Source organism: Heterodontus francisci, chromosome 2 (genome assembly GCF_036365525.1).
Source record: "Heterodontus francisci isolate sHetFra1 chromosome 2, sHetFra1.hap1, whole genome shotgun sequence".
Lineage (NCBI taxonomy): Eukaryota > Metazoa > Chordata > Chondrichthyes > Heterodontiformes > Heterodontidae > Heterodontus > Heterodontus francisci.
Window position 1 is genome coordinate 189,826,654 of NC_090372.1, and position 1,139,608 is coordinate 190,966,261.

Below are 1,139,608 nucleotides of genomic sequence, written 5' to 3' on the forward strand. Positions count from 1 at the left end.
GGGTCCCAAATTACTAGTGCCTGGCGGCGTGTCTTCCTGTTGCCACCAACAATCACCAGGGCAAAGGGAGAGCAGGACAGGAATTCTGCTTTCATTCCATTTGAGGCCAATTAAAGATGTTTAAAAAGCTCATTAGGAGCTTGTCAAGGGTTTATGTTTAAATTATCAAAGGGGCAAACAGGTTACCCTCGCCTTCAGAAACTGAACTGCTGAAGGTAGGTGGGTAAAGAGTGGGAGCCAATCATGGCTGCCACTTAGGCATCACCCTGGCACCATGAGGGCTATCGGGGAAAATGGGACTAGGCACTTGGTAACGAGGTACCCTTGGCACTGTGCAGGTGGCAGAGAGAATGGGAACTCAGTGCCTGGGGTCAGCATCCCCGCACCCCCCACCCCCCAGTACCACAGGAGCAGAAGAGCAGGGGGAAAAGCTGTCAAGGACAACTGGGCAGCCAACTGCCCAGAAGGAAAGCTCCAGCTGGAAATGGGGATACAGCTGTCAGATTTTGGGCCCAGTGACAATGAGGGCCACACCCCTCTGCAGGAAGGGAAGAACCCTGGGAATCAGGAGGGCATGGGAGAGGAATGAGGGGTCGGCAGATAACAAAAGTAAAATCCTCAATGCAAGATCTTCCGCCAAAGATGGAGCTATCTGGAGATGACAAGCACCAGTGCTGTGGGAGGCTGCGATTCTCCAGGCAGATGGCCAGAGGCATCTGCGCCCTTTTTGTTGAGGACCTCACACCTCGCAGCACTGGTCACTATGCCCTGTCAATGACTGTCAAAATCACTGTGGCCTTGAACTTCTTCACTTCTGGCTCCTTCCAAGGATAAGCTGCAACCTTAATTGTGTCACGCACACCAAGAAATGCACTGATACAACAATTGTGAACAAAATCGGAAGCATTATAAAAGCTGACTTTGTCTTTTAAGAATGGACCTTTCTTTTCAAAAAGTGAACAATACTCCAAAGTGACCACCGAAGGAAAAGGCTTAACCATTGTGTATTCAAACTGTCTGACAGGGGCTGTTATGCAGGGCCCCACCCACCAAGAATGAGGCACATTAATTTCACCCCATGAACATTGAATTTTTAAACTGTTACTGAGTAAAGAAAGAACTTGCTTTTTAAAAGAAAGCAACACCAGACCCTTGACTGGAAAGACATTTGCATAATTAAATATGGTGCTGAAAAGGGACAAAAGACCATTCCCTGATACATTCAATGCACAATGGACTTTTGATCACCAGACATTGAAGATGGGGGTGCTAGCAGTCCAGTGGTAATTTCCTGACACCAGATGTTAGACTGACTGGTCTATAACTCCCTGGTTCCCATTTCTCACCTTTTTTAAATAGCAGAGTGATGTGCAATTTTCCAACAGTTCCTGAATCAAGGGAACTTTGGAAGGTTATCGTTCGAGCATATGCCATTCTCTCACCTACTTCCTTTTGTTTTGCAATGAGAATGATATTGTGCAGAACATTTTTCAGACCTCAGTGATCTAAAACTAAGAGTTAATTTTGCCACCCTTCCCTGAATCTTCAAATTCCTCCCACACACTCTGTTACATTTGTGTTGTTGGAGCTGCACCCATCCAGGCAAGTGGAGCGTATTCCATCACACTCCTGACTTGTGCCTTGTAGATGGTGGACACGTTTTGAGGAGTCAGGAGGTGAGTTACTCACCGCATGATTCCTAGCCTCTCACCTGCTCTTGTAGCTATGGTATTTATATGGCTACTCCAGTTCAGTTTCTGGTCAATGGTAGCCCCTAGGATGTTGATAGTGGGGGATTCAGCGATGGTAATGTCAAGTGGAGATGGCTAGATTCTCTCTTGTTGGAGATGGTCATTGCCTGGCACTTGTGTGGCGTGAATGTTACTTGCCACTTATCAGCCCAAGCCTAGATATTGTCCAAGTCTTGCTGCATTTCTACACGGACTGCTTCTGTATCTGAGGAGTCACGAATGGTGCTGAACATTGTGCAATCATCAGCGAACATTCCCACTTCTGACCTTATGATTGAAGGAAGGTCATTGAGGAAGCAGCTGAAGATGGTTGGGCCTAGGACACTACCCTGAGGAACTCCTGCAGTGATGTCCTGGAGCTCAGATGATTGACCTCCAACAACCACAACCATCTTCCTTTGGGCTAGGTATGACTCCAGCTAGTGGAGGGTTTTCTCCCTGATTCCCATTGACCTTAGTTTTGCTAGGGCTCCTTGATGCCATACGTGGTCAAATGCTGCCTTGATGTTCTGGACTCTAATCCAACCCAAACTATTCCTCATCACTCTGTGATCTATTAGTGTGTGTGTGATTCTCCTGTGTGTGTGAGTGAAAATGTAGCATAGTTTCGTATTTTATTTAGATTGGGTTTTTGGTTAAGTACGATAAACTCACCTCTTTCTTGTTTAAACTCAAGAAAGCCTGTCCGATTGGGTCTTTTATGATCACAACAAAGATAACAGGTTAAATACTCACTGAAGTGGTAAGCACATCTACTGTTTATAAAGGAATAAACCCTGTTGTGGTCAAACAAGGAGAAAGTCAAGCGGGGAGCCTTGCGACTCCTCCTCACCTGATCGTAACAATATTTTATGGAGTATTGATAACAATTCCTCAACCAATCATTTTTTCTGTCCTCCCAACTGCTGTTTAATAGAAAGAAGAAAGAACTTGGATATATACAGCACCTTTCATGACCTTAGGACGTCCCAAAGTGCTTTGCAACCAATGAAGCACTTTTGAAATGTACACAACTATTATACTTGGATCTTTTACTTGATTTACCTTATTTAATAACATAGTCTTCAATTTTTACCACATTTTCTTCTTTTCATAGCAATCTGGCGACACAGCTATTTCAGTTTGCTGGTCTATCGAGTTCACTGATAAAGCTTCTTGTTTGGTCTGCTGCAGCACTGCTCCCTAGCTGAGCTATAGATGATTTATTCCATGACGACCACACAGCCTGCTGCCTGACCTTTGCCTAGACTACTCTATGGCTAGGTTATAGTTCCAATAAACAATGTCTTAACTGTGTCGTCAATGTGTTCTAGGTAGCTACATTGCCCCTTGGATCAATTGTAGCTGTATGCCAGCAAACCAACCGATCACATAACTGAAAAACTACACTGCTAAATGTCATTACTGTCTAACAGAGGGGACAAAATGAATTGAGAATGTAATACCTTATTAGAATTGTCTTTTATCAACTAATATCTCAGAGTGTAATCTTGTCTGGAGGCCATTTCTTTTTCTCATGCAAAGAATGGAGTGTGGAATGTAGCAGATGTATTTTACATTCTGATCGTCAAACTACTGTGGCATTAGTCGTGCTAAGTTTGAATACAGGTGCTATTCACGTACATAGCTTTACCACAGAAGCTTACAGCACAAAAGGAGACCATTTGGTCCTCATGCTGGCTTTTTGCTGGAGCAATCCAAAACAATTCCCATTGCTCTGCTCTCTCCTCACAGCTCTATCTCTTTTCTGCTTCAAACATTTTATCCAATTTTTGCTTAAAAGATTTAATAGCCTCTGCCTCAACCATTCTGTGTAAAAGCATTCTTTTCTTGCTCAACACACTATATGAAGAAATTTGCCCTAACCTTTCTTAGTGGCAATTTTAAATTGATGATCCCCTTGTCACTAGCTTTTTCAACAGAGGAAACAGTCATTCCCTATTCACTAGATGAAAGCCTTTCGTAATTTTAAGCATCTCTATTAAATTTACTCTTTGGCTGCTCTGCTCCAATGGAAATAGTCCTCGTATCTAAGTCTTTCATCATTGCTATAGTTTACCATCCCTGGCTTAATTCTGATGAATCTATGCTGCATGATCTCCATAGCTTGAATGCATGTTATATAACAGGGCAGTACTCTTATCTGAAGCTAACCAATGTTGTAAGAAACGGTAATATTATTTTAATCGAAATTTGTGGTTGAGATTTGCGAGGCTATCGATAGTTAAAATGAAATACACGAAGCTATTCTGTATACAGGTGTACAGAAAAATTAGCAAATCTGACCATTGCAAAGGCCAAAAGGGCTGTTCAAGCTAAAATAACCTGTTAATAGCTGCAAGCTGTTTTCATTAAAGGTAAACAGTCACTGATGAAAAAACACTTTAAGGCTACGGAATGTTTAGCAAAAAGCAGAAAAGTCATAAAAATCGAGTTGAAACCAACAAAAAGACATACTTCAAAGCTATGTTTTGCTTTGATGCCAAGTTGGAGCTTTGGAGAAGCTTCACATATTCACATACACAAAAGCATGGAGTCATGGCTCTGAATTTTACTAGCCCTCCAGCATCAGGGATCATAGCTGGGAGCCTGGGGGGGCCTGGAATATTCTTCCGGGAGAGGCCCGCCATGACCCTCAATGCTGAGAAGGCCCTGTCGCATTTTATCGGCAGCAGAGAGTCCTCAGTGCGGCCGGGGCCTTCATTTTAATATAAAATTAATTTTAAAACATGCAAATAAACAGACCATCCCACGACGATATTCCGGCCGCTGGCTGGAACTCCTGCACCTTCGGATGTCCGCATCAACATCTGAGGCGTGATACTGGTGGGGAGGGGGGAGCAGTGAAATTCTCAGGGTGTGGGGGGGAGCGGTGAAAACTGATACAATTGGCTGAGGGGATGGTGGAAAGGGGTTGAAGGGCAAAGAGTGCAAAGTTTGGGGTTGATAGGTCGGGACCGGCAAAAATGGTTTTCTGGGGGTGAGAGGGAAATAAATATTTTGTTTCATTATTGCACAGATGGAAGAGGGGCTTTGATGTGTAATGTACTGTTTTTATTCAAATAAAAGATGATGGTGGCTTTAAAAATACAAATAATCTGTCAGCGCTTGAAACCCTTTAAAAATGGTGCCAGCTCCTGCGCGGTGGTGCTGGACACCATTGCCCTACGTCAGCTGCTTCGCCCCCTCCCCCCCTCCATTTAAATGAAATATCGCAGGGGTTCAGCGACAGCCACTCCCATGTGGGCAGGCTGCCGAGATCAGAACGCTCCACCGCAATTTGCGGCGTGCCAGTAAAATTCAGGCCATGGTGTCTAAAAACATGAAGATAAGAGACTGACATGTTTTAAAAATATTAATTTAGCTGGCCTAAGTGGTGCAAAGTGTTTTGAAAAGCTGCGAGAGAGTGACACAAACTTATGTTGATTGATAGCTGAGTTTACCTTCTTTTGAAATGCAGAGAAGCTAACTCTACAATAAGCTACGATTTTTATATGCTTGATCAGATAAACTCCGTCTTTAATTCTCCAAGCAACAGTTTGTAAGAAGTCAGTAATTTAAGGGACTTGGATTGTTTAATTGCCCTGTGGTTTTGAAATGTGTGTGTGTGTGACCAGGAAAAGAAGCTGTTATTGTGTTTACTGATAAAGATCTTGAAGGCATCTGTAACATCCACCAGGGGTGATGAAATTACTGAAGGAAATGTAAACATATACTCACCGCCAAGGCAGTTTCCAATATCGTAGTTTGAACAAAGAATTAGATGCCTCATTGGACAATTGGAGCTTAAGGTGGATTTTGATAGGACAGTATAAAGATGTCAATGAAACATCCTGCCCACCTTGGAAAGAAAGATAAAAAAATCATTGCTAATAGTGATTTGGTGCTTAAGCTAAGCAACTTGGTCAGTTGCTGAAGAGTACAATCAACGGGAAGTGACTGCTCGCTGGGTGGTCATATGTATAACTCCTTGTATTGTATTTGTGACTAACAGGTGTATTGTACTACTAACATGTATTCCTACCAATCCTAATAAAGACATCAGTGTTTAGTTTGGCCTTTGAGTGTTGTCTCATTATTTGTCATAATTCTTGTATCCAAACAGTAGAGAAACCTGTTATGTGGTCGAAAGTTACATCTTGCAATGTTTTGTATCAACTCATCGTTATTTCTTTACTCTTTCACCTTATGTCTATATTTCTGAAAACTAAAATGCACTTGACCATTTTCATGGCTTTATCTGCCTACACATGCACATTCAGAGCAGTACATAATCGCTGTTCACCCAAGTCCTCCCACATCTTTCCACTTCTACTGCATCACCGCTTCTTCTGGCCCTCCAGTGTCTCTGTATTGTTTGTCTGACATTAAGTCCTGGATGAGCCAAATGTTTCTCTAAAAAACACTGGGAAAATTGAAGCCATTGTCATCAGTCCTCACCACAAGCTCCGTTCCTTAGCCAGCAATTCCATTCCCCACTCTGGCCGCTGTCTCAGACTGAACCAGACTGCTTGCAACCTCTGTGTTCTATTCGACACTGAGTTGAGCTTCCCATCCCATACCCTCTCCATCACAAAGACTACTTACTTCTACCTCCTAATATCACCCATCTAAAACCAGTCCATCTGCTGCTGATACCCTCATCCAAGAATTTAATACTTCCAGACCCCATTGTTCCAATGCTGGCATCCCATCGTTCACCTTCCATAAACTTGAGCTTATCCAAAGCTCTTCTGTCAGTATTATAACTCACACTAAGTCCCATTCTTCTATCACACTGTGCTTCCTATCCTACATTGGCTCCCGGTCCAGCAACACATTGATTTAAAATTTTCATCTCCATGTTCAAATCTCTTTATAACCTTTGTAATCCCCTCTAACCTTACAATTCTCCGAGAACTCTGTGTTCCTCCAACTTTGGGCTCTTCCTTCAGCCTACCATTGGCATCTATGCCTTCAGCCATCTGGGCCCTTGAGGAATTCCCTCCTTAAACCCCTCCGCCTCTCCACTTCTCTTTCCTCCTTTAAGACATTCCTTTCAACCTATCTCCTTGATCAAACATTTGGTCACCTCTCCTAATGTCTCCTTCTTTGGCTTGATGGTAATTTTGTCTGATGATGGCTGTTGTGAAATACCTTGGGACCTTTTACTACCTTAACGGTACTATAGAAATGCAAGTTATTGTTTTTGTATACTCCCATTCCTTGTTTTCCTTCCCAAGATGTTCTACTTCAACCTTACACACATTGAAATTTATCTCCTACCTTTCTGCCCATTCTGCTAACACGGCCTCCATTCTCAATGCCCTCTGCCCTTGGTCCTCCAGCTGATGTGGAGCTCTGTAAAGGAAGAGTGAAAGGTTACAATGATGCAACATTACCTTTCCTGGGATTACAGTCAGTTTTACATTCAATAAACAACATGGAAGAAGGCAATTCGACTCAGTGTTCATCTTCAATGGACGACCATCCTCCCACTCTAATTTCCTCTTCCTGCCCTCACCTACAGATGGAAACAGATTTTTCACTTTCAGTCTAATGAACCCATGCATAATTTTAAAAGTCTGTATTGATCCCCCACCTCTTAGTCTCATCTCTGTGTGGTGCACTGGCCAGCAGGCTGTGAAACACAGCCTGGCGCATAGGTCCAGTATCAGGGTGTCGCTGCAGGACATTGACCTCATGATAAGTGAGCTCTCCTGAGAACTTAGCTCTACGGGGAGAAAACAGAGAGAAAGTAAGGTGGATCGCTGTGCATGAGGTACAGGAATCAAACTGGCAGAGCTTTTTTTCAGGTACTGGAATATTTTCTTCAGCAGAGACATATGAAGCTGCCCACTCAGAAGAGTTGTTTTCCGTGACTTCCTTACCTTTGTGCTCTGCCTTGAGCAAACAACAGAACTCATCCTGAAATGACCGAAGCTTCCCCCATTCTGCAAACACTGAATTAGAAGGACAACTCCTTTCTAGCCCAAGGTTTTCTTTAAAAGAAATCTGTTACAGAGGCAGACAACTTATTGACTATTATCTACTTCTTTTCATAAAATTCTGAGTTCTGGATTAAAGCCCAGAAAATGCTCACCTTGCCTGCCCTGGTCAGGTTCACGTATTTTTTTCTACATTGATCACCAGGCCACAGGACAACCAATGTGGTACTCAGTGCTCAGTCACCTCCCTCCATACCACATGGCTTACCTTGTGGGGAGCCCTTGCCATTGGAGTGGGCAGCAGCCAGTCTTGCTAATGCTCCACCTCCTCCAAGAGGGCACACATGGTTCTTGACTTCAAAGGTCAGAAATCTTTCCCTAAGCTTTTCCTGCAAAGGGGTAAATTTCTCACACAAAGAATAGTGGGTATCTGGAATGAGCTGCTTGAGGAGGTGGTGGAGGCAGGAACAGTAGCAACATTTAAGAGGCATCTGGACAGGTACTTGAATGAGCAAGGCATAGAGGGATATGGAATTAATGCAGGCAGGTGGGATTAGTATAGATAGGCATTATGGTCGGCATGGACATGGTGGGCCGAAGGGCCTGTTTCTATGCTGTATGACTCTATGACTCTATGACATTGCAGCTCACTAAGCCACCAGTGCCAAACCAAAATCTGATTTATGGCATCTGTTCTCAGCCATTTATAATGCCACATGGTTGGTCTGTGGGGTAAGTCACTGGTTACACCATTTACAAGGTCCCTGATTGCTCATTGACATTGCTACAATGTGGATGTATCAATTTTCCAGCCAGTTATGGCGTATGTACAGTGTGAGACAAACAGAAAGTGCAAATGTCCAATTAATAGCCACCAAGTAGCAAGTATCGATCCAGGTCAGCCAGTTGGCTGTTATATGTGAACTGCTCTTTCTTTCTTCTTTCTCTTTTCTTCTTGGTGCCTCACGTCTTTATGACTTCTCAAACAATCCAAGAGTGTTTGCATGGGTCTACCCTTAGGTGTTTCTCTCCACCGCCTACTGCACTGAGGTCTCCCAAAGTCTCTTACTTTATGTCCTTTTTCAGGGGTGGCCCTGGGTGGATTATTGACAAGGCCTTTTCACCCTATAAGGATTTACTTTATTATGAAATAGCCTATCAAACATCAAGCTCTTTTTCTAAACCTAGGGTTGAAAATCCCTCCTTTAATGTCATTCACCTGCCATTAACTTCTTGAACCTTCGCACGCACCTTCGGTCTTTGATCAATTAGGCCTTACATCATCCTTTCCTTATCTCATCTCAAGCTGCTCTCCCTGATCACTTGCATCCTCCCCAGAAACATTCCATCTCCGGCCTTCAAAGTTAACTTGCAGAAGTTTCATTACTTGTATCTGTTCCACCATCAGTTATTTATGCCTAAGGCTGTTTGTAAGGCTTGTTGACAAGCTGTTGATAACGGTCATTCAGCTCAGCTGTTTTTTTCTTTTTATCAGACTATTGAGCCATAGTGTTGTTCACTAAAGTAACTTCTAATCTGCTTCCATAGGCATGAAGAGCCTAACACAGCTTCGTAGTATGGTTGTTTGTTTTATGTATCTGTCCAGTTGCTCTTCCACTGGGCGTCCCCTGAACATGGCCCCTTTCCAGGCTAGGTATAGCTTCTTCTTCTTCTTTGGCCTCCTTGTCTCGGGAGACAATAGGTAAGCACCTGGAGGTGGTCAGTGGTTGTGGAGCAGCGCCTGAAGTGGCTATAAAGGCCAATACTAGAGTGACAGACTCTTCCACAGGTGCTGCAGATAAAATTGGTTGTCAGGGCTGTTTCACAGTTGGCTCTCCCCTTGCGCTTCTGTCTTTTTTCCTGCCAACTGCTAAGTCTCTTCGACTTGCCTTGACTATCATCACCTAAGAATAATCATTCCACTATCTTTATTTCTAGGGAAATAAAACCTTAAGCAGTTTCCAGGAAAACAAAAATTACAGCACTAACCTATTCTTCTACCTATTTCAGGCTATTCTAATCCTATTTTTAAATTATTATTTTTTTTTTAATTCATGGGATATGGGTGTCACTGGCAAGGCCAGCATTTATTGCCCATCCCTAATTGCCCTTCAGAAGGTGGTGGTGAGCTGCCTTCTTGAACTGCTGGAGACTGTCTGGTGCGGATAGACCCACAGTGCTCTTAGGGAGGGAATTCCAGGATTTTGACCAGCAACGGTAAAGGAACGACACGGCCAATCTACTACACGGCCAATCTTTGTGTCGTCTGCAAACTTCTTGATCATGCCCCCTACATTTACGTCCAAATCATTATTGTACACCATAAAAAGCAGGGGACCCAGTACTGAGTCCTGCAGAACACCACTGAAACAGCCCTCCAGTCGCTAAAACAGCCGTCAACAATTACCCTTTGTTTCCTGCCACTGAGCCAATTTTGTATCCACCTTGCTGCATTTCCATAGATCCCATGGGATTTTATTTTTTTAACCAGTCTGCCATGTGGGGCCTTGTCAAAAGCCATGCAAAAATCCATGTAGACCACATCAACTGCACTACCCTCATCTAACGTCCTTGTTACTTCTTCAAAAAATTTGATCAAGTTGGTCAAACAAGATCTTCCCTTAACAAATCCAAATCTTCTCTTAACAAATCCTTATCTTTCCTTATCATTGAGATGTTTCTAACCTCTGCTTAACAATGGATACTGCCATTGGAGATTCCAGCCATCATTATGAATCTGACCTCCAGGGAGTACATGGCAACATGATAAGAACTATTATCCCCAAGATAATACTTTTTATTATAATGTGTTTAATATCCTCTGGGGCTGCTATGAAAAGGCTGTGTTGAAGTATTCATTTCCTGAAATCACTTTGATTTACTAAAGTATGTCTACTTATATTGCACTTTGCAGAAATACAGTAGTAAAACATGGATTTCTTTTACTCTGTTCATGTAGAATAGGTTTTCCCATTCCATACCAAGAAAAGTCTCTGGTCACCATTGATACAAAACTGAAGCTCCTGTCACCTTACCTATCTCTGCACTGGAAACGTACGGTAGCAGTGAAATGACAATCTGGAGTTGTCTTTCAATTTCTCATAATAAAAGCAGAAGCAGATGCAATTAATATTTCGAATCCCATTTTAATTCGTATCAAACCAAACCCAGCCTTGAAGAGGCAAAGCTTTACCTCTCTAGAGAACATGGCTGAAAATCTGATGTCAAGTCACTCTCCAGTTAGTTCACTTCTGTCCTTTTTGTTGTTGCTGAAATGAAAGATGACACTGCCCTCCTCTTGAAGCTTATAAGCTGCCGCTCAGTGCTGAATAGAAACAAGATTATCCTTTAGGCAACTTGAAATGTGTTACAAATCTCTAAAGTCATTACTGAGCTACTTAATTTTTCTCATTTGGTTTAGGCAAGACAGCTGGTTGAACAAGTAGGCAAGGCCACCATCATGGTCCCACTTTTATTTCTGGGAGTTGAGGCAGGGGGAGTTGGCCAGTACGGGGTGTTTGTGTGAATAGCTGGTGAGATGAGCTGTAAACTCACTCACTGCTGTAAAATTCAGGTCTGGATGATTTTAACTCGAAGGCCTCATTAACATACTGCCAGTCCACTTCTGGCTTGTTCTGGGTGGGAACTGGTGGATATTTGCTTACAGTAGGTGGAGAGAAGGTTAATAAAATCATAGTCAGCAGCTCCAGTAAGTATGTTAATTGTGTGGCCAGGGGCATGGATTCCTAGGCCAGGCATTTCCAAGTCCACGGCGTGGTGTATCATTGCTGGATGGTGTGTGAGCGCGGGTGTACCTGCCCATTCAAAAGCATAAGCGGGGATCACTAGATCCTGCCCTGGATACCCAAAGATTGATAACATATACTGGGGACATTATGGCCTTCTTGAATATTGTTATGGGAGTTTTTTACAGCCATCTAAACAGGCTTATCTTTACAAATGAAAGATGATACCTTTGGCCTTCAGTACTTCACTGTCATATCAGCCTAGACTACATGCTCAGGTATTGCATTGTAATGGAGTTGAACTAGCAACAAAAAATACAATTATTAATCAAAGATATTGAGCCATTCCCAAAATACCAACAAACACATTAACACCTTCAAGATCCTGTGAAGGTGGCATCAGTGGTCACCCTTTGACCAAACTATTCAAACAATGTAAAGTAAATAAATAAATAACTTAATTATTGTTGTTTGGAATTTTTAGTTTCTAAAGTATAGGTGCTGTTAAGATTCATCCTTTAGGCCATGACTGACTCGCTACAACAGAGATGTCCAAAATCAAACTAGTGGGCCATACCCAACCCATGAGTACTGCTAATGTATCCCAGACAGCCCAGGCGAATCAGGTCTATTTGCACTTATAGTTCTTACTTGCTATTTCAATTTTGTTGGCCTGCAGAGAAATCATTAACCTGATTATTTCACTGATGTGTACATCTATATGGCGGCACACCAAGGTCTTTATCAGCAAGTTGAGATGCATGCAAGTTATTGTAAGCATGGGTTTTAACTTTATGGCTGCATATAGTAACACCACAAGTCCCACCAAGAATGAAAGTGATTGGATAATTCCATCATCAATTACAGCTGGAGACTGCACTGTTGTAAGTGACAGGGATTACACATGTAATTCATATTATGTAACTACCCTGTACCCAGCACATTTTTCTGGAGAAGTAATCCTGCTTTTATCAGAGGCCTGGCTATAGTTTTGGTTATGTGTTCTGTCTGCTGCAGTACATAATGACTCTGTTTAAATAGAATCTGTTTGTTTTTTTTTCTGAGTAAGTACTGTTTGCTGTAAAACTGGCTCAACGTGCTGTAAATCCTGCCATAATTCAGCCCATTGGCTGGCACAGTAGCATTAATGCATGTTCTGTAACGTTATAACTGGCTCGAGGCTCCAAGGTATGCATTCAACAGGCCATTGAAAACAAAATGTTTTGACTTTTCAAAACTGGAGTACGGTCATCAACCTGAAATGTTAATATTGTTTTTCTGTCCACAGATACTTCCTGACCTGCTGATTATTTCCAGCATTTTCTGTTTTTATCCTACATTACAGCACTGACTACACTTAAATAAAAGTACTTCATTGGCCTTAAGGCACTTTGGGAGGTCCTGAGGACAAAAAAGGTGCCATATAAACGCAAATCCTTCTTTCTTTCTATCTCCTGCCCATTATACGTGTCTGTACCCCATTAAAAGGACTGGAAGTGAAAATCGGGCACTGTCTATAACGGGCACCCCATCCGCAAAATGAAAGAAGAACTTTCATTTATATAGCGTATTTCATGATCTCAGGACATCCCAAAGGGCTATATAGCTAATGAAATACTTTTGAAGTGGAGTCACTATTGTAAAGTAGGCAATGCAACATGCCAATTTGCACATAGCAAATTCCCATGAAGAGCAAAGAGAGAATGATCAGATAATCTTTTTAATTAAGTTGCTTGAAGGATAAATATTGGCCATGGCAACAGGGTGAACTCCCTGCTCTTGTGTTACAGGACCTTTCATGACCTGATCTGAGGCGGCAGATGGGGCGACAGTTTAACGCCCCAGCTGAACAACGACAGATGTTATTTCTTTAGATCTGTCAGTGGTGGTAGAGTCTCAACATGCTCTCACAACCCTCAATAGGAGGCGCTACTGCTATGGCTAGCAAAAGTGGGAGTCTGGCAGATCCACATTGTGGATCAGTGCTATACGTACTCACAGAGTCTCAAAAAAATGGTCATTCTTGTGTATAAAGTATAGTGGGTGAATATTTACAGCAAAATTTGGGATATGAGTGTCTAAGTTTTATATCCTCCAGCTCTGTGGATGTGACTTGAAAGGTCTTCACTAAAATTGCAACAATGTAATAAAGGGAGCAATGTACACACCAAACTTTACAGTACATACTGAAATTTATTCATTGCTTCTGCAAGGGGAAAATCGATGACACGAGCACAAGTTGCTTTTTCCATTGCTGGCCACTGAGGAGAAAATCGCTCCAATAACTTTTAAAGTCCTGGAGAACTGAGGTTTACCTTTTCCTTATTTTCTGTTAGCAATAGTTATATCGATGAAAGTCTTTTCCCAAAATAGAAAGAGAAGATGCTGGAAATACTCAGCAGATCAGGCAGCATCCATAGAGAGAGAAACAAAGTTAACGTTTCAGGTTTTTGACCTTTCATCAGAACTGGGAAAAGTTAGAAATATAATAGATTTTGAGAAAGTGAAAGGAGGGAGGGTAGGAAGGTCCGTGATAAGGTAGAGTGCAGGAGAGATTAAATAACAAAAGGTTTGCATGTTGCAAGGTCAAAGGGAGTGGTAATGGGACAAGTAAGGAAGCAAAAGATAGATCTAGACAAGATGTGAGTCACAGGATCCTGAATGGCTGCTGTCTGAAAGCAAAGGAAAGGAAATAAGAGAAAAAAAAGCAAAGAAACACAAAACAAAGTGGGAGAAAATTTTACAAGCTAAAATTGTTGAACTCAATGTTAAGTCCAAAAGGCTGTAATGTGCCCAGTCGAAAGATGAGGTGCTGCTCCTCAAACTTGTGTTGAGCTTCATTGGAACACAGCAGGAGGCCAAGTTCAGAAAAGTCAGCATGGGGACAAGGTGGAGAATTAAAATAACAGGTGACTGGGAGCCCAGGGTCACGCTTGCAGACTAAATGGTGGGGTTCCGCAAAGCAGTCACCTAACCCTGGTTTGAGAGATCTAAAATGATCTTTACTTCAATTGAACAAGCCTATTTTTATCTGCTTCGCTCCTTCCTGTTTTATATTGCGCCTTTCTCTTGATTCTTGTGGGTAGACGTTTCTGCATTCTACACAACGATTATTTTACCTGTGTCCATTCATGAAACAGCAGCTTATTCCATCATCAGGCTTTCCATGTAGATAAATGATAGAATGATGCCAGGGCTTACAGGGTTAAATTATGAGGACAGATTATGTAAACTTGGTTTGTATTCCCTTGACTATAGGAGATTGAGGGGTAATCTGATTGAGGTGTTTAAAATAAGAGAACCATGGAGAAGGAAATAGGGTGAATTTGAGTTAAATTATTGACAGAAAGAGAAATAAAGGGCTGGATTTTGTGTTGGAAGTGGGGCTTCCGGCGCCGGTCTGAAAAAGTAGGGGGAGCCCCGCTCGGCCTTTTCGCGCAACCCCACCTCCACCGCCACCCTCCCCAGGCCTGGAACAATCCTCTGGTCTTTTAACTTCCAAGTTCTGTGCGCCAGGATCCCTACCCCTTTAAAGATGGGGAACCCACTTCCAGGAGCTTCCAGCCAATCAGAGGGATGGCAGCTCAGCAGTATTGGCAGTGCTACTGGGAGCGGTGGCCACAACTGGTACTACAGAGGCCTTGGACCCAGGCCTAGCATTGGAACCCCAGGCCAGAGGTAGGTGAGGCGGGGTCGCCGGGCCCTGTCCGGAAGGTCCTGGTGAGGTGGGTGGGAGAGGGGTGTGGTCGCGTAGTCCACGGGGAGGAATGTCCTGGAGGTAAAGTGGTTCCCAGTGGGATCCTCCGTGGGCCACAAATTGTACATGAAGGAGGATCCCCACCCCAAACCCGCACAGTAGAGGCACCCTCCACTGCTAGTAAGATCCCAGCGGTGGTGGTAAGCGGTCCTTAATCGTCCGTTCATAGACCACTTACAGTCCTCAATTGGCCTCTGGGCGGGAAGGCCATCGTCAGCCTATCCCACCCCCGGGAAGATCGGTTGGTGACGGGGAGGCTCCACATCAGCTCGTCCACCCCCTGTCGCAATACTTCATGCCCCCGCCCGCCTCCAATCCCGCCTCAGGGGGCCACATAAAATCCCGGCCAAAGAGAGGGAAAGAAAGATTTTACGAGTGAATGGAAGGGTAAATGTTCGAAATGTACCAATATTCTTGAGCCATGAAGTATTGAACCAACATGATCATCATAAAATGGAATTACTGGGTGAAAAAAGACCAACATCCATCTAGTTCGCCTTCTACCATCCAGGTAGTTGTACGATATGACTAATATGGGTGTGGATGGCAAGACTGGTTCAAAATAGTGCCAAGACAGATTAAAAAGGTTTCAAAAAAATCTCTAGGAAAAATTTCCAACCTGCAGAAGGGAGATTCTGCAGTTATATTGTTCCCTTTCTGGACCTCCATAGAATCATAGAAAGTTTAAAGCACAGAAAGAGGCCACTTGGCCCATCATGTCTGTGCCAGCCGAAAAACAATCCACCTATTCTAATCCTACCTTCCAGCATTTGGTCCATAGCCCTGTAGATTATGGCACTTGAGGTGCATATCCAGACTCCTTTTGAATGAGTTGAGGGTTTCTGCCTCAACTACCTTTCAGTCAGTGTGTTCCAGACCCCCAACACCCTATGATTGAAAAAGTTTTTCCTCATGTCCCCTCTAATTTTCCTACCAATCACTTCAAATCTATACCCCCTCATCATGGACCTCTCTGCTAAAGTCAATAGATGCTTCATCTCCATTCTATCCAGGCGCCTCAAAATTTTGTACATTTCAATCAGATCTCCCCTTAGCCTTCTCTGTTCCAAGGAGAACAATCCCAGCCTATCCAATATTTCCTCATAGCTGCATTTTTCCATTCCTGGCAACATCCTCGTAAATCTCCTCTGTACCCTCTCTAGTGCAATTACATCCTTTCTGTAATGAGGTGAAGACAGATGCAAAGTATTCATTAAGAACCATACTAACATCTTACGCCCCTACACATAGGTTACCTTTTTGGTCTTTTATGGGACCTACCCTCTCCTTAGTTGTCCTCTTACTCTTCCTGTATTGATAAAACATCCTTGGGTTCAGCTTGATTTTGCTTGCCAATATGCTTTCATGTATCCCTGTAGACTGCATCAACTGCACTACCCTCATCTATCTTCCTTGTTACTTCTTCAAAAAATTCATTCAAGTTGGTCAAACAAGATCTTCCCTTAATAAATCCATGCTGACTATCCTTAATTAACCTGTGCCCTTCTAAGTGACAGCTTATCCTGTCTCTCAGAATAGATTCCAATAATTTGCCCTCTACTGAGGTTAGACTGCCTGGCCTGTAATTATTCGGTCTATCCCTCACTCCCTTTTCCAACAGAGGTACAATGTTAGCAGTTCTCCAATCCTCCGGCATCACACCTGTATCCAGTGAGGACTGGAAGATGATGGTCAGACCCTCTGCTATTTCCTCTCCTGCTTCTTTTAACAGCCTAGGGTACATTTCAACTGGCCTTGGTGATTTATCAACTTTCAAGGAAGCGAATCCCATTAATACTGCCTCTCTCCCTATGTTTATCACATTCAATACTTCACACTCCTCCACTTTAACTAAAATATCTGCATCGTCCCCCTCTTTTGTGAAGACAGACGCAAAGTATTCATTAAGAACCATACCAACATCTTCCGCCCCTACACATAGGTTACCTTTTGGTCTTTTATGGGACCGACCCTCTCCTTAGTTGTCCTCTTACTCTTCATGTATTGATAAAACATCCTTGGGTTCACCTTGATTTTGCTTGCCAATATTCTTTCATGTCCTCTCTTTACTTTCCTAATTACCTTTTTGATTTCACCCCTCCACTTTTTATGCTCCTCTTGGCTTTCTGTAGTATTGAGTTCTCGGTGTCAGACATAAGCTTTCCTTTCCTGCCTTATCTTACCTTGTAAGCTCCTTAACATCCACGGGCTCTAGATTTGGCTGCCTCACCTTTTTCTTTGTGGGAACATGTTTACTCTGAACCCCTTGACTCTCCCCTTTGAATGCCTCCCACTGTTCTGACACTGATTTACCTTGCAGTCCACTTTCGCTAAAACGCTCCTCAGTTTAGTAAAATTGGCCTTGCCCCAATTGAAAACTCTAACTCTTGTTCTATCTCTGTCCTTTTCCATAATTATGTTAAAACTGACTGAATTATGATCACCACCACCAAAATGCTCTCCCACTGCCACTCCTTCCACCTGCCCATTTTCATTTCCTAAAACTAAGTCTAAAACTGCACCCTCTCTTGTTGGACTTGCTTCATATTGGGCAAAAAAGTTCTCCTGAATGCACCTCAAGAATTCTGCTCCCCCAATTCCTTTTGCACTAAAACTATCCCAGTTTATATTGGGGTAGTTAAAATCCCTGACTATTACTGCCCTATTGTTCTTGCACTTCTCAGAGATTTGCCTACATATCTGCTCTTCCATCTCCCTCTGACGGTTTGGAGGTCTATAGTACACTCCCAGCAGTGTGATTGCTCCTTTTTTGTTCCTTAGTTCAATCCATATGGCTTCATTTGATGAACCTTCCAACATATCATCCCTCCTCATCGCTGTAATAGTTTCCTTGACCAAAATTGCCTCTCCCCCTACTTTCTTATCCCCCTCCCTATCGGTCTGAAAGCCCTGTCACCAGGAACGTTGAGCTGCCATTCCTGTCCCTCCTTAAGCCATGTTTCTATAATAGCAATGATATCGTACTGCCACGTGTCTATCTGTGCCCTCAGCTCATCTGCTTTATTTGCTATACTCTTTGCATTGAAATAGATACCCTTGAGCATTGGCAAACTCTTTTTTTTATTTTCTAACCTTTGTTTCCTCTGTTTTCCAGACCCATCCATTAATTTTCTGCCTTCTATTTTCATTTCTAATTTTGTCCCAACTGAGTCTACCCTCAGGTCCCCATCCCCCTTCCAAACTAGTTTAAACATTCCCCAACAGCACTAGGAAAACGTCCCGTAAGGAACTCAGTTCCGGCTCTGCTCAGGTGCACCCCGTCCGGCCTGTACAGGTCCCATCTTCCCCAGAGCTGGTCCCAATGTCCCAGGAATCTAAAGCCCTGCCTCCTGCACCATCTTTCCAGCCACACATTCATCTGTCTTACCCTTGTATTTCTATACTCACTTGCGCGAGGCACTGGGAGTAAGCCGGCGATTACTACTTTTGAGGTCCTGCTTGCTAATTTCTTGCCTAATTTCATCCCTAAATTCTAAGGACCACATCCCTCTTTCTACCTATGTCGTTGGTTCTGACATGGACCACAACTGCTGGCTGTTCAGCGTCCCCCTTCAGGATGCTCTACAGCCGCTCAGTGACATTCTTGGCCCTGGCACCAGACAGGCAACATACCATCCTGGATTCACATCTGCGGCCACAGAAACGCCTGTCTGTTCCACTGACTATTGAATCACCTGTCACTATGGCTCTTCCAGTCTTCCCTGTATCCCCCTGTGCAGCTGAGCCATCCGTGGTGCCATGGACTTGGTTCAGGCTGCACTCCCCAGGTGTAGCATCACTGTCCTCAGTATTCGGAACTGAATACCTGTTGGAGAGCGAGATGCACTCAGGGGTCTCCTGCACTACTTGCCTGATTCCTTTTTGACTGTCTGGTGGTCACCCATTCCCTCTCTCCCTGCATACTTTTAAGCTGTGGGGTGACCATATCTATAAACGTGCTATCCACGTAGCTTGCATCCTCACAAATGGCATTATTGCCAGCTGCCGCTCAAGTTCCAAAATCCAAAGCTCGAGCTGCCATAATTGATAACACTTCCTGCACAAATGGTTTTCCAGGATACAGGGAAGCATCCTGGAGCTCCTACATAGCAGAGGAGGTGTACTCTTGAGGTTGAAGCACCCTGCCATTCCTTTATTTATTAGTTGGCCCTTTGCTACTGCTAAATAAAAACCTTACCAATACTACAACACCTTAGAATTATTAATAAAACCTTACTAGTACTGATAAGTTCTACTAAAAATCAATACAGTTCACTAGTTAAAATAAACCTTACTCAAAAAGAAATAAAAGTACTCACCAGCTACTCACTTGTTCCTTATTATTAATACTTTATTTATATGCTTTTTTAGTCTGCCAGCTGTTGAGATGCTATAACCCAACTATTTACACACCCATCCTGACAGTAGTGTACTAACCCAGCGATTTACTGATTCTCCCTAACAGCAGTTACTCACCAACCAATCACCTCACAGCTTTCCTGTGATGTCACTGTTCACTGTTTTTTCAAACTCTGGCATGCCTGGACTCCACTCCGCTCCACTCTCGCTGTTTCCTGTTCTCCGAGTGAACTCTCGGTCTTTCTCTCACTCTCCCGGTCTCTTTATGCTCCGCTTTGCCTTCGCTGTTTCCCACTCCCTTTACAAAGGGATATAGATAGGTTAAGTGAGTGGGCAAAGACCTGGAAAATGAAGTATAATGTGGGAAAGTGTGAAATCGTCCACTTCGGCAGGAAGAATAAAAAAGAAGCATATTATCTAAATGGTGAGAGATTGCAGAACTCTGAGATGCAGAGGGATCTGGGTGTCCTAGTGCATGAAATGCAAAAGGTTAGAATGCAGGTACAGCACGTAATTAGGAAAGCTAATAGAATGTTATTATCACAAGAGGAATTGAATACAAAAGTAGGGAGGTTATGCTTCAACCATACAAGGCATTGGTGAGACCTCATCTGGAGAACTGTGTACACTACTGGTCTCCTTATTTAAGGAAGGATATAAATGCATTGGAGGCAGTACAGAGAAGGTGTGGGCTGTCTTAAGAGGAAAGATTGGACAGGCTAGGCTTGTATCCGCTGGAATTTAGAAGAGTAAGAGGCGACTTGATTGAAACATATAAGATCCTGAGGGGTCTTGACAGGGTGGATGTGGAAAGGATGTTTCCCCTTGTGGGAGAATCTAGAACTAGGGATCACTGTTTAAAAATAAGGGGTCGCCCATTTAAAACAAAGATGAGGAGAAATCTTTTCTGTCAGAGGGTCGTGAATCTTTGGAATTCTCTTCCTCAAAAGGCGGTGGAAGCAGAATCTTTGACTATTTTAAGGCAGAGGTAAGATATATTCATGATAAGCAAGGTGGAGGAAGGTTATTGGGGGTAGGTGGAAATGTGGAGTAATCAGATCAGCCATGAACTTATTGAATGGCGGAGCAGGCTTGAAGGTCTGAGTGGCCTACTCCTGCTCCAAATTCATATGTTCGTATGGTCGTATGCTCTTCAAGTGAACTCTCGCTCTCTCTCTCTCTTCCGGTCTCTTTATGCTCCGCTCCACTCTCGCTGTTTCCTGCTCTCCATGTTTGGAGTGGCATATCAGGGCTATAAATCATGTCAATATCATGGACCTTGTGACGTGAATTACCAGCTCGAAATGGCCATAGTGAAATTAATTCACATTAATTGCGTAAATCCAGCTCTTTCAGGACACACAATGAATTTCAACTGGGAAGCTTCTGGCAAGGTTGCAGTTCGTTTGGTTTTGTTGAGACTAATACTGGAGGGTCTCAAATCCTCCAGCAATTGGTGTGGAATCAGAACTCATGGCATATCCCTCCTTCCTTCCATAAATTGCTGGATTTTTCCAGTGATTTCTGCACCAGTAAAACTACTGAAAGCTTGAATGTAATAATCTTTTTTTTGCAATTCTTCTATCTTTTTACTTGCCCGACTTTCTTCGCTCTAGCTATACTACCAGCCCTGATTCCTAACCAAGTCTCAATTGTGTTGCTCCAAGTTTTATTGATCACCTGAAGATAGACACTTTGAAACTCAGAATTACACAACACATGAACAATCCTGTTTCTGCTGCATTATCTGTTGCGCATGTGCCTAAATCTATACTCCGGGCTTCAATGCAAATTGTAGCATGCAATCTGTGAAGACACGTATTATACCAGCACATCATTCTGTCAGCCCAAGGGATTATACTCATGCAGGCAGGTAAATAAGAATGATGGCATCAATGTCTCACTCCAGCATGCCACCTGTGACTCAATTACAGTTATTGACTTATGAGGCATTGTGTCATTACCTCCACTTTAGGTAATTCTCAGTTAAAGCACACAGTCAGGAATGGAGAGAACAAAAAAAAACAAAGGGAGACCCAAAACAGAGTCCTGTGCAACATCACACGTCATTGCCCCCCACCAGGTTAGTGTTTTGCCCTCCTTCCCCAAAGGCAGTTACTCATGGTGGTGTCCAGTTTACAGCCACCAGCAATATAACCCACGTGGTCATTTTTTATGCTTGAGACTAAAAAATAAGTGTTGATAGTTGTAGGGTTTATGACAGTGATCCTTAAGCCTGTCCTCACTGAAGTCCACATGCACATGTGCCTTCAAGCTGTGGTCACAATCAGAAGAGTGTTACGACCACATGAGGAAGGGGTCTAGAGCTCCCCTCTCAGCCTTTTCCTGGTTTGGCCATAACAGGGTTTAACTTTTAAAGCACAGTGTTTTTAGCTTCCCCTCAGTGAGTCCTTGCTCACTGCTCTCTAATTGTAATTGCAAAGAAATCAACCAGACAGGTTTTCTCAGATTTAAACAAGAAAGGTGTAAGTTTATTAACCTTAAAACTCTAATTCAATTAAAACTACCAAAAAATACGTGACATGACCACGCTAGCATGCATACGCAATAAACACACAGACAAATAGAGAAAGAGGAGAAGAAAGAATTAAAGGGGAAAGATTTGAAGTAATAGATGGAGTTCAGTTACTGGTTTTGGGTTGGATGTAAAGTCTTTGATTGAAGTTAAGTCTAGCAGTTCTCGTTGGGGCCCAGTGCACACTTTCAAACTTGTTTCGCTGGTATTCTGCCTTGACGCTTAAGTTACTTCCGTGGTACCCTGGAACTTTGCGTGAGACAGACAGAGAGAGGGAGTGCTCTTTTCTTGAAGTTCTCTTCCAAAAACTGTTCTGTGAGCACAATTCAATTAACTACAGTTTGGCTAGCAGTTTAGTCATGTGACTAGCACCTTGTTTAAAACAGTCTCACCTGCGAGGTTTGTGGATTCCTCAGAGCTTGCCAGACACTCTCAGTGGGTGGGGTGGTGGTGGAGGAAGGGGGTGGAATACTGGCTCTTACACATTCAATGACTCTCAATGTCTCTTGATCATCACAATGGACAAAACCCACCTGGCTAATTGAATCAGTGATTACTCCCATTGTCTCTCCATGCAACTGTCTTTTAGAATGCAAATGTGCAGCTATGTTTTCAGCCATGTTCTGTGGTCTTTTTAAAACAAGTTATGTTCAATGTCCAGTAACAATTCAAAAATAATGTTCCATATGACAAAATTAATATATTTCCATCTGGCAGGTGTGGCTTCTGTCACAAGCGGGACCGCCGACAGATTTTTTTTTGGACTGGGAACATTGAGGCCCATTATAATCCCTGTTATCTTAGTACAGATATGAAGTCAAATTTGGCACTTTCCCAGTCTCTGTGGTTCAGTTCCACAAAATATATCCACCGACTCATCAGGAGACCTTGACTGCAGTGAGATTGTTATACAACAAGTCATTTGTGCTTGTATAAATGCAGTGTGGAAAACCAAGTATATCAAGGCCATAAACTTTTCCACCTCTTTGTTTCTCTGCTTTTCGTTAAACTTGTATCTCACTAAGTTCTCTCACTTCCCTGCCTGTCTGGATTCGTGAGCAATTGCCTCAGTTTTAGTGAGGTCATGCTGGTTGATGCATTGTGCTTCCTGCATGCTCCAAAAAGGATGTGCTCCAGGGAACATGCTCTCAGCATGATGCTAGAATTATTTCCATTCACAATCTTAGTACATTAGGAGGACATGCTGCCATGAAATAGCATGAAATAGAATTCAACCTTTCTATTCTCATAAAGCAAGGGAATCAGCATACTGATGACAGCATTGGAAACTTAACTTCAACAATTGCAAGTTTCTGTTCTGTAGCTGGGTGAAGAAACACTAATTAGCACGTTACTTGTTCTCGGAATCATACAGCACATAAAGAGGCCATTCAGCCTATTGTGCTTGTGCCAAGTTCCAGTTAATCCCACTCCCCTTCCATCTTCGCCATAGTCCTGTAATTTTTTCTTTTTCAAGTGTATATCCAATTCCCTTTCCGAAGAAGGGTCACTGACCCGAAACGTTAACTCTGCTTCTCTTTCCACAGATGCTGCCAGACCTGCTGAGTGAATCCGGCATTTCTTGTTTTTGTTTCCAATTCCCTTTCGATAGTTATTACTAAATCTGCTTCCATCACCCTTTCAGGCAGTGCTTTCCTGATTGTAACAATGAACTGAGTAATAAGAAGCTGCTTCCCTCACTCCTCCAGTTAATAGGATGTCCATTCATGACACCTCGGTTGATTTTTGTCCTTGCCACCTCAGTGGTGATATGGTGGAGCAGATCACCTGCCCATTATAGAACCTGCCCGATTTTCATTCCATTGATTTCAATTAAACAAAAATCAGGCAGTTTCTACAAGAAGGGGATAGTCCCTTCCATCAGATTACTGCTCAAGGAGCGAAGGCAAATATCCACCTCACTCAGCTTGTTTTCAGTATCAGAAAAGCTACAGCCAAGAAGCATGTTCTTACATTTCTACTTTACAAATGAATGGAACACCTGAACCGAGTCATAAGTATCACGGCACTAAAATGACACTAATGGAACAATGGTTATTTATAGAGTCATAGAGCTATACAGCACAGAAACAGGCCCTTCAGCCCATCGTGTCTGTGCTGGCCATCAAGCACCTAACTATTCTAATCCCATTTTCCAGCACTTGGCTCGTAGCCTTGTATGCTATGGCGTTTCAAGTGCTCATCTAAATACTTCTTAAATGTTGTGGGGGTTCCTGCCTCTACCACCTCTTCAGGCAGTGCGTTCCAGATTCCAACCACCCTTTTTCCTCAAATCCTCTCTAAACCTCCTGCCCCTTACCTTAAATCTATGCCCCCTGCTTATTGACCCCTCCGCTAAGGGAAAAAGTTTCTTCCTATCTCACCTATCAATGCCCCTCATAATTTTGCATACCTCAATCATGTCCCCCCTCAGCCTTCTCTGCTCGAAGGAAATAGCAGGCGAATGATGCAAATGATGCAAGGCTAGAATTTGCTTCTTGTTTTACTAACAGTTGCATTGGTGTGACGTTCGCTGTCAGCTGTTTTACTGGCTGTGTGAGCCCAGACCCAACAGTAATTTCTAGTCTACGGTATTTGGATGATAAAAAAATGAAATTGTTGGAACTCATAACTTCGACAGAGGCTTAAAATATGCAGTAATGAATCGGTTGGAAGTTATAGACCCAGGCCAATTTTCCCACAGAGTATATAGCAGGCCAATTATATAACAAGATGATTTCCTATGACCCATTCTGTACCCCAAACCAATGGATCTTTACAATTAGAGCCGAGAAATTACTGCTGGTGATATTAGGGATGAATGTTTAATGTGTTATGACAAGCTTCTGTCCATTATATTAATGGAAGCTTTGATGCAATAAATTTAAACTGTTAAACACCTCTGTTTAAACAATGCACAAAGGAAAAGCATGCAGACACCTTAAGAATTTATATAATGTCACTTCTGAGCTCAATTTGCTACTTAATGCCCAGCAAAGTCACAATGCACATCAAAGTCCAAATATTATAGATGGGATTGCAATTCTGGGGTTGGGACACTGATGTTGCATTCATTTCCGTGTCCCACTGCTGCATCACGTTGGCAACACGCACGTGTTGCTATTTTAATTGCAAATCAATTTAATTGGGCCAGAGTTGTGTTCGCTGTCCAATTAGTGGTGGTGGGTGTGGGAAGGAGGTGGGACACAGAAAGGAGCAGGCCTGATTTAAAGGGCCAGCGGCAGCCATTGCTGTGGTTGCCATTTCTCTCAATGATAGGAGGAGAAGCTGAGTAGGGGACAATGCACAGGGAGGGTCCCCATGCCAGGCTAGCACTACAGCCACCCACCCCCAACACCCTCCCCCGATTTTTCTGACACCTCACTTGAACTACTACTGGAGGTGGTGACAATACAGAGAAGCATCTTGTTCCCTTCCAGCAGAACGAGAAAGACTGCAATGGCTGGAGGTGGCTCATGAGGTCAGCAGCAGAGAAGTCTTCTTCTTCTTCTTTGGCCTCCTTGTCTCGGGAGACAATGGGTAAGCGCCTGGAGGTGGTCAGTGGTTTGTGGAGTAGCGCTTGGAGTGGCTATAAAGGCCAATACTAGAGTGACAGACTCTTCCACAGGTGCTGCAGATAAAATTGGTTGTCAGGGCTGTTTCGCAGTTGGCTCTCCCCTTGCACTTATGTCTTTTTTCCTGCCAACTGCTAAGTCTCTTCGACTCGCCACACTTTAGCTCCGCCTTTATGGCTGCCCGCCAGCTCTGGCAATCGCTGGCAACTGACTTCCACGACTTGTGATCAATGTCACAGGACATCATGTCGTGTTTGCAGACGTCTTTAAAGCGGAGACATGGACGGCCAGTGGGTCTGATACCAGTGGCAAGCTCGCTGTACAATGTGTCTTTGGGGATCCTGCCATCTTCCATGCGGCTCACATGGCCAAGCCATCTCAAGCGCCGCTGGCTCAGTAGGGTGTATAAGCTGGGGATGTTGGCCACCTCGAGGACTTCTGTGTTGGAGATACGGTCCTGCCACCTGATGCCAAGGATTCGCCGGAGGCAGCGAAGATGGAATGAATTGAGACGTTGCTCTTGGCTGACATACGTTGTCCAGGCCTCGCTGTCGTAGAACAAGGTACTGAGGACACAGGCTTGATACACGCGGACCTTTGTGTTCCATGTCAGTGCGCCATTTTCCCACACTCTCTTGGCCAGTCTGGACATAGCAGTGGAAGCCTTTCCCATGCGCTTGTTGATTTCTGCATCGAGAGACAGGTTACTGGTGATAGTTGAGCCTAGGTAGGTGAACTCTTGAACCACTTCCAGATCGTGGTCGCCGATATTGATGCATTTCTGATGTACTGTCCCATGATGTTCGTTTTCTTGAGGCTGATGGTTAGGCCAAATTCGTTGCAGGCAGCCGCAAACCTGTCGATGAGATTCTGCAGACACTCTTCAGTGTGAGATGTTAATGCAGCATCGTCAGCAAAGAGGAGTTCCCTGATGTGGACTTTCCGTACTTTGGTCTTCACTCTTAGACGGGCAAGGTTGAACAACCTGCCACCTGATCTTGCGTGGAGGAAGTGGAGTGTGGCTTTCGAGCAGAGATCGACCATTGACATGCTGTTCTCCCTTCATCAGCTACAGGAGAAATGCCGCGAACAACAGATGCCCCTCTACGTTGCTTTCATTGATCTCACCAAAGCCTTTGACCTCGTCAGCAGACGTGGTCTCTTCAGACTACTAGAAAAGATCGGATGTCCACCAAAGCTACTCAGTATCATCACCTCATTCCATGACAATATGAAAGGCACAATACAGCATAGCAGCGCCTCATCAGACCCCTTTCCTATCCTGAGTGGCGTGAAACAGGGCTGTGTTCTCGCACCTACACTGTTTGGGATTTTCTTCTCCCTGCTGCTCTCACATGCGTTCAAGTTTTCAGAAGAAGGAATTTTCCTCCACGCAGGGAAGTAGTGAGGAGGAAATGTGTCCAGTGCAGGAAACAATGCAATGAACTGCTTCAGTCTGGCAAGGTGAGTCCAAAGATAGGCACAGATTGCATCCCTCCTGGTCAGCAGTCACCAGAATGTAAAAGTGAGGGGCACCCTGAGGGCGCATAGAGATCTCCTGACCATAGGAGAAACGTGTGCATAGCAGCATGAAGATCCATAGGATCCATAGGTTGGGTATTCTAAAGGGCATTAAGGTGGACAAGTCCCCAGGTCCGGATGAGATCTATCCCAGGTTACTGAGGGAAGCGAGAGAGGAAATAGCTGGGGCCTTAACAGATATCTTTGCAGCATCCTTAAACACGGGTGAGGTCCCGGAGGACTGGAGAATTGCTAATGTTGTCCCCTTGTTTAAGAAGGGTAGCAGGGATAATCCAGGTAATTCTAGACCGGTGAGCCTGACGTCAGTGGTAGGGAAGCTGCTGGAGAAGATACTGAGGGATAGGATCTATTCCCATTTGGAAGAAAATGGGCTTATCAGTGATAGGCAACATGGTTTTGTGCAGGGAAGGTCATGTCTTACCAACTTAATAGAATTCTTTGAGGAAGTGACAAAGTTGATTGATGAGGGAAGGGCTGTCGATGTCATATACATGGACTTCAGTAAGGCGTTTGATAAGGTTCCCCATGGCAGACTGATGGAGAAAGTGAAGGTGCATGGGGTCCAAGGTGTACTAGCTAGATGGATAAAGAACTGGCTGGGCAACAGGAGACAGAGAGTAGCAGTGGAAGGGAGTTTCTCAAAATGGAGACGTGTGACCAGTGGTGTTCCACAGGGATCCATGCTGGGACCACTGTTGTTTGTGATATACATTAATGATTTGGAGGAAAGTATAGGTGGACTGATTAGCAAGTTTGCAGACGACACTAAGATTGGTGGAGTAGCAGATAGTGAAGGGGACTGTCAGAGAATACAGCAGAATATAGATAGATTGGAGAGTTGGGCAGAGAAATGGCAGATGGAGTTCAATCAGGGCAAATGCGAGGTGATGCATTTTGGAAGATCCAATTCAAGAGTGAACTATACAGTAAATGGAAAAGTCCTGGGGAAAATTGATGTCCAGAGAGATTTGGGTGTTCAGGTCCACTGTTCCCTGAAGGTGGCAGCGCAGGTAAATAGAGTGGTCAAGAAGGCATACGGCATGCTTTCCTTCATCAGACAGGGTATTGAATACAAGAGTTGGCAGGTCATGTGACAGTTGCATAGGACTTTGGTTCGGCCACATTTGGAATACTGCGTGCAGTTCTGGTCGCCACATTACCAAAAGGATGTGGATGCTTTGGAGAGGGTGCAGAGGAGGTTCACCAGGATGTTGCCTGGTATGGAGGGCGCTAGCTATGAAGAGAGGTTGAGTAGATTAGGATTATTTTCATTAGAAAGACAGAGGTTGAGGGGGGACCTGATTGAGGTGTACAAAATCATGAGAGGTATAGACAGGGTGGATAGCAAGAGGCTTTTTCCCAGAGTGGGGGATTCAATTACTAGAGGACACGAGTTCAAAGTGAAAGGGGAAAAGTTTAGGGGTGATATGCGTGGAAAGTTCTTTACGCAGAGGGTGGTGGGTGCCTGGAACGCGTTGCCAGCGGAGGTGGTAGATGCGGGCACGATAGCGTCTTTTAAGATGTATCTAGACAGGTACATGAATGGGCAGGAAGAACAGAGATGCAGAACCTTAGAAAATAGGCGACATGTTTAGATAGAGGATCTGGATCGGCGCAGGCTTGGAGGGCCGAAGGGCCTGTTCCTGTGCTGTAATTATCTTTGTTCTTTGTTTTTTTTTGTAACCAGAAGCTGAGCGCTGTTAGACAGTAAAGACTACTACATCTTATGCAAATGAAGAGCTGCAAGTGGTGAGGTAGAGAGGCACTGCCCTCACGGCAGTTTTCTTCACCTTTCAGGCCAAACGGGAGAACAATGCCAGGGAGAGCGAGAGGGCACCTTTGGACAATGGAGTTTCCCAGCTCGCGTCACTAACACATTTTGAGGAGCTGGCTCTTGATCTAGCCAGAGTGGCAAGTCACTGGGACACTGGAGATGGAGAAATGGGAGTCCATCATAGGTAGGGTAAAATGATGTCAACATCCCAGGTTCAGGTGATGCATGGCAGGTGTCAATGGATAAGCTGCCATTTCATTATTTTAAGCAGGAGAAGCATCTGTTGATTTTGCTGATTTCTCATAATCACCTTTTCTTATGTCTCACACAAGGCCAGATGCAGAGGGGGAGAAGTTTACACACTGCCAACCAATACTGGAGGAGCCAGAGGAGGGAGAAATATCGAGCCTGCACCGTCACATCCTTCTTGCACAACCTCCACCAGTGCAGACACTTGCACTCCTTGCATGGTATTAGAAATGATAAGAAACTTCAGAATACTCCACCAGCCTCTGTATTCAATAGATCATCCTCTACCATTTCTGCCACCTCCAGCATGATGCCACCACGAAACATATCTTTCACTCCCCTCCCCTTTCAGCATTCCGAAGAGACCATTCCCTTTACAATACCCTGATTAAATCCTCAGTCATCTCCAACACCTCCCCCCTTTCCAATGGCACCTTTCCATGCAAGCGCAGCAGATGCAACAACTACCCTTTAACTCCTCCCTTCCCACTGTCCAGGACCCCAAACACTCCTTCCAAGTGAAACAGAGATTTACTTGTACTTCTTTCAACTTAGTATACTGTATTCCCTGTTCGCAATGTGGGTCTCCTCTACAATGCAGTCTGGATGACCACAAGCGTGACCCTGAGCTTCCACCTTGCTCCCATTCTGACTTTTCTGTCCTTGGCCTGCTACGGTGTTCCAATGAAGCTCAATGCAAGCTCAAGGCACAGCACCACATATTTCTACTGGGCATTTACAGCTTTCTGGACTCAATATATAGTTCAATAATTTTAGCTTATAACCGCTGCCCCGTTTTTTCTTATTTCATTTTTTTTGTTGCTGATTCACTCTCCCCAACCCCCAGCCTTGGTTCTTTGTATTTGGACGACTCAACCAGACACAACTTGTGTTTCTTCATTTGGCTTTGTACCATGAAACCTTTTGTTCTTTAAATTCTCCTATAACAGACCGTCCCTTTTGTTTTCTTCCCCCTCCCCCTTTCACTTGCTTAAAATCTATTATATTTCTAACTTTTGCCATGAAACATTAAATCTCTCTCTCTCTCCACAGATGCTGTTAGATGTGCTGAGTATTTCCAGCACTTTCTGTTTTTATTTCACATTTCCAGCATCCGCAGTATTTTGCTTTGATTATCCACAGTATTTTGCATTTTTGTTGAGGAATCTCCCTGCTGGTCAGTGGTGCCTTGATGGCCACATGGGTGAAATTGATGATCCCCTGCACCTGAAGGAGGCAAATCCCACTGCTCTTTGATCTTAAGTCCTGCTATCAACCTTGTATTCAATGCAATCCTCTGTCCTCTCGATCAGAGCATCCATCACCTCCGTGATGCAATAATATGCTGCTGCCTGCGAGATGCTACCAATGTCTGCTGCCACTCCTTGGAAGGCCACTGTGACTTTAACAGCCATGGGATGCCATGGCGATCATTCCTGCAAACCCTCGGATGACCCTCAATGATGGCACACAGGTCACCAACTACCTGTCTGGACCAGCGCAGCCTTCTGCAGCACTGACACTCTAACATGCCCAGGTAACTTTCCCTTTGGTGGTAGACCCGCTGCTGAGGGTATCATCTTCATTGCCTTCCTGCCCCTCGTTCTTGATCCCTGCATCATTGTTGCCCAGGGATCTGCCTCTGTTCCTGCAGTTGCTTCTCCTCATCGCGAGTCAATCCAATCTCAGAGTAGCTTAATCGCCCATTCTGCCCATTTCTTCTTTTCAATTGGAATGTGGAGTCTTCCTGAACCCACCCCCCACCCCCACCTCATGAACCCGTGAAGCCTGCCTGCAGAAGGATGCATTCACCACCCTAAGCTGCCCCTCCCCCACAAAATGCCCTTGTCAAGAGTGAAGAGAGTTTACACAGAATTCTTCTTTTGCAATTCAACTGGTTCCCTGTGAATGAGGGCTTTCTATGAGCCTTCCCTCTTCAATCATGCCTCTAGCTGCTGACCCACCATTCTGACTCGCTCCCTGCTGTCTAAGTGCCTCCTCCTCCTCCCTGTCACGGTGGAGACCCTGCATGGATCCCATAGCTTACAAAGAAAATTCTAAACTGGGCCTTAACGACCCGACAACAAGCTCATTCAGAGCTTTAACTGGCCATTTATCCATTTTGGGCGGGTTGCCTCGTCCCACTCCCTTTGGAGCCGTTTAAGCTTTGAGCATGTCGGTTTTGGAAACCATCACGGCGACCCGAGGGGCGAGTTTAAGCGACTGCCTGCCTGCATCCCTGCCCTAGCATACCCCCACAATATGTAACTGCAAAAATAGTTAGCTTGCCCTCTGTTTTCTTATTCATTTACAAAAAATGTTGCCTTATTCTGTAAAGATTGCATTCAATTGACACCATACTTGAAAATATCCATGCTTCGATGTTCTCTGGTTCCCTGATTATACTGCATGTTCTTTTCTTAATGTTAGCCTTCTCATCTATTCAGAGCAACAGAAAATAGCACAGGTATACAGTTAATACAAATATAATTCATATTCTACTGTATTTAATTAAGTCTTGCATATTTTATGCTAAAATTAACATTTTAAAAATTAAATGCAAGAATTAAGATGTGAAAAGACTGTTTTAAATGATAAAAGGTTTTTTGTACCAGTGTGACATATGTGTGCCCTAGGTACAGCTTTACTCGCCTGACATAGGAGAACTCTAGACAGATAATTCTGCAGAGTGTCCATCGCTCAAAATGATATGATATTGTGACTAACTATAATCTGTTTCCACTGTGCTAATTTTGCTCCACAACAGTATGTTAAGTCTCATTGGATAAGTCTGAGGCAAATAAATCACCATGATAAGACGCACTGTTTCATGTGTCTGCATGGCTGTTGTTCTTCTCTTGAATCAACATGCATCATTTGTCAAAAGGATGAGGGAACATCTTCCATTTCCAGCATGATAATCTCCATCCCTTCACAGACACTCTACTGAAAAAGACTGAGTGTGTTTGCGAGACATTTGTTTCATTCCATTCCCGTCTACAAAAAAAAACAAATTAACCTGCTCTTCTCAGGTCTCGCCAGCCTGCACCTTAGCTCTACTAAAAGTGAAAAATAAAACCTGACTGTGAATTGCTAAAATGCTGCCCCTCCCCAAAACGCATGCTTAATGAGGAAATAAAAACAAGAAATGCTGGAACCACTCAGCAGGTCTGGCAGCATCTGTGGAAAGAGAAGCAGAGTTAACGTTTCGGGTCAGTGACCCTTCTTCGGAACTGACAAATATTAGAAAAGTCACAGGTTATAAGCAAGTGAGGTGGGGGTGGGGAGAAGGTGCAGATTGGACAAGACCACATAGCTGACCAAAAGGTCATGGAGCAAAGGCAAGCAATATGTTAATGGTGTGTTGAAAGACAAAGCATTAGTACAGAAAAGGAGTTAACGGGCTGAATATTGAACAGCAGCAAGTGCAAACATGAAAAAAAAACAGTGGGTAAGCAAACTGGACAAACTAAGATGAAATGAAACAAATGCAAAAAAAAGGTTGTAAAAAATGTAAAAAAGAAAAAAAGAAAAAAGAAAAAACAACTAAAAATGAAAGTAAAATGGGGGGCTGTAATGCTCTGAAAGTATTGAACTCAATGTTCAGTCTGGCAGGCTGTAGTGTGCCTAATCGGTAGATGAGATGCTGTTCCTCGAGCTTGCGTTGATGTTCACTGGAACACTGCAGCAATCCCAGGACAGAGATGTGAGCATGAGAGCAGGGGGGAGTGTTGAAATGGCAAGCAACCGGAAGCTCAGGGTCATGCTTGCGGACTGAGCGGAGATGTTCCGCAAAGTGGTCACCCAGTCTGCGCTTGGTCTCCCCAATGTAGAGGAGACCACATTGTGAGCAGCGAATACAGTATACTACATTGAAAGAAGTACAAGTAAGTCGCTGCTTCACCTGAAAGGAGTGTTTGGGGCCTGGGATAGTGAGGAGAGAGGAGGTAAATGGGCAGGTATTACACCTCCTGTGATTGCAGGGGAAGGTGCCATGGGACGGGGACGAGGTGGTGGAGGTAATGGAGGAGTGGACCAGGGTGTCGCAGAGGGAACGATCCCTTCGGAATGCCGACAGGGGAAGGGAGGGGAAGATGCGTTTGGTAGTGGCATCACGCTGGAGGTGGCGGATATGGCGGAGGATGATCCTTTGGATATGGAGGCTGATGGGGTGGAACGTGAGGACAGGGAACCCTGTCACGGTTCTGGGATGGAGGGGAAGGGTTGAGGGCAGAGGTACGGGAAATGGGCTGGACACGGTTGAGGGCCCTGTCAACAACAGTGGGGGGGAATCCTCGGTTGAGGAAAAAGGAGGTCATACCAGAAGCACCGTCATGGAAGGTAGCATCATCAGAGCAGATGCGTCGAAGACGGAGAAACTGGGAGAATGGAATGGAGTCCTTACAGGAGTTAGGGTGTGAAGAAGTGTAGTCCAGGTAGCTGTGGGAGTCGGTGGGCTTATAATGGATATTAGTAGAAAACCTATCCCCAGAGATGGAGACAGAGAAGTCGAGGAAGGGAAGGGAAGTGTCAGAGATGGACCATGTAAAGATGAGAGAAGGGTGGAAATTGGAAGCAAAGTTGATAAAGTTTTCTAGTTCGGGGTGGGAGCAGGAAATGGCACCGATACAGTCATCAATGTACCGGAAAAAGAGTTGGGGGAGGGGGCCTGAGTAGGACTGGAACAAAGAATGCTCGACATATCCCACAAAAAGACAGGCATAACTAGGACCCATGCGGGTACCCATAGCGACACCTTTTACTTGAAGGAAGTGCGAGGAGTTGAAGGAGAAGTTGTTAATGAGGATAACGTTTTTAAAAATATATACTTTTGTGTGTTATAATCTGTTTTCACAGAGCAGTCAGTTCTTCACAAGTCAACACTAAATAATGAACTATTCTATTAAGTAAAAGTAATCTGGCTTCTTTAAATAACTATGCCCATTGTTTACATTGTATATTTTAGTTTAGAGATACAGCACTGAAACAGGCCCTTCGGCCCATTGAGTCTGTGCCGACCATCAACCATCCATTTATTCTAATCCTACACTAATTCCATATTCCTACCACATCCCCACCTGTCCCTAATATTCCCCTACCACCTACCCATACTAGGGGCAATTTATAATGGCCAATTAACCTATCAACCTGCAAGTCTTTGGCAAGTGGGAGGAAACCGGAGCACCCGGAGAAAACCCACGCAGACACAGGGAGAACTTATAAACTCCACACAGGCAGTACCCAGAATTGAACCCAGGTCGCTGGAGCTGTGAGGCTGCGGTGCTAACCACTGCGCCACTGTGCCGCCATAATTCCTGTTGGATTAAACACCTTTTGTTTTGCCCTGGTTTCACTCCTTAAGCATTTTGTGTCGATCATTTTAGCCAAAATTATCTGTCATGCAGTGTCTTACATGGTCTCTGTTATACCTATAAAAATCCAGCAGCTTAAAAATAATAGTAATAGGAAGCTGCTTACTTTCTTGATAAAGCATTAGAATTTAAAACAATGCAATGAAATGTACATTAGTATTACAGAAAAAAGAGACATGTTGTTGAAGCTTTTTGTCGTGCACTCATCAGGACAGATGCAAGAATGCCAAATTTCAAAGGGAGCAACAATTTATACCTCCTGAGAAAAGAGTGCCAATTGGTGGAGGTGTTGTCATGGAGAATGCACCAGGGAACTATTGTCCCCCACACTTTTGTTTAATTCAAAAAAGGCACAACGCCTGGACATGTTCCTTTTGCCTGCAAAGGACTGGTCGCTGTGTGAATATATGTAGCTTCTAGCAAGAATAAATGAGCCGCATTGCGAGCCAGCCTGATAATCTTTAATTGGTTGTTAGTGTAATTCTTAGCACACTCGGGATTGTTCAGTGAGTGCTGTTCAATCACGGAATCACTACTAACATTGGGCATTGTGCTCTGAGTTTTGCATGTACCGACATGTACAAATGCACATTCTAAATCAGTAATGGCTGGCAGTTAATTCTGTTAAATCGATTGCTGATGTGTAAATAAATATAGGGGTGAACTGTATAAGGAGGCTTTAGCAAGAGGTGAGGAATAAGGGGTCTTGAGACTTGCAATAAAATATTTGGAACCCTTTATTGAATGAACTGAGAGCCCATGCCTTATTGTCAAAGATGCAAATACCTATATTACAACAATCTCTGTTTCATTGTGAGATTAAAGTAAAAGCCTTGAGTGCATGAAGTCAGATATAAAAAGAAAAAAATGCTAGGAATGTGCAGCAAGTTGGGAAAAAAAATTAAAGTTTTGGGTGTGGCCCTTGGCAGGTCCATCAAGAGATGATGCCCTTTTAAAGAACGCTTTCCTAGTATGTCACCAACCTGGTGCAGGTATTTACATTCAGCTATCTCAATGGCCATTCATTCTTGGTCACGACAGAAAGCTAGCTGCTTACACTCCCACATATAGCACAGGATTTTTATTTAACTGCGAGGCTGGGAACAGGGACAGCTGGTTGCTTAAATCTGCCCCTCAGGTCAGCGTGCTAGTTTCCCAACATGAAACTGACCCACTCAAAGTTTAAAAGTCTCTGCCATGAGCTGACACAGCCAACCTACCTGAGATCGCTAAATGGCCAGTTAAATCATTGAACTAGCTTGTTGTCAGCTTATTAAGGGCCAATTTTGAATTTTCTTTCTAAGTCATGGAATCCACTCAGGGTCCAAACCACAACAGGGAAGAGGAGGTGGCAAAGAAAATGGGAAGTCAGTCAGAATAGCGGGACATCAGCAAGAGGCTCCATTAAAGAGGGAGGGCTCAAGAAGGGCCCTCATACACAGGCAATCAGCTGTACAGAGTCAGGAGATTTATCTGTGATATCTCCTCACAGTTGACAAGGGCATTTTAGGGTGTTGGGTGGCTTTGGGATTGTGGTGGAGGGGAGGAAGGGTCTCTCTGCTTAGGGGCCTCACCAGCTCATGAGAGGAGGGTTTGGGAAGGCTGCAAATTCCAATAGAAAGCAAAGAAAGACATAACAGGAAATGGGATTAAGCTACTCCGAGATAGAGCAGACTAGCGTTGAGGAGCAGTACCTGCAGGAGCAGAAGAAGTTCCCTGGGTAACAGGGGTGCAGGGGTCAGGAACGAGGGGCAGGAAGGCAACGAAGACAATACCCTCAGCATAGGGTCTACTGCGAAAGGGGAAGCTAGCTGGACATGTTGGAGCGCCAGTGCTGCAGAAGGCTGCGTCAGTCCAGGCAGATGGTTGCTCACCTGTGTGTCCTTGTTAAGGGTCATCCATGGGTTCACAGCAATGATCGCCATGGCCTTCCCATGGCTGTTAAAGTCACAGTGCCCTTGCACCTTTTTTGCAACTGGGTCCTTCCAAGCAGCGGCAGGCATTGGTGGCATCACGCAGGCAGCAGCACATCATTGCATCATGGAGTTAACGATTGCTCCGTTCGAGAGGGTTACATTGAATACAAGGTGGATAGCAGCACTCAAGCTCAAAGGCATTTACCTCACGCTATCCTGGAAGCTGCCATGACACCTTCATCCTTCGGCAATCACAGGTGCCACAGCTCTTCATGGACCCATCAGAAAACCATGAATGGCTGTTGGTGGATAAGGCTTATTCTGTGAGGAGATGGCTGATGACTCCAGTGCGTAGCTCCGCCAAGAAGGCTGAGACTCAACAAGCGATGCCACCTGAGCGCGTGTTATTACTGAGCAGGTCACCAGCCTCATGAAGATGAAGTTCAGATGCCTTGACCAGACAGGTGGCACCCTCCAGTACATTCCCTCAAGGGTCTCATGCATTGTGGTGGTCTGTTGGGCACTTCATAACATGGCCCTCCAGAGAGGTGTGGGCCTTGAAGAGGGAGAAGCACTGGAACAGTACATCTCTTCCTCAGACTAAGAAGAGGGGAAGAGGATGACGGAAACAAGGAGGAGGAGGCTGGAGGCAAACTGGAGAATGGTCCCCATGCTTTGCAGGGATGATGCCGTGGTAGGTTCAGGAGACAGAGCACTTATCACGATGGCAGCAATGCCACTCTGATCCAGAGACATTTCACCTGAATGAGGCTCAGTCTGCATGACATTTAGAGAAAAGATTCTGCTTCAGCTGAGTGAGAGCAAGCATCCATTAGGAACAAAAGTCAGCAACCTTCCAATGGCAGAAAAACTGTAAGTCTCCGGATTCTCACCAAACACACTCTTCCCCAACACACTCCTTTGCCCTGCTCACCCTTATTTCCCCTTCCCCTGCCTTTCACCATGATCATTTTTTTTGAATTTGTTCATGGGATGTGGGCATCGCTGACTAGGCCTGCAACTGTTGCCCATCCCTAATTGCTCTTGAGAAAGTGATGGTGAGCTACCTTCTTGAACTGCTGCAGTCCTTGCAGTGTAGGTACACCTACAGTGATGTTAGGAAGGGAGTTCCAGGATTTTGACCCAATGACAGTGAAGATATGGTGGTATAGTTCCAAGTCAGGATGTGTGTGTCTTGGAGGGGAACTTGCAGGTGGTGGTGTTCCCATGCATCTGCTGCCCTTGTCCTTCTAGGTGGTAGAGGTCGTGGGTTTGGAAAGTGCTGTCGAAGGAGGCTTGGTGAGTTGCTGCAGAGCATCTTGTAGATGGTACACACTGCTGCCACTGTGCATCAGTGGTGGAGCAAGTGAATGTTGAAGGTGGTAAATGGGGTGCCAATCAAGCGAGCTGCTTTGAACTGGATGGTGTCAACTTCCTGAGTGTTGTTGGAGCTGCACCCATTCCAGCAAGTGGAGAGTATTCCATCACACTCCTGACTTGTGCCTTGTAGATGGTGGACAGGCTTTGGGGAGACAGGAAGTCAGTTACTCATCGCAGAATTCCCAGCCTCTGACCTTCTCTTGTAGCCACAGTATTTAGTGGCTGGTCCAGTTATTTTCTGGTCAATAGTGACCCCCAGGATGTTGATAGTGGGTTGATAGTTGATAGTGATGGTAATGCCTTTGAACGTCAAGGGGAGATGGTTTGATTCTCACTTGTGTGAGATGGCCATTGACTGGCACTTGCGTGGCGCGAATGTTCCTTTCCACTTATCAGCACAGCCCAGGATGTTGTCCAGGTCTTGCTGCATATGGACATGGGCTACTTCAGTATCTGAGGAGTCACGTATGGTGCTGAACATTGTGCAATCATCAGCGAACATCCCCACTTCTGACCTTGATGGAGGGAAGGTCATTGAAGAAGCAGCTGAAGATGGTTCAGCCTTGGACACTATGCTGAGAAACTCCTGCAGTGATCTCCTGAGACTGAGATGATTGACCTTCAACAACTATTACCATCTTCCTTTGTGCTACGTATGACACCAACCTGCAGAGAGTTTTCCACTGATTCCCATTTTGCTGGGACTCCTTGATGCCATACTTGGTCAAATGCTGCTTTGATGTCAAGGGCAGTCACTCTCACCTCACCTCTGGAGTTCAGCTCATTTGTCCATGTTTGGACAGAGGCTGTAATGGGGTCAGGAGCTGAGTGGCTCTGGCACAACCCAAACTGGGCATTGGTGAGCAGGTTATTGCTGAGCAAGAGCCACTTGATAGCACTGTCAATGACCCCTTCCATCACATTCCTGATCGTTGAGAGTAGATTCCTCTCTTCTCTTTGGCCTCCTTGTCTCAAGAGACAATGGGTAAGCGCCTGGAGTTGGTCAGTGGTTTGTGAAGCAGCACCTGGAGTGACTATGAAGACCAATTCTAGAGTGACAGACTCTTTCACAGGCGCTACAGATAAAATTGGTTGTCAGGGCTGTTAGACAGTTGGCTCTCTCCTTGCGCTTCTGTCTTTTTCTGTTGTTCCAGCTTGCAAAACGAAGGGCTGGTACCTTCTTTCCTTTTTTTTGTCATGCTGTTTGGTGCGATGTTACAGTCCACTTGTCGGGCAGTGACCCTGAGCTCCAAGCACCCATTGAAGCAGGTGGACTGTGGCGGGACAGAACCTTACTGACCGGGGGCTGCCCGGTTTGAGGTGGGCGGTAGCTTTCCAGTGAGATGCAATGACCTCTCCCACCGACAAAGGCAACCCGTGGCGCCCAATCTCTACGCCAATTGAGCTGGACTTATAACCCATAACTGCTGCCTTCCATGTTGATTTGGTCGCTGTGAGGTGACTATGGAGTGACCTCTCCATGGCGCATGCCTTGGCGGATGTATGGAGGTTGTGCGTTGCCCAAGCACCAAAACCCCTCTCTCGGCCTTCCTAGTGGTGTCCAAAGGAGTGCAGAGCACAATGTTTGGCACCAGTATGGCTGCGGGAACTGCCTGCGGGGTTGTGCTCCAGATTTTCTGTTAGGGTTTACTCCCTTAGCCTTGGTCCCTCCCAAGACGCCCACAAGGCAGTGGGGTTGTTAGCTCCCATCCCTGAGCAGGGGCCCTAACAAGTAAGCTGTGTGATTTCATGGAGGGAGAGGGAAGGAGGGACGGGGTGTGGGGGGAAGAGGGTGCGGGGGATGCCAGCGGAGGGGGTGGGGGGAAGGGGGTGCGAGGGGGGAGGGGCTGGAGGGAAGTGGGTGCGGGGTTGCGAGGGGCTGTTGAGAAGGGAGTGCAGGAGGAGGGAAGCGGCTGCAGGGGAAGGGGGTGCTGGGAAGGCGGTGTGGGGGGGGTGGGGGGAAGGGGTGCAGGGGAGGGGTTGGGGGGAATGGTGTGCGGGGAGGAGGGGGTGGGGGAAAGGGGGAAAGGGGAAGGGGGTAGGGGGCGCGGGGGGGTGAGGTGGGAACGGGATGCGAGGGGGGAGGGGGTGGGGGAAGGGGGAAGGCGGTGAGCTGGGAAAGGGGTGCGAGAGGGGAAGGGGGTGCGAGGGGGGGAAGGGGGTGCGACGGCGGAAGGGGGTGCTGGGGAGGAGGTGGTGCAGAGGGGGAAGGGGGGAGGCGTCCGGCGGGGGTCACGACCGTGGCGAGCATGCCAGCCCACAGCCTGCACGGCCTCCTTGAAGTCGGCGTCCTCCAGGCTGACGCTACGCTTGTGGTCGCCATCCAGCTCACGGTGGAACTTCTTTCCCGGCTTCCAGAAGTGACGACGAAGGGTGGCCGAGGCCGGATTGAGGCCCTGAGCCTTGACAACCGCCTCATGGGCACTCGGGCCACCTTTCACGTCCCTGGCCAGCGCCTTCCAGGTGGGCACATAGCTTCCACAGTGGCCGTACCAGGACCATTTCTATCCATTCAGTCTAAAATCATGGATTAAACTTGGGCTAACTATTGTTGTAAACCTACTAGCATTGCTTACTGTGTTTATCAATATGATACAATAAGCTAATGAAGATTGCAAAAACACCATCAACCCTGCCATTGTATTGAAGGCATGCTCAGCTCCTCCATGCTGTTTCCTTCCCTCTAGAATAGAGTAGACTGATGAGGCGCTAATTGGCCGGGTAGGATTTGTCCTGCTTTTTGTGTACAAGACATAGTGGGCAATTTTTCACATTGCCAGGTAGATGCCAGTGTTGTAGCTGTACTGGAACAGCTTGGCTAGGTGCGCAGCAAGTTCTGGAGCCCAGGTCTTCGGTACTATTGCTGGAATGTTGTCAGGGCCCATAGCCTTTGCAGTTTCCAGCGCCTTCAGCCATTTCTTGATATCACGTGGAGTGAATCGGATTGGCTGACAACTGGCATCTGTGATGTTGAGGACCTCAGGAGGCGGTTAAGATGGATCATGCACACGACACTTCTGGCTGAAGATTGATGCAAATGTTTCAGCTTTTTCTTTTGCACTGATGTGCTTGGCTCCCTCATCATTGAGGATGGGGATATTTGTGGAGCCACCTCCTCATGTTAGTTGTTTAATTGTCCACCACCATTCACGACTGGATGTGGCAGGACTGCAGAGCTTAGATCTGATCTGTTGGTTGTGGGATTTCTTAGCCCTCTCTATCACCTGCTACTTCTGCTGTTTGGCAAGCAAGCGGTCTTGTGTTGTAGCTTGGCCAGTCTGACACCTCATTTTGAGGTATGCCTGGTACTGCTCTTGGCATGCCCTCCTACACTCTTTGTTAAACCAGGGTTGGTCCCCCAGCTTGATCTTAATGGTAGAATGGGGGATATGCCGAGCCATGAAGTGGTTGAATACAATTCTGCTGCTGCTGATGGCCAACAGCACCTCATGGATGCCCAGTTTTGCATTGCTAGATCTGTTTGAAAGCTATCCCATTTAGCTCAGTGGTAATACTACACAACGTGATGGTGGGTATTCTCAATGTGAAAATGGGACTTTGTCTCCCCAAGGACTGTGCGGTGGTCACTCCTACCAATACTGTCATGGGCACATGCATCTGCGACAGGTAGGTTAGTGAGGATCAGATCAAGTAGGTTTTTCCCTCTTGTTGGTTACCTTACCACCTGCCGCAGACCCTGTCCAGCAGCTATGTCCTTTAGGACTTGGCCAGCATGGACAGTAGTGATGCTACCGAGCAACAGGACATTGAAGTCCCCCACCCAGAGTATATTTTGTGCCCTTGCTTACCCTCAGTGCTTCTTCCAGTTGATGTTCAACATGGAGAAGCAGTGATACATCAACCCGGGCAGGCGGTAGGTGTAACCAACAGGAGGTTTTCTTGCCCATATTTGATCTGATACCATGAGACTTCATGGGGTCCGAAGTCAATCCCACTCGACTGTATACTACTGTGCCGCCACCTCTTGTGGGTCTTTCCTGCCGGTGAGACAAGACATACCCAGGGATGTTGATGGTGGTGTCTGGGATATTGTCTGTAAGTTATGATTCCGTGATGATATCTATGTCAGGTTGCTGCTTGACTAGTTTGTGAGACAACTCTCACCATTTTGGCACAAGCTCCCCGATGTTAAGGAGAACTTTGCAGGGTCGACTGGGCTGAGTTTGCCGTTGTCAGTGCCTAGGATGATGCCAGGTGGTCTGTCCAGTTTCATTCCTTTTCTTAAACTTTGTAGTGGTTTGATACTAAGCAGCATGATAGGCCATTTCAGAGTCAACCATATTGCTGTGGGTCTAGAGTCAACTGTAGACCAGATAAGGATGGCAGATTTCCTTCCCTAATCGGAATTAGTGAACCAGATGGGTTTTTACAACAATCGCCAACGGTTTCATGGTCGCCACTAGACTAGCTTTTAATCCCAGATTTATTAATTGAATTCAAATTTCACCATCTTCCGTGGTGGGATTTAAATCTGTACTCCCAGAGTGTTGGCCTGGGGCTCTGGGGTACAAGTCGAGCGACATTACCACAATGCCACTGCCCTCCCCCCCCTGAAGACATATAAGTCTGCCATAGTGCAGCAGCATGCCCAGTGCTTTATCAAATTACAGTTTAATATTATTTACAACAGAAACACTCAAATAACCCACAAAGGGACATTACCGACATGGTGGCCTGCGCTCCTAGCCATTTCTATGAGTTGCTCTTCCTGTGGCTGAGGATGAGGGGAGGCTGACTACAGCTAGTACCTGTCTGTGAGAGGGATGCCATGACAGTCGGCCTTGACATGTCAGGGGTATGGGGGCACCTCCAAACGCTGCTGCATTGACAGCAATGTAGAACCAGCGTCTGTCACAGGGCATAACTCCACAAATACTTCACACTTTGGAGGGGCCATGGAGGCGAATGATGATGATGATGAGCACTGGGCAGGGTGGCCCCCTCATTCTGTCACCACCTCAGCCCTCTCATGGCGTCCTTGATCACTGAAGGGAAACACCAGCTATGGCGCAGCTGGCATCCATTCCATACTTCTTTGTGCTATTTGTGCCACTGACCAGTCAATACAGCATGCATTCTCTGCATGTCAGTGTACTGTCCCTTCATCCACTCTGAGTGATGCCACATATGAGTCTCCATGAGGTTGGCCATTCTCTCAATAGAGAAATTCATGTGCTCAAAGTACTGAAACATTGTGAGGTAGATGAGATGAATGGACTCCTCCATTCTTATCCCACGACTCTGCAGTGCCTCAGGTAACTCCGACATGTGGGCACACATCTTACACTAGTTCTCCAGCTGGAGCCACCTGTTTCGTTACTCCCCAGACTCTGCATCTCTCCCCTGCTGTGCAGGGCTGCACCCGTCCCCCATCCTCCGAGGGGGACTGGCCACAGCTGACTCTGCATCCCCCGTATCCTCCTGCTATAATGTGATGCGCTGTGCCACTCTCTGTAATAACCTGTGAGGACCCAGCGAGGTACGAGTATCTGCACTGGTGGAGGGTGCACAGGAAGAATGTGACAGTGCAGGCTCCGAGGTGTCTTCCTCCTCTCACTCCTCCAGAACAGGTTGGCGGGGTAGTGACTCCTCCTGCTCTACAGCTGGCCCTGTGGGACACATAACAGATGGTGGTTATGAGGAATCGCCACAGTCAACAGATGCTTCAGCTGCATGAAATAATCAGATGACAGCTTATGCATTGAAAGCTCATTGCGTGGGGAGGATTCCGTGCAACCCCTGAACCTGGTGTCGCTGAACTCTGTTCACTCTGTCCATGATGGACTCCCTTTTGTCCGTCTCCAATGTTGCGATGGCTTCCAACTCTGGCCAGATCAAGGGCCAACTCCACAAAATGCATCAGGGATGTGAGCTGGGGGACTCCACCATCCAAACATGCCTACTCGCTCTCCCTGGTGTTGTTCTCCCAATGGCCTGCGAGGTGAAAAGAAAAGATGCCATTAGGGCAATACCTCTCTCCCTCACCACTTGCAGCTTTTCAAACACATAGGATGTTGCAGACTTCCCTGTAGCCCAGTGTCCGATAGCGCTCATATAATGAACTTTACTTATGGGTCATCAATGCTGCTGTACGCACTTCTCTCCTATGGTCAGGAGATCTCTATGCACCCTCAGGATGCCCCTCACCTTTACATTCTGGTGACTACTGAACAGGAGAGATGCCATCTGGGTCTATCTTTGGACTCACCTTGCCAGACTAAAGCAGGTCATTGAAACGTTTCCTGCACTGGACCCATTACCTCCTCACCACTCCTCTGCTGCTGACCTCATGAGCCACCTCCAGCCATGCCGTCCTGGTCTGCCTTGCAGGCTTCCTACTGGTGCTTGCAGGTGACAGGATGCTTCTCTGTATTGTCACTGCCTCCAGTAGCCCCTCAAGTGAGGCATCAGAAAATCGGGGGGGGGCTACCCTGGCACAGGGGCCCTCCCTACCCACTGGCCTCTGCTCAACTTCAGCCTCCATTCTTGGGACTAATGGCAACCACAGCATTGGCTGCCGCTCCCTCTTTAAATCAGGCCTGCTTCTCCCCGTGTCCCACCTCCGTCCCACATCCGCCGCTGATAATTGGGCAGCAAATGCAACTCTCGGACAATTAACTGCTGTGCCAATTAAAATTGCAATGTGTGAGTGTTGCTGATGCGGTGCGGTGTCAGCACCCGGAAGTGAACGTGATAACGGGGTGCTGACCCCGGAATGGAAAACCCACCCACAAGCACTCAAAGTCTGCAGTGCTCCACATCCCTGACACTCACTTGACTATTTTGCCCACATTAATTATCACTATTATCCTTGTATGAATCATAAATTTCACCTGAGAAGCAGCCCTTTGAAGGATTGGATTCCTAGTGTTAAGAGCCTTTTATGGGGCCTGCACCATGTCAAAACTCGGTACAGCAATTAAATGATGTAACAGTCAGTGAACCAAAGCAAGGAATTTATAGGGCTGATAAGGACAAGTCAGCACATGCCCAAGGAAACATATGGGGAAAGGGAAAACAGATTTCCTTTGTTTCGTATCTATTTCAAATTTAAAATCAGTGCACTTGTCTTTAAATCCTTCCACCCTATCTCTATATTCTACAGTCTTCTCCTCTGACTCTGGCCTTTTATGCATCGCGATTGGTGTAGAGCCTTCTGCGGCCTCAACCTTAATCTCTGAAATTTTCTCCTTAATTATCCATACCTTTCTACCTCCACCCCCTCCTCTCAAAATCTAATTCTTCAGTCAAGCCTTCAGTCACCCACTCCTAAACACCCCCTTCCTGATCAGTGTCTCATTTCCGTACACTTATCTGTAAAATGGCTTGGGGTGTTCCTTACATTTGAAATACAATATAAATATTTAGTAAAGAAAGAGTATGGAAAAAATTAATAGGACTAAAACCGGACAAATCCCTTGGATCTGATGGTCTACATCCTAGCGTCCTAAAAGAAATGGCTGCAGGGATAGTGGATGCATTGGTTGTGATCTTCTAAAATTCCCTAGATTATGGAATGATCCCAGAGGATTGGAAAGTAGTAAATGTAACACCTCTAGTCAAGAAAGGAGGGAGAGAGAAAACACAGAACAACAGACCAGTTAGCCTGATATCAGTCGTCAGGAAAATGCTAGAATCCATTATTGAGGAAGTAGTAACAAGATGCTTAGAACATCAAAATATGATTAGGCAGAGTCAACGCGGTTTTCATGTTTGACAAATCTGCTAGAGATTTGTGAGAATGTAACTAGCAGGTGGATAAAGGAGAACCAGCGTATGTGGTATATTTGGATTTTCAAAAGACATTCAATAAGTTGTCAAACAAAAGGTTGTTGTACGAGCTAAAGGCTCATGGGGATGGGGGTAATATACTTGCATGGATAAAGGATTGTGTCAGGACAGAAAACAGAGTGTTGGAATAAACAGGTAATTTTCAGCTTGGCAGTCTATTACTAGTGGAGTGCTGCAAGGATCGGTGCTGGTGTCTCAGCTATTTATAATCTAGATTAATGGTTTAGATGAAGGGATCAAGTGTAACGTATCCAAGTTTGCTGATGATACAAAGCTAGGTGGGGAGGTAAGTTCTGAGGAAGACACAATGAGAATGCCAAGGGATATAGATTGGTTAAGTGAGTGGACAGGAAATGGCAGATGGAGTATAATGTGGGGAAATGGGAGGTTAGTCACTTTGCCAGGAAGAATAGAAAAAAAAGATTAAATAGAAAAATAGAAAATAGGAGCAGGTGTAGGCCATTCGGCCCTTCGAGCCTGCACCGCCATTCAATACGATCATGGCTGATAATCCAAACTCAGTACCCTGTTCCCGCTTTCTCCCCATATCCCTTGATTCCTTTAGCTCTAAGAACTATATCTAACTCTTTCTTGAATATATTTAGTGATTTGGCCTCAGCTGTTTTGGTAGAGAATTCCACAGGTTCACTACTCTCTGGATGAAGAAATAGTGAGAAACTATTAAATTTTGGGCACAGTTGAGACAACGCCTGGGGTACTGTGTACATTTTTGGTGTCTATACCTAAAGAAAGGCATAATTGCTTTAGAGGGCATGATTTGAAAGTTCACTAGTCTGATTCCTGGGATGAAAAGGCTGTCCCATGATGAGACATGGAGTAGAATGAACCTAAAATCTCTGGAGTTCAGAAGAATGAGAGGTGACCTCATTGAAACATATAAGATTCACAGAGGCCTTTATAGAGTAGATGCTGAGAAGCTGTTTCACTTGGCTGGAGAGTTTAGAACTAGAAATCACTGTCTCAGGATAAAGGGTCGACCACTTAGGACTGACATGAGGAGAAATCTTTTCACTCTGGAGGTTATAAATCTTTGGAATTCTTTACCCCCAGAGGGCTATAGATGCTCCATCATGGAGTATATTTAAGTCTGAGATCGATAGATTTTTGGACTGTTAGGGAATCGAGGGATATGGCAATAGGGTGGAAAAGTGGACTTGAGGACGAAAATCTGCCATGATCTTATTGAATTGTCAAGTAGGCTCGAGGGGCCATATGGCCGACTTCTGCTCCTGTTTCTTAAAATCTTATGTTCTTAAATGCAAGTTGTAGTTGCTTTTGCAGAGCAGCAAAACGCATTACGTGATTGTTACTTCCACCAAGTCCCATTCGCTCGTGACCCCTGTGCTCAACCATGGGCTCCCAGTTAACCAATGCCTCGATTTTTAAAATTCTCATTCTGTTTTCAAATCCCTCCATAGCCTCCCCTCCTCCAACGGAGGAGGTGACCTGATGGCAATGTCACTGGGCTAATAATCCAGACTAATGTTCTGGGGGCATGGGCTCAAATTCTGGACCCTTGGGCATCTCCACTTGTAATCGCTCCACCATTGGTACCCGTGCCTTCAGTTGCTAAGGCCCTAAGTGCTGCAATACCCTCCCTACTGCTCCCACCTCTCTACCTCGCTTTCCTCCTTTGAGACACTCCTTAAAACCAACATGGGACTTGAGTAAGGTTTAGCTGAGTTTAGTATAAGGTGTGAGGCAGAGACAGAGAGACAAAGGCTGCAGCAGCTGAACATAAAGTCTTCTCCATTTATTCTGCCTTAGTTTCACTTTCACTTTGCCAGCATGTGTGTTCTACAGCATCCTCTAGAGTACATAATGCACAATGCAATTACAATTTCAAAACCCAACAACACTACATCCCTCCCCTTCTTAGTAAATGAGAGACACAACACGTTTCAATGGTTTGTCTCCAAAAATGTAACGAGTTGGGGCCCAGTGATCTTCTTAAACCTTGTTTGCTGTAGGAGTCTTTTCTCTCTTTTAAACATAAATAGCTCACTTCGTAACATAGTCACTTAAGTATGGTGGGTGTTTTCACTCATGAGTAGGATATTGTCTGGCATCAGATGTAGTCTCATTTGACCCATGTTCATCATCTGAAATGTCAGCGTTGGATTCGGATTCAATGCTTGCAAGTGGTGTTTTCAGTGCTTTGAAGAATGATGTGTTTCTCGTGATGATTTGTATACTGTGCTTAACTGATCAAAGATCATTTTGTGTTGGTCACAACAAATAGTTGGATATCATAAGGGGTTGTTTGCTTTCCAATATGACCATCACGTTTCACCAGAACTTTATCGCCCGGCTTAAGCAGTGTAGCTCTAAATTTCATGCTTTGCTCTGCATTTACCTTCATTCGATTCTTCTGTTCTCGATTGCGTTCGCGTACATATTGATCATTAGCTCCACAGTGTGGCTCAGGATGATGTGTCCACATATGATCTGCAAAGATGGGTGTAGCTGGAGGTTTCCCAGTAGTTGAGTGAGGAGTCGCTCTGTAATTACAAAAAAATATATATAGCTCTTGTTTCCATGACTTGTTCTCAGCTGTAGCTGTATCACTTTTTTCAAGATTCACATAAATCTCTCGACTTCACCATTAGCTTTTGGCCAATGGGGTGTGATTTTCATGTGAGTGACGCCGAGGTAGTTCACAAATTTACTGAACTCATTGCTGTTGAATTGGGGTTGGCGTGCTAGGTCTCCACCTGCCAAGAATGAGGCACCTTAATTTTGTCATGAACATTGATTTTAAACTGTTACTGGAGTGAAGAAAGAACTTGTTAAACAGGTCAGCTGTGGCTGGAAAATACATATGCATGTTAACAGACAGTGATTGGAAGGACAAAGGACCATTCCCTGACACATTCAACCCACAATGGACCTTGATCACCAGGTTTTGTGTGTAAGAGGAGCAGTCCAGAGACTGCTGTAATCCAAGACGTGGTCAGACCAGTTAGTCACATGACTAACCTGCAAGGCAACCTGGGTTTTTCTGAATTGTACAAACAGTTTGAACTCAGAAACTCTGTTTGCCCCTGCACTGAGATCTCTCTCCTGTCTGCTCCCATCTCTTTCTCACAAGCCTCTGAATCCACTGAAGACACATGAACCCCAAGAGAGAAAAGACTCCTACAGCAAACAAGGTTTAAGAAGAATATTGGGCCCCAATGAAAAGCAAAATCTACCTACAATCAAGGACTCTACAGTGAGCTCGAAGAACTGTAACAAAAACTCTTCAGATATTGCCTCAAATTTTCCCACTTTATTTTTCCTCTGCTTTTTTCTGTCTCTATTTGCATGTGTGCATCGTATGTACATGCCAGCGTGGGTGCGTCATGTACCCGTAGGCGTCAACCGAATTAGAGTTTACGTTTAATAAATTTCAACTTTTCTTCTTTAAACCCAAGAAAGCCAGTTTTTGCTGGTTTCTTTGCCTTATAATTGGAAAGCATGAACAAGGACTCATCAAGGGGGAGCTAAAAACACGCTGCGTTTAAAATTAAACCCTGTTACAGTAAGACCAGGTGAAGGCTGAAAGGGACCCCTAGACCTCTTTTTCACCTGGTCGTTACACAGTCCATTGTCACTTCTTACCGTTTGAGGGATTCCAAACAAGGCAAAGATCTGGTCAAGCTTTAGGATGACTGCTTTAGTTGAAATTGACATAACTAATTCCACGCTTGGGAATCTGCTGTAGTTGTCAATGATAACAAGCAAGTATTCACCTGTGGGCAAATCTGTGAAATCAACACTAACTTCAATCCATGGTCTTGGAAGTTGTTCGGACAGCTTGAGAGGATCAGGAAGATTTGACGTTGTGGTTGCTTGACATGGCAAACCCTGATTGTGCTCTGCCATGTGGTCAATTTCTGAGAAATATACCTTTTCCCTGAGGAGTTGTTTGGTCTTGACTATTCCCTGGTGCCCTTCATTTGCTATATCGACAATACATTCCCTCAAAGAGTGTGGAATTACAACACAGTTGCTGCATAATATGAGATCACATGTGGTTGTAATGGTGTGCTCATTTCAAACATTGTGAACGCCTTATAGTGTGTGAACGATTTCTCTTGTAGATGCTTTCTCAATCACGTCTTTCCAGTTTCGTGATTCCATAGCTTCCATACATAGTTGCAAAGCCTCAACTTGTTTTGTTCCTGCTTTGATGTCGGCTAGTTTTAGCGACTTTGGCACCACATTTATGCTTATGTAGTTAAGATGTTGTTCAGCAACACTTTCTTCATGACTAGTAGGACTGACTGTCGGGTGGATTTCACAAATGATAATCTGGTGGGTTGAGCTTGCCTGGCTGCTACTCAGCCTGGAACTCGTACTCTTTGTAGTTTGAGTATTCAATGTTCTATTCAAGTGGGTAGTTTGCCATGTGGATTGTTGAACAAGTTCACTAGTGGCCTATGGTCGGTTATTACTTCAAACTCGCTTCCATGCAAGTAGAGATGAAAGTGTATGATACCCCGAGTGATTGGGAGCGTTTCTCTCTCTGTTTGCGAATAACTTGGCTCTACAGGCGTTAACGGTCTGCTTGCCTTCGCAACGATTGTTGGGTTACCTGTCCTGTCTTTCTGTATGAGAACTGCACCTAAGCCAACCAGGTTTGCGTCTACGACTAGCTGGGTGGTTTTCTGAGGGTCGTAGTAGGCATTTGTACAACTTGCTGACAAATGTTGTTTCATCTGATGTACCTCCTGTTCATGAGATTTAGTCCACTCCCAAATGGTGATTTCACAGAATCACAGAATAATACAGTGCAGAAGAGGCCCTTCGGCCTATCGAGTATGCATTAAAACACCTGACCTGTCTACCTAATCCCATTTGCCAGCACTTGGCCCATAGCCTTGAATGTTATGACGTGCCAAGTGTTCATCCAGGTACTTTTTAAAGGATGTGAGGCAACCTACATCTACCACCCACCCAGGCAGGGCATTTCTTTTGTCAGATCGCTTAGGGAGGCAGATACAGTAGCGAGGTCAGGAATGAAGCGACTGCAGTGCGTGATGAGTCATAGCAGACTCCGGATTTCCTGCCATTTGTAGGATCTGCAGCATTTGCAATGGATTCAACTTTCCATGGATCAAGTGATATACCTTCACCAGTGAACACATGACCAAAGAATTCAATTCTTCTTTCATTAAACAAGCACTTGTCTTTGTTCAAGGTGAGGTTACATACTCTGTGATGTTGTAGGCATGCATGTAGGTGAGTCTCGAGTTCCTTTTCGGTGTGGGCATAGACGAGAATGTCAGCACTGATGTTCAGCGTGCCTTCATGTCCTTGAAGTGCAGATTGAATCAAGTGCTTAAAAATCTCAGCTGCTGAGTTGACTCCAAAGTTGAGCCTCTTGTATTTGAAAAGTCCAAGGTGTGTGGAGAATACAGTAAAATATCTCGATTCTCCTGCAAGCTCGATTTGATGGTAGGCTGTGTTGAGGTCAAGTTTAGCATTCATTTTCTCGATGATATTATCAGTGTCAAGTGTCTTTCTCATTGTATGGATTGGTTTGGTGATCATATATCAACCCAGATTCCAATTTGGTTCTCGCTCTTGGGTTTCTGGATGACTTGTTTGGGAGAGACTCAAGGGGTAGGCTCATCCCCAACTTTCTAAATAATGTCAAGTTCAAGTAGGTACTGAAGTTCCTTCTCTGTCTGTTTTGTGACATGAATTGGTATTCGTCACCATTGATGCGTGACTGGGGGCACATTAGGGTCGACATGTAGCTTGCATGTTACACCATTCAGTTTGCTGATACCAGTGAAGCGATCATAATGCAGTTCGAGAATGTGTTTGTTATGCAAAGGAATCATGTATGTGACTGTAATCATGTGCAGATCTGTTGCTGTCTGGAAACTGATAAACGTGTCACATTCTCCCGATATGATGCAGAATAGAGCATTTGTTCTAGTGTCTTTGAATGAGACTGGCATTTCAAAAGTTCCAAGAACTTTCGGCAGTTTGTCACTGTTGTAAGGGAAAATTTTCACATTCCCTGGTTTGCAGAGAATGGGGCAATCCTGAAGTTTGTTGAATGTTTTGTCTCCCATGACATTGACAGATGCTCCTGTGTCTCTGAGAGCATCTACATCTGAGCAGCCAATAATCACTGTCACACATGAATGGTTGCTGTGTCTGAGAGAGAGCTCAAAAGTATGTTCAGGGTCATTCACCTCTATGTTAGCTACATTCTCTCGCCCTTTTGCTGTGGTACGCATGCGTGGGGCCCTTCTGTTGGTATTGGTCGTAGTTGTTGATTTTGTTGATGAGCGACAAACACAAGCAAAGTGGTTGGGTTTTACATAGGCTTTACACTGTTTACCAGTAACAGGACCCTCTGTCTGGTGTGGGTAAACACCGCCACATTGGAAACATTCTTTGGACAAGTCGCAACTCTGTTTGTGAGACTGTTGTTGTTGCTTTGAAGGTGGTTTCCTGGCACATGAGTGATGAATAGTGTTCACAGGAGTTGAACTTGGAGTGTGTTAGTTACTGTTAGCCTCAACTTCAGTAGCTGTGGACTCTGAAAGTGATAGTGATCTTGTTAACTCCAATAAAGCTGACAGCTTTCTGTCATTCTCGAGTGCTTCTCAGTGTAGTTGACTGGAGAGACAGCCTTCGATTATTTGTGTTTTGATTACCCGTTTGACATGTTCAGTATCATCGAAGTCACATTTGGTCGCTTGTTGCCTCAATCAGGTACAATATTTAGTGCATTGGAAGACAACGGTTTCGTATACAATGTTTTTCTTGGATGCAAAGTAGGTCATCAGTGCATTTTTTTGCTGAGTTGTAGTCATTTTGCTCAGGCCTAAGTGTCTCAAAACTATCTCCTAATTCTTCTCCATAGTGCAGAAGCAAGACCTTTTTCCCTCTGTTGTCTGCGATTGCGAAACCTGCCATTGTACCTTCAAAATGTCGTAGCCACTTTTGCCAACATGATGATACAGATGATGGCTCTTAATACATGTCAAAAGGTGGTAGATTGGACATAGACAACGTCATATTGATCAGTAATACAGTGATAGAAGAACTGGGATCGCATTCCCTTTCAGAGGAAACCTCTCTGCAGTGATTCAAGATTAGATACTTTTTTTTTGATTGGATGGTTATTTTGGAGAGATCGTTGTGTGAGTATACACTGTACAAGCATCCTTTTTCTTTTTACAGGTCACCATTATGATGTCCTTGGGACTTGAGTGAGGTTTAGGCGAGTTTAGTATAAGGTATCAGGCAAAGACAGAGAGACAAAGACTGCAACAGCTGAACATAAAGGCTTCTCCTTTTATTCTGTCACTCTAGAATTGGCCTTTATAGCCACTCCAGGCGCTGCTTCACAAACCACTGACCACCTCCAGGCGCTTACCCATTGTCTCCCGAGACAAGGAGGCCAAAGAAGAAGAAGAAGAATTTCACTTTCTATTTGTGAGCATATGTATATAGAGTATACAATGTACAATACAATTGCAATTTCAAAACACTACAACACTGCACCAACCTCTTTGACTAAGCTTTTGGCCATCTGACCCAATATCTCCTTATGTGGCTTGGTATCATATTTTGTTTTATAATGCTCCTATGAAGTGCCGTGGGATGTTTAATTATGTTAAGGGCACTATACAGTTGTAAGTTAAAAGCAAAATACTGTGGATGCTGGAAATCTGAAATAAAAACAAGAAATTTTATTTATTTTTTTATTATTTTCGAGATACAGCACTGAAACAGGCCCTTCGGCCCACCGAGTCTGTGCCGACCATCAACCCACCCATTTATACTAATCCTACATTAATCCCCACCTTCCCCTACCTATACTCGGGGCAATTTATAATGGCCAATTTACCTTTCAACCTGCACGTCTTTGGCTGTGGGAGGAAACCGGAGCACCCGGCGAAAACCCACGCGGTCACAGGGAGAACTTGCAAACTCCGCACAGGCAGTACCCAGAATCGAACCCGGGTCGCTGGAGCTGTGAGGCTGCGGTGCTAACCACTGCGCCACTGTGCCGCCCTGTGCTGGAAACACTCAGCAGGTCTGGCAGCATCTGTGGAGAGAGAAGCAGAGTTAACGTTTCAGGTCAGTGACCCTTCTTCAGAACCAGCATTTCTTGTTTTTATTTTATATTATATACAATTATAAGTTGTTGTTTTAGGTCGATGATCTTTCATCGGCTTGAAACATTAACTCTGTTTCTTTCTCCACAGATGCTGCCAGACCTGCTGAGTATTTCCAGCATTTTCTGTTTTTATTTCAGATTTCCAACATCTACACTATTTTACTTTTATGTAAGTTGTTGTTGTTGTTGGAGGACATTTATAGCTATCAGAGAGAACAGTGTTTCAATCTGGGCTGGATCTCAGAGGATTCAACCCACTAACTTTTCATCACAAAAACTGCATTGTATTGAAACAAACATCAATTATCATTTCCTCAATGACGCAGTTGCACTACATAGTATGATACTAAACTACAAATCTTTCAAATTCAGTCCCTGGATTCAAATGTCTGCCAAACACAGGAAAGGTGGCAATGGCTTATGCAGGCACTCCAACTGTCTGCGTCATCCCATTCCTAGGGAGCGGAAAAATGGCCTCTAATTTTGCTATCTAGTGACCCGCCTACTGGAAGGCAAGGAACTAAGGCTGTTGGCCTCCGCAAATATGACACTGCAATATGACTCACACCTTCAGGGAAAGGTAGGGAAGATAATTGGTTTTAAAATAAGTGAGTAGTGGCTGCCTGTTCTGCATTTCCTCCTACTAAAGTGTGCCACTCTGCTGGGATTTCTCCATATTCAATCATAAATAGCTATGAGGGAACAGATAAAAGAAAAATGTGACACTTGCATTCCCTCACTGTATAGACAAGTGTCAACTTATTAACAACAAGGTTATGGTCTTGATCCTGCAGTCAATCACAAGAAATTGGTCTTCGAACCTTAGATATTACTGTATGCAGCACAGGAATAGGAACTGCATTCTCTTCTCTGTGCACTTGTTCCGAGTTATCTGTGAAGCCAGGTTTGTGTGTTTTCCAATCAAATAGAAAAGAGCCATAGCCTGACAGAAGGAAATGTAATACAGTCACTGATGTGTTGTGTCCATTCGTGGGACAATGCCTTGGTGGCCATTGAAAATTCAAGATAACACATCAACACAATGTACCAGAATCTAATAGAAAAGAACAGACCAGAATGTCATAGAGCACACGAAAACAAATGAAGCCGGGGGCAAATAAAAAGCTGTGTTCACACTCTGGATGTGAATAATATAGCAATGGTGAAGAGTAGCTGTTGTTGCAATGTTACTGCTGAGCCCTGTTGCTGTTCTATTCCGCTGTTGTATAAGTCAGTGAAGTTTTCATTGAAACATCTTGGCACAGACAACTTGCCTGAAGGTGCGATCGCTGGTTCATGCAATAAAAAGGACTCTCATGTTTTACAGTGTTATAAAAGGAAGAAACCAAGAGAAAAAAAAACTAATTTTAGGTCTTTGACTCCACAACACAAACTTTACTTTCTCAATTAAAACAACAAAAGTTTTAGCAAAGTTCAACCTTGAAGAAATTACCTTCCTTATGTCTTTATTTTCTTTGCACATTCTCAGGTTAGTTGCAGTCAGGCTCATTGACTGACATGATTTGCAGCTAATTAAACCAATCATATCCCAAGGGTCAAGATCAGGCAAAAGGAGGACTTGCTGTTATGTGTCAGAACACAAATATATTTTTCCTCCAATGCCGATAACAAAGCAAATATTTCTGTAATTTCCAGACTGCCTCATAAAAAATAAATGCACTTTTTAAATTATTGGAGATTCATAAATATGTTTTTATTAAATAAAATAGCTTTTAGATTCAATGATTCTATATGAGCAAAAATTAGAAGCTGCTATTTTTTACAGGTTCCTTTATGAGAAATCATAAAGCAACTGGCATAATTAAATATGTTAAAATGGGCCCTGAGTATTGCAGCAGGGCTCAGAAAAGGTGATATTGCTTTAAAATTAATTCTAATTAGGCCAAGCAAATGTACACTGCGCAGCTGCTTTAATGGCCAGGGGTGGTGAATCAGGGGACCAGGAAATAATTTCCTTCCCTATCTTGCCTGTTCACCTCTGAGGTTGCAAGCCTGTTTATCTACTGTTGGAAAGGCAGTCTGGGCAATGCATAAGCAATCTCTCGCAAAATCAGTTAGTTGAAATCTCAGCTTCATTCAGAAGCCATAGGTTGCCTCATCACAGAATCCAGATGGACCTCATGTGGCTCTGGCATTGCCCACCCACTCAGAATCCTTCGGGTTGGGAGGCAAAAGGTGAATGTTTTTGTTGGAAAGGATAAGCCTGACAAGCAGGAGCCTCTGACAGAAGCCCATCATCCTTATCAGTGGGTTGTTGAGTGCCTCGTATAACTAGCCAGTAAAAAATGGCCATTTGAACTGCTGGCTTCTACACACAAGCACACTTACACTAACTAAATAAGATACTTAGCATCAGAAAAAAAAAAACAGAAAAATTATTATTCTCTTCCAAAAATATAAAAGTAAAGGTTTAAAAATAATGTTGCTGACTAAATGGCAATATGTTCCTCTTTTGTCAAAAGCACAGTATGTTTTTCCATTTTAATATACGATGAGTAGTTTTGACTTTGAATGCTATGAATTATAATAAAATTTGGATGAAATAGGAATACTTCGTTAGAATCAGTGTCAAGCAGCTTCTGGTTATGGTGAAATAGAAAACAATGAATCATAACTTTGCTTCATAGCTTAGAGGAATATCAAGATGTTGCCCTGGATTGCTGAGGGTTTGTTTGTTCTCACACACAATATTAATCAAGCATAACTAACTAAGGAAGGCACTGCCAATGTACTCTTAGTGTCACTGCAAAATGAGCGATGGTGCTAGCAGCTCTCAAACCCACCTCTCCCCACTTAAAGCTGGCTGTATAACATGTTGCTGAGCCATCTATTTACCTAATCCCCTCAGGCTAGTTTAACTGGTAGAAAGTTCCCAGGGGAGGCAGGTTTGCTCTGGTTCTTTACAGAGATCAGAGAGAAGAAGAAAAATTGGAGTTCCTTCCCATGTTATTCTTGTCCTGTGTGGAGAGGATTTGTACAAGTGAGTCCCCAGTGTAAACAACACTGACAAATTGTTCCAAGGATTAAAGTCTGTCTAATGACCTGAGCCCAGGCACATTGTCCCTCAGCAGTCTTCGCACAGCTACATGATTGCAGTGAAGGTATTAGAGTTTGCAGTAGCAACATTTCGGAATCAAAACAAAGATCTGGAAAATACTTTTACTCTCCCCCTGTTAAAAATGATACAGGGCTGGATTTTAAGAGCCTGCCATCGATCCCGGTGGCGAGCTCAAAAAATGGCTGGGGTGGCCCGCCCTCTTCCCACCCCCCCCCCCCCAATCACATAGAGGGGGCGGGCTGTCCGTCAATCCGTGGCAATGGCATCAGCTGCCTGTGCGCAGGTACTGGCACCATTTTTAAAGGGCAGCCCACCCTGCTGGCAAATTTGAATTTTTAAAGTGAACCCCCCCCCCCACCCCACAAAATCTACAAAATAAAATTGCAACATCCCTTTCCAACCCCCCAATAAAAATTATAGTAAGTATTTGCCTTCCTCTCCCTCCAAAAACACTTACCTTTGAAATCTGACCATCCCCTCCAGACCGCACAAAGTTGAAAGTTCACCCCTTCCCGTCATCCCCGACACTGATGATGCTTGTTTGACCCCAAGGCCCAACCCCCTGCACTGAAAATCTTAACTCCCCCCCCCCAACCCCTCCCCACCAGTGTCACGCCTGTTTTCCCTAGGTGGGAAGTTGAACGCACGGGAGTGCCGGCTGCCGCACTGAGGATCACGATGAGACCAGAAGATTCTTGGTGAGCATTCTTAAATGAATCAGTTCTAATGATTTAAATATGGGAAATGAGCTCCCATCGCCCAGCAGCAATTATGGGGGGGGTTGTTTGGGGTGGGGGGTGCAACCACGGAGCCTTGCTGCCGCCAAGTTGAAGGGTAAATTGGGCCCCAACGAATTGCAAGACTTACCGTCAACCAAAGACTCGACATTGAACTTAAAGGACTGTAACTACTAGATATTACCTCAAACTATTCACCTTTATTCCTTCTACCTTTTCTGTCTCTATCTGCATGTGTGGTTTATTACATATGCATGCCAGCGTGGTCGCGTCGCATATCCAGAGTCATTAACCGGATTAGAGTTTAAGATGAATAAACTTCCACCTTTCTTGTTCAAATCTGAGGAAACCTGTTTTATTTCTTTGCCTGACAATTGGAGCAGTGAACAAGGATTCACTAAGGGGTAGCTAAAAACACAGTGTTTTCAAACTAAACCCTGTTATGGTTAAACCAGGCAAAGGCTGAGTGGGAACCCCTAGACCCCTTCCCACCTAGTCAAAACACCTGTGACAGGGAAATGTTGCAGTAAATGAGATTCCCCTGTAACACTGGATGGGGAGGGTCTACTCAAATATCAAACTGATATCCTGGAATTTTTATTTGACGGCTTTTCTCAGTTAGAGATAAAATTCACCAATGTTCTTAATCTGGAAGTTGTACGCATGTTCCTCTGGAGATTATGTAAATTAGAGAAAATTTCGTGAGAAGAAAATGACATATGATTCACTATGAAGTGACTTAAATCAGGAAAAGGTCATTCACTCTGTCTTTACTTCCTTTATAGAATGATGCAGCTCAGAAGGAGACCATTCAGCCCTTCATGCCTGTGCTGAAAGACCTTGCATCTATTTGGGCACCTTTCACATCCTCAGGATATTTCAAAGCACTTCACAACCAAGCAATTACTTTTGAAGTTTAGTCACTGTTGTTACGTTGGGTCATTGTATTAGACCACCCCTCAGCCTCTCCTCTCTAGAGAAAACAGCCCCAGCCTGTTCAGTCTTAATTAGAGAACACAGTTTAAAGTTAAGGCTGTCAAAACAAAACAGGAAATTTAGGCAGCATGTTTTTGATAAGAAGATGCTAGAATTGTGGAACAGATTACCAGCTGGGATGTTGAAACAGAATATAATGGCAAGCTTTCAAAGAAGCTGGATGGATTCTTAATAGAGGAGGGAATGTGGGTCTATGTGTTCCAAGACTATGGTTAGGAAACACAACAAGATTCCATGAACAGCAAAGAAATAAGTAATCATTTGATCTGGTTTGGTGGTATTGGTTGAGGATAAATGCTGGCTATATATTGAAAAAAAAATGTGTACTCTTCTATGAATTGTACCTTGGGATTTTTTCTAACTATCTAAGCAGCCGGACAGAACCTTGGTTTAACACCTCATCTGGGAGTCAACACCTCCAACAGTGCCATGCTCCAATAGTATAACACTGAAATGTCAGCCCAGATATGTAGGCAAGCCCTGTACTGGACCTCACCCTTCTGAGTCAGAGGCAGGAGAGCTACCACTGAGCCAGGCTGGTACTTTGTGTGTTCATCCTTCGTAGTTAAAGATGACCATGACATCAAATAGAACTCATTGAGATAAATTTCAGGTGCAATGTGTTCAAAGATGACTAATCAGTCCAATTTGAGCTTGATAAGAGCTGTTCCATGTTGGACATGTGTGTATCGTTGGTGTGGAATTAGTGTTTGCGGCTCTGGATTTGCAAAGCTCATGTTTCCTGTTGGCCAGCCCAACTCGGTTCTGTTCATAGGAGGTGGTGGATTTGCTGATGAGACCTTGCCATATAGAGAAATCCTGTGCGAGGTTCTCCTGTGTTTCGGGGCAATGTTGAAACTCTTCAGTGAGACCTTTAGGGTGTCCTTCAAACATTTTTCTGGCCTCCAAGTGAACATTTCCCTTCAATTTGCTCACTGTAGAAGAGATCTTTTGTCAAGTGTTCATCAGGCATCCTGGCAGCATGTCCTGCCCGTCTTATCTCAGCTCTCTTCAGCAGAGTGTGGATGCTGGACATGTCAGTCAGGAAGAGAATCTCAATATTAGGAACCTTGGCTTGCCATCTGATCTTGAGTCATGTCCGCAAGCAGGTCATGTAAAAGTGGTGTAGCTTGTTTGCATACCTAAACTGTCCACGTCTCCCACGCATACAAGAGAGTGGGAAGGATAACCACTCTGTATACCTTCACTTTTATTGAGAGACTAATTCCTCTTCACTCCCAGACAGTTTTTTGTAGCTTGCCAAAGGCAACGCTAGCCTTAGCTATTCAGGCATTGACTTTGTCGTCAATGTGAACTGCTTTGGAGAGAGTGCTGCCGAGGTAGATAAATCCGTTGACTGTTTCAAGCCTTTGACCATTGAATGTAATAGTTGGCTTCACATACTGCCTTTGCGGGGCAGGTTGGTACATGACTTCAGTCTTTTTGGTGCAGATGGTGAGGTTGAATTTATCACATGCAGATGAGAAGCGGGCCATGCAATGTTGCGTTTCTTATTCTGAATAGTGTTACGACTGAGGTGGGAGGAGTGCACTGTCTTTCTCTAGTTTCACTTCTGCACAGATCACAACATATATTTAAATGTTTACCCAGTTACCGATACGGCCAATTATATATTCTATTTTTATTTCAGAATAAAATCCACCAACCAGGTTTCTTTAATAAACAACAAAATTATCAATTTATTATAAAGCAAGACATATTCAGTAAAGTTGCCAAGTATTAACACACAGATTGAAATATGAAAGTTCCCTTTTAATTTAGCCCAACACACACACACACACACACACACAGACACACGGGTTAAAGAAAAAATAAAGAAATTTTCTCTGCAGAGATCACTTTGCAAAAAAAGTAAAAAAAAGCATTGGCCAAATACTTGTTAATTCTTGAAGGAAAACGATAAGAAATGGAATGCTATCAGTTGTCCATTTACTGGCATCCCAAATATGCATATACCACTGTCATTATTTCATCACACCAGTCCTAGTGCTAACAGGTGGTGTGTCCCAGATATTCTAAGGCAGTAGAGTGCACCAGATCTCTGAAGGCTATCCTTGTGAGAGATAAATTTAAGACGATCAAGCTGGCCAGAGAGACAGACAGCCCCGGTCAGGAGAGAACTTGCCAGGTCTGTCTGCTCTGGCATAGTCCATAAGCGTTCACACATTCCACGTGCCGATGGTAAGCAGTGTTACCTTTGTCTTCTTTGCACTTGTTGTTCAACCACTGTAATGGGATCCCCATCAGTCAGGGTAAACTGGTCAGGGTCAGTGAAGCAGACAATATTTAGGGCACCTTTTCTAGCCCCTTCCTATGCCATGGAGGTGTGCAATGCAATCCTGAAGAGGGCTGTTAAATCACTCAGGCTGCTGGCAACATCCACCACCACTTCAATCTATTAACTGATGACTCTATGGCCTGAGCCGCCTGTGTGCAAGCTTGCGGCTATAGCTTCCAGTGTATCCTCACTTGCTGCTTCATTGCTCCCCCAATGCCACAGGACGTGAAGGCTATATGATGAATGAATTGGTGGGTGATGTCATGACATGTGCATGAAATAGATTATAGAGAGGGACAGTTGTGCAGCATTAGCCTCACTCTGTCATCCAGTCAGATCTGAATCCAGTGGCAAGACAAAGTCAAGAAGGCTGGAGATGATTCTGGATGCAGTGGATGACCTTGGTACCTTGAGTGCCTGACCATGCTCATAGCGCCTACAACGTTTTGCTTAGTCGCCCTTATGGCCATTGAATTCATATTGAACTCTTCCACCTACACCGCCGAGTAAGACTTCGCATGCAAGGATAGGCAAATCCTAATTCGCTGATGGGGAGAGACACATCAGCTACCCTCACCTTGGTATTACCCACCCGTCGAGACAGTTTGCCGGGGTATGACCACTGTTGCATGCAGACAACTACTTGGAGCCATAGCTGAGAGCTGGCTGCCGATGAGGACCAACGAAAGGTGAATCACTCCAAAAGAATGCAATGTCCCCTTCCCGGACGCACCCCATAAAAGAACCAGTGCATACAAACTAAAGTCCAATATCATTATAGTTATTTTCAGTGATGCTGGCATAGTTCTATTTATGTTTTGATGAGTTATTGGCCTTTGGATTGTATCAATGTGCTAAAATTAATAATATTGTTGGACCCACCCAAGACCTATTATTCAACCATGTGCAATATGTAACAACACGCCATGACAGTGAAGAAAGAAAAGGATAATAAAAAGAAATGTAATAAATGTGAAGCTGATGTTAATTAAATTGGTGAAGAAAAACAAAACTGAAATCTTCTGTAAGCATTTCAGCCCAGTACATTCAAAAGCATCAATTACTATAAGAAAGAAAAAGTACACAAAATAACCCCATCTCTTCTCCCAAGAAGCTTAGGCTGGAATAATGTGAAATAAACGGCCAATGAAAGAATATAAAATAGCAACTGCCAGTAGAAATGACCCTGCACGATATAAGACCAGTACCTGAATTTGGTTTAGTACAAAGGCACCACATTCAAGACAAGACACAGCAGAGAAGAGACCGACTTGGCAATATGTGGTCAGATTGGGTCAGTGATAGCACTCCTGCCCGAGTCAGAAAGTCCTAGATTCAAGGTCCACTGCAGGACTTGAGTACATAATCTAGGCTAACACTTGAGTGTAGCGCTGAGGGATGGCTGCATTGGTGGAAGTGCAATCATTTTACATGAGTTGGTAAACTGAAGCGCAGCCTAACTGTTCAGGTTGATGTGAAAGATTTCATGGCACTATTCAGAAAAGAGCAGGGAGTTCCCGTGGTATCCTTGCCAACATTTGTTCCTCAGGTAGCACCACCTAGACAGATTACCTGGTAACATATCCTATTTGCTGATTGTAGAACCTTGCTGTTTACAAGTTGGCTGCCATGTCTGCCTGCATAACAACTTCAAAAGTAGCTCATTTACTACAAAGTACTTTGGGATGTCCTAAGGACATGAAAACCGCAATGCAAGCTCTTTGGAAAACGCCACTACGTAAAAAAAATTTTTGTTGAAAGAGAAAACTAGAAAAACAAAGCCCAAAAACAGGTGAATCGATCAGTGCAGTCACCCCACAGAAAAGCAACATCCCATGTGCTACAAGGATGCCTGCTTCAGTAATTAATATCAGCGTAGTTACATCTGAGGAGAGAAAGTGTCTTTTTTTCTCTTAGTTCTGTAAGTGGATTCAACATTATTTGCCTATCATATTGATCTTAAGCAGGAGTTATCATGAAGGTAATTACAGATGAGGGAGAACAATCAGCCCATCTAGCGTATCCTTTCATACAAACATATGAACACTTCATCACAGCATCTAACTACCTCTGAAATGAAATCGTTAAGTAAATATTGTCTACGTTTCTTTCTAACTCATTTGCTGGTTTATCAGACTCTAATACTTAGTATTGGGTAGAATTTCAAGGCAGTTTTCCCAAACTTCCACTGTAACTCTAGTGGAAGATTGAGCTGAATGGGTGCTTACACTGTTTCTCCAGCATTTTTGTCAATAGTCCACTGAAATCACTGTGGAAATTCCAGGTAATTATCTGCAAATTCAGTCAACACACATTGTGGGCTGGATTTTGTGCTGGAGGCCGGGCTTCCAGCAGTATCAGCAGCACCACTGGGAGCAGTGGCCACTGCCGGTACTACAGAGGTCTTCAACCCAGGCCTACACTTGAACCCGGAACAGAGGTAGGTGAGGCGGGATCGCCAGGGCCAATCCGGAAGGCCCCTGCTGGAAGGGCATGGGGGGGGGGGGGGTGGGTGGTGGTGGTCGTGCAGTCCAGGGAGTTCCAGTGGGGATCCTCCGTGGGCCACAAATTGCAGCCCTCCCAAGACCACAGCAAAGGCACCTTGTTTTACAAGGCGTCGTCCCCGTGCTGCAGAGGTTGCCCCCCCCCCCCCCCCCACCACCCCGCTGCTTGTAAGATCCCAGCGACGGAGGGAAGAGGCCCTTAATTGGCCAATAATAGGCTATTTAAGGTCCCCAATTGGCCTCTAGGTGGGAAGGCCATCGTTGACCTATCCCACCCCCAGGAAGATTGCTGGGAGGCGACGGGGCCTCCGTGTTCCTTGCAAAACTCAAAACACTGTGTCCAACATTAGATGTGATTCTGTGATTGGACAACATTTGCTAAATAATCCTCAGTGTGCTAGGAATTACACTGACAACCAATTTAAGATTGTCAGTTGGGCTCACAGTGTGGCACATTTGTGTGTACTGGAAGCTACATATATTCGTACACAAGGCGCCTCTTCTTTGCAGACAGAAAGAACATGTACAAACATTGCACCTGTTTCAGCTAAACAAAATAAGTGACTGCCATTCGCTTGTTCATTCCTCAGGGCAATACCTTGACCAATCAGAGCCGAGCTGCTTGGTTTACATTTCAAACAAAGCTTGGTAGTTAACTGTCAGTCACCATAAACTGGTGCATTTTCCATGGCAATGCCTCGACCAGTCAGAGTCCACTTGCCAACCAATCAGTACTCTCTTCTCATACAGTACAAATTTGTTGTTTCCCTTACATTGGTATTCTCACGAATGTCCCGATTAGTGCAAGCCGAAAAGCTTCGAAAAATTTCTCTATTTTCAGCAATACTGAAATTTCAGTAGTTATATTGCACAATTACAGTTCCCAAGGCAAAGCAGTCAATGCTAAAAAGACTGTTTACTTTGAACACAATTTTTTCCATTTGCTGGTTTATAAATCTTATATTGGCATACTCAAGTCATACATTTAACTCTACTCACCTGGTAGAAACCACGCAAACGGGATTTTAAAATTGTTCAGTGACCTATCTGCTAATGTCCTGTATCAATACTGTCTTCTTCTATACCAGCTCTACTGAGCAGATGACAAGGACACCCTACTGAAATTGGTGGGGTCCTCTTTAAATATGGAGATTGAGGTTCATGATATAATTGTGTCCCCCACTGCAAATTTTTCAGTGACCTGAGTGGGGAAACTGTTGTGGCTTTTACACCTGTGAAGACAGCAGGAAGAGGACATAGGACAAGAGGCTCAAACAGATCTTTTAAAAAAAAAAATACTTTCTTTTAGCCCAAGAGAAGCAGGAGCAGTCCTCCAAACCCAACACAAAATGTTTAGGCCTATCCTGTCCCAGTCTCAACACCCTCACAATCCCCTTCTCTCATGCGAGACCCTCCTGAAACAACCTCCCTGAACTTACTTCATTCCCAGCAGGAATAGGCCATTTGGCCCCTCGAGCCTGTTCCACCATTCAACTAGATCATGGCTGATCTTCTACCTCAACGCCATTTTCCCGCACTATCTCCATATCCCTTGATGCCTTTAATATCTAGAAATCTATCAATCTCTGTCTTGAACATACTCAATGACTGAGTCTCCACCGTCCTCTGGGTAGAGAATTCCAAAAATTCACCACCCTCTGTTACGAGAGTGTTTAGTTTAGTTTAGAGATACAGCACTGAAACAGGCCCTTCGGCCCACCGAGTCTGTGCCAACCATCAACCACCCATTTATACTAATCCTACATTCCTACCACATCCCCACCTGTCCCTATATTTCCCTACCACCTACCTATACCAGGGGCAATTTATAATGGCCAATTTACCTACCAACCTGCAAGTCTTTTGGCTTGTGGGAGGAAACCGGAGCACCCGGAGAATAACCCACACAGACACAGGGAGAACTTGCAAACTCCACACAGGCAGTACCCAGAATTGAACCCGGGTCGCTGGAGCTGTGAGGCTGTGGTGCTAACCACTGCGCCACTGTGCCGCCACTGTGCTTCTATTTTTTGTAAAATTTGTTTTAAGGGCTTATAATTGAATTATGAACTTTGATTCATTTGGAAGCTTGAAGAGATGTTGAACTTTGTGGGGTTTTTTAAAAGAAGTCACCAGAAGGCTTCCTGGTCTAGGCCTGTAAACAAGCCCTTACTGGAAGGCACATGTTTTCAGATAAAATACTAGGAAGGAGCTTGTTGTTTTGACTTGGGGAGATATTTAACTAAGAAGTCACACATCAAGATTTATAGAGGTCAGGAGGCTTGACTTCTGGAACATTTTTGGTTTCACTTTGAATTGTTACAAAAGACAGTTGGTTTCTCCCTGCCAAGAAAAACCCAGCTCATCCCTCTCTCTCGGAAAGAAATCCTGCATATCCAGTGTGTCAGTCTCATCTTTCCTCTTGTATTTGAAGAAACCCCGCTTATTGGATGTGTGGGAACTGAAACCCTTGTTGCCATGTTTCTGCTGTAAGGCCTATCTGAAACCTCGGTTGCTGTATTTCTGGGAAAACCTACCCAAACTGATCTTCAACATCACCTGGAAAGGACTGTTCTAGGAAGATCCCAGTGACAGCCGTCGAAACACATTTGGGACGCCAAACTAAAACAAAGGACATCTTTCCATATATTCTCTTTCTTCTTCAAGAATTAGCAAGTATTTAACCCATGTTTTTTGTCTTTTCTTTTGTAACAGAGCTCTAAAACCAAAATCCCTTTGATTTTTCTGGTTAACCGATGTATGTCTGTGCGTATGTGTGTGAGTGTGAGGGGACTTTAATATTTCAATCTGTGCGTTTATTTTTATTTCATTGCTGGTTAAGACTTGTTCTGTAATAAACTGATAGTTTTGTTGTTTATTAGAGAAACCTGGTTGGTGTGTTTCATTCTGGGATAAAAATAGAGTCTATGCTTGATCATATCGCTAAGTGGGAAAAAAATTAGATATATGTTGTGACCTGTGGAGAAGTGGGACTAGAATAAACATTGCACTCCTCCCACCTTGGTCATTACACCGGAGTGAAAAAATTCCTCCTCCTCTATGTTGATGCCAGCCAGCAGTCTCCTGCTGCCGTGGTTTGTGTGGGTTTGGCATTAGCGTCAACTCTGACCTGCCTGATTTCCGCTCCTAGTTGAAATTGGGCTTCAATTTAATGCCACAATAATACGAAATGACCTACATCGAATTATTGAGAGGGTGAACGCCTTGCTGTTGATAATTTTAGTGAATAAAACCAACGTAATTTTTTTGCTAAAATTATCAGCCGGAGGAACTTCATCCTCTTAAGTATGTAAAAAGACTACAATGATAAATGGGAATAAGGAAGGCTAGTTGACCTATCTATCCATATTGTCCCATCACTGTGTCTTACTGCTTCTTGCCTTCACTACCTACCCAAAAGACCATTGCAAGTATTAATTACTCTTTGTGTGAAGGCTGAAGAGTCTGAGTTTTTCTAACTTTTTCACATAACAGTTCACTAACGCCAGAGGTGTGTGAGTGAATCCTTTATGAGTTGTGTAATTTCTTTGAACAATTTGTCAATGTTAGAAACATCTAATTCGTATGCACTTTCACAACATGGACAGAATTAAAATCCCTTTCATGCTTACAGGAATCTGTTCTTGATTAGATTCAACTCTGATTGGATAAACCCATTATTTTTCCCTCTATGTGTCATTTTATATAAGTGCCAAAGAAATCCCATGAGATTATCGAGCAATTCAGTCCAATGTGCAGCGCATAGCCAATGTGATCTACTCTTAATAAACAAAAGGTGATGGCATGCAAGTGCATTGCAGACAGGCCTTGCAGCCTCAGTTATTAGTTGTGTAGCAACAGAGTCTACCTCCTGCTCCTTTGCTTCATCACCGTCGACTGGACATCTTCTATTCCACTCCAGGAGATCGACAGCAATCTCATATAGTGGGCTGAATTTTATTTAGGTGCCGGGCTCATTTAAATAGAGGGGGCGGAGCGGCCACTCCGATGACGTAAGAGTACGGCCTCCGCGTCCCCAGCAACGGCGCCATTTTTAAAGGCCTTCAAGCCCTTCAGTAACATTTTAAAATTTAAAGGTCCCAATCTCCAGGAAATGAAAATAAATTTAAATTTCGACTCTAAATCCCATCTCCCAACCTCCAATGGGTCATTTATATATTAATTGCCCTCTCCCCTCATAATAAACTTTTATTAGTATCCAGAACTTTCCCGCCCGAAATTAGTTCCCTTTGACCCTGAAACCCTTCCCACCATCCCCACATCCAATTAAAATTGATTTCCCCGCTTTTCCATCCCTCCCGACCTAAAAATTTTATTGCTCCCACCACCACCCCCCACCCCCCCTGCAGGCGCATGGAGCACGAACGGCAGTCATAATATCGAAGTAGGACGGCCGCCACTTGCAGGTTGATTAATTTGCATTCCATTAGGCCTCATTTTAATATGGAGATGAAGGGCCCGCCGCCTGGCAGCGGGGGGCCGCACCGAGGTCCCACCGCCGCCAGTAATATGTCGGGGGTTGAGGCGGTCCTCTCCCCGCAGCATTTTACCAGCCCCTGAGCCAGGGCCCGCAGCGTCGAGGGGCCGGTAAAATTCAGCCCAGTGTTTCTATGGTTGTATAGAGGACAATAGATTAGAAAGAAGTGATAGACTTGCCTTCGCAATGTTGAATGGTCCCCTATGAAATATGATAGACAATGAACTTGCATTTTTTAATACGCCAAACATGCATTGAGCTGCTATTGTGTACTTCATTATATCATTGTTGTGCTTGAGATTGGGGATTTGCCCACATTAGGCATGAGTCAATGCTTTAGATTAGAGACTGTTTTGTCTGTCAAGAGCAAAATATTAATAAAAGACAAGACTAGATCAAATGAATGAAAAGCAAATAGGTTCTCTTTGCCAATCAGCCAGCCAGTAAGGAAATCCATCTAGTTAAACATCCTGGCTAGTTTGCCCTGTGCTGATAGTTGCAACCAAGTTGGCACATCCGAGACGATATTAGAGGAATAATGATTTGACTCTGAGCCTGAATTTCTGATACGTGTATCCAATGGGTGAGGCTACAAGCCAGGAGCAGAATGTTGGAAAATCAGCTTGTGTACAACATGCATTGGCTGAACATTTCCTGAGTGAAGCCTTTTACTATTTCTAAAAATAACTACCCATTTCTGTGATTAGCAAGCAAATGTTTGTATAAGATTCATTTATATAACATTCCTCTCTCCATTATTTTAACTAAAGCACTCACCTGTTTAAAATATGCATGTGGATTAAGTGCCCATCTGCCAATATCATAAACAGTTATTTCCAGGCACTATTGTAATTACTTAAGTATTGTTTCATTCAATTACATAATGAATACGTTTTGACAAAGAATGTTTTTGATTTATTGATCAAGTATTACTATATTGGAGTTTCCTAGTGTGACGCAGTACAGCTTGCGTTTGCGTTTTTGAGACGGTCCTTGATTTAAGGCTGGAGCTTTCCAGATTCTGGGAGTCAAAGCCAGGTTAGACAACCAAACAGTCCTGTGACTGAGGAAAAAACAAACAATTTTTTTTAACCAAGGCCATTTGACTGGGAGGTTAAGTTTCAGTTTCAGCTAAAGGCTGTTTCGTTGAAAGAAGACTTTTGGGGAGTTGTGAAGCACTCTGCAGGGGATGGAAAATCAACCAGATTGTTTTAAAGAGACAATCTGAGGATTGACCATTGGTGATTGACTTACAGCAGTTGTCTTCGATGACTGAAAAGTTATCAGCGGAGCCACGCCATCAGGACGGTAGTGGGCAAGGAGGAGATTGTTCAAGAGGCAACAAAACAAAATTGTTAAAGGGAAGATTGCATTGCTCACTATCGAGGGGACCTCATTACTTCCATATTTGCATCCTGGAGGACAGAACTTGAAAAACCACCTCAGGAAGATCCTGGTTTTCTTGTACTGTGAGATTGTACAATGCCATACTGCTGATTAACCTGTTCAGAGGACTAGTAAGGACTACCTTTGTTGCATCTGATTGTTAATGTGTAAGCTTTAAGTTATACATACATTGACCTTGAGTTAACTTTGTAATTTATGTTGGTTTTGGTTTGAGACTTAAAGTAAAAGTCATAAAAGTACAATCCTGTCCATTTGGTTTTTGGTTTCCTAAATTGGGGTCAGTCACTGGATTCAACAATTTTCTGATTTGTTGGTGGTCTCAAAGGGTATTATAACAGTCGCAAGAATACCATTACCCTGTTATGATAATGGCATCAGGAGCTTGTGCATAATATCTGGTGCTCCAAATGAAGACTGAATTTGAAAACAGAATCATAGAAACATAAGCCGGAACATCACCAGGCCACTTAAAATGAGTTTGGAGGCAGGAGGGGCCATAAAATGGGAGTGGAAAGCGTTTGGCCTGAAGTCTGACCTCTTTATGTAGCTTCTGGATTTTACCAAAGGCGGCAACCATGGAAGGCGGACTTCGCATAACGATGTGGCAGGACAGAAATTAAGATATTTAAAAGACCAATTAACTGAAATTTTGCACTGCATTTTGGATATTAATGGTGGCTCATGGAGACCACGGGCATCAGTGCCTCACCTGGTTAAAGGAGGTGGCAAGGAAGCAGGAGGTCAGTGCTGACACTCACAGCCAGCCATTGAGAGAGCCAGCAAGTGGTGGCAGGGAGGGTGATACACTGAGAACATTGGCAGATGATGGCAAAATGGGGAAAAGATGCCAGCACTGAGGGGACATGATGCCAGGGTCACATGGGGCAGTGGCATTTGCTCGAAAGAAACGACTCAGGGAAAGGTTTGTTGGGGGTGGGGGAGGGTGGGATAGTGGTGCCATCTGGATAGCAAGCCTAGAACTAGTTTAGAGATCACATGCAATGGGCCTCATCCACCCAGGCTTTGAGGCCCCAATTGAGGAGGAGGGGCAGCTCAGAGGGAGGGAGGTCCAGGCACCAGCAGGGGCACATCAGAACCCTCAGCACCATCGATGGGCCAGCTGGACATACAAACATACTAATTAGGAGCAGCAGTAGACCACTCAACCCCTTGAGCCTGCTCTGCTGTTCAACAAGATAATGGCTGATCTGATTGTAACCGCAACTCCACATTCCCGCCTACCCCTAATAATCTTCCACCCCTTGGTTATCAAGAATCTATCTACCTCTGCCTTAAAAATATTCAATCACTCTGCTTCCACTGCCTTTTGAGGACTAGAGCTCCAAAGACTCACAACCCTCTGAGAGAAAAATTTCTCCTCATCTCTGTCTTAAATGGGAGCCCCCTTATTTTTAAACAGTGACCCCTAGTTCTAGATTCTCCCACAAGAGGAAACAGCCTTTCCACTTCCACCCTGTCAAAACCCCTCAGAATCTTATATATTTCAATCAAGTCACCTCTTACTCTTCTAAACTCCAGCAGATACAAGCTTAGCCTGTCCAACCTTTCCTCTTAAGACAACCCATCTATTCCAGGCCATAATTTGTCAGTCTTCCTTAGACTCGGGAGTGTGCCAGAGGACTGGAGAATTGCAAATGTTACAGCCTTGTTCAAAAAAGTGTATAAAGATAAGCCCAGCAACTACAGGCCAGTCAGTTTAGCGTTGGTGGTGGGGAAACTTCTAGAAAGAATAATTTGGGACAAAATTAATAGTCACATGGACAAATGCGGGTTAATTAAAGAAAGCCAGCATAGATTTCTTAAGGGAAAATCATGTTTAATTAACTTGCTGGAGTTTTTTGAGGGAGTAGCAAAGAGGGTTAATGAGGGCAATGCAGTTGATGTGATGTACATGGACTTTCAAAAGGCATTTGATATAGTGCCACACAACAGACATGTGAGCAAAGTTATAGCGCATGGAATAAAAGGAACAGTAGCAACATGGATACAGAATTGGCTGAGTGAGAGGAAACAAAGAATAGTAGTTAATGGATATTTTTCAGACTGGAGGAAGGTTTGTAGACTGGAAAAATCATGTAGACAAAATAATCAGTTGGGCAAAAGTAGCCTAGATGAGGAGTTCATAGAATGTTTTCGGAATAGTTTCTTCGAACAGCACATTCTGGAGTGAACCAGAGAGCAGGCTATACTAGACCTGATATTGTGCAATGAGACAGGATTAATTAATGACCTCATAGTGAAGGTGCCCATAGGCAGCAGTGATCATAATATGAATGAATTTTACATTCAGTTTGAGGGATACAATAGTGGGTCTAAGACTCATTTTTTAAATTATTTAAGAGAAATTTGAGGGCATCAAAGCAGAGCTAGCTAAAGTGAACTGGCAAATAAGGTTAAGGGATAGGTCAATAGAAATGCACTGACAGACATTTAAGGGGATATTTCAGAATACAAGAAGAAAGAAAAATTTCAAGGGGAGAATCCACCATCCGTGGTTAAGTAAAAAAGTCAAAGATAGTATCAAACTTAAAGAAAAAGCATATAATTGCAAAAAGATGGGTGGCAAGACAGAAGATTGGACAGAATATATAAAAAAGCAAAGAATGACTAAAAGATTAATAAGGAGGGGGAAATTAGAGTAGGAGAGAAAGCTAGCTAGAAATATAAAAACAGATAGTAAAAGTTTCTATAGATATTTAAAAAAGAAGAGTTAAGAAAGTGAGTGTTGGTCCTATAGAAAGTGAGTCTGGTGAATTAATAATGGGAAATAAGGAGATAGCAGATGAATTGAACAGGTATTTTGCATGGGTCTTCACTATAGAGGATACAAGTAACATCCCAGAAATAACTGTAAATCAGGAAATGCAAGAGAGGGAGGAACTCAAGAAAATTACAATCAATAGGGAAGTCGTGCTGAACAAATTGTTAGAACTGCAGGCTGACAAGTCCCCGGGTCCTGATGGACTTCATCCTAGGGACGTAAAAGAAGTGGCTAGTGAGATAGTTGACAGGCTGGTTTTAATTTTCCAAAATTCCCTAGATTCGGGGATGGTTGGAAATTTGCCAATGTAACTCCTTTATTCAAAAAGGGAGGGAGACAGAAAGCAGGAAACTACAGGTCAGTGCCTCGCGATTTCCACCCTCACTTCCCTCAGTGTCCTGGGATGAATCTCATCTGGTACTGGAGCTTTATCCACTTTAAGTACAGACGGCCTATCTAATACGTCCTCCTTATCAATTTTAAACCCTCCTTATGTCTGATTCACCATTGCCTGGGTTGCATCTTCTTCCTTGGTAAAGACCAATGCAAAGTATTCTTTTAATACATCAGCTATGCCCTCTGCCTCTATGTGTAAATCCCCTTTATGGTCCCTAATTGGCCCCACTCCTCCTTTTACCACCCTTTCACTATTTTTATGCCTATAGAAAACTTCAGGATTCCCTTTAATGTTAGCTGCTAGTCTCTTTTCATGCTCTCTCTTTGCTTCTCTTATTTGCTTTTTCACTTCTCCTCTGGACCTTCTATATTCCGCCTGGTTTTCAATCGTATTTTCTATTTGTCATCTGTCATAAGCACACTTTTTCTTCTTTATCTTAATCTCCATCTCTTTTGTCATCCAGGGATCTCTGGATTTGTTTACTTTTCCTTTCCCCTTCGAGGGAACATACCTTGACTGTGCCCAAACTATCTCTTCTTTGAAGCTAACCCATTGTACGTCTACCATTTTTCCTGCCAACCTTTGACTTTGTCTTTTTCCATAGTCAGCCTAAACCTTATGATACAGTGATCACTGTCCCCTAAATGATCTCCTACTGATACTTGATCCATTCATCCCACCTCATTCTCAAGAACCAAGTCTAGCAGTGCCTCCTTTCTCATTGGACTAGTAACATACTGTTGTAGAAAATTTTCCTGAACACACTATAGGAATTCTTGCCCCTCACTGGCCTTTACGCTACTACTATCCCACTCTATATTTGGATAATTCAAGTCCCCCATTATAACTACCCTATAATTTTTGCACCTCTCTGTAATTCCCTTGCAATTTTGTTCCTCCATGTCCTTCCCACTAGCTGGTGGCCAATAGACAACACTGAGCAATGTAACTGCACCTTTTTTGTTCCTCAGCTCTAACCAAATTGATTCTGTCCTCGATACCACTGGAACATCCTTTTTCCCCAGCACTGCAGTGCTCTCCTTAATCAATACCGCCACCCTTCCCCCTTTTTTCCCTTTCCTCCCTTTCCTATCTTTCCTGAGCACCTTGTATCCAGGAATATTCAATACCCAGTCTTGCCCTTCTTTGAGCCAGCATCACTTTCCACATGTCAATCTGTACCTGCAACTCATCAATCTTATTAACAACACTCCGTGCATTCACATACATGCACATTAACCCTGATTTAGACTTTATCACTTTCTCCCTTACTCTCACCCCAACTAATAACTATTCCCTACTCTATGATATCTATCACTCCCAGTATTCTATGCACCTTGTATTCCTCTCTGATCTTTCCTCCTGGTTCCCACACTCCTGCCAAGTTAGTTTAAACCCTCCCCAATTGCACTAGCAAAGGAAATGTGTCCCGTCCGGCCTGTACAGGTCCCACCTTCTCCAGAACTGGTCCCAGTGTCCCAGGAATTTAAAGCCCTCCCTCCTGAACCACCTTTCCAGCCATGCATTCATCTGCACTATCCTCCTATTTCTACACTCACTTGCACATGATACTGGAAGTAATCTAGAGGTTACTACTTTTGAGGTAAAAACAAGAAATGCTGGAAATACTCAGCAGGTCTGGCAGCATCTGTGGACAGAGAAGCAGAGTTAACGTTTCAGGTCAGTGACCCTTCATCAGAACTACCTTTTGAGGTCCTGCTTGCTAATTTCTTACCTAGCGCACTAAACTCTTTTTACAGGACCGCATCCCTCTTCATACCTATGTCATTGGTACCAATGTGGACCATGACTGCTGGCTGTTTATCCTCACCCCTCAGATTGCTCTGCAGCCGTTCAGTGACATCCTTGACCCTAGCACCAGGGAGGCAACATACCATCCTGGATTCACGTCTGTGACCACAGAAACACCTGTCTGTTCCACTGACTATCAAATCTCCTATCTCTATCGCTCTTCCAGCCTTCCTTGTGCCCCCCTGTGCAACTAAGCCATCTGTGGTGCCAGGCCTTGGATCTGGCTGCACTCCCCAGATGAACGATCACTTTCCTCAGTATTCAGAACTGAATACCTGTTTGAGAATGAGATGCACTCAGGGGTCTCCTTCACTAACTGCCTGTTTCTTCTTGACTGGCTGGTGGTCACCCATTCCCTCTCTGCCTGCATACTCTTAAGCTGGGGGGTGACCACATCTATAAACGTGCTATCCATGAAGCTGTCATCCCCACAGATGCGCCTCAGTGACGTCAGCTGCTGCTGCTCAAGTTCGAAAACCCGGCGCTCAAGCTGCTGCAACTGATGACACGCCCTACATATATTGGTTATCCAGGACCCGAGAAGTATCCTGGAGTTCCCACATTGCACTTGGTGAGAGGTGCCCCTCTGTCATTGCTGACCCTCACAAGGTCCCTCGCGAGTGACCATATGCAGGAGGCATTCATGTGCCCCCATCATGGCCTGCTGGGCTGCCAGAAGCATAGGTATTGGGTTTGTCTGCCTGGGAAACAGGGATGTGAACTCCTGAGATTGGAGCAGCCCTGCCATTCCTCTATCTATTAGATAATAAACCTTGCTACCACAAATAAACCCTGCTACTACTAATACTAATCACCCTACTAATAATAATTAACCTTACCAATAGTAGTAATAATATTACTACTGGTAATACTAAACTTTACCAATACTAATCTGCCTTAGCAGTACTAATATACCCTACCAATACTACAATGATAACGACAGTCGTAATAACCTCACCAATAGTAATAAACATTATATAAAAATAAAACATAAGACTCACCAGTTACCCAGTTGCTATACTTAATATTTTCAACATTTTTAAACATCCAGTTGTTCAGACTGAGTTCCTAAGCCGCAAATCCTCACAAGCCAATCAACTCACCGCTTTCCTGTGTTATCACGGTTTTTTTTTGTGTGTGATCTCCCAGTCTGCCACCCATCGGTACATCAAGGCAGTGGCCAATGCGATGTTCAAGAGGGCTGGCGACTACATGCACTACCATACCAATCCGTAAAGTCAGATGGGGATTTCCATTGGGTTCGGGGCCATTGTTGAATTCCCCCAAGTGTAGCTGTCATTGACTGCACGCATGTGACCATCATGGCACCCAAGGTCCAGCTAATGGCCTTCATCAACATGAAGAGCTTTCACTCACTCAATGTCCAACTGGTCTATGATCACCGAAAACGGATCCTTTAGGTTTGTGCACGTTTCCAAAGAAGCAGTCACGATGCATGCATATTTCAGCAGTGCCAGATGCCACAGCTTTTGAGGACCCCCGTGCACCTTCATGGATGGATACTGAGAGAAAAGGGCTACCTACTGAGGACATAGCTGCTCACACCTGTGCAACTGACAACTCCAGATGCACTTCATCAGATCGGGGCTGAGCATCGGCCTGGCCTCCCACAGTCCTCCGACTGTCACTGGCCTCAGTTGTCACAACCTCTGACAGCTGCTTGGACGCATTTGTGATGTGCTCACAAGGTTCTGAACCTGAATCTAATCACGCACTCCATACCCACCGACGCAAGAGTATCTGCGCTGGTGGAGGGTGCGGGGGACTGATTGGATGCTGCACCCTCTGAGGATCCCTTTTCTTCCTCAGAGGCGGTCGGCTGGTCCCTGGTCTCTCAAGCACTGTGCGCTTTGGCATGACTCCGACCTGCATGAGAGAACAAATATGTTATGGTTAATTGACAACAAATGGTTAATTACTTCCCATTTCCTCATCCCAACTATGCCTGATGTGGAGCTCCATGTGTTCAGTGGTGGACACATGAGAACTATACTTTGTGTATATCAGATGCACCTTTGTGCTCATGTACTCATTCACTTATCCTCTTGGGTGGCACTCTTATCTCACCATTTCCAAGGTCTCCTCCTCCATGGGGTACAGGATGTGCAGGTAAGGCACCTCTCCAGCAGTTTTGACCCTCCCTTTGCAGTTTTGTGCCGTCTTCTCCTGCAAGCACAAGAAGGAAGACTGTTAGTTTCCCAGGGAGGCAAGCACAATATCTATGCTGCTGGAAGCCCAGCAGGCCATGATAGGGGCATACGAATGCCTCCTGCATGTGATTACTCTCGAGGGACCTTGTGGGGGTCAGCAATGACAGAGGGGTGCCTCTCACCAAAATGCAGACATGCCTCTGACTGGATATGCTGTTGCCTGACCCCCTTGCCATCAACTGGGTGGTCACTCCCTCTCCACTAAATGCACCCTCTTGCCTTGTCACATACAAGCCCCAATGGGAATAAAGATATGGAGTACTCACCTTGGTCAACCAAAGGAGGTCACTGATGTGCTTGAGGCACTGGTTCCAGGTTCTCTGGGTGACCCTACTGCTGCTGACCTCCTCTGCAATCTCTGTCCAGGCTTGCTTGATCACACCACTCCTCACATCGCTGGGAAAGAGAACTTCCCACCTTCCCCTTGCAGCCTGGATAAGAACCTGCAGAGAGGCATTACTGAACCATGGTGCCACTCAGGGACTTCCTTCTGTGATTCTTGCTGAAGACTTCAAGTCAGTTCATTGGTTGGAGGCAACAGTCAAACAGAACACTCTAATTTGGAGGCAGCCATCAATGCATGACTGGTAGCCCTTTCATAAGATCATAAGAAATAGGAGCAAGAGTAGTCCATTCAGCCCCTCGATCTTGCACCACCATTTAATAAGATCGTGGCTGATCTGACTGTGGCCTTAACTCCACTTTGCTGCTGCCCACCACTCCTTCCCCCCATAACCATTGACTCCCTTGTAGATCAAAAATCTGTCTAACTCAGCCTTGAATGTATTCAATGACCCAGCCTCCACTGCTCTCTGGGGTAGCAGATTCCAAAGACTAACAACCCTCATCTCTGCCTTAAATGGGAGACCCCTTATTTTTAAACAGCACCCCCTTGTCCTAGATTCCCCCATGAGGGGAAACATTCTCCAGCATCTACCCTGTCAAGCCCCCTCAGAATCTTATATATTTCAATAAGATCACCGATAATTCTTCTAAACTCCAGTGAGTATAGGCCCAACCTGCTCAACCTTTCCTCATAAAACAACCCCTTCATCCCAGGATAATAAAAGCAAAATACTGCAGATGCTGGAAATCTGAAATAAAAACAAGAAATGCTGGAAATACTCAACAGATCTGGCAGAATCTGTGGAGAGAGAAGCAGAGTTAACATTTCAGGTCAGTGACTCTTGGAGTTTTTGAGGATGTTACGAACAGAATTGATAAAGGGGACGTGGTATGCTTGGATTTTCAGAAGGCTTTTGATAAAGTCCCCCACAGGAGATTGGTTCGCAAAATTAAAGCATATAGGATAGGAGGTAATATACTGGAATGGATTATGGATTGGTTAACTGGCAGAAAGCAGAGAGAAGCAATAAACGAGTCATTCTCGCGTTGGCAGAATGGGTACCGCAGGGATCAGTGCTTGGGCCGCAGCTGTTCACAATGTATATCAATGATTTGGATGAGGGGACCAAATGCAATATTTCCAAGTTCACTGATGACACAAAACTAGGTGAGAATGTGAGGAAGATGCAAAATGGCCTCAAGGGGATTTGGACAGACTTAGTGAGTGGGCAAGAACGTGGCAGATGGAATATAGTGAGGAAAAATGTGAGGTTATCCACTTTGGTAAGGGGAATAGATGTGCAGAGTATTTCTTAAATGTTAAGCGATTAGAAAGTGTAGATGTACAAAGGGACCTGGTGTCCTCATCAATAAGTCACCGAAAGCTAACATGCAGGTGCAGCAAGCAATTAAGAAGGCTAATGGTATGTAGCCTTTATCACAAGAGGATTTGAGTACAGGAGTGGTGAAGTCTTGCTTCAAGTGTATAGAACCTTTGTTAGACCACACCTGGAGTACTGTGTGCAGTTTTGGTCCCCTTGCCAGAGGAAGGATATTATTGCCATAGAGGGAGTGCAACGAAGGTTCACCAAACATATTCCCGGGATGACGGGACTATCCTACGAAGAGAGATTGGGGAAACTGGGCCTGTATTCTCTAGAGTTTCGAAGAATGAGAGGTGATCTCATTAAAACCTACAAAATACTTAAAGGGATAGGCAGGGTAGATGCAGCTAAGATGTTTCCCCTAGTTGGGGAGTGTAGAACCAGGGGCCACAATTGCAAAATAAGGGGGAAGCCACTTAGGACTGAGATGAGTAGAAATTTCTTTACTCAGATGGTTGTGAATCTTTGGAATTCTCTACCCCAGAGGGCTGTGGAAGCTCAGTCATTGAGTATGTTCAAAGCAGAAATCTGAGGATAGAATCACAGAATCATTACAGTGCAGAAGGAGGCCATTCGGCCCATCGTGTCCACACTAGCTCTCTGAAAGAGCAATTCCCTCAGCTCCCTTCCCTGCCTTCTCCCGATAACCCTGCACAATGGGCCGAATGGCCTACTCCACTTCACTTGGATGGCCCCGCACCTCCCGTGAGTTAATTGATTGGCCGCCCTGTGATCACATGCGGCCGGCCACTGAATGCCCAAGCAGAAGCAGCACCCACATTTGGTGCTGCCACCAGAACTTGTGGCCTTGCCATAAAATCTAGCCCATAGAATGGTTACAACACCGAAGGAGGCCATTCAGCCCGTCAAGTCCACACCAACTCCCTGCAAGAGCAGTTCAGTTATGCCAAACCCCCGTCCTTTCCCTGTAACCCTGCAAATTTTTCATCTTCAGGTGTTTACCCAATTCCCTTTTGAAAGCCACGATTTAATCTGTCTCTGCCACTCTCTTTGATAGCACATTCCAGACCCTAACCACTCACTATGTAAAAAAAATGATTTTTCATGTCGCCTTCCGTTCTTTTGCCAATCATCTTAAGTCGGTGTCCGCTGGTCCTTGACCCCTCCGCCAAAGGGGAAAGTTTCTCTCTAAGTATTCCTTCTAAACCTCTCATGATTTTGAACACCTCTATCAAATCGCCTCTCAACCTTCTCTTGCCTAAACAAAGCAGACCCAGCTTCTCCAAGCTATCCACATAATTGAAGTCCCTCATTCCTCGATCTTTTCTGTACCTTCTCTAAAGCCTTCACATCCTTCCTAAATTGCGGTTCCCAGAACTGGACACAGTACTCCAGTTGATGCCAAACTAGTGTTTTATATGGATTTATCATAACTTCTTTGCTTTTGTACTCTATGCTTCAATTTATAAAGCCCTATCCCGTATGCTACTTCAACCACTTTCTCAATCTACCCTGCCACCTCCAATGATTTGTGTACATATAACCCCACGTCTCTTTTCCTGCACCCTCTTTAGAAATGTACCCTTTGCGTTATATTGTCTTGCTCTTCCTACCAAAATGTATCAAAATATTGACTGCATGTTTTGTTTCTTTTAGTACATCTGCAACCACAGTGATGCAGTTTGATAAAGCTATCAAAGCAGTAATTCATCTTTTTGAATGATGACTTTTTAGTGTGGTTCTGGTGCATTTTTTCATGTCAGAGCATTGTGCTGGGAATGGCTTCATGAAATAAAACATATTGATAAAAACATGAAACACGAGCTCATTTCCAGTTTGGGATTTCAGAGGGGTTTTTTTAGATATAAAAAGAAAATCACTAACCATATTTTGAATATCTGACCAATCTGAAATCTATAAATGATTAATAACCTTGTGCCTGTGTGAATGTATGCTTATGCAATGTTGCCATATCCAGAACCATGTAACTAGACATGAATCTGCCCTTTGAACCACCATTGTGTTACTTCTATTCAGTTATGACCAACTATATTTCAGCGAAAATACTTTTAATGACCGACAGCTGCCTCGACAGTTTTTTTTTATCCATTGTATTAAATCGCCCTGAAAAGTAAAAGTTATAACATAATAAAGTCAAAAAAAGACATTTCAGGAAAAAAAATTTAAAAAGCTACATAAGATTTACAATCCAGAAACAGGCTCTTTGTCCCAACTGGTCTGATATTTAACCAAATATCATAACCATCCCATTTCCAATTGTGCCAGCAATTTCAGATACCCAGCCCAAGGCACCACAAAGGGCTTCAGGAACATCAACACAGCCTTCCCTGCTACTCCAGGAACTATGATAAGAGCAAGACACTCACAAAAGTATGCCTATACAGTCTCCAATATTCAGCCTTTTTAAGTTCCCCATAGATAAAAAACATGCTTTGAGGCCTTCCCCGAGTGCCTCCCTGAGCAGGATTTCTGGCCCATCCCTGTGCTCTGAAATCTCAAGCCTTCCTGGGCTCTTTCCGCCCCAAACACCCATGAAAAATAGATTGGCATTTATATGATGTTTGATCACATCTCTTATAAAGGCTTTATAACATTTCAAGTACAATTAGTTACTTTGAAGTTCAGTGACATGCAGGTAACCACAGCATCCATTTTGCACACCATATTGCCCGATAGAGACCAATGAGATGAATGTCCAATTAATCTTATTTTAATTGTACTACAAAAGCAAAATACTGGGGATGCTGGAAATCTGAAATAAAAACACAAAATGCTGGAAATACTCAGCATGCCTGGCAGCATCTGTGGAGAGAGAAAGACAGAGTCGTTCTGTTGAAAGAACATCAACCTGGAATGTTAACTCTGCAGCTCTCTCCAAAGATGTTGCCAGACCTGCTGAGTATTTCCACCAAAACCAATGAGTGCAGCTTGCAAATAGAGTGCAGATTGTAAGCAGAGTGTGCAGATATGAGTTTGGTGAGTGGGGATTTTTAAGTGTCAAGATCTTTATAAAAATCTGGTCTGGTCTGCTGTTGGCATTGAACTGGTAAAGGAAAGTAAGTTTCTTCCAGCCTCAGGCAGGGATAAACAAGCTCTAATGGAGAGCAGCCAAGTAGTTAATTAGCGAACCAATCCAATCTGGTTGCTGCAGTTTCAGCTTCAGATAGAGTATAAATACAGATGTCTGGGTGAAGCTTGTAAACAGAGTGTATAGATACAAGAGTGGGGAGTTCGGTGAAGGTGGGGGAAGGGATGGGTGAGGAGGAGGTGCACCTTGTTTTTACTTTTTTCACCCTCCAGTATTTAGTTCTTACTTCAGTGCAGCAGAAGGAAATGGTTGGTGAGTAACTGGTAAGTTATTCTACTTATAATAAATAGTCTGCAAAGTTAAAGTATGGCAAGGCAGTTCGGCTGAATGGAATGTACAACTTGTGGCATGTGGGAAGTCCATGTGTCCTAGACAGACACATCTGTAGGAAGTGTCACCGGCTGCGCAAGCTTGAGGTCTGGGTTTTGGAACTTGAGCAGCAGATGGAGTCACTGTGGTGCATCCATGAGGCAGAGAACTACGTGGATAGCATGTTTAGCGAGGTGGTCACACTATAGGTTAGGAGCATGCAGGCAGAGAGGGAATGGGTGACCACCGGGCAGTCTAAGAGAACCAGACAGGTAATGTAAGAGGCCCCTGGGATGATCTTGCTCGTAATCATTTTTCTGATTTGGATACTGGTGAGGGTGACGGTTTCTCAGAGGAGTGCAGCAAGAGCCAAGATTGTAGCACCCTAGGTAGCTCAGCTACACAGGAGGGGAGGAAGAAGAGTGGAAGAGTAGAAGTGTTAGGGGATTTGTTAGTTAGGAGAGCAGATAGGCATTTCTGTGGCTGTAGACATGACTCCAAGATGGTGTTTTGCCTCCCTGGTGCCAGAGTCAAGGATGTCATGGAGCAGCAACAGGACATTCTTCTAGGAGAGGGTGAACAGCCAGAGGTCGTGGTCCACATTGGTACTCACAACATGGGTAGGAAGAGGGATGAGGTCCTGAAAGCATATTTTAGGGAGCTAGGAAGGAGATTAAAAAGCAGGACCTCAACAACAGGATTACACTCAGTCCCACATGCAAGTGAACATGGGAATAGGAGGATAAATCGATTGAACATGTGGATGGAGAACTGGTGTAGGAGGGAGGGCATCCAATTTCTGAGGCTTTGTGACTGGTTCTGGGGCAGGTGGGACCTGTACAAGATGGACAGGTTGCTTCTTAGCAAGACCAGACTAATATCCTTGCAAGGAGATTTGCCAGTGCTGTTGGGGAGGGTTTTAACTAGATTGACAGGGGGATGGGAACCTGTGAAGGAGCTCGGATTGAAGGGAAGCAAAACTGGTAACTGGAAGTGGAAAAGTAGTAAGTGAAATAGGAAGACAGACAAAGTAAAGGCAAGCATCAAACAGGATCAGAATGCAGTGTAATGTTAAAAAGGCAGAATTAAAGGCACTCTATCATGCAGCATTCACAACAAGGTGATGATTTGAAGCCACAAATGGATATGATTTAATTGCCATTAGAGATGTGGCTACAGGGTGACCAAGTTTGAGAAATGAATATCCAAGGATATTAATCATTTAAGAAGGATAGTCAAAAAGGAAATGGAGGTGAGGAAACGCTCTTAATAAGGGACGCGATCAGTACTTTAGTGAGATAGGATCTTAGATCAAAGGATTAAAATGTGGAATCAGTTTGGGTGGAGCTAAGAAACAGCAAGGGGCAGCAAACATTGGTGAGAGTTGCTTATAGGCCACCAAACAGTAATAGTAATGTTGGGCATGGAATAAATCAGGAAATTAGAGATGCATGTAACGTGGGTAATACAGTAATAATGGGTGACTTCAACTTATCTGTAGACTGGGTAAACCTAATCAGCACTAATGGTGTGGAGGATGAATTCCTGGAATGTGTATGAGATGGGTTTCTGGAGCAGTATGTTGAAGAACCAACTAGGATTGGGCTATTTTTAGATTTCATATTATGTAATGAGAAAGAGTTAATTAAGAACATACGAACATACGAATTAGGAGCAGGAGGAGGCCACTCAGCCCCGCGAGCCTGCTCTGCCATTCACAAGATCATGGTTGCTCTGATTGTAACTTCAACTCCACATTCCTGCCTACCCCCGATAACCTTCCACCCCTTTGCTTATCAAGAATCTATCTACCTCTGCCTTAAAAATATGCAAAGACTCTGCTTCCACTGCCTTTTGAGGAAGAGAGTTCCAAAGACTCACAATTCTCTGAGAAAAAAAATTCTCCTCATTTCCTCATAAGTCGGCGACCCCTTATTTTTAAACAATGACCCCTAGTTCTAGATTCTCCCACAAGAGGAAACATCCTTTCCACATCCACCCTCAGGATTTTCTTTGTTTCAATCAAGTCACCTCTTATTCTTCTAAATTTGAGTGGATACAAGCCTAGTCTGTCCAACTTTTCCTCATAAGACAACCCACCCATTCCAGCTATTAGTCTAGTATACTTTCTCTCAACTGCTTCTAACGCATTTACATCCTTCCTTAAATAAGGAGGCCAATACTGTATACAGTACTCCAGATGTGGTCTCACCAATACCCTAAACAACTGTAGCATAACCTCCCTACTTTTGTATTCAATTCCCCTTGCAATACACGATAACATTCTATTAGCTTTCCTAATTACTTTCTGTACCTGCATACTAACATTTGGCGATTCATGCACTAGGACACCCAGATCCCTCTGCATCTCAGAGCCCTCACCATTTAGATAATATGTTTCTTTTTTATTCTTCCTGCCAAAAGGGACAATTTCACATTTTCCCACATTTGCCAGATCTTTGCCCACTCACTTAATCTATCTATATCCTTTTGTAGCCTCCTTATGTCCTCTTCATAACTTACTTTCCTACCTATCTTTGTGTCATCAGCAAATTTAGCAACCATACCTTCAGTCCCTTCATACAAGTTATTTATGTAAATTATAAATGTTGTGGCCCCAGCACTGATCCCTGTGGCACACCATTCGTTACATCTTGCCAACCAGAAAATTACACAATGCCTACTCTGTTTTCTGTTAGCTAGCCAATCCATGCCAAAATGTTACCCCCCTACACCATGAGCTTTGATTTTTTGCAATAATCTTTGATGTGGTAAAGTATCAAATGCCTTCTGGAAATCTAGGTACAGTCCATCCATCCACAGCACATGTTACTTCTTCAAAGAACTCCAATAAATTGGTTAAACATGATTTCCCTTTCACAAAGCCATGTTGACTCTGCCCGATTACCTTGAATTTTCTTAAATACCCTGCTATAATGTCTTTAATAAAAGCTGGTAACATTTTCTGTCTGATAGAAGTTAAGCTAACTGACAAGCTAACCTTGCTGTAAGGAGTATTTGGGAATTTGTGACCATAATATGATAGATTTTCACACTAAGTTTGAATGTGATATAGTTCATTCTGAAACTAGTGTCTTAAATCTGAACAAGGGAAACTATGAAGGTATGAGTGGCAAGTTGGCTATGGTGAATTGGGGAACATCCACTAAAAGATTTGACAGTAGACAGATATTCTTGTACTCTTTGGCCTCCTTGTCGCGAGAGACAATGGGTAAGGGCCTGGAGGTGGTCAGTGGTTTGTGAAGCAGCGCCTGGAGTGGCTATACAGGCCATTTCTAGAGTGACAGACTCTTCCACAGGCACTGCAGATAAAGTTGGTTGTCGCGGCTGTTACATAGTTGGCTCTCCCCTTGCGCTTCTGTCTTTTTTCCTGCCAACTGCTAAGTCTCTTCGACTCGCCACACTTTAGCCCCGCCTTTATGGCTGTCCGCCAGCTCTGGTGATCACTGGCAACTGACACCCACGACTTGTGATCAATGTCACAGGACTTCATGTCACGTTTGCAGACGTCTTTAAAGCGGAGACATGGACGGCCGGTGGGTCTGATACCAGTGACGAGCTCACTGTACAATGTGTCCTTGGGGATCCAGCCATCTTCCATGCGGCTCACATGGCCAAGCCATCTCAAGCACCGCTGTCTCAGTAGGGTGTATATGCTGGGGATGTTGGCCGTCTCGAGTACAGTTCTAGGTAGTGCTCAACCCAACGGTCCATTTGCTTATGTTGGTCAGTGATTGTGTCCCCTGATTTAGACTTGAGGGGGGCGATCTTCCTGATGGTTGGCCCAAAAGCTCTCTTAATGCCATCGTACATTCCTCTGATGTTTCCGGTGTCGGAGGCCAGCTAAATATGACTGCATAGGTGTTGCCAGTAGTCATTTGCGCAGTGCCTGGCTGTTCTTTGTACAGCGCTTCTGGCTGCTTAAGTGCTACGGATGTTAACTCGCTGGGGGCTTTCTTGTAGTCCAACAGTGCAATGCGCTTAGCCGCTATGACAGGTTCCAGCTCTTCAAAGTGGGATTGAAACCTGTCTGCATTCTGCTTCACACGTTTGCCATTGGTGGTCATTACTGAGTCATAGATGGCGCCTCTGTTGTAGGCCCACATGGTCTCTGCATCCCCTGTAGGAGTGTTTTGAAGGACTTTTTCAAGTGAATTTAGAAACTTATGTAACAGCTGTGGCTAAGAAATTCTGCCAGTGTTGATGCGCGGGCGGCCCTTCTGCTTGGAGTGATGCAGCTTCTTTGGTTTGAGTCTAACCTTGCTGCACACCAGGGAGTGGTCAGTGTCGCAGTCCGCACTGTGGAAGCTGCATGTGATTTGAACGCTGTTTAAAGAGGCTCGCCTTGTGACGATGAGGTCCAGTTGGTGCCAACGACGTGATCTTGGGTGCCTCCAAGAAACCTGGTGACAGGGTTTAGTATGAAAGAACGAGTTGGTGATGCAGAGGTTGTGATAGGTACACAACTCAAGCAGTCTCTGTCCATTCTCATTCACGCTTCCAATGCCATAGCGCCCAAGGCAGGAGTAGACAGGTAATGGCTAGTATTTGAAGAAGTATTACATAGTCTACAAAAGATATAGATTCCTCTAAGGCACAAACACCCATTGGGAAAGGTGAATCAACCGTGGCTAACAAAAGAAGTTAAAGATTGCATTAGATCAAAGGAAGTGGCTTATAAGGATGCCAGAAAAAGTGGTAAGCCTTAGGATTGGGAGCAATTTAGAACCCAGAAAAGGATGACCAAGAAACTGATAAAGAAAGGGAAAAGAGAATATGAATGCAAGCTAGCGAGAAACATAAAGGCAGACTGTAAAAGCTTCTGTAGGTATGTGAAAAGGAAAAGATTAGCAAACCGACAAACGTCGGCCCGTTACAGGTGGAGACAGGAAAATTTATAGTGGAGAACAGGGAAATGGCAGAGAAACTAAACAATTACTTTGTGTCTGTCTTCACGGAAGAAGATACAGAAAATCTCCCAGAAATACTAGGCAACCTAAGGGACTTGTGAAACTGAGGAACTGTATTAGCCAAGAGGTAGTACTTGAAAAGTTAAGTGGATTGAAGGTTGATAAATCCACTGGACCAAATGAGCTACATTCCAGAGTGTTGAAGGAGGTGGCTATAGAGATAGTGGATGCATTGGTGGTTATCTTTCAAAATTCTGTAGATTCTGGAAAGGTTCCTGCAGACTGGAAAGTAGCAAATGTAACTCCTCTATTTAAGAAAGGAGGGAGAGGGAGAATGGAGAACTACAGACCTGTTAGTTTGACGTCGGTATTGGAGAAAATGTTAGAATCTATTATAAAGGATGTGATAACTGGAGACTTAGAAAATGGTAAAATTGGGCAGAACCAACATGGATTTATGAAAGGGAAATCATGTTTGACAAACCTGTTGGAGTTTTTTGAGGATGTTACTTATAGCATAGATAAAGGAGAACCAGTAGATGTGGTACATTTGGATTTTCAGAAACATTTTGATAAGGTCCCACACAGGAGGGATTGAGTACAGAAGTAAAGATGTCTCGCTTCAATTGCATAGAGCCTGGGTGAGACCGCACCTGGAGAATTGTGTACAGTTTTGGTCTTCTTATCTAAGGAAGGATATACTGGCATAGAGGGAGTGCAACAGAGGTTCACCAGACTAAACCCTGGGATGGCTGGATTGTCTTATGAGGAGAGATTGCAGAAACTGGGCCTATACTCTCTAGAGTTTGGAAGAATGAAAGGTGATTTCATTGAAACTTACAAAATTCTTACAGGGCATGACAGGGTGGATGTGGATGGGATGTTTCCCCTGGCTGGTGAGCCTACAACAAAGGGACATCTTCTCAGACTATGGAGAAGGCCATTTAAGACTGAGATGAGGAGGAATTTCTTCACTCAGAGGGTGGCGAATCTTTGGAATTTTCTACCCCAGAGAGCTGTGGAAGCTCAATCATTGAGCATGTTCAAGACAAATCGATAGATTTCTGGGGACAAATGACATCAAGGGATATGCAATTAGCGCGGGAAAGTGGCGTTGAGGTAAATGATCAGCCATGATCTAATTGAATGGTGGAGCAGGCTCGATGGGCTGAATGGTGTTCCCATGACAGGCAGATAGGACTCTAGGTAACATCACATCACATCATCTCCACTTGCTTCATGTTCCCCAACTGAATTGCTTCCATGTATTCGGAGCTCTCCCAGGCCCCATCCCAACATAAATGTCAATCCTAAGAGAAACCTCAGTGTTAAACTGACACTGACTCAAGATGCCAGGATCAGGAATATCAACAGTAATGCAACAGTTTTTGCAATTCACTTTTATCCAAAGTGATATGGAGATCAATAAATGCTCAGCTACTTTCCAGTACAATGTCAGTTATTGAGAGAAATTTAATCACTATAATTCTTCTAGACAGAAAACAAAACTGCTCTTTTTTTATTGCAATAGCACATCAAGATACAGCATAGCTAAAAGTAGATCGTCAAAACTGATCTTAAATCAGTCCTCCTAATAAATATCAGCAAGGCAATCACGTATATTTTGACCCTGAATAAATTCAAGTTTTGAAACCTCATGATGTTTCAGATCACAACTGTCCCAACAGTTCATTTTTTAATCGTGTTATCAATTTATGTAAAGGTAGCTTTTGTATTATTACATGTAATTTTTGATGTTTCCACCAATACAATTAGGTCAAAATATTGCTCAATAATAGTTATTTAAGAATAATTTCCACCAATATTTATTTTAATTTATTTTAATGTTGCAAATACTAATTTGAAAAATATGATTTTTTTAACAGTAAATTGAATAGGCCATCACAAGGGACTGAAGTGAATAGCTATCTAACAGGAAAATTGGGATGGCCACCAATTCAAATTTGGCATTTCACAAACCGTCTCTCAACATTCCAAGCATAAAGCTAGGTGGTATTCGAGGTAGGGTTTGTAGCGGCCACCTGGGATCTAAGTGGTCCCATGGTCTATACTGTCACCGCACTGCACCTATTAAAAGGTCTGAGCCTTGGCTGGCATCATCAGGTCCATTGTTGGGTGAGAGAAAAAAGAAAACACGGTCGGCATACTGAAAGAAAGCAGGAGTGAAGGACACACATATACAGACAGAAAGTAACAGGTTCCCTCCCCCAAACTCTTTTTCTGGTACATTGATGACTGTATTGGTGCTGTTTCCTGCTCCTGCCCCGAACTGGAAAACTTCAATAACTTTGCTTCCAATTTCCACTCTTCTCTTACCTTCGCATGGTCCATTTCCCACACTTCCCTTCCCTTCCCTTCCTTGGCTTCTCTGTCCCCATCTCTGGGGATAGGATGTATAATATTCATTATAAGCCCACTGACTCCCACAACTACCTCGACTACACATGCTCACACCCTGCCTCCTGTAAGGATTTAATTCTATTTCCCAGTTTCTCCATCTCTGATGCATCTGTTCTGATGATGCAACCTTCCACAACAGCGCTTCTGGTATGTGTTCCTTTTTCCTCAACCAAGGATTCCTCCACATTGTGGTTGACAGGGCCCACAACCATGTCTGACTGATTTCCTGCGCTTCTTCCCTCACTCCTTCCCTTCCCTCCCAGAACCATGACAGGGTTCCCTTTGTCCAGTTTCCACAACCAAATGATTATCCTTCACCATTTGCACCGCCTCCAGCATGATGAACCACCAAACATATCTTCCCTTCCCCTCCCCTGTCAGCATTCCGAAAGGCCCGTTCCCTCCGTGCCGCCCTGGTCCACTCCTACATCACCCATGACATCTCATCATCTTCCCATAACACCTTCCCATGCAATTGCAGGAAGTGTAACACCTGCCGTTTTACCTTCTCTCTCCTCACCATCCAAGGCCCCAAGCACTTCTTCCAGGTGAAGCAGCGACTTACTTGTACCTCTTTCAACTTAATAAACTGTATTCGCTGCTCACAATGTGGTCTTCTTTAAATTGGGGAGATCAAACGCAGGTTGGGTGACCGCTTTGCGGAACACCTCTGCTCCATCCGAAAACATGACCATGAGCTTCCAGTTGCCTGTCATTTTAATTCATCACCCTGCTCTCATGCCCACATTTGTGTACTTGGCCAGCTACTGATATAGAGTCATAGAGTTGTACAGCATAGAAACAGGCCCTTTGGCCCACCGCGTCCATGCCGACCATAATGCCTATCTATACTAATCCCACCTGCCTGCATTAATTCCATATCCCTCTATGCCTTGCTTATTCAAGTATCTGTCCAGATGCCTCTTAAATGTTCCTGCCTCCACCACCTCCTCTGGCAGCTCATTCCAAATACCCACTATTCTCTGTGTGAAAATGTTACCCCTTTGATCCCCTTTAAACCTCCTCCCTCTCACCTTAAATCTATGCCCTCTAGTTTTAGTCACCCCTACCATGGGAAACAGACTCTGGCTACCTACCCTATCTATGCCTCTCATAATTTTATACACCTCTAACATGTCCCCTCTCAGCCTCCTTCGCTCTAGGGAAAACAGACCTAGCCTATCCAATCTCTCTTTATAACTCAAGCCCTCCAAACCAGGCAACATCCTTGTGAATCTTTTCTGCATCCTCTCTAGCTTAATCACATCTTTCCTGTAGTGCGGCGACCAGAACTGCACACAGTACTCCAAAAACGGCCTAACCAATGTTATGTACAACTGTAACATGACGTCCCAACTCTTGTACTCAATGCTTCGGCCGATGAAGGCAAGCATGTCATATACCTTCTTCACCACCCTGTCTACCTGTGTTGCCACTTTCAGGGAACTATGTACTTGCACCCCAAGGTCTCTCTGCTCAACAACACTCCCCAGGGCCCTGTCATTCACTGCCCTGGTTTAACTTCCCAAAATGCATCACTTCACACTTGTCTGTGTTAAATTCCATTTGCCACTCCCTTACCCACTTTCCCAGTTGATCTATATCCTGTTGTAACCTTAGACAACCTTCTTCACTGTCCACTATACCACCAATTTTGGTGTCATCTGCAAACTTACTTATCATGCCTCTTACATTCACATCCAAGTCATAATATTTATGACAAACAACAGAGGGCCCAGCACCAATCCCTGTGGCACACCACTGGTCACCAGCCTCCAACCTGAAAAACAACCCTCCACTACCACCCTCTGCCTCCTGTCACCAAGCCAATTTGCTAGCTCACCCTGGATCTCATGTGTTCGAACCTTCTGGACCAGCCTACCATGCGGGACCTTGTCAAAGGCCTTGCTAAAGTCCATGTAGACAACGTCCATCGCCCTGCCCTCGTCAATCCTCTTGGTCACCTCCTCGAAAAACTCAATCAAATTCGTGAGACATGATTTCCCACGCACAAAGCCATGCTAACTATCCCTAATCAGACCATGCCTTTCCAAATGCATATAAATCCTGTCTCTCAGAATCCCTTCCAATAACTTTCCCACCACTGATGTAAGGCTCACCGGCCTTTAGTTCCCTGGCTTATCCCTGCTGCCCTTCTTAAATAAAGGCACAACATTAGCTCTCCTCCAGTCTTCCGGTACCTCACCCGTAGCTAACGATGATACAAAAATCTCTGCCAGGGCCCCAGCAATCTCCTCCCTTGCTTCCCATAGCATCCTAGGATACACCTGGTCAGGCCCTGGGGATTTATTCACCTTAACACGCTTCAAAACCTCCAACACCTCCTCTTTTGTAATGTTGATATGCTCCAGGATATCGGTGTTCCCTCCCTTGAACTCATTAGCTTCCATGACCTTCTCCACGGTAAATATGGACGAGAAATATTCATTTAAGACCTAGCCCATTTCCCGTGGCTCCACACATTGATTGCCACACTGATCCTTAAGGGGACCTACTCTCTCCCTAGCTACCCTTTTACTCTTAATATACTTATAGAATCTTTTAGGATTCTCCTTTATCTTATCTGCCAGGGAAATCTCATGGCCCCTTTTTGCCCTCGTAATTTCCTTCTTAAGTGCAGTCCTGCATCCCCTATACTCTTCGAGGGACTCACTCGATCCCAGCTGCCTATACCTGACATATGCCTCCTTCTTTGTCCTGACCAGACCCTCAATATCCCTCGTCAACCAAGGTTCCCTAAACTTGTCAGCCTTGCCCTTCCATCTAACAGGAACATGCCGGCCGTGAACTCTTCCTATCTCACTTTTAAAAGCTTCCCACTTGCCAGAAGTCCCTTCACCTGTAAACAGCCTCTCCCATTCAACTTTTGAGAGTTCCTGTCTGATGCCATCGAAATTAGCCTTCCCCCAATTTAGGACTTCAACCTGAGGACCAGTCCTATCCTTTTCCATAACTATCTTGAAGTGTTCCAATGAAGCTCAACGTAAGCTTGAGGAACAGCACCTCATCTTCTGATTGGGCACTCTACAGCCTTCTGGACTCAACATTGAGTTCAACAATTTCAGAGCGTGACTGCCATTTTAATTTTTTAACTTTAATTTATTCATTTACTTTAATTTTATTTTATTTTTTAACCAAGTGCCTGCCTTAAACCTGTTTTTCATGTTTTTGCTTTTGGACGGAGCTGTTAATTTTTCTGTTATTAACACTCTCTCTGGACTAATGCTTTGTCTTTTACTACAACTATTAACGCTCCCTTTGCCTTTTGTTCTGTGGCATCTCTGTTGTTAGTCTCTCCTGCCCTTGCCCTCACACACTTTCCTTTTTGTTCTTCTTGCCCCCTCCCCACTTCCACTTGTTCAAAGCCCATTACATTTCTAACTTTTGCCAGACCTGAAACATTAACCCTGCTTCTTGCTCCACAGATGCTGCCTGACCTGCTGTGTATTTCCAGCACTTCCTGTGTTTTATATTACAAAGGCACAGGAAATGTGCGAGAGGAATGCAGACGCTTTTGGCATACAGAAGAGAGAGAAGACAGAGGAAAGGAGAGATACACAGAAGCAGAAAGAGTAGGAGAACCAGATGGAGTCAAAGAGAGGGCATTGAGAGAAAGTGTGTGCGAATCATGCAGAAAGAAAGAGGTAGATCGGAATCAATGGAAGGTATACAGGAAGACAGAAGGTGAGATATTGCTTTGCATAGCGGCACTTGTAGCGGTGCCTTGCGCCCCTCTACCTTCATCCCTTTTGCCACCAGATGCTTCCTGTGTGGCTCATGGGTCATTCTGCAAGGATAAGGGGGAAAACAGGTACGTTCCTATGTGTGTTGGAAGGCTTTGATTCGGCACTATCCTGACAACACAAAGCCCAACTGGCTCATGTGACGCCAGGATCCCAAATTTGGGCAACAAATGTCGGGGGAGTGTCTATGTTGTTCACTCAGAAAAAACAAGCATGAAGCTGCAAGATAGGCCCTTCAATGATGTTATTTAAAGGACCAGCCACTCTGCTTACAGGTAACTTTTTCTCTTGCAAAGGATCTGGAAGTAACTGGAGTGTTTTTGGAGGTTGGTGAGTTTCTGGATTTGCCAGAAAATATTGCTGCATCCTCACGGGGGGAGCCAGAGGAGTCGGTGACCTGCCCACCTAAAGGCTGCAATTGGTATATGGCCAGCATTGGCAGTGTCTCTGGGTCTGCAGCAAGGATGAAGGAGCAGACGCTGTGGAGAGGGAAAACTCTGTGCAACTCCTCTGCCAACTTGGAGCCGGACTCCTCCATGCTCCTTGGCAGCGATAGGAGGCTGTCTGATAGGCAAGCCAATGTAACCAGCATATTCACAGATCCCTTAAGATGGTCAAGAAGGTTTATGGGATACTTGCCTTTATTAGCTGAGGCATAGAAAATTAGATCAGGGTGGTTAGACTGAAATTGTATAAAACACTAGTTAAGCCATAATAAAAGCAAGCAATGCTGGAAATACTCAGCAGGTCTGGCAGCATCTGTGCAGAGAGAAGCAGAGTTAACGTTTCAGGTCAGACACTCTTCTTCAGAACTGACAAAGAACTGACTAGTTAAGCCATAACTGGAGTACTGCGTGCAGTTCTGATCACCGTGTTATAGTAAAGACGTGATGGCTCTAGAGAAGCTGCAGAGGAGATTTATGAAGATTTTACCTGGACTGGAGAATTTTAGTTATGAGGAAAGATTGGATTGGCGAGGGTTATTTTCTTTGGAACAGGCTTTCTTTGGAACCTAATTGAAGTATATAAAATTAGGAGGGGGTCTAGATAGAGTGGATAGGAAGGCTCCATTCCCCTTGGTTGAGAGGTCCATAACCAGAGGGCATACATTTAGAGTAAGAGGTAGGAGGATTAGAGGGGAAAAAATCTTTCACCCAGAGGGTGGTTTGGGATCAGGAAATTTCTGCCTGCAAGGGTGGTGGAATAGAAACTCTTGTAACATTTAAAAAATTCTTGGATATGCACTTGAAGCACCATAACCTACAAGGCTACGGACCAAGAGCTGGAAAGTGGGATGAGGCTGGATGGCTACTTGTCGTTTGACATGGATATGATGGACAAATGGCCTCCTTCCTTGCTGTAAGTTTCTGATTTTTATTTCTATTCATCTGTAACCTCACCTTCCCAATAGATGGCAAACCAGCTATCCTTTCCCCCTGGCCTGGTTGCAAGCCACTCTGGATGAATCACCGCGTGCTGATCCCTACTCTATACTAGCCTTCAAGGTATGTGCAGTACCAATATTGGAACTGATAGCTGCAAGTGTCAGATCAAGTGACCAGGCCTCTTCATTAGTGCTATGTTGTTACTATCTTTCCTCCTCCTGGGGCTCCTGTGGTGAGGCAGGAGGCAGTTCTGGAGTGTCTGAAAGCAGGAACTCAGAAGGGGAAGGTTGTTGTGAGGTAGAGGGATGGGGTGGGAAGCAAAAGATTCATGGCCACACCATCAACAGCTTGCTCATCATGCCAGATAACAAGATGAGGGTGTGTTGGGAGTTGAAAAGGGACATAAGGCAGGAAGATGCCTTTATCCTCAATGTTCTCAGTGATGTTGGATGCCACAGGCCCAGTCACAGCTGGCACCATGATGCAAGAACCATCTCCTCCATTGGTCTCAGGAGGTGCAGGTGTCCTTGTCCCTTGCCAGTTCAGCTCTGCTACCTTCTACTGTCTGCCACCTTGTCTTGCAAGAGAGAGAGGGCAGAATGTTTGAAGGTTTGTCGCACTGTGTTTGACTGATGTTCCTGCTATAGCTGAATAGCTGGAGGTATATGGAGGCAATGAGGGGTGGGTGTGGGTCTGTGTCTGTAGGCATTGGTAGGTGTGTGAGAATGAGGTGGAGTATTTGTATGTTAGATGTGAATCCTGAGTGCCAGGGAGCACTGCTGGGTGAGCGATGGGGGTCTGGTGCATTGAGCTGTGTGACAGATTGGTGGAGCAGCGGATAGAAGACATTAAACCTCTTATGACACTGCTGCCCAGGCCCTCAGGACCAGACTTCTTGCAATAACCTTCCTGGCCACCTGCTCCCTTCAGAGGGTGGTCCTTAAGGGCCTCCTGACCCTCTGCAGAATCATAGCATCTCTCCTCCCATCCACCTTCCCCACTAAGGCCTCCAGCACCACATTTGTGAATCTGGTAGCCCTGTTTATACCCTGGTTTCATTTTCCTTGTTTAGAATTGCAGCAACAGCATTCAGCAGTAGCCTCCTATGATTTAGTGCAGCTTCCCTTTAAGAGGGACAGAATGTCTTTAAGAGGAGCAGAAAGACTGCACCATGTGCTCCCTCTGAATGCCGTTCTACCCATTGCTGAGTGTTCAGGCAGCCAGCAGCTTGGCCCCACTTAGACCAACGCTACAATCAGGTAAATGAGGAGGCTGCAACAAATTTGCATGCTGCCTTCCTCCACAGCAATGGTCATAAGCTGATCGCAAATTGCAACCCCTTTGCCCAAAACCGAGTTCAGACCAATTTCTAGCCTGATTTTTATGGCTAAGGAGATAACATCTGGATAGTCAATGGGTAAGCACATTATATTGTAACAGTTCCACCATTATATTTATTTAACTACTGCATTGATAGAATAATTAAGTAAAAATATGTATTAAAATCTAAATATATATTGATATACACAATCACGGAAGGTGACTATTTGGCCTTTCACATCTCTCACTACTGTAGGAGAGGTTACTGATTCCTCACAAATCACCATTAATGAACAGCACTCGCAATCCAGATCTGGCTATTTCAGATTTATGTGTCTAATTACCAATCTTGTTCAGGGGCGTGCCTCTTCACTGAAAACGCTAACATTTTCTTCCCTGTTCTGCTACTACTTCTCCAGTCAGCATGCTGGATGGCAGGGAAGTGGCTGTTGTCTGGACTGGAAACATGACAACAAAGCTAATTCTTTAAAGGAAAATAAATGCATGTTTATATTTTCAATTACCTACTGATTTTAGTTTCTAATTGTCTCGCATGGACGGAACTTGCAAATTCAAGAGGGGCGTAAAACTGACGGTGTCAGGTAAGCCATCTGTTGCATACACTGCCCCATCTTTCTTTCCATTGGCTTCATAGACTCCAATCAAAATTAATTTAAGTATCCCATAAAATATTGAAGATGTTCCAAACAACACCTACATGCACTAATTCCACGACACATTGCAAAATATTTACACAGGACTGAAGTATTCCCGATGGAAGCAGGACAGTGAAAATGAATGGGATCACCAAGGTTTGAAAAAAGATGATCCTAATTAATTAACCTTGCTTCTTATAAATGGGGTTTGCATTGTACGTTTCTGTATGCGGCTTGTGATTGAATTGCATAACATCATTGACTATTGCACCCCTGCCATTCTAGAAACAAGATTTCATGTTTAATTAAGTACTTTGTAAAAGGCCTCCACTACCACTGAGAAGCAAACAATTGGCTGAGAATATAAAATTTACTTAGTGCATCATTAAACATTTTAAATGTAAAGTGACAGCAATGTCTCCCTGGAGAATGTAATTTAATGTGATGTCCTGTTAGCATGCAGCAGAAGGCTTAAACAAATTATCTGGAGCCATTTGAACAGTAAAATGAACTAAACAGTAAAGAAAATGCTACTGTGCTGTGAAATTAAAAACATTTACTTCAGAATTATCAGAATCAATAATTAAATTTTATTTTTAAAATTCTCAAATAATGCAGCTTGAGACAAGCAATGTTTTAGGATCCATGTTTTTTGGTTGTTTTTACCTACACACTGAAAACTTCAATTCTGAATATTTGTGCCTCCCGAATTCAGGCAATTGAAATACTGATAAAAGTCTGGATTTCTTTTTAACCTTCACTTGGCAAGAACTCACTGTCAGCACCTCACTTAGTCACAATATGCAAGCAAAGTGAACCTCTTTCAATGGCCAAATAATGCATTTCCGCTCCATTGAACCCAAGGGTATTTGCATGAATCCTCCCACTAGTTCCCTACCCGTGAACACAAGACAATTTCCTAACTTAGATCCTCGGGGATTCAGGTAAATCCCCCCATTAACTAAAGGGTAATGCAATCACGGTAGGAATGTAGAGACGTGAACTAAATCAAAACAAACTGTGAGAATGATGCCATTCGTTCCAATGGGTCATGTGATGGTTCTAAAACAGGAACTATACCTATTTCAGACCACTTTTCTTAAGCACAATGGGGTATCCAAGTCCATGTTAATCGAAGCATGACAGCAAAAGAGAAACTACAGCTATATTGTTCATTTAAAGTATCCCATAATCAGCCAAAAGAAGTTGGCTGAGTGAAACACAGAGTGAGCTTTTACTGACAGAAGCTAAGGAAACAAAACTGGCAGACCACAAGTTGGTGACTGGGTTACAAGTGTGTTTCTGTATCTGAGGCTGTGTGAGGATTGTGCTGATTTGGTATTTTTTAAGATAAACATGTTAACTGTAAAGTTATTAAAGTTGTCTGGATGGTGCAGATTGTGCAGTTTAAATTGGGGGAGCTGCTAAGAGAGCTCAGTGAATTCCTGAGTGAGCCATCCAGTTGATTTGTGCAAGTGCATTAGTTTGTGCTATTGAGAAGCTTCTTGAAGGAGTGAGTTCCCCAGGGCTTGATTCTCAGCCCGTTTCTGATCCTTATTTACGTCAATGAGGATCCAACACCTGAAAAAAGAGTGGGAACTTGCTTATAGTTTGTCAATGACATTGCCTTACATGTATTCTACATTAACTCAGAAACTGCAACAGAAAAAAATGCTCCAGAGCAGCTGGATGATCTGGAAGACTGCACGTGCCAATAGCAAATTCCATCCAATCCCAGAAAATCTCAGTGCATTTTCCCAAATAAACAACAGAACACACAAAAAAATACAGCAAATACTGGAAATCTAAAATAAAAACAGCACAAAGTTGAAAACACTCAGCAGGTCAAGCAGCATCTGTGGAAACAAAAAAGCAGTCAACATTTCAAGCTGTTGGGCGTTCTCTAGATTTACAACAATCTCTGCAATCCACTTTTATCCAAGAGCGATACGAAGCACAGAGATCAATAAATTCTCAGCTGCTTTACAATCTTAGTTATGGGAGAGATTATTGTTTATCAAGGCTGTTGAAAGTATGGTTGTAGTAGCAATAAAGTGACAAGGCTTTCACAGGTGTGAACAGGACAATTTGAATCATCACCAATTCTCCCTTTTTCACAAGATGATTGAGTTACTTTCAAAACCCATCAAGACCAGCAAAGATGAAAAATTTTAGGAAGAGTCTTCTCAATGAATATGGCTTGAACCTAGTAACTTGATACCAGTGCTGCCATGACATCTGTCAGGCTAGGGCAGCTGCATATGCTTTATGGAAAGGAGCATAGAATAAGAACAAAGAACAGTACAGCACAGGAACAGGCCATTCAGCTCTCCAGGCCTGCGCCGATCTTGATGCCTGTCTAAACTAAAACCTTCTGCACTTACGGGGACTGTATCCCTCTATTCCCATCCTAATTCATATATTTGTCAAGATGCCTCTTAAACGTCGCTATCGTACCTGCTTCCACCACCTCCCCCGGCAGCAAGTTCCAGGCACTCACCACCCTCTGTGTAAAGAACTTGCCTCGCACATCCCCTCTAAACTTTGCCCTCTCACCTTAAACATATGTCCCCTAGTAACTGACTCTTCCACCCTGGGAAAAAGCTTCTGACTATCCACTCTGTCCATGCCACTCATAACTTTGTAAACCTCTATCATGTCGCCCCTCCACCTCCGTCGTTCCAGTGAAAACAATCCGAGTTTATCCAACCTCTCCTCATAGCTAATGCCCTCCAGACCAGGCAACATCCTGGTAAACCTCTTCTGTACCCTCTCCAAAGCCTCCACATCCTCCTGGTAGTGTGACGACCAGAATTGCATGCAATATTCTAAGTGTGGCCTAACTAAGGTTCTGTACAGCTGCAGCATGACTTGCCAATTTTTATACTCTATGCCCCAACTGATTAAGGCAAGCATGCCATGCCGTATGCCTTCTTGACTACCTTATCCACACTTTCAGTGACCTGTGGACCTGTACACCCAGATCTCTCTGCCTGTCAATACTCCTAAGGGTTCTGCCATTTACTGTATACTTCCCACCTGTATTAGATCTTCCAAAATGCATTACCTCACATTTGTCCGGATTAAACTCCATCTGCCATTTCTCCGTCCAAGTCTCCAACCAATCTATATCCTGCTGTATCCTCTGACAATCCTCATCACTATCCGTAACTCCATCCACCTTTGTGTCATCTGCAAATTTACTAATCAGACCAGCTACATTTTCCTCCAAATCATTTATATATACTACAAACAGCAAAGGTCCCAGCACTGATCCCTGCGGAACACCACTAGTCACAGCCCTCCATTCAGAAAAACACCCTTCCACTGCTACCCGCTGTCTTCTATGACCGAGCCTGTTCTGTATCCATCTTGCTAGCTCACCTCTGAACCTGTATGACTTCACCTTTTGTACCAGTCTGCCATGAGGGACCTTGTCAAAGCCTGAAAGCTTTCACAGTTTATATCTAAGTGCTCTCTGAAGACCCTAGGTGGGGGTGGCCTTCTACTCAGAGTCCTCTTCCTCCTCCTCCCTCTGTGAGCAGATTGTCTTCTCTGCTGCCTCAGTTCCATCTCCCTCTGATGCTGCAACCCAAGGGAAACTGCAACTGTAGCCCCCATGACTGGGAGCAACTATTGTAATCAGACATTTTCAAAAAGCACACAACTCCTTCCAAAGGTCCAACACCACTCCCACCTGACTTACAGAACTTCTGTCAACTCCTGCAACAACACTGTACTTCCACTAACACTGCAGCAAGTAGAAAGTCAAAAGCACCTAAGCTGAAAGATGAATGGTGATGCCTACTGGTGTGGGGGTTGCCCTGATGCAGCTAAGCACAGGTTCAGCTATGTGTGTATAAGGGAGAGCATTAACAGGAGCAGCGAGGTCCAAAATGACAGGTCAGGCACCAAATCAGCACTAGATGCTGACTGATACCAGGAACTGCTCACTCTGCATGTTTCTGGCACATGGACAGGACTGTGGATATCACCCTCCACAGCATAGCGATCAGCCCGGGTTGCACCAGAAGTCATCGGGAGTGGATATCCCCTGCCAGTTATTCCTCTCCCGGCTCCCGTAGAACTGAAACCAGTGGTGCTAAAGAGCCAAATTCCGTGATCAATGACTCTGAAAAAATACCTAGGAAGAATGTTGATTGACTAATAATATTAAAAACCTTTCTTCCTTATCAGAATTTAAGCATGAGCAGACAAATGCAGTATAACATTTAAATTATAGTTTCTGGCATGTATCTGCCCGGTTAAATGACATCTTAGAATGGGGTCTTCCTGATCAAATTGATCATTGTGGCTGGTCAGAAATGATCATGTCCCCTTAAATCATAACTGCTGTCAGATTTGGTGCAGAAGCAGCACTCTCACCTCTGAGTAGAGATATGGGGTCGAACACCATTCTAGAGACTTGAGCACATAATGTATACTGAAACTATATTCAGCACTGGGAGTGCTGCACTTTTGGAGCTGTCAGCTTTCAAATTAAATGTTAAACTAAGGTCCCGTCTAACATTTCACATGGACATAACAAGGAGAATTTTTGCTTTGGCGGAGGGAAATGGAAGTCAGCACTGTTTCCCCATCCCAAACCTGCCCCCGGGGGGAAACAGATTAAGTTCACAATTGTTGTGGGGGCAAACCTATAACTGTATTGGAGTCGGCTGCGGCATCCAATTGGAGGCCGTGGGGGGTAGGAACAGAGGCAGTCGAGATGAAGTGCAGACTCGATTTAAATTCCTCATGGCAGCCACTGCTGTGAGTATTGAGGAAGCAAGTGCAGGATTGCCTTTGAGCCTTTGACTGGACTGCAGTCTCCCAAGATATCACAGGCGAGTCAGAGGCCTGGTACCTGGGGCAGGGCAAAGCCCCTTGACTCTCGGACAACAACCTGGAGGTGATACTTGAGACTGTGAGGAAGAGAAGGGAGGTCCTCTTTCCGGAGGGTGGCAGTAGGGGGCCACCCACCAAGCCTAATCAGGCCTGGATGGAGATAGTAGCCACTGTCAGTGGTAAAAGTATCAAAAGATCCTGGATTCAGTTCCACAAAAGGTTCAATGACCTCATAAGCTCTGGCAAGGTGAGTGCAACCCCTCCATCCTCAGGATAGGCCTCTGGGCTTGCGCCCTCCAGCAGACAGACCACCTGAGGATCCTCAGGGCACATACTGCTCCTGAACGTGGGAAGGGGGTGTGCCCAGAAAACTCAGTCATCTCTCAGAATGGCTCATAGCCATAGTGCTGCTGATGACCTGTCAGCACTAAAACATGCAGCTTCTCATGGATGCAATTGGCCACAGAGGCCAGCAATGCCTTATCTTGCTCTCATTTGTCATTGCAGGAGAAAAGGGTGCAGAATGACCAGGAAAGGGTGCAAACAGGCAGTGGCGTGCCATACTTCCAGATGGCCACACCAATGGAAGACCGAGTGATGGAAATAGCCAGGATTGCGGACAAGGAGATAGTTGCACTGGTAAGAGGAGGGCTGTCAGTGGAGATGGGAATGACAGAGGGCAAAGCGCCCCTTATGGAGGTGCAGTGGATAGCATCCGATGGCATGCCGAGCACTGAGTGGCCTTGGGTAGCCTCATCACTGCAGTACCTTCTGCTCTCCTAGACTAGCTCTCATGATCTCTTCCTGCGTCTCCTGCAGGTACAGGGGTCCACCCAATGACACCATCTCCCTCTCTCTCTGTGGCCCCAGAAACACATCACAAAACCGAATAAGCATCATCACACCTGACAAGCACACCATCCACCAACACAGCTACTCTCACTTCAATGGATCCTGGTGCACATTTAGACAGAGTGGCACTGGGTGAGGAGCATAGCACTAGTGTGCAGGAGGAGGTGTCAGAGGCAAAGTCACTGTAGGCAGTTCCTCTCAGAGGACGAAGGACAGACACAGCTCTGCTCAGCTGGGCACAGGTGCAGGGCCTCAGGAGTTATAAGAAAGAAGGCTCTACCTAGTCTAGCAGTAGGAGATGTGCTCGCACATGTCGGATTTCTCGGAGGCAGTGCTGGGTAATGGACAAAGGATGGAGGAGTCCATCCAGCTCATGTAAGCAACCATGTCTCAGGGCTATGAGCGCATGAGTTCCTCCATCGAGAGAGTGGCCAACCTCATGGAAAGGCATATGTGGCATCACGCTGAGAGGATGCAGGAGCAGTGCACTGACATGAACAAGATGCATGTCATACTGTGTAGCCTGGAGCGGTCAGTGGTCCTGGTCGTGCAGAGATGTTTGATGTGGATGCCAGTTGTGCTCCAGTTGGTGTTCCTCTCCAGCTGATGCTCCCCACCAGTCATCTGGTGCACCTGCCAAGGGCTGAGGATGTCACGGAGTAGGATGAGTGTGCCACCCCTCAGGGGTCGCCCTCATCATGGAAACATAGAAACACAGAAAATAGAGTGGGAGTTGATCATTCAGCCCTTCGGGCCTGCTCCGCCATTCAAAAAAGATCACGGCTGATTGTCTAATTCAGTACCCTGTTCCCGCTTTCTCCCCATATCCCTTGATCCCTTTGGTATTAAGAAATATCTCTATCTCCTTCTTCAATATATTTAATGACTTGGCCTCCACTGCCTTCTGCGGTAGAGAATTCCACAGGTTCACCACCCTCTGAGTGAAGAAATTTCTCCTCATTTCAATCCGAAATGGCATACCCCATATCCTGAAACTGTGACCCCTGGTTCTGAACTCCCAAGCCATTGGGAACATCCTCCCTGCATCCAGCCTGTCAAGTCTTGTTAGAATTTTATAGGTTTCTATGAGATTCCCTCTCATTCTTCTAAACTCTAGTGATTATAGGCCTAGTCAACCCAATCTCTCCTCATACGTCAATCCTGCCATCCAGGAATCAGCCTAGTAAATCTTCTTTGCACTGCCTCCATGGCAAGAACATCCTTTCTCAGATAAGGAGAACAAAACTGCACATAATACTCCAGATGTAGTCTCACCAAGGCCCTGTATAATTGCAGTAAGACATCCTTTGTTCCTGTACTCAAATCCTCTTGCAATGAAGATCAACATACCAATCGCCTTCCTAACTGCTTGTTGCATCTGAATGCTTGCTTTCAGCGACTGGTGTACAAGGACACCCAGAGCTCTTTGTACCTCCCTTTTTCCTAATCTATCACCATTCAGATAATAATCTGCTTTTCTGTTTTTACAACCAAAGTGGATACCTCACATTTATCCATGTTATACTGCATCTGCCATGCATTTGCCCACTCACCCAACTTATCTAAATCACATTGGAGCCTCTTTGCATCCTCCTCACAGCGAACATTCCCCCCCATTTTTGTGTCGTCTGCAAATTTGGAAATGTTGCATTTAGTTCCCTCACCCAACTCATTAATATATATTGTGAATAGCTAGGGCCCAAGCACTGATCCCTGCGGTTCCCCACTAGTCACTACCTGCCACCCGGAAAAAGACCCGTTTCTTCCTACTCTCTGTTTCCTGTCTGTCAACCAATTCTCAATCCATGCCAGTATATTACCCCCAATCCCATGTGCTTTAATTTTGCACACTAACCACATATGTGGGACCTTATCAAAAGCCTTCTGAAAATCCAAATACACCACATCCACTGGTTCTCCCTCATCTATTCTAGTAGTTACATCCTCAAAAAACTCCAGTAGATTTGTTAAGCATGATTTCCCTTTCATAAACCCATGCTGACTTTGTCCAATCCTGTTTATGCTTTCCAGGTGTTCTGCTATCACATCCTTTGGAATAGACTCGAGCATCTTCCCCACTACTGATGTAAGGCTAACTGGTCTGTAATTCCCTGTTTTTTCTCTCACTCCTTTTTTAAATAGTGGGGTTACGTTTGACACCCTCCAATCTGTAGGAATTGCTCCAGAGTCTATAAAATTTTTGAAGATGACCACCAATACATCCACTATTTCCAGGGCCACTTCCTTTAGTACTCTGGGATGTCGATTATCAGGCCCTAGGGATTTGTTAGCCTTTAATCCCATTAATTTCCTTAGCATTTTTTTTTTTTACTAATACTGATTTCTTTCAGTTCCTCCCTCTCATTAGACCTTTGGTCTCCAACATTTCTGGCACATTTAGGCCTCCTTGGCCCCTTTGAATGTGGAAGCCTCTGTGCAGCAGGGCCCAGTGATGAAAGCTGCCCCTGCAATGATGCAGGTGCAGCAGCCTCTGGAAATGCCCCCATGGACACCTTTATTACCATCACATGCATCTCAACCACAGTCAGAGGCAAGTGAGCAGGCTGCCTCCACCACCTCCAAGGCCACAAGGGGAGAACTGCGTAGGAATGGCTGGTGGCTGAGTGTGGAGGCCACCGCAACACGTAGAGTAATGAGTGCGTCACTAGTGTGTCTTCTTACTGTCTCTGTGCACTGTTTCCCTTTCTTGGTCAAAGAGTTACACAGCACAGAACCATTGTATCCATGACGGCCATCAAGCACCTAACTATTCTAATCCCATTTTCCAGCATTGTATGCTATGGCATTTCAAGTGCTCATCTAAATACTTCTTAAATGTTGTGAGGGTTCCTGCCTCAACCACCTCTTCAGGCAGTGTGTTCCAGATTCCAACCACCATCTGGGTAAAAATATTTTTCCTCAAATCTCCTCTAAACCTCCTGCCCCTTCCCTTAAATCTATTCCCCCTGGTTATTGACCCCTCGGCTAAGGGAAAACGTTTCTTCCGATCTAACCTATCAATGCCCCTCATAATTTTCTATACCTTAATCAGGTCCCCCCTCAGTCTTCTCTGTTCTAAGGAAAACAAGCCGAGCCTTTTCAGTCTCTCTTCATTGCTCCCTTTCATTGCAGCAGCTTTTTCAGGAGCAGAGTGCGAGCGAGTGAGCAGCTGGGAAGGTCAGTTTGAAAGTAAACTTAATTTCCTTTTGTTTTCGGCGGAGGCCAGGGGGCTGCTGGGTAAGTAAAACACTATATATTTGGGCGGTTTAAAATAACTTTCCTTTCATTGCAGCAGCTTTTTCGGGAGCAGAGTGCGAGCGAGTAAGCAGCTGGGAAGGTCAGTTTGAAAGTAAACTTAATTTCCTTTTGTTTTCGGCGGAGGCCAGGGGGCTGCTGGGTAAGTAAAACACTATATATTTGGGCGGTTTCTGAACCCGAGACACCACACTTGTAGTGTCTCCCACCCGCCCTCCTCCTCTAACCAAAAAAAAGGACTCGGTGGGGTGTATATAAGGTAAGGCTTTTTCTATTTCTCTGGTTTTATCGTGATTGGTAAAAACTTTTCGTTCCTTTTTCATTTAACTAAGTTAAGCTTAAGATTAAAAATGGCAGGAGATCTCAGACCCGTGTCATGCTCCTCTTGCTCAATGTGGGAGCTCAGGGACATGACTGATGTCCCTGACTCCTTCACGTGCAGGAAGTGTGTCCAACTGCAGCTCTTGTTAGACCGCATGACGGCTCTCGAGCTGCGGATGGACTCACTTTGGAGCATGCGCGATGCTGAGGAGGTCGTGGATAGCACGTTTAGTGAATTGGTCACACCGCAGATTAGGATTGCTGAGGGAGAAAGGGAATGGGTGACCAAAAGGCAGAGAAAGAGCAGGAAGGCAGCGCAGGAGTCCCCTGCGGTCATCTCCTTCCAAAACAAGTAAACCGTTTTGGATACTGTTGAGGGAGATGGCTCACCAGGGGAAGGCAGCAGTAGCCAGGTTCATGGCACCGTGGCTGGCTCTGCTGTTCAGAAGGGCGGGAAAAAGAGTGGAAGGGCTATAGTCGTAGGGGATTCGATTGTAAGGGGAGTAGATAGGCGGTTCTGTGGTCGAAAACAAGGCTCCCGAATGGTATGTTGCCTCCCAGGTGCACGGGTCAGGGATGTCTCAGATCGGCTGCAGAACATTCTAAAGGGGGAGGGTGAACAGCCAGTTGTCGTTGTGCACATAGGCACCAATGATATAGGTAAAAAACGGGATGAGGTCCTACAAGCAGAGTTTAGGGAGTTAGGAGCCAAGTTAAAAAGTAGGACCTCAGAGGTAGTAATCTCAGGATTGCTACCAGTGCCACGTGATAGTCAGAGTAGAAATGAAAGAATAGTCAGGATGAATGCGTGGCTTGAGAGATGGTGCAGGAAGGAGGGGTTCAGATTTTTGGGACATTGGGACCGGTTCTGGGGGAGGTGGGACTATTACAAATTGGACGGTCTACACCTGGGCCGGACTGGAACCAATGTCCTTGGGGGTGCTTTTGCTAACGCTGTTGGGGAGGGTTTAAACTAATGTGGCAGGGGGATGGGAACCAATTGAGGAGGTCAGTGGACAGTAAGGAGGTAGTAACAAAAGCCTGTAAGGAACTAGATAATGAAGTCAGTGTGACTAAGGGGAAGAGCAGGCAGGGAGCAGATGATGAATGTAAAGGGACTGGTGGTCTGAGGTGCATTTGTTTTAATGCAAGAAGTGTAGTAGGTAAGGCAGATGAACTTAGGGCTTGGATTAGTACCTGGGAGTATGATGTTATTGCTATTACTGAGACTTGGTTGAGGGAAGGGCATGATCGGCAACTAAATATCCCAGGATATCGATGCTTCAGGCGGGATAGAGAGGGAGGTAAAAGGGGTGGAGGAGTTGCATTACTGGTCAAAGAGGATATCACAGCTGTGCTGAAGGAGGGCACTATGGAGGACTCGAGCAGTGAGGCAATATGGACAGAACTCAGAAATAGGAAGGGTACGGTAACAATGTTGGGGCTGCACTGCAGGCCTCCCAACAGCGAGCGTGAGATAGAGGTACAAATATGTAAACAGATTATGGAAAGATGTAGGAGCAACAGGGTGGTGGTGATAGGAGATTTTAATTTTCCCAACATTGACTGGGATTCACTTAGTGTTAGAGGTCCAGATGGAGCAGAATTTGTAAGGAGCATCCAGGAGGGTTTTCTAGAGCAGTATGTAAATAGTCCAACTCGGGAAGGGGCCATACTGGACCTGGTGTTGGGGAATGAGCCCGGCCAGGTGTTTGAAGTTTCAGTAGGGGACTACTTTGGGAATAGTGATCACAATTCCGTAAGCTTTAAAATACTCATGGACAAAGACGAGAGTGGTCCTAAAGGAAGAGTGCTAAATTGGGGGAAGGCCAACTATACCAAAATTCGGCAGGAGCTGGGGAATGTAGATTGGGAGCAGCTGTTTGAAGGTAAATCCACATGTGATATGTGGGAGTCTTTTAAAGAGAGGTTGATTAGCGTGCAGGAGAGACATGTTCCTGTGAAAATGAGGGATAGAAATGGCAAGATTAGGGAACCATGGATGACAGGTGAAATTGTGAGACTAGCTAAGAGGAAAAAGGAAGCATACATAAGGTCTAGGCGGCTGATGAAAGACGAAGCTTTGAAAGAATATCGGGAATGTAGGACCAATCTGAAACGAGGAATTAAGAGGGCTAAAAGGGGTCATGAAATATCTTTAGCAAACAGGGTTAAAGAAAATCCCAAAGCCTTTTATTCATATATAAGGAGAAAGAGGGTAACTAGAGAAAGGATTGGCCCACTCAAGGACAAAGGAGGAAAGTTATGCTTGGACTCAGAGAAAATGGGTGAGATTCTAAACGAGTACTTTGCATCGGTATTCACCGAGGAGAGGGACATGACGGATGTTGAGGTTAGGAACAGATGTTTGATTACTCTAGGTCAAGTCGGCATAAGGAGGGAGGAAGTGTTGGGTATTCTAAAGGGCATTAAGGTGGACAAGTCCCCAGGTCCGGATGGGATCTATCCCAGGTTACTGAGGGAAGCGAGAGAGGAAATTGCTGGGGCCTTAACAGATATCTTTGCAGCATCCTTAAACACGGGTGAGGTCCCGGAGGACTGGAGAATTGCTAATGTTGTCCCCTTGTTTAAGAAGGGTAGCAGGGATAATCCAGGTAATTATAGACCGGTGAGCCTGACGTCAGTGGTAGGGAAGCTGCTGGAGAAGATACTGAGGGATAGGATCTATTCCCATTTGGAAGAAAATGGGCTTATCAGTGATAGGCAACATGGTTTTGTGCAGGGAAGGTCATGTCTTACCAACTTAATAGAATTCTTTGAGGAAGTGACAAAGTTGATTGATGAGGGAAGGGCTGTCGATGTCATATACATGGACTTCAGTAAGGCGTTTGATAAGGTTCCCCATGGCAGGCTGATGGAGAAAGTGAAGGCGCATGGGGTCCAAGGTGTACTAGCTAGATGGATAAAGAACTGGCTGGGCAACAGGAGACAGAGAGTAGCAGTAGAGGGGAGTTTCTCAAAATGGAGACGGGTGACCAGTGGTGTTCCACAGGGATCCGTGCTGGGACCACTGTTGTTTGTGATATATATTAATGATTTGGAGGAAAGTATAGGTGGACTGATTAGCAAGTTTGCAGACGACACTAAGATTGGTGGAGTAGCAGATAGTGAAGGGGACTGTCAGAGAATACAGCAGAATATAGATAGATTGGAGAGTTGGGCAGAGAAATGGCAGATGGAGTTCAATCAGGGCAAATGCGAGGTGATGCATTTTGGAAGATCCAATTCAAGAGTGAACTATACAGTAAATGGAAAAGTCCTGGGGAAAATTGATGTCCAGAGAGATTTGGGTGTTCAGGTCCACTGTTCCCTGAAGGTGGCAACGCAGGTAAATAGAGTGGTCAAGAAGGCATACGGCATGCTTTCCTTCATCGGACGGGGTATTGAGTACAAGAGTTGGCAGGTCATGTTACAGTTGTATAGGACTTTGGTTCGGCCACATTTGGAATACTGCGTGCAGTTCTGGTCGCCACATTACCAAAAGGATGTGGATGCTTTGGAGAGGGTGCAGAGGAGGTTCACCAGGATGTTGCCTGGTATGGAGGGCGCTAGCTATGAAGAGAGGTTGAGTAGATTAGGATTATTTTCATTAGAAAGACGGAGGTTGAGGGGGAACCTGATTGAGGTGTACAAAATCATGAGAGGTATAGACAGGGTGGATAGCAAGAGGCTTTTTCCCAGAGTGGGGGATTCAATTACTAGAGGACACGAGTTCAAAGTGAAAGGGGAAAAGTTTAGGGGGGATATGCGTGGAAAGTTCTTTACGCAGAGGGTGGTGGGTGCCTGGAACGCGTTGCCAGCGGAGGTGGTAGATGCGGGCACGATGGCGTCTTTTCAGATGTATCTAGACAGATACATGAATGGGCAGGAAGAAAAGAGATACAGACCCTTAGAAAATAGGCGACATGTTTAGATAGAGGATCTGGATCGGCGCAGGCTTGGAGGGCCGAAGGGCCTGTTCCTGTGCTGTAATTTTCTTTGTTCTTTTCTTTGTTCTATAGCTGCAATGCTCCAGTCCAGGCAACATCCTGGTAAAGCTCCTGTGCACCCTCTCCAATGCAATCACGTCCTTCCTATAGATTGGTGCCCAGAACTGTACACAGTACTCCAGCTGTGGCCTAACTAGCATTTTATACAGCTCCATCATAACCTCCCTGCTTTTATATTCTATGCCTCGGCTAAGAGAGGCAAGTATCCCATATGCCTTCCTAACCACCTTAGCTACCTGTGCTGCTACCTTCAGTAATCTGTGGACAAATACACCAAGGTCCCTCTGATCCTCTGTACTTCCTAGGATCCTACCAACCATTGTATATTCCCTTAGAGTCATAGAGAGATACAGCACTGAAACAGGCCCTTCAGCCCACTGAGTCTGTGCCAACCATCAACCACTCATTTATACTAATCCTACATTAATCCCATATTCCCTACCACATCCCCACCTTCCCTCAATTCTCCTACCATCTACCTACACTCGGGGAAATTTACAATGGCGAATTTACCAATCAACCTGCAAGTCATTGGCTGTGGGAGGGAACCGGAGCACCCTACGGAAACCCACGCGGTCACAGGGAAAACTTGCAAACTCTGCACAGGCAGTACCCAGAACTGAACCCGGGTCGCTGGAGCTGTGTAACCACTGCACCACTGTGCCGCCCCAAAATGCATCACCTCACACTTCTCTGGATTAAATACCATTTGCCATTGCTCCCCCCCATCTTACCAGCTCATCTAAATCATCCAGTAATCTGAGACTTACCTCCACACTATTTACAACATCACCAATTTTCATGTCATGTACAAACTTATTGATCGTACCTCCTATATTCATATCTAACTCATTAACGTACACTACAAACAGCAAGGGTCCCAGCACCAATCCCTGTCGTACACTACTGGTACACTACAGGCTTCCAATCGCAAAAACAACCCTTGACCATCACACTCTGCCTCCTGCCACGAAGTCAATTTTGGATCCAATTTGCCAAATTGCCCTGGAACCCATGGGCTTTTTCCTTCTTAACCAATCTCCCATGTGGGACCTTATCAAAAGCCTTACTGAAGTCCATGTAGACTACATCAATTGCTTTACCCTCATCTACACATCTAGTCACCACCTCGAAAAATTCAATCAAGTTTGCTAGACACGATCTCTCCCTGACAAAGCCATGCTGACTATTCCTGATTAATCCCTGCTTCTCCAAGTATAGGTTCATCCTGTCACTCAGAATTTTTTCCAATAGTTTCCCTACCACGGATGTTAGACTCACCGGCCTGTAATTACCTGGTTTATCCCTGCTATCCTTCATGAATAAAGGTACCACATTCGCCGTCCTCCAATCCTCTGGTACCTCTCCTGTGGCCAGAGAGGATTTGAAAATTTGCGTCAGAGCCCCTGCTCTGTCCTCCCTTGCTTCACATAACAGCCTGTGATACATCTCATCTGGGCCTGGGGATTTATCCACTTTTAAGCCCGCTAAAACAGCTAATACTTCCTCCCTTTCAATGCTAATATGTTCAAGTATATCACAATCCCCCTCCCTGATCTCTGCACCTACATCGTCCTTCTCCCCAGTGAACACAGATGAAAAGTAATCATTTAAAACCTCACCTATGTCCTCCAGCTCCACATACAGATTGCCATTTAGGTCCCTAATGGGCCCTACTCTTTCCCTTGTTATCCTCTTGCCCTTAATATACTTATAAAACACCTTGGGATTTTCCTTTATCTTGCCCACCCGTGTTTTTTCATGTCCCCTCTTCGCTCTCCTAATTACTTTTTTTAAGTTCTCCCCCTACACTTTCTCTCGTGCCTCTGCTGTTTTCAGCTCTCTGAATCTGCCATAAACCTCCTTTTTTCTCTTTATCCAATCCTCTATATCCCTTGACATCCTGCTTCCTTCATTGGCGGTAAGAGTTTAGATGTTCCAAGCTGCATCATCAATGGATGCGTTAGCACAGGAACCCGCCATGTCCTTCATCCTAGGACAAAGGAACTCAGTTGAAACATTCCTGAATCAAATGATTGTTGATGTTTATGGCATCCTGATCAAACCATCGCACCCCGCGCTAGACCTGGCCACCTCCTTGTCTAGCTGGGGCACCTCATTGATCAGCAACCTCTCCTCTGCCTCCAATTCCTCCCCCTCTCCCAGTTCCTGCTCCTCCTCTTCCTCCGATGAGCCATCTAATTCCTGGATCTCACTGTCTTCAATGTCCCACCACTCTGGAGGACCATGTATGGAGAACACAGCAGGCCACCACAATGAGTGAGAGCCTTGCAGGAGTGTATTGGAGAGTGCCACCTGACCGGTCCAGGCACCGGAATTGCATCATGAGAAGCCCGATGGCCTGCTCATTGTTCTCCTTGTGAGCAAATGGTTTCGGTGAGCTTCCTGATCTCCACATTTTTCTTCTGGTTAGACCTCCTAAAGAAAGATGCCCCATGCCTGTGGACTGAACAACACACTCAGGCCATTCTGGAACTGAAACAAGCCCTAGCCAAGGCTCCGGCCTTATAGGTGTCAGACCCAGCACTCCCCTTCAGTTATATCGCCTCTGTGCCTCTATCTCAGGCTTTCGTAAAAGGCTGAGTAGCCATCTCTTCAAGGGATTTCCCTTGTCCCCTAGGATCCATCCACGGACTTTGAGATTTGGAGTGAAGATCTGAGGCAGCCTGGACTGCCAGAACATGAAGGAATCATGGCAGTTGCCAGGAAAGCAAGTGCACACATGGAGGAAGCTTCTGTTGTGGTTGCAGGGCTACAGGGATTGAGTGGGGAGGTGGGACTGACTGGATTGCTGTGCACGAGCTGGCATGGACTTGATGGGCTGAATGGCCTCCTTCTGTGTCGTAAATGACTATTTGACTTTATGACTCCTCTACCCTCTTTGTGGGTTATTAATCATTCTATGTCACTTCCTTATCTCAGTCAACTGTATCATACTGAGTTAACCAATGTCAGATGTTGAACATGTTGGCATTAATTCTCACTCTCTGTAGCAGCACTTTTCTTACTTTTGGCTTCTATGGAGATAAAAAGAATGAAAAATGTAATGGGCTGGATTTTAAGAGCCTGCCACTGATCTCGACGGAGAGCTTAAAAAAAGGCGGCCCACCCATGCGGGCCGCACGCCAATGAGTTACCGCGATCTCCCGCGCAGCAGCTCATTTAAACAGCCGGGACAGCCTGCCCCCTGTCCACCCCCTCCCCCAATCACATGGACGGGACGAGTTGTCCATCCCTGGGAATGGCATCAGGGCAGCGAGCCCTGCTGGTCAATTTGAATTTTTAAAGCAGTATCCCCACCAAAATCTATGAAATAAATTTCTAATGCCTCTTACCCACCTCCCAATGACAATTACATTAACTATTTTCCCTGCCACGCCCCCCCACCCCCCACAAAAACACTTACCTTTTAATTCTGACCTTCCCCCCACCCCCGAGACTGCACAAGGTTTAAAGTTCACCCCTTCCCACCATCCCCTACACCCATTACGTTTATTTGACCCCCACCCCGCGCTGAAAATATTAACTCCTCCCCCCTCCCCACCGGTGTGGCGCTTCGCTTCCCCAGATGGGAAATTGAAGGCGCAGGAGTGCCGGCCACCTCGCCGAAGATTGCAGCTGGCTGGCCCGCAAAATTTCAGGTAAGTTTATTTAAATTTATTCATGTCATTCATTTCCATATTGAAATGCTGTTCCCGTCGACCAGCGGCGAGTGAGCCACTACAGAGCCACGCCGCCACCAGGAGGATCGGGCCAGGCCCTCCCGGTGTCAGCCTCCATGACGGACCGCTGCCAGAACCATTTTCTGGCCTCCCCCGCCACAGAGCCAGACATCGTGGGCTTGGTAAAATCCAGCCCAGTGAGCTTCCTGATCTCCACATTTTTCTTCTGGTTAGACCTCCTAAAGAAAGATGCCCCATGCCTGTGGACTGAACAACACACTCAAGCCATTCTGGAACTGAAACAAGCCCTAGCCAAGGCTCCGGCCTTACAGGTGTCAGACCCAGCACTCCCCTTTGCTCTGGAGGTTGCTGCAATGGACTCTACCATCTCGGTGGTCCTCTTGCAGGAGTGCCATGGGATTTTTGGACCAGTTGCATATGCATCCTGACTTCTAACCCCTGTAGAGCAAGGGTTTTCTGCCTGCGAGCGACACTGGCGGTTTTCTGGGCAATACAGCATTTCACAAACATAATAGGCCTGAACCCCTTAACGGTCCTCACGGAGCATACACATATCCAGATGTTGCTGGATGGACGGATCAAGGACGGTACCGTTAGCCAAAATCGTATAGCCTGATGGACACAGATGTTGCAGGGTCGGGATATTGCAGTCAAGTGGATCAAAGCACCCACTTTTCTCACTGACAATCTCAGTTAGAGCAGTGAGCTGCATGAATGTCAGGTATTGACAGCGCATGATTCCAAGGGACTATTGTGCCAAAACAAAACGTGCGGGGGAACCTGGCAATCAGACCCTAAAAATTTTTGTTGATGGATCCTCCATAGTGGAGGACGGAATTAGGAAAACAGGATGTGGCATCTATGCAGAAGACTACCAAGGTACACCGCTAGCAGAGATAGCTTTAAAACTGCCAGTTAAAATGAGCGCTCAGACTGCCGAGTTAGCAGCGGTAGCATATGTGATCCGCCACCCCGACAAATTTCCCCCACCATTAGATCTATATTCGGACAGCATGTATGTATGCAGCAGTTTAACTGATTTCCTGCCCTTGTGCAAAGCTTTGTACGAGCGGACGGCAAATCTTTACCGTCTGCGCCCCTCTTAAAACACATTATCCAGACAGCCCAACCCAAGGACAAGAATATGGTATCATCAAAGTGAAAGCGCACCATAAATCTTCCCCAGCTGGGAGCATACGAGCAGACAAATTGGCAAAGCAAGGCGCCCAGGATGGAGAGCCATGGCAACTCCCAATAGGTGAGCGGGTAAACGCAATCACTGTCAATCAGACTAAAGCTGAGGACCTTATATAGGCCCAAGGTATGGATAATGGCTTAAAACAAATCTGAGATGGAGCATGCCCTGCATCATATAACAAATGGAGAGCTAAGATACACATTAAGGATGGACTCGTAAGGGCGGTAAGTGGTACCAACCCAAAACCGCAATCAGGTAATATACCAATGCCATGATATCCAGGGGCACCAAGGAATAGAAACAACCACCTAGCGAATTAAAAGCTTGTGTTGGTGGCCTAACGTTGAAAGGGACGTAAAGCACTGTGTGGACAATTGTTTGGTGTGTGCCCAAAATAATCCTGATTATTATGCCAGCAAGGGAGAACTTAGACCCACTAGGCCAGTAAATGGACCCTGGACAAACTGACAAATAGATTATATAAGCCCTCTGCCACCATGTAAGGGGAGATATAAGTACATCCTGGAAATCATCAACACTTTCAGCAAGTGGGTCGAAGCCTTCCCCACTAGAACTAATACGGCTAAAATAACGGCCGACATATTGGTCCAGCAAGTATTTACTAGATGAGGACTCCCGCGCAGTATTGAGTCTGACCAGGGTACCCATTTTACCACCCAGGTCATGCAAAATATAATGGCCTTATTGGGAATAAATCAGAAATTCCACATAGCGTACCATCCGCAATCTAGTGGTACAATAGAAAGGCATGATCCGGAAGACCGTCCAACAGAACAATTCTACACAGAATGTGGTCCTACCCTTTGTCCTAATGCTGGTACGTAACATGATATCAAGCTTACCCCTCATATCCTGATGACAGGACGTCCCATGAGAGGAACTGAAGCCCTCCTGGGACTCGACCTCTCTGAGCCTGACCTAATGGCTCTCAGTCATGAGAAAGCCGTGCAACAGTTATTGGACAATGTCCAGGCTGCACAAACAGCCGCCGCGGTCAAAATGGAACAGAAGAAGATATGTAGTAAGGCATAGTTCAAAGGCAAGGTGAAGCCTGTCGAATATGATATAGGATAAAAAGTTATGCTCCAGGTTCACCAGCCAGGCACATTCCTATCCCCTAAGTATTTCGACCCCCACTCCATAGTGGACAAAGCTAGCCCCTCAGTATACAAAGTCCTGCTGGACTCTTGGAAGACCAGATGGTATCATGTAAACCAATTGAAATTGTTCAGCAGAGTAACCACCAGCATCATGCGTTGATAGACGTGTGCGAGGCATCATCTTCGGCCCCTATCCTTTTGCCTTTGCCACAAGTGGGGCCCAACAACAGCAACCACCCCTGAATCAGGGCCAAAGGCGAAGAAGGCCTAGGCAGATACCGATCTCCCCGACCTGGTCTTGCTTACAGGGGAACAGGCATTTAAGTCGCCTGGATGATGATATTGATCTCAGCCAGGTTAATTGGCTATTATAAGAAACTGTAAATAAGAGCAGAAATTACCTTGTGTTTTAGAGATAATAAGTAATTTGAAATGAAACTGTTAATCGTGTTTGTGATGTATGGGCTGCCAAATACCACATCCACCAAATCAAGGTCTGACCCGGCCTACACTTTCAGAGAACATCCATATGGAGAGGTCGTGATATCTGGAGAATACAAAGTGGCTTCAACCCGTGATGCATTGGAAAGTAAGGGTCATCCATATTATGGACCATTCCCGGGGCCACAACTGGACGGCGAGTCACCCGGTCTGGTATTTACCTGGACTTGCAATGGATCAAGAAACAGTTAGCTGAAGCCCACCAGACATTTGTCAAAGTCATTCAGAAAGCCGAGGGAACCGGGCAAAAGACTGAAACAATTAGAGTAACCAACTGGTGGGATGATATTTTGAATTGGGATACCAACATACAGATACATCCATGGATAAGATTGTTTTGCACATTGTGATTATTGGTATGATTGTGATTTTGATGGATTAAATGTATCCTCCGATTATTTTTATTTTATTTAGAGATACAGCACTGAAACAGGCCCTTCGGCCCACCGAGTCTGTGCTGACCATCAACCACCCATTTATACTAATCCTACGTTAATCCCATATTCCTACCCCATCCCCACCTTTCCTCAATTCCCCTACCACCTACCTATACTAGGGGCAATTTATAATGGCCAATTTACCTATCAACCTGCAAGTCTTTGGCTGTGGGAGGAAACCGGAGCACCCGGAGGAAACCCACACGGTCACAGGGAGAACTTGCAAACTCCGTAGAGGCAGTACCCGGAATTGAACTCGGGTCACTGGAGCTGTGAGGCTGCGGTGTTAACCACTACGCCACTCAACCATTGCACCACTGTGCTGCCTAGCCACTGTGCCATGTTGCAAAGTTGAAATGGAAGGGAAGTTGTAAATGGACTGGTATGTGCGAAAACACAAACAAATAATAGACATAACTAAATGTAACACGGCTTGGATTTGAATGTCACGAGGTGGGTATGATCAGGGCTCCTTTATGATCCAATTCACTAATGCTTAATGGATCAAAGTGGGGACTGTAGCCGGATGGCTAACAGCTAAGCATCTGCAGAGCATGAAGGGAAAAATAGCCAGCCTTCCACAAGGACAAGGACTGTGAAACAGCTGAAGTTGCAGTTCAACAAATCCAGCCTTCTGAATAGGCAGTGTGTGATAAGATGTGCTCCGAATGAAACTGTGAGCGGTTGTAAAGGTTGCTAGACAAGGATGGATAAGAAGGACAAGGCCAGCAGATGTAATTTGTTTTGCTTTGCAACGAACACTGACTGCAAATCATGGGTGTATGTGACTAAGAACATTCTCGAGGCCGGTAGCAACTGGATAAAAAGGGAAGGCCAGGAGCCTCCAAAGGAAGAAGACCTGCCGGAACAACCATCGCGGAAGAGCACCCATCGGAGGGAGACTGATCACCTCGCCCCATGAGTCTTGTGAATTATTGTAACAAGTAACAAGTAGTTTAAAAAGTGAAATAACGAGGAGCTTAATTAGTGATTTAAGTATCATTAAAAGTGTTTATATGAAGCATCTTGTGTAGGTGTCTTTTGTCCGTCGTGTCAGTTGACACCCTAGTTTGAGGGTCAATACACCTCTGATCATAAGCCTCAAAAAGGAGAAATTAATTCTGATCTTTGCTCATTAGCACTTATTCAGCACACACGATTTGTGGGTGCAGGCCCTCTCACGTCTCTGGGGGAAGATGAGGAGAATTTTTCTTAAACAGTAAGTTCTTATGATTTAGAAGGCACTGCCTGAAAGGATGATGGGAGCAGATTTAATATAGTAACTTTCAAAAAGGAATTGGATGTATTCTTGAAACGGAAAATATTGCAGGGACACAGAGCAAGAACAGGGGAGTGAGACTAATTGGATAGCTCCTTCAAAGAGCCAGCAAAGGCATGATGAGCTGAATAGCCTCCTTCTGCAATGTATGATTCTATGATTCCACCTCTGATGATGTTAGTTAACTGAGTTTCTAGGATGTAATTACACTAATCTCAGTACTATACTGTGGTCCAGTTGTAATGTATTTAGGCTGAATGACTATCGATATCATTTAGATTGGCACATGGGTGGCTCATAAAGGACCGAATATAAGTATCTTGCTTCCCCTGTACATAATAGATCTCAGTACAATTTTCTGATGTGTATGCATTGGAAAAGTTGAGATGGAGTTTTGTCTGATAATCTTTGACTAATTTAGATTTCCTTTTGCAATTTCCAGTATAATACTTCTTTGATATTGGGCTGGATTTTACCAGCCCCTCGGCGTCGTGGATCGTGGTGGGGAGGACCAAAAAATGCTTGCAGTAACGGCCCATCATGACCCACGATGCCGAGAAGGCCCCGCCGCATATCAGCTGCTGTGGCGAGGCCTTGTTGCAGCCCCCCTATTGTCAAGCAGCGGGGCCTTCATTTCAATATTGAAATTATGTAAAATAAATGCAAATCTCCTTACCAGCTCCCGGCAACTGTCCCATGCCGATTTTACGGCCACCGCCTGCAACTCGCACCACTGGTGGGGAGGTGGGAGGTGTTTAATTTTCAGGTGGGGAGGTGGGGAGTGAGACAAACACTTTTTATTGGCTCTGGGGATGGTGGGAAGGGGTTGAAGGGTAAATGTGGTGAGGTTGGGGAGGGGAAGTTCGTACTGGGACCAAAATACATTTCCATTAGATCGGACAATAAAAACACCATGGTGTGGGTTGGGAAATGGCCCACATCTTTGAATGTTTTATTTTAATGACATGTGTTGTTGCAAATCTTTAAAAATTTATATTAACCTAAAGGGCTTGAAGCTATTTAAAAATAGCGCCTGCGCGGTGGCGGCAGACACCGTTACCGGTGACGCAGCGGCGCGCTGATAAAATTCATCCCATTGTGTGGGACTTAACGTTCATCTGTCCTACAATAGACACCATGGAAATAAGGGAATGGTGGTTTTGGGAGATTCTAAAATTAAAAAAGATAGACAATCTGCTTTGTGTCTATGGCTAGGAGTATTGATTGGTAGATTCCAGTTGGCACCATACACAAGGGTACTCTAGCTGATGACATTGAGCACTTTGAGGCAGGGCGAAGCTGGCACTGTTTTGTACAATGTGATATTCTGCGTAGCATACTTATTTCAAGTAACATTTTAATGTAATTTAACACTGGCTAAAAATCATTTAACGTTTGATAGAATTTTATTTTTAAATTATATACTTTCTTCCTAACAATTGAAACATAACACAGAAAGTTCTGTTTTCTTAGTTGATTTTTTTTTAAATTTGGGTTACAGTATTTCTTTATGGACTATATTATATTTCACCTCCACCTACAAACCGCTATCTATTTCTTAGCAACAAAATTGGATTGCCAATAAATAAATATATTAATATCGAAAAACTCAAGAGACAGAGAATTTCAACAAAGGCACTTACAAATGTTACAACTTTTGTAATAGTGTGATAGTGAATGGGAGATTAAATGAACACTGTACTTTAGAATTAGATTTGGGCACCTGGTTTTTACCAGTCCAAAGACTAATCTTGGCATGCTTTATTCAACAATAATTAGATTCCTTGCCATTTTTATTGCTTTCACAAGAACAAAATGATTTTCTGTAAAACTAGATGTCCGGCTTTCAGGAACAATGTAATCACTGAGATATCACAGCAGTTTCCAAGCGGCTTCATGTGAAAAAAGGCGATTTGTAGAAATATGACAAAATGGCAAGAAATTGAGATTTATTCTATACAAAAGTACAAGAGTGGTTAGAATTAGTAATTTCCTAACCAGATGACTGACATACAATATGGTATGGCTAGACAAGCATATGAGGGAGTAGGGAATAGAGCATTACATTGTTAGATGAGGAAAGAGGGGAGGAGGCTCAAGTGGAGCATAAACGCTGGCATGGTCTGGTTGGGCCGAATAGCCTGTTTCTGTGCTATATATCCTATGTAATCTTAAGTAATCTCTAGGCAACTGTGCATCCTATAATCGTCTTCACCAGATCTGCCAAATGTTCTGTCAGATAAATGGTTGGCCACAATGAAATTGTATTAATTAATTTTCTGGGTATTATAAAGGTCGCAAATGGATCTTGTAGACTGAACAAGAAGGGATGCGCAAGCTAATTAACAAAGCATTCAGTGCTATGGTAATATTGTGCTATGTTTAGTAACAACTAGCAATGGCAATAGAATGTTAGGTACATAAACAGATCTGTGGAGTGTTATGAATGTGCTACCAATTTTTAATATTTTTGAGGACTCATGTTTTAGAATTGTGGAAATGGATTCATATGGAGGACTGAAGTGATTCCATAGACGCTGGACTTTGTGTTTTTTTTTAAGGTTACTGGAAGAACTTTGCAATTGAGCTTTCTGTTTAAAAGCAACCCTTATTGGATGTCACATATCCTAAGCTAAATAAACAACAGGAGCCTTAGTGACTATGGGAAGTTGTTTGCAGAGAAGTGACATGTCAAGATTTATGGTGGTCAAGAGTTGGCTTTGTTTTGGATTGTTTTGAGTCAGTTGGGGGAGTAAGGGGGTCAGCCTGCTAAGAGAGAAGACACCAGTTCATCCTTTCTCCACCTCTCTGAGAAACCCTGAGAATTCAGTGTGATAGCTAAAACCTCTGATGCCATGTTTCTCCTGGAAAGCCTGCCAAACTAATGCTTGATGTCACCTGAAGTGAACTGCTCCAAAAAAGATCCCAGTGATAGCCATCTACTCATATTTGGGATGCCAGAATAAAGGGACAATTGATATCATTCCACATCTTCTCCTTTTCCTTCAGGCATTAGCAAGTATTTGGCCAAAGTAATTTTTTGTCTGCAGAGAAAACTTCTTTTATTTTTTCTTTAACCGATGTGTGTGTGTGTGTGTGTGTGTGTGTGTGTGTTGGGCTCAGTTAAAAGGGAACTTTCATATTTCAATCTGTGTGTTAATGCTTTGCTTCTTTACTGAATACATCTTGTTTTATAATAAATTGATAATTTTGTTGTTTATTAAAGAAACCTGGTTGGTGGATTTTATTCTGAAATAAAAATAGAGTATATAGTTGGTCGTATCGGTAACTGGGGAAACATTTAAATATATGTTGTGACCCATGGAGAAGTGGAACTAGAGAAAGGCAGTGAACTCCTCCAGCCTCGGCCATAACAGGAGTGTGGAGAAGAATTGCCATGTGTTTCTCCAAATCTCTGTGATGGAAATCCTGTTTTCAGACACTTAGGCCATTTCACCAGGGGTCGCGCTAATCTCCTACTGTGGAATGTTGCAGAAATTCCAGTTGAATATGTTTACAAGTGGTCACACAGTGCAGGCAGTGTTGTCCTATAAAGCATCAGTAACTGAGTATTGAGTTTAGTTTTGGTTGCCATAGTTTTTAAGAATAGAGCTGCTGCAATGGGTTCATTCACTGGTAGCACAGATAGCATTCAATCATTATGCATTACGTCTACACCATACCAATGTCAGAAAAGCATTATTAAATGAATTCAGCAGGACACAGGCATGTCAAAATTAACATCTCAGCAATTTAGATATAAATATATATATATGAAGCGTATTCTGTTTTCTCGCACTGATCAGTTTGACATTCCTTTTATAGATATATATATATTTTTATTTTGCTTATTTATTCATTCACGAGATGTGGGTGTTGCTGGCAAAGCCAGCATTTATTGCACATCCCTTATTGCCTTTGAGAAGGTGATGGTGAGCTGTCCTCTTGAACCACTGCAGTCCAGGCATTGGTGATGGAGGGAGTGAGTGTTTAAGGTAGTAGTCGAGGTGCTGATTAAGCAGACTGCTTTGTCCTGGTTGGTGCTGAGCTTCTTGAGTGTTATTGGAGCTGCACTCATCAAGACAAGTGGAGAGTATTCCATCACACTCCTAAATTGTGTTTTGTAGATGGTTTTAGGGTGTCAGGAGATGAGTTACTCATCGCAGAATACCCAGCCTCCGACCTGCTCTTGTAGCCACGGTATTTACATGGCTGGTATATATAAGCTCTGGTCAATGTTAAGGCCCAGGATGTTGATGCTGGGGATTTGACAATTGAAATGCCATTGAATGTTAAGGGGAGGAGGTTAGTTTCTCTCTTGTTGGAGATGGTCATTGCCAGGCACTTGTGTGGCGCAAATGTTTAGATGGTTAGATTCTCAACCATCTCCAACAAGAGAGAATCTAACCATCTCCCCTTGACATTCAATGGCATTACCATCGCTGAATCCCCCACTGTCAACATCCTAGGGGCTACCATTGACCAGAAACTGAATTGGAGTAGCCATATAAATACTGTGGCTACAAGAGCAGGTCAGAGGCTAGTAATCCTGCGGCGAGTAACTCACCTCCTGACTCCCCAAAGCCTGTCCACCATCTACAAGGCACAAGTCAGGAATGTGATGGAATACTCTCCACTTGCCTGGATGGGTGCAGCTCCAACAACATTCAAGAAGCTCGACACCATCCAGAACAAAGCAGCCCGCTTGATTGGCACCCCATCTACAAACATTCACTCCCTCCACCACCGGCGCACAGTGGCAACAGTGTGTACCATCTACAAGATGCACTGCAGCAATGCACGAAGGCTCCTTAGACAGCACCTTCCAAACCTGCGACCTCTACCACCTCGAAGGACAAGAGCAGCAGATGCATGGGAACATCACCACCTGAAAGTTCCCATCCAAGTTGCACACCATCCTGACTTGGAACTATATCGCCGTTCCTTCACTGTCGCTGGGCCAAAATCCTGGAACTCCCTTCCTAACATCACTGTGGGTGTACCTACACCACATTGACTGCAGCGGTTCAAGAAGGCAGCTCACCACCACCTTCTGAAGGGCAATTAGGGATGGGCAATAAATGTTGGCCTGGCCAGTGACGCCCACATCCCATGAATGAATTTTTAAAAAATTGTTACTTGCCACTTATCACCCCAAGCCTGGATGTTGTCCAGGTCTTGCTGCCTGCAGACATGGACTGCTTCAATATCTGAGGAATTGAGAATGGAATTGAACACTGTGCAATCATCAGTGATTATCCCCACTTCTGACCTTATGATGGAGGGAAGGTCATTGATGAAGCAGCTGAAGATGGTTGGGCCTAGGAAATTCCTTGAGGAACTCCTGCAGCAATGTCCTGGGGCTGAGATGATTAACCTCCAATAGCCATAGCTATCTTACTTTGTGCTAGGTATGATTCCAGCCAATGGAGAATTTTCCACTTGATTCCCATTGGCTTCAATTTTACTAGGGTTCCTTGATACCACACTCTGTCAAATGCTATCTTGATATCAAGGGCAATTTCTCTCACCACACCTCTGGAATTCAACTCCTTTGTCAATGTTTGGATTAAGGCCGGAATGAGGTCTGGCGCAGAGCGTTCTGGCAGAACCTGGCAAAATTAAATCACAGTTGGAGAAAACGTCTACACTTACCCTTCATTGTACCTCAGCCCACTAATTGAGGAGAAGCCTTTGCTGCACCAGCATTGCAATTTTCCATTTCCCATATAAGCCACTGTGTAGCCTCTTTGGGCTGGATTTTATCCAGCCAGTAACAGCAGAAGTGGAGGCGTCATTTCCGTCACCTCCAGTGTGATGCCACCACCAAACACATCTTCCCTTCCCCTCCAGCGGAGGATGATCCTTCCATTCCATCAATGTACAACTCGTCTGCGACCGTCAAAAACGTTTCCTGCAGGTGTCCCAGGAAGCAGCCATGGCACCTACATACTTCAACTACATACTTCAACAGTCCCAGGTGCCACAGCTTTTCAAGCCCTCAGGAAGGGTCGTGCGTATTGTGGTTGTTTGCTGTGCTCTGCACAATCTAACACAGCAGAGGGAGGAGGCCTTACAGGAAGCGGACATGATTGATCACCAGTCCTCATCTGATGAGGAGGATGTGGAGGAGTTTACTGAGCAGGCAGTACTGAATCTTGCTTCCCTTGCACCGGAGGCCAGTGCCATTGAGAAACGCTCAATGGAAGCACGACACAATCTAATACCAGCTTCCTGCCACCATGATGGCCTATCATAGTGAACTCAATAAAGATTCACCTCACTGTATGCTACCTGTTGCCTCCTTTCTATCACACTCTGCCGAGCACCCAGCTTCACCCCGTGCTCTGACATATCTGAGACGCTGATCAAATGCGGCTGTGCCTACACTAGCAGCCCATTGAGGGAGCAAGGGTGAAGTTTGCATCTCACAAGTCAGCAATGAAAGTATGATCAATTTACAGCAATGAACCTGACCTCCATTTATTACCACAATGCAAAGACCACAATTAATACACCCGTGAAGCCTCAAGTTTATCTAAGTGATCTTCTTTATATGTTTACGAGAGCCTCTATGCAGTGCAGTCCCTTTGCTGGCAGCTGAGATGGAGGGAGACTGCTGATCATGCTGTCCCATGGCCTGGAATGACTTTGGCAGCCGTCTTCTGGCTGCCTGAGGCCTGGAGGGTCTCAGCTGGCTGAAGGGTTCTGGCACTGGTGCAGCAGCCTCCTCAGTGATCACAGCTACAGGGGGGAGCTGGGCTCACTGGCAGAGGGGCTGAGGAACTGTTGTCCACACTCAGAGCACCCTGAGGGGAGCTATCAGCTGTAGACGTCAGCCTCTCCTCCACCCTTTCAAAGCTCACATGAGCCTTCCTGCTGACCAGAGAAGGACAAAGAGCTGGAGAAGACTCCAGGTGTCTCATTCCCGTCTTGCCTTGCCACTGCTGCATTGAGCTCACGGCCAAGGCGATGATGTGCAGGTCTGCACACATCTGTGGGATCTGGCTCTCCATGAGGGTTGCCAACCTCTCGATGAAGGAAGCCATGTGCTGACATGCCTGAGACATGACTGCACTCATGGCTTTGATGGACTGCACATTGTCTGTGGCAGTTCTGCCAGATGTTGCCTTATCTCTCTCTGCAGCACCAGCATGTTCTGTGCTGCCGACACCAGAGGCTCATCATCAGCCTAGGGCTCAGCATGGGCCTGGTCACCCACAGTCCTCCGACTGTCAGTGGCCTCGGCTGTCACAACCTCCGTCATCTGCTCAGATGCGTGTGTGGTGCTCTCACCAGCTTGTGAACCTGAATCTAAGCCCGTGCACATATCTACCAATGTGAAGGTATCTGCTCTGGTGAAGGTTGCAGGGGAATGATGTGGCCTTGCATCCTCTGACTGTTCCTCCTTCTCCTCAGAGGTTGATGGCAGGCCCCCTGTCCCAGAGGCTGTGCTTGCCTCTGAAGTGCCACAACTTGCATGACAGAACATAAACATTTGTGAGTTAGGTTGTTCAGATCTCCTCAGCCAACCATGCATGATGTGGATCTCCAGAAATGTGGTGGGGGTCACATGAACACAATTTATCCTCACTGTCTGTGGGGACATTCCAGTCTCACAATCCACCATTGCACAGCAGCCGTGGGCCCCTGTTAGCTCCAGAGCCTCCTCCTCCGCCAGTGTCAGAGGACACATATTGGGGATCCCACCGCCAATCCACATTGTCTCCCTGGTGTTATGGGCTCATTTCTGCTGCAAGAGGAAAAAGGGACACAGTTAGACTTTGTACAAGGAACAGAAAGACACCAATGCTATTGGCAGCCCCTGATGGGGTTTCCTAAATGGCTCCTCACCACGTCCGTTCTCAGGGGATGTAATGGGAGTGAGCTGTGAAAGAAGATGGCCTATCGCCAAGATGCATCCATGCATCTGACAGGATGTGGTGATGCCTCACCCCATTGGCAGAGCCTTTGTGGTCACTCCCTCCCCATGTAGTGCTCCCTCCTGTGTAGCCACATGCAAGCCCCAAAGAGGAGATGGATATGGAGGACTCACCTTGGCAGAGCAAAGGTGTCATTGACCCTCTTGTGACACTGGATCCAGTTCTCGGGTGTGGGGGGGGCAGTGGGTCACCTCACTGCTGCTGACCTCCTCTGCGATTCTGCGATCTCCATCTGGGCTTGCTTAGTCAGGCGGAAGGACATTTTCTTGCCATCCCTTGAAGGAGGACTTCCTGCCTTTCCCTTGCAGCCTGGAGGAGAATCTCCACGGAGGTATCTCTGAACCGTGCAGTCTTGGACATGGTCCGAGTTGGCTCCTGGTATATGATCGTGTCAAGAGTGATGTACCTATAAGAACTCAGTATGCTAATGCGCTAAGTACCAGGATGTAGCCATGTGAGTAGAAGCCATACTCATTCTGCTCAACAACACCCTGGACAAAGGTTCTGTATGTAGTTTGCTGTGTATTGTATATACTAGTTTGGCTGTTAATAAACCTTCTACAGATCTTCAAGGAACTGGAATCCATGTACCTCATTGTGTTGCTTAAGATAACACAAAGAAACTCATGACTGACTCTGTCTGGTTGGGCCGCAGCTCTGGTGCAGGGGTGCAGGAGTCTCAGAAGTAGGAGAGGGGGGTCCTGCAGCAGCATCAGCAGCAGAGGGCGATCAGAAATTCTAGCAGCAGTGGTTGAAGGGGGATCCAGGAGTTACAGCAGCAGCAGCAGTTGTGGAGGGGGCTCAGGAATTACAGCAGCAGTGGCAATGGTAGAGGGGGGGATCCAGGAATTACAGCAGCAGTGGCAATGGTAGAGGGGGGGATCCAGGAATTACAGCAACAGCAGCAGCGATAGAAGGGGGATCCAGGAATTACAGCAGCAGCAGTGGCAGAGGGGTGGAGGGTGGTGTCCAGGAGTTACAGCAGCAGCAGTGGTGGAGGGGGACGTCCATGAGTTATAGCAGCAGTAGAGGGGTCCAGCAGCACTCCACTTTCACTGCGTCAGAGAAAGGCAACAGTACAAATAAGGCTGGAAGCACTTTAAAAATAGCACCTGCGTTCTGGTCATCTGACACCGCCATCAACACCTCATAGCCCACCCTGCCCTGCGATAGGATGGGCCCCGTTCCTCAGTTATGTTACTGGGCCAGCCACTGCGTGATTTCAGTCTGCTGGTCACACACGTGACATGTGGCAATGGCACATCCTGCCACCAGGACCTGTGGTGGGCTGACAAAATTCAGTCCTTTATTTTATTCGTTTGAGAGATGTGGGCATCACTGGCTAGGCCAGTATTTATTGCCCATCCCTAATTGCCCTTGAACTGAATGGTTTGCTAGGCCATTTCAGAGGGCATTTAAGAGTCAACCACATTGCTTCGAGTCTGGAGTCACATGTAGGTTCTGTCTGGAAGGATGGCAGATTTTCTTCACTAAAGTACGCTATGGAACCAGATGGGTTTTTACAACAATCGACAATGGTTTCATGGCCACCATTAGACTAGATTTTAATTCCAGATTTATTAACTGAATTCAAATTTCACCATCTGCCAAGGTGGGATTCAAATCCATGTCCCCAGAGCATTAGCCTGGGCTCTGGCTTACTAGTCCAGTGACATGACCACTATGCCACCGCCTCCCCTTCCTTTGAGTGCCAATTAGTCCCAAATGAAGGCAGGTTTTGGGCAGCAGGCCTGTGCCCAGTTTGAACAAGATTGGAGTTATCCAATCCTATTTCACACAGGATCCTTAAAGACAGAGGGCATCCTTCAGCACATCAGTCTAGGGCTGCATTTGATCCCAGATGCCAGGAGAAAGGTCATTATGTAATGCATTGTCATGCAGCACCCCAACAAGCTAATGTTATGACTGGAAGAGTTTCAATGGGCTGTTGAAGAGAATAAGGCAAGAATGATAAAGGTTTTTCATCCCATCCAGCTTGCCCTGTTGTATAGATCCATCTGCAGGACTCAGTAAAGACATTTTACTCTTTACTGCCTGAATATCAAGCTTTTATTAAGAATCTAACCATTTATTTACAAAATATTTCAGCTGAATTTGCATTTGCCATTTTTTAAAAAGGCTTTCAAATGGCACATCATGATGCTGAAACAACCAAAAATGCTGCATTGATAAAAAAAAAGTACTGCAAATATCAGAAATTGCTTTGTTCTTCACTGTTGACTATACCACAAAGTAAATACACAAAATAATTCTAAATTTAAAAAATTAAAACTTCTTCGATTCACCCTCTCACACATTCACCAGGTCACCCACTGTCACACTTACTCTGTCACCGTTCACCCATCATTAAACTTATACTATTGCACGCTCACACTCAGGCCCTCTCCTTTTTTGTATGTCCCAATCAATTATCACGCCAATTACCAAAACATGCAATAAAAAGTTGCTCATAAAATTCTATTGTGATAAGTTTAATCTTTCTGAAATAACGCTGCAGTCCCGAGTTCAGTCATTTCCTTCTCTACAAGTTCTATATCTTTACAATAAATAATAGTGTGCTATTTATGATGCCAAAATACGAGAGGCCAGAAAGGTTGAAAAGCAGCATCTTATCAATTTGAAGCAATATATATCCCATACATATATCCCATATACAACGTTTCTGTTCAAGTGTAAAATACAGACAATCTGATAGGACTGCTTGAATACAACTATAGGAGACTGCAGGAGGTCTTAGGAACATAGGAATATAGGAGCAGGAGTAGGCCTTTCAGCCCATCGAGCCTGCTCCGCCATTCAATATGATCACGGCTGATCACTTCAATGTATTTTTCTCAAACTATCTTCATATTCCCTTATGTCATTTGTATTTAAAAATCAGGCAATCTCTCCTTTGAACATACTCAATGACTGAGCTTCCACAGCCCTCTGGGGTGGAGAATTCCAAAGATTCACAACACTCTGAGTAAAGAAATTTCTAATCATCTCTGTCCTAAGTGGCTTCCCCCTTGTTTTGAAATTGTGTCCCCTGTTTCGAGACTCCAAACCAGGGGAAACATCTTACCTGCATCTACCCTGTCTATCACTTTCAGTATTTTGTAGGTTTCAATGTGATCAGCTCTCATTCTTCGAAACTCTAGAGAATACAGGCCCAGTTTCCCCAATCTCTCTTCATAGGACAGTCCCGCCATCCCGGGAACAAGTCTGGTGAACATTCATTGCACTCCCTCTCTGGCAATAATATCCTTCCTAAGGTAAGAACAAAGAACAGTACAGCACAGGAACAGGCCATTTGGCCCTCCAAGCCTGCACCGATCTTGATGCCTGCCTAAACTAAAACCTTCTGCACTTCCAGGGTCCGTATCCCTCTATTCCCATCCTATTCATGTATTTGTCAAAATGCCTCTTAAACGTTGCTATCGTACCTGCTTCCACCACCTCCCCCGGCAGCAAGTTCCAGGCACTCACCACCCTCTGTGTAAAAAACTTGCCTCGCACATCCCCTCTAAACTTTGCCCCTCTCACCTTAAACCTATGTCCCCTAGTAACTGACACTTCCACCCTGGGAAAAAGCTTCTGACTATCCACTCTGTCCATGCCACTCATAACTTTGTAAACCTCTAGCATGTCGTCCCTCCACCTCCGTCATTCCAGTGAAAATAATCCGAGTTTATCCAACCTCTCCTCATAGTTCATACCCTTCAGACCAGGCAATATCCTGGTAAACCTCTTCTGTACCCTCTCCAAAGCCTCCACGTCCTTCTGGTAGTGTGGCGACTGGAATTGCATGCAATATTCTAAGTGTGGCCTAACTAAGGTTCTGTACAGCTGCAGCATGGCTTGCCAATTTTTATACTCTATGCCCCAATCGATGAAGGCGAGCATGCCGTATGCCTTCTTGACTACCTTATCCACCTGCGTCGCCACTTTCAGTGACCTGTGGACCTGTACGCCCAGATCCCTCTGCCTGTCAATACTCCCAAGGGTTCTGCCATTTACTGTATACTTCCCACCTGCATTAGACCTTCCAAAATGCATTACCTCACATTTGCCCGGATTAAACTCCATCTGCCATTTCTCCGCCCAAGTCTCCAACCAATCTATATCCTGCTGTATCCTCTGACAATCCTCATCACTGTCCGCAACTCCACCAACCTTTGTGTCGTCCGCAAACTTACTAATCAGACCAGCTACATTTTCCTCCAAATCATTTATATATTTATACAAACAGCAAAGGTCCCAGCACTGATCCCTGCGGAACACCACTAGTCACAGCCCTCCATTCAGAAAAGCACCCTTCCACTGCTACCCTCTGTCTTCTATGACCGAGCCAGTTCTGTATCCATCTGGCCAGCTCCCCTCTGATCCCATGTGACTTCACCTTTTGTACCAGTCTGCCATGAGGGACCTTGTCAAAGGCTTTACTGAAGTCCATATAGATAACATCCACTGCCCTTCCTTCATAAATCATCTTCGTCACTTCCTCAAAAAACTCAATCAAATTAGTGAGACACGACCTCCCCTTCACAAAACCATGCTGCCTCTTGCTAATAAGTCCATTTGTTTCCAAATGGGAGTAAATCCTGTCCCGAAGAATCCTCTCCAATAATTTCCCTACCACTGACGTAAGGCTCACCGGCCTATAATTTCCTGGATTATCCTTGCTACCCTTCTTAAACAAAGGAACAACATTGACTATTCTCCAGTCCTCTGGGGCCTCACCTGTAGCCAATGAGAATACAAAGTAAAGGGACCAAAACTGCACACAGTACTCCAGGTGCGGTCTAACTAAGGTTCTATACATTTGAAGCAAGACTTCACTACTCCTGTACTCAAATCCTCTTGCAATAAAGGCTAACATACTATTAGCCTTCTTAATTGCTTGCTGCACCTGCCTGTTAGCTTTCACTGACTTATTGACAAGGACACCCAGGTCCCTTTGTACATCTACACTTTCTAATCTCTTACTATTTAAGAAATACTCTGCACTTCTTGATTGGAATTAATAATTTTGAGAGGCCTGTTCTGCATAGTTACATTTTGAAATCTGAGTACAGTCACAGAATTTTCTTTTCTTGTTAGTCATCTGACTTTACTATCTTGCTGCTGTTTCTCAATATTCACTCACAAGAAGGTAGGACAACCAGTGGTTTGCAGCTAACGTCTCAATCACAAAGCTACTGTTAGTCTGTTATTTTACACTGAAATAACAGAGAAGTGCAGGCCCCAGTCATTCTAAATAGGCCTATTCCAATACAAAACAGACTGAAAACATGGTGTCCACATTAACGCTAAATGGCAGATGCCTCAGACAAGTTATCCTGAAGAGATGAAGTAATGAGGAATAAGTGAAAAGAACTTCTCATGTTGCTATGTGTGGCAATGTCATAAATATGCTATTAAAGCTCTTAGTTAGTATTTCTAGCAAAATATTAAAATACCTTAGCATGTTTATGATATCACAAAGGGGCAGGTTTGTTGGACATAGTAACATTCCCCAAATCTCAAATTCTTCTGTTCTTCCATTAATGTCATTGCTCTTTGGAACTGTTGTCAGATGGCACATTATAGATGTAGGGTTATTATATAAGACCATTAACATTACAGGAAAACAAGCAAGAGCTTGATTGATGCTTTCTGTTAAGATCTCTGGGGTTGGACTTGTTCCGAATGTCCACTGTAACTTTGGCAGTATATCTGTGAACACCTCAAAGAAACAGCGTTATTTATGCCATTTCTTCTCCAAGGTCTCTGTGGACCTCCCGCTGAAGTAACAGGGGATCTTACCGGTGGAAGTTCAAAGCCCTTTAATTTAACATTTCTCTTTTGCAGATCGACGCATAACACTTGTGTGAATAATTAATCGTGAATTGATTGCAACCATAGTGCAGTGGGAATTGAAAATGCTGGATTAAATATTCAGTAGATTTCTATTAACAAAAATAATTTTTTCCTTCTGAACTTGAAGAAACACCCTGGATCACAGGACCATCATCATCCTCATTTAAAAAAAAATTCCTGATGCTGCCTGCTGGCTGCCCAAAATTGAAAAATGATCTCCCTAATAATTGTGGAAATAGTCTACATATTTTCACACTGATGGTGCAGAACACTCCAATGATTATAATGAAATCTGTGCTTGTCATTTGCCTAATGACCAATCACTGACTGTGATTGCCTTTAAGAGTGATATCCCTTTAAGATCTTAGTATGCTTAGTAGGTGGTAGGGAAATATTAGGGACAGGTGAGGATGTGGTAGGAATATGGAATTAGTGTAGGATTAGTATAAATGGGTGGTTGATGGTCGGCACAAACTCGGTGGGCCGAAGGGCCTGTTTCAGTGCTGCATATCTAATCTAATCTAATCTAATCTAATCAGTCAAGTACCAGGATGCAGTCATGTGACTACAAGCCTGAGTTACTCTGCTCCACTAACACCCAGAGCAAGGTTCTGTAAATAGTTAGCTCTGTACTGTATACTAGTTTCACTGTGATAAACCTGTTTTGAGATCTTCAACATAACTAGACTCCACACATCTCATGTATGTTGCACCAAACAACATAAGAGAACTCATTCCACAGTGGCAGCTGTGGTGAGAAGACAAAGACTAAGTTTGAAGACCACAGGTAAAACAGCTTTAAAAACTACCCTTTCTACAGCCACTAGGAAGTTTTTTTTAAAACTCCTCAAACAGTGAAGAAAAAAAGAACTTACCTCAAGCTGTATAAGACAGAATTCAGAACGACAGGCTGCAAGTAAATCAGGTGAGTCACAGTTCCAATGGTCGAGGGATACTGCTTTAAAATAAAGCACTAAAGTGCTTAAAAAAAAGATTTTTCTTCTTTCAATTACCCTATGGGAGATAGAAAGAAGCAAGGAAGATCCAGCTCCTCTCCCAAGTGGATCAAGGTCGGCGCCATTACAGGAAGCATCCGTTAGGAAAAATGTGGGAAGACCTCGATCTCTGCAGAACTTCTTCCACACAGCCAAAGTTTTTTAAAAAACGTCAAACCACTCAAGCATGAATAAGAGTTTCCATTCACAAAACCACACGAAAAAAATCTCAAAACCACTTGAGCGTGAAGAACATAAATAAACTCTAGCAGCTAGTGAAGAGCTGTGTAAACAGACCATCTTAAGTACTGTAAAAACAAATTCTTAAAAAAAGCAATTAAACTGCCAAGAGAACAGCCTTGTAAACAGAACAGGCTTCAGTGCTGGAAGCAAGATAAACAAACAGCACTATCAAACACCCTCTCCTGTCAATCAAAGCAGCGAGTATAAATATCAGAGAGTCTGTTAAAGGGAAAGTAGTGCAGAGTCACAGAACAAGTCTGAAATCAAGTTTTAAAGGAAAAGAACAGCAGAATTTTGGGGCTGGATTTTACAGGTTCCCTGATGTTGGGGGACATGGCAGGGGGGGCCCAGAAAATGGCTCCAGGAAAGGCCCACCATGGGCCTTGCCACCGGGAAGGCCCAGCCCCATATTGCCGGTGGCAGCCCGCCACCACTCAGCCTCGGGATCAACATTTCATTATGTTAATTTATGTAAAGTAACAAATTAAATACTTACCCACTCCCGCCGTCAGTCCTGGTGCAATATTTCTGCTGGCAGCCAGCTCTCCTGCGCCTTCAGATGTCCGTCCGGAGGTCCAATGCAGGACACTGGTGGGGAGGGGGAGCAGATAAGTATTTCAGTGCAGGAGGTGGGGGGAGTGCGGTAAAACTAATGTCATTGGTTCAGGGGATGGTGGGAAGGGATAAAGATTAAAGTGTATGAACTTAGGCAGGGGAAGCTCAGATGGGCAGTGAAAGTGTTGGTGGGGAGAGGAAAAGTCATTAATTGCATGTTTAATGGGGAAGGTGGTGGGAGAGGGCCAAATTAAGTGTTTTCAAAATTTTTCAAACATCTCTCTTTAAAAATTTTAATGAATTGGAAGGCTCGAAGCCCTTTAAAAATGACATCGGCGTCTGCGTAATGGCTCCCTGCGCATCATTGGGAGGGGCAGTCTGCCCCAGCCATTTAAATGAGCCGCTGCATTAAATATTGAGGTGGCTCTGTGGAGTAAAGCCCGCGCATGCGGGCTGCCATTTTTTATGGCTGCTGCTGATTACGGTGGAAGCAACATAAAATTCAGCCCAGGGATACCACATTTCCCAGCATGGCTATCCTATCCAAGTTCTAATTGTTCAAACAAAGAATGCTGTTATTCTTCACAGACCAAATAATTGTAGAAGCAGAAAAACGGGCTGAAAAAATACTCATCGCAGTTGAATGACGGATTGCACAGAATCAACACATTTGGACTATCTGACAAGGACCAGAATGATCCTGCAAAGATATGGAAAGTGCTGAAAGATCAACTCCAATAACAAACAAAGAACAAAGACCAGCACAGCACAGGAACAGGCCATTCGGCCCTCCAAGCCTGTGCCGATCTTGATGCCTGCCGAAACTAAAACCTTCTGCACTTACGGGGTCCGTATCCCTCTATTCCCATCCTATTCATGTATTTGTCAAGATGCCTCTTAAACGTCTCGATGGTACCTGCTTCCACCACCTCCCCGGCAACAAGTTCCAGGCACTCACCACCCTCTGTGTAAAGAAATTGCCTCGCACATCCCCTCTAAACTTTGCCCCTCTCACCTTAAACCTATGTCCCCTAGTAACTGACTCTTCCACCCTGGGAAAAAGCTTCTGACTATCCACTCTGTCCATGCCGCTTATAACTTTGTAAACCTCGATCATGTCGCCCCTCCATCTCCGTCGTTTCAGTGAAAACAATCCGAGTTTATCCAACCTCTCCTCATAGCTAATGCCCTCCAGACCAGGCAACATCCTGGTAAACCTCTTCTGTACCCTCTCCAAAGCCTCCACGTCCTTCTGGTAGTGTGGCGACCAGAATTGCACGCAATATTCTAAGTGTGGCCTAACTAAGGTTCTGTACAGCTGCAGCATGGCTTGCCAATTTTTATACTCTATGCCCCAACCGATGAAGACAAGCATGCCGTATGCCTTCTTGACTACCTTATCCACCTGCGTTGCCACTTTCAGTGACCTGTGGACCTGTACACCCAGATCCCTCTGCCTGTCAATACTCCCAAGGGTTCTGCCATTTACTGTATACTTCCCACCTGCATTATACTTCCAAAATGCATTACCTCACATTTGCCCGGATTAAACTCCATCTGCCATTTCTCCGCCCAAGTCTCCAACCAATCTATATCCTGCTGTATCCTCTGACAATCCTCATCACTGTCCGCAACTCCACCAACCTTTGTGTCGTCCGCAAACTTACTAATCAGACCAGCTACATTTTCCTCCAAATCATTTATATATTTATACAAACAGCAAAGGTCCCAGCACTGATCCCTGCGGAACACCACTAGTCACAGCCCTCCATTCAGAAAAGCACCCTTCCACTGCTACCCTCTGTCTTCTATGACCGAGCCAGTTCTGTATCCATCTGGCCAGCTCCCCTCTGATCCCATGTGACTTCACCTTTTGAACCAGTCTGCCATGAGGGACCTTGTCAAAGGCTTTACTGAAGTCCATATAGATAACATCCACTGCCCTTCCTTCATCAATCATCTTCGTCACTTCCTCAAAAAACTCAATCAAATTAGTGAGACACGACCTCCCCTTCACAAAACCATGCTGCCTCTTGCTAATAAGTCCATTTGTTTCCAAATGGGAGTAAATCCTGTCCCGAAGAATCCTCTCCAATAATTTTCCTACCACTGACGTAAGGCTCACCGGCCTATAATTGCCTGGATTATCCTTGCTACCCTTCTTAAACAAAGGAACAACATTGGCTATTCTCCAGTCCTCTGGGACCTCACCTGTAGCCAATGAGGATGCAAAGATTTCTGTCAAGGCCCCAGTAATTTCTTCCCTTGCCTCCCTCAGTATTCTGGGGTAGATCCCATCAGGCCCTCGGGACTTATCTCCCTTAATGATTTGCAAGACACCCAACACCTCCTCCTTTTTGATAATGAGATGACTGAGACTATCTACACTCCCTTCCCTAGGCTCATCATCCACCAAATCCTTCTCCTTGGTGAATACTGATGCAAAGTACTCATTTAATACCTCGCCCATTTCCTCTGGATTGACCTTGAGTGGGCCAACCCTTTAGCTGGTTACCCTCTTGCTCTTTATATACGTATCAAAAGCCTTGGGATTTTCCTTAATCCTGTTTGCCAATGATTTCTCATAACCCCTTTTAGCCCTCCTGACTCCTTGCTTAAGTTCCTTCCTATTGTCTTTACAGTCCTCAAGGGTTTCATCTGTTCCTAGCCTTCCAGCCCATACAAATGCTTCCTTTTTCTTTTTGACGAGGCTCACAATATCCCGCGTTATCCAAGGTTCCCGAAACTTGCCAAACTTATCCTTCTTCCTCACAGGAACATGCTGGTCCTGGATTCTAATCAGCTGACGTTTGAAAGACTCCCACATGTCAGATGTTGATTTACCCTCAAATAGCCACCCCCAATCTAAATTCTTCAGTTCCTGCCTAATGTTGTTATAATTAGCCTTCCCCCAATTTAGCACCTTCACCTGAGGACTACTCTTATCCTTATCCACAAGTACCTTAAAACTTATGGAATTATGGTCACTGTTCCCGTAATGCTCCCCTACTGAAACTTCGACCTCCTGGCCGGGCTCATTCCCCAATACCAGGGTCCAGTACGGCCCCATCCCTAGTTGGACTATCTACGCATTGTTTCAAGAAGCCCTCTTGGATGCTCCTCACAAATTCTGCCCCATCGAAGCCCCTAGCACTGAGTCCCAGTCAATATAAGGGAAGTTAAAATCACCCACTACTACAACCCTGTTACCTTTACATCTTTCCAAAATCTGTCTACGTATCTGCTCCTCTACCTCCCGCTGGCTGTTGGGAGGCCTGTAGTAAACCCCCAACATCGTGACTGCACCTTTCCTGTTCCTGAGCTCCACCCATATTGCCTCGCTGCATGACCCCTCCGAGGTGTCCTCCCGCAGTACAGCTGTGATATTCTCCTTAACCAGTAATGCAACTCCCCCACCCCTTTTATATCCCCCTCTATCCCGCCTGATGCTTCTAAATCCTGGAACATTTAGCTGCCAATCCTGTCCTTCCCTCAACCAAGTCTCTGTAATAGCAACAACATCATAGTTCCAAGCACTAATCCAAGCTCTAAGTTCATCTGCCTTACCTGTTATACTTCTCGCATTGAAACAAATGCACTTCAGACCACCAGTCCCGCTGTGCTCCGTAACATCTCCCTGCCTGCTCTTCCTCTTAGTCTTACTGGCCTTATTTACTAGTTCCCCCTCATTTATTTCACTTGCTGTCCTACTGCTCTGGTTCCCACCCCCCTGCCACACTAGTTTAAACCCTCCCGAGTGACGCTAGCAAACCTCGCAGCCAGGATATTTGTGCCCCTCCAGTTTAGATGCAACCCGTCCTTCTTGTACAGGTCCCATCTGTCCCTGAAGAGATCCCAATGGTCCAGATATCTGAAACCCTCCCTTCTACACCAGCTGTTCAGCCACCTGTTTAGCTGCACTATCTTCCTATTTCTAGCCTCACTGGCACGTGGCACAGGGAGTAATCCCGAGATTACAACCCTGGAGGTCCTGTCCTTTAACTTTCTACCTAACTCCCTAAACTCCCCCTGCAGGACCTCGTCACTCTTCCTGCCTATGTTGTTGGTACCGATGTGTACCACAACCTCTGGCTGTTCACCCTCCCCCTTCAGAATGCCCCCTGTCCATTCAGAGACATCCTTGACCCTGGCACCAGGGAGGCAACATACTCTCCTGGAGTCTCTTTCACGTCCACAGAAGCGCCTATCTGTGCCCCTGACTATAGAGTCCCCTATAACTATTGCTCTTCTGCGCTTTGTCCTTCCCTGCTGAACAACAGTGCCAGCCGTGGTGCCACTGCTCTGGCTGCTGCTGTTTTCCCCTGATAGGCCATCCCCCCCAACAGTATCCAAAATGGTATCACAAGTGAATTGTAGAATTGATCACCTGGAATTGATGTCCTAAAGGCATCAGCCACAGGAATCAAAAGACCAGTTCATCAGTAGATGGGCAATAGATGAGACTTCTCAGTTTCTGGAGTGTGTTAGGGAGGGTTTTCTCGAGCAGTATGTTGAGGAACCGACTAGAGGACAGGCTATTTTAGATCTAGTATTATGTAATGAGAAAGGGCTAATTAATAATCTTGTTGTAAAAGAACCTGTACGGATGAGTGACCATATGACAGAATTTTACATTATGTTTGAAAGTGAGGTAGTTCAATCTGAAGCCAGGGTGTTAAATTTGAACAAGGGAAATTATGAAGGTATGAGGGGAAAATTGGCTGAGGTGGATTGGGAAAATACATTAAAAGGTATAACAGTGCATAGACAATTGATAGTCTTCAAAGAATTATTACATTGTTTACAGCAACTATACGTTCCTTTAAGGCACAAAAAGCCCAAAAGTAAAGGCAGTCAACCATGGCTAACAAAGGAAGTTAAGAATTGTATAAGACAAAACGAAAAGGCTTATAAAGTTGTGAGGATTGGGAGAGTTTTAGAATACAGCAAAGGAAGACCAAGAAACTGATAAAGGGAGAATAGAATATGAATGTAAACTAGCAAAAAACATAAAAACGGACTGCAAAAGCTTCTATAGGTGTGTAAAAAGGAAACATTTGGCTAAGACAAATGTGGGCCCAATACAGGCAGTCAGGAGAATTTATAATGGGGAATAGAGAAATGGCAGAGAAGCTAAATGATTACTTTGAGTCTGTCTTCACTGAAGAAGATACAAGAAATCTCCCAGAATTAGAGATCCAAGGGACTAGGGAGAATGAGGAATTGAAGGAATTTAGTATTACTAAGACAGTTGTATTGGAGAAATTACTGGGGCTGAAGGTTGATAAGTCCCCAGGACCTGATATTCTACTTCCCAGAATGTTGAAAGATAATGGATGCAATGTTGATCATCTTCCAAAATTCTATAGATTCTGGAATGGTTCCTGCAGATTGGAAGGCAGAAAATGTCACCCCACTATTTAAGAAGAGAGGGAGAGAGAAAACAGGGAACTACAGACCTGTTAGCATTACATCAGTAATAGGGAAAATGCTAGAATCTATTCTAAAGGATATGATAAATGGACACTTGAATAATAATGATCTGATTGGGCATAGTCAACATGGATTTATGAAAGGGAAATCATGTTTGATGAAACTGTTGGAGTTTTTTGAGGATGTGACTAACAGAATTGATAAAGGGGAGTCAGTGGACATAGTATACTTGGATTTTCAGAAGGCTTTTGATAAAAGTCCCCCACAGCAGGTTAGTTAGCAAAATTAAAGCACATAGGACAGGAGGAATATACTGGCATGGATTAAAGATTGGTGTTATGATCCTGCAGGTTTTTTTTCAGGAAGAATGTGGTGTACTTTTAAGGCTGGGAAAAGGAGCTGGACTGCTTTAAGGCAGCAGGCTCCAGAAGCTGAGTCAAAGAATGCATTTTTGTTGCCCTGGGATAAAGCCATTCATAGACTGTGATTCAAAGGGTGCATTCTCGTTGCCTTGGATACAGCCACTCGGACTGCGCATCGAGAGATACATTTGTTACAATTTAATTTTGAACTGGCTTATTGTGCAAACAGCCTGTTCGAACAGAGGACAGACAGACAGCTATGTGTTAGCACCTGAAAGGAATGCTCTCAGGCCATTTAAACTGAAGGAAGAGAATTTAGTCTGTTTATTTATTATTCTCTCTCAAAATCCAAAAAGGTCAAGCCAAAACAGAAATCTCTGATAATTTAAACTGAAGGAAGGGAAGTTAGACTGTGACCATCGTTTATCCCTCAAAAATTCGAAAGCCAAGTTGATTCATTAAAAAGTGTTTGCAAGTTGTTAATTGTAGAAATTCATCGCTAGAGAAGGAAAGCAACAATTTCAACTTCTGTATTAAACTACGGACTGTTCTACTGTTGAAGAACCTTTTCTTCCCCATTGGATGGCTGTGAGGACTTCAAGCAACCTTGGACGGTTTCACATCCGGCAGGAGCGTAAATTTGCAAGGACTCTAATTTTTTCTATTTTTAATGTTGTTTGTATCTTCGTAGTGTTTAAGAATTTAGTTTTTCTAATTAAACAGTTAATTTGTGATTTAAAGACACCTGGTATGGTTAGCCTCATGCGGGGGTTAATAGATGGTACAGTTTGGCTGGGTCTTTCTTTAATTTTGAAAGTTTAAAATGATATGTTAGAATATCTGTGGAGGGACAGGACTGAATTAACAGCGCGTTTCTCCCACCACAATCAGAATTGTATATTTTGATTGGGGTCTTTGACTGGAGCAGTCAGTCATAACATTGGTTAACAGGCAGAAAACAGAGAGTAGGAATAAACGGGTCATTCACGCGTTGGCAGGCTGTGACTAGTAAGGTACTGCAAGAATCAGTACTTAGGCCGCAGCTGTTCACAATATATATGAATGATTTGGATGTGGGGACCAGATGTAATATTTCCAAGTTCACAGATGATCCAACACTAGGTGGGACTGTGTGTTGTGAGGAAGATGCAAAGCAGCTTCATGGGGATTTGGACAGACTTAGTGATTGGACAAGACCTACCCTACTACCGTGGAATCTCCCTGCTCAGCATAGTGGGGAAAGTCTTTGCTCGAGTCGCTTTAAACAGGCTCCAGAAGCTGGCTGAGCGTGTCTACCCTGAGGCACAGTGTGGCTTTTGTGCAGAGAGATCGACCATTGACATGTGTTGTCCCTTCGTCAGATACAGGAGAAATGCCGCGAACAACAGATGCCCCTCTAAGTTGCTTTCATTGATCTCACCAAAGCCTTTGACCTCGTCAGCATTCGTGGTCTCTTCAGACTACTAGAAAAGATTGGATGTCCACCAAAGCTACTAAGTATCATCACCTCATTCCATGACAATATGAAAGGCACAATTCAACATAGCGGCACCTCATCACACCCCTTTCCTATCCTGAGCTTCATGAAACAGGGCTGTGTTCTCGCACCCACACTCTTTGGGATTTTCTTCTCCCTGCTGCTCTTACATGCATTCAAGTCTTTAGAAGAAGGAATTTTCCTCCACACAAGATCAGGGGGCAGGTTGTTCAACCTTGCCCGTCTAAGAGCGAAGAACAAAGTACGGAAAGTCCTCATCAGGGAACTCCTCTTTGCTGATGATGCTGCTTTAACATCTCACACTGAAGAGTGTCTGCAGAGTCTCATCGACAGGTTTGCCGCTGCCTGCAACTAATTTGGCCTAACCATCAGCCTCAAGAAAACGAACATCATGGGACAGGACGTCAGTAATGCTCCATCCATCAATATCGGCGACCACGCTCTGGAAGTGGTTCAAGAGTTCACCGACCGAGGCTCAACTATCACCAGTAACCTGTCTCTCGATGCTCTGGAAGTGGTTCAAGAGTTCACCTACCTCGGCTCAACTATCACCAGTAACCTGTCTCTAGATGCAGAAATCAACAAGCGCATGGGAAAGGCTTCCACTACTATGTCCAGACTGGCCAAGAGAGTGTGGGAAAATGGCGCACTGACACGGAACACAAAAGTCCGAGTGTATCAAGCCTGTGTCCTCGGTACCTTGCTCTATGGCAGCGAGGCCTGGACAACGTATGTCAGCCAAGAGCGACGTCTCAATTCATTCCATCTTCGCTGCCTCCGGAGAATACTTGGCATCAGGTGGCAGGACCGTATCTCCAACACAGAAGTCCTCGAGGCGGCCAACATTCCCAGCTTATACACACTACTGAGTCAGCGGCACTGGAGATTGCTTGGCCATGTGAGCCGCATGGAAGGTGGCAGGATCCCCAAAGACACATTGTACAGCGAGCTCGCCACTGGTATCAGACCCACCGGCCGTCCATGTCTCCGCTTTAAAGACGTCTGCAAACGTGACATGAAATCCTGTGACATTGATCACAAGTCATGGGAGTCAGTTACCAGAGATCGCCAGAGCTGGCGGGCATCCATAAAGGCGGGGCTAAAGTGTGGCGAGTCGAAGAGACTTAGCAGTTGGCAGGAAAAAAGACAGAAGCGCAAGGGAAGAGCCAACTGTGTAATAGCCCCGACAAACAGATTTTTCTGCAGCACCTGTGGAAGAGCCTGTCACTCCAGAATTGGCCTTTATAGCCACTCCAGGCGCTGCTCCACTCACCACTGATCACCTCCAGGCGCTTACCCATTGTCTCTCGAGATAAGGAGGCCAAAGAAGACCCGCTCCCGCCGTCCACTCTGGAGCAATATTGCTGGCGGTGGTCAGCACTCCTACGCCTTTGGATCCTGGGATTCCAGGATGGAGATCCGAGGCGAAACACTGGTTGGTGAGGGGTGGGGGGGTAGGAGCGGCATCAGAGTAATTTCATTGGTCTAGGGTAGGGTAGTAGGGAGGGGTAATGTTTAAAGTTTATGAACTTGGGGGGGAGGGTAAAGGTTGGGAGCACAAGGTAAGTGTTTTGGGCAGGGAGAGGGCAAGTAATGAATTTTATGGTTATTGGGGGAGGGTGGGAGAGGGTCGACATCACTTTATTTAATTTTTTTAAGTCAGTATTTCTTTAAATATTTAAATTGCAATGTAGGGCTCAAAGCCTTTAAAAATGGCATCAGCGCCTGCGCAAAGATAGCTGACGCCATTGCCGGGGATGGATCACCTGCCCTTCCACGTCATTGGGTGGGGGGCAGGGGGGGTGGAGGGTGTTGGGGTGGTCCAACCCAGCCATTTAAATCAGCCGCCACATTTAATATTGTGGCGGTTCCGCGTGCAGGACACCATTGTTTATGTTCACAGAAATGGGCGGCACAGTGGCGCAATGGTTAGCACTGCTGCCTCACAGCTCCAGCGACCCGGGTTCAGTTCTGGGTCCTGCCTGTGCGGAATCACAGAATAATACAGTGCAGAAGAGGCCCTTTGGCCCATCAAGTCTGCACCGATGCATTAAAGACACCTGACCTGTCTACCTAATCCTATTTTGCCAGCACTTGGCCCATAGCCTTGAATGTTATGAAGTGCCAAGTGCTCATCCAGGAGTTTGCAAGTTCTCCCTGTGACTGCGTGGGTTTCTGCTGGGTGCTCCGGTTTCCTTCCACAGCCAAAGACTTGTAGGTTGATAGGTAAATTGGCCATTGTAAATTGCCCCTGGTGTAGGTAGGTGGTAGGGAATATGGGATTAATGTAGGAGGGGATGTGTTAGGGAATATGGGATTAACGTAGGATTAGTATAAATAAATCTCTTGAGTCAAAGAGACTTAGCAGTTGGCAGGAAAAAAGACAGAAGCGCAGGGGGAGAGCCAACTGTCTAACAGCCCCGACAACCAATTTTTTTCTGCAGCACCTGTGGAAGAGTCTCTCACTCTAGTATTGGCCTTTATAGCCACTCCAGACGCTGCTCCACAAACCACTGACCACATCCAGGCGCTTACCCATTGTCTCCCGAGACAAGGAGGCCAAAGAAGAAGAACAGTATAAATAGGTGATTGATGGTCGGCACAGACTTGGTGGGTCGAAGGGCCTCTTTCAGTGCTGTATCTGTAAAAAAAAATTTCAGTCCATTGAATGCTTTATTCAGTCTATTCCTTTCTATTTGAAATCATTTCTGACAATGGGCCACAGTATATAGGCAAACCTTTCAGCGATATGAGCACTAAATGGGACGTAAACCATGTGACGTCCTCACTATGCTGAGCAAATGGTCTATACAGTCAAGGCACTTATCCTAAAGTATAGGACAATGAAACAAGATGTTTGTGTTGCCATGCTCCACCTCAGAGCTACACCTATGGATATGGGCTTATCGTCACTAGCAGAGATGATGTTTGGCAGACAAGTGCAGATTACTCTGCCAAGCCATCATCTATCCAAATTCTCTGAGGTGCAGGAGAGAATGCTCGAAAACAGGGGAAAATGAAGATGGTGCATGAACGACACACAGGGACGGAACTACCTCAGTTGCATGTCGGACAAAAGATCAGAATCATACACCCCTCAGTGAAAACATGGTTGACTGCAGAGGTGTCCGGAGTGTGCGGTGAACCTAGGTCCTACGAGATTACAACATCTAGCGAAGCAGTGTTGAGAAGGAACTGAAGCCAACTGAGAGAGGTGTGCAGTACTCCAATTGCACACGGTGGACTCGAGGGAGCACACTCTGATGGTGGGGGTGTAACAGATCAACAGGATGGCAGCCAGCACATTGACAACATGCCTGCAAATGCAAGACAGCCAAGGATCAAATCCACATCCCCAGAAGGTTATACCATAACAAGATATGGAAGAGTTGCTAAACCACCAAAGTGATGTATGGATTCTTAAGCCTCTACATTTGTAAATTTCACAATATCTATCCATGTGTAAATAATTTTGATGTTATCTAATTGTATGTATTTTACTTTTAGCATATGTGACTTATCTTTAGAAAGAAAGAGGTTGTTGTGTGATTGCCTTCAAGAGCGATGTCCTTTTAAGATCTTAGTATGCTGCTGAGCCAAGTACCAGGATGAAGTCATGTGACTATAAGCCTGAGTCACTCTGCAACTGTAACACCCAGAGTAAGGTTCTGTAAATAGCTCTGTGCTATATAATAGTTTAGCTGTAATAAACCTGTTTTGAGATCTTAGACATAACTGGACTCCACGCATCTCATTTATGTTGCATCAGACAACATAAAAGAACTCATTACAGTGACAATCTTCCTCAGGAGTCAAGATGACATGCCACGTGATTGTAGTTTGGATCTGAATTGACCTCCAGCAACCTTTATTGATGTGGCTTGGCCTTAGTTCTGTGATGACAGGAAACCTGTGATGGACCATTGAAAGTATTATGTTTCATACCTTCTTCCCCTGAAGAATAGTGTAAAGTAGTGGATGGATTCAGAGATTGATGAACAGTCTGACAGGCTACAATGTGAATGTTCCTTCCTTTGTTGTACCCATCTTTTATACCACCCATTGGGTTGATTAGTCCTAGAGGGCAGGAGGGTTATATTGGCTCCCAGATCCCATTCAATGAGGGGCAAGGTTTCATCCACACCCATTGGTCCCTAGAAACATGCTGGGTGTCAACCCAGAATTCAGGGCCAGAGCTTTTGTTTCCACTTGCCATGACTGTCTGGAGATGGATTCGAATCTGAAGTGGAGGTAGTGCCACAATGAGGTGTAAAGACCAGGCGAATCATAGGTTCAATCCACAGTTGATACTACACTTGCTGATCTTTGCTCAGGCAGATTTGTGTTTATCTCTCCAAAGAAAAGAGAAAAGACACCGCGTGGGTTTTCGACGGGTGCTCCGGTTTCCTCCCACAGCCAAAAACTTGAAGGTTGATAGGTAAATTGGCCATTGTAAATTGCCCCTGGTGTAGGTAGGTGGTAGGAAAATGGTGGGGATGTGGTAGGGAATATGGGATTAATGTAGGATTAGTATAACTGGGTGGTTGTTGGTCGGCACAGACTCGGTGGGCCGAAGGGCCTGTTTCAGTGCTGTATTTCTCTATGACTCTATGAAAAGAAAAACCAGCCTGGGATCCTGCTCCTGGTTGATATTGGGTGACCTCTGCTGGATAGTGTAGGAGTGTGATTTTAATCCTACATGCCCATCAGAAACTGGGCAGGTGTCATTTAAAATGCCCTGTGTGACTTATCTGCAGATAAGCAGTCCAAAATCGATTTTTGCTCAGGGTTCTGGTTGGACAGCTAAGCTGTGTGCCCAAACATGGTGGGTCCTTCTTTAAGTATACAGTTCAGGGTCCAATGATGTAATCAGGCCCTAACTATGATTTAACTCAGGTCTGAGTGGTGAAGTCGCCTCGATTTTTCCAACAGGCTGCAGAGAGTCGGCACTTGCTGGGAGGATGAAGAGACCTGAAAGGGAAGCTTTCTACTTTCCTTTGTGGGGACAGGAGGAGCAGGCATGCCAATAGGATGTGTACAATCAGCCTAAGCACTGGGGGAAGAGAAGTGGAGGAAAAAGCAAAATCAGCCAAGGTTGCCACTGTAGATCACCGTCCACTGACTCCTGCTAGAAATTGAACATCTGCTGTGATGCCCTCTGGGATCCTGCTGATACGGGTTTAAACATGTACCTTCTTGCTGGAGGAAGAGTGCAACCCATAGACCTATGCTCCAGCCAGAAAGAGAGAAAAGGAAGAAATATAAGCGGATTATCAGTGTAGAATCTTCCAAATTGCCTGAGGAGTTACATTAGATACCAGAACTGAGGGTTAATGCCTATCAGGAAAGACTGAACAGGCTGGGGCTCTTTTCTCTAGGGAACTGAGGGCTGAGGGGTGACCTGACAGAGGTCTATAAGATTATGAAAGGGTTTGATAGGGCAGTACAAAACGGGGAGACATCAGTATAAGTTAATCACTAATAAATTCAATAGGAATTCAGGAGAAACTTCTTTATTTGGAGCAAGTATAAAAGATATGATAGCAGAACACCTGGAAAGCATAAATGGGATTGGGCAAAGTCAGCATGGGTTTACAAAAGGGAAATCATGCTTAACAAATCTACTGGAGATTTTTGAGGATGTAACTAGTAGAATAGATAAGGGAGAACCAGTGGATGTGGTGTACTTGAGTACAGGAGCAAAGGAGGTCTTACTGCAATTATACAGGGCCTTGGTGAGACCACATCTGGAGTATTGTGTGCAGTTTTGTTCTCCTTATCTGAGAAAGGATGTTCTTACCATGGAGGCAGTGCAAAGAAGATTTACTCAGCTGATTCCTGGGATGGCAGGATTGAAGTATGAGGAGAGATTGAGTCGACTAGGCCTATCTTCATTAGAGTTTAGAAGAATGAGAGGGGATCTCATAGAAACCTATAAAATTCTAACAGGACTTGACAGGCTAAATGCAGGGAGGATGTTCCCAATGGCTGGGGGATACAGAACCAGAGGTCACAGTCTCAGAATACGGGGTATGCCATTTAGAACCGAGATGAGGAGAAATTTCTTCACTCAGAGGGTGGTGAACCTGTGGAATTCTCTACCGCAGAAGGCAGTGGAGGCCAAATCATTAAATATATTCAAGAAGGAGATAGAGATATTTCTTAATGCCAAAGGGATCAAGGGATATTGGGAGAAAGCGGGAACAGGATACTGAATTAGACAATCAGCCATGATTTTTTTGAATGGCGGAGCAGGCCCAAAGGGCTGAATGATCAACTCCCACTCCTATTTTTTATTTATGTTTCTATGTGAAAGCAAACAAGCAAACATACGAATTTAGGAGGCGGAGTAGGCCACTGTGCTCCTCGAGCCTGCTCCTCCATTCAACAAGATCATGGCTGATCTGATTGTAACCTCAACTCCACATTCCCGCCTAACCCCGATAACCTTTCACACCCTTGCTAATCAACAATCTATCCACCTCTGCTTTAAAAATATTCAAAGACTCTGCTTCCACTGCCTTTTGAGGAAGAGAGTTCCAAAGACTCACGAATCCTCTGAGAGAAAATCTTTTTCCTCATCTCTGTCTTAAATGGGCGACCCCTTATTTTTAAATAGTGACCCCTAGTTCTAGATTCGCCCACAAGGGGTAACATCCTTTCCACATCCACCCTGTCAAGAACCCTCAGGATCTTATATGTTTTATCAAGTCGCCTCTTACTCTTCTAAGCTCCAGCGGAAGCAAGCCTAGCCTGCCCAGCCTTTCCTCATAAGACAACCCATTGAGGTATTAGTTGAGTAAACCTTCTCTGAATTGCTTCCAACGCATTTATATCCTTGCTTAAATAAGGAGACCAATACTGTACACAGTACTCCAGATGTGATCTCACGAAGGACTGCAGGTTCAAGAAGTTTCTCAACCACCACCTTCTTAAGGGCAACTCGGAATGGGGAATAAATGCTGGCCTAGCCATCAATGCCCACATCCCATGAATGAATTTAAAAAAACAATGCCCTGTATAATTGTAGCATAACATCCCTACTTTTGTATTTAACCCCCCTCACAATAAACGATAACATTCTATTAGCTTTCCTAATTACTTGCTGTACCTGCATACTAACCTTTTGTGATTCATGCACTAGGACACCCAGATCCCTCTGCATCTCAGAGCTCTGCAATATCTCACCATTTAGATAATATGCTTCTTTTTTATTCTTATTGCCAAAATGAACATTTTCATGTTTTCCGACATTATACGCCATTTGCCAGATCTTTGCCCATTCACTTAACCTATCTATATCCCTTTGTAGCCTCCTTATGTCCTCTTCACAACTTACAAGAACACAAGAACACAGAAGAGCACAAGAAATAGGCGCAAGAGTAGACTATATGGCCCATTGAGTCTGCTCCGCCATTCAAAACGATCATAGATGATCTTAGGATTCAACTTCACTTTCCCACCTGCTCGCCATACCCCTTGATTCCCTGAGAGACCAAAAATCTGTCTATCCCAGCCTTAAATGTATTCAACGATGGAGCATCCACAACCCTCTGGGGTATAGAATTTCAGGATTCACAACCCTCATCTCAGTCCTAAATGATCAGCCCTTTATCCTGAGACTGTGCCCCTGTGCTTCCCTAAATGGAAATATTGTCTCGGTGTCTACCCCATCCAGCCCCTTTAGAATCTTATATGTTTCAATGAGATCACCTCTCATTCTTCTAAACTTCAGAGAATACAGGCCCAATTTACCTAGTCTTTCATCATAGGACAAGTCTCTCATCCCAGGGACCAATCTATTGAACTTTTACTGTACTGCCTCCAATGCAAGTATATCCTTTCTTAAATGTGGAGCCCAAAAGTGCACACAGTATTCCAGATGTGGTCTCACCAAAACCCTGTACAATTGTATCAATACTTCCTTATTCCTGTACTACAATCACCTTACTACAATAAAGGCCACCATGCAATTTGCCTTCCTAATTGCTTGTTGTACCTGTATGTTAACTCTTTCTGTCTTCCTTGTACATCGACACTTACAAGTTGCACACCTTTTAAAAAATATTCTGCTTTTCTAGTCGTATGACCAAGTGCATAACTTCACACTTCCCTACATTATACTCCACCTGCCATCTTGTTGCCCACTCACTTAGCCTGTCTATATCTCTTTATAACCTCTCTCTGTCCTCCCCACAGCTTACCTTTCCACCTACCTTTGTATCATCAGCAAACTTAGATACATTACTCTCTGTCTCTTCATCTAAGTCATTAATATCAATAGTAAATAGCTGACTCCCCAGCACTGACACTTGCGGCACTCCACTAGTCACTGCCTGCCAACTTGAAAATCCCTCGTTTATATCCACTTGTTACTTCTTGTCTGTTAACCAATCATCTATCTATGCTAATATATTACCCCGAACTCCATGAGCCCTTATCTTGCCAAATCACGTCTTGTGTGGCATCTTATTGAATGCCTTTTGGAAATTCAAGTATATGACATCTACTGGTTCCCCTTTATCTATCCGACTAGTTACATCCTCTAAACACTCTAATAAATTTGTCAAACAGGATTTCCCTTTAGAAAAACCATGTTGACTTGTTCTAATTATACTGTGCTTTTCTAAGTGCATTGTTAAGACTTCCTTAATAATAGATTCCAGCATTTTCCCAATGACTGATGTTAGGCTACCTAGCCTGTAGTTCCCTGTTTTCTATCTCCCTCCTTTCCTACCTATCTTTGTGTGATCAGCAAATTTAGCTACCATACCTTCGGTTCCTTCTTCCAAGTCATTTATATAAATTGTAAAAAGTTGAAGGCCCAGCACCATTCCCTGCGGCACACCACTCGTTACATCTTGCCAACCAGAAAATGAAACATTTATGCCGACTTTCTGTTTCTTGTTGGCTAGCCAATCTTCTATCCAAGTTAATATAATCTTCAATCAAAGTTATGTTACCCTCAACACCAGGAGCTTTTATGTCCCGCTATATGATGTGACACCTTATCAAATGCCTTCTGAAAATCTAAGTACAGTACATGCATTGGTTCCCCTTCATCCACAGCACATGTTACTTCTTCAAAGAGTTCCAATAAATTGGTTAAACATGATTTCCCTTTCACAAAAACATGTTGACTCTGCCTGATTACCTTAAATTTTTCTAAGCTTTAACATCTTTAATAATAGCTTCTAACATTTTCCCTATGTCAGATGTTAAGCTAACCGACCTGTCGTTTCCTGCTTTCTGTCTCCCTTCCTTTTTGAATGAAGGAGTTACATTCACTATTTTCCAATTAAATGGAACCTTCCCCGAATCTAGGAAATTTTGGAAAATTAAAACCAATGCATCAATTATCTCAAACAAAAACAAGAAATGCTGGATTCACTCAGCAGGTCTGGCAGCATCTGTGGAAAGAGAAGCAGAGTTAACGTTTCGGGTCAGTGACCCTTCTTCGGTTCCGAAGAAGGGTCACTGACCCGAAACGTTAACTCTGCTTCTCTTCCACAGATGCTGCCAGACCTGCTGAGTGAATCCAGCATTTCTTGTTTTTGTTTCAGATTTCCAGCATCCGCAGTATTTTGCTTTTATATTATTGCATCAATTATCTCACTAGCCACATCTTTTAAGACCCTAGGATGAAGTCCATCAGGATCCAGGGACTTGTCAGCCAGCAGCTCCAACAATTTGCTCAGTACTACTTTTCTGGTGATTGCAATTTTCTTGAGTTCCTCCCTCCCTTCCTTTCATTTCCTGATTTACAGCTATTTCTGGGATGTTACTTGTATACGTTATAGTGAAGATTCATGCAAAATACCTGTTCAATTCATCTACTATCTCCTTATTGTCCATTATTAATTCCCCAGACTCACTTTCTATAGGACCAATGCTCACTTTGTTAATTCTTTTCATTTTTAAAAATCTATAGAAACTCTTGCTAACTGTTCTTATATTTCTAGCTAGCTTTCTCTCACACTCTAATTTTTCCCTCCTTATTAATCTTTTAATAATTTTTTGCTGTTTTTTATATTCTGTCCAATCTTCTGACCTGCCATCCATCTTTGCACAATTATATGCTTTTTCTTTAAGTTTGATACTATCTTTAACTTTTTTAGTTAAAAGTGGGCGGCACAGTGGCGCAGTGGTTAGCACCGCAGCCTCACAGCTCCAGCGACCAGGGTTCAATTCTGGGTACTGTCTGTGTGGAGTTTGCAAGTTCTCCCTGTGTCTGCGTGGGTTTCCTCCGGGTGCTCCGGTTTCCTCCCACATGCCAAAGACTTGGTTGATAGGTTAAGTGGCCATTATAAATTGCCCCTAGTATAGGTAGGTGGTAGGGAAATATAGGGACAGGTGGGGATGTGGTAGGAATATGGAATTAGTGTAGGATTAGTATAAATGGGTGGTTGATGGTCGGCACAGACTCGGTGGGCCAAAGGGCCTGTTTCAGTGCTGTATCTCTGAACTAAACTAAACTAGTTAACCACGGATGGTGGGTCCTCCCTTTGGAATTTTTCTTTCTCATTGAAATGTATCTATTCTGTGTATTCTGAAATATCCACTTAAATGTCTGAAATTGCATCTCTATTGACCTATCCCATAACCTAACTTGTCAGTTCACTTTAGCTAGCTCTGCTTTCAGTTCTTTATTCGTTTGTGGGATATGGGCAACGCTGACAAGGCCAGCATTTATTGACCACCCCTAATTGCCCTTGAGAAGATGGTGGTGAGCTGTAATAGCTATTGGATTGTACTTATTTATTTTTATTTGCGCTATCAGTTCATCTGTTTGTTTTGAATGCTATGTGCATTCAGACACAGAGGCTTTGGTTTTGCCCTTTTTATTATTTTTGTAACCTCTAGCCTTATCTGCTGATTTACTCTTAGATTTGTACTCACTGCTCCTTCCTGTCATATCTGTTTGTCATTTCCCATGTCAATACCTTTCTCTCTTGCCTTGCCTCTACTCTTTGATTTGCCACATCTTCCCAAATTTGATCCCTTGCCCCCACTATTTAGTTTTAAACCCTCTCTACTTCCCTAGTTATGTGGCTTGCTAGAACACTGGTCCCAACGGTACAGCCCCCACTTTCCCCAGTACTGGTGCCAGTGCCTCACAAACCAGAACACACTTCTACCATACCAGTCTTTGAGACACGCATTCATTTAAAATACTGTAGATGCCGGAAATCTGAAATAAAAGATGATGGTTTCTGATGAAAGGTCATCGATCTGAAACATTAATTCTTTTTCTTTCTCCAAAGATGCTGCCTGATCTGCTGAGTATTTCCAGCATTTTCATTTTTTATTTCTTTACCCAGAGTAGTTAGAACGTGGAACTTGCTACTGCAAGGAGTAGTTGAGCCAAATAACATAGATGTATTTAAGGGGAAGCTAGATCAGGAGAAAGGAAAAGAAGTATATGCTGATAGAGTTATGTAAAGAGGGGTGGGAGGAGGCTCATAGGGTGCATAAACACCAGTATAGACCATTTGGGCTGACTGGGCTGTTTCTATGCTGTAGATCCCATAAACACTATTTGCCATATAAGAATGGTAAAATCTAGTGACATAATAGCCCCCACTTGTCAGGAAACACTTTGGCAAGCCAACCAATTATAACAAACCAACCAATTATATGTAGAAATTTCATTGGTAAGTAGGTGTACTTATTGAATTCAGTATTGTAAGTCGATCTAAATTCCTGCTTCTTTTATTACAAGGACTGCCTTTATTCTTGTGCCTCGTTTAGGATGGTGCTGTAGTTCTATTATTTTTGCCACTTATCTTGTACTTGCATTCATGTGTGGTTTGCAAAAGTCATAGACAAGTTCAGAAATAAAGAACTGTTTTGGATTTCCACCAAATTTAATGTGACTGACAGGCCATTGAAGTCTGTTGAACTGTGCAGAAGGTGAGATAAAATAATGCACTGTTGATGCTTTAGCTTGGCACAGTTTGATCCTGTATTATGTTGCAGCTTTAGAAGGTTAGTTATGAAACCCAAAATAAAATATTTTTCATACATTAATCATTCTGTTGGCTTGGGCTGATTTCTGCTCACTAAGGTAACCTTACCTTTTCTAAATGTTGCCAGTTAGAAGAAATGATTTTCCTCAGCTGTATCCCACATGAGGCCTTTATCAGTAACAGACAGTTGATTGAATTAGAGACTGACTTCATTCTGATGATGACATCCAAATCAGCAGCTTGTTGGTGATTTGGGGATTTTCGAATCGCTGCAATAATAATGGGATATGCACAGATGTGTCAGTTGAGCAACAGTAGGGAAAACAGGAAGAAGAGTCATTTTTCATTAGCATAGGGACATAGGAACAGGAGTAGGCCATTCAGGCCCTTGTGTTGCTCTGCAACTGGAGTAGATCATAGCTGATCTGTATCTTAACCCCATTTATCCACCTTTGTTCCATATCCCTTAGTAGCCTTACCTAACAAAAAAAAATCCATCTCAATTTTGACAGTTGCAATTAACCGAGCCTCAACAGGTTTTTGGGGGACAGACTTCCAGCTTTCAACGATGCTTCTTGTGAAGAAGCTTCTTGACATTGCTCCTTAATGGGCTAGCTCTAACTTTAAGTTATGCCCCTTTTGTTCTATATTCCCCCACCAGAGGAAAAGTTTCTCTCTATCTACACTATCAAACACTTTAAACATCTCAATTAGATCAACCCTAATCTTCCATGCTCAAGGAAATACAAGCCTAGACGATGCAATCATTCCTCATTATTTAATCCTTTTAGCCTGGTATCATTCTGGTAAATCTACGGTTTGCACTCTTCCTCTTGCTACATTTTAAGATTAGATCAGCTTTTTTATGCTGCTGTTTTAACTGGAATATGTAGTTCTTGTATAAATTTTTTTTTTTCTTTTTTCTTTTTTTTTGCATTATAACCTTTTGCATTTTAACGTAAGGAGAGAGCTGAGTTCCCTTATTTAATTGTGACTGTCGGTATTTTAAAGAAAGCTTGCACTTGTGTTCCTAGTTCCTAATTTACTTTGTCATATTCATAGTTAAAAGTTTACAAAGAGTGCACAGTTCTTTCCCCCATTCAATCCTTGGTGGATTTGAAGAGTCAGGAAGTGTGGAGTACAGAGTGGTGTGAGCAATGAAAAAGTTTGCTCATTTGTGGAAGAACTTTGTGAAACCATGGCTCGGATGTGTGTATAGCTGACATAATAAATATAACAGAACAATCAGGAGTGGGATACAGCTTTAAACATGCAGTGGGTGAGCCAGTTACCTCACAGTGCATGGTGTGATCAATATTTGTACAAGACTAAACCTTTAAACAGTTTTTATTCTTATCAAGTTGAGTGAGGTTGCAGTTGAGGAATGGAGCACCTATTTTTTCTTCCATTTTTGACACCTACTCTCAACATCAGGAACTCCCAGCTCAGAACTAAGATGAACTGGGCTAACCTGCAATTATACTTGATTTCAATCTCAAATGAAATAAAGAACTTGCACTTAAACAACCCCTTTCATATCCCAGCTGATTAATACTTTATGTAGTGTATTCAATGTTGTAAGGTAAGAAACAATGCAGCCAATTTGCACACAACAAGATCCCAAAAATAGTAATAAGATTATTGCCAGATAATTTGATGTCGTGACATTGGTTGAGGGATAAATATTGGCCAGGACACTTGGGAGAACTCCCCTGCTCTTCTTCAAAATGGTAGCTTGGGGCTCTTTTTATCTATCTGGGAGGGCAGATTAGGCTTCAGTTTAACATCTCATCCCAAAGACAGCCTCTCCGTCAGTGCTCAAGTATCTGGATTAGGCCAGAACCCACAACCTTCTAACTCAAAGGCAAGTATCGACATCTAAGCACCTTTTTTGCACCAGTGAGATCTTTTTCTCCGAGATGAGACATCCCTTCAGTGTCAGTTAGGAGTGCAGGAGTTAGTGTCAGTTTTATAATTATGGATATTTGATGCTATGGTGCTGCAGCAACAAAAGCTTGGTTGAGGCTAGCCTGTAGGGCCAGCAAAGGACAGGAGATTTTTTTTATCATCAGCTTGAGCAGAATTGCAGCCCAGCTCCAACATGTAAAAAGACAATTACCATGAATTTACCTTACATTTTTGACAAGTTTCTGTACCTTGCTGTCCCAGTTAAACAACACCATAATTTTAAAATTCTCATCCTCATTTTCAAATTCCTCCATGACTTCATCCTTCCTATTTCTGTAATTTCCTCCAACCCTACAACCCTCACATCCCTGATACTAATCGCTCCATCATTGGTGGCCGTGCCTTCAGCTGTAAAGGCACAAAGCTCGAGAATTCCCTGCCTAAACCTCTCCATCTCTCCCCCTCTTTCCTCCTTCAAGGCTTCTTAAAACCTACCTCATGTTCCTTAATATTTCCTTATGTGGCTCGATGTCAAATTTTGTTTGATTACACTCCTGTTAAGTGACTTGGGGTACTTTACTGCTGTTATGATCAGGTTGGGGGGGGGGGGGAGGTGGTCAGAGGGCTCCTCCCCTCTTGTCCCTCTCCTTGTTTGACTGCCACAGGGTTTATTTCTTTTTTAAAGCAAATGTGCTTGCCAATTCAGTAAGTGTTTAACTATTTACGTGCTATGATCATAAAAGAACCAAACTGACAAATTTACTTGAGTTTAACAAAGAAAGAGGTTAGCTTTATTGTACTAAAACTGATCTAAGTAAATTAATAAATTACACTCCAACTTTCTCTCTCTCACACACACACACACACACAAATAGTTTTCAGAGTGGGGGGGATAGATTGGTCGGATTAGAGACTGGAGCAATAAAAAGGGGTATACAGCATGTGGAGTTTGGTGACTTGGTTGGCTTCCAGCTCAATTTAGTAGTCCTGAGTCTGCCAGCTTGTAGATGTGGCCAGGAGGTTAAGTGGTCCTCCTGGAAACAGCGATGTGGATGAATTCCTTCACGGGGTCTCTGTCTGCCACAGTGATAGGCTTAGGTGGTTACAGCCAGCAGGTAGGGTTTGAAACTTGCCAGGTGGACTAGGGAAACTTCTAGAAAGAATAATTCAGGACAAAATTAATAGTCACATGGACAAATGTGGGTTAATTAAAGAGAGCCAGCATGGATTTTTTAAGGGAAAATCACGTTTAACTAACTTGCTTGAGTTTTTTGAGGAAATAACAGAGAGGGTTGATGAGGGCAATGCTGTTGCTGTGGTGTAGATGGACTTTCAAAAGGCATTTGATACAGTGCCACACAACAGACTTGTGAGCAAACTTGTAGCTCATGGAATAAAAGGGACAGTAGCAACATGGATACGGAATTGGCTGAATGACAGGAAACAAAGAGCAATGGTTAATGGATGTTTTTCAGGCTGGAGGAAGGTTTAGTGAAATTCCCCAGGGATAAGTGTTGGGACCCTTACTTTTCCTGATATATATTGATGACCTAAACCTTGGTGTATAGGGCACAATTTCAAAGTTTGCAGATGATACGAAACTTGGAAGCATTGTGAACTGTGAGGAGGATAGTGTAGAACTTCAAAAGGATGTAAACAAGTTCTTGGAATAGGCGGATAGGTGGCAGATGAAGTTCAATGCAGAGAAATGTGAAGTGATTCATTTTGGTTGGAAGAACATGGAGAGACAATATAAAATAAAGGGTACAATTCTAAAGGGGGTGCAGGAGCAGAGGGACCTGCGTGTATAAGTGCATAAGTTATTGAAGGTGGCAGGACAAGTTGAGAGAGCAGTTAATAAAGCATACAGTATCCTGTGCTTTATTGAAAGGGGCATAGAGTACAAGAACAAGGAAGTTATGTTGAACTTGTATAAGACACTAGTTTGGCCGCAGCTTGAGTACTGTGTCCAGTTCTGGGTGCCACACTTTAGGAAAGATGTGAGGGCATTGGAGAGAGTACAGAAAAGATTCAAAAGAATGGTTCCAGGGATGAGGAACTTCAGTTATGAAGATAGATTGGAGAAATTAGACATGTTTTCCTTGGAGAAGATAAGGCTGAGAGGTGATTTGATAGAGGTATTCAAAATCATGAGGGGTCTGGGCAGAGTAGACAGAGAGAAACTGTTCCCACTCATGAAAGGATCGAGAATGAGAGAGCACTGATTTAAAGTATTTGATAAGAGAAGCAAAAGTGACATGAGGAAAAACTTTCTCTCGCAGTGAGTGGTTAAGGTCTGGAATGCGCTGCCTGAGAGTGTGGTGGAGGCAGCTTCAATTGAAGCATTCAAAAGGGAATTAGACTGTTTATTGAGAAGGAAGAATGAGAAGGGTTACGGGGAGAAGGCAGGAGAATGGCTCTAAGTGAATTGCTCATTCGGAGAGCTGGTGCAGACATGATGGGCCAAATGGCCTCCTTCTGCACTGTAACAATTCTGTGATTCTGTGATTCTGAGTGATGTAGGGGTGACGTTGAGTAGGCTAGGGCAGAGGAACATGGGGTATGGTCTTGATGATATGTCTTCTGAATGGCATTATCCTCAACATACTCTTCCTCCACATCTTCATAGTCCACAAGGAAGAATTTTCTACTCTTGCTGATCATCATCACAGTTTTCATCTTCTTCAGCATCCTCCACTATTTGATGTTGTGATGGATCTGCAGAAAAGAAGGGTACAAGCTACGAATGAGTAAGCATAACCACTTTTGAGTTAAGGAGACAGGAAGGTATGGTGCCTCCTGGCTGTGTGCTGTTTTACACAGATACCATGGCAACTGTGTAGGCATGCACCCACTTCCCTGCTGCCTGCACTATGCCACCATTCTCACCGCCTCCTATAACTAGAGCTGAGTTTCTATTGGCAACTGGGGGTCAAGTCTCTGATGTCAGTATTGTACAGCTCTGGTAATAAAACTAGCGCAGAAATATGTCTTGTTTAAATTATGCATAATAGATGCATCATTTTCCAGTACTGCTGTGGCAGATTCTTGGTTCTTCCTCCACTATGAGGTTGCACATTTAAAGTCTTTCGTGATACAAATGACTGTGTCCTCTGACGACAATGTGACAACAAACACCACCTTCAGGAAACCTTCATGACGGGCATGAATGGGCAATGGTAAACTTCAAGTTAAAAAAAAGTAACACCATGATACTAAGCTAACAGTTGAGCTGGAGTGGGTTTTGTGGTGTAATAGAATCTCTAGGTACAAATCATTTGAGCTTCAGTCTGTAGCTAACAAGTTGGGTAAATGCTTCACTTTATTTCTAGCCTTATGGCACAGTAAAGCAATTCTGTATATTGTCTTTTTAAGAAATCTAGGTAAAGGACAAAGCCTCATAATGGAGGACATTGCCGAGATCATAGAGAGTAAAATTAATACATTTAAGGAGAAGTTGATAAATACATGAGGGATAAATTAGTAGAAGGTTATACAGATAGGGTTAGATGAAGAGGGGTAGGAGGAGGCTCGTGTCATGCATAAACACCAGCATGGACCAGTTGGGCCGAATGGCCTGTGTCTGTACTGTGCATTTTATGTAATTCTATGTAAAAGAGGGCACAAAGCAAGTCAAGAATTAGGGTTGGGTGATACCAAACTTTAATAGCCTGAGGACTGTGGCAGGAGAGAAAGCCTGAAGGAGGCAAGGAGTTAGAGGATGTGAGCAACTAAAATCAGCTAAAGTTAGTAATTTTGTAACAAATGTTGGTTTTACCACAGTGGATTATGAAAAGACAAGCAAACAGAATGGTGCAGTTTTATTTTAGAAGGAAAAAGGGAGGAAAACTGATAGATGAAGGAAATGATTACTGACCTGCCTTGTATTTTCCAGCCTTTTCTTGTTTTATCCTGATTTCCAATGCTTTTTTTCTTTTCATTTCTGCACATCATATAGTATTACCACAATATTGACTGTTACCACCTTTTTCATCTATCGAATCAACGCTGATATATTTTAATGAACCTGACTGATTTTCTAAAACTTTTTCATTCAAATCTAGTGAACCTTCATTTATAACACAAAGAATATGTTGTATCAAATAATTGTCCCTGGCATTTTGCCACACTTAACCAATTCCATCATCTCATCCACCCTTCCCATGCCACCTCTCCCATGCCATCCCCTCCCTCCCATCAATCCCATCCCATCCCTCATGGAAACAATCTCTCTAGCCAAGGTTTGTTGTTGGGCTCCCCTTACCTTCCACTTTTTTAATTCTCCAGCAAACCTTCCAACCCGCCGTCGCTGCTGCCACCAACCATTAGAAGCCGCACATGCATCATGTGTTCCAGTCCTCCACACGCCCCACAAGCCTCCATGTGGGCCTGGCACCGCCCACCAAATGAACCCACCAACAGACGTGTCCCATAAACTGACCAATCAAAACAGTCCAGACAGACAAAAGCTAAGCATTGTTATTCTAGATGTATCAGAAAAGTTAGTAGTTTTACAGTATTTGCTTTCATATGAACCCAAATTTACTGGGTCCAAACTCAAACCTTGGGTGGGCGAAGGGCAAGAGGGAGAAACGCTCAAATCTAAACCTGTATATAGTAGGACATAGCTTGTACTAGGAACGTGATGGCATTATATAATGAAGCACATACATTGCAGAATTAGATTAGCCCCATGAATATTACAATGATAAGGATCTGGACCTTTTTAATATTGAAAATGGATTGGCTGACTGAAATATCCCAATTCAATACAGGCGATATGAAACTCAAAATTAATAATTTCATCATCCTGGGACCCATGTTCCAAAATTAGAATTAATAATTTCTCTGAGTTGGATCAAATTATAGACAAAACATTTCACATCCAATCGATTCTTAGAAAGCACTTCAGGATCATATTGTTATATTAAAGCTTTCTTTATGGATTACTGTAAATGCAATTAATCTAGAATTGTGTCAGGAATCTTTTATTTTGTTACAGCAATTGGTGGACAAGGGCTGTTAAAGGAAATTCTGATGGAAAAGTTGCACTATTTACACTTTAGAAGCTGAATAAATTGAGGTATTCCTTTTAGATAATCCACTTTCAGTACTATAGTTTCCACCTCCTAACTGATGTAATATTAGAATGGCAAATCTGAGTTCACTATAACAAATATTAATTTTGCTTTAAAAATTCATTCAAAGTAAATCATTATACTTGTCCATAAACCCGGTACTATTACAACATAAAAGTACAATTGCTTTCCATCTATTAGGCACATTATTTGCTTCACATTCATAAGCAAAATGAGCATTCTTTCTCAATGGCAATAGAAAGGAAAGCTGAAAGTAAATTTGTCTTCATTTGATTCCAAGCAATAAGCTGCTGCGCTGTTAGTAATCCACTGCCAGGAATATCAAACAAAAAATATTTATGTAATGAAGTATCAAATAGTAAAAGTACACAGGTATATTGAGCATATTTCAAAAGAATTCCGTTAAACACTCTGGGGGCTAAATTGGATAGCCCCTGAAAACAGGCATGATGCATGTGTCATTAACCTGTGCCTGTTGCTTCCGATGCAGGCAGCATGTCAACTTCATGCTGCTAGCTAATTTGCATGATTGCGGCATGCAGCCAGTATTAAACACACTGCTGAGTGGCTGCACACAGCAGCAGGTTTGTGCAAGGCTAGCACCACTTAAAGCCAGCCTGCACCACTTAAAGCCAGCCTGCACCTCTTAAAGGGGAGATGCATTCTAGCTGGAGCAGGTGCTGGAACTGTTTGTGGAAGAGCGTCTGAGCAGGAAGAAGAGTGAATTATGCCACAACACTAGGAGAGAACATTCTCCAAGGCTCTCTGATACTACACTGGAGGCCTTGATGCAAGAGGAAGAGGGAATGCTCCTATCCAGAGGGAGCCAGGAGGCCCTCCAAACTATGCAAAGGTAGTGGGAGCAGATAACATGCTGTCTGAAGTCAAGTCCTGGGGACATGGATGCAGTGCCACAAGGAGTTCAATGACCTCACACGAATCATCAAAGTGAATGACTGTATCTTCAAATGCCATATCCACCAACTCCACCACTAGCCTCACACACTGCTCAATACATCACACCTCCATCACTCACCTAGCAACCATCTCTATCAATCATGACCCATATCTAACTTTCATAGCTTCACCTCAGCCTAACACACTTGGCACTGCTGCAAACCTCACACCCACATCTCAGAGCTTGTACACACTGCCACCTCTTCATCCATGACAACCAGATCACCTGAACAGATTGCACCAACCTCACTGACTCACTTCCCGCTCTCTTCGAGGATGAGCTGGCACATAAACAGAGGCAGCAGGAACTAAATGGGAGGGACAAGCACAGCTACACATCCTTGCCTTAGTGGAGGAGATGGTGGTCTCCATCATTAGACTGGTTGTCACTGACGCTGTGGCTAAAACTATCAGTATCCTCAAACCTAATCCTCTTTCTCACATCCCACTTACCCCTCCTCCGACAATCTCTTCTGATTTACAAGCTGCAGATGGTGCAAGCATGTACATCTTGCCTCCCTCCCCACCCTCAACATATCCCTACCCTTGTGCCTATAGTGTTTTGAAATTGCAATTGCATTGGGATTTGTGTACACTTGGGGCTGCTGTAGAACACACATGCTAGCAAAGGGAAAGTGAAAGTAAAACAGAATAAAGAAGACTCCATCATGTTCAACAGCCTGCTGCTCTCTTTTCATGTTGTCTCAGTCTAAGCCTCATATCTTATACTAAACTCGGTCAGACCTCACTAAAGTCCATAGAGACATCACAGTGCCTTTCTACTTTCAGATATCCAAGAACTGCAATCTGGCCAGGCAGTGGTGACAGACCAAGAACTGGAAGAGCAGGAAAATAGTGATAAAGAAGAAACACTGTCGCTCACTCTCACACTCGCAGCTACCAGCATAGATATTGACATTGTGTGTACTTTAGAGGATAGCATAGAGATGACATCTGCACGTGGTGAGTCAGCGGGCACAAGTTGCCCGTAGTCATGGCAGGGGACAAGGGGTGCACAGGTGCCAGCTCGCTGGAGGGTGAGGCCGCATACAGCTTCTGCTGCAGAGAACTCAGATGAGCACTTTGATTGTGTAGCCTACATAGGAAGGCTGACGGGTATGCCTAATGAATTGCTTGGTGAAAATCAACAGGCCTGCCAGAAAGCCTGTGTGCAATGGAGGCTTTCAATACGGCAAGGAACATTGGGGAGTCCAGAACCAACCTTACACAGGCTTTTGTGCAGAGCTTGGAGCCCATCCTTTCCAACATGGAAGTGGTGGCCACTTCATTAGCACATTTGTGGGCCCAACCATGATGCACTGTCTGATGGCTGATGTATCAGCTTCCATTGCTGTACAAGCAGATGTCACTCAACATCTGGGTGCTGCATTGGATGCTCAGACATCTATAATGCAAGAGTATCTTGCTGCCATGCAAGCTCAAATTCCTTTCGTGCAAACTCAAACAGATATCTGTGCTCAAAGTGGCTTGCAGGGTCTCACAGCAGTCCAGCAATCTGTCCTCCGACACATTGCTATGATTGCTGAGGTGTTACCCAAGAGGAAGTACAGTGGTTCCACAAAGCAGGAGCCTACTGTCCTCTCTCAGGAGGACAACATTTGTCCTCCCACCCCTGCCATTCCACCACTTCCCTTGCTGTTGCCTGTCTGATGGACTGCTGCCACACATGCCAAGCTGGTGCAGTCAGCCACGGGGCCTTATAGGTCCAGAGCTTCTTGAAGTTATCCTCGAAAGCCATCTGAAGTCTTCCCCACTTAAAATCAACAGCCTTCCACCAGCCATGCTGCAGCCACTGGAGTAGCACTAGGACAGACAAAGGCACCCATAAGACAGGCACTAAGGGAATGTCCAATGGTGATTAGTTGACATTTGTATGTAACATGGGATGCTTTGACTTTTAATTCTGGTTTGGAATGCTTATTTCCTGTTGGCTTTTATTTTTGCATTGTGACCAAACGGATGCTGTGATAGTCGGTGACAGAGGGAAGGTAAATGGAGAAGTGGGGTTGCATTCACTGGTATCACAGTTGGATGAGTTGCTAACAAAGAGCCTGGCCAGAAAGGGGCTGTCTGGGTTGCCTTCTCTTTTTCTATTCCTCTTCCTGCCCACCCCCCACCCCGCACCTTCCCCTGTTTCTTCCCCTGCTCCTCAGCTGCACACCATATATTTAGTGGCAAGACCTGTCCCCTTATGATGGCAAGATTGTGCAGCATGCAGCAGACCACCACGAATCCTGATTCCCAGTCTGCCAAGTACTGCAGGGCTCCTCCAGAGTGGTCCAGGCAGCAGAAATGTGATTTCAGAATGCCAATGGTCTGCTCTGTCACATTTCATGTGGTAGCATGGCTTTCACCGTATACATGCTGCACACTTGTGTATGGGTTGCACACCAGAGTCATGAACCATGTTGTCAGCAGAAAGCCCTTGTCACCCAATAGCCACCATTTGGTTTGCTGTGGCAGCTCAAAGGCACATGGTACAGTGGACTGCCACAGAATGAAGGTATCATGACTACTGCCAGGTTATCAGGTATCTACCAGCATGACTTACTGCAAGTGGTTGCACAACAGTTGGACGTTGAGGGAGTGGAATCCCATTTTGGTTGCGGTACATCTCAAAGTTTACATACGTAAACTTAGCGCATACGTCATTTTGCAGACACAATCATGGGAAGTCTGCAATCCTCGCAAAGCCTCATGCTCACTTTGCCAACTGATATCTGGCAAGAAAGAATGAAATGCGTTCAACTCTGTTGGGGTACAGACCCACAGTGACCCCCCCCCCCCCCCCCTTAGGCAACACAGTGGACAGCAAACTGGGAGATATTGCAAATGTAGCCTGCTCCAGCCTGGAAGGAGCTTGATGCATAAAGGGGCATTGCCATAGTCACCTTCACAGCCACTGACAATGCCATCCTCACCCTGCTCAGAGGTTGCAGTTGTGGCTGCTGCAAATGGCAGATTTCAGTGGGGACATCCTTGGTGAAGGGCAGTTGTCTTACGCATTATTCCTCGCTGACGTTCACGTCAGTGAATTTCTCCCTGAACACCCTAAGCTGATATGGCTTTCTGCTGAAAGCCCTTCTTCCCCCCCAAACCCCCTCCCCCACCCCACCTCCTCTCTCTTCTAGAAGCTCAGTGTCACCTCTGCTCATTCTCCATGTCATGCTGTATTCCAAGGGAAATGGCTACTACTGCATCCATGGCTGGGAGAAACTGGTTTTTGCAGAATCCTTGAAGTCAGGGCTCAATACTTCAGCATGTGTCACACCACTCCCTGTAGACTTTAGTAACGTTAAAGAACTCTGCAAACCCCCAAACTCTTCTACAATCACAGGAACTGCCAGTAGAAATCAATCAGCAATTAAACTGAAATAAGTTAATTATCCCTTTAAATAGCACCAGTTGTTGGGGGTGGGGGTGGGATGCAGTTTCTTACTTGCTGCTGATTGCATGTTCAGCTGTGCATGTTTTAAGAGACAACATTTGCCGCAGCATTGACCTCCAAAATGGCAGCACTGGCATCAAATCAGTGTTACATGCTGATTGACGTCACATTCAGCCTATGCTGCAAATTTTCAGTGGATGCTCCCTGTGCACGTGTTAACCCCCTGGTCAATTTGGCGTCCAACATGATTGCACCAGAAGTATGTGTATGCCACAGATGCCGTTTTGAAGCCAAAACCACACTCGTGGTACCAGAAAAACAGGCGGTAAGGAGTTAAATTTTGAGGCCTGAGTCTCCAGGCCAGTTGGAACCATGAGAAGCAGTCAGGATTGAACATTTATAGCAGGATATTAAATTGTTATTCTTGCAGTTTACTGTCAATTACTTTTAGGAGTTGACAAAAAATTCTTAAGGAGACTCCTTTTATCTGTGCCTATACTTCCTTTCACGACCTTCAATTCGGTCCTTAATGATTAGATTAAATTAGAGATACAGCACTGAAACAGGCCCTTCAGCCCACCGAGTCTGTGCCGACCAGCAACCACCCATTTATACTAATCCTACACTAATCCCACATTCCTACCAAACATCCCCATCTGTCCCTATATTTCCCTACCACCTACCTATACTAGTGACAATTTATAATGGCCAATTTACCTACCAACCTGAAAGTCTTTTGGCTTGTGGGAGGAAACCGGAGCACCCGGAGAAAACCCACGCAGACACAGGGAGAACTTGCAAACTCCACACAGGCAGTGCCCAGAATCGAACCCGGGTCCCTGGAGCTGTGAGGCTGCAGTGCTAACCACTGCGCCACTGTGCCGCCCAGATATTCAGATATTCATTCTGCTCCCTTTCAAAAGCAGTTCATCAGCATATTGTTTGCTGCTCTACATAGCCACATATCTACTGTTCTGAAGGAAGAAAGGAATTCTTCTAATCTCAAGTCCAGTGGCAGGTTTCAATAACTGGGATCCCTGGATAGTAGCGAGCCTTTAATAGGTACACAGGGAATTTGCACTAACATCAGATTTGCTCCGCTTGTTGACATACTAGTATTTTATATCTGTTGCTGATGCTAATTTTAAAACTGAACAATTTCTGCACTGTTTGTCTTGGGTATTGTCTTTTGACCCTGGAGGAATATCAATATTTTGGGGTTTCCCCATCAGAACATTTGAAAACCATTCACCTTAATTAAGGCTAATCATTTTTGCACCACAGTTGCCACCAAGGATATATCATGTCTGATTAGTTGAGTTGAATTCTTTGAGAAGGTCACTAGCATGGTAGGCAGGGAGGTTGGCTGTATGAACTTCCAGAAGTCATTTGATAAGGTCCTATACAAGAGATAATTGGCAAAAATGAGAGCAAATGAAACATATAAGATCCTGAGGGGTCTTGACAGGGTGGATATGAAAAGGATGTTTCCTCTTGTGGGAGAATCTAGAACTAGGGGTCACTGTTTAAAAATAAGGGGTAGCCCATTTAAGACAGAGATAAGGAGATTTTTTTTTCTCTCAGAGGGTTGTGAGTCTTTGGATCTCTCTTCCTCAAAAGGCAGTGGAAGCAGAGTCTTTGAATATTTTTAAGTCATAGGTAGATAGAGTCTTGATAAGCAAGTGGGTAGGCGGAAATGTGGAGTTGAGGTTACAATCAGATCAGCCATGATCTTGTTGAATGGCAGAACCAGCTTGAGATGTGGAGGAACCTACTCCTGCTCCTAATTCATACGTTCGTATGTATGTTCATATGAATTGGACGCAACCTTGAGATATGAGTTGTTAATTGGTTGTGAGGCAGGAGACAGAGAGTAGGGATAAGAGGAACATTCTCAAATTGGCAAGTTGTTTCCCAAGGATTTGCACTGGGGCCTCAGCTTTTCACCCTCTGGATTAATAACTTGGGTGAAGGAATAGAGAGTTGTATATCCAAGTTTGCAGATTATACCAAGTTGGGAGCCATCATAAATTGTGCAGATGGTACAAAAATTTGCAAGGGGACATAGAAAGACTATGTGAGTAGGCAAAACTATGGCAGAAGATTCAGCATGGCGAAGTGTGAGAGAATCTACTTTGGATCTCAAAGACAAATCAGAATTCATAATGTTGAGAGACTAGGAGCTATGGAGGAGCAAAAGGATTTGGGTCTCCATTTACACAAATCACTAAAAGCTAGTGTGTGGGTAGAAAAAGTAATCTAAAAATCTCTTGGAAAGTTGGCCTTTATCTCAAGTGGTTTGGACTCATCAGACTCCACCTGGAGTAGTGTTCAAATTTCAGCACTGAACCTCAAGAAAGATATATTAGCCTTGGAGAGGATACAGTACAGATTCACTAGAATGATAACAGAGCTTAAAAGGTTAAATTGTAAGGGCAGGTTGTGTAAACTTGTTTTGCATTCCCTTCAGATTAGACATTTGAGGAGTGAGCCAATCAAGCTGTTTAAAATGATCAAGGTAGTCGAGAGGGTAGATACAGAGAAAATATTTCCTCCATTGAGGCAACCAAGAACAAGAAGGTATACTATTAAATTTAGAGCCTGGCCATTTTGGGACAGAAAATAAGAATTACTTTTTCATGCAAAGGGTAGTGGACATCTGGAACTCTCTGTCTCTGTCTCTCTCTCTTTCTCAAAAGGCTCTGGATGCATGGTCAATGAAGTTTCCAAGACTGAGATTGATAGATTTTTGTTGGTTAAGGAATATGGTGCAAAGGTGTGTATATGAAGCTGAGATACAGTTCAAGCATATTTGAATGGCAGAACAGGCTTGAGGGGCTAAATGGCTAACTTCTGTTCCAATGTTCCAAATTGTGTTCTTCTAGAGTGCTATCAAGCTCAGCTGCACTGGTCACAATCACATCCTTGGCATCATCAGCAAATGTTAGACAATATGATCCCATGCATCATCTTTCTTTTTATTCTTTATGTATAGCAAAGGAACAAGCATAGATTCAAGGGGAAATCCAAACATTACTACCTCTAGGCAGTAATTACTCATGATAATTTTATTATCCATTATGTTGAGAGAAGTTATAATGTTGCCATGTAGTTAAATAGCAAAATTATTGCTTTAGACGGTGAATTGCGTGCAGTGATTATGATGTAAATAAAAAGGAAATGTCATTATAGTTTTATTCCCTTCTTAATTTTTCTTTCACCTTGTATCACCATTTCACAATACATGAAGTCTGCAGTTAGATCAACTCCATTTAGTTTCAATATGTGGATCTGGTCTGTTAAATAGTGCCATATACCTAATGTATTTTCAAACAAAGTAACATTATCTGCAATCTCTCAGTAATAATAAAGCTTAAAGTATCAGATTACATGGGTTTTAGCATACCATCTATGTTTTAGCGCTTAACTTCTGCTTTTTATTCACTATAATGACAGTCCTCAACCTTTATAAGCACTTTTAGTTGCCTTGCAATTATTTTCTCTCAGAATAACATGTGAGTGTAAGATGGAATTTCCACTGATGTTTCAGTAATTGCACAGGATGGTCTCAAGGCAGCCTTTTCACACAGAAGACAGAGTGTATGTTTACTATATAAATATTCACAGTGCAAGATGATTTGAGCCTTAAGTTTAATAATGTGCAGATAGTTTAAAAACCACATGAAAGCCTGCACTTTAGGTGAAATAGTGAACGATTTGAACAGAGAACTGCATTAAGATTCATTCCTTACTGGCTAAAGATGCCATTTCCATTATACCTTATTGCATACACAAGTATCAAGTGAATGTTATTCTGTGTGATCAATTTACACATGAAACAGTGTGTCAAAACAAAACAACTGTAACCCTCTAGAGAGAGAGAGGGTGAGAGAGATTACAGCAACATCACAGAGAAGACAATCAAGTCAGGGGCCGTGGAAGGGCCCAACCTAAACAGGAAGAAGCCCTGCTGCTAATTCTAAACTTCAACTGGGTGTAGCAGAGAACTGAAAGTGACCGTGGCCTCCAATCTGAAATTGTAACCACCAGAAATCTACAACACCTCAACAAGTTCAAAGCTACAAACACCCAGGCCTGCATCTTTAAAAGAGACTGTCCTATTTAGAAGATTCAACAGGATTACTGTAAACCACGAACAACTACCACACCTTGAACGCTTATCCTATACCTTCTATCTATCTTCTCTTGAGAGTGCATGTGAGAGTGAATGCATGCATGAGTGGTGTTGCGAACATTTCAGGAAATTATTATTGTTCAATAAACAGTTAACCTTCTGTTTTAAACCTACGAGAAAACCTGTCACTGTCTGTTTATTTAGCATGTAAAACACAGGTGCTAACTCATCATTTTAAACAAAACACAATTGCGGTCAGTTGGGAGGTGAACAGTGGGACCACCCACACCACTTACCACCTGTCCATAACAACATGTAATGACACCATAAATACAGTCAGGAATATTTCTTCTCTTAGAGCTACTAGACGCATCTTGTGAAATTATAACTGCAATCAAAATGACTTTCCTATATTTACTGACCAGGATTTTTGCAAATGTTTTTACAGTGTTGTTATTCACACTAATATGAGTATTTGTACCCTGTATTCTCCCTGCAGGTGTTCATATGGGAGAAGATATCTGAAAATCCATTAAGATTGCTCCAATTGATAGGATGAGGGTAATGGAGAACTGCTGATTGAGGGTGCGATGAAGTGGATGCAATGAGTAGAATGGAGAATGCAATCGTCAGTACACAGGTGGAAAGAGAAAGAAAGGAAAAGGATTTAAGCCCGAATAACATTACAACACAACTTGTAGTTATCAAGCACCTCTAACCATCATAAAACCTCCCAAGGTGCTTCACAGGAGCATTATAAAACAAAATATGGCACCAAGCCACATCAGGAGGTCAGCTTGGTCAAAGTGCTAGGAGCATCTTAAAGTAGAAAAGTGAGGCAGAGAGGTGGAAAGGTGTAGGGACAGTATTCCAGAGCTTAGGTCCTAGGCAACTGAAAGCAAAGCCACCAATGGTGGCGAGATTAAAATCGGGCCTGCTCTAAAGGCCAGAATTAGAGGACCCCAGATATCTTCCAGGGTCGTGGGGCTGGAGGAGGTCACAGAAATAGGGAGGGACGAGGCCCTGGAGGGATTTGAAAACAAGGATGAGAATTTTAAAATTTAGACACTGCTTGACCGGGAGCCAATGTAGGTCAGCGAGAACAGGGGTGATAGGAAAATGGGACTTGGTGGGAGTTAGGACATGGACAGCAGAGTTTTGGATGACCTCAAATTTATTGAGGGTAAAATGTGGGAGATCAGCCAGGTGTGTGTTGGAATAGTCAAGTTGAACATAGAAACATAGAAAAATAGGAGCAGAAGTAGGCCATTCGTCCTTTCAAGCCTGCACCGACATTCAATACGATCATAGCTGATCATCCAAACTCAGTACCCTGTTCCCACTTTCCCCTCGTATCCCTTTAGCCCTAAGAACTATATCTAACTCTTTCTTGAATATATTTAATGATTTGGCCTCAACTGCTTTCTGTGGGTCCACAGGTTCACCACTCTCTGAGTGAAGAAATCCCTCCTCATCTCAGACTTACTCCTTATCCTTAGACTGTGACCCCTGGTCCTCGACTCCCCGCCATCGGGAACATCTTTCCTGCATCTAGTCTGTCCAGACCTGTTAGAATTTTGTAGGTTTCTATGAGATCCCCTCTCATTCTTTTAAACTCTAGCAAATACAAGCCTAATCGACCCAATCGCTCTCCATACGTCAGTCATGCCATCCCAGGAATCAGTCTGGTGAACCTTCGCTGCATTCCCTCCATAGGAGAGCATCCTTCCTCAGATAAGGAGACCAAAACTGCACACAATAATTGCAGCAAGACACCCTTGCTCCTGTACTCGAATCCTTTCACTATGAAGGCCAACATAGCATTTGCCTTCTTAACTGCCTGCTGCATCTGCATGCTTACTTTCAGCGACTGGTGCACAAGGACACCTAGGTCTCGCTGCACCTCCCTCTTTCCCAATCTATCGCCATTCAGATAAGAATCTGCCTTTCTGTTTTTGCCACCAAAGTGAATAACCTCACATTTATCCACATTATACTGCATCTGCCATGAATTTGCCCACTCACTCAACCTGTCCCAATTACACTGGAGCTTCTTTGCATCCTCCTCATAGCTCACACTCCCACGCAGCTTTGTGTTGTCTGCAAACTTGGATATATTACATTTAATTCCCTCATCTATATCATTAATATATATTGTGAATAGCTGGGGTCCTAGCACTGATCCCTATGGTACCCCACTAGTCACTGAGGTAACTGAGTTAGAGGTAACAAAGGCATGATTGAGGGTTTCAGCAGCAGATGAGCTGAGACAGGGATGAAGTTGAGTGATGTTATGAAGGTAGAAATAGGCAGTCTTAGTGATGGCGCAAATATGTGGTCAGAAGCTCATCTCGGGGTCAAATATGACACCAAGATTGTGAAGTCTGGTTTAGTTTCAGACAGTTACCAAGGAGAGGGATGAAATCAGTAGCTAGGAAACCGAGCCTTGAGTGGGGACTGAAAAAAATGGCTTCAGACTTCCCAATATTTAACTGAAGGAAATTTCTGCTCATCCAGTACTGGATAATTTACCAACAGTGGAAGAGTCGACAGAGGTAGTGGTAATGTGGAGCTTGGTGTCATCAGCATAGAAGCAAAAACTAACACAGTGCTTTCATATGATGTTGCCAAGGGACAGTATGTAGACAAGAAATAGGAGGGGGCCAAGGATAGCCAGAGGTACCAGTGTGGGAGCCGGAAGAGAAGCCATTGCGAGTGACATTCTGGCTATGATTAGATCAATAAGAATGGAACCAGGTGAGAACAGTCCCACCCAGCTGGACTACAGTGGAGAGGCATTGGAGGAGAATGGTGGTCAACTGTGTCAAAGGCTGCAGACAGGTCAAGAAGGATGAGGAAACATAGTTTACCTTTGTAACCTAGGATGTCTGAAACAAAAACAAAAAATGCTGGAAATACATAGCAGTCAGACAACATCTGTAACCTTTTATCAGAACTAACAAAAGTTAGAAATGTAATAGGTTTTAAGCAAGTGAAAGGGGGAGATGGGGGAAGAAACACAAAAGGGAAGGTCTGTGACAGGGTAGCAGGCAGAAGGTTTCATGGTACAAAGCCAAAGGGAGAGGTAATGGGACAAGTAAAGAAACAAAAGATGTGTCTGAATGTGGTATAAATGGCAGGATAGGAGCCACGCAAACTAAATATAAAAGGATTAAGAAAGAAACAAGGGGTTGGGAGAAAAAAGGCAAACCAGCAAAAAAGGCACAAGAAAAGAAAAAGATAGGAGCAGAGGTTATGATCTAAAATTATTGAACTCAATGTTGAGTCTGGAAGGCTGTAAAATGGCCAGTCGAAGGTTCAATAATTTTAGATCATAACCTCTGCCCCCATTTTTCCTTTTCTCGTTTTTTTTTTGCTGGTTCACCTTGAACCCCACCTTTTGTTTCTTTCTTAATCCCTCGACTTTGTGTTCGGACGGCTGCTATCTGCCAATTACACCTCATCCTGACACATTTTTTTTCTTTACTTGGCTTTGTACCATGACACCTTTTGTCATTTAATCTTTCTTGTCCTCCACCCTATCACAGAACTTTCCTTTTGTTCTTCTTCCACCTCCCCTGCTTCACTTGCTCAAAACCTATCACATTTCTAACTTTGCCAGTTCAGATGAAAGGTCACAGACCTGATACGTTAACTCTGTTTCTCTCTCCACATATGCTGCCTGCTAGGTTTATCTGGCATTTTCTGTTTTTGTTTCCGATTTCCAGCATCTGCAGTATTTTGATTTTGTGTCATATTGGATGTCATTTGTGACTTTGATAAGACCCGTTTCGGTACTATGGCATGGAAACCTGATTGGAGGGATTTAAACATGGAGTTCCAGGAAAGATTGGCACTAATTTGTGAGGCAACAACATGTTCAAGGGATTTGGAGAGAAAAGGGAGGTTGGAGATGAGGTGGTAGTTTGCAACGACGGTGGGGTCAAGGGTTGTTTTTTGAGGAGAAGTGATGATGGCAAATTTAAAAGAGAGCGGGACAACTCAGAGAGAGAACTATTAACAATATCAGTTAACATGGGGACCATGAGGGGATGTTGGATCATCAGCAGTTTAGTGGGAATAGGGTCGAGGGAGCAGGAGGTGGGTCTTTTTGCCAAGATGAGCTTGGAGAGGGCATGAGGGAAGATAGGAGAGAAACTAGAGAAATATGCAGGTTCAGGACTAGGCCAGGGGGAAACCTAAGAGGAAGTTTGGCCCACTGGGCTAGTGGAAGAGCGGGACGTGGCAAAGGCAGCTGATTGGATGTCTCAATCTTAGCAACGAAGAAGTCCATGAGCTTCTCGCACTTATTATTGGAAGTGAGAGTGAAGTGATTAGGGGAGAGGAGTTTGAGAAGACAGTTTGCTGTAAGAGAAAAAAAACAGGAGTTATCTTTACATTCCAGGCTGATCCTGGAATAGTGAGCTGTTTTAGCAGATGACAGCAGGGCCTGATAGTGCTTTATGTGGTACAACCAGATCTGATGGTGGATGGCTAGACCATTTGCCCACCATATCCTTTCAAGTCTGCATCCCTTGGACTTAAGGGAGTGGAGATGAGGACAGTACTATGTGAAATGGCCATGGTGAGAGAGAATAATTGTTTTATTGGAGACTAGAGCATCAAAGGTGGAGCTGAGGGTGCTGTTGAAAAAATTAGTAGCTGCAGAAATGTTGTTGCTGAATAACGTTAATTAAATGGGTAGTGGAATGCAAAAATTGAAATGATTAGTACTTACTGGACACTATTGAGAAGGAATGAAGGAAAACCGCTGACAGTTTATATTTAGATCCAAGCCCATTGTTTGAGTACCTTGATGCAGGTTGCCCACATGGTTCCTATAACTAACTTTTTATTGCAGTGCCCATATTGATAGTTGGCTTAGCTCACATGTGATACAGCTAAAGGCCTGTTACATATGGCAGTTACACCCTCTGTTGTGCTTGAATAAACAGTCAAATTGATGTGATAATAACTAGTTGCTTTTATTTCCAGACTCTGCAGAATATTCCGTCAAAGAATAACAAAGCAAGACAAAGAAGCCGTTGCTACAATGTGCTTACTCTCATCAGGGAGCCATCTAGTGATCATTAAAATATGCAAATACCATACATGTCGTTCCCTAAATATATGGAATCCATGCTGCTTATACTGTGATTCACAACTCCATTAATAGCCGCCAAAGCATTTCTGGGGAGGGCTAAGGTTAGCGATTGGGAAACTGAGACAAAAAAATTGCAGCTGGCATTGCTAACTAGACTGGCAATACCATAAGGTAAGTGAAGTGCCTCCACTGATGTCAAGACCCAACCTTCGTTTTGGTGACTTCTCTGGAGTCAGTGATGCAGGGGCAGAAAGGTAGATGTCTGTCATTGGCTTTGCAGTGTTGTAAGGTGAATGTAAGAAGGAATGAGTTGTCTGCATTCTGCTGACGTTCATTCAGCATGCACAAATCTACCCACTTCATGTCTGATCATACATATAATTGCCAGTGTTAGACTTGTGTGTGACAAATATACCATGCCAAGTACATGGGATTTCAAAGACCATCTGTAAGCAAGACTAAAGCCCATAGGATTAAAAGGACAGCGGTATAATTTCAAAGTTTGCTCATGATATAAAACTTAGAAATGTAGCACAGGAAGATAGTAACAGACTTCAGGAGGACATAGATAGAGTGGTAAAATGGGCATACACATGGCAGATGAAATTTAACACAGAAGTGTGAAGTGCTACTTTTTGGTAGGAAGAAAAGAAATAGAAGCAGGAGTAGGCCATACAGCCCCTCGAGCCTGCTCCACCATTCAATAAGAGCATGGCTCATCTTTGACCTCAACCCTTCCTTTCTTCCTGCTCCCCATATCTCTTGATTCCCCTACAGTCCAAAAATCTATGTATTCCAGCACTGAATATACTCAAGTACTGAACATTCACAACCATCTAAGTGAAGAAATTTCTCCTTATCTCAGTCTTAAATGATCAACCCCTTATTCTGATACTACACCCGCGTGTTCTTGATTCCTTAGCTGGGGGAAACAACCTGTCAGCATTTACCCTGCCAACCTCCTTCAGAAGCTTGTCTATTTCACTGAAATCTCTAATTCTTCTAAACTCTAGAGAGTATAGGCTCATTCTACTCAGGACATTGAAGAGGCATCTGGACAGGTACTTGAATGAGCAAGACATAGAGGGATATGGAATTAATGCAGGCAGGTGGGATTAGTATAGATAGGCATTATGGTCGGCATGGACGGGGTGGGCTGAAGGGCCTGTTTCTATGCTGTACGACTCTATGACTATGACAACCCTCTCATCCCAGCAACCAATCTAGTGAGCCTTCGCTGTACCACCTCCAAGGCAAGTATATGCTTCCTTAGATAAGGAGCCAAAACTGTGCACAACACTCCAGATGTGGTCTCACCAAAACCCTGTAGCAAGAGTTCCTTACTTTTGAACTGCAGTCACCTTGCAATAAAGCCCAACATCTATTTGCTTTCTTAGTTGCTTTCAGTAATTGCATGCTAACTTTTTGTGTTTCTTTTACAAAGATACCCAAGTCTCTGTGAATACCAATATTTAATTGTTTCTTACCATTTAAGAAATATTCTGATCTTCTATTCTTCCTACCAAAGTGAATAACCTCACATTTCCCCATATTATATTCCATCTACCACCTTCTTGCCCACTTACTAAGCTGTCTATAACCCTTTACAGGACCTTTGTGTCCTCCTCACGGCTTAGTGTCCCACCTAGCTTTGTATTGTCAGCAAACTTGGATACACTACTCTCAGAACCTTCATCCAAGTCTTTACTATCGATTATAAATAGCCGAGGCTCCAATACTGATCCTTACGGCACTCCACTAATTACAGCCTGTCAACTTGAAAATGCCCCATTTATCTCTACTCTCTGCTTCCTGTCCATTAACCAATCCTCTATCCATACAAATATATTACCCCCAATTCCATGAGCCCTTATCTCGTGTAACAACCTTTTACATGGCACCCTATCAAATTCTTTTTTGGAAATCCAAATATACTACATCCACTGGTTCCCCTTTATCTACCCTGCTGGTTACATCCTCAAAAAACTCTAATAAATTTGTTGATTTCCCTTCATAAAACCTTTTTGACTCTGCCTGATCATATTATGATTTTCTAAGCACCTTGTTAACACCTCCTTAATAATGGAATCCAGCATTTTCCTGACGACTGATGTCAGGCCAACTGGTCTGTAGTTCCCTGTTTTTCTCTCCCTCCTTACTTGAATAGCAGTGCTATATTTGCTACTTCCCAATCAGCTGGGACCATCCAGAATCAAAGGAATTTTGGAAGATCACAACCAGAACATCCACTATCTCTAGAGGCACCTTTTAGACCCGAGGATATAGGCCATCAGTTCCGGAGTTTTGTCGGCTCTTAATCCAATTAGTTTCTCTAGTACTTTCCCTCTACTGATATTAATTATTTTAAGTTCCTCACTCTCATTAGACCCTCGGCTCTCCACTATTTTTGGTATGCTTTTTGTGTCTTCTACTGTGAAGACAGTACACATGTGTCTGAAGGTGGCAGGAGAAGTTGAGTCGGCTGTTAAAAAAAGCATATGGGGTCCTTGGCCTTATTAATAGAGGCATAGAGTACAAAAACAAGGAAGTTATGTTAAACCTTTTATGAAGCATTGGTTAGGCCTCAGCTGGAGTATTGTGTCAATTCTGAGCACCACACTCAATGACAGATGTCAAGGCCTTAGAGAAGGTGCAGAGAGATGCACTGGAATGGTATTAGGGATGAGGGACTTTTATGCGGAGAGACTGGAGAAGTTGAGGCTGTGTTCTGCAGAGCAGAGAAGGTTAAGAGAGGATTTGATAGAGGTGTTCAAAATCATGAACGGTTTTGATAGAGTAAATAAAGAGAAACTGTTTCTAATGACAGAATTTCAGTAACCAGACGACATAGATTTAAGGTGATTGGCAAAAGAGCCACAGGCAACATGAGGAAACTTTTGTATGCAGTCAGTTATTGTGATCTAGAATGCATAGCCTGAAAGAATGGTGGAAACAGATTCGAAAGTAACTACAAAAAGAAATTGGATAAATACTTGAAGACAAAAAATTTACAGGGCTATGGAGAAAGAGTAGGAGTGTGGGTCTAATCGGATCACTCTTTCAAAGAGTCGGCACAGGTACAATGAGCTGAATGTCCTCTTTCTGTGCTATATCAGTCTATGATTCTATGATTCCTGGCTCCCTGGCATGGGTAGAACCTACACCTTGAGTCTTGTACCAGGTTTACCCATTTAGAAATTCAAATTGTGATTAACCAAGAAAGCTGAGGTTGAAACAGATATTGAGAGTGGGCACCTGCTCTCGGAGAACAGCTTTAAGCATCAATACAATTGGCTAATGTGAATTGGTGATTATCAACAAATTTTACAGGTTGCACCTAACCTGCTTTGTAACTGAAAGTATTAAATATTTTGGCTGCACCAGAGAATCCCATTTGTCAGCTCATTCATTGAATTTTTAAGGGCTACTCTCAAATGTTTACAGTCGAAGTCAGATTTAAATCTGTCCCTGGAAATCCATGTGTCAGATGAAGCTTAAAGAGTATCATGTACAGATGTCTCGAAAACATTTCTAAAGGTTTTTATATATTCAGTTTCTGTGATTTCATTAAGGAAAGATTGTGAATGGCTTCAGATACATCGAACAGATGTTGCGTAAAGTCTCAGCAATGCACTAATCAGCACATTAACATCACTTAATACACAATGATTTGTAATTCTACGATAGTTTTGAAAGCCTTGTCTATCCATTCTCACATCATCTAAAGCTTGAGCTCCTATAAAAATGGAATCATTTAGTTCGAGCTTTGTTATGCTAATATTGTAAATTGCAGTATCTGTTTTTCACTGTTGCAGCATATTTAGATTGCTTGATCATACTTGATTCAGTGCAAGGTGCCAAAAAGACTCAATGTGGGCATGCCACTTAACAGCCCAACCCCCTCCCCCTCCCAGTGATACTGTTTAACCAGATCTCCTTTGGCAACCCTCAATCACCAGTGTGGAAGTATCTGCAAGGCTGGACTGATGAGTAACTCAAAGTACATTTACTACGTGTGTTCTGTGTTATAGGGTACGGTAGTGCAGTGGTTATGGTGCTGGGCTACTAAGCCAAAGAGTTTGAATCAGACCAAGGTTAGTTGTGAAATTGAATTCATAACCATCTGATCTGTTTTGATGAAAGGTCACAGAACTGAAATGTTGGGCTGAATTTTATGAGCCCTCCGGCATCAGGATTCGTGGTGGGGGTGGGGGGGTGCAGGGGGCCTGGAAAATCTTTCCAGGAGAGGACCGCCATGACTCCCGACGCCGAGAAGGTCCCGTCGCATTTTACTGGCGGCGGCAGCTAGGCCTCGGTGCGGCCCCCCGCCACTTGGCAGTGGGGCCTTCAATTCATTATTAAAATTATGTTAAAATCATTCAAATGAACCAGCCTTGTCCCAGCGGCCATCCCACGCCGATATTCCGGCCGCCAGCCGGAACTCCCGTGCTTTCGGAACTCCGTTTGGAGTTCTAAGGCATAACACTGGATGGGAGGGTGGGGAAGGAGTGAAATGTTCAGGTTGGGTGGGGTGTGGCAGAGGGGAAACCACTCCGATTGGTTGTGGGGATGGTGGGAAGGGGTTGAGAGTCAAATGTTCTGAGGTTGGGGTTTACATTTTGGCATTTTCAAAAGTGTATTTTTGGGGGGAAATGCCAATTTATTAAATGAGAGCTCAGTGGGGCGCACGGGGGTAGGGGGGAGTGAGAGAGGGGAATCGAAGATAAATTAAAATTTTCTGTACTTTCTACCAAAACCTTTAAACATGTAAAATGAAAGTGAAGGGCCTGAAGCCCTTTAAAAATAGTGCCGGCGTTGGATGCTGTTGCCTGGGATGGAGTGACTGCTCCCTCTATGTCATCGGGGGCGGCCACTCCGCCCCCTCCATTTAAATGAGCCTGCCCGCAAAATATCGTGGGGGGGCTCAGCGACGGCGGATCCGCCCGAGTGGCACAGCATGCCACCACGATTTGTGACGCGCTTATAAAATTCAGCCCATTAACTCTGTTTTTTTCTCTCCACAGGTGCTGCCAGACCTGCTGAGTATTTCCAGCACTTGCTGTTTTTATTTCAGATTTCCAGCATCTGCAGTATTTTGCTTTTATTATATTGGTAATTTGTAACAGCAGAGAATGAGCACTAAAAGCTGCCAGGTTGTTCTTTCATTCTATCAGCACCTGAAGAGAAAACTGTTGCAGAGCTATGGGAAAGGGTGGGGAAAGTGGGACTAGTTGAGTTGCTCTTGCAGATAGCTGGCACGGACATGATGGGTCGAATTTTTTAAAATTTTTTCACGGGATTTGGGTTTCACTGGCAAGGCCAGCTTTTGTTGCCCATCCCTAATTGCATTGAATGGCTTGTGAGGCCACTTCAGAGAGCAGTTAAGAGTCAACCACATTGCTGTGGGTCTGGAGTCACATGTAGGCCAGAGCAGGTAAGGACAGCAGATTTCCTTCCCTAAAGGATGTTCGTAAACCAGATGGGTTTTTACAACAATCGATGATGGTTTCATGGCACCATTACTGAGACTAGGTTTCAATTCCAGATTTTTATTAATTAATTGAATTCAAATTCCACCAGCTGCTGTGGTGGGAATTGAACTCGTGTCACCAGGGCATTAGCCCGAGCCTCTGGATTATTAGTCTAGTGACATTACCACTGCGCCACTGCCTCCTTCTGTGCTGTAACCATTCTATGATTCTGTGAGCTGCTTGATTGGCATCACACAAAAGAAAAGAACCTGGATTTTCCATGTTTAGGAATCCACTACAGCCATTTTTAGGCTAATGAAATGATTCATTGACACTTGATTTAGTAAGGTGGGTAAACCACCAGAACAGACGTCATTCTTTTATTCTCTTTGGATGTCAAGAGACAAGAGTGTTACTGATTGAACCAAGCAGACAAACACTGGAAATATGCATCTGGTCTTTCAGCATTTCAATGAGAGAAGAAAGGCTCACACTTCAGCGGTGCTCTTTATCTTGGTTCCCCGTTAAAGAAAAAAAATTAGCTTGTACACTGTATATTTTATTCTACTGGCCTGGAATTTCTCGCAAACTTTCGTTTACAGTGCACAAGTCTGAGGAGATCACTTATGCCATAATTTCCTGGGTCTGTTTTGCAGCTCTGCCAAGACACTCACCAAATCAGTGGAAAGTTAATGATCATGGCAGCACCACTCCCTGCATTTTTATTCACAGCATTTTATCCCATCCTTCTCATGTTGTTCCAAAGGCTCTATTGTGTGAAGACCAGTTAATACATTGTTGAAATATATGTATTTGAAAAGCCTGTTCTATATGCCTATGATGGAGAGAGAGATTAAAAAGCAAAAGTTAGAGAATGCTCTTTCACAGAAAACAACCACCGAAAAAAGAAACAATGATCTGAAACGTTAACTCTTGTTTCTCTCATCACAGGTGCTGCCAAGTATTTCCAGCATTTTATGTTTTTACTCTATTACATTACTCAGCAAATTTCCGGATACATTCGTCACTGGGGAATCGAGGCACACATTGTTCTGACTTTTAGCATTCATCACCAATATTAATAGTTGCAGCAAATTCCAATCTGTTATATATCATGTTATGTTGTCTTTCCCTTCCATCCAATTGGATATCACCATTCCATCCAAGATCCACACCTCAGCAAGAGGCCAATGTGATGCCCCAGGCCTCATTCTAAAACCAAAGCTAAATGAGTGTTAATTGAATAGCCACACCCCACAACCCACTCCATGCAATCAACCCCCCTCCCCCACTGCTCCCCCATCCCCTATACCCCTTCTGATGTTCCTTCTCCCTATAAGTTTCCCATGGCAGCACAGCTAAGTTCAGCAGGCTGGTTATTGAGGGGGAATCATAGTTGAGATGCCCACATGCCACCACTGCATGGCACCAGAACTTCACTGCCGCAGCGCCCTGTGCCATTATCAGAGCATAATTACTTCAACATGAATGAAATAAACAAGTAGAAATTAGGGACTGGAAAGAGAAAATATACAGCATGTCCAGACATCTATAAGAGAAAAACTTTATCTCTGGCATTTTCTATATTTCAGTTTTCCAGAAGTTGCAGCTTCTAAACTCCACTTGAAATTGCTTTCATCTATCATTGTACTAATTCCAAAATTAACTTCCCTTTCTTTCTGTGTGTAAGATTTGTGTTTAACCTAGCAACTGTAATGTTGCAACAGTAATGGAATTAATCAGTTCTATCTGCTGCTTTATCAATGTAAAATCTGTTTAAACACCATTAATGAAGCAATGAACATATTTACACTTCATAGATGTTTGCACAGCAGGAGTTAATTTCAAAAAAATGATGAGTGAGCTGAATGGATTTTATATTCCTATATCCACTTAGAGATGATAAAAAAAAATTGTGTTGCAGTTAGCTTCAGGGCTCAAGTCTCAACTGCGTTACATTAATTCTTTACTTTATTACGTATGCCAAAATGTGATGTTTACCTCAGAAATTTATTTCAGAATTTTTAAGATTAAGTTGAGACGTTCAATCTGCCAGTGTTAGGAAGTGTTGATAACTGTCAGAATGGGCCACTGCTTTTCCTTTATTTTGGTATAGTTCTCTAATTCTCCTCAACATTAAATAAAGCCATGTATTGTTACACATAGGCCCTAATGTTAACTCGCTTTGGGATTTGAGAAATGGATAGCAAGGTGAGTTGGAAGCTCACCCACTGCTCCAGAAATCAGGCCCAGGCAATTTTAACTCCTGGAACTCATTTAAATCCCACTCATTCAGTGTGACAAGTCAGCAGGAAGAGACAGAAAATCACACATTCTGGAGGCCACCCGCCAACACAAGGTACATGGCGGGATTGGATTCCCGGGGGTTCTTGCATTTGGGAATGGCAGGAGTAAAAATGGGCCAAATTACTTACCCACCCTTGAGCCGCCAGGAGCCCACTATGCACGGTGTTAACTTGTTTCTTAAGCAGACATTTGCCCAAAGCCTACAAGGGAGACCTAGGTTTTGCCCTGGCCCCTCAATGGAAAGAAAAGCACTAACCTTCTTTGCTCTTTTCTGGGTCTGATCTGCTGCTGTGCCAGATTGGCCTGGTGGGAGAGCCTACAGTGATTTCCCCACCGAGGCCTGAGTTAAAATTGCACTTGGATGCTGATGGCATTATCCTGGAAATACATGTCCCCTTGCCCTGTGGAACTTTTCTTCCCAAACCACTTTGCCTTGCTACCTGTTTCCCAGTTTTCAAAAGCCTGCTATACACCTGTCTCCTTGGCTGTGCCTTTGTGTCTCCCATGCAATTTCTCACTTTCGACTTGCTCCTACCACGTACCTGTATAAATGCAAGGTCTCTTGGTTGCAAGCACCTAATGCTGAATTAATTGTCATGTGCTGCATTGAGAGGCAGCCTCACCTCCACTGTCAGCACAGTTATAATCAAGTGACATCGAGACTCACCTCGAGAACTGATTTCCTGCTGTACAACTGAAGAATAAAATACTAACAGCAAACAAACAGCTTCCACCATTGATGTTATTGATATTAAATAAGTTGATGTGCTTTTCAAAAATGTACATATTTTAAGAACAATGATAGGCATGGTCTATGAATGATTAACAGTTATTTCTTGTTATCCTGCTGCCACAAAATAACAATTTGAATACTACGGATTTATTCCGAACTGTCCTTTATTTTATACATTCTTGGGATGTGGGTGCCACTAGCAAGACCAACATTCATTGCCCATCCCTAGAGCTCCTGATACAGGTTAGTGACTTGCTAAACCACTTCAGACAGAAGTTAAGAGTCAACAGTGTCGCAATAGGCCATACCATTAAGGATGGCAGGTTTCCAGCCATGAGTGGACCAGTTGGGGTTTTACAATAATATGACAGCTTCATGATTTCTTTTACTGGTACCAGTTATTTATTTCCATGTTCTATAAGCACAATTCAAATTTCCAAACACACTCTGTGGGATTTAAACTCACATTCTCTGGATTATTAGTCAGATGTCTGCAGTCCTAATCCGGTAACATAACCATTACACTATCGTTACCCTATTGAAGGAGTTTTATTCCAGATAGTATGATGGAAGAACGAGTGAAATCAGTAAAAAATGTACACATGTAGTGCAAAATAAAAGAGGTTGTTGTGGTGGAAGTTAGGAGCCAGAGCTTAAAGCAGGGAGTCATAGAGCAGATGTTTCCACTTATTGGGAAAACAAACTGGGGCCATAAATATAAGATAGTAGGTAGCAGAATGAGAGTTTATACTTATCAGAAAAGACTGAACAGACTAGGGCCCTTTTCTTTAGAAAAGAGATGGCTGAGAGGTCACCTGCTAGGTCTTTAAGATTCTGAAAGAGTTTGGTAGGATGGACGTAGAGAAAATGTTTGCACTTATGGGCCAGTCCAAAACTAGGAGCCATCCATATGATAGTCACTAACAAATCCAACAAAGAATTCAGGGGAAACTTCTCATCCCAAAAGTGGTTAGAATGTGGAACTTGCTACTACAAAGAGTAGTTGAGGTGAATAGCATGGACGCATAGGCAGTAAACAATCCCATAATCAATGGATCAGATTAAAGCTTTGCAGTCCTGTTACATCCAGTCATGAATGGTGGTGAACAACGAAACCACTAACAAGAGGAGGAGGCTCAATGAACATCCCCATCCTCAATAATGGAGAAGCCCAGCTCCTCACAGCAAAAGACAAAGGTGAAGCTTTCACAACCATTTTCAGCCAGAGGTGCCATGTGGATGATCCATCTCGACCTTCTCCTGAGGTACCCACCACCTCAGATGCCCGTCTTCAGCCAATTTGATTCACTCCATGTGATATCAAGAAAGAGCTGAAGGTACTGGTTACAAAAAAGTCTGTGGGCCCCAACAACATCTTGGCTGTAGTGCTGAAGACTTGTGTTCCAGAACTAGCCTCTAACCAAACTATTCCAGTACACTGCAACACTGGCTTCTAACTGACAAAGTGGAAAATTTCCCAGGTATGCCTTCTCCACATAAAGCAGGACAAACTCATTCCAGCCAATTACCGCCCCAACGGTCTGCTCTTAATCATCAGCAAAGTGATAGAAGGTGTCATTAACAGTGCTATCAAGCAGCACTTGCTCATCAATAACCTGCTTACTCATGCTCTGTTTGGGTTCCACCAGGACTTTACAGCTCCTGACCTCGTTATGTCCTTGGTCCAAACATGCAAAAAAGAGTTGAGTTCAAGAGGTGAGGTGAGAGTGACTGCCCTTGACATCAAGGCAGTATTTGACCAAGTGTGGCATCAAGGAGCCTTCGTAAAATTGAAGTCTATGAGAATCAAGATGAAAACTTTCCACTAGTTGGATTCATATCTCGCACAAAGGAAGATGGTTGTGATTTATGGAGACCAAACATCCCAGCCCAGGACTTTGCTGCAGGACTTCCTCAGTGTAGTGTCCTAGGCCCAAACATCTTCAGCTGCTTCATCAATGACCTTCCCTCCAACATAAGGTCACAAGTAGAAATGTTCATTGATGATTGCATGGTGTTCAGTTCCAATCACAACTCCTCAGACAACAAAGCAGTCTGTGCTCACATGCAGCAAGACATGGACAATATTCAAGCTTGGGCTGATAAGTGGCAAGTATCATTCGCACCAGGCAAGTGCTTGGCAATGACCATCTCCAATCAGAGAGAGTCTATCCTCTTCCTCGTGTCAGTCAATGGCATTACCATCACCAAATCCCCCATCATCAATATCCTGAAGATCACTATTGACTGGAAACTTAACTGGACTAGCCATATAAATACTGTGGCAAAAAAAAACAGATCAGAGGCTAGGAATTCTGCAGCAAGCAACTCACCTTCTGACTCCCACAAATGCTTGTCCACCATCTACAAGGCACAAGTCAGGAGTGTGATGGAATACTCTCCACTTGCCTGGATGGGTGCAGCTCCAACAACACTCAAGAAACTCGACACCATTCAGGACAAAGCAGCCCACTTGACCAGCACCCTATCTACAATCTTAAACAATCACTCCCTCCACCACCACACATGGCTGCATTGTGTGCCACCTACAAGATGCACCCAAATCCATGACCTCTATCACTTAGAAAAACAAGGGCAGCAGATGCATGGGAACATCACCACCTGCAAGTTTCCCTCCAAGCCACACACCATCCTAACTTGGAAATATATCCTCTTCCTTCAATGTTGCTGTGTCAAAATCTTGGAACTCACTTCCTAACAGCACTGTGGGAGTACCTTGACCACACAGCCTGAAGTGGTTTAAAATGGCAACCGTCAACTTTCAAGGGCGATTAGGGATGGGTAATAAACGCTGGCCTTGTCAGTGACACCTACATCCCAGGAGCAAAAAAAAATAATAATAATTAAGAAAGGTTAGTTAAACACATGAAGGAGAAAGGAATAGAAGGTGATGTTGATAGGGTGAGATGAAGTAGGGTGGAAGGATGCTGAGATGGGACATAAACAACAGAATAGGTCAGTTGGGCCTAATGGCCTGTTACTATGCTGTAAATTCCAATGTAATTCTATGGATGAGATTGGTTTCAGTAAAGTGGTCAAGAGGGGGAGAAAGCAAGTAGTTAAAGGAGTGTGGCAATCAGTTGAAGTCTGAAACTGGAACTGGCCAGATGTATGTGAGCTGCTCTTGGTAATTTACAGAGTACAAGTTGTTGTGCGCTCCTAAATTCCTTTTCTCAGTAAACAATGATTGCCTGGGGAAATTCCTCTATTCCTCTGAAAAGCTTTGACCAATGTGAGAAGGAATCAAACAGGAAAGACTGGTGAAGGCTGTTCGTGAAGCTTGGTGGCACTAACTCTGTGGCTAAGCGCATGCAATATTTTCTGTATGAGACCAAAAAAGCTGAGTGGATACATTCTTCATTCCTACTAATGGGATTTTCAAGATGGTTGACGCATTATTGTGGAGAGAGGTGGCAAGGCGGCTCGTTCAATTCTCAAGTTGCAACAGTCCTTGTTGCAGATGCTTAAAAAAAAATTACTTTTACATTAATTATCTCATTAAAAATGATTGTAGGTTTGCAATTTAAACAGAATACTCAATCGGGAGCCATAGAAAACAAAGCAGATTCCACCACTGAGAAAGACCTTGACAATTCACTTGTGACTTTGTCAATTAAGTCAACCTTACCGATGAAATATATTCTGTATTCCACAGGCCCCTTCTGAATATGCTTTGTTTATGTTAACAACTATTATGTTAAAGGGGTAATGGCATGAACCTTTGGGAAATGCCTCCAGTACATCAAACTTGAATTTTCTGGACCCGTATACTTGTTGAAATTGTTTTTCCTTCTACAGTTGGGTTAATAATAGAGTCTTTGTTCCATTCTCTCTTTTCTCTGCCCACTGAGACACGTAATTCTCTGTCGCTGAGTTTTCTTGATAAGCCACTGTGCTGAAGGAAGTACAATGGGACCTTTGTTACAAATTACTGAGCTGATAATGTTATATGACATCAAGGTCAATGGTGTTGTTTGTGAGTGGATAGATTTCTAGTGCAGTAAAGGATCTGTATTAAAAGTGTGAATTTTTGTTCAGTTGCTGTCTGTTCTTCTGCTTGTTTTAATACTGGCACACCTTCATTGAGATGATTCTGTGACCACCGGGTCTTCTTCTGAGTCAAAATCAATTGAAAATTGCAAAACTGAGATGAATAGATTTTTGTTAGGCAAGAATATGACAGATCAAGGCAGTAGATGGAGTTAAGATACAGATCAGCCATGATCTAGTTGAATGGTGGAACAGACTCAAGGGGCTCAATGGCCTACTCCTGTTCCTCTGCTCTTATGTTCACAGACCCTGGCTACAGCTTCCTGCCAGTCATCTTGAATTGCTGTCCTCTGAGGAAGGTGTCAGGGAGGGCAACCTGCTTCATGTAGCAGGTTCATTTGCTCTCGACTCCATTTCCTGCCTTGATATTTGCTTTACATTCCCAGTGTGTTTGTCACCCACTCCTTTCAGAAAAGGTGAAAAATAGACTTTACGGGTGTATCTTTGATTTTAGACGACCACCTGTTAAACAGCTCTCCCAAAATCAATGGGAGCGAAAATTGGGAGGGGTGTTTGAGAGGTCAGCAGATTTTGCACTAAAATCCAAAGCTAAATTAGACCCTTTAACCCTTTGGAAAGGCTGAAAACTGTTTTGGTTCCCACAAGAGACCATGCCGAATTTTTTCATCTGCTTCAGATGCAAGGGTATATCTGCGATCCTATGCTCCCAAGAAGGAGCTGTTCTTGCAGTGAGAGCGGTCAGAGGTCAGGCCGCAGCATTATAGTGCTGTCTTTCTGATCTGTGCTCCCTGTGAGCTTGGTTCACTGCTTTGATCAGAAAGATATCACCCTTCATAAATCAAAACAGTGGACAGGTATCTCCTTTACTGGCATTAGTGTCAATTCAAAGGATAAATTGGACCTTAGTTGAACCTAGTCAAAAAATGGAGCCATTGGCCGGGATTTATCTCTTGGAGGACGGGAGCTGTCCACCGACTGAAAAGTCGGTGACAAACCTGCTTCTACTTGGGGATCTGACCCACATTTTGCGTTTCCCCGGTCTTTAACTGTTCTGAGGCGGGACTTCCACCCGTTTGAGGCAGGCGTCCCGCCTAATGGAGCTGCCGGCCAGTCAGTGTGCCGGCAGCTCATAGTCCCAGCAGAGCCACCGGGAGCAGTGGCCACTGCTGGGACTGCAGCCCAGCTTCAAGAAGAAGATGTCGGGAAGCCCCGGAACCAAGGTAAGTTCTTGTTGCCTCGCCAGCGGTGATCGGTCGGGTCCTGGCAAGGCAAGGGTGGTCAATTGGGGGGATGGGGGGTGCGTGTTGGGTGGTTGGGGCATCGGGGGCGGCCCTCTGTTGGGCACAGGGTGCCCAATCCTGAGGGTCCCCCCCCACCCCCAGGCCATCAGACAGCGCCTGCTTTTGTCAGGTGGCTTTTCTCGGGCCATGGGTAAAATCCCCGGGGAGGGGCCCCCCGAGACCTCCGCTCCATTTTAGGCCCCACCTCCACCCCCCCCCCCCCCCCCACCACCACCTTTTGGTGGGGCGTAAAACTCCAGCCATTGTTCTTGGTCCCTGCTACAAATTCCATTCTCTAGCCACTGACTCGATCCCTCTCCCTGGCGACTCTCTGAGGCTGGGCCAGACCGTTCAAAACCGTGTTGTCATATTTGACCCAACTACATATCTGCATTGTTGTGATCCAGGTGGAGATCAACAAACAAAAAGAGCCAAATTTATCAAACGATACCAAATAGAAAGAACAAATGGACAACATTTCACTTTTATAACTTTTACCTTAACAATCAAACCAAAATCAACATAAATTAAACATGAATTAACAAACAAATCATGGTCAATTATTACAAATTGCACATTAATTATCAGATACAACAAAGATAATTACAGCCACAAATTTCCTCAAAGCTCTGAACTTCCTTGGGTAGATTTCCAGTTTCTTTCTTCAAAGGTGTAGCCACCCATTCTCAACTGATAGCAGATCCCCTTCAATTCAAACTTCTTGGGTACAGTCTTTACCAAAATGGTACACATCTCCAGAACCTCCTCAGCCCTTCTCATGACAGTGAGATAGCGTGGATCCACCAGCATTTTCTTTATCGAAGCCTTTCAGCGACAACTCTATGCATTGTATGACCAGATCTGGTTAATCAGTAAGCTTTAAGTAACAGAAACACTCCAGCTGCCCTTGGATCCAGCCTCTACTTTCTTCAGCGTACCGGCGCTGCACCCTTGAGTGATCTGAGCTTTGATGGCTCTGGGTCCTTCTTATCTGGTTCCAAGCAGGTTTTGTTTCCCCAGAAACCTGAAGTTTTAGTTTCTGTTTTAATTTCTGTTTCAGTTTCTGTTTCAGTTTTAGTTTCCCTTTCAGTTAGGGTCTGCTTCAGGAACAAACAAGCTTTGAAACCAGGATCAGTGCACCTAATAGAACATTCGACAAGTCATCTGTTCAGACAACAGTTCACACACCCTTCCCCGCTGATCCCGCAAACCGAGGACTCCATCACATTTCCCCCCTTGGAAAAAAGAAAACTTTACCGTCGTAAACAGTACAACAGTTCAGAAATTCAGAAGTTCTTAACATCATAAAAGTTTTAACAAATAGCTTACTACCCACTGTACTGGTAACATTTTCATATTCCACAATTATACAAAACACATTTACAAAATCATAAGAGCTTAACCAATAACAAAACCAAGTAAATGTGACAATTAGGATTAGCAGGATTCAACCATCATAAAATTACCATGACTCAGAACCTTCCTTCTCTCTTATACCCCTTCTTTAAACTCAGGACAGAGCCACAGCAATTACATTGTTTTTCCCTGCAACATGCACAATTTTTAGTGTAAATGGCTGTAACATCAAACTCCATCAAAACGGCCTGAGGTTCTTTGTTCTGAACATTTCTAGAAACACAAGTGTGTTGTGGTCTCTGTAAACTAGTTCTTCCCCCACCCTAACTATTGGTTACATATGCCTTAAGCTGTTGAAGAACCTGTACAAGACTTAAAGCCTTTTCTTGATGGTCGAGCCAGTTCTTTGATGCTTATTAAGCATCCTAGAGAAGTAGCTAATGGGCCATTCCATACCAGCATCATCATCTTGGAGCAGCACCACTCCTACCCCTACATCACTGGCATTGGTAGCAACTTTGAATGGCTTACTAAAATCTGGGGCTGCAAGAATGGGCTCCTTTATCAAAATGGCCTTTAACTTCACAAGTGCCATTTGGCATGACTCTAACTATTCAAACTTCACGTTTTTCTTTAGCAAATTTGTCAATGGGGTGTCTACTGTGGCGAAATTAGGGAGAAATTTCCTGTAGAACCCACACATACCCAGAAATTATAATACTTCTTTCTTCATCTTGGAAACTTCTTCTTCTTCTTTGGCCTCCTTGTCTCGGGAGACAATGGGTAAGCGCCTGGAGGTGGTCAGTGGTTTGTGGAGCAGCGCCTGGAGTGGCTATAAAGGCCAATACTAGAGTGACAGACTCTTCCACAGGTGCTGCAGATAAAATTGGTTGTCAGGGCTGTTTCGCAGTTGGCTCTCTCCTTGCGCTCCTGTCTTTTTTCCTGCCAACTGCTAAGTCTCTTCGACTCGCCACACTTTAGCCCCGCCTTTATGGCTGCCCGCCAGCTCTGGCGATCGCTGGCAACTGACTCCCACGACTTGTGATCAATGTCACAGGACTTCATGTCACGTTTGCAGACGTCTTTAAAGCGGAGACATGGACGGCCGGTGGGTCTGATACCAGTGGCGAGCTCGCTGTACAATGTGTCCTTGGGGATCCTGCCATCTTCCATGCGGCTCACCTGGCCAAGCCATCTCAAGCGCCGCCGGCTCAGTAGGGTGTTTTAACTCAGGATGTTGGCCGCCTCGAGAACTTCTGTGTTGGAGATACGGTTCTGCCACCTGATGCCAAGTATTCTCTGGAGGCAGCGAAGATGGAATGAATTGAGACGTCACTCTTGGCTGACATACGTTGTCCAGGCCTCGCTGCCGTAGAGCAAGGTACAGAGGACACAGGCTTGATACACTTGGACTTTTGTGTTCCGTGTCAGTGTGCCATTTTCCCACACTCTCTTGGCCAGTCTGGACATAGCAGTGGAAGCCTTGCCCATGCGCTTGTTGATTTCTGCATCGAGAGACAGGTTACTGGTGATAGTTGAGCCGAGGTAGGTGAACTCTTGAACCACTTCCAGAGCGTGGTCGCCGATATTGATGGATGGAGCATTACTGGCATCCTGTCCCATGATGTTCGTTTTCTTGAGGCTGATGGTTAGGCCAAATTCGTTGCAGGCAGACGCAAACCTGTCGATGAGATTCTGCAGACACTCTTCAGTGTGAGATGTTAAAGCAGCATCATCAGCAAAGAGAAGTTCCCTGATGAGGACTTTCCGTACTTTGGTCTTCGCTCTTAGATGGGCAAGGTTGAACAACCTGCCACCAGATCTTGCGTGGAGGAAAATCCCTTCTTCTGAGGACTTGAACACATGTGAGAGCAGCAGGGAGAAGAAGATCCCAAACAGTGTAGGTGCGAGAACACAGCCCTGTTTCACACCACTCAGGATAGGAAAGGGGTCTGATGATGCGCCGCTATGCTGAATTGTGCCTTTCATATTGTCATGGAATGAGGTGATGATACTTAGTAGCTTTGGTGGACATCCAATCTTTTCTAGTAGTCTGAAGAGACTACATCTGCTGACGAGGTCAAAGGCTTTGGTGAGATCAATGATCGAGATCGAGATCGAGTCGCTTGAGTCGCTTTAAACAGGCTCCAGAAGTTGGCCGAGTGTGTCTACCCTGAGGCACAGTGTGGCTTTTGAGCAGAGAGATCGGCCATTGACATGGTGTTCTCCCTTTGTCAGCTACAGGAGAAATTTTTTTTATTTCCAAAATATACTTTATTCATAAAAATCTGTAAAAATTACATTACCAGATTCATACAGCACCAAGTCAAAAAATACAAACAGTGCAAAGGAGGTCCGTTTGCTTCATTACAATCATGAGTTGCCTCACAACCCTTCCATTTCACATATGTCACGCCAATTACATTTTTACATTTTACAGCAAATGAAAATTTTGCCGATACAGTTCGAGGGGTTTCCCATGGATCCACCCCCTCGGTTCAGCTTGGTGGGGGGACCTTACACTGTGGTCTTTCCCCATTGAGCCTTTGCTGCGGCTGCCCCAAGCTTTAGTGCGTCCCTCAGCACGTAGTCCTGGACCTTGGAATGTGCCAGTCTGCAACATTCAGTCGTGGACAACTCTTTGCGCTGGAAGACCAGCAAGTTTCAGGCAGACCAAAGGGCGTCTTTCACCGAATTCATAGTCCTCCAGCAGCAGTTGATGTTTGTCTCGGTGTGCGTCCCTGGGAACAGCCTGTAGAGCACAGACTCCTGTGTTACAGAGCTGCTTGGGATGAACCTCGACAAAAACCACTGCATCTCTTTCCACACCTGCTTTGCAAAGACACATTCCAGGAGGAGGTGGGCAACCCTCTCTTCCCCACCACAGCCACCGCGGGGGCATTGCACGGAGGAGGCGAGACGTCGGGCGTGCAGGAAGAATCTGACAGGGAGGGCTCTTCTCACCACCATCCAAGCTACATCTTGGTGCTTGTTTGAAAGTTCTGGCGATGAGGCATTCCGCCAAATGACTTTGGCGGTCTGCTCGGGGAACCATCCGACAGGATCCACCGTCTCCTTTTCCTGTAGGGCCTTGAGGACATTCCGTGCAGACCACTGCCTGATGGACTGGTGGTCAAAGGTGTTTTCCCGCAGAAACTGCTCCACGACGGATAGGTGGTACGGCACGGTCCAACTGCATGGAACGTTCCGCGGCAACGTAACCAGGCCCATCCTTGGATCAAACTGCTCTACACAAACATCAGTAGCGCAGTCTCAATCAATGGGTGGGAATCGGAAAGTTTCCCGATCCAATCTGGATTCAGCTTCAGGAGAAATGCCGCGAAAAACAGATGCCCCTCTACGTTGCTTTCATTGATCTTGGAAACTGGATGTCTATTATTGCCTGAACCTTGACCCATTAAACTCAGATCATGTGGGTCATGAACCTATGACCCACTGACTCAGAAACAAGAGTGTGAGAAATTCAACAGCACCATTTTCTACTCAGATCTTGCTGACATTATCAAAGATAGGAAAATGCGGTCCAAGGCATTTTTATCCCAGATGCTGAAAAATCACATTCCAATAAGATGCAGATTATGTCAGCTTGAGACAGGGGAGTCATGCTACTGCCTAAGCCTTTACTTTGGATGTAAGCCCACATGTGCACTCAAACATGAAAGTTTTTTTTGTTTTTGATTTCAAGGTCCCCTTCAAAAACGCAGTACCATTACACGTGGACTATTGTGTGCAGGTCTCAAACCTGATGGATATTTTAAGAGTGGCAGGATGTTCCAAAAGGAATTTTAAAACCATTGGTTCCTTTGCATTTTCCACAGGGCAGGCACTATTACAATTAAAAGTTAGGGGCAGAACTCACAAAGGCACAGCTAACGTGGGTCTGTGTATGAATAACATGAGCCAGTTTGTGATGTCACAACTAAAAGATGTGAGCAAAAAGGCATATTTCATAATTTAAAAAATGGAAATGAAATTTCAAAAGCATTCAAATTGCTTTCACCAAGTGGTTAAAAAAATTGAGCCGATAATATTGGCACAAATGGATATTTTTCAGCTCAGCCTATTATTTGGTTATTGTTAGTTTTCACATGTATGCTGACAACATCCAACTCTACCTCACGATCACCTCTCGCAACTCCTCCACTAAACTATCAGACTGCTTATCCAACATCCAGTACTGGATGAGCAGAAATTTCCTCCAATTAAATATTAGGAAGACTGAAGCCATTGTTTTCCATCCCACTCCAAACTCCATTCCCTAGCTAATAACTCCATGCCTCTCCCTGGCAACAGTTTGTGACTAAACCAGTCTGTTCACAACCTCTGTGTCTAATTTAATCCCGAGACAAGCTTCCGACCACATATTCGTGCCATCATTGAGACCACCTATTTCCACTTCCATAACATCTCTTGACTTCATCCCTGTCTCAGGTAGTCTGCTGCTGAAACCCTCATTCATGCGTTTGTTACCTCTAGCCTTGACTATTCCATTGCACTCCTGGCTGGTCTCCCACATTCGACTCTCCGTAAACTTGAGGTCATCCAAAACTGCTGTTCGTGTCTTAACTTGCACCAAGTCCCATTCATCTATCACCCCTGTGCTCGCTGACCTACATTGGCTCCCGGTCAAGATTTTAAAATTCTCATCCCTGTTTTCAAATCGCTCTGTGGCCTCAGCTTTCCCTATCTCTGTAATCTCCTCCAGCCCCACAACCCTCGAAGATATCAACACACATCTAATTCTGGCCTCGTGAGAATCCCCTGATTTTAATTACTCTATCATTGGTGGCCATGCCTTTAGTTGGTGTGAACCTTATCTGAATAAAAAATCAACTTATACACATCAGTAATGTTCGTGGAATCATGCTCAGTGCAAAATGGTTACCCACTGACAAGAGGGGCGACACTGCAAGAATGTTCAAACAGTTTGGGATGGATTTTGTGGAGGAGGTGGGGTTCCCAGCACTAAGCTGAAACAGCGGGGGGAATCCTGCCTCAGCTTTTTCATGCACAGCCCCACCACCCCCCCACCCCACCCCCCCCCCCAAGGCTCCCCACCACCCCGGTGGAATCTTCTGGTATTTTGAAGGTTAAGTGTCCTGTGCCGTGATCCCCATCCCTTTAAAGATAGAGAGCCCATCTCCAAAATCTGCCAACCAATAACAGGGCTGACAGCTCTGTAGTATTAGCACACCACCAGGAGCGGTGGCCACTGACAATATTGCAGAGGCCTTGGACCCGGACCCAGCACAGGAACCTTGGATCTCAGGTAAGTGAGGTGGGGTCACCGGGGCCAATCTGGAAGGCCCCGGCAAGTGGGTTTGGGGGAATGGTCATAAAGCCCAGGGGAGGGGATCCTGGGAGGTGCATTGATCCCGTCCGGGGGCCTCCAGATCGCCCATGGAGGAAGGAAACCCCCCCATCCAAGCCCGCAGTGAGGGCACCTCATTTTGCAAGGCAGCTCCATGCATCATGGAGGCACACCTGGCCACTGGTTAGATCCCAGCGGTGGCAGGAAAAGGCCCTTAAGTGGCCGTTGATAGGCCTCTGGGCGGGAAGGCTATTGTTGGCCTATCACGCCCCCGACAAGATTGCTTGGTGACAGGCAGTGATGGGCATTCTACCCTCTGCCATCCATCACATTTCTATGGGCCTCCTGCCTCCATACTTGCCTCAGGGAGTGGGGAGGGGGGGTGCTCATAAAATCAAGCCCTTTGAGAGACTAGATAAGGTGTGGTTAATTCCTTTGGGGTGAAACTGATCTTTATCCATGACAAGTAACAAGCAATAGTGAATCAGTAGCGCATTATACACAGTGTCTGATCTTCTCCCAAACAAGATTATAACCAGGAACTCCGTGCTGTATGCACAGAGGTGTGCATATCAATTTGACCATTCTTGGATCTCTACAGCAACCAGAGCGGGCACAGTGCCATGGGATTCTGAGACTTTCTCTTTAATCTGGAATTCTTCCCCAAACCTCTTTGCCTCTCCACCTTTCTCTCCTCCTTCAAGAGGCTGCTTAAAACTTATCACTTTGACGAAAATTTTGGTCACCTGTCTTAATGTTTCCTTCTTCGGCTCAGTGTCAGTTAATAGCTAATTATGCTCCTGTGACACACCTTGGGATGCTTAGCTATGTTAAAGGCACTATAGAAATGCAAGTTGTTGTAGTAGCCCCACACTCTCTGTCTTCTCAGGACCCCCAAGGCTCAAAGTTTTATAATTCTATTGTACCCTAATGTGCAAAACAAAAGAATGCATAAGCCCCTCTCAGGCTTCTGCAAAGCGAGTTTAACTTATCCTGGTCCCTCTGCATCCATTCAACTGCTTCTGTATGTTGCTGCCGCTCCGTTACACAAGTGAATTCACAGTCGGTTTATCAGCAGCACTCTGCTAGATACACAGAGACATATGTGAGAAAGACGATTTAGCGTTACCACCAAGCAAAGCATTTTTTTATGGATTCAGCTACAATTAGTTCAAGCTCATGAACAAGGAATCAATCTTTTTGAGGATGGTTTGATTCCTAGCTGGAGCCCTCGATGTTTGTATTGTTTCCTGAGGGCAATCAGGCAATTCTTTCCATTTATAACACTGTTTGCATCATTTGCATTCATTATACATGCATTTTCAGCTCAATAACATGATGGAGCACCAGTGCCATGTGCACTGACACAAGGCATAAAATAGCAAATATGGAACATAAAACTAAAAGGATACACCATATGTGCTACATTTACATCAATACACAATGAAAAACTAGTGCAGTAAGATGAAGGTTTTAATCTGGGCATGAGCTTATTGCACACAGCTGTCTTGATTCTCTAAGTATATATTAAAAGGGCAACACGCAAAGCATAAGGTTGGCATGTGGCATATTTCACAAAATTGCTTCTGTAACAACAGTTACTTGCATTGCAGAATGCAAGACTGCAATGTCTCTGTAACTCTGGTGAAAGCCAGACTGAATTGTATCGAGATCATTGTCAGTGCCATCGAAGAATTGGGCACTTCCCTCCTGAAGATTCATCATTGCTAGTTCAAACTCCTGGAACCCTTTATCTTACAGCACTGTGGGACTACCTTCACCACATGGACTGCAGCAGTTCAGAAAGACAGCTCACCAACACCTTCTCAGGGCAACTAGGGATGGGCAATAAATGCTGGCCTTGCCAGTGACATCCACATCCCAGGAATGAATAAATATTTTTTTTCAAACAAAATGCATTCAGGAAGTTTCAGGACAGCTGCTATTACCTGTGGGTGATGAATTCCTTCACATTTTGCTAATGGTGAGTATGCCATTTTCATGGATGGGCCTTGGGAAAACTTTACATGTGAAGTGACATTTTTCAGTCAGTTTTCTGCCTGAACTACGGGGTGGCTCTTGGCTAATGATGGAACAGACTGGCCTGTTTCTGTGCTGTGATATTCTGAGACTAAGCTTTCTTCGCACTTGGCATGGAAAACACTAAACCTTTTTAGCATCTGCCATATTCTGCTTTTGTAAACCTTTCAGGGATTGCCTGAGCAAAAATAAATCTCCAGTATGGAGTTGTGATGAATACAGAGCACTCCACAGTATGAAGAAAGGATGCCATGCAATTATATGGACAGAGTACCCATATCCATGCAGGTGCATCTTTACATGAACTAAGGATGTTGTCCTGCATAAATTGCTGCAAGGACAATGGCTTCCAGTGGCTTAAGCCTCATGATCAGTAAGGATGGCAGACAGAAGAGGTGCTCAAATAGAAAAATAAGCTTTTCCTGTAATCACATAAAATCTTCACAGAACTAGGCCATTAGGCTCAACTGCTGTATTCTGGTGTTTATACTCCACACAAGACTCCTCCCACTCAAATTATCTCTTCATTCCTTGCTCCATACACATCTATTTCCTTCTCCCTCATATATGCACAAAGCCACCCGTAAATGTGTCCATGCTATCTGCTTCAACCACTCCCCATGGCACTTTGTTCAACACTCCCACCACTCCCTTTGTAAATAAGTTCTTCCAAAATTCTTTATTTGATCTGTTCATGGCTGTCTTATATTTCAGCCTTCTAGCTCTGGACTTACCCACAAATGGAGACACCTTCTCTGCATCTACCCAGTTGAGCCACTTCATAATCATAGGTTACAATATGAATCATAAGTTTCAATAGGGAACGATTTTCCAATAAAGCAATCATCAAATTTTTCACATTGCTTTTAAATGTGACAAAAATAATTCATAACTTACTGGAAAATCATTCCTTATTGAAGCCTATCATTAACCTTCTGATATCTCTCCTGGGCCACAATTATATTGACAAGTTATCTCCTAGACTACAATGGTTTCACCTTCCTCTCATGAGATTTTCGTATATGTTTTCACAAGTATTATATATAAAAGCCCTGTTACAAGATCTGGCAATGGGGGAGAGGTGTATCTTGAATCTCAGACGTTTTCAATGGAACTGTGGAAATGAACCTTCCTTTTTTCAATAAACCCAATAACTGTGTTCATTGTAGACACAAAAGTACTGGAAAATACACCAAATAAAATGTCTAAAATTAATATTTTCTGAAGGAGGGATATAGTCCACTCACCTAGGAAACATTTTGGACCTTCAACATTTTTATCCCACTTCGAAATTTCATGTACATATGGTTTATTTCCTCAATGCAATGTGAGTGCAGAAAGCTGGAAATGTAGCTTAAATTACATTCTATTTCTCATAACATTTCTAGTCTCATTATTTGTTTTCATATGTCACAGGCTTACCTTCAGGGTCATTTTTGAGTTGCTGGCTGTCTCACATATTGACCAAGATTGCTTAAATATACATGTGGAACCATTGTTATTTCAGACTATGTATTGGTTTTGCATGGTACAAAATACGTTTGTGAATATTTCCCATTGGAGTTATGCATTAACAGTTCAGCCTTATTTACTGTGGTCAGTTTATTTCTCATCCCTATGATGTTTGCTTTACTTAAGTTTAAAGTTTGGTTTGTGACTTCCTCTCTTTTCCTCTCAAATTTAATATCAAATTCAACTATAGTATGGTCACTATTTGCAAGATAGTCCTTTACTGTTAAATTGTTAACTCATTCCAGTTCATTACTCATCTAAGTCTATCAGTTTTAAAGCATGTTGCTCCAGAAACTTGCCCCAAATGCATTATAGAAATTCATTGCCTTCACAATGTGACCTATTCTGCTTCTCCCATTCTAGGTGAAAATGAAAATCTCCCATTATAACCACATTGTTTTTGCAGCATGCAAATCATCATATTTATCTATTCCCCCACTATGTTAGGAGGTCTGGAGGCAACTCCTAACCGAACTATGCATCCTCTGCCATTCCTTAGTTCTATCCATACTATGACCACCGCCCCGATCATCCTTATGGAAATCCCTCTTTTCTCCTGTATTAATTCTTCCTTTGTCAATATTACCACTGTTCCCCTTTTTCAATTTTTCTAACTTTACTAATTATCCTATAGCCTGGAATTTTTATCTCCCAATCATGCTCAGATTGTAGCCAGGTCTCTGTAATGCCTATTACATCACACTTAGTAAGCTGGATTTGTCCTTCTATCTCACTTGTTTTATTTCTCCAGCTAGACAGCACCTTTCATACCCATGACCTCTACCAACTAGAAGGACAAGGGCAGCAAATGCATGGGAACACCACCACCTGCAAGTTCCCCTCCAAGTCACACACCATCCTGACTTGGAACTATATCGCCGTTCCTTCACTGTCGCTTGGTCAAAATCCTGGAACTCCCTTCCTAACAGCACTGTGGGTGTACCTACCCCAAATGGACTGCAGCGGTTCAAGAAGGCAGCTCACCACCACCTTCTCTAGGGCAATTAGGGATGGACAATAAATGCTAGCCTAGCCGGCGACGCCCACATAGAACAAAGAACAAAGATAATTACAGCACAGGAACAGGCCCTTCGGCCCTCCAAGTCTGCGCCGATCCAGATCCTCTCTCTAAACATGTCGCCTATTTTCTAAGGTTCTGTATCTCTTTTCTTCCTGCCCATTCATGTATCTGTCTAGATACATCTTAAAAGACGCCATCGTGCCCGCATCTACCACCTCCGCTGGCAACGCGTTCCAGGCACCCACCACCCTCTGCGTAAAGAACTTTCCACGCATATCCCTCCTAAACTTTTCCCCTTTCACTTTGAACTCGTGTCCTCTAGTAATTGAATCCCCCACTCTGGGAAAAAGCCTCTTGCTATCCACCCTGTCTATACCTCTCATGATTTTGTACACCTCAATCAGGTCCCCCCTCAACCTCCGTCTTTCTAATGAAAATAATCCTAATCTACTCAACCTCTCTTCATAGCTAGCGCCCTCCATACCAGGCAGCATCCTGGTGAACCTCCTCTGCACCCTCTCCACATCCCATGAATGAATAAAAAAAATGTGTATTTGTGTTCAGAACCTTCGTTCAGTAACTGTCCACACCCTGCCCAGAGGTCTTGCTACTCTTTGTTTAATAATGCCTCTGTAAAGTTCCTTGGGATGTTTTATTACGTTAAAGACACTATATAAATAAAGGTTGGTGTTGTTGGCCTTCTCACATTTTATGACTTACAGTGTGGATTCCAACACCCCACCCCCCCTCCCCCCCAATCTCTTTAAATAGTTTATATCTTTCCTCACTGTTCTATTACCACAAAGACACGAGTGCCTCCCTGGCTTAAATGAAGGCCACCTCGCCTGTACAACCATATCCAGCCCCAAAAATGGTCCCACTGTCCGAGAAATCTGAAATGTTTATTTCCACACGAAACTTCCAACCACATGTTAGCAATCCTAATCTTTTGTCTGTTCCAGCACATGGCACTGGGAGCACATCAGAGGTTCGAGTTGGAAATTTCCTGGGCCCTTTGGGGACGGTTTGGAGGCAGGAAGGTTGGGAGGAATGGTGGGCATAGGCGTGGAGTGGGTGCCCGATGTCTTCCTGCTGCCATGCCATTTTGCCCTTGACAGGAAAGTTGGTGGCTCAAAAACCCATTGGGAGGCCAATTGAGACACTTACATGGCAATTAAGGGCCACTTTCCACCTCTGAGGGCATTTTGCCTTCATCAGAAGGGTCTTCCACCATGTGGGGAGACCACCCAATGAAATCTGGCAGCGTCTCAGAGGGGTCCCTCCAATAGGGGCATTCCACAGCAAAGAAAAGGACCCCCGGTGCAATGGCCGCCTCGTAGCAACATCGCCGCCGGTGCTCCATGACCCCAACCCAATCCCAACCCAACTTCCCTGTTTCTGAGGGCGATGGCCATTGAGGTGCCCTCTCCCTGCAGCTGCAGACTCAGGAATGGCCACTGCTAGTGAAGTGATTTATGAGTTTAACCCCTGAAAGAGACTAAACCAAATCAGGCATACATCCCTATGAATCCCTTTTAATTAAGTTCAAACTAGACAAATTCCTATAGACACCTATTTGGGTCCAAAGAATTGAAATAGTTTTCCCTCAAAGAAAGAAAACTAACGGAGAATATTACCATCTTTCAGATAGCTAATTATGGCTAAGTCATAAATATCCCAGGTTTGATAAGGGTCTGGAAAACTCTCTTCAATATGTATCGCTCCACTTAAAGAGACACAGAGAGGGGGTTCTTGTAGTTGTATACAGAATGCTACATGAGACACTTTATTAACTTTTATATATTTATTAAAGATCTTAACATGCAATCCACTTTTAAGTGGATAAGTATATCACAATATCAAATATTACTAAGAGATGAAACACATAATCTTATTTCTAACATAAAATCCAAAAGTTTAACCTTGCTAATGTTACAGCAAATTATCTTAGAATATCCATTAAAATTTAAAGCAAACTTTTACCTTAAATTCCCCAAGTAAATCATGGGGTGAGAAGTATTGTTGAGGAATTCAACACTTCTCATTTTTGCTTCAGAACCTCTCATGTTTATACTGCTTCTAAGGTATCATATGACCTTTTAGCATATAGGTGTTGCCTTTCTGTGTGTGTTTTTCCTGCTTTTAAAATACATATTTGGTAGTATCATTAACTAATATCTCCACTTAATGTTTTGCTGGAATTCCCCTGCTCTTGAAGTTGTGAGCATTTATCTGGTAAAAATGTTTATAATTGTGCTTACTTGACCTCTTGTTCCTGTAAGTACTATTCCGTTTATTGTTTTATTATCTATAATTACCTTTTTTAAGGCACCTTGTAACAACCTTTTGAGTCGACCTGTCTACATCACCAACCAACACTATCAATAAAGTTTATTGCGACCTCCGACTGATGTCACACAGGACATGTCAATGTGTGTTTATCCTCCAAGTCCCTGGCAACAGAGATGCTGAAATGGATTTCCCAACTTAAAACGATTGGCCGAAGGGCCTGTTTCTGTGTTGAATAATTCTATGACTCTATGACTCTAAAAGGTGTTTCTGGTTCACATTTTATTGTAACAAGGACCTTGAAAGATCTTGAAATTTCTAACTGTATATTCTTAAAGGGGAATTTCAGTGAGTCTTGAAAACTGACTATTTATTCAATCTTTAATTCTAAAAGGTATAATATATTAACTATATCTAAATTCTACGTAATTAAGCCTATTATACCTATATTCCTATATACCTATATACCTAAATTCAACATGGTGGCTCCTCATCAGAGCCCTTTCCTATCCTGAGTGGCGTGAAACAGGGCTGTGTTCTCGCACCCACACTTTTTGGGATTTTCTTCTCCCTGCTGCTTTCACATGCGTTCAAGTCCTCTGAAGAAGGAATTTTCCTCCACACAAGATCAGGGGGCAGGTTGTTCAACCTTGCCCGTCTAAGAGCGAAGTCCAAAGTACGGAAAGTCCTCATCAGAGAACTCCTCTTTGCTGACGATGCTGCTTTAACATCTCACACTGAACAGTGCCTGCAGCATCTCTTTGACAGGTTTGCGGCTGCCTGCAATGAATTTGGCCTAACCATCAGCCTCAAGAAAACGAACATCATGGGGCAGGACGTCAGAAATGCTCCATCCATCAATATTGGCGACCATGCTCTGGAAGTGGTTCAAGAGTTCACCTACCTAGGCTCAACTATCACCAGTAACCTGTCTCTAGATGCAGAAATCAACAAGCGCATGGGAAAGGCTTCCACTGCTATGTCCAGACTGGCCAAGAGAGTGTGGGAAAATGGCGCACTGACACGGAACACAAAAGTCCAAGTGTATCAGGCCTGTGTCCTCAGTACCTTGCTCTATGGCAGCGAGGCCTGGACAACGTATGTCAGCCAAGAGCAACGTCTCAATTCATTCCATCTTCGCTGCCTCCGGAGAATACTTGGCATCAGGTGGCAGAACCGTATCTCCAACACAGAAGTCCTCGAGGCGGCCAACATCCCCAGCTTATACACACTACTGAGTTAGCGGCGCTTGAGATGGCTTGGCCATGTGAGCCGCATGGAAGATGGTAGGATCCCCAAAGACACATTGTACAGCGAGCTCGCCACTGGTATCAGACCCATCGGCCGTCCATGTCTCCGCTTTAAAGACGTCTGCAAACGCAACATGAAATCCTGTGACATTGATCACAAGTCGTGGGAGTCAGTTACCAGCGTCCGCCAGAGCTGGCGGGCAGCCATAAAGGCGGGGCTAAAGTTTGGCGAGTGGAAGAGACTTAGTAGTTGGCAGGAAAAAAGACAGAGGCGCAAGGGGAGAGCCAACTGTGTAACAGCCCCAACAAACAAATTTCTCTGCAGCACCTGTGGAAGAGCCTGTCACTCTAGAATTGGCCTTTATAGCCACTCCAGGCGCTGCTTCACAAACCACTGACCACCTCCAGGCGCTTATCCATTCTCTCTCGAGATTAGGAGGCCAAAGAAGACCTATATTCCATCACACTAACAGTGGCGCTGGTGAGGCTGCTGAGCTGCCTGCCCTCTATTTGGACTGTCAGCTCATGGGGGCGGTCTGCCATCCTTAATTGGATGGCAGCACTGGCAGTAGCCTCTAAATTGGCAATATGCTGGCATGGCCAAAGCGAGGTCGCCTCCTGCTTTCGGCCCCAGTGGCGAGACTTCTGCCGTCTCCAGAAAACTCAGCCCTCTGTTTCTTAATTTAGAACTTAGATCCTTGAAGTTCATTTGCAGAATTTCAAACCTATTCCTAGTTATGTCATCAGTTCCCATGTGAACAAAAACCTCTGGTTCCTCGGCCTCCTGTTCCGCACCCTTTTGTATTCTCTCCATGATGTTCTGAACCCTGGCACCTGGGAAGCAATGGGCTTCTGTATCATGCCCGAAAAAGTTACTCCCCTGAGCATAAAATCCCTCACAATCACCACTTCCCTATTCTTTCTACCTGTACTTTTTCCCCATTCGTAACAACTCGTTCCCCAGTGCCTTGTATTGGCTCATAGACAGCCTCCACAGTGTCACATCACCGTTACCTGAATAGCTATGACACAAATCCAGCTAAACAGGAGGTAGAGATCAAGATTCTGAGCTGTTAAAGCAATTTAGTTCATACAAAAATAATCCATTTATGTTAAGCTCCATTTTATATTAAACACAATAGTTGAAGCCAGAAACTAAAAGCCTGCAAATGTAGCTGACAGTGCATCTCTATATAGAGGTCAGAAACAGCCTGCTTTCTTGGTCAAGTTACACATTCTTACATTTAGGTCGAACTTTATCACTGCTTTTGTATGCCTGGAGACTCAATTATCTGTATTATAGCAGTATAGCCGTTTATGCCTTGCAAGCCTCGCTGACCACAAACACCAGTATTTTCAGTCCACATTCAGAATCAGGGAACATGAGATAGAGATAAATATTGAGGTTGTCTGGAACACCTTGACAAGGGGGACTGATGCTGATTGGTACAGTATGTGCATAAGGGTCGTGGATTGTAGAATGTATATGGATTAATGCAGCCAAAAACAGTATAAGCAAGGCAAAATTGTAGCCATAAGTTAGAAGAAGTTGGAAGAAGCAGAAGGAGGAGTAAGAGAGAGAGAGAGAGAAAGGAGGTTAAGCTTAACTTACTGTAACATGTGTTCTTCTGCAGTGAAGCATCTCTTATAATCTCATTGTTGGTTGTGAGTATATGTTCATTTAGCCCTTAATAAATCAGCAAGTGACTCACCATCTCAAACTCATTCTCGGCACATAGACAGAGGTCTACAGCCTTTGTCTATATTGTTACAAAAATCATAATACAAGCATATCTATTATAAAGTGCCTTCAGAAAATCCAGAGATTACATTAACTGGCTTTCCCTCATCTAATAGTAAAGCTATCTCTTCAGTGCACTCCAGCAGATTTTATGGCATGCAATCAGTTCTAAATCTGTGCTGAATCTTGGATGAGCATTGATTGCTTCCTATACAATGATCCTGAGCATTAACCCAGTATTGATATTCAGCATAACTGGTCTATAATTCCAGGTTCAAGCCTCAGCCTATATCAGGATGCCCAATGAGTGTTGTCAGTTTCCTTTTAGTATAAAATTCTTTCACCGAAACATAATGTTCTTAAGATGTGGTTGTATATTTAATTAGTTTTGAGGCTGTTTCACACTATTTACTGCCTCCATACAATACGACAAACACGTTTTCAAAAGTTAAGTTGTTCATTTCCAGATATTAAGAGACTAAATATGCATAATTTCAACTCACATTGAATGGCTTAACTCAACATCAGCAGTGAATGATCAAGAGCTCATGTGGAAAATGATATCTTTCTGGCTCTCTGGTAATTGTATGCAGATTCCACTCATTTACACCAAAAATGTTTTACGACTCACACATCCAAAAAATAGATACCCTGTTTGTTAAAGTCATTTTTCTTCTTCATGTCCAAGTCCTGTGACTGTCATTACCAATGTGTGACATTGCTCATTCATGTTTGACTTCCTCCAATCAGGTTTCCACTCCTGCCATAACACTGAAATGGCTCTACTCTGCAAGTTCCCCTTCAAGTCACATACCATCCTGTCTTGGAACTACATCAACATTCCTTCACTGTCACTGGATCAAAATCCTGGAACTCCCTTCCTAACGGCACTGTGGGAGTACCTACCCCACAAGGTCTGCAGCGGTTCAACAAGGTGGCTCATCACCACCTTCTCAAGGGCAACTAGGGATGGGCAATAAATGCTGGCCTAAGCCATTGACGCCCACATCCCAGGGACGAATAAAAAAAAACTGCCACTTAAGGTCCTCCTCCTGCTGCCGCTGGTATTTTGCAGGCACATGGAGGGCACCCCCACCCCCCCACCCCAAAGCCCCAATGAAATGAAGTCCCCCCACCCTCCCAATCAACGCCCCGCCTTGCCTCGCCGGGGCCTGGCCGATTGTCCCCAGTGAGGCCCCAAAAACTTACCATTCTTCCGTGGCCGGCATCCACAATCCTGCTGTTGGCTGGGTGCAGTCCCAGCAGTGGCCACCACTCTCTGTGGCCCTGCTGGGACTGAGAGCTGCTGGCTCGCTGATTGGCCAGCATCTCTTGGAGGTGGGACTGCCTGCCTCAGACAATTAGAAGTCCCGCCCAAGTCCAATTAAGGTCCTGGGCCATGTAAAATCCCGGTGTGGCTCCTCAGCCCGACGGAGGCGGGCTTGTTCCCGACCTTTTGGCCAGTGGACGAGGCCCTTATCTCTGGTCTCCATCACAAACTTCGTTCCCTTGTCACCGAATCCACCATTCTCCCTGACAACTGTCTGAGGCTGAATCAGACTGTTCGCAACCTTGGTGTTATATTTAACACCGAGATGAGCATCCAACCACACTTTGACAACACAACTAGGACCGCTTATTTCCACTTCCGTAACATCACCTGACTCTCCCCCTGCCTCAGCTCATCTGCTGCTGAAACTCTCATCCATGCTCTTGTTACCTCCAGACTTGGCTATTCCTATGCACTCCTGACCAGCCTTCCTAGTTCTACCCTCCACAAATTTGAGATCATTCAAAACTTTGTTGCCTGTATCCTAATTCATACCAAGTTGCACTCACTCAGCTCCCCTGTGTTAGCTGATCTACGTTGGCCCTCGGTTAAGCAACGCCCGATTTTAAAATTTTTATCCTTGTTTTCAAATCTCTGCATGGGCTCACGCTTCCCTACCTCTGTAATTTTTTCCAGCCCTACAAACACCTCATAGATCTCTGCAGTCCTCCAATTCTGACCTCGTGAGCATTCTCATAGTCATAGGAGCAGGAGTTGGTCATTCAGCCCTCCCAGCTTGCTCCGCCTTTCAATAAGATCAGGGCCGATCTCCACTTTCCTGTCTTTCCCCTGTAACCCTTGACTATCTTGTCTATCAAAAATCTATCAAACGCAGCCTTGAATAAATTCAGTGACCCAGATTCCACTGCTTTCTGGGAAAGAGAATTCCACAAATGACCCTTTGAGAAAAAAAAATTCTCTTCATCTCCATCTGCAAAGAGAGATCAAGCGAAAAGATAAAGATAGCAAAAATGAGAGGAACAAAGGTAATCCAGTGGACTGTGAGAGCTATAGAAAAGAACAAAGAAAATATTCCATAGCATACAAAGGAAGTGATGAGTTGCAAAACGTTACATGAAAAAACTTACAAGGTATATGAAAGCTAACAGCAAAAGTTTTTATAAATATATCAAGAGCCAGAGAGTGGTAAAGAGGAATGTAGGCCTATTAAAGATGAATATAGGTGAGATTATAATGGATAATAAAGACTTGTTGAATCAGTCGTTTGTGGCTGTTTTCACAGTGGAAGATGACAAAATGCCAGTAGTAAATGGGAACCTAAAAATAAGTCAAGGGGAGGAACTTAGTGGAATTAATATAAGTAAAAGAAATGATAATGGAGATAGACAAATCTCCAGGGCCTGATGGGTTCCACTCCAGCAGATTAAAAGAATTGGTGAGGAAATTGCAGATGCATTAGTCATAATTCTCCAAAGCTCTCTGGATTCAACAATTTTGCCTTTGGATTGGAAAATTACAACTATCACCCCATTTTTAAAAATAAAGGAGGGAGAAATCAGGTAACTACAGATCTGCCATTTTAACATCAATTAGTAAGTTACTGGAGTCTTTCAGAAACAGAGTGATTGAGTACTTAAATAAATATCAGTTGATCAAAGAGAATGAGTATGGATTTGTGAAGGATAGATCATGTCTGAATGATCTAGTTGAAATTTTTGAGGAGGTCCCCAGCATGCTGTCATACTTTGGATGAGACATTAAACCAAGGCCCCTTCTTCTTTCTCAGGTGGATCCCATGACACTGTTTTGAAGAAGATCAAGGGTGTTCTCCCTGATGTCCTGGCCAATATTTAACCCTCAACCAACATCACTAAAATCTGAAATGATCCAACCATCATCATATTGCTGTCAGTGGGACCTCGTGAGCAAATTAACCACAGCGTTTCATACATTACAACACTGGCTACACTTCAAAAAGTACTTAATTGATTGTAATGAACTTTGGGACATCCTAAGGTTGTGGAAGGTGCTATATAAATGCAATCTTTTTTTTAACCCAGTCTCTCATCATAACTCAGTCCCTTCTTAACATTAAAATAAAAGCAAAATACTGCGGATGCTGGAAATCTGAAACAAAAACAAGAAATGCTGGAGTCACTCAGCAGGTCTGGCAGCATCTGTGGAAAGAGAAGCAGAGTTAGCGTTTCGGGTCAGTGACCCTTCTTCGGAACTGACAAATATTAGAAAAGTCACAGATTATAAACAAGTGAGGTGGGGGTGGGGCAAGAGATAACAAAGGAGAAGGTGCAGATTGGACCAGGCCACATAGCTGACCAAAAGGTCACGGAGCAAAGGCAAACAATATGTTCAAACACCAGGAGGGAAATAGAAAGCAATGAAGGTGAACAAGGTAAAAGAGACAAACGAAAATCCCTTCGAAGAGAAGAGCAGAACTTCTTCAAGGTAGGCATTCCTGGAAGAGAAGTGGCAGTGAATTAAACACTATCTTAACAGTCATCGTCATTAGTGGACTTTTTCCAAGGCCTGTATATTCTTCCTAAGTTAGGGAGCCCAAAACTGAATTCCAAATTATCAGTGGCCTGTATACTTGCATGTTATTTTAAATTTTGATTTTATATGCTCCTAAAAATGAGAGATGCTTGTACTGGGAAATCGGAAACTTATACCTTATTGGGCCGCCAGCATCAAGCACTCTTAGGTCATATAAGATACAATAAGATGCAGCCCATTGTTCCTTTTTCTTACTGAGTGTGTCTTAATTTCAGACATGCCCAATCCAAGAAATTAGCAAAAGCTGACCAACAGTTTCAAAAATGTGTCCTTGCGGTATCTACTCTATCAAGTCCCCTTAGGATCTTATATGTTTCAATAAGATCACCTCTCATTCTTCTAAACTCCATTGGGTATAGGCCCAACCTGTTCAACCTTTCTTCTTAATATAAGCCCTTCATCCCTGGAATTAGTTGAGTGAACCTTCTCTGAATTGCCTTTAATGCAATTATATCCTTTTTCAAATAAGGAGACCAAACCAGTACACAGTACTCCAGATGTGGTCTCATCAAGGTCCTGTACAGCTGCAGTAATTCTTCCCTACTTTTATACTTGATTCCCCTTGCAATAAAATACAACATTTTTTCTATGGTTCTGTCGGTGCTGGAAGGTGGGACTGGATTGGGCGGCTAGTTTTTTCGGCCGGCAAGGACACGACAGGCTGAATGGCCTCCTTCTGTGCCGTAATTTTTCTATGGTTCTATGGTTCCATTTGCCTTCTTAATCACTTGCTGTGCCTGGATACTAATGCTTTGTAATTCATCTGCCAGGACACCCAGATCCCTCAGTACCACTGAGTTCTGCAATCTCTCTTCATTTAAATAGTATACAGCTTTTCTATTCTTCCTGCCAAAGTGGACTAGTTCACATTTTACCACATTATACTCCACCTGCCAAATTTTTGTCCACTTGCTTAACCTATCTATATCCTTTTGTAGACTCTTTACCTCCTCTTGACAATTTACTTTCTTTCCTCTCTTGCTGTCATCGGCCAATTCAGCTACCGTACATTCGGTCCCTTCATCCAAGTCATTGATTTAAATAGTAGCGATCGTTGTGGCACTCCACTAGTTACAGCTTGACAAACCGTAAAAGACCCATTTGTCCCTACTCTACTCTGTGCTTCCTGTTAGTTAACCAGTCATTTATCCATGCTAATATGTTACCCCCGACACCATGTAATCTGATCTTGTGTAGTAATCTTTGATGTGCACCTTATCAAATGCCTTTTGGAAATCTAAGTACACCACATCTACAGGTTCCCCTTTATCTACCTTGCTTGTTACTTCCTCGAAGAATTCTAATAAATTAGGTAAACAGACTCTGTCTGATCCAATTATAAAATTCTAAGTATCCTGCTATAACTTCATAATGGATTCCAGTAATTTCCCTATGATGGATGTTAGGCTAACTGGCCAATAGTTTCCTGTTTTCTGTCTCCCACTTGATTTCCCAATTTTAATCGCTCCACCATTGATAACTGTACCTTCAGCTGCCTGGGCTATAAGAACAAAGAACAGTACAGCACAGGAACAGGCCATTCGGCCCTCCAAGCCTGCGCCGATCTTGATGCCTGCCGAAACTAACACCTTCTGCACTTCCGGGGCCCATATCCCTCTATTCCCTTCCTATTCATATATTTGTCAAGATGTTTCTTAAACGTCGCTATCGTATCTGCTTCCACCACCTCCCCTGGCAGCAAGTTCCAGGCACTCACCACCCTCTGTGTAAAAAACTTGCCTCGCACATCCCCTCTAAACTTTGCCCCTCGCACCTTAAACCTATGTCCCCTAGTAACTGACTCTTCCACCCTAGGAAAAAGCTTCTGACTATCCATTCTGTCCATGCCGCTCATAACTTTGTAAACCTCTATCATGTCGCCCCTCCACCTCCGTCGTTCCAGTGAAAACAATCCGAGTTTTTCCAACCTCTCCTGATAGCTAATGCCCTCCAGTCCAGGCAACATCCTGGTAAACCTCCTCTGTACCCTCTCCAATGCCTCCACGTCCTTCTGGTAGTGTGGCGACCAGAATTGCACGCAATATTCTAAGTGTGGCCTAACTAAGGTTCTGTACAGCTGCAACATGACTTGCCAATTTTTATACTCTATGCCCCGACCGATGAAGGCAAGCATGCCGTATGCCTTCTTGACTACCTTATCCACCTGCGTTGCCACTTTCAGTGACCTGTGGACCTGTACGCCCAGATCTCTCTGCCTGTCAATACTCCTAAGGGTTCTGCCATTTACTGTATACCTCCCAACTGCATTAGACCTTCCAAAATGCATTACCTCACATTTGTCCAGATTAAACTCCATCTGCCATTTCTCTGCCCAAGTCTCCAACCGATCTATATCCTGCTGTATCCTCTGACAATCCTCATCATTATCCGCAACTCCACCAACCATTGCGTCGTCCACAAACTTACAAATCAGACCAGCTACATTTTCCTCCAAATCATTTATATATTTATACAAACAGCAAAGGTCCCAGCACTGATCCCTGCGGAACACCACGAGACACATCCCTCCATTCAGAAAAATACCCATCCACTGTTACCCTCTGTCTTCTGTGACTGAGCCAGTTCTGTATCCACCTTGCCAGCTCACCTCTGATCCCGTGTGACTTCACCTTTTGCACCAGTCTGACATGCGGGACCTTGTCAAAGGCTTTACTAAAGTCCAGATAGACAACATCCACCGTCCTTCCCTCATCAATCATCTTCGTCACTTCCTCAAAAAACTCAATCAAATTAGTAAAACACGACCTCCCCTTCACAAAACCATGCTGTCTCTCGCTAATAAGTTCGTTTGTTTCCAAATGGGAGTAAATCCTGTCCCGAAGAATCCTCTCTAATAGTTTCCCTACCACTGACGTAAGGCTCACCGGCCTATAATTTCCTGGATTATCCTTACCACCCTTCTTAAACAAAGGAACAACATTGGCTATTCTCCAGTCCTCTGGGACCTCACCTGTAGCCAATGAGGATGCAAAGATTTCTGTCAAGGCCCCAGCAACTTCTTCCCTTGCCTCCCTCAGTATTCTAGGGTAGATCCCATCAGGCCCTGGGGACTTATCTACCTTAATGCTTTGCAAGACACCCAACACCTCCTCCTTTTTGATAATGGGATGACTGAGACTATCTGCACTCCCTTCCCTAGGCTTATCATCCACCAAGTCCTTCTCCTTGGTGAATACTGATGCAAAGTACTCATTTAGCACCTCACCCATTTCCTCTGGCTCCACGCATAGATTCCCATCTCTGTCCTTAAGTGGGCCAACCCTTTCCCTGGTTACCCTCTTGCTCTTTATATACGTATAAAAAGCCTTGGGATTTTCCTTAATCCTGTTTGCCAATGACTTTTCATGACCCCTTTTAGCCCTCCTAACTCCTTGCTTAAGTTCCTTCCTACTGTCTTTATATTCCTCAAGTGCTTCATCTGTTCCTAGCCTTTCAGCCCTTACAAATGCTTCCTTTTTCTTTTTGACTAGGCTCACAATATCCCGTGTTATCCAAGCTTCCCAAAACTTGCCAAACTTGTCTTTCTTCCTCACAGGAACATGCTGGTCCTGGATTCTAATCAGCTGACGTTTGAAAGACTCCCACATGTCAGATGTTGATTTACCCTAAACAGCCGCCCCCAATCTAAATTCTTCAGTTCCTGCCTAATATTGTTATAATTAGCCTTCCCCCAATTTAGCACCTTCACCCGAGGACTACTCTTATCCTTATCCACAAGTACCTTAAAACTTATGGAATTATGGTCACTGCTCCCGAAATGCTCCCCCACTGAAACTTCGACCACCTGGCCGGGCTCATTCCCCAATACCAGGTCCAGAATGGCCCCATCCTAGTTGGACTATCTACATACTGTTTCAAGAAGCCCTCCTGGATGCTCCTCACAAATTCTGCCCCATCCAAGCCCCTAGCACTAAGTGAGTCCCAGTCAATATAGGGGAAGTTAAAATCACCCACCACTACAACCCTGTTACCTTTACATCTTTCCAAAATCTGTCTACATATCTGCTCCTCTACCTCCCGCTGGCTGTTGGGAGGCCTGTAGTAAACCCCCAACATCGTGACTGCACCCTTCCTATTCCTGAGCTCCACCCATAATGCCTCGCTGCATGACCCCTCTGAGGTGTCCTCCCGCAGTACAGCTGTGATATTCTCCTTAACCAATAATGCAACTCCCCCGCCCCTTTTCCATCCCCCTCTATCCCGCCTGAAGCTTCTAAAGCCTGGAACATTTAGCTGCCAATCCTGCCCTCTCAACCAAGTCTCTGTAATAGCAACAACAGGCTCTGGAATTCCCTCCCTAAATCTCTCTGCCTCTCTACCACTCTTTCTTTTTTTAAGATGCTCCTTAAAACCTACTTCTTCAACTGAGTTTCTGGTCATCTGGCCTAATAACTCCTTATGTAGTTCAGTGTCATATTTTGTTCTATACCACTTCTGTAAAGTGCCTTGGGATGCTTTATTACATTAAAGGTGCTATATAAATACAAGGTATTGTTGTCATTGGTCAGACAAACAGAAATGGTATAATAGAGATAGGTCCAGTGATTTAACCACTCCTGAGTTGTTCAGATTATGTGCAAGTTGTTGCTGACAAAAGGATCTCCTCCCAAAGTCATGCTGACCCAGCAAGAGAACCCCAGTGGAAGCTTAGCTCCTGTGGTTGTAAGCATACTGAGGGAATCCAGCACTATTTAATCTGTGGAATATAGTGTGAGTGTTGTAGTATTTTAGTGATATACAGCCTTATCACGTTCCAGAAAATGTAATCCCAGTGGATATAAAATAATAACCATGGATGCTAGATTTTTGAAACAAAGAAGAATAACTTTATGCAGTGCATTTAATGAGCAATTAATGTGAAAAAAATGATGGTGGAGCAGCATAGATCGTCCAGCAACTTCCAGAGATTGGCAACCCACATTGTAGCTTTTAATCCCCTGAACTTCCTGGCCACTTTGTGCATTAATAAAATCGTCCATCATTAACTCGCTGGGAGGTTTCCAGCAAGATCTGCCTCACTACATTCTAGAAATCCACACAAGTGTCTCAACATCTGAATGTACTTCCATTATTTCAATCTCTTTTCATGGAATGTCAATTAGACATTGGAAATTAGGAGAAAATTGCATCCAGATTTTACCCAATCAGAAATAGATTGTAATAAACTATTTATTCCTCTCCCTCAACCTTCTATTTCACCAGCAGTGCCGTTATTAATTCAAACTTTTGTCAGCAGAAGCAGGAGCAGTTAATCACTACATATATCTGTACTGTTTGTACTCTGCTTGTGCTATCAAGAGCACAAGAACACAAGAAATAGGAGCAAGAGTAGACGATATGGCTCATCAAGCCTGCTCCTCCATTCAATATGATCATGGCTGATCTTGGGATTCAACTCCACATTACCGCCCACTCACCATCTCCCATGATTCCTTGAGAGACCAAAAATCTGTCGATCCCAGCCTTACATGTATTCAACGATGGAGCATCCACAACCTCTGGGGGGAAGAATTCCAAAGATTCACAACCGTTTGAGTGAAGTAATTTCTCCTCATCTCAGTCCTAAAAGGTCGGCCCCATCTCCTGAGACTGTGCCCCCGTGTTTTAGATTCCTTGACCAGCAGAAACAATCTCTCAGTGTCTACCCTATCCAACCCTTCAGAATCTTGCATTTTTCAATGGGATAGCCTCTCATTTTTCTAAACTTCAGAGAATATAGGCCTAATTTACTTAGCCTCTCATCGTAGGACAACCGTCTCATCCCAGGGACCAATCTAATGAATCCTCACTGTACCGCCTCCAACGCAAGTATATCCTTCTTTAAGTATGGAGACCAAAACTGCACACAGTGTATTCACTGTGGTCTCACCAAAACCCTGTACAATTGCAGCAAGACTTCTTTATTCCAGAACTCCAATCCTCTTGCAATAAACGCCAACATGTCATTTGCCTTCCTAATTGCTTGCTGTACCTGCCTGCTAACTTTCTGCATCCCTTGTACGAGCACACCCAACTCTCTCTGAACATCAACATTTAAAAGTTTCACACCTTTCCAAAGGTATTCTGATTTTCTATTCTTACTACCAAAATGAATAACTTCACTCTTTCCCACATTATAATTATTCTGCCATCTTATTGCCCACTCACTTAACCTGTCTATATTTCTTTGCACCCTCTCTGTGTCCTCCCCACAACTTACCTTTCCACCTACCTTTGTATCATCAGAAAACCTAGATACATTACTCTCTGTCTCTTCATCTAAGTCCTTAATATAGATTGTAAATAACTGAGGCCCCAGCACTGATCCATGCGGCACGCCACTAGTCACAGCCTGCAAATTGAAAATGCCCCATTTATTCCCATTCTTTGCTTCCTGTCCATTAACCAATCCTCTATCCATGCTAATATATTACCCCCAACTCCATGAGCTTTTGTGTGGCACCTTATCGAGTACCTTTTGGAAATCCAGGTATACGACATCTACTGGTTCCCCGAGTAGTTAAAGTCTCAAAAAACTCTGATAAATTTGTCAAACGGGATTTGTCTTTCGTAAAATAATGTTGACTTTTTCTAATCATGCTAAGCTTTTCTAAGTGCATTGTTAAGATTTCCTTAATAATAGATTCCAGCATTTTCCCAACAGTTGATGTCAGGCTAACTGGCTGTAGTTCCCTGTTTTCTTTCTCCTTCCTTTCTTGAAAAGCAGTGTTACATTTGCCAACTTCCAATCTGATGGGACCATTCCTGAATCTAAGGAATTTTGGAAAATCATAGCTAGTGCATTCACTATTTCTGCAGCTATCTCTTTTAGAACCCTAGGACATAGGCCATCAGGTCCGAGAATTTGTCAAACTTTAGTCCCTTAATTTTCTCCAACACTTTTTCTCTGCTGATATTAATTACCTTAATTTCCTCACTTTTTTATCCCCTAGGTTACTCTTCAATTCTGGTATGCAACCTGTGTCTTCATTTGTTCAATGCCTGTGCCATTTCCTCGTTCCCCATGATAATTTCTCCTGTCTCTGCTTCAAAGGGACCAACGTTTATTTTAGATACTCTCTTCCTTTTTGTATACTTCTAAAAAGCTCTTACAATCTGTTTTTATATTTCTGGTTAGTTTACTCTCATTCTATTTTTCCCTTTTTATCAACTTTTTGATGGCCCTTCTTTTTGGTTGCTAAAACACTCCCAATCCTCAGACTTGCTACTGTCCTTTGCAACATTATAAGTCTCTTCTTTTAATCTAATACTATGCTTAATTTCCTGAGTGAGCCACCGATGGGTCTTTCTTTCTGAGTTTTTGTTTTTCAATGGAATATATTTTTGCTGAACATTTTGAATTGTTTCTTTAAATGTTTCCTGCTGTTTAATTACCACCATACCTTTTAGTCTATTTACCCAATCAACCTTAGCCAGTTCTCCCCTCATACCTATGTAATTGTCTTTAGGTTTAAGATTCTTGTTTATGATTGGAGTATGTCACTTTCAAACTTAACATGGAATTCAATGATATTATGACCACTATTTCCCAGCTGATCGTTTACTATGACATTACTAATTAACCCTGCCTTATTACACAATACTAGAACTAAAATAGCTTTATTCCGAATTGGTTACACAATGTATCGCTCCAGGAAGCTGTCATGAAAGCATTCTACAAACTCATCTTCGAGACCACACTGGCCAATTGATTGTCCCAGTCAATATGAAGATTAAAATCCCCCATAATTATTGCATTGCCTTTGTTACAAGCTCCAATAATTTCTTGTTTAATGCTCTGTCCAACAGTATAACTACTGTTAGGAGGCCTATAAACTACTCCCACCAGCGTTTTCTGACTCTTACTGTTCCTAATTTCCTGATACTGATTCTACTTCATGATCTATTGCATACCCTGGGATATATATTTCCCAACCTTGGTCACCTTGGAACTTTGTCTCTGTCATGGCAATTAAATCTAAACCATTTACTTCTATTTGTGTCACTAGTTCATCTATTTTATTGCAGATACTTTGCGCATTCGGATAAAGAATCTTTAATTTCATTTTTTTACTACTATTCCCTGCATTGACCTTTTTCGCTGATGCATAATTAATGTTAAACTCTCTGTCCCTTCCTGTCCCACTCTGCTTGTCCTTAGCCACTTTGCTACACTGTTCCATTGCCTCAACTTTTCTTTTTGGATTTCTCTCTTTACCGGAACCCCTCACCCTCACCCCTCTGTTAGTTTAAAGCCCTGTCCACAATTGACCTGGACACTGGTACCAGCCTGGTTTAAGTGGAGCCCATCCCTCTTTCATGAGTACTGATGCCAATGCCCATGAATCAAAACCCCTTTTTCCCACACCACTCTTTGAGCCACGTGTTTAATTCTGTAATCTGCTTGACCCTATGCCAATTGGCATGTGGCTCAGGAAACAATCCACAGATGGTTACCTTTGATGTTCTGTATTTTAATTTGGACCCTAACTCCTCAAACTCTCTCAGCAGAACATCACACCTGGCTCTACTTATGTGGTTGATGCCCACGTGGACCATGACAACTGATACCTCCCCTTCCCACTCCAAGTTCAGCACCAGTCATGAGGAGATGTCCTTAATCCTGGCACTGGGCAGGTAAAACAACCTTCAGAGCTCCTGGTCACGGATGCAGAGAACAGTATCTATCACCCTGACTATAATGTCCCCTATCACTACCACATTCCTTTCCACTCCCCCCCACTTGAATGGCATCCTGCACCATGGTGCCATGGTCAGTTCGTTCATTCACCCTGCAGTCCTTCTCATCCGCACAGGTAGCAAGCACCTCATACGTAAATAAAAGCAAAATACTGCAGATGCTGGAAATCTGAAATAAAAACAAGAAATGCTGGAAATACTCAGCAGGTCTGGCAACATCTGTGGAGAGAGAAGCAGAATTAACCTTTCAGGTCAGTGACCCTTCTTCAGAACTGATGAAGGGTCACTGACCTGAAAAGTTAACTCTGCTTCTCTCTCCACAGATGCTGCCAGACCTGCTGAGTATTTCCAGCATTTCTTGTTTTTATTTTATATTATATAAGCACCTCATACTTGTTGGTCAAAGTCAGGGGCTGAGGCTCCTCCATCCCTACATGCTGTTTCCCCAAACTTGCCTGAATTGCAGTCACACCTTCCTGTTCCTGACCATTGACCATCTCTAAAGTTCTGCCTAACCTAAGGGATGTGACTGCCTGCTGGAACAAAACGTCCATGTAAATCTCCCCCTTCCTGATGCCATGCAATGCCTGCAACTCAAGTCTCAAGCCCAGCAACTCTGAACTGAAGTTGTTCAAGCTGCAGACATTTACAGCAGATATGGTTGTCTGGGATTGCAGTCGATTCCATAGATTCCCACATGTTGCATTCACGGCACACCGTCAGCCCTGTCATGCCTGTTGAACCTTATTTATTTAATTAATCAATTAGTCATTAATTTACACAGCTAAAGTAAAAGAAAGTTACTAGCTTGGAGACAAAGGAAGACACAAGATTTTTTTAAATTTGATCAGGGAATGTGGGTGTTGCTGGCTATGCCAGCATTTATTGCCCATCTCTTTTTGCCCTTGAACTGAGTGGCTTGCTAGGACATTTCAGAGGGCATTTAAGAGTCAACCACATTGCTGTGGGTCTGGAGTCACATGTAGGCCAGACCAGGTAAGGATGGCAGATTTCCTTCCCTAAAAGGGCATTCATGAACCAGATGAGCTTTTACAACAATCGACAATGGTTTCATGGTCACCACTAGACTAACTTTTTAATTCCAGATTTTTTATTAATAGAATTCAAATCTCGCCATCTGCATAGTGGGATTTGAATCCCTGTCCCAGAGCATTAGCCTGGGGCTCGGGGTTACTTCTGGAGTCTTAACAAAAAGTAGAAAAAGGAGCGCCTCTTTACCCGTCTGCACCAAATTCCCATGTGTACCAAATTCCCGACTTATCACTTGGTCTATATCTTACTCAGGCATAATCTCCATCCCCTTACACAGAATCATTCCACATTGGAACTACCATTAACAAGACTTAGATACAATAAGATAGAATCACTGTATCATAGAAAGTTTAAGGCACAGAAAGAGGCCACTTGGCCCATCGTGCCTGTGCCGGCTGAAAAGCGATCCATCGATTCTAATCCCACCTTCCAGCATTTGGTCCATAGCCCTACAGATTATGGCACTTGAGGTGCATATCCAGACTCCCTTTGAATGAGTTGAGAGTTTCTGCCTCAACTGCCCTTTCAGGCAGTGAGTTCTAGACCCCTACCATCCTCTGGGTGAAAAAGATTTTCCTCATCACCCCTCTAATTTTTCTACCAATCACTTTAAATTTATGTCCCCTCGTCACTGATCTCTCTGCTAAGGTGAATAGACCCTTCACCTCCACTCTATCCAGGCCCCTCAAAATTTTTTACATTTCAATCAGATTTCCCCTCAGCCTTCTCTGTTCCAAGGAGAACAGCCCCAGCCTACCCAATATATCCTCATAGCTGCATTTTTCCAGTCCTGGCACCATCCTCGTAAATCTCCTCTGTACCCTCTCTAGTGCAATTACATCCTTTCTGTAATGAGGTAACCAGAACTGCACACAGTACTCAGGTTGTGGCCTAACCAATGAGTTATACAGTTCCAGTATAACCTCCCTGCTCGTATATTCTATATCTCGGCTAATAAAGGAAAGGATTCCATACGCTTTCTTAACCACCTTATTGACTGTCCTACTACCTTTAGGGATCTGTGGACATTCACTCCAAGGTCCCTCACTTCCTCTACAGTTCTCAGTATTTTTCCATTAATCGTGTATTCCTTTGCCTTGTTTGACATCCCCAAATGCATTACCTCACGCTTCTCCAAGTTGAATTCCATTTGCCACTTTTCTGCCCATCTGACCAGACCATCAATATCTTCCTGCAACCTACAGCTATCCTCCCAGCTATCTACCACACGGCCAATCTTTATGTCGTCTGCAAACTTCTTAATCATGCCCCCTATATTTGCGTCCAAATCGTTAATATATACACCACAAAAAGCAGGGCATTTGGTACTGAGCCCTGCGGAACACCACTGGAAACAGCCCTCCAGTTGCTAAAACACCCATCAACAATTACCCTTTGTTTCCTGCAACTGAGCCAATTTTGTATCCACCTTGCTGCATTTCCCTGGATCCCATGGTATTTTATTTTTTAATCAGTCTGCCATGTGGGACCTTGTCAAAATCCTTGCTACAATCTATGTGGACCACTGCACTACTCTCATCTATCATCCTTGTTACTTCTTCAAAAAATTCGATCAAGTCGGTCGATCAAGTTGGTCAAACAAGATCTTCCCTTAACAAATCCATGTTGACTATCCTTGATTATCCTTGATCTTGACAAGATGACCTGTAATATATTAAAAATCTTATGACTGCACACACTTCTCGGCACCTTGCATCCTTTTATCATGTTTTTCTCGTACCTTTGTGGCAACTTTTATCATTTCAAATCTCTGTGTATTGATAATGGAGAAGGATCCAAACAAATTTATCATGCTGTAATTATAAGCTTTCACCAATGGTGGTGCTACAGTGCCTCTGTTTTCCATCACCCTTAGTCAGGTACAGTAGAGAAACTAGTTTGCTCCAAGTCTCATTCCCTTCTTTCCAAATTGACCTGTTTTGCTTCATAATATAAATTCAAGTATTATATAAAAATAAGGTTAGAATGTATGATTTTAAAATGAAAACAGAACTATGGGCTGAGTTTTATAAGCCCGCCACCGATTTCGGCCGCAGGCAGAGGATCACAAACCAAAGAGCCACCGCAATTCCAAGTGTGGCAGCTCATTTAAATATTTAAATACCCAGGGCGGGCCGCACCTATCCCCCGCCCCCCCCCCCCCCGATCATGTGGGCTGTCCGTCCCCAGCAATGGCATCAGATGCCTGTGTGCAGGTGCTGATGCCATTTTTAAAGGGCTGTTAGCCCTATCAGCATATTTAAATATTTAATGAAAGATTTAATGCTATTAAATAAATACATCTCTTTTGTCCCTCTCTCACCCCCCCTAATAACAATTAAATTAATTATTTGCCCTTCTTCCCCAAACACTTACCATTACCATCTGACTTTTCCCCAAAAACTGCATAAACTTTAAACTACAAGCCTTCCCACCATCTCCTACACCCATGACGTTACTTAGACCCTGTTCTTCTCCTCCCGCACTGAGAAACTTACCTCCTGCACCGCCCCCCCCACCACCCACCAGTGTTGCGCCTCGTTTCCCCGGATGGGGATCTGAAGGTACAGGAATGTCGGCCACCAGGCCAAAGATCACAGCAGGACATCAGGAGGCGACGTAAGTTCATTTAAATTAACTATTTTAATTTATTTAAATATTCAAATTATGGTCTGGTTGGCCAGCAACGGGGAGGCCACCATGGTGCCTTGCCGCTACCGGGAGGATCGGGCTGGGCCGGGCCTTGCCAGCGTCGAAGTCCATGGCGCGCCTCATCCGGGGCCATCTTCAGGCACCCCTCGCCATGGATCCCGACGCAATGGCTCTTTAAAATCCAGCCCTATGTCTTTATACCCTGGTCCAGTTACCTCATCCCCCGCCTTCTAACCTTGCTTCACCTGAAGATTGCAATTGGTCTTGACTTGCACAAGAGATTTGTTTGTAATGCCACAAGAGAACAACCAATTAGCTAAAAATGGGAGTGCATTTTTTAATGTGTACATGTTGACATTTTTGGTGCAAAAAAGCAGTAGCTACATAAATTACCTAGCCTGTTTAAAAATCCCCTAAACTCTGGAATTCCCTCCCTAAACCACTCCAGCTCTCTACCTCTCTGACCTCCTTTAATGTCCTAATGTCCCCTTAGGTGGCTCGGTGTTGAATTTTGTTTGATAATGCTCCTGTGAAGTGCTTTGGGATGATTAAAATGTTAAAGACACTTTCTAAATGCAAGTTATTGTTGTTGTAAACAGACCTACATATTCAAGAGCCAATAGTACATCCTTTTGCCAATGTACATTACACAGAATGACCTTTTTCTGTGCTGACATTTCTATGATTCAAGAACTGAAAGATTTCATCATCCAAGATGATATTCTGTAGGAAATAAAATCAGGAAATGCTGAAAATGCACCGCAGACCAGTCAGAAGATGTATTCTTTTCCCCTCTCTTTTCTTTTTACAGGCACTGATTGACCAATTGTGTATTTCCAGCAGTTTCTGCTCTTATTTCAGATTTCCAACCTTTGCAGTTTTTTTTAGTTTCTTTTTTTTTGATATTCTGTAGGCATTGCTGAGCTAGATTTCTCATGTGTGGACCAAAATGATGCCTCTTGAATAGACTACAGTACACAAAATTTGTTATGTATATCATGCTCTCCTTAATTAGACATCATCATTCCTTCATGTCTCTAGGTAGCATCTTGATAGGATTTTCCTGTAATAAAGATATGTCATACAGTCCTGCCAGCACCTGCACATTTCTACCACTATATGGAGCTTCATACAGTGTTGCCGATTCCCTACACTTCGACATCGACAATATCACTGAGGGAAATCTCATTTGTCCTAACTTCCCATCGGAAAATGTCCATCCATTATCATGGTTTCATTTCCAGTGGTGAGAATCTCAAGACATAGAGGAGAGAGCATGTGCCAACTTGTCACTGTCAATGGTAAAAGCTACTCTTCAGTCCAATTCACCTGGCTAATAAAGGTTGCCCTTTCTCGGATACGTATCGAAATTCTGTGCCCTTTCTGCTTTCATTTGAGATTTTTTGTAGGCTGTGTTCTATATTGAAGCATTTTGGATTTTTTATTATGATCCAAACAAAAAGTTGACTCTGATGGGGATCAAGTCAGTTTTGATCTTCCAGAATTCCTTAGATTCTAAACAGTCCCCATGGATTGGAAAGTAGCAAAAGTAACCCGCTATTCAAGAAAGAAGGGAACTACAGGCGAGTTAGCCTGACATCAGTTCTGATGAAAGGTCACAGACCTGAAACATTAACTCTGTTTCTCTCTCCACAGATGCTGCAGAGTATATCCAGCACTTTGTTTATTTTAATTTCAGATTTCCAACATCTGCAGTATTTTGCTTTTATTATAGCCTGACATCAGTAGTAGGGAAATGCTAGAATCTATTATTAGGGATGTGGTAACAAGATTTATGAAAGGGAAATCGTGTTTCACAAATCTATAAGAGTTCTTTGAGGATGTAACTAGTAGGGTGGATAAGGGGGAACCAGTGGATGGTGTGTATTTGGATTTTCAAAAAGCATTTGATCAGGTGCCAAATAAGATTACACAAAATTACAGCTCATGGGATTGGGAATTGGTTAATGGACAGAAAACAGACAGTAGGAAAAAATGATCATTTTCAGGTTGGCAGGCTATAACTAGCAGGTACTGCAAGGAACAGTACTTGAGCCTCAGCTATTTAGAATCTATATCAATGACTTAGATGAGGGTAACGTATACAAACTTGCTGACGATACAAAGTTAGGTGACAAAGTAAGTTGTGAGGAGGATGCAAAGAGGCTGCAGACAGAAATAATGGGGGTTTGTAGGAAAGGTACTACAATAATCGTGGGCAATTTTAATCTTCATATAAATTGGACTAATCAAATTGCCAAAGGTAGCCTGGAGGATGAGTTCATAGAGTATATTAAGGACTATTTCTTAGAACAATACATTCTAGAGCCAACCGGCAGCAGGCTATTTTAGACCTGCTAATGTATAATGAGACAGGATTAATTAATGACCTCAGAGTAAAGGACCCTCTAGGTAAGAGTGATCATAACATGTTAGAATTTCACATTCAGTATGAGGGTGAGAAGTTTGGGTCTGAAACTAGTGTCATAAACTTAAATAAAGGTGATTACAGGGTATGAAGACAGAGTTGGTAAAGTGGGCAGGGAAAATAGGTTAAAAGGTAAAACAGTAGAGAAGCAATTGCAGAAATTTAAGGAGATATTTCATAACTCTCAACAAAGATATATTCCATTGAGAAAGAAAGACTCGATGAGAAAGATGCAGCATCCTTGGTTAACTAAGGAAGTTAAAGATGGTATCAAATTCAAAGAAATAGAGTACAATGCTGCAAAGATTAGTAGTTGGCCTGAAGATTGGGAACATTTTAGAAACCAGCAGAGGATGATGAAAAATATAATAAAGAGGGAGAAATTAGAGTATGAGAGTAAACTAGCAAGAAATATAAAAACAGATAGTAAACAGCTTCTACAAATATATAAATAGGAAAAGAGTAACTAAAGTAAGTGCTTGTCCCTTAGAGGGTGAGACTGGGGAATTAATAATGGAAAACAAGGAACTGGCAGAGACTTTGAACAAGTATTGTCTATCCCAAGAATAGCAAAAAATTAAGAGGAAAAAGGAAGGGAGGAACTTAAAACGATCACTATCACTAGAGGAAAAGTATTAGGAAAACTAATGGGACTAAAGGCTGACAAGTTCCCTGGACCTGATGGCTTGCATCCTAGGGTCTTAAAAGAAGTGGCAGCAGAGATGGTGGATGCATTGGTTGTAATCTTCCAAAATTCTGTAGATTCTGGAAAGGTCCCAGTGGATTGGAAAACCACAAATCTAACACCTCTACTCAAGAAAGCAGAGATGTGGAGGGGAGGAGGGGGTGGCTGCAGCAGAAAGCAGGAAACTATAGGACAGTTAGCCCTATATCTGTCATTGGGAAATGCTATAATCCATTATTAAGGAAGTAGTAGCAGGACACTTAAAAAATCATAATGCCATCAGGCAGACTCAAAATGGTTTTATGAAAGGGTAATAGTGTTTAACAAATTTATTAGAGTTCTTTGAGGACAGGACAAGCAGGGTGGATAAAAGGAAACCAGTCGATGTAGTGCATTTGGATTTCCAAACAGCATTTGATAGGGTGCCACATAAAAGGTTACTACACAAGATAAGAGCTCATGGTGTTGGGAGTAATGTATTAGCATGGATAGAGGATTGGCTAACTAACAGGAAACAGACTGTTGGGATAAATGGGCTGTTTTCAGGTTGGCAAACTGTAACCAGTAGAATGCCACAGAGTTCAGGACTGGGGCCTCAACTATTTACAATCTGTATTAATGACTCGGACAAGGGGACTGAGTGTATTGTAGCCAAATTTGTGGATGATACAAAGATAGGTAGGAAAGCAAGTTGTGAAGAGAATAACAGAGTCTACAAAGTGACATAGATAGGTTAAGTGAATGGGAAAAATTTTGGCAGATGGGATATAATGTGGGAAAATGTGAGGTTATCCACTTTGGCAGGAAGCATAGAAAAGCAGAATATTATTTAAATGTTGAGAGACTGCAGAATGTTGAGGTACAGGGGGATCTGGGTGTCCTTGTACATGAATCACAAAAAGTTAGCATGCAGGTACAGCAAGTAATTAGGAAGGCAAATGGAATGTTGGATGGAGTATAAAAGTAGAAAAGTCTTGCAACAGCAGTACAGGGCATTGATGAGACTACATCTAGACTATTGTGTACAGTTTTGGTCTCCTTACTTAAGGAGGGATATACTTGCATTGGAAGCAGTTCAGAACAGGTTTATTATACAGATTTCTGGGATGAAGGGGTTGTCTTATGAGGAAAGGTTGAGCAGGTGGAGCCTATACTCATTAGAGTTTAGAAGAATGAGGGTGATCTTATTGAAACATTTAAGATTCTGAGGGGGCTTGACAGGCTAGATACTGAGAGGACGTTTCCCCTCATGGGAGAATCTAGAACTAGGGGGCACAGTTTCAAAATAAGGGGTCTCCCTTTTAAGAAGGAGATGAAGAGGAATTTCTTCTCTCAGAGGATCATTTTCCTCCCCCAGAGAACAGTGGAGTTTGGGTCATTGAATATATTCAAGGTTGAGTGAGACAGATTTTTGATCGAAAAGGGAGTCAAGAGTTATGTGGGGGGCAGGCAGGAAAGTGGAGTTGAGGCCACAATCAGATGAACCATAATCTTACTGAATGGTGGAACAAGCTCAAGGGGCCGAATGGACTACTCCTGCTCCTATTTCTTATGTTCTTATGTTCAAAGGGATATAGACAGGTTAACTAAGTGGGCTAGAACATGGCAGGTTTTTTTTTACTTATTTGTTCATGGGATGTGAGCATCGCTGACAAGGCCAGCATTTATTGCCCATCCCTAGTTGCCCTTGAGAAGGTGGTGGTGAGCTGCCTTCTTGAACCGCTGCAGTCCTTGGGGTGTAAGTACACCCACAGTGCTGTTAGGAAGGGAGTTCCAGGATTTTGACCCAGTGACAGTAAAGGAATGGCGATATAGTTCCAAGTCAGGATGCTGTGTGGCTTGGAGGGGAACTTGCAGGTGGTGGAGTTCCCATGCATCTGCTGCCATTGTCCTTCTAGGTGGTAGAGATCACGGGTTTGGAAGGTGCTGTCGAGGAGCCTTGGTGAGTTGCTGCAGTGCATCTTGTAGATAGTACACACTGCTGCCATTGTGCATCAGTAGTGAAGGGAATGAATGTTGAATGTGGTGGATAGGGTGCCAGTCAAGCAGGCTACTCAGTCCTGGATGGTGTCGAGCTTCTTGAGTATTGTTGGAGCTGCACTCATCCAGGCAAGTGAAAGTATTCCATCACACTCCTGATTTGTGCCTTGTCGATGGTGGGCAAGCATTGGGGAGTTGGAAGGTGAGTTACTCAATGCAGAATTCCCAGCCTCTGACCTGGTCTTGTAGCCACAGTATTTATGTGGCTACTCCAGTTCAGTTTTTGGTCAATGATAACCCCCAGGATGCTGATCATGGGGGATTCAGTGATGGTAATGCCATTGAACATCAAGGGGAGATAGTTAGATTCTGTTTTGTTTGAGATGGTCATTGCCTGGCACTTGTGTGGCGTGAATGTTACTTGCCACTTATCAGCCCAAGCCTGGATGTTGCCCAGGTCTTGTTGCATCTGGACATGGGCTGCTTCAGTATCTGAGGAATCGTGAATGGTGCTGAACATTGTACAATCATCAGCAAACATCCCACTTCTGACCTTATGTTGGAGGGAAGGTCATTGATGAAGCAGCTGAAGATGGTTGGGCCTCGGACACTACCCTGAGGAACTCCTGCAGTGATGTCCTGAGGCTGAGATGATTGATCTCCAACAACTACAACAACCTTCCTTTGTGCATAAAATGTGGGAAAGCGTGAAGTTGTCCACTTTGGAAGGAAAAATAGAAAAGCAGAATATTTTTTGAATGGTGAGAGTCTGCGAAAGTTCGCAATCAGCGGGACCTAGGTGTCCTTCTAAATGAATCACAAAAAGTTAATATGCAGGTACGGCAAGCTATTCGGAAAGCAAATGGTATGTTACCCTTTATTACAAAGGGATTACAAAGTGCAGCAGTGAAGAAGTCTTACTGCAATCGTATAGGGCCTTGGTGAGACCACTCCTGGCGTACTGCATACAGTTTTGATATCCTTACCTAAGAAAGATATACTTGCCCTGGAGGGAGTACAACAAAAGTTCAGTAGACTGATTCCTGGGATGAAGGAATTGTCCTATGAGGCAAGATTGAGTAGACTAGGCCTATATTCCTTAGAATTTGAAGAATGAGAGGTGACCTCATTGAAACATATAAAATTCTTAAGCACTTTAATAGGCTACATGTTGGGATGATGTTTTCCTGGCTGAGGAGTCTAGAACTAGGCATCATAGTCTCAGAATAAGTGGTCAACCATTTCGGACTGAGATGAGGAGAAATTTCTTTACTGAAAAGGGTGGTGGATCTTGGGAATGCTCTACCCCAGAGAGCTGTGGATTCTCACTCGTTGAATATATTCAAGACAGAGATCAATAGATTTTTGGGTACTAAGAGAATTAAGGGATATGGGGACATTGCAGGAAGATGGAGATGACATAGAAGGTCAGCCATGATTGTATTGAATAGCGGAGCAGGTTCAAAAGGCTGAATGGCCTACTCCTGCTCTATGTCTTACATTCTTAACTTGTCACTTGACATGCAAAAGCTAAAATAAACAGACAAGCTTTGTAGTAAAAAGAACTTTAATAACAGAAGTATGCTTGCTGGAGATGTACTACTGCTTTTAAGTTTGTGGAAAGAGCACTAAGCCACTTGATTTACATGTGATGAAGTCTGCTTACCCACAGTAGTGTTTACTGCCTGTCTGGACAAGGGCAGTAATAGCCAAAGAGCTAACTCTCCTTGTACATATTTCAAGATGGTTAATTTGTCAGTCCATGTTTAACAGTTCAGCACCTCGGTCACAGCACATCTCATTAAGCATACTGTTAATTTATTGATAAACACTTAAACGGCACCAGTTTCTTGATGGTTGATTTGAACTCACTGGCACTAATAGTTTAGACTTGCCAGAATATGCATCAAAATTACATTATTCTGTGGCTTGTAAACCATTTTATTCCCTGTAATGATTAATATTTCAGTCCTTTGATCCGCAGAACATTTCACAGTAGGGGTTCCAATTAAAATGACAGAACAATAGCACATATCTGTCCTGTTAACACATCTGTCTAGAAGGGCATCATTTACAAAGGCACCATTTAATAACATGTTCAAAAAGGACGTGACATACATATATAGGAAAAAAACAAACACAATATTCCGTGGCAATAACATGCAAAAAGGATATTTAACTTCTCTACTACACAGGTGCTGTGTAACACAAGCCTGAAAAGAATTGAAGACAGGATATTCCAGGGCAATGATTGGGAGCTCAGATAAAGGTCAGACTTGGGCACAAGAAGCAGATGTGCCTTGACCCTTACTGACAGCAACAAGAGCAGCCTGGCCCTGAATGAACATGATGAGTAATTGCGCATGAAGTGTCGGGCAGGCACACACACACACACACACACACACACACACACACACACACACACACACACACACACACACACACACACACCTGTAAATAGGACACAACAGCATTAATAGTGTGATGTTAACTATTTCTAGGTTGAAAAGTTCACATTTTAACAGCTGTCATAAACTGTCCTATTACAACGCATAGAAACTGTGTTAAACATTTCTTTGTATCAGCCAGCAAATTAATCCTTACTGTGCCGGTCATCTAATCACATGGCAGGCAAAGGATAGCTGACCATCTATGACTGTCAACTGGTGCATCAGTGAAAGTGGTAAAATGTACAAAGGATAAAGTAAAAGGCTGTTTCATTTCTATACATATATAATATACATATATATATCCATTTTTCTGTCTATATAATTTCTGTCTTTCTAGGTAAGTCACAATAAATAGCAACATACATTCTAGAGTATTTTCCAAGACAATATAATTTCTCAATATTTACCAAACTGCAGTGAAGTATCATAATCCTTGAAAGAATAAGGGGTCTTGAGAGCAGTCAAAGAAAGAGCAGCTTGCTTAAATATTTGACAGCTCGCTAACATCAGTAATTGGTCCCATGGATTGAAAGGAGGCTTGTGTGCCAATATTTAAAAAGTGCATCAAGTCAGAACTGAAAATTTATAGACCCATTATCTTAGCCTCATTTATAGGCTAAAAGGAAAAATTAAGATGTTTCCTATGGCCAGCTGGAGAGAGAAAGGGTTATTGGAGTCTCTGAACATGGCTTCTAGAAAAGAAAGTCATGTCTTACTTTAGCTACTCTCTTCCTTTTTATATGCTTGTAGAAGCTCTTATTTTCTGGGGTTCAGAGTCTTGGCGGCTGTGCAAGGGGGAATCGGGATCTTTGGCATTCTACTAGAGTTTTTGCGTGGGTTAAGGGGGTCTGAAATGGGTTACGAAATTGCGGTGTGATACGTTTTTTCACTCACAGTGACTGACAGACACTCACTGGGCGGCAGGGTGGCGCAGCGGTTAGCACACAGCTGCACAGCTCCAGTGACTGCGGAGTTTGCAAGTTCTCCCTGTGACTGCATGGGTTTCCTCCGGGTGCTCTGGTTTCCTCCCACAAGCCAAAAGACTTGTGGGTTGATAGGTAAATTGGCCATTATAAATTGTCACTAGTATAGGTAGGTGGTAGGGAACTATAGGAACAGTTTGGTAGGAATATGGGATTAGTGTAGGATTAGTATAAATGGGTGGTTGATGTTCGGCACAGACTCGGTGGGCCGAAGGGCCTGTTTCAGTGCTGTATCTCTAATCTAATCTAAATAAAACATACGAACATACGAATTAGGAGCAGGAGTAGGCCACTCGGCCCTTTGAGCCTGCTCCGCCATTCAATAGGTTCATGGCTGAACTGATTACTCCACATTTCCACATACCTCTGATAACCTTCCACCCCCTTGCTTATCAAGAATCTATCTACCTCTGTCTTAAAAATATTCAAAGACTCTGCTTTCATTGCCTTTTAAGGAAGAGAATTCCAAAGACTCACGACCCTCTGAGAGAAAAAATTTCTCCTCATCTCTGTCTTAAATAGGTGACCCCTTATTTTTAAACAGTAACCCCTAGTTCTAGATTCTCCCACAAGGGGAACGATCCTTTCCACATCCACCCTGAAAAGCTCCCTCAGGATCTTATATGTTTCAATCAAGTCGCCTCTTACTCTTCTAAACTCCAGTGAATACAAGCCTAGCCTTTCCTCGTACAGCAGCCTGTCCATTCCAGGTATTAGTCTAGTAAACCTTAAAATTCATAAAATACAAACCTTACAATTCATAAAATTACCTGAGTTTTGAAAGATAAATGATAATACACTCACCAACCAATCACCTACCTTGGAGTCAAAGGAAGAAGACTCACCAGCTGGAGACTAAAAAAGGTAGGAAAAGGAGTCCCTCTTTCCCCCTCTACACTGAATTCCCACATGCACCAATTTTCCAGCTTCACTTTGGCAATGTCTTACTTACGCAAATGTCTCCACTCACTGCGTCCCCTCACTGTATGCAGCTAAGAACTGATCTGCCATATATAGAGATTCTGATGACTCACTAGCTCAGCTTCTGCTGCAATAATCAGCACCTATTGAACCTAACTATTTTCAACTGAGTGACAGTTAACTGTCACTGCTGGCTGCTTCTTGTTTAACAAAGCTATTTATTTAACCAGGAGATTTTAAAGCCTGACTCTTAATCTAAAATTTAAGCTTGACAAAAACTTTCCAGAACTTACCACATGCACCAAATTTCCAACTTCACTCTGGCAATGTCTCACTCAGGCAAATGTCTCTTCTCCCTGCGTCCCCTCAATACAAGTGCTTCTGTGAGGTGTGACCCCTGTGACAGCAGTTGGACTGGAGACAGGCTGCTGATTAGGCTGCCCCATGCCCTGAGATGACTTCAGCAGGCGTCCTCTGGCTGCCTGAGGCCTGGAGGGCCCCAGCTGCCTGAGGGTATCCTGCATTGATGCAGGACTCTCCTCAAACATCGCGGTTGCTAGAGCTGGGCTCACTGGCGGAGGAGCTGAGGAGCTGGTGACCACACTTGAGTTGCCTGAGGGGAGTCCCCACATGTAAAGGGCAGACTCTCCTCCTTCCTTTCAAGGCTTGCTGGAACCTCCCTGCTCATCAGCAAAGGACAAAGAGTTGGAGAAATCTCCAGGCTCCTGTTCCTTCTCTTGCCTTTCCACTTCTGCATTGAGCTCATAGCCAAGGCGATGGTGTGCGGATCTGCACTTATCTGTGGAATCTGGCTCTCCATGAGGGTCGCCAACTTCTCGATGGAGGAAGCAATGTGCTTGCATGCCAGGGACATGGCAGCACTCATGGCCTGGAGGGACTCCTCCATCGTTCGCTCATGGCTGTGCATTGCCTCTGGAATCACTGCCAAATGTTGCCTGACCTCTCTCTGCAACTCCAGCATACCCTGTGCTGTTGACATCAGTGGCTCATCATCCTGGAGCTCAGCATGGGCCTGGCCACCCATAATCCTCTGACTGTCAGAGCTCTCCACTGTCTCAGCCTCAGCCAGCTGCTCAGGCGCGTGAGTGGTGCTTATGACCCTGATTCAACAGCCGAAAAGAAACACAGCGAGTGATAGTATCTGCACTGGTGGAAGGTGCAGGAGAGTCATGGGAAGATGCATCCTCAGAGTTGGAATTTGGTCCTTCTTCCACTGGAATCTCCTGCAGACAGCAACCATATGAGAGAACACAAACATGTGGCTCAGGATGAACAGATCTTGTCATTCCAACCATGTGTCATGTGGGTCTCCATAGTTGAACTGTATGTCAATGGAAGACAATCCTCACTCTCTTGCGCGGAGAATCCAGGCTCACCATCCACTATGGATCGGCCGCTCTGGGTCCCTGCCAGTTTGAGTGCCTCCTCCTCCACCATTGAGACAGGCCTAACGTCAGGGATCCCTCTGCCATCCCGCGATGTCTCCCACGTGTTGTGTGCCCTCCTGGAAAGAGGGAGATATTCATACTTCGCCGAAACAGCAATATGACAGTTCTGCTGGTGGCAGCCCCTCTACCCTTACTGGGCTTTCCCATATAGCTCATGCTCCCATCAGCTCTCAGGGGAGCTAATGGGAGTGAGCTGTGAAAGAGGGTGGCCTGTGGCTGACAGGCAGCTGTGCATCTATCAGGATGACCCCCTTTGCCAGTGCTTTCGTAGTGCCTCCCTCCCCATGTTCTGCTTCCTACTGCGAAGCCTCAAGAAAACTCTCAAAAGGAGAGAGGTATGGAGCACTCACCTTGGTGAAACAAATTAGGTCATTGACTTTTCCTGCACTGGACCCATGTCCAGAGGGGTGACCCCACAGCTGCTGACCTCCACAGTGATCTCCATCCAGACTTCCTTGGTCAGACAGGAGGGCCTCTTCTTGCCATCGCTGGGGAAGAGGACATCCCGCCTTTCCATTGGGGCAATGGGGCCAGCCGGTGTCTTCCTTCTGCCATGGTCGACGCAGGCTCCGTTTCAGTCCAGCGCAGAGGTCCTGAATCACCAAGGGCAGCTGAAAGGATCCTAAGGCACCAGTGGCAGGTGGAGGGGTCTTGAGGCACCAGTGGCAGCTAGAGGGGTCTTGAGGCACCAGTGGCAGGTGGAGGGGTCCTAGGGGAGCAAGCAAACTTTGGAAGTCAGTCATTCTCAAAATGCAGGAGTGAATGCAGGGCTGGCAGGCTTTTAAATATGGCACCAGCACCTGCTTTGGGACAACATGACCGAGGTCTCGCCTCCCACCCCTGCCGTGCGATTGCGGTGGGCCGGCCGTCCATATTGCATTCGGGAACAATGCCCATTTCCAGGTCTGCCGCTGCTCCCGGTGGCAGGGTCACTAAATTCAGCCCAGCAATTTGCACAAACAGCAATTAAAGCGGCATTACGCAGTCCATGCCAATTCCCCAGGGGAACATGGACCATTGGCCACCACCTGCATGGCCTACATGGCATTCTTCATTTGATATTATTGAGGAATGCCACGCGCGCCATGCAGGTAGCAGCCCGAGGCGTTATCTGCCCCTGAGGAATCAATGTAGCGTGCGTGGATCTTTCCCCATTGTATTTGTTAGTGATGTTGGTTGAGGGTTAAATATTAATGAGGTTGCCAGGAGAACTCCCTTGATGAAGTAAAGCTGGATGTTCTTGATATACAGATGGAAGCTGGTGACATCACTACAGTTTATACTGAGAGACCGACCATATCTTTTGGGCCTCCTTATCTCGAGAGACAATGGATACGCGCCTGGAGGTGGTCAGTGGTTTGTGAAGCAGCGCCTGGAGTGGCTATAAAGGCCAATTCTGGAGTGACAGGCTCTTCCACAGGTGCTGCAGAGAAATTTGTTTGTTGGGGCTGTTGCACAGTTGGCTCTCCCCTTGCGCCTCTGTCTTTTTTCCTGCCAACTACTAAGTCTCTTCGACTCGCCACAATTTAGCCCTGTCTTTATGGCTGCCCGCCAGCTCTGGCGAATGCTGGCAACTGACTCCCACGACTTGTGATCAATGTCACACGATTTCATGTCGCGTTTGCAGACGTCTTTATAACGGAGACATGGACGGCCGGTGGGTCTGATACCAGTGGCGAGCTCGCTGTACAATGTGTCTTTGGGGATCCTGCCATCTTCCATGCGGCTCACATGGCCAAGCCATCTCAAGCGCCGCTGACTCAGTAGTGTGTATAAGCTGGGGATGTTGGCCGCTTCAAGGACTTCTGTGTTGGAGATATAGTCCTGCCACCTGATGCCAAGTATTCTCCGAAGGCAGCGAAGATGGAATGAATTGAGACGTCGCTCTTGGCTGGCATACGTTGTCCAGGCCTCGCTGCCGTAGAGCAAGGTACTGAGGACACAGGCCTGATACACTCGGACTTTTGTGTTCCGTGTCAGTGCGCCATTTTCCCACACTCTCTTGGCCAGTCTGAACATAGCAGTGGAAGCCTTACCCATGCGCTTGTTGATTTCTGCATCTAGAGACAGGTTACTGGTGATAGTTGAGCCTAGGTAGGTGAACTCTTGAACCACTTCCAGAGCGTGGTCGCCAATATTGATGGATGGAGCATTTCTGACATCCTGCCCCATGATGTTCGTTTTCTTGAGGCTGATGGTTAGGCCAAATTCATTGCAGGCAGACGCAAACCTGTCGATGAGACTCTGCAGGCATTCTTCAGTGTGAGATGTTAAAGCAGCATCGTCAGCAAAGAGGAGTTCTCTGATGAGGACTTTCCGTACTTTGGACTTCGCTCTTAGACGGGCAAGGTTGAACAACCTGCCCCCTGATCTTGTGTGGAGGAAAATTCCTTCTTCAGAGGATTTGAACGCATGTGAAAGCAGCAGGGAGAAGAAAATCCCAAAAAGTGTGGGTGCGAGAACACAGCCCTGTTTCACACCACTCAGGATAGGAAAGGGCTCTGATGAGGAGCCACCATGTTGAATTGTGCCTTTCATATTGTCATGGAATGAGGTGATGATACTTAGTAGCTTTGGTGGACATCCGATCTTTTCTAGTAGTCTGAAGAGACCACGTCTGCTGACGAGGTCAAAGGCTTTGGTGAGATCAATGAAAGCAATGTAGAGGGGCATCTGTTGTTCACGGCATTTCTCCTGTATCTGACGAAGGGAGAACAGCATGTCAATAGTCGATCTCTCTGCACGAAAGCCACACTGTGCCTCAGGGTAGACGCGCTCGGCCAGCTTCTGGAGCCTGTTCAGAGCGACTCGAGCAACTCGTATGTTGCTAAGTTGTAAATTGGAGATAAAGAATAGGAGAGATTAAAAGATGAAATCGTGAAAGACTCCCAAAGAGATCATAACATTGCAGTGAGAGGAGGTACTGTAAGAGTTGTGTTAGCTGCTTCTGAAAAGAACTTAAACCAGGCAGGAATGGAGCCATGGAGGTGGATCACGAGGAAAGGCAGTGGAAGAAGATGATCAACTGTGTGGAATGTCAGAACGAGTTCATGGAGGACAACAAGGAATAGCCATGGTCATGTTCTTAAAAAATATTCTTTGTGACATTGATGAAAGTGGTCTAGGTACTGTGACCAGGAATAAATCTGGACTGAAGGGATTCAAATAGGCAGTAATGGAGAGGTGAATGTGAAACTGAGTGGCAACCGCACAACGGGAGAAAAAGAGCTTAAAAGGGGTGCAAGTTGCATATGATGAAGGGACCAAGGCTACACTTTTTGAGGTGGGTGATGATGACAGCTCTGAAGGGCGGGGGGACAGTACCTGAGGAAAGAGAGACATTGACAAAGTCCACAAGCAAAGACAGATAGGTGTGGGTTGTAAAGGAGGGTTGAGAGTGCAGGAGCTAGGCCCTATGAAATAAAAGAGCTTGATGAGAGCTGAGCACTGTAAGGTGATGAGCTAAACAATGGGATGATATCTGGGGCAGTGCAGTAGGTCAAGGCTGAGACATCCAAATGGCACCTTCCATTTTCAAGATGAAATATATACAAGAGCTCCTTGCACTTGGCATTGCCTCAGTGGGCAGCATAACACTCCTGTGAAAGCTTCTTGTTTTTATTTTGCTGTTGAGGGAAAGAGTTAATTGCTGAAATTGGGAATTTTACACTTTGGGACTTCATTACATGAGGAACAGTGTTCATTGTTAGAGTTAGAACAGAAAGGATGTGCATTGTTGCTATTTATCATGAAAAAGCCCACTTGAGACATGGAGCTGCCAAATCGTTTTATAGGCACTGACAGCAGAATTAACCTCAGGAGTTAAAGCATCAGTGAATTATTGCACTTCCGAATGCAATTACCCTAGCTTAGTTTTGGCCAGTCAGAAGTAACATTAACAATCAATTCTTTCCTCACATAAAGATTTTAATTATTTAACTCTTGAAATTGCAAAGATTTTACAATACAAAGCACCTAATTTCACACTTATGTGAAAATGTCAATCATTTTAACCCATCAGTACCCCGAGTTTACTGTATACCAAGGTTCCAGGCTGCATGGTCATGCAGCAACCCAAAAGTCCCCGTGCAGACCATGCACAAGTCAGCCCCTTTAAATTACCATGTGTGCGCAGCCGCACAAAACAATTTAAAAGGGCCGTGCATTTAAAGATATGGCTCATGCACTAGAAAGATAAATTACAGGGAATGTTACTGTATACATCAAGCAAAAACAACTTGACCATGTTTCGACACAAACACACACTGGCACAGAAATTAGATCTTGCTCAAATCAGGCAAAATCCCAATGCAGCACACACTGCACGCACCTAAGGAGGACGATGACAGAATAGGAAATTAAGCCTCCAGCCTCATTTGTAGATTATATTATTATTTTATTAGTTATTGTCCTGGGAAGCAGGAAAATTAGATGTCAGCTGAGATGATAAGCAGAATCCAATCTTGGTGAGAAGAAAGTCAGCAAGTAGAAGCTGAACCAATCAATATACAATTCAGGACAGTGCAAAGGGAAGAAGGAAACTGAAGGCTGGGAAGGAGAGCCAGTAAAAAGTAAACAAAAACGACCATGAAAAGTGCAGATTGTTGTAAAAACCCATTTGGTTCACCAGGGAACGGCGCCTGCCTCCAAATCCTCCTCACATAATTAATTCTTAATGCCCTCTGAAGCCATTAACTTTTACCATCATTTTCTCAGGGCAACTAGGGATGATCAATAAATATGATCTTGCCTGTCTTGACCATAATTATAATAAAAGAAAAATACTGCAGATGCTGGAAACCTGAAATAAAAACAGAATGTGTTGGAAATACTCAGCAGGTCAGGCAGCGTCTGTGGAGTGAGAAGCAGAGTTAACATTTCAGGTCTGTGACCTTTCATCAGAACCAATGTTCTGATGAAACATCACAGACCTGAAACGTTAACTCTGCTTCTCTCTCCACAGATGCTGCCTGTCTTGACCATAACCTGACAACAGATTTAAAATGTTATGGACAGTTTTGTTTGTAGAACCACATCCAGACACTGCCCAAACTGATTTTCTCCTCGCAAACCCTACAGTCAGCAGAGAGGCAACTTTCACCACCTCAATCTAGGCTGGTTTCAACCAGATCCAATGCAAAAGGGTAACATGTTAATTTGGTAGTCCCTTGATCTACCACTCTGTACTTCAATATGCGATTACATTAACATGCTTCAATTTCAGCTTCTCATCACTGAAAGATTCAAAACCTACTGAATTAGTTAATAAGAAGACAGTTGACTATGACCACCCACCCTAGTGATGGAGGTGGCTGTGATTGCGATGCCCAGCCCCTCACTTGCATCGACCCAGCGAGCTCTGGGGCACGAAACGGGCATCCCGATGCAGTTCACCAGACTTAGGCTGGCTAGAATCAGGCTGCTCTGCTGCCAACGAGTTAAGTATAGCAGGGGGTGGGCGGGGAAGGTTGCGTGATCTCTGAGGGGAGGCCGTGGCAACAGTGACTTATATTATTTTTCTGGGGCCTGAAGGGGCTAAGATCTATTGCTGATGGAACTGTTCGGAGAGTACACGACACACACTCTGACCGTTCTCTCCTAAAAGTGCAATTGGGGTTCCAGGTACATCATACAGCGACTATTTTCAGATTCAAGGAGGCCTACAATCTGAAACAAGCTAGATCACCTAGAGGTAGACCTATTTCAAAATGGCGGTGGCTGGAACAGGACAATGAGTACGACACCACCATTTTAACTGTATTGATCGCCTCCTGTGCATCAATGGGGGAAAATTAAAATCAGCCCAAGTGGAGCTGAGCAAAGCCATTCATATCACTTTGTTTTCATGCGTACTTTCTTGTGAGTTCTCAGAGAAAAATTACAAAGTTCAGAGAAGGTCAGCAGCCTGTCGAGTTCATCCTTCAGTAGAAACTTATGATCCTTGCATCACAGAATCTATTGCCTATTGAATGGCTCCAGAGATTCTGTCTCTGCACAGAAGACCATTCTACACATTAATCATTCTTTCTGTGAAGAAGTGCTTCCTGACACCAGTCCTGACATTTCCTTTTACAAGTTTGTACTTATGTTTCCTTGGACACAGTTGCGGTTTACCTTGAAATAGTGCTCTGAATTAACTTTCTCTACTTCAGTTAGTTTCAGGTCTCAGTGATGAAGAGATAGTATTCTAATGTACTTTGGTTCCTAGTGCCCTAGTAATGATATACTGAGTATGTAGTGTCTTGGCTATAACAGTGACATTTGGCATCTAAAAATGAGCACGGTAATCAAATGCATAATACTGCAGATACTGAAAATCTGAAACAAAAACAAAAAATGCTAGAAATACGCAGCAGTCATTGAGCACCAGTGCAGGAAACCAGGAAGTAAATGAATCGGGTGCAAATCCTTCTCCGAAACACAACTGAGAATGAAAGCAATGTGTAAGACAGATACTCCTTGTTTTGTCGAAGGAAGGTTTAGAGAAACACAACAGCCTAGTTGCTGCTGTTGGAGATACAGATTTATAAAATATTCCTCTGTCCAGTATTCTAACTGAGCCAATAACCCATTTAGTTTAATATTTTACATTGCAAACAGTAATTACTGTTTCTATTATATGTTTCTTTTCCCCTCCCAAACCCGCGACCTCTACCAACTAGAAGAATAAAAGCAGAAGGCGCAAGGAAACATCACCACCATCCAGTTCCCCATCCTGACTTGGAAATATTGCTGTTCCTTGCCTGTTGCTGGTTCAAAATCCTGGAATTCCATACCTAACAGCAGCATGGGACAATCTACACCACACGGATGGCCGCGTTTCAAGAAGGCGGCTTAACAGCACTTTCTCAAGGGCAATTAGGGTTGGGCAATAAATGCTGGCCTTGCCAATGATGCCCGCATCCCATGAATTAATAAAAAAAGCGATGGACCATAAGACTGGGGAAAGGAGAGTTCAAGGGTTTAAACAAAGTAAAACAAGTAGAAAAATAAAATATGTGCATAAATGACTCAAAACTAGTACACTGGTAAAAAAGATAATCAGAAAGTCTAATGGAATGTAAGTCTTAATCACAAGAGAATTGCAATATAAAATGAGGAGGTGATGTTTCAGTTGTGTAGAATATTGGTCAGACCCCCAGCTGGAGTATAGTGTTCAGCTCTGGGCACCACACCTCAGGAAGTACGAACATACAATTTAGGGGCAGATGTAGGCCATTCGGCCCCTCAAGCCTGCTCTGCCATTCAATAAGATCATAGCTGATCTGATTGTGTCTCGAATTCCACACTCCCGTCTGCCCCCGATAACCTTAGATTCCCTTGCCTAACAAGAATCTATATACCTCTGCCTTAAAAATATTCAATGACCCCGCCTCCATCACTTTCTGAGGCAGAGAGTTCCAAAGTCGCACAACCCTCTGAGAGAAAACATTTCTCCTCATCTCTGTCCTAAAAGGACGAACCCTAATTTTAAAACAGTGCCCCCTAGTTCTGGACTCACCCACAACAGGAAACATCCTTTCCACATCCACCTTGTCAAGACCAGTCAGGATCTTATATACTTCAATCAAAACTCCCCTCACTCTTCTAAACTCCAGTGGAACCAAGCCTAGTCTGTCCAACCTTTCCTCATAAGACCGCTCATACCAGGTATCAATCTAGTAAACCTCCTCAGAACCACCATCCTTCCTTAAATAAGGAGATCAAAACTGCACACAGTATTCGAGATGTGGTCTCAATAATGCCCTGTATAACTGAAGCATAACATCCTTACTTTTATTTTCAGTTCCTCTCATAATAAAGGATAACATTCCAGTAGCCTTCTTTATTACTTGCTGTACCTGCATACTAACTTTTTGTGACTCATGCACTAGAACACCTAGATCCCCCTGCAGCTCAGAATTGTGCAGTCGTTCTCCATTCAAGTAATACTCTGCTTTTTTATTCTTCCTGCCAAAGTGAACATCTTCACATTTTCCCACATTATACTCCATGTGCCAGATTTCTCCCCACTCACTTAAACTATCTATATCAGTCTGCAACCTTTTTATGTCCTCTTCACAACATACTTTCTTGCCTATCTTTGTGTCATCTGAAAATTTAACTACTATGTCAGCGCTCCCCTCACCTAAGTCATTGATATAAATTGTAAAAAGATGAGGCCTCAGCACAGATCCCTACGGGACTCCATTTGTCACATCGTGCCAATCAGAAAAGGACCTATTTATGCATACTCTCTGTCTTCTGCCAGACAGCCTATCTTCTATCCACGCTATAATAAATATTTTCATCTTCATGTTTTTTTCATGTTTGTGCTTTGGGCCAGGGCTGTTCATTTTTCTGTCCATTAACATCCTCTCCGCATTAACGCTTTGTCTTTCAACACACCATTAACATACCGTTTGCCTTTGCTCCATAACCTTCAAGTCAGTTATTTTCTGTGGCCTTGTCCTATCAACAACTTTAATTTTGTTATCTCTTGCCCCACCCCCACTTTATTTGCTTAAAACCTATTACATTTCTAACCTTTGCCAGTTCTGATGAAGGGTCACTGACCTGAAATGTTAACTCTGCTTCTCTCTCCACAGATACTGCTGAGTATTTCCAGCTTTTCTTGTTTTTATTTCAGATTTCCAGCATCTGCAGTTTTTGCTTTTATTCTTCTATCCATGCTAATATGTCACCCCCTACACCATGAGCTTCTACTTTGCACAATAACCTTTTATGTGGCACCTTGCCAAATGCCTTCTGGAAATCCAAGTACAGGCTCCCCTTTATCCATGGTGCATGTTACTCCTTCAATGGACTCCAATAAATTGGTTAAACATGATCTCCCAATCACAAAACCATGCTGATATTCCAGATTACCTTGAGTTTTTCTAAGTGCCCAGCTATAGCCTCCTTAATGATCAATTCTAACACCTTCCCCATGACAGACGTCAAGCTAACTGGCCTATAGTTATCTGCTTTCTGCCTCCCCCCCACCCCCCACCCCCCAACTTCTTGAATAAAGAGGTTACATTTGCTACTTTCCAGTCTGATGGAACCTTTCCAGAATCTAGCGAATTCTGAAAAATTAACACCAACGCATCTACTACCTCATTAGCCACCTCTTTTAAGACCCTAGGGTGAAGCCCATCAGGACCCAGGGACTTATCAGCCCGCAGCTCCGTCAGTTTGTTCAATACCGCTTGCCTGGTGATTGTAATTTCACCAAGTTCCTCTCTTCCTTCCACCTCCTGATTCACAGCTATTACTGGAATGTTTTTTGTATCTGCTATAGTGAAGACAGAAGCAAAATATTTGTGCATTTCATCTGCCATTTCCTTATTATCTACTATTAACTCCCCATTCTCACTCTCTAGAGGACCAACACTCGCTTTACTTACTCTTTTACTTTTTAAATACCTGTAGAAACTCTTGCTCTCCATTTTTACATTTCTAGCTAGCTTCCTCTCATACTCTAATTTCTTTCTCTTGATTAACCCTTTAGTCATTCTCTGCCGTTCTTTACATTCTGACCAATCATCTGATCTGCCACTCATCTTGCACAATTATATATTTTTTCCTTAAGTTTGATGCTTTCCTTAACTTCTTTAGTTAACCACGGATGGTGGGTCCTCCCCTTAGAATTTTTCTTTATGGTAGGAATATACTTATTCTGAGTATTCTGAAATATCCCCTTAAATGTCTGCCACTGCTTCTCCATTGATCTATCTCCTAGCCTAGTAACCCAGTTCACTTCAGCTAGCTCAGCTTTCATACCCACATAGTTGCCCTTATTTAAGTTCAAGTACATATCAGCTTTGAAGGGGGTGCAGTGCAAATTTATAAGAATGCGAAAAGTGTTTAAAAGATTAAATTATGAGGACAACTTGCACAAAATTGGTTTTATTCATTCATGGTATGTGGGCATCATTGGCAAGGCCAGCATTTATTGCCATCCCCAATTGCAAAGAGAGATAAATGGAGATTTTTTATATATATATTCTTTCATGAGGTGCAGATCAGTCAAGATTTAAAACAAAAACAGAAAATGCTGGAAATATTCAGCAGGTCAGGCAGCACATGTGGAGAGAAAAACAGAGTTATCATTGCAGCTGTTTGTGACCTTTCATCAGAACTGGCAAAAGTTAGAAATGTAATAGGTTCTGAGCAAGTGAAAGGGGGAAGAAGAACAAAAAGGAAGGTCTATGATAGGGTGGAGGACAGGAGAGATTAAATGGCAAAAGTGATGGTAATGGGCCAAGTGAAGAAACAAAAGATGTGCTTGAATGAGGTGTAAATGGCAGGGTAGCAGTCATCTGAACACAAAGTAAAGGGATCAAGGAAGAAACAAGAGGTGGGGGAACAAAATGAGCCAGCAAAATAAAACACTAAAAAAGAAAAAAAAATGGGGACAGAGATGATGATCTGAAACAATTGAACTCAATGTTGAGTCCGGAAGACTGTAAAATGCCCAGTCGAAAGATGTGGTGCTGTTCCTCGAGCTTGCATTAAGTTTCACTAGAACACTGTAGCAGGCCAAGGACAGTAAGGTCAGAGTGGGAGCAAGGTGGAGAATTGAAATGACAAGTGATAGGAAGCTCGGGGTCATGCTTGCAGAATGAACAGTGGTGTTCCGCAAAATGGTCACCCAGTCTGCGATAAGTCTCCCCAGTGTAGAAAAGACCATATTGGCTGAAGTGAGTACTGTATACTAAATTGAAAGAAGTACAGGTAAATTGCTGTTTCACTTGGAAGGAGTGTTTGGGGCCCTGGACTTTGAGAAGGGAGAAGGTAAAAGGGCAGGTGTTACATCTTCTGCGTTTGCATGGAAAGGTGCCATTGGAAAGGGAGGAGGTGTTGATGGTGGCTGAGGAGTGGACCAGAGTGTCACGGAGGGAACAGTTACTTCAGAATGTCAAAAGGGGAGGGGAGGTGGCATCACACTGGAGATGGCAGAAAATGATCCATTGAATATGAAGGCTGGTGGAGTGGAAGGTGAAGACAAGGGGGACACTATCATGGTTCTGGGAGGGAGGGGAATGACGAGCATAGAAGTGCGTGAAATAGATTGGATGCGGTCGAGGGCCCTGTCAACCATGGTGGAGGGGAATCCTCAGTTGAGGGAAAAGGAAGACATATTGGAAGTACTGGTATGGAAACAGATGCGATGGAGATGGAGAAACTGGGAGAATGGAATCGAGTCCTTGCAGGAAGTGGGGTGTGAGGAATTGTAGTCCAGGTAGCTGTGGGAGTCCTTGGGCTTATAATGAATATTGGTAGATATCCTATCCCAAGAAATGGAGACAGAGAAGTCAAGGAAGAGAAAGAAAGAGTTGGAGATGGACATGTGAAGGTGAGAGAAGGGTAGAAATTAGAAACAAAATTTTCCAGTTCAGGATGAGAGAAGAAAGCAGCACTGATACAGTAATCACTGTACAGGAAGAAGAGGTGAGGGAGGGGACCTGAGTAGGACTAGAACAAAGAATGCTCCACATATCCCACAAAAGAGCAGACATAGCTAGGACCTCTGGAGGTACCCATAGCAACACCTTTTATTTGGAGGAGGTGTGTTGAGTTGAAGGAGAAGGTGTTCAATGTGAGGACAAGTTCAGCCAAGCGAAGGAGGGTGGTGGTGGTTGAGGACTGGTTGAGTCGCTGTTCAAGGAAGAAGTGGTGAGCTCTCAGACCATCTTGGTGGAGGATGGAGGTGCAGAGGGATTCGACGTCCATAGTGAAGAGGAGGTCGTTAGGGCCAGGAAACTGGAAACCGTTGTCGTGGCTGAGGGCATAGGAAGAATTACGGATGTAGGTGGGAAGAGACTGGAAAAGAGGAGTAAACATAGAGTCCAGATAGAAAGAAATCAGTTTAATGGGGCAGAAACAGGCAGAAATAGTGGGTCAACCAGGGCAGTCTTGTTTGTGGATTTTAGGAAGGAGGTAGAAGTGGGCTGTACAGGGTTGGGAAACTATGAGGTTGGAGGCCGTGGAGGGGAGTTCTCCAGAGGAGATGAGGTCAGTGACAGTGCTGGAGACAATGGCTTGATGTTCGGTAAAGGGAATATGATCTGGGGGAGGTAGGAGGAAGTGTCTGAGAGTTGATGTTCAGCCTCTGCAAGGTAGAGGTCAGTACGCCAGACAACAACAGCACCACCTTCGTCAGCAGATTTGATGAGGATCTTAGGGTTGGGCCTGAGAGAATAGAGTGCAGCAAGTTATAGGTTAGAATGAGTGAGGGGAGTGCAGAAATTGAGACAGCTGATGTCATGCCAGCAATTCTCAATGAGAAGGTCAAGGGAGGGTAAGAGGTCAAAGGGAAGGGTACAGGTAGAGGGAGAATACTGGAGACGAATAAAAGGGTCCACTGAATGGGGGGATGACTCCTGGCCAAAAAAGTGGGTGTGGTGGTGAAGGCGACAGAAGAAGAGCTCACTGTTATGCTGAGCTAGAAATTCATTGAGGTGGGGTAAGGGGATGAAGCTGAGGCCTTTGCTGAGGACAGATCATTCAGAGTCAGAAAAAGAAAGGTCAGGAGGTATCGTGAATATACGGCAAGCAGTGAGATTCGAAGAAGAGATGGGGTTAGAGAGACAGAAGGGCAAGAAGGATCCAGAGGGGTGTTGGTACCCATGACTTGTTGAAGCTTGTGATTCTTCATGCCTGAAAGGAAGATAAAAAGTTTTTGATTAAAGCGTCAGATGAGGCGAAGGATGAAATGAAACTGCAGACCAGGACAGCTTTGAGATAGAGTGAGTCAGAGCTGCTTAAGAGAGGTCGAGAGTGTACATGTGGTGATGCATGGCATTGAGAGTAGATTCTAGGATGCAGTGCAAACAATGATTCAAGGAATGATAAATGTCTGCTGTATAATTGACTTTAAGAGTGATGTCCCTTTAAGATCTTAGTAAGCTAATGGGGTCAAGACTGACACCAGAGCTAATGCAAATATCTTAACAGCATCATTGCTGAGAGAGCTCCGAAAGAAAGATGTACCATTTGTACAGCAGGACGACCATCAGCATATGTTTGAGTCTCTCAAACAAGCATTGTCAGCAGAAACTTGTACTCTGCAGTATTACAACCCAAGGAAGAAGACAATCCTGGAAGTCGACGCCTCACAGAAAGGACTAGGAGCGTGCATCCTACAGGATGGTAAACCAATTGCATTCGGGTCCAAACGTTTATCCTCAGCACAATCCAATTACTCAAACATAGAGCGTGAAACACTTGCTCTGGTGTTGGGGATCACAAGGTCCCACACCTACCTGTTCAGTAAGCAGTTCATGGTGGAATCAATAATGACATTAAAAGGTGAGTGAGGTTGTACGAGGCCTGCCAGAGCCACCAGCCACAACAACTCAAAGAACCTCTACACCCTTACGAGATTCCGTCAGTCCCTTGATCCAAAATCACCACTGACTTGTTTTCCGTTAATGGAGACGACTTTATCTTAGTCATTGATTATTTCTCCAAATTTCCAATTGTCAGACAAGTGAAAAACACTTCAAGCGCAATCGTCGCAGACATATTCAGTGCCATATTCAGTCTATTCGGTGCACCTGAAGAAATCATTTCTGACAATGGGCCATAGTATACAGGCAAACCTTTCAGGGATATGTGCGCCAAATGGGGTGTAAACCATGTGATGTCCTCACCATATTACCCTAGATCTAATGGTCTTGCCGAGCGAATGGTTCACACAGTCAAGTCACTTATCCTGAAGTGTAGGACAATGAAACAATATTTTCGCGTTGCCATGTTACACTTCAGAGCTACACCAATGGATATGGGCTTACCGTCACTAGCAGAGATTATGTTTGACAGACAAGTGCCTCTGCCAAGCCATCATCTGTCCAAATTCTCCGAGATGCAGGAGACACTGCTCAAAAAACAAGGAAGAATGAAGATGGTGCATGACCGACACACAGGGGCGGAACTACCTCCTGAATGTAGAAAAGGTCAGGGTCATGCACCCCACAATGAGAACCTGTAGAAGTATCCAAAATTTGCAGTGAGCCTAAGTCCCACAAGATTACAACATCTAGTGGAGTCGTGTTGAGAAGGAACCGAAGCCAACTAAGAGAAGTGTACAGTACCCCATTTGAGCACAGTGGACTCGAAAGAACGCACTTTGATGGTGATGGTATGATGGAACAGCAGGACAGCAACGAGCACAGTGACAACATGCCTGCAAACCCAAAATAGCCAAGGATGACATCCCCAGAAGGTTATACCATAACCAGATCTGGAAGAGTTGTCAAACCACCGAAACAATATGTGGACTATTAAGCTTCTGCACATGTAAAGTTCATAATCTCTATACCTGTGTAAAGAATTTTGATGTTATCTAATTTTATGTGTTTTTGCTTTTAGCATACGAGACTTATCTTTGGAAAGAAGGGGGATGTTGTGTGATTGCCTTAAAAAGTGATGTCCCTTTAAGATCTTAGTAAGCTAATAAGCCAAGTACTAGGATGCAGTCATGTGACTCAGAGCTAGAGTCACTCTGCAACTGTAACTCCCAGAGTAAATAGTTAGCTCTGTACCTTATATACTTGTTAGCTGTTAATAAACCTGTTAGAAATCTTCAACCAATTGGACTCCATACATCTCATTTATGTTGCATCAGACAACGTCTAGGAAATATCTGTAATCATGGGTGGATTCAAAACATGAAGGGTGGAACTTCACTTGGAATCTGTGTAGAATATGTTGGAGCTGTGAGGAGATGTGGCTGTGAAAGAACTTCCAATATGTCTTCCTTTCTCTTCAACCAAGGATTCCCCCCACCCTGGTAGAGAGGGCCCTCAATCTATTTCATTCACTTCTGCTCTTACCCCTTCCTCCCAGGATGATGATAGGGTTTCCCTTCCACCCCACCAGCCTCCATGTTCAACAGATCACCATCTGCCATTTCTGGCACCTCCAGCGTGATGCCTACTCCAAATACATCTTCCCCTCCCCTTTCAGCATTCCTAAGGGACCATTCCCTCTGCAACACCCTGGTCCACTCCTCAGTCACTCATAATACCTCCCCCCTTTCTAATGGCACTTTTCCATGAAAACGCAGGAGATGCAACACCTGCCCTTTTACCTCCTCCCTCCACAATGTCCAGCGCTCCAAACATCCCTTCCAATCGAAACAGCGATTTACTTGTACTCATAGAGTCATACAGCACTGAAACAGGCCCTTTGGCCCACCAAGTCTGTGCCAACCATCAACCGCCCATTTATACTAATCCTACATTAATCCCACATTCCCACTATTCTCGTGCCTACACTAGGGGCAATTTAGAATGGCCAATTTACCTATAAACCTGCAAGTCTTTGGCTGTGGGAGGAAACCGGAGCACCCGGTAGAAACCCACACAGTCACAGGGAGAACTTGAAAACTCCACACAGGCAGTACCCAGAACCAAACCCGGGTTGCTGGAGCTGTGAGGCTGCGGTGCTAACCACTGCACCACTGTGTCGCCTCCTTTCACTTTAGTATACTGTATTCACTGCTCGCAATGTGGTCTCTTTTACACTGGGGAGACAAAACACAGACTAGGTGACCGCTTTGTGGAACACCTCCATTCAGTCCACAAGCATGACCCCGAGCTTCTTGTTGCTATCAATTCAATTCCCCACCTTGTTCCCAATCTGACCTTTCTATCCTTGGACTGCTACAGCGTTCTACTGAAACTCAATGCAAGCTCAATTAACAGCACCACATTTTCGACTGGGCACTTTTTAACCTTCCAGACTCATTTTAGATCATAACCTCTGCCCCCATTTTGTTCTTTTATTAGTGCTTTTTTTATGGTTCATTTTTTCCCACCGCTTGTTTCTTTCTTAATTCAAACATATGTTTTGTTTCTTCACTTGTCCCATTACTATCTGCTTTGGCTTTGTACCATGAACCCTTTTGTCATTTAATCTCTCCTGCCCTCCACCCCATCACAGACCTTCCCTTTTGTTCTTCTTCCTCCCCTCCCCCCCCCCCCCTTTTTCTTGCTCAGAACCTATTGCATTTCTAACTTTTGCCAGTTCTGATGAAAGGTCACACAGACCTGAAATGTTTACTCGGTTTTTCTCTCCACACATGCTGCCTGACCTGTTGAGTATTTCCAGCATTTTCTGTTCTTCTCTCAGGTTTCCAGCAACCACAGTATTTTGCTTTTCTATCAGCCACAATTTAATTGAATGGCAGAATAAACTTGAGGGGCCAATGGCTTATTTCGGCTCCAATGTTCCTCTAAACTGAAATTTAGGAAGTCGCTATGATTCACTGATGTCTGCTTTGTTCAAGCCCTCTTCCCTCTGGTTGTGGATTCATGTCCACTACAGGATTTGAGCATATTATCTAGGCTGGCACTTCAATGCAGTAGTGAGGAACTGCTGAATTGTCAGAAGTGGCATCTTTCAAATGAGATGTTAACCTGAGGCATTGTCTGTTCCAGTGGATGCAAAGTTGCCCTGGCACTGTTTGAAGGATAGTTCTCCAGGTGTACTGGCCAATAATTCGCCCTCAACTAACACCACACAAAAAAGACAGATTAACTGGCTATTTATCGCATCAGATGTTTATTGGTTGTGGGAGCTTACTGTGTGCAAAAATTGGCTGTTGCGTTTGACTGCATGTCAAAAGTAGTTCATTGGCTGTGAAGTGTTTTCAGACATCCTGACATCAAGCATATTATGAGATGATATATATATATATATATATGTTTCTATAGCAAGTCCTTTCTTTATAACTAAGAATCAAAGAACTAGGAAGATCATTGTCAGTATAGGTTAAATAGAACCTTTCTACCCTTCCCCTCAAGTGTTGTAATTTATAGAATAATCATCATCAACCAAAATGAATGCAGAATCTGTTTCAGAGAGAACCAAATGATTTCCTAAAAATGACAAGAATAGAACTAAGGTATGGGTTTAAACCTAAACACACTACAAAGGTTGTTCTATTCATTGTTTGAAGTCCTGTATTTAACATTCAATTGGATCCTCACGCTCCTGTAACCCAGAAAATGGCAAGATACATTAATTTATACATTTTGACCTATAATCATTTTCCTCCTACAAGAACCAGTGTGAAACTCCTCAAATGACTGCCAAGTATTGATGCAGGAATTAGCATGTCTACTTTTTTTAGTCCTGAGTGATACTTTCTGCATAAATTATCTGAAAACCTGAATTGCCAGTTTCTGAAAGCATTTCCATAGTACAGGCAATAACTTTTATAAGTTGTAGGCCACTTGTAGTGCTGTCAATATATAAGAATTGTATGCAAAATGGTTCTTCTTCAAGGTCAAAAGTCCTAGTCATACAACAGAAATGTTTCCTTCAGCCCCTGTGCAAGATCCAGCAGCATGATGTGAGGTGAAACTTTGACTAAAAGGAGTAGAGAGGTCCTGGCTGAACCATGAACAGAGAACTTGCCAGTGCTCCATGTTGGTAAGCTATGTTGGTTTATCTAATTCAACTCCAGCAGTAGCCACGTGCAATTTTGAGGGTTAGGGCATAGTATCGATGGCAAGCACTTGGCAAGTCATTGGCAGCATGATGCCACAGCAGTTTTTCATGTTCAGGAAATGAGTGTGTGACTAAAAGAATTAAGTTTTTCTTTAATTCATTCATGGGATGTGGGCATTGTTGGCAAGAACAGCACTTATTGACCATCCCTAATTGTCATTGAGAAGGTGGTGAGCCACTTCATGAACCACTGCAGTCCATGTGGTGTAGGTACACCCACAGTGCTGTTAGGGAGTGAGTTCCAGGATTTTGACTCAGCCACAGTGAAGGAGCGATGACATAAGTAGAATGGAAAAAGCAAAGGGTGATGCTCATAAACCCTGCCGTGACACCAAATCTTCAGCATCATCAGCTCTGATTCTGTCTGATGTCTCCTCTCCCATCATGGTGGTCTCTTCCATAGGGATGTATTTCAAGAATTACAAGACCTCCTCGTGTGCGGGTTGCCTCCCACCGGCTATTTGATTCTCCTTCAAGAAGAGCCGACCTGGGTAAATATTTGCCATGAGCAAAGTGTTTCAATCGCTGCTATATATGAGCTAGTTTACCATAGTGCGTATGATAACAAGAAGAAGCAACATGCCCAAAGGAAGATGTAGTTGTGAAAGCAATAACAACTTTTGTGGTTGTGAATAAAAGCAGAAAAAGATTCATTGAAGTGTTCCTTGCTGCTCAGGGGCAATCATGGGAAGGAAAGGAAAGGATGGATTGTTCAGAGGTGAAGCTGGGGGGTCCTGAGGGGTGTTCAAAAAGAATAAGAGATGTGAAAGGCAGTTTAATCTTCGTAGTCTGATGAGATCAATAAATTTCTAGATTGTATTAATGTTTGCACAGGGGTGTGTAAATGTTTGTAGGATCTCTCCCAGGGGAATGTTAATGTTTTAATGGAAAAGATGGGGGCACAATTAATGTTTGCATGGGATCTTTGAGAATATGTTCATGATTGCATAGAATCAGTGGAAGTGTTTTAGTGTTTGTGCATAGTCTCCACGAGTGTGTTAATATTTGCATGGAAACTCCAGGATGTATAACTCTTTGCATGGGGTCTACAGGAGAGTATGAATATTTGCCACACAACAAAATTTGATAACCAGAAATTTGTATAGAATTTTAAATATCTGTTCATTAGCTTTCTTGGCTGAATATTTGGTAAAAATGTAATGAAATTAAAATGTGGAATTAGTATCAGGAAATACATTAAATACATGCTGCCCCTCAATGATATCATTCAGAGACATGACATCAGGTTCTATATGCATGCTGACTTCACCTAGCTCTACCTCACCACTACCTCTCTTGAACCCTCTACTACTTTTGTGTTGTCAGGCTGCTTAGCCGACATCCAGTCCTGGATGAGTCACAATTTCCTCCAATTAATCACTTTGAAAACTGAAGCCGTTGTCTTTGGCTCCCACCTCCAAAAACTATAATTCCCTTGCTACTGAATCCATCCACCTCCCTGGCCATTGTCTCAGGCTGAACAAACTACAACATTGGATTTATTCCTGAGGTGAGAGTCTGACACCATATCCTCTCCATCACAAAGACTGTCCACTTACAACATCATACCAGCACCCATCCGCACCTTTGTCTCAATTTGTCTGCTGGTGAATCCTTCGTCCATCCATTTGCTACCACGAGACACAACTATTTCAATGCTCTCCTGGTCAACCTCCCATCTTTCTTAAACTTGAGATCATCCAAAGCTCTGCTGCCCATATCCTTACTGCACCAATGCCCACTCACCAATCAGCCTTGTGCTCACTTATCTACATTAGCTCGCACTCTACCGATGCTTTGGTTTTAAAATTGTCATCTTTGTGTTTAAATCCCTCCATGGTCTTGTCACTCTCTATCTCTGTAACATTCTCCCAAACCTTTGCATCCCCCCAACTCTGGCCTTTTGTTGATACCTCACTTTCTACACTCCACCATTGGTGGACGTACCTTAAGCTGTCTAGGTCCTAAATCCTGGTATTCCCACCCCTAACCTCTCTGCCAGTCTACCTCTCTCTCCTCCTTTAAGAACCTCCTTAAAACCTAACTCATTAATCAAGATTTTAGTTACATATCTCCCCTTTGCCTTGGTGTCAATTCTAATCTGGTGGAGCTCTTGGGAGTTTTTCAACTTTAAAGGTGCTTTATAAATGCAAGTTATTGTTTTAAATAAGTTACAAGGTAAGTATGAACTTAGGTTTTTCATCTCTAACATATAAAGATGGACCAATTGCTTTATTATTGCATATTGTACATCTTTTGGCGTTAGACACACACAAACAAAGTGGAATCAGTTCTAAGAATAACAAACACTATGGAAATGTAACACTAAACTAAGTGAGCCGGTTGGTGCATCATGTCGCTAAAGAAGGGTCTCATAGCACTTAGAACTTGTAAAATCTGCCATTTTTGTGGGGTTGTGAACAGTCTGTTTGAAGGGGGAAAATAGTTGAATTAGAGAAAATTTCAGGGAAATGTCAGAGAATTATGAGGGAAAATCAGAGGAGTGGGACTAATCGTACTGCTCTTTCAAAGAACCAGCACAATCACAACAGGCCAAATGGCCTCCTTCAATGCCGTAAGATTCTATGTGGTGGTTTCTAGTTTCAGGACCATGGACAGCGACCGGCATGCAGTCCCTTCTGTATCTCCACCTCCTGCAAAAACACTATTTAAATATCAGAGCCCCAGATACAAAATGAAGCCATGTGACTCGCAAATCTGCATTTTAATATGGTAAAATGTGAATGAAAAGGGTCGCTGACACTGAAGAATGGTTATTAACAGCTCCGGCAGCATTGTAATTCAGGGTGTATAAGTGCTGAATACATGCCCTCAACTTATTCAGCAGGGCTTCACTGCCACTTACAATTACAAAGGACAAGAGCGAGAGTCACTTCAACAGCAGAAAGGCATGACCTGCGAGCTGCAGCTCATTTCACATTGCATTTATTCAATACAGCAATGTCCTATAATTTCCCAGAGCATTGTTAGTTGTATTTTTACACAGTCACACCTTCATTATGTTTCCAGATGCTGGCATTGGCAGCTTGTCACATCTATTGATTGCTCTCGAGCTGCAATTTACATGAATTTTCTTTGACTTTCTCCCAGCCTCAATCTACTGATGTCCGTTGGACGAGCCGGCGGTTTTCGAGAGCCATGTACCTCACAGCACGACTGGAAAAATGCAAAGATGTTCAAGCAGCACCACCAGCAGCAAAGGAGAGATGCTGCTGTCAAAACAACAACTCTATGCATAGAGCGATTCCATAATCTTAAATGTCTTGTTTTTCGACTGCTTATGTTAACACTGAGCTGCCCAAGGTTGCTGCAAAGGTCAAGAAAATTCCAGTGCTTTTCCACTTCACGTTTTGCCATGAATAGTGGAATTTAAAATTGATTTTCAAATGGGAGAGTGTGTTTGTCGGGTTTTAGCAGAATGCACTTTCCTCGATTTAAACTGGATCAAACAACCTGATCAATTTTGGTGTGACACTGTAAAAGAGATAGGAAACATATTCAGCCGTCATGTTTGTTCGGTGCAATGCTTTACTGGCCCTGTTAATTCAAGCACATTGTTTAATTAGCACTGATTAGTATATAATTCCAGTGCTGCTACTCTAGAATTGCCAATCAGGTGTTATTTTGAAACTAAGGCCGACCCTGCAATTAGTGATCAACAGTGCAAGACTGGTAAGCAAAACAAGTGGCCCACATAATACATGCAGGGACATAAGAGGGCGGCGCAGTGGTTAGCATCGCAGCCTCACAGCTCCAGGGACCCGGGTTCGATTCCGGGTACTGCCTGTGTGGAGTTTGCAAGTTCTCCCTGTGTCTGCGTGGGTTTTCTCCGGGTGCTCCGGTTTCCTCCCACAAGCCAAAAGACTTGCAGGTTGATAGGTAAATTGGCCATTATAAATTGTCACTAGTATAGGTAGGTGGTAGGGAAATATAGGGACAGGTGGGGATGTTTGGTAGGAATATGGGATTAGTGTAGGATTAGTATAAATGGGTGGTTGATGTTCGGCACAGACTCGGTGGGCCGAAGGGCCTGTTTCAGTGCTGTATCTCTAATCTAATCTAATAACTTCTAGTAGAATGATGCAGTGGTTTTAAGATGGACATATTCTTGTAACTAGTTGCTCTCTTTTTGGCATGGACTCCAGAGGCCGAATGGCCTCTTTCTGTGCCGTTATGACTCTCTAACTCATTAGTCAGTTGTTTGGCTTATAGTTCTCGGACTGCCTAATGGCAGGAAGATGCCTATACAGCAAAGGCTAATATGATAGAACATCTATTAGTGTAGTGATAACAACAAACTGGTGGATGTGATGTTCAGTATGAGCATAGGAATCTCCCCCACCCCCACCACACTTAAACGTAATTCATGTCCTTTCCTACAGCTTATTATTCAAGCAACTACATGGAATCATAGAATCATGGAAAGTTAAGGCACAGAAAGAGGTCACTTGGCCCATCGTGTCTGCACCGGCCACAAAACGATCCACCTATCCTAATCCCACCTTCCAGCATTTGGTCCGTAGCCCTGCAGATTACGGCACTTGAGGTGCATATTCAGACTCCTTTTGAATGAGTTGAAGGTTTCTGCCTCAACTACCCTGTCAGGCAGTGAGTTCCAGACCCCCACCACCCACTGGGTGAAAAATGTTTCCTCACTTTAAATCTATGTCCCCTCATCACTGACCTCTCTGCTAAGGTGAATACGGCCTTCACATCCACTCTATCCAGGCCACACAAGATTTTGTACATTTCAATCAGAACTCCCCTCAGCCTTCTCTGTTCCAAGGAGAACAACCCCAGCCTATCCAATATTTCCTCACAGCTGTATTTTTCCAGTCCTGGCAACATCCTCATAAATCTCCTCTGTACCCTCTCTAGTGCAATTACATCCTTTCTGTAATGAGGTGACCAGAACTGCACACAGTACTCAAGTTGTGGCCTAACCAATGAGTTATACAGTTTCAGTATAACCTCCTTGCTCTTATATTCTATACCTCGGCTAATAAAGGAAAGGATTCCATATGCCTTCTTAACCACCTTATTGACCTGTCCTGCTACCTTCAGGAATCTGTGGACATTCACTCCAAGGTCCCTCACTTCCTCTACACTTTTCGGTATTTTCCCATTGATCATGTATTCCTTTGCCTTGTTTGACCTCCCCAAATGCATTACCTCACACTTCTCCAGGTTGAATTCCATTTGCCACTTTTCTGCCCATCTGACCAGACCATCAATATCTTCCTGCAACCTACAGCTATCCTCCTCGCTATCTACCACACAGCCAATCTTTGTGTCATCTGAAAAATTTTTGATCATGCCCCCATTAACATATATGCCACAAAAAGCCAGGAACCCAGTACTGAGCCCTGCGGAATGCCACTGGGAACAGCTCTCCAGTTGCTAAACCACTGTCAACAATTACCCTTTGGTTCCTGCCACTGAGTCAATTTTGTATCCACTTTGTTGCATTTCCCTGGATCCCATGGGATTTTATTTTTTTAACTAGTCTGCCATGTGGGACCTTATCAAAAGCCTTGCTAAAATCCATGTAGATTGCATCAACTACATTACCCTCATCTATCTTCCTTGTTACTTCTTCAAAAAATCCGATCAAATTGGTCAAACAAGATCTTCCCTTAACAAATCCATGCTGACTATCCTTGATTAACCTGTGCCTTTTTAAGTGACAGTTTATCCAGTCTCTCAGAATAAATTCCAATAATTTGCCCACTACTGAGGTTAGGCTGACTGGCCTGCAATTATTCAGTCTATCCTTCGCTCCCTTTTTAAACAGAGGTACAATGCTTTAAACAGTTCTCCAATTCTCTGGCACCACAGCTGTTTCCAATGAGGACTGGAAAATGATGGTTAGACCTTCTGTTATTTCCTCTCTTGCTTCTTTTAACAGCCTAGGTTACATTTCATCTGGCCCTGGTGATTTATCAACTTTCAAGGATGCTAATCCCATTAATACTTCCTCTCTCCCTATGTTTATCACATTCAATACTTCACACTCCTCCTCATTAACTACAATATCTGCATCGTCCCCCTCTTTTGTGAAGACAGAAGCAAAGTATTCATTAAGAACCATACCAATATCTTCTGCCCCTCCACATAGGTTACCTTTTTGGTCTTTTTATGGGCCCTATTCTCTCCTTAGTTATCCTTTTACTCTTAATGTATTGATAAAATATCTTTGGGTTCACCTTGATTTTGCTTTCCAATATTCTTTCCTGCCCTCTCTTTGCTTTCTTAATTTCCTTTTTGATTTCATCCCTCCACTTTCCATACTCCTCTCTGCTTTCTGTAGTATTGAGTTCTCTGTGTTGGTCATAAGCTTTCCTTTTCTGCCTTATCTTACCCTGTAGGCTCCTTGACATCCATGGGGCTCTAGATTTGGCCGTCTCACCCTTTTTCTTTGTGGGAACATGTTTACTCTGAATCGCTTGAATCTCCGCTTTGAATGCCTCTCACTGCTCTGACACTGATTTACCTTCAAGTAGCTGTTTCCAGTCCACTTTTGCTAAATCACCCCTCAGTTTAGTAAAATTGGCCTTGCCCCAATTGAGAACTCTAACTCCTGTTCTATCTCTGTCCTTTTCCATAATTATGTTAAAACTGACTAAATTAGGATCACTACCACCAAAATGCTCTCCCACTGCCACTCCTTCCACCTACCCATTTTCATTTCCTAAAACTAAGTCTAAAACTGCACCCTCTCTTGTTGGACTTGCCACATACTGGGCAAAAAATGTTCTCCTGAATGTACCTCAAGAATTCTGCTCCCTTAATTCCTTTCACACTAAAACCATCCCAGTTAGTATTGGGCTAGTTAAAATCCCCTACTATTACTGCCCTGTTGGTCTTGCACGTCTCAGAGATTTACCTACAAATCTGCTCTTCTATCTCCCTATGACTGTTTGGGGGTCTATAGTACACAGATGGGAAGTCTGCCTTTTTGATGGTACTACAGGCAAAGAAGGGGAGCATTAAGGAAATTAGTGAGGTGATGGCATTGTCTTGTTACTCACAGGATCTGCCACTGCAGATTATTCTTATCACAATTTTAATTTTAAAAAATCAAAGCACCACTCAGCAAGTAGGGGTTGCTACAACTGGCCTCAGCATCTCTGCCATAGTTCCCTTTCACGTTTGCTATCTAGTCACCTTCCTAGAAAATGTGCACGTGTGAACACAGGACAAGGATAAGATTGGGTTCAGCCTCAGTGATGAAGCCTCCTTGGAGGTGAGTTACTTCCTCATACACTTTTTCATTAGTATTAAGAAGCCAAGGTGAAAGGTCACGGTCCACAGTGCAGGACACAACCAAAGTTGGGAACTTTAGGAGAGAAGATGAGATAAATCAAATATAGTGATCAATCTTGAGTTTTAAAAGCCTGTATATTGTTGAAGTTAGGGAAGAATGAGAGAAGTAAGGAGATCCACAAGTTTGAATTCCTGAGAAAGAATGAGTTAGAATAGGAATTGGTGTGATGGATTTTGATCTCAACAGTGGGAAGGTGCAGAGAGAAGGAAGGATATGTAGGATTGAAGTTTAAGAGGAACAGGAGAGGAAATTCAGAGGGAGAAGAAAAAGTACCTGCATTTTCATTTGGCACTTTTCATGTCCTCAGGAGTTCCTAAAATGCATTTGCCCTGTCCAGGTATGTAAGAGAAATTCTTAGAAATTAATGAAAAATAGGAAACATTATTTAACTTTTGTATAGATTTAGGTAGTGCAGGGATTGTTCTTGAGAGGAAAAGAAGTTTTGGCATGAAGAAATTGAACTCATTTTTTTTTTTTAGATTTTAGAGATACAGCACTGAAACAGGCCCTTCGGCCCACCGAGTCTGTGCCGACCATCAACCACCCATTTATACTAATCCTACACTAATCCCATATTCCTACCAAACATCCCCACCTGTCCCTATATTTCCCTACCACCTACCTATACTAGTGACAATTTATAATGGCCAATTTACCTATCAACCTGCCAGTCTTTTGGCTTGTGGGAGGAAACCGGAGCACCCGGAGAAAACCCACGCAGACACAGGGAGAACTTGCAAACTCCACACAGGCAGTACCCGGAATCGAACCCGGGTCCCTGGAGCTGTGAGGCTGCGGTGCTAACCACTGCGCCACTGTGCCGCCCCATCATGTAGGCAGCGCTCGCAAAATAAATAAAATAAATAAATTCATAGCCATTTGGTTAAACGGAAAGTGCCCTATGGCCTGAAAGAATGATTAGTCACTCACCATATGGTTAAATGGGCAGCACAGTGGCGCACTGGTTAGCACCGCAGCCTCACAGCTCCAGCGACCCGGGTTCAATTCTGGGTACTGCCTGTGTGGAGTTTGCAGTTCTCCCTGTGTCTGCGTGGGTTTTCGCCGGGTGCTCCGGTTTCCTCCCACCACCAAAGACTTGCAGGTTGATAGGTAAATTGGCCATTATAAATTGCCCCTAGTATATGTAGGTGGTAGGGGAATGTAGGGACAAGTGAGGATGTGGTATGGATAATGGATTGGAGGCCCAAAAGAATGGATTAGTGTAGGATTAGTATAAATGGGTGGTTGATGGCCGGCACAGATTCAGTGGGCCGAAGGGCCTGTTCAGTGCTGTATCTCTAAATAAAATAAATAAATAAAAATAAAATGGAGGAACATGAGAGTTCCATTAGCAATCAAAGGAAACAGTGGGATTGAGAATGATGATAAATTAAGAAGAGCGAGGAGTAGAGGTAAAAGATGGGAGCTCCTGACTGAACTTCTGAAAGAGATAAAGGAACTATGTTGAAAGAATTCAAAGAAATAAAATCTTCGTTGCCTTATCAAAGGGCATGGAGGAGATCAAATTTAATGATTCAACTATTGTACCTGTGACAGGAATAAAGGTTGTGAGCACTCGAGGCATATGAACTGAAGGATGTTTTTAAATATAGAATAGATACATCAGAAAAATGTGTGCATGGGGTGGATGACAAGGGAGGAGGTCAAAGATGAAGAATGACCACTTGGGCAAGGTACTGGATGACTACTGGCACTCATAGAAACATACTTTATTTGGAATTACCACTGTCGTCAGGAAACAAGTGAGAGAGACGTTAATATGAGATGAAACCATATTCTAATTGTTGTTGGGAAAAGAAAGATTGCAAGACAGTTCAATAACCCTGGTTCAGCCCAATGCTGGAAGCACCAGAAGGACTTCAGCGGTTGAAGAAGCCAACTCAGCACCACCTTCTCAAGGGCAATTAGGGATGGACAATAAGTGTTGGCCTTGCCAGCAATGCCCACATTCCATGAATGAATAAAAAAAGAATGCTGTTTTTAAAGTTTTTGTCATGGGTGAAATTAGCCCAGTTTTGCACATGATAATCGTGACATATTTTCTCCATATCTATTAATGTTTAAATGTAGAAAATGTACAAAGATACTGTGATGTTCAAAGTTGTTACAAGGCTGGTTAGCAAAATTGAGGCTCATAGGCTCAGTGCCCAATTGGATAAAAAAAGATTGACTTAAGGACAGATTCATGGTAAATGGTTGTTTTTCAGACTGGAGGACGGTAGACAGTGGTGTTCTCCAAGCGTCAGTGCTGAGACCACTGCTTTCTTTGCTATATATAAATGGCTTATATCTTGGAATACAGAGTAGAATTTCAAAATTTGCCGATAATACCAAACTTGGAGGAGTGGCAAACAGTGAGGATGATACAAACTGCCTACAACAAGCCATAGATAGGCTAGCAGGATGAGCAGACAAGTGGCAGATAGAATTTAATACAGACAAGTGTGAATTGATGCACTTTGGCAGAAGGGATAGGGTGAGGCAATATAGATTTAATGGCATAGTTCTAAAGAGTGTGCAAGAACAGAGGGACCTGGGGGTGCATGTGCATCAATCTTTGAAGGTGGCAGGACATGTTGAGAGATTGGTTAGTAAAGCATATGGGATCTTGGGCTTCATAAACAGAGGCATTGAGTACAAAAGCAGGGAAGTTGTGCTGAACCTTTATAAAGCTCTGGTTAGGCCTCAACTAGAGTATTGCATCCAGTTCTGGTCACCACACTTCAGGAAGGATATGAGGGTCCTTGAGAGGATGCAGAGGAGATTTACCAGAATGGATCCTGGGATGCAGGATTTTAGTTACAAGGTTAGATTCAAAAAATCGGGCTTGTTCTCCCTGGAGCAAAGGAGATTGAAGGGAGATTTGATAGAGGTGTACAAGATTCTGACAGGCTTAGATAAGTTATAAAAATAAAAAATGTTCCCATTAACTGATGGCACAAAGACTAGGGGACACAGATTGAAGGTTTCAGGCAAGAGATGCAATGGAAATGTGAGGAAGAAAATTTTTATGCAGCGAGTGGTAATGACCTGGAATACGCTGCCTATGAGGGTGGTGGAAGTGGAGATGATCAGTGATTTCGAAAGGAAATTGGATGAGAACTTGAAGGAAATAGACTCACAAGGCTATGGGGATTGAGCGGGGGAGTAGGACTGACTGGATTGCTCTGTGGAGAGCCGGCATAGACTCGATGGGCCGAACGGCCTCCTTCACAGCCATAAATGACTTTATGACTCTATTACATGTTAGTGATTTATCTTCTATCTATGGATTTCTATAAAGATTGATGATCTCCACACTGAGGGTTCTCCCCTGTTCTGCTTTTAGTGACTCTTCTGTTCTTGTTCCAACAGTGCACTGTGTGAAATGGGCAGCACAGGAAGATTTGGACATGTGAAGGGGGGAACGTGGTGCATGAAGTGAAGGAAGTCCAGGGTAGGCACAGCATGTTGAGAGAGAGCACCTGGAAGGAGAGCAGCATCAGAAGAGAGCAGGTGTGTAGTGGGGGCAGCACGGGGGGAATTTAGTACGTGGAAAGAAGATAGGTCAAGGCCAGTACTACATGTTCAGAGAGACTGGCATGGAAGTGAGTGTCAATGGCATGAGTTCAGGAAGAGAGCAGCAAATGGACTACCCTACCCATTATGGCATTATCTGGACCCATGTGAGAAGAATCTTGACCCAATGATAGGCCTACCCTTCCAGATTCTGGAATTTGCTGTCTGAAACGGTGGTAGAGGCAGAAACCCTCACAACATTTAAAAAGTACTTGGATATGCACCTGAAGTGCCGTAACCTACAAGGCTATGGACCAAGAGCTGGAAAGTAGAATTAGCTTGGAGTGGTACTTGTAGGAGGGGCCAAACATGATGGGCCAAATGGCCACAGTCCATACTGTAAATTTTTATGACTATATCATCATCGCATCTTCGGAATACTGCAAACATGTCTGGCTTAGGTATTGGTATAGCCAATTTGCCACAGAGGTTTGACTTGGTTCCATTGTTTCATCATTAGTTACCAAACAGCAAACATCTTCCCCGCTCTCACACCTATCACCACCCCCACCCCCACACCACCCCCCTCCCCCCACCCCCATCCCCGCCACCACCACCCAACTCGCCTTCAGGGTAATCATTAATTGGTCATCAAACAACCAACAAGAGCAAGATTGTACCCTCATTAGGAAGATAGCAGATACCAGGAACTCTTTCTGAATAACACCACTCACCATACAACAGAACATCGAAAGCATATGGCAGCATAGGGAAAAGATGGTGCATGTGGTGGCAGCAGGGTAGAAAATATGGAGACAGCAATGTATAGTGAGGGTAGAATTTTGACGGAACAGCGGGAGTAGAATCCAAAATCTACAGAAAGCTGTCCGCGGGGACCCTGGCATGTGGAGGGTAGCATCAGCAGAATAAAACAAAACATAAGAATTAATAACCATCTCAAAATTAAAATTATCTAAGTCTCTGACTAGTTTCACCAACAGTGAGAAGATGGGTGCAGAGGGCACATCAAATTTAGGAATTAATATTGTCGTGAGTGTAAGAGTGATTTTCCAATAGAACTCAGACTGATTCCATAATCAGTGGTCCTGGCTGCAGGTCAAAACAATGAAATAATCCACCAATAAATCCAATAAGGAATTCGAGAGAATCGTCTTTACCCAAGAGTAGTTTGACTTTGGACCTTGCTACCACATGGAGTAGTTGAAGTGAATAGTTTCAAAGGGATGCTAGGTGAGTACATGAGGAAGGAAGAAATAGAAGAATATGCTGATAGGATTAGATGAGACTGGGACGAGGCTCATGTGGAGCATAAATCATGGACCAGATGGACCAAGTGGCTGTTTCTGTGCTGTAGATTCTCTAATTCTATATAATAATGATGCATATTATGCATGTATATTATTTATAGCATACTGTATTGATACTGTAATAGCATTATCCCTTTGTTAGTAGGAGGACCATTTCTTTAAAAATTCTTTCATGGGATGCGGACAGCGTTGGCAAGGCCAGTGTTTATTGCCCATCCCTAATTGCACTTGATGATGAGCTGCCTTCTTGAACTGCTGCAATCCGTGTGGTGAAGGTAATGCTACAGTGCTGTTAGGTAGGGAATTCCAGGATTTTGAGCCAACAACAATGAAGGAATGGCGATATATTTCCAAGTCAGGATGTGTGTGACTTGGAGGGGAACTTGGAGGTGATGGCATTCCCATGATTGCCCTTGTTCTTCCAGATGGTAGAGATCATGGGTTTGAAAGGTGTTGTTGAAGAAACCTTGGCAAGTTGCTGCATCGCATCTTGTAGATCGTACACACTTCAACCACAGTGCACAGTGGTGGAGGGAGTGAATGGTTAAGGTGGTGGACGGGGTGCCAATCAAGTGGACTGCTTTGTCCTGGATGGTGTTGAGCTTCTTGAATGTTGTTGGAGCTGCACTCATTCAGGCAAGAATCACAAAATCACAGAATTGTTACAGCGCAGAAGGAGGCCATTCAGCCCATCATGTTCACACCAGCTCTCTGAAAGAGCAACTCCCTCAATTCCATTCCCCTGCCTTCTCCCCATAACCCTGCACATTCTTCCTTTTTGTATAACTTTCTAATTCCCTTTTAAATGCTTCAGTTGAACCTGCCTCAACTACGTTCTTAGGCAGCGCATTCCAGACCTTAACCACTCGCTGCATGAAAATAGAGTGCAGAGTATTACATCACGCTCTTGACTTGTGCCTTGTAGATGGTGGAAAGGCTTTGGGAGGCAGAAGATGAGTCACGGACTGGTCAATGGTGACCCCCGAGATGTTGATGGTAAAGGATTCATAGAAACATAAAAACATAGAAAATAGGAGCAGGAGTAGGCCATTCGGCCCTTTGAACCTGCTACACCATTCATTATGATCATGACTGATCATCCAACTCAGTAGACTGTTTGCCCCATACCCTTTGATCCCTTTAGACCCAAGAGCTATATCTAACTCCTTCTTGAAAACATACAATGTCTTGGCTTCAACTGCTTTCTGTGGTAGCGAATTCAATGATGTTAATGACATTGAATGCCAAGAGTTAGACTCTCTCTTGATCTTCCCATTTGTATAACTGATCTAAATCCTTCTGCCATTCTTTAAGTGCATCTTCAACCTCTACTGCTGCCTTTATTTTAGTGTCATCTACAGATCTGACAAGCTTCCAACAGGTTTTGACATCAAGGTTATTTAAGTCAATTAGAAGCAACAGGAATTCGAAGCAGTGACCTCTGCAGGACTCCATTTACACCATCTCTCTCAGCGACATCCCCTAACTCACACCCAGAGTGAACAATTTCCATGTCAATCACCTAAGCAAGAGTGCCTATTATGAAATACTAACTGGATCTAGCACATGCTGGATCTACCACAAAATATGGACTGGATATACCTAAAACGGAAGCCTAGAAAGGACTGAAGAAACTGTTCATTCAACATGTTCTTGAGCTGACCATTGAGTAATCCTGATGCCTACTGCCCTTGTTATGAGAACTGTTTCCACTGCATGTGACTGCACATGACATTCCACACAAGTGTTACAGGTACAGTCTTCCTATATGTTTTCTAACAGAAACATGAAACTTGCTACTTTCATATTAACTGTGAATTTGCACACTGGCTAACAATTAGACAAAAAGAATTCCATTTCTATACATGAACATACAAAAAATGACAGGTGAAGAGCAAATGGTCCACATTGCCTTCCCTACATTATCATTGTGTAACTTCTGCAAACATCAACCTTATCCATTGTCTTCCCTACCACCACTGCCGACCCCTCTTCACCAATCCCCCATCTACCCACAATCAACCACGCAATCCCCTGGAAGAGACAAAAACAAAATAGAGAAAATCTTTAAACCAATTTAGGATTAAGCTCTGGAAAATTCCTCTCAGACCCCCTCAGAAAAGAAACAAACAAGCTCTGTCAGACCATAGTGACTGGAAGACACATCCCCCAATACCCACCTTCCTTCTACATATAGTTGTGTTGTTCACACTCACGAATTTGTCCAGCTCCCTCTTCAATGTTTGCAGTAACTCTGCACAGGACGGCAGCTTGTTCCAGAGGTTGATGGCTCTCTACAAAAAGAAGTACCTCCATATGTCTAACCATGCTCAATGGTTACCCAAAGACTCTCAATGACTCTTACACTATAAGAACCAGATCTTTCTCTCACTCAGTAGTATTGAGTGTGCAATTCTGCATAGTGTAAAAAGGTACTTGGCATTGGGCCTACCCAAGTGCATAATACTGCACTTATCTGTATTAAAAGACATCTCCCAGATATAGACTCCTTCTCCCATCACACCTACATCTGCCTGCAATCTATTTTTCTCATCTAAGATCCTTACACCCACATGTATCTTTGCACCATCCATAAACTTGAGGTCATTTCCCTCAAATCCTTCAACAAGATCCTTGATAAAGATGGGAAGACCAATGGCCCCAACCTCTGCATAAAAGAGACATTAGGACAAAAGCTTGGTCAAAGAGGTAGGTTTTAAGTAGCAATTTAAAAGAGGAAAGAGAAATAGAAAGGTGGAGATATTTTGGGAGGGAATTCCAGTGCTTTTAGCCTAAGCAGCTGAAGGCATGACCACCAATGATGGAGCGATTAAGATCAGGGATGATCAAAATGCCAGAATTTGAGGAGCACAGAGATCTCAAAGGGCTGTAAGGCTGTAGGAGATTACACAGACAGGGAGGGGTGAGGCCACAGAGGGATTTGAACACAAGGATGAGAATTTTATAATCGAGATGTTGCTGGACTGGGAGCCAACGTAGGTCACCAGGCACAGGGGTAATTGGTAAACAGGATTCAGTGCAAGTTGGAATAAAGCAGCAGAGTTCTGGGTAAATTCAAGTTTCCAGAGTGTGAGAGGTGACCAACACTAAATTTTTTAAATGGCATCAAAAACAAATATTATTTTTAACATTAATATAACATTTTGTGTGAGGGCACTGTAACACCAAAGACACAGTGATATTGGATGGCAGGATGTGAAACCATTGTATATTATATTTATTTTATAGATTAGGGACAGTGGAATTGGAAGCTGCTGCAGGATCTATAACAAGAACAGATGTTGCATGACATTGATGTCAGTGGCTGTTATGAACACAAAAGATCCAGGAAATTCATGCTTCGGTGCAGGGGGCAGCAGAGGCAAGCCCAGAGCCTCTGCATGATCAAAAGAAAAATGTTTCTTTAGTATGTAATCTGCTGCCAAAAAAAACTTTGTCGTGCTTTACTACCAACCAAATGATGCCATATCCACCTGTCTTTCTCGCTCTTACACCTGCACAATGCTGCCTGTGCAATATAGTGTTCCTGCTGCACAGCAGTAAGGAAAAACAACAAAGGAAGGCTGTTTTAGTAAGTGCAAACTATGCACAACTAATGCTAAGAAATAACAAATAGCTGCAGAGACTTTAAGGTTATGATTCAATGTTGGGGCTCTTTTAATATGCATCAAACAACTGAATTCCACTCTCCACTCTTGCATTTAAAACATTAGAACTGGATTGAATTACTAAGTCACTGCCAACCATTTACTAATCTAGATTTAATTCAGCAATATTATGAGTGCTAAGTTTATTGGCTGCCTGATGATGCAATAATGCACTATGCAATCTTTACGTAGTCACAAAATGGGAAGAAAGTCAGGTGAACTAATGTCACAGGACATCAACAACCAACTTCTAATAAATCACAAGCAGAAAGAGGAAAAAGCTGCCAATGAGAAATAAGACTCGAAAAGACTGGAAATTCACAGCATGTTCCTCAGCATGAAATAGGGAAAAAAAGATGGATTAGTGTTTCAGACTGATTTCGTCGGATGCTGACATGCCTTTTCAGCATTCTTTGCTCTTATTAGAAGTATCACATGGATGTTGTAGAATTACGATAGCATTAAAAAAAGTAACCAAGTACCAATAGAATGAGAACTTACGGACCCGGAACATGAACATTCATTTCGACTATTGGTAAGTTTAAAAGTGGAGAAGAGAATTGGAAGAATAGAAAAACAAAATGAAGGAGGAGAGAAATAGGAGATGGAGAATGGGTGAGAAAATAGGGGAAGAAGCAAGAGGAAATTCAGGAAACAGGATTGTCATTATACTGCATCTACTGGTGTGGGACTGGTGGGTGTAGATTGCAATGTACAAAGTACAGTTATACTGAAAGCTATGTGTCATTAAAAGGAAAAAGACTTCGCATTTAATAGTACTTTTGATGACCTCAGAACATCCCAAAACACTTTACAGCCAATGAAATATTTTAAAGTGTTGTCACTGTTGTAATGTAGGGGAAATGGGATCCAATTTGAAAACAAAAACTTCCACCAATAGAAATTAAATAAATGGCCAGATAAATGTTATCCAGGACACTGGGAAAACTCCCCTGATCTTTTTCTTTTTTTCCCTCAGTACTACACAAGCCTTGATTATGTGCTCAAGACTCTGGAGTCAGGCTTAAACCTACAGTCTTCTAACTCAAAAGCAAGAATGCTGTCATTGAGCCAAGGCTAACACTGGCAAGTCTATGATTGAGCCCAGTCAGGACAAGGCTCTGGGTGTGTGCACTTTGAAGCATGGGCAGAACTCTGCTCCCCGAGCTGGTAAAGTTTTAATGTTTTGGCAATATAACAGGCTGGAGTGCCTTCACATTCATAACATCAAAATGAATCTGCTTTAAATTATATGGTTTCAGACTGTTCATAAAAAGAGCTTAGGGTGGAGCTCAAGTTTATACCACACCTGATGTGAAGTCAGAGGCAAATACAATTCTTGAGGCAAAATGTGCTTGCTAGGGAGTCAGATCCTTGATCTGACAACAACAAAATACTCCGGATGCTGGAAATCTGAAATAAAGAACAGAAAATTCTGGAAATACTCAGCAGGTCTGGCAGCATCTGTGGAGGGAGAAACAGCGCTCATGTTTCAGGTTGATGACCGTTCATCAGAACCTTGATCCGACACCTGAATTGATGGTATAACAACAGACTAATTGAAGTTGAGAGCACATTTCAAATGAGCAACTATACATAACATCATGAAATCACAGTGCCATTTCTCAACACCAGATCTCTTTGCTGTATAAACTGCCACACCATGTTTGGCAATGAGGCTTTTTAATTTTGTTTTGATTTACTTCTCTATTTCTTCAACAATATATGAATTTCTTCAAATGTAAGAATGAGCAATGTACATCATCGTACAAAAATCTCAGCAATACACTTTTCATTAAATGTGTTCAGGTTTAATATATTGTACATTTAAATCTAATTGATAAAGTACAACAGCAATAACTGATCTGACAAACAAAAAACAGCTCCTCTTCTGTGGCTAAGTGGTTCTCTCTCAGCCAGGGTATTTAACCAGCACTGGAACCATTTATTGCCTTGGACAGACCTGACAAGTGTAAGTTCTCACTTTGTGTTACTATAAATCATACAAGCCACAATCTTCCTTTATATTATAAATCACAGATAAAAAAAAACAGAACAAATTTGACAATGAGATAATGCAAAAGCAAGTAAAATATGATTCTGATGAAAAAGTAATAGCCATCTATGCTGCAATGCTTTACTAATCAAAAACATGACTATTAATATAAGCACGTGGGTAAAAAGGGAAACTATGAACTCTTCCAGTTGTGAAGAAGGATCTGTTACCTGTATTTTTTTTTCCAATTGCTGATCTACCCGCTGTGTATTTATAACATTTTTTGTCTGTAATACAAGTATTTGCTATTATCTTTCTGTTTTAAGCAGTCCAGAAATGACAGTTGCATATCACTGGATTATGATGAGCAGGGCGGTTGGTTTATGTTGCCTGATTAAGTCAAGCTCCAGTTCTTATTACATGGAATTGTGGGATGACCAACAGCAGTTTGGGGATCAATCCCAACCAGTTAGATCATGGCTGATTTGTATCTTAACCTGATCTACCTTGCTTCCATAAGCCTTAATACCTTTACAAAAGTGAAAATCTGAAACAAAAACAGAAAATGCTGGAAGCACTCAGCAGATCTGGCAGCATCTGCAGAGGGAGAAACAATTAACTTTTCAGGTCCCCGACCTTTCATAAGAACTTAATAAACATGCATAACAAAAATATATCAATCTCAATTTTGACATTTTCAGTTGGCCCCCAGCCTGAACAATTTTTTTTTTATTAGGTTGGGGGGTAGAAGGGAGTGAGTGAGTGTGTTCCAGATTTCCACTACCCTTTGTGTGAAGAAGTGTTTCCTGACATCATCCCTGAATGGCCCAGCTCTAACCTTCACCACACTTTCTAACTCACATACAAGTGTGAAGCAGCATAAAGTAGCAACGTCTAAAATGTTAGGGAACAGAGGGAGGGGAGAAACTATGCGGAAATATGCTGCTCGGTCCAAGTGATCCTTGCAGCCGGAGTTGTGGAGTTAAGAACAGACAATGGGACTTAAAATGAGGAATGGAGTAGAGATTTTAAAAAAGTTTTATTTGAAATTTCAGGAAATGTATCCATTTTGGTACAAAATATTTAGTCACTCTCGGGCATAATTAACTGCTAATTGATTACAAGAAGAATTCCCGCATCTATGTAAAAAAAAAAGTACATTTATGTTTAATGACATCGATACAGTTTAAAGCAACAGCAACAATAAAAAAGCTTCTGAAATCCCCCTCTATGCAGTATTGCTCCTATAAACGGTGCCTCGGGCTTTGCCTAGGATTAGCGTTAGCTGGCAGACTGTTTTCATTCCCCACAGCGCACTTCTCGCCTTCAGGTCCTGGGCATCCATCAGCCTAATGGGACCTGAGTTTGCAACTGACAGGGAGAAGGGAGGTGGGGGGGGGGGGGGGATCTGGGGGGGGGGCGTGGGGGAGGGAGCTGGTCGCTGTTGATGTCACAGCCAAGAGACAGTCATGATTGGATCTAATTATAATTTGCAGCAGCAAATAGACGAGCTTCTCTGCACGATTGGCTTCAAAGTGGATAGTGCCAAGAGAGAGAACCTAATAGAAAGTAGGGTTGTTGCTATCAAAACCCGCCAGAGAAAGCTGGAGGTTGCAGCTTTTAATACAAGGGCCGGCTGACGGCTGGCTTGTAAATCAGTTTTAGTCAGTGTAATCTCACTCTCCCAAGTGTTTAATGAGGAAAGGGCAGCTTCAAAAGCAAAGGTATAGAGAAACAACAGGGAGAAAGCAGAGACGGCTGTAGAGGTTGAAAGTGTAAGAGAGGAGGGGGAAAGTGAGTCACAAATAATCGACAAAAAAGTGGAGTCGAAGAGAGAGAGAGAGGGGGGGAAGGAGAGACACACATATTTAAAGGCACCCTGAAGCATTGTATTCTCCAAACCGCGGCAATGGCATCAGTGCTGGTGAGCAACAGAGCTTCGGGAACTCCGGGCAGCCAGCTTAAATGCAAGTTCAAAAGGAGGAGAAGGAGGAGATCGAAGAGGAAAGGTAAGATACGTTTCCTCATGTTTGAAGAGCGTGTGTCATTTCAGACCTGGGCTCTATGATGCTGGCAGACTGAGTGAGCCCTGTCACCACTCCACCTTTCTATTAGCTGGAGATAACAAGATATATTCCAGGCAGTCGGTAGATAAAAGTGTAATTGATGAATAATTGAAGAGAGCAGTGTTTATCCAGTCACTGATTGTTGGCGCGGTCACTTATGTTTCACGGATCTGGAGGAAGGGAAACCGAGATAAGTGATGGCTTTTGACTGTAGGTATTTTTCCATTCTCCTGACTATAAATGACGGTATATGTTATTGTCTAGTGCCACACGGAACAATCTGGTGGTGTGAGGAGGTATTAAATAAATCATATTTTATACGCCAGGAACAACTATCTCTTGTCTGCGTTCATCCTTCCTCCGCAGTGACAGTTCATGTTTATGTGGCTTGGCTGTACCCTGTCCACTTATAAAACTAAAGTTGACAGGTGCGAATTTCCCCTCTTGGCCGCTGCTCTGAGCTTAAAAGACAGGGATGCCAAACCAGTTTTTAAGGAAAAAAATATTTTTGCAAGTGTTAATGTGGCTGAAGTTGACATTTGAAGTCGAGGCGTCATTTCGGGTCTATGTGTGGAGCTAGTTCCAAGAAAGGATGGGGAACGTTTGCCCTTACCGTCAGTTAAAGGCAAATTCGGACTAAACTGGTAAAGCGTGCTGGGAATTGAGGCGAATTAAGTGGAGAATCGAAGTTAGAAAAAGCGAACCGAAACTGGAAATTGCAAAGAAAACCCTAACTCCAGTTTAGGCGCTCTAACTCATAAACAAATCCGAGCAATGGCCTGATAATAGACAAATTGGTACTGAATCCCAGTTGGTGCTGCCTTCACTACCGATGGTTAGCCACCTCTGGGAGAAGTAAATGCCATTCGAAGCAACTTGTGCATCTATCCCCACCTATTGCTGAGACCTGAAGTTCGCTGCAGTTAGGCTTTTGCTTTTTTTGCCATTTCAAACAAAACAAAATCCCACCGCAAAAATACCGTAGGTTTGACGCCAGCTCCAAGTCGCCATGGAAACACAACATAAACAGAAACTTGTTTGTTCCCTGAAGCTTTTACCTTTTAAGTTCTAGGATTTGTTTTGAAGAATAACCTTCCCAGTACTGAGTTGAAACCTGGGTCTGTATTGAATTTACAAGAAGGTAACACTTCTGCCCACCTCCTCCCCACCCACCCCCCCCCCCCCTCCCCCCGCGTTCCCAACAGCCGTATTGGTCATTAAGTTAATTTTTTAAAACTGTCCTGGTTCTAAAAAAAGAACTAAATAAATCCGCGTCTGAACTGGAGCCAGCAGTTTTAGCCAATATCGTCACAACTGCAAGGAATCTGCGCTGTGCCGGGGTCAAACTGGTCTAGTGTAGACTCACAGTAACTGGAAAAGCCACACTGATGCCACAGATTCTGGACTACATTAGATTTATTTAAGAATACACCTTGATTTGCGCTGAACTGATTCACATTCCCTTACAGCCCCGGCGACAGTCTCACAGTCTCACAAACTTCAGACCGCTGTCCCGTAAGAGCTCACTGCGCATTTTGTGTGGGATGAATTTGGTCCTGACAAATCATATCTTAAGGAGATTTCGCACTTAAACTTTTCTGGTATTTTTAGGGTTTATTCTGCCATTTCTCTGCTACGCTGTAACAGGAATGCATGACCAGAAATTTCTGATGATTTTAAAAATGTATATCTGAAGCTGTATTCTCACAATCCACCCCTCCTGGTTTGTTTTGAAAATGATGTTTGAAATATGTAGAATTGTACCTCTGAAAAATACTGCTCAAGTAGGCTCACAAAGGGCAGAACGCATATAGTCGCAATAATTCATTTTTGGCCCGGTTTCTGGTTGCTTGTTATAATTTTCTTCCAAACTAAATATTTGGGAGGCTTCAGAAAGCTGCAGCGGCATTTACACCTTAACAGGAGGGAAAAACTAAAGTAGAAGAGGGAGGAAAGTGAGAGACAGAGTGCAGCAGACGAAAATAAAACAGGTTACAGTGTAATGGGAAAGGACATCGATAACAGCAGGGCAACTCCGAGCACTGAAAAGATGGCAATAATGATAGACTAATGACGGAGGATAAAGACTGGGTGAAGAGATAGAGAAAATAACGGGAGATGAACAACAAATTGATCAAAAGAGATGGTGTAGGAAGATGAGTCTTGGAGATGACAGCATGTGGGGGTTTTTTTCAAATTATATTCCCATGAAAAAATAATATTGGAAAATCGCACCTAAGAACTGAACTGCAGAGGCTGAAGAAATAAATGAGCATGTTTGTTCTTGTCCGGGATAGACCTCTCTCCAGAGTCAGGCAGGCTCGGCTCTTGCAGATGTGCCCCCGCTTATCGCCGATGTACTCGGCTGACAGCTGAAGAAGGAAAGAGTGGATTTGATGATAAAATTAAATCTTTATTCCCCCTCTAATTCTTCCACGCTTTTACTATCGCCCTTCATTCTCAGTGATCCGTGTAATGACAGTAATTTGAAGATTGCATCAAGGGCATTAGCAAGTGATGGCTGAACTCAAAAAAAAAGTCCAGCAAAAATTGCCCTAGCTCCATGTACCCTAAGTCGGTGTTGCTACAACGGGCTCCCTCCCCACTTGCCTCCTCCACTTTACCCCGGCCTTATTCCTGTCGTTAGTGGGAGATTTCCACCGTGCAGTCCGGGTTTCCACACCAAACAATCCCTTCCCTTCACTCGTGCGGAATAATTCAGGCACCCATGGGTTTTAAATAGCTTGCTGAACGGCGCTTAGCTCCTAGTTTCCTTGATTGATTCCCGGCCGTTGGTTTTACTGCTGTAAAAATACAGCTTTGAATTTTAATTGCTTGCAATAAAAGGACTGGGAGAAGTACTTAACAAAACTCACACTATCTGCGGTGATAGTTTTTATGGATAAAACAATCCCTCACCCTCACACTCCTTCTCACCCTCACACTCCTTCTCACCCTCACTCACTCCTTCTCACCCTCACTCACTCCTTAACTGCCTCGCCAACCTCACCCCTTAGTTCTGACTGAGTCCTTTGTGTTGATTTTCTTTTGACACTGACCCCCTCCGCTGCTTGATATTGTGATCTCTTCACTCAACAAGAAAGGTTCTCGGTCGAAACGCCGTCGATTCTGGGGAAGAATGGTCCGGCGGTCACACGCTGTTGTGACTTGAGACAGAGTTCTCGCATTTCCCAGGAAGTATTTAGTTGAGGGGTCCGACGGCAGGGGTGTGAGCAGTTTGCCTTAGATTCAGCACTGTCTTTATAGAGATGAAGATAGAGCAGAAAAGAGGATGAAAGAAGCGAGTGAACCTAAAAAGGGGAAAGCACCGAAGGAATGAAGTAAGTGCAGGGATGGGCAAGATCACACCACGTATCCCGAGTAAAGTTGGCCAAAAAAAAAAAGGCATGGAGCTATTGAGAACATAAGTTAACATCTGTACAGCCCTCCTGGTGACGAGAGCAGTGTGTCAGCCTAGTTATGCCAGAAGTGGGGAATGAGTAGAAAAGGGAAGCAAAAGCACTAAGATTTTTTTTAGGAAATCAGGTGCAGGCATTTAGGGAGAGGGAGCTCCAGAGAACGGGCTACAGTGGCTGAACGAACGGCAGCTGGTGCGGAGGGAGAAGACAATGGGAACTAATCGGTATTATATGCTCTGAATGACTCCATGCTGTCATCTGTTCCTGCTTCTCAAACAAAAATCCCCATAAAGACGTTAATTCCATCATTACACTTCAAAATGTAATCCAAAATGTTCTTCACTTCTCCCATTTGATAAATACAATTTGATTTTTGCCTTTAAAGATTTGCAGTTGTGCACCTGTAGAAATGGCACAAAAATGTAACTTTACAAAATACAAAGTTACTTTACAAGACAGCAAATCAGCGGAATTTAAAGGTGATTAATCCTGTCGCCATACTCCAGTGGTGGCACATGGCTTAGCAAATTGAGGGTCATGGGTTCACGCTCTAAGCCTGGTTGATGGCTGAACTCTGCTGCTCTCGCTCAGCCTGGCTCTCAGTTGAGCTGATGGCAGTGAAGATTTCCAACTGAGTGAGCAGGAAAGGCTGTGAGGAGCAGCCTAACTCTGCACAAGGACACCTCCCGTCAGACAGAGAAGTTTGAAAGCATCTCCCCTCTACGCTAAAGGGAGAAGCCCCGACAGTGGGTGGCAGCAGAAGGGAAGTAAAGGAGGAAAATCGGATCTGTGGTTCCGCATAGCAGAAAATAAACGTCCATGTTGAGTGTAAAATCGCCTTGTAACAAGAAGCAAACGGGCAGGACTATAACAAGTTGTGTTTTGAGACTGAAGATTATTTACCGAGAAATGTATTTACCGAGAATTACGGGAATGTTATAAAAACAGAAAATGCTGGAAATCCTCAGCAGGTCTGGCTGCATTGAGAGAGAGACAGAGTTCACATTTCAGGTCGATGAAAGATCACAGACCTGGAAGGTTAACTCTGTTTCTCTCGCCACAGATGCTGCCAAACTTGCTGAGTATTTCCAGCATTTTCTCTTTTTAATTCAGAATTCTAGTGTTTCCCTTTTTGTATTACGGGAATGTTAGGAGGAAGCTCTATGATCAGAATTGGTGAGATAATACTTCCGATCCATGTAAAGAAAGAGAATTTCATTTTGAAATCATTCTCTCAGGAGGGAGCTTTGCCTGGGAATTGGGGTGCATGGTCGCCGTGATTTTCCATCCAGTAAAGTAATGGATGGAATTCATTGGGATGAATGTTGTGCTTCCAGTGGGTAAGGCTCTGCGCTGTGTAATTGTGTAATGGTGTTTTTTTAAGAATTAAGCATGTCAAAACAGGTGTCATTTTCAAACACATCTGATTGAATCTCATTCTAAATCATGGGGTTTGATTAATGACCCCTTGCGTATCTCCTACAGCTTTTTTGAAACCTAGCTTCTTGAATGTACAGGCTGTACCGGATACATCTTACTCTGGGTGAACTTGCAATACTGAAGAGATTCACAAAGGAGTATGTGCTGAGTGGAAGTCATTGTGTATCTCCCTGCAGTTTACTACCAGCCAAGGGCGCGATCAAATTCACTCCACTGTCTTCCGCTAAGTGAATGGTGGCTCCCAAATGTCAGTTTAAAAATGAAATGGTGCTGAATTTCACCATTCCACTCTGTCGTGCTTCCCACTGGGGTTCGGTGGTGTTTGCAGAGCAAGTTCGCTCTGGCTAAACGCCCACCATTTGCAGCAGCAGAAGTGCCTGAGCTTGTACTTAACAGCTATGGTTCATGTCTGCGCCAAAAATACTTTTGATTGAAAGGAGCCCGCCGACTCTGGACAAACATAGGAACAAGAGCAGCCCCTCGAGCCTGTTTCGCCATTCACTTAGATCAGGGCTGACTTTGTATCTTAATTTCATCTACCGCCTTGGTTCTGTCATCCTGAATACCCTTACCTAACAAAAATCTATCAATCATCAGTTCTGAAATTTTCAATTGACATGGACTCAAAAGCTTATTGAGTGAGAGAGTTCCAGATTTCCACTACCCTTTGTGTGAAGAAGTGCTTCCTGGCATCATCCCTGAGCGGCTTAGCTCTCATTTTCAGGTTGCGCCCCTTGTTCTGGATTTCCCCACCAGAGGAAATACTTCATCTCTATATACCTTATCAAGTCCTTTCCATTAAACTAAACCTCTTGTGTTTAACTTTATTCTTGACATTTGCAGATTCCAGCAGGGTTTGAATCTGCTAAGTGCCGTCAAAGGCAGCTTTATTACTGGTGTCCACCATTCTGCTGCTTTGTAGTAGACAATGCGACAGGAATGTAGTACCGCAATCACTTGCAGTGTTACTAAACTTCACATTATTGCTTTTAATCCCGCTAAACAGTTGTTCTGTTCCAGTCATGTTACATGAGCTGGGAGGAGAGGGATTTGATGCTATTTTGTTCAGTTGTCTCAGTCAGAAATGAGAGATAGGCGCATGAATAAATTAGAGCTGAACAAAAGTTTCCAAGTATAATTCAATAAGTTTAATCCAATAACAATGTTAAAAGATTTTCATATATATCACTTACTCTATGAAATATTTCCCTCAAAAGATCTGTACAGCTACATGCTATAGCTGTAAGTATTTATCATAAAATCTGGTTTAAGTCCCCTTTCTAGCACTGACATAAAAATTGCCCTCATGTTCAAAAGACTGTCACGGCTGACCCCATAACTCTCGGAGATGACAGTGGGCTCAGCAACTCCAGGCAATCAGCCAGAAATAGGAGAGGGGAAAACAGATAGGCTGCAAAGGTTTGGAACAATCTCAGGGGTCCATTGACTCATATGAACTGTCGTCATGGAGGGAAGCTTTATCAGCACCCCTCATTTGTACTCTTACCGCTCAAGACATGCTCCAGTCTAAGTGGCATTCTGTATCCCAAAACCAATAATGCACTTATTCCTTGAGTGTGCTGGAATACTCCCTAAACGGAGAGAATCTCAATCTAAAAGCGGCACCAGACCAGCGCTCTCTAGAAGGACTGGTCGAACAAGAGAGGGCACATTTGGCTGTAACCACATCAGTTCCGATATTTTGTAAAAGAATTTGTTTAAAGATTTCAACCCATTTTATCTCAGTGATTTGAGCAACACAAATCATGGTTTGAGTTTGATACAAGGTGGATATGTTGGGTAAGGGGAAAGGGCGGCTAGTCTGTTCCGTGATATTGGTTTGATCAACGTCCTTCAGAGTAATACAGCTTAAATGTTAAATCTGTATTATATGATGTGACTGTAACATGCCATTTATCTAAATGCACATTCTGTTATTCAGATACTCTCCACAGCAGCTGGCTATGTGTTAAGATTAAGCAGATATGTTTTGATGGACTAATCTCGAGGAAATGTTGCAGATTAATGTGATGGTTTTGGTCAGCAGCTGTAAGTGCAGATTTCATTTCATTTTTAGATTCATCCATTGTGTGGATGCCTGGTCGTATTTTGGGGTCAGAGTTTCATTTAGTTAAAAAGGAGTTGGTCGAGCCCGACTGTTAAATCCAAGAATTCCTGTTCTTGCTCACTATCTACTAGAAAGTGCGTGTGCATGTTGGATGAGAACTGTGATGCCCCACTTGATCAAATTGCCTGTACATGCTAATATAAAAGCAAAATCTGCAGATGCTGGAAATCTAAGATAAAAACAAAAAGTGCTGGAAATACTCAGCAGGTCTGGCAGCATCTGTGCTGAGAGAAGCAGAGTTAACGTTTTAGGTCTGTGACCTTTCATCAGAACTGGCAAAGGTTAGAAATGTAATAGTTTTGATGTGATGGTACACCAACACAAAACCGTGCCTTCAGATTAGGAGGGCAAAAGTAGGGAGAAAACTGTAACAGAGAAGCTGTACACATGACAATACAACACTATCTGCACAATCCCTGAACATTCTGTGGGAGACGGTGTTTGTACCTCAGAATAGTCCCTCTCAGCAGCAACTAGCCGTATTCTGCCTGGCACAAACTAGGAATATCTTATAAAACACTGCCTGCAGTACCTCTTCATTCTCCCTGTCCTCAAAAGAGTTCAGCTGCTATCAATAAAATGAGGTCTTGATAAGAAAAATTACATAACAACACTAACACAAAAAGTTATTCACTATATAAAGCACTTTGAGATGTTTCAACTTAATGGGCATACTTTGTAAAAGGCAAGCATTCCCTTTTTTATTTCCACAACTGCGTAAGATACAATAGACTTTTGTTGCAGGTTAAAACCATCACAATACATTTTACTACACCCTGTGGAATATTTCCTCTTGTGTATCGGGATGCGTATCATTGTCAAAAAGGTTGTTTCACAGTAACCCTTGTGTGATCTTACCCTCGGCATGGATTAAATTTAAAATGAATAGTTCCACTCGTCAATTTAATTTAAATGACTTTGGTAATGTGCGATGTGAACCATCATCTTGGAACGATGCCATGGAATAATAAGGCGGCAGTTCAACGTGCTGATGTGAAATTTCTTCTTCAGTATTTTTAAGAAACATTATCTCATATATTTAACATCGCCATCAAAACAGCAGAAGAAAGAATTTCACTTTTTAAAGGTGCTAAGCACTCCACGGCATAAGTTCAAGGTCAAATGTGACATGAGAAATCGTGGCATACGGTCCACGTGACTCATTCCCAATAAGTTCACTCATGGGAGATAAATCGTATTGAATACTTCCTGATTATTTCGTTTCTGTATCTCACACCGTGCTCTTAAATCTATGCAGTAAAACTATGTAATGAAAGTGAGTAACGTCAGTACAACGTATAAAACTTGAAGTGACTGCTGGAACCATATACTCTGCTGGGAGTTTGGGGGAATACGGGATCCTGGGGGTCATATCATTGTGTTTAAATAAATGCATTTTGCTTCCATAGTTTCGTTTTTTATTGAACCATTGCTTTGAAAATTGGATTTTAAACTAAGTAGCAGTTATTCCTGCCTAAGTAATTTTTAATAAATAGGATGCAGATTCTATGTATTAAAGGCTCAATTTCGAAAGAAAAAATTCTGATCCTGAGCAAAAAAAAATGTACACCTATTGTGAAAACAGAATGACTAGAATGTTCTGTTTATTTGTATTACAAAACCAACCTGTGCACAATAAACAAAACAGCATTTTTAAAAACATTTAAAATTGGTTAATTTCAGTAAAGCTGATTGCAATATGAAGTTATGAAGCATTCACTGTGGTGTGAGAGTTGGGTCAAGAGTCAAACTGTTCCTACAAACTACAAATCTTTTAATTTTAAGGACTATTGGGTTGCCAGGGCCGTTTGTTGTTCAGTTAACCAGTCTGCATATCATTTATCTAGACGATTCTTTAGTGCGGATGGACTAGAAGTAATTCACGTGAAATGCTACTTCAGAAATACATAAGTTTTGCATAAATAGCGGTTCTATGTAAGGTCAATATTGTTTAAACCGAAAAGTGTATGTAAGTTGTTTACCATCTATTTTAATACACGTCGCCAACCTGAAGCATAATTCATTTCATGTGCCACGCATAGAAGATGTGAATAAATTTCCTTTGCCTTGCGTTTTTTTTGCTTGTACTCAGAAATGCAGAGATTATAGGAAAGAATCTTTGCGTGAAAATAGTAATCATCTTGGAAAAATTGATCTTTAAAAAAAAAATTGGTGCATGTTTCGAAACCGCTTCTCAACAGCATCCAGGATTAACATTGGCTTGCAGTCAGGAGCTGGCGCATCACTTAGTGTTTCTATTATTGTTTACTTACTCCTGGACCTCACCGGACAGGCTTGTAACAGGAAATCAAACCCCCCCTGCTCTGAATAAAAATCTCATCCAGCCTTGTTAACACACAGGGGAAACGACTGCTGTTTGCTGCTAAACACGATCGTTTCCACACATATTTTAACGGCAAACACATTTTTACTCCTAACTTTTCAACAAAATAGGAAGAAAAACATAATGAAGAATCTGATAGGTGCTCCCTGATAACCATCGGCCATCTGTGTCTGGGCTGGCAGAAGCCCATTTATATCAGTGCGCCAGTTTCATTTAATCCCCCCCCACCCCCCGTTTTATATTATAGGTTACTAATGAGGACGCAGTCAATTTAACAAAGATTGTGCGGCACTGTGGGACCTGAGTCGCCTGAAAGAGGAGATAATTCCGTTTATTATCACAAAAAATGCCGCAAACGCTCAGTGGGTCAGGCAGCAGCCGTGGAGGGAACAGACAAGTTGACAGTTCAGTTGTGAATCCTTCATCAGAACTTTATTATTATCCTTGCTGAGAAATCGTACTGAGCAAATTAGCCAGGTCCCAACACTAACCAAAGTGGCGTTTTCTTCTCATGCCTTGACATGTTCAATGTGAGTATTGTTTCCGATCTCATCATCGTACCTCTACCCACCCCCATACAATTTTAGGCAAGTAGCACAAATTTGACAGCAAAGGCTATGTCGTCAGTCGTTGCTTTTAATGATGTACAAAGAAAGGAAATGAGCTTCAAGTTCAAGCACTTTTGTCATATAATTGGCAGAGTTCCACTAGGGGAGCCAAGAGGAAATCATTATTCAAAATGATCAAACTAAGGAAATAATTCCACTCACTGAGGACACACTGCACTTGCTAACTAGACTCAATGGGTAGCCTTCTTGACTGCTATCAGGCTTACCATCATCCTCCTCCAGAGCCTCTCCACTGTGGTCCAGTTGGGTGGGACTGCACTCGCCTGCTTCCATTCTTATCTGTCGACTCGTAGTCAGAGAATCACTGGCAATGGCTTCTCTCCCCATTGTTACCTCTGGTGGCCCCCAAGGATCTATCCTTGGCCCCCTCCCATTTCTCATTTACCTGCTGCCATCATCTCGTCATGTCACCATACCAGTGACATCATCTGGAAACACTGACAGTTTTCACATTTTCGCTGACGGCACCCAGTTTTACCTCACTACCACCTCACTCAACTCCTCCACTGTCTCTAAATTATCAGACTGCTTATCCAACATCCAATACTGGATGAGCAGAGATTTCCTCCAATTAAATATTGGGAAGACTGAAGCCACTGTTCTCGGTCCCCACTACAATCTTCATACTCTTGCTACTGGCTCTATCCCTCTCCCTAGCAACTGTCTGAAGCTGGGCCAGGCTGTTTGCAACCTTGGTGGCACATTTGACCTCGAGATGAGCCTCCAATCTGCACCATTGTTAAGGCCGCCTATTTCCACTTCAGTAACATCGCCCAACTCCGTCCCTGCTTAAACCCTCATCCATGCCTTTGTTACCTCTAGACTTGACTACTTCAATGCATTCCTACCCTCCATAAGCTTGAGGTCTTCCAAAACCCGGTTGCCCATGTTCTTAGTCGCACCAAGTCCTGTTCACCTATCATCCTGTATTTGTTGATTACATTGGCTCCTAGTTAAGCAAACTTCGATTTTAAAATTCTCATCTTTGTTTTCAATACCTCAATGGTTTCACTCCTCCCTATCTCTGTAATCTTCTCCAGCCCCTCAAATCTCCAAGATATCTGCGCTCATCTAATTCTGACCTCGTGGATCCCCAATTTTAATCGCTCCATCATTGGTGGCTGTGCCTTCAGTAGCCTAGAATTTTCTCCCTAATACTTTCAGCCTCTCTACCTTGCTTTCTTCTTTTAAGACACTCCTTGAAACCTACCTGTTTAAACAAGCTTTTGATCATCTGCACTAAATTCCCGTTATGTGGTTTAGTGTCACATTTTGCTATATATCGCTCCTGTGAAGCACCAGGGATGTTTTATTATGTTAAAGGTGTTATATAAATACAAGTTGTTGTTGTTTTGTTCTTTGTGTTTGAGACCCACAACAGAAGTTGGAGCTAATATGCTAGGCTGACATCCCAATGCAGCACATGGAAAGAGGAAGCCATTCAGTCCCAATAATCTGTTCCACCATTCAATTAGATCAAGGCCAACATGCACCTCAACTCCATTTGCTCACCTTAGTTCCATCTGCCTTAACACCTTAACCAACAAAAACCTATCAATCTCAGACTTGAAACCTTCAATTGACCCAGCATCCACAGCCTTTTGGGAGAGCAAGTTCCAGATCTCTATTACCCTTCTCAATCTCAATTTCCCTTCTGAATGGCCGGCTCTAATTTTATTAAGTCCCCTCATTCTGGATTCCCCTGCACCAGATGAAATAGTTTTGTTGCATCTATCCTATAGGAGCTGCTGCATTGTTAGTGGGAGGTGGGGTATAAAGCTGAGGGAAACATTAAATCTGTTCTGGTGATTCAAGGGGATAGTAAGGATCCCATAGCATAATTCAAAGATGACTAGGATCTTCTCCTAGTACACTGAGCAACATTTCTTATCCGAACAACAGCGCTAAAATAAGCCTGATGTAACTGTTTGTGGGAGGTTGCAGAGGCTGAATGTTTGCTACATTTGTCTATTTAGCAAGAGTCATTGCACTTTAAAAGTAAATCATTGTGTGAAAAGCTCCAAGGCACTTTGATGCTTTGGATAAGGTGATATTGAAATGCAAGTGTTATTATTGTAGCTGTGTATCGCACACTAAGAAATTTCATAGCTGAAGGATTAGAATTCTGAAGAAACATCAGTCCACAAACGTTAACCTTTTGAGGGCAACTGACTGCACAATGTAAATTTGCAGTAACAGGGAACTAAATATAGGCCCATTAACACGATGTTCCTAAAGAACACTCTGAGAAGCAGAGATAATTTGAATCTGCACTATTTTTAAACCAGGTATTTTCTGGAGTTGTCAAAGGGATAATTTATTCTGCTTATTCTACATATAAAAATGCATTAATATGCAGCAGTTATATTATGCAAATATAACTGATTTTCTATTAAGTAAATAACCCATTTGCTAAAAACTTGGATAAGTTCACTTATCAGGATTGTGAAGCATCAATATATTGCTTTATGTGGTTTAAAGATAAGAATTTAAATAATTCACTTGCTGAAACTCACGTTTGGAATGAGTTTGAAGATATTGAATTTTTTTTTGAGAGATTGATATCTCACACTTGTGCATGTGTTTGAAAATGGCTGTTACACCAGTCATGTGAAACTAGATCCAGGACCTCTCTGATTGGGAGAAACTAGCAGCAAGAGAATGATGTTACTCTAATCTGTAAGCACGGGCGCATGAGAGACAGTGATGTCCTTGTGAAATGCTCACGAGTATCTCAAAAACCAACTGCCTTCCAATATGATTTCCATTAAGTGAGCTACACAGGGTAATAGATGACTAGCAGTGAGTTACAAGGCAATAATTCAATCTAGCAGTTCCCATGGATGTCATAAACCACAAGATTGAATTACTGCTTCAAACTCACCGCCAGACAGACATTTTGTGCACTTTCTCATCTATAGTTTAATGCTTATTTTAAAATCATGCTCAAGATTTTGTGTTTTCCCACTTTTACCTGGCAGCCTTGCTTCTGAATGCAGCAGCATGACTTATCCGGAAAAGTGATAAAGAAGATAACGTGGTAACAAGTATTTAACCTGATTTTATTTTTCCCCCAGCCAACCAATAGGAGATTCAAATTACACCATAGATAGGACTTAATGCAAGAAACCTGTGTGCAGCAGTAGATCAGTAGATACAGCTTTGGAATGATTTCATGGTGAAATCTATTTGTGCACAAGACATTACTGAGAAATGGTTGATTCTGTATGTACACATCTTCAGCCAACCCCAATTTGTTCCAAATTGATAGTTTGCTTGCACCAAGTTCTTACTCCAACTTTACAGTATAATCCACAGTTGCTGTGTGAGCTGAAAGGCACTCTTTAAATACCTAGCTCCCTGTCGAGCACCTCTGCAAACATATCTTGCTGACTGGTCATTCTGTAATGCTACAGATGTGCATACGTGAGAAATTGTTTATATAAATCAGATATTGCAAACCTGCATTCAGAGCACTATGCGTGTGTGCACCATTAGAGATGTGTATATGTATTCCAATACTTTCTTTGATTAAACAGCTCAAAGATAAAACTCAAAGGTAGGTTTGTACTTGGGTGAACAGGATTCAGCCTTGTTTATATTAACTGTTGAATACAGGAATGAGGCAGATATATGTTCCACTTTAACCTTCATTTGTCATTAGTCAAGTAAGGTCCAAGCCTAATTGCAAAGGAATTTTGCTATTCTGATCTAAACCAGTCATATACAGCAGGATTCCATGGATTTGCATGGCTTGTAATAAATTTTCAGGCAACTTCTAAGGACTATATGCCAGAGCTTTATTATGTATAATTTGATTTCAAATGGGGCACAAATACTTGTCTCCCTAATTACCAAATGCTCTTAGATTGACTCAGTTCTTGGAACCACATGGCTTTAAAAGTTTGCATTTGTATGGATATTTATAGGATAATTTGGCACTGTGACAGGTTTTAGATCACCAACATAAACTGTCAAAGTTGTTGATTTGGGTCAGTTCTCAATAAACCTGTAATATTTTATATCAGCAACATTGAGAGAGTAGTGAATTAAAATACACTTCATTTCATTTCTGGTTCAAAAGCAGTCTGGATTGAAATTCTCCTGCTCAATCCAAACAGCTACAAAGTCCATAGCTAAATAGTGTTTGAAGAGTCTCTAACTAGTTACTAGCTGGGTGAGCCTCTGGCTCTAATTCTTGAAGAAAAGCTACAAGGAAATGGATAACGTCACACTGACACAGATTGCGGGGTGTGATTGTGAGGTTGGTGTTTAAATGTTGTGATGGTGTAAAATTCTACTTTGCTTCTACCCTGACCCAACATTAGATGCAGCCCTGACTTCTCTCATCCTGATAAGTACAAAACAAATTCACTTTAAGGAAGCAAAAAAGAGTTACTGGCTTGCACTGATTACATGAAATGCATTCCTCCACTTCTTAAAGATTCTTGAAGTGTAATATCTCTTTAAAGAGTGATTGAGCAAATGAGCACCCCTTGTCAAAATAAAGAAAAAGAATTAGGATTATTTTTAACATCCTTTTGGTATTCCTTTTTTAAAGTTTTTTTTCTTTAAATAGCGACTGGCAGAAACCTCAGGAGGGATGGGATGGATTATTATGTTCAGTGACATCAAAATCACATTTATCATTGAATTTATAACATCACTACACATGGCCAGTAACCAGGGCAATCTCTGCAGCCACCCCCAGCCTGATCTTCTCCTCCAACATGATCGGGGAGCTGTTGGGGAGGTTAGTGAGCCAAAGCAGATTTAGCATACCAAGTTAAAATGAGATAATTGGCTACAGCACTCCAAGTTAATGGCTACATCTTCACCACTGTTAACTCTATTACAACGTCTGTTTCAGTAACTCCTCCGAACCCGTTTTGCTGTCAAGTGATCATTATTTAGACAATAAAAAAACCCTTCTTCACCAAGAAGACAAGAACAAACAAAGTATACCATAATACGTTTCATAATTTTTTTTGCAAAAGCACTAATGCTGACATTAGATTAAAGGCCTAATATTTAAAGTAATATGTGTTTAGAAATAGTAATTTTTGTCTGCAAATGCAGTAATAACAATTTTGTTGAAATGCATCACAGAATCACTTGGCCCTGCTCGCCCCTCAAACAAAAGCTGGTCAACACTTTTCCCTTAAGATGGTGTCCCTTTAAGATATAACTATCATATTCAGCTGAACAATTGCTTATCTAACTAGAACTGGAAAGGCTTCCTTAACCTGATAAATGTGACAAAGGAGATTATTTTAAAACTTCAGAGGAGTTCAGAGTGAAAGCAATATTGTATCTAAAACTTTGTCATATGAAGCCCTGCATCTCTTGTTAAAGGGCAAAGAGAAACTATTTGGTAAATTATATTTTCTGCATTGAGAAAGAAACTTCAGAAGAACATTTATCATTCATAACCTGTTGAAACAGTGATGTGGTTCAGTGTAATTTTGTCATCCCACTGCGTGTTGGGGAAAAAAGGAGGAAAATAAACTTCATTTCTGAAGAGTTTTCCCCTTTTTATGAGACTTTTCTAGGCTTTCAAAAAGCTTGCTTCCTTTGCTATTGTTTTTGTTCTCACCCATTACTATTAAATGAACAGTTAGTGTTGGAAGCTGATGTTTGTTTAACACACAATCTGTCAAGTTATAGAGCAGTTCCAAGTCTCATTGGCCTTGGAATTACAACGTGGGATGATAGCATGCGAACGCTTAATGCATTCGTCTGAAATTGTCTTTATTCACTATTTTAGTGGAGGCTTTTCCCCATTGCAAGTTAACGCCTCCACCAAAATAAGCAGACAAAGGAATTTCAGATAAACACGTTAAATGTCTATATAATAAAAGCAAAATACTGCAGATGCTGAAAATCTGAAATAAAAACAAGAAATGCTGGAAATTCCCAGCAAGTCTGGCAGCATCTGTGGAGAGAGAAGCAGAGTTAACATTTCAGGTCAGTGACCCTTCATCAGAACGTTAAATGCTTAAGTGTTGTTAATCCACAGCATTCGTCTTCCACTGCAGTGCCAATTGCGAAGTTGACAGATCATCTGATTCTCCCATCTTGTAAAGTCCAGTAAAATGCTTCCAACACTGGCATCATTCAGCCAAGCCCCTGAATAAAAATATTAACTCTTTCCCTCTTCAAGTACTCGGTGCAGACCTGAGAGGACACGCTTTGCATGGCTCAATGGAATTTCAAGTGCAGATCTGGATGGGCCCTGCATCTAAAAATAAACAGGTGCACATCTAAGCGCAGCCATACCTCAGGCCTCTTGATGTAAGGGTTTCCTAACTGCTGATGGAGAGCCACCAACACTGTCTCGCCTCATTGCAATAGCACTGCTGAGACAGGGTTTACAATAGGCACAGGGCCCATTTTCGTCACTAGAGGGGAGCCCCAGGAAATTCTGAACCAGTACATTGGGTGTTGACACCTGATGTGAACAGTTTCTTCCCCTCTATCTTCTCGCCTGTACCTGGGAAACACCAAGGTGCAGGGGTGAGATAAACAATGAAAGTGACTCTCGACTGTCATTAGACTGCCATGTCTCAAAGTGTGTTAAAACTTCTTTGCAACACGCTGTAGCAATGGTACCTATCAGATAAGGATGATGGACTCTGCTGGATCGTGCTCCTCCTATGTGCATATGCAAGTCCATACTAAGGAAGGGAAGATCATCATTAATAAAATCAAAGTGATAACTTTTCTCCACTCATTCACTGTATCAAACATTGCTCTAAATTAAATCAATTGTCACTTGGAAAAATATGGCTTAATCAATGATGGCCAGGAATGATTTGTTAAGGACAAATCATGTTTTACTAATTTGATTGAGTTTTTTGATGAAAGAACAGAGAAGGTTGATGAAGAGAGTGTGGTTGATGTTGTGTACATGGACTTTCAAATGGCGTTTGGTAAAGTGCGACCTAATAGACTAGCTAGCAAAATTGAAGCCCATGGGAGTAAAGAGGCAATTACAACATGGATACAAAGTTTAGCTAACAGACAGAAAGCAGTGAGTAATGGTGAATGGTTGTTTCAGACTGGAGGGAAATTTTCCATGGCGTCTCCCAAGGGTTGGTATTAAGACCACTGTTCTTTTTGATATATATTAATGACCTGGAATTGCATATAAATGGCATAATGTCAAAGCTTGCAGATGACATGAAACTCAGAACTGTCCTTCTGTGTTATAACATTCTATAATTCAATGAAATTGCTCTCCTGCTCCCTGAACCTTAGATTTAAATCCAATCCCTTCTGCTGGGATGAAATTTTTCTCTTATCAGTTGGCTGTAAAGGTCCCATGTGAAAATAAGTTTGGGTTATTTCAATTGTTCCTAGAGGGCCTGGGCTCACAATGACAAAATTGCATTTCAGGCAGTACGAGTTGGCATTAAATTGGCAACCTTACTTATAAGCGGCACAGTGGCGCAGTGGTTAGCACTGCAGCCTCACAGCTCCAGGGACCCGGGTTCGATTCTGGGTACTGCCTGTGTGGAGTTTGCAAGTTCTCCCTGTGTCTGCGTGGGTTTTCTCCGGGTGCTCCAGTTTCCTCCCATAAGCCAAAAGACTTGCAGGTTGATAGGTAAATTGGCCATTATAAATTGTCACTAGTATAGGTAGGTGGTAGGGAAATATAGGGACAGGTGGGGATGTTTGGTAGGAATATGGGATTAGTGTAGGATTAGTATAAATGGGTGGTTGATGGTCGGCACAGACTCGGTGGGCCGAAGGGCCTGTTTCAGTGCTGTATCTCTAATCTAATCTAATCTAAGTGCCACAGGATGGCTGGAGTGATCTTCTGAAACACATTGTTGAAGCAGAGACGAGGGAACGTTACTCTGCATCTAACCTGGCATGGGATTGCTTGATGTCGACACTTGCTTGATGAGGTAACAGAGACGGTTGATAAGGGTTACAGGTTTGATGTGGTGTATATGGATTTCCAAAAGGCATTTGATAAAGTGCCACATAATAGGTTTAAAAGGTACCTGGACCTGCAGCTGAAGTGCTGTAACCTGCAAAGCTACAGACCAGGTGCTGTCAGGTGGGAATTAGATTGGGCGGCCAGTTGTTTCAGCTAGCGCAGACATGATGGGCTGAGTGGCCTCTTTCTGTGCCGAAACCTTTCTATGGTTCTATGGTTTGCCAGCAATGTTGAAGCCCATGGAATATGCAGGAATGGAGATATGTGTATATTGAGGTATATGTGTACAAATCATTGAAGGTGACAGGGCAGGTTGAGAATGTGGGTTTTACAAAAGTAAGGAAATTATGTTGGACCTTTTATAAAACACTGGCTTGGCCTCAACTGGAGTATTGTACTGAATTCTGGGAACCATACTTTAGGAAAGAAGTGAAGGCATTAGAGAGGGCGCAGAAAAGATTTACACAAATGGATGAGGGAATTCAGTTGTGTGGATAGATTGAGAAGCTATGGTTGTTCTCCTTGGAGAAGAGAAGGTTAAAAGGAGATTTGATAAAGGTGTTCAAAACGATTTCTGGTCTTAACAGAGTACATGGAGAGAAACTGTTCCCAATAGCAGAAGGGATGAGAACCAGAGAACGCCGATTTAAGGTGATAGGCCAAAAGAACCAAAAGTGACATCAGGAAGTATTGTTTTGGGCAGTGAGTGGTTAAGATCTGGAATGCACTGTCTGAAAGTGTGGTGGAGGCAGATTCAATTGTGGCTCTCAAAAGGGAAGTGGATAAGAATGTGAAGGAAAAGAAATGACAGAGCTATAGGGATAGGGCGGGGGAGTGGATAAATTGCTCTTGCAGAGAACTGGAACAGGCTTGATGGGCCGAATGGTTCCAGCACAGAAGGCAGCCATGCTATTATTCTATGATGCTCAAAATGGAAAAATGTCCAGTACTAACAGCCTTACCATAACGTTTACCAAAATAAAGTGCTTTTACAGTCTCATTCTCTGTGGATACAAGTGCTCACACTGGAACTAAAACATTGAAGAGAAGCATTTACATTCAACTGAATTATTCTTGTATTTATTTATTTTATTTATTTATTTTTATTTAGAGATACAGCACTGAAACAGGCCCTTCGGCCCACCGAGTCTGTGCCGACCAACCATCACCCATTTATACTAACCCGACAGTAATCCCATATTCCCTATCACTTCCCTACACTAGGGGCAATTTACAACGGCCAATTTACCTATCACCTGCAAGTCTTTGGATGTGGGAGGAAACCGGAGCACCCGGTGAAAACCCACGCAGACACAGGGAGAACTTGCAAACTCCGCACAGGCAGTACCCAGAATCGAACCCGGGTCCCTGGAGCTGTGAGGCTGCGGTGCTAACCACTGCGCCGCCCTATTTAATTATATAAGGTGCATACTCCACGAGCACTGATCTGATATATGTGTAGCCATTATACTCTATGAATCACAGGTGAATAATGCTGTCACTGCAGAGTGGGAGCAGGCAGAACTTGGCACTTACACACATTAGCAAGGAGTCCTGCATTTTGGCTTCTGACTCCACTCTGGTGCTTCCAATAGGAACAGACAACTTTTATAAATGGATAATTGGAACATGCTTCGTGTGACTAGACCTTAGCAAAAAAAGAAAGGCTTTTTAAAAGAGTAAGTTCTTTTTTAAAAAGGCTTTCCACTGGAAACCAGAATGCTACAATTTAACTTTTTGCTTATGGCATTTGTGTTTAAATCACTTCACAACAATTTTGTACTGTTCCAAAGTCCTTCAGCATGTCACCTCACAAATCCATGCCTATCTTTCTCGCAATTCCATGTTTGAATATCTCCAATCCGGTTTCCACCACTGCCACAGTACTGAAACAGCCCTAATCAGAGTCACAAATAACATTCTATGTAAGGTGACTGTGATAAACTGTCCCTCCTCATCCTTCTCAACCTGTCTGTAGCCTTCAACACGGTTGACCACACCATCTGCCTCAAATCCCCGTCCTCTAACATTCATCTAGGTGGGACTGCTCTTGCCTAGCTCCATTCTTATCGATCCAGTTGTAGCAAGAGAATTAGCTGCAATGGCTTCTCTTCCCACACCTGCACAGCTACATCTGGAGTCTACTATAGACCTATCCTTGCTTCCCTTCTATTTCTCATCTTCATGCTGTTCCTCGATCATTATTCGAAAATGCCATGTCAGGTTCCACATGTACACTGACAATATCCAGCTCTACCTCACCACCATCTTTCTTGACCCCTCCACTACCTCTGATTTGTTGTGCTACTTGTCTGACATCTTGACCAGAAATTCTCTCAATACTGAGAAAACCAAAGCCTTTGACCTTTTGCGGTTGTAATGATGACAAAACTGTCAGCGTTGGCAGACATTACAACTGTGAAACTGACAGTGACTTCTGGCATCCGCACAGGCACTGCCAAAAAGTCTTGTCTTGTTAATGAGGTGTAACTAGGTTTTAACAGCACACTAAGTCACAACTACTACTGAACAACCTCTCTGGCTCTGGAAAATACATTTTATATTTGTGTAATGTTAATTGTTTTCCATTATGATAATTCCATAGATTTTTAAACTTTTTTTTCTGACAGTTAGTTTGATATTTCAGCTTCTAATGTGTTTGTCCCAATCTTTATTTTGTTCTCAGTAAAATGATTAAAAATTAAAGGATAATCAGTGCATTGTACTTACTGGTTCACAGAATCACAGAATTGTTACCGTGTAGAAGGAGGCCATTCGGCCCATCATATCTGCACCGGCTCACTGAAAGAGCAACTCCCTCAATTCCATTCCCTTGCCTTCTCCCCATAACCCTGCACATTCTTCCTTTTCATATAATTGTTTAATTCCTTTTTGAATGCTTCAATTAAACCTGCCTCCACCATGTTCTCAGGCAGCATATTCAAGACCTTAACCACTCGCTCCATGAAAAAGTTTTTCCTCATATCACTTTTGCTTCTCTTACCAAATACTTTAAATCTGTGCCCTCTCATTCTCGATCCTTTCACGAGTGGCAACAGTGTCTCTTTATCTACTCTGTCCAGACCCCTCATGATTTTGAATACCTCTATCAAATCACCTCTCAGCCTTGTCTTCTCCAAAGAAAACAGTCCTAACTTCTCCAATCTATCTTCATAACTGAAATTCCTCATCCCTGGAACCATTCTTGTTAATCTCTTCTGTACTCTCTCCAATGCCCTCACATCTTTTCCCAAGTGCGGCGGCCAGAATTGGATGCAATACTCCAGCTGAGGACGATCTAGTGTCTTATACAAGTTCAACATAACTTCCTTGCCCTTGTACTCTATGCCCTTATAAATAAAGCCTAGGATACTGTATGCTTTATTAACTGCTCTCTCAACCTGTCCTGCCACCGTCTGTGACCTATGCACATATACACCTAGGTCCCTCTGCTTTTGCACCCCCTTTAGAATTGTTCCCTTTATTTTATATTGTCTCTCCATGTTCTTCCTACCAAAATGAATCACCTCACATTTCTCTGCATTGAACTTTATCTGCCGCCTGTCTGCCCATTCCACCAATCTGTCTATGTCCTTTTGAAGTTCTACACTATCCTCCTCACAGTCCACAATGCTTCCAAGTTTCGAATGGCCTCCTTCTACACGGTAACAAATTTGCAAACTTTGAAAATGTGTCATGTACACCACGGTCTATATCATTAATATATATCAGGAAAAGCGAGGTCCCAACACTGATCCCTGAGGAACTCCACTACAAACTTTTCTCTAGTCTGGAAAACATCCATTAACCACTACTCTTTGTTTCCTGTCACTCAGCCAATTTCGTGTCTATGTTGCTACCGTCCCTTTTATTCCATGAGCTACAAGTTTGCACACAAGTCTGTTGTGTGGCACTGTATCAAATGCCTATTGAAAGTCCATGTACACCACATCAACAGCATTGCCCTCATCAACCCTCTGTTACCTCCTCAAAAAACTCCAACAAGTTAGTTACACATGATTTTCCCTTAAGAAATCCATTCTGGCTTTCCTTAATTAACTCACATTTGTCCATGTGACTATTGATTTTGTCCTGAATTACCTTTTCTAGAAGTTTTCCCACCACCGAAGTTAAACTGACTGGCCTGTAGTTGCCGGGCTTATCTTTACACTTTTTTTGAACAAGGATGTAACGTTTGCAATTCTCCAGTCCTCTGGTACCAGCCTGGTGTCTAAGGAAGGCTGAAAAATTATGGCCAGGCCTCTATGATTTCCACCCTCACTTACCTCAGTTTATTTGGATGCATCTTATCCGGCCCTGGTGCCTTATCCATTTTAAGTTCAGACAGCCTATCTAATACTTCCTCTTTATCAATTTTAAACCCCTCTCATGTCAAACTTGCCTCCTCTTTCAACATTACCTGGGTTGCATCTTCTTCCTTGGTAAAGACAGATGCAAAGTATTCATTTAATACCTCAGCTATGGCCTCTGCCTCCATGTGTAAATCCCCTTTCTGGTCTCTAATCGGCCCCACTCCTTTTACCACCCTTTTACTACTTATATGCCTAGAGAAAACTTTGGGATTTCCTTTAATGTCAGCTGCCAGTCTCTTTTCATACGCTCACTTTGCTTCTCTTATTTGCTTTTTCACTTCCCCTCTGGACCTTCTATATTCTGTCTGGTTCTCAATAGTATTTTCTACCTGGCATCTATCATAAGCACACTTTTTCTTCTTTATCTTAATCTCTACTTCTTTTGTCATCCAGGGAGCTCTGGATTTGTTTGCTCTACATTTCCCCTTCGAGGGAACATACCATGACTGTGCCCAAACTATCTCTTTTTTGAAGATAGCCCATTGATCATCTACTGGTTTTCCTGCCAGCTTTTGACTTCAATTTATTCACCCCAGCTCCATTCTTACCCCATTAAAGTTGGCCTTCCCCCAGTTAATTATTCTTACCCTGGATTGCTCTTTGTCCTTTTCCATAGTCCGCCTAAACCTTATGATTCAATGATTACTATCCCCTAAATGCTCTCCTACTGATACTTAATCCACTTGGCCCACCTCATTCCCAAGAACCAGGTCTAGCAGTGCCTCCTTTCTTGTTGGACTAGCAACATACTGTTGTAGAAAATTTTCCTGAGCATACTCTCGGAACTCTTACCCTTCACTGCCCTTTACGCTACTATTATCCAGTCTATATTTGGATAATTAAAGTCCCCCATTAAAACTACCCTATAATTTTTGTATGTCTCTGTAATTTCCCTGCAAATTTGTTCCTCCATGTCCTTCCCACCAGCTGGTGGCCTATAGACAACACCAAACAATGTAACTGCACCTTTTTTATTCCTTAGCTCGAGTCAAATAGATTCTTTCCTCAACCCCTCTGGGACATCCTTTTTCTCCAGCACTGTAATGCTCTCAATCAATACTTTTTCCTCCTTTTTTCCCTTTCCTATCTTTCCTGAACACCTTGTATCCAGGAACATTTAACACCCAGTCCTGCCCTTCTTTGAACCAGTTCTCTGTTATCGCCACAACATCATATTTCCACATGGCAATCTGCGCCTGTATCTCACCAGTCTTATTAACCACATTCCATGCATTCACATACATGCACGTTAACCCTGATTCAGACTTTATACTTTCTCCCTTACTCTGACCCCACCTAATAACATACTATTCCCTACTCTCGTGCAATCTATTTCCCCCAGTATTCTGTGCTGCTTGGTATTCCTCTCTAATACTTGCTCCTGGTTCCCACACCTCTGGCTAGTTACCAGTTTTGCTTCTCTCCAATCTGAGCTCAGTCTTGGGTTCCCATTCCCCTGACAATTTAGTTTAAACCCTCCCCAACAGTTCACTGTCTGAGAGAATTCTTTGATGTGATTGGCTGCTTACCCTGCTTGATGACATCACAGTTGCTGGATGCCTGGGGATCCCTTGACTTGGTAGTAGATTCAAATTACCATCAGGAAAGGTGAAATCCTCACCACAGAGATCTCTAGATTAAGCCTCAGCTTATCTGTGCTGAAAAACTCATCCATACCTTTGTTACCTCTAGACTTGAATATTCCAGTGCTTTCCTGGATGGTCTCCTATTTATGACTCTCTACTTGAACTCATCCAAAACTCTGCTACCCACTGTAGTCCCATTCACCCATCACCCCTATGCCGATTGACCTACATTAGGTTCCAGTCCAGCAACACCTGAATTTTAAAATTCCCATCCTTGTTTGCTAATGCCTCCATGGGCTCAGCCCTTCCTATCTCTGTAATCTCCTCCAGCCATGCAACCCTCCGAGATCGCTGTGCTCCAATTCTGGCCTCTTGCGCATCACTGATTTTAATCTTTCCAACATTGGCAGTCATGCCTTCAGTGGCCTCGGCCCTAAGCTATAGAATTCGCTCCCTAAACTTCTCCATCTTTATATATCTCTCTCCCCCTTTAAAAAGTTGCTTCTTAAAACCTATCACTTTGACTAAACCTGTCCTAATATCTCCTTATGTGACTCCGTGTCAACTTTTGTTTGATAACAGTTCCTGTGAACTGTCTTGGGATGTTTTACAACAGTAAAGGCAATATATAAATGCAAGTTGTTGGTGCTCAATGGGCATCACTGTGCCAAAATAATGTTAACACAGCACTAGTGTCAATGGTACAGTAAAATGACAGTATTTTATGTTTCAGAAGCTGATTGGACCATAATGCACTCCGCTTTTAGTAACATTCGAGTTATGCGGTCAGGACTTTGAGTTGTATAAATACCATACTATGCAAATATCCATAAGCTGTGCTCCATGTAAAAGGTCTTTCATCTTTACTCCTTGCATTGATGAACAAATATAATTTCACTGATAAATGATGTGGATGAAGATTGTGATAAAGTGTGCCTTTGAAAGGTAATTTGCTCGTGCTACGTCACTCTATTAATCAAGATCAAACACTCCTGATATTTGGAAGGTTATTGAAGGCCATGCATATCTGCTTTGCTGTGTTCTTGTAGAAATCCAGTTTCTAATTCACAGTCACAACCAGATTAGCAGTAAAATATTCCCTGGTTTAGGACTCTCCGTCCTCTACATAATGTTTAGCATAAAAGGTTATTACTGGTGAATGGTGACTGTATTCTCTGGAGAGCTGGAGATAAAATGACCAAGGAAGAAATAGCACAACTTCACAAATTAGCATAATTAGTAATTATCTCCTAATAGCCCCTCTTGGATTTAGAGACTTGGCACTTGAATTTCTGTTTAAAGTTCAGTGAAGAAAAACAAATTTCACGCTGAAATGTCTCAATAACACAGCTGAGCTACTGGGGGTAATCATCTGTTTTAGGTTTTAAAAAAAGCTGCACGTATGACAAAAAGTATGTTTGTCTGTGTGTGTGTGTATGTGCAAGTGTCTCTCTTTGTGTCTGTCTGTGTGAGAAAAAGCATGAATACTGTTAGAAAAAAAACTGAAAAAAGATAGATACACGGCAAAACAGAAAAAAAGAGAAAACATTGACAGTAAGATAGAGGGAGGCAGAGATACGGTCAAATACCAGGAAAGCAAGGCAGAAAGATAAAAGTAATGGATATAGAAAGAGACAAATGTGTAACAATTGTCAGAGTGTGGAGGAAGAGCACCATAGAACAAAGAAACCATTGGAAAAATATAATGGCTGTCGATTTTACAGTCAGTGGTGAAGGAACGGTGCTCACCATTCAAGATGCTTACATCTACGATAGAGACTTTGTGGGCTTTTGCGTGCAATTTATGGTAATTAGAGATCCTTTCCAGTGCAGTGCCCTCTACAGGGGAACCATAGCTTGTGTGAGCAGGGCAAGGAGCAGCATGACTCTCCAGCCATTCAAATTGAAGAAGCTTCACTGAGACATGTAGAGTCTAAACCAGGAAGTATAAATTAGAATATTTAATTAATGTGCAGAAAGAAAAATAAAAAAGGGAAAGAGAGATGAGATTAAGAGAGGGAGATAAGATACAGAAAGAAAACTTAATTTTTCATTTTTTAAAATCTCCAACAATTAAAATCTGAAGGAATGAGACTCCACACTGTAAAAGTAAATTTGCAGTGCCAGAGATGTTGTTTGGCAGTAGTTAATATATATTATACTGTTAAAAATTTGCTTACACCTGAATGCACAACCCTAACTTTTTCTGGCATGTTGAATGGGTATCTAGTGGATACATACCTCAATTTCATGTGCTTCTTGTATTTTAATGTTGAGTCTCTTGGAAAGATGCCAGTGTAGCAAAGCCTGTGTGGAGCAGGGAAAACTGGACAGCAACTTCTATGTTTAACTGTGCATGTGCAGACACTGGAAGGTGCTGTCTTATTTACACCATGGGCTGAGTTTTACACCCCCCCACACAAAAGAGTGGGATGGTGGTGGAGGCAGGGGGGCATAAAATGGAGTGGGAGGCTCAGGGGGCCCTTCCTGACCTACTCCCGCCTCCACTATATGTAGGGCGGCGGCGGCGAAAAACGGCCCACCCACCCCAGGCCAATCAAGGCCCTTAAGTGGCCAGTTAAGGCCACTTAAGGGCCTCTGCCTGCTGTCACGGGGATTTAACCCGTGGACGGTCAAGTGACCCAGGTCCAAGAGAAGCCACCTGGCAAAAACAGGCATTTTTGATGGCCTGGGGGGTGGGGTGAGGGTCCGCATGACCAGGCACCCTGTGCCTGACAGAGTGCCGCCCCCGCTGGCCCAACCACCTCCAATATGCCCCCCCGTCACCGTCCCGCCAATCGACCATGCTTGCCTCGCCAGGGCCCAACCAATCACCCTCAGCGAGGCCCCAAAAACTTATCTTTGTTCTGGGGCTCCCGACATCTTCCTTCCAATGGCTGCACTGCAGTTCCAGCAGCGGCCACTACTCCCGATTGGCCGGCAGCTCCATTAGGCGGGACTTTTTTTTATTCATTCATGGGATGTGGGCGTCGCTGGCTAGGCCAGCGTTTATTGCCCATCACTAATTGCCCTTGAAAAGGTGGTGGTGAGCTGCCTCAATGAGGTGGAAGTCCTGCCTCAGACCGAATAAAGGCCTGGGGACCGTAAAATGTGGTCTGGATCCTCAGGCCAGTTGGAGGCGGGTTTGTCACCGACCTTTCAATTGGTGAACAGCTCCCATCCGCCAAGGGTAAAATTTAGCCCCATAAGTATGGTGAGCGCAGATAGCCTCACTGTTCTTAATGCAGGATCCGGGCCAATGTTATTGTCATACCTGGCTTGCCAAAAATAAGAACTCAATTATTCTCATTTTATTTTTTAAATGTATGATAGTCCTAATGTCACAACACCCTGCTACAAAACATTTATACAGGAGCCTGAAGCATTAGTTGCTTAGAAACTCTAGATTTGTTAAAAATAAACTAGAATATTTATTAGAATATAACTTAAAACATTGAATTGCAGATATGTTTCACTCTGGTTTACCTTGAGTAAATCAGGGCAGCTGAACTACTTCATTTAAGAAGTGTTTTTTTATTCTTTGCTTGCAAAAGTCAGCACAGTGGTTTGTTATTCTTATAAGAATAATTCCTCCCAAACTGTTAAAAAATTAATAATTCAGTTGAAATAAAAATTAAAAGCGAGAAAACTGAACAGGTCCAGGTACATGTTTCAGAAGTCAAGTAGATGTCTCTGTTTAAAATTGGAACTCCACACGTTATCAAACATTTATGTGACTGAGACAGACTGAAGGGATCTCTCAGGCACCACTTTGTCACTCAAATGCATTCCATGTCAGTCCAAGTGTTCTATTTACATAATTAGAGTTGCCATGAAAATTACACAGTTCATCATTTTCTCATGGAACATTCATAAAGGATGTTACCAAAAGAAATAACATTGGAATAGAAGGGAAATGGAGAGAGAATAATGCCTTTTCAGCTTTCATTGTTCCATTTTTACATCTGTGGAAGCAACATTTGAAATTCCTATTAATAAAATAAAACATAGACTCACAGGCCAATTCACCTCACAAAGCATACAGTACACCACAGTATTATGGCATAATTATTACAGCACTGAAGTTATATAGCCTCTTGCTTTAGAGACTACTAGTGAGCACTTTGCCATCTTGGATTTATACAGTATAGCTTAAGGGAGTCTTCTGCATAATTCACATCACATTAATCATTTCACTATGCGTCTAAATCATCAAGCTATTCCACCAAATAGTCTCAGGAGCTCCACATTTCTGTAGTTTTTCTTTTAATGTAATCTTTCCCTTCAAATTGTTCAGTTGAATGCCTTGTCAGAGTAAACATGAAACAAAGGGGTATTCGGCCACAGATAATCCCTTACCAGGGTTGTAGGATCCCTACTTGTCAACGTGCTTTTATTTCTTTCTGGATGCTGATATTTCTGCTGTGGATTTCTTATCATTTTCTAATTTTCTTTCAAACCTTCAGCATTTTTTGTTTGTGTTTTCATATTTATTTCTATTATATTGAGCTACAGGTTCCTAGTTGAGAAATGCAATAACATTTTGAAGCATGCTATTTCTCTGCCTGGCTTAGGCTCACTGCTTAATTGTATGCTGGCTAGACTTGAAATCTTCAGCTAAAAATGGAATTTTAAGCTGTAGAAGTACATAGAATGACAAAGAATGTACAGCACAGAAATAGGCCATTCAGCCCAACTGATCCATGCCAGTGTTTATGCTCCACTTGAGCCATCTCCCACCGTTCTTCATCTTACCCTGTCAGAAAATCTTCTATTCTTTTCTCCCTTGTTTGTTTATTTAGATTCCTGGTACATGCATTTATGCTATTCACCTCAGCCACTCTGCTGCCTGTGTTCGAGCTCGCACAAAGTCTTGTTCACCCATCCCCAACTGGGTTTGCTGACCCACATTGGGAACCAGTTAAGGATTGTCTTGATTTTAAAATTCACATCCTTATTATCAAATCATTCCATGGCCTCACTCTTCCCTAATCTCCTCCAGCCCCACAACCACCAAGACACCTGTGCTCCTCCAATACTGGCCTCTTGTGCATCTCCTATTTTATTTGCTCCACCATTGGTGGCCATGCCTTCAGTTGCCAAGACGCTAAGCCCTGGAATTCCTTTCCTAAATCTTTGTGCCTCTCTACCACTTACCTTCTTTAAGATATTCCTTAAAACTGACCTCTTTGGTCAAGCTTTTGTATAGGAGAAATTAATGGGGCTGAAGGTTGCTAAGTACCCAGGACCTGATGTTCTACATCCCAGAGTGTTGAAAGAGGTAGCTATGAAGATAATGGTGAAGATAATATAAAGCTATGAAGATTGGTGATCATCTTCCAAAATTCTATAGATTCTGGAGCAGTTCCTGCAAATTGCAAGGTAGCAAATGTCACCCCACTATTTAAGAAGAGAGGGAGAGCGTAAACAGGAACTACAGACCTGTTAGCCTTATATCAGTAGTAGGGAAAACATTACAATCTATTTTAAAGGATGTGATAAATGGATACTTGGATAATAATAATCTGATTGGCCATAGTCAACATGGATTTATGAATGGGAAATCATGTTTGACAAACCTGTTGGAGATTTTTGAGGATATTACCAACAGAATAGATAAAGGGGAGTCGGTGGACGAAGTATACTTGGATTTTCAGAAGGCTTTTGATAAAGTCCCCCACAGGAGGTTGGTTAGCAAAATTAAAGCACATGGGATAGGAGATAATATACTGGCATTGATCAAGGATTGATTAACAGGCAGAAAACAGAGAGTATGAATAAACGAGTCATTCTCACGTTGGCAGGTTCTGATTAGTTGGGTACTGCAAGGATCAGTACTTGGGCCCCAGCTGTTCACAATATATCTCAATGATTTGGATGTGGGGACTAAATGGAATATTTCCAAGTTCGCAGATGACACAAAACTAGATAGGAATTTGTGTTGTGAGGAAGATATAAAGCTTCAAGGGGATTTGGACAGACTTAGTGAGTGGGCAAGAACATGGCAGATGGAAAATAATGAGGAAAAATGTGAGGTTATCCATTTTGGTAGGAGGAATAGATGTGCAGAGTATTTCTTAAATGGTCATAGAGTCATAGAGTTACACAGCACAGAAACAGGCCCTTCGGTCCATCGTGTCTGTGCTGGCCATCAAGCACCTATCTATTCTAATCCCATTTTCCAGCACTTGGCTCATAGCCTTGAATGCTATGGCATTTCAAGTGCTCATCTAAATACTTCTTAAATATTGTGAGGGTTCCTGCCTCTACCACCCCTTCAGGTAGTGTGTTCCAGATTCCAACCACCCTCTGGGTGAAAATATTTTTCCTCAAATCCCCTCTAAACCTCCTGTCCCTTCCCTTAAATCTATGCCCCCTGGTTATTGACTCCATTCACTGCATAAAAAAGTAAAGAACAGCTTTTCCTTCTCTAACCTATCTAAACCTGTCATAATCCTGTACACTCTATCAGATATCCCCTCAAAATCCTTCACTCCAGTGAGAACAACCCCAGCTTCTCCAACCTAACCTAAATTCCTTCAGTTTTCTGATCCCTGGAACCCTTCTGGTAAATCCCCTCTGTACCCTCCCAAAGACTCACACATCCTTCCTAAAGTGTGTTGACCAGAACTGGATGCAATCCTCTAGTTATAGTCGAACCAGAGCTTTATAAAGATTCAGCATACCTTCCCTACTTTTGTACTCTATGCCTCTATTTATGAAGCCCAAGATCACATATGCTTTTGTAAACCGTGGCACGGAGTCAACTCCCCTTTGGCCCCTTTATTCCCTTCGCCCACTTGATCCAGGCCATCACGAGGGAATAAGTCCTCTTAATTCAGGCTCAGGTTGGGTGTTTGGGATATTGGGGTTACAGGAGAGCCACCCTCCACCTAATCCACCGGCTACGGTTAATGGTTTAGTACAAAGAGGAGGAAACTCAGTCCTTTCTTTAACTATCAATTTACTTTATTCACGTTGTTGTACAATGTAAGAATAAGGCTTATACACTTGGTTAGACAAAAGCATGCAACTCAAACTGGGTTATACAGTTAATAACAAAGCTAGCTAGAATCGATAAGCACACCCACTAGGTTCCTCTGACCTTTCCCTGACCTAGTCACAGAAAACAAAGGATAATACCCAAAAAAGGGGAGAGCTGACCATGGCCAGGCGTTCCGTTCTCTCTCTCTTTTATGTCATCGCCGCGTTGCTCACGCAGGGTCTTCCACTTCCGCAATGGTTGGTCTCCGGAGTTTCTCGCTGGCTCTATGCCCGAGATTCTCCATACTTATTCTCTTTCTTATTTCTTCAAAACTGTGCTGTTTCTTTCCGGTTGGTTTAGGCTTGCTCACCTCGTTCGTATCTTCTCCTTATTGGCCCAGGCCCAAAGACCCCAGTATCACACCGTGTCCAAATAAGGCTTTATTCCTGTGATCTCTCTCCTTGTCTTGTCACATAAATTAATTAGTTCAAACTGGTTTTTACCAGCACAGGCCAGTGTCTGAGCTCTGGTTACTATAGTTCATGAACTATCCAGCAGTTTGTAACAGACTCTATACTTCTTGCAGCCCCTGGCCAACACTTTGCTAACTACTCTCTTAATATGTTGCCACCTTCAAAGATAAATGCACATCCACCCCAAGGCCCCTCTGTCCCTGCACACTTTTTAGACCTGTGCAATTAAATATATATTGCCTCTCCCTATCCCTTCTGCAAAAATGCATCACTGCAAACTTTAAAACAACCATTTACCATGACTCTGTTTTCTGTCCTTAAGCCATTTTTTAAAAATCTAAGCTGACACTGACCCTCCTGTTCCATGAGCCTCAATTTTGTTAACCAGCCTTTTATGTGGTAATATGTCAAATGCTCTCAAAATCCATATAGACAACATCCACTGCTTTCCCTTCATCAACCTTCTCTGTTATTTCATCAAAAATTTCAATTAGCTTAGTCAAACATGATCTGCCTTTTACAAATCCGTGCTGGCTCTGTCTAATTAACTCAAACCTCCAAGTGCCTGTTAATTTTTTTCCCTGATTATTGTTTCTGAAACCTTACCCACCATTGATGTACTGTAGTACTTGAAGGGTTAATTCTTCAAAGACGTTCCTGATAGCAGTTCTGCGTCTAACTCAAAATACCAGAACCATTTTCTTTTTAAGTTTATTCCAGGAACACTCAATCAGAAAATCTATTGAACGATGAAGAAAACATGGAATCCTTGTCCAAAATGCTATATGGAAAATATTGTTGTTTGAAATTATGAAAGTTTCCGATTCTCCAAATATGTTGGGTTAAGGCAAAGAAAGCATCCATTCCGTGTGCACAGGCCATGAAACGGGTTGACGCTTTTGGACTTTAGGTTTAAATCCACACTGGAAGGATAAGAAGGAACCTTTCTCTCACTAATAGAACAGTTGAAAATGAAATGAGTCTTGGCCATCATATCCCAGGTCCTAATGGTTACACTACCACTGCACAACACTGCCCATAATTTGACACCAATTAGTAATATGATTCAGAGTTGTGATAAGGATGACAGGTCTGAGAAATAGAAATACTACATTTGAGCATTGGAATATTTATGTGACTGAGGTTTGAGTTTGAGGCACATTATTCAGTTCACTCCCCAACATTGATTTCCAATTCTTAAAGCTTTGATTTAAAATGTCCTATCCTCACTGACAAATCCATACATAACCGATCCCGACTTTATCTCTGCAACTTCCAGCAAACCAGCATCACAGTTCATACCCTTTGCTTTAAGAGGACTGGTCTAATGTGTCTTTCTCATCCTTCTTTGCACCACCATTTTGGTGATGTAGCCTTCAGTCGCCACGGTCCTGCTTTCTGAAATTATTTTTCCACATCCCTGTCACTCCCTCAGCTTTAGAAAATCGACCTTCTCTTCCTCGCCTTTTGTTTGCTTTCCCCAACGCGCCACCCAATTCAACTCAAATGATGTCATAGTAGAGCAGTGAAAGCTTTTGCTTTGCACTATTTTGTGCAGGATATCTGACCTGGAAGCACACAATGGGTCACAACAGTTGAAGATCTTCAGCATTGATATTCCTCACATCAAGAACAAAAAATAAATAAAGTTAAAGAAAGATCAGTATTTTTTTTTAACTCGATCAAGAATTAGTAAAATTCAGTAAACCTTCAGGTATACCTTAATTAAAAGGATTACATGTTTGGCACACTATGGGCTGGATTTTAAGAGCCCACCGCTCTAATCTCGACAGCAAGCTCAAAAATGGTGGCCCACCTGCCAAAGAGCAAAAGCGCGGCAGCTCATTTAAATAGCCGGGGCCCGCCTTCTCCCCCCCCCCCCCCAATCGCGTGGAGGGGGCAGGCTGTCCATCATTGGCAATGGCATCAGCTGCACATGTGCAGGCGCTGGCACCATTTTTAAAGGGCAGCCAGCCCTGCTGGCATATTTAAATTTTTAAAAGATCCCCCAAAACTAAATAAACTAATTTCTTATGCCCCTTTTCCACCCCCCCCAATAACAATTACAATAACTATTTTCCCTTCCCCCACCCCAAAAACACAACTTTTACATCTGACCTTCCCTCCCCTCCCCCAGCAAACTGCAAAGTTTAAGGTTCAACGCTTCCCACTATCCCCTACACCCATTACTTGTATTTGACTATGTCCACCTCACCCGCCCCCCCCACCACAGCACTGATAAACGTGCCTCCTCCCCCCTCCCCACCAGTGTGGTGTCTTGTTTCCCTGGATGAGAATCTGAAGGCACGTGAGTGCTGGCTGCCACGCTGAAGATCACGGCAGGGCCTCAGGATCTCCGGTAAGTATATTTCAATTTATTAATTTTATTGATTTACATATTTAAATTGTGGTCCTGCCGCACAGTGGCTGGGGTGGGTGGGGGGGGGGGGGCCGCTACGGAGCCTTTTCGCCACCAGGTGGATCAGGCCAGGCCCTTCCGGCGTCAAGATTGGCAGCGGGTTCTTAACATCCAGCACTCTGTTTACAACCACACCATGTGATAAGATAAATTGTCAAAACTCATTCCTGCCTCACTTGTGAGTGATGTTCCCATCATAAAAATGAGTGGTGAGTTCCTTGGCCTTTTCTCCACTCCAACATGATACAGCTTTGCTAAACATATTTCTGCCTATGAACGGGATCCTTTTAAGGTTAAGAATTAGCCTTCCAGGGTGTGTTTTCCCTCCTATGGTGGGAAACAGGTTGGGACTGTTTCTGGGTGCCAAACTCACCCCTAGAGAGAAAGAGTCACTCATTGTGATTTTCACGGGAGCAGTCCCTGAACTGGCCTCGAGACAGGCTCGCTGTCTAATCACCGGCAGGTAGGCTCTCGAAGCTGGAGGGCCAATCGGAGGCCTTTCAGCTTGAAAGGAACAGCAGGCTGCAATAGAAGGTAAGTAAGGGAGAGGGCACTTCAAGATGGAAGCACCCTCTCCAACTTTTTTAAATCTTAAATTAAAGAATGGATCTTGCAGCCGTGCCGCCACTGTGGGGTGTGGGTGGGGGGGAGCCCCTCTACAGGGCAGCCTGTGGCTGCTCCTGCGCCCAGACAGGCAGGGAGGGCCTCTTGACCTACCTGGAGCATTGGTCCTCCAGCCTGCCACCAGGAGGCCGCCTCCAGGCACTTAAACTGGCCAACTGGAAAATCCCAATCGGCCTCCTTTAATTGGCCTCGATAGGCTCTTTATGGATGCAATGGCTACCTGCTGCTTTTGGGAGGGTAGCCCTACCGCCCCCTCATCCTGCCCCTGTAAAAATGGCTCGGAGGTGGGATGGAACCGGGGAACCAGCACGCCAGCTGGCGGGGCTATTCTTAGCTCCCACCCACCTCCATTCCTGGCCCACTCAGGGGCTCAAAGCTCTGCCCTAAGTATCTGTATCTTGGAGTCCAGTAGAGAGCAGATTTCTGTTAACATGCAGTGTTCGTCTGGTTCTTAAATCTTGCCTCTTCAAAGCATGAATTGAGATTAAAGAAAAAAATTAACGAATGGCACCACAATGTGTGGAGTAAAGTCCAAATTCTGCAACAGGAAACCTGTGCAGAAAGCAGCTTCTAACACTATTAACAGGCACCAGATAATGTTTGCCTCCTGAACTTTAAAGGTAATAGAGCAATGAAGGCAAGACGAAGTGATATAAAAATAATCTGGCAAATTGCAGGCTCCAAAGATGTTGAACTGCTGGACAAAGCATTCTCTCTTGAATTTTCTTCTTTAAATCAAATGCTGATTCCCGGAAAGAAACAAAGCTTCTAATCTCTTCACAAGAGTATTTGCTCCGAAGTGTAATAGAGAAGGCAGGTGATGGTTGACCCTGTGCCGTACTTGGATTCTGTGAGCGACATTGATAAGAACTTGTAAATTCATTGCTTTTCCACTATGAAGTAACATGGATGGCAGATTGATTTTTTTTCTGCAGGACTTTGCTCTTAAATCTGACGAGAGAGTGTGCAGGTCTGAGAGGGTGTTGAAAAAGAGAAGAGTTAACAAAGAAAGAGTTTTACATTCAAGTAACCTGATTGTTTGCAAATTGGCTTTAGTATCAGCTGTGGCTAGTGAGTAGCACTCTTGCCTCCGAATCAGAAGATTGTGGGTTCAAATCCCACTTCTAGACAGTTAAGCATAAAATCTAGGTTGGTACTCCACTGCAACACTCAGGGAATGGGGTGCTGTCTCTCAGATGAGATGTTAAACTGAGACCCCATCTAGGAACAGGAGTAGGTCATTTAGCCCCTTCTGCCTGCCATTCAATAAAATCATGGCTGATCTGTGAACTAACTTCATATACCTGCTTTTGCCCCATCTCCTCTAATACTTTTGGCTAACAAAAATGTCTCAGTCTTGTTTTAAAATTAACAATTGATCTAGTATCAATTGTCATTTGCAGAAGAGAGTTCCAAACTTCTACCACTCTTTGCATGCAGAAGTGTTTCCTAATTTCACTCCTAGAAGGTGTGGCTCTAAATTTTTAGAATATGGCCCCTGGTCCTGGACTCCCCAACTAGTGGAAATAATTTCTCTCTATCTATCCTATATGTTCTCCTTAATATCTTGAAAACTTCAATGAAATCACCCCTTAACCTACTAAATTCCAGAGAATACAACCCAAGTTTGTTTAATTTCTCCTCGTAGCTTAACCTTTGGTGTCCAGGTATTATTCTAGCAAATCTATGCTACACTCCCTCCAAGGCCAATATATCCTTCCTAAAGTGTGGTGCCCAGAACTGCTCATAGTACTCCAGGTGTGGCCTAATCAGGGCATGTCATAACTGAATCATGATTTATACCCACTTGTACTCTATTCCTCTCGATATAAAGATCAGCATTCCATTAGCCTTTTTGATTATTTTCTGCACCTATTCATGTTATTTTAATGGTCTGTATATCTGGATCCCCCAGTCTCTTTGGACCTCCACAGTTTCTACCTTTTCACCATTTGCTGTCTTGGGCAGATGTGAAAGCTCCAGTGGCACTATTCAAAGAAGAGCAGGGGATTTCTCCCCAGTCTCCTGGTCAACATTTATCCTTCAACCAGCACCTAAAGCAGATAGCCTGGACATTCATTTCGTTTCTCCTTATGGGAGCTTGCTTTCTGCAAATCCTACAGTACAACAGTAAGTACGCTTCTAACTTGGTTGTAAAGCACTTTTTAGGACATCCAGAGGCTGTGAAAGACACCGTGGGCTGGATTTTACCAGCCCTTTGGAGATGGGCTGGGAGGCGGGAGGGCTGGTAAAATGGCAGTGGAAGCTGGTGGAAGGGGAGCCAGATGCCATCCCACCGCTACAGGATATTACCAATGGCAGGAGCCTCAGCGGTGCATCCACCCACTGCGTGGCCACTTATACCAATTAAGTGTCCAATTAAGGGCCATCTCCCACCCCTGGGGGCATTTTACTGACGTTGGGAGGCACTGCCGCCACGTGGAAAGACCATCAAGTGGACCCTGCCAGCCTCCGAGCGGGCTACCGAGGACGGTGGTGTTGGGGGCCTCCTTTATGACCACACTATCGCCCTTGGAGGGGCCACCCCTGCAGCAACAGTGCTGAGGCTCATCGGAGCGCCCCACCCACCTCCAACCTGATCGCCAGGGCTTGCCTGACTGGCCCTGGCAAGTTAAGAAAAAAAAATTTACCTCGTCTTCGGCAGCACCTCAGCATCCTTCCTGCAGCCTCAGCAATGGCCACCTCTAACGGTGGCGCTGCTGAGGCTGCAATGCTGCCAGCCCTCTGATTGGGTCAGCAGTTCTGGGAGGCGGGCTGCCATCCTCAATTGAATGGCGGTCCCGGCGGAGGCCTCTTAATTGGCAGCTGCCGGTAAAATGCCGTTCAGGTCCTGCCGCCCACCGTTGTGGAGTGAGGTCCCTCTCTTGGCAGGTCTTCGTACCTGTTAGTAAAATTTAGCCCTATATAAATGCAAGTCTTTAAATTCTTTCAACTTGGGCTGCAATTTATTATGAAAAGAATGACTGAAGGTTTGGGAGCCCTCATTTCTCTGAGCATTATGCTTCTACTCCTAATGCAAGTAAGATGAAGATTCCTGCCAGCAGAGTGCTCTAATGCAGCTAATCTCTAAGTGCCTGTTGTTTAAGTCTCTTGAAGAACCGTTGAATAGCTTAAAATATATGGCTGGTTTAAATTAGAACATTGAGCCACTTAATTATAGAAAACGAAAGGATGTTATTGCCTAGCAGAGGTATTGAATTTACAGTCGAGCACCTCTGTCGTTTAAAGACTCAGTTGTCAGGCGATGCAGGCTGCATCTCTCAATTACTCAACATAAAATCTGCACAACCTTCCTTATCAATGTTCGCCAGCTTTTGCAAACATTTCAGTTTATTTTTTTTCAAATAGCATTTTCATTACTTGCTGTCAACTTCTTCAGGAATATTAATAATAATGGGATGGAATTTTATTTTGTCAAGCCGGGTAAGAATGCCAAAAGGGACGTTGTCATGTATGTCATGTCTGATTAGTCATTTTTGTAAAGTCTGCAAATGCAAAAGCGAATTGGGCTCCACCCCCATTATGCTGATGGGGTAGATCAGAGGTTTGTTGATTCATGAATTACAAACTTACTATGCGAATTTGATATTGATCAGTAGTTAATTTCATGCAGATTGAGCTTTATATTTAAATAGTTCTGTAATAAAGGAGATAATATTAATTAAAGTTTGTTACAAGTGGCACAATTTATTTCAAGCAATGATATGGCTACTGGCAGATGCAGTGTATGTAAAACTTGCACAGATTGTGTGAGCCTTTCATTAAGGAGCAAGAAATGTTGAAATAAAAAGGGTAAATTGTAAAAAAAAAAGAATGATTGCAAATGCTGGAAATCTGAGTTAGAAACACAATAGTTCTGGAAATCTACAACAGGTCAGTCAGCATCTGACTAAAAGGGAAGACAGGCCAACGCCCTGAGCAGAGACCGATCATCCAGGCTGGAAAGAAATGTTGGGAGATTCCAGCCATGATTTTCCCACCTGCTCACTCACCAGTTTATGTCATTTTCCTCCCCATTTATTTTAGGGACAGGAATACAGCAGGCTTGGCTTCCCTCTATAGCAGGGATGTCTAATCTGCAAACTTGGATCACATGCGACCACCCACCCCTCACTATCCAAAGTCCTTGCAATCCAGCCCTTGAAGCCCAGGTGATGTAATCCTATTTTCACTTATGTTACTTATTCATTGGCTTACACTGTTTAAACTGGATAGATTTTTTTCAGTAACTACAATTTTTGCATCCAGAAGATGAGTAACTTGAGACATGACAGGCTGAATATTCCCAGTCTCCATAGGGCTGGGAGAAAATTTGGAAAACAGCATGTCAGGTAGCCAACCTGATGTGTTCTATCCTCCGAGAAAACTTGCCAGAAGCGGGGTGCGCTTGAGAAAAGTTACCTGCCTGGTAGTGGTGGGGAGACAATTAAGCCCATTACTGATGAGGCTGCCAGCCAGATATCGCTATGGGCACTCCCTTTGGGATTCCAACTTTCCTTGTTTGCCCACCAACCTTGTATTGGACGGGGTTCCCAGAGGCGGATTGTCAATTGCCTACCTCCGGAAAGATCATGAGCAGCATTCTGCCACAGCCACCTCTGCGTTCCTGACCCAGAATTGAGCCCAACATTGGGATTGAGACCCAACCATGAGAGTATAGTATGCTTGGGACAAAGAGGTGACTTTGGACCTAAGGGCTCAAAGCTCTCCAGCACTGGGGTTTGCTCACCTCAGGCGGAATCCTCCTGGTCCCGCCAAGGTGGGCTTGAAGGAAAGTTTGCGTCAGCAGGCCAATGGGCTCCAGCCTCTGGCCAATCTTGCTGGCAATGACCACCAACCCGGCAGTGGGGGGTAGTCAACTTGAACAATTAAGTACCCATTTGTGGGAAGATTGGGGATGTCACTGGGCCCTTCTGGCCAGGGGCCCAGCGAGGCCTCTTTCAGCTCCCGCTACTCCCCGCCCCCACCAGAGCTGCTTGGATCAGTGGGCCATAGCTGCAGCCGCAGGCTATCCTGTGGCGGGGTTTCCCCTTCAGAGGGGTGGGCTGGCAGCTGTGGGCCCTGTTTGTTTTATAAAAATTCAAACCTCTTCAGAAAGTGCCTCAAGATGGAAGACACCCTCGCGGTGCCCCTCCTACAACAGCAGTACCCATCTCAGAAACGTATCCACTATCCTTAATTGGACAGCAGACACAGGCCAATTAGGGGGGCACTTCCCATAAGATCGCACCAGTGGGCGTGCTGCTAGGTAGTATGGCGTTGGAACCTGGAAATGGTTCGGACCTGAGATAATTTTTTTAAAGGGGACAAGGCCCCGCCCCTCATGTCTGGGTCTGTCTTAGGCCAATTGACAAGAGACTAATTGCTGTGATTAGTCAACGACTGTTATTGCTGCATTATGCAATGGATGATCGAAGGCAAACTAAGTGAACATGGTTCTTTTCACTTCTAGCAATTTTTATCATGCTAACATGATGGATTTTGTCAGGGCCCTTCCCAGCACTGTTACTTCATGAACCCTAAATCAATCAATATCAACTAAAAATTAAACGTGAAATTAAACGCCCCATTCTGCACATTACGCAGCCCACAATGACAAACTGTGGACCCTCCTGCTCTACGGACCTGCCCAAAGAAGGGAAGGAAGGATAGATAAGTCACCAGTCACTTTGCTAAATACTGGTACAAAGAGAAGCTGCTAATGGATACAAGAGCCTCTGAACAGTTTTTATATTACATGCATGAAAGAGGTGAAAGCTGCTGGATAATGTACAAACCGGCATCTCAGTCAATGGCTGTCACAAGCCATTAGAAAGATAAAAGGTGAATAAAACAGCTCCAGAATGGAAGACACTAGCAGGAAAATGGAGACGACTGCAAAGGTTTGAAGCTGCTGTTGTTAATGTTCAGCCAAATATCCTTTATATAGCCAGTTCTGGCCAGTTTAAACAACTTGCTGGAACCTGTTTACACAGGTTTCTTTGGCTTTATTTCCCCAAAATCCTTTCAGATTCCCCAAATGCATAAAATATGGTTTTCTAACAAAATGCTACATAATTCATTTAATTCACAAATAACAAAAGACATTTCCTTTTCAACAGTTATGTTAAATGAGTAGTCAGAATTATCATAATACTAGGACAGGTCACAATTTGATAGGAAAATACATTCTTTTATCAGTAAGATTTTTTTTTGTTTTGCAGGAAAAGGCAATTACAGTTCCGTTTTCAAATGGCTGTCATTGCCATTCATTTGTATATTTGATTTTCAGTGGTAAAAGGCACTGGAAGCAACACAAGGGAATGGGATCAGCTACACAAGAAACTGTTCCATGAAGTACCAAAGGAAAAATAAATTATAGCACAGAAAGCTACAAGATCTGATCAAGGTGTTTAAACACTCCTTCCAAGTCAAACAGCAGTTTACTTGTACTTCTTTCAATTTAGTATACGGTATTTACTGCTCCCACGGTGGCCTCCTCTACATTGGGAAGACCGAACGCAGACTGAGTCATAGAGTTATACAGCACAGAGACAGGCCCTTCGGCCCATCATGTCCATGCTGGCCATCAAGCACCTATCTATTCTGATCCCATTTTCCAGCACTTGGCCTGTAGCCTGGTATGCTATGGCGTTACAAGTGCTTATCTAAATACTTCTTAAATGTTGTGGGGGGTAGTCAATTTGAACAATTAAGTGTCCATTTGTGGGAAGATTGGGGATGTCTGGGTGACCGCTTTGCGGAACACCTTCTTTCAGTCCCCAAGCATGATCCCGAGCTTCCTGTTGCTTGTCATTTTATTTCTCCACCTTGCTCCCACTGTGAACTTTCTGCCCTTGCCTGCTATGGTGTTCCAATGAAGCACAACACAAGCTCGAGGAACAGCACCGCATCTTTCAACTGGGAACTTTACAGCCTTCCAAACTCAATGTGGAGTTCAATAATTTTAGATCATGACCACTGCCCCCCTTTTTTTAGTGCTTTTTTAATGCTGGTTCGTTTTTTATCTCCTCACCCCTTGTTTCTTAATCCCTTTACTTTGTATTCGGATAGCTGCAATCCTGCCACTTGCACCTCAGCCAGACACACCTTTTGTTTAAAAGCAAAATGCTGCAGATGCTGGAAATCTGCAATAAAAAAAAGTGCTGGACATACTCAGCAGGTCAGGCAGCAGGTGTGGAGAGAGAAGCAGAGTTAACGTTTCAGGCCTGTGACCTGTTCTGATGAAAGGTCACAGACCTGAAACGTTAAGTCTGCTTCACTCTCCACAGATGCTGCCTGACCTGCTGAGTATCTCCAGCACTTTGTTTTTAATTCACATCTTTTGTGTTTTTAATTCACATCTTTTGTTTCTTCACTTGTCCCATTACCACCTGCTTTGGCTTTGTGTCATGAAACTTTTTGTCATTTAATCTCTCCTGCCCTCCACCCTACCACAGACCTTCCCTTTTGTTCTTCTTTCCCGACTTCCCGCTTTCACTTGCTCAAAACCTATTACATTTCTAACTTTTGCCAGTTCCGATGGAAGACCTGAAATATTCGCTGGAATTTTACACCCACACCCACACCCACCCTCACCTCACCCCCCCAACTCCCGGGAGTAGGCAGGGGGTGTGAAATTGAATGGGAAGCAGGGGATGCCATTCCCATTGCCTAGCTGCCCCCGCTGTTATTTTACCAGTGGCAGGGGAAGTGGCAAATGGCCTGCCCACTCTAAGTCAATTGAGGTGCTTAATTGGCCAATTATTTACCACTTAAGGCCTCCTCCCACTGCCACTGGTATCTTACCAGCAGCAGATGGGCACTTCAGCAACCGATTGTCCCTGGCAAGGCCCGAGCCCCACTTGCCTTCCTGAAGGGCGATGTCCATCATCCTTTTCTTGCTGGGTGCAGTCCCAGTAGTGGCCACCACTCCTGGTGGCACTGCTGGGACTGAAGAGCTGCCAGCCCTCTGATTGGTTGGCTGCTCTTGGAGGCAGGACCTCTTGCCTCAGAAATACCAACCGAGTCCAATTAAGGGTCTGGGCCACACAAAATTGCAGCGTGGCTTCCAGGCACGGCGGAGGCGGGTTCTCCCCCAACTTTTTAGCCAGTGGGCAGGGCCACTGCCACAACATCAAAATTCCAGCCGTTAACTCTGTTTTCCTCTCCACAGATGCTGCCTGCCTTGCTGTATATTTCCAGCATTTTCAGTTTGTTTCAGATTCCTAGCATCCCAGCATTTTGCTTTTGTTTAAAATCATGAAGGGTTTAGAGAGGAATAAAGAAAGGAAAAGGGTTTCCAATGGCGGAAGGGTCGATAACCAGACGGCACAGATTTGAGGTGATTGGCAAAAGAACTGGAAGCAACATGAGGAAAAAGACCTTTTTATACAATGAGTGATTAGGATTTGGAATACGCTGCCTAAGAGTGACTATTAAATCTGTTTCCACCACTCTATTAAAAAGGGAATTGGATAAATACTTGAAGGAGAAAATGTTGCAGGGATATGGGGAAAGAGTGGGTGAATGTCACTAACTGGATTGCTCTTCGAAAGAGTCAGTGCAGATTCAATGGACTGAATGGCCTCCTTCTGTGCTGTACTATTCTATGATTCTATGTTAATATAGTGGACTCTCTGGTTAACTATGGCAACATTCATGCTGATCTTTTTCTTTGATTTGGGGAAATAAAATGTTCATGTATGGCAGTTGGGTGAGTTTGGTTCAGTTTGTCTACAACACTCCTATTTAGTCTGATAACCTGTTGGCACGTGCTGTACAGACAATGGGTGCTTGAGACATGTACTGAGAGGCTGCTGGTACCTGCACAACTGCACCCTTGCATGAGTCACCACCTGCAGAAGAAGAGGCACGAAAAGGGGATCCAAGTAGGACTATAAGCTGTTAGAATTTCCACTTTGGGCACAATTGGTGATTCTGCTGCAACTTGCACCCAAAACCATGACTGTTTTGAAGTGTTTTCTCCCCAATCCCCCACCCATGCCCCTCTTCCCCACCCACCGAGCTCATTTTCATGTTGCTGAACCAGTACAACCAGGCAGTGTTTTAAAATGTAATTTAAAAAAAAATGTTGCTTTAAAAAAAAAATTCCTTGATAAATTTAAGAGTGGTAACTTGGTAAAGTCTGATTAATACAGAAAAAAATTAGTTTATCACAGTGTCAAGCCACCACCCTGTGAATAACCAGATTTTAAATGACTGAAAATGACTTCTAAAAAAATACACAGAACTATTTTCTAGTAGATTGTGGTACAGTAGTCAGTTCCTTAGAAAATTGAAAAAAATTACTTTTCGAATGTACTTATCAGCGTCCTTGTGCCAAAAAGTTCCAGCTTAATTTTTGGAGCCTCCTCAAAGGCCTGCAAACTGTAATGAGTTCCTTATGTTGTCTGATGCAACATAAATGAGGTGTGTGGAGTCCAGTTTGCTGAAGATCTCAAACAGGTTTATGAACAGCTAAACTACTGTATCCAGTACAGAGCAAACTATTTACACAACCTTCATCTGAGTGTTACAGTTGCAGAGTGCCCCTGACTTTGAGTCACATGACTACACCCTGGTACTTAGCTCATTAGCATACTGAGATCTTAAAGAGACATCACTCAATGCAATCATACAACACAAATGAGCATAATTCGTGGAGACTGCCAATGGTGATTAATTCACCCTGGGGATGTGGCCAGTTTGTGGGCATGGCCTGCTTCTAGCATGACTTTTTAAAAACTAGCACAAAAAAATTGCATAAACTCGAGTTGCACGGAATGCAATTTGCACTTAAAATACTGCCATCTTTTTCACAGTTTACGCCAATATCAGGACTTGCCCTGGAAAAACCAATGCAATGCCGTGGAAATTCCAGGCTTGTATATTTCATAGTCCATAACATCCAAGTAGTAATGACATCACCACAAGTGTGGGATGGGTTAACATTGATGTGTAAAGCACCCTGTTGCTGAGATCAGTGCTGCTTTGTGCAAGGACATTTGACTTGTTTAGGTTGGGGTTGTAAAGGGTTACTCTGGTACATCTCTTAACCAAATCCAAAGAATTGACTGGGGCATTGCAGAATGTACAACAATGTGAAATAGTAGATAATCGCCAGAAAACAGACTTGGTTGTCAAACTGACAGAGTGAAGGAACTTTTTATCAGGAGAAAGAGTTCAAACATATGATAATTTTCTCGCTGAGCAGGAGACAGAAAGTGTTGCTTACAAGACATGGGAAAAGCTTACAAGTGGAGACTCTCCTGAGGATAAAGGAAGTCTTGGCACACTGACTGCACTTCTGATGCTCTGTAATAGTTCTCATGAATTCTGCATCTGCAATCAGTTTAAGCAAGTGAAGTTGGCAGTCGCAATGCGCTGAATTGTCAGAAGAAAAATACGCGATTATCAACACAGCTGAAATGCAGTTAGCAATAGTTTTTTCTTTGCCGGTTGGTTAATTGTTAATTTGATGCATGTGATCTTCTGACGGGAGATTCCTTTCTTTAAAAAAAACAAATGCTTTGGAATTACATTACTTGTATACTGGTGTGCAAATGCTTAACAGCACAAAGACTCTGTAAAATTTCAAATAAATATGTTAAGTATTCATACACTAATAGTTAAAGATACTAATTTCAAGGCAAAAGAATCCTCTTCAGTTATACATTTTGTGCATTAAAAACTCTAGAAGACAGACATCAGCCATTTGTCAGATCTAAAGAAAAATAAAACCCGTTGTTTATTATGGAGCCACAAATTATAATCATTTGTAGTATACATATCAGTGTTAAAAGTATCTAGCTTATTAAAGGTCCGTCATCATCATTTGTCTTGAGATGTCGAAGAAGACAGCTTGAATATCATCTCATTTCTTTTGCAGTGAGTTCCTTGGTGACTAACGAGACCCATTTTTGCTCGGAATGAGTATTTGCAGATTGAGCAGTGGATCCTGAATACACCAGCTTGGGAATCTTGATTTTTCAAGCGAGACCTCCTCAGCTGGCATTTCCATTCAGCATCAGCAATGCGACAGGCCTCACATAAAAGCCTGCTCGTGTCTGCAAAAAAAAAACCCGACCCGAGCCCAACAGAACCACATCTGACCCGCCCGAGTCCTTCCATTTTTTTCCCGCACCCGACCCGACCATTGGTTAACTTGCCTTCCGTTTTTTCACTTTGTTGCTGATCTGCACAAGCTTAAAATAACTGTCCAAAAATTAAATCAACAGTGGAGCCACTTACCTGTGATAGAGCGTGTCTGACCCGAGCCCAAATGCCGGACCTGGAAGCGCAACCCGACCCGAACCAGACATGTGTTGGCGGGTCCCGTTGAGTTCAGGTCAGGTAGCCAGTCTTGAGCCTCACAATAAGAGGTGCCTTCACGGATGGTTTTTCGCCAGGTTTCTGTTTTCATTTATGGACGTCTATTTTGCACTGTTTCAGAGTTGCTGCCCACCACAAAATCCCCTCCCAGTTGTCAATACGCCATAACAGATCGTATTCAAGATTCGTTCATCAGACATTTGCACCACATGACCTGACTATTGTAAATGAATGTTCATGATCAGAGCATCTCTGCTTTGGCATAACAGGGATCTTGTCTTGATACCAGGCCTTCATTCGTCGTCTCAGACAATTTAGGTGAAAGTGATTCAATTTCTTAATTGGCATGAATCATGGTGATCTTATTCACTAGAAAGTGGGCAGGAATATGTGCCTATAGTCCAACAACAAACTGCATTACTGCCTGTTTACTAATGATCATAATTAACATGACACATCTTGTTCTGTACCGGAGAGAGGATCTTGAGAACAGCTGCAGAGTTCTTTTCCACTTTCTCCAGGTTTTCCTGTTTTCTCTCTTACTTGTACTGGTTGCCCTCCAGTGCCTCAAGCAAATGACCATTCTGGATGGTAATCTTCGCAAGTAAATTAATATCCAAACCCATCTGATCCTTTTCCAACATCCATACTCACATGGGCCCCAACATTTCTGGAGATTTGGGGAGGGATCAGGGGCAGGAGATTGGAAGTCCTGCAGATATTAACTGCAGCACAGCTTTTAAACTTTTTATGTTGGCTTGCTGCCTGACAGCCATCTTGAATGGCGGGCAGCCTGTCGAATGGGAAAGCCTGTGGCACAAGGGCACAGCTGATTGAGGAGCAGAGTGCAGGGAGGGAGAGAGAGATCGCAGTCAGGGTAGGGGTGGGGCAGTTTGTGGTTAGCAGGAGAGATCGTAGGGAGGAGGGAAATTGAGGGAGATGGGATTGGCTAATCACAGGAAGAGAAGCAGGTAAGCATTTTGGGCATTGAGCAAACTGCTCCTCCTGGCCCAAAGGCAGTGCGAGAAATGTTTTTACCTCATGGATCCAGCCCTTCTTGCCTCTTTATACCTTCTGGGTTTTCTGAGGTCTAGGAAGCTTGGCCAAAATGGGTTTAAAAATAAAGCTTGTAAAATTGGAAACACACAGACTCCTGAAAATACTTTACCAACCAATCTACTCACTTCCTGAGAGTGGTTTGGTTTCCTGCTAACACCAAACTGCCACCGTTAAAACCAGATTTAGACAAGTTGGAGTCAGGTTGGAAATTTTTGAAATTTAACTTCTCACCCAATCCAAACCCATCTGTTCTTGGGGATGTAAATTGCCCTAGCACATAACTCAGCCAGTACCATGCTAATGATCTGGATCAGCTCTCAATCCAGTTCAAATTCACAGCCTGTTTCTTTACTTGTATCCGGTGCGGAAACCCTGGTCTAGTATTGCTCCTCCTCCAATTTGGCAAGGCCAATTTTAGTGAGTCAGCTCTCCGTTCCTGCTGGGCTGTGCAAGTGATCATTCCCATACACCATAAGTGGAGATGAAAGGGATGGCAGTAAACAGGAAATTAGAGATGCATGAATAAGGGTACAGCTGTAATCATGGGTGAATTTAATCTACATATAGATTGGTCAAACCAAATTAGCAATAATAATGTGGAGGAGGATTTCCTGGAGTGTGTACGTGATGGTTTTTTGGACCAATACATTGCAGAACCAACTAGAGAACAGGCTATCCTAGACTGGGTATTGTGCAATGAGAAAGGAATAATTAACAATTTTGTTGTGCAGGGTCCCTTGGGGAGGAGCAACCACCATAACATGATAGAAGAATAAGGTGGAGAGTAAAGTAGTTGAATCCAAAACTAGGGTCCTGAGTCTGAATAAAGGAAACTACGAAGGTATGAGGCGCGTGTTGGCATTGGTAGATTGGGGAACTTTACGAAAAGGGTTGATGGTGGATAGGCAATGGATAATATTTAAAGAACATGTGCATGAATTACAACAATTATTCATTACTGTCTGGCGCAAAAATAAAACCGGAAAAGTGACTTAACCGTGGCGTACAAAAGAAATTAGGGATAGTATTAGATCCAAAGAGGAGGCATATAAAATTGTCAGAAAAAGCAGCAAGACTGAGGATTAGGAGCAGTTTAGAATTCAACAAAGGAGGACAAAGAGGTTGATTAAGCAGGGGATAATAGAGTATGAGAGTAAAGTTGCGGGGAACATAAAACCGGATTGTAAAAGCTTCTATAAATATGTGAAGAGAAAAAGATTAGTGAAGACAAATGTAGGTCACTTACAGTCAGAAACAGAGGAATTTATAATTGGGAACAAAGAAATGGCAGAACAATTAAACACATACTTTGGTTCTGTCTTCACAAAGGAGGACACAAATAACCTCCCTGAAATGTTGGGGAACTAAGGGTCTAATGAGGGAGGAACTGAAGGAAATCAGTATTAGTAATAAAAAAAAAGTGCTAGGGAAATTAATGGGGTTAAAGGCTGACAAATCCCCAGAGCCTGATAATCTACATCCCAGAGTACGAAAGGAAGTGGCCCTGGAAATAGTGGATGCATTGGTGGTCATCTTCAAAAATTCTATAGACTCTGGAGCAGTTCCTACAGATTGGAGGGTGGCAAATGTAACCCCACTATTTAAAAAAAGGAGGGAGAGAAAACACAGTGAATTACAGACCAGTTAGCCTTACATCAGTAGTGGGGAAAATGCTAGTCTATTATAAAGGATGTGATAGCAGAACACCTGGAAAGCATAAATGGGATTGGATAAAGTCAGTATGGGTTTACGAAAGAGAAATCATGCTTAAATCTACTGGAGTTTTTTTGAGGATGTAAATAGTAGAATAGATAAGGAAGAACCAGTGGATGTGGTGCATTTGGATTTTCAGAAGGCTTTTGATAAGGTCCCACATAAGAGGTTAGTGTGCAAAATTAAAGCACATGGGTTTGGGGGTAATGTACTGGCATGGATTGAGAAATGGTTGATAGACAGGAAACAGAGAGTAGGAAGAAACAGGTCTTTTTCCTGGTGGCAGACAGCGACTAGTAGGGTACCGCAGGGATCAGTGATTGAACCCCAGCTATTCACAATATATATTAATGACTTAGGTGAGGGAACTAAATGTAACAGTTCCAAGTTTGCAGATGACACAAAGCTGGGGGGGAATGTGAGCTGTGAGGAGGATGCAAAGAGGCTCCAATGTGATTTGGACAAGTTGGGTGAGTGGACAAATGCATGGCAGATGCAGTATAACATGGATAAATGTGAGGTTACCCACTTTGGTTGTAAAAACAGAATGGCAGATTATCTGAATGGTGATAAATTGGGAAAGGGGGAGGTGCAACGAGACCTGGGTGTCCATGTCCACCACTCACTGAAATCAAGCATTCAGGTGCAGCAAGCAGTTAGGAAGGCAAATGGTATGTTGGCCTTCATTGCAAGAGGATTTGAGTACAGGAGCAAGGAGATCTTACTGCAGTTATACAGGGCCTTGCTGAGACTATATCTGGAGTATTGTGTGCAGTTTTGGTCTCCTTATCTGAGGAAGCATGTTCTTGCCATGCAGGGAGTGCAAAGAAGATTTACTAGGCTGATTCCTGGGATGGCAGCATTGACGTATGAGGAGAGATTGGGTCGACTAGGCCTATAATCACTAGAGTTTAGAAGAATGAGAGTGGATCTCATAGAAACCTATAAAATTCTAACAGGACTATACAGGCTAAATGCAGGGAGGATGTTCCCGATGGTTGGAAAGTCCAGAACCAGGGGTCACAGACTCCGGATATAGGGTATGCCATTTAGAACTGAGATGAGGAGAAATTTCTTCACTCAGAGGGTGGTGATGCTGTGGAATTCTCTACTGCAGAAGGCAGTGGAGGCCAAGTCATTAAATATATTCAAGAAGGAGATAGATATATTTCTTAATGCCAAAGGGATCCAGGTATACAGGGAGAAAGTGGGAATAGGGTACTGAATTAGACGATCAGACATGATCTTTTTGGAATAGCGGAGCAGGCCCGAAGGGCCAAATGGCATACTCCTGCTCCTATTTTCTATGTTTCGATGTTTCGTTATGACACAATGAGGGCTGCAACCTGGACTTAGAGTCTACCCAACCTGTAGTTTTGGAATCCGAGTAAACAACACTATTCTCCAGTAGTGTGGGTTTTACTGGTATTGCAGCTGTAGTTTGGTTCTTAGGCTGGTTGAAAGCCATGGGCCTTATTGTTTGCGGTGGAACCACACCTGGGCAATGCCCCATAAATTGCATCTTCGAAATGGTCTAACAAGGTGGGAGATCCAGCTTGTGGGCATCTACGCGGGTAACATCTGATTCTTGGGTCTTCATGCAAGAAAGTGTTTTTTTATATGAAAGCAGCAATCAAAATTATCATGCTTATTATTTTGTTGTATAAAATAGCGCATTTTTGAATAACAGCCTTCTCTTTCATTTTAAGCGAGTAGTCCAAAAAATATTAACAAAATTCCAAACTAACTTGCTGTTCTCAATAGTCCTGAAAAAACGTTCGGTGTTTATTTGATCTAGATTTAGTCCACCTAATTATTTTGCATTGCATTATTAAATATTATCCTAACATCCATACTTTACAATTTATTCTACTAATTGAGAGTTGCTAAGCTAGGTAGGCAGTGTGGTAAAGGGACCTAGGTCTGCATTACATTGTTACTATTGTGAGGTTAGGACTCTGTATTATCTTTGTGTTACTAACACAAGATGAAACCTTGATATCACAATGATAGTTTTCCGATTTTGGCACTAATACACAAAGGGAGCAATGTTACGCTGGCACATAACTAATGGAGTCTGAGATGTACTTTGAAAGAACTCATTGACTGGGCTGTGATAAATTACTTTTCAAAGCAAGAGATAAATAAAGTTTACCAATCCAGATAGCAGCACCCTTTGATCTACTCGCTCTCAAAACAAGCAGAAATAGGCCAATCAACAAACTCTCTTAACAATTCATGTTCTCTCGAAGAAAACATGCTTACTCATACGTATACCAAATTTTATACAATTAGAATATTGGCACTGCATTCATCCTAGTTGTATGATTATTATCGCTATGACACTTTTAGCTTTTGTAACTTTTGTCAGAAAGATCTATAATATTACTGACTATACTGGAATTTTTAGATTATTAAGCTGTCAGCCCAGATTTCATGAATCACATTGTAAAAATGTGTTCTTATAATCAATTAATGGTTAACCATTAATTGTCAATATTATCAGAGTAATACCAGTGGGAGAAGGAATAATGCCCTGTTAGTTCTTCATTTATTAAATAGTACCTCTTTGGAAAGGGAGGGATGAAGTAACAATACGCTTCATACTTGGGTGCAGGAATGACAATTTTGAACCGTTCCTGTCACCAATGCCTTTATGAATTTATGCCTAGCTGTGATAATTGTAGTTAAGTACAGGTCTTGGTTTTTAGCATCAGGAACCATGTAGTTTGTAAATAGAGGCCATTAGTCTGGAGTGATGAATAGCCCAGAGTTTCAGCAAGCCACTGAAAAGTGCAAACAGACTGCTGAGAGGGAGCTTTTGTAAAATCCTGGCACACTAAAATAGGGAGCATGCTGCCCAAAGTATATTTTCTCTGACTAAACAAAAAGTGGGATATTGATTCCAATATGGCTATGATAAGGAGCAACTCATTCAAAATTGATTTTAAAATGTCACGATAAGGAATACCTCATGGGACATCAGTTTTAAGATATCACAATGAGGAGCACCTCATCGGGTATCGATATTCAATCTTTCTGGATTGTCAGGCCACATTTAATTTCTTTAGTTTAGTTTCTTTCCTCTGGCAGAAACCAGCAGTGGGGGGCAGCTAAGATGAATTATGGGACTTACCCCAATCTGAGTTTGATTACTCGAGGTCAAGTCGGCATAAGGAGGGAGGAAGTGTTGGGTATTCTAAAAGGCATTAAGGTGGACAAGTCCCCAGGTCCGGATGGGATCTATCCCAGGTTACTGAGGGAAACAAGAGAGGAAATAGCTGGGGCCTTAACAGATATCTTTGCAGCATCCTTAAACACGGGTGAGGTCCCGGAGGACTGGAGAATTGCTAATGTTGTCCCCTTGTTTAAGAAGGGTAGCAGGGAAAATCCAGGTAATTATAGACCGGTGAGCCTGACGTCAGTGGTAGGGAAGCTGCTGGAGAAGATACTGAGGGATAGGATCTATTCCCATTTGGAAGAAAATGGGATTATCAGTGATAGGCAACATGGTTTTGTGCAAGGAAGGTCATGTCTTACCAACTTAATAGAATTCTTTGAGGAAGTGACAAAGTTGATTGATGAGGGAAGGGCTGTAGATGTCATATACATGGACTTCAGTAAGGCATTTGATAAGGTTCCCCATGGTAGGTTGATGGAGAAAGTGAAGTCGCATGGGGTCCAGGGTGTACTAGCTAGATGGATAAAGAACTGGCTGGGCAACAGGAGACAGAGAGTAGCAGTGGAAGGGAGTTTCTCAAAATGGAGACGTGTGACCAGTGGTGTTCCACAGGGATCCGTGCTGGGACCACTGTTGTTTGTGATATACATAAATGATTTGGAGGAAAGTATAGGTGGTCTGATTAGCAAGTTTGCAGACGACACTAAGATTGGTGGAGTAGCAGATAGTGAAGGGGACTGTCAGAGAATACAGCAGAATATAGATAGATTGGAGAGTTGGGCAGAGAAATGGCAGATGGAGTTCAATCAGGGCAAATGCGAGGTGATGCATTTTGGAAGATCCAATTCAAGAGTGAACTATACAGTAAATGGAAAAGTCCTGGGGAAAATTGATGCACAGAGAGATTTGGGTGTTCAGGTCCATTGTTCCCTGAAGGTGGCAACGCAGGTCAATAGAGTGGTCAAGAAGGCATACGGCATGCTTTCCTTCATCGGACGGGGTAATGAGTACAAGGGTTGGCAGGTCATGTTACAGTTGTATAAGACTTTGGTTTGGCCACATTTGGAATACTGCGTGCAGTTCTGGTCGCCACATTACCAAAAGGATGTAGATGCTTTGGAGAGGGTGCAGAGGAGGTTCACCAGGATGTTGCCTGGTATGGAGGGCGCTAGCTATGAAGAGAGGTTGAGTAGATTAGGATTATTTTCATTAGAAAGACGGAGGTTGAGGGGGGACCTGATTGAGATGTACAAAATCATGAGAGGTATAGACAGGGTGGATAGCAAGAAGCTTTTTCCCAGAGTAGGGGATTCAATTACTAGGGGTCACGAGTTCAAAGTGAGAGGGGAAAAGTTTAGGGGGGATATGCGTGGAAAGTTCTTTACGCAGAGGGTGGTGGGTGCCTGGAACGCGTTGCCAGCGGAGGTGGTAGACGCGGGCACGATAGCGTCTTTTAAGATGTATCTGGACAGATACATGAATGGGCAGGAAGCAAAGAGATACAGACCCTTAGAAAATAGGCGACATGTTTAGATGGAGGATCTGGATCGGCGCAGGCTTGGAGGGCCGAAGGGCCTGTTCCTGTGCTGTAATTTTCCTTGTTCTTTGATCTGGCTGGTCGCCGGAGCAGTCCCCTTTAAATATGCAGATTGGGCTCCGATGATGTAATTGGGACCCAGTCTGCTATTTTAACCTGAGGACTGAGTTGGGGAGTAGTGGTGACTTATCCACCAGGCAATAACAGTTGCCAAGGGCAAAAGGCACCCAGAGAGATGAGTTTATTTTTTAAACACAGGTTTTCATGTGGGCCAGTCAGAGCAGGAGTTCTTCTCTACCCTCACAATACCTCAAGCCTCCCCTGCCTTGAGCTACCCTCCATCTCCCTACCACTTCCCTATCCAATCGGGAGCAATGTAATCTTGCCCCTTGGATCCTGGGCAAAGGCCTCTTCCTGCCTGATTTTAATGGCCAGGCAGCCACTTCCCACTGATATCACGGCCATTTTGGTCAGGCTCAGCAAGAAACAAGTTAAAATGAAGCCCAGCTTTTAATATTGGCTGAACCTCTCTTGTGCCACTCACTTTGCTGCGTTCCTGCATGGGAATTAAAATTGAGCCCAGTGAGGCAGTGAGACAGAGGAAAGCAATGAGGCAGTAAGAGAAAAGGGAACCATGACACAGAAAGGTAATGACTGCTAAGGCTCAAAGCAGTATTTGGTAATGTGACAGTGTGAGATCAAGGGAGACAATGAAGATGATGGTTTGGACTCCATACACATTCAGCTTACAGCACATGAAAGGAGTGAAAATATAAAATACAAAGAGGTGGCAGAAATTATTCCATTGTTCCCACTTTATAAACACCAGAACTAATCTTTGACAAAGGGAATAAAAACCCAGAACATACCTTGTTCATGGAATATCCCAAGTTCAGGTTTTGAACTGGAAAAATTAAATTCTGAACTTAAAAAATAAATTTAAAAAACCAATTGAGCACACCTCCACCAATAAATTTAGTCAAGAGGAAAAATGAAGACTATTAATTTGTTTGATTGCTCAATCTGCGTGATCAGTCTTCAAAACATCTGAAAAAAATACCTGTAAAGCACATTGTGCACCTAGCCATAACCAAAAACAGTCTTTGCTCACGTCCCTATTCTGGAGTGTGGTGGATTCCTTACTTTAGATATAACAGTCTGACTGATAATTAATGAGTAGGAGTGAAATAGGAATTTCACAGAGAATTCTCCTGGTCTCCTAGCCAAAATTTCTCCCTCAGCTAACACCAACAGAAACAAACTATCTGGTTTTCCATTCACTAATTTTGGGACTTTGTTGTGTACAAATTAGCTGCAATGTTTTCCTATTTCAGAATGCAATCCATTGCTTTGGGCCTTCCTGAAGACAGGATGGGCCTTCATATAACAGCAAATTCTTTCTTTCTTTCACACCTGTATCACCACTTCCACACAAATATTTTAATTCACTCTAATAGGTGAAATTTGTCCTGTGTAAATGTGGTTCTAACTCTGTTTCTTATGCAGCATAACATGCACATTAATTCTAACAATGGTAAGATTCTAGTTTCTTTAGTTAAAGAGCTGAAAGAGTTAAACCCTTGAACAGTGGGCTGGAGACAGGAATTGAAAGAGAATCATTGCAATTGTATATATTGTTACAGGCAGAAAGCCTGGCGAGAAGCATTTTAACCTGAATGTGCAAATGGAATTCCTGCCACAAAGTGGCTTATGGGGCTAAGAAATATGCATACAACTTTGCGTGGACTGAAGTGTGACTTGACTTGTTGGAAGAGCGTATGGACTCAGTGCGTCTGTAAGGTCAGAGGTTTCTGGTTTGTGAAGAAAAGCGTTTGAAGCAAATCTTTTTGATGAGATAATGAAAAGATTGAGGCCGCAAAATTGGGGTCCATTGCACCACATATGTCAGCACCATGGAAGCCCAAGACGGCAAAAAATGTTGGGCCAGATGCTTCTGGCCACTTGGGGGCGGCCTGCGCAGCCCGCCCTGAATAACTGATAGCATGGGTGTGCCGTCTACACACTAGAAGCATGCAGAATGGGCAGATCGTAACATCAAATAGCCTTGAACACTGATTTTATTGGCTCACGATCTACCATTTTAGACTTCACAGGTCCAATCAAGGCCCTCTCTTAATCAGCACCCTCCTCCACCCCGACTAGCGCTAAGCAAAAGTGACATGAGGAAAAACATCTTTGCGCAGTGAGTGGTTAGGATCTGGAATGCAGTGCCTGAGACAGTGTTGGAGGTGGGTTCAATCGAGGCATTCAAGAGGAAATTAGACTGTTATCTGAAAAGCAAGAATGTGCAAGGTTATGGGGAGAAGGCAGGGGAGTGACATGAGGTGAATTGCTCATTCGGAGAGCCGGTGCAGACACGATGGACAGAATGGCCTCCTTCTGCACTGTAACAATTCTGTGATTTAAAAGGTAAACCATCCAACATCCAGGTGAGGTTTTGACTTTCTGTTGTGGTGAAGAGTTAGTGGAAGTTCTGTGTTATTGGAATAGTTTTAAGTTTTTGGATTTACAAGGGAGTGGTGCTGGATCCTGACAGTGAAGTCAGGAGAATTGTTTGGCCAATCAGGAAGAAGTCTGCTTCAGTAACTGGGGCAATAGTTGTAGTTCCTCTTGGGCTGCAGCATGACTTGGAAGGAAGCACAACAGAGAGGGGAAGCAATGTTCAAAGGGAGGAGGAGGGTACTCAATAAAAGGCTCTATCCACTAATGGCCTTCAGGGAGCTCTTACCTACCCTACATGGATGCAGTGGTTCAAGAAGGCAGCTCACCACCACCTTCTCAAGGGCAATTAGGGATGGGCAATAAATGCTGGCCTAGCCAGCAACGCCCATATCCCATGAACGAATAAAAAAGCACCTCAGCCAGGAGCAGAGTGTGACGTGCCTGCATTTCATCAAGGAGGTGGTGACTGAACTGTGCCACCTCCTACAACCCAACCTGCAGCTGTGCAGCAGGGCAAGAACACCGATGCCAGCAGTTGTCAAGGTCCCTGGCGCCCTCAATTTCTACCACCAGTGAATCCTTCATGACAGGAGCAGACGACATCAGCATCGTCTCAGTTTGCTGGCCATTGCTGCATCAGGGAGGTGAGTGAGACCCTATATAGAAGGACAGGAGTCTTGACCAGAGAGAAGCAGGAGGAGAGGGTGTGTGGCTTTGCCAGGCTGGTGGGATTTCCCAATGGTGCAGGGTGCAATTTATTTTATTTATTTAGAGACATAGCACTGAAACAGGTTCTTCGGCCCACCGAGTCTGTGCCGACCAACAACACTACAGTAATCCCATATTCCCTATCATCTACCTACACTAGGGGCAATTTACAATGGCCAATTTACCTGTCAACCTGCAAGTCTTTGGCTGTGGGAGGAAACCGGAGCACCCGGCAGAAAACCCACGCGGTCACAGGGAGAACTTGCAAACTCTGCACAGGCAGTACTCAGAATCGAACCTGGGTCCCTGGAGCTGTGCGGCTGCGGTGCTAACCACTGCGCCACTGTGCCGCCCAACAGACATTGAAGGTGAGGCAGCTCACATGCCAGGATGACTGCTAAAATGGCAGAATGCACAAACAGAAGTGGTCAAACCAGCTAGTCACAAGCCATTGGACCCACAGAAGACACGTAAACCTCAAGAGAGAAAAGAATTGAAAAAATAAAATTGACTGCACATGTTAGCAGGGAGATGTGCAGTAACTGCAAGGGCTATCACTATCAATGTGACTATGCCCAGAAACTACATGCTTCCACCCACAACCATACCCGCCAACTTTGGGCCAGCACAAAGAACCCCAGAGGCTGATGCCTGCCATACACCAGACTAATGACTCCCCTCCACCATCCGACCACATGAGGACAGTGCACCTATAATGAGAGCCATGCAGCAACCAGGAACTTCATGGAGCAAACCATCGGCGTCCTAAAACAACAGTTCAGTTGCCTAGATCACTCAGGACCTGCCCTCCAGTACTCACCAGAGTGTGTCTCAAAATCCTGGCAATCGCAGGAGGTGCAATACCTGACTGTTAACTCCTCCCTCCTCACTATTCGGTTAGCACCGCAGCCTCACAGCTCCAGCGACCAGGGTTCAATTCTGGGTACTGCCTGTGTGGAGTTTGCAAGTTCTCCCTGTGTCTGTGTGGGTTTCCTCCGGGTGCTCCGGTTTCCTCCCACATGCCAAAAGACTTGCAGGTTGATAGGTAAATTGGCCATTATAAATTGCCCCTAGTATAGGTAGGTGGTAGGGAAATATAGGGACAGGTGGGGATGTGATAGGAATGTGGAATTAGTGTAGGATTAGTATAAATGGGTGGTTGATGGTCGGCACAGACTCGGTGGGCCGAAGGGCCTGTTTCAGTGCTGTATCTTGAACTAACTATCTATCCAAGGCCCCCAAACACTCCATTCAGGTGAAGCAGTGATTTGCTTGTACTTCTTTCAATTTAGTATACTGTATTTGTTGCTCACAATGTGGTCTCCTCTACATTGGGGACACCAAACGCAGATTGCGTAACCGCTTTGCAGAACATCTCCGCTCAGTCCAAAAACATGACCCCGAGCTTCCTGTCGCTTGCCATTTCAACGCACCCCACTGCTCTCATGCCCACATATCTATCCTGGGATTGCTGCAGTGTTCCAGTGAACATCAATGCAAGCTCGAGGAACAGCACCTCATTTACCAATTAGGCACGCTACAGCCTATCGGACTGAACATTGAGTTCAATAATTTCAGAGTGCGACTGGGCACCCCCCCACCCCCCCCTTTTTTTAAGTTTTACTTAGCATTTTTTTATTTGTATTTCATTTTATTTTATTTCGTTTCATTATTACATTTTTTTTTACCATGTGCCTGCCCACTGTTTTTTTTTCTTTTTTTTCATGTTTTTGCTTGTGTCTAGGACTTTCATTATTCTGTCATTTAACACCTTCTCTGCACTAACGCTTTGTATTTCACCACACCATTAACACACTATCTTTGGCTTTGCCCCATGACCTCCTTGTCAGTTATTGTTTGTGACCCTTTGTCCTATCAACACCTTCCCATTTGTTCTCTTTTGCCCCACCTCCACTTTATTTGCTTAAAATCTGTTACATTTCTGGCCTTTGCCAGTTCTGATGAAAGTTCACTAACCTGAAACGTTAACTTTGCTTCTCTCTCTGCACATGCTGCCAGATCTGCTGAGTATTTCCAGCACTTTTTGGTTTTATTTCAGATTTCCAGCACCTGCAGTATTTTGCTTTTATCAAAATTCATGGTGGTCTGCTCCATCCTACACTACCTTGCTACCATGAAGGCACAGCCCTGGTCATCAGGCCTTTGAAGGTCATCTCGGGAGATGGAGGAGGAAGAGGAGAAGAAAAGGACCCCTTCACTCTGAATGGGCTGTCTGTGACCTATACTCTGACTCCAGCTCTCTTAGCTCCCTAGCTTTCAATCCATCTGCTACATACTATCACCGTGTCCTGGAATCAGAGAATAGTTGCAGCACAGAAGGCGGCCATTTGGACCATCAAATCTGTGCTAGCTCCCTGCAAGAGTAATTCACCCAGTTCCACTCGCCCACCTTTTCCCCATAGCCTTGCAAACTTTTTCTTTTCAGATAATTACCCAATCTTCTTTTGAAGGCCCTGATTGAATCTGCCTCCATCACACTCTCAGGCAGTGCAGTCCAGATCCTAACCACTCACTGTGTAAAAAGCTTTTCCTCATGTCGCCGTTGCTTCATTTGCCGATCACCTTAAATTGGCGTCCTCTGGTTCTGGATCTTTCCGCCATTAGGAACAGTTTCTCCCTACCTAATCTGTCCAGACTCCATGATTTTGTAAACCTCTATCAAATCTCCTTTTAATCGTCTCTTCTGCCAAGAAAACAGAACTAGCTTCTCCAACCTATCCACGTAACTGAAACTCCTCATCTATGGAACCATTCGTGTGAATCTTTTCTGCACCTTCTGCAATGCCTTCACATCCTTCCTAAAGTGTGGTGCCCAGAACTGGACACAATACTCCAGCTGAGGCCAAGCCAGTATTTTATGCAGGTTTATCGTAACATCCTGTTTTTTGTACTTTATGCCCCTATTTATAAGGCCCAGGATCCGATATGCTTTATTAACCACTTTCTCAAACTACCCTGCAACCTTCAATTATTTATGCACATATACCCCCAGGTCCCTCTGCTCCTGCACCCCCTTGAGAATTGAACCCTTTAATTTATATTACCTCTCCTTGTCCTTACTACCAAGTTGAATCACTTCACACTTTTCTGCATTAAATTTCATCTGCTACTTGTCCACCCATTCCACCAGCCTGACTATGTCCTCTTGAAGTTTATCATTATCCTCCTCACAGTTCATAATACTTCCAAGTTTTGAAATTGTGCCCTGTACACCCATGTCGAGGTCATTAATATAGATCAAGAAAAGCAGGGATCCTAACATGGATCCCTGGGAACCCCACTATATACCTTTCTCCAGTCTGAAAAACAACCGTTCGCAACTATTCTCTGTTTCCTGTCACTCAGCCAATTTCGTATTTCATGCCTCTAACTTTGTGAGCAAGCCTGTTACGTGGCACTTTATCAAATACCTTTTGGTCAAAATCCTGAAATAAAAGCCACCGCCACCGCCACTATTTATATAGAACCTTTAATGAAATAAAATGGCCCAAGATACTTCACAGGAGGGTGAAAAGCAAAATTTGACACTGAGCCACATAAGGTGATATTAGGGCAGATGGCCAAAAGCTTGGTCAATGAGGTAGTTTTTAAGGAGTGTCTTAAAAGGAGGAGAGAGAGGCGTACAGAAGCAGAGAAGTGTAGGGAGGTTAGCACTGAGGCAGCTAAAGGCACGTCCACCACCAGCGGTGGAGCAATTAAGATTGGGGATGCTCAAGGGATCTGAATTAGATGAGCACAGTGGGGCTGTAGGAGGTTACAGAGATAGGGAGGGGTGACGCCATGAAGGGATTTGAGAACAAGGACAAAAAATTTTAAATTGAGGTGTTGCCAGACCAGTGTCAGTTAGCAAACAGAGAGGTGATGGGTGAACAGGACTTGGTGCGAGTTAAGAGTACAGGCAGCAGAGTTATAGGTAAGCTTAAGTTTATGTAGGATGGAAGATGGGAGGCTAGCCAGGAGTGTGTTGGAATAGTAAAGTCAAGAGGAAATAATGGAGCCCACCCTGTGATCTGTCTGAACACCCTCCCACCTCCACCCTCTCCTCCCACCTCCACTCTGTCAGCTTCCCCATTTCCTCCACAATCTCTACAACCTCCCCCTCTTTTTTATTCTTTCATGGTATGTGGACGTCACTGGCAAGGCCAGCATTTATTGCCCTTGTAAGGACAGCGATGAGCTGCCTTCCTAATAACTGAATGGCTTGCTCGGCCATTTCAGAGAACAGTTAAGAGTCAACTACATTGCTGTGGGTCTGGAGTCACATAAAGACCAGACCAGGTAATGATGGCAAGTTTCATTCCCCAAGGGACATTAGTGAACCACATGGGTTTTTACAACAATCTGACAGTATCATGATTACTATTACTAGTTCTTATTCCAGATTTATTTAATTAACTGAATTTAAGTTCCTCAGCTACTGTAGTGGGATTTGAACTCATCTCTGGATTATTAGTCCAGGCCTCTTGATTATTAGTCCAGTAACACATCCAGTGTGCTACCATACCTGTATAGCTCAGCTTCCCTTACCTTCCACGATCTCTTCCTCATCTACCCGCCTGCCCCTCACCATCATCTCTAAAGGTGACAGCCTTTCCCAAATGGCAGACAACCATCCGGTCAATCAGGCTGACTGTCGGGTGGGAAACCGGGGGGAAAAATTAAAACACGCACTGAAATGATCAGAGCAACTCGTACTTCCGAGCTTCCATCCATAATTCCTCCCCCTCCCTCTGAATGTTCATCCCTATAAATATAGGGGCCTTAGTCTTGTTGGGCTATAGCTCCACAGGTGCTGGGCATCCTGTGGTAATTCACCCTCAGTGACCTGTTCTGCATTTGTAAGGTTAGACACTGAATGTTGGTCGTTATTCATTCATGGGGGAATCACAGCTAAACACAAGGCTCTTCATCGTCAGACACGCTCACACATTTTCCAGCAGTTATCAAAAGCAGAAAACTAGGCCAATTTTGTTTGGCCCCTACTTGGCCCAGGGGTAATGAGGCCAATTTTAACTCTTACAGTCATCCAGACTGACATCGTCTAATGCCTCATCAATGCATTCTTAAAGGCTCATATTTTGTTTTAGGAATATGTGGGTCACAAGGCAGATATCGCTGTGCACAGAACAGTGGGCATTTGACATTTGCGTAGCTGTTTTGGAATTTCTGGCATGCAAGCTGGAAATGGCTGTGTAGAAAATCACAGACTGTGGCCGGGCGTGCAAGTCTGCTGCAATTTCTTCGAATATTGCTTATTTAAAACGGACTACTTTTAATTTTTAAGTACGGAACCTGGAAAGAAATAACAGGTTACTCGATGGATTATGGTGTCGGCCGAGGTAATTGCAGAGAAATGATCCTTTTGTTACGTGAAACATTAAACAGCCCACGCACCTGCACAATTCAACAGTTGAATGGTGCATGAATAACTGAATAATTGTCTGCATCCCATGGATTCGACAAAGGAAAAGACTCTGTATCTTTCCACCACATAACTCTTTTTGTTTCCTGAAAATGTGTGACCCGTTTTCTGTTTGCTATCTTTAGACCCATCAGTTCTACCCCTGCTGATTTTTGTAATCTTAAAAAAAAATTCTCTGTTTTATATGGTCTTAAACCAAAAACAATCTCCCAGTCTCCTACTGGTTCAGCAGAAGCGAGTCTGATTGGCATGAGATACCCTGCAGCTAGCCACTCAAGATGCACATTATCATTTATTAAGCAGGTGTTAAATTTTATTGCTCTGTTATCATGATGCAGGCGGCACAGTGGCGCAGTGGTTAGCACAGCAGCCTCACAGCTCCAGCGACCAGGGTTCAATTCCGGGTACTGCCTGTGTGGAGTTTGCAAGTTCTCCCTGCGTCTGCGTGGGTTTCCTCCGGGTGCTCCAGTTTCCTCCCACAAGCCAGAGATTTGCAGGTTGATAGGTAAATTGGCCATTAGCAATTCCCCCTAGTATAGGTAGGTGGTAGGGAAATATAGGGACAGGTGGGGATATGTGGTAGGAATATGGAATTAGTGTGGGATTAATATAGATGGGTGGTTGATGGTCGGCACAGACTCGGTGGGCCGAAGGGCCTGTTTCAGTGCTGTATCTCTAAAACTAAAACTTCTAGTACATTAAAGCGATGCGCTTTTAATTTATTATACAGCTCTGGCTAAATTAACAGCTGCACATTGATTTTTCTTTTGCACCCCTCCCCCCACCCCTTACCCCTCCATATCATGTGCTTCGCCTGCACCTGACAGCAAAATTTTATAGCTGAGCTATTATTTGAGGTTACAAACAGTATAATTAGTAATTCTTTAATTAGACTGACAATTAACAGGAGATTTACAGAACTGCTAATTTGACATGTCTCCGTGGTGTTTTGTTAACTACTACTTAAGTGATTTTTCTTCTTGGTGCCTTTATGTTATTGACAGTCATGGAGCAAACCCATACTTGTTTGGACGATGGTCGGGGAGGAGTAGGTAGAGGTGGCAGGGTTGCACAGTCAGTTCATTTGTAACACAAGTTGCCAAAAATCTGAGGTGGTGACTTGTCTTGCCTGATGGTGAAAGGCCTCTCCTAGTTAATCAAAACCCAATATTCTCCTTGACCTCCAGCGAGCCATCCCAAACAGGTTTTGTCTCAACCTGGGATACGTATTCTGCACACTGCAGCTTGCAGATCGGATTGAAAGGGCATAGAACATAGAACAGTACAGCACAGTACAGGCCATTCGGCCCACGATGTTGTGCCGACCCTTTAACCTACTCTAAGATCAAACTACCTACATACCCTTCATTGTACTATCATCCATGTACCTATCCAAGAGTCGCTTAAATGTCCCTAATGTATCTACTTCTACTACCACCGCTGGCAGCGCATTCCACGCACCCACCACTCTCTGTGTAAAGAACTTACCTCTGACATCTCCCCTAAACCTTCCTCCAATCACCTTAAAATTATGCCCCCTGGTGATAGCCCTTTGCGCCCTGGGAAAAAGTCTCTGGCTATCCACTCTATCTATGCCTCTCATCAGGCATTGACCTGAAATGTCAGCTGATTCTCTTTCTCGCTCCACAGATGCTTCCCGAGCTACTGAGTGTTTTCCAGCATTTCCTGTTTTTTTAATTTCATTTTTCCACCATTTTTTCTTTGGTCTGATACATATATTTCCAGTGATTTACATTTCTAAAAGTCAAACATCTGTTCTTAGATATTTTGCAAGCTGACTGAGGCACAGGTCAGTGCTTCAGTTCAATCGAGAGCTGATGATGTCAGGAACATTTTCTAGACAGAAAGAAACAATAACATAGGCACATTTCATACCTCTGAAAGCACATGACACATATTCAATCCATTTCCAGGCCACAATACTAACGGACCTCAATCCACAGGGATTTACTATTTTCAGATTTTCTGCTTTCTCCAAAGTATTTAGGTCAGATCTGAATATTTAGTTATTTGATTCCATTTTGTTTGGGGGGTGTGGTGCATTACATAGAATTACATAAAACGTACAGCACAGGAACAGGCTATTCAACCCAGTGTTTCATACAAGCCTCATCCCATCCGTCTTCATCTAACCTTTCTACATAACCGTCCATTTCTTTCTCTCATGTGTTTATCTAGCTTTCCCTTTAATGCATCAATGCTATTTGCATCAACTATTCCTTGTGGTAGTGAGTTCTACATTCTAACCACTCTCTGGGCAAAGAAGATTCTCCTGAATCCCCAAATGGATTTATTAGTGTTTATCTTAAAATTTATGGCCCCAAGTTCTGGCCTTCCCCACAAGTGGCAGCATCTTTAAATCTATACGGACATAATTTTGTTGATGGCATGTTTACTTAAGAGATTGTTACTTACAGACCACTGGAATATGATCACAATACAGGAGGGGTGGATCCAAATGCTGCTCCTGCTTCTCCCACTCTGTCCAAATGGGCTGCAACTGTAAAAGCTGTTTCTGGCCCATTACAGCATGTTAGCCACTGCTGTTACACATCACAGGGTGAATTTTAACCCTGAAAATGGGTGGGGTGGATCAGGTGAGATGTAAACTTGGTTTTAAGAATCTGAAATCCGACCCTAGTTTGCCTCCGATGCATCATCTTCTGGATTTAGCAGAGTCGGGATTGTGTTGCGGGCAGGGGGCAACCAACCTGTTCCCAGGAGGCAGGTTGGCCATTTAAGTATTATAATCAGGCTGGAAGCTTCACATTTAAATTCCCTTACAGCTTTAACCCCAACCTGCTGGGTTTCCCTGGACTTGGGAAATCCAGCAGGTGAAGGGAGGCCAGAGCGGTTACAGGAAGGTAAATGGCCTACAACATGGCTTGTAGCCCAGAAAGAGCAAGAATGCTTCACCCGAAGTTTACCTGATTCCCTGGGATTAGAACCCCCCCCCCCCCCCCCCCCCCGCCATGGTCAGGAATTGGGCCCCATTCCTAACCTGGGATTGGGGAACGGACCCCCTCACCACCACTCCCCCCACTATGCCATCCCACACTCCCAGTCACCGCTTCAGGCTCCCTACCTGCAGCCTGCTTCAGATTACTCCCTGCCTGACCAGAGGCTGACTTCTAGGTGGGCATCCTTTTAAAAGAAAATACACATGCCACGGAATTAAAGCTCCACAGCATGCAGGGAAACCTGGTCTTGCAGATTCCCAACCAAAATTGCATACCCCTTACTCGCAACACCCATCACTGTTGATATCGGGGCCATAATGTCTACGTTATGATGGATGTGGAGGCAGACAATATAATGAATCTCTGATATATTTAATGAATATGATTGTAAGTAGGGACGGCATTAATCCCGAGACCTCATGCAGGCCTTGGCTTTGTTTAAAGGTTGGTGCATCCTTCACACTTGCCATGAACAACAATAATGTGCATTTATTCATAGATTCATAGAGTTATACAGGACAGAAACAGGCCCTTCGGCCCATCATGTCTGTGACGGCCATCAAGCACCTATCTATTCTAATCCCATTTTCCAGCACTTGGCCCGTAGCCTTGTATGCTACGGCATTTCAAGTGCACATCTAAATATTTCTTAAATGTTGTGAGGGTTCCTGCCTCTACCACCCCTTCGGGTAGAGTGTTCCAGATTCCAATCACCCTCTGGGTGAAAACATTTTTCCTCAAATCCCCTTTAAACCTCCTGCCCCTTACCTTAAATCTATGCCCCCTGGTTACTGATCCCTTCGCTAAGGGAAAAAGTTTCTTCCCATCGATCCCATCAATGCCCCTCATAATTTTGTATACCTCAATCAGGTCCCCTCTCAGCCTTCTCTGCTCTAAGTAAAACAACCCTAGCCTATCCAGTCTCTCCTCATAGCTGAAATGCTTCAGCCCAGGCAACATCCTGGTGAATCTCCTCTGCACCCTCTCCAGTGCAATCACATCCTTCCTATAGTGTGGCGACCAGAACTGTACACAGTACTCCAGCTGTGGCCTAATTAGCGTTTTATACAGTTCCATTATAACCTCCCTGGTCTTATATTCTATGCCTGGGCTAATAAAGGCAAGTATCCCATATGCCTTCCTAACCACCTTATCTACCTGTGCTGCTGCCTTCAGTGATCTATAGACAAGTACACCAAGGTCCCTCTGACCCTCTGTACTTCCTAGGGTCCTACCACCCATTATATATTCCCTGGCCTTGTTAGTCCTCCCAAAATGCATCACTTCCCATTTCTGAGGATTAAATTCCATTTACCACTGCTCTGCCCATCTTACCAGCCCATCTATATCGGCCTGTAATCTAAGGCTTTCCTCCTCACTATTTACGACATCACCAATTTTCGTGTCATCTGTGGACTTACTGATTATACCTCCTATATTGACATCTAAATCATTAATGTACACTACAAACAGCAAAGGTCCCAGCATCAATCCCTGCAGCACACCACTGGTCACAGGCTTCCAATCTCAAAAACAACCCTCAACCATCACCCTCTGCCTCTTGCCACTAAGCCAATTTTGGATCCAATTTGCCAAATTGCCCTGGATCCCATGGGCTCTTCTCTTCTTAACTAATCTCCCAATTATAGACCGGTTAGCTTAACCTCTGTAGTGGGGAAGATGCTAGAGTCTATTATCAAGGAAGAAATAGCAGGGCATCTCGATAGAAATTGTCCCGTTGGGCAGATGCAGCATGGGTTCATGAAGGGCAGGTCATGCTTGACAAATCTTTTGGAATTCTATGATGACATTACGAGCAAGGTGGACAATGGGGACCCAGTGGATGTGGTGTACCTAGATTTCCAAAAGGCCTTCGACAAGGTGCCACACAAGTGGCTGCTGCATAAGATAAGGATGCATGGTGTTAGGGGTAAAGTATTAGCATGGATAGAGGATTGGTTGACTAACAGGAAGCAGAGAGTGGGGATAAATGAGTGCTATTCTGGTTGGCAATCAGTCACTAGTGGTGTGCCTCAGGGATCGGTGTTGGGACCGCAATTATTTACAATTTATAGAGATGATTTGGAGTTGGGGACCACGTGTAGGGTGTCAAAGTTTGCAGATGACACTAAGATGAGTGGCAGAGCAAAGTGTGCAGATGACTGTGAAACTTTGCAGAGGAACATAGATACATTGAGTGAGTGGGCAAAGGTCTGGCAGATGGAATACAATGTTAATAAATGTGAAGTCATTCATTTCGGTAGGAGTAACAGTAAAAAGGATTATTACTTGAATGGTAAAAAGTTGTAGCATGCTGCTATGCAGAGCGACCTGGGTGTCCTTGTGCATGAATCGCAGAAGGTTGGTCTGCAGGTACAGCAAGTAATTAGGAAGGCAAATGGAATTTTGTCCTTCATTGCTAAAGGGATTGAGTTTAAAAGCAGAGAGGTTATGTTGCAGCTGTATAAGGTACTGGTGAGGCCGCACCTGGAGCACTGTGTGCAGTTTTGGTCTCCTTACTTGAGAAAGGATGTACTGGCACTGGAGAGGGTGCAGAGGATGTTCACTAGGTTGATTCCGGAGTTGAGGGGGTTGGCTTATGAGGAGAGACTGAGTAGATTGGGATTATATTCATTGGAATTCAGAAGAATGAGGGGGGAACTTATAGAAACATATAAAATTATGAAGGGAATAGATAAGATACAAGTAGAGAGGATGTTTCCACTGACAGGTGAAGCTAGGACAAGAGGGCATAGCCTCAAGATTAGAGGGAGCAGATTTAGGACTGAATTAAGAAGGAACTTCTTCACCCAGAGGGTTGTTAATCTATGAAATTCCTTGCCCAGTGAAGTAGTTGACGCTTCTTCAGTAAACATTTTTAAAGCTAAGGTAGATATCTTTTTGAACAATAAAGGAATTAAGGGATTCGGTGAGAGCGCGGGTAAGTGGATCTGAGTCCACGAAAAGATCAGCCATGATCTTATTGAATGGCGGAGCAGGCCCGAGGGGCCGGACGGCCTACTCCTGCTCCTAGTTCTTATGATCTTATGTGGGACCTTATCAAAAGCATTACAGAAATCCATGTAGACTACATCAACTGCCTTACCCTCATCTACACATCTAGTCACCTCCTCAAATATTCAATCAAATTTGTTAGACACGATCTCCCCCTGACAAAGCCATGCTGACTATCCCTGATTAATCCCTGCCTCTCAGAATTTTTTCCAATAGTTTCCCTACCACTGATGTTAGAATCACTGGCCTGTAATTACCTGGTTTATCCCTGCTACCCTTCTTGAATAATTGTACCACATTCGCTGTCCTCCAATCCTCTGGTACCTCTCCTGTGGCCAGAGAGGATTGGAAAATTTGTGTCAGAGCCCCTGCTATCTCCTCCCTTGCCTCACTTATCAGCCTGGGATACATCTCATCTGGGCCTGGGGATTTATCCACTTTTAAGCCTGCTAAAGCAGCTAATACCTCCTCCCTTTCAATGCTAATTTGTTCAAGTATATCACAAACCCTTCCCTGATCTCTACACCTACATCGTCCTTCTCCATAGTGAACACAGATGAAAAGCAATCATTTAAAACCTCAACTGTGTCCTCCGGCTCCACACACAGACTGCCACTCTGGTCCCTAATGGGCCCTACTCTTTCCCTGGTTATCCTTTTGCCCTTAATATACTTGTAAAACGCCTTGGGATTTCCTTTATCTTGCACACCACTGTTCTTTCATGTCCCCTCTTCGCTCTCCGAATTACTTTTTGAAGTACCTCCTTACACTTTCTATACTCCTCTCGGGCCTCTGCTGTTTTCAGCACTCAATCTGCCATAAGCCTCCTGTATTTTTCCTTATCCAATCCTCTACAAACCCTTGACATCCAGGGTTCCCTGGACTTGTTGGTCCTACCCTTCACCTTAACAGGAACATGTTGGCCCTGAACCCTCACTATTTCCTTTTTGAATGACTCTCACTAGTCTGATGTAGACTTTCCTACAAGTAGCTGCTCCCACTCCACTTTGGCCAGATCCTGTTTTATCATATTGAAATTGGCCTTCCCCCAATTCAGTACTTTTATTTCCGATCCCTCTTTGTCCTTTTCCATCACTACCTTAAATCTTAAAGTTATGGTCACTATCTCTGAAATACTCCCCCACTGACACTTCTACCACTTGTCCGGCTTTATTCCCCAGGATTAGGTCCAGTACCACCCCTTCTCTTGTAGGACTTTCTACGTGCTGGCTCAAAAAGCTCTCCTGTATACATTTTAAGAATTCCACCCCCTTTAAGCTTTTTGCACTAAGACTATCCCAGTTGATATTGGGGAAGTTGAAATCCCCTACTATTATTACCCTATTATTGTTACACCTCTGAGATTTGCCTACATATCTGCTCCTCTATCTCTCTGACTGTTTGGAGGCCTGTAGTACACTCCCAACCAAGTGATTGCCCCCTTTTTGTTTTTAAGTTCTACCCATATGGCCTCATGTGAGGAACCTTCTAAGATATCATCCCTCCTTACTGCAGTAATTGACTCCTTGATCAACAGTGCAATGCCTCCTCCTCTTTTACCCCCTCCCCTGTCATGCCTGAAGATTCTATACACTGGAATATTGAGCTGCCAGTCCTGCCCTTCCCTCAACCAGGTCTCTGTGACAGCAAAAATATCATATTCCCATGTGTTAGTCAATGCCTTCAATTCATCTGCCTTACTAGTAAGACTCCTTGCGTTAAAATAGATGCAATCCAGCCTTGCATTATTCACTTGTGCCTTAACAGGTCTATATTTGCTCTGCCTTCCAGACTGACTTAGTTTCCCTTCTATATTTGGCTGTGCATCACTCCCTACTGTACCTCCACTCTGTATCCCATCCCCCTACCAAATTAGTTTAAACCCTCCCAACAGCACTAGCAAACCTCCCAGCAAGGACGTTGGTCCCATTCCGGGTCAGGTGCAACCCGTCCAACTTGTACAGGTCCCACCTTTGCCAGAAACAGACACAGTGATCCAGGAAACTAAAGCACTCCCTCCTGCACCATCCCTTCAGCCATGCATTCATCTGCTCTATCTTTCTATTCGTATACTCACTAGCATGTGGCACCGGGAGTAATCCAGAGATTACAACCTTTGAGGTCCTGCTTTTTAATCTGCTACCTAGCTCCCTAAATTCTTGTTGCAGGACCTCATCCTTCTTTCTACCCATGGTGTTGGTACCAATGTGAACCACGACTTCTGACTGTTTACCCTCCCCCTTCAGAATGTCCTGCTGCCACTCCGTGACATCCATGACCTTAGCACCAGGGAGGCAACATACCATCCTGGACTCATGTTTGTGGTCACAGAAATGCCTGTCTGTTCCCCTTACGATTGCATCCCCCATCACTATAGCCCTGCCACACTTCTTCCATCCTTCCTGTGCAGCAGAGCCACCCATGGTGTTATGAACTTGGCTCTTGCTGCTTTCCCGAGCCATCTCCCCCAACAATATCCAAAGTGGTATATCTGTTCGAGAGGGGGATGGCCACAGGGGACTCCTGCACTACCTGCCTTCCTGTACTCTGCCTGGTGGTCACCCATTCCCTTCCTGCCTTTGCAGTATTTGCCTGCAGTGTGACCACCTCACTAAACAAGCTCTCCACGATGATCTCAATATCGCGAATGCTCCACAGTGAATCCACCCGCAGCTCCAGCTCCGTAATGCGGGTAGTAGTAGCTGCAGATGGATACACTTCCTGCACACATGCACACTGGAAGCGTCCCCGATTTCCCATATAGTGCAGGAGGAGCAAATCACAAGTGTAAGCTCTCCTGCCTTTAGATTACTTATTTACTCCCTTTAATTGAAAAATACTAATTACCCTAGGGGCCTTGTTCTACTCCAAACACTACCCACTACAATCTAAAGTCCTTAATAAATTATACTAATTGTGTAACTAGTGTCTAGGTCATGATCCTTGGGCTTTATTTATCCGCTCCTCTCTCGGTGTTCTCCCCTGAGCTCCGCTCCCGGAAGGTAAGTCTACCTTTAAAAGATAGACAAACATGCTAAGGTGCTTCACCAAGGCTTCAGGAAAACTGATACTAAGCCAAAGGAAGAGAGATCAGTAGAGTTAACCAAAATCGTGGTCAAAGATGAGGTTTAAGAAGAGATAGAGAGGGTTAGAGAAACAACTTTGGAGAGTGAGACCTCGACAGCTGAAGGGGAGGAGGGGGGTAATGCAAATAGGCCAGGGGTGGAGTCAGAGAGTACAGTGGAGTCTATGCTGCTGGAAGAGGTTACAGGTAGGAAGGGGCTAGGCTATGGAGGAATTTAAATACAGCTATGAGAGTTTAAAGTTTGAAGCATTGTTGGAACCAGAAGCCTGTTTAGGTCTTGGGGCAGCATTCGATGTTGCATTGGATATGGCAGCACAGTTTTGATAAGTTGAAGTTTAGAAGGGTGGCAGATGGGGCGGGGGTGCTGCTAGGAAATGAAGCAATTGAGTCTAGAAGTAACTAAAGTATGAATGAATGTTTCAGCAGCAGATGGGTTGAGGTAAGGAGGAGGCAAGTGATAGTGAATTGGAAACAGGCCGTCTTTGTCTAGGGGAGGATATGATGTTGGAAGCTCAGCTTAGCATCAAACAGGATACTGAGTTTGATTCAGCCTGAGGCAGTGTTCATGGAGATGGGCCATGGAGAATGAAGTCAGTGGCCAGGGTACGGAGTTTGTGCTAGGAACAAAAGATGATGGACCCATAACAATAGTCACTGCATTTTAGTATATGTCCAGAATATAAGCTGTAATCCCAAATAAGTCTTCACTGCCAACTCAAGTGCAAAATTCACTCAAGATTCAAACCCAGTTCTAATTGTGCTCAGAATACCATAACTCCACTACAGTTGCAAAAGGAATTGCAGAAAGAGTTGTCAGCATTGGACAAGGGCTCAATGAGAGATTTTCAATCACAAGCCAAATAGCTGAGCTTTACACTCAGGCCAGAAGCAAACACCAACATGGTGCCACTGTCACATAGCCGGCATGTCATGCAGTTGCGTCTTTAATTATTTCCTCTTTTTTTTCTTCTTTTTGCCTTTCCTTTCTGTACTTCTCTTCATTTGGTCCCTTGCTGTGCAATTTGCTTTTTTTTAAAAATTTTATCTCAACAGAGACAAAAACAAGAGACATCTGTGGAGGTAGGGCTATCCCAGCATTCACAGCAATAGCGAAAGCCTTCTGTCAGCAGTCCAGCCAATATGTCGACATACAGGATCTTTATGGTAATTTGTTGTAATTCTTTAAAACTTACCTTTTTGACCAAGTTTTTGGTCATCTGTCCTAATCGGTCTCTCCTTTCGTACTTGGTGGCAACTTCTGTATGATAAAGTCCTTGGGACGATTCAATGCATTTTACTGCTACCAACTCCATTCCTCTCCCTGGCAACTGTCTGAGATTAAACCAGTCTGTTTGCAACCTTAGTGTCACATTTGACCCAGAGATGAGCTTCCGACCTCATTCATGCCATCAAGACCACCAATTTCCACTTCCGTTACATTGCCTGACTTGACTATTTGCTGTTGAAACCCTCATTCATGCCTTTGTTACCTCTAGACTTGATGCACTCCTGGCTGGTCTCCCACATTTTACTCTCTATAAACTTGAGGTCATCTGAGCTCTGTTGCTCGTGTCTTAACTTGCACCAAGTCCCATTCCCCTTTCACCCCTGTGCTCACTGACCTACATTGGCTCCCGTTCAAGTAACTTCCTGATTTGAAAATTCTGGTACTGGTTTTCAAATCCCTCCATGGCCTCGTCCTCCCCTATCTCTGTAATCTCCTCCAGCCCCACAACCCTCTGAAATATCGGCATTCATCTAATTCTGGCCTCTTGTGCATCCCTGATTTTAATTGCTCCACCATTGGTGGCTGTGCCTTCAATTGCCTAGGCCCCAAGCTCTGGAATACCCTCCCTACACCTTATTTTCCTCCTTTAAGACACTCCTTAAAACCTACCTCTTTGACCAAGCTTTTGGTCATCTGACCTAATATCTCCTTTTGTAGCTCTGTGTTAAAGGTACTATATAAATATGTTGTTGCATTCGAGGTGCTATATACATGCAAGTTGTTGTTTGTTATATTGTCTTTGCACCAAGCCCACTTGTGGACAAATGTGAGGAGAGCAATGGTTACGTACAAGGTCATGTCACCGGAGGTGTAAGGGAAAGCAAGAGTCCACCGTGTAGTTAGATATCTCTATAAAGCTGTGGATACTGGCTTCTGAACATGGTCGTTATTTATCAGTTGAGGAGAGATGAGGTATGACAGTTAACTCTTCAGGTACTAGAAGTTGAGAGGCAGCCTTCTGTACCATTAAATTAAAAATATATAGTGGTGGTTATGGTGCCTCATGAAAAAGTTTGAGACTCTCCCACCTGAGCCAGTCCTATACAGACACTGGCTATGCAGTGGGTGCATGGAGTCAGTGGTGAGGGTCCCTGGCACAAACTCAGTACTGTAGTATACTGTGCGCTTACCACTGGCATCATTGATGCATATTTAGGATATGTTACAACAGTAAATTTGCACTCAACACCTAACCACCAGCAAGTTTGCAGGGCAAGATTAAAGTATGTACTTGAATTACAGGATCATTTCAAATAAGTTTTTGACTCAGTAAATAATCCCAAAAGTAACTAGTTAGGAGAATATTCAACACAAGACTTCACCAGCTTCTTTGTATTTCCTGTTAATCCATTTAACTGACCAGCTACTTCACCCAAGTATCATCACTTTACAAAGTATATTGCATGGGCACCTGTGGTATTTTAGGTTAATCTTATACTGACAGTAAAGGAAGAGCATTGTCTATTTTGAAGGCGAGTCCAGTGTTAAAATGTGTCACAGATGGCATCAAACATACACAAATCTCACCAATAAACATACCAGACTACCTCAACTCCTCTGCAATTAAACTAGCTTGGCTCGTGTAGATGAGAGGCTGCTTCTATTCTGCTCAGCACTCGGGAAGTTCATTTGTGAGGGGTGGCGTGTGAACATTTTTTACTTAAAGTAGCCTCCCTCTGTTCATGGATCATCACCTTTAACAGCTGTTTACTATCACCTGCCAATAAGACTAAACCTTCCCAGTTTGTGAAGGCCCTAAACTACTGAAGGCATAATCTTTCCTTGCCTGACTAGAATGTTTGAGCCACTGCTGGGCAGTATGCATGCTTTAATACTATTAGGCAAATGACTGTTTTGCAGTTTATTTAAGTGCTGAGTGATTCCTAATGGAGCCATCAGACCTTACTCATTGGCTAATAGTTTAATTAGGCACATCTGGTAGAGGATAAGGAAAAGCCTTCCCTGTTCTGATACTGGGGAGACTGTAATTTGTCATCCTGCAGCCTGACGACTGGCAAGTGAGTGACTCCAAGCCCAGGAAGAGTAACAGCAATCTGTCTTGAAACATCATGGCCATACGCCATGGAAGTATAACAGTGCTTCAGCACAGCATATCAAGTAGAAAATTGCCTCAGCCTGTCGTATTCTTCAACCAACTTCACTGGGAAATGTGTCAATCACTCCTATTAATCTAGATTCAAAAATGTCTCAGATTTGCAGGAATTTTTTGTTTTGAAGGACATTTATTTGCACTGTGCAATCCGTTTTAAGTTCTGATAGCCAGAGTTTCACATATCTCACCTCAAAATATCAAGTTCTTTTTTATTACAGAAAGGAAAAGGAAAATATCAGGCTTTTAGTCTTTCTTTACTGGTGTTAAACTATTCCAGTCCCATGGAGGTATAACAGTGCCTCACGAAGCTATGAAGTGGATGTATTCGGCAGTCTATAAAGGAGCTTCCACTTACAGCTGTAAGCAGACCACTTTCTCAATTACAGGAGTAACTGAGTAAAGGATCTGTATTTATTTTAAGTTGAGTTCAGCTAGAAATATTTGTGGAGCCACTATTGTCAGTATTGAAACATATTGGCAGCTGGTTTAGCAAAAATAAAACCATCCATGCTGGACAAATATATGGCAAAGAAAGAATCATTCGACAGAGGGAGGCTTTTCAGCTCACTGTACCTGTGCTCTCGGAAAGAACCATGTACTTAGACCTGTTTTCAAGCCATTTCCCTGTATCCTATTAAATTTTACTTTTTCAATTATTTATCTGCTTCTGTTTTAAAAGCTATTATGGATTTGGCTTCCAATAATGTTTTAGTAGCACATTTTCATGCCCCAACAACCATCTGCACAAAGCAAATTTTCTATCTTCTCCCTTAATTGATGATCTTTAAAGATGAACCCTCTAATTATTGACTTGCCAACCAGTGGAAACTTTTTTTTTTCACTTTATTCTTCATATATATATTTTCCAACAATGATTAAACCTGTTGAAGTGTAAAAGTGACTGTAAAACCTTATACTCAGCTCTTTGGAAACATTTCTGTATCAAAATGGATAGGTTATTCAAACAATATTGTCAGTTTGGACTTATTGGATGTGGCGCAGTGGTTAGCACTGCAGCCTCACAGCTCCAAGGACCCAGGTTCGATTCTGGGCACTGCCTGTGCGGAGTTTGCAAGTTCTCCCTGTCACTGTGTGGGTTTTCGCCAGGTGTTCGGTTTCCTCCCACTGCCAAAGACTTGCAGGTGATAGGTAAATTGGCTGTTGTAGATTGCCCCTAGTGTAGGTAGGTGGTAGGGAATATGGGATTACTGTAGGGTTAATACAAATGGGTGGTTGTTTGTGGTTGGCACAGACTTGGTGGACTGAAGGGCCTGTTTCAGTGCTGTATCTCTAAATAAAATAAAATTGTACAGGATTGCATTGCAAAGGATGCATTTTGCCATATGTGTGGATAAGCCTATGTTTTTATTTGATTCCGTTCTAATCATCCTTATGACTGAGGATACCCTGGTGAAGCACAGGGCTCGATTTTCCTTCTGGGGTCAGGAACCAGACGTCAGGAGGACTTCCAGATCCCAAACCCCGCGGCACGTCGGAAGTAGACCCTCGACACGATTTTTCAGTTCCAGCCAATTAATGGCCAGAGGGCACACTTGCCATCCAATTAAGGATGGCAGGCAGGCTGCCGAGCCTGGAAGGTCAATTGGAGGCCCTCCAGCAATGATGCATCAGCAGCTCTATTGTTAAAGGTGGGAGCAGTCGGTATATGTAGGAGGGAGAGGGCGCCTTCATCTCTGAACACGTCTTAAAGTATAAAAATAGAAAAACGCCACAGCTGCCAGGCCATCCTTGTGAAAGGGAAACCTGTGGCTGCAGCTGTGACCATTGCGGAATGATGGCGGAGGGGGCGGGGGAGGGTGGTGCATGGAGCACTGGCTTCCGCCAGTTGGCCACTTTGTCTCACTGGCCGTGGTTTGGCCACCGCAGGGAGCCTGTCTGCCGACTGGAAAATTCCAGTCAGCGTGGGAAAGGGGCCTTAATAGACCCCGTAATTACTTTTATTGGCCGCTTGTGGGTGAGTAGCTGTTCCGCCCTCCACCAGGCCTTTTCAAATATGGCTCGGGGGCGGAACTGTGCTGGCAAACTGGCACACTGGGCAGCTGCAAGAAATTATGGGCCCACCCGCATCCAGTCCCACCCCAATCAGGCTTCAAAAATCCAGCCCAAAGAGATAGTTTAATTGTGGAGGTTGGTCTTCCTGAGGCATGAAATACTTCCATTGCCAAACAGCCCCGGAATACACCAGTGTTGCAAACACTGCACAGTCATAGCAATCTTTGGTTTTCTCCCTTAAGAAATTATGCTTATTCCACCAGGGCCACTCAGCTCCAGGCTCTATTATAGCCTTGGTCCAAACATAGACAAAAGAGCTGAATTCAGAGGTGAGGTGATGACTGCCTTTGACATTAAGGCAGGATTTGACCAAGTGTGGCATCAAGGAGCCCAAGCATAATTGAAGTCAATGAGAATCAGAGGGAAAACTCTCAGTTGGTTGGAGTCATACCTAGCACAAAGGAAGATGGTTGTGGTTGTTAGAGGCCAATCACCTCAGCCCGAGGACATCGCTACAGGAGTTCCTCAAGGTAGTGTTCTAGGTCTAACCATCTACAGCTGCTTCATCAGTGACCTTCCTTCCATCATATGGTCAGAAGTGGGAATGTTCACTGATGTTTGCACAGTGTTCAGTACCACTCACAACTCCTCAGATTCTGAAACTGTCCATGCCCAAATGCAGCAAGACCCGGACAAAATTCAGGTTTGGGCTGATAAGTGGCAAGTAACAGTCGCATCACACAAGTGCCAGACAATAACCATCTTCAACAAGAGAGAATCTAACCATTTCCTCTTGGCATTCAATGGCATTATTATCGCTGAATCCCCCACCATCAACATCCTGGAGGTTACCATTGACCAAAAACTTAACTGAACCAACCATATAAATACTGTGGCTACAAGAGCAGACCAGAGGCTGGCAATTCTGTGGCGAGTAACACACCTGACTCCCCAGAGCCTTTCCAACACTACAAGGCACAAATCAGGAGTGAAAACATAGAAACATAGAAAAAATAGGAGTGGGAGTAGGCCATTCGGCCCTTCGAGCCTGCACCACCATTCAATACGATCATGGCTGAATATCCAAACTCAGTACCCTGTTCCCGCTTTCTCCCCGTATCCCTTGATCCCTTTAGCCCTAAGAACTATATCTAACTCTTTCCTGAATATATTTAATGATTTGGCCTGAACTGCTTTCTGTGGTAGAGAATTCTACAGGTTCACCACTCTCTGGGTTAAGAAATCCCTCCTCATCTCAGTCCTAAATGGCTTACCCCTTATTCTTAGACTGAGACCCCTGGTCCTGGACTCCCCCGCCATCGGCAACATTCTTCCTGCATCTAGTCTGTCCAATCCTGTTAGAATTTTGTAGGTTTCTATGAAATCCCCTCTCATTCTTCTAAACTCTAGCGAATACAAGCCTAATCGACCCAATCTCTCTTCATACGTCAGTCCTGCCATTCCAGGAATCAGTCTGGTGAAACTTCGCTGCACTCCCTCTATAGCAAGAACATCCTTCCTCAGATAAGGAGACCAAAACTGCACACAATATTCCAGATGTGGTCTCACCAAGGCCTTGTATAATTGCAGCAAGGCATCCTCGCTTCTGTACTCATATCCTCTCGCTATGAAGGCCAACATACCATTTGCCTTCTTAACTGCCTGCTGCCCCTGCGTGCTTACTTTCAGCGACTGGTGCACAAGGACACCCAGGTCTCACTGCACCTCCCCCTTTCCCAATCTATCACCGTTCAGATAATAATCTGCCTTTCTGTTTTTGCCACCAAAGTGGATAACTTCACATTTATCCACATTATACTACATCTGCCATGTATTTGCCCACTCACTCAACCTGTCCAAATCACACTGGAGCTTCTCTGCATCCTCCTCACGGCTCACACTCCCACCCAGCTTTGTGTCATCTGCAAACTTGGATATATTAAATTTAATTCCATCATCTATAGCATTCATATATATTGTGAATAGCTGGGGTCCTAGCACTGATCCCTGTGGTACCCCACTAGTCACTACCTGCCACTCGGAAAAAGACTCATTTATTCCTACTCTTTGTCTCCTGTCTGCCAACCAGTTCTCTATCCATGTCAGTACCTTACGTCCAATCCCATGTGCTTTAATTTTGCACACTAATCTCTTATGTGGGTCTCTTATGCATTATGTGAGTGTGATGGAATATTCTTCACTTGCCTGGGTGAGTGCAGGTTCAACAGCACTCAAGAAGCTCAACAACATCCAGGACAAAGAAATCGCTTAATCGGCACCCCAAGTACCACCTTAAACATTCATTCCCTCTACCACTGGTGCACAGTGGCAGCAGTGTGTACCATCTACAAGATGCACTGCAGCAATTAGCCAAGGTTCCTTCGACAGCACCTTTCAAACCCGTGACCTCTTCCACCTAGAAGGACAAGGGTAGCAGACACATGTGAACACCATCACTTGCAAGTTCTCCTCTAAGCCACGCACTATCCTGACTTGGAACTATATCGCCGTTCCTTCAATGTCGTTGGATCAAAATACTGGAACTCCCTTCCTAACAGTGCTGTGGTGTACCTATACCATATGGACAGCAGCTATTCAAGAAGGCAGTTCACCACCACTTTCTCAAGGGCAATTCGGGATGGGCAATAAATGCTGCCTTGCCAGCGATACCTATATCCAAAGAACAAATAAAAAATCTACCTCCAGAAAGATCAATCGACAGTCACCTTCAAAACCAAGACTTTCTCCAACGAAATGGCCTTACACTTTGTGAAAGAAGCTACATCTTGCATTACACTTGTACTAGTTTATTCCTCAAAGGGCTGGCTTTAATATATATTGTGAAAATGGGATTAGATCACAGTGATGTGGTCTGTAGTTTGGAATTAGGGCATTTCAGTCCATTGAATGGCTCACTTTGGTCTTCCACTTGTCAGTCTATTCTCAATTCCTCATTGTAGTATTCATGGTTACACTTGAGTATTTAAGTAGAAATTTGCAGAGAATACTAACCGTTCCACTATAAATCGGAAAGCAATTTGTCGCGACAAGTGATTTGTTATCGCTGAGATCGGCTAAGAAGCCAACATTTTTATTGCCTCTGAGAATTTTTAATGCAGCATCTCTGACTTGGACAGCAAATCATACTACACGTGGTTAGCAGGCATTTATGGGATATTGGGCAGCATCAAATGAACTGCCTTAGCTACATCAGATAAAATGTGCATGCATTTTGGTCCAGAATTCTGATGTTTAGTCGAGATGTAATTTTATTTGAACTATATTGTTTTCACACTTTAATGTCAGAAATCTTCCTTAGTGCTTCACTAGGGTTTTATTAACACATTCACCTTATTTTGAAGCAAATCTTTGGCTGTCCCATCTCTTTCCAATACCTAGAGCAGGAGTGGTTGGAATCGAAACAACAGAGCTGCTTCTTCACATAATCTCTCTCTCACATACATCGAATAAGATTGTCTTGCTCAGGAAAATTAAATCCTTTCTGTTGAAAAAAAAGTTCCCTGCAGTAGTTAAATTGTCAAATTATTCATTAATGTTACTGAGGAAAAGGAATGTCAGAGTATGAAAGGAATGCTGACTGAACCCCAATTGCAAAAATTGGCTGACACCAAAGTTAACAATTTTTAATATATACCATGTCCAGAGATTGTGTTGAATGACCTTTAGGGAAGGTTTTGCAGGTAAATATTCAGCAAGGCCATAAATCAGTCTCTTTTACACCTGTCAAACTCCGACATCAAACAGGAGCCTGCCACATGCAAGTGGCCATAGCTTGGAGCAACTTACTGAGTACAGGTTCTTTCCATATATTAGATTTCACCTTTCTGTGTGTGAGCAAGAAAATATGTATTTGACAGGTCCTTTTGAGACCAATCACTTTCTGCATTTGAGAATGCTTGGCATATTTTTTCTCACATACTCGGAGCATTTGAAGTAAAATACAAGGAATAACAAACTGACTTGGGTTCAATTGTGTCTAAACAGAATTATTGGTTAACAGAAAGAAGCAAAGAGCAGGAATAAACAAGACATTTTCAAGTTGGCAGTCTGTAACAAGTGGAATGCTGCAAGGATTGGTCCTGGGGCCTCAGTTATTTACAATCTATATTAATGACTTAGACGAAGAGACAGAAAGTAATGTATCTAAGTTTGCTGACGATATAAAGCTTGCTGGGTCTGCAATCTGTGAGGCGGATGCAAAGAGATATAGACAAGTTAAGTGAGTGGGCAACAAGGTGGCAGATGGAGTATAATGTGGAGAAGTGTGAGGTTATTCACTTTGATAGTAAGAATAGAAAAGCAGAATATTTTTTAAAAGGTGTGAAATTTGTAAATGTTGATGTTCAGAGGAATTTAAGTGAGCTTATACAAGGAACAGAGTAAGTTAGGCACAGCAAGCAATTAGGAAGGCAAATGGCATGTTGTCCTTTATTACAAGGAGATTGGAATACAAGAATAAAGAGGTCTTGTTACAATTGTACAGGGCTTTGGTGAGACCACACCTGGAATACTGTGCGCAGTTTTTGTCTCCAAATTTAAGGAAGGATATACTTGCATTGAAGGCAGTACAACAAATGTTCTCTAGATTGGTCCCTGGGATGAAAGGGGATCCTATGATAAGGGGCTGAGTAAATTAGGTCCATATTCTCTGGAGTTTAGAAGAATGAGAGTTGATCTCATTGGAACATACACGATTCTGAAGGAGCTGTATAGGGTGGACACTGAGAGATTGTTTCTTCTACCTGAGGAATCTGGAACATGGTGGGGGTGCAGGTGCACACTCAGGATAAGGAGACAATCATTTAAGACTGAGTTGATAAAAAATCTCTTCACTCAAAGGGTGGTGAATCTTTGGAATTCTCCACCCCAGAGGGTTGTGGACGCTCCATCACTGAATGTATTTAAGGCTGGGATAGACAGATTTTTGGGGTCTCAAGGAATCAAGGGAGTGGGCGGGGAAGTGGAATTGAAGCCAAGGATCAGCCATGATTGTATTGAATGGCGGAGCAGGTTCGAGGGGCCACATGGTTTACTCCTGCTCCTATTTCTTATGTTATATAAAGCCCATCAATCCTGAAGCTGAATCCCCATCTATGCCGACACAATGTTCCAACTCAAATATGGGAAGGTAAAGTAAAAGCCAAGCAGCCATCCACTCCCAGTCATACAAATGCTGCCAAGCCAAAGCCACAAAGGCCTTGAAATCATGCTGTGTGATATTGGTGTGCAAATGTTTCATGTGTTCATGTGAAAAAGGAATTTCATTACTTTAACCGAGACATTAAGCAATTTACTTTAAACAATTTAACACCATCTTTAAAAGAACAGACAAAGGAATTTTATACAGCTGCATTAAGCATTCTTGTGCTGGTATCACAGAGGGTAATGTCAAAGCCCATGGAACCCAGTTATGATTCTTAATAATCTTAGCACGTTTATCCTTTAGCTGCTTTGCAAACAGTTTTTATTTTATTTTTAAACCGTTCACTTTAAGAAAAATGGAAAAACTGGTGCTTCAAAGAATGGGTGCAAATTAATGTTACATTTCCTAGGGCAAAATGCAATTGTTGCAAATGCAATTCAGTAAAAATGGACTAGGAATTATTTTAAAATCCAGATATTTATTTTGGAGGCGATGAGCAAAACTGAAAACAAAGGTGCTGAAAGCCAACAATTCAGAGTCAAAGAAAATGGATAAATGTTTAAAATGTACATTACTGTAGCAGAATTTAATTAGCTGCAAGTTCCTAAACGTTACCTTAACATGAATTATGGAACTGAGTAGCATTGCAGGTCAGGTGTGTAACAGCAATGAACATTATTAATTGATTGTTAATGGTTATTCCGTAGGAAAAATGTAACCGCTTGACTTATTGCAAGGGGCTGTGTGTGAGAGTCCCTCGTACGAAAAGCTGCTTTTACACCAGCACTTGTTTCAGTTGGATTCCAGGACATCAGTGTCCATGAGCCAGCTCCTGGCCTTCACACTACTGAATATCCTCTCCCATCTCCAAGCCACAGAATTGTAGAGCCAGGGATATCCTACTCCTACTACCGGAATTAGGGAGGCGGGTTTGGTGATGCTCCTTGAAGCAGGAAATCAGACGCAACACTTGCTTTAGTTCCTGCCCAATATTACCCACCATTTCAATAACGAGTGAAATCAGATAAGATGTAAAACCAGCGCTGCACCCAATCCCATCAGTTTTCCGACAGGCGGATTAGGTCATAATCGCCCCAACCAACCCTGCCCCCAATGTCAGGAGTTGATGTCAGGTTCATGGCTGCACAATCCAACTTTAAAGCAGCCCCTTCAAAGTTGGTGACTCTACGAGGCAGTTTAACCTTTGCTTGCTAGTGGAGACATTTTGGAGGTTAGTTTTTTTTCTTTGGTCCTGGGATGTGAGCTTCTCCAGCAAGGCCAGCATTTGTTGCCCATCCCTAATTGCCATTGAGCAGGTGGTGGTGGTGAGCTGCCTTCTTGAACTGCTGCAGTCCATGTGGTGCCATCAACATCACCATCTGCCTGGGCAAGGGCAACAGCAGAGGCAGACTAGAGTAAAGATTTCATCGAAGCAGAAGTTCCAACTTGCCAAGTGGACTCACTGTGACACCTTGTGGGTCCTGGGGATTGGGTCATTAATACAATAGGATTAATGTCCATACGACACCAGTTCCATAAGACGCTAGTTCGGCTTCAGCTGGAGTATTGCGTCCAATTCTGGGCACCGCATTTGAGGAAAGACATGAGGGCATTGGAGAGAGTACAGAAGAGATTCACGAGAATGGTTCCAGGGATGAGGAATTTCAGTTATGAAGATAGATTGGAGAAGTTAGGACTGCTTTCCTTGGAGGAGAAGGCTGAGAGGTGATTTGATAGAGGTATTCAAAATCATGACGGGTCTGGACAGTGTAGGTAGAGAGAAACTGTTCCCACTCGTGAAAGAATCGAGAATGAGAGGACACAGATTTAAAGTATTTGGTAAGAGAAGCGAAAGTGACATGAGGAAAAACTTTTTCACGCAGTGAGTGGTTAAGGTCTGGAATGCGCTGCCTGAGAAAGTGGTGGAAGAAGGTTCAATTGAAGCATTCAAAAGGGAATTGGACAGTTATATGAAAAGGAAGAATTTGCAGGGTTATGTGGAGAAGGCAGGGGAATGGGACTAAGGGAATTGTTCTTTCAGAGAGCCAGTGCGATCACAATGGGCCGAATGGCCTCCTACTGCACTGTAACAATTGAGATTCTGTGATTGAGTAGAAGAAACATTTTGTTGGTCCTATGCTGGCAGACTCTGAATCCAAAAGTTTGTAGTTATAAATGGCTTCTATCTCTGCTGTCACAAATAGATGAGAACCCCCTGTAAATTGTGTTTTGTGCATTTGAGTATAAATGTCAACCGCCATTTTTGTACATCATGTTTAAGTTTTTCCTTTTATGATCCGATTGCCAAAATAGAGGAGAGAGGTCAGGCGGGACAGCAACTTGAAAAAGGTCTAGTTTTAGGACCCAGGAAACCCCTATCCAATCTGCCTGGACTTGAAACTAACAGTTTGAGAGTACAGCCTGTCTTCATTACACAGCTGTCTTGGGTCAGATTAATCCAGCTGCCTGAAGATGCATATCTCTCTATAAGACACAGCCTACAAGAAGCCAGACTGTAAACAGCGAAGAAAATTAAAGATACAGTCTGCAAAAACAGCAAGAAAACCTGCTTTCTGCTAACTTCCTCTCCATCTAAGAAAAAGATGACTTCGGCCAAATCAAGCTACCTCCATTTATCTTTGAGAGTGCAAAGAAAAAGAAATTTGTAAGAGAGGAGATATTTCCAACAGCTCCTTCCCAATTCGGCATTTACGGTCGGGTGGTCTGCCATTTTTAGACTTTTTTTTGATAATCTAAACAAACACTAGTTTGAACTGAAATTCATGTTAGTTTGTAGTTCTATTTAGTGTATGTCCTTGCCTTTATATGCCTTTTAACCTTTCCCTGAATGTTTGTAAGTGTGCTTGGCGAAGTTAAACCCCTTCCCAAGTTTAAAAGTGTGTAAATAAACCCTAATTCTTTGATTTAACTCGAACAACTGTGTTGTTGTGGTTATTTATTATTCAGAGATTAAGGAAGGGAAAGAAATTCAATCACTAATCTATTTACGGACAGGTGTTTGGAAAAACAAGGAAATTTATTCATAGGAGAAAAAAGATTAACAACCCACTCGTAACACTGCTCTCCGCTGCTCGGTACTGCTGGATGTATTGGGAGCATAGCTGGTGAGATTCCCAGGGGAGTTCGAGAACACCTCCACACATGCTCCCAAACTCAAGTTCTGCCTCCAATAGTCCAGTGTCTCCACCTCAACTGCCCCTGCATTCAGCCCCAAGAAGGAACATAATTTCTGGGCTTAAATGCGTGGCTTTTATAGACTGGAAGGAGTCTTTCATTTCATCCCTGGTGGCCTCCCAGTGTGCTCTATTGTGGGGGGGCGGGGGGGAGAGGGGCGAGGCCCTCCTTTTGGGCACTGTGGCCCACAGAGGGGTCCCTGGTGGCAATGGCCGCCACAATGGCAACAGTGCTGCCTGCCCTTTGCAACCCCCCACACCTCACCAGGGCTTGCCTGACTGGCCTCAGTACCCGCACACCCCACTTACCTGGCTTTGAGGGCACACAGCCATCAATGCGCCCTCATTCTCCAAGCGCAGCCCCAGCCATGGCCACTGCTAGCAGTGGCTCTGTTGAGGCTGCTGAGCTGCCAGCCCTCTGATTGGGCCAGCAGCTCTTGGGGGTCAGGCCACTTTCCTTAACAGGGACGACAGCCCCAGGTCCCGCTGTCTGCCGAAGTGGGGTTGTCCCCCAGCTTTTGGCCCCAACGGTGGGACCCCTGTCACTCACGTAAAATTCAGCCCATCATTTCTGACAGTGTAGCACTCTTTCAGTACTGCAATGGAGGGTCAGCCTAGATTTTGTGCTTAAGTCTCTGGGACAAATGGGACTTGAATCTACAAACCTTCTGACTCAGAGGCAAGAGTGCTACCAACTGAGTCACACTGACCTCAGCTTTTGGGCTTCCAGGAGGTTTATGAAAAGGAGTATACCCTCTTTCAACAGCACCATGGAACAGATGGGGTTGAGGTTGCCTAATTTTCTAAATAGAGGCTGGCAGCTTCCTGTTGGCAAGGTTTAAAATCCTGTATTTTTGACGTCCTCTGGCCAGAGGTAAAAGGTTTTTTTGGCTAGAGTTTATTATCTGCCATCTGTTGATTCTATTTACACCTGTCTGTCAAATACCTTTGTCAAAATTAAATCATTTACCCCTTAAATGAAGCATTCTCCTCATTGGTGACTCTAGTTGGCACCATGACATTTGGATCATTCAAATATTAGGCTCCCGTTGTACATACCAACCAAGAAAACGCACAATGACGGTAAACAAAATTAGCTCCAGAAATCTGACAACTCAAAAAGCAATTGAAAATTAAAAGCTGCTTTTGAACATAAGACCAGAGCCTCTGTTTTACTGGAGAACAAAAAAATGCTTTATTACATGGGATTCCAGAATTTTGCCCAGTGTTTTGAAAATCGCATTCTGCAATTTACCCTGATATTCCAGGTGAACTGCCTAAATATGTGAAAACAAGTAATTGCTTGGGCTGTTCTTGAGTTATTTTGAAGCTGTGCCTCCTTTACCATCACATGTATGCATGTCCCATAACTCAATGATGTGGTACCCTAAGCAATGATGGGTTGCAGGCTTACATATAACATGATAAAAGTATTAAAATAGGTAACCACAACTTGGATTCTTATGATGTTTGCCGCTTCTGCAGGCAGCCCAGCAGGGAGCGATTGGCCGAGGGAGGGGAAGCGACGAGGCCTGGAGCGAGCAGCCGGGGTGGGGGAAGTGGGGGGAGGGGACGTGGTGAAACAGGGTGTAAGTGGCCGAGGTTGGGGGGTGGGGAGGCACCAGGGAGAGATGGGGCCAGGAGTAAGTGGCTGAGGGAATGCAGTGGCGAAGCGGGGGGTGCGAGCGGCCCCGTTGCAGCACGCAATTATGTTTTAGAGCGCATGCGCGAGTTAGTCCTGGCAAGCCGGGTGCTGGCATAAGCTGTGCATGCGCAGCACCATACTGGCAGGAAGACACCATTTAGATTTTTAGATTTAGAGATACAGCACTGAAACAGGCCCTTCGGCCCAACGAGTCTGTGCCGACCATTAACCACCCATTTATACTAATCCTACACTACTCCCATATTCCTACCACATCCTCACCTGTCCCTATATTCCCCTACCACCTACCTATACTAGGGGGAATTTATAATGGCCAATTTACCTAACAACCTGCAAGTCTTTTTGGCTGTGGGAGGAAACCGGAGCACCCGGAGGAAACCCGCGCAGTCACAGGGAGAACTTGCAAACTCCACACAGGCAGTACCCAGAATTGAACCCGGGTCACTGGAGCTGTGAGGCTGCGGTGCTAACCACTGCGCCACTGTGCCCTTCTGAGCATGTGCGCAGCTGGCAACGCACTGATGACGTCGGCGCTTGACTGCGTTGTCAGGAGTCACTGTAAAAGTAATTGCAGAAAGGATGGAAGGGGGACAAACTAAAAAAGGATAGAAAGAAATTTGTGAAAAAAGGCACAGAACTGCATAACCCCTCATTTTACGATAGCAATATGGTTGATATTGCAACAGAAAATGTATTAAATTAAAAATTCTGTTTCTTGGCTGTCTAATTGATTTTATGTAAAGGACCTCTCTGCAATTCCACATTGAATCTATTCCTGACAGTCATCACTTCTGAAGCTCTGGTGTGTGCATGCCCTGAAGGGAATCGGCAGACATTCTGTAATGATCTTAGGGGAGACCAGGTGATGTGGGACACATCAAGTGCTCAAGGTCCAGTATGCAGGTGTGTAGAATGGAATTGTGGGACATTCTGACGCATGGACACAATCGTGCTAGCGTTAACTGTCGCTGTGTAATAATGACAGCAGCAGGCTTGCACCATGACATTGCTGCGTTCTCCTTCACAGTTGTGAACAGCTTCACCCAGCTGGTCTGCTCTCCAACTGGAGTAATGCCAACTCTTACTTTACATTGACTTGGGCCCCCTGATCACCTGAAAGCACTTACTGAAGTAGCAGTTGGCATGTCTTACCACCAGTTGGTCTATATCCAATTGACCTTTTCCTTCAAAGAAATACCAACTGCAAGGCTGGCTTATATGTCTGGACTAATCATTAATTGTCTCAAGGAGAACATTGCTTCCTCGGGCTAGCATCCAAAAGCAGTCAAAAGGTCTGTACTTCATCTGGGCTCAGACCAAGTATAGCATATTGCATGCAAGCATGTAAAAATGGCATTGGCTTCCACCTTGGGTTTAAAAAAGGACGTGCTGCAGCATTAGCCAAACAAATTAAAAATGCTTTGATAAACAGGGAAGATTAGGCAACTAAAGGACAGAGAAGCTTTAGTCTATGCCAGGTCTCAATATAAAAAGTTTCGGTCACAATTAGATATACAAGTCTGAGCTCCATGAAATGTTCAAATCTGGTTTTAACATTAGGGTTCCAACCCACTGCTTAGGAAATGTCAAGATGTATGCTATACCTGTGCAACCGGCCTCTTACAAAGCTTGTCCACGCTCAGGGATGGTATTGTTGCCTTGTTGACAAGCTGCAAAATAAACTGATCCTTTTGTCAAACTTGCAGCAAGGAGCCACATGTGGCTCATGAGCTCTGGCAATTCAGCCCTCGAAGCCCAAGAAGATCGTCCCTCTCTGAGCTGATATTTCCTATTTGCTGTTTCTTTTTCTGGTTGTATTCTGTGGATCTGGAGGTTTTGAGAGGAGAGTTGGATAAATCCCAAATTAGAAAACCAAGATCTGTTAGCATCAGCAACTTGAGATGCACAGAAACTAATGTGAACATTGACTTAAACCTTGCATGTGGCATCAATGGCTCCATAGTATTCACCTATGCGATTGCTTGGATGTCCTTGCCTGCCAGATTAGAATTAGAATGGCAATATAAGTCTCACTACCATTTGAACCAGACCTCCAGGTTAATACAGTAACACAAGGACTCAGCTGAACCTCAATGTTGTGCATCAATCCAAAAGATTAGAACTGGCAACTTCACACAGGATTGTTCCTGTTGTGGAACTGTCTCCTGTATTGTGTGGACTTTGATATATAATAACGTTAAACAGAAACCATTCCTTTTTATTTGTTTATGATTATTTCAGTCCCAGTCACTTTTTCAGTCGCCAAGTTCTGACCTCAAGTTCACCAAATGAATGAAAGCGTTTCCTCCAAAACCAGAGTCCCTCTATTAGATCCATATGTAATTATATAATATAGGGGTAAATCTTCACCTTCACCATATGGTGAAAACAGAGCAGGTTCAGTAAGAGGCAAGCAATCCATGCATGCAATGAAGACAAAATTTGACCCTCATCGTCTTATTCTAGATAGAGTTGTCACCTGGAACTCCATTTCTTGTGTGTAGAATTAAGTCGACCATTCTTTGCTGTGTGAAGTTTTCAACTGAACATAACAAATTAGAAACAAGGAACGTCATTCAGCCAACTGAGCCTTCTTATTCCACAGGTCGTGCACAGTCTCTTCAAGTGTGGACTCTGTCCCCACCCCATTTAATCTCCCTGAGGTAAAATTTGTGCATAAGTATTCCCTAATCCCCAAAGGTAATCAAGTGAAACATGCAACTCATGTCCTGTATGGTACCAACATTTTAAAATATGTCAGAGGCTGAAAAATGATGTAAAGCTCATTTGCAATAAATTTTGAGCTACAAGCGTTGATGAAATTACCTTGCAACATTGCAGATTTTTTTTTTTGGAAATCAGCCCAGAAACTTTTATGACCTATTTTAGTTTCAGTCCAGTTTGTACTCGAGCAATTATTTCTGCAGGACTCACACATATCCCTGCTAAATAGAGTGTAATACAATACAATCTTTAATGTTGTTAGCTTGTGGGATTGCAGGAATCAATGTATAATTTCAGTATGTACATCGCAGGAGATATTTATTAAAGGGGACTTTAAAAAGCAATTACCGGTCTTCGGTGACCACTTTCTCCACCCAAGTTTGTCCAAACAGAAGTGCTGCTGTTGGCTTTTAAATCTTGCTGTGGCATCGCCAAGCCACGCTTCAAGCCTCAGAGGGTTCAATGTATAAGCCTGCCTTGTATAGTCTTAAGTATAGGTGTTTGATGGGTGACCTGATTGAGGTATTTAAAATGTTAGGAAGATTCCATGGGGTAGATACAGAAAAACTAGGTCCTCAAGGGGATATAACCTTAAAATTAGAGGCAAACAATTTAGAAGGGATATCAGAGCACTTTTTCACACAAATGGTTGTAGAAATCTGAAATTCTGTACCCCAGAAGTTGGATATTAGGTTATTTGGAGCTTTCAGGACAGAAAGCAATAGATTTTTTATTTAGTAAGGGTATCAGCAGATATAGATCAAAGGCGGGTAAATGGTACAATTCAGTCCTGATTTAATTGAATGGCGGAGCAGGCTTGAGGGGCTTAATGTCCTACTCCTGTTCCTACGCTCTCTTGGTTAAAACCTCTCCTCTACACGGTGCACAGACTGTCAATGCTGTTGCCGCTGAGGCAGAAGGCTGTGGGATCAAATCCCAGTCCAAGATTTAAATATGTAGTTTAGGCTGATGCTTCAGTGCAGTGAAATCAGTGGAATGAAATTTGTCATGCATTGTCAGAGGTGGGAACTGGCTGTGCACAAATTTATTCTTGTGTTTCACAAGATAACAATATTGATTCCAGTTCAAAACTAATTCATTAGCTGCAAAGCATTTTAGGGCATCCCAGGAACATGAAAGGTACTGCAGCAATGCCAGGTTCTTTCTCTAATAGAAGTAAGTTCTCAATTGCATTGCTGGGATTTGAACTTGCATTCTCTCGAGTATTAGTCTAGTAAGATAACCACTACATGACCATAACCATTAGTCTTTGGCCAAAACTTTTGACACCAGTTATTTTTAGTTACATCGATTAAAATTGAATTCCTCTTAAAGCTGCTCCAGCAGTGGTTTAATAAGGACCATGCATTCCATTGCTAGGGATTACAGGAGTATGAGGAATGGAAGTGGTACAATAACCCGACCGTAGTGGAAGTGCTGGAGGAGTTTCCTTCCATTCAGGTGCCAGCAACCCTCCTACTTACCCAGCTTCCTCTGCTGCAGCCTCGATATTACTCTATCAGCTCATCTCCTGACATGTACCCAGACGAGATTCACCTTACAGTGGCTGTGGTTTCATATCGCACAAGAGGTACACGCATCAGAAGTATGAGATTTGCTCATTGCTGCTATATTGTTGTGCTTAGAATAGATATTTTTTAGGAGGATTTCCAATATATAGTAGCGACAGTAAAGTTATCCCCAAGTGTAAGGATGAAAAATTGAAGATATGTACAATGGTGATATTGGGATAAACAGGGCTGTGTTCTCGCACCCACACTTTTTGGGATTTTCTTCTCCCTGCTGCTTTCACATGCGTTCAAGTCCTCTGAAGAAGGAATTTTCCTCCACACAAGATCAGGGGGCAGGTTGTTCAACCTTGCCCGTCTAAGAGCGAAATCCAAAGTACGGAAAGTCCTCATCAGGGAACTCCTCTTTGCTGACGATGCTGCTTTAACATCTCACACTGAAGAGTGCCTGCAGAGTCTCATCGACAGGTTTGCGGCCGCCTGCAATGAATTTGGCCTAACCATCAGCCTCAAGAAAACGAACATCATGGGGCAGGACGTCAGAAATGCTCCATCCATCAATATTGGCGACCACGCTCTGGAAGTGGTTCAAGAGTTCACCTACCTAGGCTCAACTATCACCAGTAACCTGTCTCTAGATGCAGAAATCAACAAGCGCATGGGAAAGGCTTCCACTGCTATGTCCAGACTGGCCAAGAGAGTGTGGGAAAATGGCGCACTGACACGGAACACAAAAGTCCGAGTGTATCAGGCCTGTGTCCTCAGTACCTTGCTCTATGGCAGCGAGGCCTGGACAACGTATGTCAGCCAAGAGCGACGTCTCAATTCATTCCATCTTCGCTGCCTCCGGAGAATACTTGGCATCAGGTGGCAGCACCGTATCTCCAACACAGAAGTCCTCGAGGCGGCCAACATCCCCAGCTTGTACACACTACTGAGTCAGCAGCGCTTGAGATGGCTTGGCCATGTGAGCCGCATGGAAAATGGCAGGATCCCCAAGGACACATTGTACAGCGAGCTCGCCACTGGTATCAGACCCACTGGCCGTCCATGTCTCCGCTTTAAAGACGTCTGCAAACGCGACATGAAATCCTGTGACATTGATCACAAGTCGTGGGAGTCAGTTGCCAGCGTTCGTCAGAGCTGGCAGGCAGCCATAAAGACAGGGCTAAAATGTGGCGAGTCGAAGAGACTTAGTAGTTGGCAGGAAAAAAGACAGAGGTGCAAGGGGAGAGCCAACTGTGCAACAGCCCCGACAAACAAATTTCTCTGCAGCACCTGTGGAAGAGCCTGTCACTCTAGAATTGGCCTTTATAGCCACTCCAGGCGCTGCTTCACAAACCACTGACCACCTCCAGGCGCGTATCCATTGTCTCTCAAGATAAGGAGGCCAAAGAAGAGCGGCAACACGCTATAAAGCCATTAAGGAAACTTACATTTAAGGCCAAGACCAGCTGTGCCCACGTGCTGGCTGAACTTGCAGTCAATTTGGTGGATCGCCATGGGGGTTGCCCAAAATGGTTGCGCAATCTGAGTCAACAGGAGGAAGGGAAGACTTGAGAGAGCCAAGGTGTTTGGAGATTTGAGTGTTTGCTGCCATGTCACCCCAATAGTTTGTGCAAAGTATAGAAATGGCAGGTGATTGACCATTGACCAGAAACTGAACTGGAGTAGCCATATAAATACCATGGCTACAAGAGCAGGTCAGAGGCTAGGAATCCTGAGGTGAGTAACTCACCTCCTGACTCCCCAAAGCCTGTCCACAAGGCACAAGTCAGGAGTGTGATGGAATACTCTCCACTTGCCTGGATGGGTGCAGCTCCAGCAACACTCAAGAAGCTCGACACCATCCAGGACAAAGCAGCCCGCTTGATTGGCACCCCAACTACAAACATTCACTCCCTCCACCACCGACGCACAGTGGCAGCAGTGTGTACCATCTACAATATGCACTGCAACAATGCACCAAGGCTCCTTAGACAGCACCTTCCAAATCCGCGACCTCTACCAACTAGAAGGACAAGGGCAGCAAATGCATGGGAACACCACCACCTGCAAGTTCCCCTCCAAGTCACACACCATCCTGACTTGGAATTTTATCGCCGTTCCTTCACTGTCGCTGGGTCAAAATCCTGGAACTCCCTTCCTAACAGCGCTGTGGGTATACCTACCTCACATGGACCGCAGCGGTTCAAGAAGGCAGCTCACCACCACCTTCTCAAGGGCAATTAGGGATGGGCAATAAATGCTGGCCTAGCCAGTGACACCCACATCCCAGAATGAATTTTTAAAAAATTATGCAGAGTACAATACAGAGCACATGGCTAAGTCAGTAGTCAATAAGAAAACGTCAACCTTGTGCAAGGGACTTACTACCTTTCTGCTTAAGGATACATTGCATATGCAACCTAGATTTTTAATTTAGTCAATACTCTTTTATTTCTCTTTATGGGACCAATCTGGTCTTTCCAGATTTATTATTAATTCTGGAAGAGCCAAGGCACATGGGGCAGGACACCAACAAAGCTGAAAAGAATGAAAAAGGGGGATGAGATAAAAGAGGAAAAAGTGATCAGGTGATGCCAAACTTGGGAGTTTAAATTATAAGCAGCAAGATTCCACAAACAGCAATGTAATGATGACCAGATCATCAATTTTAGTGATGGTGGTTGAGGGAGAAATATTGGCCAGAAACCGAGAATAACTCCCCTGCTCTTCTTCAAAATAATGTCACGGGAACTTTTACATCCACCTGAGGGAAGCAGACAGTTTAACATCTCATCTGAAAGACACCATCTCTGACAGTGCAGCACTCTCTCAGTACTTCCCTGCAGTGTCAGCCTTGACTATTTACGCAAGCCTATGAAGTGGGTTTTAACCCATGACCTCCTGATTCAAGGGGTAAGATCACCCACTGAGTCATGCTTGACCATCCTTTAAAACTGTGTTTAGGCCCTGTGCAGGTGACTATCTGCCCTTAGGAGGAGCATCTAACATGGTGTACTTCTTGGTTGGTTTGTAATTTCTTTTTTGCAACGCTCTGAGGAAGATTGCAGCAGTGCCTATTACAGATGAAGAATGCACAGTAAAAGTGCTGAGGGAATGGCAGCAAGAAGAATTGCTTCCAGACTGGGGTAATCATAAACTGTTTCTTGTAGCAGCATTGTGCTGGTCGGAATAGTAAAGCTCTACTGACAGCTCTGTGATCAGACTACATGTCTCCTTGTCAACTGTAGCGATAACCCATGGCATTAGAAGCCTGTGTCTTTATGGATAAGGCTTGTATATGCTTTCCTCGGCCCAGTAAGAGACCTGCCATGATAAATGCAGATGTCTAAAAATAGAGTGTTTTTTATATATATATTTATAATATATGAGCAGGTGAATAATTTGCTGCTGTAAGCAGCCAGCCAAGGGACACAAAAAAAACCTGATAGTACTGGCAGCATAGGAGCCAAGATGGAGTGCTGCTCACAGCACAGTAAATCAGAGGCAGGTATGCGTGGTATGCCTGCAAATACTGCTGTATCCAGATCAGGCCCCAGAGTAATATGGCTTGCATGTCAAATCACTCTTTGGCTGACTATCATTTGAATGGGTCATCCCATAATTTGCCTGAACAGGCTGGGAATAAGGGGCAGCATCAAACACTGTCACTGATGGTTTTGCTCACGATGGATTCATGTAATGTCTTCCACTGCATTGAGCCTCTCGGATGTAAATGCTGCAATTGAACAGTGAGAATTCTGATGAAGGGTCGCTGACCTGAAACCTTAACTCTGCATCTCTCTCCAAAGATGCTGCCAGACCCGCTGAGTATTTCCAGCATTTCTTGTTTTTATTTTATATATTATATAAGTGAGAATTCTGCCCTGTTTGGGCTCGCCCTTTAAAATTACAGTCGGTGGGGGGGTGTCAAAGGACAGATATTCAGTGGGCATTCCACAACTCAAGGAGATAGGTATGGGAGAATTCATAGGCTTCCCCACAAAACTCTGTCCTTTACTCTCTCCTAGGGCCTCAGTGAAAGGTGCAGCAGCTCAGAGCTGAGGTGTGTTTAGTTGAGGTCCAGACTGTTACATAGGGAAGATAATCATTCCCAGAGGAATGTCAGCTGTGGCTCAGTTGGTAGCGCTTTCACCTCTATGTGACAAAGTCCTGGGTTCAAATCCTACTCCAGTGCTTGAATGTAGCTATCTATACTGATATCCCAGTGTAGTAATGAGCAAATGCTCTGCTGTCTGAGGTGCCATCTTTCTAATGAGATGTTAAACCAAGGTCCCATCTGCCTGCTTGGGTGGATATAAAAGATCCCATGGCATTATTTCAAAGAAGAGCATATCCCTCAAAAAACAGATGATTTGGTCATTCATTACTGCTTGAGGGCGATTGCTGTGTGCACATTAGCTACTGTGTTTCCTATATTATAACAGTGACTACACTTCAAAAAAAGTACTTTGTTGGCTGTAAAGCACTCAGCACTTTGAGATGTTTGGTGGTTGTGAAAAGGTGCTATATAAATGCATATTTTCTGCGAAATGGGTTCTGTCCATTTTCTTTCATTTTTTTAACCTTTATTCTCTCTGTGGTGTTCTGCACTCCAACATGCTTGCTCTTGCTGAAAGATGATTCCACTGGTACCACCTGCCCCCCTCCCCCCTCCTCCCATCCCCAGTCCCTTGCCCAAGTGGCCGTTCTTCATGTGGGAGTGCTATTCAACTGTGGAGCCCTTCGCTGTTCTCACCCAATGGCCACATTTAATGGGGGCTGTGGATTGAAAGCTGCAACCTCTGTCAGCAAGCTAACCTAGCCCTTCTGGCAACTGTGTATCTGCCCCTCAACAAAATATTTCATCAACAAATTTACTTTTCTCCACCCAAAGTAATACATTTCGTCCATACTGATGTATTGATTTTCAAAGCATTATGTAAATCCATAAACCCTTTCCAGTCCAGCAGTTTTCTGCAAGAAAGGTTCCAGCAGATCGATAGCAGCTGCTTGCTTTCTATACCTGTCAGCACAGTGTTTCGATCATTTAACCGATTCTAAAGTCCAAAAGTCACTGTAAATCTAGCTTGCCTGACATTTGGATATTCATGAAAGGGCCTGAGATATTTAAAGTCATCCTGACTCGGGTGCAGCATGGCTTTCACTGTTTAGTGTTTGCAATTTTTAATATTCAGTGATCTGTCCAATGTAGAAAAGAGTTATTGAGAAATGGTGTGCAAATGTTTGATTTTGTATTACCAGCTAGCTGATAAGGTACATTATGCCATTATCAGTGATGGAATTCACAATAGCTCTGGACTGACCCATTTCAATATACCACATTTTAAAAAGAAATGCTTCCAGTCTTCTCCCGTCTTCCTTTCCCCACTCAAAGACTTTGATTCTTGTTGAGGTACAGCTCCTGGTAGTTCTCCAGGACCTCAGCCCAGTGAGCCCAGGAAAATGGCACAGTGGACTATTCAGATAAGGATGGAGTTTTTGTCACACAGCATCTATCCAGTTCGCCTGTCCATGGCAGACACTGAATAGCATTCGAGAGAAAGAACCCAGGGTCATCTTTTGTCTCTCCTGCCTCAGGATTACTAAGACCAGTTTCAATGACACTTCTGAGGTCAGCTAGCTCTTCACATACCAGGCATTGAACCAGGTTTGCAGGACACTTTGTGCTTGCTGACTTACATTGGCTCCTGACCTACCAACACCTCAAATTTAAAATGCTCATCCTTGTGTTCAAATCCGAGTGCAGCCTTGCCACCTCCCTTCTTTGTAACCTCCTGCATCCCTACTAATCTGTGAGAACCCTGCCTTCCTCCAACTCTGGCCTCTTGTGCAGCCCCACTTCCTTTGCCTCACCATTGGCAGCTGTGCCTTTAGCTGCCTAGGTCCTAAGCTCTGGAATTCTCTCCCTAAACTTGTCTGCCTCCACCTCTCTCTCTCCTCCTTTAAGTAGTAATAGTGATCTGCTCCAGGGCCCTCTGTTCATTTCTCCACACATCATGGTCCTGCGCTTTCCTCTTCAGTTGCTCATAACGGCCTCCCATTTTGTAATTTCCATGAGAAATGAGCAATATGACTAGGGGAAAAACTAGATGAGGTGGTTTTCTGTTGCCTCCCTCGTGTGCTTTAAAGGAAACACAAGTCCTCCTCCCGAAGGATCCTCCACCTGTAAGCAACCCATTGTCCCTCGAGGTTCTAACTCTTCTGCCATCACCACCAAAAATTCACTGGTTCCACCATTAGCCATGGCTTGTAACATTGAGTGTATGACCCTTACCTGGGCTTGGGGTGATTCGCAAAAGGGCAGGGACAACACCCCCAAGGTCTCAAATGACCCTGTTACCCTACCTCCTTTAAGACGCTCCTTAAAGCCTACCCCTTTGACCAACCTGCCCTAATAACTCCTACTTTAGCTTGGTGTTAAGGTTTGTCTAATTACGCTCCTGTGAAGCTCCTTGGGACAGTTTACTATTTTAGAGGTGAAATATAAATTAAAAGAAAGACTTGCATTTATGTATCGTTTTTCACAGCCTCAAGATGTCCCAAGCTTTGCAAATACTTTTAGAAGTGTAGTAACTGTTGTAATGTAGGAAACAGGGCAGCCAATTTGCACACAGCAAGCTCCCACAAGCAATAAGATAATGACCAGACAATCAGTTTCTTGTGATTTTGATTGAGGGATACATATTGTCTAGGACATCAGGAGAACTCCCCTACTCTTCTTCAAAATAGTGCTATGGGATCGTTTACATCTACCTGAGAGGGGCAGATGGGGTTTCAGTTTAAATTCTCATATAAGTGATAACACCTCAGACAGTGCAGCACTCCTCGAATACTGCGCTAGAGGGTCAACCTAGATATTGGGTTCAAGTCTCTAAAGTGGGGTATAAACCAAGAGCCATGGTTGACACCTAAATGCATGTTGGTCTACACTGTGCTGTCACGAATATAAACAGGTTGGCAGATAAGGTATTCGTCTCGTGCAGTATAAGATACTCTTACCAAATAATGTGATACCACAATAGTTATGTTTGTTTAAATAAACCACAGGTAGCTTAGTGAAAGGTATCCTGTGTAGCAAGCCAGTTGAACTGAGCATGTGCAGCTTTACTTGAGAATCCAACAAAATTAACCAATATGTTTCGAAGCATCTTCTCGTCCTCTCAGATTAAAGCAATAACTCATACACTGAAATATTGACTTGCCCACACCCATGACAGCTGCAGTGAAAATTATGTTGGCATAAGGAAGTTATTAACGATGTACTGTCCCTAGCAGGGTAAATTACACGTAATTATTAATTAAGGTGTTAGCCTGGCCCAGTAGCAACACTCTTGCCTGAGTCACAAAGTCATGGGGTCAAGCCCCACTCCAGAGATTTGAGCACAGAATTCATGCTAACACTCAGTGCAGTATTGAGAAAGCGCTGCAGTGTCGGAGGTGCTGTCTTATGGATGAGATGTTAAACCAAAGTGTTACAACCAGGTGAGAAAGAGGTCTAGGGGTCCCTCTGAGCCTTCACCTGGTCTTACCGTAACAGGGTTTAATTTTAAACACATTGTGTTTTTAGCTCCCCCTTGGTGAATCCTTGTTCACTGCTTTCCAATTATAAGGCAAAGAAACCAGCACAAACAGGTTTTCGGAGGTTTAAAGAAGAAAAGTTGAAATTTATTAAACATGAACTTAAACTCTAATTCGGTTGACGCCTACGGATACACGACACACCCACGCTAGCATGCATATGCGATACACACATGCAAATAGATACAGAAAAGAGCAGAAGAAATATAAAGTGGAAAAGTTTGAGGCAATATCTGAAGAGTTTTTGTTATGGTTCTTCGGGCTCACTGTAGAGTCCTTGATTGTAGGGAGATTTTACTTTTTGTTGGGGCCCAGTATTCTTCTTAAACCTTGTTCGCTGGAGAAGACTTTTCTCTCTTTGGGTTCATGTGTCTTCAGTGGCTTCAGAGGCTTGTGAGAAAGAGATGGCAGCATAAAGAGAGATCTTCTCAGTCCAGGAGCAAACAGTCTTACTCAATTCAAACTCTCTGTGGCTAGTTCAAAAGACCCTGGAAAAGCAAGTTAGTCATGTGAACAGCTGGTCCAACCAGTCCTAGCCCCTGTGGATTGCATCACCCCATCAGGCCCTGGAATGCACTTCCCCAGAAAGTTATGCTGAACCTTTATAAATCTCTGGTTAGGTCACAACTGGAGTATTGTGCCCAGTTTTGGTCACCACACTTTAGGAAGGATGTGAGGGTCCTTGAGAGGGTGCAGAGGAGATTTACCAGAATGGTTTGAGGGATGAAAAATTTTAGCTACAAGGTTAGGTTGGAGAAGTTGGTGTTCTCCCCAGAGTAAAGGAGATTCAGTGGAGATTTGATAGAGATGTCAAGATTATGGCAGGTTTGGATAGGGTAGAAAAGAAAATCTGTTCCCATTAATTAATGGTACAAGGACGAAGAGACAAAGATTTAAGGTTTGGGGCAAGAGATGCAGGGGGTGGGGGGAAATGTGAGGAATAACATTTTTACACAGCGAATGGTAATGATCTGGATCTCACAGCCTACATGGGTGGTGGAAGTGGAGACAATCAATGATTTCAAAAGGAAATTGGATGGGAACCTGAGGGAAATAGACTTGCAGGGCTACGGGGATAGCGTGGGGGAATGGAACTGACTGGATTGCTCTATGGAGAGCTGGCATTGATCCGATGGGCTGAATGGCCTCCTTCTGTGCTATGACTCTGTGACTGTTCTGTACATACCTATTGTTCAATAGGTCTGAAGTAGCACAAAGCACCTCTGCTCCAATATGCTATGAGATGAAGGATGGGGTCCAGTTCATCACATGGTCCATTTGGATTTATAACCTGAACCACTTCACTAGAAGAAGAGATAGCAAAAGGCTTGGACATAGGAACAGGAGTAAGCCATTCAGCTCCTCAAAACATTCAGTTAGATCATGACAGATCTGTACCTCAACTCCATTTACCCACCTTAGCTTGAAGCATGATTCTAACAAAGGTATTAACTCCACAGTCAAAGGAGCTCTTTCTATAATTTTCTACTATTTTCTGCTGCACTGATGACTTCACCACCCGCTTGAGTTTTGACATGAGTGATGGAGATGTTCACAAAAGGTCTTGTGTTGATGGCTTTTGGTCTGCCTGCTATTTCTTTCTCTTTAGTCATGTTTCCTATAAAGGAGAAAAAGAGAATCAAAAGGTAATCTGTACCACTCGTTATCACAAATGACACTTTTATGTTGGCGCATACGTAGATCAAATTTAGACAGGCCAATGTCTGTCAGCCAGCTCACTGGGCGGGGTGAGGTAGGGTGGAGTGTCAGGGATGGGGGTTGTTATGTCCAGCTCTTTTTTACTGGTGACAGAATCATAGAACTACAAAAAGCCGAGAGCTTTGGTGCCTTTAAATTGCACTACTGCACAGTTCCTAGTAACATAGGTATAGGAGTAGGCCATTCAGCTCATCAAGCCTGTTCCGTCATTCAATCAAATCATGACTGATCTGTACCTCAACTCCATTAACCCGTTTTTGCTCCATATGCCATTTGCTCCAAAAAAAATCTAGAAAACTAGGCTTGCAAATTTCAATTGGCATCAGCATCCATAGCCTTTTGGGGGAGTAATTTACAGATTTCCATTACATTTTGTGTGGGAAAAATACCTCCTCATTTTGCTCCTAAATGGCCTGGCTCTAATTTTAAAGTTGTGCCCCTTGTTCTGGATTACCCTACCAAAGGTCTGCATCTACTCTATTGAATTCTTTTGTAATACCTCGATTAGATCACTCCTCAACCTTCTAAATGCAAGGGTATACAGGCCAAGTATATACAACCTGTCCTCATAATTTAATCCTTTTTGCTCTGGTATCTGATTTGCTTAGATGACCTGCCAGGAAGACCTGCTAAAAACAAGACATCCAGTCCTACCAAGTCTCAGCAGTTTTTATTTGGCCTGCAGCCTGCACTTGAGAAACCTACAGACTCCAGTAAATGTCTCACACAGTGTCAAAGCATCTGGGTCTACAATTCTGTAGCTGGGATAAAAGAGCAGAACTACTGCCCTTCTAGAATCCAAACTAACCAAGCAGCAGTATCAGCCATGACTCTGGCCATGAGCCAGTAGATTGTAGGTTCAAGTCCCACTGTGAAGATTTGATTATAAAGGTCTAGGCTGACATTTGAAGGTGTACTGCAATGCTGCTTTTCAGATGAGGTGTTAAACCTGCTCCCACAGGTGAACATAAAAAGGGCACTATTTTGAAGAAGAGCAGGGAGTTCTCCCTGGTGTCCTGGTCAACATTTATCCCTCAATAAACATCACTAAAACCACAGATTATCTGGAGGTTTTCACATTGCTGTTTATGGAATCTTGCTGTGTGTAAATTGGCTGCTGAGTTTCCTACATTACAGCAGTGACTACATTTCAAAAGTACTCATGCATTGTAAAATGCTTTATCCTGAGGTTGTGAAATGCGCTGTATAAATGCAGTTCTTTATTTTTTTAGTATATATATATATATATATATAAAACCATCCATGGAATGCCATTGGCAGAAATCTAGCAGTAGGTTAAATGGGAAGAAGTCAGGCCCCCACAGCTTATTCTCTAAACATCGCATTATCTCAATTTGCCTCTTGCCTGTTTTTCTTTTCAATATGCATTCACAGGTACTTTAAATCTGTTTGTGTTTAATTCTCTTTTTCATCTACTGGTTTATCTTCCTTGAAATTCTCCGTTCAACTTCCTTTGTCGTGGAATATCTTAAATTCCAATGTTAATGTCTATTAAATCCTCTCTTTGTTATGGAGATTTTTGAATATCACTGTTAGTCTCTGATAATGCCCTTCTCTGCCACTGGTCTAACAGCTAATGAAATTCATAAAATTTTGCAAACTCTGAAAAGCTTAAATATCTGCAATGCCCAATTTTGTTTTTGAATAAATTTTCAACAGATTATTGCTATCAACTTCGTATATGCATTCTTCCCAAATTCTTAACCAAAATACACAGCTTTTCTTGCTAATCCTTTATGTGGTGCCCCTCTCTCCAGCACCCCTGAAATTCAGGCTATTTTTTTCGAGTCATAAAAAGCATAACATTTTGTGAACAAAGTCATACACATGTACATGCCCACGTATGTTCTTCTGATTGTATTTGGGACTAGAATTAGAATTAGAACATTACATTAGAATTAGAATTAGAATTAGAATTAGAATTAGAATTTAGAATTAGAACATTACAGCGCAGTACAGGCCCTTCGGCCCTCGATGTTGCGCCGACCTGTGAAACCATCTGACCTACACTATCCTATTTTCATCCATATGTCTATCCAATGACCACTTAAATGCCCTTAAAGTTGGCGAGTCTACTACTGTTGCAGGCAGGGCGTTCCACGCCCCTACTACTCTCTGAGTAAAGAAACTACCTCAGACATCTGTCCTATATCTATCACCCCTCAACTTAAAGCTATGTCCCCTCGTGTTTGCCATCACCATCCGAGGAAAAAGACTCTCACTATCCACCCTATCTAACCCTTTGATTATCTTATATGTCTCTATTAAGTCACCTCTCCTCCTCCTTCTCTCCAACGAAAACAACCTCAAGTCCCTCAGCCTTTCCTCGTAAGACCTTCCCTCCATACCAGGCAACATCCTAGTAAATCTCCTCTGCACCCTTTCCATAGCTTCCACATCCTTCCTATAATGCGGTGACCAGAACTATAATGCGGGGACTGTTGATAAAAGTAAAAAGTGAAGACTGCAAAAGAGAAATAACTTGCATTTTGGCCATGGTGAAGCAGTTTCATGAAAATTAGTCCGGACAAGTCAAGCAAAACAGCGACCTCAAGAGTCCCTTCCGAATCTCCAATGGTGTAAAGCAGGGATGTGTGCTAGCCCCAACTTTATTCACCATCTTTTTCAGCATGATGCTGCAGCAGGCAACGGTAGACTTTAAGGAGGGAGTTTTCGAATGCTTCCAGACTGATAGAGAAGGCCTTTTCAACCTCAGGCATCTTTAGACTCACACAAAGACACAAGAAAAACTCAACTGTGAACTTCTTTTCGCCGATGACTGCGCTGTCCTGGCCCACAGTCAGTCAGACCTGCAACATATAACAACACATTTTTCCGAGGCAGCACAACTCTTCGGACTAAAAATCAGTTTAAAGAAAATTGAAGTCCTACATCAGCCTGCACTCCAAGTATATAGACCACCAAGCATGGTCATCAAGGGAAACATGCTGAATGTCGTCAAGCAATTTATTTATTTGGGGAGCGTCGTTTCGTTTGATGCCATCATAGACAAGGAAGTGGACAATAGGCCTTCAAAAGCAAACAGCACATTTGGCAGACTCTACAAACGTGTGTGGAGCAACCACAGCCTCAGAGCACAGACCAAACTCAAATTGTACGAAGCCATAGTCCTCACCACCCCTTCTGTATGGCGCCAAGTTATGGATCCTATACCGCCGTCATGTACACCTTCTAAAGCGCTTCCATCAGTGCTGCCTTCACAGCATCCTCAAGATCCGCTGGCAGGACCGCATCACAAACATTGAAGTCCTGGAAACAGCCAACATCACCAGCACTGAGGCCGTCCCCCTGTAAAGCCAACTGCGTTGGGCAGGTCCTGTTGCCCGGATGGACGATAGTCACCTCTCAAGATCGTGTTGTATGGAGAGCTGGCCACTGGTAAAAGAACAGAGGGGCCCCATGTAAACATTTCAAGGACCTTCTGAAGAAGTCCCTCATCTGTGTGCCACATCGACCATCGCCAGTGGGAAGCACAGGCCATAGATCGTGACGCCTGGAGATGCTACATCAGGAAGGCCACAGACACCTTTGAGACTGAGCGAAGAATCAGCATGAAAGAAAAAGTAGAAGGATAGATCCAATTGCCCCCAACAGCGAATACACCTTCACTTGTACCTGCTGTGGGAGAATCTGCCGGTCACAGATAGGCCTGACTAGCCATCAGTGGGCCTGCACCCGATGAGTACAACCTTCCCAAAATCTTCGTCCGCAAAGAAATGCCAAGAGATTTGAGATTGTTGATAAAAGTAAAATATGAATACTGCAAAAGAGAAATAACTTGCATTTTTATATAGCACCTTCTCACATCGCTCAAGATGTCCCAAAAGCATTTCATAACCAATGAATTACTTTTTCAAGTGTAATGCAATTATTGTTATGTCGGCAAGCCTGGCAGACAATTTTTGCACACAGTAAGATCCCACAAACAGCAAGTGAGATGAATCTGTTTTGTTTTGCTGGTCTTGGTTGAGGGAGGAATGTTAGCCAGTACACTGGGAGAACTTTAATACAGGTAAATGTAAAGTGGTGCATTTCAGTAGGAAGAATAAGGAGGTCAGACTGGAGAAGAGTTTAAATGGGGTAAAGGAGCAAAGGGATCTAGGAGGTATAGATACATAAATCTCTAAAAGTAATGACACAGGTAAATAAGACCTTAAAAAATCAAACCAAACACTAGGGTTTATTTCTAGGGTGATAGGCCTGAAAAGCAAAGAAGCTATATTAGATTTGTATAGAACCTTGTTTAGTCCACAGAGAGTACTGTGCACAGTTCTGGTCTCTATTATAAAAAGGATATAGGGGCATTAGTGAAGGTGCAAAAATGATTCACAAGGATACTACCAGAACTGAGAGGTTATAACTATCTATCACAAAAAAACTGAATCGATTAGGACTCTTTTCTCTGGAAAAGAAAAGGCTAAGGGGTGACCTGATAGAGATCTTTAAGATAATGAAAGGCTTTGGTAGGGTGGGAGTGGAGAAAATGTTTCCACTTGTGGGAGAGACCAAAACTAGAAGTCATCAATATAAAATTGGGAATTTAGGAGGAAGTTCCTTAACTAAAGAGTGGTAAGAAGGTGGAACTTGTTACCACAAGGAGTAGTTGAGGTGAATAGCATTGATGCATTTAAAATTAAGTGAGATAAGCATATGAGGGAGAATGGAATTACAAGCTGATAAATTTAGATGAAGAAGGGTGGGAGGAAGCTTTTGTGGAGTATAAATGCTGGCATAGACCAGTTGGGCTGAATGGCCTGTTGCTGTGCTTGTAGTCTCAATACAATTCCCTGCTCTTCAAATAGTGCCATCAGATCTTTTACATTTCCCATGCCAGGTATACAAACCATAACCTTGTGAAAGACAACACCTCCAAAAGTGCAATACTTCTTAATTCCATTTGTGCTGCACTGGAGTGTCAACCTGAATTACATTTCTAGTGGAAAAATTAACAATCCAGTGATACTATTCACAAATGAGCACTGAATCCCGACCTGTGACTGAATTTCCTGAATGGCCTTGTAACATAAGGATCCTCCCCTTGCCCATTATAGGTTCAATGACGCAGAGCGAGTGGAGCCATTGGTAGAACCTGCTGGCATTGTGGCATCTTTGAAAGCCAGTGCCTATGCATGACAGCAGGCTGTGGATTATCAGGTGTGTATAGGTTGGCAGGCCTCCAAGATGCACCCCATAATGGGTATTTAAAGAATACAATCTTTCATACTCCAGCAGAGTACAAGAAGGCAGCAGGTAAGTGACCCATCAATGGAATTGGTGCAGAGGCTGCCCACACCCGAAGCATTTTCCCCACCTGTAACCAGTCAGGGCATCATCCTCAGAGTTACTTCATTCTGACTAATACAGAGCTGTGCAATGTATTTTGGAGAGGGGTACAGGCTTGAAACTGACAAGAAGGACATAGTCAATGTGTGTGGTTCCAAATAGAGGGCTAAAAATCAGGGGCAACTTGATAGGTAAATGTCTTTTTCTCATGCTTACCTTTTAGTGGGCTAGAAAGTGTAAACTTTTAAATGCAGGTTGTCTGTTCTTAAATACAAGCATTTTCAGTTGCATATTGTGTGAATGTACGCCTGTGAGTATTAATCACTGAGTAAACAGAAGCTAAAGAACATTTCCTCATCCAGAATCTTTCCTACACAATCTTGTTAAAATAAATACAAGTTATAGACATGTTTTATTGAGGTGAACTGTCCAGTTGCAGTTACAAATCTTTCACCAGCAACCGTGGCAAAAACGTTACATTACGTATTCTTCAAGTTTACGGAATAGAAATGGGAGAAATGATTAACTGTATTTCAGTCACCTTTAATGCCTTGATGCCGATAAATCTTTTTCAAATGATCCCTTCTGGCTGTACACAGTAGCAAGTACCCTTTACGGCAAGTGCAAAAGATGGCAAAAAGGAAATAAAAAGAAATTTAAAAACTGAAAATGCTGGCATCTAAAATAAAAACAAAACATGCTGGAATTACACAGTATCTGTAAAGCAAAAAAAGCTGGTTAACATTTTGGGTACAGATCTTTCGTTAGAACTGGGAACTGTAAAAGGTGTGAGCCCCTTAATAGGACTGAACAAAAGAGAAGGGCTGCAAGGAAGAGAACAACACATTGATGCTAGGAGTCAAGATGACTGGAGTCACAGGAGGAGAGGCATGATGGACCGGCTGTGTATTTCCAATACTTTTTGTTGTTATTAAAGCAAAATACTGCAGATGCTGGAATCTGAAATAAAAACAACAAATGCTGGAAATACTCAGCAGGTCTAGCAGCATCTGTGGAGAGAGAAGCAGAGTTAACATTTCAGGTCAGTGACCCTTCTTCAGAACTGACTTTTGTTGTTATCTTGTCTAAAAAGGAAGACTTCCATTTATATCACCACATTATCTCATCGATCAGAAATGAATCTAAATGCACCAAATTACTTTGAAGGCTATTCAAAGACTCTGCAAATATTCCATACATAGCAAGATCCTGCAGACAGGGATTAAGTCAATGACCAGTTAATTATATCTAATGACGAGCATAACACTTGAAGACTGCTGACGCTGAATACATTAAAATATCCAAGGAGCTCAAGATCTGTGCAGCATTATCAGTAAATACTGATGAATTGTCCTCTATGATCCTTCTTTGTGTAAGTACTTAAGGAGTTTTCTGTCTCGACAGCTGGGCAGGATGTGTCCAGAGACCAGTCGAGTTTTGATATGTTGGCAATCACACATGTATGCATTCAGTCACTGCACGTCTCAAAGGAAAGAAGTATCGTAAAGAGCTGCTCCTCATCCTTTAATCTGTCGCACTGAGATGACAACAAGCAATAAAGCACATCATCCCAGGGTGACAAACGAGAGCCAGAATGCTGATTGCTGCACTCCATGAAGCTCTGGCACAAAACTACTTCAAAGCATATGTTCAGCTCTTCGGCTCAGTTTTTGCATACACTAATCACTGATGTTAAATTGCTATTGTGTGAACTGACGTTGCTACTATTAAGTCTATCAATATTTGCATTAGCATCTTGGCAGAATACCTTAGCATGAGTAAATGAAAAAAAAATTGGGATGTTAGGATGCCGCAATTGAAATGTTAGACTGCCGTGTGTTACATTGGAATATTGTGTATTAACAGTTTTGCGTGACTGCCGTCGACTTGTTTCAGCTCCATGATGCCAGAATGTATTCTTATTTTTAGTTTAGAGATACAGCACTGAAACAGGCCCTTCGGCCCACCGAGTCTGTGCCGACCATCAACCACCCATTTATACTAATCCTACACTAATCCCAGATTCCTACTACATCCCCACCTGTCCCTCTATTTCCCTACCACCTACCTATACTAGAGGCAATTTTATAATGGCCAATTAACCTATCAACCTGCAAGTCTTTGGCACGTGGGAGGAAACCGGAGCACCCGGAGGAAACCCACGCAGACACAGGGAGAACTTGCAAACTCCACACAGACAGTATCCAGAATCGAACCCGGGTCCCTGGAGCTGTGAGGCTGCGGTGCTAACCACTGCGCCACTGTGCCGTCCATCATAGAGATCATTGTTAAGAGATATGAATAAAGTACAAGTACCTGTAGCAGCAGCAAATGCCAGTTATGTTCTTCACATGTTCAATGCTGACCTCTCCAGTTCTTATTTTCTAATTATGTTCTGAGTGACCACCTAGTTAGATTGGTAACTTTTAATTGAGGGATGATATTTATTGCCTATTTGCTGAACTAAACCGGAACTAGGGTCCAAATTTAAAAGTTATTGGTCAGCTTTCCTGGGCAGTTTCGCTATCTAATGCACCTCAGCTAATCCTTCCCCATCAGCAGGACCGGGGATTTGTCCCCATCCCCCTCACAAAGCAGTGTTTCCACCACCTCCAGAATGGTGGTAACCAGGCAGCAAATCGTGCCATATAGAATGGGGAAAACCAATAGGAGTGGATTGGCAGCCCGTAATACACCCTGCCAAACTTTCATTCCCGTTGAAATCATAACGGTCTTAAAAGCCCAATCACTAATGTCCTATTTTTAGGGAAGGAAACGTGTGTGTGATAAGAACAATAAAATGCAAGTTTTTATTTCTCGCTTTAAGATCACAGCGCAGAGGCACGTGTACGTATGGATGAATGCCATCTCCTAGAAAGAGTTGCAGCTTGAATTTGTGTAAGGCAAAAGCTGAGAAACTGGCTGTGTTTATGGGAAGACCTGAAAGAAAGAGTGACTGATTGCAGGCAGTCAGCAGAGGAAAGCACACAACATCTACATCCAGCAACATTTAACACCAGGTTGATTATGACCCTATAGGAAAGTGTCCTGCTGCTTTTCAATGGGACCCATGAAACGGGCAGACTATAAGCAGGAGTTTATCATAGAATGATACAACACAGAAGGAGGCCATTTGGTCCATCGTGCCTGTGCCAGGCCTTTAGTAGAGCTATCCAATTAATCCCACTCCCTGCTCTTTCCCTGTAGCCTTGTAATTTTTTTTACCCTTCGAGTATTTATCCAATTCTTTTCAAACATTTCTATTGAATCTACTTCCAACACCCTTTCAAGCAATGATCACAATAACTTGCTGTGTAAAATAAAAAAAATGTCATGCCACCTCTGGTTCTTTTGCCAATCATGTTAAAATTTGTGTCCTTTGGTTACCAACCCTTCTGCCATGGGAAACAGTTTCTCCTTATTTGCCCTATTCATGATTTTGAATACCTCGATCAAAACTCTTCTTAACCTTCTCCGCTCGAGGGAGAACAAGCCCAGCTCATTGTGCAGAGAACGGTGGGATCTGAACAGTCACTCTATCACTCTGCGACTCGAGCTGCTGCAGTGACTGTGCAACACATGACTGGGGATTGTCCTTGTGCAGACCATTTCCCACTGTAACCGTCTGCAAAGTTTGGTAATGCGAAAGTAAAACAGAAGCACGAACAGAATAGTTTCCTAAGCACCCAGTTGAAATATGAGCTTGATCAATCAGTAATTTATCAAACTTCCAGTACATGTCAAGCATAATTCCCCAGAGCTAGGAAAGTCAGTGACATGTTGACATCTGAGACATTTTCACATTAAAGACATTTTTATAATTTCTTACATAAAATATGATTTTCTCCTTTATCATACATTATGTGGTAAATTTATGGCTTTGTGCGTTTCCTATACATGACAGATTTTTAAGTCGCACTGGTATAATTTTTGGCAGAAAGCCAGTCATTTTAGCCCTTGCAGAACAAGTAGTCTATCATAGTAACAAAGTCAACACAAGTTATTATTTGCCTAGTTTCCAGCATGTACTGTGTGGAAAGGTCATATATTTTAATAGCTTTGTACACCATGGTAATCAAATTTGTAAGCCTGAAGAAATAAACTACTTGAATACATCAAATTCCTTCTGTGTGTTTAACCTCTGGTGTGCTGCACTCAACATTACTGATTTTCAGCCATGTGGTAGCGAGTGTTGACTGTACTGTAATTTGTTCACACACTCTTGTAAAAGGGTAAAAACTGCTTGTTTAGAAGCAGCGGCATAATGTTAAGAGCAAAGGATGTCATGATTATTTAATTATTCGGAAGCTGCAGCAGACTACCAAATCTACGAGCAAGTGATCAATCTTGACACTATGTTGGAAGAGTTTAATACACAACAACAAAATTACCCCCATCTCCCTATTAGATTTGGTTTGGGTTACAGCTCCCTTGACAATTAAACAACAACAGACCTTGGTGTGGCTGGTCGAAGTGATCTATTTGTTTCTTTCCCCCTGCACTCTGAAGTAGGCAGTCATTACTAGTCCATATCTGTGGAGATGAAATTGGTCTTCGTCAGTAATGCACAATGGGCAATAGCGAGCGGGCAATAAAATAAAATGAGATGTAGAACCAGCTGGCAATTCACTATTGTCCATTTTTGCCCAATTTCACCCCCATATGTACCACTTTAGTAGGACTGTATCAGAAGGTTGTGGTTCCAATTCCCCATCCAGGAGGCAATTTTTGACTTAGTCATAGAGAGATACAGGCCCTTCGGCCCACCAAGTCTGTGCCGACCATCAACTACCCATTTATATTAATCCCATATTCCCTACCACATCCCCACCTTCCCTCAATTCTCCTACCACCTACCTACACTAGGGCCAATTTACCTATCAACCTGCAAGTCTTTGGCTGTGGGGGGAAACCGGAGCACCCAACGGAAACCCACGCGGTCACAGGGAGAACTTGCAAACTCCACACAGGCAGTACCCAGAACCGAACCTGGGTTGCTGGAGCTGTGAGGCTGTGGTGCTAGCCACTGTGCCACCCAACTTGACGCATGCCCATTTAAAAAAAAATAATTCATGGAATGTGGGCATTGCTGGGAATGCCAGCATTTATTGCCCATCCCTAATTGCCCTTGAGAGTTGGTGAGCGTTCTTGAACCGCTGCAGACCATGTGGTTTAGGTATACCCACTGTGCTGTTAGGGAGGGGGTTCCAGGAGTTTGACCCTGCGACAGTGAAGGAATAGCGATATAGTTCCCAGTCAGGATGATGTGTGGCTTGGAGGGAACTTGCAGGTGGTGGTGTTTTTTTAGGAGGTTGAGGTCATGGGTGCTGTCGAGGAAGCCTTGGTGAGTTATTGCAGTACAACTTGTAGATGGTACACACCGCTGACACTGTGCGTCAGTGCTGGAAGGAGTGAATGTTTGTGCATGGGGTGACAATCAAGTGGGCTGCCTTGTCCTGGATGGTGTTGAACCTCTTGAGTTTTGTTGGAGCTGCACTCATCCAGGCAAGTGGACAGTATTCCATCACACTCCTGACTTGTGCCTTGTAGATGGTGGATAGGCTTTGGGGAGTCAGGAGGTGAGTTACCTGCTGCAGAATTCCCACCTTCTGACCTGCTCTTGTAGTTACAGTATTTATGTTGTTGGTCCAGTTAATTTTCTGGTCAGTGGTAGCCCCACGCTGTTGATGGTGGGGTTCAGCAATGGTAATGCCTGAGTCATTTCTCATCTGAAACAGTGGGCCCTCAGCAGTGGAAAATAACGGGGGCACCTTGGTCACTTCTTGGACGCCCAAGGCTCTCCTGATGCAATTTTCAAATAGGCCCCCCACACTGTGCCCTTGGGAGACTGCTCACATAAGTGTGTAAATCGGGGTTCTGTGCCAGTTATAGGAGCCCATCTGTGCGTCTGAGGCCCAAAGGGGTGGAGAGTGCACCCCGCACTCAGAGACAGCTGGAGGCCACTCCAAAAATGACCAGGACATTTTCTGGAAGGAATTTTTGTGGAGAAAATATTGCTGCCCACTTTCGGCTGCTGGATAGTCCATCCTGACTTCAGTTTGGAGTCACTGGACTTTCCACTCCTCTCCAACCCCACTAGCGTGACGAGTTGCATTCTATGACAGAAGGCTGAAACAGCAGCATGCTAAGCAAGCAATATTAAAAAGCCCATAATCTCGCTTGACAGTCCTAACATTAAGGGACCGTTGCATTGCTGGAAGTGTCACCTGTTAATGAGAAGTTAAACCAAGGCCTTACCATGGTTTGTGTTTGACAAAGTATATAAAAGGCTGGTTACCAAAATTGAGGCTCATGGAATAGGAAGGTCAATGTCCAACTGGATAAAAAATTGGCTTAAGGACGGAAAAGGGTGAGTTGTGATAAATGGTTCCACCACGGCACATGTTGAAATTTGAATTCAATTAACAAATCTGGAATTAAAAGCTAGTCTAATGGTGACCATGAAACCATTATCGATTGTTGTAAAAACCCATCTGATTCACTAATGTCTTTTAGGGAAGGAAATCTGCTGTCCTTACCTACATGTGACTCCAGACCCACACCAAAGTGGTTGACTCTTAAATGCCCTCTGAAATGGCTGAGCAAGCCACTCAGTACAAGGGCATTTAGGGATGGGCAATAGATGCTGGCCTAGCTGGCGATGCCCACATCCCACACAAAAAAATGTATTAAAAAATTGGTTGTTATTTAGACTGGAGGATGGTAGCCAGTGGTGTTGTGCAAGGTTCACTGCTAGGACCACTGCTTTTTTACTATATATATATATATATATATATATATACAAGCTTGCAGAGAACATAAAAACTGACTGTAAAAGCTTCTATAGATATGTGAAGAGAAAAAGATTAGTGAAGACAGATGTGGGTTCCTTACAGTCAGAAATGGGGAAATTTATAATGGGGCATAGAGTATAAAAATTGGCAAGTCATGTTCTTAGTTAGGCCACACTTAGAATATCGCGTGCAATTCTGGTCGCCACACTACCAGAAGGAAGTGGAGGCTTTGGAGAGGGTACAGAGGAGATTTACCAGGATATTGTCTGGTCTGGAGGGCATTAGCTATGAGGAGAGGTTGGAAAAACTCGGATTGTTTTCACTGGAACGACAGAGGTGGAGGGGCAACATGATAGATGTTTACAAAGTTATGAGCGGCATAGACAGAGTGGATAGTCAGACGCTTTTTCCCAGGGTGGAAGAGTCAGTTACTAGGGGACATAGGTTTAAAGTGCGAGGGGCAAAGTTTGGAGGGGATGTGCGAGGCAAGTTTTTTACACAGAGGGCGGTGAGTGCCTGGAACTTGCTGCCAGGGGAGGTGGTGGAAGCAGATACGATAGCGACGTTTAAGAGACATCTTGACAAATACATGAATAGGAAGGGAATAGAGGGATATGGGCCCCGGAAGTGCAGAAGGTGTTAGTTTAGGCAGGCATCAAGATCGGCGCAGGCTTGGAGGGCCGAATGGCCTGTTCCTGTGCTGTATTGTTCTTTGTTCTTTGGAACAAAGAAATGGCAGACCAATTAAATACATATTTTGGTTCTGCCTTCACAAAGGAGGACACAAATTACCTCCCAGAAATGTTGGGGAACATAGGGTCTAGTGAGAAGGAGGAATTGTATGAAATCAGTATTAGTAGGGAAATGGTGTTAGGGAAATTGATGGGATTGAAGGCCGATAAATCCCCAGGGCCTGATAATCTACATCCCAGAGTACTTAAGGAAGTGGCCCTAGGAATAATAGATGCATTGCTGGTCATTTTTCAAAATTCTATAGACTCTGGAACAGTTCCAACGGATTGGAGGGTGGCTAATGTAACCCCACTATTTAAAAAAGGAGGTAGAGAGAAAATGGAATTATAGACCAGTTAGCCTGACATCAATAGTGGGGAAAATGCTAGAGTCTATTATAAAAGATGTAATAGCAGAGCACTTGGAAAACATTGACGGGATTGGAAAAAGTCAACATGGATTTACGAAAGGGAAATCATGCTTGACAAATCGACTGAAATTTTTTGAGGATGTAAGTAGTAGAATAGATAAGGGGGAACCAGTGGATTTGGTATATTTGGACTTTCAGAAGGCTTTCGATAAGGGCCCACATAAGAGATTAGCGTGCAAAATTAAAGCACATGGGATTGGGTGACATGGATAGAGAACTGGTTGGCAAACAGGAAACAAAAAGTAGGAATAAACAGGTCTTTTTCCAAGTGGCAGGCAGTGACTAGTGGGGTGCTGCAGGGATCAGTGCTAGGACCCCAGCTATTCACAATATATATTAATGATATCGATGAGGGAATTAAATGTAATACATCCAAGTTTGCAGACGACACAAAGCTGGGTGGGAGTGTGAGCTGTGAGGAGGATGCAGAGAAGTTCCAGTGTGATTTGGACAGGTTGAGTGAGTGGGCAAATACATGGCAGATGCAGTATAATGCAGATAAATGTGAGATTATCCATTTTGGTGGCAAAAACAGAAAGGCAGATTATTATCTGAACGGCGATAGATTGGGAAAGGGGGAGGTGCAGCGAGACCTGGGTGTCCTTGTGCATCAGTCACTGAAAGTAAGCATGCAGACGCAGGAGGCAGTTAAGAAGGCAAATGGTATGTTGGCCTTCATAGCGAGAGGATTTGAGTACAGGAGCAAGGATGTCTTGCTGCAATTATACAAGGTCCTGGTGAGACCACATCTGAGTATTGTGTGCTGTTTTGGTCTCCTTATCTGAAGAAGGATGTTCTTGCTATGGCGGGAGTGCAGCAAAGGTTCACCAGACTGATTCCTGGAATGGCAGGACTGACGTATGAAGGGAGATTGGGTCGATTAGGCTTGTATTTGCTGGAGTTTAGAAGAATGAGAGGAAATCTCATAGAAACCAACAAAATTCTAACAGGACTGGACAGATTAGATGTAGGAAGGATGTTCCCAATGGCGGGGGAGTCCAGGACCAGGGATCACAGTCTAAGGATAAGGGGTAAGCAATTTGGGACTGAGATGAGGAGGGATTTCTTCACCCAGAGAGTGGTGAACCTGTGGAATTCTCTACCACAGAAAGCAGTTGAGGCCAAATCATTAAATATATTCAAAGAAAGAGTTAGATAACATTCTTAGGGCTAAAGGGATCAAGGGATACGAGGAGAAAGCAGGAACAGGGTACTGAGTTTGGATGATCAGCCATGATCGTATTGAATGGCGGTGCAGTCTCAAAGGGCCAAATGGCCTACTCCTGCTCCTATTCTATGTTCTATAAATGTCTTGAATATTGGAATACAGAGTAAAATTTCAAAATTTGCTGATGAGTGTGGCAAACAGTGAGGATGATATTGCAACAGGACATAGATAGGCTAGCAGATGGAACAGAGAAGTGTGAGATGATGCATTTTGGCAGAAGAGATAGAAGAGGGAATACAGACTTAATGGCGCAGTTCTAAAGAGTGTGCAGGAACAGAGGGACCTGGGGTTACATGTGCCTCAATCTTTGAAGGTGGCAGTACATATTAAGAGAGTGGTTAGCAAAGCATATGGGATCTTGGGCTTCATAAATAGAGGTATGGAGTACAAAAGTGGGACATTATGCTGAAACTTTATAAAGCTCTCAGCCACAGGTAGAGTATTGCCTCCAGTTATGGTCACCACATTTTAGGAAGAATGTGAGGGTCCTTAAGAGGGCGCAGAGGAGATTTACCAGAATGTTTCCAGGGATGAGGGATTTTAGCTATATGGTCATTCTGTAGCCAATGCCATCTAAACAAATCAGATTAACTGATCATTCATCTTATTGCTGTTTGTAGAATCCTGCTGTGTGCAAAATGGTTGCCATGTTAACAATAGTCACCATAAGTCAAAAAAATCATTGTGAACTGCTATATATATGAAAGGGTACTATGTCACCAGGCGCTGCTTCACAAACCACTGACTACCTCCAGGCGCTTACCCATTGTCTCTCGAGACAAGGAGGCCAAAGATACTATGTCACCACAATTCCTCCTAGTTGACAATCTAATGAATCAAACGCCATGCACAAAGCTTCCCTATGGAATGGCTGCCCACCCCACCATGGAGTAAAGGCACTATCCCGTGCTCAGACGGTCAGAAGAAGATTATATCATCTAATAGGTCATCACTTTTTATTCTCGACCTCTGTCCTCCAGTCTCATTATCTACATAAGAACAGGAGTAGGCCTCTCTGTTCCATCACTCAGTTAGATCATAGCTGATCTGTAACCTAACTCCAACCTTGATTTGTGACCCCTTAATACCCTTGTCTAACAAAAAACCCCATTGTGACCTTTCTTCTCATAGAGTCATAGAGTCGTACAGCATAGAAATAGGCCCTTCGGCCCACTGCATCCATGCCGACCATAATGCCTATCTATACTAATCCCACCTGCCTGCATTAATTCCATATCCCTCTATGCCTTGCTCATTCAAGTATCTGTCCAGATGCCTCTTAAATGTTGCTACTGTTCCTGCCTCCACCACCTCCTCTGGCAGCTCATTCCAGATACTCACTATTCTTTGTGTGAAAAATTTACCCCTTTGATCCCCTTTAAACCTCCTCCCTCTCACCTTAAATCTATGCCCTCTAGTTTTAGTCACCCCTACCATGGGAAACAGACTCTGGCTATCTACCCTATCTATGCCTCTCATAATTTTATATACCTCTATCATGTCCCCTCTCAGCTTCCTTCGCTCCAGGGAAAACAGACCCAGCCTATCCAATCTCTCTTTATAACTCAAGTCCTCCAAAGCAGTCAACATCCTTGTGAATCTTTTCTGCATCCTCTCTAGCTTAATCACATCTTTCCTGTAGTGCAGTGACCAGAACTGCACACAGTACTCCAAATGCTGCCTAACCAACGTTGTGTACAACTGTGACCTGACGTCCCAACTCTTGTACTCAATGCCTCGGCCGATGAAGGCAAGCATGCCATACACCTTCTTCACCGCCCTGCCTATCTGTGTTGCCACTTTCAGGGAACTATGTCCTTGCACCTCGAGGTCTTTCTGCTCAACAACACTCCTCAGGGCCCTGCCATTCACTGTATATGTCCTGCCCTGGTTTAACTTCCCAAAATGCATCACTTCACACTTGTCTGTGTTACATTCCATTTGCCAATCCCTTGCCCACTTTCCCAGTTGATCTATATCCTGTTGTAACCTTAGACAACCTTCTTCACTGTCCACTATACCACCAATTTTGGTGTCATCTGCAAACTTACTAATCATGCCCCCTACATTCACATCCAAGTCATAAATATATATGACAAACAACAGAGGGCCCAGCACCGATCCCTGCGGCACACCACTGGTCACCGGCCTCCAATCTGAAAAACAACCCTCCACTACCACCCTCTGCCTCCTATCACCAAGCCAATTTTGTATCCAATTTGCTAGCTCACCCTGGATCCCATGTGTTCGAACCTTCTGGGCCAGCCTACCATGCGGGACCTTGTCAAAGGCCTTGCTAAAGTCCATGTAGACAACGCCTATTTCCCTGCCCTCATCAATCCTCTTGGTCACCTCCTCGAAAAACTCAATCAAATTCATGAGACATGTCTCTTGTCTCTCCCTATTCCATCAGTAAAACAGCATTGTGTTTAGTGTTTCTCTGAACTGCTCAGTCCTGTTTCTTCTAAACTCCAAAAGTACCATTCAACCCATTGCTGCTCTTCTCGACATCCTCATGGTTTTAAAATCAAGCCAACATCTGTTTTGGGATGGTGGTGTAGTGGCAATGTTGCTGGACTAATAACCCAGAAACCTGGTCTAATGCTCTGGAAACGTAACTTCAAACCCACCATGGCAGCTGGGGGAATTTAAATTCAATAAATCTGAAATAAAATGCTGATTTTGTTAGTAATGATCATGAAACTACCAGATTGTTAAAAAAAACCCTCTGGATCAGTAATGCCCTTCATGGGAGGAAATCTGCCATCCTTACCTGGTCTGGCCTACATGTGACTCCAGATCTACAGCAATGTGGTTGACTCTTAAATACCCTCTGAAATGGCCCTAGCAAGCCACTCAGTTGTAGGTGGCCCACCATCACCTTCTCAAGATAATTAGGGAAGGGCAATAAGTGCTGGCCTTGCCAGCTTCACTCGCTTCCCAAGAATGAATAATTTTTAAAAACACCTTCTCCTCCTTGAACTCATTCTTTCACAGGGCCTCAAACTTATAGAATTCTTTACCTCCCTCATTTCCACCTTCCACCTTGGTGTTTAATACCCAAGCGTGGCCTCACCAGTCACTACTTCCTGATTTAACTTGTCTTCCCTACTTGTGTCCTGCCCTTTGGCTCTTCATCTTGATATTTAAATTTTTTAAAAAATCTGTAAAGGCCAGACTAGTCTCATAAACAGAATTCAAAGATTATTGATTAAATCAAAGGTCTAAGACTGCACATAAATTGTATTTTTTTTAAACAGGGTTATGGTGAGTCCTTTGTACGATATTAATATTTTCTGATTGGCAATTGGTTTCATCATGTACTGTGTATTGTGCTCTACATAATAACAATGGAGTCTGAATTTTATATAGTTTCCAGATACTATTGAGGTGACATGTCAGCTTATGCTCATTGCCATGAAGTATAGTGCTCTGCTTCAGTGGAAAGAGCCAAGCAGTATCTCCCAGCAGGATGCACAGAAAAATTGGAGCTGATCAGTGTTCTGGTGTTGTCTGACGCTCCCTGCCGATGGGTTAGAGGGGACATTAGTGAGAGGATGGAAGCAGGCACAGCACCCACCCTCTTGAAAACAGGCTTCAGGCAGGGAAAAGGATAAAGAGGGGATAATACCAATAGGGGGCGACAGTTGCTGGACTAATATTCCAGAAGCCCTAACTAATGCTTTGGGGACGTGAGTTCAAAAACCACCATGGCAGATGGTGGAACTTAAATTCAATTAATTAATAATAAACAAAATCTGGAATTGAAAAGCTAGTCTCAGTAACGGTGACTATGAAACTATCAGATTGTCGTAAAAACCCATTTAGTTCACTAATGTCCTAAAGGGAAAGAAATCTGCCATCCGTACCCTGTCTGGCCTACATGTGCTTCAAGTCCCACAGCAATGTGGTTGAGTCTTAACTGCCCTCTGAAATGGTAGACTGGTACAGGAAAATTAAATGAGAATAAAACCAGACGGACCACCCGGCATTGACCTTGGCACCAGAAATGACAACAGCATACCCTGCCCTGTTGACCCCACAAGGTCCTCCTCACGAGCATGTGGGGGCTTGTGCCAAAATTAGGGGAGCTGTTGCAACAGCCTGACATAGTCATACTCACCGAATCATACCTTACATCCAATGATCCAGACACCAACATCACCCTTCCTGGGTATGTCCTGTCCCAGCAGCAAGACAGACTAACCAGAGGTGGCAGCACAGTGTTATACAGTCGGGAGGGAGTTGCCCTGGGAGTCCTCAACATTGACTGCAGACCCCATGAAGTCTCATGGCATCAGGTCAAACACCCTTGTTAGCCCTTCCTTTGAGTAGTATTAAAACAAGTCTTGCCCTGTTATTACTCTATAGAGATTTACCTTTAGGGTACATAGCAACAAGACTAGGCCATTTAGCCCCTTGAGCCTGTTCAGATATTCAATTAGATCATGGCTGATCTGTACCTCCACTCCATTTACCCACGTTTTATCCACATCCTGTGATACTCTTACCCACCAAAAATCTATCAACCACAATTCTGAAAATTTCAGTTGATCCAGCATCCACAGTTTTTTGGTGGAGTGAGTTCCACAATCGCACTACCTTTTGTGTGAAAAAGTGTTTCCTGATTTCGGTCTTGACAGGCCTAGCTCTAATTGTAAGATCATGCCCCTTTGTTCTGGATTTCTTCCACTGGAGGAAATAGTTTCTTTGTATCAACCCTACCAAATCCTTTCCTCACTCAACTCAAGGGAATACAAGACAGGTTTATGCAATTGCTCCTCATAACTTAGGCCTGAGTACCATTCTGGTGAATTTGCTCTACATATCTCCAAGGCTGATATATCCATCTTAAGGCGCAATGCCCAAAACTGAATGCAGTATTCCCGCTGGAGTCTGACCAATGCTATGCACAACTGTAGCATAACTTCCTCCACTTTGTACTACAACCCCTAGAGATGTAGGCCAACATTCCATTCACCACCATTCATTTACTTTGGATGACCCCTCCCACCCTCCTCACGGGCCACCAGCATCTGGCGAAATCTTTCCACCATTATCTGTGGCCTCGGCCCTGTCATTGATTGTTACATACAGATTAAACTTCAATTCAAACCTTTCATTCTCATCACCTGCCTATCTCACAGCATTACCTGGATCAGTGCTAAATTGCTCCTAAAAAGAGGCAACAAAAACATGATGGGCCAAATGGACTCTTTACATGCTTTAAACCTCTTTGGTTCTATGGATTCTCAAAACTTACAAGCAAAAGTTAACAGCAGAGTTAAATTTTGATAAATAACTATTGAAAAAAACAATATAGAAAATTTGCACATGTCCATCGGTTAGACAAAAGCTTGTTTATAAAGTCATGTTAAAAGTAATTGGTTGGCATTTGGTCCAATTATTTAAGAGTCTCCTTGCTGCTCCCTTACAAGACACACCACGGCCTGGCTAAAAATGTAATCAATCAAAAGATTGCCAAAGCTCCTGTCTATTAAGAGGTTCACGAGAGCAACTGTGGCGAAATGACTGACTTTTTTCCTCTTGCCTTTCTTGCTGATCTGTCTGAGATTATGAACTTCCCTGGAAAGAAAAATCAAGAATCCCAAACCACTAGGTCCCCGAGGCAATAATATTAATATAAATGGTAGATTTGGGCTGCAGGAGTGGGATAGGAGGCAGGGGGACCGAAAAATCGGAAGCAAAGGCAGGGGTGGTGTGCCCGTCGCCTTTCCACCGCCATGGCATTTTGCCAATGGTGGGTATGATGGAGGACTGCCCTCTCACCCAGAGGACAATTGTATCACTTCATGATGCCACTGTCACTTTACCGGTGGCGGGTGGGCCCTCTGCTGCGTGGTGAGACTGCCTAGTGAATCCTGGCAGCCTCCCTGTGGGCTCAGGTTTGGGGGGTGGGGGTTGCCCTCCCAATCGGGGATCGTGTGGCTCATGGAGGGGTCCCCAACAGCCGTGGACACCCCTGCGGCAACAACCCCCCCACCCCCACCCAATGCTCATCAACCTCTACACCCACCCTGGCGACCCCCATAACCACTTACCTTGCTGCAAGGCCAGCATCCATTGCTGCGTCACTCATCTGGGTGCAGTCCCAGCAGTGGCCACCAGTTCCAGTGGCCCTCCTGGGACTGAAAAACTGCCCGCCCTCTGATTGGCTGGCAGCTGTTGCAGGCGGGCTCTCATCTTTTAAAGGGACAGGAGTCCTGGTGGCAGCTCTTTAGCTGCCAGATTGGCATAGAATCCAGCCGGGGCTCCCCCAAACACCTGAGGTGGTATTGCCCCAGCTTTCCGGCCCATTGTCAGGGCCACCACAGCACCAACAAAATCCAGCCCTTTCTGTGTACTTCCCCTCCATCCCACTAGAGGTGTCACGGTCTGACATCAACCTCTAACACCACACTCTGCGCTCGGCTTAAATCACAAAGGGTTGAAACATAACATGGCAAATGCGCCAAATAAGCACTTATTGATCGACCACCCAGGGACCTTCCCTTCCATTACCTTCAATCGAAAGGAATATGGTGTGGACTGTATAATGAGTGGTCAATCCGCAGACACATATTTTGCACCTCTGCCCTCCTCATGTTCCTAAAAATGCAACAAACCAGAGCTCTGTAACTATTTGTAAAGGAAATCAACCAATTAAAAAGAAATTGAAACTTTCATCCCAGATCAGTCTCCCTGTTAATACTACATTGTACTTTACATGGCATAACACCCCTGTATGAAATAGAATATCCTCCAACTCACAATAATTAATGTTATGGGAGATGCGTTGATATAAATGTTTGAGATATTATTGTATCTGTATTCACAAATATCTATAATCTTTGAAAAAAGCAGCTATGAGTGCAACGTGATAGGTATGGTAGTTATTTGCACACATCAATGCAGAAATCTCATTTAAACACCATAATTAGAAACTGTAGCATGTGTTTGCTTTTCTACTGGGTAATGTGTACATATAACAACACACTTAACTAACCCTCAGGCATTTAAAATAGCAAGGTAAATTCAATTAAGTTTTATCTGCCAGAAATGACATTAAGAGCTACAGCCTTGTGACCTTGTGCAATGCTGTGTGCAGCTTTGCAGAGATTTTACTCCAATTTTTTTAAGCCTATTAATGAAAGAGTTAAAATCAGGGAAAGACAAAACCCACTGTGCCCAGCATGTCTCTGTGCAATCATCAGTAGAACTAGCTATTATAGCCAATTTAATAGCTTGAAAATGAACTCATTAGCGGTCTTTTATCAGTGGAAAAAGTCTATTAAATCCGGATGTGTGGAGAAGCAGTACAGAGCCTCATTTCCATCCCACTTGTGACCTGAACAAATCAGAGAAATGCTTTGTAAGGAGCAGGGTCAGGCATGAATGCTGAAAGATATTTTCCACACTATGCCGAACCTGCTTTACCTTTTGGGTTTCTGATGCAGTTAATTTTAATTTACAATCAGCTTTCTGTGCATGTTTTTTTTTTGCACAGAATGCCAAATTTAGTCCATCCATGTTAACAGTTTAAGAGCCTGAAGGAAAAGAGATGTTAGGAATTCCTTTGAAGTCAAAGGAGGGGGTGATAGCATGGAGAGAAGGTAGGGACAGGATGGAGGGCAATTAGGGATGGGCAATAAATGTTGGCCTGGCCAGTGTTGCCCACATCCCATGAATGAACCAAAAAAAAAAATTCTAACTCATATACTTTTTATTGAAACAAAATTGCAATATCACAATACTGAAGTACAAAGAATTAAGTGTCCTTTTTATTTTTGCCCAATTATGATATGTTATTTTATCTATACAGAATGTGTGACTACTGGATTGAAAACTGTTCCATGTCCTTCCAGGTCTCTAAAGAGAGTGACTCAATTGAACCAAAATCTCATTTATAGCCAGGCCATTTAATGAAGCAAATCAGAAAATGCTGGAAATACTCAGCAGGTCTGGCAGCATCTGTGGAGAAGGGAACAGAGTTAATGTTTCAGGTCTATAAACTTTCATCAGAGGTTCTGATGAAATGCTTCCAGCATTTTCTGTTTTTATTCAAGATTTCCAGCATCCGAAGTATTTTGCTTTTGCAATATAATGAGGTCAGTGTGCGTACAAAATTGGGAAGGAAAAAATGGATCCAATGTATTCTCCATACAATGAACAGGTGATCTCAGATAGTGCACAGATATTGTACAGCTATTACAATTTAAATAAAGGAATGAAAGCAGATTATTGCCAGTAATAACCTGCAAATTGTTGCATAAAATATTTGCCCAAAGCATCGTTTTTTTAGAATTGGCTGTGGTTTACACTGTATTTCTAAACAATATTTATCACAACCCAAACAGACCCATAAAGCATTTTATCTTTAAAAAAAAAGGTTCCATTTACAAAAACTGGTTTATTGGGATTCTACAATATTGTAATTGTCATACCTTTCCTAATTTATTAACATACTCAACTCAGTCCCATCACAACACTCTTGTCCTCAGAGTAGAGTCAATACCTAGCACATTCGAGGAGAACAATGATTCATTGAAATTAAACTCATAAATAACTGGTAATCCGAAGTAAAATATGAGGTAGTGTGGCAACTCAATGGAATACTAGAAACCTGAACCCTGCATAGATACTACCCTGTGGGTTAAAGAGCTTAATGGAGATAAGATCCTATTTTCATTGCTTCTGTTTTGCGTGAAGAAGAAAACCAGGAGTTGAATATATAGAATACATGATGCAGGGGTCAGCAGCATGCCTTTCTGAGCACTTTCTTTCCCAAGACATGGATTGAGATCATTGAGTTCAAGTTTAGATATGATACAGGATACAATGGGGGAAGAACAAAGAACAAAGAAAATTACAGCACAGGAACAGGACCTTCGGCCCTCCAAGCCTGCGCCGATCCAGATCCTCTATCTAAAGATGTCGCCTATTTTCTAAGGGTCTGTATCTCTTTGCTTCCTGCCCATTCATGTATCTATCTAGATACATCTTAAAAGACGCTATCGTGCCCACGTCTACCACCTCCGCTGGCCACGCATATCCCCCCTAAACTTTTCCCCTCTCACTTTGAACTCGTGACCCCTAGTAATTGAATCCCCCACTCTGGGAAAAAGCTTCTTGCTATCCACCCTGTCTATACCTCTCATGATTTTGTACACCTCAATCAGGTCCCCCCTCAACCTCCGTCTTTCTAATGAAAATAATCCTAATCTACTCAACCTCTCTTCATAGCTAGCGCCCTCCATACCAGGCAACATCCTGGTGAACCTCCTCTGCACCCTCTCCAAAGCATCTACATCCTTTTGGTAATGTGGCGACCAGAACTGCACGCAGTATTCCAAATGTGGCCGAACCAAAGTCTTATACAACTGTAACATGACCTGCCAACCCTTGGACTCAATACCACGTCCGATGAAGGAAAGCATGCCGTATGCCTTCTTGACCACTCTATTGACCTGCATTGCCACCTTCAGGGAACAATGGACCTGAACGCCCAAATCTCTCTGTACATCAATTTTCCCCAGGACTTTTCCATTTACTGTATAGTTCACTCTTGAATTGGATCTTCCAAAATGCATCACCTCGCATTTGCCCTGATTGAACTCCATCTGCCATTTCTCTGCCCAATTCTCCAATCTATCTATATTTTGCTGTATTCTCTGACAATCCCCTTCACTATCTGCTACTCCACCAATTTTAGTGTCGTCTGCAAACTTGCTAATCAGATCACCGATACTTTCCTCCAAATCATTTATGTATATCACAAACAACAGTGGTCCCAGCACGGATCCCTGTGGAACACCACTGGTCACACGTCTCCATTTTGAGAAACTCCCTTCCACTGCTACTCTCTGTCTCCTGTTGCCCAGCCAGTTCTTTATCCATCTAGCTAGTACACCCTGGACCCCATGCGACTTCACTTTCTCCATCAACCTACCATGGGGAACCTTATCAAACGCCTTACTGAAGTCCATGTATATGACATCTACAGCCCTTCCCTCATCAATCAACTTTGTCACTTCCTCAAAGAATTCTATTAAGTTGGTAAGACATGACCTTCCCTGCACAAAACCATGTTGCCTATCACTGATAAGCCCATTTTCTTCCAAATGGGAATAGATCCTATCCCTCAGTATCTTCTCCAGCAGCTTCCCTACCATTGACGTCAGGCTCACCGGTCTATAATTACCTGGATTATCCCTGTTACCCTTCTTAAACAAGAGGACAACATTAGCAATTCTCTAGTCCTCCGGGACCTCACCCGTGTTTAAGGATGCTGCAAAGATATCTGTTAAGGCCCCAGCTATTTCCTCTCTCGCTTCCTTCAGTAACCTGGGATAGATCTCATCTGGACCTGGGGATTTGTCCACCTTAATGCCCTTTAGAATACCCAACACTTCCTCCCTCCTTATGCCGACTTGACCTAGAGTAATCAAACATCTGTCCCTAACCTCAACATCCGCCATGTCCCTCTCCTCGGTGAATACCGATACAAAGTACTTGTTTACAATCTCACCCATTTTCTCTGACTCCACGCATAACTTTCCTCCTTTGTCCTTGAGTGGGCCAATCCTTTCTCTAGTTACCCTCTTGCTCCTTATATATGCATAAAAGGCTTTGGGATTTTCCTTAACCCTGTTTGCTAAAGATATTTCATGACCCCTTTTAGCCCTCTTAATTCCTCGTTTCTGATTGGTCCTACATTCCCGATATTCTTTCAAAGCTTCGTCTTTCTTCAGCCTCCTAGACCTTATGTATGCTTCCTTTTTCCTCTTAGCTAGTCTCACAATTTCACCTGTTATCCATGGTTCCCTAATCTTGCCATTTCTATCCCTCATTTTCACAGGAACATGTCTCTCCTGCACGCTAATCAACCTCTCTTTAAAAGCCTCCCACATATCAAATCTGGATTTACCTTTCTGCTCTGTCCAATGTGTAATGAAATTGTAAACACATTCTTTACAAACGAGAAATAGCGAACAGCAGAAATTTTCACAAGATATTTACCACATCACTACAGACTTTAGCTGTTCTTATGCTGATGATTCGGCTCTTCCCATAGCAGCAGAGCAAGGCTCACTCAGTACAATTAAGCTTTCATGGACACACCACATAGAGGCCCGTTCGCTTTCCAACCATATGCTGTTTACACTATTGTAAGTTACCCGCAGAAAATAGTTTCCCTAAAACATGAGGTAACATTTTTACACAAGAGTGTTGTCGTGATCTAGAATTCAGGGGCAGAAAGGGTGATGGAAGCAGACTCAATAGTAACATTCAAAAGAGAATTGGATAAATAATACTTGAAGGGAAACAATTTACAGGGCTCTGGGATTAATTGATAACTCTACCAAAGGGAAGGCACATATATGATAGGCTGAATGGCCTCCTTCTGTGCTGGATCTAGTTACATTGTTAGAAAATAATGAAGGAGTGTGTGAGAGGCAGAAGCAAGACAGCAAAAGGAAGAAAAGCCAAGAGATAAGAGAGAAAGGAGGGAAGATATAAAGGCCTGGTTCATATCCTCAATATGCTTGAGGGTTTTCAATGGAAAGCCACTGATGCTGCCTACCGAGTGGCTTGTTCCTCCTATTTTCAAGAATGCAAGACGGATCTCCATATTGGCTATTTTTCTGGTGAAGTGTTTCAAGAACCTCTCAATTACGTCCATTAGACCACCTACTATAAAAGTGAGAGAACTATTTTCTGTGTCCTAAATGTTGTAGTACCCTTCTTGCTCCAAGGCCATTCACTTCAGGATCCATGATTTTGCCTGTCTCGACTCCTGCCGCAGATTATCTGCTGCTAAAACCCTCATCTGTACATTTGTTAGCTCGAGACTTGACTATTTCAATGCTCTCCTGGTCGGCCTCTCATCTTCCACACTCCATAAACTTGAACTCATCTAAATCTCTGCTGTCCATATTTTAACTCACACTAAGTCCTGTTTACCCATCACCCCAGTGCTCGCTGACCTACATTGGTTCCCGAACAGGCAATGCCTCGATTTTAAAATTATCATCCTTGTTTTCAAGTGCTTGCATGGCCTCACCCCTTCCTATTTCTGTAACCTCCTCCAGCCTTAGAACTCTCCTCCAATTCTGGCATCTTGCACATCCCTGATTTGAATCACTTCACCATTGGAGGCTATGGTTCAGCTGCCTGTAGCCAGCTCTGGAATTGCCTCCCTAAGCCTTTCTGCCTCTCTCTCCTCCTTTTAAGATGCTCCTTAAAACCTCCCTCTTTTGACCAAGTTTTTGGCCACCTGTCTTGATATCTCCTTGTGTTGCTCAGTGTTGGATAACACTCCTGTGAAGCACCTTGGGATATGTTACTACGTTAAAGGCACTATACAACTGCAAGTTGTTGTATAGTATTCATCAGCCATCTTTTTAAGCTTCATTACTTTCCTTTAGTTATCCAGTTCATGATGCCTTTTTATATAGAAATACACATTCAGATTGCAACAGAGCAGCAACCAGCAATAGACCTAATAAAGAAAAGGTAAATGAGATAGGCAGGGTAGCTGATCACAACACAGCACTAATTTACAAGTAACAGCAGCTGGTGGAATAATAGAAAGTAGGATTTAGGAGGTTGGGCAATGACAGAGAAACAGCTGAGACAAAGGGCAGAAGGAAGCTGGTTAAAGAGATATGCAAAGCAGCAGTTATTCAAGGCATGATGAACAACTGAGGTAAGTGAGTAAGAGTGACATTGGTGGCATCTGAATTATTGACCATATGATACAATATGATACTTGGTAAGGCAGCTCCACATGCTTATTTAACTTGTGAAATAAAAAGGCACCCTTCTACCATTTTTCACATAGGAACAGAAGTAAGCCATTTAGCCCCTTGAACCTGTTCACTGCAATCACGGCTGTTGTGCAACATTACTCTATATTGACTTTTCCCCCATATCCCTTAATACCTTTGTTAACAAAAAAAAACTATCAATCTCAGTTTTAAAATTAACAATTCATCTGGCATTAATTGCTATTTGTGGAAGAGAGTTCTAAACTTCTATCAACCTTTGCATGCAGAGGTGTTTCCTAACTTCACTCCTAAAAAGTCTGACTATGCCCTCTAGTTCTAGACTTCCCAACCAGCAGAAATAATTTCTCTTTATCTGCTCTGTCTGTTCTACATAGTATCTTGAAAACTTCAATCAAATTATCCCTTAACCATTGTTCCAATCACCTAGTTCATGGTTTGTATTAATTTTCTCGAGGCAACTTTTAATTTGGGAGTTTAAATTTTTTTTGATGCAGAACAAACGAAAACACCTTGTTTGAGAAGCTGGCAAACAAGCCTAGGGTGGTTGCAAATCAAAGGGTGACCCATGTCTATTTAGTAAGGTCATATTGGGAAGAGTAAAGACACTACATAATGGGAACCCCTCTTAACTTGTTGATGGAGACGGTGTGTCTGCAGCTACCTCTGTCAAGGATTTAAATTATTTATATGATTTCCCAGAACAAAGAGAAGATTTAAAGTTCAAAAATCTCTCCATGAGTGCTTACAGAGACAGAGCTAGAGAGGTGAGAGCCATAAAACCACAGGTGGCCTCATTTAGTTGGACAGTTGGAACCAGAAAGTTTAGCAGAGTTTGTTCTGTCATTGTTAGTAATATCAATTATTCATGTGATTCCTGATACCCAAAGAGAAGATGTGGAGTTGGAAATAACTAGTTTAAATTGCTATCTGGGACATCCCATATGTACCACATTGCTATGGAGATAGATGATGCAGGGGGTGCCTGTTGGTGTTTTTTGATCTATGTGCTTGCTGACAGACAAGCAGTTGGCTTTTGGAAAGCTGTTGGCTTCAGACAAGTGGTGGGGAAGAGACGGTTGCCCACCTCCTTCTGGAATGTGTCTTTGCAAAGCAGGTGTGGAAAGAGATGCAGTGGTTTTTGTCGAGGTTCATCCCAAGCAGCTCTGTAACACAGGAGTCTGTGCTCTACAGGCTGTTCCCAGGGACGCACACCGAGACAAACATCAACTGCTGCTGGAGGACTATCAATTCGGTGAAAGACGCCCTTTGGTCTGCCCGAAACCTGTTGGTCTTCCAGCGCAAAGAGTTGTCCATCACCGAATGTTGCAGACTGGCACATTCCAAGGTCCAGGACTACGTGCTGAGGGATGCACTAAAGCTTGGGGAAGCCGCAGCAAAGGATCAATGGGGAAAGACCACAGTGTAAGGTCCCCCACCAAGCTGAACCGAGGGGCTGGACCCATGGAAAACCCCTCGATCTGTATCGGGAAAATTTCTGTCTCCTGTATAATGTAAAAATGTATCTGGCACGACAAATGTGAAATGGAAGGGTTATGAGGCAACTCATGATTGTATAGAAGGAAACTGATCACCTTTGCACTGTTTGTATTTTTTGACTTGATGCTGTTTTAAACTGTTTGGGAATGTAATTTTTACAGATTTTTATGAATAAAGTATATTTTGGAAATTTAAAAAAAGCAGTTAACTTTTGGAAGTCAGTTGGACTTGGGAGCAAAGAGGCCATTGGGAACCAAGGGTGTTTCTGTTTTGAGTAAGGCCTGTGCTCAAGCTGGGAAGTCCATATCTGGGAGATCTGATACCTCAGAAGATAGCTAAGGAATTAAGGGAATCAAAGTGAATTCCTAAGATCCATGGTACACTTTGGGTTGGTCCCAGGAGAAGTGAACAAACCGCCAAGATCGTTTTGGGAAATTCTTGGGGTGGAAATAACAGCCAAATAGGAGTGTTCTGTTAAGATTTTAAGCTTAAAATATGTGTTTCCAAATTGTACTGGTAAGTTAGTCATGTTTTGCTTTGTTTAACTCTTGTACAGTAAAGCTGCTTGTCTAAAACATGAAATATTGTGGCGTAATTCGTTCAGTAATAACTGGGAATTCGACTTCCTCTTCTTAAAAGTTTAATGGGATCGTAACACCTTTTAACTGGGGAATACAACCCTAATTTAGGTAATTTCCCCTCCTTTAGAGCCCAGGTATTATTCTCCACTCCCTTCAAGGCCAGTATATCCTTCGAAAGGTGTGGTTTCTAGAACTAGTCTAGCTTTAGTCCAATCATAGGTGTGTCCAGTTGTAGTATAATTTCTACTCCTCAAGGTATAAAGGCTAGCATTCCACTGGCATTTTTGATTATTTTCTGTAACAATTCACAACAATTTTAATGATCTAGATACATGGACCACCGCTGTTTCTAACTTTTCGCTATTTAGAAAGTATTCTGTTCTATCCTTTTTAGGTCCAAAGTGGATGACTTCATATTTGTCTACATTGAAATCCATTTGCCACAGTTTTGTCCATTCACTTAACCTATTAATATTTCTTTATAATTTTGTCCTTTCATCTACACTGCTTACAATGCTGCCTATCTTTGTGGCATCAGCAAACTTCAAAATGTGGCTTTCTATCCCATCATTTAAGCAGTTGATAAATAAGGTTGCTATACATACCTGAATGTGGAGCCAGGGGGAGGAGCACATTGGAACTTCACGTCCCTCATTCAAAACTCCCCAGACCTACCACTGCCCTTAGTATCTCATTTCGCCAACATCTACTACCTCATTAACCACCTCTTTTAAGACCCTAGGATGAAGCCAATCCGGACCCGGGGACTTATCAGTTTGCTCAGTTCTGCTTCTCTGGTGATTGTAATTGCACCATGTTCCTCTCTTCCTTCCACCTCCTGATTCACAGCTATTACTGGAATATTTTTTGTATCCTCTATAGTGAAGACAGAAGCAAAATATTTGTTCATTTCATCCACCATTTCCTTATTATCTACTATTAACTCCCCATTCTCACTCTCTAGAAGACCAATACTCACTTTATTTACTCTTTTCCTTTTTAAATACCTGTAGAAACTCTTGCTGTCCATATTTACATTTCTAGCTTGCTTCCTCTCATGCTCTAATTTCTTTCTCCTGATTAACCTTTTAGTCATTCTCTGCCATTCTTTATATTTGACCAATCATCTGACCTGCCACTCATCTTTGTGCAATTATATGTTTTTTCCTTAAGTTTGATGCTTTCCTTAACTTCTTTGGTTAACCACGGATGGTGGGTCCTTCCCTTAGAATTTTTTGTAAAAGTAGGCATATACTTATCCTGAGTATTCTGAAATATCCCCTTAAATATCTGCCACTGCTTCTCTATTGATCTATCTCCCAGCCTAGTAACCCAGTTCACTTCAGTTAGCTCAGCTTTCATGCCCACATATTAAAGTTTAAAATACTAGTCTTAGACTCACTCTTCTCTCTTTCAAACTGGGTATACAATGCAATTATATTGTGTTCGTTGTTACTCTGAGGTCATTAATTAATTCTGTCACATTACACAATCTAATATAACTTGATCTCTGGTTGGTTCCAACATGCTGCTCTAAGAAACTATCTCAAAAGCATTCTATGAACTCCTCATCCAGGCTACTATTGTCAATCTGATTTTTCCAGTTTATGTGCAGATTAAAATCACCCATGATTATTGCTGTCCCTTTATCACAAGCACCCAATATTTCTTCTTGTATACTTCATCCTACATAGTGGTTACTGTTAGACCACTCCCACTAGTGACTTCTTTCCCCTACTATTCCTATCTCCACCCAAACCGATTCTACATCCTGATCTCCTGAGCCAAGGTCATCTCTAACTATTGCACCACTGCCATGCTTGATTAACAGTGCTACCCCTCCACCTTTACCTAGCTTCCTATTCTTGAATGTCATATACCCCTCAATATTCAGGACCCAATCCTTGTCATCCTGCAGCCATGTCTCTGTAATGGCTATCAGATCATATTTGTTTACTTCAATGTGCACTATCAGTTCGTATACTTTGCTATGAATGCTACATGCATTCAGGTTCAGAGACTTTAGTTTTGTCTTTTTGCTATCTTTGTAACATCTAGTCTTGACTGTTGGTGTGTTTTTAGATTTTTTCTCTCTGTCCCTTCCTGCCATTCTCTGACCCTCATTTCCCATATTACTATTCCGCTCTCCTGCCTTGACTCTGCCCCTTGGTTGGTTACATCTACCCAGGCTTGATCCCTCAACCCCCTTGTTTAGTTTAAAGCTCTGTCTACTTCCCTAGTTGTACGGTTTGTTAGAACACTGAGAAGGATGAGGGGGGACATGATTGAGGCATGCAAAATTATGAGGGGCATTGATAGGTTAGATAGGAAGAGACTTTTTCCCTTAGCGGAGGGGTCAATAACCAGGGGGCATAGATTTAAGGTAAGGGGCAGGAGGTTTAGAGGGGATTTGAGGAAAAATGTTTTCACCCAGAGGGTGGTTGGAATCTGGAACACACTGCCTGAAGTGGTGGTAAAGGCAGGAACCCTCAGAAAATTTAAGAAGTATTTAGATGAGCACTTGAAATGCCATAGCATACAAGGCTATGGGCCAAGTGCGAGAAAATGGGACTAGAATAGTTAGGTGCTTGATGGCCAGCCCAGACACGATGGGCCGAAGGGCCTGGTTCTGTGCTGTATAACTCGATGACTCTATGACCTTTGATCATTCGACAGTTGGGGAGCTGCCTCTAGGGCAGCTCACCTGTAATATGTAAATGAGGCCAATGAACCAATTTCTCCTAGTCCTGCCACCAGCTTCCTTAGGGAAATTGCATTTGGATATAAGACAATTTCTAAGCCATAGTGTATTGAATATATTGCAAAATATTCTGCATTTCTGAGGCTCAGCAAAACACTAAAAAAATCAATGGTTTATCAGACAAAATCCAATAAATAAAATAAATAAATAAAACAACAATACTTCAAATAAATGAAATACATTCTGTATCAATATATGGCATATTTTGACACCTCGGCCCGGATTTTGCAGTTAGTGGTGGGCTGTCTCCTAAGATCTAGTGGTGTCTGTGGTGTGGATTTCCCCTTTCCTGACATTAATTTGAATCTGGCACCAAGTCAAGGGGATATCCAGGCATCCAGTAACAGTGATTCTTATCAATCAGAGTAAGCAGCCAAACACATTGAAATATTCTCACAGACAGCAACCAGGAAGTAAAATGCACTGATTATCCTTCATCTTAATGAAAGTTTACAAAGATTGAATAAATGATTGGAATATACACATGGGATTGAGGTAGAAGCTGAAATATCATAAACAAGCTTTAAAAATATTTTTAAAACGTGCAATTTTTCATAATAAAATTTAACATTCCATTAGTTTTTCAGGGCCAGAGAGGTTTTTCAGCAGAAATTATGAATTTCATATCTTAAAAACCCAGTTACACCTCATTCAATAAGGTATAACTTTGTCAAGGGTTTTTAGAGCAAGTCTAACAGTGTAAAAGGGAAAGCTCTTGTCAGTTCAGTGATTTCTACTTAATTGACTTTCAGCTGTGCACCCTATGGGAAAGCATAGAATCACTGACAGCAACTTCTGCATTTCTAGGTTAATCTGCCCATGTGCAAACTCCAGAAGTTGCAGTCAGTTTCAGAGGAGTAATGACTGTGTATGTTGGCAGTTTCGCCATCATTGTAACTACACCATCAAATAAAAGGAATAGTACAACACATTAAATAAATGGAATATAACACACTGCATCAAATATACAGAATCAGGTTCTAATTGGTCTTCAGCAGTAGCACAAAACAAGCAATACTGAATGAACATCCAGTTTTACACCCCAGTCTACATGGAAAATACCACAGCACGTCAAAAAATTGGAATATACCAGACCCCATGAAGGAAATGGAATATATTACATCACATGAAATGAATTGAGTATCATTCCTATTTCACTGAACTCAATAATATCACACCAGGAAAATGCACTTGGATGATTCTTTGTTCTTGTTATAAAAGTTATTTGCTTGGATATGTTTTCAGATGGCTAGAAAATAAAGATGTTGGCTCAAATCAGGGCCGCAACATTACTGAGCAATTTGATTGGTCAGTTTCTGCTACTTGCTAGTTGGGGATTGCTAGCTTTCAAAAGAAATTAAGCTATTTAACAGGCTCATTCCTCATGGTACCCAGCAACTGAATTGAACTCTTATGAAATCATATTTGGATGTTTATAGATATGTGCTTAGTAACAAGTGCTAATTTTAGCCAATCACTAATATTTGCCTGATGGACTGACAAATCTTTGTGGTGTGACATTTTCAGCATGACGCCTTTGGAAGTTGTTGGTGTGATAGATGACTCACATAACAACTAAGGTTTTCAATTATCTTATTATTGAGTTAAGAGCATTTCTGGTCAATATGTGTAGTGACATTTGTACATGCTTTTGTAAAGGTTTCCTCTGCTGGTTCTAGGTAAATTGTATATGTTGGTTTCTTAGAAAACTTGCGTGAGCATGATGCATAGTAACCAAATGAACTGTTCCCCATTATGTGTTACCTATTTGTTTTAAGGTTAAATCCATTCACACTAACTTTTCATAAGATATTGGGTATATATCAAAGAGATAGAAGATAATTGTTGCTAAATAAGTGACATTCTACTCTAAGGAAACTATTTTAGCAGATTTATTATAGTCTAAAGAAGTATTAAAGGTGTAGTATTCAATATCTAGCAGAAAATATTTTGAAGCTACAAAAAATTGGATGTGTTAATATCAATTCAAAAGTTATTTTTTTTAAATGTCCTAATGAAATATTAATATTAACCTTTGATACAGCGGTAGAATTCTGAATGGCACAGTGGCGCAGTGGTTAGCACTGCAGCCTCATAGCTCCAGGAATCCGGGTTCAATTCCGGGTACTGCCTGTGTGGAGTTTGCAGGTTCTCCCTGTGACCGTGTGGATTTTCGCCAGGTGCTCTGGTTTCCTCCCACAGCCAAAGACTTGCAGGTGATAGGTAAATTGGCCATTGTAAATTGCCCCTAGTGTAGGAAGGGAATATGGGATTACTGTAGGGTTAGCATAAATGGGTGGTTGTTGGTCGGCACAGACTTGGTGGGCCGAAGGGCCTGTTTTAGTGCTGTATCTCTAAATAATATTTTCTATACCAAGAAAACTGACAGCGGCAATCTTACTATCATTCTAGAGTAATTTGCCTTCATCTTTATGCTTACATCTTTTCTAATCTACCACTGAAGATTAAAGTCTATCGTGTAGACTTGACAGGTAACATTATACCTACAAAATGAGGGCAGAAGAAGCAGTGCTATCTACATGAGATCACAATACAAACATAATTGGCCCAGCACTCTATTCACTTGTTCTTTCTTTTGTGTCAAAGATGCATGAATGTAAATAGAATTACACTGAGTTTTACAGCACAGAAAAGGGCCATTTGGCCTAACTTATCTATACTCCACATAAGCCTCCTCCCACACCTCTTCATTAAGCACTATCAGCATTATCTTCTATTTCTTTCTCCCTCATGTTCTTATCCAATTTTCCCTGAAATACATCTATGCTATTTGCCTCAACTCCACTTTGTGGTAGCGAGTTCCACAATCTTATTTTGTGTCTGTCTTCACAGTAGAAGACACAAGTTCCATACCAAAAATAGGCAGTAACCTAGGGGCTAAAAAAAGTGAGAAAATTAAGGATATTGATATCAATCGAGAAAAAGTATTGGAGAAAATTGAGGGACTAAAACCTGACACACTCCTGGGACCAGATATCCTACATCCTAGGGTTCTAAAAGAGATAGCTGCAGGGATAGTGGATGCGCTGACTATGATTTTCCAGAATTCCTTAGATTCAGGAATGGGTCCTATCAGATTGGAAGTTGGCAAACCTTACGTTACTTTTGAAGAAAGGAGGTAGAAAGAAAACAGGGAACTGCAGGCCTGTTAGTCTAACGTCAGTCGTTGGGAAGATGCTAGAAACTATTATTAAGGAAGTCTTAACATTGCACTTGGAAAAGCATAGTATGATTAGAACAAGTCAGCATGGTTTTACTAAAGGTAGATTCTGTCTGACAAATTTATTAGAGCTTTTTGAGGATGTAACTAGTTTAGAGATACAGCACTGAAACAGGCCCTTCGGCCCACCGAGTCTGTGCCAACCATCAACCATCCATTTATACTAATGCTACACTAATCCCATATTCCTACCACATCCCCACCTGTCCCTATATTTCCCTACCACCTACCTACACTAGGTGCAATTGCTAATGGCCAATTTACCTATCAACCTGCAAGTCTTTGGCATTTGGGAGGAAACCGGAGCAAACCCACGCAAACACAGGGAGAACTTGCAAACTCCACACAGGCAATACCCAGAATTGAACCCGGGTCACTGGAGCTGTGAAGCTGCGGTGCTAACCACTGCACCACTGTTGGGTAGATAAAGGGGAACCAGTAGATATAGTATACCTGGATTTTCAAAAGACATCCTATTTCTTGTGTTCTTGTGTCCTTGCGAAAGAAGTTTCTTCTGAATTCCTTCCTGGATTTATTAGTGGCTATCTTACATTTATTTATGGCCGCTAGTTTTAGTCTCTCTCACAAGTGGGAACATCATCTCTATGTCTATCCTATCAAACCCTTTCATAAGCTTATAGCCCTCTATCAGATCACTCTCAGTCTTCTCTTTTCTTGAGGCGAGCCCCAGCCTCTTCAGCCTGGGCGATATCACCCATTTCAAGGCATTTCAAGGAACATTCTTCCACTTGTTAACACAAAAGCCTTGCCAATTCAACACAATACAAAATAACTGTAATGCCATTCCAAGGCCAAACATTATAAACTCATAGAGTCATGCAGCAAAGAAACAGGCCCTTCGGCCCATCACGTCTGTGCCAGCCATCAAGCACCTACCTATTCTAATCCCATTTTCCAGCACTTGGCCCATAGCCTTGTATGCTATGGCATTTCAAGTGCTCATCTAAATACTTCGTAAATGTTGTGATGGTTCCTGCCTCTACCACCTCTTCAGGCAGTGCGTTCCAGATTCCAACCATCCACTGGGTGAAATTTTTTTTCCTCAAATCCCCTCTAAACCTCCTGCCCCTTACCTTAAATCTATGCCCCCTGGTTATTGACTCCTCCGCTAAGGCAAAAAGTTTCTCCCTATCGAATCTATCAATGCCCCTCATAATTTTGTATACCTCAATCATGTCCCCCCTCAGCCTTCTCTGCTCCAAGGAAAACAACCCTAGCCTATCCAGTCTCTCTTCATAGCTGAAACACTCCAGCCCAAGCAACATCCTGGTGAATCTCCTCTGCACCCTCTCCAGTGCAATCACATCCATCCTATAGTGTGGTGCCCAGAACTGTACACAGTACTCCAGCTGTGACCTAACTAGCATTTTATACAGCTCCATCATAACCTCCCTGCTCTTATATTCTATGCCTCGGCTAGTAGAGGCAAGTATCCCATATGCCTTCCTAACCACCTTATCTACCTGTGCTGCTGCCTTCAGTGATCTAAGGGCTAGTCCACCAAGGTCCCTCTGACCTTTTGTACTACCTAGGGTCCTTCCATCCATTGTATATTCCCTTTCCTTGTTAGTCCTCCCAAAATACATCACCTCACACTTCTCAGGAGTAAGTTCCATTTGCCACTGCTCCGCCCATCTTACCAGCCCATCTATATCGTCCTGTAATCTAAGGCTTACCTCCTCACTATTTACGACACCACCAATTTTCATGTCATCTGCGAACTTATTGATCATACCTCCTATATTCACATCTAAATCGTTAATGTACACTACAAACGGCAAGGGTCCCAGCACCGATCCCTGCAGTACACTACTGGTCACAGGCTTCCACTTGCAGAAACAACCCTCGACTATCACCCTCTGCCTCCTGCCACTAAGCCTATTTTGGATCCAATTTACCAAATTGCCTTGGATCCCATGGGCTCTTACCCTCTTAACCAATCTCCCATGCGGGACCTTATCAAAAGCCTTACTGAAGTCCATGTAGACTACATCAACTGTTTTACCCTCATCTACACATCTAGTTACCTCCTCGAAAAATTCAATCAAGTTAGTTAGACATGATCTCCTCCTGACAAAGCCATGCTGAGTATGCCTGATTAATCCCTGCCTCTCCAAGTGGAGATTAATCCTGCCCCTCAGAATTTTTTCCAATAGTTTCCCAACCACTGATGTTAGACTCACCGGCCTGTAATTACCTGGTTTATCCTTGCTGCCCTTCTTGAATAATGGTACCACATTCACTGTCCTTTGATGTGATTATTTCCCACCAGGTATGCTATAATCTCACAATATATGGTTGTAACAGTGTACTGAAAAAACTACAAGAATTATGATGAGCAGTTGTGTCGCTATAGTAAATGACAGCAATCCCTGACATTTCCAATGATACAAAGAAAGATTAAAGATGGTTCAAATTATTATTAACAAGATTTATGTACTGAGGAAAAACCATACAGTTTCGTGAAAACTGAGCTGTTCTGTAGCAAAAAAACTCTGTGCTCCCAGAGGATAATGAGATTTAATTGCAGTCTTGACTTGCGTTCAAGCCAGTCTGCCATTCTTGATGCAGCTTAGCCAGTTGTTAGTTAAGGATTTGAATAGGGCACTAACCATTGCAGGAGCTCTCTCAACAGGGAAAGGGTTGAGGGATATATTTTATCCAAGACACAGGAGAACTTCCCTGCTCTTCCTCAAAATAGAGCCATGGGATCTTTTATGTTCACCTAAGAGGGTAGACAGTGCCTCAGTTTAACATCTCATCTGAAAGACGGCACCTCACTTCGACAGTGCAGTGCTCTGCACTGAAGTGTCAGCCTGGCTTTTGTGGTCCTCTCTGGATACTGCCTCACAGAGGAATTTCACAAGTACCTGCTCGCCTCATGCTTCATCATGCATCTGAACAACAATCTCTGGGCTCATCTGAACACAGTGATATTTTGGGTCCAACCCATCTGAACCCTGATCTTAATCAGCATCCACCACCTGAAAATATTAAGGGTGGTGCAGTGGATAAAATTATTCTTCAGCTCAAGGTATAGTATTGTTTCTAGCTTGGCTATGCCTCTTAGTACTGGTCCAGAGTGTCAATAATTATGTTTATCACCAAAGCAACAGCTTTTTGTTGGTCCCCAGTTTGTTTGTTTTTTGAGCTTTAGTGATGTTCTAAATGAATACCAATTATTTACCTGGGCTTTTTGGAGTCAAAATGTTGGCTCTCCGCCCCACCCTGTGATTTTCTCCCACTTTTTGATGCTAACAATGGAACTGGAAAAGCATTTGAAAAGCCCAGTTTTTTTAATCATTCATTAAAAACAACTTTAACAGCCTTTCAAGAATGGTGGAAATTGATAGAAAATACACAGCGGGTCTCTCAAAAAGATGAAGCTAGGTTATTCTCCTGGGTTAAACCACTTCATCAGAAAGCATGGAGGGTCTGTTCTGACAAGGGATCACCCTCCAAATGCTAACCCCTCTCTGCCATTCAGATGCTGACAGACCTGCAGTACAGTTCCATCATTTTCTGCTTTGATTTCAGATTTTCAATATTCACTGTTTTCCTTTTCTTCTTTCTTGAGTTGGGGAGTCGTTTTAATTGGGGAAAAAATATCTAGGATTCCTGGAATTTTCAATACCAAAATACAAATCCCGCTGTCATGAAGAAATAAAAAGTCTGGATAAAAATATCATGAAGCAGCACTATTTCTGTAACAGTAGCACCTCCCCCAGTTTGACAAAAGCAACGGCTAAGACCAAGTTAAGGACACAGCAAGGCTTTAAAAATGTAAGGAAAAATCTAGCAGCTGCAGTGCATTTAGAGTGTCCTTGTCTGGAATATTTAGTTATAAAATAATATAATTCATTGATTAAGGATAACATAGGAACATAGGAATCGCTAGACAAAAAAGATCAAGTCCAGCTAGTTCACCTTTGAACATTCGATTAGCCCTACAATTGGATATGGTAGCATAGTGGTGGCCTTACTGAGCTTGTAATTCAAAAGTAATAACCTGGAGATGTGAGTTCAAACCCCGCCATGGAAGTTTGCGAATTTTAATTCGGTTAATAAAATAAAATCTGGATTAAAAAACCACTATCAGTAATGGTGACCATGAAGCTACTGGAATGTAGTTTTTAAAAAAAAGTGATTCATTAAAGTCCTTTAGGGAAGGAAATCTGTCATCCTTATTCAGTCTGGCTGTGACTCCAGATCCACAGCATTGTGGTTGACTCTTAACTGCCCTCCAAAATGGCCTAGCAAGCCATTCAGTTGTATCAAACCACTATGAAAAAAGTACTATAAGAATAAACCTGATGGATCACTTGGCTTTAATCTAGACATCAGATTCAGACATGATAAAGGCCCACCAGCCTAGACAAACCTGCAAAGTCCTCTCACTAACTGGTGACTTGTGCCAAATTAGGAGAGCAAGTCAAGCAACAGTCTGACATAGTCATACTCACAGGATCATACCTTACAGCCAATATCCCAGACACCTGCATCACCATTCCTTGGGATGTCCTGTCCCATCAACAGGACAGATCCACCAGAGGTGGTGGGACAGTGGTATAAAGTGGGTAGGGAATGTCCCTGGGACAGCTCATGGCATCAGATCAGACATAGTCAAGGAAACCTCCTGCTGATTACCATCTAATACCCTCCCTCAGCTGATGAATAAGTGCTTCTCCATGTTGAACATCACATGGAAGAAGCACTGATGGTAGGGCACAGAATGTAGTCTGGGTAGGGGGTTTCAATATCCATCACCAAGAGTGGCTCGGTAGCACCACTAGTGACTGAGCTGGGCAAGGGTTGAAGGACGTAGCTGCCAGATTGGGCTTGTGGCAGGTGGTGAGAGAACCAACACGAGGAAAAGATTATGAGACCTCATCCTCACCAATTTGTCACAGATGCATCTGTCCATGACAGTATTGATAGGAGTGACCGCCTTGTGGAAGCAAAGTTCCACCTTCACACTGAGGATACCCTCCATCTTGATGTGTCGCACTGCTACCATGCTAAGTGGGATAGATTTAGAACAACTCAAAACTGGGCATCCATGAGACGCTATGGGCCATCAGCAGCAGAATTGTATTCAACCACAATCTGTAATCTCATGGACTGTCATAGCTCTCAGTATACCACTTCCATCAAGCCAGGTGACTGACACGGATTCAATGAGGAGTGTAAAAGAGCATGCCAGGAGCAGCACCACGTTTATCTGAGAATGAGGTGCCAACCTGGTGAAGCTACAACACATACATTCTAAACAGAGGAAGCAGCTAACAACAGTGCTAGTGATCCCACAACCAATGGATCAGATCAAAGCTGTGCAGTCCCGCAACATCCCAGTTGTGAAAGATGGTGGACAATTGAACAATTAGCGAGAGGAGGAGACTCCATGAACATGCCAGTCTTCAGCCCAATTGATTCATTCCACGTGATATAAGAAAAAAATCACAGAATCGTTACAGTGCAGGAGGCCATTCAGCCCATCGTGTCTGCACTGGCTCTCCGAAAGAGCAATTCCCTCAGTTCCATTCCCCTGCCTTCTCACCGTAACTCTGCACATGCTTGGTGCTGCTCCTGGCATGCTCTTTTACACTTCTCATTGAATCAGTGTCGGTCACCTGGCCTGATGGAAGTGGTAAATGACGAAGCATATTGGATACAGCAAAGGATATGGGCCTCAACCACATTCTGGCTGTAGTACTGAAGACTTGTGCTCCAGAACTAGCCACGCCCCTAGCCAAACTGTTCCAGTACAGCTACAACACTGGTATCTACCCGACAAAATGGAAAATTCCGCAGGTATGTCCTGTCCACAAAATGCAGGACAAATCCAATCTGACAATTACTATCCCTTCAGTCTACTCTCAATCATCAGCAAAGGGATGGAAGGTGTCATTGACAGTGCTATCAAGCAGCATTTACTCAGCAATAACCTGCTCATCGATGCTCAATTTGGGTTCTGCCAGGGCCACTTGGCTTCAGACCTCATTACAGCCTTGGTCCAAACATAGACAAAAGAACTGAATTCCAGAGGTGAGTTGTCAGTGATGGCCATTGACATCAAGGCTGCATTTGACTGAGTGTGGCACCAAGGAGAGCTAATAAGATTGAAGTCATTTGGAATCAGGAAAAGTCTCCACTGGTTGGAGTCATACCTAGCACAAACGAAGATGGTTGTGGTTATTGGAGGCCAAAAATATCAGTACCAGGACATTGCTGCAAGAGTTCCTCAGGGTACTGTCCTAGGCCCAACCATCTTCAGTTGCTTAATCAATGCCCTTCCCTCCATCATGGGGTCAGAAAGTGGAATGTTCACTGATGATTGCACAGTGTTCAGTAACACTCACAATTCCTCAGATAACAAAGCCATCTGTGACCATATGCAGCAATACCTGGACAACATCCAGGTTTGGGCAAGTGACATTTGTGCCACACAAGTGCCAGGAAATGACTAGAAACTAACCATCTGCCCTTGACATTCAATGACATTAACATCGCTGAATTCCCCCACCATCAACATCCTGGAGCTGATCATTGACCGGAAACTTAACTGAACCAGCCACATAAATACAGTGGCTACAAAAGCAGGTCAGAGGCTGGGAATTCTGCAGCAAGAAGGCAGCTCACTACCACCTTCTCAAGGGCAAGTAAGCTTGGGCTATAAATGCTGGCCTTGCACAGCTTAATTTCACAGTCTCAACAGTTACCTGACAACTATTTGTGCATTTAAAGAAAAATCTTGCATTAATATAGCACCTTTCACATCCTCAGAATATCCAAATATGTTTGACAACTAAATACATACCTTTGAAACACAGGGCTGAATTTTACCAGTCCCTCAATGCGGGGGCCGGTAAAATTCTGCGGGGAGAGGCCCGCCTCTCCCCACGATGCCGAGAAGTGTCAGCTGCTGGCGGTGGGGGGACCTCAGGTCCGCACCAAGGTCCTCCCGCTGCCTGCTGGCGGGCCCTTAATCTCCATATGTAGATTTCCATTAAATATATTCAAATTGACTTACCTGCTGTCCCACGCCGACTTTATGGCCTCCGTTAGGCCTTTGCGCACCTTCGGAACCCCGCAGGGAGTTCCGAGGCGAGATCCTGATGGGGAGGGGGGAGTAATAGAAATGTCAGGGTGGGAGGGGTGGAGGAGCGGGGAAATCAGTTTTTATTGGATGTGGGGATGGTGGGAAGAGGTTGAAGGGCAAAAGATTGAAGGTTGGGGGGGGGACAGTTCCGGTATTTGAAATATCAATTGATGGTCATTTTGAGCAATGAAATGACCATTGGGATTGTTGGGGAAGGGGCTCCATCACGTAATTTTATATTTAATAAAAATCAGTAATGTTTTCCATTTAAAAATTTAAAATAATTGTAAGGGCTGAAAACCCTTTAAAAATGGCGCAGCGCCTGCGCGGTGGCACCAGACGCCATTGCCGGGGACACGGCGACCGCCCCCTTTACATCATCGGGGGTGGCCACTCCACCTACTCTTATTTAAATGAGCCCCCAGCATAATATTGCGGGGGCGCGGTGGCTGCTGCTGAATGCGGGTACGTCGCTGTGTTTAAAGGGCATTGCTGCGGTGAGTGGCGCCCAAATAAAATTCAGCCCACAATCACTGTTGTTACTTAGGCAAACGCAGCAGCCAATTTGCACACGACACGATCCCACAAGCTGCAATGAGATGAAGGCCATCAGTTTATCCATTTTGGTGGTATTGGTTGAGTATGAATATTAGCCAGGAGATTGGGAGATCTCCATGCACTTATTCAAAAAAGATCCCATGGGATATTTTACATCTCATTAAGGGCCAGTACCTCCAACAAAGCAGCAGTCCCTCAGTACTGTACTGGAATGGTTCCCCGAAGCCCCTCTTCTGTTCTATGGCTCAGTATAACATTGGGAATTCATTTACCAACTGACCTGTTTATTTCTCCTATGATGATATAAATCAAGTATAGTGACCTCCAGTGCTGGCTGCTGGCTAGAATGCACCTATATTCATCTTAGATAAAAGTGTACAAGGGCCTATCACTCCGATTTACATTCCATTTGCTTCAATCGGTATAACGGGCAAACAATCTGCTAGCGGCCATTTTTGCATCACCTCCAAAGTTGACTTTCAACCTCAATGATTGAGTAAGGGGAGAAGCAATCTGAAAAAGCTAAGAACAGTGTTCACATTTTTATGATAAGTTCTCGGGTATTATTGGGTCTTTTAATTTGCGACCGCAGTAGGTGAATCAAGAAAATCAATTTCCATTCCTGACTTGACTTTAACTGCTGTACAAACAGAATTAAAAGGCTGAATTGGGAAAATAATGGATGGCAATTTATTATTCGAAACTGAACACTGTTTCTCGGTATGTATGCAAGCCCAACCTCTGTCAGAGTGCATACCAATATGCAAGCTAAGTCAGAGTGAGCTTCACAGTGCTCACATAGATACACCAGTATTCTTGCAATATGCTCGCTGGAGTTGGTCTTCTTGTCATCTATTGATGTCCCACAAGCAACCTTTTTGTATTGATAATTCATTCAAATATCTACTGGACCAGAAAGGTCACACAATCACAAGAAAGATCCAGAGAAGTAGGGCCATTCAGCCCATTGCAACTCATCGATTTACAAATAAATAACGATTTCTCCCCTGCACTGCGTCCAACTATTCCAGAAATTATTCCAGGGTTATTGCCTCCAATCTATGTGTTGATCAGTTGATCATCTTTCGTGTGAGCAAGAACTTCCTGACATCAGTTTGTTTTTCACGAGTTTGAACTTGTGCTCCCTTGTCTTACTGTCCACAGTTTCATTTGAAATTGTGCTCCGGATCTATCTTTGCTATTCCACTTGCTTTTTTAAAAAATTCCTCTAACAGGTTTCCCCAGTTTTTCCCATTAACTCATTTTTCTGATGCTAAAGATCAGTCTTGTGACTCGTCTCTGTAAGACTTGAATGTCTCCTTTTGTGCCTTAGTGACCAAAACTTGATGTGATACTCAAGGTGCCACTTTAAGTGCATCTAATGTTGTCAGTTAGCTTATCCGCTTGAACAAAATGCACACTTCGGGCAAAATTTTAACTCAGCAAAATCCACCCATTTGCATTAAATTAAAATTGGGCCCTTGGTGTCACCAGACAGAACATTTGAGTAGAATTTTAAGTTAACTGTCTCAATAAATTTTAAATATAAACTAGACATGTTGGCTTGGAATTTCCTCCTCCTTACCTGCCTCTAATCAGGTGGGATACAGTGGAAATGGGGAAATTCAGGCAGGAAGGCCTATTAACACCAACCAACTGCAACCCTCATTTTCCTTCACTAGCTAACCACCGCCTAATAACCCTGCCACTAATCAGCTTGGCTGCATTACCTGCCTTCCAGTGCTGATCCCTCTGACTCCGGGGACTATCAATGGGGTGATGGTAGTCCTTGGGGTAATGACAAAAGACCCACTGGACCCCAGTTTGGAGAGCAAGGACATAGTAGTAGAACTTACGCCCTCTCCTGATGCTCCAACTATGCACTGGGTGAAAGTTTCAGCCTAGTCCAAGGCCCAAACAAAGAAGATCTTGATTTTCATGTTTCCTCTGTCGCCTTGAAATGGGTCGCCCCTTTTCGTCTGATCCAGTTCTGGTCCCATTTCAGCATTTCCCTTCCCCAGCAGTGGCAGACTTTATCTTGTTGGTGGGGAGGGAGATTGGGGCACTAGGAGGGGAAAAATTAGGCAGGATTCCCATTCCTGATCAGTGTCCAGTGACGCATGGGACAACAATGAAGCAAGACATTAGAAAATGGAAACTTGTTCCACAGAATTAGTGGGCCTGTGAAATTCACTACAAACGCTATGCCAAGATTTGTACGGTGCAGAAGGAGGCCGTTTGACCCATCATGTCTGTGCCAGTTTTGGTAGAGCTATTTAATTAGTCCCACTCCCCTGCAAATTTCTCCTTTTCACATATATATCCAATTCCCTAATGAGAGTTATTATTGAATCAGCTTTCACATCCATTCAGGCAATGCATTTCACATCCACTATTCCACTCCTAACAACACCCAACACCTATTCACCATATTACCTTCAACTACTAGGTATTTTAACATCCTTTAACAGAACTTATTAGACAATAACATCAACTCCACTTTCCCGCCCACTTGCCATATCCCTTGATTCGCTGAGAGACCAAAAACCTGTCTACCCCAGCCTTAAATTTATCAGTTATCTGGTTTAGCCTTGAGTCATGTGTGTGAGGCAGTTACAACTAATCTGTCCTGAAGCACCAAATGCTTCTTGTTCCTGTAGATGTCTAAAGTCAAAAGCTTTGTGTAAAGGAACCAATGTTTAATTCAATTCAATTTTAACTCAATTTAATGTTATTAAACTAGACACACTGATGCCCGTTTTGCCAAAGGCAATTTCAAAGGCTCAGTCAATGAGGTATAGACAACAGAGACGAGATGAACAATACAAATAGAAACTGCTAAAAGTGTTGTCAAGATTAAATTACAGTGTTTAACGTTGACATTAAAATAATTCCACTGGAAAGTTAGCATTAAGGGACTTTACAGCAGCAATTGTAACATGGATATCTGAAGGAATAATGAATTTTTTTCCAGCTGAATAGACGATCAAAAGCAAGAACAAAGACATAATTCTACTACAACATGTGACCTGCAAAAAGAAATATCAGCTGTCTAAAACAACAACAATTGACTTGCATTTCTATAGTGCCTTTCATGACCTCACAACTTCCCAAAGCACTTTACAGCCAATGAATGCTTTTGAAGTGTAGTCATTGCTGTAATGTAGGAAACATAATAGCCTACTTCTGCAGTGGAACGTTCAACAAACATCAGTGTGATATTAACCAGGTAATCTGTTTTAGTAATGTTGGTTGAAAGATAAGTAGTGGTCAAGAGACTTCAAAATATGGGATCTTCAGCATCCACTACAGAGGACAGATAGGACTTCAGTTTAATTTATCACCTGAAAGACTGTACTGTACTATAGTGTCAGTCTACATTTTATGCTCAAGTCTCTGGAGTGGGGCTTTTATCTTTGAGTCAGAAAGTAATGGGCTTGAGTGCTACTAACTAAGCCTCACTTGTCACTTCAACGACTGAAGGTGGATGAAGAAAGCATTTTGTGCACACCCCTCATTGGACGCGACTGCATCTGAAGTGGAAAATGGAAGGCTGTGGCAGTTTGAAACAAATGGCCTGGCAAAACTGGATGGAAGCATACACAGTCATGTAATATAGTGTAACACAGAGGGATCTGCTTTCAACCTTATTTAATTCAACCACTTGATAGGAAAAGGATGAGAGAAGAGAACACGGAGTGAAAGGATGAGAAAGTAAAGGATTCCTTGTAGAACATTGACAATTGTATTTAAATAGATGGTCAAGAAGTTAAAAAATGGAGTTGATGGGCTGAATGGCCTCCTTCTGTGCCGTAAATAACTCTATGGGCTGGATTTTACGCCGGGCGAAGGGAGCTGGCCACCGACGTAAAAGTCGATGGCGAACCTTCTTCCGCCTAGCCCAGGGATCCGTCCCGCATTTTACGGGTCCCTGGGCTTTAATTGTTCTAAGGCGGGACTTCCACCCGCTTGAGGGAGGAGGTCCCACCTCATTGGGCTGCCGGCCCATCATCGGGCCGCAGCTCTTATCCCAACAGGGCCACCGGGAGCAGTGGCCACTGCTGGGACTGCAGCCCAGCCGAGGACATGGAGCCAGGAGTGCAGGTATGTTTGGGTTGCCTCGCAGGGGGTTGATCGGTCAGGCCCCAGTGAGGCAAGGGTGGTCATTTGGGGGGAAGCGGGGCCCCTTGGGTCCTGGGGGTGGTTGGGGAAGCGGGGGTGGTACTCAGTTGGATACCCTGTGCCTGATTGTCAGGGCATTCCCCACCCTGGGGCACGGATAGGCCAATAGCTCTCACCGGGCAGCCCTTCCCAGCTCCAGGACTCCCACCTGCCATGGATAAAATCCCCGTGGAGGCAGGAGAAGACCCTTAACTGGCCATTAATTGGCAACTTAAGGGCCTTGATTGGCCTGGGGTGGGCAGCCCGTTTCTTGCGCCCCCACCCCTTCCCCCCACCGCCCTACTTAAACTGGGGCGGAGGCGGGAGCAGGTCGGAAAGGCCTCCCGGAGCCTCCCGCTCCATTTTACGCCACCCCACCTCCCCCCACTCCCCCCCGCCCCACCCCAGCCACCATCCGGCTCGCTGGGGTGGCGTAAAATTCCGACCGATGACTCCATCGGCTGGATTTTACCGACCCTCAACCTCGGGTTTCGTGGCAGGGCTGGGGGGGCCCATACAATGCCTCCAAGAGAGGACCATCACGCACCCCGATGCCGGAAGGGCCAGGCCCGATATTACTGGCGGCGGCAAGGCCTTGTGACGGCCTCCCGCCACTCGGCGATGGGACCCCAATTTGAATATTCAAATAAATTCAAATGATTTAATTAAGCTCACGTTGCCGCCTGATATCCTGCTGTGATCTTCGGCCTGGCAGCCGGCACTCCTATGCCTTTGGATTCCCGTCCGCGGAAACAAGGCACAGCACTGGTGGTGCGGGGAGGTAAGTTTATCAGTGAGGCGGGGGGGGGGCGGAGGTAAATGGGATCAGATTAACGTCATGGGTGTTGGGGGTGGTGGGATGGGTTATAGTTAAAAGTTTGTGCAGTTTTGGGGGGTGGGGGGAAGGTCAAATGGTAAAGGTAAGTGTTTTGGGGGCGAAGGACAAATAATTAATTTAATTGTTGTTGGCGGGTGGGAGAGGGGCAAAAGAGATGTATTTATTTTAATTCGATTTACCTTTAAATACTTAAATTAGCCGGTAGGGCTGACAGCCCTTTACAAAGTGGGTGGCGGGTGGAAGGCGGCCCGCCCCGGGGGATGCAAATGAGCTGCCGCAAGGAAGATTGCAGTGGCTCCATGGCATGCGGCCCGCACAATTATAAGATCCAGCCCCATGACTGTAAAAAGTCGGCCTGCGAAATTCACTACAAACGCTGTGCGGACAATCACAGAATCCTGCAATGCAGAAGGAGGCCATTTCGCCCATCATGCCTGTGCTGGCTCTTTGGTACAGCTTTCCAATTAGAAGAAGTCAATGTATTTCTCAGCCAAATTTCTGGTTGGGGGTAAGGTTAAATATAAGGACAATTATAAATGGTCAAATAGCTGACGCAACACAATGCTGATGGGAGTATGGAAATGCCTTATATGTATACAACTGGTCATGGTTGAATACCATTAAAAGTAACCCAAATCTTTTACATCAGGTGGCATAGTGGATTGGAATATTTCCTTCACCTCAAGGATCTGGTTTGAATCTATTTCTGATGAATAAAAAGACTTGCATTTCTATTGTGCCTCTCACAACTCAGGACATCTCAAAGCGACTTACAGCCAATGAAGTACTTTTGAAGAGTAGTCACTGTGGTGATGTAGGAAATGTAGCAGCCAACTGTACCAAACAAGCTCCTACAAATAGCAATGTGACAATAACCAAAGAACCTGTGTTACGACCGAGGTGGGAGGAGTTCCACTTCTCCACAGGTCACAACATATATTTAAATGTTTACCCAATTACTGATACGGTCAATCATCTACTCTACTCTTTATCCCAGAATAAAATACACCAAACGGGTTTCTTTAATAAACAACAAAATTATCAGTTTATCAAACAAGACTTATCCAGTAAAGAAGCAAAGCATTAACACACAGATTGAAATATGAAAGTTCCCTTTTTAAATAGCCCCCTGACACATACACTCACACACACTCACACACTGGTTAAAGAGGGGAAAAAAAAGAAATTTTCTCTGCAGAGCTCTTTTAAAAAAAAAAGACGCAAAAAACAGAAAATACTTTGGCCAAATACTTGTTAATTCTTGAAGAAAACGGATGAGATATGTTGGGCTGGATTTTATAGGGGCCTCAACGTTGGGATCTGTGGCAGACTGGGGCATGAAGATTGCCCGGATGAGGCCGGCAGGGCCTTTCCCGATCCTGATGGTGGCGATGAGGCCTCGTGGCAGTCTCCCCGCTGCTCGGCGATGGGACCTGGATTTGGATATTCAAATAAATTAACTCACTTGCATTAATGAGTCCCATCGCCTCCTGACGTGACGCCACAATCTTCATCCGGGCAGCCGGCACTGCCACGCCTTCGAATGCCTGTCTGGGGAAACGAGGCGCAACACCTGTGGGGAGGGAGGAGGAGGTAAATTTCTTAGTGTGGGGAGTTGAGGCAGTGAAGTCAAACTCTTGGGATTGGTGGGGGAGATGGTGCAAAGGGGTTGAGGGTTAAAGTTATTAAAGGTCGGGGCGGGGGGGTAAGGTCGCAAACTGAATCAAAGTTTTTTTTGGGGGGAATGGCCTATTAATGACTCAATTACTCCTTGGGGGTGTGGGCGAGGGGAGTGCAGATGTAATATAATGTGTAAATTAAATTTTATCACTTTGGTCCCTTTAAAAAATTAAAATTTCTTCTCGGGACATGAGCCCTTTAAAAATGGCACCAGTGCCTGCGCAGTGGCATCGGATACCATTGCTGGGGACAGCTCACCCGCACCCTCCACATCATCGGGAGGGGCCCCGGCAATGTTAATGAGCCGCCGCATATAAGATCGCGGTGGCTCTGTGGGGGTAATTGGAAACTAACAGGTATTAAATTGGAATCTAACTCACAGAAGTCACACAGGATCAATGGCTAGGCATGGGAAATGAAAATTTGTTCGAGAATTCACTTCTAAGTTTGGGCTGAAACAAGACCAGAAATTCCTCTCATTGCTGCCCGCAGTGACATCGTAAATGAGTTTGTAAAAATTTTCACAGTCTGATATATCTTTCTGAATATGTTTGGATAGTCATATGATATATCAACGAGTGGAAAGCTTCACAAATGTATTGAAAATGTCACTACACATATCAGCTCAGCCCCCATTGTTGAGAGAATTTTATTCTGTGCTTAACCAAGGGGGAGATGGGTGGCGTAGTGGTAATGTCACTGAACTAGTAATCCAGAAGCCCAGACTAATGCCCTGGAGGTATGGTTTTAAATCCCACCATGGCAGCTGTCGGAATTTAAATTCAATTCATTAATAAAAATCTACACTTAAATGGTGCCATAAGACTATCATTGACTGTCATTAAAAACCCATCTGGTTCACTAATGAACTTTAGGGAAGGAAATCTGCCGCCCTTACCTGGTCTGGCCTACAGGTGACTGCAGACCAACAGCAATGTGATTGACTCTTAACTGCCCTCTGAAATGACCTAGCAAGCCACTCAGTTGTCAAGGGCAGTTAGGGTTGGGCAACAAATGCTGGCCTTGCCAGCAATGCCCACATTGCATGAAAGAATGCTGGATCTGAGACACTGAATGCAAAATCATAGAATAGTTCAGCACAGAATCAGGCCATTGAGTCTGTGCTAGCTCTTTTGAAGAGCAATCCAGTTAGTCCCATGCCCTCTCTCTTTCCCCATATCTCTGCAAAATTTTCTCCTTCTAGTATTTATCCAATTACCTTTGATGGCTTCTTTTGAATCTGTTTCCACCACCCTACCAGGCAGTACATTCTAGATCCTAACCACTTGTTGTGTAAAAATAATGTTGCTTCTGGTTCTTTTGCTAATCACCTTAAATCTGTGTGCTCTGGTTTTTGACTCTTTAGAAAGATAGTTTCACTTTACTTACTCTATCTAAATGGTTCATGGTTTAGATGGAATCTATCATTCCATCTATCAAATCTCTTCTTAACCTTCTCTGCTCTGAGGAGAACAATTCTAGCTTCTTCAGTCTATCCACATAACTGTCATCTCTCATCCATGGAATGATTCGAGTAAATCTCTTCTGTACCCTCTTCCTAAAGTGTGGTACCCAGAATTGGACACACAATTCCAAATGAGGCCCAAGTTGTGTTTTATAGAGGCTTGGCATGAAATGGTAAGATGTTTGTTCTCTTTATTTCAGCACTGATATCCTTCACCTTAATGATTTCATCCCAAAAGAATGACACAAACGAAAATGAACTTGATAGTAATAATTGAGACATTGAGCAGGGTATGGGTGCTTGCATATTTGGAAACCAAGGAGTTAATGTCACCATTATTTGCTCATTTTAATGGCAATGAATAAAAAGGCTAATTACTCGGTTTCCACCAGGTGTCTTCATTCCATAGGATCCTGTTAGCTTTACCAGCAAAAATCAATTGCGACTCACATGCAGTTTACAACCTCAATGGTATTTGGTGGGTTGGATCTCTGCTGGACCCTACTCTGGTCAACTTCTGTGGCCGACACTGAACCAGGTTATATGGCAACTGAGAGAAGATCCGTGTTGAAAAAATATTGCATCAAATAGTTTAACTGCTCCATTGCAGAATTAACTCCTGCTGAGCAGATGTGTAAGTAAATTTGCAGGACTTTTTAAAAAAAAAATTAACTCCTGCTGAGCAGATGTGTAAGTAAATTTGCAGGGAAGTGAGGAAAAAGAAGGAAAGTAGGACTAATTGGTAGCTGTTTCAGTGAGTTGGCACAGCCACGATGGGCCAAATGGCCTCCTTCTGTGTTGTATGATTCTATGAGCAGATGAGTAACTAGCTAGCCAGGCATTTTAATTCTCCCAAGTGAAAAGCTGCTGTTTTATTTTCTGAAGGTTCATTAGGAAGACTTCAACAGCATTCACTCCTCTTTTGGAGAGGGCAGAAAGCAAAGAGCAGTGGAGAAAAGGAAAAGAAAATGGTTGTTTGAGTTTGTCTTTCAACTCTATGCTAGCTTTAATTGTTTTATTTTATGTGTTCCAGACCGGTGGGGAAATGATAGGGGTGGTTTCCCTTTATCACCTCTCAACTGGCCAAAGACATTGTTTTTTCTAGAAATGTGTTTTAAACCCTCAGCATTTTAATGGTCAACAAATAGACAAATGGCAGTTTTCTCGTAGGTTTAAAGAAAGATCAGTGTTTATTAAACAATACCCTAAAATATTCGCAACTTCACACACGTGAAAAGATAGAGATTAAAAGATAGCATACAATTAGGTCTGATGGAGTTAATAAAGAGTTCGCTGTGAAGTCTTGTTTGTTTCCCCGGGAGTAAGATTTAAAAAATGGTGCGGGCCTGTTTTTCCTTTTTTCTGATTCACTGGTGTCAAACTTTGGAAAGTTTCAGGTGATCAGAAGCTTTGCTGTAGACTTCTTTGGCTAAATCTCAGTCACAGTTCAATGGCAAAAATCCTGTTACAATTTCTCAGGGAGATTCAAGGACACCTTTCGTCTCTGCCTCTAGGTAGTTTAAAGATGGGTTTCTGGCAGGGGTCATTCTTTTGCTGAGTTGGGTTTCTCTTTCTTCTGGCTTCCGGCTTTTCACAGAAAATGTCTCTTATTAAAAACTCCTTATCAGAGACTTGGTTTCTGTCAGGTGACCCAAATTTCTCTCCCATTGCATTTTCATAAATGGTGTCTGATGATGTGGCCATTGATAGACAATGGGTTTAGGTGTTGTTCATCTCTATGCGTCTTGATAAAGTGGTGTTTTTTCTCACCCATTATCCTGAGTTTGAGTTTGGAGTCTCCATGTCTGCAAAGTCATTGTTAGCCCTACTTGTTGAAGAGGAGTAGTCATTAACATTGAATGGGCTATTTATATTTCTAATGCTTTCTTCAACACTTGACTAGACCTGACGATTTTTTCAGGGTTCCGTAGATATCATGTGTATTTGCACTACAGGAGAGGTCACCTCACCTTTTACTCTATCTTGTTTTGCAGCAAAACGTGTCCGTTTTGAGTTCAATTCATCAGTTCATCTTATAGTTCATAATTTCTCTTTGCATGAGTGTGACATATGTCCAACCATAAAACAAGAGTGAAAAGGATCCTCTTTGACCTATCCTTGAAGATGCCTGCGCACCCACTCCCAAAAAAGTCTTTAATTAAAGTTTTAATAATTAAAAGCCAGACCACAGCAAACATTACACATTACATCTTATGCGTTTTAGATACATTGTTGACTTATTGGGTGAACGAATAACCAAATCACGCACTTGTCTTTTAACAGATAGAGAGCTCAGTCTTCAAATCCGCAGGCAGGTTAATAGTCTGATGGACACAGACCATCTTCTCTGTGGGCACAGAACACACACACACACACACAAACACACACACACAAACACATACACTTGATGTCATCTGCAGCAGGTGTAGCACAAGGCAGAACCTGACTCCATTAAAGTAAATAACAGCCAGGTGATTCCCCATGCGCCCGAACTTTCACTGATCACTATCTCCTGTAGCACCAGCAAATCAAAACTGCCAGCTGCTAATAGGCAGCATTGTACTTAATTTAGTCAGTAATGATCAGACAGCTCAAACTTTATCCCGGCAGCTGCAGACATTTCCTTTCACACTCCTGCTGAGTGGGCGTTGTGGCTGACATTAAAGGGCAGGCAATTTGTGAGGCTGATCATTACATTTTGGAGCATTTAATTCATGCTTGGGAAAAAGAAAATCAGATTTTCTGCAATTGAGTTAATCACATAAAGGTTCTTGCCAAAGTCTCCGGAATAAATCTAGTTGCATTGCTGTGAACAGAGAACATTTCCCCAACATATAACTCTTAATGCTAACATCAGTAATCTTTAATCTTGTACTTTGAATGATATCCATCATTTTCCAGATATTTTCAGACTCAACCAGAGTTAAACCTAGATACCCAAGTTGTTGATCTGGTTTCACTTATTTTCTGGTACGGAGAAATCTGAAGGGTACAAATTGCTGCTGTTGATATTAGAGAAGGATGTGTAGTGTCTTTGTGTGACATACCTCCTTTAGAATATCAGAGAGGAATATCACACAGATGCATTATTGTTTGCCAATAGTAATTTCTAGCCAAACGCTGTCATTGAAAAGTATAAGAAGTTTTTCTGTTCTGCAATCCTGCTATCTTTCAGCTCAATGAATATTCAGGTCACTTCAAGAAAAATGTAAAGAAAAAGGCAACTGAGCATGAAGAAGAATCAGATTGACTTATTTGGTAGCTCTCACACACACACACACACACACACCTGAATCAGGAGGTTGTGGGATCAGGGCACTCTCCAGGACTCCAGCATGTAATCTAGGTTGGCACCTCAGCACAGTACGAAGGGATGAGATGTTAAACTAAAGGCTTAACTGCCTGCTCCAGTTTCTTCAGGTGATGTAAAAACACGTCAAAGAGAGCTGTCCTGCCATCAAGCCCCACCACTACACACCAGCCTAACAAAAAATGAGTAACCGGCTGCTCGCCTCATTCACTGTCTTTGGAACCTTGTTGTATGCACATTGTGTGCTGTTTGTATCAATTTAAGAAGTGACTGTATTTCAAAAGCAATTTATTGGATGCTTTGGGGTATATGAAATGGAGCTATGACAATGCAAGTACTTCTTAAAAAAAAATTCCAAGTATTAGACCATGTGTTGCTCTTACATCCTAGGATAATCCTTGTAATAAACAAAAATGTGGTTCCAATGATGAAGCTTATTATATATGGGAGGCAAAGCTGAGTAAATCACAAGGTTAGGCTGGAAATTTTTACCTGGATTCATGCCAAAGTATCAGAACATTAGTAAATCACATAATAGTAAACAAATAGTAACTGTTTAACAGATCACATCAATTGTATGTAATGTTATTGCTGTTTCCCATTGCTTTTACTAGGCTTTAATGGCCACTGACTTGACCATTTTTAACATTTTTAATTTGTTGTTGGGATGTGGGTGTCACTGGCAAGGCCAGCATTTATTGTCAATCCTTGGGTACTTGACGAGGTGGTGGTGAGACTTCTTTGACGACTAGTGGCCATTTGGTACAACAGAGTGGCTTGATACACCGCATCAGAGGGCAGTTACAGATCAGTCATGTTGGTGTGGGATTGGAGAAAGAAAGAAGAAAGAACTTATTTGAAAGAAAATATTTGGGTGGTGGCTATACCCGAGACACTACACGTGTAGTGTCTCCCATCCACCCTCCTCCTCTAACCAAAAAAAAAGGACTCTGGTGTGTTGATAAGGTAAGCTTTTTATTTAAAAAGTTCTGTCCGTCGGATTGCTCAGCTAACAAGTTTTGACTTTTTTTTTGGTTTTTCAGTAGATTTGTTGGGAATTTAGAATAGTGGGAATGGAGGTTAAGGCAGTTGTATGTTCCTCCTGCAGAATGTGGGAGGTAAGGGTCGCCAAGAGTGTCCCTGCTGACTGCATCTGCGGGAAGTGCACCCAACTCCAGCTCCTCGAGAACCGAGTTAGGGAACTGGAGCTGGAGCTGGATGAACTTCGGATCATTCGGGAGGCGGAGGGGGTTATTGAGAGGAGTTATGGGGAGGTAGTCACACCTCAGGTAAAAGAAGTAGGTAGATGGGTTACCGTCAGGGGAAGGAGAGGGAACCAGCAGGCAGTGCAGGGATCCCCTGTGGCCGTTTCCCTCAACAACAGGTATACCGTTTTGGATACTGTTGCGGGGGACGACTTACCAGGGGTAAGCAATGGGGTACAGGTCTCTGGCATAGAGTCTGTCCCTGTTGCTCAGAAGGGAAGGGGGAAGAGGAGCAGAGTATTAGTCATTGGGGACTCCATAGTTAGGGGAACAGATAGGAGGTTCTGTGGGAACGAGAGAGACTCACGGTTGGTGTGTTGCCTCCCAGGTGCCAGGGTTCGTGATGTCTCGGATCGTGTTTTTGGGATCCTTAAGGGGGAGGGGGAGCAGCCCCAAGTCGTGGTCCACATAGGCACCAACGACATAGGTAGGAAGAGAGATGGGGATTTAAGGCAGAAATTCAGGGAGCTAGGGTGGAAGCTTAGAGCGAGAACAAACAGAGTTGTTATCTCTGGGTTGTTGCCCGTGCCACGTGATAGCGAAGCAAGGAATAGGGAGAGAGAGGAGTTGAACACGTGGCTGCAGGGATGGTGTAGGAGGGAGGGTTTTGGTTTCCTGGATAATTGGGGCTCTTTCTGGGGTAGGTAGGACCTCTACAAACAGGACGGTCTTCACCTGAACCAGAGGGGTACCAATATCCTGGGGGGGAGATTTGCTAGTGCTCTTCGGGGGGGTTTAAACTAATTCAGCAGGGGAATGGGAACCTAAATTGTAGTTCCAGTGTACAGGATGTTGAGAGTAGTGAGGTCAGGGATAAGGTTACAAGGACGCAAGAGGGCACTGGCAAGCAAGAACTTGGTTTAAAGTGTGTCTACTTCAACGCCAGGAGCATCCGGAATAAGGTGGGTGAGCTTGCAGCATGGGTTGGTACCTGGGATCTAGATGTAGTGGCCATTTCGGAGACATGGGTAGAGCAGGGGCAGGAATGGATGTTGCAGGTTCCGGGATTTAGATGTTTCAGTAAGAACAGAGAAGATGGTAAAAGAGGGGGGGGTGTGGCATTGTTAATCAAGGAGAGTATTACAGCGACAGAAAGGACGTTTGAGGACTCGTCTACTGAGGTAGCATGGGCCGAGGTTAGAAACAGGAGAGGAGAGGTCACCCTGTTGGGAGTTTTCTATAGACCTCCGAATAGTTCCAGAGATGTAGAGGAAAGGATAGCGAAGATGATTCTCGACAGGGGCGAGAGTAACAGGGTAGTTGTTATGGGGGACTTTAACTTTCCAAATATTGACTGGAAATACTATAGTTCGAGTACTTTAGATGGGTCAGTTTTTGTCCAGTGTGTGCAGGAGGGTTTTCTGACACAGTATGTAGACAGGCCAACCAGGGGCGATGCCACATTGGATTTGGTACTGGGTAATGAACCCGGCCAGGTGTTAGATTTAGATGTAGGTGAGCACTTTGGTGATAGTGATCACAATTCGGTTAGGTTTACCTTAGCGATGGGCAGGGACAGGTATATACCGCAGGGCAAGAATTATAGCTGGGGGAAAGGAAATTATGATGCGATTAGGCAAGATTTAGGATGCGTAGGATGGGGAAGGAAACTGCAGGGGATGGGCACAACGAAATGTGGAGCTTATTCAAGGAGCAGCTACTGCGTGTCCTTGATAAGTATGTACCTGTCAGGCAGGGAGGAATTTGTCGAGCGAGGGAGCCGTGGTTTACTAAAGAAGTTGAAGCGCTTGTCAAGAGGAAGAAGAAGGCTTATGTTAGGATGAGACGTGAAGGCTCAGTTAGGGCGCTTGAGAGTTACAAGCTAGCCAGGAAGGATCTAAAGGGAGAGCTAAGAAGAGCGAGGAGAGGACACGAGAAGTCATTGAATATTTTATGTCAGTATTTACAGTAGAGAAAGAAAATGTTGTCGAGGAGAATACTGAGATTCAGACTACTAGGCTAGATGGGATTGAGCTTCACAAGGAGGAGGTGTTAGCAATTTTGGAAAGTGCGAAAATAGATAAGTCCCCTGAGCCAGATGGGATTTATCCTAGGATTCTCTGGGAAGCCAGGGAGGAGATTGCAGAGCCTTTGTCCTTGATCTTTATGTCGTGATTGTTGACAGGAATAGTGCCGGAAGACTGGAGGATAGCAAATGTTGTCCCCTTGTTCAAGAAGGGGAGTAGAGACAGCCCTGGTAATTATAGACCTGTGAGCCTTACTTCGGTTGTGGGTAAAATGTTGGAAAAGGTTATAAGAGACAGGATTTATAATCATCTTGAAAAGAATAAGTTCATTAGCGATAGTCAGCACGGTTTTGTGAAGGGTAGGTCGTGCCTCACAAACCTTATTGAGTTTTTCGAGAAGGTGACCAAACAGGTGGATGAGGTAAAGCAGTGGATGTGGTGTATATGGATTTCAGTAAGGCGTTTGATAAGGTTCCCCACGGTAGTCTATTGCAGAAAATACGGAAGTATGGGATTGAAGGTGATTTAGAGCTTTGGATCAGAAATTGGCTAGCTGAAAGAAGACAGAGGGTGGTGGTTGATGGCAACTGTTCATCCTGGAGTTTAGTTACTAGTGGTGTACCGCAAGGATCTGTTTGGGGCCACTGCTGTTTGTCATTTTTATAAATGACCTGGAAGAGGGTGTAGAAGGGTGGGTTAGTAAATTTGCGGATGACACGAAGGTCGGTGGAGTTGTGGATAGTGCCGAAGGATGTTGTAGGGTACAGAGAGACATAGGTAGGCTGCAGAGCTGGGCTGAGAGATGGCAAATGGAGTTTAATGTGGAAAAGTGTGAGGTGATTCACTTTGGAAGGAGTAACAGGAATGCAGAGTACTGGGCTAATGGGAAGATTCTTGGTAGTGTAGATGAGCAGAGAGATCTTGGTGTCCAGGTACATAAATCCCTGAAAGTTACTACCCAGGTTAATAGGGCTGTTAAGAAGGCATATGGTGTGTTAGCTTTTATTAGTAGGGGGATCAAGTTTCGGAGCCACGAGGTCATGCTGCAGCTGTACAAAACTCTGGTGAGACCGCACCTGGAGTATTGCGTGCAGTTCCAGTCACCGCATTATCGGAAGGATGTGGAAGCTATGGAAAGGGTGCAGAGGAGATTTACTAGGATGTTGCCTGGTATGGAGGGAAGGTCTTACGAGGAAAGGCTGAGGGACTTGAGGTTGTTTTCGTTGGAGAGAAGGAGGAGGAGAGGTGGCTTATTAGAGACATATAAGATAATCAGAGGGTTAGATAGGGTGGATAGTGAGAGTCTTTTTCCTCGGATGGTGATGGCAAACACGAGGGGACATAGCTTTAAGTTGAGGGGTGATAGATATAGGACAGATGTTAGAGGTAGTTTCTTTACTCAGAGAGTAGTCGGGGCGTGGAACGCCCTGCCTGCAACAGTAGTAGACTCGCCAACTTTAAGGGCATTTAAGTGGTCATTGGATAGACATATGGATGAAAATGGAATAGTGTAGGTCAGATGGTTTCACAGGTCGGCGCAACATCGAGGGCCGAAGGGCCTGTACTGCGCTGTAATGTTCTAATTCTAAAAAAACTTACATTTATATAGCACCTTTCATGACCTCAGGATGTCTCAAAGCAATTTTCAGCCAATGAAGTGCATTATTGAATTGCAATCACTGTTGTAATGTCAGAAAGGCAGTAGCCAATTTGCACACAGCATGGTCCTGCAAGCAGCAATGAGATAATGACCAGATAACCTAGTGATGTTGGTTGAGAGATTAAATATAGGTCAGGACACCAGGGAGAACTTCCTGCTGTTCTTTTGAAGTAGTTCCATGGAATATTTTATGTCCAAATGAGAGGGGAGATGAGGCTTTGGTTTAATGTCTCATCAGAAATACAGTATATACAGGCCAGACTGGTTGAGGATAGCAGGTTTGCTTCCCTAAAGGACATTAGTGAACCAGTTGGGTTTTTAATGACAATCTGAAAGCTTCATAGTCACTTTTACTGATACCAGCTTTTTATTTCCAATTGTATATCGCTCCTGTCTACTGATGGCCCTTTTATTCCTCCCAGTTTACGTTAATGACTTTATCAGTATCTAAACTTGTCAGTCTAGCACTTGTCACTTAGGATAAATTGAACAGCAAGAATAAATAATTTTATCGTTTATTGGACAAAGCACTACCAGCACTGATCTTTGCTTCGATTTGCTCCTATTGTCAGCAATGTGACTTAGTTTTTTTAAAATAAAAGACAAATGTCATCAGTACAAAACAATTTGACTGTTCGAATAATGATGAATTTTTTTAAAGTAGATTTTTACCAGTTTAATAACAGCAATAATTGCAGCTATGCGGCTGCAGTTTTTGTTTGAGATTCGAATCAAATTAAATCCTATTTTTATCAGAACAGTTGCAGTGAGTCTGGACAGTTTACTGCAATTAGCATAAATTAATCTGTGCATGAGACAATCTTCCAACTATTTACATCTGGTACTAGACTTCAATGAGTGATGATTTACAGTCAATTAATAACATTATATCATTTTTACCATAAGATAACAGCAAATGAATTCTACTGATAGTGGGTTGCTGCTCAATAATCACTGCAGTTATCGCCGGATCAGAACATTGTTTTTCAATTGAACAAATCTGGGGCTTGCCTTCTGCATTTGTCGCCTAACTGATGTGGGAGCATTGTGAAAGTAAATAATACATGCGGATATGAGAATTCCATCTGGAGAGTTCATGATGTATTAGAAAGGAGAACGTAAAGATGTAGTGTATATTTGACAGGGACTGTGGTTTTTTTTCCATGTAATTGATTAATTTTGTTCCTTTGTATTTTCCTCTGGCTATAACACAATGATGGATGAATTGTATTATTTCCATTCCATCCTTTTTACTTCAGTAATATTTATCCATTAACCCACTGAGTATCTATAGTGCCAGCTTCCGTTCTGGAGACATTTTCCACCTTGGCATCTCCGCCAAACTGACAGTTTCACACAAGTTTCTTCCTTTCCAAAACAGGAGGGAAATAGTCCATACAGAATCTGGGTACTGCATTTGCAAGTTCTGATTTATTTAATTTAACGTAAAAAGAAACAGGTTTCCTGCAACAAAGAAAAAAAACAGGCTTTTCAAATTTAAACAACCTGGAGCCTCTGAGCTATCTAATTCACAATTCAAAAATGATCAGATATTTAGCTGAAATATGTTGATGGTTGATGAAGGAAGTGATGTGTGTCTTTCAAATTATGAAACATGTTTTATTACTTAATGGTGTGAGTATTAGAACAAGGCTCAGAGGCTCACACATTCTGCTGATAAGCAATGGGCTGAATGGAAACTGGCACTTCGTCATTTCTTAAAATGCTTCCTCTATTCTGTGTAATTTTGTTGTGAAGGTAAGTACAAGGTTCTGATCTCTGAATGTGGAAAGGTGATATTGTATCACCACAACTAGAGTAAGCTTGCATCATAAAACGCCAACCATTCTCTTCTCTGTTTCCACATATTTGAACAATCAATGCATTCTCGCAACCTATATGGGAATTACAGTTTTACAGTTCAGATTTGATGTAGTCACCTCATCAAGCTCTTTCAGATTGCCACCTGTCTTAGGTGATTTTTGTTTTAGAATATTCACCAAAACAGAACAATGTAAAATAATTTCATAGCCAACACAGTGAAGACATCTTAAGCTAACTTTATTGAACAGAGAAAAGTTGACTCGACAACAATCTGTACTTTATTTCACCATAATTATTCACAGTAAGTGTAACAAAAGGAGTATGGCACAATTCAACACACAACATATCACCCTGTTGCTAAAGTGGAACTGTGTATAATGGCTTTAAGACTACAAAGTCCAATTATAATGAATAAGCACATGCTGCCCATTGAAGGATAATTGCTGTTAGGCATATCCTGGGATCTGTTACTTATTGATTGGAAAGCTTGGTTTCCTTCCAGTTGTGATTTGTTGTTGCAGCCAGTCAGGTACTAGTATGATTGTGTGCATTGCATTTACACTTTTAAGCTAGAAGCAAGACTTATGGATAACAATGAAACAAACCATTGTCTCTGATCTTGCATCTCCAACCATGAGTAGCACTAAGAAAGCAGAAAAAACTTGACTTCATATAACGCTATTCATCTCAGGACACTCCAAAATGCTTCACAGCCAATGAATTACTTTTGAAGAACAAACACTTTAGCTATGTAGGTTGTTGCATTATTACAAGGGCAGGCATGGTATTGTTGTGTCAGGTGTGTTTGATGCCTTCTTTAGATAACTTCCTCATCCCTAGCATGACATAAATAACAAATTGTGCATAATTGTAGTGTGTTTACTGCAGTTGTATAAAGTAGTCATCGTTATTCTACCTCTCTTTGGCTTAATATCAGCTGACATTATCAACTCCCTCCTTTCCCAGATTCTTTTTATAGAGTCAGAGAGTCATGCAGCACAGAAACAGGCCCTTCAGCCCATCGTGTCTGTGCCGACCATCAAGCACCTATCTATTCTAATCCCATTTTCCAGAACTTGGCCTATAGCCTTGTATGCTATGACGTTTCAAGTGCTCATCTAACTACTTCTTAAATGCTGTGAGGGTACCTGCCTCTACCACCCCTTCAGGCAGTGTGTTCCAGATTCCAATCACCCTCTGGCTGAAATTTTTTTTCCTCAAATCCCCTCTAAACCTCCTGCCCCTTAGTTTAAATCTATGCCACCTGGTTATTGACATCTCCGCTAAGGGAAAAAGTTTCTTCTTATCTACCCTATCTATGCCCCTCATAATTTTGTATACCTCAATCAGATCTCCCTTCAGCCTTCTCTGCTCCAAGGAAAACAATCCTAGCCTATCCAGTCTCTCTTCATAGCTGAAAAGCTCCAGCCCAGGCAACATCCTGGTGAATCTCCTCTGCACCCTCTCCAGTGCAATCACATCCTTCCTATAGTGTGGCAACCAGAACTGTACACAGTACTCCAGCTGTGGCCTAACTAGCGTTTTATACAGCTCGATCATAACCTCCCTGTCTTATATTCTATGCCTCGGTTAATAAAGGCAAGTATCCCATATGCCTTCCTAACCACCTTATATACCTGTGCTGTTGCTTTCGGTGATCTATGAACAATTACACCAAGGTCCCTCTGACCCTCTGTACTTCCTAGGGTCCTACCACCCATTGTATATTCCCTTGCCTTGTTAGTCCTCCCAAAATGCAACACTTCACACTTCTCAGGATTAAATTCCATCTTCCATTGCTCCGCGCATCTTACCAGCCCATCTATATCGTCCTGTAATCTAAAGCTTTCCTCCTCACTATTTACGATACCACCAATTTTTGTGTTATCTGCGAACTTACTGATCATACCTCCTATATTTACATCTAAATCATTAATGTACACTACAAACAGCAAATCTGCTTTTCAAATCTGTCACTGCCTCCTCCTCCTCAAAAAGCCCAAGCTCAATCCCGCCATCCTTCCTAATTACATGTGCTGTCACTGATCTCCCTTTCCATTTCAAGATCCTTCTTCAAGCTGAATGTGATGGTGCACAACCTCAATGGATGTTTGATCCGAAGTTGTTTTCAAATGCCATCCACTATCTGCCAATAAAAATTGTTAGTTCAATCTTTGGCCCCAATCCATCACCACTGAAACCCAATATCCTGAATTAAAAATCCTCAAGCTTGTGTAAAAAATCCTTCATGCCTCATTCCTCCATACTTCTGCAACCTCCTCCAGCCCTATGTGCCAGTGCATGCCTTCTATTGATCCCTGGACCCTCCACTCCACCTTAGGTGAGAGAACCTTCACTAACCTTGGCTGCACAGTCTGGAATTCACTCCTTAAATCCATGAATACTTTCCCTGTACAACGTCTTTTCCTTGTTTCAAAATCCTCCACAAAATCCATCACTTTAGCCATGTCCCCAAACTCTTCTCCCACCATTTGTTTTGGTTCTCTCTGTGTACTGCGTGGGTTGTTTTACTATATTAAAAGCACAATATAAATGCAGAATGTTCTTATTCTGGAAAACACTGGATAATTATTCACATCAATTATAGAAAATTGTAGTTAATTATAGCCATGTTTTAAAATTCTTTGTGACCTTTTCAGTGGCTTATATGTGTAAATGTTTGAGATGCATTGGATCTTTATCAGATTGCAGTAAAGATTAAATAATGGAAATTGCAAGCTTCTATATTAAATAGAAGATAGATTAGTGGCGTATTACTGTCTTTCATGCCCTCAGGGTGCCCAAAGTACCTTACAGCCAATGGAATACTTTTGAAGTGTTGTCACTGTTGTATAGTGGAAAAGTGCGGAGCCAATTTGCACACGGTAATCTCCCTCAAACAGCAATGAGATAATGACCAGATAATCTGTTTCAGTGATTTTGTTTGTGGGATAAATGTTAGGCACAATCTGAGGAGAACTCCCCTGCTTTTCTTCGAATTGTGCCACAATATCGTTTACATTCATCTGAAATGGCAGACGCGGCCTTCGGTTAACGTCTCATCCGAAAGACGGTAAAAATGCTACCACTGAGATAACCTGACATGTATGCATATAGATCATACATTTGGTCAGCCTTGCAGCATACCAGTTAGAGGAGATTTAAATGCTGTTATTGTGCTGACTTTGAATTGATTTTTCATTTGAAGATCTTCTCTACGCTTGAGCACTTTTTCTAGTAGTTCAGATGCTGTTCACACAAAATGTTGTGTTAGGAACATATACAAGGTGATAAAAGACCAAAGTCCATCTAGTTCACCTTCTATCCTCCCAGTTGTCTCATGATACAATAATAATGCTGTTGTTGACTAATCATAGCAATCAATCTCCATCAGGGCTCATGGGATTGACAGTCAACAGAAAACAAAAAATAAGGAATAAACAGGTCATTTTCAGATAGGATGTAACTAGTGGAGTGCTGCAAGCATCAGTGCTTGGGTCTTAGCTATTTATAATCTATAGCAATGCCCTAGATGAGGAGACCGAATATATTTAATTTGCTGACAATATTAGGCGAGAAAGTAAGCTGTGAGGAGGACGCAAAGGGGCTGCAAAGAGATATAGACCGTTTAAGTGATTAGGCAAGAAAGTGACAGGTGAAGTATAATGTGGGGAAATTGTGAAGTTATCTACTTTGAAAGGAAGAATGGAAAAGAATATTTTTTAAAAGGTGAACAACTAGTAAATGTTGATATTCAGAATTACAGAAAGTTAACTTGCAGTTACAGCAAACAATTAGGAAGATAAATGATATGTAATACTTTATTGCAAGGGGTTTGGAGAATAAGAGTAAGGGATTCTTGCTGCAAATATTGGTGAGAGTACAGTTTTGGTCTCCTTATCTAAGGATGTATATACTTGCCTTGGAAAAGGGTGCAAAGAAGGTTTGTTAGATTGATTCCTGATATGAGAAGACTATCCTATGAGGAGAGATTGAATAAAATGGGCCTATATTCTCTGGAGTCTAGAAGAGTGAGAGATGATCTCACTGAAATGTATAACATTCTTAGAGTGAATGGCAGGGAAGATGCTGAGAGGCTATTTCCCCTGTTCAATAGAATCTAAAACTAGGGGTCATAGTGTCAGGATAAGGACTGAGATGAAGAGAAATTTCTTCACTGAGAGAGTTGTGAATCTTTGGAATTATCTACCCGAGAGGGCTTAGTTGATGTATATTCAAGACTGGGATTGACAGATCTTTGGACACTAAGGGAATTGAGAGATATGGGGATTGGACAGGAAAGTGGAGTCAATGCAGAAATTCAGCCACAACTGAGGGGCCATATGGCCTAATCCTGCTCCTATTTTTTATGCTCTTATCAATTAGTCTACAATAGACCCAGACATGAGGCAAGGCGAAGATCTTTGGGAACCATAGGTCCAGAGTCACTTGTTCCTCCCAAGCATGCTATACTTACCACATGTAGGGCTGAATTTTACTGGCCCCTCGACGCCGTGGATCGCAGTGCGGTGGCCGGTAAAATTCTGGGGAGAAAGGCCCGCCTTGCCCCGCAACGTCGAGAAGGACCCGCCGCAAATTACTGGTGGCGGGGGATCCTTGGTGCGGGCCCCCCCCCCGCACCCCACCGCATAGCGGTGGCAACACAATTAGAATATGTTAAACGGTACTCACCTCTGCAGATTATGCAGCCCGCCGCCTCTCCATGGACAACTCTAGATTTTTCACTGAACGGGCGGCCGTCACGTGCTGTCCCGTTCACGATTGGAAAAGCTGACGGGTCCTCAGATACAGCGAAGGTAAGTTCTGTTATTCAGGGGTCTCACTCTGCATACTAGAAGGGAGGTGGGAGGGGGGATATTAAGGGGTTTCACTCTGCATACTGGAAGGGAGGAGGGAGGGGGTCTGGGATGACTGGAGGGAAAGCTCTGAGGCATGAAGGGAGGTACTGTGTACCTTCTCTCCGTAAACAGTGTATGCTCTATGTTTGTTCGTGTTTGTGCAGGAGCAATGACACTAGTCCCCTGTGTGTGGGGAGGGTGCCAGAAAGGGTAGGAGTATTAAAGTTATCTGGATGATGGGGTCAATTGATTCAGCTGGTAGGATTTTGATGTGGCCATGCTGTGCCATTCTGAATGTTGGCCAAGATGGGCAATGCCATGGCATGCCACATAGTTGATCCATGAAAGCAGCTGATGTACCAATGAGCACCAATCCCTGCCACAGAGTCATAGAGTTTCACAGCACAGAAACAGGCCCGTCGGCCCAACGTGCCTGCGCCGACCATCAAGCACCCGTCCTAACTAGTCCCATTTCCCCGCACTTGGCCCGTAGCCTTGTATGTTACGGCGTTTCAAGTGTTCATCTAAATACTTCTTGAATGTCGTGAGTGTTCCTGCCTCTACCACCTCTTCAGGCAGTGTGTTCCAGATTGCAACCACCCTCTGGGTGAAAAAATTTCTCCTCAAATCCCCTCTAAACCTCCTGCCCCTTACCTTATATCTATGTCCCCTAGTTATTGACCTCTCCGCTAAGGAAAAAAGTTTCTTCCTATCTAACCTATCAATGCCCTTCATAATTTTGTATACCTCAATCAGGTCCCCCCTCAGTCTTCTCTGCTCTAAGGAAAACAACCCCAGCCTATCCAGTCTCTCTTCATAAGTGAAATGCTCTAGCCCAAGCAACATCCTGGTGAATCTCCTCTGCACCCTTTGCAGAGCAATCACATTCTTCCTATCGTGTGGTCACCAGAACTGGACACAGTACTCCAGCTGTGGCCTAACTAGCGTTTTATACAGCTCCATCATAACCTCCCTGTCTTATATTCTATGCCTCAGCTAATAAAGGCAAGTATCCCATATGCCTTCCTAACCACCTTATCTACCTGTGCTGCTACCTTCGGTGATCTATGGACAAGTACACCAAGGTCCCTCTGACCCTCTGTACTTCCTAGGGTCCTACCGCTCATTGTATATTCCCTTGCCTTGTTAGTCCACCCAAAGTGCATCACCTCACACTTCTCAGGATTAAACTCCATCTGCCACTGCTCGGCCATCTTGCCAGCCCATCTATATCATCCTGTAGTCTAAGGCTTTCTTCCTCACTATTTCCGACACCAGCAATTTTCGTGTCATCTGTGAACTTACTGATCATACCTACTATATTCACGTCTAAATCATTAATGTACACTATCAATAGTAAGGGTCCCAGCACCGACCCCTGCGGTACCCCACTGGTCACAGGCCTCTATTCACAAAAACAGCCCTCTACCATCACCCTCTGCCTCCTTCCACTAAGCCAATTTTGAATCCAATTTGCCAAATTACCCTGGATCCCATGGGCTTTTACTTTCTTAACCAATCTCCCATGCGGGACCATATCAAAAGCCTTACTGAAATCCATGTAAACTACATCAATTGCTTTACTGTCATCTGCACATCTAATGCCCTGTTAGGAACCTTTGAATAAATGAAGGGTTCAACTTTATTTATCACATGGAAATCGGTATGGCTCATCCTACATTGTGTGATCCTCTGCACATGAGGATCTGTATGCGCCAGAGGCAATATCAACAGATAACTGTGATCCACGTAGAGGCCCCCAGTTGTGAGTGGCAGCCACCACGGGGAGCTCGCCATTACATTTGCCGTGCATCTACAGGCCCCACATGACATGCCATCGAATGTTAGAGCACCAGTGTCAGAGGCGATTGCGCATGTCGGGAGGGTGGTGACATGTCTCTGTGCCCTGCTCAAAGATAATCTGCAGTCCATGAGCTTCGGTGGACATCCCATGCCTTTGGTCCTCATAGTGGCAGTGGTTCTCAAGCTTGATGCCGATGCAGCTTTTCAGGGGCCCACCCGAGACCTTTGTGGGTCCACACAGTCAGCAGTGCACCGCTGCATCAAGGAGGTCACTGATGCCCTGCACCAGAGGACCAGTATGTCCGCTTCAGGACAGACTCTCACGGCCAGGCCCAGAGGGCTATCGGTTTCGGCCAGAGAACCATAGGTTGTAATATTCATAGACTACACTCATGTGGCCATCAGACCTCCCGCCATGCTACTGCCTGCAGATGTCACCATTAAAGGAATCCTCTCAATTCAAGTAAAGCTGGTATGTGATCACCGCAGATGCTTCATGCAAATCTGTCACCGCTTCTCAGGCAGATGTCATGGCACCTGGGACCTGCGTCAGTCCCAGCTGCCACCGCTGCTCACTGAACTGGCTCAGATGGAGGGGTGGCTTCTTGCAGACATGGCTCCCGAAACCAGTGAGAGACCCCACCACTGCTGAAGAGGAGAGATACAGTGCCAGCCACTGAGCTGCCATTGAGCAGGAGATCGGCATGCTGAAAAAGCGCATGCAATGCCTGGATGGATAGGGTGATGCCCTGTACTATGTGCCGAAAAGGTCAGCTCTTTTCTTTGCTGCTCTGCACAACTATGCACCCAATAGGGGCCAGGCCTGGCATGTTGAGGAGAGACATCAACAGGATTCCTCCGCGGACTATGAGGACGCTGAGGACCTACAACATGAAAGACGCATGCGAGGGCAAATGGCACCCAGGCTCTGCACGCAGGGCTAGCAGTGAGGTAGGGAAGTACGGCAGTGGCTTATCAGGCAAAGGCTTTCTGCTCCAAATGAACCGACATGAGCTCTGCAAGCCACGCATCACCCTCGCTCACCTGCTGTGCACCAGTCCACATCTGCAGCATCCCTGTGTAAACCATTAGAGGCAGCAGCTGACTGAACCAATGTCCATGTCACTGAGTCCATGGAGATGCTCATGAGTAATGGTGGCATGACAATGATGTTATTGCATACGTTGGCTCTCCTGAAGGGCCAACGGTGCGAAGGGATGTGACATTGGCGCTACTTGCTTGCACACATCATTCACACAGAGAAAAGGTCACACATGTTGGTGAGGAACATTTAGTGAAAGATGTATTTACATTGCTGTGACACCTGTGCATTCCCATTTGTGTCAGTGTGTTTTCTGTAAACCTCTGTAATACCTTTTATGGTCTATTTAAGTCTCACGTCCTGGAATGTGCAAAATTAAGATTATTCCCCAGGTGCAGCACACCTACAAGAAGGAATGCTACACTTGAGTGGGAGAAGAGGATCGCAACTTCACAGGACACTGGGACACAGCAGGGTAAGGATGTGACAGCAAAGCTGAAAGTGCTGTGGTAACTCAACAAGTCAGGCAGCATCTGTGGAGAGAGCAGCAGAGTTAACTTTCAGGTCTGTGAACTTGGACAAGTTAACTCTGCTTCTCTCTCCACAGATGCTGCCTGACCTGCTGGATTTCTTTCTGCTTTGCTGCCAGATTGACAGCAGCCCCACTCTTCAGCAGTGAGGTTAAGTATTCTTTGACAACTGTCAGGAAGCAGGTGCTGGGGCGCTTAAAATAGGGCTGCAGCACCTGCTGCACAGCTGTCAAAAGGTCTTTCACTGTGCCGAATGTCTCGTCTCTCCCCACGTAATATGGGGAGGGCGGCTCGGTGCTGGGATGCTAATGGGCCCCCGCGCGTAACATCGCGGGGGTTCTGCGGCGGCTGCTAAATGCGGGCGTCCCGCTGAGTTTAAAGGGCACCGCCGCGCAGTGCGGCGCCTGAATAAAATTCAGCCCCTAATGTCTCCAATTGCCTGTTTTTAAAGGGTAGCCAGCCCTGTCAGCAAATTTGAATTTTTAAAGTGCAACCCCACAAAATTTACAAAATAAAATTGTAATGTCCCTTTCCAAACCCCCAGTAAAAATTACAGAAGGGTTTGCCCTTCCTCCACCCCCAAAACACTTACCTTTGAATTCTGACCTTCCCTCCACCCCTACCCCCACCAGACTGCACAAAGTTGAAAGTTCACCCCTTCCCACCATTCCCTACACTGATGATGCTTATATGACCCCGTTCCCTGACAGCAGTAAAAATCTTAGCTCCTCCCCTGTCCCCACCAGTGTCACGCCTGCTTTCTCTAGACAGGGAATTGAAGACACAGGGGTGCTAGCCACCAGACCGAAGATCACAGAGGGCCCAGAAAATTCAAGGTAAGTTGATTTAAATCAATTCATCTCAGTAATTTATATATGTAAATCCAGGTCCCGTTGCCCAGCGGTGGGGTGGTGGGGGGGTGCCGCCATGGAGCCTCGTGCTGCTGGGAGGATTGGGCCGGGCCCTCCCAGCATCGGCTTCCATGGCGGACCTCTGCTGCAGCCACCTTCTGGCAGTGACAAGACAAAACCATTGAGGGAGAGCAATCCAGAGAGTGCAACCATAATGGTGGAAGGAGCAAGCCCCCATGAGGGAGGGCAGAGAGCAAGAAATAAAGAGCATGTCAGAATCAGAGGAGTGGAGAAAGTCTGCAGGGATATAAGCTGAAGGTTGGATGGAGCCAGGTTCTAGAGGAATTTGAAGGTGAGGACAAGGATCTTCACGTCAACTCACTGAGGCCCAGAGTCAATGGTGATTAATGAAGATAGGGGTGATGGGGGATGCAGGATTTATGCAAGTCAGAGCATTCTTGATGATTTGTACTTAGTGCAGGGTGGAAATGAGTTAGGAGAGCATTTGAAGTGCTGATGGCAAGGATTAGCGTTGTGAATTTACATAGCCAAATGTTTCCAGTCTGTCCTATTATTCAGTCTATTTCCACCATATGTATGTCCTCTGGAATCAGGTCAAAATGGACAGCAACTTTAACACTGAAATTAAAAAAAGAAAATATACTGCAAGGTCACTTTATCTGTTTCAACTCCTCAATTGCAAAACTGCTTTCTGTACAGCTTTTCTTCGCAAAACCCTTCAATTGCATAACTATAACCATGCACACTGGGGTTACATTGGGAAGATGAAGGGAAGTGCCCTGATTTGTTAATGTTACATTATTAAAAGTTAATTTAAATATTAAAGTTATACAAAGTGCCTCCAGTTTAAAAGACAGGAAAGGCACTGACAAGAGGAAACTTACAGACACGGCAAGTTCTACTGCAGTGCACATTTATTTCAAATCAGGCTATCTATGAAGTGCAGTGAACTGATTAATACATTATCCTGGTGCAGACAATGGGCTTGGGATTTCATCTTTAAATGACCAAAGTTTGGGCCTAAAAATTAATCAGGTGCTAATTTGGTAAAATCGTTTTTTTAAACCAAATGCATATTCTCCTGGTAACAGCTTTCTATGCAGGAAATGTTTAATTGCAAGAGGGATTTGATCTAAGCAAAGCTGATCTTAAGTGGGTAGCATCACATAAAATACGCCTTGCTGCACTTGTGCTCTACGGTCACAGTGACGTGATCGGCTCACTGTGACCAGGTAGGTACAGACCTGCTGCTGACTGTGGCCATTTTTCAAACCAATTACACAGGTAGAGGAGAGATAGCTGAGCACTGATGTCAGGCCCCTACACTGCCCTCCTTTGTAGTCTGGGCACAAGAGATATATCTGAAGAACAGTCTAATTTCACCTGAATCTGTATTTAATAATGTCATAGTACCAGCTACTACACCATAGTAATGAACCACGTATCTGTACCTAGGCTATCGAGTTTCTCCAAAGTAAAGCTCATGGCATTTTCATACTGGCATAAATTTGGTCATATAAAGAAATATTATTTTGTGCGAATATCATTTTTAAATGTTACCATTAATAAGTACAATTTAAGAGCTATTGTTTCATTTAACCCCTTTGCCATATTTGCTGAAATATTACAGCAGCTAGTTTTTTAACATCTCCCTTTGAAGAGTGCAAGTAGTAAAGTAAGCATTTTTTTGAACCGTGAAGAATAAAGCAGTAATGTACCTCATCAAACATCGTTAAACCTCCAATATCCACAGCTTTCTGTCAGTAAGTTCATAGTCACTGAGGAAATGACACAAGGACTAACACATTTAGAATCAGCTGCTTCTTTTACTTACTGCCTAACAATGCCACTAATGCCTTGTGACACAGTCGTTCAGTGGTAATGATCACCTTTGGGGATTTTCAAGTGTTGTCTTTCTTTGACCATCGGTACTGAATTGTAATCAATAAATCTGCCAGGTTGACTTTTCATGTTGTGTCTCCTGTTGGAATTGAATGAACACAGCTATTACTGATCAGGAAATCCCTCAGGCTTTGTTTCTCATAAGTGTGAGTGGAAGTATGAAACAAGACTGCAATTGATAGTTGTTTCTTTCGACCTGAAGGAGCAGGCACTTTGGAAACAGCAAGATGAGAGGCACTGTTGTGATTAGATGAATTTGCGCTCACCAATGGCACATTTTAATATTTTACAAATATCTCAATTTATCCGGTAGGACTAGGGTTGCCAACTCTAGTTGGGTGTATTCCTGGAGGTTCACCACATCATGTCCCGAGTCCACACTCCCACCATTAGTCCATCCTCCGGGTGCATTGACTTCCCTTGCTAACTGGAAAGTGAACAGGCTCTTTGTTATCTGATTGTATTAATCTTGACTGTTAGTTAAACAGCAATTTTTCCTCAGCTCCAATATCAGCAGACTGTAGCTCCATGAGACAAAATTTAACGAATTTGCACTTTGGCTGTAGAGCTTCATGGGCCGGGAGATCAAATTAGAAATTCAGATGTGGAGGTTGACATGCACTGCAGGGCTGGATGGAAAATCCCATGGAATGTGCTGACCTCCATATCCGTCATGGGAAACTCTGCGCCCTGAGGGGCAACTCAACATATGCATCTTCTGATTTTAGCAAGTCAACCTCCCAACTGCAAATATTGCAATGTTCTGTGTGGGACAGTACAGTGCAGTTGGGAAAGTCAACCTGCAGTGTCAGGTGACCGATGATTTTAATGAATAAAAAACTACTAGTCAGCTGTACAAGCCAGAAAGGTCCAAGATTTCAATTTTTGATCTGTGACTATTCACCCATAGTCAAATGTTCTGGAGTTCTGCTCAATTGCTTCTTCAGGACCAGGGTGAAGTAATGCTCAGAAAAGGAAATGGGTTGGGTAGAGTCTATGACAGCATAATAAGCATATGGTTTGAGGTGGGATTGAACTTAATGAGTTGAATATCATTTTTTTGTTTCATGCATTCTTATATTCTGATGTAATTTTATTAAACGAGACATATTTAGAATGCCATTCCAATCTTCTATTAAGATTATAGTCAAACATGGCTTTGTTGCATTCCAGCTCCAAGAGATCCAAGAGATCCTTTGGAAAATTTAGAACAGGAGAGTATTAGGGGGCAGTAAAGTGGCACATAATGTTAGGATTTGAATATGTTTTCCCGAATAGAGACAGGATGAAAGTTCACACTCCTGGTTTTCCAATTCCTGATCTCTGTTGTGGTGAAGTATTAATTAATGCCTATGCTCACTACAATGTACCTTTTACAATTCTTTATAAATACATGACATGCTGATGTATAAAGCACATTGCAACCTCACAAGCATATAACATCATGAGAGTCCACAGCCCCTCCAGCCCCATGAAGATGTTATTCCTTTAAATTACAACTTCGACTGTCAGGCATATTGCCCTTCCAAGTAAAAGGAATCTCTTGAGTGTTGGCCCATTTCACAGAATCACAGAATTGTTGCAGCACAGAAGGAGGCCATTCAGCCCATCGTGTCTGCACTGGCTCTCCGAACGAACAATTCACTTAGTTCCATTCCCCTGCCTTCTCCCCATAACCTTGCACATTCTTCCTCTTCATATAACTGTCAAATTCCCTTTTAAATGCTTCAATTGAACCTGCTTCCACCACACTCTCAGGCAGCGCATTCCAGATTTTAACCACTTGCTGCGTGCAGAAGTTTTTCCTCATGTCGCTTTTGCTTCTCTTACCAAATACTTTAAATCTGTGCCCTCTCGTTCTCGATCCTTTCATGAGTGGAAACAGTTTCTCCCCATCTACTCTGTCCAGACCCATCATGATTTTGAGTACCTCTATAAAATCACCTCTCAGTCTTCTCTTCTCCAAGGAAAACAGTCCTAACTTCTCCAATGATAAAAGCAAAATACTGTGGATGCTGGAAATCTGAAATAAAAACAAGAAATGCTGGAAATACTCAGCAGGTCAGGCAGCATCTGTGGAGAGAAAAGCAGAATTAACGTTTCAGGTCAGTGACCCTTCTTCAGAACTACTTCAGAACTACTAGGAAAAGTAATACACTATTAAACTATAATTTTATTGCCATTTGGCAGGGTTTGTGATGGGTTCTAACCATTGTTATGACCAGGTGAGAAAGGAGTCTCGGGGTTCCCTCTCAGCCTTTGCCTGGTTTGACCGTAACAGGGTTTAATTTTTAAAAACACTGTTTTTAGCTCCACCTCAGTGAATCCTTGTTCACTGCTCTCCAATTGTAAGGCAAAGAAATCAACCAGACAGGTTTTCTTAGATTTAAACAAGAAAGGTGGAAGTTTATCAACCTTAAATGCTAATTTGGTTAACTACTACAAATACACAATGCGACCACACTAACATGCATACACGTTAAACACACATGCAGATAGGGACAGAAAAGAAGAAAGAATAAAGGGGAAAAGTTTGAGGCAATAGCTGGGATTTACTTACGGTCCTTTGAGTTCGATGTAGAGTCTTTGATTTCTGGTAAGTCTTGCCGCTTCGTTGGGGCCCGCTTTAAAACTTGTTTCAATGTAGGAGTCTTTTCTCTCTTGAGGTTTAAGTGACTTCAGTGGATCCGGAGATTCGTGAGAGTGAGAGAGAGCTAGCCAGGAGAGAGGCTCTCTTCTAGAAATCTAGCCCAAACTGTCCTGTGAGCAGTTCAAACAAAATCTGGGCCAGCAGGTTAGTCATGTGACTAGCTGTTTTAACAAACCCCTGCGTTTGTGGATTCTCCATCTTAGCAGACACCATGGAATGCTGGCTGTCTTACAAATTCAATGTCTGGTGATCAAAATCCATTTGGGTTAATTGGATCAGGGAGCCATTCTATTGTCTCCAGGCACTGTCTCTTAGTATGCAAATGTTTTCCAGCCATGGCTGATCTCTTTAAACAAATCAACTCTTCCTTCCAGCAACAGTTTAAAATTAATGTTCATATGGTGAAATTAATATGCCTCATTCTTGGCAGGTGGGGTCTTCATGACATTATCATGAAGTCATTCTCATTTTTATTGACAACTTGTATCTCTCCACTTACAAGTTCTTTGGAGGGCACAATACCCATGAGACTCTTGCCAACTATTGCTTCTGAAATATTTTATTTTTCCTTTTTTTTGGTGGTATTTAGCTCAGTTTCCCTTTTATTTTGTAATTTTATCACTTTTACCCTCTTTTTTTGCATCCATCTGGCCTGGTGCCTACAGGCGTAAAGAAAGATAGATGGTCTGTTCCCATGTAACCACCAATCCCCGAAAGATTGCTGCTGGTAAGTTATATTGGCATGACATCTCCTCAATGTTGCCTCTCCCCTGCTGGAAAACAGTGTACAAATTGGTAATTGGGTAATTGGTGAATGAAGTGAGACATCGATAAAGACTTCTTTGAGAATTACAATGTCTAAGAGCATGTTGAAATTTTGGATATTCAGCACCAAATACACCGCTGCAAATATAGCTTGCTCAAAAAAAAATGGATTATGCTGCGGGACTACAACAGTTCATAAATAAATTTTTTCGGCTTACATTTAAATTCTCTCCTTTCAGCTGGAAAGGTCACACCATACAGTAAGCAATAGGCTCAATTTGTATTGGTTCAACGCAACTTCAAAGATTATTAATGTGTGTCAGCATATTATCTTGGCTGATACATTATAAGGAGAGCTCACATTTATATAGCAACTCTTCTAAATCGCTTCACAACCAATGAATTATTTTGAAGCCTAGTTACTGTTATGCAGTCAAATGAAGTTGACATTTTGCGCACAGCAAGATCTCACAAATAACAGTGAGATAAATGACCTCCTGACCCAAAGGCAAGAGTGCTACTACTGAGACAAACTAACAATCCAGTGCAGGACTACAAAAGGACTGCATTAACAGAGGTGCCATCTTTTCAGTGAGGTGTTAAAGGCTGCCCTGTCTGCATGTAGCATCCTGCTGTGCACAAATCAGCTGCTGCATTTACCACACAGTTTCAGTAACTACCCTTGAAAAGTAATGCAATGGAGGTTAAACACTTTGGAATATCCTAAGAGAAGCAATAATTATGGTCTGGATTTTCTCTGCGGGCTTCTTAACCCTGATATCAGGTTGAAATATGAGTCAGAATCTCGCACAACTTGAGTGTGATGAAAACCTCACATGCTAAATGAAAAATATTAATTTCCTCATGTGGAAGTTTGCCTGAGACTTTTACTGGAAAGTGTTACAAATAACTTTTAAAACAGAAAAGCTAGCAGCTAAGATGATTGCCACGACAATTTGCGTCAGCAACAGAGCAGACCGGAGATGAACCCAATTGACTCAGCCTGGCCAGAATAATGGGGTGCTGTCTGATTCAGTTATCTGAGATAGCCTTGTCAATATGTAATCGTCAAAAGCCATCGACACCCATTGACTTTGAAAGAGCTACCTCCCCCCCACACCCCCACCAAATATGTCAGGACAGCCTAAGGGGGAACCTTGAATTTCAGAGGAAATTCCAGACAAACTGTATTAAAACACAAAGAGGTGGTCATGTCATGTGACCATTTGAGCAGATTGTGAATTGTGACCCAGAAGACAGACTGTAACTAAAATCCACCCAGGGAACATCTCTCTCCTCTCTCCAATAAAGTCCCAGAGAAGCGTCGGTTGCAACTATTAAGCCTCAAACCTACAGTCCAGCACAGCCAGCAACTAGGGGACACAGAAAAAGCTCCTCTTCCGCCTTCTTGAACCTGAGAAGCAAGCCCGAACTGTGCACGTGGCCCAGTGAGGACATCAGGATTACAGTTTCAACTGAGAACTCTGGATGACCAATTAATGGTCATAGGGTGGGCTAGCTAATTGAGGATAGTGGGCAGGCTCTTGAGGCTGGAGGACCGAGCAGAGGCCTTCCAGCTTAAAAGGATCAGCAGATTACAAGGGAAGGTAAGTAAGGGAGAGGGTGCTTCAAGATGGAAATTTAAATTGAAAAACATTTTTCACACTGTCGGTGGTGGGGTGGGGTGTGGGTGGGTGGGGAGGGTGGAATGGTGGATCTCCTCTACAGGACAGCCTGTGGCTTTTGCAGTACCAAGGCAGGCAAACAAGGCCTCTAGGTCTGCCTGGAGCACAGCCCCTGGTCTGCTGCTGGGAGACTGCCTTGAAGCAATTAAACTAGACCCGCTGCCTGCGAGGAACTGGAGATTGACTGGAAAACCCCAGTAGGTCTCCATTAATTGGCCTTCATAGGCCATCAATGATCTTAATGAGCTATGCACGTCCATCCCCCATACCCCAACCCCATTCCACCTCCACAAAAGAGGCCTTGGGGCAGGATGGCGCCGAGGAACTTGTACACAGGCCGGCAGCACTATTTTTATCTCCTGCCCACCTCTGATCTCGGCACCGGCAGGGGCTAAAAATCCTGCCCTATTCTTCATAAGTACATCATTGGCTTTAAAGCACTTTAGACATCCTGGGGTTACATAGTGAGGAGGTCACTTGATAGTCAATGCAAAAATGATTTTCACGACTATCTTCATATCTCCCAGCACCATTCATGCTGAATAGAGACATATAAGATAATCAGAGGGTTAGATAGGGTGGATAGTGAGAGTCTTTTTCCTCGGATGGTGATGGCAAACACGAGGGGACATAGCTTTAAGTTGAGGGGTGATAGATATAGGACAGATGTCAGAGGTAGTTTCTTTACTCAGAGAGTAGTAGGGGCGTGTAATGCCCTGCCTGCAACAGTAGTAGACTCGCCAACTTTAAGGGCATTTAAGTGGTCATTGGATAGACATATGGATGAAAATGGAATAGTGTAGGTCAGATGGTTTCACAGGGCGGCGCAACATCGAGGGCCGAAGGGCCTCTACTGCGCTGTAATGTTCTAATAATGGCAATTAAGTGTCTGTTGCTGAGAGCCAGTAAACACACACAGGTGCAGAACAAACAGTAGACTTGCCTGCAGAGCTCATTCAGAAAGCAACTTTTTCTGCAGTGCTGCTGTGCCATTTTTCACTCTAATGAGCAGAAAATGTACCCTCAGTGTAGTGTAACCATGCACTGAAACATCAAGGATCCTCGCTGATTTCCAGAACAGTGGCTGACATAGCTGAAATGATGCGGCAGGATTAAACTACATGTGTCAGTGGAAATGATTAAAAAAAAACTGTCAGAAAACAATGGCTGGAGCTGTTGAAAAAGGAAAGAAAGTTAAAGGTTGTGATTATTCAGAAAAGGTGACAGCATTCCACTGTTCCTGCATATTATCAATCAGGAATTTGAGGGATTGCTGCAGGCCTGTCAGAGAACAAAGTAAGTGATGTGTAATTTGTAAAAAAAAAGAATGTATCATCAGATTAAATTGGTGACTGCAAAGAGCAATGTTGGATTTCAAACTGACTTCACTAAGCTACGCTAAAGCACATCATTTTTCTTACCAGCAGATCTCTGCAGCCTTGCATGCGGTGAGTTGGAGAATATGCTATCCTATTACGATGTGGGGTTTATATCATAGAGGGGTACCGGGGAAAGTGTTACAAGAAGTAAGTGTGACAGTTAGCAAGAAGTTGGTGCTACACACTAGATTTTTTTACATAATATCTCCTGTGGCATTGGTTTATGTTGAGCACTGTTTTATAACAATCAGGTCTTTAAGCCATGCAATGGATTACATCAGGGCGACTGAGTTAAATTCCGCTTTATGAAATAGTATTCTGAGATTTTTACTGGTGCTTTGAGGATCAAATTCTATCATTTGAAAACTGTAAACAGATGGCCTTTTAAGTGCAAGTGTGGCAGAGGCAATCAGCCAGCAAATTTGAATCAGTGAAAAGCCACTGGGGGAAAAGCTGGTATAACAGGCATCAGAAAGAAGTAGGCCTGTTCTCAACACATCACCGAGGCTAACACTATTGATTGCAATTCAAGGAAGGGCTTAATAGGGCTGCATGGAGCATAGAAATTCCAAAATGAAGGAAGGCAATGAGGTAGCCATTTCATTCATAAATAGATGGAGTATGCCTGTGGGACGAGCAAAGGCATAATAACGATAGTGGAGCCGGGACTGCAGCAGGGCACATTAAGCAATTAGAGCACAGACAGGACGCAACACCCGAGGGGAAATAGAGCAAATTTGCAGCAAGTTCGGAGCTGGGGGCAGACAAAAGACCTGATGTAAAAGAAGCAGAAATAAAACTTCAGACCAAATTTCTCAGTGGAGCCGCAGAGCTGGTAACAATGTCAGAACAGGGCTAGGAAATGTTGGGCCAGGGTCATGATGGAACCAGATTCCAAGGTCAATGCTGGAGTCTCCAAAGCAATATTGCTTGGGAAGCTGAGGGGCGAAGCTCTGAGTTAGCCATTAAAATATAAGTGAGGTACTAACTGGTAGCACAGCCCCAGGAAATAGTCACATGTGTAGTACAAAAGGCCCAAGTTAAGCATTAATATCACATTTGGGAGCAAAAATAAGTTCAAGGAAAAAATTAAATATTTTGCATAAAAATGTGCAAAATATGAATTGAAATGTTGTGAAAATGGCAAACTGACATGAAAGGCACAGGCTTCAGCAGAAGAGAGTAGATGTGGAACTGAGGCCAGTATAAGGTCAGTAGCTGGAAGACACTTTGAGGAGCTGCTGCAGTGCCACCTACAGGATGGAGGCCTGGAAATATAACATGACAGGCAATTGTCAACATAAGTGAATAGGAAATTGCTTTTCTTATTGTTGGCTTTCAAATGTTGACGTAATAGTTTTGCATAATAATTGAGACAAAAGCATGTAAAGTTTTTAGGATGCAGAATCTACCCCGGAAGCAACATTTTAAATGTAATATTGAAATAGATTAGTTTCATGCACTTTTCCTTCCATTTTCTCCCCCTTGCATTCTCCTGAGCACCGGTTTCAGGTAGGAGGACAGACAAGTGTTTCTGTGGATCACCAGTAATCTGCTGGAAGTGGTCACTGTAGGTAACACTCCAAATAACAATAGAGGGGAAATCCCAAGTGCAAATATCAGCTGAGGCTCAACTTCTTAACATGATCTCCCAGTCCAAGCTAACACCTTCCACCATCAGCGTTTACATGTGTTTTTTTTGTCCAAACTCAGTATCAGTTCTGTAACAAACTACTATGAGCCTCTCACTTCCGTCATAGCAAGCTGTATCCATTGTTCAATCCATCCATTTCTATAATGCAGCCAATTTTCCTTTTGCTGCACTCGTCTCAGTGCCTAATATGTTATTCCTTGTTAATATATACCTTTCGGTGCACCGCTGATGCTCCTGTATTGTTACCTTAAAGATAAAATGTACAGTGAACACAGATTTATCGCTAAGCATTCTGACATGGAAAAAATCCTCACTTTTTAATAGTGTAGGCTTTGGAGCCAAGAGAAATATCTATCTAATGGCTTCACAGGCAGCAATTGAGATAGACATTAACTTTCAAAGTTAGACAATAGATTTAACAATTTTTATTAACAATTTTAAGGCTCACTGGTAAAATTAATTTATTGTAAAAAATAGCGAGGAAGCTTTGGAATTCCCTCATCTCCTTCACTTGAGTGTACATTCATCTGAATACTGGTGTATAAAAACTACACTTGTGGTGTAGGAAGGGGAGCTCATAGGTAGACTATTTTAATAAGAATTTTATGTTTAAACCTTTCATTAATCAGACACAAATATACAAATGCCTTAACTGTGCAATCCCCATTTACTTATGCTTGTGTCTGGCAATTATACTTTTGTTCCCAGTTGGCCATTTAGTGGAGAACCTTCTACTGTTAAACTGACAATTCTCTTGGCTGGTAGCAGGAAAGCATGAGTCAGTATGATTATTAGTGTCTTGGGTGCTGTTTATATAAAAAAAAAAGACCCAGTGAGTGTTCACGCAAACTGTTTTATGCCTAGAGAAAGCCAATTTATAATTCAGCCTTTGGTACAGGACTGAAAGTTTACGAACTGAGGACCTTTCCTAATTTTTAAAATACAACACATTAATAGTGATGTGACTTTTGAATTTTGAAATATGTTCTGACCTGATTTCTGATTTCCCTACTTATAATATTTTACTTGCTTCCTGATTCTGATGCAGAGCTGAGCTTCAAACCAAATATCTTACCCATTGCAAAGACCAATTGCTTTCACCTCTGCAATATTGTCTGTCTCCACCTTCAACCTGACTCCCACTGCTGCTGAAATCTTTATCCAAGCTTTTGTCACCTCTAGACTCATTGAGGGTCATTTGAACTTTGGATAATAATGTCAATCATGCAATATAGGCTGAGCCATCAATTACACACCTCTCCTGAATTTCATTTCCATTGGCATCCAAAGCCAAACCCATTTTTTCAATCCTTGAAACATTCCTGGTAAATCTCCTCTGCACCTTCTCCAAGACCTTGACATCCTTCCTAACTGGTGGTGCTCAGAATTGGATACAATACTCCAGCTGGGACGTAATTAATGTTCCATAGAAGTTTAATATAATTTCCTTGTTTTCGTACTCTATGCCCCTAATTATAAAGCCAAGGATCTCATAAGCCTTTTTAACAGTCTTCAAAGATTTGTGAACACAGTGAACATTTGTGAACATTGCGGCACAGTGGCGCAGTGGTTAGCACCGCAGCCTCACAGCTCCAGCATACCGGGTTCAATTCTGAGTACTGCCTGTGTGGAGTTTGCAAGTTCTCCCTGTGTCTGCGTGGGTTTCCACCGGGTGCTCCGGTTTCCTCCCACATGCCAAAGACTTGCAGGTTGATAGGTAAATTGGCCTTTAGCAATTGCCCCTAGTATAGGTAGGTGGTAGGGAAATATTAGGGACAGGTGGGGATGTGGTAGGAATATGGAATTAGTGTAGGATTAGTATAAATGCGTGGTTGATGGTCGGCACAGACTCAGTGGGCCGAAGGGCCTGTTTCAGTGCTGTATCTCTAATCTAATCTAATCTAGTCCTCAAGGCTGGGATTTTAACCAGGCAACAGGGTCTTGACCTCTGACAAAAGCGTCACCGATAACCTTGCATCACCCCTTCTGAGGGATGCCTGCCAAATCATGTGCGAATTAGGCACTTAACTGACAGTGGCAGGCCTTCCACGGGATCAAGCATCAAGGCGATGGAAGTCCCACCCTCTGAGAGCTGCCAGCCAATCAGAGGCCAGAAGCTCTTCAACTGAGCAGCGCCACCACGGAGGTGGTGGTTGCTGCCGGTGGAGCACCCACCCGAGGTCCAGGAGCCATGCTGGACCCAGGCCACAGGGTAAGTCAGGCCGGGAGGGGTCTTGCAGGGTGGGGATCATGGGGGAGGGGTGTGTAGGGGGAGTCAGTAGCAAGGGCAGGGGGGTGGCTCTCAGTGGGCACCTGCCTTCCTGATGCTGGGTTCTTTGTACAGGCACTAAGTGTCTTTTAACGAGGGAGACCGCCCCTCCCCCATCCCACTCCAGAGCCAGTAAGCAACCCGCACAGTTTTTCTTCCTGTGCTCCCCGTGTGGTGACCAACCGCTCAGCTAATTGCCCACTTAAGGACCTCAATTGGCGGCAGGGTGGGAGGGTTGTTCACTGGCTTTCCACCCCGGACTTAATTTTGGCAGAGGCGGGAAGGTGACGGGGTCCTCCCTTCGCCACCATCCCACCCAATTACATACTCTCCCCGCATCCGAACCCGCCGCTGGGGAGGGAGAGTGTAGCACTTCACCCCAGATTTCTCTGTTCCTGTAACCTTTTTAAAATTGTACCATTTTGTTTATATTACCTCTCCTCATGCGTCCTACTAAAATGAAGCACGTGACACATCGCTGCATTAAATTTCATCTGCCATGCGTCTGTCCATTTCCACCAGTATGTCGATGTCTTCCTGAAGTCTGTTACTACCCTCCTCGTTGTTTACTACATTTGAGTTTTGTGTCATCCGCAAACATTCGAATTATGTCTTGTATCTCCAAGTCTGGATGCTAGCACCCAAATTTCCAGGTGAGAAAGAGGTCCAAGATTCCCTTTCAGCCTTCAGCTGGTCTTACTGTAACAGGGTTTTAATTTTAAACACACTGTGTTTTAGCTCCCCCTTGGTGAATCCTTATTCACCACTTTCCAATTATAAGGCAAAGAAACCAGCTCAAACAGGCTTTCTTAGGTTTAAAGAAAACAAGTTGAAATTTATTCAACTTAAACTTAAACTCTAATTCGGTTAACGCCTACGGATACACGACGTGCCCACGCTAGCATGCATACTAAATACACACATGCAGATAGGAACAGAAAGAGCAGAAGAAAAATAAAGTGGAAAAGTTTGAGGCAATTTCTGAAGAGGGTTTTTTATTACTGTGCTTCAGGAGGCTTCTCTCAGGGTTCATGTGTCTTCAGTGGGTTTTGGAGTTCCGTGAGAAAGAGATGGGAGCAGACAGACAGGAGAGGCTGTGGTGAGCCAGCCAGGAGAGGTCTTTTCAATCCAGGAGCAAACAGCTTTCTGCAGACTCTCAGTTCAAAACTGTACAATTCAGAAAAAAAACCCATTCTGTCAAGCAGATTAGTCATGTGATTAACTGGTTTCACTACGTCTGTTTGTGGATTGTATTGGAGCAGAGGATAGCTCCTTATTTCCAATCACTGTCTGTTAATATGCAAAAATGTCTTTCCAGTCAGGGGCCTGGCAACCCCTTGTCACAGGACTTCTCTTCTTCCCAGCAACAATTTGAAATTTAATGTCCATGTGGCAAAATTAATGTGCCTCATTCTTGGCAGGTGGGGGCCTGCATGACAATATCAAAAAGAGTAGTAGTCCTAATACCACTGCATAATTCCCTCCAGTCTGAAAAATGACTGTTCACAGTTACTCCCTGCTTTCTATCCTTTAGCTAATTTTCTATCTATGCTACCACTATCCTTTTTGTCCCAGATTATTCTTTCTAAAAGTTTCTTCACCACTGGCATTAAGCTGACTGGACTGTAGTTGTTAGCTTTGTCCTTCACCCCTTTTTTAAAGGTGGTTAAATGAAAAGTCATTTACTTCACTTAACTTCAAACTGTTCTTTAGGAATCAGATAAAGATAATAAGCTGAATTTTTCAGTGGGTGTTGGGACTGCAACATCGCGACAATATGGGAGTCACGAGCCCAGACTGGCGTAACATTCCATGAGGGAGCCTCCTAATTGGCCGTCTCTGTGTTTGCTAGTCTGTTAAGGACGGCAGGTGGGTTCCCGAGGCGGGAGGCCCAATCAGCGGGCCTGCACTGCAGGATGGATGGGAGCCCCACCGGGAGAAGTGGACACAGCTGAGGCAGAAAGGCGAGTGCAAGGGCACCTCAAAATGGAGGCGCTTTTGGATGCCTTCTGCAAATCTGAGAATGAAGAAGCCCACAGCTGGTAGGATCGTCGGTGTAGAGGGAGAACGCTTCCACAGGATTGCTTTTAGCCACAGTTGAGGCCTTTCATCCTGGCAGCTCCTTCGTTGGGGCATGGAGCCTCTGACTCTGATGGCCACCCCCTCCCCCCGCCTCCCCCGGCCTGCTACCGGAAGGCCGCCTCCCAGGAACTGCCTGGCTCCACACTCAGCAGGTGGGTCCTCTGTCACTTTTGGAAAATGGTCTCTAAGTGGGGCCCTAATTGTCCTAACTGGTTTCCTTCTTCCGTGGAGCAGGCAGCCAACTTTGTTTCCAGTTCGCCCTTACGAAATTGCCCCAGGCAGCAGGGCCGGCTCAGCAATTTTCCCGGATGCGGCCTCCTACTAAATGTACGCCTCTGGCCTCACCGTCCTATTAAGGACAGCAGGCAGGCTGTAGATGCTGCTGGCCCAATCATCTCCATGAAGCTGGTGGCCTCCCCACTCAGCGGGGGCCGCTCTGCCATTGTCAAATGGGCCTGGGAAAGTCTCCCTGAATAGGGCTTTATTTAAATTGCCCACTTCCATTCAGTGGGCAGCCGATTCATGCCCAGTCCCAACACTGGAAAACTTCCCTAGTGGTGGGACTACATCAAGGAGCCATCCTGATTTGGCTCCCTGTATTTTCCTGGCCCCACCCTGCCACGCTGATGCCAGGAAAATCATGCCCTATGAATCAATTAATCCTTACTAACTCAGTTTGAATTGGTCTGTAAGTGGCAAGATTCTCTGTACTGATCTGTCTACCTTTAATACATGTCTTTAATGCCTGGCTCATTAACAAGAAAACTCCTTTCTATATCAACAGCTGCAGCACATGACAGTAAAAAGAGGTTTTAAATCTGTCTAAACACGTATTAGTTCAAAACATGACAATTAAATACAATTTATATTAAAACTCTCTCCGGAAAATTGGCAAAACATGACAGCCTCCCTCACCCACTCCACCTCCCTACCTCCCACCCTATCTATAAAAGGCATCTCAAAACGCATTGTTTTCAGTCACCTCTCAAATTCTCCCACAAAGATTCAATACAGGCTCCCATCTTTCTTCATGGAGTGCTTCGGAACATCTTTTCATACTAAGCCTGCTTGCTACTAATTCAGGTCTAGTATAGGTATCTTATAAAGTTCAGTGGTGTTAGTTGCTTCCTTCAGTAGTTTTAGAATATTCCTTTAGGGAAGCTGAGTCACATTGCCGTGTAACAAGAAGGAAAAGAAAGCGCTTGTATTCACGACCTCAGGACATCTCAAAGCACTTTTCGGCCATTGAAGCACTTTTGAAGTATAGTCACTGTTGTAATGTCGGTAAGCGCAGAAGTCAGTTTGCACCTGACAGGGCTGTCGATGCCTCAGTTTAAAATCTCATCCATAAATTGATCTGAGAGCCCTGGCTAATGTTCTCTGTACAACCTGTATAACAACACCTGGTTACTTGATCCAGACATTTGTACTTTTGCACAAGTACCTGTTCAATCTGTCTGAGGTTGCAAAGAATATACTGCATGGAAACCGGCCATTTGGCCCAAGCAGTCTATGTAGTCCAAGTTGGAGTGAGTAAACACTTGGCCTGAAGACTTGCCAGCACAATAGGGGCTGTATTTTACCAGCCCTCTAGGGACATGCTGGGAAGTAGGGGCAGCCCGTAAAATGGCTAGGGAAGGAAGGTGTGGAGTACACATCACCTTCCCGCCGCCATGGCATTTTACCAGCAGCGGGGAAAGTGGGAGATGGCCCTCCTGTCCAGAGGCCAGTTGTGCCACTAAGTGGCCAATTAAGGGCCTCTTCCCACTGCCATCATTTTACCAGCACCAGGTGGGCCCTCTGCTGCATGGGGAGACTGCTTGGTGGCCTCTCTGCTGGCTTGATGGTGGGGATCACCTTCTGATTGGGCACTCTATGGTCCATGGAGGGGGCCCCCTGGCAGCACTGACCATCCCCACAGCAATACCCACCGCTACCATCCCCTGCCTACATTCCACACCCCTGCAATCACTGGGGCCTGCTTGACTGGCCCCGGCGAGCTCCGACCCCACACTTTGTTGCAAAGGCTGCATCTGTCGCAGCATCCTCTCAGCTGGGTGCATTCCCATCAGTGACCACTGCTCTTGGTGGTGCTGCTGAGACTGGAGAGCTGTCAGCCCTCCAATTGGCTGGCAGCTCTTGGAGGCTGTCTCTCACTTCTTAAAGCGACAGAGCCACACCGGCAAATAATTAATTGCCGGATGGACTCAAAATGGAGGCCCGAAAACGGCCAAGGCAGTTTTGACCTGGATATATAACATAGACTGACATAGAATGTACAGCACGGAGACAGCAATCAACCTAACCGGTCTATGCCAATGCTTTTGCTCCACGCAAGCCTCCTCCAACCTTACTACATCTCATCTTTTGAGGAGAAAGTGTACTCAGCGGAAAGCTCTGCAGTTGTTCAGAGCTGCCCCTACTGTTAATAAATAGCAATGTTCCCATCAATCTAACACAGTCAAGAATGAAATATCAACCCAATCATCAAGCATCATGTTTAACATCCTCAGTAGCATCAACACTTAATCCAATAAAATAATAAAGGATTTAGGTGCTTCAGATAATGTTCTGAAGATTGCTTAAATATTCAGACACAGGATCAAGGATAAAGCAAGCTGATTCTTCCAGGCCTGACAGCCTCATTACCCTTGGGATTCCTGCCTGAATCAAGCCCACACAGAATGGATGATGCCTTTCTCTTTTCGGTGACTCTTAAATTAGATGAGTGTACTCTCCTGTTCCAGTGAATAAATGCACAGTACAAAAACTGCCCTAAAAATTTACCTGTAATTGGCATTCATTTCGCAACTGAACTCAAAGAAAGCTGAGGAAAAGGGATTATGGCAAATGGAAGTGTCATACTGCAGCAGGGGAGGTGTTCTTTTCATGTTAGACTTCGTCACAATCTTACCTAATAGGGAGTGGGTGGGATTTCTATATTGCATTTCACTTTTGATGTATTTGATTTGGAAGCCATGCTGTCATTGAGTGAAAAGTGAAAAATAGTTCAATTTCCCAGTGATGTCATCCTGCATCTTCATCTACAAGATGCACCGCAGCACCTCCCAAACCTCCGAACGCTAGCACCTAGAAGGTCAAGGGCAGCAAGCTCATGAGAACACCACCCCTCCCAAGTTTCCCTCCAAACAACACACTATCCTGACTTGGAAATATATTAGCGGTCCTTCATTGTTGCTGGGCTAAGATCCTGGAACTCCCTCCCTAACAGTACTGTGGGAGATCCTTCACCACGCGGACTGCTCATTACCATCCTCTCAAGGGCAATTAGAGATGGACAATAAATGCTGGCTTTGCCAGTGATGCCCACATCCAGTGAATGAATACATTTTTAAAAATTATTAGTTAAAATTGAGAGCATATACTCACACAAACGGTATGACTCCATCCTGCCAGCTGAATTCTCTTGCAAGAAAGGTGCCACAGCTCACAATGTCTATAACCTATTTGTCCAATCTTTCAGCAACAACACCAATATATGTTGACATATTTGAAACATATAAGATCCTGTGGGGTCTTGAGAGGGTGGATGTGGAAAGGATGTTTCCTCTTGTGGGAGAATCTAGAACTTGGGGTCACTGTTTAAAAATAAGGGGTCACTCAAATAAGACAGAGATGAGGAGACATCTTTTCTGTCAGAGGGTCATGAGTCTTTGGAACTCTTCTTCAAAAGGCGGTGGAAGCAGAGTTTTTGAATATTTTTAAGGCAAAGGTAGATAGATGCTTCATAAGCAAGGCCGTGAAAGGTTATCGTGAGTAGGTGGAAATGTGGAGTTGAGGTTGCAATCAGATCAGCCATGATCTTGTTGAATGGCAGAGCAGGCTCGAGGGGCCGAGTGGCCTACTCTAGTCCTAATTCATATGTTCGTATGTTCATATATGATCAATAGCCACAAAATAGAACATAAATTGAATGGAAAATATTCATCAGCTCTTGAAAATCAACAGTATTTGAAAGTATTTCCACAACCTTTGGTTCCATAGAGTCGTTTACAGCACAGAAGGAGGCCATTCAGCCCATCGAGCGCATGCCAGCTCTCTATGGAGCTATCCTGTCAGTCCCATTCCCCGCTCGATCCCTGAAGCCCTGCAAGTCTATTTCCCTCAATTGGTCATCCAACTTCCTCTTGAAGTCATTTATTGTCTCCACTTCCACCGCCCTCATGGGCAGCGAGTTCCAGGTCATTACAACCCGCTATGTAAAAAAGTGCTTCCTCATATTCCCCCTGCATCTTTTGCCCAAAACTTTCAATCTGTGTCCCATAGTCTTTGTACCATTAGTTAATGGGAACAATTTTTCCTTGTCTTACTTATCTAAGCCCGTCATAATCTTGTACACTTCTATTAAATCTCCCCTCAACCTCCTTTGTTCTAAGGAGAACAAACCCAGCTTTTCCAACCTAACCTTGTAACTAAAAGCCTCCATCCCTGGAACCATTCTGGTAAATCTCCTCTGCACTCTCTGAAGTACTGTAACATCTTTCCTGAAGTGTGGTGACCAGAACGGGATGCAATACTCCAGTTAGGGCTTAACCAGAGCTTTATAAAGGTTCAGCATAACTTCCCTGCTTTTGTACTCTATGTCTCTACTTATGAAGCCCAAAATCCCATATGCTTTACTAACCACTCTCTTAATATGTCCTGCCACCCTCAAAGATTGATGCACATGCACCCCGATGTCCCTCTATTCTTGCACACTCTTTAGAGCTGTGCCATTAAGTATATATTGACTCTTCCTATTCCTTCTACCAAAATGCATCACCTCACACTTGTCAGTATTAAATTCCATCTGAACTTCTGTGCCCATTCTGCTCGCCTCACTGTTTGTCACACCTCCAAGTTTGGTATCATTGGCAAATGCTGAGATTAGTTTAGTTTAGAGATACAGCACTGAAACAGGCCCTTCGGCCCACCGAGTCTGTGCAGACCATCAACCACCCATTTCTACTAATCCTACACTAATCCCATATTCCTACCACATCCCCACCTGTCCCTATATATTTCCCTACCACCTACCTATACTAGGGGCAATTTATAATGGCCAATTAACCTATCAACCTGCAAGTCTTTGGCACGTGGGAGGAAACCGGAGCACCCGGAGGAAACCCACGCAGACACAGGGAGAACTTGCAAACTCCGCACAGGCAGTACCCAGAATTGAACCCGGGTCGCTGGAGCTGTGAGGCTGCGGTGCTAACCACTGCGCCACTGTGCCACCCTAGATTCTACTCTGTATTCCAAGATCCAAGTTATTTATTTATGTATAGCAAAAATAACAGTGGTCCCAGCACTGACCCCTGGGGAACACCCCTGTCTACCATCCTCCAGCCTGAAAAACAACCATATGAAGGAAACTTTTTGAAACAAGGCTCTTCTACAAACATGATGGATAGTTCACTGATATTCATTGACCAGAGAAAGGGCACAACAGGACATTAGCAAAGAGGTTTGCCTGGACCTGGCTTTCAGTGTACAGTGTAGTCACACCTCATTAGTAGGTTTGCAGGTAGTGAAGTCGACTGCAACACAGATTTTTTTCAAGCCGAACAAAGAAGTCTGACAGTTTGAGTTATGTTGACAACTTCCCCTCAAAGGGAAGGAGAGTGTCATCTGGGGAGAGATGAAACATGTCTTGCCATCACCCAGTGCACAGAATAAATGAATGGGCTAGAATCTTGCTATCAGCGACAATCCCATCTGGGAAAAAATGGAAGTGAAAAGTTTGATGTTATAAATCACCATAATTTGTTACAATTTCTAAAGACAAATATGACAGGCTGGAATTACTTTCCAGTGCTGAGACAGTCATTTGCAGAAGCCATAAAGTGCCCATATAAATCTTTGGATGAGATATATTTAAGCCGAGGGAACAGAACAATATCATCTCAGTGTGTTCTGTTTACACAGAATTTAGCTGAAGTGTTGCTTCTTATGATTTGCCTGTAAAAAGCTACATTTTATCTAGTTATTCAACTTTTACGGAATGATTTCATCGGAACAATTTGTAGAATATTACCCTAAATTGCAGACCTTGTTACAATATGAAGACATATTTCAAATCTTATGAGCAGTTTTATATACTTTCTGGGACTTATATTTGTCATTTAAAATTAAACATGAAAAATTCAGGGTTCTGCATATTAAAGGACTCAATATTACTATCAGTAATATAGAAGTTTATTACAAAATGGATATCAGAAATGAAATAATGTTGTAATCTTTACTATTTGCTGCTCCATTCAGTAGAAATGTGGAGAGCCTGCTAATTCTATTGCAAGGTCTTCCTCACTGAACTACATTGACCTGTGGTCCACCAGTGCCTCTGAGAATTCTGTGTTCCTCCAACTCTGGCCTCTTGTGCATCGCCCACTTCTGTTGCCCTACCACTTGTGACCGTGCCTTCAGGCCCTATGCTTTGACATTCCCTTCCTAAAGCTGCTTAAAACCTACCTATTTGATCAAGGGTAAGGAAAAAAGGAGGCTTATGGCAGCTTCAGGGAGCTGAAAACAGCAGAGGCCTAGAGGAGTATAGAAAGTGTAGGGGCGTACTAAAAAAAGTAATTAGGAGAGGGGGCATGAAAAAAGACTAGTGGGCAAAATAAAGGAAAATCCCAAGGTAGTTTATAAGTATATTAAGGGCAAGAGGATGACCAGGGAAAGAGTAGGGCCTATTAGGGATCAAAGTGGCAATCTGTGTGTGGAGCCGGAGGATGTAGGTGAGGTTTTAAATGATTACTTTTCATCTGTGTTCACTATAGAGAAGGACGATATGGTGCAGACATCAGGGAGGGGGATTGTGATCTACTCGAACAAATTAGCATTGAAAGGGAGGAGGTATTAACAGTTTTAACGGGCTTAAAAGTGGATAAATCCCCAGGCCCAGATAAGATGTATCCCAGGCTGTTATGTGAGGCAAGGGAGGAGATAGCAGGGGCTCTGACACAAATTTTCAAATCAGTGGCGCAGTGGTTAGCACTGCAGCCTCACAGCTCCAGGGACCCGGGTTCGATTCTGGGTACTGCCTGTGTGGAGTTTGCAAGTTCTCCCTGTGTCTGCGTGGGTTTTCTCCGGGTGCTCCGGTTTCCTCCCACAAGCCAAAAGACTTGCAGGTTGATAGGTAAATTGGCCATTATAAATTGTCACTAGTATAGGTAGGTGGTAGGGAAATATAGGGACAGGTGGGGATGTTTGGTAGGAATATGGGATTAGTGTAGGATTAGTATAAATGGGTGGTTGATGGTCGGCACAGACTCGGTGGGCCGAAGGGCCTGTTTCAGTGCTGTATCTCTAATCTAATCTAATCTAATCTAATCTCTGGCCACAGGAGAGGTACCAGAGGATTGGAGGACGGCGAATGTGGTATATTTATTCATGAAGGGTAGCAGGGATAAACCAGGTAATTACAGGTCGGTGAGTCTAACATCCGTGGTAGGGAAACTATTGGAAAAAATTCTGAGGGACAGGATTAATCTCCACTTGGAGAGATAGGGATTAATCAAGGATAGTCAGCATGGCTTTGTCAGGGGGAGATCATGTCTAATAAAGTTGATTGAATTTTTTGAGGCAGTGATTCAATGTGTGGATGAGGTAAAGCAGTTGATGTTAAAGCAGAGATGAGAAGAAATTACTTTTCTCAAAGGGTCGTGAGTCTGTGGAATTCACTACCCCAGAGTGCGGTGGATGCCGGGACATTGAGTAAATTTAAGGAGGAGATAGACAGATTTTTAATTAGTAAAGGTTTGAAGGGTTATGGAGAAAGGGCAGGAAAGTGGAGTTGAGGCCGAGATGAGATCAGCCATGATCATATTGAATGGCGGAGCAGGCTCGAGGGGCTGAATTGCCTACTCCTGCTCCTAGTTCATATGTTCTTATGTTCATATGTAGTCTGCATGGACTTCAGTAAGGCTTTTGATAAGGTCCCACATGGGAGATTGGTTAAGAAGGTAAGAGCCCATGGGATCCAGGGCAATTTGGCAAATTGGATCCAAAATTGGCTTAGTGGCAAGAGGCAGAGGGTGATGGTTGAGGGTTGTTTTTGTGATTGGAAGCCTGTGACCAGTGGTGTGCCGCAGGGATTGATGCTGGAACCTTTGCTGTTTGTCGTGTACATTAATGATTTAGATGTGAATATAGGAGGTATAATCAGTAAGTCCACAGATGACACGAAAATTGGTGATGTAGTAAATAGTGCGGAGGAAAGCCTTAGATTACAGGACGATATAGATGGGCTGGTAAGATGGGCAGAGCAGTGGTAAATGGAATTTAATCCTCAGAAATGGGAAGGGATGCATTTTGGGAGGACTAACAAGGCCAGGGAATATATAATGGGTGGTAGGACCCTAGGAAGTACAGAGGGTCAGAGGGACCTTGGTGTACTTGTCTATAGATCACTGAAGGCAGCAGCACAGGTAGATAAGGTGGTTAGGAAGGCATATGGGATACTTGCCTTTATTAGCCGAGACATAGAATATAAGAGCAGAGAGGTTATAATGGAACTGTATAAAACGCTAGTTAGGCCACAGCTGGAGTACTGTGTACAGTTCTGGTCACCACACTATCGGAAGGATGTGATTGCATTGGAAAGGGTGCTGAGGAGATTCACCAGGATGTTGCCTGGGCTGCAGCATTTCAGCTATGAAGAGAGATTGGCTAGGTTAGGGTTGTTTTCTTTAGAGCAGAGAAGGCTGAGGGGGGACCTGATTGAGGTATACAAAATTATGAGGGGCATAGATAGGGTGGATAGGAAAAAACTTTATCCCTTAGCGGAGGTGTCAATAACCAGGGGGCATAGATTTACGATAAGGGGCAGGAGGTTTAGAGGGGATTTGAGGAAATTTTTTTCACCCAGAGGGTGGTTGGAATCTGGAACACACAGCCTGAAGGGGTGGTAGAGGCAGGAACCTTCATAACATTTAAGAAGTATCTAGATGACCACTTGAAACGCCATAACATACAAGGCTACGGGCCAAGTGCTGGAATATGGCTTGATGGCGGGCATGGACATGATGGGCTGAAGGGCCTGCTTCTGTGCTGTATAACTCTATGACTGTATGAGTCTCCTGATATCTCTTTCATTGGCTCAGTGTTAATTTTTGTCTGTTTCCACTCCTTGGGATGCTTTACTACATTAAAGGCCCTGTATAGAACCACGAGATGGGATGTAGCAGAGAAGTTTTTTTTCCAATTCCTGGGCACAGCCAGTAGAGGGAACACTTTATTCTGATTAAACTTAGTCATCCCAGAAGGTGTGGGAAATTTAAAGAAGCCAGTTGCTTACAATATTGGCCTGCGAATTATAGAAGCATACAGAGAACAGCTACCTCAATGACTTTAGGTGAATGCATTGTCCTATCTGATGCTGAACCAAACAGACCAGGGAGGTCACAGACTTGATTCCACAGTCTGTGCTGGGTTAGCTGATTTCAGACAGGCTAATAGCCAGGGACACTGCAGCTGGCCGAAGCATCCCTGGGCTTGATGGAAGGGGAGGGGAAGCAGCGACCCATCCCGCTGCTGATGGTCACCCAGTGATTCCTTACTTGAAAGTGGTATTTTCTGGAAGTTGTGCACAGACAGGAGCAGATTTGTAGCTCACTGATACTTATTTGTGAAATGCGAAGGAACCAAACCTCAGCAGGAAGAGAAAAAGAGGAAAATTCAAGTCAGAAAATGTACATATTGATTCTCTTGTTGTCATATCCAAGATAATACCTTGGGCTATATAAATGTACATTAAACCATTTGGTGAAATCTTAGTGCAGGACTTGCTGTTCTAATAACTAATGCAACATCATTTTCATTTGTTATAAATATTAATACCTACAATGCTTACTTAGTATTCAGTCAAACTCCTCTGAACATGACCTCTGAGTATTTCTGTACAAAAAACACCCAGCATAATACCTTAATAATAAAGAACATGCAGGATTTCTTGGGAAAGTTCCATTGTTAAAAATGTCCTACAGTAGATCGATTTTTAAATATGAAGGCAGGTTGTGATTTTATAAAACTGAATAGCATTATTATGTGTGGTATTTAGTAACCTTTGTGTGATTTTCCTTTTGAAATTTAGAGATACGTTTTTCTATACTGTCAAAAGCTCGATTGTGTTCCATTGTTTGTCACAGTACTTAGATCCCTCAGTCTGTGTGTTGACAGCCCTATATAATCCATGGTAGTATTTCATAAAACACAGTGCATGCTGAGTGCACACCACACAATGATACGGTCGAAACTGTACAGTATTTCTTCTATTATATTATACTTTCATGTGTCATGTGCAGTTTGAAATTTTCTAACACATTAATATGGAAATAGCACACTGTAAAATGTGTACTTCAATATAATGTATAATTATCCAAAAAACTTCTTAACAGACCTAGATGACAGTTAAAAAAAAATCAATTGGATATATCTTGCCCACCTGGCAGGAAAAAGGTGGATTTTCAGTTAAAACTGCTGTGCAAAGAATTAGAGTCATAGAGTTATACAGCACAGAAACAGGCCCTTCAGCCCACAGTGTCCACACCGGCCATCAAGTCTATCTATGCTAATCCCATTTTCCAGCACTTGGCCAGTAGCCTTGTATGCTATGGCATTTCAAGTGCTCATCTAAATACTTCTTAAATGGTGCCTCTACTACCCCTTCAGGCAGTGTGTTCCAGATTCCAATCATCCTCTGGGTGAAAACACTTTTCCTCAAATCCCCTCTAAACCTCCTCCCCCTTACCTTATATCTATGCCCCCTGGTTATTGACACCTCCACTAAGGGAAAAAGTTTCTTCCTATCAACTCTATCTATGCCCCTCATAATTTTGTACACCTCAATCAGGTCCCCCCTCAGCCTTCTCTGTTCTAAGGAAAACAACCCTAGCTTATCCAGTCTCTCTTCATAGCTGAAATGCTCCAGCCTAGGCAACATCCTGGTGAATCTCCTCTGCACCCTCTCCAGTGCAATCACATCCTTCCTATAGTGTGGTGACCAGAACTGTACACAGTGCTCCAGCTGTGGCCTAACTAGCGTTTTATACAGCTCCATCATAACCTCCTTGCTCTTTTATTCTATGCCTCGGCTAATAAAGGCAAGTATCCCATATGCCTTCCTAACCACCTTATCTACCTGTGCTGTTGCCTTCAGTGATCTATGGACAAGTACACCAAGGTCCCTCTGACCCTTTGTACTTCCTAGGGTCCTGCCATCCATTGTATATTCCCTGGCCTTGTTAGCCCTCCCTGACCTACTGCCCCATTCCTGCTCAAATCCCTTACCTCTGCCACCATTTAAAGGGGCCCTATTTTGGGCGCCTGTCTAATGCAGGAGCTTCATTAATATATGTTCATCAGAGCCTTGTAACATCCATCACACTCTGCTGGCATTTTGGGAACATAGGAACAGGAGTAGGCCATTCAACCCCTTGAGCTTGTTCCACCATTCAGTTTGATCATAGTTGGTCTGTATTTTAACTCCATTTACCCACCTTGGTTCCTTAACCCTTAATACCCTTGCCTAACAAAAATCTAGCCATCTTAGATTTGAAACTTTCAATCGACCCAGCGTCCGCAGCTTTCTGGGGAGAAAGTTCCTGATTTCCACTGCCCTTTGTGTGAAGAACTGCTTCCCAAAATCACCCTTGAATGGCCTAGCTCCAGTTTTAGGGTTATGCTGCCTTGTTCTGGACTCCCCAGAGGAAATAATTTCTCTCTCTTTAGTTGTTTAATCATCTTAAACATCTCAATTAGATCACCCCTTAATCTGCTATATCCAATGTTCGTCCATGCAACTTTTACTAATCATTGAGTAGGGCACCCCATGATTTAATCCTGCCCGAAGACAGTTAGCTGCCTCTTTCCAACTGTCCCAGGCAGCTAGCTAGCCATTCGGATATAAACAGGGCCTGGGAATTAATATAGCTCAGCCACAAATTTACGGGCTATGATGTTTATGGGGAAGTTGGGAGGGAGTGGGTGAGGCTGAATGGACAACCTGGCCTGCGAGAGGGTGGGAAAAGCAGTGGCAGGAGGTCACAGCTGGTAAACCTTGGAAAAGCTCCCTGGAAATCAGGGCTGGGGACTGGCCCAAAATCGGGAGGACTGGGATTAGGTCAGCAATCGGAACTGGGAGTGGGGGGACATTGTTGATTAAGGCTGGGGAAGGCCAAAGCCTTCTTTGAGGTGCTGGGGAGAGGACTCCTGTTCCTCCTACATAAGAACATACAAGCAGGAGTAGACCATACGGACCATCGATCTGTTCCGCCATTCAATAGGATCATGCTGATCTTGGGCTTCAACTCCACTTTCCTGCCCACTTCCCATATCCCTTGATTCCCTGAGAGACCAAAAATTTGTTTATCTCAGCCTTTAATATATTCAATGATGGAGCATCCATGACCCTCTGAGGTAGAGAATCCCAAAGATTCACAAGCTTTTGATGGAAGAAATTTGTCCACATCTCAGTCCTAAATGATCATCCCCTTATCCTGAGACTGTATCCCCATATTTTAGATTCCCCAGCCAGCGGAAACAACCGCTCTGTGTCTACCCTATCAAGCCCCTTCAGAATCTTGTCAGTTTCAATGAGATCACCTCTCATTCTTCTAAACTCCAGAGAATATAGGCCCAATTTATTCAGCCCCTCATCATAGGACAATCCTCTCATCCCAGGGTCTAATCTAGTGAACCTTTGCCATACTGCCTCGAATGCAAGTATATTCTTCCTTAGATATGGAGGACAGAATTGTGCACAGTACTCCAGGTGTGGTCTCACCAGAGTCCTGTACAATTGAAGCAAGACTTCTTTATTGTTGTACTCCAATCCCCTTGCAATAAATGCCAACATGCTCCTGGTCCACAAGAAGTGCTGAAAATGGCATTTACCTTCTGGAACTGACAGTTCAGGCCTCCCTGTCACTGCCAGGTTTCTCGACCCCTGGGAAACTCATGCAGCAATAGCAACGCTCAAATGGGGCTCAAAATTGCTCTGTGGGAGCCCAATTTAAATATATCTGTTAAGCATCCCTCCTCTCCATAGTGGGACACTTGAACCACCTGATATCGCCATTTCAAAATAAAGGCAGTGTGCATGGTGGGTTAGGGTCTTATTCTGGGAATTGGCATTTGCCCCACCCTCACCTGCCCGAAATAAGCTCCCATTTAAAATCTCCCCACATGTTTTAAAATGGAAACTACTCTGAACATAAACTTTTATTTGTTTAGAAACCACACTCAAGTACGATGCTCCAAAATAGTGTATTTTAATCTAAACATAAGAATAAAGTCAGCAAAATATGTAGCACAGGAGCAAAAGGAAAATGTTTCATCTTATTTACTGTATACCAATGATAAAAGAGTGTACAGCTGCATGTGGAAAGGTTATTTTTCCATTTTGTTTTCACATCTGTCCCTTGTGAGCTGTATAGACACTTGCTATCATTTATGCGGAATTTTGCAGTTGTGCTTCCATTATTATGTTAATCTTGTATCGTTTCACTTGTGGATCTTCAGGATAATTACATAGAATTACAGGGAATCTACAACATAGAACTGATGAAAGCCTCCTCCAACTTTATTTACCCCTTCTGATGAAAGGTCACAGACCTGAAACGTTAACTCTGTTTTTTCTCTCCAGAGATGCTGCCAAACCTGCGGAGTATTTCCAATATTTTTGTTTCAGATTTCCCTTCTCCCTCAGGAATCAAGCCTCCCATTACATATGGCAATGTATTTGCTTCTGCCACTCCATGGGCAGCAAGTTTCACATTCTCACCATTTGTTAGGTAAAGAAATTCCAACCTGAATTCCTCATTTCATCTTGTTAGTGGCTCTTTTATATTTCTGCCCTTTTGTTCTGGACTCACCCACAGGTGGAAACAGTTTTTTCCACGTCTACCCTATCAGTCCCTTTCAGAATTTTAGGAACCTCTATCAGGCCTCCCCTCTTACTTCACTCTTCCAGTGGAAACAGTCACAGCCTGTTCAACCTTTTCTGTGTGACTATTGAGTTAGAACTTGTTCTGAGCCTGGACTGAGCGGTGTAAGACCTCCCTCAGGAAGGCCATCTTACACCACTTGTGATTGGCACATCGTAGAGTATAATTCCAGGGTGATGCAAAGACCTCTTGGGCATGTTGCAAATGTAAATCTTTTGAGAAAATTGACACTCCTGTCAGTACTCCAAAAACATTCAAAACTTACCCACCAGTGTAGCTCTGGATATGCCATAAGCAGCCCATAATATAGCAGAGGTCTTACTTTGTGGAACTGGAGGTGACTTAGAAGAACTCTTAGCTTGTCCACAAAGCAACCGCTTTAAGTCCTCACATTTGGTTTGAATTGCAGGCAGGTTGACATCATTACGACAATCAGGTGCTAAAACTATTGTACACGAAGGTCTATAAGCCTATTTACACAATGCTGCCAGATCCAGGAGCGTGAACTGAATATTTGAATCAACTCTTCAATCACTTCTCATTTAAATATTAAAAGCTGACTGGCTGGAAGGTGTCCTACATTTTCAATGGAACATTGTTCTATCTATAGCAAGAACACATTCACAGCAAAGTGTGGGTTGGAAAAAATGTTGCAAATAATATTTTACTGGACTGAGTGGTTACTGTGGCACGAAAGTAAGAATAGACTGTTTATAACAGATGGGGTCATTTTTCCATTGTTCTCACTGTTCTTTATCCTGCATTGAAAAATTCTGCATATGAAAATTGCCTTTTAATTTGCCTAATAAATGTTAATTGGGGTTGGAGCTGCCACAGACCTATCAGGATTGTGGACGGAAATGTGGCAAAACCAGACAATCTGTGCAGTTTTATGATGTGGTGACACCTGCCTATTTTTAAAAGGGCCTTGCGAGATTCTCTGAGAAAATGGGAAATGATTGTGTTTTTATTTTAATTATCACTGTTGGATAATCAATCAACTACTTAAAATAGGGGAGAAACAAATAGAGACTGGGTGGTCAGTATTGTTGGTAGGAGGCAATATTTTTAACAGAGTTAACATACAGGACTTCATTACCTCTGGACTTGACGATTCCAATGCACACCCGGCTGGTTTCCCACAATCTACTCTCCGTAAACATGAAGTCATCTAAAACCTGCTGCCCATGTCTTAACTTGCACCAAGTCCCGTTCCCCTGTACCCGCTGACCTATATTGGCCCCCAGTCAAGCAACATCTAGATTTTAAAATTCTCATCCTTGTTTTAAAATCCCATCATGGCCTCACCTGTCCCTACCTCTGTAATCTCCTCCCCTCCCACAATCCTCCAAGATATCTGTGTTCCTTTAATTCTGGCTTCCATTCCTCCTTTGTAAGTCTCTTAAACAGGGGGTCTCACTTCCCGCTAAGGTCCTGACCCCTTACTAAATATCAATGACACAAAACAAACTTTGGCGACCATTTCCACTTTATATGGAAAACCTTTATTACCCAACTAAGCAATATTATATACTTACAATACCAGTTGCTTAGTTAGACTCACATACAGGAGCCCGTTTCTGGGTGGTCAGTCCGCTGAATGAATTCTTTCCGCACAACTTCCTGTGATGACTAAGTCACACTTACTGGCTGCAGCAACAATACCCTTGTGGGATGTGGCTTTATACCCCTTTTTCACCCTGGTCCCTTGACATAGAAGGTAATATCTCGAATTGGGTCATCCGATTGGGTTTCTGTGCTCCACCATGGCTATGCAGGATCACCTGCATGTGGTCATATCCTGCTCTCAGCAGGGGTGTCTTAGGTGCATACCAGCAATGGATGTGATATCTGCATCTTGGTAAGGCAGGAAGGAAACCTTCACACATATTCCCACAGGCCATTGTCAATGAGGGCTGTTGTAGCCAGAGAGTCTGATATTCTAATAGTCTGGGGTTACCACCTTAGTGGCATTACCTGACGTGTGTGTGTGTGTGTGTGTGTGTGTGTGTGTGTGTGTGTGTGTGTGTGTGTGTGTGTGTGTGTGTGTGTGTGTGTGTGTGTGTGTGTGTGTGTGTGTGTGTGCGCGCGGGGGGAGAGGGGAGATGGGGGGGAAGGAGGTGGGGAGTCCTTGTTCACTTAAACAGTCTTTATTTTTAAAAAGTCAACATGAGCCCCAGCAATGATGTCTTCAGTCAGAATCCTTCTCCCTTTGTCCCGATATCCTCTGCATTCCATGTTCTTACCACCCAGTGAGCTCCACATGCTGGTCTACACCATACCTAGTTACATTTTACTTATAAAACAGAAATGCAAGTGATATTAAAAATGCCTTACAGCATAACAGAAATATAAGAGATATCAAAATGCATTACACCTTTAAGAAACTCCTTAAAACCGATCTCTTTAACCAAGCTTTTGGTCATCTGACCTAATAATTTTAAGCCACCCCTGTGAACCAGGTGTTGGCGGGGGGGGGGGTGGGTTTGGCGTAAGATGGAGCGGGAGGATCTGGGAGGCCTTCCCGACCTGCTCCCGCCTCCGCCCCACTTTACGTAGGGCGGGGGTTGGGCGGAAAAAGGGCCGCCCGCCCCAGGCCAATCAAAGCCCTTAAGTTGCCAATTAAGTTGCCTTCGCCCGCCTCCATGGGGATTTTACCCATGCAAGCAGGTGTCCTGGAGCTGGGAAAGGCTGCCCAGTGAAAGTTGGCGGCCTCTCCGCGCCCCGGTGGGGGCGGTTGGGGGCGGGGGCCTGACAATCGGACACAGGGTGCTCGATTGAGGGCCGCCCCCGCTTCCCCAACCACCCCCAGAACCCAAGACACCCCCCTTTCCTCCAAACGACCACCCTTGCCTTGGTGGGGCACGATCGATTACCCCCGGCAAGGCAACCCAAACCTACCTGCAGTCCTGGCTCCATGTCCTTGGCTGGGCTGCAGTCTCAGCAGTGGCCACCACTCCCGGTGGCGCTGCTGGAACTAAGAGCTGGTGGAAGTCCCAGTGTTTGGAGCAATACCATGATGTTATGCTCCCAGGGTTAACCTATCATTAATTTAGGGGCGGAGGTGGGAGCGGGTCGGGAAGGCCTCCCAGAACAATTAAAGCCTGGGGACCCGTAAATTATGGGACAGATTCCCAGGCTAGGTGGAAGCGGGTTCGCCACCAAATTTTACATCGATGGCCAGCTCCTGTCTGCCCAACATAAAATCCAGCCCTTTGTTTTATAATGCTCCTGTGAAGCACCTTGGGACATTTTATTATGTTAAAGGCATTATATAAATATAAGTTGTTATTGTTGTTGAAAGATTCTATGTAAAGTCAAAAAGGAATACATAATAATATAAAGCTTAACATGCTTGTCTGATTTTGGGGGTTTCATGCTCAATGTTTTTATGCTAGAAGTTATCTCGGCATCACCAGTCACTACTGTGAGCAGACCTCATGTCCCCTATGATTCAGAGTATGCCTTTTTCTGTCCAAAATCTAAATTAATGATAGGTTAACCCTGGGAGCATAACATCATGGTATTGCTCCAAGCACTGGCTGTTGGAATGTGTCACACGACTCCTCCCTTTATTTACAGATGACAGACCAGTTAAGAACTTTATCAAGACAAAGTGCTGGCTTTGAACTACTAAGTGGTTTGTTTGCATAAGATATATGAATGAATGGCATTAGAATTTCACAGTCCAATACATTTCCCTACAATCCTGGACATGTAAAATAACAGAGACACATTGCCTTTCATTCTAAATATAGACCGAGAAACATGCACAGCACAATAGCATCTTTAGAAGTGCAGTAAGCACAACTTCTGCCTACTACTTTCCTTCCACTACACCAACCTACACCCCACAAATGGGTCATATAAATAATAGGGGCGGTGTCAGCACAATCCTAGAGTGGCACCCTGCCATCCCGAGAGGTGGAGTCAAAAGTTGATCAGACCAAAGAAGGTAAGCCTCCAAAATGTTTTAACACCAATGATAAGAAGACCTGTAACTGTGAGGCCCACATTCAACTCCAAGCCAAACCTGTACCCACGTTCAGAATTGATAATGATCAGAGATTATAGCACAAGTTATCCTTGCTAAATTCTGACTCTGGAATCAATATGCTCTGTTTAAACTACACTCTTTAATGCAACAGCATTATTACAGTATTGACAACATCAGCATAAGTTCAGCTGAAAGCATAGAATTATTAGTGCTGCCATGCTAGGCCCCCACCTGCCAAGAATGAGGCACATTAATTTTGTCATGAACATTGATTTTAAACTATTACTGGAGTGAAGATAGGACTTGTTAAACAGATCAACCATGGCTGGAAAAGACATTTGCAAATTAACAGGACCATTCTCTGACACATTCAACCAACAATGGACCTTGGTCACCAGGTATTGTGTGTAAGAGCAGCATTGCAAAGACTGCTAAGGTGAAACAATCCAAGACGTGGTTAGACCAGTTAGTCACATGACTAACCTGCTTGGCAACCTGGGTTTTTCTGAATTGTGTAAGCAGTTTGAACTCAGAGTGCCTGTTTGCTCCTGGACTGAGAAGATCTCTCCTGTCTGCTGCCATCTCTTTCTCACAAGCCTCTGAAGCCACTGAAGACACATGAACCCCAAGAGAGAAAAGTCTCCTACAGCGAACAAGGTTTAAGAAGAATACTTTGAAGAATACTACCCCAATGAAAAGCAAGATTTACCTACAATCAAGGACTCTACAGTGAGCTCGAAGAACCGTAACAACAACTCTTCAGATATTGCCTCAAACTTTTCCACTTTATTTTTCTTCTGCTCTTTTCTGTCTCTATTTGCATGTGTGTGTTGCTTATGCATGCTAGCATGGGCGTGTATCGTGTATCCGTAGGTGTCAACCGAATTAGAGTTTAAGTTGAATACATTTCAACTTTTCTTCTTTAAACCCAAGAAAGCCTGTGCTGGTTTATTTGCCTTATAATTGGAAAGCGGTGAACAAGGATTCACCAAGGGGAGCTAAAAACACGGTGTGTTTAAAATTAAACACTGCTGCGGTAAGACTAGGTGAAAGCTGAAAGGGAACCCTAGACCTCTTTCTCACCTGGTCGTAACACTGCATCAATACCTTTTCAAGGCAACAACTTGCATTTATATAGTGTACTCATACAATACATCTTATGGTATTTAACAAGACAGAAGAGTGGAACATCAAGCAACATTAGGAGGAGAAATTTAGTGGTGGAAGAGAATTCTGAAGGTGTGGCCAAACATAAAGATTCTGTGGGCTTTTAAAGACCAGAAGGGAGGTAATTAAGTTGGTTTTGGGACAGAACATCTCAGAACATTAATTGATTCAGTAGTGAATACAATAGTGACTGGAAGAGCAGTCTCTGGTTCAAAGGGAATAGGGAACATGCAGCACTCTGGTGTCAAAGAAGTAGAAGTTTCAGGAAGAGTGTAGAAGGTACAGAGCGTCCCCCAAGACCATAGAAGTATTTGGAGATGAGGGCAAAAAACCTGAAGTCAATTCACTGAAGCATGTGGAACAAGTGGAGCATGGCAAGGTGTGAAGCTAATGGGTGTGTGGGACTTTGTGCTGGACAGGACATGGCCCATGGACCTCTGGATTCGCTAAAGACTGTGGAAGGTGGAGGGAGGGATATTGTCAAGGAGAACATTGAGATAATACAAGTGTGGAAAATAACAGATAGCTTTTTTCTTTGTAATGGTATTGTTCGACAAAGATGTTCTTAAATCCATTCGTCAGTATTTGCTACTTCATTGATGGTCTCAAAAACAAATTTTGGCTACTTTTAGAAAGCCCCTTTTCTGTTTTCCTGAGGTCATTGTGAAAATGATCTATCAGGCACTTCAGATGGACTAATTCGCAATTTCAGTCAGATCCTAGAAAAGGCCCCACTTTGATATTGTGAAAATTGTTTGATCTGATGCGCGGAAGCATCTGAAAGGCTATTTTCGTTTGAAGTTGCTCTGAGCAGGCATTCCCAACTCAAATAAACAAAATCCTGATTCAAAGAAAAAAAGAACAAATCTAAAATAAAAATCATGACTGGAAATAATAAGTGCCAACTATTCAACCAAGAAACCTAGAAAAAGGAGTCCGCCATTCAGCCCCTTGAACCTGTTCTGCCATTCAATTAGATCATGGCTGATCTGTATCTCAACCATGATCTTGTTGAATGGCGGAACAGGCTCAAGAGGCCGAGTGGCCTACTCCTGCTCGTAATAGTTATGTTCATATGTTCAACTCCTTCTACCACCCCAACGTTCCCCCAACACCTTGGCTAACAACAATCTATCAATCTCAGTTTCAACATTTTCAATTGACCCCAACCTCAACAGCTCTTTGAGGGAGAGGGTTCCAGATTTTCACTGTCCTGAGTGTGCAAAACCAAGGGCAATGGTTGTGACACAATCCAAAGGGTGTGCACTGTAGAGACTGAACATTTGTGGGATGCCAGGCTAGTAAGATAAGTTTGAATTGACCTGATCTTCCAGCTTTGGAGTGGTGGCTGTTTTGGAGAGTTGGGCACCTCTCCTTGTTTGTCTTTTGCTTGGCACTGGCATTGCTAACCAAGGACAGGAACAGCAGTTGACCTTGTACTTCCCATTAGCTAAGAATAAGATCATGCCTGTGTGCTTCTGACTGATAAACTTCAATCTCCTCTCAAATAAAATAAATTCCCCACCAGTAATAATGCCTCGCTATGAATTTAGAAATTCTGTGTAACAAAACCTTTGGAACTCAGTGTTCATCTAAATAGCATTTATCTGTGTTGCAGCTCTAATCGTAAAGAAAACAGTAGCTGATCAGTATTTAAACCTTTGTCCCATGGTGAATATCCGCTTCTATATCCTGCAAAAATCCTTTGAAGTGTATTCCTTTCAGGCTCAGCTGCCCCAGAGGATCTATTCTGACTTAGTTAATGGCAGGAAGGTATTAAAGTAAATTTTTCACTTATAGTCCTCTATGAACCTCAAAAAAAATTAAACGAAGCTCTCAGAAGAATATTTGATCAGATTTAGTAATGTCATTGGCTGTGACAGTAAGGTTATAAAAGCTTATTAGTCACCTCCTGAAGGAAGCATTTGGACTGATCGTACACGTTTACCATTTATGTTCACATATTGTTTATTGCCACTTACTGTTGTGTTCTTTTTATTTAATCCACCATCGTCCCAGTAAAATTCTAACAACTTGCATCTCTAGTCTTGGAGAAGATAGAAGAGAAAGCCTGCCACCTGATAGGCAATGCTTCTCTCATTTCCAGCCTCCACACTCTCTCAATCTCCTAACACCTCCGAACTCTATTTCACTAATGCGATGCAAAAATTGCACTTTCATTTACATGTTTAGGTGGATGTAAAAGATTCCCAGCTAGGAACCATGTTATTAACTGGCAGTCATACTGGAGCTCCCCTTTCAGGAAGGCCTTGCCAGTCTTTGACTGCATCACTAGTGTGCCGTGGCGCAGGACAATTCGAATCCAACACCAAATACGGTTGCAACAAAAATCCATTTATTGTGTTGGACCAATTCCAGACACACACAATATTGGGCTGGCTTTTGTGGTGCCTGCAGGGCACCCAGCACTGGGCCGAAAAGGTGGGAGGGACCTTGCCTTGGCCTTTCCGAGACTCCCCCTCGGCGCGATCTTGCACTGTTCTGGCACTTAAGTGGCCGGTGCCAGAATTCCCATCCCTATAAAGATGGGGATCCCGCCTCCAAGAGCTGCTGGCCAATCAGAGGGCCATCATCTCAGCAGTATCGGCAGTGCCATCAGGAGTGGTTGCCACTACCAGTACTACAGAGGCCTTGGCCCCAGACCCAATGCTGGAGATCCAGACCTGAGGTAAGTGAGGCTGGGTCACTGGGACCATTCCAGAAGGCCCTAGCAAGGTGGGTGGGAGGGTGGGAATGTATTGCAGGGTGAGGGGGTCCAAATAGTTGGAATTTTTCGAGCAGGGGTCCTCCTTGGGTTACTGACTGCCCACGGAGGAGGGATGCCCCAGCAAGCCCACAAGAAGGGTTAAATCCCAGCGGCAAGAGGAAGAGTTCCTTAAGTGGCCATTAACTGACCACTGAAGGGCCTCAACTGGCCTCTGGGTGAGAAGGCCATCATCAACCTATCCCCCCCCGCCCCCCCATCAAACTCGCTTGGTGACAGGGCGGCGATGGGGCCCCCCCTTAGTGAGGCCCATAAAATCCAGCTCAATATCTTCGAACAGTAGAAAGAAAGACTTGCATCTCAAAGCACTTTACAGCCAATGAAGTACAATGAAATAGTTACTGTTGTATTGTAGGAATGCAGTAGACATACAGAGAAAGAAACAATACCACTCTACGTTTCCAATTGGGTAAGCAGGTAATCTTCATCGATCCTTTTGATCCTGACTCTCTCTACAGATTGTTAAGGAAAGCTTAAGACCTTTATAGGCCATTTCTCATGGACATTGTCTTTGCTGATTCATTGTGGCATGTCATGTGTTATTGTGAACAAGATCCCTAAAAATGAAATATTTAGATATTTTCTTCAAAACACCAGATGCCAATTTGTTTATCATCCTGGCCTATTATCCCACTTCCTATCTCAATACTGTCTTGGCTATCGTGTTTCACAATGTGGTTACAAAAATAAGTCAACAGGAATGTATTAATAATACATTCTGCACCTCCATAAATGATTTAAAAGTAAAAAAACCAAAAACCTTCATCATATGAGATTAAATCACAATTTACCCCTACATGTATATGCATACACAACGAGAGTATCTTACAATGGTTAGTTTAGCTATATTCCTGAGCATGTGTCAATGAACACAATGTACATAAAAATAATGGAATTAAATTAATATTCCAGTTCCACAAAAAAAAACTTTTCATATGTATAGTGAAATAGGAGACTTGGTCCACATTGAATTCTAGTTCATGACCCAATGTCCTGCATCTCATTCAATGTATTTATAAAAATAACATTAAGTAGCATAACAAATAATACCGTAGTGATCAAGCACTAATGTCCTTCAGGGAAGGAAATCTGCTGTCCTTCCCTGGTCTGGCCTACATGTGACTCCAGACCCACAGCAATGTGGTTGACTCTTAAATGCCCTCTGAAATGGCCAAGCAAGCCACTCAGTTGTATTTAACCATGACAAAATCAATAAGGAATTAGACCAGACGGACCACCTGGCATCAACCTAGGCACCGGAAACGACAACAGCAAACCCAGCCCTGTCGACCCTGAAAAGACCTGCTAACTAACATTTGGGGGCTTGTGAAAAAGTTGGGAGAGCTGTCCCACAGACAAGTCAAATAGCAGCCTGACATAGTCATACTCACCGAATCATACCTTACAGGCAATGTCTCAGACGCCACCATCACCATTCCGGGTATGTCCTGTCCCACCGGCAGGACAGACCCACCAGAGGTGGCGGCACAGTGGTATACAGTCAGGAGGGAGTTGCCCTGGGAATCCTCAACATTGACTCCAGACCCCATGACGTCTCATGGCATCAGGTCAAATGTGGGCAAGGAAACCTCCTGCTGATTACCACCTACCACACCCACCCCCCTCACCTCGGCTGATGAATCAGTACTCCTCCATGTTGAACACCGCTTGGAGGAAGCACTGAGGGTGGCAAGGGCACAAAATGTACTCTGGGTGGGGAACTTCAATGTCCATCACCAAGAGTGGCTCAGTAGCACCACTACTGACCGAGTTGGCCGAGTCCTAAAGGACATAGCTGCTAGACTAGGTATGCAGCTGGTGGTGAAGGAACCAACAAGAGGGAAAAATATACTTGACCTCGTCCTCACCAATCTTCCTGCCGCAGATGCATCTGACCACTGCACAGTCCTTGTGGAGACAAAGTCTCGTCTACACATTGAGGATACCCTCCATCGTGTTGTGTGGCACTACAACCGTGCTAAATGTGAAAGATCTCAAACAGATGCAAAACTGGGCAGCCACGAGGTGCTGTGGGCCATCAGCAGCAGCAGAATTGTACTCAACCACAATCTGTAACCTCATGGCCCGGCATATCCCCCACTCTACCATTACCATCAAGCCGGGGGACCAACCCTGGTTCAATAAAGAGCGCAGGAGGGCATGCCAGGAGCAGCACCAGGCATACCTCAAAATGAGGTGAAGCTACAACACAGGACCATCTGCGTGCCAAACAGCATAAGCAGCATGTGATAGACAGAGATAAGTAATCCCATCACCAACGGATCAGATCTAAACTCTGCAGTCCTGCCACATCCAGCCGTGAATGGTGGTGGATAATTAAACAACTAATTGGAGGAGGTGGCTCCACAAATATCCCCATCCTTAATGATGGGGGAGCCCAGCACATCAATGCGAAAGATAAGGCTGAAGCATTTGCAACAATCTTCAGCCAAAAGTACCGAGTTGATGATCCATCTCGGCCTCCTCCTGAAGTGAAGAATGTATTCTATTCCTGAGCAATGGCATCCTTCAACATGATGACAGCAACACTCATTATTTTCATAGCGTATTTTTCTGTGACCTCAGACACTCATAACTGGCGAGTTATGGCACCATGCATAAATGTTTACGATAACATTAGCGACAATTTCTTCAGTCTGCCATGTGTAAGGAAACCATAAAGCAGTTTATAAAGAGCATGTTTATGATTTTGTTAGACATTGCACAAAGAAAATCTTCACCCTACAAAAAAAATCAATGCTGTGCTTCATGTGACTCTGTTCCAATTTAATGAATGGAGATGGCCCATAATGATATTGTTTACACTCATTTGTGATTGTGTTCAACTGTGATTGAATTGGCCAAAAATGAATTGGTCCAAATCCATCATACCCAAACAGTCAAATTACTTTCCAAATCAATGCGCAAGCCAATATATGACTTGCTCCAGCTACATGTTGTCACTTTGGGTTTGGCTTTCTATTAAAATGAAAGATTTCACCATTTTCTACCATACAAATTCCCTACAACAGTGATGACACTACAAAAGTACTTCATTGGCTGTAAAGCACTTTGGAGCAACCCGAAGTCATGAAAGGCACTATATAAATGCAAGTACTTTCTGTATTTTACAAGAAATACCCGTCTTGCCGCATGATAACGTACATGGTTCAGTCCAGTGAACTGAGACCAAATTATAGATTGCCCCAGATTTCGGGTGTGTGTTTTTCTTCAAAGTTAATATTGTCTCCCAGGATAATGATGCTATGATCTGGAGTGTACTGCCTGAAAGGGTGGCAGAAGCAGATTCAATAGAATTGGATATCTACTTAAAACGGAAACTTTCGCAGGGCTATGGGGAAATAATATGAGAGTGGCACTAATTGGATAGTCCTTTCAAAGAGCATGATAGGCTGAATAGCCTCCCTCTGTGCTCTATGATTCTCTGATTCTATGATATGATCAATAAGGATTTACTGCATGGATTTTCACCAGACAGAAAACAGTTGACAACAGATCAGCCACCCACTTTCCATCCTGCCTGATATTCTCAATGACTTTGATGACCTGTTCCATTGACGACAGTGGAAACGGAAATTACATTAGCTGTAAAACAGTTGTTTTCCGCCCAGTAATATAAGTGCAAATTCATCCGCAAATTCTGTTTCGATGCCCCCTGTAACCCTGTAACTAGCCTGATGTATTTTTCTTCCAAGATTTGGCTTGAATGTCCACAGTTTGGGTATTTCCAAGTTCATTATAAGAATCCCATCTCAGTTCTCAATGCAACAATGTATTTTCCTGAACAACCAAGAAATACGGATGTATTTCCCACTGCGCCAGTAAATAAAACAGATGTGTATTTACCTCTGCACTGCCAAAGGTAAACTGTGCAATAAAAGCAAACAATCTAGAACTAGAGTATTTTGCCCAAGAGTGAGGCAGCTCATGTTATTTTGTGGCACAAATTAAAGGCTGAGAACAGTTGCAAATTAAGCTGAGGCCTGAGAAACAATAACAAGAGCAACTTGCATTCATATAGCACCTTTAGTTTCATAAAATGTCCCATGTGCTTCACAGGAAGGATTATCAAACAAAATTTGACACCAAGCCACATAAGGAGATACTGAGGTAGGTTTTAAGGAGCATCTTAAAGGAGGAGAGGGAGGAAGAGAGACAGAGCGATTAAGGGAAGGAATTCCGTAACTTAGGCCCTAGACAGCTGATGGCACAGAGTCAAATAAATGGGGGGTGCGCAAGAGGTCAGAACTGGAGGAGTACAGAGATCTCCAGAGGTTGTAGGGCTGGAGGAGGTTATAGAAATAGGGAGGGCCGAGGCCATGAAGCACTTTATCCAAGAATGTAATACATGTTGTTTAAGTTTCATTATCTAATATTTCAGTGTAGAGAAGATATTTCTGAATCAAAAAAGTATATTTTAGTTAAAGGAAGCAACATACAGAGATTTGGGTGACCTAGTGCATGAACCGCAAAAGGCAGGTACAGCAAGTAATTAGGAAAGCTAATAGAATGTTATTGTTTATCGTGAGGGAATTGAATACAAAAGTAGGGAGGTTATGCTACAGTTGTGCAGGACTTTGGTGAGACCACATCTGGAGTACCATGTACAGTATTGGCCTCCTTATTTACAGAAGGAGGCAAATGCATTGGAAGCAGTTCATGAAGGTTTACGAGACTAATACCTGGAATGGGCAGGTTGTCTTATGAGGAAAGGTTAGTCAGGCTAGGGTTGTATTCGCTGGAGTTTAGAAGAGTAAGAGGCAACTTGATTGAAACATATAAGATCCTAAGGAGTCTTGACATCTTGACAGGGTGGATTGTGGAAAGGATGTTTCCTCTTGTGGGGTCACTGTTTAAAAATAAGGGGTCGCCCACTTAAGACAGAGATGAGGAGAAATTATTTCTCTCAGAGGGTCGTGAGTCATTGGAATTCTCTTCCTCAAAAGGCGGTGGAAGCAGAGTCTTTAAATATTTTTAAGGCAGAGGTAGATAGATTCTTGATAAGCAAAGGGGTGAAAGGTTATTGGGGGTAGGTGGGAATGTGGAGTTGCGGTTACAATCAGATCAGCCATGATCTTGTTGAATGGTGGAGCAGGATCAAGGAGCCGAGTGGACTACTCCTGCTCCTAATTCATATGTTCGTATGTTCATACATACATAAAAGATTTGGGTTCAGAAATTGGAGATTGGGGATGACACCTCCTAACGCCCTAAAATGGTGGGCAAGAAGCTCACACACAAACCTCCGATTGGAAGTTCACCAGCCATCCTTTATCCACACCTGAAGCAGGCATCAGGCTATTTGTATATGCAAATAACAGGCACAATGCCTGCTTCAGGTCCCTGCTGCAACATTGGTTTACCCTGAGGGAGTACACTGGCTGTACTCAGGGAACCCAACCCTAAAGATCGCCTGCAAAAATAGGCGATCCCGATCATGGTTACGCTTGGCCCTCCAGGCCTGGAGATCCCTGACCTTCCACCTCCACCCTTGAAGCCACCAATCTCCCTTCTAAAGCCTGCAATCCCCTCTCTAAGGCCAACAACCCAATCCCCAGCCACCAATCACTTACCTGTGGGCTTCTATGGCTAGCAGCGGCTAGAATTTCCAAAAATTACCTTCATGGCCTCTCTCTGTAGTGGTGTCTCTACATCAGTTAGCTTCAAGGCCTAAAGCAGGGCCTCCTCTGACCTCACCTTTACCTTGCATGGGTGTTGGAGGGGAGGAAAAATGGTCGTTCCCAAATTTCTAGCAGATGATATCAAATTGGAGGATTGTACCAAAGTATAGGAAGACATAAACAGGCTTACAGAGTGGCAAATGAAATTCAATATAGTGAAATGTGAGGTGGTTCATTTGAAAGGAGGGATAAGGAGGCCATTTATTCCTTGGAAGATAGGTTAGCGAAGGGTAGGGGAGCAAAGAGATCAGGAAATACAGATACATAAATTACTAAAAGTAGTAACGCAAGGTGTTAAGGCCATAAAGTGTGCAAACAAAAGTAGTGGAGTTCATTTTTAGAAGAATACAATATGAAAGTAAAGTGGGACTGTTAAGCATAAAGAGCATTGATTTGACCACACTTGAAGTACTGTGTGTTGTTCTGGACTCCAGACTATAAAAAGGATTGTGAAGAACTGGAGAAAATGCAGAAAATATTTACAAGACTGTTACCAAAATTAAGAAAATGAAACTATCAGGAAAGATTGAGTGGCCTGGGCCTCTCCTCTTTGGAAAACAGAAGACTAAGATTTAAAATTATGAAGAGGTTTGATGGTGTGGAAGTGAGTCCAGAACAAGTGGGCATAAATATAAGACAGCCATTAACAGATCCAATAAAGAATTTAGAAGAAATTTTTATACTATAGACAGAGGTGAAAATATGGAACTTGCTGCCTCATGGAGTGGTTGAAACAGATAGCATTGATGTATTTAAGGGGAGACTTGGTTCGTACAGCAGGGAGAAGGGAAGAGCAGGATATAAGGGCAGCTGGGAAGAGATAATCAGAAACGAAGGAGGCTCGTATGGACTATAAAAAACTGCATAGACCAGTTGGGCCAAATGGCCTATTTCTGTGCTGTTGGTTCAATGCAATTCTATAAAACGGAACGGCTAGTATATGATATGAGTTTGCAATCTAGCTGTGTACCTTTTAATTTGCACCATTGAATTTGTCTATGAGGTGTGCCACTCATTAGAATATTCTAAATCAGTCACTTGAGTTTCATTGATGGCCTTTTGCCAAGCTTCACAGTTCACATTAATAGTTTCTTTGCTTCGAGCTCCTAATTTAACACAAGGCTTATAGTTCCCAGGAGTGCTGTTCTATACTGCAGATTAGATAGAAAATGACAACAGGGATTTGATTTTATTTACCAGCTAATGGCTGTTGGTTTGAAGGAACTTGTCTAGCTTGATACTGAATCTTCTGTACTGGGATGAAATAATATATATATAATGACTACAGTCTTCAAATCTGCAACAGATTGCACAGATTGGGCTATTATTTTAATAGCACAACAAATAAAATAAGCACAGTGATGCTTTCAAGCAGAGAGATCCACCATTGACATGGTGTTCTCCCTTCGCCAGCTACAGGAGAAATGCCGCAAACAACAGATGCCCCTCTACGTTGCTTTCATTCATCTCACCAAAGCCTTTGACCTCGTCAGCAGACGTGGTCTCTTCAGACTACTAGAAAAGATCGGATGTCCACGAAGTATCATCACCTCATTCCATGACAATATGAAAGGCACAATTCAGCATAGTGGCGCCTCATCAGACCCCTTTCCTATCCTGAGTGGTGTGAAACAGGGCTGTGTTCTCGCACCTACACTGTTTGGGATCTTCTTCTCCCTGCTGCTCTCACATGTGTTCAGGTCTTCAGAAGAAGGAATTTTCCACACAAGATCAGATGTCAGGTTGTTCAACCATCTAAGAGCGAAGACCAAAGTATGGAAAGTCCTCATCAGGGAACTCCTCTTTGCTGACGATGCTGCATTAACATCTCACACTGAAGAGTACCTGCAGAGACTCATCGACAGGATTGCGGCTGCCTGCAACGAGTTTAGCCTAACCATCAGCCTCAAGAAAACGAACATCATGGGGCAGGAGGTCAGAAATGCTCCATCCATCAATATCTGCGACCACGCTCTGGAAGTGGTTCAAGAGTTCACCTACCTAGGCTCAACTATCACCAGTAACCTGTCTCTTGATTCAAAAATCAACAAGCGCATGGGAAAGGTGTCCACTGCTATGTCCAGACTGGCCAAGAGAGTGTGGGAAAATGGCGCACTGACACGGAACACAAAAGTCTGAGTGTATCAAGCCTGTGTCCTCAGTACCTTGCTCTACGGCAGCGAGGCCTGGACAACGTATGTCAGCCAAGAGCAACATCTCAATTCATTCCATCTTCGCTGCCTCCAGAGAATCCTTGGCATCAGGTGGCAGGACCGTATCTTCAACACAGACGTCCTTGAGGCGGCCAACATCTGCAGCTTATACACCCTACTGAGCCAGCGGCACTCGCGATGGCTTGGCCATGTGAGCCGCATGGAAGATGGCAGGATCCCCAAGGACACATTGTACAGCGAGCTCATCACTGGTAACAGACCCACCGGCCGTCCATGTCTCCACTTTAAAGACGTCTGCAAACGCGACATGAAGTCCTGTGACATTGATCACAAGTCGTGGGAGTCAGTTGCCAGCGTTCGCCAGAGCTGGTGGACAGCCATAAAGGCGGGGCTAAAGTGTGGCGAGTTGAAGAGACTTAGCAGTTGGCAGGAAAAAAGACAGAAGCGCAAGGGGAGAGCCAACTGTGTAACAGCCCCGACACTAATTTTATCTGCAGAACCTGTGGAAGAGTCTGTCACTCTAGAATTGGCCTTTATAGCCACTCCGGGCGCTGCTTCACAAACCACTGACCACCTCCAGGCACTTACCCATTGTCTCTTGAGACAAGGAGGCCAAAGAAGAAGAAGAACAACAAATAAAAAAAAACAAATGAAATCATGCAAAAGGAGTTCAATGTATTTGACTGATCCATATAAAGTGACTCTTAAGCCACCAGCATTTTGTCCCTATCCCAATGGCTGCTATTAATTACTTTTTTTAAAGAGACAGATTTTGCTATTACTATCTCTTCTTTCTGATGCCAAACTGGCCGTAAATACTGTTTACCTTGTCTAGGCTGACACTCCAGTGCAGTGAAGGTGTGCTGCAGTGTCAGAGGTGCCGTCTTTCGGAAGACATTAAACCCAGGACCCGTCATCCCTCTCAGGTGGATGTAACAGATCCCATGGCATTATTTCGAAGAAGAGTAGAGCGACTTGTCCCCAGTGTCCTGGCCAGTAGTTATCCCTCAGTCAACATCTCTAAAAGCAGATCACCTGGTTATTATCACATTGCTGTTTATGGGATCTTGCAGCGTTCAAATTGGCTGCTGTGTTTCCTACATTTACAACAAAGCTTGCACTTCAAAAGTACTTCATCAGCTCTAAAGCGTTTGGACCACCATGTGCAGGACCCACCTCTATGCTATCCTCTAAAGTATGCGCAGTATCAGTATCTGAGCTGATGGCTTCAAGTGAGAGAACAAGTGATGCTGCTTCTGTTTCATCACTGTCTTCCTCCTCTTCCAACTCCTTCTCCTGCACCACTGCCTGGCAAGCTTGCAGTTCTTGTGTTTCTGGAAGGAGAAAGGCACAAGGGTAGGGTTCTGGTGAGGGGACGGGGGAAACCAGAAGCTTGCAAGTCAGAAGCGATGTTGCAATGAGAGGAAAGTAGGATGTGAAAAGGAGGATTAGGTATGAGCATACTGTCATCTTTAATGGTTTTAGCCCTACCACTGGCCATGACCTCAGTCATGGCTGCTTCTATAATGGCAAGCACCATCTCCTCCATTAAAGTAAGGGCATGCAGCCGTGCCTGTCTTTCATGGTTTGGTGCTGTTGCCTCCGATACTGAAGAGAGAGGGGCATGTGTGCCAGTGAGCATAGTGTAATCTGTTCAGGTGATATGGCCGTTATGGTTGATAGTTGCAAGTGTGTGCAAGCTGGGAGATGTGGGTTTGAGGCTTGCAGTCGTGGTAAGTGTGTGAGGGAGAGTCAAAGCTTTGAATGTGAGGTATGAGTCATGATTGATAGAGAATGTTGGTAGGTGAGTGGCAGGGCTGTGGTACATTGAGCAGTGTGTGATGCTCATGGTTCAGTTAGGAGGATATGGCATTTGAAAATGCATTCACTGACCTTGACCACTTGTGGTAAATCATTGAACTTCTTACGGCACTGCATCCAGGTTCTCGGGGCTTGACTCCTGGCATTGACTGGGACGGCTTACAGCTCCCACTGCCTTTGAAATGTCTGTCTAGAGGGCCTTCTGGCCCCCAGTGGATAGTGGACATCTTTGCTTCTCTGTACCTTCTGCACCAAGGCCTCCAGTGCAGTGTCTGTGAACCTTGGAGCATGCTCCCCTGTTATGCCATTGTCACTCTCTTGCAGGTCAGACACTCTTCTCCAGCCACTTCCAGCACCTACTCCAGCCAGAATGCACCTCCCTTTTAAGAGGTTGATTTCAGGTAGTGCAGGCTAGCTTTAAGCGGTGCTCGCTTCACACATACTTGGGCCCACTGCTGACCCATGCAGACACTCAACAACATGTTTAGAGCTGGGCTGCAAGCTACAATCATTCAAATAAGCATGCAGCACAAAGTTTTCATGCTGCCTGCAACGGAGGCAACGGGCACGGGTAAATTGCACATCACAGTCCTTGCGCCCATTTTTGGGGGCTATCCAATTTTGCCCCTTTGTTCTCTTCAAAGTCGAAGCTGCCTCCCTTTCCTAACCTTAGAAGGTCTTTTCACCCTTTAGGACTCACACAATCCAGATTACCAGTGCCTGTTGCATTTTATTCCTCATCAAGCTATTCCAGAAGATATTATTAACATGCTACACTCGAGCCAGGCTCAGATACAAAATTAATATGTCTAACTAATTAGGTTTATTTACATTCAGACTACAGAACAGCACAATTTCTAGCATAATGACTGTAGAGACAACCAACTTTATTAAACTTACTATCTGCTCCACTAACAATAAATAATATCCCCGACCATGAGACTTGTGAGTGCTGGGGCTACAGGTGGTGCAGGACTAATCAGAGAGTAAGAGAGGTATAAAAAAGAATATTACCTTTGGTCAAATCATTGAATTTTCCTTTTCCTGCATTTCTGCAAGGTCCTCAGCACATTTCTCTATGCACATTCACCTGCTCAGGCACCTCTGTCCATTGTATGCAGTGGCACCTTTCTCCCATAAGCTAGAAATAGGAATTCTTTCCTTTTTCCTCTTTCTGACCTCCTCTACAAGGTTCTCCATCTGAAAATATAAGGCCCTACTCATTGCGTCTGTATTCTCCAAGTTAAAACTTGAAACATACAACACAGGCAAAGTGCACCTCCCCTTTAAGAGATGAAACTTGCCTTTAATTGACATCACTCCCAGCTGAATTCCTCCCCCCAGTAGGCGAGCTGCCAATAACCAGTGTGGGTAGCATTGGCAGCTCACCCATCATTTGGAAATGATGCACAAATTGTTATTGGGCAGGTGCCATGGATGCCCTATTCGCTTTGTGTTCATTTTGTGCGAGAGTTGAAAAACGCCTCTGATGTGTCTTCACTATAATCCGATAGCATTGCAGGAAAGCAGAATGGCAAATTAAACAGTCTGGTGCTGAACAGTGCCTGATGTATGAACACATTGTGATTTAGGGAGATAGAGCTTGGATTCATCACTCCAGTTTCGCTCAGTTGGGGTCAGTTTGACTTTGCCTTCAATAGAAATAAAAATCAGCAGAGATGTAAAACGGACTGCAGATAGATGTATCATCTGTCTTATCATAAATGAGGTATGACCTATCTTACACTATTTGACAGAAGTGAGTCCCAGTGAGTTTAAAATATTAGTTGGGCTACCTGGGAGTGGTGCCAAATGGAAGTAAAGCTCTGAGTCTGGAATTTGTGGGTTCAGGTCCCAGTTCTGAGACTTGAGCACAGGCTGACAGTTAAGTGCAGTGCTAAGGGAGTGCTGCACTGTTAGAAGTGCTGCCTTGCTGAGGTGAAGATAAACCGAGGTCGTGCCTCAGCTGAACGTAAAAGATTCCATGGCACCATTTCGAAGACGAGCAGGGGAATTCTCCCCAGTGTTCTGACAAAATGTATCCCTCAATCAAGATGATTAAAACAGATAATTTGGTCATTATCACATTGCTGTTTGTGGGAGTTTTCTGTATGCAAATGGCTGCCACATTTCCTACATTACAAAAGTGACTCCACTTCAAAAGTACTTCATTGGCTGTAAAGTATTTTGGGGCATACAGAGATTCTGAAAGGCACTATATAAATGCAAGTCTTTCTTTCTTTCTTTGCTCTGAGGGTTAGACCGAAATAAAGAGAAACAGCCACAGGTCTTTTTGGATTGGAAAAAAGTTTCAAACAGAGGGGAAGAAATAAATTGCCTTTGCATTTTAAAAAAAGTATTGGATTTCACAGTCAACAGTGAAACAACGTCACTTGTCATTCATCTTGAAGAAAGCTTCCCACAAAAATCTCGTGATTTCTGAGGTGTGGATTTCCCTTATCCTGACGTCAGTTTGAATCTGGCACCAAGTCAAAGGGATCTCCAGGCATCCAGCAGCCTTGATGTCATCAAGCAGGGTACTCAGCCAATCACATTGAAGTATTCTCACAGAGAGCAAAGCAGGAAGTAAAAATCACTGAATCCTTTAATTTTTAATCTTATAAATAGTGAAATGAGTGACTGGAACATACGTATGGGATTAAGGTAGAGACGAAAATATAATCAAAAACTTTAAAAAGTACTATTTTTAAAATATGTGTTTTTTATCATAAAGTTGACATTCAACAAACATAAAATTACTCTTTCAGGGCTAGTGAGGCTGTTTAGCAGTTATTATGAACTTAGTACACTGTTAAAAAACCAGTTACACCTCGTTCAACAAGGTGTAACTTTTTCAAGGGTTTTTACAGTGAAACTAATAGTGTAAGAGTGAAACATCTGGTTAGTTCAATGATTTCTAATTGATTGCGGTCTTGGGGGGACCTTAACAGTGCACCCTCTGAAAAAGCATAGAATCACTGACAGCAACTTCTAAATTCCCACATTTAACTGCGCACGTATGGACTTTAGAAGTTGTGATCGGTTTCAGAGGATTAGTGATGGTTAATGATGACATCTTTGCTGCCATTACTATAGCACAATCTAGGCCAATGTAATAGGATATTGATAATAATAACATTCATGAAAATCTGCCCTTGCTGCAAAATCAAATATTTTTTCAAAATACTTTTTTAATTCCAGCGCCATTCCCAGTATGACAATGTAACAAGCACTGCTATGATTAAAAATTGAAGTACCTACAGAAAGGCCTCAACATCTATAATAATGATAGGCTGTGCCTAGCTGCATTAAAAATCTAGCTTAGATTTTCTCTGATCAAATGCTGAGCTGCGGACTGACTGCTGTACAAATAATGCTCATTGGTTTTACGGTAAATAATGGAGGTTTGACACAAAAGGAACAGGACAGGATTCATCTGGTGTGGGGGCGGTGGGGAGGATCATAAACAGTTTGCAGTAAAAAAAAAGACACAATTGGATGTTATGTGGACAGCATTACCCCTGAAATAATCAAGAGTGCCAAGCCTGCTATACTCTCAGCACTACATGAACTGCTATGCCTGTGCTGGGACGAGGGAGCAGTACCCCAGGACATGCGCGATGCCAACATCATCACCCTCTATAAAAACAAAGGTGACCGCGGTGACTGCAACAACTACCGTGGAATCTCCCTGCTCAGCATAGTGGGGAAAGTCTTTGCTCGAGTCGCTCTGAACAGGCTCCAGAAGCTGGCCGAGCGCGTCTACCCTGAGGCACAGTGTGGCTTTCGTGCAGAGAGATCGACTATTGACATGCTGTTCTCCCTTCGTCAGATACAGGAGAAATGCCGTGAACAACAGATGCCCCTCTACATTGCTTTCATTGATCTCACCAAAGCCTTTGACCTCGTCAGCAGACGTGGTCTCTTCAGACTACTAGAAAAGATCGGATGTCCACCAAAGCTACTAAGTATCATCACCTCATTCCATGACAATATGAAAGGCACAATTCAACATGGTGGCTCCTCATCAGAGCCCTTTCCTATCCTGAGTGGTGTGAAACAGGGCTGTGTTCTCGCACCCACACTTTTTGGGATTTTCTTCTCCCTGCTGCTTTCACATGCGTTCAAATCCTCTGAAGAAGGAATTTTCCTCCACACAAGATCAGGGGGCAGGTTGTTCAACCTTGCCCGTCTAAGAGCGAAGTCCAAAGTACGGAAAGTCCTCATCAGAGAACTCCTCTTTGCTGACGATGCTGCTTTAACATCTCACACTGAAGAATGCCTGCAGAGTCTCATCGACAGGTTTGCGTCTGCCTGCAATGAATTTGGCCTAACCATCAGCCTCAAGAAAACGAACATCATGGGGCAGGATGTCAGAAATGCTCCATCCATCAATATTGGCGACCACGCTCTGGAAGTGGTTCAAGAGTTCACCTACCTAGGCTCAACTATCACCAGTAACCTGTCTCTAGATGCAGAAATCAACAAGCGCATGGGTAAGGCTTCCACTGCTATGTTCAGACTGGCCAAGAGAGTGTGGGAAAATGGCGCACTGACACGGAACACAAAAGTCCGAGTGTATCAGGCCTGTGTCCTCAGTACCTTGCTCTACGGCAGCGAGGCCTGGACAACGTATGCCAGCCAAGAGCGACGTCTCAATTCATTCCATCTTCGCTGCCTTCGGAGAATACTTGGCATCAGGTGGCAGGACTATATCTCCAACACAGAAGTCCTTGAAGCGGCCAACATCCCCAGCTTATACACACTACTGAGTCAGCGGCGCTTGAGATGGCTTGGCCATGTGAGCCGCATGGAAGATGGCAGGATCCCCAAAGACACATTGTACAGCGAGCTCGCCACTGGTATCAGACCCACTGGCCGTCCATGTCTCCGTTATAAAGACGTCTGCAAACGCGACATGAAATCGTGTGACATTGATCACAAGTCGTGGGAGTCAGTTGCCAGCATTCGCCAGAGCTGGCGGGCAGCCATAAAGACAGGGCTAAATTGTGGCGAGTCGAAGAGACTTAGTAGTTGGCAGGAAAAAAGACAGAGGCGCAAGGGGAGAGCCAACTGTGCAACAGCCCCAACAAACAAATTTCTCTGCAGCACCTGTGGAAGAGCCTGTCACTCCAGAATTGGCCTTTATAGCCACTCCAGGCGCTGCTTCACAAACCACTGACCACCTCCAGGCGCGTATCCATTGTCTCTCGAGATAAGGAGGCCCAAAAGAAAAAAGAATGGAGGTTTGACACAAAAGGAACAGGACAGGATTCATCTGGTGTGGGGGCGGTGGGGAGGATCATAAACAGTTTGCAGTAAAAAAAAAGACACAATTGGATGTTATGTGCAATTCACAAAAAGCCATATAATTTACTGTACAATGAAGCTGGCTGAGGTGTTTCAATCTTCACGGTGTCCCTTTACCATCAACTCCTTCTGTGAATGTCAGATAGTGAGGGGTGGATTGCATTTAACATTTTCATGATGTTTGGGAGTCTTAAAAAAGAGATCCATAAGGCGTATTGCATATGTGGCCATTCAAATGAAAACCGCAAGGGCCCTTCCATGTTTGAAACATTTTGCAAAAGGTCACCTTATCACTTTCCCAAAAACAGCATTCCCTCGAATTAGACCATTCTTCATTTCATTGGACTTTTCTGAAGCCAATATTTGAATTACAGGTGTGTGTCTGTGTGTGTGAGTGTGTGTGTGTGTGTGTGTGTGAGTCTGTGTGTGAGTGTGTGAGTGTGTCTTTGTGTGTGTGAGTGTGTGTGTGCATCTGTGTGTGTGTGTGAGTCTGTGTGTGAGTCTGTGTGTGTGTCTTTGTGTGTGTGAGTGTGTGTGTGCGTCTGTGTGCGTGTGTGTGTGTGTGTGAGTCTGTGTGTGTGTGTCTGTGTGTGTGAGTCTGTGTGAGTGTGTGTTACAAGTGACAGTGCTCTGGCAATGGAATATTTGTCTTCTGCACATGAATGACTACTTGAGGTCTCCCTGCTTGGTATAAGCCGAGTGCAGTACTAATCTTCTGCTGCATTACCCTGACTAAGGCCTGGATCTTTGGCGGCCTTGACTTTGGGATCCATGGCGGATTGTGGGGGGAGGGGTAGGTGCATGAAGATGGCCCTGGATGAGGCCCGCCACAGACCTCGACGCCAGCAGGGCCCGGCCCGATATTGCTGGCAGCAGCGAGGCCTCACGGCGGCCTGCCTCCCGCTGCTCGCGATGGGACTGCAATTTAAATATTTAAATAAATTACAAGACCTGAATTAATTACTGTCCCATCACCTCCTAATGTCCCGCTGCGATCTTCACCCCAGCGGCCGGCACTGCCGCGCCTTCGGATCCCATTCGGGGAAACGAGGCGCAACCCTGGTGGGAGGAGGGAAGAGGTGAGTTTCTCAGGGCGGTGGGGGGGGAAACAGGATCAAATTAGTGTCATGAATATAGGGGATGGTGCAAAAGGTTATAGTTCATAGTTTGTGCAGTTTGCCCGGGGTGGGGGGGGGGGGGTGGGGGGGCGGTGGGAGATCAGATGGTAAAGGTAAGTGTTTTTGGGGGGGAAAGGGCAAATAATTAATTTAATTGTTATTGGTGGGGGTGGGAGAGGAGCAAAAGTGATGCATTTATTTAATTTCAATAATTCTTTCTTTAAATATTTATATTTGCCGGTAGGGCTAACAGCCCTTTAAAAATGGCATCAGCCTACTAAAGTGTGATATATTACCCCTGATACACCTTCTGCAGGCAAACAACCTTAATTAGGGCTCTACGTGTGTATGACCTTCAGCGTTTGCATTACACAGCATTTCTGAAATGCTGCACAAGCACAGAATATGGTATTGTTTTGAGTCCTATAGAACGTCGCAAACCAAATAGTTAGTTTTAGGTTAGCCAAAGAGAGTTTGTCCAAACATGTGGACCAATAATAATTAAAAATATGATTGGGTTGTCCCGCTGTATTTTATCGTACCTCTTGTGTTCTGAGTTCAAGTCCAGCCTGGACAGGTGATACTAGGCTTCCTTGTCTGTGACAAGTACCTTTATTTATTCATTCGCAGGGTGTGGACATCACTGGTAAGGCTAGCATTTGTTGTCCATCCCAAATTGCCCCTGAGCAGGTGGCGGTGAGCCGTCAAAATGAGCAAAGGCAGCTGACATCATTGCCAAGGACGGACAGCCTGCCCCTTCCATGTGATCTGGGAGGTGGGGGCCCGCCCCAGCTATTTAAATGAGCCACCGTGCTTGGAATTGCGGTAGCTCTTTGGCGTGCGCCCCGCCATTTTTCACCCTCTGCCAATTTGGCGGCAGGCTTATAGAATTCAGCCCAAAGTATCTAAATCCCAACCTCAGAGCGGCAGCCCCAGCTTGAGTTACAGATTCACTGGCCAATTTGTGGCAGTTGCAGGCATCTTTATATGGTGGACTGTCTTTACTGGGAGCTAGTTCGAGACTATCCCAAAGCCATGCAGAGTACAGTAACATATTAGCTCTGTTACTGGTCTATTAATCCAGAGGCCTGGAGTAATGGCTCAGTAACTTGAATTCAAATCCCACATTAGCAATGGGGGAATTTAAATTCAATTGATTAATTAAATCTGGAGTTTTTAAAAAAGCTAGTATCAGCAATGGTGGCCATGAAACTACTGTGTTGTTGTAAATACCTGCCCGCTTCACTAATGCTCTTTAGTGAAGGAAGTCTGTCGTTCTTACCCAACCTGGATTTTATATGACTTCAAACCCATACTGATACTCATTGACTCTTAACTGCGCTTTTAAATGGCCTAGCAAGCTACTCAGTTGTATTCAAAAAGACTGCTCACCACCACCTGCTCAGGGGCAATTCGGGATGGACAACAAATGCTAGCCTTACCAGTGATGTCCACACCCTGCAAATGAATAAATAAAGGTACTTGTCACAGACAAGGAAGCCTAGTATCACCTGTCCAGACTGGACTTGAACTCAGAACTCTAGAGGTACGATAAAATACAGCAGGAAAACCCAATTATATTTTAAATTATTATTGGTCTACATGCTTGGACAAACTCTCTTTGGCTAACCTAAAACTATTTGGTTTGCGACGTTCAATAGGACTCAAAACAATACCATATTCTGTGCTTGTGCAGCATTTCAGGAATGCTGTGTAATGCAAACGCTGAAGGTCATACACACGTAGAGCCCTAATTAAGGTTGTTCGCCTGCAGAAGGTGTATCAGGGGTAATATATCACACTTTAGTAGGCGAGATACAGATCATTGGATGCCTGATCCAGTCATGTGCTTTCAGAAAAGCATTAGCTTTTTGTCTGCACAGTTTCGATTGCAGGAGCTTCAATTCTACTTCAGTTACTTTCTTGTGAGTCAACATACATTTTTTTACTTCAACGTAATTTGTGACAAAAGTAACAGAATACATTTTGATTGTAAATTACTGCTCAGCTCTTCATCTTGAAATTTTGTACATTTTCCAACCGATTCACCCTGTCCCATGTTTCACCTATTCTTGCCTTCCTGAGACAGTCTGGGTGCGATCCAGTACCTCAAACAGATGACTAATTGAATTGCAATGAGACATGATGAACAGTAGGAATTTGCCTTTTGCGTAATTGTCGCATGCTTTGCAAAGAGAGCATAGATGTAATTATTTGGGATTAATTTTAACTCCCAAAAATGGGTGGGTTGGGGCAGAGTGAGATGTTAACATTTTTGAAAAATCTCCAACCCGACCCCCCCAGCTGTCCTCCGACTTGCCCACTTTTGGGGGTAATGGAGGTGGGACGGGGGCAGACAGCCAACCCACTCCCAGGAGGCAGGTTGGCCATTTAAATATTATGATGAAGCTGGCAGCCTCTTATTTAACTTGTTTTGCAGGTTTAACAGTGGCTGGTTGTTTTTCCCAGGCCTTGGGAAACCTGGCAGCTCAAGGGAGCGGAGGTCAGCTTTGGGGAAAGGTTAAGTACTTTTACAGCACTCCATGTGGGTCAAGAGGAGCAGGCTCTATATCTGAATGTGCACAGCATTCATAACAAAACATATGAATTGATAGCACAAATAGAAATACATTTGTATGACCCGATAGCCATTTCAGAGAAGTGGTTACAAGGTGACCAAGGCTGGGACCTACATATTCAAGAGTATTTGATATTTCAAGACAGGAATTAAGAAAAGGTCATGGGGTAGCTCTGTTAATTAAGGATGACATTAGTACAGTAGTGTGAAATGACCTTAGTTCAGAAGATCATGATGTAGAATCAGTCTGAATAGAGATAAGAAATAGCAAAGATAAGAAGTCACTTGTGGGAGTAGTTTATAGGGATCCCGAAAAGTAGCTCCACTGTAGGACAGAGTATACAGGAAGAAATAATGGGGGCTTGTAAGAAAGGTATTGCAATAACCATGGGTGATTTTAATCTTCTTATAGGTTGGACGAATCAGATTGGCAAAGGTAGCCTGGAAGATGAGCTCACAGAGTGTATTTGGGACAATTTCTTAGAGCAGTACATTCTAGTGCCAACCAGGGAGCAGGCTATTTTAGACCTGGTAACGTGCAATGAGACAGGATTCATTAATAACCTCATAGTAAAGGAGCATCTAGGCAACAGTGATCATAACATGATAGAATTTCACATTCAGTTTGAGGGTGAGAAGCATGGGGCTAAGACTAGTGTCTTAAATTTAAATAAAGGCATTCATAAGGGTATGAGGACACAGTTGACTAAAGTGAACTGGGAAAATAGGCATAAAGGTAGGACGGTAGAGAAGCAGTGACAGATATTTAAGGAGATATTTCATAACTCTCAACAAAGATATATTCCAATAAGAAAGAAAGACTCTATGAGAAGGATGCACCAGCCATGGCTAACTAAGGAGGTTAAGAATAGTATCAAATTGAAAGAAAAGCATAGAATACTCTGAAGATTACTGGTCGGTCAGAAGATTGGACAGATTTTAGAAACCAACAAAGAATGATGAAAAAAATGAAGAAATTAGAGTATGAGAGAAAGCTAGCTAGAACTATAAAAACAGATAGCAAGAGTTTCTACAAGTATTTAAAAAGGAAAAGAGCAACAAAAATGAGTATTGGTCCCTTAGAGGGTGAGACTGGGGAATTATTAATGGGAAACAAAGAAATGGAAGAAGCGTTTAACAGGTATTTTATATCTGTCTTCACTGTAGAAGACACAAAAAAATCCCAAGGACATTTGAAAATCAAAAGGTAATCACTCAGGAAAAGGTATTGGGAAAATTATTAGAACTAAAAGCTGACACGTCCCCTGCACCAGGGTTTTAAAAGAAGTAGCTGCAGAGATGGTAGATGAATTGGTTGTGATCTTCCAAAATTCCCTAGATTCTGGAAAGGTCCCAGCGGATTGGAAAATTGCAAATGTAGCACCTCTATTCAAGAAAGGAGACAGAAAGCAGGATACTGTAGGCCAGTTAGCCCAGCATCTGTCATAGGAAAAATGCTAGAATTAATTATTACAGATGTAATAGCAGGACATTTAGAAATCATAACACAATCAGGCAAAGCCAATATGGTTTTCTGAAAGGGAAATCATGTTTGACTAATTTATTAGAGTTCTTTGAGGAAGTAACAAGCAAGGTGAATAAAGGGAAACCTGTAGATGCGGTGTATTTGAATTGCCAAAAGGTATTCGATAAGGTGCCACATCAAAGGTTACCACACAGAATAAGAGCTCATGGAGTGGGGATAACATACTAGTATGGATAGAGGATTGGTTAGCTAACAGAAAGCAGCGAGTAGGGATAAATGGGTCATTTTCGGGTTGGCAAGCCATTACTAGTGAAGTGCCACAGGGATCAGTGCTGGGGCCTCAACTATTTACAATCTATATCAATGATTTGGATGAAGGGACTGAGTGTATGGTAGCTAAATTTGTTGATGACATATGCGTAGGATATAAGCTGTCAAGAGGACATAAAGAGCCTACAAAGGGATTTAGATAGGTTAAGTGAGTGGGCACAAATTTGACATGTCAGAAAATGTGAATTTTGGAATGGTGGGCAAAAATGCATTCATGTTCCATCACTCCAAATGTCGTAAAATATCACCCGTTCATACATATTTTAAATCACAAGGTAATTTCGCTCCTGAGTGGGTTGGGGAGGAGGCTGGTTTCTGGTGCTTGAATGCTGTTTGTAAAAGACAATACAGGCAGATGAGAGGGAATATCGGGACTATCCATTAATGATTTGACCGACTATATTATAATACTAATAGTTCTTTGGCCTCCTTATCTCGAGAGACAATGGATAAGCGCCTGGAGGTGGTCAGTGGTTTGTGAAGCAGCGCCTGGAGTGGCTATAAAGGCCAATTCTAGAGTGACAGGCTCTTCCACAGGTGCTGCAGAGAAATTTGTTTGTCGGAGCTGTTACACAGTTGGCTCTCCCCTTGCGCCTCTGTCTTTTTTCCTGCCAACTACTAAGTCTCTTCGACTCGCCACACTTTAGCATCATCTTTATGGCTGCCCGCCAGCTCTGGCGAATGCTGGCAACTGACTCCCACGACTTGTGATCAATGTCACAGGATTTCATGTCGCGCTTGCAGATGTCTTTAAAGCGGAGACATGGACGGCCAGTGGGTCTGATACCAGTGGCGAGCTCGCTGTACAATGTGTCTTTGGGGATCCTACTATCTTCCATGCGGCTCACATGGCCAAGCCATCTCAAGCGCCGCTAACTCAGTAGTGTGTATAAGCTAGGGATGTTGGCCGCCTCGAGGACTTCTGTGTTGGAGATACGGTCCTGCCACCTGATGCCAAGTATTCTCCGGAGGCAGCGAAGATGGAATGAATTGAGACGTCGCTCTTGGCTGACATACGTTGTCCAGGCCTCGCTGCCATAGAGCAAGGTACTGAGGACACAGGCCTGATACACTCGGACTTTTGTGTTCCATGTCAGTGCGCCATTTTCCCACACTCTCTTGGCCAGTCTGAACATAGCAGTGGAAGCCTTTCCTATGCGCTTGTTGATTTCTGCATCGAGAGACAGGTTACTGGTGATAGTTGAGCCTAGGTAGGTGAACTCTTGAACCACTTCCAGAGCGTGGTCGCCAATATTGATGGATGGAGCATTTCTGACGTCCTGCCCCATGATGTTCATTTTCTTGAGGCTGATGGTTAGGCCAAATTCATTGCAGGCAGCTGCAAACCTGTCGATGAGACTCTGCAGGTACTCTTCAGTGTGAGATGTTAAAGCAGCATCATCAGCAAAGAGGAGTTCCCTGATGAGGATTTTCTGTACTTTGGACTTCGCTCTTCGACGGGCAAGGTTGAACAACCTGCCCCCTGATCTTGTGTGGAGGAAGATTCCTTCTTCAGAGGACTTGAACGCATGTGAAAGCAGCAGGGAGAAGAAAATCCCAAAAAGTGTGGGTGCGAGAACACAGCCCTGTTTCATGCCACTCAGGATAGGAAAGGGCTCTGATGAGGAGCCACCATGTTGAATTGTGCCTTTCATATTGTCATGGAATGAGGTGATGATACTTAGTAGCTTTGGTGGGCATCCAATCTTTTCTAGTGGTCTGAAGAGACCACGTCTGCTGACGAGGTCAAAGGCTTTGGTGAGATCAATGAAAGCAACGTAGAGGGGCATCTGTTGTTCACGGCATTTCTCCTGTATCTGACAAAGGGAGAACAGCACATCAACGGTCGATCTCTCTGCACGAAAGCCACACTGTGCCTCAGGGTAGACGCGCACGGCCAGCTTCTGGAGCCTGTTCAGAGCGACTCGAGCAAAGACTTTCCCCACTATGCTGAGCAGGGAGATTCCACGGTAGTTGTTGCAGTCACCGCGGTCACCTTTGTTTTTATAGAGGGTGATGATATTGGCATCGCGCATGTCCTGGGGTACTGCTCCCTCGTCCCTGCACAGGCAAAGCAGTTCATGTAGTGCTGAGTGTATAGCAGGCTTGGCACTCTTGATTATTTCAGGGGTAATGCTGTCCTTCCCAGGGGCTTTTCCGCTGGCTAGAGAATCAATGGCATCACTGAGTTCTGATTTGGTTGGCTGTATGTCCAGCTCATCCATGACTGGTAGAGGCTGGGCTGCATTGAGGGCAGTCTCAGTGACAACATTCTCCCTGGAGTACAGTTCTAGGTAGTGCTCAACCCAGCGGTCCATTTGTTTGCGTTGGTCAGTGATTATGTCCCCTGATTTAGATTTGAGGGGGGCGATCTTCTTGATGGTTGGCCCAAGAGCTCTCTTAATGCCATCATACATTCCTCTGATGTTTCCGGTGTCTGAGGCCAGCTGAATATGACTGCACAGGCATACTAATACCTAGCACAAATTAAGGTGGTTTTGGCTATTGGAGGCAATCATCTCAGCCCCAGAACATTACTGCAGGAGTTCCTCAGCATTGTGTCCTCGGTCCAACCATCTTCAACTGCTTCATCAATGGCCTTGCCCCATCAAAAGGTCATAAGTGAGGATGTTCGCTGATGATTGCAGTGTTCATTTCCATTCACAACTCCTCAGCTACTGAAGCAGTCCTTGTCTGCATGCAGTATGACCTGGACAACATTCAGGCCTGAGCTGATAAGTGGCAAGTAACATTCGTGTCACACAAGTTCCAGACAATGACTATCTCCAACAAGAGAGAACCTAGCCACCTGCCCTTAACATTCAATGGCATTGCCATTGGCGATTCCCCCACCATGAACATCCTGGAGTTCACTATTGACCATAAACAGAATTGTACTGGCCATATAAATACTGTGGCTGTCAAAGACTGGGTACTATTTACAAGATGCACGAAAGCAGTTCACCAAGGCTCCTTCAACAGCAACTTTCAATCTAACAATCTCTACCACCTAGAAGGACAAGGGCAGCAAACTCCAAGTCACACACCATTCTGACGTGGAATTTTATTGCCGTTCCTTCACTGTTGCTGGGTCAAAATCCTGGAACACCCTCCCTAACAGAACCTGCACCACATGGACTGCAGCAGTTCAAGAAAGCAGCTCACCATCACCTTCTCAGTTAAGGACAGTTAAGAGTGGGCAATAAATGCTGACCTTGCCAGCAACACTCCCATGCGAATGAATTTTTAAAAAATTCTGTGGCAAATGACTCATCTCCTGACTGCCCAAAGACTTTTCATCAACTATAAGGCAAAAGTCAGGAGAGTGATAGAATACTGTCCACTTGCCTGGATGCGTACAGCTCCAACAACACCCAAGAAGCTTGACACCATCCAGGACAAAGCAACCCACTCAATTTAAAAACAAAATTCATTCATAAGAATATAAGAACATAAGAAATAAGAGCAAGAGTAGGCCATTTAACCCTTCGAGCCTGCTCCGCCATTCAATGAGATCATGGCTGATCTTCAACTTCAAAACCAATGAAATATGGGGAATCATGGGATGTGAGCATCATTGACAAGGCCAGTATTAATTACCTTTGAGAAGGTGGGGATGAGCTGCCTTCTTGAACTACTGCAGTCCATGTGGTGAAGGTACAGTGGCGCAGTGGTTAGCACCGCAGCTTCACAGCTCCAGGGACCTGGGTTCGATTCTGGGTACTGCCTGTGCGGAGTTTGCAAGTTCTCCCTGTGTCTGTGTGGGTTTTCGCCGGGTGCTCCGGTTTCCTCCCACATTCAAAAGACTTGCAGGTGTAAGGTAAATTGGCTGTTGTAAATTGCCCCTAGTATAGGTAGGTGATAGGGAATTTGGGATTACTGTAGGGTTAGTATAAATGGGTGGTTGTTGGTCGGCACAGACTCAGTGGGCCGAAGGACCTGTTTCAGTGCTGTATCTCTAAATATATTTTTTTTAAAAAGGTACCCCCACAGTGCTGTTAGAAAGGGAGTTCCAGGATTTTCACCCAGCGACAGTGAAGAAACAGCGATATATTTCCGAGTCAGCATGTTGTGTGACTTGGAGGGGAACTTGCAGGTGGTGATGTTCCCAAGTGCCTGCTGCCCATGTTCTTCCAGGTGATAGAGGTCATGGGTTGGCGGGTGGTGTCAATGAAGCCTTGGCGAATTGCTAGAGTCCTGATGAAATAAGGTGGAAATCGACTTGTGTGGATCAACAGTGGCCACACTTTGAAGTACTGGCTGTAAAAGTGCTTTACGACATTCTAAAGTCATGAAAGGCATTATATAATTGCAAGTCTTTCTTTCTTATAAACAGCGACATAGACCTGTTGGGCATCATGGCCTGCTTCACGCTGTAAATAATGTGGAATACTATGTAATGTAACCTAAGTCCAGAGTGAAACAGAGCAAGACTGTCCATCTGTTGATACTACACTTGTACCATCAACCTGATGCTTTCCTGGTCTGTGTGACTCTGCTGCTCACTAAGTAATTCAAGATACTACCCAGGGAGCAGCATGGACTTCTCTTTAGCAGCTGACCTGTCAAACAGTAGCAAATACCTCTGCAAGATTTCAACACTCTCAGATGATATAACTGGGCTAAACTTTTTAAAAAAGGCATAGATTCTCCAAATGGAGCAAGTTCTCCGTCAGTTTCATATTAATAATTCATTATTTAGAATGCAAACACTCACTGGGCTGGATTTTATGTTGCAGTAAAAGATGGCGGCCTGCACGCGCAGCTTTCACTCCACGGAGCCACCGCTATCATATGCAGCACCTCATTAACATTGCCGGGACAAACCGCACCCCCCTCCCAATGACGTGAAGGGGACGGGTGAGCTGGCAACGGTGTCTGGCGCCACTGCGCAGGTGTCGGCGCCATATTTAAAAGGCTTAGAGCCCTAAATGACAATTTAAATTTTTAAAGGAACAGTGAATTTAAAATTATTAACAATCATTTAAAAACTCTTTCCAGCCCCTCTCCCACCCCATTCCTGCCCTTCTCCCCCGAAATACTTACCTTGAATATATGACCTTGCCCCGCCCGCTAAGTTCAGAACCTTTTACCTTTACCCCTTCCCATCACCCCCCTGGACCAATCAAGTAAGTTTGACCCCGCTCCCCACCCCCCACACTGATAAACTTCCCTCTTCCCTTCTCCCCCCTCCCCACAGGTCGTGCACCTCGTTTCCCCGGACGGGAATTCGAAGGTGCAGCAGTGCCATCCGCCGGGATGAATATTTAAATGGCGGTCCCGCCGCCGAACGGCGCGGGGGCCGCCACAAGGCCTTGTTGCCGCCGTCAAGATCGGGATGGGCACTGCCAGCGTTGAGGTCGTGGCAAGCCTCATCCAGGCAATCTTCATGACACCCCCCACCCCCCCCCCACGACAGATCCCAACGTCAAGGCCCCTATAAAATTCAGCCCACTATTTTCCTGCATCAATATATTATGAGAATTTTTGCAGCTTTGTAGAGGGAATACATTTCCAGACCTCCCTTAATGAAAGGGCTGTGTTGATAATGCAATAAAAAGCGCAAAACCACCTCGACTTGATTCGACAAAAACTAAAAGCAAATTCTCTTTTCTCTGGTCACATGTGAATGAAGACTGAGGATTCCAGTGAGCTACACATGCTGTGCACTTAATATGTAGAGACACATACAATTCCAATCAGATGCTGACAAAGGGACTACTCAAGGGCAAATCTTTTACGCTTTGCAGTTAAATGAACCGTGTCTGCTAACATACCCCTGGAACACATCTTTTAAGGTTATAGCATTATAGAGCTATAATGAGATACTAAACGGCATTGAGAAAAATGATAACCTCAAGAATAATGTGCCTAAGACAGATTTTATCATGGTTTCCAGGAGCAGAATGTCTGAAGGCTTTCTGGTAAGGCTATTCTTTAGGTAACCACTGTTCATTATAGTAGTAAAATTAAGCAGCTGCATTTTTTCTTGTACACTGGTTAGAAGAATGTTGTTGAGACATCTCCTAGTATAACAGCACATTCCACAGCAAGGTCCCACAAACAGCAATGAGATAAGTTACCACATAGTTGATTTCAGTGCTGTTGGTTGGAGGTGGAATGTTTGCGCGGACATTAGAAGAACTCCATATTCCTCTTCAAAATAGTTACCATTGGATTTTTACATCAACCTGAGCAGTGACTCGGGGCCTTGTTTTAACATCTCAGCCAGAGACAACACCTCTGGCAATGAAGCACTCCTTCAGAATTGCACTGAAGTTGCACTTTAGATTATACCCACATATCCTGGCGTGGGGGTTAAATCGTAGGCAAAAGGATTGCCAACTGAGCCAAAAAAACACTAGTTAAATGACTTGTTAGTTGTTTGAGATGCATTGAAGGATCATTATTGTAGGTGCATCAAGATTAGCTACTTTTTTTTCATTTTTGCTAATGAAATTCTGTTTTCAGATGTTGTGTACTTCAAAAATTTGCATTCTCCTGATTCTGTGACTGTTCTTTGATCTCAAACAGGCATTTTTTTGAACAAGAACATTTCAGTCCCAAGATATTTAATGCAAGATGAACTTAGCCAAAATGGTGAGTTCACAATCTTAGTTGGTGGCAAAAAGGTGCTGAACAGAGATAAGGTGCTTCTGCACAGAGAGGATAGGAACATCAAAGTGTGAGATAACCAGGTTGCTCAACGTGTCTCTTGGTAGCTGCATAAGCAACTTCAGATCTTTTCCTACATTAAAGATGCTACATGATTGCAAATTACTGTTGTTGATGTAAATCAGAATCTCAGGCTTTGTTTTTATTCAGACATCATTCAACTCATTAAATGTGTTTTGCTGGGTCACAGGCAGGCTGTTAGACAAAACACCCTTTTAATTGCAGAGGGCTCCATTTCAGAGATGATAAAGTCAACAGCGTTATCTAGCCAAACTATAGAGTAAATCTCAGTTTTAAGAGAGGTAAAGTTATCTGTGAAACATGGCCTACTCCTAAAAAATGTCTCCCGTCAATAAATATGAAGCAGCACAGAAAACATAGAAATGTTAGCAAATGAAGAGATCATTTGGCCCTTCTGCCAATGCTGAATTTAGGCCCCTCTCAGAAGTTGATTTTATAGACTCAATTTCTGCTTTCTCAAATTAGAGTCATAGAGTCATTTACCTCACAGAAGGAGGCTATTCGGCCCATCGAGTCGATGAGAAATTAATCCCATTTTCTTCATTGGTGATGTCCTTGCTTTGGTGGCAACCCCAAACAGGTCACCAGTCCAACTAAGGATGTAAAAATGCAGCACACAGAGGTTTATAAAAGGTAATTTTTTTTTAAGTCCGTGAACGACTGGCATTCCCCTCCACAATCCCAACTGATATCGAGTGGGATTACAGTGGAGACTGATGGTAGGTGGTTAGATCTATCGTCATCTCAATGCCCAAGAACAGGATTTCCTCCCCCACCCCTCCCCATGCCTCTCCCTTGACTGCCACTCCCTCCCCATCTGCCACATGTAGGTGCCAGTGTGATGCAAGGCCCGGATCCCTGGTGGATTTTCTTCCTGTCTGCCTCATTAATGGCTGTTTGCTGGGCCACCAAAGGAAAGGCGACGATAGACCTTGGGCAGCAAGTTAACAAGCCTCAATTCCCCCTCTGTCAAGATTGTAACCTAGACAACAATAGGTAAGTTCTCCCGTCATCCTAGTCAACATTTATCTCTCAACCAACACCACCAAAGCCCATTATCTGGTCATCTCTTTGCTGACCATGGGATCTTATTCTGTGCAAATTGGATCCTATGTTTTCCCACACTGTTACGATGACCAGAACTCAAAAGGTAATTGATTGGCTGTAAAGCACTTTGGGATGTCCAGTGAACGTGAAAGGTGCAAAAACAAGGCAGTTGTGCTAAACCTTTATAAATTACTGTTTAGGCCTCAGCTGGAGTGTTGTGTCAAGTTCTAAGCACCACACTTAGGATGTCAAGGTTTTAGAAAGGGGACGGAGGAGATTTACTGGTAGGAGAGTCATTAACCAGCGGATACAATTTTAGATAATTGGGGAAAGAATCAAAGGGGCGATGAGGATAGCTCTTCAATGAGCCAGCATGGACATTGTTGTCAGAATATCCCCCTTCTGTGCTGCATGATTCAATGTTAAATGTAAGTTGCTTCTTTCTTTTCAATTCAATCACAGCTCCTCTGTGACGCCTTTTGGCTGTGTGTTGTTTGGCGGGGGTATGGGAGGAGAGGAGTAGGTGGCTAGCAGGAAAAATAAAATGTGGAAAGACCGATAATTCACTATTAAGCAACTGATACTACTGCAAAGCAGCTCCGTAGGAGCACATGTACAATACAGAATGCTCATGTAATTTCATATTGATTTAAACAGCAAAAGAATTATTGCAATGTGCTGTGGTGTATCAGTGTTGCTAACATGCTGATGCTACAATCAAGTCTGTACAACTTGCCAAAGGAACCATTAAAAAAAAGCTAATTAAGTTTAATCTGAATTTAAGTTGCAGTCAATCTATTCATTGTAATGTAATTATATTTTGCAATATCTTAATCTATAATTAATCATGAAACAGTTTGGTAAATAATCAGAAATAGATTACTTCTCTGAGGAATGATGTTTCTTTATTCAGATTTTTATTTAATGGATTATATAGTGTGTTTTTAAACTTAATGAGTGTGAAATTCAGATCCCTAGTGCCGCAATGACAGCCAAAAGCTCTCCTGGGGGCGTGAGCTGCATGGCCAGCTGCTTCCAGCATGGCCCACGCAGAGCGCCATCTTGAGAAGGGTGCTCACGTGCATGTCCCGTGAGTGCACTGGAAGCAACTGAACTGGTCCTGTCATAATGTCACATTTTCCAAAGTTGAACCACGCCGGTCCAGTCATCATATTCACATGTCATTCATCATAAATCAAGTGTTCAGCTATGAGAGGGGCCCAGAGTTAGTGTCATTTAAAAGGCCAGGCACCCAACTTGCAGGTAAGATGATTTTTTAGTAACTTCCGCGATGGCAAAGTCTTTGGAAGTACTCAGGAGTGTTTTTGGAGGTGTTGTGGTGAGTTTCTGGATTTGGCAGAGAGTGTTGCTGCATCCTCACAGGGAGGACAAAGGATTTGGTGACCTGTCCATACAAAGGCTGCTACAGGTATGGGGGCTGGAGTTGCAATGTCTCTGGATCTGCAGGGCAACAGGGAGATGGGGCAAAGCAGCGGAGAGAGAAAGGTCTGGCCACATCCTCTTCCAACTTGAAGGAGAACTCCTCCATGCTCTTCAACAGTGAGAGGAGGCCATCTGGAAAGCCAACCAATGCACCCAGCATCTCAGTGTGCATGTCCATCAGCGTTCTGTATGCCTCCCAAACTAGGTCCTCATTTGAGTTCTCTGTAGCAGAATACATCTGTGACCTTGCCCTCCGGTGAGCTGGCAAATGAACCATTCTTTACCCCTGGCATGCTTGCAGCCCACTCATCCCCAGTGATTCACCACATGCTCATCCCAACTCTATACTAACCTCCATGTACATTGCCAGTGTCTGACCTGGTGGTTGTGAGTGTCAGATCAAGTGATGGGGCCTCTTCATCAGCGCTGTACTGTTGCTCTCTCCTCCTGGGCAAAGCAGCAGCTCTTTGGTGTCTGAAATCAGAAAATAAGAAGGGGAACATTGGGGTGAGGGAAGGGGATGGGTGGGAAGCAAGAAGTCTATAGTCACACCATCTGCAGCTTGCTCATCATGCCAGATAGCAGGATGCAAGTGAACTGGGAATTGAGAAGGAGCATATGGCGGGAACATAGCATCATGGGGAGACAACCGAGTAGTACAATATGAACATAGGAACATAGAAAATAGGAGCAAGAATAGGCCATTTGGCCGCTCGAGCTTGCTCTGCCATCCAACTAGAGCATGGCTGATCTTCTGCCTCAACGCCATTTTCCGGAACTATCCCCATATCCCTTGATGCTTTTCAAAAACCCATCTGGTTCACTAATGTCCTTTAGAGAAGGAAATCTGCCATCCTTACCTGGTCTGGCCTACATGTGACTCCAGACCCACAGCAATGTGGTTGACTCTTAATTGCCCTCTGAAATAGCCTAGCAAATCACTCAATTGTCAAGGGCAATTAGGGATGGGCAACAAATGCTGATCTGTCCAGTGACACCTACATCCCATGAAAGAATTTAAAAAAATATCCTCAATGTTCTCAGTGTTACCAGATACCATGGGCTCTGTCACAGCTGACCCCATGATGATGAGAGCCATCTCCTCTGTAGGGCTCAGGAAATGCAGGCATCTTTGTCCTCCACCAGTTTCTGCTCTGGTGCCTCCTGTTATGGGCCACCTTGTCCTGCAAGAGAGAGGGAAGAATGTCAGTGATTGTGCCACATTGTGTATGAGTGATGTGCCTGCCATAGCTGATTAGCTGGAGGTATGTGGAGGCAGCGAGAGATGGGTGGGAAGCTGGTAGCATTGGTCGGTGTGTGAGGGCGAGGTGGAGAATCTGGATGTTAGATGTGAGTTCTGGGTGAATAATAGGGGTGTAGTGCTTTGAGAGGCTGGTGGAGTGATGGGTAGGAGATATCATGTGAAGATGCGTTCACTGACCTTGACTACCTGCATGAGGTTATTAAACCTCTTGTGGCACCACTGCAAATTCCTCAGGGCCATATGCCAGGAATTGACTTCCCTTGCCAGTTGCTCCCAATTCCATCTAAGGATGGTCCTTGAGAGCTCCTGGCTCCCGCAGAACCATGGCCTCTCCCCTCATGCCCACCTCTACCACTATGGCATCCAGTGTTGTATCCATGGTCTTGGAGCCCTCTCTCTGCCCTGGTGCTCCGTTTCTCTTTTTAGAAATGCAGCAATAGTAATCAGCAGCCTCATGTAATTCAATGCAGCTTCCCTTTAAGAGGGACAGACTCCCTTTAAGAACTGAAGGCTGGCTGCACCACCTGCTATTAGCACACGCTGCTCGGATCCCTGCTGAGCGCAGAGGCAGCCCGTTTCGTGGCAGACGCTCAGACCTACATGATAATCGGGCAAATGAGGTGACAGCACAAAATTTGCGTACTGCCTACCTCCACCTCAACGGGTGGGGACAGGTCATGAATCGCGATCCCCGCAACTAAACAATGGGCAGACCAAATTTTAGTCCAGACACTTTAGCATAAGACCCCAACTGAAGTGGCTAGGTTAAAGTCAGGAAGGTTTGAAATTACTTGAAAGCAATCTCTCAGAAAAAGATAGTCCACTAACTCTCTCCAGCTTCTATTCCAAGAGTGTAAGTGTTGTGTGATTGCTTCTCATTACAATACGAAAATCAATCTGTACATGGTACTTTGTTAAAAAAAAATTCTTAGCTCTTTAATAAATTTCCATGCCCTTTTCTTTGGTTCCCTTTCCTGTCTTTTGGATTTCCTTTCCCTGTTAGTTGGTTGACATTGGTTTCAGAGCCGTTGGGGGAAATTTTATACTCTCCCCTGCGGTGGATTTGGAGGCGGGGAGACCATAAAATCGGGTGCCACCAACCCTGCCTCCACTAAAATTTAGTCCGGGATGGCCTGTGAACGGCCTTCCCGCCCCACCGCCAATTGAGGTCCTAAACTGAGGAATTCACCCCTAATTAAGGGCCTCATCCCGCCGCCGCTGCAATTAGCCGTCCGATGTGCAGTCCTGTCACTGCGTGGGAAGAACGGCATGAAAAATTGTGCGGGCTGCTTCCTGGCTCTGGCAATGGGTGGGGGGGTGGGGAGAAGTGGTCCCTCGTTAAAGGGCATAAGGAAGGGGGGGCCCCACTGACAGCCACCCCCGGGCCTTGCCCCCGCAACCCCCTCCCCACAAGCCCCCTCTTGCCCTGCCCTACCTGTGGCCAGCGCTGCTCCTGGACCTCTGGTAGGTGCTCCTCTGGCAGCAGCCACTGCCTCCACTGTGCTGCTGCTCAGTGGAAGAGCTGCCAGACTCTGATTGGCTGGCAGCTCTCCAAGGACGGAACTTCTGGCAACATGGTCCTTGATGCTGTGGAAGGCCCACCACTGCCCACCTAAGTGCCTGATTGGCATTAAACTTGGCAGGCCTTCTGGAAAAGGGGCGACATGGGGTTCTCAGTGTCGCTTTTTCAGATATCTAGACCCCCATCGCCAGCGTAAAATCCCGGCCATCGCATTTGGTTCGCATCAGAAAATTTACCTTATTTCCAGTCCCCTCCTCAACTGCTCAACCAGGTGAACCTGACAATGCATAGCCTTGTTTTCCACCCTATACTGAGCTACAAACCCCACATTCGGGTTTTCACCAATATCACCTACTTCCACCTCCAAAACATCACTATCACAGCTGTCAACCTCTCATATACCCCTTTGTCACCTCCAGGCTCAAACCTTTCTAATATCCTCCCTGCCAGCCTACAAAAACACCAACTACTCCAAAACTCTGGCACCTGTCTCCTATCTTGCATTATGTCCCACTCAGCTGTCAGCCCAGTCCTTGCCAGCTGCCACAGACTCCTCATCCTGCTATGCATTAAATGTAATATCAACATACACTTTACAAATCACTTCATGACGTCACCCATCTGCAATCTCCTTCAGTCCTATTTTTTGGCTTATACCATCCAATCTTCAGGCATACTGTATATTTTCCCATCCTCTGATCTACTATCTCTGGCAGAGTCTTCACCTATCTTGCCTCTATCCTCTGGAGTTTTCTTTTTAAACTCATCGGGGTGGAATTTGTTTTCCACTGGAAATAAAAATCATGAGAGATGTAAACTGGGCTGCCAATTGGTTATCACCAGTTATACACTATCACACAAAGTCAAAACCTACCCCGTCCATTTTCAAAAACTCCCTCTGTAACCCACACTTTCAGTCACATCCCTTAACCTCCACAGTATTCATTAACCCCCATTCATTGTGAACCACCACAGGACATTTCATTGCAATAGGACATTGTAACATGCGTGATTTGTTTTTCCTTTGCTTTCCTTACTCCTCACTGGCTTTCTTTTCCCTTCAATTTGGAATTTCTCCCCATTCGGTTTCCTTTCTCCTTTATTGAGTTTCCTTTCCTGTCTGGTTTTGTTTATGTTTCTCCTTCATAGGATCCACTTTTCCATTCACTGGATTTTCTTTCCCCACACCTCCTGTGTTTTCTTTCCCTTCTATATAGTCTTCTGTGGCCTTCATTGGGTTTCCTTTGCTTTTACTAGTCTCCCAACGTCACACACCACTGTCTGCCAATGCAGTACTTGATCCAGTCACTAGGGCACAGGTAAGTAACCTGAGGTAAGTATGTCTGTCTCATTGATCCTCACTCACTTGCACCCCCTCTTCCCTCATCCCAATGTTTGGCAAACTAAACTAAACCTAAAACACACTATTCTGTGACTTTGGAGTGCTACTTGCCTTTATTAGCCGAGGCATAGAATATAAGAGCAGGGAGGTTATGATGGAGTTATACAAAATGCTAGTTAGGCCACAGCTGGAGTACTGTGTACAGTTCTGGGCACCACACTATAGGAAGGATGTGATTGCACTGGAGAGGGTGCAGAAGAGATTCACCAGGATGTTGCCTGGGTTGGAGCATTTCAGCTATGAAGAGAGACTGAAAAGGCTAGGGTTGTTTTCCTTAGAGCAGAGAAGGCTGAGGGGGGACATGATTGAGGTATATAAAATTATGAGGGGCATTGAGGGTTAGATAGGAAGAAACTTTTTCCCTTAGCGAAGGTGTCAATAACCAGGGGGCATAGATTAAAGGTAAGGGGCAGAAGGTTTAGAGGGGATTTGAGGAAAACTTTTTTCACCCAGAGGGTGGTTGGAATCTGGAACTCACTGCCTGAAGAGGTGGTAGAGGCAGGAACCCTCACAACATTTAAGAAGTATTTAGGTGAGCACTTGAAACGCCATAGTGTACAAGGCTACGGGCCCAGTGCTGGAAAATGGGATTAGAATAGGTAGGTGCTTGATGGCCGGCACAGACACGATGGGCCAAAAGCCCTGTTTCTGTGCTGTATGACTCTATGACTATATACTGCAGAACTGGAATGGATTAATTATATGTTCAAATACAGATAATAATCACAATTTTCCTGGTTGTTTACCCACTTGTATAAATAAATAGGATTAAAAACCAAATCCAACTGAAGAAACAAAGCCAAGCAACTTAAGGGTTAGTTCATAAATGCCTGAACATTGCCCAATTCATCTCACTCAGAATTCAAATTGACCTTACAGATTAAGAAAATAACAGTGAAAATGGACATATTGATAAAGTGTCTCTCTGCATCAGCAAACTGCCATTTCTCAACCATAGGTTTCTCATATAATAAATACTATCAAATAAAAACAAAATGCTGAAGATACTCAGCAGGTCAAGCAGCATCTGTGGAGAGAGCAAAAGAGTTAACGTTTCAGGTCGATGAGCATTTGTCATCGTTTCTCTTTTTACAGATGCTGCCTGACCTGCTGTTTGCAGCATTTACAGTGTTTTTGTTTTGCATAACATTTCACACTGTTCTTCATTGTTGGGTATCAGCTGAGCAAATCTCTCTGCCTCAGTACCTCACTCTCCTCCTTAAAGAGGTTCCATAAAACCTACCATTTTAACTGAACTTTTAGTAACCTGTCCTAATACGTCTTTATCTTGCAGAGTGTCAAATTTTGTTTGATAACTCTCATGTGAAGTGCCTTGAGAGGTTTTACCATGTTAAAAGCGCTACATAAATACAATTTGTTGTAATGGTATCAGTCGAAGCCACCTTTTTGTATGCGTGCATGTTACTTACTTGGTCTAGTGGGGTGGGTGAGGTGGGGAAGGTGCTGAGAAGGGAAGGTGAGAGGAATAAAAGGAATTTCAGGCAATTTGTGGCCATTCATTTTTCCCTGAGGATCTAAGGGGAATCGGTTGATCTTCGCAGCAGAGCACGTATCCATTGTCCCAGCTGATGCTGGCAGGCTGCTTACTCCTGACCTGAACTCACCTTTTGAACAGTAGAATAGGGCAAAGACCTTCATGCTTAATAGACCTAAGTGCAGTATGTCTTTGTTTTACATGTTATCTGTCATAACTGCCCTTAGAGAGTACATTCAAACAAAGTCCCCGTGGCAACATGCATCTAGTGGCACAGATGAGCAAACATTGTCTGGATATGCAGTTCAGTTCAATGCAAACCTGACCCTCGGCCTCCAAACTTGAACCTGATCCAGAAGACTAAAATTATCAGAGTCAATAATATGAGTGAAAGTATGGCTCGGCTCCAAGTCCTTTTGTCTGTTAACATAAGAGTGGAGAATACAGATGTGATAGAGGATGATCTATGGATCAGTTTAGTTTAGAGATACAGCACTGAAACAGGCCCTTCGGCCCACCGAGTCTGTGCTGACCATCAACCACCCATTTATACTAATCCTATGCTAATCCCATATTCCTACCACATCCCCACCTGTCCCTATATTTCCCTACCACCTACCTATACTAGGGGCAATTTCTAATGGCCAATTTACCTATCAACCTGCAAGTCTTTGGCATGTGGGAGGAAACCAGAGCACCCGGAGGAAACCCACGCAGACACAGGGAGAACTTGCAAACTCCACACAGGCAGTACCCGGAATTGAACCCAGGTCGCTGGAGCTGTGAGGCTGCGGTGCTAACCACTGCGCCACTGTGCTGCCCTGTGCTAGGAGTGTTTTGCTACTTTGTATACTTGAAACTTGCTTCCTATAAGGTTCTGCACAGGATCAGTCTGTGGCTCTCTTTGCTGTACATGCCAATGCAATTCATATCTAATAAAGTGTGTCTTTATTATAATAGAATAGGCAAATCTATTTTGCTATCACTTGCTTTAAATGTTATTTATCTCCACAGGGCATTTTAAACCCAAACTCAACCTGACTGCAACAACCAGACTTTGTTTGGTTGTGCATTATGGTTTACCTAGTCCTCTACAAATCATATTTTAAATCCTCCTAAAGATCTTTGGAGCAGGAGGCACTCGTAACCTGCTGGATAGATTCCAGACTGTTAAATCTGGGTTGGTTAAACTTCAGTTAGCTTCCTCCTCATGCAGCTAGATGTAGCTCTGACAAGTTGGTCACGCAAGTGCTTGCGGTGTGAACCTGCTTGTGTTCATTGAGATTTGGAATATGAAGCCCTCAATGTGTTAGAACCTCTAACACCCAGCCACACATCAGCTTTCTTCCCTGGACTCTTATTCACAGGGCTGTGTTGTCTTGAGAAAGAAACTTAAAAGGCAAAATCTTCACCAAACCTAATCAGAGGCATTTAGCATGGAGTTCAAAAACACAATTAAAAGAACAAACATGACTGTTACTGATCCTAGTAAATCCCTAGCAACTTAATTCAAATGGCACAACAAAAGTTTGTTGGAACTTTTGTCCGTTGACATGCAAATGAATTATCAAAACATAAATCTAAGTAGTGACAAATTTATTGAGCCAAATTTTGCTGAAGGTGTAAATCTAATGACATCGCCATTAGTTCAACTTGCCCTTGGTTGTTTAAGTTGAACATTTTTTGTGTGGCGAGTTTCTAAAAGTGCGTGCTGATAACAGGGCAGCGAGGGAAACCAGCATCAGAGAACTGAATGAATAGGGCAAGCAAAAGTGTATCTCCTTAGCCAATCAGATTGAGAAGAAAATGTAAATTAGTTAGAAAGATCAAGATGTAGAATCAGTTTTGGTAGAGCTAAGGAACAGCAAGGGGCAGCAAACATTGATGGGAGTTGTTTATAGGGCACCAAACAGTAGTGGTAATGTAGGGCATGATATAAATCAGGAAATTAGAGGTGCATGTAACAAGGGTAATACAGTAATCATGGGGGATTTCAATCTACATATAGACTGGGTAAACCTAATTAGCATTAATGGTGTGGAGGATAAATTCCTGGAATGTATAGAAGATGGTTTTCTAAAACAGTACGTTGAGGAACCAACTAAAAAATGGGCTATTTTACCTCTGGTCTTGTGTAATTACAAAGGGCTAATTAATAATCTCATTCTATAGGAGCATTTGGGGAAGAGTGACCATAAGATGCTGGAATTTTACTTTAAGTTTGAAATGATGTAATTCAATCCGAAAATAGGGTCTTAAATCTTAACAAAGGAAACGGCAAAGGTATGACGGGCAAGTTGGCTATGGCAGATTGGGAAACTACATTAAATGGTATGACAGTAGACAGGCAGTGGCTAGCATTTAAACACTGATACATGGTTTACAACAAATTTGTGTTTCTTTGAGGCAGAAAACCCCAGCAGGAAAACTGATTCAACCATGGTTAACAAAAGAAGTTAAAGATTTTATTAGATCGAAGGAAGAAGCTTATAAAGTTGCCAAAAAAGTAGTCAACCTAAGGATTGGGAATATTTTAGAATGCAACAAAGGAGGACCAAGAAACTGATAAAGAAAGAGAAAATAGAATATGAAAGCAAACTAGCAAGAAACATAAAAACAGACTGTAAAAGCTTTAATATGTATGTAAAAAGGAAAAGATTAGCAAAGAAAATGTGGGCCCATTACAGGCAGAGACAAGGAATTTATAGTGGGGAATAAGGAAATGGCAGAGAAAATAAACAAATATTTTGTGTCTGTTCTCATGGAGGAAGATACAAAAACCCTCCCAGAAATACTAAAGAACCAAGGGACTAGTGAGAATGAGGAACTGAAAGACATTAGTATTAGTAAAACAGTAGTACTGGAGAACTTAATGGGACTGAAAGTTGATAAATCCCCTGGACCTCTACATCCCAGAGTGTTGAAAGAGGTGGCTGTAGAGTAGTGGATGCATTAGTGATCATCTTCCAAAATTCCATAGATTCTGAAGCGGTTCCTGAAGATTGAAAGGTACCAAATGTAACCCCACTATTGAAAAAGGAGGGGGAGAGAAAACGGGGAACTCCAAATCTGTTAGCCTGATATCAGTAGTATGGAAAATGCTAGAATCTATTATAAAGTATGTAAGTATGGACACTTAGAAAATAAATGGTAGGATTGGACAGAGTCAACATGGATTTATGAAAGGGAAATCATGTTTGACAAACATGTTGAAGTTTTTTGAGGATGTAACCAGCAGAATAAATAAGTAGGGGGGGGGGGTGCAGTGGATGTGGTGTATTTGTATTTTCAGAAGGCTTTCAATAAGGTCCCACACAAGAGGTTAGTAAGCAAAATTAGAACACATGGGAATGGTGGGGGGGGGGGGGGGGGTGGGTGGGGTTAATATACTGGCATGGATTGATAATTGATTAATGGTTAGAAAACAGAGATTAGAAATGAACAGATCATTTTCAGGTTGGCAGGCTGTGACTAGTGGGATACTGCAAGGATCAGTGCTTGGGCCCAGCTATTCACAATCTATATCAATGATTTAGATGTGGGGATCAAATGGAATATTTCCAAGTTTGCAGATGACACAAAACTAAGTGAGACTGTGAGTTGCAAGGAGGATGCAAACAGGCTTCAAGGGGATTTAGACAGGCTCAGTGAGTGGGCATGAAGGTGGCAGATGGAATTTAATGTGGAAAAATGTGAAGTTATCCATTTTGGTAGGGAAAATAGAAATGCAGAGTATCTCTTAACTGGTGAGAGATTGGAAAGTTTTGATGTCCTAAGTGTTATTAAAGTGATTTGGCCTGATGAGTGCAAGTTGAAAGCTTCGACAACAGGTCTCTATTTTCAGCAATTCTCAAGTTCTGTACTACAAAACGACTATTTGAATTTGTTCCGTTAAAAAATGTTTTTAAAGGAATATCAGCTTTTTGATTAAGAGGGCACTGAACGAGCCGGATTGGCAACAGTCTTGCTGGTTGTCACATGGCTCAGGTGAGGCTTTGAACAGAAACCTTTGTAACAGAGGCAGAAAAGTGATAAGTGCTCCTTTGATTGGGAAAGCCCAGTAGTTGCAGAGCACGCCTGGGATGGGCAGAAAAAAATTCACCAAGCTTTTTGGTTGTTAGTCAGTGTGCGTGTGGTTTTACCTTCTGGAAGGAGATAAAGGTCAAGTCTGCTGCAGAAGGAGGAAAGAATTCCAAGGAAGAACAGAAGACTACAACCCATCTCACTTTCCTGCCATTCCCTACAAGATTCTGGGAAGTCCACTGTGTCGATTCATCTTGTTTCCTGCATTTCAAGAAAGTCTGCTAAATATAATTCTCAACACCGCCTGAAGAAAATTGTTCTGAAGATTCTAGTGACCTGTCTGCATGTGCTCAGTTTGGTGCAGCGTGTCTCATTTGCTATTTTCTTCAGGGGTGGGCAATTGATCTGCCTGGGTGTATTTTTTTGTCTGTAACAGAGCTCTGATCTAAAACCCCTCTTTATTTTTTTCAGTTAACTGGTGTATATATATATGTGAATGTGTGTGTGTGTGTGTACGTGAGTGTAAAGGGACTAAGGTAAAAAGGGATTTTAAAATTTGGTTAAGGTAGAAAGGGGACTTTTAAAATTTAATGTTGGATTTTAAAAAATTTCATTTGTGTGATATTGGGCTGAATTTTACGAGCCCCTCGACATTAGGGATCGTGATGGGGGTGGGGTCCAGTAAATTTCTGCGGGGAGCAAAGCTCTGTGGCAGGCCCCCCCACCACTCAGAGATGGGACACAACATAAAATATTTAAATAAAGGAAATGCATTCATTTACATACCTTTCACCGCAATCTTTGCCAGTTGTCTGCGATCTTCCATGCGACAGCCGGCACTCCCGCGTCTTCACTTTCCCATCCAAGGAAAGCTGGCGCCACCGAGGTGGGGAAGGGGGGAACTTAGGTGAGACACAGGTGGGGAGGGGGGAGGAGTAAAATTATTGGGTGGAGCGTTGCGGGAAGGTTAGATAGTAAATGTAAGTGTTTTGGTGGGGGGAATGGGGGCGGCCATTTATTTTCTTTGTACTGGTGGGGAGGGATACGGGCCAAAAGTTAATTTACAGTATATTGGAGGTGGGTGGGGGGTGGGGGGGGGGGGGGGGGTGGAGGGTACGGGCTTCAATTGCGCACGTCTGGCAGTCCTTTAAAAATGGCACCAGCGCCTACGCAGAGGGAGGTGACGCCATTGGCAGTGTGGCTGAGCCCATCCCTGCCACGTGGTTGGGGGGTGGAATGCCCAGCATATGTAAAGCAGCCACGGCGCCCTAGATTGCAGCCGCATGGCACATGCAGCCCGTGCATGCGGGCTGCCATTTTCTTTTTGCCCGCCGTCGCTCCTGGTGGCTGGAGAATAAAACTCAGCCCAAAATGTGTATATCTGACCAGTACGCTATTTTTATAAAGTTTATGGGTAGAGCTTCTGTTTTAAGCATAATCAGCAATCTGGGCGCAAATTGCACTTAAAGTTCATTTGCAGATCGCCAAATGCAAAATCTGCCTTGTACCAGTATAATTGGGCAGCGCATTGAAACATAACTTTTTTCAAAATGGCTTTTAAAGTTGTTTCTTGATGTATTTAAGAGTAGTAACTTGTCAAAGTTTTATTAATACAGCAGCGGCATTGATAATAGAGGGGTGGCACAGTGGCGCAGTGGTTAGCACTGCAGCCTCACAGCTCCAGAGACCTGGGTTCGATTCTGGGTACTGCCTGTGTGGAGTTTGCAAGTTCTGCCTGTGACTGCGTGGGTTTTCGCCGGGCACTTCGGTTTCCTCCCACAGCCAAAGGCTTGCAGGTTGATAGGTAAATTGGCTGTTGTAAATTGCCCCTAGTGTAGGTAGGTGATAGGGAATATGGGACTGCTGTAGGGTTAGTATAAATGGGTAGTTGTTGGTTGTCACAGACTCAGTGGGCTGAAGGGCATGTTTCAGTGCTGTATCTCTTAATAAATAAAGCTGAAACTGTGCTTAATCCAAAAAATAAACCAATTATGTAAAAAAAAAAGTACAACCGAGCAGAAACGCTGCCCTGCTATATTTATATTTTTCTAAGGCTTACAATAAACAGAAATGTATGTGGAAAAGTGCTTGCTCACTACAGTTTTCTTCTCTTCTAATTATTTTTGCTTAAAAATCTACAATGAGGTGTCTGTGACATCTTGCAGCTAGAGTTCAGCAGTTCAGTCTCCCATATTACTCCAGTGACTATTTTCTTCATTTTTCTTGATTGTGGGCATTTTACTTAAATAAAATATTTACAAACTATTGCTATCCGCAGCCTGAAATAAAAGCACATAAATAGAAGATAAAAGTGAAAAAAACATTTGAGGGAATCTCTGTGTTGATTTCAATTTAAATTCAAATTGCAATGTTAGTCCAGGAGGCATACTTTAAAGAGTATTGAGCACATGTGAGAGTAGATATAAATCTCATAGTATTCCTGATCAAATAGGCTTTTGCTATTACATGTCAAGGCTTTCTATCAGTTCTATAGCTGACCTGTGACATGGAAGGAGATGAATATCCTCCTGCCATTTGGCTCACTAAGTAATGTGGTGGTTGATGAATTAATTCTCCCTATGACAGCAAAATTGGAACCATCGGGTTCAGGGCCATAACTTAGAAGAACAAGATATGCATTGTCCCATAACTTGCTGTTGAACTAAGGGACTCTTGCTTCAAAAGCAGATGAATTTACCGCGAATCTAAATCAAGCATGATTAGTCTATGGGCTTTCTAGTATTTTGCTGTCTTTGTTATGCAAATAGAAAAATGTTCTAAAGAGCAGCAACATAAATAATACCAACAAATTCAGCTGTTTAATTCAAATCAATATTTTGTAAATATATATGTTATGGATGCTCAAATTGTTGTCACATGGATAGACTTTGAGGCCTGCAAGCTTACTGCTTTTCAAATATCTCTTGAAAAATATCCATAACGAAAAGCTTAAGCATTATCAGTACATTAAGAGCAAGAGGATAATGAAGGAAAGGGTAGGGCCTATCAGACCTGTACAAAGTAACTTATGTGTGGATGCAGAAGATGTGGGCAGGGTCCTTAATGAGTACTTTGTCTCTATCTTCACAAAGGAAATGGATGATGTAGGCATTGTAGTTAAAGAGGAGGAGTATGAAATATTAGTTACAATAAGCATATTGAGAGAGCAAGTACTAGAGTGTCTGACATCCTTTAAAATGGATAAATCACCAGGACCGGATGGATTGTATTCCAGGTTGTTAAAAGGAAGCCGGGAGGGGATCATCTTCAAATCCCAACTAGATACAGGCGAGGTACTAGAGGATTGGAGATCTGCGAATGTTGTTCCATTGTTTAAAAAGGGTGCAAGGGATAGGCCAAATAATTATAGGCTGGTCAGTCTAGCCTCGGTGGTGGGCAAATTATTAGAATCAATTCTGAGAGATAGGATAAACTTAGAAAGGCACAGATTAATCAGGGATAGTCAACATGGATTTGTTAAGGGAAGGTCATGTCTTACTAACTTAATTGAATTTTTCAAGGAGGTAACAAGGAGGATTGATGAGGGTAGTGCAGTTGATGTGGTCTACATGGATTTTAGTAAGGCATTTGACAAGGTCCCACATGGCAGACTGGTCAGAAAAATAAAAGCCCATGGGGTACAGGGGAATGTGGCGAGTTGGATCCAAAATTAGCTCAGTGACAGGAAACAAAGGGTAACGGTCGACAGATGTTTTTGCGAATGGAAGGCAGTTTCCAGTGGCGTTCCACAGGACTCAGTGTTGGGTCCCTTGCTGTTTTTGGTATATATTAATGACTTGGACTTAAATGTGGGAAGAATGATTGGGAAATTTGCAGATGACACAAAAATTGGCCATGCAGTTGATAGTGAAGAGGATAGCTGTAGACTCCAGAATTATATCAATGGTTTGGTTGAGTGGGAAAATCGAATTCAATCCCGAGAAGTAACGGGTCTTTATGGAGAGAAAACAAAGCAAGGGAATACACAATAAATGGGAGGATATTGAGAGGGGTAGAAGAAATCAGAGACCTTGGAGTGCATGTTCACAGGTCCCTGAAGGTGGCAAGATAGGTAGATAAAGTGCTGAAGAAGGCATATGGAATGCTTTCCTTTATTGGCCAAGGTATAGAATACAAAAGCAGGGATGTAATGTTGGAACTGTATAAAACGCTGGTTAGGCCACAGCTGGAGTATTGCGTGCAATTCTGGTCACTACATTACAGGAAAGACATAATTGCTCTGGAGAATGTTGCCAGAAAGTGCAGCTATGAGGAGAGATTGGATTAGCTAAGGTTGTTTTCCTTAGAACAGAGGAGGCTGAGGGGTGACTTAATTGAGGTGTACAAAATTATGAGGGGCCTAGAAAGAGTAGACAGGAAGGACCTGTTTCCCCTAGCTGAGAAGTCAATTACCAGGGGGCACAGATTTAAGATGATTGGTAGAAAAATTAGAGGGGACATGAGGAAAAACATTTTCACTCAGAGGGTGTGAGTGTCTGGAATTCACTGCCTGGATCAGTGGTAGAGTCAGAAACCATCAACGCATTTAAAGGGTACCTGGACCTGCACCTGAAGTGCTGTAACCTGCAAGGCTATGGATCAGATGCTGGAAGTTGGTATTAGATTGGGCAGCTAGTTTTTTCAGCTGGCGCAGACATGATGGGCTGAATGGCCCCTTTCAGTGCCATAACTTTTCTATGGTTCTATGGTTTCTATTATCACTTTAATATTGTGATAGTGGTAATTACGCTGACAACCAATTTAAGATTGTCAGTGGGCTTATAGTGTGGCACATTTGCGCTTACTGGAAGCTACATATATTAATACACAGGGCCCTGCTCTTTGCGGACAGAAAGAACATGTACATATTGCGCCTGTTTCAGCTGAACAAAATAAGTGACAGCCATTCACTGGTTCATTCCTCAGGGCAATGCCTTGACCAATCAGAGTAAAGTTGCTTGGTTTAAATTTCAAACAAAGCTTGGCAGTTAACTGTCAGTCACCATAAACTAGTGCATTTTCCTTGGCAATGCCTCTACCAATCAGAGTTCATTTGCCAACCAATCAGCACTGTCTTCTCATATGGTATAAAGTTGTTATTTTCCCTTACTTTGGTATTGTTGCAGATTGTCCTGATGAGTGCAAGACGAAAAGCTTCAACAACACACACGGCACAGTGGTGCAGTGGTTAGCACCGCAGCTGCGCAGCTCCAGCGACCCAGATTCGATTCTGGGTACTGCCTGTGCGGAGTTTGCAAGTTCTCCCTGTGACCGCGTGGGTTTTCGTCAGGTGCTCCGGTTTCCTCCCACATGCCAAAGACTTGCAGGTTGATAGGTAAATTGGCCATTATAAATTGCCCCTAGTATAGGTAGGTTGTGGGGATGTGGTAGGAATATGGGATTAATGTAGGATTAGTATAAATGGGTGGTTGATGGTCAGCACAGACCCAAAGGGCCAGTTTCAGTGCTGTATCTCTAAAAAACAACATGTCTCTATTTTCAGCAATACTCAAGTTCTGTACTACTAAATGAAAAAATATAAATCAGCCAATGTCACTAAGGAAACCCAAATACCATTTCCTTTCCGAGAGATGTTTGCACTCGAAGTATTCTTCGAATGCATCTACATTTTATTAAATAATCCATTCCATGCTTCAGGACTTTTATTGTTTGCTAGTTCATTGATGTACCTCACTAATTCTTAACATACAATATTGGCATTTAGTGCTGCTATGTAAACACGTTGATTGAAGGACGACTGGCTAGTGGTTTAAGCTGTGCAACATGTAAATTCACCACAATGTTTGTCAGGCACATGGATTAACTGCTTGAACACTATCAAGTAGGCTGAAAATTCAGGCCTGTTATAACCTAACAGCTAATTAATCACAGGTCATGAAAAATAGAGGTCATAATAAACCGACCCATAGAACTCACAATATACACTGAGGACAGAGCTGGAGGTAGGTAATCTGTTATACAGAATACTCTGCTTCAAAGAACTTGATCTTGCTTTTAATTGATCAAAACATCCTCACTTCATAAAGTACACATTTAGTGCTAGGCTGTTGGAGTACAGACAGAACATCACTTCAGTGTTTATTGATCCACACTAATCTTGGCAGGCATCAATGTTTATCGCCAATGAAAAGAGTAGCGCAAAGATGCTGTTAAGCAACTGTTCCCTTGCTGGCTTTCTATGGCTGTAGCAGTTTACTGTCCATGAATCTGAAAGTAAATGCCAGAAGTTTCACCTTGTTGTTTTGAGGCTCTTTGCACCTGATTCTTAGCTATGGCACGACTCTTCCCACTAATTGCACCATTAACTTCAGTTTCTGTGAAAATCTCAAGCTGCATGGTTAAATTTATTTCGTGTACCCTTTGTGAGCTGCTTCATTGGGTTCTATGTAGTCCATTTTTTTTTTGTTAAATGCCATAAGCCCTTTACTTGCTGAACGCATTAAGTAAATAAACTGTGCAAAATTAAGTAAGTGGCTAACGGGACCTAACAAATGATATAATGCAATCCCAGGGACTGGTCCACAAGAACAGAAATCAATACAACATTGGAGAAGAAAAAGTGAAAAACCATCTACAGCAATACTAAGAGCAGAGAAGACATTGAAGTATTACAAACTACCAGCAAAGCCTGGCTTTGTGCAACAAGACCGATCAATACCATTACAAAAGGAAACCTGCACAGGCAAACAGCCTTCAGCATAAATCCTGATCTCTGATGAACCAAACAAAAAGAAACATTTGTAAGATGGAAGTTGTGGAAGTAAAACTCGACTGATTTGGTTGAGCACGGAGGCAACATATTATTAGATGATGGATCAATAGAATTAACTTGTCAATGGATTCATTCCAACCTCATTCAGGACTCAAATACAGAATTAGTGAGTACAATTTAAAAGATGTTTTAGTTGAACTGTAGGTCGTAGATAACAGACTAGAATTTCTGATAAACATGACATCTGAAAACATTCAAGATCAAAAAATATTACATCCAATGCTAAGGCTGGGTGTTTTGCATTTTATCACTCATGGTTTTCATTCCCATTATCTGACTGTATTAAATGGAGAGTGGAACATTTCAACACGTTAGACTTTACTTCATCCGCAGAACTTGATCCTTGAGTGGCAGCTTCTAAAGTAGAAACAGTGGAGCCACACAGCCTCACACTGAAACTATTACAAACACTAGACCAGAAACACACACCTCACACTGACACTCTTTCAAACACAAGACCAGAATCACACACCTCACACTGACACTATTACAAACACAAGACCAGAATCACACACCTCACACTAACACTATTACAAACACTAGTCCAGAAGCACACACCTCACACTGACACTATTACAAACACTAGGCCAGAATCACACACCTCGTACTGACACTATTACAAACACTAGGCCAGAATCACACACCTCACACTGACACTATTACAAATACAAGACCAGAATCACACACCTCACACTGACACTATTACAAACACTTGACCAGAATCACACACCTCACACTGACACTATTACAAACACTAGACCAGAATCACACACCTCACACTGACACTATTACAAACACGAGACCAAAATCACACACCTCACACGGACACTATTACAAACACAAGACCAGAATCACACACCTCACACTGACACGACTACAAACACTAGACCAGAATCACACACCTCACACTGACACTATTACAAACACTAGACCAGAATCACACACCTCACACGGACACTATTACAAACACTAGGCCAGAATCACACACCTCACACTGACACTATTACAAACACAAGACCAGAATCACACACCTGACACTGACACTATTACAAACACTAGACCAGAATCACACACCTCACACTGACACTATTACAAACACGAGACCAGAATCACACACCTCACACTGACACTCTTTCAAACACAAGACCCGAATCACACACCTCATACTGACACTATTACAAACACAAGACCAGAATCACACACCTGACACTGACATTATTACAAACACTAGACCAGAATCACACACCTCACACTGACACTATTACAAACACAAGACCAGAATCACACACCTCACACTGACACTATTACAAACACAAGACCAGAATCACACACCTCACACGGACACTATTACAAACACAAGACCAGTATCACACACCTCACACGGACACTATTACAAACACTAGACCAGAATCACACACCTCACACTGACACTATTACAAACACAAGACCAGAATCACACACCTGACACTGACACTATTACAAACACAAGACCAGAATCACACACCTCACACGGACACTATTACAAACACAAGACCAGAATCACACACCTCACACTGACACTATTACAAACACAAGACCAGAATCACACACCTCACACTGACACTATTACAAACACAAGACCAGAATCACACACCTCACATGGACACTATTACAAACACTAGGACAGAATCACACACCTCACACTGACACTATTACAAACACAAGACCAGAATCACACACCTCACATGGACACTATTACAAACACAAGACCAGAATCACACACCTCACATGGACACTATTACAAACACTAGGCCAGAATCACACACCTCACACGGACACTATTACAAACACAAGACCAGAATCACACACCTCACACGGACACTATTACAAACACAAGACCAGAATCACACACCTCACACGGACACTATTACAAACACTAGACCAGAATCGCGCACACAGTGGCGCAGTGGTTAGCACTGCAGCCTCACAGCTCCAGAGACCCGGGTTCGATTCCGGGTACTGCCTGTGTGGAGTTTGCAAGTTCTCCCTGTGTCTGCGTGGGTTTTCTCCGGGTGCTCCGGTTTCCTCCCACAAGCCAAAAGACTTGCAGGTTGATAGGTAAATTGGCCATTATAAATTGTCACTCGTATAGGTAGGTGGTAGGGAAATATAGGGACAGGTGGGGATGTTTGGTAGGAATATGGGATTAGTGTAGGATTAGTATAAATGGGTGGTTGATGTTCGGCACAGACTCGGTGGGCCGAAGGGCCTGTTTCAGTGCTGTATCTCTAATCTAAACCTCACACTGACACCATTACAAACACAAGACTGGAATCACACAGCACCCACTGATATCATTACAAATATTGGAGCAGTATCACACACTGACACTGTTAGAAACAGACTGTGCAGCAGTACATTTATCACACCAACATCTACAAGATTACATGGATGCATTGTAAATGCCATTTGTGTCTTGCATAACTATTTTTTAAAGTCAGCTATCTCAATGGAAAGCCATTTCTTTATTAAGAGCCTCTGCCCAAACTACTCTGAAGTCCACATAATTATTTATTTTTGCCTATTATGGAATTTGTATCCCCCTTATAGTCATGTACCTCATTTACCAAAACTGAGACAGCTTAGACGCCATTTGACCAGAGCCGAAATTGATGCATTTCCTACTTCCCACAAAGTGAGCTGGATTTTCCCAGCCCTCCAGGAATGGGCTCGGAGGCTGGGCGGCCTGTAAAATGGTGAGGGAAGTCAGTTTCAGAGTGCCTGTCACCTTCCCGCCACATGGCCATTTTACAGCGGCGGGGAAGGTGGAGGATGGCCCTGCCACCCAGAGGCCAATTGAACCATTTAAGAGGCTGGGGTGCACTGGGTGCCTCACTACACTCGGCGCTTTGGAGTTGGGGTGAGCTCGGACCTCCGCTGCTGCCAGTGTTTCAGAGCTGCGGCATCTTCTCATTTACGTTTTGCTGCTTTTTTTGTTGGTGACAGCTTTCTTGCCCTTCCTCATCTGGTGAGGAGCAGCCACTGTAGTCTGTTTGGGACATTAGCCGGTTCTTGCTGCTAATTTGTGTGGTTGTTTGTTCCCTTTTTTGAGTCTTTTTCTTGGTGGTTTTCCTCTTAAACATTTGCCACTCTCCCAGTTGCCCCTCTGCTGGCTCCTCGTCCATGGATTCTGTCTGCTGAGAAGGTGGCTCAGCCACAGTGTTGGCACCTGGCAACTTGCTGCAGTGCTCTTTTCCTTTACTTTTATTTCCCATATTTTTTCCCCACTGGGGATCTTGGTGGGGGGTGGGGGAGGAGGGTCTCCTTTCCATCAGCCATGTTCATTGTTACTTCCTCATTCCCCTCGTCGGTTCCTGCTGCCTGTGCGTAACTAGGCTGCGTTTTGGGCTGGTCTTGTAGAGGTGGCCTGCCCCACCGCACAGGTTGCAGCACTTACTCTGTTTCCAGTCCTTTGCCAGGTGGCCTTTCTGCTTTCAGTTCCTGCAGACGACTGTTTGGCAGCTGGCTTCCACGTGTCCAGATGTGCTGGAAGCAACAAACTCTGGGCTGCGCCGTGTAGACCAAGTCACCCTGACTTCCCGCAATAGCAAAGCTGGAGGGAGGGTGGATGTTGGCTCCCTTGGCATCTACTTTCAAGGTCATCTTGATCTTCCACTTGCTGCTCCAAATTCCAAACAGGTTGTTCGCCTCAATCCTGTTCCCAGCCACCTCAACATACCAGGCGAGGAACATGAGCACATCCCGACAGGGATGTGGGGGTTGTGCAGATGGATTGTCACAACGTGGTTTTGTTACGACGGCAGTGTAAACAGCGGCTCCGCAGTAGGGATCGACAGCAGCGGCTCAGTCCCATTCTCCTTTGACGTCTTCAGAGGTTTGAGGCATCCGCGATGTTTTTAAATGTCAGATTGAAATACCAGCTGCTCGGGAAACCATGCAAGGAGAAGATGTTCACATCTTGAAATCCACAGCAGTCAAATAGGATCCTCTTCATAAAGAAGGTCCAGTCCACCGGCATGCCGGCAGTGGTGGCCACTGCTGGGATTGCAGGCCAGCCTCAAGACAAAGATAACGGGGAGCCCGGAACAAAAGTAAGTTTTGATTGCCTCGCCGGGGGTGATCGGGTGGGCTCTGGCGAGGCAAAGGCGATCGAATGGGGGAATAGGGAGCGTGTTGGGTGTTGGGGTGCTTGGGGCATTGGGGGCAGCCCTCCATCGGGCACAGGCTGCCCAATCATGAAGGCCCCACACCTGCTTAAAGTGGCGCGGAGGCAGGAGTGGGCCGGGAAGGGATCCCGGAGCCTCCTGCTCCATTTTACACCATCCCTCACCCCCCCCGCCACCTTCCTGCTCTTTGGGAGGGCGTAAAATTAGAATCAGGTAAAATTAGACATATAGAAATGTGTTCACTTTAACTTTGTCATTGGTAGATTTCTGTTGTTAATTCATTGACCAAACTGAACCTAATGCTAATGAGGCTGTCTCACTGTCTCTTTTGTAAAATTTTGAGGCAAATAGACCTTTCCTCACTGAAAATGATTCCACTGTCTTTAAGGAAGAACCTTAACATTTACAGAAGACAAGTGCTTTCAGTTTTAGCAAGAATCCAATAATAGACAACAAATTAAACTGTGGAGATACTGTCACATTTTTAAAAGAGGCACAGTACATCTATTCTTAATTTTCTTTCATTTTCAAAAGTACCCCAACTCAAATTGGAGTTGATTGAGCTTTTTTAGATCAGCTCTAGGCTGGTAAATGATGCCAGCTCTCTGAATCCTCACGTCATTTATAAATGTAATTTATTAGTCTTCTATCAAAAAGCGGCACGTATATTTAAGGTTAATTTTTTTTTTGTATTCATTCATGGGATGTTGGTGACGCTGGCCAGGCCAGCATTTATTGCCCATCCCTAATTGCCCTTGAGAAGGTGGTGGTGAGCTGCCTTATTGAACCGCTGCAGTCCATTTGGGGTAGGTATACCCACAGTACTGTTAGGAAGGGAGTTCCAGGATTTTGACCCAGCCAGAGTGAAGGAACGACGATATAGTTCCAAGTCAGGATGGTGTGTGACTTGGAGAGGAACTTGCAGGTGGTGGTGTTCCCATGCATTTGCTGCCCTTGTCCTTCTAGTTGGTAGAGGTTGCGGGTTTGGAAGGTGCTATCTAAGGAGCCTTGGTGCATTGCTGCAGTGCATCTTGTAAATGGTACACACTGCTGCCACTGTGCGTCGGTGGTGGAGAGAGTGAATGTTTGTAGATGGGGTGCCAATCAAGCGGGCTGCTTTATCCTGGATGGTGTCGAGCTTCTTGAGTGTTGTTGGAGCTGCACCCATCCAGGCAAGTGGAGAGTATTCCATCACACTCCTGACTTGTGCCTTGTAGATGGTGGACAGGCTTTGGGGAGTCAGGAGGTGAGTTACTCACCTCAGGATTCCTAGTCTCTGACCTGCTCTTGTAGCCATGGTATTTATATGGCTATTCCAGTTCAGTTTCTGGTCAATGGTAGCCCCTAGGATGTTGATAGAGGGGGATTCAGCAATGGTAATGCCATTGAATGTCAAGGGGAATGGTTAGATTCTCTCTTGTTGGAAATGGTCATTGCTTGATACTTGTGTGGCGCGAATGTTACTTGCCACTTATCAGCCCAAGCCAGGTCTTGCTGCATTTCTACACGGACTGCTTCAGTATCTGAGGAGTCACGAATGGTGCTGAACATTGTGCAATCATCAGCGAACATCCCCACTTCTGACCTTATGATTGAAGGAAGGTCATTGATGAAGCAGCTGAAGATGGTTGGGCCCAGGACACTACCCTGAGGAACTCCTGCAGTAATGATCTGGAGCTCAGATGATTGACCTCCAACAACCACAACCATCTTCCTTAGCGCTAGGTATGACTCCAGCCAGCGGAGGGTTTTCCCCCTGATTCCCATTGACCTCAGTTTTTCCAGGGCTCATCGATGCCATACTCGGTCAAATGCTGCCTTGATGTCAAGGGCAGTCACTCTCACCTCACCTCTTGAGTTCAGCTCTTTTGTCCATGTTTGAACCAAGGTCGTAATGAGGTCAGGAGCTGAGTGGCCATGGCGGAACCCAAACTGAGCATCACTGAGCAGGTTATTGCTAAGCAAGTGCCACATGATGGCACTGTTGATGACACCTTCCATCACTTTACTGATGATTGAGAGTAGACTGATGGGGCGGTAATTGGCCGGGTTGGACTTGTCCTGCTTTTTGTTTACAGGACATATCTGGGCAATTTTCCACATTGCAGGGTAGATGCCAGTGTTGTAGCTATACTGGAACAGCTTGGCTAGGGGTACAGCAAGTTCTGGAGCACAGGTCTTCAGTACTATTGCCGGAATATTGTCAGGGCCCATAGCTTTTGTAATATCCAGTGCCTTCTGTCGTTTCTTGATATCACGTGGAGTGACTCGAATTGGCTGAAGTCTGGCATCTGTGATGCTGGGGACTTCAGGAGGAGGCCGAGATGGATCATCAACTCGGCAGTTCTGGCTGAAGATTGTTGCAAATGCTTCAGCTTTATCTTTCGCACTGATGTGCTGGGCTCCCCCATCATTGAGGACGGGGATATTTGTGGAGCCACCTCCTCCAGTTAGTTGTTTAATTGTCCACCACCATTCACGGCTGGATGTGGCAGGACTGCAGAGCTTAGATCTGATCCGCTGGTTATGGGATCGCTTAGCTCTGTCTATCGCATGCTGCCTACGCAGTTTGGCACGCAGATAGTCCTGTGTTGTAGCTTCACCAGGTTGACACCTCATTTTGAGGTATGCCTGCTGCTGCTCCTGGCATGCCCTCCTGCACTCTTCATTGAACCAGGGTTGGTCTCCTGGCTTAATGGTAACAGTAGAGTGGGGGATATGCCGGGCCATGAGGTTACAGATTGTGGTTGAGTACAATTCTGCTGCTGCTGATGGCCCACAGCGCCTCATGGATGCCCAGTTTTGCATTGCTAGATCTGTTCGAAATCTATCCCATTTAGCACGGTGGTAGTGCCACACAACACTACGGAGGGTAGCCTCAATGTGAAGGCGGTACTTCGTCTCCACAAGGACTGTACGGTGGTCACTCCTACCAATACTGTCATGGACAGATGCATCTGCCACAGGCAGATTGGTGAGGATGAGGTAAAGTATGTTTTCCCCTCTTGTTGGTTACCTCACCACCTGCCGCATGCCTTGTCTAGCAGCTATGTCCTTTAGGGCTCGGTCAGTAGTGAGGCTACCGAGCCACTCTTACGAGGAAACTACCGACAACTATTAACATGTACCAGACATCATCCAGTGTCTGACAGCCCAGTTGGTCTGTATCTCCTTTTCGCACAACACTTTCCTTAATTAAGGAACGCTGGTAAATGAATAGTGCAGGTAGTGTGCAAGAGCTGAGGCAGGGGGATAGAATGCCATAGGTGCCAGCTCACCAAGGACTAACATCATGTACTGGCCCTGCTGCAGAGGACTCGGGTGCAAATTTCAAGGGGCCAAACTACCAAAGAAGGGTGATTCACCAGGAAATTCTATAGGTGCACTGGGCAGTCTGCCAGTGAGCTTATGCCCCCACTCCTCTACAATTCTGGCCAGTAAGTCACCATGTGAAGTCCCTACCTCTGGACTACACTCTAAAGTGCGTGGTGCCAGTCTCTGAGCTGGTGCTTATGAGGGTCAGATTGATTGATGCTAATGTTCATATTCTTGAGTTGGCAGAGGGGAGTCGAGATTTTCAGCAGCCGAAATGAAAGAGAGGGACAAGGGTTAGCTTTTAGTGTGAAGAGAGAACCAAGATAAGTGAAAGCAGCTGCTGTTAGTCATGCAGAGTGAGAAGGGAGAGATAGGGTAAGAAGGGGAAAAGAAGTTTAAGTGTGAAGAAAACCTGCGTGATGTCTCCTCCAGCATTGTCACTTGCCATGGCCATGGCTCTGCCCTTGCCCAGGCTGGCCAGAAGGTTTTCTTCCAGAGCGTAGCGAGAGCTCAGGTATGCTGAGTCTTCTCCCATTGCGGCCTCTGCCGCAATGTCATGCGTGACCTTCTTCTGCTAGAAAGAAGGGACTGTGATAGAGACAACCTTTTGAAGAGCTTTGAGAATATGCTTGTCATGGTCAAATAGTTTATACACTGTGTGGTGTGGGCAATGCATTAGTGGCAAGAGTGGAAAATGCAGAGTGTTTGGAGTGTGAGGAGAAGTAGGTAGAATGAAGTGCAGTGCAGTGATTGCAGGAGAATGAAGGATGTGTGGAGAGGAATAATGTGGATAGTGAGGCTGGAGGCAGCAGAGTTGTGCGGCAGGAGTAATCGATGTGAGAAGTACAATTCTTAACCTTGACAACTCTAGTGAGGTTAGAGAACTTTTACCTGCATCGCAGCCATGTCCTGCAATCTAAGCACCTGGCATTGACATCCCCTTACCACTGACAGTGGCGATCTTTCTGTCCCCAGGAAGAGGCACAGAATCTCTCTCCTCCTGTTGTGAGCCTAGAACAACCTCCAAGGTTGCATCTGAGAACCTCCTTCTGTGTTGTTAAATTCTGTGATTCCAGCTATCGAAATTCTGCAAGATAGATTGTCTTTTACTACGTTGGAATAAAAGCTTTTAAAGTGGGCAGATACTGTGCTTTTCATTTATTTCAATTGATTACTGATAATAGACATCCAGGAAAAAAATGCAAGACAGTTTCAGTGATGTTGGAAACCACACATAAATGTCAAGTATGTTTCTTTGTCCCAATTTTTTCCCCTTCTCTTTTGAATGCCCTGGACTTTGCTATGGTGCAGTTCCACAGATGCCAACAACCCAGCAGTATCCCACCTAAGCATTATTCTATGTGTTAGTCCAATGAGGTGAGAGTGGCTGCCCCTGACATCAAGGCAGCATTTAACGGAGTGTGGCATCAAGGAGCCCTAACAAAATTGAAGTCAGTGGGAATCGGGGTAAACTCTCCGCTGTTTGGAGTTATACCTAGCACAAAGCAAGATGGTTGTGGTTGTTGTAGGCCAATCATCTCAGTCCCAGGACATCACTGCAGGTGTTCCTCAGGGTAGTGTCCTAGGCCTAACCATCTTCAGCTGCTTCATCAATGACCTTCCTTCAATCATAAGGCCAGAAGTGGGGATGTTTGCTGTAGATCGCACAATGTTCAGTACCATTCACAACTTCTCAGATACTGAAACAGTTCGTGCCTGCATGAAGCAAGACCTGGGCAACACTCAGGCTTGGGCTGATAAGTGGCAAGTAACATTCATGCCACAGAAGTGCGAGACATTGACCATCTCCAACAAGAAAGAATCTAAACATCTTCCCTTGACATTCAATGGCATTACCTTTGCTGAATCCCCCACCATTAACATCCTGGGGGTTACCCAGGGTTGATCAGAAATTAACTGGAACAGTCACATAAACACTGTGGCTACAAGAGCAGGTCAGAAGCTTTGAATTCTGCAGTGAGTAGCTCACCTCCTGACTTCCCAAAGCCTATCCACTATCTACAAGGCACAAGCTAGGAATGTGATGGAATACTGTCCACTTGCCTGGATGACTGCAGCTCCAACAACATTCAAGTGTCTTGACACCATCCAGAACAAAGCAGCCCACTTGATTGGCACCCCACCCACCACCTTAAACATTCACTGCCTCCACCACCAGCACACACTGGCAGCACTGTGCGCCATCTACAAGATGCACTGTAGCAACTCACCAAGCCTCCTCTGACAGCACCTTCCAAACCTGCGGCCTCTATCACCTAGAATAACAAGGGCAGCGGGTGCATGTTAACACCACCACCTGCAAGTTTCGATCCAAGTCACACACCATCCTGACGTGGAACTGTATTGCTGTTCTTTCACTGTCACTAGGACAAAAACCTGGAACTCCTTTGCTAACAGCACTGTGGGTGCACCCAAACCACATGGACTGCAGTGGTTTAAAGCAGCAGCTCATCACCAACTTCTCAAGGGCAATTAGGGAAGGGCAATAAATGCTGGCCTAGCCAGCGACACTCACATCCCATGAACAAATAAATTTAAAAAAATACAGTGAGTGTCAACAGGCATTTCAACTTTGGAAAGCCTCACAGCCAAATCCAAACCTACTTTTACTCAATGGTCACACAGGCTAACAGTCAGTGGTAGCAATCCCGAGCTCTGGTTAATTGTGTTCTTTGTCCTGGGGTGCTGCGGCCCATTTTAGTGCCTTAACTGTTATTAGTGCAGCACAAGATTAGGACTTCCTCAGTTTGTATAGCTCAGTGCTACCATGGTTGGTCTATTTTATTGCTGAGCCTTTGAGAAAGTTCAATTCAAGTATAACCCAGGTTGATCAAAGGTTTGAATTAACTCTCGGTGTATTTTGGCACTATACCAGGTGACCTCAATGAAAGGGTGTTGCAAGGCATTGTGATGAAATAAGATGACGTGACAAAGCTGGCAGCAATTTTTTACAAGTTTGTTACCTCAGAGGTAGAGGGGTTGCAGCATGTTACTGGCTTACCTTGCATCTCCAAGATGTGATTAATTTTTTGGAGGCTTTTGGATCTATACAGCTGTTGCTGTCCGAGCTTTCAAATCTGACATCTTTAGTTCTGACTGCATAGCTCCATTGTGAGCCTGCATGGACTCGATGGGCCGGATGGCCTCCTTCTGTGCCATAAATGAGTCTATCACTCTATAAGTAACTGGTGCATTACATTACAAATGCTCTCAAATATTTAATTTACTTTATCATTGAAAATGAGCAATGTACTGTGTGACAGAAATGCTACCTGCCAAATGGAAACATATTAATTTCATCATATGGAACGCTACTTGAAACTTTTTTTACTGGACATTGCACATAACTTGTTTTAAAAAAACCAACAGAGCTAACCAACTGAAAACATGGTTGCATATTTGCATTCTGAGAGACAGTTGTATAGAGAGACAATGGGAGTGCTCCCTGATTCAATTAGCGAGATGGGTTTTGTCAATAGTGATGATCAAAAGACATTGAGAGCCATTGACTTTGTAACAGACAAATCTCCAAGACCCCCCCCACCCTCACCCCCCACACCCCCTCCCCCACCCCAACCCACCGAGTGGCTGGAAAACCCTGAAGTCCAGCAACCCTCCGAGAAGTTGCGATTTCAAACAAAGAGATGGTCACATGAATTACCTGCTGGCCTGACTGGGGACTATTTGAATTGTGCCTCACAGAAAGGTAACAGACTGCAAGTTGAGAACCAAGGAGGAAGGTCTCTGCTCTCTCTGTCTCTCTCTGGCAAAGTCCCAGGGACCCACGGTAGCAGCTTAAGCCTCAAGACAGAGTGCCTCATCAGTCTTCTGGTACCAGAGAAGCAAATCAAAAATTGTGCACCGAGCCCGAGCCAGAACTCCAAGACCGTAACTTCAGTTGAGGACATAGTATCAAGGACATGGCCATCCAGTAACAGAATTTTATTTATTGCCAACCCTACTTCAACACCCCCTAATTCTATCTTCCCCTCTGTATCTATTTGTGTGTGTGTTTCTCTCATGTGCATGCTAGCATAGTTGCATCATGTATTTTGTAAGGTTTAACCACATTAGAGTGATAAGGCTAATAAACTTACATCTTTCTTGTTTAAACCTAAGAAAACCTGTCTGATTGGTTCATTTGCAGTTACAATTAGAGTGCAGTGAGCAAAGGACTGTGAGCAAAGAGGGGATAAGGTAAAAATCACTTTGTTTTAAAAGCTAATCTGTTATGGCCAAACCAGGAAAGGGGCAAGAGGGGAGCCTGAGACCCCTTCCTCACTCAGTCGCAACACCTGGAAGTCTACAATTTACAATCCTTTCTGATGTACATCTATCCTTGTTCAGCAGTCCCTGCAACTGAAAGTATAAGGCACTGTGTAATGAAGCTTGCAATACAGCAGAGTAGGCAGGCTGACAGACCTCGGCACTTCAAAATGTGACTACATGCCTTACCTGACATGTTTCATGAACCGTCAAAGGTTCAGATACTTACACTCAAATCACTCTTACGCTCCGCAGGAGGTGAAATGTCTGCACTGCCATAAACAATGCCAGCCTCTTCCCCCTGCACTTCGTAACTTTATTTTCTTTTGGAACTGAAGATTGAGGATCACTGGATCACAGCCAAATCCTTGTCAAATCTGAACTGTTTAAATCACCACTTCCCAAACACATCAACCTGGAAGCAAACAAAAGCTGACCAACAGCTTTGGAAAAGCTAATCACTCAAAAGCATCCCTGAATATAAACTTTATGGTATGTGACGAGAAGGGGTTAGACTGAAAGTGTAGTGGAAAATGGACTCTTTATAACTTAAACTGCATGTACATATGATATTCTTCAACTTTTATCACAAGAAAAAAACAAAGTTTGCAGCTATGATGAATTTAGAAATTACTGAAGGGATGAGATGTGGGGAGGTTTGCTGAAAGTGTGAGATTTGTTTTCTAGTTCTGGGGGCATTCCCTCCCCCGAAACATTGGATTTTTATTTGGTGCATTTTCCAAGATTTTGGGGGCTCCTTTTAAGTCTAAACTAATTTCTCCTGAAAGGGTCACAGATATTTTGAAAATGCAAACTTCAGTATAATTTTGCAGTATCTTGTCTTCTCACTGGGTAACTAACCCAAAATATATGATAAGTAATTTGTGAACAGTACCATTTTATAATCTGCATCCGCAAAAATCCCAACTTGCACAGTGCATTCGACATGTAGAAGACAAAACTAGTTCACCAGTCCCTGTCTCAGACAGCAGCCAGAGGATTACACTGACTGAGAGTATATTGATGAAACTAATTTGACTTAGGATGTCTGAGGTGCCGGCAACCCCATTTCTAGTTCCCTTTGGGAAGGTGGTGGTGGGGGTTTTCCTTGAACTGCAGCAATCCTTATGGTGATGGTGCTACCAAAATGTTCTAGGGAGGCAATTCCAGGATATTGACCCAGCAACAAGGAAGGAACTGTGATACATGCCCAAATCAGAATGGCATATACCTTAGAGATGATGGTGCTCCCACAACATTGTTTCTTTTGTCCTTCCCACTGTCAGAGGTCACAGGGAGCGAGAAGCCAGTGAAATAACCTTGGCAAATTGCTGCTGTGCATTGTCTAGATATAGAACAGCCTCAGTGCACTGGTGGTGAAAGAAGTAGATATTAAGTATTTCCAGGAAGGATAAAGATGAAGAAATATCATCAAAACAGAACCTTAGAGACAAGTTCTGATGAAAGATGAGACTCAATTGTTAACTTGGCTTTTCCTCTTCCAGAGGCTGATGAACTTGCTGTGCTGAAGTTCAAAATTACTGTTGCTAATGCCAGCAGACAAACACTAATCACATTCATACGACATACCTCTGTTTGCTATGTAGCAGAGAGCTGAAAATAAATTTGTTGACACTTCTGCGTTAAAGGAATATCATACAAATACGTTAAATATTCATCGGCTAATGTTAATTTCCAACCTGCTTTGATCATTTCAAAAGTTTTTATTTTATCAGAAATAAAATCACCAAACCCTGCAATCATTAAAAAAAAAATGAAGTGGAAGAAAACATGATTAGGGGAAAGAGGCACACGAGAGCAGAATTTTACACCATCAGATGAACCTGATTGATGTCCTTCTCTGTGGTTTATAATGATCTGTTATTGATTATTAATGTTTCCCCATGCATGTTGACTGCTCTGATAGGGATAGTGCAATCTCTCTTCCTGGTTAATGCAATGTATCAAAACACCTCCAGTTTGTGCGTGTAAACAAACTTAAAACAGCTTTCAAAGTTTTAGAACATAGCAGGGCTCTGCAACATGCAATTTGTTGGTCTGCAACACACATCACAACAGCACACTGTAGTAAAATCCTATACATGGCGGGGCTAAAGCGTGGCGAGTCGAAGAGACTTAGCAGTTGGCAGGAAAAAAGACAGAAGCGCAAGGAGAGAGCCAACTGTGTAACAGCCCCGACAACCAATTTTATCTGCAGCACCTGTGGAAGAGTCTGTCACTCTAGAATTGGCCTTTATAGCCACTCCAGGCACTGCTTCACAAACCACTGACCACCTCCAGGCACTTACTCATTGTCTCTCGAGACAAGGAGGCCAAAGAAGAAGAAGAAGGAAGCACAGGTAGGTTCATAGAAACAGGAGTAGGCCATCAGCCCCTTGCACCTATCCCACCATTCAATTAGATTATAGCTGATCTGTATCCAAGCTCCATCTACCCACCATGGTACTGTAACCTTTAATACCCTTGTTTAACAAAAATCTATCAATCTCAGTTTTGGTGAGTTTTCAATTGACCTAGGCTCAACAATTTTTTGAGGGGAGAGGGTTCTTAATTTCCACAAAGTTGTAATCTCAGTGTAATTTTCTTTAATAAGTTAACACTCATTGCCATGCACTATTTTTGAAGCCTGGCAACTTTACAAGTGCAGAGTTTCAAATACAGAAATAAAGCAAGTCATTGCATGCAGGCTAGGAAACATCCTACTGAACTCAAAAAAGACACCTGCAACTGATTTTGTATAAGATAAACTAGAATGTCACTTTGAACAAAATGAGAAGTGTTATTATCTGTATTTTCACAGATTCTTTGTTCGATATAACCTCTTTAGATACAAGCACAGAATGAAGATACCTGTAACTGTAACTCAGGAGCCATCAGTTCATCTTAAAATGTCCATATGCAACTAACATTGGCAAATATTCAGTCTACTTGCTTCTAACATCAAATAAATCATACTTTGGGCCAGATGTTACCAAACTGCAACTAAATATAACCTAGATTAACTCAAAATATTAAGTGGGGATTTTTTAGACAACATAAATTCCACCCTTTTCTTCCTAAAAAGCTTTTTTGGCAACTACTTTGGCACAATCTTTTTACAGTGTCCTGGCGAATCGTATAGCTAGGGTTGTAGATAAGGCTTTAAACTAAATAGTGAGGGGGAGGGTTCAATTGAAAGGAAGTTTAAAAAGTCGAAAAGTAACGAGAGAGCAGAGGTGCAGGATAGTGAAGCAGCATACATGAATCATAATATCCCAAAACTCACTGGATTCTGGTAGGGTACCAGCAGATTGGAAAACCGTTATTGTGACACCCCTATTCAAGAAAGGAGGGAGACAGAAAGCAGGAAACTATAGACCAGTTAGCTTAACATCAGTCATTGGGAAAATGCTAGAGTTCATTATTAAGGAAGAAATAGAAAAACATTTAGAAAAACATAATGCAATCAAACAGAGTCAACATGGTTTTATGAAAGGGAAATCATGTTTGACAAGTTTGTTAGAGTTCTTTGAGGATATAACAAGCAGAGTGGATAAAGAGGAACTGGTAGATGTAGTGTATTTGGATTTTCAGAAGGCGTTTGATAAGGTGCCACATAAAAGGTTACTGCACAAAATAAGAGCTCAGGGTATTGGGGGTAATGGATTGAGATCTGGCTAACACATAGAAGGCAGAGAGTCAGGATCAATGGGTCTTTTTCAGGTTAGAAAGCCGTAACTAGTGGGGTGCCACAAGGATCGGTCCTAGGGCCTCAACTATTTACTATCTATATTAATGACTTAGAGAAAGGGACAGAGTGTAGTGTATCCAGATTTGCTGACAATACAAAAATAGGTGAGAAGGCATGTTGTGATGAGGACACAAAGAATCTGCAAAGTGAGTGGGCAAAAATTTGACAGATGGTGTTCAATGTGGGAAAGTGTGAGGTCATCCACTTTGGTAGGAAGAATAAAAAGGCAGATTATTATTTAGATGGAGAAAGACTACAAAATACTGCAGTACAGAGGGATCTGGGTGTTCTTGTACAGGAAACACAAAAGGTTAGCATGCAGGTGCAGCAAATAATTAGGAAGGCAAATGGAATTTTGGCCTTTATTGCTAGGGGGTTAGAGTTTAGAAATAGGGAAGTCTTGTTACAACTGTACAGGGTGTTGGTGAGGCCACACCTGGAGTACTGCGTACCGTTTTGGTCCCCGTATTTAAAGAAGGATATACTAGCATTGGAGGCAGTTCAGAAAAGGTTCTCTAGGCTGATTGCTGGGATGGAGAGGTTGTCTTATCAAGAATGGCTAAACAGGTTAGGCCTTTATTCATTGGAGTTTAGAAGAATGAGAGGTGACCTTATAGAAATATATAAGATTTTAAGGGGGCTTGACAGGGTAGATATTGAGAAGATGTTTCCACCAGTGGGGGAATCTCGAACTAGGGGACATAGTTACAGAATAAGAGGGCATACATTTAAAATTGAGATGCGAAGGAATTTCTTCTCTCAGAGGTTGGTGAATCTCTGGAATTCTCTGTTTCAGAGAGTTGTGGAGGCTAGGTCACTAAATGTATTTAAGGAGGAGGTGGATAGATTTTTGAAATCTCGGGGAGTCGAGGGTTAGGTGGAGCAGGCCCGAAAGAGGAGTTGAGGCCTGGGACAGATCTGCCATGATCTTATTGAATGGCGGGGCAGGCTTGAGGGGCTGAATGGCCTACTCCTGCTCCTACTTCTTATGTTCTTATGATTTCATTCTACAGCATTTGTATATGGCAGTATGACATTTTGTGCACTAAATGATTTTTATTTTAGTCAAACAATTGAACATAAACGTAAGATGTATTTTCATAGGACTAATTTTGTTTTCCTGAAAGAGGCAGGGGAACCTTTTTACCTGAGGTAAAAACCAGGAAAGATTTTGATTTTACTTTTATTCATATGATAAAATAATGATTCTCTTAACATATTCAGGTAGAGAATACTGTCCACCACAGCATAGTGAGCGTGATGGCTTTTGCATTCTTAATTATGTTGAAAAATACATCTCATTTATGTTACCAAATTCAGTAGTACTGAAAATAGGAGGGCACAGAATGAGAAAAGGTTACTGGCCCATCAAGCTCATTCTCTCCACAAACTGTACACAAATAACATGACTGAGGAATCTATCAAACACTTTAATCTCCTGAGTGAAGCATCCAACAGGAAGTAAAATCTTTAGGAACATAAAGGACTGAGCAATTTTTCCTAGACACTCTGAAGAAATATTACTGAAACCATACGGATTTACAACCATGACCTGTTGCATTGCAGATGTGGCTCTTACCTAGTCCAAGCAGAAGAAAAACCATCATATCCCATTGAATATTTTTACCATATATTTCAATCTTCTGCCTCATTCACAAGCATTATTTATCCAATACTGTTTTTAGCATAGTTAATCAGTAGAACATTGATCGCTTTTGCTGGGAGTCTATTGATTATTGTCTAGTCTAAAGGAAAAAAAAATCTTCAAAGTTGCCATATGATTTGAGACTTGGTAGTGTTGTCATCTCAATCTGGAACCATGGTCTAAGTTAAATAAAACTTACTGACCCGAAACGTTAACTCTGCTTCTCTCTCCACAGATACTGCCAGACCTGCTGAGTATTTCCAGCATTTCTTGTTTTTATTTCAGATTTCCAGCATCCGCAATATTTTGCTTTTATTTTATTGTCTAAGTTAAATAACCTCCTTAAACCTATATAATGCACACCTCACATTATTTTAAACAGCTAAATTGTGTGCCCTCTCAATTTTTCTCCCCAATGAAAACAACTTTGGTTCTACAATCTATCCATAACTTATAAACCTAAATTCTAGAATTATCTTTACCACAGTTCTCTGATCCATACTCTTTTGAAAGTAAGGGTCCAAAGTGTGTTCATAGAAATGTGTTCTTACCAATGTGTTATAGAGGGTTAAAATGATCTTTCTCAATTATTAATCAAACACCCTTGAAAGGTATTGCAGTGCTTGATTATTCCTGTTGCTAACAGCTTCATGTTGATTGGATACTTTCAGTGAATCACACTCAAAGCCTTATCCTTTCAGCAATCACACTCCAAACCCTTTCCTTCTGCACTTTTCTTAATGGACGCTCATTCATGACACTGCTGGCAGATTTTTTTTTGCTGTTTCCCAATTCATGCACTAACATAGTTTGTGCAGCAGAATTAGCAAATAAGCTCTCTTCATTTCCACTATTGTGCCGTATCCGACCCATCAGCCATGCTACGTCAATCACGCGATAATGGTGCATTCATCACAGCCAACTGCATCATCCCAAGTGCCAAATGGAAACTGATATGTATAGTTGCTTCAGACTAAAGATGTTGGAATTGTTATGTTTTTTAAAAATTAGAACCAGGATTTTCAGGAGTGAAGTTAGAAAACACTTCTACACGCAAAGGGTGGTAGAAGTTTGAAAATCTCATCTGCAAATGGCAGTTAATATTAGATTAATTGTTCATTTTAAATCTAAGATTGATAGAATTTTGGTTACCAAAGGTATTGAGGGATATGGTGGGTATATGGAGTTAGGTCACAGATAAGCCATGATCTCTTTGAATGGCCAAATGGGCTCGAAAGGCTAAATGGTCTACTCCTGTCTCTATGTTCCTATAGCTTCCATCTGGTATGAATAAATGATGCATACACAATGTTCAAACACAATATTTTTAAAGCACAGAAGCCCCTGACAAGAATAGACCCTTTGATATATCACTAACAGAGAAAAATATACAAAACATTATTTTATATAAAAGACAATACTAAAGAGCAGGTTCATTATTTGAGCTTCTGAAACAAGGACTAGTCTTTTGGAAATACTCCGTTAACACCAGAAAAGTACAAGTGAAATTGAGATGATTTGAAAACAGGACAAGAAAGATTTCTGTATTTCACTGATGCAATTCACTTCTAACCTGAGAAGCACTGAGACTGATGGGTCTTTTAATTCTAAGAAGGAAGAAGAAAGACCCGTCACAGCCACTGGTTTTCAGACCTTATTTAACACTGATTTCCTCTATAAATAAAACAAATTTATCACATGATATATAGGCATATCTGGTGCTAGACTATTTATTGTACTCACCCAAAAAGTGGCTATGATGAATAACCAAAGCAAATTAATGAGGTGATGCATCAGTTCTAGCCATAGTCCCAGAGGTATTATTCTCCATTAGAGAGACAGTTGGTGATGTATAGCTTGAGGGTCATCACTCCTCAAGCATGAGGCAAGGTGTGGAGGTAGGCCTCCATGAACTACCATAGCCGCTATGGGGATTGAACCCGCGCTGTTGATATTTTTCTGTATTATACACCAGGCATCTAACCAGCTGAGCTAACCAGTTCCCCAGTAAAGCGCATGTAAAGTTAATAAAAATACACAGCATGGCACAATAATCTGTCAGTGATGAATGGCAATAATGAAAGTAATACTGCAACAAAACAAAAAAGAAAATGTCATTAATACTCAGAATTCATAGTAAAATGATTTGACTAGGAGCCCCTCAAACTCCAATCAACTTTTCCTCTCGATCTCAACCTGACATGGCAACAGTGCCTCCTCAGTGTAAATCCTCACCATTTTCTCACCTCCACCATTAACACTCACATTTCCCAATCATAGAATGTGACCACAGAATCATAGAATCATACAGTACAATCAGCCTATCGTGTCTGTGCCAGCTCTTTGAAAGAGCTATCCAATTAGCCCCACTCGCCTGCTCTTTCCCTGTAGCCTTACAGTTTTTCCCTTTTCAAGTATATATCCAATTCTCTTTTGAAAGTTACTACTGAATCTGCTTCCACCAGCCTTTCAGGCAGTGTATTCAGGATCATAACAAATCACTGCCTAAAAAAAGTCTTCTCATATCCTCTCTTTATTTTGCCAATATCTCTTTTTTTTTGCCAATAATGTTAAATTTATATTCTCTGGCCACCGACACTTCTTCCAGTGGAAATAGTTTCTCCTTATGTATTTTGACAAAATTCTTCATTCAATTTCCCCTTGACCTTCTTTGCTCTGAGTAGAACAATCCCAACTTCTGTTTTCTCTCCATATAGCTGAAGTTCCTTATCCCTGGCAACATTCTAGGAAATTTGTTCTGCACCTTTGACATCCTTCCTAAAGAATGGTGCCCAGACTTGAGTATAATACTCCAGCTGAGGTCTAACCAGTGATTTATGAAGGTATAGCATAATTGCCTTGCTTTTGTCTATGACTATTTATAAAGCTAAGGATACCGAAGAAGGGTCACTGACCCGAAACGTTAACTCTGCTTCTCTTTTCACAGATGCTGCCAGACCTGCTGAGTGGTTCCAGCATTTCTTGTTTTGATACCATATGCTTCTTTATTCCTGAAAAAAATTAACAATAAGCATACCACTTATAGAAACACTGGAAATTAATACAGTAATGGGCTAAAATGCCATTTGGCATTTTAATCACAAATATTAATATATGTTTAAGTGCTCACTCCCTGAGCTTTATGAACATGAGAAGGGCATCAGAAGTATGGATACAAAAATAAAATAAAAGCAAATATAATTAAATGAGAAGTCTAAGGACAGAATTTTATTAACAGAGCCTTTGGTCCATTTTTAATATTTTTGAAAGGGCCTCCCTGATGGCTCAACTGCTAAGTCTATTTCTCAGTAGTAGCACTCACTTTACTGAGTCAGCGGTCATGTTTTCAAGCCTCACTCCTGAACTTGATCGTATAATCTAGGCAGACATGTCAGAGCAATGCTGAGGACCTGCTGCTTTGTCAGAGGCACCATCCTTCAGGCACAATGTTAAACCAACATCCCATCTGCCTATTCATGAGCATGTGAAAGATCCCATGGCAATATTTGAAAAGGGAACTGGGAAGCTCTTCCCTGGAATACTGACCAACCTTTATTCCTCAATCGAAACAGATGAATTAATCAAACCTCTCACTGCTGTTTGAGAGACTTGGGTATGTACAATTTGGCTGCCATATTTTCTTCCATGACAAAAGTGACCACACTTCAAAGTAATTATTTTGCTGTGAAGCACTTTGAGACCTCCTGAGGAAGTGAAAGTCATATTAACGCAACTTTTTTGTACACAGCAAGTTGTCGTGATCTGGAATGGACTGCCTGAAAGGGTGGTGGAAGGAGATTGAATAATAACTTTCAGAAGTGTATTGGATATGTACTTGAAAAAGAAAATAAAATTGCAGGGCTATGGGGAAAGAGCAGATAATTAGATAGCTTGGCACAGATACGATGGGCCGAATGGCCTCCTGTCCTGTACGATTTGTAAAAATTGTATTGTTTGAAATGCCGCAGCTTTTGCAATTAATTTTCTTGAAGTAGGCTTGAGGCCCATCCAACCTTCAGATAGGGCATCCTGAAAAACATTGGTTGCAAAAGCCATTTCTATGTGTCCCCTTTTGATACGATCTATCCATGAGGGAGATTAGTGACATTCGCTTGTGACACTTGATATTAATTCTCAGATAAAAGTGCAAAATAAATGCTTGGGGCTGGAATTTGTTGTAGTGCGGAAGACCTTGCTTCTTATCTAAAATTCCATTAGCTGATCGGGCATTGCCGTCCTAAAAAAACTGTTCCACTTCCCCCCTCTTGAAGTCAGACAGAGCTGAACAGGTGCTTACACCCTAAAGCACATTTCTAAATGCTACTGTTCCATGTTACACAAGCTCACATAGGTATTCCTTTAAACTTTAAGCTGTGCCAATATTTACTCATAACCAACAGAGTGGAGTGCAGGAGCGACGAAAAAGCTGCTGTAAAACATAGCAGCAATTTTAAACTAAAAGGTTTTTAATGCGCAAAGCCTGAAAGACTCATAAATGGAAAGTAGAAAGTAAAATCCACTCAACGCACAAATAGTAATCACGGTGCCCTGAGGGAGAAGTCGACTAAATGCCATTTTAGATTCTACAGTGTATTTTTTCGAAGACTATATATTTTCTTTGAAGTGGTTCGATCACTACGGTAACCAGGCGTGCTGTGCAGCTCTGAGGACTGCTCAGTCATTTACTGTATTCCCTCATGTTGGAAAGGTACTCTGCCCTTGTGCTTAGAAAGGCATGTTTCTGACTGTAAAATACATTGTTTTCACTTAACAGAGAGCATTAATAGAGCACTATAAGGAGGCATAATTGGATATTTAATATTAATGAGCAGTGGCAGTTTCCAGCAGAAAATAGGAAAGGAGTTTGTGATGGTGTGGCAGTGGCTAAACCTCGTACAAAGGTTACCTTATGAGAGGCTAACATTTAAAAGCAGCCGATATCCTTCACCCTTTCTCGCACATGCTTGTGTTTCTCTTATGCTTTATTAATACATATTTAAGAAACCTCTGTACACTTGTACACCAGACCAGCCCCATGTCCCTTTATAAATGACAGTACTATGGCAAAGAGGTTTAATGTGCCAGAACAAATTGCTCCATTTTAACCTTGAGTCAGGGCACTTTGCAGAAATCCAGAACAAAGCCATTAGTTTCTCCCTGCTAATACAATATTCAGAAATCTGAGACTTTAGCAAGTTACTGTAGTTATTGTTCTTGCTTTGGTCTATATTTTCCAAGACAGATTTTTTTTTACAGTTTTAGGTTTGTTCTTACATCTGAAAGTCTGGATCTTTTCAAGTGATATTTTAAACAATCTATTCCTTGGAGAATCAGACTCAATGCATAAACAGTACAGGAACATCTTTATAAATTGACTCAAACAGATCACAGTTGCATTGGAAATAATGAGTTCTTCAGGAGCACGTGTCAATGTTTGGACAAACATCTTGAACTACACTGAACTGAAAGAGATAGATGGAATATATCATGCTTGAAAACTAACGCACTTATATTCGCCTAAGTAGGAACTAATAAAGTTTGTGACTATCACAGATGTGTTTTGCAAACACAACTTTGACAAAACTATAAAGTAACTCAGGACAAAATATGGTATGTTTTGAACATATGGTCATAGCATTTACAAACCTGGCCCTCTGGTTATTTATTACACTCCTACTGTGTTGGGCTTTTTGATCAATCTTTCTGAAAAAGCTGATATTCAGTCAAGTTAAACTAGTGTAACTGGAAGTTCTGACCCAAATCCAAAATTATGCAATGGTTTTTGGATATCATGTTATCTATGGCATTAGAGACTATAAGGAATATTTTCTCTTTGTCTCATCTCCCATTTTATTTATTTTTTATTTAATTTTATTTAGGGATACAGCATTGAAACAGGCTCTTTGGCCCACCGAGTCTGTGCCGACCAACAACCACCCATTTATACTAACCCTACAGTAATCCCAGCTGCTTACACTAGGGGCAATTTACAATGGCCAATTCACCTATCACCTGCAAGTCTTTGGCTGTGGGAGGAAACCGGAGCACCCGGCGAAAACCCACGCGGTCACAGGGTCACATCTTCTATAGAAAGACGGAGACAACAAGGGAGTAATTGTAACCCTCAAAAATGAATGGGTTTGGGCCAGGTGTGATGTTAAAAAGTTAAAAAAATGAAACGGGAAGCCATCCTGACTCAAACTCACCCACCTCCTGTTTCAAATGAGACAGGTCAAAGGTCAAGAAACTCACCTGCTCTCAAGAGACAGGTCAGTCACTGAAACCTTTTAAAGAGGTTGTGTGCTTTCATTTTAATAGGGTTTCTATTTATAACCTATGTCAGGTAAAAGGTGGCAAAAGAATGCCTTTACAGCACTGCTTGTGGACCAAGTGGAGCAGGAGTGTTTCCTCCAGACATAACAAGCTTACCTGTAAACCTGCAATGCCACGATCTTCTGCTAAAGCCTCTTATCACTAATTATCCTTGTGATCACTGACCTCCCCATCACCATCCCATAATCTCTCCTGCCCCGATTTCTGACTGTCCTCCCAATGAATCTCTGATTCTCCTCCAATATCTCACTGATCCCTCCGATCTCTAACCCTACCCCACTATATTTGACCACCCTGAAATCTTCCCCGATCCCTATGATCTTCAACCCCGTCACGATCAACCCCGACCTTGTGAACCATGCTCTAGCCATCCCTCCCCGGCAATTGCTAATGGCAACACTAGACCTACCTGTACCTGGGCTGTGTCCTTATGCTACAGGAAACCCCTGTCCGACAGGCAGCCATCCTGTCAATCAGGCTGGCTTCCAGGTGGGGAATCTGTGCACGCCAAGGACCTAATATGCCACAGCTTTTGGGGAAACTTGGACTTGTGGGTTCCCCAACCAAAACCCCTCCCCTGCTGCTCTGAAGCACCGTCCCAGTAAGTCTCAGGGCCCACAAGTCAATTAAGCTATAAAGAGAGAAACTTGAGACTCATAAAAACAAAAATAAAACAGGACAATATCGATGAGCATAAATCTGCCATAAAAGCTTCCAAATATTTTCTCCTGGATCGGGACATGGAGTCATTTCTACACGAACTCGGCATCTTTTCAAACTCAGCTCAATAGTTAGTGCTCCCAAGAATCTTATCAATTTTCATCAAAAATTCTCACCAGACAGTTGGTTATATATTTCCATCCCTTTGCCTCAACATGTCCATTTCGGTTTCGATTTCAGGATCTGTAAACCCTGAATAAAATAAGATTGTGATTTGATAGAGAAGTAGTTACTTCAGAAAAATCTGCAAACTGAAGAAAATTATACTGATGGCTGGATGGAAGTGTATGTGGACTGGTATCACAACAGCAGGGAAAACATGAAGATGGAGGGGCAAAACAAGTAATAAAACAGTTAAGATATATATTTCATTGTTTGGAGTGTTGGTAACCCTGTTCTTCCAGGGTTCCTGACCTCAAAACAGCCATCCAGACCCTCCCAACCTCTGAGATAATAATGGGGCCACAAAGTCTAAAACAAGAATTAGAAATTAGAACAATTCATTGTAAAAGCATGCACAGAAAGTGAAGTAGAGGGAATGAAAGATGGGATTAAGAGAGAGATAGATAAAAGAGGCAGAAAGAAAAAGTAAAAAATAAAAATTTTAACTCTTTGAAAATCTCCAATACTTAAATTCTGAAGGAATGAGACTCCGCACTTGTAAACTTAAATCTTCAATGTTAGAAAGTTTGTTTGGTAGTCATTAAGACTTATTAAGCCATTAAAAATTCACTTACCAGTCCTAACTTTTTCTACAGTGTTTAGTGGGTAATTAATGGGTAGGTACAGCAAATTCACAGTCTACATGAATTTCAATGCCAAGTCGCTCAGCAAGGTAGTGGTGTAGCGAAACCTGTGGAGGAGCAGGGCAAATCAGATTGCAACTTCCACATTAGCATGTTTAACTGTGCATGTGCCGACTCCAGAAGTTGCTGCCTGATTTACTCCACAGAAACAGTGAGGGGTGTTAGCGTCGCCATTATCCTATCACAAAATCCAGGCCAAAGATGCAGTTTCAAGACTGCAAGTCAAAAGGTTCCATTTTATACAATATTGTGACTCTGTGCCAGTGATTAGCTTTTAATGAGATGGCATTAAATGCAAATAATTCCATGCTGATCCTAGAACTATATTTTTCTTGGCTCTTTTTAGTCAATCACTCTCAATCACCTTTTTTAAAAATCACTGACTTACACTGACACTTCCGTGCAGTGCTGAGGGAGTGCTGTACTGTTGGAGGTACCGTCTTTTGGATGAGACTTTACATTGAGGCCCCTTCTCAGGTAGACATAAAAAAAATCCATGGGACTATATTAAAGAAGAGCAGAGGAGTTCTCCCTGATGTCCTGGCCAATATTATCCCTCAAGCAACATCACTAAAACAGGTTATCGTGTTATTATCACATTGCTGTTTGTGGGACCTAGCTGAGTGCTTGTTGATTGCTGTCTCTCCCGACATTAGGATTGTGACTACACTTCAAAAGTACTGAATTGGCTGCCAGGAACTTTGGGATGTCCTGAGGTCATGAAAGCTTATATAAATGCAAATCTTTCATTGCTGTATATCAATGTATTTTCTAAGAGGGAAATTATTGTCATTGGCAAACAGGATTAAGGAAAACCCCAAGGCTTTTTATACATATATAAAGAGCAAGAGGGTAACCAGGGAAAGGGTTAGCCCACTCAAGGACAGAGATGGGAATCTATGCGTGGAGCCAGAGGAAATGGGTGAGGTGCTAAATGAGTACTTTGCATCAGTATTCACCAAAGAGAAGGACTTGGTGGATGATGAGCCTAGGGAAGGGAGTGTAGATAGTCTCAGTCATCTCATTATTAAAAAGGAGGAGGTGTTGGGTGTCTTGCAAAGCATTAAGGTAGATAAGTCCCCAGGGCCTGATGGGATCTACCCTAGAATACTGAGGGAGGCAAGGGAAGAAATTGCTGGGGCTTTGACAGAAATCTTTGCATCCTCATTGGCTACAGGTGAGGTCCCAGAGGACTGGAGAATAGCCAATGTTGTTCCTTTGTTTAAGAAGGGTGGTAAGGATAATCCAGGAAATTATAGGCCGGTGAGCCTTACGTCAATGGTAGGGAAACTATTAGAGAGGATTCTTCGGGACAGGATTTACTCCCATTTGGAAACAAACGAACTTATTAACGAGAGACAGCATGGTTTTGTGAAGGGGAGGTCGTGTCTCACTAATTTGAATGAGTTTTTTGAGGAAGTGACGAAGATGATTGATGTGGGAAGGGCAGTGGATGTTGTCTATATGGACTTTAGTAAAGCCTTTGACAAGGTCCCGCATGGCAGACTGGTGCAAAAGGTGAAGTCACACGGGATCAGAGGTGAGCTAGCAAGATGGATACAGAACTGGCTCAGTCACAGAAGACAGAGGGTAATAGTGGATGGGTGTTTTTCTGAATGGAGGGATGTGACTAGTGGTGTTGCGCAGGGATCAGTGCTGGGACCTTTGCTGTTTGTAGTATATATAAATGATTTGGAGGAAAATGTAGCTGGTCTGATTAGTAAGTTTGCGGACGACACAAAGGTTGGTGGAGTTACCGATAATGATGAGGATTGTCAGAGGATACAGCAGGATATAGATCGGTTGGAGACTTGGGCAGAGAAATGGCAGATGGAGTTTAATCCGGACAAATGTGAGGTAATGCATTTTGGAAGGTCTAATGCAGGTGGGAGGTATACAGTAAATGGCAGAACCCTTAGGAGTATTGACAGGCAGAGAGATCTGGGCGTACAGGTCCACAGGTCACTGAAAGTGGCAACGCAGGTGGATAAGGTAGTCAAGAAGGCATTCGGCATGCTTGACTTCATCGGTCGGGGCATTGAGTATAAAAATTGGCAAGTCATATTGCAGCTGTACAGAATCTTAGTTAGGCCACACTGAGAATATTGCGTGCAATTCTGGTCGCAACACTACCAGAAGGATGTGGAGGCTTTGGAGAGGGTACAGAGGAGGTTTACCAGGATGTTGCCTGGTCTGGAGGGCATTAGCTATGAGGAGAGGTTGGAAAAACTCGAATTGTTTTCACTGGAACGACGGAGGTGGAGGGGCGACATGATAGAGGTTTACAAAGTTATGAGCGCATGGACAGAGTGGATAGTCAGAAGCTTTTTCCCAGGGTGGAAGAGTCAGTTACTAGGGGACATAGGTTTAAGATGCGAGGGGCAAAGTTTAGAGGGGATGTGCGAGGCAAATTTTTTACACAGAGGGTGGTGAGTGCCTGGAACTTGCTGCCAGGGGAGGTGGTGGAAGCAGATACGATAGCGACGTTTAAGAGACATCTTGACAAATACATGAATAGGAAGGGAATAGAGGGATATGGGCCCCGGAAGTGCAGAAGGTGTTAGTTTCGGCAGGCATCAAGATCGGCGCAGGCTTGGAGGGCCGAATGGCCTGTTCCTGTGCTGTACTGTTCTTTGTTCTTTGTTGTTCTATTGAGGCAAATTATAGCCCAGAATTTCCTCAGAACTGCTCCCTCACTGCCACCATAACTTCACCAGAGGTGCAGCAAAAACCCAATTCAGTTGCATAAATTCCTATGCATAAAGTCAAGATTGGGGGCATCAATTTCGGTTGTGGTATCCTTTGTCTGATTTCCACCCCCAGATGTATGCCAGCTGCGAAATTGCAGTGACTTCCAAGTTTGAACAAGTAAGTGTAAATGAAAGTGGGTGAGGTCAATGTCAAATCAGGCACTGAAAGAAGAAAAAAAGAGAAGGAAACAAAGATTGTAGAAGTGAGAGAAAAAAAAAGACAAGAAAAATTAACAACTAATGTTAATTTGTATTAGTTAATTTTCAGTCCCAGAGATGCTGACTGACAGTAATTAACACAGTCACATATTTAAAAAGGTACCTAGACTTGAAATGACCTGACTTAACTTCCTGTGACTTTGTATCTATCATACAAGTACAGGAACTTCACACCACACAATGCATTTGAATGGAAACCAATGGCTGCAGTTTCCAGTTGTGTGCTCGGTTTATATAAAGGAATCAAGATAATTTTGAAATTAAATAATGTGCTAGTATTTTAAAATTCGGTCTTAAATGGGAATTGTTGCAAGGGTAGGGGAAGTTTAAATCTTTCCCAGATGAACTGCATCTCCTCAGATATGATTAGTTTGTAAGCTATCAGTGATTCCTTGTTCACTGCTTGAGGCAATAGCTGGGTTGTAATTACAGTCCTTTGAGTTCGCTGTGGAATCTTTGGTTGCCGGGTAGTCTTACTGTTCGTTGGGGCCCAGTGCATGCTTTAACTTGATTTGATGTAGGAGTCTTTTCTCTCTTGAGGTTAAAGCAACTTCAGTGGGTCTGGAGGTTTGTGAGAAAGTGAGAGAGACCCAGCCAGGAGAGAGGCTCTCTTGTTCCAGGCTCAGTTGCAATCTGCAGTCTGTCTTCAAACTGTCCTGTACGCAGTTCAAAAAGCCTGGGCCAGCAGGTTAGTCATATGACCAGCTGATTTAGCCATTCCTGCGTTTGTGGATTCCCCATCTTAGCAGACACTGGAATGTGAGCTTTCTTACACCTTCAATGTCTGATGATCAAAATTCCTTTGGGTTAATTGGACCAGGCAGTAGTTGCTTTGTCTCTCCAAGCACTGTCTCTTAGTATGCAAATGTCCTCCAGCCGAATGTCTGGTAATCTCTTTAAACAAGTCATTTCTTCATTCCAGCAACAGTTTAAAATCAATTTTCATGTGACAAAATTAATATGCCTCATTCTTGGCAGGTGGGGGTCTTCAGGACACCTCCACACCCAACGGAATGAAACGTGATATTTTTTTGAAAGAGCATTTAATTAAAAGGGACTAGAGAGAAGATAAGTACAGGAAAACACACATGCATCTGTCTCATTCATTCAGAAATCCGAACAGTTGTTACAGCCTGTCTTTTCCTGGTAGCAGTGCTGCTTTAAACTGCCCTTTTTGGCATCCCAATAAACATGTGGTTTTTGGGGAAGCTTTTCAGTTTGCATATTTCCATGACTGCCCAGGATGTCTTTGTTCTTGTTGAGGTCTGCAGGGGGAGGGTTAGATTTAATTAACCCTAAGTGGGAGTTCTGCTCATGGGCATCGGCAGTGGGCGGTTCTACTCTGAACGCTATTTCAGTGCTTTGATGAGTCATGCAAGGGCTTTTCACGTTAGGGTATTGTTGGTTCACTTTTCTCCTGACTATGGGGGTGGATTCCTTGCTAATCTTCTGGGACACTCCTCCTTGAAGGTATTTGTCCAGATTCTGCTGCACTCCCCTGCAGTACTTCGACTAGGTGAGGCATCACCCTCATGGTTTCTCTGCCCTCTTGAGTACTTTCTTTGTCTCTGCAGGTTCCTGTAAGTGTTGTTAGCAACTCTGGTAGGGTGCTTCAAGTGTCTGCATTTACATAGAAGGTTGTGGGGTCTAACTTTTCAAATATGTTGGGGTCGACTGACTGGACAGTAGGGGTTTCCATTTGGGATTCCTCCCAGACTTCCTTTAACCTGCCCCCTTGGCCCCCTTTTCCCCTTTCCTTTCTAACCTTTTGCCAGCCTTGTGCATGCCTATCCCCTTTTGTTCTCGGTAGAGGTCCCTTACAGTTCACCAGCCCTCTGCTGGAGGGTCCTCCAAACACCGAAACAGGACTTAGGGGTGCAGATTTCACTGTAGGTTGAAGTTTTCCCTCAACCTGGCAGATTTGGTAACTCCTACAGTACTCCACCACATCTTTGTGGAATTTTGGCCAGTCAAACTTCTATCTTATGGGGGCTTTGTTTTTAATGTATACCAACATGTACAGCCACTGTAATCTCATGGGTCATTCTTAATATTTGGTTCCGGTACCTCTGCAGCACCACTAACTGGTGAACCACTGTCCTCTCCTTGCTCTCAGGTCTGTGAGGAGATCTCCACTTACTCATCAGTACCTCATTCTTTAAATATTAGCAATCAGGGACTCCCTCCGCTTCACTTACAGACTGGGCAGGCTGTGCTGACTCTCGCAATACTGGGTCAGCTCGCTGAGCCTCATTACAAAAAGGATGTAATTGCACTAGAGAGGGTACAGAGGCGATTTACGAGGATGTTGCCAGGACTGGAAAAATGCAGCTATGAGGAAAGATTAGATAGGCTGGGGTTGTTCTCCTTGGAACAGAAAGGCTGAGGGGAGATCTGATCGAAATGTACAACATTTTTAAGGGCCTGGATAGCGTGGAGGTGAAGGGCCTATTAACCTTAGCAGAGAGGTCAGTGACGAGGGGGCATAGATTTAAAGTGATTGGTAGGAAAATTAGAGGGGAGATGCGGAAAAACTTTTTCACCCAAAGGGTGATGGGGGTCTGCAACTCACTGCCTGAAAGGATAGTTGAGGCAGAAACCCTCAACTCATTCAAAAGGAGTCTGGATATGCACCTCAAGTGCTGTAAATCTGCAGGGCTACAGACCAAATGCTGGAAGATGGGATTAGAATAGGTGGATTGTTTTTTGGCCGGCACAGACACGATGGGCCAAGTGGCCTCTTTCTATGCCTTAAGCTTTCTATGATTCTATCCCTGATTTTAATTGCTCCACCATTGGTGGCTGTGCCTTCAGTTGCCTCGGCCCCAATTTCTGGAATACCCTCCCTACGCCTCTCCGTCTCTCTACTTCACTTTCCTCCTTTAAGACATTACTTAAAATCTACCTCAATGACCAAGCTTTTGGTCATCTGACCTAATATCTCTTTTTGTGGCTTAGTGTCATAATTTGTCTTATAATGCTCCTGTCAAGCACCTTGGGCCGTTTCGTTACGTTAAAAGCTCTATAAGTTGTTGTTGTTGTTGAAAGGTACTCTGTGCCCTCCACATCACGCACAATCCAGAATCTGGAGAGAAAGGTGGGAAACCTCACTCTGTCAGACATTATTGGTGAAGGTACATCTTCCCATTGGCACCAGCATGCCCCCAAGGATATCAACAGTGAGAGGTGAATACCTATATAATCCCTTATGCTGGAAGAGTCCTCCGAAGATTTACATGGTGTTGCATGAAGGAAAGCTTAGCAGGATGATCAGGGGCCAGTGTTTCATGCTTGACCATACCAATCATGACTCTGCCAACCATTTCTGTAGGCCCTGGCAAACTAGCTGAGGATGACTGTGGCGAGCTGCCTTCTCAGTATCTGGATCAGCATAGGGGAAAATGCCGAGCTGTTCCATCCATTTTAAGGGCGCTAGTGGCTACCATCCGGCACAGAGCTTGAGAGACAGTGATGGTGCACTGTGGCCTCAAACCTGGTTGCATACATGCTGCCGTGCAGACTTATGGGGTGGTGCATTTCCTGCCATTGCTCCTCCTAAGCCCACAGACCAAATCTGGGTCACTACAAGTCCATCCAATTCCCCACTCGTTGAAGCGTAGGAGGAGTTTGCGCTTCTCATGATGGGCTATCACAGAAATCTGCAAAGCACCACAGCAGGTGCTTCTGCCCACCATTGCAACAGACACTGCACTGTGTGTGGCATTTAAGCCCTGGCCTGACGTGCATCTGGGTCATTTCAGGTTGCAGCTGGAGACATATGTAGCACCGGTCGGGCTGCGTATCACAGCTCACAGATGTGCTGCCTTCCAGGGTTAATGAATTTATCACATTCCCCGAGAACCAAGCAGAAAAGGGATGTGTGGTGTGTAGCCATTTCCATACATGCACTAGTAAAATTGGCTAATTTGGATAGCCCCCAAATTCGGGTGCCGGGTTCGCGACGCATGATTATCCTGCGCCTGATTGAAGTGATACAGGCAGCAAGCAAACGTCATGCTGCCATCTCATTCCCATGATTGTGGTGTGCAGCCCAGTGTCGAACACGCTGCGACAGAGCTGCACCCCTCAACAGGCAGCCCGAGTTCATGTGAGACTGGTAACACTTAAAGCTAGCCTTTTACTACTTAAAGCTAGACTGCACTTCTTAAAGGTGATGTGCCTTCTGGTTGGCGCAGAGGTTGGAAGTGGCTGGGTAACATTGGAAGCATTGGCGCAACAAGCCTGAGGGATTTTTGATGCTGTGCTGCAGTCACTGGGGCAGGAGATGAACCGGAGGAGAGGGGGTCAGGAAGCTCTCCAGACAAGTGCTCAGAAGGCAGTGGGAGCAGGTGGCTGCAACAGTCAATGTCAACAGTCTGGCGCAGAGGACATGGATACAGTGCCGCAAGAAGTTCAATGATCTCACACAAGCGGTCAAGGTCAGTGAATGCATCCTTACATGTCAAAAACTACCAACTGCACCAGTAGCCTCACGCACTGCTGCTATCTTAGGTGCAGATAGGAGAGGTGCTCCCTGAAGAGCCTAAGTGGATAAGGTCTCCTGCTAAGCGTCCTCCTCCTCTTCCCGCTAGAAGCAGCTTGACTTCTCTGCTGTCTTTGCTCCATCACCCTCAGACACTGCAGCCCAAGGGGACGTGCACCTATAGCCCTCATGACTGCCAGCGAGTAGTGTGCTCAGAGGCCTTTAAGAAGCACACAACACCTCCACGATGTCTAGCAGCACTCCCTGCTGACTTAACCAACTTTTCACAACTTTGCCACTAACTCAGTTCTTCCACGAGCTCCATAACAGCAAGTAGACAGTCAAAAGCAAATAACCTGCAAGGTGGATGCCTTTAAATAGTGTTGGTTGAGGGGTGTGGGTGAGATCCCTCACACAGCTCAATGCACATATAGCTATGTGTGTTTAAGAGAGAGCATTATCTGGACTGCAGATAATGACTGGGAGATCCAAAATAGCAAGCCGAATGTCAAATCAGCATTAGACGCTGACTGACTTCATGATTCGCTACTTCTGCCACACGCATAGAACACCCACACTATTACAATATGGTGATCAGCACAGGCCTTGCCATAAGTGGGGGGAGCGGACCCCCAAACATTTTTTTTTACCTCAACTGGCTTCCATAGCACCAAAACCACTGGCGCAATGGAGCTGAATTTCAGTCACCGCAAAATATTGGCCCAGGTACTGGGCCTATTTGAGTTGCCAGTTGTGTTTGTTGAGTTGTCAACTTGTCGGGCTTTGGCAACTTTTATTTTGAATCTGTTTGTCGGCACGTGTGTTTAATGCATGACAATTAGTAGCCAAGAGTTAAATTCATCCACCAGAAGCTGTCATTAGGGCATTAGACACAAAGCTATAATAAGGACACCATTAAACTTTGGTCCCTTCCTAAGATCAAGACAATAGTGGAATCAAGACAGAAAGGATGCTGTCAGTCATGCTGGTATGCTGTTCTCAGTCATTTGCGCCAACCTTCACCTGGCAAGGAGCACCACGTGGCACAACAACAGGGCACTGCTGGATTCAGCTGTAATGAGAATAAGTGACTCACAGATTTGACTTCAGTGGTTGCTGACAGACATTTGAGATGCCAGAAATTCTGTGAAGCTCAGGGCTTGTTCCAGCAATCATGCTCCAGCAAAGGTTAACTAGCCCTGCATTTAAACCCCTCTTACAATAGGCATCCCTGCATTGAGTGGAAGAGAGAGAGAGAGAGAGAGAGAAAGGGGGAGAGATGGAGAGAATGAGCTTCTGCAGGCAGGAAAAGGGATGCATGGGGATTCATTGTAAAAAGTAGAGGCTGCTGACATTGACAAATGCAACGGAGCTTTTCAAGTGGTCCCCACTGGTTAGGGATCCTCTGCAGATGTCCAGGGCATGCACCTGGATCAGGACTTAGGTCCTCTTCATCTCAAAATAGGGGGCCTACGGCCCATTTGAGGCCTTCTTTACAGAAATTTGTGACTGACTGCATCAAATGACATGCAGTTTCTGTGGTCTGTCAGCAGCTTAACCAATGATCCTTGAAGGGGCTGCTGGAAGTTGCTCCCCTATTTTACTTACCCTATTGTGGATCTCCTGGCTCCACAACAAATCCATGGTCACTGCTGGTCACCGCTCTCCACATCCTCCCCTCCCGCCTCCCCAGACTCTCCTTAGGACTGAGCCGGCATCCGAGTCAGCCAAACCAGCAACCCAACGGGCAATCTGTCTCCGGAGCCGTGATTGGCCACCGCTGGTAATGAGACAGCAGGCCGGCAGACCAATTTGCCGTGGTCCTACCACCAGTCTGATTAGGCACAAACAGTGTGCACAGCAACGAGATCACACTCTAATTTGGACACAATCCAATTTCTAGGTCATTAGGTCCAAGCTTGAAACAGGCATTTCCAGTGGGGTTGCTTTGGTGCAGAGTCTCTGTCCAAACATGGTCAATGACACAAGGGGAGGATGGAGACAGGTCTGGGGGCAAGGGCTCCTTGTGTTGGGCGTTCCTGTCATCATGGCCCTAACGGGACTTGGCATTAATCTGGAGGCTGGTGCCCCAAGTTAGACAAAGTGTTCTGCCCTCCAGAAGGGTGCAGGTCGATCCTTGGGGAAGGGGAAGTGGGATGTTCAGGCCTGGCATGTGGCCTGGACATGGAAAGATTAAGGTTGTTTCTTTTAATCTTAACTATCTGTCTCCTTGGTAATCGGGCAAAAGGAACCGAAAACTCTTTTCTAGTGGAAGTGCCACCTCCCTCTGGTGGCGGGCTGGCACCAAAATTTCCAGCAGCTCAGAGCAGCCAGGTGCCCAGGTTACACCCATAGTGGCAGGGTGCCCACCAGGGGAATGCTAAATGAGAATGCCTTCCTATGGGTGCTGCGGGTACTATGCAGGAATGAGTGCTTGAATTTAGTCCAGTGCTTTTCAGGCGCACTGTCTCTATCTGAGAAGAGTTTTTTGATTTAATAAAGATGAGTTGATAGCTTCAATGTCAAACTTTCTGTTTCTAAAAGGTAATACAATGCTTGTTTTGCTGCAAGAATGTTGAGAATTGCTGACTTTGCCGAGTTCTAGCCCAATAATGCATTTCACAGCAGCTCTTTGCATTGCCACTAAGAGTCCTCGACTTCACTGCGGAATGATATTGCTGAAGATGCCACATCTGTACAGCACTTCAAGCTGCAGTCACAGTCAAGCATTAATACTATCAATCAGGATGAAAATACTAACACCTGCATTTATGTAGCACCTGATTGTGTCCTCAGAACTCCTCAAACCCATTCACAGGATAAAATTACTTTTGTACAGAGGAACCTAGGGACAGGAGTAGGCATTTAGCCACTCACTGTTAGCGCAGTGATGGTTATTATGTGACTGTAGATGGCAGTCGTCTGTGCCAATAATGTTTCACAAACAGCAATGAGGCAAATGATTCATGCTGATCAAAGGTGAAATGTAGGCCCTGGGAGCAGGACGGGAACTCCCTGCTCTTCTTCAAACAGGATATAGGATCGCTGATACCCACCTAAACAGGCAAACAGAATCACAGCTAAACGTCTTATGTGAGGGATGGCACCTCCCATATTGCAACATGCCCTCCGTATTATGCTGGCTGGGTCAACCCGCAGCCTTCTGACCTTGGATGAGGGGAAGTTGGCGGGGGTGGGGGGGGAGGTGAGGTGGGGGTTGGACAGACAGTGCTACCAAATGAGCCGAGCTGATACATTCTCCCATTCCTTTCTCTTCCTCCAGTTTGTTCTCCTCCTCCTGTTCTGAAGACAGTGACTCATGCTGGGGTATGGTTCCATTGCACCTCCAGGCCTCCAATCCCTCACCGAACTGAATACTACTCTTCATGTGTGAGCCGAGACTGTAAGTGTCAATGAACTTTTCAACCATTTGGGGTGGGGGGGGGCATCAGAGCTAAACCCTTTATCTTGACATACATCCAAAAATTCCCCCAGCAGAACTCAATCACAGCAACAGGACCCTGACTAGATTTTGCTTTTCCACCCATCCTTATCCTGGGGATACCATATCGTAGAAATTACAGCATGCAATATTCGCATCTATCGAATTCCCTTCCCAAACCTCTAGCCTCTCCGCCTCTCTCTTGTTTCCATAAAGACTGCCTCTTTGACCAAGCTTTTGGTCACCTGCCTTAATATCTTCTCCTTTAACTCAGTGTCAGTAATGTTTGTCTGATTATACTCCTGTGAAGTGTCTTGGGATACTTTACTATGTTATAGGTGCTATATAAATGCAATTTGTTGTTGCTGTAGTGGATAAACATCAACCGTCATTGTACGAAATAACTCTGGTAATTTAAGGGAGGTATTGATCTGTTTAAAATAAACAGGCTAACATCAACATTTAAATAGTGGATAGTGGACAACAGAATAAGGTGACATTGCTCAAAGTAATTTCTATGCCAATATAGATGCCTTGTCTCCACAGCCTCCTGTCTGTAGCTATCTTCCCATCCATTAGATTCCTCTCTTTGGCCATCTCTTGTTGAAACTACTCCTCACTGAAAAGTCCTATAATCAACTCTCTGAACCTTTATATCACTTACCTCCAAAACTTTCGAAAGACTGAGCAGTGAAGAGATATCAAGGTGGAGTGGATGAGGGGAGGGGATTGGCAGGGGATGTGAGGATCTCCAGAGTGCTGGTTGTGATCTACAGACTCCTGAGCAAAGGTCTTCAGCCTAAACAATTTGTTTCAATTCTTACATTTTAGTCATTAAAAACTCAATTCTCCAGAACTCTCAATAAAAGCAATAATGTAGATGCTAGAAATCTGAAATAAAAACAGTACGTGCTGGAAATACACAGCAGGCCAGGCAGCATCTGTGGAGAGAGAAGCAGAGTTAACATTTCAGGTCTGTGACCTTTCATCAAAACTGGCAAAGGTTCGAAATGTTTTAAGCAAGTGAAGTGGGAGAGGGGGGAGTTTGTTGGTGGGGAAGAGAACAAAAGGGAAGATAGAGGGCCGGAGAGGTTAACTGGCAAGGAGGTTATGGGCAAAGGCAAAGAGAGTGTGCTAATGGTGTGGTGAAAGACAAAGCATTAGTGCAGAGAGAGTGTTAACGACTGAATAATGAAAAGCACAAACATGAAAAACCCTGCTTAAGGCAGGCATATGGTAAAAAAAAGATAAACAAAATAACATAAAGTAATAATAAAAATGGGGCCAGTCATGCTCTGAAATTATTGCACTCAATGTTCAGTCTGGAAGGCTGTAGAGTGCCTAATTGGAAAATGAGGTGCTGTTCCTTGAACTTGCATTGATGTTCACTGGAACACTGCTGCAGGCCAAGGACAGACATGTGGGCATGACAGCAGGGGAGATGGGGTGTTGAAATGGCAAGCAACTGGAAGCTCGGGGCCATGCTTGCGGGCTGAGCGGAGGTGTTCTGCAAAGTGGTCACTCAATCTGCATTTGGCCTCCCCAATGTAGAGGAGATGTAGAGCAGTCTCCTACACTGGGGAGACCAAACGCAGACTGGGTGACCACTTTGCGGAACACTTCCACTCAGTCCGCAAGCATGACCCCGAGCTTCCAGTTGCTTGCCATTTCAACACCCCATCTCCCCTGCTGTCATGCCCACATGTCTGTCCACTGACATTAACTCTGCTCCTCTCTCCACAGATGCTGCCAGACCTGCTGAATATTTCCAGCACTTTCTGTTTTTATCTCCAGAACTCTTGCAAAGCTTGTAAAGCGGGCCTTTTGAGAAAGAATTATATCAATAAAACATTACAAATTAATTTTTTATTTGTTCTTGGGAAGTGGGTGTCACTGGTAGGTTGTTGCCCATCCTTAATTGCCCTTGAAAAGGTGGTGTTTAGCTGCCTTCTTGAACCACTGCAGTCCATGCGGTGTAGGTACACCCACAGTGCTGTTAGGGAAGGAGTTATAGGATTTTGACCCAGTGACAGTGAAGGAACGGTGATATAATAAAGCAAGAATCGTTTTTTTTAAAACAAGCCTTTCAGAAAGAAATGCATAAATACATGTAACAAAACAGAATTACCTTACCTTCTTTGTCTTTAAATGTAGCTAGCTGATAAATGATGGCTTATAATAATAATTATACTGCTTGGTGGGAACTGCATCTAAGGAGACCTAGGCCAGGCTTTTATCACATTAAGCATACACATAGCTTATAAAAACAAAGCAGCAGTGTTTAACAGCATATAAATAAATTATATGCCAATGATGTAGCTACTGTGTTAGTTGGAATTATTGATGAATGCCCTAAAGGAAACAATAGCCGTAGCAGAGTTTTAGATTATAGAGTGTGCGGTCCCATCAGCTGCACAAAGAATGCTGACTCATACTTTCATCTGCCAGCACCTGCAGTGGCCCAGAAGGTGCTAAGGTTTGGAACAGGTGGCACTTTGCACGACAGAGTCCCAAGGGGGCCAACAACTGAAGCTTGTGACTTGCCATGTCTTTATACAGCTCAGGACAACAAAAACATGACAAGATGACAGATAGTAGTTTCAATATACAGTGACAAACAAATTAGCGCAAAGATGCTTTCTACTGAATACCAGATGTGTTGGATTCTGTGAAATGGAACAAGAAATGAAAAATTGTCAAACTCCCATCTGTGCCTTCTGTGCGCTATCAGGATGTCAAGTGCTCGTAGTTTTGGTAGTTGTCGACTGCATTTAATAAGTATTTGGCAACATTTGGCCCATTAATGGGTATGTTAAATGGTCAGCCCATAATTCTGTACATACATTACATATTTATATACAGGGCCTAAAGTCTCCTTTTTGACCAAATTGCTACTAATTTATAAATTCCAGTCACAAGTACAAAGAACAAAGAACAGTACAGCACAGGAACGGGCCATTCGGCCCTCCAAGCCTGCGCCAATCTTGATGCCTGCCTAAACTAAAACCTTCTGCACTTCCGGGGTCCGTATCCCTCTATTCCCATCCTATTCATGTATTTGTCAAGATGCCTCTTAAACGTCTCTATGGTACCTGCTTCCACCACCTCCCCCGGCAACAAGTTCCAGGCACTCACCACCCTCTGTGTAAAGAACTTGCCTCGCACATCCCCTCTAAACTTTGCCCCTCTCACCTTAAACCTATGTCCCCTAGTAACTGACTTTTCCACCCTGGGAAAAAGCTTCTGACTATCCACTCTGTCCATGCCGCTTATAACTTTGTAAACCTCTATCATGTCGCCCCTCCACCTCCGTCGTTCCAGTGAAAACAATCCGTTTATCCAACTCTCCTCATAGCTAATGCCCTCCAGACCAGGCAACATCCTAGTAAACCTCTTCTGTACCCTCTCCAAAGCCTCCACGTCCTTCTGGTAGTGTGGTGACCAGAATTGCACGCAATATTCTAAGTGTGGCCTAACTAAAGTTCTGTACAGCTGCAGCATGACTTGCCAATTTTTATACTCTATGCCCCGACCAATGAAGGCAAGCATGCCGTATTCCTTCTTGACTACCTTATCCACCTGCGTTGCCACTTTCAGTGACCTGTGGACCTGTATGCCCAGATTTCTCTGCCTGTCAATACTCCTAAGGGTTCTGCCATTTACTGTATACTTCCCACCTGCATTAGACCTTCCAAAGTATCAGCTTGTATTTTCTGCTGTTGTCAGAAGTTTTCTCTCAGCTATTTTTTGTTTGCTTTCCTTACCTAAAATCCTGTTACCTTTCTTCAGTTAAACATTTTTGCTGCAGCAACAGATTTGCCCCCGGATAACGCCTGTAGTAATTACTTTCAGCTATCAGTGTGTTTCTCATCAGTCGCTCGATTTACTCTTACGTTCCTCTTTCCTTCAGCCCACAGATGCTGGGATAAATTACTGATCACGGGCTGTTTGCAGTGAAATCATTTACTAGCACTTAAAATGAAGGAGCAGATACAAAAATAACGAGCATGCTTGTTTCTAAAACAGTATTTGAGTTCATGCTCTCCCTGCCATCTCATATCAAACACTTTACTTTACTGTTCGGTCACTTAGAATTTTCAGCACAGAAACAGGCCATTCAGTGCAATGGGTATATGATCTAGACCAGCCTACTCCCACCCTAATTCATCTAAACCTATCAGCATACCCTTCAATTCCTTTCTCCCTTATGTACTGATCTAGCTCCCCCTGAAGAAGGGCCACTTGCACAAGCAATTGTTGAATTGAACAAACCAATGGACACATTGAGGTACTGTAACATTGGTTTCCGTCACTACTGAGAATGCACTCGTGTTAGTAACTGGTATCGCAAAGCACTAATGGTGTTTAATTATATAATTAGACTGTGACACTAAGCAGAGGATTTTCACAGAACCAAGTTCAATATAGTGATCATTATCTACTGGCAACATTTGTAATCCATGTAAGCATTTTAAGAAAGTACAGTGCTATGAGGACAGAGCAGTGCAGTGTGATTAACTTTGGATTACTTTAGCAAAGAGTTAGCATGGACAAAATGGATTCCTTCTGTGTATTTAAACCTCTGTGGTTCTAAAATTCCATGTGCTGGAGTCAAACCCAGCTCTTCAGTAGAAAAACAAGATTTGATTATCTACGCTTCCTGATGCAACCTTTTCTTCTTCCTGCTGCAACTTGAACTCGATACTGGTTGTGTGTCGTGGAAGATGAAAGAGTATTCCGTCTCTAGCATTATCCTCTTCCTTTTAATAAGTATCACACTTTTTGGTTAAAGAACTTCTGATGGATCTCATCATAAAATAGTACTTGGGTCATTTATTATCAGCGCGGAACAAAATCCTAAAGCGCAGCTGTATGTCTTAAGTATTATAAATTGAAGCTGTAATAAGCATCTTTGAAAGTGCAGTGATCTCTCTCTCCTTGTCATTCATCAATGCATTTTCAACCATGCTAGATAGTTAAAAACAGATTGTCTACCAGAAACCTCTCCATGATAGATGAATGCATCATTTGAGAACTTGCTCATCTCCAGGGAAAATACATTAGAAATTTGCTTGTGACAACATTGTGTTAGTCACCTGAAATCAGGTAAGTGTACGTAAAATGGATACCTGCCAGTAAGCCTTATAAAGCTGTAGGTTAGGTTATAAGCTTACGTTCTCTCTAGTTATCCCTTATTTTAACTCTGCACATCTCTTGTGCTATGGCTCACTATGAATCAGAGGATAGACTGTCTTATCTCAAGTAATATTTTTAGAGCCACTGACTTATGGTGATTGATAAGTTATGATGCAGTACTATGAAACATTTAGTAGGATTTTAGTGTGATATTTGAACAACTATGTGCATGTTTGCGATGGAAATCAGTGACTTATTATTATTAAATGTGTGTTTAAGTATGTTGTTAGTATTATATCTTAGCTTTTTCAAAGCCTGTGATACAGAGGGAAATAGTAAGGATGGAGTTACAACAATACAACTATCATTCATCTACCATTGAGAGGTTTTTGGTAGAATAATCACTGCACTTTCAAAGATGCTTATTACAGCCTCAATTTATAATACTTAAAATATACATTGAAACAACGATGACACTTCAAGAGTAGTTCATTGGCTGTAAAGCGCTTTGGGACAACCTGATGCCATGAACGGTGCTATAGAAATGCAAGACTTTCTTTCTTTTTCCAGAGTGTAACTAGGTAGAAAATAGATTGCAGAAACTGCTTAGAAAAGCCCAAACTCAGAACTTTCCTGTGAGCATCACTTCACGCTGACAGCACTCAATCAAAGAATCACATCTATAGGGAAATGCTTGGCACACATATATGGGGCATTATAGGGACAATTTTCTGAATGAAATCTCCCAGTGCAGCATCTTACCTACAGGGAGGATATTGCTTCAGCCCAGCCTAATTGCTAGTGCTAATATAAGGTACAAACAACTGTGCAATTGAGGGTCCACATGGGCCTCATTTATACAGTGAGTGAAACTAATTGTGTGATGTCCCCATTCGGTCTATGAGGTGAATAATGTACTGTTCTTGTCATGCTGCAGACAGTGCTGTGAAGCGATTCCTCAAATTATTATAATAATTTTTAAAAATTCTGTTTCTGAGAAATATTTGCTCTTCATGATTGCTTAATGTTTTAAAAGGTAAATAACTTTTTGACCTATTTTTCTAATTGATTGGATTTAATAGTGTGGGATTAGGGAAGGTTTGCTGTTTTGCAGGGAAAGGCTCAGCGGCTGCTTGTTCTCTTAATTAACGGTCAGATTTACATTTTTTCACTTTGAACATCAACTCTTTTTGTTGAATTTGTACTTATCATGTTGAAGCAGGTCAGTGCTGAGGAATGAAACATTTCCCTATGTTTTTCCAGCGTCAGCATTATGTTCTCACAGATGTTGCATTAAGCTTAATCTACATAGCCCCGTCAGTGGGACAAGCGGGATGATTCTCTGTGTTCGGTGTTTCTGGCTAATCCTTTAAAGTATTCAAATAATTGATTTAGCAGAAATTATGATAAGGAAATATTGTCATGCTGTGTGTGAAAATGTTGATACCACGTAGTGGCCAGAGGAAATTTTCCAATGTACATAATGCATTGTAACAGTGTGCCATTTTCATTTTACACATATGCCTTCCTTATGACCTCTCCAAATTTGCAAGAATTATGGTCACATTCAGAGCAATTTTATTCTTTGGACTCATTAGGAACTGGATACTAAACCCTTAAATACCAACCTCCAAGGAGCAGTTGCGCAGTTAGGCATGTCAGCTTTCTCTAAAACTCTGAACCCTGCCGTCCCTGCACAATATCTGTGTCAGGTATTGAGGAAAACAACAAGAGGGAATAACCTAGATGACCTCAACCTAAGCAACTGACCTGTTACAGACATCTCAGGCTGAATTTTATGTGCCCCCTTGTGTCGGGAAAGGAGGCAGGGGTGCGGCCCATAAAATTGCATTGGAAGGCAGGGGCAAAGTGCGGGTCACCTTCCCAACACCTTCCAATTTAGCCCAGGATGGAGAAGGCTGCGGACGGCCCTTAATTGGCCATTAAATGTCCACTTAAAGTCCTCTTCCCACCTCTGCCTCAATTTAATAGAGGGTGGAGGGGCCTGCCATCATGTGGAGATGCCGGCAGGTTTTACCTGACAGCCTCCTAGTGGGGTGGGGTGGTGTCCCTCCTCTGAGGGAAATCCAGGGCCCCTGGCGGCAATCGTCGCCCCCCCGGGAAGAACCGCACCCCCCCCCCTCCACACCCTCACTAACATCTCCCTCCACCACCAACATCCCCCACCCCGTCACAGGGTCTGCCTGAATGACCCCAGGGATCCCAACCCAACTTCTCCCGGGGTCTTCGGGCTCTTTGGTACTTCAGGGCCTCATACAGTACCAACAGTGGCCACTGCTGCCAGTGGCACTGCCGGTACTGCAGAGCTGCCGGCCTTCCGATAAGGCACCCCTGTCGGTGGGCAGTTAATTGCCTGTCCGCCATGGTATTGCAATGGGGGTCTGACGGAGAGCTGAGGCGCGGTCACCACCCCCACCTTCTGGCCAGCTGCTGGAACCCCTGTTGTCAGAAAAAATTCAGCCTGTCTTTTCACAAGAGCATTGGTGAGAGTGTGTAAATAAAGTCTTGCCTTCAGAGTGAGGACAACCTCCAGCATGTAATGCGACACTACCACATGGTAAGTGGGGCAGGCCTAGCAGCCCCAAACTGCTGGCTTTCTGAAGCTGTTGTTCTGCTCTTGCTTGGTTTCTTGATCTGGAACTTCACTAACATTAAGACCCTGAATTTCTGCATCAATGGCTGTTTCCAGTTGTCGAAGTTGTTTCTGTGGTGGGTCCACCAACCTCCAGCTGAAGTTACAGCAGGAGATCAGGACAAATTACATAGAAATTCAGGGTCTACTTTTGTATCCATCCTGCAAACCACTTGCCATTTCCTGGAATCAGCTATAAGTAGGTGATTTAAAGGGCCCAGGTAAATAACTTCAATCCTTCATATTTCAGTCATCTTTTGACTATTATTCTTTTCTCTGTTGGTGCTCAGATTCTCACCAACCTATGAGCCAATTATTCAATTCCCCCTTTCCTATCAAGGGTATTTGGAAGAAGAATCAGACCCACAAAGCAATGCTGGTAAGTGTCCAATCGCAACGACCCTCATACCCACATCCACAGTCAGAATTGACCAGACCCACTTTGATAGATAGCTAGTACGTACAGAGGCTGTGCTTCCCGGGCCTGTTAGGCTGTGCATGTCAGATCATAACAAGTCACTGTGTAAAAAAATGTTTTCTTATGCCGCCTCTTGTCCTTTTGCCAATCACCTTAAACCTGTGTCCTCTGGTTACCAACCCTCCCGCCACTGGAAACAGTTTCTCCATATATACTCTATCAAAACCATTCATGATTTTGACTCTATCAAATCTCCTCTTAACCTTCTTTGCTCTAAGGAGAACTCTAAGCTTCTCCACTCTCTCCACATAACTGAATTCTCCCATCACTGCTATCATCCTAGTAAATCTCTTCTGCACCCTCTCCAAGGCCTTGACATCCTTCCTAAAGTGTGGTGCCCGGAATTGGACACAATATGCAGAATTTTATACAAACAAACCCACACACAGCATGGAGGCCGGTAGCCAGTTGGGAATCTGTTTGTTCTGTCAGCAGACTTTGCCGTGGCTCTTTAACTCAGCCATTGCATTAGCATCCTGCTTCTCAGTTTCCCGATCAATCCGAGAGGGCAGGTGGGATGACGTACCGAATCTGTCTAAGGAAGGAATTCTAGTTAAAGGGACCCTGGCAGAGGTCAGAATGGCTGAACTGTACAGTGATTCCTGTGGCTTCAGCAACCACAGGAATGGAAATGAGACCTGGGATGGCTGTCACCCCTGCCGAAATTTAGTCTGGGGCGGAAAGGCCTGTGAACAGCTTTCCTGCCCCGCCACCAATTGAGGCCCTTAACTGGGCAATTAACCCCCAGTTAAGGGCCTCTTCCCACTGCAGCTGCAATTACCCATGCGGCGGGTGGCCCTGTCGCCGAACGGAAAGCATGGTAGGAAAAGCTGTGCGGGCTGCTTCCCAGTTGAGGGGGGAGGGGAGAGTCCCTCGTTCAATGGCACTTAGTGCCTGACTGAGGTACCCGGCATCGGGAAGGGGGGGACCTGCTGATTGACCGGCTGCTCTCCAAGGACAGGACTTCCGGTGATAGGGTCCTAAATCCTATGGAAGGCCTGCCGCTGTCCAATTAAGTGCCTGATGGGCACTAAATTCAGCAGGTCTTCCAGAAAAGAGGCGATGTGGGGATCTCGGCATTGGTTTCTCCCGACGTTGAGACCCCCACTGCCAGCATAAAATTCCCCCTATCGTGTCTGGGGTCTTGCCTCTTTCAAGCCTGATCTCTGTGTCCATCCTCTCTGCCTTGTGGAGGGGAATGTGGCTGAGGAGAAGGCAGTTGGTACTGGTGTTACTGCTGGTATTGCTCCTGCTGGTGCTGGAGCTGTTGATGTTGCCGGTGCTGCTCCTGTTGTTCCTCATCAGAGGTGCAAGGTGAAGCTGCATAAGCTGCTCCCATCCCACTGAAGACTGACAGCAAGGAAGTGCAGACCAAGGTGAGTTAAGTGCAAGACAGGTGAGCACCACCCTCTCACCTAGGCAGGGCTGCAGCTATTCAGTTTCACTGACATAGCACTTCCCACTGTGTTCCTGCCTCATTGACCCTGGTGAGTTCCACACAGCTTAGAGAACTCGTGCGCTGTCTGTTAAAGCCAGAATGCTGGGGTAAATCCTGAGTTAATTGCATATTTTAATTACTTACACAAAGGTTCCCCACTCACCTTGAAACCCAGAGGAGGGCAGGCTCATGTTGGGTTCCCAATCCGATACCACTTTTCCAGTCTTTAATCCCTTACGTGCACACAAACCCATCTCCTCTGGGAGGTTGAAATTCTGCCCAATATTCCAACTGAGGCCTAATGGTTGTTTTATAAAGGCTCAGCATAACTTCATTGCTTTTGTGCTTTATTGATAATTTTAAGGACCTCATATGCTTTTTTTTAAAGCCTTCTCAACTTGTCTTGCCACCATCAAAGATTTGTGTACATACACCCTCAGATCTCTCTGTTCCTGCACCCTCTTTAAAATTGTGCCATTAATTCATATTGTGTCTCCTCATTCTTGCTACCAAAATGTATCACTTCACACTTCTCTGCATTAAATTTCATCTGTCATGTGTCTTCCCATTTCACCAATCTGTCTACGTCCTCCTGAAGTCTGTTGCTATCCTCCTTATTGTGCACTACATTTCTGAGTTACATATCATCTACAAATTTTGCAACTATTCCCAAGTGCAGGTCATTAAGATATACAAAAAAGAGCAGTAGTATTTTCATCTGTCAACATGTGGTTTGACAGCTGTTCCTTTAAATTCAGGCAGAGTACACAAGAAGTTTCAAACCAGCTGCAATTAACAAAAAGAATATTTTAGCTGAATTCAATGCATATGTTACAAGGTCGATTCAAATTGAACACTAGAAGATTGGGAAAACTTTAAAGGTCAACAGAAAGCCACAAAAAGAGCTATAAAGAAAAGTAAGGTAGAACATGAGAAAAAACTAGCACAGAATATAAAGACAGATAGCAAAAGTTTCTATAAATATATAAAACGAAAAAGAGTGGCTAAAGTAAACGTTGGTCCTTTAGAGGATGAGAAGGGGAATTTAGTTATGGGATATGATGAAATGGCCGAGGCATTGAACAGGTATTTTGTATCGGTCTTCACAGTGGAGGACATTAATAACATGCCAGTAATTGACAAAGAGACGAACGTAGGTGAGGACCTGGAAACAATCATTATTACGGAAGAGGTAGTGTTGGGCAAGCTAATGGAGCTAAGGATTGATAAGTCTCCTGGCCCTGATGGAATGCATCCCAGGGTACTAAAAGAGATGGCGGGAGAAATAGCAGGTGCACTGGCGGTAATTTTCCAATATTCGCTGGACTCTGGGGTAGTCCCAGCAGATTGGAAAACAGCAGATGTGACGCCACTATTTAAAAAGGGAGGTAGACAAAAGATGGGGAATTATAGACCGGTTAGCTTAACCTCTGTAGTGGGGAAGATGCTTGAGTCTATTATCAAGGAAGAAATAGCAGGGCATCTCGATAGAAATTGTCCCATTGGGCAGACGCAGCATGGGTTCATGAAGGGCAGGTCATGCTTGACAAATCTTTTGGAATTCTATGATGACATTATGAGCAAGGTGGACAATGAGGACCCAGTGGATGTGGTGTACCTAGATTTCCAAAAGGCCTTTGACAAGGTGCCGCACAAGAGGCTGCTGCATAAGATAAGGATGCATGGCGTTAGGGGTAAAGTATTAGCATGGATAGAGGATTGGTTGACTAACAGGAAGCAGAGAGTGGGGATAAATGAGTGCTATTCTGGTTGGCAATCAGTCACTAGTGGTGTGCCTCAGGGATTGGTGTTGGGACCGCAATTATTTACAATTTATATAAATGATTTGGAGTTGGGGACCACGTGTAGGGTGTCAAAGTTTGCAGATGACACTAAGATGAGTGGCAGAGCAAAGTGTGCAGATGACTGTGAAACTTTGCAGAGGAACATAGATACATTGAGTGAGTGGGCAAAGGTCTGGCAAATGGAATACAATGTTAATAAATGTGAAGTCATTCATTTCGGTAGGAGTAACAGGAAAAAGGATTATTATTTAAATGGTAAAAAGTTGCAGCATGCTGCTATGCAGAGGGACCTGGGTGTCCTTGTGCATGAATCGCAGAAGGTTGGTCTGCAGGTACAGCAAGTAATGAGGAAGGCAAATGGAATTTTGTCCTTCATTGCTAAAGGGATTGAGTTTAAAAGCAGAGAGGTTATGTTGCAGCTGTATAAGGTACTGGTGAGGCCGCACCTGGAGTACTGTATGCAGTTTTGGTCTCCTTACTTGAGAAAGGATGTACTGGCACTGGAGAGGGTGCAGAGGATGTTCACTAGGTTGATTCCGGAGTTGAGGGGGTTGGCTTATGAGGAGAGACTGAGTAGATTGGGATTATATTCATTGGAATTCAGAAGAATGAGGGGGGATCTTAGAGAAACATATAAAATTATGAAGGGAATAGATAAGATACAAGTAGAGAGGATGTTTCCACTGGCAGGTGAAGCTAAGACAAGAGGGCATAGCCTCAAGATTAGAGGGAGCAGATTTAGGACTGAATTAAGAAGGAACTTCTTCACCCAGAGGGTTGTTAATCTATGGAATTCCTTGCCCAGTGAAGTAGTTGACGCTTCTTCAGTAAACGTTTTTAAAGCTAAGGTAGATATCTTTTTGAACAATAAAGGAATTAAGGGATACGGTGAGAGCACGGGTAAGTGGATCTGAGTCCACGAAAAGATCAGCCATGATCTTATTGAATGGCGGAGCAGGCTCAAGGGGCCGGACGGCCTACTCCTGCTCCTAGTTCTTATGAACACTAAGCGTGAAGGGAGGAACCAAGTTACTTTTGAACAAAGATTGTGCAATTTGCCCTGTTATATATGTAACAGCCAATTATTTTTGAATCTGGATGTCAGCTGTGAAATTCCAGACAACCCAGAGCTTGGAAGGACATTTCAGTGCTTGGATCCATTCATTGTGTCGAGTTAATAGAACCAAGTTGAACTAATTGGAGTTTCCACAGGAAAAAAAAGAGATAAACTATCTCCTTCCTGCAAACAGGAACGATTACAAAAGATGACAGCACCATGTGCATATAAGAGTTATCTGTAAAAGAATATTTTAACATTAAATTGTGACCATTTTTCCCCTGCCGGGAGCATCAGCAGTTGGTAGCACTCTTGCCTCTGAGTCTGAAGGGTGTGGGTTTCATTCCCACTTCAGGGGCTGATTTTAATGGGCCCCCCGGGATGGGTTTGGAGGTGGTGGCGGTGAGATGGGGCCCATAGAATTGCATCAGGAGGCAGGGGCAGAGGGCTCATTGCCTCCCCATCAAATGCAATTTTGTCAGGGCTGGGTCGGCCAACGATGGCCTCCTCACCCAGAGGCCAATTGAGGCCCTTATGTGACCGATTAATGACCATTTAAGGGCCTCTTTCTCCCACCGCTTGGTTTTAACCAACAACAGGGGGGCCTCCGCCACGCGGGGAGCTCACCTAGTTAAATGAGGCAGCCTCCCTATGGTGAGAGGTGCTCTCCTCCATGGACAATCTGTGGCCCATGGAGGGCCCCACCGGGAAAACCTGCAGCTCTCTGAACCCCCCTCTTCCTACACTTAGCGCCCACCCTCCCATCCCCTTGTCTCCAGGGCCTGCCAGTCTGGCCCCGGGGATCCTGCATCAATTACCTTGGATCCGGGCTCCAGCACTGGACCTGGGTCCCAGGCCTCTTGCAGTACCGGCAGTGGCCACCACTCCCAACAACGATGCTGAAACAAAAACAAGAAATGCTGGATTCACTCAGCAGGTCTGGCAGCATCTGTGGAAAGAGAAGCAGAGTTAACGTTTCGGGTCAGTGACCCTTCTTCGGAACGATGCTGATACTGCTGAGCTGACGGTCCTGTGATTGGCCAGCAGTTCTTGGAGGTGGGATCTCCGTCTTTAAAGGGATGGGGATCCCAGCACCAGGCTATTAATTGGCCAGGTGCTATAGAATCACTTGGGGCGGGGGTGAGGGTGCGGTGCCCAGCTGGCTGAGGCGCAAATCCCCCCTCCATTTCAGCCCAGCGCTGGGAGACCCACTGTGGATGCAAAATCCAGCCCCAGGACTTGAGCACAAAAATCAAGGCTAACACTCCAGTGCAGTACTGAGGGAGAGCTGCATTATTGGTAGTGCCGTCTTTCAGTTGAGATGTTAAACCAAAGTCCCTTCTGCCCCTCAGACAGATATAAAAGATCCCATGGCACTATTTTGAAGAAGAAGAAAGGAGTTATCCGGGGTGTCCTGGCCAATATTTATCCCTCAATCAACATCACAAAAATAGATTATCTGGTCATTATCACAAAACTGTTTGTGGAAGCTTGCTGTGTACAAATTGTTTGCTGCATTTCCTACATTACAGCAGTGACTACACTTCAGAAGTACTTTAAAAAAATTTTAAATATTTTTTATATACATTATAACATCTCTACACTTCAAGAAGTGTTTAATTGGGAGTAAAGCCCTTTTGGACATTGCAAATATATAAACGTAAATCTTTTTTCACTGGAGGCATTAAATAATAGACTTTCTACTGTGTGTATCTAATTGTGTTATATCAATGTTAGATTATTTTAAATAAAAACAAAAATACTAGATAAGGCTTATCAGGTCTGGCGCATCTGCAGAGAAGGAAACAGATTAACATTTCAGGTCAATGACCTTTCATTAGAATTAGAAGATGTTAGAGGCGTAACAGTTTTTAAGCAAATACAGTATGTGGGAGAAGGGGGAGGAAAGAACAATGGAGAAGCTGGTGACAGGGTGAAGGGCAGGAGTGATTAAATAGCAAAAGAAATGATGATAGATTATTCACTTTGTTTAAAAAATTAACTTAATAGTTGAAACTTAAAATGAGGTTTTATATGATACTATACTGCTTTTAAAGACTGGAGAGATCCAATGGATAAATTCCAGTAACTTAAAAGTAATTAGCACACAGGTTTCCTATTTCACACTCCTGGACACGTTACCTAATTCTCAAGAGTGCCCAAAGTTTAAAGTTTAAATTAGAGCCACAGTATATGGAAATAAAAGTCCCCCTAGTATTTTAGTGGAAAATGCCCTCAGGAATTAGGACCAAAATTGTATGCTAAAACCAGATGTGTTTTATTAGCTTAGCACCCATTTAGCACCCCAGACCTCTCTCCAGTGTCATCTCTGATAAACAGTTCCCATTTATTTTGCACACCCACTGTTTGCTTGTCTTCCACAGCTTCAGAACTGCATCTTTCTCCATTATGGGCGGCATAGTGGCGCAGTGGTTAGCACCACAGCCTCACAGCTCCAGGGACCCGGGTTCAATTCTGGGTACTGCCTGTGCGGAGTTTGCAAGTTCTCTCTGTGACCGCGTGGGTTTTCGTCGGGTGCTCTGGTTTCCTCCCACAGCCAAAGACTTGCAGGTTGATAGGTAAATTGGCCATTGTAAATTGTCCCTAGTGTAGATGGGTGGTAGGGAATATGGGATTGCTGTAGGGTTAGTGTAAATGGGTGGTTGTTGGTCGGCACAGAATTGGTGGGCCGAAGGGCCTGTTTCAGTACTGTATCTATAAAAAAATAAATAAATGAATGTGTGGCTTAAGAGTTGGAGTAGGAGGAAGGGTTTTAGATTCCTGGACCACTGGGACCGTTTCTGGGGAAGGTGGGACCTGTACAAGTGGGATGGTCTACAACTGAACCAGAGAGGGGACTAACATCCTTGCTGGCGGGTTTGCTAGTGCTGTTGGGAGGAGTTTAAACTAATTTGGCAGGAGGAGGGGATGCAGACTCCTAGTAGAATAGATACACAGCTAAACACAGGAAAGCAAACAAGTCAGAGGGAATACAGCGGAAGTAAGTTTCAAGGGAGTAAGACCAGGATGGATGGCCTCTACTTTAATGCCAGGAGTATTACAGGTAAAACGGATGAGTTAAGGGCAAGGATTGACATGTGGAATTGTGATATAGTAGCCATCACGGAGACATGGTTGAGGGAGGGGCAGGATTGGCAGCTCAATATCCCGGGATATAGAATCTTCAGGCGAGACAGAGGAGGGGGTAAAAGAGGAGGGGGCATTGCAATATTAGTTAAGGAGTCAGTTACTGCAGAAAGGAGAGATGATATCTTGGAGGGGGCATCAAATGAAGCTTTATGGATAGAGTTTAGGAATAAAAAAGGGACAGCCACATTGCTAGGTGTTTATTATAGAGCCCCAGATAGTCAGAGGGAAATTGAGGAGCAAATATGTGCGCAATTTGCAGAGGTGTGTAAAAACAATAATAGGGTAATTATATTAGGTGATTTCAACTTCCCCAACATTAATTGGGATAGTCATCATGTTAAGGGCTGAGATGGAGTGGAGTTCTTAAAATGTATACAGGAGAACAGTTTAGCTCAATATGTAGAGGATTTTTTATTTCCAAAATACACTTTATTCATAAAAATCTGTAAAAATTACATTCCCAAACAGTTTAAAACAGCATCAAGTCAAAAAATACAAACAGTGCAAAGGTGATCAGTTTCCTTCTATACAATTATGAGTTGCCTCACAACCCTTCCATTTCATATTTGTCCTGCCAGATACATTTTTACATTATACAGGAGACAGAAATTTTCCCGATACAGTTCGAGGGGTTTCCCATGGATCCAGCCCCTCAGCTCAGCTTGGTGGGGAGACCTTACACTGTGGTCTTTCCCCATTGAGCCGGACAGATGGTTGATGTGTTGCTGGGGGAACATTTTGGTGATAGCGACCACAATATGGTACAATTTAAGCTTGTTTAGATTAGAGATACAGCACTGAAACAGGCCCTTCGGCCCACCGAGTCTGTGCCGACCATCAACCACCCATTTATACTAATCCTACACTAATCCCATATTCCTACCAAACATCCCCACCTGTCCCTATATTTCCCTACCACCTACCTACACTAGTGACAATTTATAATGGCCAATTTACCTATCAACCTGCAAGTCTTTTGGCTTGTGGGAGGAAACCGGAGCACCCAGAGAAAACCCACGCAGACACAGGGAGAACTTGCAAACTCCACACAGGCAGTACCTGGAATCGAACCCGGGTCCCTGGAGCTGTGAGACTGCGGTGCTAACCACTGCGCCACTGTGCCGCCCGTTATGGAGAAAGAAATCGACAAGTTGCAAATAGAGGTTTTGGATTGGGGGAGAGCGAATTTTAGTAAAATAAGGCAGGATCTGGCCAAGGTAGACTGGAAAGAGTTACTTGTCGGGAAATCTACAGAAGAGCAGTGGAGGGCATTCAAAAAGGAAAAGGGGAGGGTACAGGCCCAACTTGTTCCCTCAAGGGTAATAAGTAGGAGCAACAAGCCCAGAGAACCATGGATGGCCAGAAACATTCAGGGTATGATGAGAAGGAAAAGAGAGGCTTTTAGCAAATACAAGGAGAGCAAATCAACGGAAGCATTAGTGGAGTACAGAAAGTGTAGGATGGAGCTTAAGAAAGTAATTAGGAGAGCAAAGCGGGGATATGAGGATGCTCTGGCTGGTAAAAGTAGGGAAAATTCCAAGATATTCAATAAGAATATCAATGGGAGGAGGATAACCAGGGAAAGAGTAGGACCCATTAGGGACCAAGGGGGAAATCTGTGGGTGGAGCCAGAGGACATTGGTAGGGTGTTGAACGAATACTTCACATCTGTCTTCACCCAAGAGAATGAGGATGTAGATATGGAACTCAGAGAGAGAGACTGTGAGGTTCATGAGTAAATTGTCATAGGGAGTGACAAGGTATTGGAAGTTTTGGCAGGCTTAAAAGTGGACAAATCTCCAGGTCCGGACGATTTGTGTCCCAGGATGCTGTGGGAGGCGAGGGTGGAGATTGCAGGGGCTCTGACCCAAATTTTTAATTCTTCTCTGGCCATGGGGGAGGTGCCAGAGGACTGGAGAACAGTTAATGTGGTCCCACTATTTAAGAAAGGTTGTAGAGATAAGCCAGGGAACTACAGACCAGTGAGTCTATCTCCACTTGGAGAGGCAAAATTTGATTCGGAATAGTCAGCATGGCTTTGTCAGAGGGAGGTCATGCCTAACAAATTTGATTGAATTTTTTGAGCATTGACCAGATGTGTAGATGAGGGTAGTGCAGTTGATGTAGTTTACATGGGTTTCAGCAAAGCCTTTGACAAGGTCCCACAAGGGAGACTTATCAAGGAAGCAAATGCACATGTGATACAGGGTAACTTGATCAGGTGGATTCAAAATTGGTTTAGCTGTAGGAGACAGAGTGCGATGACGGACGGCTATTTTAGTGACTGGAAGCCAGTGTCCAGTGGCGTACCACAGGGATCTGTGCTGGGTCCCCTATTGTTTGTCATTTATATAAACAACATAGATGACTATGTGGGGGGTAGGATCAGTAACTTCGCGGATGACACAAAGATTGGCCGAGTGGTTAACAGTGAGGTTGAGTGTCTACAGGAAGATATAGATGGGATAGTCAAATGGGCAGAAAAGTGGCAGATGGAATTTAACCCTGAAAAGTGTGAGGGTAACTAGAGAAAGGATTGGCTCACTAAAGGACAAAGGAGGAAAGTTATGCGTGGAGTCAGAGAAAATGGGTGAGATTCTAAATGAGTACTTTGCATCGGTATTCACCGAGGAGAGGGACATGACGGATGTTGAGGTTAGGGACAGATGTTTGATTACTCTAGGTCAAGTCGGCATAAGGAGGGAGGAAGTGTTGGGTATTCTAAAAGGCATTAAGGTGGACAAGTCCCCAGGTCCGGATGGGATCTATCCCAGGTTACTGAGGGAAGCGAGAGAGGAAATAGCTGGGGCCTTAACAGATATCTTTGCAGCATCCTTAAACACGGGTGAGGTCCCGGAGGACTGGAGAATTGCTAATGTTGTCCCCTTGTTTAAGAAGGGTTGCAGGGAAAATCCAGTTAATTATAGACTGGTGAGCCTGACGTCAGTGGTAGGGAAGCTGCTGGAGAAGATACTGAGGGATAGGATCTATTCCCATTTGGAAAAAAATGGGCTTATCAGTGATAGGCAACATGGTTTTGTGCAGGGAAGGTCATGTCTTACCAACTTAATAGAATTCTTTGAGGAAGTGACAAAGTTGATTGATGAGGGAAGGGCTGTAGATGTCATATACATGGACTTCAGTAAGGCGTTTGATAAGGTTCCCCATGGTAGGCTGATGGAGAAAGTGAAGTCGCATGGGGTCCAGGGTGTACTAGCTAGATGGATAAAGAACTGGCTGGGCAACAGGAGACAGAGAGTAGCAGTGGAAGGGAGTTTCTCAAAATGGAGACGTGTGACCAGTGGTGTTCCACAGAGATCTGTGCTGGGACCACTGTTGTTTGTGATATACATAAATGATTTGGAGGAAAGTATAGGTGGTCTGATTAGCAAGTTTGCAGACGACACTAAGATTGGTGGAGTAGCAGATAGTGAAGGGGACTGTCAGAGAATACAGCAGAATATAGATAGATTGGAGAGTTGGGCAGAGAAATGGGAGATGGAGTTCAATCAGGGCAAATGCGAGGTGATGCATTTTGGAAGATCCAATTCAAGAGTGAATTATACAGTAAATGGAAAAGTCCTGGGGAAAATTGATGTACAGAGAGATTTGGGTGTTCAGGTCCATTGTTCCCTGAAGGTGGCAACGCAGGTCAATAGAGTGGTCAAGAAGGCATACGGCATGCTTTCCTTCATCGGACGGGGTATTGAGTACAAGGGTTGGCAGGTCATGTTACAGTTGTATAAGACTTTGGTTCGGCCACATTTGGAATACTGCGTGCAGTTCTGGTCGCCACATTACCAAAAGGATGTAGATGCTTTGGAGAGAGTGCAGAGGAGGTTCACCAGAATGTTGCCTGGTATGGAGGGCGCTAGCTATGAAGAGAGGTTGAGCAGATTTGGATTATTTTCATTAGAAAGACGGAGGTTGAGGGGGGACCTGATTGAGGTGTACAAAATCATGAGAGGTATAGACAGGGTGGATAGCAAGAAGCTTTTTCCCAGAGTGGGGGATTCAATTACTAGGGGTCACGAGTTCAAAGTGAGAGGGGAAAAGTTTAGGGGGGATATGCGTGGAAAGTTCTTTACGCAGAGGTTGGTGGGTGCCTGGAACGCGTTGCCAGCGGAGGTGGTAGACGCGGGCACGATAGCGTCTTTTAAGATGTATCTAGACAGATACATGAATGGGCAGGAAGCAAAGAGATACAGACCCTTAGAAAATAGGCGACATGTTTAGATAGAGGATCTGGATCGGCGCAGGCTTGGAGGGCCGAAGGGCCTGTTCCTGTGCTGTAATTTTCTTTGTTCCTTGTTCTTTGTTCTTTGATACATTTTGGAAGGAGTAATGTGACACGGAAGTATTCAATGAATGGCCTGACACTGGGAAGTTCCGTGGAACAAAGGGACCTTGACGTGTTTGTCCATAGATCTCTGAAGGCAGAAGGGCAGGTTAATAGGGTGGTGAAAAAGGCATATGGGACACTTGCCTTTATCAATCGAGGCAGAGATTACAATAACAGGGAGGTCATGTTGGAGTTGTATAGAACTTTGGTAAGGCTATAGCTGGAGTACTGTGTGCAATTCTGGTCGCCACATTATAGGAAGGGTGTGATTGCACTGGAGGGGTTGCAGAGGCGATTCACAAGGATGGTGCCTGGGATGGAACATTTAAGCTATGAAGAGAGGTTGGATAGGCTTGGGTTGTTTTTGCTGGAGCAGAGAAGCCTGAGGGGTGACCTGATTGAGGTGTACAAGATTATGAGGGACATGGACAGGGTTATTAGGGAGCAGCTGTTCCCCTTAGTTGAAGGGTCAGTTACGAGGGAACACAAGTTTAAGGTGAGGGGCAGGAGGTTTAAGGGGGATTTGAGGAAGAACTTTTTTACCCAGAGGGTGGTGACGGTCTGGAATGCCCTGCCTGGGAGTGTGGTAGAGGTTGGTTGCCTCGCATCCTTTAAAAAGTACCTGGATGAGCACATGGCACGTCATAATATTCAAGGCTATGCTGGCAAATGGGATTAGGTAGACAGGTCAGGTGTCTTTAATGCATCGATGCAGACTCGATGGGCTGATGGGCCTCTTCTGCACTGTATTATTCTGTGATTATGTAAATATCTTCGAACCTTTTGCCCCCATTCTCCATTTTGTCTTTGAGAGCCATGCAAGGGCTCCCCGATCAACAAACTCAAAAAAAGGTCTGGTACAATCCCTTCACTGAAATAGTTAATATCAATTGAAAACGGTAATGGTCCCAGAACTGACCCCTGTGGTATCCACTGGTCACCTCTTTCCTGTTGAAATAACTTCTTGAACAATAACCCTTTGCAACCTCTTAATTAACCAGTTAGCTATGCAACTGAAAAACTTCCCTCTTCTTCCTTGCCTTTCTACATTGTAAAGTAATTGACTATATGGTTTTTTATCAAAAGCTTGCTTTACTAAAGTTTGGGTACTTTGGCCCCAAAAACTCACAGTTGTTCCAATGTTTTCCCACAATATGTTTGGCACAGGTTCACTAGAATGCTCACAAACTAACCTGGGACCAGATACCCAAGATTCCAACCTCAGCCATTGTTTCTTTTATGGCCATGTGGGAGTAGAGCTGAGAGGCCAGGGGTAGGGGCAGGAAATTCCTGCTTTTAGGCCCTCAGTCTGGATCCAGTATACAAATGGCCCATTTCGGCCAAATTTCATTAAAACTTATCTGGGTGAAAGGGGCAGAAGTTTGGTCCATTGGGGTTCCAGACCCAGTTCCTAGTTCCAGTGTCAGTTCCTAGACCCAAAATATTAGGGAGCCAGAATTTTTTCATGAGGAGGCTCCTTTGGGCATCCAGATTATTTTCTGGATGGGTGGACACAGTTAACGCCTCCCACCCCCACAACCCCCCTCCCCGCCCCCATAACCTCACCACCCTGTGAAAGTGTTAAAATGATCAGAACAAAGGCCCTTTCTTTCCAGCTTCATGCTTATATATTTGAAGGTCAGCCACAATGTTATTGTAACAGATGTTAAGTTCAACTTCTTCAGTAAATGGATAATTTTCAAAGTGCAGTTGGTTTTCTTTTGTAAAGAAAGAAAGATTTGCATTTATATAGTGCCTTTCACGACCTCAGGACTTCCCAAAGTGCTTTAGAGCTAATGAAGCACTTTTGAAGTGTAGTCACTGTCGTAATGGAGGGAAACACCACAGCTCATTTGCACACAGCAAGTTTCCATAAACAGCACTGAGATAATGGCCAGGATACCAGGAGAATTCCCATGAGCTGGGTTTTTATAGGATATTGTCATACATCGCGATTGCCCTTACGTGAAGGTATTACAGGGAAGTGTCATATATCCTTTACCGCTAATACAAGTTCAAGGACTCGGAAAAATTGAAACATCTGGTTAATACTATTTATCAAATAAAGTTGATGAGATAATAAAACATAACCCCTTACATATAGTGTATATGAGATATAGGTACCAATTTAAATTACATACCAGGGCTTCCTTCAGTCATCCAGACTTGCTTATGCTCGCCTCAACAAAGCTTGTTCAAAAAGTCCTGAAGGAGCTCCAGTGACTGTATCTTGTCTAATTACATGGTCCTAACGTAATGCCATTACGTCAACGTGTTCTAACTATGCCTAGTTAACCTCCCTTCAATGAGTCTGTGCAATAATATGTTCCCTCAATAATGAGAAAAAATACATCATTTATGGCCTTCTCTTATCTCCTCCCAGTGCATCCATAACACAAGCCAGATTAGTTTCCGATAGCCACTTTGACTGATGTAATAACTAGAACGGAAGGGGAAACAATTTACAGGACTATGGTGAAAGAGCACAGGAGTGGAATTAATTGGATAGCTCTATCAAAGAGCCAACACAGGCACAATGGACTGAATGGCCTCCTTCTGTCATGTATCATTCTATGATATACCTCTTCTCGTGGATGGTTAATGAGCTAATGTCTCCAGTCCTCATTGTGCATTGCCATTGCAGGATGAGTACTGGTATGTGGATATATATTTTCTGAGTTTAAGGCAAGACTGGCTGTCAAATATTCCTGGATACAAGGTATTCGGGAAAGATAGAGAAGTAAGGAAAGGAGGAGGGGTGGCTGCATTGATTAAGGAGCATACTACAATGCAGGAGAGAGAGGATGTCCTAGAGGGGTCAAGGATAGAAGCTAATTGGTTTGAGTTAAGGAACAAAAGAGATGCCATTACACTACTGGGTGTATTCTATAGGCCACCAACTAGTGGGAAAGATATAGAGGACCAAATTTGCAAAGAAATTACAGAGACGTGCAAGTAGTGATAATGGGGGTCTTTATTATCCTAATATAAACTGGGATAATAATAGTGTAAAGGGCAGAGAGGGAGAAGAGTTTCTGAAACATGTTCAGGAAAATTTTCTTGACCAGTACATTTTCAGCACAATGAGGAAGGAGGAATTTCTGCATCTGGTCCTAGGAAATGAGGTGGGTCAATGTATCAGTATAGGGCAATTTAAGGAATAGTGATCATGGTATCATAAGGTTTAGATCAACAATGAAAAATGGCAAGGAGCAATACAGAGTTAAAATACTTCATTGGAGGAGGGCCAGCTTCAATAGTTTGGGAACTCACTTGTCCAGGTTAAATTGGAATCAAAGATTGGCAGGCAAAACTGTAATGTAATAATGGGCTGCCTTTAAAGAGGACATGGTTTGGGTACAATCGAGGTACATTCCCATGAGGGGGAAAGACAGGGCAACTGAAGTCAGAGCTCTCTCAAAGATGAAAGAGACAGAGAGTAAGATGAAGCAGAAAAAGAATACATATGATAAATAAAAACAAGAAATGCTGGAAATACTCAGCAGGTCTGGCAGCATCTGTGCAGAGAGAAGCAGAGTTAACATTTCAGGTCAGAGATCCTACTTCAGAACCAAACTTGATTGAGTTTTTTGATGAGGTAACAGAGAGGATTTTTTGTATTATTCGTTCATGGGATGTGGGCGTCGCTGGCTAGGCCAGCATTTATTGCTTATTCCTAATTGCCCTTGAGAAGGTGGTGGTGAGCCATCTTCTTGAACCGCTGCAGTCCACGTGGGTTAGGGACACCCGCAGTGCTGTTAGGAAAGAGTTCAGGATTTTGAGCCAGTGACCATGAAGGAAAGCGATATATTTCCAAGTCAGGATGGTGTGTGACTTGGAGCAGAACTTGCAGGTGGTGATGTTCCCATGCATCTGCTTCCCTTGTCATACTAGATGCTAGATGTCACGGGTTTGGAAGCTGCTAACTAAGGAGCCTTGGTGTGTTGCTGCAGTGCATCTTGTAGATGGTACACACTGCTGCCACTGTGCATCGGTGGTGGAGGGAGGGAATGTTGAGGGAGGTGGATGGGGTGCCAATCAAGCGGGCTGCTTTATCCTGGATGATGTCAAGCTTCTTGAGTGTTGTTGGAGCTGCACCATCCAGGCACGTGGTGAGTATTCCATCACACTCCTGACTTGTGTCTTGTAGATGGTGGACAGGCTTTGGGGAGTTAGGAGGTGAGTTACTTGCCGCAGGATTCCTAGCCTCTGACTTGCTCTTGTAGCCACGGTATTTATATGGCTACTCCAGTTCAGTTTCTAGTCAATGATAACCCCCAGGACGTTGATAGTGGGGGATTCAGCGATGGTAATGCCATTGAATGTCAAGGGGAGATGGTTAGATTCTCTTTTGTTTGAGATAGTCATTGCCTGGTACTTATGTTGTGAAAATATTACTTTCCACTTATCAACCCAAGCCTGGAAATTGTCTAGGTCTTGTTGCATTTCTACACGGACTGCTTCAGTATCTGAGGAGCCATGAATGGTGCTGAACATTGTGCAATGTCAGCGAACATCCCCAGTTCTGACCTTATGATGGAAGGAAGGTCATTGATAAAGCAGCTGAAGATGGTTAGGCGTAGGAGCTACCCTGAGGAACTCCTGCAGTGATGTGCTGGAGCTAAAATGATTGACCTCCAACAACCACAACCATCTTCCTTTGCGCTAGGTATGACTCCAACCAGTGGAGAGTTTTCCCCCTGATTCCCATTGACTCCAGTTTTGCTAGGGTTCCTTGATGTCATACTCAATCAAATGCTGCCTTGATGTCAAGGGCAGTCACTCTCACCTCAGCTCTTTTGTCCATGTTGGGACCAAGGCCGTAATGAGGTCAGGAGCTGAGTGGTCCTGGTGGAACCCAAACTGAGCGTCACTGAACAGGTTAATGCTAAACAAGTGCCGCTTGATAGCACAGTCAACGACATCTTCCATCACTTTATTGATGATTGAGAGTAGACTTAATGACGGTAATGTGGTTGCTGTGGTATACATGGATTTCTAAAAGGCGTTTGATAAAGTGCCACATAGTAGGCTTGTCAGCAAAGTTGGAGCCCATGGACTAGAAAGGACACTGGCTGCATGGGTATGTAGTAGGCTGAGTGACAGGAACCAAAGAGTAGTGAACTGTTCTTTTTTGGACTCGAGAAAGTTTTACAGTGGCATTCCCCAGGGGTCAGTATTAGGACCACTGCTTTATGAAAATGATTTAGGCATGGGTGTACAGGGCACAATTTCAAAATTTGCAAATGACACACAGCTTGGAAGTATTCTGAATTGTGAAGGGGATAGGGGATCGTGATAGACTACAAGAGGGCATAGACAGACTGGTGGAATAGGCACACACATGAATGAAGAAATTTAATGCAGAGAAGTGTAAAGTGGTATATTTTGGTAGGAAGAACAAGGAGAGGCAATATAAATTAAAGGGTACAATTCTAAAGGGGTCTAGGAACAGAGAGACCTGGGGGTGCAGAAAAGATTGACAAGAATGATTCCAGGGATGAAGGACTTCAGTTACATGGATAGATTGGAGTAGCTCAGGTGATTCTCTTTGGAGAAGAGAAGGTTGAGAGGAGATTTGATAGAGGCGTTCAAAATCATGAGGGGACGAGCCAGAGTAGATAGGGAGAATTTGTTCCCTTTGGCAGAAGGGTCAAGAACTAAAGGACACCAATTTAAAGTGATTGACAAAAGAACCAAAGGCTACATGAGAAAAGCTTTTTTACACAGCAAGTGGTTAGGATTTGGGAATGCACTGCCTGAGAATGTGGTGGAGGCTGATTCAATGGTGGCTTTCAAAATGAAATTGGATAAGCACCTGAAGAAAAAAATTTGTAGGGCTAAAGGAAAGGGACAGTACTGGACCTAATCCGAGGGAATGAAGCCGGACAAGTGGTAGAAGTGTCAATGGGGGAGCATTTCGGGGATAGTGACCATAACTCTGTAAGATTTAAGTTAGTTATGGAAAAGGACAAAGATAGACCGGAAATAGAAGTACTGAATTGGGGGTAGGGTGATTTCAATATGATAAAACAGGATCTGGACAAAGTGGACTGGGAGCAGCTACTTGTAGGAAAGTCTACATTAGATCAGTGGGAGTCATTCAAAAAGGAAATAGTGAGAGTTCAGGGCCAACATGTTCTCGTAAAGGTGAAGGGTAGGACCAACAAGTCCAGGGAACCCTGGATGTCAAGGGATGTAGAGGATTGGATAAGGAAAAAAAAAGAGGCTTATGGCAGATTCAAAGCACTGAAAACAGCGGAGGCACTAGAGGAGTATAGAAAGTGTAGGGGGGTACTTAAAAAAAGTAATGAGGAGAGCGGAGAGGGGACATGGAAAAACATTGGCGGGCAAGTTAAAGGAAAATCCCAAGACATTTTATAAGTATATTAAGGGCAAGAGGATAACCAGGAAAAGTGTAGGGTCCATTAGGGACCAGAGTGGCAATCTGTGTATGGAGCCGGAGGACATAGGTGAGGTTTTAAATGATTACTTTTCATCTGTGTTCACTATGGCGAAGGACAATGTTGGTGTGGAAATCAGGGAGGGGGATTATGATATACTTGAACAAATTAGCATTGAAAGGGAGGAAGTATTAGCTGTTTTAGCGGGCTTAAGAGTGGATAAATCCCCAGGCCAGATGAGATTTATCCCAGGCTGTTATGTGAGGCAAGATGGAAATAGCAGGGGCTCTGACACAAATTTTCAAATCCTCTCTGGCCACAGGAAAGGTACCAGAGGATTGGCGGACAGCGAATGTGGTACCACTATTCAAGAAGGGTAGCAGGGATAAACCAGGTAATTACAGGCCAGTGAGTCTAACATCCATGGTAGGGAAACTATTGGAAAAAATTCCGAGGGACAGGAATAATCTCCACTTGGAGAAGCAAGGATTATAAGCATGGCTTTGTCAGGGGGAGATCGTGTCTAACAAACTTGATTGAATTTTTCGAGTAGGTGACTAGATGTGTAGATGAGGGTAAGGCAGTTGATGCAGTCTACATGGACTTCAGTAAGGCCTTTGATAAGATCCCGCATGGGAGATTGGTTAAGAAGGTAAGAGCCCAAGGGATCCAGGGCAATTTGGCAAATTGGATGCAAAATTGGCTTAGTGGTAGGAGGTAGAGGGTGATGGTCAAGGGTTGTTTTTGCGAGTGGAAGCCTGTGATCAGTGGTGTACCGCAGGGATCGGTGCTGGGAACCTTCCTGTTTGTAGTGTACATTAATGATTTAGACATGAATATAGGAGGTATGATCAGTAAGTTCGCAGATGACACGAGAATTGGTGTTGTCGTACATAGTGAGGAGGAAAGCCTTAGATTACAGGACGATATAGATGGGCTGGTAAGATGGGTGGAGCAGTAGCAAATGGAATTTAATCCTGAGAAGTGTGAAGTGATGCATTTTGGGAGGACTAACAATGCAAGGAAATATACAATGGATGGTAGGACCCTAGGAAGTATAGAGGGTCAGAGGGACCTTGGTGTACTTGTCCATAGATCACTGAAGGCAGCAGCACAAGTAGATAAGGTGGTTAGGAAGGCATTTGGGATACTTGCCTTTATTAGCTGAGGCATAGAATATAAGAGCAGGGAGGTTATGATGGAGCTGTATAAAACGCGAGTTAGGCCACACTGGAGTACTGTGCACAGTTCTGGGCACCACACTATAGGAAGGATGTGATTGCACTGGAGAGGGTGCAGAGGAGATTCACCAGGATGTTGCCTGGGCAGGCACATTTCAGCTGTGAAGAGAGATTGGATAGGACAGGGTTCTTTTCCTTAGAGCAGAGAAGGTTGAGGGGGACCTGACTGAGGTATACAAAATTATGAGGTGCATTGATAGGATAGATAGGAAGAAACTTTTTCCCTTAGCAGAGGGATCAATAACCAAGGGGCATATATTTAAGGTAAGGAGCAGGAGGTTTAGAGGTGATTTGAGGAAACTTTTTTTCACCCAGAGGGTGGTTAGAATCTGGAACACCCTGCCTAAAGGGGTGGTCGAGGCAGGAGCCCTCACAATAATTAAGAGGTATTTAGATGACCACTTGAAATGCCATAGCATACAAGGCTACGGGCCAAGTGTTGGAAAATGGGATTAGAATAGGTAGGTGCTTGATGGCCGGCACAGACACGATGGGCCGAAGGGCCTGTTTCTGTGCTGTATAACTCTATGAAAAGGTGGGGCAATGGACAAGCTGAATTTTTCTTGCCGAAAGCCTGCACAGAGGCCCAAATGGCCTCCTTCTGTACAGTAACCATTCTATGATTCTATTTTATACTATGGCTATTCTCCCTGTTGCACCAATACTTACAGCCTGCTCTTGTTCAAATGTTCTGTTGGGTTTTTTAGATCCACCTGAGAGGGCAGGCAGGGCCTTGGTTTGTCTCGCCATCCAAAAGAGAGCATCTCTGTGAGTGCAGCATTCTGACTGCTTTGCACTTAATTGTCAGCCTGAATTATATGCTTAAATCTGGCCTGGGGACTTGAACCCATAGCTTTCTGACTCAGAGGCAAGAGTGCTGCCAATAGAGCCACAACTGGCTACGCTAATATATATGGCGGCACAGTGGCGCAGTGGTTAGCACTGCAGCCTCACAGCTCCAGGGACCCGGGTTCGATTCTGGGTACTGCCTGTGTGGAGTTTGCAAGTTCTCCCTGTGTCTGCGTGGGTTTTCTCCGGGTGCTCCGGTTTCCTCCCACAAGCCAAAAGACTTGCAGGTTGATAGGTAAATTGGCCATTATAAATTGTCACTAGTATAGGTAGGTGGTAGGGAAATATAGGGACAGGTGGGGATGTTTGATAGGAATATGGGATTAGTGTAGGATTAGTATAAATGGGTGGTTGATGGTCGGCACAGACTCGGTGGGCCGAAGGGCCTGTTTCAGTGCTGTATCTCTAATCTAATCTAATCTAATATCAAGCAAGGCAGCAAGCAGCAATTAAAGCAGCTCTTGATGATTTTCCAAACACAATCTGCCACCTGTAAATCCAGGTTTACTAGTTTTTAATCGTTCTATGTTTCATCTGATGTTTTACTACTCTCCCTGTCTGGATGCTTGCTATTATTTCTATAATTTCTATAATTGACCCAACTACCAATACCATGCTGACAAGTCCGCAATGCGCCTTAGTAAACTTGTAACTCTTTTTATAAATCAATATCACATTTGCGTGTTTCTAATTCCTTGGCACAACTCATATATTTAGCGATCTCCATCAATCTTCGACTGATTTATTTGCTATGTCTTGTCATGCTGAGTTTTGAAGTCGATCAACACTAGATGCCTTATTCCCTTTTTTATGTCCTCAGACTGCCTTATCACTTTCCAATGAGTAATATCTCCATCTATCTGTATTTCTTTAAATACCAATTGTGTACAAAGATCATAGTTCTCAGATTCATTTGTAAATACTTACACAGGAATCATTAAAGACATCTATGATTCTTTGATTATTAATTATCATATCCCACTGGGATTCTACTATTTCTTTTTGAGGCAAGACTCTAGTTATCTTATATCTACAAAAGCGAGGCATAATTTCAGTCCAGCTTCTTTTGGATAATAGAATTTACAGTATCTCAGGTTAGTGTTGTCTCAAAGCTGCAGTTGATGTACAAAAGGGGGAAGGGTCCACAAATCATTGGAGATCAGCTTCAGTAAAGTCTTTAGCATGTAATAGAACCAAATGTTAAGAGCAATAAATGGTATGTTGTTAACGCGTTCTAGCATGAAGTGTACTTCAGTGAAAGGAAACCCTGGCTATTTTCTGTCAGTTATGCAAAGTGTCTGAATGAATCAGAACAAAGTATATTTCTTTTCAATTTCATGCTTATTTGTATGAAGGTTGGCTGCAATGTCTTTTCAACAGATATCAAGGTCAATCTTTTGTCAGCTTTTGCATAATGGAAGACAGCAAAAATTTGCCAATTCCAGGAAGAGAGGATACAATAGTATGCCCATTACTGAGCAAACAGCAAAATGTACGGCTTCATTTTAAACCAGGATTCTTTGGGGTCGAAAGAAAAGTTTCACACTTCACTATTGGCAACAAAACACATGATGGGTGACATTTTACTTAGATACTATCTCCCACCTTTCAACATGGTTGTCATCAATCCTCCAGAAAAAACCTTCGACCTTCTGTCCTTCTAAACTATTGTCCTATCTCCAACCTCTCTAAAGTCCTTTATCGTGTTGTCGCCCGTGCCCCCAAATCCACGCCCATCTTTCTGGAAACTCCATGTTTGAATCTTTCCAAGCAGTTTTCTCACCTGGCACTAAAATAGCACTCACGTTGTAACAAATATTTATTCCCAAGATGTGAGCACCACTGGCAAAGCTGACATTCCTTGCCTTAGTTGCTCTGTACAACTGAATAGCTTGCTAGACCCCTTCAGGGAGCAGTTAGGAGTTAAGCACAGTTGTGCGGGACTAGTCACATATATGTCAGACTTGAAAGGATGGAAGGTTTCCATCCCTAGAGGACACTAGTGATCAGTTTCAGATTTTATTACAATCTGACAACTTCATGTTCACTTTTACTAATACCAGATTTTTATTTCCAGAATTTTTATTCAACTCTCTTCAAATTCTTAAACTGCCACAATGGGAATTGAACTCATGTTGATTATTAGTCCAGCAAATAATCATTATACCACTGCACAGCCTTTGTGAATTTGACTATGCATTCTCCTTTTTTTGTCTTTATTGACCATTCTGCAGCTTTTGATATGATCAACCACACCATCCTCCTCTAATGTCACTCCTCTGTTCTCCAGCTGAGTGGGACTGCTCTTACTTATTTCTACTCTTACATATACAATCATAGCTAGAGCATCTCCAGCAATGGCTTTTCTTCCCCACCCCCGATATCATTACTTCTGGAGTTTCCCAAGAATTCTCTCTTCCTCATCTACATGCTGCAATTCAGTGACATCATCCTAAGGCATGACATATGTAAGCTGATAATGCACATCTCTACCTTACCATCACATCTCATCGTCAAAAGCCAAAGGCCGGTAGGTGCTTGGAGGCAGCTTGCTGGTGACTGGCTAGGGTTCCACAAGGCCTCCTACACTTGCCAACCCCCCACTGGAGCCACAGGGATCAGTGGGCCACAGCTGAGGCCACTGGCCATCCTGTGGAGGATTTTCCCCTCCTCAGTGGTGGCCTCAAAGCTGTGGCCACAGGTTAATTTTTAATAATGAAGACATCTTCAGAGGCTCCTTAAGACAGAGGAAACCATGCAGTCCTCCTCCTAATGGGGAACCACTCACCTCTGCTGGTGGGCCTGCCTTCCTTCCAAGGCTGGGTGTCCTCTGATTGAGCCTGCAGCCTCAGGAACCCACTGGAGGTCCATCCTCCCTATCTTCCTCCTTGTCGCTCCGTCAGAGCCACCTTGGTGGGACTGGTAAGACTTTGCCCATAATGTGCTTAATAGCAATTGGCTTGTAACTGTTCTCAGGATGTATATGTACAGCGATTACATTTTGTGGTCTTAATTGGAAGATGGACACAGAAGCAGCCAGTTAAGAGGCCGCCTCCTGGAAGATCACGCATGCCAGCAAGTGTAAGGTTGGGATCTGAGAACGGTCCCCACCCACGATTATATTTAAAGTCGTTACGATTCCGCCTATGAATCAGATAGAGGCTAATTACTGGCTTTTCTTTGTCTTTTTTAAGATTGCTTAATATGAGTTGGGTTTAATGTGAAGTGTGATGGCTGAAGCATGATGGATATATTTCGAAACATATGTATAGACTTACAGACAAAGAGAGGCAAAATAAATGATTTCATCTTTTACTAAACCGTCACTGTACTTGAACACCAGCTTTCACATGGTGCACTGAGTCTGTCAGAACACTGTTGGGTTTGAACCACTGTGTTTGCACAAGTTCTATGCTTGTGCATTTTATCCTTTCATACTATCTGTGGATAAAAACCAATTTAAAAGAAAACCTTGTAACTTTAGTTTCTATGTCCAGTTGCTGCACATTCTTTTTTCTTTTCTTTTGGGCCTCCTTATCTCGAGAGACAATGGATACGCACCTGGAGGTGGTCAGTGGTTTGTGAAGCAGCGCCTGGAGTGGCTATAAAGGCCAATTCTGGAGTGACAGGCTCTTCCACAGGTGCTGCAGAGAAATTTGTTTGTTGGGGCTGTTGCACAGTTGGCTCTCCCCTTGCGCCTCTGTCTTTTTTCCTGCCAACTACTAAGTCTCTTCGACTCGCCACAATTTAGCCCTGTCTTTATGGCTGCCCGCCAGCTCTGGCGAATGCTGGCAACTGACTCCCACGACTTGTGATCAATGTCACACGATTTCATGTCGCGTTTGCAGACGTCTTTATAACGGAGACATGGACGGCCGGTGGGTCTGATACCAGTGGCGAGCTCGCTGTACAATGTGTCTTTGGGGATCCTGCCATCTTCCATGCGGCTCACATGGCCAAGCCATCTCAAGCGCCGCTGACTCAGTAGTGTGTATAAGCTGGGGATGTTGGCCGCTTCAAGGACTTCTGTGTTGGAGATATAGTCCTGCCACCTGATGCCAAGTATTCTCCGAAGGCAGCGAAGATGGAATGAATTGAGACGTCGCTCTTGGCTGGCATACGTTGTCCAGGCCTCGCTGCCGTAGAGCAAGGTACTGAGGACACAGGCCTGATACACTCGGACTTTTGTGTTCCGTGTCAGTGCGCCATTTTCCCACACTCTCTTGGCCAGTCTGAACATAGCAGTGGAAGCCTTACCCATGCGCTTGTTGATTTCTGCATCTAGAGACAGGTTACTGGTGATAGTTGAGCCTAGGTAGGTGAACTCTTGAACCACTTCCAGAGCGTGGTCGCCAATATTGATGGATGGAGCATTTCTGACATCCTGCCCCATGATGTTCGTACATGTTGCTGCACAACAGTCACGTTAAGGTGAAAAGAAACCATTGTGTGGGGATGCCAGTCAACAGTGTCGGAAGGTAGTGTAGGAAAATCAGATAGTAAATTTTGTCCAAGCTGGCAAGATGGAGTTCAAATTCTAGAACAAATCCACTGACCATCTGTATGACTAAATGCAGCTTTAAATTATATATTTTTCAATTAAATTAGATTTTTTTTGTCCAGCTTCTTATTGTAGGTCAGAATAACTGTACTAATGCTCTTGCAAATAGAAAGGTAACCTCAAACACCGTGGCAGCTGTTAAAGTCCTATGAGCAGTAACAAACTTATTAACCACTCCACAAGGTAATTCTGAGGTCAGCATTCAATTACAGGGCAGGTAAAAGAGCAATTTAAGTGTTACAGGAACAGACATTGATGCAAAATAAAAGATGGGAAGACTTTTTTCGGCTTCACCACTATCCAATGAGGGCAACAGGGGATCGAAATTAGACAGGTGCATTCAAATTATGCTGCAATCATAGAATGACACTGCACAGAAGAAGGCCATTCAGTCTATCATGTCTGTGCTAGCTCTTTGGCAGAGCCATCCAATTAGTCCTACCCCTTACTCTTTTCCATAGCCCTGTAATTTTTTTCCTTCAAGTATTTATCCAATTTCCTTTTGAATGTTATTATTGAATGTATTTCCACCTCCCTTTCAGCCAGTGCATTCCAGATCAGAACAACTCGCTGCGTAAAAAAAAAAAAGTTTCTCTGTCACCCAATTGCTAATCACCTTAAACGTGCGTCCTCTGGTTATTGACCCCTCTGCCATGAACAAAACCATTCGGGATTTAAACACCTCTATCAAATTACCTCTTAACCTTCTCTGCTCAAAGGGAAGAGCACCAGTTTATCTAGACTCTCCCATAACTGAAGTCCCTCATCCATGGTACCATTCCAGTAAATCTCTCCTGCACGATAAAGTTTGGATACAGTCAAGATACATTCCCACGAGGGGGAAAGGTAGGCCAAACAGATCCACAGCTCCTTGGATGATAAAAGAGATATAAAGTAAGATGAAGCATAAAAAGGGTACATATGACAGATGTCAGGTGGATAATACAATTGAGTTCCAGGCTGAGCATAGAAGGTTCAGAGAGGAAGTGAAACAACAAATAACAGAAGCAAAGAGAGAGTACAAGAAGAGACTCGTGGCTAACATAAAAGGGAATCCAGAAGTCTTCTATAGGCACATGAATAGTAAAAGGGTGGTGAAAAGAAGAGTGGAGCCAATTGGGGACCTAAATGGGGATTTACAAATGGAGGCAGGGGCATGGCTGAAGTACTAAGTAAGTTCTTTGCATCTATCTTTACCAAGGAAGAAGTTGCTGCCAAAGTCATGGTGAAAGAGGAGGTAGTTGAGACACTGGATGGGCTAAAAATTGACAGAGAGGAGGTATTAGATAGGCTGGCTGTACCTAAAGTTTATAAGCCACCAGGACCAGATGAGATGCATCCAAGGATGCTTCAGGAAGTAAAGGTGAAAATTGCAGAGGCACTGGCCATAACCTTCCAATCCTCCTTAGATACAGTGGTGGTGCCAGAGGACTGGAGAACTGCAAATTTTATACCCTTGTTCAAAAAGAGTGTAAGGATGAGCCCAGCTACTACAGGCCAGTCAGTTTAACCTTGGAGGTTGGAAAGCTTTTTGAAACAATAATTTGGGACAAAATTAATAGTCACTTGGAAAAATTTTGATTAGTTAAGAAAAGCCAGTACGGATTTGTTGAGGGAAATCATGGTTAACTAACTTGCTTGAGTTTTTTGATGAGGTAACAGAGAGGGTTGATGAGGGTAATGCAGTTGACTTCCAAAAGGCATTTGATAAAGTGCCACTTAACAGGCTCGTCAGCAAAGTTAGAGCCCTTGGAATAACAAGGAGAGTAGCAGCATGGATACGAAATTGGCTGAGTGACAGGAAACAGCGCAGTTGTGTACAGTAGTTTTTCGGACTGGAGCAAGGTATATAGTGGGGTTCCCCAGGAGACGGTGTTAGGACCCCAGCTTTTCTTGATATATATTAATGACCGAGACTTGGGTGTGCAGGGTACAATTTCAATATTTTCAGATGACTCAAAACTTGGAAGTATTGTGAACTGTGAGGGGAATAGTGATACTCTTCCAGAGAAAATAGGCTGGTGGAATGGGCAGACAAGTGACAGATGGAATTTAATGCAGAAAATTATGAATCGATTCATTTTAGTGGGAAGACCAAGGAAAGGCAATATAAATTAAAGGGTGCAATTAGAACATAGAGCATAGAACAGTACAGCACAGTACAGGCCCTTCGGCCCACGATGTTGTGCCGAACCTTTAACCTACTCTAAGATCAAACTAACTACCTACCCTTCATTCTACTATCATCCATGTACCTATCCAAGAGTCGCTTAAATGCCCCTAATGTATCTGCTTCTACTACCACCGCTGGCAGCGCATTCCACGCACCCACCACTCTCTGTGTAAAGAACCTACCTCTGACATCTCCCCGAAACCTTCCTCCAATCACCTTAAAATTATGCCCCCTGGTGATAGCCCTTTCCACCCTGGGAAAAAGTCTCTGGCTATCCACTCTATCTATGCCTCTCATCATCTTGTACCCCTCTATCAAGTTTTCTTTTTTAGTTTTTAGAGATACAGCACTGAAACAGGCCCTTCGGCCCACCGAGTCTGTGCCGACCATCAATCACCCATTTATACTAATCCTACACTAATTCCATATTCCTACCACATCCCCACCTGTCCCTATACTACCTACCACCTACCTATACTAGGGGCAATTGCTAATGGCCAATTAACCTATCAATCTGCAAGTCTTTGGCATGTGGGAGGAAACCGGAGTCCCCGGAGGAAACCCACGCAGACACAGGGAGAACTTGCAAACTCCACACAGGTAGTACCCAGAATTGAACCCGGGTCGCTGGAGCTGTGAGGCTGCGGTGCTAACCACTGCGCCACTGTGCCGCCCCTAAGTCACCTCTCATCCTTCTTCGCTCCAATGAGAAAAGCCCTAGCTCCCTCAATCTTTCTTCATAGGACATGCCCTCCAGTCCAGGCAGCATCCTGGTAAATCTCCTCTGCACCCTCTCTAAAGCTTCCACATCCTTCCGATAATGAGGCGACCAGAACTGAACACAATATTCCACGTGTGGTCGAACCAGGGCCTTATAGAGCTGCAGCATAACCTCGCGGCTCTTAAACTCAATCCCCCTGTTAATGAAAGCCAACGCCCCATACGCCTTCTTAACAACCCTATCAACTTGGGTGGCAACTTTGAGTGATCTATGGACATGGACCCCAAGATCCCTCTGTTCCTCCACACTACCAAGAATCCTGTCTTTAAGCCTGTATTCCGCATTCAAATTCGACCTTCCAAAATGAATCACTTCACACTTTTCCAGGTTGAACTCCATCTGCCACTTCTCAGCCCAGCTCTGCATCCTGTCAATGTCCCGTTGCAACCGACAACAGCTTTCCACACTATCCACAACTCCAGCAACCTTTGTGTCATCGGCAAACTTGCTAACCCAGCCTTCCACTTCCTCATCCAAGTCATTTATAACAATCACAAAGAGCAGAGGTCCCAGAACAGATCCTTGTGGAACACCACTGGTCACCGAGCTCCATGCTGAATACTTTCCATCTACTACCACCCTCTGACTTCTATGGGCCAGCCAATTTTGTATCCAGACAGCCAACTTTCCCTGAATCCCATGTGTCCTTACTTTTTGAATGAGCCTACCATGGGGAACCTTATCAAACGCCTTGCTAAAATCCACATACAGCACATTTACTGCTCTTCCTTCATCAATGTGTTTTGTGACATCTTCAAAGAATTCAATAAGGCTTGTGAGGCATGACCTGCCCCTTACAAAGCCATGCTGACTATCTCTAATCAAACTATGCTTTTCCAAATAATCATAAATCCTGTCTCTCAGAATCCTCTCCAATAATTTGCCCACTACCGACGTAAGACTGACTGGTCTATAATTCCCAGGGTTATCCCTATTCCCTTTCTTGAACAAGGGAACAACATTTGCCACCCTCCAATCATCTGGTACTACTCCAGTGGACAGTGAGGACGCAAAGATCATCGCCAAAGGCACAGCAATCTCTTCCCTTGCTTCCCGTAATATCCTTGGGGGTGCAGAGCAGAGGGACTTGGGGGCATATGTGCACAAATCATTGACGGTTGCAGGGCAGGTTGAGAAAGTGGTTAATGAAGCATATGGGATCCTGGGCTTTATAAATGGGGACATAGAGTACAAGAACAAGGAAGTTATGATAAATCTGTATAAAATACTGGTTCAGCCTCAACCGGAGTATTGTGTCCAGTTCTGGGCACCACACTTTAGGAAGGATGTTAAGACATTAGAGAGGGTGCAGAAAAGATTCACGAGTATGGTTCCAGGAATGAGGAACTTCAGTTTCATGGATAGGTTGGAGAAGCTAGAGCTGTTCTTCTCGGAGAAGAGAAGATTAAGATGAGATTTGATAGTTCAAAATCATGAGAGGTCTATACAGAGTAGATAGGGAGAAATCGTTCCCATTGGCGGAAGGATCCAGAACCAGACAACACCGATTTAAGGTGATTGGCAAAAGAAGCAATGGCAACATGAGGAAAAACCTTTTTTATATAGTAAGTGGTTCAGATTTGAAATGCCTGACTGTGGTAGAGGTAGATTCAATTGAGGCCTTCAAAAGAGAATTGGATAATTATCTGAAGAGAAAAATAAATTGCAGGGCTACGAGGAAAAGGCAGGGGAGTAAAACGAAGTAGTTGTTCTTGCAGAGAGACACGACGGGCCGATTGGCCTCTTACTGTGCTGTAACTATTCTATGATTCTATGAAAGTGCTATATAAATGCAAGATGGTGAATAAACAGACATGGCAGTAAATTATCACACATGATGGAGAGACTTCTGGCTAATGCACAAGTGTGCAGTTAAATGAAGTTGTCTTTTGCAGCTGGTGAGGGCAATTGTATGATCCCATCATTGTTAATGATCTCATGATTGAATGATCCCCATTACAGTCTTAGTCAGACTGGGTGTGAAGAACTCCCATATAAAACAGGCATCCAGTATTGCCGAGGGATACAGAACAACTCCAAAGGTTAAATAAAGAAGGCAGGGTGGTTAATGGATTGAGGCACCATGGCTTGACAAACCTACATCGGTAGATCTTGCCACTTCAACCCACAAATAATTTCTTTTTAAATGTGGCTGCTTGCCCCTTCAAACTGTGACAGCAGTCCTTTCCCATTCTACACCAGTGGCAAACTACCAAACAGAAACCATGAAACATTTAAATCAGGGTGACACAAAAGCAAAATGCTGCAGAGGCAGGAAATCTGAAATAAAAGTATTCAGCAGCATCTGTGGAGTGAGAAACAGAGGTAACAGGACAGATTTTCAAATGCCAGCAGGGTTGGGACAAGGTGCAGATGCAATTTGAAAATTGCGGTCCCAGAGGTTGTCTCCGGAACTTGACGCCTCCAAGACAGGTCATAATTTCCAATATGAGGGTGGAAGGGAGGGAATGGGGATCGCGCTCATCTTCGATAAGGGCCCATTAAAGCTCATGGAGGAGCCCATTGTGGGGACAGGGGGAGACCACACTGTAATTTTCAATTAGGATTCTGGCGAGCTGACCAGTCTGGAGCATGATAGTGCATAACGGGCAGGGGATAAACTTTATTGTTGGAAGGTGAAATGTTTTGTGCCCATGGGGATCTCGAGCCAGGCCAAGCGCAGGGCGTTTTTTTTAGTTTGGAAGCATACCTCATCTCTTTATTCTGCTGGTCCTCCAAGGACCTGCCTGCTCTCTGCAGCTAGGCAGCAGCAGACCCCCATCATGGCTGCCACTTGCCTTTGCCACTCGTGTTCTGTAGGCAGCTCCCACCTCCTGCAGATGCTTGGCACCACTAATTGGGCACCGAACTCATCTTCAACCTAATTAGGACAATAACATTTAAAGATCACTTCGCGTTGCGACGCACATGTGGCACAGGGTCAGAACCTAGAAATCATTCGGGCTTCAGGTTCCCAACCCCATTTTGAAAATTCGGCCCAACTTTTCTCAACTGGGTGACCCTAAGTTAGGGCACCCCTCGAAATGTGGGACACTCAACTGATACAAAGCCCAGCCCTCCAACATACTGCCTCTGATTCTGGCTGCAGGAAATTCAAGAAAAGCATTCCTAAATACTTTTTAAAGAAAAAAAGAACCTACATTTACAGCTTTCACAACCTCAGGACATCCCAAAGCCAATGAAGTAGTTTTGAAGTGTAGTCAGTGTTGTAATGTAGGAAATGCAGTAGCCAGTTTGCACATGACAAGCTTCTACAAACAGCAATGTGATAATAACCAGATGAACTGTTTTAGTGATGTTGGCTGTTCGAAATAGTATCTAGGGATCTTTTACGCCCACCTGAGAGGGCATCTCATCTGAAAGACAGCATCTCCAACAACACAGTACTCCCTCAGTGGAATGTCAGCCTGATTCCTGTGCTGAAGTTTCTGGAGTGGGACTTGAACGATAGGAACATGTGATTTAATTTATTTCCTTATGAGCGTGAAAAATGTTCCAGCTGGTTCGATTTTGAGATTTTGGGACCTGGAGCTGATAAAGGGACAAGGTGCAGGTGTGTTGGCCTCTTATTCCAGCTAAAACACATGCTCATTATTATCATGATCAAACCAGTGGGCAAACAGAACTCTGCCTGCTGCCAAGGAGGAATTGAACCAATGTTGATTCCAAAATTATCTATTCAGTCACTTTGGAACAAATTAAATTTACTGTCTGGTTGCAGAGTATTTTCCTGTGGGTTTCACCTCAGTAGTTCAAACTAAACATGCAGCTTGTTATTGTCACTTGTTTATAGTGAAATCTAATTCAGGGAAGCCCCATTTATGCTGATACAATTCAAACATTCTAAGTCACTTGTCAAGTAACATAGTGGCTACAATTGAATATTGTCTATTTATAATGAGAATCTGAGCACGAATCTGCCATTGTTTATCCCACAAGGAGATGGGAAATGTGCCTCACGCATCACTGGAAATTGCAAAGACATTTGTCTTTGTCTCTGCAATGACTGTGTCTCTTAATTACTCAATTTTAAAAGTGTAATTCTGAATCAGCTGAAGAACAGGTGAGTCTTTTTCAGGCAAAGTGAAAGCCATTTTTATTTTAAATGGCTACATCAAGTCAGCCTCACAACTTAGAAAGGCAAAGAACAAAGTTTATAAATAGACAATATTCAATTGTCGCCACAATGTTACTTGACAAGTGATTTAGGATGTTTGAATTGAATCAGCATAAATGGGGCTTCCCTGGATTAGATATCACTATGAAAAACTGGACTAGTAATCCAGAGGCCTGGGCTAATGATCTGGGGACATGGGTTCGCATCCCACCACGGCAGATGGTGGAATTTGAATTCAATTAACAAATGTGGAATTAAAAACTAGTCTGATGGTGACCATGAAACCATTGTCGATTGTTGTAAAAACCCATCTGGTTCACTAATGTACTTTAGGGAAGGAAATCTGCTGTCCTTGCCTGGTCTGGCCTACATGTGACTCCAGACCCACAGCAATGTGGTTAACTCTTAAATGCCCTCTGAAATGGCCGTTGTATCAAAACTGCTACAAAGCCTAAGAAAAGGAATAAAATCGGACAGCCCACCTGGCATCAACCTAGCTACTGGAAGTGACAATGGCAAACCCAGCCCTGTCGACCCTGCAATGTTCGCCTTACTAACATTTGGGAAATTGTGCCAAGATTAGGAGAGTTGTCCCACAGACTAGTCAAGCAACAGCCTGACATAGTCATACTCACAGAATCATGCTTTACTATGTCTCAGACACCACCATCACCATCTCCGGGTATGTCCTGTCCCACCAGCAGGACCCACTGGCAGCATAGTGGTATACAGTCGGGAGGGAGTTGCTCTGGGAGTCCTCAACATTAACTCCAAACCCCATGAAGTCTCATGACATTAGGTCAAACATCAGCAAGGAAACCGCCTGCTGATTACCACCTACTCCCCGCCCACCAACCCTCACCCACCCCCACCCCCAATCTTGGCTAATGAATCAGTGCTTTTCCATGTTAAATACCAACTGGAAGAAGCACTGAGGATAGCAACAGCACAAAATGTACTCTGCATGGGAGACTTCAATGTCCATCACCAAGAGTGACTCGGTAGCACCACTACTGACCGAGCTGGCCGAGTCCTAAAGGACATAGCTGCTAGACTGGGTCTGCGGCAGGTAATGAGGGAAACAACAAGAGGGAAAAACCTACATGACCTTGTCCTCACCAATCTACTTGTCGCAGATGCATCTGTCCATGACTGTATTGGTAGGAGTGACCACCGCACAGTCCTTGTGGAAACAAAGTCCTGTCTTCACATTGAGAATACCCACCATTGTGTTGTGTGGCACTACCACCATGCTAAATGGGATAGATTGCGAACAGATCTAGCAACTCAAAACTGGGCATCAATGAGGCGCTGCGGGGCATCAATGAGGCGCTGCGGGCCATCAGCAGCAGCTGAATTGTAGTCAACCACAATGTAGTCTCATGGCCCGGCATATCCCCCACTCTACCATTACCATCAAGCCAGGAAGCCAACCCTGGTTCAATCAAGGGTGCAGGAGGGCATGCCAGGAGCAGAACCTGGCATACGTCAAAATGAGGTGTCAACCTGGTGAACCTACAACACAGGTTGCGTGCCAAACAGCGGAAGCAGCATGCGATAGACAGGGCTAAGCGATCCCACAACCAATAGATCAGATCTAAGCTCTGCAGTCCTGCTACACCCAGTCGTGAATGGTGGTGAACAATGAAACAACTGACAGGAGGAGGAGCCTCCACAAATATCCCCATCCTCAAAATTGGGGGAGCCCAGCACATCAGTGCAAAAGACAAGGCTGAAGCATTTGCATCCATCTTCAGCCAGAAGTACCGAGTGGATGATTCATCTCGGCCTCCTCCTGAAGTCCCCAACATCACAGATGCCAGTCTTCAGCCAATCCAATTCACTCCACATGATATCAAGAAACGGCTGAAGTCACTGGATACTGCAAAGGCTATGAGCCCTGACAACATTCCGGTAACAGTACTGAAGACCTGTGCTCCAGAACTAGCCGTGCCCCTAGCCAAGCCATTCCAGTACAGCTATAACACTGGCATCTACCCGGCAATGTGGAAAATTGTCCAAGTATGTGCTGTACACAAAAAGCAGGACAAATCCAACCCAGCCAATTACTGCCTTATCAGTCTACACTTGATCATCAACAAAGTGATGGAAGAGGTCGTCGACAGTGCTATCTAGCAGCACTTGCTCAGCAATAACCTGCTCACTGACGCTCAGTTTGGGTTCTGCCAGGGCCACTCAGCTCCTGACCTCATTACAGTCTTGGTCCAAACATGGACAAAAGAGCTAAACTCAAAAGGTGAGGTGAGAGTGATTGACCTTGACATCAAGGCAGCATTTGACCCAGTATGGCATCAAGGAGTCCGAGCAAAACTTAGTCAATGGGAATCAGGGGGAAAACTCTCTGCTGGTTGGAGTCATAACTAGCACAAAGGAAGATGGTTGCGGTTGTTGCAGGTCTATCATCTCAGTTCCACAACATCACTGCAGGAGTTCCTCAAGGTAGTGTCCTAGGCCCAACCAACTTCAGCTGCTTCATCAAAGACCTTCCCTCCATCATAAGGTCAGAAGTGGGAATGTTCGCTGATGATTGCACAGTGTTCAGTACCATTCGCAACTCCTCAGATACTGAAGCGGCCTGTGTCCATATGCAGCAAGTCCTGGGCTGATAAGTGGCAAGTAATATTTGTGCCATACAAGTGTCAGGCAATGACCATCTCAAACAAAAGAGAATCTAACCCTCTTCCCCTTAGTGTTCAATGGCCTTACCATTGCTGATTCCCCCATTATCAACATCCTGGAGGTTACCATTGACCAGAAACTGAACGGGACCAGCCACATAAATACTGTGACTACGAGGGCAGGTCAGAGGCTAGGAATTCTGCAGCTCCTGACTCCCCAATGCCTGTCCACCATCTACAAAGCACAAGTCAGGAGTCCGATGGAAAATTCTTCCCTTGCCTGCATGGGTGCAGCTCCAACAACACTCAAGAGGCTCAACACCATCCAGGACAAAGCAGCTCGTTTCATTGGCACCCCATCTACCACCTTCAACATTCACTCCCTCCACCACTGACGCACAGTGGCAGCAATGTGTACCATCTACAGGATGCACTGGAGCAATGCACCAAGGCTCCTTAGACAGCACCTTCCAAACTCATGACCTCTACCACCTAGAAGAACAAGGGCAGCAGATGCATGGCAACACTACCACCTGCAAGTTCCCCTCCAAGCCACACACCATCCTCACTTGCAAGTAGATCGCTGTACCTTCACTGTTGCTGGGTCAAGATCCTGGAACTCTCTTCCTAACAGCACTGTTGGAGTACCTACACCCTAAGGACTGTAGCGGTTCAAGAAGGTGGCTCACCACCACCTTCTCAAAGGAAATTAAAGATGGGCAATAAATGATGGCCTAGCCAGCGGCGCCCACATCCTATGAACAAATAAAAAAGGGAATCACTCTTTCAGTCAGTGCTGACATTACAAATTACAAGTTGGGCAATTTGCTGTAACTGTGTTTTGACCTTGTGCTTTTCTTTGTTTTATGATGGAACATTTATGCTGCAAGATTAGGATCAGTACAAAGGGTTCTTGGCATTGCTCCAGTGCTAAATGTCTGGCCTGCAATTTGGGTCTCAGGACACAAACTGGCTCTGAGGCGAAGCTGTGGAAACGGCCTTGAAGTGATCTCACGCTGTAATTACATCCTCCTTCCAGTGGTGGCGGTGCAGTGCCTCCACTATTGGTGTGGTTCAGCGTGACAAGCTTACACAGACAGGGCTGAATATTATGTCAGCAGCTGAAGCCCTGCGGCTGAAAGCTGGAGGCGAGGCGCTTCAGCCAGTGGCAGGACTCGAGGAGGTATATTCCCAGCAGTGGCCAATTAAATAGCTGCCGCCTGTCCTGTTAAGGACATCGGCCCACCCCCAGGTGTTGCCAGCCCAGAGGACCGGCAGCTCAGCAGCGCCACCATGAGCAGTGGCCATTGTTGGGGCTACACCTGCAAGATAAGAATGCATTGATGGCCGTGCACCCTCGAAGAGAGATAAGCGGGGTCTGGGGATGCCAGGGCCAGGCATGTAGGCCCCGGTGATCAGTGGGGGGGAAGGGGGGCGGGGGAGGTCACTGAGGGCACACAGTGCCATTGCCACGGGGACAGCCATTGCTGCCGGGGGGCCCCACTGTGGGCCATGCAGTGCCCAAAAATGAGGCCCTACCCCCATCCCAGAGCCAGCTGGGAGGCCACCCAGTTGTACTGGGCGGTCTCCCCATGTAAACAGCCCGCCGAGGTGGGAAGAGGCCCTTAATTGGGAACGTAACTGGTGCAATTGCGCACCCGGTGGGCAGCACATCTGCCAGATTTTCTGTGGTCCACCCGCCACCACCCCCCCCCCCCCCCCCCACCCCACACCACCCTGGCACCTTCCCATGCCATTTTGCCAGCCTTCCTGGCCACAGTTTCCATTATAAATGAATCATAGAATCAGATAGCACAGAAGGAAGTTATTTCACAAATCATGCCGGTGCCAACTCTTTGGAAGAGCTACCAATTGTGGGTTAAATGTGAGCATAGAAATGTATAACAGAAAAAGTTAATCACGCAGATGTAAAATTTTTTATATATTACAGATATATATGCGCATTATATAATTCTTTGCAATATATTCTAAATACTACATGAAGTAGACAGGCAAAGCCAGCATAAAATGGTTGTGGGTAAAATGTTGCAAAAGGTTATAAGAGACAGGATTTATAATCATCTTGAAAAGAATAAGTTCATTAGCGATAGTCAGCACGGTTTTGTGACGGGTAGGTCGTGCCTCACAAACCTTATTGAGTTTTTCGAGAAGGTGACCAAACAGGTGGATGAGGGTAAAGCAGTGGATGTGGTGTATATGGATTTCAGTAAGGCGTTTGATAAGGTTCCCCACGGTAGGCTATTGCAGAAAATACGGAAGTATGGGGTTGAAGGTGATTTAGAGCTTTGGATCAGAAATTGGCTAGCTGAAAGAAGACAGAGGGTGGTGGTTGATGGCAAATGTTCATCCTGGAGTTTAGTTACTAGTGGTGTACTGCAAGGATCTGTTTTGGGGCCACTGCTGTTTGTCATTTTTATAAATGACCTGGAAGAGGGTGTAGAAGGGTGGGTTAGTAAATTTGCGGATGACACTAAGGTCGGTGGAGTTGTGGATAGTGCCGAAGGATGTTGTAGGGTACAGAGGGACATAGATAGGCTGCAGAGCTGGGCTGAGAGATGGCAAATGGAGTTTAATGTGGAAAAGTGTGAGGTGATTCACTTTGGAAGGAGTAACAGGAATGCAGAGTACTGGGCTAATGGGAAGATTCTTGGTAGTGTAGATGAACAGAGAGATCTTGGTTTCCAGGTACATAAATCCCTGAAGGTTGCTACCCAGGTTAATAGGGCTGTTAAGAAGGCATATGGTGTGTTAGCTTTTATTAGTAGGGGGATCGAGTTTCGGAGCCACGAGGTCATGCTGCAGCTGTACAAAACTCTGGTGAGACCGCACCTGGAGTATTGCATGCAGTTCTGGTCACCGCATTATAGGAAGGATGTGGAAGCTTTGGAAAGGGTGCAGAGGAGATTTACTAGGATGTTGCCTGGTATGGAGGGAAGGTCTTACGAGGAAAGGCTGAGGGACTTGAGGTTGTTTTCGTTGGAGAGAAGGAAGAGGAGAGGTGACTTAATAGAGACATATAAGATAATCAGTGGGTTAGATCGGGTGGATAGTGAGAGTCTTTTTCCTCAGATGGTGATGGCAAACATGAGGGGACATAGCTTTAAGTTGAGGGGTGATAGATATAGGACAGATGTCAGAGGTAGTTTCTTTACTCAGAGAGTAGTAGGGGCGTGGAACGCCCTGCCTGCAGCAGTAGTAGACTCGTCAACTTTAAGGGCACTTAAGTGGTCATTGGATAGACATATGGATGAAAATGGGATAGTGTAGGTCAGATGGTTTCACAGGTCGGCGCAACATCGAGGGCCGAAGGGCCTGTACTGCGCTGTAATGTTCTAATTCTAATTCTAATTCTAATAAAACTTTGTAAACATTACAAGTCCTATCACTTGATACCAAGCGCCTTCCTGTCACATTAACATTGAGTCTGTGAGGACAATTTAGCCTCCGTTGGTTGAGAACAGAGCAGTAGTGCTCTGAAAATTGCAACACTGAACTTACCACCCTGATCCCACTCCCTATATGCCCGCCATCATTTTCAAGCCATCGTTGTACACTTCATAAATTCCTCCCACAGAGTCACAGAATTGTTACAGTGCAGAAGGAGGCCCTTTGGCCCATCGTGTCTGCACTGGCTCTCTGAAATAGCAATTCCCTCTGTTCCATTCCCCTGTCTTCTTCCCATAACCCTGCACATTCTTCCTTTTCATATAACTGTCTAATTCCCTTTTGAATGCTTCAATTGAACCTGCCTCCACCACACTGTCAGGCAGCGCTTTCCAGACCTTAACCACTCACTGCGTAAAAAAGTTTTTCCTCATGTCACTTTTGCATCTCTTACCCAATACTTTAAATCTGTGCCCTCTCATTCTCGATCCTTTCACGAGTGGAAACAGTTTCTCTCTATCTGCTCTGTCCAGACCCCTCATGATTTTGAAAATCTCTATCAAATCACCTCTCAGCCTTCTCTTCTCCAAGGAAAACAGTCCTAACTTCTCCAATCTATCTTCATAACTTAAATTCCTCATCCCCGGAAACATTCTCGTGAATCTTTTCTGTACTCTCTCCAATGCTCTCAGGTCTTTCCTAAAGTGCGGCGCCCAGAACTAGATGCAATACTCCAGTTGAGGCCGAACTAGTGTCTTATACAAGTTCAACATAACTTCCTTGCTCTTGTACTCTATGCCCCTATTAATAAAGCCCAAGATACTGTATGCTTTATGAACCACTCTCTCAACCTGTCCTGCCACCTTCAATAACTTATGCACATATACACCTAGGTCCCTTTGGTCCTGCACCCCATTTAAAATTGTACCCTTTATTCTATATTGTCTCTCCATGTTCTTCCTACCAAAATGGATCACTTCACATTTCTCCGCATTGAACTTCATCTGCCACCCATCTGCCCATTCCACCAACTTGTCTAAGTCCTTTGCAGTTCTACAGTATCCTCCTCACAGTTCACAATGCTTCCGAGTTTCATATCATCTGCAAACTTGGAAATTGTGCCCTGTACACCAAGGTCTAGGTCATTAATATATATCAGGCAAAGCAAGGGTCCCAACACTCAGCCAATTCTATATCCATGTTGCTACCATCCCTTTTATTCCATGAGCTACAAAACCTGCTCACAGGTCTGTTGTGTGGCACTGTATCAAATGCCTTTTGAAAGTCCATGTACACATCAACAGCATTGCCCTCATCAACCCTCTCTGTTACCACCTCACAAAATTCCAGCAAGTTAGTTGAACATGATTTTCCCTTAAGAAATCCATTCTGGCTTTCCTTAATTAGCTCGCATTTGTCCATGTGACTATTGATTTTGTCCCGAAATATTTTTTCTCGAAGTTTTCCCACCACTGAATTTACACTGACTGACCTGTAGTTGCTGGGATTATCTTTACACTTTGATTCTAGGTGAAGAACAGTCTGACCTGCTGCAGGCTGCTTTGAAAACGCCTGTGACAGTGACTTTTGTGGGGCCAGGAGGAGCATGAATCTTCCATCCACTGCAAGCCCGCCATCTCGCCTCCCCTCCCCCATGATTGCCTCCCATCCCTTTCAACCTCAAACCTCCAGCTCGTCTTTCTGGAGGAGCCGCCAAATTCAATTCACCACCGCCAACCCCCACCCCACAACTGCTCGGCATGCTCTCCATGAGTGCTGGTTCACCAATCACTGCTCATTGATGAGATCCGCCCGTCAAAATGGTTTGGGCCTCTCAGCAAGCATGTCACATGTCCTCCCAAAAGAAAATCAGGCCCTGTGGCATCTCCTAATGTCTCCATTGTTAAGTGCACTACTTGCTGTTGAACTGATACGCACACACCTGGTTGAAGCCAAAACAAACAATGACACTGTGGCCTGAATTTTATTCGGACGCCGGACACCGCACTCCGCGTCGGTGCCCTTTGAAAATAGCAGCGTGCCCGCATTCAGCGGCGGCCGCTATGCCCCCGCGATATTATACACGGGGGCTCATTTAAATAGAGGGGGCAGAGCGGGCCCCGATGACGTAAGGGGGCGGCCGCCACATCCCTGGCAACAGCGTCCGACGTCATTGGGCAGACGCCGGCGCCATTTTTAAAGGGCTTTAAGCCCTTCAGTACAATTTTAATATTTAAAGTTGTAGCATAGAAAAATTTTATTAAATAAAAAATTTTGTGATTGAGGTCCTTCCCCAACCCCACCAGTGGTCATTTAATTGGCACTTAATGTCAGGAAAAACATATTCCCTTCCCGAACGTCCCACCCCAACCTTCTAACATTTGGTCTCTAAACCCTTCCCACCATTCACACAACCAATAACATTTGAGAGGCAGGCCTCTCCCCTCAGGACCCGCGGCACCGAGGGGCCAGTAAAATTCAGCCCCCTACGTCCTATCTCATATTAGCTCAGTTTTAAAATTGCCATCTGTGCACACACCTTCTGTTTGGCAAAGTTCAAGGATAAGCATTTAATATCCTTATATTGAATTCCTGTATGCAGCATTTTTAAACAGATATCACACATTTATTCTACAAATAGTAAGCACAGAAATGTAACATGAGTACATTGAACATTTGTACTTGAAATGCACCAATTGGCCTTTCTATCCTTACATATTTAGTTTAATTAATACCGAGTAAATAACAATACCTGTTAGTGAATTATTTCAGACTTGGGCTTCAAGTGACTTTCTTACCACATAAAATCATAGAATGATACAGCACAGAAGGAGGCCATTTGGCCCATTGTGTCTGTGCCAGCCATTTAAAAGAGCTATCCAATTGGCCCCACTCTCCTGCTTGTTTCCTAATTTTACCACATTCTATTAAAAAGTCACTTTCCAATAGCAATTTGCATCATCCTTAATCTGCATCAGGGATTTATACAAAACATTTGAGGCTATTCATAACACTCATTATATTCACATTACAAGAAGTGCTCCAGATTGAAGCAGGGGAGGCTAGAAGAACAATGAAAAGAGAGGAAGGTATAATGTTTCATGTCAATCCTTTCTGTATAATTTTTAGAAAATTACAGTATTCTTTTCTGAGTATTCAAGTTATAGGCCTTAAATTATTCAATGAATGTCTATATGCATTTGGGAGGAGCAAGGTAACCAATTAATTCATTCAAATCATACTTGGGAACTGGCAACAGTCATCCCTCCCAAGAGTGGGCAGGCATGCCAGAGGTTCTGGCTGCTATGAGCAGATGGGCACCGACATGTGCTTGTGCCCACCTGTTCCCTGCTAATGAGCCACCATGCTACTGATTCCAGCAGAGTTAGTGCTGGCGGGCCCTGATAGGCACAATCCCATTGCAACTACCAGGACTATGAACTGCAGATTTCAACTCATGTCAAGGAGCCAATGACAAAGCATGGAATTCATGTTTGGAATGATTGCTTAAAAGCTTACAATCGTTGCTGACAGGGGTAATTTTAACCTAACCTGCCCACTGGGAAACCGATGGAATTGGGTGCACTGCTGGTTTTACATTCCACTGGATTTAATTCTCCATTGAAGACACTGGAGCATAATACTGGGTGGGGTATCAAACAGACTTTCTACCCCAAGCTGAGGGTTTCCTACCTGGCAAGTTGGGTGAACGTCTCCCATTGAGCTTCCCAGTGGAACTAAACCCCAACCGCCTCCTCAGTAGTGCTAAATATCAGAGCCCTGAAATTGCTCTGGGAGCTTCTGACTGCTGTTGGGAGGGGAAGGGGAGCAGAAAATGCCCACTTGGATTCTGCCCAATGGATGTATCTACTGTCACCCCCTCCGTCCGAACAGTAAGAGGGTAAGACTGGGGAGGTTTCTAGTCTTCCCCAAGATAATGCTTCCAGTACTGATGGGCCCGATGGTACCTATGCCTGATGAGAGCAGGCAGAAGTTCCATTATGGGCTTTGGAAATACTCCAGAATGTTAGAGGAAGTTGGTGATTGATCCTGGAGGTGGATTTATTACCTAACAGAAAGGGACAGTTCCTTTGGGAATGAAAGCGTAGAGGCTGCCTGGTTTGTGGTGGGTGTCCCCTCTCAGGTTGCATCAGCTGCTTCGTAACAGCATAGAGATGATCCCCCATTCTGGGCCCCAGTTTGGAGGGGGGGTGGTGATGTGGGGGCCTCCCATAAAACTCCTGCAGTTGTAATGACCCCTGTCCGAGCAATCAAATGATCCTATACCCCACCATTTGGGATGGGGGTCGACACCTTCATTTGGGCGGCTGTGGAGTGGGCTGATCAGAAATTTATCCCTGAGGTGCTTCGGTCCAACTGACACATTTTACACACCGTCTTTCTGTGCTTCCTCAGCTTTAAAAATAGAAATGAATAAAAAAAAGTAGGGAAGTATGTATAGAATACATGATACTCCGTTAGTGTTTTCACTAAATAATGGACAGAATCGTGGAATTCAAACCCTAAACCCATGTCAAAAAAGGATTATATTTATTCAGTCACTGTACATCAGTGGCCCTGATGTCTTTTCCTACATTGTTTTAAAACAGCATTGTCCAATAGAAATTGCTGATTAGCCCATGTAAATTACCTTCGGTCTGTGCATGTAAATGACTCCCAGTGTGTTATGATTTGTGGGGTGCAGATTACCTAGATTTGTACATATTGCCTTGAGCATTGAGCATTGGTCAGTCACGCACTTCACAGAGCTACACTGGAAATCTCAGAGAAAAGAATAATGAGATAACACATTGCTGCAATAAAGTGGGGAGGAGGGGAGGGGAACCTCAAGACATTTGGAAAATTCTTCTTGTTCACTGCAATAGAGGCACACATCACAAAACTTGAGACTTAATAACATTTGTCCTTACCAGTATTTGGGAGATCAAAGACTCACACCCCATAGATGTTAATGGGTTTTCTAGTTTCATTTTATTGCCTGATTTAATCTGCATTAAGCAGCTTTAAAAAATACAGTGTGAAGAGAATTTAATTCTTATAAGCTCATAATTTTCTTCCCCAGTAACACTTCAATGGACGTGGATGTGGAGCCAATCTCATGCCACTGCCTATCACTTCATTAACTGTAAAGTGTAGAAAGCTGTGTAACCTCATAGATATTAAATTATGCATCAATATGCATCAATCTGGAGCCTGGAACCTTCCCACTGTTTTGAATCTATGCATAAATAATACTTCAACTTTTTCTATTTAAAATTGAACCACACATGCACATCAATTTTTAAGCCATATATACCAGTCTGGCACGAATACCAATATTGACCTGTCTTGCTCTTTCAAAGGCTGGTCAGCCAATTGTGCATATCCAGAGCTTTCTGTTACTGTTTATATTTCCAGTCTTTGTGTTTTTAATTTTTGGATCTACATTTTCCACTTTTGCTACGGAATTTTTAAAGATCCTTTAAAATGTTTGGATATGAACCTGCTAAATATTTCTGTCCAATAGCAATTAGAAAGAAGGACTTGCATTAAATTAGCACCTTTCACAAACTCAGGACATCCCAAAGCACTTTACAGCCAATGATGTACTTTTGAAGTCACTGTTGTAATGTAGGCAACACAGCAGACAGTTGGGACACAGAAAGCTCCCATCAACAAAATGTGATAATGAGCAGATAATCTGTTTTTTTTGATGTAGGTTGAGGGTTAAATATTCGCCAGGGATAACTCCCCTACTCTTTTTCAAAGTAGTGCCAGGGAATTTTTTGGTCGTGGGGAATGGTAGCATAGTGGTAATATTACTAGACTAGTAACTCAGAGGCCTGGACTAATGCTCCGGAGACATGAGATCAAATACCACCACTGTGGCTGGAGGAATTTAAGTTCAATTAATTAATCACGAATTGAAAAGCTCATGTCAGTAATGATGCTCGTGAAACTGCCGAATTGTTGTAAAAACCCAACTGGTTCACTAATGCCCTTCAGGGGAGGAAATCTGCCATCCTTACCCGGTCTGGCTGCCTGCCTGTGACTCCAGACCCACAGCAATGTGGTTGACTCTTAACTTCCCTCTGAAATGGTCAAGCAAGTCACTCAGTTGTTGGCACACCACTGCCTTCACAAGGGCAATTGGGGATGGGCAATAAATGCTAGCCTGACCAGAGACGCACACATCCCGAGAATGAATTTTTAAAAATCCATCGAACAGGGCAGATGAGATCTCAGTTTAACATGTCATCCAAATGATGGCACCGCTGACAGCGCAGCACTCCCTCAGTAATACACTGGTGTGTCAATCTTGATATTTATGCTGTCAAGTCCTGGAGTGGGGTTCAAACCCAAAACCATCTGCTACCAATTGACCCATGGCTGACACATGCATTTGCGTATATATTATGTACTCAACAAGTATTTAGAGGAACTTTTCTTGGGAATTTTGAAGAGAAAAAAACTACAATTGTTCACTCATTCATCTAAATCCTTCAACTGGTGTCCTCAAATAATAATCACAATTACAATACTTGCATTTATATATATAGCTCCATATAACATTGATTGTTTCAAAGTACTGAAGTACTTTGTATAATGAATCACTTTTAAAATATAATGACTACTGTTTTGTAGGAAATATGTTACTTAATATTGAATCTATCCTTATATGATTTTTAAAATTAAATATAAAACAATAATTTAAAAATTAAATCAGTTCATATATTTTCTAACGGAACCTTCTCCAGGGCAAATATAATTTCTTTGGTAAGATTCCTTTCTTATTTGAACAATTTAGATGCTCTATTCTCAAAATTATTTGTTTTTGTCACTGTTTCTCTGATGGTACACAGTTCACCCTTTTCAGATAATGGGACAACCTGGAAGTGTGGGATAACGTGGGTGAACTGGGGGACTGGGCTCGCTGAGAGAACGAGGCAGTTTGAGAGAATGGTGCAATCGTAACATTTCAAGAAAATAGCACCACCTCACATTTCAACCTACCCCATGGAACCACTGATACTACTCTGTCCCCGACAGCTGCTAGTAGGATTGAAGAAGGGCAAGCCAGACTATACTAGATTCATCCCCATGTGGGAATATTCTACCTCTGAGCAGTGCACCAGCTAATGTGCAGCTAAGTGCTAAAAAGACCTAATCTCGGCATTGCTGTGTCTTGTTTTTTTTATTGGTCACGGGACGTGAGTGTCGCTGGCTAGGCCAGCATTTATTGCCCATCCCTAATTGCCCTTGAGAAGGTGGTGGCCAGACGCCTTCTTGAACTGCTGCAGTCCTTCTGGTGTCGTTGCACCCACAGTGCTATTAGGGAGGGAGTTCCAGGATTTTGACCTAGCAACAGTGAAGGAATGGCGATATAGTTCCAAGTCAGGATGGTGTACGACTTGGAGGGGACCTTGCAGGTGGTGGTGTTCCCATACATCTGCTGCCCTTGTCCTTCTAGGTGGTAGAGGTCACAGTTTGGAAGATGTTGTCAAAGGAAGCTTGGTGAGTTGCTGTAGTGCATTCTGTCTATGGTACACATTGCTGCCACTGTGCACCAGTGGCAGAGGGAGTCAATGTGTAAGGTGGTAGATGTGGTGCCGATCAAGCAGGCTGCTTTGTCCTGGATCGTGTCGAGCTTCTTCAGTGATGTGGGAGTTGCACTCATTCAGACAAGTGAAGAATATTCCATCACACTCCTGACTTCTGCCTTGTAGATGGAGGACAGGGCATTGGGATGTCAGGAAGTGAGTTACTTGCCACAGAATTCGGACTGGAGGAAGGTATGTGTTGTGATATCACTTTGATAATTTAAGTACTCCACACAGCATCTCAGGAAGTGATGTCATTCAGCATGTGATCAGTTGGTTGGAGTTGAGAAAGACACCTCGTCATAGGCGTAAACCAGAGCTCTCTTGTAAATGTGTTACGTTACAAATATGAACCCACAGTTTTATAACCACTCAACTTAAGATTGTTTGGTACCTTATTGCTACTGTTACGCCAATGTGTTTGGTTGAATGATAATTTTCTTTAGTCCACTGGCTGGAGATCTGAATTTGTATTTTTTTTAAAGACATTTTTAAAAGACAAGCTGCCAGCAAGGTCATCCTTTCAGCATAAGATGATCACCTAGTTTGCTACATTCTATCCCACAGTGCAATGCTTGTGAGGAGAGAGACAAAATATCTGCTAATATCCCAGCAAGAACCAAGATGCAGGAGGTTTAAAGGAACTACCTGTTCTCTCAGCAAGCAGAGAAATACTGCTAACTGCTATGTTTGAATGACTGAGTGACTGTCATGTGTCAAGCCCCTCCGCATCTATGATTTTTAAGCTGGTGTTTTCTCTGCAGCAGAGGAGAAGCTTTTGGACTCTGACATGAGCAAGCCCTAAGTGGGCAGGTCCCTCTCTCTCTATCCCTCCATTGCAGCTGGAAAGCTTTAAAATCCTGCCTGTTGATTGGCCACGTTTGTCTATTCTGGCTACAACCAGAAGCATTGTTGGAGGAAATCATCTGTATCGCTATCATCCAGTCATCTACCTCTTCAAACTAAAAGCCTCAGGTCCACCGAATTCAGCTGGAAGCCAGCTGAATCACCAAATGCCACAGACTGTATATTCCTTTTTTCTATGGACTCTAACTCAACCAATCTACCTTTCCCCACTCTGTAAGCTCTTTGTGTGTGTGTAAACCTCCAGAGTGTGTGTAAGTAATAGTTGGCGCATTGTTTATTATTTTATTAATTTGGTTTAGGTACAGTAAAGTTAACCTCTTTCTTTGTTAACCCAAGAAAACCTGTCCGATTGGTTCTTGTTATGATCATAGCAAGTAAGTAATCAAACGCCTACTGAATTGGCCAGTACATCCACTTTAAGAAAGAATTGAAACTGTTGTGGTCAAACAGGGAGAGGGAAATGAGGGAAGCCCTTTACCCCCTCCTCACCTGACTATAACACTACATAAAAGCAATAACGCAACCGCATGTAGTGGGGTTCCCCAAGGGTCAGTGTTAGGATCATTAGCAACATTGCTTTTCTTGATCTATATTAATGGCCTAGACTTGTGTGTGCAGGGCACGATTTCAAAATTTGCAGATGACACAAAATTTGGAAGTATTGTGAACTGTGAAGAGGACAGTGATAAACTTCAAGAGGCAGACAAGTGGCAGATGGAATTTAATACAGAGAAGTGTGAAGTGATTCATTTTGATAGGAAGAATGAGAAGAGGCAATATAAATTAAAGGGTACAATTCTAAGGGGGGGGGGGGGGTGCAGGAGCACAGGGACCTGGCGATACATGTACACAAATCATTGAAGGTGGTAGGGCTGGTTAAAAAAGCATGCGGAATCCTGGGATTTATAAATAGGGGCATAGAGTACAAAAGCAAGGATTATTATGATGAACATTTATAAAATACTGTTCAGCCTCAACTGGAGTATCCTGTCCAGTTCTGGGCACTACACTTTAGGAAGGTTGTGAAGACATTAGAGAGGGTGCAGAAAAAAATTACAAGAATGGTTCCAGGGATGAGGCGAACTTCAGTTACGTGGAAAGATCGGAGAAACTGGGGCTGTTCTTCTTAGAAAAGAGAAGATTAAGAGGAGATTTGATAGAGGTGTTCAAAATCAAGAGAGATCTGAACAGAGAGGGCTGAATTTTATTAGCACGTTGCACATCGCGGCAGCGTGTTTTGAAGTCACCAGCCTCCTGAAAAGGAAGTGCAGCTGCTGAGCCCCCACAATATATCGCACGGGGGCTCATTTAAATGGAGGGGGCGGAGCAGCGCCCCCAATGACGTAGAGGAGGCGGCCGCCCAGTCCCCGGCAATGGTGTCCAGCGTCACCGCGCAGGCGCCGACATCATTTTTAAATGGCTTCACGTCCTTAGCAAAAATTTTAATTTTTAAAGAGAAATGATTGTTAATTTTTTTTTTAAATAATCAAAAGCTGGAGGCCCTTTCCCAACCCTCCCCCCCATGGTTGTTTTATAGGCCAATATGGCAAACAATAAATTTATTCCCGCCCCGAACTTTCCCCCCCAACCTTGTCACATTTGCCCTTTAACCCCTTCCCGCCATCCCCACAGCCAATAAAAAGGTTTTCCCCACTCCCCCCGCCATCCCCCACCAACCTACTAATTTCAATCCTCCCCCCTCCCCACCAGTGTTTCGCCTCAGAACTCTATACGGCTGGCAGCGGTAAAATCGGTGTGGGACAGCCGCTGGGACAAAGTAAGTTGAGTAGCATTTTATCTTAATTAATTTTAACATTTAAATGAAGGCCCCGCCACTTGGCGGCGGTGGTGGGCGGGGGGGGCGGGGCCGTGCCACACCGAAGCTTCACCTCTGCCTCCACCGGTAAAATGCGGCGAGGTCTTCTCGGCATCGGGGGTCTTAGCGGGCCTTTCCAGCAAGTATTTTACAGGCCCCCCCGCCACAAACCCCAAAGTTAAGGGGCTGGTAAAATTCAGCCCAGTAGTTGGAGAGAAACCGTTCCTGTTCACAGAAGGGTTCAGAACCCAGAGGGCACTGATTTAAGGTGATTGGCAAAAGAAACAACAGTGAAATGAAAAACTTCTTTATGCAGTGATTGGTTAGGATCTGGAATGCACTGCCTGAGAGTGTGGTGGAGGCAGATTCAATCGAGGCTTCCAGAAGAGAATTGGATAATTATCTGAAGAGAAAAATAAATTGCAGGGCAAAGGGGAAAGGGCAGGGGAGTGGGACTAGGTGAGTTACCTTTGCAGAGAGCCGGCACAGGTATGACAGGCCAAATGACCTCCTTCTGTGCTGTAGCCATTCAATGATTCTATGAATTCACAGCCTCTGACCCGCTCTTGTAGCCACGGTATATATATGGCTGGTTCAGTTAAATCTCCCATTAATGGTAACCCCTAGGATGTTGGTGGTGGAGGATTCAGCAATGTTAAATGTCATCAAGGGGAGCTGCTTAGATTCTCTCTTGTTGGAGGTGGCCATTTCCTGACACTAATGTTATTTGCCACTTCTCAGCTCAAGCCTGAATGTTGCCTAGGTCTTGCTACATGCAGGCATGGATTGTATCAGTATCTGAGGATCGCGAATGGTACTGAACACAGTGCAATTGTCAGCAAACATTCCCACTTCTGATCTTATGATGGAGAGAAAGTCAATGATGATGCACCTGAATCTGGTTCAGCCTAGGACACTACCCTGAGGAATCCCTGCAGCGATATCCTGGGGCTGAGATGATTGACATCCAACAATCACAACCATCTTCTTTTGTGCTGGGTATGACTCCAACCAATGGAGAGCTTTGCCTCCCACTGAATCCCATTGACTTCAATTTTGTTGGGCTCCTTGATACCACACACGGTCAAATGATGCTTTCATGTCAACGGCATTTGTCCATGTTTGGACCAAAGCTGTAATGAGGTCTGGAGCTGAATGGCCCTGACAGATCCCAAACTGAGCAGGTTAGTGAGCAGGTTATTGGTCAGTAAGTGCCTCTTGATAACACTAGCGATGACACCTTCGATCACATTGCTGATGTAAAATGGGAATGTCTACGCCTGGTTCTCACATACAGCAGATGTAAAACGGGCATGTCTACGCCTGGTAATCACATACTGCAGTTCAACAGGAGCTTTTTTTTTAGGTGGCCATGTCATGAATGCAGGCTCCATTTCAATACTGAAATGAGCTTTCTGCGCCCTAAATGCAACTTTCTGCAACCTCCCAATTACTTTCTCAGGCTCTAAAGTGACTGATAGAGGCCGCGGAATACACTTGTGTGTATGTTTTTTTTTCAAACTTACCATAAAGTGGATCCAGGAGGAGCAAAGTTGCATCCATCTTAAGACTGCAGCAGTTGCCTTGCCTGTGCTGCCCCTACCCAGTTGCCTCTTCCTCAGGCTGAGCTATGAGCCTTGGTGTGGACCAGCAATATTTGGTCAGGCAATTATAATGATAAAGCTTGAGGACCAGTTGAAGACCGTCTCGAGGCCTCTCTGTTCTGGCACACCATGACTGCCTGGATTGTGCCTCGTTTTGCCAACATACCAAAATTGCCCCGGAGTCTCCAGGACACTGTTGCGAGGAAAACCCAGAAATAAAAATCACAGGAGTGTTTAAAACAAAACTGTATTATTCATTTTCATTTATTAGTTACAAAATTATTGGAATCATAGAAAGTTTATGGCACAGAAAGAGGCCACTTGGCCCATCATGTCTGCGCCAGCCGATAAACAAGCCATCGAGTCTAATCCCACCTTCCAGCATTTGGTCGGTAGCCCTGCAGGTTACGGCACTCGAGGAGAAGGATTAAAAAAAAGCTAAAAGCAAAATACTGCAGATGCTGGAAATCTGAAATAAAAACAGAAAATGTGGGAAATACTTAGCAAGTGCTGCCAGATCTGCTAAGTATTTTCAGCATTTTCTGTTTTTATTTTAAAAAAGGCTACTTGACTGAGCAGGATAGTTGGAGGTGCAACTTTGTGTTATCAAGCCTCCAGGAAGACATCCAACCAGAGCGAGCAACCCTAATCATGTCCAGTATTGGCCTCTAATGAATTTAGGCACCAAAGACTCTCAGTGAGCTCAGGCGAGTTGGACAGAGGCCGCAGTCTGGTGGCTTCCTCCCATATGAGCAATTGGCAGGCTGTCACCCTTTCCTTATCCCTAGTATCCGAGCATGGCCTAACGTTCTATTAGTGTCACATGCCAGTCCTTCCAAATTTTTCTGAAAGGAAGCAAAGAAAAGTAAACTTTGATATCATTAATCTTGTTGGAAAATAATATCAGCTGGAAAGTAAAGAATTTTTTAATAACTGTGAAAAGAGAATTTTAGTTCAAAATTTAATAGACAGTGACATAGAAAGAAGTCAGCAGATCCACAGCCTGCCCTGCTGGAGCCTCAGGCAGATGGGAGGAAATCCCACGTGTATATGAAATGAATCAACCAATGCCCCCACACTTGGGTGCTGCAATAACTTTATATTATTTGACTGCTGCTGACGTGGAGGTGCCTGTGGACTGATCATCCCTATGTCGGAGCCAGTGGTTAGACACCCGGGTGCTGATAGTCAGCAGTAAAGCCGGGCTCAGCAAACAAAATTAAACAGCTCAAGATCTCATTTTCTTGGCATAAAGTGGACTTTTCAGTGATTTGCGTGTAATCTAGTGGTCAATAAAAAGGAACCAATTTATTTGAAAGCACATAGGTAGGAAACTTCAATGTGCTTGTTGCTTATTCATTGGCCATTGTTAATGGGTGTATAACATGTATTAACCTAAACAACGATGTGTGAATGTGGAATAGCTAAAGAATGGATACTAACGCATTAGAAAAAGGGACAACAGGAGAAGTTTGGGAGCTAGAAGAAAAGGCTTTTTAGAATTTATTATGAAAGGTGGGGAGGTGGGAAGGTGGAGGGACTTGGAGAAAGGAGCTCCAGAGAGCAGGGAAATAGTGCCACTGAGCAGGATAGTTGGAGGGGCAACTTTATGTTATGAAGCCTCCAGGAAGACATCCAACCAGAGCTAGCAACCCTAATTGTGTCCAGTATTGGCCTCTCAATTCATTCCATCTTCGCTGCCTCTGGAGAATACTTGGCATCAGGTGGCAGGACCATATCTCCAACACAGAAGTCCTCGAGGCGGCCAAAATCCCCAGCTTATACACACTACTGAGTCAGCGGTGCTTGAGATGGCTTGGCATGTGAGCCGCATGGAAGATGGCAGGATCCCCAAAGACACAGTGTACAGCGAGCTCGCCACTGGTATCAGACCCACCGGCCGTCCACGTCTCCGCTTTAAAGACGTCTGCAAACGCGACATGAAATCCTGTGACATTGATCACAAGTCGTGGGAGTCAGTTGCCAGCGTTCGCCAGAGCTGGCGGGCAGCCATAAAGACGGGACTAAAATGTGGCGAGTCGAAGAGACTTAGTAGTTGGCAGGAAAAAAGACAGAGGCGCAAGGGGAGAGCCAACTGTGCAACAGCCCCGACAAACAAATTTCTCTGCAGCACCTGTGGAAGAGCCTATCACTCTAGAATTGGCCTTTATAGCCACTCCAGGCGCTGCTTCACAAACCACTGACCACCTCCAGGCGCGTATCCATTGTCTCTCGAGATAAGGAGGCCCAAAAGAAAGAAATTGGCCTCTAATGAATTTAGGCCCCAAAGACTCTCAATGGCTGTACCCTGGCCAATAAGACCTGGGGGGTAATTTTTTATCTTAATACTGCCCCTTTTAAGACCTGTAAACGGGGCAGTGAGGAAAGGAAAACTTCCAAAGAGAAATGCTGACCTATCACTGGAAGTGTGTCCATTTTGATTTTGGGGCAAGCCCTGGTTTAGGTGGCCGGTACTCGGACCAGACACGGGCAAGGGTCAAATAAGCAAATATGGGTCAACTGACACTGTCAGGAACACCCAAAGCCATTTTCATTGCAACTCAAGCTGCTCGTGTTACTTCCTCAACCCACCCAGTACAGGCATTGCCAGCACTCTTTAAAGGGATACTGAGGTGACCACACACTCCATGGTTGACTAAAGAGGATTGACGCTGTGCACCAGAACCCCACACAAGTTGGTAGCAGACGCCAACACATTCTGCCTGAAAATTGCAGAATCTTCCTGGGAGGCAGTACAATACTTTCAGCAGTTCCTAATGCACTAATAACTATTCTCTTGTGACCAATAAGCCCCTAAAATCTATATCGATGTCCTCGGACGCAAGTCTGCCTTCTGCCGAGCCATTTTGGAGGATATCCTGTTCCTGCTCACTTGTGCTCTGCAAATTACTCGTGGCAGAATCCAACTAACTCACTATGTATGCCATCCGCAGTGCCGATTTCTGTGCAGATGCTTAGAAAAATAAGAGGTGCATCTTCGGTAGGATTCTCCCACTCAGTCTGTCTGTTTGCAGGGCCACAGTCATCTGTAGGACCTAGGATAAAGTCAGAGGGGCAAGGATTAGAATATAAGAGCAAGAGTAAGCAGCAGCAGATGAGAGGCAGTGCATTGCAGCACCAGATTGTTATGGTGTGTGTGTGTGTGTGTGTGTGTGTGTGTGTGTGTGTGTGTGTGTGTGTGTGTGTGTGTGTGTGTGTGTGTGTGTGTGTGTGTGTGTGTGTGTGTGTGTGTGTGTGTGTGTGTGTGTGTGTGTGTGTAAAAGGAAAAAGTTGCTCAAATGCCATCTTCAGTGCTGCGTGCCATCTTTCTGCCAGTAATATGACCACTTTCTCAATTGGTGTCAAAGTTTGCGGTGTAACAGGTCTTCCTCCTGTTCTTAAAGGCTCCCTGCCACGGTGTGCCTGATCATCCGTGGGTTAGTATGTGCTCTGTGAGGCAACTTGGCACTGCCAGCCCAATGTACAACACTTACAAAAATCACGCCAAATAGTTTCAAGATAAGAATTCTAAACAGAAATATCTGTCGTCTTTACTGCTCCTTAAGAAAGAATAGTGGCCCTAAAAGTCTGCCCGGATCCCACCTGGTTGCATCTGGCCTCTGCCATCTGGAGGTTCCCCCACCAGGATTACAACAGGAGACCGGGACAAGCCTTAAAGCATTTTCACAGCATTTGACCCAAGTTGCAATCCATTTGCAGAAGTCACTGTTTTGCCGCTAGGATTTCCTCACATCATTGTAATCATATTTACAATTAAATGACCGCACCCAGGCCTCATCTCTACCTTCCCTTTTACATTTATCTAACTTCTTAACTTGGTCATATGTTTTCTAATCCACAAAGACCAACCTCCACTGTAAATAGACTGATCACAGCTGTTCACTCAAAAGTGATTTGTTGCAAGTGGTGACCAGAACTTCAACTAAAGACACAATGAAGATAATGAGCAGAATGTTTACTCTCTCTCTCTATTTAGCTCAATTTTATGACCTACCCTGGTCAAATATCATTACATAACTTGCAAAATAAGGCGCAATCCCTAATATAAACATTATCTATCTCTCCTGATAATTTGAATGTAATCTCTGATCTCTAGGTTTAATTTAGATTTAACCCATCCTACAAAGCAATACTTTTACACAGGTCTGGTGGTCTAAATCTAACACTGATCACTTTCCATTGTTTATTTTGTGCATACATCATCACTATATGGATTGCCTACACACTTTATATGCAGCCTTTTATATCACCTGTGATTAATTGAAGTAGAGTACAGCTAACTGTAAGCACTGGGGCAACACATCCAGCTCAGAACATAACTAACATGTCTGCATAGTGACAAGAACAATAAGAAGCTCAAATGGTTTCTTGAAAAAGGAACCATTATCCCCATTAAGTTCTCTCTTGAGAAAGTGAGATAAGACCTTGACAATCTGCCAAGAAAGAAAATTGAAATGCAACAAAAACAGGAAACACATATGTGAAAGGGTCATTGCAGGTGGGAAATATTTATTAATACATTATATAAGGGTTACATAGTGTTGTTCGATGCTGGAATTTTGCTCAAAGGTAACATAAAAGATCTTTTAAGTGTACTTCAGGAGCAGGAGTATTAAAGTAGTCCTTTGAATTTCTCCATAATTCCTTAATGTTGTAATGGGAAATATGATACCTTATTGATACTTTTTAGTTGCCCCTTGTTCCTAGTTTATGAGGAACTGCCAGTTAGGGACTGCCTGAAAGCAATCGTTATGAATGGAGCCTTCCCTTATATGACATGCTAATGTCTGTTGCAGTTATACAATGAATGGGGAGCGCATCTCTGTCGCATAAAGGAAGTTCTACATAAAATGCTTTCTCCCAGGTGGCCTCTTTCCAACAATTCGAAAGTATAAATCCGGGCAACAAGGGACAATTTAGTGACACAGTACAGATAGCTCACTTTTTATAACAGTTAGGAGTATGGAGCAATTCAGTGGAATATTATTCCCCTTTTTAAAAAGAACCCGGCCAATAAACTAAAAACCAGGAATAAAATATCTAAATTATTTTCTATTAAGCCTGCAGAGCTCTGCAGATCCTGATCCCAATAAAAGGTATGTAGTTTAATTCTATTCTCCTAGTGCATTTTAGAGACCTCTTGTGTTTATGGAACTGTGTAGATAAACTATTGTTCAGCAATTTGGTATATGCAAAGTTCAGAGGCTCCCGCCTCTGAGTCAGAAGGTTGTGGGTTGAAGTTGCACACCAGAAATTTGAGCACAACATATAGGCTAACATTCCACTGCAGACCTGAGGCAGTGCTGGACTGTTGGAGGTGCTGGCTTTTGGATGGGATGTTAACCCAAGGCCTCGTCTGCCCTCTCGGCTGGATGTACAAGTTCCAAGAGCACTATTTCGATAAAGAGCAGGGGACTTCCTCTCAGAGTTATATTTATCCCTCAACCAGCTTCACTAAAACAGATTATCTGGTCATGATCAAATTGCTGTCCGTGGGATCTTTCCAGGCACAAATTAGCTGCTGCGTTTACTACAATGCAAAAGTGACTCCACTTCAAAAGTACGTCATTGATTGTAAAGAACTTTGGCATGTCTCGAGTTGGTAAAAGACGTTATATAAATGTACATCTTTATTTTTTCTTCCGTGATCAAAGCAAGTTTTCAGTGCTGGCAGTAGCTGGAAATGAAGGCAGCTGCCAGCAGGAGTGTAATATAAAGACTGGGGCGTTGGGAAGGCCAGCTCGTGAAGAGGTGGGACTGGTAATAATCTCGATTTGCTGTCTGGCATTCCTTCTATCTTTCTGGTTACTACTGTTTGAAGGAGGACACAACTGCATGCCTGGAGTCCTCTCCGTTACTTTGAGGTTCAAAGAAATATAGGTCCAACTATCTCTCGAGTGAAGAAGCCGCTTACTCTATTCCAGGTGCAGCAAAAAAAAACGCTACTGCAACATGAAAAGTCTGCCAGCAAGCATTTAGAAAGAATGAATTTACAATTCACATCCTCACGGCCAGTGAATTACTTTGTATGAGGAAGTTTTTCCTTTGGCTGTCTTAGTTCAAATTCCACTGAGTGTGTGTTTGAGGTAACTTGATGTTTTATAAGTCTATTTTAAATATTAAATAATATTTAGGATAAGTGCTGGATCCATATTACAACAAACTGAAGGCAGTTTTAAATTTATAAATGGCTAAAAAGAAAACCCTGTTCTGGAAGGAATGTTATTATTTGGTAAATTAAGTTCAATCAATCTGAATTAATTCCTCTAATACTAATTTTACTAAGCGGGAAGAAATTACTTCAATCTAATTTGAGTGAAAAACCGATACCTCAACTTCTTTGGTGCTCTGGGAAGCTTTTGAAAGTTCAAGGTTTGTTTTGATGGGACACAATTCATTAAAGATATGTGGTACATTGTAAAACTACTCTAATACCCACTGAGTGAGCTAGATTAATGGCAAAAGAACCAGGGGGAGATAAGATGAAATCTTTTTACACAGCAGCTTGTTATGACCTGGAATGCACTGCCTGAAGGGGTGGAGGAAGCAAGTAATAGCAACTTTCAAAAGGGAATTGGATAAATACCTACAAAGGAAAAATTTGCAGGGCGTCAGGGAAAGAGTGGAGGGTGGGACTAATTGGACTGTGCTTTCAAAGAGCTGGCACAGGCACGATGGGCAGAATGGCCTCTTTCTATACTGTATTCATTTGGCCGAATCACATAAAGCTTTATTGGTTCCTGCTCTCCATGAGTAAAACTGCCCACTATTCAAAGATCATCCAGGAAAGCAAGGATAACAACCGACTTCACTTCTCCACCACAAGCTGTCTTCTTAAACCGCCCTCCCCTGCCTGCTCCAACAGTAAGTGCAAGGAAGTCATGGACTTTATTGGTTACAAAGATTGAGACCATCTGTCAGCTGCCTCTGCTGCTTCCATTCCTCCCCTAGCCCACTGGGACAAACTTCCTCTAAGATTCCCCCTGCCTTAATCCTAAACTTACATCTTTCTCTAGCTTTTCTCCTATCTCCCCTCATGCCCTCTCTGAGCTCATCTTGTCCGTGAGACCCATGTCTTGCTCCCTCGACCCTATTCCTACTAAACTACTGACCACCCAACTTTCTTTCCGGGTCCCATGTTAACTGATATTGTTAATGGTTCTCTCTGCTAAGGAACCATTTCTCCTTTGAATCTGCCATCATCACCCCACTCCTCAAAAAACCAACCCTTGCAAACTACCACCCCACCTCCAACCTCCCTTTCCTCTCCAAAGTCCTTGAACATGTCGTTGTCTCCCAAAAATCCGTGCTATTCTTTCTCAGAACTCCTTGTTTGAATTCCTCCAATCAGGTTTCCACCCCCGACTCAGTACCAAAATGGCTTTTACCAAAGTCGCAAATGACATCCAATGCGACTGTGACAGTGGTTAACTTTCCCTCCTTGTCCTTCTCGACCTGTCTGCAGCCTTTGACATGTTTGATTGACAATATTGAAAATGCTGGTCCCTTTAATTAAACAGGACTCATTTCAGTGTTAATAGAGAGCAGGTGATGCTCAATATTGGCAACCATGCTCTGGAAGTGGTTCAAGAGTTCACCTGCATAGGCTCAACTATCACCAGTAACCTGTCTCTAGATGCAGAAATCAACAAGCGCATGGGAAAGGCTTCCACTGCTATGTCCAGACTGGCCAAGAGAGTGTGGGAAAATGGCGCACTGACACGGAACACAAAAGTCCGAGTGTATCAGGCCTGTGTCCTCAGTACCTTGCTCTATGGCAGTGAGGCCTGGACAACGTATGTCAGCCAAGAGCGACGTCTCAATTCATTCCATCTTCGCTGCCTCCGGAGAATACTTGGCATCAGGTGGCAGGACCGTATCTCCAACACAGAAGTCCTCGAGGCGGCCAACATCCCCAGCTTATACACACTACTGAGTCAGCGGCGCTTGAGATGGCTTGGCCATGTGAGCCGCATGGAAGATGGTAGGATCCCCAAAGACACATTGTACAGCGAGCTCGCCACTGGTATCAGACCCACCGTCCGTCCATGTCTCCGCTTTAAAGACGTCTGCAAACGCAACATGAAGTCCTGTGACATTGATCACAAGTCGTGGGAGTCAGTTGCCAGCGTTCGCCAGAGCTGGCGGCAGCCATAAAGGCGGGGCTGAAGTGTGGCGAGTCGAAGAGACTTAACAGTTGGCAGGAAAAAAGACAGAAGCGCAAGGGGAAAGCCAACTGTGTAACAGCCCCGACAAACAAATTTTTCTGCAGCACCTGCGGAAGAGCCTGTCACTCTAGAATTGGCCTTTATAGCCACTCCAGGCGCTTCTCCCCACACCACTGACCACCTCCAGGTGCTTACCCATTGTCTCTCGAGATAAGGAGGCCAAAGAGAGAGAGATGCTCATTATAGTTTGGCATTTAAGGGCTGGGTTTTTGCCCAGTTGGGGAGTTGCCTCTGGACAGAGAGTTAATTCCGAAGAAAATAGTGGGAACTGATGTTTGGACTGAACTATGAATTGCCAATAAACCAGTTGTGGATCAGAGACTGTCATCGGCTTCCTCATTTTGGTGACTGGACATTTGCCTGTTTAACATTGACCACACCATCCTCCTCCGACACCTCTCCACTGTTGTCCAGCTGGGTGGGACTGCAGGCACCTGGTTCCATTCTTATTTATCTAATTGTAGCTAGAGAATCATCTGCAATGGCTTCTCTTCCCTCTCCCGTTATCTCTGGTGTCCCCTAAGGATCTGTCCTTTACCCCCTCCTATTTCTCATCTACATGCTGCCGCTCAGCGACATCATCTGAAAATACAGCATCAGTTTCCACATGGCTGCTGACGATACCTAGCTCTATCTCATCCCCACCTCTCCTGATCCCTCCAATATCTCTAAACAGTCACGCTGCTTTGTTCAACATCCAGTAGTGGAGGAGCAAAAATTTCCTGCAACGAAAACATTGGGAAGAGAGAAGCCATTGTCTTCGGTCCCTGTCACAAACTCCCTTCCCTTGCCACCATTCCTCCATTCCTCTCCCTAGCAACTGTCTGAGACAGATTACAACCTCGGTGACATATTTGATTCTGCGATGAGCATCCTACCACTCACCATCACTAGGATTGCCTATTTCTACCTCCATAACATTGCCTGACTTTGCCTTATCTCAGTTTATCTGCTGTGAAACCTTTGTCCATGCCTTTGTTACCTCCAGACCTGACGATAGGGGGAGACGGTGGTGTAGTGGTAATGTCACTGAGCTAGTTATCCAGAGGTCCAGGCTAATGCCCTGGGGAAATGGATTCAAATTCCACCACGGCAGCTGGTGGAATTTAAATTCAATTCACTCATAAAAATCTGGAACAGAAAGCTATTCTCAGTAATAGTGCCATGCAACTATCTTCAATTGTTGTAAAAATCCATCTAGTTCATTAAAGTCTTTTAGGGAAGCAAATCTGCCATCCTAAACTGGTCTGGCTTACATGTGACTCCAGACCCACAGCAATGTGGTTGACTCTTAACTGCCCTCTGAAATGACCTCGCAAGCCAATCATTTGTCAAGGGCAATTAGGGATGGGCAGCAAATGCTGGCCTTGCCAGCAATGCCCATGTCCCATGAAAGAACAAAAAAAACTATTCTATCGCACTCCAGTCGAGCCTCCCTAGTTCCACTCTCCACGAGGTCATTCAAAACTCTGCTGCCCATGTCCTAACTCACACAAAGCTCTGCTCACCCATCCCCACTGTGCTCGCTGACTGGCTAAGTGATGCATTGATTTGAAAAGTCATAACTATGATTTCAAATCCCTCCATAGCCTCACCCCTCCCTCTCTCTGTGATCTCCTGCAGCTTTTCAGCCCTCTGAGATCTCTGTGCTCCACCAGTTCTGGCCTCTTCAGCATCCCTGATTTTAATTCCTCCACAATGGTGGCTGTGCTTTCACCCTAAGCTCTGGAATTCCCTTCCTAAACCTCCCCCCTCCTCCTTCTCTACATCTCTCTCCTCCTTTAAGCTGCTGCTTAAAGCCTACCTCTTCTACCAAGCTTTTAGTCTTTTAGCCTACCATGTGACTCAGTGTCAAGTTTTGTTTGACAATGCTTGTAAAGTGGCTTGGGATATTTTATCACAGTAAAGGCTGTATGTAAATACCAGTTGTTATTGTATGGTTCCATGATTGTATGATTTAAACAAAATGAAGCAACATACCATTTAATGTAAACATTAAAGATTGTGAAGTTTTGAACAATGGGTTTAATAAAGGATCCACTAACTGTCACAGTATAAAAGATTAGGTTAGAGAATATCTCCATACTCTGTCCCCATGATATTTTGACTTTTGATTATTTCCAACAAGCTCGTAATATTTTCTTTTGCCTGATTGGCAGTATCTCATGGACCATCTCGTACCCATATATTCACTTACTATGTAACATGCTTCACCATCTAATTCTGCAAGGAGGAGTACAGTCTGCGCTATATATGGTTTATCTTAATACAATGCAACATTTCATTCAACTGCATACATAATACTTTTAGCTAAGACGAGAACGTTAGCCACATCACAATAAAATGTTGATGTAGTCGAATTTTTTTACTACAGTAGATAGATCTTATGTATGTAAAGCAGCTTATAACAATCAGTTAGAGTAGGATGGTTGATCTGAATCTATAAAAGGACTTATTCTGCTAGTCTGGATTGTTGCAGACCATCTGGATAATCTGTGTTGTTTATTTAGTGCGTGCAGTTTAATAACAGTTATTAATAGTACTCATTAACTGCCTGGCAAAGGAGCAGACTGCAAACTTCATCCAATGATTGACTTCTGCTGTAGGAAAGGTTCACTGTAAATGACAACCATCTGCATATACCACACTCCTCTCAATCAGTCTCCCAGTTTGAGGGCCTCCCCGAGCAGAATGTACATTATTCAGTCCTTTAATAGGTAGCCTGTCATAAATAGGTATAAATCGTCTTAGTTGGTATAGTCAAGTGGAGCTGGTCAAGGGTTGAGTGCTATTATTCCTCCACAAATATCTTTTTTATTATCGTCCTAGAAGGCTCTGTAACTGGTTTCATTGGGAGTGAGGAAAGGAAAGATACACAGCAAAGGGTGAACAGGTGAAGGTACATGAGTTTTCAAAGTAAAGGAGGGTTTGCTCCACCAATCATAAAGAAGTCATGCTGCTACAACTCCCATCATGGACATAGCATATTACTGTACATTTTGGGGCTTATCAGAGATTTGGGTCTGTCATAGTAAACTTCTCAAGTTCAGTAATTCACCAAAGTGGTCTGAGTGCCTTACTTTTATGAAAGTTGACTCCCCCTGCCCTACATCTACTTGTATGATAGCGTAACCTGCACGTGTAACAATAGTCCATCCCCTGTGACTCAAACCAAATACTCATGTCTTTTGCACGTGTACATCTCCATTCTTCTCTGAAGCCAGACCAAGCTAACCCATAAGCTGCTTTATTCCATAGTGGGGTGAATATTTGAACGGATGATCAAACTCCTTTAATTTAAAAATCATGGAATCGTAGAATCGTACAGCCTAAAAGGAGGCCATTCGGCCCATCAGGTCTGCGCCTGTTCTTTCAAAGAGCAATCCAGTTAGCCCCACTCCCCAGCTCTTTTCCCATATCCCAGCAACTTTTTCCTCTTTAAGTGTTTATCCGATTTTCTTTTGGATGTTACTATTGAATAAGAATCCACCACCCAATCAGGCAGTGCTTTCCAAATCCTAACTCTCCTTGTGTAAAAAAGTTTTTGTTCATGTTGCCTCTGGTTCTTGTGTCAATTACCTCAAATCTGCCCCCGATTATTACCCTTCAACCACTGGAAATAGTTTCTCTTTACTTGCTCTATCAAAATCCTTCATGATTTTAAGCACTTCTATCAAATCTCCTCTTAGCCTTCTCTACTCGACAGAAAACAATCCCAGCTTCTCCAGTTTATCCACATAACTGTAATCCCTCATCCCTGGAACCATTCTAATAAATCTCTTCTGTACCCTCTCCAAAGCCTTCAAGTCCTTCCTAAAGCGTGGTGCCCAGAATTGGACACAATAGTCAATATGAGGCAGAAGTAGTGTTTTATAAAGGTTTAGCGTAACTTATATTCTATGACTCTATTCATAATGCCCAGGATCCCCTATGCTTTATTAACCGCTTTGCTCACCTGTCCTGCCACCTTTAAAGATTTGTACACAAGCATTCTCAGACGTTTCTTCTTGCACCCCCTTGAAAATTGTAGGGAAGAGAGAGAACCATTAGCAATATCACCCAACATGAAGACTGGGAGGGGAAGTAATTTAGTGGGCATAGTGTCGAGGGAGCAGGAGGTGGGTCTCATGGACAAGATGAGCTCAGAGAGGGCATGAGGGGGATGGGAGAGAAACTGGAGAAAGATGCCAGTTCAGGGTTAGGACAGGGGGGAGCTTTAGAGGAAGATTGGCCAGGTTGGTTAGTGGAATGTAGCTGTTGGAATTCAAATTCAATTAATTAATAAATTAATGAAGGAAAGAAATTGAAATTGAAAGCTAGTTTCAGCAATAGTTCTGTGAAACTATCATCATTGGTTCACTGATGTCCTTTAGGGAAGGAAATCTGCTGACCTTACATGGTCTGGCCTACATGTGACTCCAGATCCACAGCAATAACTGCCCTCTGAAATGACCTATCAAGCCACTCAATTGTCAAGGGTAATTGGTATGGGTTTAAGAAGACTGTTTGCAGTAGAGAAAAGAAGCCAGGGGTTATATTTGCATTCCAAGATGATCCTGGAATAGTGAGCAATTTTAGCAGATGACAGCAGGGCCCGATAGTGTTTTAAGTGGTCCAGCAGATCTGAGGAGGAACTACAGTCAGAGGATGTACCCCACCATGACTCTCCTTCAGCTCCCACCAGCACAGATACTTTCACCTTGGTAGGTTTCTGCTTGGCTGTAGAATCAGGGTCACAAGTTGGTGAGAGCACCATGCACACACTCAAGCAGCTGGTTGAGACTGAGACAGCCGAGACCTCTGACTGTCAGAGGCTGATGGTCCTCATGGCACTTTGCAGGGGTTGGGGGCAGAATATCTGGCACCAGCAACTCTTAAACGGTCATCCTTAAAAGAGATCTGGCTGCAAATTTTTAACATGCTAGAAGCAAGGCACTGCTTTAGAAGGGCTGCAGAGAAGTATTTTTGGAATGGAGAACATAAGAACATAAGAAATAGGAGCAGGATTAGGCCATTCAGTCCCTCGAGCCTGCTCCTCCATTCAATAAGATCATGGCTGATCCTGCCCACACCCCCCATAAACCATTACTCCCATGTAGATCAAAAATCTGTCTAACTCAGCTTTGAATATATTCAATGACCCAGCCTCCACTGCTCTTTGGGGAAGAGAATTCCAAAGATTAAGGACCCTCTGAGAGAAAAAATTCCTCCTCATCTCTGTCTTAAATGGGAGACCCTTATTCTGAAAAGAGAATGGTGGGGGGGGGGGGGTGCGGGAGTGGGTGGGGGTTGCTGGGGGACGTCCTCCAGTCAAGTGCGCCACCACTGCAGCCTGGAGGGAGACTATTTAGACAATTTGAGTGCTATCTGACCTGTGGCACAAACCTAGAAGCTGGTGAAGAAAAACTTTGTTGGGCTATGCAATATCACAATGGTAAGTGTTCTCATTAGTTTAACAATGTTATCTCACAAGGCATCTTAATAGCACTTCTGTGTAACTTGCTGCAGCATCACAGAGAGATACTGCACAACAGCTTACCAATTATTCTTCTATTTTCATGAAATGTGATAAGCCACATGCACCAAGCACCCTGATGACATAAAGCACCTGCAAGTTTTTTTAATGAATTTTTGGAATGTGGGCATTGCCAGAAAGGCCAGTATTTATGGCCCTTCTTTAATTGCCCTTGAGAAGGTGGTGGTGAGCTGCTTTCTTGAACTGCTGCAGTCCATATAGTGAAGGTACTCCCACAGTATTGTTAGGGAGGGAGTTCCAGGATTTTGACCCAACAATGATAAAAGAACAGCAATATATTTCCAAGTCAGGACGGTGTGCAACTTGAAGGGGAACTTGGAGGTGGTGGTGTTCGCCTGCACCTGCTGCCCTTGTCCTTCTAGGTGGTGGAGGTTACGGGATTGGGAAGTGCTGTCAAAGAAGCCTTGGCGGGTTGCTGCAGTGCATCCTGTTCACACAATATGCATAAGGTGGCTGCTGATCCAGCCACCTGAGTGACACATCTCTTCTAATGTTCATGATTTCAGCATATCTACTTTCCAGGAGGACACAATAAATAAACAATGCCAGCCTGCAATGAACATGATCATTGACTTATTAAAAAATCTAATTGGATGGAAAATATGCTCAATTTCATTGTAAACTTCTCTATTTGCCATTTCAGAATTACTTATTTTTCTTTATAGTTTAAAAATTAATAAGGGAAAATAAGGAGATGGCTGATGAATTAATTGAACAGGTATTTTGCATCAGTCTTCACTATAGAGGATAAAAGTAACATCCCAGAAATAGCTATAAATCAGGAAATGGAAGGGAGGGAGGAACTCAAGAAAATTACAATCACCAGGGAAGTGGTACTGAGCAAATTGTTGGAGCTGTGGGCTGACAAGACCCCTGGTCAAGATGGACTTCATCCTAGCATCTTAAAAGAAGTGGTTAGTGAGATAGTTGATGCGTTGGATTTAATTTTCCAACATTCCCTAGATTTGGGGAAAGTTCTAGTAGAGTGGAAAATAGAGAATGTAACTCCTTTATTCAAAAAGGGAAGGAGACAGAAAACAGGAAACTACAGGCTAGTTAGCTTAACATCTGTCTTGGGAAAATGTCAGAAGCTATTATTAAAGACATGATAGCAGAGCATTTAGAAAAATTCAAGATAATCAGGTAGAGTCAACATAATTTTGTGAAAGGGAAATCATGTTTAACAAATTTATTGGAGTTCTTTGAAGAAGTAACATGTGCTGTGGATAGAGGAGAACCAGTGGATGCACTGTATTTAGATTTCCAGAAGGTATTTGATAAGATGCCATATCAAAGATTATTGTGGAAAATAAGAGCTCATGGTGTAGGGGGTAACATATTGGCATGCATCGAAGATTGGCTAGCTAATAGGAGACAGCGAGTAAGCATAAATGGGTCATTTTCTCATTGGCAAGATGTAACGAGTGATGTGCCACAGGGATCAGTGCTGGGGCCTCAACTTTTTACAATTTATATAAATGACTTGGGTGAAGGGACCGAAGGTATAGTTGCTAAATTTGCTGATGACACAAAGCTAGGTCAGAAAGTAAGTTGTGAAGAGGACATAAGGAGGCTACAAAGGGATATAGATAGGTTAAGTGAGTGGGAAAAGATCTGGCAAATGGAGTATAATGTGGGAAAATGTGAAATTGTCCATTTTGGCAGGAAGGAAAAAGAAGCATATTATCTAAATGGTGAGAAATTGCAGAGCTCTGAGATGCAGAGGGATCTGAGTGTCAGAGTGCATGAATCACAAAAGGTTATAATGCAGGCACAGCAAGTAATTAGGAAAGCTAATAGACTGTTATTGCTTGTTGTGAGGAGAATTGAATACAAAAGTAGGGAGGTTATGCTTCAGTTATACAGGGCATTGGTGAGACCACATCTGGAGTACTGTGTACAGTACTGGTCTCCTTATTTAAGGAAAGATGTAAATGCATTGGAAGCAGTTCAGAGATGGTTTATTAGACTAATACATGGAATGGGCAAGTTGTTTTTTTGTGGAAAGGTGGACAGGCTAGGCTTGTATCCACTGGAGTTCAGGAGAGTAAGAGGCTAACAGAAGAAGTTAAGAATTGCATTAGGTCAAAGAAAATGGCTTATAAGATTGCCAGAAAAAGCAGTAAGTCTGAGGATTGGGAGTAATTTAGAGTCCAACTAAGGAGGACCAAGAAACCGATAAAGAAAGGGAAAAGAGATTATGAATCTAAGCTAGCTAAAAACATCAGGGTGGACTGTAAAAGCTTCTTTAGGTAGATGAAAAGGGAACAATTAGCAAGGACGAATGTGGATCCATTGCAGGTGGAGACAGGGCATTTTGCGGTAGAGAATGAGGAAATGGCGGAGAGACTAAACAATTACTTTGTGTCTGTCTTCGTGGAAGAAGACACAGAAAATCTCCCAGAAATACTAGGGAACCAAGGGACTTGTAGGCTATAGAAATAGTAGATGCATTGGTTGTTATCTTTCAAAATTCTATAGATTCTGGGAGGGTTCCTGCAGACTGGAAAGCAACAAATGTAACCCTACTATTTAACAATGGAGCGAGAGAGAAAACGGAGAACTACAGACCTATTAGTTTGACATCAGTAGTAGGGAAAATGTTGGAATCTGTTATAAAGGATGAGATAACTGGACACTGGAAAATAATGATATTGTTACGGCCAGGTGAGTAAGGTGTCTATGGGTCTTTTACTGTCTTCACCTGGTCTTATTGTAACTGGATTTAATTTTAGACACACTGTGTTTTGAACTCCCCCTTGGTGAATCCTTGTTCACCACTTTCCAAATATAAGGCAAAGAAATTAACATAAACAGGCTTTCTTAGGTTTAAAGAAGAAAATTAATTAAAAGTTAAATTTAAACTCTAATTTGGTTAACGCCCACGGATACACACTGTGCCCCATGCTAGCATGCATACGCGATATGCACATGCAAATAGGGACAGAAAAGAGCAGAAGAAAAATAAAATGGAGAGAACAAAGAACAAATAACAGTACAGCACAGGAACAGGCCATTCGGCCCTCCAAGCCTGCGCCGATCTTGATGCCTGTCTCAACTAAAACCTTCTGCACTTCTGGGGACCGTATCCCTCTATTCCCATCCTATTCATGTATTTGTCAAGATGCCTCTTAAACGTCGTTATCGCACCTGCTGGTTTGAGGAAATCTCTGAAGAAAGGTTTTTGCTGTGTTTTGAACTTGCTGTAGTCCTTGATTGTAGGTAGTTTTGCTTTTTGTTGGGGCCCAGTATTCTTCTTAAACCTTGTTCACTGTAGGAGACTTTTCTCTCTTGGGGTTCATGTGTCTTCAATGAGTCTTCAGTTCTGTGGAAAGGAGATGGGAGCAGACAGGAGAGAGGTCCTCTCAGTCCATGGAGCAAAGAGCTTTCTGAGTTTTAATCCTGTGGCCAGTCCAAATTCAAAAAACTCCAACGGTCAGTTAGCCATGTGACTAAACTGGTCTGACAATGTCCGTTCGTGTATTTGGCCATCTTAGTAGTTAATCTGGAATGTTCAACGTTTAGAGTTTAGAGATACAGCACTGAAACAGGCCCTTCGGCCCACCGAGTCTGTGCCGACCATCAACCACCCATTTATACTAATCCTACTCTAATCACATATCCCTACCATATCCCCAACTGTCCCTATATTTCCCTACCACCTACCTATACTAGGGGCAATTTGTAATGGCCAATTTACCTACCAACCTGCAAGTCTTTGGCATATGGGAGGAAACCAGAGCACCCGGAGGAAACCCACGCAGACACAGGGAGAACTTGCAAACTCCACACAGGCAGTACCCAGAATTGAACCCGGGTCGCTGGAGCTGTGAGGCTGCGGTGCTAACCACTGCGCCACTGTGCCGCCCTTAACGTCTGGTAATCAAAAGTCCATTGTGATTAAATTGGAGCAGGGAATAGCCCCTTTGTCCTTTGAAGTACTGCCTATGGATATGCTAATGTCTCTCTCCAGCCAAAGTCTTCAATTATTTTTAAAGCAAGTTATTTCTTCAACAACAGTTTAAAAATCAATGTTCATGTGGCAAAATTAATTTTCCTCATTCTTGGCAGGTGGTGGGTGGGGGGTGGGGCTTGCCTGACAATATGATTGGGCAGAGTCAACATGGATTTGTGAAAGGGAAATCATGGTTGACAAACCTATTGGAGTTCTTTGAGGATGTTACTAGTAGCATCGATAAAGGAGAACAAGTGGGCGTGGTCTATTTGGATTTTCAGAAGGCTTTTGATAAGGTCCCACACAGGAGGTAAGTAAACACAATTAGAGCACATGAGATTGGGGGTAATATACTGCAATGGATTGAGAATTAGTTGACTGACAGAAAGCAGAGAGTAGGAATAAATGGGTCAGTCTCAGGATGACAGGCTGTTACTTGTTGGGTACCACAAGGATCAGTGCTGGGACCATAGCTGTTTACAATCTATATAAATGACTTGGATATGGGGACCAATGGTAATATTTCCAAATTTGTGGATGACACAAAACTAGGAGGGAATGTAAGTTGTGAGGAGGATGCAAGGAGGCTTCAAGTGGATTTTGACAGGCTAAGTGAAAAATGTGAATAAGTGTTAAGTGATCCACTTTGGTAGAAAAAACAGAAAGTCTGAGTGTTACAATCAGGTGAGGAAGGACGTCTCAGGCTCCCCTTTCATCCCTTCTCTGATTTGACCACAACAGGGTTTATCTTTTTAACACAATGATTTAACTTACCACCTCAGTGAGTAGTTGCTCCTGTTCCTCTAATATAATTGCAAATGAACCAATCAGGCAGGTTTTCTTGAGTTTAAACAAGAAAGATGTAAGTTTCTTAACCTTATCACTCTAAAACGGTTAAAATTACTAAAATACACGACGCATCCACGCTCACATTCACACAAGGCACACACACACACACACAAATAGTTTACAAAGGGAAAAACAGAGTTGGGACGTTGGAGTAAAGTCTGCAATACATGGAATTTAAATACTGCGTCTCAGTGTCTTTAGTTGAAATTATGGTCCTGAAGTCCTCGCTGGGCCATGTGCACCATTTGGGCTTGCTTGTCTGGTTCCAGAAGGCAGAACATAATCTGTGTTCCCTTGGTTGCTGACTGTAAGGATCTTTAGATTTGAGGCTTAGTAGCTGCAGTTGAGGCTTCCCTGGCACCTTACTGGAGAGGGAGAGAGAGATACTTTTTTGCTGGGTCTCAGTTACTTCAGCCTTCTGAATCACCACTCTCAAATCTCCAGAGTGACCCAAGCAGTCGTGTGATGTGACCACCTCTTTGTGTTTGAAACAGAAGCTTCTGAAAATGTCTTTGAAATTCAAGGCTCTCCGCAATCTGTTCAAACATACTTGGTGGGGCGGGGAGGGTGGAGGGGTTGGCTCTTTCAAAGTCAATGGGTGTTGATGGCTTTTGACAACCCCCATTGATAAGGTTATCCTGGATAAGTGAATCAGAGAGCACTCCGTTCTGGCTAGACTGGGTAATCATCTCTGTCTCCAACAGGCCTTTAGCTTCTCATGTGCAAATCGTGCGTGGTCATCTTGGCTGCTCACTGTTCTGTTTTTTAAAAGTTATTTGTAACAGTCTCAGTAAAAGTCTCAGGCAAAGTTCCACACGATGAAATGAATATTTTCTATTGGGCATGTAGGGTTTTCGTCACAAGGGTGTTTCTTAAATAGTGAGAGGTTGGGAAGTGTTGATATTGTAATAGAGACCTGGGTGTCCTTGTTCATGAGTCACTAAAAGCTAGTATGCAGGTGCAGCAAGCAATTAAGAAGGCAAATGGTATGTTGGCCTTCTTTTCAAGGGGTTTTGAGTACCGGAGTAAAGATGTATTGCTTCAATTGTGTAAAGCATAGGTGAGCCTACACCTGGAATATTGTGCACAGTTTTGGTCTCCTTTATCTAAGGAAGGATATACTTACCATAGAGAGAGTGCAATGGAGGTTCACCAGACTAATCCCTGGGATGGCAGGATTGTCTTATGAGGAGAGATTGCAGAAACTGGGCCTGTATTCTCTAGCGTTTAGAAGAATGAGATGTGATCTCATTGAAACTTACAAAATTCTGACATTGTGGATGTGGGTAGGATGTTTCCCCTGTCTGATGAGTCAACAACAAGGGGACATAGTCTCAGAATAAGGGGCAGGCCATTTAAGATTGAGATGAGGAGGAATTGCTTTACTCAGAGGGTGGTGAATCTGTGGAAGCTCAATCGTTGAGCATGTTCGAGACAGAAATCGATAGATTTCTGAATACTAACGACATCAATGGATATGGGGATAATGGTGAAAAATGGCATAGAGGTAGATGATCAGTCATGATCTGTTTGAATGGCGGAACAGGCCCGTTGAGCCGACTGGCCTAATCCTGCCCCTATTTCCTATGATCCTATGACTTGGTTGAAACATATCAGATCCTGAGGGGTGAATGTGGGAAGGATGTTTCCTCTTGTGGGAGAATCTGGAACTCGAAGTCACTATTTAAAAATAAGGAGTCACCCATTTAAGACGGAGATGAGGAGAAATTTTTTCTCTGACAGTCATGAGTCTTTGGAACTCTGCTTCAACTTTTAAGGAAGAGAGTCTTTAAATATTTTTAAGGCAGAGGTAGATAGATTCTTGATAAGCAAGGGGGTAGGCGGGAATGTGGAGTCGAGGCTACAATCAGATCAGCCATTATCTTATTGAGTGGAACAGCAGGCTTGAGGGGCCGAGTGGTCTACTCCTGCTCCTAAATCGTATGTTCGTATTTCACCCTATAGCAATGGAAAATCTATTATTGGGAGATGGAAAAATAGATTCAACTGATTTTTTTTCTAATTGTCTAATAGCAACAAGAGAATTTGATCTTGTCATATTGGCCGTAGGAACATTCTAGCCAAAATTGTAAGTAGCAAATTTATCATTGTACACGTTCCTTCCAAATATCTCTTCGTGTGGCTCAGTGTCAAATTTTGTGCGGCAACATTCCTGTGAAGTACCTGGAGACGTCTTTCTATGTTAAAGGACCTACAAAAAAAGGAAAGGCCCCGTGATTTATATTGCACCATTCATGACCTCAGGATATCTCAAAGCACTTTACAGCCAATAAAATACTTTTTTTGTAGTGTAGTCATGTTGTAATATAGGAAATGATAGCAGCCAATTTGCACATAACCAGCTCTTACAAACAAAAATGTGATAATGGCTAGATACTCTGATTTTGTGATGTTGACTGACAGATAAATATTGGCCAGGACACCAAAAGGAACTCCCCTGCTTTTCTTCAAAATAGTGTCATGGGATTCTCCCTAGAAAGCAGACAGAGCCTCAATTTAATGTCTCAATGAATGATGGCAGCTCAACAGTGAAGCACTCTCTCGGTACTGCATTGGATTGTCATGTTGTCTGTGTCAACGAGTTGTATATTGGCTTTCATTGATAGAAGAATAGAGCACAAGATCAAAGTGGTAATCATAAATTTGTACAAAGTGATGGTTAGAACAGAGTTCAAGTGCTGTGTGCAGTTTTGGGCTCCACTTCATAGAAAGGACATTGAAACTATAGACAGCATGCAGCATAGATTCACTAGGATGACCCAAGGGATGAAAACCTATTGTTATGAGAAGACACTTGAGATACTGGGACTATTTTCACTGGGGCAGAGAAAGCCAAGAAGAGGTTTTACAATCATGAAAGGTTCTGACAGAGTGAGTAAAGAAATATTATTTATTTTGATTTCTGATTCAGCGATAAAGAGTTATCCTCACCTGTGACCCTTGAGTGTCTGTGTGTTGGTTCTGATGAATAGGAATAGCTCTCAAGTCTGTTCGACCATTCAGTTCGTTCATGGCTACTCTGTGTCTCAACTCCATTTACGTGTCTTGGTTCTATATCTCTTAGTACCCATACCTAACAAAATTCTATCAATCTCAAGTTCTGAAATTTTTAATTGGTCTAGCCTCAGGAATTTTTTGATGGGGAAAGTTCCAGATTTCCACTACCCTTTGTGTGCTCCCTGACATCACCCCTGAACAGTCTAGCTCTGATTTTAAGATTATGCTCCGTTGTCCTGGACAACCCTACCAGAGTTTCTCTCCACTTACCCTAGCAAATCCTTTAATCATCTTAAACAGCTCAATTAGATCACCTCTTAATCTTCCATAATCAAGGTAATACAACCCTAGTCAATGCAACCTGTCTTCATAATTTAATGCTTTTAGCCCCAATATCAGTTTGATGAATTTGTGCTGCATTCCCTCCAAAGCCAATATATCCTTCCTGAGCTACCGTGCTCAGAACTGAATGCAGTACTCCAGATACAGTTTACCCAGAATTTTATACAACTGCAGCATAACTTCCACCCCTTTCTGTTCCTGTGCAGCATTTCTCCACCAATTAATGGAGTAGCAATGGGGGCTGGCTGTATAGTCAACACGTAAGTGCCATGGGGTACAGAAAAGATCTACTTGGATCTGTGATGAGCCCTGATGGACCTGCATCAGTGCCAAATGTGGTCTTTGTTGATAGGTTCATTATTTTCTGACACATTTCTTCTAACATGTGCATTGTTAGTTAACTAATGTGTCAGTCAACTCTGCTCTGCTGCTCCATGCATACCTTTGTATCAGTAGAATCATAAAGTGACACAGTACAGGAGGCCATTTAGCCCATTGTGTCTGTGCTGACTCTTTGGAAATGATATCCAATTAGTCCCACGCTCCTGCTCTTCCCCCTTGGCCAGCAAATTTTTCCCTTCAAGAATTTATCCAATTCCCATATTAAAGTTATTATTGAATCCGCTGCAACCGCCCTTTCATTCCAGATCATAACAACTTGCTGCATGACTTTCTTTCTCCTCAAGTCGCCTCTGGTTCTTTTGCCAATTACCCTAAACCTATGCCTCTGGTTACTGACTCTTCTGCCGCTGGAAACAGTTTCTCTTTAATTACTCTATCAAAACCCTTCATGATTTTGAACACCTCTATCAAATCTTCCCTTAAAAGTTCCTGCTCCAAGGAGAACAATCCCAATTTCTCTAGTCTCTCCATATAACTCAAGGCTTTTATCTCAGGTACCATTCTAGTCAATCTGCTCTGCACCATTTCAATTGCCTTGACATCCTTCCAAAAATGTGTGATGCCCAGAATTGGCCAAAGCTTTATAAAGGTTTAATACTTTGTACCCTATGCCTCTTTTTATAAAGTAGATGAAGAGAAAAATAAGACTGACAAAGAGAATATGAGAATAGAAAGGTAGTTAACATAAAAGGGAACCCAAAGATCTTGCACCGGCATGTAAATAGTAAGGGAGAAGTAAGAGATGGAGTGGGGCTTATTAGGGACAAAGAGGGTAATATATGCTTAGAGTTGCAGGGCAAGGCTAATATACTTAATGAGCACTTTGTATCAGTAATCACTGAGAAAATGGAATCTGACAAATTATCAGCAGAAGTAGAGAGAGTAGAGACAATGGTAGGGTAAAAATTGAGCCGAAGGAGGTACTAAAAATTCTGGCTGTACTTAGGGTAGATAAGTCACCTGATCTGGATGACTTGTATTCCAGGTTGCTAAAGGAAGTGGGGATAAAGATAGTGGAAGGGCTTGCCATAATCTTCCAATCCTCCTTGGATACGGGAGTAGTATCAGAGGATTGAACAGTGGCAAATGTGACACCCTTATACAAGAAATTGTGTAAGAACAGTCCTAGCAACCAGAGGCCAGTTAGTAGATAAGGCTTTAGAATCGATAAACAGGGAAAACAAATCAATGGACACTTGGAGAGGTTTGAGTTAATTAAGGATAGCCAGCATGGATTTGTAAAAGGCAGGTCATGCTTGACTAATCTAATTGAACTTTTTGATGAAGTAACAGAGAAGGTTGATGAAGAGAATGCGGTGGATGTTGTTCATATGGATTTAAAAAAAACATTTGATAAGGTACCACATAAAAGGCTGGGTACAAAAATTGAGGCTCATGGGAAAAGACAGTCAGTATCCAATTAGATTTTTAAAAATTGGCTTAAGGACAGAAAACAGCATTTTTATATTCATTCCTGGGATGTGGGTATTGCTGGCTATGCCAGCATTTATTGCCCATCCCTAATTGCCCTTGAGAAGGTGATGGTGAGCCGCCTTCTTGAACCGCTGCAGTCCTTGTGGGGTAGGTACACTGACAGTGCTGTTAGGAAGGGAGTTCAAGGATTTTGACCCAGCGACAGTGAAGGAATGGCAATATAGTTCCAAGTCAGGATGGTGTGTAGCATTGAGGGGAACTTGCAGCTGATGGTGTTCCCATGCAACTGCTGCCCTTGTCCTTCTAGGTGGTAGAGATCGTGGGTTTGGAAGGGGCTGCCGAAGGAGCCTTGGTGCGTTGCTGCAGTGCATCTTGTAGATGGTACACACTGCTGCCACTGTGTGTTGGTGGTAGAGGGAGTGAATGTTAGTGGATGGAGTGCCAATCTAGCTGGCTGCTTTGTCCTGGATGGTGTCGAACTTCTTGAGTGCTGTTGGAGCTGCACCCATCCAGGCAAGTGGAGAGTATTCCATCACACTCCTGACTTATAGATGGTGGACAGGCTTTGGGGTGTCAGGAGGTGAGTTACTCGCCACAGGATTCCCAGCCTCTGACCTGCTCTTGTAGTTATGGTATTTAGATGGCTACTCCAGTTCAGTTTCTGGTCAATGGTAACCCCCAGGATGTTGATAGTGGGGGAATTCAATGATCATAATGCCATTGAATGTCAAAGGGAGATGGTTAGATTATCTCTTGTTTGAGATGGTCATTGCTTGGCACTTCTGCAATGTGAGTGTTACTTGCCACTTATCAGTCCAAGCCTGGATATTGTCCAGGTCTTGCTGCATTTCTACATGGACTGCTTCACTATCTGATGAGTTGCAAATGGTACTGAACATTGTGCAATCATCAGCGAACATCCCCACTTCTGACCTTACGACTGAAGGAAGGTTAGAGAGAGAGAGAGATACAGCACTGAAACAGGCCCTTCAGCCCACTGAGTCTGTGCCAACCAACAACCACCCATTTATACTAATCCTACATTAATCCATATTCCCTACCATATCCCCACCATCCTCTGACCACCTACCTACACGAGGGGCAATTTACAATGGCCAATTTACCTATCAACCTGCAAGTCTTTGGCTTTGGGAGGAAACCGGAGCACCCGGCAGAAACCCACGCGGTCACAGGGAGAACTTGCAAACTCCACACAGGCAGTACCCAGAACCGAACCCGGGTCACTGGAGCTGTGAGGCTGTGGTGATAACCACTGTGCCGCCCCAAGGTCATTGATGAAGCAGCTGAAGATGGTTGGACCTAGGACACTACCTTGAGGAACTCCTGCAGTGATGTCCTGGAGCTGAGATGATTGACCTAAAACAACCACAACCATCTTCCTTTGCGCGAGGTATGACTCCCAACAGTGGAGTGTTTGCCCCCTGATTCCCGTTGACTCCAGTTTTGCTAGGGCTCCTTGATGTCATACTTGGTCAAATGCTGCCTTGATGTCAAGGGCAGTCACTCTCACCTCACTTCTTGTGTTCAGCTCTTTTGTCCAAGTTTGAACCAAGGGTGTATTAAGATCAGGAGCTGTGTGGACCTGGTTGAACCCAAACTGAGCGTCACTGAGCAGGTTATTGTTACGCAAGTGCCGCTTCATAGCACTGTCTACAACACCTTCCATCACTTTACTGATGATCAAGAGTAGACTGATGGGGTCGTAATTGGCTGGGTTGGATTTGTCCTGCTTTTTATGTACAGGACATACCTGGGCAATTTTCCACATTTCCGGGTAGATGCCAGTGTTGTAGCTGTTCTAGAACAGCTTGGCTAGGGGCACAGTTAGTTCTGGAGCACAGGGCTTCGGTACTATTGCTGGAAGGCCGTCAGGGCCCATAGCCTTTGCAGTATCCAGTGCCTTCACTCATTTCTTGATATCACGGGGAGTGAATCGAATTGTTTGAAGACTAGCATCTGTGATGCTGGGGACTTCAGGAGGAGACTGGGATGGACCATTCACTCGGCACTTCTGGCTGAAGATTGTTGCAAATGCTTCAGCCTTATCTTTTGCACTGATGTGCTGAGCTTTCCATCATTGAGGATGGAGTTACTTGTGGAGCCTCCTCCTCCTGTTAGTTATTTAATTATAAACCACCATTCACAACTGGATATGGCAGGACTGCAAAACTTCGATCTGATCGGTTGGTTGTGGGATCGCTTCGCTCTGTCTATCACATGCTGCTTACACTGTTCGGCACGCATGTAGTCCTGCATTATAGCATCATTTTGAGGTATGCCTGGTGCTGCTCCTGGCATGCCCTCCTGCAGTCTTCATTGAACCAGAGTTGATTCCCCCAGCATGATGGTAATGGTAGCGTGGGGGATATGCCAGGCCATGAGGTTAAAGATTGTGGTTGAGCACAATTCTGCTGCTGATGCCCCACAGCGCCTCAGGGATGCCCAGTTTTGAGTTGCAAGATTTGTTCGAAATTGATGCCATTTAGCATGGTGGTAGTGCCACACAACATGATGGAGGGTATCCTCAATGTGAAGACGGGGCTTCATCTCCACAAGGACTGTGTGGTGGTCAATCCTACCATTACTGTCATGGATAGATGCATCTTTGACAGGCAGATTGGTGAGGACAAGGTCAAGTATGTTTTTCCCTCTTGTTGGTTCACTCACCACCTGCCGCAGACCCAGTCTAGCAGCTATGTCCTTTAGGGCTCAGCCAGCTCGGTCTGTAATGGTGCTACCAAGCCACTCTTGGTGATGGGCTTTGAAGTCCCCCACCCAAAGTACATTCTGCGCCCTTGCCACCCTCAGTGCTTCCTCCAAGTGGGGTTCAACATGGAAGAGTACTGATTCATCAGCTGATGGGTGGGGGAGGGGGGGTATGGTAGGCGCTAATCAGCAGGAGGTTTCCTTGCCCATGTTTGACCCGATGCCATGAGACTTCATCGGGTCTGGAGTTGATGTTGAGGAATCCCACGATGACTCCCTCTCAACTGTATACCACTGTGCTGCCACCTCTGCTGGGTCTGTCCTGCTGGTGGGACAGGACATACCCGGGGATGGTGATGGCAGTGTCTGGGACATTTTCTGTAAGATATGATTCCGTGAGTATGACGATGTCAGGCTGCTGCTTGACTAGTCTGTGGGACAGCTCTCCCAATTTTGGCACAAGCCCCCAGATGTTAGTAAGGAGGACTTTGCAGGGTTGACAGGGCTGGGTTTGCCATTGTTGTTTCCGGTGCCTAGGTTGGTGGTCCATCCGGTTTCATTCCTTATTGATTTTGTAGCACTTTGATACAACTGAGTGGCTTGCTAGGCCATCTCAGAGCACCTTAAGAGTCAACCACATTGCTGTGGGTCTGGTGTTGCATGTAGGCCAGACAAGGTAAGGGCAGCAGATTTCCTTGTTGTAGTAAATAAAAACAGAAAATGCTGGAAATACTCAGCAGGTCAGGCAGCATCTGTGGAGAGAGAAGCAGAGTTAATGTTTCAGATTTCTGACCTGGAACTCGCTGCCCACAAGGGCAGTGGAAGCAGAGTCAATCAATGACTTCAAGAGGAAGTTGGATGGCCACATGAGATAAATAGACTTTCAGGGCTAAAGGGATCGAGCAGGGGAGTGGGACTGACTGAGTAGCTCTGTGGATAGCTGGCATGGACTCGATGGGCTGAAAGCCCTCCTTCTGTGCCATAAATAACTCTATCACTTTAAATTACTCTATGTTTCCTGTGTGCCTTTTCAACAGCTTTTGCAACTTGTCCTGCCATCTTCAAAGTCTTGCCTGCATACAACTCCCAGGTCGCTCTGTTCCTGCACCCTCTTTAAAATTGTACCATTTAGTTTATATCGCCTCTCCTCATTCTTCCGACCAAAAGAATTGACTTCACACTTCCCTACATTAAATTTCATCTGCCATGTGTCTTCTACCCTACCCATTCTACCTGTATGTATCGTAAACACTTTTATAAGTTATTTGATCCATTTACTACGGATTACTGTACAAGGAAATATGTGAATGTACAGCTGTTGTACTAGCCGCAGTTTGAAAGCAGGGATGCTAAATTCTTTATCCTCATAGAATTCATTAGTTGGCTGTGTATCGACCAGCATCGGTGCTACCCCTTCATCAGAAGTGTTGAGTGCATCACCTTGTAATTCCACAGCTACCCCGCTATCTAATTCTTGCAAAGCGTCTGTATCTGTTTTGGTGCTTAACACAAATGTGGTGCTGATGATGGGTGTTCAGGTGAACGTTCGTCTTCAGAGCTTAGTGGGCAACTGTTCATCTTGCTGTTACAAGAGCCGATGGTACATTATGAGAAAACAAGCACACTTATAAGCACAATAATAATAAAAAATAAAAATATAAAACTAAAATGCTCTGAAATTATTGAACTCAATGTTCAGTCCAGCAGGCTGTAGTGTGCCTAATCGGTAAATGAGATGCTATTCCTCGAGCTTGTGTTGGTGTTCACTGGAACACTGTAGCAATCCCAGGATAGAGATGTGGGCATGAGAGCAGGGGTGGGGGTGTTGAAATGGAAGGCGACAGGAAGCTCGGTGTCATGTTTTTGGACTGAGCAAAGGTGTTCTGCAAAGCAGTCACCCAATCTGCGTTTGGTCTCCCCAATGCAGAGGAGACCACATGTGAACAGTGAATACAGTATACTAAATTGAAAGAAACACAAGTAAATCGCTGCTTCACCTGAAAGGAGTGTTTGGGGCCTGGGATAGTGAGGAGAGAGGAGGTAAAAGGGCAGGAATTACACCTGCGATTGCAGGGAAGGTGCCGTGGGGAGGGGGTAATGGAGGAGTGGACCAGGGTGTCACAGAGGGATTGATCCCATCGGAATGCTGACAGGGGAGGGAGGGAAGGATGCGTTGGTAGTGGCATCATGCTGGAAGTGGTGGAACTGGTAGAGGATGATCCTTCGGATGTGGAGGCTGGTGGGGTGGAAAGTGAGGACGAGGAGAACTCTGTCACGGTTCTGGGAGGGAGGGGAAGGGGTGAAGGTAGAGGTGTGGGAAATGGGCCGGACATGGTTGAGGGCCCTGTCAACCACAGTGTGGGGGAATCCTTGGTTGGGGAAAAAGAAGGACATATCAGAGGCGCTGTTGTGGAAGGTAACATCATCAGAGCAGATGTGTCGGAGACGGAGAAACTGGGAGAATGGAATGGAGTCCTCACAGGAGGCAGGGTGTGAGGAAGGGTAGTCGAGGTAGCTGTGGGAGTCGGTAGGCTTATAATGACCATTAGTAGACAGCCTATCCCCAGAGATGGAGACAGAGAAGTCGAGGAAGGGAAGGGAAGTGTCAGAGATAGACCATGTAAACGTGAGAGAAGGGTGGAAATTGAAAGCAAAGTTGATAAAGTTTTCCAGTTCGGGGCGGGAGCAGGAAACGGCACCAATACAATCATCAACATACTGGAAAAAGAGTTAGGCAAGGGGGCCTGAGTAGGACTGGAACAAGGAATGTTCGACATATCTGCATGGCTGCGTGGGTTTTCGCCGGGTGCTCCGGTTTCCTCCCACCATCAAAGACTTGCAGGTTGATAGGTAAATTGGCCATTATAAATTGCCCCTAGTATAGGTAGGTGGTAGGGGAATATAGGGACAGGTGGGGATATGGTAGGAATATGGGATTAGCGTAGGATTAGTATAAATGGGTGGTTGATGGTCGGCACAGACTCGGTGGGCCGAAGGGCCTGTTTTAGTGCTGTAACTCTAAATAAAATAGATTTTAAAAAAATAAATAAATATCCCACAAAAAGACAGGCATAACTAGGGCCCATGCAGGTATCCATAGCAACACCTTTTACTTGAAGGAAGTTAGTGGAGTTGAAGGAGGAGTTGTTCAATGTTAGAACAAGTTCAGCCAGGCGGAGGAGGGTGGTGGTGGATGGGGACTGATTGGGTCTCTGTTCAAGGAAGAAGCGGAGAGCCCTCAAATTGTCCTGGTGGGGGATGGAGGTGAGATGGACATCCATAGTGAAGAGGAGGTGGTTAGGGCAAGGAAACTGGAAATTGTCAAAATGACGTAGGGCGTCAGAAGAGTCATGGATGTAGGTGGGAAGAGACTGGACCAGTGGAGAAAAGATAGTCAAGATAGGAAGAAATAAATTCAGTAGGGCAGGAACAGGCTGAAATGATGGGTCTGCCAGGACTGTCCTGTTTGTGGATTTTGGGAAGGAGGTAGAAGCGGGCTGGCCGGAGTTGTGGGACTATGAGGTTGGAAGCTGTAGAGGGAAGATCTCCAGAGGAGATGACGTCAGTGACAGTCCTGTAGACAGTAGCTTGATGTGCGATGGTGGGGTAATGGTCCAGGGGGAGGTAGGAAGAAGTGTCTGAGAGTTGGTGCTCAGCCACTGCAAGGTAGAGGTCGGTACGCCAGACAACAATGTAGGTTTGATCACAATGTCAGGGTTAGACCTGAGAGAACAGAGTGCAGCAAGTTCAGAGGGAGACAGGTTAGAGTGAGTGAGGGGAGCAGAGAAGTTGGCATGGCCGATGTCTCGCCGACAGTTTTCAATGAAAAGATCAAGAGCGGGTAAGAGGCCAGATGGAGGGGTCCAGGTGGAGGGAGAATGGGTCTGCTGGTCGGGGGAGGACTCCTGGTCAAAGAAGTGAGCCCAGAAGCAAAGGCGACAGAAGAAGAGCTCAACGTCATGCCGAGCACGAAATGCATTGAGGTGGAGATGCAAGGGAATAAAACTGAGTCCTTTGCTGAGTACAGAACGTTCAGCGTCAGAGAAGGGAAGGTCAGAGGATATAGTGAATACACAGCAAGGGGTTGGATCAGAAGCTTTATTACTCCACAGTTCCTAGTTTCTCACCATTTGGAAAATATTCGGATTTGTTTTTCTTGGATCCAACATGGATGACCATACACTTCCTCACATTGAACACCATTTTCCACAGTTGTCAATTCACTTAATCTTTCTATGCCCGTTTGTAACGTCCTGCTTCCATCTGCACTATTAGCTGTGCCTCCCAACTTAGTGTTCTATGCAAGCTTGGATGGAAAACTCTCTACACCTGCATCCAAGGGCTGGATTTTACATCAGGCTGATGGGAGCTGGCCACCAACGTAAAAGTCGGTGACGAACCCTCTTCTGATGGGCATGGGGATCCGTCCCACATTTTACGGGTCCCCAGGCTTTCAGGCTTTAATTGTTCCAAGGCGGGACTTCCACCCACTTGAGGGAGGAAGTCCTGCCTCACTGAGCTGCCGGCCAATCACGGGCCAGCAGCTCTTAGTCCCAGCCGTGCCACTGCTGTGGCCGCTGCTGGGACTGCAGCCTCGCCAGGCTAATCGGTTGTAGCCCGGCGAGGCAAGGATGGTTGTTTGGGGGTAAGGGGCGGCATCTCTGGTCCTGGCGGTGGTTGGGGAAGCAGGGATGGCCCTCAATCGGGCACCCGATTCCCGTTTGTCCAGGCGCCCCCCCACAGTGCGCTGAGAGGCCGCCAGGTTTCAGTGGTTGACCTTTCACGTCTCCCGGACGCCCGCTTACTGCGGGTAAAATCCCCGTGGAGGCAGGCAAAGGCCCTTAAGTGGCCGTTGATTGGCCTGGGGTGAGCAGCATGTTTCATGCCCCTCACAGCCCACATAAAGTGGGGCGGAGGCGGAAGCAGGTCGGGATGGCCTCCCGGAGCCTCCTGCTCCATTTTATGAAACCGCCACCCAGCACCCTTCCCCCCCCCACCAGCACCACCATCCAGCTCACTGGGGTGGTGTAAAATTCCAGCCCAAGTCATTGATAAATATGGTGAAAAGCTAAGGCTCCAGCACAGCTTCCTGGGGAACACAATTTGTCACAACCCGCCAAGCAAAAGTATGTTGCCTTTATCCTTATAACTTTGTGACATGGAGTGGTAATTGGTTGCAAGATTGGAGCGAGCGATTCGGGATAAAGGAAGTGTTCTGTGATTGGTGGGCATCGGGGGTGCCTAACATCTGAAGAGGCTGTAAAGTTCGGCCATAGATTTTCACCCCACCCAAGAAACAATCTATAGATGCCTCCATAGCCTCTATAATATTTAAAAACAAAACTTTCCCCCAACCTTCAGGGGTCCAGGCAATGATTTTGGTCACAACCCCCCACATGGGCCTAATCAATGCTGGTGGTCAGAGAGGTAGTCAGTGTGTAGTCATTGCTTCCTCAGATGTTGGTCGGACTTGATCACAGACATTGTTGCACCGCAGGCTGCCGATGGTGGCAGTGAAATGGTATGAAGGAAAATTTGACAGGCCTTTACTTGAAACCTGATTATCTGTTGTGTGCCAGCATTACCTAACCTGTTCAAAACACTAATTTGATGCCAGTTTAAACCAGTTCATTCGATACTCGAACAGCTTGAACTGCAAGAATCTCTGAACCCGACAGGACCCGACGACATGTGTTGGGTTCGGGTCGGGCCCCTCTTCCAGGTCAGGCTTTTGGGCTCGGGTTGGGTCGGGCCGAGTCTGGGTCAGGCCGGACACACACGGCAAGTGCTCTGCTGGTAAGTATTAAAAATATAAAACTTACCTGAGCTGGCAGTCCAGGACAAAACTGAGTCTGTGCAGTGAGCGAGTGAACAAAGAACAAAGAACAAAGAAAATTACAGCACAGGAACAGGCCCTTCGGCCCTTCGCCGATCCAGATCCTCTATCTATACCTGTCCCCTATTTTCTAAGGGTCTGTATCTCTTTGCTTCCTGCCCATTCATGTATCTATCTAGATACACCTTAAAAGCCGCTATTGTGCCCACGTCTACCACCTCCGCTGGCAACATGTTCCAGGCACCCACCACCCTCTGTGTAAAGAACTTTCCACGCATATCCCCCCTAAACTTTTCCCCTCTCACTTTGAACTCGTGACCCCTAGTAATTGAATCCCCCACTCTGGGACGTCTCGATGACGTCATCACGCACACGCTGCAGCTTCCTGGAGGTTCCGAGTCTTAAGGTAGTAAAGGGATGGTCGGGTCGGGCTTAGGTCGGGTCGGGCGCAGGGCAAAATTGGAGAGACTCAGTTCAGGTCGGGCACAGGTCCGCTGTTGTTCGGTTGGGTTCGGGTCGGGTTCTTTTTCCCAACCTGAGCACCTTAGTAAGGGGTACCGTATTGGCATGGATAGAAGATTGGCTAGCTAACAGGAAACAGAGTAGGCATAATTGGGTCATTTTCTGGCTGGCAGGATGTAACGAGTGGTGTGCCACTGGGATTTGTACTGGGGCCGCAACTTTGTACAATTTATATAAATGACTTAGGTGAAGGGACCGAAGGTATAGTTGTTAAATTTGCTGATGACACAAAGGTAGGCAGGAATGTAACTTGTGAAGAGGACATAAGGAAGCTACAAAGGGATATAGATAGGTTAGGTGAGTGGGCAAAAATCTGGCAGATAGAGTATAATGTTGGAAAATGCGAAGTTGTCCATTTTGGCAGGAAGAATAACAAACAAGCATATTATCTAAATGGTGAGAGATTGCAGAGCTCTGAGATGCAGAAGGATCTGGGTGTTCTAGTGCATGAATCACAAAAGGTTAGTATGCAGGTACAACATATAATTACGAAAGCTAATAGAATGTTATCGTTTATCGTCAGGGGAATTGAATACAAAAGTAGGGAGGTTATGCTTCAGCTTTACAGGGTACTGGTCAAACAACATCTGGAGTACTGTGTGTAGTATTGGTCTCCTTGTTTAAGGAAGGATGTAAATGCGTTGGAAGCAGTTCAAAGAAGATTTACTGGACTGATACCTGGAATGGGCGGGCTATCCTATGAGGAAAAATTGGACAGGCTAGGCTTGTATCCGCTGGAATTTAGAAGAGTTAGAGGTGATTTGATTGAAGCATGTAAGATCCTGATGGGTCTTGATAGGGTGGATGTGGAAAGGATGTTTTCCCTTGTGGGAGAATCAAGAACTAGGGGTCACTGATTAAAAATAAGGGGTCGCCTATTTAAGACATAGATGAGGAGAATTTTTTCCTCTCAGAGGGTCATGGGTCTTTAGAACTCTCTTCCTCAAAAGACGGTGGAAGCAGAGTCTTTGAATATGTTTAAGGCAGAGGCAGATAGATTCTTGATAAGCAAAGGGGTGAATGGTTAATGGGGGTAGGTGGAAATGTGGAGAAAACAGTTCAGCCGTGAACCTATTGAATGGCGAAGCAGGCTCGAGGGGCCGAGTGTCCTACTCCTGCTCCTAATTCGTAATTTTGTATGTTCGTATCTCAATCATAGAAGCTATTTTTTAAAGAAGAAAACACACCAACCAGGTTTCTTTAATAAAAAACAAAATTATCAGTTTATTATAAACCTAGTCTTAACCAATAATGAAGCAAAGCATAAACACACAGATAGAAATATAAAAGTTCCCTTTTTACCTTAGCCCCTCACACACAAGTACACAAACTAGGGCGGCACAGTGGCGCAGTGGTTAGCACTGCAGCCTCACAGCTCCAGCGACCTGGGTTCAATTCTGGGAACTGCCTGTGTAGAGTTTGCAAGTTCTCCCTGTGTCTGCGTGGGTTTTCTCCGGGTGCTCCGGTTTCCTCCCACAAGCCAAAAGACTTGCAGGTTGGTAGGTAAATTGGCCATTATAAATTGCCCCTAGTATAGGTAGGTGGTAGGGAAATATAGGGACAGGTGGGGATGTGGTAGGAATATGGGATTAGTGTAGGATTAGTATAAATGGGTGGTTGATGGTCGGCACAGACTCGGTGGGCTGAAGGGCCTGTTTCAGTGCTGTATCTCTAAACTAAACTAAACACACGTGCACACATGTACCAGTTAACTGGAAAAATAAAGGATTTTTGTTTTAGCGCTCTATTACAAAAAAAACCACTTGGGCAATATTTGCTAATTCTTGAAGAAAAAAGAAAAGATATGGGAAGATGTCTTTTATTAGGTTTGGTGTCCTAAATGCATATAGACGGCGTCACAGGGATCTTCCTAGAACAGTTCTTTTCAGGCAACGTTGAAGATCAGTTTGAGTAGGCTTTCCAGGAAATGCAGCAACAGAGGTTTCAGATAGGCCTTACAGCAGAAATGCAGCAACAGTTTCAGTCTGCTTCTTACACTTGTTTCTCAGCTTCTGAAGAAATGGAAAACTGGCTAAAACATTTTTAAAGCTGGAACAGACTGAGTTGGGGTTGTTTGTTCTTCTTGGCTTGTTGATTCTTTAACTCCTTTTCAAAGCTGAACTCCTGTTCATCCACAACTGTTTTTGTAACAATTCAAAGTGAAACCAAAAACATACCAGAACTCAAGCCTCCTGACCTCTAAAATCTTAACCTGTCACTTCTCTGTAATCATCTTATCCAGGGGAAAAAAACAAGCTGCCTGTTGGATATTTATCTGAAAACAGGTTCCTTCCAATAACTGTTTATAATCCAGACCTCTCAGTGACCCTTGTAAACAAAAACATCCATGGACTCCTTTTCAGTTTGAGTACAAATTCTCAAAGTTTAATAAAAAAAAATGGAAGCATTTGTAGCACATGTGTTTGAAAGAAGAATGCAAGAATAGGAGCAGGATTAGGCCATACAGCCCTTCAAGCCTGCTCCACCATTCAATAAGATCACAGCTGATCTTCTACAGCAATTCCATTTTCCCACCCAATCCCTGTATCTCGTGATTAACTTAGCACCCAAACACTTGATGTTTATGGGAGTTTGTTGCACACAAATTGGCTGCCACATTTCCTTCATTACAACAGTGACTACACTTCAATAAAACTACTTCATTGGCTGAAAAGCACTTTGAGACACCCTGAGATCATGAAAGGTGCTATATAAATACAAGTCTTTCTTGACTTCATTTCCACATTTCCTTTTGGAATCAGATTCTTTTATTTGAAGTAGAATTTGTTTTTTCACAAAGTGGAATATTCAGGTTTACATTTTAAATCAATACTACCAATTTTATACTGTCATCCAAAGTCAAAATTATAGCCCTGGCCTTCTTAAAGAACAGGGACTGGAGCTCGCACCTGAAAAAGACATTGGCTCCATTGTAATGTTAAAATTACAGCTGGGTGAGGTAATTTCAATGTGACCCAATTCCCTGATGATCCAGCCAGCATTCCACTCAGTGACCTTCACACACATATACAGTGTAATGGAGAGTTTCAAGGATAATCATTTACAAGGAGGAAGCAGTATATTGAACTGATAACTAAATAACAGTACAGCTCAGTGTAGCAGCACCAAGGGATTCAGAGTAATTGACTGGAGCCGAATTGGCAAGTGTTCTCTCAGAGTTAGTTTTCGCTTCCCTTTGGTATCTGTCTTTCTAACCAGTGGGCGGATGAAAAGGTTTCTGTGGTATACTCTCATGTTTTGTTTCAGCATTAATAAATATTGTGGTCAAAGGTTGGGAATTCTGCAGCAAGACGCTTACTTCCAGGCTCCCCAAATCCTGTCCGCTATAGCATCATAGATAACCATCTACAAGATGCACTGCAGCAACTCGCCAAGCATCCTTTTACAATACCTTCCAAACCTACAACCTCTACCACCTAGAAGGACAAGGGTAGCAAATGCATGGGAACATCATCACCTGCAAGTTCCCCTCCAAGTCACACACCGTCCTGATTGGAACTATATCATCGTTCCTTCACTGTCGCTGGGCCAAAATCTTGGAACTCCCTTCCTAACAGCACTGTGGGTGTACCTACACCCCAAGGACTGCAGCGGTTCAAAAAGGCAGCTCACCACCACCTTCTCAAGGGCAATTAAGGATGGGCAATAAATGCTGGCTTTGCCAGCGATGCTCACATTCCATGACTGATTAAAAAAAAACTTCTTAAACTAAAAATTCACAACTTTGTTAGCAACTGGAAAATATGTGTGAAGTTTTTATTTCTATCCAAAAAACACACATTAGCTGCAAAGTTCTTTTACGACCACACAGGGGAACAGAGGTGTGCTAGCATAATGATTTTGTTACAGAGCTAGTAATACAGAGGCCTGCACCAATCATTCACAGACATGGGCTGAATTTTGCTGTTGTGGCGGGGGTTCTGACAACAGGCAATAAAGTCAGGGACAATCCCACCTCAGCTGTTTGCAGGACACCCGGCCGCATTTTACCTCTGTCAGGTAACCAATTCATCGTGGTTGGGACAGCCATTATTTCTAAAGGATGGCTGCCAGCCTGCAGGAGCTGCTGGCCAATCGGAGAGCCGGTAGCTCAGCATTCGCAGCAGCGCCACCAGGAGTGGTGGTCACTGCTGCGATTGCACCTGGAAGAGAAGATGTCATGGGAGCAGGGCGTCCTGTCAACCAGGTAAGTGGGGTCTGGGGGCACAGGGACCAGTCAGGCAGGACGAGGCAAGGGGGTGTGGGTGGGGTGTGTTGCGCCAGGGGAAACCGTTGCCGCTGGGTGGGGATGGGTCTTCTTTGTGGGTTGCAGAGTGACGGAAGAGGAGGGCTCCCCCACACGTAAGTCTGCAAGGAGGCTGCTAGGTTTCACCAGGCAGTCTCCCCACGAAGCAGAGGGCCCACCCATTGCTGGTAAATGTCAGCGCTGGCAGGAAGAGGCCCTTAATTGACCACATAAGTTATCTTCCCTGCCTCTGCTAGGGACCAGGCTATTTTAGACATGGTAATGTGTAATGAGACAGGATTAATTCAAGACCTCATAGTAAAGGATCCTCTGAGCAAGAGTGATCATAACATGATAGAATTTCACATTCAGTTTGACAATGGGAAATGTGAGTCCATAACTCATATCTTAAACTTAAATAAAGGCAATTACAAGGGTATGAAAGCAGAGATGGCTAAAATCGACTGGGAAAATAGGTTAAAATGTAAGTCTGTAGAGAAGCAGTGGCAGACATTTAAGGAGATATTTCATACCTCTCAACAAAGATATATTCCATTGAGGAAGAAAGACTCTACCAGAAGGATGCACCATTCCTGGCTAACTAAGGAAGTTAATGGCGGTATCAAATTGAAAGAAAAGGTGTACAATGCTGCGAAGATTAGTGGTAGGCCGGAAGATTGGGAACATTTTAGAAACCAGCAAAGGATGACTAAAAAAAATAAAGAGGGACAAATTGGAGTATAAGAGAAAACTAAAAAGAAATATAAAAACAGACAGCAAAAGCTTCTACAAATATATAAAAAGGAAAAGTGAAGTTAAGGTGAGCATTGGTCCTTTAGACGGTGAGACTGGGGAAATAATCTTGGGAAAAGAGGAATTGGGAAAAGAGGCTTTGAACAAATATTCTGTATCTGTCTTCACAGTAGAAGACACAAAAAGCATCCCAAGAATAGTAGAAAATCAGGAGACTAAAGGGAGGGAGGAACTTAAAACAATCACTATCACTAGAGAAAATGTAATGAGAATACTAATAGGACTAAAGGCTGACAAGTCCCCTGGACCTGATGGCCTGCATCCAAGAGTCTTAAAGGAAGTGGCTGCAGAAATAGTGTGTGCATAGGTTTTAACCTTTCAAAATTCCCTAGATTCTGGAAAGATTCCAGTGGATTGGAAAGCTACAAATGTAACACCTCTGTTCAAGAAAGGAGGGAGACAGAAAGCAGGAAACTATAGGCCAGTTAGCCTAATGTCTGTCATTGGGAAAATGCTAGAGCCCATTATTAAAGAGGTAGTAGCAGGACATCCAGACAATCACAATACAATCAGGTAGAGTCAACATCGCTTTGTGAAAGGGAAATCATGTTTGACAAATTTATTTGAGCTCTTTGAGGATGTAACAAGTAGGGTGGATAAAGGGGAACCATTTGATATAGTGTATTTGGATTTCCAAAAGGCATTCAATAAGGTGCCATGTAAAAGGTTACTACATAAGGTAAGAGAGCATGGTGTTGGGGGTGATATATTAGCATGGATAGAGGACTGGCTAACAAACAGGAAACAGAGAGTGGGGATAAATGGGTCATTTTCAGGATGGCAAACTGTAACTAGTAGAGTGCCACAGGGATCTGTTCTGGAGCCTCAACTATTTACAATTTATATTCATGACTTGGATGATGGGACTGAGTGTACTGTAGCCAAATTTGCTGACAATACAAAGATGGATAAAAAGAAAGTTGTGAGGAGGATACAAAGAGTCTGCAAAGGGATATAGATAGGTTGAGTGAGTGGGCAAAAAAATAGCAAATGGAGTATAATGTGGGAAAATGTGAGGTTGTCCACTTTGGCAGGAAGAATAGAAAAGCAAAATATTATTTAAATGGAAAGAGACTGCAGAATGCTGCAGTACAAAGGGATCTGGGTCACCTTGTAAATGAATCACAAAAAGTTAGCATGTAGGTACAGCAAGCAATTAACAAGGCAAATGGAATGTTTGCATTTATTGCAAGGAAGATGGAGTATAAAAGTAGGGAAGTCTTGCTGCAACTGTACAGTGCATTGGTGAGCCCACACCTAGAGTACAGTGTACAGTTTTGGTCACCTTATTTAAGAAGGAATATACTTGCATTGGAAGCAGTTCAGAGAAGGTTCACTGGGTTGATTCCTGGAATGAGGAGTTTGTCTTGTTAGGAAAGGTTGAGCAGATTAAGCTAATACTCACTGGAGTTTAGAAGAATGAGAAGTATCTTATTGAAATATAGAAGATTCTGAGGGATCTTGACAAGGTAGATGCTGAGAGGATGTTTCCCCTTGTGATGGAATCCAGAACCGGGGGCACAGTTTCAAATTAAGGGGTCTTCCATGTAAGTCGGAGATGAGGAGGAATTTCTTCTCTCAGAAGGTTGTTAATCTTTGGAATTCTCTTCCCCAGAGAGCAGTGGAGGCTGGGTTATTGAATATAATCAAGGCTGAGTGCGACAGATTTTTGATCTACAAGGGAGTCAAGAGTTATTGGGGGGGGGGGGGGGCAGGCAGGAAAGTGAAGTTAAGGCCACAATCAGATCAGTCATGATCTTATTGATTGGCAGAGCAGACTCAAGGGGCTGAATGGCCTACTCCTGCTCCTATTACATATTCTTATGTTTCTTATGGCAGCGGGAGGACAATGGGCATTCCCTCATCTTCCCTCACCATTTTACATACCCCTCCCCCGCCCCACCCCACCTCCCTGCTCTAGAGGGCTGGTAAAATCCAGCCCACATGAGTTCAAATCCCGCAGCTGAGTTCAGTTAACTAATTAAATATGGAATCTAAAGCTATTATCAGTAATGGTGACCATGAAACTACTGGATTGTTTTAAAAACCCATCAGGTTCAATAATCTCCTTTAGGGAAGGAAATGCTTTACCCAGTCTGGCCTATATGTGACTCCAGACCCACAGCAACGTGGTTGTCTCTTAACTGCCCTCTGCAATTGCGTAGCAAGCCACTCAGTTGTATCAAACTGCTAGGAAAAGCTATAATACAGCAGGGTGGGAGTACCTTCACCAGACGGACTGCAGCTGTTCAAGAAGGCGCTTCACCTCCACCTGCTCTAGGACAATTCGGGATGGGTAATAAATGCTGGCCATGAAAGAATTAATAAAAACGACTTGAACAATACAAGAGAAACTGAAGAAGACAGAAGTAAAATGGATTTGTGGAGAGGGAACAGTGAGCGGAGAAGCAGAGGAGAGAGGACATGGCCTGAAGAATTTGAAGAAAACAATAAGCCAGAGTGGCAAAGCGTGACTGTACCAAAGAGAGGAAAGGAACGAACCTGCATAAAACCTGAAGCAAAACGTGTACAGGGGCAAAAATTACTGGAAATGTAAGAATTGGGCGGGAGTGAAGTGGAAGTTGGGAATAGAAAAGGGGCAAGAGATTGTAGTTCTGTAATTAAATATTTCACCCAGTGGAAACTGCCTGGAAGAAGCTGCAGGAAGACGGCAAATATTTTGCTTACTGACAATTATCGAGCTGTGTAACTGCAACAGAACCTGTTAAATTGAATTTAAACAGGCTCTTGTTTAACATAATGAAGTAACTCTCAACACCTTTTAAAATTCCTGTTCGCTACTCCTGCAGCTTCCTGAACTTTGCCTGCAGTGAGTGTAGACATAAGGTTATAAGTGAAGGACAATAAAGCCAGGGATCTCAGGGAATGGATCCTGCATAGCGATGCAGGCTCATTATTGCGCTAGTTTGCTTTTTTTTGTGAAACCTGTCCATAGAAACTTCTTCAGCAATTACTGGTGTATGAGGTCATGTTTTCTTTGTTTGCTAATTTTAGCTGAAAAGTAGGCTTTGTGGTGTAGGTTTTCTGATTGTAACACCAAGGGTTATTTTATTTTATATGGGTCACTGTCAATGGAAAAAATATGCTTCCGACTACTCTGAGCATTGCTATGCCTGAAAAATAGATTAGCAAACCTGAGTGAAAAGTGCTTGTTAAAAGCCGTTAATGAGGGTCTCATCCAGCATTATAGAACTCCACAGTCAAAGCAAATATGGAAATTTTTACTGTAGGTTAGACCTGGCATTAGTGAGTTTAATGAAGGGGAAGATTTGGAACCAGCTACACAGCAGTGACAGAATGAAAAGTATGCAGTAGCTTTTGTCAGAGATTGTGAGTCTTTGTAATGGTCTTTGGTGGGTGTGTCACAGTGCGGCAAGAGAGGGGACACTTTTCCCTTTTGTTTTGATAATCTATTTTGCAGTCAGGAACACTTTGAGAGCGCTAAACAAAGGACAAATAGTTTTCGACTGTTAATGCATCGATGTTTCTGTATGTCAACTATTTCGCTAAAATCGGCAAACAGAGGGAGTGCAGTAGGCACAAGAGGCACATGACTACTCCAGGCAATGATGCTGCTACAATAGAATCTTGGGCATATGAACAGGCTCGGGTTCAGCAGGGAAGCTGCAACTGAGCTGTACCACCTGGCCATGAAGACCTGCATGGACAGGCATCCATCTGTCATGCTCTGGTGGCAATGAAAGTCACCTGGGCTCTCAATGTTTGTGCTGTGGGATCTTCCAGCCACTCACACTGGGCAGCTTAGGACTCAGTAAGTATTACTTCTTGCCTTTTGGACAGCAGACACTTTTCTGCACAATAAAGGAATGATAGTGAAAGCGAAGTCACCTGATTTTGTCAATGCGTTCAGTGTGTGAATTAATCTGTTGTGTTCTGTGAACTTCTAAGTGTTGTTCGTTAATGTGGTCCTGTGTGAGTGAGAAACATTGTTGGGTGTCGGCAAGCTCAACTGGCCAGTTGCAGGGGCTACAGAACGCATGAATCTGTAATTAACTGATATATTTGCATCAGTGTTATGGATATTCTTTACGGACTCATACTTTTAGAGGCCGTGTCTACCACCATTTACTCATGGTTGTGTGATTGAACAGAACTACCATTGACATCAATACCAATCAGCTGCTTCTACCCTTTTCTCTATAATGCCTACTGACCATGAAAGAGAAGGCATCTAATGTAGTTTCAGAATTCAGTCATCTGTATGTGTCAGTGGTGGTGTCTGTTTCAATTTGTGTTCTGATGCTCGGTGCTTGGCTGAATGGTGGTGAGCTCCTGGATCGAATGGTGAGTTCTGGGTTCTCCCTGCTCTGTGGACATAATATAAGAACATAAGAAATAGGAGCAGAAGAAAGCCATACCATCCTTCGAGCCTGCTCTGCCTTTCAATAAAATCATGGCTGAACTTCTATGGCAATTCCACTTTCCTTTTCTTTTTCTATAATCCTTTAATTAACTTAGTGCCCAAAAATCTATCGATCACAGATCAAAGAAACCGGATGGTATATGATGAGTACATGGGCACACTTATCTATGTAATTACTGTATTATTAGAGGAACTAATTTGAATTTGTGCACAATCACTGTGTGGGGACACATGATATGACAAACTGCGTACATCACACGTACTACAAATTCTGCACCGACTTTCAATTTCAAAGGTTACCACTTTATCGAGTCCTAATGGAGCAGAAGGAGGCCATACGGCCCATCGAGTCCATGCTGGCTCTCTGTAGAGCAATCCAGTCAGTCCCATTCCCCCGCTGTATCCCCATAGTCCTGCAAGTTTATTTCCCTTTGCTAACTGTTACGACCAGGTGAGAAGGGGTCTAGGGGTTCCCTCTCAGCCTTTGCCTGGTTTAACTGTAACAGGGTTTAATTTTAGAAACACCGTGTTTTTAGCTCCCCCTCAGTGAATCCTTGTTCACTGCTCCAATTGTAAGGCAAAGAAATCAGACAGGTTTCCTTAGATTTAAACAAGAAAGGTGGAAGTTTATTCATCTTAAACTCGAATCCGGTTAACAACTACGAATATGTGACACGACCACGCTAGCATGCATACACGATAAACGCACACGTAGATGGAGACAGAAAAAGTAGAAAAGAATAAAGGGGAAAAGTTTGAGGCAATATCGAAATTATAATTACAGTCCTTTGAGTTCAATGTGAAGTCTTTGATCGCCAGTAAATGCTGCTGTTCGTTGCGGCCCAGTTCACGCTTCAACTTGTTTCGATGTCGGAGTCTTTTCTCTCTTGAGGTTTATGTGTCTTCTGTGGGTCTGGTGGCTTGGGGAGAAAGTGAGAGAGAGACAGCCAGGAGAGTGGTTTTCTTGTTCCAGCTTCAGCTGCAAACTCTAATCTGTCCCTTTCTGTGTTGCACAATTCAATTCCAAGTTGGCCAGCAGGTCAGTCATGTGACTAACTGGCATAACTACTCCTGTGTTTGTGGATTGTATCATCTTAGCAGTCCATGAAATGCTCTTCCTTATACCTTAAATGTCTGGTGATCAAGGTCCATTTGGGTCAATTGGACCAGGGAGTAGTCCTTTGTCTCCACAAGCACCATCTCTTAGTATGCAAATGTCCTCCAGTCAAAGGTTTGGTGACCTCTTTAACAAGTCATTTCTTCACTCCAGCAACAGTTTAAAATCAATGTTCATGTGACAAAATTAATATGCCTCATTCTTGGCAGGTGGGGGTCTGCATGACATCACATATAAGTCCTGTCCTATTTTACAGGAAGAGTCTTGCCTTATGTTTGTGTTCTTTTTCTTCATGGAACTTATTCCAGACTTTTCACCATTGAGACCATGCTGACTTGATCTGTGATATTCTGCCACATTAGCTGTCTCCTTGCAGGCCATCTTTCTGTGCCAAACTCTGCTCATGTCTCTCTACTACAGCAGTGACCACTGGCCTCTAAATTGGACCTCCTGAATTTGACTTTGATCCATCTATCATTGCTGGATAAGAAACATTTAACATATTTGTTATTGAGTCACATATGAGAAATGTTACCGGATCATGATTGCGGATGCATTGAGATTGGTTGTTTTTAGTCATTCCCACTTAGAAAAAGACACATTCAGACGAATCACACCTCTCTAAACCAGACATGCCTGTGGTTCTGTTAGCCGGTCATTAATTTCATGAATAACAGGCATTTCTCCCATTTTTTCTCAAGCAGAGGAAAACATAGCCCATAATGAAAGTCTAATAAAATTAATGTTCTATTATATGCTTCTTTTTCCAGATAAATTAAACACACTTTCTTCATTCATCGGTCCATTCAAGTATTTCAGCCCTGGTTTGGAAAATACTGAGGATGAGGACAACTTGAGTAAGTATCATTCCCTTTTTTGATTAACAAATCACTGATACCACCTCGATGGAATTAAAACAGAGCCAAATTAGCAGGCAAACCCTTGACACAATCACAAGTCTGCAGGTTAAATAAATGGGTTAATACTTGTGTTGAAATAGCAGACTAAGGAATGTCACATAAAACACAAAGTTAAAGTCAACTGAAGCAAACAAATGTAATTTTTACCCATATATGTGTAAGATGTTCTATCCAGCATCACAGCCAAGTAGAATCAAGTAGTAAAGAGCCCAGCCACACAAATATGAGATCTTCTGGCTGTGAAGTCAGTACACTTAGTACCAGTCAACCATATGTTCTAGTGTATAAAAGCCATAAAGCAGCTACACATATAAAATGGCAGGTTTAGAACTGAATGTACTAAATTAGGAAATTATTAAAATGCTTCTTGCACATTTAAAATCTGTTGGAGTTTCTTGAGGATGTTACTTGTAGCATAGATAAAGGAGAACCAGTGGATGTGGTGTACTTGGATTTTCAGAAGGCTTTTGATAAGGTCCGACACAGGACGTTAATTAACAAAATTAGAGCACATGGGATTGGGGGCAATATATTGTAATGGATTGAGAATTGGTTAACAGACAGAAAACAGAGAGCAGGAATAAACAGGTCATTCTCAGGATGACAGGCTGCTACTAGTGGGGTAGCACAAGGATCAGTGCTGGGGCCACAGCTGTTCACAATCTATATAAATGATCTGGATGTGGGGACCAAATGTAATATTTCCCAATTTGCTGATGACACAAAACTAGATGGGAATGTAAGTTGTGAGGAGGATGCAAGGAGGTGTAAACCGTGGCGCGGAGTCAACTCCCCCTTGGCCCCTTTATTCCCTTCACCCACTTGATCCTGGCCGTCACGTGGGACTAAGTCCTCTTAATTCAGGCTCAGGCTGGGTGTTTGGGATATTGGGGTTACAGGAGAGCCACCCTCCACCTAATCCACCGGCTACAGTTAATGGTTTAGTACAAAGAGGAGGAAACTCAGTCCTTTCTTTAACTATCAATTTACTTTATTCACGTTGTTGTACAATGTAAGCATAAGGCTTATACACTTGATTAGACAAAAGCATGCAACTCAAACTGGGTTATACAGTTAATAACAAAGCTAGCTAGAATTGATAAGCACACCCACTAGGTTCCTCTGACCTTTCCCTGACCTAGTCACAGAAAACAAAGGATAATACCAGAAAAAGGGGAGAGCTGACGCTGGCCAGGCATTCCGTTCTCTCTCTCTTTTACGTCGTCACTGCGTTGCTCACGCAGGATCTTCCACTTCCGTGATGGTTGGTCTCCGGAGTTTCTCGCTGGCTCTACGCCGAGATTTTCCATACTTATTCTCTTTCTTATCTCTTCAAACTGTGCTGTTTCTTTCCGTATGGTTTAGGCCGGCTCACCTCGTTCATATCTTCTCCTTATTGGCCCAGGCCCAAAGACCCCAGTATCACACTGTGTCCAAATAAGGCTCTATTCCTGTGATCTCTCCCTTGTCTTGTCACATAAATTAATTAGTTCAAACTGGTTTTTACCATCACAGGCCAGTGTCTGAGCTCCGGTTACTTTTATGTTCATGAGCTATGCAACAGTTTGTAACAGACTCTGTACTCCTCGCAGCCCCTGGCCAACAGAGGCTTCTAGGGGATCTTGGACAGGCTAAGTGAATGGGCAAAAACATGGCAGATGGAATATAATGTGAATAAGTGTGAAGTTATCCACTTTGGTAGGAAAAAACCGAAAGAGAGTATTTCTTAAGTGGTGAATGGTTGGGAAGTGTTGATGTCCAAAGGGACCTGGGTGTCTTTGTTCATAAGTCACTAAAAACTAGCATGCAGGTGCAGCAAGCAATTAGGAAGGCAAGTGGTATGTTGGCCTTCATCGGAAGGGGATTTGAATACAGGAATGAAGAAGTCTTGCTGCAATTGTATCGAGCCATGGTGATACTGCACCTGGAGTATTGTGTACAGTTTTGGTCTCCTCATCTAAGAAAAGATATACTTGCCCTAGAGGGAGTGCAACGTAGGTTCACCAGACCAATCCCTGGGATGGTGGGATTGTCTTATGAGGAGAGATTGAGGAAACTGGGCCTGTATTCTCGAGAATTTAGAAGGATTGAAACTTACAAAATTATTACAGTATGTGACAGGTTGGATGTAGATAGGATGTTTCCCCTGGCTGGTGAATCTAGAACCAGGGGACATAGTCCCAGAATAAGGCCATTTAAGACTGCAATGAAGAGGAATTTCTTCACTCAGAGGGTGGTGAATGTGTGGAATTCTCTACCCCAGAGGGCTGTGGAAGCTGAACCATTGAGCATGTTCAAGACAGAAATCGATAGATGTCTGGATACTAATGACTTCAAGCAAATGGGGATAGCGCAGGAAAGTGGCATTGAGGTAGATGATCAGCCATAATCTAATCGAATGGTGGAGCAGGCTTGACAGGCTGAATTGCCAACTCCTGCTCCTCTGTTCCTACCTGAGTGGCCTAGTGGGTAAATACATCACCTAGCGCAACACAGTCCCTAGCTTTGATTGCCAGTCTCTACAGAGTTAGCTGGAGTAACAGGTAAGGTCTACAGAGTGGAGAGGGCTCCCATTTCTGATCGCCATCACATGAATCCCACTGGAAGGAGCGCATGAGCCCTCCACTGCCAGCACTCATAGTTTAGGCAAATACACAAAGAGTGTTGACTTTGACAAACTGTCGAAGGCTGTTGGCATCCGTTAAACAGTGCCCCAGCAAGAAGCAGTAACTTCGGGAGGGGAGAAAATTGGCAAATGAGAAATATATATTTATAGTATAATATAATAAAAATTGAATGATGATATTTTCTATGACATTTATCACATAAACAGAATGTTAAATGGTTTGCTGTTCAATGTCAGATTTATGACACCCCTGAGAGTTATCCACATGAATTACTTAGCCTCCCTCACCCACCCACAGGATAAATTTTGTCTTCTGTAGATTGCATGGACAGATCTGGCTGGTCACATCAAACACTATTGGACCTCACTCTTCTCTGTCGAAACCATGCACTACTCCAGGAGAGCAAATATAAACTCCAGCTTTTTCCCATTGCCAATCATTCTTCTTAAAGATCTCTCACTTGTCTCCTCCAGCTTTACCTCCCACAACAAATAAGAGAAGCTTATGGCTTTCTTTGTCACTAAAATTAAGATCATTTGTGCAGCTGCCTCTGCTCCTCTGCTCCCTTCCCCCTTGCCACCAAACTAAACCTCCCCATCAGTCTCCACCCTGCCCTAACCCTGAATCCACATCCCTCACTCTAGTTTCTTTCCCTCTCCCAGCATGCCTTCTCCAAGATCATCACATCAATGAGACCCACCTCTTGCCTACTTGAAGCTAATCCCACTAGAACAAACTACTCCATCTTTCCTTTGTTATCCAGGTCCTTGGGACTTCCCTCATTTGAATCCACTCTTAGTTATCTGATCAGATCCAGAGCATCTCCAGAAATAGCTTCTCTTCCTGGTCATCATACCATAACTTCTGGAGTCCCCTAAGGGCCTATCCTTGACCTCCTCCTCTTCCTCATCTATGTGTTACCTTCTGGGAACATCATCTGCTGTCATGGAATCATCTTCCACATGTTTGCTGACGCCACCCAATTCTACCTCTCACAATCCTTCCACTGCTTGTGGTGCAAATTGTTTGTCTGACCTTCAGTCTTGGATGAGCTGCAAATTCATCCAGTTAAATACCAGGAGGACCAAAGCCATCACCGTCAGTCTGCGCCACAAATCCCATATCCTTTCCGCCAATTCCAATCACCTGCCAGCCTCTTTCTCAGACTGAACCTTTGCATCTTATTCAACCAGAGCTGAACTCCTGACCCTCTCCAGCACAAAGACTGCCTCGTTCCACATCTGTAACACTGCCCAGCTCTTGGAAGTACCCAGTGTGAACTTCAACAGGGGTAATCGCACCTGACAAACCTCACAGAAATCTTTAAAGGGTTGACAAACAAGATAGATGGGAAAAATACAATGGATGGACATGAACATTGGGTAAACTTTTGACAAGATATCACATTGGAGATTACAAGAGAAGATGAAGGGTTATGAAATTACAAGGAAACTGGATTAAACTGGGTAGCAGGGAGAAAACAGAATAGGAGTTAAATGCAGTTTTTAAGAGTGGTTGGAAATGTGTAGTGGTGTCGTTCAGTGTTCAAGTCTGGGGCATTTCTGTTCACTGTATTTATTAATAATCTGGATATAGATCTGGAGGTATTGAAATTTGCAGATGATATCAAGGTAGGAGGTATAGTTTATTCAGTGAAAGGCTAAAGAAAGCTGGAAAGAGATGTTGCTAAGATGGAGGAATGGGCTGAAAAATGGCAGGTGGAATTCAGTAATGGCAAGTTTGAGACGATTAATTTTGGCACAAAAAAGCAGCGATTATATTCTGAATAGAATGGTGTTGTGGAAAAGCAGAGGGAGTTTGGGATATAGGTTCACAAGACATAAAGGAAGCAGCTCAGGTTTATAAAGCTGTAAAAGAGATTCTAAATTCTAATTTAAATATAACAGCCAGGAGATAATGACAATTCCATATAAAACCTTAATAAGATCTCAGAATACTGAGTGCAGGCTTGACACAAATGGAAGGATATTGAAATAAAAACAATGCTGGAAATACACAGCAGGCCTGGCAGCACAGGTGGAGAGAGAAGCAGAGTTAACATTTCAGGTCAGAAGGATATTGAGGTTTTAGACAGAGTAAGAGTTGAATTTTACCATGGGTTTTGGGACCCTGATGTTGGGCCGAAAAGTGGGTCCCGCGACTGCACTTACTGGCAGCGGGACTGGCTCTGTGACTTTACCGCAGTCTGTCTCCTAATTGGCCGCCTGCGGCCCGCCGTCCGGTCAAGGACAACAGGCGGGCTCCTGATGCTGCTGGCCCAATCAGCAGGCCAACAGCTCTGAAGCCTCTGCAGCCCCACTGGGAGAGGTAAAACAACTCAGAAATCAAGAGGCTCGGCAAGGTAAGTATAAAATAAAAGTCCTGAGGGGCCAAGCAGGCAGGCACCTCCGGATGGCCCAGTGGGGCTGCGGGGGTGGCCTTCCCTGCTTACGGCCCACTCTTTGGTGCATGGAGCCTCAAGCACCCCCCCTGCCCCACCCCGCCCTTGGGCTGTTGCAGTGAGGCTGCTTCCGTAAAGCTGGTGGCCTCCCCACGCAGTGGGCGGCCACTCTACCACCGGTAAAATGCCCGCAGCTCGGGGAAATTGGCCTTAATATGGCCTTTAATTATTTAAATAGGCTGCCCACCTCCATTCACCAGGCAGCTGATCCACAGCCAGTCCCGTAGCTGGGAAATTTCCTTGGCATGGGACTGCATCAGGGAGCTGCCCTGACGCAGCTTTCCACTTTTTCCTGGCATGATCCACCTCCCAGCCCACCATCCTGGGAACGGGAAAATCCTGAAAAAGTAGATTCATTAGGATGCTGCTTGATATGAGGAAAACAAAATATGAAGAAAAACTTTAAAAGTTACGTGTTTTGTTGGTAGCACAACACAGATCACAGGGTGATATGATATCAGCTTTTATAATGATTTAAAGATTAGGCTGGACAGATGTAGACTGTTTCCAGTAGTTGATGGATGAAGAATGAGGGGCGATAGATACAAGATTAAACATCGGAGTATTTTTTTATTTATTCGTTCATGGGACGTGAGCATCACTGGATAGGCCAGCATTTGTTGCCCATCCTTAATTACCCTTGAGAAGGTGGTGGTAAGCTGCCTTCTTGAATCGCTGCAGTCCATGTGGTAGAGGTACACTCATGGTGCTGTTAGGAAGGAAATTCCAGGGCTGGATTTTAAGGGCCCTCAACGTCGGGATCCGTGGTTGAGGGGGGGGTGGTGGTGCCTGAAGATTTGCCCGGATGAGGCCCGCCACAGACCATGACGCTGGCAGAGCCCAGCGCGATATTACTGGCAGCGGTGAGGCTTCATGGCGGCCCCCCCTGCCGTTTGGCGACGCGACCGCAATTTAAATATTTGAATAAATTAAAATAAGTGAATTAGTTAATCTTACATCGCCTCTTGATATCCCGCTGAGATCTTCAGCCTGGCAGCCAGCACTCCCGTGCCTTTGGATCCCCGTCCGGGAAAACGAGGCTGAACACTTTTAAGATTTGGGGGCGAGGTAAGTTTATCAGTGTAGTGGGGGGGGGGTGGGGAAATGGGGTCAAGTTAATGTCATAGGTGTAGGGGATGGTGGGAAATGTTGTAGTTGATAGTTTGGGCCTTTTGAGGGGGGAAGGTCAGATGGTAACAGTAAGTGTTTTGGGGAGAAGGACAAATAATTAATTTAATTGTTATTGGGGGGATTTAATTATTTTATTTCCATTCCCTTTAAATATTAAAAGTTCCCAGTACAGTTGACAACCCTTTAAAAATGGCTCCGCACCTGTGCACAGGCAGCTGATGCCATTGGGCAGCCTGCCCCGGCTGTTTAAAAGAGCTGCCGTGCTCGGAATCATGGCGCCTCTTTGGCGGGCTACCATTTTTTTCACCCGCTGCCGATTTCGGCGGCAGGCTTATAAAGTTCTGCCCACAAGTTTTTGACCCAGCGACAGTGAAGGAACGGCGATATAGTTCCAAGTCAGGATGGTGTGTGGCTTGGAGGGGAACTTTCAGGTGGTGGTGGTGTTCCCATGCATCTGCTGCCCTTGTCTTTCGAGATGGCAAAGGTCGTGGGTTTGGAAGTTGCTGTCGAAGGAGTCTTGGTGAGTTGCTGCAGTGCATCTTGTAGATGGTACACGCTGCTGCCACAATGTGCCAGTGGTGGAGGGAGTGAATGTTGAAGGTGGCGGATGGGGTGCCAATCAAGCAAGCTGTTTTGTCCTGGATGGTGTCGAGCCTCTTGAGTATTATTGGCAGAGTGGAGAGTATTCCATCACACTGCTGACCTGTGCCTTGCAGATGGTGGACAGCCTTTGGGGAGTCAGGAGCTGAATTACTCGCTGCAGAATTCCCAGCCTCTGACCTGCTCCTGTAGCCACAGTTCTTATATGGCTGGTCCAGTTAGTTTTCTTTTCAATGGTAATCCCCCCAGGATGTTGATGGTGGGGCATTCAGCGATGGTAATGCTGTTGAACATCAAGGGAAGATAGTTAGATTCTCTCTTGTTGGAGATGATCATTGCCTGGCATTTGTGTGGCACGAATGTTACTTGCCACTTATCAGCCCGAGCCTGAGTGTTATCCAGGTCTTGCTGCAGTACCTGAGGAGCTATGAGTGGTACTGAACACTGTGCAATTATTAGCGAACTTCCTCACTTCTGACCTTATCATGGAGGGAAGGTCATTGATGAAGCAGTTGAAGATGGTTGGGCCTAGGACAGAGGACAGGAGACATTTCTTTTCACAGAGTTGTGAAGCTGTGAAATTCACTTCCAAAATTATTGGTTGATGCAAAACCAAAGCCAACATTCAAGGTGAGATGAAATAGGTGATGAAGGTTGAACGGATATGGGAACTGGATGGGTAAATATGAATGGAACATTTAGCTCATTTGTATGATAAATGTCGACATGGTCATGTTGGACCTCATGGCTTGTTTCCATGTTGTAACTTCTGTGTATTTCCATGCATTTCTCGGTGCCTCTGACAGCCCATCTGCTGATGAAACCCTTATTTCTGTAGTCTCCTCCAGCCCTAGAACCCTTCCTCTGACCTCTCCTTTCCTCTGACTCTAGCCTCTTATTCATCCCACCCTCTTTGCACCACCATTGACGCCTAGACCACATGCTCTGAAATTGCCTCCCTAAATGCCTCTGCTTCTCTTCCTTCTCCTATTAGGCCTATCCTCCTCCTTCAAATCCATTTCTTTGAACAAGTGTTTGCTGATTCCATCTAATATCTCCTTCTTTGACTTGGCATTTTTTAAAATTAAGACTTGAGACTTTTTTCTACATTAAAGCCACGTCAGCAATGTAAATTGCTGTTGTTGCATGTGGCATTGTACTCCAGTACAAATCAACATCTATAGATGAGCAGGGAAAAGATAGCAAGAAACAAAAAAAAGGTTATTTCACACAGAATGGCACATGTATGGGGTTCAATTCATCCTGTTGATAACTGTGCTGAAAATGTCAAGGACAGTATAAGCAGAGCTTCCCTCTTTATACTCACATTACATTTGCGATAAAATTATCAGGAAAAGTTCCATCCCCAATTGTTCTTTTAATATCAAATAATATATTTGTAAAAGTATGGAAATCACAGATTGAGATATAAACTCAGTTTAATGTATAAAAGCCATGAGTCACAGAGAAACAGCGCAGAATTTTATTGTGCCCTTGGAGGCGGGCACAGAGACGGGGATGGGGTGGTTGGGGGGGGTGCGAGAACAATGGCAGGAGACGCCATTCCTGACATTGGCCGGGCCCCCTGCCATTTTGTCTGGGGCGGGGAAGGCCGAGGACGGCCTTACCACCCAGGCCAATTGAGGCCCTTAAGTGGTCAATCAAGTGGCCACTTAAGGGCCTCTCCTGCCTCCACCTCAATTTTGAGGTAGGTGGAGGGACCCCCACCATGGAGAGACACCAATCACCTATCCCAGTGTCCTGGACATCCTCAATGCTGCAGGGCCTCCTGCAGTACTGGCGTTCACCACTGCTCCCAGTATCACTGTTTGTACTGCAGAGCTGCAAGCCTTCTGATTGGCCGGCAGCTCTGAGGTGGGAGCTTGTCCCTTAAAGGGACGGCATCCCCGACGACGTGCAGGCAATTGCCTGCCCGCCGTAGAATAGCTTTAGGGGTCTGACAGAAGACCACAGCAGGGTCTTCCCCACTCCTTCCAGCCCACTGCCAGGACCCACATCTTCAGAATAAAATGCAGCCCAACGTTCATTGTGTATCTCCACAACAAAAAGGTACAAGTAAGTTCCAAAATTCAGCAACTTGGTTTTATTTAAATAAAAATGCAGTGATACGGAAACAGTGAAGCTCGTACAAGTCATTGCTTATAGTGGGTGCTAGCTTTGTGGTATTGTTGATGCCTGCATACCTAATATGATTGTGAATTGATGATTGTAATCATATAGTAGGGGTACACTTAAAATAACCAGTTTAGATCACAAAATACTCAGTTAGCTTTGCCTGGGGATTTTTAATTTTTAAGAATTCCTAGGCATAACTGCATTGTTCTTATTTATCCACCTGCCCCGATCCTCAATCTAGAAGCTTAAGGAAGAGAGTGAGGGAAACATCTGGCCTTCTCTGTTGAGCAGGTTTCAATATCTCCAGTCCAACTGTTCTGTTTGGATCGCAAGTCCATGTTGTGCTGTTGTCTGTAACCCTCATACAAGTGTCACAGTGTGATTATGCTCGTAGAATGACATTAACAGCTGTACCCTGGGAAGTGCAGTGAAAGACCTTGGGTTCAGAGAAGGTGTGCACCTGACATGAAACAACCACATCATACACTCCAACAGTCAGGGATGAGAGTGAATCAAAAAAACAGCAGACTGGAAATTACCATTGGTGATATTAGCAGGCAGGCATTTACTGCATTTGCATTGCATTACTCTCTGCTCTATTTTGTGAAGTACTGATTAGTAAATGTTCCTACTCCAGCTGATATGAAACATTGCTACATTTAGAAAACACCAGCTGGAAGGTCCCTCCACAATGTTCACATTCACCTCAGATCTGATCAACCAGGCAATAGCAGGGACATTACTGACATAAAAGACCACTAATGGAACCACATAAAATCTCACCCCAATAATCATGACAGTCCTAATGCTGAGGGAAGACGGAGCTACCAAAAGATTTACAGTCATTTTTGTTTGAAGTTTACAGGTATTTTCTTTTAAGCAATTTCAATTTTAAATTGAAGGCACTTTAATTGTAGGCTGCAAAAGGACACGTGGCTTTCTTTTCCTCTTAAAACACGGTGCAGTGATAATGCAAGAATCTTCCAATATTATACTTATACTAGACAGCTGTAATCAACACATGGGGCTTTAAAGATATCCGTTTCCTGCATGAAGAGTGATCCCTTGGTTTACCAGAGGAAGCTCAGCTAATGAAATGTTTTTCATTGCGTTTTCTTTTAAATGTTTAATTAAAAGATAAATGAAAGTTTCCTGTTGCCTCAGTGATTTTGTGCCACCATCAAAAACCACTTGGAAGTTAATTTTTGAAGACCTCTTTAGGGTGTAGATGATCTCCAGATTATGATATTGCAGGATTCTCTTTATCACTTCAGTGTGTCTGAAGAGGAAAGGAATCACATCTATGCTGGTGCAGTGCATGGTTTAATAAGGCTCCCTCACAGCACATAGTTTTAAATGCCACAACCGTGTAATAAAAACTTCTGGTTCAAAAGATAACCCACATATTTTTTCCCTTATAAAATTTGACCAAAAATTAATTAAAAATCTTGCAGTCAAGCCTGCAAAATGGATTGGAGAACTTGAAGGCACAATCAACAGGCCTTGCAGCCACTTGTCTCTTTATAAGCATTCCCTCCAGTCTGCATTCAGAATGCACTGTCCCTTTAAAAAGTGGTGACTGCCTTTTAAGTGGCATTAGAGACACCTGATTTCCCACACCCCCAAATAGTAACGTAGCCAAAAAGCAGCATCTTATCTGTACACATTATAATGAGCTTCCAGTACCAATTTCACCTGTCCCTGCTCCCACATTAACAGGCGTCTGCGGTGTCCTCTGCATGCCACTTACTAGGCACAATCAAATTTCAAGGCCAGTGAATTTTTTATTTTGCAGGAGTCAAACAGGAAGCATAAATCTCACTAAATATGTGTTCTGGTTATGTCCGTCACTGTTGAAGCAAAAATTAGCAACAACATTTCTGTATTAGGTATTTGTGGCAAACATCAGTTTGAAATGGTATCCAGCACAAAATATTATTTTGTACAGGTTTAAATGTAATAAAATTGAAAAAAATTTCTATTTTCTTGTCGTACATTGGTTAAAAATGTCACCAAACTATCATTTTACTCCTTTCTACAAAACAGTCTGAATTTCCAATAAAATCTAAAGAGCGTTTTCTAAAGACCTTTTGTTCTTTGAGATAGCCAATAATTTATTTGTCACATTTCAGTCCTTGGTAAGTGCATGCAGAACAGCATGAAGTTGTGTAACATGGCATTGAATGCAGTTCCTGCAGTGAAGTGATAGTTTGTAATAAAAACAGAAGATGTTGGAAATAATCAGTAACTCAGGCAGCATCTACAGAGAGAGAAAAACAGTGTTAATGTTTCAGGTCATCAGAACTGGCGATAGTTGATGTTCAGCCACACCCCATGGAAAGAAATGCCATTATTGGCCATGTCCTCAAAGTGGATATGAAAATAACTGGGTGTGTGAAGTTCTTGAGCAGTATCCATCTCCCCTCTTTGCAACAATTAAAGTGCTAGGTTTCTGGCATTAGTGTTAAGAGGGCAGAGGAAGATTTTATCATGAGGGAACTAGCTATTTTGCACTCATCTCAAATAACAAGCATTGGAAGTAACAGTAACATGAATTTTTATGGTGCCTTTAATGTAGGAAAACGTTCCAAAACATTTCACTGTGGCATAATCAGATGAATGAATGCGGAGCCAAAGAAAGACAAATTTAAGAGGGGCAACCAAAAGCTGGATCAATGAGATGGGTTTTAAGGAGGGTCTTAAAAGAAGAGAGGGAGGTGGAGAGGCAAAGGGGCAAGAAATTGGTGGTGAGGGTACAGAGTTTGTGGCCGGTAGACAAGGGTTTTGGTCTTCCCAAGGTTTAACTGGAGGAAACTGTGGCTCATCCAAGAATTACCATGAGAATATTAACCAGAGTATATGTTATTCTTCCTTGCTTCCTCAATATTTCGAAATGCTGTAAATGATCCATTTGTTAATAGAATCTTCAAAGTTTCTTAGTTGTATATTGTCCTTTGTTTTCATGACTGCTAGGAAGATAGACAGCAGCCTCCTCCCACAGCACCAGCACTGACCATTGAAGCAAGCAGAAACTTCAAGAGGAAGTTAATACTGCCATCAACAGTAAAAAGTAATCGGGTTACTCATTCTCAGGGACAAATGTCAAATTAGATTAAAATCATTGGGCTGAAGCAGATTTACCAGCTGTTGTGATGAGCACACACAGTGGATAGCCAATTAAGCTCATCAACGGCCACTTAAGGCCAACTGAAGGAGGCTGACTGAGATTTTCCCCTTGGCCTTCAGGTTCCCGGAGGTGGCGGGGGACAGTTTAACTGCCTGGATGCGGCCTTCCAGCAGCAGACCAGGGACGGGGTGGGTGTGGGGGGGAGGCAGCCAATGCTCTAGGTGGCTTAGAGCCTCTCCCTGCCTGCCTGGGGGTAGCAGCAGCTGCAGGCTGCCCTCGGGTGACGTTATCCCCCTGTCCCACAATGATTGCCCGGCTGCAAAGGCCATTATTTACTGACATTTTGAAAAAGTTGGAGCGAGGGCACCTCCATTTTGAAGTACCCTCTCCCTCACTTACCTGCCATGGCATCCGGCTGATGCTTTCAAGCTGGAAGGTCTCTGATTGGTCCTCCAGCTTCAAGAGCCTGCCAGCTATCCTTAATTGGACCACGAGCCCCCACCCTCTGGCCATTAATTGGCCGCTCCAGGAAAAATCGCCTTGAGTGCCTGTTTCCCACACAGTGCAGGCTTCTGACCCACATTTGAGCCTGATGGCAGGGTTCAGAAGCCCCTAGGGAAAATCCAGCCCTTAGTGTCAGCATCAGTTGTCCTAGTTCACGTATAACATGGGTCAGATGCCAGTTAAAACTCTCTCTACGCTGTCCTAACTATGCAACCTCATCTCCCAGTCTCAGGAATAGCAATCCCTCCTTTTTCAGTGTGAACTTTTCCACCACATTCCAATGAAGTGAGATTGCCAATTTAGTACCAATACATACCAATATATATGTTATGACACCTAACAGGGGTCAGACTGAAGTTGCCCAGGCTTATTTACATGGGACCCTTCCAGCCAGCACAGAGAGGCGATCTTCATCCCATCTGTTTTGACAATATTCCAGACTCTGTTCCAGTGCGTTAACTATGTTAATGCACTGTACATGCAGATCCTTCAGGTGTTTAAACAGCACCAGGTATATTTCTAGAAACCACTAACTCACCACAACAAATATTCTTTACAATATTACCATTTCTTATAAGATACCAAAATGCCTTTGAAAATACCAAGAATGAAGATAGAATTGAACTCTGTTACACTGGCCCTGGTGTTAGAATAGGAATATACGGAAATATAGGACAAAAAAGGACTCTGCAGCCCATCTGCCCAGTCACAAAAATGTCAATAACCAATTTTCCATTCATAAGAATGAAGGAAAATAGAAGGCCAGAATAGCCTGCTGAACCTTACGGACAAGGTGAAATGGTCTGAGGTAGACACAGAGGCAGAGGATCACACTCCCTATTCAGCGAGGGAGACTGTGAGACCCCACTCTGAGGCACGAAGGCAAGCAGCTTGTAAGAGAAAATGTTAGTGCCAGTTTGTCCAGGGACCATTAACCTGTAAGTGAGCTTAGTCCACAATCAGCATGTTCATTACTGTTTTATATTGTGAGGATTGGCAAGAAACTGATATATCCCACCGAAAACTGTGCGTGGCCCAAATATCTCATCCTATTGTCTTCATCTGTGGCTCGCTGTGAATTTTTATGATAAGATTCCTGTGAAAGGTGCTATATAAATACAAATTTTCACTGTTGTGTATTTTTTTTTAATTATTCACTGCAACACCCTCCCTAACAGCACCATGGGTGTACCTTCACCATACAGACTGCAGTGATTCAAGAAGGTGGCTCTCTACCACCTTCTCAAGGTCATTTAGGGAGGGCAATAAATGCTGGCCTTGCCAGCAACACTCACATCCCGTGAATGAATAAATTAAAAAAAAGCCTTGTCTGAGTAGAGAGATTTTCAGTTTGCCTAGCAAAAAAATAGGAGAATGCACCGACAAGTGTGTGTGAGATCCCAGCACATGAAACAAGAGGTCTATAATTACTGTGCCCAGGTCACGTTCAGCTACATTTGGGCAGTAAAGGTGTGCACCAGCTCATAGAGGAGGTGGAGTCTGCGCACAGCAATAATCGGTGGCACTGAACCCATGAGAATATCTGGTGGAGACCTGTGAATTTGTAACAGCTAATTAACATCTGAGAGCGACTAATGCTGTGAAACCACACACCACAAGATTGCACTACGCCATGAAATGGAAGGATTGCACTGAAGCCTACTTCAGTGATAAGGTTGAAAGGAGGTTGAAACGTGGGTGTTGATCGCACAGTAACTGTACCCTCTCCTTGTGTTTTAACAGGCACCAGTAGTGTAGAGGTAAAAGAGAACCGCAATGTGGGTAATTTATCTTTGGAGGATCACACACGAGCATCCAGTGACCGGCAGCACTTCCACTGTTCCGATGTTTCTAGAAGCGGAGCATCTGGTTTGAAAAGGAAAAGACCTCTGGAGGAAGGGAATAACGGACACATGCACCCGAAGGTGCAGCTGAAATGTAAGAAACTGTCTTGGTCGGTAACATCAAAGAATGCCCTAGTGCAGCTGAACGAACTAAAGCCAGGATTACAGTACAAGATGGTCTCCCAGACTGGACCTGTGCATGCACCCATTTTTGCTATTGCGGTCGAAGTTAATGGTTTGCTATTCGAAGGCACGGGACCCACCAAAAAGAAAGCAAAGATGAGGGCAGCAGAAATGGCCCTGCAATCTTTTGTGCAGTTTCCAAATGCCTCCCAGGCTCATTTCGCCATGGGAAACTGCGTAAATCCCACCGCAGATTTCACATCCGACCAGGCTGACTTCCCCAACACACTGTTCAAAGAGTTTGAGCCGTCGACTGAAAGTGATGGCTTGCCTTGCTGCAGCCCCGCTGAAAATGAATTGCTCTATAGCGGTTGCCGACATGGGCGATTACTCTGCCACACGTTGGATTTAATGGTCCAAGCAAAACAAAACAAGCACAAGATGCCGTTCCCAGCAGCAAGCAGGAAGAATCCAGTCGAGATGTTAAATGAGCTGCGTCCAGGACTGAGGTATGTGTGCCTCTCGGAGACTGTGGAGAAGCATGTCAAGAGCTTTGTGATGGCAGTGAGGGTTGATGGGCGAACGTTTGAAGGCTCGGGACGCAGCAAGAAGCTGGCAAAAGCCCAAACTGCACAGGCTGCTCTTCAGACTCTCTTTAACATCCAGCCAGTACCCAGTGGAAAGCCTTGTCAAATGCCTGGCAGGAATAAATGTCCTCATTTACCACAGGTGAGAATTGCCTGCCAGCTATTGGCAGACCTTGGAAATTTCACAACAAATTGTTGGCCGACCTTAAGTAACCTTCGTTTACACAGATTGGTGGGCGGGAGAGAAATGATGGGAGGTGCGGAGGAATGAGCACATTTGAATTTATCTCGTATTTGCAGTAAACTGGTAAATTAATGAAAGGTTAATTCTCTGTGGAGTAATTATTTTCTAATACAGATTTTGAAGTTCCATTGTCAATAAAACTGTAGTGTAAGTACACAAAATATGTATTAAATTGTTACTTGCTGAGGTAAAAAAAAATTACTAATTCCTATATATATATAAAAACTAAATCACTGGAATTAGCACTAGGGAAAATTAGATCATTAAAGACATTATAATGCTGCTTCAAACAAATGACTAGTAATATAAGATCAGTCTATTTTTTAAAAACAGAATAGGACTTTAAAAGAAGCTTCCAGTTCCCCAGCAGCTGTTTGAGAACAGACAGTCAAACTGAGTAGTTCAGCATGGTCTCCTGCCCGAAACTGGTGAGAAATGAAGTCAGGGCTGGCGAGTGGGAAAGGACTTGGGGAGGGAACGGGTGTTCTCCAAGGAACCCAAAGCAACGACCGCACCCCACCCCCCCACAACCCCAGCATAAATTAACTGCTGCAGTGACAGGGGAGAAGGGTTCTGGGGGTTGCAGAGCTGACACTGGTCGGGGAGGGAGACAGGGTAGGCCCAGGAGTTCCTTGTGAGGCCCAGAAGAGCACTCCTGATTCCTTGGGTCACCAAGGAATCCTTTACAAATGAAAAATTGAAACTCTTCTGGTTACTCTGCTGCCTCCTACCCTATTCCTCCGGCAGCGTTACCACTAGACGGGTCTCCCTCGAGTTGCAGTAAAAAGAGCATTATGGTGCCGATGACATTTTTGAGCCTCAATTAGATCCCTGCCCACTTGTAGCAGGAGACTCAAGCCACTTGAAAGTCGGTGAAGATAAAAGCTCATGGAGTAAACGTAGAGCAGATGTGGGGGAGATGTGGGGGAGTCCAAAATGAGGAGTCATAAATATAACATGGTCATTAATAAATCTAATAAGGAATTCAGGACAAAGTTCTTTAATTTTCAAGCTGCTGTCTTTCAATTTGTAAGTGGTTAATTTCAATTTACACAAATATCTGATGCTTCATGAGTTTTATGCAAATGTTATTGTATGCATAATGTTTATTTGTTTTATAAGCCCTTTACAAGCTCACGGTGTCAGCTGTGGCTCAGTTGTCGCACTCTTATCTCTGAGTTATAAGGTTCTAGGTTTAAGACCGATTCTCGGGCTGAAGTGCAAAAATCAAGGCTTATAATCCAGCACAGTATTGAGGGAGTGCTGCACTGTTGGAGGAACTGTCTTTTAGATAAGATGTTAAACTGAGGTCCCATCTGCCTACTCAGATGAATGTAAAAGATCCCCTGGCAGTATTTGAAGAAGGACAGACGAGTTATCCCTGGTGTCCGGGCCAATATTTATCTCTCAGTCAACATCATAAAAACAGACTATCTGATCATTGTCACATTGCTGTTTGAGGGAGCTTGCTGTGTGCAAATTGGCTGCCATGTATCTGATGCTTCACTAGCTGTAAAGTACTTTGAGATGTCTGATGGTTATGAAAAGAGCTATATAAATGCAAGTCTTTTTTATTCTCTTAACAACTTTCTAGTTTGGGTGTCTGAACATGTCCCATAATATTATACTGTCCACATATTCATTCATGCATTAGCCTGCATGAGAACAGTGATTACATTTCCCTCGTAATTCATAAGCTGTGAAGTAATTCGGAAAAACCTGAGACTCAAAAGTTTTCTTTGTCCCTTCATTTTATGAAAACGTTATTATATTTAAGATCATTCCTAGTGCTGTGACTTCAATCACTGTCTGTCAGCTTCCTAGCACTGAAATGATAGGAAACCTGTTGTAACACAAAGAAAATTATATCATACATGTGTGCGGTTTTAAATCAGTATGTGGCTGAAGTACTAGGAACAGATTCTGCACCACAACAGAAACACAAAGGTTCCTGAAAGCTCCACCAACCCTGGACCTCTGCCACTGTCCCCACCAAATGTTTGCATGGTCAGGGGGAGCTCGCTTCATTCCCCTTCCCGTTGCCAGTCATTGACACCACCCGACCAGAAAGTCCAGTATAAATGTTTGGGTGACGAGGGCTGTCAGAATTCTCCCAACCATGAGACATCTGTATCACAGGGTCCCAATTTGAATTCTAAATAAGCTCATCGCTGAACTCAAGGGTGCTTTGGCCACCCAGTGATAGGGACACTGCCGTAGCCACATTGGAGTAGGAGCATTAGGAACAGGAGTAGCCATTCAGCCCCGCTGGCCTGTTCCACCTCCAATTAGATCATGGCTGAACCTGTGCCCCAACTCCAGTTACCCATCTTTGCTCCATATCCCTTGATAGTCTTTCCTAACAAAATTCTATTAATCACAGTCTTGAAAGCTCCAGTAGTCGCAGCATCCTCAGCCTTTTGGAGGAGAGCCTTCCAGATTTCCCCCACCCTTTGGGCTGAATTTTACAATGGCGCCACCGAAAACAATGGCTGCCTGCACGTTGCGGAGCCGCCGCGATCCTAAGCGCGTCGACTCATTTAAGTAGCCAGGGTGGGCCACGCCCCCCAATCACGTGGAGGGGGCGGGCTGTGCGTCCCCAGCAATGGTGTCAGCTGCCTGTCCGCGGGCGCTGACGCCATTTTTAAAGGGCTTTGAGCCCTATGGTTAAATTTAAATATTTAAAGCTAAAGTGAATGACAAAAATTAAACACATTTCTTGTGGCCCTCTCTCACCGCCCAAAAACAACTAAATTAATTGCTTGCCCTCTCCCCCCCTAAACACTTACCTTGTCCACCTGACCTTTCCCCCCCACCCACAAAGTGCATAAACTTTAACCTAAAACCCTTCCCACCATCCCCTACACAAATGATATTATTTTGACCTGTTCCACACCCCCCCCCCACACCTCCTGCACTGAGAAATTTACCTCCTCCCCCCCCTCCCCACCAGTGTTCCGCCTCATTTCCCCAGACAGGGATCTGAAGGCGCGGGAATGCCGGCCAGCGGCAGGAAGATCACAGCGGGACAGAAGGCGGCATGAGCATGATTATTGCATCCATTTCCATTTATTTAAATATGTAAATGGGGGTCCCGTCGTTGAGCGGCAGGGGGCACGGCATGATGCCTCACTGCCGCCGGCAGTATCAGGCCGGGCCTTCGCAGAGTCGGGGTGCGTGGCGGCTCTCTCCCGGAGGCATTTTCCACTCCCCCCTCACCCCGTCATGAACCTCGACATCGGGGGAGGGGGGGGGGGGCGTCTGTAAAATCCAGCCCTTTGTGTAAAATAATACTTCCTGATTTCACTCACTCCTCAATGACCTAATTTTAAGATAATGCCCCCTTCTTCTTGATTTCCCCACCAGATGAAGTAGTTTTCCTGTATGTACCTTATGAAATTCTTGAAACATTTTAAACGCCTCAGAATCTCCTACACTCAAGGGAATACAAGCCAAGTTTATGCAACCTCCACAGTTATGGTGGGATCAAGGCAGTGAATCATTACCCATTACTGTTGAGGCACTAACACCTCCTCCCCCGTATCCACCAGCATTAGGCTTCAAATTTCAGTTCAGTTCCTCGTGGCCTACTCCTGCTCCTAATTCGTATGTTCAAAAGCAGTTCTTTGTTTTATGTGCTTTTGACAAAATTTACGGCTTTGCATTATGTGTTTGTGAGTTACCTAAGTAAAATAAAAGGTCTAGCAAATAAATATTGTCATGAAAATGATGCCTTTTGGGTGCCAGTGGTAGATCTCCCAACTTGGAAGGTCATGGATTCTTTAAAAACTTGTACATGTAATCCAGGCTAACTGTCTTGCTGAGTAAGAGTTGCGATTCGAAGAAAAGCAGTCCTGGCCAGCATTCATTCCTCAATTAACATGACAAAGCAGATTGACAGGTTAAATTCTTCCCAGAGACCATGCCCATATTTATATATTCCCCTCTCACCAGCGGACCAAACATCAATGGCGTTGATAACAGGCGTTTTCTCACGGTATGTATATATCATACTCTCTGATGGTTTTGGCAGTAAGAGAGAGAGTATCAATGTGTCTTTGAATCCACGCAGTTTAGTTGGTGAAAAGCATGTGTCTATTGCAGTTTATGTAGTCTTGTTAATTCCTAGATATAGTGACACAACTGTCTAAAAACCTAAATGCTCATCCCCATGAAGTATTGCTTTAAATGCAGGCACAAGATGAAATGTGAAGCTGTTCAAGCTGCTTAACCCTATAACTGCTTGAACAAAGAGGACTTAAATCAACAGATGAGTCAATAATGACTGGGGGCAAAGAGCTTGTACATTTTGTGGTCAATTAAGTAATTCATCTCATCAAACCCTCAGGCCACGAACATGGACACAATTGGCATAATGTATTCAGAACACATGCAATTATTTCCCTTACTGCCTGCAGTAGACTAGCCTTAACCATACAGCTAACAAATCCCAATGAACAGATCCTACCATCCACTATAACATAGTGCTTCATATTGCACTGAAACTTAGGGCTGAATTTAGTGCTGCCGTTTGGAGCATGAATGGAGGCGGGGGGTGGGGGGTGGGGGGGAGGGGGGGGATGCGGTGGCGGAGAATCGCTTTGGAAGCGGCTGCCCAGAATCTGGCGTTGCGACGTTGGTTCTGAATTTAGTCAGAGGCAGGAAAGCACAAAGGCAGAATCGCCTCTCTGACATGAAGGGAATGTATTTTAAATTGCTGAGCACTTACTTTTAATACATTTGCATCTAATTCATTGCGATTCAATGGGGGCTTGGGATTAAGTGGAGAGCGGGTGGCCCTCATGTGCCTTTGGATTCCGGACTGTTAAACGATGACAACACCGAGGCAAGGCTCAGTAAAGGTACAGGAGAGTCATGGGACGGTGCACCCTCTTGAGTGTTCCTCCTCCTCAGAGGTGGATGGCTGTCCCGCTTCTAATTGAGTCTCCTGTGGATGCTGAACTGCATGAGAGAACACAAACATGTGTGGGTTAGGCTGTGCAGATCTCATCATGCCAACTATATGTGATGTGGGTCTCCAGAAGTGAATTGTTTGTCGATGGAAGCCAATCCTCACTCTCTTGTGCCGAGACTTCCAGACTCTCTATCTGATATGGAATGGCCGCCCTGGTTCCCCGCTAATTCTAGTGCCTCTGCCTCAGCTGTGGAGAGAGGCCAAAGATCTGGGATGCCTCCGCCAGTCCAGGCTGTCTCGTCCCTGTTATGGGCCCTCATGTCCTGCAAGTGGAAAGATGGAGATAATCATACTTCACAGAGAGATCAACATGACAGTTCTGCTAGTGTCAGCCCCTCATCCCCTACTGGGGTATACTCAGGCTCCCGTCCGCTCTCAGGGGAGTTAATGGGGGTGAGCTGTGAAAGAAGGTAGCCTGTGGCCGAGATGCAGCCATGCAGCTGTCATGATAAGGTAATGCTTAACCCCCTCTGCCAGCGCAGTTGTAGTGCCTCCCTCCCCATGTCCCTCTTCCTCCTGCATAGCCACTTGCAATCACTAAAAAGGAGAGAGTTATAGAGCAGTTACCTTGGCAGGATGCAGGAGATCGTTGCCCTCTTGCGGCCCTTCTACCTTATTGCAGGGGGTGACCCCACAGCTGCTGACCTCCTCAGCAATCTCCATCCAGATTTACTTGGTTAGGCAGGACCTTGCCATTTTCTTGTCATCTCTGGGGAAGAGGACCTCCCACATTTCGCTTGCAGCCTGGAGGAGAATCCCGAGGGAGACATGGCTCAACCGTGGGGCCACCCTGTGTCTTGCCTCTGCCATCCTGCGGGGTCCACCTCGGGGGGTTGTGGGGTCCAGAGTCATTGTCGCACGGGTCTTAATTGTGACGAACTAGCAGCAAATCAGTGCAAGGAAGCAATGCAAGCAGGGCTGGCAGGCCTTTAAATATGGTGCCAGCACCTGTTCCGGAGTCATCTGACACCCTATTCCATTATGCAAAATGGCCACCCGCCACATGATTGCGTTGAGGTGGATGTGACGAGCAGGAACGGTGCCCATTTCTGGGTCTGCTGCCGGGCCCTGCAGTGAGCTCACTAAATTCAGCCCTGAGTGTGCAGGGATATCACACTGTATGACTTACAGGGTGTGAAATATGTTGACAGCTGTAGTGCAAGGTAGGCTGATAGCAAATAGACTATTTACGTTTTACACACTGCCCAATTTTCTTTTTCATTGAAAATTGTTGTTGACTCACCAGAAAGCTTCCCTACCTCTGGCATAGGTAAGATGCATCACTCAGTCCTCTTCCACCTTTCTAACCCTATTCACAAAGTCATTTGGAAGAGCACTGTCCCCACCCTTATCTCCCTCAACTGGCCAGCACCCATCTCCTTAGCTGAAATGTTTGTGGTAATCCGCTCATGCTGCCTTGAAGAATGTGAACTATTGTGTTGAATGTACAGCCTCAGCTTGATCAAGAATAATTGTGGTCCAGGACCCAATCCTCCCCTCCCTGACACAATATCAGCGATTAGATCAGACAGCATTAAAACCCCCAAAGCCAACACAACTTTAACCACCCAGCCCTCTCTATTGAGCACAAAAACCATCACTGATTCTGCCACTTTCCCACTCACACTAACCACTATATCCTGTCACTCCAGTATCAGTAACCTCCACCTTAATGAGGAACAAAGCCTTCCCCTTTGTCCCAACCTTACTGCGTGTTATGGTACGACCGCTCAAGACAAAGCCCCCAATCAATATATATATATATAATTCTGACTGCGGTGGGAGCAATGCACTGTCAATTCAGTACCGCCACTCCACAGGTTGCATCGTACATATCTTAAAGCTTTCCAAATCAAAGAAAGCCACAGACAAATTGAAACAATCTAGTAACCCCCGAATGAGGAGAGCCAAACCAGGTATCTTTAGATACCAACAAATTAACTGTTTATTTAAAAAAAAATAAAATCTCAAACACTACTAAGATAAACCAATATCTAAAGACCTTATAACTTATTTAAAGAATCTAACTCCCACAATCGCCTACATATACCCAAACTATTGTAGTTTGGTGTTTAATTAGCTGCCCGAAAAATAGAAATAACAATAAAGTCATTGTTGATTTACGTTCCTGACAAAATGGAATCTTCAATGTAGAAACAATCCAGGGTTGCTTGAAGTCTTCGCAACTGTCCAATGGGACAAAAAAACAAGTTTGTCAACGATAGGAAATTCAGCACCCAGTTCAGCAGTTGAAGTGTTACACTTCTTTTGTCCGGCGATGAACATAACAAATCAACAATTGCTATTATTTTTTAAAGAATTAGTCTGGCTTGACTTTTCAGAATTTTGAGAGATAAATAAACAAACTAACTTCTCTTCCTTCAGTTTAAATTTGAGAGCTCTGCTCCAGGTGCTAGCACGCAGCTATCTGCCTGTCTCTGAACAAAACAGTTTTTTACCAACCAGTTTCAAAGTCAAACGACAACATTGTATGTCCTGTTTTCCCTCTCTGCATGGTTGTATCCAGGCAACCAAGATGTGTACTTTCACTCAGTAACTTATGAAGCTGGCTGCCTTAAAGCACACGGCAATATTTCCCAAGCTAAAAAAAAACAGGATCATGACACTGAATTTGGAGAAAAGACTGGAGAAACTTAGACTTCCCACAGCCTAGTTAGCAGGCATATGAGGTAATTTCATAAAAGTATGTAAATTGTTTTGAGTATAGGCAAAGTTATCCTGGAATATTATTTCAAATTAAACTAAGGAAGTAGAACAGGCGCGCATGCTTTCAAACTTATAAGGGATAACTTTAGGACTGAAATGAGGAAATTCTTCTTCACACAAAACAGTGATCAATGTATGGAAGAAACAATTAGATACTATAATGGAGGGCATAGGATCTCTCTGGATGGATGAATTGAAATGGGGCTGAATGGCCTTTCAAATCTTGTAATGTTTATGCCAGAAAAATTGCAAAGGGAGGACGAAAGTCAAATCAAGCAAATAACCTTGCAAATTAATGATCTAAATATTTTAAATATCAATATTCTCTGCTAGTAGACTGTTTGGTTGCAGTTGGTTAAAATTTAGCAGTACTTCTACTCCAGACTTAAAATAAGTGTGGGGGGGTGGGGAGGAGTGGGGGGGGGGGGGGGTGGATTCGCAGAGTCCCAATTCCATACTAGACAAATATCTAGTCCTATGGATCTTTATTAGCCCAGGTTGCAATGAGTAACAGTCATCCCCTTCCCTTCCCCTCCCATGATTACCTTTTGAACAAATTGCTGGCGGCAGAACATGTGTTAGTACTTGACAATCTGCTGTAAAAAGTTGGAAATGTTATCTTACATTACCAATCACCTAATATGTTAAACCAACGCTCTGTCTGCCCTCTCAGGTGGATATAAAAGATCCCATGACACAATTTCAAAGAGGAGTGAGGGAGTTCTCCCTGGTATCCTAACCAATATTTGTCCCTCAACCACCATTGTGGAAGAAAATAGATTATCTGGCCATTATCCCATTGCTGTTTGTGGGAGCTTGCTGTGCGCAAATTGGCTACCACATTTCCTACATTACAACAGTGACTACACTTCAAAGAAGGCTGTGAAGTGCTTTGGGACATCCTGAGTTTATAGTAGGTGCTATATAAATGCAAGTATTTCTTTCTTTTGCTTTTGTTTTGTAAGTTAGACATCATCAAGCACCATTAATATCTTATACATACTTCATTCTATTGACGTGAAGATTTAATCCACCTCTACTCTAACCTCATCTCCCACTAGGCCAATAATCTAGTCACAAGCCCCATAACTTAGAAGCTTAATATCTCTAACAGTACCATGGCCACTCTGCCCACTCCTACAAATTATAACTTGCTCAGAATACCGTTGCCATATCTTCATGCATATGAAAACACTTACTCTCAATGCTTTGGTCCTCCCTTGAGTTTTTAAGGCTCCTGTGCCCCGGCTTATTGCCTTCACGACTTCCATTTTCACTTTCAAAAAACTTCCATGTCCTCGGCCTCACCCTACCTCAGTAATCCCAACCATATGTCCGTGAGTAAAGCCCCCTACCTGCTCCCTTGATACTCCTTGGCCCTTGCAGTCACTGCCCCACCTTCAATGGTCATTCCTTGCAGCCACTACACTCCAGCCCTCTGAAACTCCTTTCCTCCATCCTTCCAACTTGGCACTACCTTCCCTAATTTTGAAAATCTCCTCAAAATCCTCTTCCCAACCATGTCCTTCCCACCTTAGCTTTATTGTTTTCCCTTTTCCACCTCCTGCTCACCATCCACCATTCTCCATATCAGAAGTTCTTTGAGATATCTTTTTGTAGGTGCTATATATGTGCATGTGGTTGTTGATTATGTTCTGTTCACTATGGACAGTTCCTGAATCAAAGGTGCTGACGCTAATTAAAAATACAATTACAAACACTAAGGCTGGAATCTTACACAACCCAATGAGTGGGATGGTGGTGTGGCGGTGGGGGGGGGGGGGTGGTGGGGTGGCGTAAAATAGAGCGGGAGGCTTTCCGGACCTCCACCCGCCTCCGCTGCCCTTTAGTTAGGGCGGGGGTGAGCAAAAAGTGACCTGCCTGCCCCAGGCCTATCAAGGCCCTTAAATGGCCACTTAACGGCCACTGAAGGGCCTTTGCCAGCCTCCCCATGGATTTTACCCATGGCAAGTGGGCGTCCTGGAGCAGGGTAAAGCCGCCTGAGAAAGCCTGGCAGCTGCTGATCGTCCAGTGGGGGGAGGGGTTGCTGCTCATCGGGCACAGGGTGCCCGATGGAGGGCTGCCCACTTTATCCCAACCACCCCCAACACACAACACGCACCTCGCTCCTTCCCCCCAAAAACCACCCTTGCCTCGCCGGGGCCCGACTGATTACCACCGGCGAGGCAACCAAAACTTACCTTTCCTCCCGGCTCCACATCATTTTAAATCTTCAGCTGGGCTGCAGTCCCAGCAATGGCCACTGCTCCCCCAGTGGCACTGTTGGGACTAAGAGCTGCCGGCCCACTCATTGGCCAGCAGCTCAATGAGGCGGGACTTCCTCCCTCAAGCAGGTGGAAGTCCTGGCTAGGTACAGTTAAAGTCTGAGGACCCGTAAAATACGGAACGGATCCTCAGGCGAGGCAGAAGCGGGTTCGCCACCAACTTTTATGTCGGAGGCCGGCTCCCGTCCACCCACCGTAAGATTCCGGCCTAAGTTCCTTTGGGTTTCTTCAAGTGACTCACTCCAATGAGCAGTTTGCCTGTGAAAAGGTGACCATCTCCAAATGCATAAAACACCCACTTGTGAGGCTACAGCACAAGAATATAAGAACACAAGAAATAGGAGTTGGAGTAGACCATGTGGACCATCGAGCCTGCTCTGCCATTCAATACGTTCATGACTGATCTTAGCATTAAACTCCACCTTCCTGCCCGCTCGCCATATTCCTTGATTCCCTGAGAGACCAAAAATCTGTCTATCCCAGACTTAAATGTATTCAACAATGGAGCATCCACAACTCTCTGAGGCAGAGAGTTCCAAAGATTTGCAACACTTTGAGTAAAGTAATTTCTCCTCATTTCAGTCCGAAATGATCAGCTCCTCATCCTGAGATTGCACCCCCTTGTTTTAGATTTCCCGACTAGTGGAAATAATCTCTCAGTGTCCACTCTGTCCAGCCCCTTTAGAATCTTACATGTTTCAATGCGATCACCTCTCATTCTTCTAAACTCCAGAGAATTCAGGCCCAATTTACTTAGCCCCTCACCATAGGACAACCCCATCATCCCAGGGACTAATCTGGTGAACCTTCACTGCACTGCCTTCAATGCAAGTATATCCTTTCTTGAATGTGGAGACCAAAACTGCCCACAGTACTCCAGATGTGGCCTCACCAAAACCCTGTATAATTGTAGCAATACTTCCTTATTCCACTACTCCAAGCACCTTGCAATAAAGGTCAACATGCCATTTACCTTCCTAATTGCTTGCTGTACCTGCATGTTAACTTTCTGCATTCCTTGTACATGCACACCCAAGTCTCTTTGAACATCAACACTTACAAGTTTCACACCTTTTAAAAAATATTCTGCTTTTCTATTCTTACAACCGAAGTGCATAACTTCACACTTTCCTATATGATACTCCATTTGCCATCTTGTTGCCCATACACTTAACCTGTTGTTACGACCAAGGCGGGAGGAGTGCACTGTCCTTTTCTAGTTCCACTTCTCCACAGGTTATAACATATATTTAAATGTTTATCCTGTTACTGAGACGGCCAATTATATACTCTATTTTATTTCAAAATAAAATCCACCAACAAGGTTTCTTTAATAAACAACAAAATTATTAATTTATTATAAAATAAGATTTATGCAGTAAAGATGCAAAGCATTAAGATAGAGATTCAAATATGCAAGTTCCCTTCTACCTTCGCCCAACAGACACACACACTGGTCAAAGAAAAAATAAAGAAGTTTTTTTTTAGAGATACAGCACTGAAACAGGCCCTTCGGCCCACTGAGTCTGTGCAGACCATCAACCACCCATATTATACTAATCCTACAATAATTCCATATTCCTACCACATCCCCACCTGTCCCCACATTTCCCTACCACCTACCTATACTCGGGGCAATTTTATAATGGCCAATTAACCTATCAACCAGCAAGTCTTTGGCATGTGGGAGGAAACCGGAGCACCCGGAGGAAACCCACGCAGACACAGGGAGAACTTGCAAACTCCACACAGGCAGTCTCTGCAGAGGTCTTTTTACAAAAAATAGGACAAAAAATACTTTGACCAAATACCTGTTAATTCTTGAAGGAAAAGGAGAAGATATGGAATGTTATGCGTTGTCCCTTTATTCTGGCATCCTAAATTCGCATAGATGGCTATCATTGGGGTCTTTCTGGGGCCGTTCTTTTCAGGCAGCGTTGAGGATTAATCTGGCAGGCTTTCCAGGAGAAATGTGTCATCAGGGGTTTCAGCTATCACACACTGGATTTTCAGGGTTTCTCAGAGAGGTGGAGAAAGGATGAGCTGGTGTCTTCTCTCTTAGCAGGCTGACGCCCAACTGATTCAAAACGAGCCAAAAATGAAACCAACTCTTGACCATCATAAGTCTTGACACGTCATTTCTCTGTAAACAACTCCCCCTAGCTACCAAGGCTTTTGCTGTTTACTTAGCTAAAGACATGTGACTTCCAGTAAGTGTTGTTTTTAAACAGAAAGCTCAGGTCCCAAAGTCCTTCTGGTGGCCTTTTAAAAAAAAAACAACAACAAGTACGGAATCACGTCAGTCCTCCAATGAATCCATCTGCACAATTCTAAAACACAAGTCCTCAAAAAACAGCACCTGTATTTTCGGTGCTATGGGTGTGATTGCAGGTTTAAAATGGGGTGTGTGGCTCACATATACACTTCTGTGCTGACAAAGCATGTGCTGGAAATATGCAGAGTAGGCTGATTTGAACTCAGAACTCAGGAATCGGAACTCAGTGATGCCATTGATTCCCCAGCCAGCGGAAAAGCCCCTGGGAAGGACAGCATTACCCCTGAAATAATCAAGAGTGCCAAGCCTGCTATACTCTCAGCACTACATGAACTGCTATGCCTGTGCTGGGACGAGGGAGCAGTACCCCAGGACATGCGCGATGCCAACATCATCACCCTCTATAAAAACAAAGGTGACCGCGGTGACTGCAACAACTACCGTGGAATCTCCCTGCTCAGCATAGTGGGGAAAGTCTTTGCTCGAGTCGCTCTGAACAGGCTCCAGAAGCTGGCCGAGCACGTCTACCCTGAGGCACAGTGTGGCTTTCGTGCAGAGAGATCGACTATTGACATGCTGTTCTCCCTTCGTCAGATACAGGAGAAATGCCGTGAACAACAGATGCCCCTCTACATTGCTTTCATTGATCTCACCAAAGCCTTTGACCTCGTCAGCAGACGTGGTCTCTTCAGACTACTAGAAAAGATCGGATGTCCACCAAAGCTACTAAGTATCATCACCTCATTCCATGACAATATGAAAGGCACAATTCAACATGGTGGCTCCTCATCAGAGCCCTTTCCTATCCTGAGTGGTGTGAAACAGGGCTGTGTTCTCGCACCCACACTTTTTGGGATTTTCTTCTCCCTGCTGCTTTCACATGCGTTCAAATCCTCTGAAGAAGGAATTTTCCTCCACACAAGATCAGGGGGCAGGTTGTTCAACCTTGCCCGTCTAAGAGCGAAGTCCAAAGTACGGAAAGTCCTCATCAGAGAACTCCTCTTTGCTGACGATGCTGCTTTAACATCTCACACTGAAGAATGCCTGCAGAGTCTCATCGACAGGTTTGCGTCTGCCTGCAATGAATTTGGCCTAACCATCAGCCTCAAGAAAACGAACATCATGGGGCAGGATGTCAGAAATGCTCCATCCATCAATATTGGCGACCACGCTCTGGAAGTGGTTCAAGAGTTCACCTACCTAGGCTCAACTATCACCAGTAACCTGTCTCTAGATGCAGAAATCAACAAGCGCATGGGTAAGGCTTCCACTGCTATGTCCAGACTGGCCAAGAGAGTGTGGGAAAATGGCGCACTGACACGGAACACAAAAGTCCGAGTGTATCAGGCCTGTGTCCTCAGTACCTTGCTCTACGGCAGCGAGGCCTGGACAACGTATGCCAGCCAAGAGCGACGTCTCAATTCATTCCATCTTCGCTGCCTTCGGAGAATACTTGGCATCAGGTGGCAGGACTATATCTCCAACACAGAAGTCCTTGAAGCGGCCAACACCCCCAGCTTATACACACTACTGAGTCAGCGGCGCTTGAGATGGCTTGGCCATGTGAGCCGCATGGAAGATGGCAGGATCCCCAAAGACACATTGTACAGCGAGCTCGCCACTGGTATCAGACCCACCGGCCGTCCATGTCTCCGTTATAAAGACGTCTGCAAACGCGACATGAAATCGTGTGACATTGATCACAAGTCGTGGGAGTCAGTTGCCAGCATTCGCCAGAGCTGGCGGGCAGCCATAAAGACAGGGCTAAATTGTGGCGAGTCGAAGAGACTTAGTAGTTGGCAGGAAAAAAGACAGAGGCGCAAGGGGAGAGCCAACTGTGCAACAGCCCCAACAAACAAATTTCTCTGCAGCACCTGTGGAAGAGCCTGTCACTCCAGAATTGGCCTTTATAGCCACTCCAGGCGCTGCTTCACAAACCACTGACCACCTCCAGGCGCGTATCCATTGTCTCTCGAGATAAGGAGGCCCAAAAGAAAAAAAGAAGGCTGATTTGACTGTAGCAGTGTCGTTTTTGAGCTGAATGCTCCAGCTACTACCCTTTCTCAAATTTGCACAGATGATCATGCATTCAGTAGGAGGAAGGACCCTCCACCAGCGATATTTAAAGGGATTATCGACTACTTCTGGATTAGTTGTTGATTGATTTCTATTGGCTGTTGCTGAGTTTGTAAAAGTGTTTGGTGGTTTTGTACTGCTGTTTAAAGTTGCTGAAATCTACAGGGAATGGCCTTGGTTCTGACCTCAAGGGTTCGACACAGGCTACTTGCTCCAGGACATGTGTGCAGTCGTTCATATCCCCCTTAGCCTGCAGCACGACAGGGAAAATAAGCAGAGGCAACACGAAGGAGGACAAGCTATTCAAAGAGGGAGAAGAAGATGGGGGCGAAGGGATCTCAGCAGGAAGCTATATCTGCCCAGGATCTTCAGGAAGCAATTCTCCTATATGAATCTAGGCAAGGAACAGTGTATGAGATGTCTCTGTTTCACTAAGAAGGTGGTGGCTGAAATCTACCACCTGTTCCAGCCAGAACTGCAACCTCAGAGCAGGGCGAGGACAGCATTGCTAGTTGCTGTGAGGGTGACTGTGGACATGAACTTTTATACATCAGGTTCTTTCCAGGCTGGAGCAGCTGGTACTTGCAAAATCTCCTAGTTTTCCATCCATTCAAGGGAGGTCACTGAGGCTCTGTACGCAAAGAGATCTGAATACATTTCATTCTCTCTTGCCAGAGAGAAGCAGGTGGAGCAAGCACGAGGCTTCATGAGGATTGCGGTTATCCCCAGCATGCTGGTTGGCATCGACTGCATACATGTCACATTGCGGGCACCACATGTCAATTCTGAGATGTACTGCATCTGAAAGGGATTCCATTCCCTCAGCGTCCAGCTGGTGTCTGTGACCATTGGCAGAGAGTCATGAAGGCCAATGCTCGATATCCTGGCAGCAGTCATGATGCTTTCATCCTGTGGCAGTCCACTGTGCCATCTACATTTGAGCCACCATGGCAAACCAAGGGATGGCTAGTGGGCACTGATCACGTGGCTCATGACTCCGGTACTCAACCCACACACATGTGGGCAACATGCAAATAATAAAAGCCATGCTGCCACACAAAATGCAATCAAGCATACCATTGGGGTGCTTAAACAACACTTCCACTGCCTGGACTGCTCTGGAGGAACCCTGCAGTTACTTGGCAAAGCAGGTATCAGATTCATGAGAACACAACTCTTGCCACCAGGTATATAGCAAGTAGTTGAGGAGAAAGTGGAGGAGGAGGAGGAAGGGAGGAGGCAATGAACACAGGCTCTCCATGATCAGTTCATCTGACTGCAGTACCAGTGAAGGCAACCCACATTGCCCGTTCACCACATTGCCTTCCCTCTTTTACTGACCATCACAGCATCCTCTTGGCAACAATGCTGAAATCAAAGCCATCACAAAACAAACATTCCAAACCAACTTCATAAATCAAACCATGCCATATTACATACAAGAGTCAACTAATCACCCTTTGTGCATTCTCTTAGTGCCTGAATTCCGTGTGACTTTGCCTGTCCCAGTGCTCCGACACGGCGTCACCTCAGTGGCTGCAGCATGGCTGGTGGAAGGCTGTTGGCTTTCAGTGGGGGAGATTGCAGGTGGCCTTGGAGGACAGCCTTGAGCTAAAGCCTGGCTCGGGTATAAAATTAAAACCAAACCCAGGCCGAACCCGACAACAGCCAACCCGAACCCAACCCAAGCCCGAGTCCTTGAATTGTTTTAATGCCCGACCCGACCCGAACCCGACACATGTATTCAGGTTTGGTCGGGTAGCCAGGCTTTAGACCAATGATCGAGTACAGGTGCCAGTTGTTGATGTACCGGATTCAATTAACATCATAAAGTTTAAAAAAACAACAAACACTGATTTCAAACAGGCGAAGGTGCCTCGACCATGAGCACTCACGGGGAAAAAAAGTATCCACTTCAGGAAATCATGCAATATAACAAACAAGCTTCTGAACTGTATCAAGTTCCGACGTCATGAACAAAAAAAAATCTCCGCGGAGAACTCAGGTTGGGAAATTGAATCTCCCTATTCCCAGATAGTTTTAAATCATTGGGCCAAGTATAGATAGAGCTCAATTAAAGTTTCTGTCCTTACTGCAGTTACTGGTATCTTCCGCGGGCTTGTCAGTTTCTCCCCGACCCGACCCGAGCCCGAATGCTGAACCTGGAAGAGAGAACCAACACAACCCGGACCCCACACATGTCGTCAGGTCTGGTGGGGTTCGGGTTGGGTAGCCACGCTTTACCTTGAGCAGCTCTTGACCCAAAAGGCCTGGCTTTGGACTGCACCATCTTGGCATGGGCGGCCGCGGTCTGGGCTGGCGCTGGCTGGCTGATTGAGAGGCAACAGGAAGAGCAATGCCGGAGTGATAGGGGTGGGAGGACACATGCTGTCATCCTGAGAGAGGACAGCAAGTTTGTACTCCACTCCCAGATGGTGGCACCTCAACAATCCCAGTAATACATTGGTGGACATATTACTGAAGTGATGTGACACCTTGCAAGCCCCTTTGCACACTGTACTCCACAGCCATGATGACAGCAGTCTGAGCTTGCATAACTTCAGTCTGAGCTTCCACTGCAGCACACAGATGTTGTGTGGCTTCTGATTGTGTTGCAATGGAAGTTGTGACATCAGCTATCTACTGCTGCATCATGGTTGTGTTTGCAAGTGTTCTCATGGAGTTGACCACCACTTCATCGCTGGAAAGGATGGGCTCCAAGACCCTACGCAAAGCCCTATGTAAGTTGGTGCTGGACTCCTCCATGTTCCTTGACATTGATTGCAGACTCTCTGGCAGGCCTGCCAATGCACCAAGCATTTCAATGTACATACCCATCAGCCTCTTTCTGTAGGCAGTCCCATCAAAGTCCTCATCTGCATCCTCTGCAGCAGAACTCGTGAGCAACCTCGCCCTCCAGCAAGCTGGCACCTGTGCTATGCTTGTCCTTTGCTCTGATTGCAGGCTGCTTGTGCCCTGTGTCTAACCATGTGCAGATCCTACCTCTAAGCTATCCTCTGAAGTACTCATAGTGTCAGTATCTAAGCTGGTGGCTGCGAGTATGAGAATGAGTGATAGTGTTTCTCTTCCATCACTGCTCTTTCATCTCTTGCTTTTCCCCCACTGCCTGGCCAGCTGGCAGTTCTTGGGCATCTAAAAGGAGAAAGGCACAAGGGTAGGGAATGTTGAGGGGAGGGAAAGAATGCATGAGATGCATGCTTAGATCATCTGCAGCTTGTAAATCAGAAGAGATAGTGAGATGAGGGGGAAGTGGGATGTGAGAACAAGGAGCATAACATCATCTTCGATGGTTTCAGTCCCGCCACTGACAACGGCCTCAGTCATGGCTGCTCCACTGATGGTGAGCACCGTCTCCTCCATCAGTGTATGGAGATGCATGCATGCCTGTCACCTCCCCTCGCCCCGACCCCCGCCCCACCCCACTGTTAGGTGCTGCTGCCTCCAGTTATGTGAAACCTTGTCCTTCAAGAGAGAGGGAAGTGTATCAGTGAATGTGTTGAAATCTGTTTGGGTGATGTGCCTGTCATGGTTGAACAGCTGGCTTGTGTTTGAGCTGAGATGTCGGTGTGATGCTTGCAGCACTGCTAAATGTGTGAGAGTGAGGTGAAGTAATGTGAGGTTGTTGGTAGGTGAGTGAAGGGGCAGTGGTAAATTGAGCAGTGTGTGAGGCTAGTGGTCCAATTGTAAAGATATGGCATTTGAAGATGAATTCACTGGCATGACCATTCATATGCAGTCATTAAACTTCTTACACCACTGCTTCCAGGTCCTTGGGGCTGCACTGCTTGCATTGACTGTGATGGCTATCTGCTCCCATTGCGTTCTCAGAGTATCTAGAGGGCCTCCTGACCCCCTGTGGATAAGGGACATCTCTCCTCCTCTCCGCCTCCTGCACAAAGGCCTCCAGTGCTACATCTGAGAACCTTGGAGCACGCTGTGCACTGTTGTGCCATTGGTCAGTGTTCTTCCTGCTCAGAATGACTTCCACAGCCATATTCACCAGGTGCTCCAGCCAGAATGCTCCTACCCTTTAAAAGGTACAGGCTGGCTTTAAGTGGGTCCCCTGCTGAGATGTTGAGCCACTCAACAGCATGTCTGGTGCTGGGCTGCAAGTAGCTATCATATATCATGTCTATATTGGAAGCAATGAGCTTCCAATAGTGGGTTAATCGCATATCACCATCCCCATGATGCCGCAAGGCCAGCATTTATTGCCCATCCCTCACAGAAACATAGAAACTAGGAGCAGGAGTAGGCCATTCAGCCCTTCGAGCCTGCACCAGCATTCAATACGAACATGGTTGATTGTCCAAAATCAGTACCGTGTTTCCACTTTCTCCCCATATCCCTTGATTCCTTTAGCCCTAAGAACTATATCTAACTCTTTCTTGAATATATTTAATAATTTGGCCTCAACTGCTTTCTTGGTAGAGAATTCCACAGGTTCACCACTCTCTGGGTGAAAAAATCCCTCCTCATCTCAATCCTAAATGGCTTGCCGCTTATCCTTAGTTGGTGACCCCTCGTCCTGGACTCCCCGCCATCGGGAACATCCTTCCTGCATCTAGTCTGTACAGTCCTGTTAGAATTTTGTAGGTTTCTAGGAGATCCCCTCTCATTCTTCTAAACTCTAGCGAATACAAGCCTAATCAACCCAATCACTCTTCATACGTCAGTCCTGCCATCCCAGGAATCAGTCTGGTGAACCTTCGCTGCACTCCCTCCATAGCAAGAACATCCTTCCTCAGATAAGGAGACCAAAACTGCACACAATACTCCAGATGTGGTGTCACCAAGGCCTTGTATAATTGCAGCAAGATATCCTTGCTCCTGTACTCCAATCCTCTCTCTATGAAGACCAACATACCATTTGCCTTCTTAACTGCCTGCTGCACCTGCATGCTTACTTTCAGCGACTGGTGCACAAGGACACCCAGGTCTCGCTGCACCTCCCCCTTTCCCAATCTATCACCATTCAGACAATCTGCCTTTCTGTTTTTGCCACCAAAGTGGGTAACCTCACATTTAGCCACATTATACTGCATCTGCCATGTAGATGCCCACTCATTCAACCTGTCCAAATCACACTGGAGCTTCTCTGCATCCCCCTCACAGCTCACATTCCCACCCAGCTTTGTGTCCTCTGTAAACATGGATATATTACATTTAATTCCCTCATCTATATCATTAATATATATTGTGAATAGCTGGGGTCCTAGCACTGATCCCTGCGGTACCCCACTAGTCACTGCCTGTCACTCGGAAAAAGACCCGTTTATTCCTGCTCTTTGTTTCCTGTCTGCCAACCAGTTCTCTATCCATGTCAGTACCTTACCCCAATCCCATGTGCTTTAATTTTGCATGCTAATCTCTTATGTGGGATCTTATCAAAAGCCTTCTGAAAGTCCAAATACACCACATCCACTGGTTCTCCCTTACCTATTCTTCTAGTTACATTAGGGTCCTAATCAAGTGGGCTGCTTTGTCCTGGATGGTGTCGAGCTTCTTGAGTATTGTTGGAGCTGCACCCATCCAGGCAAGTGGAGAGTATTCCATCACACTCCTGACTTGTGCCTTGTAATTAGGTGAAATTGGTCTTTGGTCTTATCAATGGCAGCTTGCTGACTTTAATGGGAATAAAAACAATCAAGCAGGGTCTAAACTAGACCATTGATTCACGAGACGGCATTTTATCTGGGCAACCAGGGTCTCGGCCACCAGCTAAAGTGCCGGCGAGAGCCCCACGTCGCCTCCTCTGGTGAAAACTTGCTGGATTACGTGCCAATTAGGCACTTTAGTGGACAGTGGCGAGCCTTCCTCTGGATTAAGGACCCCGGTGATGGAAGTCCCTGCTGAGAGTTGCAAGCCATTCAGAGGCCGAAAGCTCTTTAACTGAGCTGCGCCACCACTGAGGCAGTGGCAGGTACTGGACCCATCGGAGGTGCTGGACAATAGGTGAGTCAGGGCGAGAGGGGTTTCATGGGGTGGAGGGAGGGGAGAGGGGGTGTAGGGCCATCGGCAGCAAGGCAGGAGATGGCTCTCAGCAGAATCCCCCTTCCCAATGCTGGGTTCCTCGATCAGGCACTAAGTGCCTTTTAACAAGGGACCCCCCCCTCCATGCCCCCGGAGCCGGCAAGCAACCTACACGGGTTTGCTTGGTGTGCTCCCTGTACGGTGACAGGCTTGCCCGCTACTGGGCTGCTACTGGCGGAGGTAGGATGAGGCCCTTAATTGGGCATTAATTACCACTTAAGGGCCTCAATTGGCAGCGTAGCAGGAGGGCCGTCCACAGGCCTTCCCTCCAAATTTAATTTGGGTGGAGGTGGGAAGGTGGCAGGGTTTCCCCCCCTTCCCCAGGGGAAAGCATTAAATTCCAACCCCCCCCCCCCCACCGCCATCCCCCCCCCTGCCCCCATTATCACTGGTTTGCACTACTGCCTGAGGCCAATTTCACTTTCAGGTTCTCTTGTGACTTTTCAAAAGTTAAATATATTGCTGCATATGGTACAGAGACATTTGTCTCTTTAATGTCTCTCTGCATATATCGGCTGAGATTGCCAGGCAGCTGTGTACTGACTCAATACTGCTCTCAGCAGTGCTGACGTAATGGATTCCACAGGACATTCTCATCAGACACATTGATCCACATGGATGCCTTCAGGAAACTTCTAAGCTGTTGTACAAAATAAATCCTGACTTCTTTTCCTTCCAATTTTCATCCCTTTCCTCCCTTCCTTTCCTAAAAGTACCAGTACCTTGCCCACTGTTTAGGCCCAGACAGTAAGGCCCCAATATTTACAGGGAGGGAGCAGTGGGGGACTGTTTTGTGGAAACCCAGAAGAACAAGTTTCCCCTCAGGTTCTGCTGAATTTAATAGCAGCTGATTCCCGTTACAATTTCCCAGTCATAGCCGGCCAGATTAAGAGGCTAGCTGTCAGGCGGGTAGGCCCAGAATGCAGCCATGGAGTGGAAAGGAGGGAGGAAGAGATTGGGGGGGCAGCACATCGATGGGGGAAGTGGGCGAGATCAGGGGTTGAGGGTGGACATCGATTGGGGAGTCAGGAGAGATTGGGGGAGGAAGGGACAAGATTGAAGGGGGACTGGAGAGAATGTGTGAGCCGGGGGAGAAGTTGGCAAGGGTGAGATAGAGCTGGGGAGGAGGGAAGAACGCTGGAGGCTGTAAAGATCTGGGGAAGAGGAGAGAAGATTGCGCTGTCGGAGGATGGGTTCAATCACTGGGGAGTTCAACAAGTTTCCTTGGTGGACCAAGGGAAAGCACACCTGTTCCTCCTTCTGGTCGCCACACTACCAGAAGGACGTGGAGGCTTTGGAGAGGGTACAGAAGAGGTTTACCAGGATGTTGCCTGGTCTGGAGGGCATTAGCTATGAGGAGAGGTTGGATAAACTCGGATTGTTTTCACTGGACGACGGAGGTGGAGGGTCGACGTGATAGAGGTTTACAAAGTTATGAGCGGCATGGACAGAGTGGATAGTCAGAAGCTTTTTCCTAGGGTGGTTTAGTCAGTTACTAGGGGACATAGATTTAAGGTGAGAGGGGCAAAGTTTAGAGGGGATGTGCGAGGCAAGTTCTTTACACAGAGGGTGGTGAGTGCCTGGAACTTGCTGCCGGGGGAGGTGGTGGAAGCAGGTACGATAGCGACGTTTAAGAGGCATCTTGACAAATACATGAATAGGATGGGAATAGAGGGATACGGACCCCGGAAGTGCAGAAGGTTTTAGTTTAGGCAGGCATCAAGATCGGCGCAGGCTTGCAGGGCCGAATGGCCTGTTCCTGTGCTGTACTGTTCTTTGTTCTTAATTCTTTGTTCTTGTCCTTGCCCACAAGCAATGCTGGAAAAGCCTTACGTTTTCCAACCAGCCTCCTTTCAGCTGTCAGGTTTCCTCAGGCCCAGGAAACCCATCTGGCTAGTGTTAAAGCTGGTGCAGAGCAAAAACATCTGGGGCATGCAGCCTCATTAAAATATTTAAATGAGGGATTCGCCTCCTGGGAGCGGGTTGGTTGCCCACCCCTCACCCGGCTTCCGTTAAAACCGGAAGTGGGTGGATTCAAGGTGAGTTTCATTCCAGTTTGCGATTTTTTTACAATTTTACTTCCCACCCAACTCAAACCCACCTGTTTTGGAGGGTTACATTCCCCCCCATGAGTGTTGTATTCATGACTGAGGCTCTTATAAGTGAACCAGATTCTGCCTTCGCCCAATTTCCTTACACTTTACAGGAGTAGATTTTGACTTTGTGCAACAGACTCATATCCAAAGAAGGACCAATTCAGAGAAGGTGGAGGAGATACTGTAGGGCTGGAGGGCAATCAGTATTCACAGAACTTTAGCCTGTCTGGAATCAGCCCCTTTAGAAGCAAAGAAGGGAAAAGTTGGAAAAAGCTGGAGGAGTTCTGAAACCTGACAATGTGAGGGAATGAATTAATCTACTCATCTGAGATCACACGGCCACTGGAGGGCTCTGGGTTAATGACTGTGTTTGTTTATATTCATTCTGAACTTTCAGTCTGTCCAATTCAGTCTTTTCTTTCATGTGCAACCTGGACAATATTATGACCAATTACTGTTCAAACAGAAGGGAATAAAGTCAAATGACATTGTTAAAAAAGTGCTTCAGTTTTGTTAAAAAATATTTTTTTGAGAGTTCAGAGTCTAACTCAAGAAATGTTGGACCAGTTTGTTTTATCAAGAGGGTCATCAAGAGAACACTGAAAGGATTTGTTTGACAACAACATTTACTGGTTGTCGCATGACTCAAGTGAAAAATAGAACAGAAAACCTGGTAACTGGGGGGAAAAGTGTGCAGAGAAGTGACAGGTCAGAAGGTGGACTTTCTGATTCCGGCTTCACTTTGAATTGGTTGGAGTTTTTAAAAAAAAACTGAAGGGCAGAACCCCAGCTCAGCCCAGCCTGTGTCATCTCTTTAAAAGCCTGCAGAAAAAGGAAGAGAACTTCCAAGAAGAGAAGAGGATTCCCAAGGAAGGAGAGAAGAACACTCAGCTTTCCAGCACCTTTCTAAAAACACCCTGAAAAGTCCACTGTGGCAACTCATCTCATCTCCTGCCTTTGAAGAAAAGCATGCTAAATTAATTCTCAACACCACCTGAAAAGAACTGTTCTAAAATATTTCAGTGATCTGTCCATGTGGAGGTCAGACTGTATGCCAGTTTTGGAACACAACATATCTCATCTGCTGTTTTCTTCAAGAATGAGAAAGTATTCAGCCCAAGTATTTTTTTTTTGCCTGTAACAGAGATCTGAACAAAAATCCCTTTTATTTTTCCGGTTAACGTGTGTGTGTTTGTGTGTGTGTATATGTGTGTGTGGGGCTAAGGTAAAAATGGAACTTTAAAATCGCAATCTGTGTGTTTATGCTTTACTTCATTATTGCTTAAAACTTGTTTTATAATAAACTAATAATTTTGTTCATTGAAGTTTGTGTGTTTTATTCTGGGAAGCGTAGAGTATATGATTGACTGTATCAGTAAGTAGGAAAATTTAAATATATGTTATGACCTGGGGAGAAGTGGAATGAGAATAAACAGTTAATGACTAGACAATATGTTTTTGATTGTATTTGTTGAGGGTAAAATGTTAGCAGAAAAGTTCCCTGTTCCTCCACAACTCATGCCATACTATCTTTTACATCAAGCCCAAGGGGGTAGAAGATACAAAAGCAAAATACTGCGGAGGTTGGAAATCTGAGCTAAAAACAAAACATGCTGGAAATATTCAACAGGCCAGGCAGCACCTGGGATAGAGAAACAGATTAACATTTCAGCTCATTGGCCTTTCATTAGAAAGTACAGCTGATTTAACCTTTCATCCAAAGGATAGTACTTTGTCAGTAGTGCAATGGCATATCAGTCTAAATTCTGAACTCAAGATCTCAGGTCTATAGTGGAACTTGACTCCACCATCTTCTGACGAGGATGATTCTACAGAGCCATAACTGAAATATCAGTCTAGATTATGAACTCAAGTCTATGGTCAGGCTTGAACTCTAGGGGCGAGTACTAGCTCTGAGTCAGGCTAATAGCTAGGAGTAACTTGCATCATGCAGAAGTGTTTGGGAAATCTTTGTTTATAGCCATACTAAATGATGGGACAATCCACTTCCATACACTTTGGGCTCGAAATTCTATAAACTACTTCCAGGGGTCGAAATGCATTGGGGCAAGACTTGCACCCACTGCTTTGAGAGACTGGTGCCCCACCCCCTACCCCCACTCCCATTATAAATTCTGCTGATGGGCTCATTATAATATTTAGCATGGGCCACCCACACATGGAGAGAAAGTTCGGTGTGGCACCTTGACGTTCCCTGAGGACAGCAGCTATAGATCCTCATCAGGTTAAAGGCAAGATGCTGAAAAATGTTAAACCTCCAGTCAGAAGGCAAGGAGTACCTTGTCAATGGTAATTGATTCTCTTGACATTCATTATCATGTCATCTCATAAGGCCTACTGTGAAGCCCACACCCTCTGCCTGTCGGCTTGGGATTTGTACAGCCTTCAAGTGTGGAGCAGGACGGAACTTCCCAGAATGGCCCTGGAACACTCTCCCGTACACCCCAGCACCAAACTTTCCACTCTGCCCACCCCCTTCCCAAGGCAGCAGTGGACAGAAGGAACAGAATCCCAATGGTCAGGATTTCCAACACAGGTTGGATTTGCATCCCAAATTGTGCCATCACTGCCAGGATTGCGGAGAATTTCTGCCCTCCTCAGCTACCTGAAATTTCGACCCTATTATCTTTTCACTTGCTCTGGATACCATCAAGACAAAAAAAAATGACATCCTTCTGTGTCTATTTTCTCTTCAAACAACAAATAAAGATTTACTAAGTATTTGTAAAGGCAGTGTTCCTTTCAAATGAATCAAGGTTTTTAATCAAGCACCATTTTTGATAGACCACTCCAGACAGTGAGCCCTGCTTTAAATGTTACAGTCTTCTCCGCCAGTGTTTTGCAACTGCTGTTAAAATTGGTGATGGTAAAGTGTTTGACCTAAACTTTAAGGCGGCCAGTAATTAGCAGGATAATTGTGGAGCCACATGCCTTCATCCTTTTCCACATTGTGTATTAAATTGGCACAGGTGTCACACAGCATATTGAAGCTTCGGTGTATTGGGTCATTTAGGGATGGAAGCCACTTATTCCTCATGAGGTGAGTTTTCAGTCTCAGGTCTGTGATCATGGGCAGGTGCAAGGAGTACCTAGCAGTCCCCCATAGATAGGATGGGAGAGTCAGTGCTAGCCACTGTCATGCTAGGCCCCCACCTGCCAAGAATGAGGCACATTAATTTTGTCATGAACATTGATTTTAAACTGTTGCTGGAGTGAGGAAATGACTTGTTAAACAGATCAGCCATGGCTGGAAAAGACATTTGCATGTTAACAGACAGTGCTTGGAAGGACAAAGGACCATTCCCTGACACATTCAACCTACAATGGACCTTGATCACCAGGTATTGTGTGCAAGAGGAGAATTCCAGAGACTGCTAAGGTGATACAATCCAGGACTGGTTGGACCAGCTGGTCACATGACTATATGGCTGTTCCAGGGTCTTTTGAACTAGCCCCACAGAGTTTGAACTCAGAAAGATTGTTTGCTCCTGGACCGAGACGATCTCCTGTCTGCTCCCATCTCTTTCTCACAAGCCTCTGAATCAACTGAAGCCACATGAACCCCAAGATAGAAAAGTCTCCTACAGTGAACAAGGTTTAAGAAGAATACTGGGCCCCAACGAAAAGCAAGATCTACCTCCAATCAAGGACTCTACAGTGAGCTTGAAGAACCATAACAAAAACTCTTCAGATATTGCCTCAAACCTTTCCACTTTATTTTTTCTTCTGCTCTTTTCTGAGTCTATTGGCATGTGTGTATCACGTGTGCATGCTAGCATGGGCGCATCATGTATCTGTAGGCTTCAACCAAATTACAGGTTAAGTTTAAGTTTAATAAATTTTAACTTTTCTTCTTTTAACCTGAGAAAACCCGTTTGTGATTTTTTTTTGCCTTATAATTGGAAAGCAGTGAACAAGGATTCGCCAAGGGGGAGCTAAAAACACGGTGTGTTTAAAATTAAACCCTGTTACAGTAAGACCAGATGAAGGCTGAGAGGGAACCCTAGACCCCTTCCTCACCTGGTTGTAACATTACTTATTTCTGTCAAATGTAGAATGATATTGTAAGAGAGCTACATTCAAGCTGCTGAGCTATTAGTGAGGGATGATGTAAGGATTGGAGGTACCAATGTGAGGGGAAGAAGAGAAAGCAATATGTTAAAAATTTCATAAAAGAATAATGTATTGGTAGATCTGAGTTTCCAATTCTGATCTTTCTCCATATAAATCGGCAGAGTTCAAATTTGAATTATCTCTATGGATTCTACTCACAACAAACAGATAAAATGTACATTAGGACTAAAAACAGAAAATGCTGGAAATACTCAGCAGGTCTGGCAGCATCTGTCGAGAGAGAATCAGACTTAATGGGCTGAATTTTTCAGTGTGTGGTGCTGTCTCGCCGCTGGGGCGGAAAGCGGGAGCCAACCGCGCTATGGCAGGCGGTGGGACTCTGGAGTGGCATTTTATTGGTGGCAGCCAATGAGCAGGCAACCGCCAGGGCCACCATCCAATTGAGGGCAGAGGACCGCCCAATCAGAGCAGCTCAGCAGGCTCGGCAGCGCAACTGCCAGCAAGAAATCACCAGAGACAGGGTGCCTCAATGGCAGGAAACCTAGCGATTGGGGTGGGGTTCGGTGTGGGGGGGGGGGGGGTCGCAGTGCACCAGCGGCACTATTACCAGGGGGACGGGCATACAGGAGGCCACCCCGCCCCGGGACCCCACTGAGCCACCAGTGTTTATCTGGTGGTCTCCCCACGCAGCAGCAGGACCTCCCAGAGAGTGGTCGAGCTGTTACGTTCCCTGCCATCAGCAATATGCCATGGCAGCAGGAAGACTTCATGCTCCCCTCCTGACACCTTCCCCGTCATATTGCCAGCCCTCCCACATCCCAGCCTGACCTCAATGGGCCAGAAAAAATTCAGCCCAATGTTTCAGGTCTGTGACTTTTCATCAGAACTGCAGAATTCACCAGAATTTTGGACTCTTTCATTTGGAGATTTCATTTACTTTATTTAAATGGAGAAATTCAGTTGCAATGCCCATTGCAATCCCACGTAGAATTTGGAGAAAGCTTTTGCTGCATCAGTCAGGATGAAAAAAAAGAAAGACTTGCATTTATATAGTACCTTTCACAACCTCAAGACATCCAAAAGCGCTTTACAGCCAATGAAGTATAGTCACAGTTGTAATGTAAGAAATGTGGCAGGCAACGTGCGCACAGCCAGGTCCTGCAAACAGTAATGTGATAATGCTTTTCAGGAAAGGAGGGAGAGAGAAAACAATGAACTTCGAGCCAGTTAGCCTAACATCAGCGCTGGGAAAATGCTGGAATCTATTCTCAAGGAAGTCTTAACAATGCACTTAGAAAAGCACAAATATGATTAGAACAAGTCAACATGGTTTTGCTAAGGTGAAATCCTGTTCGACAAATTTATTACCCTTTTTTGAGGATGATAGATAGGGTAGATAAAGGGAAACCAATAGACGTAGTATACCTGAATTTCCAAAAGGCATTCGATAAGGTGCCACACAAAAGGTTAATAGGCAAGATAAGGACTTATGGAGTTGGGGTTAATATATTAGCATGGATAGAGGATTGGTTAATGGACAGGAAGCAAAGATTGAGCATAAATGGAGCATTTTCAAGTTGGAAGGCAGTGAATAGTGGGGTGCCGCAAGGATCAGTGCTGGGGCCTCAGTTATTTACAATTCATATTAATGTCTTAGATGAAGAGACAGGGAGTAATGTATCTACGTTTGCTGATGATACAAAGGTAGGTGGCAAGGTAAGCTGTGGGGAGGACACAGACAGGCTGCAAAGAGATATATAGACGGGTTAAGTGAATGAGCAACAAGATGGCAGATGGAGTATAATGTAGAGAAGTTATTCACTTTGGTCATAAGAATAGAAAAGCAGAATATTTTAAAAAGCTGTGAAACTTGTAAGTATTGATGTTCAGACAGACTTGGGTGTACTTGTACAAGGAACGTAGAAAGTTAACATACAGGTACAGCAAGCAATTAGAAAGGCAAATGGAATGTTGGCCTTTATTGCAAAGGGATTCGAGTACAGGAATAAAGAAATCTTGCTACAATTGTACAGGGTTTAGGTGAGACCACAGTTGGAATACTGTGTGCAGACTTGGTCTCCACATTTGAGAAAGGATATACTTGCATTGGAGGCAGTACAGCGAAGGTTCACTAAATTGGTCCCTGGGATGAGGGGGTTTGTCCTATGATGAGAGGCTGAGTAAATTGGGTCAATACTTTCTGGAGTTTAGAAGAATGAGAGGTGATTACATTGAAGCATATAAGATTCTGAAGGGAAGACGCTGAGAGATTGTTTCCGCTGGTCCGGGAATCTAAAACATGGGGGCGCAGCCTCAGGATAAGGGGCTGATCATTTAGGCCTGAGATGAGGAGCAATTACTCCACTCAAAGGGTTGTGAATCTTTGGAATGAAGAGTGTTGATGCTCCATTACATTTAAGGCTGAGATAGACAGATTTGTGGTCTCTCGGGGAATCAAAGGATATGGCGAGCGGGTGGGAAAGTGGAGTTGAATCCTAAGATCAGCTATGATCATGTTGAATGGCGGAGCAGGGTTGATGGGACATATGGTCTACTCCTGCTCCTATTTCTTGTGTTCTTGTGACCAGGTAATCTGTTTTATTGATGTTGGTGGAGGGATATATCGTGGCCAGGAAACTTGGGAGAGCTCCCCAGGTGTTCTTCAAAATAGTACCATGAGATCTTTTACATCCACCTGACTGGGTAGATGGGGCCTTGACTTAAAGTCTCATTTAAAAGACAGCACCTGCAACAGAGCAGCCCCCTTCAGTACTGCACTGGATTCTCAAACAGAAAAACAGGAAATAAGATTATAAGGACTTAAAAAAAAACAAATCAGAGGTACTGTACAAGTTATGTATTAACAGTAACGCTGACAGTTTAATTATTACAGCGAAGCTCCATCAAGAGTAAATGGTAAAGTGCTGTTCAGCAAAAATACAACACAGTGGCTGCATGTGAGCAATGAGCATTTTACAGCACACCCATAAAATCTCAAGCTGTTGTTGGCCAATAGATCTCAGCATGTTGAGGATTGGGACTGCCGTATACCCAACTATCAGTCACTGCCGAGGATCTCGCTCGCAAGACTGACTGCCTGCTGTTTTCACTGCTTGTCTGCCATCAGGCACAAATTAGGGCTCCTGCAAGGCATTGGCACTTGCGCTATTTGCAACATTTGTTTGTTTGTCATTTTATTCTGCCATACTGCACGTTGGCTTGGCAGGGTGAAAGTGTAAAAAATGTTACAGTATAATGGTGAGGAAATATTCTGCATGTCCAACACTGCTCTCATATTAATGATCTACTAGTTGGAGTGGTCTGTAGTATTGTTTGAGAGTTCGGCTGTGTTGGAATCCGGCTTCTTTATGTTGGAAGGTAGGTTCCAGTGTTTGAATGACATAGGAACATCTACACAAGGTGAAAATTCCTCTGGTGACTTTGTGTAGCTGCATTTTAAATGCATTTGTGAAGACTCCCTCTGTACAACATTTGTAGCAAATTTATAACCTCATTCTAAAGCAGGCAGACGAAGAGGACAGAAGGTGTTCACATGTCATGCAGGAATTGTACAAATGGAGATAGTGTGAGAGAGTGAGAGCAATCCAGGTAAAGCAAGCGCAGCAGAAATCCATGCTGAGGTCTGAGTGTAAGGCCTTCTCAATTTGGATGCAGTCCTTAATTTGCCAGGTGTGGGTGGTGAGAGAATTTGGACTTGCTCCCAATATTTCTAACTAATTCTCACTGCAAAATACAGACTCCATAGGTGAGCCCACACTCTCTATGATCTGAAACTAATGCATTTAGTGTATATGGGACATAATGAGGGAAGACTTTTATCTTACCACCCTGGCGTGAAACTGGACTTGCAAATCAACCACGCTTTATAGAGTCAACCCGAAATATCATAGGGAACAATGCTCACTTTCATTGCAAACTTGCCAATGGTTGGCGTGTAGGGTTTCCTGATGTCTCACATCACCTCAGAAGACAAATAATGACCTGGAATTTGCAGGCAGCGATGAAGGGCTGGCACTCACCACAGTCGTCGAAGAAAACTGCCTACAAAGATTTAGCAGGCACCATGGTGTCGATTTCCCCTTTTCTAATGTCCATTTCAGTCTCGCTTCATCTATAGACGATCTGCGGTGTCCAGGAACAGAAAAGTCATCAAGCAGGCTGAGGAGCCAATCAGATTGAAGAATTCTCACAGACAGCAAACCAAGAACTAAAAAACAGAAAGCAAAATAAGGATTAGGACATGCACTTGGGATTAAGTTAGAAATATCATAAACACACTTTAAAAAATAATGTTTATGATTTTAAAATCTATGGAATAGAGGGAATGGCACTGCACATGTAAAATTAGTTTCTCGGGGTTTAAAGAGGTTGTTCAGCAGTGTTTATGATTCAGAACACAATTAAAAACTGAGTTACACCTCATTCAGCAAGGCTTAACATTTTCAATGGTTCTTACAGCAAGTGTAGTGTGTAAAAAGTTGCAGTTCATGTCAAATCACTGATTTTGTGTTGATTGCATTTACGAAGATTGCAACAGTGCACCCTATGGAGGAGCAGGGTGTCACTGACAGCAACCTCTAGATTTCCACGTTTAACTGTGCATGTGCAGACACCAGAAGTTGCTGTCGTTTTTACCCGGTAATAAGGGCGAACGCTGACAGTTTTGCCATTGTTACAATTGCAAATTCCAGGCTCTGTCAGTCACATGAGACACTATTTGTAACAAATAAGCAAGTTTATCAACAAGTAGAATTAGTTACATAAGCAAGCAATATAGATGATATTAAACAGTACAATATAAATATCCAGAGACAGATTCCACTGGGTTAATCATGACAAATCAGTCAGACAAGCCCATTTGAATTCTTCTTACAGAATTTCAGATATTTCTCAGTAAGAAACTTACAATCTTGTTTCTCAGTGAAAGTAAATAATATTCCTTATGATAATTGTAAGTTTATGGATCATAATTCATCTTCATATTCATGCAAGACAAACCTAGTTGCTTTTTAGAGTCGCAAGTTAGGGCTCCTGCATGGACTCGATGGGCCAAATGGCCTCTTTCTGTGCCATTATGGCTCGATGACTCTATGTCCTGTACAGAACAGGCATTTGCTTTGAAAGCTGATCTGTCAGATAAGGGTGAGTATTCAGTGACTGTCCAGGATTGTCAAAACAGCATTGAGGAATTAAAGTTTAGCCTCCTGGATGCTGTTTTGAGCCACTGAGGAGAAAAATCAGAGTGACATCAAAATATATTTTCATTTTCTTTTTAACATTTTACTTTTTTAATTATACAAATATTGGAGATGGGAACAAATGGCTGTTTGGTTGGGCAGGATGGTTGGAGGTCATGTGATGAAATTAAAGGAATACGTTCCAGCAGAATTGCCAACACTAAGTCTGATTGGGTAAATAATACCAAAGAAAATTTGCAACGTCTGAACAAAATAGCATGAGAATGATCACACACAATCTCTGAGTATTAATATAATCATCTAGATTTGGGGAATTTGGCACAGTTTCAACCTGTATAATAGACACATTCCATTTGTACATAGGCAAAGCATCATTAGTTGAACGAAAGCCAACAGCCTCCTTCTGGCATTCCGTCCTGTGCAAATCAGCTGATCCCATTAAACTGTGTGTTATTGGCATTTGTCTGTTGGCGCTACTTCTTAACCATTTGGAATTGATTTACAATACACAAAAATCAGCCGTCTTGTCTCCAAGCAAAGTCAATGACCTTTAACAAATGTAAGGTGGGCCGGGATTTCACGTTGGGCGGACAGGAGCCTGGGGATCCGACCCGCATTATACGGGTCCCCAGGCTTCGACTGTTCCGAGGCGGGACTGCCACCCGCTTGAGGGAGGAAGTCCCGTCTCATTGAGCTGCCGGCCACCGCCACTGGGAGCAGTGGCCACTGCAGGGGCTGCAGCCCAGCCAACCGCAAAGGAAGACATGGAGCCGGGAGTCCAGGTAAGTTTTGTTTGCCTCATCGGGGGTAATCGCTCGGGCCCCGGCGAGGCAGGAGTGGTCGTTTGGGGGGATGATTGGACGCCACCTGCTTTTCCTAGGCGGCTTTTCCCGGCTTCAGGACGCCCGCTTGCCACACGTAATATCCACGTGGAGGTGGGCGAAGGCCCTTAAGTGGCCGTTAAGTGGCCTGGGGTGGGTGGGCCATTTTTCACGCCCCCCCCCCCCACCCTACGTAAAGGGGGGCGGAGCCAGGAGCGGGTCAGGAAAGCCTCCCGGAGCCTCCAGCTCCATTTTACACCATCCACCCCCAACCTCACCCCCCCCCTGCCCCCCCCCCACCACCATTGGGGTGGCGTAGAATTCCGGTGGTGTTTAAACCTGCTCTTTGAGACAAAGCAATAACAAGGAGTACCATAAACAAATTAAATTTTGTTAAATGGAAGAGTACTGTATTGCCCTTTTGGACTAGGCTGAGTCTTAAGCCAAAGCATTTCCTACATTACAACCGTGACTACACTTCAAACATACGTCATTGGCTGTAAAGTGCTTTGGGAAATCTTGTGGTCGTTAAAGGCGCTATATAAACTTTCTTTTCTTTTTATGACAGCCACAAAAGATAATAGGGTTAAAATTCCACAGGGATTCTTCCAACCACATGCAGTAAGATCAGAGATCGGGAGAAACTGCAGAAATTCAGCCCCAGTGCCTTTATCCTGTAGTAATAGTTGTTCTAAAGCAGACAGAAGCAGTACTCCATTCACTTGTGGTGGCCAATTATACCTCATTAGGTGAATCTCGGTCATCAGCGTTTACATCGTAGCAGATGTCAGTGAAGTCAGGTCTGCCTTAGGCAGCAATCTAATGTACATGCCATTTCATTTTTAATTGAATAAAGGTAAGAGGGAAGGACATGGAGAATGGACTAAATAGATTTCTCATTTCGAGAGGTAGCACAGATATGATGGGCTGAATGGCCTCCTTCTTGGATGTAAAATTCTATGTTCTTAAAAGACATCCTGAATGTTAAGTACAGGGCCTTCACTTTGGCGTGAATATGCAGCTATTGGAAACCACAATTCCCACAAAGTGAGAACATGTTCTCAATCGTGTCATCATGGGGAGACACCACAAGGAGCCAGGCGATTCTTTGCACAACAAACTTATTTTATCAGTATACCTTCCTGTAAACACTGTGTAAGCAAACTGTATATAATATGTAACATGTAAAGCTATTGTAAAACGCTGAATATCAATTTTTCAGGATTCAGCACAAATGCCAGAAATTATGAGAAATTGATTAAAGAGTGGAAAACAATGTTAGAGAGTTATATCAGAATGGGAGAAGGTACAGATTGGACTGCCTCATGGCTTAGTGTTGGGACCACTCCTGTTTCTAATTTACATAAATCACTTGGATTTCAAAACTCAATGCAAAGTGGTCAAATTTGCAAATGATAACAAACTAGGAGGGGCAGTGGAATCAGAGGAGTCAGTTTGGAAATTACTGAATGATTTGGATATAGTATGCAAGTGGGCAGAACAATGGCAGAAGAAATTTAATGCAAAGTGCTGCATATAAGGGAAAAAAACATAACTGACACACACGGGGCACAACGCGGATGGTAATGGATCAGCTCTCTTATATACCACATCTGCTTTTCCTTTACACTCTGTTTAATGTGCTAATGGTTCCTATGCTGGTGAAGCTGTGCAGAGCAGGGAGTTGGGGAGAGGGGCTGTTGTCTGTGGAGGATAGCAGGTCTGGCTTATTGTGGGAATGGTTGAATACTCCAGCATTTAATAGGCGGTAGGTAGCTGGTACCTATTGTAATTCGGACAGTCTGTGTTCTGTTCTCTCCAGAAGGCAGTGACTCATGCTGGGATTTGTTAAACACTGTGAGACCTCCGATACCTCATCCATATGGCAACTCCTCACGTGTCATCCTGGGCCATGAATGCCAGTAGGCTATTTGACTGTGTGAGGCATCCGAGCTGGGCCAAGCCCTATCCTCAATTGGCATCCACACATACTAGTGCAAAAGACATAATTGGACAATGAGTAGTGGGGTTGGGTGGCGAGTTTGGCCAGGTTTTCCTCTCCCTAGCCGAGCGGAACTGAGGTCTGGCTAACACAGATCAAAGTTAAACTGGGTAACTTCTTACCTTATATGGTTTATAAGATGGAAAGCCTATTACAAGAAACTGGCGCGGCAGTATATTTACCCACTGACCTTTGGGATAGCTCATGATTTTCTCCTTTGTTAAAGAAACTAGGTGCAAGTCAAAATATGCAAATTCACCGATCACATCTGAGTTGAGCTGGAGCAAGTGGCACATATTTAATGAGCATGTATTCTGTGTTAATAGCTCATGCTGACAGCATCAACTTGAAGTGTGTAATCATTGTCACAGAAGCACCAGAATATTTTACATTCCTATTTTTCTGTGTTTAATGGGGGTGAATGGAAGTGATATAAAGTCCTGCTACAGAAAATATCACACGCTGCCAACCTGTGAAAAATCAGAACTTCTGTCATGCTGGTGCTGTGATTTTTAGACTAGGTTCCTCCAATTAACTTAAGGGTGGCTTTTGGATACTGTGAAGCGGGCGCTAGTGAACAGCTCATTCTTACATCTTACTTCCATTGGCTTCAATGGAATTGAAAACCGGGCGAGATGTAAAACAGGCTGCTGACTCATAGACACCTATTTACAAAGTCAGGACCTACCCCTCACAATTCAACCAATAGCACTTTGCTGCTTTCTCTTTAGAAGTTAGTCACAGAGGCCAGCAAATAAGTTGGAATGAGCTGCAAGCACTAATATGTCAAGTGATTCCAATGAACTGTGAGAGTTAAAGCACAGAGCAGTTTGTTGAGATGAGCTGAATGCCAAGATGTCCCTCACCTCTGCGGTTCACAAGGGGTGGGTAGTTTTGTTCTATTTTCATTGAGGTTTATTTTTGCTAACTGCTGAATGTACGGTGAAGATTGATGGATTGCAAGCTCCAATAATAGTGCATGGTGATATTGGGAATAAGAATGCCATTGGTCGCCATATAAAGCAACAAGTTTTCTCTCTTTGTTGTCAGAACAGTTTTAGAATTTCACTAATAACTAAAAACACAGTTTTTCTTGGGCTTGAGACGTGTGCTATGCTGGCAAGGGCTCCTTTATTGCCCATCCCTAGTGGCCCGAAGGATTGCGATGGGCCTTCACCTTGAAGAGTTGCAGTCCTTGTAGTGATGGTGATCCACAATGGTGTTAGATAGAGCTTCTTAAATGTCGTTGGAGCTGCACTCATCCAGGCAAGTGGAGTGTATTCCATCGTACCTCTGACTTAAGCCTTGTAAATGGTTGAGAGTCTTTGAGGGCTTTGGATTTTTGTGGTTATGCTGTGTCTGGGCAATCATCTACATTGTTGGGCAGATGCCATTGACATAGCTGTACTGGAATAAACACATTTATAATGTCACCTCACAAAATAACCAGAGGAATTCTTAATCCTGTATGGTTATTTCTGTCTTTCTACAGGGGTAGCATAAATATCAAGGCATTACCATTATTGAATCCCCCATCAGTATCCACAAACCTAACTGGACTAACCACATAAATACTGTGGCTACAAGCATAGGTCAGAGGCTAGGAAATCTGTGACAAGTTACTCACCTCTTGACTCCCCAAAACCTTTCCTCAACCTACAAGGCACAAGTCAGGAGTGTGATAGAATACTCTCCACTTGCCTGGATGAGTGCAGCTCCTACAAAACTCAAGAAGCTCGACATCATCCAGGACAAAGCTGCCTGTTGATTGTCACTCTATCCACCACCTTCAACAGACACTCCCTTCACCACCGACACAAAGTAGCAGCAGTGAGTACCATCTACAAGATGCACTGAAGCAAACTCCTTCGACAGAACCTTCCAAACCTGCAACCTCTACCACCGAGAAGGACAGGGCAGCAGGCGCAATGGAACACCACTACCGTCAAGTCCGTTCCAAGTCACACACCATCTTGACTTGGAAATATATCACCAGTGTCGCTGAGTCAAAATCCTGGAACCCCCTCCCTAATAGCATTGTGGGAGTACATACACCAAACAAACTGCAGTGGTTCAAGAGGCAGCTCACCACCACCATCTCAAGGGCAATTAGGATGGGCAACAAATGCTGGCATTGCCAGTGACATCCACATACCATGAATGAATGCAAAATATATATTTTAGATCAATGCGTATGTTGTTGAATTATTGTTGTCTTTATTCTGTTTAAAAACAAGTGCACCAATAGTATCTATCTTCAATTGAACAACAAGTACTTTTTGCATACAGGAAGACATCTCAAGGCAGTTTATATTGAGAAGAGCCATTGATCCCAAGCAGGAGGGCAAAGGAAACTCGAAAATGTGGTGTGGGGGGGGGGGGGGGGGGAGTTAGTGGGAGGGGAGGAAAGGCACAGTTGAAGAGAAGGGTTTTGAGGAAGTTTTCAAAATAAAGAGTGATAACAACACATTGGGATCTATGGACCAAGTTCCAGGTGGCAGAAACATGGTGGCTGAAACTTCAAAAAGAGTTACAAAGAAATATTGTTGGCCTAAACTCTTTCCTTCATAGAAACAGAAAATGCTGGAAACACTGATCAGGTCAGGCAGCATCTATGGAGCGACAAACAGAGTTTAACGTTTCAGTTTGGTGGCCTTTCAATTCCCAGCATCCACTGTATCTTGCTTTCATCTTTACTTCATATTCTTTATGCATTTAAACAATGACTGCGGATGATATCATTGGGAATAACTACTTAGAGCGTTCCTGAATGACAGAACGACAGCACTAGACTGGCAGCAGAGTTGACAAAATACAGCAAAGGACTACGTAAATTGTGACTTAGATATTGATTAGGTGGTGCATTAAGCTGCATAGAGCCCTGTAGAACAGACCCGGATTGATACAGGAGTCAATGCTAATGCCAATGATTTGGGTATAAACGCTCATCAGGTGTAAGGCTTTGAAAAATGTAGAGAACTGCAGAGCACAATCCATTCTACGTGCTTGAAATAACAGCTCTGTTGGAAAGAAAATAGCAGATTCGAATAGAATGCTACCGGAGATCATCAGGGTTTCAAATGTTGACTGCAGAAAAGCTTTTGTGAAGATCTAATTACTTTAATTATGCAGCATCATATTTTGCCAGACAACCTGTTGGGAACAAGAGCATTTGCATTCTACAGCATGGTAACCCTATCTTAAATAATTACACTCACACAATTAACCAGCTCATGTAGACTGCATCTAGGGACAGGCATGGATCGTTTGTTACTAATGGAAGAGCAACTGAAGGATATGACATCTCCTACTAAGTACTAGGAAGGTGCAGTTAGAACCCAATTTATAATCCCGGCATACCCTCACTATGCAAGTTGCAGGACTCTGTTTCAGATGGGTGATGCTGAGAATTCTGTAAAAGGGTACTGCATTTGTCTCAAATTCATCCAGGTGGAGAAAGGTTTCCTGGGTCCACTATTTGTGGAGAACAACAAAGAACAAAGAACAGTACAGCACAGGAACAGGCCATTCGGCCCTCCAAGCCTGCGCCGATCTTGATGCCTGTCTAAACTAACACCTTCTGCACTTCCGGGGCCCATATCCCTCTATTCCCTTCCTATTCATGTATTTGTCAAGATGTCTCTTAAACGTCGCTATCGTATCTGCTTCCACCACCTCCCCTGGCAGCAAGTTCCAGGCACTCACCACCCTCTGTGTAAAAAACTTGCCTCGCACATCCCCTCTAAACTTTGCCCCTCGCACCTTAAACCTATGTCCCCTAGTAACTGACTCTTCCACCCTGGGAAAAAGCTTCTGACTATCCACTCTGTCCATGCCGCTCATAACTTTGTAAACCTCTATCATGTCGCCCCTCCACCTCCGTCGTTCCAGTGAAAACAATCCAAGTTTTTCCAACCTTTCCTCATAGCTAATGCCCTCCAGACCAGGCAACATCCTGGTAAACCTCTTCTGTACCCTCTCCAAAGCCTCCACGTCCTTCTGGTAGTGTGGCGACCAGAATTGCACACAATATTCTAAGTGTGGCCTAACTAAGGTTCTGTACAGCTGCAACATGACTTGCCAATTTTTATACGCTATGCCCCGACCGATGAAGACAAGCATGCCGTATGCCTTCTTGACTACCTTATCCACCTGTGTTGCCACTTTCAGTGACCTGTGGACCTGTACGCCCAGATCTCTCTGCCTGTCAATACTCCTAAGGGTTCTGTCATTTACTGTATACCTCCCACCTGCATTAGACCTTCCAAAATGCATTACCTCACATTTGTCTGGATTAAACTCCATCTGCCATTTCTCCACCCAAGTCTCCAACCGATCTATATCCTGCTGTATCCTCTGACAATCCTCATCATTATCCGCAACTCCACCCCAACCTTTGTGTTGTCCGCAAACTTACTAATCAGACCAGCTACATTTTCCTCCAAATCATTTATATATACTACAAAAAGCAAAGGTCCCAGCACTGATCCCTGCGGAACACCACTAGTCACATCCCTCCATTCAGAAAAACACCCATCCACTGATACCCTCTGTCTTCTATAACTGAGCCAGTTCTGTGTCCATCTTGCCAGTTCACCTCTGATCCCTTGTGACTTCACCTTTTGTACCAGTCTGCCATGCGGGACCTTGTCAAAGGCTTTACTAAAGTCCATATAGATAACATCCACTGCCCTTCCTTCATCAATCATCTCCGTCACTTCCTCAAAAAACTCAATCAAATTAGTAAGACACGACCTCCCCTTCACAAAACCATGCTGTCTCTCGCTAATAAGTTCGTTCGTTTCCAAATGGGAGTAAATCCTGTCCCGAATAATCCTCTCTAATAGTTTCCCTACCACTGACGTAAGGCTCACCGGCCTATAATTTCCTGGATTATCCTTGCCACCCTTCTTAAAGAAAGGAACAACATTGGCTATTCTCCAGTCCTCTGGGACCTCACCTGTAGCCAATGAGGATGCAAAGATTTCTATCAAGGCCCCAGCAATTTCCTCCCTTGCCTCCCTCAGTATTCTAGGGTAGATCCCATCAGGCCCTGGGGACTTATCTACCTTACTGCTTTGCAAGACACCCAACACCTCCTCCTTTTTGATAATGAGATGACTGAGACTATCTACACTCCCTTCCCTAGGCTTATCATCCACCAAGTCCTTCTCTTTGGTGAATACTGATGCAAAGTACTCATTTAGCACCTCTCCCATTTCCTCTGGCTCCACACATAGATTCCCATCTCTGTCCTTGAGTGGGCCAACCCTTTCCCTGGTTACCCTCTTGCTCTTTATATACGAATAAAAAGCCTTGGGATTTTCCTTAATCCTGTTTGCCAATGACTTTTCATGACCCCTTTTAGCCCTCCTAACTCCTTGCTTAAGTTCCTTCCTACTGTCTTTATATTCCTCAAGTGCTTCGTCTGTTCCTAGCCTTCCAGCCCTTACAAATGCTTCCTTTTTCTTTTTGACTAGGCTCACAATATCCCGCGTTATCCAAGCTTCCCGAAACTTGCCAAACTTGTCTTTCTTCCTCACAGGAACATGCTGGTCCTGGATTCTAATCAGTTGACATTTGAAAGACTCCCACATGTCAGATGTTGATTTTCCCTCATACAGCCGCCCCCAATCTAAATTCTTCAGTTCCTGCCTAATATTGTTTTAATTAGTTACATTAGAAGTTGTTACATGTACTTGACGCATTTGTTTACTGTTTCACTGCAAATGGAAAACGGAGGAAATCTTGTCCCAAGGCACTCCAATCCTACAGTTCCTCACATAGAATCTACATCACAGAAACAGGCCATTCAGCCCAATTGGTCTGCACTGGTGTTTATACTCGAAACAAGCCTCCTCTTTCTCTAACTCTTCCCATATCCTTCCCTCTCCCTCTCATCTATGCAGCAAGCCTCCCCTTAAATGTGTGATTATCCACTTCACCCATTCCATGTGGCAGCATGTTCCACATTCTCACCATGCTTTGAATAAAGTAATTCCTCCCAAATTCTTCGTTTGATCTTGTTAGTAGCTATAGTACATTTATGCCCTTTTGTTCTGGGCTCACCCACAAGTTAAAACAGTTTCTCCACGTCCACCCTATCGAACGTCTATAATTTTAAAGACCTCTGTGGGTTTTCCTCTTAGTCTTTTCTTTTCCACGGAAAACAGTTGATCTTTCTTGACAGTTGCATCCTTTCAACTACTGTTATTTCAAATATTTCATAGTTTGGATATTTTCTTCTTTCTGATTGACATCAATCCACACCCATCTTATATTGGTCACTCGCATTACTTCTGCCTAAAACAGCCCCTCCTCAAACTGTAAATGCTGACCTCAATGAGATTAATATGTATATGGACTTCTAAAAGGAGTTTGATAAAACGCTGCATAATAAACTTGTCAGCAAAGTTGAAGCCCATGGAATAAAAGGGACAGTGGCAGCATGGGCACAAAGTTGGCTGAATGTCAGAAAACAGAGAGCAGTGGTGAACGGTTGTTTTTCTGACTGGAGGAAGGTTCCCAGAGGTCAGTACTAGGACCACTGCTTTTCTTGATATATATTAGTGACCTCGACGTGGGTGTACAGGGCACAATTTCAAAATTTGCAGATGACACAAAACTTGGAAATAAATTGTGAGGAGGAAGGTGACAGACTTCAAGAGGATATAGACAGGCTGGTGGAATGGGCAGACACATGGCAGATAAAATTTAATACAGAGAAGTGTAAAGTGGTGCATTTTGCTCGGAAGAACAAGGAGAGGAAATATAAAATAAAGGGCACAATTTTAAAGCGGGTGCAGGAGCAGAGGGACCTGGGGGTATGTGTGCACAGATTATTGAAGGTGGTAGGGCAGGTTGAGAAAGTGGTTTAAAAGGCATTTGGGATCCTGGGCTTTATAAATAGAGGTATAGAGTACAAAAACAAGGAAGTTATGATGAACCTTTATAAAACAATGGTTTGGCCTCAACTGGAGCACTGTGCCCAATTCTGGGCACCACACTTTAGAAAGAATGTAAAGGCTTTAGGGAGGATGCAGAAAAGATTTCTGAGAATGGTTCCAGGGATTAGAGACTTCAGTTACGTGGATAGACTGTACAGGTTGGATGGGATGCACCTGAACAGGAATGGGACCAACATCCTTGCTGGGAGGTTTGCTAGTGCTGTTGGGGGGGTTTAAACTAATTTGGCAGGGGGGTGGGATACAGAGTGGAGGTACAGTGATGCACAGTCAAATATAGAAGAGAAACTGAGTCAGTCTGGAAGGCAGAGCAAATATGGACCTGTTAAGGCACAAGTGAAAAATGCAAGGCTGGATTGCATCTATTTTAATGCAAGGAGTCTTACTAGTAAGGCAAATGAATTGAGGGCATTGATTAGCACATGGCATCATGATATTATTGCTATCACAGAGACATGGTTGAGGGAGGGGCAAGAATGGCAGCTCAATATTCCAGGATATAGAATCTTCATGCGTGACAGGGGAGGGGGTAAAAGAGGAGGTGGCATTGCACTGTTGATCAAGGAGTCAATTACTGCAGTAAGGAGGGATGATATCTTAGAAGGTTCCACAAATGAGGCCATATGGGTAGAACTTAAAAACAAAAAGGGGGCAATCACTTGGCTGGGAGTGTATTACAGGCCTCCAAACAGTCAAGGAAAGATGGAAGAGCAGATATGTAGGCAAATCTCAGAGAGGTGTAAAAATAATAGTGTAATAATAGTAGGAGATTTCAAATTCCCCAATATCAACTGGGATAATCTTAGTGCAAAAGGCTTAAGGGGGGCGGAATTCTTAAATTCATACAGGAGAGCTTTTTGAGTCAGCACGTAGAAAGTCCTACAAGAGAAGAGGCAGTACTGGACCTAATCCTGGGAAGAAAGCCAGACAAGTGATAGAAGTGTCAGTGTGTGAGCATTTCGGGGATAGTGACCATAACTCTGTAAGATTTAAGATAGTTATGGAAAAGGACAAAGATAGACCTGAAAAAAAGGTAATGAATTTGCCAATTGTAATATGATAAAACAGGATCTGACCAAAGTGGACTGGGAGCAGCTACTTGTAGGAAAGTCCAAAACAGACCAGTGGGACTCATTCAAAGAGGAAATAGTGGGAGTTCAGAGCCAACATGTACCCGTTAAGGTGAAGGGTACGACCAACAAGTCCAGGGAACCCTGGATGTCAAGGGATATAGAGTATTGGATCAGGGAAAAAAAGGAGGCTTATGGCAGATTCAGAGTGCTGAAAACAAGGGAGGCCCTAGAGGAGTATAGAAAGTAATTAGGAGAACGAAGAGGGGACATGAAAAAACACTGGCGGGAAAGATAAAGGAAAATCCTAAGGCATTTTATAAGTATATTAAGGGCAAGAGGATAACCAGGGAAAGAGTAGGGCCCATTAGGAACCAAAGTGGCAATATGTGTGTGGAGCCAGAGGACATAGGTGAGGTTTTAAATGATTACTTTTCATCTGTGTTCACTATGGAGAAGGACGATGTAGGTGTAGAGATCAGGGAGGGGGATTGTGATACACTTGAACATATTAGCATTGAAAGGGAGGAAGTATTAGCTGTTTTAGTGGGCTTAAAAGTGGATAAATCCCCAGGCCCAGATGAGATGTATCGCAGGTTGTTATGTGAGGCAAGGGAGGAGATTGCAGAGGCTCTGACACAAATTTTCAAATCCTCTCTGACCACAGGAGAGGTACCAGAGGACTGGAGGACAGCGAATGTGGTACCATTATTCAAGAAGAGTATCAGGGATAAACCAGGTAATTATAGGCCGGTGAGTCGAAGATCAGTGGTAGGGAAACTATTGGAAACAATTCTGAGGGATAGGATTAATCTCCACTTGGAGAGGCAGGGATTAATCAGGGATAGTTAGCATGGCTTTGCCGGGGGAGATCGTGTCTAAGTAACTTGATTGAATTTTTCAAGGCGGTAACTAGATGTGTTGATGAGGGTAAAGCAGTTGATGTAGTCTCCATGGACTTCAGTAAGGCTTTTGATAAGGTCCTGCATGGGAGATTGGTTAAGAAGGTAAGAGCCCAAGGGATCCAGGGCAATTTGGCAAATTAGATCCAAAATTGGCTTAGTGGCAGGAGGCAGAGAGTGATAGTCGAGGGTTGTTTTTGCAATTGGAAGCCTGTGACCAGTGGTGTACCACAGGGATCGGTGCTGGGTCCCTTGCTGTTTGTAGTATACATTAATGATTTAGACGTGAATACAGGGGGTATGATCAGTAAGTTCGCAGATGACACAAAAATTGGTGGTGTCGTAAATAGTGAGGAGGAAAGCCTTAGATTACAGGATTATATAAATGGGCTGGTAAAATGGGTGGAGCTGTGGCAAATGGAATTTAATCCTGAGAAGTGTGAGGTGATGCATTTTGGGAGGACTAACAAGGCAAGGGAATATACAATGGATGGTAGGACCCTAGGAAGTACAGAGGGTCAGAGGGACCTTGGTGTACTTGTCCATAAATTACTGAAGGCAATAGCACAGGTAGATAAGGTGGTTAGGAAGGCATATGGGATACTTGCCTTTATTAGCTGAGGCACAGAATATAAGAGCAGGGAGGTTATGATGCAGCTGTATAAAACGCTAGTTAGGCCACAGCTGGAGTACTGTGTACAGTTCTGGGCACCACACTATAAGAAGGATGTGGTTGCACTGGAGAGGGTGCAGAGGAGATTCACCAGGATGTTGCCTGGGCTGGAGCATTTCAGCTATGAAGAGAGACTGAAAAGGCTAGGGTTGTTTTCCTTCGAGCAGAGAAGGCTGAGGGGAGATATGATTGAGGTATACAAAATTATGAGGGGCATCAATAGGTTAGATAGGAAGAAACATTTTCCCTTAGCGGAGGAGTCAATAACCAGGGGGAATAGATTTAAGGCAAGGAGCAGGAAGTTTGGAGGGGACTTGAGGAAAAAAAATTTTCACCCAGAGGGTGGTTGGAATCTGGAACGCATTGCCTGAAGGGGTGGTAGAGGCAGGAACCCTCACAACATTTAAGACGTATTTAGATGAGCACTTGAAACGCCATAACATACAAGGCTATGAGCCAAGTGCTGGAAAATGGGATTAGAATAATTAGGTGCTTGATGGCCAGCACAGACACGATGGGCTGAAGGGCCTGTTTCTGTGCTGTATAACTCTCTGACTCTATGATACTAGAGAGGCTGGGGGTGTTTTCCTTAGAGAGAGAAGGTTGAGAGGAGTTTTGATAGAGGTGTTCAAAATCATGAGGGGTCTCAACAGAGTAGATAGGGAGAAATTGTTCCCATTGGGGGAAGGGTCAACAGCCAGATGACATTTCAGGTGATTGGCAAAAGAACCAATGGCAACATGAGGGAAAATTTTTTTACGTAGCGAGTGGTTGGGATCTGGAATGAACTACCTGAGAGTGTAGTGGAGGGAGGTACAATCGGGGCTTTCAAAAGGAGATTAGATAAGCACCTGAAGAGTGAAGATTAGCAGGGCTGCAGGGAAAGGGCAGGGAGTGGGATTAGCTGAATTGCTGTTGCAGAGAGCTAGCATGGACACAATGAGCCGAATGGCCTCCTTTGATGCTGTGACCATTCTATGATTCTAATGCAGTGCATTTATATCCGCTAATTTATGCCACAATCTCCATAATTCATCGGCTGTGACGTACTTTGGGATATCCTATGGTCAAGTTGAGGTATTATATAGACGCAAGTTGCTTCTTTCTTTAATGACATGATTATTCTTAAGCTACTGATTTTGAGAGCAAGGCAATTGGGGGGGTGGGGGGTGGGTGGGGTGGAACGGGGGAGGCTCTGCACCTCTCTCACATTGGGAAAAAAACACAGCTGTGTCCTTAATAACTTCTGTTTGCTGGGACCTGAATGGCAGTGACACATTTTAATATTTGTAACAAGTCTATTGTAATAGGCTTTGAACATTCTGACAAAGAGCAATACGTATTTAAGTAATTGCGGATTCAGCCGTCAGTTAATCTGTACATCAGCAATCTGCTTTCCACTTCATTAAGACTCTAATACCACTCTAGCAGTGACTTGACCCGTGGAATAGAAGAACTGCTGCATAGCCTTTCTGATCACATTTACTGGACCGGTTAGGGTGCCAGCAAATCAATGCCTGGTAGGTTCAGGCCAAAATAAACCCCTTTAGCAAACAGCCCAAAATATACAACTAAGCTCCCCCTGCCACTGGCCATTTTAATCAGCACCTTTCGAATACCTCCACCCCCACCGCATCCCACTGCCCAACCAACCCCGATGAGGGCCTCAGTCGTCCTTCTTCAACCATTTGTAGCTCAGTGAGCATCTGGATGTTTGCTCATTTTAAAAACGTACAGATTGTTGGAATCTTTATAAGTTTGAAAAATAAACTTGCGAAGCTGGCATGGTGCCAGTTACAATTATACACCAGCCTGTGTGCTGCCCAGGTTGTGCAGGACATCCCTCAATGCTTTCCACAACGCTTTCCAAAATTTGGATTTCACTCAAATTGGTGATCTCAAACTGGAGTTATAAGGCACTGCTCACATAGCCACAAACTAGCCTTCTGGATGTTCTTTGGCATTCTTTCCAAATTACTGGGGTAAATTGGGTGGTGAGGCCAGCTTCTCTGTTCCATTGATTATCCCACCCCCACTTTGAAGGTCTTCTTCATCATCCCCTACTTTACAAAAAAGAAAGCCCTCAATTTTACTTGATCTTGAGAGGGCATGGTGATTATGCCATTTAAACTCCCAGTTTAGCTTAAATATACTATGCCCAATGTCTGCTCAAACCAAGCGTCAAGGACCTCAACTGGTGGGCAGCAAGTGGGTGCACAAAGGAGTAGGTCATCATTCCTGCAAGTCCCCAGCAGTCAGGTTTTGGGGTGGGGTGGGGGGAAGGGTATTGGAGGTTGCAGGTGTAAGCAATTGCAGTCGTTGAAGGGAAGCCTGGGCACCTAGGTTTGCTCATGGGGCCTGGACAAACACTCCTACTCCTCCTGGGCCATGAGCAAACCTTTATTATGAAATATACATACCTTTTCAGCCTCATCTGGCCCCACTGCTACTTGATGCCTGGTGCTGCTGGTGAGACTGACACCAGGCCTTGAACAAAACTGCCAAAGGTTCAAATAATGTTGAGGACTGAATGACAGCATCATACTCCATCTTTTGAATTTCAATGAGGCCCTTGCCTGCCTGGTGCGAAGGGCCCACTGAATGGCCAGAATGTTCCTGATAAATGGCTCGCAGCTCAACGACAGCGAAATCCCCCCTCCCCATTCCTCATTCCCGATGGGCGCGGGATGTAATCTCAAAGAATTTTCTATTTTAAAACTGCTCTGAAGAAACTGCCTTTGGCCTAGATTGAATAAACTAACCCTAAAGGGGGCACATTAGCACTGCCCTGACTTTCATTCATCCTCATAAATAACTGAGACAAGATTATTCATCACATTATATCATTACAGATTTGAAAGTTACTTGAACAATGCTGCTTATTAAAAAAAATGAGTAATTTTGTGAACTGCTCAAAGCAAATTCAAAACATTTTGCAGCTCAATATTAAGTTCCCAGAGATAAAGCTCAGTGAGGCTTTACATCACAACTCAGTGTCGGGCTTAAACTCTTGCACCATTCTCATGCACTTCTCAGAGCACAGTTCAAAAGCAAAATCACATGATTTCTGGTTCCTTCGAAGCTGTAAATAAGCCATTCAAATAAAAGCCATCCCAGCTCATATATCCTCACCATGTTAAAATTATCGCAATGACTCCCACTATAGCTCACCCTTTCCCAAGGCCCTTGAGCTTGTGGAGTCCTGAACCTCACTTAGCTTCTGCTTCCTCCTATAATCTTCAACCGTTAGAAAACATAAGCTTGTTGTCACCCGATCACCGCTCCCTGATTTATCTTTTATTATTTTCAACTTTGATGAAGTTCTGGACCGAGGGCCTTGGGCCTTCACCTTAATTGTTTAATTTAGAAATAAGAAAGCCTGGGGACAGGGCAGCACCCTAACCACCACCCTCACACCCCATGAGTCTAAGGTGACAACCATCCAGGATTGTCCTGCAGTCTCCAGGAAGTAAGGATTAATCTCCAAGACACTGCTGCGAGCAACACAAGGGAAGAATCATAGGGGCATAAAAAAAAACATTGTGGTTTCCTCATTTACTTGAAAGGCTTTTGTTTATTAGTTTTAAAAATGTTGGAGCTGTTTGGATGGGGCAGATGGAGGGTCAGATGATGAAACCTTCAGGAATGCATCCGACTAGAGTTGCCAATCTCTTACCCAACAATGATGCAAGAGGCTTGAAGAGGAGGAGGGGAGGAGCAGCTTGGAAGGAAATGGCAGATGCGGCACTGATAAAATTAAATCAGCAATTTATATCAGCCTACTTCCATAATTAAACTAAAAACTTAAACTGACTGAATGGAAATTTGAAAATGACCATAGAGAACAAAAAATCTTAGAGTGCACCAGGTGTAAAATAATATGCCAGATGTTATATTATACATCAGATGCAGTAAGGTGTATCAGATAAATGGGTTGGGGTTATAGTGGGTCATAGTGGTCAATGGCAGTCCTGCCCCATTGCCGAGAAGTGATCTAGCACACTGTAATTTGGGGTTACTTCTGAGGTTAAACAAAAGATTTATGTCTTAATGGAGCCAAACTGGTCTGCGCTCCCAGCTTCCTTTGTGAAGAGGAGTCCCCCATCAGCACCAATTGTCTGCCAGGGGCAGTGCATTCACCAGTGTTTGCAGATGCAGGTGTACGATACCAGTGGGCAAGCATAGAGCAGCTCTCGAGCAGCCTGGTCTCCCTGCAGTTACTTTGTTGCTCCAAGTCCTCCTTTTTAGCCTCGTTAAAGGCGCTATGTAAATTCAAGTTATTCCTGTTGTCATGAACACTTCAGACACAGGGGAATTCACATTGGAAAACCCCATTGGTGAAGACAATGGTGCTGGTGACAAAAAAATTGGGAACAAGTGGCACAGAGGCTCATTAGGAAATAGGTGTCAGTAGAGGAAAAGAAAAATGTTAAGAAAAATGTTCCCGAAATGCTTGAAATTCATTTACCTTAACATTACAATGTCCTTTAAATTAATGTTGATATACCTGCCATTGCCTAGCAACCGCTAGATGCGCACTTCATCTGGGTGTGCTAAAAATTGCTGCCAGCACACTAGAATGCCAGGAAATGCAGGATGATCCTGTCCATAGATTAATACTCAAGGGAATATCCTGCCTGTTTTAGTTGGGCATTTTCGCTGGTTGCCAGCATAACAGCAGTAAACAGGACGGGTACTAAAGTGTGAAGAGTGCCAATAGGAACACAAATCCAACTTACCTTCTGATGCAGACTGCCCAATTTATACCAATAAAATCTAGGTTGTTACTACCTCTATAAATAGTAATATTGCTTTTTAATATAAAATCCACGATCGAAATATTGACCTGAATTTCAGGGTCCTGGTGAAGAAAGATCTAGCAATCTCTGTGGCATAGGATTTCTACTTTCCTAATGTCAGTTTGAATTTGGTGCCAAGTCAAAGGGATCTCCAGGCATCCAGCAGCATTGATGTCATCAAGCAGGGTAAGCAGACAATCACAGACAGCAAACCAGGAAGTAAAATACATTGAAATTCTCACTTTTAATTAAACTTTTGCAGAGATTGAAATAAAGATTGGGATTATGTTAGATACTGAAATATCATAAACGCACTTCAAAAAATTATTTTTAAAATATGCAAATTTTTATATCATAATGGAGGAATTTAACATTTGAGAAATATAAAAATTGTTTTTCAGGGTTAGCACCAATTATGAATTTAGTGCGCCATTAAAAACCCAGTTACACCTCATTCAAAAAAGTGCAACTTTTTCAAAGGGTTTTACAGCAAGACCAAGAGCTGAATTTTACGCCGCCCCAGCGGGCCGGATGGTGGCATGGGGGCAGCGTAAAATAGAGCAGGAGGCTCCGGGAGGCCTACCCGCCCCTCACCCACCTCCAGTCAACTTTACAGCAGTCAGGCGGTGGGGGGGGGGGGGGGGGGAAACGGCCCACGTGCCCAAGGTCAATCAAGGCCCTTAAGTGGTCACTTAACGGCCACTTAAGGGCCCTCGCCTGCCTCCACGGGTATTTTACCCGTTGTAAGCGGGCGTGTTGGGGACGTGAAAGGCCGCCCAACGATAGCTCCTCCCTCCCCCCAAACGACCACTCCCAGCCTCACCAGGGAATGACCGATCCCCCTGGTGAGGCATGCCCAACTTACCTTCACTCCTGGCTCCATGTTGTAGCTGGGTTGCAGTCCCAGCAGTGGCCACCACTCCCGGTGGCGCTGCTGGGACTAAGAGCTGCCGGCCCGCTGATTAGTCGGCAGCTCACTGAGGTGGGACCTCCTCCCTCAAGCAGGTGGAACAATTGCCATGGGACAATTAAAGCTCGGGGACCCATAAAATGCGAAATGGATCCCCGGGCTAGGCGGAAGCGGGATCGCCACGACTTTTACGTCAGTGATGAATTCCTGTCTGCCTAAGGTAAAATCCAGCCCTAATTATGTAAAAGGGAACGCTCTCGTCAGTTCAGTGGTTAATTTTCCCATCACCAATCCATGATTGGTGAAACCAATGTGGTGCCCCCGCTGCTGCTGTGGTTAAGACCAGCCAGCTCAGCACAGAGAGCTTTGGTCTGACAGACTCACAATTTCCTCTGATTTCAAGTGTGAGACAGAGTCGAGGCATGTGAATGAGGCCCAGGAGTTAAAATCTCCTTGGCCACATTGTCTGGTGAGTCGTACGGTTCAATGTCGGCTTTGACTCATGAGCCCCCAGTTCTGACCCAAGTTAAAATCGGCCCGATAAGAGTCTGTTTCATCAGTAGTGGTAGAATTTACCACAGGAGTCTGAAAAAATCATAAATCACTGACACCAAACCAGTAAGTGGATGATGTGGCCTTTCTCACAAGGGAAATAAACCTGGCAATGTACAGATGCAGTTCTATTATATAAATTATCTTTTAAACGTGAAGAAAGAGTTGCAAGTGATTTTAGTTTAATGCTGTTTTTAACCGTGATTTTTAGTTTCTTCGTCTGTATTTGAGGAATAATGTTGGTGGTTCCTATGGTAACGATGCTACCAGATCTGTTTGCTGCTGGTTGTTCTCTGTTCTTGGGAGGAGAAATGTTCAGGTTTGTAAGAAATGTGTTCAGTTCATGGAAGAGATATCGATGTCATATGATTATTATCATCACTGCTGGAGGCTGTGAAAAATAATAGTAAAAAATAAATGTACAATAAAAACTTGAGCTGTATAGAACTACTATGTCTGCATGCCATGCAGCCTACAATTATTGCTGTTGAGTCGTCTAGGTTGGTAGTCTCACCTCCGGGTCAGAAGGTTTGAGCTTCACACTGGAATTTGAACATCTAAACTAGGTTGATATTTCCGTGCAGTGTTGAAGAACATTGCATTAGGGAAAGTGTCCCCCTTGGGATAACATGTTAAACCGACGTCCTGCCTGCTTGTTCAAGTGGATGTGAGAGGTCCAATGGCACGATTCAAAGAAGTGGGTGTTTCTCAACCAACATCAACAACAAAAAAAAGATTAATCGACTTTCCTGTGTGTTACCTGTCTGACATCCAGTCGCAATTTCCTTTAGCTAAATATTGGAAAGACTGAAACTATTGTCTTCGGCTCCCACCATAAACGTTGTAGACTCTGAATTGATTCAAACCCTGACCACTGTCTCAGGTTGAACCAGAGTGTCTGCAACCTCAGCATCCTATCTGACCACAAGCTGAACTTCTAACCCCATATCCTCTCCACCACAAAGACTGACTCCTTTCACACCCAGAACATTGTCTTTCTCCACCTTATGTCAGCACATCTGCCACTGAAACCCTCATCTATGCCTTTTACCACCTCCGGACTCGACTGTTGTGCTGGCTGGTCTCCTGTAAAGTTCAACTCATCCAAAACTCTGCTGCTTATGTCTTAACAGCTCACCCAATAGCCCTGCCCTACATTGGCTCCCAATCCACAACACCTTAAATTTGAAATTCTAATGCTTGTTTTTAACTCCTTTCATGGCCCCTGCCCTCCCTATCTCTGTAACTTCCTCCAGCCTTATAATCTCCCAACACCCTTGCCAACAACATTCTGTTCCTCTGACCCTGGCTTTTTGTGCATTTCCCCCTTCCTTCGCCTTACCATTGGCAGCCATGCCTTCAACCCAAATCTAGAATTCCCTCCCTAAAGCCCGATGCCTTTCTCTCATTCTTGAAGACCCTTCCTAAACCCATCTCTTGAACCAAGCTTATGTGAACCCTGTTAATATCTCCTTCTTTGGTTTGGTGTTCCTTTTTGTTGACTAAACTTTTGAGGTGTTCTTCTATGCTAAATGCAAGATGTCAGTGTTGCTGGCACAGAATTGCTGTTACATCTGTCTATATGATGTCCTCAGGACTTGAGTGAGGTTTAGCCGAGTTTAGTATAAGGTATGAGGTCAAGACAGAGAGACAAAGACTGCAGCAGCTGAACATAAAGGCTTCTTCATTTATACTGTCTTGATTTAACTTTCATTTTGCTAGCATGTGTGTTCTATAGCAACTGCTAGAGTGCACAATGCACAATGCAATTGCAATTTCAAAACACTGCAACACTATAGTCTACATAGTAACAACCACTGTCTTTCAAATGTAATTCATTATGCTAGGCATTTTGGGATGTTTTGAAGTGCTAAAGTACTATTCAATGTATCTGATAGTTCCGACAGCTAATTCATAAGGGAAAATAATTGAAATTCAATTTTGCTCCCAGTTTTCTTTCCCTTTTTCACATTCCTTCCTGAAAGTTTGGATTCAAGTAAGGGGAGGGTTCTTCAAACTTTGGTTCTCGCTCTTGTGTCTGCTCTTCTTCCAGTGAGCACAGACATCAAGGGGGAATTAATCTGCAATTCCACCCAAAATTGAGCAGGGTGCGGTGAAAAGTTATGGAAACATTCGGGTGGTGATACCTACAACCACCTCACCGCCCAACTGGGATTTCCCAGGGCGCAGACAGGAAAGTGGAGTTGAGGGCACAATCTGATCAGCCATGATCTTATCGAATGGCAGAGCAGGCTCAAAGGGCTGAATGGCCTACTCCTGCTCCCAATTCTTGTGTTCTCTAACTCCGCCTCGACACCACCCCACTCAACTAGGAACTTCACTGGCTGCTCCTTCCACATAATGTTAAGGCAAAGGGATAGAGGAATGCACAAGAGCAAGGGGCCAGGGCAGCAGACCCTAACTCACTGTTAGACAGTTTACAAGTAGGTGTCATTTGATAGTATTCAGAAGCACCAACTTGAATATTAATTAACAGGTCTGAAGCAATTTAGAACAAGTTAGAAGCATTTAAAGCTCAAGAATGATAAAAGGGAAAGAACATTGTCCTAAAATAACATCAGAAAATGATGGAAATATGCAGCAGGTCAGGCAGCATCTGTGGAGAGAGAAACAGTTAACATTTCAAGTCAACGACCTTTCATCAGAACTGGGAAAACTTAGAAATGTAATAGGTTTTAAGCAAGTGAAAGGGGGGAGGGGGGAAATTAACAAAAGGGATGGTGGAAATGAACAAAAGGGATAGAGGGTGGAATACAGGAGACATTAAAAGACAAAGGGGTTGGTGGTGCAAGGCCAATGAGAGTGGTAATAGGACAAGAAAAGAAACAAAAGATACATCTAGAGGAGGTGTGAATGGCAGAATGATGAACAGCTGCAGTCAAAAAGCAAAAACAAGAGAAAAACAGGAGTAAAGCTGAAACCTGCAAAGAAAAAGGAAACAGAATGGGGGCAGAGATTACGTTCTGAAATTGTTGAACTCAGCACTGAGTCCAGAAGGCTGTAAAGTGCCCAACTGAAAGATGAGGTGCTGTTCCTTGAGCTTGCGTTGAGCTTCATTGGAACACTATAGCAGGACAAGGACAGAAAGTTCATAGTGGGAGCAAGGTGGAGAATTGAAATGACAAGCAACAGGAAGCTCTGGGTCATGCTTGTGGACTGAAAGGAGGTGTTCCACAAAGCGGTCACGCAATCTGCGTTTAGTCTCCCCAGTGTAGAGCAAACCGCATTGTAAGCAGTGAATACAGTAAACTAAGTGAAAGAAGTACACATAAATCACTGTTTTCCCTGGAAGCAGAGTTTGGGGTCTTGGACAGTGAAGACGGAGGAGGTAAAAGGAAAGGTGTTGCATCTCCTGCGCTTGTGTGGAAAGATGCTATGGGAAGGGCAGGGAGTGTTGGGGATGATTGAGGAATGGACCAAGGTGTCACGGAGGGAACGGTCTCTTCAGAATGCTGAAAGGGGAGGGGAGAGGAAGATGCATTTGCTGGAGGTATTCCGCTGGAGGTGGCAGAAATAGCAGAGGATGATCCATTGAATGCAGAGGCTGGTAGGGTGGAAGGCGAGGACATGGCTCTGGGAGGGAGGGGAAGGACTGAGAAGAAAAGCATGAGAAATCGGACGGATATGGTCGAGGGCCCTGTCAACCATGGTGGGGGAAGCCCATGGTTGAGGAAAAAGGAGAGCATATCAAAAGCGTTGGTACATAAGGTTGCATCATCCGAACGGATACGATGGAGATGGAGAAACTGCGGGAATGGAATGGAGTCCTTACAAAAAGCAGGTTGTGAGGAAGAGTAGCTGATGTAGCTGTGGGAGTCAGTGGGTTTATAGTGAATATTCATTGATAGCCAGTTTAGAGGGGTAGGAACAGGCTGAAACGATGGGTCTACCAGGACAGTCCTGTTTGTGGATCTTGGGAAGGAGATAGAAGAGGGCTGTGTGGGATTCAGGGACTATGAGTTTGGAGGTCATGGAGGGAAAATCTTCAGAGGAGATGAGGTCAGTGACAGTCCTGGAGACAATGGCTTGATGTTCAGTAGTGGGATCATGGTCCAGGGAGTTAGGAAGAAGTGTCTGAGAGTCGATGTTCAGCCTCTGGAAGGTAGAGGTTGTGCACCAGTCAACAACAGCACCACCCTTTTCAGCGGGTTTGACGACAATGTTGGAGCTGGACCTGAGAGAATGTAGTGAGGCAGGTTCAGAGGGAGACAGGTTAGAGTGAATGAGAGGAGTGGAGAAATTGAGACAGCTGATGTCAAACTGGCAATTCTCCATGAAAAGATTGAGAGGGTTAGAGGCCAGGGAGAATATTTGAGGTGAGTGAATGGGTCCGCTGGTCAGGGGTGGGGGGTAAGACCCCTGGCCATGAAGTGGGTGCGGAGTTGAAGGCAATGGAAGAAGAGCTTAGCATCATGCTGAGCTTGACATTCATTGAGCTGGGGGCATAAAGGGATGAAGCCTAGGCCTTTACTAAGGCTACATTACTTAGGGTCAGAAAGGGGAAGGTCAGAGAGGTCAGAAGAAACAGAAAAGAAGGGTCACAGACCTGAAATGTTAACTCTGCTTCTCTCCACACAGATGCTGCCAGACCTACTGAGTAATTCCAGCACTTTCTGTTCTCATAGCAGGACATTGTCCTGACTGTTTTGGTTGTTGCTCCACTCTTGTGAGGAGGACCTTAATAACTCATTGTGCTCATTTTCTATAAAATGCAAAACTTTCATTTATATAGAACCTTTCACAACCTCAGGAAATTCTGAACCATTTACAGCCAATGAGGTACTTTAGACTTGTATTCATTATTGTAATGTAAGAAGTGTAGTAGCCAATTTGCACGCAGCAAGCAAGCACCCAAAACCAGCAATGAGAAAATGGCACGACAATCTGTTTTAGGTGTGGGTTGAGGGTCAGTGTTGGCTTATAGCTCTTAAACACTTGAGATGAAACTCAGGGTTTAAAATTACACCAGCAGTATTAGCAATGGATGTGTTAGCACATGTGAAGCTATTTTAGCAGATTAACTTCTTCACTGGAACAGTAGGCAAGGGAATTCATAACAATAACGAAAACTTATATAGTACCTTTATGTAATAAAACATCCCAAGGCGCTTTACAGGAGCATTATAAAACAAAATACAGCACTGAGCCACAAAAGGAGATATTAGATCAGATGGGCAAATGCTTGATCAAAGAGGTAGGTTTTAATGAATGTCTCAACGGCGGAAAATGATGTAGAGAGATGGAGAGGTGGAGGGAGGGAAGTGGTGAAGTAATTAAAATCGGGGATGTTCAAGAGGCCAGAATTAGATAGGCACAGATATCTTGGAGGATTGTGGGGCTGGAGAAGATTAGAGAGATAGGGAGAGGCGAGTCCATGGAGGAATTTGAAAACAAGGTGCTACTTGACTGGGAGCCAATGCAGGTTAGGGAGCACAACTGTGGAAATTGGTTTCCATGACGGCTGCAATAATATAAAATAATATTGCTGTCACTCATGTCGTTCAAACAACTCCCCTTCACTGATATGGCCGAGCATGAAAGTTTAGCCTTTAGTGCTGAAACCCATTTATAATATACTTTTCTCAGTGACAGCTGTGAAATGCATTTGGGTGACACAGGTCCCAGTCACATGGAATATAAAACCAACACCATGGAGTCATTAAACCCACAACATGCTACAATAGGTTGTGTAATTCAATACATTGAGGGGCATTTTACCCCTTTTAATCATCTGAATCCAAATTGTACAGCCATCGCTCAAACCTAACCCCATTCACTGCCAATCATGGACTACCAGCTCCCCAAATTGATAATAAATGATTCCCATCAGTCACTCCATGTTTTTTCTCCAGCTGCAATGTGTTGTTGCAAATGATAGCTTTTCAGCATTAAGATTTAATTGCATTTTAAAATTTAGCTTAAAATGTTAATTTTATTTAGATTTGATATTGGTAGTAGCTGTGATAAACCTGTGTGCTCTGGGAACCAAGATGCTGTTAGTCAGAAGGTTAAAACTGCCCTTTTTTTTAGTCCGACATTAACATTTGTAAATTCAGCCCCGGAATGCTAATGTTTATTTGATTTTTGTTGCTTATATGTAGGAAGGACTAAAGCCCTGAACAACCCTGGGATTGAATGCAATTATTTTAATATGAAATACTCTTTAGTTTCGATTACTTTGCCATCCATTGCATCCCTTGAGGCATTCATGAGCAACTCAGATTCTTGTGTAAAAATGCTAAATGTTAAGTGCTTCAGGTCAGAATGTTTAATTGGAGTGGCTTTGATTCTCCCTCCCATTTTTACAGTTAACGATTTTTTTTAGTTATTATGCCTCTTACGTTCACAGTGTTTAGAATGAGAAATCTCAAGAATGGATGCGAATAAACATTAGTGTACCTTTCGGTTTGAAACATGTTGATAGGCAGGCCAGAAGCATTGCCAGGTTGCATCCTTGGACAGTTCTAAGTCAAATGATCTCAATAGAACAGCAGCAACTGGTCTCAGTATCGCTGGACTAGAAGGAAGAAGAAAGTAGCCAGGATCTCCGCTTCTTTAGAACATTACAGCGCAGTACAGGCCCTTCGGCCCTCGATGTTGCGCCGACCTGTGAAACCATCTGACCTACACTATTCCATTTTCATCCATATGTCTATCCAATGACCACTTAAATGCCCTTAAAGTTGGCGAGTCTACTACTGTTGCAGGCAGGGCGTTCCACGCCCCTACTACTCTCTGAGTAAAGAAACTACCTCTAACATCTGTCCTATATCTATCACCCCTCAACTTAAAGCTATGTCCCCTCATGTTTGCCATCACCATCCGAGGAAAAAGACTCTCACTATCCACCCGATCTAACCCTCTGATTATCTTATATGTCTCTATTAAGTCACCTCTCCTCCTCCTTCTCTCCAACGAAAACAACCTCAAGTCCCTCAGCCTTTCCTCGTAAGACCTTCCCTCCATATCAGGCAACATCCTAGTAAATCTCCTCTGCACCCTTTCCAAAGCTTCCACATCCTTCCTATAATGCGGTGACCAGAACTGCACGCAATACTCCAGGTGCGGCCTCACCAGAGTTTTGTACAGCTGCAGCATGACCTCGTGGCTCCGAAACTCGATCCCCCTACTAATAAAAGCTAACACACCATATGCCTTCTTAACAGCCCTATTAACCTGGGTAGCAACTTTCAGGGATTTATGTACCTGGACACCAAGATCTCTCTGCTCATCTACACTACCAAGAATCTTCCCATTAGCCCAGTACTCTGCATTCCTGTTACTCCTTCCAAAGTGAATCACCTCACACTTTTCCACATTAAACTCCATTTGCCATCTCTCAGCCCAGCTCTGCAGCCTATCTATGTCCCTCTGTACCCTACAACATCCTTCGGCACTATCCACAACTCCACCGACCTTCGTGTCATCCGCAAATTTACTAACCCACCCTTCTACACCCTCTTCCAGGTCATTTATAAAAATGACAAACAGCAGTGGCCCCAAAACAGATCCTTGCGGTACACCACTAGTAACTAAATTCCAGGATGAACATTTGCCATCAACCACCACCCTCTGTCTTCTTTCAGCTAGCCAATTTCTGATCCAAAGCTCTAAATCACCTTCAACCCCATACTTCCGTATTTTCTGCAATAGCCTACCGTGGGGAACCTTATCAAACGCCTTACTGAAATCCATATACACCACATCCACTGCTTTACCCTCATCCACCTGTTTGGTCACCTTCTCGAAAAACTCAATAAGGTTTGTGAGGCACGACCTACCCGTCACAAAACCGTGCTGACTATCGCTAATGAACTTATTCTTTTCAAGATGATTATAAATCCTATCTCTTATAACCTTTTCCAACATTTTACCCACGACCGAAGTAAGGCTCACAGGTCTATAATTACCAGGGCTGTCTCTACTCCCTTTCCTGCTCACTAAGGTCACAAGGTGTTGTCATGTGGACATTTATTGAGGAGTAGATTAGAACTGAGAGGCATGAATGGTCCATGAATGGCAATGTGAGTGAATCAATGATGCCTTGTGCTCAGAATGCCACTGTTGTACTTGATGTGACAATACAGAGAGGGTGAGGGCTTCTTTTACCTTAGAGTTGCAATGATAAGCTGCATACTGGTTGATCTGAGTCATGTTTGTTGCTGAAAGCACCCGATGGTGTGGAAGTTGAATATGGTAGCCACTTTCACTTTCAGTTCCACTGACAATGCCATCCTGATGCTCTGTAGATCCGCAGATCTGAGAGAGCATCACTTTCAGGTAGCAGCCTTCTTACACATTATTCCCTCTTAAGACCCAGGCAGGTGACGTTGTCAACAGTATTCATGCTGCATCACTTTCTACAGTATCAACTACCCTCCTCCCCAAGCTATAGAATTCTTCCTAATCCAAGGTATTTCATGAAAATTTGGCACGACACACATGTTGCCAAAAGATTCCTCCCTTAGGAAATATCTCCTGCTAACTTCCTCCAGTGCCCACATACCCGTTTTAAGTAGCAGTAATGAATGCATTAGAGGAATGAAGTAAATGCTGTAAAAATATGCAGGGTCCATCCATATTAATTGCTGCTTAATAACCAGTGAATGAGCAACAAGAAAGCTTTAACCCCAGAGCCGTTTGTTAATCTACATCAGAAATATTTACTCCCAAAAGTAAATTTAAGAACATCAGCGAAGGTTAACTCCTGCTCAATTAATGCCAAATCACAATCATCCTGCCGTTAATACACAATTAACATGTGCACTAGCTTGAGCACACAGGACAATTTTATCCTCGTGGTACAGACCTGTGCATTACTTCCACAGGACAGCACACCAGTAAGGCCACCGATTAATGGTTTTCACAGAAAACTGTATGGAATTACAATATTGAACCTCAAAGCACTGGTAAACATCACAGAGTCCCTTGGAATAAAAACAACCTTTGATTTACTCTGTCATTGTAAATCCTAGGACAGTGCTCAGAAATTGGTGGGCAAGCAGATGAACAAAGGGATTTATTAGTTCAGGTACATAAGAAATAAGTTAGAAATTTTGGGTGGAATTTTGCCAGCCCTCTGACGGCCATTGGTCATGGCGGGGGGGCCCGGAAAATTCTTCCGGGAGAGGCCCGCCATGACCCCTGACACCGGGAAGGCCCCACCGCATTTTATCGGCGGCGGCGAGGCCTCAGTGCGCGCCATCCCCCACCCCCGCCGCTCAGCAGTGGGGCCTTCATTTTAATATGCAAATGATATTACAGTTAAAGAAAAATTACTTACCTGGTAGCGACAGCTATCCCATGCCGATATTCTTGCCGCTGGCTGGAACTTTCGTGCCTATGGAACTTCGTTTGGCATTCCGAGGCATGATACTGGGGTGGGGGGAAAGCAGGAAAAACTGTTTCCATTGGCTGAGGGGATGGTGGGGAGGGGGTGAAGGGCAAAGATTGTAAAGTTTGGGGTGAAAGGTCAATACCAGCAAAAATGTTTTTTTGAGGGGAGAGGGAAATAAATATATTGTTTGATCATGGGGGTGGGGGGGTGGAAGAAGGGCTTTGATGTTTACTTGACAGTTTGAAGTTAAAGTAAAAGTGCTGGTCTCTTTAAAAATTTTAATTGCCGGTAAGGGCTTGAAGCCCTTTAAAAATGGCACCGGCGTCTGTACAGTGGCGCCAGACGCCATTGCCGGGGACAGAGCGGCCGCCCCCTCCATGTCATTGGGGTGGCCGTTCTGTCCCTTCCATTTAAATGAGCCCCAGCGCAAAATATCGCGGGGACTCAGCAGCGCATAAGTCACACATGCACCATGCCTTCTTTCAAGCGAGTACTTACAGCAGTATAGAGCCTCACTAAAATAAAAGCAAAATACTGCGGATGCTGGAAATCTGAAATAAAAACAAGAAATGCTGGAACCACTCAGCAGGTCTGGCAGCATCTGTGGAAAGAGAAGCAGAGTTAACGTTTCGGGTCAGTGACCCTTCTTCGGAACTGACAAATATTAAAAATGTCACAGGTTATAAGCAAGTGAGGTGGGGGTGGGGCAAGAGATAACAAAGGAGAAGGTGCAGATTGGACAAGACCACATAGCTGACCAAAAGGTCATGGAGCAAAGGCAAACAATATGTTAATGGTGTGTTGAAAGACAAAGCATTAGTACAGAATAGGTGTTAACGGACTGAATATTGAACAGCAGCAAGTGCAAACATGAAAAAAAACAGTGGGTAAGCAAACTGAACAAACTAAGATGAAATGAAATAAATGCAAAAAAAAAAGGTTGTAAAAAATGTAAAAAAGAAAAAAAGAAGAAAAAAGAAAAAACAACTAAAAATGAAAGTAAAATGGGGGGCTGTCATGCTCTGAAATTATTGAACTCAATGTTCAGTCCGGCAGGCTGTAGTGTGCCTAATCGGTAGATGAGATGCTGTTCCTCGAGCTTGCGTTGATGTTCACTGGAACACTGCAGCAGTCCCAGGACAGAGATGTGAGCATGAGAGCAGGGGAGTTCCAGTGACCACATTAGTCCACTCCTCCATTACCCCCACCACCTCGTCCCCATCCCATGGCACCTTCCCCTGCAATCGCAGGAGGTGTAATACCTGCCCATTTACCTCCTCTCTCCTCACTATCCCAGGCCCCATACACTCCTTTCAGGTGAAGCAGTGATTTACTTGTACTTCTTTCAATGTAGTATACTGTATTCGCTGCTCACAATGTGATCTCCTCTACATTGGGGAGACCAAGCACAGACTGGGTGACCGTTTTGCGGAACATCTCCGCTCGGTCCGCAAGCAGGACCCTGAGCTTCCGGTTGCTTGCCATTTCAACACTCCCCACTGCTCTCATGCTCACATCTCTGTCCTAGGATTGCTGCAGTGTTCCAGTGAACATCAACGCAAGCTCAAGGAACAGCATCTCATCTACCAATTAGGCACACTACAGCCTGCCGGACTGAACATTGAGTTCAATAATTTCAGAGCATGACAGCCCCCCATTTTACTTTCATTTTTAGTTGTTTTTTCTTTTTTCTTCTTTTTTACTTTTTTACATTTTTTACAACCTTTTTTTTTGCGCATTTATTTCATTTCATCTTAGTTTGTTCAGTTTGCTTACCCACTTTTTTTTTCAGGTTTGCACTTGCTGCTGTTCAATATTCAGTCCGTTAACACCTATTCTGTACTAATGCTTTGTCTTTCAACACACCATTAACATATTGTTTGCCTTTGCTCCATGACCTTCTGGTCAGCTATGTGGTCTTGCCCAATCTGCACCTTCTCCTTTGTTATCTCTTGCCCCACCCCCACCTCACTTGCTTATAACTTGTGACATTTTTAATATTTGTCAGTTCCGAAGAAGGGTCACTGACCCGAAACGTTAACTCTGCTTCTCTTTCCACAGATGCTGCCAGACCTGCTGAGTGGTTCCAGCATTTCTTGTTTTTATTTTATATTAGTATAGAGCCTCAGTTTTACATCTCCCAGCTGCTCAGTATTTAATAAGTTAACTCCTAAGCTCTGACGAACTCTATCTAACTGCCTCTTAAATTGCCATAAGTTTTACTATTTATCTATAAATGAAACAAAAAAAGTTACGTCAAGATCTCTTAAAGATTTCCTTTTTCCACTCGGCCTTAGCTCAGTAGTATCATTCTCCTCTCTGAGGTAGAAGTTTGTTACTTCAAACCCCACTTCAAACTTTCAGCATAGAATCTCGACTGGTACTTTAGTGGTGGAGTGCTGCACTGTCAGGTGTATTTTTTGGATGAAGCGTTAAACCCAGGTCTCATCTGTCTTATGAAGTGGATGTAAAAAAGTCAGACAACACTATTCAAAGCAATGCAGGGGAGTCCTCTGGCGTCCGAGCTAATTTTTAATCTTCAATCAGCACTACTAGTTAGCAAATGATCTCATCATTTATATCGTTGATGTTTGTGAGACTGTTCTTTGCACAAATTGACTGTGGTTTTTCCTGATATAACAACAGTGACGACCTTTCAAAAATACTTAATTGACTGTGAATTGCTTTGAGATGTCCTGAGGATGGAAAAGACACAATCGCAAGTCTTTTCTTTCTTACTACAGAAAGGTGAATCTTTCATTCCATAAAGATCCTAGTCACTAACCTGTTTTCATTGTTTGAAAATATTTCTGTTTCTCCCATTCTCAAAAGGTCCATTTTTTTTGTATTCATTCATGGGATGTGGGTGTCACTGGCCAGGCCAGCGTTTATTGCCCATCCCTAATTACCCTTGAGAAGGTGGTGCTGAGCTGCCTTCTTGAACCGCTGCAGTCCTTGTGGGGCAGGTGCACCCACAGTGCTGTTAGCAAGGGAGTTCCAGGATTTTGACCCAGCAACAGTGAAGGTATGGCGATAGAGTTCCAAGTCAGGATGGTGTGTGACTTGGAGGGGAACTTGTAGGTGGTGGTATTCCCATGCATTTGCTGCCCTTACCCTTCTAGTTGGTAAAGGTCATGGGTTTGGAAGGTGCTGTCTAAGGAGCCTTGGTGCATTGCTGCAGTGCATTTTGTAGATGGTACACACTGCTGCCACTGTGCATTGGTGGTGGAGGTAGTGAATGTTGTGGATGGGGTACCAATCAAGCAGGCTACTTTGTCCTGAATGGTGTCGAGCTTCTTGAGTTGTTGGAGCTGCACCCGTCCAGGCAAGTGGAGAGTATTCCATCACACTCCTGACTTGTGCCTTGTAGATGGTGGAAAGGCTTTGGGGAGTCAGGAGGTGAGTTACTTGCTGCAGGATTCCTAGCCTCTGACCTGCTCTTGTAGCCACGGTATTTATATGGCTACTCCAGTTCAGTTTCTGGTCAATGGTAGCCCCTAGGATGTTGATAGTGGGGGATTCAGCGATGGTAATGCCATTGAATGTCAAGGGGAGATGGTTAGATTCTCTCTTGTTGGAGACGGTCATTGCCTGGCACTTGTATGGTGGGAATGTTATTTGCCACTTATCAGCCCAAGCCTGGATATTGTGCAGGTCTTGCTGCATTTCTACACGGACTGCTTCAGTATCTGAGGAGTCGCGAATGGTGCTGACCATTGTGCAATCATCAGCGAACATCCCCACTTCTGACCTTATGATTGAAGGAAGGTCATTTGATGAAGCAGCTGAAGATGGTTGGTCCTAGGACACTACCCTGAGAAACTCCTGTGGCGATGTCCTGGGGCTGAGATGATTGGTTAAAATTCCCCACAACATTTCAGGTCAGTGATATTTAAACAGTTTTTAAATTTTAAAAAGACGCCATTTTTTAATGCCCGAATAATTTTCCTTCTGGATTGTTTGCAGCAGTGTCTAGGAGATCAATCTTTAATTCTTCGAGATTCCAGGACAATTCTGGAGGGATTACAAGCTGAGGCCTATATGAGACAAATAGTGTTAAATTAGCGATAGTTCTGTGCTGTCGGCTGAGGTGTAAGGTAAGGTGAGACAGCTCGGCGTTAAGTGATATCTACTAGGGGCTGAGAAGCTAGATCAGTAACTGCTTGCAAACAGCTGAAAATGCATATTTTTTCTGAACAACAGCCACCACTTTGAATGTTTTTATTTATTTTTTTAAATATTGAGATTGAGACATCTCCAAACCCTGGAGAAATTTTACTACAGAATCTACAGATGCTAAAAAATAAAAAAAAAGAGTTGTCCCTGAGATGCTGCAGAGTTCGAGGGTACCAGGATATAATTATTCAAGGTAGCATTATTAGAAAGAAATGATTTATTACAAGGGAAATAACTGCTTTATATGGTGGAACAGATCTGTCATTGATATGTATTTGTAGCAGTAATCATAGCTCACACAGGGATTGTATATGAGGTAGAAATGGCTCATTATGAAAATCAGTTCAGTAACAGCTCTTTGAAAAAAGAACGATGAGGCCAATTTTGAAGTGACTCTTTTCATCAAGTAGGCGACAGATAGTGTGAGTCCACTGCCCACCTGACGAAGGCTGTCAGAGGCTCAAAACATTTGATGATTGGGCCTCATTACTGTATTAATCGCCGAGCAGCTTGACAATTAGGGGCCAGGAAATCCAGCAGCTTCTCTGTCAAGTCAAGATGGTCTAGTTGAGTTGTGGGGTTGGAGGAAGGGGGGGGGGGTGTTGTGGGGGATGGATGGTGTGGAGAGCCCTGGTAGAAGCTTTAATGCTCCTCCTGACTGCAAAAATACCACTTAGAACAAACCTATCTGCTCCATTTTGGAGTGGCCTGCAGCATCCTGTAATAATAGAACCTGAAAATCATGATCCTATTGACATTATAGGACCCTAAATCTGGCAGGAGACTTGGCCACCTATCTGAAGGCCCCCAATTAAAATGGTGCCTGGCAGAACAATGGTGGAAACATGGAAGTAATTTCTGGACTGCAATTTTGAATAAATTACAGTCCTATTCCCACCTGAAATTGGGAATGAAAAATGTGGACAATATTTTCAGGTACTGCTACAGTTTCACACCCCGCTCTCCCCACCCCCTGCTTCACACCTACCCCGAGCCTCAACTTGAGGACCAATATCAGGAGGTTCTTCTTCATGCAGGGATTGATTAGCACTTTCTTGTAAGTCATTTAAGAAACACCTAGATGCAGCAGTGGTGGGAGTATAGGATTGTTTGGGATGGATTAAGATGGGCTGAATGTCCTTCCTGATGCAATCCAGTAAGTATGGGAATGTATAGGACCAGGAAAGACCGTTGTGATCCACCTGGGTAATGGCTTAAGGAAGGAAATGTCTGTTCTTCTTTCTGTATAGACTTAGTTTGCCAACTACAGAACCAGAAAATTGATAAACCAACAGCCATAATGTTGAACCACTTACAGTAGGCATTCACTGGGAGCTGTACAAAATGTGTGATATACCAGGGGGCCAATTCCATATAGTATTTTATGTGGTCCTTCTGCTAATGCAGGTGCAATAAAAATTAATGTATATAATTTCAATTTAAAGTTTATCCTGGAAATCACAGTTTACAGTTTAAATTTACAGTAAATGTTGCAGTTACAGTTAAAATTGAGGATTATTGCTGTGAATGAAAAAACAAAGTATATAAATGATAAGGTAAAATGCTATGGCAACACAGCAGGAATATCATTCAAGCAGTACAGAAACTATGAGGTGAATTTTAACTCCCAAAAATGGATGGGTTGGTGTCAGGTGGCGTGTTAAAATTTAAAAAAATCTCAAATCCACCTCGAACCTGCCCACTTCTGGGTTTAATGGAGACGGTACAGGGGGCCAGGAAACCATTTAAATATTTTAATGAGGCTGCTAGGCTGAGATTTAACCTGCTTTTACACCCAGCTGGCTGGGTTTCCCAGGCCTCAGGAAACCCAGAAGCTCTAAGGGGTTGAGGACAGCTTCAGGGAGATAGTAAGTGCCCTTATAGCACTGCTTGATGCCATGAGAAGAAAGGTGCTTCCCCCCCAGCAACCCCACCCAAGCATTCCTTCTTTCCCTTAACATTGCTCTTGGAAAAGCATCGTAGGATTAGAACAAGTCAGTATGGTTTTACTGAAGGGAGATCCTGTTTGACTAATTTATTAGAGTTTTTTGAAGATGTAACTAGTAGGGTAGATAAAGGGGAACCAGTAGATGTAGTATATCTGGCATTTCAAAAGGCATTCGATAAGGTGCCACATAAAAGATTAATAGGCAAGATAAGGTCTCATGGTGTTGAGGGTAATATATTAGCGTGGATAGAGGATTGGTTAACAGACAGGAAGCAGAGAGTGGGCATAAATGGGGATTTTTCAAGTTGGCAGGCAGTGAATAATGGGGTCCTGCAAGGATCAGTGCTGGGGCCTCAGCTATTTACACTCTATTAATCACTTAGATGAATAGACAGAGAGTAATGTATCTAAGTTTGCTGATGATACAAAGCTCAATGGAAAGGTAAGCTGCGGGGAGGATGTAGAGAAGCTGCAAAGAGATATAGGCAGGTGAAGTGAGTGGACAACAAGATGGCAAATGGAGTATAATGTAGGGAAGTGTGAAGTTGTTCACTTTGGTCATAAAAATAGAAGAGCAGAATTTTTTTTAAAGGTGTGAAACTGGTAAGTGTTGATGTGCGGGGAGATTTGGGGGTACTCGTACACGGAGCACACAAAGTTAACATACAGGAGCAGCAGGCTATTAGGAAGGCAAATGGCATGTTGGCCTTTATTGGAAGGGATTGGAGTACAGGAACAAAGAACTCTTACTAAAATTGTACAGGGCTTTGGTGAGACCGCACCTGGAATACTGTGTGCAGTTTTGGTTTCCACATTTAAGAAAGGATATACTTGCACTGGAGGCAGTGTAGCGAAGATTTACTAAATTGGTCCCTGGGATGCGGGAGTTGTCCTGTGAGAGGCTGAGTAAATTGGGCCTATATTCTCTGGAGTTTAGAAGAATGAGAGGCGATCTAATTGTGACATGCATGATTCTGAAAGGGCTTGATAGGGTAGAAGCTGAGAGATTCCCGGTCAGGGAATCGAGAACACGGGGACACAGTCTCAGGGTAAGGGGTCAATCATTCAGGACTGAGATGAGGAGAAATTACTTCACTCAAAGGGTTGTTAGTGAATCTTTGGAATTCTCTAACCCAGAGGGTTGTGGATCCTCCATCGTTGAATACATTTAAGGCTGGGGTAGATAGATTTTTGTTCTCGCAGGGAATCAAGGGATATGGGGAGTGGGCAGGAAAGTGGAATTGAAGCCCAAGATCAGCCATGACTGTATTGAATGGCGGAGCAGGCTCAATGGGCCATATGGTCTACTTCTGCTCCTATTTCTTGTGTTCTTGTGTTCCCCTCCCTATCAGATCCAGCCCAATCCAAGGAAGCCTCCCCCCACCACCCACCTCATTATCAGTTACAGGCTCCCTAGCTACAGCTGCTCCCTGCCTGATCGGAAGCCAAGCCTGCTAATCAGGCTGCCTTCTGAACAGGGTTTCTGTTAAGGAGAAAAGATGCACACTGTGGAGTTAAAACCTGGCTTCTGGGTGTCCCATCCCAAACTCTGTTCACCTGCCGACACAACCCGCCTATAATTCCATGAAGATATCACACAACCAGCTATTATTAAAATCACCAAAGTAAAATTGTATGCTAGCTCTAAAGAAGCGAGCTACCAAAAGATTAATACAGGGGTAATTTTAACTTTACCAAAATACTTTAATGTATCTGCAACATGCAGACATGAACTCACTTTTATACGAGGCACAGTTGTGTAGATGGGAGCAGAGAAAGAGGGTGTCATCTTAAAATTACAGCTAGGTCATTTAGGAGGGAAATCAGGAAGCACTTTTTCACACAAAGGGTAGTGGAAATTCAGAACTCGTTCCCCCAAAATGCTGGGCCAATTGAATCAAGGAACATGGAGCTGAGCTACGGATCAGTAATCATTTAAATAAATTGTCAGAACAGGCTCAAGGGGCTAAATGGCTTCTGTTCATGTTTTATTTATTCTCATTGCTTTTTCTCCCCTATTTAAGTCCTTATCCCTATGTCACTCATTTGCTGAAAGCAGCAAAATGTGACCCATTTCCAGGCTCCTGCAATCCACTGCCACAGATCCATTATTAGCTCTCTCATCTTTCCCTCCAGGTAGAAAGTGAATCCCTGCCCCCATAGCACAACCTCCTCAATCGGTAGAGATTGCGTACATCCCTATTTCTAAAAAAAAATCATAAAAACATGCTACCATGCTGCTGGAAATAATGGTTGGAGGAGATCACACTGCTGTGTTTGCGATGTTATTAACACACAGCAGAAAATAAAGGAAACCTCCTCGTATTGGGAATTGCTTCAGTTCAAGTACATCCCCTGACCCACAACACAAGTTTAATTGTTTCTCTCTTGCCAGACTACCGTTTCATGTCAGGCTGTACAACCTACTGGTACCACTGCGGGAGATTGTCAGTGAGTGTGTAAAGCACGAAGAATAGTGCCGAATCGAGCTGGGACCAGAGTGGTCTGTTACGGTTGTTTTTAATTTTATAAAGTTACACCAAAGACATTTTCTGTATAGCTGACAGAGGAGTGAAGGCTAAGAATTATGCCTTGACTATATGTAAGAAGATGATCTTAACTCGAAGCAAATGCAAATTATAAAAAAAATGGAGAGTGTGATTGTTGGAGTTACCTTCTCTGATCTTGAATCCAGTGTTTTTTTTATTCTGTGAACAGATTGCAGAGTCGTATCATTGTACCTCCAACTTCCATTAGGGACAAAATAAATTACTTGCCCCAGGGTGAAATTTGAAATAGAAAAGAGCAGCTGATCTTAGTTGGATCAGCTAGTAATATTGTGCACAATACTATCCATAGATATACCACTGGATTGGATAAAGAGTCTGGACTAGCTGCATGTTTTATGCTCTTCCTTTTCTAGCAGTTATAACTATTACCTCATCGCTATAAACTTTCCATGATAGGTTTATGGAACCTGGGAAATCATTGTTGAGTGGCCAGCTTCTTAGAAAGGTTGTTTAGGTAGCGGGAATAAGATAGCTTTCCCCCTCTGGTTGGAACCTGTCCTAGATTGTGTGCTATCATATGTCCAGATAACATATTCTAGAATAAAAACAAGAAATGCTGGAACCACTCAGCAGGTCTGGCAGCATCTGTGGAAAGAGAAGCAGAATTAACGTTTCGGGTCAGTGACCATTCTTCGGAACTGACAAATATTAGAAAAGTCACAGGTTATAAGCAAGTGAGGTGGGGGTGGGGCAAGAGATAACAAAGGAGAAGGTGCAGATTGGACCAGGCCACATAGCTGACCAAAAGGTCACGGATCAAAGGCAAACAATATGTTAATGGTGTGTTGAAAGACAAAGCATTAGTACAGATTAACTGTTAATACACTGAATATTGAACAGCAGCAAGTGCAAACCTGAAAAAAAAAAGTGGGTAAGCAAACTGAACAAACTAAGATGAAATGAACTAAATGCAAAAAAAAAGATTGTAAAAAATGTGAAAAAGAATGTAAAAAAAAGGAAGAAAAAAATAACTAAAAATGAAAGTAAAATGGGGGGCTGTCATGCTCTGAAATTATTGAACTCAATGTTCAGTCCGGCAGGCTGTAGTGTGCCTAATCGGTAGATGAGATGCTGTTCCTCGAGCTTGCATTGATGTTCACTGGAACACTGCAGCAATCCCAGGACAGAGATGTGAGCATGAGAGCAGGGGGGAGTGTTGAAATGGCAAGCAACCGGAAGCTCAGGGTCCTGCTTGCGGACTGAGCGGAGATGTTCCGCAAAGCGGTCACCCAGTCTGCGCTTGGTCTCCCCAATGTAGAGGAGACCACACTGTGAGCAGCGAATACAGTATACTACATTGAAAGAAGTACAAGTAAATCGCTGCTTCACCTGGAAGGAGTGTCTGGGGCCTTGGATAGTGACGAGAGAGGAGGTAAATGGGCAGGTATTACATCTCCTGCAATTGCAGGGGAAGGTGCCGTGGGAAGGGGACGAGGTGGTGGGGGTAATGGAGGAGTGGACCAGGGTGTCGCGGAGGGAATGATCCCTTCGGAATGCTGACAGGGGAAGGGAGGGGAAGATGCGACTGGTAGTGGCATCACGCTGGAGGTGGTGGAAATGGCGGAGGATGATCCTTTGGATATGGAGACTGGTGGGGTGAAAAGTGAGGACAAGGGGAACCCTGTCACGGTTCTGGGAGGGGAAGGGGTGAGGGTAGAGGTGCGGGCAATGGGCCGGACACGGTTGAGGGCCCTGTCAACCACAGTGGGGGAAAATCCTCGGTTGAGGAAAAAGGAGGTCATATCAGAAGCACCGTCATGGAAGGTAGCATCATCAGAGCAGATGCGTCGGAGACGGAGAAACTGGGAGAATGGAATGGAGTCCTTACAGGAGGTAGGGTGTGAAGAAGTGTAGTCGAGGTAGCTGTGGGAGTCGGTGGGCTTATAATGGATATTAGTAGACAACCTATCCCCAGAGATGGAGACAGGGAAGTCGAGGAAGGGAAGGGAAGTGTCAGAGATGGACCATGTAAAGGTGAGAGAAGGGTGGAAATTGGAAGCAAAGTTGATAAAGTTTTCCAGTTCGGGGCGGGAGCAGGAAACGGCACCGATACAGTCATCGATGTACTGGAAAAAGAGTTGGGGGAGGGGGCCTGAGTAGGACTGGAACAAAGAATGCTCAACATATCCCACAAAAAGACAGGCATAACTAGGACCCATGCGGGTACCCATAGCAACACCTTTTACTTGAAGGAAGTGCGTGGAGTTGAGGAGAAGTTGTTCAATGTGAGAACAAGTTCAGCCAGGCGGAGAAGGGTGGTGGTGGATGGGGACTGGTTGGGCCTCTGTTCCAGGAAGAAGCGGAGAGCCCTCAAACCATCCTGGTGGGGGATGGAGGTGTAGAGCGATTGGACGTCCATAGTGAAGAGGAGGCGGTTGGGACCAGGAAACTGGAAATTGTCAAAATGACGTAGGGCGTCAGAAGAGTCACGGATGTAGGTGGGAAGAGACTGGATCAGCGGAGAAAAGATAGAGTCTAGATAGGAAGAAATAAGTTCAGTGGGGCAGGAGCAGGCTGACACAATGGGTCTGCCGGGACAGTCCCGTTTGTGGATTTTGGGAAGGAGGTAGAAGCGGGCTGTCCGGGGTTGGAAGCTGTATAGGGAAGATCTCCAGAGGAGATGAGGTCAGTGACAGTCCTTTGGACGGTGGCTTGATGTTCGGTGGTGGGATCATGGTCCAGAGGGAGGTAGGAAGAAGTGTCCGTGAGTTGGCGTTGAGCTTCTGCAAGGTAGAGGTCAGTACGCCATACGACAACAGCACCACCCTTGTCTGCAGGTTTGATGACAATGTCGGGGTTAGACCTGAGAGAACGGAGTGCCTCAAGTTCAGAGGGGGACAGGTTAGGGTGAGTGAGGGGGGAAGAGAAATTGAGACGACCAATGTCTCGCCGACAGTTTTCAATGAAGAGATCAAGAGTGGGTAAGAGGCCAGGGGGAGGGGTCCAGGTAGAGGGAGAATGCTGGAGGCGGGTGAATGGGTCTGCTGGTCGGGGGGAGGACTCCTGGTCAAAGAAGTGAGCCCGGAGGCGGAGGCGACGGAAGAAGAGCTAACATATTCTGGAATTCATTTGAATGAGTAGGTGAATGCAATTCTTCCTCAATAGCATTTGCCAACAGGGGCGCAATATTAGGACAATACGAAGCACACAGAAGGTGATTGGACTGGGATAAAGATATTCCAACTGAAGCTGATAGGTTTCTATTTTTGTTGCACTGTCATTCTGCAATCATTTAAGCTTTTTCATGGAAAAGTTTGCATCTGAGCATACAATTCACATCAAAAAATTGTAAAAAGAAAGACTTGCATTTATATCATCTTAGGCAGTCCCTCGAGATTGAGGATGAATTGCTGCCACTCCAGTTCAATGGGTTTTGGGATGGCTGATAAATCCAATGCATGATCTGCATACTCTGCCACATGAAGGGCATGTAGTGCTTGGAGTGTCAGGGAGATATGTAGTTTGGAGGTTTGTGCGCTCCCTCAGATGCCTCAACCTCGCCTCTGCTCGTTCCTGGTGATGTCCCTGGAGGTGTACAATGCCTTCCCAAATGAGATTTCTCCATCTAGGATGGTCTGGAGTCAGGGACTCCCACGAGTCGATGGGGATGTTTGATCTCTTCAGGGATGCTTTCAGGACATCTTTAAAGTGTTTCCACTGTCCTCCTGGGAGTCTCTGGCCGCAAACAAGTTTTGATTAGAACAGCTGCACCTGAAGTCTGGTGTCAGGCATGTGAATGTCATGACCCGCTCAGTGGAGCTGGTTTTGGGTGATTAGCACTACGATGTTCTTGGACGAAGGCACTGCTGTTGGACCAGCTTTCTAGCCACCAGATTTCGAGGATCTTGCGAAGGTACCTCTGGTAGTACTTCTCCAATGCTTTGAGCTGCCTGCTGTAGGTTGTCCAAGTCTCCGAAGCACAGGGATCACTGCTGCCTGGTAAAGCATGATCTTAGTCTCGGGTTTGAGATCCTAATCCTCAAATACTCTCTTCCTCAATTGGCCGAAGGCTGAGCTGGCACATTGGAGGCACTGATGAACCTTGTCATCTATGTCTGCCTTCGCCAAGAGGAGGCTCCCTATATATGGAAAATGGTCCACATTTTCCAGCATCTCGTCATTGATTTTGATTGATGGGTTGGGGGGCGTAGTGGGGGTTGATGTGCTGTGGGAGCTGGTTGGAAGAGGGTCTTTGCTTTCCAAGTGTTTAGTGAAAGACCTATTCTCTCATATGCTTCAGAGAAGGCGTCGACAATGACCTGGAGCTCAGTTTCAGAGTGAGCGCATATGCAAGCATTATCTGCATACTGAAGCTCAACAACAGAGGTTGGAGTGATTTTGGTTTTGGATGGAAGGCGGTGTAGGTTGAACAGTTTCCTGCCTGTTCTGTAGATTATCTTCACGCTTGCGGGTACTTTGCTAGAGGTGAGGTGTAGCATTGCAGCAAGGAAAATGGAGAAGAGGGTTGGTACAATGACACACCCTTGCTTGACCCCGGTCTTGACTGAGATCGGGTGTGGTGGGTCTGTTGGTGAGGATCACAGTTTGCATGTCATCATGGAGTAGATGGACAATGGTGACAAATGTCTGAGGGCAGCCAGATTTGAGCAGGATGCTCCATAAGCCTTTGTGATTGACAGAGTCAAAGGCTTTTGTGAGGTCAAAAAAAGCCAGGTACAGCGGTTGGCATTGTTACCTGCATATTACTTGGAATGGCCGCTATTGAAGATCATGTCTGTGATGCCCCTCGATGGGCGAAAACTGCACTGCAACTCCGCAAGGTGTTCTTCAGTCACTGGGAAGAGGATTCTTGCAATGATCTTCCCTGTGACAGACAGCAGGGCGATTCCTCTGTAGTTGCCACAATCAGCCTTGTCTCCCTTCTTGAATGCAGTCACGATCACAGCATCCCTGAAGTCCCCAAGGCAAGCAGTCCTCATTCCAGATGAGGGATATGAGGTCGCGCAGTTGTGCCAGGAGTGTATCTCTGCCATATTTCAGCAGGGATCCTGTCTGCTCCAGAGGCCTTGTTCTTCTTTAGCTGTTGAATGACTTTTTTGACCTCGCTGCAGACTAGGGTAGCACCTAGACTGAACCGGACGGGTGTTGAGGGATGGAGTTGAAGACATTCAAGTCGAAGACAGAGTCTCGGTTGAGGAGCTCTTTGAAATGTTCCCTCCAGCGAACACTGACTGCTTCCCTGTCCTTGATAAGTTCGCCTCCATGCTTGCCTCTCAGTGGGGTGGGCCCTTGAGTGCTTGGGTTATAGATCACTTTGACAGCACTGAAGAAACCGTGCATGTCATTGGTGTCCCCAAGTTGTTGGATCTCTCGCGCTCTTTCTACTCAGCATTTGTTATTAATGTCCCAGGTTTTATGATGCACCATTGTCTTCAGGAGCCTCTAGCATTGCTGCTTTACCTTGGATGTGTGGTGAAGTTTCCAGTCCGAGAAGGCTTTGCATTTATGTTCGATTAGGTCCTGCATTTCTTGGTCATTCTCGTCAAACCAGTCACGATGCTTCCTAGTGGAGAAGCCAATGACCTCTTTGCAGGTGAATGTTGTGGTGGCCTTTAGAGTCAACCAGGCACTAATGGCACACAGCGGCTCCTGGAGGTTGAGAGGTTGGAGGTAAGGCGCTGACTGAGAATAGCCGCTTTAGCGGGATCTTTGAGGCCTTCAACGTTCATTTTCTTGCAGCATTGCTTTAGTTGCTTCCGCTGCTTGGGGGCTGGGATGATGGAGATGGTCGATCGGATGAGGTGATGGTCTGTCCAGCAGTCGTCAGTACCTGTCACAGTGATGTGGACATCTCTGCGGTCTCTCACTCAAACGATGACGTAGTCGAGTAGGTGCCAGTGTTTGGACCGCAGGTGTTGTCATGAGGTCTTGTGTTTGTCTTTCTGGTAGAACAGGATGTTAGTTATAACGAGGTCATGCTCAAGGCATTTCGTCAGGAGAAGGACTCTGTTGGAGTTTGTTTTCCCTATTCCTTCCTTGCCAATCACCCCCTTCCAGAGATTTGTGTCCTTCCTGACTCTGGTGTTGAAGCCTCCGAGGAGGATCAGTCTGCTGGGACTCTGGCTAAGGATTGCTCGAGGTCAGTGTAGAATCCCTCCTTGGCCTCGTCTGTTGCCTCAAGAGCAGGAGCATATGCACTGATGACAGTGGCGGGTTTCTTGTTAGGGTGAACCAGGCAGTCATGAAACACTCGGTTATCCTATAGGGGAGTCACTGAGGCTTCAGACAAGCTCGTTTTTGATGGCAAAGCCCACCCCATGGAGGCATTGTTCCTATTCTGGGAGACCATTCCAAAAGAAGGTGCATCTGCCATCTTGCTCCTTTAGTTGTCCCTCTCCTGCATGTTGTGTCTCACTTAGGGCGGCAATGTCGAGGTCAAGGCATCTGAGTTCCTGAGCTATGATTGCAATGTGGCACTCAGTTCTGTCATTGTTGGAATTGTCCAATGAGAGTCCTGACATTGCAGGACCCAAACTTCATTTTGGCAAGTGGAAGATGCCTGTGCATGTATTTTTTTAACATGGAGTAGTTGTTTCACACCGGCCACAACATGGCCTTGGCAGAGCTGGGCCTTGATCCAGTGGCAAGAGGTTTCCAAGAAGATTGGAGGCCAAGCTCTGCTGTGAGACATTATCATATGCAGGTGCTTATACAGTTATGGTGACAAAGGTTATTTACGTTCTCCCCTACATTTCCCTCCCTCCACAGTGCCCTCCTTTCTACACGCACCCAGCCGAACCCTCCCTCCGCAGCCTCCACCCCTCTTCTAGACTTCCTCACCCTCCAACAGGACACAAGGTATCGCCCCAGCCCTTCCCCAAGTTTTCCCTGGTGAGGGGTGAGCTTCTGGGAGCAGGAGCAGGGGGAATTGCAGGTACAGCTGGAGGGAGAAGGGAGAAAAGGGCTAGAGAGTAAAGAGGACAGCAGCCGGGGCCTGTCTGAGAGCAAAGGACTGGGGGTACATTTGTATAGCACCTTTCATGACCAGCGGATGTCCCAAAGTGCTTTATAACCAACAAAGTACTTTTTGAAATGTAGTCACTGTTGTAATGTGGGAAACGCAGCAGCCAATTTGCACACAGCAAACTCCCACAAACAGCAATGTGATAATGAACAGATAACCTGTTTTCTTGTGAAATAAAATCAAAAAGTGCTGGAAAATGCTCAGCAGGTCTGGCAGCATCTGTGGGGAGAGAAGCAAAGTTAATGTTTCAGGTCAGTGTCCTTTCTTGTGATGTTGATTGAGGGATAAATATTGGCCAGGACACCAGGGATGTACCAACTGTCGTTGATCACTAAGGAGCTTATCAATACTGACCTAAGCTGCTGCAGCATAAACCAAGACCCAGGTTAATCACATCAAGTCTTCTGACAGTATTTTCAATACAGCCTATGGAATTTCAATGCTTCTGCTTTTATATTGATTCACTAGCTTGTTGACAAGGCAGTCAATTGAGTCTTATAAGGTGCTACTGCCAGGTGTGTGGTGCATTTTTTTAATAGATTTGAACTGGATGCCACTGACAGCATTCTGCGTTGATGCAAGGATCAGATGTGTTGGTATTGGCTATGAAGGTGCCTATTTTCATTGCACTAGAAGATACATAATTATTTTTTATTTATAGATCTCCATTGATGAGCATTGAACCCAATTCTGATCCATACTAATAAAATTTGAGTTAAATTGGGTGCTTGTTTATGTTACAGCAGCCCGGATCAGTACTGCTAAGTTTTTTTGTTATTTGTTCATGGGATGTGGGCGTCAATGGCTAGGCCAGCATTTATTGCCCATCCCTAAATTGCCCTCGAGAAGGTGGTGGTGAGCTGCCTTCTTCAACTGTTACAGTCCTTGGGGAGTAGGTGCACCCACAGTGCTGTTAGGAAGGGAGTTCCAGGATTTTGACCCAGTGACAATGAAGAAACGATGATATAGTTCCAAGTCAGGATGGTGTGGGGCTTGGAGGGGAACTTGCAGGTGGTGGTGTTCCCATGCATCTGCAGCCCTTGTCCTAGATGGTAGAGGTCGTGGGTTTGGAAGGTGCTGTCGAAGGAGCCTTGGTGAGTTGCTGCAGTGCATCTTGTACATGGTACACACTGCTGCCACTGTGCATCAGTGGTGGAGGGAGTGAATGTTTGTAGATGGGGTGCCAATCAAGTGGGTTGCTCTGCCCTGTTTGGTGTAGAGCTTCTTGAGTGTTGTTGGAGCTGCACCCATCCAGGCAAGTGGAGAGTATTCCATCACACTCCTGGCTTGTGCCTTGTAGATGGTGGACAGGCACTGGGGAGTCAGGAGGTGAGTTACTCACTGTAGAAAACCCAACCTCTGACCTGCTGTTGTCACCACAGTATTTATATGGCTACTCCAGTTCAGTTTCTGGTCAATGGTAACCCTTAAGATGTTGATACTGGGGGTTTCAGTGATGGTAATGCCATTGAACATTATGGTGAGATGGTTAGATTCTCTCTTGTTTGAGATGGTCATTGCCTGGCACTTGTGTGGCGCGAATGTTATTTGCCACTTATCAGCCCAAGCCTGGATGTTGTCCATGTCTTGCTGTAACTGGACACTGGCTGCTTCAGTATCTGAGGAATCGCTAATGGTGCTGAACATTGTGCAATCATCAGTGAACATCCCCACTTCTGACTTTATTTTGGAGGGAAGGTCATTGATGAAGCAGCTGAAGATGGTTGGGCCTAGGACACTACCCTGAGGAACTCTTGCAGTGATGTCCTGGGACTGAGATGATTGACCTCCACCAATCATAACCATCTTCCTTTGCGCTAGGTATGACTGCAAACAGTAGAGTGTTTTCCCCCAATTCCCATTGACTCCAGTTTTGCCTGGGCTCCTTGATGCCAGACTCAATCAAATGCTGCCTTGATGTCAAGGGCAGTCACTCTCACCTCACCTCTTGAGTTCAGCTCTTTTGTCCAGGTTTGGACAAAGGCTGTAATGAGGTCAGGAGCTGAGTCGCCCTGCCAGAACCTAAACTGAGCGTCAGTGAACAGGTTGTTGCTGAGCAAGTGTCACTTGATAACACTGTCGTTGACACTTTCCATCATTTTGCTGATGATCGAGAGTAGACTGAGAGGACAGTAATTTGCCGGGTTGGATTTGTCCTGATTTTTGTGTACTTTTGTAATCAGCTACAGATTTTGTAGTTCCAATCTATAAAAAAGGGTATAAGGCAGATCTGAGTAACTGAAGACCTGTTAGTTTGACATCAGTAATAGGAAAAAAGCTTTAACAATTCATTACTCCTGAGATAGGGGACAGCTAACACACTTTCTGAAAAAGAAGTGCCTGTCTTACCTATTTGATTGTATTTTTTGAGGAATTTAGCAGGATAAGATATAACATAAGAGGCTTCTCTCCAAGACTGAAGTTTCTGGAATTAGTGGCAATTTACTCTGTTGGATTGAGAACTGGATGATTGCTATTAGGCAGAAAGTGGCTGTAGCTGGATTTGGATCTGCTTGGAGACTGATCACCAGTGGTGACCCCCAAGGATTGATGTTAAGACCATTACTATTTACTATTTCATGAATGATCTAGGTGTAGGTGCTTGGGAATGAGCTGCAAGTTTGCAGATGATGCCATGATATGTGTGAGAGTCAGGACTGTAGAGCATACTCAACTACTACAAGCAGATCTAGACACACTGGGGGATTGGGTCCATGACTGGCAAATGACGTTTAACCAAAAAAATATGCAGTGCCATGCACGTGGGCAGGGCAAATGCTCAACATCTATTTGCAATTCAGAGAAAAGAACGGAAGTCAGTGGTGAATGAAAATGATCTGGCTGTTTTAGTGCATCAGTCTGTGACGATTCATGATCAATGCAATAGTTAGGGTGAACAAGGTGCTAGGGAACAAAACACTACAACACAAACCATATTATTTTGTCCTTGTACAAGTCCTTGGTTCAGCCTCAATTAGAATACTATCTCCAGTTTGGTCTCCTCAAATGGTGAGTGATATTGAAGCTTAGTAAAGAGCGCAGGTCAAAAGGTTAATTCTCAATTTAAAGCATCTTAGTTACTCAGATTGGCTCAAAGGGCTGGGGTTCTTCACTTTAAAGAAGAAAAGACTTGGGGATAATCTAATCAAGGTTTATAAGATGATGAAGGAATTAGATTGTGCTCTATGTTGACAAATTGTTTCAAGTAAATAGGTTAGGGAGGACCAAGGGTCAAGTAAGAACTGAATCTGTTTCTGACTGGGTTGGGGATGACCTCATACTCCTTGTAATGTTAATCAGGGAAAGAGTGGCCACCTGGAATAGTATCAATCATCTTGGGGTGTGGGGAGGGTCTGAGAAAAGTGTTCCAGTTTATTTGCCCTTAATTATTTTTAGCCTCTCTCAGGGGATCATATGGCTACTGAGTGGGGAGGGGAGTGTATGCACTGTTCTTTCTTTTGGGCCTCCTTATCTCGAGAGACAATGGATACGCGCCTGGAGGTGGTCAGTGGTTTGTGAAGCAGCGCCTGGAGTGGCTATAAAGGCCAATTCTGGAGTGACAGGCTCTTCCACAGGTGCTGCAGAGAAATTTGTTTGTTGGGGCTGTTGCACAGTTGGCTCTCCCCTTGCGCCTCTGTCTTTTTTCCTGCCAACTACTAAGTCTCTTCGACTCGCCACAATTTAGTCCTGTCTTTATGGCTGCCCGCCAGCTCTGGCGAATGCTGGCAACTGACTCCCACGGCTTGTGATCAATGTCACACGATTTCATGTCGCGTTTGCAGACGTCTTTATAACGGAGACATGGACGGCCGGTGGGTCTGATACCAGTGGCGAGCTCGCTGTACAATGTGTCTTTGGGGATCCTGCCATCTTCCATGCGGCTCACATGGCCAAGCCATCTCAAGCGCCGCTGACTCAGTAGTGTGTATAAGCTGGGGGTGTTGGCCGCTTCAAGGACTTCTGTGTTGGAGATATAGTCCTGCCACCTGATGCCAAGTATTCTCCGAAGGCAGCGAAGATGGAATGAATTGAGACGTCGCTCTTGGCTGGCATACGTTGTCCAGGCCTCGCTGCCGTAGAGCAAGGTACTGAGGACACAGGCCTGATACACTCGGACTTTTGTGTTCCGTGTCAGTGCGCCATTTTCCCACACTCTCTTGGCCAGTCTGGACATAGCAGTGGAAGCCTTACCCATGCGCTTGTTGATTTCTGCATCTAGAGACAGGACTCACAAGTGATGCACTGAATACTGTGACTCTATGGGACAGGTTGGCTGTACCAGCCAACGTGTACTTTATCGTGGGCTAAAGTTTATGCTTGATTGCCCTGTTTTTTATTCAGCGCAATTTGCCCAATATCAGTACAACCGGCATAAAGGATCGCAAAATTTTAAGTGCAAATTGCATTCAGCGCAAATCGAGTTTCCGCGATCTTTTGTGCCAGTTTGAGAATCGTTGCGCAGAAGCAGGCACCACCCAGAAACCTGGCCACAGCCCCAGGGTAAATTAATCACCATTGTGAGTTTTCGCTAATTGTGCTCTTTTGCGACCCTTCAAAGAGGCTCCAAGCGTTAAGCTGGAACTTTTGGATGCAAGGACACTCATGGGTATGTTTTGAAAGGCTTTCTAATTTACTAAGGAACTGACTACTGTACCCCAAACTAACTAGAAAGTAGGTTTGAATATTTTTTTAAGGTCTTTTTCAGTAATTTAAAATTGGGTGACTCACAAGTGGTGGATTGACTGATTTAAAATGCTTATTTTGTTTTGTGATAAACTCATTTTCAGCTGTATTAATCAAACTTTACCAAGTTGTCACTTTTAAATATATTAAGAAATATTTTTAAAGCAATTTTTTTTTACAAAAGCAGTGGCCGGAATTTAACGCCACCCCAGAGAGTCGGATGGTGGCTGTGGTGGTGGTGGGGGGATGTGGGGGGGGGGGGGGCGGGGGATGGTGGCATAAAATTGAGCGGGAGGCTCCAGGAGGCCTTCCCAACCCGCTCACACCTTCGCCCCACTTTACGTAGGGTGGGGTGAAAAACGGGTCACCCGCCCCAGGCCTTCGCCCGCCTCCACGGGGATTTTACCCGTGGCAAGTGGGCATCCAGGAGACGTGAAAGGCTGCCCAGTGAGACATGGCAGCCTCTCAGCACACCAGGGGCAGTGGGGGGGTTGGGGGGGGTGGGTGGGGAGACCTGACAATCGGAACAATTAAAGCCTGGGAACCCGTAAAATGCGGGACAGATCCCCGGGCTAGGCAGAAACAGGTTCGCCATCGACTTTTACATCAGTGGCCAGCTCCTGTCTGCCCAACGTAAAGTCCAGCCCATTATAATTTAAATGCAGCACGATTGTGCTTGATCATGGCAGATTTTGAGTTTGAGTGAAAACTCAGGGAAACAACACTTTTCAAAATGGCGCAATTTTAACTGCAATTTGCACCTGAATTGCTGATTGCCTCCAAAGTTCATAAGTTGCCCAATAGGTGAACTTCCTTGAGATCTTTAATTTATCCCTTCGTCCCTAATTTATGCCTGTGCAGGGCGCAAGCACCTCCTTTCCCTCCTGATTTTTAACCCAGCATTATGGAGAAGAACATAGGAACAGGAGTAGGCCGTTCAGCCCCTCGAGCCTGTTCCACCATTCAATGAGATCATTCCTGATCGGTGACTGTAACTCCAATTCCTTTCACACCTTTGGTTCACAAAAATCAAGCTCAGATTTTAAAATTAACAATTGACCTAGTGTCAACTGCCATTTGTGGAGGAGAGCTCTAAAGATCTACCACCCTTTGCGTGTGGAAGTGTTTCCTAACTTCACCCTTGAAAGGCCTGGTTCTAATTTTTAGGCTATGTCCCCTAGTCCTAGGCTCCCCAACCAGCGGAAATAGTTTTTCTCTTCTTATCAGTTTTCCTTAACATGGACGCTTCCACTTTCCCTTCTGCAGGTTCAGAATGGGCTTTTAATGTAGCAGAGGGATTGGGTCCTGTTCCATTTAGAAAGGCATTCTGGGTAGGGGGACCCAGCAGCACCACAAATGCCCAGATTTCAAAGCTGAATGTCCGTCATGAGTGGGTCACATATGTGCAGGGTTTGAGGTGCTGTGTCACTCAGCTGTGTAGGGAGAGTGGGAAGTCATGCGCTGTTCATTTTTTCAGCGGGGGAGGGTTATGAATTAATCAGAAGCATTCAAACATTTTTAGACTTGGATTTAGCCCAGTAAGCGGTGTGTAATGGAGTCCTGAGGGGATATTCAGAAGCTGCCTTGAGCATGTGAGTGAAGAAAAAGGCTGTTTTAAAAAAGCCACAGAAAATTTCTTTGTCAGTCTGAAAAATGACACTATTGTTAATGACGAAGGAATTCAAGATTTTACTTGGTTTTAGGTCAACAGCAACAAATTGCATTTATATAGCACCTTTAACATAGTAAAATGTCCCAAGGCACTTCACAGGAGAGTTATTAAACAAACATTTGACACTGAGCCACGTAAGGAGATATTAGCACAAAAGCTTAGTCAAAGGAACATGTTAAAAGAAGAGAGAAAGATAGAGAGGTGGAAGGATTCAAGGAGGGAATTCCATAGCTTAGGGCCTAGGCAGTTGAAAATGCAACCACCAATGGTGTACCAATAAAAATTTAGGATGCACAACAGGTCAGAATTGGAGGATTGCAGAGATCTTGGACAGTTGTATTGCTGGAGGAGATTACAGAGATAGGGATTTGAAAACAAGGATCAAAATTTTAAGATAGAGGCATTGCCAAAACTAGAACCAACATAGGTCAGCAAGTACAGGGTGATGAATGAATGGATGAGAATTAGATCAGTGTATAACTATTTGAAATATTGCTGGTGTACAGCCATCAGATGACTTGGCTAAATAACTGAGAAATGAATTCCCCAGACACAATGGGCAGAATTTTATTGCGCGCTTGGAGGTAGGCGCAGAGGAGGAGGGGGGAACAAAATGGCAGGGGCCGCTGTTCCCGACATTGCCTGGGCCCCCTGCCATTTTGTCCGGAGCAGGAAAGGCCACCCCAGGCCAGTTGAGGCCCTTAGTGACGAATTAATGGCCACTTAAGGGCCTCTTCCTGCCTCCACACCAATTTAGTGGAAGGTAGAGGGGCCTGCCGCCATAGGGAGATGCCGCCAGGTACAGCCTGGCAGTCTCCTAGCAGTGTCGGGGGTGTCCCTCCTTTGGGGGCAATCCACGGCCTCCAGAGAGCCCCAACAGCAGTGATCGCTGCCATTGCCCCCCCCCTCACCCTTACTCCCCCACCCCTACCACGGCATCGGGGCCTGCCTAAATGGCCCCTGCGACCCCAATCCCAGCCACCTTTCCCGGGGTCCCAGACGTACTCAATGCTGCAGGGAGGGCCTCCTGCAGTGTCAGCAGTTGTCATTGTTCCCAGTAGCACCGCCGATACTGCAGAGATTCTGGCTTTCCGATTAGTCGGCAGCTCTGGAGGCGGGAGCTCATCCCTTAGAGGGATGGCATCCCTGACAGTGGGCAGTTAATTACCTGAAATAGCTTCATGGGTCTGACAGAGGGCCGAAGCAGGGTCTCCCCTCCTGCTTTCTGGCCGCCATCTTCAGAATAAAATGCAGTGCAACACAGCAGTAGCAACATCTCATTTCTGATCTAATGTAACAACGTTTTAACATGACAGGGTGCCACTACAGCCATAACTGTACTGCAGGTAGGTGTTGACACTTTTATAAATGTACTTCCCATAGAAGGAACCTGGCATATGATATAAAGTGAAATTACCTCAGTGAGTTTGTCTACTGGGTAGCTGAGCTGTATTGACCAAGAAGATTCCGGGTTCAATCCCAGTTGTTGTAATGGTTCAGGGACTACAGTTAGCTTCAATGTTTCTCAGTTAAGGAGAGAGAAGTGCATCATGGTTCTCACTTTGATAGGTATCAAGTGACCGCAGTTATAAGTGCATGTGTGATGAAGGAACATTTGCACTTGTCTATGATATCCCTATAGTCAAACAACCTGCTAACGCTCATTGTCAAGGCTTAGAAAAGTCGCAAGAGCACTGAAGCCAGCCGAGTCACCAACCTCCACCTGGACATTAATTCGGCCAATCTATCCTTCCCCACTCTGTAACCTATTTGTGTGTGTATGTGTGAAAGTTGGAGCGTATTTTATTTTTCTTAGATTGGTTTAAGTATCATAAAGCTAATCTTTTTCTTGGTTAAACTTGAGAAAACCTGTCCAATTGGCTCTTATTATGATCAAGGCATGTAAACAGTTAAACATTCACTGAATTGTCAAGTATATCCACTTAAAAAAAGAAATAAACCTGTTGCAGCCAAACAAGAAGAGGGAAAAGAGAGCCCTTTGACCCCTCCTCACCTGATTGTAACAATGTGCATACATTGAAGAAGGCTAGGCTACTTCTCTTTCAGCTTTGGAACTTGAATTAGAATGCAGCTCGGAGGCTCCTGTCACAGCCTGGTCCTAAAATGAGTTCAGCCATCCTGATCCTAGTTCTTCACGGCTGAAGAATTACAGCACATACCTGTACATAATTCAACACTATTTTATAGTCCCACAGGGAGAAGTCTCAGGATGGTTGGTTTGCGAAACAGACAATTCCTAATACTTTGGTAAGGTGCTCATTTTGAGATTCCACATTTCTTGTTAACACAGTAGATAGCATTTTAATCTACATCTCACCCAGATGAAGGTCATTTATGCTGGGGAATGAAACGCTTCCCATTTCAGCCCCCCAATCCACGCTACCACCCAGTTTCCGCCATACATACTATACTTAAACCTGGAATTGGTTGATGCTGATACTGGATGCTTGTCTTCCAAACTGAAACAAAATTTCCACTCACCATCATCCATTGTCCTGACTTTGGTGAGAACAGAAATTCACTCAATCATGTCAAAAAAAAAATCTATTTGAAGTTAAAATCAGAAGCACATTTTCACACAAAGGGTAGTAGGAACCTGGAACTCTCTCTCACACAAAAGGCTGCAGATGCTGGGACAATTGGAACTTCCAAGACGAAGACAGATAGAATTTTGTTATAAAAACAAAAAGTGGTGGAAAATACTCAGCAAGTCTGGCAGCATCTGTGGAGAGAAGCAAAGTTAACGTTTCAGGTCAGTGACGTTTCTTTTGTTCAGTTAGGCTATCAACGGGGTTGGAGCAAAGGCAGGTAAATGGAGTTGAGGTGCGGATCAGCCATCAGTTATCATCTAAGTGAATAACAAAGCAGGCTCAAGGGACTGAAAAGCCTGGTCCTGTTCCTAACGCTCCTAAAAGCTACCAAAAAGGATGATCTATATGAAAACGCAAAATTTAAACTACTTTTGCATGTCAAGGGGCTTCAAAAACAAATATGAGACCTTTCACTGGTATCATAAGCAAACATAATAACTTGTAGTTGCAGGTAAATTCAAGGTAGATGATTAAGCGTGATTAGGAATAGCAGTCAGCTCAGGGTAGATCCTTGGGTGGCCATGAAACTATGCCCTGCTGGGATCTAAATTAGAGCTGAGATGCATTTGTTTACTTGACTATAGATTAGTCTGCTAATTTGCTAAATGAACGGTGATAGTTTTACAGGATGGTGATTTGTGTTTAAGTGGTTTGCTACCACTTTAATGAACAGGTGTGACCACTGATCTCTTTCGTGAAATTGGAAACTTGATGTCCTAGTGATGCAGTCAATGAAATGTCTGTTATGGAATGACAAAATAACGGCACTAGTTATGTTAGTTCATCAAACCAATGGCCTTTCCAAGATTCTCGATTGTTTTGATGAGTTCCAGAATAGTGATTTCACGGATAGGGCATGTGATGGGTTTTGGTACACTGCCGCTGTCGTTTTTAGTTTCTTTGGTTTGAGGAAGTACATTTTGGGGAAAACATCAGTGGGAGGAAGCCTACATTAAACGGTAAGATCCTTAATGGAGCAGAGGACTAGAGGGAATGTATAGATGTAATTATATAAATCTTCAAAGGTGGGACTGCAAGTTGAAAAGGACATAACAAAGACAGGTGGGACCTTAGGCTTATACATAGAGGAATCAACCATAAATACAAGGAAATGATATTGAATTTGTATAAGATATTGGTCAGGCTACAGTGTTGCAAGAAGTGCTGGACATCCAGATAGGAAGGGTATCAGAGTCTTAGAAAGGATAAAGTGAAGATTCAGCAGAACATGACTAGGAACCACAGTCATAACGGTGAAGAAAGGCTCAGAAAATTGGGGCTCCCTCAATAGAATGAAGAAATTTAAGGAGAAATGTAATAGAGGTTTTCAAACTTTTGAATGTCTTTGGAAGGGTGAACAGTGAATGATTATTTCCACAGATTCATCAATCTTCACAAGAGGGCATGGACTGAGAATTATCGCTAGAATTAAGAAGGGAGAAGTTAGAAGAATTTTTTTGCACAGAGTTTTATTAGAACAGGAAATGTTTTCTCTTCAAGCACCAATTGAAACAGTTGAATATAACATTTATAAAGGAAGTAGACAAGTATTTTAAAAAGAATACAAAGAATATGAGGAAGATCAGGGAGATGTGATTAGACATAAGTTCCAGTTGAAAAGTGAGTATCGGCATGGGTGTCATAGGCCAAATGTGTGCCTTCTGTGTTATAATTTGTATGATTTTATGATTCTAACATCATCTGGAACATATTTATTAACGTGTGTGAAATTGTTGACTGAATTAACACTGTTTATTGATCTGTTAATCAAGTAGATGGTGCAGTGTTCCTTGGTTATATTTTGTCAAAGAGTGCCCTCCATTTATTTCGGAACCTATAGATCGTAATCATGTTCACTTCATTTACTTACTCTTTCCCAATTGTTTGCAGATTGTGTTGTGTTTCCAGATTTCTGAGCCATTCATTGCTCGAGTAATCTTTTTCGTTTTGTTAATATGTTTTATTTTGGTGTTTAGGCTTGACATTTCTGCAGTAACCTTTGCTGGCATATCACTTAAATGTAGTTTTTGTTTATTCATTCATGGGATGTGAGCATCGCTGGCAAGTGCAGCAATAATTATCCATCCCTAATTGCCCATGAGAAGGTGGTGGTGAGCTGCCTTGAACCACTGCAGTCCTTAAGGTGTGGGTAGACCCACAGTGCTGTTCAGGAGGGAGTTCCAGGATTTTGACCCAGTGACAATGAAGGAATGGCGATATATTTCCAAGTCAAGATGGTGTGTGACTTGGAGGGGAACTTGCAGGTGGTGTTGTTCCCATGCATCTGTTGCCCTTGTCCTTCCAGCTGTTAGAGGTCACGGGGTAGGAAGGTGCTGTCGAAGGTGCCTTGGCGAGTTGCTGCAGTGCATCTTGTGGATGGTACACACTGCTGCCACTGTGTGCAAGTGATGGAGGGAATGAATGTTTAAGGTAGTGGATGTCTGCTGATCTACTTTATCCTGGATGCTGTCGAACTGTTCGAGTGTTGTTGGAGCTGCACTCATCCAGACAAGTGGAGAGCATTCCATCATACTCCTGACTTGCATCTTGTAGATTGTGGGCAGGTTTGGGGGAGTCAGGAGGTGGGTTGCTCACTGCAAAGTTCCCAGCCCTGTAACCTTAAGAGTGATGAGCCTTTAAGAACTTGATATGCTAATGAGCTAAGTACCAGGATGTAGTCATGTGACTAGAAGTCATAGTCACTTTGCAACTGTAACACCCTAGACAAAGGTTCTGTATATAGTTTGCTCTGTATTGTATATACTAGTTTAGCTGTTAATAAACCTGTTGGAGATCCTCAAGGAACTGGAATCCACGTACCTCATTGTGTTGCTTAAGATAACACAAAGAACACATGATAATCTGCTCTTGTAGCCACAGTATTTATGGGGCTGGTCCAGTTAAGCATCTAGTCAGTGGTAACCCCCAGAATGTTGATGGTGGAGATTCAGCAGTGGTAATATTGTTGAATGTCAAGGGTAGATGGTTAGATTCTTTCTTGTTGGAGATGGTCATTGCCTGGCAGTGTGTGGCGCGAATGTTACTTGGCACTTAGTAACCCAAGCCTGAATGTTGCGTAGGTCTTGCTGCATGCAGCCACCTACCACTTCAGTATCTGAAGAGTTGTGAAAGGTGTTGAACACTGTGCAATCATCAACGAACATCTCCACTTCTGGCCTTATGTTGGAGGGAAGTCATTGATGAAGCAGCTGAAGATGGTTGGGTCTAGGACACTCCTCTGAGGAACTCCAGCAACAGTGTCCTGAGGCTGAGATGATTGCCCTCCAACAACCACAGCCATCTTCATTTGTGAAACCTCTAGACCATCAGAGGATTGTGCCATGTTGGAATGTGCTGATCATTCAACCAATCATAGAATGGTTACAGCACAGAAGGAGGTCATTCAGCCCATCATGTCCATGCCGACTCTCTGCAAGAGCAACTCACCTAGTCCCACTCCCTTACTCTTTCCCTGCAATTTTTTTCTCTTCAGGTGCTTATCCAATTCTCTTTTCAAAGCCCTGATTGTACCTGCCTCCACTACACTCTCAGGTACTCTTTTGCCAACTACTTGTATCGAGCTGAAAGTTTGGGGGTATTAGGGAACACTTAATTTATTTGTATCCTACACTTCTGTTCTCTATTTTAGTGTAGGTATAAACCTATTTAAAATAGATGGGTTGATGCCTGCAGTGAATAGTAGAATGTCATATGAGGAACAATATCAATTGCAAACATGGTGCTAATAATAGATTAAGTGTCATTGGGCCACTCTCTAGTTAGGTCAGTGATTTTTCCCTGTATAGACTCCAAATTTCTTAAAAGAGAGCTGATATTTTTGAATTGTAGAGGAATTTTTATTTTGCAGTTAACTGTATTTACATATGTTAATGGTGGCAATTTGCATAATTAATTTAGATGTTATGCTAATTGCACAACAATGATATTTGAGTTTCATAAAGGGAGGAATTATGGTCCTTGAATTAATGAGGCAACCCGGTTTTCTAATTAACCAGATTTTTAAAATTTGCTTATATAAATTGGTGCAATTAATATAATGTGTTAATGTATTGTCCCTAATATATTAATAGCTGTACTTGCCAAGTTTCATTGAGATAGGGGTTATAGGTTTTGAGTTGTTAGTGAGATACCTTTCCTAACTGTAGACACATGGCATCTAATTAACATTGTCATAAATTGTGGAATCTGTGCCGTTCAGATACAATACAAAAAAAACATTGTCTAGTGAGGGGTTAATGTTTTTTATTCTTTCATGGATGTGGGGGATGCTGGTAAGGCCAGCGTTTGTAGGCCATCCCTAACTGCCTTGAGAAGGTGATGGTTAGCTACCTTCTTGAGTATAACTAGCCTTTAAGATTTAACCACATTGTTGTGGGTATGGAGTCACATATAGGCCAGACCATATAAAGGTGGCAGCTTTCCTTGCCTAAAGGACATTAGTGAACCAGATGGGTTTTTACAACAATCTAGTAGCTTCATAATCACCATTACAGATACTAGTATTTATCCCAGATTTTAATTAATTCATTTAACTTACATTCCCCAACTGCCATGGTGGGATCTGAACTCATATCTCTGGATCATGAGTCCAGGCTCTAGATTGTAGTCCAGTAACATAGCATTATACTACCGTACGCCTAAGAAATTGCCATTCTATGTTTTCAGTTATCATAGTGGTTCAGAGTTTAATTAACATCCTTGGTAAATTCACTTCGTTACCAGCAGTATGAAATAGTGGGAGTGAAATTCAACTTGAACAGTGACGCACGTTGAGTGATAGCAAATTGGCAGGTCATTTTACAACCCGCGCAACTTTGTTTTCCATTGAAGTCGACAATTTATTGATTTCATGGTTGTCCTTCGGCCTCTTAAATTTAAAGTAGACTGATAGAAGCTATCAACACTGGGCAAATCCTGGATGTGAGATTCTCAGTCATGAGCCATGTATCTAATGCCAGAAATATTTGAGCAGGAGTAGTACAACCCATATGTCACATGGGTCATGAGAGACAATGAAGTGGCAATGTTGTATTTCTCTCTCCTCATTCGTCTTCTTTCTTTACCTGTGCATTTTTGTTTGGTTTTTTTTTGTAGCTCCTCTTACAGCCCAGCAGGTTTTGTGATTTGCAAATTTAAACTTTTGCTTTCCCTGGAGGACACTGCTCTGCTAGGATTCATAAGAGCCTAATTTATGAATACCTGCACCCACTGAGGAATCTTGCCCTCTGGGGGCTTGGGGAGGGGGCACTTATCAAATTCTCTAAATCCATGCCAGCAGAGAGGTAATTCACCACCAAGATGAACTTGGAAGGTTTGCCATGTGCACGTCTTTTTCTGCCAACTTATTTTAATAGGTTGAAAATCATGGGGAGGACCCATGTTTATTCCCAACATACCCTTCCCAGTGGGCAAGATTGGCTGCATCCTTATAATTCACCCTTTAGTGGTGGCAAGAACTATAAAACAAAAGGCCCTAAATTTTAGTCAAAGTCTTTTCCTCTCGCTGTGAATTCTGATATATCCCTGCCGTCATAGAAATCTAAAATCAAAACAGAAAATGCAGGAAATACTCAGCATGTCAGGCAGCATCTGTGGAGAGAGAAACAGAGTTATCAGACCTCTAGGGACAGGCGGGGGGGCGGGGTGGGGGTGCCTGTAAAATAGCGAGGGAAGACGAGGGTTGAAGTGCCCATTACCTTCCCAACGCCATTGACTTTTGTCAGGGACAGGGAAGGCTGAGGCCCAATTAATGGCCACTTAAGGGCATCTTCCCACCGCCGCTGGGATTTAACCAGCAGCAGGAGCCCTCCGCCACATGGGGAAGCTGCCCAGTCAAGCCACGTGGCCTCCATGTGGGCTGGGGGTGAAGGTGGGCCCTCCTGCTTGGGCATTCTGTAGCCCATGGAGGACCTCCGGCAGCAAAGGCCACCCCCACACCATTATCCATTATTTACACTCCCTGCCCTCAACAACCAACTCCCCCCACCCCCCCCTTGCCAGGGCCAGTCATCCCACCCCACTTAACTGTAGTCCAGGGATTCATGGCCGTTCCTGGTCCTGAGCCACCTGCAGTATCAGTAGTGGCCACCTCTCCTGGTGGCATTGCTGGTACTGCTGAGTTGCCAGCCCTCTGATTTTCCAACAGTGCTTGGGACAGGATCTTGTCCCTTAAAGGCGATGGGATCCTGACGGCGAGCAGTTGATTACCTACCCACCGTTGAATTCGGCTGGGGATCCAATAAAGAGTCAAGCCAGGGTCACGCCCCACCTTCCGGCCCATCACTGGGATCCCGGTCACCAAGATAAAATCTTTAACTCTGTTTCTCTCCCCGCAGATGCTGCCTGACCTGCTTAGTATGTCCAGCATTTTCTGTTTTTATTTCAGATTCCTAGCATCTGCAGTACTGTACTCTCATAAATCTCTTGGTTTTGGTCACACTTTCCCATCAAGGAGGACACAAGAAAAATGTGAGGAATTAGCAGTGTACTATATGATGCAAGATCATAACCTTCACCTGGGTGGATATGAGACCATGACCACCTCTGTGAAACTCCCACCGAGCACAGAGTTGTTGAGCCTGGTCTTCTTGGGACAAGGTAGAAAAATGAAATCTCCTTGTATTTGGAGGCTGACTTTTAACAGCAGGAAGTACAGAAATGAGCTAATTTCTGTCTCTTGACAGGGCAGTCCCAAGGGCTGGAGATTTCATTTTGCATACGATGAAACACGTCCTGAGGAGACAAGTTTACAAATGAAGCAGCTGTGAATCAGTAAGTACAACACAGCGCTTTGTATATTACGCAAACGTCATAAAATCCAACATGAGTATTACTTGAAAAGTAGGATTTACAGTTATTTCTCAAGTTGTGTAAAAGCAATTAACCTTTTTTGTTTGTGTAGATTACACTCTCATATTCATGAACCTTCAAGGGTGTGAAGAGAGAGAAATTTGCCTGTTCAACAAAGTCACCTAATTTGGCATATGTAACCCTTAAAATTAATCATGCGGTCAAATGTATCTGTTATCTGCCTCACTCTTTTAAATAATAAACCTCATGCCCAAGATTTCCCCAATCCTTGACAGTTCAGCATGAACAATACAAAATCACTTCTGAAATATGACCTCTTTCAGAGGTGCTGACATGGCTTTCTGTAGGTTAGTTTGATCCGTTCCAGTGCAGTCTGTTTACTGGTCATACGGACAACCATTCTGCATCGCAGATTGCTGCCAGTCACAAAGCCATGACCAAACAGAAGGGATGCTACACACTTGATGACAGCAAATATACTTGTGGATTAAGGAAGAGCAAAAGTCACACAAAAAAAACCCACAAAATGCTGGAAATACTCTGCTAGTTAGTCAGCATCAGGAAGAGGAGAAAACAAGCTAAATGGACCCTTTATCAGAACAGGATAAGCATGGGTTGTCAAGCTAGCAACTTCTAAGATCATTAACTCCTGTTTAGCAAAATTACTTATTAATTCTTTTCTGCCATAACAGGAAAATTCACTTTAGCAATTATGCATTTCAGGATAAAGTAATTATGGCCATAACAACATTTATACTATATTAATAACCCATCTCGGTTTCTTATTCTCCTGAGTAATGGGTAGCTTTTCTTTGTCAATTTAACAGAGGTGATGCACTGTATGCTAACTCATGTTGCGGTATACAGTCTGAAATGTCTACTTTTCAGGCTGTGCGGTAGTTTAATGTACCTAATAAATATGAATCATTGTGTCTAATTAAATGGCAAGTTTTGAAGTCGGCAGTTCATGCAGAGTTATCACTGTGAGTTAATGCGGCCTGAATGCAGAAATAACACCTCCCGGATTCACAGTAATAATATAACTCTCTGCCCCATGTACCTGTCAGCATGTTAGAATTTTTGAGCTGTCCACTGCAGTTCAAGTAGACTTTCATGTGAATTTGCTGGCCACATGTGCAATGAGTGTTCTGGATAATTTACAGATATAAAAGGTGGGATATAGTATTTTAGGAACTGTGGAACTGGCCAGATAAGCCACTTTGATCTTTTCCAGAGCTGCACATTTTTTTATTTCTTCATTCATGAGGTAGGGGCAATGCTGGCATGGCTTCATTTATTACATATCTCCAAGTTGCACAGAGCCACAGGGTGGCTTGTTGGGCAATTTCAGAGTGGTGGTAAGTGTCAACTGCATCGTATGGACTGGAGGCCAGATTGGGTAAAAGTAACAGGCTCCCTTCCCTGTAGGATATTGGTAAACCTGTTGGGTTTTGAACAACAATTTATCATGGCATTGTTTCTGATGCTGGCTGTCAAATTACCAATTGGATCAGTAAACCAACCACAGTCTGGATACCAGATCAGATCAACCTGGAGCAAATATATCAAACTCTATCATTCTTGTGGTGAGGGGAAGGTTTAATAAACATGACAAAATAATGCTTGGCTACACTTTATTCACATAAAAAGTAAGTTTACAAACTTTAAATTCTTTTCATGTAGTGCTGCATTGCTCCTCTCAGAAACATCTATCTATTGCAGCTAATACTGTTTATTAGACTAACTGAGTTACACACAGATAAAAGTGTTTATGGTTATGTTAGTTCAGTTTGTTTAGTTTATCACGTATGCATGTTATCGTGGTCACATCGCATATTCGTAGTCGTTAACCGAATTAGAGTTTAAGATTAATAAACTTCCACCTTTCTGGTTTAAATCTAAGAAAACCTGTCTGATTTCTTTGCCTTACAATTGGAAAGCAGAGAACAAGGATTCACTGAGGGGGTGCTAAAACATGATGTTTTTAAAATAAAACCCTGTTGTGGTAAAAGCAGGCAAAGGCTGAGAGGGAACCCCTAGGAACCCCTGTCTCACCTGGTCATCACAAAACGTAATACTAAAATAAGCCAGGCCTCGACATCTCTCTTGTTTCTGGGTGCACCGTACACTTCAGTGCTCAGACGCATTATTCCTGCCTCCCACGCCCTCACCCCCACCCTAACTCCATTAAAATTAGGTCCATTAGTTGTGTCAGGGTTATGTGGAGCAGGCCCGAAAGAGGAGTTGAGGCCTGGGACAGATCAGCCATGATCTTATTGAATGGCGGGGCAAGCTTGAGGGGCTGAATGGCCTACTGCTGCTCTTATTTCTTATGTTCTTATGTCATCCTCAGGTAGTGCAAAGTACTGTATAAGTACAAGACCTTTCCTTTACGTTTAAATGTTATACAAAATGTGGTTATTCTGAACTATCTAACATACATACGAACAAACAAATTAGGAGCCCTTCAAGCTTGCTCTGCCATTCAATATGTTTATGGTTGATCTGATTGTAATCTTGACTCTACATTCTTACCTACTCCCAATAACCTTTCACCCTCTTGCTTATCAAGAATCTATCTATCTCTGCCTTAAAAATATTTAAAGACTCTTCTTCCACTGCCTTTTGAGGAAGACAGATCCAAAGACTCACGACCCTCAGAGAGAAATAATTTCTCCTCATCTCTGTCTTAAATGGGTGACCCCTTATTTTTAAATAGTGAGCCCTAGTTCTAGATTCTCCCACAAGGAGAAACATCCTTTCCATATCCACCCTGTCAAGACCCCTCAGGATCTTCTATGTTTCAATCAAGTTGTCTGTTACTCTTCTAATCTCCAGCAGATACAAGCCTAGCCTGTCCAACCTTTTCTCATAAGACAACCCGCCCATTCCAGGTATTAGTCTAGTAAACCATCTCTGAACTGCTTCCAACACATTCATATCCTTCCTAAATAAGGAGACCAATACTGTACACAGTACTCCAGATGTGGTCTCACCAATGCCCTGTATAACTGAAGCATAACCTCCCTACTTCTGTATTCAATTCTGCTCACAACAAACAATCACAGTCTTTTAGCTTTCCTAATTACTTGCTGTGCCTGCATTATAACCTTTTCTGATTCATGCACTCTGACACTCAGATCCCTCCGCATCTCAGAGCTTTGCAATCTTTCACCATTTAGATAATATGCTGCTTTTTTATTCTACCTCTCAAAATGGACAATTTCACATTTTCCCTCATTATACTCCATTTGCCAGATCTTTGCTCACTCACTTAACCTATCTATATCCCTTCGTAGCCTCCTTAAGTCCACTTCACAACTTACCAGAAGAGGTTTACCAGGATGTTGCCTGATCTGGAGGGCATTAGCTATGAGGAGAGGTTGGATAAACTCGGATTGTTTTCACTGGAACGACGGAGGTGGAGGGGTGACTTGATAGAGGTTTACAAAGTTACGAACGGCATAGACAGAGTGGATAGTCAGAAGCTTTTTCCCAGGGTGGAAGAGTCAGTTACTCGGGGACATAGGTTTAAGGTGAGAGGGGCAAAGTTTAGAGGGGATGTGCGAGGCAAGTTCTTTACACAGAGGGTGGTGAGTGCCTGGAACTTGCTGCCGGGGGAGGTGGTGGAAGCAGGTACGATAATGACGTTTAAGAGGCATCTTGACAAATACATGAATACGATGGGAATAGAGGGATACGGTCCCCGGAAGTGCAGAAGGTTTTAGTTTAGGCAGGCATCATGATCGGCGCAGGCTTGGAGGGCCGAATGGCCTGTTCCTGTGCTGTACTGTTCTTTGTACTTTCCTACCTATCTTTGTGTCATCAGCAAATTTAGCAACCATACCTTCAGTCCCTTCATCCAAGTCATTCATATAAATTGTAAAAAGATGAGGCTCCAGCACTGATCCCTGCATCACACCACTCATTACATCTTGCCAACCAAAAAATGACTCATTCTTGCCTACCCTCCGTTTCCTGTTAGCTAACCAATCTTCTATCCATGCCAATAAGTTATCCCCTACATCATGAGCTTTTATTTTCCACAATAACCTTTGAGGTGGCACCTTATCAAATGCCTTCTGGAAATCTAAGCACAGTACATCCACCAGTTCTCCTTTGTCCACAGCACATGTTACCTCTCCAGTAAACTGGTTAATTTACTGGGACAATGTCCCTTTAAATCTTTTGCCTCCTCCCTGCAACCACCCCCTCACTTCGGACTGATTGGCTGTACTTGCAGAAGGATCAGTTGGAGTGTGCTTAGGATTCATGGGTTCTGTATGATGCTCAGCTAATCAAAATGAGAGCGTTTTTTCCACGTCTGTCAGGAATCTGATTGCTTCATGGAATGCTTGAGGCACAGGAGGAGGCCATTTGGCCTGTCTTGTCTGTGCCAGCTCTCTGCAAGCGCAACTCTGCTCGTCCCACTTCCCTGCCTTTTCCCCGTAGCTCTGCAATTTTTTTTCCTTTTCTGATAATTATGCAATTCCCTTGTGAAAGCCACAATTGAATCTCCCTCCACCACACTCTCGGGCAGTGCATTCCGGATCTTAACCACTTGCCTGGTCGATTATCAAACATAAATCATCAATTTGGGTGGAGTGAGAATGGGCTAGGGGAAGTCGCTGAGCCTAACAGTGAGCAGGAACTGAATTAACTGCTCAGTTGCTGGTCAGTAATCCTGATTATTACGCTGTTAAATCACTGTGAACTGAGAGAGAAGGACTTGTTTACCAGCTCAGTGACTCCATCCTCAATTGGAATTATCCACATTTGCTGTAAATTAACAATTGCAGAGGATTTTCCCTTTCACAAAACCATGTTGACTCTGCTTGATTACCTTGAATTTTTCGATCTGCCCTGCTATAACGTCTTTAATAATAGCTTCTAACATTTTCCCTAAGACAGATGTTAAGCTAACTGGTCTGTAATTTCCTGTTTTCTGTCTCCTTCCCTTTTTGAATAAAGAAATTACATTTGCTATTTTCCAATCTAATGGAACCTTCCCCGAATCTATAGAATTTTGGAAAATTAAATGTAGTAGTAATTATTACATTTTTGTAAAATGTAGTTTTAAAACTTCACTCACTTGAGCCCCTCCCAGTTCTCTGTGCTGCTCTTGATGTGGGTACCAGGCATTGCGAGAAGGTGATTGAGTTGGCTCATTCTCAGACTTTTCCTCCAGGCCCATGGAGACATTCCTTTTTTTCCGCTTGATGCCGTGCCACAGATAGGATCAGTGATCAAGCAAAAGGTGTCATTTGCTTTGTGGATTAGAAGTAGCAGGCACACTAACTACAAGTTGATGGGGAGTCTCTATGTCTGTGTATCTATGTGTCTGCATGCCTGCGTGTCTATGTGTGTGTATACTCTTGTCCACTCCCCTGAACTTGCTGTTGGGAGTAAATATTTCAAACTCACATTAAGTATTCAGACCTGGGGGGGGGAAACAGGATTTTTTTTTTTTGCCTGTTGACTGCTTGATAAAATGGAAATCATTTGCACCTAAAACATCTGTGATTGTCATTGCACATAAAAGGACCTCACAGACTATGACATTTATAATTACCTCCTCATAGCAAACAGTAGGTTTTATACATCACATGCTCCCACCAGCCCTGGCACAATGGGTGATGCTCATTGAAGACCGTGTTCCTCCAGAAAGAAGAGTACAATGTAATGCTTCAGATGTTTTATTTCAAGAAGGAAAGGCTGTACCACTGTGCATACACTGCCAGGACGGTAAGAATTAAATATCAAATATCTTATGTGCTGAAAATGTAGAAATCAAGTACTTTTAGTGAACATGCTTTCTCAGCTGTTAGCATGCAAACCTACCTGTTATGTGAGGCAAGGGAGGAGATTGCAGGAGCTCTGATACAAATTTTCAAATCCTCTCTATCCACAGGAGAAGTGCCAGGTGACTGGAGGACAGCGAATGTGGTACCATTATTCAAGAAGGGTAGTAGGGATAAATCAGGTAATTATAGGCCAGTGAGACTAACATCAGTGGTAGGGAAACTATTGGAAAAAATTCTGAGGAACAGGATTAATCTCCACTTGGAGGCAGGGATTAATCAAAGATAGTCAGCCTGGCTTTATCAGGGGGAGATCATGTCTAACAAATTTGATTGAATTTTTCAAGGAGGTGACTAGGTGTGTTCTTTTTCTTTTGGGCCTCCTTATCTCGAGAGACAATGGATACGCGCCTGGAGGTGGTCAGTGGTTTGTGAAGCAGCGCCTGGAGTGGCTATAAAGGCCAATTCTGGAGTGACAGGCTCTTCCACAGGTGCTGCAGAGAAATTTGTTTGTTGGGGCTGTTGCACAGTTGGCTCTCCCCTTGCGCCTCTGTCTTTTTTCCTGCCAACTACTAAGTCTCTTCGACTCGCCACAATTTAGCCCTGTCTTTATGGCTGCCCGCCAGCTCTGGCGAATGCTGGCAACTGACTCCCACGACTTGTGATCAATGTCACACGATTTCATGTCGCGTTTGCAGACGTCTTTATAACGGAGACATGGACGGCCGGTGGGTCTGATACCAGTGGCGAGCTCGCTGTACAATGTGTCTTTGGGGATCCTGCCATCTTCCATGCGGCTCACATGGCCAAGCCATCTCAAGCGCCGCTGACTCAGTAGTGTGTATAAGCTGGGGATGTTGGCCGCTTCAAGGACTTCTGTGTTGGAGATATAGTCCTGCCACCTGATGCCAAGTATTCTCCGAAGGCAGCGAAGATGGAATGAATTGAGACGTCGCTCTTGGCTGGCATACGTTGTCCAGGCCTCGCTGCCGTAGAGCAAGGTACTGAGGACACAGGCCTGATACACTCGGACTTTTGTGTTCCGTGTCAGTGCGCCATTTTCCCACACTCTCTTGGCCAGTCTGAACATAGCAGTGGAAGCCTTACCCATGCGCTTGTTGATTTCTGCATCTAGAGACAGGTTACTGGTGATAGTTGAGCCGAGGTAGGTGAACTCTTGAACCACTTCCAGAGCGTGGTCGCCAATATTGATGGATGGAGCATTTCTGACATCCTGCCCCATGATGTTCGTTTTCTTGAGGCTGATGGTTAGGCCAAATTCATTGCAGGCAGACGCAAACCTGTCGATGAGACTCTGCAGGCATTCTTCAGTGTGAGATGTTAAAGCAGCATCGTCAGCAAAGAGGAGTTCTCTGATGAGGACTTTCCGTACTTTGGACTTCGCTCTTAGACGGGCAAGGTTGAACAACCTGCCCCCTGATCTTGTGTGGAGGAAAATTCCTTCTTCAGAGGATTTGAACGCATGTGAAAGCAGCAGGGAGAAGAAAATCCCAAAAAGTGTGGGTGCGAGAACACAGCCCTGTTTCACACCACTCAGGATAGGAAAGGGCTCTGATGAGGAGCCACCATGTTGAATTGTGCCTTTCATATTGTCATGGAATGAGGTGATGATACTTAGTAGCTTTGGTGGACATCCGATCTTTTCTAGTAGTCTGAAGAGACCACGTCTGCTGACGAGGTCAAAGGCTTTGGTGAGATCAATGAAAGCAATGTAGAGGGGCATCTGTTGTTCACGGCATTTCTCCTGTATCTGACGAAGGGAGAACAGCATGTCAATAGTCGATCTCTCTGCACGAAAGCCACACTGTGCCTCAGGGTAGACGCGCTCGGCCAGCTTCTGGAGCCTGTTCAGAGCGACTCGAGCAAAGACTTTCCCCACTATGCTGAGCAGGGAGATTCCACGGTAGTTGTTGCAGTCACCGCGGTCACCTTTGTTTTTATAGAGGGTGATGATGTTGGCATCGCGCATGTCCTGGGGTACTGCTCCCTCGTCCCAGCACAGGCATAGCAGTTCATGTAGTGCTGAGAGTATAGCAGGCTTGGCACTCTTGATTATTTCAGGGGTAATGCTGTCCTTCCCAGGGGCTTTTCCGCTGGCTAGGGAATCAATGGCATCACTGAGTTCCGATTTGGTTGGCTGTATGTCCAGCTCATCCATGACTGGTAGAGGCTGGGCTGCATTGAGGGCAGTCTCAGTGACAGCATTCTCCCTGGAGTACAGTTCTAGGTAGTGCTCAACCCAGCGGTCCATCTGTTTGCGTTGGTCAGTGATTATGTCCCCCGATTTAGATTTGAGGGGGGTGATCTTCTTGATGGTGTGTAGATGAGGGTAAAGCAGTTGATGTCGTCTACATGGACTTCAGTAAGGCTTTGGATAAGGTCCCGAATGGGAGATTGGTCAAGAAGGTAAGAGCCCATGGGATTCAGGGCAATTTGGCAAATTGGATCCAAAATTGGCTGAGTGGCAGGAGGCAGAGGATGATGGTCGAGGGTTGTTTTTGCAATTGGAAGCCTGTGACCAGTGGTGTACCGCAGGGATCGGTGCTGGGTTCCTTGCTGTTTGTAGTGTACATTAATGATTTAGACATGGATATAAGAGGTATGATCAGTAAGTTCACAGATGACACGGAAATTGGTGGTGTCATAAATAGGAGGAAAGCCTTAGATTACAGGATGATATAGATGGGCTGGTAAGATGGGTGGAGCAGTGGCAAATGGAATTTTATCCTGAGAAGTGTGAGGTGATGCATTTTGGGAGGACTAACAAGGCAAGGGAATATACAATGGATGGTTGGAAGTACAGAGGGTCAGAGGGATCTTGGTGTACTTGTCCATAGATCACTGAAGGTGGCAGCATAGGTAGATAAGGTGGTTAGGAAGGCATATGGGATACTTGCCTTTATTAGCTGAGGCATAGAATGTAAGAGCAGGGAGGTGATGATGGAGCTGTACAAAACGCTAATTAGGCCACAGTTAGAGTACTGTGTACAGCTCTGGACACCACACTATAGGAAGGATGTGATTGCACTGAGAGGGAGTAGAGGAGATTCACCAGGATGTTGCCAGGGCTGGAGCATTTCAGCTATGAAGAGAGACTGGATAGGCTAGGGTTGTTTTCCTTAGAGCAGAGAAGGCTGAGGGAGGACCTGATTGAGGTATACAAAATTATGAGGGGCATAGATAGGGTAGATAGGAAGAAACTTTTTCCCTTAGAAGAGGTGTCAATAACCAGGGGGCATAGATTTGAGGTAAGGGGCAGAAGGGATTTGAGGAAAAATTGTTTCACCCAGAGGGTGGTTGGAATCTGGAACACACAGCCTGAAGCGGTGATAGAGGCAGGAACACTCACAACATTTAAGAAGTATTTAGATGAACACTTGAGACACCATAGTGTACAAGGCTATGGCCCAAGTGCTGGAAAATGGGAATAGAATAGATAGGCTTGATGGCCGGCATGGACATGGTGGACCAAAAGGCCTGTTTCTGTGCTGTATAACTCTATGACTAAAATGCATCACCTCACACTTCACGGGATTAAATTCCATTTGCCACTGCTCTGCCATCTTACCAGCCCATCTATATTGTCCTATATTCTCAGGCTTTTCTCCTCACTATTTACGACACTACCAATTTTGGTATCATCTGCGAACTTACTCATCATACCTCCTATATTCATTTCTAAATCATTAATGTACACTGCAAACAGCAAGGGTCCCAGCACCGATCCCTGCAGTACATCATTGGTCACAGGCTTCCAATCGCATTGAAGCAAAGGGAGGCCCTAATTGCTACTATTTAAAGAATGAGGTACCGATGAGGAAGTGGAGCAGTCCTCACAGACCTGAGGACAAAAAGTGGACAGTGGTTCACCAGTTAGTGGTGCCGCAGAGGTACTGGAGGGAAATAGTAAGAATGGCCCACGAGATTGCAGTGGCTGTACATGTCGGTATATGAAAAACCAAAGCCCACATAAGACAGCAGTTTGACTGGCCAAAACTCCACAAAGATGTAGGAGTTTCCACACGTGCCAGGCTGAGGGGAAAACCCAACCTACAGTGAGATCTGCACCCCTAATTCCTGTATCGGCTTTTGGGAAACCCCCCAGCAGAGGGCTAGTGAATTGTAAGGGACCCCTGCCAAGAACAAAAGGGGACAGACAGGCACAGGTCTGGCAGAGAGTTGGAGAGGAAGGGGACTGAAAGGATAAACAGGACAGGTTAAAGGAGGTCCGGGAGGATTCCCAACTGAAAACCCCTACTGTCCAATCAGCCAACACCGAAATGTTACAAAAATTAGAGCCCACAGCATCCTATGTAAATGCAGACACCAGAAGCACCCCACCAGGGCTGCTAACAGCATTTACAGAAACCTGCAGAGACAAAGAAATTCCTCAAGAGGTCAGAGAAACCGTAAGGGTGATGTCTCACCTAGTCGAAGTGTCGCAGGGGAGTGCAATAGAATCTGGACAAATACCTGCAAGCAGGAATGTCCCAGAGGACAAAGGGAATATTAGCAAAGAATCCACCCCCACAGTCAGGAGAAAAGGGAACCAACAATACCCTGAACTGAACAGCACTTGCATGACTCACTAGAGCACTGAAAGTGAGGTCAGAGTGGATCCACCCACTGCCAACTCCCATGATCAGAGCTCCAAACTAGGGCTAATTAAATCTAACCATCCCCTGGCAGACCCCAACAGGAACAAAGGCACCCTGGACAATCATGGAAATGTCTAAACTTCAAATCTCCCCAAATATCACATGTTTATTGGGATGTCTAGCTCCAACTTATTGCAGGCTGATATTAAAGAAACGTTAAACCCCTTGGGCAACACATAACTATCGCAGACCCACCTCAAGGGAAAAGGGGCAGTTTAAAGCAGCACTGCTACAAAGGAAAGACAGGCTGAAACCATTTGACGATTTCTGAATGAATGAGAATGAATGAGAGAAATGCATGGGTGCTTTCTTGTATATTCTCTTCCTTCTAATGTATAAAGAAATGCTCCCCTAATGTCGCATTTCATTCAGTGAGAGATGGAGGTGTGACGGAAAGCACACCTGCCAAATGGAAACATATTAATTTTGTCATATGGAACACTACTTGAATCTTTTTTACGGGACATTGCACATAACTTGTTTAAAAAAACCAACAGAGTTAACCAGCTGTAAACATGCATTCTGACAGACAGTTGCATTGAGAGACAATGGGAGTGCTCCCTGATTCAATTAGCGAGATGGGTTTTGTCAATAGTGATGATCAAAAAACATTGCGAGCCATTGACTTTGTAAGAGACAAACCTCCACCCTCCCCTACCACCGCCCCCCACCCCCCCCCCCCACCCCCCTCACACCACGTGTCTGGAAGACCCTGAAGTCCAGCAACCCTCCGAGAGTTGCTATTTCAAACAAAGAGATGGTCACATGATTTACCCGTTGGCCTGACTGGGGACTGTTTGAATTGTGCCTCACAGACTGCAAGTTGAGAACCAAGGAGGAAGGTCTCCGCTCTCTCTGTCTCTCTCTCCAGCAAAGTGCCAGGGACCCACAGTAGCAGCTTAAGCCTCAAGAGAGAGCACCTCTTCAGTCTTCTGGTACCAAGAGAAGCAAATCAGAAATTGTGCACTTAGCCCCAGCGAGAACTCCAAGACCGTAACTTCAGTTGAGGACATAGTATCAAGGACATGACCATCCAGTATCCGAATTCTATTTATTGCCAACCATATTTCAACACCCTCTTATTCTTTCTTCCCTTTGTATCTATTTGTGCATGTGTTTCTCGTGTGCATGCTAGCGTGGTTGCGTCACGTATTTTAGTAATTTTTAACCAAGTTAGAGTGATAAGGCTAACAAACTTACATTTTTCTTGTTTAAACCTAAGAAACCCTGTCTGATTGGTTCATTTGCAATTATAATTAGAGTGCAGTGAGCAAGGACTCACTGAGGGGGTAAGCTAAAAGCACTGTGTTTTAAAAGTTAAACCCTGTTACGGCCAAGCCAGGAAAGGGGCAAGAGGGGAGCCTGAGACCCCTTCCTCACCCGGTCCTAACAACATCCTAAGATCATGAAAGGCACTCTATATATGCAAGTCTTCCTTCATATAATCACCCTCATTGACAAATAAGGGAACATTCTAAACGTTTTTGCTCAAACTGATATATCAGTACAGTAGTGATAGAAAAAGTGCAAATGACAAAACTTACATTATATGGTTCTGAAGAAGGGTCACTGACCTGAAATGTTAACTCTGCTTCTCTCTCCATAGATGCTGCCAGACCTGCTGAGTATTTCCAGCATTTCTTGTTTTTATTTCAGATTTCCAGCATCCGCAGTATTTTGCTTTTACATTATATAGTGCCTTTCATTCCCTCATGAAATCTCAAAGAGCTTCACAGGACAATTAAGTACAATCACCATTTTTTTTTTCCCCAAAATATACTTTATTCATAAAAATCTGCAAAAATTACATTGCCAAACAGTTTCAAACAGCACCAAAAAATACAAACATTGCAAGGGAGATCAGTTTCCTTCTATACTATCATGAGTTTAAGTACAATCACCATTGTTTCATAGGAAAATGTGGTATCCAATTTGCACACAGCAAGGTTCCACCAACAGCAATGAGATTTATGACTAGCTCACCTGTTTTGGTGATGTTAGTTGAGAAACAAATGTTGGCCAGGAATTTGAGAAAACTTCCCTGCCTTTCAAATAGTACAATGGAATCTTTTACATTTACTTGAATAGCATAGATACAGAAACTATTTCCTCTGGTGTGGAATCCAAAAGAAGAGGGAACAATATTAAAATTAGAACTAAGCCATTTAGAAGTCAGATCAGGAAGCACTTTTTCCACACAAAGGGCTGAATTTGATATTCCCGCTGCCAAAATCGGCGACGGGCGAAAACAAGGTGGTCCAGCCACATGTCGTGGAACCGCCGCGATCCTAAGCACGGCGGCTCATTTAAATAGCCAGGGTGGGGCAAGGCAGGCCACCCCAGGAGGTTCACGGCGGCATTTTTAAAGGGCTTTGAGCCCTACCGTTAAATTAAAGATTTAAAGGTACAGTTAATAAGAAAAATTAAAAACATTTATTTTCCCCTCTCCCAGCCCCCAATAACCATAAAATTAATTACTTGTACTCTCCCGCCCCAAAACACTTACCTTGTCCACCTGGCCTTCCCCCCCCCCCACAAAGTGCATAAACTTTAAACTAAAACCCTTCCCATCATCCCCTACACCAATGATGTCACTTTGACCCTGATCCCCCCCCACCCCCGCACTGAGAAACATACCTCCTACCCCATCCCCACCAGTGTTCCGCCTCGTTTCCAATGGGGATCCGAAGGCACGGGAGTGCCGGCCAGCAGCAGGAAGATCACACCGGGGCAGACAGCAGGAACGCAAGTATAATTAATGCACTCATTTACATTTATTTAACTATGCAAATGGGGATCCCGTTGCTGAGTGACGGGAATCCACCACAAGGCCTCGACGCCACCGACAATATCGGGCCGGGCCCTCCCAGCGTCGGGGTGCGTGGCGGCCCTCTCCAGGAGGCATTTTCCAGCAACTCCCCCCCACCCCCACCACAACCCCGACGTCGGAGGGCCTGTAAAATTCAGCCCAAAGTGTAATGCAAATCTGGAACGTGCTTCCCCCAAAAGGCTGTGGGTGGTGGGTCAATTGGAATTTTCAACACTAGTATTGATAGATTTATCTTAGGTAAGGGTATCATAGGATATTAACAAAGGCAGGTAAATGAAGCTGAGTTACAAATCAGCCATGATCTAACTGAATGGCAGAGCAGGCTCAAGGGCCTGAATGGTGTACTCCTGTTCCTATATTCCTATGTTTTATTGTGTAAAATATAGATGAGCTGAAACGCTTGAAAGCTCACATTCATTTACTGTGAGACTTTACAATTCAACTTTTCCATTTGCATTGTTTTTTTTCTTCTGCCCAGGAAGTGCCATTTCAGACATTATTTTGTACTGAAAATTTACTCTCCCTAAAGTAATGTGAAAAGTATTCAAGTATTACAAACATTTTTAATTCTGCCTGAGTCCAATTATTGATTGTTACATGCTTTCTTGCATTTGTCTAAGATTTTTCCTCTACTTTTTTTTTTCTCTCTGGAAATAATAAAAAATCATAAAAGCGTGACAGGTGGAATGAACACAGCATACAGATATTTGATATTTTAAAGTGATAAATATTTTAGGTGCAAGAAAAGTGGAGCAGATTGAGTAATAACAGGCCTTCCAGCCATAAGTTGGGTACAAGATACGGACCAACCAATCAAAGTGAGGTTACCTGGGGCACTCCTCCAACCAGTCTGCCCACACCACTCTGGTCTCGGAATGGTGCAAAATTGACATTTTGCTTTTGATCCCTACTTGACTGTTTAGAATTAAAAAGGAACACCTGAAGCTATAAATCAAATGTCAGGTGCAGCAGCCTACTGGAACCATATCAATATTTCATGATGTATGGTTAAGTGGAAAGCCGAGAAAGAGCGACTCTTCCAAATATGACACCCAGTATGCTTTGCACTCACCCAACCATAGCATGCTCATTCCTGCAGTAAATGAATGTAAGAATCATGTACATACTGGCCGAGTTTTTTACACTGAACTCAGCAGCATTACTGACTCTAATCATAAAGCAGCAGCATTGATTGAATGGATTTTTTTTTACTTTTTCCTGTTTGCTGTTAAAGCATAGTCCAGTCGCCTCAAGGTTTAGGCTTATATTTTGCTGAGAATATAATTGCCTACCTCCTTTCAGTGTAATACTATTGTTTGAATCATCTTTGAATTATGTTTCAAAGAATATTAGTACCAAGTGTACGAAAAAAGTAAAAAAGTACTAGCAGGCACTCCTAACTAATATCTTTCTTAGACCTATTGATAGCCGCTAAATGATCACTACTGGATCATTATGGCACTTTTGCTGCAATCAGCAATCAGGGCATAAGTCGTATCCACAATTGCACTAGCTTTGAGAAATCTTTTGTCACGTTTCCACTCACTCATTTGCTTATCACCGAACATAAAATCTGCCATGAACCAATGCAATTGGGCAGCATCTTTGAACGTCACTTTTTAAAAATTTTGCTTTCAAAAAAATTCCTTGATATATCAAAGATTGGTAACTTGGTGCAGTTTGATTAATATAGCTGAAAATGGATTATCACAAAAAGCAAGCATTGTAATCAGAGTGTCTAGACCACCATTTCTGGGTAATCCGATTTTAAGTAACTGCAAAATGGCTTTCAAAATATAAACAGAAACATTTGCTAGTTATATTAGGGTAAAGTAGTCAATTTCTTAATAAATTAAAAATAAAATTATATTCAAGATCTTTTAAAACGTGCCTATTAGCATCCTTGCACCGAACTTAATTTCTACAGCTTCCTCAAAGGCCCACAAATGAGCACAATTAGTAGAAACTTACCATGGTAATTAATTCAAATGAGGTGTTGCCAGTTTTACGTGCAGGGCTGACATCCAGTACAATGTTTTATAAACTAGTGCAAAAGATTGCAGAAACTTGGTTTGCACTAAAAAAAAAAGTGGAAGCAGGCAAAAACGCCAGGCTAATTCCTCTGTTCATTTTGCTCTGTTGAATTTGAATATGAGATTCAATGTGAGTGATCTGGGACAACAGCCCCAATAGGGGGAAAGGAGCAGGAGCATCTGGCAGCCACCAAGAAGCCTGGCAATGTCGGGAACACAGGATTTTATTAGAGTGTTTTTTTTTCATTTGTCACCCAGCAGCTGGTCAGATTGACGGGCAGAAAAGCCAGTGATGCAAAGTAGCAGCCATGGACCATTGGGAGAGGTCCCTAACAATTGAGAAGATCGGGGGTTGGTCTGGGGTGGCCTCCAATCATAAGGTGGTAAGAGATTGAAGGGAGAGTTAGGTCATGGGGTAGGGTGCTCAGATTGCTGGGGGAAGGGAGATTGGAAGGGAGATCATGGGGGAGTTAAAGTTACCACTGATGTATATTCAAATGTAACAATTTTTTCTATCCCATTTTCGCTCTTCCTCCTTTTCCCTTCAGAAGTCTGTGATTGCCCTCATGAGGTAAATGCCCATGCTTGGCTTCCGGCATCTTGTTTGATTGAATACTATTCACCTAAGCCTGCAAGTGACTGTCTTCCAATTTCAGTCAGGTCCAATCTTGTGATCACCCATGCATTTTGCTGTATAATGGTTAAGAGTGAGAACCCTGGCTCCCTTTCTAACTCAGTGATTCTGAGATCAATGGTTGTGCCCCCACTCTAGGCCCATCTGAGATTAGCTAACTCACCGCAGATCAGAGATCAAAATCTGGACATTCCTCGTTTGTACGGCTCAGAGGCAGGATTTTACCTGTGATTTACTGGAAGAACTAAATGAGAAGAATTTATGAACTGGTGTGAATGTTAAACCTTCCTTCTAGCATCTATTCGTCAACATTCGTCCCCCTCTCAAACAGATAGATCACTTTGAATACTTTTGGAGGGGATGGCCTCCCAGGGGAAAGCAGCAACAGTGAAGTTCCTGGCACCACGGATGGCTCTGCTGCACAGAAGAGGGGGAAAAAGACTGGGAGACTCAATTGTCAGGGAAATAGACAGGTGTTTCTGTGGCTGCAAACGAGACTCCAGGATGGTATGTTGCCTCCCTGGTGCTCGAGTCAAGGATGTCTCGGAGCGGCTGCAGAACATTCTGAAGGGGGATGGTGAACAGCCAGTGGTCGTGGTACATGTCGGTACCAACGACATAGGTAGAAAAAGGGATGAGGTCCTGCAGGATGAATTTAAGGAGTTCAGAGCTAAATTAAAAAGCAGGACCTCAAAGGTAATAATCTCAGGATTACTTCCTGTGCCACGTTTTACTGAGTATAGGAACAGGAGAATAGACCAAATGAATGCATGGCTGGAGAAATGGTGCAGGAGGGAGGGATTTAGATTCTTGGACATCGGGACCAGTTCTGGGGAAGGTGAGACCTGTACAAGTGGGACGGGTTACACCCAGGCAGGACTGGAACCAATGTCCTCGCAGGGGTGTTGGCTGGTGCTGTTGGGGAGGATTTAAACAAGAATGGCAGGGGGATGGGAACCTGAGCAGGGAGACTGAGGAGGAAGAGGAAACAAGGATAGAAACGAAGGACAGGAAACAAAAAGGCAAAAGTGGAAGGCATAGAAGTCAAGGGCAAGAAACAAATAGGGCCATAGTGCGAAATAATGCTAAGATGATCAAGAATGTTAAAAAGACAAGCCTAAAGGCATTGTTTCTCAATGCGCGGAGTATTCGCAATAAGGTAGGCGAATTAACCACGCAAATAGATGTGAATGGATACGATATAGTTGCGATTACGGAGACATGGCTGCAGGATGACCAAGGATGGGAACTGAACATCCAGGGGTATTCAATATTTAGGAAGGACAGGCAGAAAGGGAAAGGAGGTGGAGTAGCATTGTTAGTAAAAGAGGAAATCAATACAATAGTGAGGAAGGATTTTAGCTCAGAGAATCCTGATGTGTGGAGCTAAGAAACACCAAGGGGCAGAAAATGTTGGTGGGGGTTGTCTATAGGCCCCCAAACAGCAGTGATGATGTAGAGGATGGCATTAAACAGGAAATTAGAGATGCATACAATAAGAGTAAAACTATAATTATGGGTGATTTTAATCTACATATAGATTGGGCAAACCAAATTAGCAATAATACTGTCGAGGAGGATATCCTGGAGTGCGTACGTGATGGTTTTTGGACCAATGCTTTGAGGAACCAACTAGAGAACACATCTGAAATATTATCAAGCCTTCACACAATCCCTTAATGCCTTGTCTTTTTACTAATTTGCTTATTCTAGTGCTTCTCCGAGATGGTTCCCTGTCTCATGGAGTTGGAAGGCTGCAAATCATACACTGAGGGCACTTAAGATAGCTGTGGTCAGCACCCTCGAGCAACTCTGGGCCTTGAGGGTGACAGCTTAGACGGGACTTCAGGCAGCTGCCATCATGGTGATAGGGTCGAGCACCTCCTCAGCCTTTCAATCCATGAGTGACAGCATGGATAGGGGCTTCTAGTGCATCACCTCACTCCTCCACTGTTCTCACGCAGATTAAAGGCAGTGTAGATATGCAGCTCCATGCTAGGGATATTGGCTCTATGGTCGAGGCTCATGGTGTCTTTGCTCAGGATAACAGCATGCCTGCTTGCCTGCCAGCTTCTGACCTAGTGACCTTTTTGATTCTGCACAGCCACCTAATCCAGATTGCCCTGGGACATAGCAATCTGCAGTCTTGCCCATCATTCCTTGTTGTCATCTTCCTCCTTGTGCTGCACATCTTCCTTCTGTGGGTCCTACTCTAGTGTTTGTAGATCTGGTTGATTTTCAATACCAACCAGATAACTAATTTGAATATGTTTTCAATTAAAATTTTCAGTAAAGCTATTAACTTTTTTGAAACTTCAGAAAGCATGCCAAGGCACACTGAGATATGCTGTTACATAGTTTACGTTTACATTTAATTACTGCTTACATAAAATGTGTTTATTGTGCAATGAAAAAGGGCTAATTGATCTTGTTGTAAAGGAGCCTTTAGGAAAGAGGGACCACAATAAGATAGAATTTTACATTAAGTTTGAAAGTGATGTAGTTCAATCAGAAGCTAGGGTCTTAAATCTAAGCAAAGGAAACTATGTATGTATGAAGGGAAAATTGGCGATGGTGGATTGGGAAACTAAGTTAAAAGGTCTGATGGTAGACAGGCAATGGCTAACATTTAAATAACTAATATATAGTTAACAACAAAAACACATTCCTTTCATACACAAAAACCTAGCAAGGAAAGTGTTCCAACCGTGGCTAACGAAAGAAATCAAAGATTGTATTAGATCAGAGGAAGAGGTGTATAAAGTTGCCAAAAAAAGGGTAAACCTGAGGGTTGGGAGCATTTTAGAATTTTGCAAAGGAGGACCAAGAAAAAGATTAAGAAAGGGAAAATACAATATGAGAGTAAACTAGTGACAAACATAAAAACGGACTGCAAAAGCTTATATGGGTATGTAAAAAGGAAAAGATTAGCAAAAACAAATGTGGGTCCAATACAAGCAGAGTCAGAAAAATTTATAATGGGGAATAAGGAAATGGCAGAGAAACTAAATTACTTTGTGTCTGTCTTCATGGAGGAAAATAATAAAAACCTCCCAGAAATAATGGAGAATCAAGGGACTAGTGTAAACGAGGATCTGCAAGCTATTAATATCAGTAAAAGAAAAAGTACCAGAGAAATTAATGGGACTTAAAGTAGATAAATCACCTGGATCTGATGATCTACACCCCAGAAGGTTGAAAGAGGTGGCTGTAGAGACAGTAGATGCATTATATAGACTCTGGAATGGTTCTTGCAGATTGGAAGGTGGCAAATGTAACCCCATTATTTAAGAAAGGAGGGAGAGAGAAAACAGGGAACTGCAGACCTGTTGGTCTAACATCAGTTGTAGGGAAAATGCTAGAATCTATAACAAAAGATGTGATAACAGGACACTTAGAAAATAATGGTAGGATTGGGCAGAGTCAACATGGATTTATGAAAGGGAAATCATGTTTAACAACCCTGTTGGAATGTTTTGAGGATAAATAGCAAAATAGTTCAGGGGGAACCAGTGGATGTGGTATGTTTAGATTTTCAGAAAGCTTTTGATAAAGTCCCACGGAAGAGGCTAGTAAACAAAATTAGAGCACATGGGATTGGGGGGAATATACTGGCATGGATTGAGAACTGGTTAAGGGACCGAAAACAGAGAGTAGGAACAAATAGGTAATTTTCAGATTGGCAGGCTGTGACTAGTGGGGGACCATAAGGATCAGTGCTTGGGGACCATAAGGATCAGTGCTTGGGCCCCAGCTAGTCACAATCTATATCAATGATTTAAATGTGGAAATTAAATTTAATATTCCAAGTTTTCAGATGACACAAAACTAAGTGTGAGTTGTGAGGAGGATACAAAGATCCTTCAAGGGGATTTGGAGAGGCAAAAATTTGGCAGATGGAATACAATGTTGAGAAATGTGAAGTTAGCCACTTTGGTAGGAAAAACAGAAATACAGATTATTTCTTAAATGGTGAGAGGCTGGGAAGTGTTGAACTTCAAAGGGACTTGGGTGACCTTGTTCATGAGTCACTGAAAGCTAACATGCAGGCAGAGCATGCAATTAAGCAGGCAAATAGTATGTTGGCCTTCATTACAAGAGGATTTCAGTATAGGAGTGAAGATGTCTTACTGCAATTATATAGAGCCTTGGTGAGACTGCATCTGGAGTGTTGTGTGCAGTTTTGGTCGTCTCATCTAAGGAAAGTTATACTTCACCAAACTAATTCCTGGGATGATGGAGGGTTTGTCCTATGAGGAACAATTAAATAGACTGGGCCATTATTCTCTGGAGTTTAGAAGAATGAGAGGTGATCTCATTAAAACACACAAAATTCTTACAGGGCTCAAAAGGGTAGATGCAGGAAGGATGTTTCCCCTGGTTAGGGAGTCTAGAACCAGGGCACACAGTCTCAGGATAAGGGGCAGGCCATTTAGGACTGAGATGAGGAGGAATTTCTTCACTCAGAGGGCGGTGAATCTTTGGAATTCTCTTCCCCACAGGGATGTGGAGGCTCAGTCATTGAGTATGTTCAAGACTGGGATTGATAGATTTCTACACACTAAAAACATCAAGGGATATGGGGATAGTGCAGGAAAATGGTGTTATAAGTAGAAGATAAATAATTAAATAAATAATAAATAAATAGAAGATCAGCCATGATCTCATTGAATGGCAGAGCTGGCTCGAAGGGCTGAATGGCCTTCTCCTGCTTCTATTTCTTATGTTCTTCTGTTGTTTCCAGAGGCGACATGCACCATCCAGACCCCATAGATTCTCTGTGTCACATATTACACCAGAAAACAATCACACAACCACTATTAGTGCATCAGAGTCCAGCGTGCAGGTGATACCATCTATATCCCCACAGCCTAGTGAGTCATCAGTCCAGGAGCACTCAGTGCATGAAAGGGTTGCATTAGAGTGCGAGAGTGGAAGTTTGGTAACTGAGGATAATTAAGGGTTAATTTTATCTTAAATCTAATCTGTCTTTTATTTAGCAGATTAACTTAACAGTTGCTGTTAGGGTTGGAGAAGGTGAGTTTTAGACCAGCTTCAAACAGGGTTCACTCAGGCTCTGCTTGCAGCTGCACCTTGTTAATTAGATAACTGGCTTAAACCAGTCTTCAGGGGGCTAGAGTCAGTCAGTATAAAAGTGAGCCATCTTTTTACTTCTGGTAAAAAAAACCTGAAAGTGACGTCACAGGAAAGTTGTGACCTGATTGGCTGGTAGGGAATTTTTTTTTTACTGAATTTGAAAATAAAACATTGATAAAAATTGATTAAAACCCCAATTAACTAACAAATAGAGTAACTAAACCAGAAGGAGGAGATTACTGTATTTACTTAGCATTTAATATTTATAGTAGGAATCTAGCACTCGGGACCATATAGTTAATTATAACAATTTAGTAAGGATTTAATAAGTATTTATTTATTTTAAATTAATTTATTAATTAGTGCTAGAAATGTCAGTTAGAGGGGTGAAGTGCTTCACCTGTGAGATGTGGGAAGTCCGTGACGCTTCCAGCGTTCCGGACGACTATGTCTGCAAGAAGTGTACCCAGTTGCAGCTCCTCACAGACCGCATGGATCGGTTGGAGCGGCAACTGGATGCACTTAGGAGCATGCAGGTGGCAGAAAGTGTCACAGACAGGAGTTTTAGAGAAGTGGTTACACCCAAGGTGCAGGCAGATAGATGGGTGACCGCTAGAAGGGGCAGGCAGTCAGTGCAGGAATTCCCTGTGGCTATCCCCCTCTCTAACAAGTATACCATTTTGGATACTGTTGGGGGGGTGGCCTATCAGGGGAAAACAGCAGCAGCCAGAGCAATGGCACCATGACTGGCACTGTTGTTCAGCAGGGAGGGACAAAGCACAGAAGAGCAATAGTTATAGGGAACTTTATAGTCAGGGGCACAGATAGGCGCTTCTGTGGATGTGAAAGAGATTCCAGGATGGGATGTTGCCTCCCTGGTGCCAGGGTCAAGGATGTCTCTGAACGGACAGGGGGCATTCTGAAGGGGGAGGGTGAACAGCCAGAGGTTGTGGCACACATCGGTACCAATGACATAGGCAGGAAGAGTGATGAGGTCCTGCAGGGGGAGTTTAGGGAGTTAGGTAGAAAGTTATAAGACAGGACCTCTAGGGTTGTAATCTCTGGATTACTCCCTGTGCCACGTGCCAGTGACACTAGAAATAGGAAGATAGTGCAGCTAAACACATGGCTGAACAGCTGGTGTAGAAGGGAGGGTTTCAGATATCTGGACCATTGGGATCTCTTCAGGGACAGATGGGACCTGTACCCTGTACAAGGACGGGTTGCATCTAAACTGGAGGGGCACAAATATCCTGGCTGCGAGGTTTGCTAGCGTCACTCGGGAGGGTATAAACTAGTGTGGCAGGGGGGTGGGAACCAGAGCAGTAGGACAGCAAGTGAAATAAATGAGGGGGAACTAGTAAATAAGGCCAGTAAGACTGAGAGGAAGAGCAGGCAGGGAGATGTTGCTGAGCACAGCGGGACTGTGGTCTGAAGTGCATTTGTTTCAATGCGAGAAGTATAACAGGTAAGGCAGATGAATTTAGCGCTTGGATTAGTACTTGGAACTATGATGTTGTTGCTATTACAGAGACTTGGTTGAGGGAAGGACAGGATTGGCAGCTAAATGTTCCAGGATTTAGAAGCTTCAGGTGGGATAGAGGGGGATGTTGCATTACTTGTTAAGGAGAATATCACAGCTGTACTGCAGGAGGACATCTCAGAGGGGTCGTGCAGCGAGGCAATATGGGTGGAGCTCAGGAATAGGAAGGGTGCAGTCACGATGTTGGCGGTTTACTACAGGCCTCCCAACAGCCAGCGGGAGGTAGAGGAGCAGATATGTAGACAGATTTTGGAAAGATGTAAAGGTAACAGGGTTGTAGTGGTGGGTGATTTTAACTTCCCCTATATTGACTGGGACTCACTTAGTGCTAAATGCTTGGATGGGGCAGAATTTGTAAGGAGCATCCAGGAGCGCTTCTTGAAACAATATGTAGATAGTCCAACTAGGGATGGGGCTGTATTGGACCTGGTATTGGGGAATGAGCCCGGCCAGGTGGTCAAAGTTTCAGTAGGGGAGCATTTCGGGAACAGTGACCATAATTCCATAAATTTCAAGGTATTTGTGGATAAGGATAAGAGTAGTCCTCGGGTGAAGGTGCTAAATTGGGGGAAGGCAAATTCTAACAATATTAGGCAGGAACTGAAGAATTTAGATTGGCGGCGGCTGTTTGAGGGTAAATCAACATCTGACATGTGGGAGTCTTTCAAACGTCAGTTGATTAGAATCCAGGACCAGCATGAGGAAGAAGGATAAGTTTGGCAAGTTTCGGAAACCTAAAATAACGCGGGATATTGTGAGCCTCGTCAAAAAGAAAAAGGAAGCATTCGTAAGGGCTGGAAGGCGAGGAACAGACGAATCCCTTGAGGAATATAAAGACAGTAGGTCATGAAAAGTCATTGGCAAACAGGATTAAGGAAAATCCCAAGGCTTTTTATATGTATATAAAGAGCAAGAGGGTAACTAGGGAAAGGGTTGGCCCACTCAAGGACAGAGAAGGGAATCTATGTGTGGAGCCAGAGGAAATGGGCGAGGTACTAAATGAGTACTTTGTATCAGTATTCACTAAGGAGAAGGACTTGGTGGATGATGAGCCTAGGGAAGGGATTGTAGATAGTCTCAGTCATCTCATTATCAAAAAGGAGGAGGTGTTGGGTGTCTTGCAAAGCATTAAGGTAGATAAGTCCCCAGGGCCTGATGGGATCTACCCCAGAATACTGAGGGAGGCAAGGGAAGAAATTGCTGGGGCCTTGACAGAAATCTTTGCATCCTCATTGGCTACAGGTGAGGTCCCAGAGGACTGGAGAATAGCCAATGTTGTTCCTTTGTTTAAGAAGGGTAGCAAGGATAATCCAGGAAATTATAGGCCGGTAATAGGGATAGCCCCAGTGGTAGGGAAATTATTAGAGAGGATTCTTCGGGACAGGATTTACTCCCATTTGGAAACAAACGAATTTATTAGCGAGAGGCAGCATGGTTTTGTGAAGGGGAGGTCATGTCTCACTAATTTGATTGAGTTTTTTGAGGAAGTGACAAAGATTATTGATGAAGGAAGGGCAGTGGATGTTATCTATATGGACTTCAGTAAAGCCTTTGACAAGGTCCCTCATGGCAGACTGGTACAAAAGGTGAAGTCACACGGGATCAGAGGTGAGTTGGCAAGATGGATACAGAACTGGCTCAGTCATAGAAGACTGTGGAAGGGTGCTTTTCTGAATAGAGGGATGTGACTAGTGGTGTTCCGCAGGGACCTTTGCTGTTTGTAGTATATATAAATGATTTGGAGGAAAATGTAGCTGGTCTGATTTGTAAGTTTGCGGACAACACAAAGGTTGGTGGAGTTGAAGATTGTCAGAGGATACAGCAGGATATAGATCGGTTGGAGACTTGGGCGGAGAACTGGCAGATGGAGTTTAATCCGGACAAATGTGAGGTAATGCATTTTGGAAGGTCTAATGCAGGTGGGAAGTATACAGTAAATGGCAGAACCCTTAGGCGTATTGACAGGCAGAGAGATCTGGGCGTACAGGTCCACAGGTCACTGAAAGTGGCAACGCAGGTGGATAAGGTAGTCAAGAAGGCATACGGCATGCTTGCCTTCATCAGTTGGGGCATAGAGTATAAGAATTGGTAAGTCATGCTGCAGCTGTACAGAACTTTAGTTAGGCCACACTTAGAATATTGCGTGCAATTCTGGTCGCCACACTACCAGAAGGATGTGGAGGCTTTGGAGAGGGTACAGAAGAGGTTTACCAGGATGTTGCCTGGTCTGGAGGACTTTAGCTATGAGGAGAGGTTGGATAAACTCGGATTGTTTTCACTGGAACGACGGAGGTGGAGGGGCGACATGATAGAGGTTTACAAAGTTATGAGTGGCATGGACAGAGTGGATAGTCAGAAGCTTTTTCCCAGGGTGTAAGAGTCAGTTACTAGGGGACATAGGATTAAGGTGAGAGGGGCAAAGTTTAGAGGGGATGTGCGAGGCAAGTTCTTTACACAGAGTGTGGTGAGTGCCTGGAACTTGCTGCCGGGGGAGGTGGTGGAAGCAGGTACGATAGCGACATTTAAGAGGCATCTTGACAAATACATGAATAGGATGGGAATAGAGGGATACGGTCCCCGGAAGTGCAGAAGGTTTTAGTTTAGGCAGGCATCAAGATCGGCGCAGGCTTGGAGGGCCGAATGGCCTGTTCTGTACTGTTCTTTGTTCTTTGTTCTTTGAAAGGAGTAAAACCTCCACTAACTGGAGGTGGTTGGTTGAAATGAAAACCAGGGGATAAGTAATTGCCAATGTGTGAGGAAAAGGCTCCAAAACTGTGGAAGGATGTTGCGGAGGTAATTGACAAGATTAGCAGCAGGGCCTAAGGAAGACATCGGGTTTGAACAAACATGAGTTAGGTGTGTTTAATAAACACTGCACCCTTACCCAGGAATTATCATGTTTTAGTGCAAGACGAACCTTGTTGCTGTTTTTCTACAGCCAGGAGCATGTGTGAACTGTTTGATTACTGTAATTACCTGAAGCCTGAATGGGGGTAGCTGTGGTGGCTTCCTGCACCAGATCAAACCTGCCACAAGCTGGATCCAGGACTAGAAGAGGCCCAGTGAGGTAAATTTCTTTACATGTTGTTAAGTACCCTTGGGGAGAATCCACAAGCCTCCCCTGCCCTGGGGTCCTCCACCCACCGTATCTCCAACATCCCCACCAACAGTACCTCTCTTTTTTTTTCTTGAAATGCACATGTAATTTATTTAAGTGCACAGCCCCTTTAAATATTTTTGTGCCGATGCGCACACACGGTAACTTAAAGGGGCCAACTTGTGCACGGCATGTGTGGTTACTTTCGGGTGGCTCCGTGCTGCACAGCTTGGAGGAAACATTACTTCCCACCAAGCAACTTATGCTCTGTTTCCACGTCCCCAAGAACTGCCTCCTTAAATCCTTCTCCCACCCAGCAGCCATGCAGGGGGTTCGGCCATGCAGGGGGTTCGGCCATGCAGGGGGTTTGGCCATGCAGCCAACATAAATGAGGCCAAGTAATTAAAATAGGCCGAGCCTCACTTCGCTGGCGACTACCGGGTGCTCTGCCCACTTTCTGCCTTCCCCACATAGCGATCCCGTCTTCCATTAAAATCTACCCCGGAAGCTCACAAAATTTACCCTATAAATAATATTAATGATTGCCAGCAGAATATGCATAAAAACAACCTCCCCAGCCACGCACACAAAAGGAAAACAAATTGGATATACGTTATATTTTTAAAAAATGAGATGTCAGGGAATCAGTTCAAGATTGTGACTGAACTCCAGAATACAGGTTCTGAATGAAACGAACTGTCCTATTTTTAAGGTTGTATCTGAATTTCTGGATTAGATTACAGCCTTGTAATTCATTCCCAAAGGTTGCTCACTAAATGATTTACTTTTTAAAAAAATATATATATTTTATTCAAACACTATTCAAAATAAATCATACAGTTTTAATTATCAGTGCATTAACTTCATCACTCACCTCCCACTGGTGCTAACTGCTACTCAATGAATGCAGCCTCAAATATAAAAAGAAAGCAGCATCTCACTCGCAGGGTTAAGCTCCTCTCCCATCCTCTCAGAGAGTCTGGGCAACATCTGTTAATGTGACATGTTGACTGCTTTCCACAAAAGCAACCTCAGAAATGGTTTTAAAACAAAATGGGATTATGTGTATAATTATGTCTTCAAGAATAGTTTAAATGGTACACTTACGATAAATATGCAGTAGGAGTTACAATGTGTGCAGCTGACTACAATAGATCCAATTTGCTTGTGAAATTGTTGACATTTCAGTGAGCATTTACAGATTTTAAGTCTGCTATTGACTTGTTTACCAGCCTTTGGTTGAATCAAAGCCTCCAATATTCTTTTTCAGTTGTACAGGGCATTTGTTTGCTTTCATTTGCAAATTTGACTTATCATTGAAGCCCTTTTGCATCCAGCAGGCACATTATGTATTTACTTGTATCTATTTTAAGGTTTGAATAAGTGGGAATGAGATGAAAAGGAAAGCAAATTTTTGTACGTGATGCACCTGTGTCATATTGGAAATAAGGGCAACCAAAAATCTGCATTGTGTTTTGGCACAGAATTATACTGTGGGCACAGCACAATTGTCCAAGCTGGATTTTTGACTGGGCCCATTTCTGCCTGGTTTATGTCTCAGTTTGCTTCCACTGAAATCTCTGGTTCAAGTGCAACAGGTAGATTCCTCCATTCACCTCTTCTGCAGTACGGTCATGCAGATGAGATTGATCTCAACAGGAGCCAGCCCCCAATGCACTCTGTGTAGCGTAGGATCAGATGGAAGAAGCATTGCCTTTTCGTGAGCAGATTCGTCTGTCCACAATGATCCATAAATGATCCATTTAAAGTGGTCTATAGCTTCAATAACCTTTACCCATTTTGCACATTTGTCTGCATTCTTTTGGGCCAACACCTCAAACTGTTTGTTAGGGGCTCACTGGTCATCAACAGATGTTTAGTCTCCACCCACAGGAAGAGATACTTTGGAGTAACAGTGGATTTCCCTGTTTGCAATCTTGATCGAAGAGGAAGAGAAGACTAGGGATGAGGGCAGCCCATTAGTGCTTTCAATCGTGAATCTACAGGCCCGAGAGATCTTATGAAGGACAGAGTGAGAAGTTGTCACTTTTTCATCTTTGATTCACCAAGGAAGTCCTGGATGAACTATGCCACCTTCTGCATGATGGCCTGCAGCCTATTTCAAGTACCTAGCTATGAGGAGAGGTTGGATAAACTTGGATTGTTTTCACTGGAACGACGGAGGTGGAGGGTTGACATGTTGCTCAGAAGGGAAGGGGGAAGAGGAGCAGAACATTAGTCATTGGGGACTCCATAGTTAGGGGAACAGATAGGAGGTTCTGTGGGAACGAGAGAGACTCACGGTTGGTATGTTGCCTCCCAGGTGCCAGGGTTCGTGATGTCTCGGATCGTGTTTTTGGGATCCTTAAGGGGGAGGGGGAGCAGCCCAAGTCGTGGTCCACATAGGCACCAACGACATAGGTAGGAAGAGAGATGGGGATTTAAGACAGAAATTCAGGGAGCTAGGGTGGAAGCTTAGAGCGAGAACAAACAGAGTTGTTATCTCTGGGTTGTTGCCCGTGCCACGTGATAGCGAAGCTAGGAATAGGGAGAGAGAGGAGTTGAACACGTGGCTGCAGGGATGGTGCAGGAGGGAGGGTTTTGGTTTCCTGGATAATTGGGGCTCTTTCTGGGGTAGGTGGGACCTCTACAAACAGGATGGTCTTCACCTGAACCAGAGGGGTACCAATATCCTGGGGGGGAGATTTGCTAGTGCTCTTCGGGGGGGGTTTAAACTAATTCAGCAGGGGAATGGGAACCTAAATTGTAGTGCCAGTGTACAGGATGTTGAGAGGAGTGAGGTCAGGGATATGGTTACAAGGACGCAAAAGGGCACTGGCAAGCAAGAACTTGGTTTAAAGTGTGTCTACTTCAACGCCAGGAGCATCCGGAATAAGGTGGGTGAGCTTGCAGCATGGGTTGGTACCTGGGATCTCGATGTAGTGGCCATTTCGGAGACATGGGTAGAGCAGGGGCAGGAATGGATGTTGCAGGTTCCGGGATTTAGATGTTTCAGTAAGAAAAGAGAAGATGGTAAAAGAGGGGGGGTGTGGCATTGTTAATCAAGGAGAGTATTACAGCGACAGAAAGGACGTTTGAGGACTCGTCTACTGAGGTAGTATGGGCCGAGTTTAGAAACAGAAGAGGAGAGGTCACCCTGTTGGGAGTCTTCTATAGACCTCCGAATAGTTTCAGAGATGTAGAGGAAAGGATAGCGAAGATGATTCTCGACAGGGGCGAGAGTAACAGGGTAGTTGTTATGGGGGACTTTAACTTTCCAAATATTGACTGGAAATACTATAGTTCGAGTACTTTAGATGGGTCAGTTTTTGTCCAGTGTGTGCAGGAGGGTTTTCTGACACAGTATGTAGACAGGCCAACCAGGGGCGATGCCACATTGGATTTGGTACTGGGAAATGAACCCGGCCAGGTGTTAGATTTAGATGTAGGTGAGCACTTTGGTGATAGTGATCACAATTCGGTTAGGTTTACCTTAGCGATGGGCAGGGACAGGTATATACCGCAGGGCAAAAATTATAGCTGGGGGAAAGGAAATTATGATGCGATTAGGCAAGATTTAGGATGCGTAGGATGGGGAAGGAAACTGCAGGGGATGGGAACAATCGAAATGTGGAGCTTATTCAAGGAGCAGCTACTGCGTGTCCTTGATCAGTATGTACCTGTGAGGCAGGGAGGAAGTTGTCGAGCGAGGGAGCCGTGGTTTACTAAAGAAGTTGAAGCGCTTGTCAAGAGGAAGAAGAAGGCTTATGTTAGGATGAGACATGAAGGCTCAGTTAGGGCGCTTGAGAGTTACAAGCTAGCCAGGAAGGATCTAAAGGGAGAGCTAAGAAGAGCGAGGAGAGGACACGAGAAGTCATTGGCGGATAGGATCAAGGAAAACCCTAAGGCTTTCTATAGGTATATCAGGAATAAAAGAATGACTAGAGTTAGAATAGGGCCAATCAAGGATAGTAGTGGGAAGTTGTGTGTGGAATCAGAGGAGATAGGGGAAGTGTTAAATGAATATTTTGCGTCAGTATTTACAGCAGAGAAAGAAAATGTTGTTGAGGAGAATACTGAGATTCAGGCTACTAGGCTAGATGGGATTGAGGTTCACCAGGAGGAGGTGTTATCAATTTTGGAAAGTGTGAAAATAGATAAGTCCCCTGGGCCAGATGGGATTTACCCTAGGATTCTCTGGGAAGCTAGGGAGGAGATTGCAGAGCCTTTGTCCTTGATCTTTATGTCGTCATTGTCGACAGGAATAGTGCCGGAAGACTGGAGGATAGCAAATGTTGTCCCCTTGTTCAAGAAGGGGAGTAGAGACAGCCCTGGTAATTATAGGCCTGTGAGCCTTACTTCGGTTGTGGGTAAAATGTTGGAAAAGGTTATAAGAGACAGGATTTATAATCATCTTGAAAAGAATAAGTTCATTAGAGATAGTCAGCACGGTTTTGTGACGGGTAGGTCGTGCCTCACAAACCTTATTGAGTTTTTCGAGAAGGTGACCAAACAGGTGGATGAGGGTAAAGCAGTGGATGTGGTGTATATGGATTTCAGTAAGGCGTTTGATAAGGTTCCCCACGGTAGGCTATTGCAGAAAATACGGAAGTATGGGGTTGAAGGTGATTTAGAGCTTTGGATCAGAAATTGGCTAGCTGAAAGAAGACAGAGGGTGGTGGTTGATGGCAAATGTTCATCCTGGAATTTAGTTACTAGTGGTGTACCGCAAGGATCTGTTTTGGGGCCACTGCTGTTTGTCATTTTTATAAATAACCTGGAAGAGGGTGTCGAAGGGTGGGTTAGTAAATTTGCAGATGACACTAAGGTCGGTGGAGTTGTGGATAGTGCCGAAGGATGTTGTAGGGTACAGAGAGACATAGATAGGCTGCAGAGCTGGGCTGAGAGATGGCAAATGGAGTTTAATGCGGAAAAGTGCGAGGTGATTCACTTTGGAAGGAGTAACAGGAATGCAGAGTACTGGGCTAATGGGAAGATTCTTGGTAGTGTAGATGAACAGAGAGATCTTGGTGTCCAGGTGCATAAATCCCTGAAGGTTGCTACCCAGGTTAATAGGGCTGTTAAGAAGGCATATGGTGTGTTAGCTTTTATTAGTAGGGGGATCGAGTTTCGGAGCCATGAGGTCATGCTGCAGCTGTACAAAACTCTGGTGAGACCGCACCTGGAGTATTGCGTGCAGTTCTGGTCACCGCATTATAGGAAGGATGTGGAAGCTATGGAAAGGGTGCAGAGGAGATTTACTAGGATGTTGCCTGGTATGGAGGGAAGATCTTATGAGGAAAGGCTGAGGGACTTGAGGTTGTTTTCGTTGGAGAGAAGGAGGAGGAGAGGTACTTAATGGAGACATATAAGATAATCAGAGGGTTAGATAGGGTGGATAGTGAGCGTCTTTTTACTTGGATGGTGATGGCAAACACGAGGGGACATAGCTTCGAGTTGAGGGGTGATAGATATAGGACAGATGTGAAAGGTAGTTTCTTTACTCAGAGAGTAGTAAGGGCGTGGAACGCCCTGCCTGCAGCAGTAGTAGATTCGCCAACTTTAAGGGCATTTAAGTGGTCATTGGATAGACATATGGATGAAAATGGAATAGTGTAGGTCAGATGGTTTCACAGGTCGGCGCAACATCGAGGGCCGAAGGGCCTGTACTGCGCTGTAATGTTCTAATTCTAATTCTAATTCTAATGATAGAGGTTTACAAAGTTATGAGCGGCATGGACAGAGTGGATAGTCAGAAGCTTTTTCCCAGGGTGTAAGAGTCAGTTACTAGGGGACATAGGTTTAAGGTGAGAGGGGAGAGGGGCAAAGTTTAGAGGGGATGTGTGAGGCAAGTTCTTTACACAGAGCGTGGTGAGTGCCTTGAACTTGCTGCCGGGGGAGGTGGTGGAAGCAGGTACGATAGCGACGTTTAAGAGGCATCTTGACAAATACATGAATAGGATGGGAATAGAGGGATACGGTCCCTGGAAGTGCAGAAGGTTTTAGTTTAGACAGGCATCAAGATCGGCGCAGGCTTGGAGGGCTGAATGGCCTGTTCCTGTGCTGTACTGTTCTTTGTTCTCTTTGTTCGTTACCTGAATAGTTCTGCCAATGGTCATTAAATTTGGTACAGTTCTCAATCTTTGTGCCACTAATTTCTTCCAAGCTGCTACTCTGGATTTCTGTAACATAGCTTGTGTGTTTCATCTGGACCTGCATATGGCTGGTCACCAATACCATCTTCAAGAGAACTGGGAATTCATCGATTTTGGAATGGCTCCTAGACAGCAACATGACAGAGCCATTGCACAACAGTGCCCTTTAAACTCAGCGGCGTGCCCGCATTTAGCAGCTGCCGCCGAGCCCCAGCGATATTACCTGCGGGGGCTCATTAGCATCACTGTGACAAGCCGCACCCCCCGCCATATTATGTGGGGAGAGGCAGGACATCCAGCGCAGTGAGAAACCATTTGACAGTTGTGCAGCAGGTGCTGGGGCCCTATTTAAAACGCCACAGCACCTGCTTCCTGACAGCTGTCAAAGAAATACTTACCTCACTTCTGTCAATGTGGCAGCAAAGCCGAAACTCAGCAGGTCAGGCAGCATCTGTGGAGAGAGAAGCGGAGCTAACTTTCAGGTCTGTGAGAGGTCGCCCCGCCGCCGGTAATTTGCGGCGGGCCCTTCTCGATGTCACGGGTCGAGGCGTGCCTCTCCCCGCAGAATTTAACCAGCCCGGTAAAATTCAGCCCCTACTGTGTACTCATTGAATTTCCTGAATAGAATAGAATTCTACTCTCTCAATAATCAAATTGTTGGTAATCAACTGTAATTAATCCTTCATATCAATGCCAAGTTCACAGAGTTGGCACAACACTATCTTAATATCATAACACTCTCCCAGCTCTATTGAGAACTGTGAGGTGTCAGGATGGTTTCTGGAGATGAGGAGTACTCAATTCCATGCTTCTTTACGCCACTTCAACTGCCAAAGTTACCATCTGAACAATAATACAATGAGTCTGCTTTAGATTAGATTAGATTAGAGATACAGCACTGAAACAGGCCCTTCGGCCCACCGAGTCTGTGCCGAACATCAACCACCCATTTATACTAATCCTACACTAATCCCATATTCCTACCAAACATCCCCACCTGTCCCTATATTTCCCTACCACCTACCTATACTAGTGACAATTTATAATGGCCAATTTACCTATCAACCTGCAAGTCTTTTGGCTTGTGGGAGGAAACCGGAGCACCCGGAGAAAACCCACGCAGACACAGGGAGAACTTGCAAACTCCACACAGGCAGTACCCGGAATCGAACCCGGGTCCCTGGAGCTGTGAGGCTGCGGTGCTAACCACTGCGCCACTGTGCCTCCCCATCCTATCTATTAATGAGAGTGGTCACGGAGAGAATTATAGGGGTTCTCAAGGCACGTTTTCACTCCCTTAATAGATCAGGAGGGGTACCGCAATATGGTTTAAAGTGGATCTAGCCTATCATGGATTTTTTTCCACTAGTTTTGAAAAACATTGCGCTGGAAATAGGCACGGTCCACAAAACTGACCACATCCCCAAGGCGAATTCATCATCATTGGGAGCTTCCGCTAATTGCACTCGTTTGCAGGCCTTCAAAGAGGCTCCAAAAATTAAGCTGGAACTGTGAGCCACAAGGACACTAACAGGTACATTTTGAATGATTCTTTTTTAAATTTACTGAGGAACTCACTATGTACCCCAATCTAATAAGAAAATACTGTTGTATATTTTTTAAAAGTCATTTTCAATAATTTAAAATTGGGTTACTCACAGGTGGCAGACCCCCAGAATAGTGAATACGTTGTTTAAACTCCCAGAAAAAGCAGATAGCACTATATAAATGCTCTTTAAAACAGCGTTTGATTAATTCAAAGATATAAGAATAGGCATAGCTGGCCACCATGTCTGTATGGAACAGTGTGGTTCCTGGGCAGCTGTCTATATGTGCCATAGAATGCAATTTGTTAGAGCTGAATAGTGTAGGATATACAGTTGGATTGCTATCTTGGAGTTTTGCTCTGTTGCCTTTGGCATTCAGAGATTTATCTGAAAATTTTAGTTGTTTGGTAGCTTCCATCTGGAGACTGAGTGGTTAAAAATAAGTTTGGATGAACAAGGTCTTACAGCCTTTGCTGTTATCCTTTCAGATACCAGCTTTACTGTCATTCCTTTCCAGCATATGGTTGTTTCTTAAATGAATCTAGTGTCTTTATCTCAATCATCCTTCCTGGCAGCCATTGCAGCAGTTGATCATTCTGTCCTCTTTGCTGCTCTGAACCTGTGGCTTCTTCCATTCATTTTGTATTCTGCTAGACTGTCTCAAGGTAATGATTCAGCTTTACTTTCTCTGTTTCATGAAGCACCCCATACACTAGAAAGGTCACCTCTGAGAGATCTCTATTTGCAGCTGAAGAATCTTATCATACAAATCCTCCGTCACAGCTCTTTGTTATTCTCTTGTGCACTGCTTCTAGGCCTAATTGGCCTTTTCATGTCATTGGGGCCAGAATTGTCAAGGTACTCGAGGTGCAGCCTGGCCAAGGTATTATGGCTTCAGCATGAATTTTGGTGATTTTACTGACTTTGCATTCTAACCTAGCATCCAATAACTTTGTTTATTACCACCCTGCATTGTTTAGACATGGTGGCCAATGAGTCAACTAACACCCCTAGATCTGTTTAAATCTTCACTTTAGCACGTCTTTATCTCACCTATACAGGACCTGTACCTCCCATTTCTAAATCCAATAGGCTGTACCTTCATTTATTCGTACCAACCTTCATTTGTAACGAATTGGCCCAGGTGCAAACATTGTTGCAATCTCTTTTGTGAAACTTTGACCGCCTCCATGAGTCCACAGTCCCTCTCTAACTTGGCTTCTCCATGACAGAGAAACTGTGGCAGTAGAAGAGATTGAACAATGCTTTGACCCTGGCCTTATTGATCAGTGTTAACCCTGATGTGCGATGTGCTACAGAAATACCAGCATCTCATCTTCAATGGAAAGGGCCATGCCTTAAAACGGACCCTGTGGAGGATAAGGGTCGTTGGACTAAATGGACCTTTCTACATGCTTACACATTCTTTCAATCCCAGCTAGACTTATATATAAAAAAAATTAGATTCTCTCTTTTAAACATTTCAATCTAGTTATGGGCTAACCCTGATTCCTCTTTGGTGGCCTTCGGTTACAATGCTTCAGCAACAAAAGACCATCCTCAGTTGACTCCAATAGGATAGCCTGTCTTTTTGACATCACCAACAGTCAGCAGTCCTGGAAAAGCTGAACTCTTGTATTACGTTGCAAAATATCACAAAGAGAATGCCTGGCACAAGAGGAAACAATTTGTTAATAAGTCAAGTTGAATGTAGTAGGTATCTGTGACAGCATGAAGCCCAACAGCCTTGAAAGACCTCTCTTGTCCTTTGTTCGTATTTGACCTAATCAATACATTGCAGCTGGCAGAAAATGCTTGCTATTCCTGTTTTTGTTCCGTTCCTGTTGACTGGCTGGTTTCCATTTCACTCTGGAATTTATTGACTTAGTAAGCTTTCGGCTGGATAAGTGACATCTTTTCCATGGGATGAGCTGTAATATTTAAGATAGCTTTGGGAGGGGGTGGGAGAGAGATTGACACTGGCTTCATCAGGATGGGGGCGGGGGGGGTGGGGGGAAACAGGGTGGTAGCACTTCAGAACTTGCAGGAAAAACCTTACCACCCAATTCCTGTTCCAGATCCAGCTGATACAATGCTGAAAGGGGCTACTGATGTGCCTGTTTCAGGCAGTAGAACCTTTTAATATGAAAATTAAGATCCTGTGCCATACATAGGATGACAATTAACATTTTGTGAATTTAATTCAGTGGTTCATTAACCATGTACACTTCACCCAGTTTTACCTGGTGGCACAGTAGAAGAGGCACAAGTATGGTCATTATAAAATAGGCAGCTCACCATGGCCTTCTCAAGGGCCATTAGGGATGGGCAATAAATGCTGTCCTAGCAAGCGATGCCAACATCCCATGAACGAATAAAGACAATTTTTTTTGTGTGGCCAGGAACAGCAGGTGCTCCTACAGGCTCTACCATCATAAGGAGGTTTGCTGCAGCCTGGGTTCCTCCTCCCCCACAACCATCCACCCTCCATCCCTCCCCTCCCCATCCCCTTCCTTGGACCCACCTTGCCGCCGGCCAGGATGGCCTCGAGGCCTCCCAATATTGCACCAGCTCAGAGATGGCAACCTGCAGCCTCGCACCTGACCCACAGCCCTCCGATGACATGGTGAGGAGGCCTGACCCTCATACTAGACCGAGCCTCCCAGTGGCACTACCAGGCTGCCAGCCAGTGCACTCTGCCAGTCACCTGCTAAATCATCAAAATCTAAGTCCAACAAACTTTTGCCGTTAGGAGGTTGTTTTCTTTCAAGAGCAGTAGAGATCCTAATTATAGGACACTCAGTCCAGTGTTTTGAAAATAATTGTATTCTGGCTTGACGAGAACATAAAATATGACTGTTTCTCGAACGACTGTAAGTAATAAAGATAGATTTCCTTTAGTATTATTGGAATCACTTGAATGATAGTTGTGAGGATCAGACTAATAACCCAGGAGAGAATAAGTGCTAATTGTCGATATACAATTTTTCATTATTGTTCTGTTTTGTTTCCCTTTACACGCCTGTGTGGAGTTTGCAAGTTCTCCCTGTGTCTGCGTGGGTTTTCTCCGGGTGCTCCGGTTTCCTCCCACAAGCCAAAAGACTTGCAGGTTGGTAGGTAAATTGGCCATTATAAATTGTCACTAGTATAGGTAGGTGGTAGGGAAATATAGGAACAGGTGGGGATGTTTGGTAGGAATATGAGATTAGTGCAGGATTAGTATAAATGGGTGGTTGATGTTCGGCACAGACTCGGTGGGCCGCAGGGCCTGTTTCAGTGCTGTATCTCTAATCTAATCTAATCTAATCTTATCATGCAGGAGCTACTCTGAGCACTATTTTCTCAACTTATTTAATGATCTTGCCTCCTTTTTGACAACAAATTGTAGTTTTACTAGCCCTTCTTCTATCTATCCTCATAATTGTGATGGCTAGAATTTGTTTTTTGCTCTCCATAGTGGTCACTTCCCTTTAAGTGGCCATTTTCCCTTAAATGGTCACTGTAAAGAGCAACAACTTTATGTAGCAGCTTTAATGTAGTAAAACATGCCATGGCTTCACATTATCAAACGAAAATTGACACCAAGCTGAAGAAAGGGCGGCGCAGTGGTTAGCACTGCAGCTTCACAGCTCCAGCGACCCGGGTTCAGTTCTAGGTACTGCCTGTGTGGAGTTTGCAAGCTCTCCCTGTGACTGTATGGGTTTCCGCCGGGTGCTCCGGTTTCCTCCCACAGCCAAAGACTTGCAGGTTGATAGGTAAATTAGCCATTGTAAATTGCCCCTAGTGTAGGTAGGTGGTAGGAGAATGGTGGGGATGTGGCAAGGAATATGGGATTAATGCAGGATTAGTATAAATAGGTGGTTTCTGGTCGGCACAGACTCAGTGGGCCGAAGGGCCTGTTTCAGTGCTGTATCTTTCTATGACTAACACACCTTCCCAGTCTACAGAGTACCATACAACAGCAGACAGTGCCTTCACTGATTGGCTGGGATTTTACTGGCACAACATGGGTCCCACTGCCAGGACCAAATGCATGTCCCGAGCCCACACAGGTAAACAGTGGGACCATTAAAGATTGCAACCTGCATTTCCAGGCTACCAGCTCAATCACAGGACTGGCAGCTCTGCAGCCTAAGCAGTGCCACCTATAGAGGTGGCCACTTCTGAGGTTGCAAGGAGGAGAGGGCACCTCTATGTTGAGGCAGCTCGAAGGGTTTTAAGGTGTCGGGACCAGATAGGCAGGCACTGGAGTTTGGAGAGGTGAACCCTCCAGCAACTGCGTTGGGACTGCAGTGGCAGCCATTGCTGCTGGTGTGCCCATCCGTGGGCAATGGAGCCTCCGGAAAGGAAGAGCCACTGGGATGCCATCTCAATGTAGCTGGCAGTCTCCCCACGGGGGGCCTTTCTGAGGCTCGTAAATTCCCAGCAACCTGCTAAATTGGTCATCAATAGGCCAATTAATTGGACTAATTAGCACCCGCTTCCAGTCAGAGGGCGACCAAGCCACTGCCATTCCCGCTTTTCACAATATTCCGTGGCAGCGGGAGCACATTGGGCTTCCCTCCTGTCGCTTTCCGCTGCCAATTTACAATCATACCTGCCTCCCAGACCGTCTCCAAAGGGCTGGTAAAATTCCGGCCATTGCTTCTGAAATTTACATTGAAGGACAAACCTTTTTTTGTTTGAAACTTGTCACGAGAAACTGCCGAGATATGAAAAACAGAAGACGATGACTTTATGCTCAGGAAGATTGATGAACTCCCAGTGGATGAATCAATCTACCTTCCTCTTGCTGATAGACAGCACTGTCCTAAGGCAGTTACAAATTGCTGCCAGTTATTTCTCTGTTCTGAGCACTAACAGCTACTTTAAAATCAGATGGAATTGTGTTATTGGCAGCGAGTTTTTTATCTTTTCAATAATTGTCTTGTTTGAAGCACCTTTTTTTGCTGTATGCTTAACAGCGCTGATAGACAATGTCCTACTAACATAGTGAAAAGAGTCCAATGTACAGGCTGTGTCGCCATCTGCACATTGGAAAGGTTGAATTGAGGTTTTAAGTACTGACACTCATTGAAATCTGCCTATTGAGCCCAAACTGGGACAACAGCACACTTGCTGGAATTTTATCAGCAGCCAGGCAATAACCTGGAGATAAACAAAAGCTTTCAGGCAGAAATAGCAATCTCTTCAGGAGCTTTTGTCAGTGGTGGAATGAAAGAAAAATAAAAGTAAGTCCTCCCAAAATCAGGCAGTGTTGATTGAAAGACGTGTTGCAGAATGCAAGAACTTGTCTTTAAGTAGCTGGTGAGAATAAGGCTTTCACAAGATTCCTGTATATTACCTTGCCAAGCAATCATTTTCACTGCATTTACAACATAAATTGTAACCTTCTTGCAAGTGAACAGCAGCATTCCCTTTTTGTTTAAACCCTTCTGATTTGCAGTCGTCAGTGCTTGATGAGGATCAGTTGGTTTGATATGCTATATTCTGCTGCTCAGCAGTACTTTGTGAGTTTTACAAGGATAAAACTTCACAGCTGAACAGAAAGACTGCCTTTGACAGCAATACAATACTTCTGGGATAGGTCATCGAAATTGGAGGAATTCCGGATTAGGAGTGTGAGGAACTGTAAGTTGGATTTGAAAAATAATCAATCACAGGACTTCAGAGTATAGCTAGATGCCAGCTGTGCTCAACTTTAAGAAAAAAATCTAAAAGCTAGCACAAGCTGAAATTTAGTAATAATTGGTTGCAATAATTAAAAACGTTTCATCATCAATATTATTTACACAAAAGCAAAATACCGCAGATGCTGGAAATCTGAGATAAAAACAGAAAATGCTGGAAAGCTCAGCAGGTCTGGCAGCATCTGTAGAGAACGAAACAAAGTTAACATTTCAGGTCTGTGACCTTTCATCAGAACTGCTGCTAAATATAGCTGCAATATAAAGTTTTTTTTTAATTGTTCTTAGGATGGAGTTGACACTGGCACAATTGCATTTAATGCCCATCCCTAGTTGCCCTAGGAAGATGGTGGTGGTCATGTTTCTCCTTCAGTCACTGTCGTCCATATGCTGATGGTGTTCATAGAGGGGTGTCAGAGGGGTGAATTCCAGCAATAATGTCCTAGTGACATTGAAGGAATGATAATAGAGTCAGGATGGTGTGATTTGGAGGGGAGGTCAGAGGGGGTGGTTTTCCAATGGGGGCGCCACTCTAAGCTTTTCACAACCTCCATGACAATCCCATGTATTAGGACTCTCCATAAATTGAGTTATGTGATGCACAAAATCAGATTTATTTAAATGGACCTTTAAATGTTTATTTTGTAGCTGTTTTTAGCATCCTGCAATCCAAGGATGTGAATATAGTGGATGGGTGCCAGTTAGCAAATGTGAATCAAAGATAATATTAGTTAAACCAGACTGACTGTCAGTCAGTGGAAATAGTAAAATTTACCTCAATTCCTTTTGTGGTTTTAGAAGGACATCCGCCATTCCTGGCAAAGCTGTCAGTGAATATGAAGAAAATACTAATATATGATTTGCATATTAATAACTTGATTAATCACCAGAGCAGGACACAGTTGGAAAATAATGCAAATTTATGGGCAGAATTACCTCTGAGTATTACATATTATAGACTGCAACATGTACTAGAACCCTTATCCAGTGTGGTATTGCTGCAAGATATTGGCATTTTGAGTACCCAAAGGAGAGTCACTTTACACAGGCATATTACCTTTTGCTAATGAACATAACTATTTCTATTGACATTGATATACTGCTCATCAGGCAGCAAACTAATCAGCTTAAGCAGTCTTGGGCTGCATCTTGGATATCAAACTCAGTGCTGTCATCACAAACCAAAGACATATTCACCATAAAAAAAGCTTAGACCTTCCTTGATGCTGCTTCCCAATGAGCTGGTTTGTAAAGTGAATAGGTGTCTGTAGAATCTTCTTTCCTTAAAATAGTGGTGCTCAAAGCGCCTGTGGCTTCTCTTTCATGGTAGTCTTCAGGTCTTGCTTCCCCACATGTGCCAGCGTTGGCAAACCTGTCACTCTATTTGGCTACAGATGTTTGCAAAGCTGCGTTTTAGTGCTGCTTCATCTCCCACAGGTTCCTCGACAACGAAAACACAAGAGTGCCATTAACAGTGAAAGCTAATCTAGGTCAATAGCAAGTGGAAGGGCGTTAGTAACAGTGTTTTTTTTGCTGGGATATCTGGTAATCGTTTTCAAAACAGCATTTATCAGCCCTCTAAGGACAGGCTGGGAGTGGGTGAGCCATAAAATGGCGAGGGAAAGGGGTGGAGTGCCTGTCACTTTCCTGCCACCATTGAATTTTGTCAGGAGTGGGGAAGGTGGAGGATGACCTTCCCAGCCAGAGGCCAATTGAGGCCCTTAAGTGACCAATTAATGGCAACTTAAGGGCCTCTTCCCACTGCCACTGGCATTTTACCAGTAGCTGGTGGGAACCCCGCCAAGTGAGGACATCGTCCAGTAAAACCAGGCTGCCTCACTGTGGGTTGGGGGTGATGGTGGGTCTCCTGGTTGGACAATCTCTGGCCCATGGAGGGCCCATTGGCGGCAAAGGCTGCCCCCCGCAACAACACCCCACTACACTCACCAACCACCCCCTGACCCCACCAGGGCGTGCCTGACTGGCCCCTGTGAACCCACCCCCACTTGCCTGCTTCTGAAGCCAGCATCCATGTTGTCTCTTCTAGCTGGGTGCAGTCCCAGCAGTGGCCACTGCTCCTAGTGAGACTGCTGAGCTGCCGGCCCTCTGAATGGTTGGCAGCTCTTGGAGGCTAGAGCCCCGTAAAATGCCACCTGGATTTTCCAGGGTTCAGAAAACACAGCAGCAAAGTGGTGGTGGGAGCTGCTAGCTCAGGAAGCTGAGTGCCTTTTCCAGCACCCCTGGTGAGTCAGATGGAGCAGGATCTCTCCCCCAGTCCTTCAAGGAAGCCTTCAGATTGTGACCTCTCTCCACAGCTGCCGTGATCACTGACAGCCACCCCCAATCCCTGATGGTTTCTCTCTTCCCCTCATATAATCACGGCAAATACCAACCCCCAAGCACTGATCTAGAGCCTACCCCCTCCAATTTCCGGAAGCCATCCCCAAAAGCTGCAGCCTTCTGTCCATTTGGCTGATTGTCAGGTGGAAAATGGAATTCAAAATGATAATAAGGTCCTGCTGTTAATCTCGGCAATACCTGTGTGACCCCAGCCTCACCGGGTACTTCGGCTGCTTCAGTGTAGTGAGCCTTTGCATCTTCAAAAGAACATGCAACTAGAAAAAAGCATAATCAGAAACAAGCTAGTTATTGGGATACAGAACAATGCGGCCAGGAAGAAACCTTTACAAGAACTAAGAACAACATTGAAAGATCACGTCAACATTTGCAAAGCTAGTGAATTAATTGCAAAGCAATCGAAAGAAATACGCTCCCAGGAAGAAGTGAAATATTTAGCAAGGGGAAGAAAAGAGCACATAATTCCAGATGTGAAGCCCAGGGAATTTTCAAAAGCTCCTGCAATATATCGCAAATACTGTGGGAAGAGTCATGTCACAAAGAAATAGCCATCTCTGGCTTAGGCTATTCTATATATAGAATAGACATGCTTTTTAGCTAAAGTCCAGAAATCTGAACAAAGGCAAACTGTAGCTACACAGAGACATTGGGAAGCTCAGGAAAACATCTCTACCATCCATCTGGCCAATCCCAAAGCCAACAAGAGAAACACAACTACTAGTACATGAGGCACCTGAACAGATCGAAGAGGAGTGGGAGAGTGGGTGGCACAGTGGCGCAGTGGTTAGCACCGCAGCTTCACAGCTCCAGTGACCCGGGTTCGATTCTGGGTACTGCCTGTGTGGAGTTTGCAAGTTCTCCCTGTGTCTGCGTGGGTTTTCTCCGGGTGCTCCGGTTTCCTCCCACAAGCCAAAAGACTTGCAGGTTGATAGGTAAATTGGCCATTATAAATTGTCACTAGTATAGGTAGGTGGTAGGGAAATATAGGGACAGGTGGGGATGTTTGGTAGGAATATGGGATTAGTGTAGGATTAGTATAAATGGGTGGTTGATGTTCGGCACAGACTCGGTGGGCCGAAGGGCCTGTTTCAGTGCTGTATCTCTAATCTAAAAGTTCTTCTAGTATCCTGGCTAACAGTTATCTCACAATCAACACCACCAAAATATAGATTAACTAGCCATTTATCTCATTGCTGTTTGTGGGAACTTGCTATGAGCAACTGGCTGCAATTCCATACATTACAGTGACTATACTTTAATAAATCGACTTAGTTCACTGCGAAGCACTTTGGGATGTGGTGATGTTACGAAAGGTGCCATATAAATGCAAGTGCTTTCTTTCTGGGCTCAAACTCAGGGCCCAGAAGGATAATATGCTTACCCATTGCAACACCCTATTGAAAATGTCCATTTATATTTTACTGACAGGATATCCTCACCTTTGGTGTTTGACACCATTCTTTCTATCAAGGTAACTGCGAGCACATATTATGCACACACAATAATACATGATATGTGTGAATGAATATGGTAAGCTCCAGACTGTTGGCCAGGGGCTGCAAGAAATACAGAATCAGTTACAAACTGCTGGGATTGTTTGACCTGTAGTAACCTGGAGCTCGGACACTGGCCTGTGCTGGTGAAAAACAGTTTGAACTAATTACTTTATGAGACAAGAGAAAGGACCGATCACAGGAAAACAGCCTTATTTGGACACGGTGTGATACCGGGGTCTTTGGGCCTGGGCCAATTAGGAGAAGATGTGAACGAGGTGAGCAGGCTTAAGCCAACCAGAAAGAGACAACTCAGATTTGGAGAGATAAGAGGGAGGATAAGAAGAGAGCTTTTTGGGCATAGAGCCAGTGAAGACTCCGGAGACCAACCATCGTGGAAGTGGAAGACCCTGCGTGAGTAATGCAGCGACGACGTAAACGAGAGTGAGAACGGAACACCTGGCCAGCGTTAACTCTCCCTTTTTCAGATATTATCCTTAGTTTTCTGTGACTCGATCAGGGAAAGGTCAGAGGAATCTAATGGGTGTGCTTATGAATTCTAGCTAATTTTGTTATTAACTGTATAACTCAGTTGGAGTTGCAGGCTTTTGTCTAACTAAGTGTATAAGCCTTATTCTTACATTGTACAACAACGTGAATAAAGTAATTTGATAGTTAAAGAAAGGACTGAGTTCCCTCCTCTTTGTACTAAGCCATTAACTGTAGCTGTGGATTAAGCTGGAGGGTAGCTCTCCTGTAACCTGATATCCCAAACACCCAGCCTGAGCCTGAATTAAGAGGACTTCAGACCCACGTGACGGCCAGGATCAAGTGGGTGAAGGGAATAAAGGGGACAAGGGGGAGTTGACTCCGCGCCACGGTTTACAAGACAAAGTCTAAAGACAGTTGTCCATGGCAGTGATCTGGAGGAAACCTGAAAACCTCTGTGCTGCACCCTGCCCCACTTCCATTTCCTTCTGCCCCATTTCTAATCAGGAGGCCAAAGATTCATTTCTATAAGTGAGGAAATCCAGCTGTGCTTTTAGTTTTAAGTGGAGACCCAAAAGCACATTGTGGCAATGGAAACCCGATTTCCTTCACTCCATCAGTGGTAGCTGTGCCTTCAGCTGCCTAGGCCCTAAGTTCTGGAATTTCCTCCCTAAACCTCTCTACCCTCCTTCGAGATGCTTTTTACTACCTAACACTTTGACCAAGATTTTGGTCACCAGTCCCAATATCTCCTTATGTGGTTCAGTATCAAATTTTGTCTGATAACACTCCTGCGAAGTGCCTTGGGATGTTTTACTATGTTAAAGGCACTATATAAATGCAAGTTATTGTTATTGTGAGATCTTTATTACGTAGAATTTGCAGCACAGAAACAGGAAACTTGGCCAGCGTTTATGCGCCATATGAGCAACCTTTCACCCTACTTCACCTCACCCTATCCGCATCTCCTTCTATTCCTTTCTTCCTCATGTACTTATCCAGCCTCCCCTATGAATCTATACTATTTGTTTCAACTACTCCATGTTCTACTCCAAGTTCAACATTCTAAACACTCTCTGGGTAAAGAAATAATACAAAGTAAGGCTGAGGACTAAGAGGCAATAGACAGGGAAGGTCAGGTTGCATCCAACAAATTGGAAGGCTCTGGTCTACCAGATGGAAGTTCCTCGACCCTTGTCCTTACCTAACTTATTGACCTCAATCTATCCGGGCCTCTCTGCCTCTCCCTCCGCAGGCATTACATTGCAGAGTTGTTCACAACATATGCCCACTGTCACAGTCTTTCCTCAATGACATACCAAGCTAAAGCCTTCGTATTTGATCAGCCAAAAATCTTTGGTGTCCTATTTTGGAAACAGTCCCTTTGACTGATGCCTGTTCACTGTTTTAAATTATTCAGCACCTGGAGATAACTTCAGATAATTCCCTGTAAGGAAAGGCAGTTGGGTTAAAGAGCAACAGAGAAATCTCCTGTTGACATTTGTCAGCACACACAATATTCACTTTGAGAGGAGTTCTGCAAAATTGGCACTGGCATTCTGCATTACCTTAGCAATAAATTGCAGAAATGAACCCTGAGGGGTCATGAAACCAAATAATTTCTTCCTTAAGGAACAATGAGCAAGAACCAGGGTAAATGCTGCCGCAGATGTGTCAGATTTGTGAGCAGGCTTTTTAATACTTGGTTCACAAAAAATGTTATTTCTGTCAACCCAGGTTAGGCTTGAGATTAATTCTTTGCAGACTCTAAACGGGTCTGAGAATTATTTAAATTCAAATAGAAAGGATGAGCTGATCTGTAAAGAACTGAGTGGGAGGAAATCCCATCAGCATTCATACACCACAGTTGTGAAGAATATCATGCTTGTGTCTATGGCCTACCCAGTATAAAGTTTGGGTAGTTCTAATAAAATGCAGTGCTGTACCACTGCCAACAGCAGTAGACTAATGGAATTAGACTACAATTAATTCATAACAGTTGAACAGCAGGGGAGCTTCCTGGGGAGCTTCCAGCCCAGGAGCCACCCCCTCCCTCTACCCCTCCCCCTTGCATCCCCTCCTCCCACCGGCACCATCCTACACCTGTGTAGGGGCCCCAACAACCCCACTGCCTTGTGGGCATCTCGGGAGAGACCAACGCTAAGGGAGTAAACCCTAACAGAAAATCCGGAGCGGAACCCCGTAGGCGGTCATGTGTCACCTTTGGCATGTTTCCGGCAGTTCCTGCAGCCATACTGGTGCCAAACGTCGTGTCCTGCACTCCTTTGGACCCCACCAGAAAGGCCGAGAGGGGGGTTTTGACGACTGGGCAACTCTCAACCTCCATAAATTTGCCCAGGCATGCGCCATGGAGAGGTCACTCCATAGTTGCCTCACAGCGACTGAAACAACACGGAAGGCAGCAGTTACGGGTTATAAGTCCAGATAAATTGGCGTAGAAACTGGGCGCCACGGGTTGCCTTTGTCGGTGGGAGAGGTCATTGCACCTCACTGGACAGCTACCGCCCGCCTCAAACCGGGCAGCCCCCGGTCAATAAGGTTCTGTCCCGCCACAGTCTGCCTGCTTCAATGGGTGCTTGGAGCTCAGGGTCATTGCCCGAAAGGTGGACTGATACACCGCACCAAACAACATGAAAAAAGGAAAGAAGGTACCAGCCCTTCGCTTTGCAAGCTGGAACGTCAGAACTATGTGTCCTGGCCTGTCGGAAGACCTTACACAAATCAACGATTCTCGGAAGACCGCCATCATTAACAACGAGCTCAGTAGACTCAATGTGGACATTGCAGCACTTCAGGAGACTCGCCTCCCCGCGAGTGGCTCTCTAGCAGAGCAAGACTACACCTTCTTCTGGCAGGGCAGGGATCCTGAAGAACCAAGACAGCATGGAGTGGGCTTCGCCATCAGAAACTCCTTGCTCAGCATGATAGAGCCTTCCTCAAATGGCTCGGAACGCATACTGTCCATCCGACTGCTCACCACCTCTGGTCCAGTACACCTACTCAGCATCTATGCTCCAACACTCTGTTCCGCACCTGAAGCTAAAGACCAGTTCTATGAACAACTCCATAACATCATTAGCAGCATCCCCAACACCGAACACCTATTCCTGCTGGGGGACTTTAATGCCAGGGTTGGGGCCGACCATGACTCATGGCCCTCCTGCCTTGGGCGCTATGGCGTTGGAAGGATGAATGAGAACGGGCAGAGACTGCTTGAGTTGTGTACCTATCATAACCTCTGCATCACCAACTCGTTCTTTCACACTAAACCCTATCACCAGGTTTCATGGAGGCACCCAAGATCACGTCGTTGGCACCAGCTAGACCTCATTGTCACAAGGCGAGCCGCCTTAAACAGTGTTCAAATCACACGCAGCTTCCACAGTGCGGACTGCGACACCGACCACTCCCTGGTGTGCAGCAAGGTTAGACTCAGACCAAAGAAGTTGCATCATTCCAAGCAGAAGGGCCACCCGCGCATCAACACGAGCAGAATTTCTCACCCACAGCTGTTACAAAAATTTCTAAATTCACTTGTAACAGCCCTTCAAAACACTCCCACAGGGGATGCTGAGACCAAGTGGGCCCACATCAGAGACGCCATCTATGAGTCAGCTTTGACCACCTACGGCAAAAGTGCGAAGAGAAATGCAGACTGGTTTCAATCTCATAATGAAGAGCTGGAACCTGTCATAGCCGCTAAGCGCATTGCACTTTTGAACTACAAGAAAGCCCCCAGCGATTTAACATCCACAGCACTTAAAGCAGCCAGAAGTACTGCACAAAGAACAGCTAGGCGTTGCGCAAACGACTACTGGCAACACCTATGCAGTCATATTCAGCTGGCCTCAGACACCGGAAACATCAGAGGAATGTATGATGGCATGAAGAGAGCTCTTGGGCCAACCATCAAGAAGATCACCCCCCTCAAATCTAAATCGGGGGACATAATCACTGACCAACGCAAACAGATGGACCGCTGGGTTGAGCACTACCTAGAACTGTACTCAAGGGAGAATGCTGTCACTGAGACTGCCCTCAATGCAGCCCAGCCTCTACCAGTCATGGATGAGCTGGACATACAGCCAACCAAATGGGAACTCAGTGATGCCATTGATTCCCTAGCCAGCGGAAAAGCCCCTGGGAAGGACAGCATTACCCCTGAAATAATCAAGAGTGCCAAACCTGCTATACTCTCAGCACTACATGAACTGCTATGCCTGTGCTGGGACGAGGGAGCAGTACCCCAGGACATGCGCGATGCCAACATCATCACCCTCTATAAAAACAAAGGTGACCGCGGTGACTGCAACAACTACCGTGGAATCTCCCTGCTCAGCATAGTGGGGAAAGTCTTTGCTCGAGTCGCTCTGAACAGGCTCCAGAAGCTGGCCGAGCGCGTCTACCCTGAGGCACAGTGTGGCTTTCGTGCAGAGAGATCGACTATTGACATGCTGTTCTCCCTTCGTCAGATACAGGAGAAATGCCGTGAACAACAGATGCCCCTCTACATTGCTTTCATTGATCTCACCAAAGCCTTTGACCTCGTCAGCAGACGTGGTCTCTTCAGACTACTAGAAAAGATCGGATGTCCACCAAAGCTACTAAGTATCATCACCTCATTCCATGACAATATGAAAGGCACAATTCAACATGGTGGCTCCTCATCAGAGCCCTTTCCTATCCTGAGTGGTGTGAAACAGGGCTGTGTTCTCGCACCCACACTTTTTGGGATTTTCTTCTCCCTGCTGCTTTCACATGCGTTCAAATCCTCTGAAGAAGGAATTTTCCTCCACACAAGATCAGGGGGCAGGTTGTTCAACCTTGCCCGTCTAAGAGCGAAGTCCAAAGTACGGAAAGTCCTCATCAGAGAACTCCTCTTTGCTGACGATGCTGCTTTAACATCTCACACTGAAGAATGCCTGCAGAGTCTCATCGACAGGTTTGCGTCTGCCTGCAATGAATTTGGCCTAACCATCAGCCTCAAGAAAACGAACATCATGGGGCAGGATGTCAGAAATGCTCCATCCATCAATATTGGCGACCACGCTCTGGAAGTGGTTCAAGAGTTCACCTACCTAGGCTCAACTATCACCAGTAACCTGTCTCTAGATGCAGAAATCAACAAGCGCATGGGTAAGGCTTCCACTGCTATGTTCAGACTGGCCAAGAGAGTGTGGGAAAATGGCGCACTGACACGGAACACAAAAGTCCGAGTGTATCAGGCCTGTGTCCTCAGTACCTTGCTCTACGGCAGCGAGGCCTGGACAACGTATGCCAGCCAAGAGCGACGTCTCAATTCATTCCATCTTCGCTGCCTTCGGAGAATACTTGGCATCAGGTGGCAGGACTATATCTCCAACACAGAAGTCCTTGAAGCGGCCAACATCCCCAGCTTATACACACTACTGAGTCAGCGGCGCTTGAGATGGCTTGGCCATGTGAGCCGCATGGAAGATGGCAGGATCCCCAAAGACACATTGTACAGCGAGCTCGCCACTGGTATCAGACCCACCGGCCGTCCATGTCTCCGTTATAAAGACGTCTGCAAACGCGACATGAAATCGTGTGACATTGATCACAAGTCGTGGGAGTCAGTTGCCAGCATTCGCCAGAGCTGGCGGGCAGCCATAAAGACAGGGCTAAATTGTGGCGAGTCGAAGAGACTTAGTAGTTGGCAGGAAAAAAGACAGAGGCGCAAGGGGAGAGCCAACTGTGCAACAGCCCCAACAAACAAATTTCTCTGCAGCACCTGTGGAAGAGCCTGTCACTCCAGAATTGGCCTTTATAGCCACTCCAGGCGCTGCTTCACAAACCACTGACCACCTCCAGGCGCGTATCCATTGTCTCTCGAGATAAGGAGGCCCAAAAGGTAAAAAGGTAATTCATAACACTACCCAACTGAAACAGAGGGAAATAATCAGCAGTCCACAAAGGATTCATGGTCATTATTTTATGATCAAATCTCAGCACGTTGCTATACAACAAAAATTTGCATTTATATTGTGTCTTCAAGTTAGGAAAAAAACAACAGAACCACGTCACAGGCATAATCAGACAAAATGTGACACCAAACAAGATATTAGGAGGAGTGACCAAAAGCTTGGTCAAAGAGTTGGGTTTTAATCAGGATCTTAAAGATGGAGGCGGTGGGATTTAGGGGAGGAATTCCACAATGTGGGATCTCGGTGGCTGAAGGTACTGCCGCCATTGATGGGGGAAAGGGAGCAGGGATTCCCAAAAGGCCAGAGTCGGAGAAACTTAGATTTCTCAAAAGGTTGTAGAGCTGGAAGAGATCGAGATGGGGGGCGCACAATGACGTGAAGTGATATAAACATGAGGATGCTTGCTGACATTGTCAATGGTTGTCTCTCCTTCGATATCATCCGCTTCACTTTCTAAACTGCCAACCTCACCCCCCTCCTCAAAAAGCCACATTTGACCACCCCTGCACCCTGTGCTTGCAAACTGCCACCCCATCACCAACCCCTGCGAATTTACCCCCTTCCACTTGCCCATCAAGCAAACTCGCACCCCCCACGACCCTCCTGACAAATGTTCTGGAAAATTATAGACATCGGATATTTTCATTGTGTGTTTCTAACAGATGAGGTCACTGATCGGAAGCACACATTTAGAAAATTACTCCTAACTTGTTAAGCCCAGTCAAATACTCGTAACAGTAAAATTTCATAATGACACATCTGAGCCTTGTTCACCACCCTCTGGAAAGTCAAGGCATTAGCTGAGCAGTCCAGTGGATAGTACAGAGGCAAGAGAAGGCTTTCTTCATAACTCCCAATGCTTCTATACTTATAACTTTTCATCAGTTATGCCTCATAATTTTTGAGAGGTATTTATTCATGAATTATGTGCTTGAGAACATTTTTACCGATTTCTGACAGTTTGCTTTTTGCTAAATTTCCTTAGTGGCCCCAGCAGTGCAGACAGACTGAAATATATGGAGTATGCAATGTGCATGCATTTGATCAGATTGGCATTGAAAGCAAACATAACACAAACCTCTCCATCTCCGCTATAACCTCCAGCAGACAGTGCAATGCACTTTTAATATGATGCGCTTCTGGTTCAGGCTATTCCTCACAGCAACAGGAATTCAGTTTGCCTGAAAATTTGCCAATGCAGCAACAATCCCCTTTAAGCTTAAACACTGCCCTGTCGTCAAGAGAACAGTCGAAGGTCAAGAAGTCTACTTTTTAAAATGCTTCAATACTAAGCTTCCTCAATACCTCAGTTACAAGATTCATTCTGCAGATCCCTTTTGCTCATCAAAACAATTTTGCAAGCCGCTATCTTTTGAACTGCAATGTGTCCATGACCAACTAAATTTCAAAAAGAAACCGTGCTCCCTGCTGCTTCCTTCTGTTGTGGTTCAGCCTGCCACCATGTTCTGTTCTTTTCTTTGGCCTCTTTGTCTCGAGATACAAAGGGTAGAGGTGGTCAGTGGTTTGTGAAGCAGCACCTGGAGTGGCTATAAAGGCCAATTCTAAAGTGACAGACTCTTTCACAGGCACTGCAGATAAAATTGGTTGTCGGGGCTGTTACACAGTTGGCTCTCGCCTTGCGCTTCTGTCTTTTTTACTGCCAAGTGTTAAGTCTCTTTGACTCGCCACTGTTTAGTCCTGTTTTTATGGCTGTCCACCAGCTCTGGCAATCACTGGCAACTGACTCCCACGACTTGTGGTCAATGTCATAGGACTTCATGTCGCGTTTGTAGACGTCTTTAAAGCGGAGACATGGACGGCTGGAGGGTCTGATACCAGTGACGAGCTCGCTGTACAATGCATCCTTGGGGATCCTGCCATCTTCCATGCGGCTCACATGGCCACGCCATCTCAAGCGCCGCTGGCTTAGGAGGATGTATATGCTGGGGATGTTGGCTGCCTCAAGGGCTTCTGTGTTGGAGATACGGTCCTGCCACCTGATGCCAAGGATTCTCCGGAGGCAGTGAAGATGGAATGAGTTGAGATGTCGCTCTTGGCTGACATAAGTTGTCCAGGCCTCGCTGCCGTAAAGCAAGGTATTAAGGACACAGGCTTGAAACACCCGGGCTTTTGTGTTCCATGTCAGTGCGCCATTTTCCCACACCCTCTTGGCCAGTCTGGACATAGCAGCGGATGCCTTTCCCATGCGCTTGTTGATTTCTGCATCGAGAGACAGGTTGCTGGTGATAGTTGAGCCGAGGTAGGAGAACTCTTGAACCACTTCCAGAGCGTGGTCGCCAATATTGATGGATGGAGCATTTCTGATCTGTCCCATGATGTTCGTTTTCTTGAGGCTGATGATTAGGCCAAATTCATTGCAGGCAGCCACAATCCTGTCGCTGAGTCTCTGCAGACACTCTTCTGTGTGGGATGTTAATGCAGCATCGTCAGCAAAGAGGAGTTCCCAGAGGAGAACCTTCCATAGTTTGGTCTTCGCTCGAAGACGGGCGAGGTTGAACAACCTGCCATCTGATCTTGTGTGGAGGAAAATTCCTTCTTCTGAAGACTTGAACGCAGGTGAGAACAGCAGTGAGAAGAAGATCCCAAACAGTGTAGGTGCAAGAACACAGCCCTGTTTCATGCCACTCAGGATAGGAAAGGGGTCTGATGAGGCACCACTATGCTGTATTGTGCCTTTCATATTGTCATGGAATGAGGTGATGATACTTAATAGCTTTGGTGGACATCCGATCTTTGCTTGTAGTCTGAAGAGACCACATCTGCTGATGAGGTCAAAGGCTTTGGTGAGATCTATAAAAGCAACGTAGAGGAGCATCTGTTGTTCGCGGCATTTCTCCTGTAGCTGGCGAAGGGAGAACAGCATGTTAATGGCGGATCTCTCTGCTCGAAAGCCGCACTGTGCCTCAGGGTAGACACGCTCAGCCAGCTTCTGGAGTCTGTTTAAAATGACTCGAGCGAAGACTTTCCCCACTATGCAGAGCAGGGAGATTCCACAGTAGTTGTTGCAGTCACCGCGGTCACCCTTGTTCTTATAGAGGGTGATGATATTGGCATCGCGCATGTCCTGTGGTACTGCTCCCTCTTCCCAGCACAGGCAAAGCAGCTCATGGAGTGCTGACAGTATAGCAGGCTTGGCACTCCTGGTTATTTCAGAGGTAATGCCGTCCTTTCCAGGGGCTTTTTCACTGGCTAGAGAATCAATGGCATCACTGTTGCGATTTTGTTGGCTGTTCGTCCAGCTCATCCATGACTGGCAGAGACTGGGCTGCATTGAGGGCGGTATCAGTGGCAACATTTTCCCTGGAGTACAGTTCTAGGTAGTGCTCCACCCAGCGGTCCATTTGCTTGCGTTGGTCAGTGATCGTGTCCCCTGATTTAGACTTGAGGGGGGGGGCGGTCTTCCTGATGGTTGGCCTAAAAGTTCTCTTCTTTTTTTTAATTCATTCATGGGATGTGGGCATCCCTAATTGCCCTTGAGAAGGTGGTGGCGAGCTGCATTCTTGAACGGCTGCAGTCCATTTGGGGTAGGTACACCCACAGTGCTGTTAGGAAGTGAGTTCCAGGATTTTGACCCAGCGAAGGAACGGCGATATAGTTCCAAGTCAGGATGGTGTGTGACTTGGAGGGGAACTTGCAGGTGGTGGTGTTCCCATGTATGTGCTGCCCTTGTCCTTCTAGTTGGTAGAGGTCGCGGGTTTGGAAGATGCTGTCTAAGGAGCCTTGGTGCATTGCTGCAGTGCATCCTGTAGATGGTACACACTGCTGCCACTGTGCGTCGGTGGTGGAGGGAGTGAATGTTTATAGATGGGGTGCCAATCAAGCGGGCTGCTTTGTCCTGGATGGTGTCGAGCTTCTTGAGTGTTGTTGGAGCTGTACCCATCCAGGCAAGTGGAGAGTATTCCATCACACTCCTGACTTGTGTCTTGTAGATGGTGGACAGGCTTTGGGGAGTCAGGAGGTGAGTTACTCGCCTCAGGATACCTAGCCTCTGACCTGCTCTTGTAGCCACGGTATTTATGTGGCTACTCCAGTTCAGTTTCTGGTCAATGGTAGCCCCTAGGATGTTGATAGTGGGGGATTCAGCGATGGTAATGCCTTTGAACGTCAAGGGGAGATGGTTAGATTCTCTCTTGTTGGAGATGGTCATTGCCTGACACTTGTGTGGCACGTATGTTACTTGCCACTCCTCAGCCCAAGCCTGAATATTGTCCAGGTCTTGCTGCATTTCTACACTGACTGCTTCAGTCTCTGAGGAGTCACGAATGGTACTGAACATTGTGCAATCATCAGCGAACATCCCCACTTCTGCCCTTATGATTGAGGGAAGGTCATTGATGAAGCAGCTGAAAATGGTTGGGCCTAGGACACTACCCTGAGGAACCCCTCAGATGATTGACCTCCAACAACCACAACCATCTTCCTTTGTGCTAGGTATGACACCAGCCAGCGGAGGGTTTCCCCCCTGATTCCCATTGACCTCAGTTTTGCTAGGGCTCCTTGATGCCATACTCGGTCAAATGCTGCCTTGATGTCAAGGGCAGTCACTCTCACCTCACCTCTTGAGTTCAGCTCTTTTGTCCATGTTCGAACCAAGGCTGTAATGAGGTCAGGAGCTGAGTGGCCCTGGTGGAACCCAAACTGAGCGTCACTGAGCAGGTTATTGCTAAGCAAGTGCCGCTTGATGGCACTGTTGATCACACCTTCCATCACTTTACTGATGATTGAGAGTAGGCTGATGGGGCAGTAGTTGGCTGGGTTGCACTTGTCCTGCTTTTTGTGTACAGGGCAATTTTCCACATTGCAGGGTAGATGCCAGTGTTGTAGCTGTACTGGAGCAGCTTGGCTAGGGGCACTTCAAATTCTGGAGCACAGGTCTTCAGTACTATTGCCGGAATATTGTCAGGTCCCATAGCTTCAGGAGGAGGCCGAGATGGATCATCCACTCTGCACTTCTGGCTGAAGATTGTTGCAAATGCTTCAGCCTTATCTTTCGCATTGATGTGCTGGGCTCCCCCATCATTAAGGATGGGGATATTTGTGGAGCCACCTCCTCCAGTTAGTTGTTTAATTATGCACCACCATTCACGGCTGGATGTGGCAGGACTGCAGAGCTTAGATCTGATCCGTTGGTTATGGGATCACTTAGCTCTTTCTATCGCATGCTGCTTACGCAGTTTGGCATGCAAGTAGTCCTGGGTTGTAGCTTCACCAGGTTGACACCTCATTTTGAGATATGCCTGGTGCTGCTCCTGGCATGCCCTCCTGAACTCTTCATTGAACCAGGGTTGGTCTCCTGGCTTGATGGTAATGGTAGAGTGGGGGATATGCCGGGCCATGAGGTTGCAGATTGTGGTTGAGTACAATTCTGCTGCTGCTGCTGGCCCACAGCGCCTCATGGATGCCCAGTTTTGCATTGCTAAATCTGTTCGAAATCTATTCCATTTAGCACGGTGATAGTACCACACAACACGATGGACAGTATCCTCAATGTGAAGGCGGGACTTCATCTCCACAAGAACTGTGTCATGGACAGAAGCATCTGCGGCAGGCAGATTGGTGAGGACGAGGTCAAGTATGTTCTTCCCTCGTGTTGGTTCCCCCACCACCTGCCGCAGACCCAGTCTAGCAGCTATGTCCTTTAGGGCTCGGTCAGTAGTGGTGCTACTGTCTAGAAGAATACTCCTATTCCTCCTGGCCTCACAAGGAAAGCAAAAATACTTACTTTAAGTGACCTGTTCTGCTCCCGGATCCTCTTCTCATTCTGTCCACTTAGCAAGAAAGCCACAGCAGCTTCCCCGCTTAGGTCATGGTGTCATCGGACCCTGATCAGCCTGTTTAAAGAAGCCTGCTTCAGATGGGTGTCTCTGCCGCCTGCTGAGGTGAGCAGTTAAAATTGGGATTGACACAAAGCAGGCAGCAGATCGGTTGGTAAATCACGCAGGACATTTTAACTGCACACAGCCTAGTTTCTGCTGGGCGGGTATACTCACCCCAATGGATTTCATCTAGATATAGCTGTTTGAAGCTGATTTATATGCCATATTTACCCTGTCTAACTAAAGTGGCATAAACTATGTCATATTGGAATCTTATTTCACATGCCTCTGTTAAAATTGCCATGCAGTTGTGTTAAGCTGTGTGCTAATATCACAAACAGTAATATAAAAATCCCATCCACACATCACAGCCTAGGAAAGTGTGTAAGTGCTAGCAGCAAAACAGGTGAGCAACCAGGCACCTAATATCACACTAAGCTAAAGGCAATCAAAGCGAGTAATTAGTGTCACAAGAAAGGTGTTCGAATGACGATTATGCAGATTAATGTGATTATTCATGTTGAGTTTCCAAACAAAAACAAACAAGTCTCATAAGCAACTGAAATTTCTTCCTTCAGTCAGCTAGCTGTGCATTATTTCAAGTGACTCTTTGTAATCAACAGTGTCTCCTGGGCCATACAGTCATCAATTATAGCACCGCCTGGCTCTATTCTCACCGCTATCATGTCGCACAAACAGCAGCCCTTAGAGACAACGTGGGAAATTGTTAAAACTTGCTCAAGATAGCAAGAATTATGAAAATTGTAATAAAATAACATCACAGAGACCAGATTTGCTGCACTGTGACCTGCCATTGTTAAGAATCTGGAGTTGCGTTCTTAATTTACATTTCAGACAACTTTCAAAGCTTAGAAGGCAACAGAACTGAAGCAAGATAGCAAGAATTATGAAAATTGTAATAAAATAACATCACTTCCCCCAGGATATCCAGGGAAAAAGAAGTTGTTTTGAAAAAACTAGATATGCAAGATTTGTATGTAAACATCCTGGAGTTTTGTTTGCACATAGTTCTGTTACGCGGTTTGAAATATAATGGCTTGCAAGACTGTAAGTACAATGCAAATCCTAAGATGCTGCAGAAGTGTATTTCCATAGTGACATGTGTTTTGAAATGCTGTCACATCTGAGTGACAGAGATGTGGTCAAACAAAGCTGGGTTGGGGAGAAGGATGTCCAAATTCTATCACAGCTATGTTGTAGCAGACAATCCAAGGAAGGAATCCTTAGAATGTGATTATGAAGAGAATACTGTTCCATACAGAAGTCCAGAGTCAATGCAGGGTAATTCAAAGACCAACTCTCTGAATATCTTCAGAATAAAATTAAGACATTCTGCTTTATCTGGTTTAATGCTTGGCTGGGAATATTTTGAGCCAAGTCCAAAAATAAAAAAGACAGATGATAGGATTGCCTCATAATAGCTGGGAAGAGCCTTCATCAAAGGGTCAAATTATTCTGTGCCATTTAACTCTCATAAATACCCTGATTTAGCAAAGGAGGCAATCATGGACAGGCTCTGTAATATATCACCAAGTCAACTCTTATACTTTGAATTAGGCTCCTTGTATATTAGCGTAGGAGTACTTAACGCATTAAGCTAATTTTTTTTTACCTGCCATTTAATAGAGGGGTTAACCTGATTATTCCAACTAGATCAACAGCTTCCTTGAAATAGCAGGCAAAGGAATTTCAAGTGAACAATCATATGCTAATATCAACCGAGCCTAATTTCAAGGCGTCACTGTGGTAAATCATAAACTGGCTTCAGAAGAGGTTGGAAGAGATCTGGGAGTGATATTAGACACAACATTTGCCATGCCCAAGCCAGTTCAACACTATTCATTAAATAAGTATTTCCTATTTATTTTACGCCAATGTGTAGGAACTTGTACTTATCTGTACCGAATGTCATTTTCCATGGTTCTTCCCACTCTGTTTAGGCCTTTCTGTAGTTCCTTAGCTGATCTATCAGACTTTATTTTGGCCCTCTCATTTTATCTGATCAATCTGCATTCCACAGCATTTATTAGCAACAACAAGTGCAACCACAAAGAGCATTTAAATAGCATCTTTGATGTAGTAAAACATCTCAAGGTGCATCACAGGAGTGTTATCAAACAAAATTTGACACCAAGCCATGTAAGGAAATATCTGGACAAATGACCAGAAAGTTGGTCACGGAGGTAGGTTTTAAGGAGCATCTTAAAGGATGAGAGAGAAGTAGCGAGGCAGAGAGATTTAGGGAGGGAATTCCAGAGCTTAAGGTCAAGGAAGTTGAAGGCACTGCCACCAATGATGGGGCAACTAAAATTGGGGATATACAAGAAGCCAGAATTGGAGGAGTGCAGAGATCTTGGAGGGTTCTAGGGCTGGAGATTGTTACAGAGATGGGGTGGGGGGTGGGTGTTGTGCGGCGAGGCCACGGAGGGATTTGAAAACAAGGATGCGGTTACAAACAATAGGGGGAACAACATCAGTCCCTGGGTTACTCCATTCAGTACATCTCCCAATATATTCCTTGACTAGTAACTACTGACTTGTTCTCTTCCATCCAATTCCTTATTCACCTTCAGGTTTTACCTATGGTAGGCACAGCTTTAAGTCAGTGTAGCAGCCTTTCATACAGGACTTTACTGCAAGCTTTCTGGAAGACTAACACTGGGTTATAAGACTTTCCCATGTAAATTTGTCAAAAAAGATGGGCTGGCAGTATCTGCCTCTCCTGGGACCGAGTTAACTGGGTTATCAATGTGAGGCTGATTGGCCTCCAGTTAATCTTTGAAACATGTTGAGGTGTTTCCAATCCAATGGGACATTCTCTGTGGTATTGACTCTCAGAATTGCCATTGGCATTTTCTAGATTTTGTTCCTAGTGCAACTTAGTGTTCTCATACACCAGTCGCTGAAGGTAAGCATGCAGGTGCAACAGGCAGTAAAAAAGGCAAATGGTATGTTGGCCTTCATAGCGAGAGGATTCGAGTACAGAAGCAGGGATGTCTTGCTGCAATTATACAGGTCCTTGGGTGAGACCACACCTGGAATATTGTGTGCAGTTTTGGTCTCCTTATCTGAGGAAGGATGTTCTTGCTATAGAGGGAGCGCAGCAAAGGTTTACCAGACTGATTCCTGGGATGGCGGGTCTGATGTATGAGGAGAGATTGAGTCGGTTGGGCTTATATTCGCTGGAGTTCAGAAGAGTGAGGGGGGATCTCATGGAAACCTATAAAATTCGAACAGGACTTGACAGGGTAGATGCAGGAGGGATGTTCCCGATGGTGGGGGGAGTCCAGAACCAGGGGTCATAGTCTAAGGATACGGGGTAAACCTTTCAGGACTGAGATGAGAAATTTCTTCACCCAGAAAGTGGTGAGCCTGTGGAATTCGCTACCACAGAAAGCAGTTGAGGCCAAAACATTGTATGTTTTCAAGAAGGAGATAGATATAGCTCTTGGGTCTAAAGGGATCAAAGGGTATGGGGCGAAAGCGGGAACAGGTTACTGAGTTGGATGATCAGCCATGATCATAATGAATGGTGGAGCAGGCTCGAAGGGCCGAATGGCCTACTCCTGCTCCTATTTTCTATGTTTAGCACCCACTGGTATATACCATCCATAATTTTGAGCACTTTAATTCTGTCTAGAACCACCATGCAATAGCCAAAGCTATTAAGTTTAGTTATAGAACTTTTTATTAAGAGGTTACATATGATCAGCATTTTATCTTGCATTCATTTAACTTCTGTTACCCCTTTTCAACAAAGTTACTTCAGGAGAAAACATCAGAGTTTGTGCTTTATAAAGTTTGTCTTGTTTTGATGTTTTATTAAAAACAAATAATTTTGGCTCCTAAAAGTGGTTTTGTTTTCATTATTTTTCCAGGAATGCAGAAAGAGGGCTGGGACTAGAATTAGGAAATCCTAGCATATCCTGTAAATGGCCAGTCCTGCTGTCAATCATATAATTGCATCAAAGAAATTTGTGCACTAAAAATTGACTTGCAAGTATGACACCTGGCATGCGACAGACAAAATGCAGGACTTTAATAAATATATAGATTGCAGTGTTCTTTTAAATCCCTTGCATTGTATTTGTCTTTTCAAAGTTCAAATATTAATCAAACCATTAAACCATGCGTGATCATTATTAATGATAGTTGAATGATTCACAGATGAATGATAAATTCATGTAAACATATTTGCATAATTGGTGTGAGATTGTAGGAGGGATTAAAGCCACATCGAACCTGATTTAGGCAGCATTTGTTCAGTGCCTCCAATAATACAGGCAATGCCTGTTTGACATTCAGATGAGATCTGCTCTAAATAACAGCCTTAATTGGTTTTTAGGCAACATGTGATGTTCCATTAGAGAACATTTAAAGATAATGTTGAAAGTACAGAGCAGCAGTTAGTGCACCATATCATCACGGGCAAGATGTTACAGGCAACCACTGTAAAACAATCCCCTTTTACATAAATAAAAGCAAAATACTGCAGATGCTGGAAATACTCAGCAGCATCTGTGGAGAGAGGAGGAAAGTTAACGTTTCAGGTCTGTAACCTCTCATCAGAACCCCTTTTACAATTTGATTTGTAGAAAGAAATTGAGAAATTCTCATCTTTTAATGGTTTTGGTCTTAAAGATAGTGAATACATTTCAAATGTTAAGACAACCTTTTGCTTTTATTTATTTGCTGGAATTGATAACCCAAGGAATTTTTAAAATGTCTACAAACGTATGCACATACTCATGATTCTACATTAGTCTCAAAAATCTAGATTTGCCATATAAATGTGTCAAAATCACTTGACTTCTATTCAATATATATATGATTAAAAACTATCAGAGATGAATATAATGAGAATTGTAAAATGTACTAATATTATGAAATAGTGGTAACACCAGACTAAAGACAGCATTATTCACCACTTCTTACTCTCAGAAACACAGAGAAAAATACAAATTTGTACCTGAGGATATGCAATAATTGCCAAATTCAACTTTACGTATTTCTACTTTAACCTGAACAAATGAATCATTGAAAGGATTTAAAATTTGCATGTTGTATAAAAAGTGTATTAGAAAGATGAAGAGAAGGCCATAGCATGTAACTGGAGACAACAGTGAAGATAGAGAAATAACAAATGAATAGGGAAGGAATGTGCTGGTATTTCACACTAAATGGACAAGACACATTGCCTTGCTGTACAAGGTAGAAAATGACTCAATCAGTAAGTGAAATTAACCAGCATTTAACACAGAAACAAAAATCACGGTTTCTTTTTATCTCAATAATTGTTCAGGAAGGGAGGACCTGTGGAACTGTTGGCCTTCAGTATTCATACCACAGAGGACAATATAAGATCACGCAAAAACAGCCTCACAACAATAAAATGTATCTGTGTCTTTCAGGAGTTTGCTGATGCAGTATTCCAGATGGTCACAGAGAAATTCAAAGAGCTGACAGACAATTTGACCTCCTCACATGCGCGACATAAGGTGCTGGCAGGAATCGTAATGACCAGAGGTAAGGCAAGTCTAAACCCTGAGGGCTATTTTTCTTTAATACAAAATGTGGTACCCTGGAGGACTCTTCCTTTCTTTTTCTTTTAGTCAACAAAGCTGCTTAATGTATTTTTATTGTCTAGTCTATTTTCTGAGAGACTTCTTATTTGAAGAATATGCTATTCCTTTTCAGCTGGCTGCGGAGCTTTGAAGTATTATTTTAACATTTCACAGTTGTGGCATGCTGTAAATAAATGTAGATGTCTGAAATATCAAATACTACCAAAATATTTTTCGATAAATGATCTTTTAGATTAAATTAAAAAGATATTGCCAAATGAACCAAAGTAGATTTTATTAGAATTTATAGATTATCTCTGACAAACATCTAAATTCACAAACAACAAATACAGTTATCAGAAAAGGGGCCCCATGTTGAAAGAAGTGGGCCAGGATTTGCTGGAAAAATAACACGCAAGTGTAATACATATGTGGTTATTAGTGTACAAATTGTCCAGCAATTTGTGACAAGGCAGTGCCAATTTAGGGAGACATCAAGGGTTAATCAATAGATCTTCTTTGTTATCCATCATCAGTCATCTATAACTCAAACAAGTGATATAAGTTTGCATTGATGAGCACCTATCCCATAATTTCCAAAACTTAGAGCCCACCTCCAGATCCTGGGATGACCATCTCTCTCGTGTATTAGTATTGAGATCTGGTAAATTCTTGAATAGTGGAATAAGAATGTTGAAGTTTGATATGATTTGCTTGTTTATTTTTAGCTTATAGTAATTTAACTGTAAAATTTAATGATGTGCTTCCAGTTAGCTTTTCACTATAACATTCTTATGTTAATGCAATCACTGTCATTCTTGATCAGCTTTGCAGTCTGAGAATGAAATGTATGAGAAACAGGGGTCATGGCTGGATAGCATAACAGTGCCACAACACCATGAGCCCAGTTAGAGGAGAGTGAAGATCATAAAAAGATGTAAATGGGTTTGAAATTGTGGATGAGCCCAAAATAGTAAATATTCTGATGAATACTTTCTCTAAGTATTCAAAAAGGAAGACATGAACAGGACACTGTCTACAAACAAATCCATCCTAAGGAAAATCAGTGTTTTTTTATGTAAATGTGATGGCTAACATTGTGCCCTTATTCAAAAAGGGTAACAAAGCAGACAAAGGCAACTACAAACCCATTAATCTTGCTTTCATTACGTGTAGCATAATGGAATCAATTATCAGGACTAAACTTGTACAGGATCACTTGTATGTCAACAACCGACTTAACAGCAGTCAGCATGGATTCAGAAGGGGAAAATCCTGCCTACTCAACCTTCTGAACTGTGGGATTCCCTTTCATACGGTGTACCTTGACTTCCCAAAGGTTTTTGATAAAGTTCCACATGAAAGGCTACTGAACTCAAAGATCTGAAGATTAGAGACCTTGGAAATGGTTATGAATGACTGAAGATTGGAAACCAACAAGTGCTCATTGGAGGAGTTATGTCTGAGTGGGGTTGGGATACTGCATGGGCTTAGTCCTGGGGCAACTACTGTATCTAACTTGCGTAAAAGACTTGGATTCAGAAACTCAGTGTAAAGTGGCCAAATTTGCAAATGATACCAAACTAAGAGGACCAGCAGAATCAGGAGAGGAAGCTCAGAAATTGCTGAGGAGGTAGTGGCGTAGTGGTAATGTCACTGGACTAGTAATCCAGAGCCCAGGCTATTGCTCTGGGGACATGTGTTCAAATCTCACCACGACAGATAGTAAAATTTGAATTCAATTAATAAGTCCAGAATTAAAAATTAGTCTAATGGTGACCATGAAACCATTGTTAATTGTTGGGAAGGAAATCTGCTGGCCTTACATGGTCTGACCTACTTGTGACTCCAGACCCACAGCAATGTGGTTGACTCTTAAATGCCCTCTGAAATGGCCTTGCAAACTATTCAGTTCAAGGGCAATTAGGGATGGGCAGTAAATGCTGACCTAGCCAGTGACGCCTACATCCCACAAATGAATGAGTTAGACAAAGTATGCAAGTGCGATGAACAATTGCAGATGCAAGTGCTACACATATGACCAGGAACTCGCTGCCTACAAGGGTGGTGGAAGTGGAGACGATCAATGATTTCAAAAGGAAATCTGATGGGCACTTAAGGGAAATAAAGTGGCAGGGCTACAGGGATAGACTGTGGGAATGGGACTGGCTGGATTGCTCTACAAAGAGCTGACACGGACTCAATGGGCCAAATGGCTTCCGTCTGTGCCATAATGACTCTATGACATATAAAGGATGTACTTCATGAATTGAAAATGTTATGGACAGGTCGGAGATGATAGAGATGGCCCCCAACCTTTTCCACCTCTCAACTGACCGCAGGCAGCATTTTTTTTTTAACGAGGTTTTTATAACCCGAGTGCTTTAATTGTCAAGACAGACAAATGGCAGGTTTTCTGGGAAGTTTAAAAAGGAAAATAAATATTTATGATACAACACCCGAAATATATGCAACAACACCTACTCTCTCACTCATACCAATACACAACTCAAGAAAAGATAGAGATTATAAAGATAACAGCCGGAATTTTACGCCACCCCAGCGGGTCGGATGGTGGCGTGGGGGTGGCGTTAAATTGAGCAGCAGGCTCCAGGAGGCCTACCCGCCCCGATTCCACCTCCGAACAAGTTAACGGAGGTCCGGCAGGGGGTGCGGGGGGTGGGAAACGGCCCTCCCGCGCGAGGCCAATCAAGACCTTTAAGTGGCCACTTAACGGCCATTTAAGGGCCCTTACCTGCCTTCATTTACTTCGGAGTCCGGCTCCCGTCCTCCCACTGTAAAATTCCGGCCAACATGCATTACGTCTTATGAATTGAGAGTTCTCTGTTAAACTTGCTTTTCTCTGGGGTGAAGACTTGAAACAGTGCAGGCCTATAATCTTTTCTCTTATTCACTGAAGAAAGACTTAGAAGCTTCAGAAACACGGATGCTCTGTTGCAGACTGGTCTTCATATATTCCAGCCAAAGGTCAATGGTGAAGTCCTGATATGATTTCTCAGGTAGGCAGTTCAAGGCCAAAACTCCAGTCTCTGCCTATGTGTAGTTCAAAACTGGTAATCTTAGGCAGGATCCTTTCTCTTCAATGGCATAGATGGATCTCCTTTTGCTGCTCAGAATATACCTGTATTAAAGTGCCTTATCAGAAACCTATTTTCTGTCATGTGATCATAGTTTCTCTTTCCATTGCCCTCATAAATGGTTTCTGTTGGTGAGCACATTGTTAGACAATGGAGTCTGGGTATCATTCATTCTCATCTCACCTTGATAAAGTAGGGCTTTTCACACCCATTCTTTGGAATTTTAGTTTGGATTCCAAAAATCTGCGACTGTATTGTCAATCAGTTGGAGAGAAGCAGCCATTACTACAGAAAGGGTCATTCGTATTTTATTGATTTCTCAGGGATGTGTCCAGAAAGGTTGTTTTTATTTTAATGACTTAGAGAGATACAGCACTGAAACAGGCCCTTTGGCCCACTGAGTCTCTGCTGACCATCAACCACCCATTTATACTAATCCTACATTAATCCCATATTCCCTACCACATCCCCACAATTCTCCTACCACCTACCTACACTAGGGGCAATTTACAATGGCCAATTTACTTATCAACCTGCAAGTCTTTGGCTGTGGGAGGAAACCGGAGCACCCGGAGGAAACCCACGCAGACACAGGGAAAACTTGCAAACTCCGCACAGGCAGTGAACCCGGGTCGCTGGAGCTGCGAGGCTGCAGTGCTAACCACTGCACCACTGTGCCTCCAAGACTTGGCCAGACATGAAAATTAGCTCAGGGTTCATGTAATTCTATGTGTATTGGCAGAAAAGGAAAGGTCACCTGACCTCGTCCTCCATTTTGTTTACAAGAAACATGTCCCTTTCAGGTTTACTTCGTAAGTTCATTTTATTGTTCATAATAGGTAGATATAGAGAAGATGTTTCCACTTGAGGGGGAGACCAAAACTAAAGGCCACATATATAAGATAATCACTAATATAGCTGATGAGGAATTTAGGAAAAACATCTTAACCCAGAGAGTGCTTAGAATATGGAACTTGCTATCACAAGGAAAAGCTGAGGCGAAAAGCATAGATACATTTAAGGGAAATCTAGATACGCATAGGAGAGGGAAAGAAATCGAATGTTATGCTGAGAGTGTTAGATAAAGATAGGTGGGAGGAAGCTCATGTGGAGCAAATGTTAACCCAGAATCATTACTTTACATTAAACAGTGGGAGTACAGTTAGATTGGGAAGAAGAACTTCCAAATACAAACTTAAAATTAGCTTTCACTAATTTGTACTTCTGTCCTGTAATTGCCCACCCAGGGCTGAATTTTACCCTGACGGTGGGTGTCATGGCAATGGGCTGGAAGGCAGGTGGCAACCCCACCTTAGCCCTGTTTTGGATCCCCAGCCGAATGTCACGGCAGGCAGCCAATTAACTGCAGTAACAGCAGCGCCACCAGACTGCCACTGCCGGTTCTACAGGATGCACGAAACCAGGACCAGCGCTGGAGCCCCAGTAAGTGTGGCGCACTCACCGGGGCCAATCCGGCAGGCCCTGATGAAGAGGGGGAGAGAGTGATCATTGAGGGCGGTGGGGGGTGTTTGCGGAGGGGTGGCCTTTGCCGCTGGGGGCCCTCTGTGGGTCACAGTGAGGCTGTCTTGTTTAACTGGGCGACCTGCCCACATGGCAGGGGCTTTCCCTGCCACTGGTAAAATACTAGCGGTGGTGGGAAGAGGCCCTTACGAGGCCACTAATTGGTCACTTAAGGGCCTCAATTAGCCTCTGGGCGGGAAGGACATCCATGGTCTTCCCCACCCCAGACTAAATACCGAGGCATTGGGAAGGTGATTGGCACTCTGCCCCAACACCCACCCCCCAGCCTTCCCATGCAATTTTATGGCCCTCCCAGTAATCTCCGTTCCTGTCCCTTGAGGCCCATAAAATTCAGTCCCATAGTTTAATTTAAAGTAATTATTCCTGGGTTTTTTGCCTCCACTATTCTATCCGGAAGTTTATATGGTAAAGAAGTCAGTTAATCTGGTGTTAAACAGATGAATTACATTACATGGGAGTCAAAAAAAAGAGGCATGGAGTATGTGTTTTATATGGTGTCTCTATTAGGTGTAAGAAAAATCTGTGATCATGTTAGAAGTCAGTGTATTATAGAACGATCGTGAGAACTAAAGAGTGAGTTAAAGTTCCTTAGATGAAATGGAAATCAGCAGATTCTATCCCAGAGGCTCTAAATAAGCAAAGTCTTTCTTTTTGTAGACCCTTAGACTCTTTGACAGAAGATGAATTTTATTTCCTTCTGAGCGCTGAATTACTTGATGGATTTTGAACCTGCACGCTTGCATTTTTCCTTTGACGCAAGCAACAGAAGAATCCGATCACAAGATACTCATTGTCGTTGTTCTAAATTCTAGTTGACTGAGTTGCATTTCACAAATCTTGTGTGTCCCTGCATGCAATAATCCAAGAACACAGAAATGACAAGCGTGTCTCTCCTGTCTCTAGTGTTGGTAATTAATCAGCACTATTTACCTATAGCTGTTTGCACAATTCCACTACTTGGCAGCCTGAAGACAGCTCTAGTCCACTGAGTTCCAGTTAAATGTATCTGTTATTCAGTGTTCTCTCAGGCTGACAACAACAGTTGCTGCAGTAACTGATGAATGTTGCTATTTGTTGTGCCGCTATCTAAACTCATTGTACAAAAATTGTAAATAGACAAGAGTTAAGCAATCCCACAACCAACGAATCAGATCATAGTTCTGCTGTCCTGCCACATCCAGTTGTGAATGGTGGTAGATAATTAAACAACTGACTGGAAGAGGAGGCTCCACAAATATCCCATCCTCAATGATGGGAGAGCCCAGCACATCAGTCCAAAGGACAAGGCTGAAACATTTGCAACCATCTTCAGCTAGAGGTGCCGAGTGGATGATCCATCTCGGCCCCCTCCTGACGTCCCCAGCATCACAGGTGCCAGTCTTCAGCCAATTCAATTCACTTCATGTGATATCAAGAAACGGCTGAAGGCACTGGATACTGCAAAGGCTATTGGCCCCCAGCAACATCCAGAACTAGCCATGCCCCTAGTCAAACACCAGTACAGCCACAATACCGGTATCTACCCGACAATGTGGAAAATTGCCGAGATATGTCCTGTCCACAAAAAGCAGGACAAATCCAATCCAGCCTATTACCTCCCCAATAGTCTACTCTCGATCATTAGCAAAAGGATGGAAGGTGTCATTGACAGTGCTATCAAGTGGCACTTACTCAGCAACAACCTACTCACCGATGCTCAGTTTGGGTTCCACCAGGGCCAATCAGCTCCAGACCTCATTACAGCCTTGGCTTTCATCATATGGATGAAAGAGCTGAATTCAAGAGGTGAGGTGAGAGTGACTGCCCTTGACATCACAGCAGCATTTGACCAACTGTGGCATTAAGGAGACTTAGCAAAATTGAAGTCAGTGGAGATCGGTGTGAGGAGGGGAGTGGGGGGGGGGGGGGGGGGTGCAAACTCTCCACTGGCTGGAGCCATACCTAGCACAAAAGGGAGATGATTGTGGTGTTAGAGGCCAATCATCTCAGCCCAAGGACATCACTGCAGAAGTTCCTCAGGGTAGTGTCCTGGGCCCAAACATCTTCAGCTGCTTCATCAATGACCTTCCCTCCATCATAAGGTCAGGAGTGGGGATGTTCATTGATGATTGCACAATGTTCAGCACCATTCGCAACTTCTCAGATACTGAAGCAGTCTGTGCATACATGCAGCAAGACCTGGACAATGTTCAGGTTTGGGCTGATAAGTGGCAAGTAAGATTCGTACCACACAAGTGCCAGGCAATGACGATCTCCAATAAGAGAGAATCTAACCATCTCCCCTGGACATTCAACAGCATTACCATCGCTGAAACCTCTACAATCAGCATTCTGGGGTCACCAGTGAGCAGGATTTTAACTGGATCAGCCACATAAATAATGTGGCTACAAGAGCAGGTCAGAAGCTGAGAATCCTGTGGCGAGTAACTCACCTCCTGACTCCCCAAAGCCTGTCCACCATCTACAAGGCACAAGTCAGGAGTGTGATGGAATACTCACCACTTGCCTGGATAAGTGCAGCCCCAACAACACTCAAAAAGCTCGACATCATCCAAGCCCGCTTGATCGGCACCCCATCCACCATCTTAAGCATTCATTCCCTCCACCACTGGCACACAGTGGCAGCAGTGTGTACCATCTACAAGATGCACTGCAGCAACGCACCAAGGCTCCTTCAACAGCACCTTCCAAACCCGCAACCTCTACCATATAGAAGGACAAGAGCTGCAGATGCATAGAAAAACCACCACCTGCAAGTTCTCCTCCAGGCCACACACCATCCTGACTTAAAACTATATCATCATTCCTTCACTGTCGTTGGGTCAAAATCCTGGAACTCCTTTCCTACACTGTGGGTGTACCTACACCCCAAGGACTGCAGCGGTTCAAGAAAGCAACTCACAACCACTTTCTCAAGGGCAATTTAGGGATGGGCAACAAATGCTGGCCTTGCTAGCGACACTCAATCCCATGAATGAACAAAAACCATTTGCACACTGGAATTTGTGGGAGAAATTGGTTAGATAACTCATACCTGTACATTTATGGTTTAAGATTTTACAATGAACAAAACTAGACAGAATCAACTTAATATAACTATACAGAAAAGAATGAATATACCTTTCAATAAAATCACAGGTCGTGATTTATGATGAGTTAATTTTAAAGTGAGAGTTCTGTCATTGGAGATATTCTTCATTGGGTTCTATAGTTAGAAATAGTTTGCATCTAAAACCATTTTCCACTCCTCCATTATCTTCGGTTAAGACAATGGGACAATTTCAATTCAATTTCAATTTATTGGCCATACAGAAATTTGTTTTGGGTACATTTCTCATTCATTAGTATATTACATATGAATAATTACCAAAAAATTACCCTATTGCAAAAAGTCTAACTTAAGTAAAATATATACGTTAAAAACTAATTCCAATACATTAAAATAATCAATGAGTCACATCATGAGTGCATATTCTCATCCATTCATCAAGCTCCTGTTAAAAGTTCTTATGGAGAAAAACACAAACAAGTTATCAAAGTCCCTGGAAAAACAAGTTTTATTTTCATCTAGTAATCCCTTTAATTCAGTCACAACAAAAGAGAGGCAAAAACCAGAGGGCTAGACAGTGGGAAGCAGCCAAGTGACTTACCTATAGGTCAGGACAATTTTATTCTTAACCAGCTCTTCTGAGCAGGCAGCAAGAACACCCGCCTGAAGACAGTGGTTTCCTTCTTTAAGGATTCAGACCAGGGTATGAATGGGTTCATCAGGCCCTGCTGCAATTTTAAAGGTCTTTAATTGGATTTAACCCAGGAAGAATTTTGGATATTTTAAATTAAGATATTGCTATTACGTTAAATTCAGCTTGCAATCCACAGAACTGCCATGTGGTGGGAACATGTATTACAGGTTCATATTTCTAGCATACCACATCAGTTTGAGACAATGATGTTCATTAACACATTCTAGACAGGAAATTGAGAGTAATATGCTGGAATGGCTTAATTCATCACATCTACCAGAGGAGAGGTGAGAGTAGCTGTCTCATGTTCACTTATATTGTATACATAAAATATTATCTGATTGTTAGTTTACAATAGGCTTTGTCTCACCAGAATGTTCACAAGTCCACCTTTCAGTAGATAGGAGAAACAAACTTGACAATGCATGTGAGATTACTGTATGCAGGTTACTCAACGAGGGATTTAATTGTTACAGCACAAGGTCATGCTAATGGTTAGATATTGGGAAAACTCCTGATCAAAGGGGATGCAGGGTCATGTTGTGTGGGAGGTTGTGTTGTGATGCTGAACCCAAGTGAATATCTTGTGCAAAGCCAAAATTTGTAACAGCTTGCAGAGAAAAATATGGTCAGGTAGAAAGTAGTTGATCCTCTCAGCTGGATATTCATTTGATGATGGACCAGCTGAAGTTTTTGTTCAAAATAGATTTTACTGTCATTGTTACACTAACTGGTTCAGTGCTGCTGTTAGTGAGGGAGGACTGTCAAAGAGTGCAGACTCCACTGGAGAATAAGCATCCAACTCACCAACAACTGTTTACTGTACTGTTCTGCAGTCACCAGCTGAGGAGATGCACCCACAGGTACTTATCAGCATATAAGCAGTAAACTGTTGAAAGGTAATGCAATGTTAGCTGTACATCTCCTTCCTGATGAAATTAAAACAATCTCAGTTTCCGCTTTCTGGAGCTGGTCATCACTTGACTAGCTTAGTGGTTGTCAAGCCACTGGAGAAGCACAAAATGAGCATTCTTGCATGCAGATCCTGAATGTCCAAGCTTCTGTCAGTTAGGTTACTGAAATCCTATAGAATATAATCACCCACTGGAAACTAAAGTCATTAGCAGTTCTATTCTGTGCCATTAAAATTAACAAAGTATAGTGACATTAATATCCTGGTTTCTAAAAGTGGAAAACATCCCCTGAATGTTTAACAAATCCCTTAACTTAATATTATGCATACTCATTTTGATACTAACTGCATTATTAATATTATCAGTACCCTCGGGCCATCTACTATCTCAACTATCTCATTACCAATTGTCATGGTAACGGATAATATGCAATTCGGCACTGATCAGGTTAACAATTAAACAATGAAAATTGGTGAAACTGCATTGTATCTTAAATTAATAATAAATCTATGTTTAATTAGTCCAGTTAACTCTGAAAGTTTGTTTACAATGGGTTCCTATGTAAAAGCAGCCAAAACACTTAAAATAGTACCAGATATGGGAAAGATGGAGCACGGATCAACGTGACACAGCATTTAATCTCTCCTATTAGGGCCAACTGTTCAGTGGACTTTGATTTTGTCTTCTAAGCTGTTAAATTTGTATTTAAAATGTTAAGACTTATGTCCACAGCCCTGTTCAGGGTGCAATCATATAGTGGTATGTTACTGGACTAGTAGTCCAGAGACCTGGACTAACAGTCAGAAGAACATGAATTCCAATCCCATTGTGGCACCTATGGAATTTAATACAGTTAAGTAAATGAATCTGGAATAAAAAGCGAGTATCAGTAATGGTGAGCATGAAACGACCAGATTGACGTAAAAACCCACCTGGTTCACTAATGTCCTTTATGGAAGGAAATCTGCCATCTGGCCGATATATGACTCCAGATCCTTACAGTTGACTTTTAACTGCCCTTTGAAATGGCCTCGTAAACCACACAGTTGGAACAAACTGCAGCAGTTCAAGAATGCAGTTCCACACCACCTTCTCAAGCGCCCACATTTCAAGAATGAATTTAAAAAAACACCAGCCTCTATGGATCGTCAAGGAGCAGACTGTTTCCAGTAGTTGAGAAGTCATAGATGCAAGATTAAATATAAAAAAATCTAGAACAGAGAGCAGGGGAATCCATTTCACACAGAGAATTGTAAGGCTGTGGAATTCATTTCCAGGGTTACTGACTGAGACAGAAACTAAGTCTACGTTCAAGAGTTGATTGGACAGGAGGATGAAGGAAACAGAGTGGATATATGTGATTAGAACTATTTGCTTGTGTGAAAGATAATCCCCAACATGGATTTGTTGAATTGAATGGCCTGTTTCTGTGTGGTAATTTCTATATCGGCGGTGGTGTAGTGGTATTATCACTGGACTAGTAACCCAGAGACCCAGGGTATTTCTCTGGGGACATGGGTTCGAATCCCACCACAGCAGAAGGGGGAATTTGAATTTAATTAATAAGTCTGGAATTGAAAGCTAGTCTAATGGCCACGAAACCATTGTTGTAAAAACCCATCTGGTTCACTAATATCCTTTGGGGAAAGAAATCTGCTGTCCTTACCTGGTCTGGCCTACATGTGACTCCAGACCCACAGCAATGTGGTTAACTCTTACATGCCCTCTGAAATGGCTAGCAAGCCACTCAGTGGTATCTAACCGCTAAGAGGTCAATAAAAAGGAATGAAACCGGATGGACCACCCGGCTTCGACCTAGGCACCGGAAACGACAACAGCAAATCCAGCCCTGTCGACCCTGCAAAGTCCTCCTTACTAACATCTGGGGGCTTGTGCCAAAGTTGGGAGAGCTGTCCCACAGGCTAGTCAAGCAGCAGCCTGACATAGTCATACTCACGGAATCATACCTTACAGACAATGTCCCAGACACTGCCATCACCATCCCCGGGTATGTCTTGTCCCACCACAGGACAGACCCACCAGAGGTGGCGGGACAGTGGTATACAGTAGGGAGAGAGTTGCCCTGGGAGTCCTCAACATCGACTCCGGACCCCATGAAGTCTCATGGCATCAGGTCAAACATGGGCAAGGTAACCTCCTACTAATTACCACCTACTGCCCTCCCTCAGCTGATGAATCAGTACTCCTCCATGTTGAACACCACTTGGAGGAAGCACTGAGGGTGGCAAGGGCACAAAATATATTCTGGGTGGGGAACTTCAAAGTCCATCACCAAGAGTGGCTCGGTAGCACCACTACTGAACGAGCTGGCCGAGTCCTAAAGGACATAGCTGCTAGACTGGGTCTGCGGCAGGTGGTGGGGGAACCAACAGGAAGGAAAAACATACTTGACCTCATACTCACCAATCTGCCTGCCGCAGGTGCTTCTGTCCATGACTGTATTGGTAGAAGTGACCACCGCACAGTCCTTGTGGAGACGATGTCCCGCCTTCACATCGAGGATGCCGGCCATCGTGTTGTGTGGCACTATCACTGTGCTAAATGGGATAGATTTCGAACAGATCTAGCATTGCAAAACTGGGCATCCATGAGGCGCTGTGGGCCATCGGCAGCAGCAGAATTGTACTCAACCACAATCTGTAACCTCATGTCCCAGCATATCCCCCACACTACCATTACCATCAAGCCAGGAGACCAACCCTGGTTCAATGAAGAGTTCAGGAGGGCATGCCAGGAGCAGCACCAGGCATACCTCAAAATGAGGTGTCAACCTGGTGAAGCTACAACACAGGACTATCTGCGTGCCAAACTGCGTAAGCAGCATGCGATAGACAGAGCTAAGCGGTCCCATAACCAACGGATCAGATCTAAGCTCTGCAGTCCTGTCACATCCAGCCGTGAATGGTGGTGGACAATTAAACAACTAACTGGAGGAGGTGGCTCCACAAATATCCCCATCCTCAATGATGGGGGAGCCCAGCACATCAGTGCGAAAGATAAGGCTGAAGCATTTGCAACAATCTTCAGCCAGAAGTTCCGAGTTGATGATCCTTCTCAGCCCCCTCTTGAAGTCCCCAGCATCACAGATGCCAGACTTCAGCCAAGCCAATTCAATTCACTACGCGTGATATCAAGAAACGACTGAAGGCATTGGATACTGCAAAAGCTATGGGCCCTGACAATATTCCGGCAATAGTATTGAAGACCTGTGCTCCAGAACTTGTCGCGCCCCTAGCCAGGCTGTTCCAGTACAGCTACAACACTGGCATCTACCCCGCAATGTGGAAAATTGCCCAGGTATGTCCTGTACACAATAAGCAGGACAAGTCCAACCCGGCCAATTACCACCCCATCAGCCTACTCTCAATCATCAGCAAAGTGATGGAAGGTGTCATCAACAGTGCCATCAAGTGGGACTTGCTTAGCAATAACCTGCTCAGTGACGCTCAGTTTGAGTTCCGCCAGGGCAACTCAGCTCCTGACCTCATTACAGCCTTGGTTCAAACATGGACAAAAGAGCTGAACTCAAGAGGTGAGATGAGAGTGACTGCCCTTGACATTAAGGCAGCATTTGACCGAGTATGGCATCAAGGAGCCCTAGCAAAACTGAGGTCAATGGGAATCGGGGGGAAAACCCTCCGCTGGCTGGAGCCATATCTAGCGCACAGGAAGATGGTTGTGTTTATTGGAGGTCAATCATCTGAGCTCCAGGACATCACTGCAGGAGTTCCTCAGGGTAGTGTCCTAGGCCCAACCATCTTCAGCTGCTTCATCAATGACCTTCCTTCAATCATGAGGTTGGAAGTGGGGATGTTCGCTGATTGCACAATGTTCAGCACCATTTGTGACTCCTCAGATACTGAAGCAGTCCGTATCGAAATGCAGCAAGACCTGGACCACATCCAGGCTTGGGCTGAGAAGTGGCAAGTAACATTCGCGCCACACAAGTGCCAGGCAATGTCCATCTCCAACAAGAGAGAATCTAACAATCTCCCCTTGACATTCAACAGCATTACCATCGCTGAATCCTCCACTATCAACATCTTAGGGGCTACCATTGACCAGAAACTGAACTGGAGTAGCCATATAAATACCGTGGCTACAAGAGCAGGTCAGAAGTTAGGAATCCTGAGGCGAGTAACTCACCTCCTGACTCCCCAAAGCCTGTCCACTATCTACAAGGCACAAGTCAGGAGTGTGATGGAATACTCTCCACTTGCCTGGATGGGTGCAGCTCCAACAACACTCAAGAAGCTCAACACCATCCAGGACAAAGCAGCCCACTTGATTGGCACCCCATCTACAAACATTCACTCTCTCCACCATCGACGCACAGTGGCAGCAGTGTGCACCATCTACCAAGATGCACTGCAGCAATGCACCAAGGCACAGTGGCGCAGTGGTTAGCACCGCAGCCTCACAGCTCCAGGGACCCGGGTTCGATTCTGGGTACTGCCTGTGTGGAGTTTGCAAGTTCTCCCTGTGTCTGCGTGGGTTTTCTCCGGGTGCTCCGGTTTCCTCCCACAAACCAAAAGACTTGCAGGTTGATGGGTAAATTGGCCATTATAAATTGTCACTAGTATAGGTAGGTGGTAGGGAAATATAGGGACAGGTGGGGATGTTTGGTAGGAATATGGGATTAGTGTAGGATTAGTATAAATGGGTGGTTGATGTTCGGCACAGACTCGTTGGGCCGAAGGGCCTGTTTCAGTGCTGTGTCTCTAATCTAATCTAATCTAGTCCTTAGACAGAACCTTCCAAACCCGCGACCTCTACCAACAAGAAGGACAAGGGCAGCAAATACATGGGAACACCACCACCTGCAAGTTCCCCTCCAAGTCACACACCATCCTGATTTGGAACTATATTGCCGTTCCTTCACTGTCGCTTGATCAAAATCCTGGAACTCCCTTCTTAACAGCACTGTGGGTATACCTACCTCAAATGGACTGCAGCGGTTCAAGAAGGCAGCGCACACCACCTTCTCAAGGGCAATTCGGGATGGGCAATAAATGCTGGCCTGGCCAGTGATGCCCACATCCCATGAATGAATTTTTAAAAAAATATCGCCAACTGCAGTATTAGACTCAGGACTACTGGCAGGGACTCATTGCAGTGTGAGTGGCATATGAAAGAAAGGTATTGCCTTCGAAAATAATTAATCCTGTGCTAGCTCCAGCACTAAAGCAATACCATCATGGTTAGTTACTTGCAGGTGTAGGTAAGGGACTTCTTTATCCCTTTCATGTGGCTGTTCATTAACTACTTAATATTATGGCATACTCACTATCAATATTGAGAGGGGCATGACAAGTAACCAAATGCACTAAACATGTTGACCACTAGGGCGGTGCAGTGGTTAGCACTGCAGCCTCACAGCTCCAGTGACCTGGGTTCAGTTCTGGGTACTGCCTGTGTGGAGTTTGCAAGTTCTCCCTGTGACTGTGTGGGTTCCTGCCGGGTGCTCTGGTTTCTTCCCACAGCCAAAGACTTGCAGATTGATAGGTAAATTGGCCATTGTAAATTGCCCCTAGCGGTGGTAGGAAAATTGTGGGGATGTGGTAGGGAATATGGGATTAATGTCGGATTAGTATAGATGGGTGGTTGCTGGTTGGCACAGACTCAGTGGGCCGAAGGGCCTGTTTCAGTGCTGTATCTCTCTATGACTAAAATAAAACCAAAACACTGCAGATGCTGGAAATCTGAAATAAACACAGAAAATGCTGGAAATAGTCAGGCAGCATCTGTGGAGAGAGAAGCAGAGTTAATGTTTCAGGTCAGTGACCAGCACTTTCTGTTTTTATTTTCATTGACCAGCAACCCTACACCATTGAATAACCTTACTCCACTTGCAACTTGCTGACTGCCATTCTTTCCTTCCCCAAAAGCCAAACAAGCAATGTGGCCAAGTTCGGCGATGACCCATATATGTGCCTGGATGGTCTCTGAGACATAACAGCTGAGGTCAGAAGTGATCTTCCATGCTGCTGTTAATGCTTGTCTCTGTAAGTCGTCTTGGACCAAGTTTGGACAACTTAGTTATAGTTACCTGGGTAAACCTAGGCCTGCTCTGGCACTGGTCCTCCACCTTGGCCATGTAGTTGATTCTGTGGGAGTAAACCTGCTGTGAGTTATGCACCTCTCTACGGTCTCTGATTCTGAGAGACCCTCTCTTGCTCATGCTGCACTGGAACAGGCCTGCCAATGGGCACGCTACCATGACCTTGAACAGAAAATTCCTTTGCGCTATTCACTTCTGTCATTGCTGTGTTGACACTTTGCAATCTTCCCCAGGTGGACCGGATACCTGCCATGGGTGACAAGTGGGGTGCCCCATGAATTACGGTTTGGACCTTTCCCTTTCATGTTAGAGATCAATAATGTAGATACGGGGATGGAGACATAACTGTCAAAAATTGCTTATGACACCAAGGTTGGGCTTGCAAGCAATCAAGAGCATGCTAATCAGGCAAAGAGGGATCCAGATAGAGTGAGAAGCTGGGCTGAGAAATTAAATTCATTGTTTGCAAGTGTAAAGTGATGTAACTAAGAAAGGAGAATAAAACAGTGAAAGGGTAAACGACATGTTGATAGTCTGCAGAATACAGCAAGGAAAAGATTGGAATAGACAGATCAGATATAATTATCTAACAGAGAGGGTGGATAATGTTTGGAATGGAATGCCCAGGAACCCCATCAAGGCTGAAAAACGTCAATAATTTTGAGAGGGAGTGGGACAGAGATTAGTTCAGGAATTATAGGTACTGAGCTTTGTATTTTGTGTTTAAACTCTAGGGCTGACCAGATGAACTGAAATGTGGGACAGGATTTTGCCTTTTGTGTCAGGACCCCGATGTTGGAGTCAAATGGGGTCACAACCCCGCACTGTATGGGCGACAGTCACCCACCAGTGACTTTCCCGGAATTGGCCAAATAGTGGCCAGAGGGAGGGACCAATTAAATATCGCAAGTAGGCTATCGAAGCTGGAGGCCCAATACAAGGCCCTTCAGCTCAGAAGGAGGTGAAACCAGCAGTTCATGTGAGATAGAGAGAGAGAGAGAGAGAGAATGTCTCCGTTTTGAGGCGCCCTCTTTCCAACATTTAAAATTTGAAAGTGCCCTCAGTAGCCAAGCCACCATTGTGGAGGTGTGGCCAGGCAGACATGGAGGGCCTCAAAGTCTGCCTGGAGTGTGGCCCCCTGGTCTGCCACCAGGAGACTGCCACCAGGCAGCTGGCCTAGTCCTTGACTCCTTGGGGGGCCTGCAGGCTGACTAGAAAATTCCAGTCAGCCACTGACAATAGGACTTTAACCACTACTTGCGGGTGTGTAGCCCTACTGACCCCCATCCTGCCTCTGCGAAAATGGCCCAGGTGCGGGATGGTGCCAGCAAACCAGCACACTGGCCAGCGGTGTAAATGTTTGAGACCGCCACCTCCATGCTCACCCCCCGTATGGGGCTAAAAGTCCTGTCTTTTCTGGTTCTGCACCTTCCTATGTTCCTGTCTTCTTTATAGTCATTATCATAAATTCTGACTTAGTTTCAAATATTTTTTAACTTGATCGTACAGCCTTAGTTTACTACAAAGGTTCGTCATTCGTGACCTTTATTAAAGGCTTAACTGGCAAAAGTCAAATTTTACTCTTACTTTACACAAGCCCTTTTAATTCCATTTTTGTAAAGAAGCAAAGGTCACTTCCTGACGCGAAATGTGGATCAATTGGCTGTTTGCACTTCCTCGAATATTCTACCACTTTTCATTCGTAATTTTTTTTGTTAAAATTAGCACAAGCAGGAATATTGGATGCAACATGATTTATGTTTTGCATATTAAATCCATCTTTATGGTTCTTCAGGCTCAAAGCATCAGCGCTGGAAGAATGACACCCACCATATTGGTAAAGGCAGAAAATGGGTGGTCCAGGGCATAAACTTGAAATAGACATTGAGCCCTTTACATATGCAAAATGGGGCATAATCTCTGTTTATGGGCACTCTTAAAAAATTTTGGATGCCCTGAATGCAGTGGGCACAGATTGCTGGAGGCTGCCACATAAAAGGTCCATTTTTGAAAAAGTATTTACCTGCATGTGGAGCTTGGAGGAGCAGTAATACTTCTCTTGGCTCCACTGCATTGCTGAAAACTGTTGGCAGGCCCCCACTTGGCCACCCCTCTTGATTTCTTTCCCATCCTCCCAATCCCAGCAACTACCTCTGGGCCACTACCAGCAATGCAGCAAATGGAAATTGAACTTTGTCGCTGATCTGCCTGGGGATGCCCAGCAGGTGCCTGCAGCTCACCTGTCTCATGTGAATGAGGCCTGAGACCCAATATCGGGCATGACTCGGGCCCACCCAATCCAACGCGGGGATCTGAAGGCCAGCATGAACTGATTTCTGGGTAGCTGTGTGAATTAATGAAGGATCTACTGGAAACCCCGAATGGTTGGCATCCTTCCATCTACAAAAGATGATGGACACGCAGCAATCAATCCATTTAAATGGTGTGTCTTCTCTTGGTGCACCTTTGTTGATGGCTGTGAAGGCCAATCCTTGAGAGGCAGGTTTTTCCACAAGTGCAACATGTGAAGCTGCCAAGTGACGCTGTGAGTTCTTGTTTTTGACATTGGTGCTGATGCCAAGCTGTTCGAGCAACTGGTCGTCGTGGTAGTGCACACAGGATGTGTCACAATTTCACTCTTTCGTCAGCTAATGGCTCCCAAGTATGATAGTCGACATTTAGGTCCTTCATGTCACGCTTGCAAGCATCCTTGAAGTGGAGCTCTGGGCGCCCCACTGGTCATCTGGCCCCGGCTACTACACTGTACAGAAGTATGCAACCATGCAAACAGCGTTTACACCATTTTTCCAGCATTTCCAAGATTACAACCGAAGTTATGGCACAAGCAAGAAATGCACCACCAAATGTGTTGAGAATGTGGACTTTCTTACTCTCAAAGCATCAAAGGCTGATCGTTGGGAGCAGAGGTGTGTTCAAGCATGCATGTGTGAGGTCTCTCCTGGCCAACGGGAAACACTGCGCACTTTAACTTGGGAGTTGATGGCTGCATACCGCTCTCCACCGCTTGCAGTCTCAGATCAGCAGCAGGTACATTGTCACCACAGTCAAAGCGGCTGGATTAGCTTTTGGAGAGAAAGTTGCCAGCAGATATTGGCAGGTCAGCATTAAAACTTTGTCACTTTATGCCTAAATAATAAAAATAGCATGGGCTCGCTTTCTTTCATACTTTCTGTCATCGAGCGATAATGAGCATCAACAAAAGCTTGAAAACTTTACATCGCTCACATGAACTTTGAAATGAATACGGACAGTTATACCCTGTGAGAGATTGCTGCTCCTCTCTGATCATGAACCCAGATAAGCCCAGGGCATCAGTGTCAGTTCAAGGTCGCAAAATGGTAGATTACAGTAACAAGATTTGTAGCAGGGAAAACCCAGGTTCTTGCAAATGCGAGTAAACCGCAAGATCTAACACCATATGCATGGTATAAATTTTAAATAGCCAGTCAGTCTAATTATTATATGTTATAAGCGATTTCACACGACGTCAGCAGACTTCAGTCTTCCTTTCAAATTCCATTTCAGAAGCTCAATCCCTGACCTCCACTGTGAGACAGCCAAAGTTGCAACACATAACTAACCTTCTTCAGCACTTTGCTGCAAACAGACATGTGACCATTTAATTTTGTCCCCTTTCTGGGTTTGTTTGATAAATTTTGACAGGTTTAATTACACGCAAGTTATTTTTAAAATCTCATTTAAAAAAGAAGGCTTTAGAAAGTCCATCTTCCTCTCGCGTGTTGCCATTTAGCTCCATATGAATCTGTCACAGTCCAGCTTCATTTCTTCTCATCTCTTTGTTGGAAATGACAATCAGCCACACTGTGAAAGTGAATAGGCAGACTGGGCCTGCTATTCTGCAAAGCAGGCAGGACAAAGGAGCTGTCCTTTTTATGATTGTAGAACTCAACACAGCAATTTCACCATTTCTCTGGAAAGAGAAATGAGAGGAGAGAATTACTTTTGACGATTTGCAAATAAGCAAAGACGCGTGAAGTATTAATGCCTGACTGACTCTCGCAGGTAGAACAGTATGATATGACTAACTTTTTATTTTTCAATGCCAAGTATGCAGCTTTAACTTAATTATGGACCGTAACTTCAATCACATAATTAAGGCAAGTCAAACAGATACTGTTTCAGCGTTTATATGCTGTGACTGGGCGGCACAGTGGTACAGCAGTTAGCCTCACAGCTCCAGTGGCCCAGGTTCAGTTCCAGGTACTGCCTGTGTGGAGTTTGCAAGTTCTCCCTGTGATTGTGTGGGTTTCTGCTGGGTGCTCCGGTTTCCTCCCACAGCCAAAGACTTACAGGTTGATAGGTAAATTGGCCATTATTAATTGCCCCAAGTGTAGGTAGGTGGTAGGAGAATGGTGGGGATGTGGTAGGGAATATGGGATTAATGTAGGATTAGTATAAATGGGTGGTTGTTGGTCAGCATAGACTCGGTGGGCCAAAGGGCCTGATTCAATGCTGTATCTCTCTATAACTGTTGTCAGGAGCAATCCCAAATTCACTCAATGTAATTCACAATGCTCTACATACCACTTGCATGAATGGCTCTTATTTTTAGTTTTTGTTTCTTTACTGCTATCTACAACATGGATATTTGGATCCATTTAGACAGTGAAGCAGACAAGACCATGTCGATTTAATTCCAAGAAGCCCATGGGATGAAAGGGATCAGCGAGCAGCGGCAGCGGGAAGCAGAGAGAGAGGCCGTGATTTTACTGAGCTCCCGACGTTGGGCTCCATGGCTGGGTGGGGGGTGCCGGAAGATTGTTGTGGCAGCGGCCCTCCATGGAGCCCGACATCAGGAGTGCCAGGCCCGATCTTCCTGGCGGTGGCAAGGCTCTGTGGCACACCCCTGCCACCACCACCCCACCACCGCCACTGGACAATAGGACCCAGATTTACATATTTAAATTAATAAAATCAATACATTTAAATAAAATCAACAGCAATTTTGCCCTCAGGCGGCGATCGTCCAAGTGGCAGCCAGCACTCACGCACTTTCACTTTCCCTTTCCTATCCAGGAAAAGCAGGCACCACTGTGGTGAGGAAGGGGGAAACTTAGGAGTTTTAGCACAGTCTGGAGGGAGGGGGGGAAATGGGCTCTAATGCAAATTACTAATGTAGGGGAGGATGGGATGGGGAGATCTCTGCACTTTGATCGGTTTGGTGGGGGAAAGTCAAGAGTTGAATTTTATTGTTACTGGGGAGGAAGGGCAATAAATTTATCAGCGGTACATTGCGGCGGAGTAGCCCTTTAAAAATTTAAATGAACCGGCAGAGCTGGCTGCCCTTTAAAAATAGCGCCGGCGCCTGCACACAGGCAGCTGATACCATTGCCGGCGTTGGAGAGCCCGCCCCCTCCACATGATTGTGGGGGGAGGGGTCGCCTGACCGGCTCATTATCTGAGCCGCTGTGAGGAAGACCGCAGCGACATGGTGGCGCGGCCCGTAAATGCGGGCCACCATTTGTTTTGCCCACCAACGCTCCTGGCAGCGGGAGAAGAAATTCCAGCCCAGGGAGCGGGTCCAGTGAGCAGTTTAAAAGAGTGGCGGCAGCGGGAAGCAGAGAGAGCGGGCTGGATTTTCTTCTCCCAGCACCGGGAGCATTTTGGTGAGACCACATCTGGAATACAATGTGCAGTTTAGGTTTCCACATTTAAGGAAATATATACCCGCATTGGGGGCAGTACAGCAAAGGTTCACTAGATTGGTCCCTGGGATGAGGGGTTTGTCCTATGATGAGACACTAAGTAAATTGGGCCTGTACTGTCTGAAGTTTAGAAGAATGAGAGGTGATCTCATTGAGACATATAAGATTCTAAAGGGGAGGGATAGGGTAAACACAGAGATTATTTCCGCTAGTCAGGGAATCTAAAACACAGGGGCACAGTGTCAGGATAAGGGGCCAATCATTTAGGACTGAGATGAGGAGAAATTATTTCACTCAAAGGGTTGTGAATCTCTGGAATTCTCTACCCCAGAGGGTTGTGGATACTCCATCTTTGAATATATTTAAGGCTGGGATAGACCGATTCTTTTGTCTCTTAGGGAATCAAGGGATATGAGGCGAGTGGGTAGGAAGCTGGAGTTGAATCCTAAGATCAGCCATGATCATTTTGAATGACGGGGGGGAGCAGGTTCAATGGGTCATATGGTCTAACACTGTTCCTATTTCTTGTGTTCTTGTGAGACAAAGGCAATGTGGAGACAAAATTAACTAACAGACAGAAAGCAGAGAGTAGTGGTGAATGGCTGTTCCTCAGACTGGAGAGATGTATACAGAGGGGAGATGGTGACATAGTAGTAATGTCACTGGACTAGTAATCCAAAGGCCCAGGGGACATGGGTTCAAATCCCACCATGGTAGATGGTGAAATTTGAATTCAATTAATAAATCTGGAATTAAAAAGTTTTCTTCTAATTGTGACTATGAAACCATTTGTCGATTGTTGTAAAAACCCATCTGGTTCACTAATGCCCTTTGGGAAAGAAATCGGCTGCCCTTACCTGGTCTGACCTACATGCGATTCCAGACCCACAGCAATGTGATTGACTCTGAGAAGGCCTAGCAAGCCACTCAGTTAGAAGGCAGCTCACCGCCACCTTCCCAAGGGCAATTAGGGATGGGCAATAAATGCGAATGAATAAAAAAATTACAGTGGTGTCCCCCAGGGGTCAGTATTAGGGCCAGTGCTATTTTTGATATACATGAATGACCTGGACTTGGGCATTAAGGGACATAAAACTTCAAAATGTAGCAAACACTGAGAAGGATAGTAACAGACTTCAGGAGGACATAGAGGGCTGAATTATCAGCCCTCTAGGGATGGGCAGGGTGGCATGTGGGCCCATAAAATAGCAAGGGAAGGTGGAGGGTGGAGTCCCGTCACTTTCTCAACCCATTCAATTTAGTCAGGGCGGAGAAGGTCGAAGATGTTCTTCCCACTCAAGGGCCAATTGAGGCCCAAAGTGGCCAATTAATGGCCTCTTCCCACCTTCTTTTGACCTCCTTATCTCGAGAGACAATGGGTAAGCTCCTGGAGGTGGTCAGTGGTGTGTGGAGCAGCGCCTGGAGTGGCTATAAAGGCCAATTCTAGAGTGACAGGCTCTTCCAAAGGTGCTGCAGAAAAATGTGTTTGTCAGGGCTGTTACACAGTTGGCTCTCTCCCTGCGCTTCTGTCTTTTTTCCTGCCAACTGCTAAGTCTCTTTGACTCGCCACACTTTAGTCCCGCCTTTATGGCTGCCCGCCAGCTCTGGCGAACGCTGGCAACTGACTCCCACGACTTGTGATCAATGTCACAAGACTTCATGTCGCGTTTGCAGACGTCTTTAAAGCGGAGACATGGATGGCCGGTGGGTCTGATACCAGTGGCGAGCTCGCTGTACAATGTGTCTTTGGGGATCCTGCCATCTTCCATGCGGCTCACATGGCCAAGCCATCTCAAGCGCCGCTGACTCAGTAGTGTGTATAAGCTGGGGATGTTGGCCGCCTCGAGGACTTCTGTGTTGGAGATACGGTCCTGCCACCTGATGCCAAGTATTCTCCGGAGGCAGCGAAGATGGAATGAATTGAGATGTCGCTCTTGGCTGACATAAGTTGTCCAGGCCTCGCTGCCGTAAAGCAAGGTATCGAGGACACAGACTTGAAACACTCGGACTTTTGTGTTCCATGTCAGTGCGCCATTTTCCCACACTCTCTTGGCCAGTCTGGATATAGCAGTGGAAGCCTTTCCCATGCGCTTGTTGGTTTCTGCATCTAGAGACAGGTTACTGGTGATAGTTGAGCCTAGGTAGGCGAACTCTTGAACCACTTCCAGAGAGTGGTCGCCAATATTGATGGATGGAGCATTTCTGACGTCCTGTCCCATGATGTTCGTTTTCTTGAGGCTGATGGTTAGGCCAAATTCATTGCAGGCAGCCCCAAACCTGTCGATGAGACTCTGCAGACACTCTTCAGTGTGAGATGTTAAAGTAGCATCGTCAGCAAAGAGGAGTTCCCTGATGAGGACTTTCCGTATTTTGGACTTCGCTCTTAGACAGGTAAGGTTGAACAACCTGCCCCCGATCTTGTGTGGAGGAAAATTTCTTCTTCAGAGGACTTGAACGCATGTGAGAGCAGCAGGGAGAGAAAAATCCCAAAAAGTGTGGGTGCGAGAACACAGCCCTGTTTCACGCCACTCAGGATAGGAAAGGGGTCTGATGAGGTGCTGCTATGTTGAATTGTGCCTTTCATATTGTCATGGAATGAGGTGATGATACTTGGTAGCTTTGGTGGACATCCAATCTTTTCTCGTAGTCTGAAGAGACCACGTCTGCTGACGAGGTCAAAGGCTTTGGTGAGCTCAATGAAAGCAACGTAGAGGGGCATTTGTTGTTCGCGGCATTTCTCCTGTATCTGACGAAGGGAGAACAGCATGTCAATGGTCGATCTCTCTGCTCGAAAGCCACACTGTGCCTCAGGGTAGACGCGCTCGGCCAGCTTCTGGAGCCTGTTTAAAGCGACTCGAGCAAAGACTTTCCCCACTATGCTGAGCAGGGAGATTACACGGTAGTTGTTGCAGTCACCGCGGTCACCTTTGTTTTTATAGAGGGTGATGATATTGGCATCGCGCATGTCCTGAGGTACTGCTCCCTCGTCCCAGCACAGGCAAAGCAGTTCATGTAGTGCTGAGAGTATAGCAGGCTTGGCACTCAGCGGTGGTGAGGGCCTCTGCCATGTGGGAGGGGGCCACCCAATAAAAGCTGGTGGCCTTCCTGCGGGCTGCTGAGTGGGGTGCGAGGGGGGAGGTGGCAGGGGTTTCCTCCTGCTTGGACAATCTGTGGCCCGAGGAGGGCCTCTGGCAGCAAAGGCCGTACCTACATCAACACCTGACCCCGGTCCTCAACAACACACCCCCAACCCCTCGCCAGGACCTGCCTGACTGGCCCCGGTGTGCCCACCCACTCACCTGCAGCCTGGGACTCCATGGCTTCTCCTAGTCCCAGGCCTCTGTGTATGAGCAGTGCCCAGTGTTTCCAGTAACGCTGCTGGTACTGCTGATCTGCTGGCCCTCTGATTGGTCAGCAGCTCTTGGAGGCTGGACCTTGTCCCTTAAAAGGCAACGCTGATGGTGGGCAGTTAATTACCTGCCCACCATTGAATTTGGCTGGGAGTCTGATAAAGGGCCAAGGCTGGGTCGCTCCCCACCTTTTTGCCTGTTGCCGGAACCCCCATTGCCAATATAAAATTCAGTCCAGACAGACTGGTGAGCAGGACTAACTGGATAGCGCTTTCAAAGAGCTGGCAAAGGCAATTTTGTCAGTCAGGCAATTCAGGATAATAGACAACTCTAAACAGTGGAAACAAGACGAGAGGAAGAAATTGGTGACACAAGCCCTTTTATGCCCTGAACAGATCGCCTTAGGCTCCCTGCTGAAAGAGGGATTATTACCACTGGACACTGACACCTAGGTCTAGGCAGCATGGTTATCAGCCTCTTCGATATTACTGCTAGACAGCGACGCCCATGTCCAGGCAGCATGATCATCAGCCTCTTCGATATTACTGCTAGACAGTGACGCCCAGGTCCAGGCAGCATGGCCATCAGCCTCTTCAATATTACTGCTAGACAGCGACGCCCAGGTCCAGGCAGCATGGCCATCAGCCTCTTCAATATTACTGCTAGACAGCGACGCCCAGGTCCAGGCAGCATGGCCATCAGCCTCTTCAATATTACTGCTAGACAGCGACGCCCAGGTCCAGGCAGCATGGCCATCAGCCTCTTCGATATTACTGCTAGACAGCGACGCCCAGGTCCAGGCAGCATGGCCATCAGCCTCTTCGATATTACTGCTGGACAGTGACGCCCAGGTCCAGGCAGCATGATCATCAGCCTCTTCGATATTACTGCTAGACAGTGACGCCCAGGTCCAGGCAGCATGGCCATCAGCCTCTTCGATATTACTGCTAGACAGTGACGCCCAGGTCCAGGCAGCATGGCCATCAGCCTCTTCGACATTACTGCTAGACAGTGACGCCCAGGTCCAGGCAGCATGGCCATCAGCCTCTTCAATATTACTGCTAGACAGCAACGCCCAGGTCCAGGCAGCATGGCCATCAGCCTCTTCGATATTACTGCTAGACAGCGACGCCCAGGTCCAGGCAGCATGGCCATCAGCCTCTTCAATATTACTGCTAGACAGCAACGCCCAGGTCCAGGCAGCATGGCCATCAGCCTCTTCAATATTACTGCTAGACAGCGACGCCCAGGTCCAGGCAGCATGGCCATCAGCCTCTTCAATATTACTGCTAGACAGCGACGCCCAGGTCCAGGCAGCATGGCCATCAGCCTCTTCGATATTACTGCTAGACAGCGACGCCCAGGTCCAGGCAGCATGATCATCAGCCTCTTCGATATTACTGCTAGACAGCGACGCCCAGGTCCAGGCAGCATGATCATCAGCCTCTTCGATATTACTGCTAGACAGTGGCGCCCAGGTCCAGGCAGCATGGCCATCAGCCTCTTCGATATTACTGCTAGACAGTGGCGCCCAGGTCCAGGCAGCATGGCCATCAGCCTCTTCGATATTACTGCTAGACAGTGACAGCCTACAATCCTGTTTAAAGTACAGGTTTAAGTGAATGATGATAGGCTCCAGAAATCCATGGACCTTCTGTCCCATTCTCTCCTAAGTCAGATGGGAGTGTAACAGCAGATCTACAAATTAGACTGGAATCCAGATATACTGGGTCCTGGCCTGTTCTACTACTTGATCTGGGGCCTGGTTTCGAGTGGAAATTGGTCTGAGGAGGAGAGCAACCTGGGATCTGAGTGTGACTTGACACTAGGTGAAAGGAGGCATACCATCCTACTAGCCAGTGGAAGTGAGATCCATCTGGGGATCCAGATCTGGGTCATATACTTGAACCCCACTGAAAAAAACAAATATTAGTGGGTGTAAGTGGCTACAAATGTCTCATTATCCACACCAATCACTACGCCCCATCGTGCTGCAGAGTTCTGCCACTGATGGTCGAATTTGGGAACCACCCTCTTGATCCCAGATGCTCTGATGGGGTCAATGGTGGAGGCTCCCAGAAGGAATGTCCCAGCTCTTATGTTGGAATTAACGGTCCATGGAGATATAGAACCTAACTTTATTAGAATCTCATTTGCTTGCTGATGAATATTGCCAATGTTAGTGTGCTAAAAATCTACCCAGATCATTAGAATGAAATGCTCTTTGCATTACTGAAATGTAATTACAGGTACTCAGCAACATTTAAATGTTTGATTACACCCCATAGAATAACTGAAATGTTAAACTATCAAATCAAACTGTTTGACCCTATTTTGAAAGAATTTCAGTGATCGAGCACAGAGTCTTTTGTAGGATAAATTGACTTCCAGTAGCAGCATACTCCATGGATGGGATTGTGCTCGTGGCTCTAATGCTAGAGATTTGAACATGTTCTGATTCGTGACTGTGATGGTGCAAATTAGGAGCAGGGCAAAGCAAGGAATTGGAATCAGAAGCTTAGGAGGGAAAATCCTAAAAGCTTCACAATCCCAGAAGAGAATGTTGCAGATAGTTTGTGTATTTCGGAACAGATGTTCAGATTGTCTCTCTGGTAATGTCTGAGACCAGAAATCTGTGCTATTTTGAAGGATTTAGAAATTATCCGTAAGAAGCGGCCATCACTTCAGGTGCAATGTGCTGTCAAGATACAGACAGAAACTGCAAGCCTATAACCCCTTTTGCGAAGTTCCTCTTGCTGAGAATTTTCGTGAAGACGTCAGCATGAGCACAAAGCGACTTTTTTGCACAAATTATTGATGAAGCAGGTATTCACTTTCTAAATTCTATGAGCAGAGAAGAGCCACAAGGCTGATCCCCAGTGTTAGCGGTCCGAGTTATGAAGAAAGATTTGAAAAACTTGGGCTTTTTAGTCTGGAAAGGAGGTCTTCAAGAAATGATCTTATGGAAGCATATAAAACAGTTGACGGTGAAAAAAAAACATTTCCCTTTGAAGTAACTTGAGTGAGGGAAAACGTGTTTATACTAATAAAGGGGAAATTTACAACTGATATCTGGAAATTCTTCATACAATGAGTAGTCGATACGTGGAATAGGCCTTTGGATAGAGCAGTGGAGGGAAAAAGCTTGTAATCATTTAATAACTAGGATACTGCAATGAGAGACTTTAGGTATTTCTAGATGGATGAACTTAGAATGGCCTCCCTTATCTGTAATTGTCTTGTGATTAGAAAGTAGAGTACACAGAGGAAAAGTCTCCAGCTGCAACGTGGGGTGATATCTTAAATGCATTCAAGAAGAACATTCAGATTTTGCTGGGAATAGCAAACAGAGAGAAACCTTCACCAATGCATTTATCAAGTTGCTTCATATAATGACCAAAAGGAACTTCCACAGACACTGTGGTTAACTCTGAAACAAAAAGAAGCAATTTTATCTACTGCTAACTTTTGGTTCCAGCTCACGAGATTAAGAACAATCCTGTCCAGTTATATGGGTTTTAAAAAATGCACTTTTCTTTTTTGCTGTTTCCTCTTACAGGTTTAAACATGAAGGAGGCCCAGGTTGTTGCACTTTCAACAGGAACAAAATGTATAAATGGAGAATACATTAGTAACCAGGGTCTAACGCTTAACGATTGCCATGCTGAAATTGTTGCACGGAGATCTTTAGTTCGTTTCCTTTACTCTCAGCTGGAACTACATTTAAGGTAAACAAAGAAAAAACGTTCGCCTCGTTTCTTATCTCAACTCTTTGCTCGACCATGAAGTCCAGATGAGTAGACCATCATCTTAAAGACCCAGCATTATAGTCTTCTCCAGATTGCCTCTGCCTCAGTTTTAAAATTTTCATCCTTGTTTTCAAATCCCTCCATGGCCTCACCCCCCCACCCCCATCTCTGTAATTTTCTCCAGCCTCACAACCCTCCCAGATATCTGCTCTCAGCTATCTGCTCTCTGCTGGCATCTTCAACGTTCCCAATTTTAATCGCTCCCCCATTGGTGGCCAAGGCCCTAAGCTCTGGAATACCCTCCCTATACCTCTCCGCCTCACTACCTCGCTTTCCTCCTTTAAGATACTCTTAAAGCCTACCTCCTTGATCGAGCTTTTGGCCATCTGCCCTAATATTGCCTTATGTGGCTCTGTGTCAAATTTTGCTTTATAATGCTCCTGTGAAGAGGCATGATATGTTTCATTATGTTAAAGGCGCTATATAAATACAAGTTGTTGTTGCCTGCTACACAAACAAGACTATTGTGTGGATTGTTACGGGCAGGTGGGAAATGATAGGGATCATTTTCACCTCTCAACTGACCGAAGAAGGTGTATTTTTATTAGAGTTGCGTTTTAACACTTGAGCATTTTAATGGTCAATAAACAGACAAATGACAGGTTTTCTCGTAGGTTTAAAGAAAGATAAATATTTATTGAACAATACCCGAAAATATTCACAACTTCACACACACATGCACAAAAAGATGGAGATTAAAAGATAGCATGCATTTAGGTCTGATGGTGTTAGTAAAGACTTCATTGCAAAACCTTGTTTGTTTCCCAGGGAAGATTTAAAAACGGTGCAGGGATGTTTTTCCTTTTTCCTGGTTCACAGAGGTCAGACTTTGGAAAGTTTCAGGTGGACAGAAGCTTTGCTGTAGACTTCGTTGGTTAAATCTCGGTCACAGTTCAATGGCAAAAATCCTGTTACAATTGCTCGGGAAGGGAGTTTCTTCATCACCTTTTGTCTCCGCCTCTAGGTAGTTTAATGATGGGACTCTGGAAGTGTCCTTCTTCTTGCTGGGATGGGTTTCTCTTCCTTCTGGCTTTTCACAGAAAATGTCTCTTAATAAAACTCCTTTTCGGAGACTTGGGGCTGAATTTTACTGGGTTGTGGGTCGCGACACAGGGGCCAGTAAAATTCTGCGGGAAGAGGCCCGCCTCGACCCACGATAATGAGAAGGGGTCACCGCATATTACCGGTGGCGGGGGGACTTCAGCGTGGCTCCCCCCCCCCCCCCCTCCCCTCCCACCACCTGGTGGCAGACCCTACATCTCCATATGCAAAGTGAACGTTAATAGGATGTAAATGTATTTACCTGCAGGTGGAGGCCATCCCACGCTGATTTTACAACCTCCATTCGTGCTCCATGCACCTTCAGAACTCTGTGCGGAGTTTCAAGGCGAGAACCTGGTGGACGGGGTGGGGGAGTAATAAAAATTTCAGGGCGGGAGGGGTGGAGGAGCGGGGAAATCAATTTTTATTGGATGTGGGGATGGTGGGAAGATATAGGCCAAATGTTAGAAGTTTAGAGGGTAAAGTTCGGGTAGGGAAAAAGGCATGGGGTGGTCATTTCGGGCATTGAAATGACCATTGTGGGGTGTTGGGGAAAGGCCATCTGCATCTTTCTTATTTTTTAATAAACATTTAATATTTCTGCACTTTTAAAAGTTAAAAGTAATTCTAAGGGTTTAAAGCCTTTTATAAATGGCACTGCGCGGTGGTGCCGGCCACCGTTGCCGGAGACACGGAGGCCACCCCTACATGTCATCAAGGGCGGCTGCTCCGCCCCCATTATTTAAATGAGCCCCCACACAAAATATCGGTGGCCCTTCCGTGTCGGAAGGCAGTCGAGTTAAAAGTGCGCTGCCGAGGAATGCAGCACGCAATTAAAATTCAGCCCTTGATTTCTGTCGGGTAACCAAAGCTTCTCTCCCATTGTGTTTTTATAAATGGTGTTTGATGGTATGGCCATTGTTAGACAATGGGTTTGGGTGTTGCTCATCTCTATGCCAGCTTGATAAAGTGGTGTTTTTCACACCCTTTATCTTGAATTTGACTCTGGAGTCTCTATGTCTGCAAAGTCATTGGTAGCCTAACTTGTTGAAGAGGGGTAGTCATTAACATTGAATGGGCCATTTATGTTTCTAATGCTTTCTTCAAAGCTTAGCCAGACATGACGATTGGTTGAGAGTTCCAGCAGTTATTATGTGTATTCACAGTACAGAAGAGGTCCCTTTACTCCATCTTGTTTGCAGCAAAAAGTGTCTATTTTGAGCCCAATTCATCAGTTCATTTTATAGTTCATTATTTCTCTTAGCATGTGCGTGACAGGATGAACCTCAGTTATATCCCATTCAGTTGGGGGGGGGAGGGGGGTGGGGTTTAATATTTTCATAATGGTAAATAGAGGAGCAAATTCAGAATTGTGACATAATTTAAATGATTTAGATTCAGATGGCCTGTCCCCTTAAAGAAACGCGTTGCCCCATTTCACTCCTCATCCACCCTGCTCCATCCTCCCCACTGCAGTATGCCTCCACAGGTTCATCCTCCCCCCACCACCCTTCCTGCCCCAGCACTACCTGCCTGTGCCCCCTGTCACTCCGAGGCTTGTGGGCTGTTATTTCTCAGTGGTAAAACCAGCTTCCTACTTCTCAAGTGCTTACAATATCTTTTTACTTGCCTTATTACAGAGCATGGAGGACCAAATCTGTTGCTCTCAGGTCCACATTCAATCTGTGCGCGACTGCCAGCCATCACTTGCCTCCACAACCCGCTCAACTGTCCCCCTCCCCATTCTGACCCTGCTGGAACAATCCAAAACTAATCCTACTGCCTTGCTAATTTCCCTTTTTCTCTCAAAATATGTAATGGTCACTGCCTCAACTATTCCTTTTGGCAAATTATTCTGTGATGTAATAACTCACTATGTAAAGAAATGTATGCTAGCCTCTCTCCTCTCTCTCTCTCTCCCCGTGACATTTTTAAACTGAAGATTGCCCACTATTGACTCACTTTTAACTCTGTTAATGTTCATCATCTTTTAAAGAAAACCTCTAATCTTTTAGCCTTCTCTGCTCCAATGGAAATAGTCCCAGCATCTCCTCTTTCCTCATAATTATGAAAAAGAGCGACAGATGTTCAGACACCGACGGTAAGGAGGTCAAACAGAAAAGGGCTGAATTTTAACTCGAAAAACAAATGGGTTAGGGTCATATCGGAGGTTAAAATGCAAGAAATTTGCAACAGGAACCCAACCCAACTCGAACCACCACCATCCCCCACTTCTAGTTTTAACGAAGGCAGAATGAGGGGCAGCGACCAATCTGCTCACAGGATGCAGGTTTGTCATTTAAATATTATAATGAGGTTGTGGGCCTTTACTTTAATAGTCATTCTATTTTTAAACCCAGACTTCCCAGGCCTCAGGAACATCGATAGCTTAAAGACGACAATCAGGGCTGAATCCATGAGGTAAGTAGCTTTACAGCACTGCTCGTGGGCCAGGAGTAGCAGGAGTGTTTCCTCCAGACCTGACAAGATACCCAAGTAAAAACAACCTGCCCCCGCCGCACACCTCTATCTCGCTGTTCCCCTCCCCCTCCAACCACTATTGGAACACCAGAGCACCAAATGCTTCCCTACCATCAACTGGACATCCTGAACTACCATCCGACCCCCACCCATGACCACCATTGGACACCCCCCGTGATCTGCATCCCCTTACATACAAACGCCCTCTGCAATCTGCACTCCACCTCCAGAACCACAACAGAATTCACCTCCAGGTTAAAATCCATACCAAAATGGAAGAGAGAGAGACTCTAAGAGAAAAATAATTGAGTCACACAGTGAAAGTGAGAAAGATTTGTTCAAACAGCAGAGGAATCATGCGCAAAGTATTTAAAAAACATGAAAGTAAAACCATTTTGCTCCAATTCTTCATTTTGTTCCAGCAAAATGAAGTGTGCCCACCCTTGCAGGGAGGCCCCGAGCACATGCTAGTGAACAGCTCAACAGCCTGGGATCAGGTTTCCCGCCGGTTCCTGTTGGATGGAAAATGGTGTACAAGTTCAGGTGACCAGCTTTGGGAGGGGAAGGGGCTGGAAATCTCAAAACAGCACTGAATGACTTTTTTTGGTACTTGAGTGAACAACTGGAAATGCTCTTTGGATAAGCAGGTTGCCATGGTAACCTTTCCAAGGCTCACAATAGCAATTTTTTCAGCTTCCTCTTTCTCAGAAATGTAAATTTAATTGAAGAATCAGGAACATATTTATTTGCACATAAACACCTATTCAGACAAATATTTATGGCAAACGTTTTGAATGTTCTGCTTACTTCAGTTTGGAGAGAATAGGAACTTTAACCAAAATGAGACACTTTTTTTTTGGTGAACTGAGATTAATGTATGAAATCGTAGTATTGAACAGTCTGTAAATACAGCATTCACTCCTTAAACTGGTCTGTCAATAGCAAATGCTCTTTTCAAATAGATTGCTCCTTAATCGGATGATCTACAACAGAAGAATGAAAACATTTTATTACTGTAAACAAATATTGAGAGAATAAATAATTTGCAAACTATTTTACTTTTTCTTGCATCCAATCAATTAAGGGACATCTCACAGTCAAACTACTAATGATAGCAAGAAGATTTGAAAGTTTTTATGCTGCCAATAATTGAATAGACCGAGGAGGTTAAAACCTGGGTTTGTAGAGGCATTAAATTCCCTTTGGGAAGAGAAGGAAGAAACCTGTTTACAACACAAACTTTGAATATCTAAAACTAAAAATAAAATACAAGTCTTTTCTCCTCACAACCCAAAGACACCATCCATGTTCACATCATTCTCTAGTTGGAAAGGCAAAATGGTTCAATTCAGAGACACTTCTACCTCAGGGCCAATTTGTACATTACTAAAAATGACAAACTGGGAAAAATGTACTTACCAATGTCAAAGCTATTCCTCAATCAACCCAAAAGTTGTCATGGGTGGTTTGGGCACTGATCCTTTCATTTGTGCAGCTTTTCCCTTCGTCCCACAGGTGGCCTTGCAAAATGGCCAAACTTGTTTGCTAGGAGACAGCTCCAGTCTAAATATCAGGCACGGCTGGGACTCAAACTTCAGTTTTGCAGGTGGCAGTCAAGGGTTCTAGAGAAGGGTTGTCCAAACTACATTCCATGAGCTACATGCAGTCCCCAAGCCCTGGTAATCCAGCCCTTGAAGCCTAGGCAACTCAGTCCTGTTTGATCTAATGGGGTAGAAGCTGACAATGTTTGCACTCGTTTTCCAGATGGAAGCCATGGGCAAAAGTGATCAATTTCACAGGGCTATGTAATGTCTCCCAGGGACAACTGAAAAACATTTGATGCCATGCTTGCCTTGGATGATGTTCAGGCATTGGAGTGGCCACTTAAACCCAGCATTAGGCCCCTTGAATAAGCTAATGAAGGAGCCGGACACCTCTTTTAACAACCCTTAAGAAATTGATGAATTTCTGATGAAGGGTCAGAGACCTGAAATGTTAACTCTATTTCTCTCTACACAGATGCTGCCAGACCTGCTGAGTATTTCCTGCACTTTCTGTTCTCATTTTAGAGTTCCAGCATCCACAGTATTTTGCTCTTATTTCCTTAAGAAATTGGGCTGTCCTGAACCAAGCAGGGATCAGGCCTACTCTGCTCAGGCATTCCGGTTTCCAAATGAAATAGTAACTTTAATTTTATTTAAATTAATGTGGAGACAGGAAGAGCAGAAGTGCTCATCTGGCACCATATCACTGAACTGGTGGCTGCCAGTAAGGCAAGAGGCCCAAAATTCATGTGCTGCAATGGGTGAGCGGCTAATGGAGCTGTGACAGGTGGCGGCAACCTGCCTAAATTATTCACTCGAGGCCTGAGGCCTAATTTCAGGCTGGCCTCGAGCCTCCCGGTTGGGGCACACATTACCTGCGCAGTGCTAATTCCCAGTCAGGAAACGTGACCAAAATGATTTCTACTTCTAATTTTCTTATTTGCTGATTTGCACTGTTTGAAATCTGTGGGCTTAGCAGGGGATTACTATTAGTCTCATCAGTGGACAAATCTTGAAATCAATACCAAAATCTTAGTGTCTACAACCCATGATAAAAACGAGTTAGTGGTAACATGGATTTAAATTCAATAGGTGGCTGCTGAGGATTCTTGGTACATTCTTATGCAGCCCAGGAAGATGAACAGCTTGGACACCCCCTGTTTAAGGGTGCAATGCCAAGCCACCTAGAGCAGCCTAACTGCCAGAGTAGTCATGCTTGTGCTCGATATAAGGGAGTTTCGAATGCAGCATCATTTTTTCAATGAGTTTAAGCACCACAGTTAGCAACATATAAAGTCCAAAGAATGCTCCATTTAATTTATATTTATCGATATGCTTTGTGAAACTACTGAGGAGAGGAAAGGATGGTTTGCAAGAGGAATTTGTGATTGCAAGGCTGAAAAAAATGACTAAGCGCTTCTTTAGAAGGAACTGGGAGAAAAAAATTGTATTGCTTTGTGCGTTTGTATTAAAGAAAACCCTTAAATTTGGGTTGACCCAGTAGTGTAGCAGTTAATGCAAAATGGCAGCGTTGCCTTCTGCAACCCTTTGAAAACTCGACATTCCTCACACTCTATATTTCCCGTTTCCTTAGCCCCACATTGTTGGCTGTGCCTTCAGTCGTCTTGGTTCTTAAGGACTGAAATTCCCTCCCCAAACCCATCTCTCTCTATCTCTCCTCCTTTAAGACACTCTTTAAATCCTACTTCTTTGACCAGGTTTTTGACCATCTGTCCTAACATCACCACCATATGTGGCTCAATGTCAAATTTTGTCTAATTCTCATCCTGTGAAACACCTTATGATGTTTTCCTAGTTTACAGGTGCTACATTAACACAAGTTGTTGTTGTTGTAGTTATATCTTCTCGTGAGGGTAGCCAGCAGACAAACTTTACAGAACCTGAAAAACTAGAATATTAATGTTAGTGAAGTGGTGAAAGTTCAGGCCAGGATATTGAGACTAAATTTGGCATCTCCTAAAAGATTCTGAGGTAGATGGACATTGAACTCTTTGATGGCAGCTGTCAATTTAGTGCTGTTGCTGCACCAGGAACTGTCCAGATGACTGGAAAAATCTAAGCATAACACTAGGCCATTGGCGGTCATGCCTTCAGCTGCCTTGGCCCTAAGCTCTGGAATTCCCTCCCTAAACCTCTCCACCTTTGACTCCTTCTTGAAGATGCTCCTTAAAACCTACCTCTTTGACCAAGCTTTTGACAGCACAACACTGGCATTGATTGATCACTCAAACAGGTACAAGGCCATCTTGGGTGACAGCTCACAACAGGCGATAGCTGTTTGTGGGACTTGGCTCTCTGCAAATTGGCTGCTGCATTTCCTGTGATACAACACTTCAAAAGTACTTGAGTGGCTGTAAAGTACTTTGGGATATCCTGAGGTTGTATCAGGCACTATATAAATGTAAATTGGTCCTTGCTTTACCCAGAGACAGCAGGAGTGCAATTTGTATTAAAAGCCTTTTCATCAGATCAAGAGTTTTCTTCGGATATGTTTCCAATTCTACCTTCCAAGCACAGTGATTAACAGAAGCCTGACAGTTTTAGAGAATTGGGTAGACATCCAGCTGAGAGACAGTCAAATGGTAATGACATTTATGCTGAACCTTACCTCACACCTCTGCCTCATGTTGAGAGCATTCCTGCAGATCAACTTGGGTTCCGCAAACGCAAGGTAGTACCGTAGCTTAGTTTATAGTGTTGGGCAAACTGATCCATTAGGTTGTGGCTTTTGACTTTCCCCAGTCTCTTGTATAATAAAAACTGAAAATGCTGGAAGTACGCAGCAGGTCAGGCAGCATCTGTGGAGAAAGAAACAGAGTTAACTTTTCAGGTGGTTGACCTGACGAAGGGTCACTGACCCAAAACGTTAACTCTGTTTCTCTCTCCACAGCTGCTGCCTGACTTGCTGAGTATTTCCAGCATTTTCTGGTTTTATTTCAGATTTCCAGTGTCCAGTTTTCTGCGTTTGCATTAGTCTGTCGTATAATTGTCTACTGCAATCTTGTTCCAATAAAGTCATTGCCTTGCTGCCAAGTCACATATTTTCCCTGCAGGAACTCTGCAGTATTAATGTGCAACGTGCAGTCTGGAAAATCCACTACCCAACTGGAGGGGCGTAATTGGGTTGCACTCATTCCATCACATAGCTCAAAGTAACAGCACTATTAAGTTGCTGCATGTGCACTTGCAGCTGTTGTCAACATTTCCTTGGGTGCCTCATGGTTAAGGAACTGTTCCAGATCAGGAAGTATTATTGTCTGACAGCCTTCATTTGCATAATGCATTACAGCTCAAGTAAGGCAGCAGAGATGAGATCCATTAGTGAGTAATTTCAGTGTGGCAATGGGGGACAGTGAATTCCAGCAGGAGCAGGGAGCAGTGTTGCATCAATCCTGGTATTCAAGCTCGGAGTTGGTGCAACAATTCTCAAGAAATGAAACCAGTCGGATTAAGTTATTTCTGAATGAACCACCCCTTCTACATAACAGCACAAATAATAGTGTTTGCGTTATACTTTTCCAAATGCAGCACCTCAGCACAATGACTCATTGATCTCAGTCCTTGGAGATTGCCCAACTCTCCCTTGATGTTTCAAATAGTTGCTAGTGCATAGAAACAGCTACAGTCTCGGCAACTATCTCAACTGGATGGTTAGCTACCAGCAACGGGGCACGCCTCACTCTCCCAGTGACAAAGAAGGGAAGTTATGTGATAGGCCGAAGGCAGTTCTGGAACCAGTAACCATGGTGCTGGCCAGCCAAAACATTATTGGCCATGAGCACAGTGATTGGTGCTTTTAAATATCCACCAACTGCCATGGATTGCATTTTGATAGCACCCTGGATAACAGACCACCTTATTTCAGAATAACATCACTCACTCTTTATATGGGAAGAGTTTTTTTTTTAAAAAAGTGACTTAAATACTGCCTGCTTTCCTTATCTGGACATACCTCACAATTGTGGCCAAAAGCATAATCATCAACAGGGTTGCCTAGACTTCAGTCTCCCAAAGCAAAAGCTAGGGTTCATGGTCAGAGAATTAAGCTGAGGCTGGGTGGATGATTTAATGCCACATTGTGTATCAGACCGCAGCAGACTATGGTCACTGCCAAGGAGGGCACCAGAATTGTTTTGATAAAAACAAAAACATTAATAAACTTGACGAATGGGCATATCATTGGCAAATGAATTTGAATGTGTGAGATATTACTTTTCTTACCAAAATGTAAGGAGGAGGTCACATATTGCTTGGAAAATAATAATCTCACTGGGGTAGAGGAGTAAAGGAATCTGGGAGTACAAATACACAAATCATGTGGTGGAGGTGGACAGCAGAAAAGCCACGGTTTTGTGGAGGGCCAGGAGTCCCTCAAGGACCACCCACACAAGGGAGTAGGAGCAGGTAGCCATGGAGTTCAATTCTGGCCTGAGGACCTGGCAGCAGTGCCACAAGAAGCCCAACGACCTCATATGGATGGTCAAGGTCAGGGAATGCATCTTCACATGACATCTCCTAGCCACCACACCACCAGTCTCTAACACTGCTGAATGCACCACATCCCCATCACTCACGCTTCAGCAGTCTCTGACAGTCAGGACTCATGCCTAACATCCAGATACTATACCTGTGCTCACACCTTCCAATGCTGCCAGTCTCACGCCCACCTCCCACTGCCTCCACATACCTCCAGCTGTTCATGTATGGGAGGCTCATCACTCAAACACAATCACAGGCATTCTTCCTTCTCTCTTGCAGAACAAGGTAGCACACAACAGAAAGGAGCAGAAAGAGCATGTGGTGGACAAGGATGCCTGCATCTCCTGAGCCCTATGGAGGAGATTGTTCTCCACGTCATGGGGCCGACTATGACGGGGCCCACAGCATCTGGCATTGCTGGGAACATTGAGAATGACAGTATGTTCCTTCCTTATGCCACTTCTTAACTCTCAGTTCACCCTCATCCTGCTGTCTGGCATAATGTGCAAGATGCTGATGATGTGACTATGGACCTCTTGCTTCCCACCCAACCCCCTTCCCTCATCCCAAACTTCCGCTTCTGATTTTTTTGCTTCTTCTTCTTTGGCCTCCTTATCTCGAGAGACAATGGATACGCACCTGGAGGTGGTCAGTGGTTTGTGAAGCAGCGCCTGGAGTGGCTATAAAGGCTAATTCTAGAGTTACAGGCTCTTACACAGGTGCTGCAGAGAAATTTGTTTGTCGGGGCTGTTACACAGTTGGCTCTCCCCTTGCGCCTCTGTCTTTTTTCCTGCCAACTACTAAGTCTCTTCGACTCGCCACATTTTAGCCCCGTCTTTATGGCTGCCCGCCAGCTCTGGCGAACGCTGGCAACTGACTCCCACGACTTGTGATCAATGTCACAGGATTTCATGTCGCGTTTGCAGACATCTTTAAAGCAGAGACATGGATGGACGGTGGGTCGGATACCAGTGGCAAGCTCGCTGTACAATGTGTCTTTGGGGATCCTGCCATCTTCCATGCGGCTCACATGGCTAAGCCATCTCAAGCGCCGCTGACTCAGTAGTGTGTACAAGCTGGGGATGTTGGCCGCCTCGAGGACTTCTGTGTTGGAGATACGGTCCTGCCACCTGATGCCAAGTATTCTCCAGGGGCAGCGAAGATGGAATGAATTGAGACGTCGCTCTTGGCCGACATAAGTTGTCCAGACCTCGCTGCCATAGAGCAAGGTACTGAGGACTCAGGCCTGATACACTCGGACTTTTGTGTTCCGTGTCAGTGCGCCATTTTCCCACACTCTCTTGGCCAGTCTGGACATAGCAGTGGAAGCCTTTCCCATGCGCTTGTTGATTTCTGCATCTAGAGACAGGTTACTGGTGATAGTTGAGCCGAGGTAGGTGAACTCTTGAACCACTTCCAGAGCGTGGTCGCCAATATTGATGGATGGAGCATTTCTGACGTCCTGCCCCATGATGTTCATTTTCTTGAGGCTGATGGTTAGGCCAAATTCATTGCAGGCAGCCGCAAACCTGTCAATGAGTCTCTGCAGGCACTCTTCAGTGTGAGATGTTAAAGCAGCATCGTCAGCAAAGAGGAGTTCCCTGATGAGGACTTTCCGTATTTTGGACTTCGCTCTTAGATGGGCAAGGTTGAACAACCTGCCCCCTGATCTTGTGTGGAGGAAGATTCCTTCTTCAGAGGACTTGAACGCATGTGAAAGCAGCAGGGAGAAGAAAATCCCAAAAAGTGTGGGTGCGAGAACACAGCCCTGTTTCACGCCACTCAGGATAGGAAAGGGCTCTGATGAGGAGCCATCATGTTGAATTGTGCCTTTCATATTGTCATGGAATGAGGTGATGATACTTAGTAGCTTTGGTGGGCATCCAATCTTTTCTAGTAGTCTGAAGAGACCACATCTGCTGACGAGGTCAAAGGCTTTGGTGAGATCAATGAAAGCAATGTAGAGGGGCATCTGTTGTTCACGGCATTTCTCCTGTATCTGACGAAGGGAGAACAGCATGTCAACGGTCGAGCTCTCTGCACGAAAGCCACACTGTGCCTCAGGGTAGACGCGCTCGGCCAGCTTCTGGAGCCTGTTCAGAGCGACTCGAGCAAAGACTGTCCCCACTAGGCTGAGCAGGGAGATTACACGGTAGTTGTTGCAGTCACCGCAGTCACCTTTGTTTTTAATAGAGGGTGATGATATTAGCATCCAGATATTAGACACCCAGAAACTGCACAGCCACAGTGCCCCAGTAGGAGGAAAGAGAGACAGCAACACCGTGCCATTGATGAAGAGGCCACATCATCTGATCTGGCACTCACAGCCGCCCCAACTCAAATATTGGTGCTGCGTGTACCTCGGAGGCAAGTATAGGAGTTGAGATCAGCATGTGATGAGTCACTGGGCACAAGTGGGCTCCAGCCAGGAGTAAAGGATGGTTCGTTTGACAGCTCACTGGAGGGCAAGGTCACAGCTATAGGGGACTCAGATGAAAACCCCAATGACAGGAGGACATTGATGGGCATGCACACCCAGATACTGGATGTATTGGCTGGGCTGTCAGATAGCATCCTGTCTCTGTAAAAGAGGATGGAAGCCTCTGGCTCCAACATGATAGAGGGCTTTGCATAAGAGTTTTGCCCTAAACGCAGCCACTTCTCCATCTTCCTAGTGTGTTGCAGCCCCATACCTGTTGCTACCTTTGTGTGGACAGGCCACCTAATCCTCTGCTTTCCCTGTGAGGATGCAGTAACACTCCCTGCCAAATACAGCAACAACAGTCCCAACACTTTACAGTACTTCCAGACACTGCGCAATTGCAGACGTCCTTCAAAATCACCTTACCTGCAAGTTAGATGCCTGGCCCTTTAAGTAACATTACTGTTGATCCCATCTTGCAGCTGAATATCTATATCATCTACATTTCTAGACTTTGCTGTTCTCTCCCTTGCTCACTGGTGCCACGGTCCGGACTACATTCCTTCAGAGTATTGGTATTGGAGACTGCTGGGAATGACAAGTCTCTGTTTGAGAGTGGCACACACCCCAAAGAACTCCTGCCTCTTTCTAGACTTCTGGATGGCCACCCACCTCATATCCTGAAATCTTACTGCCTGTGTGGTGACCACCTTCTGGCAAGTAAAAGCCAGGAAACTCTCCTGCTCTCTGATGTTCCACAGTGACTCCAGCTGACTCAATCTCAGAAATCTTGAGCTCAAGCTGAAGCAGGTGGAGTCACTTCCTACACACATGGTCACCCAAGTCACATGTGGCCTGGAGTTCCCACATGGCACAGGAATTGCAAGCAACAGGTCTCAGCTGCCCATCCATGATCTAAAAATAAAGTCTATTCCCTTTTTTAGAATCTACTTAGTACTTTGGTTAAATATTAATTTTAATTCATGTCTCTGGACCTCTGTGCTATCACTCTTATTAATTCACTCACTGTTATACTCACCCTGATTGAGGTTATTAATTTCCCAGGTCCTAATTTGAAAGAATGGCCTAGTTTAGAGAGAGAAAAACAGAAATATTCATCAAGCATTCACTTACCCACTTTCCTGGTGATGTCTGTTATGACAGAGGCGGGAGGAGTGCACTGTTAATTAGTCCCACTTCTCCACAGGTCATAACATATATTTAAATTTTCCCACTTACCGAAACAGTCAGTCAATCAGATACTCTAACTTTCCCCAGAATAAAGCACGCCAACCAGGTTTCTTTAATAAACAGAATTATCCATTTATTATAAACCAAGTTTTAACCAATAATGAAGTAAACACATGTACAAATTGAAATCTATATATTGTTTAGCCTAGCCCCCTCACACACAAAAACACTGGTTAACCAGGAAAAAATAAAAGGGATTTTTGTTTACAGTTTTTACAAAGAAACAGAAGGACTGAAAAAAAAAACTTAGACTGAAAAGTAGGTACGGAAGATGTCCCATAGGCGAGTAGGTGGCCATCACTAGGATCTCCCCACAACAGTTCCTCCAGGTGATATAGAAGATCAGTTTGGGAAGGCTTTCAAAAGGATGCAGCTGCAGAAGCCTTCGCATAGGACTTACATGAGGTGTGTAGCAACAAAGGTTTCAATTCTCACAATTCGATGCAACGTTCCTTCAAAGAAGCAAGGTTTCTGCAAACATTCCGGATTTCTTCAAATATAGGAGACAGCAGGAAACACACTTGACACAGGATTTGCTTTTCAAGAGAAAGATGGTCTGGATCTTCTTCTGTTCTCCTGGCAGGTCAATAAGCAAACTCCAACTGTTTTTCCAGATCAAACACCAACTGGCTTTTAACAGTTTCAAAATGAAACTAAAACTTTTCCAGAGGCAAGTCGTGTAACATCTATAAATCCTGGCTTGTCACTTCTTGGCAAATATCCCTTCAGGTCAAAACACAACCTCCTGCTGGGTTCTTTGCAAAACAGGTACCTTCCAATAAAACTTATTTACATTCAATCTAAACCTTCTGGTAACTTCTTAAGAAAAACACCCAAAGTTCAGCTTCAAGATTCCAGCATTCATGGAATCCCTTTTCAGTTTTAAAATATAGATTCTCAAGTTTTAACAAAAAAATGGAAACCCTCATAACACTTCACACTTTGACTTTTTTTTGGTTTCCTCTCACAGTGCTGTCTCTCTCACTGCTGCTGCTGCTTTATTCCTGCTGTGCTCTCGGACCTTCCACTGTTCTCGCAGTGCTTAAAAATGGTGAGGATTGGGCACTTAATATACAAGTATATAAAGTGTTCAGAAAAGACAGAGAAGGAAAAAAGTGTGGTGGGGTGGCAGTACTGATTGGGGAAGACATTATAGTGTTGGAAAGAGGGGTGTCCTTGAGGGGGCAAGGACAGATTCCATTTGGTTAGAGTTGAAAAGCAAAAAGTGTATGATCACGCTACAGGGGATATTCTACAGGCCTGCAAATAGAGAGATGGAGGAACAAATCTGCAGGGAAATCACAGAAATGTGGAAGAATTATAGGGCCTAATTTTATGCAGGAGGCAGGGCTCTGGGCGCTGGGCCGAAACATCAAGGGCAACACCGACTCTGCATTTGTTCTGACCTCTGGAGCGATCCTCTGGTCTTTTGCGGTCAAAGTTTAAGGAGGCGGGATCCCCATTCCTTTAAACACTCAATAGGGACAGGGATCCCGCCCTACCAAAAGCTGCCAGCCAATCACAGGGCTGACAGTTCAGCAGCATCAGCAGCGCCACCAGGAGTGATGGCCACTGCCAGTACTGCAGAGCCCTCGGACCCAGACCAAGCACTGGGGGTCCCAGGGGGTAAATTTATTCCCAGTTGGGAACCTCCGTAGGCTACAAATTGCCTATGAAGGAGGGACTCCCCCCACCCTGCCAAGCCTGCAAGGAGGGCGCCTTGTGTTACAATACACGACACAGGCATCCTTCCACCCCACACCTCTCTTTTCCCCCCCCCCCCCCCACCCCACCCGCTGCTGCGAAGAGCTCTGTAGGCGGGAAGGCGGTCATCGGCCTATCCTATCCCTGGGAGAATCATAACCGGGATTCCCAGCAACAGGTTCCATGGTGGGTGATTCTGCCCAGATTCTTTGACCCTCCCCCACCCCCACCTCACCCCACCCTGCCATGAAACCCACCATAGAATGGGCACAAAATCCGGCCCATAGAGTGGTAATATTGGGGAACCTTAATTACCCAAAATATCGATTGGGATAATTTTAGGTAAAGGGAAAGGAGGGCGAGGAATTTCTGAAATGTGTTCAGAACTTCCTTGATCAGTATGTTCTCAGCTCAACTAGAAAGGAGTAATTACTGGATCCTGGGCTGGGAAATGAGGTGGGCCAAGTGGAACGAGTGTCTGTGGGGGAACACTTGGGTAAAATGGACCATCATATCATAAGGTTCAGACTCGTAATGCAGAAAAGCAAGGAATGATACAAGCTAGAATGGCTAGGTTGGAAGAGGGCTAATTTTAATGTGATGAGAAGGGATCTAGCCAGGATAAAATGGAACAAAAGACTGAAAGGAAAAACTGTAACTGAACAATGAGTTATCTTTAAGTAAGAGATGCTTCAGGTACAGGCAAGGTACATTCCAACAAGGGCGAAAGGTAGGGGAACCAAAAACAGGGCTTCTTGAATGATGAGGGAGATAGAGATTATGATGATACTAAAATAGAGGGTGTATGATACATGTCAGGTGAATTCTTCAAGTCACAACCAGGCAAAATACAATAAGTTGAGAGGGGAGGTGAAGAAGAAAATAAGACTGACAAATAGAGAATAGGAGAATACAAATGTTAATCAACACAAAAAAGGGAACCCAAAAATCTTCCACCGGCATGTAAATAGTAAGTGGGTAGTAAGAAGTGGAGTCCTGTCAAATTTAATGGGCTGGAGTAGTGGGGGAATGTCATGATAATCTTATAATCTTTTTTCTTCTGTTTCTTGCCTGTCAACCAAGAAAACTGACTTTTTTGCCAAGAGGAAAATCCAGCAGCAGGAGGCTGCAGCCATGGATTCTTGGGAATATTTCCCAGCAATTGTATCATGTGGTGAGCTGTAAATTGGGGATTGGAGGAAGAGGTGGTCACCAAATATGATAGGCTGGAGAGAGATGCGTGATTGGCAGAGGGAAGGCGATAAATAGTCACCATGGCTCCACTTATCCTGTTAATCGGCCTCATGTGTTTGCAGATCTCAGGCTCATGAGACTCATTGGACTGGATTTTACGGTTGGCGGGGGGACCCGTCCAACACCGAAAAGTCGGTGACGATTGCACCTCCGTTGGGCCTGGGGATCCAGATTGGATTTTACGGTCCCCAGGCCCTTAATTGGTCTTGGGCGGGACTTCCACCTCATTCAGGCAAGAAGTCCCACCTAATGGAGCTGCCGGCCAATTAGCGGGCTGACAGCTCTTAGTCTCAGCAGCGCCATCGGGAGCGGTGGCCATTGCTGGGACTATGCCCAGCTGCAGGCGATGGAAGGCCCCGGAAAAAGAGGTAAATTTCTAGGGCCTCGCCAGGGACAACTGGTCAGATTCTGGTGAGGCAAGGGGGCTTGGGGGGGGGAAAAGGGGGTTGTGTTGGACGTTTGGGGCTTCAGGGGCGGCCCTCTGTGGGGCACAGGGTGCCCGATCAGGAGGGCCCCCCCACCCAGTCTGCCAGAAGGCCACCTAGTTTTAATCAGGCAGCTTTTCTGAGGTCTCAGCCACCTGCCAGCCAAATGTAAAATACCCGTGGCAGCAGGCGGAGGCCCTTAAGTGGCCGTTAATGGTCCACTGAAGGGCCTTGATTAGCCTGGGGCGGGCGGGTCATTTCTTGCAGCCGCCAGCCCGCGTAAATTGGTAGTGGAGGCAGGAGCAGGTCAGGAAGGGCCCCCTCCAGCCTCCCACTCCATTTAACGCCACCATCGCCCATCCCCCACCACCAGCCCACTCTTTTGGGGGATGTAAAATTCCGGCCATGGTCTTTGTCGTTCTTACAAACAGTAAGACATGGATCATTTCATGGAATAGCATCTCAACCAAGAGGGAACGGGTGGGAGTTGTAGGAAGGAAAGCAGCCCTGCTCCTCCTGGGCCACAGGCAATGCTATATAAAACACGTACCTTCTGAAGCCAGCAACTTCTGCCACCTCTTCGCTGCCAGGTTTCCTGAGACCTGGGAAACCTGGTCAGGAGCAGTTACATTTATATCAGATTCCCAATTGCGCTATGGGATCCTCATTTAAATATATTAATGAAGTTTCCTGCCTCTCCAAAAAAGGAACTTGCATGCCTTTTGTAAGAATGGCAATGAGTCCTTAACAAAACCAAAAAGTGCTGGAAATACTCAGCAGGTCTGGCAGCATCTGTGGAGAGAGCAACAAAGTTAATGTTTCAGATCAGTGACCTATCAGACGGAGTCCTTACATGGCAGGTTGGCAACAGATTCCCAGTTTGTTTACAGCTTAATCCCCCCACCCTGTCCCACCATACCCTGAGCTCCTCTCGTCCATCATGGTGGGGTGGGGGGGGTGGTTAATACCAAGGCCACGGATTTTCCAAAGCTCTCCACACTGGGGTTTTCCTCATGTCTGGATCTGCTGTGGACTAATTGATTAAAATATTGCTCTGGCTAATCAACATACAACCACTGGATGGTCGAAGGCCATCTACATAGACATTGGTCTTCTTTGATCCAGCAATTCCTATGTTTCCATGTGCAAGGGCATATCTGTTAGGTGTTCCATTGTTCCTGATTGTGATGGATGGGATGCCTGTTTCTATACTTCACGGGTCAAGAATGTTTGTACATTTCACACACCTACCTTTCCATTCACTCAGTAACTTCTCAAAGACCAACGTACATATTGTTTGAGGAATTAATCAAGCAGGTTTTGTCTTGATAGAGGAATGCCTTCAAGTGATTGGTCTAAACTGAGGCTGCCCCAGTTTGACGATAGCATCTGTATGATGATCAGCTTTCTATTTCCATACAGCGAATTCCTTCCAGAAAGCAATCAGGAGTAGTACATTTAAACATTTCATCAAACATAATATTTCCAGGTAAACTGGTATATATTTAATGCCTTGTCTTTTGGATGAAACATTAAACCAATGTCCCATCTGCCTGATCAAGTGGATGTAAAAGATGCGACAGCACAATTTGTATAAAAGCAGTGAGTTGCCCCCAGTGTTCTGGGCAAAACCAACATCAACAGAACAGAGCCTTGGGTTTACGTTTAATTAAGCTGTTTTTTTCAGTGCAATTCCCAAACTATCAGCATATCCAGCGCAAAAGATCATGGAATCTTAAGCACAAAGTGTTCAGCACAAGTTGAGTTTCTGCGATATTTTGCACTAGCTTAAAAAATATTGTGCCAGAAACAGGCCCTACCCACAAAACAGGCTACTCCCCCCGGGTGAATTAATGGACATTGTGACTCTCCGCTTATTATGCTCGTTTGCAGGCCTTTGAGGCCTGGAACATATGGTCACAAGGACACTAAAAGACATGTTTTCAATGTTTTTTTCTTAATGTACGAAGGAACGCAATGTTTACCCAAATCTAACTAGAAAATAGTTTCTTTTTAAAAAAAGTCATTTTCATTAATTTTAAATCAGGTTAGTCACAGGTAGTGGATTGACACTGATTTAAAATGTGTATTTCTGTGATAAACCCATTTTCAGCTGTATTAAATCAAACTTTACCAAGTTACAACCCTTAAATATAATCAAGGAATTTTTTTTAAAATTATGTTTTAAAACACAGCCCAATTGTGCTGATCCATGGCAGATATTGAGTTCTGCAAATGAGTTCGAGTGGATCCATACTCCCAGAGAACAAGGCTCCACACCAAAAGACCCATCTCACTAAATTTGCCTTTGGTGTAATTATTTGCAGTGCTGACAGACAAACATGGCTCACCTGTCTGTTTATAGTCACTGAATTGATTGTCACACTTAAACCGCTGACTTCCCATTGTTTCAATGCTGCTCTTGGACAAGCAATTTGGTCAATTGAGAAAGAGCTAAATCCTGACTTGCACAGCAGGTTAGCTGATAGTCTTTCATTTCCAGGAGCTTGATTCCAAACCAATCCAGACTGATGAAAGCTTCACCTGCCTGATAGCTAGAGATGATTTGTATGAACTGAGTCTCAAGCCAGCACAATACTGCCATTGATTGATCACTCAAAGGTGTATAAATTCATCTTAGGCGATAGAGAAATGACAGAAATAAAAACAGAAAATGCTGCAAATACTCAGCAGGTCTGGCAACATCTGTGGAGAAAGAAACAAGAGTTAATGGGCTGGATTTTCCTGCGGGATTCGGAACCCCGACATCAGGACCAAATGGGGATCCCAGCCCGCACATGCCGGCAGCGAGACCGGCTCAGCAGTCTTCCAGGAGGCAGTCTGCTAATTAGCCGCCTCCAAGCTCACCAACCAATTAAGGATGGCGGGTGGGCTTGATGCTGCAGGCCCAATCAGAAGGCTGCCATCTCTGGAGCCTCAGCAGCCCCACCGAGAGAGGTGGACACTGCTGTGGCAGGTCTGGGATCGAGAGGTGCCTCAAAATGAAGGTGCTTTTGTTGGCTTGCCGAAATTAACAAGATTGAGGCCAGCAGGTCCATCAATATGGAATGGAAACCCCTCCGCTGGATCGAGCTAGGCCGTGATTGCATGCCTGAGGCCCCATCTATGGAGCCTCTGGCTCCAATGGCCTGCTGGAGGAAAGCTGCCTCCATTAAGCTGGAGGCCTCCGCAAGTGGCAGGGCACCATTCCACCTGTGGCAAAATGCCAGGGAGGCTGCAAAATCAACTCCAATTGAGGTCTCCATCTTAATTGGCAGCCCACCTCCATGGTGCAGCCAGCTGCTCCTCTTCCCACGTCTGGGAAACTTCCTCAGCAGCGGAAATGCGTCAGGATGCATCCCACCACAGCGCGATACTATTTTATAGGCCCCCACCCCAAACCCACACCTCCAACCATGTCTCCACGTGGCAGAGAAAATCCAGCCCAATGTTTCAGGCCTTTCGTCAGAAATTGTTTTACGCTGTGCCCGATTTTACCTTCAAATAAAGTCAATGGAAAATAAGATTGAGCAGAGTGCAAAACAGACTGCCAATATGCTATTGGCTATATTGCATTGCAGCCCAACTCAAATTTATATCCCAATGTGTGGCCTTGCTTGCTGAAGCTGGAAAGAATTGGAAATAATGTTGCATAAGTGGGAAGTACTCTTCTAAAGATCGGACAGAGTAAAAGCAGCTTTACTTTGCACCCAGTAAAAAATAAAGCTTGCAACGGAATGTTGTTCAGATTTCTTTTCTTTAAGAAGTGGCTTGAATTCCAATGGAAATAAGCAATCAGGCACTACAGGAATAAAAAAAGTCTGAATCCAGCATGTTTGTTCTTTAAGTACTCCAACGTCAGAAAGAAATAGCTCAGAGTTTGCAAGTTAACTTGTCTGCAAGGAATCAAATTGAATGTACAGCTGTAAAAGCCGACTAAAGCCCTCCACCAAACCAATATCAGACAAGGAGAGTTAGGCTTGACCTCAAATTGATTTGGTACTTTTCTAAGCATACAAAATGGTAACTGCCAAAATGGAAGCCGCTCCATGCCAGAAAGGGTGATGCACAAATAGAAGGTACTTCATGGGTTAACATGCAAGTGGCATTTTTTGACTGAGTAATTTGGAATGCATGGAGATTCATTGCTCTCCTTACTCCATGGGTTTTACCTACTGCAGAGTTCAGCTAGGAAGAAATTAACCATGAACTGATTTTGCTATTCAGATCAACAGGATGTCGGAGTAGCTGAGAAATCAGATCTTTAATGGTTTCTTCACAGCTGCAATGGAAACGAAAGCCTCCACTGGATCTTTTAAATTAAGAAAAAGCTGTAATGACAATGTAGTCAGGCCAGATTTTCAACCTCTGTGGTGGGCACCTGTGTCATTTTGCCATATCTAAGGGTCACATTTTGGAATATCTGAATAGACGTTTCATAGAATCATAGCACAGGAGGCCATTCATTCCATTGGGTACTTATGCCAGTTCTTTAAAAGAATTATCTAAATAGTCCCAATCCCCTGCCTTTTCCCCATTGCCCTGCAGAATGGTTCAGCAACCTCACCAGAGAGAATATACACACTTTTTTTTAAAAACTGGGCCCAATATAACAGGTACAGCTCATTCTAAGGCTTTAAACAAACAAAAGAGCAACAACATGTTTGGAACAACAGCAACATTGGTTAGATATCTGGAAAGGAAAATGAGTGACAAGCCTGATATTTTTAAAGCATTTTGATGAAATTAGATGTGTTTAGTGTGTGACAGTGTCAGAGAAGGTGCTATATTTCATTAATCTCGCCAAAGAAAGCAGATAGAAGTGTGATCCAGCACTGCACTCTTAAGAAATGCTGAAAAGGTTTGAATTTTCTGCACTGGTAGTCAGTGCATCTCATCAGTGTGGTATTGTCCCCTTTTAACCAGCGTCCCTTTCAGTAGAATCTATAAAAGATAATCTCTGTCTGACTCTCGTCTTGCACTGAGAAATGTCATACCATATGGAGCCATCTTATGCTGCAGTTTTGTTGCAGGTCCTATTTGAAAGCTGCAAAAAAGATTTTTGCTGATCCATGAATTAATATTAAACGATAAAGATGGTCCGTCAGACTACCAGGGAAAACTAATTCCAATTTAGTTTGAAAGTTCAAAAGCGTCACTTTATAGTGGTCCAAGTTACCCTAAGGCCAGTATGAAAGTGTCTGTGGTGGTCTCACACCCAAAAGTGCATCCCTTGCGTCTGCCAGTTTGGCTCCAGTTATACGCCACGTTTTCCATTTGTGAAACCAATAACTGCTTCACGATAATGATAAGTGTGGCGTATACCTGCTCCAAATGTAGGACTGATTTACTTTTATTATTGGCTTCCACTGGAATCCTGTCTGTCTATATCTCAGGTGCACAGACATGTCACTTGCTCAAATTGAAGGTTTTCTTTCATCTGGGGAGCCTGAGAGGGGAATACTGCCCCAGAAAATGTTACAAGAAAGGAAACACTTGCATTTTATATAGCACCTTTCACAACCTTAGGATGTCCCAAAGCACTTTATAGCCAATGAAGTACTTCTGAATTGTAGTCGCTGTTGTAAAGTAGGAGACATGGCAGCCAATTTGTCCACAGCAAGCTCCCACAAATAACAATGAGTTAATGACCAGATAATCTGTTTTTGTGATGTTGATTGAGGGATAACTCATCTGTTCGTCTTCCAAAAGTAAAAAAAAAGAGAAAGATGTGTGTACATTTTGGCACTTCTCACAACCTCAGGACATCCCAGAGCACTTCCCAGACAATATGGTGCTTTAAGTGCAGTCACAGTTGTAATGTAGAGGGCAGTCAGTACCTGATAAATTGTGCACCATCTTTGAGTAAGAACCTTCAGTGGAGGAGGAGAGAAAAATGAGAAAAATTACTCAGCTTTTGAAAAACAGGTATTTATTGACACCAGTAAAAACTTTTTTTTTGCAAAAGAGTGTTTTCTTGGACACAAGTGGCTGTTAAGGGAAGGGTTAACAAACAATTAAATGCAGCAAAAAGGCAGAGAAAGAAATCAACCAAAGATTGGAGAAACTGGATTTCGTTTCTGGTAAACTAGCAACTTGCTAATTTCTCCCAACTGCACAAGCTAATACAAAAAATAATTAGGCACCAGTTGGACGTTTCCTGTCTGGGTATAATCAATGTAGCAAATTCAAAGATGGCATCTTTTATCATGACAAATTATCTTAATGGAATGTCAATTCAGCAGTCATCTAGGTTTTTCAATGAACTTGGCCTGAACCAAACTTATCCAAGTAATTGAGTTGAACTAGTGTGAATTGCTTCATGCAAATGCATTAAAATCTGGAAAAAAAAATTATTGTTTTTCAAGGGGAAAGGGGAAAATGACATTGTGAGCGCCAATCATCCAATTTGAAAATCAAATGCAGGAAATATTTTGGTTTATGCCACTTAAGTGGCATTTTATTTTGCTCTGGAGAAAAGGATTTGTGACAATTAAAAGGGTTAAAAGCCTAGAGAAAAGACTAAATCAGATTTTTTAATAATGAATTGCCTACTGCAGATGAACACAGTTACAACTGCTCTGCAAGCCACACATTGTGGCATTATTGTGGAATTATTTCCAAATTCTGCAAAGATTAAGTGAAATAATCCCTTCTTGCGGAGAACTGAATGCAGTTTGCTAATAGAGTATACATTAAATTAATGTACTGTCTCTTTCTGTTCCTGAAAGTAAACAGCCAGATGACTGGGAACGATCAATTTTTGCTCATCAGAAGGAGGGGGGCTACAAGCTGAAAGAGAGCATCCTTTTCCATCTATATATCAGCACACCTCCATGTGGAGACGCACGCCTGAACTCTCACCGAGAAGCAAGGGCTGAATGTAAGTGTAAACATGGTTCATCAGTGCGGGATGTTTATAGTCATTGTGTATTTCAGGAGCAAATACAAGTCTTCTACAAAACACGCACAGTGGAAATACTGGAGTTGTACATATTCCAATTATATGGTTACAAACCGCAGGCTTTTCGACCCTGTACTTGTGCTACTTGCAGACTCCCAAATGCCCACAAATTTATGGTCTTTTAAAATTACCACACAATGTTTTGTAAGTTCATTCGTGGTCATATGCAGAAACGTCTCACATGCAGAGAAGGAGCTCACAATGTATTTCAGGAAGATGTAGGAACTCCTCCGCATCTGTCACTTTTTTAAAAATATTCTATTATGGGATGTGAGTGTCGCTGGCCAGGCCAGAATTTGTTGCCCATCCCCAATTGCCCTTGGCAAGCTGGTGGTGAGCTGCCTTCTTGAACCACTGCAGTCCATATGGTCTAGGTGCACCTATAGTGCTGTTAGGAAGGCAGTTCCAGGATTTTGACCCAGCGACAGTGAAAGAACGACAATATAGTTCCAAGTCAGGATGGTATGTGGCTTAGAGAGGAACTCGCAGGTGGTGGTGTTCCCATGCACCCGCTGCCCTTGTCCTTCTAGGTAGTGGAGGTTGCGGGTTTGGAAGGTGCTGTCAAAAGAGCCTTGACAAGTTGCTGCGATGCATCTTGTAGATGGTACACGCTGATGTCACCATGCACAGGTCATGGAGGGAGCGAATGTTGAAGGTGATGAATGGGATGCCAATCAAGCGGGCTGCTTTGCCCTGGATGGTGTCGAGCTTCTTGTGTGTTGAAATTGCACCCATCCAGGCAAGTGGAGAATATTCCATCACAGTCCTGACTTGTGCCTTGTAGATGGTTTTGAAGAGTCAGCAGATGAGTTTCTCACTGCGGAATTCCCAGCCTCTGATCTGCTCTTGTAGTCACAGTATTTATGTGGCTGGTCCAGTTAAGTTTCCGGTCAATGGTGACCCCCCAGGATGTTGATGGTGGGTACTCAGTGATGGTAATGCCGTTGAATGTGAAGGGTAGATGTTTCGATTTTCTCTTGTTAGACGTGATCATCGCCTGGCACTTGTGCCGTGCGAATGTTACTTGCCACTCATCAGCCCAGGCTTGAATGTTCTCCTGGTCTTGCTGCATGCAGGCATGGACTGCTTCAGTATCTGAGGAGTCGCGAATGGTACTGAACACTGTGCAATCATCAGCAAACATCCCCAGTTCTGATGAAGGGAAGGACACTACCCTGAGGAACTCCTGTAGTGATGTCCTGGGGCTGAGATGATTGGCCAACAACCACAACCATCTTCCTTTGTGCTAGGTATGACTCCAAGCAGTGGAAAGTTTTCCCCGATTCCAATTGACATCATTTTTGCTAGGGCTCCTTGATGCCGTAGTCAGTCAAATGCTGCCTTGATGTCAAGGGAAATGACTCACATCTCAACTCTGGAATCCAGCTCTTTTATCCATGTTTGGCCCAAGGTTGTAATGATGTCTGGAGCTGAGTCGCTCTGAGAGAACCCAAACTGAACATGGGTGAGCAGGTTATTGCTGAATCAATGCTGCTTGATAGCACCAATGATACCTTCAATCTCTTTTCTGATGGAATGTAGACTGATGGAGTGGTAATTGGCCAGATTTGACATACTGGGCAATTTTCCACATAGTCAGGTAGATGCCAGTGTTGTAGCTGTACTGGAACAGGTTGGATAGGGGCACATTAGCACTGGAGCACAAGTCTTCAGTACTACAGCTGGGATGTTGTCAGGGCCCATAGCATTTGCTGTATCCGTTGCCTTCAGCCATTTCTAGATATTACATGGAGTGAATCGAATTGGCTGAAGACTGGTATCTGTAATGCTACAACTTCAGGAGGACGACGAGATGAATCATTGATTTTCTTCATTTCTACCACCCTTGTGGACAGCAGGTTCTAGGTCATCACCACTCACTGTGAAAAAAAGTTCTTCCTCACATCCCCTCTGCAATTCTTGCCCAAAACCTTCAATCTGTGTCTCCTAGTCCTTGCCATCAGTTAATGGGAAGTTTTTCCTTGTCTAACTTATCCTAGCCTGTCATAATGTTGTATACCTCTATCAAATCTCCCCTCAATTTCCTTTGCTCCAGGGAGACAACCCTAGTTTTTCCAACCTAACCTTGTAACTAAAATCCCCCATCCCTGGAATCATTCTGGTAAATCTACTCTGCACTCTCTCAAAGACCGTCACATCTGTCCTGAAGTGTGGTGACCTGGACTGGACGCAATACTCTAGTTGGGGCCTAACCAGAGCTTTATAAAGGTTTAGCATAACTTCCCTGCTTTTGTAATCTATGCCCCTCTGTTTATGAAGCTCAAGATCCCAAGTGCTTTGCTAGCCACTCTCTCAATGTGCCCTGCCACCTTCAAAGATTGATACACATGCACTCCCAGGTCCCTCTGCTCCTACACACTCTTTAAAACTGTGCCATTAAGTCTATATTGCTTCACCCTATCCCTTCTGCCAAAATGCATCACCTCCCACTTGACTGTATTAAATTCCATCTGCCACTTGTCTGCCCATTCTGCTAGCCTGTCTATATCCTGTTGCAGGTGATTCATACCATTCTCACTGTTTGTCATTCCTCCAAGTTTGGTACCATTGGCAAATTTTGAAAATCTACTCTGTATTCCAAGATCCATGTCATTTATATGTAGCAAAAAAAGCTGTGGTCCCAGCACTGACCCTTGGGGACCATCACTGTCTACCATCCTCCAGGCTGAAAAACAACCATTTACCACGACTCACTATTTTCTGTCCTCGAGCCGATTTTTAAAAATCCAATTGGACACTGACCCTTCTATTCCATGAGCCTCACTTTTCATAACCAGCCTTTTATGTGGTACTTTGTCGAACACTTTCTTAAAATCCATATAGACAACATCTACTGCATTCCCTTCATCAACCTTCTCTGTTACTTCATCAAAAAATTCAATTAGATTAGTCAAGCACGATCTGCCTTTTACAAATTTGTGCTGGCTATCCTTAATTACCTCAAACCTCTCCAAGTGCCTGTTGATTTTTTCCCTGATTATTGTTTCTAAAACCTTACCCACTGATGTTAAACTAACTGGCCTGTAGTTGCTAGGACTATCCTTATACTAATTCTTGAATAAGGGTGTCACATTTGCCACTCTCCAATGCTCTGGCACCTTCCCCATATCTAGAGAAGATTGGAAGCCCTTCCACTATCTCCACCCCCACCTCCTTTAACAACCTGGGATGCAAGGCATGTGGACCATGTGACCTATCTACCATCAGCATAGCCACCTTCTCCAGTACCTTCTCCCTTTCAATTTTTACCCTATCCATTGCCTCTACTCTCTCCGCTTCTACCAATATTATGTCAGATTCCTTTTCCTTAGTAAAGACCGATACAAAGTACTCAAGTATTCTAGCCTTGCCTTGTGCCTCTAATCATATATACCCTCTATGTCCCGAATAGGCCCCAATCCACCTCTTACTACCTGCTTACTATTTACATGCTGGTCGAAGATTTTTGGGTTCCCTTTTAGGTTGACGGCCATTCTATTCTCATATTTTCTGTTTGCTAGTCTTATTTTCCTCTTCACCTCCTCTCTCAACTTATTGAATTTAAGAATTCACCTGACATGTATCATACACTCTTGTTTTGTTTCATCATAATCTCTAACCCCCTTGTCATCCAAGGAGCCTGTTTTTGGTTCCTCTACCTTTCGCCCTTCTTGGAACGTACCTAGCCGGTACCTGAAGCATCTCTTCCTTAAAGATCACCCATTGTTCAATTACAGTTTTACCTGTCAGTCTTTGGTTCCATTTTGTCTTGACTAGATCTCTTCTCAACACATTGAAATTAGCCCTCTTGCAATTCGCCATTCTACTTGATATCATTCCTTGCTCTTCTGCAATAAGAGTTTAAACTTTATGATACAATGATCACTCTTACCCATGTGCTCCCCTGCAGACACTTGGCCCACTTCATTTCCAAGCAACAGATCCAGCAATGTCTCCTTCCTGGTTGGGATGAGAATATGCTGATCAAGGAAGTTCTTCTGAACATATTTCAGAAATTCCTCCCCCTCCTTTCCCTTTACTCTAACATTGCCCTAATCAATATTGGGATAATTAAAGTCCCACAGTATCACGATTCCATAGCTCCTGCACATCTCTGATTTCCCTGCAGATTTGCTCCTCTAACTCTCACTATCTGGTGGCCTATAGAAAACAACTAGTAGCGTAATCATACCCTTTCTGCTTCACAACTCCAGCCAAATGGATTCTGTCCTTGCTCCCCTCTTTCTAACACTACAATACCTTCCCTAATCAGTACTGCCACCCCACCTCCTTTTTTCCTTCTCTATTTTTTCTGAACATTTTATATGCCTGTATATTAAGCACCCGGCCTCACCATTATTAAGCCACGCTTTTGTTATTGCCATGACATCATATTCCCCTACTGCTTTTTGTGCTTGTAGCTTACCAACTTTATTCTTCACACTTTGTACGTTTACACACATGCATTGTAATCCTGTCTTTGCATTCCTCATAGCCCTTCTCAGTCTGCTCCTATCTAATATAAAACTACTTTCTTCCCTAGGACTGTCCAACACTCTCATTATGCACCTTCTTCCTCTTTTCTACTTCTGTGTGCTAGTGCCCATCCCCCTGCAAACCCTCCCTAACCACACTAATGAAACTCCCCACGAGGACATTGATCCCAGTCCTATTGAGGTGCATCCCGTCCCTTTTGAATAGGTGCCTTCTGCCACAGAATTGGTCCCAATGCCCAGAATCTTAAGCCCTCCCTCCTGCACCATACTACAAGCCGCACATTGATCCTCCCCATCTTCCTATTTCTACTCTCGCAAGCGCGTGCCACTGGGAGTAATCCAGAGACTACTGCCTTCCATGCCCTACTCTTTAACTTCCTCCCTAGCTCTTTAAAATATGACCACAGAACCTCAATACCTGCCCTTGCAATGTCGTTGGTACCAATGTGTACCAAAACTTCTGGCTCATTCCCTTCCCCCTGCAGAATATTCTGTACCCTGTACCCTTTACCCTGGCACCAGGGAGGCAACACGCCATGCGGGACTCATAATGATGGTTACAGAAATGCCCGTCTGTCCTCCTGAATATGGAATCTCCTATAACAACTGCATTTCCATACTTTGCTGCTCCCTCCTGTACAGTCCCTTGCCCATTGGTATCATGGTCTGGATTGCACTCCTTCAGGGTATCATCACTCCCAGCAGTCTCGAATGCTGAGCACATTTGAGAATGACACACACCCTGAAGATTCCTGCACCTCCTGCTTCTTCCTACTCTTCTGGATGACCACCCACCTAATATCCTGAACTCTTACTGCCTGTGAGGGGACGACCTCCTTGAAAATGCAATCCAGGAAACTCTCCTGCACACTGATTCCCCAGTGACTGCAGCAATCCAAATAAGTCACACCAATGCCTTTCATCACCTCCATTCTGATAAAACCTAGTCTCTCCCGCATCATTGGAGGGAAGGTGCTTTTAGCCCATGCAATCCTCCACAGGGTACATTCTCTTTTAGTTATATGAATAATGTAATTTCCATAACCCTGTGACTTTTTACTTGTGCTGTCTTACACAAGATAGCAAACATTTCTCTGTGTAAGTATAACATTTATATCCCTGTGACAAGCTGGAGGTTATTGGAAAAATTGGACTTTCTAAACTCAATGATTGTGCAAATATAGAGCTGAATTTAGTTGAGCCATTGGGGGTCCTGACACCAGGCCGAAAAGACGAGGGTAACCCCGCTCTGGCCATTTGGAGCACCCCCATCCTGGTGCAATACAGGAGCGCTCGAGCCCTTAACATCCCGTTGCCAGGATCCCTGTCCCTTTAAGGACTGGGATCCCGCCTCCAAGAGCTGCCAATCAGTGAGCTGGAAGCTCAGTAGTATCAGCAGCGCCACCGGGAACGGTGGTCACTGTCAGTACTAAGCCAGGTCTGGGCCCAGGACCATCGCTGGAGTCCCAGACTCCAATTAAGTATGGCAAGTTTGTTGGGGCTAGTCTGGCAGGGGAGCGGCAGGGAGGGTGATCTTTGAGGTTGGGGATGCGTTAGCAGAGATTCAGCCTTCATCACTGGGAGCCCTCCGTGGGCCACAGAATGCCCACGGAGGAGGCCCCCCCCCCCCACCCCCAACCCCAACCCCGCAGGGATGCCGCCTTGTTTCACTGGACAACCTTCCCAGATAGCGGGATACCCCCACCTCCCACCCCTCCCCACTGCTGGTTTAATTCCAGCAGCCGCGGGAAGTGGCCTTTAAGTGGTTAGTGATTGCCCACTTTAAAGGGCCTCAATTGAACTCTGGGCAGGAAGGCAGTCTTTGGCCTTTCCCACCCCTGACTAAATTGCAGTGTGACAGGAAGGCGATGGGCCCTTCGCCCCGTCTCCCGTCGCATTTTTGCTCCCCACCCTGCCGCCTCCTAGTCCATCTCCTGGGGGCCCATTAAATTCTGCCCATATTGTGCCTTTCACAGCCAGATTACCAACTTGCTGCCATTTCTCCCAGTTAATTAATTGCTTGATTATTATTCTAGGTGCATAACAATTGGTTCTTTTCCTTTGTTCCCACTAATGAAATTTAATTCAATTAATTCATAATTTTCAGAACTGTGTGTCTTGTGTTGTTTTGGGAAGCTGTAAATCATTAAAAACAGCCATTTAACCCTTATTTGCCAAAGTACCCCAATATTATCTCAACAACTGATGAATGCTTCTGTAATATAAATGTAACCACTTTCTCGGAAAATAAACAGTTTGGAAGTAAATGTGGTTCAATATTCACAATTTGTAATCTACAAGTGTTTAATGACAGAAGAATTGAAATAGGTGGAAATATAACATCCTTCGCTGCATGCACATTAATAGTGAGCTTGATGAAAACATATGCAAATAGAAACAAACATTGATAAATTGGGCTGAATTTCTATTTCAGATTTTGCAGTTGAGATGAGAGGATTACTATAGTTAGATGGTTCAAACTTTTCAAAATGACAAATGACACTAAACTAGCCCAAAATGCACAATAACTTCTTTCAGTGGCTTTGTGGTATATTACATGGGAATTACAACATGGAACCAGACTATTTGGCCCAAACAGTTTCTGTTGGTTTATCTTCCACTGTTGCACACTTAATTTGGTCCTCAGACTTAGAGGTCAGGAAGTCTCCAAGCTTGATCCATGGTCTGTATTGTTTTGACTGATCTCAGCCAAGGCTGCAGTTGGAATTCCAAAGCTTGCCTCATGGACGCTGGTTAAGGAATGAACAGGAGTATCAGCCAGGGACCCTGTTCCTGATCATCTACTAGAAATTACATAGGTGCACTAAGGGGATCGGGGCTTGACTGTTGTAACCTGTTGACACTCACCATCTAGATTCACACATGAGCGCTGGACATTTGATCAAGTATCACAAGGCAGCCATCCCAGCAGAAACCAGTAGATTTTGAAGCGGAGTGCAGAAAGTTAAGGGATAAAAAAAATTATAAGGGTGGTTATTAGGCCCTGAAATTCCGGAGGCTGGGAGAGGAATACAGGGACATATGCAGGGCAGGAAAGCAGAACTTGGGGCAGCATCCATTTGCACCAGTCTTCAATGCATTTATTATTGCTGTACAAGAAATTCTGACAGGACGTCCTTTCTCAGTGCTCCATTCCTCCATGCTTCTGTTAGAAAGGAGTGAGGCTGGCTGTGAAGGTGGCACCTGCTAAAAATCCCACCAGTTCCACCTCCTTTGTTTACATGCCAAGTATGCCTGCATGTGCTCTACTCTGAGGTGTGGCTCACAATGCTGGCTTCCTAATAGCAATCCATCACAGAGTGATCGCATGCCCTGAGGAATCCAGCTGCTACAGAGTGGATCTTTAATTTAAACTCTTAGGATCTTCAGCCAAAATTCTGTTCTCTCATGACACAGAGCAGCACTGTACTAATCCAAAATTCCTGGGCAAAAGTCCATAGAATGCTTTAAGTGGTGTGGTTTCATCCCCAGGATTTGGGACAAATTAAGAGCAGGGCAAATTGTTGCACCTCTGGGGAACAGAGCTTCCGACCTTTAGTTTCCATCAGCTCCTTGTCACCCGAGATAGGGACTTCATCATTCTTTCACAGATTGAAGGCAGCATTTTCTGTTTTCCAGTGCACCACAGCAGACCATTGAACAGAAAAATCCGGGGACACCTAAGAACGAAGATTGAATCCGGAGAAGGCACCATTCCAATCCGATCCTGCAACCCCATCCAGACGTGGGATGGAGTATTACAGGGAGAGCAGCTGCTCACAATGTCCTGCACTGACAAGATTAACAGGTAAAGCAACACAATTACACACAGAAAGGAAACTGCAGGCTCCAAACAACTGCTAGTACATTGATCTCTCCTCTGATATCTGGTTCATTGCACTAATTCATTTTATCATTTCATCTACACGGCGAAGAAAAACAGTGGATTTGCAGTAAATGTTTTTCACTTAGAGAGGCCATAAGGTGCACTGCAGAAATTAGGAATCTTTTATCATCAGGTGATGGCGTCACAGGTTTTCTAATGCTGGTTAAAATACACGAGGAAGATATACGAGGAAAATACACGCTATCAAGATCAACATTTGAGGGGCAGTTTTACTTAGGAGATCTCAAGTGTGGGTAGGAAAATGCATTGTGTGCAAATGCACTCCATAGATTAAATGAGCAAAAGGCAAATATAGGGCTGATATTGTATGAAGTTCTTCATACAATGAGTGTCATTTTCACCTTCACTGCTTAGGTGATAAACCCAGATTGCCAATTGCCTGGCTGTTATAGAAACCTCCTAATTTTCATTTGCACACAAGAGGCAAAGGTGAAAATCACCCTCAAAGAGTGACAAGCACCTGGAATAGATTTCCCAGCAGAGTAATGGAGACAGAATCCGTGAACTGTTCCAAAAACAGTGGGATTCTAAACGGGGAGGGGAATCATAAATACATTCTCCATGGATAGGTCAGGATGGGCTGAATAGTCTTCCTCATCCATTTATTTATATTGTGATCTTGTGAAATTGAGGGAAATCTCCCTCTGTTGCTCTCACACTGTCTCAATCTTCCATAATTATTTGGTCAATTACCACATCTTTCCATGAGTGATATTGAATATTTGTTGTTTGAGACAATGATTACAATGCCCCAGTTGGGATGGCTGGAGAAATGGATAACATTGGTTCTTCACATATACTATTGATGGCTCTTCCTTCAGCTGTCTAAACCCTAAGCTCTGGAATACTCTCCCTAAACCTGTCCACCTCTCTACCTCTCTCTCCTCCTTTAAGACACTCTTAAAACCTACCTCTGTGACCAAGCTTTTAGTCATTGTTCTAATATCACTTTTTGTGGCTCAGTGTCAGGTTTTTTTTGGCAACACTCCTGTGAAGCATCTTGGGACATTTTACTACATTAAAGGCGCTATATAAACACAAGTTTTTGTTGTGTGTTTATTCCAACACTCACCTTTGATTGTTTAATACGCCATTGAGTCAGCTTGTGCAAAGTCTACCTTTCCTCGATTCTCTTTCTCTGCCTTTTAAAGAAAAGAAATCTGGAGGAAAATTACTTCCATCAAAAGAATCTTCGAGGAAGGGAGATTTTATTTGAAGCGAGGTGTTATGATCTGCATTGCACTGCTGAAAGGGTGATGAAGACAGATTTAATAGTAACTTTCAAAAGGGAATTGGAAAAGACTTGAAGGGGAGAAAATTTCAGTTCTATGAGGAAAGAGCAGGGGAATGTGATTAAATTGGATAATTCTTTCAAAGAGCCAGCATAGGCACGATGGGCTGAATGGCCTCTTCTGTCCTGTATCATTCTATGATTCAAAGATTGTTAAGGAAGTGAATTTTCAAGGTCTGTGACCAGTTTCTACTCAGGCGCAAGTCACACTTTAGTCAAAATCTCAGCATTGACTAGGACTCGATGTTCAAGCACTGGAATTGGAATTAGCATCAATGGGCAGAAGGAATACCGGTCCCTGCTCACCTCAATGTCAGTTGATAGTGGAGGAACAGACCGACTGGTCTATGTTGCCTAATTTTGTCTTTTCTGGCTGGGAGACTGGAGCTGGTTGATCACCGTGCAGACTGCAGAAATAGGACGCTCTTAGTTAGAAAGTACAGTACCAAAGTTTCATGGGCGACCATCACCACACTTACGCTGCCATCGTGACCTTCAGTGCTGATCCTGCTGGAGCATGCAGGGTCAGGGGGGGGGTACTCAGTTTTGCTGGGTTGGCGGGAGCCCACATTGCTCAGTGTGCTTCTTGGAGCTGCCTTTCACCAAGGGCTGGAAGATCTGGCATGACTTGGCTATTCTGGGGGGCTTGAGTAGCCAGGTTTCCTACCCCACCTCCGGGAAACACTTAGCAGCGCTCCCAACAGACCCCATCGTAGAGGCAGCTCTTTGTAAGGGAGCCTTATTGAAATGCATTTTTAAAAAGTTACTTTCCAATCTTCGGGGGTCCAAACTACACTCACTGCCTGGACCCTCTTGTGGGGCCCATCCCTGACCTTCAGGAGACTTTTGCAATTCTTCTCACTAAGCATGCCAGCTTCCAACACAACCATAGAGATCCCCAAGAGGCCGGGATTGCAGAAACTCCCAGTGCAGGCGGACCCTGCACCCACCTCCACATCAATGAGCTTGTTTATGGTGAAGAGATTCAGGGCCACAGGAACCTTCTTGTTGTATCCAGTTACCAAATCATTTTTCTAGCCTTCCGCCTCACTACCTCCGGAAGCACCATGGAAGTTTGGCCCTGTATTTTATTCACTTTATTTCAACAGTGTTCCTGGAAGGAATATGTTACAGCGGGCTGGATTTTAAGAGCTCGCCGCCAATCTCACACGTGGTAGCTCATTTAAATAGCCGGGGTGACCTGCCGACACCAGCACCCCCCCCACACTCTGCTGGTAAGTTTAAAAAAAAAAAATTTCAATACTTACCCGAGCTGGGAGTCCGGGACGAAACTGGAGTCTGCACAGTGAGCGGGTGACGTCACTATGACGTCATCACGCATGCACTGCAAGTTCAGCGTCAGGGAGGTAAGTAAAGGAATGGTCGGCTCAGGCCGAGTCGGGCTTGGGGCAAAATTGGAGGGACTCGGGCCGACTGTGGTTCGGTTGGGTTCTTTTTCCCAACCGGAGCAGGCCTTTAGCGGGCTGTCCATCTCCTGCAATGGCGTCAGCTGCCTGTGCGCAGGTGCTGGCGCTATTTTTAAAAAGCCAACCAGCCCTGCTGGTCGATTTGAATTTTTAAAGATACACCCCAGAAATTAAATACATTTCAAATGCCCCTCCCAATACCAGTTACATTAACTATTTGCCCTTCTCCCCCCAAAAACACTTAGCTTTCAAATCTGACCTTCTCCCCCTACACTGCATAAAGTTTAAAGTTCATCCCTTCCCACTAAACGCCTGCTCAGGTCGGAAAAAAGAACCCGACCGAACCACAGCGGCCCCGAGCCCGACCCAGCCAGAGTCCCTTCGATTTTGCCCCGACCCGACCATCCCTTTACTTACCTTCCCGACATAAAGCATGTAAGGAGCTGCAGCCCATACACGATGACATCATAGGGACGTCACCCGTTCACTGCGCAGACTCAGTTTCGTCCCAGACTCCCAGCTCAGGTAAGTTTTTTTAATTCCAATACTTACCAGCAGAGCATTTACTGTGTGTGTCTGGCCCGACCCGACTCGACCCGACATGACCAGAACCCAAAAGCCATACCTGGAAGATGGGCCCGAACCCGACACATGTCGAACGGGACCAGTCGGAACCAGACCTCCCACCATCCCCTACACCAATTATGTTTATTTGACCCGGTCTCCATCCTCTGGCATCTTAACTCCTCCCCGCTCCCCAGCAGTGTCATGCCAGCTTTCCCCAGGCAGGGAATTGAAGGTGGGCCCAGAAGATTGAAGGCAAGTTCATTTACATTTATGTATGTCATTATTTTGAATAAAATATTAAATATTGAAATCCAGGTTCCGTCGCCCAGCGGTGGGAGGGGGCGCCGCAGAGCCTCACCGCCACCAGGAGGATCGGGCCAGGCCCTCCTGATGGCCTCCGTGGCAGACCACTGTTGGCCCCATCTTTCAGCCTCCCCCCCTCCCCCACCCACCCTAGAGCCCAGCATCGAGGGCTTGGTACAATCTAGCCCATTGAAAGTAATTCCCCTCCCTCAGAGTGATTTCCTCTTCAGAACCTGTACCTGGATTTAATTTCAACCTGAAAAAACAAATGAGGCATAATGTTCTAGTGGCATGATCCCTGCACAAGGTCAATTGCTGCTCTCACTAAGGATAAAGCATTCACTTTGAAACTTTCTTTCCTAAGTATCTGAAATGAATTAATGCTGAGAACTAGATATTGGGAGGAGTGTTCTGCACGTTCAATTCAAACTGGAATTTTCCTTTAGTATTCCCTATTTTAAACAGCAATTTGTGCTTTTACTGTATTAAATTTGCAACGGTGTTCCTTTTTTAACCTCAAGAAAGTACATTCACATGTAGACTTCACAAAGCTTTTCTGCATTTTGGTGTATTTTCATTTTATGGAACCATTGTGGAGTTGAATAATCCCACAGCTCAGAGGCTTGTCAGGATGCATCATGCTGCTTGCGAAAGGGTTGTGAATTTGTTAGGGCAATGGTTTTGTGGAATAAGGTTGGTGAATACCAAAAGTATTACAAAAAAGTGGAAAATAACCAACTAGAAAAGGAGGAAAACATAGAAAAGGAAAGGAGTTGTCATTCTTTCTCACCCCACCCCCACCCCCCACCCCCCCGCTCGGTGGGAAGGGAGTGGGCGAGTTGTTAAATTGGAGCAGCGCCATTTCCCGCTGAATTCAGATTGCGATGCCACTGGTTTGGAGACGGTTGAATCCCAATTCCCCACCTCAGACTCAGACAATTGCCTCATTGATCATTGCAGATCGTGTTCCCATGATGTCAATGGGAACCCGATGGCATTTAGCAGGGAAGCCGTTGCGGTTTCCATGTCAGCAAGCGAAGAGGCCGCCCAACTTTCTTTTGTGGGGGCAGGTGGTACAAAGAACATCACGGCCTTCCCGACCCAGGACATCCACCCTGCTCTCCCACCAGATCTTTCAAAACCACACCAACCCCCACCACCCGACCTGCTCCACAAAGCATAAGCCAGCGAACCTTCCTTTGGTACCTCCGGCCGCAGAACTTCCACACCTGCTCACCACCCAGCTGCTACTTTCCACCCATTTTAGGCAGGCAACTGACCACCAGCATGTGGACTTTAAAATACTCAGGGCCTCGACCTTGAGCCTGCAAGTGCAGTTTGCATTCACACAATGCACAAACTGGCTGGGCTTGGGAGTATTAAAACCTATTCCTAAGACTTGGACATTTAACCAATGAAGATGAGAATCAAACTGACCAGCTCAATGTAGATTGCAGAATAGACAGATCTATAGTCACAAAGTGGAAGGCATGTGTTAAAGTTTCGAACTTTCTTTTCCAATTTTATGTATGCCACTCATTTTCTTCGACAATTGACTGCAGTGCTGTATTTAGTGACGGTTCCACTCCTGCACCAGACCACATCAGAGCTCTCTGGGTGGTTGATTTTAAATTTGTTAAACTGATCTGAAATTGGCAGGAAGAGGACTGGAAAGGAATACTGGGGCTTGAGATACGGTGCAACTACTGATTACAGCTTCAACTTCAATTTAAATGGCATTGCTAAAATCCAAGTGAAGGGTAGGCTGTACCATTAGCAGTCAAATCCCTAACACAGAAACGGCTGATTTCCAAATAAATTTCCTTGATAGCCTTTAATCAAATTTATGTGCATTTGACAGTTTTACCCATTGTCCAGCAACAAAATAACAGCAATCCCTTTAGGTTTGAACAAATTAGACTTATTTATAGCAACGGAGAAGTACGATTTCGTACCCATAATAGTGATGTGGCTCAGGTTTGGAGAGGACTGAGAATATAATGGCCTGGATTTTGCGATCAGCAGTAAAGCACACACCAATGACCTTGTAAAAAAGCTGCTCACAAAGATTTAGCAGCCTCTAGAACACTGATTTCCCCTATTTGGATGCGACTTTGAATCTGGAGCCATCCATAGGGGGATCTGTGGCATCCAGCAACCATCAGGCAGGCTGATCAGACAATCAGATTGAAGAATTCTCACAGACAGCGAACCAGGAAGTAAAAAGCAGAGATTATAATTCACTGCTTAATCATTTCACAGTACAATAAATATTGGAACATACATATGGGATAAGATAGAAGATGGATTATAAATTTAAAAAAAATACATTTTATTGTAAAAATTATGGAATTTTACATGTTACTTGAAGGAATGAAACTCCACACTTGTAAAATTACTTCTTCAGGGACAGCAAGGTTGTTCGCCAGTAACTATGATTTAGTATGCCATTAAAAACTCAGTTCCACCTCATTCAACTGGGATTAACATTTTCAGTATTGTTTACAGTGAGAATAGTGTGTAAAAGGTTTAAATTCATGTCAAATCAATCGGTCATTCAGTGTTAATTGCATCTGCGAAGACTGTAACAGTGCACCTTGTAGAGAAGCAGGGTATCACTGACTGCAACCTCTGGATTTCCACGTTTAACTGTAGATGTGTGGACGGCAGAGGTTGCAGTCAGTTTTTCACAATAATAATGGTGAATAATGACAGTTTCCCTGTCATTACAATGAGATATTCCAGGCCATTATTCTTAGTTATAACATAACAAGGGGGAAAAAGTGGGTGGTTTAGAATATTAATAAAGTATTCTACAACAGCATCACAACAAAAAGAAAGAATGTTGTGGAATCATACAGCACAGCAGGGGGTCATTCGGCCCAGCATAGCGGTGTTAGACTTTTGGAAGAGCTATCCAATTAGTCCTACTTCCATCCTCTTTCCCCATATCCTAGAAAATTTTCCTTTTCAAGTATCCTTAAGATCCATCTTTTTGGCCACCGCTCTAAACTCTCCCAAAATGGTTTGGCATCTGTTCCTTTTTCTTTTCACCCTTTATAGAGCACACTCTCCTTTTCCTGGTGAACTGCAATACACTTGAAGTGTTAGCCGTTGCTCAGCTGGTAGTACTGTCACATCTGAGAGAAGGTTGCGGTTTCAAGTCCCATTCCAGAGGCTGGAGCACAAAATCTAGGCTGACCCTCCAATACAGTACCGAGGGAGTGCTGCACTATTGAAGATTAAATCATCAATAATCTTTAGTGAGGCCTAAACAGGACTATCTTTGTTGCAGGCCTCGCTACTGTTCTTTAATCCAATTTTAGAATGTTATGAATCCTTAGGCTGTCACTAAACATGGGAAAATAAACCACCAATGCCTCCTGCTAACATTTGTCATTTTAATAAAATTACCAGACGAAAATAGGACCATATATGACAGTAAAGTCACACAAATTTTATTCTGTGTTCCTAACTAATAACTACAAAACTTACCCTTAAATGCTTTAAAGGGGATGTTAGATAAGTACACGAGGGACAAAGGAATAAAAAGATATGTTGATAGGGTGAAATTAAATAAGTAGAGTGGGAGAAAGCTCGTGTAGAGCTCAAACCTTTTTTGAGGGGGTGAGGAGTATAGAATTGCACTGAATTTACAGCACAGAAACAGGCCATTCGGCCAACAGATTTGAGCACATAACTTAAGCTTGTACTTCAGTACAGTACTGAGGGAGTGCTGAACTATCAAAGATGCCATTTCTCGGATGAGATGTTAAACTGAGACCCTATCTACCTTCTCAAGTGGACATAAAAGATCCCAAGATAGTATTCGAAGAAGAACAGGTGAGCTCTCCCAGTTTCCTGGCCAACATTTATTCCTCAACCAACATCACTAAAACAGATTGCCTGGTCATTATCTCATTGCTGTTTGTGGGATCTTTCTGTGTGCAGATTGGCTGCCATGTTTCCCTAAATTATAGCAGGGACTACACTTCAAAAGTACTTCATTGTTTGCAAAGAGCTTTGGGACATCTTGAAGTTGTGAAAGGCACTTATAAACGTCAGTTCTTTCTTAATTGTTAAAGTATTTTGAAATGTAAAGTACGCACAGCCTCAGATGCACAATCTTTTTAAAAAAGTTTGCTTGCATGTATTTATGTTTCTATTTAATTAATGTGTAGCAAGAGCTGGACATTATAAATAGGTAGCAGTAGACAATCTGACAATGACTACCAATACATCCACCTTTTAAATTTATTGCCATTCATCCTTGTGTCTGTCTTGGACTTATGTTTGCCCCTCCTTCCCTCCAACATCCCCCCCCCCCCCACCCCCCGCCCTTCCAACATTCACACGCAAAGTATATTAAAGCAGGGGTCACTGGATAAGAATTAGGAGCAGGATTCTCAGCCGATGCTCTCCAGCACAAGCACACTGAGGCTAATGATAGTGACCCCTCATTGCCAAAAGAAGCTAACTCAACATGACTTGAACTCGCAACCTTGCTGATCTTGCAGCTCAGTACCACAGCGGGTGGTGTATCTACTCAGTGACAGAGTATTTGGACAGAAACAATTAGCATTCGTGACACATTCAGAGAAACAATTTCCGAGGGGTTGCTGTGCCTCAGAACACAATGTAACTTCATTGAAGTGACAAGATTAATGAGTGTTCCCTGCCTGTGTTAATCAAGTTTCCTTGGGTTTGGTAACCCCTCTCAGATGGCCACAGAAGCACCCACCTTTTGCACACAAGGTATCATAGAAACAGAAACAAACAAATTAAGCATTGGGAACAGTTCCATTTGAACTCATTTTCAAGATTGATGTATTCTTGAAGAATTATTAGTGAGCATATAACACGGCCCAATCAACGAGCCCAGACTACTGACAGGGAGTCTTGCAGGCTAGCCATACATACCAGAAACTCCGTCTCGCACTGTCCAGTGTTCCAACTAGCTCTCCCCTGGAAGAAAAAACTTGCCTGCATAATGTGTCTTTCACATCCTTACAACATCCCAAAGTGCTTCACAACCAATGAGATATTTGCAAACTGCAGTCTTTGTTATTATGTAGGCAAATAGGGCACCCAGTATGCACACAGCAAGATCCCACCATTAACAGAGAGATAACTGGTCAGTTAATCTGACTTGATTTGGGCTAAATCTTGGCCAAGACCTCTCCCCCATTCATCTTTGAATCATGCTATGGGATTGATTCCATCTACCTGAATAGACAAGCAGGGCCTCAGTTTAACATCTCATCTGAATGACATCACCTTTGTCAGTAATTGCATTGACGTGTCAGCCTAGATCATGCACTCACATTCTGGGGTGGGGCTTAAACCTGCAACCCGTTGACTCAAAAGGTGAGTGTTACCAACTGAGCCAAGGCTGATACATAAGGGTGGGAAAACTATCTTAACCAACGCCGCTCCACTGTCATCCAGCTGGGTGATACTGCATTCACCTGGTTCCATATTTATCCATCAAACCATAGCCAGAATATCACTCGTAATGGCTTCTCTTACAGCTCCTGCACCATTACTTCTGGTGTCCTCCAAGGATCTATCCTTAACCCCATCCTATTTCCCATCTGCATGCTGCCCCTCGGCAGTATAATCCTAAAGCCACAACAACCACCTGTATTTATATAGCACTTTTAAGATAATAAAACATCCCAAGGTGCTTCACAGAGGCACTTAAAAGAAAGACACCAAGCCACATGAGATATTAGGACAAATGACCAGAAGTATTGTCAAAGAGGTAGGTTTTAAGGAGCATCTTAAAGCAAGGTAGAGAGGCAGAGAGGTTCAGGGAGTGTATTCCAGAGCTTAGGGCCTAGGCAGCTGAAGGCATGACCACCAATGGTGAAGTGATCAAAATCGAGGATGCTCAAGAGGTCAGAATTAGAGGAGCACAGATATCTCAGAGGGTTGTGGAGCTGGAGAAGGTTACAGAGATAGTGATGGACCAGGCCATGGAGGGATTTGAAAACAAGGTTGGGAATTTTAAAATAGAGGTGATGCAAGCGCAGAAGTGATGGGTGAATGGATTTGATGTGAATTAGGACAAAGGCAGCAGAGTTTTGTATGACCTTAGGTTTCTGGAGGGTCGAATGTGGGAGGCCAGCCAGGAGTGCATTAGAACAGTCAAGTCTGGAGGTAACAAAGGCCTGGATGAGGGTTTCAGCAGCAGAAGAACTGAGGCTGAGTGGAGTCGGGCATTGTTATAGAGGTAGAAATAGGAGGCCTTTGTGACTGTGCAGATTGAAAGTTCATCTCGGTCAAATATGACACTGAAAGCACAGCGCTAATTTTCACACGTATGCTGACAACACTAAGCTCTATCTCCCCACCACCTCTCTCGACTCCTCCACTATCAGACTGCTTATCTAAAATCCAGTTTTGGATAAGTAAAAATTTACTCCAATTAAATATTGGGAAGACTGAAGCTCTTGTCTTTGGTCCCGCTACAAACTCCATTCCTTATCTACCGACTCAATCCCTCTCCCTGGCAACTGTCTGAGACTAAACCAGACAGTTTGTAACCTTGGTGTCATATCTGATCCTAAGATGAGCTACCGACCACGTGTCCCCGCCACTAAGACTGCCTATTTATGCCGCCATAACATCGCCCAACTTTGTCCCCACCTCAGCTCCTCCGCTACTGATACCATCATTCATGTCTTTTTTAACTCATTCTCAATCTACGTGTCACAGGTGCATCTGTCCGTGACAGTATTTGTAGGAGTGACCACCACACAGTCCTTGTGCAAACAAAATCCCATCTCCACACTGAGGGCATGCTCCAACATGGTCTGAGGCGCTACAACTGCGCTAAATGGGATAGATTCAGAACAGCTCACATCTAAGCATCCATGATGCACTGTGAGCCATCAGCAGCAGCAGGATTATATTCCATCACAATTTGTAACCTCATGGCCTGGCATAGCCCTCACTACCATTACCTCAAGCCGGGGGACCAACATGGGTCCATTGAGGAGTGTGGAAAAGCATACCAGGAGCAGCACCAAGCAGGCCTAAAAATGGAGTGCCAACCTGGTGAAGCTACAACACAGGACTACATACATGCTAAACAGTGGAAGCAGCATGCAGTGGACAGAGCTAAAAGATCCCACAACCAACGGATTGGATCAAAGCTCTACAGTCCTGCCACATCCAGTCATGAATGGCGGCAGACAATTAAATAACTAACCAGAGGAAGAGGCTGCATAACATACTCAACTGGGGGTGCCCAGCATGCGAATGCAAAAGAGAAGGCTGAAGCATTTGCAAACATCTTCACCCAGAGGTGACGAATGAATAATCCATCTTGGCCTTCTCCTGAGGACCCAGCATCACCCCTCATTTTACTAATGGTTGCTATAATTGCATTTTGACTGCCATCACTTCAGTCTCAGTCAATTAAATTCCTTCCACGTGCTATCAAGAATCAGCTGAGTTTTTTTTATTCATTCATGAGCATCACTGGCAAGGCCAGCATTTATTGCCCATTCGTAATTGCCCTCGAGAAGGTGGTGGTGAACCACCTTTTTGAACTGCTGCAATCCATCTGGTATAGGTACACCCAGGCTGCTGTTAGGAAGGGAGTTCCAGGTTTTTGACTTAGCGACAGTGAAGGAATGGCGATATAGTTCCTAATCAGGATGGTGTCTGGCTTGGAGGGGAACTTGCAGATGGTGGTGTTCTCATGCATCCGCTGCCCTTGTCCTTCTAGATGGTAAAGAACGTGAGTTTGGAAGATGCTGTTGAAGGAGGCTTGGTGAGTTGCTGCAGTGCATCTTGTATATGGTACACACTGCTGCCACTGTGCGTCAGGTGGTGGAAGAAGAAAATGTTTAAGATGGTGGAACTCACCGCCTAAATGGATGGTAGAGGCAGCAACTCATATCATTTAAAAAGTACTAAGATGTGCACTTGAAGTACCCTGACCTACAAGAGCTGGAAAGTGTGACTAGGCTGGATGGCGACGTATCAGTCAGCACAGACATGTGCCAAATTGCCTCCTTCGGTGCTGTAAATTTCTATGTGGTGAAGTGCTAATCATATAGGCTGCTTTGTCCTGGATGGTATCGAGCTTCTTGAATGTTGTTGGAGCTGCACTCATCCAGGCAAGCGGAGAGTATTCCATCACATTCCTGACTTGTGCACTGGACAGGCTTTGAGAGTCAGGAGGTGAGTTACTCGCCACAGAATTCCTAGCCTCTGATCTGCTCTTGTAGCCATCATATTTATATGGCTGGTCTAGTTAAGTTTCTGATCAATGGTAACCCCCAGAATGTTGATGCTGGGACAATCAGCGAGGATAATGCAATTGAATGTCAAAGGGATATGGTTAGATTCCCTCTTGTTGGAGATGGTCATTGCCTGGCACTTCTGTGATGAGAGTTTTACTTGCCACTTAGCAGCCCAAGCCTGAATGTTGTCCAGGTCTTGCTGCATGTGGGCACGGCCTGCTTTATTATCTGAGGAGCTGCAAGTGATACTGAATGCTCTGCAGTCATCAGCGAACATCTGCACTTCTGACCTTATGATGGAAGGAAGGGCATTGATGAAGCAGCTGAAGATGATGGGGCCGATGACACTAGCCTGAGAAATTCCTGCAGCAATGTCCTGGCGATAAGATGATTGGCCTCCAATAAACACTAGCATCTTTGTGCGAGGTATGACTCCAACCAGTAGAGTGTTTTGCCTCTGATTCTCATTGATCAATTTTGCTAGGGATCCTTGATATGGACAAATGCTACCTTGATATCAAGGGCAGTCACTCTCACTTCACCTTTGGAATTCAGCTCTTTTTTTCCATTCTTGGACCAAGGCTGAAATGACTTCTGGAGCCAAGTGGTCCTGGCAGAACCCGGCTCCAGACCTCATCACAGCCCAGGACCAAATCTGGAGAAAAAAAGCTGAATTCCAAAGGTAAGATGAGTGACAACCCTTGACATCAAGGCAGCATTTGTCCAAATCACGGAGCCCTAGCAAAATTGAAGTCAATAGGAATCAGAAAAAAAAAATCTCCATTGGTTGGCATCATAATTAACAAGAAGGAAAAAGGTTATTGGTAGCCAAACATCTCAGCCCCAGAATGTCAGTGCAGGAGTTCCTCAGGACTGTGTCTGAGCATGGCTCTTACTGCATAGGTTGCCATATAATCAGGGAAGAATCTTTGTCACCAAGTAGCCACCCTTGGGTTTGCCATGGTGGTTGAAATGCAGCTGGCACAGCAGACTGCCACAGAAAGAAGGCATCATGAATGCTGCCAGGATACCAGGCATTGACCTACATTATGCGGTGCCAATGGTCACACACCAGGAGTGGAATCACTTTTAGTTCCGGTACATGGCAAAGGTGACATGTGGCACCGGCAAGGCAACATATGTGCAGTCAAATGGCACTCTGCACAACAGAGAAGCTTGCAATCTTAGCAAACCCTTGTGCTCATTCTGCCTACTTGTCTCGGGCAAGGGAGAATGAAATGAAGCTAACTCTTTTTGAATAGCAATCCTCAGTGACCTCCCTTGTGCAACAGTGCAGTAAAATGTGAGATATTGCAATTATCTCCAGCTCCAGCCGGGAAGGATCCAGACACATAAAAGTTCATCGCCATGGTCACTTTCAGATCTAGTGCTAACACGGTCCTTGCTCTGCTCTAAGGTTGGAGTTCCGGCTGTAGCCGGTGGCAGATTTCAGTAAGGACCTCCTTACTGAAGTGCAGATGTCTCACACATTGTTCCTCTTTGAGATTAAAGTAGGATAATTGCTCCTTGAACACTCTGGGCAGATGTGGCCTCCTGCTGAGAGCCCTTCTCCCTCTCCTCCTCCTCCCTCTGCTAGCAACTTGTCCTCCTCTGCATAGCCCCTGCTCACTCCCCAGTCAGGCTGTATTCCAAGGGGAAGGTCTACAAGCGCACCCATGTCTGGGAGCAAGTAGTTTGCGCAGAAGCTTTGAAGTCAACTCCTACTTCTGGCAGTCATTAACTGCACAAGATTTTTTTTTTTTTTTTTTTAAATTCATTCATGGGATGTGGGAGTCACTGGCCAGGCCAGCATTTATTGCCCATCCCCAATTGTCCTTGAGAAGGTGGTGGTGAGCTGCCTTCTTGAACTGCTGCAGTTCATGTGGGGTAGGTACAACCACAGTGCTGTTAGGAAGGGAGTTCCAGGATTTTGAGCCAGCAACAGTGAAGGAACGGCGATATAGTTCCAAGTCAGGATGGTGTGTGACTTGGAGGGGAACTTGCAGGTGGTGGTGTTCCCATGCATTTACTGCCCTTATCCTTCTAGTTGGTAGAGGTCGTGGGTTTGGAAGGTGCTGTCTAAGGAGTCTTGGTGCGTTGCTGCAGTGCATCTTGGTAGATGGTACACACTGCTGCCACTGTGCGTCAGTGGTGGAGGGAGTTAATGTTTGTAGATGGGGTGCCAATCAAGTGGGCTGCTTTGTCCTGGATGGTGTTGAGCTTGAGTGTTGTTGGAGCTGCATGCATCCAGGCAAGTGGAGGGTATTCCATCACACTCCTGACTTATGCCTTGTAGATGGTGGACAGGCTTTGGGGAGTCAGGAGGTGAGTTACTCACCACAGTGCGAATGCCTTCACCAAAATGCTGCCTGGTGCACTTTGCTTCAGAAGTATGCAAGTGTGCCATAGATACCATTTTGGAGCCCTAACCGCATTTGTAGTGTGCAAAAAACGGGGATGACTGACCCCAGTTCCTCGCCCATATCTTTAGCACTTACTCATTTCAGAAATAAATTAGAAATATCCTGGTTAAAATTCGCTAAATATTTGAGTTTTCACTTTTAAACTCTGAAGAGATTACTTATTACTAAATCTGTCATTTCTTTCATGTTCTTATTTAATTAAGAATGCCAGTTTTTTTGCACAGAACTTGGTTGCTCACTGGGCTGCTTCAGTAATTAACAGTCAAATATATTTGAATAAAATTTGCAGATCGTCACACCTCTGTAGTCTACCCTACACAGTCTGACAAAAGCAAAACTGTTTAAAATTCATGTTTGACAGTAATTCAAATAATCTGTAAATAATAGAGTGGATGCTGGTTATTAAAATGCCCCTTTTTCATCTTAATTTGATTTGCTTAACCTTGGTTAAAGAAGCAGTTAATAAACACAGACATCATACAAAATAGCAGATGGAACTTCATAGAACAGCTTTCAGAGGTGCCACTTCCAAACACTAAACCTGGCTGCTTTATCAAGACAACACTAAACCTGTCTGCTTCATTCAGGTAACATTGATTCTGTCTGCTTTATCCAGGCAACTTTTTTGTTAGAACAGTGAGCTTGTCTGCTGTTACAGAATGATAATCCTGTCTGTCTAGATCATATAGAGTTCAGCTCTTTTATTCCAATGGCAATGAACATCTCTCCACTATGTAGAGGACATTGAACTTGCTTGCATTCTCTAGATGACACTGAAGCAATTTCTAACGCATAAATGATATTGACAGCCCTAGTTGCCCTGAGAGCTTTAGAAGTCAACCACGTAATGTGGGATAGGAATCATGTATAGCCCAGACCAGTTAGGAGTGGCAGATCCCATCCCTGAAGGACATTGGTGAAGCAGTTGGGTCTTTATAAAACAGCACTTTCTTGTGCTAGTCCACCATTAACCAGAATATTTCTTAGTTCAATTTCACAATATACCATGATAGGATTTAAAGTGGAATGCTAATCCAGTTCCACTTTCTCCCCTCATACCCTCCCCAAGCTCATTTTCTTCATGATATCTACTTGCTGCTCACTTGAACTCCACCACCCGACACCCCATAGTTGCATCATACTACTGACTACACAATCAGTGGTGTAATGGAAGTTCTCAACGATGGTGTAATTAAGTGGCACCTACTCACCAACGACCTGCTCATTTTGGGTTCTGCCGGATCCACTTATCTCCAAATCTCATCACAGATTTGGTTCGGACATAGATACAAGAGCTGTATGTCAAAAGGGAGAAGGAACAACTACCTTCAACATCAAGGCAAAATTCAACTGAATATGGTGCCAAGGAGCTCTAGCAAAACTGAAGTCAACAGGGATCAAAGGGAACACCTTATAATGGCTGGAGTCAGACCTGGCACAAAGGAACATGGTTGTGCTTGTCAGAGTCCAAAAACTACCACACAGGAGATCACTGCAGGGGCTAAAAACATAGAAAGAGTTACAACACAGAAGGAGGCCATTCAGCCCATTGTGTTCATTTTGGCCATAAAAGAGTTATCCAGCCTCATCCCACCTTCCAGCTCTTGGTCCATAGCCCAGTAAGTTGCGGCACTTCAAGTGCATATCCAAATACTTTTTAAATGTGATGAAGGTTTCTGCCTCTACCAAGCTTCAAGCAGTGAGTTCCAGACCCACTCTAATTCTTCTACCAATTACTTTAAATCTATGCCCACAATTATTGACTTCTCTGCGAATGGAAATATATCCTTCCTATCTGCTTTATCTCGGCACCTCATAATTTTATACTCAATTAAATTTTCTCTCAGCCTCCTCTGTTCCAAAGAAAACAACCTTAGTCCTTTAGGAAAGTCCTAAAACTCTCCATTTCTGGCATTATCCTCATAAATCTCCTTTGTATGCTCTCGCGTGCATTCACATCCTTCCTGTAATGCAGTAGCCAGAACTGTATGCAGTACTCTATCTGTAGTCTAACCAGTGTTTTATACAACTTCAGCATAATCCCCCTGCTCTTATTCTCTAGGCCTCGGTCAATAAAGGAATGTATCCCGTATGCCTTCTTAACCACCTTATCTACCTGTTCTACTACCTACAGGGATCTATGGGCATGAACTCCAAGGTTCCTCTGTTCCCCTACACTTCTCAGTATCCTACCATTTATTGTGTATTCCCTTGCCTGGTTTGCCCTCCCCAAAAACATTATCTCACTTTTCCAGATTGAATTCCATTTGCTACTTTTCTGCCCACCTGACCAGTCCATTGATATCTTCCTGCAGTCTATAGCTTTCTTCCTCACCATCAACTACATTGCTAATTTTCATATCATCTGCAAGCTTCTTAATCATGCCCCTACATTTAAGTCTAAATCATTGCTATATACCACGAACAGCAAGGGACCCAATACTGATCCCTGCAGAACCCCACTGGAAACAGCCTTCCAGTCACAAAACCACTCATTAACTATTGGCATTTATTTCCTGCTGCTGAGCCAATATTGGATTCAGCTTGCCACCTTCCCTTGGATCCCAGGAACTTTTAATTTTCTGACCAATCTGCCATGTAGGATCTTGTCAAAAGCTTTGCTAAAATCCATGTAGACTATATCAAACACATACCCTTATCAACCTTGTTAGTCAGACATAACCTTCCCATAACAAATCCATGCTCACTGTCCTTGATTAATCCATGTCTTTCTAAATGGTCATTTATACTGTCTCAGAATTTTGCCAATAATTTGCCCACCACCAAGGTTAGGCCCACTGGTCTAATTACTCAGGTTATCCCTTCCTCATTTTTTGAAACAATGGTGCAACATTAGCAGTCCTCCGGCACCACACCTTCAGCCAGAGAGGATTGGAAAATTATGGTCAGAGCCTCTGCTATTTCTTCCCTTGCTTCTCTTAACAGCCTGGGATGCATTTCAGCCAGGCCTGGTGATTTATCCACTTTCAAGGATGCTAAACACCTTAATAGTTCCTTCCTCACTGTTTATCCCATTCAATATTTCACATTTTTCCTCCTTTACTTCAATGTCTGCTTTGTTCCCCTCTTTTGTGAAAACATGCACTAAGTATTCATTAGGAACCATGCTTACATTTTGCGTCTCCATACACAAATTTCTCAGGGCAGCATCCTAGGCCTAATCAGCTTCAGCGACTTCATCAATGTCCTTCCCTCTATCATAACGGAAGGAGTGGGGCTGTTCATTGATTATTGGGCAGTGTTGAGTTCCATTTGCAACTCCTCAGATAATGAAGCGTCCCATGTCAGCCGACAGCAGGGCCTGGATAGCATCTCAGCTAGGGCTGAGAAGTAGCAGGAGCTCTCAACCCCCCCATAAATACCAGGTAATGACCATCTGTGACAAGAGAAAAACCAGGCATCGCCCCTTGATGTTCAATGGCCAAGAGCCTCTCACCCTTAACAGCAGCTGAACTCAACCAGCGACAAAAACAGGGCAGAGGCTGGGCACTGTATGACAAGTAGCTCACCTCTAGACCCATCAAAGCCTTTCCAACATCTACAAGGCTCAAGTCAGGAGTGAAATGGAAGATTCTCCACCTGCCTGGATGGAAACTGCTACTGTGAAGGAATCCGGCCATAATGAGGGGGTTATGAGGTTAAAAGAGTTATTTTCCCACAAATGGGGATTAAAAAAAATAAGGATTAATCTTCGTAAAAGGTTAAAAAAAAGTTAATCTCTATAATACTAAACGGTCATACCCCTGTCTTAGAACGATAAAGGAAGCTTCTGATAAAAGGGATCTGCTCCTAATGTCACAAACCTCACCACATGGTACAACATTGATAACATAGTTTTGTAAACTGTCACAAAAGCTACCACAGTGTAATAGTTGATAAGATGGTTTTATGCTGATAACCCTAAATTACAGGCAACTGAATTTTTGACAAAGGTAACCAAACCCAAAAACTGAATTATAATCTTGAAACATTAGATGACTAATTAAAAATTGACCATCACGAGGTTCACAGCTTGGCTTTCTTAGAAACCAAAGAGGCTCCGACCATCCCTAGAAATTATTAGTTATACAACCTTTCTTATCAAAAGAATGGACCTTAGCTAGAAATTAACAGTTATACACAGTCTTATTTGGGAAATAAAGGGGGACAAACTTACAGTTGAGGTAACACCCCCATTCGTAAGAAATTAGTTATGCAACTTGAAAAACAGGATAAATGTTGAAGCACACATTGGATTTTTAGATTGGTTGGACTTGCTCCAACATGTCTCACAGTAAAGGTATGACTATTGGAGTGAGGCAATGATAATTTTCCCCTTAACTGGGACAGAGGAGTCTCACTAACTCTGTGGTCTTTTACTTGGGGATTTAAGGTAAATGTTATTTTAATAATTGACAGATGTCCAACTTAAATATTTTACTGTAATATTTAGATTTAAAATTTGAATTCTCCACTAGAAACAAGATTGTGCTTTCTATATTTTCCAAGAACTATTAATGTTGCAATTGACTGTCTCACCAACTGTGAATTGCAGGTTCAGTTCGTTAATAAACTTTTACAGAAATTAGAACTTGTACTGTCTCACAGTCTTCTGCATCGTTAACTCGTGAACCTGTCTCCGTACACTGTTTGGTGGGGAGGTACATTACTGAGGAGAGATTCCCAGATCCTCATAATATTCAGGTTATTATGATCTGGCTGAAACTCGTTAAAAAGGCTATCTGGAGGACAGTAATATTCTCAACTAGTTCCTTTCCTTTACGGAAAGTTTGATCAATCCTTCAGACCTATTTAAATGTCTTTAGGATCTGTCTTTCTCAATCTTAAATTGGGAGTGATCATCTGAGAAGTACATCTGATCCAGGATAGTCCCAAAAAGGGGTTAGGATTATAATCCACTACAGTTGGCTCCCAAAGTGTTTACAAGTTGATACAGAAACCTATGCTTATATTTATATCTAAATATATCTGTTAGTAGCACTCAATACTTAATAATCTAAGATCCAGATTTAAGTATCTAAAGACAAAAAGTCCCTGATCAGGCCTTGTGGAACTTAAATTGAAACTCCCTCAATATAACAGTAATGTTTGGAAATTTCCTATAAAGTTCATATTAAATCCTAACTAAGGTTAGGTTCTGACAAAATGGCAAACCCTGTCAGAATTGGCCAAGTCTTTCCATTTAGGAAATCCAAATGGTTGTTTTGTTAGGGCAAAAAATCCTGTCCCAATAATCCTATCCCAATCAAGTAATAGTCTTTGAAATAGAAGGCTTTGATGCCGATGAAGCTATTAGAGCCCATGTCACGATTGACATTGATCCCCAGAACCAGAGGATACAAAATATCCAATGGGATAATCAAATACAAAAATCCATAATGCTAAAGGTGCACACCTGCACAACTGGGAGGCCTAATGAATGGCACCCGACAAGGCAGATGAAACGATGGCCAAATCGTAGGACCCGGAGCGGCATATGTTCCTGGGGGCCTTGGATTCCAGCTAAGGTGGAAAACTCATCTCGAAGATTCTGATCATTTATTTCGTTAAGACTATAGACAACTTAGAATCAATTCAGACAGGCACTAGCTCAAGCTTATGCCAACGCTGCAGGAGCAGGGCTTGCTGGACCAGTAGGCCAATCCCAGCAACCACAAATTACACCCCTATGCCAAGTAAAACTAAGGTCTATATACACCATGTGTGGTAAACCTGGAAACACCAACCAGGAAGAAACCAATTGGATTCTAACTAACCTTGGTAAACTGGAAACCTGTTAACAAGGCTGGAATGCACAACATCTAAGGCAATTTCTACAAGTGATAAGAAGTTCAGACTTAGTTCCCCCATTAAACCAGTGTAACAACTGGATTCAAGTATGTTTTCATGGCAACTCGGAGGGAATGTAATGGGTTCCATCAAAGAACTACTTACTAATACTGCCAACACTAAAGGGTTGATAGCTACACAGGGTAATTGGCACATTGTCATCAGTTGCCTGGCCAAGCAATATCAAAATCCAGCCCACAGACTACCCTGTGAGGGTGTTCTAAATGGTTATCCAGTTAACTACCAGAAATGGGATAATGTCTAACGCATTATCCAATTAAATCATGACATATTAGGGGTTCCCCAAACTAAGCATCTTGTGAGACAAGATAGAAATGTCAGAGAAGGTACCTCTAGTACCCAAAGAAAAGGATTGCTTAGGCCCAAGACTCATACCAGTTCAGGTCAACATAAACCTGTGCCTCTGGACCACCAGGAGGGCATTCTGGAAGATCTATGCCCCCAACTCGCCAACAGCGAGAGGGGGATCCCTCCCCGGAAGGATGGGATAGCTATGGGGCCAGATCTCGTAGAGAAGCTAGAAGACAGTGGGATTCTTACGGGAATGAATTTTTACACTGGCAAAGACTATTGGAAAGCCATGGATGGATACCAGGATGACTGGAATAGGGATCGAAGAGATTCTAGGCAGGACCAATGTGAACCCCCAACACGAAGACCACCAAGATAATAAAAAGTCTGACAGACCTGCTACGGGATCTAGAATGGTCAATACCCCCAAAAGGGAGTAACAAAAATCAGTCAAAAGGGTCAAAAGCAAGACCAAAAATACAACTCAGGATTCTGAGGATTATCAGTCTCAGGATTGAAGGCCTGGCACTCAGCCAGGGCCTCTTGAATTCCCCTATGCCCTGGCGACCTTGCCCACCAACAAACAAGTGGAGGCCCTGTTTGATAGGGGGGCTGATTACACTGTAATGGACCCCAGAATTATAAAAATTAAGTGGGGATTTGGGGAGTCCAATTTATCAAGTACCCCATTAGGGGGATTCACAGGTCGTGTCATGGTGGCAGTCTGCACAAGGGCAGGTCTTCTACTCTTTTCTCCATGCAGGAGAGATGAGCATGACTAGAGAAGAGACTATATGGAATGATTTCCCAATATCTTCCTCGGACAAGAGTAGGAATTGAACCCACTGTTGACATTGTTCTGATTCACACACTAGCCATTTAAGCTACCCAGTCTCCCTCACACAACATAAGACCCAAATAATTGAATTTTACACAATGTCTATTACCATGTACGGAATCACAGCTACCCTCGAGATAGGACTGGTACCGGAATTGGCCTGCTTTCTCGTTATAGGACAACCAGACATAAAACATTACCTTAAAGTCTCAATCAGTCCTCTGGAAGCATCCACCAACCAGGATGACAGACCTGCCTGGATAGGAACAGCCACAGCAACAGTCAAAGAGTTCAACACTATCGAGGACAGAAGAGTTTGCTTGATTGCTGCCCTACCACTGAATTTAATATCTCTAGCCCTACCATTATTCTACTGTAGTTGCAGTATGTACAATTTACAGGATGCGCTACAGCAATTCAACAAGGTTATTTCAACAGCAGCTCCCTCTCCTATGACCTTTACTAAACAAAAAAGGACAAGAACAGTAATGTCATGGGAACATGCAAGTTCCCCTCTAAGTCATATATAATCCATGAAAATATATCGCGGTTCCTTCATCGGTGCAAAGTCAATATACTGGAATTCCGTGACTAAGACTATTTTAGGAGCGCCATCATCATAAGGACTGTAACAGTTCGAGAAGGTCCACACCTGCTCTGGGCAGCTAGGGAAGGGCCACAAATACAACCTTGTCAGTGGCGCCTGCATCGCAAGAAACAAATAAAAAAATTTGCCCAATGACCAATTTTTCTAGGTTTAGAGCAACAGCGATTGCTCAAACAAGCAGTCCAAAGCCCACAGTACATCCATCAAAGTCGAAAAAAATGGAGCATTAGAAACAGTGGCTTCACAAAGAAAATATATTCATTTGTTTTGCAGGATGATGAGAGAGGACTACCTGACATCCCTAATTTACAGTTGTGGAGTCAGCATCGTAACAAACACCAAAAGAAATAGATATGAGACAAGCTTACAACAAAAGTCACTGATCACAAAAAATAAATAATCCCCTTTAATTGGAATGATAAAATGAAATTATTTAATAGGTAGAATAAAATAAAGCTGAAATCTCAAAAAAATTACTAGCCTTGTAACAATTTAATGGAGCTAAAATCACACTGGTGTGAATCCAGGAGTAAGCACAGAATAATAGAAATGATTGCAAGGCAGTAACCTCATCAAGGGGTTCAGTTAACGGCTAAAGCTCAAATGGTTTCTAACAGTCACCTGAACACAGATTAGATTACCGCATGAAATCACTCCAAGGTATCTCTTATTTTTAGGTAAAGTATGCTGCTAATGATAAGCGTGTTCTCAATTCCATTCCCGGTTTCTCCTTAGGTGCAGGTTCCATGCTGTTGATGACATTCAGACTGAAAGGCTAAATAGCTGTGCTATCATTGCTGTACATTGAATGAGAAATAAAATGCAGTTGAGCAGCAGGGAATTCTACAGCAGAATCCATTATGGAATACATAGAGTACAATGTTTGTCAGATTTTTGTGGACGTCTTTCTGGAAGTTACTGGGTGTGTCTAGGAATGCCTCTGACTTCATGTTGTTAGATGCTCCTTCGTGTGCTCTTCTGGGTGTTGAATGTAGTGAGAACCCTAATGTGTACTTCACTCTCTTCCCTCATCCCTACTCCCTGCAGTCTCTCCCCAAACCAAACATCTCACTTCTATAAAGCCCAAACTGGGTTGCCTGGCTGATTTGCTGTGAATATTCACCAATTAGTTAATCAATCGATTAACTAATTGGTGCCAAATTAAATTAACTGAACTGCATAATATGGATAATACATTCAAAACTAACTGGTAAGCTACCAATTGAGTGTATGTGCATGTCAGAGAAATTTGAAGATGTTTATTGGATCAAAAATGTAAACTTAGGAGGAAGGAATCTAGTCGCGTATACTGCTTTGAAATATTGCGACTGATCTTGTGTTAACACAGATACAGAGGATATTATAATTAGCTAGGAAAATTTGTCAATAGTGGATTTGGCGCATCAGTTTTGCTGATTCAATGTGAATGATATTCTGTAAGTGACCTAATTTATACTGATTATGTAATTTTTACAAGGTACAAACATATTACACTGATTGATATGTGGTGTATGGAAGGAGTATGATGGGTTGAATAGACCTTTCCTCATTCCATCCTTTTTTTTTTATAGCTTTGTCTGGCAGGTTAAATCACTGTAATTTGGTGAAGTACTACTTTTGCCTGTTACTCACAAGATAAATGAGGGCAAGAAAGCTATGGATAATGAAGCAACTGTGGGGGTCATTTTAACCTAACCTGCCCAATAGGAAACAGGAGGGACCAGATTAATTGCTTGTTCTACACCCCTCCCAAATGTACTTTCCGTTGATTGGGCAGAGAGTAAAACAGGTGGCTGATCTGATCTCCTCAGTTTCCTGAAGGGTGAATTAGGTTAAAATTAAACCTTCCAAGTTTCTCCTCTTGGCTTAATACTCTGGCACTGGGATCAGCATCATGAAACTTCTCAATACTGCCTCCAGGGTCTCAATGTTTCCCCTTGGTGTCAGTGACCAAAACTTGACACAATACTCAAGATAAAATTGTGCACTGCTCTGGCCAGATTGTATCAAATGCCCCAATTTATATTCCACTGATACTTACATCAATATTGAATTTCATCTGCTATTGTTGTGACTGTTCACAGATTTTAGCTAAATTATGTCTGAAGCTCATTCTTCCAATTTGATTCCTTCACTCCCCCTCCCACAGTTGCTACATTCATGAACATGACTAGTTTTGATTGAGTTTCTGAATCTGAGTCATAAAGACATTCGAAAGGAGTGCTAATAGAAAAGCTCTGAACTTACATTTTTACCAGCATTTTAATATAGTCAGACATTTAATGTTATTATCCAGTTAAGATTAACACAAGAAATAGGAGCAGGTATAGACCATATGGCCCATGGAACCCGCTCTGCCATTCAAAACGATCATGGCTGATCTTAGAATTGAGCTCCACTTTCCTGCCCAAAATAAAATAACCTTATGCAGAATTTTCATATCATTTCCTTTAACATTTCAATGGTGCAGTCAGCAATGCACGATGGGAGTTACCGTCAAATCACAGGCCTTAACTTGGAGGCAAATTTTAAATTTACAACTCGACCATTGGATGACAGGACATATAGCCACTATGGGGGGTGGGTAGTGGAGTGAGGTTTCCCACCTTCTTAATCAATAACTGTTCAATGATAGCCATTCCATACTTGTGATGTCAATCAGAGATGGCTTATGGCATGAACTTTTCCTTGGAATTTAAATGTTATGCAACCAAGGCTTGCCAGTAACTAATATTGTACATCCAATAGTCTTCAGCACTTGGGAGCACCATTCAAGTGAGAGATTGGTTACAAGATTATGCGACATTGACACTGATATACCCACAAACCAGAATGTTGACAACCATGACACCATTTTGTTGGCTTGTTTATTAAATGCATTGGATCAGAATACAGAGAAAGTCTCTTTTCAATTATTCTGATCTTCACCTGCAAATTAGCTCTTGTTAACGCAACCATTAATATGATATTCTTTAGTGTTTCAAACAGCAAAATAAAGTCACTGTGACATTAGAAAATGATTAATTTGAATAAATGCAATTTAAACATGCAAATCAGATGTACATTAACATAAATGATTAATTTGCCAGCACAGAGGGAAGCTTCTAAATAAGGGAATGGCAGCATAGTAGTGATGTTAATGTGCTCGTAATCTAGAGGCCTGAACAAATTATCCAGAGACATGAGTTCAAATCCCACCACAGTAGCTGAGGAATTTAAATTCAGTTAACGAAATAAATCTAGAATAGAAGCCCATTTGGTTTATTAATATCCTTCAGGGAAGGAAATCTACTATTCTTACCTGGTCTGGCCCATATGTGACTCCAAACCCTCTGAACTGACCAAGTAAGCCATTCAGTTGTTAAGAAGGTGGGTCACCACCACCTTCTCAATGGCAATTAAAGATGGGAAATAAATCATAGCCTTACCAGTAGTGCCCGAATCCTGTGAATGAATAAAAATGAATGCAGGTGGTATACTGGATTATATCATGGGGTTAAGATAACCAGCTACAAAACTGACCAAGAAAACACTGCGTTAACAATTAACTCCAGCTTTATTGTATGGGAAATCTATTTTCTAATTGGGCTGATTAACAAATGTAAAGTAGATCTAATTAGCATAATTCAGTCATCTCTTTTCTCTTGATAGCATAATGAATATATCCTGCAACTATCATAAGGAAAGGGTTTGTGAATACTGAGTTGTAAAGGAAAATCTTTTTTTTTAATTAACTCAATCAGCGCATACAACATAAATTGAATTACCATAATTGATGTTTTTTTTAATGTTTATAACACATATTGTACACAAAGTTAAAAATAGAGTTCCAACTGGCTTGATCGAGTGTCTCGTTATGGAATTAGTGTTTAATCATGTTGAATTGGCATCATCTGAGTCAGTCGAAGGCTGTTTGAAACAGGGTTATAACCAATTTGTTTTTTAAGTTTGAAAACCATTGACAATGGTTCAAGAGGGCTCCTCCCACGTTCAGGTGCTCCTGCTGAGGAGGGGCACTTGTAGGGAGCACTGGTCAGGACATCATAGACCCATAGCCTGATTTCCCATCATTTAAATTATGGTTTACTATTATTTAATACAAATTGAAGTATGTCAGCCGTGGTTCAGTTGGTAGCACTTTGGGTTTAATTTTGCCGTGTACTTTCAAGTCCTGCCGCTGGGGCTGAAAACAGGAGGTGACCCCACTCCAGCAGGCAGCGGGATCTGGGGTGTCTTATTGCTGGTGGCAGTCAATTAACAAGCCACCACCAGGGTTGCCATCCAATTAAGTATGGTGGCACATCCCCAAGAGCCGCTGGCCCAATCGAGGGAGAGGGCTCTTCAATGAGATCTGAAAGAGACTAGAGCTAGGTTGGAGGAAGCCAGGACCTGGCAGCCAGGCCCCAACGACTGAGGTGACAGTTTTGTGGAGCACCAGTGGCACCATTGTCACTGCGGGAGGGGCACTAAAGGAAGGCCCCCAACCCAGAACTCACAGGGAGACTGCCAGATTTCAATGGGCAGTCTCCCCACGTGGTGGCGGGCCCTCCTAACCTAGACCAGATGCCGCGGAGGCAGAAAGCGGCCCTTAATTGGCCACTTGGCGAGCAACCGAGCCACCAACGTTCCCACTGCTGGCAATATGGCATGGCGGCAAGAAGATGTCATGCACCCCTCCCGATGCCCTCCCTGCCATTGTGCCAGCCTCCCAGCCCATTGCCAATGGGCCAGGAAAATTCAACCCTCTGAGTCAGAAGATTGTGGGTTTTACTCCCACTCCAGAGACCTGAGCACAAAAATCAAGGCTGACACTCCAGTGCGGTACTGAGGGAGTGCCACTCTGTCGGAGATGCTGTCTTTCAGATGAAACATTGAACTGAGCCTCAATCTTCCCACTCAGGTGGACATAAAAGGTCTCAAAGATCTCATGGTTCTATTTCAAAGAAGAGCAGGGTGTATATCCTGGCCAATATGTAACCCTCAACCAACATCTCAAAAAGCAGATTATCTGGTGATTTTCACATTGCTGTTTGTTAGAGCTTGCTGTGTGCAAATTGGATGCCAGGTTTCCTGCATTATAACAGTGACTACATTTCAAAAGTACTTCATTGGCTGTAATGCATTTTAGGATGTCTTCAGGTCATGAAAGGTACTATATAAATGCAAGTCTTTCTTTTTATGGGTGATAAATCAACAGTTGGAGGTGCAGGTTACCCAATCTGAGCACCATTCCTTGTCGAGAATGGTTGATCAGGGAATCAGCCGTGAGTCCTGTCCTGAAAGATTGACAACAATAGGGGAGTGAGAGTAGAATTGATCAGGAAGTAGTGGTTCAGGTGAGACTTAGGTCGGATTTTATGACATTGTAGATTACGGGAAGGAGGATGGACTGAAGGGGCTAAGAAGTTCAGCAGTTTTCACATGTCCATCAGCAGTAAGACTCCAGGTTTTACATCACACTGCACTACTCTTATTTTGTTGACTAATGCAGAGATTCAAAGTGATACAAAACAGGCATGGAGTCAATGGTCTGCCCTTGCTGGCCACCCAAGACCACAATCAAGAGGCCCGAACCTGATATTGATTTAACCTGCGAACTGCAGAAGCCAAATAGATGGTCCTCTGCAGCTTGCCAGTTTCAGATGGAGAAAATCTTCCACTTTTGCATGAAGACAGATGGTCACTTTATTGCAAGAGGGATGGAGTATAATTTATTGCAAGGGGAATGGAGTATAGACGTAGGGAAGTCTTGTTACAACTGTACAGGGCATTGGTGAGACCACACCTAAACTACTGTGTACTGTTTTAGTCTCCTTACTTAAGGGAGGATATACTTGCATTGGAAGCAGTTCAGAGAAGGTTCACCAGGGTGATTCTGGGATGAAGGGGTTGTCTTATGAGGAAAGGTTGAGCAGGTTGGGCCTATACTCATTGGGGTTTAGAAGAATGAGAGGTGATCTTACTGAAACATACAAGATTCTGAGGGGGCTTGACAGGGTAGATGCTGAGAGGATGTTACCCCTCATGGAGGAATCTCAAACTAGGCAGCACAGTTTCAAAATAAGAGGTCTCCCATTTAAGACGGAGATGAGGAGGAATTTCTTCTCTCAGACAGTCATTAATCTTTGGAATTCTCTTCCCCAGAGAGCAGTGGAGGCTGGGTCATTGAATATATTCAAGACTGAGTTAGACAGATTTTTGATCTACAAGGAAGTCAAGGGTTATGGGGAGCAGGTAGGAAAGTGGAGGTAAGACCACAATCAGATTAGCCATGATCTTATGAAATGGCGGAGCAGCTTCAAGGGGCCGAATGGCCTGCTCCTGTTCCTATTTCCTATGTTCTTATTGCCTTTTAGGGTGGGAATGGATCCTAGGATGGGCAGACAAGAATGGGCTAGCAGTGGGCCGTGAAAATTTTGTGGGACCAGGACGAGCATGAATGCTAACAAAAGCTTGCCTATTTCTTGCCTGCAGTGGTCCCTTTAAGGACGACTGGTTACGCCGCTCAATGCCGGTACAACTGGGACTAGCATGCATGGCGAATGCTCTGCTCTGCTCTGCTCTGCTCATTTGTCGATTAAAGTTGCAATTCGGGTGCTACGACTGGTATTCTCTTGGCATTTCTTCGCAAACGAAGATTTTGGGAAGGTTGTAGTCATCGGTTGCAGGCACACTGGTGGCTAGTCAGGCCTATCTGTGACCGGCAGATTCTCCCACAGCGGGTACAAGTGAAGGTGTAGTCCCTACTGGGGGCAATTGGATCTATCCTTCTCCTTTTCTCTTTCATGCTGGTTCTTCGCTCTGTCTCAAATGTGTCTGTAGCCCTCCTGATGTAGCATCTCCAGGCATCACGATCTATGGCCTGCGCTTCTCACTGGCGATGGTCGATGTGGCACACAGAGAGGGACTTCTTCAGGGAGTCCTTGAAACGTTTGCATGGGTCCTCTCTGTTTCTTTTACCCGTGGTCAGCTCTCCATCCAACACGATCTTGGGCAACATGACACACCCAATGCAGTTGGCTTTGCAGGAGGATGGCCTCGCACTGGTGATGTTGGCTGTTTCCAGGACTTTAGTGTTTGAGATGCGGTCCTGCCAGAGGATCTTGAGGATGCTGCGGAGGCAGTGCTGATGGAAGCACTGTAGAAAGTGTACATGACAGCGGTATAGGACCCATGACCCGGCGCCATACAGAAGGGTGGTGAAGACTAGGTTTTTGTGCAGTTTGAGTTTGGTCTGTGCTCTGAGGCTGTGGTTGCTCCACACACGTTTGTAGAGTCTGCCGAATATACTGTTTGCTTTTGCGAGCCTATTGTCCACTTCCTTGTCTATGGTGGCATCAAATAAGAAGACGCTCCGCAAATAAGTAAATTGCTTGACTGCATTCAGCTCGGTTCCCTCGATGACAATGCTTGGTGGTCTATATTCTTCTTGGGGTGCAGGCTGATTCAGGACTTCAGTTTTCTTTAAACTGATTTTTAGTCCGAAGAGTTCTGCCGGCTCAGAAAAATGTGTTGTTATGCATTGCAGGTCTGATTGTCTGTGGGCCAGGAGAGCACAGTCATCGGCAAAAAGAAGTTCACGGATGAGTTTTGCTTGTGTATTTGTGTGAGCCTGAAGGTGCCTGAGGTTGAAAAGGCCTCCCTCAGTCCAGAAGCATACATAAACTCCCTCCTTAACGTGTTCCGTTGCCTGCTGCAGCATCATGCTGAAAAAGATGGTGAATAGGGTCGGGGCAAGCACACATCCCTGCTTCACACCATTGGAGATACGGAAGTGACTTGAGAGGTCACTGACTTGTCCGTACTGATTTTCATGAAACTGCTTCACCGTGGCCAGGAACCTGGGTGGGCATCCAAGTTTTTCAAGGATTTTCCAAAGTCCATCTCTGCTTACAGTGTCGAATGCCTTGGTGAGGTCTACGAAAGTGACATACAGGCCTTTGTTTTGCTCACAACACCTTTCTTGTTATTGTCTGAGTGCAAATACCATGTCTGTGGTGCCTGTTTGCTCTGAAACCACACTGTCTCTCTGGAAGGTTTTCTTCCACAATGGTAGGCACAAGCCTGTTCAGAAGTATTCTGGCCAGGATCTTCCCAGCAATAGAAAGGAGGGTGATCCCACAGTAGTTGAAGCAGTCTGATTTTTCTCCTTTGTTTTTGTACAGGGTGATGATAACGGCATCACAAAGATCCCGTGGAATCCTGCCCTGTTCCCAGCAGGCCGTGAAAAATTCATGGAGCTTGGTGTATAGGGCAGGGCCACCATGCTTCAAGGCTTCGAGTGGAATTCCATCGGCTTCGGGGGCTTTTGTTGTTCTTCATCTGGTTGATGGCGGTCATAGTTTCCTCCAGAGTTGGGCTCTCATCCAGTTCTTCTTTGACAGGCTGTTGTTGGATGTGATTGATGGCAGTATCCCCATACACCCCACAACTGGTGTAGGAACAAAAGGAACAGAGGTCAGTCGTACAGTCACTCAGTTAGCCCATTGCTTATCTATACCTCAACCCCATTTACCCGCCTCTGCTCCAACAGTCTCCTGTTTTCTTCCTACATCCTAAGAGATGGAACTCATTTTATCCACTTTGGAAGGATAAAAAGCAGGTGGACCCTGTTATGATCCGGTCTCTCTCCCAACACCCTGTCATGCAGTCATAGAATCATACAGCACAGAAGGAGGCCATTTGGCCCATCATGCCTATGCTAGCTCTTTGAAAGAACAGACGTGCTTGGTCCCACACCCCTGCTTTTTGTACATAACCCTGTAAGTTCCTCATCCTCAAGCACCTGTCCAGTGCCCTTTTAAAATTATTTATGCATCAGGCCTCACATATTCTGGCTGTAGCCCTGCCCCATCATACACTCATAGCATCACCTTATCTGATTAATTAACAGATCAAATAATCTAGTCGACTATTTTGCAGATGACTTGACTCTACTCTCAAATAGTGGTCTTGTGAAGATAACCAACTTCTTGTTTAGCACTAGTTGTTTCAAATTCATTCGCATTTTCAAAATATAATTAAGGTTTCAAAAGAAAAGAAAAACATATAATGGCACCATTTCACAAATTGTAGCAGAATGGAACTTGGCTTCCATCACATAACTTATTTCCACAGGGTTCAGGCCCTGATTTACCATTCAAATAACTGAACCACTGACCTATAGAGTACATTCACTGATACCACAGCCCCAATTTAGAGATGTACTCAAATGGAGCAGTGTTGTAGCTCTTTTTCTCACCCTTGGAGATTGACTTCCCCTTGGGGGTGTAGGACCTTGTCCTTTGCATTTCAAAGATAGGTCACTTATTGAGTTCAATTGGCACTTGGGTAACAGGTAAAACGGATCTTTGAAGTTTTTTGCTGTAAATGCCAGTTTGGCTGTTTACTGGATCTCGAACATGTTCACATATCTGAGTTCTGAAAATTACGCCAAGCACACATTCCTAGAAACTGACCATTGCTGCAATGACTGTTCAACAGATATACGTATACGGTTAAAATGTTCAAATAACGAAGCATCTTTTAACTGGTGCTCATGTGGGAAAATGCTGTTTTGTGTCAATTAAATGGGGGTTTGCAGTTGCAAAGCACTGGGATTCCAGTTATTCTAAACAGAACTGTAATATTTCACAAGATTCAATATCCAAAAATTGATTCAGGCAAGGAAATAGAAAATCTTGCTAAACTGCAGGTTCTATTCTGCCGTTCCTTTTACAATTTCAAGTTGCCCACGTTGGAACTCCTGACACGCTCAAAATAGTTGTTGAGATTTTCTAAGAGTTTTGAAGAATCTGATGACTATCTTCTTTCCTTGTGCTCGAAGCATCCTCGTCACCGTTTTTTCTTTACTCCTATTTCCAGGCCAATTACTTCCTGTGGCCAAGAGGAGGAGTGAACAATCTGCTTTCAGGCAGAAGGGCAACCTGCTGACAACACCTTTTTCATTATCAATCCTGCTGTATGGAGGCACTTAGCCTAATTCCTGGCCCATACCCACAACAATCAGGCCGAGATTGGGGACACAACAAAGCAGGCTGGTGATTAAAAGACAGTTATGGAAATAAAAATAACAGAGAATCAAGCAACAAATGATTACAGGCTTATGGAGAAGGAAGACAGAGGGAGAAAAAGAAACAAAAACAGTTTTCCAGAAATTGTTGGAACAGGAGAGGATGAAAATCCCCTTTTCTGCAGGGGTGGGAAGGGGGAAGCAGTAGTGGTGTGGGGGGGTGGGGGGGGGAAGGTGTTGGTGAGAGCAGGAATTTGGGACAGAATCAATTTATACCATAAATCTACCGCATTTCCACTGGTCCTTGAAACTTTGATAGGAATGGATATGCGGGTACCTTCCCCTATGCTTTCCCCACACCCCACCTCCCCACATCAAGATGGTGTGTGCATGTGGGAGTTCCCAGGCTTCCCCAGGTAATTCATTCCAGTAGGCTTCCTAATAGGCCAAATGTAACCTCCATCTGCTGAGGCAAGGCGTTACAAATTTGCAACTACCCTACTTAGCTTGTCGGATTCAGTAGTCGCCCCCTTAGCAGTTTGAGCGTCTTACTCGGTGGGAGTTGACTGACAGTACCTTATATGTATTTGTACAATACCATAACCTAGGGATGTGATGGCAGCATCCTTGTGTGATTTGGATTGGATTTTGGTGCCTTTTGCACATGTATTACTTCAATCTCTTCATCGGCAGACCAAGTTAATGCTAGATGAAGCAAGTCTTAGTGTGCACTGCTCAGCGGCTTTATTCCATAATAAGGTGAGTATGCATAGCACTCGGTATGATCAGATTCACTTAGCTTTGTCAATACAACTTCTATCCACATAATAACTAAAAATAATGAACATGCAATGGTACTCCACTTCAGTTTAAGACTTGTTTGACTTAAACAGACTATCTCCTCTTCATACTGACTGTTTTGAGTTTACCTTCTCTGAAGCCTTTCTGCCTCAGTTGTAAAAACTAGACTTTTTGAAGTGCCTATAACTTTAGTATGTTGCTGACTGTTAGGAAAGTAAGCCTTGGACAGTCAGAAAGAGAACAAAAGCTTTCCAATACAAGTAACAATTTCAGAGACAAGATAGGGCTATACCATAGTTTGATCGACACCCCATACACCACCTTAATCATTCACTCCCTGCACCACTGGCACACAATGGCAGCAGTGTGGATTGTATACAAGATGCACTGCAGCAACTCGGCAAGGCTCCTTCAACAGCACCTTCCAGACCTGCGATCTCTATCACCTAGAAGAACAAGGACAAAAGACACATGGGAATGCCACCACCTGCATGTTCTACTCCAAGCCACACATCATCCTGACTTGGAACTATATCGCCGTTCCTTCACTGTCGCTGGACAAAAACCTGGAACTCCCTCTCTATCAGCACTTTAGGTGTACCTACCCTACACAGACTGGAGCAGTTCAAGAAGGCAGCTCACCACCAATTTCTCAAGGACGATTAGGGATGGCCAACAAATGTTGGCCTTGCCAACAATGCTCACATCCCAAGAACGAATAAAAAAAGTCAATGGAGAAAAACTGAAATTAACTTCCTTGTCAAATGAGTTCTTGCAAAAGATTGTGCACTTGAGGGCACGTGCTTGCTGAAGAATTTAACCTGAGAATAAAGTAACAATTACTCAATTCATCTCTCAAGTGTTCATTCTCATTGGGAGCCAGCTTTCCTGGTGGCTCACTAGGGAACTGAACACCCCAGTGTGGAAGTCAGCTACACAGATTGGTGAAAACCCAATATAATCTGTGGCCTGTGCTGAATTAAATGAACTCAGTGGGATTAGTGCTTAGGTTTCCAATTTTGGCTTAAGTACTTCTGTAGTATGGATGCGGGAAAGGAAAATCGACCAGGAATCCAGATTCTGATTGCTGTCCCGTCATCCCTGCTTACAAATGTGGGTAGGACTGGGCTGAGCTGAGTTATCTTTTGATGTGATGGTGTGAGTCCAATAGATAAATGATGCTGGCCTTTTTTAATGGCTTTTGAGGTTTATAAGACATAGAGCATAATAGGTGTCAGCCTTGGCTGAATGGTGGCACTTTTGCCTTAGAACCAAAAGGTTACAGGCTCAAGCGCGACTCTAGAGGTTTGAGAATATAATCTAGGCAGGCACTTCTGTGAGCACTGAGGGAGGGCTGCACTGTTGGAGGTGTCATTATTCACATGAGGTGTTACTCTGAGGCCCTGTCTGTCTCCAAGCTGAATGTAAAAGATCCCTTGGCACTATATGAAGTAGAGTAGGGAAGTTTTCCTGGTGTACAGGCTTGCACTTTTCTGCAGCACTGAGAAAGCCTAGTATATAAAATATTTAGCAATGATAATGGAGAAAAGGTGGAAAAATCTCCACAACCTGATGCTTTCCTGCCCAGGTATTAAAAGAGGTAGGTGAGGAAATTGTAGATGCTAGTAGTTATGATCTTTCAAAAGTCTTATTATTCAGGAATTGTCTCCTTGGATTGAAAAATTGCTGCTGTCACTGCACTATTTATGAAGGGTAAGAGAGATAAATTAGGAAATTATATACCTATTAGTCTAATGTCTGTTATGGGGAAGTCACTGGAATAAATTATTAGGGGCAGAATGGAGAGCATTTGGACAAAGAAGAACTAATCAGAAAGTGCCACCACAGATCTGTAAAAGGTAAGTTATGTCTAACAAATTGAGTTGAATTTTTTCAGGAGTTAACTAGCATGATAGATAAGGGAGTGTTATTAAATGGACTTCTAGAAGACACTCAATAAGGTTCCATGCAAAAGACTGTTGACAAAAATAAGAGCACATGGAATTGGAGGCAACATATTAGCATTAATGTGTGAGCTATGACTCATTTGGTAGTACTGTTGTCCCTGAGTTAGAAGATTATAGGTTCTGCCTTCTTTCTCAGGTGGATGTAAGCGATCCCTTGGTAGTATTTCAAAGAAGATCTGGGGAGTCATTCTTGGTGTTCTGGCCAATGTTTATCACTCAATCGACGTCACTTGAAGAAAAAAGTTTATCTGGTCATTATCACACTGCTGTTTATGCAGGCTTGCTGTGTGCAAATTTCTTGCCATGTTTCTTACATAACAACAGCGACAACACTTCAAATGTAATTAGCTGTAAAGCACTTTGGGATATCCTGAGATCAAGAAAGGCTCTATATAAATTCAAGTCTTTTTTCTTTTACGGGTAGGGAATATGTAAGGAGGTAGGAGACAGAGAGAGGGGATAATGGGTATGTACTTCAATTGCAGGATGTGACTGATGGTGTCTCCCAGGGATTGGTACTGGAGCCTCAGCTTTTCACTATATTTATAAATGAGATAGATGAAGTAATACAGATCCACATATATATTTTATATACATATATATATATATATATATATATACACATACACACATGCTGACGACATCAAGTTAGTTGATTACAGCAGGATAGATCAGAGTATTTTCTACATTGTATGAAGCTAGAAATTATGGAGGAGTTCAGAGATTCAGGTGTGCATAGACTATACCCCATTGTACGTAAAACTGTACCCCAGTGCATGTGGAACTGTACCGCAGTGCGCATAGAACTGTATCTCAGTGCACATAGAACTGTACTCCAGTGTGCGTAAAACTATACTCCAATGTGCATTGAACAGTACCTCCAGTGTGTGTAAACGTGTACCCCAGTGCATGTGGTTCTGTACCCGAGTGTGCATAGAACCGTACCTCAGTGCACATAGAACTATACTCCAGTGTGCGTAAAACTATACCCCAGTGCACATAGAGCTGTACCCGTGTCTTCTTCTTTGGTCTCCTGGTCTCAAGAGACAATGGGTATGCGCCTGGAGGTGGTCAGTGGTTTGTGAAGCAGCGCCTGGAGTGGCTATAAAGGCCAATTCTAGAGTGACAGACGCTTCCACAGGCGCTGAAGATAAAATTGGTTGTCGGGGCTGTTACGCAGTTGGCCTTGCGCTTCTGTCTTTTTTCCTGCCAACAGCTAAGTCTCTTCGACTTGCCACTCTTTAGCCCTGCCTTTATGGCTGTCCGCCAGCTCTGGCGATCACTGGCAACTGACTCCCACGACTTGTGATCAATGTCACAGGACTTCATGTCGCGTTTGCAGACGTCTTTAAAGCAGAGACATGGATAGCCAGTGGGTCTGATACCAGTGACGAGCTCGCTGTACAATGTGGCCTTGGGAATCCTGCCATCTTCCATGCAGCTCACATGGCCAAGCCATCTCAAGCGCCGCTGGCTCAGTAGGGTGTATATGCTGGGGATGTTGGCTGCCTCGAGGACTTCTGTGTTGGAGATATTGTCCTGCCACCTGATGCCAAGGATTCTCCGGAGGCAGCAAAGATGGAATGAATTGAGACGTCGCTCTTGGCTGACATACGTTGTCCAGGCCTCACTGCCATAGAGCAAGGTACTGAGGACACAGGCTCGATACACTCAGACTTTAGTGCTCCGTGTCAGTGCACCATTTTCCCACACTCTCTTGGCCAGTCTGGACATAGCAGTGGAAGCCTTACCCATGCGCTTGTTGATTTCTGCACTGAGAGACAGGTTACTGGTGATAGTTAAGCCTAGGTAGGTGAACTCTTGAACCACTTCCAGAGCGTGGTCGCCAATATTGATGGATGGAGCATTTCTGAAGTCCAGTCCCATGATGTTCGTTTTCTTGAGGCTGATGGTTTGGCCAAATTCGTTGCAGGCAGTCGAATCCTGTCCATGAGTCTCTGCAGACACTCTTCTGTGTGGGATGTTCATGCAGCACCATCAGCAAAGAGGAGTTCCCTGATGAGGACTTTCCATAATTTGGTCTTCATTCTAAGTCGGGCAAGGTTGAACAAACTGCCATCTGATCTTGTGTGGAGGAAAATTCCTTCTTCTGAAGACTTGAACGCATGTGAGAGCAGCAGGGAGAAGATGATCCCAAACAGTGTTGGCGCGAGAACACAGCCCTGTTTCACGTCACTCAGGATAGGAAAAGGGTCTGATGAGGCACCGCCAAGCTGAATTGTGCCTTTCATATTGTCATGGAATGAGGTGAGGATACTTAGCAGCTTTGGTGGACATCCGATCTTTGCCAGTAGTCTGAAGAGACCACGTCTGCTGACGAGGTCAAAGGCTTTGGTGAGATCAATGAAAGCAACGTAGAGGGGCATCTGTTGTTCTTGGCATTTCTCCTGTAGCTGGCAAAAGGAGAGCAGCATGTCAATACCCCTGTGTATATAGAACTGTACAGTGTACATAGCACTGTACCCCCACGTGTGTAAAACCCTACCCCATTATATGTAGAACTGTATCCCAGTACACCTATAACTATACCCATGTACCTTTAGACTGTACCCCAGTGCACATACAACTGTATGTCAGTGTGTGTAGAACTGTACCCCAGTGCACATACAACTGTATGTCAGTGTGTGTAGAACTGGACCCCAGTGCACATACAACTGTATGTCTGTGTGTGTAGACTGTAGCCTGGTGTAAAGGGGAGAAAAGGGATAATAAGCTGTAGCTATTTTTCTTTCCCGGTCATATTTTCCATCTCGTCTTGATGTAGTATTACGAACATACGAATTCGGAGCAGGAGTAGGCCACTTGGCCCTTCGAGTCTGCTCCGCCATTCAATAAGTTTATGGCTGAACTGATTACTCCACATTTCCACCTACCCCCGATAACCTTCTACCCCCTTGCTTATCAAGAATCTATCTACCTCTGCCTTAAAAATATTCAAAGACTCTGCTTCCACTGCCTTTTGAGGAAGAGAATTCCAAAGACTCACGACCCTCAGAGAAAATATTTCTCCTCATCTCTGTCTTAAATGGGCGACCCCTTATTTTTAAACAGTGATCCCTAATTCTAGATTCTCCCACAAGGAGAAACATCCTTTCCACATCCACCCTGTCAAGAGCCCTCAGGGGGTTATGTTTCAATCAAGTCGTCTCTTACTCTTCTAAATTCCAGTGGATACAAGCCTAGCCTGTCCAACCTTTCCTTGTAAGACAGCCCACCCATTCCAGGTATTTTGGTTGGAACTGATCTATATATAAAGAAAAATGATTGAACGTAGATAGTCTAGTGCAGGGAAAATTGAACAGGATTTTTTTTTGGTCACATTTTATTCAGTATTGTTGTGACTACAACCACAGTAAGAGAATGGCATTGAGCGAAAGGTTTCACATGACACAGATGGCACAACTTTCCTGTGTGTCATCAGTACAATTTTTCTATGAGCAGTTGTGTGACATGGCCACAAGATGTGCGATGTGGTGCATCTATCACTGAGAATGATCAAGAGTTCAATGAGAAGAGAATTTTCTGCAACAATTTTATTTGATAAAATAAATGCATTTAGGATATTCTCATACATTCTCAAGGTTTTAAGAAAAAAAGACTTGCATTCATATAGCATCTTTCACGACCTGAGGTCATAAAATTAAGGTCTGTAATCTTAACGTAAAATGTTACTTCTCTGCTGTAACACTGATTAGTGATGGGCTGAAGGCTTGCTCTACAGCATAGCTTTCGAATGGTTTGCCCAAGTCTGTAATTTTCTTTGATGCCTATTCGACAATCGACAAATGTCATGCTCAAAGTGTTGCCCATTTCTGACATACTGGCCTAACAGTAGCTGTGAGCCACTGGAGTCTGTGTCACCTTACACTGTCAAAAAAAGCTGTATTCCTGTCACATCTGAGCAACTTCTACTGGAATAAGTGTTTTGTGAGTGAATCTTCAAATGAAACTCTCAGTTAGTCAGAAGACAAACATTATCTGCGCTTCAACTCTTTTTACCCTTTGCCAATAGGTATAAAACAGTCTGGTTCGAAGATGATCAGTTCACATTTTATTAATTGAGTGCGAACATGGAGTTAATTTCATTATTATATGACTTAATATTCTAGAAATTGTGCAATGGTGTTCAGACAAAAGCAGTTGGAGTCCAGCAGCGGAGAGGGTTTGGAGGGGGTGTTAGTTTGCAGCTAACACATTTCCCTGTCACTTTTTCTAAATCATGCATTGCTCTAGTAACATTGTGATTTCTCTCCACCAGGAGAGCTTCTAACCTTAAAGCAAAAGCACAAAATACTGCTGGAAATCTGGAATAAAAACAGATATTGCTGGAAGCACTCAACAGGTCAGGCACCATCTACAGAGAGAGAAACAGAACTAACACCTCTGATATTTATAGGGAGGTGGACAGGAAACAGAGAAATCCTGGGGACCAGGATGTTCTCCCAATTGTCACAGCAGGACCTCACTATCAATTTTTTATTCTGTTTTCTTCCCAACAGCCAGCCAGGTTACAGGCTCGCTGGCTGACAGGAGGGAAAGATCGGGGGTTCATGTGGGGGTAGGGGGGGGGGGGCGGGGTTGGTGGTGAGGTCTGAGCCCAGAAGTCAGGAGGAAGGGAAAGATTGGATGTTGGAAGAGAGGGGGTACATGTCAGCAAATTATGGACGTGATGAGAGGCCACAATCGGCAGCAGGTTTGCTCGAGAGGGCCAGGGGCTGGAGCTGTCCTGCTCCTCCTGGCCCACAAGGAGTGCTGTAAAAAGCACTTGCCTTCTGCAGCCAGCAGATCCCACCTCCATTCACTGCCAGGTTTCCCAAGCCCTGTGAAACCCACGCAGCAGCAGTAAAATTTAAATCAGGCTCCCATCTACACTGTGGCAGCCTGATTTAAATATTATAATGATGTGTCCTGCCTCTCCAAATCAGGACACAAGCATACTTTCCAACCTGGCACCATAGGAGTGGCGGCAGGTGCTCACGCGGTGGATTGATGTCACATTTCTGGCGATATTTAATTTTTAACTCTTCTCACTACCCTGCCCGAGTCTCTCTCACCCATCATGGGAGAGGGAGTGTTAATACCGATCACAGTGTTTCAGGTCAATAGCCCAACGTACTCTGGATAGACTACTGGCATTTTGGGTTTACTTGTTTTCTTCTGGAGCTGTTGCTGTGGAAGCTTCCTCAGAATTTCCCACATTCAAAGGGGAAAAAAAGAATTGTTTCCTCCTAGAAGTTGCATAGACCATTATTGACCATGAAGCAAACATAGTGCATGCCTGTTGCAACTCAAATTTATTATTAATTGTAACACTATACAACAGTACCCTCTGCTGAGAAAAAGCAGTAACGGCCAGATACACCATACGTCAATAAATGGCTGTGGTAATATATGCTGACTAGAGAAATACCCTCAAGCTATAACTCATAAGAGTGAAGTACAAGAAGCAGAAGTACATGTGACAATGAAGACCCTCTAGTGACAAACGAATCTGGACGGCACAGTTAGTTACATCACAATGGTTTTACTTCCACAACGTGGCTTTAAATTCACACCAGGGTGACAGGATGGAAGCTTCATCTCTCTACTGGCTTGAATGCTACTAAATGAAGTGACTCTGGAAGGTATTAATCCAGTTCTTATTGTGTACAACATAAAACTGCCCACACAAGAAGAGTAAATCAGCAACTACAAGGGGAGATGATGTCAGTTATTGAAATGTCAGGTAGAAACAGTAAATGATGCTCTTCTGAGCCTCAGGAGGTACAGACAGCCACATCTGGAGTGGAGTAGAGGACCCGTAAGCTACATTCTGTTCACGGCTGAAAGTACTTGCTAGTGACGTCAGCTGGCAGAATTTGAAATTTTCCATTCTCCAGCACCAGCACCCCTCACCAATTAACCACAAACACCAGAAAAAGAGTAGCCAGTTTATTATACAGTGAAGTCTGTCAAATGGAGGTGTCAAGTCCGACACCTATCATACAAAGGCTAGTCATATTCGAAATCAGTGCACTCAGGAAAAGTTGATATTGCTCTCTGAATTGGTCTCATTTTCAGCAGTAAAGTATAGCCATGTCTCACTGAGTTATTCAGCTCCTGCTATAACTACTGAAATACTTCTACCAAATATTTCTGAACTGCAGCAACTGGTGATATTAAACCATGCTTCAGATTTGTGTTCAACATTGGAATTGACGCTGTTAGTAAAAGATGAAAAACCACATGACTGCTCCACGTAAGTGTCCAGGAGTGCCTGCCAGGGACCTCCACTCCTCACCTTGTCAAAGTATCTGTGGTCAGGAGGAGATCACCTATTTTAAATACACCTAACGGGTATCTGCACCACTATGAACACATCTTAGACACCCACCAGAGTAAGGGAGACGGGAACAGGCAGCACTGGGCAGCCACACTGGAAGCTGCCAGTGCCAGCGACCCAATTACTTACTTTTTATTGTTGCCCACTTCAGGAAGGGCAGGAGAGTGGTGAAGTTATTTTGGAGGCACAGGCCAGAAACAAGGCATTGAGGCTCAAATGGGCTGCACCTACCAGAGGCCAAGGGCCTGTAAACTTGGATAAGACTGGTGCACTGGCTGCTTGGTGTAACTCAGGCCAGGAGATCAGGATTTTGCAGCTGGGGAAATACCACTCCTGACCCCATCCCTTCTGATGTCAAGGTTAGTGTTTGGGATGGATGGAGGTTCTGCCTTGTGGAAATTTGGACAGGGCGGCACAGTGGCGCAGTGGTTAGCACCGCAGCCTCACAGCTCCAGCGACCCGGGTTCAATTCTGGGTACTGCCTGTGTGGAGTTTGCAAGTTCTCCCTGTGTGTCTGCGTGGGTTTCCTCCGGGTGCTCCGGTTTCCTCCCACATGCCAAAGACTTGCAGGTTGATAGGTAAATTGGCCATTATAAATTGCCCCTAGTATAGGTAGGTGGTAGGGAAATATAGGGACAGGTGGGGATGTGGTAGGAATATGGAATTAGTGTAGGATTAGTATAAATGGGTGGTTGATGGTCGGCACAGACTCGGTGGGCCGAAGGGCCTGTTTCAGTGCTGTATCTCTGAATAATGAATAAGCCAGGACCCTGCCATATCCAGATTCTGGCTCAATGTCCAGCACCTTCATCGCACTCCCGCCAGACTTGTGCCGAGACGACTACAATCTGGGTGACATAACCAAAGCAGGAAGATGGAGTTAAGATTCAGATCCATAATCTAATTGAATGGAGGAACATGCTTGAGAGGCTGAATGGCCTACACCTGTCCTTAAGTTCCTATGAGAGTACACTGCTAAGGATATGCATAGCTGGCCCCATTATTTTTAATGCCATTAAGCTATAATATTTCACAATCATTGCCTTACACATTTTATTCTTCTGCATAACACAGGATATAAGTAACAATGGGAGCGATTCTGCAGCAACAGGAACATGCACCACTGGTTTGGGGAAGGGTTTGCAAAGTCACATCTCTCCATATCCACATCTGGGCTGGGTGAAATGAATCCAATGGCCCAAACACCACTGCCAAAGTAATGGTGAGGCTAATATCATCATTATTATTTATGCGCAAATGCCACTTCAACTACAGCAGATGCAAGCTTAAATGCGAAAATCGTAAAGTTGCTGTGGGAGATGCATGACTCCGCTGTTAGCTTCACGAAAATGGCATCTTGCTGTCTGGCTCTCCATTCAAATTCATTCAGCCACATGAAGTTGTTGTACTTGCATTGTAGGTACAGATACAGATAGTCACGTCAAGGCATCTCAAGTTCAAATAAATTTTAAGTGATTAGATGTTAAATTACTGTCAATCAACCTCTTTGACACTGAAAATCAACTATTGCAAGTGTGGAATGTAACTCCTTCTATTTATAATTGTTGTTGGAGATTTTATTTTAATTGAATTTTTAAAAAAAATCTTTTTCTTTCCCTCTCTTTTTTTTTCCTCTCTCTTAATCCAATCTACCTTTCCCTCTTTTTATTCCTCTTTCTGTATTTGCTTTAACATTGAATTCTCTCATTCGAATTTACATATCCTTCTCAGTCCTTGTGCTGTTAATTTCACAATCCTTCAATCTGATTGGTTAAGGGAATACACAGTTACTTGCCCTCTTCTCTCAGGTCCCAGATGCCCAGAGGGTATCAGGCTGTTTGCACCTCGCACTTCCAGCAGTTTACAGTGCAAAATATCATCAAGATTAAATGGCCAAGGCCAAGTCTCACCAGCAACGGATGCTGTTCATTGCCCTATCACAGGATATTTTTGGCCATTGTGTCTATAACTGAAAGATTGTAGCAGTATTAATTAATAAATAATTGCATAAGCAATGTAAAACAGTCTATATAGACTGAATGACAACCTTTCTCCCACTAAAGCTATTTGTTGTGCCATTGACCATATTACATTTACTTGAGATTAAATACAACTAGATCATGGATTAAGTGCAATTATGCAAATGATTCCTGGAGGCAGCAAAATGGACTACTTGTTTATGTATGAATTTCATCTCCAATTTCATGTGAGCTTTCAGCCTGGAATTTAAGTAGGTAAATATGTTACCTGAACGACCCACACCGGCAGAGATCTTCCTCCCTCAATCACTAATGCCAGATGGTTGCTTTTCCTTGCATGATATTAAAAGATGTTTTTAATTCACAGTATTGATTCTGCCAGTAAGTTAATACAGCAGAGTAAATTGTTTCTGTTTTAGAAAATTACTGAAGGAACTTTTTTTATGGTGATCTGTGTCACTGGTTCCAAAAAACAGATTGCTCTCCAGGTACAGAACATTGCCTTTAACAGTCTGTAATTATCACAAAGTATTCTCTGTTAATTGACTGATTCGGGAAGCTAAATATAATGACTACTTATTAATCATGAAAGGAAATGTACAGCGGCAAGGCAACTGCAATAATTGCACTAACGATGGAGAAACGTTAATTAATGAAAAGAACAATGATGTAAAAAATTAGGTACATAATGTTTAGCCACTGATTTAATATGCTTTGGGAACTCATTAGTGTGCATGGCAGCAATGGAGTGCTGGAGATTGTTACTGCGCCCATATTGTGAACCTCTTGCTAAGAGACAGACACCAGCCTTTGTTGTTGTAGCTCACACTGTTGAAAGTGTGGTAATGGTGGGACTTTCATTATGATTTTATGGGTGCCACTGTCAGTATGGACTGCAACGTTTTTTACATATCGCATTTATCAACTTAATTCCTAGTAAACCAAGGCCTCATAAGTAAAAGAAAGACTTGCATTTATATAGCGTCTTTCATGAACTCAGGACATCCCAAAGTGCTTTACATCCAATGAAGTACTTTTGAAGTGTAGTCACTGTTGTAATGCAGCAATGTGGCAGCTAATTTGTGAACAGTAAGCTCCCTCACATGGCAATGAGATAATGACCAGCTAATCTGTTTTTAGTTTGCTGGTCAAGGGAAAATATTGACCAGGGCACGCCCCTGCCCATCTTTGGATCTTTTGCATCCACCTGAGAAAGCAGACGGGGCCTCTAATTAATGTCTCATCCAAACGATGGCCTCTGATAGTGCTTCTAGTACTGTTTCAGCTTTGTACCAACAACCTTATAACAACAATTTGCATTTAGATAAGGCCTTTAGCATAGAAAAACATCTCAAAGCACTTTGTGAAGGCATAATCAAAGAGATTATATTGGATAGAAATTCCTATGAAAAGAATCCCACACAGTAATATTCCTCCTAACTGAATAATTATATAACTTAGAATTACAATTTGTGGCAGAATATTAGAATATTCCATAAAGATGGGAAGTCCTGCATTCACTTTAATGCGAAAGGCAGACATTCATTAAACCATAAAGTAATTTAGAAAAAGGGAACGGAGGCCCTTGTTGGCCTGCAGTGCTCTACGCTCTGCACAGGTGGGCCTGGTCTCGGGTGGTCAGCACAGGTGTCCATGCAGCTGGGTGAAAGGGTTGGGTGGCTATACTATCGGGTGACAGGGTTGGCGATCAGTAAGAGTAGGCACTGAGGGCCATCAGCACATAAGCCCAGAGGAGTAGCAAACCAAAGATACCAGGGCAACTGTCTCTGCAAGGACAGTGCACTGGAGGCCTCCTGATCGCCTGGCATGGGTCTCATACACCCTGGCCTTGTGGTCCCCCACGATGTGATGCAGCGCCACTGACAGAGGGAGGGTCAGGAGGCAAGAGACAGCCTCATAATTAACCGCTTCCAGCCACCATACTTGCCTCTCTGAGTGAAAGCAATAAAAACTGACCTAAAAGCATTTAGTCAGTTGCCTCCTTTCTGTTAGTGTTCCGTCCCTAGTGCCCAGATCACACATGTGCTCTGGCACATCAGAGGCGCATAACAAAGGAGGGCTGAGCCGACTGGCAGCCCAATATGGGAGAAGGGTGAAGTCAGCATCTCACAATTAAGGCATGAAGGAATAAGCATTTTCCACAATGAATGTTAACTTCAAAAGCGAATACACTTTATAGCAGAAAACAAATGGCAAATTGCAAGTACCTGTGAAAATCCAAATGTGTCTAGGTGTTTATTTTTTAAACACGTTTTCAAGTGCTTCTATGAGGCACATGCAGCTGGGCTGGAGGCAGGCTGCTGATCAGGCTGCCCCTTGGCCTGGATGACTTCGGCAGCTGTCCTCTGGCTGCCAGAAACCTGGAGGGCCCTGGCTGCCTGAGGGTTTCCTGCACAGCTGTAGGACCCCTCAGGCATCGCAGCTGCTGGTGCTGGGCTCACTGGCGGAGGGGCTGAGGAGCCTCTGTCCACACTTGGAGCACCCTGAGGGGAGCCCTCAGCTGTGGAGGACAACCTCTCTTCCTCCCTTTCAAGGCTCACTTGAACCTGCCTGCTGACCAGAGAAGGACGAGGAGCTGGAGAAGACTCTAGGCACCTCATCCTTCTCTTGCCACTGATGTATCTGTGGCATCTGGCTCTCCAAGAGGGTCGCCAACCTCTCAATGGAGAAGCCATGCACTCACATGCCTGAGACATGGCACAACTCATTGGCATGGATGGACCCCTCCATCGTCCGCTCAAGGTTGCGCATTGCCTCTGGCATCTCCTCCAGATGTTGCCTTACCTTTCTCTGAACTCCAGCATGCCCTGTGCTGTCGACACCAGCGGCTCGTCATCAGCCTGGGGATCAGCATGGGCCTGGCCGCCCACAGTCCTCCAGCTACTGGACATCTCAGCTGTCACAGCCTCAGCCAGCTGCTCGGGCGCGTGTGCAGTGGTCTCAACAGCTTGTGACCCTGATTCTACAGCCAAGCAGAAACCCACCAAGCTGGAAGTATCTGCACTGGTGGAAGGTGCAGGAGAGTCATGGAATGGTGCATCCTCTGACTGCTCCTCCTCTGAGGCTGACTGCTGATCCCCCCTCTTTGGATTGAGTCTCCTGCAGACGCCGACCTTCATGAGAGAACACAAACATGTGTGGGTTGGGATGTGCAGATGTTATGGTATCAATATGTTATGTGGATCTCCAGAAATGTGCTGGATGTCGATGGAAGACAATCCTCACTCTCTTGCACTCCAGTCTCACCATCCGCAATTGAGTGTCCGCCCTGAGTCCCCACCAACTCCAGTGCTTCACTCTCAGCTACTGAGAGAAACCGTATGTCAGCAATTCCTCCGCCAGTCCGCGAGGTCGCCCTGTTGTTATGGACCTCCTTGTCCTGCAAGTGGAATGAGGGAGATAGTCATACTTCACAGGAAGAACTATAGGACAGGTCTGCTTTTGACAGCCCCTCATCCCCTGCAGGGCTTTGCTATATGACTTATCCCCACACCAGCTCTCAAAGAACAGTACAGCACAGTAACAGGCCATTCGGCCCTCCAAGCCTGCGCCGATCTTGATGCCTGTCTAAACTAAAACCTTCTGCACTTCCGGGGTCCGTATCCCTCTATTCCCATCCTATTCATGTATTTGTCAAGATGCCTCTTAAACGTCGCTATCGTACCTGCTTCCACCACCTCCCCCGGCGGCAAGTTCCAGGCACTCACCACCCTCTGTGTAAAGAACTTGCCTCGCACATCCCCTCTAAACTTTGCCCCTTGCACCTTAAACCTATGCCCCCGAGTAACTGACTCTTCCACCCTGGGAAAAAGCTTCTGACTATCCACTCTGTCCATGCCACTCATAACTTTGTAAACCTCTATCATGTCACCCCTCCACCTCCATCGTTCCAGTGAAAACAATCCGAGTTTTTCCAACCTCTCCTCATAGCTAATGCCCTCCAGACCAGGCAACATCCTGGTAAACCTCTTCTGTACCCTCTCCAAAGCCTCTACGTCCTTCTGGTAGTGTGGCGACCAGAATTGCACGCAATATTCTAAGTGTGGCCTAACTAAAGTTCTGTACAGCTGCAGCATGACTTGCCAATTTTTATACTCTATGCCCCGACCAATGAAGGCAAGCATGCCGTATGCCTTCTCTCAGGGGAGGTAATGAGCTGTGAAAGAAAGTGGCCTGTGGCCGAGATGCCACCATGCCTCTCTCGGGATGTGATGATGCCTATCCCTTTTTGCCAACGCCTTTGTTGCGCCTCCCTCCCCATGTCATGCACATCCTCCCATGTAGTCACATGCAGCCCTAAAGAGGAGAGCGGTATGTAGTACTTACCTTGGCAGACCAAACAAGGTCATTGACACTGTTCCTGTACTGCACCCATGTTTGGGGGCGGTGGGGGGTGACCCCATGGCTGTTGACTTCCTCTGCGATCTCTATCCAGGCTTGCTATCCCTGGGGAAGAGGACCTCCCGCCTTTCCCTTGCAGCCTGGAGGAGAATCTCCAGGGAGGCATCACTAAACTGTGAGGTCACTCGGTGTCTTGCCTGAGCCATCCTGCAGTTTCCTTAACAGAGTGGTGGTGTGTCCAGGAGTCACTCCAGCACCAGTCTCAGCAGCAAATAACAAAGGACTCTAAGGCAGCAATGAAAGCAGGGCTGGCAGGGTTTTTAAATATGGCGCCAGCACCTCCTCCACAGTCATCCGATGCTGCATTCAGCACTTCGACTCCTGCCCCCATCATGTGATTGATGAACCCCATGCCTCCATTATCATAATTGGTCACCTGCAGTGTGAATGGAAGCCATGCAGAGTGGTAACGGCGCCCAATTTCGGGTGTGCTACCGAAAGCCGTGACACAATCATTAAATCCAGCCCCAGGTTTTGTGCTCTGCCCCTTGCTGTAGTCAGGTGGACTCCCGACAGGGAGGAAAATCAGAGCAGGAAATATACTTGGGCCACTGTCATGCAACTGGGCAGCAGGAAGATTGTAGAGGTATTAGTGAAGGCCTGGGAATAAGCCACCTGCTCATCCCGTTGGATGCAGGTTTGACACAGGCCAGGGAGTCTGTGGAGTGAGTATGATACATCTTCCTCCTTGTACTCCCAGTTGCTTCATAAAGCTAGAAAGATCTTTCAAGATACTTTACCAGATCATTTCAGCTCTACGTGCTCAGTAACCAGTGTACTTGTATGTACTGGAATATCCATCTGAATCAATGTCACTGAAATAAACAGGCAACCCTTCCCCGCAAATGCTGCTGTAAACTAGAACATAACACAGCAGTAATGCTCTCTGTAATAAAGTATATCTTGTATTGACAGTAATATAGGAGCATGTTTACTTGCACTATAAAGGTCCTTGTACTTCCTATAAAATGTCAGTCCACCTGTAAATATAGAACCCGATACATCATTTATAATATGTTATTCATTTATAATAAACTCCAGTTACAGAAAGTAAAAATAACCTGCTATTACATTTCATTCCAAGATGAAAAATGTAGTTCCCCATCCTGAACTCATTTAGGTTGTGAAAAAGGATAAAGATCAGATGAATTGATTGGGGATATATAAACTGGCACATCACTCTAAACTAGCCTAGAATAACACTTCAATTTGGGACACCATCAAACTGTTAAAGATAAATCTATAGTTTCGTTAATCTCTCAAGATCTCTCTCTTCCTGTTCATCAACCTTCGTATCCTCCAAGCCCCATTGTAAAGTGCTTATGGTGCCCTAGTGTCAGCTGTGGCTTAGTTGGTAGCACTCTCACCTCTCAGTCAAATGGTTGTAGGTTTAAGTCCCACTCCAGGACTCGAGCACAAGCTAAGCTGCCACTCAAGTGCAGTACTGAAGAGGTGCTGCACTGCCGGAGGTGCTGTCTTTCCAATGAGATGTTAAACTGAAGTCCCATCTGCTCTCTGCAGTGGACCTTACATATGGAACTGTTTCTTTTTTGTGTTCTCCCCAGTGTCCCGGCCAATATTCATCCCTCAATCAACATCACAAAAACAGATTATCTGGTCACTAACAAATGCGGTTTGTGGGAGCTTGCTGTGCACCAGTTGACTGCTGTGTTTCCGACATTACAAAAGTGACTAAATTTCAAAAATACTTCATTGGCTGTAAAACCCTTTTTAACGTCATGAAAAGTGCTATATAAATGCAAGTCTTTCTTAATGGGGCCTTGAGTTATGTGGAAGACACTATAAAAGTGCAGTTTGTTTTGCTATTGTAAGGGCTCCTGTTAATGTATGACTTGTTATTTTTCCCACAGGAGATATTAAAGTTATATTTAAACAAAATGTATGAACTATTAGTGGAGTTCTGGAATTAAATGTATTTTCACAGCAATTGATAGCAGTACATTGGTAAATGTTTCATAGCGCATGTTTATTATAAATTAATAACCCATGTTACTCAATGTTACTAAACTTATACACTGATTGTCTTTTGTAACTTAACTGAAATATTGCAAATTATTCCAGTGATATAGCATTGGTTTCATCAAAAGATGTTAATGATTTATTGTAATTGTTTATCTGCATTATTAACAACAATGATATTACCATTCCATTAAATAGAAAATGAAGTATATGTACACACATTTAGACTACTGTATGAATTTTTAATGTTTACAATGTTGGCCCCTAGCTCCATCCTGATTCACTGCAATGATGTTATGTTCAGGTGTGTGTAAAGACATAGAGATAGAATTGTACTGCAATACTCAAGAGACAAGTAATAACTGTAAGGCTCTCTGTAGTGAGTGTGGCAGCGTAGTTTGTTAATTGTCTATCAATTGGGGGTTAATTGTATTCAGGTGGTGGGCATTAATTAGAGACTTGCCTGAGCTTATATGTACAGGAGCAAGCTGAAAGGATGGGTGTTGGTTGAAGGTACATGATCAGAAGTGTGTGTCTCTGTAAATAAAAGATTGTATGTGTATAAGGACTAGGCTCCAGCTCTAACCTTCACCATCTAGGTATCATAGTGGTCCAATGATCTAGAGGCTTAGAATAATAATCTAGAGAATGTGAGTTTGGTAGTTTGTGAATTTAAATGCAGTTTTAAAAATCTGGAAATAAAAAGCTGTCATCAGTAAAAATGATCATGAAGCTGTCAGAGTGTCATAAAAACCCAACTGATTCACTAACGCCCTTTAGAGAAGGATTGCAGACCTGTGGCCTTACCTGGTCTGGCCTACATGTGACTTCCAGTCCCACATCAATGCGGTTGACTCTTAACTGCCCACTGATGTGGCCTAGCAAGCACTCAGTTGCATCAAACTGCTACACTGCAGCAATCCAAGAAGGTGGCTCACCACCACCTGTTCAGGGGAATAAATGCTGGCATTCCAGTGACATCCACATCCTGAGAATGAATGAAAAGATTATTCAAGCTTAGGATAAATGAAGAAGCAGAGTAACACTGCACAGTTTACTCAGGTTATAATTTTAAAAATCTGAAACCCAAGCCCAACCTGTCCTGAATGCCCATGTCCGGTTTCAACAGAGCAAGTCGGGATGGGGACTAATCTGTTCTCGAGAAGCAGATCATGCTTTTAAATATGCTAATGAGGCAGCATGCCTCAAATTTTAACAGATTTTTAGATACAATGGCTGCGGGCAAGGTTTCCCAAGGTTCGGGAAACCCAGTAGCTGGAGGGAGGTGAGAAGAGCTGGATCCAACATGAGAGTTTTTCCAGCACTGCTTGTGGGCCAGGAGGAGCAGGAGTGCTTTCCCTTGGACCACCAAGCTAACCTCTCCCTGATCTCCCCCACAACCCATGATCCCCCTCCAACCTGCCATCTGTACGAGCCCTATAAACACAGGAACATAAGCCCCTTGTGGGGCTCACCTCTGCCCTTCACCAGGTTGGTACTCCTCACTCTGGCATACAAAATTTATGCTGGGTACCGGTGAGGCTGGGGCACAGGATGTCCCAACTTCAGGAGGCTATGCCCCCTAGCCTTACCATACCCCCTCTCTTCAGTCATTAGCTTTATGAAGGTCGGTATTGGGCACTTCCACAAGACGATAGTGGAACTTCTCCCTGTTTCTGGGTCCCTTTGAAGTTTGCAACTGTTCCATTAGACTCTCGCCAAAGTTACAGAAGGAGTCTACTGGAACAGCCAAGGAATTTCAGTCCCTCCAGCTTGAATTATATCAGAAGATGCCATGGGTACAAAGTCATATTGATGAACAAAGCACCATCACCAATTATAAAGAAGTAATGAATGCTAATATTCTTCATTTCAGTATAAGAATTTAAGGAGGTAGATCAAAGACAGAGGCATTGACCGTGTGTCCAAACTAGATATAAGAGCAAAAATATTGCCCATGGCTGCAACTTAATTTTCCGTGTGAGAATGCAGTTGGCACTGTACGCCTGTTTCTCTTATGCCTTTTGTTAGCCTCAGTGGAGTAGACTGCGCTACATACAGATATGAATATGAGATTTAGCAAGTATGACAAAAGAGTCTTTCATTTGCTTTAGTTTCATTAGGTTTGTAAAGATGAGTTTACAATATACAGCCCCTTACTTAGGTTTGGCAGCATAAAAAGTTTGACGCAATGCTAATCTTTCATGTGTAAGTCCTTTCTCAATAGATTTGTTAGCTTGTCCCCTCAGGGTATCAGGCCTTCAGCCCCCAGTATTCTTCCCCACCCCACCAAATGACAAAACAAAGGCCATGTAATCTTAACCAGAGCAAACACAAAAAAGACACAATATAATCAATTACAACTCTCCCTTGGACTTTCTTTTTACCACCACTCCGCCCCCACCAACTCAACTCTCCAGCCACCCTCCTCTCAGTGGAGTGGTGTTTGACCTCCTCTATTATTTCGCCACAGCACACAGCTGAAGGGTGTGGAGGAGGGGGAGTGGACTCCCATCTCAGCGCTGCAGGTTTATGTCGCGTGCATTCCATTGCCTGCCTAAGTTGCCCCCAAGTGTGCAGTAAAGATGACAGTTTAGCACAATAGAGCTAATTACCTTCAACATTAACTTCAGCAGACACAAGTCGGCAGCTTCTGATCAATTCCTACTAGTTCACTGCCAGTAGAACAGCATGCAACCTCTCCAGTATTCTCGCCACCCTTACGCACTATTTTTTAATATTTTCCACAAGGACATTGAACTGTTCGATTTGATTTGTTGTGCCATTGATCAAATTGTGTGGCTGCGAATTTCACCAGAGCCCCTGAACTTCAATGGCTTTCTGGCGGACACACTGTTAACTGAGTCTCCGCTGCAATTCCAGTGAAGTTACAGCAGAGGAGCGGGAGCGACTCTTGAAGACATTCCCAGCCTTCATTCAACCTTATAAAAGAAAAATTCTCCACCCATCTCCTCTTACCTGAGGCCATGTTTACTGCCAGACCTCAGTTCCACAGGTGTCAGTCACCCTCCACTACCTTACCCACGTGGCTGTTATTCTAGATCGTGAATGTCAGCAGGTTCTTTGAACCATAGTCAGTACAGCACCAAAACGCTGGTGAGATCAGTAGTGGAGTTCACAATAGGCGCAGAGTCTATGTAAATGCTGGGATCGCTGCCCTGAGGAAATTCCAGGGCAAGGTCAGACCCAGGCTGCTCTCAGTTGCTGCCATTAGAAACATGAGGAACAGGTTGCACACTGATTGTGCTTGAGGTGGGGAGACACGATTTGGGAAAGAGGAGAAAATGGCATTAAAAGGAAGTGTTGCATTCACACAAAAAAAAACAAGCTCCTTTCTCGTGAGTTTGACAGGGTAGCTGCAGAAAGGCTGTTTCCCCTGGCAAAAGAGTCTGGAACTAGGAGTCCTAGTCTCAAGAGAAGGGATTGGTCATTGAGGGCTGAGATGAGGAGAAATTTCTTCATTCAAAGGGTTGTGAATCTTTGGAATTCTCTGCCACAGAGCTGTGGAAGACAGAGATCGATAGATTTTTGGACACTAAGAGAATCAAGGGATTTGGGAATAGGGTGGAAAAGTGGAGTTGAACTAGAAGATCAATCATATGGCCTACTCCTCCTATTTCTTATGTTTTTATGTTCAGCCATTATTAATTCTGGCTGTATAACTACATTTCTGATTTGTGATCCTTCATCTTACTAATCCTTTGTTTAATCTATCCCCCCAAATAAAAATGCAAGTCACAAATTTGACAGTCACGTGTGGACAAGTGTCTGTACTAAATTGTTATTAGCCCAACTGCCCATTCATCACTTAATTGCAGTGTAGTGCAATTAGCAGACGAGAAGCTGGCTGCGCCAAATTAACTGCAGGTTTAAATGAAAAGTGCTCAGCTGGGAGTAATCTGATTTAAGCCCCCGTTTAGAACAAACACATCCTGACACAGTGAAATGATTCCAAAGGAAATTTTTAAAAAAGTGCATTTCTGCTAACTCACTAAACCTCTGCCGCTACAACTGTGTTTCAGGTGGAACATTCTGGGTGCTCAAGGATCTCTCCTGAGTCATTTCATCGAACCGATCTACCTGCAGAGCATTGTACTGGGAAGCACTCACCACGTTGGTCATCTTTCCCGCGCATTGTGCCAACGGCTAGATGATGTCGCTCAGCTGCCTCCACCCTATCGGTACAACCAGCCTCTTCTCAGTGGTATGTTATCAGTCTTATAAACAGCCGGGCTACTGCCAGGCCTCATTGTAGCCCGTGACAAGTGACAGGGGCCTCTGTAATCGCTGTCCACTACAGGCAGAGCTTAAACTTTTGCCCTCCCAAGTGAACAAAAACCCAGATAGTCCATAGAATAAACACTAAGGGGCCGAGTTATTATCAATTTATATCCATGCAATCCGGGCGGTATCAGTTGAACTAGCTCAAAAGATCAGGGAAATTTTAACCCCAAGTGAGTTACATAGAAACATAGAAAATAGGGACAGGAGGAGGCCATTCGGCCCTTCGAGCCTGCTCCACCATTCATTTATGATCATGGCTGATCATCCAACTCAATAACCTGTTCCCGCTTTTGCCCCATATCCTTTGATCCCTTTAAACCCAAGAGTTATATCTAACTCCTTCTTGAAAAAATACAATGTTTTGGCCTCAACTACTTTCTGTGGTAGTGAATTCCACAGGCTCACCACTCTCTGGGTGAAGAAATTTCTCCTCATCTCAGTCCTGAAAAGTTTACCCCGTATCCTTAGACTATGACCCCTGGTTCTGGACTCCCCCACCATCGGGAACATCCTTCCTGCAACTACCCTGTCAAGTCCGTTTAGAATTTTATATGTTTCTATGAGATCCTCCCTCACTCTTCTGAACTCCAGCGAATATAATCCTAACCGACTCAATTTCTCCTCATATGTCAGACCCGCCATCCCAGGAATCAGTCTGGTAAACCTTCGCTGCACTCCCTCTATAGCAAGAACATCCTTCCTCAGATAAGGAGACCAAAACTGCACGCAATATTCCAGGTGTGGCCTCACCAAGGCCCTGTATAATTGCAGCAAGACATCCCTGCTCCTGTACTCGAATCCTCTCGCTCTGAAGGCCAGCATACCATTTGCCATTTTTACCGCCTGTTGCACCTACATGCTTACCTTCAGCGACTGGTGTACGAGAACACCCAGGTCTCGTTGCATATTCCCCTCTCTCAGTTTATAGCCATTCAGATAATCTGCCTTCCTGTTTTTGCTACCAAAGTGTATAACCTTACATTTATCCACATTCTACTGCATCTGCCATGCATTTGCCCACTCACTCAACTTGTCCAAATCACCCTGAAGCCTCTCTGCATCCTCTTCACAACTCACCCTCCCACCCAGTTTTGTGTCATCTGCAAATTTGGAGATATTACATTTAGTTCCCTCATCTAAATCATTAATATATATTGTGAATAGCTGGCGTCCTAGCACCGATCCCTGTGGTACCCCACTACTCACTGCCTGCCATTCGGAAAAAGACCCATTTATCCCTACTCTTTGTTTCCTGTCTGCCAACCAATTTTCTATCCATCGCAATACACTACCACCAATCCCATGCGCTTTAATTTTGCACACTAATCTCTTATGTGGGACTTTGACGATGCCTTCTGAAAGTCCAAATACACCACATCCACTGACTCCCCCTCATCAACTCTACTAGTTACATCCTCGAAAAATTCCAGTAGATTTGTCAAGCATGATTTCCCCTTCGTAAATCCATGCTGACTCTGTCCGATTCTACCACTGTTCTCCAAGTGCTCTACTATAAAATCTTTGATAATGGACTCTAGAATTTTCCCCACAACCGACATCAGGCTGACTGCTCTATAATTCCCTGTTTTCTCTCTACCTCCCTTTTTAAATAGTGGGGTTACATTAGCTACCCTCCAATCTGTAGGAACTGTTCCAGAGACTATAGAATCTTGGAAGATGACCACCAATGCATCCACTATTTCTAGGACCACTTTCTTAAGTACTCTGGGATGCATACCATCAGGCCCTGGGGATTTATTGGCCTTCAATCCCTTCAATTTCCCCAACACCATTTCTCTACTCATACTGATTTCTTTCAGTTATTCTCTCTCACTAAACCCTGTGTTCCCCAACATTTCTGGTATGATATTTGTGACCTCCTTTGTGAAGACAGAACCAAAGTATGCATTTAGTTGGTTAGCTATTTCTTTGTTCCCCATAATAAATTCCCCTGTTTCTGACTGTAAGGGACCTACATTTGTCTTCAATCTTTTTCTCTTCACATATCTATGGAAACTTTTACAGTCAGTTTTTATGTTCCCCGCAAGCTTGCTCTCGTACTCTATTTTCCCCTTCTTAATAAATCCGTTGGTCCTCCTTTGCTGAATTCTAAACTGCTCCCAATCCTCAGGTCTGTTGTTTTTTCAGGTGAATTTATATGCCTCCTGCTTGGATCTAATGCTATCTCTAATTTCCCTTGTAAGCCATGGTTTGGCTACCTTTCCCGTTTTACTTTTGCACCAGACAGGAATAAACAATTGTTGCAGTTCATCCATGCGCTCTTTGAATATTTGCCATTGCTTTTCCACTGTCATCCCTTTAAGTAATGTTTCCCAATCCATCATAGCCAACTTGCGCCTCATACCTTCGTAGTTTCCTTTACTAAGATTCAGGACCCTAGTCACAGAATCAATTACGTCACTCTCCATCTTGATGAAGAATTCTATCATATTATGGTCGCTCATCCCCAAGGGGTTTCGCACAACTAGATTGTCAATTATTCCTCTCTCATTACACAATACCCAGTCTAGGATGGCCTGTTCTCTAGTTGGTTACTCAACGTATTGGTCCAGAAAACCATCCCATATACACTCCAAGAATTCCTTTTCTACGGTATTGTGACTAATTTGATTTGCCCAATCTATATGCAGATTAAAGTCACCCATAATTACAGATGTTCCTTTATCGCATGCATCTCTAATTTCCTGTTTAATGCCATTCCCAACATCACCACTACAGTTTGGGGGTATATATACAACCCCCACTAACGTTGCATCCAAAACTACTTGAGTTCGTGTTTTCCACGATCTTTTATGTTGGTTCAAGATTCAGTTCACCTGAATCCAGACTCGCCCACATAAACCAGCCACGACCAGTTTTGAAGTTGCAAGATTCCACCCATTGCATTGGTTCAGGGAGGTTTTCCAAACGACTAGTAGGCACTTTTTAAAAGATTTTTCATATCAATAAAGCAGAAACCCTATCCCTGTAACTTTAAAGCATAGGTGCTGTATAGTTATTAACTTTGTGTACAGTTTGTATAGAACCGTTCTTTTTTTCATTCTTTCATGGATGTAGGCACGCTGGCAAGGCCAGAATTTGTTGCCCATCCCTCATTGCCCTTGAAAACTGAGTGGCTTGCTAGACCATTTCAGAGGGCAGTTAAGAGTCAAGCACATTGCTGTGCGACTGGAATCACATGTAAGCCAGAACAGGTAAGGACAGCAGATTTCCTTCCCTAAAGGATGTTAGTGAACCAGATGGATTTTTAACAACAATTGATGACAGTTTCATGGCACCATTACTGAGACTAGCTTTCAATTCCAGATGTTTATTAATTAATTGAATTTAAATTCCACCAGTTGCTGTGGTGGGATTTGAACCCATGTCCCCAGGGCATTAACCTGGGCCCTGGATCACTAGTTCAGTGACGTTACCACTACACCAACATCTCCCCTAAACCAGTGATATACATTTGCAACATTCCACAAATTGGGATTAGCATGACTTTGATGCAATATCCTAGTCTATTGAATAAATCTTAATAAAAACCATATATAACTCCATATTCAACCAAATATTGAGAACTGAAAGTCAAACTACCTGGATATTTTTGAAGTCCTGAATTGTTTCTGCCATTATTAAGCATGCCTGTAATCCTGTTTTGCATAAAATAAAAATAAGGGGTCACACATTTAAAACTGAGATGTGAAGGAATTTCTTCTCTCAGAGGGTGGTGAATCTCTGGAATTCTCTGCCTCAGAGAGTTGTGGAGACTAGGTCACTAAATGTATTTAAGGAGGAGGTAGATAGATTTTTGAAATCTCAGGGAGTCGAGGGGCATGCGGAGCAGGTCCGAAAGAAGAGTTGAAGCCTGGGACAGATAAGCCCTGATCTTATTGAATGGCGGGGCAGGCTTGAGGGGCTGAATGGCCTACTCCTGCTCCTAGTTCTTATGTTCTTATTGCCAAGTCTTGCTCCCAACCCGCAAAGCTTACTTGCTTCCTTGTCTGCCATTGGGCTACCCCAGGGATTGGGGATCTGACCCATCAGGGATGGGACTCCTCCCACAGCACCCCCACCACCCCCACCTCCCCCCCACCCCCCCGGGATTAGTGACCACCGCTCCCCCACCCAGATCTGGCACCCTGCCCAGGATTTCCAGAACAGACCTCCTCCCCTCCACTCACAGAACCCAGTCTTCTCGTCAGTCTTACACTCATGCATTGAATAAGCTTCAAAATCTTTATCTATGTGCATTGACCCCATGTTAGTAGCACAGGCTATTCTTTCTATTTCCCACAACAATAACAAAAATTTGACTTTTAGATAAATATTCACACACTTATTTGCATATTTCATCAAAAGTTGGTTCATTTCAGTGATGATACTTACTGGTAGATGTCCATTTTTTAAATTTAATAACACATTTGATAGCTGTACTTCTGTTTGCTCCCCAATTTCTCCCAATTCAAGCTGCTTTAAAGTACCTTGCCTTGGCCATAAACTTCATGTCCCACTTGGTCTGCTCTGAGATAAGATTGTAGGATGCGCAACTCAAGTGTTTCTATATATCTGGACAGTGTAAGTTCTACCTGTGTTCTTACATTTACACAGATTTCTATCTAGCAGCTGCACTGAGAACTGAAATAGCTCATCCAGCTGCAGCGAGTTCACGTCAAACTTCAACTCAGGGTTGCGAACAAAGCACTCAATTGCACGAAGTGCAAAGTCACCATACTCAATACCCACTTTTCCCTTTCTGCTATCTAAAGCCTTGCCAAATTGCATCCACCTAGTTAGTTATTACTATAATTTACATATAGATAGACAATGGCCATTGTATCAATAAATCTTTAGAGACCCCATATTAAAAATAAAATGAAAAAAAGTCTGGGGTTTAGAGTTTCAGCGTTATGCTTTGGTTTCTAACCCATGGACACTGTTGCTGAACGGAATCATTTTTTCTATTATCTTTAAAATGTCAGTCATTACGTTCTTAATTTAAGTTTAATTTGCATTTTAGAGATAATTGCTTACTTGGACAGAAGCCAATTTAATGAAGCATTGGCACTTGGCTAGAGCACACGATTTGGAAATATTAAACACCATGGCATTCTAATGTTGCAGTGAAACAATGAAAAGAGCCATTGTTGAATGGTTACTGAGTATGTTAATTTAACAAAATGAGTTTTCCTTTTAATCTGATTTTTTTTCGTGCTTTATTAACAGCAAACTTTGTCAAAATGTTTTGGAATATTTAATTTTAAACCTTGACATTGAATTTCTCAGCAATCAACAGCGAATCACGGCAAGATAGTCAATGAATGTCATCATACACAGGTGACTTGTTGCGGTATAGTCATGCTGGCAGTCACTGTTGCCGCAAAATAGAACAGGGTTGACACATAAAGGAAAACAGTGTATCATATCAGCTATGTCAGATATGTAACAGGAAGCAACTTTTCAATGGTACCATCTAATCTTGCCAGTATTTATTCCCCATCCCTGAGTACAACTGAATGGCTTACTCGGCCACTTTAGAGGGCAGTTAAGAATCAACCATGTTGATGTGGAACTGGAGTCAGACAGGTCAGACCAGGTAAGGGTGATGGGTTTCCTTCCCTTTAAGTGCATCAGTGAACCAGTTAGGTTTTTATGAGAATCTGACAGTTTTATGGTCACTTTTACTGATACCAGCATTTTCAGATTTTTTTAAAGCTGAATTCATGTTCTTAAATTGCCATAGTGTGATCTGTGGATTACTAGTCCAGTAAAATAACCCATACACTACCTTATAAAAGCAGCTTAACCTACTAAGCTAAATACTTCCCTTTATAAGTATATCACTGAAATATTTCTTTAAATGTTATTTTTATTTCATACTTGGCGAATAGAACAGTTTTTAACAATATTTATTTGGCATTGATAGATTTTTTTTTACACATTTTGACATTTTCTGACTGTTATGGCCAGGTGAGGAGGGGTCTCAGGCTCCCCTCTTGCCCTTCCTCTTATTTAACCACAACAGGGTTTATTCTTTTTTTAAATATTGGTTGTGCTTACCACCTCTGTGAGTGTTTTACCTTTTTTCTTTACTGTGATCGTGAAAGAACCAATTGGACAGGTTTTCTTGAGTTTAAACAAGAAAGAGGTAAGTTTATTATATTTAACATGCTAACCCGATTTAAAAATATTAAAATTACACTACACATTCACGCACACATTCACACAGAATCTCTCTTCTCTCTCTTTGGCCTCCTTGTCTCGAGAGACAATGGGTAAGCGCCTGGAGGTGGTCAGTGGTTTGTGAAGCAGCGCCTAGAGTGGCTATAAAGGCCAATTTTAGAGTGATAGATTCTTCCACAGGTGCTACAGATAAAATTGGTTGTCGGGGCTGTTACACAGTTGGCTCTCCCCTTGCGCTTATACAAGAATCACACACACGCAAATAGATTACAGGAGGGAAAATAGATTCGGTGGTTGAATTAAAGTCCAGAATAAATGGAACTTAAATATAGTCTGTAAAGTGGATGGTCCAGTAGTCCTCAGCTGAAGCTGTATTCTTGAAGTCCTCGCTGGTCAAAGTGCACTTTGTGGTTGGCCTGCTTTGATCAGGGTTTTCTTGAAGGCAGAATTGCAGTCGGCTGTCCTCCTTGTCGCTGGCCGTAGCAGTCTGCAGGCTTAGAGAGTCCCCCAGTTGCAGACCATTTTCAAACTTGATGTTTTCTGGGGGAGAGAGAAAGGGAAGCACGCAGCTTTCTGCTCCTGCACACTCTGTTACTGCTTGTCTTCCGTCTGCATAACAAAACTTCTCGTTTCTTCAGAGTTGAACAGGCGGTCACATGGTTCTTTCAATCCCCTTTGTTTCGAATGAGGTTTTTCTGGAATTCTCTAATGAAATTCAAGGTTCTCCATGCCCCAGGATGCCCATTCACACTTGGAGGGGGTTGGTTCTTTCAAGTCAATGTGCGCGGATGGCCTTGACTGTCATGCTAATGAAGCCATTTTAGGTAATTCAATCACTTAGAGCAAGCCATTGTCCTGGCTAGGCTTCTTGCTAGACCTTTTGTCTCCAGTTCAATCTCCTGATATTTCAGATGAATGTGGCAGTGACCATCTTGGCTGCTAGTTTTTTTTAAAAGTTACTGTAGGGTTTTTTTCCATTAAAAGTCTAATGTAAGTATCCAACCGATGAAATTAATATTTCTCATTTAGCAGATAGGGTTTTCCTGACACTGACATTTCATTTAAATATATAAGTATCTACACTTACGAGGAGGGGCAAAGTGAGCTGGGGGAGGCGGTTTTGCTGTTGGGAAACCTGGAAGAATGGGTTTCCTATGGGTTTTGCCAAATTTAACGCAGGACTTGAATACCCTTTTTGGAAATCATTTCCCAGTCGATGCCGACCAGATTGAGAGTCAATCTGGCTGTCAGGCAGGTAGGCCTACACCATGAGGCCACAGCCAGGGAGCGTAGGGGAGGGAGGAAGAGATTGTGGTTCGGGGTATATCGATGCAGCAGCTGGTGTGATCGGGGGAGAAAGGGAGAGGATTGCGGGAGAGCCCAGAAAATTCGAGAAAAAAGGGAAGATGGTGGGTGGCCCATGGAGAGATCAGGAATGTTGACTGGGTTCGATGCCGGGAAGGGCATAAGGAGGACAATGGATCATGGAGTGGGGTCCATTCGCTAGAGAGGCCAACAGATTTCCTTGGGGAGCTGAGGAGGAAGTATTCCTGCTCCTCCTGGCTCACTATTAGCGCTGGAAAAGTACTTACCTGTTCTATGCAACAGTCCACGTCTCCCTTTAGCTGCCAGGTTTCCCGAGGCCCAGCATTAAAGTTGGAACAGAGATAAAATCAGAGAAATACAGCCTCATTAAAATAATCCTGCTCACCTGCCCCTTGTCCAATCTCTGTTAAAACCAGAAGTGGACAGTTCCAGGTGGGTTGGGTTTGAGTTTCAGGTCTTTTACATTTTTTCTTCCACCTGACCCAAACCCACCACTTTTGCATAGGAGTGGATTCTTGTTTAATTTCAGAAAATAGAAATTAAATTTAGAGTTTAAAGGAGGATCTTTGATTTTTTAAAAAAATTAAACCTTAATTCTTTTAACTGGTTCTTCTGATTTTTTTCTCTGTCTTTTTCTGTTGGCATTTTTAGATTTTAAAGAGTGTTCTTTGACACTATTGTAGGAATAGGAGCACATAGGAAATAGGCCATTCAGCCCCTCAAGCCTGCTCCGCCATTCAACTAGATAGTGGCTGATCTTCTACCTCAGCGCCATTTTCCCGCACTATCCCCATATCCCTTGGTATCTTTAATATCTAGAAATCTATCGACCTCTGTCTTGAATATACTCAATGACTGAGCCTCCACAGCCCTCTGGGGCAGAGAATTCCAAAGATTCATGTTCCTGTGAAAATGAAGGATAGAAATGGCAAGATTAGGGAACCATGGATGACAGGTGAAATTGTGAGACTAGCTAAGAGGAAAAAGGAAGCATACGTAAGGTCTAGGCGGCTGAAGAAAGACGAAGCTTTGAAAGAATATCGGGATTGTAGGCGCAATCTGAAACGAGGAATTAAGAGCGCTAAAAGGGGTCATGAAATATCTTTAGCAAACAGGGTTAAGGAAAATCCCAAAGCCTTTTATTCATATATAAGGAGCAAGAGGGTAACTAGAGAAAGGATTGGCCCACTCAAGGACAAAGGAGAAAAGTTATGCGTGGAGTCAGAGAAAATGGGTGAGATTCTAAACGAGTACTTTGCATCGGTATTCACCGAGAAGAGGGACATGACGGATGTTGAGGTTAGGGACAGATATTTGATTACTCTAGGTCAAGTCGGCATAAGGAGGGAGGAAATGTTGGGTATTCTAAAAGGCATTAAGGTGGACAAGTCCCCAGGTCCGAATGGGATCTATCCCAGGTTACTGTGGGAAGCGAGAGAGGAAATAGCTGGGGCCTTAACAGATATCTTTGCAACATCCTTAAACACGGGTGAGGTCCCGGAGGACTGGAGAATTGCTAATGTTGTCCCCTTGTTTAAGAAGGGTAGCAGGGATAATCCAGGTAATTATAGACCGGTGAGCCTGACGTCAGTGGTAGGGAAGCTGCTGGAGAAGATACTGAGGGATAAGATCTATTCCCATTTGGAAGAAAATGGGCTTATCAGTGATAGGCAACATGGTTTTGTGCAGGGAAGGTCATGTCTTACCAACTTAATAGAATTCTTTGAGGAAGTGACAAAGTTGATTGATGAGGGAAGGGCTGTAGATGTCATATACATGGACTTCAGTAAGGCGTTTGATGAGGTTCCCCATGGTAGGCTGATGGAGAAAGTGAAGGCGCATGGGGTCCAAGGTGTACTAGCTAGATGGATAAAGAACTGGCTGGGCAACAGGAGACAGAGAGTAGCAGTGGAAGGGAGTTTCTCAAAATGGAGACGTGTGACCAGTGGTGTTCCACAGGGATCCTTGCTGGGACCACTGTTGTTTGTGATATACATAAATGATTTGGAGGAAAGTATAGGTGGTCTGATTAGCAAGTTTGCAGACGATACTAAGATTGGTGGAGTAGCAGATAGTGAAGGGGATTGTCAGAGAATACAGCAGAATATAGATAGATTGGAGAGTTGGGCAGAGAAATGGCAGATGGAGTTCAATCAGGGCAAATGTGAGGTGATGCATTTTGGAAGATCCAATTCAAGAGTGAACTATACAGTAAATGGAAAAGTCCTGGGGAAAATTGATGTACAGAGAGATTTGGGTGTTCAGGCCCATTGTTCCCTGAAGGTGGCAACGCAGGTCAATAGAATGGTCAAGAAGGCATACGGCATGCTTTCCTTCATTGGACGGGGTATTGAGTACAAGAGTTGGCAGGTCATGTTACAGTTGTATAGGACTTTGGTTCGGCCACATTTGGAATACTGCGTGCAGTTCTGGTCGCCACATTACCAAAAGGATGTGGATGCTTTGGAGAGGGTGCAGAGGAGGTTCACCAGGATGTTGCCTGGTATGGAGGGCGCTAGCTATGAAGCGAGGTTGAATAGATTAGGATTATTTTCATTAGAAAGACGGAGGTTGAGGGGGGACCTGATTGAGGTGTACAAAATCATGAGAGGTATAGACAGGTTGGATAGCAAGAAGCTTTTTCCCAGAGTGGGGGATTCAATTACTAGGGGTCACGAGTTCAAAGTGAGAGGGGAAAAGTTTAGGGGGGGATATGCGTGGAAAGTTCTTTACGCAGAGGGTGGTGGGTGCCTGGAACGCGTTGCCAGCGGAGGTGGTAGACGCGGGCACGATAGCGTCTTTTAAGATGTATCTAGACAGATACATGAATGGGCAGGAAGCAAAGAGATACAGACCCTTAGAAAATAGGCGACAGGTTTAGATAGAGGATCTGGATCGGCGTAGGCTTGGAGGGCCGAAGGGCCTGTTCCTGTGCTGTAATTTTCTTTGTTCTTTGTTTTTTATTCACCACCCTGAGTGAAGAAATTCCTCCTCATCTCAGTCCTAAATGGCCTACCTCTTATTATGGACTGAATTTTACCCCCAGCTCCGATCTCGGTGGCTAGTTTCAAAGATCGCAGGGAGCACACGTGGGATTTGCTCCCTGGAGCCACTGCGATGTTAAACGTGGCGGCTCACTTACATAGCCGGGGCGAACCGCCCACCCCCTTGATGACGTGGAGGGAGCGGCGCTCTGTCCCCGGTAATGGCATCCAGCGCCACTGCGCGGGCACCAGCGCCATTCTTAAAGGGCTTCGAGCCCTAAATGGCAGCTTAAATTTTTAAAGAAGCAGTGCATTTAAACGTATTAAAATTAATTTAAAAAATCTTTCCAGCCCCTCTCCAACCGCCTCCCCCCCATCATAGCCTTACATGTCATTCCTGCCCTCTTCCCCCCCCTCAAAATGCTTACCTTCAGTACCTGACCTCTCGCCCCCAAATTTCAGAAACTTTTACCCCTTTCCATCACCTGCTCGACCAATCACCTAAGTTTGACCTCACTCCCCCCTCCCACACTGAAATACTTACCCCCTCCCCCATCCCCACCAGTGTCCTGCATCAGATCTCCAGTTGGAGATTCGACGGCGCAGGACTGCAGGTCACCAACCATAATATCGGAGCGGGACGGCCATCAGGACGAGGTAAATAATTATTCCTTAATTTTAATGTTTTAACATATTCAAATGAGTGTCCCGTTGCCCAGCGGCAGGGGGGCTGCCATGAGGCCTCACCACCACCAGTAATATGGGGCAGGGCCTTCCCGGCATTGAGGCCCATGGCGGGCCTCTCCCAGAGGCATTTTCCAGGCCTCCCCCTTCACGACCCCCGACATTGGCGGGGCCGGTAAAATTCAGCCCTATGTCCTCTGGTTCTAGACTCCCTAGCCAAGGGAAACATACGAACATACGAATTAGGAGCAGGAGTAGGCCACTCAGCCCCTCGAGCCTGCTGCATCATTCAGTCAGTTCATGGCTGAACTGATTACTCCACATTCCCGCCTACCCCCGATAACCTTTCACCCCCTTGCTTGTCAAGAATCTATCTACCTCTGCCCTAAAAATATTCAAAGACTCTGCTTTCACCGCCTTTTGAGGAAGAGAGTTCCAAAGACTCACGACCCTCTGAGAGAAAAAAATTCTCCTCATCTCTGTCTTAAATGGGTGATCCCTTATTTTTAAACAGTGACCCCTAGTTCTAGATTCTCCCACAAGGGAAAACATCCTTCCTGCAGCTACCCTGTCAAGCTCTGTAATAATTTTGCATGCCTCAATGAGATCACTTCTCATTCTTCTAAACTCTACAGAATATAGGCCCAGTCTCCTCTGTCTCTCCTCATAAGTCAATCCTGCCATTCCAGGGATCAGTCTGGTGAACCTCTGTTGCACTCCCTCTATAGCAAATATATCCTTCCTTAGGTAAGGAGACCAAAACTGGATACAATACTCCAAGGTGCCATTTCACCAAGGCGCTATACAATTTCAGCAAGACGTCTTTACTCCTGTACTCAAATCCTCTTGCAATAAAGGCCAACATAGAATTTGCCTTCCTAATTGTTTGCTGTACCTTCATGTTAGTTTTCAGTGACTTATGAACAAGGACACCCAGGTCCCTTTGGACATCAGAACTTCCCAATCTCTCACCATTTAAGAAATACTCTGCATTTCTGTTTTTCCTACCAAAGTGGATAACTTCACATTTTTCCACATTATATTCCATCTGCCATGTTCTTACCAACTCACTTAGCCTGTCTAAATCCCCTTGATGCCTACCCATAACTCACATTCCCACCTAACTTTGTGTCATCAGCAAATTTAGAAATACTACATTTGGCCCCCACATCCAAATCATTGATCTAGATTGTGAATAGCTGAGGCCCAAGCACTGATCCTTGCAATACCCCACTAGTCACAGCCTGCCAACCAGAATGAGATGTTTATTCCTACTCTCTATTTTCTGTCCAGTAACCAATTCTCAATCCATGCCACTATATTACCTGCAATCCCACGTGCTCGAATTTTTCTTACCAACCTCCTGTGTGGGACCTTATCAAAAGCCTTCTGAAAATCCAAAAACACCACATTCACTGGTTCCCCCTTATCTATTCTGCTAGTTACATAGAACATAGAACAGTACAGCACAGTACAGGCACTTCGGCCCATGATGTTGTGCCGACCCTTTAACCTACTCTAAGATCAAACTACCTACATACCCTTCATTCTACTATCATCCATGTACCTATCCAAGAGTCGCTTAAATGCCCCTAATGTATCTGCTTCTACTACCACCGCTGGCAGTGCATTCCACGCACCCACCACTCTCTGTGTAAAGAACCTACCTCTGACATCTCCCCTAAACCTTCCTCCAATCACCTTAAAATTATGCCCCCTGGTGATAGCCCTTTCCACCCTGGGAAAAAGTCTCTGGCTATCCACTCCATCTATGCCTCTCATCATCTTGTACACCTCTATCAAGTCCTTCTTCGCTCCAATGAGAAAAGCCCTAGCTCCTTCAACCTTTCTTCATAAGACATGCCCTCCAGTCCAGGCAGCATCCTGGTAAATCTCCTCTGCACTCTCTCTAAAGCTTCCACATCCTTCCTATAATGAGGCGACCAGAACTGAACACAATATTCCAAGTGTGGTCTAACAAGGGCTTTATAGAGCTGCAGCATAACCTCGCGGCTCTTAAACTCAATCCCCCTGTTAATGAAAGTCAACACCCCATACGCCTTCTTAACAACCCTATCAATTTGGGTGGCAACTTTGAGGGATCGATGGACGTGGACCCCAAGATCCCTCTGTTCCTCCACACTGCCAAGAATCCTGTCTTTAAGCCTGTATTCTGCATTCAAATTTGACCTTCCAAAATGAATCACTTCACACTTTTCCAGGTTGAACTCCATCTGCCACTTCTCAGCCCAGCTCTGCATCCTGTCAATGTCCCGTTGCAACCGACAACAGCCCTCCACACTATCCACAACTCCAGCAACCTTTGTTTCATCGGCAAACTTACTAACCCAGCCTTCCACTCCCTCATCCAAGTCATTTATAAAAATCACAAAGAGCAGAGGTCCCAGAACAGATCCCTGCGGAACACCACTGGTCACCGAGCTCCAGGCTGAATACTTTCCATCTACTACCACCCTCTGTCTTCTATGGGCCAGCCAATTCTGTATCCAGACAGTCAAATTTCCCTGTATCCCATGCCTCCTTACTTTCTGAATGAGCCTACCATGGGGAACCTTATCAAACGCCTTGCTAAAATCCATATACACCACATCTACTGCTCTTCCTTCATCAATGTGTTTTGTCACATCCTCAAAGAATTCAATAAGGCTTGTGAGGCATGACCTGCCCCTCACAAAGCCACGCTGACTCTCTCTAATCAAACTATGCTTTTCCAAATAATCATAAATCCTGTCTCTCAGAATCCTCTCCAATAATTTGCCCACCACCGACATAAGACTGACTGGTCTGTAATTCCCTGGGTTATCCCTATTCCCTTTCTTGAACAAGGGAATAATATTTGCCACCCTCCAATCATCTAGTACTACTCCAGTGGACAGTGAGGATGCAAAGATCATCGCCAAAGGCGCGGCAATCTCTTCCCTCGCTTCCTGTAATAACCTTGGGTATATCCCGTCTGGCCCCGGGGACTTATCTATCCTCATGTCTTTCAAAATTTCCAGCACATCCTCCTTCTTAACATCAACCTGTTCGAGCATATCAGCCTGTTTCACGCTGTCCTCACAAACGACAAGGTCCCTCTCACTAGTGAATACTGAAGCAAAGTATTCATTTAGGACCTCCCCTACCTCCTCTGACTCCAGGCACAAGTTCCCTCCACTATCCCTGATCGGCTCTACCCTCACTCTGGCCATCCTCTTGTTCCTCACATGAGTGTAGAACGCCTTGGGATTTTCCTTAATCCTACCCGCCAAGACTTTTTCATGTCCCCTTCTAGCTCTCCTAAGTCCATTCTTCAGTTCCTTCCTGGCTACCTTGTAACCCTCTGGAGCCCTTTCTGATCCTTGCTTCCTCAACCTTAAGTAAGCTTCCTTCTTCCTCTTGACTAGCTGTTCCACATCTCTTGTCATCCAAGGTTCCTTCACCCTACCATCCCTTCCCTGCCTCATCGGGACAAACCTATCCAGCAGTCGCAGCAAGTGCTCCCTAAACAACCTCCACATTTCTGTCGTGCATTTCCCTGAGAACATCTGTTCCCAATTTAAGCTCCCAGTTCCTGCCTAATAGCATTGTAATTTCCCTTCCCCCAATTAAATATTTTCCCATCCCGTCTGCTCCTATCCCTCTCCATGACTATAGTAAAGGTCAGGGAGTTGTGATCACTCTCACCGAAATGCTCTCCCAGCGAGAGATCTGTCACCTGGCCTGGTTCGTTGCCAAGCACCAAGTCCAACATAGTCTCCCCTCTAGTCGGCCTATCTACATATTGAGTCAGGAAACCTTCCTGGACACACCTGACAAAATCTGCTCCATCCAAACTATTTGCACTAAGGAGGTTCCAATCAATATTCGGGAAGTTGAAGTCACCCATGACAACAACCCTGTTACTTCTGCACCTTTCCAAAATCTGCCTCCCAATCTGTTCCTCCGTGTCTCTGTTGCTATTGGGGGGTCTATAGAAAACTCCCAATAAAGTGACTGCTCCTTTCCTGTTTCTGACTTCCACCCATACTGACTCAGTAGACAAACCCTCCTCGACGACCTCCCTTTCTGCAGCTGTGATACTATCCCTGATTAGCAATGCCACTCCCCCACCTCTTTTACCTCCCTCCCTATTCCTTTTGAAACATCTAAACCCCGGTACATCCAACACCCATTCCTGCCCCTGTGGTATCCAAGTCTCCGCAATGGCCACAACATCGTAGCTCCAAGTACTGATCCATGCTCTAAGTTCATCACCCTTATTCCTGACACTTCTTGCGTTAAAATAGACACACTTCAACCCATCATACTGGCTGCAACTTTGCCCTGTCAACTGTCTAACCTTCCTCACAGACTCTCTGCACTCTGTATCTGCCTGTTCAACAGCTACCCCATCCACTGATCCGTAACTCCGGTTCCCATCCCCCTGCCAAACTAGTTTAAACCCTCCCGAAGAGCTCTAGCAAACCAACCGCCCAGGATATTGGTGCCCCTCCAGTTCAGATGCAACCCATCCTTCTTGTACAGGTCCCACCTTCCCCAGAAGGTATCCCAATGATCCACATATCTGAAGCCCTCCCTCCTACACCAGCTCTGTAGCCACGTGTTCAGCTGCACTCGCTCTCTGTTTCTCGCCTCACTAGCACGTGGCACCTGTATCAATCCTGAGATTACTACTCTGCTCGTCCTGCCTTTTAGCTTCCAACCTAACTCCCTATATTCGCTTTTCAGGTCCTCATCCCTTTTCCTAGCTATGTCATTGGTACCGATGTGTACCACGACTTCTGGCTGCTCCCCCTCCCCCTTAAGAATCCTGTAGACTCGATCCGAGACATCCCTGACCCTGGCACCCGGGAGGCAACATACCATCCGGTACATCCTCAAACACCTTCAACAGGTTTGTCAAGCATGATTTCCCTTTCTTAAATCCGTGTTGACTCAGCCCAAGCTTTCCATTATTTTCTAAGTATCCAATTATCACATCCTTTATAATAGATTCTAGCATTTTCTTGACGACTGATGTCAGGCTAACAGGTCTGCAGTTCCCCATTTTCTCCCTCCCTCCTTTCTTAAATAGTGGGGTTACATTTGCTATCTTCCAATCTGCAGGAACCGTTTCAGAATCTATAGAATTTTGGAAGATGACCACCAATTCGGGGGATCACTCTGGCCCTGCAGTGCCTACCTTTTGTAAGAGTTGATGTGCACCCCAGCCAGAAACAGGTCCAGCTCTCCAGTTTGAAGGCATTCAATTGCACAAACCTGTTCCAGAGGTCTGCTATTCTCTGGGAAAAAATAGAGGAGAGCAAGAAGGAAGACTTGCATTGAGAATCATACATTTTGTAATTAATAAGCTATGAGAAGGCAAAAATATCCAGCATCAGAAAACACCATTGTGGTCCATCTGGCCGATCGCCGTGTTCAAGAAAGGCCACAATATATCCCTTCCTCCCTTTGGTCTTCTCTTCCACCAAGAAACTACCAAACCTCCTTTTCAATTTGCTGACATTGTCCATAGAAAAAGAACAAAGAAAATTACAGCACAGGAACAAGCCCTTCGGCCCTCCAAGCCTACGCCGATCCAGATCCTCTATCTAAACCATCTCCTTAGAAAATCCACTTCACATGTTCAGCGTCTTCTATTTGTATGGTGAAAAAGTAAACATCAAGAGAGACCAGAAACAGTGCTCATGGACACAGCTCATCAATTTTTGCTTTTTAACCTCAGAAATGATGGAAAACACGGAGGGAGATGAATGTGGCAGAGAAAACCTAAAGAGGAAATGAGAAGGACATGAGCAGGAAGAAATCGGGAATTAGTAAGAAGAGAAATAGGATTTAGCCATCCACCATCAGATCTGTTTGGACCACATCAAGCATGATGAGCTTCATTCTCCTCGGTCAAAACCGCCCACTACTCCAGGATTAACCTGGATAGCAAAGATATCCTCCACCTTGGTTTATTCATAACCATCTCCCCCTCCCTTCACCTCCAACAATAAGCACAAGGAGCTCATGAACTTCTTTGGTTTCTGCTGCTTGCCCCCTTCCCCAATCCCACCAAGTCAAACTTCTCAACTGTCCCCCTCCCTTAACCCTGAATGAATGGAGTAAATTGAAGCTTGGAACAAAACATAACTTGGACCAGGACCTTGCACCAAGGAATGACAGTGAGGGGCAGCACATCCTTACTAGCAAATAATGAGTTCAGTTCCTCCCCTTTGACATCATAGAGTTCCAACCCCTAAATACCATTGAAGGTATTTTTTAATAAGAAACCAAATTTTATTTTAAACCTTATTTTCTCCAGTAACCATAGCAGAGCTGTTAAAGTGCACAAAAGATCTTTTTAAAGAATAAGAACTTTGAAAGTTTAATCCCCTCTGCTGGTTTAACTTTTCATATTTGTATCACTTTATTACTTTAACAGAGTTTGGACTCAGAAAAGGCAGAGCCATTGAGACAGGGACCCACAAAAGGGGGAAACAACAGATTGTGGGGCGGGGGGGAGGGGTTGTGAAGAGGCAGGCAACAAATTAGAGGCTTAAAGAAATAGAGACAGCCGATCAGGGGCACACAGTTTAAAGGACAGCAACATTTGGAGCTGGCAGCTGCAATTAGAGGGTGGGGCAGGGGGTGTTGGACGGGGGGGAGGTGGGTTTTGAGATCATTAGTGGCCCAGTAAATTGGCTTCTGCATTTTCTGATTCAAAACCGTACAGGTGCCAACCCTAGTCTGTGTTTTTTTTTTCCATATTTAAACATTTTTTAGTAGTCACATTCATTTCAAATTCAAATTAAGTCAAATGGCAGTCACAAGTGATATTCTATGATCACAAATAGACTGGGAAACCTGCATGTTCAAGCAGCACGAGTGCAAAGAAGAGTTAAGAGCAACCGAGAGCTCTTCTCTCCTACTTAGAACCCTTTGTAAGTGATATTTGCCTCCTACGAGTCTTGAAAGGCAAAATGGATTCCCTTAGGTTACATTCACTCCATTAAAATGTTTCCAAACAAGATGTAACATGAGTGAGGTTCATGCGAAACTAGCTTGGGTTCCACTGTCCAGCAGTACCGTGATCCAAGAGTTGCTCAAATTACCCTCTGACAACACGTACGTTAACACGTGGCATGCAATGAAACAGGAAAGTGTGAGCCCAGTGGGAAGCACAAATTTTGCCATTTTCCTCCTGTCTGTTAAGTGTACAAAAGGTCTCAACATTTTTCTTACTTATAGAAAAGCTGTGTACCTATTTTCTGCATCTATTCACCACGTGGGCCTTTGCTTCTATTCTGATTTTGCTTGCTTTGATATCTCTGCAGGGATTAGTAGCACTGGATTTCGTCAGCAGGGAAAGTCTCCGAGCTTCAGTGTAAACTGGACAGTTGGTGACCCTGACCTGGAGGTCATTAATGCCACTACAGGAAAGGGGGACCTGGGTTCCTCGTCCAGACTCTGCAAACGTGCACTTTATACCCAGTGGGCCAAGCTTTACGGCAAGGTAAACATTTAGTGATCCAGTGATGTATGTTCTTGTACTACAGTTTAATACTCATTTGTTAGCTCACTGCACTATCGGGAGAACAATGCTGGCAAAGTCTACATCAAAAACTCAACGTCCAGTGAGATCCTGTGTCATTACACTAAATAATGTGATCAATGTGTACTGATTCTGAAGTATTTTGCTACCTCCACCATCCCCCCGCCCCAAACTTGAGATCATCCTGGCACTCCCCACTTCACACCCACCCCCATTCATACCAGCATTTCTTCTTTCCTCCACAGATTATGCTGGTGTCCCTCACTATTGATCTCTCCTCCGTTAGGACGCTTCTTAAAACCTGCCTCTTTGACCAAGCTTTTGGTCATCAGCCCTAAAAGGTCCTTATGTCAGTGTTAAATTTTAGTTGCTAACACTCCTGCGAAGCACCTTGTATCATTTTTTACTGTATTAAAGTCACTATATAAATGCAAATTTTTGTTGTTTCTCCTTCTTTGCCTCAATTCATAGAAACATAGAATGGTTACAGCACAGAAGGAGGCCATTCGGTCCATCTCTGTAAGAGCTACTCACCTCGTCCCATTCCCGTCCTTTCCCTGTAGCCCTACAAATGTTTTTCTCTTTGAATGCTTATCCAAGTTCCTTTAGAAAGCCACGATTGAGTCTGCCTCCATCACATTCACGGGCAGTGCATTCTAGATCCTAACCATTCACTGCGTAAAAAGGATTTTCCTCATGTCACCATTACTTCTTTTGCCAATCACCTTAAATCGGTGTCCTTGGTTTTCAACCTACCACTAATGGGAAGAGTTTCTCTCTATCTATTCTCTCCAGACCCCTCATGATTTTGAACCTGCATAAAATCTCTCAACCTTCTCTTCTATAAGGAGAATCATATGCAGGAACCTTGTGGGAGTGGCAGAAGTCCTGCCACCAGGGCTGAAAACAGGAGACGACCACGCTTCAGTGGGCAGTGGGACCTGGGACCGCATTTTGCCGGCGGCAGACAATTAATTGGTTACCGCCCGGACTGCTAGCCTGTTAAGGGGGGCAGCTCTCCTCCAAGAGCTACCGGCCCAATCAGAGGGCCAGCTTCTCAGCAGCCTCAACAGTGCCTCCACTATCGGTGGCCAGTGCTGAAGCTGCAGCTGTGAGGAGAGGGTGCCTAAATGGTCAAGGCACCCTCAAAGATGAGTAAATGGGGTTGGGGTAACTGGGACAATCGGTGGGCAGGGGGGGGGATTGCGGTGGGATTGAGGGAAGACTGTACTATTGCCACTGGGGAGCCCCCTCAGTGGGCCATGGAGTGCCCCTAAAGGAGGGCTCCAGCCCACCCCCAGAGTCCACTGCCAGGTTTCACTGGATGATCTCCCCACACAGCGGTGGTTCCCCCCAACAGAGGCAAAACTCTCTGAGGTGGGAAGTGGGCCTTAATTGGCCACTTAAGTGGCTCAATTGTGCTCCCAGCAGGTGGCCAATCTGCCACCTTTCCCACTGCTGGCAAAATGGCATGGCAGCAGGAAGACATCTGACACCTCCCTGCATCATTTTGTTAGCCTTCCCACCTCCCGCCCTGTCACCAAAGGCCGACAAAATTCAGGACATAGAATCATAGAATTCAAAGTGTAGCTCTTTTCCTACCACCCCTTCAATTCAAGACAATGCTCAACCCACCATACGTCAGTTCATACGGGCACTCTTCTCCTCTTGCCTCTCAGTTCATGCTGCCATTATCCTCGCCTCATCCCAGTCCCAGATGGTGCTGCTCCAGAGGCTGACAGCAGGAATTCCTAAGTCACAATATCAGGAACGCCTTCCCACATTGTGCAGCACAACTACATCCCTTGGAACAGTGTCACTAGAAGCCAGAATATCAGTGAGGGGTCAGAGCTGGGAGCATTGCTGATCTTCATCTCATACATGGATAGGCGAGCACAGATTTCAAACCCCTATTGTCCATGTAAAACACTGGTATGTTCATTGCATTCCACAGCAAGTTTACCTCCCATTGCATCCCCAAGCACAAAGCAAAATTGACATCCACAAGTTAATTGAGCGAACTGCAGTTTAACAATGACACACAACAGGGAACAACCCTGATAGAGGAAGAGAGCCTTGTGTAGTAGTGGATGTTCATTGTCATATTGACGTCTTCAATTACTTCAGTTGCATTGCATTTCACAGAAACAGTTTGGAGTGAATTAAAGTTGGCAGAGGAAAGCTCAAATTAGTTGCACTAAGTGATAGAGCAGATTCACAGCTCAATACCCTAGCATACAGATGTTTTTAGCACAGCTCTGTATTTTCCACTAGCTTTTGGCAATATGATGTGAGCTTAGGAATTACAGTTGACCGTATGAGTGGGCAAAGACCTAGATCCTGAAAGTTCATGTGGGATTTACTGCAATCCCACTGTAACTTTACTGGGAGACCAACAGGGCCCCTGGGGAACAGCATCAATTGCTAAAAAAGGCCATTTATGCCATAGCCCTGGGACCTCTGTCAGTATGCTGCTGGAATTATGGCAGGACAATGGTAGAGCTCCCACAGAATTTCAGGGCTGCAATATATTTAAATCACATTCCTGTCCACTATTTTAGTTGAGGTGTTCATCTCATTAACATCAATGTCTTCATTAATTAACAGCCACAACAGTGTCATATCAATGGATGATGCCCATTCCTCTGCTACAATCAGTTATGTTAATTTCTGTGGGAGGTGGGGTGGGGGGAGGGGGGGGGAGAGGGTGGGTTCTCCCACTTGTCCAAGTTAACTTTGGAGGAAGAACCACAAAACCCTCCGAAAAACGGCATTAGTGCCATCTATGCTGGGGGGTTTTTCTGTGTTTCCCTGGAGCTTATGCCAAAGTTATGGCAGATGAGGGGAGAATCATGTGGAAATTCATCTCCATGCTCTTCAATTCACCCCATACTCTTCAATTCACCCCATACTCTTCAATTCACCCCATGCTCTTCAATTCACCCCATGCTCTTCAATTCACCCCCATGCTCTTCAATTCACCCCCATGCTCTTCAATTCACCCCATGCTCTTCAATTCACCCCATGTTCTTCAACTCATCCCATGCTCTTCAATTCACCCCATGCTCTTCAATTCACCCCATGCCCTTCAATTCACCCCCATGCTCTTCAATTCACCCCCATGCTCTTCAATTCACCCCCATGCTCTTCAATTCACCCCATGCTCTTCAATTCACCCCCATGTTCTTTAGTTCACTCCCATGTTCTTTAGTTCACTCCCATGCTCTTTAGTTCACTCCCATGCTCTTTAGTTCACCCCCATGCTCTTTAATCCACCCCCATGCTCTTCAGTTCACCCCCATGTTCTTCAGTTCACCCCCATGTTCTTCAGTTCACCCCCATGTTCTTCAATTCACCCCCATGTTCTTCAATTCACCCCATGTTCTTCAATTCACCCCATGCTCTTCAATTCACACCATGCTCTTCAATTCACCCCCATGCTCTTCTATTCAATCCCATGCTCTTCAATTTACCCCCATGCTCTTCAATTTACCCCCATGCTCTTCAATTCACCCCCATGCTCTTCAATTCACCCCATGCTCTTCAATTCAACCCCATGCTCTTTAGTTCACCCCCATGCTCTTTAGTTCACCCCATGCTCTTTAGTTCACCCCCATGCTCTTTAGTTCACCCCCATGCTCTTTAGTTCACCCCATGCTCTTTAATCCACCCCCATGCTCTTTAATCCACCCCCATGCTCTTCGATTCACCCCCATGCTCTTCGATTCACCCCCATGCTCTTCGATTCGCCTCCATGCTCTTTAATTTACCCCCATGCTCTTGGATTGACCTTGTGCTCTTCAATTCACCCCATGCTCTTCAATTCACCCCATGCTTTTCAATTTACCCCCATGCTGTTCAATTGAGCTTGTGCTCTTCAATTCACCCCCATGCTATTCAATCCACCCTGTACTCTTCGATCCACCCTCATGCTCTCCAGTTGGCCCTGTGCTCTTCATTTCACCCCATGCTCTTCAATTCATGCCATGCTCTTCAATTCATGCCATGCTCTTTGATTTATCATGCTCTTTGATTCATCCCCATGCTCTTCGATTCACCCCCATGCTCTTCGATTCACCCCCATGGATTTCGATTCACTCAATGCTCTTCGATTCACCCTCATGCTCTTCACTTTACCCCATGCTCTTCAATTCACCCCATGGTCTTCAATTCATCCCCTTGCGATTCAATTCACCCCCTTGCTATTCAATTCACCACCATGCTCTTTGATTCATCTCATGCCCCCATGCAATTCAATTCACTCCCCTGCTCTTCGATTCACCCGCCCCCCCGCTCCTCTTCAATTCACCCCTGTGCTAGTCAGTTCACTCCATGCTCTTTGATTCACCCCATGATTTTCCATTCGACATACCACCCGCAGAAATATCTCCTTTGAAGAAAACTGCAAACAATATTATTATGGTATCATTTTTGCCAATTATCTAGCTTTACGATTTTGAGACATTTTCAGAAACTGGATTCTTAAACAATGATCCTTGAACTATTAGAATGTTTTCACTTTATAAACTGCAACACTGCGGCTGACCAATCAAGAGTGATATTGTGCTGGTGGCAGGTGGAAGCCTCCAATCACCAAGCTCTGTGTCCAGCGCCACATTTCTTTTGGCTTATACTTATAACTGACATGTGGAATACATTACCAGGGAAGACACTGATGCTGACAGTATAAACAGGCTAGGAGGCATTAGGACAGAACTTCAATATACTCCCCATTATAAGAGCCCAGCTGAATTTTCATTTCCATTTGATTTCAGTGGCAATGAAAAGCGGGCACTTTCAGTAAAGGATGGATGATCCACAAATCCAGTTTTACACCCAGATAGCAAGCTGAAAATCTTTCCCAATTCAATGTACTTTGAGAGTGGAAGCAATATATATTGATTCATTCACATGTAATTTAGGTAGATGTCTTTTGGAGAAATCATTTTGGGATGCAATATATGAGTAAATTAAGTTTGTTAAGTGTAGCATACTTGGAAGGAAAAACGTGACTTTGGAACTATTTATTTATTTAGAGATACAGCACTGAAACAGGCCCTTCGGCCCACCGAGTCTGTGCCGACCAACAACCACCCATTTATAATTTATACTAACCCTACAGTAATCCCATATTCCCTACCATCTACCTACACTAGGGGCAATTTACAATGGCCAATTTACCTATCACCTGCAAGTCTTTGGCTGTGGGAGGAAACCGGAGCACCCGGCGAAAACCCACACGGTCACAGGGAGAACTTGCAAACTCCGCACAGGCAGTACCCAGAATTGAACCCAGGTCGCTGGAGCTGTGAGGCTGTGGTGCTAACCACTACGCCACTGTGCCGCCCAATGGTTCCCAATGCTCTCCATCACTGGGAGTTTCCTTGTGTCATGTCCCATTCTGTTACAGATTAATTGATAGTGATTGATTGCTGTGATAAGTCAAAAACCTCATCATCATTGTATCATGTGACTACAAGGATGATAGAAAGTGAACTAGATGGGCTTTGGTATTTTCTATCGAGCAATTACTATGTGCCTGTGAGGTTTTCATCACTTTTTGAATAACCTGTGTATAGAATCATTGAATTTTCGAATGGTTACAGTGAAGAAGGAGGCCATTTGGCCATCGTGTCTGGGCCAGCTCTCTGCAAGAACAACTGACTTAGTCCGCTCCCCTGCCTTTTCCCCGTAGCCCTGAAAATATTTTAGCTTCAGATATTTATCCAATTCTCTTTTGAATGCCTCGATGGAATCTGCCTCCACCACACTCTCAGGTAGAGCATTCAAGATCTGCATCCTCTCTAATGCCTTCAAATCCTTTCTAAAGTCAGTGCCCAGAATTGGACAGAATACTCGACTTGAGGCTGAACCAGGGTTCTATACAGGCTCATCATAACTTCCTTGTCTTTGTACTCTGTGCCCCTATTTACTGAGCCCAGGATCCCGTTTACTTTATTAACCACTTTCTCAACCTGCCCTGCCACCTTCAATGGTTTGTGCACATATATCCCCAGGTCCCTCTGCTTTTGCACCCCCTTTAGAATTGTACCTTTTAATTTATATTGCCTCTCCTCATTCTTCCTACCAAAATGTTTCACTTCACACGTCTCTGTATTAAATTTTATCTACCTGTTGTCCGCCCATTCCACCAGCCTGTCTAAGTCCTCTTGAAGTATATCACTATCCTCTTCACGGTTCACAATATTTCCAAGTTTTGCATCATCTGAGTTTTTTGAAATTGTGCCCTGTACACCAAAGTCCTTATTATAGCTCAAGAAAAGCTATGGTCCTAACACCAATCCCACTATAGATCTTCCTGCAGTCTGAAAAACAACTATTCACCGTTACTCTCTGTTTCCTGTCACTCAGATAGTTTCGCACCGATGCTGCCACTGTCCCTTTTATTCTGTGGGCTTCAACTTTGCTGACAAGCCTGTTATGTGGCACTTTATCAAACGCATTTTGGAAGTCCATACACACCACATAAGCCACGTTACCCTCATTAACTCTCTCTGTTATCTCATCAAAAAACTAAATCAAGTTAGTTAAACACAATTTGCCCTTAACAAATCTGTGCTGGCTTTCCTTAATGAATTCACATTTAGTTGCTTGGTAGTACAGAAATTGAATATTGTTGAAAAAAGAGACATGCTGTCCAAGCTTCTTGTTTTGCACTCATCAGGACAGACGCAAGAATGCCAAATTTCAAAGGGAGCGACAATTTATACTGCATGAGAGAAGGGTGCCGATTGGTTGGGAAGTCGACTCTGGTCGAGGCGTTGCCATGGAGAATGCACCAAGGAACTATTATCCCTCACGCTTTTGTTTACTTCAAAAGTGGTGCAAAGACTGGACATGTTCCTTTTTCCTGCAGAGGACAGGTCCCTGCCTATGAATATATATAGCTTCTAGCAAGTGTAAGGGAGCTACATTGTGAGCCCAGCTGATAATCTTAAAGTGGTTGTCAGTGTAATTCTTAGCACACTCAGGATTGTTCAGCAAGTGCTATCCAATCACGTAATCACATCTAATGCTGGACATTATGTTCTGAGTTTGTAAGTATGGGCTGGTTGAGTACGGTCAATACTCTGCCTATTGAAAACAGCTGAAGGGATGTGCTATTTGATATGATCTGCCAATCGGTGGGACCTACTGGTGTGATGCCAGTGACATCCTTGACCCTGGCAACAGGGAGGCAACATACCATCGTGGACTCACATCTGCAGCTGCAGAAATACCTGTCTGTTCCCCTAACAATTGAATCCCCAATCAATATTGATTTCCCAATCTTTCACCTACACCTCCCACCTTCTCCTTACAGCTGAGCTAGCTGTGGTGCCAGGAACTTGGCTGTGCCTGCACTCCCCAGAAGAACCATCAATCTCACCAGTTTTCAGAATTGAATACTGGTTGGAGAGTGAGATGCACTCAGGGGACTTCTGCACTACCTGCCTGGCCCTTCTTGACTGCCTGGCAGTCACCCATTCCCTCTCTGCCTGCACACTGTTAAGCTGGGGATGACCACGTCTATAAACATGCTATCCATGAAACTCTCAAACTGGCGGATGTGCTGCAGTGATACCAGCTGCTGCTCAAACTCTGAAAGCCGGAGCTCAAGCTGCTGCAGCTGATGACACTTCCTGCACATGTGATTGTCCAGGAAATGTGTAGTTCCTTGCTGCATTCTCCATGGCAACGCCTCGACCAATCCACAGCCTCGACCAATCCACAGGTCCTAGCTGCCCTGCCATGCCTCTATTTATTAGACTATTAAATTTATGGCTTAAATGCTCACCAGCTACTCACCAATCAGCCATTGTGATGTTCCACAATGCATATCCTCTACAAAGAAAGACTTGCATTGATAAAGCTCCTCTCATGACATCACGATGTCCCAAAGTGCTTTGCAATCGTTGAAGCACTATTGAAGTGTAGTCACTGTTATAGTCACTCTATATGTGTAGCTTGATGGAGATGCTATATACAGTGACACACTCAAAGCCTGTTTTTACAATTGAGTCATTCGCAGAACTCTCAAGCCATAGACTACTTGCATGAAATTTCCCATTCAACATTACATCCTCCTCAATAAAATATGGGTTATTGGATTTACACGTTATCAGCTCCAAATATACATCCCTGAGGGGATCTATCAGTACTTTAATAAATGTCACGGATGAGATTTCCTTGTGATAAGAATTTCTTCTGTGTAGTCAGGTTTAGTGAAAATTATTTCTGGCAGCTTATAAGTGATATATATACTGTAACCTCAGTGATAAAGGAATCAATATTCTCCACACAAAGTCTTGTTAATATTGGGAAACCTCAAAACTTGGAGCTTGAAGATCCAACTCAATTTAAATCCTTTTCGATTTCTTTTCAGTCACATCATAGGAAATGTCTTCCTTAGTGAAATGCTTTACTAATGCTCCATGAATAAAATTTTATTATAATTTCAATAGTAATATTTATTGATAGAGTCATAAGAGTTATACCGCACAGAAACAGGCCCTTCGGCCCATCAAGCACCTAACTATTCTAATCTCATTTTCCAGCACTTGGCCCGTAGCCTTGTATGCTATGGTGTTTCAAGTACTCATCTAAATACTTAAATGTTGTGAGGGTTCCTGCCTCTACCACCCCTTCAGGCAGTGCGTTTCAGATTCCAAACACCCTGTGGGTGAATTTTTTTTTCCTCAAATCCCCTCTAAACCTCCTGCCCCTTATCTTAAATCTATTCCCCCTGGTTATTGAGCCCTCCACTAAGGGAAAATGTTTCTTCCTATCTGACCTATCAATGCCCCTCATAATTTTGTATACCTCAATCATGTCCCCCCTCAGCCTTCTCTGCTCCAAGGAAAATAACTCGAGCCTTTCCAGTCTCTCTTCATAGCTGAAATGCTCCAGCCCAGGCAATATCTGGTGAATCTCCTCTGCACTTTCCCCAGTGCAATCACATCCTTCCTATAGTGTGGTGACCAGAACTGTACACAGTACTCCAGCTGTGACCTAACTAGCGTTTTATACAGCTCCATCATAACCTCCCTGCTCTTATAGTCTATGCCTTGGCTAATAAAGGCATGTATCCCATATGCCTTCCTAACCACCTTATCTACCTGTGCTGCTGCCTTCAGTGATCTATGGACAAGTACACCAAGGTCCCTCTGACCCTCTGTACTTCCTCGGGTCCTACCATCCATTGTATATTCCCTTGCCTTGTTAGTCCTCCCAAAATGCATCACATCACACTTCTCAGGAGTAAGTTCCATTTGCCACTGCTCCGCCCATCTTACCAGCCCATCTATATCGTCCTGTAATCTCAGGCTTTCCTCCTCACTATTTACGACACCACCAATTTTTGTGTCATCTGCGAACTTACTGATCATACCTCCTATATTCATATCTAAATCATTAATGTACACTACAAACAGCAAGGGGCCCAGCAGTACACCACTGGTCACAGGCTTCCACTCACAAAAACAACCCTTGACCATCACCCTCTGCCTCCTGCCACTAAGCCAATTGTGGATCTAATTTGCCAAACTGCCCTGGATCCCTTGGGCTCTTACCTTCTTAACCAATCTCCTAAGCGGGACCTTATCAAAAGCCTTACTGAAGTCCATGTAGACTATATCAACTGCTTTACCCTCATCTACACATCTAGTCACCGCCTTGAAAAATTCAATCAAGTTAGTTAGACACAATCTCCCCCGACAAAGCCATGCTGACTATCCCTGATTAATCCCTGCCTCTCCAAGTGTAGATTAATCCTGTCCCTCAGAATTTTTTTCCAATAGTTTCCCTACCATTGATGTTAGACTCACCGGCCTGTAATTACCTGGTTTATCCCAACTACCCTTCTTGAATAATGGTACCACATTCGCTGTCCTCCAGTCCTCTGGTACCTCTCCAGTGGCCAGAGAGGATTTGAAAATTTGTGTCAGAGTCCCTGCTATCTGCTCCTTTGCCTCACATAACAGCGTGGGATGCATCTCATCTGGGCCCGGGGATTTATCCACTTTTAAGCCCGCTAAAACAGCTAATGCTTCCTCCCTTTCAAGTATATGTTATGTTCAAGTATATCACAATCCCCCTCCCTGATCTCTACACCAACATCGTCCTTCTCCATAGTGAACACAGATGAAAAGTAATCATTTAAAACCTCACGTATGTCCTCTGGCTCCACACACAGATTGCCACTTTGGTCCCTAATGGGCCCTATTCTTTCCCTAGTTATCCTCTTTCCCTTAATATACTTATAAAACGCCTTGGGATTTTCCTTTATCTTGCCCGCCAGTGTTTTTTCATGTCCCCTCTTCGCTCTCCTAATTACTTTTTTAAGTACCCCCCTACACTTTCTATACTCCTCTAGTGCCTCCGCTGTTTTCAGCGCTCCTTTTTTTTCCTGATCCAATCCTCTATATCCCTTGACATCCAGGGTTCCCTGGACCTGTTGGTCCTACCCTTCACCTTTACAGGAACATGTTGGTCCTGAACTCTCACTATTTCCTCTTTGAATGGCTCCCACTGGTCTGATGTAGACTTTCCTACAAGTAGCTGCTCCCAGTCCACTTTGGCCAGATCCTGTTTTATCATATTGAAATCGGCCTTCCCCCAATTCATCTTTATTTCCGGTCCATCTTTGTCCTTTTCCATAACTACCTTAAATCTTACAGAGTTATGGTCATTATCCCGGAAATGCTCCCCCACTGACACTTCTACCACTTGTCCAGCTTCATTCCCTAGGATTAGGTCCAGTACTGCCCCTTCTCTTGTAGGACTTTCTATGTACTGGCTCAAAAAGCTCTCATGTATGCATTTTAAGAATTCCGCCCCCTTTAAGCCTTTTACACTAAGGCTATCCCAGGTGATATTGGGGAAGTTGAAATCCCCTGCTATTATTACCCTATTATTTTTACACCTCTCTGAGATTTGCCTACATATCTGCTCCTCTATCTCTCTCTGACTGTTTGGAGCTCTCTCAGCCAAGTGATTGCTCCTTTTTTGTTTTTAAGTTCTACCCATATGGCCTCATTTGAGGAACCTTCGAAGATATCATCCCTCCTTATTGCAGTAATTGACTCCTTGATCAACAGTGCAATGCCACCTTTTTTTTTGTATTGCATATATTTTGTAACTATGATATCCAGTCCTCTGTTGTTGGAACATAAATTGTTTTACTGTTTAATATATATTACATTAAATGCTAAAATCAGAGGCTTTGAAAAATATAAGATTCTCTTAAACTTTGACTATGTTTTTGTATCCCAATGGAATTAATTGCAAGGGAAGTATTTTTTGTTCATAAATTATTGATCAGACATTTTGAAAGATTCCCCTGTAGATCATGCTGTTTCCCTAAAGCAAGCTTCTAATATTTTTGGAGGGAATTTAAAGGATTGTACTTTTTAAACATTGCTCTGCAACGCATCTAGAATGATGATGTAGCCTAATGCTTTCAACACAGTAAAGAACAAAAATGTTCAGGCTTCAATTGAACCTGCATGACCGCACCAGCTAAAAGACTTGCTACTTCTGGATTTGTATCCAGAAAGCTTGAGACAACGATGAGACTGGACGGCACTGTTGGTGAGCACTGTGTCAATTCTCCCAGGATCTAGGTTTGAATCACAGAATTGTTACAGCGCAGAAGAAGGCCATTCGGCCCTATGTGTTACCATGTGAGATCGACCAGTCAATGATAAAAATAGTACTGGGCGATCAGTACTCAGAGGCACGGAGCTCCGTGAGATACACTCTCCCTAAATGCACTTTTCTTCCTGCTACTGCTCCAAATTAGAGATTCACGATTGCCATGGTTAAAAGGGAAGGAATCCAACTCTACAGTTACAGCTTTAATTGGAGTCCCAGCTACAGCTCATGAAAACATTTATCGTAAAACGCAGTTAATCGCAGACATACCATGTGGTCACCAATGTAATTCCACTTCTAAATACATGTACATTCTTGCGTTTAATTTTGCCCCTGGATGCGGCATTTGTATTTTTGTTTTGATTTATCTACTCTTCATCTCTTTGCTTTCCCAGGTTTTTACATTTGTTGCTCTTAGAACAATGAAAGGTTGTAAGATTTAATGAAGGTGTATATTCTGATGGGGTTTTACGTGATCCTGAATAAGGTCAACCCCTCCTACATACCTGGTCCTGTCCTAATATGTCTGAAAGCTGAAATAACTGTAATATCTCACGTAAATGAAAATTGATAGAATGATTGAGTATAGTAGCGTGAATTCTGTAATAAGTTTAATGCTGATTTAGCTCCAAGAATGCAGAAAAACTAAGGGTTGAAATATCTTTGGGTGCTATTTTTCACTAGATCACAAAGATAAATAAGGCCAAGGACAGCCATATATTATCTTAGCCTAGATTAACAGCTTTGATGCTAACCAATGCACAGAAAGTGCACAGAAGACTATCATCCTCATAAGGAGTTGCCATTGAAAGTCATTACTTACTGTATGTCAGAGCTTCAGTACAGGTGAGGACATCTCACTTCCCAGGCATTAACCAAACTTGGTTTAAGTTGTAATGGGTGTTCTGTGCTTCATCGATTTCCTGCAGCTATTAATCATGTATGTGAACATTATCACTCGTTAGTAATAGTCAATATCCTTGTCAGAAGTGAGCAATGAGTTGTTACTTTCTTTTCTCAATTTGGTTTTCTTATTCAATTACTCCTTTTTTCCCTGCTGGTCAGTGAAAGAGGGATGAAAGTTATTAAAATTTACAGCCGCAAAACCCGGTCAGTAGCATGGAGCTCATGACCTCAGTCTAAGCTTCCACTGAAGCATTAAGTTTTGCCTGAGCTGCAGTGGAAGCTGAGACACCAGAACCTGTATCACAAATGGGCCTGTAAGCAGTGCTGACCACCACTTTCATGCAGGATGGGCTCCAAACTTTGCATGAAGCCCTGTGCCATATTGGAGCTAGACTCCGTCTTCCTTGACAGTGACAACAGGCTGTCTGACAGGCCTGCCAATGCAACAAGCATCTCAGGATGCATGTTCAACAGCATTCTCCTGAAGGCTGCCCCACAGAGTCCTCACCTGAAACCCCTGTAGGAGAACTCGTCTGCAACCTGACCCTCCAGTGAGCTGGCAAATGAACTGTCTTATCCCTTGACCTGGCTGCAGCCCGCTCATGGGCGGTGACTCAGCACATACAGATCCCATCTCTATGCTACCCTCTAAGGAGAGCGCTGTGCCAGTATCTGAGCTAGTGGTTGCAAGTGCCAAATCATGTGATGGTCACAGAGGTCAGGTGTAGCTCTCACCCCTCCTCATGAGCCTACAGTGGCTGGCCAGGCGGCAGTTCTTGAGACTCTGAAAGCAGAAATGCAGAAGGGGAGGGTTGGGGTAGGGGAAGGAGTGGAAAGCAAGAGGTCCATGGTCACAGGATCTGTTGCTTGCACTTCTTGCCAAATAGCAGGAACAAGGTGAAATGGGATTTGAAAAGGGCCATGAGGCAAGAGCATGCCATCACCCTGAATGGTCTCAGCAATGCCAGATGCAACAGCCTCTGTCATAGCTGACCCCATGATGCTGAGCACAGTCTCTCCAGAGAGCTTAGGCGATGCATGTGTGCCTGTTCTGGTCCAGTTCTGTTTTGCTCCCTGTGGTTACAAGCTGCCTTGTACTGCAAGGAAGAAAATTAGTGAGTGTGTTGCAATGTGTTTGGGTGATATGCCTGCCGTAGCTAAACAGCTGGAGGTTTGTGGAGGCTGCGAGAGGTGGGTGTGAGGCTGGCATCATTGGTAGGTGTATGAGGGTGAAGTGGAGTATCGGAAGTTCGACATGAGTTCTAACTGTTAAGGAGTGCTGCTGGGTGAGTGATGGGGCTGTGGTGCATTAAGCAGTGTGAGAGGTTGTGGTGCGGTAAGTAGATGATGTCAAGTGAAGATGCATTCACTGACCTTGAGCACACGCGTAATGTCATTGAACTTCTTCTGGCACTGAAACCAGACTCCAGGCATTGATCTCCATGGCCACCTGCTCACATCTGAGGGTGTTCCTTGAGGGCCTCCTGGATTAAAGCCTCCAGCGCCGCCTCAGAGGACCCGGGAGCCTTTCTCTTGGGTGTTGCTCCATTTGATGTCCTTCTCCTTACAGCCACTTGTACTACGGGCAGTCAGCAGTAGCTTCTGTGTAATGAGTGCAGCTCTCCTTTCAAAGGGTAGGCTACCTTTAAGAGGTGCAGACTAGGTGAAATATGTGCTGGCTATGGACACATGTTGAGCATACAGCCAGCCAACAGCGCAACTCATGCTCAGCTACAAGCATTCAGATAAGGAAGCAGCACGAAGTTTGCATGCGGCCTGTCTCAACAGGGACCAGTCCGGGCTAATCGTTACCTATGACCCCCATGCTCAAAAACGGGAGCAAACCGATTTTTAGTCCTACCGTTCTTATTAAGAATATTGCATATATGACTTCAAAAGGAAAGTTGCTTATGATAGAAAATAAATAAAACTTTGATAGAAAGATCAATGGAAAATCTATAACCTAACTGGACCAGCCATATAAATGCTGTGGCTACAAGATCAGGCCAGAGGCTGGGAATTTTGCAGCGAGTAACTCACCTCCAGTCCACCATCTACAAGGCACAAGTCAGGAGTGTGATGGAATACTCACCACTTGCCTGGATGAGTGCAGCTCCAACAACACTCAAGAAACTCGACACTATTCTATCAATATTACAGCGATAAGGAGTTCTTTATATTGGAAGTGTTTCAGCCCACGCTGCTTGTTCCTTTAAAAATCATTTCAATGAGAGCACAGATGGAGTTTTATTCTTTCTATCCACCTGCCACTATAACATTTCTCTGCATCGGCAGCAGCAGTGGCCAGTCTAACATTGTTATTTTTTTTTAAATCTTCTTTATGGCAAGTAAACAAGCCCACAAGGTGTGCGAGCCGTGAAGCCACTTGTGAAAATTAAATGTGGAAATTACACAGCTGTTTGAATCTCCTGCCTGCGCCGACTCACTCATTTTGTTTTGCTCTCCTCCACAGCTGAGTACACGAGCCTCAAACCTTCGGGGAATGCCATCCATGTACTGCGAAGCCAAACTGGCAGCCGAGCACTACCAGGCTGCCAAGCAGCAGCTGTTTAAAGTATTGCGGAAAGCCGACCTGGGCACATGGGTGAAGAAACCTCCGGAGCAAGATCAGTTTCTGCCGGCTACAGAGGGAGAGCAGACACAGGAAATGGCTTGTAATATTTAATATGAACTTCAGTAGAGGACAGGAAAAGCTAACCTCAAAATCTCACCGTTTCTTCACAAGACAGCTTCATGCCATTGCCTCGCTGCACATCCCCCCTCACCCCCCCCCCCCCCCAGCCCCTCCCCGTTATGACAAGACTCAAAAGATGTTCATAATAATGTGGAGGTCCACAGTCCCATCAATAATGAATTGCCTGTCACATTCCTCCATTTTTTATATTGCAGCTGAAAGTCAACGGGAAGTAATAAAAATTCAATAACGTAGAGTCGGAAATGCAAACAGTTGGCATGACGAGCACTTTAGGGGAAAAATAAGTTGTAAAATTGGTCTTTCATCTATTTCTCTGATAAGTTGCTTCCTTCCCAATAGCTCATTTGCATTTGTGGTAGCCATTAAATACAATTTAATGATCAATTTCTTAATCTGCGACTTATATTCAGTCTCCTGATAAACGACTTACCAAATCTTTTCAATTAATGTCCAAACATTGATTGGTTTGAAGTGATTTTCAAACTTTGATTTAAAACAAATCGAAATTGAGCTAGCACAACTAAAAAAACAGCCTCCATCTATCTGGATCAGTGCAGCTTATTACTGAGGTAAATATTTTTGTGTCACTAACTAATCTGGACAGGAGTGAACTGAAACCAAGCAGTGAGATGACCATTGAAGCACAACAATCTTTTTTTAAGATTGCCTGAACTCTGGGACTTTGTGTGGACCACAGGTGAAACAGTAACTGAGACCGAAGCTCGTAGTGGGGGCCTGTTTGAGAATTGTATTGCTACAATTGGGGTTTGAAGTTGAATAGTTGATCAAGTGCTTTACAGAAACCAGCCAGAGAAAAGCCACTGAAATCACTACCAAAAGAAGGGAGAAATTCAACTCACAGCTATTTGGTTTTTTTTCATTCTTTCCGGGGATGTGGGCATCACTGGCTGGGCCAGCATTTATTGCCCATCCCTAATTGCCCTTGAGAGGGTGGTGGTGAGCTGCCTTCTTGAACCGCTGCAGTCCGTGTGGGGTAGGTACACCTACAGTGCTGTTAGGAAGGGAGTTCCAGGATTTTGACCCAGCAACAGTGAAGGAACGGCGATATAGTTCCAAGTCAGGATGGTGTGTGGCTTGGAGGGGAACTTGCAGGTGGTGGTGTTCCCATGCATTTGCTGCCCTTGACATTCTAGTTGGTAGAGGTTGCAGGTTTGGAAGGTGCTGTCGAAGGAGTCTTGGTAAGTCGCTGCAGTGCATCTTGTAGATGGTACGCACTGCTGCCGCTGTGCATCAGTGGTGGAAGGAGCAAATGTTTGTGGATGGGGTGCCAATCAAGCGGGTTGCTTTGTCCTGGATGGTGTCGAGCTTCTTGAATGTTGTTGGGGGCTGCACCCATCCAGGCAAGTGGAGAATATTCCATCACACTCCTGACTTGTAGCTTGTAGATGGTGGATAGGCTGTGGGAAGTCAGGAGGTGAGTTACTCGCCTCAGGATTTCTAGCCTCTGAACTGCTCTTGTAGCCATAGTATTTATATGGCTACTCCAGTTCAGTTTTCTGGTCAATGGTAACCCCCAGGTGTTCGTGGGGGATTCAGCGATCGTAATGCCATTGAATGTCAAGGGGAGATGGCTAGATTCTGTCTTCTTGGAGATGGTCATTGCCTGGCACTTGTGTGGTGCAAATGTTACTTGCCACTTATCAGCCCAAGCCTGGATATTGTCCAGGTCTTGCTGCATTTCTACACGGACTGCTTCAGTATCTGAGGAGTCGCAAATGGTGCTGAACATTGTGCAATCATCAGTGAACATCCCCACTTCTGACCTTATGATGGAAGGAAGGTCATTGCTGAAGCAGCCTAGGACACTACCCTGAGAAACTCCTGCAGTGATGTCCTGGAGTTGAGATGATTGACCTCCAACAACCACAACCATCTTCCTTTTTGCTAGGTACGACTCCAACCAGCAGAGAGTTTTCCCCCTGATTCCCATTAACTCTAGTTTTGCTCGGGCTCCTGAAGAAAAAGCAGCCAGGCATTGTAAAGCAGGGGAGGGAAAACCGCCCCACTGACACTCCAGGCCCTGCTGATGCCACACTCAGGCAGTATGTAAATGAACTGGTGTGAGGCTGTTATACAATGCAAATCAGGGTGCTACAGCAGTTGTAGAATCCTGATGTAAAATTTGGGTCCAAATGTTCAGATTAGTTATTGAATGGCCTTACCAGCGGCCCCCAAACAGCCACTCAACAAGCACTACAGAACTTTTACACTTTATTTTTGTGACGCCATAAGGAGCAGAAGTGCTCCACAAAAATACCACAGGCTGCTGCCAACCCAGAGTCACCCCACACCACACCCTCTCGGCTTCAATCTACTTGCGGCCCAACTTGACAAGGTCTCTCAAAAGTTACGTTTGACCCCACTTTGTTACAATAGTTTTGCTTTTGAAGCAGTAGGGTTACCATACGTGTCAACGGGACATCATAGCTAAGAGTCTTTAAAGGATGCAGGTTTTATTTTCCCATTCCCATGGGCGGCACAGTGGCGCAGTGGTTAGCACCGCAGCCTCACATCTCCAGTGACCCGGGTTCAGTTCTGGGTACTGCCTGTGCGGAGTTTGCAAGTTCTCCCTGTGTCTGAGTGGGTTTCCACCGGGTGCTCCGGTTTCCTCCCACCTCCAAAAGACTTGCAGGTTGATAGGTAAATTGGCCATTGTAAATTGCCCCTAGTGTAGGTAAGTGGTAGGAGAATGGTGGGGATGTGGTAGAGAATATGGGATTAATGTAGGATTAGTATAAATGAGTGGTTGTTGGTCGGCACAGACTCGGTGGGCCGAAGGGCCTGTTTCAGTGCTGTATCAATAAATAAATTCAAATTTAAAATAGATTAGATTGCATGCTTGGCTGAAGCACCGTGCTGTAAAATATGAACACACCAGTAAGGGAAGTAGGACTGAAATACCTGATATTCCTTGGTAATCTGAATTTGAATCCATCCCAATGCAAGGAAATTAATGCTTCTTCACGCTGAAAAGTGTGAGGTGATACACTTTGGAAGGAGTAATGTGACACGGGAGTATTCAATGAATAGCCTGACACTGGGAAGCTCCGAGGAACAAAGGGACCTTGGCGTGTTTGTCCATAGATCTCTGAAGGCAGAAGGGCAGGTTATAGGGTGGTGAAAAAGGCATATGGGACACTTGCCTTTATCAATCGAGGCATAGATTACAAAAGCAGGGAGGTCATGTTGGATAAAAGCAAAATACTGCGGATGCTGGAAATCTGAAACAAAAACAAGAAATGCTGGAATCACTCAGCAGGTCTGGCAGCATCTGTGGAAAGAGAAGCAGAGTTAACGTTTCGGGTCACTGACCCGAAACGTTAACTCTGCTTCTCTTTCCACAGATGCTGCCAGACCTGCTGAGTGATTCCAGCATTTCTTGTTTTTGAGGTCATGTTGGAGTTGTATAGAACTTTGGTAAGGCCACAGCTGGAGTACTGTGTGCAATTCTGGTCGCCACATTAAAGAACAAAGGACAAAGAAAATTACAGCACAGGAACAGGCCCTTCGGCCCTCCAAGCCTGCGCCGATCCAGATCCTCTATCTAAACCTGTCGCCTATTTTCTAAGGGACTGTATCTCTTTGCTTCCTGCCCATTCATGTATCTGTCTAGATACATCTTAAAAGACGCTATCGTGCCCGCGTCTACCACCTCCGCTGGCAACGCGTTCCAGGCACCCACCACCCTCTACGTAAAGAACTTTCCACGCATATCCCCCCTAAACTTTTATAGGAAGCATGTGATTGCATTGGAGGGGGTGCAGAGGCGATTCACCAGGATGTTGCCTGCGATGGAACATTTAAGCTGTGAAGAGAGGTTGGATAGGCTTGGGTTGTTTTCGCTGGAGCAGAGAAGACTGAGGGGTGACCTGATCAAGGTGTACAAGGTTATGAGGGGCATGGACAGGGTGGATAGGGAGCAGCTGTTCCCCTTAGTTGAAGGGTCAGTTACGAGGGGTCACAAGTTTAAGGTGAGGGGCAGGAGGTTTAAGGGGGACTTGAGGAAGAACTTTTTTACCCAGAGGGTGGTGACGGTCTGGAATGCCCTGCCTGGGAGGGTGGTAGAGGCAGGTTGCCTCGCATCCTTTAAAAAGTACCTGGATGAGCACTTGGCACATCATAACATTCAAGGCTATGGGCCAAGTGCTGGCAAATGGGATTAGGTAGACAGGTCAGATGTTTTAATGCATCGGTGCAGACTCGATGGGCCGAAGGGCCTCTTCTGCACTGTATTATTCTGTGATTCACGCTGAAGGCTGTTAACATGATAAATCCCCCAACCGACCCCCACCAAAAACTTTCCAGCCGCTTTTGGGCCAGCCTCCAACAGTCCCTTTAAGAACTGCTGGTTAAGCCTTCAACTGAAGCCTAGGGCTGGATTTTACCCAAGGCAGACGGGATTTGGCCACGGACATAAAAGTCGGTGGTGATCCCGCTTCCGCGTAGCCCGGGGATCCAACCCGTATCTTAAGGGTCCCCGGGCTTTAATAGTCCCAAGGCGGGACTTCCACCCGCTTGAGGGAGGAGGTCCCGCTTCAGCGAGCTGCCAGCCAATCAGCGGACTGGCTGCTCTTCGTCCCATCAGCTCCAGGAGCGGTGGTCACTGCTGGGACTGCAGCCCAGCCAACGCCATGGAGCCAGGACTTCAGGTTAGTTGGGCTTGCCTCGCCGGGAGGGTGATCAGTCATGGTGGCGAGACAAGGGTAGTCGTTTGCGGGGAGGGGGGGTGTCTTGGGTCCCGGGGGTGGGTTGGGAGGCGGGGGTGGCCCTCAATCAGGCACCCTGTGCGGAAAGGCAGGCAGCTATCACTGGGCAGCTTTTCACGTCCCCAGCATGCCCGCTTGTCATGGGTAAAATACCCGTGGAGGCAGGCGAGGGTGCTTAAGTGCCCATTAAGTGGCCATTGATTGGCTTCGGGTGGGCGGGCCGTTTTCTCCCCCCCCCTTGGTGAATCCTTATTCACCACTTTCCAATTATAAGGCAAAGAAACAAGCACAAACAGGCTTTCATAGATTTATAGAAGAAGAGTTGAAATTTATTAAACTTAAACTTAAACTCTAATTCAGTTGGCGCCTATGGACATGTGACGTGCCCACGACTTTATGCATGCATACGCGATACATATGCAAATAGAGGCAGAAAAGAACAGAAGAAAAATAAAGTGGAATGGTTTGAGGCAATATTTGAAGAGTTGTTCTAACGGTTCTTCGAGCTCACTGTAGAGTCCTTGATTGTAGGTAGATCTTGCTTTTCGTTGGGGCCCAGTATTCTTCTTAAACCTTGTTTGCTTCAGGAGACTTTTTTCTCTTGGGGTTCATGTGTACCTCATGTGTTCTCATGGGATTCAGAGGCTTGTGAGAAAGAGATGCGAGCAGACAGGAAATCAGTCCAGGAGCAAACAGACACTCTGCCCAAAGTGTTTGTACAAATTCAAAAAACTCAGGTTGCCCAGCAGGTTAGTCATGTGACTAGTTGGTTTGACCATGTCCATTTGTGTATTCGGCCATCTTAGCAGTCAACCTGGAATGCGAGCTCCCCCACCTTCCATGTCTGGTGATTAAAAGTCCATTTTGGGTTGAATGTGTCAGGGAATGGCTGCTTTGTCCTTCTAAACACTATCTGTTAATATGCAAATGTCTTTTCCAGCCAAGGCTGATCTGTTTAACAAGTTCTTTCTTCACTCCAGTAACAGTTCAAAATCAATGTTCATGACAAAATTAATGTGCCTCGTTCTTGGCAGTTGGGGGCCTAGCATGACAACATGAATTTGCCTGTTTAAGTAGCCTATTTTGGGCAGGAACACTGGGTGTCCATTTAAAAGCCTGCCTGAAGGTTGGATCAGATGGGTCTTGGGCATCAAAGGGGTGTCCAAGATGCCCGACCTGATATCGCCCACCGGTGTCCCGATAGCAGGCCCCCAAGGGATTACTGAGCCGCATGCTAATTATGTGCCAACCCACTAACCTCACAAACTCTGGCCAGGTCAGCACTGGAGGGTGCCAATGACCAGGATCCTGGCATAACCATTGCAATTTCAGCCCATAGATCTTCAGGCCCCCCACTCACCGTAGGGCCCTTTAGCTTCTTCTTAGGACAACATTGCCTTTCAGTGCTGTGCACCCACCATTGATTTTCTTGATGCTCACACATCCGATTATTTTTGAAAAGACATCTAGAAATTTTGCTGTAGGTTACACCATATATCTGAGATATACAGAACTATGAGCTGTTCATCATTTCTCGCACTGAAGTGTTGGGATGCTTTCCCATTAATGAATTGGTGTTATTTTTGAATGATGGGATCTGAATATTACAAATCAGTCATAGGAATAGAGGGAGACTCTGGAGAGCTCAGGTAATACAGAAAGTAAAAAGGCAGCTTTTCCTTTCAGAATTTCTGTTATGATGAATTCATGTGGCACTGAATGTGTTTTGCTTTCAACTTTGTACCAATTCCAATAATAGAAATGCATTTCCTTTCCACCTGTTTTTTGTGTCTGGAATTTGTTTGGTGGTCTTTATGTCATGATCACATGAAACAGTGTTATCCCTAGCAAGTTTACTGTACATTTCCTGATATTTCGCTGTCTTAATTTTTAAATTTCATATTTAACAAATGTAAAAAGATTAATATTCTGTGTCACGTGACACGACATGTAACAAGATTGGGTACTTTTGCTCGGCTCTGTTAGCATCTGAGAATATATAAGCCTTTTTTGAGGATGTAAAAAGTGTGTAATGCAATTGGTGCCATGTATATACAATAAAATATTGAACTTGCAACTTCAAATTATAGTCATTCTATTGAAATTTGCATCAAACAATGATGTTGAGGCTATTTTTTCCACATAAATCAAAACAGTAGAATATAAGTCAAAGAAAGTCATGGCCACACTTTGTGCACTGCATCCAGTTCTCTGTATAATTTAGCATTCTATTGGCTTTGCTGGGATTTAGGTCACTTCAGGCTTTCAGCAATGCAGTTGACTCTTCACTGCTCTCTAAAATGGCCTAGCAAGCCACTCAATGGTAATCAAGAAGGCTTGCAACCATTTTCTCAAGGGCAATTCAGGATGGACCATAAATGCTGGCCTTACCAGTGACGCCCACATCCCAGGAATGAATTACAAAATAGTATCTCATTGCAAATCTGGGGCTGAATTGAGTGCAGTGTTTGGAGCGGGAATGGTGGCGTTGGGGAACCGGAGAATCGCATCCAACGCACCTGCCCAGAAATCCAACGTGGTGACGTCAGTTCCGGATTTAGTCAGCAGTGGGAAACCACCAAGATGGTGACACAGCCCCAATGCAATGGGACTGCAATTTAAATTGCTGAACAATTACTTTGAATACATTAGCATGTAATTCATCGCAATTTAATGGGGGGTTGGAATTAAGTGGAACTTCGGGTTCCGAAGAAGGGTCACTGACCCGAAACGTTAACTCTGCTTCTCTTTTCACAGATGCTGCCAGACCTGCTGAGTGGTTCCAGCATTTCTTGTTTTTATTTCAGATTTCCAGCATCCGCAGTATTTTGCTTTTATATTAGGATGTAGAAGCGGTTTGGGTTGAGATGAGAAATAATAAAGGCAAGAAGTCACTTGTGGGAGTGGTGTACAGGCCACCTAACAGTAACCACATGGTAGACCATGGTATAAAGGAAGAAATAGCGGGAGCTTGTCAGAAAGGTATGGCAATAATCATGGGGGAATTTTAATCTACATATAGACTGCAAAAATCAGATGGGCAAAGGTAGCCTAGATGAGAATGTTTTCTGGATAGTTTATTAGAACAGCACATTCTGGAGCCAACCAGAGGGCAGACTATACAAGACCTGATATTGTGCAACAGAATAGGATTAATTAATGACCTCATAGTGAAGGCACCCCTAGGCAGCAGCGATCATATGATTGAATTTTACAATCGGTTTGAGGGAGAGAAGAGAGTGTCTAAGACTAGTATTTTAAACTTAAATAAAGGCAATTATGAAGGCATGAAAGCAGAGCTAGCGAAAGTGAACTGGCAAATTAGGTTAAGTGATAGGTAAATAGAGATGCAGTGGCAGACATTTAAGGGGATATTTCAGAATACACAGAACAAATACATTCCAACGAGAAAGAAAGAATTTCAAGTGGAGGACCCACCATCCGTGGTTAACGAAAAAAGTTAAAGATAGCATCAAATTTAAAGAAAAAGCATATAATTGCGCAAAGATGGATGGCAGGTCAGAAGATTGGACAGAATAAAAAAAGCAGAAAAGAATAAAAGATTAAGGAGGGAAAAATTAGAATACGAGAGAAAGCTAGCTAGAAATATAAAAACAGATAGTAAGAGTTTCTATAGATATTTAAAAAAGAAGAGTTAACAATGTGAGCATTGATCCTATAGAAAGTGAGTCTGGGGAATTACTAATGGAAAATAAGGAGGTAGCAGCTGAATTAACAGGTATTTTGCATCGGTCTTCACTATAGAGGATACAAGTAACATCCCAGAAATAGCTGTAAATCAGGAAAAGAAAGGGAGGGAGGAACTCAAGAAAATTACAATCACAAGGGAAGTGGAACTGAGCAAAATATTGGAGTTGCGGGCTAATAAGTCCCAGGGTCCTGATGGACTTCATCCTAGCGTCTTAAAAGAAGTAGCTAGTGAGATAGTTGATGCGTTGGTTTTAATTTTCCAAAATTCCCTAGATTTGGGGAAGGTTCCATTAGATTGGAAAATAACCAATGTAACTCCTTTATTTAAAAAGAGAAGGAGACAGAAAGCAGGAAACTACAGGCCAGTTAGCTTAACATCTGTTATAGGGAAAATGTTAAAAGTTATTATTAAAGACGTTATAGCAGGACATTTAGAAAAATTCAAGGTAATCAGGCAGAGTCAACACGGTTTTGTGAAAGTGAAATCATTCTTAACCAATTTATTGCAGTTCTTTGAAGAAGTAACATGTGCTGTGGATGTAGTGTACTTAGATTTCCAGAAGACATTTGATAAGGTGCCACATCAAAGGTTATTGCGGAAAATAAAAGCTCATGATGTAGAGGGTAACATATTGGCATGGATAGAAGATTGGCTAGATAACAGGAAACAGAGAGTAGGCATAAATGGGTCATTTTCTGGTTGGCAAGATGTAACAAGTGGTGGCAAAGGGATTAGTGCTGGGTCCTCAACTTTTTACAATCTATATAAATAACTTAGATGAAGGGACCGACGGTATAGTTGCTAAATTTGCTGATGACACAAAGATAGATAGAAAAATAAGTTGTGAAGAGGACATAAGGAGGCTACAAAGGGATATAGATAGGTTAAGTGAGTGGGCAAAGACCTGGCAAATGGAGTATAATGTGGGAAAATGTGAAATAGTCCATTTTGGCAGGAAGAATAAAAAAGAAGCATATTATCTAAATGGTGAGAGATTGCAGAGCTCTGAGATGCAGAGGGATCTGGGTGTCCCAGTGCATGAATCTCAAAAGGTTAGTATGCAGGTACAGCACGTAATTAGGAAATCTAATAGAAAGTTATTGTTTATTACGAGGGGAATTAAATACAAAAGTAGGGAGGTTTTCTTCAGTTATACAGGACATTGGTGAGACCACAGGTGGAGTCTTGTGTACAGTATTGGTCTCCTTATTTAAGGAAGGATGTAAATACGTTGGAAGCAGTTCAGAGAAGGTTTAATAGACTAGTACCTGGAATGGGTTGGTTGTCTTATGAAGAAAGGTTGGATAGGCTAGGCTTGTATCTGCTGGAGCTTAGAAGAGTAAGAGGTGATTTGATTGAACATATAAGATTCTGAGGGGTCTTGACAGGGTGGATGTGGAAAGGATGCTTCCTCTTGTGGGAGAATCTAGAACTAGGGGTCGCTATTTAAAAATAAGGTGTCGTCCATTTTAAGACAGAGATGAGGAGAAATCTTTTCCATCAGAGAGTCTTTGGAATTCTCTTCCTCAAGACACAGTGGAAGCAGAGTCTTTAAGTATTTTTAAGGCAGAGGTAGATAGATTCCTGATAAGCAAGTGGGTGAAAGGTTATCGGGGGTAGGTGGGAATGTGGAGTTGAGGTTACAATCAGATCAGCCATGACCTTGTTGAATGGTAGAGCAGGCTCAAGGGGCCGAGTGGCCTACTGCTGCTCCTAATTCATATGCTCGTATGTTCGTATACCCTCACGTGCCTTTGGATTCCTGCTCATTGAAAGCTGGCAGCAATGAGGCGATGTCTCAATGTCGCAACAGGTAGGCCGCCATGACCAGCGCTGCATAGGGGACGAGGGGGGTCAGTCTACAGTGCTGTGCGTTCTGCAAGGGGGGTTCGTGAGCTCGGGTGCTCTGCAAGGGGGGGGTGTTGGGGGGGGTCATTGTCTCGGGTGGGTGTGCCGGTTGAGCGTGGTCTCAGGTGGGAGTAACACGTGAGCAGGGTCTCAAGTGGGAGCACCAGATGAGCAGGGTCTCGAATGGGAGTACCAGGTGAGCAGGGCAGGGTCTTGGTGGGAGCACCAGGTGAGCAGGGTCTCGAGTGGGAGTACCAGGTGAGTAGGGTCTCGAGTGGGAGTACCAGATGAGCAGGGTCCCGAGTTGGAGTACCAGGTGAGTAGGGTCTCAAGTGGGAGTACCAGATGAGCAGGGTCCCGAGTTGGAGTACCAGGTGAGCAGGGTCTCGGGTGGGAGTACCAGGTGAGTAGGGTCGCGAGTGGGAGCACCGGGTGAGCAGGGTCTCGAGTGGGAGTACCAGATGAGCAGGGTCCCGAGTTGGAGTACCAGGTGAGTAGGGTCTCGAGTGGGAGTACCAGATGAGCAGGGTCCCGAGTTGGAGTACCAGGTGAGTAGGGTCTCAGGTGGGAGTACCAGGTGAGCAGGGTCTCGGGTGGGAGTACCAGGTGAGTAGGGTCGCGAGTGGGAGCACCGGGTGAGCAGGGTCTCGAGTGGGAGTACCAGGTGAGCAGGGTCTCGAGTGGGAGCACCAGGTGAGCAGGGTCTTGGTGGGAGTACCAGGTGAGCAGGGTCTCGAGTGGGAGTACCAGGTGAGTAGGGTCTCGAGTGGGAGTACCAGGTGAGCAGGGTCTCGAGTGGGAGTACCAGGTGAGCAGGGTCTCGAGTGGGAGTACCAGGTGAGTAGGGTCTCGAGTGGGAGTACCAGGTGAGCAGGGTCTCGAGTGGGAGTACCAGGTGAGCAGGGTCCCGAGTTGGAGTACCAGGTGAGTAGGGTCTCGGGTGGGAGTACCAGGTGAGCAGGGTCTCGAGTGGGAGTACCAGGTGAGCAGGGTCTCGAGTGGGAGTACCAGGTGAGTAGGGTCTCGAGTGGGAGCACCAGGTGAGCAGGGTCTCGAGTTGGAGTACCAGGTGAGCAGGGTCTCGAGTGGGAGCACCAGGTGAGCAGGGTCTCGAGTGGGAGCACCAGGTGAGTAGGGTCTCGGGTGGGAGTATCAGGTGTGCAGGGTCTCGAGTGGGAGTACCAGGTGAGCAGGGTCTCGGGTGGGAGTATCAGGTGTGCAGGGTCTCGAGTGGGAGTACCAGGTGAGTAGGGCCTCGGGTGGGAGTACCAGGTGAGTAGGGTCTCGAGTGGGAGTACCAGGTGAGTAGGGTCTCGGGTGGGAGTATCAGGTGAGCAGGGTCTCGAGTGGGAGTACCAGGTGAGTAGGGTCTCGAGTGGGAGTACCAGGTGAGTAGGGTCTCGGGTGGGAGTACCAGGTGAGTAGGGTCTCGAGTGGGAGTACCAGGTGAGTAGGGTCTCGGGTGGGAGTATCAGGTGTGCAGGGTCTCGAGTGGAAGTACCAGGTGAGTAGGGTCTCGGGTGGGAGTATCAGGTGTGCAGGGTCTCGAGTGGGAGTACCAGGTGAGCAGGGTCTCGGGTGGGAGTATCAGGTGTGCAGGGTCTCGAGTGGGAGTACCAGGTGAGTAGGGCCTCGGGTGGGAGTACCAGGTGAGTAGGGTCTCGAGTGGGAGTACCAGGTGAGTAGGGTCTCGGGTGGGAGTATCAGGTGTGCAGGGTCTCGAGTGGGAGTACCAGGTGAGCAGGGTCTCGAGTGGGAGCACCAGGTGAGTAGGGTCTCGGGTGGGAGTATCAGGTGTGCAGGGTCTCGAGTGGCAGTACCAGGTGAGTAGGGTCTCGGGTGGGAGTACCAGGTGAGTAGGGTCCGGGTGGGAGTATCAGGTGAGCAGGGTCTCGGGTGGGAGTACCAAGTGAGCAGGGTCTTGGTGGGAGTACCAGGTGAGTAGGGTCTCGGGTGGGAGTACCAAGTGAGCAGGGTCTCGTGGGAGTACCAGGTGAGCAGGGTCTCGAGTGGGAGTACCAGGTGAGCAGGGTCTTGGTGGGAGTACCAGGTGAGCAGGGTCTCGAGTGGGAGTACCAGGTGAGCAGGGTCTCGGGTGGGAGTACCAAGTGAGCAGGGTCTTGGTGGGAGTACCAGGTGAGTAGGGTCTCGAGTGGGAGTACCAGGTGAGTAGGGTCTCGGGTGGGAGTACCAGGTGAGCAGGGTCTCGAGTGGGAGTACCAGGTGAGCAGGGTCTCGGGTGGGAGTACCAAGTGAGCAGGGTCTTGGTGGGAGTACCAGGTGAGTAGGGTCTCGAGTGGGAGTACCAGGTGAGCAGGGTCTCAGGTGGGAGTACCAGGTGAGTAGGGTCTCGAGTGGGAGTACCAGGTGAGCAGGGTCTCAGGTGGGAGTACCAGGTGAGCAGGGTCGCGAGTGGGAGCACCGGGTGAGTAGGGTTTCGGGTGGGAGTACTAGATGAGCAGGGTCTCGTGGGAGTACCAAGTGAGCAGGGTCTCGAGTGGGAGTACCAGATGAGCAGGGTCTTGGTGGGAGCACCAGGTGAGCAGGGTCTCGAGTGGGAGTACAAGGTGAGCAGGGTCTCGAGTGGGAGTACAAGGTGAGCAGGGTCTTGGTGGGAGCACCAGGTGAGTAGGGTCCGGGTGGGAGTATCAGGTGAGCAGGGTCTCGGGTGGGAGTACCAAGTGAGCAGGGTCTTGGTGGGAGTACCAGGTGAGTAGGGTCTCGGGTGGGAGTACCAAGTGAGCAGGGTCTTGGTGGGAGTACCAGGTGAGTAGGGTCTCGGGTGGGAGTACCAAGTGAGCAGGGTCTCGTGGGAGTACCAAGTGAGCAGGGTCTTGGTGGGAGTACCAGGTGAGTAGGGTCTCGGGTGGGAGTACCAAGTGAGCAGGGTCTCGTGGGAGTACCAGGTGAGCAGGGTCTCGAGTGGGAGTACCAGGTGAGCAGGGTCTTGGTGGGAGTACCAGGTGAGCAGGGTCTCGAGTGGGAGTACCAGGTGAGCAGGGTCTCGGGTGGGAGTACCAAGTGAGCAGGGTCTTGGTGGGAGTACCAGGTGAGTAGGGTCTCGAGTGGGAGTACCAGGTGAGTAGGGTCTCGAGTGGGAGCACCAGGTGAGTAGGGTCTCGAGTGGGAGTACCAGTTGAGTAGGGTCTCGGGTGGGAGTATCAGGTGAGCAGGGTCTCGAGTGGGAGTACCAGGTGAACAGGGTCGCGAGTGGGAGTACCAGGTGAGCAGGGTCTTGGTGGGAGTACCAGGTGAGCAGGGTCTCGGGTGGGAGTACCAGTTGAGCAGGGTCTCGGGTGGGAGTACCAGTTGAGTAGGGTCTCGGGTGGGAGTACCAGGTGAGCAGGGTCTCGAGTGGGAGTACCAGGTGAGCAGGGTCTCGAGTGGGAGTACCAGGTGAGCAGGGTCTCGAGTGGGAGTACCAGGTGAGCAGGGTCTTGGTGGGAGTACCAGGTGAGCAGGGTCTCGAGTGGGAGTACCAGGTGAGCAGGGTCTCGGGTGGGAGTACCAGTTGAGTAGGGTCTCGGGTGGGAGTACCAGGTGAGCAGGGTCTTGGTGGGAGTATCAGGTGAGTAGGGTCCGGGTGGGAGTACCAGGTGAGCAGGGTCTCGGGTGGGAGTACCAAGTGAGCAGGGTCTTGGTGGGAGTACCAGGTGAGCAGGGTCTCGAGTGGGAGTACCAGGTGAGCAGGGTCTCGGGTGGGAGTACCAAGTGAGCAGGGTCTTGGTGGGAGTACCAGGTGAGTAGGGTCTCGAGTGGGAGTACCAGGTGAGTAGGGTCTCGAGTGGGAGCACCAGGTGAGTAGGGTCTCGAGTGGGAGTACCAGTTGAGTAGGGTCTCGGGTGGGAGTATCAGGTGAGCAGGGTCTCGAGTGGGAGTACCAGGTGAGCAGGGTCTCAGGTGGGAGTACCAGGTGAGCAGGGTCTCGGGTGGGAGTACCAAGTGAGCAGGGTCTTGGTGGGAGTACCAGGTGAGTAGGGTCTCGAGTGGGAGTACCAAGTGAGCAGGGTCTTGGTGGGAGTACCAGGTGAGTAGGGTCTCGAGTGGGAGTACCAGGTGAGTAGGGTCTCGAGTGGGAGCACCAGGTGAGTAGGGTCTCGAGTGGGAGTACCAGGTGAGTAGGGTCTCGAGTGGGAGCACCAAGTGAGCAGGGTCTTGGTGGGAGTACCAGGTGAGTAGGGTCTCGAGTGGGAGTACCAGGTGAGTAGGGTCTCGAGTGGGAGCACCAGGTGAGTAGGGTCTCGAGTGGGAGTACCAGGTGAGCAGGGTCTCGGGTGGGAGTACCAAGTGAGTAGGGTCTCGGGTGGGAGTATCAGGTGAGCAGGGTCTCGGGTGGGAGTACCAAGTGAGTAGGGTCTCGAGTGGGAGTACCAGGTGAGCAGGGTCTCGGGTGGGAGTACCAAGTGAGTAGGGTCTCGGGTGGGAGTATCAGGTGAGCAGGGTCTCGAGTGGGAGTACCAGGTGAGCAGGGTCTCGGGTGGGAGTACCAGTTGAGTAGGGTCTCGGGTGGGAGTATCAGGTGAGTAGGGTCTCGAGTGGGAGCACCAGGTGAGCAGGGTCTCGGGTGGGAGTACCAGTTGAGTAGGGTCTCGGGTGGGAGTATCAGGTGAGCAGGGTCGCGAGTGGGAGCACCGGGTGAGTAGGGTTTCGGGTGGGAGCACCAGGTGAGCAGGGTCTCGAGTGGGAGTACAAGGTGAGCAGGGTCTTGGTGGGAGCACCAGGTGAGTAGGGTCCGGGTGGGAGTATCAGGTGAGCAGGGTCTCGGGTGGGAGTACCAAGTGAGCAGGGTCTTGGTGGGAGTACCAGGTGAGCAGGGTCTCGGGTGGGAGTACCAAGTGAGCAGGGTCTTGGTGGGAGTACCAGGTGAGTAGGGTCTCGAGTGGGAGTACCAGGTGAGTAGGGTCTCGAGTGGGAGCACCAGGTGAGCAGGGTCTCGAGTGGGAGCACCAGGTGAGCAGGGTCTCGAGTGGGAGCACCAGATGTGCAGGGTCTCGAGTGGGAGTACCAGGTGAGCAGGGTCTCGGGTGGGAGTATCAGGTGAGCAGGGTCTCGAGTGGGAGTACCAGGTGAGCAGGGTCTCGGGTGGGAGTATCAGGTGAGCAGGGTCTCGAGTGGGAGTACCAAGTGAGCAGGGTCTTGGTGGGAGTACCAGGTGAGCAGGGTCTCGAGTGGGAGTACCAGGTGAGCAGGGTCTCGAGTGGGAGTACCAAGTGAGCAGGGTCTTGGTGGGAGTACCAGGTGAGTAGGGTCTCGAGTGGGAGTACCAGGTGAGCAGGGTCTCGGGTGGGAGTATCAGGTGAGCAGGGTCTCGAGTGGGAGTACCAGGTGAGCAGGGTCTCGGGTGGGAGTACCAAGTGAGCAGGGTCTCGGGTGGGAGCACCAGGTGAGTAGGGTCTCGGGTGGGAGCACCAGGTGAGCAGGGTCTTGGTGGGAGTACCAGATGTGCAGGGTCTCGAGTGGGAGTACCAGGTGAGTAGGGTCTCGGGTGGGAGTACCAGATGAGCAGGGTCTCGAGTGGGAGTACCAGGTGAGTAGGGTCTCGGGTGGGAGTACCAGGTGAGTAGGGTCTCGGGTGGGAGCACCAGGTGAGCAGGGTCTCGAGTGGGAGCACCAGGTGAGCAGGGTCTCGGGTGGGAGTACCAGGTGAGCAGGGTCTCGGGTGGGAGCACCAGGTGAGCAGGGTCTCGGGTGGGAGCACCAGGTGAGTAGGGTCTCGGGTGGGAGCACCAGGTGAGCAGGGTCTTGGTGGGAGTACCAGATGTGCAGGGTCTCGAGTGGGAGTACCAGGTGAGTAGGGTCTCGGGTGGGAGCACCAGGTGAGTAGGGTCTCAGGTGGGAGTACCAGGTGAGCAGGGTCTTGGTGGGAGTATCAGGTGAGCAGGGTCTCGAGTGGGAGTACCAGGTGAGCAGGGTCCCGAGTGGGAGTACCAGGTGAGCAGGTTCTTGATGGGAGCACCAGATGAGCAGGGTCTCGAGTGGGAGCACCAGGTGAGTAGGGTCTCAGGTGGGAGTACCAGGTGAGCAGGGTCTTGGTGGGAGTATCAGGTGAGCAGGGTCTCGAGTGGGAGTACCAGGTGAGCAGGGTCCCGAGTGGGAGTACCAGGTGAGCAGGGTCCCGAGTGGGAGTACCAGGTGAGCAGGGTCTCGAGTGGGAGTACCAGGTGAGCAGGGTCCCGAGTGGGAGTACCAGGTGAGCAGGTTCTTGATGGGAGCACCAGATGAGCAGGGTCTCGAGTGGGAGCACCAGGTGAGCAGGGTCCCGAGTGGGAGTACCAGGTGAGCAGGTTCTTGATGGGAGCACCAGATGAGCAGGGTCTCGAGTGGGAGCACCAGGTGAGCAGGGTCTCGAGTGGGAGTACCAGGTGAGCAGGTTCTTGATGGGAGCACCAGGTGAGTAGGGTCTCGGGTGGGAGTACCAGGTGAGCAGGGTCTCAGGTGGGAGTACCAGGTGAGCAGGGTCTCAGGTGGGAGTACCAGGTGAGTAGGGTCTCGAGTGGGAGTACCAGGTGATTAGGGTCTCGAGTGGGAGTATCAGGTGAGCAGGGTCTCGAGTGGGAGTACCAGGTGAGCAGGGTCTCGAGTGGGAGTACCAGGTGATTAGGGTCTCGAGTGGGAGTATCAGGTGAGCAGGGTCTCGAGTGGGAGTACCTGGTGAGCAGGTTCTTGATGGGAGCACCAGGTGAGCAGGTTCTTGGTGGGAGCACCAGGTGAGCAGGGTCTCGAGTGGGAGCACCAGGTGAGCAGGTTCTTGATGGGAGCACCAGGTGAGCAGGTTCTTGGTGGGAGCACCAGGTGAGTAGGGTCTCGGGTGGGAGTACCAGGTGAGCAGGGTCTCGAGTGGGAGCACCAGGTGAGCAGGGTCTCGAGTGGGAGCACCAGGTGAGCAGGGTCTCGAGTGGGAGTACCAGGTGAGTAGGGTCTCGAGTGGGAGTATCAGGTGAGCAGGGTCTCGAGTGGGAGTACCAGGTGAGCAGGGTCTCGAGTGGGAGTCTCAGGTGAGCAGGGTCTCGAGTGGGAGTCTCAGGTGAGCAGGGTCTCGAGTGGGAGTACCAGGTGAGCAGGGTCTCGAGTGGGAGTACCAGGTGAGCAGGGTCTCGAGTGGGAGTCTCAGGTGAGCAGGGTCTCGAGTGGGAGTCTCAGGTGAGCAGGGTCTCGAGTGGGAGTACCAGGTGAGCAGGGTCTCGAGTGGGAGTACCAGGTGAGCAGGGTCTCGAGTGGGAGTATCAGGTGAGCAGGGTCTCGAGTGGGAGCACCAGATGAGCAGGGTCTCGAGTGGGAGTATCAGGTGAGCAGGGTCTCGAGTGGGAGCACCAGATGAGCAGGGTCTCGAGTGGGAGTACCAGGTGAGCAGGGTCTCGAGTGGGAGCACCAGGTGAGTAGGGTCTCAGGTGGGAGTACCAGGTGAGCAGGGTCTCGAGTGGGAGTACCAGGTGAGCAGGGTCTCGAGTGGGAGTATCAGGTGAGCAGGGTCTCGAGTGGGAGCACCAGGTGAGCAGGGTCTCGAGTGGGAGCACCAGGTGAGCAGGGTCCCGAGTGGGAGTACCAGGTGAGTAGGGTCTCGGGTGGGAATACTGACTGAGCAGGGTCTTGGGTGAGAGTACCGAATGAGCAGGGTCATGGGTGAGAGTACCAGCTGAGCAGGATGGCTGTATCAGGTGTCTAAACTGTTGGGTGAGAGGGTTGATTGCACCTACTGCTGGATAAGAGGGTCGGCCTCAGCAAGGGTGGGCACTGAGGGCCATCACGGAGTCTCCCGGGAGAAGTAGCAAAGGCACAGCTGACAAGACAGTGGCGTCTCTGCATCAACAACGTTCTGGAGACCCAGTGATCACCTGGTATGGATCTCATGCACGCTGACCCCTGTGGTGCAATGGAGGGAGAGCCAGGAGGTAGCTGTGCCTGCCATTGAAGCTCCACAATGAGATCAGCAGCAGCCAGCCATGCCAAGAAGGGCCCACCTGTGCCAGAGAGTATACCAGACTCAAATCAGCTACCTCCAAATGTTCATGCAGCATTGTCAGTGAAGACTACAGCTCTCCAAGCAGGCCGTCACCAACTTATGTGCTCTGCTGCAGGACAAGTTGTGACCTATGGGATTCGAGGGTCACTCTATGCCAGGACCCTGAAGATCACTGTCGCACTAAACTTTCACACACCTGGATCATTCCAAGGATCCACTGGGCACATGTGTGGGGTTTCCCAGGTAGCAGCCCACTGCTGCATCAATGCCCTGTTCAAGAGGGCTGGTAACTATATGCACTACCAGACCAACCCTGACAGTCAGGCAGAGAGGGCCATCGGCTTTGGAGCCTTTGATGGATGCCCCAGGTGCAGGGTGTGTTGGACAGCATGCATGTGGCCATCAAGGCTCCAACAGACCAGCCAGCTGCCTTCATCAACAGGAAGGGCTTCCATTCAATTAACGTTCAACTGGTCTACAATCACTAAAAGTGTTTCCTGCAGGTGTGTCTCCGCTTCCTGGGAAGCAGCCACAAAGCCTACATACTTCGACAGTCCCAGGTCCCACAGCTTTTCAGACCCCAAGATGGCCTTCAGGGATGGATTCTCGGGGACAAGGGCTACCCATTGAAGACATGGCTACTGACACCCATGAGGAACAATCGCAATGCAGCAGAGGAGAGATACAACAATCGCCACGGCTCCACCCAACCGACCATCGAGCAGACCATTGGGCTGCTGAAGATGAGATTCCATTGCCTGGATCGATGAGGTAGAGCCCTGCAGTATGTCCCAGCAAGTGTCTCGCATATCATGATGGTCTGCTGTGCTTTGCACAATCTAGCATCGCAGAGAGGGGAGGCCTTTCATGACGATGACATGAGTGAATAACACTCCTCCATCAGCGAAGAGGATGCAGAGGAGGGAGATGAACAAGCAGCATTGGATGTTGAAGCCCTTGCACCGGAGGCCAGGCACATTGAATGACAGGTCAAGGAGGCAAGAGACAGTCTCATATTTACCTACTTCCAGCCAACATAATGGCCTCTCAGAGTAAAATCAATAAAGACTCACCTCAGTGCATGCAGTCTGTTGCCTCCTTTCTATTTCTGTTCTGTGCCTAGCACCCAGCAGAACCACACGTTTGGCCCACAGGAGACGCTAATCAAATGAGGACTGTGCCTACATTGGCATCCACTAAAGAGGAAAGGGCGAAGTCAGCAGCTCACAATTAATACATGATAGAATAATCATTTTCCACATTGAAAGTCAATTGCAAGAAGAGCAAAAGAACTTTATATGATGAAGCAAATGTCAAATTTCAAACACTCGTGACACCCCAGATGTCTCTCGGTGTTTTTCTTAATACGTTTACAAGTGCTTCTACGAAGTGTAACCCCTGCACTAGCAGCTGGGCTGGAGGCTGCTACTGATCAGGCTGCCCCTTGGCCAGTGATGACTTCAGCGGCCGTCCTCTGGCTGCCTGAGGCCTGGAGTGCCCTGGCTGTCTGAGGGTTTCCTGCACATTTGCAGGACTTCCTCAGGTGTCACAGCTACTGGAGCTGGGCTCACTGGCGGAGGGGCTGAGGAACCAGTGTCCACACTCAGTGCCCTGAGGGGAGTCCCCAGTTGCGGAGGTCAGACTCTCCTCCTCCCTTTCAAGGCTCACTTGAACATCCCTGCTGACCAGAGAAGGACAAGGAGCTGGCGAGGACTCCAGAAGCCTCGTCCTTCTCTCGCCTTGCCACTGCTGCATAGTGCTCATGGCCAAGGTGATGTTGTGCAGGTCTGTGCACATCTGTGGGATCTGGCTGTCCAAGATGGTCGCCAATCTCTTGATGGAGGAAGACATACGCTCATATGCCTGAGACATGGCAGCACTCATGGCATGGATGGACTCCTCCATCGTCCGCTCACGGCTGCGCATTGCTTCTGGCATCTCCGCCAGTTGTTGCCTTACCTCTCTCTGCAACTCCGGCATGCCTGGTGCTGTCGACGCCACAGGCTCGTCAGCATGATCCTGGCCACCCACAGTCCTCCGACTGTCGGAGGCCTCGGCTGTCTCAGCCTCAGCCAGCTGCTTGGGCGCGTGTGCGGTGCTCTCACCAGTTTGTGACCCTGATTCTAAAGCCAAGCGGAAACCCCACTGAGGTGAAAGTATTGGCACTGGTGAAAGGTGCAAGAGAGTCATGGGACGGTGCTTCCACTGACTGCGGTTGCTCCTCAGAGGTTGACGGCTGTCCCCCTTCAGCTGGAGTCTCCTGCAGACGCCGACCTGCATGAGAGAACTCAAACATCTGTGGGCTAGGCTGTGTAGATCTCTTCATGCCAACCAAGCATGATCTGGATCGCCAGAAGTGAACTGTATATCAATGGAAGACAATCCTCACTTTCTTACGCTGAGATTCCAGTCTCACCATCTGATATGGAGCAGCTGCCCGGGGTCCCTGCTAATCCTAGTGCCTCCTCCTCTGCTATGGAGAGGCTGAAGATCTGGAATGCCTCCGTAAGCCCGAGCTGTCTCCCACCTGTTATGGCCCTTCCTGTCCTGCAAGTGGAAAGAGGGAGATCATCATACTTCGCCGAGAGATCAACATGACAGTTCTGCGACTGTCAGCCCCTCGTCCACCACTGTGCTTTCACATACAGCTCATGCTGCTGTCCAGTCTCAGGGACGTTAATGGGGTGAGCTGTGAAAGAAGGTGGCCTGTGGCTGAAATGTAGCCATGCATCTGTCAGGATGAAGTGATGCCTAACTCCCTCTGCCAGCACAGTTACAGTGCCTCCCTCCCCATGTCCTGCTTCCTCCTGCATAGCCACTTGCAATCACTAAATAAAGGAGGGAGGAATGGAATAAGTCACATTGGCAGAACGAAGAAGGTCATCGACCCTCTTGCGACATTGTACCCATGTCCAGGGAGGTGGGGGGGGGGGGGGGGGGGGTGGGTGGGGAGGTTGCTGACCTCCTCTGCAATATTCCTCCAGGCTTGCTTGGTCAGGTGGGAGGACCTCTTCTTGCCATCACTGGGGAAGAGGACCTTCTGCCTTTCCCTTGCAGCTGGAGGAGAATCTGGAGTCAGGCATCACTAAACCATTGGGCCACCCTGCTTCTTGCCTCTGCCATCTTGCAGTGTCCGGCTCCGAGGGTGGGGGGGGAGCGTGGTTGTGGTTCCAGGAATTACTCCAATACCAGTCTCAACAATGAACGGCGAGCAGAAAATCAGTCCAAGGAATCAATGCATACCGGGCTGGCAGGGCTTTAAATATAGTGCCAGCACCTGCTCTGGAGTCATCCAACACCTTACTCGGCATCTTGCGTCCCAACCCGCCGTGTGATTGGCCTGGCACTGTGGCTCCATAATGCAAAGTGCCCACCTGCTGCAAGATCACGTGGGCCAGTCACCCACGTGAATAGCAGCATCGGCCCACATATCCGCCAGGATCCGCTAAATTCAGCCCCTGGAATGCGTACGACAACAAACAAGAATCCACTTGGACAACCAGTCGTGAAATATAATATGATTATTTTAACGTAATTGAGGAACCATTAAAGCAAAAGATAACTTTGTGACTCAGTGCCATCACATCCAGCTGCTTATTCATAGAGATCCTCCATAAATAGATCATTTCCTCCATATCTCGCATGGCTTTTTTAATTGTCATAATTATTCAGCTTTACAGGCTGATCCATTGAGTTTTGTCATCTTCCATCTCTTACAGGATATATGGAATTAACAGTTGGATCTCTTTCAGCATTCATCTTCAGAATGGCAATTTCCCTTTGTTATTCTCATATATTGGGTACGGGAGAGTAGTGGTTATATTACTGGACTAATAATCCAGAGGCCCGGACTAATGTGAATATGAGTTCAAATCCGACCAGGGCAGTTTGCAAATTTGAATTCAGTTTAAAAGACACTGGAAATAAAAAGGAGGCATCAGTAAAAATGGCCAAAGCTGTTAGATTGTTCACTCCTTTCCTTTAGGGAAGGAAACCTGATGTTCTTATCTGTTCTGGCTTATATGTGACTCCAGCCCCCATGGTTGACTCTGAAGTGGCCTAGCAAGTCACTCAGTTGTAGCAAACTGGGAATGGACAATCTGTGTGAGCCTTAAAATATATCAGCTGATGATAGCAGAGTTGCCTTCTTCTTTAAGAGAGTGGCAAAAACAAATTGTAAAGCTGCAGCTAAAGATGTAGGGCTGAATTTTACCGGCCCCTCAATGCCACGGGTCGCAGCGTGGGGGCCGGTAAAATCCTACGGGGAGAGGCCCGCCTCAATCCACGATGCCGAGAAGGGCCCGCCGCATATTACCGGTGGCGGGGGGACTTTGGTGCAGCACCACCAGCCACCAACCCCCCCCACACCCCTTAATCTTAATATTCAAATTAATATTAAAGAGATGTAAATGAACTTACCTGCAGGCGGCAGCCAGCCCACGCCGATTTTACGGCCTCTGTTCGTACTCCATGTGCCTTCGGCGAGAACCTGGCGGAGTGGGGGGAGGAATAAAATTTTCAGGACGGGAGGGGTGGAGGAGTGGGGAAAACAATTTTTATTTGACGTGAGGATGGTGGGAAAGGGTTGAAGGACAGAAGTTAGAAGGTTGGGGGGCAAGTTCAGGTGGGAAAAAAGGCAAGTTTATTCAATAGCAGACAATGAAATGACCATTAGGGGGTTTGGGGAAGGGATACATATCATTTTTATTTGTTAATAAGAAATAAAGCGTTCTGTACCTTTAAATATTAAAATTCCTTCTAAGGAATTAAAGCCCTTTAAAAATGGCACCGGCGCCTGCGCGGTGGCGCCGGATGCCATTGCCGGGGACGCGGCGGCCGCCCCCTTACGTCGTGGGGGGCGGCTGCTCTGTCCCCTCTATTTAAATGAGCCCCCGTGCATAAAATTGCAGAGGGCTTAGGGACAGCACATCCATGCGGGATGCACGGAGATTTTTTTAGAGTGTTGCACCGCAAATTGCGGCACGCTCTTAAAACTCAGCCCGTAACATTGCGAGGCTCACCTTTACCATTTTTAGTAGGTCAAAAACTAAATATGAAGCTGACACTTCCAACAAATATGGCTGAACAATAATACATGTAACTACAGGTCTATTAGCAAATGAGTTCAGTATACAGAAGATGCACAGTACACTTTTCTCCCTCGCTGCATCCTCCTTGTAACTTCTGACCTAATTTTCTCACCTTTGTACTGCCAACTAGCAATGGTTATACTCAGATAATCATTCAGTAAAGTTTATCCTGTGTTACAACCAGGTGAGAAATGTGTCTAGGGTTCCTTCTCAGCCTTCACCTGGTCTTACTGTAACAGGGTTTAATTTTAAACACACTGTGTTTTTAGCTCCCCCTTGGTGAATCCTTGTTCACCACTTTCCAATTATAAGGCAAAAAACCCAGCACAAACAGGCTTTCATAGGTTTAAAGAAGAAAAGTTGAAATTTATTAAACTTAAACTTAAACTCTAATTCAGTTGACGCCTATGGATACATGATGCATCCACGCTAGCATGCATACGTGATACACACATGCAAATAGAGACACAAAAGAGCAGAAGAAAAATAAAGTGGAAAAGTCTGAGGCAATATCTGAAGAGTTTTTGTTACAGTTCTTCGAGCTCATTGTAGAGTCCTTGATTGTAGGTAGATCGTTGGAGCCCAGTATTCTTTTTAAACCTTATTCGCTGTAGGAGACTTTTCTCTGTTGGGGTTCATGTGTCTTCAGTGGATTCAGAGGCTTGTGAGAAAGAGATGGGAGCAGACAGGAGAGAGCTCTTCTCAGTCCAGGAGCAAACAGACACTCTGCCCAAACTGTTTGTACAAATTCAAAAAACTCAGGTTGCCCAGCAGGTTAGTCATGTGACTAGCTGTTTTGACCATGTCCATTTGTGTATTCAGCGTTCTTAGCAGTCAACCTGGAATGTGAACTCCCCCACCTTCAACGTCTGGTGATCAAAAGTCCATTGTGGGTTGAATGTGTCAGGGAATGGCTGCTTTGTCCTTCCAAACACTGTCTGTTAATATGCAAATGTCTTTTCCAGCCACGGCTGATCTGTTTAACAAGTCCTTTCTCCATTCCAGTAACAGTTTAAAATCAATGTTCATGACAAAATTAATGTGCCTTATAACCTTTGAAACCTTTGTGAAAAATGATATTTAATTTTCCCGCTCCCAGGCCTGGCATCTGGAGAGACAATGAGTTCTGATAACTGGAAGTCTGTCGTTTCCTGAGTTGATGGCCCCCATTAGCAGGTAATGGGTTTCAATCTCAAACAGATCTTGCTTAACTGGCTTATCTCCTGGAAGACAATGGACGGCCATCTCCTGCCTTCCATCAGTTTCGGTTGACACTGAGTCGTGACTGTGCTTTATTGAGTTACCTCTCGGGTATTGGTCCCAGAAATCATGTTAGATGGTGATGACGTCAATCGGCTTGGGTTTCCTTCCATCCAGCCTGTCCATTTGCATATATGAAAGCACCTTAGTCAGGTTAGCCTGGCTCAAAACTCCTGCCAGTCAATCCTATTCCCTAAGCCACTCCCACAAGCTTGCCAAACAGTACAGTTCTTCATTGGGGTTTTGGATTTTAAATCTGATTCATAAAAATGGCCAGAAAGCTGGTGCTGCAATATTCAATGGCATTACCATTGCTGAATCCCCTACTATCAACATCCTGGAGGTTACCATTAACCAGAAACTGAACAGGACCAGCCACATAAATACTATGGCGACAAGAGCATATCAGGGACTGGGAATTCTGCACAAGTAACTCACGTCCTGACTCCCAAAGCCTGTCCACCATCTACAAGGCACAGGTCAGGAACCTGATGGAATACTCTCCACTTGCCTGGTTGAATGCAGCTCCAACAATACTCAAGTAGCTGGTTACCATCCAGGACAATGCAGCTCGCTTGATTGGCACCCCATCCACCATCTTCAACGTTCACTCCCTTCACCACCGACACACAGTGGCAGCAGTGTGCACCATCTACAAGATGCACTGCAACAATTCACCAAGGCTCCTTCGACAGCACCTTCCAAACCCGCGACTTCTACCACCTCGATGGACAAGGACAAAAGACATATTGCCACACCACCACTAGCAAGTTTCCCTCCAAGTCACTCACCATCCTGACTTGGAACTATTTTGCTGTTCCTTCACTGTCGCTGGGTCAAAATCTGGTACTCCCTTCCTAACAGCACTGTGGGTGTAACTGCACCAGATGGACTGCAGCGGTTCAAGAAGGCAGATCACCACCACGTTCACAAGAGCAGTTAGGGGTGGACAACAAATGCTGGCCTGGCCAGCGAAACCCACATCCGATGAATGAATAAAAAAAGCACAGAACTGAACAGGGGTCAGAGCCCCTGGTATGGGCCTGAATTTCTTGCTGTTCTTTTGACGAGAGGGCCAGGTTTTCATGGGACCCAGCGGGAAAGGGAAGACAGAAATGGGTGGCGAAGGCGCTCCCACTCTGACTCCTGCTCCCATTGGAATCTTGGTTGGCTGACCACTCAGTGGCCAGAGGCGAGCCTTGACGTGTGGCCACGTCATAAAGGTGCTGGGGGCATGTTTAAAGGGCCGCCAACACCCAAGCCATGTATCAAATTGTGGCCAATAGGAAGCCTGTGACCAATGATCACCCGCTTCAGCCAGCAACCAGACCCCTTCAGCCTGAGACCAAGGACCCCCATCAGCCTGCATGATGCCCATGCCACCTAGGCCCTGTTACAGTAACGTGACACCCTGCCAGCGAGTGCTGTAACACTAGCCAGCCCATCTCCCTCTCAGGCCCCACTCCAGTGAGCCTCCTGACAGGAGTGTTTTGTTGAATGATAATTTTCTTTGGTCCACTGACGGAAAATCTGAATTTTTTTCGAAGAAATTTAAAAAGGCATTTTCAAAAGGATGACTGCTGGCAGCTTAGGATAATCACGTAGTTTGCTATATTGTAACCTACATTGCAAATGACTATGAGGAGGGAGACAAAATGTCTGTGCATTACCCAGCAAGAACCAAGACCCAGGAAGTTTAAAGGAACTATCTGTTCTTTTCAGCAAGCAGAGAAATACTGCTAACTGCTATGTTTGAATCACTGATTGATTGTCATGTTACAAGCCCCTCCCCATCTGTTTTTGTAAAGCTGGTGTTTTTCTCTGCAGCAGAAGAGAAGTAACTGGACTCTGACATGAGCAAACCCTAACCGGGGCCCCTCTCTCTCTCTCTCTCTCCATTCCAGTTTGAAAACTTTAATATCCTGCTTGTTGACTGACCAACTTTGCATCCTCCGGCTACAATCAAAAACCCCGTTGGAGGAAATCATCTGCATCACTACCTCCAAGAGACCCACCGAACCAGTTATCTACCTCTTCAAACTAAAAGTCTCAGGACCACTGAATTTAGCCAGAAGGCAGCCAAATCACCAAACTTCATAGACTGTATATCCTTCTATTTTTATGGACTCTAACTCAATCAATCTACCTTTCCCTCCTCTGTAACCTATTTGTGTGTAAACCACTAGTGTTGTGTGAGAGTGAAAGTTGGCATGTTGTTTATTATTTTAATAGTTCAGTTTAGGTACAATAATGTTAATCTCTTTCTTTGTTAACTCAAGAAAACCTCAAGCTTCTTGTTATGATAATAGCAAGTAAGTAATCAAACACCTACTGAATTGGCCAGTACATCCAATTTAAGAAAGAATTAAACCTGTTGTGGTGAAACAAGGAGACCTCACTTGTCGTAACAGGAGGAATAACTCCTCAGGGTGGCCTCAACCCCAAATAAATGGTTGCCCTACTCCTTCCTTGCAATGAAAGTGAAAAGCCTCACGGCCGAGTGCAGCAACACTAACAGCTGCCACTCCATTGCTGCCCTTTAAAAGCTGCTGAGGCTCTGACCCCCTGTAATGCCCGTGCACTACTCAAAAAATTCAGAGGAGAATGTAAAATCAGTTTCAATTGCCTACTTAGTCATCGAAATTACCTTTTACTTGCTCGTATTTGAAATGCAAGTGGAGACCCACGCGACCTGCCGTCTTCCAGTCGTGAAATTGCCTCCCAGTGAGGGGCCAGACCCAACGCCATTTCACTGGACCTGATGACCCCCCCATCCCCCACCTCCATCGCCGTCCGCTTTTTCCCGTTAAAACCCGGCCATTGATTCACAGTGTTTCCCTTCCAGCTTCTGTATTGGTATCAGAATAGCTGCTTGTGCTATTTTCTCTCTTTATTTTTTCTTATTATGCCTGTGTTTGTATGCATCCTTCTGGTATCTTTCCCCATACTGTTCACTAACTCTCATATCCTGTTTATACCTCCACATCATCTCTCTGATGACCTTTCATATCATCGAACAATTTTCTGTTCATCGTTCAGTTAACTCATTAACCTCCTGTCTGTGATCACTGTATCGTTTGGTCCTCTCCTCTTCCCTGTATTCTGTCTGTCTTTTCTAAAATGACCAATCAACTTCTAATGAGGGTGCAAACATAAAATATTGCAACCTGTCTTTTCTCTTTAGAGATACTGACTGAGCTGCTATACATTTCCAGTATTTTCTGTTTTTATTTCACATTTCCAACATCTGCTGTTTATCCATTTTACTTTACTAGGATAGTAAAGTTTATTTTCAACTCAGTCGCCTGAGAACAGGCAAGACTGGGCTATATATTTTGGAAGCCAAATGGATCAGAGGATTACCTCATGAGATCTGAATTAATATATTCATATGGGCAGTCAAACTAATTATCGCTATTCACAGATTTAACGGCTGCACTCAGGGGCTCTTCAGATCTCTGTTAATATGATAATATAATTTGATGCCCATTAAATGGCCTGGCTAGGTGTGAAAATAATGAGATATGTCTGCAGTTGTGAGCAACAGAAGAGCTTCAACCGAGATGGATTGACAAAAATATTTTGAAAGATATAGGTCTGAGTATTTCAGAACTCTATGCAAGTGGTTTTGTCTGTGTGTGTACAAGGGGAGATATGATCACTGATATGATCCTAGGAACCCCTTGCAAATTCTGGAGCACTCCCAAGCACCCATTGTTTAAACATTTGAATGAGTGGGTCAGCTACCTAATAGAAAACATGGCAAAAAATATTTTTTGTGAATAGAAAAATAACGTCAGCAAGTCGACATATACAGACAAAGCATAGCGTGCACAATTCTAAGAACACTGTGCTTGCAGCAACAGTCAATGCAGCTGAACAAGGACAGAAAACCGATGAGCTCACAGATCCCCTGGGATTCCTTACTGATAAAAGGAGGACGGGACAAACCGAGCAACTACAGGTCAGTGAGTTTAACGTCAGCAGTTAACAAATGTTAAAATTTACTATCAGAGGCAAAAGCAAACAGCGCAAGGTGACTGCTTCATTTTCAGTGCTGGCCTCTCTGCAGTGTAACCAATACTCTGGTTCTGTAACACTTGTGTAACTTCTTGTAGCAGCTGGTGCTAAGCATTGACTTCCATCAATAGAGACATGGAAGCAGTGCTCCCAAGAGTTCAGAGCAGGGAGTCTGGGACACAGCTGAATATTATAAAGAAATCTGAATATTATAAAGAAAACTGAAGGTCAGGGGAGAGGGGATAGAAATAGAGGTGCAGCATGTCTTTCTTTAACATACAAGAGTAGCTGTGTGCAAGTAGGTCCTGTTTGTTCATGGCAATGAATTCTCTATATTCCTGAGCCAGGCTTTTCCAGGGATTTCAGTCTTTCAGTCTCCATGTTCAATTGGAACCAGAATTGGAACCTTTAACCCATGACCTCTACCAACTAGAAGTCAAGGGCAGCAGACGCATGGGAACACCACCACCTGCAAGTTCCCCTCCAAGTCACACACCATCCTGACTTAGAATTATATCGCCATTCTTTCACTGTCACTGGGTCAAAATCCTGGAACTCCCTTCCTAACAGCACTGTGGGTGTACCTACCCCAAATGGACTGCCGCGGTTCAAGAAGGCAGCTCACCACCACCTTCACAAGGGCAATTAGAGATGGGCAATAAATGCTGGCCTCGCCGTGATACCCATATCCCATGAACGAATAAATTTTTAAAAAGTCACTGTAATATATAAAAATTAACTAGACACATGGACAAGGCAGTGATGTAGCCACCAATTGCAAACTGGCATGTTGATCAGAGGCTGGGCACTGCCTTTCCCATTCCCACTCTATTTTATGTCCGTCAGAAGCAGCAGCAAAATCTACCGTGGGTTCTGAAGCAGTTTGAGGCTTGGTTCAACACAGTCTTTAAAACCACTCCATGTCTTTGCAGCTTTTAGATTTTAAAAAATACAGAAATGGCTGCAGTCTGGTGCCCTATATCTTCTTGCCAGTTGTGGACATGACAAGCAAGAAAGTAGCAGTCGTATGTTACTCTTCTGCACAATGTTTTAGCTGAGACATTATCCTGTTTAAAATAAAGGGGTTGATGTAGATGGAATAATGTGATAATAAACTCATTGGGGATCATGTTAACTTTGGGCAATGGTGTAACACAGGAAATGTCAAGAATTGCCCACCCATTATACACCATGTCGGATTTCCAATTCCACTGAAGTCAGTGGAAAGAGTAATTGAGCAGGGCAGATGACAGACAGTCAACTCGATATCCATCGCCTGTTGTACATTGTCATCCAAAGTTAAAATGACTCCCTCCCCTCAAATATTTGTCCACCAGTGTCAGCAACACAAATTTTAGGTTAAAATGAACTCCACCCAAACTTGACCTGGAGGGAATATCAGAGCACACTTCACCAGAATGTCACCAGTGATGAATTTGTATAGGTAAATGTACAACTGTCTTGTGAGCAACATAAATAAGTGGGAATTTAATGTTTACTAATTTAGTTTTAAAACATTAGATAATTCAAATGAAACCTCTGGGACAGAGTCTAAGATTCACTTGATACGGGTTACAGTTCAGTACTTGTAGGCTGTAGACCCCTGTTCGATTACTGATTATATAAATATGTTAACATGGAGCTAGGAGTGTGTTACAATAAATGTTGGGAATCTGAAATAAAAATCAGAGAATACTAGAAATGCACAGAAGGTTCACCAGCTTCTGGAGAAAAGATCAGTTTATATTCAGTGTAAATCCAGCATTTTCTGTTTTCCTTTGAGCCATCAGAGAGCGGTTTAAAAATTCCTCACATATGTTTCCAAATATATTCCTCCAATTTTGTGCCTATTGCTCCTCTTTACACTAAATCTGTTGCTACAGTGTCTTCTTCCAGTGGGAAAGAGAGAAAGGCTGCACCACAAACCGGGCTCTTCCACTGGTACAGTCACCCTCCCTCATTGCCCAATGGGTGGTATGCTATAGTGTGGCAGGTTTGTCTCCTGCTCACTTTTCATACTCTCTTCTCCACACAAAAAGATGAAGATACTACTACATCATGAAGCATGCAGCAGCCTGAGCAGAAAATAAATTCAATTCAAATAACAGACGAATGCTTTGAAGTGGGATGCCAAGCATTCCCCCACCACAGCTATAGAACCTCTTCTCCTCACCTCCTTGTTTTCAGTCTACTTGCATTATCCTGCTGCTTGTACATTGGTGCCTTTGTATCTGGCTAGGGCACTGCATTACAGTTCTTAACATCACAAGATAACTACAGATGAGGAAGACCATCTGGCTTTTTTTTAAAGTACATCTGCCTAGGGGAGAAACCTAACTTACCGTCTGGAACATAGGAGCAGAGGAACAATAGGAACAGGCTATTCAATCCCTCCAGCCTGCTCCACCATTCATTAAATCATGGCTATTCTGCTTCTCAATTCTATTTACCCACCTTAACTTGATATCCCTTGATACTCTTAGCTAACAAAAATCTGTCCATCTCAGTCATGAAAGTTCTAATTGACCCAGCATCCACAGCCTATTCAGGGAGAAAGTTGCAGAGTTAGTGGCGCAGTGGTTAGCACTGCAGCCTCACAGCTCCAGGGACCCGGGTTCGATTCTGGGTACTGCCTGTGTGGAGTTTGCAAGTTCTCCCTGTGTCTGCGTGGGTTTTCTCCGGGTGCTCCGGTTTCCTCCCACAAGCCAAAAGACTTGCAGGTTGATAGGTAAATTGGTCATTATAAATTGTCACTAGTATAGGTAGGTGGTAGGGAAATATAGGGACAGGTGGGGATGTTTGGTAGGAATATGGGATTAGTGTAGGATTAGTATAAATGGGTGGTTGATGGTCGGCACAGACTCGGTGGGCCGAAGGGCCTGTTTCAGTGCTGTATCTCTAATCTATCTAATCTAGTTCCACGACCTGTTGTGTGAAAAAAGTGCCCCCTGAATGGTCTAATTCTAATTTTAAGCTAATGCCCCTTATTCTTGGTAAAGTTTTAGCATCTCGATCAGATCGCCCCTCAGTCTTCTATACTCAAGGGAATACAAGGCAAGATTCTTCAATCTGTCTTCATGATTTAATCCTTTAAAGCCTGGTATCATTTGGGTGAATCTGTGCTGAACCCCCTCCAAAGTCAATTAAGCTTTCCTGCGATGTGGTGTCCAAAACTATTCGCAGTTCCCCTACCCAGCACCACCCCTGGCCCACTCACATTGTGTCAGTTAGTTGCATCTTGAATTGATCCAATGTTCATTTAAGGTCCCACTACCTGACCTAGAAGGCCATTCCAAGTCTTGATCACTCTTTGCGTAATGTTCTGGTTGACACACATCCTAAAGTGGGCCTTCGTCAGTTTTAGCCTGTGTTCTCTTCTTCTACATTTGTTGGTTATTAAGCCAAGTAGACCAGATTCCCGCCCAACCTCATTGCCACAAAATCAAAGGCAATGGTAAGGCCCCAAATCAGTGGTTGTGGGTTTTACTGGAATACGTGAATTTAAAGCATCTTTTTTATTTATTGTGCTATCTATTTGTGTGGAAATTGGCTGCCATATTTCCTCCATCATAACAGTGCCGACACTTCAAAAGTACTTCATTAGTTGTGATGCACTTTCAGAGGTCCTGACATCATGAAAGGTGCTATAGAAATGCAAGTCTTTCATTTTTTCCTTTTACTCCCCTTACTTAAATTATCTGATAATTCTAAAAGAAATTAGCACTAAATTCCCATTATTTTCTGTCGCTTCATTTAAATTCCAAGATAATTAAATTTTTTTAGTTCAAATAAAATGGCCATCAGTAAACTGTATCCTTTATTCTTTTTTTTATTCATTCATGGGATGTGGGCGACGCTGACCAGGCCAGCATTTATTGCCCATCCCTAATTGCCCTTGAGAAGGTGGTGGTGAGCTGCCTTCTTGAACCGCTGCAGTCCATTTGGGGTAGGTATAACCACAGTGCTGTTAGCAATGGAGTTCCAGAATTTTGACCCAGCGACAGTGAAGGAACGGCGATATAGTTCCAAGTCAGGATGGTGTGTGACTTGGAGGGGAACTTGCAGGTGGTGGTGTTCCCATGTATTTGTTGCCCTTGTCCTTCTAGTTGGTAGATGTCACGGGTTTGGAAGGTGCTGTCTAAGGAGCCTTGGTGCATTGCTGCAGTGCTTCTTGTAGATGGTACACACTGCTGCCACTGTGCGTCGGTGGTGGAGGGAGTGAATGTTTGTAGATGGGGTGCCAATCAAGCGGGTTGCTTTGTCCTGGATGGTGTCGAGCTTCTTGAGTGTTGTTGGAGCTACACCCATCCAGGCAAGTAGAGAGTATTCCATCACACTCCTGACTTGTGCCTTGTAGATGGTGGACAGGCTTTGGGGAGTCAGGAGGTGAGTTACTCGCCTCAGGATTCCTAGCCTCTGACCTGCTCCTGTAGCCACGGTATTTATATGACTACTCCAGTTCAGTTTCTGGTCAATGGTATCCCCTAGGATGTTGACAGTGGGGGATTCAGCGATGGTAATGCTGTTGAATGTCAAGGGGAGATGGTTAGATTCTCTCTTGTTGGAGATGGTCATTATCTGGCACTTGTGTGGTGCAAATATTACTTGCCACTTATCAGCCCAAGCCTGGTTATTGTCCAGGTCTTGATGCATTTCTACACGGACTGCTTCAGTATCTGAGGAGTCACGAAAGGTGCTGAACATTGTGCAATCATCTGCGAACATCCCCACTTCTGACCTTATGATTCAAAGAAGGTCATTGATGAAGCAGCTGAAGATGGTTGGGCCTAGGACACTACCCTGAGGAACTCCTGCAGTGATGTCCTGGAGCTCAGATGATTGACCTCCAACAACCACAACCATCTTCCTTTGCGCTAGGTATGACTCGAGCCAGCAGAGGGTTTTCCCCCTGATTCCCATTGACCTCAGTTTTGCTAGGGCTCCTTGATGCCATACCTGGTCAAATGCTGCCTTGATGTCGAGGGCAGTCACTCTCACCTCACCTCTTGAGTTCAGCCCTTTTGGCCATGTTTGAACCAAGGCTGTAATGAGGTCAGGAGCTGAGTGGCCCTGGCGGAACCCAAACTGAGCATCACTGAGCAGGTTATTGCTAAGCAAGTGCTGCTTGATGGCACTGTTGATGACACCTTCCATCACTTTACTGATGATAGAGAGTTGGCTGATGGGCGGTATTTGGCTGGGTTGGACTTGTCCTGCTTTTTGTGTACAGGACATACCTGGGCAATTTTCCACATTGCCGGGTAGATGCCAGTGTTGTAACTGTACTGGAACAGCCTGGCTAGGGCGCAGCAAGTTCTGGAGCACAGGTCTTCAGTACTATTGGCGGAATATTGTCAGGACCCATAGGCTTTGCAGTATCCAGTGCGTTCAGTCGTTTCTTGATATCACGCGGAGTGAATCGAATTGGCTGAAGTCTTGCCTCTGTGATGCTGGGGACTTCAGGAGGAGGCCGAGATGTATCATCAACTTGGCACTTCTGGCTGAAGATTGTTGCAAATGCTTCAGCCTTATCTTTTGCACTGATGTGCGGGGCTCCCCCATCATTGAGGATGGGGATATTTGTGGAGCCACCTCCTCCAGTTAGTTGTTTAATTGTCCACCACCATTCACGGTTGGATGTGGCAGAACTGCAGAGCTTAGATCTGATCCGTTGGTTATGGGATCGCTTAGCTCTATCTATCGCATGCTGCTTATGCAGTTTGGCACGCAGATATTCCTGTGTTGTAGATTCACCAGGTTGACACCTCATTTTGAGGTATGCCTGGTGCTGCTCCTGGCATGCCCTCCTGCACTCTTCATTGAACCAGGGTTGGTCTCCTGGCTTGATGGTAATGCTAGAGTGGGGGATATGCCAGGCCATGAGCTTACAGATTGTGGTTGAGTACAATTCTGCTGCTGCTGATGGCCCACAGCGCCTCATGGATGCCCAGTTTTGCATTGTTAGATCTGTTCGAAATCTATCCCATTTAGCACGGTGATAGTGCCACACAACACGATGGACGGTATCCTCAATGTGAAGGCGGGACTTCATCTCCACAAGGACTGTGTGGTGGTCACTCCTACCAATACAGTCATGGACAGAAGCATCTGCAGCAGGCAGATTGGTGAGGATGAGGTCAAGTATGTTTTTCCCTCGTGTTGGTTCCCCCACCACCTGCCGCAGACCCAGACTAGCAGCTATGTCCTTTAGGACTCGGCAAGCTCGGTCAGTAGTGGTGCTACCGAGCCACTCTTGGTGATGGACATTGAAGTCCCCCACCCAGAGTACATTTTGTGCCCTTGCCGCCCTCAGTGCTTCCTCCAAGTGGTGTTCAACATGGTGGAGTACTGAGTCATCAGCTGAGGGAGGGCGGTAGGTGGTAATCAGTAGGAGGTTACCTTGCCCATGTTTGACCTGATGCCATGAGACTTCATGGGGTCCGGAGTCGATGTTGAGGACTCCCAGGGCAACTCCCTCCCTACTGTATACCACTGTCCCGCCACCTCTGGTGGGTCTGTCCTGCCGGTGGGATAGGACATACCCGGGGATAGTGATTGCAGTGTCTGGGACATTGTCTGTAAGGTATGATTCTGTGAGTATGACTATGTCAGGCTGTTGCTTGACTCGTCTGTTGGACAGCTCTCCCAACTTTGGCACAAGCCCCCAGATGTTAGTAAGGAGGACTTTTCAGGGTCGACAGGGCTGGGTTTGCCGTTGTCGTTTCCGGTGCCTAGGTCGATGCCGGGTGGTCCGTCCGGTTTCATTCCTTTTTATTAACTTCGTTGTGGTCAGGTACAACTGAGTGGCTTGCTAGGCCATTTCAGAGGGCATGTAAGAGTTAACCACATTGCTGTGGGTCTGGAGTCACATGTAGGCCAGACCAGGTAAGGACAGCAGATTTCCTTCCCTAAAGGGCATTAGTGAACCTGATGGGTTTTTACAACAATTGACAATGGTTTCATGGCCATCATTAGACTAGCTTTTAATTCCAGATTTATTACTTAAATTCAAATTCCACCTTCTGCTGTGGTGGGATTCGAACCCATGTCCCCAGAGAGATACCCTGGGTCTCTGGGTTACTAGTCCAGTGATAATACCACTACGCCACCGCCTACCCTATTCTTGAAGAAAAAAGCATTTAAAATTATATTTTGAGTGTATGTTTTTGGGTCCTTCAGGTGCAGAATGTCAGCACACTTTGCTCCATCATTCACTACCAGGTCAGGTACAGCATAGGCTGGATGCAGAATAAAATTCCTCACTTTATTCCACAAAGTGACTTAACTATCAACCTCAGAACAATATCTCCTGCTTTACAGGGTGATTATTCCACTCTTCACACTAATGTCCCTTGTGACCCGTTTGAGTGAGATTGGCAATTTAAGTTGAATTGTAGCTCTTTCATTCTGTGGACAACTTGGAGCCAATTATCTAGTCTCAAGTCACAGAGGGCTTTTACAACCAGGAGATAGCAGCCGGAATTTTACGCCACCCAGCAAGCCGGATGGTGGTGGTGGGGGTGGGGGGGGGGGGGGTGGTGGCGGGGGCGGCTGGTGGCATAAAATTGAGCGGGAGGCTCCGGGAAGCCTTCCGGGTGACATGAATAGCCACTCAGTGAAACCAGATGGCCTCTCAGCTCACCGGGGAAGGGGTGGGGCCTGGACAAAGGGCACAGGGTGCCCAAATGAGGGCCGCCCCTGCTTCCCCAACCACTCCCAGGAGCCAAGACTCCCCCCTTCCCCCCAAACGACCATCCTTGCCTCGCCAGGGTATAACCGATTAGCCCGGCGAGGTAACCTTAACTTACCTGGACTCCTGGCTCCATGTCCTCGGCTGGGCTGCAGTCCCAGCAGTAGCCACCGCTCCCGGTGGCACTGCTGGGACTAAGAGCTGCCAGCCCAATGATTGGCCGGCAGCTCTATGAGGCGGCACATCCTCCCTCAAGCAGGTGGAAGTCCAGCCTTGGAACAATTAAAGCCCGGGGACCTGTAAAATGTGGGATGGATTCCAGGGCTGAGCGGAAGTGGGTTCGCCACCAACCTTTTCGTGGGTGGCCAGCACCCGTCCGCCCAACATATAATCCAGCCCAGTGAGTGGAGAAATTGATAGAGAAGCAGAGAAAGAGATTTCATCCCATTGTTCCAGCCTGGTTTTCAACCCAGACTACAAACCAGTCATAGGGACATAGGAAATAGGAGCATTTAGCCCCTTGAGCCTGCTCCACCATTCAATTAGATCGTGGCTGATCTTCTACATCAACGCCATTTTCCCACATTATCCCCATATCGCTTGATATCTTCAATATCTAGATATCTATCGATCTCTGGCTTGAATATACTCAATGACTGAGCCTCCACATCTCTCTGGGGTAGAGAATTCCACAGATTCTGAGTGAAGAAATTCCTCCTTATCTCACTCCTAAATGGCCTACCTCTTATTCTGAGACTGTGTCCCTGGGTTCTAGACATCCCAGACAGGGGAAACATCATTTCTGCACCTACCCTGTTGAGCCCTGTAAGAATTTTGTTTGCCTCAATGACATCACCTCTCATTCTTCTGAACTCTAAAGAATATAGCCTTCCATAAATCATTTGAATTTTCGAAAATACAGAGTAGTACTTCTCAAACAACCTCAAAAGCAGTCCAGTGCATACAATTGGTGAAAAATTAGTCATTTTGAATGAAACCTCAGGAATATAGGAGTTTATCCATTGGTGAGTGGCAGGAATTACAGCAGTGAAAATAACAATGGTTTCCACTGTTGCTATTTTCTAATTGTGATAGTAAAGGGGTATTAGTCATCATCATCAGAATTCAAGTAATTCAGTATTTGACTAAACAGCAATTAATATAGTATATTAATTAGCATCTTTAACATAATAAAATTCCTCAAGGCATTTCACAGAATGTTATCAAGCAAAATTTGACACTGAGCAGCATAAGGAGATATTTGGACAGGTGACTGAAAGCTTGATCTAAGAGGTAGGTCTTAAGGAGCGTGTTAATGGAAAAGAGAGAGGTAGAGAGTTGGAGAGGCCTAAGAAGGACATTTCAGAGCTTAGGGCCTAGTCAGCTGCAGGCACGCTGCCAATGGTGGAGCGCTTAAAATCAGGGATGTGCAAGTGGGCAGAATTGGAGGAGCGCAGAGATCTTGGAAGTTTGTAAGGCTGGAGGAGGTTACAAAGATAGGGAGAAGTAAGGCCATGGAAGGATTTGAAAGTAAGGCTGAAAAATAAGGTTAACTGAAAGGGAAGAACAGAAACCCAAGTCAATAGTGCAATACTGGCCGATGACTTGGGAGCATTAAGACAACCTGAATGTCAGTTAAGTTAGTGGCTCAGCTGGTAAATTCAACGCGGAACTGAGCATTCTACACCAATATGTTCACAGGTTTAATGCATGGTATGTGCTTGGTTAGCTGGCCGGAGTAGGGCGGGGAGGACAGTTTTGGTGGTCAGTAAACAACTGGAGAACTAAAATTGTCCTCAGCAGCCTGAGAACAGAGAGGGAGAAAAAAAATCTCCTGACTGCTGTCCAGTAACCACTGCTGGAGAGTACACTTGAAGACAGAATCAGCTTCAGGGGTGACGCCCATGCCCGGTGGCACTCACTGTTTGGCTGGCAAACGAATGTCTGCATCTGTAAAGCACTAGAGGTCAGCTGTGAACTGTATCACATCGTGAGCCGGCACCTTCTGGAGAGGAGGAGACACAGCTGGATATGGGGATAGATGAGATAATGATACCCTTAAATGGCAGGCAAATACTCAACTGGAATCCTGCTTTGCAAAGGACGCCAGGCTGAAGAAGAAACTGCTTTCATAAAATCTTGATTTTGGTTTCATGATTTGCTTTTCTGGGTTTTTAAACCCTGCAGCAGTTTTTAAAATATTAATCAATATGACAATTAGCAGTGACCCAGGTAAACTTGGGAGCATCTAGATAGTCTTATGATAACATTAGGTATGATTAGACTCATTAAAAGAATGTGAGGTTTGATGTATCTAGAAGCTTATTAACTTTTAGTGCCACCTTCTTAATTCAGTCATGTATCCACTTCCAGACAGCTTCAGCAGAGATATAGCTTAATAACTACAGTTCAACAGTCACGTTGAGATGGGCTGATAGCAATGGTCACTGAGAATCCAACGCATCAAAAAGTCACTCGCTGAACAAAGGCAACAAAAGAAATAACATCATATCCTCAATTCTGTAAAGACAGCAGTGGCAAGAGTTGCAGAGAAATGGCCAAATCAAAGAGGACTAACTAGGTATGGTAATCAACAGACCTTGAAGCACTTTATGTGGTAATGACTGCATGAACCTCCTATGAAATATATTTTGATGTTTCTTGAAGTATCTTGACTATATCTGGACCATTCAAGGGTCATGCCTTCACACAAAATGAAGTGGAAATATGTAACACTCTCCCTCAAAAACTGTTGAGGACAATTGAAAATTTCAAAATTGAGAGAAACAGATTATTGTCGAACAACAACAATAACTGATATTTATATAGCGCCTGTAACGTAATAAAACGTCCCTAGGTGCTTCAAAAGACAAAATATGACACTTTTAAAAAATTCATTCATGGGATGTGGGCATCGTTGGCTCAGCCAGTCTTTATTGCCCATTCCTAGTTACCCTTGAGAAGGTGGTGGTGAGCTGCCTTCTTGAATCGCTGCAGTCCATGTGGGGTAGGTATACCCACAGTGCTGTTAGGAAGGGAGTTCCAGGATTTTGACCCAGTGACAGTGAAGGAATGGCGATATTGTTCCAAGTCAGGATGGTGTGTGGCTTGGAGGGGAACTTGCAGGTGGTGGTGTTCCCATGCATTTGCTGCCCTTGTCCTTCTAGTTGGTAGAGGTCGTGGGTTTGGAAGGTGCTGTCTAAGGAGCCTTGGTGCGTTGCTGCAGTGCATCTTGTAGATGGTACACACAGCTGCCACTGTGCGTCAGTGGTGGAGCGAGTGAATGTTTGTGGATGGGGTGCCAATCAAACGGGCTGCTTTGTCCTGGATGGTGGCAAGCTTCTTGAGTGTTGTTGGAGCTGCACCAATCCAGGCAAGTAGAGAGGATTCCATCACACTCCTGGCTTGTGCCTTGTAGATGGTGGACAGGCTTTGGGGAGTCAGAAGGTGAGTTACTCGCCTCAGGATTCCTAGCGTCTGATCTGCTCATGTAGCCATGGTATTTATATGGCTACTCCAGTTCAGTTTCTGGTCAATGGTAGCCCTTAGGATGTTATGGAGCCACATAAAGAGATACTAGATCAGATAACCAAAAGCTTGGTCAAAGAGGTAGGTTTTGTAGAGTGTCTTAGAGGAGGAACGCGAGTTACAGAGGTAGAGAGGTGTAGGGAGGGAATTCCAGAGCTTAGAGCATGGACAATTGAAGGCATGGCCACCAAAATGGTGGAGCACTTAAAATCTGGGATACTCCAGAATTAGATGAGCGCAGATATCTCAGAGGCTTGTGGGGCTGGAGGAGATTACAGGGATATTGAGGGATGAAGTCATGGCAGATTTGAAAACAAGGATGAGAATTTTAAGGTCAAGGCATTTCTTGACTGGGAGCCAATGTGGGTCAGTGAGCACAGAGGTGATAGGTGAACAAGAATTGTTATAAGTTTAGACAAAGGCAGCAGAGTTTTAGATGATCTCAAGTTTACAGAGAAGGGAATCTATGTGTGGAGCCAGAGGAAATGGGCGAGGTACTAAATGAGTACTTTGCATCAGTATTCACCAAAGAGAAGGACTTGGTGGATGATGAGCCGAGGGAAGGGAGTGTAGATAGTCTCAGTCATCTCATTATCAAAAAGGAGGAGATGTTGGGTGTCTTGCAAAGCATTAAGGTAGATAAGTCCCCAGGGCCTGATGGGATCTACTCCAGAATACGGAGGGAGCCAAGGGAAGAAATTGCTGGGGCCTTGACAGAAATCTTTGCATCCTCATTGGATACAGGTGAGGTCCCAGAGGACTGGAGAATAGCCAATGTTGTTCCTTTGTTTAAGAAGGGTAGCAAGGATAATCCAGGAAATTATAGGCCGGTGATAGGGATAGCCCCAGTGGTAGGGAAATTATTAGAGAGGATTATTCGGGACAGGATTTACTCCCATTTGGAAACAAATGAACTTATTAGTGAGAGGCAGCATGGTTTTGTGAAGGGGAGGTCGTGTCTCACTAATTTGATTGAGTTTTTTGAGGAAGTGACAAAGATGATTGATGAAGGAAGGGCAGTGGATGTTATCTATATGGACTTCAGTAAAGCCTTTGACAAGGTCCCGCATGGCAGACTGGTACAAAAGGTGAAGTCACATGGGATCAGAGGTGAGCTGGCAAGATGGATACAGAACTGGCTCAGTCATAGAAGACAGAGGGTAGCAGTGGAAGGGTGCTTTTCTGAATGGAGGGATGTGACCAGTGGTGTTCCGCAGGGATCAGTGCTGGGACCTTTGCTGTTTGTAGTATATATAAATGATTTGGAGGAAAATGTAGATGGTCTGATTAGTAAGTTTGCAGACGACACAAAGGTTGGTGCAGTTGCGGATAGTGATGAGGATTGTCAGAGGATACAGCAGGATATAGATCGGTTGGAGACTTGGGCGGAGAAATGGCAGATGGAGTTTAATCCGGACAAATGTGAGGTAATGCATTTTGGAAGATCTAATGCAGGTGGGAAGTAAGCAGTAAATGGCAGAACCCTTGGGAGTATTGGGACAGGCAGAGAGATCTGGGCGTACAGGTCCACAGGTCACTGAAAGTGGCAATGCAGGTGGATAAGGTAGTCAAGAAGGCATACGGCATGCTTGCCTTAATCAGTCAGGGCATAGAGTATAAAAATTGGCAAGTCATGCTGCAGCTGTACAGAACTTTAGTTAGGCCACACATAGAATATTGCATGCAATTCTGGTCGCCACACTACCAGAAGGACGTGGAGGCTTTGAAGAGGGTACAGAAGAGGTTTACTAGGATGTTGCCTGGTCTGCAGGGCATTAGCAATGAGGAGAGGTTGGATAAACTCGGATTGTTTTCACTGAAACAACGGAGGTGGAGGGGCGACAAGATAGAGGTTTACACAGTTATGAGCGGCATGGACAGAGTGGATAGTCAGAAGCTTTTTCCCAGGGTGGAAGAGTCAGTTACTAGGGGGCATAGGTTTAAGATGCGAGGGGCAAAGTTTAGAAGGGATGTGCAAGGCAAGTTCTTTACACAGTGTGTGGTGAGTGCCTGGAACTTGCTGCCAGGGGAGGTGGTGGAAGCAGGTACGATAGCGACATTTAAGAGGCATCTTGACAAATACATGAATAGGATGGAAATAGAGGGATACGGACCCCGGAAGTGCAGAAGGTGTTAGTTTCGGCAGGCATCAAGATCGGCGCAGGCTTAGAGGGCCGAATGGCCTGTTCCTGTGCTGTACTGTTCTTTGTTCTTTGTACAGAGAATAGAATGTGGGAGACCAGCCAGGAGTGCATGGAAATAGTCAAGTCTCGAGGTAATTACTGTACGAATGAGGGTTTCAGCAGAAGTTGAGCTGAGACTGACGAATCTGGGCCATGTTACGGAAGTGGAAATAGGCGGTCTTACTGATGTCACAAATATGTCATCAGAAGATCATCTTGGGGTCAAATAGGACACCAAGATTGCAAACAGACTGGTTTAGTCTCAGACCTATGCTAGGGAGTATCTAGGGGACAGAGTTTGGAGAAGGGACTGAAAACAATTGCTTCAGTTTTCCCAATCTTTAATTGGAGGAAATTTCTACTCATCCAGTACAGGATCGGTAAGCGGTCTAACAGATTTATAGAGAGTCATAAAGTCATTTAGGGCATAGAAGGAGGCCAGTCGGCCCATCAAGTCCATGCCAGCTCTCCACAGAGCAATCCAGTCAGTCCCAGTCCCCTGCTCAATCTCTGTAGCAAGTTTATTTCCTTCAATTGCCCATCCAATTTCCTTTTGAAATCATTGATTGTCTCCGCTTCCACCACCCTCGTGGGCAGTGAGTTCCAGGTCATTACCACTCGCTGCATAAAAATGTTCTTCCTCACATTCCCCCTGCATCTTGCCCAGAAACTTCAATCTGTGTTAGCTAGTCCTTGTACCATCAGTTAATGGGAACAGTTTTTCCTTGTCTAATTTATCTTAGCCCGTCATAATCTTGTACGCTATCAAATCTTCCCTCAATCTCCTTTGCTCCAGGGAGAACAACCCCAGCTTTTCCTTGTAACTAAAATCCTCCATCACTGAAATCATTCTGGTAAATCTCCTCTACACCCTCTCAAGGACCCTCACATCCTTCCTAAAGTGTAGTGAACAGAACTGGATGCAGTACTCCAGTTGGAGCCTAACTAGAGCTTTATAAAGGTTCAGCATAACTTCCCTGCTTTTGTACTCTATGCCTCTATTTATGAAGCCCAAGATCCCATATTCCCTCCATCATAAGGTCAGAAGTGGGATCTTCTCTGATGATTGTATAATGTTCACCACCATTTGCCGCTCCTCAGATAATGAAGCAGTCCATGTCCAGATGCAGCAAGACCTGGACAACATCCAGGCTTGGGCTGATAAGTGACAAGTAATATACGCGCCACACAAGTACCAGACAATGACCATCTCAAACAAGACAGAATCAAACCATCTCCCCCTTGATGTTCAATGGCATTACCATCGTTGAATGCCCCACTATCAACATCCTGGGGGCTACCATTAACCAGAAACTGAACTGGACCAGCCACATAAATGCTGTGGCTACAAGACCAGGTCAGAAGCTGGGAATTCTGCGGTGAGTAACTCACCTCCTGACTCCCCAAAGCCTGTCCACATCTACAAGGCGCAAGTCAGTAATGTGATGGAATACTCTCCACTTGCCTGGATGAGTGTAGCTCCAACAACACTCAAGAAGCTTAACACCATCCAGGACAAAGCAGCCCGCTTGATTGGCACACCATCTACAACTTTCAACATTCACTCCCTTCACCACCGACGCACAGTGGCAGCAGTGTGTACCATCTACAATATGCACTGTAGCAACGCACCAAGGGTCCTTAGACATCACCTTCCAAACCCGCGACTTCTACCACCTAGAAGGACAAGCATAGCAGATGCATGAGAACACCACCACCTGCAAGTTCCTCTCCAACACACACATCATCCTGACTTGGAACAATATCGCCGTTCCTTCACTGTCACTGGATCAAAATCCTGGAACTCCCTTCCTAACAACACTGTTGATGTACCTACACCCCAAGGACTGCAGTGGTTCAAGAAGGCAGCTCACTACCACGTTCTCCAGGGCAATTAAGGATGGGCAGTAAATGCTAGCCCAGCCAGTGAGGACCAAATCCCATGAATGAATGAAAAATGAGTCTTGCCTCCTTCAAAGATCAATGCACATGCACACCCAGGTCCCTCTGTTCCTGCACACTCTCTAGAACTGTGCCTTTATGTCTATATTGCCTCAACCTATTCCTTCTACCAAAATGCAACACCTCACATTTTTTAGCATTAAATTCTATCTGCAATTTCTCTGCTCATTTAGTGAGCCTATCTATGTCGAATTGCAGGCAGTTCATATCATCCTCACTGTCTGCCACACCTCCAAGTTTGGTATCATAGACAAATTTTGAAATTCTACTATGTATTCCAAGTCATTTATATATAGCAAAAAAGCAGTGGTTCTAGCACTGACCCTTGGGAAACTTGACTGTCTACCATCCTCTAGTCTGAAAAACAATTATTTACTATGACTCGCTGTTTTCTCTCCTGAAACCATTTTTTAAATCCAAGTTGACACAGATCCTCCTATTGTATGAGCCTCAATTTTGTTAATCATCCTTTTATGTGGTCCTTTATCAAATGCTTTCATAAAATCCACATAGATAACATCTACCACATCCCCTGTTACTGCATCAAAAAATTCAATTAGATTAGTCAAGCATGATTTGCCTTTTACAAATGCATGCTTAATTAAATTGGTCCTTAATTAACTCAAACCTCTCCAAGTGCCTGTTGATTTTTTCCCCCTGATTATTGTTTCTAACACCTTGCCCATCACTGATGTTAAACTAGTAGTGGCTAGGATTGTCCTTACACCCTTTCTTGAATAAGGGGGGGTGTCACATTTGCCACTCTCCAATCCTCTGGCACTTCCCCCATATCCAGGGAAGTTTGGAAGATTATGGCAAGCCCTTCCACTATATCCACCCCCACTTCCTTTAGCAATGTGGGATGCAAGCCATCCAGACCAGGTGACTTATCTACCCTAAGCATAGCCAGCGTTTTTAGTACCTCCCCCTCTCAATTTTTATCATATCTATTGCCTATACCATGATATATCTACTGATATTTTTTCAACTTCCTCTTCCTTTGTAAACACCGATACAAAGTACACTTTAAGTATTCTAGCATTGCCCTGTGCCTTTAAGCATATATTACCCTCTTTGTCCCTCATATTCTCTCTTTGCCAGTCTTATTTTCTTCTTCTCCTCCCCTCTCAACTTCTTGTATTTGGCCTGGTTCTCACTTGAAGAATTCACCTGACATGCGTCATACACCCTCTTTTTTGTTTCATCATAATCTCTATCTCCCTCATCATCCAAGGAGCCCGGTTTTTGGTTCCCCTACCTTTTGCCCTTGTTGGAATGTACCTAGCCTGTACCTGAAGCATCTCTTCCTTAAAGATGTTTGTTCTGTTACAGATTTTCCTGTCAGTTTTTGATTCCATTTTATCCTGGCTAAATCCTTTCTCATCGCATAGGAATTAGCCTACCTCCAATCTAGCCATTCTATCTTATATCGTTCCTTGCTTTTCTGCATTACGAGTCTAAGCCTTATGATATGATGATCACTCTTACCCAAGTGCTCCTCCACAGACACTTAGTCCGCTTGGCCCACCTCATTTCCCAGCACCAGATCCAGCAATGTCTCCTTTCTAGTTGGGTCGAGAACATACTGATCAAGGAAGTTCTCCTGAGAACATTTCAGAAATTCCTCCCTCTCTTTTCTCTTTACTCTAACATTATCCCAATCTATATTTGGGTGATTAAAGTCCCCCAATATCACCACCCTATAGTTCTTGTAGATCTTTGTGATTTCTCTGTAGATTTGCTACTATTTGGCAAGAGTGAGGAGCCGAGAGAAGTGGTGCTGAAGCAGAGCTGGGTGTCATAAGCGTACATGTGAAAATAACACTGTGCTTTTGGATGATGTCGCCAAGGGGCAGCATGTAGATGAGAAATAGGAGGGAGCCAAGGATAGATTCTTGGGGGACACCAGAAGTAATGGTGCAGGAATGGGAAGAGAAGCCATTGCAAGTGATACCCTGGCGACGATTAGATAGATAAGAATGGAACCAGGTGAGAGCAGTCCCACCCAGCTATAAGATGGTGGAGAAGCATTGGAGGAGGAGGGTGTGGTCAACCACGTCAAAAACTGCAGACAGGCTGAGAAGGATGAGGAGGAAAAGTTTACCTTTGTCACAGTCACGTAGGATGTCATTTGAGATTTTGATAAGTGCTGTTTCAGTACTGTGGCGGAGTGGAAACTTGCTTGGAGGAACTCAAACATGGAGTTTTGGGAAATATGGGTATGGATTTGGGAGGTGACAACACATTCAAGGACTTCAGATAGGAAAGGGAGTTTCGAGATGGGGCAGTAGTTTGCAAGGACAGTGGGGTCAAGGGTTTTTTTTTTTGAGGAGGGGTGATGATGATAGATTTAAAGGAAAGAGGGAACCACCTGAAAGAGTGCAAGGGTATTAATAGTCATGGAACCAAAGCAGGTTGTGGTTAACAACAGACTTTTGAAGCACTTTATTTGGGAGCGACTGAATGAGCTTTCTCTGAAATATATTCGAAGTCCATGATGGAAGATTGCATGAAGAATAAGGTAATAGCCTCATTACATTTAGGTTTGTTCAAGGAGATTTTGAATAGTGATCTGGACTGGGCTCATGGATTACACAGAAAAATAGCAAGATAATATTGCCCACATAGAGAGTCAGCAAAAATACTTCAAATAGAACTCAAATTTTAAGAACAATGTATTTAAATATATGAGTGCTGAAGAAGAGTTGCTGACCTGAAACGTTAACTCTGCTTCTCTCTCCACAGATGCTGCCAGATCTGCTGAGTATTTCCAGCATTTCTTGTTTTTATTTCAGATGTCCAGCATCCAAAGAACAAAAGAACAAAGAACAGTACAGCACAGGAACAGGCCATTCGGCCCTCCAAGCCTGCGCCGATCTTGATGCCTGCCTAAACTAAAACCTTCTGCACTTCTGGGGACCGTATCCCTCTATTCCCATCCTATTCCTGTATTTGTCAAGATGCCTCTTAAACGTCGCTATCGTACCTGCTTCCACCACCTCCCCCAGCAGCAAGTTCCAGGCACTCACCACCCTCTGTGTAAAGAACTTGCCTCGCACATCCCCTCTAAACTTTGCCCCTCGCACATTAAACCTATGTCCCCTAGTAACTGACTCTTCCACCCTGGGAAAAAACTTCTGACTATCCACTCTGTCCATGCTGCTCATAACTTTGTAAACCTCTATCATGTCGCCCCTCCACCTCCGTCGTTCCAGTGAAAACAATCCGAGTTTATCCAACCTCTCCTCATAGCTATTGCCCTCCAGACCAGGCAACATCCTGGTAAACCTCCTCTGTACCCTCTCCAAAGCCTCCATGTCCTTCTGGTAGTGTGGCGACCAGAATTGCACGCAATATTCTAAGTGTGGCCTAACTAAGGTTCTATGACTGAGCCAGTTCTGTATCCATCTTGCCAGCTCACTTCTGATCCCGTGTGACTTCACCTTTTGTACCAGTCTGCCATGCGGGACCTTATCAAAGGCTTTACTGAAGTCCATATAGACAACATCCACTGCCCTTCCTTCATCAATCATCTTTGTCACTTCCTCAAAAAACTCAATCAAGTTAGTGAGACACGACCTCCCCTTCACAAAACCATGCTGCCTCTCGCTAATAAGTTCATTTGTTTCCAAATGGGAGTAAATCCTATCCCGAATAATCCTCTCTAATAATTTCCCTACCACTGACGTAAGGCTCACCGGCCTATAATTCCTGGATTATCATTGCTACCCTTCTTAAACAAAGGAACAACATTGGGTATTCTCCAGTCCTCTGGGACCTCACCTGTATCCGCAGTATTTTGCTTTTATTTATTATGCTTGTATGTAGATATAACTTCTCCAACCTTCTCATTGTCCACTTGAGAGGGGGCAGAAACTCCCAGATCAACACTGTCCAGTATCTGCTCTTACTTTATTGGTCAATGTTATTTTTGTTTTGCTAGCCCATAAATGTTGTTAATTTTGTGGCTTAGTATGAGTGCTCTCACGTCTGAGTCAGAAAGCTGCTTGTTCATGTTAACACCAGAGACATCAGCACAAAATCCAGGCTGACACTCCAGTACAGTACTGAGGGAGTGCTGCACTGTTGGAGGTGCCGTCTTTCGGATGAGACATTAAATCGAGGCCCTAGCTGCTCTCTCAGTTGGACGTAAAAGAGCCCATGGCATTATTTTGAAGAAGAGCAGCGGAGTTTCCCCAGTGTCCTGGCCAATATTTATCCCTCAATCAACTTCACAAAAAAAACAGATTATCTGATCATTGCATTGGTATTTGTGGGAGCTTGCTGTGCATAAATTGGCTGTCATGTTTCCTACATTACAACATTGACAACACTTCAAAAGTACTTCATTGGCTATAAAGCGTTTTGGGACATCCTGAGGTTGTGAAAGGTGTTGTATAAATGCCAGTCTGTCTTTTTGTGAAAGTTGCTATGTGTTTCACTCATGAAATTTCACATAGATGTGAAATATTGTGTATTCGGATGCAACTTGTTTACCTTCCTTCCCTGGAAGCACTAACTCTTGTTTACATAGAGTTCTACAACTGCCAACATTCTCCCTCCTGACTTTTGCCTGGAACAAAGTAGTGCTATCATTGCATTAAATGAAGATGAAGTTCAATGCAGAGAAATGTGAAGTGATTCATTTTGGTAGGAAGAACATGGAGAGACAATATAAAATAAAGGATACAATTCGAAAGCGGGTGAGGAGCAGAGGAACCTAGCTGTATATGTGCATAAGTCATTGGGCTGAATTTTACACCCCCCCCAAAGAGCGGGAAGGTGGTGGGCATAAAATGGAGCAGGAGGCTCCGGGAGCCCTTCCCGACCTGCTCCTGCTGCCACTTTATGCAGGGCGGCGGCAGCAAAAAATTGCCCACCCGCCCCAGGCCAATCAAGGGCCTTCGTCCGCCTCCACGCAGATTTTACGCATGGCAAACAGGCGTCCTAGACCCGAGAGAAGCTGCCTGACAAAAGCAGGCAGCTCCCGAACATCCCGGGGGGGCCCTCATGATCGGGCACCCTCTACCCGATGGAGGGCCGCCCTGGATACCCTAACCATCCCCAACATGCACCCCCCAGCCCCCCCAACTGACCACCCTTGCCTCACTGGGTCCCGACCGATTACCCCCAGTGAGGCAACCAAAACTTACCTTTGCTCCAGGCTCCCCGACATCTCTTCACGCTCGGCTGTAGTCCCAGCAGTGGCCACCTTTCCCAGTGGCGCTTCTGGGACTAAGAGCTGCCAGCCCACTGATTGGCTGGCAACTCTATTAGGTGGGATTTCCTACCTCAAATGGGTGGAAATCCCACTTCACACTAATTGAAGCCCGGCGACCTGCAAATTACAGGTCGGATCCCCAGGTGAGGCGGAAGCGGGTTCGCCACCGACTTTTCAGTCGGTGGCCGGCTCCCATCTGCCTGGGGTAAAATCCCGACCACTGAAGGTGGAAGGACAGGTTGAGAGGGCGGTTAATAAAGCATACAGTATCCTGGACTTTATTAATTGGGGCATAGTGTACAAGAGCAAGGAAGTTATGGTGTATAATACAATAGTTTGGCCTCAGCTGGAGTATTGCGTCCAGTTCTGGGCACTGCTCTTTAGGAAAGACGTGAGAGGATTGGAGAGAGTACAGAAAAAATTCATGAGAATGGTTCCAGGAATGAGGAACTTCAGTTATGAAGATAGATTGGAGAAGTTAAGACTGTTTTCCTTGAAGATGAGAAAGCTGAGAGGTGGTTTGATAGAGGTATTCAAAATCATGAGGGGTCTGGACAGAGTAGATAGAGGGAAACTGTTCCCACTCATGAAAGGATCAAAAATGAGAGGGCACAGATTTAAAGTATTTGGTAAGAGAAGCAAATGTGACATGAGGAAAAACTTTTTCATGCAGCGAGTGGTTAAAGTCTGGAAATCGCTGCATGAGAAAGTGGTGGAGGCAGGTTCAATGGAAGCATTCAAAAGGGAATTAGACAGTTATATGAAAAGGAAGAATGTGTAGGGATACGGGGAGAAAGCAGGGGAATGGAACTGAGTGAATTGCTCTTTCAGAGAGACAGTGCAGACACAATGGGCTGAATGTCCTCCTGCTGCACTGTAACAATTCTGTGATTCTGATACTGATTTAAATACTGGCAGCCAGCAACAGAAAGAATTGACCCATAAGTCAGCAGCTCATGGCTAATCTTCATCTGTGAGACTAGATAGTGAGTGTCTGCAGGCTTTTCAACTGCAGGGGGCTTCACAGCTGAGGCCGATCCTGTCCTGAGCTGACCTGACAAACACACATGAGCGCTTTCCAGCAGCACAGCAATTGGGAGCAAGAACTGAAAGGTCAGCGACCTGAAACATTAACTGCTCATCTCTCCACAGATGCAGTTAGACATGCTGCGTCTTTCCAGAACTTTGTGTTTTTATTTCCGATTTCTAATATCCACGGTATTTTGCTTTTGTACCATGGTTTTATTTTCCCTCTCTGATTGAGAATTACTGAGGCCAATTTAAGGGGAAGCTAGATAAACACACGAGGGAGAAAGGAATAGAAAGTTATGCTGATAGCGTTAGATGAGACAGGGAGGAGGCCCATGTGAAGCATAAACACCAGCATGGACCAGTTGGACTGATGGCTTGTTTCTGTGCTGTATATTTTGTGTATTTGTAGTAACCATATTGGTGTCCCTAGTTGTGCTATCTCAGCACAGGCTGGAGAATCAAGCCTAGGACCTCCTGGTTTGCATGGACCAGTTGTACATCAAGCACTGCACTTGTCCACTCAATAACTGGGAAAAGAAAACATTATTGTTTAAATTTGTTTAAGGGTTTGGGAAAATGGCGCACGACATGGAACACAAAAGTCCGAGTGTTTCAAGCCTGTGTCCTTAGTACCTTGCTCTACGGCAGCGAGGCCTGGACAACGTATGTCAACCTAGAGCGACGTCTCAACTCATTCCATCTTCGCTGCCTCCGGACAATCCTTGGCATCAGGTGGCAGGACAGTACCTCCAACGCAGAAGTCCTTGAGGCGGCCAACATCCCCAGCCTATACACCCTACTGAGCCAGCGGTGCTTGAGATGGCTTGGCCATGTGAGCCGCATGGAAGATGGCTGGATCCCCAAGGATGCATTGTACAGCGAGCTCGTCACTGGTATCAGACCCACCGGCCGTCCATGTCTCCGCTTTAAAAACGTCTTCAAATGCGACATGGAGTCCTGTGACATCGACCACAAGTAGTGGGACTCAGTTGCCAGTGATCACCAGAGCTGGCGGACAGCCATAAAGGTGGGGCTAAAGAGTGGCGAGTCAAAGAGACTTAGCAGTTGGCAGAAAAAAAGACAGAAGTGCAAGGGGAGAGCCAACTGTGTAACAGCCCCGACAACCAATTTTATCTGCAGCGCCTGTGGAAGAGTCTGTCACTCTAGAATTGGCCTTTTTAGCCACTCCAGGCGCTGCTCCACAAACCACTGACCACCTCCAGGCGCTTACCCATTGTCTTTAGAGACAAGGAGGCCAAAGAAGAAAGAAAGAAAGATTGTTTAAATTACAGAATAAAGCAAGAAATTAAAATAGAAATAACAGTCTATCCCAACTAGAGAGGAATTCATTCGAACCTAAATATAGGTTTGTGCAGCCTAAGGGGTTAATAAGAAGTGAAGTCAGTGATACATCACGGTCCGAAACTCAAGGGGCTTTTAAATTATAAATTAAAATGAGAAAGAATCTCACTTTATAATGTCAAAACCTGTAACTAATTTGAGGAAATCACCTTCAACTCAATGTAGAACAATAAGCAACATTCTGGACAAAAATATGTGAAAAGGCAGATTAGAGCTTGGGAAATGAATTGTACAAAATTGTAACATCCAAACATTCAAAGGCATTGGTGTAAATTTCATTACTTCACATTACCTGGGTAAGAGCCAACAGCAAGTGCTGCCCTGTGTTATACACATCTGTAATAAAATCAGACAGAGCTAGAATCACTCAGCATGTCAGGCAGCACATGTGCAGAGAGAAACAGAGATAATGTTCCAGGTCAATGATCTTTCATCATGAAAGGTCACAGACCTGAAACGTCTCTGTTTTTTCCTTCACAGATGCTGCCTGACCTGCTGAGTATTTCCAGCATTTTCTGTTTGTATTTCAGATTTCCGGCATACACAGTGTCTTGCATTTGTCCACATCAGCAATTGTCAGACTTCTTCGTGCCAAAACTCCCTGCAAATATTGATACACTTCCAAACCCAACACTCCCATCCCCTGCAAATCTTGGTTCACTGCCGAAAACCACACTGCAACTTTAGATTCGCTGCCATAGCACACTGTCCTAACTTCAAAGAGACAGAGTCACTGCCCCAGTGGAAAATCGTCCGAGCATTGTATAAAATGTTTCATTGCCAATCAGCAATAGAAACAATGGGCTAGTCAGTCAACAAACAGAAAAGGTATTGCATTCTGCTGTGTTCACAACTCATAGTACACTTAGGGTCAGATGGACATCAGTCTGATAACCTAACAGACTCCAGAATTCTCTCACATCACATTTATATGCAATAAAAATAGGTCAGTATAGACATAAATGCTTTTATTCTGAATGGAAATCCCCTCTGTGTTTACTAATCCTGCTAGCGTGCTGCATAATGGCTCTTGGCCCTTCTTCAGAATCTTGTACGATGCAGGATTTATGAAAGTGCCAGTCACAGCTCGTGATCATGAACTTTGCAGCAACCATTATTTATCATTATGTTGACGTACTTTCCAATTTAGAGACCCTTGATCCATTTTACAGTGTCACCTTGGTCTGTCAACCATCCACTGGAAACACTGCTCCCTATACAGAGGATCTAACACTACTTTGCAGCAGCCAATGGGACCATGGTGTGTCAAAGTAATCAAAGGAAGAGTTACCTCTGTCAAGTGAGCATGAATAAGCCTCTGCACCAGAAATCATGTCGGACTATTTGCCAAGTCTCCCAGAGTCTTGGAAATGATGGAGAGGGAGGAGAAATTAAGAATGTAACGTGAGAAATGAAGTAATTATGGCTCTGATTTTTCTCGCCATTCATTGTGGTCTTACACTACTCATGGAAATATAGCCAGATGTAGAGCAGCCTATCTACACAATGAGATAGTCTTTCACAGTAGTCACTGAAGTGTTATACAATTGTTCTTTTTTGCTGCTATTCATTGATTTGTATAAGCTTTATCACTCTCCCCTTGAGTTAACCTATTGTTTAGTTCAAGTCCGTTGAAGCAGGAATCACACATCATTTCTGCAAAGCGCACGGCCTGGACTTAAGATCTAAATCACCTCAGACAATTCGACTCAAAAGTTGCTGCAGCAGTGCAACTGCTTCGACTACATTTCTTCTGAAACCAGCATAATCTCTGAAGAAAGGTCACTGACCTGAAACGTTAACTCTGCTTCTCTCTCCACAGATGCTGCCAGACAAAACAAAGAACAAAGAACAAAGATAATTACAGCACAGGAACAGGCCCTTCGGCCCTCCAAGCCTGCGCCGATCCAGATCCTCTCTCTAAACATGTCGCCTATTTTCTAAGCTTCTGTATCTCTTTTCTTCCTGCCCATTCATGTATCTGTCTAGATACATCTTAAAAGACTCCATCGTGCCCGCATCTACCACCTCCGCTGGCAATGCGTTCCAGGTGCCCACCACCCTCTGCGTAAAGAACTTTCCACGCATATCCCCCCTAAACTTTTCCCCTTTCACTTTGAACTCGTGTCCTCTAGTAATTGAAACCCCCACTCTGGGAAAAAGCTTCTTGCTATCCACCCTGTCTATACTTCTCATGATTTTGTACACCTCAATCAGGTCCCCCCTCAACCTCCGTCTTTCTAATGAAAATAATCCTAATCTACTCAACCTCTCTTCATAGCTAGCGCCCTCCATACCAGGCAACATCCTGGTGAACCTCCTCTGCACCCTTTCCAAAGCATCCACATCCTTTTGATAATGTGGCGACCAGAACTGTACGCAGTATTCCAAATGTGGCCGAACCAAAGTCCTATACAACTGTAACATGACCTGCCAACTCTTGTACTCAATGCCCCGTCCGATGAAGGAAAGCATGCCGTATGCCTTCTTGACCACTCTATTTACCTGCGTTGCCACCTTCAGGGAACAGTGGACCTGAACACCCAAATCTCTCTGGACATCAATTTTCCCCAGGACTTTTCCATTTACTGTATAGTTCACTCTTGAATTGGATCTTCCAAAATGCATCACCTCGCATTTGCCCTGATTGAACTCCATCTGCCATTTCTCTGCCCAACTCTCCAATCTATCTATATTCTGCTGTATTCTCTGACAGTCCCCTTCACTATCTGCGACTCCACCAATCTTAGTGTCGTCTGCAAATTTGCTAATCAGTCCACCTATACTTTCCTCCAAATCATTAATGTATATCACAAACAACAGTGGTCCCAGCACGGATCCCTGTGGAACACCACTGGTCACACGTCTCCATTTTGAGAAACTCCCTTCCACTGCTACTCTCTGTCTCCTGTTGCCCAGCCAGTTCTTTATCCATCTAGCTAGTACACCTTGGACCCCAAGCGCCTTCACTTTCTCCATCAGCCTGCCATGGGGAACCTTATCAAACGCCTTACTGAAGTCCATGTATATGACATCGACAGCCCTTCCCTCATCAATCAACTTTGTCACTTCCTCAAAGAATTCTATTAAGTTGGTTAGACATGACCTTCCCTGCACAAAACCATGTTGCCTATCACTGATGAGCCCATTTTCTTCCAAATGGGAATAGATCCTATCCCTCAGTATCTTCTCCAGCAGCTTCCCTACCACTGACGTCAGACTCACCGGTCTATAATTTCCTGGATTATCCCTGCTACCCTTCTTAAACAAGGGGACAACATTAGCAATTCTCCAGTCCTCCGGGACCTCACCCGTGTTTAAGGATGCTGCAAAGATATCTGTTAAGGCCCCAGCTATTTCCTCTCTCGCTTCCCTCAGTAACCTGGGATAGATCCCATCCGGACCTGGGGACTTGTCCACCTTAATGCCCTTTAGAATACCCAACACTTCCTCCCTCCTTATGCCGACTTGACCTAGAGTAATAAAACATCTGTTCCTAACCTCAACATCCGTCATGTCCCTCTCCTCGGTGAATACCGATGCAAAGTACTCGTTTAGAATCTCACCCATTTTCTCTGAGTCCAAGCATAACATTCCTCCTTTGTCCTTTAGTGGGCCAATCCTTTCTCTAGTTACCCTCTTTCTCCTTATATATGAATAAAAGGCTTTGGGATTTTCCTTAACCCTGTTTGCTAAAGATATTTCATGACCCCTTTTAGCCCTCTTAATTCCTCGTTTCAGATTGGTCCTACATTCCCGATATTCTTTCAAAGCTTCGTCTTTCATCAGCCGCCTAGACCTTATGTATGCTTCCTTTTTCCTCTTAGCTAGTCTCACAATTTCACCTGTCATCCATGGTTCCCTAATCTTGCCATTTCTATCCCTCATTTTCACAGGAACATGTCTCTCCTGCACGCTAATCAACCTCTCTTTAAAAGCCTCCCACATATCACATGTGGATTTACCTTCAAACAGCTGCTCCCAATCTACATTTCCCAGCTCCTGCCGAATTTTGGTATAGTTGGCCTTCCCCCAATTTAGCACTCTTCCTTTAGGACCACTCTCGTCTTTGTCCATGAGTATTTTAAAGCTTACGGAATTGTGATCACTATTCCCAAAGTAGTCCCCTACTGAAACTTCAACAACCTGGCCGGGCTCATTCCCCAACACCAGGTCCAGTATGGCCCCTTCCCGAGTTGGACTATTTACATACTGCTCTAGAAAACCCTCCTGGATGCTCCTTACAAATTCTGCTCCATCTGGACCTCTAACATTAAGCGAATCCCAGTCAATGTTGGGAAAATTAAAATCTCCTATCACCACCACCCTGTTGCTCCTACATCTTTCCATAATCTGTTTACATATTTGTACCTCTATCTCACGCTCGCTGTTGGGAGGCCTGTAGTACAGCCCCAACATTGTTACCGCACCCTTCCTATTTCTGAGTTCTGTCCATATTGCCTCACTGCTCGAGTCCTCCATAGTGCCCTCCTTCAGCACAGCTGTGATATCCTCTTTGACCAGTAATGCAACTCCTCCACCCCTTTTACCTCCCTCTCTATCCCGCCTGAAGCATCGATATCCTGGGATATTTAGTTGCCAATCATGCCCTTCCCTCAACCAAGTCTCAGTAATAGCAATAACATCATACTCCCAGGTACTAATCCAAGCCCTAAGTTCATCTGCCTTACCAACTACACTTCTTGCATTAAAGCAAATGCACCTCAGACCACCAGTCCCTTTATATTCATCATCTGCTCCCTGCCTGCTCTTCCCCTTAGTCACACTGACTTCATGATCTAGTTTCTTACAGGCTTTTGTTACTACCTCCTCACTGTCAACTGACCTCAATTGGTTCCCATCCCCCTGCCACATTAGTTTAAACCCTCCCCAACAGCGTTAGCAAAAGCACCTCCAAGGACATTGGTTCCAGTCCGGCCCAGGTGTAGACCGTCCAATTTGTAATAGTCCCACCTCCCCCAGAACCGGTCCCAATGTCCCAAAAGTCTGAACCCCTCCTTCCTGCACCATCTCTCAAGCCACGCATTCATCCTGACTATTCTTTCATTTTTACTCTGACTATCACGTGGCACTGGTAGTAATCCTGAGATTACTACCTCTGAGGTCCTACTTTTTAACTTGGCTCCTAACTCCCTAAACTCTGCTTGTAGGACCTCATCCCGTTTTTTACCTATATCATTAGTGCCTATGTGCACAATGACAACTGGCTGTTCACCCTCCCCCTTTAGAATGTTCTGCAGCCGATCTGAGACATCCCTGACCCGTGCACCTGGGAGGCAACATACCATTCGGGAGCCTCGTTTTCGACCACAGAACCGCCTGTCTACTCCCCTTACAATCGAATCCCCTACGACTATAGCCCTTCCACTCTTTTTCCCACCCTTCTGAGCAGCAGAGCCAGCCACGGTGCCATGGACCTGGCTACTGCTGCCTTCCCCTGGTGAGCCATCTCCCTCAACAGTATCCAAAACGGTATACTTGTTTTGGAGGGAGATGACCGCAGGGGACTCCTGCGCTGCCTTCCTGCTCTTTCTCTGCCTTTTGGTCACCCATTCCCTTTCTCCCTCAGCAATCCTAATCTGCGGTGTGACCAATTCACTAAACGTGCTATCCACGACCTCCTCAGCATCGCGCATGCTCCAAAGTGAGTCCATCCGCAGCTCGAGAGCCGTCATGCGGTCTAACAAGAGCTGCAGCTGGACACACTTCCTGCACGTGAAGGAGACAGGGTCATCAGCCATGTCCCTGAGCTCCCACATTGAGCAAGAGGAGCATGATACGGGTCTGAGATCTCCTGCCATTTTTAATCTTAAGTTTAAACTTAGTTAAATGAAAAAGGAACGAAAAGTTTTTACCAATCACAATAAAACCAGAGAAATCGAAAAAGCCTTACCTTATAAACACCCCACCGAGTCCTTTTTTTTTTTGGTTAGAGGAGGTGGGCGGGTGGGAGACACTACAAGTGTGGTGTCTCGGGTTCAGAAACCGCCCAAATATATAGTGTTTTACTTACCCAGCAGCTCCCTGGCCTCCGCCGAAAAACAAAAGGAAATTAAATTTACTTTCAAACTGACTTTCCCAGCTGCTCACACGCTGCTCCCGAAAAAGCTGCTGCACTGAAAGGAAAGTTATTTTAAACCGCCCAAATATATAGTGTTTTACTTACCCAGCAGCCCCCTGGCCTCCGCCGAAAAACAAAAGGAAATTAAATTTACTTTCAAACTGACTTTCCCAGCTGCTCACACGCTGCTCCCGAAAAAGCTGCTGCACTGAAAGGAAAGTTATTTTAAACCGCCCAAATATATAGTGTTTTACTTACCCAGCAGCCCCCTGGCCTCCGCCGAAAAACAAAAGGAAATTAAATTTACTTTCAAACTGACTTTCCCAGCTGCTCACACGCTGCTCCCGAAAAAGCTGCTGCACTGAAAGGAAAGTTATTTTAAACCGCCCAAATATATAGTGTTTTACTTACCCAGCAGCCCCCTGGCCTCCGCCGAAAAACAAAAGGAAATTAAATTTACTTTCAAACTGACTTTCCCAGCTGCTCACACGCTGCTCCCGAAAAAGCTGCTGCACTGAAAGGAAAGTTATTTTAAACCGCCCAAATATATAGTGTTTTACTTACCCAGCAGCCCCCTGGCCTCCGCCGAAAAACAAAAGGAAATTAAATTTACTTTCAAACTGACTTTCCCAGCTGCTCACACGCTGCTCCCGAAAAAGCTGCTGCACTGAAAGACCTGCTGAGTATTTCCAGCACTTCTTGTTTTTATTTCATAATCTCCAACTTGTTGTTTCTGTTAAGTGTTTTAGGGGGAAATAAAACATTTCTATGGGATTTTCATGTTTATTACAAAAAAAAAGGAAATGCACATGTCCAGCACATTTGCTTAATTGCAATGCTATATGAATAAACAGAACACAAGTTAGTGTGTTAAATTCAAATAATATCAATAGCACAGAGGGAGGAACCAACAATTTCCCACATCACCTGTACTACTAATCATTGCTGAGTACGAACACACGGTGTTACAAGGCAACATGTCACAGGGCAGTTTTGGCTGTTTCCACTTCGCACCATGTATTATGGTTGTAGAATAAGTTAGAGGAGAAATTATATGAGGTTCACTGGAGGAGGCAGTGTGACAGTGTTTGTGTTTGACATCACAGAGTTTGTAACTCCAGAGTGTTAAACATCAAGACATAGTTTGGCTGGTGGTGAGAAGGGCCCTCCCCATCAAATTCATCCTGCATGCCCGGAGTCTCACTGTTCCGCACACTGCCCTCGAGATGGCTGTGGTGGGGAAGAGACGATTGCCCACTTCCTTCTGGAATGTGCCTTTGCAAAGCAGGTGTGGAAAGAGATGCAGTGGTTTTTGTCGAGGTTCATCCCGAGCAGCTCTGTAATACAGGAGTCTGTGCTTTACGGGCTGTTCCCAGGGACGCACACCGAGATAAACATCAACTGTTGCTGGAGGTCCATCAACTTGGTGAAAGACACTCTTTGGTCTACCCGAAACTTGCTGGTCTTCCAGAGCAAAGAGTTGTCCACCACCAAGTGTTGCAGACTGGCACATTCCATGTGCAAGACTATGTGCTGAGGGACGCACTAGAGGTCGGGGCAATCGCCGCAAAGGCTCAATGGGGTCCTCCCGCCATAGTGAACCGAGGGTCTGTAACCTGTGTAAAACCCCTCGGGCTGTATGCACCAAAATGTTTTTTACTATGTCATGTCAATGTACCTTGCATTTAAAATGGAATGGCAAGAATTATGAGGCACTTCATGTTTTTCTGTATCAAAAAAATCTAATTGTGCTTTCCAGAATGTGAAATTTGAACGGTTCTGAATTATTTTGTAATGTATTTTTGCAAATTTTTATGAATAAAGTATATTTTTGGAAAAATAAGTGTTGCAGACTGGCACATTCCAAGGTCCAGGACTATGTGCTGAGGGACGCACTACAGCTTGGAGCAACCACCGCAATGGCTCCATGGGGCATGGCCACTGTGTAAGGTCCTCCCGCCATAGTATACCAAGGGGCTGGAACCCATGTAAAACCCCTTGGGCTGTGTGCACCAAAAATATGGTTTTGCTGTGTAATACATTGCATATGTACATTGCACGCAAAATGGAATGGCAAGGGTTGTGAGGCAACTTGCTTTCTGCATCAAAGGAACTTGTTTGCAATTTTCTTTTTATAGATTTTTATGAATAAAGTATATTTTTGGGAAAAAAGAGGGTGAAACCAGGTGTGTACAGGGGAGAGGGCATGGTGGGGTGAATTTTCACTTTCACTGCAGTAGTGGATTAAAACTAATGTAAGTGGAAATTGGGCAATGTATTACATTGTATTCACAGCACAGAAACATTCAGCCCAATAGGTCCATGTTGGTGTTTACACTGCACACAAGCTTCCTCCCACCCTTCATCTAACCCTGATAATGTATCCTATTCATAGAATCATAGAATAGTTCAACACTGAAGGAGGCCATTCGGCCCATTGAATCATGCCAGCTCTTTCGAAGAACAATCCAGATAATCTCATTCCCCATAACCGAGCAATTTTTTCTCCTTCAAGTATTTATCCAATTCCCTTTTGAAGGCTGTTATTGAATCTGTATGCACCGTATCAGGCAGTGCATTCCAAATCCCAACCACTTATTGTGGAAAAAACATTTCCCTCATGTCACCTCTAGTTCTTTTGTCAATCACCTTAATCTGTGCCCTCTCTTTAACAACCCTTCAACCATTGGAAACAGTTTCTTGTTATTTACTCTATTTGTAATATATTCGGGCAGCACTAGTAGAGAAAATGGACTCCAAGCATGGCCAGTTCGAGAAAGTGTTTATGTCATTACATCATCATGTCATTATGTCATTAGCATAATATGCAAATACATTACGCTGCTTCCCCTTTCAAAAGAAAAGTATTTATCTTTTAGTTTCTCTACAATGAACTATATCTAAAAATCAAGATAAATAACTGGTTTATGAAGTCTTCTTGATCTCATTACAGGTTTTGGTGTGGAGTCAGGTTTTGAACAGCTTTGTTTTGGTTCAGTACTTAAAGAGGATCTTGCAAGTAAAATATCATCCTGATTGAACAAGCAATGCGGCACTTCTTGCAAAATCTTATCCATTGTAGCTTGGAAGATTTTTAGGGAAGACACACCATAGGGCAGCTTTATGTAGGAGTATAACCCCATTTGTGCATTTATCATGAGATACTGCTGACTCGATCCACATAGAGCTGTGCATAAGCATGGGGCAAATCAAACTTTATGAATAGCTTGGATCCCGCTAACTCCACATACAAATCCAGATGTCACAAAGTGCTTCACAACCAATGAGGTACTTTTGAAGTGTAGTCACTGTTGTAATGTAGGAAACACAGCAGCCAATTTGCACACAGCAAGCGGCCATAATAACCAGATATCTGTTTTTGTGATGTTGATTGAGAGATAAATATTAGCCAGGACACTGGGGAGAACCCACCTGCTCTTTAAAATAGTGCCTTGGGATCTTTTACATCCACATGAGAGGGCATTCCCTAAGTACTGCACTGGAGTGTCAGCCTTGATTTTTATGCTCAAGTCCTGGAGTGGGACTTAAACCTGGAATCCTGTGACTCAGAGACGAGAATGCTACCAACTGAGCTACGGCTGACAAATGAAATGCAGATTTACCGCTGTGATTCTTCTATGCAGCATACAAAGTAGAAAGAAGAATTTTGCACTGTACATTATCACAATTCAAGCCACATAAGGAGCTATTAGCACAGTTAACCAAAAGCTTGGGCAAAGAGTTAGGTTTTAAGGAGCATCTTAAAGAAGGTGAGAAATGTATAGAGACAGAGAGATTTAGGGAGGGAATTTCAGATCCTGGGGCCTAGGCAGCTGAAGATGTGGAAAAATTGGTAGCCCATCTCACTGCTTAATGTAGACTACAAGATTCTGTCCAAAGTCATCACCAGTCAGGTCAAGTCTGCTCTGGAGTTGGTGATTCATCCCGATCAGACCTGTACTATACCCAACAGGAAGATCTCTGACAGTCTCGCGCTACTCAGGGATATGATCGCCCATGTATGGGACAGGGGGGATGAACACCTGCCTCATCAGCTTGGACCAGGAGAAGGCTTTTGACAGGATATTGCACACCTACATGATGGATGTGCTCTCCAAAATGGGGTTTGGGGATGGAATCTGCAATTGGATCCAACTGCTCTACACAAACATCAGTAGCACAGTCTCAATCAATGGGTGAGAATCAGAACATTTCCCCATCAAGTCTGGAGTCAGGCAGAGTTGTCCTCTCTCTCCTGTCTTGTTTGTTTGCTGTATCAACCCTTTTCCTGAGTCCATTAGGAAGGATGCGGGCAGAAGAGGGGTGACAATCCCAGGCAATGGAGGCACTCAGGTCAAAGTCTCCCTGTACATGGACGATGTTGCTGTCTTCTGCTCAGATCCGCTGTCCGTTCGCAGGCTGATGAGCATCTGCGACCAGTTTGAACAGGCCTCGGGAGCCAAAGTAAATCGCAGCAAGAATGAGGCCATGTTCTTTGGGAACTGGGCTGACCGATCCTTTGTCCCCTTCACCATAGGGTCAGACTACCTGAAGGTGCTGGGGATATGGTTCAGAGGGGCTGGGGCATGTGCCAAAACCAAGAAGACATGAGTAGTCACAGTAAAACACAAACTGAGCATGTGGGAGCAGTGTTCTCTCTCCATTGTGGGTAAGAACCTGGTGATCAGGTGCAAGGTGCACACGTTGTTACTGGCACAGGTCTGGCCCATACCACACTCCTGCACTGTGGCAGTCACCCGAGCTTTCTTCCGCTTTATCCAGAGATCCAAAATGGACTGTGTCCAGAGGGACACGATGTTCAAATCTCTAGATAAAGGGGGAAAAATGTACCCAACGCCGCCCTCATCCTGATGGCCACCTTTGTGTGCAGCTGCATCAAGCTGTGCGTAGAACCCCAGTACGCAAACACCAAGTGTCAGTATGTGCTGATGTTCTATCCGTCCTCGGTGTTGCGAAGGATGGGTCTGGCCTCAATTCCGCAAAACACTCAATTCAGTTGGACACTGCTATACCACCTATCCTTCGTGGAATAGTTTGTGCAGAAAAACACCTTTGACAACCAATCCATCATGCAGTGGTCTGCACGGAATGTCCTCAAGGCCCTATGGGAAAAGAAGATGGTGGATCCAGTTGGATGGTTCCTTGAGCAGACTGCCAAAGTCATTTGGAAAGTCACCAGAACTTTCAAACAAGCACGTAGCTTGGCTGGTGGTGAGAAGAGCCCTCCCTGTCAGATCCTCCCTACACACCCGGAAACTCACCGCCTCTGCACACTGCCCTCAAGGTGGCTGTGGTGGGGAGGAGACTGTTGCCCACCTCCTTCTGGAATGTGCCTTTGCAAAGCAGGTATGGAAAGAGATGCAATGGTTTTTGTCGAGGTTCATCCCGAGCAGCTCTCTAACACAGGAGTCTGTGCTCTATGGGCTGTTCCCAGGGACGCACACCGAGATAAACATCAACTGCTGCTGGAGGACCATCAACTCGGTGAAAGACACTCTTTGGTCTACCCGAAACTTGCTGGTCTTCCAGAGCAATGAGTTGTCCACCACCAAGTGTTGCAGACTGGCACATTCCAAGTCCAGGACAATGTGCTGCGGGATGCACTAGAGATCGGGGCAGCTGCCGCAAAGGCTCAATGAGGAAAGGCCATTGTGTAAGGTCCTCCCGCCATAGTGGACCGAGGGGCTGGAACCTGTGTAAAACCCCTCGGGCTGTATACACCAAAATGTTTTTTACTATGTAATGCCAATGTACATTGCATTTAATATGGAATGGCAAGAATTGTGAGGCAGAACTTTCCGGAATGTGAAATTTGAACTGATCTGAACTGCAATGTATTTTTGCAAACTTTTATGAATAAAGTATATTTTTTAGGGAAAAAAAGCCAATGGAGAAGCAATTAAAATCTGGGGTGTGCTAGAGGACAAGGATAGGCTAGCACAGAGATCTCAAAGTCTTGTAGGGCTGCAGCATGCTCCAAAGATAGGGAGAGGCAAAGCCATAGAAGGGTTTTGAACAAGGAGGCATTGCCAGACAAGGAGACAATGTAGGTCAGAGAGCATGGGAATGACGGTTGAACAAAACTAGGTGTGAGCTAAGATACAGGCAGGAGAGTTCAGGGTGAGCTCAAGTTTATGGAGGGGGAAGATGGGAAGCAGGTCAGGCGTACCTTGGAATAGTCAAGTCTAGAGGTAACAGAGGCATGGATGAGAGTTTCAGCAGCAGATGAGCTTAGGCAGGCGCGTGAGTCACTGTTATAATGTAGGAAACACACTGTAAGATTATAGTAAATCGATATTTTTTGGATGTAAGTGGATTAAAGTCAATCTTCAATTCACCATTACACTTTACTAGATGTACCATCATCATCTGTTTGCTTTTGTGGAGAGGGTTTTTGTGTTCGGGCTTTAATGAGAGCTACTTGTATTTCTCTATCTCATCTAATATTGAATTCTTTTACTGAAGCAATGGGTTGTGCCCTCTGACAGGATAAAAGCAGTGCGATGAGCATGATGGTGACAGCATGACATTACTATTACAGGGAAATATCGTGCTTACCTAGTTTTTTTCTTAAGTATGTTCACCACTTAGCAGTTAGAAGAACAGTAATGATTTGGAAGCACTCATGAATCAAACTCAAACCTAAGTGACTGGATAGTTCCTGGACAAGGCACAGAGGGATCAATTATAAACTCAAAATCATCTGGATTTCAGGTCGAAATCATGCACCCAGGAAGTGGAGTTTGAAATACAAACTAATTACACACATCATCCCTCAATGATTCTTCTTTATAATGGTGGATCTACGGATTTATTATTTGGGTACTCAATAAATTGTACAATTCTACTTTGAAACAAGGTTTTTTTGGAATTTAAGAGTAGGAACTGGGGTCTGAACTTATTCACAATCAGTTAATTTTCCAAAAATCAAAGTGCATTGTTCTTAATATTTTGTACTCCGGCTTTTAGTCTTTCAAACTTGGATGAGCCACAGAATATGTTCCATTCCATCAGCTTTTTCGAGATTTTCTTATTTTTTTCCCTTAAACCCGAAAGAAAGTGAGTGCTTCCTGCTGGAGTGCAGTTCCACAAGTGTGCGAGTGTTCATTTTCCACCCGATCAGCATGGGGCTTCACATTTGAGACAATCCTCATTCCATTATGTTCCTCATATAACTCCTGGCAGAGATTACCAACTAGTAATCAGGGACTGAAATTCTCCTCCTCTACTCAGAGACACTAAGGCTAAAAGTGTATCCTAAGTGATATCCCTAGTTTTGCATCAAGGAGCCCTAGCAAAACTGGAGTCAATGGGAATCAGGGGGAAAACTCTCTGCTGGTTGGCGTCATACCTAGCGCAAAGGAAGATGATTGTGGTTGTTGGAGATCAATCATCTCAGCTCCAGGATATCACTGCAGGAGTTCCTCAGGGTAGTGTCCTAGGCCCAACCATCTGCAGCTGTTTCATCAATGACCTTCCTTCAATCATAAGATCAGAAATGGGGATGTTCGCTGACAATTGCTCAATGTTCAGCACTATTTGTGACTCCTCAGATACTGAAGCAGTCCGTGCAGAAATGCAGCAAGAACTGGACAATATCCAGGCTTGGGCTGACAAGTGGCAAGTAACATTCGCGCCACACAAGTGCCAGGCAATGACCATCTCCAAGAAGAGAGAATCTAACCATCTCCCCAAGACGTTCAATGGCATCACCATCACTGAATCCCCCACTATCAACATCCTGGGGGTTACCATTGACCAGAAACTGAACTGGAGCAGCCACATAAACACTGTGGCTACAAGAACAGGTCAGAAGCTAGGTATTCTACAGCAGCTGACTCACCTCATCTCTCCCCAAAGCCTTTCCACCAGCTACAAGGCACAATTCAGGAGTGTGATGGAATACTCTCCACTTGCCTGGATGGGTGCAGCTCCAACAACACTCAAGAAGCTTGGCACCATCCAGGGCAAAGCAACCTGCTTGATTGGCACCCAATCCACAAACATTCACTCCCTCCACCACCAACGCACAGTGGCAGCCATGTGTACCATCTACAAGATGCACTGCAGAAACACACCAAGCGACAATGAAGGCACATCATTACAGTTCCAAGTCAGGATGGTGTGTGGCTTGGAGGGGAACTTGCAGGTGGTGATGTTCCCATGCATCGGCTGCCTTTGTCCTTCTAGGTAGTAGAGGTCACGGATTTAGGAGTTGGCGTCAAAGGAGCCTTGGGAGTTGTTCCAGTGTATCTTGTATACTGCTGCCACAATGTGCCAGTGGTGGAGGGAGTGAATGCTTAAGATGGTGAATGGGGTGCCAATCAAGCGGGCTGCTTTGTCCTGGATGGTGTCGAGCTTCTTGAGTGTTGTTGGACCTGCACTCCTATAGGGAAGTGGAGAGTATTCCATCACATTCCTGACTTGTGCCTTGTAGCTGATGGAAAGGCTTTGGGGAGTCAGGAGGTGAGTCAGCTGCTGTATAATACCTAGCTTCTGACCTGTTCTTGCAGCCACAGTGTTTATGTGGCTGCTCCAGTTTAGTTTCTGGTCAATGGTGATACCACGCCTCCTCCCCACCCAACCCCCATCCTTTCTATGTTTACCATGTCAAGACCATTCAGGATCTTATAAACTTCAATCAAATCTCCCCTCACTCTTCTAAACTCCAGTGAAAACAAGCCCAGTCTGTGCAACCTTTCCTCATATGACAACCCGCTCATTCCAAATATCAATCTAGTAAACCTCCTCTGAACCGCCTTCAACACATTTACATCCTTCCTTAAATAAGGAGACAAAAACTGCACACAGTATTCGAGATGTGGTCTCACCAATGCCCTGTATAACCGAAGCATAACATCCTTACTTTTATTTTCAATTCCTCTCTTGCATTCCATTAGCCTTCTTTAGTACTTGCTGTACCTGCATACTAACTTTTTGTAACTCATGCACTGGAATACCCGGATCCCTCTGCACCTCAGAATTCTGCAGTTCTCCGTTTAAGTAATACTCTGCTTATTTATTCTTTTGCCAAAGTGAACAACTTCACATTTTCCCACATTATACTCCATCTGCCAGATTTTTGCCCACTCACTCAACCTATCTATATAGGTCTGCAACCTCCTTATGTCCTCGTCACAACATACTTTCCTACCTATCTTTGTGTCATCTGCAAATTTAGCTATCATGTCATTGCTCCCCTCATCTAAGTCATTGATATAAATTGTAAAAGGTTGAGGCTCCAACACAGCCCCCCTGCGGGACTCCACTCGTCACATCATGCCAATTAGAAAAGGACACATTTATGCATACTCTCTGTTTTTGACAGCCAGCCAATCTTCTATCCATGTTAACATGTTACCCTCTAAGCCATGAGCTCCTACTTAGCACAATAACCTTTTATGTGGCACCTTGTCAAATGCTTTCTGGAAACCCAAGTACAGTACATCAACAGGCTCCCCTTTATCCACAGGGCATGTTGCTCCTTCAAAGAACTCCAATTGGTTAAACATGATTTCCCTTTCACAAAACCATGATGACTATTCCCGATTACCTTGATTTTTTTCTAAGTACCCAGCTATAGCCTCCTTAATAATCGATTCTAACACATTCCCCATGACAGACATCAAGCTAACTGGCCTATAGTTACTTGTTTTCTGCCTTACCCCCTTCTTGAATGGAGGGGTTATATTTGCTACTTTCCAATCTGATGGAACCTGTCCTGGAATCTGATGGAATCTAGCAGATATAGAAAAATTAACACCAACGCATCTACTACATCATTAGTCACCTCTTTTAAGACCCTAGGATGAAGCCCATCAGGACCCAGAGACTTGTTAGCCCGCAGCTCCATTAATTTGTTCAGCACCGCTTGCCTGGTGATTGTAATTTCACCAAGTTCCTCTCTTCCTTCCACCTCCTGATTTATCGCTATTGCCGGAATGTTTTTTGTATCCTCTATAGTGAAGACGGAAGCAAAATATTTGTTCATTTCATCCGTCATTTCCTTATTATCTACTATTAATTCCCCATTCTCACTCTCTAGAGGACCAACTCAGTTTACTTACTCTTTTCCTTTTTAAATACCTGTAGAAACTCTTGCTCTCCATTTTTACATTTCTATCTAGCTTCCTCTCATGCTCTAATTTCTTTCTCCTGATTAACCTTTTAGTCATTCTCTGTCATTCTTTATATCTGACCAATCATCTGACCTACTTCTCCATCTTTGTGCAATTATATGCTTTTTCCTTAAGTTTGATGCTTTCTTTAACTTCTTTAGTTAACCACGGATGGTGGGTCTTCCCCTTAGAATTTTTCTTTATACTAGGAATATACTTATCCTGAGTATTCTGAAACAACCCCTTAAATGTCTGCCACTGCTTCTCTATTGATCTATCTCCTAGCCTAGTAACCCAGTTCACTTCAGCTAGATCAACTTTCATGCCCACATAGTTGCCCTTATTTATGTTTTCTCACTTTCAAACTGGATGTAAAATTCAATCTTTTTTTTATTCATTCATGGGATGTGGGCATCACTGGCCAGGCCAGCATTTATTGCCCATCCCTAATTGCCCTTGAGAAGGTGGTGGTGAGCTGCCTTCTTGAACCACTGCAGTCCATGTGGGGTAGGTACACCCACAGTGATGTTAGGAAGGGAGTTCCAGGATTTTGACCCATCGACAGTGAAGGAACGGCGATTATAGTTCAGGATGGTGTGTGACTTGGAGGGGAACTTGCAGTGGTGGTGTTCCCATACATTTGCTGCCCTTGTCCTTCTAGTTGGTAGAGGTCGCGGGTTTGGAAGGTGCTGTGAGGAGCCTTGGTGCATTGCTGCAGTGCATCTTGTAGATGGTGCACACTGCTGCCACTGTGCCATTGTGGTCACTACTACCTAGAGGTGCCTTTACTCTGAGGTTATTAATTAATCCTGTCACATTAAACAATACGAAGTCTAATATAACCTGCTCTCTGGTTGGTTCCAGAACGTGCAGCTCTAAGAAACTATCTCGAAAGCATCCTATGAACCCTTCATCCAGGCTATTATTGCCAGTCTGATTTTTCCAGTTTATATGTAGATTAAAATCACCCATGAATGTTGTCCAAGTTATGCTGCATGTGAGCACGGACTGCTTCATTAGCTGAGGAGTTACAAAATGGAAATAAACACAGTGCAACCATCAGCAAGAATCCCATTCTGACCTTATGATGGAGGGAAGATCATTGATGAAGCAGCTGAGGATGGTTGGACACTACCCTGAGGAACTCCTGCATTGATGTCCAGGGGCTGAGATGATTGGCATCCAAGAACCACAACCATCTTCCTTCTTGCTAGGTATGACTCCAGCCAGTGGAGAGTTTATCCCCTGATTTCCATTGACTTCAATTTTGCTAGGGTTCCTTGATAGCACACTCACTCAAATGCTGCTTTGATGTTAAGGGCAGTCACTTTCACCTCACTTCTGGAATCCAGTTCTGCCCCGGTGGAACCCAAACTGAGCATTGGTGAGTAGGTTATTGGCAAGTAAGTGTTAATTGATAGGACTATCAATGATACCTTCCATCACTTTGCTGATGCTTCTGAGTAGACTGATGGGGCTGTAATTGGGGAGATTTGATTTATCCTGTTTTATGTGGACAGGACATAGCTGGGCAATTTTCCATCTTGTTGGGCAGATGCCAGTGTTGCAGTTTGACTCTGATGCTTACTAAAACTACTGGTTGGCTAGTCAAGCTTCCAGAGTGGGATGCTTCAAAACATTTTATGGGATGCTGTTTGACGCTTACCAAAGCCACTGTTCAGTTTACATCTGTGAAAAAGAGAAGTGTTTCTGATTATTATGCATAGGAGATTTTTTTTTGCACTGGGGATTATATATGAATTATATTTCTGTGTTACCCATACAACGCTGTGCAGCAATTCCTCCAGGAATTAAGTTGTCTTTGGCCTGCTCTTAGAGTCTCAATGAATTTGTCAGCTTCTGATGGTCAGTTAATAGTTTTCCACTTAACTTAAGCATTCCTAAGCAGTGTTCTTATCCATAACCTAATAGTTTGATGACAGCTGACTTCTCTTCTGAACAGGACGACAAAAGTCATTTAATGCAAGTTCTCTTGAGGGCAACTGTTCAAAGTAACTACTCCTGAATCAGGGTATCAGTACAGGAATTCCTCAGGGAATCTCTGAATCTGAAAACAGAGTGTAATTTTCTTCCTCACTAGCTCATTCAATGGCGTAACAAGCTCTATAGTTTTAAGATGTTCATGGGTACCCAGAACTCCCACTATACAGCCTTGATTTAAACCATTAATTACTGCTGTTCCTGTATACTGAGATGTGGAGACTTTAGGCTTGTGCTCTTTTTCCACTTGTTTAGTTACCCTTTTCAAGAATTACAGCAAATTAGTGGGGCATGCTTCTATACTCATGCTGACTACACGTTATAGCTTCAGTGCTCTTTCTATCAAAATTGGCAGCATTCCATGAAATGTTCCGAAGCATCCTACTCTGGAAGCTAGATGAGCCAATTCCCTGCTACTCCATGTACTCTATGTAAATTATTATATCATAAAATCATAGAATGCTTCCAGCACAGAAGGAGGCCATTCAACCCATTGTGTCTGTGCCCGCTCTCTGCAGGAGCAACTGGGCCAATCACACTCCAATGCCCTTTCCCCATATTCCTGCAAATTTATCTTTCTTCAGGTGCATATCCAATTCCCTTCTGAAAGCCACGATTGAATCTGCCTCTACCACACTCTCTTTCTAGATCCTAACCACTCGCTGTGTAAAAATGTTCTTCCTCATGTCGCTGTTGGTTCTTTTGCCAATCACCTTAAACCTGTGGAAGTCCCTCACCCCTGGAACAAAATTTGATGTAAGTAGGCTGTAGACTCATTCCTTCTTCTTCCATTATGAACCTTTGCAGTGTCCTGCACTGTTGACAGTCCTCACCACAATATGTGCCACCTTGTTGAAGTAAATCTGAGATGATGATGGTTTCAAATAACGGGAAATTTTATGCTATCTGACACAGTTTTGATGCTGTCAACGTTTTCCAGTTGGCTTTCTTAAAAACATAGGAACATAGAAAGATTTGTGGAATAGAAGGGAGACCATTTGGTCCATTGTGTCTGTGCTACCATAAAAGAGCTATCCAGCCTAATCGTACCCACCAGCTCTTGGTCCCTAGTTCTGAAGGTGAAAAAATTAGTCCTCAACTCCCTCTAATCTTTCTACCAATTACTTTAATCTATGCCCCCAGTTATTAACCTCTCTGCTAATGAAAATAGTCCTTCACAATCAATGTATCTAGGTGCCTCAAATAATTTTATACACCTCATAATTTTATACATCCCACTTAAATCTCCCCTCAGCCTCCACTGTCCAAAGAAAAAAATCCCAGCCTATCCAATCTTTCCTCATAGCTAAGATTCTCCATTCTGGGCAACATCCTTGCCAACCTCCTCTATACCCTCTCTAGTGCAATCACATCCTTCCTGTAATGTGGTGACCAGAACTGTACACAGTGCCCTAACTGCAGTCTAACTAGTGTTTTAGAAAGTTGTAGGATAACCTCCCCATTCTTATACACTAGGCCTCCGCCAATAAAGGAAAATATCCCGTATGTCTTCTTGGCCACCTTACCCACTCGTCCTGCTATCCTGCCACCCTCAGGGATCTGTGGACATGCACGCCTCTCTGTTCCTAAACATTTCTCAGTATCCTGCCATTTATTGTGCATTCCCTTACCTTGTCTGTCCTCCCCAAATGCATTACCTCACACTTCTCTGGATTGAATTTCATTGGCTACTTTTCTGCCCACCTGAGCAGCCAATTGATATCTCCCTGCAGTCTATAGCTTTCTTCCTCTCTATCAACCACACAGCTAATTTCCATACCTGGAAGCACTTAAATTTTGTTTTTAGGTTGTATATCTAAAATTAGCTTGAAGTGGTACAAAACATAAAGACAGTGAATTCGCTCTAAAGGAATGATGAGTTCAAATCCCTTTGCTTGTCTTTGGCTGCTGGAGTTTATCAAAGTTGAAAGTGGGAGGTGCTTCATGTCGATATGGTGGTAAGTTATAAAGAAAGAGTTGAAATGAGGCATTCAGAGCTGAACTCACAAAGTAGGATGTGAGGGACATTTATCAGAGTTGAGGGAATGTGTATTTGATTGAACCGTATCAAAGCAAAGGAGAAAATCGAAGTATTACTGCTCAGCAAGGATGGCATGAACAAATCATTCTATCATTTAATTTTAATTGCAGCCAATGATTTATGTCTGTACTTCTTTAGCCCCATGTAACTCTGGGTTTGTGTGTATACCATACTAATGTGTTTCATTTGAGGCATATTTCTGAAACATTTTCAATGGTAGATAGCTAATTCTTGTGACTATTTAGATCAGAGCAAATATCCTGCAGATGATTCCAATATAGATTTTGTGGATATCCTGATGAGTACAACTGCATTGCTTCCACCATCTAATGCTTATATAATTATTGACAATCTAACTAAAATATATTGTCACTTTGTCATTACAAGCTCTCCATATTATGGGTGCAGCTTTGCCTCGCCTGGTAGAAGGATGTTATTTTCATTATACTTGTGGATATAGAGATTTATAATGGAAATATATGAATGAAGACATAATGTGCAAATTTGAAATGGAGATTGACTTATATTTGCATGTCCTGGTGCAGTTAACCCTCTAGTGCCACTTCACCCAAAGATTGTGCTTGATCTTGACTAGCTGTGCAGAACATTGACCAGTAATATATTAAAAATCTTACGTCTGTGTGCACCTCCATTCTAAACTCCTCTGCCCATATTTTTAATGAAACCTGCCTATATAAGCTTTCCATACTGTAATAACATCATGTCTCTAGTGGTAACACTATAGCACCTCAGCCTTTACTGAAGAGAAGCTTCTATACTCTACCACTCTGCTTCCCAAATTGCCACAAGTTTCCTATTTAACAATAAATAATATAAAATTGAAAGCATTATATAAGCAAAGGACATAATGAATGATATTTATAAACTTTATGCTTGTTGGTTAAATTATCATTTCCCTTCTAACACCACTTTGGTCTTATACTCCCCATATGTAATGGATACCACACCTTTGGAAGGATATATTAATCTTAGAAGGAGTGCAGTGTAGATTTACCTGAATGATGCCTGCAGATTAGACAAATTATCACAGAATCACAGACTCACAGAATTGTTACGGTGCAGAAGGAGGCCATTCGGCCCAGCGTGTCTGCACTGGCTCTCCGAATGAGCATTTTACCTAGTGCCACTCCCCTGCCTTCTCCCCGTAACCCTGCACATTCTTCCTTTTCATATAGCTGTCTAATTCCCTTTTGAATGCCTCGATTGAGCCTGCCTCCACCACACTCTCAGGCAGTGCATTCCAGACCTTCACTGCATGAAAAAGTTTTTTCTCATGTCATTTTTGATTTTTACCAATTAATTTAAATCTGTGCCCTCTAGTACTCGATCCTTTCTCGAGTGGGGACAGCTTCTCCCTATTTGCTTTGTCCAGACCCCTCATGATTTTGAATACTTCTATCATATCTCCTCTCAGCTTTCTCTTCTCCAAGGAAAACAGTCCCAACTTCTCCAATCTATCTTCATAACTGAAATTCCTCATCCCTGGAACCATTCTCGTGAATCTATTCTGCACCCTCTCTAACGCCTTGATATTCTTCCTAAAGTGTGGCGCCCAGAACTCAGCAATACCTCAGCTGAGGCCCAACTAGTATTTTATATAAGTTCAACAAAACCTCCTTGCTCTTGTATTCTATGCCCCTATTAATGAAGCCCAGGATACTGTATGTTTTATTAACCTGTCCTGTCACCTTCAATGACTTTTGTACATACACACCCAGGCCCCTCTGCTCCTGCACGCCCTTTAGATTTGTCCCCTTTATTTTATATTGTCTCTCCATGTTCTTCCTACCAAAATGCATCACTTCACATTTCTCTGCATTGAACTTCATCTGCCACCTGTCTGCCCATTCCATCAAGTTGTCTATGTCCTTTTGAAGTTCTATTCTATCCTCCTCACAATTCACAATGCTTCCAAGTTTTGTATCAACTGCAAACTTTGAAATTGTGCCCTGTACACCAAGGTCTAGGTCATTAATATATATCAGGAAAAGCAAGAGTCCCAACACTGGCCCCTGGGGAACTCCACTACAAACATTCCTCCAGCCTGAAAAACTACTACTCTCTCAGCCAATTCCGTATCCACGTTGCTATTGTCCCATTTATTCCATGAACTATAACTTTGCTCACAAGTCTGTGGTGTGGCACTGTATCAAATGAAAGTCCATGTACACCAGATCAACTGTATTGCCTCATCAACCCTCTCTGTTGCCTCCTCAAAAAACTCCAGCTTGTTAGTTAAACATAATTTTCCCTTAATAAATCCATTCTGGCTTTCCTTAATTAACTCACATTTGTCCACGTGACTATTAATTCTGTCCCGAATGATTCTTTCTAGAAGATTCCGCACCACTGAAGTTAAATGACTGGCCTGTAGTTGCTGGGCTTATCTTTATACCCTTTTTTGAACAAGGGTGTAATGTTTGCAATTCTCCAGTCCTCTGTCACCACCCCCGAGTCTAAGGAAGACTGAAAAATTATGGCCAGTGTCTCTGCGATTTCCACCCTCACTTCCCTCAGTATCCTTGGATGCATCTCATCCAGTCCTGGTGCCTTATCCGCTTTATGTACAGACAGCCTATCTAATGCGTCCTCTTGATCAATTTTAAACCCTTTTAGTGTCTGAGTTATCTCCTCTTTCACCATTGCCTGGGTTGCATCTTCTTCTTGGTAAAGACAGATGCAAAGTATTCATTTAATACCTCAGCTATGCCCTCTGCCTCTATGTGTAAATCCCCTTGTTGGCCCCTAATTGGCCCCACTCCTCCTTTTACCGCCCTTTTACTTTTCATACGTTGAGGGAACATACCTTCACTGTGCCCAAGCTATCTCTTCTTTGAAGGTAGCCCATTGTTCAGCTACTGTTTTTCCTGCCAACCTTTGACTCCAATTTATTCAGCCCTACTCCATTCTTAGCCCTTTGAATTTGGCTTTCCCCCAGTTAATTATTCTTACTTTGGATTGTTCTTTGTCCTTTTCCATAGTCAGCCTAAACCTTATGATACAATGATCACTGTCCCCTAAGCTTGGCCCACTTCATTCCCAAGAACCAGGTCTAGCAGTGCCTCCTTTCTCATTGAACTAGAAACATACTGTTGTAGAAAATTTTCCTGAACACACTCTAGGAACTCTTGGCCTTCACTGCCCTTTACACTACTACTATCCCAGTCTATGTTTGGATAATTAAAATCCCCCATTGTAACCACCCTATAATTTTTGCAGTGCTCTGTAATTCCCTTGCAAATTTGTTCCTCTACATCCTTCCCATTAGTTAGTGGCCTATAGACAACACCGAGCAATGTAACTGCAGCTGTTTTGTTCCTTAGAGCCCCCCATTATACTAGGGTTACATTCCCTGGAATTTAGAAGGTTAAGGGGTGATTTGATTAAAATTTTCAAGATAGTAAGTGGAACATATAGGGAAGATAGAGAGAAACTATTTATGCTGGCTGGGGAGTCTAGGACCAGGAGGCATAGCCTAAAAATTAGAACCAGACCTTTCAGGAGTGAAATTAGGAAACACTACTTCACGCAAATTGTGGTAGATATCTGGAATTCTCTTCCACAAATGGCAATTGATGCAAGATCAATTGTTAATTTTAAATGAGATGAATAGATTTTTGTTAACCAAAAGTATTAAAGGACATGAGGCAAAGGTGAATAAATGGAGTTAGGTCACAGATCAACCATGATCTCATTGAATAGCAGAAGAGGCTCAAGGAGGCGTACTCCTATTTCTATGTTCCTATGCAATAACACAAAGGATCAACTAGTATATCATAGAAGAAGGTTCTGTTTGCTAATTGGGGATATTGAGTATATAGTTGATGTCACCTGGACCGGATGGGATGCATCCAAGGATGCTGAGGGAAGTAAGGGTGGAAATTGCGGAGGTACTGGCCATAATCGTCCAATCCTCCTTAGATACAGGGGAGGTGCCAGGGGACTGGAGAATTGGAAATGTTACACCCTTGTAAGGATAAGCCCAGCAACAACAGACCAATCAGTTTAACCTCAGTGGTGGGACAGCCTTTAGAAGTGATAATCTGGGATAAAATTGACAGTCATTGGACAAGTGTGAATTAATTAAGGAAAGCCAGCAGGGATTTGTTGAAGGCGAATCATGTTTAATTAACTTGCTTGAGTTTTTTGATGAGGTAACAGAGAGGGTTGATGAGGGTTATGTGGTTGATGTGGTGTACATGAACTTCCAAAAGGCATTTAATAAAGTGCCACATAATAGACTCGCCAGCAAAGTTGAAGTCCATGGAATAAAAGGGACAGTGGCAGCATGGATGCAAAGTTGGCTGAGTGATGAGAAACAGAGAGTAGTTGCTATGGGTACCCGTATGGGTATGCCTGTCTTTTTGTGGGATATGTCGAACATTCCTTGTTCCAATACTACTCAGGCCCCCTCCCCGAACTCTTTTTCCGGTACATCGATGACTATATCGGTGCCGCTTCCTGCTCCCGCCCCGAACTGGAAAACTTTATCAATTTTGCTTCTAATTTCCACCCTTCTCTCACCTTTACATGGTCCATCTCCGACACTTCCCTTCCTCGACTTCTCTGTCTCCATCTCTGGAGATAGGCTGTCTACTAATATTCATTATAAGCCCACTGACTCCCACAGCTACCTCGACTACACTTCTTCACACCCTACCTCCTGTAAGGACTCCATTCCATTCTTCCAGTTTCTCCTTCTCCGACGCACCTGCTCTGATGATGCAACCTTCCACAACAGTGCTTCTGATATGTCTTCCTTTTTCCTCAACCAAGGAGCCCCCCCACTGTCCTCAGCCGTATCCGGCCCATTTCCCGCACCTCTACCCTCACCCTTTCCCCTCCATCCCAGAACCATGACAGAGTTCCCCTTGTCCTCACTTTCCACCCCACCAGCCTCCATATCCAAAGGATCATCCTCAGTCATTTGTGGCACCTCCAGCATGATGCCACTATCAAACGCATCTTCCCCTCCCCTCCCCGTCAGCATTCCGAAGGGATCATTCCCTCCGCGATACCCTGGTCCACTCCTCCATTACCCCCACCACCTCGTCCCCTTCCCACAGCACCTTCCCCTGCAATCACAGGAGATGTAATACCTACCCATTTACCTTCTCTCTCCTCACTATCCAAGGCCCCAAACACTCCTTTCAGGTGAAGCAGTGATTTACTTGCACTTCTTTCAATGTAGTATACTGTATTCGCTGCTCACAATGTAGTCTCCTCTACATGGGGGAGGCCAAACGCAGACTGGGTGACCGCTTTGCGGAACATCTCCGCTCAGTCCGCAAGCATGACCCTGAGCTTCCGGTTGCTTGCCATTTCAACACAACCCCCTGCTCTCATGCCCACATCTCTGTCCTGGGATTGCTGCAGTGTTCCAGTGAACATCAACGCAAGCTCGAGGAACAGCATCTCATTTACCGATTAGGCACGCTGCAGCCTGCTGGACTGAACACTGAGTTCAATAATTTCAGAGCATGACGGGTCCCCCTTTTTATTTTCAGTTTTAGTTATTGTTTCTTTTATCTTGTTTATTTTTTATGTGTTTATTTTATTTTAGTTTGTTTAGTTTGTTTCTATTGTTCCTACCCACATTTTTTTCATGTTTGTGCTTGGGGCCAGACTGTTCAGTTTTCGTCAATTAACATCCTCTCTGTACTAACGCTTTGTCTTTCACCACACCATTAATATACCACTTTCCTTTGCTCCATGACCTTCTGGTCAGTTATTCTCTGTGACCTTGTCCTATCAACACCTTCTCTTTGGTTATCTCTTGCCCCAGCCCTGCTTTAATTGCTTAAAACCTATTACATTTCTGGCTCTGCCCGTTCTGATGAAGGGTCACTGACTTGAAACGTTAACTCTGCTTCTCTCTCCACAGATGCTGCCAGACCTACTGAGTATTTGCAGCATTTCTTGTTTTTGTTTCAGATTTCCAGCATCTGCAGTATTTTGATTTTATTTAAAGTAGTGGTGAACAGTTGTTTTTTGGATGGGAGGCAGGTTTACAGTGGGGCTCCCCAGAGGTCAGTACTAGGATCCCTGCTTTTCTTGATATATATTAATGACCTAATCTTGGGTGTACAGGGCACAATTTCAAAATTCGCAGATCACACAAAACATGGAGGTATTGTGAAATATAAGGAGGATGGTGACAGACTTCAGGAGGACATAGACAGGCAGGCGGTATGGGCTGACACGTGGCAAATGAAATTCAATGCAGAGCAGTGTGAAGTGATACATTTTGATAGGAAGAACGAGGAGAGACAATATAAAAGAGAGGGCATAAGTCTAAAGGGGATGTGGGGACAGAGAAACCTGGGGGATATATGTGCACAATCATTGAAGATGACAGGACAGGTTGAAAAAGTGGTTAAAAAGACATAATGGATCCTGAGTTTTATAAATAGAGGCATACAGTACTGTTACGATCAGGTGAGGAGGGGTTGAAAGGCTTCCCTTTTGTCACTATCCTTGTTTGTCCACAACATGTTTATTTATTTTTTAAAGTGGATCTACTTGCCAATTTGGTGAGTGTTTAAGTATTTACATGCTATGATCAGAAAAGAACCAATTAGACGGGTTTTCTTGAGTTTAACAAAGAAAGAGGTTAGCTAAAAATAATAAACTATATTCCAACTTTCACACACACACACACACACACACTCGAGGTTCACACACACATACACAAATAGGTTACAGAGTGGGGAAGGATAGATTGGTTGGAATTGAGTGTGGAACAATAAAAAGGGGTATACGGTCTGTGGAATTTGGTGACTTGGATGGCTTCCGCTGGGTTTGGTGATCCTGAGGCTCTGGCTTGTAGATGTGGGCAGCTGGTTCGGCGGTTCTCCTGGAGAACACTGATGCAGATGATTTCCTTCATGGGGTCCCTGTCTGCAGAAGTGATAGGCCTAGGCAGCGGGAGAAGAAAATCCAGCCCATGGAATCTGGTCAGTTTTTTTAGATTAGATTAGATTAGATTAGAGATACAGCACTGAAACAGGCCCTTCGGCCCACCGAGTCTGTGCCGAACATCAACCACCCATTTATACTAATCCTACACTAATCCCATATTCCTACCAAACATCCCCACCTGTCTCTATATTTCCCTACCACCTACCTACACGAGTGACAATTTATAATGGCCAATTTACCTACCAACCTGCAAGTCTTTTGGCTTGTGGGAGGAAACCGGAGCACCCGGAGAAAACCCACGCAGACACAGGGAGAACTTGCAAACTCCACACAGGCAGTACCTGGAATCGAACCCGGGTCCCTGGAGCTGTGAGGCTGCGGTGCTAACCACTGCGCCACTGTGCCGCCACTAATTAATTAATTGTCAAATTTTCTGTTTGTGACAGAAATTATTTTACTGTGTTCGCTAGAAATCTACAATATTGGACATTGCTCCTATACAGGATAATGGCGCAAAAAATTGGTTACATGTAAAATATGTGAGAATGACATATGGGCCGGAATTTTACAGTGGGCGGACAGGAGCCGGACTCCGATGTAAGTGTCGATGCCGAACCTGCTTCCACCTAGCCTGGGGATCCGTCCCGTATTTTACGGGTCCCCAGGCTTTCATTGTCCCGAGTTGGGACTTCCACCCACTTGAGAGAGGAGGTCCCCCCTCAGTGAGCTGCCAGCCAATCAGCGGGCCAGCAGCTCTTAGTCTCAGCAGCGCCACTGGGAGCGGTGGCCACTGCTGGGACTGCAGCCCAGCCGACACCATGGACCCGAGAGAGTGGGTAAATTTGGGTTGCCTCACCAGGGGGATCGGTCGTGCCCTGGTGAGGCTAGGGTGGTCGTTTGGGGGGAGGGAGGCATCTTGGATCCCAGGGGGTGGGTTGGGAGGCGAGGGCAGCCCTCAATCGGGCACCCTGTGCCCAACTGCCATGCCCCCCTCCACCTGACCTCCGCAAACTTGTCCGGAGGCGAATTCAGGGCGGGTAGGCCTCCCGGAGCCTGACGCTCAATTTTACGCCGCCCCCCCCCACCCCACGCCACCATCCATCCTGCTAGGGCGGTGTAAAATTCCAGCCATTATATTTTACTAAATATAGTTAGATGGGAGCAGCATTATCTACTTTATGTAAAGACAACGATAAATGGAGCTATTTATTCCTTTAATTATATTTTTTAATGTAAGACATTTTGGAGCTTTTTTTGCCCCCTTAAAGAACACGTCCTGAAGCTGGCCACAGTTTTAGCCCTTTAGAAACATGGGGCTGGATTTTTTTATCCCACCACCAGCCCAGGATAATGAGCCAGTCAGGCCACACCCCCTCCAATCACGTGGAGAGGGCGGGTTCTATGACGCTGGCAATGGCTTCAGCTAGCTATGCTCAAGCGCTGGCGCCATTTTTAAGGGCAACCAGCACTGTTGGTTCATTTACATTTTTAAAGTGCTCCCACCAGCCCTCACCCCCCTCCCCCCCCCCACAATGTACAGCTAGAATACCTATCGCCCCTCCCCTCGAACAACAATTAAATTCAATATTTGCCCTCTCCCCCACCAAAATACTTCCTTCAAAACTTGACCTTCCCCCCCCCCTCCCCCATACTAATCAAATTGCAGAGGTCACCCCTTCCAACCTTCCCCTACACTAGTAATTTACATTTGACCCCATTCTCCCTGCACACCCCCCCCCCCACCCCACTGCACTAAAAATCATAAGTTCCCCCCTTTCCCACCATGGGTGGCCCCTGCTTTCCCTGGACAGGAAAGTAAAGGCACCTGAGTGCCAGCCACCGCTCAGGAGATCGCGGCCCGAATGTAAGATGGGTGTGTATTGTGTTCATTTAATTAATTTAAATATGGTAAGCAGGATTCCATCGCCCAGCGGTGAGGGGCCACCACGGAGCCTCGCTGCCGCTGGGAAGATTGGGTCCGGCCCTCCCAGCGTAGAGCTCTGTGGCGGGCCACTGCCAGCACTATCTTCCAGCCCCCCGTGCCATGGAGTCCAACATCAGGAGCTCAGTATAATCCCAGCCATGGTATTTACAAATATTCTTTTGTAAGCATAGTATAAGGATGTCTCTAGTTTTTGTCAAAAAAAGGTCAAAATATTTTATGCGTCATGAAGTCTATTGGTCTGGCTCTTTGCCGTCCAAGCACACAGGTAAACCTCCACAATTACCTTTACTGTGGGCAGTGGGGTGGGAGAATAAAGGAAGAACTTTTATTTATTATTTATTTAACTAAATAAACTCCATTCGTTTTCTACTCATTAATTAACCCATGCACAAATAAATCAAGATTTATTTTTACACTTTCCCCACATTTTGAAACTAACTTGCTAACCTGTTAATGAAGTCAGCTTGACTGCACTTGCCAGAATACAGACGGAGACTTTAAAAAAAACAGTGCGTTTGCATATCAGTGACTTTTATTACAATTTGTTGATCTCCAAAGAAATTACTTGAATAATTATAGAGTTATGGCTATAAAGTTGTCTTACATTAGTTATTTTCCATAATTTATAGAAGTGAAAGCTTCAGGCTCTTTGTAGCTAGGTTATTACAAAACGGTTCATCTGGGAATTTTAATGTTTGATGTCTTTTTTCTGCAGGAAGAGATACTATGATTTCCTAATGCTTTATATACTGCCCACCTCAAAAAAGGTAATTGTGTCAAATACATTTGCTTTGTGTGCCCCCTACTGGTTATTTCAGTGTAATCGCTGTTTTTTTTTACATTTTACACTGGAAATGCGAAGTTGTAATCATCTGTGTTTTTTACTTATACACTGACAACAGTAACAATAATCTAGTTTATATACACATATGGATATCTGAACAGTGGCATAACATTTAATTGGTACAGTCACATAAAACTGGCAATAACAGAATGTTTGTGACTCAAAACTATGGGATGCTGGATTCCTTAAGGCACTACACATGCTTTAACTATTGATGATTTCCACAATTACGGTGAAGCCCTAAAGCCATGCACGATTCATTCAAGTAATATAAAAGCAAAATACTGCGGATGCTGGAAATCTGAAATAAAAACAAGAAATGCTGGAAATACTGAGCAGGTTTGGCAGCATCTGTGGAAAGAGAAGCAGAGTTAACGTTTCAGGTCAGTGACCCTTCTTCGGAACTGGGTCACTGACCTGAAACGTTAACTCTGCTTCTCTCTCCACAGATGCTGCCAGACCTGCTGAGTATTTCCAGCATTTCTTGTTTTCATTCAAGTAATACCTGCACTAGTGCTGGAGAAAACTATTGTTGTGTTTACAGGAAAGTTAGTTGCTTTCTACAAGGGAGGTCAAGAAAGAGAGAATATGCTACTTCAGATAGAGTTGACAAGGATGGAAATATAATTCACTGTGTTTGACTATTCATACATACTATTGTCCACAAGAATTGCATCACCTATTTATTATTAATTGTATGTCCATGATATCATGCCAGGCCTATGGGGTATCAAGTCCACGGGATACTTCAAAACTCTTAATGATGAAAAATGATGGCACCAACATAATTTTTCTTCCTAGGCTTGCAGAATGGACTGTGCTCTGGTCTTCTGCATCAGGAAAGCAGTCATTCAGCTGGATCCACCTCCAGAGCACTTCGTTTAATCGGTGCCTGTGGCAATAGGTAGGCAGTCAACAATGTAGCAAATCCCCCTCTTTCACTCCATTCTTCACTTCATAACTGTCGGAAGTGGAGCCATCAAACTGTACAGTGCAGTGCATGTTGTCATGGAAGCAGCAGATGAGACTGAGGAGCTTTGGTGGACAGCCAATTTTTCCCAAAATCGTGTGGATCCGTGCTGTGCTAATGGTGCCAAATGCCTTCGTGAGATCTACAAAAGGAAAATAAAAGGATATACTCTGTCCCGACACTTTGCTTTTAGCTGGCGTATGGCGAAGATCACGTCCACAGTAGATCTGCTGGCACAGAAACCGCACCATGCTACCGGGTACATTTGGTCTGCAAGTAGATGGAGTCTTTTAATTAAGACCCTAACAAAGGACCTACCCATGACGCTAATGTGTGAGATGCCCCTGTGTTGCAGTCATCTCTGTCGCCTTTGTTTTTGTACAGTGTGATGATTTTAGCATCATGCATCTCCTGTGGAGCAGAGCCTACTTTCCAGCAGAGAAGGAGAAGGTCATTAAGGTGTGGCAATAGATGGGACTTTCCGTACTTGAGCAGTTCAGCTGGGATTCCGTCCTTGCCCAGTGCCCTTCTGTTCACTAGACGATCTATGGCCTTCTTGATCTCCAGTGATGAGGGTTCTTCATCTAACTCATCCATGTCAGGAAGCTGCGGAGAAGCGTCAAACGTGGACTGGGAGATGACCAACTCACAGGAGTATAGCTCACAGTAGTGTTCAGGCCAGCGGGACATCTGTTTACTTCTGTCGGTGAGTAGTTCACCATCTGCCCACTTCAGGGGAACAACTTTGGTGATGGCAGGGCCAAGTGCCTCCTTGATCCCTTCGTACATAGCTTGTGGAGTTCCTTTGTCACATGCAGTTTGGATTTCCTTACACAAGCTGATCCAGTGTTTGTTTGTGTAGTATCTCCCTGTCCTTTGCACAGCTGTCTTGGCTACTTTCAGGTCGTGCAGTGTCTGAGCTTTTGGGTTTATAGTGTGCATCATGTAGGCTTTGTTTTTTTGCATCAATGACAGAGATCATCTCAGCTGAGTAGGTCTCAAACCAGTCCTTGTTGTGGGTTCCGCCTTTACCAAATGATGCTTCTGTTGCTTCATAGATGATTGAGCTTGGTGACTTCCCAGCTTCATCGATGCCAGCATTGGTGCTTCCCGGTCAGGCTTTGGTGGGTAGCAAGCGTTCTAGCGACAGTGTGAAGTGCTGGTATTTGACATCATTGCACATGCAAAGGATGTTGACACGTGACAGGCCTTTGTGTTTGGAGCTGTGAACTTTCAGGGGTGCACCTTCACTCTGCTGCTAATAAGTTGCAATCTGCTCAGTGGTAGGTGCAGGTGTGAAGAGCACTGGGCAGATCACACCTCCTCGCGCTGACCAGGTCTAGTTGCTGCTAATGTCCGGACCTTGGGTGACGCCCAAACTATCTCTTCTTCAAAGCCCATTGTTCAGCTGCTGCTTTTCCTGACAATCTTTGATTCCAATTTATTCAGCCCAGATCCGTTCTTACCCCATAGAAGTTGGCTTTCCCCCAGTTAATTATTCTTACTCTAGATTATTCTTTGTTCTTCTCCATAACTAACCTAAACCTTATGATACAATGATCACTGTCCTCTAAATGTTTTCTTATTGATATTTGATCCACTTGGCCCACATCATTCTCAAGAACCAGTTCCAGCAATGCCTCCCCTCTAATTGGATTAGAAACATACTGTTGTAAAAAATGTTCCTGAACAAACTCTTGCCCCTCTCTGCCCTTTACACTACTAATATCTCAGTCTATATTTGGATAATTAAGGCTGCTAATTATAACTACTCTATAATTCTTGCATCTCTCTGTAATTTTCTTGCAAATTTGTTCCTCTTCATCCTTTCCACTAGTCGGTGCCCTCTATACAACACCAAGCAGTGTCATTGCACTTTTTTGTTCCTTAGCTCCAGCTAAATAGATTTCATCCTTGTCCCCTCAGGGATAGCCTCTCTCTCTGGCACTGCAATGCTCTCCTTAATCAATGCTGCCCCTTTTCTTCCTTTCCTATCTTTCCTGAACACCTTGTATCCAGGAATATTTAACACCCAGTCCAGTCTTTCTTTGAGCCAGGTCTCTGTTATTGCCACAACATCATATTTCCACATGTCAATCTGCACCTGTAATTCACCTATCTTATTAACCACATTCACATACATGCACATTAACCCTGATTTAGACTTTATTACTTTCTTCCTTACTCTTACTATTCTCTACTATAGTGTTATCTATCTCTGCCAGATTTCTGTGCACCTTGGTATTCCTCTCTGATATGTCCTCTGGGCTCCCACACCCCTGACAAGTTAGTTTAAACCCTCCCCAGTAGCACTAGCAAGGAAATTTGTCCCAGTTCTGTTCAAGTGCAACCTGTCCAGCCTATACAGGTCCCACCTTCTCCAGAACTGGTCCCAGTATCCCAGGAATCTAACACCTTTCCTCCTGCACCATCATTCCAGCCATGCATTCATCTGCTCTATCCTCCTATTTCTACACTCACTTTGCGCATGGTACTGGGAGTAATCTGTAGATTACTACTTTTGAGGTCCTGCTTGCTAATTTCTTACCTAGCTTACTAAACTCTTTCTGCAGGACCACATCCCTCTTCCTACCTATGTCATTGGTACCAATGTGGACCATGACCACTGGCTGTTCACCCTCCCGCCTCAGGGTGCTCTGCAGCCATTCAGTGACATCCTTGACTCTGGCACCAGGGAGGCAACACACCATCCTGGATTCACATCTGTGGCCACAGAAACTCCTGTCTGTTCCCCTGACTATCGAATCTTCCAGTATTCTTTGTGCTCTCTGTGCAGCTGAGCCAGCCGTGGTGACCTAGCCTTAGCTCTGGCTGCACTCCCCAAATGAACTGAATACCGGGTGGAGAGTGAGACGCACTCAGGGGTCTCCTGCACTACTTGCCTGTTTCTGTTTGACAGTCTGACGGTCACCCATTCCCTGTCTCCCTGAATACTCTTAAGCTACAGGGTGACCATATCTATCAGCATGCTATCAATGAAGCTGCCAACCTCATGGATGCTCCACAGTGATGCCAGCTGCTGCTTAGGTTCTGAAACCCAGAGCTCAAGCTGCTGCAACTGACGATGCTTCCTGCACATATTGTTATCCTGAACATGAGAAGAGTTCTCGAGTTCCCACATAGCACAGGATGTGCACTCCAGAGGCTGGAGCAGCCCTGCCATTCCTCTATCTATTATATGATAAACCTTGGGACTACAAATAAACCCCACTACTAATAAACCCTGCTACTACTAATACTAATAACTCTACCAATATTTATAAATCTTACCAATAGTAGTAATAACCTTACTACTGCTAATACTAAGCTTTACCAATAATAATCTACCTTACCATTATTAATACACTCTAACAATACTAAAACATTACCAATGGTAGGAATAACCTCACCAATAGAATATAATCACAGCACAAAAGGAGGCCATTCGGCCTGTCGTGTCTGTGCTGGCTCTCTGCAAGAGCAACTCAGCTACTGCCACTCCCCTGTCTTCTCCCCATAACCCTGCACATTCTTCCTTTTCAGATAATAATCCAATTCCCTCTTGAATGCCTGAATTGCACCTGCCTCCACCACACTCTCAGGCAGTGCATTCCAGACCTCAACCACTCGCTGTGTGAAAAAATATTCCTCATGTTGGCATTTCTTCTTTCCGCTGGTCTGCCTCTTGCTGCTACCTTAACAGCGCTATATAAATGCAAGTTATTGTTGTGTTGGGTGGAAGACAATTAAAAATGATAATTTCCTTCCCAGATCAATATAATCATCCTCATTCAATGACAGCCAATTTCTAGATACAATTCGGGATTTTATTTATTTATTTAGAGATACAGCACTGAAACAGGCCCTTCGGCCCACCAGGTCTGTGCCGACCATCAACCACCCATTTATACTAATCCTACATTAATCCCATATTCCTACCACATCCCCTACCTATGCTAAGGGCAATTTATGATGGCCAATTTACCTATCAACCTGCAAGTCTTTTGGCTGTGGGAGGAAACTGGAGCACCCAGCGAAAACCCACGCGGTCACAGGGAGAACTTGCAAATTCTGCACAGGCAGTACCCAGAACTGAACTCGGGTCGCTGGAGCTGTGAGGCTGTGGTGCTAACCACTGCACCAGGATTCTCATCAGCCTATAGCTTGGGAAGGGAATGATGATAATAGGAACTACCCCTTATAAGAAATTTGTGCCACTGATATCACATTGGCCCGGATTTTGTGGTAGTAATGACGGCAAAATTGTCAGTGTTCGTCATCATTACGCCACTGAAACTGACAGCAATTTCAAGAGTCTGCATATGCAAAGAATAACGCAGAAATCCAGAGGTTACTGCTAGTGATTCAATGCTTCTCCAGAGGGTGCTCTGTTGCGGCACCCCCAGACTGCAATCAATGGAAAATCTTAAGAATTGACGAGAACTTCTACTCTTACGCTGTTAGCCTCACTATGAAAACCCTTGAAAAAAGTTACACCTTGTTGCAGGAGGAGTAACTGGATTTTTAACAGTGTACTAACTTCATAATTACTGCTCTCATTGGCTCTGAGAGGTTAATTTTATATTTGTGGAATGTCAAATTTTTACATAATGATAAAAAAATTCTATTTTTTAAAAAATATATTATTGTAAAAGCCTCTATCTTAATCAAACCACAATCATTTATTTTGCTCTTTGAAAATGTAAATGAAGAGCTTTTAGCTTCCTGGTTTACTGTGTGTGAATACTTCAAAGTGCTGGCTGCCTACCTGCTTGTTGATATCTCTGCTGCTGCTGCACACAAAGACATCCCCTTGACTTGGCGCCTAATTTAAATTGCCGTCAGGAAAGGGAAAACCAAGCTATCGAGATCACAGTTGCTTTTCTCCTAATGCAGGCCATTATTTCCTCAATCTCTTACAGCACAGCCTCAGTGAGGTAGACCTCTAGTTGTTGTTCCTCACCAACAATTACAGCCAATTGTGACAAAAGAGGAGAAAGCCTTTGGAAATTGTGAGGCAGAAAACACTTGGATAGTATTTTGTTATGACTATTAAGCAATTAACTTTCGTAATGAAAGCAAAAGTGGGATGGCCTCATCTTTTTGTGGCATTTCTTGACTTCCTTTTAATTGGAGCATTTGTGTAAGGTGTTTAAAGCACTGAGGAAGAAGATTTAGAAGCATAATGAAAGGGAAGAATTAGACACATGGGCCTGGAATCTCCTGTGCAGTTTCCGAGCCAACATTTCTCCCTCGAGCAACATTGTTAAACCAGATTATCTGGTCAGTTATTTCACTGCGGTTTGTGGGATGTCGCTGTGTGTAAATTGGGTTGCCACATTTTCCTTCGACAGTGATTGCAGTTCAAAAGTAACTAATTGGCTGTGAAGTGCTTTGTGATGACCTTAGGTCATGAAAGGCTCTATATAAATGCAATTTGTTCAGTGAGATAAAAAAAAATCTCAGGTTCACCTAGGGGGGAGAAGTAATTAATGGAGAGCATGGGGATTCTAATCTCCCTTAATTTGCTGTCTATTTCACTTACTATTGTAGCAAGCCTTCGAAAGGTCACCGGTTGTGATTGCTGTCTCAACAGGGAGCCTCGTTATCAGCCACATAGCTTGTCTTGGTCTCAGGAATGAAGGAAGGGTTGTAAAGAGGCATTAGAAGCTTTCTTTGAAGACATTTTGATTGACAGCTCTGGGTATAAGCGTGGCAATTCTTTCCCCAGTACACTGGTTCCATTTTTCATTGTACGCCCACCAGCATAAACAGAGGACTCCATGAGGTTACCTCTCTCATGTAAAAGTGAATCATTAAGAACAGAAGCTGTTTAGAGTGATGCAGAGAACTATTGATGTATTCTTGCATTTTATGGTTTTGAAATAAGCATGAATAGAGATAGCATGAAACAACATAATCTAAGGATATTTGTTTTTATCTGGTTTCTGTTTAATTCTACTTACTAAATTTGATTCATAGTTTATGGCTTGAAATATACAGTCCGTCAGTCCAGAGTATTATTTGTCTGTCATTCAGAGAGACCAGGTGAATAAAAGGCATCTTGTACTGATTTCCATTATATTTATCAGCAGTATAATGGATTTATTCTTCACCTCAGTTACACTGTCTATCAGATCATTTTACCCGTAGGTTATATTTCAGTGAGTAGGAAACTTGCCTGTGAAAACTTTCCTTTGCACTGAGTGTGAAAAAATATACCTGGAGAGAGCCTGACTTGTAAAAGTAAGCACAACCCTGTATTCAAAAACGTCATAAATGGTCTTTGTGCGATTCTATGGCTAAGCTGAGTTAGCCTTGTTCTTTTTGCTCCAGATTACCAGCATCCGCGATAGTTTGCTTTTGTGTTGTTGTAGTCCTGTTGTATTTGGAGGAGGCAAAACGAGGAAGAAACCAGAATTGTAACATCCTAATACTGTGCAAAGATCAAATCCAACATATTCAGCAAAATTCTGTCATAGAAGCTGGTGTAGTTAAAGGGTGAAAGCAGCCAGTTCTTATTTTAATGGTGAATTAATTGGTTGCCAGATCAAACGTTCCATACTTTTAAATGAAGTCAGTCAGTTCCAAGGAAATGGGAAATGCTGAGTTGAACCTGCAGCAAAACCACTTCACAGCAACTAATTACTAGATGTATAGCACATCATGGGCTGGCAGCGGCACCCTTTGAACTCAGCGGGGCGTCCGAATTTAGCGGCCGCCGCAGAGCCCCCCCCCCAATACTACCCGCGGGGGCTCATTAGCATCCTGACACCGAGCCTCTCCCCCGATATTACGCCCTACTTTAAGCACCCCAGCACCTGCTTCCTGACAGTTGTCAAAGAATACTTACCTGACTGCTGAAGTGTGGGGCTGCTGTCAATCTGGCAGCAAAGCAGAAATTGCTGCAGAAATCCAGCAGGTCAGGCAACATCTGTGGACAGAGAAGCAGAGTTAACTTGTCCAAGTTCACAGACCTGAAAGTTAACTCTGCTTCTCTCTCAATATATGCTGCCTGACCTGCTGAGTGACCCCAGCACTTTCTGCTTTGCTGTCACATACTTACCCTGCTGTGTCCCAGTGTCCTGTGAATTTGCGATCCTCTTCTCCCACTCAAGTGTAATATTCCTTCTTGGAGGTGTGCTGCACGTGGGTGAATAGTCTTAAATTTGCACATTCCAGGACGTGAGACTTAAATACACCATAAAAGGTATTACAGAGATTTACAGAGAATGCACTGACACAAATGTGAATGCACGGGTGTCACAGCAATGTAAATATGTCTTTCACTAAATGTTCCTCACCAACATGTGTGCCCTTTTCTCTGTGTGAATGATGTGTGCCAACATGTAGCACCAATGTCACATCCCTTTGCACCGTTGGTCCTTCAGGAGACCCAACATATGCAATAACATTATTGCCATGCCACCATTATTCGTGAGCGTCTCCACGGATGCAGTGACATGGACATTGGCTCAGTCAGCTGCTACCTCTAATGGTTTACACAGGGATGCTGCAGATGTGGACTGGTGCACAGCAGGTGAGTGAGGGTGATGTGTGGCTTGCAGAGCTCATGTCGGTTCCAATGGCGCAGACAACCTTTGTCTGATAAGCCACTTCCGTACATCCCTAGCTCACTGCTAGCCCTGTGTGCAGACCCTTGATGCCATCTGCCCTCCCATGCGTCTTTCATGTTGTAGGTCCTCAGCATCCTCATAGTCCGAGGAGGAATCCTGTTGACGTCTCTCTTCATCATGCCAGGCCTATTGGGTGCGTAGTTGTGCAGAGCAGCAAAGAAAGGAGCTGGCCTTTTCATCCCGTAGTACAGGGAATCACCCTATCCATACAGGCATTGGAGGTGCTCTTTCAGCATGCCGATCTCCTGCTCAATGGTGGCTCATGTAGCTCAGTGGCTGGCATTGTATCTCTCCTCTGCAGCAGTGGTGGAGTCGCACCGGTGTTGGGAGCCATATCTGCAAAGGATAGCCCTTATCTCCAAGAAGCCACCCTCCATCTGAGCCAGTTCAGTGAACAGCAGTGGCAGCCGGGACTGGCACAAGACCCAGGCCTCATGGCAGCTGCCTGAGAAGCGGTCACACATTCGCTGCAAGCATCTGTGGTGTTCACATACCAGCTTCACCTAGATTGAGAGGGTTCTTTTAATGCTGACGTCTGCAGGTGGTAGCCTGGCAGTAGGCCTGATGGCCACATGAGTGCAGTCTATGAACATTACAACCTATGGTCCTCCGGCAATGGTGCCGATACCGATGGTCCTCTGGGCCTGGCTGTGAGAGTCCGTCCTGAAGCGGACATACTCACTGGCCCTCCGGTGCAGGGCATTGGTGACCTCCCTGATGCAGTGGTGCACTGATGACTGTGTGACCCCACAAAGGTGGACTCCTAAAAGGCTGCAGAGGTGTCAGGCTTGAGAACCGCTGCCACTATGAGGAACAAAGGCATGGGATGTCCACCGGAGCCCTTGGGCTGCAGGTCATCCTTGAGCAGGGCACAGAGACGTGTCACCACCCTCTCTATATGTGCAATCGCCTCTGACACTGGTGCTTTGACATCCGGTGTCATGTCAGGTGGGCCTGTAGATGCACGGCAACCCTAATGGCCCTTGGGGGCTGCTGCTCACAACCGGGAGCCTCTACGTGGATCACACCTATCTGTTGATATTGCCTCTGGCGCATACAGATCCTCACATTCAGAGGATCACACAATGTAGGGTGAGCCATACCGATTTCCATGTGATAAATAAAGTGGAATCCTGCATGTATTCGAAGGTTCCTAACAGGGCATGGGTTGGTGTTAACGGGTACATCAGCTCCTTTCCTGGATCAACTATGTGGCGTGCCATGGCATTGCCCATTTTGGCCAACACTCAAAATGGCACAGCATGATCCCATCAAGATCCTACCAGCTGAATCAATTGCCCCCCCCATCCATATAACCTTAATGCTCCTGCCCTTTCTGGCATCCTCCCCCCATACAGGGTGCCCAGTGTGCCATTGCCACCTCACAAACATAGAGCGTACACTGTTAACAGGGGGATGGTACACAGTACCTACCTTCATGCCAGCACAGCTTTCCCTCCAGTAATCCCACAGCCCCTCCCTTTCAGAATGCAGAGTGCAACCCCTGTGTACTCCCCCTCCCTCCTCCCGTTAAGAATGCAGAGTTAGACCCCTGTGTATTCCCCCTCTCTCCTCCCTTCCGTAATGCAGTTAGACCCCTGCATATCCCCCCTCCCTCCTCCCGTTAAGAATGCAGAGTTAGACCCCTGTGTATTCCCCCTCTCTCCTCCATTCTGTAATGCAGAGTGAGACCCCTGTGTATCCCCCCCTCCATCCTCCCTTCTGTAATGCAGAGTGAGACCCCTGTGTATCCCCCCTCCATCCTCCCTTCTGTAATGCAGAGTGAGACCCCTGTCTATTCCCCCTCCATCCTCCCTTCTGTAATACAGAGTGAGACCCCTGTGTATCCCCCCTCCCTCCTCCCTTCTGTAATGCAGAGTGAGACCCCTGTGTATCCCACCTCCCTCCTTCCTTCTGTAATGCAGAGTGAGACCCCTGTGTATCCCCCCTCCATCCTCCCTTCTGTAATGCAGAGTGAGACCCCTGTGTATTCCCCCTCCATTCTCCCTTCTGTAATGCAGAGTGAGACCCCTGTGTATTCCCCCTCCCTCCTCCCTTCTGTAATGCAGAGTGAGACCCCTGTGTATTCCCCCTCCATCCTCCCTTCTGTAATGCAGAGTGAGACCCCTGTGTATTCCCCCTCCATCCTCCCTTCTGTAATGCAGAGTGAGACCCCTGTGTATTCCCCCTCCATCCTCCCTTCTGTAATGCAGAGTGAGACCCCTGTGTATTCCCCCTCCCTCCTCCCTTCTGTAATGCAGAGTGAGACCCCTGTGTATTCCCCCTCCCTCCTCCCTTCTGTAATGCAGAGTGAGACCCCTGTGTATTCCCCCTCCATCCTCCCTTCTGTAATGCAGAGTGAGACCCCTGTGTATTCCCCCTCCCTCCTCCCTTCTGTAATGCAGAGTGAGACCCCTGTGTATTCCCCCTCCATCCTCCCTTCTGTAATGCAGAGTGAGACCCCTGTGTATTCCCCCTCCCTCCTCCCTTCTGTAATGCAGAGTGAGGACCCGCCGGCTTTTCAGATTGTGAACGGGACGGCACGTGACAGCCACCCGTTCAATGAAAAATCCGGCAGTGTCAGTGGAGAGGCGGCGGGCTGCATAATCAGCAAAGGTAAGTAATCATTACCATATGTTGATTGTGGTGCTGCCACCGTGCGGCAAGTGGGGTGGGGGGCTGCACCGAGGTCCCGCCGCCGGTAAAATGCGCCGGGCCCGTGTCGACATCACAGGTCGAAGTGGACCTCTCCCCGCAGCATTTTACCGGCCCCCGCGCTGCGATCCGCTGTGCCGAGGGGCTGGTAAAATACAGCCCCATAAGTTCAGATGAACAAGGTCCTTCAGCCCATTTGATCTAATTCTTAGAGAATAACCCTACAGTATTCCTGTTACAGAATCTAGTGTTTTTTAAATGAGCCTAGAGTCCAGCTGTTGATAAGCCTCTGTGTAAAGAAATACTTCAAAGCCTATCCTAAATTTGACCTTCACAGCTATGGACTTGTGCAGCCTTGTACTGTCACTCTGGCGTGTGTGTCAGCCGTGGCTCGGTTGGTAGCACTTGTGCCTCTGAGTCAGAAGGTTGTGGGTTGGAGGCGACAAAAGTCGAGGCTGGCACTGCAGTGCTGAGTGAACACTGCACTATCTGATGAGACGTTAAACTGAGACCCACCTACTCTCTCAAGTTGTTGCAAATGGCATGACTTCAAAGAAGAGTAGGGGAGCTATCGCCAGTACCATAGCCAATATTTATCCCTCAATCACTATCACAGATTATCTGATCGTTACCACATTGCTGTTTGGGGGAAACCTGCTGTGGTATTATAGCTGCCATCTTTCCTACGTTTTCAACAGTGACTACATTTCAACAAATTCTTAATTGGCTGGAAAGCATTTTGGGATGTTGAAAGGTCTTGAAAGATTTTATATAAATGCAAATCTTTCTTTTGTACTTTATATCTAGAAGTATTCCAGAGACAATAATCAGGGAAAATTTTAACAGGTTTGAGAGACTTAAGGACAGTCAGCACAGATTTATAAAAAGCAAATCGTGTTTGAATAAACATAAGAACATAAGAACTAGGAGCAGGAGTAGGCAATTCAGCCCCTCGAGTCTGTTCCGCCATTCAATACGATCATGGCTGATCTCATCTCGGCCTCAACTCCACTTTCCTGCCCGTTTTCCATAACCCTTCAACCCTTTACTAATTAAAAATCTGTCTATCTCCTCCTTAAATTTACTCAATGTCCCAGCATCCACTACACTCTTGTCAATCACTTTAATCATCTTATATACCTCAATTAGATCTCCTCTCATTCTTCTAAACTCTAGAGAGTAAATCTCTCTTCATAAACCAAACCCCTCATCTCTGGAATCAATCTAGTGAACCTCCTCTGAACTGCCTCCAATGCAACTACATCCCTCCTCAAGTAAGGGGACCAAAACAAATCAATTTTTTTCCTGATGTAGCAGAGAAGGTTGATGAAGGGAATGTGGTGGATGTTGTTTATATGGATTTTAAGAAAGCGTTTGACAAAGTACCACAAAAAAGGCTGGTTAACAAAATTGAGGGTCATGGAATAGGAGGGTCAGCATCAGCTTGGATAAAAAAAATTGGCTTAAGGATAGAAAACAGCGAGTCACGGTAAATAAAAACAGAAAATGCAGGAAACACTCATCAGGTCTGGCAGCATCCATGGAGAGAGAAATAGCGTGAACATTTCAGATCTGTAACCACAGATCTGAAAAGTTAACTGTGGGCTGAATTTAGTGCAGCTGATTTGATCAGGAATGGAAGCATGGGGGGGGGGGGGGTGCTGAAGAATCACGTAGGAAGTGTCCAGCTGGAAATCCAGCGTCATGACATCGGTTCTGGATTTAGTCAGCGGCAGGAAAGCACCAAGGTATCTTCGCTGCCCCGATGCAATGGGAAAGTAATTTAAATTGTAGAGCACTTACTTTTAATACATTAGCATCTAATTCATTGCGATTTAATGGGGGGCTTGGGATTCAGTGGACGACAGGCGGCCCTCACGTGCCTTTGGTTTCCCAACCATTAAAAGCTGGCGGCACTGTGGTCTGACAGGTTTTATTTATTCTTTCATGGAATATGGGTGTCACTGGCAAGGCGAGCATTTGTTGCCCATCCCTAATTCCCCTTGGCAACTGAGTGACTTGCGAGGGCATTTAAGAATCAACCACCTCGCTGTGGGTCTGGAGTCACATATAGGCCAGACCGGGTAAGGATGGCAGATTTCCTTCCCTGAAGGACGTTAGTGAACCCGATGGGTTTTAACAACAATCAATGATAGGTTCATGGCACTATTACTAGCTTTCAATTCCAGATTTTTTAAATTAATTAACTTTTTAAAATTAAATAATTGAAATATCCCGCCAGCTGCCGTGATGGTATTTGAACCCATTTCCCCAGGGAATTAGCCTGGACCTCTGGATTATTAGCCCACTGACATTACTACTATGCCACCATCTCCCCAGGTAGGCAGCCAGGACCAGCACTGCATAAGGGGACAGGGGAGCAGAGGCCATTGTGGGCATACAGTGCAGTGCGCTCTGCAAGGAGGATCGGGTCTTGGGTGCTCTGCAAGGGGGGATCGAGGTCTCGGGTGGTCCCCCATAGGAGCTTGGTTTTGGGTGTCCAAATTGGTGGGTGAGAGGTTTGGCTGCCCATACTGCTGGATGAGATGGTCAGCTAAAAGCAAGTGCGGGCACTGAGGGCCATCAGGAAGTCTGCCAGGAGAAGCAGCAAAGTGTCATCTTTGCATCAACAACGGTCTGGTGGCCCACTGGTCACCTGGCATGGGTCTCATACACCTTGTCTCTTTGGTGTGATGCAGCACCTCCAACAGAGGGAGGCCCAGATGGTCGACGTCGAGAGCAGCAGCAGCCAGCCATGCCAAGAAGGGCACACCTGCGCCACAGAGTGTACCAAGACCCGAATCAGCTATCTCCAAATGTCCAAGTGGCATTGTCAGTGAAGACTACAGCTCTCCAGGGAGGTTGTCACCGACATATGCGCCCTGCTGCAGGACTAGTATTGACCTATGGGATTTGGGTAACACCCTGAAGATCACAGTGGCACTCAACCTTTACATGTCTGGATCAATCCAAAGATCTACCGGGGACATGTATGGGGTCTCCCAGGCAGCAACCCATTGTTGCATCAAAGACATGACCAATGCCCTGTTCAAGAGGGCCAATGACTATGTGTGCTACCGGACCCACCCTGAAAGTCAGGTCGAGTGAGCCATTGGATTCGGGGCCATCGCTGGACTCCCCCAGGTGCAGGATGTAATAGATTGCACACATATAGCTATCAAGGCTCCCTCATTAACGGCTGCCTTCATTAACAGGAAAGGCATCCGTTCCATCAATGTTCAACTGGTCTGCGACCACTGAAAGTGTTGCCTGGAGATGTGTTCCCGCTTCCCGGGAAGCAACCACGACACCTATATACTTCAACAGCCCCTGGTGCCACAGATCTTCGGGCTCCCCACTCACCTTCAGGGATGAATTCTTGGGTCAAGAGCTACCCATTGAAGACTTAGCTACTGATGCCTGTGAGGAACCCTCACAATGCAGTGGAGGAGAGATACAACACTTGCCACAGCTCCACCTGTGCGAGGACATTAGGCTGTTGGAGATTCCGTTGCCTAGATTGATCCGGTGGAGCCCTGCAGTCTGCCCCAGTGAGGGTTTGGTGTATTGTTGTGGTCTGCTGTACTCCTCACAACCTAGCATTGCAGAGGGGGGGGAGGCACTGTATGACGAGGACATGATTGAACGGCACTCCTCCACCGATGAGGAGGATGCAGAGGAGGGAGATGAGCAGGCAGCACTGGATATTGAAGCCATTGCACTGGAGGCCAGGCACATTGAGTGACGGGCCAAGGAGGCAAGTGACAGTCTCATCCTTACCTGCTTCCAGCCACCATGATGTCCACAGAGTAAAAAGAATGAAGACTCACCTCAAGGCATGTAGTCTGTCGCCTCCTTTCTATTTGTGTTTCGTGCCTAACATCCAGCGCAACCACATATGATGGCCCATGGGAGAGCCTATTCAAATGAGGGCTGTGCCGACACTGGCATCCACTAAGGGGGAAGGGGGAAGTCAGCAGCTCCCAGTTAGTGCACGATAGACTTATCATTTTCACACAATGAAGGTTAATTCCTAGAACAGAAGAACTTTATATGATGCAGCACATGTCAAATTTCAAACTCCGTGATCTCCCAAGTGTCTCTCTGTGTTTTTCTTAATACGTTCTACATGGTGTAACCCCTGCACTAGCTGGAGGCTGCTGCTGATCAGACTACTCCTTGGCCTGGGATGACTTCGGTGGCCATCCTCTGGCTGCCTGAGGACTGGAGAGCCTCGACTGCCTGAGGGTTTTCTGCACAGGTGCAGGACTTCCTCAGGAGTCGCAGCTGCTGGAGCTGGGCTCACTGGCAGAAGGACTAAGGAGTCACTGTCCATACTCAGAGTATGCTGAGGCGAGTCCCCCGCTGTGGAGGGCGGTCTCTCCTCCTCCCTTTCAAGGATCACTTGAACCTCCCTGCTGACCAGAGAAGGACGAGGAGCTGGAGAGGATTCCAGGGGCCTTGTTTTTCTCTTGCCTTGCCACTGTTGTGTAGACCTCCTAGGCGAGGTGATGGTGTGCAGATCTGTGTGCCTCTATGGAATCAGGCTCTCCATGAGGGTCGCCAACTTCTCGATGGAGGAAGACAGGCGTTCACGTGCCTGAGACATGGCAGAACTCATGGCATGGATGGACTCCTCCATCGTCCGCTCACGCCTGCGTATGGCCTCTGGCGTCTCCGCCATATGTTGCCTTACCTCTCTCTGCATCTCCAGCATGCCCTTTGCTGTCAACACCAGAGGCTCATCATCAGCTTGGAGCTCAGCATGGGCCTGGCCACCCACAGTCCTCCGACTGCCAGAAGCCTCAGCTGTCTCTGCCTCAGCCAGCTGCTCAGGTGTGTGCGGTGCTCTCACCAGTTTGTGACCCAGATTCTACAGCTGAGTGGAAACCCACCGAGGTGAAAGTATCTGCACTGGTGGAGGGTGCAGGAGAGTCATGGGATGGTCCTTCCTCTGACTGCGGTTCCTCCTCAGAAGTTGACGCCTGTCCCCCTTCAGCTGGAGTCTCCTGTGGACGCCGACCTGCCTGAGAGAACACAAACATGTGTGGGTTAGGCTGTGCAGATCTCATCATGCCACCATGTGTGATGTGGATCTCCAGAGGTGAACTGTATGTCGATGGAAGACAATCCTCACTCTCTTGCGCGGAGACTCCAGACTCTCCATCAGATATGGAGCAGCCGCCCTGAGTCCCCGCTAATCTTAGTGCCTCTGCCTCAGCTGTGGAGAGAAGCCAAAGATCTGGAATGCCTCCACTAGTCCGGGCTGTCTTCCATCTGTTATGGGCCTTCTTGTCCTGCAAGTGGAAAGGGAGAGATAGTCATACTTTGCCAAGAGATCAACATAACAGTTTTGCTAGTGTCAGCCCCTCATCCCCTACTGGTTTCCTATGTAGCTCATGCTCCTGTCCGCTCTCAGGGGAGTTAATGAGGGTGAGCTGTGAAAGAAGGTGGCCTGTGGCCGAGGTGCAGGCATGCATCTGTCAGGATGAGGTGATGCCTAACCCCCTTTGCCAGCGCAGTTACAGTGCCTCCCTTCCCATGTCCTGCTTCCTCCTGTGTAGCCACTTGCAATCACTAAATAAAGGACAGAGTTATGGAGCAGTCACCAGCGAATGAAGGAGCACGTTAACACCTTGTTGCACTGTACCAATGTCCGGAGGGTAACCCCACAGCTGTTGACCTCTTCAGCGATCTCCATTCAGGCTTGCCTGGTCAGGCGGGAGGACCTCTTCTTGCCATCACTGGGGAAGTGGACTTCCCACCTTTCCCTTGCAGCCTGGAGGAGAATCTGGAGGGAGTCATCACTAAACCATGGGACCACCCTGTGTCTTGCCTCTGCCATCCTGTAGGATCTGCCTCCGAGCTGTGGGAGGGTCCAGAGTCACTGTAATACCAGTCTCATTTGTGAAGAGCAAGCAGCAAGAGTCCAAGGCAGCAATGCAAGCACAGCTGGTCGGACTTGACAGCTTGACAGCGCTGTACTCAGCAACTCACATCCTACCCCTGCCGTTTGATCGGTCAGGCCCTGTGCCTCCATTATGCGAAGTGGCCACCCTCCGTGAAATCACAATGGGCCAGCGGCCCAGTGACTAGCGGGAACGGCGCCCACCTCTGGGTGCGCTGCCAGGGCCCACGACTGGTCCACTAAATTCAGCCCTGATTCTCTCTCTCCAGATGCGGTCAGACCTGCTGAGTATTTCCACATTTTCTGTTTTGATTTCATATTTCCAGCAACCGCAGTATTTTGCTTTTGTAAGTCCTGGTAAATAATTGTTTTTCAGAATGGGAGATGGTAGACAATGGTGTTCCCCAAAGGGCAAGCACTGGGACCACTGCTTTTTTTATAGATGTAAGTGACTTGGATATCCCAATACAGAGTCAAATTTCAAAATTTGCCAATGATACCAAACATGGAGGTGTGACAAACAGTGAATATTTTACCAGTCGACTGCAACATAACATAGACAGGCCAGCAGAATGTGCAGATAAGTGCCAGATGGAATTTAATACAGAGAAGTGTGAGATGATGCATTTTGGCAGAAGGGATAGGGTGAGTCAATATAGACTTAATGGCACAGTTCTAGAGAATGTGCACAACAGAGGGACCTGGGGGTTCATTTGTGTAGATCTTTGAAGGTGGCTGAGCATATTGAGAGAGTGGTTAGCAAAGCATATAGGGATCTTGGGCTTCATAAATACAGGTTTTGAGTGCAAAATCAGGGAAGTTTTGCTGAATTTTTATAAAGCTCTGATTAGGCCCCAACTAGAGTCCAGTTCTGGTCAGCACACTTTAGGAAGAATGTGAAGGTCCTTGAGAGGGTGCAGAGCAATTTACCAGAAAGGTTCCAAGGATGAGGGAATTTAGTTTCAAGGTTAGGTTGGAGAAGCCGGGGTTGTTTTCCTTGAAGCAAAGGAGAATGAGGGGAGATTTAATTGAGGTGTACAAGATTATGACAGATTTAGAAAAGTTAGACAAAGAAAAGCTGCTTCCATTGACTGATGGTATAAAGACTAGTGGACAGAGATTTAAGGTTTGAGGTAACATATGAACATACGAATTAGGAGCAGGAGTAGGCCACTCGACCCATCGAACCTGCCCCGCTATTCAATACGTTCATGGCTGAACTGATTACTTCACTTTTCCACCTACCCTGGATAACCTTCCACCCCCTTGTTTATCAAGAATCTATCTACCTCTACCTTAAAAATATTCACACTTTCCCACATGATACTCCATTTGCCAGATCTTTGCCCACTCACTTAACCTATCTATATCCCTTTGTAGCCCCCTTATGTCCCCTTCACAAGTTACTTTTCTACCTATCTTTGTGTCATCAGCAAATTTAGCAACCATATCTTCGGTTCTTTATCTAAGTCATTTATATAAATTGTAAAAAGTTGAGGCCCCAGCTCAGATCCCTGTGGCACACCACTCATTACATCTTGCCAACCAGAAAATGACCCATTTATGCCTACTCTCTGATCCTGTTAACTAGCCAATCTTCTATCTATGCCAATATGTTACCCCCGACACCATGAACTTTTAATTTCTGCAATAACCTTTGAAATGGCACCTTATCAAATACCTTCTGGAAATCTAAGGACAATACATCCACCAGTTCCCCTTTATCCACAGCAACTCCCTCAAACCATGTTGACTCTGCCTGATTACCTTGAATTTTTCTAAATGCCCTGCTATAATGTCTTTTCCCTAATCAGATGTTAAGCCAACTGGCTTGTAATTTCCTGCTTTCTGTCTCCCTCCCTTTTTGAATATTACATTCACTATTTTCCAATCTATTGGAACCTTCCCTGAATCTAGGGAATTTTGGAAAATTAAAACTAATGCTTCAACTGTCTCACTAGCCACTTCTTTTAACAACCTAGGATGAAGTCCATCAGGACCTGGGGAATTGTCAGCCCGCAGCTCCAACAATTTGTTCAGTACCACTTCCCTGGTAATTGTAATTTTCTTGAGTTCCTCCTTCCCTTCCATTTCCTGACTTACAGCTAATATTGGGATGTTACTTGTATCCTCAATAGTGAAGACCGAAGCAAAATACCTGTTCAGTTCATCTGCCATCTCCTTTTTATCCATTGAGGTACAGGGGAGGTATGAGGAAAAACATTTTTTACACAGCATTTGGTAATGGCCTCAACCTCAATGTCCACGAGGGTGGTGGAAGCAGAGACGATCAATGATTTCAAAAGGAAATTAGATAGGCACTTAAGGGAAATAAACTTGCTGGGCTGCGGGGATAGAGCTGGGAAATGGGACTGACTGGATTGCTCGACCGTGACAGCATGGACTCAATGGGCTGAATAGCCTCCTGTTGTGTCATAAAGACTACGACTCTATTGATTTAGGTTTATTTTCTCTATTCACTTAAGAGCTGCATTTATACAGTGCCTTTTGCAACGTCAGGACATCTCAAAGTGCTACACAGCCACTGAAGTACTTTTGAAGTGTAGTCACTGTTGTAACCTAGGAAATTGAAACAGCCAATTCTCACACAGCATGGTTAGCACCGCAGCCTCACAGCTCCAGGGACCCGGGTTCAATTCCGGGTACTGCCTGTGTGGAGTTTGAAAGTTCTCCCTGTGTCTGCGTGGGTTTTCTCCGGGTGCTCCGGTTTCCTCCCACAAGCCAAAAGACTTGCAGGTTGATAGGTAAATTGGCCATTCTAAATTGTCACTAGTATAGGTAGGTGGTAGGGAAATATAGGGACAGGTGGGGATGTTTGGTAGGAATATGGGATTAGTGTAGGATTAGTATAAATGGGTGGTTGATGTTCGGCACAGACTCGGTGGGCCGAAGGGCCTGTTTCAGTGCTGTATCTCTAAAAAAAAATGGTTCCACAAAATGTAATAAAATAGATGACCAGTTAACCTGTTGAGGGATAGGTATTGGCCAGGGCACAAGGAGAAGTCTCCTGCTCCTCTTTGAATAGTGCCATAAAATCTTTTGTATCCACCTAAGAGGGCAGATGGGGGTCACAGTTCAGTATTTCATTCAAAGATCACACTTCTGACAATGCTGTCCTCCCTCTACTGCACTGAATTATTAGCCGAGACTATATTGTTACGACCAGGTGAGATGCGGTCCAGGAGTTCCCTCTCAGCCTTTGCCTGGTTTAACCATAACAGGGTTTAACTTTAAAACACCGTGCTTTTAATTTCCCCTCAGTGAATTCTTGTTCACTGCTTTCCAATTGTAAGGCAAATAAATCAAATCAGACAGGTTTTCTTAGATTTAAACAAGAAAGGTAGAAGTTTATTCATCTTAAACCCTAACCCGGTTAACGACTACAAATATGCAACGTGACCACGCTAGCATGCATACACTGTTATGATCCTGTAGTTCTTTTTTTCGGGAAGAATGTGGTGTGCCTTTAAGGCTGGAAAAGGAGCTGCACTGCTTTAAGAACTAGCAAGCCTTCGGAGTTAGAGAAAGTGCATTTTGGTTGCCATTGGATACAACCATACAAAGAGGGAGCCAACCAGCTTCAAAAAATGTATCCTGGTTACCCGGCAACAGCCATTTAGAGACCAAGGACTGGATATACAATGTTGCAATTATCTTTTGAACTGGCTTTTTAGTTGAGACAGACAGTTCTAACTGAGAAACAGACAGACAGCTGTGTGTTAGCACCTGAAAGGAGCACTCTCAGACAATTTAAACTGAAGGAAGATAATTTAGTCTGTTTATTTATTATTCTCTCTCAAAATTCTAAAAGGTCAAGCTAAAACAGAGATCTCTGGTAATTTAAACTGAAGGAAGGGAAGTTAGCCTGTGACAATCTTTTATCCCTCAAAAATTCTAAAGCCAAATTGATTCATTAAAAAGTGTTTGCAAGTTGTTAATTATTGAAATTCATCGTTGGAGAAGGAGCAACTATTTTGACTTCTGAATTAGACTACGGACTGTTCTACTGTCCTTTTCTTCCGCATCAGTCAGCTGTGAGGACTTCAAGCAACTTTGGACTGTTCCATATCCAGCAGTAACGTAAATCTGCAAGGACTCAAATTTTTCTATTTTAAATGTTATTTATATCTTAGTAGTATCTAAGAATTTAGTTTTTCTAATTAAACAGTTAAATTGTTGATTTAAAAACACCTGGTTTGGTTAGCCTCATTCGGGGATTAATAGATGGTACAATTTGGTTGGGTCTTTCTTTAATTTGGAAAGTTTAAAATGATATGTTAGGCAATCTGTGAAGGGACAGGATTGAATTAACAGTGCGTTACTCCCACCACAATCAGAATCGTATATTTTGATTGGGGGCTTTGACTGGAGCGGTCAGTCATAACAACGCAATAATTACACAAGCAGATAGAGACAGAAAAGTAGAAAAGAATAAAGGGGAAAGTTTTGAGGCAGTAGATGGGTTTCTATTTTACTGTCCTTTGAGTTTGCTGTGAAGTTTTTGGTTGCCCGTTAGACTTGCAATTCATTGGGGCCCAGTGCACGCTTCAACTTGTTTCTAGGTTGGAGTCTTTTTTCTCGAGGTTTACGTGTCTTCCCTGGGTCCAGTGGCTTGGGAGAAAGCGAGAGAGAGAGAGAGGCTTCCCTGCTCCAGCTTCAGTTTCAACTGCCTTCTGCCTTTCTCTGTGGCACAATTCAAAAAACTCCAGGTTGTCCAGATTAGTCATGTGATTAGCTGGTTTGACCACTTCTGTTTATGGAATCTGCCATCTTGGCAGTCATCCTGGAAAGTGAGTTTCCTCACCTTCAATGTCTGGTGATCAAAGTCCATTTTGGGTTAAGTGGTCCAGGGAATAGTCCTTTGTCTCTCAAAGCACTGTCTGTTAGTATGCAAATGTTTTTCCAGCCAAGTGGCTGGTGATTTTTTTTTTTAACAAGTCCTTTCTTCATTCCAGCAACAGTTTAAAATCAATGTTCACATGACAAAATTAATATGCCTCATTCTTGGCAGGTGGTGGGGGGAGGTGGTGCGGTGGGAAACTGCATGACAATATGCTAAAGTCTCTGGAGTGGGGCTTGAGTGAAGATCAGTGATTGATTAAGTTATCCATCACAGGTCATCCCTCATGTCAACAAACAGCTTTGTTGCTTTCCTCTTCACTGTCTGTGGGTGTTGTGGTAAATGAAAATATATATAATACTGCAGGTGCAAGCATAGCAGGGCACTGTACAGCTTCAGCACAAGCCCTGGGAATTTGAACTGATTTGACAATATAACACAGCATCCTATTTGTTTTATTGCCATCTCACACTGTTTAGACATCATGAGAAACAACTCAACCAACACCCTTGGCAATGTCTACCCCCATCCGTGAAATATATATTCCACTTTTTCTTTTTCAATACCCTGCATTTGTCTATAGTGAATTTCCTTTGCTATTGATCAGCTGAAGTGCAAAGCCTGTGAAGCTTTCTACAAAATCCAGTCCACTCCTGTCCAAGCATTTTGTCAACTACTAACTTACTTGGTATGGATACTTATTTTGAGCCATTCAGGCCAATGTATACAAGGGACAGGAAGGGTTTCAGCACGAACCTCTAGGCTTTGTTTAATATCCTTCCTGCCATCAGGCCATCCCAAAAGTGCTTTACAACCAATGACATACTTTTGAAGTTTCCAGGTCTGGTTTTGTTACCCTTTCTGAATATAGGAACATGATTTGCACCATTTAGAATATAAATGTCATGCAGCTCGTGGATTGGCTGCTCGATAGAGAAACTGCCTGACTTGAAATCAATGGGAATGAATGTCAGATGATAAGTTGAAAAGCTATCCCACAAATCTGCCATACTCCAAAGTGTCAGTTCAGTATAGATTCAAAACAATTTTTTTTTTTTACAAACTGTTAGCCACTCTTAATATTGGGTTCTTTCAACCTGGAACCTGAAACTTCCAAAGAACTTATAAGCCGTACATGACCTTGATTTGCTCTTTCAGAACACTTACTCATAGGGAATACTTGAACAGCAGCCTGAAAAAGACAAACCACATTATCAGAGCTGTTAAATGAAAAAAAAATGTGGCAGTGTTTTAAGGCTTCAGCGATTTACAGTGTGGCAGATAAACACCACAGTTATACAATATTAAAGCACAATGTACAGAATTGATCATAGAGTCAATAGGTACCAATTTTTGAAAACTGATTACTTTTCAAATCTTATTTCAGTTGGTAGTAGTACTGTAGAGCACTTTACTCAAAATGACTTCGTCAATGACGTCAACCAATTTAATTTTGTGAAGAAAAGTTAATTCACTAAATTTTGTGGGTCACAGGAGGGAGGGCTTTAGATTCTTGGGATATTGGGACTGGTTCTAGGGGGAGATGGGACCTGTACAGGATGCACCTGAACAGAGCCAGGACTAATGTCCTTGCAGTTCAATTTGCTAGTACTATTGGGGAGGGTTTAAACTAACTGGGTGTGGAAATCAGGAGATAATTTTAGAGTGGAAAACCAAGGTGCACAGAGAATTGGGAAAGACAGATGGCTCGAGAGTAGGAAATAGTAAATTATTAGGTGGGAGTCAGATTAAGACGGAATGCAATAATGTCTAAATTAGGTTTACTGTGCATGTATATGAATGTGTGGATTGTGGTAAATAAGGTTGGTGAGCTGCAGTTGCAGATAGCCATGTAGGAATATGATGTTGTGGCAATAACGGAGACCTGGCTCAATAACGGCCAAACTGGGTACTAAATATTCCTGGATATAAGGAATCCAGGAAAAAATGGAAGGAAAGAAAGGAGGAGGAGGAGTACTGATTAAGGAGAACATTACATTGCTGGAGAGAGAGGATGTCCTAGAGGGGTCAAGACAGAATTTATTTGGTTAAAAGCTAAGAAACAAGAGAGGTACCAATAAACCTCCTCAGGGGAGGCGGTGGTGTAGTGGTAATGTTACTGGACTAGTAAGCCAGAGCCCAGCCAAATATTCTGGGTACACTGCTTCAAATCCCACCACAGCAGATGGTGAAATTTGAATTCAATAAATAAACCTGGATTTTAAAAAAAAACTAGTCTAATGATGACCATAAAACCATTGTTGATTGTTTTAAAAAACTATCTGGTTCACTAATGCCCTTTAGGGAAGAAAATCTGCTGTCCTTACCTGGTCTGGCCTATATGTGACTCCTGGCCACACAGCAATGTGGTTAACACTTAAAATGGCCTAGCAAGCCACTCAGTTCAAAGGTAAATTAGGGATGGGCAACAAATGCTGGCCTAGCCAGTGATGCCCACATTCCACAAAACAAATTTTAAAAAATTCTATAGGCCACCAACTCATGGAAAAGATACAGAGGAACAAATTTGCAAGGAGATTACAGAGAAGTGCAAGAACTATAAAGTAGTTAAAATGGGAGACTTTAATTATCCTTATGTAGACCTGGATAGTAACAGTGTAAAGTTTATTATATTTGGGAGAATTTTCTAGATCAGTATGTTTCTGGCTCAATGAGGAACGAGGATCTGGTTATGAGGTGTGTCAAGTGGATCAAGTGTGAGTAGGGGAACATATAGCATAGGGATCATAGTATCATAAGGTTTAGGTTAGCTATGAAAAAGGACAAGGAGCAATCCAGAGTAAAAGTAATTCATTGGGGGAGGGCCAATTTCAGTGGACCAAGGACAGATCTGGACCAGGTAAACTGGAATCAAAGATTGGCCAGTAGAACTGTTACAGAACAATGGATTGACTTTAAAAAGGAGATAGTTACAGTCAAGGTACATTCCCATGAGGGGGAAAGGTAGGACAAACAGGAGCTCACTGGATGATGAAAGAAATACAGGGTAAGGTGAAGCAGAAAAGGGTGCATATGACAGATGGATAATACAATTGAGAACCAGGCGGAATATAGAAGGTTCAGAGTGGAAGTGAAAAAACAAATGAGAAGCAGAGTATGAGAAGAGACTGGTGGCTAAAAGGGAATCCAATGGTCTTCTATAGGCATATAAATAGTAAAGGCATGATAAAGGGAGGAGTGCAGCCTAAGACCTAAAAGGGGATTTACGCATAGAAGTAGGCGGCATGGTTCAGGTACTAAATGAGTACTTTGCATCTGTCCTTACTAAGGGAGATACTGCTGCCCAGGTCACAGTGAACGAGGAGGCAGTTGAGACACTGTATTGGCTAAAAATTGATAAAGAGGATGTAATGGATAGACTGGCTGTACTTAAAGTTGATAAATCACCAGGGCCGGATGAGATGCATGCAAGGATATTGAAGGAAGTAAGGGTGGAAATTGTAGAGGCACTGGCCATAATCTTCCAAATGCTCCTTAAATACAGGGGTGGTGTCAGAGGACAGAAGAATTGCAAATATTACACCCTTGTTCAAGAAAGGGTGCAAGGCCAAGCCCAGTAACTACAAGCCAGTCAGTTTAACCACAGTGGTGGGAAAGTTCTTAGAAACGATAACTTGGGCCAAAATTAACAGTCACTTGGATAAATGCGGATTAATTAAGGAAAGCAAGTACAGATTTGTGAGGGGAAATTGTGCTTAACTAACTTGCCTGAGCTTTTTGATGAGCTAACAGAGAGAGTTGATGAGAGTAATTCAGTTACTGTATTTAGACATCCAAAAGGCATTTGATAAAGTACCACACAACAGGCTCGTCAGCAAAGTTAGGGCCCATGGAATCAAAGAGACAGCAGCAGCATGGATACAAAATTTCTGAATGGCAGGAAACAGTGGTAGTGAATGGTTGTTTGTTGGATGGAGGAAGGGATACAGTGGGGTTCCCCATGGGGTCAGCGTTAGGACACCTGCTTTTCATGAAATCTATTAATGACCTAGACTTGGGTGTACAGGGCACAATTTCAAAATTTGCAGATGACACAAAACTTGGAAATATTGCGAACTGTGAGGAGGATAGCGATAGACATCCAGAAGACATAGACAGGCTGGTGGAATGGGCGGACAAGTGGCAGATGAAATACAATGCAGAAAAGTGTGAAGTGATACATTTTAGTTAGTAAGAACGAAGAGAGGCAATATAAAATAAAGGGTGTAATTCTAAAGAGGGTGCAGGAGCAAAGACACTTTGGGGGGGGGGGGGGGTGGAGGGGAGGAGGGTTGGTATATGTGGACAAATCATTGAAGGTGGCAGGGCAGGTTGAGAAAGTGGTTAATAAAGCTATGGGATTCTGGACTTTATAAGGAGGCATAAGGAAGTTATGATAAACCTGTATAAAACACTGGAGTATTGTGTCCAGTTCTGGGCACCACACTTTAAGAAGGATGTGAAAGGATTAGAGAGGGTGCAGAAAAGATTCATGAGAATGCTACCAGAGATGAGGAACTTCAGTTACAGGGATAGACAATGACCACTCCTGCTCCTATTTATGATCTTAAGCTGGGCTCTTCTCCTTGGAGGAAGATTAAAAGGAGATTTGATAGAGATGTTCAAAATCATGAGGGAACTGGACAGAGTAGATAAGGAGAAACTGTTCCCGTTGGCAGAAGGATTTAGAACCAGAGGACACCGATTGAAGTTGATTGGCAAAAGGAGCAACAGCAACATGAGGAAAAACTTTTCTGACGCAGCGAGTGGTTAGGATCTGGAATACATTGCCTGAGAGTGCAGTGGAGGCAGATTCAATCTTGGCTTTCAAAAGAGAATTGGACAATTATCTGAAGAGAAAAAATTTGCAGGGCTACAAGGAAAAGGGAGGGGAGTGGGACTGGGTGAGTTGCTGTTGCAGAGCGCTGGCATAGACACAACTGGCTGAATTGCCTTCTTCTGTGCTGTAACCATTCTATGATTTTACATACTTTGTAAAGACAGACTTGAAAATGTAAATTGGACCCGGCAAATCAAAGTTCAGTTGAAAAATAAAATCTTTAAATCAAAGCTTCTTGGACAGTGTTGTCTTATATTCTGGTCAATAGGTTGCACCGTGACGATACGGTTCACATTTCAGTACAAATCCTGCATATCATATTCATTTATATTTACATGTTACACGATAGGCTCAATCTATACACAGGGTTTTACAGAACCTATGATCCTAAAGTACTAAGGAATGCTTTCTACATTTAAAAAATACAATTGTAAGATATATGCTATAAATAGAACATTTGGGCACAATGCACTCCAAAAAAAGCACAACTTTATTTTATTTCATGAGAAAATGACAGCCAATTTTACAAAACAATAAAGGCACAATTCGTATTAAAAAAAGACTTGGCCTTTGTTCGATTGGGAATACTCACGATCCCATGACTCAAATGTAAAGCAGGTTACTGTATAAAGTATTGACGCTACAACAAAAACTGTATAAAACACCAACTGTCAACTCGCTTGGAGAAATAGATTTACTTCCAATGGCACTGTTGATCAGTGCCTCCTGTTTATTGTGAAGTAAGCCAAGAAAATTTATGCACCAAGATGCAAGAAGTTTCTTAATTATGCAACATTTTTTACTGTGCAATGGCAAGCAGAAATATGTGAATAAGGAACACAAATTGGCTGCATCAGCAAAAAACTATTGTACCTTCACCTATAAACCTGTGCAGATATTGTGGTTATATCCATCATGGCTTCTGATAAGAAAAATGTAGCTGTTAGGTGAGAAATCAACAACAAAAACTTATACTTATATAGTGCCTTTAATGTAATAACATGCTCCACAGGAGCATTACAAAAGAAAATATGACACTGAGCCACATAAGGATATATTAAGTCTTGGTCAAAGAAGTAGGTTTTAAGGAGAGTCTTAAAGGAGGAAAGCGATATAGAGTGATGGAGAGGCTTAGGAAGAGAATTTCAGAGCTTAGGGCCCAGGCAGTTGAAGGCATGGCTACCAATGGTGAGCAATTAAAAATCGTGATGCTCAAGTGGCCAGAATTAGAGGAGCGCAGATATCTTGGGACACTTGTGTGGCTGAAGATGGTTACAGAGATAGGGAGGGATCTGTAAATAATGATGAGAATTTTAAAATAAAGGCATTGCTTAATTAGGAGCCAGTGTAGGTCAGCGAGCACAGGACTGATGGGCGAACGCGACTTGGTGAAGTTAGGACATGAGCGGCAGTCTTGATGGCATCAGGTTTACAGAAGGTAGAACCTGGGAGACCAGCCAGGAGTGTATTGGAATAGTTACGTGTAGAGGGTACAAAGGCATGGATAATGGCAATGCAGTATCATCTGGTATTGCCTGCAACAGAAATAAACACAATTCGGCCAAAACCAGACTTTTTGTTTCACTTTTAATTTCACACCTTTGTTTCAAACTTCCAAAAAGATAAATCAATTTTAAACAATGACATGCTAAAATACTGTTTGGTAGGTGAAATGGCTACAAGTGGGGTTGCTTCTAGAGAAACAGATGTAATGCACAAGTGTTTTCGTTTAATACAGAAATAGGACATCTTTCCCCACCTGTTTCACAATATAGTAGTTTATGTGTTGCATTCTGAATAAACCTTACCAAAATGAGCACAGCAGTTAATTACAAGCATCACCTGGGATCAGAAATCCCATTTATTGCGTAACTCCGCAATCTGTTGCGACAAATAAGTTCTCCTCTGTAGAAATGCTCTTGGTAGGTTATATGACTGTTTATGAAGAATGTTTCAATCATCCCTGGTTACATTCTACTTGCTTATAAGTTGCTGTCACACCTCTATGCTACATTTAAAACAGCAGTCCCAGAGCACTGGAAACATAATTTATAATACATATTTAATGCTTTAATGAAAAGTATGAACTACAATTTTACTGAGTTGCCATGAAATACACAGGGATCTGATACAAATCACACACAAGCAAACAAAAACTGATTTAAGAAGTTTGAACAATGTGTTTAGTGATGCTTCTTACATAGGATACTCTATAGTTTATGCCAAAAACAGTCTGCTGATTAAACAATACCCAGTGCTCTATTTGTAAAGTGCTGTTATGTTGTAACAGTATCATAATCATACTCAGGATACTGCAGTATGCATCTATCCTATAGCAAATTCCAAGGCAGCTTGCTGACTTCAAAAATCAACCATTTATTTGCTGACATCAAATCCAAACAATGCAAATAGGATTGTCCAATCTTTGGAAAACAAAACTGTCTCCTGCATGAATCATAAATGCACTATTCGCTCTAGCTGTGACACTGGAAAACCATTAAGTGCACTAAAGACATCAGTTGAAACTCAGATTATGAATATACAATAACATTTTTTAGCAGATTTAGGTAGCTAAATGCAGATTCTAGTTTTGAACATTACTAATCTTTGGGTTAATGAAATAAAATTAATTACAATTAGATCTACACCTGGCAGCAAAAACCTGATGGTACCAAGGTAGCTTCGAATAATGAAGCAAACAAAATGCTTCATGAAATTGGGTTGCTGGATTGACAGCAAGTTCGGCAAAGGATAGCACTAGCACTATAATGCTTTGTCTCTTGAAATGGATGCGCGTCAAACCATTTAATATTGAGCACGATTGTGCTTAACTATGCAAAAATATACAAATATACATTAAATCTGAAACCTATTTGGTTCCAAATAGTTTAATTTTGAAATTAAACCACTCGTGTATGTTCAAATATCCCAGCCATTATGATCAGCACTAAAGTCTCATATGACTGGCAAAGTTAGTTTTTAATGTTGTGTATGGAGTCCAAAAATACAAACAGTTTTGTCTTTTCTCGCTTTTCACTTTACTGATCTTCAGAGTCTTTAAAAGGTACCAGCCTGACATGAGCCATTACAATACTAATCGTATCTCCTCATTCACACAGAATATAATTAGTAGGGTCCTGCACATTTAATACTGCCTTATGAGCCACAAAGTTCAAAATAAACTGCTTAGGGAAAAAAAAAGCATTCCTACTCAATTAGCATACATTTTGACAAAATACAAATAGGAGCCAAGCCATTGTCATGCTGGACTCCCACCTACCAAGAATGAGGCATATTAATTTCGTCATGTGGACATTAAATTTCAAAATGTTGCTGAAGTGAACTTGTTTAAAAAATCACCAGGCCCTTGGCTGGAAAAACATTTTTGCATACCAACAGTCAATGCTTGGAAGGACAAAGTGGCTATTCCCTGCTCCAATTTAACCCACACAGGACTTTGAGCACCAGGTATTGTGTGTAAGAAGAGACATTCCAGGGTCGGCTAAGACCAGAGAATCCACAAGCAGACGTGATCAGACCAGCTAGTCGCATGACTAACCTGCTTGGCAACCTGGGTTTTTCTGAAGTGTACAAACGGTTTGAACTCAGAGTGTCTGTTTGCTCCTGGAATGAAAAGAGCTCTCCTGGCTGGCTCTCCAAATCCACTGAAGACAGATGAACCCTAAGAGAGAAAAGTCTCTTGCAGTGTACAAGGTTTAAGAAGAATACTGGGCCCCAACGAAAATCTACCTACAATCAAGGACTCTACAGTGAGCTCGAAGAACCATCACAAAAACCCTCTTCAGAGATTGCCTCAAACCTTTCCACTTTACTTTTCCTCTGCTCTTTTCTGTCTGCATGTGTGTATCGCGTATGCATGCTATCGTGGGCGCGTCGCGTATCTGCAGGTGTTAACCGAATTAAAGTTTAAGTTTAATATATTTCAACCTTTCTTCTTTAAACCTAAAAAAACTTGTTTGTGCTAGTTTCTTTGCCTTATAATTGGAAAGCAGTGAACAAAGATTCACTAAGGGGGAAAGGGTATTGCTAGCAAAGCTACAATTGAAGAGGAAACTTGAATTAGAGGAAGAGAGAGATGGGAGAGGGAAAAAGAGAGCGCCTTCCAGAAGGAACGTGAAGAAAGAGGAGAGAGTGAGAAAGACAGGAGAAGGAACGAGAGAGAGAGGAGAGACAGAAAGAATATTCTGGAAGGAATGCGGAGAGAGAGAGCTGAAGCTGCTTGAGTTAACTAGGGGGCATTAGAGTAACCCTCGTGAAAGCATGGCCAATATGGAGGAGTGTAATTCAGGGCTGGGTACAGAAGTGTTAAAACTAGCTCAACTAATTGCAAAATTCAATGAGGAGGATGTAGAAGTGTTTTTTGTGTCCTTTGAGAAACCGGCAAGGCAGCTAAAATGGCCAACTGAGGCCTGGCCTCTCTTATTACAAAGCAAACTAACCGGAAAAGTCCATGAGGTTTATTCCCTGTTACCAGATGAGAGTTCATCAAATTATGAACTGACAAAAAATACTATCCTCGGGGCATATGAATTAGTACCCAAAGCTTATCGCCAAAAGTTTAGAACCCTCAAGCAGCAAGCTAATCAAATTTATCTGGAGTTCGAAAGTAAGCAAGCAGCTGGCTTTTGACCAGTGGCTGAGGGCTCTTAAAATACAGCTCAGCTATGAGACTCTCAGAGAAGTGATTCTGTTAGAGGAATTTAAACACTCTCTCCCACTCTCCATAAAGACCCATGTAGAAGAGCAGTGGGTTCAGAGAGCCCAGAAAGCAGACGTTCTGGGCGATGAGTTTGCTTTAATTTAGAAGTCGGTTTCCCAGGGGAAAACCTTTCCTAGTCACCCCTACAAATCCAAAAAGGACAAAGGGTGGGAAGGTGATAGGAGCCCAAGCAGTCCTGGGAGAGAAAGGAAAGCAGGAGACACAAGGGGCCCTCCTCTAGCCAAAAAGGAAGGGGCTGTGAGCAGGAGTGAGACCCGGAGACCTGTGTGCTTCCATTGTAATAAAGCAGGGCATTTAAAAGCTGACTGCTGGAAACTAAAGGGAAAACCTGTAGCGTTAATCAGGGCACACCTGTTCAGTGAAGAAGCGAACCTGATGGAAAGCACAGAACAAGCTGTGTCTTTAGATGTATAAGAGTGAGACCCAGGAAGCTTACGGCTGCAAGTGCAGGAAAATTTAATAGGATTCCTCAAGTTTATAGGGGAAAGTAACCCCATACCCCGAGTGGGGCAAGCGAGCCCATAGTAATTCTGAGAGACACAAGAGCCGCTAGATCCCTTTTACTGGGAAAAGGTTTGACCTTTCCCCCAGCAAGTGCAATGAACACCAGAATGGTGGGGAATGGTATTGGAGGGCAGAGGGATTGTACCTGTACACTAGGTGTACCGGAGTGCGACCTAGTTTCGGGACCGGTGACCGTAGGGATTGTCCCTAGTTTGCCTGTGGACGGAATTGACTTGCTCCTTGGTAATGATTTGGTGGGGCTGAAGGTAGTAGCCCCCCAGTAGTAAAAGAAAGACTGCAGGTGGTCAGAGAGTCAAGGCAGTGGCAGGAGACAGACCCCTGCAATTTCCCTGAATGTGTAGTGGATCAGGCCATGATTAAACCAGCTCCCCCAGAAGAGACTAAATTGGCACTGCAGGCAAATGACCATGAGGTCTGTCTGTCTGAGACTTTCTTTGGAAAGTTAGGACACCCAGAGAATGAATTAAATGGATTTTCCCGAGCTGAGGCTCAGCGAGCCGACTCAGTATTGCGAGAGTTAGCACAGGCTGCCCAGTCTAAAAGTGAAGCAGAGGGAGTCCCTGATTGCTACTATTTAAAGAATGAGGTACTGATGATGAAATGGAGCTCTCCTCACAGACCTGAGAACAAGAAGTGGACAGTAGTTCACCAGTTAGTAGTGCCGCAGAGGTACTGGAGAGAAATATTAGAAAGGGCTCACGAGACTACAGTGGCTGTACATGCTGGTAACAAAAGACCAAAGCCCGCATAAGACAGCGGTTTGACTGGCCAAAACTCCACAAAGATGTGGTGGAGTACTGCAGGAGTTGCCACATGTGCCAGGTGGAGGGGAAACCCCAACCTACAGTGAAACCTGCACCCCTAAGTCCTGTACCGATGTTAGGACCCTCCAGCAGAGGGCGAGTGAACTGTAAGGGACCCCCGCCGAGTATAAAAAGGGACAGGTAGACACAAGGCTGGCAAAAGGTTTGGCAGGGAAGGGGAAAAAGTGACTAAGTGGGCAGGTTAAAGGAAGTCTGGGAGGAATCCTGGATGAAAACCCCTACTATCTGGTCAGCCAACCCTGAAAAGTGTGAAAAGTTAGACCCCACATCCTCCTATGTAAATGCAGACACTAGAAGCATCACACCAGAGTTGCTAACAGCATTTACAGGAACCTGAAGAAACAAAGAAAGACCTCTAGGGGGCAGAGAAATCGTGAGGGTGATGCCTCACCTAGTTGAAGTGCCACAGCGGAGTGTAGTAGAGTCTGCACAAATACCTGCAGGCAGGTGTGTCCCAGAGGACAAAGGGGAGATAAGCAAAGAATCCTCCCCCACATTCAGAAAAGAGAGAACCACCCATCCCCTGAAGTCAAAAGCCTTTGCATGATTCAGCAAAGCACTGCAAGTGTGTTCAGGATAAACCCGCCACCAATACTGACTCTCCTCGGAAGAAAAAATTCCAACTTAGGGCTAATTAAATCTAACCCCCACATCCCCCCACACCCCTTTGCAGACCTCAGCAGGAACAATGACCTTGGCAGTCATGGAAATGGGCAATTTTAATATGTTTTAGGATTGGTGAATGAATGAGAGAAATGCATGGTTTTTTCTCTATCTTATAATTTCTCTTGTCTTTTAATGAAACGCGCTTTTCTCAAATCGGATTTCATTCCGCTGGGTGTGGAGGTGTCATGCTAGACCCCCACCAGCCAAGAATGAGGCATATTAATTTCACCATATGGACATTAAATTTCAAAATGTTGCTGAAGTGAACTTGTTTAAAAAGTCACCAGGCCTTTGGCTGGAAAAACATTTTTGCATACCAACAGTCAATGCTTAGAAGGACAAAGGGGCTATTCCCTGCTTCAATTTAACCCACAATGGACTTTGAGCACCAGGTATTGTGTGCAAGAAGAGACATTCCAGGGTCGGCTAAGACCAGAGAATCCACAAGCAGACGTGGTCAGACCAGCTAGTCGCATGACTACCTGCTTGGCAACCTGGGTTTTTCTGAATTGTACTAACTGTTTGAACTGAGTGTCTATTTGCTCCTGGACTGAAAAGACCTCTCCTGACTGGCTTGCCACAGCCTCTCCTGTCTAGCTCTCCAAATCCACTGAAAACACATGAACCCCAAGAGAGAAAAGTCTCCTACAGCAACAAGGTTTAAGAATAATACTGGGCCCCAACTCATCAAAGATTGCCTCAAACTTTTCCACTTCATTTTTCTCCTGCTCTTTTCTGTCTGTATCTGCATGTGTGTATCGCGTGTGCACGTCGTGTATCCGTAGGCATTAACCGAATTAGAGTTTAAGTTTAATAAATTCCAACCTTTCTTCTTTATTTTTATTTTATTTAGAGATACAGCACTGAAACAGGCCCTTCGGCCCACCGAGTCTGTGCCGACCAAGAACCACCCATTTATACTAACCCTACAGTAATCCCATATTCCCTACCACCTACCTACACTAGGGGCAATTTGCAATGGCCAATTTACCTATCACTTGCAAGTCTTTGGCGGTGGGAGGAAACGGGAGCACCCGGCGAAAACCCATGCGGTCACAGGGAGAACTTATAAATTCCGCACAGGCAGTACCCAGAATTGAACCTGGGTCCCTGGAGCTGTGAGACTGCGGTGCTAACCACTGCGCCGCCCTAAACCTAAGAAAACCTGTTTGTGCTGGTTTCTTTGCCTTATAATTGGAATGCAGTGAAAAAGGATTCACTAAGAGGGAGCTAAAAAATGGTGTGTAAAATTAAACCCTGTTACAGTAAGACCAGGTGAAGGCTGAGAGGGAACCCTAGATCCCTTTCTCACCTGGTCGTAACATTATGTGATGAATAACTACATTATATTAAGTTACAATTCCGCAGATTAAACGCTACTGCCTACTTGTATGACATTTGAATGTCCAAACATTGCTGAAATTAGAAAAAGGTTTAAATACATTTCTCGCAAATTCACTGCAATATACTGGTACAGTCAGACACTTATTGTATGTAAAGAGACTGCTAAAAGACACCGTGTGTGTGAGATCACATCAAAATTGTTATATTCTAACCTTGCACTTTCTACAAGGCAACAAGGAAGATATGTAGAATTTTAAGGTAACAATGAACACAACTATACCCTTCACATAATTTATACTTGGCAGAACTTCACATTTTTTTAAGCCATTCAAAAATGCCCTGCTCACACTGCTACAGAATCCAGCTATAACTTATGTGCAAATCATTTATACGTTCTATGTGATAAGGTCAACCAATTCTAACGACCAGCGAAGAAAACATAAATTACAAACAAATATTTATAATATATGCATGGTTGCATTCAAGATTGGTTTATTAACCAAGCACAGTTTCAGAGGCATTACATGCAGATTTTGCATGTCAAGCCATTCAACCCCAATCACACAAAGCTCTCTTAGCTGGAAGACTCACAGCAATAACAGCAATAGAAACATAGTTAAGCGTATAAAGATTGGAGTTATTTAAGTCATTTCTGAAACACTTGATGGCATCTTATTTTTCTTGCAAGAGTGCTGGGATATTGATATTCCAACCAATGGCTTGACGATCAAAACCACAAGAAAAGAGGTTGCATGTAGGATTGTCCTCGCTCCAAGCTGTGCAGCACACCATACGCCGATGGCCCTATAATAGAAGATAAAAGGAGTTAGAAGCCTGTCGGCATAGAATAAATTAGTTTCCCCTTGCACAAACTGAGTATTTTCTGTTTGAATTAATTTCTTCAGCTTCTGGGGTCAACCAGCATTATGCCAGAGTTCTGCTCAGCAGCTTAGCTTCTTGTGATAAGACTAGCTTTAACAGTAAAATAATTGACTACATCACAAAGGAGGGGAAAGTTTTCTTGAAAGTAAACACCACTATTCTCAATCCTGTTTCTAAACTCATGGCAACTTTTTGAATTAAGTGCAAGAGACTCCCAGCCACAGTCTTAATTTCAAGTTTTTCTGCAAATCAGATTTATGTGAATTACTGAAACTTTCAGTTAGCTGATCATTGTGATCATTTCCAGTTTAGCATTCAACACCAAATTTATAATAACTTGTTTATTCTGCATTTATTCCAGAATACGGGAAGATAATAATTGCTAGACAATAAAAGACCAAAGGTCCATCTAGTTTGCCTTTTACCAAGCTGGGAGTCAGGTGACACAATATTGGAGTTGTTGACATGGTAATTGATCTCTATCAATTAGTCTACAATAGACACAGACAGCAGACAAGAAAACACCCCAGTGAAGGAAAGCTTTAACAGCCATAGGTCCAAAGCCACCTGTTCCTCCTCAGCATGCTACACTTGCCTACATCATGTCTCAAGTTACTCATGCACTGTATCACATTGTTATTTTTTGAAAGAAAATCTATTAAATTAGCATTTGAATGAATCAATTCTTTCTGCTTCTACCGTCTCCCTAGGATCTTATTCCATAGAATTACCACTCGCTCATACATAATGATTCTGCAGATTAGTCTTGAATTTATCCCCCTTCAAGTGCAAGCCATGTCCTCTGGTTCTACTGGTTTCGGCAAAATGAAATAGTTTGCGTGGTCTACATTATCTAGTCACATTAGAACCTTAAAAGCAGCAATCATATCAACCCTCAACTTTGTCCTTTCCAGTGAGAACATATCTAATTATCAATCCTCATAATCCAATCCCTCCATCCCTTCAATCATTCTGGTTGCTCTCTTCATGGCCTTTCATAGCTGCAATATCCTTTTGTACTGCAGTGACAAACTGTACACAGTACTCTGAATGTGGTTGCACTAATGAATTTATAAAGTGGCAGGATTATCTTACTATTGCGGGTCAATATTGACCTTTTAGTGCATCCCAACATCTGATTTGCTTTATGCACTGCCTCTGACCATTGTTGCTGACAGCTTCAACATATTGTCAATCAAGACCCACAGATCATTTTCCTATCCCAAGCACATTATTTTCTTCCTATTTAAGTAGGAGTGCCTTTCTAGATTTTTGTCCATGTGAAGCAATTTTAATTTCTTTGGGCATTTCAGTCCAATTCCCAAGTATATGTAACCTTAACATTGACAATGCTGCTGTGTAATCCATGTTACTTTCAATAAAAACGTAAATACAACTGAATCAAAATGTTAATAGAGCTTACCAAATAGATGATTACAGCTGTTGGAAAAATTTAATTCCACTGGCAACATTTATAAGTTTACAAATGCGTAAAAGTCAGCTTAAGTTTAGACATCATTTCACACCTTCTTTCATATTTACAATCTTTTTTCAAAGTTCCAATTTTGCAAGAAACTATGGGCTGAATTTTTACGGGGTCCTTGGAGACGGGCTGAGAGGCGGCAAGGCTGACAAAATGGCATGGGAAGGCATTAGATGGGGTGCCCGATGCCTTCCCGCTGGCAATCCATTTTGCCAGCGATGTTAAAAGTGGCAGAAGGCCCACCTGCCCAGAGCCCAATTGAGCCACTCAAGTGGCCAATTAAGGGCATCTCCCCACCTCCACTGGCAATCTACCGTGGCTGGCGGGGGTGGGGGGGGGGGGGGCAGTCCTCTGCCATGTGGGAAGACCACCAGGTAAACCCTCTTTGGGCACTGTTTGGTCCATGGAGGACCCCACCAGCAGCAAATGCCATCCTCGCTGAATCAGCACAGCCTTCCCTCAGCAAACCCCCCGCCCCCACCCCATAACCCCTCAAAGAAGCCAACTCCTCCAGACCCCACTTACCTGGTTGTGAGGGTGCATGTCCATCGATATGCGTCTTCCTCCAAGTGCAGCCCCAGCAGTGACCACCTCTCCAGGTGGCGCTGCTGAGGGTGCCAGCCCTCTGTTTGGGCTGCCATCCTGAACAGGACGATAGGCCCGGCGGCAGCCACTAAATTGGCTGCTGCCTATAAAATGCAGCCCCAGGTCCCGCCGCACGCCTCGGCAAAAATCCTGGCCTATTACTCAACTTTATGGATGAAATAAATTTCAATATTATGTCACTCTTGTTACATTGTGATGCATTTACAAGCTTGCTTGACTAAAAGGTGCCACTTCCACAGTTCTGTAGATATTGTAAGATTTGTCAATTAAAACTTCCTAAGGAAACACAAGGATTGGTCAATAACTAGGTTTAAATACAGTTATAGACATAGGCGCCATTGCCATGTCATTAAAATGCGCCTACTCATTTTTACAAACCTTAAGATAATTCTAATTCTCAGTTCTAACCATATGAAAACAATGACTTGTTCAAATAATAATTACGGCCTAATAGAGGGATAAAAATTAAGTACTGAAATAAAAATTGAATTACCTGCCGATTACTGCGGGGCAGACGTGCTAAACGTACTCCTGACATATCGAATAATCGAACTTGGCGATTGTCATGAGGAAGTGCTATAATCCTCTGATTAACAGAAACACTTATCCTGCAATGAGAATAAAGAATTATTTCATAAATACATCAAATTAAGTGCACATTTCAATACACGAGCATTGTGCTAGATTTCTGCATGCATTCTAACCTGAGACATGCCTGCTGTTTACCTGGGTACCCATTCAGCTGCGTTTGACATGGCTAATGTACGGCTCAGTTATTATGACTTATTGTTTCAAATTTTAGCACAAATGGTTAAAAAAATGTTAGTATTCAGAGTCTTTTGCCTTTATAACTGTTCTACACAATGGATCAATGATAAATCAATACAGTAACAGCCAGTGAGGCATGAAGAGCAAGGGAAAAAATAATTTACTCCAGACTGGAAACACTCACATGCTATTGCAATATTACACAGACATAGAATAGACAGCACAGAAACAGACCACTCAGCCCATCTAGTCCATGCTGGCACTTATGTTCCATTCAAGCCTATTCCCTTCCTTCCTCATCTAACTCTATCAGCATAACCCTTTATTCCCTTTTCCCTCTTATGATTATCTAGCTTCCCCTTAATTGCATTGATACCATTCACCTCAATTACTCCCTGTGGAAGCAAGTTCCACATTTTCACTACTCTCTGGGTAAAGAAGTTTCTTTTGACTTCGCCATTTGATTTCTTGGTGATTACCTTATATCAATGGCCTCTAGTTTTGCCCTCCACACAAGCATTCTCTGTGTCTACTCGATCAAAACCTCTCATAATTTCAAAGACCTTTATCATTTCATCCCGCACTCTTCTCTGTCCAAGAGAAAAGAAACCCAGCTTGATCGTCCATTCCCAATAGGGTCACTTCCTAATTCTAACATCATCCTTCCAAATTATTTTTGGACACTCTCCAGTGCCCCTGGGCGGGATTTCCATTGCAGGGTTGGGACCCCGAAGTTGTGTCCAACATGTTGCAATTTGAACAGGAAACCTGGTTAATTGGCCCAGAATCGCATTCACAACGCAATTAGCTGCAGCAGACGCAGGGAGGAGCTGGCCTGAATTAAAGGGCGGGTGGCAGCAATTACTGTGATTGCCCTTCATCTGAAAAATGGAAGGCGAAGATGAGCAGAGGGCAGTGGGTAGGGAGAGTCCCTGTGCCAGAGCAGCCCCCTGATTTTCTGACACCTCACGTGAGGTGCTGCTGTAGGTAGCAACACCAGCGGCAACAGAAAGCCTGCAAAGCTGACCATGAAGGCACTGCTGGAGGTGGCTTATGAGGTCAGGAGCCGACAAGTGGTGAGGAGGAAATGGGTCCAGTGCAGGAAACGTTTCAATGACCTGCTTCAGTCTGGCAAGCTGGGTCAAAAGATAGGCACAGATGGCATCTCTCCTGGTCAGCAGTCACAGAATGTAAAAATGAGGGGCATCCTGAGGGCGCATAAAGATCTCCTGACCACAGGAGAGGAGAGAAGTGCATACAGCAGCACTGATGACCCATAAGTAAAGTTCATTATATGAGCGCTATTGGACACTGGACTACAGGGAAGTCTGCAACATCCTATGTGATTGAAAAGCTGCAAGTGGTGAGGGAGAGAGGTATTGTCCTAACAGCACCTTTTTCACCCAACAGGCGAAACGAAAGTACAATGCCAGGGAAAGCAAGAGGTTGCACATGGACGGTGGGGTCCCCCAACACGCATCTCTGATGCATTTTGTGGAGTTGGCCCTTGATCTGGCCAACGTCAGAAGCCACCGCCTAATCTCATTCCTTGTTATGCCTTTCCTTCCTTTCAGTTTGAATGTGCAGTCTTCCTGAATCCCACCTCTCAAGAGCCTGTGAGACCTGTAAGCCAAGAGACCCATCCATTCTCACCCCACCAAAATGCCCTCGTCAAGAGCGAAGAGATATGACAGATAAATTTCCTGACTCTGTACAACTGGTTGCCCGTGGATGAGGGCCTTTTCTGAGCCTTCCCTTTTTAATAGTGTCTCTAGCTGTTGTCCCGCCATTCTGACTGGCTCCCCACTATCATGGTTAAGACCCTGCATTAATCCCTTGCCTTACAAAGAAAATTCAAAACCGGCCCCTAACGAGTTGACAAGCTTGTTAATATGTTTAACTGGCCATTAAATGATCTCAGGCGAGTTATCTCTTCTGGCACCTGGCGGAGCCTTTTAAACTTTGAGCATGACAGTTTCATGTTGGGAAACCGGCATGCCAACCTGAGGGGCGAATTTAAGTGACCACCCACCCCCATTCCTGCCCTCTAATTGAAATAAAAATCCCAACCTCTTTATCCATTTTACAATATGGCAATCAGAACTATACATAGTACTCTAACTGTAGTCTAACCAAGGTTTGATACAAGTTTGGCATAACTTCTCTACTTTTCAAATCTATCCTTCTGGAAATAAACTCTAGTGCTTGGTTTGCTTCTGTTATGGCCTTAATGGCCTGCATCAGTGGTTTGTGTTTTTGTACTCCCAGATCCCTTTGCTCCTCCACCCCATGCAGATTCTTATTTTCTAAATAATACGAGACCTTCTTATTTTACCTTACCAATACCTCCTACTTAACTTTGTTGAAAGTTATTAGTCAAATATATGCCTATTTTGTAAATTTATTAATGTCTTCTTGTAATTTGTTGCAGTCTTCCTCGGTGTTGACGATCTGTCCCAATTTGGCATTGTCTGCAAATTTAAAAATTGTGTTTTTGATTCCAAAGTCTAAATTGGTAATATAAATTGTACAATAGTGGTTCCAGCACTGTTCCTTGTGCGACCCCACTTCTCACCTTCTGCCACTCTAGACAGCTACCCTTTACCTATTCTCTGCTTTCTGCCTTTCAGCCAGCAAGCTATTCATTCTGCTAATTATTCAGGCTTCATATGTTCTGACCTTATTCATTAGTTTATTATGTGATAGTTTATCAAAGGTCTTTTGGAAATCTAAATATATCACATCCACTGCATTGCCCTTTTCTACTCATTCTCTGTTACCTCTGCAAAGAATTCAATGAGGTTGGCGAAGCAAAAGTTTTTCTTTTGAAATCCATGTTGACTAGTTGACTACTCACTATTATATTTTTGGTTTCTTGATTTATTTATTTTCTCCTTTAGTAGAGATTCTACTATTTTTCCGACTACCAATATTAAGCTGATTGATCTATTCATTCCTGGACATGTTCCATCTTGTGGGTAAAATGCTCATGTCAAAGATGAAAGAAAATTATATTAATGTTTTTCAACAAAAATAATCAGACTGTTATTTCTGTTCCAGGAACTCAGGATGATGCAAACATATCTTGCTCAATCCCAAAGTATTGCACATTATTTTTAACTTATATGTTTGTCAAATTATTCTACTCTCCCAATTAATGTGCTTTTTCTCTCAAATATGCTGCATTACACCCTAGTGTCAACAAAACAGTTGTTATTCTGCATTCATATTTGGACTGCTGCAGTGTGTCAATGATTCTGCTAAACTCAGTCCCACTAACTTGCTTTCAACCTCCTCAGGTCAGCTTGGCAGAATGATCAATTAAGATTCTGTCCCTTACACTGAAGGTAAGGAGGGGGAGAAGAAAGCACTCTTTCTTTCTTTACTGCAAACACAAACCCAATGTGAGCTGCAGTGGAAGCAATATGAATGTTACATCCAGTACCGAAAAGGTTCATCCATTACAGAAGTAGTTGCTAATTAGTATCATAAACCAACTCAAGAAATTTGTGAAAGCTACAAATATAGTACTGTATCTAAAATTGAATATAAAATAGAAGGTAGGAAAACAGTCGACCTCAGCTGTTTGCATAACCGCACCTTCCTAAGCCCTATACTGATGGCAGAGCCACCATGCAGAACTCCCCCTCCCTAAATGTCTCTGCTTTTCTCGCCTCCTTTAAAAGTGCTTTCTGTCATCACACCTGGGGGCAATTTGCTAACGAGCCTCCGAGGTGGCCAAGATGGGGTGTAAAGCTGAAATGCTGTTTTAGCCCATGTTTAGCGCAAGACACCACCTTGGTAAAGGAGTTGAAGCTTCACTAGGAACGGCCACCCTGAAGATCGTTAAGGTGCGGATTGCCATTAAATTGCTGCACAGCATTCTGGTGGTTTGCACTTGAACTAACATTCTCTTCTAACAGTGACCAGCTGATTGGGAGTAAACAAGTCATTGCAGGGGATTTTAAATGCGACTTAAAGATATATCATGTTTTACTGCTCGCTTGCTGCTGGAGGTTTGAAAAGGAGTTTTGAAACACATCAGGAGACTGCCTCTGACACTTTGTCAAGACTTCAACACACTATCAACATTTGTTCCAGAAATTATCTGAAGATTTTTCCTAAAAAGTGCTGTTACTCAACGTTATTGAACACCGTAGAAGAGAAAGGGAGTGCTTGGTCACTGGCATCTTGCTAGGGGTTCCCCTTGGTCTGCAGGAGGAATGGCAGGAGGACATGAGGTCAGGTGGAGCAGCACCAGCTACTGGAGAGAAGGATAGGAGGTAGGAGGGTGAGGTGGACTTCTTTCCCTTGCATGTACAGGACATCCGTCCTCCTCCAGGACCTCCAGTGCTACGTCCAAGAACATGTGCACCCTTTTTTTCAAATTCATGCAAGGGATGTGGGCGTCGCTGGCCAGGCCAGCATTTATTGTCCATCCCGAATTGCCCTCGAGAAGGTGGTGGTGAGCTGCCTTCTTGGGCCGTAGCAGTCCATGTGGGGTAGGTATAGGAACAGAGCTGTAAGGAAGGGACTGCCAGGATTTTGACCCAGCGACAGTGAAGAAACAGTTATAGTTCAAAGTCAGAATGGTGTGGAACTTGGAGGGGATCTTGTAGGTGGTGGTGTTCCCATGCATCGGCTGCCCTTGTCCTTCTAGATGGTAGAGGTTGCAGGTTTGAAAGATGCTGTCTAAGGAGCCTTGGTGCGTTGCTGCAGTGCATCTTGTAGATGGTACACAGTACTGCCACTGTGCGTTGGTGGTGGAGGGAGTGAATGTTTGTAGATGGGGTGCCAATCAAGTGGACTGCTTTGTCCTGGATGGTGTCAAGCTTCTAGAGTGTTGCTGGAGCTGCACCCATCCAGGCAAGTGGAGAGTATTCCATCACACTCCTGACTTGTGCCTTGTAGATGGGGCACAGGCTTTGGGGAGTCAAATGGCGAGTTACTTGCCGTAGGATTCCTAGCCTCTAACCTGCTCTTGTAGCCACGATATTTATATGGCTACTCCAGTTCAGTTTCTGGTCAATGTTAACTCCCAGGATGTTGATTATTGGGGATTCAGTGATCGTAACACCATTGAATGTCAAGGGAAGATGGTTAGATTCTCTCTTGTTGGAGATGGTCATTGCCTGGCACTTGTGTGGTGCAAATGTTACTTGCCACTTATCAGCCCAAGCCTGGATATTGTCCAGGTCTTGCTGCATTTCTACACAGACTGCTTCAATACCTGAGGAGTCACGAATGGTGAACAATGTGCAATTATCAGCGAACATCCCCACTTTTGACCTTATGATTCAAAGAAGGCCATTGATGAAGCAGCTAAAGATGGTTGGGCCTAGGACACTACCCTGAGGAACTCCTGCAGTGATGTCCTGGAGCTCAGATGATTGACCTCCGACGACAACCGTCTTCCTTTGTGCTAGGTATGACTCCAACCAGCAGAGAATTTGCCCCCTGATTCCCATTGACTCCAGTTTTGCTAGGGCTCCTTGATGCATTACTCAGTCAAATTCTGCCTTGATGTCAAGGGCAGTCACTCTCACCTCACCTCCTGAGTTCAGCTCTTTTGTCCATGTTTGAACCAAAGTTGTAATGAAGTCTGGAGCTGAGTGGCCCTGGCAGAACCCAAACTGAGCGTCACTGAGCATGTTATTGTTGAGTAAGTGCCGCTTAATAGCACTGTTGATGACAGCTACTATCACTTCACTGATGATTGAGAGTAGACTGATGGGACGTCCTGCTTTTTTGTGTACAGGACATACCTGGGCAATTTTCCACATTGCCGGGTAGATGCCAGTGTTGTAGCTGTACTGGAATAGCTTGGCTAGGGGTGCAGCAAGTTCTGGAGCACAGGTCTTCAGTATTATTGCCAGAATGTTGTCAGGGCCCATAGCCTTTGCAGTATCCAATGCCTTCAGTCGTTTCTTGCTATCACACGGAGTGAATCAAATTGACTGAAGACTGACATCTGCGATGCTGGGGACTTCAGGAGGAGGCCGAGATGGATCATCAACTCGGCACTTCTGGCTGAAGATTGTTGCAAATGCTTCAGCCTTATCTTTCACACTGATATGCTGGGCTCCCCCATCATTGAGGATGAGGATATTTGTGGAGCCACCTCCTCCTGTTAGTTTAATTGTCCACCACCATTCCCGACTGGATGCAGTGAGACTGCAGAGCTTAGATCTGATCCGTTGGTTATGGGATCGCTTAGCTCTATTGCGTGTTGCTTACGCTGTTTGGTATGCAAGAAGTCCTGGGTTATCGCTTCACCAGGTAGACACCTCATTTTGAGGTATGCCTGGTGTTGCTCCTGGCATGCCTTCCTGCACTCTTCATTGAACCAGGGCTGGTCCCCCAGCTTGACGGTAATGGTAGAGTAGGTGATATGCTAGGCCATTCGGTTACAGATTGTGGTTGAGTACAATTCTGCTGCTGCAGATGGTTCACAACGCCTCATGGATGCCCAGTTTTGCATCGTTAGATCTGTTTGAAACCTATCCCATTTAGCACGTGGTAGTGCCACATAACACAGTGGAGCATATCCTCAATGTGAAGACCCTCTCCCTCGGTCTACGAGCCATCCTGAAATGAGTCGCTGTACATCAACCAGCCCGCTCCACAGCTTCAATGGAAGTGGATGCGAGGAGCCCACATATACTGCTGCACATAAATTGTGTTTAATCAGCACTTTTAGTGTAAACACCTCCAGGTAAACTCAAATTATGATCAGCAATTGGAACCAAAATTGCATGCTAAAACCAGACTTTCTAACAGTTGTGCCGTATTAGCACAGCACCCATTCAGCACCTGTTTCCACCCTTTCACCAAAATAAACCCCTTAAACTTTTCCTTCCTGGTTTAGTATCCATTTTCCTGTGAAGCACTTTGGGACATTTTTATTACCCTCACTTGTATGAAAAATGCAAGTTGTGCTTGAAATCAGAAAGGGTCAGTCAAATGAATGATTAAAGGATTTTTTTTTTTAAATCGAGTGGGAAAATTGGATTAAAGTAGTTAGCTTGAATTGGAGCTATCAAAGGCATGATAGATGAATGTTTTCCTTCTTTGCTGTAATTTTTAGGAATACCTGAGGGCAAAGGATCAAAAAGGGTTTCATTATCATTTTTTGCCCTGTTGATGTTTGGGGTTTACTCCTTAAAGATCTTAAAGTTACAGTACTGGAAATAAAAACCTGGAATAATTTCAGAAATTATTGAATGCTGCAAGGGGTATGCTGGATTAATGAAAGAATATGAGCTGAATGGTCTTCTTCATTCCTAATTTCCTTATGATAGTGTTTTTCGCTTCAGTGTTAGTATTGACTGCGCTAGACACTCTTTCCCCTCCCCATTCCAGCTTGCTTTTAGCATAAGCACATTTGTAGTATTTGCTGGAGCATTCACAATGATTCTTAAGATATTTAAAACATCCTACTGCTGCTTAAAAATGATTGTTGTTAAAAAGGGTTTTTAAAAAAAATTCTACAGACTAAAATTCAACCTTCCACATCTAATACTGGCTACCTTAATAAGCATTCTTACAATAATTAGACTTCGAATGCTGCCTATGCGAAGCACCAGAATGTGTTGATAGTCATCCATTCTTAGGTAGCATTTAGTCTCTTGTTATGACTGAGGCAGGAGGAGTGCACTGTTTATTCCAGTTCCACTTCTTCACATGTCACAACATATATTTAAATTTTTCCCACTTACCGATACGGTCAATCATAGACTCTATTTTTTATCCCAGAATGAAAAACACCAACCAGGTTTCTTTAATAAACAACAAAATTATCAGTTTATTATAAAACAAGTCTTAACCAGTAATGAAGTAAAGCATAAACACACAAGTTGAAATATTAAAGTTCCCATTTTACCTTAACCTTTACCTACACTCACATACACATATACCGTGTTAACTGGAAAAATAAAGGGATTTGTGTTTTAGAGCTCTTTTACCAAAAAAAGGTCAAAAAAACATTTGGGTTAAGTACTTGCTACTTCTCGAAGAAAAAAAAAATATGGAAAGATGTCCTTAGTTTTAGTTTGGCGTCCCAAATGCGTATAGACAATGGTCACTGGGATCTTCCTGGAACAGTTCTTTCCAGGCGATGTTGAAGATCAGTTTGGGTAGACTTTCTTAGAAATGCAGCAACAGAGGCTTCAGATAGGCCTTACAGCAGAAACATGGCAACAGGGGTTTCAGTTCCCACACATTCGATACACAGGGCTTCTTCAAATACAAGAGGAAAGAGGAGACTGACACACTGGATATGCAGGGTTTCTTTCTGAGAGAGATGAGCTGTTTTTTTCTTGGTAGGCAAAAAACAACTATCCTTCGTAACAATTCAAAATAAAACCAAAAACATTCCAAATGTCAAGCCTTCTGACCTCTATAAATCTTAACCTGTCACTTCTTTGTTAAACATCTCCCCAAGTCAAAACAAGAAGCTCCCTGCTGGTATTTTACCTGAAAACAAGTGCCTTCCAGTAAGGGCTTGTTTACAAGCCAAGTGCAGCAATCCTTCTGGTGACCTCTTTTTAAAAATAAACACAAAGTTCAGCAACTCTTCAAGCTTCCAGATGAATCAATGTCCATAATTCAACTACAGGTCCTTAAAACATATGTTACAAAAAATAGAAGCACTCTCGTAACACTCTGTAAAAGAACTGCAGTAGCCAACAGTTGACATTTTTTCCCTATTGATAAGGAAATGGGAATATGGAAGACTACCAATTTTTCCAAGCACTCATTCAATGTCACCCCACCAAAAGCTTCTTAAAATGGCATCAACGCATGTAACCTTTTCACTAGCAAAATGATGCCAAGGCACAGTCTCAATCCAATGGCATTCAATGCTGACCCTGTCTCTAAAATTGACAAAAGAACATAGAAATAACAGAGAAAGGCCAGACCAGTTAGAAAGAGCAATTCACAACATGAAGATATCCCAAAACATTTCACAGCCAATGAATTATTTCTGAAATGTACTTACTCTTTTGCAGGCAAACAAGGCAGAATATTTGTGCACAGCAAGGTCTCACAAACAGCAAGATGTGAGATGAATGACCAGTTAATTTGTTTTGTCAGGACACCATAAGAATGCACCTGCATTCCTCTGAACAGTACCATAGGATGTTTTACATCTACCTGAACTGATTGTAAACAGCAATGAATGTTGGCCAGGACACCTGGAAAACTTTGCTCCTTCTTTCAAATAAGTGCCACATGATTTTTTTTATATTCACTGCAATAGTCTTTGGTTTAGCATTTCATCTGAAAGGCAGTAATGCAGCACTCTCAGTACTGCACTGAAGTGCCAGCCTGCATTATGTGGTAAAGTCCTAGAGTAGGGTTTGAACCCACAATCTTCTGACTCAGAGCAAGACTTCCATCTCTGAGACATACTATTAGAAATAAAGAAAAAATTGCAGGAAAGAGCAACAGGACAATTTGAGAGGTTTGCAAAATTTAAATTTTCTGTAGTCTCATTTTACAATATTAACGTTTCTAATGCTATTTAAATTGCTTTATTACTATAATAGTATTCTTCTCAGTGTCACAATTAATGAACTGAAAACACTTTCTAAAAATAGACATTCCAGAACGATGTGGATTTCCCTAGACCTGTTATCATTTTGAGTTCCCTACCCGGAATCTTCTCTCTGCAAGATGTTGACCTTTCAGTTATAAAACACTGGTTAGGCTTAGGTAGACTATTGCGTCCAATTCTGGGCAACATACTTTAGGAAGATGTCAAGGCCCGAGAGAGGGTGCAGAGAGGTTTCCTAGAATGGTACCAGGTCAGTTATGTGGAGAAGCTGAGCAGATTTGATGAAGGTGTTCAAAATCGTGAAGGATTGTTATACAGTAAGTTAGGAGAAACTATTTCGAGTGGCAGAAGGGCCAGTAACCAGAAGCGACAGATTTAAAGTGATCAGCAAAAGAACTAAAGACGATATGTTTTTTTTAAATATAAAAAGAAGTGATTTGTTGTTATCTGGAAAGCATTGCCTGGGAGGATGGTGGAATCAGGTTTAAAGGAAATTGGACAAATACTTGAAGGGAAAAAAATTTAGCGGGCTTTGACGACAGAGCTGAGGAGTGAGACCAACTGGATAGCTGTTTCAAGGAACCTGCACCTGTGATAGGCTGAATGACCACCTTCTGTTGCTGCATCATTCTATAAGGGTTCCTAGCCACTGTTTTCATTGTTGTATCTGAAATTGGCCATTACTCATGCACAAGCCTCAACAGTGAGTGTTTCCTGGCTACTCATCACAATTTTGGCCTCATCCAGCATTCATGGATGTGCACTTCCAATAATGATTGAGGTAGTGATTAGACTTGTTAGGTGAGGCTCCGTGGCTCCAGAAGGAATGGTGCTGCCTCATTTATCTCATGGGGTTGCCGTTCACTTTGATCCATGATGAGTTAGATCATCTCCATTCAATGCAGTTGGCTATACTTGGCCCCAATAATCATGGGCAAGTGCGGGGATAATCACCTAGGGTTTCTATTTTGATCTCCATTTCCCTAACACGCTGGTGGAAGGTAACTATCGCACTCCTACTATCACTCTGCTGAGATCAGCCAACACAGAGACCAAGGTTTGAACTCAGTGTTTGATCTTTATCACTCAGCCATTTACTGATTAAACTTGCTCAGTCTCAGAGTTAAAGGCTGTTTGACACTCCCATGTAAGCACTGTTGAAGTCTGCAAAAAAAATGCAAAGCAAGTTTTACATCTGAAATAGGATGGGTGACAAGGGAAGCATTTGCAAATGCTTCCCATCTGTCTCTTGTGAGCTTCATAGGATATTACAGGATAATTACAATTTTTTTTTAAATGAACTACAAAATTGAGCAAAGTTCACAAAAATCTCTGCAAAGAGTGTGCTGACAAAGGCATTTTTGGATTCTAACAGTAATCCAGATCTAATAAGAAGGAAAGTACACACAGATGTGTAAATGTCATTGTAAACTGAAAACGATCAGTTCAAAATTTACTTAAAGCTTTGCTTTTCCACTTTTACTTTAATCAGTAACCTTTACTGGAATTTCCTTTTAACTTTGTGCTGCTGGGCCAGCTATTTTCAAAAATTCCATCTCACAATAATCATCTAGTATTACATTAATAATGCTCGGAAATGACAGTAGTAGTTTCCCCCTCTATACCTCCCACACCCCTCCAATATGATCCCTGCCTCTCCTGAAAATAGCGACTCATACTGGGTACAGTTCTGTACCAAGAGCCATCCTCATCCGCATAAACATTCTTCATATGTGACCCTAGGCTACAGGTGCTTTTTATGCCATTCAGGTATAGAGGCAAGGAAAGATAATAAAAGCAGAGTGTGGTGCTGTCCTTACCTGCAGTTTCTAGCAGTCGTTATGAAATGGAGAACAAAATAGATACCCTAGGTGATTATCCCCACACTTGCCCATGATTACTGGGGCCAAGTATAGCCAACTGCACTGAATGGAGATGATCTAACTCATCATGCATCAAAGTGAACGGCAATCCCATGAGGTAAATGAGGCAGCACCATTCCCTCTGGAGTCACAAAGCCTCACCTAACAAGGTGGATTTTTCGAATCCATTAGATTCTCTTTTTCCACTGGCAAGCAGTGCCGCACAGCCCAAGTGCTTTGAGGCATCATGAGAATATGATAAATGCTACATAAAAGCTAGTTCTTTCATGTTCAAGCATTTGTTTTGAGGGAGAAGCATCAATGGAAGTCGGTGTTAATCAAAGTTTGTGCTTGTAGTGCCAGAGGTGGAGGAAATTAAATATTCACAAAATCTACCTCTGGTTCAACATCAGTCACTGCTAAACTGAGTAAGTCAATGAATTACAGTCACTTTGACAAAAGTGGGTCCTGTCATCAATTTACAAATCAAGCAAACAATAACAAACGTTCTAACACAATGAGAGTCCTCAAGTAATAAAACTTGAATAAAATACAACATCTTAATTATGAAAGCTACCACTTGTAATTTTGTTTCTAAAAAATGATTCAAAATTATACAAAATCAGCCAAAAATGGCTTGTATTCAATTCAGGATGGTAACCCATCATTGACTCTGATAAGAAACCTTTTCCTTTAAATATGTAAAGCCAGAAGAAGGATTTATATAAATAGGCTCATGAACTGTGCAATCTATACGTAAACCTGAAGATGAGATTTTTCATTGAAGATTAAATTTCTGGTTTACCTGTTAAAGAAAACTTGAAAAAGTATTAATGCTATTTTCCCCCCTCAAGGCCTAAGAAACAGTTAAATATTTTTCACAGTACAAAATTGAATAGAAACCCAATAAATATTGCTGTGAATGTACATTAGCATGTGACTTTAAAATCTTCTTAAATGATGTAGGCATGAATGATCAGAATTTAATTCCACTTTCACAATAATTATCTTTCCTCACTATCGGAACAAGGATATAGTGGTGGCTCTGTCTATCTGTTCATACCAAAATGACAGAAGCGGAATTGCTCGAGTGGCACTGCTGATCTTCACCCAATTTTATGGGTGTGCTCCATAGATAAGTTTCTTTATTAAGCAAAATTTGGTATTAAATAAGAAAATTGGAAACTAGAAAACCAAAATTTAAATAAATTAACTACAGCAGGGAAATACACCAGCACTGCATTGCTTTTTCATTTCTTTCCTAATTAGAACCCCTACTCAACATTTCTTCCTATTAATATGAAATACAGGAGTTCTAAAATATCTTCCAGTTCTGACAAATGGTCATGGAACATGAAACAATAACCCTATCTTTCACTCTCCACAGATGCGGCTCGACTTGTTGAGTGCTTACAGCATTTTCTGTTGTATATTTTTGAAATACGTGGGATTGAGTGGTGCAATGCACTAGCTGTCAGCTTGAGACCCAGGTTTAACTTCAGCCTAGACTGATGCACCTTTCTGCTGGCCGTATGGATTCTACAAAAATGAATTTGGAAGGTTTGAACCCACTTCATAGTGGATACAGGACTGCAGCAAAAACTACCCCTAATTCAGCACTAAATGGCAATCTCGCTCAGACTGGTCACAGGATATTTTGTGCAAAAATGGAAACATATTATACTGCGGCAACTGGAATTACTTGGTGTTAAGAAGGCACATTCTGGGAGCTTTACCCTGCATCAAACCTTGCTAAGTCTGATCAGGGAGTGATAGATGCTATCAGTGTGTCCTAAAATGGACAGAATCTATCCTAATGTCTCTTGAGCAGTAAATTCACAACAAAGTCAAAGAAAATAGTAAATATATGTTAAAAACCAACAGGAAACCCTACTTCAGTAAGAATTACGTTCAATCTATCATATGCAACACCCATTATTTTACAGAAAACCATACATTGTAGAAAAGGTTAGCCAATGGTTTATATATTATTTTTAAGGTGTTTTATTAGAAACAGTGCTAAGGCACTTGGTTCTCTAGATAACCAGATTAACATTAAACAAATCACTTTCTTAGGAATACTGCAAGAAGCTAATAGTCACTTGTTACCAACAAACTTATCACAGCAGTAGTTTGAGCCACAACTTCTTCATATGGTGTGCACAGACAGATAGGCAGAACGCAACAGATTCAAAGCTCATTATTAATAACGTAAGTGCAATCCATTTTAAGTTGCTTTTATATCCTCAAAGAAGGTCATTTGAAAATGTATACCTTTCTTGTGTTATATCTATCTCCCTCCATTTTATGTTTTCACCCGTATCATTCCTACATCTACTGGGTCAGTAAATTAGCTACATTCTGTACTCTGTTAATGGAATTTAAACATGTGAAAGCAGCTCTTCTTTTCCCTCCTACCCTATTTGCCAAACCGTCAAGATGGCCTGAATAAGGTCTTGAATTTACCTTGTAAGGAATTATACAGGAGATCCCATTTCCAATCGTGTTGGACACAGACTTTCCTCAGCACAGAGATTTATCGCAGCACTTTAGCTAGTACCCTTAATATTTAAACAGCATGGTTGAGTTTGTGGTATCAACTAAATATCATTATGAACAACAACTTGCATTTATATAGCACCTTTAATGTAATAAAGCTTCCCAAGGCACTTCACAGGAATGTTATCCAAGTTTGACACCAAGCCACATAAGGAGATATTAAGACAAGTGATCAAAAACTTAGTCAAAGCAGTAGATTTTAAGGAGCATCTTAAAGGAGGAGAGAGATGTAAAGAGGCGGAGAGGTTTACGAAAGGAATTTAAGGCATAGGCAGCTGAAGGTACGGTTGCTAATGCTGGAACGATTAAATATCAAGGATGCATAAGGTGCCAGGATTGGAGGAGCGCAGAGATCTTGGAAGGTTGTAGGACCGATGATGGTCACAGAGATAGGGAGCGGCAAGGCCATGGACGGATTTAAGCACTTTTATAATAAAGTTCTGAAAATTATCAGATCATAAATCAAATAATACAACCTTCCTAGAATGTAATAGCTACTTAGTAAAATGTTGACAGCATCCTTTTTCTTCAATTAAGCACCCTTCTTGTCGTGTCCCAGAAGCAGCATAGGATTGAGCGCAATTTGCATTTTGAAACAAAAGTACGAGAGAATGAAAGAAAGAATGAATGACTGTGAAAAGTGAGAAAGAGAAGAAATTATTCCTTTAGCGACCGATAAGCATTTAGCACATAAAAATACATCTAAAATCATTTACCTGTTGACTGCTGAGTCAGTACGAATGGTTGCTATAGGAGATCGCATGTTCTTGAGATCCCAGACTTTTACAGTTCTGTCATCACTGCCAGATACAACATTATCTCCCACAGTAAAGACAGCAGATGTTACAGTACTAAAAGAGATATAAAAAAAAGTGAATAACCATTAAATAATTTAATAGCAACACATTGAAGATTTGTCTCTAGCTGAAGTATTAAATTGCTAACCAGGTTTTTTATAACTTTTTTTATACACCATCTACCTCATTCTTCTTGGTAAATCTTTGCACTCATGAACAGTCATGTACAATACAAGGTAGATGCAGAGTAACACTCCCTCCATTGTCAACATGCACTAAACCTCACCTCAGCTTTTACTACACTAGCATGTCCCACGTTCATATCGCCTTCGAGTGACAGTTCCAAAATGTGGTTTCTTATAGAGAGAGAGGTGGAGAAAGACCAGAAATTTATTTTATCCCTGGACTTGATGAAACTACTCCAGAAGTACTAAGTTACTCCACAAACTGCTATGTTCAGCATATGCACAAATAATTTTATTGAAACAACAGGATTATCAGCCTATCACCGCTACATAGTCTAGCATACAGAATATATAGCCTAGAAACTACTGGTGCTTTTGTCAGCTGATGAATATTTAATATATTTGTATGGCATTTCTCTGTTTATTTTAAATGTTTTTAAGCATCCATGTAAATAGGAGATAGGAGTGTTGAACAACTGCATTAAATGTTCATCTTTCAATATTAACAGTAATTTTTAGATTTATCATTAGACTTCAAAAAAACAATCACACCAAGTATGCAAATCAATTCCCAAGCCATGGTTACTACTGGCTTTCCTGGGCAGTCCAAAAATCAGACAAAATAAAAACCTGTCAAACTTTGACAAAACTATCATACGCAAACTTGAACTTCATGAAGTGTGAGTCCAGAATCTTCTGACTCATAATACATTGGGCAAAAGACCAAAACTGGAGAATAATTTACTACAACCCTGCGTTCCAGGTTGAAATTTCTTACAAACTTGGCAAAAATAATGTATAAAAATTAACAAATGTGAATCCTCTTAGTGCATCCGAGTGTCAGCCATGGCTCAGTAGGTAGCACTCACACCTCTGAGTCAGATGGTTAGAGGTTGAAGTCCCTCTTCGAGAAACTAAGCACAAAAATCTAGGCTGACACTCCAATGCAGTACTGAGGGAATAATGCACTGTCGGAGATGCCATCTTCCAAACCCACGACATCTACCAGAAGAACAAGGGCGGCAGATGCATGGGAACACCACCACCTCCAAGTTCTCCTCCAAGCCACACACCATCCTGACTTGGAACTATATCACTTTTCCTTCACTGTTGCTGAGTCAAAACTGTGGAACTCCCTCCCTCGCAACAATGTGTGTGTACCTACAACACATGGACTGCCACCATTCAAGAAGGCAGCTCACCAGCACCTTCTCAAGGGCAATTTGGAATGGGAAATAAATGAGGGTCTTGTCAACTTCAGTCACGTACCATGAACGAATCAAAAAATCTTTTGGACGTTAAGCCCTCTCAGGTGACGTAAAAGATCCCATGGCACTATTTCGAAGAAAAGCAGGGGAGTTCTCCCCGGTGTCTTGATCAATATTTATCCTTCAAACAACAGTAAAAGCAGATTATCTGATTATCTCATTCTTGTTTGTGGGTCCTTGCTGCGTGCAATTTGGCTGCCACGTTTCTGACATTAGAGTGACTAAATTGCTTTCAGGCGTCCTGTGAATCGTGCCATGTAAACGTAAGCCTTTCTTTCTTTCAAAATATCTCTATTTTAAATGCAATGCATATATCTTGCTCAGTGCCACCTGCTACTTTAAGTGAATTGTCAGTGTTTCTGATTTCTATCTTCCATCTAGGACTGATGGACCTAAAAAACGGACAAGATCACGTATGAACATTTAATGAAATTTAATATTTTGTAATTTACAATGGCAGTTGTTCCTGTCTGTGTGCTACTCAAGGAATGCAGACTTCACATACTGATCTGGATGCTGATTGAATTTAGCAGCGTCCAACCCACTAGAGGCCCTTTTATGCAGGCACACTTAATTCAAATTGACGTTAAATTAAGGTTTACTAAGGATTAAACTACTGTGTGCAAATGGAGCAAGGTTCTTTAATTTAATACCACCCTAAAGCTAAAGCCTGCTACTTTAGCATGGGGTGGCTCCCTCAGAGTGAAAGATGCATTAAGATTTTTTTTAAACTGGTGGACCTCACAGCTCTTTGCATTTATAAATATAATATATACACATACAACATATATTTTTTTTCAACTCCAAATGCTAGTAACACAATTAAACATGGAAAATGTCAGAAGTCACAACAGGTCAATTAAGCTCTTGGGAAAAAAAGAGATGTGTTAACTGTTTAGGTACAAAACCACTGTCAAACCTGGATAAGAGAGCATGTTCATAGTTGCTGACAAAAACAAAGAATTAAGTAAAGGTCAAAACTTCTCTTTTTTTTAATTCATTCATGGGATATGGGCATCGTTGGCCAGGCCAGCATTTATTGTCCATCCCTAATTGCCCTTGAGAAGGTGGTGGTGAGCTGCCTTCTTGAACCGCTGCAGTCCATTTGGGGTAGGTCGATGCCGGGTGGTCCGTCCAGTTTCATTCCTTTTTATTGACTTCGTAGCGGTTCGATACAACTGAGTGGCTTGATAGGTCATTTCAGAGGGCATGTAAGAGTCAACCACATTGCTGTGGGTCTGGAGTTACATGTAGGCCAGACCAGGTAAGAACAGCAGATTTCCTTCCCTAAAGGACATTAGTGAACCAGATGGGTTTTTACAACAAACGACAATGGTTTCATGGCCATCATTAATTCCAGATTTTTTTTTTATTAATTGAATTCAAATTCCACCTTCTGCTGTGGTGGGATTTGAACCCATGTCCCCAGAGCACTACCCTGGGTCTCTGGGTTACTAGTCCAGTGACAATACCACTATGCCACCTCCTCCCCTGACACTCTGTTCCACATTACTAGCATTTTGCATTTTTATTTTAGAATATACAAGTTAGAAAGTCTGAGATTCATCTCTTAGGCCTAGATTTGAATCCAGTTCAAACCATTAGGACGAATACATTCTTTGCTATAGGAATCTATAGAAATGGAGTTTGAGCAGTTGGATGCCAGTTTGTAATGGGCATAGATCTCCACTCAAACCTGAACAAAATTGATGAATTGTATAATAATTTGTGCAGAAAATAAAATCTTGGCACTGATATGATAAATTATGAAGCTGGCATATCACATTCCATTTCTATGAATGGGATCTTTTGTTTCACAGATCTCTAATACTTCAAAAGGGTGCAGAATCCAACCACTTCCTGTTCCATGTTACATCCTCCCCTATATGTTGGGGATGGAGAATAGAGACAAAAGCAACAGATCAGGAACTTTAATTAATAATACTCAATAATACAGACAGGGAAGCCAATTCGTCAGAAGTCTAAAAGCGATCAACCTTTTGAAATTTCTAAGTCCCCAAAAGAATACATATTTCAAAAATGCCTTTTTGTTGTTTGAAATAACGTTTCCTAAATAATTGACTCTGAAAACATTTTCTAATTTCCAACTCTCCACCTATGGGGTTTTATCAGTGCAAGTCATTTCCCATTTCAATACAAAGGGGTTCTACATAGCAGCCTACAATTGAACTCATATCTGCATGTGAAAGCTCCAAAAAGCCACCCAAAAATAATAATTTTGCCTTTTCTTGATTACACAATCCTGACAAAGGAGTTGCTTTACTTTGTCCAGATCGGTCAAAAATAAACAAACCATCTGCGTAGAGAGAGATATTTTATAAACTTGGTACATGATTCACTAGTACTGAAATGTTCCTTTCTAAATGCTCTTGCAGATTCCAAGACAACAGACATCGTGAAAGCTAAGGTCATCATTCCAGCAAGACTTAATTTCTGCTGTCTCACTATTCTTGCAAGCCACAATTAAAGTGACAATCCTGCTTTCCAGCTTGGCAGCCAAGATCTTCAGGGAGACTCTTGCAGTATTTGTTTGTCTGGGTGAGCAGTGGCCTGGAAAATGGTGAGCTCTCACTTCTGTTGGACCCTGCTAGGGTTATGGCCTGACCTTTATCCCTATATAATTAATTCCCATTTATTTTGAATGTCAGCCTGATTAAATACACAAATCAGGGATTTTAGTAGGCCTTTTCATCTTTCTAATAAGTAACATACCTAAAAAGGAAACAACTTTAAGCCTCAGAACTAAAAAGGTACTGAGTCAATTTTATTGAACTGAATATATATTTCCAATTTTTGAGAGTGAAATTTACTTTTAATTGTTTAGCTAACTATATTAATTTACTAGTTTTACTTAGAGCTACACAGTAAATTATTTTAATAATTGTTTTTAATGTGAAAAATCCTTGGAAGATTTAACTGTGTCAATGCTTTGAATCCCAAGTTCTAGCTGTAATATGAGGTTCATGGAATAAGGGTCAGTGTCAACTTGGATAAAAAAATTGGCTGATTGGCTGAAGGACAGAAACAAGTCAGAGAGTTTTATATATAAATGACTTGGCTATTGGAATACAGAGTAAACTTTAAAATTTGTTGATGATGCCAAACTTGAAGGTGTGGCAGAAGTGAGGATGATATGAACTGCCTGCAACAAGACATAGACAGGCTAGCAGAATGGGCAGACAAGTGGCTGATGGAATTTAATACAGAGAAGTGTGAGGTGATGCACTTTGGCAGAAGGGAGAGGCAATATGGAGTTAAAGGCACAGTTCTAAAAGAGTGTGCAGGGACAGATGGATTTGGGGGTTCATTTGCACAGATCTTTGAAGGTGGCAGGACATATTGAGAGAGCGGTTAGTAAAGCATATGGGATCTTGGGCCTCATAAATACAGGTATTGAGTACAAAAGCAGGGAAGTTATGCAGAACATTTATAAAGCTCTGCTAGAATGCTGTGCCTAGTTCTGATCACCACACTTCAGGAATGATGTGAGGGTCCTTAAGAGGATGCTGAGGAGATTTACCAGGCTGGTTCCAAGGATGAGGGAATTTAGCCTCAAGTTTAGGTTGGAGAAAGTGGGCTTGTTCTCCTTAGAGATTTGATCGAGGTGTACAAGATTCTGGCAGGTTTGGATAAAGTAGGCAAAGAAAAGTTGCTCCCTTTAGCTGATGGTGCAAGGAGTAGGGGACACGGATTTAAGGTTTTGGGCAAGAGATGCAGGGAGGGTGTAAGGAAGATTTTTTTTTACACATTGAGTAGTAATAACCTGCAATCACTGCCTAAGAGGTGGTGAAAGCCGAGACAATGAATGATTTCAAAAGGAAATTGGATGGACTCTTGAAGGAATAAACTTGCAGGGCTAGGGGACAGTGGGCTTATGGGACTGACTGGATTGCTCTACAGAGAGCTGGCATAGACTCAATGGGCCGAATAACCTCTCTCTATGCCATAATGACTCTACAGCCAGAATTTAATGTGCACCCCCCTTACTGGAAGCAGGTTAGGAGGCAGAAGATGGGGGGGGCTTAAATCAGGTGGGAGGCGGGGGATACTGTGCTCACCATTTACCCGCCCCCGCTTTTTAACCAGTGGTGACAGGGGGCCAACACCTGGCCGCCCCAGGCCAATTAAAACCTTTAAGTAGCCAATTAATTGCCACTTAACAGCCTCTTCCCAGCACTGCTAGTATTTTACCAGTGGTGGACTGGCACTTCAGCACCTGAGGAGACCATCCAGTAATACCTGCCGGCCTTCTTGCAGGCTTGGGGTGGGGGGGGGGGGGGGGGGTGCGGCCCTCTTGCTTTTTTTTATTTTTTCGTGGGATGTGGGCGTCGCTGGCTAGACCAGCATATATTGCCCATCTCTAATTGCCCTTGAACAGAGTGATTGATTAGGCCATTTCAGTTGGCGTTTTAAGAGTCAACCATATTGCTGTGGGTCTGGAGTCACATGTAGACCAGACCAGATTTCCTTCCCTAAAGCACATTAGTGAACCAGATGGGTTTTTACAACAATTGACAATGGTTTCATGGTCACCATTAGACTAGCTTTTTCAATTCCAGATTTATTAACTGAATTCAAATTTCACCATCTGTCGTGGTGAGGTTCGAACCCATGCCTGGGTTTCTGGATTACTAGTCCAACATTACTACTACAACACCCACTCCTTGGCACCCTGCCCTACGGATGATCCCACCCCCCGAGCACTACAGGCCACCCCCGCTAAAAATAACCACCACCCACCACCCCCACCCTGCTCTCCAACCCACTCACCCTCGTCGGGGCCTAGCTAATAGTCCCCGATGTGGGCTGAACTCCCCCACCCCTCCCGTAACTCTTTGAAGGGCATATCCATCGTTCCTCTTTTTGCTGGTTGCAGTCCCAGCAGTGGCCACTGCTCCGTGTGGCATTTCTGGGACTGACGAGCTGCCAGCCTTCTGATTGGCCAGCAGCTCTTGGAGGTGGTACTTCTCCCCACCTTGGAGGGGAGGGGTGGAAGTCCCCACTGAGGTCAATTAAGGGCCTAAAACTCAAAACAGCAGTATGGCTTCCAGGCCCAGCAGAGCCAGGCTCTTCCCCAACTTTTCAGCTGATGGGCGGGACCACTGCCTCAAAGTCAACTTCCGGCCTAGGACTCTATATATCTGCATGATCAACCATGAGAGCTGGTAGATTGGGAGGACTCAACATGAGCCAGCAGTAAACATGCAACATGAGTTCATCCACTTTGGATCCAAGAATGACAAATCAGAATATTTTCTACATGACGAGAGACTAGGAATACAGCAACTGCTACGGGCCTTGGCAATTTTCTGGCTGTCGTGCTCAAGATATGTGCTCCAGAACTACCTGTACCCTGAGCTAAGCTATTCTGGTACAGCTATGACAATGACATCTAGCTGAACATGGAGAAAATAACCCAAACATGTCCAGTTCAGAAATTCAGGATGAATCCAACCCAACCAATTATCGTCCCATCAATCTACTCCTAATTATCAGCAAAGTGATGCATGGACTCAACAGTGCTATCAAGCACCATTTGCTCACCAATAAACTGCTCATGAATGCTCAGTTTGGGTTCCACTAGAACCACGTTGCTCATTATATTTGCGCCATGTGTCAGGCAATAACCACCTCCAATAGAGAGCAAGCTGAAGGAGGAAACATTTGGATGAAAATATTTAAGAGTATTGGGTGATTTAATTAGTCAAGTTTCTATTTAGGTAGATTTTCGTACATCTGCATAGCTTAATCAGTTATATCTGCAGCTGAATAGTATTATGAATGCTGGACTTTGTAGTATGATTAGGTTTTAAAAACTGATTTTTAATGCAGTGTAGAAAGGATTCGGGAGAGACATATGACTTCACACCAACTTTGCCTAGAGGCAAGACAGGGATCATGGTTACCATCACAACTTGGAAGCACAGTGCAAGGTTGTAACACCTGGCACAATGGGTTTCGCTCTCCCAGACTCTCAGATCATAAACAGGGAGCTGGGGCTCGGAAAATGCAAATTTGAGTTGCAATTGCTCACACCTGAAAACAAAGGAAGGCCCGGGTGGTTTTGATATGGCCAGACTAATGGACTCTGAATATTGGAAATGGCAAATGACTATTGACTTTTGATTCCGTATAAATTTAACACGCTTTCCCAAGTCTGACAGGCTGTGAGGAAGAAAGGAAGACATGGAGACCAGCAAGGGCAGCCTCAGATGAGAGAGAGAGAGAAAAAAGCAACTGCTCTCGTATCTCAGGTACAGCAAAAGGCTGCTAAGACATGAAACCAATTCGAAAGTTGAAGTTTGCAGAGGCAAAAAGGACAATGGGATCACCAGAGATTTCCTAATTAACAAAAGTCCAGGTCAAAAGCGCTTGGAAGAATGTTTCGGTGCTGTACCTCTCTATGACTCTATGACATTGGCTTTGAGAAGGTCTGGGAGATCCAACCCATTGCAACTGGGAGGAGTTTGGGACTTTTAAATGCAAAGATACAGTTTTGATTAGAACACTGTGTAATATATAAATGTGGTGTGGGGTTCTCAAGTATGTTAATAAGTTGATGGGAAATACCTTTCTCTGTAATTTAGTGTATTAGCTACCTACCAAGTACTGTTTAGTTAATATTTATTTTTAGTTTAGTTGTTATAGTAAAAGTCTTAAAACATGAAATCTTGTACAATTCTTTAAATTTGTCTGGGGAGTTCATATCTCTTGTTAACGGTCTCAACTAAGGTCACAACGATACTTGCAAAGTTGTGATTTGTTTAGAATTTCAACCAATCATGACAGTTCATGACACAAAATATGATGCACAACATTTTCAACAGAATCATAGAAGCATACAATGAGACAGCACAGAAGGAAACCATTTAGCCCACAGTGCCTGAGTTGGCTCTTTAAAATTAGATACACTCCCATAGCCCTGTAATTTTTTTTCTCCAAGTATTTATCCAACAAATCTGCTTCCACCACCCTTGCAGATACTGTATTCCTGATAACAACTTGCTGCTTTAAAAAATGTTTCCCCATCTTGTCTCTGGCTCTTTTGCCTTAAATCTGTATCCTCTGGTTACTGACATTATGCCACTGGAAGCTACTTCTCCTTATTACTCTTCATGATTTGAGAACCTCTGTTATATATTATAGCTATGCTTTTGAAATCACTGCACACAACCTGAATTACACTCTTCATAATCTGATTGCAATTTTTTATTTGTATACCCAAGCCATTCAAATATTGAAAAATAAAGGCATTAAAAACAGTCTTCTTCCAAGCAGTAAAATGTTACACATAAAAGGTTACTACACAAGATAAGAGCTCATGGTGTTGAGGGTGATTATATTAGCACAGATAGAGGACTGGCTAACTAACAGGAAAGAGAGAATCAGGATAAATGGATCATTTTCAGAATGGCAAGCTGCAACTAGTGGACTGTCACAGGGATCAGTGCTGGGGCCTCAACTATTTAAGATCTATATGAATGACTTGGATGAAGGGACTGACTGTATTGTAGCCAAATTTGCTGATGATATAAAGATAGGTAGGAAAGCAAATTGTGAGGAGGATACAAAGAGTCTGCAAAGGGATATAGATAGGTTAAGTGAATGGACAAAAAATTTGCAGAAGGAGTATAATGTGGGAAAATGTGAGGTTGTCCACTTTGGCAGGATGAATAGAAAAGCACATTATTTAAACTGCGAAAGACTGCAGAATGCTGCAGTTTAGAGGGACCTGGGTGTCCTTGTACAAGAACCACAAAAAGCCAGCATGCAGGTATAGCAAGTAATTAGCAAGGCAAATGAAATGTTGGCCTTTATTGCTAGGGGATAGAGTATATAAGTAGGGAAGCCTTGCTTCAATTGTACAGGGCATTGTTTTGGTTACCTTATTTAAGGACAGATATACTTGCATAGGAAGCAGTTCAGAGAAGGTTCACTAGGCTGATTCATGGGATGAGGGACTGTCTTACAACCTGTTGAGCAGGTTGGGCCTATGTTGATTGGAATTTAGAAGAGTGAAAGGTGATCTTATTGAAACGTATGAGGCCATTTCCCCTCGTGAGGGAATCTAAACCTGGGGGCACAGTTTCAAATTAAGGGATCTTCCATTTAAGACGGAGATGGGGAGGAATTTCTTCTCTCAGAGGGTTGTTAGTGTTTGGAATTCTCTTCCCCAGAGAGCAGTGGAGCTGGGTCATTGAATATATTTAAGGCTGAGTTAGACAGATTTTTGAGTGACAAGCGAGTCAAAGGTTCTGGAGGGGGACAGGCAGGAAAGTGGAGTCAGTCATGATCTTACTGAATGGCAGAGCAGGCTCGAGGGGTCGAATGGCCTGCTCCTGTTTCTTATGTTCTTATGTTCCATGTATAGCTCCAAATTCAAATTTATTTGAGGAACAAAACTGTAGTTTCTACACTTACTTGTTTCTCAAACACCAGGAAGACGGCGTACGCTGGAGAACAGCATGTGGGTGGGAGGAATAAGAAGGAGACATAACGTGGTGATGTGAGATGATTTTTGTTTTGTCAGGAAATGCTCACACATTCACTAGGTCTCCAAAATGCATTAAGGTTTTCATGCATCATCATCACACACATTCTTCCAGCAGCCAGACATTAGCAACAATTTTTTTGTTGTACAGAATTAAAAATTCCATTAAAGCTTTGTATAATGATTATTTCTATCCAGCATGAACACAAAAAGATTTGGAGAAAAAAAAGAGAAAATAGGTGTATTGATTGCGCTGGTACAATACAAATGGCACCTGCAAATGTTATGGACACACCCATAACATGATTAGGTTTATGGCTAGAATTGTATGCTTCAAGCAAAATAAAGTGACTCTGAAGCTCATGGTATATTCCAGGAACTACAGTATTATTTCACAAAAATAACCTTCAAGTACAATCCATCTCCACTTTGTGTCAAGAGATTTTGAGCATACCTTGTACCAAAATACATATGTCAATTCAATTTACCACAGCTACATCACAGTAATCTACAATGCCTGACAAATTGCAGTCTCCTCACCTAGATGACAATCATCTATTCACAGATACATATTCAGCCACCTCCATTCTCACCACGATTCACCCATTAACTGCATAGAAAGTAGAAGTGGAAGCATTTGTGGAAATGGATTTTGAATATAATGCAGTTTGCTACTGAAGATAATTATGTTGAAAACTTGTTGCAAATCAACAACACTGTAAATTACTGGTTGAGATGGTGTAAACAATTTTTTTTAAAGAATGAAGCTAAACTTGCACTTAAAAAAGCAAGTTTCTGTTCATTGCGGGTTTGTGACCAAATACAACCGGTCATTATTGCATGGAAAGGCAGCTGCTTAATGCCGGTCTGAAGTTTTATTATTTATATTGCTCAATTATTAATTTCTAAATCAGTGGTCGTTTTGGTGGAAACCCTATTTAATTAAAATCATTCAATCAGAAAGTGAGGGTAAGAAAGTTAGCTAATAAAGTCAAATGCATATGAAATTAAAATGACAATAGCAATAGTGAATTTTATTTAAATGCTTTATTTTGACCATAAATTTGATATGGGGGGAAATCTTAAACTGGTTTAACTTGAGCATCGTACTCAACTAAAAAAAGAGAGGAATTTGAATATTTGTTCACAAGGCCTAATCTAGCTAAGGAAACTTTGCAAAGCACTATATTGACTAAAGTCTTCTAGAATAAAAGCAGATGTGTTGTGGGGTCTGAGAATAAGGACCAACTACATGTGCTCTAACAGAAAAAAAAAGCCATTGGTTCAAATTTAATGGTGGCCATGATTTGCCAAAGCAGCTGACTGAAAATGACAACTTTGCAGAACGCCATCAAGAATAACTGTTAACTCTTTTATTGTAAAAGTGAAACTGTGAAGTTCCACAAAACAGTTGGTTTATCATAAAATTCAGTGACGAGGTAAATCTGTAAGGCGAGGACTATCCCTTTTGTCACACCTGAGGAGCAATAAGTCCCCTCATTTGCTTTATCAATCATAGCCCATAAATTTAAAAGCACAATCCCACTGGGGTGCAGTATGATACTGCTATTCCCAGGCAAAGCTGATGTCTCTGCCAAAGCACAGCAAAACTCATTTATCTTGTCCTAGAGAGCAACGGAGCATACACTTCCAGCTGACAGTGCGGCAGTTTTCTCCTCACACACCACTGACTATTCTGGAACATTCTGTTCCCTGAGCGGGTCTCAATCACTGAAAATACTGTAACGCTAGCACTCCTCATTAGAACTAACAGCTGTCTCGATAGTTAAAAAGGCCAGAAACTGGTTTCTATAACAATCTGCTAAAACTTTATACAATAAAATGGTTACAACGTAACTTAATATTTTCAAAACATCTAAAAATAGCTCCTCATTGAAATGCTATGCCCAAGGCATTGCTCAATTGTACAAATTTGATCACTGTTTAAAATATTAGAGAAACAAGTTGTGGATTTAGCTTTTCTAATCGGTCACTAGATGTACCGTAAGAAAAAACATGGTTTTAAAACAAAGCCACTATAAAAATGCAGCTGGAATTTTATTATAGGAGTAGAATGGACCTATAAACTTTGAACTGCAAAATCAGGAGTATATTTTTTATACAATGAATAGTGCACCAATTGAAATATAAAAAAGAAAAACAGTATGTTTATGAAGACAAGCTACTACTTCCTTTACTTGGAAAGTTTTTTCTTGATAAATCTTCATTTATCTACCTTTCATGGCAATTGACGATATAGCTGAAGCAGGAGAGTTCCCTTGAGGCCAAAAACTTCACAAAGGAAGTAGAGAAAATTACAAGATTACTTCTTCAAAAAAAATCAGTAACAGTCATGGTTACTGATTCTACTAATAACTCCAGTTTAATAATTACCTTGAACAATTACAATATTCTTGCAAGCTGCATCAATATTTTACTTCAAGATCAATTGAAAAATGGATATGCTATTAATATTCATTTACCTGAGTAAAATGGATAAATTTTAAATTTTAAAAAGCCACTGATTGTAAATTAACTTATACACATATTTTCATAAAGTTAGTACCAATGAACTGACAAAGTCTGGAAGAGTTTATTTTTCTTGCACAGTTAACAGAGCACTATATATTATTCTGCTTGGAACACAAAGAAAAGTAAATAATTTAAAGACTTCACCAGGTTCAGTAAAATTTAAACTGGTTATTTTCTAACCATGCCCATTTTACTTTAAGAGGGACTGCACCAGCAGTTTTCTAAAATGCCCGCAAGGATACATTTACTATTTGCACAAATATAGACCAGATTTTCACGTCATCTGGTTCAGTCAGTTCATTAAGTGCATCTGTCGGTGGGAGTACATTGCACTAAATCATAGACGAAAAAGAAAACTTTGTGCCCTACCTAAAACCTCAATTTCCCAAGTATACAATCCATTGAATGACTGACTGCCAAAATGTCAATCAAGTTTGGCCTTCTTCATTTATAGCACAGCAGAGACGGTATAGAATGAGAAGAGGTTAATTGTTCCTTCAAACGTACTCCTTCCAGAAAGCCTGAACAATATACTTCATCACAAAAGCAACCACTTGTATTTATAGAGTGCCTTCAATGTAAAAAAAAGCATACTTTACATATGATCTGTGCTTGTTGAACTTCGTGAGAGCATTTTATCATGAGAAGAGAACAACTGTTTTTTGAGATCTAGGTGTGCTGAAAGTTAATATAAAACAAAAACAAGGAATGTTGGAAATACTCAGCAGGTCTGGCAGCATCTGTGGAGAGAGAAGCAGAGTTCACGTTTCAGGTCAGTGACCCTTCATCAGAACTGCACCTGCAGTGCTGAAGTTAATTTTGTTTTGATATATTATAAATAGCTAATTTTGCAAATATGCTGCATTTCACTCAGTACTGCTCACTTACCTATTCTTCACTGACAAAGTTATCTGTTGGTTAATAGTCTGTATCTCAGTCTAACTAAGTGTTTGTTCAATCTGCCTACCAAAGAGAGGAGAATTACGGATCTAAAATGCTCACGGTACAGTGACAAGGATTCCCTGTTTAACCCCGGGTTTCAGAATTGTTTTCCTAGATATTGAGCAGGTTAAAGCATACTTCAGATCATGGAAAATGAAAGAATTGGTTACAGGAGTGGTGGACGACACTGAGCCCCAGTAGAATAAAACTTGAAAAACATAGTCCCTTCCCTCCTCCCCCCGCAACTCTGAAACCTTCGTACATGCTTTTGCCACTTTCACACGTAAATACACTAATGCTCTCCTTGCTGGCCTCCCATAAGTTCCAAATTGTCCAAAACTCTGTTTCCGTACTCGGTCCCACCTATCTTCCATCCTTACTGACTGAAACTGGCACACAGCCCTCAAGACATTCAGCTGAAAATGCTTGTACTCATCTATAAATTCCTCCAGTCCACACCATAAAAAAGCTGTACAACATATTTAATTCTGTTATTGTTAAAGACGTAATTTTTCATGTGCTATGTTTAAAGCCTTATTTTGCATACTAAAAATTTCAGTCGCAGAGTAAAAAAAGGCAGCAAAGGATTTGAATTTATTTGTTAATTTTTTAAGTGAGGGGACTGGTTTGCAGGATTAGTTAGAATTGTTTTCGCTATGCAGAGCATTAATGCAACCTGGAATGCTTTACAACAGGGTGGCTACTGACTGTAACATGATTAAAATGTTCAAAAATAATTCAAATACAAGGCAAGGACAGGGTAATGGAACTATAGTAGACAGGTCCAGTTGAAGAGCTGATATCAGCATAGATATAATACAACAAATGGCCGTTTATACCATAATTTCATAATTCTATGATCACAGTAAGACATACACTGTATTGTCTACCAATAGTCTGAAAAACAGGAGACCCACAACAATCCTTATGGAACTCCACTAAGCATCACCACCAAAGACTAGTTAGTTTATCCTATTTTGAATCATATCTTTGTTATGGATCCATTTCTTGGTACAGTTCTTTGGTGGAATGGAATAAATCTAAGCTTTAGTTGCTACCCAACACTGCATTATTGACTTATTATTTTGTGCAGATTTAGCAAGCAAAATTGATATTTTACAACCATTTTACAGAAAACAATGCACTGAAGTAAAACTAATTCAAAACAATGGCAAGCTGAGGTTACTGCATCACAATTCTTGTTAGTTGAGATTTATCAGATCTCCGTCACAAGTGAAAATTGATTCAGTTTTCTGTTGTTCCATATCGAGAAGCCTCTGCACAAAATCTAGCTTCACTATAGGCCAAGATAGCTCATATAATCCAATGAAACTGTACTCTTGAGTACTGTGTTTGGAATCCATGCAGCAGTATATCCACCAGCTATTTTGATGAAGACAAGCATGTTAGCAGCAAACAGAGCTGGTTCAAAAAAAAACACCATCTAAATGTACCGAAGCACCACTAAATTGAATTCAGTTCCAGAAAACCAACTGGGCTAACTTCAGTTGGGTGTTTGACATGGCACTGTACTCTTTTATGCAAGAGAGGGAGAAGTAGAAATGATGCTGGCTTACAAAAATCTTTTTATTTTAATTAAGATTACTTGGAGAACCACAATTTTGGTTAGTTTGCTCAACTGGGTCAGTCTTAGCTCATTGATAGCAGAATGTCAAAGCCGAACTCCAGAGACTTGAGTACATAATCTAAGGTGACAGTTCAATGGAAAACTGAGGAAATGCTGCAATGTTGGAGAGGCCATCTTTCAGATGAGACATTAAACATTATAACAGTGACTTCATTTCAAAATGTACTTCATTGTCTGTAAAGGTGTTTTGGGGCGTCCTAAGTTTGTAATATGCTCTATATAAAATCCAGGCAAGAAGTGAGGAGACTTTTTAAAGCAGTGAATTGTTACAATTGGGAATGCATTACCTTAAAGGGTGATGGAAGCAGATTCAAGAGTAACTTCCAAAAGAGAACTGGTTACATACTTGAAAAGGAGAAATTTGCAGGGCTCCAGGCAAAGAGCAAGGGATTGGGACTAATTGGATAATTGTTCCAAAAGACATGATGGGCATTAATGGCTTCTTTCTGGTCTGTATGATTCTATGATAAGTTTAAGTTATTTCTTCCAATATATTTATATGACAAATTCTGAATGTTGGAATAAGCCGAATCAAATTATCCCCATTTCATTTTAAAGAAATTAAACCTACAAACGTACTGTTAACAGGAGAATGGAAAAAAAATTTGTAAAAGTATGCTTAAGCATTTTTGTGGCAAAGAAAAATCTAGCTTATGAGCTCCATCTACTGGATTGAATCTGTGCAACCAGACATCTGTAAAAGAATCCCAGAGACAATTAAAAAGCAAAGCTTGATAGAACCACAATTTTTTTAAAAATTAAGTATATTATGGAATGCCAAAAGAATTGCCTGCTTCTTTTGGGAACTGATATAACATGTCAGTTACATGTGAGGAAGACTGTCTATGTCCTTCTTCCAATCCTTTAAACTACACCTTCAACAACACATCTTGGTTTTAAATTTAAGTTATTCCAGTTGAGTGATTAACCAATTTTCCATTTTTCCATGCATTGGGTCATTATTAAATACAAATACTATAATGAGCATTTTTAACAATGTACTTGCTTTTCTCTTGGATACACTTAGTCCTTCTCCAATGCTATTTAATCACAGAGATTACAGTTTCAAAATTTAAACCATTATAGGCCCAAGTAGATGATATTTTTACAGTTGGTTACCTATAAAATCTCAACTCATTTTAAAAAGATTGAAAATATTAAAAGGTCCTCCATGTTTTACTAAAAATTCAGACAGCTCTATCGTCTTTCGACAAGCCTATTGTTTGAAATGTTTTGGGATTGTGCAGTAGGACCGAGAGAATGAGGAGATAATCAGAACTTATAAACATAAATACATTCCACTAACACCAACAATGTTTCATAGCCTGTCTATGCAGCCAAATCCATATAGAACGGAAATAAAAACAGAAAATACTGGAACTAGTCAGCAGGTCTGGCAGCATCGATGGAGAGAAAAACAGAGTTAACGTTTCAGGTCTGCGACCTTTCATCAGAATGACATGGAATGTTAACTCTGTTTCTCTCTCCACAGATGCTGTCGAGTATTTCCAGCAAGTTCTGTTTTATTTCATATTTCCAGCATCAACAGTGTTTTGCTTTTATCCATATAGAACAGCTTTTGCAATGCGGAACCAAAATACATATCAGTATTTATATTATCTCCAAATTGCCATGAAAAAAAGACTTTGAATTATACAACAAAACTCTACCTGAAAAGACACTTCAAAGGATTGCATGCCACACACGAAGTAACTAAGTCTATCTTTCATCTGAGCAAGTTATTGCAATTATCTCAAGCACTTTCTAAGAAAAGTGCCCCACCATTGCCTTCCGGAAGAATAACAAAAGAAAATCCGATTCATCAATCAAAACATTAAAAAATTATGAATAAATTAAGTTGTAAAAGGTTCCTAACTGATGAATCTTTCAGTTTCCCAGGGACTTGTTTCCCCTTTGCCCCTCTTCTCCTCAGCAATGGTGGGGCATTGCCCCTCAGACAGCTCAACTCCAGTAACTGTCAAGTGTGTCTTTTCAGTGACTTTTAGGTGAACCACGTCCTTGATGAGATAGGCTAAGAGCAGACAGCAGGGATTCAAACTGAGACTTTTCCTTGTTTAGAGCTCACATCGAATTACATACAAAATACAGCTCAGAAACAAGCCATTCCAACCTAGTCTGTGCTGGAGTTTATACTCCACACAAGCCATCTCCCATTCCATCTGCCTCATCGCAGCCATTCAGCAGATATTCCTATTCCCTTTGCCATCATATACTTGTCTAGCTTCCTCTTGAAACACCTGAACTATTTGCCTTAACCAGTTCCTGTGGTAGAGAGTTCCACTTTTGAACCACTTTGAGTAAAAGAAAAATTCCTTATTTCCCTATTGGATTGATTAATAAATAACCTGTATCTTTGATTCTCCCACAAGTGGAAACATTGGCCTAGATTTTAACCTGGAGACGAGTTCCATTCAGGGGTTCTGTTGAGAGGTCGGAAGACCCAGAAGAACGAGTTTCCCGAAAGCCCTACAGTTATTAACTGAAGGGCTCCTTTAAATTATTTTTTTCTGTCAGTTTCCTGCCTATAGGCAGCCTGATTAACAGACTGGAGGCCAGTTTCACAATGCCGAAGCCGACAAGAGCAGATAGGCGTACTGGGGGAGTGAGAGACACTGTTTTCGGGGGAATGGATCCAATGATGGTCGGGGGCTGGGGTGGGGGAGGAAGGATCCATTCCGATGGCGGCCAGCATGCAGACCAATTGCAGTGTGGGAGGGATGGGTTTTACCGAGTGGCTTGTTCCGTCTGAAAGAAGCAATCTGTTCCTCCCGGCCCACAAACACAACTGTAAGGGTACTAAAATAAAAGCAAAATACTGCGAATGCTGGAAATCTGAAATAGAAACAGAAAGTGCTGGAAAAACTCAGCAGGTCTGGCAGCATCTGTGGAGAGAGAAGCAGAGTCAATCTTTCAGGTCAGTGACCCTTCAGAACTAGCAGATATAAGAAATGTAAAAGATTTTAAGCACGTAAAGTGGGGGTGGGGCAAGAGATAACAAAAGAGAAGGTATTAATAGGACAAGGTCACAGAATAGCTGACCAGAAGGTCATGGAACAAAGGCAAACAATACGTTAATGGTGTGCTGAAAGACAAAGCATTAGTACAGATAGGGTGTTAATGGACTTAACACTGAACAGCCACAAGCACAAAAATGAAAACAAAAAACAGTGGGTAGGCACAGTAGAAACAAACTGAACAAACTAAAATAAAATAAATACAAAAAAAGAAAAGAAAACATAACTAAAAATAAAAGTAAAATGGGGGGCCCGTCATGCTCTGAAATGATTGAACTCAATGTTCAGTCCGGCAGGCTGTAGCGTGCCTAATCGGTAAATGAGATGCTGTTCCTCGAGCTTGCGCTGATGTTCACTGGAACACTGCAGCAAGCCCAGGAAAGAGATGTGAGCATGAGAGCAGGGGGGGTGTGTTGAAATGGCCAGCAACCGGAAGCTCGGGGTCATGATTTCTTACTGAGCGGAGGTGTTCCGCAAGGCGGTCACCCAGTCTGTGTTTGGCCTCCCCAATGTAGAGAAGACCACTTTGTGAGCAGCGAATACAGTATACTACATTGAAAGAAGTGCAAGTAAATCACTGCTTCGCCTGAAGGGAGTGTTTGGGGCCATAGATAGTGAGGATAGAGGAGATAGATGGGCAGGTATTACACCTCCTGCGCTTGCAGGGGAAGGTGCCGTGGAAAGGGGACGAGGTGGTGGGGTAATGGAGGAGTGGACCATGGTGTCGCAGAGGGAACGATCCCTTCGGAATGCTGACAGGGGAAGGAAGGGGAAGATGCCTTTGGTAGTGGCATCATGTTGGAGGTGCCACAAATGACTGAGGATGATCCTTTGGATATGGAGGCTGATGGGGTGGAAAGTGAGGACAAGTAGAACCCTGTCGCGGTTCAAGGAAGGGAGGGGAAGGGGTGAGGGTAGAAGTGCGGGAAATGGACCGGACATGGTTGAGGGCCCTGTCAACCACAGACGGGGGGAATCCTCAGTTGAGGAAAAAGGAAGACATATCAGAAGCACTGTCATGGAAGGTAGCATCATCAGAGCAGATGCGTCGGAGATGGAGAAACTGGGAGAATGGAATGGAGTCCTTACAGGAGGCAGGGTGCGAAGAAGTGTAGTCGAGGTAGCTGTGGGAGTCGGTAGGCTTATAATGAATATTAGTGGACAGCCTATCCCCAGAGATGGAGACAGAGAAGTCGAGGAAGGGAAGGCAAGTGTCGGAGATGGACCATGTAAAGGTGAGAGAAGGGTGGAAATTAGAAGCTAAGTTGATAAAAAGTTTTCCAGTTCGGGGCGGGAGCAGGAAACGGAACCAATACAGTCATCAACGTACTGGAAAAAGAGTTGGGGAAGGGGGCCCGAGTAGGACTGGAGCAAGGAATGTTTGACATATCCCACAAAAACACAGGCATAACTAGGGCACATGCGGGAACCCATAGCAACACCTTTTACTTGAAGGAAGTGAGTTAGCGATTAGGCACGCTACAGCCTGCCGGACTGAACACTGAGTTCAATCATTTCAGAGCATGACGGGCCCCCCATTTTACTTTTATCTTTAGTTATGTTTTTTTGTCTTTTTTTGTGTTCATTTTATTTTAGTTTGTTCAGTTTGTTTCTACTGTGCCTACCTACTGTTTTTTGATTTCATGTTTGTGCTTGTGGCTGTTCAGTGTTAAGTCCATTAACACCCTATCTGTACTAATGCTTTGTCTTTCAGCACACCATTAACATATTGTTTGCCTTTGTTCCATGACCTACTGGTCAGCTATTCTGTGACCTTGTCCTATCAATACCTTCTCTTTTGTTAGCTCTTGCCCTACCCCCACTTTACTTGCTTAAAATCTTTTACATTTCTTATATCTGCCAGTTCTGAAGGGTCACTGACCTGAAGCGTTAACTCTGCTTCTCTCTCCACAGATGTTGCCAGGCCTGCTGAGTTTTTCCAGCACTTTCTGTTTTTATTACTGTAGTAATAATATATTACTATAGTACTTATTGATTCAGCCCTTCCTTCCTCCTTTCACCAGCCGAACTTCCTGGGGCTTGGGAAACCCGTCCAAAATGAGTTAAAAATAGAATGGCTAAAATGAAGGCATGCAGCCTTATTATAATATTTAAATGACCTACCCACTTCTCACGAGTGGATTTAAAACCAGATGTGGACTGGTTTGAGGCATGCCGAGTTCCTGTTTCAGATTTTCTGCATTTTTAACTCAGACATGACCCCAATCCACTCATTTTTTGGGAGTAGGCCATTCTCTCCACATCTACCCTGTCCAACCCATTCATAATTCTAAAGACCTCTATAAAATCACCTCTAAATCTTATAGTAGGGAAACCAGAACTGTGCACAGTACTGAAATACAGCATGACCAAAGTCCTATACAAGTTTAATCTGGTTCACAAGTTTTGAAATCTATACCCTAGTTATAAATCTCAGTGCTTTGTTAGCATGTTTAATTGCTTTACTGACCAATAATGTTACTTTTACTGATTTGCTCGCCTATATCCCTAAATCCCTTTGGTCTTCTAACTCATTCAGTTTCTTACTTTCTCAGGTGTAAGTGATGTTTCTATTTTTCCTATCAAAGTGAATTGTCTCACATTCATCTACGTTAAAGTTAATTTGCCCATGAACTGTCCAGTCTGCAAGTTTTCTAATGTCCTCTTGTATTATGTTGCATTTTCCTCAATGTTAGCTAAGCATCCCCCAGTTTGGTATCATGTGCAAATTTTGATAGAGTTAACTGTTCCTCAGTCTAAATCATTAATGTAAATTATGAACAACAGTGGTTCCAGCACTGATCCCTGTGAACACTTTTTACCTTCCTCCAATCTGAATATCTACCATTTAGCCCTACTCTCTGCTTTCTATTGTTCAATTTGCTATCTGTTCCGCTATTTGCCCCCTGACTCCACAAGCCCTAACCTTTTTCATGAGCTTACCGTGTGGTACCTTATTGAAGGCCTTTGAAAATCCAAGGATGAGATATCTACTGCATCATTCTGTACTACTCTATTCAAAGAATTCTATCAGGTTAGTTAACCATGACTTAGCCTTTTGGAATCTGTGCTGACTATGTTTTGTTACATTTTTGCCTCTAGATGATCCTTATTCTAATATCTTTTTAAATCACTGACATTAAGCTGACTGGTCTACAGTTCTCAGATTTTTTTCTACCTCCCTTTTTGTATATAGGAACACAAGTTGTTCACTAGTCCTCTGGCACTATTCCTCTTTTATGGAACTGGATACATAAACTAGTGTCTCTCGCGTTTCCTTCAGTATGCATGGCTGCATACATCTGGTCCTAGACTTTTATCATCTTTTCAATTTTGCCAATTATTTTCTCCCTTTCTAACCCAACTGTATTAATATCCTTTTTTAAGCTCATCTTTAGTGAAGTAACTAGTCTGTTATCTTTAATAAAAACTGAGGTGAAGTAATTATTCAACATTTCTGCTGTTTCTCTGCTTGAGTTTATCTTGCTCATTCATTAGTGGCGCTATTCCTCTTTTGATTTTCCTTTTGTTACTTATGCATCTATAGAACAATTTATTATTTCTTTTTATATTCCTTGATAATTTGATTTTGTAATTTGTCTTTGCCTTCCTGGTGGTTTTATTTAAACTTGTCTCCTAAGTTTCTTATGTTCCCTTTTGTCCTCCTTTCCGTCAGTAACTTTAAGAGTTAAAGATAATATCAAACTTAAAGAAAAAGCATATAATTGCACAAAGATGGGTGGCAGGTCAGAAGCTTACACAGAATACAACAAACAGCAAAGAATGACTAAAAGACTGATAAAGGTGGTAAAATTAGAGTACAAGAGAAAGCTAGCTAGAAATATAAAGATATATAGTAAGAGTTTCTATAGATATTTTAAAAAGAGTTAACAAAGTGAGCATTGGTCCTATAGAAAGTGAGTCTGGGGAAATTAATAATGGATAATAAGGAGATGGCAGATGAATTCAACAAGTATTTTGCATTGGTCTTCACTATTGAGGATACAAGTAACATCCCAGTATTAGCTGTAAGTCAGGAAATGGAAGGGAGGGAGGAAGTCAAGAAAATTACAATCACCAAGGAACTGGTACTGAACAAATTGTTGGAGCTGCTGACTGATAACTCCCCAGGTCCTGATGGACTTCATCCAAGGTTGTTAAAAGAAGTGGCTAATGAGATAGTTTAGTTTAGTTATACAGCACTGAAACAGGCCCTTCGGCCCACCGAGTCTGCGCCGACCATCAACCACCCATTTATACTAATCCTACACTAATTCCACATTCCTACCACATCCCCACCTGTCTCTATATTTCCCTACCACTACCTATACTAGGGGCAATTTATAATGGCCAATTAACCTATCAACCAGCAAGTCATTTGGCATGTGGGAGGAAACCGGAGCACCCGGAGGAAACCCACGCAGACACAGGGAGAACTTGCAAACTCCACACAGGCAGTACCCAGAATTGAACCCGGGTCGCTGGATCTGTGAGGCTGCGGTGCTAACCACTGCGCCACTGTGCGTTTTAATTTAGTATTAATTCTCCAAAATTCCCAAGATTTGGGGAAGGTTCCAATAGATTGGAAACTAGCAAATGTGACTCATTTATTCAAAAAGAGAGGGAGACAGAAAGCAGGAAACTACAGGCCAGTTGGCTTAACATCTGCCTTAGGGAAAATATTAGAAACTATTATTAAAGACATTATAGCAGAGCGTTTAGAAAAATTCAAGGTTATCAGGCAGAGACAACGTGGTTTTGTTAAAGGAAAATCATGTTTAACCAATTTACTAGAGTTCTTTGAGGGAGTTACATGTGCTGTGGATAAAGGGAAACTGGTGGATGTATTGTACTTACATTTCCAGAAGGCATTTGATAAGGTGCCACATCAAAGGTTATTGCAGACAATAAAAGCTCATGGTGTAGGGGGTAACATTTTGACATGGATAGAAGATTGGCTAGCTAAAAGGAAACAGAGAGTAGGCATAAATGAGTCATTTTCTGGTCGGCAAGATGTAACGAGTGGTGTGCCACAGGAATCTCTGCTGGAATCTCAACTTTTTACAATTTATATAAATGAATTGGATGAAGTGACCTAAGATAAAGTTGCTAAACTTACTGATGACACAAAGACAGGTAGGAAAGTAACTTGTGAAAAGGACATAAGGGGACTATAAAGGAATATGGATAGGTTAAGTGAGTGGGGAAAAACCTGGCAAATGGAGTATCATGTGGGAAAGTGTGAAATTGTCCACTTTGGCAGGAAGAATAAAAAAGCATATTATCTAAATGGTGAGAGATTGCAGAACTGTGGTTAGCACTGCAGCCTCACAGCTCCAGCGACCTGGGTTCGGTTCTGGGTACTGCCTGTGCGGAGTTTGCAAGTTCGCCCTTTGACCCCGTGGGTTTCCGCCAGGTTCTCCGGTTTCCTCCCACAACCAAAGACTTGCAGGTTGATAGGCAAATTGGCCATTGTAAATTGCCCCGAGTGTAGGTAGGTAGTAGAAGAATTGAGAGAAGGTGGGTATGTGGTAGGGAAAATGGGATTAATGTAGAATTAGTATAAATGGGTGGTTGATGGTTGGCACAGACTGGGTGGGCCGAAGGGCCTGTTTCAGTGCTGTATCTCTCTATGACTTTAACTCTGAAATGCAGAGGGATCTGGGTGTCCTAGTGCATGAATCGCAAAAGGTTAGTATGCAGGTACAGCACGTAATTAGAAAAGCTAATAGAATGTTATTGTTCATCGCGAGGGGAATTGAATACAAAAGTAGGGAGGTTATGCTTCAGCTATACAGGGCCACATGTGAGACCACATCTGGAGTACTGTGTACAGTATTGGTCTCCTTATTTAGGGATGCAAATGCGTTGGAGGCAGTACAGAGAAGGTTTACTAGACTAATACCAGGAATGGGCGGGCTGTCTTATGAGGAAAGATTGGACAGGCTAGTCTTGTATCCACTGGAATTTTGAAGAGTAAGAGGCGACTTGATTGAAACAAAGAAGATCCTGAGCGGTCTTGACAGGGTGGATGTGGAATGGATGTTTCCCCTTGTGGAAGAATCAAGAACTAGGGGTCACTGTTTAAAAATAAGGGGTCGCCCATTTAAGACAGAGATGAGGAGAAATGTTTTCTCTCAGAGGGCCGTGAGTCTTTGGAATTCTCTTCCTCAAAAAGTGGGTGGAAGCAGAGCCTTTGAATATTTTTAAGGCAGAGGTAGATAGATTCTTGATAAGCAAGGGGGTGACAGGTTATCAGGGATTGGTGGAAATGTGGAGCAATCAGTTCAGCCATGAACTTACTGAATGGCGAAGCAGGCTCGAGGGGCCTAGTGGCCTATTCCTGCTCCTAATTTGTATGTTCATATGTAGGTTAGTATCCATTAGTTCTTGTATGTCTTTTTCTTTCGATTCAATTTTCCCTTCAGTTCGTTAATCATCCATGGTGCCATACAATTAGCTTGCTTTGTTATGGCTTTTAGGGGAATACATTATCTCCTGAACTCTATTAAAGATTTCCCACTGTTTCTCTGTCTCTTTGCTTTTCAAAATTTTCTCCCAATTTACTTCTTTAGCTCCAACCTCATTTCCTCATAATTTGCTCTTTTCCAATCTATAACCTCAGTCTTTGTTCTACTTATATCACTCTCAATCCTAATCTTGAACCTTACAATGTTAATGCCATAGCATGTAATGACTATAGAGTGGGGGCCCTTTCTGTCTTGCTCATGCCCATTGCCTCAAAAAAGGTGGATTACAGCAACTTTTATTTAGAAGTACTAAATGAGGTCCAGGCCATCCTTTCCACAATCTTCCACTCTGGTTCAAAATCAGTCCTGAGGGATACAACCAGCCATTATTAAAATCTTCAAGATGATAAAATGCTGATATTTCTTCTAAGCTGCCAAAAGTAACTCAGCGAAAATTATATTAATTTAATCCTATCAACCATACTACTGAATTCTGAGCAGTAGCTTTCTACAGATGAGTCACTTTTAAGAGAGGCATTGTTCAAAAGGAAAAGACATAGCCAGAAAAATGCAGGGCTTTTTTGGCTTTTGAAACTCTTAGTGCCATTCAAAATAAAAGTTCAGCATTCAAATAAATGTGCTGGAATGAAAAATAGATCGCTTTCAGTAAAATTTCTATAATGAAATATAAGGAGGAAACAGACAGAAATAAAAATATAGTTATGACTATCAACTGATAATATATACAACATGTAGTCCAAGACAACATAGAGTCATAGAGAGATACAGCACTGAAACAGGCCCTTCGGCCCACAGAGTCTGTGCCAACCATCAACCACCCATTTATACTAATCCTACATTAATCCCATATTCCCTACCACATCCCCACCTTCCCTCAATTCTCCTACCACCTACCTACACAAGGGGAAATTTACAATGGCCAATTTACCTATCAACCTGCAAGTCTTTGGTTGTGGGAGGAAACCGGAGCAGCCGGCGGAAACCCACGTGGTCACAGGGAGAACTTGCAAACTCCACACAGGCAGTACCCAGAACCGAACCCAGGTCACTGGAGCTATGAGACTGCGGTGCTAACCACTGCGCCGCCCAACATAACCAGCATATGTTGCATATATATGGAATTTAGAGTCATAGAGTTATACAGCACAGAAACAGGCCCTTTGGCCCATCGTGTCTGTACCGGCCAACAAGCACCTATCTATTCTAAATACAATTTTCCAGAATAGGCCCGTAGCCTTGTATGCAATGGCGTTTCAAGTGTACATCTGAATACTTATTAACTGTTGAGGGTTCCTGCCTCTATCACCCCTACACCTCTTCAGTATTATGTGCAGTTTTGGTCTCCTTATCTGAGGAAGGATGTTCTTGCTATGGAGAGAGTGCAGCGAAGGTTCACCAGACTGATTCCTGGGATGGCAGGACTGACGTATGAGGAGAGATTGGGAGAATTAGGCTTGTATTCGCTAGAGTTTAAGAGAATTCTAACAGGCCTGGACAGACTAGATGCAGGATGTTCCCGAAGGCGGGGAAGCCTGCGACCAGGGGTCACAGTCTAAGGATAAGGGGTAAGCCATTTCGGACTGAGATGAGGAGGGATTTTTTCACCCAGAGAGTGGTGAACCTGTGGAATTCTCTACCACAAAAAGCAGTTGAAGCCAAATCATTAAATATATTCAAGAAAAAGTTAGATATAGTTCTTAGGGCTAAAGGTATCAAAGGATACGGGGAGAAAGCAGAAACAGGGTAGTGAGTTTGGATGATCAGCCATGATCGTATTGAATGGTGGTGCAGACTCAAAGGGCCGAATGGCCATCTCCTGCTCCTATTTTTCTATGTTTCTAGTGTGTTCCAGATTCCAACCACCCTCTGGGTGAAAAATTTTCCTCAAATCCCCTCTAAACCTCCTGCCCCTTACCTTAAATCTATGCCCCCCAGTTATTGACCCCTCTGCTAAGGGAAAAAGTTTCTTCCTATCTATCCTATCATGCCCCTCATAATTTTGTATACCTCAATCAGGTCCCCCCTCAGCCTTCTCTGCTCCAAGGAAAACAACTCTAGTCTATCCAGTCCTCTCTTCATAGCTGAAATGCTCCAGCCCAGGCAACATCCTGGTGAATATCCTCTGCACCCTCTCCTGTGCAATCACATCCTTCCTATAGTGTGGTAACCAGAACTGTACACAGTACTCCAACTGTGGCCTAACTAGCATTTTATACAGCTCCATCATAACCTCCTGGCTCTTATATTCTATGCCTCGGCTAATGAAAGCAAGTATCCCATATGTCTTCCTACGCACCTTATATACCTGTGCTGCTGCCTTCAGTGATCTATGGACAAGTACACCAAGGTCCTCTGACCCTCTGTATTTTCTAGGGTCCTACCATCCATTGTATATTCCCTTGCCTTGTTAGTCCTCCCAAATGCATCACCTCACACTTCTCAGGATTAAATTCTATTTACCACTGCTCCACCCATCTTACCAGCCCATCTATATCGTCCTGTAATCTAAGGTTTTTCTCCTCACTATTTACGACACCACCAATTTTCGTGTCACCTGCAAATTTACTGATCATACCTCCTATATTCACGTCTTAATCATTAATGTACACTACAAACAGCAAGGGTCCCAGCACCGATCCCTGCAGTACACCACTGGTCACAGGCTTCCACTTGCAGAAACAACCCTCGACCATCACCCTCTGCCTCCTTCCACTAAGCCAATTCTGGATCCAATTTGTCAAATTGCCATGGATCCCATGGGCTCTTAACTTCTTCACCAATCTCCCATTATCAAAAGCCCTACTGAAGTCCACGTAGACTATATTAACTGCTTTACCCTCAACTACACATCTAGTCACCGCCTCGAAAAATTCAATCAAGTTTGTTAGACACGATCTTCCCCTGACAAAACCATGCTGCCTCTCCAAGTGGAGATTAATCCTGTCCCTCAGAATTTTTTCCAATATTTTCCCAACCACTGAGGTTAGACTCACTGGCCTGTAATTACCTGGTTTATCCCTGCCACCCTTCTTGAATAATGGTACCACATTAGCTGTCCTCCGGTACCTCTCCTGTGGCCAGAGCGGATTTGAAAATTTGTGTCAGAGCCCCTGCAATCTCCTCCCTTGCCTCACATAACAGCCTGGGATACATCTCATCTGGGCCTGGGGATTTATCCACTTTTAAGCCCGCTAAAACAGCAAATACTTCCTCCCTTTCAACGCTATTTTGTTCAAGTATATCACAAACCCCCTCCCTGATCTCTACACCTACATCGTCCTTCTCCAGAGTGAACACAGATGAAAAGTAATCATTTAAAACCTCACCTATGTCCTCCGGCTCCACGCACAGACTGCCACTCTGGTCCCTAATGGGCCCTACTCTTTCCCTGGTTATCCTTTTGCCCTTAAATATACTTATAAAATGCCTTGAATGAATTTTTCCATGCTATTGAGACATTTAGCAGCTGTAACCAGTGAGTAACAGTTGTAAACATGAGAATTTCCTTACTTTTACTGTCCTTAAGAATTTTGGAGTGTATTAGAAATAACGTGAGACACAACTGCAGATTTTAACACCTCTCCCTCAAAGGAAAACAAATGCCACCAATTATACAAATGGACACAAATATTAATCATCAAAATGAAACAAAATCAAAAAGGTCTCACAGTCAAGGCTATGTCCTAATAGTACCTATCCCAAAATAATGCATGCACTTCGATAATCAAATAGCAGTATCAGTGTTGATGTTGATGAATGACGCCCCCAAGCACCGAGGTCTTCAAAGGTCAAGATTATTTTGGATTCTGAGCAAGGTTAGAAAATGGTTGTTGAGAAGGTCATGGAATATTGTCAGATTAGCAGGTTACTTATTAACATATTCCATGACTACATGGTAAAAGTTACAATTTGCAAAAAAAAAACTTTCATGTAATTTACTCAGCTCCGAAAGATGTGTTCAAGCTATCTCAAGACATACTTTTGCACGGTAATCTGATAAACAAAACAAATACAAACATCTCACACTGCGTTCAGGCTTGCAGGAGAAATACAATAGTATTCCTTCAAAGGTTAAAAATTTCAAGATACTCACTCTGTGTGACCCTGAAAGACATTCACCGAATGGATCGAAGGGTCTCGAAAATCCAGAGACGAAAGGTGGTGTCACGTGATGATGTTACCACAAGGCGCTGAGTAGGGTGAGTACAGCAATGAGTTAACTCTTGGTCGTGTCCTGACAAGAAGGGAGAAGCAAGATAAATTGTGCTGTCAACTTATTTTTACAATATGTAATCAAAGTTGCATTTCTTTTTCTTTTAAACCCCCTAACAATGTATAGCCAAGTTTACTTCTCTAGCCGTACTCTTTCAGAATTCACTAATGGGTATTCTCAACTGTCAGTTTAGATGCAGAAACAAAACTCATCAGATTGACTTAGTATTATTCAATATTACTCTGGTTTACCGGCTAAAGTTACAAGCAGCGAAATTCAAAAATTGCTCCAACAAGATTATGAATTAGCAGACAGGAACACGGAATTTAGAAAAAAAGTCCATGATACAACAATCATTCCATAATCTTTATTCCATAAACATAAATTTGAAATTTAAAGAATTCCACAGCTCTAAATAGATTTCAAGGGATATCTCCTGCAACAATGCAACTGCAACAATGGGTTTTTTTTTTAAGAAGTTAAATCATATAAAATACTTGGTGTGAAGCACATTACCAAATTGTCTCATATTTCTAAATGTTACAATAACAATATCCACATACGATCACTTTCTTCCAGTCACCTCCTTGCTACTGTGATTCATGTTTTACAACGACTACCGACAGGCTGCCTGAAAGCGCACACTTTGTACAGATTGCCCCCCACCCCTCAAGAGATGTCATGGGGTTCTGTTCTGATCCTCCGGATCATACTCCCTGCTTATGGGGTCACATGGTGCAGAAAATTCTTTACAAAATGTCACCTCTAGGGATCAGCAATGTATCCATACACGGACACCAGTGTTCATGGTAAAAGATTTTGGAGGTCCTTGACTGGTAATTTCAGGGATCAGAAATTTCCCAGTGACTTCTTCCAAATCAGACAGACTTCAAAAAAAAAAAATCACAGCCGACAGGTGCTCGAGCAGAAATGGTGGCTTCCAATTCAGACAAGATCGGGCTTTTCTGGTGGGTTCTA

At 44.0% G+C, this 1,139,608-nt stretch overlaps 2 protein-coding genes and 1 long non-coding RNA gene across 3 annotated transcripts in view; 2 read left to right on the plus strand and 1 right to left on the minus strand.

The window, feature by feature from the left end:
* Positions 1 to 267,997: 267,997 nt before the first annotated feature.
* On the plus strand, positions 267,998 to 974,830 carry adarb2 (adenosine deaminase RNA specific B2 (inactive)). The gene is made up of 11 exons (XM_068051905.1): positions 267,998 to 268,097; positions 556,616 to 556,735; positions 659,134 to 659,220; positions 673,613 to 674,565; positions 826,677 to 826,791; positions 854,805 to 854,973; positions 878,408 to 878,559; positions 886,776 to 886,944; positions 940,467 to 940,648; positions 959,234 to 959,412; positions 974,486 to 974,830. The coding sequence occupies exons 1-11, from the start codon at positions 267,998 to 268,000 to the stop codon at positions 974,696 to 974,698; spliced, it is 2,439 nt and encodes an 812-aa protein (XP_067908006.1). The 3' UTR covers positions 974,699 to 974,830.
* Positions 974,831 to 1,084,758: 109,928 nt separating this feature from the next.
* The window catches only part of wdr37 (WD repeat domain 37), a 152,768-nt gene continuing 97,918 nt past the window's right edge, over positions 1,084,759 to 1,139,608 (minus strand). The window contains 5 exon segments of the mRNA XM_068014911.1: positions 1,084,759 to 1,092,092; positions 1,094,753 to 1,094,867; positions 1,109,724 to 1,109,858; positions 1,138,511 to 1,138,562; positions 1,138,565 to 1,138,651. Coding sequence (XP_067871012.1) covers positions 1,091,961 to 1,092,092; positions 1,094,753 to 1,094,867; positions 1,109,724 to 1,109,858; positions 1,138,511 to 1,138,562; positions 1,138,565 to 1,138,651 — 521 coding nt within the window. The 3' untranslated portion in view covers positions 1,084,759 to 1,091,960.
* Positions 1,122,473 to 1,139,608, plus strand: part of LOC137349396 (uncharacterized) — a 44,942-nt gene continuing 27,806 nt past the window's right edge. Inside the window, exon 1 of the long non-coding RNA XR_010969381.1 lies at positions 1,122,473 to 1,123,073. This is a non-coding gene — a long non-coding RNA (uncharacterized lncRNA). The remainder of the gene's footprint in view (positions 1,123,074 to 1,139,608) is intronic.

Bases quoted from the DNA above. Each gene is read 5' to 3' on its own strand.
- adarb2 (XM_068051905.1), top strand. From the start codon at position 267,998: ATGGCATCAGTGCTGGTGAGCAACAGAGCTTCGGGAACTCCGGGCAGC. The intron at 556,736-659,133 runs GTAAGTGTCAAT...TTCTTTTTCCAG, and splicing joins TTCATGTGTGAGCCGAGACT to ATAAATTAAACACACTTTCT. The intron at 959,413-974,485 runs GTAAACATTTAG...TCTCCTCCACAG, and splicing joins GGGCCAAGCTTTACGGCAAG to CTGAGTACACGAGCCTCAAA.